Below are 1153433 nucleotides of genomic sequence, written 5' to 3'. Positions count from 1 at the left end.
TCAATTTCAAGAACATTGTTCCAATTTGACTTTAGGCACAATGAAGTTTTAAGATTTTGGTTGCTATTCTCCATCTTTTCTTACTTGAGCTTCCATTTAGGGAGCATGAAATGGCCCTGCATAGGGAGAAAAGACATGGATTTTCTTATCTTACTAAGCACTTGTGCTCTCTGCTAACTATCAAGGCAGCATGGGGTAAAAAGATATCTGTATGGAATCATTTAGATTGAAAAAGATGAATTTTACTCTGCCTCACATAATATTCTGATAACAAAAGAAAAATTATATTGGAAAAACTGAAGAGCTCTTAAAGCATGGGAACTGGGTAGAGAACAAAAAGTACAAAAGCTATCGGGGAACTATGCCACAAGTGTAATTATTAATGGTTTTCTGTTAAATTTGGTTTCTTTAGATTCTGCATATATTTATCATCAAGAGAGTATTTTCCCTACTGATTTGTGATGAGCTTCTGGAGGCTCATTACATTTGCTAAAGATGCCAAGCTGGGAGAAACTGCCAGGACAATGGCAGAATTCCAAGTCTCCTTAGAAAATTCAGAAATGGTCTGAAAACACATAAGAAATTAAGAAAGGACAAATGTGAAGTTCTGCTCTTAGGTAAGAAAACAAGCACCTGCATGAGCTGGAGAACTGCTGGTTGGATAGCTCTTCTTCACAGTATTTTCTAGTGACATGAATTACAAACTCAAGATGAACCAAAAAGGTGCTACTCTTTCAGTGCAAACACAACACTGAAATGCTTTGACAAGATTCTTGTCTTAGTTTGGGGAAGATATCTCTCCACTTTGCTGCCACCACTGGAGTTTATCTGGGGTAGTGGCAAGTCTGGAACAGTTCTGAGAAACCTTTTGAGGAAGTACATGGACTGACTGGAGAGAGTGCAAGAGAGATAAAAATATTATCATCTAGAAATTTTGAAGGCAGACTGAATGAATTTCATGTTTAGAAGAAGGCATTTAGCTTATATATGGAACTTCACCTGTCTCATCTAAGTTCTTTTGACAATAGCTAAAGCCATAAAGATTTCTTTTGTCGGTTCCAGAGACAGTTCCTGTTGTAGTGATTAATTTCTCTACAGTAGAAAATTTGCTATCAAAACAGCTTTTACTTATGCTTTTTCTGTAATTTACAGATTATTTCTGAGCAAAATATCTAACAAAAAACATAACAGGAAGGAGCAGACCTTGACAAATTCCACATGATGGAAAAATTGTGCTGGTGTTAACTTGCTCTTAGCCACGATTTTGAGCTTACTCTTAAAGCAAAAAAAATTTCACCAGAGCACATTGATTTCTCTTCAGAGGTACACAATGGACAGAATAGTCTCCCATGATCACTGTGTTTCAAGTAGTTTCTGAGATTTGAAGACTGAAAAATAAAACCCAATATGAAGTTGATCTGGAAGTCTTTCAGAATTGACAGAAAAAATATTAAGTGATAAAGCATGTCATAATGTACCAATATTTACCCCAGGAGTCCAGCTGCCACCTCAGTTTGCTTTTATGGTGAAAAAGATTTTGGTTTGCAAAATATCACATAGTTGTAACCAGATGACCTAAGTCAGATTCCCTGCTGTTGGGAAACAGCTGGGTACAAACAGAAACACCAAATGAGCAGTAGCAGTTGCTTCATTTTCATCCTATGAAACTGAAGCACCTCAGAGAATTTAAAAAGAGACACAGTAAAAATATTTCTAATTTTGAAAGATTTCCATACAATAGAGGATATGTTTTAATGAAACTTATAAAAGATCTATTGGTGTTTTGTTTGTTTTGAATGGATCTAGACTGCATGGGCTAGATAATGCCACGGTTATTAATGTTTAAACAAGGAACTTCTTCAAATGAGAGAGGTTCTGGAATTATTTTATTTTTTGGTCAGTTACAAAATTTTTCTTCCAAGAGTAATTTATGTAATTGACAAAAAGCCAAAGGGAATAACTGGGTTACATGATTTAGGAAAGTTTTATCTAGAACTCAGAAGACAATTTTATATCATGCTGGTATAATTGTAGTTATAGCTGAAGAAATCCTAAAATACTAACTCAGCCAAAAGAGTTATGGTAATGGCAATTCGTTTGTTCCAAATGGAAGAGGATAAAGGGAATTTTGAGATGTTTGTGCTGAACAGATTATCTTCAGATACACCAAACCATGTATTTTCCTCCAAAGTCTCCAGGTAATATAAAGAAGACCAAAACACTAAAGTTCTGGTCTCTGCAGGTCTCTTTGGAAATTTAGCCCAATGAGGATGTGTTAGAAGTCTATTTTATTTTTGCCTCATTTTGTTGAATAATCTTGAATGGCTTTAAATTCCCTCCCTCAGTCTGAAAAGCCCTTCTCATCTATTCCTCAGCTTTATAATTCTTATATCTCATGTTCCTACATTTCAACCATATCCTGGGTGCATCAACCAAAGCATGACTAGCAGGTCAAGAGAGGTGATTCTTCCCCTCTGCCCTTGTGAGATCCCACCTGGAGTACTGTGTCCAGTTCTGAAGTCCCCAACATCAGAAAGACATGGAGCTGTTGGAGGGAGTCCAGAGGAGGGCCATGGAGATGATCACAGGGCTGGAGAGTCTATAAAGGCAGGCTCTGGGGAGACCTTACAGCCCCTTCCAGTACTGGAAGCGAGCCTACAAGAAAGCTGGGGAGCAACTTTTTACAAGAGCATGGAGTGATAGGATGAGGGGTAATGGTTTTAAACTGGAAAAGGGTAGATTTAGGTTAGACAGTAGGAAGAAATTCTTCACCCTATGAGGGTGGTGAGACATTGGAACAGGTTGTCCAGGGAAGTTGTAGGTGCCTTATCCCTGGAAGTGTTCAAGGCCAGGTTGGATGGGGCTTTGAGCAATCTGGTCTAGTGGGAGGTGTCCCTGCCTTTGGGAGAGAGGTTGGAACCAGATTATCTTTAAGGTAATTTCCAACCCAAAGCATTCTATGATTCTGTGATTCTACGACAGGGTTTCAAACAATGCTACCATTGACTGGAGCGACTAAGAATTTCTGAGGTTTGGTGGCAACTTTTATTAATTTAGGTGCATGTCATTTGTGCTGAAGTGTGTCTTTCGGCAATTAATCCTTCAGAGCTTCTCACAGCTTTTTTGACATCTCTAGAAATGATAAGCCAATTTTTTATTTTGCTTTGGTTTAATGCCCTGAATCTAGACAGTGAAAGAGGTCAGATAAATGAAAGAATAAGTCTGCTTTCATCTACCTTTAGACACAGTTCAATGTTTGAAAATTTTTCTCCTAAAACAAAAGGAATTTAAACTGCTTTGTGGAGGTAAGGGAAGCTGAATGAACCTAATGGTGAAAGATATTATACTGTCCTTCTCATTAATTTAGTCATGTGATACCTAATATTTTAAGGTATTTCAATTTTAATGTGGCACATCACCCTTACAGTTGGCCTATAAGGAAAAAATCCTCATATGTTAGTCCCTACATAGATTTTCAAAGAAGAAAGTGAGTGAGTAACATCCATTGTATTTAAGGCAATTTGTGGGTCTTCAAAATTTCATTGAAAGGGTGCCAGTCACTACATAATCTATCTCTTGTAGAAGCAGCAAAGAAACAAAGTGACAATTCAGGGAGAAAAGGAATGTTAATTTGAACATTCATCAAGAAATGCATACACAATTAAATTGTGCTGCATAAAATTCAGAATGGATGCAGAATACCACTAATGTTCTTGCCAGGTGCAGTGGAAATCTGAGTGCTTAAAAAACAAGAGTGAGAGAAAGAGAAAAGAATATTGCTTCAGAGTTTCAAATGAAGGAAAGAGATTATTCTTAATAGATTATATAATTTTTAAAGAATCTTCATTTTAAACAACATGAAAAAGAAATGTAGAAAGACTGATAATATAAACAATCTCAATTAAAAGAAAGCTTTGCAGAAAAAAGAACTCATTTTAAGTCAGCTGAATTGTAAGCCTTCGCAAAATTTCAAAATTTTAGCATTTTGAAAGAATGGAAAACATAAGTGAGACACATAATGGAGTGACTGAGATGTGTCAAGGTAAGAAGAAGCTGGGCTCATTCTAGGAGTAAATGGCAAAAGACCTCTGTCTCATGCCCTGCTTTTGATGGTTCTTGTACACCAGGTAACATCTGTCTGCTCACAGCTGTAGTGCTCCAGGACAGCCTCTGCAGCAGACAGAACAGGACTCATTCTTTCTCTGACATTTTCAGAGGGTTAGACCTATTTTCAAATCTTCTTAAATACAATGCATTGCCTTACAAGTCATTATTTTTCCTATGAATGACACTGTCAACACCTTGCAGATGTTTTTTGGAGCTATGGACTGGCACATCTACCCAAAGCCTGTACTTCAGACTCCAAGAATAACCTTTCCTGCAGTATACTCTTGCAGAATATTTTTATAATATCTTCCCCAAGAATAAGAAGGGTTACAACCCAGGTTCATTTCTTCTAAATTTGCCAGTCTCACTTACTTTTTTGAGGATTAAGATCCTTAAGGAAGTTCAACAGTCTTGGCATTCCTCCTAGGTTGAACATCACTTGGAAAGATCATCTACTGGATGAGAAGACATGTTTGTATATTAACTGTAGTATTTACTGAGTATTCCCAGATATAAGTGAATCAGTGTGATAAAAAATGCAAAAGCTGAGGGTCTTTGAAAACAGTTAGTGAAAAGAATCTGCTTGTGAAGTAGAAAGACATTATTTGCAAGGAATTATGTTTAAAATGCATACAAAGGAGATCAGACAATAACCATAATGGTTCTTTGCAAAAATAACATTTGTGAATACGTTTCTTTTTCCTTGAGGGGAAAGCACATTGATTGATTCCAAACATTGCTGCAGATCATCGTTCTTGTCCTATATCTCTTGTTCTTTCTGGACATGTGTTTCTTAGATTGTCATCTTATTTGTGGCATTCTCCTAGATCATCATGGCTCTTCCTGACATCCGTTTAACTTGGTTTTCTGGGGGTTTTGATTTTTTCTTTTGATGTCAGTGCTCAGAAATGGGATGAGTAAACTCTACTATATTTAAACTTTGTAAGGAGGACATAAGACTGACATCTTAATATTTAATGAACCACCTAAGCTGTGTACACTTTTGTGCAAAACATCCAAATTACAAACTTCACACAAATAAATAAGCTACCTTCAAGATTTTACTCATAGTTTATTCCTCCATTAAATAAATTATTTGTCTCAAATCTTCCACTGTTCTATATTCTTTGCCTGAATTTTCATTTTAAAAATTGTGGTGTTAACTCAAAAAAGGGTTTGTTTTCAGAATGATTTTAAACAAGTTTTACTTTTTTTTTCTTTCTTTTTTTGTTTTTGTTTTGTTTTGCTTTGTTTTGGTTTGGTTTTGTTTTGTTGGGTTTTTTTGTTTGTTTGTTTTGGTGTCTGCAACCACTAGACATTGGTACTTTTAACTTTCTGTACATTTTTCCCCAATACTAGTTTGCAGAAGGTTCCCTCTTGTGTTCTACCAATGTTGCACCTAGATTTAGAACTGCCTCTCCTGGAATGATTTACCATAGAAAAGGACAGCTATAAATATCTCAGGAGTTCTCTCAGGAACTCAAGCAACAAAAGCCAGTAGATCTTCCAACTTTCTCATCCTCTGTTACCCTTTCATATCAGTCTTGTTGCCATAAATGTCCACAGAACATTGTTTATCTCTATTGACTTTGTAGAACTTTCTTTTTTTTTTCTATTATTTACCTGGTTTTGGGGCCAAAACATTATTAAATCTAACACATTCTGTAGTTTTCTTAGCAGCTTTTTGACCACTCTAAGTTGCACAGCAAGCTCCTGGCAAATGAATTGGGAGATACCCTGCTCATCTGTTTTCAAGATATTTTGGAGAGCCCTTGAATTGTTGCTTTTTAAAGGACGAGGATGCCAGTATTTCTCATTTTCTCCAAATATCTCAAAAAAGGGTAAAAAGGCTTTTGGGTGCCTGGCAGAGTTCCTCTAGACATTCATCGTCATACTTATCAGGCCATCCAACACTTTCCAACTCACAGACAGCTGTAGTAAATGGCACAGCTAATGCCTAAGCAAATCCCTTCCAATCATTTTAATGTGACAGAAGTAATTAACTCCATTAGCATGACTGAATCTGTCTACACTTAGAAATAATCAATCTAATTTCCATTCTAAGAGAATTAAACCCTTTAGATGAAAAAAATGCATTTCAGAAGCACATGCTTGTTGGCAATTTGAGGAAAAAAATAATCTGTTGGGTAAAAAAATGCATCTGGAAAGAGCTGAAATATGCTTTTAATACCATCAAAATAATATAAAGTGCAACAATTTTTTCTGAGGTGCTTTGAATCCTAAAGAAAATTATCAAAATACATAAAAATTCTCATATTAATGCCATTTAAACTATCAGATAAAGGTTTATTTTCCCTTCATGAGTCCACAGCTCTTTGGTTAAAATAATTCACAAAGTACTCAGCATCAAATGAGCAAAGGTTGAACTTAATCTAAAGGCACTGCCCAGTGTGTGTTCCTGCAAAGGAAACAAAATCCCTTAGAGCTCAGAGTCTGAGATGTGCAGCATTCCTTCCCATCCATAGCTAGCGTTGGGTACGGCCATATCCAGTGATGTAAACTGAGCAACCCCAGAAGATGGGAAAGCAGCATCCTCCTGGAGTTTCCCTGTAGATCACAAATGCATATAGCACTGTGTTTTGTGCTTTCAGACATACTAAAAAATTCCCTGGCACCTTCACATAGATCCTGGGAGGAAGATCTTTTTAGACGGTCTTACAGGCTATCTAGGTACTGCTGAATAAAACAGCAGAACTCTAACACAAGCACATATATCACATAAGATTTAGAGAAGAAGTTGCTCTGTAATCTCCTCACTAAATAGCTGATTATGTTACTTCACATCATATTGAAAAGTTTTTCAGATACACCATAAGTAATACATTGAATTACCAGCAGATTAAGACCTCACTTACTCTGAGGCAAGAAGATAAAATGAAGCTGCTAGAAAACACATAAAGTCAAAGAAACAGACTTGGTATGTTATTAACTCCAATCTTCATCTCTTCAGGATATGATATGTTTAATTACCTTGATGCCAGGAAGCATTAGTTTTCTCCTTCCCCCTCATATTTTAAATCTTCTACCTCAGTTACAATTCATTGTTGTCTTTAATCACAATTACCATTTTTAAAAACCTTGTCTGCACACCTTCCTTCTGTCTTCTGTCTTTAATAGGTTGGAATTTCATGAAATGGAGAGGAGAGAAAATATATAGTTAATATACACAAATAAAAATGTCTAATGGAAGATAAATTATTAAGGTTACTTATAATAATAGGATAATAGGATTTAGTAAGAGGTACTTTAGGTGAGGCAAAAGATATGAGAGTACACTACATTCATTTTTAAGTACACTACATTCAGTTTTAGCCATCATCTAAACTCACTAAATCACAACAGACAAGTCTTGTAAAAGAAATTAGCAAACAAAAAATACATCCAATTTCTCACATGAAAATAAATGGTTGAATTAACATCAGGCTAGTGCAGCAAGGACAAGAAGCATCCAGCTGGCTCTTGAATTATACAAAGACACATTACCATCTCATTATGACTGTGAAGTAATAACTGAAAAAAACTAATTTCAAGTGACAATACATAAATATTCAAATTTTGTTTGTATGTCCTCAAAATTGTGATGAGTAAGAAGCAGAAGAGATTGGACTGTATAAAGAAAAACATTAAAAAGAAGAAAATTTACATTTACCTCTTGAAATTGTCTTGAAGGAGAAATCAAATGTTCTGGAAAAAAAAATCTAATAAAAAAAAAAAAATTTTTCCTCTCCAAAGAGTGTTTTTTTAACCAAAGATCAATTAAAAGAGATTGGGGAGAAACTACTTGTGAACATCTGTTTCAGCAAAATAGGATTTTTCTAGTGTCTTTAAGGTTAATTTTATTCATGCAACATGTCATGAATGTTTGATTAACTCTCTGTTTACATTGGTATTTGTGTATCTAACCTTAATCTTCTCCTATGGTAAAGAGCATTCCAAACAGAGAGCAGAAATAAACCAATGTGAATTAAGTATGCCATAGCATAAATGGTAAATTTCTAAGTATGCATTTGCAGGGCAATAAATGCAAGAGGTACCTTGTGAACAAATCTCAGGCTAAGCTCAACAGGCACGAACCATACCTTGAATCACAGGTGATAAAGAAAGGTATCATTAAATCTAAATCACTAATTATTCATGACTGAAAAAACACGATTTTGTTTGTGAGACTGACTGGTATGAGTCATTTACTTGATCTGTCTTAGTGGTAAAACATAATGAAGATATCGGTGCTTAACTTAAGCCAGTATTTGTGAAACTGGTGATATTATATGGCCAAAGGATGTGGGGAGTTGATCCATATGACACTTTCGGACAATGTTACCATTAATTTCTAAATTTTGGCCCACACTTGGTGCAAACTGATGGAGTTTTTGGGACTGTATTTTGGAGAAGGCTCTATTTTGTTGTTCTCATAGAAATGGAAACTCCAGAAATAAAAATGAGATCTGTAAGAAGGGCACAGATCAAGCTATGCCCCTGAATGCAGCAATCTATAGTGATCTGGATTCCAGTGTGTTTGAAGGCAGCAGTTAAACCTGGTGGTTTGCTCTCAGGGGTGTACCTTGGCTCTGAATGCTCTGGTATTCCCTCAGGACATACTGCAGTAGGGCTCATCTCATGCAGCTGAAGGAAGAAAAGAAATCAGGGAGAGAAGGACTATAGTGTGTGAGGCCTGTAGATCCACAGACAAACCTGGAAAAATCTTCGTTCAGAGAATCACTGTCTCTACAGAGCCTGGTGGTGCACCAGAGCCAGGGCTGGCACAAGTGTACCATCATGTTTTCACACAGCAGAGTGTGTAGCAAGAGGCAGCAGCTATGAGGCAGTGCAGAGAGGTCTTCCACAGGTTGGGGACACTGCAGAGTGTGGAAACTCTGCCCTAACTAGCTACAAGATGCAAGAAGATGACTGTGTCCTTCGTGCTTCCAAAGGCACAACACCAAGAGTGCATTTTGGGAAACTCTAGCCCCTTCACGGGCTAAGTCGAAGTACATCCGCAATGTTACAGCATGCTGTGAGGTTGGAAAGCAGTGGTATTTCCCATCAGCTCGAGTTTTTACACGGCTGTTGCTGAATACATAGCACTTAGATCAATTTTTGTGGGTAACAAACATTTTGTTTTGACTTCCTCACTGTCAGCTGCAACTTCGGGCATTGTCTGTGGGATTAGCACAAACCCTATTTACAGGAAATTATGTAGATCAGAAATAAAGTTTCTGCATTTTTCAGCTTCTCTGGTACTCTGGGAATGGCTCAGCCTGACATTCTCTGACTTAGTTTTCAGACACCTGACAGAAAAAGAGCATTTTAAGAGTGCTGAAATGCTTATTAACCACGCTCTTCTAGGGAGCTGAAGAGGTGTACTGAAACATACGCCACAGTCTCACTCTCGTTCTGCTGAAATGCTGCAGGGTGCGTATGTCTGTCTGAAGTGGTGCATCATTCCCCTTGACTCATCAGGTGATACTGTCAGTCTTCAGTAAAAAAAAAAAAGTGAGTTAAAACACAGTCAGTGACAAGAACAAACAGGCCAACTTCACCGTTGCCACAGAACCTTTTAGGGCCTGTCATAGATAAAATGCACATGTAATAAAAAAGTTTGAGTTAGTCTTCTCAAATGAAAATTCTAACTAGATTCTGTTCTTTAGGTTAAGAATTCTTTTCTCCACCAAAGTGAGTGAGATTAAAATATCGATTGAAACATAATAACAGAAGAAATGTTCACTGTTCATTTATTCATTTATGTTCCCTTCTTAGGAAGGGAAGATACTTGTATTGATTTGTTCATTTTGGGGTAGCCGCAGACTTACAATATTCTAATGTAAATGGTCCTGACAACTGTTTTTAACCTTTTTACCCCACATTTCTAGCCAGAAGCAGTCAGCAATGTGTAAAATTGCCTAATGGATATTTACACACCTGAGTAAAGTTCTGCATTGGAAATGTTTCCAAGGTATGGGTTTTGCACAATGCAAGGCTCCTCTTTCAAAGCACATGGATAAAGGGTCTTACATTTAATAATAGGAAAAAAAAAGGAATGGAATTTGTAATTATATTTATTTTAATGCCATTTTCTCATCTGAATCTACTTTGTTTCAAAATGTGTTATTCCAAGTGCTGTTATTATACATGTACAAATTCAGTTTGTTTTTATTAAAGGAATTGACTTGTTGATTGAAAAACCTCTGAGGTATCCAGTGGAAGAGATGAGATGAAAAAAACCCAACTTTTTGTATTCTTTAGTATTATACTAAACAGGTTCATGATGAATAAAATCAATGTAAGATTTATAAGGAAAAAAAATATATTTAGTTATAATAACTCTTGTGAGAACAGAACACTCATCCTTTTTTTTTTTTTTTTTTTTTTTTTTTTAATCTCCAAAAAGACTCCTTGAAAATTTCACACATAACTTCTTTTGTTTTGTAACTTTTTTTGTGTTCATTTTTTCTCCCTGCTCAAGAAAAAGGGTGTGGACAGCCTGGAGAGGGTCCAGACAAGGGCCACAAGGATGATCAGAGGACTGGAGAACCTGCCATATGATGAGAGGCTGAGAAAACGAAAAAGATTGGACCAGATGATCCTTGAGGTCCTTCCAACCTGGCATTCTATGATTCTATGACTGCCTACCTCTTCATCCGTCTTCTGTATAGATTAAACTGACAACCTACAACAGTCAAGGGTCAGGGAGCCAGCTGAATTCACTTTGCCAGAGGAAGGACCCATAGAGGACAGGGATGTGAGAGTCGACCCGAGCGACACGCAATACTGCTCTCTAGTGGCAAAATTCCAATCCTACATCGTACGTGATCAGGGTGACCTGCTGAACCTGCCCACAAGAGTGACCACGCATTTGCCTCAACAAGGCAGCGCCGCCGTCATATGCCAAACAAGCACACAAGGCAACTATTCCCTTCTACTTCCCCATTGGGTCTCCTTTTCAATCTAGGTTGTTTGGCTTTGACCATGAAAGCACTTCCTAGCAGAAAAGAGCTGCAAGAGCTCAGTGCAATTTATGTGTCACTTTGGGTATATCTAACCTCCTCCATTTAATCATCTAAAATGTAGGTGTAATAATTTCTACAAACAAAATGTTGCACATAAGGTATGCTTCATTAATGTCTTAAAATCACTTTGAGGTCCACAGATGGTAAATGATATAAAGAAATTAAGTATACATTTCTGTCAGTAATTTTTGGGATAGTAGTTCCTCAAATCCCATGAAAGCTTTAGACTGATGCTTTAAATTAAAATGAAATGTGTAGGTAGATTTGATTTTCCCCAGTTTCCATCTCCTCCCACATGTTCTTTCCTTTGAAAAGTACATTATTTTGGCTTTTTTTAAACTCTAATGTGTGAAAGACATGAGATGTGCTACTCTAAAGCTTGGCAAATTTTTTTTGGGAGCAGTTATATTGCAGTACAGTTCTTTTATGTGTACTTCACGGCTCTTGGTTGGAAAAAAAGTGACAAAATAAAACAACATAAACTTTAATATTTGTGGGAGGTCATCATGGACAGACACGCAGGAATCGAATTATTTTACACGTCAGCCTTCCTTATATAGCCCCTTGCTGTGTACACGCGTCCGAAACCACTCTTGTCATTGGTCAATTCTCATAAAGCCTGCCACGACCTAAGCAGTGATGGGTTCCTCGCACGCGCATGCGCAGTCGTGACTCTCCGCCTCACTTCCTTCTTTGGCACATCCGGAAGTTGTTTACTTCGCTGCTCACTCCTTCAGTTGGGATCCATGGGAACGTCCTTGCCCGGGGACCCAGGTGTTATCAGTAAAGGCTGGACTGCTCACATGTCCATTGCTCAGTAAAAGGGCCCTCTACAAATATTCACCTATGATCTTGGCCAATTAGTTTTTTGCTTTTTTTGCATGTTTATATTTCAGAAGAAGATACACGCTTGAGAGACAGTATTTTCTGGCTAAAATAATTACATTTCTTCACAAAGTTTGTCTTGGACTTATGAGAAAACCTCTGATTAATTAAAAGATAGTTTTATTATTCTGAATGCAAGTAGCCATGGAAATTAGAATACAATGAGGTTCATACCTCATTTTGCATGTCCATACCTGAGTTTTCAAGTCTTCAGGAAAACTGCAAAATTTTCCTGACATATGCCTATGTCAAGAAAATCAGGAAGTTAGTAGCAGAACAGATAAAGTAATAAATTAATAAAATATTAATAAATAAATAATGCATAATAATTTAATAAACAGCTACATTTTCATAGCTGGCAACAGCTGGATACCTAAAGATTTCTACATAATCTGAGAAATACACAACTGAAGCAGCAAGGTTGGTTTCATTTCAAAACAAAACATCCAAAACAGCCAAAATAATTAAAAAAACAAACAACAACAAAAACAACAAAATACCCAGCGTAACTTCTAAATGTCATCACACAACAAAGAAAGATGTGTGATGTTAACCATGACAATCAGAAAGCCATTCCTCCCTTAAGGCACACTATGGGATCATCGATCCAATAAGTACCTTTTTGTCTTTGGTGAATGTGTGGGCCTTGTTTTCAAAAGGTATTTATGTTACTCAGGTGGCTGTTCCTGAGAACTTCATGACCTTCAGTGTTGCTTTTCCCACTTCACACCTGGAAAAGATGCCTTGTGCACTGGTGTGAGCAGAAGTGTCTCAGTGGTGTCTCAGTATCCAGTGCCAGAAGTACTCTTACATGACTGAGTTCTCCATTTAGGCATAGCCAGAAGGACTGCAGTGAAAAAAAAGTGTCTTCATTGGAAATGCTTTAGCTTTTTCATGCACTATAACGATTTAAAACAGTTCACAACTACTGCTCAAAATGGCAGTTTCTGAGGGGCCTTTGGTTTGGCCAAATGCAGGCAAATCTCCTTCAAGTACGCACAAGTCATGCAATTCCAGAGGCTTTTCTGCCTAATTTCAATCACTCAAAGAGGGTTTTTAAATAAAATAAAATAAATAAAACAAAACAAAATACAAGAGATCTTAGGATGGAGATGCATTTATACACTTCTTTCCCATCTTCCTTCCAGAAATGTCTGAAGGATATTAAGGATATTACAGCCATCAGCACTGGTTTAAGATAATGACCAATTCTAGCTGAGGCAGTCTTCTGGCACAGAATATTTCAGACCAAATGGTTCAATTTTTGAAAAGACCTATCCCACTGAAAACAGAATCTCGGTGACTTATGAGACTAGGCAGTGCTAGCAGCCCTGCCAATAATGTAATTAAAAGCATTCCAACTAAAAGAAGTTTGGAAAAGTGGCTTTACCTTGCTGAGGTAAACTACATAAACCTTCAATTCTGTTGAAATATTGCAATGATACCTTGTAATGTTTCTCAGACTGTGTTTTAGCTGTTTCCACCAACAAAATGCATCAGGAATGCATTTGGGTTGAAATAGCTCTAAAATACCTACCTTTTTTGAAGAAAATTCTGAAGCCAGGAAGGACAGATCAAGGACAAAAATTGCTTTACTGCTTTAATTTAAAGTAATTCCATTTCTCTTCAGGTTTTCTGCCTTCTATTGCACACTTGACATGACTCAGATAATTTCTTTCTTCCAACCAGATTATTTTTGTGTAAGAACAGTTCTAATTATACCACAAACTGTATAAAAAAGTATATTATTTCCTATTTTTACTATGAAAGGTAAGATTTGAAAGCTGAAGATTAAAAAGAGGAGAAAAACTTACTCCCAAAACATAAACAATTTGACAGCTTTTGGTTTTTTAGTACTTATTTCCATATACTCTGGTGCTATCAGAAGGCAAAACGCCTGGACTGTTGAAAATATGTCATAAGGAGTAATGATGAACACTACCAGGACTCTTGTGCTAACTCTGAGTCTGATCTAGAGCAGAAAATAATTTTTTAAAATTGGGAAAACAGCCTTTTGTTATCCTTCCTGCAGCCCCCTCTGTGTCATACTCATAGTGGTCTCTTTGTCATTTCGTACCACCACATCCCAGTGCTACTGCCTTGGCTTTTACAAAGCAGTAGCTGACTGGGGTTCCAGGATTCCTCATCTCTCTTTCTCCATTGGCAGCTCTGCATAATTGTGGCTGAAAACAGCTCCCACTGACCTCAACAGGATCAGCATTTCTTCTGGTTAAAACATCAAAACCTTCTTCAGAGCATAAAGAAGGTGAAGAACTAGTTGCAGGTGGTGGGGACCAGCCTGCCTGGTCCCAGCTTGGTGCAGTTATCAGGAATATTACATAATGTAAGGGTATCAACATAATTTAAGGGGGAATCAAGATGAATCTTGTTTGGGAATATTTTTATTGTTGTTATTTTTTGTGTCAGTGGTCATTTTGCTGTCTATGAAACATTTGTGTGTGCTTTTTGCCCCCAAAAGCTACCTTATTTATGCACATACACTGACATTCTCAATAGTGAATGCAAAATCAGGGCTGGAGCTCCAAGAGCTACCTTCTGCTTTTTATGTACAGCAAAATTCTTGACTGCCTGGAGTTAGATAAAAACAGTACAAGTATAAAACTTTCAGGCTGAGGTCAGGCAGGGCTTGTTGCATGCTTTCCTCTGCAAGGAAAAGCTATCTTACAAGATGTGTTGTGTGTTGTTCTATTTCCCTCTACTGTTTTAGCTGCCATCCTCATCAGAGGTCTATTTGTGGGCAATAAGAAAACTTTGAGCAGCCATAGCAGTTGAATAGATGAGAGAGAAAGGGCTCAGGAGACTTTAAAAAAGTTGTTTTGTTTTGTTTTGTTTTTTTGGCCAGGAAGGTCCTTCCTTCCTGGGTTTGGCTGGAGAAGTGTCCCTCAGCCCAAGCCTCCAATGTGCACCTTAAAGATGTCCAAAGGAGCTTCCCATGTAAGGGAGGACTTTCCAAAGCTCTCAGATGAGAGCAAACTGTCTTCTGGAGCCCCCTCTGAGCAGGAACAGTGCCAGGGGAGATCCCACTGGCAGGCAGGATGGCCTGGTATGTGGCTGGCCAAGCTGACACAAGCAGTGACTGAGTTGGGAATGGGCATGCAGGAAAAAAGGGAAGAGGGAATAAGCATTCTCACAGCTCCTGAAACATTTTGGAGGATTAGGTTCAAGTCATCCTGAGCTAGTCCAGCACCACTCTATCCATACAGTAACACATCTGCTGAAGAAATGGAAATGTTCAACTGCTATTGACATCTAATATCCTATGGGTTATATTTATTCAACTGGCTTATACTTGACTTCTCATTGCTGTTAAGTATTTTATACAGAACAAATTATAAAGGTCACTAAGCTCAGTTGGATTTTAATGATAATGAAGACAGCAACCTTGTATTACCAATTTATCATAATTCTGTGAGTGAGATCAGACATATTTTTTTCTGGTTCCTGATAACAGTATTTTGTAAACACCAATAAAGACACCAATTCCACTTACTTTCTTTTGATGTAGAGGAGAGGTTGAGATTTCCAGTGCCTTCAGGGTGATGTGCTCTTCAGTATGTTATGAGACTGAGACTTTGTGACTATGATATGTTACTCAGGGTTTAGCCTAGAGGATAGGACATTTCATTGATCTGCATACCAAATGCAGCATCCATTATTCACAATTCTTCCGAGAAATAAACCTTCTGGAATAATTTTTTCTGTGAGATAACCTGTGAATTCTAATAGGGGTTTGTGGTAGACACTACTCATCATTCCGGTAGTCACTTTTGACAGGACATTCTGAATTTGGAAAAATGAGATGAACAGGACAACTTAGTGAATGGCGGGAACTTAGCTAATAAACTTGGAAAACAGAGTGACCAAAGCATCTGAGGTGTGCAGCTTCAGAACAAAAGCTCACAGGAAAACTGTGAGACTTCATATCTGAAAGAAATAAATAAATCAGATGTAAGTGCTTAATCCAAATATTTGCAAGAAAATACATAATGAAGGTAATGCATTATTTAGTGACTTCTAAGATTACATTTCTAAAAGAACAAATCAAAATAATATTTTTTGTTTCTTTTTTAGGTGGGAGGTTTTGTATTTACAACATGTAATATAACTACAAGCAGGAAAAAATTGAAAAGCTTAAAGGACAATATCTTAAAAAAAAAAACCCAGACAAAATTGAAAAAGAAAAATCTGCTGCAAATTACACAGAATTTTATTAAAAATATATGTATTTGGCAAATGGGAGTGTTTTGGGTTTGGTTAGTTGGTCTATTTGGGTTGTTTTTGTTAAAATATTTATTTATTCATTTATTTCTTTGTTTTCTGGGGAAAGAAAGAAGGTTTTGTGCTTAAGGAGAACAGCTTAAGAGTCACTTTCACTTTTCCCAAATATCTGATAGTTTGAAAGTATTTTAGCTTTATAAAGGAACACCTGACGTGTGAATCAATTGCCCATGCATTGTATCTGGCACCTTTTGAGCTTTCTGGGATATCACAGCTGTCCCCCATCATGTAATACTCTCTGTCTTTAGGTCTGACATGACACATCTGAGTAACCTGGGCTTTGACCACTGCAAAAGAGCTGTAGGAAGAGCTACAGACAAGATAGGACCATTGAGATGGGACCATCCATAACACAAGCAGACAGATACACTTAGCCACTGTGCATAGAAAGGGACTAGACAAGAGGAAACAAGGAACATCAAGAGCTCTATTTATCTGAATATATTTTATGCAAAAGTAATAAGAAAAATCATAAGGAAAATCATGTCCAAATCTCACTCTGTAAGCTGTAATGCATTCTGTGATGCCTAGACTACTAGAGAACCAAACCTGTTGTTTAATTTAAAAGTATGATCTTGGAAAATGAAGCAGGAAGCTTCAATAAAAGTGATTTCAGGGGTACGGAGGCTACAGTTCTCTGGACCATGAACATAAAGGTCTCACTCCTTACTCAGAGACCCATACATATTCTTTACAGCAGCTCACTTATTTATGAAGATTGTGCATATTGCAATTAATCCAAAGAAGCTTTCCTAAATGCAGTTTTTCATAGATTTTGCTTAGGGAAAGCCAGTACCAAACATGGAGTATTTTGTCCATCTAGCCTTTATAACTGCAGAAGCAGTCAGAATCTGACAGGAATTCACAAAAGCAACTGTAACATACATCACACTTTGATAATTAATAAAAAGGACAAGCTTGCAAAGCTTTAAAATCAATGTACAGTCTTCTTACTGTCTACTGGTTTCAAAGCGTCACAGGCTTGTCCTTCATGTTGATTATTAAGATGTGCTGTATGTTACCTCAGCTGAGCCATCAGAATACTGTATCACTGTTTCAGCTGAGGGATGCAGGCTCTACACAGTGTATGGAGGAGACTCTTGAGAGAATTGCTGGCAGTATGAGCAATGACTTGAAGTCTTCATTGAGATTTAAGGTTCACCAAAACTGACATTTTAGAAGACAGATATTAAAAATAAGAAATAATGGCAAAAGGATTAATATAATAGCTTTCAGATAATGAAATAGATGCAAATATTTCTATAAAAAGAGCATACCTCCACATTAGAAGCTACACTGGAACATAATTAGCTTTCAGAATAGAACAGCTATTTTATAATTCTGAAATTTACCTGACATCAGTCGTCAGTGTTGCCAGCACAATAAAACTGCTCTGGTGACACTGTGGGCATCAGTGAGAAATCTAATGGGGGAAAAAAAAGTGAATAAGTTAAGAGGCTTATTAAGTCTACTTTTATTAGTAATCACATTTTGTTTTCTTTATGTTATTTAAACTTCCATGTTTTTTTGCATTCCTTTAACTGCTGACATTATTATCAACTTGCCTGAATACTGTAGTCAGTAGAGGAAATTTCTTCTGGTGGAAAAGACTTATTTGGTTCGATTTCTGCTTCTTTCAACCTAATTATTTGGAGAAAATTTTCTGTTTTCTTGTATGAGAACAGCTGCTTGTGCTTGTCTTCCACAGATTCCACTAGAATTTTTTATTTGGTGAAAATAAAACAACCAGTCTGTTGGTCATCTATAATTAGCATGCTGCCATTTCAGTTGCTGAAGGATTTTAATTTTGCTGTGCTCTAATCTCATCGAGAATTCCTTCTGTCTCTCCATGTGATCTATGAGCCAGGTAGGTCTGGCAGACAATCAGGTCTTCAGAGTCATCTAGACACTTTACTGGGATTAAAAGATACAGAATTAGGCTGCATCCTGGGCAAAACAGTAGTGCATGCATCAGTTTTATCTCATTTTCTACAGTTTTCAAATATTTGTGGGGCTCCTCTGTGAAGCTGTGATACCTCTTCATATGCAGTGTCTTCCAGTAGTTCTATAGAGACTGTCCTTTCCCATGACCTAACTTCTAGATGCAAGTGCTGCTCCAGTTTCAGCATTCAGTTGTGACTTTCTAGCTACCATCAGGATCTAAAATCCTCACCGTCAGTTCTGCATGCTCTCAATTTGCCTTTAGCAAGCCTGGAAGCTTCTCTCTTTCTCAAATCTACTTCCTTCAGTAAAAACAACTGCCTTACCTGCCATGTAAATTTTCATCTATGCAGATAAAAATTTGGATTAATAGTCTAAGTAAATAAACAAGCAAAAACTTACAGCATAAGTCTTTGATTTTGTGATCTCTGTTTTATCATCACTTTTTCCAATTATGTATACTTGTGGAAAACCTAATAATTATAGAGTATTGGTATTCTTTCCCTCCCCCTGTATTTTGTTGTTTTTTTGTTGTTTGTTTTTTTTTTTCCTCCTCCACTGAAAGAACCCAACCAGTTTTGTAGGTTTTCTGGTACAACCTGATGGAGCACAAATGGAATAAGAGGGAATGATGTTTGGAACTTTCAAAGTAGGACTTCCTCTTTGGGAATTCCAAACTGGACAAAGGGATCAGAAAGATTTCTTCAGCAAAGACACCAGTGTAGCTAAGTACAGCAACTGAGGTGAAGGAGCTGTAATCACCAGCTCCTATCTTGGAAAACTTGAACAGCTGTTGCCTGTTTCTGAGATAACAGCATTGGAAATCTGTGACTATGTGAAATATCCATTAACACTCGTTTAGCATCATATATTAGATTACTAAATCCAAAACACAGCACTAGCTACTAAGAAGAAAATTAGCTGTATTCCTACTGAAACCAGGACAGCTTCATTTATGTGATCAGTCTGTCCCTAAGCCAACTTTTTCCACAACTGCCTTGGCATCATACCAGTTATGTAAGTGCCCACCTTGTAAAATTGTAACCTGCAAAAAAATTCTATTTGATGAACCTTTTTTTTTTTTCTTCTTTTTTCTTTTAAATATGTAATTCCTTCCTGATCCTAAACTGTGTTATCAGAATGACTTTGAGTGCCTAACTACGGGTACCCCTCACTAAATAGCCAGCTGCAGTCAATTCCCACTGCTTCAAAATAAAAGATGCATGTGTAGAGGAAGAGGAAAATTTACAAGTCAAATTATGGCCCTGACTCTTACAGCTGATCAGCTGAAACCCTGAAGAATGAGATCTGATTATAATCATAGTCCTAATGCAAAGCTGGAAGTGTTAAGAGGGCATATTGAGGGCAATGAAATCTATCCTGCTCAGTTTGGGCTTAGTGGATGAAAAAGGAAGCAGAATGACTCAGTCCCCATGTGGTTTTAGATGCAGGCAGAAGAATGTCTTCCCAAGATGAGGTTAAAGGATAACTCTCTCAACAAAATGTGGCCTTGCTTTGCAGTTCTGATTTTAAAATATGCATCTTTCTGGAGATGGAAAAAGAGATAGGGATTCAATGTTCATTACATGAGTATTTCTGTTGGTTTTTATTTTCCCCTTTAATTAGGAATGAAGAAAGAGTGACTGAGAGAAGGAATGGTAGAGGTATATTCAGAAAATGTGTTATCTACTTGAGTTTGAAGTTTTAAATCCTTGACTTTTCAAAACAGTCTTGTCCATTCAATTCTGGCTTTTATGGTTGCTTTGACATTGCATGTTTGAGCTGCTGCTTGTCTGTGACTCTGCTCCTGACGTATTCTGTTTGTTAGTTCTATTTAGATGCATCTCTACAATTGGCACAGGAAAGAGGAAGATTTTCCTCTAATTATTAATTAGACAATTATTATTTATGTTAGTGCAGTAAACTAGAGACATCAGGTCTGGACTAGCACCAGGCATTGCTAGCATTATATGGAGGCATGGCATAAATTAGTCCTGCTCCAGAAAGTTTGCAGTCCAGTCATGAGGTAAGAAACAGGCAACAGCAGATGAATGAGACAGTTAAATTATGGCTTATGCAGTTCAGTGTGCAGAGATCACTGTTTATCTGTTGTCAAGGGTTTTTAAAGCATCCTGGCAGGAGGGATTTTTCACGTGTTTCAAGGCTACTTGGGATTGAAATTAATGAGTGTTCAGAACTGTGTCTAATGGAGACTAGATATAGATAAAATGCAGTGTTTTTCCTTTTTTTCTCATAAATGCATTTGTCTGAAAGTGTTTTTCTTTTATGCTCTCCTTTGAGTAATATTGGTGTCAATATTTATAATAATGGGATATTATGTATTTTTTTTAAATCCCAGACAAAGGTATGTATGTTCTTCCTGCTATTCCTCTCACTAAAGACATTCATCTTTGTCAGCCTTTGGTCGGTCTGTTGTTCAAAATGTGCAAGGTGGATTTTAATGTCAACTGACAAGTCATGTTTTCAAGTTATTTAGCCAAAAAAATGCACTGTGAGACAGGGAGACATATCAGCTGTCAATCAGATACCTGCAGTACTGTTTATATCAGAACCACTAGGAACTGAGAGTCTACCAATATACTTTGCATTCTATTAGTTGTCTTCAGGGGAGCAATAACTGAGTCACAAGCTGGTAAAATTACAAGTCATATTAGGCCAAAAGTGGTGTCAGAATAACATTATCTTCCAGAAATGTCTTAATGCAGCCTGGATATCCCAATGCAGAGTCAAATTAGCGATCAGTTCCTGTGAGCCTTCAAAATCCTTAATCAGCCATGACTTTTCTGCTTTATATTCATATTTCAGGGGAAGCTCTCCAAAAAGGAGGCTTAAATACACAAAATAAAAACACAGGATATGTTGCTAATCTGTTAGTAACCTTAAAAGATTATGGGAGATAGCAGTGACCAAATAGAAAAGGATCCTGGTCCAACCTTCTTTTTTTTTTTTTTTTTTCTTTTGGGGTACTGAGTCATGGATATCACAGAGTGGCTGAGTGGGAAGGCCCTTCCAGAGACCGTTTGGTCCAGCCTCCTGTGAGTCACATGGAACAAGTTGACCAGGACCATGTTCAGTCTGAATTTTAATATCTCTAGTGATGGAGACCGCAACACCCCCTGGGCAGCTTCTTCCAGTATTCAACCACCTTTACAATAAAGAAGTATTATCTTATGTTCAGACTGTATGTCCTTTAAAAAAAAAAAATTATACCCATTGCCTCCTGTCCTTCCACTGGGAACTGCAGAGAACATTCTGTCTCCCTTGTCTTCATTCTCTCTTATCAAATGTTTATAGACATTGAGGAGATCCCCCCTGAGCAGTCCCATTGTCTCAGCCTCTTCTCACAGGAGAGATTCTCCAGTCCCTTCATAATTTTCTTGGCCCTTTGGTGGACTCTCTTCAGTATGTCCATCCTTCTTTTGTTATATGTAGCCCAGAACCCAATACAAAACTCCAGGTGTGGCCTCACCAGTGCTGAGTAGAGTAATTCCAATTCAGACTAGTCTTTCTTTCATATGAAAATTACAACTACATTCAAAGTGCTGTAAGGACTGTGGTTATTTTTTTTTTTAAATTCTTAGTTCTTGTTACATCTTGAAAATAATAAAAAATTCTATAGTGAGGCTCAGGTAAGGTCTGTCTATGCAATAATTACAGTGTACTTTCAAAATAGTGAGACCAGTTTTTCACAGGGTGTTCTGAGGAAAATAAGTGTGTACATTGATTGTTTGGATGCCATCAATCCACCCAAAGCAGTCATGTTTCTTGTTCATTTTTGTAAGAAAATGAAGTGAATGGTCCATATAGGTTTTGCTACAGTAATTACTAGCAGGCACTACCAGTTAGTTTGACATTTCCTTCAGGTGATGAGGCCATTGATTTGAAGTTAAAAAGATGCCTGTGCAGAAGTTCTCTTGCAGCAGAACTTGTCCCCTTAGCCCACAGAAAGCTGGCATGCTGGCAGGAACAATCAATAGCTCAGTTTGTACAAATAACCACATACACAAAACTCCTTTTTACCATTGTGTTCAGGGATGCCAGGCAACTTATCTGTAGCCTTCTATGAAAGCTCTAGTAAATACCGTTATTAGCTGTGTTTGTTGTTAAGAACTGGTGAATCACTGACAGAGTGATGTTTCTCAGTTGTGTTCCCACTCGCAGTGCCAAGGCAACCTGATAAAGGAGCACGCATAAAAAGCTGTGTATTTGTTTTCTTTAAACCAATGGATTTTTATTCAGCTTTTCCTTTTGGCAAGTGTCACCCTGTTATTGCAGATATGGTTCTGACTGTAACTTTGGCCTGTCTATGCTGCTTGGCAGGGGTGATGCAGAGTGGATCCTTCTGCCCTGTTATCATCTGAAGATAATTTGTTCGTCCCTCTGCTGTGAGGAAGTGTAGGGTTTTGTTACTAGAACTCCTCCTACTTGAGGTGATGTGTGAAGGGTTCTTCCTGCTTCTTTTTTCACGGTCAGTCCCGTTTATATTTTTTTTAAAAAAAGAAAGATAGAAGAAAGAAAATATGAGCAAAAGAAGAGTTTGAAATTGTTGTGGTAAATAAGATATAGGAATGTAGGCTGATAAATGTGGGTAAAGCAGTACAATAAAAAGATATTTAGTCACTCAAAGCCTGAAGCCCTCAATATGCAAAGTTGAGCAAAGTGAATCCTGATTCATAATTCTGAAAATGCATAATTCAGTAAATATAACCATTTCTGTTATTGCTACATTGGAGTCATTATTTAGAGAACAACAAATATGAAAATTGCAGGTTTTCCAAGATAAAATCAACTAACCTTGAAAAAGCTTAGAACTGTTGTTGCAGACTTGCCTCCTAATATCTTAAAAGTTACAGAAATGCACTAGTCTTCTAGTTCCTATTAGGGCAGAGAATAAAATAATAAATAAAATAAAATAATAAAATAAATCTAAGTGTTTATTTTGCTATTTTACATGCAAAAAACTCATCCAAGACATCAATAGTCTAAGAGTGTGGTACTACACAGTTCTTGGTATTTTAATTTAAGAAGATTTTTTTAAATCTCCTTTAAAGAAAGGAGTTAGAACAGGAGATAAGGTTTCTTACACAGAACATGTTTCTGTAGTTCCAGATGAACCAGCTGACAGTCATGAAGTTTCCAAATTTGTCTGAACACTTCCCTGCAGGTATGAGTGTCCCTGCGTTTCTTTGTCATTAGTATATCTAATAAAAGCCATTTGCGGAGTCTATCAGGGAGACATATAATTAGATGATGGGGCCACCAATGCATGAACAGAGAGTCCTTGAATTGCAGTTTAAGTGAGAGCAGTGACGATGTATTCCTGTATCCACACAACATTTGGAAAATTTTTATATAGTAAATACTTCATGGGAACGTGTAGGCTCCTGTGAAAAGTTTCAATGCAAACGGGACCAAAAAAAGGCTTTGTATTTCCACTTTAATATTACATTTTTTTAACTTCGTCTTCTGCTTTTAAATACAGCCATCTGAGCACTGGCCAGCATTAAATTTCCTGTTCACCAACACAGTGATAAAAGTGGGAAAAAAATTTAATGCAAACCAGGTCGACAGCCTTCTCAAGTCAAGAATAGGATGCTGCATGAGCCTGGTGTTTCCACCTTCCCTTTTTCGTTACAAGCCAGTGGCTCTGTTTTGTAAACAGAACTTCAGACTGTCTCACATGCTGGAGAACAAAATCATACTACTACCAGCAGTTGCTGCACTCTAAAAAAGCTGTTTAACTGTGTGGAAGCTTTGAAGGGTATTAATCTACAATGTTTCTCAAGGTAAATGTAGGCATCATCCATGTTAAAGCAAAGGTTCAAGAAACAGCTTTTCAGTTTCAATGTACTGATGATTAGCCACTAGCAGGTTCTTTCCGTTGACTGGATGTACTGACTTTGGCTGGGATAGAGTGAAATTTCTTCACAGTAGCTGGTATGGTGCTATGTTTTCGATTTGTAACCAAAACAGTGTTAATATTATAGGGATTATTTAGTTATTGATAAACAGTGCTTGCAGAGTGCCAAGGTCACTCTGTTCCAGTAGCGAGTAGTCTGTGGATGCACAAGATGTTGGGAGAGGACACAGCCAGCACAGGTGATACCAACTGACCAAAGGGATATTCCATAACATATGACATTGCACATATAAAACTGGAGGAAGAAGGAAGAAGGGGGGATGTTCAGACTTACACCATTTGTCTTCCCAAACAACCTTATGGAAAATGCCTTCCTGGAAATGGCTGAACACCTTCCTGCTGATGTGAAGCAGAGAATGAATTCCTTGTTTTGTTTTGCTTGCATGCACAACTTGTTTCTGCTAAACTTCTCATGCTCTGGAAAAAAAAAAAAAAAAGGAGGAAAGGGGTCACACCTGTGACCCTCCTACGGGGACAAGTGAGCAGGATAGGTCACAAAAATTGACTAAAGTATTCCCTGCCATATATATCATACTCAGTGTAAATCTGAGGGATGATGAGGGTCAAGCTCTCTTCATTCATGTCCAGTGTCCTGGGAGGACTACTGCTTGGTTCTAAAAAAACATCTGATGCTCCAGAAACATGAAGAAGTAAAGAAGTCACAGCAATAACCCTCCTTTGGAGATTGAAGGGGAGAGTGGGAGATGTACATTCATATTATATGGTAGAAAGTGGAGAAAAGAACAGCAGCATAAGAGGCCCAGCAAATGGAGTGGATTGAAATAGGCCAGAAATAGAAGAGGATAAATATTTTCGATGTGCTGCTGAAAGGGAATTGGTGAAGTCTTTATCTATTGGAAAGCATATGTTGAAGTGTTTTCCCAGAGAGATTGTCCTGTCACTAGTTCATGAAAATACAGAATAATCCCACTCTTATGAGAAGGTGACTATGATATTTACCATTAGATAAGAGAATCCTTGCATGGCAGAATACTCTGTGATTAACAATGTTTCTTGTAAAGGTGTCAGCAGACAGGCTGTTATAGATCTGCACAAATCAAAGCTGCCCTAAGTGAGTAGCTGTATTCAAAGAACAAAGCTTGAGATCTGTCTGCTCTGCAATATGCAAAGATTGATTTCTTGACACCATTGAAACCCCTGATTGATTAGCTGGAGAGAGAAATTAAGTATCATTAAAAGGTCACAAGAACTTGAATGATCTGAGAACTAGGGAGAGCAGAAATCTGATAAATAGTCTAAGAGAAACATTTTTACAATTTAATATGTTAACAGATGACATTCTGCTTGCAAAGCGGGCACTGTTATAGATGGTCTTTCATTTTATTTTGGAAAAAACATTGTACAGGAAAGAGAAAAATCTATAATGAAACCTCAAGTACTTCTAAACTAATGTAAATAGTTGATATGAATGTAAAATCAGCCTTCATTTTGTTACAAAAAGTGATGTTTTTCAAATAATAATTAATTTCATAAAACCTCCATCCCCATGCAGTGCCTTACTAGTTCACAAATTGCAGAAGATATTTATATTGTCTAATGACAATTTAATGGGTTTTGTACTACAAAATTATTCTTTGTATACATTTAACATAATAACAACTTAATATTTTAATTATAGATATAAATCTATTTTGATACTTCATTCTCTACAATTTAGTTCAGGTTCATCTAATTAAAAGAAAATAAATAATTCAGATTCCCAACCTTTTTTCATTTATTGAAAAAGTCTTCTGTCAATGCAAAGGAGGAATGTCTTTCTTTTTTGGTCTTAAGATGCAGAAAAATTAGCTCTAAGGACTGACAGTTGCTGGAAATTTTAAACCCTTACATTTAGTGGAGTACTGTGTCCTGTTCTGGAGCCCCCAGCATAAGAAGGTCATGAAGCTCCTGGAGGGAGTCCAGAGGAGGGCCAAAAAGATGATCAGAGGGCTATGAACACAACCTAAGAGAACTGGCGTTATTCAGCCTGGAGAGGAGAAGGCTCCAGGAAGACCTCATAGCAGCCTTCCAGTACCTGAAGGGGCTACAGGAAAGCTGGGGAGGGGCTTTTTACAAGGCCTTATAGTGAGAGGACAAAGGGTAATGGTAGATTTAGGTAGGACATTAGGAAAAAGTTCTTTAATATGAGGGTGGTGAAACACTGGAAGAGGTTGTTGAGGGAAATTGTGGAAGCCCCATCTCTGGAGACATTCAAGGTCAGGCTTGATGGGGCTCTGAGCAATCTGTTCTAGTGTGAGATGTCCCTGCTTATTCTAGGGGGTTGGACTAGATGACCTTTAGAGATCCCTTTCAACCCAATACATTCTCTGATTCTTTCCATCACCCAATAAGTGGGTCACCTTCTCATAGAAGGAGGTGGTACTTATATGATGGGCAAAAGAGAGATATATTGGGTTACCTTTTATATTTTTTGCTAGTGTGATGACTGAAGAAGGATTTTATATGCATTTCTTAAAAACTTTCTGTGTTTACTTTCTCTGTTCTTATTTACTTTTCAAGATAAAAACAGTTACAGACTGTTATGTTTTCTGCTGACATAATGCAAATGAATCTCACTGGGGAGTCATTAAGCACTTTGAAATAGCCTGAAATATTAAAAATGTTGGGACAGTTTGTTTTAGGCCAAACAGTGAATTGTTTGGATTTTACTATTTAAAACTAATAAAAAACATCTAATAGACCTGGGCTAACACTTTCTGTAACTATACTATAAGCTGCACTCTACAGATAAGCTCTAGAAAAACATAGGTGAAGAGCCTTTATCAGCCCAAATACGATATTGTCACCCTCTGAATGTCAGCACAATTGCTACTACTGTATGATCAATTAAATTATGCAATGTCCATGTTTCTTAGCTTCGTTCATCCTTATCTTTCATTTACTTGGAATTCAGTTAGTCTCAGTTTAGTGGTAAAGCAATGAGTCCTTGGTAAGTTCAGCTAAATAAATCTTCCTTTCTTGAAATAAAACCTGGAAGTACCTCAAAGCACTTTACTGTTATGTTAGTCCCACAGAATAAATATGATCAGTTCATCTTCATGATCATAAGATTTTGACTGGACAGAAATCCTTAATACACTCTAGACTTACAGAGAACATCTAAGGTACTGTTTTTGTTTTTGTTTTTGTTTTGTTTTTTTTCCTGTTCTCAGTTCACATGGGTGCAAGTATTCGGACTTTGTAGCATAGTAAGGATGTGTACTTATTCAGTTGTCATGATGCTGTTTAGGGAATACTGCATGCCAGGTTAAAGACTTTTGATGGTTTGAGCACTTCCTATGACTAGATGAATGGTGTCTTACTTGAACATTGACTCTTCGTCTTTTTCTAATGACGCAGGAGATAGAGTCATTACATATTGTAGGCTATAGGAAATCAGAAATGCAGCAGAAGACACACCTTCCTTAGATGTTGGGTTCTCAGTTCCAGAATTAAGTCTCTGCCAAAGGATTTGGAGTAGGTTGAAGGACATTTTCTGCTTGGAGCACTGATGAACTGACGACAGTCAACATCCCTTCTTACAGAAAACACACCAAAAGAAAGTAGAAACAACTGGGATCTCACTTATGTTCACAGAGGGGTTTTTGCCCAGGTATGTAGAAGCAGTGAGTTAAACAGAAAACTGTACCGGCATTTTGTGCTTTCAATTGGATCTCACTTGAAGAAGTGGAACAATAAAGGCAAGTGATCAGAAAATAAAAGGGCTAAGTTGGATAAGGAAGACAACCCCTAGAGAATTTTATTTGCAATCATTGAGATCAAACAGTTGTGTCAGGTTTATTAATTCATTAAATGGACTTGCATCCAAACCAAGATCTATCATGATATTCTTGTATCCAGGCAAATTACTCAGAATACAAATTAGGCAAGGAAGATTACAAAGAAGATTGGAACTGAAAAAGTTTGCAAATACCCTGCCGTTCTAGACCTATGTCATATTGTTTTGCCTGGGAAAGACTACACTGTGGTGTCTGGAAATACACTTTCTCTCCTTTGTTATCTTCCAGACTACTTTCTGTGAACAGTCAATGCCAGAAGTATAATTAGCCTTACTTGGAAAGTGGAAGCTACAATGGCAACTGTCTATGTGGATTAAAAAAAGTTTTTTAAGGGGAAAAAAAAAAAAAAAAAAAGACTAGTATTAGTGTTTTAGAAAAATAGTGGATTTCTTATTATATATTGTATACAACCAGTACATTCAAACAACAGAAAATATAGGTTTAGGGCTTTGAATAATTATTTATATTACTAAGTGTATAAATATCACACACCATTCTCTTGCTGTAATTGAATTTAAGTTTTGTAGTATTTTAGAATTTCTAAGATGGGCTTAATTGGAGATCTGAGAAAAAAAAAAAAAAGCAATTTAGCTGTTATTACCTTTTCCTTTGTTTTTAAAATATAGTTCTGATTATATTTTCTTCTTTAAGGAATTATAAAAAAATATATATCTCTTCAGATTACATGACATAAGATATAGTATAACAAGATAGACCTCTTTTGCTTTAATATTGATACATTGAAAAATATTTCAAATTGAAAAATGGGAAAGCACATCATCTTTCAGTATCAGAACACCAAATTGCACAGATTCATGCCACCTGTTTCTAAGAGGCTTTGATTTCTCTCCCTTTTCTGCCTCAAATGTGTCACTAGTAATATAATTGTTTTCACATTAAATATGTTTGCAAGAAGAGAAGTAATGAACTAGCAAAAATTAGAATTATGAATTAGCTAAAATGTTCACAGAATGATTCAGAACTGATGTGCAGAACTGGACACAGGTTATATAATGGGCCAAAGTGGTTTAAGATACGGTTTTAAGTAATTCTAAGAGGTAAAAATATACAGCATATGCTCATTTGACATTCAGTACAAAAGACACAGTTTGGCAGTTCAATAATATATACTTTGGGACTCCTGTCAGGTCAAATATGTTGCAGTCACAACAGCTGGTGCTGATTCAAAGTTACTCAAGAGCCAGCAGATCAGTTCAAATAATCAAGCTTTTTGTAAAGCTAAGGAACATCTGTCCACAAAAATGAATCATATCATGTTTCCTATGTCTCTCTACTGTCATATAAAATTGTCATAAATTTTAATTCATGTTCTTCAGTATGTATAAATGTAGTCACCTATCCACAACTCTCTTATATCCCATTAGCTGTGCAAGAGAGTTATCTGAGACTGCTCAGGTGCCACTTTATGGTTGTGGAATATGGGGGTATGATAATTCAGAATAAATGGCAAAAAAAAAAAAAAAAGCCCCATTACAATCAAGAAGAGGAAAGATTGTATTGCTCAGCTGACCATTATTATAACTCACCAGTTGTCCTTGGACCTGTAGCGTGCAAAAATTGAATCGTTCTAATCTGTCCATGCCACATGTTTGAAATGATGGACAGAGAGAAAAGTGTGTTGCAAAGTAGGGACTCATTAATTATAAAAATGGTTAACAGATATCTTGAAACCTTGAAGGTCCAGGGACATGACATTCACATTTGGGTCCAATGATGGACAGATTAATGTGGCTGTAACATGTTCAGCTCTCCTAAACCACACTCTTCTCCCTCAGCTGCTAGAATTATCCTGGCAAATTTACTAAAGAAAAGACTAGTATGAATCTTTAAAAATGATAGAAATGTCCATGTCTGAAAGTTGAAACAGCAGGTCTTTGGAAAGCCAATTACACAATGTGCCATAGTTGCCCTTCATTATCAATCTGTGATTGATATACTAACTGTGCTGACAACAATTTATATGCACTGAACTAGCAATGAATGCCATGGTAACCACCATACTCCATCTTTGCTGTTTCCCTGACCACAGAGTCTAACAATTCTGCATATATTATTTTCCTTTTGTACCCCATTACATTTTTGTCCATTGCAGATAAACTAATTTCATCTGTGTTTTTTCTCAGGGAAGACTATGTCTTCTTGTCTTGCATATGAGATTTTATTATCAGCATAAATATTATTGTTGTTTTGTTTATGCTAAGTCCACTTCAGAGCCATTTTATCCATTTAAATTGTCTCCTTCAGGAAGAGCTTTGATTCCTTGAAAATCCTTAAAACAAAGAAAAAAACACCTCTTCAGTTTTTCATCTATGGGCTAGGTCATATCAACAATGTAATATGCTGGTAGTCCATTTTATTGAGAAAACTCAGGAGAAAAAAAAATGAGTCAGGGTTTTCTAAGCCTTAAGAAATTGTGCTTGTTGAGTTTTCTGTGCCATAACTAATATTGGTATAAAAAAGTGCCATGGTAACTAACTTGACGGAAGTTCTGTGCTAGATAACTAACTTGATGTAATAACTTGCCATCTGATTAGATTTTTAGATTATTATTCTAATGAACTTTAGGCTCTCTTGGAGAAGCAATTGTGTCTGAATATAAATTCAGTTAATTGCCATGAAAACACAGAAAATCACTTTCCTACTGTGCAGGTGGTGAAACAGTAGCACAGGTTACCTAGAGTCTGTAAGGTCTCAGTCCTTGGAGATACTGAAAATCTGACTGGACACAGATTTTGTGCAACCTCCTGTAGGTTTGCGCAGGGGAATTAGATTAGGTGGCCTCCGGGAGGATCTTCTCGTCTCAGCTATTCTATGATTCTATGAACTGCAGATACTCTGCAAATACTCTGATTCCTGTCACTAAACGACAAGAAAACATGTTTTCTCAGGTGCACCTCTCTAGCCAGTCTTGTTGAAGAAGTTGGAGGAATCATTACTTTCAAGCAGCTAGCTTTGTTCAAGAATAAACTACCTATCCAAAGGGAGAAAGGTTAGACTGAAAGGGATGTAAGAAGCCCCAATAAACAAGATTTAGATTAGTTCTCAACATTCTTTAGTGTTTCATACCGCAAAAATTCTTTGTGAAAAGATTTTCTGTCCTTTTCTCATTAGTTCTTCTGTTTTTTTCTTTTCCTAAGAAGCAATGCTTTGATCATTTAGACAGACTTAATGGGAGAAATCCACAGACCAGAGATAGAAAACAGGTTACTAAATAAATTGCTTAACAGGAATAAAACAGCCTTCATCTCATAAGTTCTTGCTTTGTCTACTTATCTCTCTCTTTCAGGCTTGCATTGTAAAGCTCACTGAATTTTGGCTCAGTCATAGTATGAAGGCAGAGATAAGAGGCAGTTATCATTGGGTTATTCAGAGTTAGAGGATGCTGCTATACAACATGATGTGCTACTTTCAGGAAGAGTGAACTTGTGCTATTCAAGCTCAGTATAAAATAACACAAAATGTTTTGGAGATTTGCTGAGAAGATGGAGGTTCATCTTTCCATGGATTACAGCTAATGCAGAACAAAGAAGTAAGTTAGGAAACCAAAAGTCAGGAAATGCAGAAGAAGATACGGAGAAAGCCTATAATTTCTCACCTACTAAGATCAGAGCACCATGCTAATGGGAAATCACTCTCATTTTAGAAATTTACCCTCATCTCCTGTTGCCACAGGCTTTGCTCCTCCTGATCAGCTTTTACCATCATCCCTATGGTACAGCGGAATAAAAATTGTCAAAATACTACTTGCATAGACAGAAAAAATTTGCACTGTCAGTATAGGACTGGCAGGTGCTGCTGCCCTGTTACATACTTGAAAAGAAAAAGCTTCTGTCCAATTTATGTATCTGTGCAGGAAACCAAGGAAAGCAATCTCAGTGACTTTTTGACTTGGGCTCATCTGATCTATTTCTCAATATATGCTCTATATAGACTTCTCAGACTCTCCAAGGCACAGTGGGGATCAGTGTGGAAACAGAGAAAGCATAAGTACCAAGATGGAGGGACAGCAGTGTGAGGCTGCTCTCAGCTATAGTAGTTTTAGGTTTTTTAGTTCATCATACAGGACTTGAGTGTATTTGCAGTTGCAGCTGACAGGACTGGGGACTGCAATAGGGAAGAGAGATGACCCTAAGCTGAACGCAATATGGGACAGCAGAGGAGAGAGTACGAATGTAGTTAATGTGCCACAAGTAGTAGGAGGATATGGAAAATAAGCACAATCCTGTATTCTTTCTGTAATAGACCGAGAGACATTCTTCTTCAGGATCGTGCTGGGACTATTAGACAATAAGAAAATGTTCATTCCATTGAAAATAAAACCAATCAAGAAACTTTTATTAGTACCTTTTGTTCATATCCAGTTAAGTTATACTTCAGAAAGTTCTTAAGGCAGGTACAAAAATTCAAAACTTCCCTTAAAACTTCCCTTTTAAACCTGAGTGTTTGAAGAACAAGTTACTTGTAATTAACTTGGTAGACTCTGAGTCAGCTGAGCAACTAACACTACAATATTAACTTTTCTGAGCCAACCTTCTTCTAAATTAGACAAAGGAACACAAGAGCAATGCAGACAATATAAAACATTACAAATTCATCAAAATAACTTTTCAAGTCTTTACTTCAGATTTTTCTGAGATTATTCTCTATAACACATGCACATTATTTCAATGTCCATTACAAGCTGTTGGCTGAAATGTTCCCTGCTGAGTTAACAGCATTCTTCTGGAGTTAAGGCATACTTTTTTGTCTCCATCCAATTTTATCTGTGCCTAACATAACACTGCCTCATTTCTGCTGCTGTAACTTTTTCAGAAACAAGGCACAAGGAATCAGCTAATTAATAACATAAACATTAATTCCATACAATTAGATTAATAGTTTTCTTTATAATTTAGTGACCAAATCCTTGCTTCTGTGAATAGCCTTGACAAACAGTTCCTTTTCTAAGCTCTCAGACACAGTACTAAATGCTACTTGACTGTTTCTTATTTCCACTTAAGTTAATGCAAGGCTTTTCTGAAACCTCCTTTTTTTGATGGTTAGAAGCATTCTTGCCGGTTTATTTCAGGACCTACTGTTTTTTTGTGTCAACATTGTCTCTCAGATCTTGTAATCCTCGATTCACTCTTAGCATCCTTTTTGCCAGGCTACACAGGCCACACTATTTCAGTCTTCTCTGTCCCCTGACGGACCTTCTCTGCACCAGTTTCCACTCAAATACTTTTCTCTCTACATGGCTAAGTAGCACTGCAAAGAGTAGCTATAATAGCATTGTCCCAACAACTTACATGACAGTAAATATTTTTAATTGCACTGCTGATGTGAAAAGCATAAAGGTGGCCAGGTCAGAAAGGGAAAATTACTGAACAGAAGAAAATGTCTGCTGGAAAATACTGACAGAGAAACTGCCTGCCAGCTTGGGAGCTGGGAGCCTGGGAACTAGGCCTGTGAAACTGAAACATCCTTGAAAATTGAAGCTGGCCTCTTTAAAATACATCTGGGAAGTACAATTTGCTTCTCTAATAAATTTGTAGTAACCTGTAATATACCTACTTGGTTTGTGCTCTTATACTGATTGTTGCTATATTATTGGCTTCTGCGGTCGATCCCTGCCATCTCATTGATTCATACTGTGTTATTGATTGCTCGTAGCAGTTTTTAATAGCTTGATATGTATCTATTTGCTTTCTTAATTATAGATGTATTTGCTAGTGGTGATTTGTGTGGTATTTATGATAATCTGCAGTGAAGTAGAGATATTTAGGGGACATAAGCCTCCATGTCTTTGTGTATTATGGAATCTGACTAACCCTTAGTTACAATATCTCCATATCCAGTAGTCTCGGGTAACCCTTTAGGTTGTGACAGCTATTGCTGTCCACATCATGTATCCATATACTCTATATGACTTTTTTTCTCTCTTTTGTTTTGCCTTTCTCTGCTCTTGGTAAAAAGAGATAGGAATGTTTTGATAGAAATTTTCAAGTCTAAATGGTGAAGCTACATCAGTGAAACTGATGTTAAAACTCCAAATTTGACTTTCACAGGCTTCACAGGCAAGCTGTGCACTTCAGAGACTGAATTCAGTAAGTCCCTCCATTCTATTCTCATTTGCTCTTGCAAACAGGTGTCTTACTTGTGATCATCCTGTTTCTATCCAGTAATTAAGTGTAATTATGTGGAAAAAGGAGTGATTGAAAAACCTATATCTGCAAACCTCGGTTTTGAATGGATTTGCATGACATTTAAAATACAGCTTCTCTGACTCCTCCAGCACAATATTGCAGTGCATTCTATTTTGTTCAGTGCAGCAGAACTCAGGGTAGCAGAGGAGCTGTGTTTTTCTACGCAGTGACATTCATCTTTGAAGCAGATTTTAATTGGGGGTTAAAAAATAATGCATTCATTAAATAGACAAACTACCTTGCAGGTGGTAGGGCTAAAATACTGTAACTATAAAGCAATAATTCTCCATGTGGATTTGTTGTTTCACCTTAGTTATTCCACTTCAGAAGTCACTTATTCAGAAATGTTGTCAGCAGAAATATTTGTCCCTATAGTTCTGCCACAGGGACAAAATTAATTCTATGGCACATTCCTCTGCATAGACAATTACCTATGGTTTATCTTTTAAGTAATAATACAAGCTTTCTATGTGAACTGAAGTAAGACTCTGTTTCACAGTCTTACACAAGAATGAGTAGAAACAGCCTATCTAAACTGTAGCATTTTTAAGAAAAACCTCTTATATTTGATGTCTATAAAGTTTTGCTGCTATAGTAGAAGTAACTCTGAAGAGAAAATTACAGTAATTGCATGTTACGATGAAAGAGGAAATCCATATGCAATTAAAAAACAAATAAAAGCATTTTGACTACTCCTGTGGTGTTACCTTTGAGATCTCAAAGTAGTAGCTATGGGCAAAAGTGTGTATGTCCAGAATCGGTTTCTTTATAGCTTCTTTGAACTTTCTGTCCTTTAAGGAATCTAAAAAGAAGAAAAAAACTCTCATTAAGACTTTTCTGTACTATACAATAACTTTGAAATAATCTTGAGACACCTCTTTCCATTATGCATCATTAAATCAATTTAAAGGAGGAAATAATACATTTTGTTTTGCTTTAGGGGAACCTTTTTTAATATTTCCAAGAAAGTTCTAGATTCTGGAGACAGAAAGTTTTAGTTAGTCATTAGACAGAGTGAGGGTCACCTAAAAATGGAACTGGTTTCTCAGAGAGGCTGTGGAGTCTCCTACCTTGGAGTTGCTTAAAACTCAAATTCACGTGGACCTGAGCAACCTGACCTAATTGGGAATCTATTTTAACTTTGAAATTTGCCTTGCCTTGAGGTGGAGATGGCACTTGGTAATTCCCAGAGATTTCTTCCAGTCTAAATTATTCTATTATTCTGTGATAAATTCTGGAGTCAGATTTTGAGACATAGTTCATAGAGGCATACAGCCTGAGACATAGAGAATTTGAAGCAGAGAAGAACACTGAGTGACCATGCAGCACTTACTGGTATTAAATGAGACAATGTGTGTTATATTAGAATATTTCTGAAGAAACTGTCTGCTGTCATTATAGATAAAAGAGTGCATCAGTATTAGAATGGTTTGTGGGTGGAACTGTGGTTAGCAATAAAGTGGTTTCCTCACTTGCTTTGGCACTGAAATTTTGTGATATAGATCTATATTGTTCCATGCTAAAATGGAGATTTACCTACATGCCCTTATGTAACGCTGAATATTACATTTGCTGTTGACACGATTTGTAAATATTTGATTATAGCTGTAGCTGGCTGATGGAAAGAAGTGTTTCATGAACAATATGTCATCACTTCATCTTTGTTCTTTGTGGTAAGAAATAGGTTCAACCTATTTATATTCTTTGTCAGTAAACACTGTCAGATGTTTGTCCCTGGGAGGCTCATTATCTCAAATGATAGATTTAGCCAGTAATAGACAGTGCACTCAAAAGGGTTTTGAGAAGTCAGGGTAAGATCAAATCTACTTTGTGTAATGTGCAATCTTGAAGAACAAAAAGGACAGTTTTCAGACTTGTGTGTGTGAGTAGTTGTACATCACCTTTGAACTACAGTGACAGAGAAGAAAAAGATTAAAACTATTGGTTTCCACGTGTTCTTATATATCAGCTTTTTCTGTGCTTTTTCATGATATCTGAAGCATACTGACATGTCAGAGGCAGAGGTTGCTAATGTAATGATAACTGGTCTAGCACAGAACAGCCACACTCCTAAGGTCAGAAACTGATGTAAATAACCTGACGGAGCAGGACAGGAGAGTTTTTTTTAAATGACTGAGTGAAGCACTTCAGTGGGGCTATCTTTGCCTGTGTTATTGAAATAGCCTATGGACAAAAAAAAAACCATTAACATAATTATTGTTATGTACTGCAAAAAGGCAGGGGATGAACAGTTTAAATCTGAGAAACTCTTATGTGCTCAGATCTGAGGGAAGGGTTATAACTTATTTTGTGTTTAGAAAAAGTGGTGTAATCAGTATTGGATCTCTTCTTGTTACACCTTCCACTGAGGATGGCTGTCCAATGGTAAAGTCAGCTGCTGTTTTACCCTCATCAAACAAATATATCTGAAAACATCTCCATTTATTTTTCTGCCTTAGCCACTTTGACTGAGTTCTCTGTATGAAAGGAAATACATTCAGGATGTAAGCAAAATATTTATGTATATTTTCCAGATATTTTTTTTGTGTTCCTTGAAGGACAGCTGCACCCAGAGAGTTGTGGTCAACAGCTCGGCATGCAAGTGGAGGCAAGCATACTCAGGGGTCAGTACTGGGAGCAGTGCTGCTCAACATCTTTGCTGAGGACATGAACAGTGGGATTAAGTGTATACTAATTAAGTTTGCTGACAATACTAAGCTGAGTGGTTAACATCCCAGAGGGAGTGGAGGCCATCCAGAGGGAGTTGGGGCAGTTCAGCCTGGAGAAGAGAAGGCTCTGGGGAGACCTTATAGCAAAATTTCAGTATATGAAGGAGCTACAGGAAAGCTGGGCTTTTCAACAAATAATGTAGTGATAGGGAAAGGGGTAGTGGTTTTAAACTGAGAGAGGTTTTAGGTTAGATATTCGGAAGAAATTCTTCACCATGAGTAAAGCACTGGAATAGGTTGCCCATGGAGACTGTGGATGCCCACTCCTTGGAGGTGTTTAAGGCCAGGTTGGATGAGGCTTTGTGCAGCCTGGTCTAGTGGGGGGTCTAGCAGGGAGGTTGGAACCTGATGATCTTTAAGGTCCCTTCCAATCTAAACCATTCTATGATTCTATGATCCTATATGAATATCTGTTTTAAAAATCCAAATCTGCTTGCTGAGTTACTTGAAAAAGATAAGGCATTTCTCAGCAGTTTTATGCATGCAGTTTAATTTTCCAATGTTGGAGAAATATTATAATAAAATTCTATTTGATGCTACTGCTACCGCTAAACTCAGTAGCATAGTAGTCTATGAGATATTCTGCAAGTTACCAAGGAATTAAAGAAAAGGAATGAAACAAACAACTATATTTTGCCAGCTGCAGGAATTGGTACCTAGATTGGACAGTGAGCTACCCTAAATTCTTAAAAAGATTTTTTGCAAAGAATTTACATAACATTATAGTTGCCTTACCTGAAATATATGTTTCATGAGTGTTAATATGAATGACATGGATGTATGTTCTTATGATTAGCATCATAAGAAGAGACTGAGAGGCAATATAACATATATCTGAGATGCTGACAAAACTTCATATTTGCTGTCATGTTCAGGATTACAGCATCTGCAACAGAAACAAGATGAACACTATAAAATTAATTTGAGTCCTACTCTATCTAATCTAGCCTAAGAAATCAGTGGAAAGTATTTTAACCCCTCTGACTGACACATTTGCATAAGTGAGATATAATCAACTGCTGTCGTAGTAGTCAGAGCCATCTCTTCTGATGCATTAGACTTTCTGGTTACTATGGAGATAGGCCAGGGATACAGGTCAGACTTCTACAGAAACATTTTTGTTTTCTCTTATTTCCCTAGCTGTGCAGATAAATGTCTGTAGACAGCAAACAACTTGCAAAAAAACCAGTATCCCCTTTTCTTGCCACTGTTGCCTGTTTTACTTTCCCTGTAACTCCACTTCACTTTGCATCCATCTTTTTCTTTTTCACTCAGCAGAAAAGTTGTGTCACTAAATAGTGCATAACTGTAATACTCAGTCTGTACCCAAATAATATATTTCTCTATGAGTGGACATCTTCGTTTTAATGAAGGGGAAGAAGACTCTCCATCAAAAAACTGAGTTGACAGTGAGGAGGAAGGTACTGTGTATATATATGCTAGAATAAGCAGTGTGAGGAAGGCTGAATTAGTGCAAATCCAAGAGTTGACAAGTAAAGTTTCTAAGGAAAAAATGGAATAAACGTGGAGCAAATAAAAGAATAAGAACTATTTGGGGATAAAAAGGAGATTAGGCAAGAAAACTGTGCTACTAAGTGGTCAGACTGACTTTGGCAACATTTTAGAATTAGCATAAAGTTGCAAAACAACCTGAAGGTTTTGGTCAATGGTATGAAAATTTGCCTACCAGTGTGCAGTCCTATTAGAAATTACAATATTCCAGTATCAAACTAACATCTGTAACTATAACTTAAGGCACTGCTTGTCGTAGGTTAAAAGTATTCAGTCTGAGTTTACTGGGACCTGGAATGAGTCAGGAACTTTTTAGGTGAATGTAGAGGAGAAAATTCTCTTCCGCTACAGTAAAGTATACAAGATGTGAAAGACGCTGATTGCAGAAAGGTATTAGGATGCTACTTTTAAGAGCACGATACAAGAGCAACACAGACTGATTTAAAAGGAGACAGTGCTCTTCTTCAAATTGCAGAATTTACATCTTAGTTCTTTGAAAATCCAGGTTCTTCTTAACAGGCATTTGAATGACTGGTATGACAAGGAAAGCAGTTAAGACACCACCAGCACTGCAGCAGGGCCAACCTCCAGCTCCCCATAGCCTGGCCCAGCCACACACCCCACCAATGCGGGCTTGTCTGTGGGTCCATGTCCTGGCCTGGCCCAGGGAGATGCCAGGGCTGGGGTGGCTCCAGTGCCTCTGTCTGCTTGCTCCTGGCTGGGGGAGTGGGACAGGCACTGGCTGCCAAGCCCTACAAGATCATTCCCATGGAGTGTTCTGGGGAGCTGCTGGTCTTAGCAGTGCCCTGACTGTTGGTTCTGGCAGATTGGGTAGTCATGAATTTTCCTCCTTTTCAAAGAAAGACAGCAGAGGTCAAAACTGCTGCACACCGTCTTTTTTTTAGGTTAAGAAAACATAAAAAAGAAAAAAAGCGTATTTTAAACAGATTTGTCCTAAGAACACCTTAAGAAATAGTGATTGAATAGAAAACTGGGTGCTAGTGAGAAAATTTCAGTATTCTGTGACGGTCTTGAAAATGTTGAGCATTTTGAAGCTATTATTTGACAGCTTAAGACTAAATCAGGGATGGTCTTATGCTTCTAATTTCTTCTCTTTCTGTAGAGGGAGGAGAAGGTTGCTCTGGTCTCCATTCAGTCTATACCATGTGGCTTCTTTAAGCCCCTTCCTTATCATTCAGCTGTCTGAGCAAGAGCAAGGCCATCATCATATTATCTCAATACAGGAAAGGAATACTGCAGATTTTTTTCACTGGTGAAGAATCATTTCCATCAGTCACCTCGTGGCTGCAGTTTAGAGTGCCTGGTGTTGCTCCATGTGCAAGATCTTCAAAGGCACCATGAGGATTAGGACCTATGTTCTGTGTTTGAAAATGCAGAATTATCTGTATTATTCTGATTGGAAATACCAGAAATATGAGGTTTGGTCTATATATTTCTAAACTAAACTGGTTGTTCTCAAATTCTAGGTTGGGATTCACACATTTACCTCATTTACATACACTTGAAATGCGCCAAATATCAGTACTTCAGGTTCTCTGACATGGTCAGTCTCATTAAAATATGTCAAACTAAAGTGATATTTCAATAACAAACCAGCAGCCTAAACAGAAGTCTAGAGCCACCTGAGCAGATGAAATATTTTAGTGTTTAAAATTACACTGGACATGTACATTTTCAAACTTTACTGTAGCTGATACAATGCATCAGGCATTATATTAATTGAGTTAATAAAGTTAAATATGGGTAAGTACTATAAAATGGAATGGGTTATAAATATTAGTTAATGCTTCCTTGAAACATCAAATTCAGTCCTCTTTCCATCAGAAGGAAATATATTTTGCTCAATACATGCTCATCCTAAACCACTTTTGACTTTCTTCTTAGCCATTGTTTTTCTAGTGCTAAGCAGGAAATAAAACTCATTCCATGGGAGAAGACAATTTCTAAATTTTCTTTTGTTTTGACAAAGAATAAAGAGATGAAATATGCAGTAAAATTAAAATTTCAAAATAAGTAATTTCAGAATAAATGGTTTAATTTTTCAAAATGCGTCCTTAACATCAAATAATTTATTTCAAACATTTCATTAAACAAGCAATATCTGTTTATGCACTAATTCTTTGGAGTAATTTCCTTTGCCAAAATAGTGCTGAGAGTATTTATTATGTTTACTCAAACAGGGTTGTTTTTTTTTCAGTAGAAATTATTCTTTATCATTAATGTTAAAGAATAAATCCTGCTTAAATTTAAATTGCAGTAGATTAAAAAGTGGCATTTGGAAATATGATTGAAGGAACGAGACTGCATTTTTTTTTTTTTTCAAGTTCAGGAGGCATAAAATATTACTTTTCGTTTCAGCTACGGTATTATTAACTTTTGCTACTGTAAAAAAAGACAGTTTATCTTGTCATTATTGTTCTAATTAAAATAGAAATTCACTCACCAGGTTACTTTTCACAAATATTATTTCATCATCTGAGAATGGTTTTAAACAAAGATTTAAAGAAAACCCTTAGGGACAAAAGTAATATTACCTTGACAATATATGAGACCATTACACTGTTTTCACAGCTGTCATTCAAATAAGATATATCATTGGGAATACAATAAGTTTAGCCTTTATATAATATAATACTTTACAGGTCAATGCTACTACCGTTCACAAAATTAACTAAACAAAGAATTATAATTAGCACTCCTGATCTTACAGATATATCCGTCATGGAAAATAATTTATTGGGAAAGAGAAACTAAGGAATAAGAAATGGCAAGGATTGGATTATTGTATTTGAAATAAAGATACTAAGATATGCTTTATAAGACAACAAATAGCACTCCAGAACAGGCATACCAGGAAGAGTAAACTTCCATGAGCTATTTGTTTTACTTAGATGTTTTATTTAAGCGGTTACAACTAGGTTTTATGAAATCAAGACCAAAGAAGTAAGAGAAGTATGTATGCCCTTCCTTTGGAGTGTATAGAATAGGCCATTCAAGAAAGCAGAACTATTTATGCTTCAATTTAAGGATACATGTAACTCTTAAGAAAATCAGACTACATGTACAAGAAGCTCTCCTTCCTAGTCAGCATTTTCCAGAGAGTTGTTAGGTGTAGTTGACATACATTAATGCAGGCGTAAGAACTCTCTCAAGGTAAGAAATGAGGATTACTTGTGGTCTCAATTCTAAATGCCACTTATAATTTATTCATATTTTTTGTTTCCATTTTTGTATATATATTCACTTGCCACCATAGTTCTCATGAGATCATGAATATAAACTATAAGTTATTTCTGTCTCTTTTTAATGTTAAACTTCTCTTGCTTAATAAATCTTCTCCTTGCACATTTGATATTAAAAAAAAATATTTTAATTATCACTTTCTCTGACAGCATTGAAACTACTGGTAAGCTTTGATCTTGTGTAAACCAGCATTTTACTAGGAATATTTGGCCCACTTCTGTCAAAGGCAGGATCAACATAGAGGAAGGAACATAAAATGCGTCTTAAAAAACTAGGGCAGTGTAGAAAGATCGATGAATGATGAAAATTATTTTTCTAAGGAATCATTCAAGGAAAGTGGAGCACATATTCTCTTACTCTGAGGCACAGGTAAAAGTAACCTCATTAATGATACCTTAATTTTAATGAATTTCAAAAAGAAGGATAAATTTTTAAGAGACCAAAACCAATCTGCAGACCCAGAATTCAGCTGAGTACTTAGAAAATGCCGATTTATTAAAATATATTAATTTACTATCAGTTCTTTAGTACATAATCCTATTTCTAAAACATGTATCAGGAGTTTACTGCATGTGTAGAACTTCAAAAGAAAGTTTTGTTTCCATAGAAGTCATAAATCAGGTGATAGGTTTGTTTCTCTTTTTTGGAGGAGTATAAAATATATTTCCATGTAAAAAATGACATTTGCAATTACAAAATATAGTTTTCTGGGAACATTCCATTTTCATGCAAAACAGGCAGATTTTATCATTCAAAATTCTCAAAAAAAAAAAACCCACGTTAATGCAGAAAAGGTAGATAGCTACTGGTGGAGTAATGAATACACATTAACGTCTTTGCAGTTTCACATTTTGCTTCCAGGTACAGTGATAAGCAAGCATGCAGGCAAGAGGAGTAAAAATGAAACTGAAATCAAAGACAAAAAATCTCAGGCTTTTGTTCTCTTAAGCTCTATATTCATTGGAAAGAAGGCGTAGTATAAATAGTAAATGCAGTTGCTGTTACTACATATAATTGAGTAATTGTTATTAATTCATTTGAACTCATTTTGCAAAAGGTAATGCAAGAAGGAAACATTTGTCTCATAAAAGCTGGACTATGGTACATGTGCTTTTGGAATACTGTATTTCTACACACAAACCTAGTTTGTCTAGTATTGGTTTTCCTCCTGGCTATTTTTAAAGAGCATTTACACCTTCTGGTTTTGTACATAACTTGAAAAAACAACTTTTTTGCACTTTCTTTTCTACAGTCTTACTCTTCAGCTATTAGTTTTCTGAGCCAAAATTTAGATATAGTTTTCTTTATTCCTTTCACTTGAGTAACTACTTGGATAATTTTTGAACTCCAGTGTACCAGTTGGGACCCAACGTAAATTAAGTGATAATGCTGGAGGCTACTGTGCCAGTAAAGCTACTTCAGTTTCATAGCAGTGCAGGCAAAACTCTGCAGCCCTAAAGCTACAGGGGCAGGATTAAGTCATGACTGCACGGCTCCAGCCTAGAGTGGCAATAGGCCATGGGAGGAAGAGGTTTGGTCTGCCACCACAAGCAAAGACTTGAGCTGCAAGGCAGGGCCAGCCCCTCCCTGAACAACCTCGGCTCTTTCTGCAAACGTATGGCCTCTGTCCCCACGGTGACAGCCAGGCAGGCTTGCTGAGGTCTGCTGTAAGTGAAGTGCACAGTGGCTGATAGCTAGTTTGCTATAATACAATAATGAGATTTTCTTGTAAGTTGTCCATCTTAGCAATTTCTGAGATTGATCCCACTGCTGAATGAGGTGGGTGCCCTGGTGACAGAGGATATGAAGAAGGCAGAGGTGCTGAATGCCTTCTTTGCCTCTGTCTTTACTCCTGCAGGCTTCTCCCATGAGCCCCAGATTCATATAACCCCAGAAGTAGTCAAGATAGGTGAGGACATAGTAGATGAGGATTGGGTTAGGGATCAGTTGCATAATCTGGACATCCATAAATCGATGGGTCCGGATGAAATGCATCCAAGGGTGCTGAGGGAGCTGGCGGAGGTCATTGCTAGTCCACTCTACATCATCTTCGGTAAGTCATGGGTAACAGGAGAGGTGCCTGAGGACTGGAGGATAGCAAATGTCACACCAGTCTACAAGAAGGGCAAGAAGGAGGACCCGGGTAACTATAGACCGGTCAGCCTCACCTCCATCCCTGGAAAGGTAATGGAACAACTTGTCCTTGGCACTATCTCTAGACATATCAAGGAGATGGGGGTCATCAAGAGCAGTCAACATGGTTTTACCAAGGGTAAGTCATGTTTGACTAACCTCATAGCCTTCTATGAGGAAATTACTAGGTGGATAGATGATGGTAGAGCGGTAGATGTGGTCTATCTTGATTTCAGTAAAGCATTTGACACCGTCTCCCACAGCATCCTTGTAGATAAGTTGATCAGGTATGGGTTTGATGATCAGGCAGTGAGGTGGATCAAGAACTGGTTGAAAGGAAGAAGTCAGAGAGTTGTAGTCAATGGGGCAGAATCTAGTTGGAGGCCTGTGACTAGCGGAGTCCCTCAGGGGTCGGTACTGGGACCGGTGTTGTTCAATATCTTCATCAACGACCTGGATGAGGGCACAGAATGTACCCTCAGCAAGTTTGCTGATGACACCAAGCTGGGAGGTTTGGCTGACACACCAGAAGGCTGTGCTGCCATTCAGAGAGACTTAGACAGGCTGGAGACTTGGGCGGGGAAAAACCTGATGAAGTTTAACAAGAGCAAGTGTAGAGTTTTGCATTTGGGGAAGAAAAACGCCATGCACCAGTACAGGTTGGGGGCTGACCTGCTGGAGAGCAGTGTAGGTGAAAGGGACCTGGGGGTCATGGTAGACAGGAGGATGACCATGAGTCAGCAGTGTGCCCTTGTGGCTAAGAAGGCCAATGGCATCCTGGGGTGTATTAGAAAGGGTGTGGTTAGTAGGTCAAGAGAGGTTCTCCTCCCCCTCTATTCTGCATTGGTGAGGCCACATCTGGAATATTGTGTCCAGTTCTGGGCCCCTCAGTTCAAGAAGGACAGGGAAGTGCTTGAAAGAGTCCAGCGCAGAGCCACAAGGATGATTAAGGGAGTGGAACATCTCCCTTATGAGGAAAGGCTGAGGGAGCTGGGTCTCTTTAGTTTGGAGAAAAGGAGACTGAGGGGGGACCTCATCAATGTTTACAAATATGTAAAGGGTGAGTGTCAAGACGATGGAGTTAAGCTTTTTTCAGTGAAGACCAGTGATAGGACAAGGAGTAATGGATACAAATTGGAGCACAGGAGGTTTAAGGTGAATATCAGAATTTTTTTTTTTACTGTAAGAGTGACAGAGCACTGGAACAGGCTGCCCAGAGAGGTTGTGGAGTCTCCTTCGCTGGAGACATTCAAAACCCGCCTGGACGCCTTCCTGTGTGATGTACTCTAGGTGACCCTGCTCTGGCAGGGGGGTTGGACTAGATGATCTTTCGAGGTCCCTTCCAACCCCTAGGATTCTATGATTCTATGATTCTATGATCCTGTCTCCTGATACTTAAAAGTAGTTTTAGCACTGTTCCTAAATGCTCAGAGCAATGAGAAACTACTCAGAGATGGGTACTGTGTTCAAACTCATTCTGACATTGAAATAAACTTTAAAGTAGAAATAGTATTTAAATATTTCTAGTTATTTTAAAATACAGCTCTTAAGCTAGTCCAGCCTTGAATGATAACCACACGTTTGGTACTATAGGACAGTATCTATAGAACAAAAGCTTTTTCTCCAAAAAAACACTTTCTGAAATAAATATTAAAACGGGTTTTCCTTTTGAAGTTAGCTTGTTCAGCCACAGCATTTTAGAATTAAAACTTAATAATACAGAAAGTTACTAATTTACCCACTGGACTAAGAAAAAATCAAATGATAGCACAAATTCACCTAAGCACTTTTTATATTTCATTTCAGTTCTTCAGCAGAAACAAGTAAGAAATGTTTGGGGGAATGTGGTTTTCCTTTTTAATTCTGCTTATAGCAAAGAACAAATGAAGAACTGAGTTCAATTACCTCAGGCCTGTGTTTACAGACAGTTTACAGTGCAGAATATTACACTATCATGAGTTTAAGGATATCAAAATGTAGTTTATAGAAGAGGAAAAGAATATTAGTCTGTTTCAGTTTATTAAAAAACTGAATAAAATCAAAGGCAGACAAATTCCTGAGAGATACAGTCTTGGCTTCCCGAAAGCTTATATTTTTTCCTATTAATTTTACTTCACCAAACAGAGGATATTACTTCGTCCTGTAAACCTTGTGCCATTGCAGTGTGTCAAGGACATTTCAGTTATCAAATGAAGGATCACTGTAGCATCGTTGAACTTATGAGCTCATATATTTTCCTCATATGGAATGTTAACACTAAGAGTAGTTTGGTTTCACACTGTTATCAAGGCAACTATTCATGAGAAACCTCAGGTAGTATCAGACGTTAGAATACAGCTTGTGCTTCTGTTTCCAATTCTCATTTTTGTCCTGGCCCTTTTGAGAACTGAAAGTAGTCACCTCCTTGGATAAGCTGAAGTAAATAAATCCAGTGAAAAGTTCAAATCCTCCCCAGTTCTTGATAGCTGTAATAAATAAAACTCTGTACTTGCCAAATAAGTAAAGTTCTAAATTTCCTAAAACTTCCTAAAAGACTTTATATTTAAGTTAGAGCAACAAAATTCCATGCTGCCATAACCCTGACTGACTAAAACTTCTGACTTGTGAACATAGCATCTGGTTTTGTTACGAAGTAGTCGGTACCCATAATGCTGTTGTTTCTTGAAGTAATGTGTTCATGAAATAATATAGAATATAGTGCATATGTTTTAAAGCATATAGTTGGAAGCTTCTCCCTGTTAACTGGTTGCTTTTAATATGGTTTTTCAATCAAATCACACTAGTAGATGTAGGCAAGAGTGGGTAAGAGTACCATACAGGTCTGGTGAATTCCCCCAATCTCTACCAATATGAAATTTACAAACCCATTCTGATGAAAACATTCTTACTGAGATCAATGGAAATACTGTTCTAGCTGTTTATTGGTGAAAACGGTTTATTTTTAATTCAGTCATGCAAGACAGATGAAGTACTAAGGGACTGAGATTGATCCCTTACAGCCTGATAATGTATTTAGAAATAAAAATGTAGCAGATCAGGGACTGCAGAGTATTTTAAAACTAACCCTGGATAGGAACTTAATTAATTTCCAATGAAAGAAAAAAATGTCTCACAGCTACAGCTGCTTAAAGCCGCTAATCTAACTCTTACAGATGAATTAGTAAAAGCTTAGAAAAATTTGTTTGATTTACAAATGTACTGCTATATTTACATGCTTGCTACCTTTGAGTTTGTTCTAAATAATTCAGTATCTATCTGCCAAATCTGTCCCCTGTTAGAGACAGATTTTGGAATATTCATACTGCTACAATTCACTTGCTATTGGAGGGAATGAGTAACCTGTCACAGCATTTACAAATACTTCTTTATTATCAGGCTCATAACAAATATGGAATTTTCCACCACAGTAGTTCTGAGCTAGTATGAAATTAATTGGGACTGTAACTGTTGCAAACACATGTAAGTAAAGCTGAAAAGATTGCGGTCTGTACATTTGGGTTTTTTTGCTAGATTTTCTTCTTTTTTTTTTTTAATATTTATTTAGTACCTCATGGTGACGGATAGCACAGTTGCCTCTCTCTTGAACTTGGCTTTTTTGATTTAACATAGCCAATAATAAATAACTATGTTAGAATGGATGCTCTAGTCAAGGCTGGAGGAGTCATGAGCTATCAAAGTCTTCTCTCCTGAATGGCATCTACTTGATCACTTAGTTTTCCACCTATCCCAGAAAACAAGCAATGCAGAGTAAAGGTACAACACATCAAACACCTGTGAGCTGTTGTGTGATTCTACTGACAACGGAAGTGTTGGGCTGGCAAATATATGAGGACCTGGCTGATGTTGCAGCCTTTCTATCAATATATGGCAAAACAAGGAAATATGACTTCTTGCCTTTTTAGATTCTTTGCTTTCAAGTATAAGGAGGATCAGAAAAATGAGAAACCAACATATTTCTCAGCATGTTTTGGAAAGCTGTTCAAGTCAGACAGAATAAAAAACAACTCCAAACACAATCAGCTGGAAGAAGGCATATGCAGTGTTAGTGGCAAACCTATTTACTCTGACTCTACAGAGAGAGGCAATGAATATAATTGTTTTCCTTTGTGTATTTCTAAATGATATACTAGTTGGCTGAAAGATGCTACCAGTATCTGGCATCCAGACCATGCAGGAGCACAAAGAAAACTGGATTTATTGTTATTAATCTCTAACTCTAAAAAAATAGGTTTTCATGCTACCGTTCATACATATCATGTATGAAAGTCCCAGGTAAGGTCTCTGCTCTCCTACTGCTGCCTGTGGTGTGTCCCTGACACAGATGCCAACTTCCGTGAAAGGGCCCAGACATACAGGAGAGACTGGTTTCTATTCTTTCTCATTTCTGTGGGATGTCACACAGCATGCTGCCAAGAATCCCTCTGGCCAAACAAAGGCACTATGGAGCAAAAATTGTGGACTTCATTCTATGACTGAAGAAGCTGCTGTATGATAACATGTCTCTATACAGTTCTACAGGATATACTTTTGTCTGAGAAAGAGGTAACAGTCAAGGACTTTCTTAAAGTCATTTTTACTGTGACTTTCTCAGCTCTGATCAGCTAGAGATTCTGGGCCAAAGAGACAAGGTCAGAGTGATGGGACCACTTCATCTCAACAGTGAGGGAGCCAGCAGTGTGGGAAAATATTTTGCATATTGACTAAAACGAACAGGACCATCTGTAATGGGTTAGTTACACAAATTTAACTCCTGTTGGCTGAACCTGCAGAAGCTTGTTTTTTTTACAAGAGCATGTCTGTTGCTTTATGAATCCTTTCAACTTCCATTTCCCCCAGTCAGTGACTAATCCGTTTGAAATTCCATCATCATGGTCAAAGACACAATAAAGGGGTCCAAAGACAACTTCCAAGCAAGCTTTAAAAACCTGTTTCAGACTCTTTTGGAAAATACAAATGGAAGGGATCAATAAACTCATACCATCTTTCACCCTCCAGTGGTTCCCAAAATGTTTAAAGACAAGTGACAGTGTACATATTTCCATGCAGTAACCATTCAGTTGCTGCATTCTGGGCATCAAAAACCTTAAGGTTAAGAATTCCTCCCATCCTCTAAAAACACACAAATAAGTTAAAAACAAAAAATAAGTTAAAGCTATGCTAGGAGTACTGAAGGTTGTCCTAGAAAAAGTGATTGAAATACACAATGAGGTAGAAAACACACATTGCAGAAGTGCTTTGCTTCATAGACAGCTATCCATGAAGATGGAGAATCTGTCTTTTGAACAGGGAATTTTTATTTCTATTAAAATTCATTTGACTTCAACTTCCAAAAATTGGTTTCTTGCTAGAATAAACTGCCTTTCAGGACCTCATAATTTCTCCCTGTGAAGAAATGAATAAACTGCAATTGTGTCTCATTAATCTTAGATCATTAATCATTAATCACAGAATTGGTCCTGTTTGAATGTAGTCCACATTATTCTTATTGCATCTGAAGCTTATTAATTGGCTTGTCTTTTATGATCCCAGAATCTTCATCAGAGTCACTGTTTTGCAGTTTCTCTTTTCTTCAATAGTTATGATTTATGCTCATCATTCTAAATGCATAACTTGGTATGTTGTGGAACTAAACCATTTACATTTAGGTTTTTGAGTGGGTGTGCCTTATGAAGAATGATCAGTGTAAGTGACTCATTACAATCACGTTTCCTGTTTTGGCAATTTCATGTCACTAATAATGATATTTCTGATGCAAGTTCATACAAATTATTCTTTTCATCCTCCTATGATAATTATTCTTTATAACTCAAGAACACAAGCCTTCCATTTTGATCTTTATGTTTTCTAGGTTCATCTTCCACTTTTCCTCATGTCTTTATTTCTACTCTTAACTCCTTTTTCAGTGGGGAACGGGGAATCACAGAAAAATCTAGTCCTGAAAGATCAGAGAAAGAACAATGTTTAATGAAAATAAAATTAAGTCAGTGTTCATCCTGGTAAATAGACTGGGTTTTAAGACTGAAGGATAGGTATTCTAGTTCTAGCTGAGCTTATCATAACAGTAGATATTACCAAAAGGAAGTTTAAAAGGAAAAGGAAATTCTGTTCAAGTTACTAAAGAAAAAAGATGAGGATAAGAGACTAGCAAATGCTATTAGGTAGTTCATGAATCTACTGAGATAATTTATCTCTCCCTTTTAATTAAAAAGCTCAATGATATACTTGTTCTAGTCATCAGTGTGGTCAGCCATATTGATACACAGCTGTTGAATGTTAATGGACAGGCATTTGGCATAGCTAGTTGTTAGCATATTAAGTTCAGACTACATTCACATTGCAACTGCAACACTGCTTCCAGGCATGTGTGTCCTTTCTGTGGGTTCGTCACACAAAATAAACTACCTGCAATGGAGCAAAAGGTAAAACAATACCAAAGCAATTGTGGGACCAATTTCTTTTCCAAATTCTTCCTTTTTCTTCCTTTTTCTTCCTTTTTTTCATTCTTTTCAAGAGTTCAGCTCTTTGTGAAGCACTTCCTTTTTCAGAAATGTCATTACATTCTGTTCAATGCTGATAGTTTTAAAATTAAAAACAGACCCTGATCCTGAACAAATACAAGAGGTTTATATCACCAACTGAATTAAATATATGGACCAAAAAAAGTACCTGCTGATTTAAATATAAAATACAATAAATTAATAATGAAAGAGGAAGAGGATTGAAAGCTACTACACTTCCCCTTTTTTTTGCATTCCACAGAAGCCCAAACACAGCAAGCAAATGGCAGCGTGGCTCTCTTCAGTTCCACTCTCTGACAGGGACAGACCCAGCTGTAGACTAGGGTGTGAAACTGTAGCATAAAACCACAACTTTACCTTAGATACCTTAGATAAATGTGGACTGGCTTTCAACACATGGATGAAATAAAATAGACCTCTTCTCTTATTTTTTAACCTTGTCCAGTCATAAAGTCGCTGAAGTACCTGACAAACACAGAGGAGCTCCTGCTTTGGGGAGTGACATTTACTCAGTGGACAACCTTAGCAGAGCTCAGTCATGTGCTTTCCAATAAGCTGTGAAAGCTAGGGTACTGTATGATGGTAGCAAATACCAAAGAGCACCCTGAAGTGCCTCTTGGAGTTAACCTTAGCAGTGCTTCTTCAGCATGCTGTAACAGTGGAGTGAAGAAACTTGAATGAAATCAATATTTATGCCCATGAAACCTACATTCAGTTTTTGCTCCTCTGATTTGTAATAACTCTACAGAGAAGAAGAATATAAAATATTAATAGATGCTATATTTTCACACTGTTGGACCTGTTGAGCTCTATTTTTTGCTATTTTATTCTCCTGATAACAATGATTTAGACACGTTAGCTATAGTCATGGCATAGCTTCAGATATGCTCTCCTCTGACCTGTCTGTGTTCCTGAGTACAAATAACTGAAGCAGCCCAGGGAATACTTCCTCTATTGTATTATGTCTGGTTACAGGAAGCGAACAATAATTAGGGGACAAAAAGACAGCAGTTTGCAGGGAGATGTCAGATCAGACAAATACCCATGTTTCTAAAAAGTAGTCTTTGCACCAAGTCCTATACTCCAGCAACCCATGCACTTACTAAAATAATATCCAATTCTAAAGCAGGTAAAATGGAAAATAAATAAATAAATAAATAAATAAATAACTCTATTAAAGGCTGAACTTTCAACATGACTCCTGATATATAGCAAAAATCCCTAGGGCTAGTTTGTCAATCCATTGATACAGAAAGATCTTGTTAATTTCTTAGAAGTAGCAAGATTACCTGGGTTCATCTACTTTCAGTCATTCAGTTGTCCAGAAGCTGTGTTCCTTGCCTTTTATGAATCCTTAGAGGTAGTCTTCTATTTTCTTTTTCTGCAGATGACAGATCTCTTGCAGAAAGCAGGCAATGATAACTTAATCTGCAAGTCACAGAGGTTTTGGAATGATAGACAGATCAAGCATTACAACTGACTCTACTAAAAAAATGAGTTGGTGGCTACTGAAGAGTTATTAAATCAGTGATTGAATCTGAGGGGTTAAAGCATGTTTTGTGGATGCTTCTAATCACACATGCACACAAAAAAGCAAAAGTGCTTACAGACAAGATGGGTTGCATCCTTAGAAAGCAATACCAACTTAGGGGTATAGTCTGATATGCTGCAAGGGAGGTCTGCCATTCTGAAAGAACTTACTAGGTTGTAGAATTAGTCTGAAAAGACCTTTATGAAGTTCAACAAAGATGAACTGCAGAACTGAGCACCTGGGACAGAACAACCCTCTATAGCAGAACAGGTTGGGAAATGGGAAACAGAAAACAGTTTTGAGGAAAAGGACCTTGTAATTGGCTCTCCTTGGGATCAAATGGCTAACGAACTTCCAAAATGTTCTTTTCTGCCTACATTTCTACCACATATTGTTATCTTCAGTTAAAAAGAAATAATTTATATTTTGAATGCTATTCCTGATGCTTCAATAAAGAGAACCATTTATTTTACCTGTCATCATGGATACATGACGAGCTGTATTTGGTTTTGTTGTTGTTGTTTGTTTGAGTTAAAATAAACCAGGATTAACGGTATTGAAAATTTTTAAAAATTCAAAAAAGCAAAAGAAAATGCCCCAAAGCACATGGTTAGAAGGAGGAACCTCTAAAATATTTTAGGAAGTTGGTATACAGTAGGGTGGAAGTTCCTAGAATGAACAACTACTGATTTGGTTTTGAATACTACAGCAAAAGAAAGGTTCCTATAAAAGGAACTGTCAAATGGATTCTTGGAAAATAGGACCAGAATATGACTGAATAATTTATATAGCACACAATCAGAGATGAATCAAAGAGACTAAGAATAATTTGTACAAAACTGTACCTCTGTCTATCCAATGATTTAGCCAATTTTGGAACTCTAAATGGGTGCCTCAAGTCACATACTGTTCACAGGAAAGTCTCACAATGTATGTTTTGAGTTCTGCTCAGGATATAGCTAACCAGAGCCCTGGCATGCCCATAGAGGCATGTGAATGTACAGGTAGTACTCAAGACACAAGCAATAATCTCTCTTAATTTCCTTCAGTCATGTGAAAACCAAACATGCCAATAGCTATGGTCACTCTTTTCTTATGGGCAATAAATTTAACAACTGGAAATTATTAGACAGGAAACTATTAGAGAGAGTCCAGCCAAGACAGCAAAAAAGATGAGTGGGGGATTGGATCATCCTGTATGAGGAAAGGTTGAGAGAGCTGGGGCTCTTTAGCCTGAAGAAAAGACTGGGGGGAGCCCTTATTAATGCCTTTAAGTATCTAAAGGGTGGGTGCAAGTAGGATGGAGCCAGAATCTTTTCAGTAATTCCCAGTGACAGGATGAGGGGCAATAGGCACAAGCTGGAACACAGGAAGTTCAATTTAAGTATGAGGAAAAACTCCTTTATGGTGAGGTTGACTGGGCACTGAACAGGTTGCCCAGGGAGGTTGTGGAGTCCCTTTCTCTGAAGATACTGAAGACCTGCCTGGATGCAGTCCTGAGAAATGTGCTCTATGTTATCCTGCTTTAGCAAAGGCGTTGGCCTAGATGATCTCTAGGGTTTGCTTTCAACTGTGATAATTCTGTGATTCTGTGATCTTCTATTTCCACCCTGCTTTCCCCTTTCTAAACCTTAGAATCACAAGAGAGGCAAGGAATAAGCCACTGATGAAGTTGCATCCAGCAGGAGAATGCATCTGGAAAATTCTCCATTTGAATTCTGACTGAGATTTACTTTAGAGATAAAATAGGGATGAAAATCTGATTATTAACAGAATTTTTATGCTGTTGGAATGGGTTTAAGACAATTCTGAACAGAAAGTCACAATGCTTGATACTTTCAAGGTATTGACCTCAGTCATTCAATGATATCTCTACACAGACATAATCAGAATTTTTCTGCATGCAGAGAGAAGACAAACTTAATGATAGGAAGAAACTCTGAAATATCAGGAAGATTAGCCAATCTGTGTTGAAGGATTCAGTGATGTGTAGTGCTATGACTGTAAACACATTAACACATTATGCTAGTCTTTTAAATTATTTCTCTTAAATACACTAGCAAAAATGGAGTGTTTTTTATTCTATTATTTTATTTTATTTTTTCCCCTAAGAGAGGTATAGACAATTAAAGGAATATTTTTCTCCAGCATTGCTCACAAAAATTTCCTCTCTATCATGCAGTAGATGAAAAAAAAAAGAAAAAAACAAAATAAACCATCCTTTTTTTTTCCTGGTATGTTCAAGTAACTTTTAATATTTTATTTATTTATTTGTTTGTTTTACATAAAGGACCCTGGTGTGCATTAGCAATTTCTAGGACTGTCATGCAGTCTGGAAAAAAGAGAACTTCCTTCCTACTACATGTCAGAGTTAAAGCAGGAATTTTCACAGAAGAAAAGCTATCCATTATTTTCTGCATATTTTTTTCCCTTAATATATGAGTATTGGTGCCTTGCTTCTGTAAAGTCATACTTCTGGAAATAAGAAAAAAAAAAAAGCTACTGATATATTGTGAACTGAGATAAATCACAACACTTCTACAGTATTCTGAAGCACAGGAAATGTATTCTGTTATCTGCTGATTTTTATGACTGCTACGCTGGTGGGCTCAAATAATTCAATCTTAACATAGGCAAGCTCTCACCCCAGTTCCTGTGAACCTTCCAAAATGTGACACACAGGCCATTTAGGAGGGGTCCTTTACAATCCTCTTCTTTCATAGACAATGTTCCATTGAAACTACCTGAACGACTTTTCAGCTCTGTCCAGCCACCACTCTGGACTCAGCCAGAATGATGGACTCTCCTGAAGGGAAGGCAGCAAGTCAGATCAGCAGGAACAATTGCAGCACCTGTGGCTATTGCTTTACACTCTTTTGTCCAAGCTCATGGTACAGCCAGCTGCGTCCAAGGTTGAGTGAGTGAGAACTCTGCCAACCTGCCGCCTTCTGCGGCTACCATCCCTCCTAGTGCCGTATTTTTCCTCATTTCTCCTGTCCTCAAGCCAAGTGTCTATCAACCCATGCTGTGCTGATTATCATTCCTAAACCACAAATCACCAGGAACCAATTTCACCATTAACTCTATGCATTATTAGGCTCATTTCAGACCATCTGCCTTCTCAGTATACTGGGAGCTGGTAGCAAAGTTGCCAGCGTAGTAAGTAAATTCAAACTGATATTAATTTTATTGTCTTCGAGCAAACACATTACTGAGAGGAACTAGCTGGAATCAACCTGGCATAACAGTGGCTTCCTGTCTTGTGGTACATTGTGTTCTCTCTCTGCAACCTACACATACTAAAAAAAAGTTTGAAAATTTCCTCAACTTTTATTTTCAAAACAGCATACGGTTTTATTTCTATTTATTTTCCTATTTGGCATGGTAAAAATAAGCTTTTCTCTTCCAGTTAGGGATAAATGCTCAGATGCAAACTTAGAAATACCATTCCAATGTCAGTTCTGTCCTCAAAGTCATGACATAAAGACCATAGATATTGCTTTGATGACATAAGACATTCTGCTTTTAATACAACTACCAGATGTTTATAGAATGTTTCATCTTCAAAATTCTTTTAATCAAATATTTTAATGGAATGCATGAGAAGCACAGAGAGGAAAAAATATCACTTTTCAAGGAAAAAATATTTGCAATTAGAAGACTTCAGCTTTGCTTCACTACCTTGTCTTTTATAGCTGACAATCTGGTAAATCTCAGTAGCATAATTACAGGCACTGTCAACAATTTTTTTGTTTTAGTTGTGTTTTCTGTTTTGCTTTGGTTTTTTTGTGCTTGCTTTTTGTTTTGTTTTGTTTTGTTTTTCCAAGAACTGTAACTAAATGATTAGTAACAAAATAAGAGCAATGTTTGAGCAGAGAGATGTTGTGGGGTTTCTTTTTAAGATCATGACATATCTTATTGTTAAAATACTTTTCTCTTGTAAACATTTTCGGCTATTTAGTTTTATTTTAAAGTTTTCTGACTAGTTTTTCCTTCAGCTTTCTTCCTTTTTTTGGTCAGAAAGGAAAGTCCATTTCCCTCTGTTCATGTTCTCAAGTCTAAAGGTTTTCTGCACTGTGGTTGTTACAGTCCGTCAGTCTGTCCCCCTGGATGAGCCTGGCTTAAAGGGACCTGCCCACCTCATACACCACCATTGTACTGGCTTCTGTGTAGGGATCTTAGTCACCAGCTGATGTTTCTAGTGACAAAGAATTTAAATTATTATGACAATTTTATAAAATGTATTTTATAAAGTGGGAATTTTGAGACATGCAAGGAGGTGAATTACACTAAATAAAATTTGTTTGTACACATAAAGAGTTACTGCCACAGAAGATGGGGAATGTAATACATGAAAAGGAGGAAGGATTAATTATTTTTGTTTGCCCATTTTTGATAATAAGCATTTGGTAGTTGTTAGCTTCTTCATGTTTATTCTGAACAGAAACACCGTACTAGACATTGACACTGATAAAATATAATGACACTAATCAAAAATTCAATTGCCAATTAGCTTTAGTAAATTTTAACATGAAATTTTGGTACAAAATCTGAGGTGCCATATTTTTTAAAGGTAGCTCTTCATATTTAGCAAATTTAATCAAAGAGAACTTTAACAAAGTCCAGAGAAATCTGTCATGAAGGGAAGGAATAGGTTTTAAGAAATCATATTATAGCACAGACTGTTAATTCTAATGGACACCTGGAAGAGCGCATGAGAAACAGAGAGGGAATTTTCTAAGATGTATTTCCACACAGTAAATCTTAGAATCTGTAAAAAAATCCAATTAGAAAGGAAATCTAATTAGCTTTTCTGAAAATAAAAGGGTCCGACATCTCCCTGTAATTTTGGGAATGATTAAATTCAGGGCTTAATTATGTTATTTCTTGTAGTTCTTGTTGCATCCCTCACTAATGTCTAGATTATGGCTAGCTATTAATTGAACAGTAATGAGATGAAAGACCTCCAGAAGTCCCTTCCACTAATTCAGGCAGTCATCTCAGTGTTGTTTTTCCTGGTGAAGTGCCTGTGTTTTGCAAAGACTGTCTGTCTCTTAGTGAGCTTTTGCAGCTTTGAAGAGCTAACTAACTGCAGCTCTAAGTTGTTCTGATTATTAATTTTCTCTCAGTCTGTTAAAAGTCAAGGAGCAATAAACTGTACCCCAGTAAAGGGCTGCAGTGGTAGCTGACTTGTTCAAATTCTGCATTCAGAACAAGAAACCTGGCCCATCACTGAAATCATGGCACTTTCATACAAACAGCTGTATTGGGGTTGTCTTTTTTTTTTTTTTTTTTTTTTTTTTTCCAAATCATGCCTCAGTTTCTCTGGTTTATGTGGATGTAACATAGTGAATAAATCAATATTTAAGATTTTCCGGAGTGAGTCCTCTGGAACATAAAAGTTATCATAGAATCACAGAATGGCTTTGGATGGGAGGGACCTTTGAGTTTACCTAGTTTCAACCAACTTGTTGTGGGCAGGAACAAGTTTCACCAGATCAGGCTGCTCAAAGTCCCATCCAACATGAACTTGAATTCTTTCAGAGCTGGGACATCCACCAGTTTTCTGGGAAATCTGTTTCAGTATCTCACCAACCTCATAATAAAAATTTCATTCTTAGAAGTTTTCTTACTGAAAGTCAGGTAGACAACTTCAAGTGACAAAATGCAAAAGACTAATCTAAAATGATCTGAGTGTCCTTTATGTACACCCTCACACACCTAAAACAGTCATCTTATGAATCCCCAAAGAACTGGACAAAACAAGAAACTTCAGACAACCTGAAACCTTCTGGGTTTTATTTTTAAAAATTGCATGTGATAATTTTTCCGTTCACCAGTCAACTATTTCCTTATTAAATACAGTTCCTTCTAATTGCTTAATGCCACATTGAGTCTACTTAGGACCAATTGTAACAGCTGTGTTTACAATCTCAACTTCAGCAGCACTTCTTAAACACTTAGGCTATGCCTAACCCAGCAAACTCAGAGTTTTGGAGGAACATTGCTGGACCCTTAAACACAACTTTCTGTATTCTAGAGAGCTTCTGGAACCTAACAGAAAGCCTTAAATATGGGATGCTTCCTGGTGCATGTCTCTGGAGATGCACAGGAGGGAGCATGCCTGAAAGACCTATCTTCACACTGCTGTCTGTGCATGGAGGGACATGTTACAAATCAGCAATAAAGCTGGTGCAGAAAGTTCTTTCTTTTGCCAACTCTCATTCTACAGGACAGTGCAAGAATACTGCAGGTTATAGTTATGTCTTCCCTGTCTTTTTCTCCCTGAGTTTCTTAGTTATCCTGCCCTCCATCGGTAGTGGAGAGGAGCAAGTAATGGTTTGTGCACTTTTCACTTCTTTATAAAATCATTGATCATATAGGAAAAGAGGCAAAAATTTTGGCAAACTCTTGAAAGCTAAAAACAAAACACAGTCTGACATGACTAAAATTTACCCAGGTTTTCATACAATTAAAAACAGGCCATCATCCCTTGATTTCCCAGTGGAGAAGTACACAAATCTACCTCATTGGAACACTGGAAAGAACATTGGAAAATGTTTTTTAATTAAAAATCTAATATTTTTTTGCTTAAACCTTTCCCATTCAGACACTCTGCCTTTCTTGGATATAGAGAACTGCACAAATTCTTTGCATCCTTCATATAATCAATTTGGTTATTAGGATGTAAAACCCATTGACACAAAAATTAATGTTCGAGCTTAAAGCCAGAGTCTGTGTGGCTCATTGTTCTATTATCAGTATCAGTTGCAATAAACTAAAGGTCTAAGGAATTCCTAGGTAATCAATACAGGATTTCCTATTGCTCTGAATTTTATTTTTTTTTCTTTTTAAATAAAAATTAGTGGAAAAGTAAATGGTCCTTGGAGGCTTTTTTTTGAAGTCCAGAAGCTGGAATAAATGACAGTAATACGTCATACCACTTGAAGACTTGTCTCACTGACTTCAGCGAAATGCAAGTAGTTTTCTGAATAGTGAGGCTTGAATTTCTTTAATTAGAAAGTAAGAGTGAAAAACAGAATGGCATCACAAAAACGAAATGACACAGTGAAAGCAAGGTGACCTTTCTTTTCATCTGAACTTTTGTTTTCATATTGTTCCTACATGGGATCACACTTTACACACAATAACATATTTTTTTATATATATAAACTATGCATTTAATAAATTTTATCTAGTATCACTTGATAACAGCTCTACTAAAAAATCTCCTCCCTAAGTAATTTGTTGGATTTGTATTTGAAAAGTTGCTTCAAGGAGCAGTATGAAAGCTGATATTTCTGTTCCAGTACACGTTGAGCAGCAGTGCTACCTACACTGAAAATTCTTGTAGCTAACTCTGACTCATATATCAAGGCAGTTAAATCTGCACTTAAAAGACTGAGAAAACAAGTGGCTGTTGAGAAAATTAGGTGGCATTTCTACTGCTTTTCAATAAAAGCTGCTCAAAAAAATTGTTGTTTCTTATCCAAACAAATGGTAGTTTGGGAATCTGCAGAATGTACCACATATCTTTAAAAGAATGAAAAAATGGCTAAATTTTTTACGTTCTGTATGTCCCATAAATTTGTGCAAAGAATTATATGCAAAATAAGTGGATGTAAATGTTGATTAAACTGAGAGAATGTAAGGTTAATGTGCATAATATGAATAACAGAAGCACAGATTCATTATATTTTGTAAGATTTACCTAGGTATTTGAATTAGAAGGATAAAATTTGTCAGAAGACAAACAAAAATACTCCCACTGTGAGTATTAAGGGTATTTCCAGTCCTCTGTACCAGTGAGATTGTTTTTTTTTTCTTTTTTAATGCAGTTTAAGTCTTGTATAAATTCTCATATTTAGATGGTTCTTTCAAGGGGGACCATATATTTCATAAAGTAGCAATGAACTGACAAAAATTACCAAGCTGTTTCATTCATCTCAGTTTTTCATCTAATTTTATTTTGCCATAAGCTTTACTTCTCTCTTTACCATGAAAGATATGTTTTCTAATCCAGTATGAAATACAGTGTTCCGCATCACACAATGGAGATTCTGCTGAAGGACTCCAAATGAAGATTACTTTTATACAGCAATAATATTTTTTTTAATCTTTAAAAAAACAAACTAACAAAAAAAAAAACCCCAACTTTTGTTTCCCCCCAAATATGTATTAATTTATTTCAAGGAATTTCGGAAAAATTAAGGCAAAAATCAACATTACTTAATTTGTGGATACTGATAGTGCTTAAACTCTCAAGTTTTTCTAAGTGAATATTGTTAAATTATTTTGAAGAATGTGGGAAAAAACATGAACTAAGATAAAGATTTTGAAAGTTTTTTTCTCTATTTGTCTGGAAATACACACACAAAAAAAAAGCAAACAAAATTCCCAAGACATGATAAACTTTTGCTCTAAGGCAAGTATTGTTATTTTCCATCTCTGCCTAACTCTTAATCTAAATTTCAGATAATAAGCAGTGTGTGTTGTAGAAAACTATAGAAATATTCAGAAAACATTCTACTCAATTATTAGCTTGTAAGGAAGCAAGTGATGCTAGGCATTATTGCATATCCTTGTACAAATCCTCAGATTCTCTCAGTAACAGCTAAACTCTTTGAAACAAATATGCAACTTGTTGTCATAACTTACTGAGACCAAATATCAAATAAGTTATTTAATAAGACAATACTTCTGGAAAGATTAGTACATTATGTAATTATAGGGTTGCTAAAATTTATGTACACAAAGAGAAGCTGCCATCGTTCTGGCTTTCTACTCTTTTGTGCACTGATACATTACATGATACAGCTGTCTGCATTTACTTGTCTGTATTCTTCTGGCTAAGAATTATTCCAGATACTCATGCTGTAAAAAAAAAGCTTATATGTGGCATCTCCCTGTGAGCACATTCTAAAGTGGGTGAGAAGAAAAAAAACTACTTAAACCCTAAGAAACAATCATGGAGAAAAATATCACATACTATTCAGCAATCACTATAGAAGATTGTATTGGAGACTTGGTTAGATTTAACATAACCTTGCTCCTCAGCACATGTATAGTCTCCCCTAATAAGGTGCAGACCCATAATTTTTCATCTTCAGGATCCACCTGTTGGTGGAAATGATACGAGGCTGATTCATCACAGCACTGAGTTGCCCAATCCATTTCAGTACTCCTGGCAGGAAAGATGAGGGAGGACCAGAGAACAGTGTACATGTTAACACACATACACCCTTTGTTTGTATATCAGCTACCATGGAAGCTAAGACATCAGTTCCTAAATAATAATGAAAATTAAACACAGGAGCAGCTTACCTAGGGATGTGAATCTTTACCGTTAGAGATCCAGTGTCCCTGTAATGCATATAAATGCCCTATTGAAAAGCCAACTCACTGGTTTCAACTCACCAGTTTCAGCTGCTGATCTTTAGTTAATTTATTCCATATTAAAAATAGCCTCTTTAAGCCTTAAAATATACCACTGATTTCTGAAAATGTCACAACTATGTATAATAATGTATAATAATTCACTAAAGTAATTTTTTTCAATGAAGGCATAGATTTATGTATTTTAGTGATTTATTATATTTGTGCTTATTTTAGTTTCAATCAATGCCAATGTCACTGATGATAAACTTTTATAATAAAATACTGGAGTCAATTCCTAGCTATTTCACCAGCCTTTCTTGTCCATATTGTGTAATTGGTAAATGTGGACCCTCAGAGTCTGCTGGCCATGGAGAGAATTCAGAATTACTCCATCTTCAGCTGTAAAAACATTGGACCATATTTTTCCGCATCCTTTTTGTGTAGAATCCTATTACAGTGACACTGATCCCAGATAAAACAGTGGAAAAAATTATGTGGGAGGCAAACAGCACATGATAATGACAATTAAGATAATTTTAGAGCAATAAGTTCCTGTAAAGCTTAATAATATAAAGAGGACTGGCAAACATAAACATCACAGACATTTGTTAGGCACCTGATTCAGCACTTAATCGTATTCTTATAGAAATGATACTGTGCAAAATGGATGTAATAAATATTAAATGCATTTATCAAACACAGAGAAAGAGACATCTGCTGCAGAATATCTAACAGGATTTAAACTAGATTTATGACCTAAATTCTCCAAAACAGCTGAAAAAATTAATGGAAATAGACATAAATAAGATAGTAGATTATGTGGCTTGATAAAACATCAAGGACAGGCTGAAGTATTAGTAATCATAAAAGTTCAATTTGAAACAGAAAAATGCAAGGGAAATTATCCTAGAATGGAAAATGTGTCTTGTATGTACAAGATAGGAAACTGCATTCTCGAATGGAAAAACTCAAGAAATCATTTAGGAGTCATGAGAGATGAATAACTGAATATAAGGTCTTATTGAGCTTCCATAATTGAGAGGAAGAATACAATCCTTGGATATACAGGAAAACTATCTTTATCATTGTATCTATCATTCATGACATCATTATTAGAATTCTGTGTTCTTTCCAGTGCTGACAGTTAAAGAAATGTGGTGATTAATGTCTGTGGATTCTTAAAGGAATTCTGAATATTGTCAAAATACTCAGATGATTGTCTGACAGGAGAAATTTTAAATTCAATCCATTAGACAAATCAAAGAAAAAGCTGAGTGTAACTGGCTAGAGTATGTAGCTCTAGCTGCATAGTTTATAAGCATCCATGTAAGAGATGTTTATGGAGGACAGCAGGTGCTTGAATCCAGCAAATGAGCACTAACAAACATAAAGGGTAAAGATTTGGAAAAAATAGTGATATATATGTGTTTGTGTGTACCTCTTTGTACTGGTTTGAGCCAGGATAGAACTGGTTTTCTATTTGTGATTTTACTTTTGTGTTAAGTCCCTTCTGAATAGCTGCTGTTGCTAATGTTTTTCAGTCAGTCTCTGCCTCTGGGACTGATATCGCTCCATGGTTATATACACAGTGAGACAATGGCATGTAGAATCAAGGCCACTGCTTAGCTCTGAAGAGAACATTTTATGCTCTGGCACCAGAAGGCAGTGAGGGGTCACACCTGAGACCCTCCTTTGGGGAGGACCAGACCACACAGGTGACCAAAATCGACCAAATTAAGTATCCCATCCACACATGTCATACTGGATATAAATTTGAGGCATCACAGGAGTCAACACTCTTTCTTTTCACCCATGGTTAGCATCCTGGGAGGACTCTGTCTGTGTATCTCCCTTTGATTTTGAGCGTTGAGTTGCTGCACTGCAGTATTCCTGCATCTCAGCTCCCATCTGCCACTGACTCCAGAAGCTGAGTCTGGGACCTTTCCAGGACCTGCCCTGCAGCCTTGGGAGTGACATGGGTGTTACTGGGATGTGGGGGGAGCATGTGATAGTGCTTTTGTGTATATTTGAATATATTTGTATATATTTAATTACTTCTCATCACTGCTGTCTCATTAAAGCTGTGTAGTTTAGTTTCCAACTCATAAGACTCTCTACATTATTCCCTCTTTTTTTCTAAGAAGGAAAGGAAAAACAAAATTAAAACAAACAAACAAACAAAAACAAAATAAAAAACTAAACCCCCACAACCCTACAGATTTTTGTAGAAGTGTTAAGGTCAAGTTTATGAGCAGTACGAAATTTTAGCTATGTGATCATTTCATTACATTTCAATGTAAAGTTTCTTCTTTCTGAGTCTAATTTCAGTTCTTCTGAGGTGGTAAAACCTAAATACAGTGAAATACGTTTTTACAACTACATTTTTTTTCAAACTACATTGTGGATATTAATTGCTGATTAAACCTTACTGAATCACAGATTTCAGTCAATTTATAATCTCAGAGCCAAACTCTTCTGTTCCTGAGATGGAGATGATAAGAAGTGTACTTTCAGGCTTCTACATAGATAAAAGTGACCACTTAGCCTTTCTTTTTAATCATGACATTAATTGTGCTACTGATATATATATATACATTTGTCAACAACACAACATAGGCATGTCTAAGGTAGTAAGAAGCAAATAAACCTGGGTAGCAGAAGCCATTCAGCTACAGTAGTAAATCCAGAGTAATCTTGGAGCTATGCGCTGTCCTTTCCAGAGTTTGAATTTTATTACTAAAGGGCTTTGTGTACCCAGATCAATTCTAGCATAGTTTGGTTATCTGCGTTTCATAATGCAGTGACCAGTGTAATCACACTAAAAGAAAATGCTGATTGAGAAAGGCAATGGTTGCTATTTTAAGTATAATCCTGCTTCATGCACACATTTTTGAGTGAATGTAATGGTTTTAGACAATTCATTATCAACAGCTTGTGCGGAACATGCTCTCTCATTAATCTGAAACATGGCTGCTGGTTTATTGAAAAGTCACCCAGAGTCTGAAGTCAACTGGAAGGGGTGCATTTTGAGGGTATGTAGACATAATTAAGAACCATTTTTTCACACAGCTGTTCTTGTCCCATTAAACAGCAACTGCGGCATCATGAAATTGTTAAAAATGCTCATTTATTAATGTCATAAAATTCCAAAATGTAGCAATATTAAAAATACTAAAAACATAGTCCTTTCATTGAGATGCTCAAAGCAATTGGCTCGTTTGAAATATTGCTCTATTTTAAGCTTGGCTTTGGTGCAAATGAATGCAAGATACCTAGAATGTAGAGTTTAGTACTTCTTTGTTTCAAGGCACCCAGCACTGCTGAAGCTTGAAGTTCCCCAGTGACAAGCAGAGTGAAAGAAAACACACATAGTTTTTAATATGGGATCTGGTCTGAAACTTCACAGAATGATTTATAGCACAGTAAATGTTTGTTCTGCTTAAAAAAATAAAATAATAATAATAAAAAAATCTCATATCTAATATATGACCAGATAGAAAGGCTGACAAGTTGAAGAATTTTATCTGCATCACAGGGGGTAAATGAAAATTTTATAAAGGTTTGTGGCAAATCCCATTATCTCTCTATTCAGGAAATGTCTTGATTAGGATTAGTAGAACTGATTTTTGTGTTAGCTGTTGTGGCTAAAGTTGGAACTAAGGCTACTAGAAGCCTCTTTATATGGTACCAGTAAAACAAAGCAGCACAACTGGTAGTTTGAGCGTTTAACAGAAGCAGAAACAGAAACAAAGTTCTGCTTTCTAGCAGCAAATGGATAACAATGTGTTAACTGTCTATCCAGAATGAGATTTGTATATAGATGTAGCTGACATAGATGATCCGGATTACTTACAATACACATGACATACTTGATACACATGACAGATAATGTATATATAGAAGGAGCGAAACGAACAAAATCTATAATTAATTTCACTTTCATAAAAATGTTCAAGATCAAGTACCAGAGAAAACAATGATGAATAATCTATTTGCTTTTGTTTATTTTTTCAATAAAAGCACATTGACTTTTCATTTTCAAATTACTTTTTTTTTTTTTTTACGTATTGCACATTGGTTTGTTCCTCTGAAAACCCTTGGAAATCTAAGGAACGTGATAGTGCAAAACTCCTATTTAGAGCTGTTTTCTAGAATGATACTGGTGTGCTGAGACAGCTGGATCTGTTATCAGCAAATATATATAAGGGGTCATAACTTTGAATAAAGAGATTTTTCAGGGGGATTTTCACAAGAATGATCAGTGACTCTACCAAATTAGGGGAACAAACAAAAAGAGAGGTCTAGAATCTCTGGGGTCTATGCTTTGAACAGGGAACACTTGGTCTTCGTTTATCCAAAGTGTTAAAATAGGTATGTTAAAGGCTGATATGGGCTACCTACCTCAGTTTTCAGATGTTAAATATCTGTCACAAGACAGGAAATTAAACTAATTTAATCTCACTCTGAATCTTTGATATTATCAAGATTAGCTCAGGGAGGTATTACTCTGCCTTTACTGATAGCTCAAGTACAGCAGGGACTGGCTGGAGTGCATAATTCTCTCATGAACTTGCCTTTAGCAGGGTCCAGCACTGACAAATTGCAAATTGATATTTGGTATCTCAGCTCTGCAAGCCTTAAACTGATTTCCCAATAGCAAGACAATTCTCCAGTGCTTATGTCCAGCCTATTTCAATCCATTTAATGCAACTCAGTCTTATCTGGCTAATTTGTGACTGCAGTTAATAACTTATTCCACAATAAGGTCAGTATAGTACCTTTTTGGGGGGGGGTGTCAGGATGTTTTTTTCTCACTGTTGTTTCAGATAAAGGACGTACCTTGTATTGCACACCTTGAACTTTTTCAGCTGCTTTTTCTTAACTGCATAATAGAGAATAATCTAATTCCAGTTTACTGAGCAAATAAGGTAATCACTGTGGCATAGATCACATGGTGATGGATACAGCAGCTGCTTTTTTAATGTGCAAGCCTTTTGCTTCCTTTTGAGGAAGTAAACTCCTACTTTCCAATTCCTCAAGCAGTGAACTGAAAATAATCTCTGGGCTACATGCTTAGCAAATTCCAGCATATCCTTTCATAAGATCAACAGTTTCTGTGCTTCCAGGTGAGTAGGTAGCAAGTAATGTTCTCTGGGAAGATATATAGTAATATACATATTTTTTTTTATTTTTTTTTTAGTGGAGAGAAGTAAAAAAATCCAAGGTTGCCTCCTGGCAGTGAGAGATACATGAGCCACATAAGTTCTAATGCACCACTCAGACTCCTGAAAGGGAGTTGCAAAAGGTATAAACTGATCCTGAACAGTGATCTCTGTAGAAGTTCACAGCAAGAACATCTCTTCTACAAATAATTTGTATATAAACCAGCAGCTGATTAGCTGATCCAGCTAGGATATATGAGTATGCTCCTGGATCAATGCATTGATCTTACACTTTGACTTATCAGCTCCACCTTCTTACAGAGGCCACTTGTACCTCCAAAGTGTGCATAGAGCTTATATCAATGCCAATGTCCTACTTTTTGAGACAGAATTCAGGCTGCCAACCTACCAAGGCAATTGCAGCTTATAATTCCCAAGCAACAAGGACAACCAATAATCTCTTGACTTAAATACAGAAACCCCCAATACTAATGTAGATCCAGTGCCATTTCTACATATGTGAAGACTACTTTCATATATCTGGGCTAGTTGCCTCTTGGTCTTGAAGCATGGACCAGACTGAGCATACTGCCCACCAGTCACGCTGTTGCTCAGATAATTCTGCAGTGTGCTCTCGTTTACTGACAGTTGCTATACAACACATACGCTTCCCAACCTAAGCATCAAGCATCAAAAGCTAAGAAAGGCCTTATCCGACATTGAGGGATGTTAAATAAGAATAATTAATGTTTCTATTCAATAGTCAGTTTAGCTGCCTATATTTTTTTAAATTTATTTATTAGTAAGTTAGGCTTCTCAGTTCATAGTCCATCCTTGATGAATTAGCTTCTGATTGAAAACTTATGCTTCCTTTACAAAAGAAAAGATTCCGTCTGTAGGAAGAAATAAGAGGATAATTTTTCACAACCAGCCTTTATAGTACACAGCTGTCTCTAGACTGACCAGCAGATGAAAGAAAACATGTTAAGTCTGCATTCAGACGAATGCACAGCAAGTGCTCACGAGAGCTTTTAGTTCACTCTTTGTGCAACTGCTCACCCAGATAATACAAGATAGGATGTGTTCCTAAACTGTGTGACACCACGACAGCTGCACATTTCCTTTTGTCTGCACAAGTAAAGGTGTACCTTGCTGAGTCCAGGATGACTGGGATGACAAAATTGAAACTATAACAGAGACAATTTCAGCTCTGTGTGAAAGGGAGTAGTTTGGTGGTCATCTGAAGAGTAAGAAAGAACTGCAAAGAATTGGAGATTTTTTTTAAAAAAAAGGTTCTGGCTGTGGGATGAAGCTGGTATACTTCAAAGGGGTTTGGGGTGGAAACAGTCTGAGCCCCCAACTCCTGATGCTAAACTCCTCTTTGGGTCTTTTCATCCTCTGCTGCTTTTCTTCTAGATGATCTTCCACAGCCCTGGGAAACTTGCAGAAGAATACAATGCTGAAAAAATTTCTTGATACCCAAAGACTGTCAGGGTGACAACTTCTCTACTCTTAAGCATTTCCCACTTTGACAGCTGTGGAGCATCATAACTGCTGGCAAACTATTGCTAGAACTGGGTAAATTGCTCAGTGCATCAGACTTCCTATTCCTTAGCATCCTTGTTTACAGTTCCATGAGTCTTCAGAGAACTGCTTCATTTTAGAAAAAGGGTTGAAAAGTATGTTTTCATTGTGTGGAAATATGGGAAGTTGTATTCAAAACTCTATAAAAATACTGAAAACACTCAGAAATCCACACAAAATATTTGGCAGTGAACTTGACATATTGCAGTCATGTAATAAATGCCAAATAAAAACAACAAGAAAGGTTCAACAACCACCAATTCTTCTGTTACCCTTAGCTGAGGGAAAAGTAGCTATACTTAAGCCTAATGTGTACAAACATATAGAGGTACATGCTAAATACAGTAGAAGAGTAGTAGGGACTTTCAAGCAATCTGTTGACCTTTGTGTTCTTCTGGTTTTTTTTCATTCTTTCCTCTCAGCATGTGAAAAGTGGTGCAATTTCCAGAAGAAGCTGAACCTAATTCTGAGAATTAGGTCTGAATACGGGCACTCAACTCAGCCACAACTCAGCAGCTTCTGAAAAGTTATACTGCTCATCTGTATCATAAAACAGAGAAAGAGATAACATTTCCTCAGCTTGTCACCATGTTTTACGCTGTACTCCCAAAATCTTTTACATTCCTTTGACTGAAGCGGACGTTATCCTGCAGGAACCCCTCATAATTTCACACACACCTAATGAACAAACTACATACTGAAAAGACTAAATAATGCATCCTGAACATCAAATACTGAAGAACTCTTTCTAAAAATGTTTAGAAATTTAATTTGTAAAATAATATGCTGAAGAAATTTATGAACAAATAATTTTCATCAGGACTGTAGTCGGCAGCTCTGCATTTTGAATGTGGCCTTACTTCATCATTACCTCTTGAGGTTAGTTTGTGGGGTAAGACATGACAGCATCAGTTATGATTAAAACAACCGGAATAATTTACAGATCAAATGTATTTTTTTGCTCCCAACCAGATTGCAAACTATCCAACCAGCAGCCTTCATCTAAAGAACAGCTGTTATAAGTAGAATTAATTAGTAAACAGCTTTGTGCTTCCTTCTAGCTAGCTTTTAGCTTTTCATTTTAAAGAATATCCATCTAAAACAGAATTTCTATGTGTAGCTTGTTACTCTTTGTTTTGTTTAAGTAGAATTTATATATTACTTAGAAGACAAATACTTTCCACATGCAGTGAACTGATAAAAACCAATTTCCCAAGAAACAGTAAGCTGTAATTATTTAACTAGCCATACTTACAGAGCTGCCCCTTGAAGGTCTCATACAAAATTAGATTCACAAATATCATACACATTAGGAAAATCAGTGTCTGTTTCCCACTTAGAAAAATAGCTAAACAACATTTTTAGAAAAAGAAACGCAAAGCCTCCAGTATAACAGATCTACCAAGGGTGTCTGCCAAAGGACCAGATGCTCTTACTGGGAAATGGATATAATCTACAACACTTGCCAGTATTTTCTGGTTGATTTTTGCTCCACCCAACAGTGAAGGGTGAGATTTCAAATATTTATGTGTGTTAGAGCAAAAGCTTTTAAAACAGCCATAAAAATATTTAAAATGCAGTGTTTTGTTAATAGAAAAATCTTAATAAAAATGTATTTTAAGATTCATGTAAGTAGAAAAATAAACAGCTCAGAATGTTTGCCAGCAACACTACACATTCCCAGTAAATTAGCTTTACTGTACAGTTAAAATGGTGCAGAATTATATTGGGGACATCTAGATTAACAACTAGGAAATCCTTTGTGATTTATATAGACAGCTGTCAAAAAGACAAAGATGCTTGTGTTTTCAAAGTAGTGACATTCTGATCAAACCCTTTAAGAAACACAAAAATATATGCTTATTTTACTTTTATATGCCTACAGACTCTGCATTCTCATTTAAAAGAAAAAAAAAAAGCATTACTTGAATGTATTCCTTAAAAGGCACAATGATTAAATGCAGGGCAAAGTTATGTTTGATTTTCCTGATTCAAAGCTTGCACTGAAGCAAATCATATGTGCAATTTTATATTAGGGAGAATTTATTCTACAGGAAAATGTGTCTGCATAAAGATTACAGAAACCAGTAAGATAAACAGTGAAAGAATAAATGTTTTCTTGTATGTTTCCTTTGATACAAATTTCCAGCATTGCAAATCAAATGCTCCCTAAATTAGGAACAAAAGTTATTCCAGCAAGCATGTAAATAGAAACTGCAGAGTATGACCAATGCAATAAATTCCCCCCACTGCTTTTTCAGAGAATACAATTTAACAGGTAACCCAGTTGCCATAACAACAAAATAGAATAACTCAAGCAATGCAGTGTGAAATATAATCAATTAAAACCAAATAATTTAAGTATCTGGAAGTTCTTCTGTGCCCTATATGCATCAGGCTTTGTCATATTTTGCCTTCAAAAGCAATAAAAAATCCTCAGTCATTTGCTTGTTAAACTCAGTGAAGATATTTCTTTTTAAGGAAAGACAATGTCATTTATAATCCAGAAAAAAACAAACAAACAAAAAACCCAAAACAAACAAAAAAACCCAACAACAAACAAAAAAGCCACAACAAACAGACAAAAAAAGCCTGAAATTATTTCATCCTTAGTACATTATTTAATATTGTCACGAAACAAGTAAGTGGCTCACACTCAGTAGAAAAAAAGCTGCCTCACATATGTTGCTACTCATCCTTGGGAAAGTAGATGATCATTCTTGTTTTAGGAAGGCTGAGAAACAGAAGTGGTTTTTTTAATTAGAAATAATCCAATTTCAGTGGAACGACATTTGTATCCGTTGCCTTTTCTTAAATGAACCATTTAGGTTACTGGAACTTTTCTGATAGCCTATGTATGCAAGTTTGCTGGATGCAACTCATCTAAGTTCTTTCTTAAAACACCACATGCCTCATGCATTGTATGGGAGGAGAGAGTGCAGCTGAAGTGTGGGTGTCTCCTCACCTTGCTGCATACAAGGAAGCACAGCCTTGGCTTCCTTGAGATCACTGCAGGGAACAAACTCACATGCTGTTACATTGTAGTCTAGCTTGTTTCTTTCTTGCAAATATCTATTAACGACTCACTTCTATTCCAGGAGCCTTCAGCATCTCAGTAAGAGTTTGTTTTCAAAGAGGTTTTCCTTCAACCTGAAGACAGCAGAGGCAACACTCAGTTCCTTGTCTGGCCCAGACCTATTTGTTTAGCTAGACAGCTGGAATCCTAGGAGAAGGCTTTCGAAGTCTGCACACTGCTTGCAGATGTGGACCTCACCAATATGGGGGGTCAGGTACCAATGCAAGTCTCTGGTAAGTGCCTGAGGGCTTAAGGTACATGGCAGCCTCTGTGATAATCTCCCTATGCCTGAGTGATGACAGATGCTTTTATTTATTTCTCTCTCAGAATCCCTTCATCCTTACATGAAGCACAAACTGCTTACCCAGCTCTTCTGTTACCTAGATCTGGTAGAAACAGCACTAAAGACCACAGCAGTGATGGTCTCCTGGAGGATGACTAGGGTAGTGGCCAGGAGAAGGAGCTTGCAACAAGATAGTTGATAATATCCCTAAATGACCAAACTTTTGCACCCTTCTGTAGACAGTTTAAAAAATCTCCTCAGGTATCTAGGAACAGCAGTTACCAAGATGGAACCTCTTTTGGATAATTTTTTTTCAGTCATTACAGACATTTTCACTGTTCATAAAATTATTACTGAATTAATACACTCTTCTAAGAAAACAAGCTCTTACTAGTAATAGTACAATTCAGTATTTATGAAGAGCTGGTCTTCTGAAAGCAAAGACATAGGGTAATCTATAAATACATCTGTCAGCACTCAACCATGGATGAATTATTACATTTTAGGAATGTGTATGTTCTTTGAAATGGAAAGACAACTAACCATTACACTTTTGAGGAATCTGTCTTTTTTTTCTCTCTTCCTAATAAAAATTGCAAACGCTCTACAGAACCTATCTGCAAATCCTTTGTTGTTGTTGTTGTTGTTGCTTTTGTGGACTATACACAAAACCAAATTAAACAGAACTATAATTAGAAGGTCTTACTATTTAATTCTGGACGACAGAAAAAATACTCCATGGCAGATTTGCAAGTAAAGAATGTTCCTTGCCTAAAGGCATGTTCCTGGGCAAAGGACTGGTGGATAATTGTTACTGATGAAAGCTTTGTTCTTTAGGAAAAGAACCCTCTGGTAATCTGTTTATACTAGAAATGCCTACAGCATTTAAATGTAAAATAAAGAAAATCAACGAAGTGACTAAGAAACTTGGCAGTAGTGATTTCTGCAGCTCCCAAAAGCTTCATTGTGCTACAGTTGAAGGATTATTGATGTGTTCTCCTATTTATATATAATTTTTTTTATATATATTTTTTTTACAAAACAGGTACCTAGTAGAAAATTTTCTAATATTATTCCAAACATTTATTTTGTCAGTTCACATTTCATGCACTGAAGAATTTTACTGTTTTTTTCTTAAAGAAAGAAAAGACTTCACAACTATCTAAAATTACAGCCTCAATACACACCTGATTTATTAAGGTGAACTTTTGGCATTAGTAATCAGGAAATTGTCTGTTAGCTCTGTCTCTACTAATTAAGCATGCCCTACAATGTTGCTCTTTGTCATTGAGGTCAAATATGTACTAAGTTTGTATGATTTAACCTATGAAACTGTTCAAAACAGCATGACTTTATGCGGTCTTCCTTCTTGATGGGCCTCGTGTATTTCTAATTTCCATAGAAAAATGCTACCTGAAATAAACCAGGTAACAACAGTATGGTTGATTCTATGAATTATACTGTACAAGAAACTGAGTTCCTGCACTGAGAGACATTTCCTGACATGGTTTCTGGCTTGGATGAAGCCCATCAATCCTTGACCCACAGCCCTGCTTTGCCATTTGTTCTTTTCCTTCTAAATTGGACAAAGTGAAAGTATTTTACTAGGGCAAATAATCATGTTTAAGCAGCTTTAAATTTACTGTCCTGTCACACTCATTTTGAGGAGGTTCTCTGGTACAGCCACCAAAGGGAAGGTCATGGCTTTTAGCATCCAGCCGTTTTTACCAATATTTCTTCATCTTTTTTGGATCACTGATAGAATAGCATGGAGATCTTCTAGTGCTGTATACTGCATGTTTTTTTGATTTATGACTAGTCATCCCCCTGACAAGAAATATTTCCCTGCTGAAAACTGCAATTCGTATAAGATAATCACTATTTTTTATGCATTTTTGGGGTTGATCTACCTGCTAGGGATGTTGTCAAATTTCAGAGCCTTCACTGCATTCATCCCCTTTGCCATGGATGGTTTCAGCCCCCAGTTTACAGCATGCATTACAGATTATGAACCCTAAGGAGATAACAGCAGAAATGTATATACTTCAAAGGTCCTGACTGACTGAAGGTGTTTAGCTTCATCACCTTGTCTAGATAGAGGCTAAATCAAGTTTTTTTCTGGAAGAGACCTTTAACGTCCACTGAAGCACAACTCTCCATTCACTCTATGTCGGGTTTGAATTACTGGGTCAACAAAACCCACACTTGAATTTTGTCATATTTGCAGCATTTGATTTTTTTCCCCTGGTGTTACAAAATTTATGCATGTTACTTCAAAAGAAAACTAACTCTTATATACAAAAGCATTACTGATTTTGTTTCAACCATGTCCCTAAGTGTCTAGACATCTCTTAAATACCCCCAGAGATGTAGACTCCACCACCTCCCTGGTCAGCCTGTTCCAGTGTCTGACAACATTATCAGTTAAGAATTTATTTTCCAAATATTCAAACTAAACTTCCCCTGGGGTAAATTTAGTCCATTTCCTCTTGTACTATTATTTGTAACTTTGGACACTTGACCAACCCCCACCTCACTACAACCTCCTTTCAGGTTGTGGTAGAGAACACTAAGGTTTCCCCTCAGCCTCCTCTCATCCAAACTAAACAACCCTAGTTAACTCAGCTGCTTCTCTTAAGATGTATGTTCTAGAGTTTTCACCAGCTTTGTTGCCCTTTTCTGACTCACTTCAGCACCTTGATGTCTTTCGTGTACTGAGGGGCCCAAAACTGAACAGAGAACTCCAGGTGCAGCCTCACCAGTGTCAGGCACAGGGGGACAACCACTTCCGTAGTCCTGCTGGCCACATTATTTCTGATAAAAGCCAGGATGCCATTGGCCTTCTTGTCCACCTGGGCACACCGCTGGCTCATACTAGGCTGGCTGTTGATCCACAACCCCAGGTCCTTTTTCCCCAGGCAACTTGTCAGCCACTCTTCCTCAGGCTTGTGGCATTGCATGGGGTTGTTGTGGCAGTGGATATCCTGATACCTCGACAAAGTCTGAAAATGTACAGTTCCCATCAACATCTGGAACACAAAATGACTGCCTCAGTCAAAAACTTCATGCCTCTATGCTTCAGTATTTATGTGTAAGTTACTTCTTTTTTGTTTTGTTTTGTTTTTCTGTGACTGAATAATCCCCATACAACAGTTAATCCAGAAGAAGGTATCCCTCAACTCTGACTCAGGAAACTGTCAAAGAATACATAGCAGAGATTATTTGGAACCAAAATTGTCAGCTTTCTTGAAATTACATCTATTTAGATCATGAGGCATTCCCAGTTTAAGACTGAAAATAAAAGTTTGCAGAACCTATTTTTAGCAATGGTAAGTGAAAATAGAAAAAATAGAATTTAATTGAAAAAATAAATATAAAACCTCTGATAAATCTAACATGGGTGTACCTATTGTTATACCTATTCTCTTTATTCAGGAACTTGACACTAGGTATTGCTGAAAGCTACCTATAGGAAGGGCTATTAACCCTTAGAGGCAACCTGCCAAGTAGGTGAGCAGGTGTCAGTCTTTGTAAAGCCCTGGGAATGTGAAAATTAATGCACCTACTTCTAAATTCATCAGTCTTTGCAAACTGAGCTATGCTTCTTATTACACTGTTACTATGTGCTGTCTTATGTGAATCATGGGAAAACAGTGCTCCTGCAGGTTAACTTGCACACTTTATCAATTCAGCCTTAAGCAAAGGGGTAGAACAAAGACTCAGTTAGTTTCTTGGTTTCACTTTTGTATCTTTGTCTTTCTTAGCTCTTCTTCAGGGAAGTCTGAGTAAGCTTAGCAAGGTTCCTAAATTTGAAAATGTAGCTGAAAGTATCAGTGTGAGCTGTGAACTTTGCTCCATTCTTGAAAGATTTACCTTTTGTAGTATCAGCTGTTTCAGACATAATAGGCACCCTGATTGAATCTGATAGCATTTCATCTAATGTCATTGTAGTTCATCATGGTCTGTGGAGCATCTTGGATTTGATGGTGGTTCTCTGGAAGGAAAATGAGATGAAGGAATACAGTGTAGAAATAATTTTACAGAATTAATTAGACATCACTGAGAAAATTTTAATGGGATAGCTTTTAGTATTGATAAATATTCATGTTCATTAAAACTTTCATCATAAAAAATAGGGTAAGAATAAATTTAAAATCCCAATTAATTTATTTCAAGTGTGTACTTGGTTTCAAACATATGCTGGACTACACATGAACTGATGAATTTTTTATCAAATAAATGTGACCATCTTAATTATTTTCATCATAATTTTTACTGGACAGTTCCCTTTGAGCATAAAGAGTGTTCATTAATTGTCTTGATTAGCAGAACCTAATTTCAAGTGCAAAACTGTTAGTTGTCAATACACAACTTCTAGAGCTTTAATAAGCTGCTTGGTATTTCAGTGGAACTAGGCTAACTAATAATGTCTAGGGACCAATAACTCATATGAGCAGAAATTTTAAAAATTCTAGATATTTCATGAGGTGTCAATACTGTAAATAAAGTAATTAATAACTAATTTATTAAACCACAGTAAGTGTCCAAGTATTCCTTTTTTTTTTTTTTTTTTTTTGATTACAGCAACACTGTAAAAATTAAAACCCTAAGGATTTTTAGAACATAGCATGATGATATTATAGATGGTCTAGACATTTTCATTTTCCAGCCCCAACTTACTGTAAAAAGATTGCTGTCATAAGGGCCAGGATTTAATGATACCAGCTGGTTATATTGCAAGGGTCGGGGTGAAAAGTCAGTCTCATGTTGCTTGTGACTGCAAAACTTCTTTGGCAAGAAAAATGTTTGCTGTTTTTCCAGCTGACAGAATCAGACATTGCTTGTCCTAGTCTGCTGATTTACAAGACAATAATTGAATGACTTAGCAACCTCATATTCCGTAACAGCACTGGCTGCTATTTAATTTCTTTCTGTGAAGAATGGAAGTTCAAGAGCTGTGATGAGCCAGGTTTCAGAATTAGAGAATATATTTCATTGTTATATTAAAAAAAAAAAAAAGTAAAAAAAAAGTAAAAAAAAAAAAAGTAGTTTTTGTTAGTCCTGACAGGAAGGAACACAATAGTTTTACTACTATATGCTGTGAATAACACACAAAGAAGATTTGAAATATAGCTCCTACTTAGAGATTTGAAAACTGCTCCACATGTGGAGAATCCTGGAGATTCATCTTCTGCCTTTGGTGCTTTGCCTGCCTCTTCCATGCATTTGTGGAATATATATAGGGCATTTTAAAAGTTGAGGTCTGATCTTTCAAAATCATACAAATACAGTTGCCTTTGTAGCTTTCAAGCCCAAGAATTCAAGAATTCTTCTATACTTAAAACATGACAGTACACAATTTTTAGATTCTTTTTTTTGGTAGAAATTTTAAAATCTCATTATTTTAATGGTAATACATTAAGCAGAGCTCATGTGGGTTGAGTTACTTTAGTCTAGCCTTGAGAATGATATTTTGTATTATAACTATTACTCCTAGAAATAGACACTTTGATGAAACCATAAATATTTGAGCATTTAAATCTGATTGTTAAGAGGTAATGTTTTTCTTAAGCAGAAAACTGGCTGACCATTAGTCATCAGCACCTGAGTAGTCTTTTCAGAAGATTCCGCTGTGTTAATGTTCAGGTACAGAGATTATTTATCTACACCCCCTTCTCTGCATTATTCAAAATGTGTACAGCACTTCAATTAAACTATTGTTTATACTAAAAATCTTCACATGAAAGTCTGCCAGATCATGTCATCAACTTACTTCCCAGCCCATCTTGACAAAATAGATGAGTGTTGCTTTACATCAGAGGAAGGCTTAAGCCGTTAACACTGAGCAAAGGAGGAGAAGATCACAAGTGTTGAAATCTAAAAAGGAGAGGCAGTCAGCCACATTTCATGCATTATGTGGGGAGGAAGAAGCCTCCTAAGTAGATTTTATGTATGAAAATTGAAAAGAGAGAGAAAGAAGAGTTAAAGTTGTTATTACTCTGTCAAAGGAGTATGTGTAGGAGGAAGAAAGGAGAAAATGCAAAGCAAAAGCTGTCCTGATAGGAGCTGAGATAAGAAAGGAAACATTAAGGAATAGCAGAATAGCAAATATTACACAATAGAGCCTGCTCACATTTCTAAACTTTAAAATTCCTACTTCCAGTAAAGGAAAGGAAGATGCCAGACTGGTGTATTTTGGAAGCTTGAACAGAAGTACCTATGGCTGTGGATACAGGAAGTGAGACTGTGCATGTTCGATCCACATTTTTGAGATAAAAGGGGATTCTAGGGAAAAATTACTGACACTATTTAGGAGGTAACATGCTGCCAAACATAATTTAGGACTGGATCTCCAGTTTTTCTGGTTCTGTATTAATATTTTTAATAAAAACCCTATAAATTAATTTTATATCTTGCTTGAGGAAAACTTTGTCTATTATTGGAGGGAAGGCCATTTGAAAGGAACCAATTTTGTGTCCACTCTACCTTGCAGGTGACAAATAATCCAAGAAAAACAAGATGAATAAGCATTGAAATAGACCTGACTTCAAAATCCTCTGGTGGATCTAGAAACCGGAAAGTGCCACCTCTAGAAACCACTGCAGTAGATGTTGTCACTGATCATTATTTTCAGTAATTTAAAGTATTCTTACATAATCCTATAATGGTTCTAAGCACCTGTGTGTAGGAATTTTCTCTGATGGTGCTCTGTGGGCTTAAGACAGTGACATTTCTGTGGTGGAAAACAGCTCTGGCATTTAATTTACCTGTTATGTATGTGGATACAAATACACCAATTCTCATGGCCTTCCATGAAAAAGCATCACAGGACTTTTTTTCTTTCTTCATAAAAGAAAGGCTAACAAAAACAAGTATTTGCCTTAAAATCTCATTGAAGTGCTTCAGTGCAGACCTGTTCTTTCAGAAACAAGCTAATAGCTCACACCAAGAGTGCCAGCACGGATGTGGGGCTGAGGGTGGTGGGGACCATTCTGCCAAAGCACACTGTGACAAAGCCTCACTGTAGTTTGTTGGGTGAAACATTTTTTTCTAAGGTAGTCACTTAACATGATCTTCCTACTTTTGCTAGAGAATGTGAGAAATGGGTATCCCCCTGCCCACTCTGTTGCCTGAGATGACAACCTGCACTTTGGGGCAGAGAGGGCACGGACTGGAAGGTGGCTTTCTAGAGACACAGAGCTCTATCCACAAGGAAGTACACAGTGTGCACTTTCCCAAGAGTTTTGATCTGCAGAGAGACATTTTGACACGGTCTGCTTTCCAGAGCATATTGCAAAGGGCTTTATTTCATTCCAGTGCAGAATGATAAAAGACACATTCAATCATGTCAGGATTCAACTTCTACTCAAGGTTTCCTCATCCCGCTTTGACCTGCTCTGTTCAGATTGAATTATTTTGAACACATACTTCCAGGAGAGCAGAAAAGTATAACAAATACTTCATAATATATGGTGTCTTGTTCAGAAACATTATGTTCTGCTGCTTCCTGTTTGAAATTGTTAATTTTACATGTTTTATATCTTTGTGGTATTACTTAAATTAAATTAAAATACAATATTAGAATTAGAAAAATCCCTTACCTCTGATTCCAGGTATTTTAATTCTTAATTTTCTTTGTATTTAAATTATTTATCCGATTTACCCAAATATTTTCACAACGCCTTGAAAAGGGCCCTTTCTCAGTCACTAACAACGCTGAGATCTTAAGCTGACTTAATTACAGAATTTGTCTGCCAGCCAACATATATTATTAATACTTATTTATGTATTTTCCTATGCTTGTTGTTTTCTTTTTCCTTTCCTAGTGTTTTAAAGATCTTTCAATTTTCTAGACCCGACAGCCAAATATCTGATTCTCTTAAATTCCTTTCTTGTCTCTTTTTGCCTCTTTTCTTGCCTTCCTTTCTTTTTTTTCATGTCCTTGCCAAGTAACCTGCACATTCAATGCTTTGTTTACAAGTCTTAAGGACTTTATTATCTACTTACCATAGTGAGCTAACACATTGCTTGTAAAGAGTATTAGCTTTCCATAGATAAAAGACACTGTATAAATACTATCACCATTTTTGTAAAATAGTCCTAGGAGGGATTTGTTTCAAAATAGTTTGGAGCCATCATATACTTAAATATCATCTGTAGATTAATACTATCATGTTTAAATAAATAATTAGGTGTTTATGACTATAAAGATTTTTTCTATGTAGAGTTACTATTCATTTGTTTAATTTCCTAAGCTTGCATCTGCTGAAAACACATAGCTTGCTTACCCTAAAATGCCTGTTGGAAGAAAGACTTAGCACACTGGCAAATCTGGTGGAGTCCTTTTAAAATTACATAATCTGGTGAGAAATTCAGATACATAAATCAGAATTGGTTTCAAAAAGCTTATAAAATGTGCTCCTGCTGGTTTATTACATTTCAGTTTATGAAATTTTGATTCCTTCTGGGACACATCCATGTCCCTCTTTCACTACCTGTGAGAAGCTTCACAGAGACCTTGAAGTAGACATAAGATTTCCTCTCACAAGAACATGCAGGAAAAAAACATTCAGGAACATTTATTTGGTTATTTTAATGGCTGCTTAGGGTTTGACTTCAGTGTATGTTACACTTGTTTATTTTCACTTACAGACTTCTTCTGCAACTCCAGTATGAATACTGCTCCTCAAAACTGACCCCTCTTCCTTCTGTAATTGCCATGCTATGGTGCTTTATTTTAAACATCAGAAACAAGAGTCCACAGTCTTGTGCAGAATTTGTTTTATTCTCAGCATTTCCTTTCTTACAAAACTGCTTTGTAGGATGTCCTTCTGTTGTTGGATACTGTGATGATTTTCAGATTTGGAAAATGACTGGCTAGGATTTATTCTTTATATTGGGAATATTCAATGTTCAATTATTTAATGAAGTTTAAGTGATTTCTTTAGTTAGCTACATCCCTGAAAGTAATAATTACTACAGGAAAGTGCATTTGAATAAACAAAGTTTTAAATTAACAAACTCTATTAAGTAATCAAAGTTAACACTCTCAAAATCAGGTTTTAGTAAGTTAGGAAAAAGAATAGAGGAAATTATTTAATGTAATATTTAGGAGCAGCTGTGAAAAGTAATCTCACTAATTTGCATATTCACTGCTAGCCACATGTATACAATATACAGAATCTATGAACCATGGTAAACTCGAGGTCCTGTAATCTCTTAGCTATACTCCTTTCATTAATATAGCAGAATTAAATCCCATTTACTTAACCTTAAAACTAACATATACTTATTATGAAGGTCTCCTCCATTTCATGCAATTGAAGTATATCTTTTGATCTCCTATCTGAACTACAGCTTCATAATATCTTGAACATGTTGCCTCCCTGGAAGTGTTCAAGGCCAGGCTGGGTGGGGCTTTGAGCAACCTGGTCTAGTGGAAGGTGTCCCTGCCCATGGGCAGGGGGGTTGGAACTAAATGATCTTTAACATCACTTCCAACCAAAACCGCTCTGTTCTTCTATGATTCTATGCTCTTATCAATGAAAAAAAAAATAAAAATGTTGCTGTTACCATCTCAAACTCTGGTTTAACTTATAGCCTTACACTCTACAGTATTTGCTTTCTAGGATTTCTTATCCGATTTCTTAGCTAATAGGGATAATTCACTTTTCCTAGCTATTCCACATAAAAGCCTGATTCTCCTCTCCTAAATAAAAAAATAATTTGTCATTGCCTTAATTTCTGTCAAGTCTTATATAGAGAAAAGCAACAAAACAATTCCTTCATAAATAATTATTTATAGCAGAGCTCAATTTGTAGTGGTAGACACCTGGTATATAAATCTGAGTGACAATTAAGATAAAAAAAAAAAAAACAACAAAGGTCCCTGAAGAGAGAATGCTAACACTTTACCTTTCCATATGCCAATATGTGTTCTTTTCATCACAAAATAGGTTTAAACGCATTTATTTTGTTTCATCATTCTTCTTATTGAATTACAAGTGAAGACACTCATTTATATTTTCAAAGGGATTTATATCATTAGAGTCACTCATTTCATTTGGGAAAGTGTCCTCATCTACTTCAGAAGTGACATTTGGGTGACATTTAAAGTTACTGAGTCAATAAATCAGATTATTATTTTTTTTTCTTTTCCTCTGAATGGAATTTTGTAAAACACTTGTCTGGACAAAAATGAAAAATGGGCAAAATATAAAAAATAAACTTTGTCAGCTCATTTGCAAAAATCCTGCTATCTTTGCTATCAGAAACTTAAGGTGAGTTCTGTTTTCAAAACAACTTTAGCTGATACAACTTAGGCCCAAATTCAAGAGCGTATTATTATCACACTACCACCAACAAATTTGAACACCACTTTAAAGCACTTTTAGTTTGATCTGCTCAGGTTACTGGACATAATATCCAATACACTTTTTAATCAGACTGAGATAGGAAATGTTTGCTTACTGGTAGGTAGGGGGCAGGTTGCACAAAACTTCCACAGATACTCTCCTAAAAAGTTTCTGTTTCAGGACTAAAAGCTGTAGCCCCCATGTCCTCAGGAGTGTTGTAGCCACAGGGTATCCTGCAGCATGGGGTTGTTCTACACTTTTTCCTTTAACTGAATTACTTTAATCTGTTCATGAAGTAAAATCTTCATTCCATTGGTCGTGGGCTGGGGAGGGGAGGACACTTCAGGCCTTGCTCCAGTTAAAAAGCTCAGGAAATACAACACCAGAAGCAGAGCTGTTTTAAGTTGTCTTTAGTGAGAAAGAACAAAGCAAAAATGTACAGAACACTTAACCAGGATGTCAATGCACACAAAACAAAAATCATACCAGTGTCATTGGAATGGCAGTCTCTGGAATGACTTATTATCAAACTCTTCTAATCAGAAACATTGTATCCAGCTACAGCTAAGGAGAGAAGGCTGTTGTCATTCTCCACAAAGACTTTCTCACTTTCCGTGCCCCACCCCCCCCCCCCCCCCCCCCATATCTAGCCCCCTTCTGCTTGAATTTTATTAGGTTGAAATGCTGATATTTTCTAGACAAACTGTTTCTCTTATATCATTGTGGAAGAAATTATCTCTCTTCTGCTATCTAGTTGCTGCCAAAAATTTAAGTCTGCTGAAGAAACACTATTGTTATTCAGAAGGATGAGGAACTGCATGCTTTCTTACCCTTTCCACTTCTACCAAATACCAGGGAACATCAAGCAGCAGATAAGAAAGCACGTTCCCAATGATGCTACTTGCATTTAACTGGATGCTGCGTTTGGCATGTCTTCAGATGCTGCTTTCAGGTGTTTTAGACTTTTATGTACATTTAAATTCAGGAGATTTATAAAGTTTACTACCTTAATAAATGAGTCACGGTATTTACAAATGGGTTGCCAAGCAAGATAGTCTCTCTTGGTGTTAACTCCAATTGGAAAATAGATACGCATGTAAAATGAGTTATATTATAAATACTACTAGTGACATTATGGAACAGGTGAAAGGACGGCAAAAGTCAGCATGTACACCATCTACTAAGAGTTCTCTGAGATAATTAAAACCAGATGCAATGAATAAAGTACCCTTTAAGTTAGTATCAAGCCACTTCCTTTCCTCTCAGTCATGACCATCTGAATATACACAATAACTGATTCCAGTCCCTACCATCAGTAGTTCAGACATAGTTCTTCCTACTTACTTGAGTAGCACAGCAGTAGATATTTGATAGTAATTATAGTGTAAAAAGTGGCCAAATGAAAATCAAGAGAGCTAAATGAAAGACCATGGAAAAAAAATAGGTTTAAAACTAATGTGGTTACCAGAACTTCATTATTGGTCACAATAATTGTCTGTATGTCAACTCAAAGACTTAAAAAAAGTAAATGCTGTACCTACTCTGCCATATATACACATACATATATGTATATATATATATATACACATACACACACTTTACACACACATATTTCTCTAGAGTAAGACACACAGCTTTATTTCAGCAGAAAAGAAAGTGGAAAGTTCACTAGGTAATGAGACTATTAAGTTGTTTTTTGTTTTTTGTTTTTTCTCCTTAAAATACTTTATGTGAGTTTTGTACAATTTGACATTTGTAAAAGAGAGAAAAGTTAAAAAAAAACCCAACAAACAAATCTACTTATAATTCTATTACACGTTCAAGTTACAAACTAGCAATTAGGGACAAAAAGCTGTAGACCACGAGTAGTGCTGACTCATTTATTCATTGACAGGTATGGTACTTGTTAAGCGGTATGTCAAGAAAACAAAAACATCTTAAAAAAATATAATCTCCTCCTTTTTGGTTTTGTTTCCCCCAAAGGTGAATGAAAATGAGTGACAGAGAATGGGAAGAAGGTGGGAGATCTGGATAGGTTGACAGTGCAGCTGAAATCCTTGTCAAATTCTCACTTAAGCAGGAAAGATAAGAACAAGATGAGAACTAAACCTGATTCTAACTCAAGAGGCAAACCAGCAGTCTTGTTGGAAAATGAATCTTTCAGATCTTATCAAGACAATACATCTTGCCACCAAGGATCATAATTTTTAGGAAAAGATTCCAGATTTTGTGTATTTACACACAAAGGTTTAAGGCCATTAATACCCCAGGCAGTGGAATTTAAGAATTATTTGGGATTTATGAACAGTTACAGCTTTCTCCATCTGTAACCTCATAGGTATGTCTAAGTCCATAGTAGAACTAATATCTTTCCTCAGAACTGGTTTCTGAAGGCTCTGTAGAGAAGATCAATTTATAATCTCAGTTAAATTAACATTTATTTTGTTTGAGTTTTTCGTAAAGAAATTGCAATAGAGAAAAAAAGACTGCATTGTATGGTTTAGTAATGAGAAATCAGTATGCTTCCACCTGAAATAAAAGCAAAGCAAAGCTTTAGAAATCAGGTGAACTAAATAATCTCTGCCTCAAAGTATTAGACTAATCTATACAGCAGGGTGTGGGAATATGGGACCAGAAGTAGCTGACTGTGACCTTAAAACGTTGCTTGTAGGTAGCGACTTAGATACTAATGGCAAATCTATTTTTCTACATTCTACAATCTATATTTCTACAAAGTCTGTTATTTACAGTCATCCCATTGTTATACATAAATAGCTACTCTCTGTTTCTTTATAACCACTTTTTTGTTATTAGAAATAAATTGTGTTCTCTTTCCTAGACTAACCATGCCTTTTGACTTTTCTTCTTAGTCACACATTTTAAAACTTAGATGTTTGGTTTTATCTACAAGCATGTCCTGCAGGCAGGTTATGGTATTTACCTCCATGCTGCCTACTGAGCAGTTAATGACATGGAGAATAATTGAAGAACTGAGAAAGCAGGAAACTCTAAGCCCAGGCAGGTCACTTAACTCTGGAATATCTTGATAAATTATAGTAAAAGAAGACCAGATGGAGGCTTTACTTAGCCTAGAAAGAGGAACACATATGTAACATGATCAACACACTGTATTGTAATCTGGTATTGGATGGGTTTGTTGACTTTGGTAGCTAGGGAAAAAAAAAATAATATGCAAAATGTAACAATACAAAGCATGAAGTCATGGCTATAAGGACTAATAACATTGTAAGTTCTGGTCTTGCTCACTAGAGTTGGAGGAGGAGAAAGATCTGGATGAACAGACACAAAAAAATAAATGTGATCCTGGGTCCTCACTAAATATCTACCCTCTACTGGACATGGGAAGAAACCTTGTGACTAAGGACAAGGAAAAGGCTGAGCTGCTGAGCACCCACTTTGCCTCAGTTTTTGTCAACAGTGCTGTTGGGAGACACCCACCCCACCAGTGAGGGACCAGCCAGAGATTAACAGATACATATGTCTATTGAGAATATCATCTTCAATCAAGATTCAGTATACAGGAGAATATCTTGTGACTGAAAGTCTTGGGAAGGTATGCTCAGGTCTAGGATTGTCTCCTTCTGCTTTCTCTACAGAATAACTAAATTGCAGCCTGTCTTTTATCTCTCAGGAGATCTATAGAAGTTAATTAGTAAGTAGATTCTAATACGCCCATTTACTTCCTGATTATAAAGGTAAATAGCATCCTTGTTTCCTTGGTTACTTTATTTCAAATAATAAAAAAGTATTAGATGCCTGATCCACAATTTTAGTCTTTTAACATAACATGTAGAGTGGGTTTATACAGTGATGATAAGGTAATTAAAAATACAGAAATAACTTTATTACAAACTCAGTTTCTCTGAATCAGATAAAAAAAAAACAAAAACGCAAGCACTAGATGTATTTGGGCCCTCCAGGATAAACATTCTGCAAAAATAATTGCTCTCTTTGCAGCTAAAACTGAGACAAGCAGTAATGTCCATGGTAATTATCAGTGGGTTAGTCATCTGCAAACACCTCTGGCAATCAGAGCTCAAGTTCCCAAGAAACAGTTTGAATCTCCCTTGGCTCGCTCCTTCTAGCTGGTGAAGCAGCTGTTGCAATTGCTTACACATTTTCAGACATCGACTGATAAGTGAGTAGGAGCTACTGCAGCCTCCAATACCAGAAAGATGCTGGGGACAACTTGAACTTCCCCAGGGACAAACCTGACAGCTATGTTTATTCACTCCCAGTCACTATCTGGGAGCAATTCAGCACAGGGTCCCTTCCTACCTCTACCTGGAAATATGGGGCTCTTTCCAGCCGTGGCCCTGCCTTCCACAAGACTTATGACTTGACCTGTACTGAGCTTATTTTGAGTTCAGTGGCCCTTTAAACTAAGTACAAAGTGACCCCTTAAGCAAAGTTCATGCTCTACAGTATTGTGTATTCTTGTCTAGAGTTAGAAGTGATTCTTCATGACAGATTAATAAAACATTTATACTAAGTTGATTACACTCATCTCAGTGCCAAACCCCTACCTCATAAAGCAGCCAAGATTATTCACATATAAAGTACATTCCAGCTTCAGCTGCAGAACACCAGAAGGCTTGTTGTACAAAACAAGGGATGAGAACACTCATAAATCACAGGAATATAAACCTTTGGGAAATCATTACTATTTAAACTATGTGTCTTTTTTTTATTTTTTTATTTTTTTATTTATTGCCATGACAATGATTAAAGCTTAAAGAGCTGACAGAACTGAGCAACTCTCTACTGACAGATTTTATGGTAGAATCAAAACTTTGAACAAGGACTGATTGTTTCAAAACACTTAATTGGAGCAAATAAAACTTTCCTTTTTAATTTTCTTGTTTTACATTCTCACATAAATATTTCACGTTTACATATGAATGCCACACTATGAAAGATCTATATGAAGATATGGAAAGCTATTGCACTGGAAATGTTGGTTCCTCCATCTGTTTTGAAATGCCTGACAGAATAAGACTTCCAGAAGCTCTTCAGTTACCACTCATTCCAGCTGCAAGGAACAACAGAGTACTTTTTAAACTTATGGAAACTGTTAACTGTTTATGGAAATGTTTGTTTGCAATTTTGAATAAATGCTTTTTACACCAATGACACGTATATCTGTATGAAACATATTCATTCAGTCAAAAAATTTTGTTGAGTCAGCCTTGCTCACTTAGGAAAGGACTATGTTCAGGAAAATTAGATTGGCTGGAGACCTTGACACTGACAGATCATAAAACTACTTCAGAGCCAGCTTACTCCTCTGTTAGACTTGAACACCTGAATCCACCTTTGCAAGGTCTATGTTTTCAAATCCATGGGGCACAACTGGAATTTTGTTTTTTAAATCTGAAATTACAAAATTCCAATAGCTACTTGTCATATATCCAGCACTAGATGTTATTAAATTAATCCTAAATCCCTGGATCTGGCTGCACACATCCCAATTTTACAGTGAAAGACTGGAATGACAAGAGCAAGAAAAAGCCCTTCTCTGGGGGCGTCCATCTCCACTGTGCTGGAAGAGTTTTTCTGCTGACATAATAACTTTCCCACAGTCCTTCTAGCCTAACCACTGCTATGTGTTGTGAGACTGAAAACAACGTATTTCTGAAACTGGAAACATCAACGCTCTTTCAAAGATGTCAGATGATTTTACAAAAAAAATTTCCAACTTTCATAACTTCTTTCATGTATAGCTTCCAAATGTATTTGGGATATTTGGGATATTCCAAAGATATTTATTTAGGGAACTGCAAATTAAATTACTAAAGAGAAAATTTGTTCTGCCCTGGCTCAAACCAGGACATTAACCTTTACTTCATACTGTAAATTAAAGAAATTTCTTCTATGGTGATCAAAACAAGATATGTGGTCTGAGTCTCATGATAAAGCACAGCCTTGCAAAAAGCACTTTAAAAGTTTTAACATTTTTAATATGGGGAAATTATGTGGGAAACAGGAGAGGTACCTACAGACTGGAAGACAGCAAATGTCACTTCAGTCTACAAGGGCAAGAAGGAGGACCCAGATAACTATAGACTGGTCAGCCTCACCTCCATCCCTGGAAAGGTGGTGGAACAACTTATTCTTGGCACTATCTCTAGGCATATCAAGGACGAGAGGTTCATTAAGAGCAGTCAACATGGTTTTACCAAGGGGAAGTCGTGTTTGTCCAACCTTATAGCCTTTTATGAGGAAGTAACTAGGTGGATAGATGATGGTAGAGCGGTAGATGTGGTTTATCTTGATTTCAGTAAAGCATTTGACACTGTCTCCCACAGCATCCTCGTAGATAAACTGAGGAAGTGTGGTCTTGATGATTGGATGGTGGATCATGAACCAGTTGAAGGGAAAAATTGTGGAGTCCCTCAGGGGTCAGTACTGGGACTGGTACTATTCAACATTTTCATCAAGGACCTGGATGAGGGAACAGAGTGTGCCCTCAGCAGGTTTGCTGATGACACTAAACTGGGAGGAGTGGCTGACACACCAGAAGGCAAGACCTGGACAGGCTGGAGAGTTGGGCAGGGAGTAACTTGATGAAATTCAACAAGGCCAAGTGTAGAGTCTGGGGACTCTACACTCTCAACCCCATGTACCAGTACAGGCTGGGGACCAACCTGCTGGAGAGCAGTGTAGGAGAAAGGGACCTGGGGGTCCTGGTGGACAGGAGGATGACCATGAGCCAGAAATATGCCCTTGTGGCCAAGAAGGCCAATGGCATCCTGGGGTGTATTAGAAAGGGTGTGGTTAGTAGGTCAAGAGAGGTTCTCCTCCCCCTCTATTCTGCCTTGGTGAGGCTGCATTTGGAGTATTGTGTCCAGTTCTGGGCCCCTCAGTTCAAGAAGGACAGGGAACTGCTTGAAAGAGTCCAACACAGAGCCACAAAAAATGATGGAGTGGAACATCTCCCTTATGAGGAAAGGCTGAGGGAGCTGGGTCTCTTTAGCTTGGAGAAGAGACTGAGGGGCGACCTCATCAATGTTTACAAATAAGTTAAGGGCGAGTGTCTGGAGGATGGAGCCAGGCTTTTCCCAGTGATGTCTAGTGATAGGACAAGGGGCAATGGGTGCAAACTGGAACATAGGAGGTTCCACGTAAACATCAGAAAAACTTCTTTACTGTGAGAGTGACAGAGCACTGGGACAGGCTGCCCAGGGAGGTTGTGGAGTCTCCTTCACTGGAGACATTCAACATCCTCCTGGATGAGTTCCTGTGTGATGTGCTCTAGATGAGCCTGCTCTGGCAGGGGGGTTGGACTAGATGATCTTTCGAGGTCCCTTCCAACCCCTAAGATTCTGTGATTCTGTGTGATTCTGTGAAAAGAAACAACCTAAAACAATTTAAAAAACCCACAAACAACCCCACAACCATTTTCTTCATTAGAGGAACACATCAAAAGGAAGTGCTTAGCTTTGTACTCTTCTGCAAGGTAAAAACTCTTTGTCAGTACTGTGTTCAGGCATGAGGTCAGTGTCGTTAAAAGAAAACTGACCCCTGATGCCTCCAATACCCTCAGGTGATGCCTCATATGCATGGGCACCAGCAGTGTGCAGCTGTCCTTACACCTTGTGGGTGTTCTTAGGCTCTGCTACCCTGGCCTGCCCTGACAAGGCACACACATAACACCTCTCTGCTTCCACTCTTCTGCTGTCTCTGTAAACATCTCACACAAGAGCAGAACTGTGCCTCAAGCAAACAATATGCCTGGTCTTTTCTGATTTTATATTTTGCCTAAAATAACCCCTTTTACTTTTCCTGTCAGAGCAATTTTCTAAGCCTTCTCCTTATTTCTCTTCCCTTAAGGTAGCTCAGATGAGGTATGGAAAAGCAATTCTTTATTTTTGGAAACTAATTTTTGACTGTTCATGAAAAAAAGTGCATGCAAAAGTAGAGCATTGAGTAAACTAGGGCAATCAGCTTGCTCCTGGGTTTTAAAGGGAGTTTATTCTCCAAGTACAGAAGGAAAATGAAACTTGTAGTACTGCCGTAGTGACAGAGGCAGAGTGCAATACAGAATATTTGCATTCAGTTCTGGGTTATACTACCAACATCCTCTGTGAACCTTGACAAATCATTTCCCCTTTCTTTCCTTTTTCCTTAATTATAACACCAACATACTCCTGGTTAGTTATGCTGCCAAGTTACTCCAGCTCATTATCAATGTTTCTTAGTCAGCCTGTCACAAATTAGAGGCATCATTTATCCCTTTCTGTGTACCTGCTTTGCCCCTCCTCAGCGCTGAGGCCCTGCAATAATCACAGAATCACAGAATCACAGAATTGTCAGAGTTGGAAGGGACCTCTAGAGATCATCTAGACCAACTCCCTCGCTAAAGCAGGATTGCTACATTACTTGGGCCTGCATCCAGGCAGGTCTTGAATATCTCCAGAGAAGGGGACTCCACAACCTCCCTGGGCAGCCTGTCTGAGTGCTTTGTCGCCCTCACTGTAAGGAAGTTTTCTGTTCATATTTAAATGGAACATAATCACTACCTATTAGTTTCTTGAGTTACTAATTTAGAGTTCATTTCTGAAAAAAAGTTTCAAAATGCATCCCTGATGACCACAGAAGCAGCTTTTATGGTTCTGAGAATATAGACCTCCATCTGAAATAATAAATCTAGATCTTAATCTAAGTTTAATTACATTAGATACTAAAATTTCATCCAGTTTGTTCTCATATATTTTTTCACTACACACGGAGAACACTGAGGCTGCATAGAACATTCTTACATTTTCTCCTGAGAACTATTTAGAATATTAATGTTTCATTAGACAAAAAAATATTAATCTCTTCTCTGTCATTCACATTAACACAACAATTTTGTAAAATGCATTCTAAAGATGAAAAACCAGGTTTTCAGCAGTATTGTCAACTCTCCAGCCTGGCATTAAGCATCTACAAATAACCATTAAAATAATCTCAGAAGGTTCTATTATATACAAAATCAATAAACGTATGTGTTTCACATTTACAGGAGAAGTGGGTCGTGTCTCAGTCTAGAGAGAATAACCTAAATCATCCATCTTTTCAAAGAAAATTAGCATCAAAACATTAGAGATACTGTTATTTCCAGGTATTTTTAAACAGAAGATAAAAACTTGTGCAATTGTAAGTGAACCAATGCTCTGAAACTAGTCAGTAGCTCAGGTCATAGCATTAAATAGCTGAGACGAATTTTGCGTCATATCTCCAAAGTTACCTTACAAAAAAATAAAAAAATAAAAAAAATCTTTTATTGTTTCTTTTAATTCATCTTTATGAATAAAATGCACTTGATTTCCTGTTTTTGGGAATGAGGTTTGGGTCACAGTAGAATTTTGCATAGCCTTTAGTCCATGTAGCTAATGATCTACCTCTATAAACATTCAACAGCGAAATGCCATTTGGCTAATTAATTTGTCATACTGGTTAGCCACATAAATCAAAATTCTTTATTTTTTCTTTGCCTCTCCTGAAAATCCTCCTTTCTTAGGAAAACAGCTCTCTTCCAAATCATATAGCTCAATATTAGAATCTCTCATTACAATGTAAATCCTCTTTTTACAGATATTAACACAATACAAAAACATGAAAATGAACTTGTGAATTCTCACATTTTCTGTAGTCAAAAGGTACTGTCAAGAAATAGTATGGGCTTAGTAATTTCTGTGCTTGTTACATTTTCTTAAGTTTCTGAAATTAGTATGTCCAGTAAATACTCTTTATTAGCATTTGAGCCCTCATCACACACCCCTGTGTAAGAATAATTTGAATGCTCTGTGAGTCCTGCTTAATTTGGTGTGTGTGTAACTGGTATCTGTGGAAGATTGTTGTACACACTGTGGTGAATTAAATAAAGTGCAATCAGATTCGGTTCAGATTCTAAGTAACATTTTGTAATATGTGCAAGAATTCATATTCCGACCAAGACGTAAAGAAACCTGAAATATATCAAGAATTTTATCTAGTAAACTCATCATACTTTGCTGATGCAAGTGACAGGACAATATCATTAAAGGGCCTCTCTTACACACTGTACTTTGACTGGTTTTATTAATATCATTCTTGCTTATATTACCGATTGCCATAGGAAAAAAAAAACAAACTTGGAGTGAATGAAGAAGATGCAATTTAATGTATTTTGAAATGTCAATAAAAGAAGATCCATGATTTTCCTTTGGTGCTGGTTGTTAGTGGAGATCCATCTCTTTGTTACTGCATGAGAACATGGCATTTGACTTGCTTCACTTAGCTGCCAGGGAATGAAGGACAGAGGAGCTGCTGCAGCATTGTGTGCTGCCTCCCTGGCTCTGTCCTGTGAAATCAGCTGTTTCAAAAATCAATTATTGGTTAAGGCTTTTCTGCTTTTTGACGTTACTCTATACAGCTCTATCAAAACGCATTCTGGAAATTCTGAGGGGCTTGTAGCTGCATGGTACAGCAGATTATTAACTTCCAATAGTTTCTTTTATGTTGCCACAGTGTCTCTTTTGTGTTGGAATAGTTACCTCCTCATAATGCAGGTATCTCTATAGTAATTGAAATCAACACCTCAACATGCAGATGGGAAGAGGGTAATTAGGTTTCACTGTGTAATAGGTGAGGTAAAGCTAGTGCTTGGGGTATAGCACATATATTTTCTGAGTTAAAACAACATGGCATTTCAAAAGCAGATGAATGCTAATCAAGCACCTGGCCGATACGCTCTAGAGAAGAGGCAAATCCTCACCAGCTGGGCATGACAGTGATGTTCTCATCTCTCCCAGTGTAACTGTGTTTGTTAGCATGATGAGGTTTCTTTTGTCCATGTCAACAGAACTAACAGAAGATCCATCTTTGTATCATGTTTCAAAGCTAGATTTTTCCCAGAAACAATCCACTAATAGCGGCAATGCAGGTTATTCCTTATTCAAGAAAAAGCTACTTAACAGCACGCAACAGCAATTAAAGAACTACAACAACAGCAAAAAAATACCCAGTCTTACACCTCTGGAAAGATTCTAAATGAGACTATTATTTGAATGGATACTTAGAACTGGATACACCTTCTTAACAATCATGGTAAAAGAAGCATACTTTTGTCCTTCGCCAGTAACACATTTGTTCTTCAGTGAGTCCCGCTCTACAATAGGACACATGTCCACTGACAGATTTGAGGCTTGACCATTTCTTGTAAAACATATGAATTTAATTCTCCTTTTTTTTCCGCTAGTACTAAATTTATCTCATCCTCAATCAGTGGTATTCTGGGAGCTGAATAAACACTTTATTACATTAATCCATTATACCAGTCTTCAGCACCCCTCTAAGATTTGTTTAATGAAGGACAGAAACAAAGAAACCTTTGTAGGTTGGTGATGTTGTTTGAGCTTGGTTACTTTAAAACTCTTAAATAGAATGAAAAAACCCTGACTCTCTAGTTTTTGAATTGGTAAGTGATGATAGAGTTGTTGAGGTGTTGGATGAGAATTACGACCTTTTTTCTGGCTAACTCCACATGGAGGTAAAGGCCAGCATTGCCTGAACAAATGCCCTGCATGAGCAGAGTTAAAAGAAGAATTTGAAGTTCTGTCAGGGAAAGGGCACTTGACTAAGAACAGGGAGTTACAGAGCTACATTATTTTGCTGAGAAAAAGAGATGCAAAGGAGATGCTAGTGAACAAAAGTGAACAAAACGATGTAAAAGATTAAAAAGGAGTGAAGGAAGCTGCTGACTCTCCATTTACCTCAATGGGTCAAACACTGTGCTCTGTGAAATCCTAAGAAGCACAAATAACCCTTTTCATAATATTAAACAACCTATGCTGAAGAACTGGGGGAAAAGCATACCGTACACTAGCTGTTCTTTATCTTGCTTAGTTAGGTAATTTAGTGGAAAAAATATTGCTATGTGTTTCACAGTGCTATACCATAAAACACAAGGATGGAGGCGAGGTAAGACAGCAGTCTACTCATATACATTGCAAGTGTCTCAGATTTACACAGATGTAAATAAAAGAATTGATGCTTGGTTCGCTGAGCTCAAGAGGTAAGATTTTAAAAAGTGTAATTTGCTAAGTGCAGTTACCTAAAGGCACTCAGTTCTATACGTTTGATAATTTGAGCAGCTGTCCGAGAAACTCCAGATAGCCCGTGAATACAGCACTTCGTATACATATGTATTTCACTCAGCTACCTGACTGATAAAAGGCACTCTTAGAGCTTTCTTGCATTTTTTACTCATGAAAGCAAAAATTCTACGCTAAATAGAATATGTGTTTGTAACAGAGTCCAGATCACTGTCCAAGTTAATCATGTTTCAAATATGTGCCTTCCAGATCTTCTCCATCCACTGCTTGCAGCAGCAGTTTTATGTGAGTTGCTGTCACAAAACAAACAAACAAACAAACAACCCCCCAAAAAAACCCAAAAAACAACACAAAAAAACCAAACCAAAACAAGACAAAAACACACAAAAAAATAGACAGAGAGAGAAAGGACTCTTTTCTCTTGATAAGCCATCTTCAGATCTTCAGGTACTTTAGCTTAATTGATGTGTACTGACTAGATTATTGCTCATGAGTGCCCTGTGTGTCTTAATTTAGTATCATTAAGCTTAAGATTTCTTTCTGAGTCTTACCATACCTACTGCTGAAATGGAAAACAGCAAAAAATAGTGATTCTGGAAGAAGGTACTCTGACAGCTTAATGAAGTGAGTGAATGACTAGGCAACACCTCTCACTGTCCCTCTGGCCCTAGGCAGTCTCAAAAAAAAAACCTTAATACATTTCAGCCACAGATTTGTGTGTCAATTATTTTCATGTTTCTGAATGACAATTTTCAACAAAGTACAGGGAAAAAAGATTCTAGGGGAACTTAACATTAATGGGTTGGAAGCCAATGCTCTTATAGTTCTTGTGTGAAAGATCTAAGTTCCTCATTGGAAGACTTCTCCTTGTTTGTGTTTATGTGTGTGTGTGTCCACAGGTGTGCACTTCCCTTTGGGGTTTAGAAGCCTTCACCATTGTTTTGAAGAAGTGGTTTTGCTGTTCTTCCAAAAATTGGTTAGTTATCTCTGCTTTGACTTTATCACCGTGTATAGTCCTTACTCAATTGCTTACAAGATGTCATTTCTCATAAATGGTCCTTCACAATAAGTAGAATAAACCTTCGATTACTCAAGTAATTAGCCAAACTATAATTATCTCAGCATTTTTTCCTTGCTATTTGAAATTCTAAAATTAATGTCAGCCGGTAATTCCTGCTTAATAAATTAAAACCATTAAGTATGGCTTATTGTGTAGTCTTTAAGGCTGTCACCTTAACTATTAATGAAATTTTCAGTTAAAATGTTAGAATCTAAATGATATGAATACTCAAAGACATACAAACACACATGCTTCAAAATGAAAGAGAACAGTGTACTGTGAAGATGATCCATTCCAGTGTTCAGTATTGACAACTTATTTTTAAACTGGAGCACATTAAATCACTCTTTTTAAACACACCTTCTATTACTCTGCTGCTTGTAAGAGGAATTCTGAAAGAAACAAATGAGACAACACCACAGCTTCATCTGTATTGTGTATTATACTAGTGTTATCAATGCCCACATTTTTAAAGCTCAGTTAATGAGTGTGTCCTGTCAGATATTTCTATGTCTTTCTTAAAAAATTACTTTTCAGCTAAGATTTTTTAGTATGTACTTTTCATGCCTCAATTGAATAAAATTTGTTTGCTGAAATAGAAAAATGTCCTTTTTTTTCTACTGCTGGGACAGATGCAATTCAGTGTGCTTACTGCTTTGTCTTGAGTTTAGAATGTTGTGGAAAAACCTTGTCCACGTTTGGCCGAGTGTGTTAACTATGGACATTATAAAATAGGAAACTTCGACACATAATGATATTTTTACTCAGGTTTTTTTCATCACTATTAATTTCATATGACCTGTTTTTTGCATCTAGGTAAAATTTCACATCATTATTTGACAAGTCTTAATTAAATAAATTACATTACATAGTCTATGCACTCTTTTGAACAAAGGACTTAAAAAACTGAAACATTAGCTTTTTGCTTGAAACTACAACTCTAGTTTGGTAAAGATGGTTACACCTACCTTACCAGACACCAGTTTAGAAGATGTAGAAATACAGTATGATTGAAATTTTCCTTCAAGTGAAGTGACTAGAAGTAATTTGCGGCAGTCAAATTACCAGTATTACCTTCCAGCATGAAATTAAGCACTTCAGAATAGCAGCTTCAGCCAGGAGAGAAGTGGGAATAGCAGGTATTTAATTTGCAGTGTCTCTTCTACAAGAAAGTCACAGTCTAAATCCAGAAATAGTTGCTGGGTGGAAGGATTTGCGGTCAACCCTACTTAAACAACACTAAGACAGAGTAAATGTCTCAGTCATACCAAATCAGAAGTCTGCTGAAAACCTTGAAGTACAAGACAGAGCTGCTGAGCCCCACTTTGGTCCTGACAGCATTACCGAACAGTGAGAAGCATTTCAGAAGTGCTGCACAGAAAGCTGTGTCTTGGATTTTGAATTTGTGTTAGTTCTTGGAGTTTGACTGTTCTGAACATGTTTGTTTCACAAAAAAAAATTACTTTGTATTTCTGAATCACCTGAGCTGGGAGCCATTTTCTGTAGTACCAAGAAGCATGTATAGTTTCATTAACAAAAGCTGTGTTTATCCTTATCTTGTGTTTACCCCAGACATTTCTTTGGTAATGGCTTGGTGGTGATTTAATATCTTATGGTTGTTCTCTTTGTGAATCCATTAGCTGATGCTGATCGTTCTGTATTCTTGAATTCCTTCCCAAATACATTTTTGGCAGCCAACTACACTTGCAGTTTCAGTCTCAGTTCTCTTTTGGCAAGTCTGTCCAGCTCAGTTTGTTTATACACTTGGCTTTACCATTGCTTTTCCTCCGATACAAGTTAGGATCCTGTTCCATCCTTTTATAAACTAAATATTTTTGTTTTCTTCACAAACCTGGCAGAGCATCAACTTGTCTTCCTGTTCATCTAGAGTGTGAAATTCCATTTACTCTTTTTCATATCTGTCCTTCAGTTTTGCTTCTTTCTGCTATGAATGGTCATCTTCATTCTGAGAGCAGTTGTTTGATGTCTATTTGAATGCTATCATCTAGAACAGAAATTGCTCTTGTTGGAATGTTTTAAATCTAAAAAATGAGACTTCTTTTTAAAGGTTAAAACAGATTAATAATTCCTGACTTTCACAAATTTTTTTTGGAGGCCAGACCCTGCTGCCCAAGAAGCAGCTTGCAGCACTGCTCTGGGTACCTCAAGATCATACACAAAGGGCACTTCCTTCCCTTGCTCTTGGGTTTCATAAAAACTGCTGTCCACTGCTGCTGTAACTGCAAATGATCCTCAGCCAGCCCAGCAGACCTGTCCAGAACTCCATTCTGACCAAAGCTTTAGCCCCACCACCATCTTTTCTCAAATTTACTTTCAACTAAGAACACCCTTTGCAAAATAACCCATTCACTCCTTACTTGGCGTATTGATAAGGAAACAGTGGTTACCTCCAACATGTCTTCAGCAGACTAAACATGCAAACGCAGTGTAATTTAGGCATCTGCATGGCTGTAGCTAGGAAGTGTAAGAACTAGCACAGGTGAGCTGCCTGATAGGTTGAGCATAGTGCTGTCCTTTAATGAATCAGTTTATAGTTGTGAGCTGAGTCTGCATGCACACGCTCTTCAGCATCTTTGTACAACTGGGACAGAGATTGGTGCTCTCAAAAGGTCCTGAGTCATGTCTCCCTTTTCCCAAGGAGGCTGAGCAGATGCTCTTCTTGGAGCACCCAAGGTGTTCAGAGAGTAAGCCTTGGCAGAGGGCCTGGCTTGACTGTTAGAAAGCCAGTGAAAATATCCCTGTCATGGGAATATTTTTGTTTAATTGCCTCCTCCGGAACTTCTACAACTTTTGAAACATCTGTTTCTGGGTACAGCTGGCAATAAGAAACTGTATTAGATGAGTGGTTACTCTGATCCAATGTGGCAAGATTTATGTTCATGCTGCTATTAAGCTTGTCGCATTCCAGTGAATGAGAAAATGTGTGAGACATGACACATGCATATTTACAGTGCTGAGCTGCTGCAGAGCTGACTAGGTTTTCATGGAATGAAGGACAAAATGCAAATCACTTTCAGCATTCTGGCAAAGCTGAAGTTAACATTAACTCTAAAGTTCAGTTCTAAAAAATCACATTTCTTTGATGCACTCCACAGTTACAGGACACAGATTGCCTTCAAGATAATCCCTCATTCCTTGCTGATGTGTTGCAAAAAATTGATTCAGGGAAGGCACTTCTGAGTTGTGCTGTGATAAAGGAATTTTGATGCAGAGCTCAGGAAAATAACCAGTTTGTAAATATGTATTTTCCAGTTTCAGGTGTACTTGCTGAAGCTGCAGTCCCCAACGGTTCTTCTCAGCTCCCTGTTAGAGATAGCTCTTCTCACCAACTGGCCACCTGTGTGGTGTTAAACTGAATGGTAGTAATCTGCTCACAATGCATTCCTAGCATGTCTAACTATTCACTGCTGACTTAGCTCATTTTGATGCATTTTAGGGAGTATTTCCTATGAGTAGACCTAGTAGTGGGTCTGAGAGGAGAGCACCCACCAGTCAAGGAGGGGAAGGTAGCTTCTTTAGCAAGCATAGCTATTACCAGTCCAGGACACAGGATTATAATTTCAGCACAACTGCTTCTTTAAATTTTTATGATGATGATGGTTTGCCTACAGCAGTCTCAAAGCACTTGACCCATTCACTCAATCTGCTCCAGTGTCTAAAAAATTATCCGTCAGTTGCTGAACTGCAGACACGCACCTGCCGGGATAGTGTGGCATCTTTCTAACTGCACAGAGCAGCACAGTGCAAGAGTTATGAAACAATATAAGTAGTACTTCATTTCTTCAAGTTACACTGAAAATTTAATTACCCACACAGAAATAGTTTAAATTAACCCTGTCTCAGATGATCCATACACTGCAAACAACTGAACGGAAAATCTATTTGTTAGAGTGTACATATAAAATTAAGAGTAGATTAAAAAAAAGCTGGGTAGATTTCACACAAACCAGTATCATATAGGGAAGCTGAATGAAAGGAGCAAGGTGTGGAGATAAAATCAGTAGTATTATCTACTCCAAGACAAGATCTTTGTTTTTAAGCTCACTATGAAGCTTATCAAAAGATATGTTTGTAGCCTCAGGCCACTGAAGCAGAAAGCTTGGTTGAGAAAGACATCACCTGTGCTAGTTTTCTACTGTGGAGGGTTTGTGCAATACTTATATTGCACAGCAGATATGCATATACTGCACAGCAGTGAACACCTCATAAGCTCAGAGTTCCCTTAGAAACAGGCAATTTACTTCCAGTGGTTCACAGTAAGCTCAGAAACAGTGGGTTTCTCATTTCTTTAAATCTTCTCTTGCCTTCTTAACTTTACAGCCTCCTGGCAACATTTTCAAAAGCACATAATGTCTCAGGGTATCCTATTTGACAGCTGCCAAAAGATTTGACAAAATACCTACTTCAGATCTTACTTACTGTGCAGGCAGAGCTGCACAGCTTTCAGCAAGCAAGCAATGCTGGATGCTACACGGCTTCCCTGGGTCAGTCCCTCAGCATCTGATCCATCCTGTATTGCTGAGGCTCTCTTACTAGAGGTAATGAGCTAGAAATTTAAAAGCTTGTATATGCCAGAAGAAATTACAGTTGTTTGGCAGCTTTGAGTTTAGAGTGAGTGTCAGGTTTGAATTTGGAAGGTAATGTGGGCTTGGAGATCCTTTAGAACAGATTTCTGACTTAGTAATTTTTCTCTTGTATCTTAATATGAATAACTTTTCTGCTTAGGGTTCCAGTCTCAGTGTTTTTTGTGATTTTGTGAAATATAATTGTGTGAAATTCTCATTCTTTCATTATTTTGCCCACCAAAATGGTTATACACCACATGAATCTGAAGAAAGCTGGCAAAGATGATCCCTAAAAACTCATGTCCTGGAAACTAGACTAGATGTTTTCCCCTGCTGCATGTGATATCACCTGGGGAAATAAGAAACACCTCTCTCTGAATTCTCCTTTATGTTGCCACTCTCAAGAATGCTTGTGTTTCTATTAATTAAAGACATTATGTTTATAGATGGAAGAATATCAAACTTGCAACTTTCTAAATCCCATGATCTGGGACAGAAATTTGGTAACAGAACCAGAATTTTTAGAGCAGCACTTCTCTGCATATTACCATTGCACATGTAAGAGGTACAGTTTGGAGGTGACACTGTTGTAACCCCGTAGCCAGTGCTAGTGTATGGAGCTCTGTGAGTCTGAGTGAAAAAAAGCTCAGACAGGGAGTGTTTCTGAAATCTCAGCACCCACATATGGAGTCATACCTGCTATTCCATATGGATGAAAGGGACAGAGGGACTGCTAACACCACACCTTGTATCCAGAGAGTATTAATTAAGCAAGAAGTATTCAGACAGTAGAAGGGAGACTGAGAGTAACATATCACGAAAAAAGAGGAAGTGGGATTGTTGAGGGGGGTGGGTTGGTTGGCCTTGTTACGTATTTGAAACCCATCCATATACATGTAAACTAGATGTACATCTGAGGTGTATCATCTACTGCAATAAAAAACCCTGTATGTTACTGCAATTCCCCCTGCAGCACTGGAAGGCAAAAAACTGGAGTAAAAACAAAATAATAAATCAGAATAACAGTGGGAGAGAATTAGAGAAAATGAAAAAAAATCATTCTGTACTTAGTTCCTACGAAGAAAAATAACCCCCTCAATCAGAATGTAAACTCTTGGTAGCAGTTCTACCCTTGTGTATCAAGTCAGTGAACATGATCCATTCATGTAAGGCAGTAATAATATTAACTTCTAACTCCTTGATATGGCAGTGAATTTGCAGTGTCAGCATCACAGAGTTTAGCTTCTGGAGGAAGAGCTCTCTTCATCAAGTCTTTGTGTCTCTTTGAGACAGTGGTGGATTCTGGTTTTAGTCATCTACTAGAGAAAAAGAAACAAAACCACCTGCTTCTACACCCCTCTAGTAGAGTTCCTGGCCCATATTCTGTTAAAAAAATATTAAATTTAGAGGTATCTTCCTGACATAAAGAGGGCTAAGCATACAGACTATGTTTCAGCAAGCTAACTCAGATATGCAAAAACTACCTGGATTCTCTGCCCAAAATTGGTGTTGGACCTGTCCTGCGAAAGAGGGCTCTATGGAAAGCTGCTTCTCCTGTCTCTCACTGCCACCTGGTAGCAACCAGATGTGGCCATAATAGTGGGTTAAAGATTTCACAGGCTGAGGCAGGAAGGCAGCTCTGCAGACTGCCTAATCCAGCTCCCCTGATCAGAGTTGGGTCACCTACAGCAGGGTGTTTATAGACATGTCCAGTTAGGTTTTAAACAACCCACATAACTTTGAATTCCTCTGCTGATACACATCTCTGGTGAAGAAACTTTCTCCGAGAATACAAACTGAATGAACCTCTGATAAAAATTCAGATATTAAAAATTTTGGACTTTTTTAGTCACTACATGACTGTCAGCTTAAATTTTGCATGAATACCTTTACTCTAAGGCCCCAAAACAACTGCCATAAAATTAATTATAAGAGTGGGATGCAGTTATTTTTTAGTAGAGCTAAGATTTTTCACATCGGTTCTAGTTCTGATCTCAGTCGCTCAGCTAAAACAGCATCCTGTGAGAGAAACTTTGCTTTGTAACAAATGGCAGCTACTCTGAATCTATAATGAGGCATCAGACTCTTAGCTAGAGTTGTCTATGTTATGTGCAAGAAGCGGGTTTCCATCTCATTAAAATTGGGAGTCTTTAGTGTGACATCCAGCAGTAGGCACAGACCAGAGGCTCCAGATAAGTAAAGTTTGATTAAGCTAGAAATGTCAAGCTATCAAAACTTGGAAAAACCTTGGCTAAGGAGGTTAGAGAGACTAACAGTCCAGTTTCTGTATAGGGTTTGCTATGCAGCTATGAATTTGGATTAAAACTCGGAATTGTGTATGTATTAGAGCTAATGGTGGAAAACGTGGCATATGGTGAGGCAGAGGAACCAGTTAATGAAGGCGTAACAGAGTGCGAAGTGAAGATCTGAGCTTTGTTTTAAGAATATGAATTTTTCTGATTTGACTTCAATAATTAGACTGACATTAGGGCACTCTGAAACTGAAACTTTGAGGTATGTGTAAGAGATAACATATTAGACGTAGTTCTAATGGGCAGAGTGATGCAATGTGATATACAAGAGAAAAGCTGAGAGAGAGGGGATTAGTCTTTTCGTACTTGAAACAATTACCTCATCAGTTCAACCTTGGATTTTTATAGTTCTTCTTTTAATAGCATGACATATGTTGAAAAATGTTGCATGTTATCCTACAAATGACAATGACAAAAAGGATAATGGGTTGGGACATCTTGTAGGATTGCGAAAATGGCTAAAGACTTGCTTTAAAGCATGAATTATATATAGTGTCAAATAAGATATGCTGTTCTCCACACAAAAAATGTCTTTAAAAGATATATTTTTGAGCAGCCGTTTGGGTTTGGTTTTTTTTGTTTTTTTAAACTTAACACCAAAACCAATCTGAACCTAATGTTTGTCATTCTGGTGCACATCTGCTTACCTAACAAAGGTGGTAAGAAGACAGAAATTATTTGGTGCATTATTTTAATTCCTAGTAATTCCTAGACAACCACAGTAAAATTTATGCCTGCAGTACTATGCAATTGTAACCAGACATTAGATTTTTAGCCTTTGTCACCGTTTGACTCAGGTTTGACAACAATGCCCTCGATCCCCCCGCCTAGGGAAGGAGAGAGAAAATGAGGACAGAGACTCTGGATTGAAAACTAAACTACACAGCTTTAATTAAACACTAACGATAAAAGAAAATATGTACAATTATATACAAAGGTGTTCAGGAATGTGCAAAATCCCTTTTGTCTCCTTCCACCCCAGCAACTCCCACAGCACTCTCCTTAACTGTGAACAGTCCCAAAAAGTCCTGGAGCTGCTGGAGAGAGGCAGGGTGATGAGGGTCAGGAGAGCTCGAGCCTGCGGGTCAACGGAAAAGCAAGAAGTAATGCAGGAAGTCTACAGGACTAGTGTATCTGTGTCTTTGCTCTCAAGAATTGACTAGTCATGGCAACAGCCTGCAATTCCTTGTCTCAAGGCTCTACTTGTAGTGCTGCTGGCTGGAAAGCAGCTCCTGTGGGAGGTGTCACACCTAGAGACAGTCTTCATCAAGGGACAATATGTCTATTTGTTTTCCACTTGGTTATTTTTCTGAATCAATTTTGTGTCCTGTATTTAGGTTGGGCTTTGATACACTCTCCTAACTCATTTTCATCTTGTAACATCTGACTTACAGAAGAACAACTTCAAGGAGAAAGTGATTAACAGAAGCCATTCTGCTCTTCTGAGAACAGCAAACTCCTCTGCCAGACAGAAAGACCTAGGTTGAATGTATCTGACAATCCAACACAAAACAGAGAGTTTTCTGCACTTAAAAAGTGCAGTTTTTATTTCTCTGACAACCTTTGTCAGAGAACCAGAGAATCAGAGAATCAGAGAACCAGAGAATCAGAGAATCAGAGAATCAGAGAATCAGAGAATCATAGAAGCATAGGGGTTGGAAGGGACCTCGAAAGATCATCTAGTCCAACCCCCCCTGCCAGAGCAGGGTCACCTAGAGTACATCACACAGGAAGGTGTCCAGACGGGTCTTGAATGTCTCCAGTGAAGAACACTCCACAACCTCTCTGGGCAGCCTGTTCCAGTGCTCTGTCACTCTCACAGTAAAAAAAAATTTCTGATATTCACCTTAAACCTCCTGTGCTCCAATTTGTATCCATTACTCCTTGTCCTATCACTGGTCATCACTGAAAAAAGCTTAACTCCATCTTCTTGACACTCACCCTTTACGTATTTGTAAACACTGATGAGGTCACCCCTCAGTCTCCTTTTCTCCAAACTAAAGAGACCCAGCTCTCTCAGCCTTTCCTCATAAGGGAGATAGATGTTGCACTCCCTTAATCATCTTTGTGGCTCTGCACTGGACTCTTTCAAGCAGTTCCCTGTCCTTCCTGAACTGAGGGGCCCAGAACTGGACACAATACTCCAGATGCGGCCTCACCAATGCAGAATAGAGGGGGAGGAGAACCTCTCTTGACCTACTAACCACACCATTTCTAATGCACCCCAGGATGCCATTGGCCTTCTTAGCCACAAGGGCACACTGCTGGCTCATGGTCATCCTCCTGTCTACTAGAACCCCCAGGTCCCTTTCACCTACACTGCTCTCCAGCAGGTCAGCCCCCAACCTGTACTGGTACATGGCATTTTTCTTCCCCAAATGCAAAACTCTACACTTGCTCTTGTTGAACTTCATCAGGTTTTTCCCCGCCCAAGCCTCCAGCCTGTCTAGGTCTCTCTGAATGGCAGCACAGCCTTCTGGTGTGTCAGCCACTCCTCCCAGCTTGGTGTCATCAGCAAACTTGCTGAGGGTACACAGAGAATGTGGGGTTATTATACAAATCCCCAAATCCTTCTGTCACATATCCATTGTTAGAGGAACTCTCTACTAGAAAATAAACTGAATTCAGAAAAAGGACAACCAAAGTATTTCTATATGCTTCTTACCTACACAGACCTAGAATCTGCATCTTCCCTTGAAAATTAAACTCTAAAAGGTTGTTCAGATTAATTAATAGAATGTGAAGGATTATGCTGTCCCACAGACATGTCCTATTAAATGCCAATGTAGAAATAAATAGAGAAATTATTTATACAATATTTATACAAATAGGAGGAAATATAAGGAAAGCTAGGAACAAAGAACTGGAAGAGACAGTAGTAAGTAACTACTTTGCTGTGAGCGAGACAAAGTACATTAAGACCCTCCCTCACAAACTGTGGCAAAGCTTGCCCATAAAGACTGCAAGTGTCCAGAATCACATACTTTTCTGGATGATTTGTAAAATTTGTTAATCTTCTTTGAAGTTAAAATATAATCTAAATCTGTTACTTTAAGTTAAATGTATTTCATTCTGCCTTCTGAGGACCTGCCCAAAAGTTGTCCACCAGCATGAATAATTACTATGGTATTTCCAACTCAGCTTCTCCTTTCTAGTTAAGCAGTTTTTGATTGTTTGTTTATTTGTTTGTTTGTTTGCTTTGCTTGTTTAGGTTTTTTTAAATAAGATTTATGACCCCTTTTATTGCTTTTCCATTGATTTTTCCCCTTTTTTTTAAAGTAAGGAGTGGACCACACCACCACAGTTCAGTGCTTGAGATCACATCATTACTGGCAGAGGGGAATAACTGCAGCTTATGCTTTAGGTATTCTCTTGGTGTTTTATGCATTCTAGAAGGACACTTTTTTCCGCATTATCATTTCATTACTGATGCATATTCAGGTCATATACTACTATTACAGCTCCATATGCATTATGTCTGCTTATTCCTTAATTATACATTTTGCATAACAACATTCAGTTTCCCTCAGGCATGGCATTTTCACCTTTTTATCCACTCAGTAATTCAGATTGCAAGGTAATTCTTCAGTTTCTTAAACTCAGCTTGAATTATTAACTTGCTGCCACCTCACAGTTCAGTGTCACCCAGGAATTCCATTAACTGTTTAAACTATCAATTACTCTTACACAGGACACCATTTGAAATGCCCCCAAAAAATCTTGAAGTACTGCTCAATTAATGACTTTTTCAATCCTCAGCAACTTTATGATGATTTCATGTAGATTGTTTTTCCCTAGGTCTCTGAAAACATGAAAATTTATGTATATAAATTCTGAAGTTCTCCCTCTTATGTACCAGGGTGGCTATCCCAACAAAAGAAAAAGTTAGTCCTGTTCATGTGATTTACCCTGATGACTCCACATTAACTCCTTCTTACCACTTCACAATCTCCATGGTTAATACCAGCAGTTAATACATTTTTTTTCCCATGACCCTTCTGATCTAATGTCCTCACTTAAGACAAGCTCTGTATTTCCCTTCTGCAGTGCCCTGGGGTCTCAGCCTGCCTTCTCAAATCACCAGATCCTGGGGAATAGTTTTGGCCAGAGCTAGGGTAAGCAAGGGCCTGTCATCATGAGCACACATCCTCTGAAAGCTCCTGGCTGTGGCCACTATGGTGGCACAGAAACCAAAAAGGGATATTGAACATTTTCACTGTGTTCCCTTTGGTGGCACAAAGAGTAACGAGATATTTAAGTCCCAAAGCAAATAAAGTCAAGTAGATTGACTTCAGTTGAAGCTGAGCAGGTAGCCATGGCAACAGGAAAACAGAAGCACAAATTATTGCATGAGCAAACACTACATAGCCAGGCTCTCTGGCATTCTTTTTCCTGACATTAGAGGTAGTGCAAGTTCTCCCCTGTGAAATCATAGTTTGAAATCTACACAGAGGCAAGCCAGCATCATTTTATTAGTACAGCATTGCAAATGCCACTCTGAAATCTGCTTTAGACATCTACACTCAGCTCCTCTTTTATCTTTTGTCCATCTATTTCCTAGTGTCTGTTTATGGTTTTGTTACTTTTCAGATGAAACTTTCCAGCTAAGGCTCGCTTCCCATGTGGCAACAAGTGCTTCTGCATTCAAAAGGAGCTGTGACTTCTAGCACTTTAGGGAAACAAACAAATAAACAAACAAAAAAGTTCCTGAAAATAGATTCCTTAGCTGAGGGCTTATATTTTTATTTGTAATTGTGTTCCCTATCACTAGAGGTAGAGGTCTCTCAGCCAAGGGGTTCTCTAGTAATTGTCCATGGAGAAAATTCTGACTGTGCCTTACAATCAACCAACCTAAAGAAACAGGAATAATTTCAGACTGTAAAAATGGTCCTTCAAACTTCCTTCAAAACCAGAAAAATAGAAAAGCAGTAACTAGAGTCAGTTTAAGGCAGGTAATCATCCCCACTGGATCATGCATCCCACCCAAATTTGCTCTGATTTTTATAAAAAATAGGCATCTGAAACCTGCTGAAAGATGTCTTAACAACAAATACACCACACACAAAAAATATGCAATTATTTCCTGATTTTGAAGGCCCTGTTTTGAATTAGCCATTTTGACAACACTTGTAGTCATAGTGAAGCCATTGGCAAGATCCATTAATTCTAGCACAATGCAGAGAAAGAGCAAAAAGTATTTATGATCCAGGTCAGTGCTTCTGGATATCCTTTATGTTGAAATATGCTCTATAATCACTGCTCTTGGGATACTAAATATTCAGTATGCTTGGACATAAATTAAAACCTCCTAAGTTTTCACAGTCCACTTGTGGGAAAGAATCACCAGCAACAAGTCTGGATATGGTCAGTAGTTATTTTTCCTATGCACATAAGTCATGGTAGGATAACGGCAAATATCCTGAATATCTGTCTGCATTAACACAAACTACTTCTTGCTCTCAATTTATCTAACCAGAGAAAGCCAAGTTCCATCAGCAGTAGGTCTCACACCCCAAGTGAGTACAATAAAGAGGGCTGCCTTCATAGGAAGTTTTATCTCACGATCTTTTGCAATATGACCCCAAATCTGAATGACCGGTCTTAAATGCTCCTGAGAAACAACACACCCTAAAGCAAGCCAAGAACACTAGTGGATTGCATATTTCTTCGGACAACTATTTTCTTTCAGAATGAAGTTATTACCATTAGCTGAAAAAAACACTGAGTATTTTTAAAATTGACATTTGTATAGGCATGCTTTAGATGGCTATATGATATGAATGCAGAAAAGGAATTCTTCATCCATTACTTACTGGAGAATTTATTTGCTATATAGGCTATGATCCCACTTATTGCATTACCTTCTTATTGCCAGTAATGAAAAATTTAAAAACCAGTCTGTTTTTCTATATGGTCTTTTCATTGGTTATTTCACCATCTGTGTGGCAGCTGCAGCACAGAGGAACTTTATGTGTGGGAGAGGCTTTTCACCAGAGAGGGTAGTGATAGAACCAGGGGTAATGGTTTAAACTGAAAGAGGGTAGATTTAGGTTAGATATTAGGAAGAAATTCTTCACCATGAGAGTAGTAAGGCACTGGAATAGGTTGCCCAGGGAAGTTGTGGATGACCCCTCCCTGGACTTGTTCAAGGCCAGGTTGGATGAGGCTTTGTGTGACCTGGTCTAGTGTGAGGTGTCCCTGCTCACAGCAGGGAGGTTGTATCCTGATGATCGTTAAGGTCCCTTCCAGCTTAAACCATTCTAAGATTCTATGATTCTATGACTAGCAATTCTTTGAAGAGCAGGTAACTATTACCTTATCATAGGAAAATCTTACAGCTTTATTGTTTCATGACTGGGAGATGTGAACACATTTTGTTATTTGCTGAGAAGTCCAGACTGAAAGAATGGATATCCTCAGTGACATAAGGACATAATACTTTGTCTGCTCTCTGTCTCTTTACTGTGAGCTTCACAAGTGCCAGCCTCTAAATACATCTAGCAGAAATTTTTCTTTCTTTCATCTGAGAAGATGCTATTCTTCTTCTGGCTAGAATACCACAATGGGAGATGTGACCACAGGAACTGCAGGAGATTTTCAGTAACCTGGAGCAGAAGTTGGAAGTGAGGGAAGATAGAGCAAAAATGGCCCCAAAAAAACAACTTTAGAAGTCCAAATTCCTTTCCTAGTGTCAATAGCTTATTATATTTTTTTTTTTTACTTTTGCTCCTATTACATTGAGGAAAGTAAGAAAAGTTCATGGAAGGCAGTGAAATGCTTCAATTATATCCATGCATACAGGATTATGCATGGAATTCAGACTGCAGGTAGAACCATCCTTTCCTAACCATTCTGATAAGCATGAGAAAGAATCCTTGCAATTGTTCTCTGAGCAATTCTAGGTTCCTTTTCTGAGGCTGTGTAACAAGCAATTGAAAGATTGAGAAAAATGGAAGAAAAATTTAACAAACTTATGTTATAACTATTTTCTGGCCAGTAACATCAGTAGTAATTAAATATCTTATTAGTTATTAATTCCACCCATTGCTTTGACTGATCAACAAAAAGGAGCCTCTTATGTACATTCTAAAACATGAATAATATTCTAAAAATTTGATTTTTTTAATCCCACTTCATACTCTGTGTCATTTAAAAAAAAATTTTATATCTTCTCATTTCCAAATTTGAACAAGAAAAAAAAAACAATTTGTGCCTATCAAAAAGGACAGTCTCACTGTCTGCCTGATTCTGTCAGCTATTTATAATAGGAATTGCTCATCGCTAACTCTTTTTTACTGGCTACAAGAGAAACATAAAGCCTGTATTCTAGTAGCCTGAGTGGGTATGGGTTCAACCAAAGGATCTCATGTCTCATCAAGAGCAATGAAATGCACAATAGAAATCTGACAGACTTCATTAGAAAGATTTCCCTTAATGATTTATTCACAACTATGACAAAGACTCTAAAGGGGAAAAGAATGCAAGACAAAGGAATTGTTGAAGAACTTAATTGGTAATTACAATTGAAATTGCCAGTTTGATTCTAATTTTCTTAAAGTTGTTAAACAGGTGGTGAAACCTGAATAAACAAGTGAATGACTAACTTCTATATAAAGGTGCTGAAGTTTATCTACATCAGTCAGGTTGTTCCTTTGAAGAAAAACTGTTTCACCTAGAGATGCTGAAGATGACCCAAGTCTTTGAATGAGGATCAGGTCAGTATTTTACGCAATCACACAGGAAAACTTTGAGCTATATATAAGATAAAAGGGGAAACTTGTGTTAAAACCTGAAAGTTAAGCTTGAGTTTTCTACTTCACCCTAATGCTTTCACTCATGAAAAACTAAGGCTATTCTACAGTTATACTCCATCTTTAACATTGCTTATCACAGCATAACTAACTGCAGATAGTTGTAAATTAATATATTACACTGTGGAAATTACTAAAAACTAATATGTTCCTTATTTAATGATCTCCAAACTGTTTAAAATATGGCTTTTTATTTAAATTGTAACTTCATAATTTCTTTTACTATTTGTCTGCTACCAGAAGTGCAGCTTGTGCCACCTCAATCAGCCATCAATTTCTTGATATTTCTTTTAAAACAAATATTTAAGGATATACAATAAAATGTAATTAAAAGAATATTAAGACACTAAAAGGTGCTTTAGAAACAAGCATTAAAACTAGTTTGCAGCAGAGTGGTTAACTGCCAGAATTAAGACATATCTGATAAACTTGCATCTCATTTGACAACCTCCCTTCCATTTTCTGCATTAGTCAAGGCAGAGGTTCTCTAGACAGCAATGTCTTTGTCCGTAAAGCACTAGTTAATTCTCTAAGCATTGGCTGCATGCATGCTTGGGAAATGGCATTCTAGCTTCTTCTGAATCTTAACATTTGACTTTGTTTGTGTTACTGCTAAAAATGGAGGAAATAGTGGATAAAAATGCATTAAAATTTAGCAGATAGAAATTCTAACACAAAACTACTTCATCTTTAACAGCATTTATAAAAAAAATTATCAGGTCTCAGTTAACAGAAGAACTATTAGCAAATAGGTGAATCCCATTTCTATGAAATGTTTCTAAAAGATACAGTAAACTTTTGCCTGTAGTTTTGCGTCTATTTACTAACAAGTAATACTGAGACTCAAAACAAGAGATCAGTTGCAATGAGGGATCCTCCATCCTGTCCCTCTCCCGTTTGTGAGCTTTGTGCTCTGTCTGGCAGACAGAGAAGGAAACTGGAAAGCAGAGACGAAAAATAGCAGGAGACACGTAAATTGCCCAGTTCAATACCCAAATTCACCTTCATAGTGCATCTCAGAATAAATCACTTCAGAGACTGCTCATCATCCTAGCAGTAAGCAAATTAAGCAAAGATTAGTAAAAAACAACCATATTCACCAAGCTGGCAGCAAACACAGCCCAGAGGGTGGCACAGTGAAATGGCTGTCAAAATTTAAAAAACAATTTGTTGCTTCTCTTCTGCCCCCAAAGTCTTTACTCTGATAAACACTGCTTTGCTACTAGTTTCTCAAAAACATCAGCTTAAAACAGGCACATTGTGCTGCTTCTTTGAAAGCATTAAAGACCTGGACTTGAGGCCAAACACTTTATTTAAGCCAGGATAAATACTTTTCTATGACAATTTTTTCACCTATTGCCAGAAAAAAACAAAACAAACAAACAAAAAACAACAAACAAACAAAAAAAAAAAACCAAACATTTACTTATGGCTCAGCTGTAGTTAAATAAAAAATTGCAAGCAGTATCTTACCATGGACATTAATGGACAATCTGTCCTTTAGATGTCATCACCCAGGCTGCCCATAGTGCCCAGAAATACAAAAAAATTGATGAAATAACAGCTATTGGTCAATGAAGGGCACAATCCATCGTCCTTGATCTTACTGAGGTAGCAACATAATCAGCACAAGCAAGAACCAATTCGGCATCCCTGAGGCAATGGGTGCTCTGATGGCTGTGCAATCTGTCCCAGAAGAGAAGTGGAATGAAAGCAAACCTTTGCCTACTTGCTGTATTCAGAGTCTGTATTATATTCACTTCTATGCATTTTATTTCTGCATCAAGTCATTTATGTAGGTCAGAAGTTGCCTCTCCTTTTCTCAAGTGACATTACTCATAGCTTTATTTTTTGACATGAAACTACTCCAATTAAAGATATTGATATCTTTATCACAGAGTAGTTACTCAACTGTAAGGAGGTTTGGAGGCAGCTTAAACCCTCTTTGAGCTCCATGCTTTGGCTGTCCACATGGCAAATTCCCTAAATCCTGCTAGATGGAAGCTCCACAATTTGGTCTCATGTTCCTGAGGAAAAACAGATCAACAGCTCAGACCTAAACTCTCACATTCTTACAGTCCATTTGTTTCTCTAAACTATTTAAATCCTGCCATACATTTAAGGCAGAAATATTTCAGTGTTATTGTATGCTGTGCATAAATAATATTGCCTCATGTCTCTTGTGCTTCCCATTAGCCATTAGGAAAATGTCACATTTTGTCTCTCAGAAAGGTTCAGTGATAGATGCTACTTGCAGTTAAAACTTAATATTTGATGTACCAAAGCACTGCAAATATATTTGGAAAGGGATTAGGCTTTGATTTGTCCTATGTACTGTTTTGTTGGATTATTGACTTAGGTTTTTCTTTTATTCTTCACCTCTTCTTCCAAGTTATTTTTACGTTCCTGGTCACAATAACTTAGCTTTGTTTAAAGCTTAGCAGTTTACTAAGACAAACAACTGAAAATCTATTACAGAAAAAATACTGACTTTTGGGGTCTGATCAGTTCCACCCAAAGCCACAGCCTGCTGGCTAGGCATGCCTGCTTTCCTAAATGCTGTGAATTCACCATAATTGTTCTATGTAGAAGTAAAACTTATGCACATACACAGGTCTTTGAGCAGATCTCAGTTCACCTGATTTTTACTTGTAATACAGCTGTCTGTGGCACTGTCTTGTTAATATTAATGCCTCTGTGTGCTGACAGCTGGTATAAATGAAATGTTAATGGAACAGTCATCAGATGATAACTTTTTGATTTAGAAATCTCACACAAGTTAAATGAGACAACAGCTGTTGTAAAATACATGGAACAGGATTAAATCTGTAGCTGAATATTGCCAAAGGTTCTGGCTGTCTCAATTTCCAAAGTTACAGTGGTAAGAGAAAAGCACACAAAAGTTCAACAGGGATAATCAGAGGTGTGGAATGGCTTCTCTGCAAGATGAGATTGAACATGTTCTTAATCTAAAACAATGAAATAGTTGAGGGCACATAAAATAATAGCATATAAAATTACAACTCACATGAAGAAGGAAAATAAGAAAGTATTATTGACCTCAAACAGCTGAGGGAATCAGATAGTAATACAAGGTGAGAGATTTCTAGAGATAAGAAATAAGTATTTTTAATAAAGTGCATAATCACAGAATGACAGAATTTTTGGAGTTGGAAGGGACCTTAAAGATCATCAGGTTCCAACTCCCCTGCATGGACAGGGACACCTCCCACTAGAACAGGCTGCTCAGAGCCCCATCCAACCTGCCCTTGAACAACTCCAGGGATGGAGCCCCCACAGCATCCCTGGACAGCCTGTTCAGTGTCTCACCACCTTTACACTAAATAACTTATTTTCCCAGATTGATTTGGATTTTAAAAGCATAAATAGGGTCAGAAATGGATTTGACAAACTCAGGGAAGACCAGGTCATGGAAGAAGCATTTAGTAACATCCAGTAAAGTTTATGACAGTAACAAACCTAAAATTTCTCTCAAGGCCTTCAGCAGCCTTATGTAACAGTTTAGTAAGATATCCAGGGTCCACAACAGAGATATTTTGGCAGTTGGAAGCATTTTTATTCAGGTGGCTCTAGTAGATAGAACAGGAGAAAATAGCTGTTCATAGTTGTTAACTAGAGATAAGTCGATTGCACAAAGTCAGCAGAGCTGTGAAAATCCTCCACAAACTGAAGGAGAAAAAACTTTTTGCATGATAGCACTGGGGACTCCATATAATGCACCAGTAATTTCATCTTGGTAACATGGTATGATAGACATGGAAATAAGCATTATTTTCCTTTTTCGTGAATAACATGGTTTAGCTGCCCAGATACTGTGTTTTACAGAGTGACAAAACTGACCAGATATAGGAAACTGAAGCAACCCTTTCCCTGACATTTGTAAAGACTGTCTCTCACATGCACTGGGGACAATGAGAACCAAAGAAATCATGTTCTCAGAAGCATGTGCATATGTCAGATCTTCCCATGGAGCAAATCAGCTGCCCTTCAAATATTTAGGGACCAAGTTTTAAAGGAGCCAATTTTCTTAGGCCCACAGCACTGACACCTGCAGTGGGACCCAGAATCAACAAAGCTTCTGCTGAGGCCCTCCAGCTAAAGCGATCTGCACTTCAGCTGAGGGAATGTGGTGCTAGATGACGCCCACTCAAAAGAACTGAAATTCCATGTAAAAGCTTATAGGACCTTTTTTTGATATGATCAACTAGCTGTAAAAGTTCTTTATTATATCTTGCTTTATGGGAAATGCAGGTTGTTATACTTTCTCATCTCATGTCCTGGTTTTTCCAAATTAACACTCTTAAAGAAAGTATCCTATTCATTATTCCACAAGAAGAGCTTTCCTTTTTCTCTTATTAAACGAAGACAAGGTTTGAAATTCTAAAACTATGCAGAAAACGGTAATTTCATTCCACAAATGGAATTTCAGAATTTGGCTTAATTTCAGATTGTAACAAAGCATTTAAAAAACTGAATTTCTCTGACTGTAACTGCAGGGTATTAAGCTTAGTGAATTTCAGAACCCTGTGTCAACATATTGTCACAGCTGTTTTTATCAGCTAACACTATAGGAATAAGACAACAAAGCTTTTAAAAACTTTACAAACCCATGAAGGCTGCTGTTAATTATATGGTATCAATTATCCATAACCTTGAGTTCTCTTCTAATTGAATCTAAATCCTTTCAAGACTTTTCACAGGATCGGTGTGTGAATAAATAATCTGACATTACTAGATTTTCCTGTTTACTCTCTCAATTAATATTTGATCAACACTGGCTTTTTTCCAGAGCTCTCATGATGCACAAATAGGTTTCAAAATCAATAGTTATGGTAGAAAGAACCTTTTCAATGTTTATAGTACCAGTAGTGCAAGTTATCTGAATTTTTACATTTCGACATATTTAATAATTGCTAATCTATGCAATCTGTAGTGACTGATGTGCTAGTATATAATTAATGTTGTCAAATATTAATATGTCATATTTACTGAGAAGTATGTAATTCTGCTGCTCTCCAGGAGAGGACAGAGTTTCCAATGGGGAAAATAAGTGTACATTTTTTAAATGTCTGTGTTTTCCATATCAACAGTAACAAGGTTAAGATTTCAGGTGATCCTGGTAAGAAGAAAAAATGTTTTCCTCTATATGTATATTTTTCCAGTGATACCTTTTAACAGTTGATAACTGTTGAAATGGTCATTTGAACCCAAAACAGTGAATCTCTCTATAGGCCACTTAACTAATTTTTCTTCCTAAGCCTTCTGAGACTTGCTCTTCTTTCCATAACTTATGAAAAATAAATTAATTTCAAAGTCAGATGACTAATAACTTCAGCAGGTCAAAAGGTCACCTGAGGAAATGTCCCATTTTTATTGCCTATACAAAGTAGCTGGCAGTACAAATTACTACTTCTCAGCTAACAAGCTGTTTTCCATTCCAAAATGAGAAATAATAAACCCCAGTCTTTGATCGGATGTTCTCTGAGTAAAATTCTTTCAGCTTCCCCCTCATGGAATAATAAAAAATAAATATCAATCACTACTGCTTTTCAAAGATACTTTTAATTTTAAAAGAGATTTTATTTTATTTTTTTTAAACTTTCTAACTTTCTTGCTGTCCTGTACAGATGAAAGCTGCTATATAAATGCAAATTTAATTCATTTATTCAATAATTTATCCAGATCCAGCTTTTGATAAATGTAATAAGGCTTATCTCAGGAACCAAAGAGAGGCTGAATGATTCTATTTCAGATGTAATGATTATAAAGAACTTAATGCAAAATTCTGCAGAAGTAAGCCCTTAAATAAAAAGGAAACATACCACTGCAGTTTCCTATTATGTTGTAACATTAGGCAATGTTTTTATATTGCGGTGCACTAAGCAAAATCAGATTTTCATAAAATTTATTTTATGAATACCCAAAAATAGGTTTCTTTTTATATCTGTAGTGGGATTTAGTCACATCACAAAAAAGATATTGCTATGTCTTTTAGTAAGCAGTCATATAGTGAAGCCTACTTTTTTCCATTCAAAAAGCTATTTCTTTGTTTCACTGAGGTATCTACTGGTCACTATTCTTTTTTGTTTTAGCATTTTGACATAAAGCATTACAGGAATGTTCCTTATATACCACTTGGAAATTTTCTTAAATGTCGCTATCCATCCAAATCCTCGTACTAAAGAATTCTTTTACACCTATTTTTACTTTGGTTTTCAAAGATTGACGTTACGTAGTCTGTAAATAAGACAAAGGCATTCTGGTATATGGATGATTAAAGCACAGAAAGACAGGCTGTTTGTGCACCATTGTCATGCTGCAGAAGTGTAACTGACATGCTGCTTTTTTGGAGTTACTGAAGTACTACCAAAAGACTAAGAAAATATCTCTTCCTCATTTAAGTAGGAGCTCAATACTGTTGCAGCACTTCTTTTCACAAGAATGGTCACCAGCTGAAACCTGCATTTCAATTTCCAAAAACAGGAAAAAAACCCCATCTCCAGATCGATTAGAACTCAGACACCCAAGAGAGCATCTTTTTCTGAAAGCACTTGTGGCTTAAAAAGTCATGAGGTTTCTATACTGATCACTGGATGAACAATGGCTTGGGGATTTTCAGGGTGTTGCAGTGTCTCCACCTCAGCTTTTAAGACTCCTCTTTTTATCTTTTCTGTAGTGCAAGTCTTCAATTCTTTTGTTAAAGCACCCTGTGAAGCTGTTGATTTTATCCAGAATATTGAAAGAGGTTTGAACATGTGATTCCCAGAGAAGCTGCAATAAGTACCATACAGGGTGATTAGAGATCTCCTTTAAATCAAAGTATTGTTTTAGATACACGAGAAAACACATGCAAACAGTGTGAATGCCATTGTGTCTTGCCAGCTGCCTTCTCATTGCCTAATGTACACTATGCAGGACTAGCTGCTTCAGATGCTGCAGGCCACAAATCACCACATAACTCAAAAACATAGAGGTTAAAATATTTTGAGGTACAGAACAGCTTTCAGACACTACAAAGGCTGACCTCCTTGAAAAGAAAAAGATTGCTGCTCCTGTCTTGCTCTGAAGAACGGAGAGTTCAGAAGCTCTGGCACCAGGCAAGCATAGGCACCTTAGTGGCAATGAGTCCTCCCTAACAGGCCACAGAAGCAGTTAGATCAAGTGGAGGGGAATCCTTTGCAAGTGAAATGCTTGGAGGAGTCTTACAAAGAACATCAAACAGGAATGGGAAAGGCCAGCACAGCTCCAACAGCATTACTCAAAAGAAGATTAGTTCTGAACAGGTAGTCTGGATGATGATGACTGTACCACATTCTGTGATACTACTCACCACTGACTCATGGACACTAAAGTGCTTGGCTATTGACTGGTAAGAGAGGAGGATCTTGGAGCAACAGTGGGAGCCTTCATTCACACAAGAATAAGCTTCTGGAAACTGGACCTGGATGCTGGATGGCCAGGCTCTGTACTTCAAAGATGTCTTCAGAGGTGGCCCTCCACACACAGATGTGTGTGCTCACTGCTGCTCTTTCCACATACATGGTACATCTGCATGAGGAAATTGTTGTATTGAGTCATGAGGAAAGAGGAAAGGAGACTCTTGTACTGATACATATGTGGAAGCTAGAAAGAAGAAGAAAATTAACTCTTCACAACACACAAGTAGGTGTAGGCTTAAACTACAGATTGAAAAACAACTCTTGTTGGAGTAATTTGGAAGTCCTAATTTCAGAACTTTTAAAGAAGAGATTGAGAAAACATCTTTGCCAGACACACGAGCATACCCCACTTCGCTTTCACACAGGCTGAATGAGGAGAATGAACCCTCAGTGTCACTTCTGTTCATACTTCTCGTGATTTCTGTGGAAGTGTTAAACTCCTCATTTGCCAAGTATCCAAGCATATATTTTAAAATACTAGTTTGATGTAATGTTTTTTCAAATATGCTAACATATTTCAATGTTTAAAAATAAAGGAAATATGACACAAACATACCCAGTATTTTTTTTTATAAGATTACTAAAAGTTAATCTCTTATTTCCCAGAGCAGACATAGGTGAATGAATTGAAACAAATGCATAGGGTAATATTTAAAGGACATCTCAGCTAAGTACTCAAACAGAAAACTAGAGTTAGAAGAAAATTCCACATCTTCAGAAGGTAACATTTAAGTACTTAAAATGTGTCAGAATGAGTGACATTCCACATTATATAGAATAAAAGCAATTTTTACTTTCAGAAGTCAGGAAACAAAAGTTTCTCTCTTTGCTGATTTATTTCAGTAACATTTAAAAAATAACCTAAAATGTCATTAGTTTGATTTATCTTGCCTATATGAGCACTGAAATAATAATAAAATAATAATAAAATGATATAACATCACAATTCCCAGAATTCTGCTGTGTTTAGGGGAAACATAAGTGTTTAAAGAAACGGAAAGTTTTCCTTTCCTGTCTCTAGTGTTTTCAACTGTCAGCAGACTCTGCCAGATACCAACTCCATTTGAATAATATTTTTAAATTTTTATTTGCATCCACAAGGGTAAGTATTCAAGAAAAATTCTGACCCTATTAAAAAAAAAAAAAGGCAATTTTTGTTACTGCTGCTCATTCATTGTCAATGCTTTATTTTTTATGAACATCACATCTTTACCTTGTTGAGTATGTTTATTTTATCATAGCTTAGCTTCTCATGCTTTAAAAGCTTGGACCAGATTAAGTTAGTCTGTTGGAATGACTAATTTTTGGTAAAGAGAACAGTTTTTCCTTATGTCTCTTCATAAATATTTAATTATAATTTAATAATTCACAAAAAGAATGCACAAACCAAGGGGGCCTAATTTGGGAACTGGTGATTTTCTGGCTCTTAGATCTATTGACTTTGAGTATTGAGGATTATTAGCCAATCGTCTGTAAGGAACATGATGTTCCTTATGTCTCTTTCACTGAAGTTATGCTTATCTTTACATATTGAAAAAGATGTTTCTAATGCTAAATACTATAGTAATTTCTCCACATAAAACATCTCTGCATTCACTAGCATCTCTAGGAATCTTGTCCAAGAGAGATTTCCAGAATTTACTCTAAAACACTCAGTAGTGTTAAATCTGTGGCAAAGAAAATAAAATAAAATAATAAAAAAAAACCCAATTAATTTCCAGATATTTCTATCAAATTCATCTAAAACTCTATATATTAACCTAAAGCATGCAGTAGACAAAGAACTTTTGCCTTCAGGTCTCAGAGTAGCAGATGTGATTTCTAAATAAGCAAACACTACATCCAAATATTTTTTTTGCCCATCCATATTGAGTAGATACAGGACTTCTATGAGTATATTGAAGTTAATGGAAGTCTTCAGGGATCTACCAGCTTGAGATCCTAACTAAGGGCAACAGCAGGGGAGAAGCACTTTAAAATGAAAAAAGGTTTTACTAATTCTTTATAATTCTGTCCTTTATTTATGCATCCACATCACTGTTTGACCTTAGCGCCATGATCTTCTCTGTCTTTTCTCCCAGTCCTACTTATCTTTTTGATGAGCAACACAATGTCCCATCTACATATTCATTATGGAAGAATAAAAATGTTTTGTTAGAATCCCTTTAAACCCATTCCATGAGCACACCAGTCACTTGTCTCTCCATGGTAATCTTTTAAAAAATAAACCATGGCATTCAAGGTGAAGTCAACCTTACACCTCAGCTCCCTCACTGTGAAATTATTTTCTCTACTTTAAAGAGAAGTTTTACAACTAATATGGATTTCCTTATCATCTGATTCTCCTAACTGATTCCCTCCCCACAAGTTTTGCACTGACAGTCAGTACCACCAGCAGAAGTGTGAGGTGTGCTGTATTCTACAGTGCATGCCTGTAAAAGCAGCCCTCTTTTTCGCTTGTGTCATTATACAAAGGCAAGTAAGAGAACTTCAGGTTAAGGAGAAGAACCTCTGCAACCTGTCTTCCATTAACAACTGCTAAAACACCAATTTGTCACTAGAATCTACTCAAATTTCTGGCCAAGGCCAAGTGGATAATTTAAAAGTTTCACTAAGTGTTTAGTGCACTCTGCTCTCACCTGTACTCATTAGTAGCTCACATAAAACTTGAGCTCACAGCGTGAGCGCCAGGTTTCCACACCATTGCTCTAGATAGTCCTGATTATCCCTATCACTGTGGTTTGGCCAGAGCAAGTGCTCATAAATGGCATAACCTTCATGATCAGGCTGTGCTCATGTGTACCAGGTAAGGCCAGGGTATCTGCTCATCCTGCAGCTTTCTGTTTGTTGTGCCAAGCAGTGTGACTGCTTGCAAGCCCTCACACCCATCCTGCCTCCCACATGAGACCCTTGTCTCAGAGCAATGGACTATCACAGTCTTTGTGATACAGTGTCTTCATGCAACCAGATGTGCTGCTATATAGGTGATTGTGAAAGGGAAGAACAGGGATTCTAGAGTTATTAAAAATGCAGGCTGCATTGCCTAACTGTATCAATGATCCAAATGGCTAGTTTTACCTCATCAGGTTTTCCAGGATTTTCTGTTCTTTTCAGTCTGTATATTTCTAGCTTTAAATCTCTTTCAAGGTATTTTCTCCTCATCTACCTATTTTAAAGTAAATATAAACGTGGAAAGTTTCTTCATTTCCAAGCCTCTCATGTCCATGAGCAGGAGTTTCTCGTTAATTACATTACCTTGGCACATGCAACACAGAGAGCAACATGGAGCTTGCTGTCCTCAGAAACTCCCTGAACACCAGTAGGGAAAGAGTTTAAATTGCCTTTTTTTGTTATCAGTAATACACAGCTAGTGCAAGTACAAGAATGAATGCCATTATGAAAGACTGAATTTCCTTCTTAGTTTAAGTCAGACTGATAGACTTTTCTTTTAACCATAACCTTTTCCTTCATTTAATTCTCTATTGATTTCAATTAACTTCTCACCAGGTTTGCATCGCCAGCTGAGGGATTTTTGCCCCAGCCAACCTGTTTTTTAGACTGTTTTTCAGACTGTTTTTCAAGGTTCCAAATCCAATGAAAATCCAAGAGAACAATAGCAAAAAAATCTGGCTGTCAGGAAAAGAGCTACCTATAATCTGTTACTGTGAAATTCCTTTAAAGTTTTCTTCTTCACAGATGGGCCACAGTGGACCTAAAAAGCTGGTTAATGTTTCTCATGAAAAGCTGTGGTTTATTAGAAATAAATGTATTAGTACAATACTAGTGAATTCTGGGAAAGGCCTGAGCTCATATTACATAGCTGCCTTGTTTCTAAATAAGCATCTTTATTGACATTAATGTACAAAATCTTTGCTTACATAATTTAAATATACTTTCAAAAAAGGAGGGCTATTTTATTTTTCAGAGCTTGTTTTATTGTAACATTACATAACATTAAGCCCTTTTACCATCTCAGAAATCTTGAAATAGTAATATTCAACTCAATACAATAATTATTAAAATATCACCTTAATACCTGCAACTACACCATCTGAATATTTAACTCCAATAAGTTACATTAAAGCTGAATAACATCTTTGCTTGGGAGAAGCCTTCTAGGCATAAGAACTGTGAAGAGGTCTATTAAATGTAATAAAAGATCAAAAAGAAGCCTGTTTGATTAGGCCAGAGGAATATTCAGGGCAGATTATTTATTTGATTAGCTAATTCCTGTATAGCTTGAAAGCAGGAGGAGCTCAAGTGTTTTATGCAAAATCACATGGAAAGATCAATCTGAAATACAATTAGAACTGCATAAAACTGGACATTTTTCTAACACACTGCCTCTTATAGTATGCAGTCTATAGAGTATCTGCATGTGCTATACAGGACTACTGTTAACATTTGCAAGTACTAAAAAGAGAGATCTTTGCCAATTAAAAAAAAAACACAAAAGAGTTGTGTTTTTATATACACCGCTCTACCTTTCCACTCTTTAAAACATTAGATTCCATAGTAGTTTTCAAATCTATAATTTCTCCAAATAACTGAAAAAAAACTGAAAAAAAACCTGAAAAAAAATGGAAAAAATAACTGAAAATCTTATTATGGCAATGAAGATCACTGCAATATTGTTCTTGAAAATGAGACTGCAAGGGGCATGAGTTTCCAAAGAAAAATAATTTAAAGGTAATGAAGACTCTTTAAAAAAAAAAAAAAAAAAAAAAAAAGTTTTTCTCATTCCCTCCAACTCATACTCTCCAAAGAGCAAAGTTTTTGCCATTACAACCACCTTATAATTGGTATGTATGTTCTGGTAGCATTGCCCAGGGTAATCATTAGAGTTCTGGTCCTTTTCATTAGGTTTGCACACAGTTTCTTACTGGCACAAGTGTAAAGCACCTCAACTAAGGGCTTTAAAAGGCTTCTAAGAATTGGGGGTAAAAAAAAATTTAAAAAAATTATAATAGTAATAATACATTGAATTAAAGAATTACTGCTATCCCAACAGCATTTTACAGTTTGCCTGTGTATTAATCCCAGTGTTCCCAAGCATCCAGGCAGAAAAAGTAAACAATTATATTCTGTGAAATTTTCTGAGTTATGTGAGAGCTGTGCAGTTTATGGCTAACAACCTACTAGTATTTCAGGAATTCCCTCCATTTCCATTATTCTAGCTGTGAGTCACTGACCGATTCATCAGTTTTACTCCTTGCATATGTTCAATGTATAACTGTAAAAGTAATTTCATAACTTTATGAAATATTAATGGAAGTGAGAATGAGCAGAGAATAGTCATTGATTTATAGTCAAAACCTGCTGCAGTTTGCAGAAGTGTAACTGCTCCTTTTGATTCCTGAACACCAGATGAATGCCAGATTACTTTAATTGCTTCAGTTATCTGAAAGTATAGAAAAAATTCTTAATATGAAGTACAGGAAAAGAGAAATAATAAATAATGTGAATCTATGGCTTTTACAAGTTACAAATTTGTAGTTCTTTTGAAGGTCTGAAATGCTACACATCTTAAAAGAACTACTAAGCACTCAATGGAAATTGATACCCAGCAGTTAGTGGTAAGGAAATCAGCTCTGGCAGAGCTTACATTGGCTTGAAGCTAGCAGAATAAGCAAACAGTAATCACCAACAAATAAGTTTACCAACAATGCCATAGAAAAAGCATATTGTCTTCTTAATCAACCACTGCAATTTTACAGGAATTCATTTGGTGATTTATTGCTTTGAAACATGTAAAATTTCTCCCTTTTAAAATACTGTGACCCTGTCTTTTTAACCTGGACTTTGAAGAATTACCAGTCTTTCTGTCATCCTTTTACTGAAGAAATAGTGTTGACAGCAAATTATAGCAATGAGTTTCTATCCCAGTATTAACAGAACCCTGTGAAACAGTTCTCAAAAGAATTATAGAATGCTTTGGGTGAGAAGGAATCTTTAAAGATTACCTAGTACAAATATCCCTGTCATGCGCATGGATATCCAACAAAAAGGGCAAGGGAGACTCTCCTGTTGGGTCACAAGGTTCAGAATGGATCACTTGGTCTTCTAAACTCTGTCTCAGTGAGGAATCCATGTCCTGCTGGATACAGACTTAGTCAACAGTTTATGTCTAATGGAATTAATAAAATGGGACTTTTAGGAGAGTGCAAAATCCTTTCTCACAACCTGATATTTTATACAAGTGAGGTAGCAGCAATTTAGGATTTATTATGAAGTAGATAAATTATTATTATGTAGATTGCAAGGTATAAAACGACACTTGATCGCCAGCTAATTAACTGAGTAATCTAACAAAAGATGTTACAATTAAACAACAACTTAATTAAAGATTTGAGAATGGCAAATTTTATACCAGACTTATGACAGAATTTCTTAAAGCAAATGACGTACACACAAACACACAAATATAGAAGTTAACCTATAATTTAAACTTTTCAAAATCCAATTACAGTGAATTACTCACTCTTTTCCTTCACTGGCGTCTGCCAGCAGATGATCTTTGAACTCCTTTTCTTCTTCGGCATCTATCAGCAGATGATCTGTGGACCTCACAAAATCTACCCTAAGAGGTGCCCCAGCTCAGGGGGAGATACTGGGTCAAGGCCTGTTGAGATTCTGGAGACCTCAAAGTGTCTCACTTAAGATCACTACTCATAGGATCAAGAGATGATTGACATAAGTATATTTTAAATTTTTTTTGGCCACAAATTTTGTTTGGTGATTCTGGTACCTCAGCAACCATACAATTCCCATACTTTCCAGATTACACAGTTCTGGTACCTAAGGCTATGGTCCAGGCATCAGGAGTTTTGGGTACAGTGTCCAGGCAACAGGAGTTTCAGGTAAGTCAGCAAGTGCCAACTCACAGCAGTTGTAACCAAAACAAAAACACAACCTTGGTTTATTCTGAGATCACAAAGTGGCCTGGGGACTGCACCTCCTCAGGTGCACTCAATCCCACAGCCTATGTCATTACTGAAGATATTGAATCAGTTCCAGAATGGACCCCTGAGGGATGCCACTTGTTACTGATCTTGATTTGGACATTGACTGCAACTCTTTGGATGCTGCCATCCATCCTAAATCATCAAAGAACCCATCCATCAAATTCTTATCTCTCCAAGTCCCGTGTGTGACCGTATCAAAGGACTTACAGAAATCAAGGTAGATGACATCAGTTGTTCTTCTCACGTCCACCAACACAGCCACACTACCATAAAAGGCCACCACACTAGCCAGGCATGATTTGCCCTGTCTGAGGCCATGTTGGCTGTCTTTGATCACATCTCTGTCACCCATATGCTTTGACCTAACTTCACGATCTTATAAAGCACAGACATGAGGCAGACTAATTCGGGGTTGCCAGTTCTGCAAAAGTCTCCCTCAAATAACTAAATTTCATTATAATGTTGTAACCCTATAAGCTTTCCAATCTTCCAAAATTTGCTGGACAGTCACAAATGTAACTTGTAAGAAACAGTGACAACATTTTGCTATCCAGATAATGAGAAGGAACCCATGTATTTTTCCTTTGTTAGATCTCCTTTACTTATCCTGGAAACTGACACTTCCTGGCACAGACCACACCCTCCTAGAGCCTTTCCCAAAAGGATGATCTATGTTTTAAAACATCAGACCTTTTTTTCTCTTTTTTTTTTTTCCTGCAATACCTTAAAACCTATATGTTTAAAAGTTTTAAGGGCTCTCTTATGTGTCTCCATGTAGGAGATTAAAGTTCTTCCAAGTTGGTTACTAAGACAAAAAGCAAAAAGTGTAGTTTCATCTCTGTTGTGAATTACTAGTTACACTAATAACCTAGTATCTTCAAAAGAAAATCATGTTGTCTTATGTGTTTATATATATGTGTAATGCACAGAAATTTTGACTGAATATTTTTTCCAACCACAATTTCCTTCATAAGGTAATTATTATATGAAGTTAATGTGTCAAAAGACTTTTGTCAAAATACAATTTATGAGGAGTGCCTCTACCTATAAATGCTAAAACATACAAAGGAACTAAATACATCAAAAGAGGCTTCATTCATTCCTTCCTTTATTCATTTTATTTGTGTTGAGGTTGATTATTAATAGTTCACCTCTTCATTTTTATCTCTAATATCTGTCTTTATTTTTGTTATTGTGATCTCTGCTTTGTTAAGGTCAGCATGTTTTGTCCACAGCAATCACTTAGATTCTCTGCAAGCATTTCTTCTCTTAGGACAGTCTGACCTTCAGTGACTAACAGCCAGCAGAGAAATTAATTAAAGCATACGCTGCAAGACCCTTCATTAAGATTCTGGTAATATGATCAGAAAGCACACTAGCAGAACTTAGTCATTCTGCAAACTCACACAATCACAGAATCACAGAATTACCTAGGCTGTAAAAGACCTTTAAGATCATCAAGTCCAGCCTATGACCTAACATCCCCACATTGGCTAGACCATGGCATTAATGCTACATCCAGGGACAGTGCCTCCACCACTTCCCTGGTGTGCATTCCAAAGTTTAATCGCCTTCTCTGTGAGGAAGTCCTTCCTAATATCCAACCTAAATCTTCCCTGGAGCAGCTTGAGGCCATACCCTCTTGTCTTGTTGCTACTTGCCTGGAAAAAGAGCCCAACCCCCACCTGACTATAACCTCCCTTCACGTAGTTAAAGAGTGTGATAAGGTTCCCCATGAGTCTCCTCTTCTCCAGGCTAAACAATCCCAGATCCCTCAGCCTATCCCTATAAGACTTTCCCTTTAGTCCTTTCACCAGCCTTGTTGCTCTCCTCTGGACCTGCTCCAGCACCTCAATATCCTTCTTGAAGTGAGGGGCCCAGAACTGCACACAGTACTGGAGGTGAGGCCTCACCAGTGCTGAGTACAGGGGGAGAATTACATCCATGCTCCTACTGGCCACACTATTCCTGATACAAGCCAGGATGCCATTGGCCTTCCGGGCCACCTGGGCACACTGCTGGCTCATTTTTAACCAACTGTCAACCAGTACTCCCAGGTCTCTCTCTGCTGGGCTGCTCTCCAGCCACTCTTCCCTCAGTCTGCAGTGCTGCCTGGGGTTATTGTGGCCAAAGTGCAGGACCCTGCACTTGGTCTTGTTGAATTTCATGCCATTGGCCTCAGCCCATTGACCCATCCTGTCCAGGTCCTCCTGCAGTGTCTTCCTACCCTCTGGCAAATCAACTCTCCCCCCCCAATTTGGTGTCATCTGTGAATTTACTGAGGGCAGACTCAATCCCCAAATCCAGGTCATCAATAAAGATGTTGAATAGGACTGGGCCCTGTACTGATCCCTGGGGGACACCACTGGTCACCAGATGCCAGATGAATGGAGCTCCATTCACCATCACTCTCTGGGCCCAGTCATCCAGCCAGTTTTCAACCCAGCAAAGGGTGCACCTGTCCAAGCCATGGGTTGCCACCTTCTCCAAGTCCTATAAGGAGATGAGATTGGTCGGGCAGGGCCTTCCTTTCCTAAACCCATGTTGGCTGGACCTGATCCCCTGGTTGTCTTCTACATGCCACTTGAAGGCACTCAGGATGATCTGTTCCATAATCTTGCCAGGCACTGAGGTCAGGCTGACAGGCCTATAGTTCCCCAGATACTCCTTCCGGCCCTTCCTATGGGTGGGACTACAGGGACTCAAACTGGTTGTGGCAGGTTCAGTGCTAGGAAATTTTCCAAAAGCACTACAACCAAGAAGTAGGATTACATATCTCCACTTCCTCAGCATCTCTCACCTGCTACTGAGGTACCTATGGGCTCACTGCAGGTGTCTAAGTGTCGTTGTGAGATAAAACCAGGCTATCAGATGGAATTTATATATCTTTATCTTATTTACTCCTTCTGGACTTTCAATTGCCAGGGTCATCTTTGGGTTGAACTCTGCCCACTTCTCACAACAGAGATCAGAGAGAAGAATGAAATTGTCCTTTGGTGGTACACAGTGGTAGTGTCTTCTCTGTTCTCTTCCATGGCAAACCAGGTTTCTTCTAAATAAATCAAGCCATTAGAAAAGTCAGCATAAACCAAGAAAAAGTGTGCCTGTTTTGTTTGAAACTGAGAGGGATGCCTGGTTTCAAACCACTTAAATCAAGGCTTAGAAGTTTCATAGACATGTGTTTAGTGGTCATCCTGACATGCCATGGCTCTTGTATTATGTTAAAATAAAAATGAAAAATGCATGATTACAGGAATATAGAAAATAGTTAATTGTTTGTGTAAGGAACTGCTGTGTGAGAGCTAAGGCAGCGGCTGTACTCATGCTGTAACCTTTTTTCATGTAAGCCCTTTATATTTCAGTCTTTAGATCTCATTTATGTCTGCAAACAAAACCTACACAAATTAGATTATTCTAAGGAACAGAAGGATCAAGTTAAGAAGTTCTGCTGTCTGCTGATCCCCCTGTGCCACCAGGCCTTGTAAGTTTAAATTCCAATAAAAGAATAAAGTACTGAAACACTGAAGAGCTCAGCATGGATATTTTCTGTCTCATTGTTAGTGTTAGTGTTAGGGAAATGAGAAAGAACTAGTTCCACAATATAAGCTCAGTCTCGCTGGCTGATTTGGTTCAATAATTAACTCAAATTTTGGGCAGGAATTTTTCCTCTGTAATAGTCACAACTACTTCAAGATGTTCTGGATCAGAAGAAGGGAAACTTTTCAAAGTTTTGGAATCCGTCTAGCAGTGGTCAGGGTCAGTGGATCAGTAAAAATAGCTTTTAAAAGAAGTAATACAACGTTCTTCCCCTTAGTTCCCTATTTGGAGCAGGAAGATCAATGGACACGCTCTTCTGAGATGTAGCAAGGCAAAAAAGAATGCCTTGATTCTGAAAAGATTTTACAACTTCCACCCATTTGCATTACATCCTCAAAAAGAACAGCTCTGCTATTCTGGCCTAGAATGGGTCGTTCTGGTCATCTACATTAAATCACAAAGCTCAGGAGTACAAATCATAACAATTTACTGGTAAGAAACTCTCAGCTATGGCAAAATAAGGTAATTTTTTGACAGAATTATGTTTCATCCCTCGAAGAAGAGAACTAAATAGCATAAGCAGTGTTCTAAAGCAATACTATCCAATTATATACAGGGAAAACAAAATAAACCAACAAAAGAAAACAAAAAATGACAAAAAACCCCCAACAAACCAAAACCAAAAAAACCAAACAAACTAAACCAAGACCATCAGCAAATCCCAAAGCAATTATTTTGTTTTGGAGTGGATCCACTGTATTTTAATGAGGGCCTTTACAATTACATAATGACCCTTCACAGTGAACAGCAAGTGTTGTTGGCTTAATTATATAAAATTTACTTCACCTCTCCAGAACTGCCCACACCTCTTGAGATAAAGGCCTGCAGCATGATAAAGCATGCAGGACAATTACAAATGGGTAAGCAGAGCTGGCAGTATTTTTCATACAAAGAATACATTTTACCAGAGCAGTTCTTAAGCCACATATGTCAAATGTGTTATTAATGAGCACACAACCCTGCACAGAACTGGCAGCTGCACAACACAGTCCAAGCCAGCTACAGCTTTAGATGGGGTGGAGTGTGATGACCAAAAAATTTACGAGACTGGTCTCCATCCTTCCACTAGCTGTAGTCTCTCTGCCACAGCACCAGCAGCTGATGCAGCTGTTTTCCAACTCCTTCAGTGGACATGTTGGCTCTGGCAGATGGAGCCACCAAGAGAAAGCAGACAAGCAACAGCAGCAGCCATAGTGCATGTGTACCTCACCTAATGCAGCCACCTCCTGCTGTATTTCCTGGCAAAGGCTGGGGGAGAGGAAGAGCTTGCTTCTCCCTCACCCACACCTGCATTTCCCACAGTGTGAAGTTTTCCTTCCCATCCTCTGTAAGAGTCCGTCTCAGGGCTAGAAGCAGGTGTGCTGCAGCTTGACTCCATGCCAGCTGATGGCTCATGACTGCAGCTATCATGGTGCCCAGCCAGAGACAGTGAGCCCTCCTGAATGGCTGCACGTGTTAGCTGTGGTGTGCTGCTGTGTGAGTCATCTCTGTGCATCCTCTCTCAGAATGGCCTTGGCCTTCCTCTGCTGTTCCCAAAGGAGGAAAATAACACTGAACCTCAGAAGGAGTGAGGTAAATCCCATGGCATTTAAATATCTAAGCAGTTTCAAGACAGCTGTCACAACCTGGCACTTGTTTTCCACAAGTCTAGCAACAGAGCAAATGGCTAGTTTGTACCCCATTTTCTCCATTTTCTTCTACCTCTCCACTCAGCTAGAAGGGAAGCATATTATCACTTTTCCTCCTGAGAAAAAATGCCAGTAGCTAACAAGTACATGTGTGTGAAAACATCTTTAGGTAATTTGCTGCCAGTCACCAACTGACTCCTTAGATCTTCCAGATGTAATTATCCAAAGTACATCTACCACTCAGTAGCATTTGCCTGCAACCTTTCATTTCCATTAATACCTAAAAGTCACAGAAACAAGTTCTGCTGATCAATTTGCCAATAGCCCAAACAAGTCTTTCATTTAGAGCCAAGAAGTCTAAAGCAATCAATTCTTTCAGTTCTCTTTCCTTTACTTACCTACTAACAGCTGGAAAACTGAGAATCATTGCAGCAATTTTTTGTTTTTAAATAGATGTTTCATTGGCTCATAGGCCCCATTACTTAGCCTTAGAAACTGCTTTGTAAAAATAATTTCAATCATTGGAACAGAACTACACAGTAAAATGGTTAAATCTCTGCATTCTAGAAGAACTTCCTGTAGCCATTTTAGCTACTAGAAGAATCTGGTGTTGTGGGAGGAAAGTGTTCTGCCAAGGCATAAATTTTCTCTTCTGTTTTATTTTGTAGTTCAGCACTCATTATTCAAGCTTATTTTTAATAAAGTGCCCAAACAAAACAAAGCATTAAGGTTCTTTCACAGAGTTACAATGCTCTTGCTAAGCCTGAAGTCTGTTTTTTTTGTTTGTTTGTTTGTTTTTTCAGTGGCAAACTTTAGATCTTTCTGGAAAAATCTGTATGTACTATGAACCTGGAAGTGTTTTTCAATCCCTACTTGTTCCAAGTGCATGATTCAGCCACATGCCAGCAAAACATAAACATCAGATCTGCTTTCAGGTGATTATTTTTTTACTTGTCAGAGTTACTTTACATGTTTATTAACAAACATTTTTAGGTGTTTTTTTGTGGGGAAACAATGCATCCTACAATGTAAAGTCTTGTTTCTACTTTGAGAAATTACAACACACTCCTAGAACAGCAGGGGTTCTGAGTATGTTCTTAAACTGCCTCAGCAGTGAACAAAAGGGCATAGCTCAAGCTCAGTCTTACAATTTCTCCATTCTCAAGCTCAATTTGTTTCTAGAGAAAATTCAAAATCTTGAAGAATAGAGTCTTTCATGCATTTGGGAAACTACATATTTTTCTGTCAAATGTATTATTTACAGAAGTGACAATATGTCCCCAGATTCCTTACCCTTACCTTGAACACATATTTCTATCTATCCTCTCCTTGCAGGTATTATTCATACAAAGATTCAGCAAGCCTGGATTACAAATAAGAGAAGTCATTCAAGGGTGGCAGGCATCATAATGTCTGTCTGTCTCTCTGTCTATGCCAGTAATGCCCTCATAGCTTGGCTTATGCAACAGAGAAAGAAAGCTAATGCACCTGTAGCTTTCCTAAACAATTTCTTTGTGCTTTGAAATTAGTGTCTCCATGGCAACATTGAGGTATCCAAGAGGGGAGAAGAAGCACAGTATTGTGCAGAAAACATGAAGTGGATTCAACTATGTTGCACTAAAAGCTCAGACCTCTTGTTAAGAGCAGGAACATGTGCTGAGCTTGCAGTGCCCCAGTCCGTCTCAGGAAAGATGATTCTGTAAGAGGCCACTGCCAGTGACTCTGATAGTCTGGTAGGGAACAGCAGGAGCAGCAGGGCAGCACATTCCACCAGGGCACAGACCACTCACAGCAGCCAGACAGGGAGAGCAGAGTGGGGTTTGTTCTGCTGAGACCCCAGACTACTGGGCAAGTCTGCTGCAATAAGCCAGGTCCCAGCTCAAGCTGGAAAGTCAGGCCAGCAGGTAAAGGTCAGGGAAGCACAGGAGTGGGCACAATAGCTCAGGCAGACACCAAGCACAGGAACCTCCCTTGAAAAGCAACTCCCAAGCAAAGGCAGGGCAGGCATCAGCTCAGCTTCTCAAGGCCTGACACAGCTTCGTTATTAAAGCTGGCCCTGAGCCCAGGCAGCCAAACCCTGCAGAGGGGAGAGAATGCCCTCCAGGCCCTGACAGTGGCCACTTATGAAGCCTGGGAAAGCCTATCTGCAGCTACTTTAATCTTATGAGGGTCAGGGGAGAGATTGCAATGTTTTGTACCTTTGAAAGGAATGTGTCGTACTGCCTGCCTGCTGGGGATGGGCAGTGCTGATGGCTGGCAAATAGCATTGTGCCATCTGCTTCAGGGAGACCACACTTGCTCCTCTGTTGTCATTTATAACAAGCCAAAAAATGCCATTCCATCTGGAAGTCTATGTTTTGCTCTACGTGCGGGAAAGACAACTTATAATATAAATAATGGCAGGTCCTTCTAAATGAAACATAATGTCTTTAATAAAATAATTCTAATAAAAAACTGTATTTCTCCCCACGATGTCTACTAGACTGTGAATTACCCTGCTAAGTGGAAAAGACTGATCTGAAGTCTGTAACTACCCTGGAAGGTAGTTTTGCTTCATGACATCTTCCAAGAGTCCACTGCAACCCCTCTGGAGCCCAGACGCAGGAGAGTTTCTCCTCAGAAACCAGTACACTGTAGGGAAGCTGTTTCCCCTAGCTGGAGCTGAGAACTACTAATGCATCCAGCTCTTGCTGTTCCCAGTTCACAATGAATATGCAAGGTATAAACAGCTTCTTACCAGAGAAAAAAACTGGACAAATTTTATATAGCAAAGGAACAGGATTTGGATAAAATTACCTTTAAAACAGTTAGGATTAATTTATTCTCTGTGTCAGTTGAGAATTAATATTATTGCAGTGGAATGGGCTTTTATTGCTGCAGAATAGCTCACCTACAAACCAGATTATCTGCTTTGTTTCTTATGATTACTGAATTTTCTCCTTTTTCTTAACAATTAGAGCTCCACAGGTCAGCATGATGAAAACAGAGTGAACACCACATAATCTTCTCATTTAGAGGCAGCACTGAATCAGCTGTTTGAGCTTTCTTTTCAGGGTAATTCTTCATTAGTAAGATTACTAGTCCTTTTAACTGAGTTATTTTTTTGTCTACCCCTGGAATTCAGAGTTTCTTCTGTGTGAGTAAACTATTAGTCCAGATGCCAGACACAGCAAAAGAGCAAGGAATTCTGATGGGGAGGGGGGGAAAGCACAATTGTTTTAAAAGTTAGTTATTTATTCTTGCTATTGTGTTATCTTATTTTTAGCTATTTTTAGTTATTTATTGCTATTTTAGCAATTCAGAACAGAACAGGCGTCTTTCAGTGGCACTGTTGTTGCATACAGAAGAAGGTGATGCTGCCTGCAGTTTATGAGAAAGGGACTTGAGTTTTTTCTACTCCTAATTTCTTGCTCTGTCTTGAGGTGTGAGATTGAATAACTCACTTTTCTTCCTATTAAAAAAAAAAAAAGAAAAATAAGAAAGAAAAAAAAGGGAGAGACAGCTGTCTACGTAGTTGTAAAATATTGGCAGTCAAACAGAAGTAGCATATTCTTTCACACATAATAGCACTACAGCTGTGCCACATCTGATTTTGTATTGGTTGGTGAAATTTCTTGCTCATGGGATCCTTTAGATAGTTGATGCAGGGCCTTCTTTTGTCCTTTCGCATCATGATCTGATCTTTTACACTCCCTTATTTCCTTAAATGACAAAGAAAATTAATTTTTTGTTAGGTTTTACCAAAGGCAAAATAAAAAGCTTATAATTTTGTTTGTCTCACAGGCTTTTTTTTGTTGCTGTTAATTATTGTCAATGTCATCTATTTCCCAGAGCTTCAAACAGTCCTTAGAAACTTATATAGCCTGGATTTGACCTAGTATTATGTTCTTCTCTTCTCTGTCCTCCTCAGGGACCTTTCACTATTCCCATGAAGCTTAGTGGAATTTTGAATTGGACTTCAGAACTGGAAGAACAAGGCCATTAAATATTTACCTTTCAGATACATAAAGCTAATTTAAACATAAGCATTTTTATATTCACAGTTAAATAAAAAACTTGGGGTTAATGCTGGTTTTAATTTAAAGACAACCTGGAAACCCTTCAGTACAAAACATTGTCTGCAGCCTGGAAAAGCAGATGGCTATGTGGCAGGAGGCACAGACATTGCCCCCGTGCTGGTGAAGAAAGGGCTGATGTGTCACTGGGCCAGAACAGCAAAGGCATTTGGGGAACAGGCATAGCCAGAGGGTCAGGAGGTCTTTTCCCCAGAGCTGCTGACTTTCAGCAGTGTAAAGAAAAGAGTGGGCTCATATAGGGCAAAAAAATCACCAGCTGAGGACAGGGTCCAGGAACTGGAAATGAAGCAGAAAAGGTCTGAACTAATCACATGAGACACAGGTATATCCTCTGAGAGAAGGGCTAGATGTTCAGAAAGCACTACGGTATTTTGGTGACCAGAGCACAACCCGAGCTTCCAATAAGAACAAGTCACAATTAGGCAGCACTAGAAGTTTCATGTGTGTATGTGGCATCTCTAACATATTTCTGCCAGTAGCAGCCCCTGATCCCTCTCAGCCTGCTCTCTCCACTCCAGCATGCCTCCTGTCCTTCGTATTCCCTGAAAGCCTCCCTGCCTCCTTTGTCGCTGTATTAGCTTTCAATTAGCCAAGAAGCACTTTCTACCCATGATAACACAGTTGTGGGCTGTCTACTATGTCTCCAGCCACAGCAGATCTAGAGATGGAGCAAAGGAAAGGGCTGCTACAGGATGGGTAGGGGGTGCAACCAGAGGGATCGTGCTGGAGGAGCTTGGGCAGGAATTCTCAATATGCAGGAGTTTCTAGGCTTGACCTCCATGATAACCCATGGGCAAAGAGAGAGAGCATTTCCTTCTTAATGCTTATTTCTCCCTTCCTTCAGCTTTCTCCCCACTCCTTGCAGATAGGGAAAGACAAAAAAAAAAATATCTGTATTTATGTGGCCAGAGCAGCAGAGTAACTAGATGTGAGCTAAATAGGTTGGATTGCCTTGGGAGCAAGAGCCAGAAGTACCTGCAGCTGGAAAACGGGAGCACAGAGGCACAGAGAACCAAAAGAATACAGCTAGAAAATTAACTTGCCAGAGTGGGAAAATGTCAGGTCAATAAAATGTTTTGTCTCTTCGTATGAGTAAGAGAAAAATAGACCCTCTCTGAAGTAGGACCATCAGGGCAAGCACAGGGTGGTAGGAGAAGAAAATAAACAAAGCCAACTCTGGTGCAAACATCTTTTTTTTCTGCAAGAAACGGAAAGAATATTGAAAATATGTAAATCACAAGGCCTGCCAGATAAAGTTCTCATATTCATATGTCTGCCTTGATGGTTTTTGAATACCACAGAACAATATTTGTTGCTATTATTTCTTCTCTGAATTGCTGTAATTGAGAATATCAGCACAATAATTTCCTACTGAATAAAACAAAAGGAGGCATTAGGATAAAATGTCCCTTGACAATGGCCATGTGCTATTAGCACTAGATTTGCTGCAAAAACAAAAACCATAAATTATCCAAGCTGAAAAATACTATGCAGCACTTGAAGTTGTTATGCAAAGTTAGTAAGGTACGGAAAAAAATAGAAGAAAAATTAAGCTCCTGAACACTGTATAACTACATTCCACACTCACTTTCAGTGACAGAAAGGAGCATTTCCACTAGCTGGCACATAGTCCATAGTCCAACGGCCCTGAAAACATGTTGAAAGGTTTCCACTCTCCATTTTATGAACATTTCCTACCACAAGAGTATAAATACCACTGTATTCTAGCTGCTTTTCTTTCTGTGATGTGGGTATCACTCCTTCATTAGGCAGGTTACAAGGGAGCTGTGCTGCCCTGAACAATAGCTTTGATGGTAAGTGTTCAGAAATGGCAATGAACGATAAAGACTGGCCTTATTATTCAGCACACCTGTGTCTTCCTTTTGGTCGTGGCTGATCAGGAAAGACAGTGACAGAAACAGAAATACATTTAACTTTGCGTGTATTGAGAAAGATGAGCTTTAATCAAGAAAATGGTAACTACTGCTGCTTGCTAGAGGTTAGAAAGGGTTAAAAATATGCCTACACAGCAAACAAAGGAAGGTGTTGTTACATCATTACTAATCATTTATGTCAGTCTGAAGATTGTATGGTGTGGACTTCCCATATGAGAAAGTGTCTCCGCTAGTACCTTTTCTGTTACATCTCTTTGTTAGATTATTTTTTATTATTATTCTGGAATATGTATTACAGCACATAAAGACAAGCAAAAGCACTACGACTTTCAAAATCTCTGGTGTGTCAGACATTCTCATGTAAAACGGCACTCATTCTCTGTCTCTTCCTTCTGAAACATTGTTAGTTCCTGTTTCTGACAGTCCATCAGATTTGAGCCGTAACAGCTGGCTTTTATTCTGCTATGTCATCTCTGTTGATCATAAAGATCTGAATAGTTATTGTCCTTTCTCAAAAGAAATCTTTCAGAATCAAAATTATAAATATTTTCATTCAGACTCACGGGGAAGCTATTAACTCTCAAAATTATCATTTTCTGTAAAGGACAGAGGACTGGCCCCTAGAAAAGAAAGCACTGAACCCCACCTGGGTTGTGTTTGAAAGCAAATGTCTTTTATTTCCCAGCTGTGTGTTCCTAGACACAAAACCCCATACTATTCTACTAGTTTATGTTGATTTCAGCCAAAATGGTATTCTGCAGCAGCGAAAGCTCTGCTACCAGAGGTCTCATCAGGATGGTACATTCTTTTAAATAGGTTCCCTATCAAGAAATGAAACTTTAACAGTAGAACACTAAAATGCATCAGAAAATTCCCTGACTTAATTCAGCAAACATGTTAGTGATCTTGGGAACTTATCAGTTCCTGACCTCTCCGTGTTGCTACACAACATAAAATCTCTTCAGCACTGCTGTGCATTGCTTTGAAGTTTTCAGAGTAAGAATTGGCCTAAAGTGCCTTTTCAGTTCTAACAGAAAAAAACTGACTTCCTTGCCAACAGAGCTGACACCACTAAGATTTCTTCTGTTCCTTTCTGCATTACCTCTGCCAGCTTCTCAGCCATCCTTGCACAAACGGACTTTGCATTTTTTACCCTTTCTATAATGAAGGATAAATCAGTGGTGTCTATTTCCACCTCTTCCTTCATATTTGCATCATCTCTCCACAGTCCACTTACAGGGCTCCACAAACATTGAAATTATCTTTGCTGTTAACTAGACTTTAAATCTCTCCTCTGGTTTGGTCAAGTGATTTAAGATTTCTTCCTTATTTTCTAAAGACGTTAGGAACCCATTCTCTCTCTGTCTGACTGCCAAAGCTATTTATCTCTGAAAACAGGTGAATGAGATTTGTGTAACTGATACCTCAGAGGAAATTAAGTCCTAGAGCATGACTAATCTATGTACCAGAAACCACGGCAATGGGCATTTGGAATTCCTGCCATATAGATCTGCTGCTCAAATGATCCCTGCCTCATTCCCTGGTCTATCCTGTTGGATGCAGGAAGGCAGAAATCCTGAAGAAAGAAAGAGAGGCAAGCCAAGGGGCACCAGTCACCTTGGTCACTCATCCTTATAGAAGCCATTTCAGTTTTAGCTATGCTTGTTAAAAACATGAACCTGATTCTGGCTTTTTCTCCTGCTTCACAGTGCAAACAAAACAAAATGCAGATTAAAAGCAGAGATTACTTTTATATATATCGACAAACTACTTGAACAAACTATTTGACAAACTACTTAAAAAAACAACTGTTTGAGAAATAAGTTTCTTACACTGAATTAATAAACTAATAGAGCAGTTATAATCCCAGAGTGCAATAGTACGTACAAACAGGGTATACTTGGACCAAGCACTAAACCTGATTATTTTTATTATTATTAGTCTTTCCCTTCCAGTATCAATTTCTCTAGTTAGAGACAGCAGTTGCTTTCTAGGTAAGTGAATGCTGTTGGTTTATGTCAAACTAATTCCAGCTTAAATCATATAGTTGCCACACAAATAACTGCTTCTTCATTACATCTTCTTACCTGATCTCAGCAACTGAAGTGAGAATATTTGCAAATCACTGCACATCAACAGGATAAGTATGACTGGTTTGAATTGTGCCAATGAATTTACAGAACTTGCTGAGACTTGTTCAGACACATAAGGTCAAATAATTCAAGAAGGCAAATAAACATGCACATCAGCATGGAGAAGAATGAAATACCTCATGCTGCTGCATCCAAATAACTGTATTACGATAAGGCCATTGAGATGTCATACAAACTGTAATGGTTCATATTTGTTGTATGCAGACTTTGACTCTCTGTGACCCAGTTCTTATTTGACAGTGTCTTATCTCTCTGGTCCTAGGCATAAAAATATTATTCAGCCGGAGTTAATCTTTACCTTATTCTGGTATTTTAGATTTGGCTGATATGTAGGGCAAAGCTGGCAGTAAACTCACCAAAAATCTGGGCAGATTCTGTCTTAAATGCTTGAAATAATATCATAAGGCCCTAGGCAAGTAATTTCTGAGAAGCCGTTGCACCAGATAAAGACTCTCAAACCCTCATAGGAGAGAAACAGATGCAAGATGAGGAAGATTTCCTGCAGCCCCTTGAAAAGCCACCTTTAATCCATGACAGTACTATTTTATACCTTTCATAGTGACAGAATTTAGAAATTCCTAAACCCATCAAAAATATTGTAAAGCAAAAAACAAAAAAACATCATACAGTTATATATTCACATGTCTTTAGAGTGCTAGCCTGGTATCAGGTTAGGGCCATTTTTAGATGTTTTTATTATTATTATTTTTAATTGATATTATTCTTATTATTGTTACTATTATTATTAAGCTTTCTCACTTTTGAGTACTGACTTCAAATTTTTTCCAGAAAAAAAAAGTAGTTTTTACTCTTCTCTATAGTTGTTAACCATAATATGTTTTTATAATATTTAAAGAGGAAAGAATGCAGTCTAACATTTTCAGGGTTACAGTGAGCCAAGATACTACAACTCTATTTATGAAGTATCTGTCTGGTGTTACTGAATAAATACTTAACACAGACACCAGAGCAAAAGGAGTTATAACCAGAAGTTAATAAAATCTTTACATTCCTTTTATTTTTTCCGTTGAAGGAGGGAAAAAATAGTAGCAGCAATATGAGGTCCTGTACAATAATTCTTTTTGGTCCTCATTTACTGAAAAAAAACGAGGAAAAAATTGGGGTTTTCTAAGCTAAATATCAGTAGAAGGAATAACTATTTTTCTTTTCAGAAGTATATGAAGTCTGTATTTTGTTACACCTTTTTTATTTTTCAGTCTGGAATGAAAAAGACTTCAGGTAGGAGAAAGAACAATAGAAAGACACATGTACACTGCATGTAGAGTGGCTATGTAATCTGAAAGGATCAAAGATTTCCCACCATGATATTGATGTAAAAAACCACAGACTTAATCAAAATAACAAAATTTACTTTTGAAACTCTCCTTCCTTCCTTCCCTTCAACCCACACATTGTCTTCACTGCCACTTTTGTACAATTCACGTCTATTCATCTCCCCCAGTCTGTCTTCTTGGTTCATTGGAGCATCCTTGTGAACAGCTGCAGCTGATGTCTCAAGCTATGATCTTGGACAGAGTGTTCTGTGTGCCCTCCTGTACCCTTTACGGATGCTTTAGGGTTTTAACACCAAACATTTCAAACTGTTGTCTGCAGACTACAGAAAAACGGCTTCAGACTCAGATATTTTCCCATTTACAAACAAAGAGCTTTACAGCTGATGGAATAAAGGAGGGAACTTGTTTTTCCCAACGTGCAGAGATGGTTTGCTGTTCTTTTATTTCACTAACACATCAGAAGATCTAGAAGAGTTAGAGACAGCTATTGTGATCATTTCCTTCCTTACTATATTTTACTGTTCCAATATTGTTCTTTGACAACTACTGCTACAAAATATAGGATCTTCATCCTAGAACTGTCTAGTCTGAGATATAATGTGTCAGTATACACCTAAGAGGGAAAAAAAGTTATCTAGTAATATTCAGTTCCGCATCATTTTCAAGGATAAGATGCTAGAAAAAAAGTGGAAATAAACTCAACTCAAATAAAAGAAACATTTTAACTCAAGGGAAAATCTTTTCTGCAGCAATCTAAGGTACTTTCAGTTTTCCAGTGTCTCAAGACAATGTATTTTTAAGAACATTGGTGTATTGCTGATCAAGATGTTTAAACTTTTTTTGAGCAGTAAAAAATGTATTGAACATAATTTTCAATTAAGGAAGAAGAAAATGCATTATAATACTGGATTCTTGGAAATATTATAAAGGTAATAATCTCTGCCTTTCATGAAATACTATGTGACCTTGAATATTATTTCCTGCCTCTGTCCCCTTTGAACATCTTAGAAGAGTCAGATTTTGAAAAGATGACCACAGCAGTGACTGTGGCCAACAGATGTGGGCACAACAGGATCTCTATAGCTACACACACACAGGGTTGTACACCCCTCAATTTTTCTGAGCACAGAAACTAGACATGTTCAAAACTGGATGCATACCAAGCCATAATGCCAAGTTTAGCAAATTTTTTTTTCTTATCCTTTAATGACAAGACAAAAACTCCACAAAAGTAAAAGGCTATTTTGTCTTTTGCCCACAATTACAAAATAAACAGTAAAAATCTACCTTGAAAAGTATTTAAGAAACTAGCTTTAGTGGTATGACATAATAACCAACACACTCAATGATTATGAAAATACAGCTCATGTGTAACAATACAGAAGGAAGCTGTCTTTTGTATAAGCAGTGACGTTAAGTATGCAAAGCTCTTATTGTTTTTTAATAAACATTTTGCATTGTCATAGGTTTCTGCATGGAATTGACTTCTTGTTTTTTCTTTTCTTGCTAATTTTGAATTCTGGAGGGTTCAGCTGGATTATCTTGATGTATAAGGAACTTCACCTAAACACTTCACAATCATCAATTACTTTATTTATGAGATCCTTGTGGCTGAAATCAATATCTGACTGCATATTTGACTAAATGTGCAGACGCAGGCTTCTAATTAACTGTAGTCTTTACCAGACATTTATACAGCCAAATCTTTCTCAGCAAACTCTCAAATGGCAATGCAGGCTTTGCTTTGGCACAGTGCACAGCATTGCCTGGCCTTTTCTAAGGCACAGCTAATCTGTGCAATGCAATCTGCTCTGTTAGGAACAAAGATTCTCCCAGTGACAGGAGTCCCTCCCGCTGCATGTGGAGCCCACAGCTGGCCAATCCTGCTGCTCTCAGACTGATGCTGGTGCAGAGCTTAATGTAGTGGAATCTGGTGAGCTATGCCATGCTTTAAATGTAGAAGGCAGTATTCACGCAGAAAGGGTGGATGGACAATGTGTTTGTGGCTGCCAGCTTGGTGGGGCACACAGGTGTCCTGCCACAGAGGCAAAGGTATGGGGCCATGGGCGGTTTCTCCTTAGCCTCAAACCGTGGCTCAGAACAAAGCTGTTAGAGCACATGTACAGGTGTTTTTGATCACGGAAAATTAGAGTTATCCAAAACAATGATCAATAGCATACCTACTGGCTCTGATGTCCTGGAAAGCAGAAAGCTGGTTAAATATATTCCAGTTACCTAATTTCTCCAAACACTTTCCCTGAATAAAACTTTGTTATTTTCCATCTTAGTTAGTTGCATATCATGATGACATGACTCATTTCACTGAGGAGTGTGTATTCTGTTCTCTTTCTTTGATGAAAAGACCTAAAAAGAATTGTTATCCGGTGTTAAATGCACAGATTATTTTTTTGAGGGATGTCAACAAACCTGAAAAATCTAGAAAGTTGCCAGCCTATTGAAAATAACAATGTTACTATTGTGAAATGCATTGTGATGTTAGAGGCATCTTCCTAGAGCTTCTTCAGTACATGTATGGCTGATGGCCAAGCTAGCCATCCTCCACATTCAAACCCATTAAAATTACTTGCCATGGTAAGTGCTCAGAAGAAGCCCAAACAGCTGACCTTGTGCTCATCACCTCCTGTATCGCTTACACTGTTTTATAACCATTCCACTAAATGACCATAAGGCTGCCTCTAGTAATATCTATGCTTGGAGTACTGGTAGACAACAAGTTATCCATGGGACAACAATGTGCCTTATGGCCAAGAAGACCGATGGCATCTTGGGGTGCTTTAAGAGGAGTGTGTCCAGCAGATCAAGGGAGGTTCTCCTCCCTCTCTATGTGGCCCTGGTGAGACCTCACTTGGAGTATTGTGTTCAGTTCTAGGCTCCCCAGTTCAAGAGGGTCAGGGATCTACTTGAGAGAGTCCAACAGAGGGCTACAAGAATGATTAAGGGACTGGAACACCTGTCTTATAAGGAAAGGCTAAGAGACCTGGGACTTTTCAGTCTGGAGAGGAGAAGCCTGAGGGGGGAACTAATTAATGTCTCTAAATACATGAGGACTGGACAACAAGAAGGCAGGGACAACCATTTTTCCCTTGTACTCTGTGATAGAATAAGGGGCAATGGATTAAAACTTGAGCACAGAAAGGTCCACTTCAACTTGAGGAAGAACTTTACTCTGAGGGTTACAGAGCACTGGAACACACTCCCAGAGGTGTTGTGGAGTCTCCTTCTCAGAAGACTTTCAAGATCTGTCTGGATGCCTTTCTGAGTGATCTGCCCTAGTTGGTTTTGGGGTTTTTTGGTCCTGCTTTGGCAGGGGGGTTAGGCTTGATGATCTTCGGAGGTCCCTTCTAACCCCTAATATTCTGAGTCTGTGATTCTGTGATATGCAAGGCTTTATTTTGAAATACAAGTAGCTCCAGAGCGAGATGGACTCTGATTTTAAAAGGCTGGAAAGTGTAAGCTACTGCAATTAAAATCAAGTGAATCCAGAGCTGTCTCAGAAGATGTGTTGTGCCTGGGTTGATCAGATCCCATGACGGAAGATATATGCATTTGTCATTCTGAAAAGGAGATTAAATGAACCCGGGGAACAGCAGCTCTGTTCTTTTCCTTCCTCTTTCCTTCCCTTAAACCAAATTGCTGAAGTAATAGTACATTTCTTAAAATGCTTGATTACTCCTTTTCTGTCACCTTCACCTAGGAAGAAAATGTCTTATCTACTTTGCCAGAGCCATTGCTAAGGAACATCTGAAGAAATACATGAAGTCAAAGTGTAAAAAAAAATGGCCTGCATTTCATTTTCTCTATTGCTGTGCTCACATTCAAATCAAGAGGCAGGTGTGGAAAGCAGGTCTTTAGTTTGACTTCACTTCCTGCATCTGGTGCAGCTTGTTTGGTGACTTGCCAAACTGCCCAATCTTAGGAAGGACAAAAAGCCTCTCACATACCTTTGGCTTCCCAAGAGCCTTTCACAACAAGGCTAACCAGTCCTTTGGGGCATTCTGGTTTAAACTCATTTGCCAGGCTACTGGCATGGAGTGAACCCCAGATATCATGTCCAGACTTGACCTTCTGGTTCCTCACAAAGCTGTTCACCTGCCAGTCCTTTTTGGGAGGAAGTAGAGTAAGGGAGCTCAGCCACTCCTGAGTGTCATGGTGCCCACTGGACCTTGGCCATTAAACCTTTGAAGTGGTTTTGGATCCTGTACAGGTAGACAAGAACATACATCCTCTGTTCTTTCCTGCTAATTCCTCATAATACAGGAATTTAAACAGGACTCATTTGGGTTGTGAAGTATCCAATTATTTTTCCAGTGAAGTGCAAAAATGTTTTAACACTGCCCTAGGTACCATACCTGTGAAAACTCACAGGAAAAAGACCTATGTGATTTCCTCTCCTCAGGAAGAATGATACAGCCCTTTGAAATGAACAGCTGTGTAAAATTAGGAAGGCCCTAAATGTCAGTGAAATGCACAACTTCCTTGTTGTTCCTGACCTTTTAGCTGTCTTCACACCATGAAACTTACAAAAAAGACTTCATTAAAAACTACCACAGCTTTGACCTGCAGAAAATTGAGTTACTCTATTTTGTTCAACAAATGGATCTCACAATCAGCAGCAAAAGCAAAAGTGACTCAATTATATAATTATATGTATATGGTACTTTCAGGAAAAACAAACAACCAAAACAAACTAAACCAAAACAAAAACAAACAAAAAAACCCCCAAACAACCTGCTCTGGGAGAAAAGCAAATCAATTGATCAATCAAGAAATCAGGATTTTCTTCAGAAAGCACTTCCTTTATGAGACCTTTTAACTTCCACTTGTAAAGACAATGGGACAAAAATTGCATCAATAGATAGATCTCTCCCCTGAGTTTTCATACAGCCCTCTGTGTTCATCAATTGCCAACAGCTAATTGAGAGGCGCATCACTCTAAAATCTCAAAAAGTTTATGAGTTCCATCAAACCTTTCCCCTGCTGCTAGATCTCTGACAACTCTCTGTGACCGAACACGTTGCCCTAGAGTAAAACTGGCTTAGAAAGGACCTAGCACTTACACTGTCACAATTGTAATTGCATGTTCCCAATCTATAAATTGCCAAGATAGTTCCTTTAACTTGAGTGTTGTTATCTGCAGATTTACCAAAATGCTACATTTGTAAAGTGAAGAAAATGAGCATGAAAAGCATCAAATAGTAATACTTTTCCAGGTCACAGGCTCTTTAACAGTGAGCTTCCACAGCTTCTTGTCTCAGCAAATGCCTTAGCTCGTGTCCATTGCTACAAATGGAATTAGGCTGTGCAGTGCAGAAAGCTAAACCAGGAAAGAAACTACTTCAGAAAATTTGAAAATAATGTTCACTGCAAAGCTTAAAATCAGCAACCGCTCAAGAAGCTGTTCTAGCTGAGTTTGTGGAAGGTACTGCAGATATGGGCAACATACCTTGCATAAGTTTACTCCCATTAATATATTTTAATGTATACTAGGGTTTAACTGAGGCTTTTATTTTATTTTTATTTTTATTTCATCTTGTATTATTCAATATTACTTTGATTTTGTCAATAGTTAGAACTTTTTTCTGATATCTTAAGTCCCAGCATGAAGTAATTCATGGCTAGTTTATGAATCTGTTTTTTCAGGATTCTCATTTGCAGGTTTTCCTGCTGTTGTGTTTCCATTCCTTTCCTTCTGACCTCCAATTGCCCTCCCTAAACTAGTCCCTGAAACAGTAATCACAACTGAATCTCAGCTTTTGTTTTCCTGGGAAATACAAGATAAACTCTTTAAAATTGCTCTTATTAACAGCTATTCTGTTCTCTCTTCATTGTTGTAGACCTTAGCTGCTTCTGTGGCAGTACTGGTTTATTTTTTAAAGTGTCTTAGCAGAACAGTATACATATTCACCCTTTCCATGCATAACTCATGAAATTCATTTAATTACATGTCAAATGTCTTTTGGAATGTATTGTACTTTGCGCTTTTCAGGGCCCTCTTGAAGGTCCTGATTTGACCTGCACTTGAGGAACACAGTGTCATTTTCATTCTAATTTGCAGCTCCTCCGCTGCAAACATTTTGCAACATTTTGTTTATCCCAAAGTGTAGACTTTGTAGACTATGCTACTTCGCTTATACAAGTCTACAGGTTATAGACTATACTACTGAATTGCATTTCTTTTCTTTTACTTCAGTAGTAACAGATATCCAATTCTTCCTGCAAGATTTTTTTATCACCGTGTACCAACGATATCTTCCACATTTGCATCAACATAGTGTTTCAGTGCCTTTCTAGCTTTGATAGGTTATACACAACATTTACAGTTAGTCAGTTCAGGTAAATTAGCTCATTTTTTTCTTCTCTTCCTGAATTAAGCTAATCTCACATTCCACCTCAAATAATATTTTATAGAAAAATGATTCAACTACAAGAAGGAAAATCATGGAAAAACATGATCCACCTTCATCAATTGTTGGATTCTCTCCTAAAATATAAGAGACTAGGATTTACATTCATGTTTACAGGTGAGCAAATTATTAGGTTCTGTGTCTGCCTTTTCCAGGTTATTGGAAGGGAGTCCTTTAATTTGTTTCAGGATAAGTAAATCTGTAAATTTATTTTACATGCAAATTTAAATTTAGAGGTGTAAATTTAGGTTTTGGAATAGTAATGCTCCTTTGCTGTCTCAGTTACTTCGTTTCTGAATTCTTCCAGAAAATTTTAGTCCAGTAGAAATGCATCAAAGTGTTCTGGTTGAGTTTGTGTAATGAAAGTAAAGACTTGTGCTCTGTGATAAATATGTGCATGCTCCTTTATCTGTTAAGGATATGGAAATCATCCACTGAGAATGCAAAGTAAAATCTAAGAAACTCAGACCTCCTAATTCTAAAAAAATTACTTGCAAGCTGAGTGGTTCACTTATTAGCAGGGCCAGAAAATTGCATTCTAACAATGTATCTATTTTCAGTCATCTAGACATTATCCTAAGGCATGCTGGTTCAACATTGCAGCTCATTTATTTTAATTCCAGCTCATCAAACAAGAGGTCCAAGAGATTATTTAAGCAAATGATCTCTTAACATTATTTTCTGATACGCTCTCCTTTAAACTCATTAGTTGGAGCAAATAGCAGTACCACATTCTGCTACAGGAACAGGAATCTCCTGTTAAAGGCCAGTACCATGAAGGAGGCAGATTACCTTTTAAATGGTTGCCACTGTTTCATTAGTGTGTCTAAAGTTGCATTAGACTAACAGAGCAAGCGTCTGACAGCAAGTTGATCAGACTAATGTGCTCTGCTCTGTGGAAAGTCTAAGACGGCACTAGCTGTAAAAAGGCATTTTAGCATCAATCAGTACATATGTGAAGAGTAATCCACACATCTACAGCTTTTTTTTTGCTGTTCTTTGGTTGGATTTTGGGGTTTTTTTTCATCATAACTGGGAGATAAAGCTGTACCAAAGACAGTAACTGAAAAGCTTATTCCAAAAAACACACAGCTTGGGGAAAATCTTGACACCAGGAAAGTTGGAACAAGGGGGAGAAAACAAAATAGAAATATTGTTTTTAATCAGATCTGGGGAAATGTTTTGGAATTTTTTCCCCAGTATTATAAATCATCAAATCAATGGCTTTCTGTCCCTCATAAATTAGCTGACCTATTGCTAGTTTGGAACTGGGAACATGGAACATCAACCCTTTGCAATCTGTCATTCCCTAACCAAAGTGGCACTTCACATGCCATCAATGAAGAGGTAATATTTAATCTAATCTTTAGTTTCTTGAAAATCTAGGGTCACATTTTGTCATAAACTCTTATGTTTTAATTGATTCTCTCTATTTGGCAGCTTTAGTTTTGCATCTCTAATTCTTGGCTATACCACACTCTAAAATATCTACTCACTTTGCAATACTTACTGCCAAGGTTGTGTGGAGTTCAACATTGAGGGAGAAATAATTATGTTCAGTATATATTTACATTAATGAAACTGAGTTGCTTTGTCACACATGTCTAGGGAAAGAAAGAAAATAAGGAAATTTTCTGAACTTTTATAAATAATTTGCTATCAGAAGATATACTGGGCTCTCTCTACAGAGATATTGCAAAACCAAGTGCTGAGTAGAAACTTAATTTCATGTTTCTCTGGTATGGCCCCAGGGTAGTGGGACTTGCTGTTCTACCCGTACGTATAAAATACAAGCAGATCAACATGATATTTGGGACTCAGGGTTTGAACTACATTTTGAGGTGCAGTATTTGGGTGATCTAAAACTCACATGAATAATGTCTGGCTGGGTCACTGAGTTAATAGTGTCAGAAACCAAGTATTTGCCACTTGGTGATTTAATGTATCCCTTCCCCAAATATGTAATGTTTCCCAATCCAAGCAAAAAAAAAAATTCAGATCTCTCAAATCTGGAATACTGCTAACTCAAAATAAGGATGTTCAGGTACTCTGTCTTTGCAGAATAAAAAGCAAAACCAAAACCAAACTAAACAAACAAACAAAACAAAACAAAACAAACAAAAACCACAACACCCAAACAAAAATAAAAAAATAAAAGAAAGAGACTGATATTTTAAATAATTTTATATAACTAGTTGCCCTTTCCTTCTAGATTAATTCTACATTCCAAATAAAAAGAAGGCATTGTGTGGAAACTCCTAAAAGTGCAATGGATTTGCTCTTCTCTTGCAACAAGGCTGGCAGCGCTAATAGAAAAATGACCAAGAAACAGTTCTCTGTACGTTGTTCTATGCCCAGCCCACAGAAAAAAATTGTGAGAGTCCTCAGCCAAGCCCAGTGCACCAGACACTGTTCAGTAGCAGGGTAGATATGCAGTACACTGTGACAACTCCCTGTTTCCATGGAAAATACACAGGGAAGACACTAGAATACTCATTGTAATGCTCTCACTCATGCACAGTCCCAAGGCTTAACAGCCTCACTTCTACAGAATGCAAGGTATTAAAAAATAACTTAAAATCAAATATGTTATCCTATTCAAAATTCAAAATTAGTAGTCAAGGAGAATGAGACAAAACCATACTTATCATAGCCTCTTTTCTTGAGTATAAATAATCTCTGAACTTAAATGGTAAATTTGGGAGATAAAAATGTGGATGTTCAATGTATTGCCATGCCACTGTAAATAAATACCAGGTTTTCCAAGATGTAGCTCCAAACATTTGTGAATGTTACAGTCCTTATGTTGCCTAGAAGTCTGCAGTGTCACTGATTTCTGATGGATATCATACGGATTTGAGATCAGTTCTAACTTAATAACCACTACACAATTTGATCAGTAAACACTGTATATGTTTCTGTAAATTATTATATAGAATGCATTTCTGCTGAATGCAGCTGTTGTGATCTACGCTTAGGCCACCATTTTAGACACCATTTTCTCTATGTTTGATGACTGAGAACGTGTTTAAAAGATACTGAATTTCTAATATCAAGAATAAATGTAGTTTATTGATCCTCATATGCATATTTAAACACATTGTTTTGAAATTAATCTAGTCCTTTATTACAGGCTTTTGTAATTTCTTGTAATATCTATCTTAATTTTTTTTTTCCAGACTTAACTTCACAGACACCCCTTGCAAAAAATACTATATTCCTCATTCGGTTTTTGTGTTAATTGCTAATATTAAATCTTTACGGTTTCTACTTTCCTTTCAATTGTTTGGGGTTTTTTACTAGAACAGTAGACATTTCATAATTTCCTGTATTTTTTACAGACTTGTCATATTAATGCAAGTCATAAAGATTCTGTGCAGTGTACTGATTAAAATGCCTTTTGCCACATATATGACTCCCCAAACCAAAAACCTTTCAATGCTGAGCACATGGGTATTTTTATCACAGGCTTCACATATATGATAGTTCCTCCTTATACACCATGGTATTTGAACTTCTTTGGGTGTTTTCTTACTCATTACATGGTCTGCCTTGATCAGCTGCTAAGGTTCTGCATGAAAATGCAAAAAAGTCATTATTCATAGTGAAACTGAAAGTCATAAACATACAGAAATCCACTGGGGTTTTACGATCTGAAATCTTATAACACGTTGAGGACTGCTCATACCATCGTATTGCCATTTGTGCTGAAAAATACCTGTGTGTCACACCAAAGTAGACTAGTTCTAGATATTTCTGCTTTAAAACATTTGGAATAATTTGTATGCGAGGGACAGGAAAAAAGCTGAGGTTTTGGGGCAAAGGAGAAACCTGTTTTCCTCATATATTCACAGTGTTCAAATTCAGTGTCTGTTTGGCTCACAGATATCTGAGCCCATGTTTGACAAGTCTGATTTATCTCCATTAATTAATAACTGTCTTGTTTCACCACTGAGTAATTCCCTTTTTAGTTCAATGAAGTCATCCATGGAATATCCAAAATGTGTTTTTGTTTTGTTTCATTTAATTAACTAAGTAATTAAATTAAAGAAACCAAAACATTGTTTTAGAAATAGATCCATCACAGAATAATATTTTTATCTTAATTCACATTTTTAAAGCTTCATGAAAGGTATCACCTTTCAATCTTCTGCCCAATTCTGCTATATTATCACTAGGTACTCACACTCTGAAAAGAGCTACGTTAGCATGGTTTCACATCCTTCTAGATTACTACTAAACAGGAGCAGTTGCAGGCTTGGTGCCTTGATAGCTCTTATTAGTTCATGCCTAATGATTTTTACTGCCTCAGGCCTCTACGCTTCCATGCTGGTAAGTAATGCTTTTCTCTCCTTTTCATATTTGGGTACTGTAGCTGATCACAAACCTCTTTGTAATGGAATCGGTTCTCTCTCCATCTCCATGGGTATGATTCCCATTTCAGAGACAAGTGAGATGATGTCAGGCTTCAGAGAGCAGAAGAAAGAGGATGCACACTCCTCCAGACAGAGTAGTATCAAAACAGAAACTATACAAACAAGATGCTACATCAGATGGGAGCGGGTAAACAGGGGGGAGCGTTTTGCCTTTGCCTTGCTTCTGGTCACAGGGTGAACTAGCCTGGTTCGAAAAGGAGTGGACTTTATCTTTGTAGAAGCAGTTGTTTTTGTAGCAGTACGAGTCATGGTATCAGGAGCAGTGGAGTTGGCAGCAGCAGTGGCAGCAGCATTGCCTGTGGGGGAGTGGCAGTGAGTAGAACAGCATCTTGCCCTACACATCCACAGTACATTATAAACATTCAGCAGAAGCATCCCCACTGCAACAATGCTATTCACATCAAGAGCTGGGAGATTCAGCTCAAAAGAGAATGGAGAGGTAAAGTTGAACCAGCTACTGCTGTTATCAACATGAACTGTTCCATTCACTTTAGGAGTTGTACCACTAGGACTTGTACTGTAACTGTACACATGCAGTGCCCCCATAAAGAACAGTATCATAATCCCTAGGATCACTAGGCCGGTAATCATACGGTTGATTATGGCTACAGTTCTGTCAATAAACCATAAAACAATCACAAGAGCAGCTACAAAGAGCACTATGCCCTTGGCTGTATACTACATGTGCAATTGCAGGTTTGGAAAAAGATCCAGTAGATTCATTGCAGCAAGTGTCTGTTCAGTTTTCAATCTGTCAGGAAATTCAGCAGAATTGTTATCCATTGCTATCTGAGGGATTCCTCCCGTCAGAGATGGAATTTTGAACACTCCCTATTACTCAAAATGTGTAATCTGGGCTTAAAATCGAGCCCCACGTTCAGCGCCAATGAATTGTCACTGTTTGACTCAGGTCCGACAACAACGCTCTCGATCCCCTCCCCCTCCCACCCAGGTAGGGAAGGAGAGAGAGAAAAAGAGAAAGACTTGGCTGGATTGAAAATTAAACTACACAGCTTTAATTAAACACTAATGATATAAGAAAATACATACAATCATATACACATATATTCAGGTATGTGCAAGAGCCTCTTACCTCCCCCCACCCCCAGCAACTCCCACCACACTCCCCTGAGCTGGAGCAGTTCCAAGAAATCCCGGAGCTGCTGCTGGAGAAAGCGGAGAGTGATGAGGGTCAGGAGAGCTCGAGCCTAAGGGTCGACGGTGGTGGATGGACGGAGTCCTCCCTGGACGCCGGCCGTGGACGGAAGAGAAGGGAAAAAGAAGCAGGAAGGAAGTTGTCTTCTGTGATCTTTGACCTTCCTCTGAGCTTACGTAGATATATGGAACGGAATATCTCTGGCCAGTTTTGCGGTCTGTCTAATTCAGCCTCCTACAGGGGGTTCATAGATCTCCCCGTAGTGTCTGAGCCAGCAGAGTGAAGATGTGACCTTGAAGCCCCAGCAGTCAGAAAAACATTCCAATGTCTTATCAGCCTAGCTAGAACAGAGTGTTGCTAGTTAAAAGAAAGCTCACTAAAGAAAAAAAAAAATTAGTAAAAAGGAAAATTGTCTTCATCCTGGCTCAAACCAGGACACTCTCCTTCATCTATACTGGGTTTGTGGGTTTGGCCTTTTGAGGTTGTGGTTGCTTTATTGTTGTTTTTTTGAATTAACAGGATCAGGCACATTGGTGGTCTGAATACAGTATATACACCTGAGGATGGATAGGATTGATATCCACCCCTTTTCCCCAGGGTAGCTGCTGGTTGATGTAGCATCCCTTTCCTCAGTCTTTCTGGGGTTCCTGCAGGGGCATATTCTTCAATTGCTTTGACTGGGCAAGGGTGGTTAAGCAGGACATTGTGTTTTATTGAGAGAATCATGCTCCTCACCCCCAGTCACACCTGTCAGCACATGTTGGGGAGGCAGCTCTCTCACCATCTCATTCGTCTAGGTCAGAAAGCTGTTCAGCATCACATTCCCAGTGAGAGAAAGGCCACCTGTGGCTTCTGAAATGCAGAGTATCAAACTTTGTTGCTCATACAGGTGCAGGAACAGACATCCTCCATCTGTCCACTCCCAAAAAACAGGCTCCTGATAAAGAGGGGCCTCAGGATGAAACAGTGATCAAGCACACAGTGTTACATTTTCTTTCATCCATGATTGTTTCTATGAAAAACTGTAAGAGAGTGACAGTGACATTGACAAGGATTATCAACATGATTATACTGAATAGTGAATTAATTAATCATTGACATTTGTCAAAAAAAAAGTCATTGAAATTCTATTAATCCTTTATTAGCATAATGAAGAGATCATATTTGCACTCCCTGGCAATCAATGAAACATCTGGGATGCACTCCAGTGTCAAGGAACTAAACTGAAAAACAGAAGGTATTTGATTTTGAACACAGGCCATTTTGCTTGTTTGATATGTGACACAGACTTTTTTTCAACAGTTCAGTATTTATTTGTGTCTTTCATATGATAACAGGTAAAAGTCAAAATATTGCAAGTGGCAAAGTGAAAGGGCTTAGCTACATTAAAGGAGTAAATGCGACTAGAGATATGTAGGGTAAAACTAGTAATTTTCTCCATGAGTTTTTACTGGTAGATCTCAGAGTATTTTATTACAGAGAGTGGCAAAAGTGACAATAGAAGTGAAATTATGTGCTCTTAGATATGTAGCAAAGCCAAGATCTGAAGTCTGAGCTCCTGTGCTCACTGCTCTGTTGTCGAAGTAAACTGTGACCCTTAAGCTGGCCCTGACTTAAATGCCATTTTCAAAATTAACAGGTTAATTTGACCCTCAGTCATTATTGAAGGAAAAAGTATTGATTTAATGACTTAATTAACTATGATATTATAATCACAGCATACAGTAACATAAGCATAGAAACTGGTGTCTCATGAACTTGCTGCTAGAATGCTGGCAAAGCTAAATACCTGCAGTCAGAAGCAAGGCAGAATCAGCAGGGTAATTGCTTGCTGTCTGGATGCAGTCACAGTTACCATTCACTGCTCTTTGAATCATAATTTCACATTTACTTAAGGTGTAACCATTCAGCAAATCCTGCAACTCAAGGTCAGGAGCTGCTTCACAAAGTGAATGGTAAATGATCCCATGGAGCCTGTTGAGCAGTATTCCCTGAACATCCAATTGAAACTGGTTTTGAAATATCAGCGTTTCGTGAGAACCTTATAATTTTTCACATCACAGTAGGATATGCTTTATGTGACATTTTTCTGGTTCCTCAGATGCCTGGAAAATCAGTGAAAAGCTGAACAGAAAATAACAGCTGGAGCTCCTCTACAAGGAGTCTTGAGCCAAGTGTGACCAGTGGTGTTAGTTACATGGCTGTTGGCTCTTTTTAAAATCTACAATGACTGTGATGGCAGTAGAGATTTATAGTCTGTATATATTTTTGTTTCAGCTGCTTTATTGAGACATAATCCAGATGGGAGACAAGCTGGTGAACCTTAGTTTACCAGTAATAGAGGTACCACTCCCAGCTTTCTTTTAGGACATATAGTAACCAGCTTCTAGTACTGGAAGGGTCCACAGGCTTCAAACTCAAACTTCCACATATATATATAAATGTGTTTAGGTACATACTCTGTGTTAGATATGTAATACACAGAAAGTAAAAATACTGCTATGTTATTAAGAGGATTTTTGTTTCTTTCTTTCTGACACATACACAGTTTTGTTTGGATTTTATTTTGGTTTATTTTTTTTCCTAAGACTATTGCAAAGCTTTCTGGAGATTTTTGGATATAGAAAAAAATATGTATGGCCTTCTGGATGACTTTGAGCACAATTCATTTTCTTATCTTGTTTTTCCCATTTAAAAATGAGGGAAATAACACCATGTTTATTTGCAAAGTGTGTGTGTATGTGTATCTGCTAGGGTAGAAAATGTTTGTATCACTGGGATATCCACATTACTGACTCACAGCTTTACCAGCTCTGGGTAATACATCCATTCCTGTCTCACACTGGCAGAAGTACATCACATTGTATTAGCACATCTGCACACATCCAGTTACATGCCTGCACAGCAATCTGTAGGAAGAGATTGCTACAATTGCATGGCTAAGCAGGCACCAGCCAGGAAAACCACATGACGGCCATACAAGCATTCAGGCAGAAACAGAGCCCCGGCAGCAGCCTTGAGCATTTCAAGCTTCATTTCAGCAGCTACTGGTAGCTAAGATCTTCAGGCAGCTTTGGTGGATAGCAGCGCGGACTCTCTCTGAGGAGGGAAGGAAGCAGCTGCAGCAGCCCTGGCTGAGCACAGCCCAGGGCAGGGCCATGGCCAGCATGACCAGCACCCTGGGCAGCAGGTTCGGCAGCCGGTGCAGCATGTCCCAGAGCAAGGCACCCTGTTCAGGGCAGACTGGCAAATTATGACTATCAGCAGAACATTTGCCATTACAGAGTGATTTGTTGGACACTCACCAGCTCTCATTTCCTTGTGTGGCCCCTCTGCTGATTCCCACTTGTGTTCATTCTGACTCTTGGCATGATACCTGAAGAAGGTTGTTCTCTCTCCTCATGACCTTGTGCCCTTCTTCTTCTATGAGCACAGGCAGGGCTTAACCCTTGACTGAGGTTCCCAAGTTGCTTTAGGATAGTTTTCACTTCTATGCTTTCAAGAAAAACATAGGTCATTGTGGCCTAGAGGTGAAGATAATTTTCTATTACATTTTACCACTGCACAGTTCTGTCATGAAGTATAGGTCTGCACTCCAGAAGTGGGTGTGAGGAAAGGATGAGTTTGAGGCAAAGTACAAATTATAGTGGTAGAGTAAATATTATTAAAGAGTTTCATATTTGGATAAACCTCTCCTTTGAACTGAAACTTTGCATTTCTTTTTCAAGACACAGACAATTGTTTTTGTAATGTATTCAAAAGAAAGTAAGTAAAGAAATTAACTTTGGAGGTCAGGTCAGTGCAACAAAGATAGAAAGAAATGGGGTTTTTTTGTACTTCAAACTTGTCAATGAAAATGGCTCATTTCTTATTCAACAAGTCTTAGAGCTTTTATTTTCTACAAAATAAAATGTCATTTCTAAAAAAAAAATATATACTCCAAAACTGAGTGAATGTAGCAGTGATTAAAGTGAAGGTGGAATGTTCAATCCTATACAGCCCAAAGTCAACTACCCTCTTACTAGAATCTGAGCAGAGCTTCCTGTGGGTACACTGTAAATACTCTGGGGTTACCATCACTGCAATTCTACATCCTTCTGTAACCCTATCTACCCACCCCACTGAAGGGCCCCCTGAGGGACTCAGGCACAAATTTGCACATCAGTCAAAGTGTTTTTCTGCAGGTATCCCTTCCACACTTGGCTACAGAAAACTAGTTCTCACACCCAAATTCCCAGGAATGCAGAAGGACAGGAAGGAGGGTTGCTCTAAATCTTTCTTCTTGCTACTCATTGCTTACATTGCCTTTGTGCTTCAACCACTATCTATTCTTCATTGTTAGGAAGCAAGGAAATTGTCTTCTCCTTTGTATCATCAATCTTGAAAACATTCCAGGTTACTCAGCTAGTAAAACCTAAGGAGAGATAGTCTCTGAAAATTGGATAGAGTTGCCCTGATAACTGGGGGCCTTTTCCTTTCAAAATCTACACTCTCAGCAAGATGTTCAAACACTCACCTTTAGAAGAGGATATCACAAACAATATTTCTGTTTCTTATTATTGCTGTGTTTGTTATTTCCCTTTTTCCCTAAGATGATTCTGCATTATTTTCACACACCTCATTAAACTGTTTCTAAAGCTTTATTTTGCTTTGTGAGCAACCACAAAGTTGCAAATTCTCAAAGTTACTTTTCAGAACCCTCTGCTCTTTAGCTCCCTTCAGCTTTTATTTTTGTTTATGGTTTGTGGGTTTATTCAGACCTTTCTAAACATTAAAAAAAAAAAAAAAAAAAAAAAAAAAAGAGATGCATGCCATGCTCTAAAGTTGAGACAGTCATAGCTAATTCTGTATCAACTTACAACTTAAACTTCCAGAGTTTCTCTCTGGAAAAATGAAGCATCCACCTTTTCTTGGAAAAAATTGCCAAAAATTAAGTTACTTAATACATTAAACTTTTTATTATGTACTCTGAAGGATCATTTCCAAAGTTACTGTGTACCTCCAAGTTGTTACTAAATGGAGCAGATTATTTTGGGTTTTTAAACTCTGTACTTTGATTTATCAGTCACATTTAGGCTTCATTCATGCAAGTGATATGTTAAGTCTATAATTGAAAAAATTACCTGCTATTCTAGAGACAAATAGGAATAACTTTATTCATCTCTAACTTCTTGCCTTAGCCACCTCTATTTTTCTCCCATGTATAGCACACTCATTCCTCAACAAAGATAAGCTACTTTGACTATTTTATATTGAGGGGAAAAAAACCAAGCTTTTAGTTAGGCCAAGAGTGCATGTAGCATTTTCCCTCATTTTCTTGTACCAGAGAGTTAAGCTCTTTGCAAGGTAGATGTGCCCTCCCCAGTAATGCTCTAAGTCAGAGAACCAAAATGGTGTTTATGACTAACATCTCCTTATGTGCCTGTAAAATAATCAGTAGAAATGAAACATCTCAAAAGGTTACATGTGCTAATGCAGGAAGTATTACTATGAGTGGAAATAAAGAAGTCGTTGACATGTCTTTGTTATGTACATACCATCTTTTGAGTTATTTTGGGAAGGCTTACACCAAAATCTCATTTCTGCCTACCATAAAACAAAAAAATCTCACTACTTTTGGAAGAAGAATATTATTTTCTAGTGGGTTTGATCAGCCAAAACAGAAAGGTAAGAAATACAACACAGCAACACTCTTAAGTAGTGGTGTGCCTTGTCAAGGCTGCACTGACACATTGCAACTGTCTGTAAAGTCTCCATCATCCTAACACAGATGCACCTACAACTTCTGAGATTTTTTCAGAGAGCTGTGTCCAAGGGCTGGGCTTAGTCAAACTGGTTTATCTGACTTACCAGTTTGTGGAGAGGCATGAAAGTTCTACATCTCCATGCTTCTGTCTGTTTGCCCTCTTTAATGAGATGAAGTTTCTTAGAGAAACTTTTCCTTTTCTCTGTGAAGGATCCAGTATATTTTGGGATGTTATATAGACTACAACACACCAGTCACTTAGAGGTATTGTCTTCTCTTTACTTGCTTACTAATCTTGTAGAGCAATCCTGTATCTGAAGATTAATGTCTGAAATACAAATTCTTCTCAGTACTTTTAACCTGGACAGGTCCTGATGTTGTTAGACTCCCCTGTTGCAAGTTCCTAGATTATCACCTCTTCAGGATCTATGCATTTACTTTACTTGTATGACTTGTAAGAAGGGGCATTCACACTGATTTCAGGCCAGGAAGAAATTTTCTTTTCACATTTTCTTTTAATCAGTTCCATATTTTCTTTTAATCTTCTGCCTCTTCCTTTCTGTTTTTCAGCTATGCCTTTAAACATAAGAACTGGTGTTCAGCTCATAAGCTCCCCAAAGGTCTTTCAGTTCAAATATCCACCTTACTTCCTGCCAGAATTCTGCTGCTGAGGCACAAGTAAAATACTGCCTTTAGCTGCACAGAAGAAAGACAGGAATATGAACTTAAAACCAGAGAGCTCAAAGACTATACAAACACCCCTGATCTTTATAAAAGGTAAAGGGAATTAAATACAAAAATAGACACCTAGTAAGACAATAAAGACATGCTATGGATTTAAACTTGACATATCCCTTAAAGGTAGAAGTCTTTGCAAATTACAACAAGGCTTTATTTCTCAGTCACCCAGTGAAGAAATGTCTGTCGAAAAGTCAGAATATATCAACTCTCCAGTCACAGGCAGGTGTCCCTTTCATTTTGGCAGAGTAGCTGTTGAGTTATATAGCATGAACAGATTCTGTTTTAGAGGTCCTTTTCTCCATGTGACCCTGTGTGGATCAATAATCCAGAATAAAAAAAAAGGTTATTTCATTACCTGGTAAATTTGTAGAACACAATGAATGCATAAAACATGGCTTTCTTTCTTCATAGCATTTTGATCCCTACATATCTATAATTTATAATAATATATATTTGTTCTTAAGAGTCTTTTGATCTTTTACGGCCTTTTGCAGAGGGAAAGTTGTGTGTACTGTTCGATTTCTGGGCAGTCTAAACATCAGACTAAAGAAAAACTGGCATTTGCTGAACATCAACAGAAGCTACATCCAGCATTTAAGTTTTCAAGTCCAAAATGTGTTCATGTCAATTTAGACTTATTTCATGGAGTCATTCTTTTTTTAATAGATCCATTAATACAACATTTCCCTATTCTAATTACAGAAATCTCATTTCTATTCCTATTCAGCTGAACAGTAATTCTCCCATCAGATTAAATCTTGCAGTACAAGAATACAGTTCTTCATCAGAATTAACTGAAATTTTATAAATTTATGTGGGTCAAGTATTGTAGACACAACAGATACAAGTTACTGGTCAGTTGTTGCTTTTTTTTGTTTCCTGACAATGTTGCATTTTTGTGTGCTATTGCTCACAGTTCTTTTTTAATTGATAAAGATTCTCTGTGACTGTTTTGTGGCATCTTTTCAGATCCTGGGTTACTTTAGACAAAAACAAACATAGTAATTCCTCTTAAAGATAGTTAAAAAAATAAAATCTCCAAAATGTGAATTTTAGTGCTTAACATTTAACTAAGTATCAAATAATTTGCTTAATGTCAGTGAACGTATGTTTTAAACGTGTTCACTGTGAAACATATATACCTTCAAGCATTCATATACCTTAGTATTTGGGCTTTGTGTACAACACTGTCAAATAAACTCTACCACTTGCATCATATAACTCTGCTGATGGTATAACTGATTTTCACAGAATTTCTAAATTTAAATGACATATATTAATTACATATATATATATATATACACACATATACCAATATTCTCAATATCTTTTTGTGATGGTTCATGATAAGAAACCCTTGTATATCTATGGACATTCTTAAAGTCTTTCTTGTAGTCAGAGAGACAAAGCTGTCACATGCCTATTTTTGTAGATGTTATTACTATGTTCTTTATGAACATGATGCTCTCTGACTTGAGGGCAGAGGAGGAGCAGTTAAGAAAGGCATGCATCATCCAGAAAATGTCTGTACCTACAGCTACCTGAAAGATGCAATGGATTGAGCAATTTGCTTCAGGAACTCAGTGTTCAATAGTGAAACAGTTGCAAGCCTTATTTTATAAAAAAGCAAAAGGTAATTCATTAAAAAAACCTCAAACACTAAAAAAAAATAAAAATAGTCCTTGAAAGATAAAGCACTTATCTAGGGAGTATAAATTTATCTTATATTAAATAAATACAAATAGAACAAGGTTTGAGAAAGAAAGATAATTCATGCTAGTATCAATGATACACAACTATTAATTGCCATCATTGTCAGAAGTAAGGATAAAGTCTTTTAGGGAACAGATTTGTCCTGAGTGAGGAGACATATCATATTCTGTCTTCTGGAGTACCAGGTACTCTCACCCTTCCGAAAAAGATAAAGGACTGTGTGAAAAATACTGATCCAATATGATCAATATTGGGAATATGGGAACTACAGTTTAATCTCTGATAATATAGTTACAGAATAAATTGACAGTTTAAGAAGGTCCTGTACTTCCCCTCCTTCTACAAGTCTTTGATCTTGTGTTCTTGCCCCTATCCAATACCCTATCAGTTTTGCAGAGAATTAGATAAAATTAATTTCTGAATCTAGTATAACTTTTCAAATTCATAGAATAATTTATGCTTGAAGAGACCTCTGGATTTCATCTGGTCCAATCCCTAGTCATATACATTACTCTGGTAATTTATTGCTACACACTATCTCGAATGATGTTGAACTAAGTACTACTGAGAGTTGCTGTCTCTTTGAACAGTTTTCTCTGTCAAGTTCTGTCTGTGGGTCACCTTTCTTAAAGAGATCATGCAGAAGCAACATGGGTCTGAAATAGATCTAACGTTAGGAGTATGTCTTGTGTCTGCAAACTCAGAACTCTGTGAACAAGTTTCCTTCAAAGATTTTGCCACTTGGGACTGAGTGTAGAGAGAGGATGAGACTGATTTCATCCTCACATCCCTTGAGCACTAGCTTGGTAGCAAGGCACAAGTTGAACTTTTTTCACAGAATTATACCTCCTCTTACTTCTGTGTTAATTAGTCTGTACTTGCCCACTACCTATATATGAGGTGCTCTCTGCAGGCTTGTCATTCTTAATGAGATTGCTTTGATAGGATCTCATTAGCAACTGCTGCCCTCCAAAGTGCAAGCACTTGGAAGTTCTGGCCATCAAAACCATTCAGTCTCTAGTGGCCTGTACTGCTCATGCATAAGAGTAAAGCAAGTGCAATATGGAATCAACTTAAACTCATGCAGATATATTCTTTTTCTTCCATCTTGCTATGCCTTTTCTTGATTTATGGGGAGTATAACAGCATAAGACTTTGACAGAAGACAAAGCTTGCTGGGGAAATTAGTATCTCAAGACCACACCCTCATGTTTCATTTCTATTTATATAATACTATATATTACATGAACAGAAATCCAAAGTGATTCTATATGCAAAGTGATTCAGATGCTAGACTGAAATATGCCTCCTCTTTTTGCTTCACTTTCTTTAGTGTATTTAATTAAAAAGCCTCTTTATAATATATAATAAAAGAGACATTCTATTTTTTTCTTTACCGATTGTCTGTTCCAGGCCTCATACAATTGCTTCAGTTTCATGGCAGCAGGTGGTTTTTTTTTTTTCTTATGATCAGATTATGCAACGAGTTGTCTGTATATCAGGTAAGGAGATTCAGGTCCAGCCAGGACCAGCTGCCTGCAGCTGGGCTTATCTTATCAATCTGCATGGAAAACCTGTACTCCCAAACACATCAACACATTGAGAGATGCATTCAGAAATGTAAATGAGAACTAAAAGCATGGTGCACTGAATAGCAGTTTAAACCTCAGCTTTTTGTTTGCTTGCGTTAGCTTTTGTAGCATGTCTTCCTAGAGGAACATCAGAAGCGAGGGTACCTTTCAGACTGATGGATGAAGAACTGCAGTGTTTTAGTGCCTTCTTGTGCTGATGCCTGGAAGTGCAGGTAAGTGGAACATCAGAATCTTAATTTCATTCTGCTCAGACACAATAAAGGAGAGAATTCCCACTACATTTTTCAGCTTTTTGCTAATAACGTCCAATAACAACCTAAAATTTCTCAGAGATAAAGTTATTTTTTCTTCAGTGACAGAAAAGCATTTTAACTCAGCAACCACTCTAATAGTTCAAAAGAATATCTTTTATATTAAAAATTTCTCTGCTGGGAAAATGTCTTGCCTGGGAAGGTATGCTGCTACAGGAATTGCTCTTAGTCCCTCAGGCCCCACAAGTGTCTCTCAGACTTGTACCCAGATAAAGTCAGTCATGTGGAAAAGTCTCCCTGTGTTGTGCACAGGATATTCAGGTCTTAATGGCAAGCCAACTAGTTTTCAGCTAGGGACATCAGATTGTGTCATGAAGGAGGAAGGCAGGGGTTGTGCCTACCACCACCGAGACCCACACTCTGCTTGCCCCCTCCACTCTGGTGGTGGTGCTGGTTTTATTGCAAAAGGCAGTGGGTAGGAAAGAACAGTGCCAGAACTCTGACAAGACTCATTAATAAAATTTAGGCAAACCTCATGCCTATGTAGTCACGTCACAGACGAAAGCTGGAAGTGAGTTAGAACGATTAAGCAAAGGGGAGCTGCACTGAATGTACAGTCTCATCACCTTGCTCCTAAAAGCAGACAGAGGACAGCACCATTTCCCCTCAGTAGGCTCAGGATGCAGCACTTCATCCCCTCCTTTGGGCATAGCTGTGACAACTTCCAGCCCAGTTCCCAGCTCCCAGAACAAGAGCTGGAAGGGGCACAAGGACAAAGTCTCTCTAGCTCCATCTTCTTTTTACTTGTCCAGATACTTGGAAAATGCAGAGAAGTTAGAGCTTTGCAGACTTGTGTTTTCATTGCTGTGTGAGAGTAATCACTCCTTTCCTCAAAACTCTGCCTTCTGGGCTGCAATATCCAATCAGGTTTCACTCCTGATTTCATAAGAAGGCTCAAATGTGTGGTCAAAAGGCTTAAGGAACAGAAGGCAAGTAAGATTACCAAATTCATTATTTTACTAAATCAATTTGAAATTTTCAGATGACAGATCAATAGTGTCACTGCTTGAGAATTGTTTCTAGTCTGCAGAAGCACTTTTCTGCCTCTCTTATTATGGGATTTTCCATTTTCTCCTGAAATATGTTGCATGGAGAAACAGTAATGTTAAGTTAACATACCTTTCTGAGGTATAGCACTACTATGTACTGCATGAAATATAATGGAAAATTTAATGACTTGGAATTACAGAAAAGAAAATATGTACTGCATCTGGAAACACAGATCAAATGCATGGTCTGTTACTCTGTGGAAATTACTCTTAAAGAAAATCCCAGAGGACATTCCAGTTTTTTAATTATTTTGAGTGCAGTAGCATTTTGAAAAGTAGCCTGGTAACACTGATACGTGGAAGATTGTGACTCAATTATTTCCACAGCTCAGGCACAAATTCTCAAGATGACCTCCATAACTGTCAACCTTGAACACTCAACCTGAGAGCTAAGGTACATGCTAGATTATTTCCACTTTACACATTGTCACCAGCAATAAAGATTATCCCATGTGAATTATGTCCACAGAGATACCTATGTCCCCTACGTAGCTTTACAGAAGTGCAGTTGATGGAGGCACTGGAAACATTTCTTCTGCTGAGCCATAAGACTGAATGAATCCTACAGCTCAGCCTCCCTGCATGCAACCTTCCAGGACTACAAGAAGAAAAGAGCAGGAAACATAGGATTGTTTTTTACTATTATTTTTATTATTTTGGTTAGCCAAGAAGACAATTACCTTTTCATTAAAATTGGTAAAGGGGATGAACTGCAGTTCTGTGTTGTGAAATGAAACTATTTTCACAGAGCCACCAAAAATTACTCTAAATTAATTATCTTGAAGTGCAGCACAGGAAAGAGTCACCAGTTCACAGAACACAGACAAAAAGACTTATTACGCATTTCCAGACCTAATCACTATTAAGTTCTCTACCAGTTTAGGATGCATTTCAGATTATGTTTTTAGGGAAACTGCTTTTAAAGGCTGCATATGTTTCATTGAGAGTATTCTGTCTCTAGTTGTCCATCAGGCCTAAAGCAATCTAATCAATTAAAGGCTCTTTGGAACAACAATAAAAAAACAATCCATTTGGGTCACTGTGTGAAATAAAAATGTCATTACTGGAGAGTGCCTTTGTCCAAACACAGAAATATGCTTCAGCCTGGAGCCAGCTTTCTGTAGGTCAAGACATAAGCTGATGTTGCTTTTGAGAGAGTTATTTTATTTTGCAGTAAAATGGACAGAGGAGATGTCAGTCCTCTTAACAGAGTGATTCTCTTCTTGCTTCAAGCAAAGCCCTAGCTACTGGCAATTAACTTCACTTTTAATATTCAGAGCATTTTATTTAGTTCTGTTTTGCACTACGATAACAAGTGGTTTCAAAACAGACCTCAATCAATCACATGATTAACTATCTTCAATGGAAGAAGTTCATCTATAGTTTTGATTCTCAGGACATATTTAGGCTACTTTCAGGTTAATGGCAAGAAGATAAATTAAACACTTACAGTTTTAGATGCATTACAGAATAATTCAGATTAGAAAAATAATGTCTTCTGTTGTTTAGTATTGAGCAAGATCGATCTGAGAAACATCTGCAGTAGCTTGTGTGTGTGTGTGTGTGTGTATAGGACTAGCTGTTAACCAGACCTTGGTATCCGTGCTCTGTTGAATCTTACCTTCCAACCCAGTAGAGGGCAATAGAAGTATATGATCAAAAGCCAATGTATTATCTGAAGCCAGAGATTTCCTACAGCATCTTTTGCATTGCTAATTACCTAGAAAGAACAGGTAATGTTCTCCCTTGCATGTGAGAAACAAGCCTACTACAGGGAGAAAGGGAATGCACTGCTCTTCCTGTGCATTTGAGTAAGATCAATAAGCAATGAGTGGAAATTAGAGCAACATAAATAATTCTTAAGCATAAAAAATTGTTATAATTGCAAGGACAGTTGAGCTTCAGAAAAGATTTCCTGACTGTGGGATCTGTGCCTCTGGAGGTCTCTAAGAACATGCTAGGCAGATGTCTGTCAGGAATGAGCAAGGGATCTCCCCTGGGGACAGCATGGAATAAGCAAGCAATTCCTTCCAGCCATATTTCCCATGACTGATTTCAGGACTAAGTGGTTTCTCAGACATACCATAAACAGCACCTCAATAAAATAAAAGTTTTCAAAATTAGGGTACAAAACGTTCAATTTAAAATAACCTCTACCCCTGGCTTTGGAAGATGAATTCTCTTACTTAATAACTGTATGAATACTATGTTACAGAGACATCCCTATCCGGGTGAAGAATAAAACCAGTATCAGAAATAGCTGTTGATCTGTGTGTTCATTTAGATCAATAGGGTTAGGTGTAAGTTTATGGTTACTTGTGGCAATCAGGCAATGATCTCTAATGAAAACAGAAAAGTAAAGAGCTAGAAAATGTATTAAAATTATTTTAATTAAAAGTCTTCTTCATAGCCTTTTTCTGTAAAGTTAAAATTACACCTGATTGCTTGATAAAAATTTTCAGAAGGAAATCAGAGGATTTCTTATTATCACTATTTATTTGAATAAAAGCATTGTGAATATAGCATCCAGAATAATGTGTGTGTTATTGCTGATCTCATAAATGTTTTTGAGTTTCCTAATATACATCTAGAATAAAACTCTACCTTCAGAACTGTAGTACATTAGTTATTACAATTCCCTCTGCAGACACAATGTTGTAAGTCAGAGTCTTTCCTCAACATGTCCCAAATCTCACATCTCTGTAGAAATGGGAATGTACATGTTTTAAGAAATAAAAAACTGGGGAATAAAGAGACATAATGTAATACAGTTATTCACAGTAACCTCGAGTAGAAGTTTAATCTGAAAAAAAGCTATACCATGCAGAATGGCTTGCTCTTAAAGACCTTCTGGAAGCTTCACAATCAAATATCCAAAGCCAAAGCTTAGCAGGGTGGAGTGTTAATTATAAGACTTATAAAACTGTATAAGGTATAGAATCATAGAATCATAGAACTATTCAGGTTGGAAAAGACCCTTGGGATCACTGAGTCCAACCATCATCCCTACTCTACAAAGTTCTCCCCTAAAATACTTTAATCTTAAAATGAGTCTACACTCATGCAACAGATTAAAAAGGAAGAGATGTAAAATATATTTTGCATTCACAGCTGGGTATAGTCTATTATTTTATTTTGTGTTCTTTTTTATTGTTGTTGATATTCAGAGGTCACAACTGCAGGCACAGTGACAAAAAAGGAGGACACCTGAGATCTGGAGTAAAAGAAGATGAACAAGTGGATAGGAGAAAGCAAAGGAAAAACAAAGAAAGATAAAACAGCAGGAGATGGAGAAAGCAGGAAAGTATTTGGTGTCCCTTTAATTCACACCATTCTAGAAGGTGTTCAGGCCCCTGAGGGAAACAGTAAAAGAGGTTCATTATCACAGGTATAGCTTATTAATCTACCCTTGGAAGAAAAATTGATTTTTCTCAAAGAGGAAGGAAAAAGTGATTTACAGTAACATATCTCCATGGAATACAATATACTCATGGAAATGAAGCTATTCTATTGGAAAAGTTTGCATGATAGAAAATAGTGCTCTGCAGAAAAGATTAGCTTTGCAGCTTAATCTGGTATAGATAACACTGCAATGGTTACCTGTGTCAGTCTTCATAATGTGAAGTATATAAATAACAATCAGCTACATTTTTTAACACAATTCTTCTGTGACATCACATAACACAATGATTCACAAAAAATATATGTGTTGTACCAATCTGGAGCATTCCTCCGCCAAAGTGAATAGAATACCAGGCTTAGAAGAATCTGGGACAGGAATAGTAGTGTCTTTGGATATTTTTCTTTGTTTATGGGGATGTGTGTTACAGAAAGTAGTGTTCTTCACATAAGAAAAGCTTAATTATTTGTGTGCTGAACCTTCTTCACTGTTCAGGTCATTCAGGGGAGGTCATCTCCCCTAATTTTAAACATATATAAATAGACATCCAGTCTGAGTTACTTCTAACTCTCATAGCAGGCAATGGAAAGAGATGGGCAGAGTTTCTCATTAAGTTCTAAAATTGGTGGTTAAAATGCAAGCAATGTCTTTCAGGAGATGCCCTAGTTTCTCCGTCTACTATAGAGAGAACTATAAGTATACTAGATCTGATATTAAACTTTTAGGCAATTAAATGGAGATTAACCATTAGCCATTAATCATTAACCATATCCAAAAGGTCACATCCTTCTCAGCCGCTGAATTATCTTTGCGGCATAATATAATGTCAGAATCTTTCATTGTAAAATATCTCTAATAATTTTCCTCAATACCTGATCGGAAAAATTATTCTGAAGAGTCATTGTATTTAAAATTGAAAGACTTTTTTTTATTTCCAGCTTACTTACATCTGAGGCTAGTTAATATACAAATGTTCCCACACTGGAAGTCACATTCCAAAAGTTATTTGGATGCACAAAGACTCAGCTAAGCAACCAGTTATGTTCTCCCTCCCTTGCTTCCCTAGTCACTTTGGCAGAGAGAGGGAAGGGGAGAGATTCACAAGAACCAAGTGACAACATCTAGCTCTTCCCTGTATTTGATACCATTTAATTTAACAAACTCCTTTTCCATAACACACTCTATGAATTAGACCAGCAGAAGAAAATGTCTGAGATGGGTTTCTATAGCTACCTATTTTTAACACTTTATTTTGGCTGCCATCACCACTTTTCAGGCTCATCAAATTGTTTATCATTATCTGATCATAGCTCGAGTAGGCCATGTTTTGAAGCAGTTAAAGCAGTGTGCACTGCAGGTCAAACCTTCAATTTCAAACCTGAACCAGCTGCTGAAACTATGTCTTTAAAGGTCAAAATCATTGTGAAAGGTAAATGCAATAGTGAACTTTTCAAATAATGTCTCTCTAAATCGGTACTGAGGAACGGCAAACAAACGGTTGACTTGTCTGTGGTGTTATGTCCTAATGGAGGTAGCAGCTGAGACATTCAATAGATGTGGTACCTTCAGCAGTTGACATCACTTCTGCCTGCTTCTGAGTGCATAAATGGAATCATGGTGACATTTTGTTGCATCGGTGAGCACAACTATCTAAAGATAATGGTAATCAAGCCTACTGTCCATTCTACAGAGCCAAGTCCCATTAGTCAAAACTAGTCCACTGAAGATATGGTAGATTAATGCTTCTGAAAAGTGGATCCCTGTTATTTAAGCACTTTAGATGACCCTTATTCTATCCAACTTTGAACACTATGTTCATTGTGGTTTATTAATTAGAAAAGGGATATGGAAGTAGAAAAGGGAGAGCGGGAAAATTTTGAACTTCACCTCCTTCACAATTTGAATGATGATCCAGGGACCAAAACTAGTAATTTCTTAAAAACAAACAAACAAACAAACAAAAAAACACCCACCACCTTATTGAGCAGAATAACCATTGTAACCATGATTCTCTTTCTCTCAGGTGAATCACAAATGCTGTTTTGACTTAAATACTTCACTTTCTCAAGGATATCATAGACAGGGATTTTCATTGCTTTTTAGTTAAGTAACCAGAGTCCATCGTGGACCATGAATCAAAATAAAATAATAATTAAAAAAAAAATTGAAAGATCAATTTAAATATTTCAGGAATTGGATTTTGCTGTATTAAAAACAACAAAGCATAATGAGAACAGCAGCTCCTAGGAGTGCATTGCACCATCAGGAAAGGAGTTAATGTATGTGCAGAATGAGATCTAAAGTGGCTTCAGCTGAACCTACTTACTGCTCCACTCAAAAGACTGACTCTTATTGCTTTTTGGAGATAATTTTCGCTCAGCTTTGTGAAACACTTAAGCAATTAGAGCTAAATTTTATAAGAAATCTGCTTGTCTTCCTTGAAAATATGCTGCTGTTGATATATATAAAAGCTTCTACTCAACTCCTGTTCTCTAGAAAATCCCAGTGGGTACATATCTGCATATTTTCTTATTTAGATCAATGTGCATCATAACTGAAGTTTCCTAAGGTGAGGGAAATTTGCTTTTAAAAGTGCAGCCCGAGTATCAAGGACTCCTCTTGAATAATTAATTATTGTTTTATTTCTTTTCTAGTTGGTATCATCCTCTTATAACTTAAGATTTAAAAATTCCTAAGCAACTATTGCTGATTTAGAAAAAATCAAACTAGTACATACTCATGATCCTTAAGAAGATCTCTTTGTGGATTACTTTGTGGATTATCTTAATGTAAGTGGAAGCTATAAAGAGGTAACTTTTAAGTCCTTACAATACTTTTTTACCTGACTGAAAAGAAGACATTTGCAAGTTCTGGTGATTACAAATACTAATTCAGGAGCCAAGTAAGCATCTTGTGCTTGTTGAGTTAAGATAAATGTAATGGTCTAGCAACTAAGAGGATCTTCTGCATGACCCAGTAAGAAACATTTCTAATATTTGAGAGTAACAGAAGGAGACCACATAAACAACTGTGAGCGATCTCAATGGGCCACTGAATGATAACCCTGGATCTGAAGAGCATCTTCATTGTGTTTATAGTTAACTGGCTTGTTGAGATCTTCAGAGTATTACAAATTATAAACATTCTATGAAATCATTTTAATTAGTGTGTTCTGTTACTTAAACACACTCAGAACTGATCAAGGCATATTTTCTAATGGGGTCACTCTTCTCAGTGCTGTTAAAAATGTGATGTACAGCTGATCTGCCTCAACTTTGGCTAAGAAACTGTAGCTTTAACTTTAATTATTTTGGTTTTAGATTATGACAAAATAAGCAGCCTTATGTTTCTGTGGCAATTTCTAGGGCCAGTGAATAAGCTGTGCTACACATTTTAGTGTTAAATTCTGCACAAGTTTTGTTAAATACTTAAGTCAATTTCTTAGCTTTTATTTTCCTTTTTTTTTTTTTTTGCTATTTAACATAGATTTCTACTAATTGCTGTGACTAAAGATCAACCAAGTCAATCTGAGTCACATGAGAAAATAAATATAACTTCCAATTCTCAAGGATAATGGTCTCAAATTTCAAAAATCAAAAATCTGGAAGAAAAATAATGCTGTGTCAATACTTTAAAATTGTAAATAGAAATTAGTCACCTAGTGACAGGTCTGTTAGTCTGATTTTGTTCCCAAAAATTAAATGTAACAGTTCAAACTGGACTCAGGTAATGAAAAATATCAATTTCATAATGTTAATAAAATAATGTTAAAAATAATATAATAATTAATAATACATACATAAAGCTTTTTATTATATGGCATATGTAATATATTTAATTTACTGAAATACATTCTATAAAGCTAAATTAGACTACAAAATAAACATTGCAAACATTAAATGCATTTATCTTGATGGACTTACTATTATATTTTGAGGTATGCCATTAGGTAATTATATCTGGGAAGGTGTGTTTTTAACTGCTGCAGGGACTGGATCTTGGTCTTAATGAAATCAACACTTATCTATGAATTGGTAGAAAATGTATAACCATTAATAATACATTTTGCGAGTGAGATAGACTGTCTCTGAAAGCTGTAAGCAAGCTTTAAAAATGCATTTAATAGGGCTAAATGAAAAAAAAAAAAAAAAAAAAAAAGGAAAACCAGGATCATAACTAGTACATCGAAATAGATTGCCCATTGACCAGCAAGGACCTCAACACCAACATTCATGAAACCTCACAGCCACATCCTCTCCTTTCCCCAGTGTGGGGGAGCCCAAGTGTCCCTCCTGGTCCTGATGGCATGAGGTGGGCTCCTTTGGGAGGCTCTGTCCAGCCAGGCAGGAGCTCACTGTCATGGCAGCCTGGAGGGTGAGCCAGGAGCAGAGGAACAGCTGCTGCAGCTGGCTGACTGGCCTCTGGCATTGCATGGACTAAAGATGCATTGCTCTCCCCTTGCTAGACTTTCTTCTTCTGCAGATTTGTTAATCTCCAAGAAAAGTCAAGGGTATTTTCTTAAGCTGTGTTTTATTCAAGTTGTTTCTGAAATTATTTTGCTCATACTTTTCCTACATAGCCCACAGAACATTAAAGATTGCACTTTTTGATTAATTTCCAGGAAAAGGAGATAGAACTTGAAAGGTTATAGCATCTCTGTATTTAGCAGTGATGTGGTTGAATTATAATCACTGTACACAATTTCTGTCATAGTGCAAGAAGAAAATATTGCTGCACTGGTGAAAACTTTTAGAAGATCCAGAAGGACGATTAAAGGACTGAGAAACAAGCATTTTCATCAAGATTTAAAAAGAGATGGAATTAGGACATGTAATGTTATCACAGAGTAAAATTACATGTAGACATTAGATAATAGTGTCTTATTAGTATATTTGACCATAAACATTTGTACCAGCAGAACAAGGTATGACAGGGTGAAAGAGAAGCTAGAGAAATTCACAAAACCCCCTATTATTTCCTGATTGCATTAATTTTAATATGTTTTTAATTTTTGCATTAATTTTTTTTCACCACAAATTCAATAATAGGTTTTTCAGCATATTAATAATTGCTTACATATGCATTGTCTAATTCTTCAGTAACAGTAGTTCATAATTAATCTATTTGTCAAACTGTAGAAAAATTGAGAACTCTCCAAGCTTGTGAATTTTATTTACTAAAACTTTAAGATACAGTTTAGGTCAACATTACAAAAGATGTCTGTTTGTGGTAATGGAGAACCGTACTTTATCTGTGAGAAATCAGTATTCTTAAGTATCAAATCTCCTATTGAACAGACATGGACTGCAATATTCCTGTTTTTCCTATCTAGGAATTACACCAACTTCTAAGTAACTTGCTGGTCTCCTCAGACTCACTTCTGAATAACAAAAGAGTAAAGACCACACTCTGAAGTCCTTATTTATTAGATACGGATTTTGAGTGTACTTGATAGCATTGCAAAAAAAGTGCCTGAACACCATAGACTAGTCTTTGTCATTTGCATCCTCATTAGATTTAGCATCAAAATGCATTAATGAAATGGTAAAAGAATAAAGAAATAGAACAAATAAAAAAGTGTTGTTACCATTGATTGTATATATGGCTATTGATATTACAAAGACATTCAGTGAGAGAAATAACATTGCCAAAAGACAAGCAGTTTCACTGTTGATATTAAATCTTGTGGATTTACTCTGTTAGCATCACCTTACAGAGGGCATTGGGGGTCTGTTTCACCAGAGGACTTTCTGATCAAGCAACTATCCAGAGTACAGGGAAAGTAAACCATTATCCCTGTGAAATTGCACTTAGCTCCACTGCATGGAGAAACTTAACAGGCTCTGATAACCTGAGCATGTTTCTGTTCTTGATTTCATGAATTTCCATAAAGGTCTTTGGAGTCAGAGTTTGTAGGGAGGACATTCGGTCCAGTAATGCTGTTTTGGCATGGTGGGATTAGGGACTAATGGTGGCCTGAAACTGGCAGCTTAATTACAGCAAAGCTTTTGAGGCTTCAGCAGTTTTCTGCATTCTGCACCAGCATGAAAGTAAAGCCTTAAGAACACTTATAAAAAAGGACTCTTAGTGATGACTCTGTTGATCAAAAAGCTCTCCTTTTTCATGTAAGTTTTCTTCTTGCCCTTGGGAACATACTGGAGACTATGTGCTCAACTGCAGAGAAGTTTTCCTATGAATATGTTGCCAAAACCAGCATCCCTAAAGACATTTTGATTACAGTGGAAGGGTATTTTATAGTTAAAAACCCCATAATTCTGAAAGTGTTTTTTAGATAGGTAAAACAGTATCAAATGCATCTCTCTTTTTGGAATACCAAGAGTATTCAAGCCTGGCAGTCATACAGTTTTCAAAATGCTCAGAGGACAAAACTTCACATAGGATGCCTCAGACTCTGAGTTTGGAGATGCACTTATTCGCCTGAAAAGACTCAATTATAGCCATTAGTTTTGTCATGTGTTTCTTCTTCCTTATCTCCTTCCCTAGTGGGAACAGCCTGCTTTGATTGGAAGTGACTTCACAAATACGCATGAGCTGGGTTCATGGTCCAGGGAGGCAGACTGTTCTCCCATAGCTCCTCTAGGAGAACACTTATGAACAATGAAGCCTTTCCAAGAAATCCTGTATATTTACCGGGTTTGGATTTTACTGCTGTATTTCAAGTTGAATTCCTGAGAGAATTAAAGGTGGTGAAGACGTCAGCAGACCCATTTTCAATAGTATGACATTTTATAAATACATTAACAGGCTTCAAGATCTCCCTTATTTTGGACATTGGTGATTTGTATATGCATTTAACAAATAAAGCACAGGGATTGCTTGTGTGAAGTATTTCTGTCTGGCACTCATTTCTCTTGATAATGTTACTACTGAGATGAGAAAATATGCCTGCATCTTAGAGATTAGAAAGGGCTGTTGGAAGTTGATCTCCAGCAGGGTCCTGCTTCTGGAAGCTGCACTCCAGTTAGGTGCCCAAAGTACTGGATGTATTAAGTTTCAAGATACAGTGCTGGGTCTAACATGTCTCCCTTGCCCAAAGGACACTAGGGTGAAAGGCTGAAGTTAGCAATGTGGAGGGGATTTACTCCTTGCACTTTTGTTATACTTGTGTTATTGCTGGGGTCTTGGCCTCAGCAAGTCAGCTTACAGTGAGTAAGTTATAAAAATTTATCAGAGATCCCCAAATTCTGTTACACTGTTTTATGTGTCGGGGATTGGTTGGTTTATTTGTTTTAGGACTTAAAACATTCAAAATTATGTTTTATAAATGCATTTTACAAATACATACTATTTACACTGTAGTTTTTGGTGGCTGGCTTTTTTTTTAGGGGGGGAGGCATTTTTGTTTTGTTTTGTTCTGTTTTAGCTGGTGAATGCCAATTAAGTTTAGTGGCAGCATAAAGGAAAAGATCATCACCCAACTAGAGTCTTTAGGATTTGGCCCTTTATACTATGCACAGATCATACTGGAAATTGTGTAAAAATTAGCTGAGGGAGTAGGAATAAAATTTAATACCCAATAAGAAACCTGACTCTATGACGGAACAGAGAAAGCTTACAATGCAGAGGATGTAAGTATGGCCTAAAATCTTTGCCAATGCAAAAATAGCAGCCAAATCCAGGTAAGCTGTACTTTATTTGCTCACATCATTAATTTTTTAAGTAATATGCGTGAGTAGTGGTAGTCAATCTTAGAGCACACACGTATTCAAAATTAACAGATATATTCTTACATAATTTAATATAACTGGCAATATACATATACTGATTTGCAGTAATAATTTGGTAAACTGGTAAACTTCAACTTAAAAGGAAGAAATCTGCAATTTTATTTAGGTAGCTTTTGCCAGAACAAGTCAACCTTCATTTTTCAGCAAGGGAAAAGTAAATTTGTTCTGAAATTTCTTATTTCACAGAAAAAAACAAATGCCTCCTGACTAAATATTTTTGTCTCAGATAAACTTTTGTTTCTTTTTCCCACCCTATGTAAAGTCATTACCACAATCTTTCTACTACATTGGTGAAATCTTAACAGGAAATTGATAATTTCCCATGCCATTCTGCACAGCTATAAATGAATGTGTGATCAAGCTTGTACTGAATTGTTCAGAAATGCATAATACAAATAATTAGTTTTAAATTAGTTCTTTCAATAGTCTGTTTCTGAAACTTGTTACAGGTAATCAGTTGCTATACTAATATAGCCCAGCAATAATTAACATTCAGCTTTCTGGCAGTAATCACTGGAGCCACAACTTGCTTCCTCGTGTTTAGAGCAGTCCTTAGAAAGAATGTGATAAATTGTTCAAGAGTGTTCAATGAATTAGTGTGCTTGGATGAGTGAGCTTTCCAAGCCATCTAATTTCAAAAGTGGGTGCCTCATGCTGTGGAATATTGTCTCTGCTTAATTTCCAAAAGGCTGTTCCATTATATGATGGAGATGGAGAAGAAAACTGTAATCAGAATGTATTAACCTGAAATGAAATTATGCTGGTCAGTCAAAGAAAATGGATGTTATAAAAAACAAAAACAAAAAACCACAACATAAAAAAAAAGCCACCAAAAGAAAAAAAAAAACAAACACAAAAAAACCCCAAACAAAACCAACCAACCAACCAAAGACCTCTGGGAGAAAAGGGTCTAGTTGTAGTTGCAAATTTACCTTTCCCGCTCTAAATGTCAAATTTGCCTTATGTTAAAAAATATGTAATAGGTAGGTTAAGTGTTATTATGTTACAAACATTTCAAAATAGTTTTTTTGGAATCAAGATATTTTGGTTTCTTTGTAATTCTTAATTTATACAGTAGTACAGTGTTACCTCTGTGCAATGGATAGAATGAGGGTTGCACCATCTTTTGTTTCCAACTTAAGAGGCTCAGAAGTCTCTGAATTTTATGCTCTGTGGAAAATGTGTTCTTGAAGTCACAAAAACTTGCAACCTGTTCACAAGATCTAAACACAGCTGAAAATTCCTTTTGTTTAATACATTCCATTACGTAAATATATAAAGCTTATATATATAAATATATAAAATTTTCAGTGTGTTGGTCAAACTTGCATACAGCATTTAAAAAAAAAATATTTGTTATTCCAAGTAATGTTGTTAAGTAGAACCTGCAAATGGTGACTTGTTTACTCTCAGGTATATTTTATCTAATATGACTAAATAAGTGTCTGATTTATATATTTGCTTACTTTTAAGCAGTGACTGAGTTGGAACAAAATTGATACAGTAAGATACTTCACTATTCTACTCTGTTTATAATCTAATAATAGCATAGTACTCACTAGAATAATCTCAATAAAAATGTTATTTTAGATTTTTTTCTAAAGTAGTTGAAAATCATCAATCTATGTTCTAACAGAGGGATATTTGATCTGTAGGATATTATTAGAAAAAAATTAACATTTTAATCTGGATGATGGAATTAATTTATTTATGCCTATGTTTTCTATTTTCCATCTTAAAAATAATAAGCTGTATGCAACTGTGAACAGCTTGGGTTTGTTTTTCTCATAAAAAAACAAAACTACAAAAATGCCTTGTGAAATAACTTGTGCTATGCAAGTTTATGTGTGTAAAATTGTTGATTTTCCTGATTTTTTTTCTAGTATCTCCTAATTTTTCTCACTAATTCATAAGACGTGCTGAGGGACATGGTTTACTGGTAGACTTGGCAGTGATAGGTTAATATTGAAATTGAGGATCTTCAAAGTCTTTTTGAACCAAAATTATTCTGTCTTATGGGAATCACACTGTAGGTAGGTCTAGAGTGTCTCTGTTCTACTTGCCAATTGCAAACACATGATTCTTACCTGGACATACCACACCCGATCATCCTGCCTTCATTGCAATTTATGTGGCAAGTCTTTCTCTGCATCTGACAAGAGAAATAAATTGTTTAAAGCATACATTTTCTTTCCTGAGACTTTTCTGTTCTCAGAGTCAGTCCTGCAGACTGAAACAGGTAGGCGATATGAGGCTTCCTCAGCTCTTAACATTGTTTTGATTAATTTTGGTCTCTCGTGTGCACTTGTGCAAAATAGAAACACATGGGTCTGCTTTCCTACTTTAATCATCCCAATTGAGGCATCTCTTTGATCAACATCACAAATCACAGTGTATTGCATATTCTGCAGCAAATTAGTGCAGGGTGTCCTGTGGATTGATATCCAAATGGCACATAAAAGATCCAGAGCACAGATCAAAGAGGAGCATGTTGGGTTTGGCTGGTCAGTAGTCTTGTGTTGTACTGCATTACTCCTTCATGTCTTTGGCTAACAAGTCTTCTGAAATAAGGGAGCTCAATGAGCTCCTATGGGAAAATTCTTTTTTTGTAACTTACCAGTTTTATCTGCTGGCTCTTCAGAAAGCTGTCATGCAAAACTTTTTTTGCCTCTGTTTTCTAATTTGATCACAAAATAGCTGAAGAGGTATGAAAGTATATATCCACATAAGGAATACCTGAAACCTTCACTGTGCTTTGGGTCACAGAACTCCATTTTTCAGCCCATTAAGTGCTTATATATGGCTTCCATTACCACAGTCCCTCTGGTGTGGCAGGGAAGTTCTGCCATCCCCTTCACAGCTGGGAAACTTGAGTATATAAAGCTTAAAACCAACACTGAGATACTTTTTGACCTTTTCTCTCTGTAAGATGTGCTGTGCCTTGCAAGGATCACACATCAGCTCCCAAGCTGCACTCTAAATGCTCAGGTATCAGCAACCCTGTTTCTACCACATGGCTGTCAATTAGCAAATTGTCCTTTTGTGGCTTTTCTGAAAATTAAATGCATGGCTCTCCTGTTCAGTCCAGTTCTTTCCAAAAGATCTGAAGCCTCCATTTATGTATGGAGCTTTTGTGGTTTGTTTTTGCTATTATTATTTATTATTATTATTTATTATTATTATTATTGTTGTTATTATTATTATTATTATGTGGGTGGCTTTAGCTTTTTTGTTTTGTTGTTTTCTTTATTAATCCTGTGCTTCCTTTCTTTTTGGCACATTTTAAACTGTACAGACACAGATGGTCCACTCATATATGTACAATGAGACATATGAAGTAGCCTACTTGCATAAAATTAAGCATATACATAACTGATTGCAGAATCATGGTTTCAGTGTGCACATCATAATTCCAGAGAGGGCTTGCCCATGGCTCCTGATGGGCAGGCATACAAGTTGGCACATAAGGACCCATCAGATGCTCCCTTTTCTTCTTTTTTTGGGAGTGGTCCACATCCTAAGGCACATACTTGTTCAGTAAAAGAGAAAAGCAGGCACTGCTTCCTGTGCTTGTGTTTCTCTAATTGAGACTGGAGAATACATACAGTGGGACAAGTAACTTATGCCAAGTCACAGTGGTTATTTGTACTGTGGACATCAGGTTGCAAGACAGGACTAGATGGTGACTCTCTGAATTAAATGCTCTCCTTTTCTTGGGGTACTCAGCAAAGAATGAATAGCTAATTAGTAATTTGCCTTGGTGTTGTACAGTCAATGTAACTCCCCTTGGATTTGTCGTTTCATTCAGTTGGAAGGAATTAAGCTAAAATAAAGTGCAAAATGCCTGATTTTTTTTTTTTTTTTTTTTCCTAATCCATTTCAAATCCTTGAGCTTTTGCACGGGGCCTGTTGGCACATCTAAATGGCTTTCTTGGGTTAGCTCTGAGAGTATGATTTCATGGGGACATCCTTTCAGTGGGGTTTATAGAAATGGCAGCAAGATATGTCCTTATTGGGCTTTGTATTTGCTGATGATTGAGGAGTATATGCCTGTGAAGATGAAATACCAGTATGTTCATCACCTTTTACTGAGCATATTTCCATGTTTCACCAAGCCTTTGTAAGTGCTCAGTACAGAAACAGCTCTGTTTATTGGAGGTGCTTGTTCCCCAAGCTCCTGGGACTGTGCCCAGTTGCAATCACAGCAGTGTTATTGCAGTTCCTTCCTGTCCCTTTGATGTAGCATTTGCTTTTTAAATTCCTGCTGCTTTCACTCATTTTTCTCAGTCTGCTTTTTGGCTTGATTTCTGAAGGTACTGGGGCTCTTTCAGGGACAAAACTTTAACAGGGAGCGCATGTTTCTCCTATCTCACTGTTTTGCTAATTCAGAGGGTTAAAGCCTGATCAAGTTACTAGCACCAGCAACCTCCAGAAGCACAGCAAGGGCTACATCAACTACAGCATCTCTCTATAATGCTTAGAAGAAGTCAGTTTCAATAATCAAGAAAATGAACCCTGTTTATTTCCCAACCTCTCCGTACCTCCTCATATTACTGCAGGAGTTGAAGGAGTTTAAGACCCTAGAGGAGGCACTTGGTGCCTTGCAGGACAAAGCTATCAAATGTCACATGCCTTGCAGCAAATAATGTAGGAACATAACTATTAGCAAAACTGAAGAGTCTCATGTATTCACTCGCATGGCCCAAGAAGACCAAGCTGCAAATGACAAATGCAAAATGACAAATCTGACATCAACACTGATGTCAGATTTAGATTTAGTTAGATTGTCCAAGGTGCTCTATGTAATAATAAAACTTTATTATATGACTTTTTATTATAAAGCTGGCAGAGCCCCTATAGCTCCACACAGGATTTTTCAGGGCATTACTATGCCAGAGAGCAATTGGCATATCTCTCTCGGTATAGAGAAGGATGATGAGGATATAAAACCTAAACTGAAACAAGGCAGCATTGAATATATTATTTTTTTTTTCTAAAGTTAATGTGGCTAAAATCTAGCAAAAGATGTACTCTAATTATGCCTGGAGGGATTTATTTTGCCCTACACAACTCTTTTAAACCTGAGCTTTTCTGCATAAACACACCATATGAGAGCCTAGGATTTCACAAACAAATATATATTTACTATAAATTAATAGTGGGATTGAAACTGTAAATGTGGCTTAATGGAGTGAGTACAACTATTGATCTTAATGATGGCAGTGTAACCTCTGCATTCTTGGGTAAGTAACTTAGCTTAATGTTTGTGAAATGGAAACAGCACTAATTTCCTTGCAACACATTCTATGATAAATTAAGTACACAGTCCTACTCCAATGAAGTCTAGTAGGATGAAGATCCAAGTCCATTTTAGGAAATGTTGGACAAATATTGCCCTCAGTTAGACCTTATGAATGTCTGTGGGAGTGAGAGGGTGGCATGAGAAACAGAATTAGTCTGTTGTCCTTTTCTATTAATGCTGTGCCAATCATCACAGCAGCTGAGCACTATCCCAAATTAAGACTAAACAAAGACGACTAATGTTTGTCATGTGAAATTTCCTCCCTATTTCTCCCTCCACAGAGAAAAGTTATGTGAATGCTATGTAGGCCGGATGTTGTGATATTCCCATAAACAAAAAAGGTAAATACATATTAATTAAAAATAAAACAAAACAAAACACAAAAAGCCCCCAAGACTACAAACAACCCGAACAAAAAAACCCATGCATGCTTATTTACTGCCTGTTGGGAAAGAAAAGGTTGAATAAATGAGCTTTATAATTGAAATGGAAAGGCTTCTAGTTTGTTGACATACCATTCTTTGAAACAGATTTTCAAATCCGAGACCCAGTTTTCATTTACTGCAAACTTTCTGTAATGAACACTGGGGTCAAGATGAAGGGAGGCTAACAATGAGGATTTATCAGTGGGAAGTATCAATATTATACATCAAAAAGCAAAAAAAAAAAAATAATGTTAAAGACATCTTATAATTTGAATTGTTTACTAAAATTTACAGTGATATTGTTTTGGGTTTTTTTTTGTTTTTTTAGTAAAGTACAAAAAATAATTAGTAACCTAAAGAACAAGGAATCTGGAGCATCAGTTCATTTCAGGAGCCATCAACAACAATGCAGATACAAATCCTGGCAGTTTTATTTCTAGCCATCCATCTGAATACTTAGACTTACACATTCTCAGGTCCAAATCTTCTGCTGATGTTAATTATACATCCCCTGATTTCAATGTCCCTGTGAATCCATTAGTTGACATGCTTCTCACATAGCTTGGTTGCAGACTTGCAGAAATTTTTTGGGTGCAAGGGCCAAAACTACACAATAAAGAGAAGACCATGCATAGACCAGAAGGACATACTCCTGGCCAATGCACATTACCACATCAGGCATACACAATCTCACTGCTGCACTAGCTAACAAATCTCTACCAAGAAGGGCAGAACATTTAAATAGGATCCAGGCTAACACCTAATTATATTGCCATGGCATTGTCTTTGCTAGTCAGAAAGCAGAGGAGCTACACAGTTCCTTAAACTAAATAAGACAGCCCGTTCACCAGTTATACACTCTGCACTCTGACTAGTTTCAGTAACCACACTAGCCATGAGACTCGTAAGCTGGGTGTCCTGACCTCAGTAAGCACAGCTCCTTCTCCATAAGATGAGCGTAGATGTTCACAGCTGTCTGTCCCAATGATCTGCACTAGTAGCACCTTTACACAGAAATGTTAAACTCCCTGCCAGCAGCAAAGCTGTGTTCTCAGCTTCATGTTCCTTTATTCTGGAGGGAGATGGGGGAAAATAAAACATCAAGATGTTCAAGGAACAGAATGTAATTAAGACATTGCTCAAGTTGATAAAATTTAAGCCCTTTTACACGTTTTGTCCTGATTTTTCCCTCTCCTTTTTTCCTCCTCATCAGCAATTTTCTCCCACTCTTACAATTACATTTGTTATGTGTTAGCCACGTTGTTATTTTCTTAAATTTGATGTTCTCAACCCTTCCCTTTTTATTTACTTTGAAACACAGACTCCATTTCCAATTCCAAAACAATAATTCTACAGCAAAGTCCAGGGGAGCTTTCAGTGCGTAAGGAATGAAATCTTGGATTCACCTAACAGTAAAATTAGCCCACACCACAATTTTTTTTTCCATACATATTTTATAAAGGAATTGTATTTGATAGCCTTTGATTTCACTGTCAGGATTTTCTGATATTCTCCTACATTTGGATTTACTTTTGTCTCACAGTAAATAGGTAAATGGGGCCAGGGCTTGAGAGCTTTGGTAATTAAAAACTTCCCTGCCATTTTCTGTATGCACAAGCAGATTATCTGCTGCTGCACAGACTCTTACAAGTGATATTCTAGCTGCCAGCATCTCCAGAAGTCAGATGCATTCCCTTGTATTGAGTTCCAAAATAGCATATGGTCTAACAGCCTCTAAAAGATGCTGTTGAGGAAGACTGTCACTGACAAGGTCAAGCCTGGTCATAGCTGGGGAGATGAGGCTTATCAATAGAAGAGGTCTGGAACGCAGCTCAGCTTCTAATGTGAGCAGATCTCAGGCACAAAAACAGACCGATAAAGCAGCTTGCTGAGTCCCAAGGAATTGAACTGCTTCCTCATCTACCCTGTTGTGAAGCAGATCTTAATTTGGCAAGTGACTTCCAGAATGAGCTTGTAAGCTTGCAAGCATGACTTTATCTGAGATCTGAATTTATAAAGGGCTACTAAAAGGATGGCCTGGCTTGAATAATTTTTTTCATCAAAATGTTTTCTTAGAAAGCCCATAGCACCAAAGGCATTGTGTATCTGTGCATGCATGTACAATGCCATTTACATTGTTTTCTCCTAAGGCCAGTGATTATGTGTGCCTCTTCAAGGCTGCTTCTGCATGTAACACTATGACAAATAGAGCAGAAATTATTTTTAAAATACACAGGCGATGCTTATAGTCCTCTTTTCTCACTACTGGCAATATCACAAATATATTCCTGAGAGAAAATATTTTATTGTTTGTTGTTTGGGGTTTTTTTGTTGTTTCTTTTTTTAATCTTGTACACCAAAGATCCCTTTCTTGGATTATGTCCTCATCCACTGAGGGATTTATAAGAAAAATAAATATTTGCATATTTCTACCTATGGGATCTAAAATGCCCTGTGAATACTATCTGGATCTTAACAAAGTGCTATTGCTCAATCAGTTCTATTAAATTTGGTTGAGGCTTTTGAATTTATAGCATTGTAATTGAGATCAACTGTGATCGTGATTTTTATAAAATGGTGAGTTGGAGTGACCAGCTTAAAATATTTATAGGAGGCTGGCCTTTCAGAAAGTCATGAGCAGACCACTCATTTTCCTTGCCTTCTCTCTGAAAAGGAGAGGTTTTGGGGTGTTTCAGATTGTTGATCCAAAATAATGACTCATTTCTGGAATGTGATCTCTGAAAAGTGATCCTTTTTAATGTTGGTAACTTTATCTACCTGCCTCTGACAACACACCAGCCATGAGAACTGCCTGGATCTTGTAAATAACAGTTGGTCAGTGTAAAAGAGGCCCTACAGTTTAAAGAGCTTTGATGTTATTTCATTTTATGCCCTTTGATTTGATTCATAAAGTGGTGCTTAGAAATTCTTTGTAGTGTTCCTTAGCATAACTATACTTCCAGATGCTTTCCCTCCACTGTAGCTCTGACTATATCTTGGGAACAGGCATTTTTGGTTAGAAGGTGTTATTTTTAAACATTCATTTTTCAGGCTAAGTTTGCTGTTCAGGTTCTGGTCTGTTGCCTTCTGAATTGTGACAGGCATTGAAATGCTCTTAAATACAATTACGTAATTCTTCTCAAAAAGACTCTGCTTCCTCTTATTTGTTGTGTCTAAAGTATTTTATCAGATACTATCAGCTACATGCCATTTATCGAATTACTAGGCTTCAAACAGCTTTAGCAGAAAAGTTATTGATCTCAAAAAGCTGGAATTCTACATATGCAAACAGGGCTGTTGTCCACAGCATGTTTACAGTGCTGTCTTAGTTTTGAGAAAAACTAGAGATGACAAGATGTTGGGTTTCATGGAGGGGAAGAAGAAGAATCTTGGCAGGCAGATTTTAACTTCATCCTGATAAACATTTCCTAGCATTTATCAATTATCTTTGTTATAGGAGATAAAATCACTCCTAATTTACCACATTATTATTCTGGATTGGGTTAAATTTTATAGAGTTATTCAGGATTAACAGTAATACACCCTAGATTAGAATCTAGACAACAGTTTCAAAAGGGAGAGAAGGTTTTGGCTAATTTCATTTTAAAAGAACTTATAGTGATTCTTCCTGAACAAAGAGTGTGAGTTCACATCTCCCTATACAATATTATTGTAGTCTTCTTTATGGATTAGAACCATCAGACAGATGATATTAAACACCTGACACAATAGCAAAGTCTTTCCTTTTTTTTTTCATAGTGCTGTAGGGATATGTGTTAGAAAATAAAGCTGAAGTCCTGCTTAAGAGAAATGACATGTTAATTCAAAACAAGAGCAACAGAAGAAGATAATAAATGCAGGGATCTTTTTGAGGGATGAAGGCTAAAAATGAAATAATGAGCTTATATGGCTGTCTAGGTATAACTTTGGAGTTGCTTTATCATGCTTAAATAAATATAGACTGGTGTGAAAGTCTTTAAATAAATAAAGACTAATCCAGGATTCTACTTAGGGAAGTGAATTTTGGCAGGTACACAATAACTATATATGAATAGTAACTACATGCAGCCTGTTTGCCTCCAGTCACATGCTCAGCTCATTAAACAATGGTGCTCAGTCATATGACAAATTTACTGGTCTTCTTATAACTTTGATCAATGACATACTCAAATGTGAATGCTTTCAGTTGTGCAAATAAGGCAAATGGCTTTCTTTTTTACCCTTTAAATGAACTATACATTCAGGACATGAAATAATCTTAAAAATAGGAAGAATGAAGACCCTGCTCAGCCTTGTTACAGTTGTCACTGTTTGGCAGAATTCCTGAATATATCTGCTGTTATACCTTTGCTTCAGGACTTTGGTTAGATTTCAAATGATACATGGCTGAAACAAAGGACCACTACTTTCTCTTGTTCATTACAGTGCAGTTACCAGGCTTTGAAAAGGAGTCATAAAGTCAGAGGTCAGTAAGATTCCAAGAGTAATAACAGAAACAAAAAGCTAAACAAGTCCAAATGGAGCCATAAAAAAAGCCATTTTGCACAAACCAGCATATTTTCAAAGTAGTGTTTTACATATTGCTGGACCTACACGCATTGTCCTATTTTTCACCTGCTGCAAATCCCTCAAAGCATCTGTGATGCTCTTGGATCTAGAGCTGTGATGCTGGGAGGGGAGAGCATGGAGCATGCCTCTGCTTCTCAGCTTGGGCTTGCCTCACAAAATTACTGGGGGAAAAAAGGAAATAGAACATATCCTACATACCCCAAAATTTACAATTGATCAAAGAAACTAAATTGGGAAAAAACAAGCTATATAAGAACACTTCACAGGAACTGGCATGCTTTAAAAAAGTGTAGATGGTCTCTAACAGGAAAGATTGAGAAGTGCAGTCCTCTAATCAGCTGCATATATCCCTCGCAGGTTCACATCATTCTGTTGCTCTGTGAGAAGGATGCAGAGGTGACATGAGTATGGAAATTCTGATCACTCACCATTTGGATCAAGCCATTTATTTGCAGACTAAAAGCTAAACTGATCATGCAGGATAATCCTACAAGGAAACTATCTCTAGATTTTCAGGAGAGTATTTCAGAAGTAAGGAAACTGCCACTAGGTTTCCATTTTGCTGCAGAAAACTTAAATGAAAGCAAAACAGTAATTTTATTGGAGATTTGACAGAAGTTTGTTTTGTATTGGCTTTACTGACATTTATTCTCAGTCAAAGCAAAAAATAAATAAATAAATAAAAATTTAAAAAGTGGGTGATGAAGGATGACAACCGGAAAAAAACTGACCCAACATTTTTTGGAGGGCAACTGCTATGAGCATCACAGTACTTGCACATGGTATATCCCTTCTGTAAGGAGGATTAAATTTGCTGGAAATATTATCTCTCAAGTAGATGGAAAACAAATTTCTGTTCTACTTGTGAGCCTCTCACAAGGCCAAATCTGTGCCGATGTACAAAGTCTGTTGTTGGCTCATTAACCTGGAAGCAGTATCTTAAGATAATGAAGTCAGTGATCTGTAAGGACTGATGGATTCTGCTTTCATGACTTTTATTAGAAGGTTGTTTTCAAATAGAAAGTATTACCTCTATATTAAGCAAACCTAAGGCTTTCTGACCAGGGCAGTAACCAGTTTGTGGTTCTTATACCATATACAAATGTTGATGAGAGAACATTTTTCAAATACTCAGACAATTAAATATTCAGATACAGCCAAAAGCAATTAGCTAAGAAAACTACCCGAGAAAGGCCTGAAATTTCCATGTGGAGAACAGAATAAATAATACCTTGCAATCTGTTTTGAGGCCATTTGATATGATTTTGCAAAAAGCTCAAATCACTTTTTTCAGACTTTATGGACAAGATCAGGTTACCAGGCAAAGAATGACATCCATATTTTAATTTATTATTAGTTTGAAGAGAGATACCACAAAAGGATGTGCTACAGAATACTTGAGGCATAATTCACATGGACAGTTTAGTGACATTTGGCTATGCTTTGGTTACATCTTCCAGTGATCACTTACCTAAGTCATGCTGTGTGGACTTTCTGTGACTGTATACCACTTCTACTTCAAAAAATTTCAGCTTATATATTACAAAGAAGAAATATCAAGTGCCAACCAGGGAATGGTGCTGTCTATGTGCAAATGCAAATATAAGTAGAAAGACCAGACATCCTCTAAAGAGAAGAGAGTTTGTGAATACTGAGTAATCTACTGTGTTGAATCATATCATTACATTATTCCCCCACCTGAAGGGCTCTAAGTGCAGAGGTAGAGAGCAGCGGCCTGGCACTGGAGAGGGAGTGCTCTGCTTCCATCTCTCGGTAAAAGAGAGGAAGGGCAGCCAGATGAGACTCATCTGGATTCTTCATTGATCCAAGTCAGATGAACAGATGCTTCAAGAAGGAGGACATCTGTGCCATGACAGACAGGGGAGCACAGATAGAGATTGATTCTCATAAACTTTTCTCCCTGGGTGTCCCCACCACTGCTCTGGGACTCACCATAACCACAGCTACATGTGAGGAGTACAGGTTGTGGAGCTGATCCAAGAGACAGAAGAGGTGTCTAGTTTCTGGTAATGCATCTTTTCACATTACTGCCAAATTTCTGATTATTAAAACATATAGGCTGAAAACTTTTGGAGAAAAATTTTTTTAAAGGGCATGTAGTGTTAGGACAAGGGGTAATGGCTTTAAGCTGGAAGAAGGGAGATTTAGGTTAGCTATTAGGAAAAAATTCTTCCTTGTGAGGGTGATGAGACACTGGAACAAATTACTCCCAGAAGCTGTGGATGCCCCATTCCTGGAAGTATTCAAGGCCAGGTTGGATGGGGCTTTGAGAAACCTGGTCAGTGGGAGGTGTCCCTGCCCATGCAGGGGGGTTGGAACTAGATCATATTTAAGGTCCCTTCCAACCAAAACCATTCCAATCTATGAAAATACATAAGATTTTGGGAAAATTCTTAATATAAGCACTGACAAAGAGGGAAGCAAGGGAAACAAAGACAAAGAGGGAAGCAGTGCCAGAGAACTGCCTTTGTCAGTGCATGTGGCATTGACTGCTGAAGCCAACAAAGCTGGCAGCAGAAAAAGGACCAATGCTGAATCCCTGTTGGTGGGCTCAGGGGCGCAGCTGCATGTGACACAGAGCACTTCCTGGCTGCCTGGAACTGAGGACACTACATGCATCTGGGGACTGTGGGAATACAAAAACCTCTGGCAGAGCCAGATGGGGAACTTGCCTCTCAGATGCTCAAACTGGTAGGCCCTGGGCTGAGTTACTAAACTCTTGCTGCACATAGTGGGGATGGATGAGAGAGTGACATACTATCCATAACACAGGAAGCTGCTTATCCTTCTTTAGCTGCATAATGACATCTTGGAGGCTGGGAGCTGCGGCTGAGGAAACAGGGTGCTGGTGAAAGGGAGTGTCTCAGTCACGAGTCAGACCCTCACCACCTTGCTGCCAGCTGCATAGTATAGACTTGACATGACTAGACTTGACATAAAGCCACATTAATTTCAAAGGCTATAAGTTAGGCAACATTTTAAGATATAACATTACCATTTATTTCCATGACAGAAATCTCTGTTACGGTATTTCATGGTGATTTTTTCCCTTGAAAAAAGTTCTTGTTGGTTCTTTCAAAAACTGCAGGCAGACACTCAAGTGTGTTTCTAATCCCAACTCTGGTTGCTGCTAACAACTCTGGCAGGATAATTACATATATTTAAAAATTAACAATAAAAAGAAATGGGCTAATTTAATTACTAGACACAAAAGTAATTTCTTCACATTATGCTGAACACATTGCCTGTATACAATACAGAACAGATACTACCCAAACTCTTCCATGAAATAAAATAGCCAGTTTTATTTCAGCACATCTACTTCTTTCTATATTTAGGTACAAATCTCCACCTGAAATATTTGTCTCTTTTAAGAGGTGGGCTTGTTTTCACCCATATTCTCTGGTTTCAAATGCTCGGAGCTTTTAAATCTAACTATAACTTTTTTATTTTATTATTTCCAACAATGTAAACTCTTACAATGGCTCTTGTGTTATAAGGTGGAAGGGCTTTTTCTTATTATTATTTGCCCTCTGACCTTTAGTTTCAGCTTAGTTGTGATTTTCATGGAGACACAAAGTAGACATGAAACCTGTTAAAATCTATTTACTCCAGCTGCTAGAGAAAGGGGACAAAATATATTTAGCTCTAGAAAAAGTGCTAGGAATCTTTGTCTAGCTTGCAATGGAAGAATATATTTGGTGAAACAGTAAAATGATAATACCAGTTTATTACTGAGCTAGCATCAAGAGAGCTCCAGGGTATCTTAAGCACATAGGAAGCTATCTCAAAGACCAGAAGTATAGTCCAGTCTGGTTTGCTCGGTTTAGTTCCAGTGGCATTTTTCTTCTTGTTTGAGAAAAGAATCTTTTTGGTTTTGGTGGTTGTTGGCACATAATGCCAGCCTTTGAAATACTGATTGCTCAGCCAAAGTTAACAGAAACAGCTGCAAAACAAGATGACATTATCTCTGGGTCTTGCTCCAAGTGAGCTACAAGGACACTGCCATCTGCAAAGATCAGGTCTTTAATAAGGGGGCTTCTGAAGCCTTTGTTTCTGCATATAAACAAGCCAAATTATAAATATCAGTTGGGGAAATCTGAAACTGGACTCTCAGACACAGACTCTGCATTTGTTCAGTTTGTTGTTACTGCAAAAATAAATCCCCGTAACACTGGGATGCTGTTGCTCTAACCACATTTTGCAAGCCAGATTTCCATCTAAACAGCCAGCTGAAGATGATCATTTCTTCAACATACTTGTTTTGTGCCAGAGGAAGAGTTAGGTAGGTTTTGTTTTGTTTTTTCTTTTTGGTGCTTTTTTTAAAATGTTCATGGAGGTGTTTTTTTTTTTGCATAGATGCGTAGAAAGGTCTATTTAAGTCTTTAAATTCTTCCTAATAGTGTAAAATAGCATTAGACAGTCTGGCGATTATAAACAGCTGTGGCTGTAAAAGAACCATGGTGTTGCACTGACATAGCTAAGGAAGATTCAAAGCAGTATTTTGCATAAAGCAGACCAGAATTATACAGTCATATCTGTAACTGCAGCACATTTTTCTAACTCATTACCTAGTTGATGCTACAAACATAAGTATTTTTAAGCTGTTGCAATACTGCTGCTTACAGAGAAAAATATTTATGATCACTGGCTCAGACACACTTTAAATAAGTCATTTTGTATTACAATGAAACAATGTTGAGTATCTGAAAGAAGACCATGACTTTCTGATCAATCTGAAGTCTTCGGCTATTGATTTAGCAACAGCCTCAGGCAGAGACTGCTATAAACTGAAGGTACTCTTCTTGAAGAGTTCACAACCATGGCAGATTTTAATGTCTTGTATTCTCCAGGTAAAATATGAAGTTGACTGAAATTATGCAGTCAACCTAGCAATTATGTAGATTTAATACTAGAAAATAAGGAGTCTAACTTCATGTCCATTGAAGTCAGCAGGAATCCAGAGGTTAAAGATCACAAAGTTGAAGCAAAATTATTTTATTAGATTTATGCAGATTCTTTGTACAGAAAACCTTCTCACATACATGGTGTTCTAGATTTTTGCAAGTCCTTCTATAATGCATTGCTCTATCCATGCCTCTTTTCTCAAAAGTCAGTGACAATTCATTGGAAAAACAATGACAACAAGTTTTAATTAAAAACAAAACAAAAACAAAGAAACAAGCAAAAAAAACCCCAAACAAAACAAACAGCAATGAATGCACGGTAATAGTCAAATTGTTTGGGCTATGAAATGCAAAGAAGCATGGAACAAGACACATGAACCAGGGAGACAGGACAGAAAGGCCTGGAAGTAAAAGGCATTGAATGCAATTGAAGGGCTCTAAAATAGGCAGAAGGATTAGGCAGTGGTTGAACAGCTATTGAAAGGAAGTGGATTTATAAACAGGAGTTCAAGCAACTCCATTCCAATAATGAATGTCTTCAGTGCAGGAAACTATGGTAAATAGGAATGGCTGGGTATGTTCAAAGCTGTGGGAAACATTAACAGAGTCATTCAAAGCTGAAGTCTTTTATTAATTTAAACATTTTAAGCACAGCATTTTCAAACATAAAATTTGATTTTTCCTGATACATGGATAAAATTATTTCTTCTCATTCCTACCAATTATTCACTCTCCCTTTTAGGTTGAAATTCTGCATATACTTTCTATGTACCTACTAAATCTTAGGAGAAGACATTGGCTTTGATTGGTTTCATAGCTTTTGTCAGCTGAAACTGACATCCTAGCAGCAAGCAGGTACTGAAGGCTACCATCTTCAGTATGAAGCCAATAAGCTCCAACTTATGAACCTAGAGATAAACAAGGTTTAAGACTATTTCCTAAACATAGAGGCTTTTCTGAATTGAGGATTTAGAATAGAACTAGTACTTTTAAAAGCTGTAGCAAGATACCCGAGCAAAAATTTAAGCATGTAATTAACAAATAAAAACAGGTAACACTTAATAGATATATTTTATTTTTTGTAATATTCTTTTGAGCACTATTTCTAAAGGAAGGTAATGTAAGCTAAATTTCCATAAAGACTCTGAAATTGCCATCCACTTGGATGTTTAACTTGGAGTTACACCTCCATCTTTATTTGCGTATGTAACTAGAAATGGTCTGATTTTCTGAGCGCAAGTCTGAGTGTAGGTAGCATTTTTACCAAGACACTAGGACTAGCCGGAAAACAAAACAATTTGCAGGCCCCCAAGCTCTTCTTTGAGTCTTAAACAAATGCTCAAACAGCAAACTAAATATCAGTTGTTCTTAGTTTAATTATTTTAAATTAGCTGAACATTTCAAGAGAAGTCTGTTGATATACAAGGAGCAGAGGGGGATGTTTGCCAGAGAAAAGGTGATGAGGTACGAGGAACTATAAGACAAGGAGGGAACAGACTACAAACTTTTATTCTTGGACAGAAAGTGATAGACAATCAGTGACACAAGTGTTAGCCATCAACCTTTGGTATAAAGCAGAGTAATCCTCAGAATTCCAATTCTCAAACTTCCCCTCCGTGAGGATTAAGATCAGGAGAAAACAGAAATGATGGATTCATGAGGACAGACTTTCAGGCATGTTAACACTGCCTTTGGTCCTTATTATTGAGAATTTGAAGCTACTACCCTAGAGGTCAAAAAGTAAGCCGTGCAGCCGTGACTGCTACTGACACGTTGTTAAATTAGTTATATTTTAAATACAGATTTCTGGGAGCTGGGATGTTTTTTATGTGCCTGTGCTCTTACAGTTCTCATGCAAATTAGCCCTTCTGCACTGCTTCAAATCCTTTTAATTTCAGCACTTCTAACCTGTGCAGTTTTGCCTTCAGTTTTTGTAGCACTCTACTTTGGGACGTAGATGGGATACACAGATGTCTAGACCAGCTTTTCAAAGAGAATTAATACAGGTTTTTGTCAAGGGACAGTACAACCTTAATCCAGGCTCGTGCCTTTTTGTACCATCTTGCCAAATTGTTTTGGTGCAATAGTAAATGCAGCAACATGTTCTCTCTTGAGATATTACCATTTCTGGATTTGTGGCATGATTTGACAGGACCCAGATGCCAAACAAGCATTTTTCCAGTGCTGTTGCCTTGAGGTCTATCAGGCTCCAAACTGTTAAGGTGCAGTAGGGAAGCTGCATAAATGTTCACCGAGTCAACATTTGGAAACTGGAGTTTGGAAGGGTGAGACAATCTAACTGGCAAGACCTGGCAGGATTCAGAGCCAGATTTTCAGAACATCCTGGTCTTGAGTTTTATGGTTGCAACCGACAGAACCACCCTGGTTCTTTATTTAGGCCTCAAGCTTCAAGTGCCCAACGTAACAAAGTTACTCAGACGCTAAAACCCTGCCTCTCTCTCAGCTGCACGAAGAGAATGAGGAATTGGACAACGGTTTAGACACCTCTTTTTATTTTTTTACATATCGATGCGGAGACAAGAATAAGAACAAGCAGGAGCCCAGCACTGGTAGCGTTTCACTTCCTACCACTGCAGCGTTCTGCTCCTGCTCTCACACCCCCCGGCCACAGGCTTGGATGCCGCCGCTCAGCCGCTCGGCGCGGCCCCCGCCCCGCTCCTCGGGGTCCCGCCACCGCGCAGGGAGCCATGGCTGCCCGGGAGGCTTCCCCGGGACCTGCGGCGGAACGCGGCCGCGCATCCCCGTGATGGGCGAGCGCTGGTGACGGGCCAGGGCAGGCCGTGAATCACCCGCCGGGGCCAGGCTGGGAAACTCCCGCTGCCGCCGGGCTCCTCCGCCGGTGGCAGAGCGCATGTGCGGGGGCTCCCTGCCTCCGCGCCGCTCCTCGCACCCTACCGCCCGCCCTCCCTCCCTCCCTTCCCCATCTCCCTCCCTGCCTGCTGCCTGCCTGCCGCCGTCTCCCTCTCCCAGCCGGCTGGGTGCTGAAGTTGGGCGGATGGCAGCAAACCCGCTCTGCTAGGGACGAGCCGCACCAGCCCTTCCCGGGATCGCTCAGCGCCAACTGCACGCAGCCGGGCGGGGGTGGGTAAGGCGCTCTGCTTTTATTTAAGCCTAAACCATGTTAAACGGCATCAAAATGTCTGCTTCATACTGGTGCACGGAGGTGGGGGGACAAGGGGGGAGAAACACCAACCAGACGTGGGGGAGGAAGAAGAGGGAGGGAGGCTAGCGGGAGGATGGATGGAGGGCGGTGGAGTGCGATAGCAAATGTATTTACCGGGGGACCGGCTGTGTGTCAGCGTGTATCTGTGTGTGCGCGTCTGTGTGTGCGTGTGTAACAACGGGCGGCTGTGGCGCCGAGGCTGCAAGGTGGAGGGGTGTGTGTGTGTCTCCCTGCCCGCGATGCACAAAGGAGTGGGAAGAGGTGCCGCCGGCCTCTGCCTGCGCCCTCCCCATCTCCGGTTGGTGTCTGGGGTGCGGCGGCTCGGACGGGCGATGCTGCCCAGCCCGAGGAGGGGGAGGGACCGGGCCGCCCCCGGGGAAGCCGTGGGCATGGGCTGGCGGTGTGACAGCCGCCAGCTCGTAGATGAGGCAGTGCTCGTCCTGCCTTTCCTCTTGACCTTCCCCTCCCTGTAACGACGCGGGTCTGTTTGGCGGGGAGACGGGAAGGTATTGTGACTATTATTAGTAGTAGTATTAATTATTATTACTATAATATTGTGGTGGATATTATTTTTAATCCGAGGAGCCGGTGGAAGGTGAGGTTGAACAAACGAGCCGTTGCTCTAAGATCAAGAGTTGCTTTCCTTCCTTCCCTCCTCCCGGCTCCCCTTATCGGCTTCCCCCACCGGGGCGAGCCGGGAAGCCCCCGAGGCGCCGGCGAGGTGGCGGGGGCTGCTCCCACCCCGGACCCTGCGCGGCCCCCGGTCGGCACCCAACCTCCCCCGCCTGCCGTACCCTGCGGCACCGCCATCCCTCTGCCCCGGCCTCCTTCCCGCCCCTTCCCTGGAAATGTCGGCGGGATGCGGGCTGGGGCGGCGGGAGGAGCAGGTGTCTGGGCGCGCCCGGCGAGGCAGGGGCTGCTCCCCGGTGCCCGGTGCCGAGCAGCTCGGGGGAGCGCGGCGCCGGCACGGCCCGAGCGGTGCGGGGCTTCCCCGCGCCCACGGAAACACCAGCGCTGCCGCTTCCCGATGCTGCGGGGAAACACTGTAACGCTGCCCAGCGCCCGAAACCCGCCCTGAGCTGCTGCTCCTGCGGTTCTTCACCTCTCCTCGGGATGAAACCGCCCGCAATTAAAAAAGGGGAGGTTGCCTAGCTTGCTGAGCTGTCAACACTCTGTTGCACAATTCATAGCCACCTCTCTTTTATTGATTTAAAAGGAAACCTTACTGGCAGGGGTAAAATTTAGGGTTTGTGGTATTTGGTTTCTTCATTTCTGCATCTGGATTTTCACCAACGTATGATATAGGTTTGCAGTCAGATGCTTTTGCAAAAACGATAAAATATCAAATACCCTGCTAGGTAAATATAAGTAAGTTACATATCATCTGGCAATAGTGTTATGGGTAACAGGTGATAAATAACTTTCTACAAATGTAGTATTCACGCATTGTAAACATGGGGAGTTCTATAAAGGAAATTAATTCTTTTTCACGTCAGAGGATGCTAGTGTCATCATCCTTACATAAATCACTAGGGAATTTTCCTGTGGCATAAGCCATTTAGGCAAACAAATTATTTATCCTTCATAAAAAAAAAAAAACACAACAAAAAAACCCCACACATTGTTATATACTGTTATCAAATATATATATATAATTTAGTTCATACCCAGTATGAGCAAAGTCCTAATAAAAATACACGTGCTCCACCCCAATAAGTATATGGCCTAAGACACGAATGCTATGAAACACTCAAGTACTTACCTCCCGAAAATATATGAGCACTAGACATTTAAATACCTTTTTCCATCAGGGCCTTACATCCTTTTAGGTAGCCAAAATAAGAACATAATTTGATTGAAAGCATATGATAAAAAAAATTGTGATAGTGAGTTGGACAGCTAGTCCAATATTGTGGCTCTGACTGTGGCCATTAGCAGATGCTGAAGGGAGAAAAATGTAAGAAACAGGATTGGTATACGGGAGTCTTTTCCTTCTATATCCTTTCAAGTTCCAGCAAACTGCACTATAGGGATTTCTTAAACTGGGGTTTGCTCCCAGACCATCGTATTTAATAAGCCTTTGGATGTCTCTGCTGCCTTTTTTTAATCCATTTATACTTTGGTCTCAACCACATTCTGTGGCAATGAGCACCACAATTTAATTATAATTTGTGTGAAAAAGTACTTCCTTTTGTTTGCTGTGAGCCTGCTGCATGGTAATTTCATTCAGTGCTCTGTAGCTTTCGTGTGTGACAAGGAGCGGACACTGTGAACAAGGTGCTAGGCGCGTCCTCTCACCAAAGCAGGTACAGTGCTGGCAGGTGAAGTCCCTTCATGTTATCTTTCACTGAGTTGAGACATCTGACTAGAGGAGTAAAGCCGTATTAAGCCCTTGGTCTTTATGTTGAAATCTACAGAGAAGAATAGTAATTCTTTTTCCTGTTATGCAACATGGACACTCGTGGACAAGAAATTGCTCTGAACCCATGAACTCATTTCAGGAAGGCTATGGACGAGCTGTCTGTTGAAAATTAACTCCCTGCACTATTGATTTGAATTGACATCGGACTGACAGCTTGGTGAAAAATTCCCTATTCTAATCCAGTTTTCTGTCTACTCTGAAAAGATGAAATGTTTTATTCTCAAACTGCAATTCTTCATTTTTAAGGAATATACTGTATACAAAATGCGTGCTACATGGCAAGGGACATGTACCTATGAACTCTGTACATTTGAGTGAGCATCATTTCTAATTGTTCTAACGTTCATTATAAGGAAGTACACATATTGAAAATGTGTGGTGTCAAAGGTAACATTTAAATGTCCTATTAAATCTAATTGATTTGCAAGGAGCTGTGACACCAGCTCTTCTCCCCAAGAGTACTACCAAGTTTGAATCATGCTTGAGGAGCACTAGCATTACTCAGACCAGCATCACAAAAAGCTTCCCTGATCTCACCCATATCCCCGCTTTGATTTCCTCACCAAAATAATAGAGGAATAAGAGACCAGAGAACTACAATAATACAACTTGGACCCAAAGACCCAGAAGTTCTTACAGTTTGGAATCAGCAGCAGGCACAACATGAAGCAACACAGTGCACAGCAGAATGTGGAAAAGTGAAGAAAGAGCAGAAAACAGTAGAAACCCAAGTGAGTTGAAAAATCCTTCACAAAAATAGGAATAATGGCAACCTCTGATGCTGTAATCCCCATCTCCCAAAAACCTAAAAGAAGATACTTAGTGGTATCATTATGAAGACAGGATAGGAGGAATGTCAGCCAGTCTCAAACTAAATATGAGAATGATTTTCCACTTATAAATGTTATCTTTGTACATATGTGTATATATATGAGTCAAACTATATGTATATGTATATAAACCTTTCGTCACAGAAAATGCATTAGTCTAAATAACTTTTACAATCGTATCTTTTAAATACTATTTTCTTACTTGCATGCTTCACATGCATGTCTTTAACTATGAAACATATGGAAGTTCTTAGGAATATGCTAGAAGTGTACTAAGTGAAACAGTATTTGGTCTTACAGAGATGTTCATCACAGTTCCATTAGCTCCCTCCTGATCACGTCTCCGTGATGTCACGTAGGGAATTATTTTGCACTTGTACAAAGGTCTCAAATTCATCTTTTTAAATTAAAAATGTATCCTCTCCATGCTTGCTTGGTAACTACAGAAGTAGTTTTCTAAGAACAAATAATTCATGTGCTAATTAGCTTGAGTTAAAATTAGTTAAAAACTAAATCCTTCAAGAAATTTATCATTTATCTTGACTTGTTCTTTGTCCTAAGTAGTCTTAATAATGAAATAATGCAATTAAACTTTCCCTACTATTAATTAATTAAGCTTGTGCATAGGGTATAAAAACAAATTAATATATTCAGTTATAATTAAGTTTGTCTGATCATGGTTATCGCTAATGGCTATAACTATACAGGCTGTAAATAGGTTGTGTGAGTAGCTTTGCTGCAGACTCCTGGGGGGCCACTGCACCCTCCCAAGGAGCTCAGCCCTTCAGCTTGGCACATCTGCAGGTCTACAGTGGATCTGAAATAAGGAGTCACATGCACATCTCACTCTGATCCTTTGGCGAGTTAACCAGTTCAGAGACCTCTTTTCTGCATTTGTGCCCTGACCTGAAGTTGGGTGTCTGCACTCAGGTTTCCCTCAGCACTGCTACGGTCTCTAGCATGCACAAAGGAAGCAGCTATGCTGCATGACTGTGGCAGAAACCTAGGGGAGCACTTAAAGCACACAAACAGATGGATGAACTGGGGGTCTGTACTGCTCCCCCTGCCCAGCCACCAGGTAACCTGTGTGTCGGCTAAACAAGGGTCCTCCAAACCAACATGGAGCTTAATTGCCTGGTGTGCTTTATCTGATTTGTACTGCTCCAGTGATACAAAATAGATGTAAACTCAATTTAAATGATGGGCGTGCTTTGAATAATTTCTGCTTTTCTGGTATAATAACAAATCTGGCCTTAAATTAAAAAAAATCAAACAACAAAACAAACAAAAAAACAAAGAATAAAATAATTCAATCAATATAAGACTGATTCTATCATATCTCCATGTTTTGAGTGATAGCTGTAAATTCCTTGTTTATAAAATATGAATGAAATGCTTCTTACCTTTCATACCATTGACATTTTCATACATTATTTACTTTGTAAGCAAATGGCAGTAAGTTCTTAGAAATCAGCAAATTTCTAGACAGAATGTAGGTGAGGAATTAAAGGTAGGGAGGTGGAATAGAAATAAAAGTTTAATACAATCCTAAATCCAAGCATTGCATATTACTTAAAGACACTGCATCTGCCCGGCATAATCTTTCTTCATGCAAAAATACTATGTATCTAGCCTAGATTCTTCAGTGAGAAAGGGAGTAAATTGGTGAGTGATGCATTAACACAGCTATGCAGCTTCTGCTACCAAAGCAGCTGCATTTAAAGAAGCTTGGCTGCTCTCTCCAGTGATGCTAGCTCTGTGCTTGCTAAAATAGAGTGAGATCACAAGCTGGACCATGCTATCTAGCCCTAACTTTATACATACAGACTAGCAGAGAGTATACCAGAGAAATGCTCCCTTTAAAGGGTGACTGCCACTCTGTCATGCCTTCCTGCTGTAAAGTCAATTGATTATGCCACCTTGCTCTGTAATTTTAGTTAAAAGCAAGTCCAAGCAAGACTTGGTCTTACTGGGTTTTAGGAAGGCTGAATATGGTTTGGGCTGTTTTGCTGTGTTACATTTTGTTGTGTTGTGTTGTGTTCTGCTGTGCTGTGGTATTCTGTAACAATGTCTTCATTTATCAGCAACTCTTGTCGGTTACTTCGTCCTGTGAGATAAGGCAGTTAAACCACAGGAATCATGGATGAAGGCTGTCCTGATATCCTTAGCACAGTGCTTTTATGCCTACTATAGTTCAGACAGCTTTCAAATGAGAGAGCTCAAAACACTGGGCACCCCAGGAGGCAACGCATCCGAGGCACATCACAGCTGCTGCAAGGAACTGCAGAAGTCCTGATGTTTCTCACAGTACCACTGGCTGGCTATTGTGGCATATGCACACAGATCTCCAAAAAGCCCAATTTAGAGGGAAATCTAGTGAATTTTGAATGCCATTGTTACCGTTTATTATTTATGTAATGAGAGCAACCTTCTGAAATAGGGAATTTCTTCCCCAGTCTACCTTATTACAACAGCACTGCAAGCGGCCTGCGTGCTCTCATGCTCACATTGCATCAGACCTTTGGGTGGTGTAGATGATGCTTTCTAAGTGATTTGCATCATAGGAAAATCAAGAACAGTGAGTAATAACTTCCAGTACTAGAGCTTCATAAGTAGCCCTGTTTTAATGACTGTAAGGGGGAAGTGTGGTCCTAATTACTCGGTGTCCGAAAGGTACTTCTATTTCCAAGTCTTATTATCTTCAGAAATTACAAAGTCCTAAATTATTAATCAGCTACTTCATAGCTTTCAAGATGGGTTTGGGAAGAGAGGAGTGAGATATGTAAGTTATTTTTTATCAATAAAATAGAATGGCTTAGAAATACATCCAGAAATTATTTTGATGTTTAACTCTAGTTTGTTGGAATGCAGTTGTCATATAATGATCTGATAATCCAACTGATACAACTTGATATATCTGATAATCTGGTAATCGGAGTCTAATTTGCTTAATTTTTTTCTCTATTATATTTTTTATGTGTGTCCATATATTTTTGTAAACACTTACGGACCCTCACATTGTAAAAAAACCCAGCTGATTATAATCATAGCATCTCAGCTGTTTGGTAAGCATTGTGCCGACCAGAATAGACAAGGATGTTTTCAAAATCTGTGTTTGAGTATTTGATGTGTAAAACTCACTGTCCTACCACAAAAAATCAAGTACTCATGTGGCAAGGAACTTGAAAAGGTTAGAGGAAATACCTCCACCCAGTGAACGCAGCAACTTTATAAAATACGAAGTTATGAAAGCGGCAGCTTTAAGCTGGTAGCTCATGTAGAACTGGGCACTGGTCAGTGATTCAGTATACAGTGATTCACTGCACAGAAATCTGATGGTTTATTGGATTTGTCCTGAGCTCTCTCTGCAGAAGACCCATCCCATATCAAGTATCTGTCTCAAAGCCTATGTCTGCACTGCAAATTGCAACGTAGGGTAGAGACAAAGGTTGGACACTTGGAAAAATCTAGTTAAAGCAGCATTGAGCCCTGTGCAAGAAAATTACCTTATTTTACCTCCACTATCTGTGTGTCATCTTGCATCCTCCAGTATGGACTACTCAGACACTGAGAAAGCCACTCCTGAAATTTTTGTGGTTTTAAGCTCAATTACTCTTGAGAGCATTGGCCGTGAAATATGTTCCATACTTCTTCAACTGTTGTCTTAGCTCTTCTTAAACCTTCTTCAATGGATCAACAGCCCTCTTCATCTTAGGACAGCACAAATGTTGTTTCAATAGGAGTCAGTGAAAAATACAAAAGTAATATGGTTTTCAAGTGGCTGTCTAAGGTTTTGGCTTTCTGTAGCCAAGGGAGCACAGCTCTTCTGGGTGCAGGGTTGCACTGAACGTTTTGTTTACTTGCCATGACTCTCAGTTCTTCTTAGAGTCTATGCACTAAATTGTTAGAATGGTTCCAAGACCTGGCTGAAAAGTTACCACAGTCCAGGGACCATTCCCAATAAAATGCTTGTGTGAGGCTGTCCTGTTATCCAGAACAGGTCAGTCTAATTATATGAATATGACTAAATTGGCCATTTGGCCTCAGAGCCAGAGAACAAGCCCTGAAATTGCATAGCTTTCCAGTACAGACATATCACATCTCTTCAGGATACCCTTCAGCCTCTGACTTTGGTCTGCATCCTTTCTTCTTAGGTCTATGATATTAGATTCAACCAAAGTAAATCCATGTTTGCTGTAATTTACTTTCCAGTGGATCCAAATCACCTAAAGTCAGTGATTTGTCCTTCTTGTCTTACATTGCTCCTCTGATATTTGCCAACTACAAACAACAGTATTAGTGATTTTTAGGGTTCCTTCTGTTATGTTCACAATGGAGGGGAGGGTTGTCAAGTTGTATAAAAGAACATATTCCTGCAGGAACCAGTTAGAAACACACCCGCTTAATAAATAGTCCACATTTTTAATTTCAGAGCAAGATTTATCAGTTTTTGATGTGTTAAATGTTTATCATATGGATTTTTATAATGTTTATTCTACAATCACGTTATGTGTACTAACAGATGTCAACATATTTATAATAATATATCTATCAACTTTAGCCATCAGATTGGTAATCTTATATAAAATATCAATACAACCCTCTGATACTGATCTCGAATGTATATAGTTTTAAAAATTGTGCCTAGCATAATTCATATTGAATTGCTGTAATTATATTGAGTTTGTTCAAGTCATTCATGTGTTTATTACTGTTAGTATTCTATCAAATCTGTGGGATGAGGTGGGTGTGATTTACATTCAATATTAATTTATTTCATACATAACAGGAGAGCACTGTTCAAGCATTTTCAGCAAGAAAGTGTAAAATTTAGGAAATGGAGTTGCTTATATCCGTATGTATATTATATAATAGGAAAATTATATACCTTGTGTGACTTTACTTCTAATGAGCATTTTTCTTGATCAGACATCTAAGGCTGTGACAAATACTGTGACCTGGTTTCAAACAATGTGTAAAAGCAGGTGGCATTCAGGAACTTCTAAGAAAAGTGAGAATCCAGAAAGGTCAAGACAGTAAAAGGGATGGGGATTATCCTGCATATTATTATTATCTTGATAATCTAGAAAATTTAGTAAGCAACGAGAACAAGTACGGAACACATTATGAAAGGCCATTACTGTCTTTCCACATTTTTGGGATTTAATCCTTAAGTGGTTTAAGATAATTGTCCCATTGACCCATCTTTTCTACAAGCTCAACTTTCAACCAGTCACATCACCTCTGCATGCTGGGACGACAACACTGCTATTTCACGGAAAATACAGATACTTATCGATGAAGTGATTACAGGATCACACAGTAATATAGACGTAAATGCAGAAATTCAGTATAAGGGGCAAAATTCAAAATTCTTGTTTGATTTCAAGGGTCAAGATTTAATGTTAAGAATTTTGTCTCCGACTCCACTTAACACCTTCACTTTTACAAAAGTAATGCGCTTATATATAAAACATCACAGAGAGCTTAAGAACCAGAAAATATGCAGATCCAGAAAATCTCCAGGACAAACATTGGAATTTGTGGTTAAATCAGAAGTCAATCTTTCTGATCAAATATTCTTAGACATTCTGAAGATGACCAGAGCAAAACCCATCCAATATAATTATACCATTCCCTTGAATGTGTAACCTGAATATCAATGTTTAGTTATGGCCTGCTAGGAAAAAAAATCCTCAGTAAGCAAAAGACTTCAAACACATGAAGACTTTGGATGGTGGAGCAGTGTAGCCCAACATCGAAAAAATCGGAAAGAGAAAATGGAAGCATGTAGCAGGTAGTAGAACACCTTCTGTATATATCTCCTCATGTTCAGCTCATCAGTTTCTTAAAACAATTGGAGATTTTTGTGATCCATTAAAACATTACCTGCAGATCTGTCATCCTCATAAAATGGGGTAACTCAAATGCAGTAAACTCAGTCAAATAACACTGATCCTAGCTTTACCAAATTAAGTATAAAAAAATTGTATGCACATTTATTTTGGCTTGATTGTTAGTTTCTATGATAAAAGATCCTGTAAGATCACAGTTATCATATGCACAACAAAATATTTTTACAGGTAATATCAGAGTGGACTAACTAGTCAACTCATGCCTAATTCTGGTAATGAATGCAGTATACCTTTTCTAACCTGTGGTTACTCTGACTTTTAACAACACTGCATTCGTAGGCTTGATCAGGGCTCAGTCTTGAGGACATGCTTTAGTCAGTCTATATTAGCATATACTATATACGTGCATGTATATATTTTAATTTAGCATAAGATAGTTTGAATTAATGGTCACAATGAGAGAACATATGGGTTGTCGCTTATGTTACCACCAGTTGACTCATCAGTGTGCTGATGGCCCAAGTAAATGCAATGTAGTTTATGTCTTAATGAAAAGAAGTATGTTACTGTATATCCATTCAAGGATGGAGAGAAAGGTCTCTTTGAATTCAAGTAAATATGGTCTAAAATAACTTAAATGTAATAAGACTTAATTTGGCTGAAGCTGTAATTTATTGCAGACCCAGCTGTAGATGGGACTCAGTTGTTTTAAGGTTCATAGGGGTTTTAAGACTCCAAATAATTGAATTGCTTTTAATGTTGAAGGCATTTTTACATTAACTTGGATGGACTTCTATGGCAGAAACTATTCTTACATGCAATGCTAGCCATCAGCCATATTTCAAACCTGTGATTGCAAGTCTTTATTTAGGGTCTGTCAAGTAGAAACTGTTCTGCTGGACAGTGAGATCATATGCAACAAGGGGACTGAATGCCAGAGACACTGTGACTTTGCAACCTACAATGTGAGGTACTAGCTGGAATCACCTAAAGAAAGTATTTTATGTTTTAAAACCAATGTTGGTGCTTGTTCATACAGCAGGGTTTTTTTCTATGTTAAACGCTGAGTTTTGTAGGTGAGAGACTGTTTTAAATTGTGCTACAGCCCTATCCTCTAGGGTACAGAGTGTATCCAGCAGAGTGCCAAGCAAATCAACTTCTATCGAGCCAGGCTGGCAGCATGTCCTCAGCAGAATTCTGCATTAGACTTTTCATTAGCGTGGCCAATTCCAGCAGGTGGCTTAGTAGTAGTTTTGGGAACACTGGAAAATAAGAACATAGGCTGGAGGGAACACCCTGGCTAATTGCATCTGTATCTCTGGCTCTTTCCAGCAACCAGTTCATACCTTTCCTTCCTTTGCTGGATCAAGTTAATATTAAAAGCAGTAAGTGCTTTTTTCACATCTATTCTTGCTCAAAGTCTGTTCCAGAGCTCCCTTTGAAAACCTTTTTCACATTTCCAGACATATTTATTCAAAGACAACTTATTCCCCATTTGTTCTTGTGCAGTCATCCATATTAAACTGGTCTCGCTCCCTTCCATTTGTCCACCTGACACACTCATCTCCCTCGCCTTTAAATATTTGTCCCAGTAAGGCTCTTTAGATCAGACATGTGTCAGAAGGTGGAAGGAAGCCTCAGAATGCAAAATCTGTCTATGTTGAGAAGAATGGGGGCTCAAATACCGTGGCAGCAGCACTCCTTCCAATCACAGAATCCCTTCTCTAGCCCTTTCCTTTTGTAACTTCATCTGTGAAGCTCCCTGGAGTAGGAGTGCAGTAAGCTGTGTGACTGCTCCATCAGCATCCTCTCACTCCCATTCATGTTAAGGGGATCCCTTACTAAGGAGTATTCAAGGTGCAGCTAACACCTAAAGAAATCTTAGAAGTGTGCTGCTTGAGTTTCAGTGCTCTGAGCAGTGTGATCCTTGCTGTGAATAGTGGCAGCAAAACACATGAGATCATATATGTAAGAAGACTCACCTACATAACTTTGAGGGAGCCTAGAAATGTTGTGTAATTTCTCCTCCCAGACAAAATGGCTTTTTCAGGAAACTCTCTGTAAGTTACTTATAAGTGTTTCTCAATCTTAGCATCTTGGAGGACTAGATAAATAAACAAAGTATTAATGCAGACACTTAAATATTAGTCTAGAAGACCAGGGTTCCAGCAGTGATAACTGCATGGTGCAAATGCTTTGGTTCACCTACATGTGATTGCCCAGGACAAACAAAAGTGTCATTGTTTTGATTTGTTGCTGCATGAGTCACCTTCAAAAGAAAAGTCAAATCACAAGAGAAAATTAAACATTTGTCAAGGAAGTGAAGAAGCTGGACCACTAGAATGGATTGGCTGATGATTATTCTGAGTTCAGTTCTGTTAAGAACTAGGTATAGTTGGGTCACTTGCAGACTTGAATGGAAAGAGATCATGCTGCTTTATGAGGATTTCACACTCACATCTAAAAAGTTATTTCTACACCCAAGAAGAGGTTTGAGATGACAATGAGCCTGCCATACCCTTTATTCTGCTTGCTGTCATCCTTCCTGTAATTATGCTTGGAGAAAAATACTTAGCCCTATCTCAGGACACAGACATCACTGGGAAACATTTGTCTGCCCAAACTTATGGTGGCTGAAAAATAACCAAACATCTGACATGATCAGCAGGCAGCTAGGCCCCCCCCAAAATATGCAATTATAACATGTACTGAGGTTTTTTTTATATTCAAAAAAAGTTATTGTTCAAACAAACAGGAAGCCATCCAGAGACTTTCTAAATTTGACTTCCAGACTGTTTCAGATTTTTAATGCCTTGCCAATGCTTCTGAGTGGTGTATAATGGAAATAGAAAGGTCACTTCTATTAGTACATCAAAAAGATTTCCACCCACATCTCCTTCTTAAAATGTTGCATGGGTGACATAACAGCAGGCAACATGTGTCATGAGTATTATCTACGTGTATCAGAAAACAGTCCCTGGATAAAAAAAAAACAAAACAAGAAAAACAAAACACAAAAACCAACAACAAAACAGCTACCCTGAGGTTATAGCTGTGCAATCACCATTTGTTAAAGGCTAGTCTGGATCTCAAACACCTGCAACAAACATGGGGTCAGCACTGAGTTGGTCTGGGTGCTCAAGTGGTAAGCACCTGTCTTATGCACGTCCAGTGGATGGCTACTCATTAGGCACTTCACATCCCACCCAGTGGGTGGGTGAGTCCCTGATCTTCCCTGGCCCTGCTGCTATTGTGAAACAGGTAAAAGAAATCTTTTCATCACAAGACAGCAAAGTGGATTGACCATGGGAATGTGCTTACACTTGTGGGTTTTTCCCCTGGTAAGCAAATGTCTCAAAGGCAGCCAGAAGGTTTCCACATCACATGTTTATTCTTGCTAGGACTCTAAACTAATCTACAACTCAAAACATAAAAATTGCAGGTGTAATTTTTGACATAATATTTTTGGCAGCCCTTCATCAGAAGTTATTGGTCATAGCACAATTACAGCAATAAGGCTGCAAGTTAGGGTGAAGACAGAGAAAGAATGTTCTAGGAGTTTTGAGACATTTAAATTGTCTTTGAGAAGTATCTATAATTTTTCCCAGAGTATTTATGAGAATGGGAAGATTAGAAGTAGAAGCAGGGGGGTCAGTGGCTGGGGTTGGTTTCTGACAGTAAGAGCAGACATATACTTTCTTAATGCACTTGATGCTACTGCATGCTGAAGGACAGAATAAAAAATATTCTCCACAAAAGCATAATTGTACTTGCACACATCTATCCTAGTGAGGAATCATGTTAATGAATAATTGCAAGGCAAAACTCCTTCCTACATTTCCATACAATTAAATGATGAACGTGAACACAGGCGTCCCCTTAGCAGAAAAATCTGCAAAATCATACTTGGTGACCAAACACACAGGCATTTCAATTTAATTCTGACTAGTTCTTTCCACAAAACTACAAAAAAATTGCCTGCAGGAGGAAGTGCTTGAGTCAGCTCCACAGAGAACAGAAGTTCATCCTATTCACTAAGTGGGATGAATCTTATATTGAGATGCTAAATATTGTTTCATTGCTTTCCATACAGCCCTTCCATAAGTTCTAAAGAACTCTTTATGCCACATTTATATTCATTGTGAGCCTTTTGCCCCTGGCTCTCCAGCTGTTTCCCTGCTTACATCCTGAGGCAAGAACTGCTGAACTCAGGGAGCAGCAAAACTGAATTATTGGCAGGGATGATCTACAGAAAGTTTTAGAGAGTGTGTACACCTCAGAATTGGCTAGCCAGATCTTCCAGGAAAAGGAACAAATCTCAAGAGCAGAAATAATAACCGGTATGAGAGAACACTGACATGTTAGAAGGACCTTCAAAGTGTGAAAGAGCAAGAAACATGTATAATACTGAGCCTGTAATGGTAGATAGTAATGAATGACACTGGAGTGAGAACATTAGTCTGGAAACTACTTAGTGAAGAAAAAAAGGAAATGAGGGAAGGTGGAATAAATGGCTATGGTGATAAAATTTTGGAAGTATGGAATAGGGGAGTAGGATGCTGAGCACTAAAGGTCAGGGGGAAGAGGGAGGCTTTTTGCTATGGAAATGGGAAAGAGAGAGATTTTAGAGCTCAGAAGAATGAACAGTTGTGTTCTCCAATAGATGAGATGATAAATGAAGGAGAAAGAAGTTGATGGTGACTGAAGTTTAAAAGTGATTTGAAATATTATGGTACAGAATAGGGAGCACAATTTGGAGATGAGATAAAGACATTTTCTCTCTAGCCAATGAATTTAAATTGCCAGTGCAACATGAAGAGGAAAGACATTCAACAGTGGATTAGGCTGAAAGGTGCAAGATCTCACCGACTGTAAACTGCCAGTGTAGACTTAAGGCAGTGGGGGGACATGCAGGAAACAGAAATACAATGTTAAAGAGCTAAAAAAAGAATCAGGAGATGCCAAAGAATTTTACAGGAAGGACTGAGGGGAATGGAAGAAATGTATTATAGTAACTTTTAAAAATAAAGGCTGAATTCTAATAGCTTTTGATTATTAGAATATGTTTGTAGCATCTGAGGAATTCAGTGTTTATAAGGAGATGTTTGGTCAGCATTAATATCAAGATATAACTTAAATCCTGCTTTTAAAAAGTTTTAAAATTAAAAAGAAGTCCTTTATGTGTAATAAATAATGACACATGGACAACACCAGAACAACAACAAAACAAAAAACAAACAAACAACCCAAAACTAGGTTCAGTTTTCCTTAGCTATCTGCAGCTAGAACTTCCTCCTGAGGCACTCAGAACTGTGCCATTCAACTAAATTTCCTCGATCTGAAGATAACAGAAAATTAGAACTAACTGTTAGATATCACTTCTATTCCCTCTTCTTTCTGATCCTACCCCGCACTCAAAATAAGTATGACATCTCTGGCTAGGTAACACCAAATTACCTTCTTGAATAGAAAGATTAACTTTTCCCATGCAGTGCTTACTTTGGGTTTGAAGATCTGTACATGAAGAAAAAGAAGGCAGAAAACTATTTATAGCAATAAAAGCTCACACCGTTCCTAGATTTGTATTATCTGCTGGAGACCTTTCTTATCCATAGCATGCTTTCTTTTACAGGACTAAGGTATTAAGGAAAAAGGCATTATTGAGCTAGTTGCAAGTGTCCCAAAGACTTTATGGCTGTTAGAGATAATTCGGAATTTCATTGTAGCCTGATAAATATCCTTAAGATACATGACCTGATTTTGTTTCACTGTTTTGTTTTGGTTTTTTTTAAGACATATTTCACCATCCAAAATTTTGCTAGTACTGCTTTTCATCAGTTCTGTTTATGGAACATACATAAATATCGCTGTAGCATAATTACTGGCAACACTGGTATCCTGAGTACTAACTTGCTGGTAAAGAGAGAGTGGCCAGTTCAGTAATGTATGAAACTACAGTCTGGGATGAAATCTTAGATCTTCATATTTTTAGGGATAGAGGCATTGTTAATTGTCATTCTTTTTGAGGAAAACATAGATTTTACAAAGAAAATAAAATAATGTAATTTAAATATTTACTTTAATTTAAACATTTCCTACAGCTCCATTTTATGTGGATCCTTCCAGAATGAGGTTATTTGTGCATAGGTTGAACTGGCCTAGCATAGATACAGGCAAGGAAGAATTTATCTTCTTCAGCTGTCATGACAGTAGCTGCTATATGCACCTTGGCCCCAATCTGCTACAGAGATGAGGCATCCAAACTAGGATTTAGCTGGGTTTCAGTCCTCTGTATCTAAGAACCCACAATATCCCATTGCCCTCACACCCTTTGGGGCTTAAATATCCCTAGTCAAGTGCTTGGAACTGCTTCCAGCTAAGCCAAAACCACCTTTCATCAGGACATGTTTTCTGCCTGAGATCCTGGAGGAGCTTGATCCAGGAGACATGCTGAGAGTGTGCTTCTCATTTCATAGAAGAGCTGATCTTGTCACAGAACACTAGATATGAACAAACTACCATTCCAAACACAGCCAGAGAGGAAGACTGGTCAGAAAAAAGTTTTGTGGTTGTTTCATTCCTCCTGCCCTCACCAAAACTGTTGCCATTTTCTGCATTTTTATTTCATGAAACAAAGCAAGAGGGACAGCTCTGGCCAGCATATGAGACACCTGGGTTCATTCCATGTGATTCTGAGGGAGTTCAGACCTTCCCCATCACAAGAAGCCTGACCTAATCACCAGTTTTGTGATCTGAAGGTAATCCAAGGGGGAAACGGTCTCCGCTATTTCTGTTGACACTCAAAAAACCTACCCAAAAACCCATCAAACAATTAAAGAGCCATTATCCAGAGAGGCAAAAAAGTACCCACCATTACAGTGTTCGCCTGTGAGCAGGAATACCTTGATTTCTGCCCTGTTCTAAGTACTAAAGAGTCTGGGAGCCGCATTATTTAATCTTTTCAGTATTGAATAAAAGCAAGAAAGCACATCCACCATTTCCTTTTTCAAACCATATTCTAGTCCTTAATGTGCTTTTAAAAGGAATGACTCAGAGTCCTAAGCCTAGGAGAGGGCCATGGCTGCAAATCTCAGTCATTCTGCAGTTCAGCCTGGGTTTCTCAACCCCAGGAAGAGACAGGATAAAGCACTCTTGATCAACAGTTCTGCACTCCTGCGTGTGCAGCAGCTTAAGCTAGTCTTTACCAGAAATGCTGCTCCTCTCTCCCTGCCCCATGTCAGTGACCAATTCATATAACTACTCCATCTAACAATAATTTGTTTCTACAGAGTTAGTTTTCTGCCACAGCACCTACTTGATTTCGGTTACCATGTGGTAGAAACAAATCACCAGAAAGCAGGAGTCAAAGAACTAATAGCTTGAACTTGAGTTGACCAAAGCTCCCAAGGAGCCTCATACTTGGCATGCTGCCTTTGGGAATTCATTCTGAGGTATCTCATCCTGCCAGAGTATTGCAGATGCCCAGGGAATTTACACAAGGCAGTTCCCTTCTAGGAGGAAAAAAAAACCAACAAAACCCCAAACAAACAAACAAACAAAACCCAAAACAAAACAAAAACAACCAAAAAATCACAACAAAACAAAAACAAGCAAACAAACAAAAACACCTTTAAAGGCAAATAGCTTATTGCTGTTTCTTAGCCAGAGTTGTCTGGACTGGTTCTTGCAAGCCATCTGAGTGGGGCCAGCTCTGAGGAACTTAAAGCTTTCCATCGTGTGCTAGAGGCAGAAGGAACATCAGGCTGGCCTTCTCATTTCCTTGCCTTGCTAGCAGTGCCCATGTGAACTGTGCAATTTTTTCCTCTGGTGTTGTAGTTTTATTGGGCTCCAGTTTTAACTTCCAATGTTATGCTTGTGTTTAATATTTGTTTTATCTTGCAAAAATATTATAATATGCAATAGGATTATCATAAAATGACTGAATCAAAAGCTAAAGAAGTTAAATTTACAAACTGTTTTTCAAACAAATGGAAAAAATTAATTAAGGAGCACATTAAACCCAACAAAATCTGGGTACCTACCTTGGGCGAAAAGTAAACCTACAGTAAATGTTTTATGCAACAAATAGTCTGACAAGTTCTCTTCAAAGACCTGCAATTACTATTAAGTGGATGTTAAGCTGGCTGGACATCCTAAAAGCTATTTATCCTTGAGAAGTTCTGCAGATATGAGTATATCCTAAATCTGTAACTAGCAAATTCACTTCTTTACGCCGTAGTTTCTTTCTCTTTTATCTTCTATTTGCACTATAATAAAGTCTCCTGAAACTTCACCAGGGTGAAGATATTCACCAAACCTGGATGGAGAGTGCCCTGAAGGCAGACCTTTTCTAAGCATTTCTTCTGACACATCACTTGGTTCAGGTGCAGATGAGCTCTTCTGGGACTTGTGTTATACAATTTTGAAATTGTTGTTTTCTAAAAAGAGACTGGTTTTGATCTTTCAAATGCCATGGAGTCATCTAACAAGACTGTAAGGAAATAACTTCCTGCTAAAGGAGTCAGAATGTGGATGGATTTAGGTAACTCCAGTTAATGTTTCTGAATTATCTGTCAGTCCCTGCTCTGGAGACCTGTGGAAGAAACAAGAGGCTGTATGTTCCCCTAGTCTGTGAAATTATTAGTATGACAGGAGTCATATATGGGAGTTGAAAACTGTTGTTTAAAAGTGTACGTAGTACTGAAAGAAAAAATGTACAACACTTAATTCCAGACAGGGCTCCTTTAATACAGACAGGTTCCCTGCATAGTAGCTTAGAGAAATGCAAATAGCATATTTTTACAAGTTAAAGTTTTTCTCTGGTTGTCTACATTTCTTATGTCTCTCTCATTGTCATCTTGTCTAAGTGCCTCAGAATCTAAAAAATGTGTGTCTCAAGTCCAAAGTAATCTTTTTGACTGTCTAGGAAAAAAGAAAATACTCCTTTCTGCTCATCCAGTAGTCAACCACTTGTTCTTCTCCTGGATTTAGAAAGCAAGGTTTAAATTCATGATGAGCAGAAAAGAGAGTTCACCTGCATCTCTTGCATCCCCTAGCTTTGTATCTGCTAACAGTAACATCCCCTTTGATGCGACTTCTGCACAAATAAGAAGTCTGGAGTCACTTAATTCAAAACTGAAAAGATTTTAAAATTACAGATAAGCTTCAGGAACTGGGAAAAAAATTTACATGAATAACTTAAATACATTCTTTTACAATTTGTAGTCTCCAATTTCTGTTCAAAGAAGTAACTAACTAAAAGGCATTAAGTGACAATTTAGTGAGGCTTCTTAAATTTTAGGATAGCCCTCAGCTACTGGGTCATCTTTCCTCTCTGTTGACTATCTCTGATCAATTTGGTGTGGTTACTGATTTCCCTGAAGTGGAACTTCCTTTATAACCTATTTTTTAAAGTTGTGGTGAATGGCTGTTGTAGAAAGTTTAAAGTTTATGTTCTTTAGTGGAATCTGAACACTTACTCTTAAAATGCTTCTGGTTCATCTACTGACACACTGCCAGATGTCAATCATAGCAGGATTGCCTGCTGCCTTCTATGTAGAGTTGGACACTGAGAAAGTGTCCTCATCTTCACCACCACATGTGGTGGTGATGGTGGTTCTAATTAGTTAAACATTAATATAAACATTAACTCTGCACTGCTGTTTTTTTCCTGAACGGAATGTCTTGCTTATACATTGTCAGATTTTAGGACGAGAGACAGCAGTGAAGATTAACACTGACAGACAAATCAAAGAATCAGTGTGATCTGTTAGGGGAATGCAATGAGTTACTGTAAGGGAACACTGTTAGAACCAAAGTGCAGTAAAAGAGGTTTTTATGCTGCATTAAACTTTAATTATCAGAATTGCACCTGGAATATGTCTTCCATTTAAAAGCATTCAAGTATCTTTCTCTGAGACTAACAGACTAACCAACTTTTTTAAGCCTCTCATGAAAGTGACACAATTTCACAGAAACAGGAATAAATTAATAAAAGGGGAAACAGTATTTCTATCCATTGTTACAACAACTTAGATGGAAAAGGACACACCATTAAAAGAAAAAGGGCAATAAGAGAATATCACTAGACCACTCAGTTTGCCTTGTGCTTTGCCATAAAAGCTAGGGATCATCAGACTGAGTGTTCTGGATATTCTCCATTCAGCAGGAATGAAAAAAAACTGTTCCTACATTTTGCTATGTGTCAAAGCAGAAAGATGCTTTTGATGGGCTTTCAGGCTTGATTTTGGAAATATCATAGTGTCACTTATGGTAAATCTGGAACAAATAATAGCATCTGTCTGGAATATAGCCATCTCAGCCTCATTACACCATAGCAATGCCATTAGTAGCAAACTGGTTGTCCTGTGCTGTCTATCTATTAAGTTATCTTCCAAAGTGATAGCATTCTTAGCAGGAACATTTGCCAATTCTAAAGAATTATTAACTGTTTATATATTACTTCAATTTCTCCATCTATTGCAGTTTCTGATCTCCTTTGGGTTATGTTTTGAGTATCACTTCAAAAAAAGTACTTTATTGTCCCCATTTGATACAAATAGCCTCTATATCTGAAGGAGACTAACGTCTGCTTTGCGTGTAGGTTAGTATGATACTAGTTGGGAGATTATGGATTAGTTACACCAGGTTTAGAGTTCAGCTTTTCAAGAACCTATGGTATGTGAGGTTTTTTGCTGGATTTGGGGTTGCGTTTTTTGGTGTTTTTTTCTTTAAACATTGTCCTGCTACCTTTCCCAAAGCAAGCATACCAAAGTAATGGATGTAAAGTGCAAGTGTGCTCACAGGGTGATTAGTCAGCAGTCACAGAAGGACCTGTTTGAGTGAGCAACAGTGTACACCATTTAGCATGGGATGGAAAATATTGAATCTTTTGCATTTCATTTTGGTGACACAGTCTGACTGGGTGCTAAGGACCAAAGTATTATTGTTGTCTTGACCCCAGCTTTGACTCCATAAACTCATTGAACTAATGGGAACTCAGAGCTAAGCTACTAGAAAGGCATAGCTACAGCAGGAAACCAGAACGAGATTACTTGTGAAATCTGAGGTCAGTTTGTTAAAGCTACATGGTTTCTGAACCTCACTGACTCAAATCGCAGTTTCCTGACATGATAAGAGTCAAGTGGCTACTAACTCCCACTAGAACCCTACAGTAGGTATCTCTGAAACTAAAGCATAAGCACTCACTGAATAACAATGAAGCAGTGTAAGGGAGGATGACGCCCAAAGAAAGGGAGCCAAAAAAGCTGAGACAGCTGACAGGACTGCTTTTGTAAAGGAAAACAAGGTGAGCACCTGCAAATTCCTGCATCATGGCATATGTCACCCTCTTGAGCAAGGAGTAAACTGTCCTCTGCACTTGCCAAGGAGTAATCCTGACTCATTTAGGAAACACAGTGCATCCAAACTATCATTTGGCTTTTGATGGAAATAGTCACTTTGCTGTGTCTTGTTCTACAGCAATTTGATGTCTCAGTTCTCAGTATCAATTTTCCTGACTACCAAGCAAATAAGGCAAAAACCTGATTCTGTACCATTCCCTCATTCTTCATAGGAGTGAAAAATGCAAGGGCTTTCCATTCTGTGTTAAGAACCTGGTCCCTCATTACTCCCGTTATAAAAGGGAAGGAAAAAATAAAGGAACAAAAAGTAGCCGTTTAACTGTATTTCATATTGAGTATATACAATTCTAACTGGGGACATTTGGGTTATTCAAGGAAACCTTCTGCTCTCAATTCTCGCTCAGAGGTTTCCTGTAGAACTCTGCAAAGAATACCACCAAACTCTTATGGTTTTTATGTTTGTATGAGCTCTCTTTTGTGTTTGTGTGACCAGTTCTAGGAAACCAAAACTCATCTTCCTTTCACGGTTATTTGGGAACCTAATTTGTATCTCAGATGCTTGGAGGCTACTTTCTCACCAAACAAACAGTGGCTTTACAATAGTTAGGATTGAGTTGCACTGGAAATACATCTAGGCAGCTTTATTGGATTACTGGTGAAAATTATTACTCTTTGATGTACACAAAAGCTGCTCTTTTAGTGATGCCTCTGCTCCAATAGGTCATGTAAAGCTTACTGCTCACTATTAACTTTCTCATTTTAAATTACCACTTTATATAGCTTTCCAGTAAAACAGTAAAGGGATGGTAAATAGTGACTAATAATTCCTAGATGTATTTATGATTCAACACCTCTAGATAGCAGTGATACAAAGAACAGATACCTGTCTTGTGGAAGAAGTACCAGGGAAATTTCTTCATATTTGAAGCAGAAATTTTCATGCAGCAGTCACTCAGTTTTCCATTTGTGACCCAGTTGTCCAGACATAAAACCTTCCAGATTGTTCATGTGCTGATGTGCAATCAGGTCTAAATTACCTTATTAAAATATTCAGTAAACTTGATTATGGTCACTCAATCACTGTAGGTGAGGGCAGGAATATTTATATGACAGTTTACAGTTCTCACATACTAGATTTCTTTTTGCACAGTTTTACCTTAAATCTCAGATACTATTTTATTATAATAACATAGCAGCAGATATTATAATATGATATTATAATTCTCTGCATTCTACTTGACTGAGTGAACCTCTATTTTTTCTTCCCCATTATTCCCAGAGGAATAATCTACTTGTCCACTGGTGTATTCAAAAGGGGACTAGCTGTAGTGAACAAGGTTGGATTCAGTTGGTGGCCAGTCACCAGTGATGTCCCTCAGGGCTGTTTTGGTTCCAGTCTTGTTTACTATCTTTATTAATGACCTAGATGAGGGCATTGAGTGCACCCTCAGTAAGTTTGCATACGACATGACATGAGGTGGGAGTGTTGATCTGCTCAAGGATAGGAAGGCTCTGCAGAGGGACCTGGACAGGCTGGATCAATGGGTGAAGGCCAATCGCATGATGTTGAGTAAGGCCAAGTGCCAGGTCCTGCACTTAGGTCACAACAGCCTCAGGCAATGCTACAGGCTTGGGGAAGAGTGGCTGGAAAGGTGCTCGGAGGAAAAGGAGCTGGGGGTGCTGGTTGACAGCCAGCTCAACATGAGCCAGCAGTGTGCCCAGGTGGCCAAGAAGACCAATAGCATCCTGGTCTGCATCAGGAATATAGTGGTCAACAGGAGTAAAGAAGTGATTGTGCCCCTGTACTCGGCATTGGTGAGGCTGCACCATGAGTACGGTGTGCAGTTTTGGGCCCCTCACTATAAGGACATTGATTTGTTAGAGCATGTCCAAAGAAGAGCAACCAAGCTGATGAAGGATCTAGAGCAGAAGTCCTGTGAGGAGAGGCTGAGGGAACTGGGATTTTTTCGTTTGCAGAAGAGGAGGCTGAGGGGGGACCTCATTGCTCTCTACAACTACCTGAAACAAGGTTGTAGGGAGGTGGGTGTTGGCCTCTTTTCCCAAGTGGGTAACAACAGAACTAGAAGAAATGGCCTGAAATTGCAGCAGAGGAGCTTTAGACTAGATATTATGAAGAATTTCTTTACTGAAAGAGCAGTTAGGCACTGGAACAGGCTGCTCAGGAAGATGGTGCAGCCACCATCCCTGAAGGTATTCAAGAAACCTGGTAGATGTGGCACTTCAGGGCATGCTTTAATGGGCGTGGTGAGTTTTTTTGTGGGTTGTGTATTATTGCTGGTTTTGTGTGGTTGTGGTTTGTTGTTTGTTGTTTTTTTTCTTTCCCCTGGGTGGACAGCTGAACTTGGTGATCTTAGAGGTCTTTTCCAACCATAACAATTGTATGATTCTGTAATTAGGAAATGTAGCCTGGGTGGCTGTAATAGAAGACATTAAATTGTCAAAATTTCTGAATAGTCTTTCTTTCTTCTCATTGTCAGATACTTAGAATAATCAGGTTGCTTCTAACTACTCAGTTTTTGCTTTAGAGAAAAGAGTGCAACTGAGTACTTTTGTATGTATTATTTGCCATTCAAGTATGATTGTTTTATTATGTGGAAAATGTTGGCAACCTAAAAAGCTTTTTTAAATATTTATTTTAAGTTAAATGCATAACTTGCCATGAAGTAAACTGTTTTTTGCTGTAAAATGACCAGGTATACTCTACTGAATCAGTAGCATCAGTTAATTAGAATCAAATTTAAGGTATTTGTTTACATCATAAAAGGCAAGCAAACATGGTTTGGTCACAATGAAAACTCCCAATGTCTTCTCTAAATACTGGTTTGATTTTATCCCAACCAACTAATTACAAATTCTATAACCCGAGCTCTCATTTATCCTCTGAATTGTTTCCCCATTTTTAGTCACACCATGGCAGTTTTCCCTATTCATGTGGAAGCACTCAGGGTTTTTTCAGCACAACTGCTTGAAAACAAGAGATGTTCCTCTCCAGAGAAGAATATAACTTTTAAATCTAGAAAACAGTGGAGCTTATGCAAGTAAAAAATTTGATCTTATCAATTCTACTAAAAGTATTCTACTTTTAACTTGCTGGGGTATCTAGGAGTGAGTTGACAACAGAGTCCTGAACAGTTCCAGTCTAGATGCAGAGACAGAAAGTATTGTCCTGTCCCATGAGTATCTGTAACATTTTCAAAAATATTTATGTCTTGAATACTAAAAAAAAGTTTCTCAAACATAATAACCCTTCCTAAATAGAAAATGTGGAAATTTGGTTAAATTAATTAAAATATTGTTTTTTTGGAATTCCTTTCTTTCAATTTCCAAAATAAATCAATTAATTTAAAACCAAAGGTTTCTTTAAATGAAAAGTGGCCTCCATTAATACAAAACAAAATAAAGCAAACCAAAACTGCTTCAGTGAGATACTTTGGCAACTTCCAAACTTTCTTTATAAGAATTTTTTTAAAAGGACATCTGTCAAAAATTATTGCTTCAGCAGTCAGTTTCACTTTTGACAAACATAGACTTTTCTAATTAATGTTTAATTGAAAAATTCCTGACCAGACCTGTTCTAGGTTGACACGGAAACTGGCTAGCAGTTGGACACTGTGCAAAAGAAATACGACGCACAGCCCAAGGAAGAAAAGCAAGCTGGGGAATGAGGGCATAAAATTGAGGTGATGTTATACAAGGCAACTTCTTCCCCAGAAAAATCTCATAGTGAGATGAAAGTGTTACTGATTCTGTTTGCCTCAACAGCAAGGGGAACCAGCATGGAACATTGCTTCATGCTGAGGAGAGCATCTGCACTGATTAATGTGTCCTCTGCAGGTACCTCTACCCAGTACCAGTGGTTAAAAAGTTGAAATTTCACAGAAAATGGGAGTCATCAATATCTCATTTTGATGAAAAAAAGATTAAAATCTAGATTTCTCTTTACTCCATGGAATAGCCTTTGTGACAGTCATGCCCACTATACAACTTACGTTCTGCTAATTGCAGGGTGGCAGAAAACTATGCACGTGCACACAGTCGCAGAGCTTCAAGTTCCTGTTGTAATGCCTTAACATAATAATTACCTTTCCAATTACAAATTAGCACTGCTTATAAAGCATCTCCACATTTTCAGGCTAAATTGTCAAGAAGAAAATAATGGGGGTGTTTTTTGCTGCTGCTGCACCACCCACCACCTTTGTTACTGCTGCTACTGCCACAGCTGCCTCGCTAGCAGAGGAGGTGTTAAGGTGCCCTGAGCAGCAATACCTGCAGCAGGAGCTGTACCCGTGGAGGTGGGAAAAGTGCAATGATAAGAGCACTATCAAAAGACGTGAGTACATGTGGGATGAGTGGGAATTTCTGCACTCCTAGGGAGAGGAAATGAGATGCTGGAGAGATTTCAACATCTTTTTATTCCTCAAAATCAACTCTTCTTAAATCTTTCATTTTTTTTCCTGCTGCAGCACAACAGGACAATAGTGATTACAGTCTCCCTCTGCAATTCCAGCTTTCTAGCTGGAATTCTTTTCACAGCCATTTTGGGAGCAGATATAATTAACGTTTTCCTGATACACTTGAGAATGCATTGGGATACTCTTCTCCAAGTCTCGTCCTCAGCAGACACCTTTCTTCCCCAGAGAGGATTTATTCACTGCCACAAATCATTCACTTTGAACATCCTAATCAATATGTTTCAAGAGAGTCTGAATAAATGATGTTTGGAAGCTGCGGTGAATAATTCTTCCTTTAGAAAAAAACAAACTCCTTGAGAGGGAATGCACCATGCATAGTTCTGGAGCAAAACTGAGAAAATGGACAGAGACCCCCTAGATACATAATTCACTAAAGCAGCCAGACTTCAATGTGAATTCTAAGGAACAATAAAACAAAAAGATAGAAGATACTCAGGTTTTTAGTGTAGTGGCAATTCTTCTTTCAGCCATAAGAATAAAAAACAGTATCCTTTGCATAGGCCTCACTGACATTAAAGCTCTAGACGTATCAAGAGGAAAACAGATCACTGTCTCTACCTCAACAGTTAAATGAGAACACTTTATGTTACTACCCTCTTTTCCTGAGGACAGATAGAGGACATGAATGTCACTTATACAGGAATCCTTTGTAAGGCACATAAATTGATTAAAATTCTTTTTTACTTTGTCTTGTGTGTACATGTGCCAATAGGAATAGGAAGGGGAGGGGAAGGAAGAGCATGGAGAATGTAGTGGCTGTAAGTTACTTGACCCAGCTCTAGCTTGATTTACTTCAGCCTACCAAAAGGTTGACTGAAATGGGGACTGTAGTTTTGAACTGCTGAATGAGAAGTAGGTAGGCAAAGAGAAGGAGTCTTCAGAAGTGTCAGCATGGCTGGCATTCCTGATCTGTGCAAGAAAACCCAGGCTCACTGACACCTCTGCAAAGGAAGAACCCGTGCAATAGAGGCAGCCGAGTAGTTGCATTTGCCACTAAATAGGGAGATCAGAATTTGGCCTTTTGTCACTAACACAGCAGTTCATGAACACAATATTTTCAATATAGGCAATTAAAATAATAGTGATGTGAGTAGGAAAGGACCCACTCCAGCAAAATTGTTCTTCTGGATTAATTTGAAATTGAAAAGACCACTGAGCTGATAGAATTGCGAATAGAATTTGTCAGCTCCTCTTCTGGCTCTAAAACAGAAATTAACTTGAGCAAAAATGAGAATATCAATCCAATGGAAATCTGAGTTATTTAAATATTTGTGTTCATCTCAAACAATTGAAATAACTGGAAAACTTCAGAACTTTGATTTAGAAATACCGAAGCATCATTTGAACAACTCCAGTCAAAGTATCTCAGGCATTAATTGCATATTAGCACCTTTCCAATGCATCAAGATTTTCTACACCTACCGTTTGCCATTATGCACTTCCAGTAATGGTTCTTCAGTGATACATTATGGGATTTGGGCAGTAAGGGGAAAACAGTGCATCATAGAAGATAAATCGAGGGAATGCTCCCAGCATTTGGGAAACTGATGAATCATGGTGTCAGTGGCAGAAACAGTCTAATGTTGAACTGAACGAAATCTGAAAGGGGCAGTGGATTCATCAAACCAGAAGCTTAGAAACCAGCAAAATTTTTCCATTGCTACCACACCTCTGGAAACCTGCAATGTTGCAAAAATGCCATTTACCAACAGTCACAGGGAAATTCTGATTAGTCCTTGGCAGAACCAGATTAAGTGCTGTTCAGAAATTTGCAGCATGATGCAACTGTTTATTTCCAGACAATCTCTTTCATGGCTTAATCTATATAACTTCAAAATAACTCTGAAAAGGTTTGTTTGCTATCTGCTATCATCAGCAGCATTTGAGTCTTTTTGTAGGAAAAAAGTGCATAGTTGTAAATATTATTAAGTAATTTGTGAGTGTTTCAGGATAGAGCAGGTTATTTGGAAGTTTTGTTTATGGATAAAGAGATCACAAGTAGAATATCTAGTGACTTCACAAGAACCTGAACAAGAGCAACCAGCTACATCACCTGCATAATTTTTTTTTAAACCACTTCTTGGTTCAGCTGAATTAGCTTCTGTGTCATAGCACACAGTATCAGTGGAGTACTAGACTTCTAGATTCTCATCACTTTCATTAACTACATTCAGATTATGTGTAATGATTAATCAACTTGAAAAAATTGCCTGGCAACATGTCTTTAACCACTTCCTGCTTGTGTCATTAAAAGCACTGCCTTTCCATGGGAGGAAAGGGCGGCAGATGTATTTATATACAAATAGAAACAAAAAATCTCCCTCATATTGTCATGTTCCTCCTGCAGTGAGAATTGCCTGTACTGGGGGAGCTTATTCCTGTAGTTCCCTCTGCAGGACAACGTTCTTAGGAGGGCTGGGCTGGGGATGGAGCCATGTGTTCATCTTGGAGGAGGGAGGTCACGCAACAGCCTCATGGGGGACACCCACTGCAGCCAGGCACAGGTTCGAAGCAACCAAAGTAGTAATGGAAACTGTTATCCCAGCTTTAGGGGAAGAAAGGAGCTGATCATCCTCCACAGAGAGCTGGAACTCTGGAACTGGAGAAGGCTAATGGTGAAGTTTCAGGCATTCTTTCCTTTTGGCAGGGGTCAGTCCTATCCAAAATAGAAGACAGGCAGAAGCATGCATGATTCTGAAAATAGATGGTACTGAAGAATCTGTTTGTTTTCATTATTTTTCTAACTTGAGTAGAGATGGTTAACCACCAGGCTATGTTAAAAACATGAGCAATGCACAAAAATGAGCCCCAGAAACAAAGTGGTTTTTAACAAGATATTATATGCAAGTAAGAATGAACATACTGACTGGTCTAGCTGTCAAAGGTAATTTTGGGAAGGTGAATTCAGATACAAAACCAGACTAGGACTGCAATTTGAGGCAAAGCCCTTGGCCTAGTGAAAGATCTGGAATTAACTCTTAGCAATATGTTTATTGATGGAAAAAGGAAGTTCCCCTGCCTGAAGTTTTGAATGATAAACAGGACTTTGATACTGTGGAAAATGAGGACAAACATAAAACACATTTAAAATAGGATGTGAAGTAGAAGGGCATTCAGAACTCAAAGTCCACCAGAGGCAGCACCCTGCAAACAACACAAGTACAGCTGCCCAGTGTGGAAAAACTGAAGGAAGTATTAGAATATGCCCTTAGGAAGACCTTGCAAAATTCAGGGAAGTTGATGGACAGAAGAATGCTTCCTAACAGTCCAAAACAGCCCTGGAATAAACAATTATTGTATTATTAGCTGCAAATACAGAATACCCAGTTATCCAGTGTTGAACGCTGATGCACAAGTCAGTATACTGCTGAAAGTATATTAGAAAGGAAAAGCAACAGATAGTAACAGGTAACAAGAAACAGGGTTTTCAAGGTGACTCCTCCCCATGAGACAAGAGCTCAACAAACGGAAAGGGTAGTGTCTACAGTGCTGCTGGGGAAAAGCATTCCTGATACAGCTAATATCTGCTGTATCTTTTCTTCTTTATAAGTTGTCCTTCCTTCAGAAGAGGCTTCAAGTGGCTTCCAGTGGAATAGTAGTATGGAAACCTCTGCCCCTGCAGGTGCTGTGGGTTACTGCCACATCAGCCTTATTTGTTCCACATCTGTGAGCTCCGCTGTGCAGCACAGGGCAGTTCTTCTCCATCAGTTGGCTCCAAGTACAAGCGAGTCATTCTACAGGGATTATTATTATTATTATTATTATTATTATTATTATTATTATTATTATTATTATTAAAATATAATTATTAATAATAATAATTATTATTGTCTATAATGTGGAATGAAGCCCCTTCAAGGGACGTTTATTAGAAGTAGCAAGGACTGGCAGACTGGCATTAGGCATGCTGACTTGTGACAAGTGTGCTGGGGACAAGAAATGCTGAATTTTGCTTTTTCAGTTGTGTGTTTACTGAATGTGCCAGAACTTTGCAAGAGGCATGAGTCAAACATAAAACCTAACATGAAAGCATCATTTAGTTTGAGAGCTCTTGAAACAAAGCAGTGGTCTCTTTTTTTTTGAGAAATACTGCCTTTCATGTCCTCCCATGAAGCCCCGGTTCTTATTTGTAATTGCATTTAGTTGCACACCATTCAGGTATCAACAAGGAAATGCATATAGCAGATCTCTGAGGCTGTACAGTTGTGTTAAATATTCATCTTTTGATTAAAAGGATAAGGATTTATTCTGCTGTAGCAAGCGTAAATTTTGCTTCCTGAAAGCTAGAATGTCAGAGGAATCTGATCCACATCATGCAACCTTAGAAACCACCTGTATGAAGCAACCTAATGTCTAATACTTAGAACACATATAGGTTTGCAGTTTTCTGCATTTTTTAAAGATTCTATCCCCAAAATCTTTTCTACCCAAGAAGGTTTTAAGAGTAAAAATACTTTGGAGATGTTCACTTTCCTCAGGGTCAGCTGCATCTTCACTTTGCTTCAAATTAAAGAAGTTTAAAGAGTTTGATCAGTGGATGGAGCATATTAGAACCACTGGATGTTTTTGAAAGTCCTATCTTACCAAAGAGCGAAGACATGTCTTGGTCCATGACATGTACTGCCTTCTACTAGCCTTATGCCATAATTTCCGATTTACTCACTCAAAAAGGCTTCATTATTCCTTATTGTGAAAAGTTTTGGAAGAAAAGATGCTATAAATAATTAGTGTAGGGATTTTAAAGCAACTGAATCAATATTTAATTCTAAGAGCATAGAAGTATTATAGAATTACATACTCTACTCTTTGCCTCAGTAGAATTCACTAAGGCAAATAAAAACTGGACATACAATTTTTGACCTGAATTGGGAGCTAGACAAGGCCCTTAACCTAGAATATTTTGAATTTTTGTTTTATGGGATGAAAAATATCCAAAGACACCTTCTTTATAATTGTTGCTTTTTAAAAAAAGAGACTGAAGTAGTTTCTAATATTAAACCTCCTCCTTAGCCTGTTGTGAAGCTTGATAGCTTCAACCTTATTTTCTGGGTTTTTTGCATAACTTTTTTACCATACCCAAAGCATGTGATGAAACTGCACAATTGGTGGGACTGGATCTAGTGTAAATACTCCAAATATACAAAATAAATCCATGGTGAGGTTTGGCTCTGCTTTACTCAATACAGCTGGGCTAGACAGCAAGCACTATTCTTCTCCTTCCACACCCTTTCGCAAGAACACCCTTCACCCTTTGCCTCAATGAGTAAAGATAGCTCCTGGATCACAGCTGTGGCTGGATGAATGGGAATTTATGGGAATTTATTTTTCAGTGGTGGGCTGTTCTGGACCATACTGCTCAAAGTTCTTCACATGGATCCTGTTTCTGCCTTCTTGTTTCAGTTACCTAAGCTGATGGTGCTTCTGAGCCCATGCTGTACATGCCTGTCTGTCCCTCTCCACTCGCTTTATGTATGTCATCTAATTTCAATCAAATGATAGGTCAAACTTTCAAAGGCAATCTCAAAGACATAAAATTAACCCAAATGCATGGAAAAAAAAGAAACAGCAGAGAAGTGGAAGAGAGAGATCCTACTTAAGCTCTTGTGGCGAGAAGATTTGGTCTGCAAGATTAACCTTTACTAGCTAACACAGATTTTCTATAAACCCCACTATTGGAAGAGCTGCTGTGACAGCTCACTGAGAAGGTCTTCAGAGAGAACTGGTGTGTGAGATCTTAGTACAATTTTGCTTTATACCCAACCTTGTTCCCAAGCTTCCCTGATTCCCCATCCTCTTACAGATCTCACAGCCAGGCCCTACTTTGAAAGAGAGTTCGGGACAGAAGTCAGTGCCCAAGTCACTATACAGTAGAATGGCTGGGACAGGGAAAATTGTGGGGAAGACGGAGCTGTGGGTAGCTGGCCAAGCTAGTTGTGCTGTGCCCATACTTCTTTTTAATCTGGTTAATCCTTTAACACACAGTCGATAGGCTGCCCAGGGCTCTTTCACAGATCTTTTAATTTGTTAAAATTTTACATTGTTATATAATTTGTTTAAAATTCAGCAAGAAAATTACCTAAGTATATTTCACTGGCTAGAGGAAATATAACTTTTTATGCAAAGATCTCTATTTTATTTTTTTTAAACACTATGGAGTACTTGATAAAAGGATGCTTATTAAGATACCTCATGGAGCCTATAGTCTGTGTGGCAGTAAACAAGAACATCTGACAGGTTACACTGACACTGAGCAGAGCTTTTACAGGAAGAGAGGTGACAGACCAGGCAGTCACATCAAGTTTCACTCAGTCATCTGTAAAGACATTGTTCCGAGAGGTCTTGTCTGCTGATATTCAGGGACCTGTTTATCTAAGTTAAATTGGTTCACCCTATCCCATTGCATACTCAAGTGAAAGAGCTACTTTAATTCCTTGCTGTGAGTAACAGAGCTGGTGATTCTAAATCTGTGCTAGTGCTCAGCATAAGAGTAGAGAGCTTGTAAATGTACAGATCTGACTAGACGTGGCACATCCATACCAAAATTTGTTTTATTTCCAGAGGTTTCAAAGGTTTCAAGTTTTGAGGCCCTTACATCTTAGTGGTAGGTTTAATACTGGTACAATAAATAGACTTGGATTATGATGAATAATGAAATTTATATTACAGGAGAGTAGTTTCAAGTTCCATTCTTTAAACTTGATCAAAATTAGGTGTTAAAAATAGACTTTTTATGTAAGACTTTTTAGTAATTCACTTATAAGTGGTTTTCGAAATATTTTTCTGCCTTTGGATGTATTTTTCCCTTTTCTGGGCAGAAAATGATTGGCAACTTTTTCTTTTTCTTAAGCTTTGGAAAATAAAAAAAATACAGCAACCTTCCCTAAGCAAATACTGCTTCAAGTATACCATCAAACAAAAAAGGGAGGAACAGATTAACTTCTGGAATATTACTTGCTCCTGGTGCACGTCCTCCAAATTAAAATATCCTTTCCCATGAGAAAAACAAACAAACAAACAAAACAAAAACAAAAAACCTGCTGTATTGATCCCTTCTCCATTCTGAAATAATATGTAAGTTTTCCACAGCTGTCAGATTCTACAGGAAGACATAATCCATTCTTTGCTGTTGATGAGTATGAAGAAATACATGCACAGCTTGCTATGAAAAATTGTTTACTGGCATAGTTGGAAATCTGTGTTTTTAAAACTGACAGATTAAAAATTGCCATGGGAGGAGAAAGGAAATTAGAAGAAATCATATTTCTCTGAACCTCTGTGCATCCTTTCCAACATATAACATGGTAACTGGCTTTAGGGACTCCTCACACTAGTTTCAAAACATCTCAAGCCCTCTGCCCCAGTGTGGTATTTTGGGAATCCCTATGAATTTAGAGATACCACTTTGACTATGTTTAAGACATACTGTGAGACAGACTGAGCTAAAAGTGTCCACAACTTGATGTTATAAAGTACCAACAGCCCCATACATTTGTGGTAGTTGGAAAAGGGAACTGTGAATAGCTCTGGAGAAAGCCATTCTTCCAAGCAAGTTAACAAGCAAGACACTACTGAGGATTCAGGCAGCTGAGGTAGATGCTCAAGTGATGAGGTACACTAGGGAGGCTGCAGTTCTCTACATAGGAATCCTTACAGCAAGGGAAGGGATAACACAAGAACAATAGAAAGGAAAGAAAACCAACTTTCTCTCACTGAAAAGACAGTGAGGAAGTTCTAGAAAGCTTTTGTAATGGCAAGAGGATTTAACCTGGAAGTCTGATTTTTCTTTTTCTCCACAAATCTCTTTATTTCCCATGCTGCCCAGTGGCTTTGAAAGATGAGTCACAGTAAGTCTTGCTGTAGCAGCACCAGATAGACGGACATCTGCCTGCTGTATTGCTCTGCAGGTTATCAGTTTCACAGCAGAGCTGACAGACATCTCGGCCAGGGAAAGCCAGTGACCTCGGTATTGGGAAGCTAAGGAGGCCGAGGAGAGGGAGCTAAGACACTGGTGCAAATCAGGAGGAGGCATGTGGTTCTGTGGAAGTCTGTCGCTGCTGTTGGCTGAGGGCATCCTCTACTAATGCTTGGGGTTGCTGTAGGTGAATGCAAATCAAAGCTTGAAGAACACAGTGTCACTGTTTTAAAAAACTCTCTGATGTTTTTTTCTGCTGTCAGGGAATCTTAGAAGAAAGTAACTTTAGGGCCTGAACCAGTGGCTTCCACTGGCCAGAGGTGTGTCAGGTGTGAGGCATGCCTCAGCTTTGCCATGAGATCTATGTAGAATGTTTATGTTTTACCAAAGTAAATGTTGCTGAAATGATTACTTTGTTAACATATATAGAAAAAAAAATAGTTCAATATACCCAGAATTGAAACTTTTTGCCTTTTCTTCTTTATTTCAAAAAATCCTCCCATTAAAATTTTGAAGCCTCTCAAGCCACATAGCTTATCACTTCACTGACACCTGCTCTAGTTTCTTGCTCCAAAACAATTCTAACCCAAAAAAATTAGTCAGGTAAATCCATGTCTCCTTCCTATTTTCCTGCTCTTGCCTGATGCCTCTTTTCTTTAATTCCTGTTGTTCCTGGTAACTTCCTGAATAGCAGAAAGGGATAAAAGAGCCCTTGGTATCTTGTCCCAATGACTGTTCTGTGCTTGTGGCTGTGATCAGTAGCTCTCACTTCTCTCCACACTGTGGAAGCCCCAGGCAGGTCTCAAACAGGCACGTGGAGCCTGGGGGACATACAGCATCAATTACAGGGGTGTGATGAAGCCTTGAGGAGGCATGTGGCCACAGCACTCATTACAGCATCTCTACAAACCATCCTGCTACTAAAGATAAGGACCATGCTCATTTTATAAGTGGAGGGCCCTCTCGTGACACAACGTGAAGAGGATGAAGCTTGATAGCAGCAGATGGAAAAGTGTGAGTTGCTGCACTGGATGTGCAACTAAAAGGTAGACAAAGCAGACTAATGCAGAACAAGCAAGTATGGTGAAAGAGTCAGACCAGTGGAAATGTGGGATTTCAGGCAACAAACCTTCTCCAAGCATGAGAACAATAGATGCTTCTGTAAAAAGAGATGAGGAAATGAAGGTAAAGCTTTGTCATGATATGAGGAGGAGAAAAGGGAGATTGAAAGAGACTAAGACATCGATGTCAAGAATAGTGCCTGAGACACAAAAAAGGTATACTGAGTAACGGGGGGGGGGGGGAAAGGTTTATTTTGTCTTACTTTTTTTTTTCCCTCCTAGCATCTTGGAGCACAGAGGGAACAGACTCACATTTCATAAGTTGCTCAAGATTCCGTAATTTAAAAACACAAAACTTGGGGAACATTTGATTAAAATGTGTAGAAAAGATTTGGGTGGGTATAATAAATTTCATCCTAAATCAACAGTGTAAAATGCTCATGGCAGTAGAAACATTCAAGGTATAATAAATATTTCTGCCTAAAGAAAAAATTAATGATCTTTATAGCACTGATAAAACCATAGCAATTGAATAAAAAGACATACTAAGAAAATTGCAGACAAACATGGAAGAAGTCAAGAACAAGCCTGTTTGCTTTTAGTGGTATGAATGACTGATAGACCATGTCCCAAAACAGAACTGGCGATCTGGAATATACTTTGGCACGTTATTATTACAAGTTTGTTCTTTTCAAAGCAATCAATGCTTTATGCTCATACCATATGTAACAATTTTACTGCAACCATGACATAGCATCAGTCCTGTTAACAATGAATTATCTTTACCAATAGTCAGGAAACAATGGACAGATCTTGTCAGCAGTAAAGATAACCAAGAGACTGACATAAGATAAAGAATTAATGGAAAGGGATTCCTCTTATGTCATGCTGAATCATCCCTTGTACCTTATCAGGTGCTACTGATAACCCTGAACAATCTGGTAGGTGGAGACCTGCCTATGGGAGTCAAACACAGAAAAATGCTTGACATGACTGACATTGTTATAGAAATGCTGAGGAATAAAAGCTCCACAAATCTGAACCTGTTATGCAGGTGAGCAGATGGTCACTCACAGCATAGGCAAGAAACCAAAACCTCAAGACTGCCACAGGCTGCAGGTCACTTAAAGCAGCTACAGACTTGGGGTGAATGTGGAGGAGAAAGTGTTGAACACTGACATACAAATCCTGGTGATACTCTTGAAAACCCTCAGTTAACAGCTGAGGAAGAAGTCAAGAGTGATAAGATAAATGTGTTATCTTGAGATAGCAGCAAGGTAAATGAGCAGAGAAATAGCAAAGTGGAAGCATGTGTCAACAGCATAGTGCACAAGGGAGCACTGAGGCTTTAAACTAACTGCTATTGGTCAAAAAACCTGCATGGTGGGACAGAGTGAGACCCTTGCACAGAGTAGGGACTGGTCTCCCTTCCTCCAACCAGCAAGCAGTAGTGCTAACCGGAGAAGCAGAAGTCTCAGGAGCTTGCTACAAGTTTAACAGAAGTAGCATAGCTTGTGGGAGGGAAGTGGAGATGCGTTACCTATGGGTATGCGCCCAGTTTGACCCATGTCTGTTAAAGGTAAAAATTCCCTTAGCTTTATGGTCATTAATTCATGGATACTATAGTGTGAGCAGAGCATTTTAACTGGACAATTCCTGCCCCTGCCTTTTTAGTGGAAGCAGCTTCTTTTTGATCAAGCTTATCCTCATGTAGTGTTTGGATTAACCTTCTCCCACTGTTCCAAGCCATCCAGAAAGACCCTAAATATGTTTCTAACTCATGCCACCTTCCACTCATTTCCCTCACAGTTTTACCATGTTAACCAAATACCTTCTCCCTCCTACGCTAATCTCTTGATTTTTTGTTTATTTTACTTATTTTTTTCCTTTTAAGAGTGGCTTGAGGAAAGGAGGGCTGGAACATACAGAGAACCTGTCAGAGAATACCTCAGAAGTTAGTCATTGAAGCTAAAATTAGCATGATTACTTGGAAGTAGACAATATAAATCTTCATTTCACAGTGTAGAATGTAGTTCCTGTCACTTCAGAGGCTAGAACCATGACCAGAGTGGTATCAGAAAAGCTGTTCTCACACTAAAAGAATTTTTCTAATGCCTTCCTTTGTTTTTCAGCTGGTAGTAACACGTGCACCATAAATGAAAAGTTGTGTGCATTTATTTGGCTGAATGCTGCCATTTCTGCAGGTAAAAATTTGTCAGAATGGTCTTATGTGCAGAAAAAGTTGTTCAGCAACATTACATCTTATTTGGTACTTGAAATGCACTTGCAAACCTTTTTACCCTACATTATCTATAAATTCTTGTGTTGGTTCTGTGATTTTTTTCCTAAATTTCTGCTGACATTTGTACAGATCTGTGCAGTTCACATAGCCTCAAAATTATGTCTGACTTTTTGCACAGATAAATGGCTTTGAGCACCATGAAACTTACTTAGAAATTACAGTGCCAGTGCATGCAGTAAAGTTCTCTCCGTGTTCTCAAGAGTCTTCTTGGTGTCTTCTTTATGGGGAATGTCATGGGCTGTAACCAACATTTCTTTAATTTTCCAGCAATGTGTCAAGATCTTTATTTTCCCACTGTGCCAAAAGCACCTTGTGAGTTTTTTAAAATGTAGTGGCTTCATGTGTCTCAGGCAATTACAGCCATGCCACCCACAGTGAATATGGGGATAGATATAGTGTAAAATTGAATTCTCAGATGTTTCTCAAACACATATAAATGAAAACAATACACTTTAAACAGATAAAATGTTTCCTGATGAGTATTACATTTTGCTTTTTGTAAAATGTTCCTGAAGACTGTGGAGTACTCTTAATCATAATTTTAGTACAGCTCCTTAAAAACCACATGCAGGCATCTCAAACTTTTCAATAATACATTACTGTCAAGCTTAATATTTTGTTACTGAGCAGTCATGTCTGATTCAGAAATACAAATGTGTATCTACTTGATGAGGCAGAGATTTAAGCAGAGCTTCCTCAGGATACTAAGTTCACAACAAAATAATAAAAATAAATCTCAGATATCCTTTATGAGCACAGAAGCTGTCTGGCAAAGTCATAAAAAGAATATTACTGCACACAACACAGGGATTTTATAATGTTCAGCTGAATTTGAGAATTTCAATTTAAATTAATTTTCAAGTAGCAGTGTTCTATCCTAGTAAAGTGCTTAAAGTATGAACACTTTCTACCAAGTGTCCACACAGTTTATTTTTCTTCCTATCCATCAATGGACAAAATGTCCAATTTATGACCTTCTCGGAGTAGCTCTGAAAGACTTTAGAAAGAGTCAAGCATCTCCAGAGCAGAAGACCTGACAAGAAAAAGATGTCTGTGTGGTAGTAATGTACATATCTTGAAACTCTTTGCTGAGTTTCAGTAATTAAGAGATGAGCAAGTTATTTTGCTGTAGACACTTGAGTCTTCAGTTCTTCAAAAGAAAAATTCAGTGGGTGCAAGAAACTGTTCTCTGAGACAAAAAGTATTAAAACCCCACAATTTCAAAAAGTTAATACCAAAAGGTGGTCTGCCATTTTTACAAGAAGAATGACAGAATGGAGGTTGTGGGTGTCTCGAGCATTTCAAGCTGCTTAAGAGGAATAAGTAAAGAAGCATGGCCAGCAGGGCCAGGGAGGTGATTCTCCCCCTCCCTCTGTTCCCCTCTCATGAGACCCCACCTGGAGTACTCTGTACAGCTCTGGGGCCCTCAACATAGGAAGGACATGGAGCTGTTGGAGCAGGTCCAGAGAAGGGACACAAAGATGATCAGAGGGCTGAAGCACCTCTCCTATGAAGACAGGCTGAGAGTGTTGGGGCTGTTCAGCCTGGAGAAGAGAAGGCTCCAGGGAGACCTTATAGCAACCTTTCAGTACCTGAAGAGGCCCTATAGGAAGGATGGGGAGGGACTTTTTACAAGGATGTATAGTGAGAGAACATGGGACAATGGTTTTAAGTTGGAAAAGGGTAGATTTAGGTTAGACGTTAGTAAGAAATTCTTCAGTATGAGGATGGTGAGACACTGGAACATGTTGCCCAGGGAAGTTCTGGATGCCCCATTCCTGAAGTGTTGAAGGCCAGGTTGGATAGGGCTTTGAGTGACATGGTCTAGTCGAAGGTGTCCCTGCCCATGCAAGGGGTTTGGAAGTAGATGATCTTTAAAGTCCTTTCTAACCCAAACCATTCTAATTCTGTGAAATTCCCTCCATGGTTCTGCCACCTTATTAATCAGTACAAGACCATCAAAGTTTAAAGCAATGGTTCATACAGCTTGAGGTAGGCAGTAAGGCTTTTAAAATTAAAAACTATAATATATGCATGCACTTTATTGGCTGAATTCAGCACACAGAATACAAAATCTGTGCACTGGCCTGGATGGCACATCAACATGAGGGTGTGTATGCAGTGTGAATGTCTAGTTACAAACACATGGGTCAACTTCTGTCTTGATTCAAACCTTCTTACTCTATGCAAGATTTTAGAACTTTGACAAGGTGCAAAATATAGAATTTTTTTAGAACTCAGTAAAGCAAACTTGTTAAAATTTAGATTTAGAATTCAAATTCTGACATTGCTACTGTTAACCAGAATAGTTTTTAGAAATTGCCTTTTGCATTGATCTTTCCTTCCAAAACACAAATTCTTAATAATGCAAACATTTCAAACTTTCCATACTGCTGGAATTAATTGGAATTTTCCATGTAGACTATACTTAAATCAATTAAAGTGTAATTAAATTTCCACTGTTGCCAATAGTTTATAGCTGTTCTGTTACAGACTATAGATACATTGAAATAAGTAAATGGAGCCCAAGGTAACTCAATTCTTCTTCTATTACTTTATTCTTCTCTATTACTTATTCTTCTCTATTACTTTATATGAAGTTATTTGTGAAATACTGAATGGCTTTCAAGACTCAGTGGCAAGAGAGAACACACCGGTGTCAAGGTTTCTTTTGGGCAGAGTGACTACTATCAATGTTCTTGCTCTGTGAAGACTGTATGAGTGGTCAGCAGCACTTAAAAGTGCCCATGGCTCTGCTGTCTTGATTTCTCTACTCACTCACTCATTGCAAGTAGTGTAGGGAAATCTTTATAGCTCAGAGATATCTGATAAAATCTCTTTGTCTGTCTTCATTTAGCTTGTGATACCCTTAAGACACTCCTCTGTGAGATTATTTAACTGGCAAGTGTTGCACAGTTCTGGTATACTAGTGAGTCTGTCCTGAGAGAAATTATAGCTTTAAAACAGATAGCATATCACAGATCATTAAAAGTAGCATATTGTGGCATTCTCTGAGGGTTTTTGATTAGCGTTTGGAGTTAAAAAGATATCTTATACTTTAAAGATTCAGCAAGGCACCTAACTCCTCTGAAAAAAATATTTTTTTCAGGGATATTTTTGTCACTTTTCTATTGACCATTTCAGGAAATGAAAATCCAAGCAATTAACCAAAATCCTGTAAAGATCACTTCAGGTATTCCCAAACAATTAATTAAAAAATTCAAGGAAGTGTATATATGTACACACATGTACATACATGTACACTTCAAGGAAATGTAACTCTGTTTTTATGAATGTTGAGATCTTCCAAATATGTGGAAAAACTAAGATGGAAGTTGGAAGCCTTGAATCCTTCATACAAAAAGCCTTAATGTATGTTTATTTCTTACAATGAAGCCTAAATGGGCTCTTAAGTGATTGTGTTTACCTTAATGCTGAGGGCTTGAAAGCTTTCAACACCATTAAGCTTAAAACCAATTCTTATTAGGAATCGATGTAACAAGTGAATTCCAGTTATGACAGTGAAAAAATAAATTATGGTCAAAAGTTCAACAGTTGCATCTGTGTATAAAGTTTGATTTTATGTAAGCTACACAGTTGAGGTTTTGGTCCTTTATTGGCAAAGTTAAAGGAAGCAAAGCAATGCAGAAGGGCTGATGTGCTAGATCACCCAAAAAAAGAGTATTTTAAGGGCTAGGTTTCTTGCCTGCAGAGTAAATCACCCTCAATATCTTTAAGTCATTGATTGCTCCTTTCTGATGCAAGGTGATCTTTCTTGCCTATTGCAGAAGTTTGAAAAAAAGACGGATTGCTCTATCTGATTCTGCTCCAATTCTGTCCTGACAGCTAAGCTGTTCTGTGTCCTACCTGCATGAAAAGACAAAATTCCCTTTTCCTGCTGTATGTAATGATGGTTTGTGTTTCTCAGCACCCTTGTATGATATCTCTCATTCAAAACAAGCATTACAAAATGGCTCCAGAAGATACAATTAAAAACAAACAAACAAACAAAAACAATCCCTAATGGAGTTTCAGGATGTTTCTATGACTTATTAGCACATGAGCTTCTCCAAGGAATGCCCTCTCAATCAAAAAGGCTTACAGGAGGTCATGTGCAAGAAAAAGCTCAAAAATGAGCAGAGGGGGATTGAAGGGATGAAAAAGTTCAGATAATTTGTGGGGCTGTAATACGCTTTTGAAGCCAGGGGAAAAAATAAAAACAAAACAAAACAAAACCTTGCTCTTGCTCCATCAAAGGATAGGCATCAGCAATCAACAGAGCTGCTGAAATTATGCAGCCTGTGTTTTGTGCCATGTCCAACACCTTGGGAAATTCTGGGGAGAACACTCTAAAACCTTAGCACAAGTCCTGCCGGAGATCAGGGATGTGCAAGAAATTACCTAATTTTCATTTTCTAGAGGCACTCCGTGTAACCTGAAATTACTATATTTGCTATTCAATAGGGCTGCCCAGGCATAAATGTAATAAACTAAATGATTCTTCCATCAGTTACTCCTTTTTGAGCTCTTTTCCAAAGATCCTGCTCTGTGCACAAGGGGATTTCTGTAATAATTACCCTTGAGTACCCAGTGGAGTAAGCAGTGATTACACTGTCTAAACATAGAAATAGATCCTTGTGCCATTAGTTTCAAAACTGACAGGAAGCCTTACTCCAAATTTCTTAGAGTTTTTTAGTTTTCATATTCCTCCATCACTGCGAGATTGTAGATACATGCAGGGTTGCACAGACTTTCTTGCTCTGCTGCTGCTGAGAACTACCTGTCTTGGAACTTGTATAATAAACTTGCTGTATCCTTGGGTTCCTTTCCTCAGCTGCAGAGTAGGGACAGCAGATGTTCTGCAAAATGAAATCCTTCGTGATTACAGAATTGCTCAGAGGGCTGTAATACCTTCCCACCCCCAAGAAAATGAGTCAGTCAAGCAAACTAGAATACTCTTCCTAATTCTTATCAGGACAAAGGGAAAAATCATAAGACTGTTAGGAAACAATGTCACCAAATGAAGGCAAAGAACAAGATGCAAAACTGGCAGAAGAAACTGATACCTGTGGTCTGAAAGATTATATAGAGTAACAAGGAGAAAAATATTTAATTGGGCAAAGGCCCACCTTCACCAGTATTTTTGCCAAGCTAGAGGGTCTCATGAACAATGAAAATGTCGAAAAAGTCAAAAGGCAAACTGAGACCTGGGAGACAGTATGTGTAATTTGTACCACTGTCCTAGAAGGTCTGCTCAATATCAGTTCACAATATGCTGTGCCTCCCCAGTTATTTACTAGCTTTCACACTTAATTACAGAAAAATAATGTATTTCATCAGACTGACTTGCTGAATTAAAAGTTCTAAATTTCTTTTTCATGCCTTATACCAATGCACCAAATATAAACTCTCTGTCTACGATTCAGTCTCTAAATATAGCCATGAATTAAGATATTCCTGCTTCTGCATCCTAAATAATCTAATGGAATCTATTAAGGTTTTGCGTAGATTACATCTGCTATTTGCAAATACAACATGAAGCACAAAATGCAACCAAAATAAGCACAAAACAAAAGTTTCCACCCATCCAAGTTCATCCTCAGTAGGCATACTACTGTTTTGCATCACAGGGTGGACTTTTCTTATTTCTTTTAGATTTCAGTTTAGAAGTTCCCCAAGAGAATATGGCATAAGCAGAAGAAAAGAGTTGATAACTTTGACTTGAGGCAGTGGTTAAACCAGATGAGTAAACATCGCTCACGTATCCATGAAGAACATTGTCCTATTGCTTGGATTTTCAGCCTTGCGCTATTATTGATCAGCGTGCCAGTTATGCCAACCTAAATAACAGTGTACATTGTCAGATGCTGTAAGATTCAGAGTGAACACCAACATCAGCTCTGGAAAGGACAGAATCTGAAATGGATGAAAGACAAGGCTGTCTCACTGTGCCAGTAACATCTTTGTTCATTAATTTAGACACTGAGGATCATCCACCTACATAGTATCTGTGTTATCATTTCAAAATATACCCCCTTGCAGCACTTTCCTAGCATTATAATTAATGTTTTTCCTCCGGTATTGAAATGTATTATATTAGGGATAGAATGCAAACTATTCCTGGAGATAAACACAACGGAGTTGGGGGTGGTTGGGCCCTTCCTTCCTTCCTTCCTTCCTTCCTTCCTTCCTTCCTTCCTTCCTTCCTTCCTTCCTTCCTTCCTTCCTTCCTTCCTTCCTTCCTTCCTTCCTTCCTACCTGCAATTCAGGACTGCCCTCTCCTGCTCCAAATAATGCATAGGTAGGAAGGGAATGGGTCATTTCCCTTCTCATACTCCTGAGCAGTCAGAGCATAGCAAAGCAAGCAGTCCCACTCTAGAGACTGGCCAGCCAGTGGGCTCTGAGCATCCCTGTAGGAAGCCATGCCTCCTGAAATGCTCTACAATGAAGACCCATGTTTCCTCCCGACTCCTGTTACTACCATGTACTGCCAGACTTGCAAGTCTCCAAAACAGTTGGCCGTGGCAGTCCATACTGAAAGGTGAATGCTGGAGGATTTTCAGTAGTAGAGGTTGCTGGGCAGGGTTGAGGACATGAACCATTCCAGTGCAATCACACTTCTGACTCAGCCTCCCAGACTAGCCATGTGTTGTGTGTTGCAAATTACAGCTGCAGATTTTACCTTTCTGCAGCTGCCCCGCTCTCATCCATGTCCCCATTGCTTCCTGCCAGCACAAGCGTGGTTGAAAGGAAGCAGTCCTCATGCTCGAGTTGTGTGCCTCGTGCTCTGTTTCCTCCCTTGGTCTCGCGCAAGTGCTCACATCTTCCCAAGGTGAATGAGACTGGGACTTGAACCAAATTAAAACTAATTTCAATTTTTTTTCCTAGCCCCTCTGGATTAGTTTTAAATTGTGCCTGCTCCTCTAACCAATTCACCAAGTACCTACACAAATGCTGCTGTTAGAGCAGAGAAGGAGACAGCTCAGGTGAGGACATGAGTGACTGTGAGCTGTGCAGGAGAAAAGTGGAGGAGACATTCATAGAATCATAGAATCATAGAATCCTAGGGGTTGGAAGGGACCTCGAAAGATCATCTAGTCCAACCCCCCTGCCAGAGCAGGGTCACCTAAAGTACATCACACAGGAAGGCATCCAGGCTGGGTTTGAATGTCTCCAGTGAAGAAGACTCCACAACCTCTCTGGGCAGCCTGTTCCAGTGCTCTGTCACTCTCACAGTAAAAAAAAATTTTCCGATATTCACCTTAAACCTCCTATGCTCCAATTTGTATCCATTACTCCTTGTCCTATCACTTGTCATCACTGAAAAAAGCTTAGCTCCATCTTCTTGACACTCACCCTTTACGTATTTGTAAACATTGATGAGGTCACCCCTCAGTCTCCTTTTCTCCAAACTGAAGAGACCCAGCTCTCTCAGCCTTTGCTCATAAGGGAGATGTTCCACTCCCTTAATCATATTTGTGGATCTGCACTGGACTCTTTCCAGCAGTTCCCTGTCCTTCTTGAACTGAGGGGCCCAGAACTGGACACAATACTCCAGATGCGGCCTCACCAATGCAGAATAGAGGGGGAGGAGAACCTCTCTTGACCTACTAACCACACCCTTTCTAATGCACCCCAGGATGCCATTGGCCTTCTTAGCCACAAGGGCACACTGCTGGCTCATGGTCATCCTCCTGTCCACCAGGACCCCCAGGTCCCTCTCTCCTACACTGCTCTCCAGCAGGTCAGCCCCCAGCCTGTACTGGTACATGGCATTTTTCTTCCCCAAATGCAAAACTCTACACTTGCCCTTGTTGAACTTCATCAGGTTTTTCCCCACCCAAGTCTCCAGCCTGTCTAGGTCTCTCATTCATTTTGGTGGCTGCAGCAGCTTGAGCTATATTAAAGTTATTGTGAAATTACCAGCTGTCATCATCACGTCTGAGTGGATGACCTTCATCCTGCCCCCTTGTATTTACAGTGCAACAGATTCTAGGCATGGTACATTTTACGTATATAACTGAAATCGTGTAAGAAATTAATGACTTTAGGTACACAGGTGGAATGGATGTGATTTCATTCCAAGATTTCAGCCCTACAAATACCTTAATATGGGTAATTTCACTGGTTTCTGAAACTAATGAATTTTGTGGTTTTATACAAATGTTTCTAGAATTTCTATCATACTTAAAAGAAACAAACTTTCCCTGTGAAAATATCTGGCTGTTATTTCTTTAACCAGTTTTGCACTTGCTGCACCAAGTACTATTCATTATTCTATGAAATAATTCAACTGCATCATGCGCAGTCAGCAGAAGCTCAGCACAGTAATTTGGAGAAAGTGACTCCATACTGTCACTCACTGTCTGAGCTGCATACTCTGCTGCAACATTTTTGCTTTTCTTCCTATCTATTTTAAAAATATGGACAGTTTTAAAATTATGTCAAAGTATCCCTTGTTAAAAACATGTTTACATTAGAAAATAAAATTGGTGTGGGTTTTCTTTCAGTATTTCATTTTAACCTTCAGGAGTTCCACAACTACAAACTGTAAGAAGTAATATCGGTAGCATAAGCAGGAGCCCTCACCACAGGTAGTTAAATGGTTCTTCATTGGTTGATTCAACCAAACGCTTCAGAAATTACTTGATTCTACTCAGTGACAGTGTAGATGAAAAAGTTAGCCATGCAAAAAGCTGAAATAACCACCAACCTTGAGTTTTGCAGAATGAGTTCAAGTTCTGAAGTATAGTATCCTTGCCACGTGTTGTGTGTAAACTGTCTATAAGGATACTGTAACAGAAGAGGGACTTCGGGAGTTTTAGCAGCCATGTAAATGCAAACTCTCACAGCATGAATGCATGTAGACAGAGTAAGCACATCCCTCCGTTATCTGTGCATGATGCACCCAGGTGGCAAATCAAGAAGAGCCTGCCCTTCCCCAGCACTCCTGGCTGCAGCAGGATGATGCCCTGGGGGTGTGGAGCACAGCACATGTTGCTCACACCAGGTCATCTTCTGCCAAAGTCTGTTTTAAACTGGGCTCCTCCCCACAGTAATCGGATTGTGCTTTTTCAAAGACATAAATACTAAATTAATTCTAGCTTGTAACAGTCATTACTCTGGGAAATGTAGTTGTACAAAGAAGATGTGAACTGTTAGAAGGATCCTAACATCTGAACCATTCTAAATAACATAACTTAGCAATAAATGTTTTTGCTTCTTTTGAAAACTAAGTAATGCATGGAATATTACTTCCAGCTGCATATTGTAAGTCACCAGAAAGAAAAATATCTTGATCTAATAAAAGCTAGGAAGGACTGGCAGTGAGTAGGAGAAAATCTTCTGTGACCAGAAAATAGTCCCAAAGTTGGAAAAGTATTTTCCCAATACATATTTATTATTAATGTTATTTACAGAGAGAAACTCTAAAGTAGCGAAACTCCCAGTCATGATACTTACAATATTGGCTCTTAAAAGCTATTAGTGCTCATGGCATAATATCACTTATACCAGTTTTATTGGTCCAGCATTGACCAGAGAAACCAAAAAGTCAAAAAGAAACATCACTTTTCAGCTCATGTTTAAAGTGAATAACCATCCCACTGTATTTTGAGTACAATGGAAAGAGCTGTGATAGTCATATGGTAAGGAACAACTCAGTCTCTACCAAGTGCTACACAAACTGTGCTGCTTGCTGTTCAAAAGGGTAATAAACAGTCTTTTTAGTGTGGCCAGAGCAGTAAGAATAGACATGATTCAATGTGGTCTCCTAGAAACTGCTTTTAACACAATAGAACTATTACTTGACCAGCACAGTGGATAGCCATGGGCTTTTGTTGCCACGAGCTGTAAGAATTAGAATCAGAGATTGCTGTAGAAATGTGAATGTACTTTATGATGGTCTGTAGTAATTCTGTACATCTCTTATGTCTGTGTTCTTATAGCCACTTGGGCACTGAAGTAGCTGAAATGAGAAAGAGGCAGCAGTCACAAAATGAAGGAACATCAGCTGTGTCTCAAGCACCTGGAAACCAAAGGCCCAACAACACATGTTGCTTTTGTTGGTGCTGTTGCTGCAGCTGTTCATGGTACGTCCTGTAGTATGTTTGGTTCTGTATCCACCACAGGTAAACAATGAGAATGGAAAATGCCAAGCACTGGGAACATGCAAACTTCTGGGAAAGGATTGCTGCCAAGAGGCACAAGTTAACATTTCACGTAACAGTTTGATTAAACAGTTCCCTGATTTGGTTGGACATCTTGTGAAGGGAAAGAGGAGAGAATAGTGAATTCAAGCTATATTTGCTTTACATAAACCATAACTAAATGAGGAAATTTCGGTTGTAAAACTAGTGTACATGAATGAGAGACTTGATACTGAACATTTTATAATTTGCATTCAAAATATGTTGTGGGGTTTTTTTCTACTTGTACTTTTGATATTGCAGTTCTCTGCATTCAGGAGGGTAAAAGGGAGATGGTCATAAATGTGAAAATATGTGACCTGTTTTACTACTTAGTTATTGAATAATACGTACTCTGTAAACGTGAAAATACAAGTGTTAAATTCCACTTCATCTTTTAAATGATGTAGTGTAACATTAGTGGGGAAAAGGCTCAAAAATATAGCTGCTTTTCTCTTCCTAAACAAAGAGTTCATTTGGAAAATCAAAGAATTAAAGCCATTTTCAGAAACAGCTTTGAATTCTTAGAGTTTTGAGATGCATCAGGTCTTTATTTCTTATTTTCATGAGTGCAGCTAGTGTTGAAATATATGCAGAACTATTTGGAGCCTGTGCATCCTGTTACATAAACAGTTCAGTCTTTTTGGAGCGACCATTCCTCTGTGTATCTGTGTTATTTTCACTTGAATCAGCCATCTGGCCGAAATCTAAAATCTGAGGTTATTTGCCCCCAATATATTTAAGAATACATACCAGCCTGTATGCACCAACATCAAATGGGACAGTTTTTTCCAATATGCCACATCCTGGAGGCAGTACCAGGGTGGACCTTCTTTGGCTGCTACTTACAGTTTAATCTGGAGGCAGAGGATATTTGGAGCAAGGATGAGAAAGAGCTCATGCTTATATGAAGTTACTTTGCAATATGTTCAATCCATACAGCAAAGAGGTGAAAGTGTATTAAATGGGAAGAAAAGGGAGGATGTTTTGGCACTGTTATCTCTGCTTTGTGACAGGGGCTCAATGTAAGATTAGCTATCCTGTTACAGACCAGAGATTCATTCAGCTCAGTATCCTATTTCAGGAAGTAACCTGTAGTGGGTGGCAAAAGGAAAGATAAAGCAAGTGGACAAGCACTTACTCAAGCTACCCACACCAAAACTCACAATTTCTTGCCATCTGTAACTTAGGAACTTCCTAGTCCAGAGGTTATTTCCATATGTTTTATAGCCCTTGATGGAATTTTCTTTCATTAATTTGTCAAACCAATTTCTGAAGTGACTTCCTGAAGGCATTTAAAATTTGGCATCCAGAGTTTCCCATAGCAATAAATTCTACAGTGGACCTGTGCACTCTGTGAACTATTATGCCCCTTAATTTGTTTTAATCTAGTAGAGGTTAATTTAATTTGATGCCCCCTTAGTCTTTTGATTGTGAAACACAGTGAATAATTGTTCCCAGGATGATCAAGATTTTACAGAGCTCTCTTATCTCTCCCTTCAGCTGTTTTTTCTTCCATAGTCTTCTCTGTTTTAATCTCTGTGATACAGAACCTGCCCCAGACCATGGTTTATCCTCTCTCTCTTCTATGTATCCACCTACCTTGTGTCTATGTACCTTTCCTATTCTACTATTTCCTGTCTAAGATGTGTGTCTAAATCTGTTGCAGTAGTGAACACATGGGTGTACCACATTTTGTGTTTGCTTTTGATTTTTTATTATTAATACCTAGAACTCTGCTTGCTTTTTAACAATTTCTGAGGTGATGTTTTCATTGACTTATCCACCCTAACTGCAACATCTCTTTACTGATTGGAAATAAAGCCCATCATTGTGCCTGTAAATCTAAAGTTGGGTTTTGCCTTGCAAACTTGAACATGAATGGCCGTAAAAGTATCAGTCTAATTTCTAAAATTTAAAGACAACTGTTTTTATTTTTTAAGCATGCTATAGCTCAAGAAGTCTCATTTGACAACTATACACTCTTTTGAAGCTTTCACAGCCTATATGACCCTTGGAGTGTCTCTACTGCTTAGAATGCAGTATCATTATATATTTGAACAGCTTTTGCACATTAAATCTAAATTAGAGCAATTGTTTCTTTAAAATGTAGGATGTGTCTTCAGCTGCTTTAGTAATTGGGGTTTTTTGCTACTATTATACTGTCTTTCAGGTTTTTTGGAGGGATAATAGGTTTTGGGTTTTTTATACAATGTAGATTAGACTGAGAAAGAAGAGATACTATCAATTTAAGAGAACTTTAAGGATTAAGTCAAAGAATGAGTCAAAGGAGATAATGACATCACTTGCATTTTTGAAGATCAAAAATGTAGAACTGATAATGAAGCAAGCCTTTTACAGATCATTCTTCTGTGATTCCATAGTGGAAACCCCATTAGAGGAGACATGGGAAAAAACTTTGGAAAAGTCAATACTGAATGTTTCAGAATCTCAGTTAAAAGGAAGTAATTACTATTCTTGCCTCAGTTTTGTACCCTAAAACCTACTATATATATATTTTTAAATAGAATAAAAATTACTAGTCACTAGGGGATCCTAGGTAGGTAATTCTGTAGGGTAGTTCTCTGTAATAGGAAAGTCTAATTGAAAATTTTAACAGGTTATCTGGACCTAATGTAATTACATGCCTTCCATGGTTCCATAGGTCTTTGTATTCAAGTAATGTTAATTTCTCAAGAGATTCCTGTCTGGAAATGTTGCTGAATTCATTAATGGTGATGACAATGCTTTAACTGTCAATATCAAGATTAGAAGACTTTTCTTCCATTTTTACCACCAGCCTGTGTGACTGAGGGCAGCTCTTACATCACTAACCTTGTAGTGCCTCAACTTCCTCACCATTCATAGAAAGGAGGGAAGGGTATGTGCAGCTTTTAGTAAGAAGCTTTCACTTTCATCTGTTGGAAGAGTCAGTTCAGCAGTTCCTATACCCAAACAAATAATTAGAATTCTAAAGATATCTTTTGTGAAACATGTGATGTTTGTCTTGTTCTGTTCCACCCTGTGTTAAAATCAGAATAAGCTTTAAGTTTTCTGTTTGCATAACAGCACAGGCAGTTATTCATACCTTTGTTTGGGGAAATAGTACCTTGCCTCATAGGGACTTGTTAACAGCAAAAAGTTAAATCAAAAGATTATTCACTACATCTTATTACAAACATTTTTTTATCTAATAACTCCTTTTTAAAGGTTAAAAAAAAATTGTAGTACTTCCCCATTGTTGTGGGATAGTCTGGGGGGCAGCTCAGCCCTGTGCAGCCACCCACTCCTACCCAGTGGGATGGGGAAAATAATCAGATGGGTGAAAGTGACAAGATTCATGGGTTGAGATCAGGACAGTTTAACAGATAAAGCAAAGCAGTGTGCACAAGTAAAGCAAAATAAGGAATTAATTCACTGCTTCCCATCAGCAGGCAGGTGTTCTCCCATCTCCAGGAGCGCAGGGCTTCACCATGCATAATTGTTACTTGGGAAGACAGGTTGCATAATGCCGAACTTCCACCTTCCCATCCTCCCTCTTCCCCAGCTTTTACTGCTGAGCACAATGCCACATGGTGTGGACTATCCCTTGGTGAGTTGGGGTCAGCTGTCCCAGCTGTTTCACCTCCAAACCTCTTGTGCATCCCTAGCCTACTTGCTGGTGAGGCAGCACGAGAAACAGAGAAAACCTTGATACTGTGCCAGCACTGTTCAGCAACAGCTAAAACATTGGTGTGTTATCAACACTGCTTTGGTCAGAAATCCAAAACACAGCACCATATGGGCTGCTGTGAAGAAAATTAACTCCATCCCAGCCAGACCTTGTACATTTATGGGCACTGAGAATTTTCAGGACAGTAAATTGCTCAGTTCACAAGTACAAAGCAGGGCTGATTACCAAAGTATGTTCAGATTGGAAAAGATGAAGAAAAACAGGCTCCTTAAGTTTGCAATTTTATTATAATAAATATGGTCAGGATGTTGCCTAACTAGCTTAAGCCTTGAACAGGTGCCCAAGCATCAATAGTGAAAGAAGCAGCCTCCTTCTCCTCAGTGGAGAAAATAAAGTGCTTCTGTGGTTCCCAACAGAAAAAGCTTGTCCACTTACCACAGTGGCAGATATTATATCCCTCTGGAGTACTTCTATAAGACCTTCCTCTCTCCTCTGACCAGGTCTTAGGTACTTACTCCAGGAAGACTACCTTCCTAAACTATCTAATAGATAAATACCAGTTAGGTACCTAAGGTGCTGAACTGCATTTCATCCTGTGCCCAGTGCTTCCACAAAACATTATTCCCAAAGAGGACAGAAGAAAAGGCTTCCTTAATAGGTGTAATTTCAATAACTTGGGTAGCCTGAGAGTTGAAAAAATCTGCAGTAAGACTCTTAACATGACAGTCTGTAATTTTCTCAATTACTCTTTCTCCAGAGAGCTGCACATTTAGTATTTAGTGCTATGTCTTTACAGTTTGAGCTTACCTTGGTGAGGTAAGGGTAGAAATCTGCTATTTCACCTCCCCAACCCTATTAGAAATCTCCAGCTTCCTGAGCAGACATGAAGCCACTCATTTTCTTGCAAACACTTGTAAATAACAGTCTTCAAAAAAACTCTCAGGATGCTAGCACAGGGAGGTTGGCTATTGCGCCAGTTTTATTTTGCTTCCTCTTTTGTCTCCCAACCAGAGCAGGCGTCATGTCTTCTTACACTCTCCTTTTATAAAGTGCTTAGTGAATTTTAAAGCTGAGGAACATACTGATGCTTGATAATCCCTCTACCACACACTGAAGGCTCGGAAGGCATCTAAACAAGTGCCCTGCAAGAGGCCTTAGCAGTACAGGAGTCAGGGGGACATGAAAAGGCTTCCAGGGGTCAAGTGAAGTTGATCACACAAGCAGTTGACTTGGGCCTACAAGAATATGAAATAACAGATACAGTTCTAAGGACAAATTTAAGTTATATTAATATTTTTTCTCTATGGAATTCAACATTTTCCTCCTCTTTACAAGCAGATAGTGTGCACAGCAGTCTAAACAAAACAAAAAAATTTTTTGCACTTCCCACCTCTCTAGCACTTTGAGATGAATAGTTTTTTTCTGCCATTATCAGTGTTAGTTTGCCATTGAAAAATTTTATCTAAGCTTTGCATGACTGTTCATAATATATGGGGGTGATAGTCATGGCTGTTCTATTTTATTAAACTATGGTAGGAAGTTTGCAGGAGAGGGAAGCAAAGAAAGGAGAGAAACAAAAAAGCAATGCAATAAATTATAGCCACACGTTCTGAAAAATGTGGGGGAAAAAAGTCCATATTCTGCTTCCCATGCCTGTCTGCAGAACTTTTATACTAGGAGTAGACTAGAGATGGGCTGGTACAAAAAGAGTCACCCAGGTTCCAGGATTGTGTTAAAGTTTTAAGCAAGAAAAGAAAATCTTTATTTTTGAAAAAAAGTACTAATTTTGAAAACTATTTTTTGCTTTCACTTTATTTATTTTTTTAAAACCTAATATTTAAATTATTCTTTTCCTCACTGAACACATAGGACAACATATCTGAAAGAGATGCACTCAGCTGTCTGCATTTTACCTTTTCAAAACATCACACATGAGAAAAGCAAATATGGAAAAGTGCATGAGGAATTATTGTACTCTAGTGCAGAGTATAGAAGTCTGGGCTACTGTACTCTATTTTACTGAAATAGAAGGTGATATATTTTTAAAAAATATTTAATGGGAAAAGGTATTCTGTTCTGAGCCTCTTTAAAACATCCCAGGACTTCATTATTTTTTTTATCATTTGCTGTTGCAGAGTTCAAATATGAAAACATTCCCCCTCTTTCCTGGAGAATAATTTATTCTGAGGGATCGTAGGTTTAGCTGCCATAGAACTCATGTTCTATGCATCTATAGGACAGTATCATCTCTATCACCACAGTGTAATGGGCAACACTGGTGCTTTCATAGGAAAGGAGCATCAGTTCTTCTGACAGGTAAAATTTAAAGCTTGATAAAACCCATTATGTGACCTGTCACACAAGCTACCAAAGGTGGTACTCTAGAAAATCAGTCTTAAATCACCTTGTCTTTCAGTCCACATATCCTCAGTGCTGAAGCCATGAGAGAACATTCCTGTTGTCACTGGAATGCGCCATGGGGTAAGGATTTAAATACTTAGTCCTCAGAAATGGGCCTCTCAAGGTTCCTTTAGCTACTTAAAATAAAAATAAAAAAATACATTTTCAGCATTTGGAAAAACAAGCAGAAGACACTCTAAATATAAATAGCTTGTCAAATATTTTTTTCATACTTTCGTAAGTTATGTTAACAGTACTTATTAAAGAATACCCAAGTAAAGCATTTCTTCTCCCCTTAAAGCCAAAGAAAGGGATGATCTCTAAAGTTAAAAAAAAAAATCAGAAGGAAGAAGCATGTCTTTCTGATGAGTATGATGTTTAATAGGCTCACTCGGCTTTATATAACGGACAGGGCTTGTGATTTTGCTGGAGCTTTATGGCTGTTTAGGTCCTCAAGGCAGGCTGGGGACAGGTGGCTCAGTCCATACTTGTTTACACAACTCTCCCAGGGCATCACAGCTTGATTTGCCGACTTCTGGGCTTGTGCCCTGCTGTGACACTGGGCCAGATTGTTGGTGTTAGCCTAATAATTCCTGGAAGTCTGCTCTCTCCTTAAGCCAGAACGCAAATATACCTCAGATGTGATTCAATACAGGTCCTTATCCCAGAGCTCCCGAGGTGGTGAGTAAAGGCAACTTTGACCATTTCTTGCACCTTCCTGCCAAGCAGATGTGAAATGCTAAGAGAGGAGCATGCTGATTCTACATAAGTGATGGCACAAGGTGCAAAGGTATGGTAGATGAGGTCTCTCTCAAACTGCAGCAAACCACTTCTCCATAATTCTTCCTGCATCTGCTTCTAAAGAGTAAGATGTGAATGCAGAAAATAAAAATGTTTGCAGCAAACCAAAAGGGCTATAAGAAGAAAATTTACAAAAAGCAAAATTTAATACAGGAAGCTTAAAGTTAACCTGTTAAATCCTCTGAGAGCCTGCCATGGTCACTGGGGAGCCCTGTTCTAAATTAATCAAATACATTTCATCTCCCCTCACAAAAAGCAGCCCCAAAATCCCTGTTTCCAAGCTCATCCACCACCTTTTGTCTTCCTCCTTTCTTCTTCTCAGCTCCCTGCCACCTACTTCCAAACTCCTGTGGAAGCACAAGGTGCTCCTGTGGAGCAGAGGCAGGAACTGCGAGCCACCAGCTCCCATGGCAGCACCTGGTTTCCACAGGTCATTTGCCATGCAAAAGCAGCTTTCGTGCAGGCCATTGCTTTGTGGGACATGCAAAGTAAATCAAAACCATGCAGTTCTCTAGGGAAAAGCGGTGAGCTACAAACTGCATTGATTTTGGCAAGTGTCTGCAAATGGGTAGTCATTAAGACACTGCTGGCTTAACATGAAATCACAGTGGAAGCACAAAGATATACAAGACACTGCACAGACATTCAGCATATATGAATAATTTGAAATTGATTTTCAACCAAAAATTCTGGTTTGAAAAACCCTTTAATACTGTAAACTGAGTCTGACTCCATGTAAACTGATAAATATTTATATTTTCAAAGGTGAGGTAAACTTGTTCTTCCCCAGTTATAAAACAGAAGTCTAATGTAAAGAGTGGAGCACTAGCTTCTTATGCAGCTGGTCTGTTAATTTTGATCACAAGCCAATGGTAGAATACTCATTAACATCTAAACTAGTCCTGGGCTCTCTGGGCCAAGATTTCCTAGTATCAGGGTTTTATCTTTAATATTTTAAACTTTGAAAGTTCATTACATTTTAAGAAAGAGATGGAGGCTCATGTATTTACTGACATTTTTATCTGTGATAGCACAAGCAAGTTATACAATGGGTGGGTCATAAACATGATCTATTAGAAAAATTGTATTAACTGCTTCTGAAGCTTCACAAACCAAATGCATCTATTCCTGTGTGCATAATACTACTAAGAAACGCTCATCAGTCTAACTACAGAAAACAGTCCTATTTCATGCAAATAATTCTGTAAAGAAAATTAGATACCTAGATAGATAGATAGATAGATAGATAGATAGATAGATAGATAGATAGATAGATAGATAGATAGATAAATAATCAGATTGGCAATCCTTCTAAATTGAAGAATAAATACATGCTCAGGGGGAATTTGGGATTACACAAGGCTCATTCTAATTCAGCCATGCATAAGATGCTGACAGTAGCTCCTCAGAAGGAGATAACAGACTAAATCAGGTTAACTTTAGAAAATTATCTTGATTCTGGCCTGGCTCAGCACACAAGTGTGTCTTAGGGACAGCTGCTCTTGGGGAGACTAGCAGGAGAGAAAGCAATGACAGAATCATCTCCACCAGGGTAAAGCAGCTTGATGTTTCCTCCGAGGCTGTTTAAGAGATGGATTGCTTTAGAGCATCAGCATCTTGGCTCTCACTCTTCACTCATGCCTGTTTCCCACCTGCCTGTGCCAAAATGCTATTCCCCTTCTTGTCTGCAGAACAGTGGCTGAAGGGAGATTCGTAATGTCATGACAGATTTTCTGTCACCAGCGCAAAGCTTGACTGTGCTGCAGGAAAAAAAAAAAAAAACAAAAACAAAAACAAAAAACCCCACAACAAACCACCAAACAAGAGGGCCAAGAATGCCTCAGTACATTTTACATTGCGATTTTCAGCTGTAAGGAGTTTGGAGCCTTTGGAATCTCCCTCAGTAGGGTTTGGGCTGTTTTTTTGTTTCCTTATTGCAAATTTGACAATTATGAATTTACTCAAAGATGCATTAACTGCAGGAATGCGGAAAACCACAAAAACAGATAAGCATGTGAAAGGTCAAAATGGGTCCTTGCAAATCCTCTGAACTGTATTCATCATGGAGTATAAGAAAAACTTAAATATTTCACATGTAAAACCAACAAAAACATCCAAATTAAACACTTCAGCTGTGTCTATACTGGTAAACTAAGCAGGGCCAGGATCTAATATAGTCTCAAGCAATCTGCCATAGAGTTAAATTGTTAGCAAGTGCTAACTCCCTGGCAAAGTTCTGGGCAGTGTCAAAGAGCACAGGCTCAGACAATAATATTTCGCAGGTGCAGACATTGAATATAGGCTTTATGGACCAGGGCTACATGGTGCTAGTCAGCTTCAGAGCCAGAGAACCCTCCCAAGCCCATTTTATCTGCAACAATAAGTGCAATCTGTAGTTCCAAGCCAAAAGGGAAAAATCTGCTAGCAGCAAAATTTCCATCTTACAAAGTTTGGTTTTTAGCCATGTATCATTCCAAATAGGTTTAAATTGTCAGTTAAAACAGGAACAAATGTCTAGGGCTTTTAAGAGATAAAAATGAGAGAATGTATCATGGAATCAAGTCTGCACCCCTAGAAGATAACACTTACAAGATGGAGATCCTCTCACTAGAAAAGTGGGCCAGCCATTCATTATGTGAGGCAGAAAGGCAACGGAGATGCAAATCTTGTCTAGTCAGCCTTAATAATTCCACAGCACATGTATTTGTCTGGATGGCAACTCTGGCTCTTCTGAAGTAGCTGGCTGAGGTCCTGATGCTAGCAGATATCAAACAGCTATTACAGAGCACTGGGTATCTTTAGTTCCTGTTGACACGCATGTTGGAAGTTCTTCTCAGCTCAGGACTTTGTCTAACAGAAAACCTGGAAACAAGCAGTTAATATCCATCAAAACAGATGTCTGTAATATAAACAGACTGGCATGATGGTTCTCAATCCTCTTTGTTAGTTGGACAAATATTAAGTGGAAGATGCCCCATCTTATTTGATTATATTGTGTATAAGTGTAAACTAGTCTGGTCCAGTGTCATTTTACAACATATGGTGTTCATAAACGTCATGGTAGAAATTATACTTTACAAATACATAAAGCTCTCTTTAACTGAAGAATTTTACAATACCTTACAAGAAGAAAAATGTGAATTTAGTATGAATGTTCTGAAACATATCTTCCCAGTTAGAAACTGCAACTAAATCTATGGAATCAAAGCAGTGACCTGAATCAGGCTCAATTTACTGTCGCTGCTATTTTCATCTCTGCAAATCAAGAATAATAAAAAAAGCCACTATGGAAACTGAGTCCAGGCCCATTTATCAGAATTAACTGAGACCATTAGGCTTGCTTGCTAGTGGCTTGGAGGGCTTTTAGTCATCCAGTTGCCCTTTCAAAGAATACAATTTTTATTTCTTTGAACACTAGAAAACTGCCACTTTTAATTGTATCAAATATATGAAGGAATTGCTTGCAAAATAGCCATAGCCAGGAGTAAGGACACTGCGGATTGTCTCATAATTACATGTATCCATTGTACAAGATGTATGTGAGTGGTAATATTATTCTGAAGGAAGGAATGAAATCGACAGCCTGACTAGTTATCTGTTGGGTGACCTGACAAGAGAAATAAATACTTGAGTTGAAACTTGCTTAAAGCAGAAACTGGCTCTACGGTAATGAAACAAAGCTAGAGTAACTGCATTAGGAATCACTGACAAGCAAACTTTGGCAAACCATTAATTTCTTACTTATACAGAAATTACATTCCACATCTGAGAACAAAAATCTTAGAAATTTATCCTAGAAAGGACAAAAAAATTCCAAGAGTTGTAATAGCTTCTGGCGTGAGTATCATGATGTAAAAGTAAGGTAGTATCTTTAAAGTAGAATCCAGCAGAGAACATATTTTCTTACAGATTTTCAGAAGAACTAAGTATATCTGAGAAAAAGGAGAGCTTAGAAAAGTCATATGTCTTTAAATCACTATTTCTTTCCTCTTTTGCACAGTTACAGCTTTTGCTCAGTGCTAGTGTAAGTTTGAGGAAGTTACCATCCTTTATTTCAGAAGCTCAGGTACAGTGCACGCTGGCAGTTTCCATCTGCCTTTGGATGCCTGCTAAGCTGCAATATCTGTAGCTAGGTAGTTTAAATAAGTCACACAAGAGCAGAGCAGGAAAGCAAGATCAGCAAGACTGCCCATTAAAAGGACCATTCTCCTTTCTCATACCTTTTAGCCTGCATTGACCTTGCGAACATTTCCCTCCTTCACCCTGAAGTCACCCTGAAGTATAAATATAATTGCATTTTTTAAGAAGACCCAAGAATATTCTTCAGTCTCAGTCTTTCTTCAAATACGATTGTAGTAAACGTGTTGATTGTGGCACTGGTGGCCACACCTAGAGTACTCGGTCCAGGTCTGGGCTGTTCATTGCAAGGGGCCTGGACACACTGGAGAGTCCATCAAAAGGCTACTAAAATGATTAGGAGACTGGAGCACCTCTCTTACAAGGAAAGGCTGAGAAACCTGTGACTGTTTGACCTGAAGAAGAGCTGGCTCAGGGGCATCTTATAAATGTGGATAAATACCTGAAGGAAGTGTGCAAAGAGGACAGAGCCAGACCCTTCTCAGCAGTGCCCAGTGACAGGACTGGAGGCAATGGGCACAAACCAGAACACAGAAGATTCCCTATGAACATCAGGAAACACTTTCTAACTGTAACAGTGACCAGGTACTAGCACAGATTACCTAGACAGGCTGTGGAGTCTCCAGCCTTTCAGATATTTAAAACTCATCCAATCATGATTCTTGGCAGCCTGTTCTAGGTCGCTCTGCTTGAACAGGTGGGGGTGGACAAGGTGATCTCCAGAGCTCCGTCCCTTCCAACCTCAGCCGTTCTGTGTTTCAGTGATTCTGTGTTCAACTTAGCAAAGACTAAATTTAGATCTTAAATGTTGCAAAACATTTCTGGATATATTTATGGTTATCTTAGAAGAATGTTCCTTTTGTCAGGGGGTTTGCAGCAGGTTAGTTTTTGCACCACCAATCCACTTCTGAACATTTTTTAAAAGAAGAAAGAATCAGTATAAAAATGACATCAAAGATCACATTGCAAATAACACTGATTCTAAAGCTTTGCTTCCAAATTCTTCATGGGGGCCAAAAGGAAAATGCAGAGCTTGGAAAAATCTGAAAGCTTGTCTGCCAAATGTACACTGAATTCAACTTCTGTGGAAAATACAGCAGGAGAATATAACTCATGGCTTTGAAAAGAGACTGTAAGTTGTACAGACCTTACAAGCAGAAAAGGTTACCGGATTTTAGATCTATTCCATTTTAAATTGGAACACTGCAGAGCTGCTAAAACCTTTTTAGGTACTTGCTTTACTGAGCACATCCCTCTATGACTTACTTCAGCTTAGCATTCATTTTTCAGTGAGGATGATCTACCTTCACAGTGCCATGTGGGATGCAATTTAATAACCTTATATAATGATCTTACATAAACTCCAAAATCTTGGCCAAGAGTTCCCATTAACAAAGAGGTGATTATACTCTTAAGCACTAGATCACTTGGGTTCAATTCTGCTTTTACTCATGCTGAGAAGTAGCACAACATAAGTAAGACTATCAGACCTTAATAGCCTGAGTTGCTCCAGATACCTTAAACCTTAATTACCACCCATCTCCTTTTTTTGTTGTTTATAGTTGAATCTATAATGACTTTGACCAATTACACTGAATCCAGCACAGTATTAAGAAAGCACTGCAATTGAAAAGCAGTAAGAAATTCAGCCTGCTCTCCCCCACCTTCAAAGTCTGGCAGAAACATACAATCTCAGATGGACTGAGAAGTTTCTTATCTTTCATGGGGAAGTTCACAACTCTGAACAATGATGAGCTGTCCTTCTCATAAGCCCTTGAACAAAAGAATTCACAGACCTTGGTCCAGATTTTCACAAGGAAGAAAGGTAGGTCACTGTTCATCCATAGTGTTTTTAAGTGTATTTCCTTCTAAACTCTTAAATACCTAACAGGGCTAAAAGCTGTTCCTTTACACAGAAACATCTGAACAGCACTGCAAGAGCAGCATTTTGGAACAAAGACAGGAGAACTGTCAGCAATTCCTGTAGTCAGCCTGGTTTGCCGCTACAGCATAGGTGTCAGAAATAGGGCAGTGAACAGGCCAAGATACCTGTGTGTAGGCACAGGGAGTTTTGACTCTATTTGACTCTATTCCTATGTCCACACACTCCTCAGCGATAACATCAATGCCACTCTTACAGAAATCTCAAGATTAGTTTAGAGAAGTGAGGATACTTCTAAATAACCCAGAAAACAAATGCAGGTTTTGCTGTGCTTTAGGATTTTGGTGCTGTAAGGCATTGCTCTCCAAACTTCTCTCCAGATTTCTTAGTATAAATGTGATTCTGAGTGAAAGGTGGAGCTGTGAACTGTTTGCAGGATTCTGAGAGATGAGGTTCTAATAAACTCCAAATATCATGAAGTTTAGAGTTATAGTTGCTGGATTTCCTGATGAACTGTTTTCTTATTACAAAATCTCTTTTCTTGTAATCAGAAAGCTTGCTGGGAGAAAATATACAGTGACAGAATGCAATTTTTCCAAAGAGCTTTTTGAAGCTAAGCACAGTATTTCATTTAAATCTATTATTTGAATGCATTAACTAGAATTACTTTGAAAGAGGTGGTTAGATTAACAGTTAACAGCAGTGAATTAAACCAAGACAAGTGATTATTTAATTTTTAAATATAATGATTATTATTTTTAAAACCATCAAAATAAATTATGAAATTTAATTGATCTTAAACTTTCCCACAAATACTATTTTGTGGAAAACCCAATTCAAAAGTAAATTAGCTTTGACTGTGAAATCTATGCTGAACACAAACTCAGTTCCAGTCAGCTGCATTCTCTATAAAACCCCAGCGGAAGGGCCTGTGAAACAGCTTCTGCACTCATCCTGGGTAGCATAAATTGCACCAGAAAATTTCCACCTTGAGCTCCCCCTTGGCCTACGGAATTCATGGTATGCAGAAAGGTGCATATGGGAGCCAGAAGTCTGCCTGCATTTACTATTACTAGACCCTGGGCAGACACTAAGCTTTTCAGCTGCAAGCACATTCATGGCACACACAAGTGCCCAGCCGTCTGTTACAGACTGTTTCTCAGCTGTATGCTCTTCAAACAAAGAGATGGAAAAAAAGGAAAAAATCTGAAGTATACCATACTACAACATAGCAAACTGAATCAAGGGGGAAAATACCCACCAAGAAAAACTGCAAAGGAAGAAATTCAGTGTTTTCTAGGCATTGGAAGAGGTGAAGCATCTTTGTTTCATTTTTATTTTACTTTTTGTTATCTATGAGGGAAAAATAGAAGGTCAGTTATCACTAGGTCTTTTATGGTTACAGATCAAAATGACCACAGTGTAAGCTGAACAAATTGCCAGGAGGTTTGTGACTCCACAGTCCTTCCCCATCTAAAGCTTTGAAATATTGGAGGGTTTTTAGCTGTAATACAAAATTTCCTGGATGCTAACCTTGAAAATACTTGCTTTATGTAAAGCAAAACCAAATATTTGGTTTTGTTTTGCTTTTGTTGTTTTGTCTTACATAAGGTCAGGCTTGCAGAATCAAACCTGAAATTTATAAATTCTCATTGCAGACATTTATTTTTTTTTCACTCTAGAACAGTTGAGTCCATGCTGGAGTCTATGCTTGTTTTTTGCGTTTAAAAACAATTTGGATTATACATGTGTCTTGCACCATCTTTTCACCTAAGGCAAATGTAATTCTGGCACTCAGGAAACTTAGCACCACAGGTACCTGGACTTTTTGAAAGGATTTTATAGTTGCAGTGGACACTGCCAAGTAGGCTGATTATAGCCTTATGGTAACTGTTGGCTTTCCCCCAACCCACTGGTTTCCTGTGTCAGTCTGCTCAACACAATCTCCATCATTTAGTTTTAAGCACAAGACAATTCATTTTTTCCTATTTTACTTGGAGAATGATGTAGCTATTTTTCACTAACATTGTAACTTGTTTTCAGTATAAAATTTTACATTTTACATTTCTAACTAACTAACTGAGTTAAGACTAGATTCTGATCAATTAAAGCAAATTACTGCAAAAGCTCTTGACCACCATTCCACTCCAATGTTTTTTGCAGACAACCAGTGCAGACATATGAAAATGCCAAGTTTGCAATTTTTACTGTTTCACATCTGTTGGTGGATGAACTGCACATCCCTTATGCTGGCCTTGCAGACCTCCAGAGTTCTATGCAAGCCTCTGCTCCAGAATTCATTTAGTGCCACTAATTAGGCTGAAGTTTGGCTCTGCACTTCTGTGCTTTGCATATACTGGTATTATTAGAACAGTCTAAATAGAATGAATCATAGAATGGTTGAGGTTGGAAGGGACCTTAAAGATCATCAGGTTCAAACCTTTCTGCTATGATGACACCTCACATTCTCACACTAGACCAGGCTGAATAAAGCTTCATCCAACCTGGTCTTGAAAGCCTCCAGGAAAGGGCATCCACAACCTCCCTGGGAACCTATTCCAGTGCCTTACTACCCTCATGGTGAAGGATTTCTTCCTAGTATCCAACCTAAATCTACCCTCTTTCAGTTTAAAACCACTACCCCTTGTCCTATCACTACACTTGCTGCTGAAAGTGTTTTAGTCTGTCTTGCTGTTCTTGCAAGGACATAAATTCTCAGAGGTCAGAGATAAGACTTTGATGACTGATGCATCCCTTTCCTCTCTAATACAGCCAGAGGCCTGCAGGTTATAATGCAAATTTATCTGAGCCTATGAAAATATCTAGTACAAGGCATCCCCTTCTTCATAAAAATAATTACTCTAACTCTAGTTTTTTTCAGATTAATTACTCTGGACATTATTCACTTATTGTGACAAAAAGTGAATTGTTTTCCTTATTTCAATAGAAGCAGGGTTTTTTTACGCTTTACTCAGCTTAAAAACAAAAAATGAAACAAACTATCCTCCAATAATATTGTTCATATAACGTCATTCTCATGGATGCCTATTTTTGTGCCATTAAAAGAGAAACAGGAAGTAGCATTACTGACTAGACCCTAAGTGATTTTGAGATGAACGTAGCTGTTATCGTGAATCATTATTATATTGCAGTTATTTTTCATTATTATTGTTTTGTACAGTATAATAAAATCATCATGCATCTCTGTTCGTAAACAAACACAGCCCTGACTAGTTTTCACTGCTGTCAGGTTTAAATATTCCAGCTGTCAGAAAACAATTGTATCTTTGGTTTCATAACAAAAATAAGAGTGCCAGTATAGTTGTCTGTTGCATTATCATGTAGCATATGGGGACCATATCCATCTCTGACTTCTACCAGAGTCTGCCTCAGCATGTGAGGGTGAACTTGTGAACAGAGCTATGTGAACAATTAATTTTCTAGTGACTGTCTGTTGACCACAGTATTGAAGACAGCATGGTCAGATTCAACCACAACCAAAAATGAGAAAGATACTGGCACGTACTTTTTATGAATCCAAAGTAAAATCAGAAAAAAAAAAAAAATAGGGTTCTGTTTATATAGAGTGTTTTAAGCCATTTACAATAGAAGTAAAGGAATCAAAGAGCTTGGAGGGAGACAGCAGCACAACAGCTTTGTATTTGAGAATGAAGGCATTTACCCACGTGGTGAAAGATCTAGGGTTGGTACTAATCTGTGTCTCAGAGTTTTCAAAACCACCTTCCCCTCACTTCAGGAAAATGTACTAATCATATGTTCTTGTTTTCAATCTCTACCTTCAAAAATGTATAAAATATTCTACTTAAAATAAAATGCTTAAAAGTTTGCATTGCACAGTGATTTGCCACTTTGGTAGAATAGCTTCAGCAGAATAGCTTGAAAGACATCTACCCCACCTCAGTCCTGTGGGAAAGATGTTTCAAATCCTGAGTGAGTGCACTAACCTGCTACTTGAAAGGAGGGCTTTCCTTCCTCCAAACAACCCTGACAAAATTTTTCCTATCTTAGTCTATTTGGTAAATTCAACTCGTGTTTGTCAACATTTTAGGGGAATGGCCATTTTATATCATCTACTAGTGGAATTTTACAGAGGGGGAGTTGTATTTTTTTAAGAAAGCCTCCACTTAGTCTAGATTCATTAAATCACCATTATTTAAGTTAATGGCAGTCCTGCCTGTAGCTTACTTGCACTGGAAGCTGGACTCAAGCATCAAAAAAATTGTCTTGGCTTTTGGATCTCTGACCTAAAAATATTTTGTCTTGTAATCTGATGATAAAAATCATCATTAAACTATGATGATAAAAATCCCTATCAACATGATAGGATGAACAGTGGTGCCAGTGAGATAAACTCTCTCAGTGGTAGATCAGTGAAAGAAGCATGTCAGAACATCGGTTATGCAAAGTATCTTAACTGAGTATAGATTTTCATCTAAAAACCAGACTCTGCCTTCACATGATGAATGCGCAACTGGTTTCCTGTGGCCTTTGAGCTTGAATAAGGAAGGTTTTTGTGTTACAGTGGTGGCTAGAAGGCTCATGACCCTACTGTGTGACACACACAGGTTCAGCCTAAAATGTAACCATTGCCCTGTAGGGCCTAGCATCTACAACCTTCAGGCAAGAAGTAGGAGTTGAGCACGGACCTGCCGAACGGCAACCCAATAGCCTACCAACTAGTTCACAGTGTCCCAGTTTGATTTCTACTCCTGATCTTCATGGCAGCACAAAACATGCCACTAAGGCAAGAGGCCTTAGTCTTCATAGTCTTCATCACATAGTCTTCAATGCCAAACATAATTGCAAAATACTGTGATGAGATGTGCATATGAGGCACGTAACTGAGAAAAAAACAGAGTGAATGATAACTGGTGGTAGCCATGCATGGGCAGAATATTAATCTTATCACCTATCACCATAGCATAGCGTCCTGGTTTGTTGAAGCTGAGTCAAACAGTGACACATAGTTTTCTGGCCATTAGTGTTAACAGCAGTTTCACTGATTCATCAGATTTAGGCTACTGGTACATGAAAATCTGAGCCTTGGGACACAATTAAAAGACTATTTATTTACTGAATATACAAAGAATGAAAGATCAGGTCCAAACTCAAAGTGATTCTCAGTTTCTGAATGGTAGTACAAGGCAAGTGCAGCAGTAGGGATGCTAAGCACATTTTTTTAAATGGCTGAAACCACCGGCTGGAAACACTTGGAGGAAGAGTCAGTGAGATTTTTGCTCTTAAATTAGTCCAGCTGTCTTGATGATTTTATCCAATTTGGTTGCCTTTCCTACCTCACCATGCACCAGTGGCCTGCAATACTGATTTAACTAAGTAATTACTCAACAGAACAATGATTTAATTGCTGAACATCAATATTAAGAGCCAAATAATAATAGCTAAATAAATAAAGATTGGTTTCCCAGCTAGGAACCTGGACCAGTTTAACCTTATATGTGGTAATTTCTGTAATTTCTATACTTCTTCAAGGAGTCACTGGTCATTAACGTTTTTACTTATAAAGTATGTGAAGTTGCAGTATAGAAATGCACTCGCTCCAAACAGAAATTACTCATAATAACACTGTTGCTGTTGTTAAAGAAACTATCCTTTTTGCAGAAGTCAGGAAACCAAGACATATTTGAAAGACACGTCGCCCAGGACACTTGTGTTTACTGAAGTACTTTTTACCATACTCTCCATAGCAAAAAAAAATCAGCATAAAACTGGACAGAACAAACCTTCCATAGTAACAGAAAACAAACCAGTGCTTGTGCTTTCCACTTAAAACTCTGCCTTTAAACACCTCAAGCTCTACCTTTTTAAAGCATTAGTAGTTTTGTTGTGCTTTTATCACGGGCAATTTACATCTCTACATTTTAATGATACCTGATGGATGCACTCCAACTAATAAATAATAATGGCACTATATATGTTAATTTACATTAGACGTCTGTGCAACACCTTTTGATTTAACTACTTTTTGATAAGGCGTATCAGCAATCCTCTTCTTAAAGTGTTAAGATAATTTTGTTAATCTTGATCCTGTTACTTTTACTCTGTTTAGTTTTACACTATACAGCATAATTCAGTTAGCTTCCATGATAGAATAACATATCAAGGAAACCAACTCCAGGCATGCAGGGTGTCTTTGCTGCTGAAAACTGCCTGAATTCCACAGAGAAATGTGAGCAGATAGTGTATTTTCAGCTGAACACAGCAACATAGCAAATAGCAATGCAGTGTTGTAATTTTGAGGTACAAGGTAGCAATCTGTTATTGTGATCAGAGTTATTTAAAGGCTGCTTTCAAATTAGCTTTGCAGTCACAAATGTGTAAATATTTAATTTTTTTTCTGAGCAAACATGAACCAGTTCCTTGACTGAAAACAGAACATGTCTGAATTGAATGTACTTCTGTATAAAAATGATGGTTTCTTTCACAGGAAAAACATACCAAAAGTAATGTATCCGATGGAACTCCAGCCTTGACAGATGTAGATAAATAACAGTTGAAATGTAATGCTAGCGTTTGTCACTAGAAACAGAATGCAGAAGTTAGGACAAGATGTATTATAAATTTAGCACAGTTTTTCATACAATAGCCAAAATTGTTCCAAAGAAGTATAACATTTCTTTCTTTAGAGACTTCTTTGTTTTTCAACTCTGACTAATTTCAGCCCTTGAACTCCAGCTATGAATGTTGAGATGAAGGAATTAGGGCCAAGTCATTGGAACTCTGGTATAGATGACTGCACACCACATTCTAGGCCCACCATTTGAACTTTTTACTGGGATGTAGTCTTGTAGAAAATCAAAATGCATAGGGCCTACCCAATACTCCTTTGACTAAAAAGTGCAATGAAGTCAACATGGCTTTCTTGTCCATTTTCCTATTTCTCTTTATTACTCAACACTCACTACTTATATTCTACCTTCATCAGTCCGTATTGGTTTTCCTAAGTTTAGCCGACATTTCTCATTAGCAAAACAAACAGTATTTGATCAAAGACATCAAAATAAATTAGCAGTGTATATTAACTGCTCTCAGATGAGTCACTTTCTACTTCCAGTAAGACTCTTCATCCCAACCCTAGATGTCTACTGTCCAGGTAAATTATCTCTGTACAGCGTAGCTGCTGTTCATGTGATGGACGAAAGAAAACAGGCAGCTTTATTCTCTTTTGGATGGACTCAGGTGAACACCCTGTAACATTCTCAACCTACCCAAGCTGTTTTCTCTTTCCATGGCGTTACTCCTCCATGGAAGCAAAGGACACTCCATTCTCTGCACCCAGCAGAGAAAACAAATGCTGCACTACCTATGGGCTGCAGAGGAGGCAGGCAGGGAGGGAGATAGAGAAGCTTCGTGCCTCCCCTGCTTCTCCGTCACCCCATCTTTGCGTTCTGGCCAGATACAAGGTGACCCTAAGCAGTTACATGTGTGGACTTAAAGATTACAAGACAGAAAGTGGATGGTCCTTTTTTTTTTCTCCTCCTGTATACGGAACTCCCATTGGCTTTCCTGGATGCTCCCTCTATAGACTGACGAGCAACAGGTCACAGGAGATGGAAAGGCTTTTTACCTGCCAACCCCAGAGTTCAGGATGTGTTGTTTCTCCTGCAGCAGTTGATGACACCCTAACACCTTAGCAGCACTGGAGCTGCATTCCTACGCTGTAACAGGGGAAGCAGGACCAAGGGCCTGAACTAAGGTCTTGGCAGGTAAGTGAAGGAGCAACCAGTATCAAACAACTTCATTTGAAAGTGTACGTCTTTGTAATGTTTAAGTCTTAATATGTGCTCTGCTTTACCTGGGCAATTAAACTTCCAGTTTTCAGAAGAGTATTTGAGACCACCTACTAACTCTGCCAAATGCTCAGAAAAAATGTTGAAGAAACTCATAAATGCAGATGGGCTAGAAAGAAAGGTTATTCGTGCTAGAAATGTCTCAAAGCTGGGATTTCTTCTTAGAGCTGAGCAGAAGTTATTCAGATTAGTGAGGGGCAGAGAAGATTTATGCTACCAAAGTATTTGTGTATACCTCCATTTAGGATGACTGAGAGCATCACTGTATAGTGTATGCTCAATATTCAATATTCAGAGCTCTCTGGGGATTGGGGGGGGGGGGGGGGGAGTTTCTTGGTAGATTGTTTTCTCTCAACTGGACACATAGGGAACACCTGATTAAAGGAAATCTTCATCTCCTTAACACATTGCACTTCTTTACCTTAATTACTGGAACCAGGTTTCCTATATGAATACTTAACGTCATTCAAAATATGCTTTATTTCAGCAGTTACCAGGAATTGTGTTCTTGCTGGCAATACCAGGTTCCAGAACATTCATAGAGAGCACACACAGAGGAAGTCGCTACTACTAAAGTAAATCTGATTACAAAGATATTTACAGAAAAATACGCTATGCTAATTACCAGCGCAAAAAAAACCCAACAATAACACTACAAAAACTAAAAACATCCTTACATAAAGGAAGTCTTTAATTTCCTTGCTTGTGGTAATACAAGAGGCCAGTATGTTTTACTCTGGAATGAAAAATAAACTTAGGTCTGAGGAGGAAATCATAAGGATCTCTCGCACACTAAGTTCTGTACCTGAGCCATCTACTGCCACTGTATCCTGGAGAGAAAAAAGGGAACATTGATAAAGAATAAACAACTGTCCAGAACTGGTGGGGAGCCAAAGCTGTGTCAAAGTCCAATTCAGATATTTTTAAAGCCCCTACTCTTACTAATATTTTCAATTTACTAAGTGAAATCAATCCAAAAGTGACCTCTAAGTTTGTGTCCATCTTTCAGTGGATAAACTGTGACCTTGTAAAACATGGCACACCCTAAGAGCAACTGTTAATTAATATTCATCAAAATTAAGGGGAAAAGTCATTATCAAAAATTTCACTCCAAAATTCTAGAGGCAAGAGTGAAAAATGACATAGGTTTATATCTTTTAGAAGTTTGCCTTACTATAGTCATTGTTTTAAATTGACTTTCTCTAGACAAAATAAAGTGTTGTACTACATTGCAGCCTCACTGTTAGGAATGAAGATAGAGGAGACAATGCAGGAAGGCCAACACATACGACCAAAATGGAGAGTATTCAAGTAATAGAAGAATGGTAAGTTGGTCACACTGTTGTCAAGTAAATGTTTTTAATTTGCCTATAACTAATACCAAGTGCCTTGGTTTTTTATGCTTCAGGAATGACCATTTAATTACTTTTTCCTCAGAAAAAGAAAGCAAAATCTGTCCTGACAATGAAATGTCAGAAGAGTCATTCATAAGTCAGGCTTACTTACAGTTCCTTATTTGAGGGGAATAACTGTGGGGAGGAGTAGGAGGTACATGGATAGTTCCTTAGACCTGTGGTAAGAGGCTTCTGCTACCTGTGAGATCATGTTCTTCTCTTTATCCAGACAAGAAAAACAAACAGGCACAAGTTTACTTCATACTGAGATTTTTAACATGGCTGCCTTTCATATAACAGTTTGGACTATGGTTTCACTGGCATTAACCAAGGAAACGCATACCTTGAAAAATGGGCTAACATGCACTTTAAGTCTGTTTTGTTTCTGTCTAAAGCTTGGGCCCATGTTTCCTGTGTTGGGAACAATGCTGAACTATCAGTGGCCTTGAAAGCTCTAATCGCTTAAAAAAAGTAAATTAAAACTTAACTCTAGAGGAAATGATTGATGGTAAAAGCAACCTAAACAACTCATTGTCTTCATTGCTACTCCTGGTCATTTATGAGAGGATGTTAGAAATTTCCACAAAACACTGCCGTGAAGACAGTTTCCAGTAGACAACGAGGGACCACAGATTGCTTGCCAGCTCCGTCCATCTCAGCAGGTTCTTTTCAGTCTCCTCAGAGAGGATTTTTCACCTTCAAATCTGTAGTTTATACTTTTTGGTTCAGATTGCAATTATTTTGCTAGATAGTTTAAATGTTAAACACTTTTTAATTAGAACTTTTGAACTGCTGAAAAGCTACCACAAATAGCTTCCCATCATCCTGTCTGCCTTGCATGCAGAGTAGGAGTTGGTAAATGGACTCGAAGAGAAATCATATAGAGAAATGTCACTTAAAGTTTTTGTGTTGGATCCTATCAGGAAGGGGAGGGTGAGCACTCAGATTTAAGTTTGAAACCATGTTTAATTGTTGTTAACTTGGAGTATTACCTTCTCAAGCTCTTCACTGGTACATTCATGGACTAATGATGTGAGTTAGTCTTCTGATCCCTTAGTGCATCTACTGTTACAAGGCAAGGAAAGTTTCCTTCAGAAAATGGGAATAAGGACTTTTTCTCACTTCTCTCTTCAGTTTTGCCAGCAACATCCATCACATCTTGTGCCAATAGATCATCATGCAGGTCAATAGCACGAAACAGAGGGAAGCTTAGCAACCCTTAGGTACAAGCACCAAGAAATATGCTAATTTAAAAGCTCTCTGAATTACTATTTTGTTTGGCCTCATTAGTATGCTCCTGGCTGCCAGGAGCCTTTTGTTTTTCTTGTCCTTCCTGTACCAAATCTTGTGGCAGCCAGTGACTGGCCAAAGGCCATCAGAAGCAGGCAGGGACATCAGGTATCATCTAAACCCCTCATGAAAGAGACCCTATTGCCAGCTTCCTAAAATCACATCTCCTTTAACTGTAGAGACAGGAATTCAGAGCTGTTGTGGGATTTTGTCTTTGTGTCTGATGGCTATCAACACTAGTAGAAAAGTTGTAGAAAGCCAAATGTATGTCTCATAACATTAAACACATTTAGTGAGCTATTGAGATAATGAATGCACAACTGAAGAGTGAGCAAACTTCCCCTGTCACTGCTGAAGCCTTGTTGCTTCCAGTTTTCACTCTGGAATAAAGTGCAGTTGAAAGGAGAATTTTTGGATGAATGTATGAAAACAATGTTACAAAAATAGAAGCATATTTGTGATGATACTTTGCTTTTGCAGCCAAAACCCTACTGCAGATGAAATTTTGTCTTGGGCTCAGAATTTTGACAAGATGATGAAAACACCAGCTGGGAGGAACCTTTTCAGAGAGTTTCTTCGAACAGAGTACAGTGAGGAGAACCTGCTTTTCTGGCTTGCGTGTGAAGATCTAAAGAAGGAGCAGAACAAGAAAGTTATTGAAGAAAAAGCAAGACTTATATATGAAGATTACATTTCTATATTATCACCAAAAGAGGTAAAGCTGTACATGTTACATTTGTATTTTCTGTTATTCCAGAGCAGAAATGTTATGCCGTGGATTGCCAGATGGGGGTCTGAAAGTCTGCTTGATACGTCAGATGAAAGTCTTACTGTGGACATTCAATGAGGAAAGAAAGGCATAGAAAAGACAGAGACAGGTGCTGGGCTATTTAGCAGCACTGGCCACAACACCTCAAAGCTCTCTGTAAGAGTCAAGAATCTCCAGTAACAGAAGGCTGTGAAATAGATATGCTTCTTTAGGAATGGTGCATGCTTGTCACAGAGAGGAAGTAAGTAATGCAAAAGGATTTCTGGATGAAAGGCACCAAAGTCAAGGAATTTAAATCAGAATCCCTATAGATTTATCTGCTCCGGCAGCTGGCTGGGAGACAATCCAAATTTGCACTGGTTATTCCTATGTGAGAATCCAGGAATGGAGACCATGTATTTTCTCTAATGAAAGGTATTATGATATCTAGGAAACTATATGACAAATGTAGACAAATTCTGAAATGATCTTCATCTGCAATAAAGAAAAAGCATCTCCTACCAAGCCATATTTTTTAATAGAGAGATATATAAATATACAAGCACTACAGAAGAGTCTTCTTTAGGCCACGTTGTGCACCGTTAGCTTCTTTGCATTGTCTCTGTGTATTCCATCTGCCTTTCTACTCAGTGGTGTTATGCTGACTTATGCTCACTGTGGACCTTGCTTCCTACATTTTACTTATGCACTGCAGAAGAAGGCATAGCCTCAAGCTGCTCCAGGGAAGGTTTAGGTTGGATATTCAGAAGTACTTCCTTGTGGAGAGGGTGATTAGACATTGGAATGGACTTCCCAGGGAAGTGGTGGAGGCACCGTCCCAGGATGTGTTCAAGGAAAGGCTGGATGTGGTACTTAGTGCCACGGTCTAGCCAATGTGGTGGTGTTGGTCATAGGCTGGACTTGATGATCTTGAAGGTCTTTTCCAGCCTTGGTAATTCTGTGATTCTGTGATTTGGCAATACTTTGCAACTTTGTGCTATGAATGAAGCCAACAGCTAAAGAGTTTTTCTTATAATATATGTGCTTAATGCTCAGTTGTCTTCTTAAGCTAAGATCAACCAGCAATTAAAATTCAAGCATTAACTAATTATTGCTTGACTTAGGGTTTAAATAAGGTTTGCCTTATAACACAAACAAGAACTGTTTGCAATGCTTTAGTTAGTACAGGAGCTGAAAGGTTCTTGTTCAGCCAAGCATCCCATTCCAGATGTTTTCTCTTGGCATAAGAACTGAAATATTTAACATCACTTGTTCAGTAGTGAAGTTACTGAGGCAAAAGATCCTAGTGTTCGAATCAGATACCTTGTATTCATCTGTTTAGAAAGGAAAAACCTGTAGTAATTCCAACTAGTTTTGCCATCTGACTTAGTGAATGACTGAAAAACTACAATGTAAATTAATAGTTCCCTAATTATTTTTTTTTCATTCTATATGTACAACTAACTTCTGCTATATTAAATGGCACAAAACTCCACTATTCTGCCAAATTAGCTAGCTGCACAAACTGTTTTTGCTAAGATATGTGCGTGTACTTGTGTGTCAGGGGAGAATTGCTTAACTCTTAGTGTGTCATTTTTGTGCTACAGAAATGCAATGATCTAGGATTCAAATCTATTTAAATAAACTCTGGAGCCCCATGGCTGCAACACTGTTTCTCTAAATTACCATAACACTACACCTCTGCATGGTGTTGTGTCTAAAAGCTGTCAGTAAAATCCAATCTGTAAGGGCAGCAAAGACCCTGCAGCCCCCCAGGGTGCTGCATGCAGCCATCATAATGAGCACTTGGGTGGAGTGTGTGTATCAAGCAGGCCTAATGAATGTTCTGCAGAGATACTGTACTTGAGTAATAGATATGGTTTGCCAGCATGAACAGGCAACAGTTTATTCAGTCAGGCTGCATCGGAGTTGTGCCTTGTGACTAATAACCAGCTAACAGCAAAAACTGGGAGGAAAAGTTTGCTTGCTGTGACAGTAACATAGTCCAATATGCCAACAAACCAACAACGTCAGATTTTATGGCTGGTTTTGAAGATATAATGAAAATGTGTATTTGCTCCTCAGTACTATAGCATAGCATACCATACTATACCACTGTATTTCAAAGACTTTGCTTTACTGCATATAAAAATACACAAGCTCACACATCCACATGTTCTGAGTTTTCATGTCAGTTAGCATCCCTCACATATTAAAGTATCTCGGTACATGGAGCTTTCCAGGATTTAACTCAATCCTTCAGACAATATGAGTATCTATTTATATGGTTGCAGAGTTGTAGGGTCAGAGTGCAATCTGGTGTAAATCACAGTAGCTTAACTGAGCTATGCTTGGTATTTCTTTATTCAGTTTTTTAGCATTTTTCTTCTTAGCTGAATAAACCCTTGCTGGTCCCACTGGGCTTCCCTGCTACCGCCATTTTATTTAATCCAGAAGGCATTAATTTTACTGTTTTTAGAGCACTTTGTGGATAGGCTGTACATGCACTCGAATTTCTAAATTATATTCTAAAATCATCTGTGCATTCATCCCAGGCATAATCTGTCCTTTTCTGCCTAGGCACAGGAGTTCATTACAAATGGAAAGTAAATGAAAAGCTAAAACTGAAACTTGCTAACAACATGGATATATGATATACAGAAGATATATAAATTAGCAGATGCTAAAGAGTCTTGAAACAAAGAACAAATCTGAAATAGATAATATTAACAGTGAGATTAACATGATAAAAATGCCAACAAACCCGGGTAATTTGTGAGTAACAAGTGTAGTGCCTGAAAAAAAATGGGAAAAAAAATATTGAGGACAGCTAGATAAGGATAATTAATAGAGAGCATTTAAAGATTAAACCACAAATGGTCAGGAAAACAACATTTCAGTTGTCTGAATGACAGTCATTCAACATTCATTTCAGAGAAATAATTTTAAATATGTAAAAAAAATATATATAATTAAGAAGCTAAATAACATATTTTGGGAAATCCGGGTTGCTGCAGAGCTTTATTTAGCTACATTATATTTATTCTGTTCCACAGATACATTTAGTCTTACAGGTCTTAAGATGGATGCAAAGATCAAGTGAAAACTGAAACAGTTAATGATCTCAGTCTGTAACTCTGTGGTGGCTCTGAAAGAAGCACAGATGGTTACTTCAATAAACTGATAAACTCAGCATGTTCATGAAGCCCTGAGAATTAAAGATACATATAACAGCCTTTCTGATATTACTGTTTAATATTAGTCTGTTCTCATCTTCTTCAGGTTAGTCTTGATTCCCGAGTGAGAGAAGTAATCAACAGAAACTTGTTGGATCCTAGCCCTCACATGTATGAAGATGCCCAACTCCAGATATACACCTTAATGCACAGAGACTCTTTTCCAAGGTTTTTGAACTCTCAAATTTATAAGTCTCTTGTTGAAAGTATTACAGGCTCTACTTCAGAAACTTAATTTTCAAACAAAATAACTTGATTTTTTTTTTGGTGGGTGGGATGGAAGAGAAGTAGTTTAATAACATCTGGAGCTGGGTTCCTGGAGAACTACAGTTTAGCACTACTCAGGCTACTGTGAAGAAAATAAATTCCTATTATGATCTCTGTCTACATTTTTACCAAGGTCCTCCTTGCTCGAGATGGCGTAGGAGAACAATGGATTTGCCAAAATGCATTTGTTTCACACTCCTTTCACCCTACTGCAGTCAAGATTGCAATGATGTATTTGTAGTTTTATGAACAATCTCCTTGTGTATCCTCACACTGCATGTGCAAGGTAAAACTGCTTCACTTATCACTTAGTTGTTGCAATATTTAATCCAATAACATAAATTATATCTGTATTTAAGAACTTTTTTTGTGCAATACAGTCTTACGGTACATAGAACCAATTGCAACAAACCAGAAAGAGGCTTGCATTTTTAACATCAGTAACTGAAAAAAGCCAATTTTTAAGGTGTAGCATTACTCAACATGCTCTACTGAGTACAAAACACTGACTTTTTGAAGCCAATATTTCTGTACAGGAAAAAAAAAAAAAAAAAAAGAGCTATTTATCACTGTTTATTTAAAATAAATCAAGCGGAGGATTCCTCTGGTTGTTCACTGCCAAAACTGTGGCATTTTCATTACAGAGTTTGCAATGTCAAAAAAAAAGAAAAGAAGAAAAAAGAGGAGAAAAAAAAGCACAAACCACTTAAAGGGATCCATATCTGGGTGACACAATCTATGCGCTGATATTGTTTAATTGTTAAAAGAACAAAGATTTTCAATGTACATTTCAGATGTCAGATACTGTAATGGATTTATTAAAGACTGGCTATCCAGTTCTAACACTGTTGTATAATGTTATGTACTTCAGCAAAAAAAAACCACAAAACCAACAAAAAAAACAAACAAACGCCTGATAATTTAGTTTTTTTAATAAAGAAATTTAATAAAAGATTGCCTACATGTAGCATTTTAGAGCATTTTAGAACATTTTAATGAATTACATCTGTCCTGTAAGATTTTTTTTCTTGAAAGCTAAATCCAGTAAAAATGTTTTTAAAGTAATGTTTTACGAGCTGATGGATTAAAGAAGATTTATCTTAGCTTCTAGCCTCAAAGATTTTGAGTAACTCCTTGAAAACAAGGGTTTGGAGAATAATACTAAACCAAACTTCAAGGGCTCCTGAACTTAAGAGTCTTTACCCAAGGAAAAAGCCTATGGATAAGCAACAGGCATCTTTCCTGGGTAAAAAATCCTGTACTGAGCCCTCAATCAGAGCTAAGGCAGCACAGTACTCCCACCACTTGCCTGCCATGGTGTTTTTAATAGGTGTTTGCTTGGCCTTTTTATCAAAAAATGTCCAATTTTAGGATGCATTTTTATGTTTAAAGAGACAGTGACTCGCAACTTAAAAAACCCCATCTTCATACCTACCATATACAAGCAAAATGAGCATTAGCATCCCTCTCAAACTGCTAAAGATATACCAAGAAATGGCTTTGAATACTTGTTAAATATATATATATGTATGTATGTGTATACATATATATTTAATATTGACAACTCTGGTCTTATACTAAGACTTTAGAGGCAAGGTTCTTCTCACTTACACCAAGCATATCATAAGCCCGTTGCTTTCGATGGGATGGGAAGGTCCAGAAGTTGTGTCCTTGGGTGGAATCTAGCCCCAGCACAGGTGGCTCCAACCACCCAGTTACCACTTGCAGGCAGCCTTTGGTGCCAGCTCTGGCTGGAGCCACTGCCACCGCTGAGGCGGCTCTGCTGCTCTACAATAACTGGTAGGATGCAGGTCTTAGTTTATCTTCTGGGGCTTATTTTTTTCCTTTGTTTTACTACCTCTCATTTTTTTAATTTATTGAACATGCTTCAAATAGCAGGTCTGGGGAATTTTTTAATCATTCTTTTTACTTGAAACCTGTGTGCTTTTTTTGGAGATATATATACAAACAACTTAATGAACTGTTTCTTAAACTCATTTGGTTTTGTAATTTATATAGAATTCAGGAGATGATTAAAAGGGCTATTCTCTATTCCCTATGCAAATATTTTAAGTGTTGTAGTGTTTGACAAAATGGGATCTAAAAGAAAAAAAATTGCAAAGTGGAAAACAAATCTGTTTACAGTGGCGTTGCTGACTATCCTACCATATTCAGCACTTTTAAATATTGTTATTTATGAAAATGTAGTTTAAAATGCAAGACAAAATATTTATAAATGTTTCTTTTAATAAATACTTGTTTTGTCTGAAAGTGATATTGTGTTATGACAACTTTATTCATGTTGGTTAGATACTTACCATTATGAATAAAATATTCAATTATTATACTGATAGAATAACAGCTATGATGTTTACAAATCCTGAGGGGGGAAAATTCAGTGAGAAAGGACTGCCTCCTTCTACTGTGAAATACTGTTAGAAAAAATGAATTTTTCTGACTTTTTTCTTAATTGGAATTTAACTATGGCCCTACATATGTCTAGTATCATTTGATTACAGTTATATATACTGTGGTACTAAACATATACAGGTTCATATATGTATATACTTACATAGTGTAATTTCAAGCTTGTTGGTGTTTGAGGCACAATACATGTAGTCCACACATCTAAACAATGTGTAAGAGACAAAACTGCATGCATAAGTCTTTTAAAAATGTAGACTTGAATATCCTTAATGTTACTATTTGATGGTCACCTGCCAGTCATAAGCTATCTTTATAAGATATTTCCCACAGGTGGAAGATCTTGTCAACATAGACAAGTCATCCTTTCAATGATAGTTTTAAAGCTAAATGTGCGGGCCCTAAACTATTATATTGATTTCTAGCATAAGATTTACAAGTCTGTATTTGGAAACTGTTACATTATTTTGAAAAATATTACACCAGTCTTCAGTGTAACACTGCAATGAAATCACGTTAAAAATTTCTTGTCTTAAATCCTCTATTTGGAGAGATTTAAAAATTTAACATAACATGAAGTTTCTCTCTTGGAGCAAATGCTCACACTAAAACATTTAATATACATTTCATCTATCAGTTTGGGTTTTTATTGAAAAAATGGATAGGGTCCAAATGGACTGCTCATGCCTTAACATGATCTCATTGCCCATCATACAGTTCTTTGAACACAAACTGTAAACCAGTCAAGCTATTAAAATGATTTATTGTGCATGCAGTGTACAATACACTTTGAAAAACTGCCTAAATACACTTATTCTATAGCCTGGAATAAAATAAGTATGTATTTAACTTGTATTTCAGTTTTTCATGAGAATGTATATAGCCAGTGCACTACAGAAAGCGAGTTATGTTTTTGTCACTTTTGCCCAGTGTTCAATCTTTTCTGTCAAATAGAACCTAATGCCAAACACCCACAAATAAGCAGAGCAGTGTACACTCCTGACCATTAGGTTTCAAAATAACTGAATATATATTGTATTACGCATGAGTTTAGCAGTCAACTTTCACATAGCTGAGCTGAAAGTAGTCAGGGATACTGAGAATAAAACTAAACCCACAGACGGTATCAAGAGTATTTAAAATTAGACTGAATGCACATGTGGGGTGAAGGAGACTTAAGATACGATGGAGAAAAGTTAGGTCAGTGACACAGGTGGTTGGGATGCACATTTAACCAGCAGAATCCAGGCAGCATGGTACTGTGGCAGTGTGACCGTAGTGCTTCCAGTTCCACAGCCCATCCACAACTTCCTTGAGCACCTGTGGAGTCCACCTAATCCATTTGCAGGACAAAAGAGAGTGGACACAAACCAGACTTTAGCTAGTAATAGCTCTGTTTTAAATTAAAAGCATGCTAAGGTGTCTGGTAGGCTAAACCAAGCAACTAGAGAAGACCTTCATTCTGCCTTAAACATCCAGGGTTTCAGCTATTAACTGATGCCAAACTTGCTCCCGTAGGCAGCAAATTTGATCACAAGGAGCATGTGCCTGTGGAACCAGTATCCAAAAAAGGTGGGAGGCTCTTTATTGAGAGCAGCTTGCTGCACTGACCCACGCTAGAAGCCCACTCTGGAACCAGCAGCTTCTGTATGCAGTGAGTGCTTGCCAAAGCCACTTAGCATAAGGATTCCACAACAATCCGAAAGCAATCACAACTGATACAAGAAAGCATCTTAACTTCAGTGACTCTCTACACCACAAGAAGTAAATCTCACACCTCTACAGTGTCTGTGAGCCTGCTTCAGGCAGCGTAACCAGCAAACTACAGCCTGAGTCCTTATCAAATTCAACAAAGCAAAAAATTAAGGTTACATGTAGACAGGCGGTTGCAATGTCCGCTCCAAGGTGATTTGAATAATAGAGTTTTCTTCAGCCCATAATGCTGTCATTTTTGGAGAAACCCAAGAGTAGCACTGTAGCACGTGCTGGGCCATTGCTGCAGTGACAAAGATCCAAACCTGTTCATCAATACCCTGACTATGTTTGCAGTGGCAAAATAATAGCCCCATTCACATAGGTCCTCAATACTTCTGCCAGCAGAAGTGATTTTTGTGGGATGAAAGAAAACAGGAATAATGGTGCCAACATCAGCTGGGAAAAAAACTGACCTAAAGATTGTCTGCATATTGCTTTAGCATGATACCAAAAGCCAGATTTTGTCCCTTCCCTTATCCATAAACCCACTCTGTGTTAATCCATCCTTCCAATTTAAAACAAGGGTACAAAAGGTGACCATCAGTCATTTACTCACAATACCTTTATTTTCTTCCCAAAACCTTTACATTAAATCACCTCCTTACACTGAATTTCCAGTGTTTGGTGTACTTCTCTCACATACAGGTTTAATTAAGACCTTCATAATTTCTTCCATTTTTACTGAACATCAACATATCTGGGTTATTAAATGAATAAATTTGGTCATTTTTCCTTTACCTTTCTGAAAGAAGGCTTCGGGGATCTTCATGGGCAGCAGCAGGGTGTGCAAGGGAAGCTTTCAGCGGGTAAGATTTCTTAAGCGACAGCCTAGGCTGTTCATCAGCACCAGACTAGCCACATGGACTCTACATTCTCCAGAAAGCTCTTAAGAGTTTGATTTTACTTATAAATTATTGATACTGTGTATTTTGCCAATAAACTTTATTTAAATGGGTGCATTTACAATCATAGGAAAACGTTTTTATCCAACCATTCATTTTAATGTTTAATATTGCAAATAACAAATTCTTATGTTGTGTGCATTGCCTTTGGACTTCCACAGTGAAACCAAACTTGCAAGTTTTAATTTCTGACTATCAAAACTACTTAGGTGCCAGCACTACTCTTGCTTTTGATGTTATACTCATGAAAATAATAATTCACTAATGTACAATATGGAACTTACTGTTATTCCACCGGTGTAATTTAGTTGTAAAGTATGATTACCTAGTTCTGTATAAAACATGAGAAAGAAGAAGAGCAAAGAGCTAACTTTGACTCATCCAATGATTGTAATATAAAATACTAATAAAGTTTTATGGATAGTTGCACATTTTTATAATAAATTATTATTCAAACTCTTTTGAGTTCAGCCAAGAATCTCATTAATGATGTTATCTAAAACGAGATTACTATGCCACCCTGCCTGCATACCAGAAGGGATTTGTCAAGATCATCCCACAATAACCATCACATCTGCTAAATGATTTGTCTCCACTGCCTTACAGTTTATAACTTTGACGTAAGACACCGTAGTCAGACCCGAACTGTGCGCACAGGTAGCCTTTCTGTCTCACCACTCATCTCTGACGTAAATGCCCTTTCTTCTTCTTCTGACAATGCATTTATTTTCTTCCAAATGCTTCGTTTTGCACTCGCTTTTGCAGTGGGGGTGTCCTTCCACAAGGCCCTGTGCCCACCTGCTGCTCCTCAGGGTACTGCAATTCTGAACATTTCTTCTGAAGACCTGCCGGAGTAAGTAACCCGAGTGTCCAACAACCAACCCCCCGACCGAGACTTCCCACGTCCGCTCCCGCACCAGCAGCCTGGGCCACCCGTGCCAGGGGACACCGCCCCGCCCCAGGGGCCGCCTCGGCACCAGCCCCCGCGCCCTCCTCCCACCCAGGAGCCCTGCTTTGAACCTGTGGCCTGGAGAATTCCGAAAGGTTTGGGGCTCTTTTTTTCTGTCAGAACGAATACAAAACCCCACACCACCACAAACCCAAGCGTCCGGCCCGTGTGGGGATCAGCCCCCACCACCCGCAGCCGCCCCGGCCAGGCCCCGCCCCCGCGCCCGCCCTGCCGGCGCCAGCCAATCACAGCGCGCCCCCCTCCGGCCACAGCCCTGCGAACTGAAGGGAGCCGAAACGCTTCGTCTGTTTCCGCCAACGGAGCCCCGATAATTTCCGACCGCGCCCGAAACTGGCGGCGAGGCTCTTCGGCAGCTTCCGGAAACCCGGAAGTGAGGAAGCGAGCGCGTTCGGGTGTCTCCGGCAGGGGCAGGACTGGCGGAGAAAGGGCGCCCGAGCTGCCGCCCGAGACGGGCATGCGGCTGCTTTCGCGAGCTCTCCGCGCGGCGCAAGGCTGCCGGGCCCCCGCGATGCCCCCTCGGAGCCTCCGAGCAGCAGCGGTCGCGGGCAGCGCGGCGGGGCCCTGCCCGCAGCAGCCGCTCCGCGGGCTGAGCGCTCGGCCCAGCTTGGAGGAGCTGTTCACCGCCCCCTCCTTACGTCGCCTGCTGGAGGCGCGGACGCAGAGCGGGGCCGGGGCGGGGCCAGAGCTGGCGGCGCGGATCCGTCGGCTACGCGAGAAGGAGCAGGAGCTGCGCGATACGCGGGAGCTGGCGCGGCAAGGTGCGGAGCGGGCGCGGCCCCAGCGGCGCGGCGGGGCGGGGCGGTGATTTGCATACGGCGACGTGATTGGGGAAGCGCCCCCAGGGGGCGGGCGCAGGCGGCCACGTGGCGTCGCGCACCTGTGAGGCTGCTGGCGGGGCGCGCCCCGGTGCGCGCCGGGGGCGGGGGGGCTGGGAAAGGCGGGAAGGGGGAATAGCGAGTAGCCCGCTGGTGAGGGGCGGCCGGGACATGCCTCCTGCACCCCCGCGCCCGAGGGAAACGCACCTCCCGGGCAGAGGTGGGGGTATAGTGGGTGTCTGCAAGGGTGGGTGGGGAAGGCTCGTACGCCGGCCTGGGAGCTGAGGGGTGGGAGCCGCTGGTACTTGGAGGAAGAGCACTGTGATAGCACCTGCTTCATATAGACTAAAGATACTCAATCAGGGCTAGGAAACGTGTTTTGGTTTGGTTTTTTTTTTGGGGGTGGATTTTTTTCCTGCTGTCAGGACAGCCCGGCCTGGCTGCACGCATCCATTTTAACAGCCACAGACCTGAGCATCTGTCTGTGCTGCCTCCACACCACGATTTCGCTCTGTGTTGTGTTTGTTGGTGCACACTCCTTGTGTTTCCAAATAGTGAATATTTTTCACATTGACTCAAACTTCATTTTGACAGCTGTTAGAAACCAAAATGCAGAAAAGGAGTGCTTTAAGGTCAGTAAACATTCACTAGATTGTGAAATGTACCCTAGATCTTGTAATACTTACTACTTTGCTAAATCCTGATTGATCAAAAATGTTAATAGTAGTCAGTTATTCTGCCTAATGGAGATGGCAGACACCATCTAAAAGCAGTTTTTTCCCCTTATTCATTCTCTTCTACCTCAGTCTGAAAAGGGGGAAGTGGCTCCTTTGAATAAACTAGTCATTGACCCAAGCTACCTACATGAAATGGAACATTTTTATTTTTTATTTTGGAACCTGTTGAAGAAGACAGTGTCGTCAAAACCAGGCTTAGAACTTAAGCAAAGCATGAAGTGATCAGAAGGCCTTAGTAACTCTGAGCACTTCTCTAGTTCATCCTCTAAAATATTTGTATATATTATTTTAAACTTATTTTTAGGGCCTGTATTATATTTGCATTTTAAAGTATGAAAGTGCTATTAATTGTTATATTATTTCTTAATTGCATTATCAATAGCTGGTTTGACTCTAATGGCTTCAGAATTCCTTAATTCTTACCCTTCCTTCAGCTGGCCTTAACGACTAGCCCTTGATCGATCAGTAGTTACTTTAAAGTAATGTAGATAGTTGGAGATGATCAAGTTTGCATATTTAAAGAATAACAGTCAGGTAGTCAACCATGCATGCTCTTAGCCAGCTGGAGGTAAAGCATGCTTGTTGTTTAAACGAATTCATGCATTTTTATCTTTGTAATTTCCTTCTTACAGTAGCGACTGGGGGAGTGTGTGTAATTCACTGATATTAAAGCCAGAGCCTAAAGTCAAAAAGTTTAAATTCAAACTATGCTAATGACTAAATGCAGTAGCAATACTGAAAAGATGTAGCTTTATTGTAAGAGTGTACATTCTGTCTCAGCTGAACACATTTAAAATCTTGCTGTACACAGAAGAAAAAAAAAAAAAAGTCAAGCATCTTCTCTTGCTGCTGACTGTGCTGTTCTGTGTCCCTGTGCCTGCCCCAGTTTTGCCTTTTTCATTGTGAGTACTAGTTTCTCCCTTTCAGGGGTAATATTTTTTCTTCTGGGCAAGTGAGCTGATTCAGTGCAAGTCAGAGGCTGCTTAAGATGTTGATTTTAAAAAAAATAAAATTGGAGGGGTGTGTGTGAAGTTTGATATTGACCAAAAAAACCACACAAAAAACCCAACAAAAAACATTTTGACGTACCAAAACTATAGTAGAGAAAAACAAATCCTAATTGTAAAGCATTAGTATTGATCAAGTGACACTTCAACATTGCATCTTCCTGTTGTTATGCAAGAATTCTTCTTTACTTTTTTTTTTTTTTTAGTGATATGTTAGAAGTTTTTCAGCTGTTCTGGAATAAATTGACAGAGGTAAAATACTTGACATTACTACTACTATTCTCAAATTTTTTGCATACAATGGTAGGGGCAATAGTCCTTGTAATGAAGTGTCACTTTCTGTGACACTTCAAGTCCCTGATGCTCCTGTCACATTGAAATACAGAAAGTAATTTCTTAGAATCACAGAATGACTGAGGTGGGAAGGGACCTCTGGCTATTATCCATCTCAACTCCCTTCTCAAGCAGGGTCACCCACAGCAGGTCACTCAGGGTTGTGTCCAGCTGGTGTTTGAGTATCTACAGAGATGGAGGCTCCACAACCTATCTGAGCAGCCTGTGCCACTGTTCAAGCACCAGCACAGCAATTGTTGGCATTGGGGTTGGGGGACTGGGTTTTTTTGTTTGTTTGTTTGGTTTTAATTAATGTTTAAGTGGAATTTTTTATATTTCAGATTTTCTCATGTTTCATACCTGAATATCAGAAAATACTCTTTGTATGCACTTTATATCTTTGTTACAGATCATATTATGAATCTCATTTTCTGACAGGTGTTGTGTGCTGGCGGACTTCTGTGTGGTGGGGTGGGGGTATTGTTGGGGTTTGTTGGTTTGTTTGTCTGGTTGGTTTTTTTTCAGAGTAAGTTTTTCACGTGGTTATTTTTCAGAAGGTTTTCTGAGTGTGGCAATTATTCCAATTAATTTCAATTATTCCAGATGAGAGTGGAGATCTGCAGAAGCTTGCAGAAAGGGAGATCACCTCCTGTGAAGAAGAGATAGCTGAGCTGAAACACCAGGTTAGATCCTCTATTTCCTTACCGTTCTTAAATTAACAAAGCCAAGTTGTCTTCTCACCAAAATAAGATGAATATGATAAACTTTTCTTCTCTCCCTTCCTGCCAGTTATATTCCTCAACTAGTGTCTGTTGTCTAAGGGAAATGAAAAATGCAGATGGTATAGAGAGCCTGTGATTTCCTACTTGTATCTGAAATTGTCTGAATCAATACATCTTTATAAGTAGGTGCTATAGTTGTCTAGGGATGCCTTTGTGGATGTCCAGCTTTCTATCTATTGGAAACATAAAACTTGTATAGTGTTACACACACTAGTAGTTTTGAGAAAAATAGTTTAATACTATGTAACCTATGTAAGCATAGGTTCTACATAGTATCTGTGTTCTGTAACATAAAAATATCTTTGCATAACAGATTGTTACATATTCTTAATGTTACTGGTTTTGTAAAAGCTGGTGGTGTCACTGTTCTCTATTCCTTCAACAACAATACAACAGTCACTTTATAAATATAAAGTACTTGTGATTTTGCCAGAAGAAGGATGGGAAATCTGTGACAAGAAACATCACCTAATGCTAGCATAGGAAGATGATTGACAAGCATTTCCAGATCATCCAGAGTTTTGATCCAGCTTGGAAAACTGTGATACTGGTTTTGGTTCTGGTATACCTTTCTTCTACAGACTGATGAAAGGCTGGCTCTCCCTTTTAAAATAATAAATTATTAATACAGCTGTGTTGTTGGACTATCCTCCTGAACATCCATACCTTCTTAGCTCTACAGTTAAGACCAGGTTAAAAGGGTATTTGATGGAAAGGGATTTGCTCAGTTGTTGTGCAAGAACTGGCACATATCCTGTGTTGTCCAAATGCCTTGGTGCTCCTGGTAGGTGAAAACTTCTATGAAGCTTTGTAGGTCTTGAGAGAGACCTGTGTCACTCCTATGAGTGTGAACAGACACAGGGAGCCTTCCTGCAATGCAGCATCCCCACCCCCACCTCTTCCTGACTGCTACTGCGTCCCTGCCAGAGGCCTGAGAAGCCTTTTTCCCCTGGGCAGCCAAGGAGTTAGTGCAGGAGAGCGCAGCCGAGACTGGTGACAGACTTGTCTGGCATTTTATTCTATCTCCGTTGTGGGTAGCAGTGTCAGAGAGTGTTTTTGTATTCGCAGATAGTGTTGCTCTTGATTCCTTCAGAAGAAACAGACGAGAGTGATCTTGTCATGGAAGTAACTGCTGGAGTTGGAGGGCAGGAAGCCATGCTGTTCACCTCGGAAATATTTGAAATGTATCAACGATATGCTGCCTATAAAAAGTGGAAATTTGAAATATTAGAATACTTTCCCAGTGAAATAGGTCAGTAATGAAAATACTTAATCTTTGTAACTTCTTAATGTAAGTTGAAACACTCATTCAGATGACACTTGAATTTCCTGACTACAGGAAGCTAATTTGCACTAACTTAATTTTAGAAGCAGAAGATTGTTCAGCTGTCTGAGTACAGTTTTCTTCAGCTTCTGTATTTGAGAATGAAATTCCATTTCAGAAGTACTGTTAAAATATTAAATTGCTGAAAATTAAAACTTTTCAGTACTTACAAAAAGTAGAAATGAAACTAAGTGCTTGGGGGAAGAAAATTCAGAAAATGATGCAGATATGTTGTGTTAACATTTTTTTTTTTATAAATACAGATAATATATATTTTTTGTTTGGATATGCTGTTATAACTTGTTACTTTTTCTAGTATTGATAGATCAGTTTGGTGGCAGGTTGAAAATCTGTTTATTATTATGGACTCCTTTGCAGAGAAAACTTAAAACTATTTTTGAAATGTAAAACATCTTGAAATTATCTGTAATAATGTCATTTGGAGATTTATATAACGAAATTGGATGTTTGGATATAGCTTATCTGTAACAGCTAATGGATGAGCAAAGCAAGGGGATTGTTGAGACTTTGAGAGGAGAAATGAGAGATCTAATTATTTATTCAAGTCTTCAACTAAAATTTCACAAGTAATGAGTTTAACACATTGATGCCAGTAAAAGGAGATGTTTCTTCTTTATCCCCTCTTCCTGATTGCCTCTGCCTGTCCAAACAGTCCTACCTTTAAAAAAAAAAAAATCTGTTTTGCTGTCCTTTCACTTAAACTGGCAAATACTTTTTTTTTTTTTACAGCTAAGATTGGGTTTTGCCTAGTTAATATGTTCAGTCTGTTCTCATGAGCTATAGAGCTAGCGTAAGATGAGCAGCAATGTGGGGCTGAATGCAAGGAGGTGGAAAAACTAGATCTTCTGGTGATGATGAGCTGTGAAGTTGGTTCCCTGCTTCTCTTGGAACATTGTGTCTTTGCAAATACGGGGTTTGGTAGGTTTACACAACAAACTGAGGCAGTGGCACACGTTAGCGGATTTTGCCTTAACCCAGATAGAGTGTACAGTTGTTTCACAAAGAACAGGCTGCTGTCAACTTCTTTGCATTGGCAGTTGTGATTATGTGTCTTCACAGAGTGTCCTCACCAAGGTAATCCAACTGAAAAACGGTACAAAACCAGCCTTCCCCCCTTAGTTTTCAGGTGATCCAGCAAAGAAGAGGAGAAAATGCTCACAGAGGCTGTGGAGGCTGAAGTGTGTGGCTACTAGTGGTGGCAGTGAGAAAAACAGAACCTCCTTCCAGGACTGACAGGTTCAGTCAGTTTAAACCACCTGGGAAACTGCAGTCCAAAACGTGGAGACATGCCCAAGCAGTGGCAGGGATTTTGGATTTTGACTGACAGATTGCTAGCCATAGTTCTCAGCAGGATAGATTTGCTAAGTTTGTCTGTGTCAGCAGATCTGCAGGTGTATTGTCAGCAAAGCTAGCACACTTTGCTTACCTACAGATTTTGCTGTGAAGGTAGTTTATGTGTTATAGAGGGTATGGATCAGTAGATGGGCACTTGTGCAGTTTCCTGCTCCTAGCTCAGATTGGTTCTGAAACTTCACCTGTGTTCGTGCTTTGATCAGTTTGTGGGTTTGGGGTTTTTTTTTTGTTTGTTTTTTTGTTTGGAGTTGGTTTTAATTTTTTAGCAGATATTTGAAGGGCAAATGGAAAAACTAGGATGTTAAGATATTAAATCTATCAGGAAAAACTAATCTTTTTCAGTCAACAATATAATTGCAGATATTTTTATCAAGCTTTGAAAAATATGAATCATCTTAGAATCATAGAATGGTTTGGCTTGGAAGGGACCTTAAAGATCAATCACACTGCCATGGGCAGGGACACTTCCCACTAGACCAGGTTGCTCAAAGCTCCATCCAGCTTGGCCTTAAATACTTCCAGGGATGTGGCATCCACGACTTCCTGGGACAACCTGTTTCCCTGTCTCACCACCCTCACAGGAAAGAGTTTATTCCTAATATCTAACCTACCTCTGCCCTCTTTCAGCTTGAAGCCATTACCCCTCATCCTATCTCTACATGTCTTTGTAAAAAGTCCCTCTCCAGGTTTTGTGTAGGTCCCCTTCAGGTACTGGGAGGCTGCTATCTTCTAATGCTCCTTCTGTTTAGATATGCCGTATTTTGCACTCAATGACATTTTCAGATATCTTGAGCATTTTTAGCTTCAGCTGTTTAGAAATTAACAAAAATAAGTATCTGCAACTCTTCTAATTGAGCTTCTCGTATCATTGAGCTACTTTACCCTTCTAATGAGGATCTTTTGGTGTCTTAGACCCTGCTAGCATAAGTACCTTTTTGATTCACTGTTACATATTGAGAGATTAAAAGACAGTTCAAAAGTTGGACTATAAGGAGGAATGGACATCACAAACCAGGAACTTGAAAATCTAGGTACAGGTTTGATTTTTTTCCTGAATTCATACCTCAAAAAAGGGATGCCCGTATCTTCATCTGTCACATCATTTATTATGGACTTCACTTACACATCTGAGTTCTTAAAATCTCTACTAGGACTTTGTTTGAAAAGCATTTTTTTGGTAGCATGCTCAAACAATAACTTTTTTTCCAGTTCTTAGCAGGAGACTTATTTCAGGTTGATGAACATGAACTCAGGTTTTCACAGTATCACAGTCTCCTAGAGGGGCTGCTGTTGATTCACTGAATTTACATGTTTTAATTTTGTGAGGCTTGAATTCAGTATTGTCTATTATCTTAATTTGTTCTTAATAATAAACTTTTTTTATGGTCAAGAGGCATTTGTCAAATAACTTGTTTGCACAGTTCAAGTGAAGGTAGGGATGAGAAGAAGCTTAGTGTTACAGTGCAGCTGGTTGCTGAAAGAGGAAAGTCATGTTTATTATCCCCATTTATGATTAGGCAAACACATTGCCAGGAGCTGAGCCAGTTCAGCCTCCAAAGCTTACAGAAATCCATTAACTTTTTTGTTTGTTTTTAACTAAATTGAATAAAAGTGGTGTAGATTAGATGAGTGTAAACAATATGGGGAAAGGATCTGGATCTTTTTTATTTCATATACCAAGGAGAGAGGAGAGCTGCCCTTTCAATTGTGGTAAGACTTAGGTGGGTGAATCCCAACAGTAACATATGATGTCACCTTCAGAGCACAGTTTGACCCTCAGCTTAAACAAGGGTTGTCTTATCTTCCAGCCAGCTGCCAGCCCTATGTTCTGGCAAGAGAAGGGAGTTGTACATGACTACCCATTTGGTGAGAGCTCAGACTTCGGAAAAGGAGTCCACACCCTCAGGGGCATTCCCTTTAACACCTTAAGTGGGAAATTGAAGTAGTACATTAACCTAGTGTGTATCTAGCCATATTTTCTCTTTGAAGCTGCTACTTTTTTGATAGATACATATTTATTTTAAAATCCTCTTGTCCAATAAGAGGAATATTTAGGAAGGTAGGATGTAAATTTAGAGAAAAATAAAGGCAGTTCTAGCCTTTGTGAGCTTCTTGCAGTGTATTTTCTGACCTGACTTGCATGACCACACACTATCAAAAGTGAGGAGCTGGAGATAGTGGGAGGTAGTGGCACTAGGGATGGCAGTGCCACTGAAAGGCATGGTTGAACCCTCGGGTTCAAAGTCTCTGCGCAGTGCTGAGTGAGAGTGGAGTTAAGAATGCTTGCTGGTGGTGGTAGGCTGTTGTGTCCCATTTTTATGGATTGAATGAGCAAAAGCAAGGTCTGACATAAAAATGTCAAACTCCCTCATTTCAGAGAGTTCCAGAATTTGGCTGAAATTTGCGTGTGAGTAAATGTGAAGAAGGTGGATACTAAACAAAGCTGTAATTAAAAATTGGTTTCAGTTGGTTCTTAACTGACTTTATTGACCTATCCCAAGTAATGTCACTGTGTAAAAATAGTACATTCAAGATTTAGCATGCACATTAAACCACAAAACCATGTGTCTTTATTTATCCATTGCCTCTTGCCCTGTAGTGGCAGACAGAGACACAGATGTGGGACTTGTCTCAACCTGGGTATAAGATGTTACATAAATATGATTGCAGACTCGCACTTGTGTTCTGTGTATGTCAGTTTTGAGGATGGAGAAGGACATCTTAATGGAAAGGGGCACGTATATGGTTAGTAAGAGCTAAAGATATTTGACAGGCCTATGACATGTCTGCTAGGTGAAAGGGTTTGTTGAAATTTCATTGGATTTGGCTGCATTTCAAATTAAACCTGTGTTGGTAGTAGTTGTTTTGGAGCAGTATGACCTAAATACCTGTCTTTAGAACCAGTTTCGTGGTCATCTTGTGTAAACCACTATGATGGCACAGGCACACTGTTGTAACTACAAACTTAAGCTCTCCTGAATGCGTCACAGATGTGGCTGCAGCTCAAACAGACAGACTGTGCTCATGGTGTGTATATATTAATGCCAGGAAAAGTGAGGGAGAGAAGACAGAACATTAGCTGTTGCAGTGAACTGCTTATCACATAATTAATACTTGTCAGTAGGGCCATAGCCTTGTGGACATTCACATTATTTTTACTGCTGATGTATCCTAGCATCTTCCTTATGTGCAGAGGTTGCTGCTTATGACTTTTTTGTACTTGCTTTTATAAGTAAAGGAGTAAGCAAGTTTTATTACTCAACTGCTTTAATTATTTTAGTTATATAAGATTATTTTAGAGTAAAGAAATCTTGTGTTCATTTGACTATTGTTTGCATAGCAGTAGGATGATTTCACAGTACCCGTTAAAATGAAACTTACTGATCTAATTTGAAGATTTTGACAGATATTCTTACTTGTTAAACTACATGCTTTATGGTCAGATTTATTCTAACCATGACAGATTTATCTTACATAATTGGTATTCGATAATGGCTATACATTAAAGCAGTGAAGATTTAGGTATGTTGAATAGAACATTTGAATCAAAGTACGGATTTGTACTAGTAGGTGCAAAATTTTATAAGTCAGAAGGACAAAGCCAGATGAAAGAGGAAGGAGGCAGTTCAAGCTATTTTCCACGAATGCGACTGCAAAAGGAAATATGTTTTAGTAAAGTTATGAAGGAATGTTAAATTTCTGCAGAATAAAAACATTTGCAAACTTTCTCTGTGGAGGTCAAAAATGTGGCTTGTGTTCTGGCTGATTATTTTCTTCTGCTATACAGGGCATTTTCAGATTCAACATTGTCTTCATTTTTATTTTTTTAAAAGCTGCTATCTTGTTGCTATGGTTGATTTGCTTAGTCTAGAGATGGCCTAAAAAAGTATTTCTGAGAAGTATGTGCTTTGTCTGTTCCTCAGCTATAGTTTCATGTTGCAAGACTTCAAAAGCAATGCCCTTTCAAGGTTGCTTAACTCCTTTTTAAATCATACCCTTGACAAACCATCTCCTGTGCTGAGAATGGGATCTGGGAACTGAGCTGGATTAAAAACCAAAACAGGTGAAAAATTACACTAATTTATAGTGCCATCAGTTCCCTGATCCTTCAGACTGCTGAAAGGTTTGCACACTAGCAAGCAAGAACGACCAAGAATGCCATAAAGAAATACTGCAATAAACTATTTATGTCATGAAACCATGATTGTGATTGTATTCCAAGCTCCAAGCTGTGCAGAGCTAGTTTTTAGCACATTGCTATCAAGTGTTTTGTCAGATTGTAGGAGGGGCAGGAATTGGAGTTCTGCTCACTCCAAGGGAGCAAAAGATGAAAATTAACCGAAAGACCAAAGACAAGAAACAGGTAGGATGCATAGAGGAGAACAGATAGGGAATATGAATAATGCTTATCCTTTAGTTAGAGTTGTAGTTTTTCCCATTGAATTATTATTATGTACTGAACAAACAATTAAAAAATTTATGTAGTTTCCAAAGATGGCTTTCAGAATTTGATATTTATGCATACTACCAGTGTTAAGAGTTTTACCATGGTTTATAATTGTATGTGTACATCTGTGCACATGGTTCATAGATAATCTTTTTATATATTTAAAAAAAACCAATTTGGACTCCATAAAAAAGAATTTGACAGTTCTCTTCTTGAGACAGTGAGTATGTATGTCTGGCTTTGTTTTTGAGAGTTCTCTTGCATTTTCAGTATAATTCTCCCCAAGTACTTAAATGGTAAATTTGTAATTTTAAGAAACAAATTATACTGATGTTTGAATACACTGTTGGAAATATAGCAGCATAGTGCCAACAGTTTTTCTTACAGATTTACAACTGTTTTTCTTCTGTATTTAAGGTGGCCTAAGACATGCAGTTGCCAGTATAGCAGGTCTCGAGGCTTACAAGTACATGAAATTTGAAGGAGGAGTGCATCGTGTTCAGAGGGTGCCAAAGACAGAAAAACAAGGACGCATTCACACCAGCACAATGACTGTTGCCATATTACCCCAACCGACTGAGGTAATCCTTATCTTCTAGTATAACAGACTTTGCCATCAGCAATGCTTTTACTTGCCATATTGTTGATACCCAAGTGTTTACTGCCTTTCCTGTTATTTTATCTTAATTATTTTTTATTTTAGTTTTAAGTCTTGTTTGTTTGTTATTTTTTATTTTTGTCTAAGGGACTGAAATAAAGAATTTCTGGATTTCCTTCTAATCCTAATCTCAAGAAAGTCACTGGCAGTTTACTATAGCTGGAAAATTCACTGTAACCATGCCTTGTATGTTTTGTGGAAAACTTTAAGTTTTTTTACAAAGTAACAACAGACTGAACTAGTTTCAGGGAGCTCATAGAGATTTCTGTTAGCACTCCCACTTTCCCATTTTTGTAGTTTCCTCACTTTCCCCTTCCAAAATGTATGGGTCATAATTTGCCACAATATTTGCTTGTTTAAAAATAACTGGCTAAGAATTAAAGCTTTCTTTTCATCTTTGATTTGTCAAAGATGTTACTGCTTCCTATTCTCTACCGAAATTTTCTTGCGACTTCCTCCCAGAGACCATTGCCCTGCTTCAGAACCAGTAAAGGGAACATGTTCCATTTTATCTGAGAACATCTGGTCAAGTTCAAATATTGGTTAACTCTGCTGTAAGAGGGAGCAGAGCTTTCAGAAAAGGGGGAAGATTAATACTAGGTTGTGCCTTAAACTACTATTTGTCTGATTTCCCAGCTTCCACCATGTCACATTTCAGTCTGGCTACAAAGATTTGTTAATATTTTTATAAGTGGATGTGAGCTACTTCTCATAAACTTTAAAAAGTTTATTCTTGCCGGAATGTGCCTTGTAAAGTACACCAGTTATACATATGTGACATCTGTCTAGAAAGAAACAAGGTAAATGTGTTCTTATTTTTTTTTTCCTTATTTTTTTTTTTCCTCTGCCATAACAGACGAGGCTGCAAATTAATCCAAAAGATCTTCGGATAGAAACAAAGCGAGCCAGTGGAGCTGGAGGCCAGCATGTCAATACCACAGACAGTGCTGTACGAATTGTTCATGTTCCAACAGGTGCTTCATTTTTTTCCTTAGTACAAGATCTATGTTACACAACTGCTGCCATAATTTCATTTGAAACAATGGTTTTATTTTTAAACCTGAGCAACAGCAGAGCAGAGTTTGCATTAAATTTTCACGTGTGTTTATAGTGAAAGGCAGTGTCTTGTCTCCACCCTGATTTGTGAAGACTGCTGGCTTCACTAGGTAAACCAAAACATCCACACCAGTTTTTAGAAAGAAATTATATTTAAGGTTTCAACTAATGAAAAATAAACTGAAAAACAGAGTAGGTTAAAATCTGATTATTTACCTTTTCTTGACTAGTCTCCAAAAAAGAGATCACCAACTTCCATTTGTCTGCTGGCTCCTTCCCCAAAGATTACAGACATAATTAGGAGGCCCATTCTCAGGGCTCAGGTTGGGAAGCTCTGGTGGGATAAGATACACCCTCAAATGCTCCCTGATTTTAGCTATCATATCTTTTTTTATTGCCATTCCTGAGCTTTTTACTTCCTTTGAGCAATCCCAAGCCGCCACCTTGACTTCCATTGCTTTTTAACTATCCCTCTTCACTGCCACAAATACTAGTCAGGCCTTACAGCCTCGTAGTAATCCCAAGTGCTCTATCTTCACGTATACATATTTTTGCCATTAAATTCTTCATATTTATTGAAGACATTAATCCATTCTACAGTTGTTGCATCATCTCATTAAAGCCGAAGGTGAACAGTGGAGAGGGTAGAATTCTGTTCAAGGTATGGTGACAAAAATGTACTCCAGATTCAAAAAAATGTTTGGCTGTTGGCATGTTTGGAAAAATGCCCAACAAACTAAAATAAACAAATAATCTTAGTTTTTGCTGAAGGCCGTTATTGGTGCTTGTAATCAACATTTATTTTTTGTAGTTATGCACTAGAGATGGTTTATAGGGTTTCTTATTCCTCTTGACTTTTTCCTGTTTCACGTTTCCCAGCTTTGTTCTTTTGATCTCTTTTCCTTTACAATTTATTGTCCTGTTACTTTTTCTATTTCTCTCAACCTAACTCTGTTTATAAAGCTTCTCTGGGACCCAAAACGTTGTTTGTAAACAACTCTTTCATGGAGTAATACTCTGTAATCTTATAAAAGGATACTGTAATCTTACTAGAGTTACTTAAAATCAGATGAAATAACAACTTAGCTTGTGCTGCCTTCTTCCTGTATTTTGTCTCCCTACTCCATTCTTTGATTGTTCACTTACCATCTTAACTTGAAATCTATGTTTTGGGGGGAGAAAACACACTTTTTTTTTTTTTTTTTTTAGCAAAATAGTGCCCACTTTTGTATACTCTGATCACATTCTGTATGCACTCACTCTCATGCATTCTACTGCTCCTTAACTCCTGGATTTCCTGGAACTGTGGCCAGAAGTTATGGATATTTTTTAAAGGAGTCTTCTGTAAGCCAGATCACATCATTTATCTTTCATTTCGTTGTCTACCTGTTGTCCAACATATGAAATTAAATTTATTGTCTCATGGTTTAAAGCACCTGTTCAATTCAGCCAGCACTTTTCTCCCAAAATGTATCTTTAGACTTTAATAAGCCTAGACTTTTACATTCCCAGTCAAAGTTCTGTATTGAAGAAAGAATCAGCTTATTGTCACATAGTAAAAATTAAAAAGGTTTTGCAATTTCTAGATAGTATTTCTTACTGTTAAGTCTTAAATGTCATTATATTTTTGTCAGGGATCGTGTCTGAATGTCAGCAAGAAAGATCTCAAATTAGAAACAAAGAGAAGGCTATGCAAATGCTATATGCTAAAATATACAATGCCAAACTGGAAGAAGAAACCAAAAAGAGAAACAGTGTTCGAAAGATTCAAGTAAGTTTCTCTTAGTAAAGATAAAATTTTGTGCAAGTGTATGTTCTTGAGGTAACTTCTGTGTTGAACTGCAAAATAGTAAATAGAAATGTAGAGGAACATGAGCCCAGCAAGGCAAAAAATTTCCATTCTACTCCAGCAATAAATTGTATATTAGCCAGATTTAAATTTCAGTACTATGTTGATTCTAGTGATCTAGTAAAACAAACTGGATTACAGCATGAAGAAACAATAGTATTAGAAAAATGTACAGTAAAATAGTTCTTTTACGTGTTTGAGAACAATTGCTGCAACTACTGAACTGTTCTAAGTACTAGATAACAATAACAGATTTTGGATAAACATGGAAGAAAAAGCTTTTGCCTTAAATGCTTAATATTGCATGTTTTTTATAAAAAGACAGTGATGATAAACTCATTCTTCTTGTTTGGTAGATTGGGACTAAAGGAAGATCAGAGAAGATCAGAACATACAACTTCCCACAGGACCGGATTACTGACCACAGGATAAGCAGATCAGTGCATCATATTGAGTGTTTCATGCTTGGAGAAGAAATGCTAGATGAAATGATACAAACTTTGAGAGAATATGCTGATTATGAATCTTTAATGGAAATTATTTCAGAAAATGAAAAAAAAAATCTATCCTGAACATTGTTTTTTGTCAGCCCATTACAAACAGATGCAGATATGTGTCAGCAAAGGAGTTTTCTAGAGCACTACCCAGAAATGTAAACTGCTTTTCAGATTGTGAAAAGCACAATTTGTTTACTCACTTTGTTACCTTTATATGAGACATTATTGCTACAGCAGTCCACTTAAAAAGCAGTTTTGAGTGGGCCAGAAGTAACTGCAGCTTTTAAACTTTCTCCACTTAGAAGATACTGATACACCTGTCTCAAAAGGTACGCATTAAAAAATGAGCTATTTCTTGTTCCAGTTTTTATTTATATAGTAGCTTAAACTTCAGTACAGTGTAAAATAATTTAATGGAGAGAAAAATAAAAAGTCTTTTGAGTGACTGGAAGAAAGCGATAAATAAATTATCTCACTACTAATCTGCATTTTTTTAAATCATTTAGATGTAGCATGGGAGAAGGAGTCAAAGCGTATCTCCATGTTTTCTAGCCCTTATTAATAAACACAAAAATACCTGTTTAGGAATATCCCTTGTTCAAAAAAAAAAAGCTGTGGAAGCTAAGTGACAAGTTATATGAGTTGTTTTTGAAAATAATGCTTCTGTTCTTGAGTAAAAACTGAAAAGAATCATTACAATATGGTTTGCCTGTTATTTCAGTCTCCATCAGCCTTTAGTTCAGCTTCTCCTGTATGTTTTTAATTGACTCCCCAGTTCATTGATTTCTAAAGGTTACATAGTATGAATGGCATCTTATTGGTTTTGTCCATTTATTTAACAGCAAAACTTTTGCCTTTCTAATCTACTGATCTATGTGTACACGTTCAGCTCTGTGGATAAAGCAAGATTTAACCTTTTAGACTGCATTTTACAATCCCAAATACATACAGCAATACAAAACCTGCAGCTTCCAGGCCACGTTATCCCATCATGCCTTGTACCTATGCATGTGTGTCTACATACACAGAATGTATTTGAAATGTAAATACCACTAAATAAGAAAATGGAACCTAAGGAAAGATTGTTACCATTAATATAGGGGTGTTTGCTTTGAGACTTCTAATGAAAATTAGTGTAATAAATTAGAATAGGAACAAAATAAGTTTGCTACAGCTAGTTTACGGGAATGAATTGTTTAAACATCCTTCCTGTGTAAAAATCAACTCATTATTATCAGTTTATCTTCTGGTATTACATTTAAGACTGCAGTTTGAACCAATGTATGGCAAAAAACCACACTGAATCATTTAGTGCCTTTATTAGCTTTGTTTTCTAGGAATTAACTGCATAGTTACTGTGATAGAGTTCCAGATCTTTTCATTAAAGATGCATACATTATTTTAAGATGCATTCAGGGCCTCCTACATAAGGTGAGGCATGGATTTCCTGTTGTGAGACCTAGGTGTGGGTTTACTAGCGGATTTACGATTTCCAACTGGCACATAAGTAGAAATAAACATTGATGCATTTTGTGCATAAAATAATTAGGTATTGATTGGAGCAGAAACTAGGGCTGAGGGGTTTTTTCCTACCAGATTGGTGCTGTAAATGGAAAGCAGTGCTTCCTGACTTCACTTTAAGCCAAACTATCTTACACCAATTGATGGAAAGAGAGATTAATTCTCTCTAACTTCAGCACCATATTTCTCCAGACCAATAAGGGCTGTTAGCCAGGTCTAACTATTGGACTTCTGCATGAAACATAAGAATGCAAAGGTCTTTATCACCCTAGACCTTCCCTGAGCCAGCTGGTGTCCTGGCTGTCCAGATCCTGTCCAACTCTTGTCTGTCTCCTGAGTGCAGATTAGGTGCTTCACTGCCTTGCAAGTGGCCATCCTCCCACCAGTGAGAAGAGCCACATAAAAGGTGGTCCTAGCAGGAGGCTGACAGAGGTACCCCAAAACTGGCACCAATGTTGTACTGGGTGGATTTCACTACCCTGCGTGGTACCTCCTGGGCCTGTCGTGGCAAGCTTTGTCCCATAAAGATTTGAAGACCCTTTCTTTCTCCATTTCAATGCAAGGTCTGTTGTCTCCCTGCAACCGCAGCCTTCCCGAGCTGCAGGAAGGTTGTTTCCGGTAGCGATGGGAATCCTGCAGGGGTGTCCACCCTGCTCAGCTCCCGCCAGCACCCCGCCTCACTCTGCCAGCTACTAGCGAATGTATTTTAAAATAAATGCAGCGCTTCCATGGGGAGGAGCCCAGATGTGAGATGCACCGCCACGCTTCCCCAGCCTTCCCCGGTAGCGGAGCTTTGCGCACTGAGAGTGTGCAAGGACGGTACGGAGAACAAACGCAGCCGTAGGTGGGCACTATAGTGAGCGCTGGTACTGTCTGGTGTGGTGTGTGTGTGTGCGGGGGGGGGTCCTCCCCACCCCCCGAGGCCGCGAGCCCCGGCGGGGGCAGGGGCGGGCAGGGTGGCCCCCGGCCGGGGAGGTCCCGCCCCGCGCGGAGCGCGCGCGCGCGCCGCCTCCCCGCCACTGGGCTCGCTCCGTGCCGGCTGAGGAGGGAAAATGTGAGCCGGGCAGGCCCCGCCCCCGGCGCCCCGGATTGGCCCCCGCCTTTCTGCCCGCCTCCCGATTGGCCGGCGCGGTTTTGGATACCAAATTCAAAGTTTAAAATACCCGGCAAAGACGGCCGCGCACGCACTGCCTGCGGTCCGCGGCGGCGCAGCCTGGTAGGTGAGCGCGGGCTCCGGCGCAGGGCTGGCGCGGGGCAGCTGGGCTCAGCGGTGGGGTTCCGTAGCCGGGACCGTTCCGGGTGGCGGGGCGCCGCGGCGAGGGCTCGGTGGCTGGGATGGCGGGGGCTGCCGGCGTACGTGGTGGCGGGACTGAGGGCGCGGGCGGTGCTGGTGGCGCCGCGAGAGGGGCGGCTGGCGGGCGAACCGGAGGCAGGGATGCCCAACGACTGCCCGGCTGTACCGCCCTCCCCAGATTCACTCTGCAGTTATCTCGCCGGCGGGACGGGACGGGACTGGGTGGGATGGGTTGGAACGGTGGCGCTTGGGGTGGTCGTGGAGAGCCCCGGTCCCGCCGCCGAGCCGCGTGTGAGGTGCCCCCCGCTGCCTGCCCCGCACTGGCGGGGCCGGGCCCGAGCCGGGGTTGGGAGCGCGGATCCCGCCGGCGGGCAGAGGGGGGTGGGGGGAGTCGCCGCGCCGCGCTGTCTCCCGCCTGCGGAGCCACGCCGCCGGAGGGGGTATCTCCCGGCCCACCCCTGCCTGCCCCGCCACCACCATTTTAGGGAGAATCCTCCACGGCGGGGGAACGCGGAGACCCCTGGAGGTGCAGGGTGCTGTTCCCGGGGGCAGCGGGGCACAGCAAGGCCAGGATCAGGTCTACCTGCCGCCCACCCGGGCCATCTTGAGCTCTGGGCGGGAGCAGCCTGTCAGCGCCGCGGGGTCCGCGGTGGAGCCCGCTCCGTCCGGGGCTCGGGGCCCGCCGTGGAGCCCCCAAACGCAGGGCGGAGGGGAACTTGTCCTAGTTCTGCCGGGTTTTAGCCCAAAAGCTCCTCTCCTCAGCTCGCTCTGCAAGCCATGGGGGGAAGGGGAGAAGGAGGCTTAGCGAGGGTTTGCATCCCCCCCCGATTCACTCTCACTGTACAAAGCCATAACAGTATTTGCGCCTTTCTTCCACTAAACGTGAGTAAGAAGAAGGGATTTTTCTCGGAAACGTTAAGGAAAAATATTTTTCTAATACTTTTTCCAAAATTAGTGGAAGTGCTTACATTTCTTAGAGTATCTGCTTAAATGGAGGAGCTAGTTTTTGGTTTTTTATACGGATTGTAAAGCATTTTGAAAATTATTTTCCCCTTGGATTTAAGACTTGGAGATGGCTTCCTTCTGCCCTTCAGCCTGCGCCCATCCCCCCCCCGATCGTTAATATCGATAGCACCACACTTCGGGGCGGGAGGGGAAAGAAACGGGGCAAGAAAAGCTCGGTTTCCCTATAATACCTATCGACCTCCCCCCTCTTTAAATGATGGTTGGAAGTAAGTCATATTTCACTTTGATCATTGTTTGAGGGTCGCTGATTTCCATTGTGATTTGCGCATGCATGCGAGCTCTCCCGCTTTTCCTGTGCCAGCCAGCCTCCTCCCCTTTTAAAAATGCCAGATACCTGGCGGCATCAGCAGCATTGCCTCCGGCCTTAGATGCAAAGTTTAGGCTGTTCTGGCCTGGCTTTACTCCTGCACGGGCCTGCTGTCACTCATGGTCCCTCTGCCATTGGTGTCCCTAGCAGGAACCGCAACTGTCCTGGGTATATCATTGCATTTGGAGTCACTGGTGTGTCCAAAAGTAATCTATACTCGTGGAATGGTGACAAAGTAAATCTGCCAGTCAGTTTTCTCGTCTCAGTTATATGCAGCATAAAGGTCTATTTTTCAGAATATCTCCCATAGGATCAAATCCTTAATTCCACTAGTTACTTGTCTTTTAGACACTAGAGGGTTACTTAGATAAAAGCTAAAAATTCCTTATGTAGAAGGAAGGAGTAAGAAAAAGAATGTGATGTCGTTTATGTTGTGTTGTAATACTGTCCATGTTTTTTGCAGGATATAAGCAAAACAATGAAATCAAACATAAACCACTCTTTCAAGATGAAAGGTAATTTTGATTGTACATGTCTCTGTGCTGGGTATGCACCATTGAAGTCTACTGTGGAGAAAACAAGACTGGAAGAATCCTGCCCTTTGAATTATGAAGAAGGCCTTTCTAAAAGCTGTGCTGAAGAGCATCAGAAAGTGCTCCTTAGTGACTCGTACCATGTGGCCACCAGAAATCTAGATCTTGAAGATGAAGGACAACCTGTACATAACAAAGAAAACAAGCAAGTAACTGAGAGACTTGATGAAGATAGTTATGAAAAGGAGGCACTGGAAAACAGTAAATCTAATGAGGACAGTGGTTATTCCTCTATGTTAAGTAATCAATACACTGATACAATAGAACATGAGGATAGTACGCCTTTGGCTGGGAATCTCTGTGGCACACCAAAGCATTGTCTCATGAAGAACCAAAACCAAGCACAGTTTTCAAAGAAGTCTTTGTTGCCAGTAATCCATTATGAAGAAATGATTTGTTCAACTTTGAAAAAAAGTGGTAGAAGAAATCTCAAGTCTTGGGCTGCGATAGACAGAATTGTTTTCAGGGGAGAGGTCGAACTTTGTAACCTAATTGGAAAGAAAATGGGACTAGACAGAATTGACATTATTGGAGAGCTTTTCCAAAAGAACCTGAAGCATATATTAGCAAACATCTTAAGGCATCTTGGTGAGATGGATTTAATAAAGTAAGTATATTGATCTCATTGTAAACAACCTAATCAGGTGGCTTAGTGTTTTTGATATGGGGCTTGTAGCATTGACAAAGGCAATGGATAGTATTATGTATTCATATATTAAAACATTAACTGTCTATGTAAGCTATGGTATATATGGACAATATATATTTTCCTTAGAAGGCAAAATAAGACTACAACTGTAGACACATCCCATCTTCTAAGTTAAAGATTACATAGTTTTGCCTAGTGTTAAATAAAGAGTTATTCCCTTGCCTAGGAGATCACTGATATAATTGTTTTGTCATTGCAGTTTTGCCAAAGTCAGCCCTACATGGCTGAAGATTGTACAAGAAGATAAATGGATTTTCCAAACGTATAGTAAAGCTGTGAAAAACCTTTTGGTAAGTTTCCATACTTGTTGGCTATTACAAGCCTAAACTATCACTTATTTCTATTTCAGGTCTTCCCCAGCTTGTAAGAGACTGCAGAAGTGTTTTTTAGATTTAAATATTGTCACTGGAGTGTCCTAGTTTGTCCTGTTAGGATGTCCCATCTCAAGTATTGCCAGTCGCTTCACTAGCTAGTACATAGGCTGTCCTTGGAGCCTAAGGAAGGTAGACTAAGAAGGTTACCCAAGGAGAGATACAAATGTTCTTAGGAGCTTCCAAATATCCTGTGTCACAGAGGAAGGCAGGAAGAAGGTCAGTTCCAACACTTGCCTGCTGGGCAAACCCCCAAGGCTCTCAGCAGAGGCTTGCTTACTTTGGCACCCTCAGTGATCCAGAGGGGAGAGAGCCCAAGAGAAAACACTGCGACTCCAGTTCTATTCCCTGCTTATGCTTTCTGGCAACAGTCTGAATGTGATGTGCTGGCTACAGAAAACTAAACAGCTTTTGTATTATGAGGTACTCCTAATGCTTATTTGTCCCATGAAATAAAGTTCCAACCACATTGTCATAGCACTTTACCCAGGCAGGACTCTTAAAACACTTGGGGTGTTTTTTTGTTTTTTCCTTAAGAGACAATGGAACAAGGCTTAGGATCTGCTACAGAATAAGGTACTCAACTAGTTTGAATTTTGTGTAGTATTATATGGTGCTAGCCTGTTGGGATGAAACAGTTGAACACCACTGAACATTAATCCCAAAAAGTCTGACTTTCTGTTATCGTATGCTTTTTAGAAAATTGGTAGGAGATGTTTATTTCTCAAAAAGAGCAGTTAAAGCATCCCTGTTCACCATGGAGAATTAGAAATATTGCTTAGAACTTTAAAATGTTACAGTGACTAGGTTACATTCTGTGCCTAATAAGTAATAATGTGTTCATATAGAAGTAAGCTGCATTATATAATAGACAACTGGTTTTTCTTGTTCTGAGCTAGGGTTCAGTTCTGTGCATTTTTAGCAGTAGTGACTGACAAAGATAAGGTAAATATAACATGCTCCTTGGTATCATGTTTTATTACTGGAAATAATAAAAGCAGGTGATCCTGCTCTATCAGGGAGGTTGGACTTAAATGATCTTCAGAGGTCCCTTCCAACTCTGACCACTCTGTGAAACATTTGGCCAGGAAGACAGATGAAAAATGAGTTGTTGATTCCTATTAAACAAAAAGTCACTATTGGAAAAGTCTCTTCTCAAATTTTCTTCTTGTTTTTCTCTTCATTAGAATGGCACTAAGGAATCAGAAGATGCTGCAACAAGGGATTATTGTCTCTACCGGGTGGCTTTAGCTTCCCTTCAGAAAGCAATCCCACCAAAAAACTTAAGTAAAAAAGGCACCAGATCCAAATCATCTAAGAATCACAGCAGGCTCATGGAGTTTTCTGAGGTAACTGGTGATTTCCATTTATCTTTAATTTCTCACATGCACACACATCTGGCACGCCATCAGCTTGTAAGGAATATTTCTGAAAGTAGTACCTCCAATTTGAAGTACTTGCAACTCTTATTAGTATGGCTGTCAGATTTTGCTTTGAGGCTATTTAAAAATAGCATAGAAACGTAAATGGAGAATATTGATAAAGTGAGATGTTTTACTTCCCCCTGACCCTGGGGTATCTTTTACCCTTGGCTTAATGTTGTTCTTTTTTCTTATATTTTGGCTTCGATCAGACATGAAAATATTTAGATATTTACTATTAGTTTCTATGGGCTTATAATTGATCACACTATCCACACAAGCAATCCCACAAAAACTATCAATTTTTCTTCAATGCTTATGGGCTTTTTTTTTTTTTAAGATCAAAGACTAAGTAGTTCTTTTTTAGAAATTAAACAAATTAATAACTCTCCTGTCTATTCTATGCTTTTTCAGCTAGTTGTCTTGACATTGAAATAGGTTTTTAACAACATAGTTGTAATGTTTCACATGTTTGGAGTTGTCAGCAACTACTACAGCCTAAGTTTCCCTTCACCTTGTTATTTTTCATAAGCTTGTTTTTCTGTACTTAAGTGCAGGTCTACATTGCAAGGGTCTTATAAGACTTGTAAAAAAGTTTATTGAAAGTAATTGCTAATAAGCATTAAATATTTCTAACTTGAAAAAGTTGTTGCACTCAAACTCTAAAGTCTTATTCTGCAAATTGGTGCAATGAGAAGATATAATCACACTGGAAAGTGTGATCAAGCTGCTCCAATATATTTGGAATCTGCAAGTTCAACTGTACACTGAAGTTGCAGTCTTTTAATTTTTTTTCCTGATAAACATATACATGTCTATACACGCATATTTATAGATTATAAAAACATTTAGATTTTAACAATTTAGTTATATAAGGTGTTATAGAGGTCTACAATTTTCTAATGGTAAATGATCTGGTTATGTGTCAAAAATTAATTGAAGAGAAGTAGGAATTATTTTCATTAGGTGTCTCAAGCAGAGTGCCCCACAGCTGAGATTTCTGAACACATTGCTCACTTTTCAAAGATGTTAATTATTTAAATGGCATTCCTAATTTTTTGAAGTTCACTTAAGCACTGTCCTTAGATGAGGTTTGGAAGATTCTGTTTTTTCTAACTGCTTTGCATTTAGTCTGTTTGACCTTAAAATTTAAAACTCAAATATTTTTAAATTGGTTATCTCTATTCTAGTCTAAAGTACCTGCAGTTATAGACAAATTATTCCTCTTCAATCTCCATCAGAATTTGATACAATCAGAATTAAGCTAAATTTGTAAATTATCTCTCTAGAGTAGACGAAGTTATAATATCTTTTGTAACACTTAAGAGAACATCAGGGATGTGTATTTACCTCCCACTCATTATTTTCTTTATATGTTTTTTCCAACAGGCTGCCAAGACCTTAAAAAACACTGAAAGCCTTAAAGTCTGCCATCGCTGTGGCTTCCCTGCAAAATATGACTCCTTTCTAGAAAGAGCAATATGCAATCGTGAAAGTTGTGGCTTTGACTTTTGTACTAAGTGCATGTGCAACTATCACAACTCCAGTAACTGTATGAGTGGCAAACCAGTGAAAAGCAACTTGAAGCTAGGGCCGCTTCCTGGGACTAAGAAAAGCAAACAGAATCTACAGCGACTGTAATCCATCCATCCCAATACAGATTGTCAGATATTCCATAACATTTTTTTTCAGTATATGAAGTTACCCAAGCAGAAAACCAAACAAAAAAATGCTTTCTATGTTTAAAAAGTTAACTTTATTGTTCCTCTCTACTACTTATTCAGGTTCATATTCTGAGGAATCATCACAAATATATTTTATAAAGTCTTACTAATTTGGTAAGCCTTACTAATTTAAAAGAAAGTTCTGGATATGAATTTTAACAACATTTTAAATACTGTCCTGACAATCTGCCTGTTGTCTTCCAGTCATCAAAGCACCCCTGAATAATTTTGAACAAAATAAAAGTTCTGGCAAGTAGCCTTCCATGTGTAACCCTAGCAATTTGTGAATGCCAGAAGGGGGAAGCATAAACTGTCTTTTAATTTAAATGTTTACTCTTGTTCAAAAGTCTTTTTAAAAGCATTTGTAATGAGAATGTCAAGTGAGGTGGTGAAGTCCCTTTTAACATAAAATTATGAGGGTATTTAGATTTTATTGTTTTGATGGGGTTTTTTTCCAAGGCTTTGCCTTAATTTTAAAATGTGAAAGCTCATGATACCATTTTCTTTTATAGTTTACCTCATGGAAATCTAAAATTGTTGCTCTTCCTTCATTTCTTCATTCAGACACTGCACGCTTTCCTTGAACTGAGGTGATACCCTTTTCAGCTTAAAAAAAGAAGTACTGTATCTTGGCTATACTGCTAAAAAGATGTCATTTTTTTAGAATTTGTATATATTTATAAATATTTCTTTAAATATTATTCATGTTTGTCTTGTAAATGTGAAAATAAATTGCAATTCTCAAAAACTTGGCTGGCAAACATGGACTTCCTATTTATCTTAAAACAATTCCTTCTTGTGCTCAGTTTTCATGTTTTCTAGTTTATGGTTTAAAATGTTGATTCAACAAAGTGCAAATCTCCTGGTTTTGTGTAAAATATGCTGAGTCCACTCATGAATCAATGCATTTAATGGTAAATTTTTGGTTGGCTGAATTTATGCTGCTCTTGCACAACTAACTCACTGTCTACTAGTAAAGTCTCATCCCACTACAAAGAAGGGTGAATTTTTAAGAAAAGGACTGATTATTTTGCAGAAATGTCTGGGTTGTGTTTTTCCCATTAGTAGTTAACAGAAGGCAGCATTGCCTGTCCTACTCCTCAAACTGGGACAGCATTTGTATACTACATGGTGACTTTTCCATTTGTGGTAGCAACACTTGAACAGGAGCTTTCAGCATGCTGCTTTTATGTGCTAAACCTAATCTCCTGTCCTACACCTGAGATTTAAAGTAAGCAGCTGAGTCAGAGCAAGAACTTTCATTCAATACATCTTTTGTCTGTCTAAGTCCATTTACCGATATGCTCAGGATCTGAGAATGAAAGATAGAACTCCTCCATCCTATTATACCTTTTTCTGATAATTAGACAATACCAACTTTAACAGCCCGTCCTATGGGCCAGAATTGATGTCTCTGCTATTGTTTGCAGCTCAGAAAAGGCAGTGGTTAGGTGCTTGCTATCCGTGCAACCACAGTGAGTCTTAGACTGTAGGCTTAACACAGGTAAGTATTATAGGCAGAAGTTTGTTATAAATTTTTTGTCTGTCCACTGAATTTTCTGTGTCCTGAAGAGCACAGATATCTTAATGTGATCTGGACAGGATTGCCTGTTTGTACATTGATTTTGAGAAATGTGGCACAGGCGTCTGCACTCAGAATGGTGTTGCAAAATATGGTATAGCTTGAATTAAAATTTGTGTCTATTTTGGAGCTGAATGTGGTTGATGCAAACTTGATAGGTTACCTTTTCTGCTTCTGGGCTTACTAAGGGGAACTATCCACTCTCTAGTAGGCCTAACAATTGGTACACAGAGTAAAAAACAGATGTATTGTGTGTTTTTTCATTTGTTTCCTTTAGAAATTTAACTGCTGCTGAGTTTTGAGGAAAATTACATGTTACATTTAGATAAGGGGGAAGAATTGGACTACATGAGTTCGGTGCTCACAACTGCAGATGAACAATGTGAAGAAAGACATTTTAAAATATCTTCTGAGTGATAAGAGACTAATACCTTGTACCTCAAACCTTGTAGGAAAAGTTAGATCAGTTGACTATTAACAAAACTGGCCAAGTTGCAATGGATCTGCTGCAGACCATTATCACTGTTTATTTCCAAACTTTTTTGTCTTGTCCTCAGACCCTTGCCTACTGGCTTTAGTCTTAATAATTAGAATAGACATTCAAAATTACAGCAGGTGGGTGACAGCCCTCTAAGGACTGGTTACCAGTGCTTGCAATTTTCTTAAGGAAAACTTCTAAAGAGAAATGTAGGGATGAGTAGCGGCCACTCAGCTATTTCTTGCTTTATGGTAATCTTGCCCAACAGCTGAAACTGCTCAACAACATGATTGTTGATCTCCTCACAAGTAGCTTCAGTAAACAGTGTGTGACAGAAAAATACCAAAGTGTACAATCAGTCCCCTCCGAGGCATGCTGAACAAGACAGCGGTTCCTTACAGAGTGAGGGTGCTGGATGTTAGCTCTAGCAGATACCCCAGTCAGTGCTGAGGAGGGTGAGTTATGTGCCAAAGGCAGGAGACAACATAGTTAGATGCAGATTGTTGTTAATGTCTGTGCTCAGCCTATCTTGAACCTGCCTTTGATATGTAATCAATGTGAATTGTACCTAGTGCAAGAGCACAGCATTTGAGGTATTGGGATCAGTAGTCCCCAAGTATTACAGCTCTGTTGTCAAAATAATTTTCAGACTTGACAATTGACAGCCTTGGTGACATTGCAGGAACATGATAAGCTTCCTTACCCACATTACAAGCACCTTTCAGATCTAGAAAAGGTGATAATTATCTGCAGGGTGACAGAGTCTCCTGGCTGGCTGATGTAGCATAGATTTCTCCCAATTTGCTTATCTCTAGGCATGGTGAGGAAGGGCAGGATGGTTCTCTGCTCTGTAAAGTGCTTTGGCTTGCAGCTGTTCCCCCTGGCCTGAACGACTGTGGAACCAGAATACTCCTTAACTTCATCCTAGTCTTAGCTGGGAAGCAGGCTGAGGCTTAGAACTTTCTGAAATCAATACTGAAACTCCACATTTTGCAGGTCTTATCTCTTGCACTTACTATGCTGTCTTGAAAACAATCAAGGAGCTACTCGAAATGCTTACATCTTTCTGCAAAGTATTAAAGGCAATCTCAGTTGTCTTACCACAGCAACCAGAGAAACTGGGAAGGTGTCAGGTAATAACAGCCACGGGATCAAGGCCAGCCAGCGTGGGTTTATGAAAAAGAGGTCTTGCTTGACTAACCTGATCTCTTTCTATGACCATGTGTCCTGCCCTTTGGATGAGAGGAAGGCTGTGGATGTTGTCTACCTAGACTTTGGTAAGGCCTTTGTCACTGACTCCCACAGCTTTCTCCTGCAGAAGCTGGCAAATCACGGCATAGACAAGTGTACTCTTCACTGGGTAAAAATCTGGCTGGATGGCCTGGCCTAGAGACTTGTGGTAAACAAGGTCAAATCTAGTTGGAGGCCAGTCACCTGTGGTGTCCCTCAGGGCTCAATTTTGGGGCCAGTCTTATTCAGTATCTTTAGCAATGATCTGGATGAGGGGGTTGTGTGCACCCTCAGTAAGTTTGCAAGTGACACCAAATTGGGTGGGAGTGTTGATCTGCTTGAGGATAGGAATGTTCTACAGAGGGACCTGGACAGTCTGGATCAGTGGGCCAAGGCCAATTGTATGAGGTTCGATGACATCAAGTGCAGGGTCCTGCATTTTGGTCACAACAACCCCAGGCAATGCTACAGGCTTGGGGAAGAGCTGCTGGAAAGCTGCCCCTCAGAAAAGGACACAAGTGCTGGTTGACAGCTGGATGAACATGAATCAGCAGTGTGCCCAGGTGGCCAAGAAGGCAAACAGCATCTTGGCCTGTATAAGGAATAGACTTGCCAGCAGCAGTAGCGAAGAAGTGTCCCTGTACTTGGCACTGGTGAGGCTGCAACTTGAGAACCATGTGCAGTTCTGGGCCCCTCACTGTAAGAAGGACACTGAGGTGCTGGAGCAGGTCCAGAAGAGAGCAACCAAACTGCTGAAGGGTCTGGAGAACAAGTCATACGAGGAGTGGCTGAGGGAACTGGGTATGTTTAGTTTGGAGGAGGCTGAGGGGAGACCTCATTGCTGTCTACAACTACCTGAAAGGAGGTTGTAGTGAGGTGGGTGTTAGCCTCTTCTCCGAGACAAGACCAGAAGAAATGGTCTGAAGTTGTGGCAAGGGAGAATTAAATCAGACATTAGGAAGAATTTCTATACTGAACAAGTGGTCAGACACTGGAACAGGCTACCCAGGGAGGTGGCTGAGTCACCGTGCTTGGAGGTATTCAAGAAATGTGTAGATGTACCACTTCAGAGCATACTCCAGTGACTGAGGTTGTAGGGATTTTTGTGAGTGTTTTTGGGTGGAGCGTGTGTGGTTGTTCGTGTGTGGGGGTTGTTTTGTTTTGTTTTGTTTTGTTTTCTTTGTGTGTTTGTTTTTTAATAGTTGGACTTGGTGATCTCAGAGGTCCTTTCCAACCATGACTATTCTGTGATACTGAAGATTATTTTTGTGATATAATCACTTGTAAAAACAGGGGCAAGTTTATATGTCCTTACCAGTGCAATTTATCCACTAGCAGCAGCCTTTGTGCTTTGAGGACTGTAGGACATGGAAGAACCAAAGCAGAAAAAAATACCCTCTCCAACTCTGCAACTGCTGGTGCCTTAGCACTGCACACAGTCTAGCTCTTCACCTCCAAGGCTCATTTCTAATGAGCCACAGAACTGCAGCATGTGTCAGATTTGCCATCACTAGCTGAAGGCTTTCTGGTGCAAAGAAGTGACATTTTATTATGTTTAATGTTTTGTTGGACAAAAAAGTTTAAAACTCAAATTTGTGGCAGTGATCACTCTCAAAAAAGCTCAGAATCTTTAGTGGTAAAAATACAAAGTCTGCCCTGACTCACAGAGTTTTAAAAAAGGAATCTAGATTAAGATTGTGATAAGAATTCCCTCACCACCTCTCACAATATCAACTCCTAAAACCAAGGGCTGACAACCCTTTTGAGGAAATTATGCTGTGGTATAGTGATTTTTAACATTAAATGTGTTCTGGAAACGGAAAACCACAAGATGGTGCTCTTGAAACACTGCATGAAGCCGACTAATTGAGTTCCTGCTTACTTCGTTCAGGGAAAGAGTATTTCCTCCACCTCCGCTGACTGTAGCTGTCCACCTAGTTACTACCATCAGAGGTAATTGCATTTAATCTGCGATTAAAAAAAAAAACCAAACAACCCAAACATTGAATTAAATTGTCGGTTTTAATATTTATTTTGAACATACCTGTGTAGGATGTTTGCATATTCGTGAAACTTAAAAAAATATGGGTACTTTCCGTAAAACCTTTATCCTGCTGCTAAATGCACATGCCTTCTTCAAAGTGCTGATTGAGTGCCACAAAAGCATAACATTTACTTTGCCTTCCTTGTGCCCCTTTAATACCACATGGAGAGCAAAGCCACCACTCAAAAGCGGTGGGTGCTAGCCATTCCATCAAGCCCTCAGCACGGATTTGGAGCAAGCAGCAGATGAAGCTTTTTTGGACATCATATTTCTGATCAGCTGAGGTTTCGTGAACACCTCAGCTGCACAACTGCTGTATTGTGACCTGGACAAGTCCTAATGGTGCCAACTTGCAAACATCTAAAAGGCATACCATGGATATGTAAGGCTACTTCTCATACAGTGTCTCTGCTGTGGTTAGGAAGAGCTGGTGCCTTGAGTGGAAATGCCACTATTGTAATGCAAGGATGAACCAGGCAATTCCTGCGATAGATGCTTGATTTTGGAATACACCTGCCATGACAGAAAAGACTCCCCCTCTAATACATTTAAACTTTGGAGTAGAGGATGAGGAGTTATAGAGATGGACAGCTGCTGGAATGTGAGTCTTTACCTGAAGATGAACAAATTGTCATGTCAGGTCAACTCAATACTACCTTGTCGGAGACACCTACTCTGAAGGAGTCCAAGTTTTGAACACAGAGAGGGAAAAGTATAGCACTGATATTCCTGGCACAAAATTAATGTGGACAGGTCTGCCTGAGCCTGCAGACACATGCAGAATTTATTGCAGGGTTCAAGTTAAGGAATAGTCATTCTTGCAGTGGCCACTGAGATGGTTCAGCATCTCAAGGTTTACTATTGCTGTGCTCTTTGCATTCAGAACTGCTGTCACAGTACCTCAGTACAGCACTCCAACAACTTAAGGGTTTGGGAGATACTTTGAGACATTAAGAAGCAAAAAAATGCAATTCCCTCTGCTTGCTGACTGCTCTATAGGTTTTGGTTTTTGGATTACCCCTCCACAGCCATCAGCCAGCTGCAGTCAGGGCCAGCCCATGGCCCCAGGGATGGCTCTTAGAATGCCCCCTGGCTGAGCAGGGGCATCTACTGGCATAAAGGGAGGGAACCCTGCCCCTCCTGTTCCCTATTTTTTCACCTCCTAATTACTGAGCTAGCTTTTGGGAGGCACTGGAAGCACTGCTATCCTTGGCTGATGGACCTGTGCCTGGCAAGGGTGAGAGGAAGGCTTGAACAGAGGCTGCACTGAGGCACAGCAAAGAACAGAGGAAGGCTTGGGGCAGTCAATTTGGGTCACTGTAAGGCCCGGGGTGGGGAAAGCAGTCTTTGTGTAGGACTATTGCCTTTCATTAGCTAACAGAGCATCTTGCATGTGTGTGCATTTGCTGAGAAACAAAGGCCTCCAGACATCTGATGGTACCTTGTAGCCAAACCAGGATAGTAATGGTGAGTGCTGGTGTTGCATTAAGTGGCCTAGTTACTCCGGCTTCTTCAGCTTATGTTGGACCTGCACTGGGAGCATCATGAAGGTCAGTGTTGGCTCTGACCAAAAGTACTTGCTGTGGTTGTATAAAGTTCATGCGCTCCTCAGCTGCCGAGCAGAAGGGCTGGCTTCAGAAGCCACTCTTGTGTGTTTCAGGAAGAGGTGTAGCTCTTCAAGTGGTAATGCACGGTGGCTACAGTTTAACACGTGAGAGATTCAGGGTGGGTACAGCTATGGTGGCGTTTCACCGGTTACCACCTTCTGAAACTCCCGCAGCCCGCCCTTATCGCCCACCAGGGAGCGCAGTGTCGCTCAGGAACGGGGAGGGCTCCTGCACGAAACAGCCCAACCACGATGACACAGGACCTCTGAGACTTACCTCCTATGTTTAGTGTCATTTTATGTGGGTCTACCAGGGCTCAGTTAATTGCATTGTACACCAGATTTTCGTTAGTCATATGTGGATCTAATTTTCAAGATTGTCCCTGGATACCGAATTAGTAGAGAAGACATCAGTTGCAATTTGCTTACAAACATACTTTAAACACCAGCTGCTTGTAAAAACACACATAATGTTTTCAAATTAAAAAGCTCTGTGTTGCCTTAAAAATACTCGCAACAGGCAGAGCAATAATATATTTACTCTCTGCAAGGTATTTGTTTATTTATACACCCCTAAATAAAAAATCTGAGTGGCGGTATGAAATCCAGCAAGTTGCTCCATGTCCTTGTCATACTTCATGGCACATCATGGCCATGTAATAAGTCATAATGTTAAACAGCAGTAGGAAAAGCCCACTAAAACACGGTAAAAAAAACATATGAGGTGTCATATATTAAAAGTAAGGAAATCAGTAAGAATACTGCAGGACTTCCAGGCTCCTTGTATACATTTTAGAAATAGTTTTGGAAAAGCAAGCAGTGAATATTTGTTCTGGCCTCCTCACCTCTGTTAAATACCAGTTACATTCCCAGTATTTGTACATTATATGCACATAGAAAATACAGAAAAGATGTTTTAGCATCCTACACCATTACTACAGTCCTGCCACTCTGCTGTGAGTGCCATGAGGTAGATAAGGACTACACTTTTTAATATTTCTATTCATACTCTCAGTGTGTAAATACTCGCAATACTTACTCCCTTGTCAGTAGTCATAATATTTTGCAGTGTTCTCACTCCTGTAAATAAATTATACCTTGAAGGGTGACTTTCTTAACAAGATGAAGACAACTGTTTTTGTTTTGTGTATCACAGCAGAAGAAAGGTTCTCTTCCCTCAGAGTTTCAAGCAAGAGTCAGGTTTTCTTTTCTTTTTGTACAGAACAGCTTTATCCTCATTCTAGCAAGGTTTTCACAAAGTTTCTGGAAGAGACAGTAATTCAGTATGTTGCTTGATATTTATACATCAGACTTGAAAATGCTTTTAGTTTTTGTGTCCATACATGCTGACACTGAAGCAAACTAAATGCCTGTATTTTTTTTCTACATCAATTTTTTTAAAATCTGGTGACCAAAATCAAAAGTACTGGTTGTGCATGTTATAAGTTATAGCCTAAGTGATTCTTCCTCTGGGAATACTCAAATAAAAAGAAACTGTACAAAGTATGAAGTAATGATTATATTATTGAAAAACAATGACTTGTAGGGTAACTGATGGTAACTCTTGCACTAAGAACAACCTTAATTCCAGGAGATGTAGCTCTCTGATCTGCAGGCTCTTTTTTTTTTGCCACTGCATAACATGAGAAAAATAGTATTAAGGGACTCAATGATCTTGAAGGTGATAGCTAGATCTTCATGAAACATTTTCCTCCTGAGCACAACAAATACATGACCAGCACATTTTTCAGAAACAGTTTTTAGAATGATCTTGGGTTATTGGAACCTAAATCAGGCATAGAATAGGACATAACAATAACTACATTGCGTGTCGTTTTCTTATCTGTCAGCGGCAAAGAACATCACAAGTAAGATTAATATTTTTATTCCATTTCAAATATAAATCAATGGAGACACAAAATTATTGGTCCCTGGTCACACAGTGGTTCCGTTACAACTATAGCCTGAACTTTCTGACTCCAAGTTCTGGGACTGTGTTTTGTCCTACTCATACCGCTTTTCATAGTAATTAAAATGGTAAATTAATAAACATTTTGTATTTTATGATGCTTGATGCTCAAAGAACCAAGGAAACTTTTAGGAATGTCTACTTAAGAAAGATTATTGGGTTTAATTTTGTTACTTACAGGGATGAAAAAAAAAAGAAAAGACAAATTATATACAAAAAAGGTTGTCTGAGATGATAAAACCAGGCTCTGCTCATGGGTCAAACACTTAAGACCAAGTGAAGACCATCTTTGTTTTTCTTTCTGAGACAGAATCCACCCTTTGAAGAAACTTCTTACTGCAGGTTAGTGATGTATACGTGTTCACACTTCCTAAGGCTGCGTCACATATATGTTGCTTATGTAGCTGATGAAAGCAGAAATTTCTGCTCCTATATAAAACCAGGATAAACTTTTAGCACAGCTAAGTAGGCAGAAATAATTGTCACTCAGAGTAAAAATAAATAAATAAATAAATACACAAACAAACAAAAATTGTGATTGTACGCTGGAAAGAAGAAGCAATCATCTATATTAGCACGTATTTATCTTAGTTTGATTTGAAATGGTTAGAAATGTTTTTTCTGAGAAATCAATTTATCATTAAATAAAATTGTAAGGTTAAAAAATATATATAAACATTTGCATTGCTGTATTTACAGAAATTCTTTATTATAAACCAGCTAAATGTGTATTGACAGAATAAGTTTAAAGAATTCTTATATGCCAGGACTTTATGTATATATAATAATTGTATTTATCCACAGATAATGTAACAGTTTCAATACCAAATATATTAGACATAAGATACTAGATTTTATTACCTGTAAACTATTGTGATAGGAGCTAGTCAAAAGTATGGAGATTATACAAAATGTTCTGGTTTTGCGAGTTTATTTTTTAATTTGCATAAACAGCAGTTTTTTCCTCTATTTTCTATTTTTTAAGGTCTAGTTTCTTAAAACATAATTTCATCTATAACTTTATTAAATATATATATATATTTTTAAATTGCTTGTTGCTAACTTTTAAACATGTGAAAAACATGAGTGATAACTACAAATATATTTTTTTATTTGATTAGTTTCATTTTTTGAGAGTGATTTTAGTCTTTTTGTGTTTTTTGCCATAGTTCAGACCCTGTAAGAGAAAGGGTGAAGAGAAACATTTTGTCAGCACTGCATCCAATCCATCTTCCATTTTTATTAGAATTTAACAGAAACTTTTGTGGGAAGTATGCAGAAAAAACATCTGTTGTATAAACTTGTGACCAGAAAATGGTGAAAGAATGAAAAATACAATATATGTATATTCCATGTCTTTGTTTCTAGTAAAAAACCACACAAACTAGAAATAATGTGATTTGGCTTTCAGGCTGTAACCTGAGCTCCTAGTGTTAGGGGGGACATACACAGTTATTATTTATTATGTAGTTTGCTATTAGCTGGGGAAATGTTTAATCCAGTAAAATAAAATGTAGCTGCTTAAAATAGTCATCTTTTAAAATGGTGTGTAAGTGAAAGCAGAGTGTTCCCTTTTAGGCCTCCACAAATATCAGAGTTTGCAGGCAGCAAGCATATACTTGGTACTAAAAGCTTGAAGGATTAGAAATTAAAAGAAGTCAGCATCTGTTTTGGTTACCACTTTTAAAACTCATTCAAAGCCAGCAAGTGAACCTGTCATTTTAAAAACTGGCAGGCAACATGATCCAAAAGCCATCTCCTTAAGCTTGCCCTTAAGGGCATGAAAGAAGCTCAATACAAGACTGTGATATCCAGCCTGTGGGCAAGAAATTGATCCATAAATCTTTGTAAATTAAGCCAGCCTTTGTGTTACTGAAAAATGAATTTCATCTGCTGGTGAATTCAGAACACTCAATGGCATTATATATCCTATATATGAATTTGGTTTAGAGTTGCTGTTTTATTGCCATAGCAGCTGCTGCAAAATTGCTATGAAGAAGTACACTTCTATGATTATATTTTCAGTGTTCTTCTAGCCTGGATGTATGTTGCAGGTAACAAATGTTAACCCTGAAGAATATGAAAAAGCATCATCATTATTTCTGTGTTAAGCCTCAGCATCAATTCATTTTGAATTTAGAGTAGTAGTAACATGTAGCTTTTATATTTATGCTAAAAATGAAACAACATGAAAGGAACATGGAATCTATAATATGGTAGATCTAAGAGATAGTAGAATTTAGTTCAAGGAATGCAGAACACACTTATAATGAGACTTCCTTCTCTCCTTTACGTGTTCTGTGTAATTTTAAGTTTGTTTTAAAACATTATGTAATTTTAAGAAAGTCTTCTGCTTAATAATTTGATTTTCATTACCTTATTCATGCCATACTGATGACAGATTTAAATACTTTCAAGAATATTTCACTGTCTTTCAAGCTAACACTCTCTGAGTCAGCGACTCAACCTCTCACAAGATTCTCTTACTTGGTGACCACTGGGGAACATCTACAAAGGAAAAAGACTACTTTTACAACAGCATAGAAAAGTTTTAGTGAACTTTTCAGCACCCTAGAGCATGCAGAAAAGATGAAATGACACAAGGGTTGCAGTCAAGAAGTTTGGTGTCTGCTACTGTGCGTCTGTGGGTGTAATTTCCAAATCACATACGCTTTTGGTGTTAAACATGGTATGACTCAAAAGAGGCCTGAGTCAAGGTCTGATACCTCCTCAACAAGTAAGTGACTGTCCAAGAGACTCTTTTGGCTTATAAAACTAGTCCTCAGGTAGCTCTTTTGCCTTTGCAGTGAGTATGTGAGCTCATGTCCTATAGAGCCTTCTTCTTCTTCTTCCACACATAGAATTTCTCTGCCCATGCTCTGAATTAGAAGGAATCACAGCAGGTCCTATCAAAAACCAGCAACGTAACTGAGTTAGCACATCCTGACTACATGCTCTGGAGCTCAGGTTTGTCACTTGGTTTTACTCCTTGTACCAGTGAGGCTGCAGTGACATCCATGAACACATGTATCATGTGCATCCTCTTTCACAGAATCACTGAATCACGGAATGTTAGGGGTCGGAAAGGACCTCTGAAGATCATGTTGTCCAACCCCATCACTCAGTCACCGAATATGCAAGTCTCTTGCTTTCCTCTTACAGCACTCTGCCACACAAAGTTCACCAAACATCTCTTTTTGTTAATCTCATCAAAGACTGAGAGTGATAAAAGACTTGGATTGGATCACTTTCAGAGTAAACAAGAGCTGAGCTTGAAAAGAAAATCTGAAGTTCATTTGTGGTCCCCAGCAGAGGGAAGCAGACTGCCAGGGCATGGTGCTACTTTATGCCACCATCACAGGCGGTGTGGCAGAAACAGACCTGCAGCAGTGCTTCCCCACTCCAACTGCTTTCTCCCAGACAGCACAGGAGGTTGATACCACTCAGCTTCACAGCAGTGGGACCAGGTATCCACCCCATCTTCTGAAGCCTCTGGAGACTACTCTTTTGAAAGACTTACTATTTTAGAATCCTCAGTGCACATGCTTTTTTAAAAAAGCCCAGTTAACACTTTACCATCAGAGCAGGGAAAACAGACCTGCTGTCTGAAGGGGGTTTAAGCAAACAGATGAAAGCACATACATATATAGCTTTTGATATTTGGCCAGTGCAGAGTTGAACTTGATGATTTCAGCTGATGCCTCTGCAGACCATTCTTGTGGAAACTCTCACCGATATAACCTTGTGGAAACTGTTACACTAACTCAGAGATACAGGAGCTTTTTCTCTCCTGCTGCTAGGTTTGCTGTAAAAAGTATTAGAGACCATGTGATCAGTGCCATCTCACATCCTTGGTACTAAGCTTGGCCACAGTTTCAAACTTGCTATCATATAAATGCAACCATCCAGGTTTGAGCTATCTTTCTATCTTTGTGCTTTTCTTTGCACTGTCATAAGTGGATATAATATCAGATCTGATCTCAGTAACTGACAGGTTCCATGATGCCACCAACAATACCAGTGCCCACACATGCGTTTAAAGCAAGGGTCCTTTGCTAAAGAGTAGGAAGGAGAAGAAAAGGTCTTGAAATAAAGTAATTACCAAAGACTTTTACCCTTCATTAGATATTTCTCATGCATAAAGATTTCAACTCCTATTTTGCACTAAATTCCATCACAGTGCTCCTATGTTGTTGATTATCATTAATTTCCAAAAGTCCTTTGAGAATGATACAAGAATTTAACATGAGAAAATACAGTTGAATATATCTATTTATTCAGGTGTTAATGAGTGCTTTTTAGAAACACATATTTCTTGAATTACTACCTTGCTTTACAGCAAATAGTTTTTAGTTTTAGATATTACTGCAGTGAAATCAGTTTTGACAGTCTTTCAGTTTCTTGTGCTCCCTTTATTAATTAGAATGTAAAGCCATCTCCCAGTATATAGTCTTGCAGGCATGATGAGCTGGATTCAAAGTTAATGAATCTTCCTCTTAATTTTAACCCCTGAATATAACCACGACCTTCTCCTCCTACAGTATTGAATTACAACGAGATTGGGGGTGTTTTAATCTACTAATGAAGCTGTCCATTATGGCATTGTTACATTATTACTTGCGGATACAGACTACATGTGTGTACTCATCCATCTACTTAAAAAAGAGATACTTTCCAAGCTTTATGTAACAGAGCCTTGCTCTTAGCTTTTAACTGTCCCAGCTTAGTCTTTCTAACTGGAGTATGTGCTTAATTTGTCATGAAATAATAGTCAGCATAACAGCATTATAAATTATGTGACAAGGTGTTCATAACATGGACTGTATTTTTCAGCATCAAAGGTATGACTATGTTACAGAGGCCTAAGAAAGTATTGTGTGTCTGCTGACTATGGTAACAGCCCCAAGAATCAGTCTTGGTCCTGGTTTTCGTGTAAAAGAGGCATCCCAGGTTAGAACCCATCCAGTGGTGTTCAGAGTAAATTTTTCTGCTCTGCAGCATGAGTGGGCTAAGAACATACACACAGTTATGAGCCATGTTTAAGTTGGTACAATACAAGTGCCCAGAAAGGTTCACAGTAATTGAGACTGACTAGTACAGAGCAGCCCGTATCTATGTTGATAAGGCCCCTGAGCCTCCAGGAGGGGTTGGCTATATGCACATACCTTCTTGGTGACAAACTCCATCCTGTGATACCTTTTGAACAGTAACCAGGAATTGTTTAGGAAAAAGTTAGTTGTTACAGACTAATGGTGTGACTCTTAACGCTAGAAGGTAAACTGTTCCAGTGTCCCTTCTCAAATGTTTGTATAGGAGCAGCCACAGCTGACCACCTAAACAAGCTGTAAGGCCATCAGTTGAGCTTCCAGAGTAGAGAATTATCTTTATTGAAACTATGACATTTTAAAAGGAGTTAGAGTTAGGCCCACTGTCTTAATTACATTTATTGAATGATACGCATGCTCAGATAACTGAGCTGAGTGGAAGGGACTCTGTTCTGCTTTGTCCCAGGCATGTGGAAAAAAAGGGTTTTGTCCTATCTTGGAAGGAAGACACTCTGCATGTGAAAACAGCAAATAGATTCTACATCAGCTGAAGCTTCCCAGGGATTTACCTTTCACATGAAGCCTATAATTTATGTCTGGTGGGACAGATTTTTCAGCTGTTGTAAATCAAAACATCTGCATGATTCACAGCATATGAGGATCCAGTCCAAATTGCCTACAGATAATTTCTATTATATGAGAAGGATTTTGAGACCTGTTTTTCCTGTGATTTATAACTGTACAATTTTGGAATAAGTCCAGTGAACATTAAAGTATTTCATCATTGAGTGAGAGGTGAATTAGCTCCAGCATGTGCATTGCAAAGATGTAAATGCCAGGTTATGTTGTATTTCTTGCTATCTTTGTCAAGTTTAAAGCCCAGCAAACATATATACTTAGGTCCATTATGGTCAAATTAAATTGACCCCATTGGTCATACAATAGATTTGTGGCTAAATCACAATGCATTATATTGATTCTGCCTTTTTAATGGTCTCCCGGACAAAAATCACTGTTGATTTATTTAACTGAAGATGCTAAAATATTGAGAATTTTATTGAAAACAGCAGGCCTTTTTCAAGCAGAAAGGAAAAACAGGCAAATTCATGTAATATTCTTGAAAATATGCTGAGATGTTATAATTTCAAATAATCCAGCAAAGAGCTGTCATCAGTTCTGTGGAAGATTTTTATGAGATGGTTCCTTAATAACTGTATTTAGAGCTGGTGCTCCTCTGCAAATATTTTTCGTAACTATTGTACTGCTAACTGCTAGCATGTCTACCTATAGAAGGAAAAAATTTTCTAGAGAAGCACAGTTCTGCTGGTGACATATAAAATGGATTTAGACTCCAGGATACCCCTGACTGGCTCTTCAGCCTCTCCTCAAAAGAGTGGTTATTCAAGGAACGCACACAGTCCTAGCAATCCACCCAAGAGTGTCACAGCACAGCAAGGCAAAAAAACAAACCTCTGTCACTGTGGGAGGGCAGGTAGGAAGGGGAACAGGTGTCCTGCACCTCCATGTGCTCCACCACGTAGACTTGCTTCTGGAGGAAGCCACCCCAGAAAGACATCCCTCAGTTGGGATATAGAATCATAGAATTATTTAGGTTGAAAAATAACTTTAGGATCAAGTCCAACCATTAACCTAACTTTACCAAGTCCACTGCTAAACCATGTGCCTAAGCACCGTACCTACACAACTTTTAAAAACATCCAGGGACGGTGACTCCACTACTTCCCTGGGCAGCAGGTACTGATGAATTTCAGGCTAGTGTCTCAAATTTAATTATCTTTAATGTGCATAATTGAGAGACTGTGGGAAGACACTTTGAATGTTGTTTGAATGCTTTTCAAGATGTTTGTGATGTGCTGGCATGAGAAATTGGACCAAATAAAAAGAAGAGAGAAAGGCTAAAACAGAAGTAATAACCACTTATTATTAGCCATTTGTGGAAGATGTTGGTCATCATGTGTGCTAGGGTTGATAATGATGTGTGTGGTGGTGACTCAGAGCTAACTCTTCTCAGAAGGCTGCAGCTCACTCTGTGCTCCCAGCAGCCCTGTTCCCCACTGCTGGAGAAGCAGCTGATTTGCCCATTCTGCCCAAAACAGAAGTCTAGAAGCTGGGGAAGAAAACCAGGCTGTCAGGACTGCCTTCTTATTTCATTCCTCTTTTTCCCTCATGACAGTAACTGCCTCCTATGACTGGAAGGACAAAGGCAGTGTGGATGTTTCTAAAGGAGGTATCAGGGTCTCACCTAGAGCACTTGCTTCCCTTACCTGCAACCTAGCAGCTGATAGTTTGGCCAAGTCATTCACAATTCCACCACAGGCAAACGACAAAGGTCTCAGTAGCCACAGGGGTTCATGGCCAGCAGTAAGACTTGGTGTTTTAGGAACATATTTATCTAATAAAAGCAGACCCTATTGTATGCTGTCATTCACCATAAAGGTGGGCTGCTTTAAAATATGACAGGCAGCTCCCTCAAAACTTCTGGAAGTGGAGAGGAAGGTGGGGGAGTACAGGATGTGCTTCTTTCTTCAACAAATAGAGAGAGGGAGTAAGGAGGTGCATAGCATTGTATCACATCTACATTTTGTTACAGTGAGAAATAGTCTGAGGACAGTCTTTCATCCTGGTGCAGATCTTCTGCCAGCAGGTGCTTGCAGCTGCTGAGAGCCTGCGAAACCACCTTGCATGACTTGCTGCCACTAGGGCCCTCATGTGAAGCACTTCTTGCTAGGTACATCTGTAACACCTTTTTTTATTTTTTATTTCGTTTTCAGAAAGCAAAGCCAGTGAACAGCAGCTGGACTTTAATAGGCCCAGGGTATGCAGAGCTGCAGCATGGCTTTGGCATGAAACACTTCCAAATGAAAGTGGCTCTAGAGCAGTGCTCTTCCCTGCTCTTCTTCCCAAATATTTTTATTTGGTCACTTTTATCATCCTTAGCGTTTCTTTTCTGGAGAAGTAGTTATGAACCAAGGTTGTACCTAACATTGCTAACTCACTGTTGTAGGTACCCACCATCTTATTTCTGTCCCCATCCTCCCCCCAACTCCTCGCTTTGCTGTTGCTGGCAGGTGTTGGCCATTTCTGTTTGTGAAGCATTCAGCACATTCTGGAGCTCTGGAGGAAAATCATTAACATCCTCTCATGAGCTGTTTTTGATGGTGAAACAGATGTATTGGGGAAAGGAGTGATGGTTTAGTTTCAATCACTCAGTCATGTCCAACTGAGGATGGGGTGTGTTCATACTTTTTTTTGACTCTTGAAGAGTGAACTGCTGTTCGGGGATGATGCCAACTGAACTCTATCTACATGTGAAATTTTTATGTATAAAGACTGTGTTGTGTGAGAACAGCTCTCACTGCAGACTTGGATGCAGACTATTAAACCTCTGTAACTGTCTGGGGGAAGTTTACAGTGTTTGATTACCTTGCTGAACCCAGGGGACACAATTAGGGACCAAAAGTCATTCTGGATGATGGACATGGTTGATGGACATGGGTAGCCTAAAAAGGGCTGCAGTCTCAGGAGGGGACTGTTACATTACCAAAATTGCAACATACTTTTTTTTCTCAGGAGCTGTGCAATGGAAGGAATAAAATAATTGTTGCCACTTAAATCATGCACTTCCTAGACCTTTCTTGTTACATTCTTTGATGGGTATATCCTGAGTTTGTATTAATTTTAGGAGTTTTAAAGTACTGTATAATCTTTGCTAACTCTCCCAAATTTATAATCTATTTTCATTTCACAAATAAGGAATCAGAAAAAGGAACTTATAAGTAGCCAACAACTCACTTTGAACTATTTTCAGAGCCAGGATTATAATGCAGGAATCCTTGACTCCTACCCTTACCTTTGCTGATTTTACAGTTCCATTCCCTTTATTTTTGTCTCTCCTTTCTAGAGACTAAAACACTATTTCAAAAAGGCGCTGAGGTTTTATGTACAAAGCTTGAATAAAGACACAATGTACAAAATAAATTGTGTGAAAAATAGTTCTTATCCATGTCCACAAGCTCTAGAAAATATTTCAGTCATTTTAATGACTTAAAGTCTTAAAAATTACTCAGCTATTATATTTTAGATTCTTAGTGAGAAAGTAGAAATTTCTTGATTTGCAAGAAATTAGATAATTTCCTATTTTGAAACCTCCGGTTTTCAAGTTGCTTTACTGACTCTGCTTCAGATTTCCTGGGGAAAATTTAAACCATTCCACAAACTGACATTTCAGGCAGATCGGTTTGTAGTGGAGGAAGATGACGTTTTGGGAAAGCTTGTTTATATCAGTATCACAAGGGAACTAGAATGATGTATTTGTGAATAATAAATTCTCATCCAGGTATTGAAAATCAACCATCTTCTGTTCAAAGTGAGAAAATATAATTTTGTTTGTTTGTTTCCTCAGCACAATTCTGCTGACTACAGAAGAATTATTTTAGTTTACAGTTACCTAAAAGTGGATGTCCCTTTCAAATTCTTGATTCTTTCTTTTCTGATACTTGATTCTCACACTATTTTTAAGTGTATGCTGAGAATGAGTGCTTTGAAAAATTCTGTCAAACCTCTGCTGTTTGTCTGAAAGCTTGTTGAATACAGTTCTGCAATGTCAAACATCTTTGATTTGATTTGGACTGGACCAGATGTTAACAAATTGGAATTTAATGTTGTTGAGACAGATGACAATGTAGGAAGCATAAAGGGATTCATTACAAATTAGAATTAAAGAAAACAAACAAAAAACCCAACCACATTCAAATGCAGTTGAGCAATTTTTATTCACTACAATTTAGATAATTTAGAAAAAAATCAGAAATTCAGTTTCTCACAGTCCTTATGAAGATAATAATGGGAATTGAAGACTTATATTGTAAGGCAGCAGTATGTGTTGTTTTCTTCTTCTTTTTCTTCTTTTTTTTTTATTTTTTTTTCTTTTTTTTCATCTGAACTGGTATTTCTCAAATAACAGTTCAGGGTATATACGGTAGCATTCTTCCTTGACCCTTGAAAATAACATATTCTAATTTGCCTGGCAGAAGATTAGACAGAAACTCAAGAAAAGCTTGGTGTTAAGGAGCAAAACCAAAGAGTTTCAGATTTATCTACAGTAGTGTAGGTACATAAACCTGGTAAGAATCTTTACTTTCTTCATGTTGACACCAGAAAATATGCAATGGCATTTTACATGCACAAGTGATGCAACACCAGTTCTAAAGTCCAAAATGCACAGAAATTAACTGATAAAGCTTCCTGCATGAGCATTCGTTGGATGATGATTAACTATTGCTTAACTATCGAGCAGAAAATGCAGGTGAACAATGAAGTGACACTCCCAGCGATGAAAGAGTTGCTCTGCAGCATGGCATCTGCCTCCCTGCAGCAGAAAACTCATTTCCTCCAGGATCTCAGTGGTGACAGAGAGGTTTCTTTCTCCAGTCTTGGCTTATAAATTGTACATGGAACTGGAACCTCAGAGATGCCTTTCCTTGCCCTCCATCTGCACCCTCAGATTTTCTTTAGGAGAGCAGGTGGTCTGGCTGTAACAACCAGGGAAATGTTTGTAATGGGCTGCTGTATTGACTGGTAAAGCTTGGGATATTCAAAAGAGTCAGAAAGGGACTGGGAGCAATTTTCCTCAGTCCAAAGCAGAGTCACATCCACTTCCTGGTGTAGGCAATGTGGTGGGAACTGGCAGATATGGATGAAGGAAGAAAAAAAGCTCCATAAGGCATAGGTGCATCATTTCCCTTTAGGTAGCACCCTGCTGGCAGATCTCTGAAATAAATGGGTCTGGTTCCACCAAACTCCGATTTCCATCTGACAGACCTGATGCAGAAGAGGATAGACTCAGCTGTGGTGAACAAAAATAACGAGGTTTTGTCCTGATTTTAGGCATGCAGGTGTGACAGCTTTGTCTAAATAAAGTCTGAATGAAACCTGATTAGAAACTGTGTGTTTGACTTGTGGCTTACCTAAAATATTTCCGTTCTTCCACATATGGCAGAGAATAACATTTATAACGTTTGTTTCTTTGTTTGTTTGTTGGGGTTTCTTTAATCAGGAAGATAAAGGAATTTGTCTGTTGTGGCTATTTCTGTATAAGGACCAAAGTAGGAGTCCCATGGAAAGATCCATCACTTTTTCTCTCTGATACACTATGTCCTTCAGTGAAAAGTTATTATTCTTTTTCTGAAGAATGTTATTGGAACCATATACAGTCTACATATATATGGCTTATATAAAAATATACATTGATCTTTGCAGAATAAGGACTCCATATAGAAACTGGTTTTAAAAAGATGTTACAGTGACAGGTGAAAAGGAGTAATTGTTGAAAACATTTTTGTATCCTTTTGTATGCTATGAAATGCACACAAAATTTGTCTTTCTTTGTCCCTGTTTCATATGCAACTGTATAAATAATTCCAGAGTTGTTTTTTTGTTAGGTTTGGTTTGGTTTTCTTCTGTAAGGCTGTACACAACCCAGATTGTATTAGCTTTGCACACTCAGTGTGGTTTTTTTGCTGATATTTTGCTGAACTTTTCTGGAGTCTAAAGTCATAGGGATCACCCACTATTCCCCATTGTTACTGATCAAGTTTGTAAGATACACTGCTTCTTGAGTTGGAAGAGATCTCTGTAGGGATACTTCCTGGTATGTCTACAAGAAAATTATGGTACTGAAAAAGCTCTGAACTCTTTACCTTTTTTCTTTCAGATGAGTGAAAAAAGACATTGATCTCTTGAGCTTCACTCACTTTCTAGTTTTAACTAAAGGTTGTAAAGCAATTGATAAACTCTCTAAGAATTTTGTGAAGAACACAAAAATACCTCTAGGAGTGGTGTCCACCAAATTTTTTTCAGGAAGGATAAGTAATATTTAATAATAAGGTCAAATCTCCTTCTTTTCCATATATTGTCCATGTAGCAAGTGTAGGTTTTTCTCTACAAACATTTTGGCTAGCTCTTCTATTATCTAGAAATACAAATCTGGCTTGAGAATTATCTTGGAAGTTAATTAGTCTAGTAAAAGCACGTACTAAATGTCTCTGCTCTTGCAGAATCCAATAAAGATTGACTTCCTATCAGACGTAAGTGATAAAATCAGCATTTCTGAGATTAAACCTATTGAAGTGCATGGATTTATTCAGTGAGTCTCATCTTGAGCCTAGAAGCTGCAATTCTTACACTGATTTTACAAGAAAGTACAGTTCTTCTGAGAATCCACAGCTAATTTACTTCCTCCTCATTTTTTTATATTATATTAAATATAATAGAAATGTCTATCATGACATAACTAATTTCATAGGCATTTTTAAAATTATTTAAAGCATATTCTGTCAGTACTGAAGTACAACAGTACCCAATTTTCCTTGCTAAGCAAAATAAAAGCTTGAATTCTCCCCTTTCCTTTCTCCTCACCCACTTCTTATCACATCTCCAGTGTTTTAGATTAAATAAAAGGTTTTATTGACAGTAGTAGTAGCTCAAATTTCTACAGAAACAAACAGGACAAGAAATACCAGAAAGAGAACACAAATAAAGAAACAAAAAGTTATAAATAAGGCTTTAAATGTACTCTAGAATAGACAATGTGTTAAAAATATAATTTGAAAGGAGGAGCACATGACAGATCTGCTGTTATAATTTAAGGTTATTCCTACTCTTGACTGAAGCAAAGGGCAGACTATTCCCTCTTTTTTTGCCAGAGTCTTTCAAGTCTGTTTCTCTTTATGCATCCCAAGATGATTGTACTGCTTTGTCAACATCAAAACATTGTTAATTCATGTTATCTGCAATCCTTTCTACTCTTTGGCTTTTTTTCTGGTGATGTGTTGGGTCACAGGCTGGAAGGAAACATTGAGTAGTGGGTGTCTAGTCCAACCTCCTGCTCAAGGAAAGGTCAGCTTTGTGCTCAAACTGCTGCTCGGGCTTATTTTTGTCTATTACATCTAGTCTTCCTAGCGTGCTCTGCTGTGAAGAGCCTGGCTTCATCTTCTTGCTGACCTTCCCAGAGATGCTGGGGAGCTGCTAATAGGTACTCCAAAAGTCATCTCTTTTCCAGGCTCAACCAGCCCTACTTTCTCAGTTTCTCCTCACAGGATGAGCACTCAAGTCCCTGACTATCTTGGTCACCCTCCACTAAACCCACTCTGGTTTATTGATGTCTTTCCTCTGTTTGTGAGACCAAATTGGAACACAATACCATAGAAGCAGTCTAAGGCAGGCTGAGTAAAGGGACATGATCACTTTGCTCCATCTCTGGCTATTCCTCCTTCTCACAGCCCACGATGTTGTTGGCCCTCTTTGCTGCCAGGGCACTCTGCTGGCTCATGCTCACTCTCTACAGCTAACACCCCCTGCAGTGCTGCTGCCTCCAGTCAAGCCCATCCAGCAGCACTGCAGGGAGCTCTTCTTTCGTAGGTGTAGGACCTTGCATTTGCCCTGTTGTAGCAATAAGTCTTCAGTCTGTGCTAATTTACAAGGTGTTTATACAACACACCTTTTTTTTTTTTTTTTTTTTTTTTTTTCTTCTTCTTCTGTTTAAGGAGCAAAAGCCTATGTGGTGTTTAGAGAAACAGAAATAAAGCTTTAGGGAGCTGGGTGTGTATCCTTCAATTAATAGAGCTAATTTCTCTCTTTCTGTTATCTTACTCAGAACAAAATCTATGGGGCAGTAAAAATATTGAAAGGAGAAAATGTTTCAGTTCTCAACTGAGATAATTTTTTCTCTGTGATCGATTTCAAAACATTTTTCTTCCCTGGTAACAGACTACATCAGAATACCCATACCCCAGATCTGGGCATTGCCTACAATCACAGCTAACAAATAGGATATTGAAAAAAAAACACCAAAAAAACCCCACAAAACCCCCAAACAAACCCACACAAGCATCTTTCATTCTATTGTAGAACTCATCATTGATTCCCAAATGTAATGCAAGCCTAGAATGCTCTAATGAGATGTAAATTCAATTATCTGATGGATCCATGGCTTCTTTAATAACACCTTGAAGTTATTCACAAAGATAGTTTGTTGTGATGTGTGAACCTCCCCTAGAAAATTCCTCTTTGCCCCTTCATGCCTACAGTTTTGCTGAGGTTTGGAACCTGAAGTTTACCAAATTGTCTGGATTATTAATTGCTTTGTACCATACTCATTACCATGTTTTCTGAATGTTTCTCTGATTATTAAGGCTTTTTTGTATGTTTCACCAGTGTATGGTAGAAATAAGAGTTATTTATTATCCAAGCTTTAATCTTCAAAGAGAATGCTAAAACAGGCTACCTGCATATTACCCATATCTCAAACAAGAAGGAGAACTATGTAATGGTACTTCAGCTCTCACACTTTTATGCAGTGTAATTATAATTATATTACTGGAACCTGCACAAGTGCATTGTAACCCACCCAAGATAACAAAAGCTTTAATCTTCAGTTATTACTTCCTGTGCTTGTTGCCCTCGTGTTCCTTCTTTAGAGTACATTGGACCACTCCAGCATGAAACTAATCTCTTGAAGAGGATAAATCACTTTTTACTTTCTTAGTTAAAACAGGTTCTTGCTTTGCTATTCATAAACACTTTATTTTTAAAAGGTGTATTTTTGTAGGATGACTGAAAGGCTTGAACATTTTCCAATAGCTGTTCTTTATACAGACTTGTTGCCTTCAACCTGGCTTCATTGGACCTGCTTTGAGTAAGAAATTACAAAAGATGATGAACCAATAAGATGGTGGTCCTGGTGGACGGGAGGATGACCATGAGCCAGCAATGTGCCCTTGTGGCCAAGAAGGCCAATGGCATCCTGGGGTATATTAGAAATGGTGTGGTTAGTAGCTCAAGGGAGGTTCTCCTCCCCCTCTATTCTGCCTTGGTGAGGCTGCATCTGGAATATTGTGTCCAGTTCTGGGCCCCTCAGTTCGAGAAGGACAGAGAACTGCATGAAAGAGTCTAGCACAGAGCCACAAAAGTGATGAAGGGAGTGGAACATCTCCCTTATGAGGAAAGGCTGAGGGAGCTGGGTCTCTTTAGCTGGAGAAGACTGAGGGGTGACCTCGTCAATGTTTACAAATACGTTAAGGACAAGTGTCAGGAGGACAGAGCCAGGCTCTTCTCAGTGATGTGTAGTGATAGGACAAGGGGCAATGGGTACAAACTGGAACATAGGAGGTTCGACATAAACATCAGAAAAAATTTACTTCCTGTGAGAGTGACAGAGCACTGGAACAGGCTGCCCAGGGAGGTTGTGGAGTCTCCTTCACTGGAGACATTCAAAACCAGCCTGGACACGTTCCTGTGTGATGTGCTCTGGGTGACCCTGCTCTGGCAGGGGGGTTGGACTAGATGACCTTTTGAAGTCCCTTCCAACCCCTAAGATTCTGTGATTCTGTGAACTGTGGCTAACCCACAAGTCCTTGTTTCTTTTAAACTCAATTTTCTTCTTAATTTGTTGGAGATTCCATTGTATTTTCAGCTTCCAGAGATCTAACAAATCTCTGGAATAGAAGAGGAATAGTTTTGATTATGTAATCTCAGGATCAGCTACTTGTTAGATTGCAAATTCCCAAAGTCTTCAGGAGAGTTTCAGAAAATGCTGGAAACCATTTGAAAAAGGAGATAAGAAAAATGAAATCTAGGAGCTGAAATTTCTTTTTTTCTTTTTCTTTTTTTTTTTTTTTTTACTTAATATTTCCAAACTACCACTTAAGATGTAGAAGTTGTTTCTTATGACTGATAAACATAAAAATATGTATGGATACAGACCTTTAGATTTGTTCTCTTATAGAAAACTTAACTAATTATTTGTTTCACCTTATTTTGTCAGCCAGGATCAGGTAATTATGAAAAAATCCTGCTGATATAGTTTTTTTTGTCCTGTTGTTAATCAGTAGTATTGTAATACACAATTCCAGAAGAAGCCAATGTTAGCTCAGTGACAATTTTCTCTGCTCTTACTCTGAGAGTTACAAAAATCAAAAAGCTATTATCTTGAAGACATGTTGTTAAATTTAAAAAATGTTTTACTAAAAAAAAAAAAAATAATAATTTAATCCAGACTTTGTGGCTAGCTTCTGGGAATAAATAGATTTTAAAATTTTGATTTAAAATGCAAAAGAAAGATACAAGATATATATTAATGTTAGTGGGTTAAGTCTGTGTTAACCTTAGTAGGTAGTGACCTGTAAGTTCAAGCATTATTATACAAAAAGTAAATACATTTTTAATAGATTTGTCTTAGAGTATGCCCCTCTAATTTTTCCTTATCTCACCCCTGACTAGCAGGCAGAATAGAATTCGGAATACTGAAAGGTATAGCAGCTCATAAAATGTATGTTTTCCTACAGATATTGAAGCTGATTTTTTTTCTTCACATTTTATGTTTTCCTCAACATATCCAAATTAAGCTTTAATAATTTAACACTTTAAAAAAACTTTTTCAAACTAGTATTTCCTGATGATTTATTTTACAAATAAAAGTCTATCAGAAAGGAAATTAGAGCCACTAAAAAGCTGAGCTGGTCATTGTTTGAAGTATAACTTATTGCATGGTTTCAGAGGGGACTGCAATAGCATAAATTCAAAATATATGTACAGTAATAGGTATTAGGCAGCATTTTGTAGCTCCAGCCTCACATTAAACACCAGGAGCTCAATTCATATGCATGGATGTAAGTCCTAGTACCACCTGTGAGGCTCCAGGATATCTCACCCAGGGCCCTGAGGAGACCCAAGTCCTTCTCATGTGCTGGTTGGAGGGATGAGAGGTTGTGCCAGGTCATGCCAAAAGGTACTAGCTGCCTCTCTGGGGGCAACTGCATGGCTGTACTGGCTCTCAGCTTATCCCCTGCAGGGGATTCCCTCTGAGATGCTACCAGCCTTCCAGGTGTGCATGGCACTGGCAGATCCATGGGAGAGGTGTGTTGTTTCACAGCAGCAAATAGGCAGCAAATGGGATATTGTGAAGTAGCTGAAAAGGCACTAAATTACTGTGTCTGAACAGCTGGATCCTGCCCCAAGTGCATATACAGACAGATAGAACCTACTCATTAATAAAATCTGTTCTTTAATGTAATGTATGTAACCCACTGATTATACTTGTGTTAACTTAGGATTCCCATAAACTAGTTTTTTTTCTGACAATTCCAAGGTTTTTTTTAATTGCTTTTTGCATTATGGAATTAAAAAATAGCAAGGGCAGAGATTCACATAGTATATTTTCATGTTCCCAAAGAAGACTCACCTGCATTTAAACTGTTTCTGATGGATATTTTTCTTGTAACCCTTTAAATAATGACAATTCTGCAGCTCCCATGAACTAGCTAATATATCAGAAAGCTAAATCTCTCTTGCTACAGTTTAAACCAATATGTATGCTATTCTGAACAAATTTTTAAACCCAAATAATTTCTTTCTTTCTTCTTTGAACCTCATCGAATACTCAAAAATCATTACTCATAAATAGCATCTTCCAGTTGTTTATTTCTCTTCAGCTGGTCACATTTTCAATACAGCAAAAACATTCACTGCACAAAAGTGTTTCTCTCCCAGTCCCCTAAATCACTAAAGAGAGGACTTCACAGTGGTGATGGTGAGTATTGAATCATCTACATTTGATACTTGTGGTCTTCGCCTGCCTTTAATTTTGAGGGATTTTCACTGAGATTCATTTGTTTGACCCCTTCAAGCTTTTCATAGCAATAATTTCAAGTGTGCTGGGCCTGGCTCCGTCTGAGAGGCCATGTTTTTCCTCAGGTAGTAATGATGCAGTCAGTTTTCAGGTTTTTTTCCTTGCCTATGATTTCAGTTGGTCTGGGTTATATTTTGTTTAAAATTGTTAGCTCTGAAGGTGCTCTAAGTTGCAGTGCAGTGAGGGAGCAGCAGACTGAAGCACAAGATCTTAGTAAATGCTAAGTAGGTCATTAGCAATTTGCTAGGTTTAACCTGGATCTCTTCAGGTAAGTAAAAGAAGATTTGATTTGCCTATGCTGTTGTTGGCTTGCCTGCACAGTTGCTGGACAAGAAATGAGATAGGAATTTAATAAAAATACTCTTCCAGTTAAATAAACCCCCCCCAAAATTAAAAAATATGCCAGTTAACTACGAGTGCACAATCCACAGAAATCTGAGGCAGCAAGGGAGCTCAAAAGTAAAAGACTGCCATGTATTTGATTAGGTCCCAGATAGAACAATTCTACTTGTGCTCAGTTGGAGGCACAAGAACTTTGGCGTGGATGAGTCTCAACAATTTACTGTAGCTTCATCCAGAGACTGCGTCACACACTCACTAATAAGAGGAGCTTCCCTTAGCGAGGGGGGTATACACTGATTTAGACCAGCCAACTGGCTGTCTCTCAGAGCCCAGAAAATTATTTTGAAGAATTCTGCACACACCTTTCACAGTTACTTTTTTTCAATACCTCTTGCTATTTCAGTCACTGGAGCTTAATGCAGAGAGTACAAGAAAACAGTGACAGAACATGACTTTAGGAAATTATGGGGATCTGGGCTGCAGGGGTGTGCTTGTCACTACTTTTAAAGTGATCAGATTTTGTCACTACTTCTAGATGGGCCAGGTTTCAGATTATGGTGTCATTTTAACAGTTAAAGAACAGATAATTGTGATGGGGTGAAGTATTGAATTAATTTGGTGAGCCTGGAATATATAAATCACAAGGAAAATAGACACTTAAAAATAGTTTGTCAAATTATGGATGAAGATCAGATGAAAGAAAAATAAAAAATAGAAGCAGAACAGCCTTTGGGACGTCAGTGGGATCCATCAAAGTCTAATCATTATACAGCTCTGGCATTTTCCTTCAGTGTAGGGGGTGCCCCAAGCACTTCTGGTTGGTGGCTTGCTAAGTAAATGTCAGTTCATTGCTGGTTTCCTGTTTTTGTGAAAAACTCCTGTAGGGTCTCTCATCAGCTAACCATTTTTATTACATCCTCACTACCTCTAGTCAAGCATAAATGCTAGTTCTATACACAGCTGCCTTCTTACCTTGTTTCTTTTCACTCAGGAACATACATTTTTTTAGCCATTAAAGGTCTAAGACCAGCTATTTTTGAACAATGAACTATTGGTATCTTTGATGCTTCCTCCGAATCACATCCCTGGGTACATGTCACTGAATTTGACATGCACACAGTTATGACAGTTACTTTAAACTTATTAGTTCCACTTTAAATGTGATCCATGGATAATGCAGCCCAGTGAGTGCAAAGGAAATGGGTTCAGTTCTGCTTCTTTGTCATGAGCACCAATAAATAAAAAAAGCTTGTAACTGTTGTTGTGTTACATATAATGGGGCGTGAGGGGGACACACACTTGTCACTTTTCTTTTGAATTTTCAAGGTATACGTCTGACCCCCACTGTGTACTATATATATTAAGCTTATCTCTTAACCATGATTCACACACAAAAAAAGAAATATTTTTTGAGTATTAGCTAATTTAGAAAAACATTGTCACCTAATAATAAACTAGTGAAAGTAGTGCAGTTCATTATTCTGCTCTAAAACCTGTAAGTGTTCATAGTAACTTACAATGTGCCATACAATGAACATAATTCCTGCATAGCCAGAACACAGCAGACTAAATACATGGGCAAGCACAGTATAATTAATGGCCCTTGTATAGCTGTTTTGTTGATGCTTAATTACCAACATATTTATTACATTAATAGATTAAAATAATTACATTAGAGGTCGGCAAAACCGGGGTGAGTGGGCTCATTTTCTGACCCTCCTTTATAATTTTTCGGGATCAGGATAGGAATTTTTCATGGGGAAGAGCAGCTTTCTCTGGAATGTGTGTAGAGTGGAAGGAGTTTTGGTAATGTTGTCAGATCTGGTTGGAAATGCTAGGGGATAACCTTCTGCACACATTTTTTTCTCTCTTTTTCAAGACCCTTGCTAAGGCAAGGTACAGCCATGGCCATGCATTGTCTCACCTCACTGTTGTTGGCATAGCTCCCATAGGGTGCTGTGAAAGATTGTAAAGCTCTGGGGCTGTGCCTGTCTGTGAGTAACACGAGCAGCAGAGAAATACCACCACAGAATTCTGTATCTAAATATACACACCAAATTATTCCACATTTTTCACTACTACTACACTGAAGTCTCATGAGTTCCACACTAACACTACTTTTATGGCTTCTCCATCATTGCAGAGAGGGGTGGAAGTGATCTTATTTTGCCTCAACTAATTTTAAAAGTGAGGTCTGTGCCTTCTAGTTTGGGAAGTGCTGGAGCAGATCAGAGATACAGTGTTCAAATTCAGGGGAATGCTATGAAAAGAGTGGTTGTGCTGGGGTGGGACTCAGCAGGGAGGGACAGGTTTCAGGCCTCCCAGTGCAGCCCTCCATTTACTTTTCTAGCATGGGATGAAGAGCTCCTTAGACACACGCCAACTGTCAAGTGATGTTGGTTTTGCTGGAGAACAGAAATTTGTAAGGTGAAGGGATAGGAAACTCAAGCAGCAGCCTCTGCTAGCTCCCTGTTCAAAAATATGTAGTAGCTGCTTTTAGTATCGTCATAGGCAATATCTGGCACTTGGGCTGGTTTTCCTAGAAAAACTTAAACAAGTATGACAATGTGACAGTGTTCTATCAGAGATGAGGTTAGACAAAAAATGTGTCTATATTCCATTTGCTTGCAAAATATGCAGTTTTTCCAACTGTTGCAATTGGTCAAATGGTCAAGGAATACATCTTAAACTGTAAACAGGTTAAAGGCAAGCCCTCTAATTAAAAAAAATCTTACAAAAGTTCTGATTTAATTTGTTCTTGCCATAGTACCACTTTTCTTCAGGCTTTTGGGAAACTTAATTACTGAGTAAGAACAAATGTAATGAATATGCTTGACAGTGGATTAAAACTGAATTTTGGCTACTTCTGGATAATTATGAGATCTGATACATATGTGTATTATTATACATTCTTATCTCAGTATGCCTATCCAAAATACCACAGTGTCCTAGAACAATCAAAACATAATTCTGTGATAACACCTGCCAGGGAGCTTAAAACCCAGTTGTAGACCAGGCTTCACAGGTTTCTTGCAAGGAATTTACTAATGTGGTAGGTAACAAACCAGTTGGCAGTCTCAGGAGGCAGTTTCAGGAGAATGTATTCTACAGGGTTTGTGGGTGTTTTCAGAAAAAAACTTACTTCCTGTAAGAATGACAGAGCACTGGAACAGGCTGCCCAGAGAGGTTGTGGAGTCTCCTTCCCTGGAGACATTCAAAACCCACCTGGACAAGTTCCTGTGTGATGTGCTCTAGGTGACCCTGCTCTGACAGGGGGGTTGGACTAGATGATCTTTTGAGGTCCCTTCCAACCCCTAAGATTCTGTGATTCTGTGACTAGAGTAACAGAATTTTGCTAATTTGAAGCTAAACGTGATGAGAATGTTTTCTAGAGCCATAGCTGTGGGACTGAGTTGCTATATTTTCATACAAACCAATAGCAGGCTGAGGAAAATACATGAACTGGGGGAGACAGTGGGTTTAGCCTGTGTATGAAAGGAAAACACTTTTATTCATCCAGTAAGTAAACATGGCAAATCAATTCCTTCTGCAATGTTTTCAAGGATGGCAGACAGTATAATGAGGGACATCATTACTACTGTATTTTTTGTTGTGGAGTTAACCCTAGCTTTATACATTTATACATTCTTCTTTTAGCTCCTCAGATTCATACACTCCATTGTGTACATGAGGTTCTTAAAACTATTTTTTTTTTTCTCCTGGTGACAGATAGGTGCTTGTCCAAATTTCCCTGAAATGAGAATAGTGACTCTTGATCTAAGAATGATTAGGGCTTGGACTAGGAGATCAGAAGGCTTCTAAGATCACTTCATTTCTAATTTCTTCTTTGCTTTGAGGAACTCACTTCCCTCCTATACTCTATTTTTTTCTTCAAGTGTTTATTTATTCTTAACCATTTCTTTATTCTGCCACTTATTAAGGCAGTGGTTATAATAAATAAACTGTGACTTGTTGTGCTTTTTTCCGTTGCATAATTACAACTATTCTTATTTGTGTGACCATATGCATAGTGCAACAACAACAAAAAAAATCCTCCTATATTGTTCTAGTGAATTCTGGGGCAAATAAAAATTGAACTAACATTGTTTCTGATCCCACTCAAAATACTTAAAAGGGGAGAATTACTTACGAAAATGCTTCCAACTCTGAGGAAAAAAAAAAGATTTTTCCAGTCCATAGGAATATTTTTAAAATTCATTTAGGCAATAGATCCACGTTGTGCCAAATTCAGTTTGAGATGATTACGAGTGCCCATCAACTGTTCAGAAAGTGTGCGTTTTGCCTCAGTCTTCACTGGCAACCCCCCTCCTCACAGCTCTCATGTTGATGGCCCAAAAGATGCAGACCAGACAAAGTGCCCCCCACTGTAAGTGAAGACAAGGTTCATGACCATCTGAGGAACCTGAAGATACACAGGTCCATGGGACCTGATGAGATACATCGCAGAGTCCTGAAGGAATTGGCAGATATAGTTGCCAAACCACTGTCCATGATATTTGAAAAGTCATGGCAGTCAGGTGAAGTCCCTGGTGATTGGAAGAAAGGACATGTTACTCCCATATTAAAAAAGGGTAGAAAGGAGGACTCTGGGAATTACCGACCTATCAGCCTCACCTCTGTGCCTGGGAAGATCATGGAACAGGTCCTCCTAGAAGACATGCTAAGGCATGTGGAAGACAAGTAGGTGATCCAGGACAGCCAGAATGGCTTCACCAGGGGCAAATCCTGCCTGACTAACCTAGTGGCTTTCTACAATTAAGTGACTACATCAGTCAACCAGGGAAAAGCAGTGAATGTCATCTATCTGGACTTCTGCAAGGCCTTTGACACGGTCCCCCACAACATCCTTCTCACTAAACTGGAGAGATATGGCTTTGATGGGTGGACTGTTCAGTGCATAAGGAACTGGCTAGATGGTCGCATCCAGAAGGGAGTGGCCAGATGGAAAACAAGTGGTGTCCCTCAGGGGTCAGTGCTGGGCCCAGTGTTGTTTAATATCTCCATTAACGATATTGATGGTGGCATTGAGAGCCCCCTCAGCAAGTTTGCTGATGACATAAAGCTGGGCCGTGAGGTCGATGTGCCAGAGGCATGGGATGCCATCCAGAGGGACCTGGACAAGCTAGAGAAGTGGGCCCAGGTGAACCTCATGAGGTTCAACAAGGCCAAGTGCAGGGTCCTGCACCTGGGCCAAGATAACCCAAGATATAAATACAGGCTGGGGGAGGTCACCCTTGAGAGCAGCCCTGTGGAAAAGGATCTGGGGGTACTAGTGGATCAAAAGCTGGACATGAGCCACCAATGTGCAGTTGCAGTCCAGAAGGCCAACTCCATCCTGGCCTGTATCAAAAGAAGTGTGGCCAGCAGATCAAGAGAGGTGATTCTGCCCCTCTACTCTGCCCTAGTGAGACCTCACCTGGAATACTGCATCCAGCTTTGGTGCCCCCAGCCCAGGAAAGATGTGGACCTGTTGGAACATGTCCAGAGAAGGGCCACAAAAATGGTCAGAGGGCTGGAGCACCTCTTTTATGAGGACAGGCTGAGGGAGTTGGGGCTGTTCAGCCTGGAGAAGGCTCCAGGAGGACCTCATAGTGGCCTTCCAGTACCTGAAGGGGGCCCACAGGAAAGCTGGGAAGGGTCTTTTTACAGGGGCTTGCAGTGAGAGGACAAGGGGTAATGGTTTTAAGCCGAATGAAGAGAGATTTAGGTTAGAGATTAGGCTGAAATTCTTCAGTGTAAGGGTGGTGAGACACTGGAACAGGCTGCCCAGGGATGTTGTGGGGGCTCCATCTCTGGAGGTGTTCAAGGGCAGGTTAGATGGGGCTCTGAACAGTCTGTTCTAGTGGAAGGTGTCTCTGCCCATGGAGGGGAGTTGGTACTTGATGATCTTCAAGGTCCCTTCCAACTCCAAACATTCTGTGATTCTGTGATTCTGTTTTATACTCCTGAGAAGCCTTGGCTGAATATCACCTCATCTTGTTTATTGCGTTACTTTGTTTGAAATCTCCTCTATTTCCATCCTAATTGAACAACTCTGTATGAAATGTCTATGAGGCAGACAGCATTTCTGCTCTCCTCCATTAGGAACATCTTTGCAAAAATCCATGTAGCATTTCTTCTGTTAACCCTCTTAGCTCTCCTTTTGCATTTTGATTAGCTCACTGCTTCTCATGCTGCAGACAAAGTCTTATTAATTTTATTTCTTCAGTTAGGTGCTTCTAGGAAGTGTTTCTATATGCCTTATGATGTGGTTTTTTAAAGTTAATTGACTAGATTTGATCCTTGTAACTGCTGCCTTATGACAGATTAAATATTAAAACTGGGATAAGATTCAGAACACAAGCCACAGAATTCCCCATGGAATTGAGTTTGGACCTGATGTCTCCTACACTTTCACTGTATTTCTCATCAGTGTAACAGTAATTTTGGTGCACAATTACCCTGATCTTTGTAGGGAGTGCATATTTTAGTGTTATCTCTGTTTAGTGTTAAACATGAAAAGTTACAGAATTTAAGTTTCATGTTCTGCACTAGTCTCTAAAATTAAGATTTGTAGAGCCAGACTAGCAGATTATTGACTACTTAAGGCTTTAAAGTACAATGGAATTGAGAGCTTGTGAGGGATGAAATATCAGTGCATTTACCTTGTTGAGTTTTTTGGTTTATTGTTTTTGTTTTGGATTTGCGGTTTCTGCGGATTGGTTTTTTTTGCTTGTTTGTTTTGGGTTTTGTTTGGTCTTTTTTGGGGGGATTGTTTGTTTGTTGGGTGTTTGGTTTTTTTCCATGTGGAAAATTTTGTAGCAGACTGCCTTTGTGAGCTGAGCTCACAGTCCTCACTTTCCAGTATTTTATTATATGAATTTAGTCCATGCATAGCTGTGATGCAGTCAATTCTAGTAAACCAGAAACTTTGGACAGTAACACAAGACTGTAACTATGTGTACATATATATTCCTATACTAAGCAACTAGAAACATTGTTACTAAAGACATTGCAGATATTATATGTTCCAGGCAAGTGTCTAACTTTTGGAGTTATGTCAAAAATGGTAGGTTAAGAATCAGAAATTAATCAACAGTTAGTACCTATGAATGTTCCTCTTTCAAGTTTTATATCCAAAAGCTCAAAGAAGTATTTCACCAAATATTATACTTATGAACCATATTAACTTTACTGCTGACTGTCGGAACACAACATAAAGCTGTCGTCTCATCTGTCTTTCTGAGTAGTGCCTCACAGAGTAATCTTGTATCTTCAAATGGATCAACTTCAGTAACCACTGGAGCCTGATCTTGTTTTGCTGACAGCGTCTACTCTGTGCAGGCCACAGCTGTGCTGACATTGCAGTATTTGCAGGTTCATTTTCTGCTTTCTAAAGGGAAGTGGTGGCAACAGCAGTTTATGTTATTTGAAGCCACAGGTGAGGTATATGATGCCAAAATCTGTTTTTCTGTGTCTGCTGGAGAAAATGTCACAGACTGGATCCAATCTGCAAGCCACCAGATGGACCACACTTTAAACGAATCAGTGGGAAATTGTAAGCTTAAAATCAGGCTATATTAACTACTTTATTACAAATTACAATAATTTAGTTAGAGCAATGCTTGTGTGGCTCTGTCATTGTAGTTGTTTCCTTTTTCCTTATTTCAGTGCACCACAGGAAATAAAACACTTGCTTTAGTTGTTGTTTATTCTGTCCCTAAAGGAGGAAACACATTAGGAAACCTCTCAGCAGCCATTTCCGCTCTGTTTTCCAGATCTTTTATTAGTAATACCAGGCTTTCCCATAAGGATCACAGAGAAATTGATGCAGATATTTAATATGATTTGATGAAATTCCATATGAAAAAGAATCAGTTGTTAATACTACCTGAATGTTGCAATAAGGAATTAGGGAGTGTGTGAGACATTCAGACTTAGATCTGATGTAAGGTCCTATTTAGAACAGCATCTGCATAAGCCCAGACTGTAAATCTATATCAAATGTCCATTGCTCAGTATCTCAGGACTCTAAAATGGCTTCTGTTGCAAAAGGGAATAAAACAGAGTTGTATCCTTGTGAGAATTTGTTGAATTGATGTTTATTTCCACGCACAGATCCCAAGTGGCTCTGTGATGACTATAACACTTAATTTGAATTAAGATACTGGTCAGCTATATGAGTGTCAATCTTGAACAGAGTCTGAATATTCAGCAAGCAGTGATATCCAATCTTATGCTAGAAATAATTTCTCTGTTTATATCCACAGTCTATCTGAAGTAACTAAATACTAAATGCTTATTATATTTTCACAGAACTCAGTATCTGAGACAAATCTGTAAATGTAATTTAGTTGTATTAATTCCACTGTATTTTTAATCTTTTTACTACAAATAGATCTATATTAAAAAAACACAAACAAACAAACAAAAAAACACACACAAAAAGCCCCTAAATATGTTAGTGAACTTGATTATTCAGTTAATACTTGTACTAATGACCAATTTTGAAAGATAATATTGAATTTTCAAAGACCAGATATTTGCATTCCTTTTTTGTTTTTTTTGGTTGGTTGGTTGGGTTTTTTTGTTAGTTTTTTTATTTATTTTATTTCAACAGGGATATTTGTTTATTAAATCAGATGTTACTGATCAGGACAAAGTGATTAATTCAGTATTTGATTTTTTATTATTTCCGTATTCTGATTATTTGTTTCAAATGTTTTGTTTAGGAAAACAATTTTTTTGTTTCAGCTGTGAGTGGGGCATCTTTCATCTGACTTTAAAAGTTCAGCATCTTATTTGAGCTGTTAATTTAGTTAAAGTTTAAGCTATTCATCTAAAAATAACCCTTTAAAAAAGTCAGATTCTTTACAGGTCAAATTAATCCCATAATCAAAGTCAAGTAGGATAAATCCTCTTTTTAAAAATATATATTTAAGAAGACACTTATGCCTAGAATTACTTGCCTCAGTACTTCACTTTGATGTGGCGAAAAGCAGAAGGAAGAATCACAGAATCATAGAATGGTTTGGGTTGAAAGGGATCTTTAAAGGTCATCTAGTCCAACCCCACTGCAGTGAGCTGGGACATCTTCAACAAGATCAGATTGCTATTTGAAGATGCCTACTCTTAACATTCTGCCCATCAGCTGAGATGTTCAGAGGATAACCCCAGCTATTTTCTAGTTTATTTTTTCCTCCTCTCTCATTTTCATGACACTATGTACAGCAGCAAGGTACAACTCCCCTTGCTTTCTAGGCCCCCATCTTCTTAATTTCTGCTATTTCTTTTTTCCATGAGGCTAAAGGATAAAACTGCATTTTTTTAGTATTAGCATTTGGGAGCTACTTCTGTCAAGACATAGAAATAAATTCTACCCTGCTGCACCTAGTTGTAGCTTTTCTTGTGTTTATTTGTCCATAACCAAGGCAACACTGGTCACACTGAAACTGGCCAGTACATTTCTGCTTATGTTTTCTTTGAAACTTCCATGTATACGGTCTTTTCACACTGTCTACAGGAACTGCTGAACTGATGAGAGCATTTATCTTCAAGAGAGGACAGCCAGCTTTCTGGCAAGGTTGCTAATAGAAGGAATTGATTTCATAGTCAGGGCTAAATGGCACCTTTCTGGCAAGAGACACGTTGAGTCACATCTGCTGCGCATGTAACTCTATGCTGTTCCCTTTGAAACTTTCCTGCATGGGGTCTGTCTGCCCCTCAGAGCCCAGGCAGAAAAACAGCCTCTTTGAGCAGTTCACTTCAGCCAGGTTTTCCAGCTTCCAAATATCTGCAGTGCCTATCCTGACACTTACTTTTGATGGTGTCTGCATTGCCTTGCCTTCAGATCAGTATCTTCACCATATCCCGTAGGCTGAGTGGGATGTCATAACCACTATAAGCCCCAAAATGTAACAAGAAGAGCACATTTACTTCCCATGCAGCTTCGTGACTCACTGCAAGTACCAAGTGATTTCCCCAAACTTTTTGGAACAACTTTCCGTAATCAAGACACTGGTTGTGTATGTGAGACGATACCTGCTTTCAAAATGTAAAGGGCATAGTTGCATAAAAAAGAAATTAAATTAGTTAACCAGCAAGGTTGAAACAGTAATTAGTGAAGGAGAATCCTATGAGCTGACCTGAATAGACAAATTATCCCTCGTGTGTACCTCCCACATGAAAAGGAAAAAAATCACAGACTTTTGTCACTTAATATGATTTCTCCTCTAGAGAGTAGTTAATTAATCATCCTTTTGCCCTTTATCAGTTAGATGGAGCTGTGAGTGAAATCACATGCTCATAAGCAAATTATGTGGGTCAGTACATAGCTTTACTTTTCAGATACAAAATGAAGTAATACTCTAAGAAACTGCAGAGTAGTTAGCACCTGTCTTCTTCCCCACCACTCGGTAACTGGTCTTTGTCTTATCTCTGTTTTCTTCATGTAATGAAGCTTCTCTGATCTTCCAAGAGAGATCTGTCAAAATATTCCAGATTTCTTCTTTGACATTAATGTAAAATTATTTTTTCCAGGAGTCCAAATAATGACACCAAGGAAAAAAAATAATAATTAAAAAATGTAGATTGTAATGACAAGAAGCAAGACTAGCCCTCTAGAACTTTTAGTGATGAATAATGAAAAGTTACTTCATTTACTATAAGGTACATTCCAAGTGGTGCAGGAAATTAGTTAGAGGTTTAAAAATGTCAGTGCAGAATTTTCTGTTATTACTATATTATTTCCTCTCCTATTCAAATGTAATATTACTTAAATGATTGCTTGGTTTTTTCATTATATTCAGGAAATATGATTCAACAATTTGCAATCCTTCTTGTAATTGAAAGTTACTGTATACTTCTAGAAATTATAATTATCTATGTCTATAAGTAACAGTTCATATCAAAATATAAACACAAATGTAAATGAAAAGTACTTTCAACAGATTACAAAGAATTAAATGAGAAACCAAAGTATAAGGCAATTCTTTTAGAATAATGTTCTATGTTTGCTTTGACAGAAAATTGAGATTAATAAAAAAATATTTTTCTGCAAAAGAAACAAAGAGCTCATCCTGATTTTAATCTCTACAGAATCCCAAGAATACTGTTCAGTTTTGCTTGTTCAGACCAGTCAGTTGTTGATAAAATCATATCTTTGCAATTGTATTCAGACATCAAGAGATGGAAAGAAATTTAAATTTGGCTAGCCATTCTCACTATTTAAAATACATTATTTCTCAGTTTACTTTGATTGGTTCAAAGTGGGTCCAGTGAGAGCAGGTTGTTCAGGGCTCTGCTCAGCTGGGTCCATTCTGAACTTCTCCAGGGACAGAGAATCCACAGTCTTCCTGGGCAACCTTTTACCAGTGCATGACTATCTCCGTTCCCTCATGGTGTTTGATGCCTTTTGAAAAAATTTTGACAATGTTTTATGAATGGCTCTTTCAGATTATTTTAGAACCATTTATCACTGCAGGATCATTGTGGACAGCATCTGGTGCCACAGAGAATTTTTCAGAGATTAGAGTAGAAATTTATTTCATTCTGGTTGTTAAGATACCACCATTCCATGAATGGTAAGAAAAGAACTGTATCATAAATTGCCTAAATGACAAAAATTATTAATTTATAAAAAGAATGGACTGAGTTAAATCTATTTTAGTTGAAAAACAGTTATCATGGACCTTATTCTCTTACTACAGTGACTTTGTAGTGAATTTTCACTAAGTTTTCACAGCTTTTCCAGTATGAATTAAAATCAATCTCATATATAAAAATAAATTTATTTCAAACGAGCAATGACCAAGACCTTTTTAGGTATTATGAAATGGAAAACCTTCCTTTGCATTACCCATAGGTGGTTTTGTGTAGTGAATATGAGATCTCTGGTAAAGGGCCAAGAGCTCAGACAGCAAAACAGAAGAACTGGATAGAAACTATTGAATTAAATTATTTTTTTTAATATTTTGGAGCTAACAAAAAGTATCATCTAATATAAGTGACAGAGCTCCCCTAGTAATCTTTAGACAAGACTGACATTAATGCTTTTTATTTTCATGTTGTATACCTCTACAACAGGGAAAGATGTGGAAAGAGAAAAAAGTTTTTCTCCTCAGTGCCCATTTTCATAGGAAAGAGGCCCAGAAATCTTCTCAGATGGATAGTCCTGCTTCATCTAGGGCAAGTCCCTGAGAGAAACAGGGGAAAATATAAATTTTGTCTTCAAGAGGGGTAGAGTAGAGATTGGAAATTATGAACCAGTTAACTTCTGTTTTAGTTATAATTAAAATATGAAAATGTATATTTTTAAACACCCTAAAACAGCAAAAGGATTAGTAAAAAATTATACAATTTTGTCAAGAAAGTATCATAGCCTCTGAATTTCCTTCTCTGTTGATAAGAAATATAGATTATGCAGAATAGTATATATCATATGTCTTGAACTCACTAGCTTTTTTTAACTGTTTCATGTAACATTTTCACAAACAAAATAGGGAAGTGAGTTCTTCACAAGATTACTATTAGGCAGATACACAAATGGTCAGGAAACTATGTTTAGTAGTTATTAATGGTTCTTTGTTGGCTAGCATTACATATTGAGTAATGTTCTGCTGAGATCAGTCTTGTGCCCTGTTCTCATCAGTGTTCTCATTAGAGACTTGAATCATTGAGTAGTCAATGATTAAATAGTGTAGTGTGCTTATTAAATTTCCAATGACATCAAGCTGTGAGGGTCTGTAAACATGTATCGGGACAGACTTAAAAAGATCTTGACAAATTAGGGAAATCATTTAAATAAATTGGATGCAATTCAGTAAAGAGAAATGCAGAACACTAAGCTTAAAAGATCAAACATTTCAAGATAATACATGAAGTAGTAATTTTGCAGAAAATAATCTGAGGCAAACTGAGTGGACATTTTCCTTAACATTAGATATCCAAAATGTAAGCATCTGTGTTTGATGTATTCACTTTATTATCCCTTTATAGTCATTGGGAAGAAATACCTTCTCAGGGAACCCGACTTGTTTTAAAAATCTGATTAAGATGCCTTAGTAATGCATACATTTCTCCAATGATTATCAAAGAAACTGAAGACAGTTCAGGTGTAGATGTCCATATTGTAGATAGACAAAAATATATCAAGTGTCAGAGCTGGACAGATTTCTCTTAAACAAATGATAATAATCCTCTGTATTTGAAATGTGCTATCATTACAAAGGATTAATGCCAGATACAGAATATGAAGTCATAGATGTAAATTTTCCAGGGACAAGGAGGCAGCTTCACCAGTTGCTCCCACCCATTGGCTAGCTCCTCTTTGCCTACTCCCCACCACCGTTTGCAGAATTAACAGAAGGTTCGTATCACCAAAATATTATAATCCAGGAAAAAGTATTTGAGCAGCAGATGTTCAAAACATTATAGGTCAATAGAAAAAGTCAAACATCACATTGCTGCCATGCCTCTGAAGTCTGGCCCAGTTTACCAAAGCATTTCAGAGTTTTCTTATTGAGAGCTTATGGCTGAATGCCTATAAATCAGTCTGGTTTTTCAGACTCTTAGAAGTCATACAAGTGCCATTCTGGCTACTCTACTGGCTTTGACAAAATTCCTTGAAAAGCCTGTCCAAACACTGTCATAAACAGCAATAGGTCAGACTGCTTGAACTTGTGCCCCCCAAGTTTTATTGCTTCTGATCTGTGGAATTATTCCAGTTGCCCTCCCCAAAACCAAATGGTGTCTTCACTTACTGTGGGTTATTATGATGAACAAAAAGTAGTGTTATATGCCTGCTAATGACAGGCTTTTCATCCATAAATAGTAACCAGGTGTTTGACAATCTGGTGAAATATATGAATAATCTTCGTGTCTAGTCTTGCAGATTTGGGATAAATTACATCATCTTAGAGAGGACCATGGATGTGTAAAACTGACAACCCCAAAAGTATAAAACACAGGAATAAGAGATAAAGCATAGAAAGTTGATTGAAAATGTTTCAGCCCTTTTTTGCTGTAGAGTTTTGTAGGAAGAATGTGACAGCCACTGCTGGATTCCAACAGACAATTTTTTAACACAATATCAAAGGGACTTTCTGCAGCTTCGAGAAGTCTCTATAGAGTCCAAGGACTCACTGCATTGTATAGTACCCAAAAGCCTAAAGGACAATTTGTTGCTCACAAAGTTTAAGTCACATCAAAAATAAAATTGGTAATGTGTTATAGCTACGATTGAAATGCTCACATCTTCCATGTTTTTCTCCCATGTATCAGTGGAGGCAGACAGATAGAACCTGTCAGCAGGAGATTGTATATTTTATTTAGTCCCAGCAATAAATTTTTCTAAAGAAGAAAATACAGACTTAACAGAAATGAACAGTAAAAACAGTGAAAAGCACAGGATTTCTTTCTTTAGTCTGATAGTATTTAGCTTTTGGGGATTTGAGCTTACACTAAGCAGTCATATGGACCGTAAGTCTGATACCTGCTGTCACTGTCTGAGTCAATCAAGTGGCACTGTTATTTCCATCAAATTTATTAGAGCTGTGTGTCCCTGGACACTGCCTTAGAGAGCTGAACTGCCAACAGCCTAAACCAGGAGTTCAGTGACATTTGGATGAGAATGATTCAGTGCCTGTTTCCTGTTGAGGAAGGGGATAAGAACAGATATGTTTACGCATGCTAGGAGCTCTGTACTGAAGGTCTGTAAAAAATTAGTCTTTATTTCATAAATGTTCTGTGACACTTCTATTATGAAGTAGAAAGCACAAGGATGTCCATAAACTAATAGACATGGATGTGGGCAAGTGTGCCTCCCAGGGGTGTAATGAGATCAGAGACAAGCACAACTCTGGTGCTTGCTGTGCCCCTTCAGCCCATGACCAAGTGCTATTATTGCTCTTTTGCTCAGGTGTGTTCTTGATGAACTTGCTTTCCTCCCTAGAGTGAATTTTCACCTAACATTCACTTATCCATAGTTTCTTGGAAATAAGCTGCTAAAACTGGAGATCATGCTAAAGTCATAGAAGCGTTTTACTAACTTTAGTCAGGAGAGCTGCCACAGCGGTTTGTTTGTTGTTTGTTTTATTTAGACTGCTAGTGGAATATTTCTGGAAACAGTTATAGAATCATAGAATGGTTTAGATTGGAAGGACCTTAAAGACCATCTAGTTCCAACCCCCTCCCATGGGTAGTGACACCTCCCACTAGATCAGGTTGCTCAAAGCCCCATCCAACCTGGCCTTGAACACTTCCAGGGATAAAATCCCTGGAGCTTTCTCTTCTCCAGGCTGAAAAAAATCCAACTCTCTCAGCCTGTCTTCTTAGAAGAGGTGCTCCAGCCCACAGATCATCTCCATGGCTCTCCTCTGGAAACTGCTCGAGCAGTTTCTTGTCCTTCCTGTGTTGAGAACTCCAGAACTGGGCACAGCACTGCAGGTGTGATCTCAAAAGAGCTGAGGAGAGCAGCAGAGTCCCCTCCCTTGACCTGCTGGCCACACTTCTTTTGATGCAGCCCAGGACACAGTTGGCTTTCTGGGCTGCAAGAACACATTTGGGGCTCATATTGAACTTCTCATCAACCAACACACCCAAGTCCTTCTCTCCTCAGGGCTGTTCTCAATCCATGCTCCCACCCTGCGCTTATGCTTGAGATTGCCCTGACGCAGGTGCAGGAAGTCTTTTCAGCTCAAAGAAAATATATCATTTTGATAACATCAAGCTGTTTTGTTCCACGTTTTACTTTTTATACACATAAGTCCAAATAAAATCAGAATTGTTTTCCAGAAGGAAAATTGAAAGCATTTTACATAGTAAGTTAATTGCCAGAAACTGGGGATTGGCATGAGCACTTGGGCAGCCACCTTAATAATCAAATTTGAGGTCACAAAAACAAAGCAAACACCTCACTACTGTAAGAAGAGAGAGTGAAATACATGACCCTGCACTGTAGGTCTGTGCACTATAGGTAAAATATCCTTTGATTCCTCAGCGAAGATCCTCTCCTGCATCACAGCCATTTATTCTAGAATAACATTCTCTACCGCTTTGCACAGATGCAGCATAAATATGCCCTCAGAAGAGAACCATTACAGCTCAGGCCCTTGATCTTGGTTTCTCATTATGCAGTCCACCCTCTAATTCACTTGAGGACATCCTCAATGCTAATTTACACAATACTTCATTTTGTTAGCTGAATACACCGTGTATCTTCTATCATTAAACAGAGGCAGATATATGAAACAAGCTTTCCCGTGGAAAGAATGTTATTTAAATAAGAATACTAACTTGGGCAAAACAACGGCTAAGTTAAAATTAGATCGGTTCCTCTATGGGAGTAAGCATCCTGCTGATTTGGGTGTACAAAGGCCTCACTTTTGTTTGAATTTGGGTAAGTCATAATGTGAGACAATTTCAAGGTTTCCAACGATGGTTTATGCCCCAGACTTTGGAAGATCCTCTGCAACATTAAAACTACAGTTTTCCAGTGGTCCTAAAATATTGTTTTTTAATAAAGGAACACGTTTATTCCAAAATTAGGACTATTAATGGATCATGTTTAACTAAATGAGCAAAACTGCCCTGCTGCTCATATGCATTAAATGGGTTCTTCAGTGATGTAGCCCACCATAAAATATTACAAAACCTTCATAGTCTACTTCCAAAGCCGAAAGATATAAGAAATTTATCTTTTTAGTAATCATTACTCAATTCAGAAATAGATTGGTTTTTTAATCACCAGAGCTTTCAGGATGACCCCAAAATACAGCCCCTGTTAGTTTGAATGACCATGCTGCGTTTACAGTCTTCATGTTGCCAGCATGGTAGTTTATGGGGTTTTGGTATTTTTGGTCTAACTGTGCAAACACATATTTTTCTTACATGGAAAAATGAATTATTGAGCTATATTTGCATCTTTTGTAAGGGACATAACAAAAGTGAATGTTCTATTTTAGCTTGCTGCTTCCTAGGATAGTTTAGTTTGTAGAAAATGTTCTATGATGCTTTCTAAAATGGAACCCCTTCCCTGAGACTTGTGACTGTTGGAAAGGGATTGGCAATAATTACACAATGAGTTTGCATAAAATCGGCTGCCACTGTAAGTAATAGTTCAACATATTAAGTTCTTATTTGGACTTTTACATAACAACACATGGTGTACACTGGTTCATACTGAAAAACTTTTATCATCTTTGTGAATTGGTATTAAGGAGCTGTGACAATGGCCTGACTAACCCACTCCCCTTCTCTAGGCTGTTCACTCCTTGCTGAGGTACTTTTTAGGAAGTAGGTCTGCCTGAGTTCAGCTGTAATGTGGACACATGTACCAAATATAAAGATGTAGTAACTTAGATGTGGGGTAGCTATTTCACTGAAAATTCCAACTTCTTCACTTCAAAGAGCCACATTTCCATATCGTGCTCTCTTTGCTTACAGTACATTACTAAACTAAGAGGTCTGAGATCTATCAACACTTTGCACCAGATTAAATGTTGTTACTGGAAATGATAATGATGTTTTCTGTCAACTTGTTGATTTTTCTTTTTTCTTTGTTCTATTTTTTTATCTCCCTTGTTCACTTACCCGATCTTGTATACTTCTCTCTTTTTGCTATAAATTACTGTGTTGGGTACTCAATAAGATGCTGGACAGCCCTCTGAGTGAATGGTGGGTGTTCCTGACTCAAATGGAGAAGAGTAATAGGAGATCTGCTTCACAACACTGCTGTACCCCAAGACAGAGACAAAACAACATGCAACATCTGATAACCACAAACTGATCTGTCTTCATATGAGTGATTTTGCAGGTATCTGTCATATTAGTCTGCGGGTCAAATAGGAAAGGTTTTTGTCTGTTTGTTTTAATATGCACAAAAAGTAGTGGCTCTGTAGACAGCAAGCATGTTCATTTGCAAGATTTTAAACAGTGCAGCCAGGAGCTTGTCATCTTTCTTTAATACTACAAGGATATGACATTAATCAATTTTTAGCAAATCTCTGCTTCATGTCTGAGCGTGGAAGTTTTACTCTTCCTGGTAGCTGTTCTAATTGCCTTGCTGAATGCAGCAAATCTACAGCCCTGGGATCAGTAACCCTTCAACTCTCTTTCCACAGCTTTGAATTACACAGTGGTTGTACATACAAAATTCAGATGGCCAGATAATGTTCTCATTTACTCATCATTTTTAGCCTGGCTTCCTAAGGAAATTAGGCTTGTAATAACAGATTGTTTCACTGGCAATCAGTCACCATCTTTCCCCAGTAACTTTAAAATACATTTTTGGTAATTTTCAGCTATATTTGACAATGTCTCGGTATCTCAGAGCCATTAAATTCCTTTGAGTTTTGTGCAAGACTTTGGCTGTAATTCTACTTTATCCCTCCTGTCTGACTGCCTAGCTGCAGAGAAAAAGAGGATCTAAAGCCAAACAGAAACTCACATGAGGCAGTCAGGGAATCTCCTCAACCACAGCAAGATTTGCTGATGCTCTTCTGGCAGACCAAGTACAGAGAGAATGTGGGAAGGAGCAGGTGGTTTGGGAGGGCCATGGCTGAAATGGGAAACATCTAGGGGAGGGCTGGAGTTGACAGCTGTTACTACACAGAGAAAATTAAGTGTGCTTGTGAAAAGCCAAGGGCAGAGCTTGAGCAGGTATAGAAAATCTAAGAACACTGCAGAGGCTTATGGCAATATCCTTACTGCAGTGGAAGACATGGGACACATTGGGATATTGGAGTGGAGGAAGAAAAAAAAGAAATAGGGGAGGAACTTATGTCCCCAGGTCCATAGCTTTATTGGTCCTGGAGCTTACAAAACAAATAAACAAACAAACAAACAAAAATCCATTTTTGTTCACTGCAATGTAAAAGTTTTGAAACAGGTCCAAGAAGGTACTTTGCAAAATCCAGCAAAAGTTATTTGCATTTTCAGGTCTGGAAATTTGTGTCACTTTCCGTAGATCAGGATGTCTCCGTAGTTGGAAAAACACACACATTTTCTTTTGCATTTACATCAGCCTCAAAGTGAAAGTTGGATTGTTTTTTTGTCTTCTCTCAGAAAAAAAAAATAATACATTTAATTCCTGCTGCTATCTGAGCATATAACTCTTAAATTAAAGTGTACTCATGTTACTTTCCTTTTTTTCAGTTCATTGGCACATCTTCCATTTGCACTGACATTAAATGACTCATTGAGTTCTGTTCAGGGAACAAGGCATCCACATTTACTGGTTTTAAAAATCCCGTGGTCTTCTGGAACCTGGAGTGTCACAATAAATCAAACAAACAAACTATTTTCTTCTTACTGCTCGTTATATTACTTTAAATTTCTGCAGTTCCTTTGGAGCAGAATGGGTCTTCTTAATTTTGCACTAGTGTCAGAAACTTGATTGAGGCCCATGAAGAGTCAATCAAATAGCAAAAATGCTAATGCAAGAGTCATCAGAGATGACTGTATTTAATCAATGAAACGCCTTGTGCAGGTAGTTACTAAACTTTGCTTTTGATTTACTGTTATAACAAAATATCAACAACTATTAGTTCGTGTTTTTCCAGCACCCTCCCACCCCCAACACAGAGTAGGGAGCTCCTTCTCCCTAGAATGAAATAATACCCGTTCAATGGAGTTTTTGCCCCTGTTTTATCTAATTAACTTGTTAATCTTTGAAAAGAAAATATACTAAATGAGTATGTATTGTGTTTATTTATGGTTGGATTTATTTATGGTTGGCTTTCTGGGCTGCAAGCACACATTCCTAGCTCATGTTGAGCCTCTTACCAAACAACATCCCCAAGTCCTTCTCTTTAGGGCTGTTCTCAATCATTCTCCACCCAGCCTGTGTTTGTGCTTGAGACTGCTCCGATCCCAGGTGCAGGAGCTTGCATTTGGCCTTATTGAACTTCATGAGGCTGGTAAGAGCTGACCTCTCAAGCCTGTCAATATGCTGCACAAAAAATATCAAGGCCCCCTTCCCCAGGTTTTTAATGAAATCAGTTTTCAGCTATTGCCAATAACTTGCTGAAGGTATTATCTTGAAAATTCTTTTTCACCGACAAGCTAAGACCTTCTTTGACTTCTCTTGTTTTCTGAAATTAAAAAAACACTTTTATGACTAGATTTTTATACATAGTTCATGTTCTCTCTAAATATTCTTTCTAATACCTTTATTCCTTCTTCTTCCCTATTTGATTAATGCAGGGATATCATATGATTTCTAGTTTTTTCATGACTGAAAGTAATATCAAGGAAAGAAAGCTGGATCTGGAGTACTTCACCTGCGTATGTTCCCATGAGAAACTGCCAGAGAACAGACTTCTGCAGGAAAATTTTGGTCTGTGCTTCTCTAAATCAAGTAATAACAGTGATAATCATGATACAGTCATGATAAAAAGGATGCATTCATGACAAAGTCTGCACATTTCTAATGCCAATTATTACATGTGAATACTGCAATTTTATTAATTTGGTCCAAATCATTTGACATTCTATCCTTATTCTGCAAACTTTTTAAAGTTTTTATGCTTGTGCCTTGCATAATTTTCAGCTGACTGATTTCCTTTGCCTTCCCTTGCTTTACCACTCTGCCTTTCTCCTGATGGTTCATTTTGTCTATCTGCTAGTAGCACCTTGTGATTTGTGCACAGCATTTAGTTTTCTGTTGTGTTTGGACTTAGGGTCCAGAGCACGGACCAACTGTCTGACCAGCCATGGTAGCTAGGTATTAGAAACCCCCAAATAGCTGGCTTTAACCAGAAAAGACTTCCTCAGTTGATTATATTTTGAAGTCCTTGCAGTCACATGAAACACAGGGAATCTCAAAATGCTCAAAACTTTAGAAATGGAATGAAGAAAGTAATTTTGGGAATTTAATTGCATAGATGATGAAAGACAAATTTTGTATTTTAAAGGAAATAAATGCTTAAAGTATTTTTTTATTGTGCTACAAGTTTATCTTCTCAGATTCAGAAAAAAATAGCTTTTTATTTAAAATAAATTGATAAATTAAAGCCAAACATGTTGACCTGAGGCCACAGAAGCCTTCCAGTCAGATGCCTTCTCAGCCCACTTACAGTTTCAAGTATTTTGGCCTGGAGGGCCAATGTGAGTCTAATTATGAAATTCTGTTTGGCAATTCTTCCTTTTTTAGTTAGACTTGGAAATAAATTGTATTTATTGCCTTTGTTTGTTTCTCATTCACTTCATAAGTGCCTCAGTCACTATTCTAAGGTTCTTTCCAATTGTTTTTCAAGCACTAGTTACACAATTAATGTTGATTTTTTTGGTGATCAGTTAGGTATTTCACTGTGTACTGCAATCCAGATCTGAATTTAATAGTACTTTCATGAGGCTGAAAAATAGTTAACATGAAGTAAGATTAAATGAATATTATTTGCTCTCTAATAGCCAGTAAAATGTGAATCTGAACACAAGGTTCTTCCAGCTTTCTATCATAATTTGTGTTCATATAAAAACCCTTGTTTAAATATCAGATTCTAGGCACAGTTCTAAAGACTACTGAGCTACAAACTTATGAGAAAGTAAATTATTAGCTTAGGGAGCTCGGGGGTTTGGTCTTGAAGACTGAGAGCACGTGGGTTGAGTATGATTCCAGCTTTCTCTGATTACGCAGGAATGATTTGCTGGTACTGCAGATACTTTTTCTTTCTCTTGAGTAACTGCATATTCTTTAAGGAGTTTCTAAATTCACCTCCAGCTAATGAAAATGCATTCATCATGTTACATCTTATTAAAACCTACACTGGGTTGCCTGCTGTATCTAGTTCACTGAGTTATTCACAAAACAAGAGAAAATAGTTACATCTATAGGTTATTTTTTTAATGAAAAAGCAAAACAATAACAAAAGTACTTTAAGATGTCCAAAACAAAGAATTTTATTTCAGAAGTATTTGCACAAAACCATTGGACACCTGACACAGAAGGAAATACACCATCTTAAATAGCTCCAAATCAGGACCCATCAAGCAGATTACATTGTGAACAACAGCCTTTTCAAATCAGTTTTTTAAAAAGGCTGTTTGATTGTATAAGGTAACACATTTGCTCTAAAGTATTATTTGTATGCTTATGATATTTTCATGAACATATTTTATGATGTTTCTATTGCTTCTCTATAAAGTTAATATAGTTAACTAATTAGTAGTCCTTGCCAGTGTTATAGTGACTCATAATAACAATGTGAGTCAGAGCCTCTCAAGCTATTTCTATAAAAGGCATCCACCCAGCCCCAAGACCCACATCCCCAAATGCATAAATAAGTAAAACTAGAATTGGATTAACCTTGGACTATCTCCCACAGATCGTTATATTTCTCTCTTATCTCCACGTAGCTGGGAGAAATCTATATCAAAATATTACCTATAGAAAACTGTCACTATCAAACAACGAGCCAGTTTCCAAACAGTACTTAAACTTGGTTGAGAACTGTCTAGCTTAGTGAAGTTCTTTGAATCCATAGTTTTTAACAGAGGGCTATTCTAGATATTTTGGAAGAATAATCAGCCCCCATACATTAGGTTTCATAATGTTATTTATTAGTGAGATATGGGTTTGAGCCCTGAAGCATGTTTTAATATCTCATCCAGAATATATTTTTAGCAATAACCCCAGAATTTTTGCTCTCTGTGTAAATGCACATGTTCTTTTTAGCTCTCACTGTTGTTTTTTTTTTCCTTCAGTGTTTCCTTTGGCAATGAACAATGCAGTCCAACTACTGGTATCATGAGAAATTATTAACTTCATCATTCAAAATATTCACTTTTGAATATGTTACCTCTTAATTTCATGATGTAATTCTCTGGTTTTATGTTATGATTTAGGATGGACAGTAATTCCCGAAAAGACCTTCTTTATAGCATACAGTATTTTATACTCTTACACAAATATTTTAATCTAATTAATGTAGTCCTGGAGTATTGGCTGCTACCTAAATTAAATTTGTTTGAGCCTTTCTCTCTCCTTTTCAGTTTTCTGAACCAATTTGGAGACAAAAGTTGCAAAACTGGTAGATTATTCTGTACAGATAGTTGTTGCTGCAACGTATTCAGGTTCTGAAAAGCCAGAGAAAAATCAGAGACTCTTAATAAAAACCCAAAATCAGTGGATCTCTCGTCAAATACTGGGCTTAATTTAGATAATTGTAAAAATAAATAAAGGATTTTCTTTCACTGAGCTTTACAGAAAGTGGAATAGGCCCTCTGTCAAAATTGCCCATAGCTAGTTGGCAGCACCACAGGCAACCTCTGTCACTGATCACTTGTCCTTGATTTTATAAAGGACTCATGCTTTTTCACAACCAAAGATAGAGTCCTACGTGCCCTTGCCAAATAGGACACTTAGAGTTTAGATCATTCCATGAACTAAAGAGCCTATTCTTCATTGTTCTGGCTGGCTGATGAGCTGTTTATCCATTTTTTTTATGACGTCATTTAAAAATACACCTGTAGTACAAACCATGTCTCTAAGGAGCATTTTAAGAAGCTCGTGTGTAACAAGTACCATATGTACAAACCACTGCAGTGAGTTAAGAAGATTCCTATTGAAGAATCAGTTGGGTCTTCTGAACTGAGAAAATATTTGTGGGTTTTGTTCGGAAACTTAATAAATTGCCTTCATTATTTTTCTGCAGATAACACAGATGTCTTTTGATATTGTGCTATTCATCTTTTATTAATTATCTACTTAGACATATGAACAGACCATTTGAAAACTATAAGTATTAGCAAGCTGAACTCTTCTGCACTGGATATACTCACAGTCTTCCTCTCAACAAAAATATCCTTCATTATAAGAAAATATTCAGGTATTGAGAAGACATCCGCTGCATTCATAAACAGCCTAGAGTTGAACTTCATAACTAACTTATTTTTCTAATGGAAATCTATGTGAGAGTTTTTTGCATATATTGATGTTTCAGATTTATTTGTCTTTCATGGAGAAATTAATTGACTGCTCTAACTAGCAGCAAAATTTATATCTCATATATTTATCACCTTGTATATCTAGCAAAATAGATCTTACCCTGGTGTTTTCACCTTACGTGGGTTCTTAGACACTGGGTTACATATGTTACATCAGTAAGTTGTCTCTATATCATCCAGATTTGGTGCAACATTTTGGGAGATCTGCAATGCAATTTAACAGGCCTGATAAGCATTTGAATCCATGGTGCCTTCACTCCACTGGAGCCGCTGAAGCCGGCTAATAAAACTTCTGAAATGTCCATGCATTTACTGTAAGGGAAAAAAGATCCACCTAGTCCAATATCCTTTCTCTAAGACTGCTTAATAAGAAATTCAGAAGACCAAGGTAACCATACAGTGATTATTCTTCAGGCTGCCTCCTCTCTCCAGTGACTTGCAGCTCGGCTGATGCCTTTGCATGTCATCTTCTTGATAGTTCTTTATTCCATGAATTTGGCTAGCTGTGTATTTAACCCATGTAAGCTTTTAGCCTTCAAAGCATCCCATGGGAAAGAGCTGACACTTTGCTTGCGTATGGTGTAACAAATTTTCTTTCTGACTGTTTTGAATTGCCATGTCCCAAGGCTGTCTTGCAAATCCATAACTGGCAGTGTAGCATTTGTGCAGCACCTGAGGGCAACTGCATGTGATGCTGTGATTTACAGTGGCAGGTGATACCAAATAAGATTGTAAGGTGGCAGAGTTGCTCAGATTTTGCAGATATCAAGGGGGAAGAAAAGAGAGCCCCACTGCCACTTTGTCTGGCAGTCTCCACCAATGGCTGAAGTTACTGAGGAAAAGCTCCTAGTCTTTGAAGAAGATAAGATGAGCTAGAGGCGAGGGAGGTGTGTAGGGCACAGGAGGAGAGGACTGGCAAGGAGAGAGGGAGAAAGCATTTCAGATACTTCATATCTCACTGAACCTATCCCAGTCTATCTAACAGTTGGTAATGTTCAAATACCTGTTGATAGATAGCTACTTCTTGTTATGAGGATAACATGTACAACTGATGTTCCTTATCACTAGAAGGATAGGTCTGCAAAAGTGAAAGACTAAAGCAATTAAGCATGTTGATTAAGGGTCCAGAAGAAACAAGATAGTGGGAGGTGGGGAAGGAACAAAGTTCAGGCTACTGAGCACAGACAGAAATTTTAAAAAGATATAGAAACAAACAATGATAGAATAAGATGTATCAATTTATGATAGCATTTGAGATATTTCTTCCCACATGTCCATCCAGAAGAGATCAGAAATCTGAGGATCTTTGCTGTCCCTTAATGGAAAAATCCATCCTTTTCAGTGTTGTTTTTTAGCAGTTATTTGTGTAAGCATTAGTAACCCATGTAACCTTAGTTATGTATCAGCATCTAATATGAATTTGTTAACTGATTGACTAATAAGGACTTGGGAACATTGAGACGTAACTCTGATGTGTTTTGCAAATGAACAGCATTTGGTTCATTAGCTTAATTCTTTACAACTAAATGTGCACCAAGGTGTTTGGGAGATGCTGCTTCTTGCTTGCAAACACTTCACTTTTCACATCTGTCGGTCCTTGATGAACAACTACATCTTTGATGAACTACCCCATCAAACAATGCAGTTCCTGAACTTCATGGCTACAGCTTTCCTCTTGATGCTACATCTGTTTCAAACCAGACAAGTAGAAAACACTCCCCATGGACAAGAGCTGAAGGTAACGCCTTGACTTTCCCTCAAATTCTCCTGTTTGGTCATCAAAAGGGGCACCAGGCCTTTCCTCCTGTCATGTATTCTGCTGCCATCATGTGGCTATTTCTTGTCACTCACACCAAGATTTACACAACATAAAAATTGTATCTTTTGCACCTTGTGTAAATTGCAGGTGCCACACTCTGTCCTCAAATACCTATAAAACTTTGCTCTAAGAAATATGCTCCTTAGTTTTAAATATTTGTCATATTTATTGATAAACCAGGCATAATACTTCAGAAGTTTTCTGTTAGATGGCAAATGTTATTGGGCCAAAATGCACATAATTTTGCACAGTGAATAGTAACAGTGAGCACACGTCATTTTACAATTCAGTATGTAACTTTGCTCACACAATGGTTTCCAGTGAGCTGCCACAAAGGGAACTGCTAAAAATGTTTGTTCCATAGATCAGCACCTTGAGTTGCCTCAGGAAAATTCTATTTTTTTTCTGTATATTCAGTTTGACTTTGATATCCAACAATTGAAGAAGCCCCCTAGATTATTTTTTTCTTATGTCCTGAGTTACACATTTGGAAACAGGAGCATTTTTCCTTTGGTTTTAGTTTTCAAGGTCTCATATGAAAGTGAAGAAGGTGTGCTTGAGGTAGAACAAAACTTGTAATACCACCAGTCTTCCTGTTTGATTAAACTACATTATCATTTTTTGTTCAGCTTGGAATCCCCTTTCTGGTGAATAGTCTCAGCTGATCAGGCTAAACAGGAAGTGTAAGATCTTCAGCAAGTGAAGAGGACAAACACTTCAGCAGTTGATGAAGTCTGCCTGATCGTATACACATTATACATGTGCAGCACAGCCAGTATTGTATTATTTAGAATTCAGAGACACCATCTTATTGGGTCTGCTTTGTCTATAAAGTCTCTTAAACACATTGCTGTGTGTGTCTCTGTTGTTCTCTGACCACTGTACCCTCAGCCATGTAGTCTGAAAAATGGCGTGAAGGGTGAGTATGTGGCTGACTTTTTGGGGACAAAGGACTTCAATGTATGAGTTCTGTTTAAAGGTTTGGAGGGTGTGGAGGGAATTGTCTACCTTACTGTAGTTATCAGATTTTTGGTTTAAACACCAAAAGCTTAACAAAGCAATAAAATGTATTTAAAAACTCTTCTGGACATATGTTTCTGGTATTACCTAAAATGTCATTTTTAAAGAGATAAATGATAGTGAGTTAAGCAAATACTAAGATACATAGGGCTGTTAAGAACAACAATGCACATTAACAGAATAAATAGAACTTCAAACTTCTGCTTAGCACACTTGGGCATGTTGTAGTGCCTAAGTTTTAATTTATAAATATGTATAAATGCCAAAATATCTGCAGTTCTTTCTGCCTCCAAGCATTGCTATCTTGCTGAAGTTGGGCACTGCAGCACCTACCTCATGCCTAGCACCGTTTGGGATTTACAAATTGCCTGACACTCCCCAAGAGCATTGAATTCAGTACAGATCTACAGGGGGAAAGATGCTTTTCATAATATGGTAAGAAGAACTTTCTAATCCTTACATATTTGCATTTCCTCTATTAAGATACGCTTGCCTGTTGCTTCACTTGAGTTCTCTGCAGTGATAGGCGCAGTGAGTGCTATAGGTTAAAACTAAGATTACTTTGTTGTTGCAGAGCAACACTTTTCCTCCCTTTTGCTTATAACTGTATAAAATTGCTTAGGGGCAGAAATTTTCCTCATTTTATGTTGGTTTAAACAGGAACTGAGTTTAAAAGTTTGATCTCACATACCTTTGTGCACATGTCCATGAGCTACACGGATGAAGAGGATTTGTCCATTTATTGTCAGGTAGAAGCTGTAATTGAACAACATCTGACCTAAATTTTGATAAATTGATATCTTCTTCTTGTCAGCTTTGAATCTAAAATTGAACATGAAGGACAAACATTAAGCAGACAGAATGAATATTAAAACTGTTTGTATGCATGTACAGCAGGATTTTTCTCATTGCACTTGAGAATGTTGATGTTCACTGGCAAGGGAAAGTATTGGTTTTTCTGCTCAGTTTTATGTGACTGCAAGTATTGGCTGCTCTGGGAAACACGTCAACTTCTAAAAGCCTCAGAGCAGTGAGTAAACAGGAGGAAGAAAGGGGAATAAATATGCTCCCAAAACCTGAATTATAGGCCTCCAACAACATTTAGACAAGCTTAGTAATACCTGAACAAAGTAGAGGTTATCCCATCTTTTTTAATGTCATGATGTTGAGTTACCAGTGGCACAAGGGCCCAGCTTTAAACAGAGGGGATTGCTCCCTGTGGCCTGCATAAGCTTTTAGAGTCTGCTGAACCATTGTGTTCAGTTCCTGTGTATTTCTCCCCAGCAAAGACAGACTCTTGCTCTTTGGCAAGAACAAGTACGTGGTAAACAAGCAGGATGCAGCAAGGAGAGTTTTGCTATGACACTAAAAACTGTGAACAGCATTATGAAGGGGGTGAGGAATGAAGCTGTTACTTTTTCAAACATCTGTTTGGGAACAGATATCTTAAATTATTACTAGGTTTCATCCTGTTTTGTTTTGTTTGCAAATGCATAATTTGCAGTGATGAATCTCTTGATAGTTGGATTCCACCAGCCAAAGAAAATGAAATCTCAGCATCCTGGAGATCACTATAATGTGATTACTCTGGAGGGATGAGTACCTATCATCTAGCTTGACATGGGACTTTACTGAAAAGAAAGCAAAAAAAAATTAATAATTTTCAATCGTGTAAATTATTAAGCTTTCTACTAGGAAGCAAATTGGAGGAGGAATAAGAAGATGGGAATTTTCCAGACAGCAGCTTTTTATAATCACTGTGTCTTGATAAATCACACACAGATGCTGCAATTACCTCAACTGTGGTATATTAATTTTCTAGCAAGATACGGACACAGGCAACATGACATTCCAATATGTCTCTGTCTTAGTTGTAACTCCTTCAAAATATTTCTTTATAGGTTAACTCATAAAGACAAACATTTTCGCTAATATTCTTTCTATTGATAAGCAACTGGGGAAGGCTAATATTTGTGAAGATGAAAAGTTTCTCATTCTTATGATTGCAGTTAAACAGAAAAAACGTGAAAAGAATTTTAAAACAAAACTGAGAAGGGGAAGTTGAAGTATAAAGTATTACTGTATTTCAGGAAAAAAAAAATTCCCTGTACATTAGTAAAGATACTTAAAAACTGGGAAAAAAAAAAAAAAAGGCTAAGTTTAACATCATTTTGTGAAGAGCTGTGCACAACCTGGGGAAGGCAGGATGAGTTCTCAGATAGAAGAACTCATCCTTTCCTCAGCAACTGAGACACTCATTTACAGAGTAAGAAACAGAAGGGAATTCCTCCAATGAAGAATGTTTTTGCAGAGGAGTACATGAGTTTTATCCAAATTACTTACCAAAGAGAGAAGTTCAGATATCAATTGAACTACACTACAACACTGAATTGCAGTAGTCCTTGCTGTCTTTATTCTTTGACAGGGAAAATATAGCAGAGGAAGCCAGGCTGCCTGCCTTTAGCACATCAAAAAGGGCTGGAAAACTAAGGTACATCGATCAAAGTTTCTAGCAGATAATGTCTATAGTTGCCCTATTTCCCTCTATAACCAGTGCAGATCCAGTCTATGGCTGGTGGAGCATTGAGGGTGATCCAGCTGTTCAGCACCTGTCCAGCTCAGTGAGATCCACACAGCTCCATATACTCCTTTGAATTGCATGACCAGGGGGAGGATTCAGTTACCTAACTGCAGTTTACCATTTTATACAGTCGTGCAATGACACCTACACACTTTTGACAAATGAAGAGCTGAGTCTTCACGCTACCCATTAATTCTGTAGCCTACTGAGAACTGAATTTAAATTGCTGAGTCCTCAGCATAACACTCTTCTTCCCTCTTATATTCAGGTTGGCTTTCAAGTGCTCTTTTTCCTCAAAAAATGATAGGTTTTTTTTTTTTCATGTGTACCAGAAAGAATTATGATCAAGTACACATGGATCTTGGAACTATAAATGTGAACTTAAAAGAGCTCCATAAGATTACTAGACTTATTCCTGTCTGCATAGGCCAGAAAGCCAGGCTTGGATGGCTGAGGCAGTATATCATCCCTACAAACACTTGTGAAAAACAGTTCTTTGTGGAGTGCACTGGAAGCCCACATGAAAAACCTGTCCTTATTGAACTCTTTGCAGAGTTCTCAAAGTTCACGTTGCTGTTGATGAGCCACCACTTAGGCATTAGCATATTACATAAATCTTGCTCAAAAATCTTGCTCAATTATAAGGGTATATTCCCACTCCTTAACCAGCACAACAAAAATAGAACAGGAAAAAAGAACTGCATGACTGTTTTATTTACGTAAGGAAATGTCATTAAAATTCTTTTGATTTTCCTGAAGGCAATTTTTTACATTAGTAGGAATACAGATCTGGCCTAATTTCCTAACTACAAATTAATGAGGATTGGAGATATTTAAATTACAGTCAGTGAACTCAGTTATTTAGAAAAGGGAATATCTTTAGTAAAAAATGTGTGAGAAAAAATACTGCAGTAAAGTTGGAAAAGAGAACTTTTTTTGTGGATTGGTTGTACACCATTTTTCTTTATATAGGGTTAAGATACTTACTTGAAGCGGCAAGTTAAAAGAGATGTTGCAATAGAAACATAAATGGCTGTTTGTCAAAGCTGGGCAGAATTGGATTTTTCTTAAGAGTAAGAAGTCATTTTACTTTTTTTTCCTCTTTTGCCTTTATTTCTGTATGTGGTTTTCAGTCGAGGTTACATATCGACCCTGATCTGAACTGTCATAGACATTAAGTTGGATACTTTACTTCTCCAGTAGCATTCTGGATCTAATTGTGGCAGAGCTGCAGAGAGGGAAGTGAACTGGCTCCTGGAGGCAGTGTGCTGTGCTGGGTAGGAGGTGGTGGGCAGTTGAAGAACTGTGTAACAGTTGTAGCAAATGCAGTCGCACGCAGACACAGGCCCCCTATCTATTAACATCAATATCTACAATTTCTCTGTGCTCTGTGGAAAGGCACTGGGGACAAGTGATGCAAAAACACACTGTTGTATTTTGTGCTGCCTCTCTGCTCTTCTTTTACAACACATTTTTCAACCTGCTGGAATCTGTGGCATTTTTCCCTTCCCTTCCCTTCCCTTCCCTTCCCTTCCCTTCCCTTCCCTTCCCTTCCCTTCCCTTCCCTTCCCTTCCCTTTTGAAATCAATTTTTTCCTATTCTTCTTTACTACTTTCTTTGAAATATTTTGGAAAACATGTTTGTTGAAATACTGATAATCTAAAGAGGACAAATATTTGAAGTTAGAACCTGCCACTTTTCAAGAAAATGCACCTTTTTATGATACAAATTAACAATTTGATAAAGAAAGCTTAAAACCTTGACCAAAAAAACCCAATCTGGTTGTAATATTGATTTTTATTATCCCTTTCAGTTGCTAATTTTATTAACTTTATTTCTAAATAGTATCTACTGTGTTAATATGTATGTTTCCTTCATATTTTTTTGTTTCACAGCAGTAGCTTGCTGACATCCCGTTTCACACAGTTCAATATTCTACCATTACATCCATCTCACAAAATAATGACGACTTTCTTGGAAATAGACTATAAAGAGATGAATGATCAAGCAAAACTTGAGGACTGGGTTGGAAAGCAGTGGGTTGATGACAGAAAAAGAAAGTGAGTAAGCTAACTTTTATTGTGCATAGCAGAAATAAACTTTATCAAAATTTTTCAAACACTGTTACCTGCATTTATCTTGGATTTCTCCACTACACCAGTTGAGAAACTGATGTGGTGACTGTAGTAGCTTGAAACTGAATAAACTGTTCCTGGGTAAAGTTTCACCTGCACCTCTATTTCTCTGCCCACTAAAGAGGCACATAAGAGAGACTACAAAGGTGGCTTTGTGAAGGTACAGCATAGGAAAGACTCAAGGTTTAGACTGTGGAAAAGTTAGGAAAGAAGTTATGGAGAGAACTGATATTCCTCATGATCTGTGTGTAGAAGTCTCTTCATACTCTGTAAGCTCTTGAATAAGCCTAGAGATTTCTTATTTTTGAGGAAAAACATTAAATAATGATTTTTCTGAACATCCTTTATGTCACATGCATAAAGCCCAAATATTTGGGCTTTATACAGAGATGTGGCAAAGTGGCTGCACCGTCCCTGTAATTGTGTGTCCTTTACCTGGCAGTCTAGGTAGAAACTTTCTCTACTCCCACTACTGTATGATTAAGGGAAGGAATAACCACAGAGCAAACTTGGCTACAAAAGCTATTTACGCAGAGACACTCTGGTTATGTTTAGGAAATCACCAAAATGAAGCTCCAAGACTGCAAGCTGATTATTTCCCTGAGGATCAGAAGCCAGTCCCTGATGTGGGAGTTTCTGCCCAAGGATCTTGCAGAAAGCTGCCCCTGTTTCCTACAGGACCCTCTGCTGTCAGGCAGTTCCTCAAACAGCCGCTGAAAACGGGGGATGGTGGCAAAGCTGAATTAATTCAACCACAAACCTAAACCCCCTGTGGGTTACATGAGAGGAGTCTCTGGCAAGACAGAAAAAGCCTTTCCATACAGACTTCCAGACCATGTATTCTAAGGGTTTAATGGAAATCCTGCCATGCACAGCAAGTCATGCATGGACACTTACTGGTTACACACTGGGAATTAGTGACTTCTGTCAAAGTTGCCACAAAGCACTGTGCTAATTATAAACTCTGTGGTGATATGGTGCTGCTTCAGTGGATAGGGCTGGAGTAGCTGTTCCCCTGAGGTCTAAAACTCTCTTATTCCAAAATATTGTTGTGATGTTTGTCTCTATTTAGGTTTGTTTTCCAGCTGTTCCCTAAAAAATTTAGTACAACATCGAAGTATTGGCAGACGGGAGGGATTTTTGCAAGGAAGCCTGCAATCTTTAGGAGTTTCTCAATCTTTAGGAGTTAGTTCTCACTAATTAACTACATGATTTTAGCTGCTGATGATAGTGGAAGAAAGATTATGTGTACATAATAAGATTAGCAGAAAGACTGTCTGACAAGGGTTTCTTGACCAACACATGCCCAACCTACCAATTTCAGCCTACCAGCATCCAAAGAAAATGAAACACTTGCAAAGACCATCCCTTTCCAAACTTGGTCTTTAATCAAGAATGTTTCTTATAACCTTTTCCATGTGTCAAGCTGATGTGATATACTTACCTGGCATCCTTTATAAGAAAATGAATTTGAAAACCACAACAGTAATAATACTGCATAATACAAATGTTAATATAAGATTGAAAAAATAACTAAATGGTTTTAAATGGTATGATAGAGCTTGTTATCTTTGTCTCTTTTTGCTCCAGAAACTTAGATTTTTACTAAGACTAAGTACTGTTGAGCTAGTAAAATGACAAGGAGAAGATGTAAGGGGAAATTTTTGTAAAACTGCTCTGTCCTATTCATGAAAAATTCACTATGAAGATCTTAAATTTTCTCTAGAGGTATGTCAAACCAGCAAGCATGCTTTTACAGCTGAAATACATTTTTATATCCTCCAGGAAAAAAAAAATAAAAATTCCTCAAAACCCACAAATAATTACCAAATGAAAACTGAATGCTGAGCAAGTCACTTAGATTTTGGGGACAACCTGTTAATTGTTTATTTATATAATGGCAACAGAATATTAAGCACTGATGTAGTCACAGCTTCTAGTAACTGGATAAGTTATAAATATTTATTTAATTTTATAGATATGTTATCTCTGATTCCCAAAAGCATTCAAGGTTGTATCTACATTTATCTTCACCTGGGGAAATTCCCTACACAAATACTTAAGATCCACTTCTTCAGGTAAACACATATGTAGGTCCTGAAATGATGACCCAGAGATTTTTACCCAAGGGCTTTGTACAATCATTATTGAGAAGGGGCATAAATAAAAATTAAGCAGCTGAAGGGATTTAGCTAAAAGTGAGTAACAAATGTGAGAGCCCTTTTCATAAATAAATAAATAAATAAATAAATTGCAGCCCAGTGCAGCCAAGCCCTCCTCTCCTACTGTCCTTTGCCCAGGCCATGTCCCTGACTGCTCTCCCAGCGATTCATCTTTCATCTTTGAAATGGAGGATTTAAAATCTTCTAATTTATCTCTTGCTTCCTCTGTAGGGGAGAAGGGCTATCCTTGTTGAGAAACAAACAGTGCAACTGTGCCCAGGTCGAGGGTGGGCAGTCAGTCCCACCCACAGACCCCCCAAGGCTTGGGCCAGATAAGCTGATTTCTGCTGCTCTGGGATTCACAGATCTGAGTATAGAACAGGATGAAAGCAAATGAGTCCCAGCTTCCCTCTTTTCTGGTACATTTAGTTCCTCTGAGCTGGAGAAACTGTTAAGGTACATTTTTGATTTGGCTGAAAAAAGCATGTGGTACAGCCAGGAAAAGAAAATAATGAAATTTTTCACTTTTGTAGTATTTGACAAGAAGAAGGATCTGGAGACTAGAAAATCTAATTCATTCTTTCATTTGTAAAGTCATCTATCAAACAGCACTCACTCACTCACACACACACACACGCACACACACACACACACACACACACACACACACACACGTTGTTCCAGTGGGTGTGTTTTGACCTGCATGCCTACAGTCTCACAAACTTGAGCTCTTCGAAGTTCAAAGACAGAGTGTAAAGGCATCTAAACCATTCAGTTGCTAATTCATAATGAGTCAGTTCATTCTGGTGACAAAGCATCATTGATTGTTTGAAAAAAAAAATTACTTTCAAGTGTCCTAGGAAATAATAATATATTTAACTGCAAGTACTAGTAAGTGGAGACAGTAACATTTTTAAAGGGTTACAGAGGAATCAAGATTTTGTGAAGAAAGACTAAGCTTGGTCCTGCAAAATGCTTCATTGTGCAGCATCTAGGATCCCAGTGCAGCAAAAGCTACCTCAGAGAGTTACACAGAATAAAATTTGTAAGGATGTGAGCTGGGAGACTCATGACCCCTGCTCATGCAGGCAGCTAAGCACAGAGCTCAGAGGACCTGCTAGTGTCCCCATTCTAAGTGAGAAACCTGAGCAAAGTGTGTTCAGGAAATGCTGATCTAGAGCTTCATGAGAAGCAAAAATTTCAACTTCCATGAACCTATGGATCTTGGTAGACTTGGGCCTTACCCTTCCAACTTTTCTGACTCATAACAGACTTTTTTCATCTAACTGCAGATAGTAAAAAATGCAGACAGTGCCTATCAGTGACTGTTACCAACTGGATGGCAACACTTTCAGCACACCTATTTGAAGATATTGGTCTTAATTCAAACAACTTGATTCCTCCCGTATAAAGTTGGACGCATAGTAAAACATACTTTAGAAAAGCTAGGAAACTGATGTTTTATTTTTAGATATAAATCCAACTGCTGTTAAAGGGATTTACTATGAGGTCAACCTGTACTTAGTATTCATAGCTGTTGAGTCACTTACTGAGGTACACAGTAGAGTTAGAGCTGGGGCGATTATTCTTCACCAGCAGCTGGTCTCCCTTACCAGCTGATGTTTCATATTAAATTGTAGTCCCTGTGTTTCACCAAAATGAGTTGCAGTTTATATCCTACATTTACCTCATGTTCTTTAGTCAGTTAATTGTGAAACTGCACAAAAGGAGAGTGAGGCAAGCAGCTGTGATATCTGTGCTCTTCAATAGAGACAACATATTTGCAAGCAATTAATTTTCAGCGTATTTTCTGAGTTCATATCCTCTATGACCATCAGAGATGACAAATTAATTATTATGATGGGTAGTATAACGTAATAAGAAACCAAGTACCTTCAAATCTAGAGGTCAGGTTGGGGTATTTTCTGTTTTCCCAAAGAAAAAGCCCAAAGATTTAAAAGTTATTTGTTTCTTTTTAAGAAGCCCTTCCCAAATAGCCTGCCTTTACTTTTTGCTTGTTCTCATTTCTAAGAGATGGAGAGGCCAAATGTACACTCTGAGACAGAAGATGCTACTTGACAAATCACCAAAGCATCACAAGAGCAAACATTAGTCTGTCTATCCCAAAAACTAGTACTTCTTTCCACAACTAGTTCTGAATTTCATAAACTCTTTCTGAAAACTTTTATGGCAGGTTTTCCCTTTCTTACTACCTTCCTTTGTATCTTACTAATTGGAGCTTACCATTCTGGGAAAGAGAGGTGGTACAAGGAAGGGAGGCTCTGTGGGTACACAGTATATGGGAAGCCTCCCATACCATGCAGTTCACAGATTATGTTTCTCATCACCCAGGTCCTATGGAGAGACCTATGTCTAGGCTGTCAGTTTGGAATTGCTCTGGAGAAGATTATGTTAACAACTCATGATGCAGAAAGACCCAAACTATATAATGAAGATGCATTTCTCTTATCTTTGTAAGCAAAGAGCAAAACTTCAACTCTGCTCCAGAATGAAGTTTTAATCCATTAATAGAAAATTCAATTTCTATCTGTCTATCACCCTATCTTTTCTGAAACCAAGTAAGTTTAAAAGTTTGGTCTTTGATTTAAACTTCGTATTGTTTCATCATGTTAGATCAGTCATGAGAGAAGTTGCAGATGCAGCTTATAAGAAAGGCACAACAGGAATTTACTAACGTTGGATTTATATCTGTTAGGATTAATGTCAAGGTTCTTTCTGCCTTGGATGCTGTTTCTCAGCTAGGTTGTTAGCACATTTTAATCTGATCTTTTTATTGATGACTCTATTATTCATTTACCCAGAAGAATTGTTGCAGTAATCAGAACAATGAACCCCTTCTTACTAGAGAATAAAAATCACTAATTTTTTTTTTCATATTTATCTATTTTATTTTATTTCCCAGTTCCTTCTCAGCAGGATTTTTGAGAAAAATGTGAGATTTAATCACTGAAAAAAATATCAACAAAACTAAAAAGAAAACAAGGTACACAATTCCATGGATGAGCTTTTAAAGAAAGAGCTACTTTCATTTATATGTAACATAAGTAGCAGAGTGCAGAGTATGTAGGTCCTTTCTCCCTAAACTTTGCCCTCAGGGGAAGAATCTGAATTACAAAAAAATGGAGGAGGTGTGATTTCATTTCCTTTGCACATCTGAAGAACAGTGTGGGTCAAGAGTCTTTATTTTATTTGCTTAGTGAGTGATAAAGAAAAGGTGCTTTCTGAAGAGCAGGAACACTTCAGAAAAAGAGATCCGTTCAAACTGAATGAATTCTCTTTTCAAAATGAATCTTCAGACAGTGTTTTCCTCCTACTTGGATAAAAATCTGAGTAAGCCAAACCAAAGGTTGGAAACTCAAGAAACCATTAGGCATTTACTAGTTATTTGCTTTATTATATATTCTGCAGAATGAGGAATATATTTGCTTTATTTCCTATAAATATGCAGACTTCAGTCTTTCTCACTATTATCTTATCTGAATGCCCAGAACTAAATCAGAGGAAGATGTTAAAACAAAAAAACAACAGGAAACAAAACTGCTGCAAACACCAGGTCCTTCAAAGAGCACAGGTGAGCTGCTATTCATTCTCGAGTGGCACTGGCGAACAGTGGGGACCAGAAGCAGAATAACCTGCATTTGAACAAGCTTGTGGCCTGCAGATCGTCATCCTTGAATTTAGGATTAAAGAAAATCTGAAAAACCTTACAGATGCTGAGGTAGGCAGAGGGAAGAGCAAGTGGGTTTTAAACATGCTGACAGATACTGGGAGCAAGTGAAAGGCTGTGGCAAGGAAGCAGGTAGCAGGATGGACAAAGCTTAGAGAAACTGGCCAGGAAAGATTTGGGGTACAGGCTGAGTAGGAAGCTCGTTGCCGTTTTAATCCTTTTGCTTTATGCACTTCAAACCTAGACTGACATAATATTTTTAGTTTACAGAAACTGGTTTTGAGCCTCTATAATCAAGTATTATTGTATTTATTGGATGTTTCTGTCATTGCCACATTTTTTTGTTGTGTTATAGTCCTGAAAGGAGAGGTAGGAAACAAAGCTGGCTGCACACAACTCTTCTGCAGTGGTTAGGCAGTGTCACCTGCAACAAGGAGACTAAAGTTGCACTTCTCACTTAATGCATGCTCTTGAAATGAATAAAAGATGTAAAAATGTACATCAACTATGACACTTGCTCATATGATCCTTTAGAGAAGGAGTGGCTGAATTCCAGTCCTGGAATTTCTCAGGTAGCAATACCCTCCTTCAGGCACAATTATGGATGCTCAGCACTTGGTCAGGCCTTTATGAGTGAAAATGCTACAGTTCACTTGGGAAGGTCCAGGTCAACCTTGGTTGCTAAAGGGTGCTTTTTTAAAATTTACCAGCCTGTTGGTAGTAATGTGTTCCTATCATCCATATGTTCTGGGTTCAGTCTGATCATATCAAAGGCAAAATCTCAGTGTTGTTAATGGGACTGTTCAAATGAATTTTGAACCCCTTGAAGGCCTTTAATTGTTAAATGCTGCTTCTCCTTCTTAATCTTTCACTTGCAAGTCAAAAAGGTGTGCTATCTGCATCCAAAATCAGAAAACCTGAGCTAATTCACAAACTGCAGTTAGTTTTATAACATCACAGTAAATATACCCTCTGCTGCTTTCACCTAGGAAAGCGTTGAGTAGAACACATGCCATTCCTTTAACTGTTTATGCACAGGATCCTCTGGAGGAATTTGATGCATTTGTTCCACTTAACTAAGTCATGATTCAATTTCTTGCATTCTGAACAGCAGCCACAGCTCTATATTTCTTTTCTTTATCTCGTTACTAGCTGATAATTTCATTGTATTTCAAGATTCATCTCATGAACACTGCATGTGTTTTGCATTCAGCTAGATTCTTATTTTTAGATCTTGCCTGATTCATGGTGAGCTTTAAAATAAAAATCCACCAGCTACCCAGTACCTTTTGCTCTCAGACCATCTAAAATCAATTTGTGACCCTCTCCTCTCAAACTTTTTCTTTGAAACTAATAATATTTTCTGCATGAAAAGTTGCTGACTTGAGAACAATTCTATATGTTAAAACCATGCAGCTGCTTTTCTTTTTAATTGGTTTTATTATATCTGTACATTTTCTTATCACTGTCTTTGAAGATAGGATTCTATCATGAAAAGCTTGGTAAAAAAGAACAGCTAAAGAGCCCACTCATTCCCTCTGTGGTTGCACACACTGGAAAAGAGATCTCAGCTGAGTAGTCATGTGGAAAAGCTCTCCATCTTCACTTTCTCAGGCTAGGGTAAAAGTTCTGGATTTTGCTCTCTAAGGTTCCGAGAGGAACAGAGCCTAGAATTATTCTGATGATGTAGGATTCAAGGGAGCCTCTCCCTGTTTCAACTCATGCAGACTTCTTGGTCTGTCTACAGCAAACCTCTAAAAGATGGGGCTGGTGAGGGCCCTTTGGTAATTCCTAAACTGTAGCATAAACACTGAGTATCGCCTCTGTAACATGCTAACAACAGCCTGGATACTGGTTTGGGAGTATCCCAAGACCCATGACTGCAGCAGCCAGAGCAGCTAAGAATCTGCTCCGTGATGAAATTTGCTTCCACAAAGACTAACTGCATCTGAACTTGTCTCAATTTGATGCTCAATCAAATCTCCAAAGCTCAAAATCTTTTACTGCTACAATGGAGGAAAACCAAAATAAAAGTTTAGGAGATGCCACGGCGCTTGTTTTTTTTTTTCTCCAGTCTGTAAAGTATTCAGAAAATGCTTGGGACTGGCAAAGAAAGTGAACTACAGATGGAACCACAACATTTTCCTACATTCATTTTCATGCATGAACCTCACATTGCAGATAAGTGCCACAAGAAAGCAACAATGCTATGAAATATTTGAAATATCAAACCCCCAAATAATTTAAAGATAATTACTTTTTTCAGTCTTTGCATCATAATATGTCATTAGAATTTCTGAATTTATTAAATTATTTTAATACTTAATATTATTTGAATATCTGGCAGTGATAAATCTTCTTTTAGGTTAATACATCGATGCAAGCACCGGGGCAAGTATAGCTTGGTTTTCAGGGTTCTTAATCTCTTCAATAAGAGGTTATCTCTGTCTGAGGTCGCACGCACATGGAGGCCCATGCAGCTGTAACGCTCCGTTTTGACACCCGTCACAAGCCGATGCCAGGGGGGAAGAAAAAGAACCATTTCCCACAACACCCCACAAAACACACCAGTGAGCTCCTGAGGCTTTTATTGGGTCTAGCACTTGAGAGACTGCACAGGCACATTTGAAAATTTTACACAAGGTTTTCAGATCTGAAGTACAGGCTTTAGAGTTTGTTCAGCCCTTTCTTACCATGCAGACAGACTGACAGTGTTTTGATTCTTTGGCACACAGGTATGTCCTGAAGAGCAGCATTCTGCAGAGTAATATAAGCAAGCCATATGGACAATCAGACATCTGATTCTTAAATTCTTTCTCTGAGTCTATTTTATTTAGCAACATGTATATAACCAATACCTACTGGAGAATCTGACAGGTGACCTCAAAGAATCATTGTCCATGGCTTAACACACTCCACAATGAGTATTGTTTGCAGACATACTGGTTGAACAACTGCCACCTGTATGAATTCAAAGGTTGCCAAATGTTTCTTTTATTGTAGAAAATTTCACTTTCGATGTAAAAAAGAGGAGACAGTGAGCTAAATAATGCAAATTCATAGAACCATAGAATGCCAGGCTGGAAGGAACCTCAAGGGTCATCTGTTCCAACCTTTCTAGGTAGGAACACTGTTTAAATGAGATGGCCCAGCACCCTGACAAACTGAATCTTACAAGTGTCCAGTGCCAGGGAATCCGTCACTTCTCTGGGGAGATTGTTCAAATGTCTGACTGTTCTTAAAGTGAAACATTTTCTTCTGATGTCCAATCAGAATTTCTTCACAAGTAACTTTTATACATTATCCCTCATCTTTTCCATGTGACTTATGAACATATTAAACAGTGTTGGGCTCAATATCAACCTGTGGGGGACCTCACTTGTGACAGGTTGCCAGTTTCAAAAACAACTGTTTAACAACATCTTTATAATGCAGCCTGTCAGCCAGTGTCCCACCCTTGCCACAGTCCACTGATCTAGGCTGTAGTGCATTGATTTCTCTAAGAGAAGGCTATGGAGGACCATACAGAAAACCTTGGAGAAGTCCAGGCAGACAGTGTCCACCACTAGTCCCACACCAACCAGGCAGGTTGCTTTGTCATAGAAGGTGATCAGTTTGTCAGGCATGATTTGCCTCACGTAAATCTGTCCTGGCTTTTCCCAAATGCTTCATTTGATTTGTAACAGTCCCTAGAAAGATTAATTCCATAACTTCCCCAGGGATTGAAGTAAAGCTGATGGGCCTATAATTCATAGAATCATAGAATCATCCTGCTTGGAAGGGACCTCAAAGATCATCAAGTCCAGCCATAACCTAAATTGCCCTACCATAACCTAATTTACCCATTCAGTGCTTAAAACATGCCGCTAAGTACTGTATCTATATTTCTTTTAAATACTTCCAGGGATGGTGACTCCACCACCTCCCTGGGCAGCCTGTTCCACTGTCCAACCACTCTTTCGGTAAAATGCTTTCTAATATCCAGTCTGAACCTCCCCGGGGGCAGCTTCAGGCTATCTCCTCTGGTCCTGTCATTATTTACGTGAGAGAAGAGGCCAACTCCCGCCTCCCTACAACCTCCTTTCAGGTAGTTGTAGAGAGCAATGACGTCACCCCTCAGCCTCCTCTTCTTCAAACTATACAATTCCAGTTCCCTCAGCCTCTTCTCATAGAGCTTATTCTCCAGACCTTTCACCAGCTTGGTAGCTCTTCTCTGGACATGCTCCAGCAACTCAACATCCTTCTTGTAGTGAGATTACCTGGGTCCTCCTTTGAACCCTTCTTGTAGATGAGGGTGACAGTCTTCTTGCTTACTTAATGGGATCATTTGTTGCATGTACTTTACCTTAAAAAGCTTTGCTTTTTCACCTGTATATTGGGCTACACATAGATTTCAGTGTTTTGCATCAGTCTCTGATCTAGATTAGGCCTTCTAGGCAGTGTCAGAGCCTAAATGCTAAATAAAAAATTTACAAAAATCATTATCTCCCCCAAATATTATTTAAGATACAATAATATAGTATAGTCAGATGGACTATGGGGTTTTTTATGGCTTTCTGCTTTCCTGTTTCCCATGGGTACAGAAGATACAAAGTTTACATATCTGAAATGTGGCACTGACAAGTGAATTCTGACCACGAACAGGTGACATCAACTTTTAATAAGAATCTTAGCCAAGCCTACATTGCCTCTTCAAGTATATTGTCCTAGGGCATTAATTACAGTCTTCTATACAAGACTTATTTTATGGTACTATTTTTATACAATGTATATTTTTATCTTGACTTTGAAAGATCAAATCCTGTTTGTCATGTAAATTCTGCCTTTTGAATCCTTCAGTGACTTAAAGGAACATTGCAGCTCTCGGGAAATTGAAGCAGCAGTAATTTTTCTGTGATTGCCACATACAGACAGTTTTCTCCCAACTTCTTCTGGCTAAAAAATGGGGGGGGGAGCAGGGGAAGAACATGTCATGGCAGACTTACGATAAGCCCATTGACAAATGAAACAGCTTAAATACGCTGTATTACTTACATAGGTTGTTTTTTTTGATTGTGGGTTGTTTTTTTTGGGGGGGAGGGGGAGATTCATATTGATGATTGTCCTGGTGCGAGAGGCCAGGCAGCAGCTGCCAGGGCCCCCGGAGCTGAGACCCCAGCCCCTCAGGGGCGGCTGTGGCAGTGGGGGGGAGGGCAGGGCAGGTGACCCCCAGGGGCCAATCGCAGCGGTCCTGCCCATGGGGCTCAGCTTAAATGGCTCCTCAGAGAGACCTGCCCTGGCTGCTCCTGCTGGGGGACTGGGTTTGCTGGTTTGGTATCTCTCCCTGTAGTGATACTGATGTTCCTGCACCCTGTTTTCTCGATGGGGAAGAACATTGTTCATCAAGACAGGTTGCCTTCTCCTGCCTCCCTGAGGAGGACCTGCTTGGCTGCTCCGAGGCTTTTGTGAACTGTTGCTGGGACCCCGGAGTCAGGCACTCCCATCTGCTGCTGACATGCTGCTGGGACATTTCTGTTTGGGAAGTAATTACCAGCTGAGTAGTGTGGGTTCCATGTTTACTTGTTTTAATATATCCCTAATTCACCATCCTTGTTATTATTGCTACTTCATTAAACCTCTTCTAGTTTGTTTTTTTTTGTTTGGGTGTTTGTTGTTTGTTTTTGGGTTTTTTTTTCCCCCCAACCTTAAAATCTGTCTCCCTTATTCCCCTTTTAATTTTACCCTGGGAGGGTAGTGGGGAAATAACACATCATCTGTAACCTAGTTATCAGCTACGACTATGGCAGTGATATAAAGGCTGAATGTGCAGTTTGGATGCAGTATTTAATTGAGGTCCTTCTCCTTCTGCTTGTTGTCCTTGGTCTTGCACCCAGGTAAACTCAAACACAAATCGCTCCTTGCCCAGGATGCTTTTGGCTATTAGGAATGTTGTTTCAGTACTGCTGAGATCACCCACATCTGTAAGCAGCAGTTGATACAAAAAACGTTGTATTTAAAACATTCCTTAAGAAATCGAGCAAACTGAAGATCCAAAGTCATGTTACAAAAACATTTTTCAAGACAGATGGATTTTCATCAGTTATGCCAGTTTTCACCAACTGCAAATCTAGGCGAGTATTTTTTTTATACAGATGACGGGTATAATAGATCTTTTGCACATGTTCCAGTAACTTAATCTGTTTTTCTTCTACTCTGTGTACAGTATCTGCATGGAATGAAAAGATGCTACAATTGTAGCAGCCCTGGTCTTTGTAAGTTCAGCAGCTGTTTTGAGATCTATACATGCTGCTTATTTTTAAACATGCAAAACAACTGGGAGGAGAGCAAAGGAAAATGTAGAATTTGAATTGATTACCAGAGTATGTTATAAATAATATGTAAAACAATGGTGTGTAAATGTACCATGGTACCACATAGTTATAATACAGTGCAGCAAAAACATTTTATTTAATTACAGACCATTGAAAATGGGTTTCCAAAGCTTGGCAGAATTTCAGACAAAGCTAAATAATGTGTTAATGTTTCATAGAAGGGGCAACTGCATTCTCACTTCCTATTCCAAAGGCAAACTTTGGGCAAGTAAAAGACATTAGAGTAACAAAACTCTTCCACTTATGAACAAAGGAATGAGTCTGGGAAAAATCGCATCATTTCCTCTATATTACCAGGATTTTGGATCTATCTATCAGAATAAGGAAGACTGCCCAGACAAAAGAGTGGGATTGTATATGTTTGTACTCCAGACTGATGATCATGTCTTTGTATTGATCATCCAGGTGCAGCAGTACTGTTGAAAGTGATGTGCTGAAGTGATAAAAACTTTCAAGATGTCAGCAGTTCAGTTACTACATTTAAATGATGTAGGCTAAACTACGCACACATCCAGAATTCTAAGGCCAGGCATCACAGAAAAATATGCTGCATAAAAGGAGCTTTCTCTGATAACATCTATGTAAAGTAAAAAAAAAAAAAAAAAAGGTACTTTAAATAAGTGTGTATAAAGAAAAGTACAATATTTTTTCTCTTGTCAAACATGAGTCAACAAGCACATGCCTCTTAGTCCATATAAGCCTGTAATTTCTCTTCCAGTTTAGGAAAAGTGATTTTAAATATGGATTAAACTTCTTGGACAGTTAGTTAACCTGTGAATTAACTGTTTTATTTCCTATTTATGTTTTTTTCAATGTAACAGTCACAGCGGATTAGGTTTTTCAGATAAAATCCACATGTTGGTAAATTAGGCTGCTACATTTTCTGCTTCTTCAGAGTTAATTAGTGGTTGATTCACATAGCACAATTAAAACTAATATTAAAGTTGACAAACTGGTTCTTCAGCTACTATGAATCAGTAGATTTGAAATGTGAGCTGCATTTTATAGGTCTGTGGGAACAGGCATTATGTCAAGGCCTTTTGTTATTATTAGTATCACTCAGTAATTTATTTTTATGACTAACCATATTTTTCTTTTTTTTTTTTTTCTTCCACTTTATGCTAGGACACGAAGAGGACTCATGAACACTTGGTGAATACTCCTACAGAAAAGACTGTCTGCCTATGAAAGCAAGGGATCCTTTCCATCATCTGGTTCAAGTGTGGCCATAAATTCAGCTACCAGATCACTCCTCTACCACACTTGAACCTGGTTAGAATTTGAAAGAACATTTGAGACAGGCTAACATGATATTGTTATAGTGTTTTAAAAGAAAATTTTCTTGCTGTGGTCCATTTTATCTTAGGCAGTTATAAACTATTACAGACTGGAGTTGACTGTCCTCAGCTCCTGAGGCATGTCAGCTGCCAAGCTGCAGTGCAGCCTTCACCTCTGTTTTCTGGATGACTCCAACAGAATCGTTCGAGTCATATAACGTTAAAATAATGTTCAGTGACTGTCATTTTCAAGCAATTTCCTGAATAATTTCAAATCTATTAATATACAGGAAACTGCTGCTTAGCAAAGGTTGGATTCAATGAATCCAGGAGCACTAGCTAATTATTAACTTCCCTTATTATCTGAAATGAAACCTGCTATGACACAGACTCATTTTCAGTACCAGATAGTGAGGAAGGTGGAAGCAATGCATGTAACTGACATCCTCATCTGAAAATTTGCAGTGATCTTATATTCCCCCTGAAGTCTGATGTTTACATGGAAAAGGAAAACTAAGCTAAGCGTATAATGTTCGTGAACCAGACTTACAAGACTTTGCACCAAAAACTCATTAAATATGGAGGGCAATAAAAGACAAATTGTAGCCCAAGCCTGTGCAAAAAAGGAAAAGTAATATCCATTAGAGTTTAAATGGGAGTTTCTTCTTTATGCTTGCAGCTCAATATGTTAATTGATCCTGTTGATTACATTCACAAAAAGCCCAAATACCATCTTCTTTCTTTGGCAGGCTTCTTGACCTGAATGAAAACAAAAGAGCTGACTAATAGTAGGCACAACCTAGATTTTGTGACTACTTCTTTCAATGCTCCCCTCAGTTTTGGTTTCTTGATATCACTGAGTAACGATAGAAAATAATGAAAATAAGCCAACATATAGTCTGACTCTGTAAGGTGCTAATCTCCCTTAAAAATTATGCCCAAAGCATTTTGAACTTAGCTATTACATTTTAGATAGGTAACAATTCCAGCTGTGAAGTGTATAACTATTATTTTTTCATGGCATCTTAGAGTATATGCACTAAAAGATATCTGTGCCTAGCTGCTTTAAACTGGTGAAAAGATCATTGTCTCACTGCAGTGACTGAATATATATTGTGAGCCAATAAGATCCAGTGATCATTAAAGAATGTATTTTCAGGAGCCAGAATAAGGAATGATGCTGATGGATTGAAAGATGTGACATAATGTTGTACCTTGATGAATGTTGAAGATTGTCTCTTCAAGAAAAATTGAAGACCACAAATGTTCCTATGTCAAAAAAAAAGAGATAAGCCCAAGGGGAAAAAGGAGAGGGAACTATAAGATAAAAATTGAGCTGTTGAAACATGGTGAGTGAAATGTGGTGATTATTGTAGTCATCACACTGTTGTCAATTAGATTAGCAAGTAGGTCTGGAAGTGGCATTCGATGAAGAAATAATGGAAAACTTATTTTAACTGCAACCAATTGGCTTAGAGCAAATTAGATAATGAGTGGCTTGAGTTTTCTTAATCTCTGAACTTCTGGATGAACACCTAAAATAAACTGGATCATTCTCTTCTTACAAGAGGTATCTCTGAAAAGCAGAAAAAAACCCCAAAATCTCACTGAATTTTTCCCAAATAAATGTGGGGAAACACAAAACATCCATCTTTCTCCTTCTTTGAAATAGCAATTCCCAGCACTCACAGCAGAACTCATAGAAAGGCATCAGGCTTCTAACTAGTCAGGATACCAGGTTTGGCATTTGGTGTAGGTAAAGGAAAAACAATAGTGCAGGAGGACTTAAGGACAACAGCCTTGAGAAAGTGTTGTCTGAGTCCCCAGTTCAATAAACACAAGCTCAGGACCATGTACCAAGAATGCATTCTAAGTACAGTTTGGTTTGCAGTAGGAGCCAGGAATCACTGCTATACATAATCTGACAGTTCTTTAGTATATGTAGCTAAATTAGGACTGGAAGAAGCAGGAAAATGTGCCAGAGACACAGAAAAAGTATTAAAACATAACTTCAACTCCTCATCTCTATTTGGAGTTGACTCAATCTAAATAAAGTTTTGACTTTATGCCATGACTTCAAACAAGATAGTACTCTCAGGGATATTCTTAATCTAGCCATAACATGAAAAATAGGAAGATCCATTAGCTCAGTTCTTTATTTAAAATTAAATGATGTAAGCTACTCTGAAATTTAAATACATGTATCTATACAGGCTTTGTGTGTGCAAAACTAAGTTATTTTTTTCAAGTAATGTAAGTTTAACTGGTACATATTTTAATTCAGGAAAACCTTACTCTGTAATTGAAAATAAGGCATAGGACAGTGGAATTTCTGTAGGAAAGGGAAGCAGTAATAATAGCCATGTATCAAAGCTCTGGTAGCAGGTTTCAAACTGGAGCATCTCTATATGTTCACTAAAAATATGGCTCTAATAATCGCAAGATCATTCTATCCAGTATTTATTACAATGATGATGTACGGATGACCTGGTGCAATTTTATCAAACTCAGACTCTTTAATCCATTTTTGTTGTCTCTTTAGATGCTGGCTTTACTTCAGATACATTACACTGCTGACAAAAAAGTGGATTAGTAGCTTCACAGCAGGGTTTTCTGTTCTTACTGTAGCTAAAAACACTTGGAGCCGTGCTGGAGACAATGAACCTGAAATGCTTGCCTGTAGCTTCAAGAGGAATTCAGGGCGGTGATGCAGTTTTACTTCTCATTCACCTCATCTTTGGTGATTCCACATATTGTTTCAAAATCTAAGTCTTAACAACTTCATACTGAAAATGGAGATTAGCAGAAGAACATGAGTAGAATATAAGCCCATTTCACCTGTGAATTCTCACCAGTTTTTTTGAGGAATCATAACTGAAAATTGGTTTGAGTTCATTAAATGCATTTTATCACAGTTCATTTTAGTTCCTTATTTCTTTTGGAAGAAATGTCAAATTCTAGAAGACCTTTCACTACTCAAAGTAGCCTGCTGTAGAATAATGATATTTCTTAAGCCTACCTTAGCTAGAAATTAGGCACCGCAGAAGCAAATCAGTTATAATCTATGTCTACCAAATGCATGGCTTAAGAAGGTGTGTTCTTTCAGAATAGATTTAGCTGCATCCCTTAGGCCAAAGGTTTACCATGCACAAAATGCAAGTGAGGTTGTTTGGGCTTTTGTTTTTCCATTAGGGATGGAGATGGAGCTGAAATAAAACTTTCCTGTTGTTTCTCTTTGGTGAGTAGATGGTGTGACTTTTCGTATGTAGATTTCACAAAAGGAATTTTGGTTTTGTGCACCAAGGCTGGTATTTGACCTGAAACATTGCCCATTAAGTCAGGATGGCTGAGATTTGCTTCAGAATTACACTACTTCTGCAAAGCAAAATGGTAACACAGGTGCAGCCAGTGAGCACTGCTCTCATGACAGAAGGAAGTAGTAGGCTCAGTATTTGATTTAATTACATAACAGCGTGAGTATTCTATTTTTTAATGAGGTCTATAATAAGTTTTTCTGCATCTTATTTCACTTTTTTGTGTGTGTTACCATTTTTGTTTATTTATGTAGAAAACAATGAGAAAGTATACCTTATATCATACACACTCCATCTTAAAAGTATCCCAAATCCTCAGTAGGCAAGAATTAGGTGCATTGAGATCACTACTGGTTTACTGACAAGATTATCAATTTATCTGAGTTGATGGAGACTGTGGAGTGACTTTATATTGTATATACTTCTGAATTACACTTAGTACATTTAGCACCAAGCAGAACAGTCCTATTCAAAGTAAAAACTAATATCATTTTATACAGGACAGCAATGTTGTGATAATTTGTAAGAAAAATACAGGAATTAGCATTAGATATGAAGAATATCCACACTTACCTCTTGATTATCTATACAAATAACAAAGGTGATAGTAATCATGTTTGCATTGGAAAGGCTGATAAAGGACATAATCGTCTTTCTCATCTTTAAATGTTACAGAGTGAGAAACACTCAATAACTTCTGACAAGTGAAAAGGTCCTTCATAGGAGAAAAGTAGCTTCACTTCAGGAATAAGTTGACAGGAAAACATTACATAGAATGTCTGATGTGAAAATTACTTTTTTTTTTTCCTGAACTAATGAGAGTTAGTACTGAACATATTAATTTCTTAAAATAATATTAACATATTAATAAGAAGGCAATAAGTCACATACACTAACATATGATCCAATTCCAATTTAAAGGATTAGAAAGACTCCCGCTTACTTTAAAAGGATTCTATCTTTGAAGTTCAAATAGTTTTGTATTAGAATGAAATTTTCAAACCATTCTTAAAATTAAAAAAACATAATAACAACCTAACATTTGAGTAAATAGAAGAAAACCTGCAGCAAAGACTGGTAATCTGAGTGCAGTTTTTAAATCTAATTTTACTGCAGCAGATAACACAACTGATGGTACACAGCTCATGGTATAATTGTGGCAAATTACTGATATGATTGAAACAGAGCAGTAACTACATAATTCTGCTGCTTGCCTGACTAAACGCTGTTTCTAAAATACAATCCACTTCTAACATAACACAGGACTGGCTACACTCAGGCTGCAGGAACTCTGGAGGTGCCAAAAGAGAACAGTTTATATATCCAGCCAATAATGATAGCATGCAATATATACTGTTGGGGGAGGACAGGCTCCCTTGACTGCTTGGCGGTGCTTCTGCTCTGCGCTGAATTAATACCTTTCAAACGAGGAAAAAGGTGTATTGTTTTTTTTTTTAAAATTTATTTCCTGCAATAATCATCAACCTAAAACAGCATCAGAAACTTGCTTGAAATATTCAGAGCATTAATGTCAGGGTCTCTTTAAATATTTCTCTTAATATAGAGTTCATTTAAGTGAAGTGCAGTTCTACAAAGTTATTACCCAGCAGGTAGATAATGAAAAATCAATGTCTATGCAAAAACTGATTGCAAAGTCAGTGGTGAAATGACTGAATTCTTAAATTATTAAATATAATAACAATAATAAATAATATCAATGATGTGTACAATAACTAGCCAATCCCTGAAGTAGGGTGTAAATATGAGTACAATCAACCAGAAAAATATTCATTGATTAAACTTTTGTAGACAGTGGGACGACTTCACCAACATGTAATAATATTTCCCAAGCCTAAAAGGCTGCAATTGCGGTTCCTCATTCTACAGGGAGTGCAGGAGAAAAACAGTTTCTCAGTCCATCAGAGAAACAAGAAAAATATGCGATTGCCCTGGATTTATACAGAGCTAAAATTTGCAAAATGCAGAAAACTGACCTCTTACTGATGGTTATGACAGGAACTTGCCTAATAGCACCCCTTTGGAGGAACTCCAAGTATGTTCAGTGTGCAATCAAATACACTGGATAACCATTTTTGTTAACAGCCTCTACTCAATGAAGATTCAGCTACTTTCAGGTATTCTGGATGTTTGGTTTGTAGTGTTAAAATAATAGGTGAACTCCACATCACTTCAGACTGTTCCAAGGATGAAAAAGTTACCTGATTAAATTTTTAACTATAGCAGTTCCTCCATCAGCTAAGTAGTACATGGAAAGAGGTGGAGAGGGAGCAGGGGGGAGGGATGTAACAAGATTTTAAGGTATTGACAACTTGGTTTGTCATTTAATAATTAAGGATTTAAATCTAGTAGGCATCAGTACAATGCTTCTTCAGAAGTGTTACAAATAAATCTGTATACAATGGTTTGCTCAGTACTTTTGTTTGTGCCAAACCCCATTTTTGTACTCAGCACTGTAAACTGATTATTCCCCAGATCAAGCTAATTGACCAATTAGCTGAAAGTAAAGGTGAATTAGACATTTTAAGTATTGCATAATTAGATTTACTGTCAGTTAATCAACTACTGCAGACACAGCACATCCACAAAGGAACATCAGGAAGAGGAATAAACCAGACCTACCTCAGAATATATATTGTTAAACATTATTTTGCTAAAAAGGATGGTTTTAATTTCTCTTTCTTTTGGTTATTTTAGATTTTAGATTGTTTTCTAGATTTTAGACAGGGTGGTTGTAGTGCTAGCTTGCAATGCTGATTTAGCAGGTCAGCAATATCTATGCATTTCCATAGATACTCAGTGCTTGGTCAATTGTATAAAGATACTTATTGGCCCAAAGGATTGAGTGGATTTTGTTTAATTTTAGCCCCATAAAATCACTTTAAAATGTCACCTATATGCCGTTCAAGAAATCTTCAAGTCTTTCTGACTCAGTTTTTTACTGATGAGGGGATATAACTATGCTTTTCTCATTACAGGATATTTTCTGTGGATAAATGCAGTAAAGATTGTGAAGATATGCAGTTATGTATGTCTTACAATTATCATAATTATTGATTTAATGTAAATCCACTTCCCACAAAAACTCAGGAAAGGAACCCTACCATTCAGTATCCAGATATTGTGGTATTATTACACTGCAGTAAAACTGTTTATTGCTCATTTTAGTGGCATTCACCAGCTCAAGAGGTAATAAATTTCCTCGTCATTTCAGAAATTGTCATTAACTGTCATACTGCTATTTTAAAATATATTGTATGTTTGTGTTAATTACTATGTTTGCATGGCTGAGTCCGATACCTATACTCTGATGATTTAAAGCACTTGAATTAGGTATTGGTGGTATTAGGTATGTTATGGGAGTTAGAAGAAAATTCTAAAAGTACTGTTATGTCAGCATAAAGGCCTCTTTCCCCAAAGGCATACTCCTGCCTATATTTAGTATTATCTGGAGATACCTGCAAATGTCATATACAGACCTTCTGTTTTCACTTGACCACTCAAAGCTGCATAGAAGATAAATATTTAGCTAAACGCTTTTCCACTTTTATAAATCCAAACCATTTCCTGCCCAAAGCTCACCTCATAGTCTCTGTAAATATTTCTCTGTCTGGCTGCTTTACTTGACTGCAGTTTAATAACTTTTTACTCACCTCTTTCAAAACATAAAGGTCATTAGTGTGCTCGCTCTTCTTTTATCTTCTCCTGACATAAAAATTATTCTGAGGACACATTTAAAACAGAACCCAAAAGAATAACATGACTTAGGATTCTAATATTTCGCTAAGGCTATGAAAACCTTTTTGTCCCATCTATCCCAAAATTTTAGATATAGAGCAGAATCTACACAGCAGCTGGTGAACTCTGCCATCATTCTCTAAAACCAAGAGGAGTTTTAGGTCCACAGGAATGTTCAAGCTGGAAGAGATCTCGGTAGGTCTTTACTCCATCTTCTGCTCAAAGTAGGGTCAGCTGTGTGGTCAAACCAAGTTATTCATGGCTTTATCCAATGGAAGCTAGAAAACCTCCAAGGACAGAGCCTGCAAAACATTTTTGGGCAAGATGGTCCAGTGCCTGACTGTCCTTACAGGAAAAATAATGTTTCTCATATGCAGTTTGAACATCTTATGTCAGCTTCCACTCATCAGCTCATCTTTCCATCATGACCTGCTTTGAAGAACCCATCTCCATCTTCTGACTGGCTGTTCTGGTTTGTTTGGTGGGTTTTTTGGTAGCGGGGGAAGGGCCCCAGGGGTGGCTCCCATAAGAAGCTGAGGAGCTCCCACTGCTCCAAAACCAGCCAAGGAGCCATTAGAGGGACAATAGATGTGCCTCTGCGATTAACATGCGAATGAACTGAAATGAGACCTGAGCAGAGTGAGCACTTAAAGAAAAAAAGGAGAGCTGTGCTGTAAGAGGCAGAGCTGGTGGTTGGTGAGGAAGAAGGGGAAGAAGGTGCCCTAGCAGAAGTTTCCCTGCAACCGATGGCAAGATGGCAGGTTGTCCTCCTGCACTCATGGAAGAACATGGTGAAACATTCCTTGAAGGTGCCAGGAGGGGTGAACTTGGCCACTGGACTTGGATTTTGTGGCCAGAGGATTTTGTGGCCAGAGGATTTGCTGCCAGTGGACTCTGATTGCGCAGCTTTGGAAGACCCCAGTGCCAGGGGAGTTTGTTCCTGAAGCAGCCCGTGACTCTGTGGGAAGCCCAGGCTGGAACAGCTCTGGACCTCGTGGGAAGGACTCATGAATGAGAGGTTCGTGGAGGACTCTCTCCCATGGGAAAGCAGGGAAGGGCTGTAAGGAATCCTTCTTCCTGAGGAGGATGGCGCGGCAAGAACCACAAGCCTGTGAACTGACTCATCCCCTGTCCCCCTGTGCCGCTGGGGGGGAGGAGGGAGAGAAACCAGGAACAAAGTGATTTGAACCCAGTGAAGAAGGGAGGGGTGGGGTAACATATGCAATCCCTGCTCTTTTTGTTGTCTATGTCCTGTGTGTGTTTGATTAGTATGCAATTAAATTATTATTTTTTTCCCCAAGTTGAGTCTGTTTTGCCTGTGACCTTAATCAGTGAAGAACCCTCCTTGTCCTTTGTCTTGACTCATGAGCTTTATCCTCCTCATCCCAGAAAGTATGTGTTTGGGGAGCTGAGTGAGTTGACTTGTATGGGTCAAATTCTTGAAATTAAAACATGAGTCAACCCACAGCCATTGCTGGTAGTCCTCCTGCACTAAGCACAGAAGCCTGGGACACATAGTCAGTGAAGTCAGAAGCAAAGATCGCACTGAGTACCTCAGCCTCAATTGTGTCTGCTGTCACTAAATCAGCCATCCTGCAGGCCCACGTTTTCCATCCACGTTTCCATCAGCCTTTTACCACTAACACACCAATAGAAGTTCTTCTTGTTGCCTTTGATGTCCCCTGAGACTCTCACCTCCAGCAGATCTTTACTGTTCTGACACTTTTTTCCTGTGCCAATATTCCTAAATATACCCTCTGAAGCCTGTTCTGCTTTTACCTTCTTTTTGCACTGAAATCTGTATCATGAGTTCCATGGTGAGCCAAAACAGTCTCCTGGTACATCTGCTTGTCTACTTGATGGAAAATTCCTACACTTGAAGGATGTTATCCTTAAGACCTGCCAAATTTTCTGAGACTCTTTGCCCTTCAGAGCTGCGTCCCATGTGCTCCCACCTACCAGTTTTCTGTATAAACTGAAATCTGCTCTCCCCAACTCCAGGGTCTGTACTCTGCTACTCTCCTTGCTCACTTTCTTCGTGATATTGAACTTTGCTATCTCATAGCCACTACAGACAGGGGTTTAACAGATTAACTACACCTCCAGTAGATTCTTCCTTATTAGTGACTAGCAGAGTTAAATATGTGTCACCTGTTTGGCCCATTCAGTACCTATATCATGAATTTATTCCCAGTCGCTGTCTGGGAATATTGCTGGATGCTGTCACCCTGTGATAGTTGGTGTTGAAGAACACCTAGCAGCCCACACAGATTTCAATAGGGAATTAAAGCTGCTCAGCAGCTTAGAGGCTCAACCCAGAAAAAAGAACAAAGCATGGCATCCGTAGACGAAAAGTTACTTACAAGAGAATCTTTCCTTTTTTTCCCCTTATTTTTCTTCTTGGTACACTCACCAATTAGCTCTCTCTCCCCTGGGCTACTACAAGGCCTGAAAATCTTGTGAGCCTGTATCCTACCAGCAAATGAAGAAATACATAGGGGGCTTTTAGCTTGCTCCAGAAAGCCCAATCAATTCCAAAGTTAGTGACTCATGAGCCTTTGTTGAATTTAGTGCAAGAACAAACAGTCATTTCAAGGAAATAAACAGCATGATTGAAAGTACAAATGTTAAATCATCTCCTGGAGGGGGTCTGCATACAAATGGAAGAGAAGAGAAAAGAAAAGAATGCTCTCAGCACAGTTATTCTTTTTTGACTCTTTAAAATAATAACATTAACAGTTAAGAGAATGGCAATGTCAGGGCCTGGAGTCCACTGTGCCTCCTTGAGTTGTGTAGGTTCTAAGAATCTACACAATTCTACATCTAATCCTCAGCCAGAGCTATCCAGTGCGGTCTTCTATTTCACTAAAACTAACACTAGTAAAAGGTACACATAAAGATATTACCCTTTCAGACCAGGTACCTCAACAGAGAGGGACCTAAACAGAACAGTCCTTAACTACTCACCTTCACATTACAACATAAAGAGGACGTGGTTTGTAATGACTAACAAATATTACTAGAAAATAAAGCAGCTGCAATAAATTCAACTCCTCGAATAAATATATAAAATCCCATTGAAAATTCCCTTCCTTAGAACAATAAAAAAAATCTTCCCTTATGTCTTCCAGAATTCAATAAAATATTCATTGATATTGAAAAGGTGGAAAGGAAATCTCATCACTTGTGTTTGCTCTTTTTCTAACTCTTATCTTTCATACTCTTTTCTCAAAGATAAAGGTGATTTGTACTGATTCTTTTATTTAATTTGAGCTTTAAAAAATCAATTAATTTGCCATTCAGAAGAAACATATTAGCTGAATTCCTACTGTTTTCATTTTGTGGAGGACAGTTTGATATCTTCATATGTGCTAGCTGTAGATGAAAGACCCCAGGATAGCTGCAGAAAAAAACAGTAAAGAGTAGTTGAATGAGTAATTAAGCCTATGGCTAAGGTAATTAGGCCTTATGACTGAGGCAAGATGTGGCCCTAGACAAGGTTTTGGCAACATGATGTAATAAAACTATATGGATGTCTTCAAAAGTAAAACTAAACTGATTTTAACCACAGTGGACTTGGAAGAAAAAAATAACTATCTGAAAAGTCAGTGTCCTCCCATCTGAAAAGCAGCAAAGTGGCCCTTCATTTCTAATCTGACACCTAATTTGTTTAGTCATTCCTCCTAACTATATTTTTGGCCATGGATTTATTCACATCCCCCTTGAAATACAGCGCCCGTAACTGGACACTTTACTTTGGCTGAGCAGGCAACTTACGCTAGTGCTGTGATATTTGTACCTCTTCATGATCTCTATTACAACTAAGATCTCAGTCTCCCAGTTGTATCTGTTTGGGTAGACCCCTTCTTGATGTAGCCCAACTGACCTAATTCATCAAAGCCACTTGTAACCAAGAAGAGTACTAGTGTATGGATCAGCTTTTTATGGGAGTTTTGTGAGACAGGACACATCCTTTCTCCTGGAAAGCATTACTTTCCCTAACTGGAATTACTTTGAATTTATGTATTTGTTTTATAATAACATTCTGCTTTCTTGAACTGCTACTTTAATTCCAAGTTAGATTTTAGTATAGAATGGTATTGAAATGGTAGATGGAAATACGTGTGTCAAAGGGCTTGAATGGACTAGTGTAGTGCTTCACCTTTGAAAATTATGTCTGGATTTAATCCCCAAGCTAAGAAAAATAATGAAATTTTACAGCTAGCCAACATGTTAACAAAATAAATACATTCTATTATGATCCAAGGAATTATTGCATTTCTTCCAGTTTTACTCGCTGTCCTTCATTAAATAGCCATACAAAAATCTGAACTTACTCCCAGAAAAGCTTGTGGAATTTTCACATTACTTTCCATGATAAATTTGAAAAAAAAATATGAGAAATTCTGGAAGATAATTATCTGGTTAGGATTTCTAGAATAAATATTTTTAGAGAGAGTTTTGAAAAGGCAGTTTTCTGAACCTAGTGAAGGTCATCTCCTTCTTAGCAAGGATGACATCCCATTCAAAAGTGATGTACGTGAGAGGTGGGAAAAGAAATTGAAGCATTTCAAATGAAGCATTAGGAAGAAATAAGATTTTAAGCTTAGTTAACATGATAGTAATATATTATTGTTACTGTTAAGTTTTCATACGATCATGTAAGTACTTTTCAAAGTATTTATTAATATTAGATTTCCATAGAATGGAAAAGAAATAATATACAATTTAGAGTTCTGTTCTGTACTCTGACAACACAACCCTATCGCTTTGTGCTGCTGTTGTGTATGAATTCTGTTTTCATTTGGTTGTTGAGATTTGCCAGTCTGCTCTGAATAAGGCTGTTTGCCTGATTACCTGGTATATCTGAAATGCATGTTGGAAAATCATATTTCAGGAGACCTGTTCTATGATAATACCTGAATTACTATCTGATGCTTTTCCCATTTTATAGGATCTTTGTAACTTTCCAAGTTTGTCTGAAGGGGAAGTTTTTTCTAATGTTGTTTTACATTAAATGAATTAATATTAAGTAACAATTGCTACAATTTATTCCTCTAATATCAAGCATTCAAGAGGGTAAAAGTTTATCCATAAAAACACTCAAAAGCTCTGGCAGAATTTAGCCTCCAACAGAACAGGTACAGGTATAACCATCTATAGCCCCATGGTATAGCCTGTTACATGCTGAGCTGGTAATCACTATATTTATAACAGTCTATAAATGTTCATATTGCACAACCTTTTTTGTCATCTCTCTTACACTTTACCTGATGCATGCTGGTGATTTTTCCCCTCATACTAATGGAACAGCACAGTGGTATCAAGTTTTATCTATTTAGAAATTTATCAAATTTATTTCATTTGCTAGAGACATCAGGAAATATTTACTACCTTATATTAAGTAAGAAAAACTGTCTTAATATTACAAGCAAAGCTTATGTTTGTTGGTGTTTCTGTGTATCTTCAAAGCTACCTCTTTTATCTGTGAACTCTTTGTAGATATTTACAACATTCCCATTAATGTGTCATCGGAGCATTAGTTGCATGAGAATATATCTCTTGTAATCCACTGAAATACTTACAGGAATGTTGTCTTAGGCCCTAGATGGCTGGCAAACATTTCTGTTTATTACTAGTTTAATTTATTGTATTAATAAACTGATCTTTCATATTTTTCTTCAGTAGGAAGAAATTGTAAATTAGATCATTTTATTTGAACAAAGATACTTCGGTTAAGCATTTTCACAAGTCAACAGCCCATCCTTTGTCAGTGTGAATCCTTCACACTGAATTCTACTTCCAGTTCCTCAGTCTTCTCTGCATAAATAAGTAGTGAACACTGGGGCAACATTCAAGTGTTCATCAAAAGCAAAAATTCTACCAAATCAGGTACCTACCTGCCCAACTAAAGGATTAGTAACAACCCTCTAAAAACAAGGATAGTAACTACTAAATGTGTAACTCATCTGAAGATGTTAGAAATTCATTGTGTAAAATCAACAGCCTCTAAAACTAGCCTGTAATATCTCATGGTTCAAGTGCACACAACTGGATGTGACAATTTGTGGGAGAGATGTATTATAAGAATGGAAAATGCAAGAAGTGCAAAAAGCATAAATAAAAAAATTAGTTTAATTTCTATCTTCCCGTAAAGATACCCTTGAGAAGGAGTATTTCTGGTAGATACCAAGGGTTGAAGAAACTCTACAAGCCTCAGATATTTAACACATTGAAGTAGGAAAAAAAAATGTGAATTTCATAGCTCCAAATGCACGTCTCATTTTTATTTGAAAATGCCATAATTTCTCAGATAGAACCTTTTTAACAGGAAAGGGTCCTTTCCTCTCTCCTAAAATGTAGTTAGCTGCCCATGGTTTGACTTCAGATCTCTTGCAATTGCTGACATACGTGCAACTTTCCCTAACTTATTGATCTGGAAAACATTGTTGGATTGCTCTGCCCCAAATTTTTTACCTCATTCACAAAAGCCATTAAAAAAACCTGTTTAATTTTACACTAGAGAAGTGGAACTTTTTGCCCATTAAAGCATTCATATCCTTATGTGACAGTGCTAGGATTATCAGGGAAACAATGACCCAAGGTATCATTTCTACACTTGACTGAGATCTGCCCTTCTCATGGTGGTTGTAGGAGTCTATTGCTGAGCAGCACAGTATAAAGTTCACATGGCATGTTTTGTTCTAAAGGCCAGGGCTCTTGTATGGCTCAGAGCAGTCTTTTCACATCTCTATGATGTAACCATTATTCAGGGCACAATTGAATTAAGAAATTTCCTAAATCTGCTTCTGCATCAAGCTGTTAGCACTCTGTCAAGAGCCCACAGGACAACAGTTCTCCACAGGTCATTCAGCTGAGGAGTATTTCTGGTGGTGGAACATGGGTATTGAAGAGTGAGGAAGAGCATAACTAGGCAGCAAAAAATCGACCCAAAAGAAGAGAACAGTTGCCAGTTAATATTTCAGCCACCTTTCAGCTGCTGTGCTCTTACTCAAAACACTTGAAGTACATACCTACTCTTCTTCAGCTGTTGGTAATTGCAAGATATCAGACGTAAAAGCATGGACAGCTAACTAAATGTTTAGAAAACGATGAAGATTACTTCCTCTTCAAAAGGTTCTGACTGAGAAATTATGGCATTTTCAAATCTAAAGATGAGCTGCAATGACTTAATGGAAATTTAACTAAACACAAGCACACAGGCTGAAGGCTCTCATTAACACAGCTGAGAACATACAGTGAAATAAAATGTAGAAGTTAGCATTTTATAATACCATTTTCTCCTGTGAGAAATCCCTGTGATATAACCTAAATTGCAGTAGTCTGTACATCCTGGAGGGGAAGGGTTGACAGAAGAAATTATCTTTTTCTTTTACTTCATATTTGAAACACACCAATCTGTCCTTAGCCCCAAACTTCTGTTACGTATCACTACAATATTGCCTTCTTAAGTGACTTATCATGAGTCTGATGAGTAACATAGAAGGTAAAGAAAAATGAAATAATGTATTATAAGAATTAGTAGTAGTAGCAACCTTTCTTAGGATTTGAAACCTCAGATATCAAACTAGTCTTTACTAAGCTGAGCTTTGTAAGCAATTATGACTATGAACAACAGAAGACTTGCAGCTTTTGAGTCATATTAAATGAAAAGTGTGGAAAGCACAGTACTAATAACTAGAAAAATGTGTTGTTGCAAATAATCAAAACTGCAGGAAGGACATGCCCCTGAGCATAATTGGTGGCTACGTTAAAATATGTGTACTGTGCCACTGGGATATGTGACTGCAGCAGAAGGCATATCAGAGCCACTTTCAGTCTAGTTAGTACATGTATGAAGTACAAGAGCACCATGGCATGCAGGCTTCAGTGGAACCCAGCAAAAAATACACAGATGCAAGATCCCCAAACACTTGTATAACCCATCCTAAAAATGGTGCCACAGCATTTCCACCACTGTTATATGTGCAGTTAGTGCTCTTCTCATGCTACAGAATTTCAGCCTGATCTCTAAACTAAATCTCTCTTCTTTCAGGTTACAAGCATTACCCCTTGTCCTCTCACTGCAAGCCCCTGTAAAGAGACCCTCCCCAGCTTTCCTGTAGGCCCCCTTCAGGTACTGGAAGGCCACTATGAGGTCCTCCTGGAGCCTTCTCTTCTTCAGGCTGAACAACCCCAACTCCCTCAGCCTGTCCTCATAAGAGAGCTGCTCCAGCGCTCAGATCATTTTCGTGGCCCTTCTCTGGATGTGTTCCAACAGGTCCACATCTTTGTTGTGCTGGGGGCACCAGAGCTGGATGCAGTGTTCTAGGTGAAGTCTCACTAGGGCAGAATAGAGGGGCAGAATCACCTCTCTTAATCTGCTGGCTTCTTTTGATGCAGCCCAGGATGGAGTTGGCCTTCTGGGCTGAAACTGCACATTGGTGGCTCATGTCCAGCTTTTGATCCACTAGTACCCCCAGGTCCTTTGCCACAGGGCTGCTCTCAAGGGTGACCTCCCCCAGCCTGTATTAATATCTTGGGTTATCTTGGCCCAGGTGCAGGACCCTGCACTTGGCCTTGTTGAACCTCATGAGGTTCACCTGGGCCCACTTCTCTAGCTTGTCCAGGTCCCTCTGGATGGCATATATATATATATATATATATATATATATATATGTGCACTTCTTAAATTTGTATACAGATACAAGTAATTGCAAAGGCACATGAGGAAACAAGGCTAAAAATAGAGTACCCCTCCTTTGGAAAAAGACTGTCTGGCAGGATTTGAAGACCGTTTGTAGAGTTTCCCTTTCTGGCTAAGATTTTTTAGTGGTTCCCATTAGGGCAGTGGTGGTGAATAGGGCAGCACTGACCTCTTTTCTTCCTTCCTGGAACAAGACAGCGCTTGGAATCCCTTTGTTCTGACTTCAGGACACCACATCAAGACTATTGTTAATTCCTTCTCTTTGTCTCAGAGACAGCAGCAGTGCCTGAATTCCTTGCAGTTCTTCATGAGCCTCTGGCACTCTAACATTTATTCAGTTTGGTTGACCTCTACTGCCTTTATGTTCATCTTTAAAGTTCAATCCTGTGCAACTGTCAATACATCTGTTTTGCAGGTTTGAATTAAGAAGCTTTAGGGTAACTAAAATGACACTTGTAACTATTCAGTCAACTGTGATTGTGGTTTTAAAGATCTTGGTGTTTTTGTTTGACTTTTTACTAAAATTGCATCTGTTTTGTTCTACATCTTTGGGAAATATGTTATATTTTCTAACCACTTTACCCTATGATTCATAAAGCAAACTATAAATAAAAGTAGTTCTGGGGAAAAAAATTTACCTCAAAAATTTTTTCTGGACCAAAATTTTGTTTATCCTTCAATTGTTTACAATTCCACAACAGGCCTTCCCCAGAATTTTTGAAGCAGTATCATCATAAAGTAGAAAGTAAAGCTTAAGTAGTGTAAAATAACTTTAATAAGATACTGCTACAAAATTAAGGCCCTCAATGAAGACCATATAACATGCACAAGTAATTGAGTGCTGAGATTGAGGTCGAGTCCTTGGAGAGATCCCAAGGAAATAAGTGAATACCATAGGTCAGTTTAATTCTCTGCTGAAAAGAGACATTACTGTTATCCAATTTGTCCCATTATATGTCACATTTCCATCTGAATATAGATGCAGGAGTTCTAGCACCAACTCTCTTCCTGCTTTGGCCTTTATAGGTCACTACACTAGCATGGTAAGTCTATGTCCTGGTTTGAGCTTGAACCTTGACAGTCTAATACAAAGATTTTAGGGTGTCTTTTCCAGCTTAAGACCACAAAAAAACCCCTGTGCTGTGCTTTAGCTTTATCATTCTCATTCCAGGAGTGAGCTGAGGGGGGTGCAAAGTCAACCAGCAACCTCAGGTGGAATGGAGTAAACTCAGGTGTTCTAGCCCAAAGAAAGACCCATTCTGTTCTCTAGTCTATGGCACAGGATACATGTAGGCTACACAACATGAAAAGAGAAAAGACAGAAAAAGGCATATTTGTTGCAAAAAACGCCATGAAAGCCCATGCTCTCCATCTCCTTTGGTGTCTTTTATACTGTCAGGGGAAGCAAAGAACCAGGTGTAGCTTAGCTGGCATTCTCATGAAGTTGTTTTTATGCCAGACTGGGAATGTAGCTCAGTTGTTGGTAGCTGAGCTTCTGCAGCAGGAGATGGCTAGGCAGTGTCTCATAGGAAACTTTGTGATAATTGAACCTGGAGGTAGTGTAGTCACAAGACTCATTCCTAAGCACAGAGAGTCACAGTCTTCCCTCTGAAATGAAAAAAATCTGCTATTCTTAATAATTCGTGCCAGCTGCCTGCCTGCAAGGCCTGAGAACTGAGCAGGCATCTCAGGAGGTTAATCTCACCAGCACTGCTACAGCCAGCTCCTTCTTTCAGCAACGCACACTTCAGGGGTGTTTCCCATTGGATGAGGCTGTGCAGAGCACCAGTGCCTAGTCTATCTGCCAGCTACATTCATCTTGTTTAAGCCACAGTACCTCTACTGGTATTCTCATGCAAATATCTGGTTAGGTATACAGCTTTTCCACCTAATATTGCTGCTCATATTACCTGTTGCCTTCTGCTCTTCTTCAAACTATATCCTTTTAAAGCGTAGACAATTTCCTTTGGTCTTTCTCTTCCTGGTATTTAATCTGATTATGTTCTTTTACACTTCATGCTCAGCACCACACACACACACACACACACCCCCGGCATTGTGGTAGTTTCATTCTCCTATTTTCCTGTTTCTATGTCTGTATCATCATTATTATCTTTGCTCTCTTCTCTTTCCTGCTTCTTTCAAGTTCTCTAATTTCTCCTACAAAGGAATCAACAGATATGAACTTCAGAATTTGAAGAAGACCTTATATCAGCCTTCCAGTACCTGAAGAGGGCCTACAGGAAAACTGGGAATGGATTTTTTATAAGGGCATGTAGTGTTAGGACAAGGGCTGGGGTAATAGTTTTAAACTGGATGAGGGTAGATTAAGGTTAAACATTAGGAAGAAATTTTTACTGTGTGGGTGGTGAAACACTGGAACAGGTTGCACAGAGAAGCTGTGGATTCCCGCTCCCTGGAATTCTTCAAGGCCATGTTGGATGGGGCTTTGTGCAACCTGGTCTAGTGGATTGTGTCCCAGCCCATGCAGTGTGGCTGTTACCAGATGCTATTAAGGTCTTTTCCAACCCAAAGCATTCTGTGATTCTACCATTCTGTGATTAAAAATTTCTTATGTCCTCCTTCCTGATGAGACTACATCGTGGTGTTGGATTAATCTATTTTTCAGTGACATTTCCAGACTGACAATTTAAATCAAACTAATTCATCGACTACAAATATAAGTCTCTGACAAGTATTATTTTTTGTGAAGTTCTGACAAAAAGCCAATATTCATATCCAACTTCTTTATGTAAAGCCAAACTCTGAATTTACAATTAATCCCTCCCACACATACATCCCACCTCATTAAACACCTTTCCTCTGCTTAAGGTCATCATAATAATTTTGTCTCTTAGCTTCACAGTGCTGGGTCTAGAATTATTACTTTGTAGGTTGGTTTTTTTTTCTACTCCTGAGGAGTTGTTCAGTTTGTGGGCAGCATCTTTTTTTCTCAGGCTAATTGAAGAACAATATCATGTGGCATTATGTAGATCTCTCATTCAGAATCCTGAAACAAATCAGAAGTGTAAAGTTTATTAAGTTCATTGAAATGTTTTCAACTTTTGAAGCTCCTTTACCAAAAGTAGTAGCTAGAATAATAATTTTCCAATAATACACTTTTCTGTCTCTTGAAAGAAAACAAAACACTAACAACAATCAGGTAGATGCCAAAATTTAATGCATGTCCTTCAGTTTTCTGATACCAATGATTTAAGGAGAACATTGCATTTCTGTATTTTTAGTAGGATCTCTAAAGGACTTAGCAAACAGATGGTGGTCAAAAAAGCTGCATAATACAACCTAAGCTCATGTGAATGACAAATCTGGGTGTCTGTCTTCTTTTGGAAACCCTCAGATTTCCCAACTGACAGGAGTGAGATTAGCTGTCATCTTTAAATCATCAAAGCCTGAGATCAAACAAGGCTCCTAATCTTAACAATTCTTTTCCTCCATATCTTGCTGTAGTAGCCAAGGTCAGAACCTGCAGCTATAGTGCTTGTTCCTAACTGCTGAGACAGTAGAGAAGGAAGTTGCAAATGGATGTGGAGTGCAGATGAGGCATTGGAGGCAGATTCCTTAGGACAAGGGAACACACATCTTCAAATATTCTGTGTATGTTGCATATGGAAAACAGAGTTGAAACTTCTAAGTACTGTGTGGCAATCAGTTCAGCCTTTTTCCTTTCTTAATATTTGGCACTACACTTAATACTCAGCACTACACTGAGTTATACTTAATTTTTAGTCAAGGACTTTGTCTCATCTTACTCTCTTTTACTATTTTGTGTTTTACTGTAAAAGACACAGCACAGTAAGGCGCAGTTACAGTAAAATTATTATCTTTATTACCAGTGACTGCTTAGACACCATGAAGATTGTTTTCTGATAGCCCAGGTCCAGACAAACCTCATCTAGAGAGCTCTACCCCTCAGTCTGAGCAAAGGCTGCTTGTGCCTGAGCCAGCCCCCAGGAGCAGACACAGCAGCAGAGGAAGGAAGAGAACTAGGACATAATATTCATTGGCAAACTGGTATTTCCAGCTTAGAAGTCTCATCTAGAAAACTCTTTGCCCACAATGATCGTGAAGGGCTGGGCATGTCTGAGTGGTGGTTTTGAACAAATGGTTAAAAGATAATGGTTGGGCCAATAAGCCACTCCTTGAGCAAAGCCTAACCACTCTCAGGCTTGTGCCTGTTATTTACTTTTCTCATTCTTTCCACCAAAGCATCAAATTAGTAAAATAACAAAAGCACATTCCCTTCTGCAGGGGACAGGCCTGGCACAGATTTATTGTATTTATTTTGTAGAATGAATAGTGCACTGAATGTTCTTTAGATTCCTGTCATTGGAAATCATAATAGTGCTTTTGTATAGTGGTCTCTAAAAGCTTTTGCATAAGCACTCCCAATATATGCAATCAAAAATATTTTCTTCCTGCATCCAAACAAATTGTCTTGAACACCTCCTAGGGTTTAGGCATCCCCCTCACTTTGGAGTGTTAATGGATGTGTTATAGTGGTCCGTGCACCTTCTCAGTAACAGCAGCAGTACCCAAGTGTAACCTGAACACAGACCAGACACTTGAGTTTAACGTCTCATTCACATGAATTTTTCAATCTTTCAAGTCTAATTCATCTTCTGTTTTGAGTCTTCTGGAATATCTGCAGCTGGTTTGAGTTAAAAACATTGTTATTATGGTATTAGGAAGTGATGAAGACTTGACAGTAACTGTCTGCTCACTTCCTTTTGAATAAAATCACAGAAATTAAATAAGATATTGTTTCTAATTTATTGAATTGTTTGGGAAGGACTGGTGATTAAAAAGTACTGGAAGAAGGCTGATGTATTACCAGTATTGACTTCAGTACATAAATCGACATTATAATCTGAAACACTCTTGCATTTAGACCTGAATGAATAAAATATCATGTATCTTTCCGAGTAGCACAAACATTACCCCTCATTCAAACATACTTTTTGAATTCTGAAAATTTTTTTGGATTTTCCACATAAAATATTTATGCAAAATCTGTAAATGTGGATTTTTGTTTGTTTAGGTTCTGGGTTTGTTTTGTTTTAATACAGTCCAAACATTTGAACCCTCAAAATTTTATGACTAGCGGAATATGGAAAGAGAACAACTACTTCCAGAACTGTAATTCTCCAAATCAGGACTTGGATGTTTAGCCACAACACCATGGGAAAGGATGACCAAGGCTTGACTGAATTGCTTCTATAAAGAATAGACGTCAGTCTTCTGTCTCTGATGCACAGGCCGCTTCAGCGTAAATATTCCAAAAAATGCCAATCTTGGAACTCTGTCTTTTCAGAAAAATGACCTTAACACTTTTGCAAAAGAATTAAAATAGTAATTATTAAGTTTAAAATAGTAATTATTAAGTCTAGTCTTTTAAACTGATTTTTCTATTTCCCATTCCTCATAAATACAAGCACGGTGTTCAGCTTCATATTTTTCTCACTGTGCTGCAGCTTCATTTACCTGTTTCTTGCCACATGGCCTGGGAAGAGTCGTGGCTGTCCTTTTGCATTACTAAGGAGCTGCTGAACCTCAGCATGTGGAAAACATGGATAACAGAAAATTAATTGACCTTGAGTTTCTACCAATCAAAGAAAACCACTTAACAATTTTCTTCAGCAAAATGATTCCCAGCAAATTATAGGGTGCCATACAAGAGGGAGCAGAAACACTAACAGGTTACTAACAATATTGAGAATAGAATACACATTTGTGAGCTATGCGGAAAGCACACCTGCATCTCTAAAAGGCTAGGGCATAAGACAGTATATATGCATGCTAACCTAAAGACATCAGTAGGTTCTGGGTTTCCCACACTTTCTGTCTCTAAGTCAGTGTAGTTGCCTGTGCTGAGTGCATTGGGTAGTATACTAACTTATGTTGTCTGGGAAACCACACACTTCTTTCAACTCTGTCCTAAGTTGTTCTCCCTGGTTTTGCCCTATAAAGAAAAAAATAATGTTCTCCATTGGATGGGCCAACTGAGCAAAGCTAGAGTAGGCTGAAGAAGACAGCAGATGTTATTTAACTCATTCACCCAAGAGAGCTAAAAAGATATAAACAAATTACATTTTAAATCATTATAACAGAATGTCAGTGAATCATCTTCTGTCATAATTATTCAGCAAATAACTCAGATCTATTTTATCAAACTATAAGATACTAGCAAACCAACTTTAATAGCAGCAAATGCCTGAGACTGTGTAAAGTGTGAACTGTTTTGGAAAACACCACAATGATGATTTCAGATCAGTGCTTACCGTTATTTCATTCCTTTGTCTATGTATAACTCATCTCAGTGAGTGTCAGAACCGAGGTTTTCCCTAATATTTTGCTGGGAAAACAAATAAATCATCAAATAAATAAATGTCAATATCATGACTGACCCAATTTGATTCTTGACTCTCTGTGCTCTTCAATATTAAGTAGATTATGCTTGCTTAGTTCTTAGAAGCTGGAAATCTCTACATCTTTCTACATCTTGCTAGGTTAAAAAAACATCTGGGATGCAATTTATCTGCATCTGGTTCTATGTGAACTTATATCAGCCCTAATTGCCTTTCTGCTTTGATGTACTCATAAAGTCTTTCAACACTTCCATTCCCTTCCCTCCCACTTGGGAAAATATCCCAATCCTCAGAATCTGACCTTTGGCTTATTTCATGAAGACGAAAGCAGAGAATTTATTCAGGCTCCGAGCAATACTAACGTCATTAACTAACTTCCCACTTTCTATATATCCCTCAGTGGCTTTGCAGAATACTTGATTGGCTTTTGCTTGTGTATTTAAATGACTTAACTGAAGTATCTATTTCCTTTGGTTATTTTATTGCATTTGTAGCTTTACCTTTTGCTGATATTTTTAAAATTATGATTTTTTAAAAAGCTCTTTTTTTTAATCTGGCGATCTTCTTTCCAGACCAGTGTTGAAATTTCCAGTCCTCCTGCCACTCCTTCTTCCAGTCCAGTTCTCTTTCCTCTTTAGCGACTGTGGCAATATTGTTTCTCTCTGATGTTAGTGTGAGCTTTGGCTACTGATATTAACAGCACCAGGACAATGTCCTATATGGCCTTGAGAAGGTGCCTCACCTGATTGTGTTACTTCTGAGAAGCTAAATTTCATTCTAACATCTCTTATGGCCTTTGGCTTCCTAGCAGTATCTTTGCTAGGTTTCCCAGAGATATTGTGACCTCAAGCACTGCAGTGTCTTCTGAGATTTTCTGTGTCCATGTAAGCAGCAATTTTTGGAAAAAAGAACACTGAGTGTTGAACTTGCACCCTCTAAGTCACTTGGCACATGTTTATGCACAATAATGGCAGTTTCTCGATGGTCTCTCTGCAATGGGAACTGGCTTCAGTTTCATACCCCATGCCATGAACTGTTTCCTTGTTGCAGTTAATTTCAGTATTTTTCTATTTTTGTTTCTATAACTGTTCTAGTAGCTCACCTACTATCGTTGACTTTCATATTTTACTATTTTTAATAAAAAAGTCACCCTGGTTTTCTGTGTCAGTCACATTTTTAATATCTCTGATCATTCTTTTTGCTCTGGATTTGGTTTTGTGGAGACTACAACTCTGATATATCTTTCTTAAAGTACAGAAAAAATAATCCACACGAAGGATTGATATAGACGGATAAATTGAAAAGACTATTTCATGCACTTTTCATATTGTATATTTTTATACATGTAATTTACTCCCCCTTATACATCTCAACATCATGGTTTTGGGTGGGTGTTTTTTTTTATTCAATTGTTATAATATCCAGAGAATTTTCCTGTATGATTGCTGCTTAATCTGTTGACCCTCATGAAATTACTGGAGCTGACTATTCCTATTTAATGTAGTAGTTTCCTCCAATCTGTCAAAACCATTTTGCATTCCTTTTTTTTTCCTTCCAAAGGTCTTGCAGCCCCTTTGCCTCTAATCCTATTTGCAATTAATAAGATTTTCGAGTCTGTCCTTTCAGTCATTAAGGAAAATACCCTCGTGTGCCCAATGTAGCTCTCCAATTAATAGTGGCTCACTGTCAGTACTCAGACACAGTTTTCCCCATGTACATGGAACTTTTCTGCTCCCAATGTTTTTGTCCAAACCTGTGTTTTCATAGTCTGGGAGGCAATGTCAAAGACTTTCCAAAGTTAGTAACTAGCGCTTTTTATGTACCTCCTCCAGCTTGTCTGTCATCCAGAGGTTTATGTGCCTCAGAGCAAATGAACACCTCTGTAAACAACATTTCTTTTTTTCCTGTTATCTGCAAAATAAAGGATTATAAGCAAATATTCCAGTGTCAAATTACACAGCTGTCTGTTATGTCATTTAAAGCATAATTCTTTTGATCTAAAATATTTAGCTATAATAATTTTGATCTAAAATATTTAGCTTTCTTTTGTGCTCCATCACTTTTTTCTCTCTTCTTGCTTTACTCCTGCTATGAATAATTTTGTCGCCTCCCCAGTTTTAGTACATTTTTATGTCCATATTGCTTATATCCAGCCTGCTGTTGTTACTACTGTGAATAAAAGGATTTTAAAAGCTGACATTCAGAATTCAATATCTTCTCAGTAGTTCCCAAATCCTGCTGTCCTGTACGTGCTTTAGACCATATTTACATGTCCAACATGGAAATTCTTGAAAATGTTGAAAGTAGTCTAACCTGTGATGTAAGAAATATGTGAGCAAATATGCTCTGGAGACAAGGCATAATCATCCAACACACTGGTTTTCAGATTGTTCTCTGCTATGTTGAGTTGATCTGGCAGGGTTTTGGTAGCGGGGGGGCACAGGCCGAAACCACAACATCTGCTCTCATCTTTAGAGTATCTAGTAAACACAGAAAAATATTACATTTCCCACTGTATTTTTTTTCTGCATTAACTTTTCTTAATGACTCTGTAATGATTGTATGAAATTACTGTCCTGCAGGTGGTTTAAAGGCAATTTCTTTATATCATTTTAATGGTTCAAGAACAGATGTGCTTTCTAATCATCTTGCCAGTTAGGTGTTGCTGTGATATCTGTGCACAATAGTGCTTTTGACCATGATCTGTTCTCCATTTCCAATAAACTCTGAAAAGTTTTTTAACTACATATGAGTATGATCAGGCCCTCTGTTGTTTAAATGGCTTGAGAGAAGCACAAATACATTGTCCCTCACAAAAAAAAAAAAAAAAAAAATCAGAAGAAGAATTAATAAGTTTCCATCCCATCATTGTTATCATTATCTTACCTTAATTTGTCAAGATAATAGTTTCTAGCTTTTAAATGAGGGATGGTATTATTATTACAAGGCAAAGATAATTTGTGGTTGCACCTTTCATGGTTTTAAATATAATTTTGCCAGACAACAAGGTGAAAAAGTCTGTATGGGAAGTTGCTTTTCCACAAAACTGTTATGTCAAAAGGAAGTTCAAGTGAAAATGGCAAGGGGAATGAAAAAAGCCAAGGAAAATCTGAATATCTCTGTTGCAAATAGCTTCAGCCTTCTTAATACTTTTAAGGATGGTTCTAGTTAGAACTAACTGAATTGAGTCTGCTCTTGTGTCTTCAGAAATGTTATTAAAAGTTCCTAATTGAGAAAAAAAAAAACTTTTGAAATATTGTCTTTTCAATTAAAAATATTTAAAATATTTTAAATTTTAAAAATAAGCCTTCTGAAAAGCATTATAAAAATATGATCTATGTGACTATGAAACGTGTGTTAATAATGAGTCTTAATAGAGTGAAATGCTATGTATGTCCTTGCATATAGTTACCTAGAAAAACATTCTCATTTAAAACACAACAATTAAACAAACCCAAGTAAAGATTTTATTTTAAATAGCATTCTGAATTGGTGTAAGTCTGGTTTTAGTTTTTAGAAAACATTTCTGGTACTTTTAATTGCTTCTGACAGCAGGCATTTGAACCTAGTTTATTAAAAGGGTAGTTTTCAACAGAAAACATAAACAAGAATGTAAAGTTTTTCAAGGAAATTGAAATATCCAAAACTGAGTGTGAAAGAATTTAATTATCAGCTGTGAATATCATGTATACTTCATATGTGGACAGTACCTTGCATTTCAAGTCATGCTGCAGCCATCAGCTTCAAGGAATTGGCATTTTGCAGATTAATTTATATCTTTTGTTCTGGCTACAGGAGTGGAGCAGGGTCAGGGGTACCTCTTTCATGTCCTGACACCACCTACTGTGCTGCAGGACCTGTAACTTGACTTGTAACTGTACTTTAGGCTGTAAGAGGGCTGGATTTTCCAGTGTATATTTTTGATCTTTTAATATGTTTGAAATGAAAAGTTTGGTTCCCAGTCATTACAAAAATGAATGGACAACTGAAGATATTGGATTTAATTTCTGGCTTTTTGGGATGTTAGATATATCACTTATATTCTCTACTGCTTAGTTCCTCATCCTCTGTCAGATGATTTTAACGATTCTAGCTCTGCTTCCCACGGGTGTTGTGGATGAGCTTTAATTAATATCTTTAAAGCATTCTGAGCTCCTTACCTATGCACTGTAATATCAATAGGAAATATTAGTAGATTTGAGAAACATTGAATATCCAAAAGGTGAATAATAACAACATTAATAGTGTATGGAATTTTATGTCTTCTGTTAGCAGGTTACATGTCAGATAATACGCTTTTATACCTGTACTGTCTAGAAGAAGAGTTTTTGACTGAAGATTTTTTCCTACTCTATTTTTATGTATCATATTGAAGCCAGTACTGATTAAAAACATCAGTTCCTTTCAGAGATCTCAATAGTCGTCAGAGATTTTCTTTTTAATAAGTAACATATTATTCATCATTGAGGTGGTGACCAAAAAAGTCCAACTCCCACACAGGCAAATCTTATGAAAAGTGAATTTCATGTTTCTCACAAAACTTCACGTCAATTAAGGGCTTCCTACTACTTTCTCAGGCAAGGATGTTCAGTATAGTTTTCACTGCTTCCAGATTTAAAATTTAACTAATTCTGCAGTTTCCCTCAGATCACAGTTTGAGACTGACTCATGTCCAGATTGCCCAAAGGTCACTGTCATCCAATGGTCACCCAATGGAGTGCTGAAGAAGTTTTGATTGCCACTGTCTTAGCCTTCAGACTCCAGAGTACCTGTCACTCGTGCTTTGAATCCTCACTCCTAATTGTCTTTCAGCAGAAAGGCTAGAGTTACGGATGGACACAGAAAGAAAGCTAACAACTCTGTGCTTTAAATGAAGCCTTCCTGTGGGAGGCACTCTGGTGGATTTACTTTTGCTTCTTATATTGTATACATAATTGTACATAATACACAATTACTATACATTACATATGTATATAATTACTCTTGCTGTTCATAACTTTTAAACTTAAAATGTTTTACCCTCACTATATCTCGTAGTTTTTCTCTGTTACAACAGAAAATGTAAGACACCGTTTATTTTAGCTTGTTTTCAGATAAAGCATAATCTTCCATCAAACTTCTAGTGTCTATTGATAATATCCCTGTTTAGTTTTAATTAATATTATGAGGCATTCAGCATATGGCACTCAAAGTAAATGTTAAACCCCTGGCAGAGAAAAATGCAACTGGCACTGCGTGTGCTGTAAGAAAACGGCACGTGACAGTCGATGGTGTTCAGAAACAGGAATGCTGTGCTGGGAAAATGTAGCATGATGATTAAATATCCTGACATTGCAAGCCACTTGAGAGCCACCCAGTTTATAACACTGACCTCAGACAGATGAAAAGAAAATACCTCTAACATGCTTGTAGGGACTTTTGAAGTCTATGATTTGAAGGTTTTTTCCAGCCAGAATGATTCTGTGATTCTGAGACAGCAACACCACCTCTGACTCCCCAGCTCCAGGTGAACCTTTGCACCTGCCACCCTTCTCCACCCTCCCCCAGTGAGAGACCTGGTTGCCCTGCAGCTCGCCCACCATGGCTTCTTCCCCATGATAAACCAGAGAACAGGACGCAAGCTGTCTTTATTCAGAAGCTGAAGATGGGTCACAAGCTACACTTTGGCCTCTCCTGGAAGTGATGTAAAATTTTCGAAAATAATGTCATTATTTACTGAGAATTAGCAGTATCATTATCTTCATTGTTATTAGCTTTTGTAGCTATATGTTAGAAAGTCGACTCAATGATTACTATTACTAGTATGATCTATTGTTATTATAGGTTCTGCAGTTAACAGCAAAGATGACCTATGATGAAAATATACAAGAAGGACCTAGGAAATATTAGTTTGTTTTATGACTAACACAGACTGCCTTCATGTCTTGATTTTGTTGCTGTACCATACTTCCCACTTTTCAAAAACATATGTAAATATCAATAAAAAATAATAAAAGGACACCATTTCAGGAGCACTCAACAGCTTTAAAGGTTGTTGAGATCCTTACTGCTGTGGATGCAGCAGTAATGCTATAAACACTGAGCCCTGGCGGGATATATAAAAGGGGCCCTATCCTTGTGACTGCCCCTGCCTCAGCAGTGAGCATATCTTCTTGCAACCTGTGTTCAGTCTAAGAACCAGTTTACATCAAGCTCACCAATCTTTTGCAGTAAGTGTCACCAGTCACCACAAACAATAGTGTTTGATTGAGATTTCTTCTCTTTTGAAGGAATCAAATTGCAGTTTTGTCTTCCATGAAATAAGGCTCACTGGTTTGTGATTAAGATACATTATACATCATAATTCATTTCCTTGTTTATATGCCTATATATATGATGTGCTCAGCCAACATTCTGATAAACAGATTTCTCTCAAGAAAAATCTCTCACGCTTTGAGTTGGCAGTTTCTTACACTGTTTTCTGGCAACTGGAATTAGCAACACTTCTTGCATAACATTGAAAACGATTCACTTCCATACCTCTAATGACTAGCAGGTAACACATGCTTAGAGGGAAATCTTACTTCTGTGCACATAGTTCTTCTAGCTTTTCTGTGCAAGCACAGCTCAAGAAAAATAAGATATTGGAGGATGTACAGTTACAAAATGGAGGTTAAATCATGTGAAATAAGATTGCAACAGGCTACTTTTGTATTTTGTAACAACTGTGACACAGAGCAAAATATTTTTCCATGTCTTACAATTTATATAAGATAGCACAGTAACACTTCTTCAGAGTTCTGCTGTGGTATAGACACCATCCATTTTCAAAGCATTCCTCATGTTATAAATAACCAAAAGAAGGATCTTATGAAACCTTTTTCTAGAAATCAATAGGTGGGGGCAGGGTTGAACTAGATGGTCTTTAAAGGTCCCTTCTAATTCAAACTGTTCTATAAGTCTACAGTTCTATAATTCTATGAATAGAAGGTTGTTTTTATACTAAGGTAATCAATATATTTATATTAAAACACAAAACCCAAAACATATACTCAAAGAAAGATATAAAATATTAATTCCAGGAGGGATTTATACATCTAACTTTATGTCTGTTCATATGAAATGTAGAAAGAAGTATATTTCAATTTATTAAAATGTGAGGGGTTTTTTATTCCCAATGAGGCTGGCATGGATTCCCCATATCAAATATAATATCAGATTTCAGCTATCGATAGTGCTGCTCCTGTTTATTCTTTCAGTTTTTAATATACCTTCTACTTACAATATAAACATCATCAACATGTTGAATGTATAAAAGCAATTAGTTAGGAATAATGCAATCATGTTTTTTACAGTATTTTAAATTTACTTATTCAAAACTATAGGACAGAAGCTGAGGAGGTAGAAAGCATCATGGTTCCTTCCCTAACTGTCTATACGTTAAAAAGCTGAATCTCAATATATGTCTACAACTCCATTTTATATTTGTGATACCAGAAAGATATACATCATGATCATTATTTCAAGTATATGTATTAGTGTTGTGACCTTTAACATTGGATTCTTTTCACTCTAATTTGTTGCCTTGCCCTGGAGAAAAACAATATATACTGTAAGACTGCTAGGAAAAGCAGCTGAAATTTTCCATCAATCCCTTGACATCTGTAATTTTTAAAGTACAACTAATAAAAACTTCTTCAAGCTTTATAAGAGATGAATTAGATAAAAAATCCTGAAGCTGTGGAAGCTATGCTAAGAGTCTTCCCCATTACTCCAGGTCATGAAGTGCATATAGTATAAATTCAGAATTCACCTGTGGTTTGTTTAGGTCACTGGTACACAACAACAGTTTCACCCAGGTATAATTCTTGTGAAAGGTACGGTGTTAAACTAGCATAAAACTGGAGTACCAAAGTGATGATTGCAATAAATTATTGAGACAAGGGGGGGGGGGGGGGGGGAAAGAGGGAAAAAAAAAAATTAAAGACGGAATGAGTTCTAGGAAGCCTCCTATGGCAAGGCAAGAGTTGCAAAGAAAACTAATCAGATACAGCCAGTAAGAGTTGGTTTTGATAGACTGTAAACAGTAAAAGTCATGATTTCTCTCTAAGTCATCTGACACCTTCATTACTGCAACTGCTTATTTAATCCCTCTCGCATCAAGAAGCAAATGCAGCTTTATTAGGTAGCTCATGCAAGTTTGTTTTTTTCTCTGTATTCTTCACCAGTACTTGCCAATTAACAATGTGCATCAACAACCTGTATTTGTAGCAGCTGCTGAGCTAAAAATGTATTCAGAAAGCAGAGTAGCATTCAGAACTATCATACTCCTTCTAGGAACATGACCAAGTGAAGTTACTATCATAAAATATATTTTTAAATACAGATATATGATACCTGAAAGGGAAATATTTATCTATAAATTTCCCATAGCTCTCCTGCCTAATGATAATTTAACTCTATATTTCATTCTGTAAGTTCCTGGTTCCACTTTACAGAAGTACGAATAATTAAATATCCCGGGTTTGGCCCACACACATCTTACAAAATATCTAGTTTCAGATCTTGACTTCTTATCCCACATTAGTTAACTCATCTGCAGAATCTTGATGGCAGAGCTGTTGTAACCAGAACAGATTGAAGAAGTAAGAGAAGCCAGGTTTATAAGGAGAAGCAATACCTTTTAAGAGATGAACTGTTACACTTCAAATGGAAAAGCATTCAAACTCAAGCTTCTCTTAAAGAATGAACCAGAAATAGATAAGAAACTTTTAAGACCATGTAAGTGCATTTTGTGAGAATACAAAAATTCCTGAATTCTTTCCACAGAGACTTGACAATTTTCAAAGACATCATTTCCACAGAGTTCTTATAACATCTGTAGTTGTGGCTTTATTTAGCCAATTTTCTATAGTACATATTTATTTCCTTTCCAGTGCTGAGCCCAAAGCCAAGTCGTAGGTTTGGAGGGATTTTTTTTCTGTTGCTTGGTTGACTGAATCTTTTATTGTCTTTCCTCTTCCAGTATGCTGGTGCAGGTAAAAACACATTTGTATTACATACAAAATATCAGCAAAATGTAAATAAATTAGCATAGTTAGCAAGAATGATTGCATCTGACTGTCAAAGGAACATATCAATACATTTTGTATCACCATATACAAACAAAGATTTTCACTGAGAAGATTGTGAAGTTCTTTTGAATCATATGTTATGTGATGTAAGAGAAAATGAATTAATCTTCTTTGCTTTGTAAATTCCCCTTCTCTCAAGGGTGAGTGAAGCAAAAGAAGATATATTCCCTATAGAGCTGAAACATGATCCTTAATCTGTCTTCACATCATGTAAAAGTCATTGGCTCTCGCTTTGAGACTATTGGGGAGTTCTCAGGTGAAGTGAAAGGCTTAAACAAAAGCTCCAGAAACTGAAAGTCAACCTTCCACTCTTTTTCTGAACACAATCTTAAATCCAAGAAACATTGTAAAATGCAAAAGCTGAATCTATCCCATGCTGCTCCATTTATGATTTTCCACAACTCAGATAAACTTTAATGAAAGTTCAACTCTTGTAATGCACACTAGTGCAATGTTCCTAAGAGAATGTCATGGCGATATTTATCCTTGGCCAACCTCCTAAGAAAATCTCTGCCAGGCAGGAGAGGAGGCATCTGTATGTGTGGCTAAGTGGCACTTTTATGCTAGCAGATACTGGAGGACTCTGAAAAGATTGAGGTTCAGTAGGAATTAAATATGAGAGGAACACCTGAGGAAAGGACATTTGGATTATTTTTTTTTTCTTTAGTTCAGGGGCTTAACTTGACATTTAAAGTACTAAAACCATCTGTAAAATCATGCCTTGTCCAGGACTGCCATTATAACAAGTTGAACTCTTCCAGATTGGATGAAATAATAAGTTAATTGTGATCTTAATAGATTTCCCAGGTGTTTGTTGCAATCAGACCTACCTTTTTAACACTGCTCATTGCTCATTAATTACATTCCCTCTTCTAATTTCTCTCTTTTTTTCCTATTCCTTGAGGAGTATGGAAACCAGTACAACTAATCACCTCTAAATTATGCATGTGAATCATCCCAGAAGCACGTGGCTGCAATCTTTCTTTAGGTCAAGAGGACATTTTAAATACAGAATGATTTCTCATCATCTTATGGTAGGGACTTATTGTGAACTTCAGTACAGCCAAAAACTCTGTGTAACAACTAGCTCTTAGGCAGGATTTTTCATACTAAACTAATTAAGATGTCTTAAATCCTAAACTACTGTAAATCAGAAATAATTTGAGATGACTGCCTCACCTGACAATTCTTTTCTTTCCTACATAATGTATTGAAACTGTCTGAGAGTTCTATCAAATGGACTTCAATTAACCTGATACACTGATTGCTATGATTAAATAGTATTTGGATATTGTTTTTCTTGTACCATGTTTAAAGGTGTTACTTGGCTCAATGTGTTATTTATGTATGTTGTGGTATGTAAATGGGATACAGTTAGAAGCAGAACACGTGTCTAAAACTAGTATCTGTTTTCTTTAATATATTAATTCAATATAATTGTTTATCAAGTGATTAATGGATAGCACTCTACAGAACTCTCTAAATATCAAAATTTTGATCCTGATCCACAGTATTTTTCATTGTTTTGAATGGGATTCAGCTCAGTCTTTTCCTCATATGGGGCTTTCTTTGGCTTACCCGTAAAATCAGTGGTCTGTTCCATATCTGCATTTATCAATTTCTTAAGTGTCAGGGTTTCTTTGGGTTCACAAGAATAATATAGTCTGTGATAAAGATATTTTTTAAGTTTTTGTAGATCTATAGAGCCAGTATTATGTTCTTTATTTATCAATAGTTAACTGTGAGCTTGTAAGGACTTACAAAGTTTACAGAGAATCCAGACCCTGATTGCTGCACTCCTCCCTGTGGAACCCAAAGGCAAAAAAATGAGAAAAAAAATGTGCATTTCTTTGTAAGGAATTTTTAAAAGAGCGATGAAAGATGAGCTTCAATTACATTGTGACCCACTTCAGTGATACAGTGAACCTGAAGGCAGCAAGAAACAAAGTTTAGATTAACCATGGTTATGCTGCAGGTCTTTCATCTGATTGTCGTTTTCACTGGAAAACCCCATACTTGCCAAGAATTAGAAAAGCAGCTATGTATGTAAATGTGTGTAGGAATATATACAGTGGTATTTTAATGTACATTGAGTGAGTTAATAAACATGCAGCAAAGCACAGTTTTCCAATGGTGTTTGACTTACCATGCAACTCTGAAAACAGTAATATGTGTTTCATTTTTCTACTTTAAAATTTAGACTTCTTTGATTTTGAGTGATATTTATATATATATAAGATTTCACTTTCTCTGGAAGTGCTTTTTGACCCAAAACATTGACTATTCTCTGTATCTCTGCATTTGCTAATAGTTTTAGAAAAGAAAAATCAATACAGCTGCAATATTGACAGCCATCTAGGTTTCTCTGTATGTGTAAATCTACACAACATAACAGTGAAAATGAACCTCAGTTAGAGATTGCTGAATAACAGACATCCATAATGAAAATAGCTTTCCAGTACCTGAAGGGGGCCCACAGGAAAGCTGGGGAGGGTCTTTTTACAGGGGCTTGCAGTGAGAGGACAAGGGGTAATGGTTTTAAGCTGAAAGAAGAGAGATTTAGGTTAGAGATCAGGCTGGAATTCTTCAGCATAAGGGTGGTGAGACACTGGAACAGGCTGTCCAGAGATGTTGTGGGGGCTCCATCCCTGGAGATGTTCAAGGGCAGGTTGGAAGGGGCTCTGAGCAGCCTGTTCTAGTAGTAGGTGTCCCTGCCCATGAAGGGGAGGTGGAACTCAATGATCTTTAAGGTCCCTTCCAACTCCAAAAATTCTATGATTCTGTGAAAAGCTGAACTATTTGCTGATACATGACTCTCTTATACGTTGAATTGAAATACAGCATTCAAATCCTTTGGATATCCAAGGCCTAGTCCTTGCTATAATGCCAAAACTATATCAAATTATCAAATTCATAAATGTACTAAATTTAGGAAGCATGGTTTAAAATTCAGTTTGGAACATGCTTCCATTTTATCCCTATGGTAGCTAGAAACTTCATCTCATTTCTCACTGAAATTTATTCTTTGCTAATTTACACAGAGTTGTCTCCCACAAGCATCATGCTTTTTTTGTTTAAATAGCTTTCCTTCTCTTATGTGTTTATTCCTGATGGAAAAAAAAGGAAAGGAAGGAAATGATGAAAGGAAATACAGAAATACTGAAGGAAAATTATCAATTTTAAGCTGTCCTTTTATTTTGGAGGTATATTTAAAAGAAAAATTAATAAAAACAAAAATCTGATTCACCAAACTACTCTTTTTTCTGTACATGTATACCTTGTGTACCTAATATAAGAATATATATAATATATATATTTTAAAAACATATATATATATAATGAAGAAATATAAAAGTGATGGTTTTGGTTACTTCATGCAGTTATAGGCACAGCTACTTATGTCTATAGGATTAAGGAAATCTTTTAAATATCTCCATACCTAAAACAAATTTAGCCAGGAATATGAGGCGTCAGCAAACACATAAAATCATAATCTTCATAATAATTATATGTGTGTCCCCATGTTATTTTTGACAGAAGTAAAAGCCATCCATCCAAGATGTGGCTACATCGATTCTATGACTGGAGAAGGGGTCACATTTGTTCAGCATCAGAGAAGTACCACACACCCTTGACAGGCTGTGAATGCCCTGGTTACTCCTGTAAGCTACAATAAATCAGAGAAGTCATAGACATGCTGGGTCCTTCATCAAAGTAGAAAGATAATGGTGTGTTTGGAAAAATACTTTGCTTGCAACACATTCTCCAAATAGTTTATAGACTAGAGATGAGTGGTTCAGTAAACAAATTACCTCCTAACTGAATCAAGTAATTTGAGGGACTTTTCAAAGCTCAGTCATTTGGAATTCTTCTTTGCTGTCAGTCAATACTAACAAGAGGAAAATAAGATTAACAATATTAATTTGCCTGGGTTAGAATGCAACCAGCTTTAAGAAATTTAAATACATTTTTGTATGAGTGTTTGAACGGTTCAGCTTAAAACTTCCTACCACTACCAAGTACAGAAAGAGCATAAGCTGTTTCTCCATTTACTTTTATTTGGGTTTATTTTGTGCAAAACATTAGCAATATGTTCCAGTTTAAGCTTTCATCTAAGCTGCAGAATGCAAAATGACCACTAGAAAAGCTGTCCTTGGTAACTTAATATTTATATAATTTGCTTAAAATAACTGTCTGAATCCAATACTTTGATCAACACATTTCTGAAAAACTGTAACAGAAGAAACAGCTCGGCGGGCGGGGGGGGGGGGGGAGATAATTAATTTTTCCTATTAGTTATGTCATATCCAGGTAATTACTCCACAAGGTTTGCAGTGTGTATCTAGTGCACATAAGCATTAAAAACCAGAAGATTTTTTGCAGCATCTCAGCTGAAAATCTCAGGAAATGAGATCTGGCCAAGCCTCTGCTTCTGAAGATGATAATGCAGAAACTGGAAAAAAATATCTGAATGTTTAACAGTCCTTAAATTAACTATTAAATATGATTTAAAAATTACTAAGGACTTGGATTTCTTTTATTTTTTCAGCAGCAGATTCTCCCATAATGAAAAATATTCTCTTTCTTGTACTGTCACAATTGTACTGTGATTTTATGCAGATAAATTACAATGAGATGATATTTCAAATCCTTTGTTTATGTCCAGTAATACAAAGAAGCCTAAAATAATAGTGAGTACTCAGGGAAACCCACAGTATAAAGAAGTCCTCAGCCAGTGCAGTGCTAGCTAAAAAGAAAACTCTTGAAGCTGTATTTATGTTGTGGGCTGAATTTGGAAAACTGTGGTTCCTGAGCCTGTCAGAGATCCTTTATCAATGTGTGGTTTCTGCAAAGTGTAATCAAACAGCCTAGATTACAGCAGCCTAAAATCCTCTTTAAATTTTACTAGAGCCCAGTACAGAAGTTCTTGAAACCATAATCTTTTCCAGTGTGGTCTACTGTTGCAGCTACAGACTAAAGCTGGGGCAGGAAAGGTTCTCCTCCATTGATCTCTTCACTTTTTACTGGAAAATAACTTAATAATCTGTATGCATTGTAATTATGCAGCATGTTGTTTTTACACTGAATTATCATTCAGCAAATATAAAATTAGTATAAAACACAGTATGTCTTTAAGCAGATTTTCTGATAGATTTCTCTCAGGGAATTGTGAAGTGGTAATGTAATTAGAAATAAAAAATAGAGCATTTGTATGGATTAGTCCTTATTACAGAGATAAATTGTCTATTGGCCATGCACTTATTTATTAATCAGATCCTGCAAACACATTTACAAAGAATAGCCAAGAAAAAGGCCCATTGAAATGTCATTCTGACTTAACTAGGTGAATTTCTGTTTGTTCCATTACCAAAAAGCAACCTAATTATCTCATATATTATTCCAGAACCCTTCAGAATATTGTAAACGTCCAAAAGCTATTCAACGGAGCTAAGGCCAGGGAAATGAAATTTTGAATTAGCCATTCTTTGGGAAAATACATTTAAATGGACCCTGAAAGTTACAGAACGTGCAATGCCCAATTAAATTTGATCTTTACAGAATCAAATCCATTCTCTATGAAAGAAGGGTACATTAAACACTTGTATTCTCACCTGTACTGAGCAGGGAATGAATCATGAATCAAAGAGCGATGACCCAAGTAGTCCACTTAGCTGGATTTCTTTATTTCTGCACAGCAGTAGACGAATGATACAGAAGGTAATCCCTGTTGTAATCCTTTAGCTATGGATGAAAGGAGACCCTCAGCCCCTCATCATCACTGGCATTACACTTTAGCATAATATTTTAATATACATTATATAAATACACAAATGAGTGCTTACATGGCTCTTTTCCCTCACCCTTTTGAAGAATTAAAGCTGATGTCAGGCCATTGTGTAACCTGTACCATTCATTACTCACAAAGCAAGTCAAAGGGCATATAGCTCTCTTTATCTTAAACTCTTTAATAACATGCTAGGATTTTGCTGTGAATTGATCTCCATTTCCCCTTCCTTAAGCTGGCAGAAACCAGCAAAGGGCCAGGGGAGCTGCTGCTGTCATTCAAATGCTCAGTGTCATGGATGATGGAAAGGCAGCATGAGGGGTGTATTTGCCATCTCCCTCGGCTATAAGATGAAGGAAGCTGGATTTAAAAATACAGACTATGGGTAATGTAAAAGGATGCATCAACGTGAAACAACTTAATAACCTGGGCATCTGCCTGTTTCAGAATTCAGGTGGGTTTTTTTGCATTTTAGACTGGATTGAGTGGCTCCCCATTCACCCACTCCAAAAAGGGTATTGTATTTCAAGTGCTTGGTGATTCTACTTTTGGAAACTCAAAAATGTTTGAGAGGCAACAAACACCAAATATCCAGACTGAAAAATGAGTTCTTCCAAGGCACTCAAAACAGAGGCCGTCTAAATCACTAGTCACTTTTCCAGAATGATTGCAAGAGAGAAGAGACATTCAGAGTAATTTAGTAATTTCAAAGGTGAAGTTGCATCTGGTAAACTGTAACTTAAGAGTGTTAAACTCACTCTGAAACATGACCCCACTGGGCACTGGGGTCCAGCAGTCTTGGAAATGGAGAGCCATTTTCAAGAGGAAACAAGACAGAATTTTTTTCTTTAGACTAAACAAGCAAAGGCTGGGAGAGAAATCCAGTCTATAAATATATCTAGGAATACAGTGCCCTGAGAAGGGTAATGGTACTCTTACAATAAGTACATTTGAATAGTAGCAAATGGTTGGTAAGGTGGCTGCCACTTAAAAGAGGCAATGAGTACAGCCACTAGATCCAGAAGCTGCTATGTAGCAACAGAATCAGGAAACAATGCAGTGGGGCTCCTGATGAAGTTAAGTTACAGAATGGACTTGCATGATATGAAGTCCTCTAACAGCAATAGATGATTTCTTTATTCTCAAAACAAGGTCTTAAATCTTCTGAGAAAAAAAGCCATATATAAACTAGGTTTAACATCAGGTACTTTTCTGAAGACACATTATTTACCTGCTCTATCTCAATATTTACAAGGTTCTTTTTTCGTGCATGCTTCACTTTTCAAGACTGGGTCTCTGGCATCAGCTTTGTAATGCCGAGCACAATGCACTGCTCTGGAAAGAATCACCAGACAGGACTGAAACCACTGGCACCAAATCTAGAATTTTCCAGAACTCTTCTTATCCTTTAACTAAGATGTACTCTTTCTGTCATGGTTTGACTCAAGATTGACAATTAAACCAATGATAACAATGCTCCTGATCCCCTCTTACCCCCAGGTAACAAAAGGAGAGAGAGAATAAGGAGAGAGACTTTCAGGATTGAAAACTAAACTAGACAGCTTTAATTAAATACTAATTATAAAATAAAATATGTACAGTTATATACAAATATGTTCAGAAATGTGCAACACCCCTATCACCTCGCCCCACTGCACTCTTCTTAGCTGTGAACACTCAGAAAAGTGCCAGAGCTGCTGGAGAGAGTGGCAGAGCAAACAGGAGCTGAGGGCAGAGTTATGAGGGTCAGGAATCCGTGAGCCTGAGGATCAACAGTGATGGATAGATGGAGTCCTCCCTGGATGCCAGCCATGGATGGAAAAGAAGGGAAGAAGAGGGTTTGACTGCCATTACCACTGAATTTCTACCAAGTCTTATCTGTATATTTTATCTGTATATATATATATATATATATTTTGGTCAGCCAGTTTTGCCATCTGTCTAGTCCGCTCCTCCCTATGGGACGGTTGCAGATACAAGTCTTCTGCTTCTTTGGTATCCAAAGCAGTAGATTCAACAAATAGAGCAAAGTGTCCTTGGTCTCTTGGCACTATCTATAAACATTGAGACATTACCAGTCCACTAGCTGGAAAACTTGTGTGCTGCTTAAAAGAGAGTTCATGGAGGGAAATAAAAGCAAAACAAACAGTAAAAAGAAAAATGCCTTTATCCAGCCTCAGACCAGGACAATTATATATCCTTAGCTTTGTCATGAAGAGTCTTCCTAGAATACAGCAGTTTGCTCTCTATACTCCCTAATAAGAGGCAAAATTGCTTGCTTAAAACAGTGTGCAGATGTTCTGGCTGTGATTGTGGGAAAGAGAGATTGGCTGAAAGACAAAGATGAAGAGCTGTGTTAGAATAGCAACAAATAGTGGTAAAGCATCTGTTGAACATATTTGTGACCGCTTCCAGTAAAAAGCAGCTCAATATTATATAAAATAAGCAAAAAACTAGGAGCTACACAGTCTCCATATAAATTATTTCTTCTCCATCAAAAAGCTGGTGTGCAAGATCTTGGCACCTCGTACCATTTGGCAACACTCTCAGGTAATTTTAAAAGCAAAACCAGAGATTGTTCTGATTTTGTCCTAGTCAGTCAACTGCATAGCTATTTCACATGGCACTGGCTAAAATTGCTGTTCTGTGTACATTTCCTATGTAGAGAGGTCTTCATTGACCCATCTCATTTCATAATAGGAGACAGTGGCTGTTTTTAGCTTTTCTTCTGCTTTCCCCCCATGACAAAAAGAGGGTATTGGTTTGATAAGAGCAAATTCTGACTTGACAACTATTAAGTAATATGAACATATTAAAAGCATTTATATCACTTGTTTAGAAGTAACTTGGGCTCTTAGATGCCGTGGTCTCACTGAAGTGTGAAATAGGGCTTGTAAATGTCCAAGGAAGTTAGAGAAAAGATTCAGAAAATTGATCTTAGAATCATAGAATCATAGAACTATTCAGGTTGGAAGAGACCTTTGGGATCACCGAGTCCAACCATCATCCCTACTCCACAAAGTTCTCCCCTAAACCATATCCACCAACACCACATCCAAACGACCCTTAAACACATCCAGGGATGGCGACTCAACCACCTCCCTGGGCAGCCTGTTCCAGTGTCTGACCACTCTTTTTGTGATTTTTTTTTTTCCTAATGCTCAGTCTAAACCTCCCCTGTGGCAGCTTGAAGCCATTCCCTCTTGTTCTGTCGCTAACTACCTGTGAAAAGAGACCAGCACCAACCTCTCTACAATGACCTTTCAGGTAGTTGTAGAGACTGATGAGGTCTCCCCTTAGTCTCCTCTTCCTCAAACTAAACATTCCGAGCTCCTTCAAGCATTCTTCATAAGATTTATTCTCTAGGCCCTAAATATGCACCAAACTCACATATACTTTAAAAAAACGTATTATCATATGCAAAACTCTATCTAGCTTTAAATAATTCACTCAGAGGGGAAGGGCAAGTTTTGTTCTCCTTTTTTTTACCCTCATTATTGAAACATTCCCCAATCTTTTAAAACAAACATGTTCTAGTGAAGGTATTCTCACCACACAAATACTGAGACTTCTAAAAAGTTAGGGTTTTTTTCATGGCATCATTAATTATTAATTAAGTTATTGAAAGGGAAAACTACTTTTCCCCCTCCTTACTAAGTGAGCTGCATGTGTCTGTGTATAAAACAGAAGTAAAGCCTCTCTTGTTTTTTTACTTCAGAACCAGAAAATGCATAAAATTGTTATATGGACTTTTAAAAAGTTTGATAAAAAAGAATGGTGTCTAATTTCCTACCTCCATATCTAAACCAGCTTGTCAACCTGGCAAGCAATTTGTCTCTGACTGTTCCAAAGCAGAATGGAGAAAAGCTGAAAATATTGTAGCTGCCTAAGCCAGCACAAGCCCCAAGAGGCCGCATATTCTGTTTGATGTATCTGAGGAAAGGTCAGCCTTCTGCACCAGTCACAAACCAAATGGGAAATCTCCAGTGAGAAGTCAGGGGCTGTTTATAAGCAGGACAGGTTGCTCCTGCAAATCTGGTTGTGCCAGTTCTCTCCAGTAGTCATCTCCATAACCAAGGCTGGCAATTATTAGACTGCTGCATCACCCATTAAAGGTCTGCTGTCAATGTTCCTCTCCAAAACATAGGTATACATTCATATACTACCTTTTCAAACTCAAGGTGAGATATTAACAAAGACCGGGAAAGCATGTGGTAAGTGGAGGAGGGGGAGAGTGGAAGGCACAGGTCACATAACAAGAGACAGAGAACAGTCTTTTCCATGTACCTATCTTTAATGCCTTGCAAGCAAATAAATTGTTCATGTATACATATATTCGGAAAAATTTCTTTACCAAGAGGGTTGTCAGGCACTGGAACAGGCTGTCCAGGGAAGTGGTTGAGTTACCATCCTCGGAGGTATTTAAGACATGTAGATGTGGCTCTTAGAGACTCAGTTTAGTGGTGGACTTTGCAGTGCTTGGTTAATGGTTGCACTGGATGATCTTAAAGGTCTTTTCCAACCTAATGATTCTATGAACTCTTCCCAAAATGTCTTTATCTGGAGAGGATTTAATTTTCCTATATGTTGTAGAATGGCTTGAGCAGCAGGGCCATGGGCCCCTGCTATCTCCTCGAGAGGCCTTGAGAGTGTAGCACAAATAGCAGCTGTACAAGCAATCTCTTTTTTTAGCCTAACACAAGTATAAACAATCTCTGTTAGCTTAAACTAACTCAAGGACAAGGTAGAGAAGTAGAATGATAGAAAACAAGGAAGAACCCTGGAACTCAGATGTGTGTTACTATCCAGTAAAATCACTGCAAGTAGTTGCCGTCCAGTGAAATCACTACAAGTAGTTACTATCCAATGAATTCACTATGCGTGGTTACTATCCAATGAATTCACTACATGTAGGTTTGGAAAAGGGTATAAAAGTAACACTGTGTATTCAATAAATCGAAGCTTGCTTTATCAATCACATTGATTCTGGACTGCTTGCTTCCCTCGCCGCCGGCGCCTATACATTAAGCTATACCTATGCTTTGGATCCGAGTTGCCTATTTTCATATTTTTAAACAGAAATTTTAAACAGAAATTTTAAACAGGTGGAACAAATACTCATAGCCCCTCAAACCCATTTAAAATACCAGAGGAGATGTTTGGGTTGTATTAATTTTTAATGTGCTTTTACTGGCTGTAATTTTAAAATGTTTTGTTATTTTTTTTGAATTGTCATGGTTTTATACATAATCCTGAGGGTTGCTTTTGAGTGGGTGATGATTGTACAGATGCACACATGGAGGTAAATCCTCTCTGTGGATTCAGGACCCGAAAATATCCCCTTCCAGTGCTGGTAAAGTTGCACTTCAAGGGGATTCTCTCCCTTTCTTTAAGAGCTCCATGGGATAGATCCAAAAAGCAATCCCCATTAGTACAACAAAAACTAATGAGTTCTATCCTCTATGACTGCAGTTATTCCTATCCAGTGTTAGAAGCAAAATTCTGGAGAAACATGGTGAGATGTTTCTTTAACATATACCCCAACAACTCTTCATAGTTTTATTCCTTCCTCCTGAGTGATTGCACTCTCTTCACCAGTGATGCTCTTCTAAATCTCCTGGCTATTTTTCCTTCTCCTAGCAATTCTCTAGACACTCTCCTTGAATCCACCCCTTTCCTTCTCCTAATTAACACGACACTTTCATTCCACCGTTACGACATTTTGCAGATGGGTTCTTAGATTGGTAGCATGGGTCAATACTCATTGACAGACTGAAAACCTGTTTCATGCCACGAAATGTTACAATCTTCTCTTCAATATTACTATTTAACCTTACCACGGCCACTTGCCCGTGGAAATCAGGTGAATGTTGTTACATCTTACACAATTAACTAGATTCTGTGGATGAATTGGACCTTATATGTCCTATAGAATGTCAAAAGCAGCTATGATAAGTTAAAAGCCATCCTTTGACAAAAATATCAAGTCATGTTTATTATCCTGGAGGTTAGCATCTCTCCTTTCAGTGCTAGGCAGTGCTAAAATGTACATAAAATTTAGCATGCCTTTTAGACTGTCTCTATTTGCTAACCCTCTGAGGAAGCGATCAAAGAATTATTTTATTTATTACAGTGACAGTGTTAATGTTGTAATTTATTTTATATGCCCATGCATGCATCTATCCATCCATCTATACATATGTATGTGTATATATATATATATATATGTATGTATGTATGTTTGTATGCATAAGGTTTCCTAATAAACTTTGATCAAATGCCGTATTACTAAGCTGGAAATAAATTGAAGAAAGCAAATTTAGGAAAAAAATAAATAAATAGAATTGTGGAGTCAAAAGTTTGATTACTCCAATTTTTGTTACTTTACATTTCGTGAATGAATATTATGCATATTTAAACAATAAGTTCTGAGTATGAAGATCATATGCAGCTTTGCCTCTAGTTAATTTTTTTCACTTTAAAGATTCTTTATCACTGAAATCCTGACAAAATTCAAACTACACTGAAGAAAATTTCTAATTAGGTACTACAGCATTAGTTTGTTTGTATCTTTCAAGTATTCCCAAAGCTACTTTTGCACTCAAATTTTGCTAAAATTATACGACTTAAGAGTGCACCACCATTAGAAGACCATTTTTTTAAGAGACTTCAGAATTATATCTAACTTTTTTGAACCATTAATTGGCTTAGGTTAAAATACATTTTATCAAGACTAGATAGAAATAGCAGTAATAACATTCTGATATGTGCAAGCTGGTTTTGATATGCAGTTGCCAATATTTTAAAAAATATCAAATCAGAAGTCTACATATTTATGAGAACTAGTCTCCATGAATCTCAAATCTTATCATGTTTAAAACTTCCTTCTAAATGAGAACAGTAAACTTGTAAGTGAAACTTGTAAATCAGTTTTAAAACTGCCTATGTGTGCATATGTATGATACATAAATATATTTGAAATTCCAAAATGAACTTGTAAGTAGGTCTGGTAAGTTTTTCTACTCCAAATTTCATCTCCTTCTAGAAGACGGGAGTCATAGGAGTGTTATGGCTTGGATCATGCACGAATATGCATTTCACATGTTGTGCTTGCCGTACCACACACTTTGCTTACTTCAATGGGGCTTACAACAATCAATTCTTACAACAGCAAGTAATTCTTTAGAAAATGATACAATTGGTTAAATTTACAACTTTAATAAACTAAAACCAGATTCCGATTCACAGCAATAGTGAATCAGTGCAAATTTCCAGTTCCAGACTAAGCTCCAATGATACAAAGCTGCAGAAATAGGAACTGGAGGCTTACTTGCTAGTCTTTTTAATATAACACAGTATACCTCAGTTAAAAAATAGTACCTTTCTCTATTTACTATAGTAGAGCCAACACTTACTGGCACCTCTACTGTTCCAGGTACCTGTAGTACTGATTCAAACCAATAATAGTTTGCCATGATAATAAAATGATTTATTGTCTGCATATTCTGTAAATTACATTCATTCTGAAAAAATAGTAAAGTATCTTCAGATCTATTTTATATATAAGGAATAGTTTCATCATCAAAGCTACAGACAATCAAATGTAAAATACCAGGTGACTTTAGGCATCAAACAAATGAAGGGATAACATTCCTCTTTGTGTGCTTTGCCAGTTTCAAAGCATCCAAACCACAATTGAAAACAGAGGATACATTTCTGGTCTTAATATGATTTATATATTGTGAAATATTAAGATGTGAACAAGAGGGAAAGATGCTTTCAGAGGTCAAACAATATTTAATGCTTTTCCTCTTTGTCTAGTTGCTGGGTAGGCTGCTGGAAAAGCATTGCCTTTTGCTTGGCAATAACCTTCAGAGATGTTTATACTGCAGTTTCACATGCTCTGCACATTATTTTCCTCATATTTTTACACTTGTTTATGAAGCTATCTCAAAATGTTACCATATTATCATACAGGCTTATCTGAAATTGTACCACACCTCAAATAAGCCAATTGATTAGTAATGATGGGTTCTATTCAGCTGAATACTCATTTTCAAATGAATTTATTGAAGTAAAGGATTTACAGCATATGGACTCACAGACTTGTCATGAGTTAAACCGGCATCCATATGTACAGCTTTCAGTAGAGAACTCTAGAGTAATATTTACAATGTAAATATCAACTTTTATTACATAAGAAACAAATATATCACAACTTTCACTTCACAACATATTTGTTCTGGTTTGATGACTAAAGTCATCTCTTTGAAATACTATGTGGAACTCAAAAATAACTTGTTCTTCTCATAGACTCTACCAGGTGTCCTTCAGAGGTCCTGAAAAGCAAAAGAGAAATACATTTTTAAAGCTATTTCCATAAGCAGCTGCACCACGAGGTGCATAAAAGACAGCAGATAAGAAATAACATTTGACATAAAAGAATTGCTGCACTTGGGGCTGACAAGCATGAGATGGAGCTATTTGCAGGAGCTTGGTGGGCATTGCAGCCAGCAGACAAGGTTGTCAGATGAGGAAGAAACATTCTTATCACTTGGAAATGGTTTTGTTCCTTGATGTATAAGCCATTTATGTTTAATTTTAAAGGAATTGGCACACTTGTGGAAAGGAGAAGAATATTTTCTTTCAGCCTTTGAAGGAAACAGCAGTTTGGAGAAATATCTCTTATCTCCCTCACCCCCCCACCCTCCCAAATTGTTATTTCAAGAGTAGCCTTTTTCTTTCCTTGTACTTCAGACCCAGTTGAATGTGAAAACCCATCCTCTCATCAGTTTCATAATCACATTTGAGAATACCAAGCCCGATTCACATCAATGTTACCCTTTAAATTTGATGTCCCTGCAAATGCTGTGATGTAGAAGGGTTTACCTTTCAGTAACCCAAAGAAACAAATTTGTGAATTATTTTAGAAAAATAATAATTGCTAAATGGAAAACAGTAACTGCAATATTTGCATGTCAGATGATCCCTCTGCAGCACACCTTAGGTGTGAGTCAAGGGCTTGCTTAATGCTTAGGGCTCATGCTGCTGATCTTCCCAGTTCTAGGAGTAACTCCCTTCCAATGAAATAGCTGTTAAACAAAATCTGCTGCTTTTTTTTTTTTTTTTAAATTGAAAGAAAAATCTTTGAGGTTGTCCTTTGGAGAAATAATAAAGTTCATAATTAAAAATCAGTCAATTCTGGGTTTATGCTGCAGTGCACATAAGTTGAAACACTCAAGTGAGGTAGGTGCATTATTAAGAGTGCCATTTAATTAGGAATTTTCAACAACAGCAATCACGGTATAACTTAATTATTGCTATTTAAATTATTATTATATTCAGACACAATCCCTATAGAAACACACATAATTTCATGGAACAGGGCTCTTTCCCCTATGATTCTACTATCCTGATAGGCCACACTTCATGAATGCTTAATCTCATTTTAGGGGTCAAGTCAACTAACACATAGCAAGAGGAAAGAAAATCTGTGTATACCAGTGGGAGGTGGCTCAGCAGCTCATCTACAGAATCATAGTTTTCTGAAAAGGAAGGTTCAAGAAGTTCTGCTTCATCTCGAAGTTTAGCAGGGTTTAGCTCTTCCTGGCTGTTGTGAATCAGAAACAAGATTTATTTGCCTCAGAAGAAAAAGCAATTAAGCAAGCAAAACCTTCCTCTAACTGTAGCTATTGCACTTTTTGTCACATCAGAGTGTTAAAAAACACATGGAACAGCATGTTTAACAGGTGAAGAGACATAATATTTTAAAAGCAGCTGTCCAAATGAGTGAATATACAAACAGAATGTAAGGTCTACAAAAAACAAAACCTGACACTTCTCACCTATACTGTTTAGGTCTTTCTTGAACTTCTAAATTTTCATTTTGTGTGCTTACTTAAAGGTAAATTTTCAGCAGTGCATTTTCTTTATGAAATTGTAGTTCATGTTCCATAGCTCTGTGGATTTTCTTTAAGAGGCTTTTTTAATAAATAAAACTGTTTTAAGAATCTGTGAGAAGCTTTTAAAATTGCCAGATGCTGTCTCCTCTATATTCTTTTACTCTAATCTGATTGTAGTGTCTGTTCCAGTCTGGAAGAAAATACTATCTGTATTTGAAAATCATGTTATAAACTATGCTATAAACTAATTAATGTTCATTGCCTTTTGTTTGTCCTCTCTTTTCTGTCTTAATACTATACAGGTATGGAAAAATACGTATTTGTTTTCTTGTGGTACCTTCTTTTTCCAGTTAAAACTGAGTTTAAGTATTTCTTCACAGCCATTTGCTTTCGAAAGCGGCTGTAGTTGTCAGTGAAGACAGCATCAGAGTGGCGTTTTACAGGACTGTCCTGGGAGCTGGAAATATAATTAAAACAGAAATAATTAATATACGATATCACTTTAAAAGAAGATACCATTAAATGAGTGACACAAAGTTTACAACATGGATTAGCTAAATAAAATCAAATCTTCATTTCAGCTTTTGTTTGCAGCTATGAGTTTCCTTCTGTTGAAAAGAAGCCCTCGCTTCTCTTGCTTACTATGTGTATTAATAACATAGATCAAATTCTAAGGATTGGTATTCAGTCTTTTTGAGCACACCTTCCACTGATTTTTTTTCTCCTGCTCAACTCGCCATGGCCCATGCAGTTAGGATCCATACTCAATTACTTCTAGCTTGCCAAATCCAGGAATTCTGCAGGATCAAATGGCTGACTGTGGATTTCATGCCTCCCTTCTGTCTGTTCTCATAGCCCAGGTTACTCTTTTTAATAAACTGTCTTTATTGTGATTTCTGTCATCTGCATGAATATATTATAGTACAATGCCTAGGCGCAGAGCAGTTGAAGTCACACTAAGCTCTTAAGTGACTGGCTCACCGTTCATACTGAACTCAGTGAGGACAGAGACTGCCTCTGAGGAAAGTAAGAGTGTAGCATCATATACATAGCTACAAATGCTTGTTTTAAGGAGGCATCAGGAGACAAAACACACCTTGTGAAATCCAAACTAGGAGGCTTATTTTTCATGCACAATCATGGGGAGTCTCAGTGTGTTCTGCTTTCAGTGACCTATGTTAGTTTATAGTGTACGAGAACTGGCACTCTGTGTTCTGGAACAAAGGCAGCACTGGCACTGACATAAACGCAGGACCTAATTTTCACTCAGCTTTTGAGCCTTCATAGGAACTGTCATATGAGGTCAGATCAAAGTATTCTACTATTCTGTTACTAAGAGTGCCCAGGAGCTGCTGCTTAAGGATATGAAAACAAAGACAGTATACAGTGATCTGTCCCAGCATCTTGTGACCATGAGTTTATTAACGTCTTTGTCTGGAAGTTGCACCCAGAACTCTTGTCTATCCATTTTCCTCATTCTTTTTTGAGTTTCTATATAATGCCAAACTCTGTCTGTTGCTCTGTGCCTCACAGCTGTATAAGGAGTAAATAGTAACGTTAATTTAGTAACAAATACCACTAAGGTGTTATACAGGATTTTCACCTCCCCCATTGCTTTATCAGCTTCTCTTTCATTATCTCTAAATCACAAAAATCATAACTTAGGTATAGAAGGTTAAGAAATTGCCAGCTAGGAAAAAACTCTACCTAATGTAAGTGTCACCTCACCTAACTCGTTTTCTAATAAGCGAATGCAGATATCTCTTCACAGCAAGTTTAGCCAAAAGATGGCTGTAGACACTGGTGAAAATTCCATCAGCTTGCCTTGCATTTCTGAAATGGACAATAAATAAACTCTACAATACAACCTGGGTTCATATGATTTTGATAACGTTCATTTTTTAAACATACTGCTTTCCTTAAGTTATGTATTGTACATATTCAATTAAAATTATTTTATAAAGCAACTTCCAGATTTTCACAATATGCTTTTTAGTCCTTCCTGAGAAGTGAATAAGTTCATGACACCAGAACGGCAATGCAATCAACATTTCTGTACACGTTCCTACTGCTACCAGTACTAACCAGAGGCAATGCAGGTTTTTCCTGTAATTGATGCTTCCTTCCCTATTTCTCAGTTTGAAAATGTGACTGATCTTTTGGCATAATTCAAGTAGTGCATCATCAGCTCTATTTACAAAAATAAACTCACCTATCGATAATTCTGGACAGATCAAAATAGAATTTCTCATTTTCAGGTAGTGTGTTCTGCAAAATGTCTGATTCAGACTTTAATGACCCGTGGGCATGGTCAGGTTCACTGGCTCCATCAAATGGCATTCTGTTTCCCAATCTGTTGGAGAAGGAAACCGTAAGTATAGCTAGCTGAGGACACACAACATTTAGCTTACATTCTGGTTTCTGTGAAACCATGAAGATTTTCCTAAGAACTATATTTTATATAAATGATGGATGGAATGACCAGCCTCCACCCAGAAAAAGTGCAAACAGGTCCTGTGAAGTACTTACCTTCCAACTAAGACTTAAAATGTTCATTGAAATGTAGTATGAAACAGTTCTTAGGCCTTCTCTAAAGAAAATAAGTACACCCGTAAGAATTTCAAACTAAATATGAAGTGCAGTCCTGTATCTCTACATTACTTCATTCTCTCAAGTTTAAATTAACCTGCTGGTTGCAAGTTAGAAAAGGTTCACATTTAATCTCCTAAAATGTATCACAGCAATTGCTCTGTATAAACCGACTTACAATTACTTCAAATTTTCATAAACTGCTGGTTTTTTATGATGTATCGTATTTTATCAAGGCCAATCTGGCCACTTAGCACCAGTTTGGCATCAGACATTTCTTTTAGCTGCTCCTACATTCTGTGGCAGACAACAGGCTCCCATCACTATAGTAAATCATGCAATGATGTGCAAAAATCACATACTAAAACTAGGATAGGCTGTTGCTTTTGTAATTTTACAGTAATTACACCTATTAGTACTACTTATATATCTGAGGAATGTAATACCTTAGTCTTGTAAAAAAAGTCAAATTGTGTAAAATAAACCAACTCAAGTCACACCTTTTGAAAATCAGCCACTATCTTGTTTTGCTACACCATTTCCTTTGGTTTTCTTGCACTTCATGTTCCCCTAACCTAGATGTGAAACGTGCCTTTCTGCCATCTGATTTAATGTATTAATTGTATCAACAATGCAAAGCATGCAGCAGTGCAGAAACTTCACATCGCTCCATGCAGGCAACTTCCCTTCATTCATGTTTTAGGAATTTTTAATATGTTTGATTCATTATTTAGGATTTTTTAATGTTTTCGATTTTGCCTGTCCATGTCTCTGCTTTTAAAAAAATGTATCTACCCAGTCAAGCTTCAGAGATAAAGAAGCTTTCCCATAGGAAAAGCTGAGAAAGCGGAGACTGCGTTGATGGACATGAGACATGCCAGAGTACACTTCTACACACACCATCTACATAAGCAGTGGTGATGTCCGGGGCAGCGTTGCTGCTCGTGCCCGGGAGGGTGCGAGCATCTCCGAGGGGGCCTTTTAAAGGGCACGTTCGGCGGGCACCGGCTGGGCTGAGCCCCGCATGCTTGACCGCAACCTCAGCACGGAGCTGAGCCCCCAGCAGTTCCCGAGCGAGCCCCCGGGAGGGGACTGATGCTTCTCAGAGCCCCCCACCCCCACCCTCCCGCGGCATGCGGGGGCGCGGAGCGGGACGCGAAGGGCGGCCTTACCGCGGTAGGGCGGGGAAGGCAGCCCCGCGCGGGGGCAGCGCCCGCGCCCGCCAGCAGAGGGCGCTGAGGAGGGCGAGGGCGAGCAGGAGCGGGGAGGCGCCGCGGTGCTCCATGGCAGCCACCTGCGGGGAGCAGAGAGAGAGCGCGGCCGTCACCGCCCGCACGCACCGACACCGAGAGATGCCTCCCCCGTCCCGGTCCCGAGAGACGCCGCCGGCAGCTCCTCCGCCACGGCGACCTCGCAGCTGGCGGGCGGGGAGAGCTGGCAACCCCCGACGGCGAGCCCCAATCTGCCGCCTGGCGGGCGGCAGCGCCCGGAGTTTAGAGACATTAAAATGTACAAATATTTCTTGGAAGAGGGAAGGTTTAGGTTAGACATTAGGAAGAAATTCTTCATTGTGAGAGTGGTGAGACGTTGGAACAGGTTGCCCAGAGGATGTCCCCTGGAAGTGTTCAAGGCCAGGTTGGATGGGGCTTTGAATAACCTCGTCTGGTGGGAGGTGTCCCTGCCCATGGCAGGGGGTTGGAACTAGATTATCTGTAAGGTCCCTTCCACCCCAAACCATTCCATGATTCTAATATTATTTACAAGCGGTAAAAAAGAAAGGTCGCTCCCCGGTTGCCCGTGTCGGTCAGACCCGCTCTCCTCGACTCGCCTTCCCTGCAGGTGCGGGCGGGGAGAAAGGGAAGGGAGGGACGGGGACAACCCCTTCCCGCTAGGAAGTTGCCGCTGCGGCGGAAGGAAAGTTACTCACGGAGCCTCGAGTCCGTCGGTGGGGCTGGCTGGGCGGGCGCGGCGCGGAGCTCTGCGGAGGGCCTGCGCCTTGCCCCGCTGCGCGGCTGCCGGAGAGGCGGCGCCGGAGGATGAGGAGGAGGAAGAAGAGGAGAGCTCCGTCCCGCCGCACGCTCTGAGCTGCCCGCCGCGCCGCCGCGTTTTATAGCGTTTACACGTTTCTGCTTCCGAAGAAGCAATCACGTTACTGGGGAGACGTCACCCTTCCCGAGGGGACGGTCGCTTTGTTCAGGACAGTCAGAGACTTATATTTAATTCATGAGCAGCCGCACACCATACCCTCCTTCCTCCCCTTCTGCCCCCCCGCGCCATTATTTGATTTATATTAATGAGTTAGTTTTGCGGGGAGCAGGGCCCGGTCGGCACCGTGATCCCGCCTCACTGAGCAGAAGAGCAGGTGGCTGGCGGGGGCTGCGGCGGGCACACCGCACCAAAATCCCCATCCCTCACACAGGGCAGCCGGGAGAGGAGGTGACTGCACCCCTCGGGGCCCTTCATTCCCTCCCCGAATGCCTCCCCGCGGAGTACCCTCCCTGGCCCCGGTGACACTCCTGTTCCTGGCTCTTCGCCGGTGATTCCAGGCTGAGCCGATCCCTCTCTGTCCCGGCACATGCCCGTCCCGCTCGGGGTCCCCGCCCGGGGCGCGCCGTCGGATGGGCCGCTGCTCGCACAAGCCTCAGCGCCCGCACACGCAGGGGCTGCTCTGCAGTGTCTTTAAAATAAACCAAACCCAACACCAAAAAAAAACCACAAAGCCTGTCTGCAGGCTTTAGTTTGATTTTAGCAGGCTGCGGGGTGTTAACTAGTTTTTGCTTTTTAGTTTAAACTAAGTGTGTTCGTGAGAAACGGACCAGCCTCCACATCCAAGCACCGCTTGGTGCATCCAAGCACCGCTTGGTGCATCCCAGCACCGCAAGTGCTTGTAACCGTTGTTCCGCTGATTCCAGCGCCGGCACCCGCTGAGCTGGCGCCCGCGGAGCGCGGCTGGAGCACATGTTACACCCCCGTGCGCTGAAAGGGGATCAGCTCTGCCTGCTGAAGTGCCTCAAGCCCAAATCTCGGGGATGGAGTGACTGCCACAGCAAGAGAAGACCAGATAGTCTCAAGCCTTCAATTTTCTCCTTCGAATTTTCCCTACCTCGGAGAGATCTGTGGGCAGCAGGAGAAAAGTGGGCGTGGGACCCGGTGGGCGGGGGGCGCCGGCAGGGCAGCTCTGCAAGCACCTCTTCAGTGTCTTTCAATTTCCTCCCGGAAATAAGTGCCAAAGAATCGAGGCAAGAATTTCTGCTGAAAAGGTCATTTCTTTTTATTTTATTTTTTCCCCTCGGGCTTTTTCGTGCCTCTAATCCTCCTACTAAGTAACGGTCGTACCAAATCCACAAAGACGATTTCACCATTTCTTCTTACTTCTAAGTTTCTCTGTTTCGTGTTTCACTAAAGGTTAGGGAGGCTCAATGCCGAAGATTCTGTGATTCTTAATCGCATTTTCTAATTCAGTTACATTAAAAATAAGTGAATTAGATTAAAAATGCCTGGAAATTTGTTTCTCGGATGACAGCTGTGACTAAAACCAGAGTTCCTGCAGTGGTCTAATTTCAGGAAATTTTCCCCTTGTTACTAGATAACTAGGGGTCGAAGAAGCAATTCTGCTCTGGAATGGCGAGATGAGCGTTAATAGCGCCGTATTCCCCTTATCCCTCAAAAATACACTATCTAGGGCTTATAGGCGTTCTGCTGGGTGCACAGCCTGAGAAAGTCCAATGGACTTCAACCAAGCGCTGGAAAGAAAAGAGAGGAGAAATCAATCTCCTGGGTGGTGCAAAGAAACATCGCTGGGAAGACGGCGGATGCCCAGCCTGCTGGCCTGGAGCCAAGAGCTGGGGGAAGAAATGCGGCCCCCGGGCCGGAGGGCGAGGGCACCCCGCGGCCGGAGCCGCGAAGGGCTCGGGGGGTGCCGGAGGGCAGAGGCTGCCCGCCCCTGCTCCACAGCCCCTCTCCACAGCCCCTCTCTACATTCCAGCTCCTCACACCTGCTCCGCTTCACAGCCCCGCTCCCCATCCTCGCTCCCCATTCCCTCTCCACAATCCCGCTCGTCATCTCCGCTCCCGCCGAGGGCGCCGCTGCCGGAAAAGCCCAAAAGAGCCGGCAGCGGGAACGGGAGAAGAACCAAGTTTTCTTGGACCGCTTGGACCATCTCAGCCCAGAGAGGGGGATCTCGCGGGAGTCCTGCGGGCTGCGGTCCCTGGGAGGGAGGAGGGAAGCCGCTAAATCTAAGAGATATGTGAAAAACAAGTCTGTTGTCATTGCTACGTATGTGCTGTATGGGTGGCTGCACACTGTGAGGAAATGTATATAATAGACTGCAAACAAACAAAACCAAACAACTGAGGCTCACTGGTAAATCAGTACTTTTTTCCACACCATCCTGTACTGTACCCACTTACTTACGATACCTGGTAAATCTGGTTTGCTGTAACCAGGCAGTACGCAGGTTAGGACTGGTCGGAGGAGTGGCATACTGTACGGCTGGCTAAAATGGCCTCAGAACAGCTCTAAAAATCCCTCTATAGCCCTTTAATGATCTGAGCGACGTTTAGTGCATCTAGTCTTACAATACCATCTATTTTCCCTATCTATAGATAAGAAACGTAGTGATAGGAAGATCAAGAACGTTCCCCTTATCTACCCAGGAGCTTTTAACTGACCTCAGATGTCCTAAGCACTTTTCAATTGCACTAAGAATTGCCTGCATTTCCCTTCAATACCTTGCTGCACACACCATCTCCTCCTCTTGACTCAAGATAAACTGAAGAAGAGATGCTACCCTTTCTCCTTACTCCTTTCTCTTATTTCTCAATAGGATTTTCATTGAGAGAGGTTGTTCTAGGATGACTGGGAAGGATTTGGGTTGGCAATCAAAATTCTATCTTTTCTAACCTCCTTTTGTTCAAATAAAAGATTTATAAACTGGCAGAGAGAGAACAGCCCCTTTTCTGTAGGAGCTCTGTGTACTCCAAGGTCTAGGCAGATGGACCCTTTCTGGATGACAACTCCTACTGTCTTCTACAGACAAACTCTCTCCTTTCAAAAAAGTGTCACTTGGAAAAAAAAAAATAGTGCTTAGGAGCTTCTATACAGTAATAATTAGACAAAGGCAACCCTTGGGAAGTCAAGTATTTTGCACTGGCTATAGCAGGAATCCTCATACCCAGCAGCTCCACATTCACTGAACCTTTTATCTTTGGTCTATATATTATCAAGTATCTTTTGTTAATCCTGGTTTATTTTCTTCGATATTCCACTTCACCAAAAAAAAAAAAAAGTTATTATCATAAAATGGCAATATCTGTGGAACTGTGGAAAACAAATTTGACAAGACTGAGCAAAGAGCAGAAGCTTATTTGAAAGTTTACCTCACCATTTGTTTACAAACCTGTGTGATGTATATAAAAATCAAGTATTACCTGAAACAGCTACATCATCTGGGGGAAAGAGATTTGGGAAGTTTTAGGTTTGTTAGTTATGTTTGATTACAATTTTTAGCATGTAAAGCTGTGCTGGAATTGAAAAGCTAAAAAAACCTCTTAAAGTCAAATCCTTCAAGGAGAGAAATTTGCTTAGCTCCACAGAGGACCTGCTTAGGGAAGGAAGGAAGGAAGGAAGGAAGGAAGGAAGGAAGGAAGGAAGGAAGGAAGGAAGGAAGGAAGGAAGGAAGGAAGGAAGGAAGGAAGGAAGGAAGGAAGGAAGGAAGGAAGGAAGGAAGGAAGGAAGGAAGGAAGGAAGGAAGGAAGGAAGGAAGGAAGGAAGGAAGGAAGGAAGGAAGGAAGGAAGGAAGGAAGGAAGGAAGGAGTTGGTTTAGGACTTGTGCATTCTATCAGAAAAGGAAACTTCTACTGAGTCATGAGCTCTGCCTCTTGAATTATTTGGTCGGCAGAATCTCCCTTGTGCATTACAGCTCATGCTCCTGTAGATGAGTTCAGAAACTCTACCTTTGATCCCATAGCCGTATCACATTGATCTTTGAGTGTTTAGAGCTTATAGAGCAGATTGATGGAGTACTACCAGTCAGCAGCTAGCAGAACAGCTTTTCCAGCTTCCGGAAAAGAGGTAACAGAAGAAATGCCAAGAAGCTGTGTATGAAGAGTAAAAAAGTAATAATAAAAAAGACATAAACTAACCTATTTTCGTCTAATCCTTTAATAGCATTATTAGTATAATTAGCATAATCTCCAATTTCTGCTCTCAGCAACCACTCTCCCATAAACACTCATAGTCCTCAAAAACACCTGCTTGGAGAAAATAAATGGGGTTACTTGTTGAGACTTGTTCCAGCTTCACTTTCATGGCAGCTATCTCTGAATGCTTCTCAAGAGAAAAAAAAAAAAAGAATCAAACAAACAACAACAAAAAAAAACCCAAAACCAAACCATCAGTCCATTATTTTAGGTAAGCTTTATTTGAAAAGCACAGTTCTTTTTCCATCATGCCTTTAGCCTGAGTCAGTTCTGTAGACTCAGAAATGTGATGGTAAATGGGATAAAACATGGACAAATATTTTGCAGTTGAAAACTCAGGATTTGCCTCCTGCAGCAGAAACATTCAGTAGGAGAGTGCTTGTCTCCCCAGATCCCACATAGGTCATACGGTTGGAACAGGGGAGCCTTCAGTTCCTTCCTCACCCTTTTTTAGCATTTCTTTTGGGTCACAACTGTGGATCCTCAGAGCATAGTAATTAATTGGAGTAAACTCCTGCAACAAGCAAATTATATTAACAAACATGTACTGTGTACACCTCCTGTACAAGTCTCTCCTGTTCCAAGTGGTCCTATTACCTCATGTCTTTGTGGGAGTAAATAATTTTCAAAATCAGTTTTAAAAATCACTGAAACATTTGGATTATGTCCATGACTCCCAACCATTCTTTTACTTCTTTCTTTAGTATGTCATTAACACAGACATGCTTGCTTAAAACTTCCCAATGGATAGCACAACACGGAAAAGGCACACAGGAGAGCTGTTGGCTCCAGTGGTACCCCCAAGTGTCTTTTCTCCTTGTCTGTCGTGCCATCTAGGAAAACTCTTACTGCTTCTAGTTTAGTTTTATGTTTTCATACCCCCTGCTCCCTCTCCCCAAAGTGTAATCTCAGCTTCCCTCAAAGACTCCAAAGCAGTTTGGGATAGACATTTTTTTCTCCAGGTGTTTATGCTGTTTGGTATCTGCTGGAACTACTGCTTCATGTCCATCTGGTTTACCGTATGCAGCTGTCCTAGAAGTGTCAGTCCAAATTCCTTGTCATTCTTCAGTGTCGACATGATGTTTTTGCCATCCCTGTCTCAATATCAGACACGTGTTCTGCACTCATCCTTCAGTAATATCTGTGACTACACAAGCTTTACCAGCAGCTTTAATATATCTGTTTTGCTTTCAAAAGCAATTGTTTCACCTAACTTGTTTAAGTAGTGTCATTCACCTTAAAACCTAGAAAATCATAGGATAATACAAAGCTTGTCAGAAGGCAGAGCATTTTCCAGTCTGATCATGTTGGGTACTCTTTGTTTTTATCAAACTATCTGAAATACATCCTGTTTGTACCATCACTGTTACAATCTTCAACCTCCAGCAAAGGACCAGATTATATTTTCATCACCAGAAATATGTTCATTCCCCTGAAGCTGTCCCAGCCCATTCTTCCTCTCTGCAAATCAAAATAGCCTCTGTATATGTCAAGAATGCATGTCTTTAAATGCCACAGCATTCAGATTTAGCTTCCCACTCCTTGCAGCCAACTCTTTGCTTCACAGTTTCAAGGTTATCTACTTAGATCAACTTGTCTATACAAAAATATTTAGCTGGTTGTGGCAACTTAAGGAGCCAGAGACATCCCAGCTGTAGTATCAGACCTGATCAGCCTGATACTGGACTCCGGAGGAGTTACCTTGTGCCAGCTATGGGACTGATCACCCCTTAGCCTAAACAGGCTACTCTGTAACATTATGTCTTCTTCTATGCTTACCTTTAATTTGTTGTCTGCAACATATTGCATGTCTGCAAAATATTTTTTTTTTAATTTTCTGTGGTGAACCTTTGAAGAATCACTTTATTTTCCATGATATTCAGATACGTAAGTTTCTCTAAGCTAATATCTAAATATCTAAAAAAACATTAAGAATGATCTTTCAAAGCTGTGTCCCTGCATTTCCCCTACGTTTTCAGGACTGTTAACTGTACTATATGTTACCTGCATGTCCTTTTGCCTCTACCTGTACAAAAGGAATATAAAATGGAAATAACCTCCAGAATTCCTTTATAATACCTGTTAAAAGTAACAACCATACAACAATGCCACAGTGGAGCTCAAAAGTAGGAAGGAAAGCCTGAGAGCAAACATGTCTGGGGCATCTTATCTTACTCTAATTCACTATTGACATTCACCTCATGGAGTTTGGCTTCAAGTTCATCAGAAGCTTGGGGAACCAAATAAACTAATGATGCTAATGTTTAGGAGTCCATACCCAGATGCACCCAAGCTTTTAAAAGCCCCTTTGCCTTCCTATCTACTTCCCATACTGACTGTAAAAAAACCCTAGGAAGTATCAGAGAACTTAGTCCACTTGCATGTTTATAACTGCATGATTGGAATATTTCATGGGTTATATGCCATAACATCTGTGTTGAAAGGAACTGGGATACTTCTCCAATTTTGAATAGATTCTTTTCCCTGTGTTTAGTACAAGATCCTGGTTCTAGACTGTGCATGTGGCCACATTCCTTTTGTGTTCCCCAGTGAACATTGCTACTATTACAGTGTCTGTCTGAAAGCTTTTGAGAGCAGACTTATCACCTCAGGATATAGAGAAACCCATGTCAGTTGGACTGGAAGGCACATCTTAAGATGCTAATTATGCCTGGGTAACTTTATCCCTTGAACTGACCGAATCATCACAAGTTCTTTATTTACCAAGCTGAAAAAAGCAACCATATAAAAACTACTGCAGAAACAAGCTAAAAATGCTTCAGTCTCAAGCAATTACCACTATTGTCTTCATCAAAAAAGAGCTGAGAGAGTGTTTCTAAAAGTATCCATGTATATAAAGGGCATAGTATAACGTGCTGTCTCTTAGCACTACTCTAAGCCTAATGTACACTATTATGGCTTTGAAAATTTATATTCACATCTAGTTTCCATGAAGAAGCCATATAAAGAAAGTGTTGACCTGTTAACAATGCCTAATAAATGATATAATTTGGACTTAACTGTTTTTTATATTAGTTATGAAAGAACTTTTGTAGCGTTCATTGACAAGAGTTATGGTTCCGACGTGGCTTATCATTTAATTCAGCTTCACAGTTTACTGGAACACACAATGAACTCCTACATCTTGTTTAGTTGGCTTCTTGGCCTTTCGGCCAATGGCTGCTTATTTTTCTCTCCTACATAAAGGTTTGTATGCAATTCTCATTGCAGATTTTGTGCACACAATAAAAGATACCCAAATAAAACTGTCCTAACAGTGAAAAGATTACAGGGTCACTCAGCAATGCATGTCATGTACAAAATGAAGAAACTGAAAATAAACCATAAGCAAGACTCACTAAAACAATTCCAGACTCTTTTCTGCCTTGTCCTCCAGACAGCTCCAAACCTGAACCCAGAGCAAGATCTCTCAGAATCTATCTGAATATAACGTTTTGTCTATTCCTCATGCTGTCTAGAGGCAATAGAGATTAGAGACAATCTTTTTATAAGTCTGTGAGAGATTTTCCTACTGGGAACAGTATGCCTTCAGACAGTTTTGATTGCAAACAGCATTGCTGCAATGTTAGCCTCAACAACCAGAGGAGAAACTGGCTCTTGGATGCTAGAGCTGTCTTTGCTGAGCTTTGCTTTCCAAACCCACCTCTAGAACAACCCCCCAAAATGGTGCCCAGAAGTTACCATTAGCGGAGTGAGACTCTAGAAAAACTTCTCTTTAGTCTTTCTTGCTATCATTCTATTTCATAGTCACATCATTCAGAGACATGAAATTAGCTGATATTCTACAAAAAAAACCCTCTGTCAAGCAACAGAAGTGCAATTCAGGAGTTCTTAATTCTGCTCTCACATCAAATGACAGAATGACTATCACTGACTCACTCTGTTGTCAGTCCTTCATGTGTCTGCATAAGGACATCAGGATCACTCTTCCATCCTCTGGGCAGGTTTGACGAGCAGAGTAGTCATCCATTTCCACAGAGAAGAAACTTTCAACAAAGAGAAATCACTTGGCAGATAGAAATTACACTCTTAAATTAGGCACTAGAATAATGTGGTTTATGGAATTACATTCTGATTCAGCAGAGTTTATTAGATATATGAGCAATCTCACCGCAGTCAATGATACAGCAATACAGATTAAATCATCAGCGGTCAGTCAGAGCATTTGTAGGGTTAAGGGTTAAGTGCAAACTACATGTTTTGCTGGATTTTACTTGTGTAACAAGGCCCTCCCTTGTATGTCCAGCACACTCCAGTTGCAACTCTACACTTAAAGAACAGCAATATAGAACAGTGTATTTCTTACTTTTGATTCACTGTTCTGTTGTAATGATATATGAACATGTAGCCTTGAGTGTTTTTGATCCATAATGACACAGATTTTGAATTTAATGTCAAGCTCAGCTAGACTGTCTGAAACATTTTTGATGTTTTTAAATCTTTGTCATGCCCAACACTCGAAGTAGCTTTTGAATGACCTAGCCATTCAATGCCTTGAAAGAAGCAGAAACCCCTATTTATACCTCTGTGAACCTAGTAAATGCATTTAAATGTACGTGATGGAATCTAGCCCTAAGTATTCATAAGGTGTCTGTGAGAAGGCATGCAGATGCATGTGCTTTGTTATGGATTAGGGGTGACTGAATCAGGAGAAACATTTTCAGACATCTTTCAGGAGCACTATCAGGACATTAAACATCGTCACACTTTCACTTACTTTACAATGTTGTGGTAAATCTGCCATTCTCTAGCTTATTTGGAGTAGTTAAAGCCTGTTTTAAACTACACTGAGCTTTCTCAGTCCCTGTTACTGAGGGACATGCTCTGCCCTAGAGTATGTTCTCTCAGCTGGTAGAAGAGATGAAAATCTGCAGAAGCTTAAATTTGGTATCTCAGAGAGAGTTTGATTCTTTTTTTTAAGCTAATACATTTCAAACATGGTTAAGTGATGTGGGAATGTATTTAATGTTCAATTTCCTTCTTAGAAGTAATTCAGTGCCTAGAAGCATTTAGACTTTTTGAGAGATTTTATTTACTGTATATACAAGCACTCCAAAATATGTTTTTTGAGCAGGCAGGAATTTTTACAGAATGTCTTCTGCAAAAACCCATAAAATTGGGTTTTATGCTACCCAAAATGTTAGAAATATTTGCATAATGAAGTAATGCATTGTAGAGTTATAAGAACTCTGCAAGGCAATTCAAAGTTTTACTAAATGACATCTGTCATCGAGTACTAACAAAAAGGTGTCTCTATCTTTCCATGACATCTGCCCAAGGGATTACAGAAGAAAAAGAAAAGAAAAAATCGGTACTTTGATGCTGGCAAACTAGTGCTAAAGAGCTTATCACAAGCAACCCAATCAATTCCTCAGAGTGATTCCCTGGATAACAAAGTCATCATTTTTGTTACTTGGCAGAACAACAAAAGAATGGGATAAAGTGAAGATCTTTATATTTTTATCATCATATTTATCCACAGAGAGATGGAACTTGCTATGGAACTACACAGAAAAGCACTAAATAAGGAAAAAAGTTCTACAATGCCTCTAGAAAATATTTAAAGGGAATTCTTCTGTCCTTCAAAAATATCTTTAAAAGATCACCAGGATTTACAGCACTAGAATAGAGTATGGGCAGAGAATGAGTCTTCTCCTCACCTCTTCAGTGTGCTTCAACTCAAGCCCTAGACTGGTCAGTCTAAAGGCTGAAGATCCATCCTGACACAGTGCACAGCTTGTCATTGGCAACTTCTCCATACATGTCCAGGGGAATGCACATTACTGCCAGCTGCCATTTGTGCTCTTGACAAGTTGGAACAAGGGAACAGCATCAGCTTTCCAGTGTAGTCATTGCTGTGCTGTCATACAATAAAGTGGATTGATATTGATGTAGGTCTGCCCTGAACTAGACATGAATAATTTTGCATTCCAGTGCCTTTCCATACTGTCCCTAGTTATAGGCACATCAGACAGTTATGTCCTAAATCAGCAAATCCAATTTCCTGCTATCTCAGTCTCATCACTTTGCATAATCCCTTTCATGATTAAGCTACTCTTGTTTAAAAGAACTCCTAGCTCTAAAATAGTGCAACTGCTCTTTCCCAGCCATCAGCACACAATCACTTGATTCTGCTGCTAAATAGATGAAAACATGTCTCCTATGCAGAATGTCACTGGGAAAGCAGACAGGAAACATGGTTACTGAAATAGCTCCATGATCCAGTCCACGCCCGTCTGACGCTGCCACCCTCATGCAGCAGCATCATCAGAAGGCTGACTGGAGCCAAAAGCTTCTATAGAAGTTAAATCCAGAAACAAGACATGCAAACCAGACTTCTGACTGGAGGCAAAGTCATGAAATAATGCACAGCCCACCTGCCTAGCACAAGGAAGCCAGGGTTCCCCAGTGGAGTAATGGTTCAGCTACAGTGTGAGGCAGAAAATCTTCCTCTCTGTTGATACTTCAAGAAGAGCTGCTGGAGCAGTAGCTCATCTGTTTTGCTGCGGTAGTTTTCTCACAACTCTCTTGCCCAGCTGAATGAAAACACTTAGTCTATCATAGTCACTATTAATATTCCACTAAAAAAGAGATTAGGGTCTTGTCATCCTTTTCAGCATTCAGAAAGGTAAATAAGTAATTCCACACAAAATTGTACAGAAACTCTGAACACTAAAGCCCTTTGAAAATTCACTTTTATTAAGAGACCCAAATGAAGCTATAGGTTTTAAAGCACTTCGTATGGCTGATTTCTAAAATTCTGTTGTCTCCTTTGTGAAGTCACATCAGCACTGTTTTCCTTACTCTGCTCTGAACGTGGCAGAGGTAAATTTCCAATTAGTGGGTTTTTTGTTTGGTTGGTTTTGGTTTTGTTTTTCTGGAAACTGTACTGCATCATAGATATCACCTAATTTTATCAGGTGCCTATAGGTCAGGGATCTGGCATGTGTCATTTCACCCCTCTGAGAATATTTCCAGTAAATGTAGTTTTGAGTTTATACATAAGAATGGACGTCAAGATGACTCAAAAACTTCAGGGTAAATTGCAAATGAGCTTTAAAAATTTGATTTGGCAAAGACAGTGCATGTTTGGTGTGTTAGAGTATGATAATAAGTTAGCTGTCTGAAGAGGTGATCAGCAGTTTTTCAGTAGGGAAAGGTCAAGGAATACAGCACAAGCTACTTCTGTAAATATGCATCATAATTACTATTCTCAGCCAGAGAGCTGTCAACTTTTGTCTTCTCTATGCAATCAGAACTGGAGCAATTGGTTTTGTGCACATGGACAATCTTAGAATAGTGTTCTTCTTTATGAAGAGGAGTAGCAGCTCTGTTACCCTCAGCACGAGGTATCAGGATACCTGATAGTTGACCAAAGCTCTACCTATCGCTCCCTGTGTGATTCTTCACTCACCATTTCTTACTGTGACAATGTATTATTGCAACATAATTGTGAAGCTTAATTTCTTGAGAACGCTTTGAAATATTGAAATCTGAAATAATACGTGTTTTGTAATACATATCTTCTTTCCAGTCTTCTAAACAGAAATAAAAGGGTAAGAAAGATAATTACAATCAGTATAATCTTTTGCATATCAAAGACGCAATGATTCCTGAATCCTGCAGTTCAGTTTGAGGCTGATCCTATGCAATGTTCTTTGGTCCTAATGCAATAAAATGTGCATGAGAACATTTAATCATTAATCTTATAGTGATTGTCCATCCACTTAAAGCAAGCATTTGGTCAAACACATTGTGGATTGAAGTCCAGGTACTTGGAAACCCGTGGATTTAAAAATCTGTAAGCACTGTTATTTGTGAGAGGCATTCTCACATGTAAGCCTTGAAAGGTGTTCTCATATGGCAAATCCTGATGCTGACTTCTTAGAATGTCTCCAGACTGTGCGGTGTCTCTCTACAGAAGCAGAGGAAGGACCAAGTCCTTATTTACACTTCCAACTAATCAGTCTGTATAATTAAAGATGATACAGTTCCCATTAAAATATCTTTTATAGACACCAAAGTATTTATCTTTAAGGAAAAACATGAGCTCGTGATTATAACATCAAACTTTATTTCACATTCTGATCTTCCAGAGTACTTGCAAAACATTCATTCAGACTTTGATTAAACAAGCAGTTAGGTTCTGACAGTCATACTGGTTACGCACCAAACAATCTCTGTTTTAATATCCCTAATCCAGGGGACATAAAAAATGTTTTGATGTCTGGTGCAGATTTCAGGAGGAAAAATTACAGTACATTTAATCTTCCCTTTCTACATTGTTTACTAAATATAGTGTAATACAAGCAATAGTATGCTATGGAAAGTTCTACTGTAATGTAATGTTCATTTACAATTGTAAAAATGTAGTGCGATTTCACCCTCAAGGAACAAGCAGTTTTGGCCAGCTGGGTACACACTGTAGGCCAAGTTGTCTCTTCAGTCTGCCACACTCAGCAAGCAAAGGGAGCAGGCTTGAATTCTGCTGTTTATAGGCACATTAGAACAGGTGGCATCACCTGTTCTAGATCTAAGACACTGTGAATGCACTTGTGTATGCAATGAAGTTCACCAGACTCAATAAGGCTCTAAATTAAAAAAATGAAATATTATTAGTAAATGAAATAACACAACTTTCTTTCTCCAGAGGATTATTGTTTTAAGTCCATAGCCTGTGCCCAGCCAAATGTAGTTTTGCAGCCTTATCAACAAGTCCTCAGTGCATTGGAACCCATGGTATCTGCAGCGAAATGCTCTGTAAACTTTGTAAAAGGTTGTTCTAGCAATGACATCCATCCCTCTAGAAGGGAAAATGTTGCACACTAAAAAAACAACAATGAAAGCTAGTCAGTGGATACATGCAAAATCATTTGCCTTTGGTATAAGGAATACTTGTGCTTTACAGTAAGTAACAGTTGTATGCTCAATGTTTTTTGCAATATTTTCAAATGGAGTGATAATGGGTTGGAAGATTGCAGTTCAGAGACCAATACCACTGCTTCCTGAGGGATACTGAGCTTGACAAAGGGATGAATGCTGCCAGTATCCAAAAGCCTGGAAAGTATGATGTTAAACATTTTGCTCTTTCTTCAAAACTGCTGATTTTTTTTGTCCCTCCCAGAAGACAGATGAGGCCTTATTCTCTCTACAAAAGCACTGGACCAGTCTCCGCAGGATCAGGAGTCTGGCAGTTGCCCAGCTTTTTTAGGAACAGTAGGCTTACTTATAAGTGAGGAATAGGACTTCTCCTCTACCTGGGGAAATTCTTTGCCCTTATTTGAACAAGAAATATTTAGCAGGAGGCCTATACAAGAAAGCTTACATTTAGACCCATTTGCCTGTGCTGTTTCCAAATCCTGAACTCCTCTCACATCATGTCACTGCACTTAGTGTCTACTAAGCCAGGGGTTAGCTGGACATGATACATGTATAACAGTCAAGAATATATGTTAACCTCAACTAAATATTTCATCTTTATCTTCATATAACAACTATTTATACAATCCAAATATTCAGTCATAGATGTCTTTAGTGAAAGAAAAGATTTCAGTGAATAATTTGCCAGGAAGAATTAAACATGGGTACAATTTGAGAAATACAATTTGAAATAAGGAAATGAGTAATCCCATTGCAAAACAGGAAACATAATTAAAAAGATAGTTGTCACTCATGCTCCTTATCTTGATAACCAGAACTAGAAAAATGAAACATGAGGACTTCTGCTCCCATACTGCCTTTACTGGGTATTAAAATGTGACTGCTTGTTCTGCTGGCTGCCGACAGAAAATTATCCATAATTGTTAACATGCACTTCATATGTTGTTCAAAACTTCTCTCTGCATGAAGCTTCACATACTTCAACAATTTTCACACACTGAGGGGAATTTTATACAAGCAGCCATAACACAGAATCTTTTAAGATCCTCTACTATCAGCAGAGCAGGATGCCTATAGCCACAGTCAGGACTGTGACTTTAAATCCTCTACAAGGTTTGCATTTAAGGTTCCCTAGACAGGGCTGTTCTGTGATTTTAGGAAGTAGGTGAGTAATGGGAGATGTTCTCTGAAAATGTATCATCCTTGGGAAAATACATAAAACAAGAACATTTTTTTTTTTTTTAATAAAAGAAATGAAACAGAATAGTGAAATTTGCAGCAATATGTATAACAGTAATTCCTAGCATGATCTGTTTCTTCAAGAAATTAACTGATGTTTATGTGGCAGCATTTTCTTTCTTCTGAAGTAAAGATACAGTGGTTACAATTAAAGATACAACACTATAAATATACAAGCATATGGCAGAGCAGTAAACTAGAGCCAACAGTGCGAAGACAAGTGGCCCCTTGGACAGTGGGATGTTGTGCTTTAAGAAACCACTGCTACCTGCATCTAGGCAATGTATGTCCCCTCTGCAACGCCAGCTGGAGACTTCTCAGAGATCTTCATCACACACAGAAAACTGTTGAGATGATTGAGGTTCCTCCTAAAATGCATGTGTGTTTGCAGCAAGGATCTAACTCAGGAATCAGGGAAAGCTTTTATGATGGTTTCATAAGCAGGAGGGGGGGTTTGTGTAGAGTGGCAGATGCGGAGGCTGTTGTTAGACCAGTGGAATTCAGGTTGCCTTAAGCTGTTGGTTGTGCTTCCCACAAGGGTTGTTGTGGTGCTTGTGGGAGTGAGGGTGATCAGCTGACTGTTCGTTTCCACGGGGAGGGGAGGACACTGAAGAAAAGGGTGGAAGGTGGATGCACGGAAGCTTGACTTCCTGGGGAATGAGTTGGCTTGCTCCAAGGAAGCTTGCCGCTGGAAGGTGAGGCTGGCCAGGCTGAGATTGCTCCGACGTTCACAGCTGCTGTTGCGGTAGAATCCAGTCCTGCCAGTAGTGTGGCCATGGGAGGGGGGTCTGGATCGACGGCTGAAGGCTGAGGAACTCCCCTGGGAAATGTGGGCACTAGCTCTGCGACGGGACAAGCAAGTGAACAATGCCCAGATGATCCCTCCAATCACCAGTCCAACCACCATGGACACTGTGAAGGCTATAGTTATCTGCTCTGAAATACAGCAAAAACACACAGCAAAGTCATTAACTCTGAAGGAGTTTCCTGCCAGAAATTGAATTGAAGATGACAACCTCCTTAAAAGATGAACAAGCCGTAAGATCATTATATGTAATACATGAACCTTACAACACAAACACAGCAGTCCATATTTCTCTCACTAGATGCTTGGGTTTTTTTCTTTAATTTGTAGAATTCAGCTACATTCAGAAAGTAGCCTGCATTTAACACCAGTTTCTGTACCCATGCAAGGGAAAAGTCTTTAGTCTCTCCCAGAATCCATTACCCACCAGCCCAATGGTGTGTTATAAAACTACCACATGTTTGCTTCTCTGGGCAATGTAAGGGGTGGATTTGTGCAGACTTGTAATTCTGTTTATAGGCGTTTATATTCTAAGTTTGCATGTGTTTGCAAACTCACCTATTACAACAGTGACATAGCTTCTGCCATGTTCTTAATGGAGTAAGCCTTGTATTTATTACACATGAGAACATGTCCCAGCCCTTTACTGCTGAGTAAAAGATACTTTAAATCCTCATAGTAAATAATGTAAATTACTATATCCTAAAAGATTATGGCCAGAGATAACCATTCGTAATATTAAGTCTCTTGAATGTTTCCCATCCCCAGTGCCTAATGGCAGATGCATTAATCTGCCACTAAGAAAAGTAAATTTCTAGCTTGTTCTAGCATTTTATAAATGTTTTCAAGAATTAAGAGATCTGAAAACAAAAAAAAGAGCATGGCTAGGACTGTTTTCTCCCCCACATGGAATCACAGTGTGGAAGAGAAAGACTTTTTTCCTTGTATGTTCCTAATAATAGAACAGTCACTTCAGAAAACTTCACTTACTTTTGCAACAGAGCACCAGTTTTATTGCTGTGTAGAAAGTTCAGGGGTATATTTGTAACCCTGGATAAGGCCTGAAATTAATGCAAAAACTTTCTAGGTCTTAAAATTCAAGAAGGGATTGGATCTGAAACAAGAAGGAACATTATGCTCACTAACAGTGGAGCAAAGAGACAATAAGTGGAAAAAAAGCCATGGGACAGCTTGCAACATGTTTATTCTGTCCATGCTGTGCTTATCATGTTATCATGAAGTATTTCTTTTAAAAAGCAAATTACATTCATTGGATAGTCACCAGTGAGTAACTTCCATAGTGTATGGAAGTGCAGGCCAGCTAACACTGCGACTGGATGATCATCGTAAGAGAAGGCAGTAATTCCAGCACATGGATGCAGACAATAGAGCTCAAAAAGGGCAAGATGAGACTTGAAATTTTCCTGCAATAGTTCTGAGAGAGAAACAGCTGTTAGAGAGTTTCCCCTGGATTTATAGTGCTGCACAGTTGTTTCCAGAACTCAAAATAGCAACACCTAGTTTGAGCCATGGCAATAGAGGTAAAAAGGGCTAATGGCCTGAGGGGTGGCTATGGAGAGCAGACGGCACCAGCAAGGGACAGCAGAGGTGGTCAACAGGACCGGCTTGCAGGCAGAGGCGCCCCAGTGTGCACTAACAGATACTTTTGCTTAACTGAGGCCTGGGTGCCTAGTAAGGCTTAGGGCAGGTCACTGCAGGGGGCAGGGAAAACAAACTTTTGCTTTCCTCCCAGCCAGGAGATGTGAATGCTTATTGGTGTAACTGCACTTTGAGAATTAGTTATTACTACTCTTCCTCTGCTTTCCAATAGGCCTTTTACCCTTTTTTCCATTTCAAATGGAAAAAATAAAGCAAAGGCTGGAGAGGATAAAGCATGGCATACTGTTGCAAGGCACTTCTCCCTTTTGGGAATGCTTTGTTGTCCTTTTGTTCAGGGGCAGACCAAACTTGACCCTAAAATACAATTTTTCTCTAAGTCCTCATTTTGACAACTAAAGCCAAAGGGTGATTGCCTGATCTGCCTTTTGCAAGAACTCACAGGCAGCATCCTGCACTGCACCTCCTGGCTGTGGATCAGGGCTCTGTCACCATAATCAGCCACCTGGCAAATTCATCATGATTCTTCCCTTTATAAAGCATCTTCAGAGAAAAAGCAGGCCTTATCATGCCCCTTTTGGTCAGGAATAGCCTATTATACAGGCTGCCCAGGGAAGTGGAGGAGTCATCATCCCTGGAGGTGTTAGAAAGAAAAAAATGGGTAGGACTGGCACTTTGGGACATAGTTTTGTTGGCATAGTGGTGTTAGGTTGACAGTTGGACTAGATGATCTTAGAGGTCTTTTCCAACCTTAATGATTCTGTGATTCTATATGATTTGAATGGATTTAGTACATTTTGTTAATGAAAGTTCCTACTCACGTTGCTGAAGATGAGAAGGGAGAGACAGGACATAGTGACCTCCAGTTGAGTAAATCCATGAGGTTGTCCTAAAGACAGCACCTCCCAAGCACTAGAGCTGCAGTCTGAGCACTCCTGCTGCTGGCCCTGCCTGGCTATGGGAAAGCAGAGCAAGAACTAATCCTTTCTTAAGCTGATTTCTTTTGCACCTCAGCTGAAGTGCTAGTTAGGTTATTATATTTTGAGACTGTCAAGGGATCCCCCAGCCCCTCACAGAGCTCTGTGCTGCCACCCAATATCTCTCCTCCAGCAAGGAGGCGGCGAAGAAGGTCTCTGCAGGGCTGGTGTGTAAGCAGAACCACAGCAAACCACACAGGTGTACTTGGCTCTGTGTTTGCCATGCACTGTGGTGAGGATTTGTCCCTGCATCCCTCTAGCCACAATTTTCACCACCAGCGCAATCAAATCAGCATTTCACACTGTTAAAATCAGAGGAGGGAATTGACAAAAGTATTGAGTGCAGTTCTTCAGTCCTTCCCACGTGCTGTTCCGCTGTGCTGGAGGTACAGCACAAACAATTATCCCTTTGGATAATGTCTTCATTTTTTTAAACTGGCTCCTTTTATTTTCTACCTGTACATATGAATGTAAAAAATAGAGGGTTAAATTATTCCCTGGGAAAACTCAGCTGGGCTTACACTGACTATTGCAGTTGCCATACAGTACCTTAAAGACTTTTATTTCCATTTGGACCTACATTTAAGCCTTGTGATTCTTTTTATAGAGATATCACTAGATGCATTTGTTACAGACACTTTATTCTTTCTATTCCCAGACTCTCCCTGACTTCAGTGGGAACGTTGGGTCACACTAATAGGCTAAATTTGCTTTTTGTTCACTCCCTGCACAGGATGAATTTCACTGAAATGTAATTCGGTTCTAAAAACGTATGTTGAACAATTGTAAATCCATGCTCATTGATTTCCTCTTTAGAATGTACAGTGATCACAGCCATGAGGTACATTGGAGAAAATACTACCAAACAGAGAAAAAGATCAAAAGCAGAGTGGGACTAGCTGCACCTGGATTTTGAGAGGAACTGCTGGCTTTCACAGAGTTGTTTTTCTCTTCCTTAATCTGGGCAGTGCGAGGGCAGAACCAGCCTTGAAGAGAGTCAGAGCAATACTGAAGACATGATGTGTCTCCCAAGGAGCCATTATAGTTTCTTATGGTTTTCTGAGAGCTATGCATATTATTCTGTCCTCTGCTTCTAAGAAAAAAGCAACTAAAAAATTGGGAATAAGGTATGGATGCTGCCAATAAAAATGCATCCCCGGGTTCTGGTCCCTACATATGTTTTGATCTGTCTCTGATCAATCTTAGGCTGCTGACACTGCCTGCTTTATTTGAGTATGCTATAACCAAAAGTATTAGGCACCCCATCTCAGTCAATTTTCTCCTCTCTCACCTCTAACACCAGCTGAGGTGAAAGATAAAGGACTTTCATCCTTCCTATAGCCATAACTACACATTCCTCAAAGTGTAAATTTCAGGTGGGCACAAGATCTTCCTTGTCTTATGCTCACAAATGTGTACATTTGTGAACTTTTCAGCTGACCGAATGTATGAAGGCATAGAAATGCCTTTCAAAAGCATGTAATTCACAGCTTCAATTGAGAGCATCTCAGAGCAAGAACAAGGGCAGGACAGGGGAAGAAGGCACCAAATACTGAATGCAAAGGCAAGAAAAATGGAAAGGCATCGTTTAGTCAGGCTGTGCACACATGGCTTGATTTTTAACTGCTTTTTAGCCAATAATAGGTAATAGAGCTAATAAGGAGCCAATTACCTTTGCAAGCATATGTTCTGCTCATGATATTGCAGGAGGCAGAGAACACTCACAAGGTGAGATCATACCTACACATTTGATTTTATTTCTAGTGGGTGACTTTCAAATATTACTAAGATTTTTTTTTATGTTTTCGAGCATTTATTTTTTGTTATTTCTTCATTAAAAGAGAAACAATTAAGTAGTTTCAACTTAAAGTTATTAGAAGTGGTAGGGTAGCTTGTCAGCCAAAAATGGCATTGTTCAACATTCAGACTAAGCTTGCTGTGGAGGTGTTTTACTCCTATTACATTAGGGCAAGATTCTGTTATTTTACTTCAGAAACTGAAAGTAATATTCCCATTTCTCTTGTCTTCCACTTGCCCAAAATCGCACATCTGACATGGAAAATTTATTCCATGTGGGACACAGTAAGCTTGTATGCAGAACATAAGCTGATTGATTTCAGCTGTATTAGCAATGAGAAGTATCAGAAGATACCACCATCTTGTACAGGAAGGAAAAGAGGTATTTTTATAATTTCAATCCAAATTTTATAATTCCAAATTTATTTCCATTTTAGTTCTTGCTTCTCAAATTTTTGTCAGTTCTCTTTCCTTTATGTCATGTCACATGCCAGTGACTTGAAACTTGTCTATGCTTTCTTCCCCCTGCATGCATACACCCTTGCACATATACACATTGCCTTGTCCCAAAGCTGAAAAGCCTTGATAGCTGGTAGCTAGTTTGGTCTCAGATGTGGGGAAATACAGCTCAGCCTCTCACCCAATATATTTTCTTTTTTCCCATATGAAAGCTCAGTATAAAAACCCATACAAACCAGTATGGGAATTCATAGCTGAACATTGCACAGCTTAGTGTAGAGCACCAGCTGGTGTATTAAAGCATGAATTGCACTTCCAAATGACAAATCTATTAACACAACTCATAGGAACGGTTCAGATGCTGAGGAGTCTGAGTCTCAGATTTCAGGTGAGGTTCAGGTGAGTCATCAGTGGATGTTTCTAACACAACCTGATTTGTGAAAAACCAGACAGGAGCAGCCAGGGTCCATCCAACTTTCAACAAACTCATAGCACCTTCCTACAGCTGTAGCAAATATGCATCTCTAAGCTGGACGGACTGCAGCTACTCCTCCTCCACTTCCCAGGCAGCAAGTTTGGAAAGGAAGAATACCCTGAGCCCAGAGAGCCACCACTTTTTCCCACTACAGAAGGTCTGAAGAGGTTTGAATTATTTAAAATTGATGCCAGTTCTATCAACTCCAAGAAAACTTAGTTTAAAGCTGGGACTGGTGTCAGCAGCCAGCTCCTGTACTGCTGTTGTTACTCTGACTTCACACAAGCAATTTCTCTGTGTGTGATAAGTGTTGACATTACTGTCTTCCCGATCTTTGTCACTAATTGTATTAGCAAAACAGCCTCTCATTAGTCACATGTAGGCAGTCCATGATTCAGTTGGGTGGGTGAATCAGTTGCTGTGTAATATCAACTAGCTGTGGCCTTAGTCATGGCAAAAGTCCAAGAGAAGTCGCACAAGACGGTTGTGGAAAGAGTGAGTGTGACAGGCTGCAGCACAAGGTGGCTCAGGTAGTTGTGACATCCAGAAAACAAACAGCCAAGGATGGTGGCATGTGGAAAATGCCAGAATCTGTGGGAAAAAAAAGGTGAAAGTAGACTGCAGGACATTTCCTAATAAACAAAACAAGTAAGATAAGCTGTCAGAAATGTCAGTGTTCTGCATTCAGACACGTTTGCTAAAGGGATGGGTTTTTTTGGCCTGTGTTTGTGAGAGATTCTTTTCTGCAGCAACAGAGGGTAATTTGCCTACTTCACCTAATAACTGAACAGCTGATTTTATGTCCAAATAAAATTCAAATTTTTAATTTGGGTTTAAAGAAGAGCGAAGGAAAATTTAAGAAGTATTTCTAGCTGTGAAGACAGGTAAGAACTAGAATAGACAATTCAGGTAAATGGGGCATCTACCCCCAGAAAAGATTTTAAAACACCCAACATTTGTCAACAGTTCTTGTAATATAGTTAATCCTGTCTTGAAAAAAAAAGGTAGCATGTATGACAGCTCAATGCCCGCATTGATGTTATTTTGTACAGTTTCTAAGACTTTCTTCAATCAGGTAAGCAAATAGGCTCCAGAAGCACCTGAAAAATCATTAAGTAAATGACAAGGAAAAAAAAAATGCAGTCTATGCCCTCGAATTTATTCTTCATTTGGATTGCAGAGGGGTGAGCTGTTTATTAAGAGGGTTAACTTCACAAGTGACTCACCTATGCAGGAACAAGATTGCCCTCTGCTGGAAATTTATGCTGAAAAATCTAAACAAATACATAAACCACCTTCATTTAGATAAAGGAGAGTGTCAGAAAAAAAGCTAACAAGAAATATTCCAGTGAAAGACTACAAAACTCAGAAAAAACTCTGAATTGCAGTAACACTAGGACTGGCATTTTGCAGAGGCTTTGAAAGTAAAGTAGACTGAGGCACAGCAAAATTGTTCAGAAGCTGACTGAAGCAAAGCTTGTACAGGTTTGTGGCTTTGTGAAAACATCTGTGCTGATGAAGAAGCTCTAGGCTAAGTCTGTTTCTGAATTCATGTTTCTCACCGTCCCCAGTGATGTCCAGAATGATCTCCATGCATCAGAGGACATTTGCTTTGTTTAATAATACCATAATCTTTGTGATGAAAAGCCAGAAGAGTTGAATGTGCTGTCTAAATATCCTACAAACCAACTCAGAGTTAATGACATACCCTTGATATTACTGGCAGTTGATTTTTACTGGAATGATAAATAAAGAGTAATTGTAATAATCAGAACGAAGCATCTAAGATAGAGATGTCAGCATGTTTAATTTAATGCTCTTGGCATAACTACATAAACCAAGGCAAAGATTCCTTTATGCAGACAGAGATAGGAACTTTGTTACCACGTGGTTTCATTATGATTCCTGATGCATTACAAAGACAGTAATATAATTTTGATCTTTTCAGCATGTGCAGCAAACAATCTTCTGGCAAGGCATCCTTGCCATCCTCACAAAAACAGAGCATAGGCCTAAGCTGTATGGCCTCTGCATGAACTAAATCAAACAGTAAATCACAATTTGCCACAGTGTGAAGAAGTAGCATTATAGTTATTACTTAATTGATAAGATTATTTTACTGAGTCTGAGAATAAAATAGTTTCCCATATGAAGACCATGAGTAGAAAGGGAAATAATAAAATTAAGGAAGATTTCCTAAAATTAATAAAATTAAGCAGGAAATACCAAAGTTAATATGCTACACATAGGAAAGCAGAGGACATCCAGGATTAGAAAAAAGCACAAGGTTTTTGGGGAAGACTGTAAGATAAGGAATACTTTAAAGTCACACTCAATGTCAAAACAGCAATTCAGTTCTCTGTGGTCTGAGAGAGCCTGCCTGACGCAGACACAGCTTCAGGTGGAAGTTTTCATTATTGTGAGAACCCACCAAAGGCCAAGAAGTGTTTAAAATGAAAGTCCAAGTTTTATAGAATATGAAGCAGAATATTTTAAAAGAGAGAAAACTTTGTGTGACAAGATACTCTCTGACTACCTTGAGATACTAAATATATTAAGAATGAAAATCACATTTCAGCTTGCCTAGTACATCCTACAAAGAGCTGTTCTCAATGCAGTGCTTTTCAGAGGAGCTGCACCCTCTGCACAAATTTCCTCTGGCTCTCAAGGGTCTCTTTCCATCACCTGAGAGGCAGGACCTTGTTTCTCTTTCTTGCTCTTAGCTGTGCAATCTCTTGCCCTCTCCCTTCACAACCTGCTTAGCTGCTTCCCAGAAGAGAAGCAAACTCCCATTCCCAATTCCATCCCTCTTATTCTCAATTTTAAATGTGTCTAACGTATTAACACAGAAAAAATGAGTGAAACAGATATGTACAATATATTGTTTTGGCAGGAGCTGAAGGAAATCCATTTGGGCCCAAAACAAGAAGTTTCTCAGAAACAGCCTCTTCTCACTCAGAAATGTACTTCTTTTAAAATATTGACACAGAGTACTTTGCTGGCAGGTCTAACCTGTGGATTGCTTGTCCAAAAATAGCCATTAATGAAAACAGTATTTATAGTCTAATTATTTTTCATGACTGTCAAAACTAGGGCCTTCTTCTGGTGGTAATTAGAAAGTTATACAAAGTTGAAGAATGGAAGGAAAAGGAGGTGTTTGTGAACTTTGCTGAATACTGATCTAAGTACCCAAAAAACAAGTATTCAAGGAGGAGGAAGAGGGATCTCTATTAAACTCAGATTTTCCTACTTTTTCACTGCAGTAAGAGCTGAGCTATATCCAGTAGTGCAAAAAATCTCCTGCTACATTTATTTTCTTTTTAGGGAATAAGTTTAACAGTGAATATTTTGAGAATCATAGGATCATAAAATGGTTTGGGTTGCAAAGGACCTTAAAGATCATCTGTTTCCAACCCCCTGCTTAGGCAGGGACACCTCCCACTTTACCAGTTTGTTCAAATCCCCATCCCACCTGTCCTTGAACACTACCAGGGTGGGGGCATCCACAACTTCCCTGGGCAGCCCATGCCAGTGTCTCACCAACCGCACTCTAAACAAATTTCATCCTAATATCTAATCTAAATCTACTCTCTTCCATCTTCAAATTGTTCCCCCTTGTCCTATCACTCCATGCTTTAGTAAATAGTCCCTCTCCAGCTTTCCTGTAGGCTTCCTTCAGGTACTGGAAGGCTTCTATGAGGTTTCCCCTGGAGCCTTCTCTAGGCTGAACAACCCCAACTCTCTCAGCCTGTCTTCATAGGAGAGGTGCTGCAGCCCTCTGATCATCTTCATGGTCCTCCTCTGGACTCACTTCAACAGCTTCGTGTCCTTCTTGTGTTGGGGGCTCCAGAACTGGATGCAGTTCTCTAGGTGGAGTGTCATGAGAGCAAAGTAAAGAGACAGAATCACCTCCCTTGACCTGCTGGCCACACTTCTTTTGATGCAGCCCAAGATAGGGTTGCCTTTCTGGGCTGCAAGCACACATTGCCAACAAAGAAGTATGTTCTTATGTGGTAGAATTTTACTCTTCAATCAGTTATCTGCCACTGAGAAATCTGGACTTTGTCCAGTGCTTCCTGTGTGATCATTGATTGTTTTCAGAGGTTTCTCTTGTATCAAATATGTCTATGAATATCTATTTCAGTGTGGATTGGGAGACCTGATTAAGTAGTACCCATAAGAATCTGTGAAACCACAAGCTGAAAAAGGCTGGTATAATTTCTAAGTGAGATGATTACTGATGATCAAGGGCAGATGATCCAGGCTGGAGACTTAGTGTGAAGCGGGCCATTGGTGTTTGTCCCACATGAGCCAGTGGTATCTGGGAGGCTGTGTTTGCACCAGGTTGGTCCAGGTCCTACATGCCTAGATACTCCTGCACTTGTCAACCAACAGAGCCATCAATGGTCTCCTTCCTCATTTATACTCTGACCGCATAACTTACACACCTTCCACAGAATCCATGTGTCTGCTTGTTTAGCTCATCCTTCCATTACCTTGGAAGGTACCTGATAAATGGAACCAATATACTATTTTTTTTTAAAAAGCAAAGGGTTTAAGATTAACAGATGTCAGTTAAATGATCAAATATGTCGCAAGTGTGTGTTAAGATGCTAGACTGTGAATTTAAATTTCTGAAACAGGGAATTAATTTTATTCTGCAAAGAAGGTACCAGGGAAGTAAGGTAGAAGCTTGTGCCATGAAACAGAAGCTGCCCTTGCTCTTTGCTTCAGCAAGCATGTGTCAGAGCCCATAGAATTTTTTTGCATTGCATTGAACTGATTACTGTTTTATTCTCCAATCATTTTGCTGAATATTTCCTAGACGTTATGTTATAACAATGGTATATGTATTTGTATTGTTGTACCAGCCCTTCTGTTGAAGAACAACCCCATGGACCAGTACAGGTTGGGGGCTGACCTGCTGGAGAGCAGTGTAGGTGAAAGGGACCTGGGGGTTCTAGTAGACAGGAGGATGACCATGAGCCAGCAATGTGCCCTTGTGGCCAAGAAGGCCAATGGCATCCTGGGGTGCATTAGAAAGGGTGTGGTTAGTAGGTCAAGGGAGGTTCTCCTCCCCCTCTATTCTGCCTTGGTGAGGCCACATCTGGAGTATTGTGTCCAGTTCTGGGCACCTCAGCTCAAGAAGGACAGGGAACTGCTTGATAGAGTCCAGGACAGAGCCACAAATATGATGGAGTGGAACATCTCCCTTATGAGGAAAGGTTGAGGGAGCTGGGTCTCTTTAGCTTGGAGAAAAGGAGGCTGAGGGGCGACCTCATCAATGTTTACAAATATGTTAAGGGGGAGTGTCTGGAGGACAGAGCCAGGCTTTTTTCAGTGATGTCTGTGATAGGACAAGGGACAATGGGTGCAAACTGGAACATAGGAGGTTCCACGTAAATATCAGAAAAAACTTATTTACTGTGAGAGTGACAGAGCCCTGGAACAGGCTGCCCAGAGAGGTTGTGGAGTCTCCTTCGCTGGAGACATTCAAAACCCGCCTGGACTTTGAAAAGCAACAAAAAATGGTTTTGTTGTTACTGGTATTGGTAGTATTTTCTGATATTCCTTTTATTTTTCCCCAGACAAAAGGATAGGCTTATGAAATGAAGATAATCTTAGACAAAATGGTCAGTCTTGAGTCTTTATTTTACTTTGTGCTTTTCTTTTGTGATTGTGGACACCTCATTCCATCTCCCTGCTTCACACTAACCTGTATAAGGGAGATGGCACCACTCACAACTACTCATTTTGTTCACAAAGTTTTTTGACTCTTCATTACATGAATTACAACAGTAAAATGGGAAGTTGTGTATAAATAAAAAAAACCATTTTCATTCAATAGTTTCTACAAGAAGAGCTGAGTAAGAGACATTGCACCCATAATATATTGAAACCAAATAATCTGAATTTGAATCCTGCCAGGCTCTAGCAGTTGAGCATGCAACTACTTGGGATTTTTCTTTGGGAGAAAGCACAGCACAAAGCTGCTTTTGTTATGTGACTGCTGATGCCAACAGATTCACATGCCAACACATTCCTTGGTGTTGTTCTTGGAAGAAGAAATATACTTTATTTCCTAAAGATGAGATTTCTGGATTTGGTGGATAAATAAAATATGATGCTTCAGGCAGCTCATGTGACAACAAGCAGCACCTCATATTCATTCAGTACAGTAGATGTAATTGCCAGAATGTGAATGCATTGTGTGTTAGATTAATATTTAAATAGTGTTCTGAAGAATCTTTGCCTCTTCCTTCAACTACCTTAGATCTGTCTCCTTCCTGCCAAAGGTGGTTAAACATTTGATAAATCAATGGCTGTATAGAGTGGCAGGAAAAGCAGGAAAGACTGTAATTAGAAGGCAACAAAACACAGCCTAAGGATGACAGACTCACTTTAAAGGAATAATTTATACACAAGGCAGAAAACGTGCTCTGAATAGACAGCACACAAGAATAAGACTGGTCTCTTCTCTTAATGACATATTTTGTTGCTTTCATCCAACTATAGCTATACTCTTTTCTTTGGGCTTGCCAGAATAAGGGCAAGGAAAAAAATAGGTCACTCATTAGCATCTACTTTTATCTCTCTGACAGTTCTGCACTTAAGATCTTGTAATGGATTTACGTATTAGCTTCCTAAATGTAAGGTCTGATTATTGATATCATTCCCTTTGGTTCTGTACTGGAAGTAATAAGTTTCATGTGCTTGTCAAATTTTTTACATAACTGTTAGCAAAATAGGCATAATATTAAATTTGGAATAGCTTGATCATTCTGACCCTTGAGAAGAGAATATATGATGTATCGGATACATTTTTATGTAGGCTTTATACAAAACAATAGTAGTCTAGTAGTTGATACAAAATGGTACCTCCAAAATTAGCTGGAAAATAAACCAGCATAAGGCCAAGACATGGTTCTGTCTCTTTTCTGGAGAAATTAGCATCGCCAGAGAATGTTTAGTTGTGAAATACGACCTTGCCTCCAATCACCAGTGGAGCACAGAGGAAGTGCTGACTTCCTCCAGTAGTATGGCACCAGCATAAGTAGAAGTTGCAGCACAGCGTTTCTTGCCTTGCTCTTCAGGGTCTCTGTAGCAATACTGGAAGACAGTGATGCCCACAGACTCACCTGCTCCAGCAAGCAGTGCTCCCACGTGCATAAGAAATACGACTGAGAAGAAGCATACAAATAAGCCCTCTATAACACAGCTGAGAGGGAAGAGAGACTTGGTATATTCTGAAGCTGAGAGGGGGAAGATGAGCTGTGCTTTAATTACATCACAAGTCACAGGCTTATTTCTCATTTGATATAAGCATATTTCTGGAGAACTTCAGAGTAGGAGCCAGGCACCCTGAATGTTCCAGAGGAATGAGATTCACTGCTGTCCTGTTGCCCCTGAACAGCTGGTGCTCAAACACAGTTGCTAGCATTGCTAATGCATCACCATCACATGCTATCTTTTATCTTCCTTCAGTTAAATCCATATCTTTGTTTCCACTTATCTCAGTATTAACACTCCATATATGAAAGTTGTGTCCTCTTTGTGTCACTAGCCCAGGCTGCTTTGTGCTGCCTTGTGACACATCCAAAATAAACTCATACTGTGGTCAGGGGAGCTGGAAAGAGGAAGATCTTCTGGTGACCTTGGTGTGGTAGATAGGACAAAATATGCCTCGCTTGCAGAGACCTTAACAGGTTTAGGCAGAGGAAGGATGTGGGTCTCCCTTGCCCCATCAGTCCTCTAGCTACCACAGTCATTATAAAAGTTTTGTGGAATACTTAAATTAGCTTCTGACCAAATGAGAAATTATTTAGTTATGTGACACTTTCCATGTCTTTGCCACAGGATTTTCATGTGGATCAGTATCTCATCTGAAGGAGGTAAAAAGATTGTCATTAGTCAGGGGAAATTTCTGTTGATTCAGAAGCCACACTACAAAAGTTACACTGATGCTGTTGGGCCAGGAACTACGCACAACTCTACAGTCCCTTCCAAGCAGTGGGAAGAAAAAAACCCAAAACTGTTTTGATCCCTGTATGGGTGAAGCTGAGTTTTCCAGTTGTTCTTATTTATTTTTGTTGGTGTACCGTTCTCAAGGTCTGCCTGAGGTCCCACTGAGTGGCATGTGATACAGATAAAACCAAAACTGGTTCCTGTCCTAAAAACTCTGCTGAATAGTATAGGATTCCACAGTCCTGATTTCTGCACATTCATCATGCAGATAAATTGCAGTTATTCTTCATCAATATGAAAACTGTTACTCATCCAAGTTAAATATTTGTTTACGCAATCTGGAGATACGGCTTCACTATTAATTTTGTGGCATCTTGTAACATTTCACTGACTAGCAGGAGGGAGAACTTGTAGGTACACTAGATTTAAGACTGATAACAGGAGGGGAAACATTTAAAGGATGTGAAATTACCGTAAGAATCTCATTGTCTTTCATAGTGTTGTATCATATTTTATATCTGTGTTGTACATCTGGTCCTCAGATAAATGTACTTGAAAAAAATCAGTGCATTTTACAGGAAGCCTTTGCCAAACCCGAATTGGCTTTCTGTCTGATTCTGTGGCACATTTTACTCATTGTCTTTCTCTTCACTGTCCTACAACACATCACAGGGAAGCTTTATCTATTTTTCAAAAACAGACCTGAAGTGTGGAGGAAAGATCTGTCTTATCTTCTAGAAGCCCAACAAAATATCTGCCTCTCAATGTGCTTATTTCCATAAACATCTTTAAGGAGATGCAGCCCACTCTAAGTTGACCATAGGAAAATAATTCTAGTTTCTCAGGGAATTTGTGAAGAATTAGTGTATTTTACTCCATGTTAGGATCCCTACCTCAGGGGTCTGAACATATCTTCAAGTTGATAATTATTTTTTTGCGGTGTTGGCAGGTTTATTGTAGGTGGAAGCGGGAGGAGGCTGCATGTCACCATTGCCTTTACTCAGCACAGCTAGACACACTAATCCAGGTGTGCTTGCAGGTGCTTTAATTGGTAGAATCGGGGAAACCTGCAGCTCCAAGGACATGGTCTGTCCATACCAGACTGTCACAAAGGTGTGTAAGCATACTCTACCTCTTTCTGCACTATACTTTACATTGTGCAGTCACACGATTCACACAACCATACATTTCTAGTGCAGACAATGTTTTGCACATATTTTAGAGGGATAGAGCTCTAATTACTCCATGGGATAATTATATTCTGAGCTAAGAAATTGGAAAATTCTCCAGGGCTTTATTTTCTACCAGTTTTCCTAGCCATTTCATGTAGTAGGTTCTGAGAGCTTTCTGATTAAGCCAGGAAATGCATCCCTCCTTCCTTTTTATTATTTTACATATTAGACTACTTTAATATTGGATTTTCCAAACTCACATGCCACTGGCATAGACTAAAATCAATCAGTGGGGGCATTTGGATTATATGTTCTTCAAAACAAGTGCTTTTTCTACCATCAGTAGATATACTTGGCTGGAAATGGAAAAGAAAGACAAGCTGCTCTTTCTTTTTAGAGATCTTTAGGGTATGACTATTTAAAGATAGCTTTGGAGATGTACAACTTTTGCTTTTTTTTTTAAGGCTCCAGCTTTAATAAGTAAAGGATAAAATATTAGTCAGAAGATGGAATGTTAGGTAAGCAATAAAGAAGAAGCAGGGTTCTAGAAAATCTGTAATAACAAACCTGAAAGTATGAGCCATTTATTTCATTGGAAAAGATAGATGGGGAGCTGGAAGGAGGGTTTGTTTACATACAATTGACTTTCATTTTAACTCCATCATAACTGGGACAGAAGTCTGCTCAGTTATTTGAGTCCTTTACTACCACACACCACAAGGTAAAGCCCTGAGTGGTAAGTCCTGAGTGTATCCTTGAGGAGCCAGAAGCCAGGCTCTGAAATTCAAGTGTTAAGGAAACAGACTCATAAAGGTAATGCATGATAAGGTACCTGAGGAAGTCTGAACAGCAAAGTTGTTGCTGTAGACATAGTCAGTGTAGCCAGATAGGAAGTCAGTGTGAAGACTGCATTTATATATATATATGTATATATATACAGGGTAGGTATCACTACAGATTCCTCAATATATTCTCTGATACATTCTTTCTTTTTTGTTTGACTTCACCAAATCAATACGGGTCATTCCTTCCTCTGATTTTGCTGGGATCATCCTGCTCCTTTCCTCCTTGCTCACCATGTATTGATGAATTTGGCTTGCTTTTCATTTTCATTCTTATTGGGTAATTTTATCTGTTGTTTATATATTGTTTTAACTAAATGCAAAAAGACAATGAGGTTAAAGAAATAGAAATTGTACAAACTTAAGTTATCACTGGAATACAAATTTAATTTATTGTTCCTTACAGTACTAAGAATGGAGAACTGCTTATGTAGTCATCAAAAAAACAGTGTGGTGTTTTAGGTCATGGTAATGCACATATCTGCACACTAAAGGCTCTATTGTAATTTCTAGTCCCTGTTTTCTGGAGAGGACATTGTCCTACTACTTTGGATAAGTGCATAAATTAATTATTCCCTAAAACAGTAGAGCAGGTCCGTATCATGCTGTTGAAAGAAAACATTCTTGTTTCTCGGTCTCCGTTCTCCCATTAGGGCTGCTTCCAACAACAGGTGCCTATAAAATCTAAAGTTGTCTGACTCCAGCAGAGCACTTTCAAAAGAAAGCACTCACTTCTTCACATCCAATTTCCAAACTTCTGCAGGCATCAGTGATCTAACTCAATGACTCTGCAGAAAGAAATCATATCTCCCTTGAAGACATTTATTCCTTTTGCTATTCCTTAAGACGTGATACACTGCCAAGTACTGCGCTTTTAAAATCTCTAGGGTTTTACAAAACAGAGAGAAGAGACAAAAAAGGGACCAACTGCTAGAAAAAATCCAGTTGATGCAGTTAACAGCCTGTCTTCAATCACATTGCTCTGCTTTGGCTGAGCACCACTAATTAAAATACCAAGAAGAATATGCACACTAGGGTGAAATTGTGAAGAGAGAGAAAAGGAAATGGAAGGAGAGGGGAGGAGAAAAATAGCAATTCAGGAAACACATCCTTGAGGTTTATACTTCACCTGAATCTATGGCTCTTCCTCCTACTTTGTTCTACTATAATCCTGAGGCTTGTGTCTATTAAGAAAAAAGCCTCCAGTGGTGTATAGCATCTTTAATGCCTCTACATAAAGCCTTTACTCCCTTCTACCTGTCAGCAAAGGAATTACATCTTCAGATTACTGAAGTTCACTGTGTTATTGACAATACCCAGTGTACCAGGATTAAGTTCCTCTGGAGATCTCTGGTTTATAGTGTTTTTTTGTTTTTTTTTTTCCAGCCATCAAATTAGGATGAGAATGTTATGACACGAGTTACCACTGCCACATCTGTTGTCAAGTAAGTGCTCCATGGCTGGCTCCAGATCATAGCCTTTGTATGTCCACCTCTTCAGCAGGATATTTGAGGCAGCTCCTGCACTATTTATTTGACTCTGCTGAAGCTAGACAAGGGGGGTGCAAAGTGTGTGGATGGAAGCAAAGGGAATGAGGAGAAACCACCCAGTGGGTATGCTGGAAATGCAGTGGCACATTCACCAGCCTGGAAGCCAACAGGCTTAACCTGGTCACCACACAGCTAACTAAATGCTGCTTTTCTCACTTGCATAAAACTGGGCTGGATTTGCTGCTGTTGCTTCTACTCCGTCACAACTACCACCTGCAAAGGATCCCAGAAAACAGGTCCCATGTCTGTCTACATTGGACTTTCCTGTGTTTGACAGCTGTGTCACTGTGTCAGTGCTGCCCTTCACAAATAGTATTTCAGTTCCAGAGACTGACACAAAATCCTTGACCACTATTACAGGCTGAGAGAGTTGGGGCCGTTCAGCCTGGAGAAGAGAAGGCTTTGGGGAGACCTCATTGTGGTCTTCCAGTACCTAAAGGGAACCTAGGGGAAGGAAAAATGGGGGAAAACTTCACCAGATAGGGTAGTTATAGGACAAGGGGAAATGGTTTTAAACTGAAAGAGGGTAGATTTAGGTTAGACATTAGGAAGAAATTATTCATCATGAGGGTAGTAAAGCACTGGAATAGGTAGCCCAGGGAGGTTGTGGAAGCCCCCTCCCTGGAGGTGTTTAAGGCCAGGATGGAACGTGTCCAGGTGGGTTTTGAATGTCTCCAGGAAAGGAGACTCCACAATCTCTCTGGGCAACCTGTTCCAGTGCTCTGTCACTCTCACAGTAAAGAAGTTTTTTCTGATATTTACGTGGAACCTCCTATGTTCCCTTTTGCACCCATTGCCCCTTGTCCTATCACTACACATCACTGAAAAATAGCCTGGCTAATTTCAAGGTAATATTGGCTATATTTTCAAGGTATTGTATTCAAAAGCTATATTTTTAAAATAGATTTTTGGGTAAAACTAGACTGAAGGATAATCTAGGGATCTAAGTTTATGTTGATTAATATCTGCTTACACTTTCTCTGCTGCTGTCATATTGATCAAATGTAGCATTTAAATTAAATTTGCTGATCAGAAAGTATATTAGTATCTGCACTGGAGAAATAGGATTATCTTGAAGCCATTTATTGTATTTAATTGTGTACAACTGAAAATGCTTTTAGGAATTACAAGAAATGCACTCCAGGTTAAAATGGAAATATCTTTGCTTCCACTGTTAACTTACAAATCAAAATGAACTCAATAAAGGCTATATTAAAACAGCAAAAAATGAGATTAGTAGCTCATAGATGGGTACCAAACACTGAATTTCTCAACCTCCCTTTGAATCTACCAATAAAAAAAAATAAATCCTTGTTCTCTGTCTGCAGTTCCATGTGATATCAACAGTTCTGAAGTTCATCAGAGGCTGACTTTAAGGGCTTCTCTTCCTACCTTTCCCAAAGTACCATACTATGGATTCCCCACTGCAAAGTAAGGTGATTGGAGGTTACATGGCTTCATAGAAGCTGGCACCTGCAAGAGATGAGCACCTGCATCCTTGCAGCAGTTCAGACAACTGATCTGAAACAGGCACATATGTCTACAAGGACTGTACAACATCTGTACTAGGGAACAGGTCTAGCCAAGTGAGAATTGGAATCCAAATTTTGAGCTTGTGACACATAACCCAGAGCATATTTGCTGATAGGTCAAGAAGCTCTATCAAGAAACTCATGAACTTAACCAAAAAGAGGAAGTTAATATTCCTTTTTTTTTTTCTTTCTTTCTTTCCCCAGAATAATTGCTTTTAGGCCAGCAAAACTACTGTTTTGCTTCTTCTGTTTTACTCGGCTGTATAATTTAGCATTTCAAAAATACTGCAAAATGAAGACTGAATTCCAAGACCTGCAAGGTCTGCAGCTAAGCATGTTACCAGCTCTCTAGGCCATCGCTGACTCTATACTGAGCCTGCAAAAAAGTGTGCGAAGTTTTTATTACTATTATTTTTTACAGGCTTTGCATGAATAAAGAGATGATTTAGACTCCTTATGCAATTCACACAGGATGACTTATATCACGTTGTATGGATACCTTGTTTTTGCCTACACAGCTTTGATCATGCACACTTCCATTAGCCTGGGGCAGTTGTAAAAAGATTTATATGTGCTCACACAAAAATAAGCAGAGGACAGTTTTGCTTGTTCATTGTTTTAAAATTCTTAGAGTCACTTTTAAGATGTCATTGTGTGAAGTTATGATTGGAAACTGGACAGCTTTAAAAAACAGGATGCCTATATATTTTCCAGAGCACAGAACCAGCTGTTAGACAATAGATTGTTTATAAAATTGTAAGAGGTTAAATTTCATGACGAATAGTTGCTCTAAAAAATTTTACAGCATTTATTTTTTCCCCCAGAGTTAGTCCCTCTCAGCAAACCTTTACATGCCTTCTAATTTTTACACTTTGTCCTCAACTATGGAAGCTGCTGAGAAGTCACACACAAATCAAAAAGGTTCTGCATTTTGGTCGTGTATTCATACTCACAGCACTACATGGTGGGTGGCTTAAAAAAGCAGTGAAACACACTGTAACCATATACTGAAAAATCGATTTCAAATACTGCATTATCATTTAATGAAGAACTCCATTTTAATTATAACAATTTTGTGCAGTTTTATTTCTACCCTAGGCCATGTAAGCCAAAAGACATCAGAAAATACACTTATATCATTTTAAGTGAAGCTCTCACAGTCATCTTGTGTTACTGATTGTCTTCTGACAGACTATATAGTGTACCTCCCAAGTCTACCACATACCATGTACCTAAAGAAGAGGAAATGTTATTAACTTTTCTGAAGTCTATCAGAAAAATAGGAAAAAACCTAAGAGCAACTTCCCTTCTCAGGACCATGCAAGCTCTTTGCAACAACCCAACCTGTGAGGTTCAGCTGCTGTCAGAGCAAGTGGGAGGTGATCAGACTGGCCACAAGATCAGTCCCTGGCAAGCTGGGCGGGCAGTGTCAGAGGAACAAGAGAGCTCATGCCTGTCATGCTCTCTGCTGTCACATGCAGCTCCCAATACTGAAGGACCACGCCTTGGTGCATCTGAAGGAGCACCTTAAATTGAATGGCAAAGTAACAGCAGCACAAGCAGGGTCAGCTGCATGCGATATGCTGTGGAATTTAAATATCTACTACTTAAGTACATTTTTTGTCTCTTCATGAAGATGGAAAACACCTTGTCCACAGTCTGAGCATTATGGTTAATGAATCCTTAGAGTTTCATATAACTTTGCTGTTTCTTGTGTATGTTTCCATGAGAGTGAAACAATAATTTACCTCAGAATAAAAGCAAATCTGCAATTATTCCTGCAGTACATTTTACACAAGGATTCTTAAAGTACATGTTGATGAAAGCACTTCAATTTTTGTTCTGCAAGAGCCATTTTAGAATTATGTGTAGTTCCAATCTACAAAAATTGTAGTTATTCTTCAGAGTCCAGCAGACAGCCACCAGACAACAAGAGACTCTGAAACAGTAATAACAGTATTTTTTCCTCAGTTAATCTATAATCAAAGACAGACTGCATCATTATACTACTTCTTAGCCCAAGGCACAAAAATGAAGTGAATTGCTCATGGTCTCCCCATAGGAAAATATGTGTGTCACTGCAGGAAATGTGGATGGCATTCAACAGCCTCTTATTTCTTATGCTAAGGAAATGAAGAAACTTCTTTAAATCTTCTTGTATAATTATTTGTCACTCTTTTCCCAGGGCACTGTTATGCAACAACAGTCCCATTTTGCTAATGCATAGTATTTTTGAGTTTTAGATAGTACACAGATTCTTGGAGGGGTCATTGCTCAATAGCAATAATAAAATAGACAAAACCAGATCATATTATCCACTCTAGTACTAAATGCTAGTAAATGTTAATGCTAAACACAACAAAAGCAATGGAGCTTTTTGGAGGGAAGGTTCTCCACAGCTGCTGCACAGAACTCTTCAGGATAAAGTCACTGAATCTAATCACATTGAATGAATTTCAGTGTAACACGTACTTCTCCTCACATTACTTATGTTTCAGGTAATGAACCATTCCTGGTTTTGGGTGAAGAAAAAACTGTCTTAAAAGATAATAAAAATGTACATTGCAAAAAAGTAAGGAAAATCTGATTGTCAGACACCACAACAAATTACAAATAATTTTTCATTCTGGAGGAGTAAGAGTTTATTCCAAAGGTTGCAACACCTTTAGTTTTCACTATCTCTTTTTCATCAGAAGATGAAGCAGATCATGTTGGCTGCATAGGTACATTCATTAAACAGTTGAGAATGTCTGCCTGATCTGAAACATAATGAAGTCAATAGACCCCTTTTCAAGTGAGTTCAGTAATGAACTTTGTCAAACGATCAATTCTGCCCTGGCAGTTCCTGCTGTCTTGATTAGTTTAAAACATGATAAAACTTTGCCAAAGAAACATTTGGAAAACAATCTTTTACACTGCAAGACATAGAAAATCTATTAATTACTTTTTGTTTCACACATGAGGCTTGAAAGAATGTAGATGGATTTTTTAAGGCAAACACCAGCAAATCTCAGCATCTACTTTAACAATATTCTAGCAAAAGAAAAAAAGTCCTTACCCCAAAACTTTGGTGGCCATGTGATTGGAGAGTAAGTGCTGTTTCTATCCATAACATCCAAATAACAAATGTAGAATGGTATGTCCACAGAGGAGCAACGGGTTTCTGAACGTTTGAGATTTAGCAATAGAAGCAATGTTTTTTGTGCTGCCAGGGAACTGTGTTGTTTGCCTGAAAGGAAATGGACGTATCATGTTTCCTGCTTGTGGACTTGAATTAGCAAGTGCTCGCCTTATCTTGGAACACCACATGGTTCCCGAGACGGGGGAATAGTTTCCTTCTCGTCATTTCCTCAGCCAGTGCAAATTGACTCAGAACAATAACAAATCTCCTCCTTCTCTGCAACTTTTTGAACCCCAAAATGTCCAGAGATAGAGAGATGAAAATCCTTCCTCTTTCCTCTAATGATGTTCTGTGTTGAAGACCTTCCTTAAACATTCAAAAGCACTTGTATTCAGTGGGAATTTTCAATAAGGAAGAAATGTGTCAAGAGGCTTTTAATGAGCATCATTTCATAAGTAACTTAATTTAGGACATGAGCATTGGTAAGTATTCACCATTGTTCCTTGGCTAGTTTGAGGAACTAGCTGGGCCTGACAGTGTAACTGTAGGTATTAATATTTTAATGAGTGTACTTCAGATTTCCTTTGCCAATTCTTTTCCTTTCCACACCCCGTTCTAAAATACGAGTTCCCTGGAACACAAACAGGCTTTTAGCTAATTGTTTGAACATTTTTAATACAATGCAGTGCTATTTCCCTGTTGGAATCTGTAGGTACTGTTGCTAAATATAACAAATAGCAATAATAACACCCTTTAAAAAGAAAATAGCCAAGATATTAAATGACACAGAATTAATGGAGAAAGTATGGGAGTCAATAAAATATGTGATTTTTAATTTATGCAATACATTGTATAGAACGTGATTTTAACTATTTTTGTCCTAAGTGTGTTGCAGATAATGGATGTCCATGAACATTCTGCTGTGAATTCCAAATCTCTGTTCTCTGAAGCATTGTGTGAGGCTGTGTTTTGCCCATTATTCAAAAAACCGGAATCAGTTACATCTATTTTTCACAATTAATAGCTGGAATCCAGGAAATTTAGGAATATACAAATCTTAAAATATGGATCTGGTATAAATTTAATCTTCATTTAACCTTTTTTTTCCTTCTGCTTGGGACTTTTGGCACTAAACAGCTTTTAAAAAATGCTGAGTAAAGATACTCTTCAGGTCAATGGAAGACTGATGGCTTTCAAAGCTGGTACTTAAAATGACATATCCAACTGCTTAGCTAAGCACCTGAATGAAAAAGAACTTATTTTCAGACATCGGTGAACAAGATGCAACTTGATAAGAAATACTGACTTTAATCTAGTTGAAAAGCAGCTAAGTTCAGACATGCATACTTGTACAGATAAGTAAATCTTCCATATAATCAAGTGTAAGAAATACGAACTTTAATGCTTTGTGAGGAAGTCAACAGCAATGAGAAGCAGCATGACAGTTTCTCTCTGGGCAGAATATTTGAGACAAGAATTCTCTTGTTTTCCTCAAAACCAAACAGCTGTTATGGGCAACTGTCTGCAGTGGAAGATCAAAGAAGCTGAAGTACCAGAAGTGTTACCTGGGCAAGTTGTGGCAAGTAAAGTTTTAAATTAATCAAGTGACTTGCTAAGGAGGACACTCTCTCAGATCAGTTTCATATTCTCTTTCTACTATTTATTCTTGCATGAAAAATACAGAATTGCAAGTTTGCGGAACAGAATTTGTCTAATACAGGTACAGTGCATCAAATCCTGAGATGTCAGGATCAAAATGGAACCTTTTCCACCAAAAAATCTAAATTGGGTTGATACATCATAAAACTTAATTAATCACTGCAAACATTAAAATAATTTCATTTCTGTTCATTTTATTTTTGAGTATTGCAAGTATTCTTGGTAACCCTATTGGTTCTTTCATTCTTCTCTGTTGAGAAGTATCTTTGCCTGAAAATAAAATCATTAAAATTTGAGGTACCCTGATTGATAAAAACCCTCATCATCATTCATTATTCTGGCAACTATGCCACACTGCCAGTTCTGACTGCTAGGGGACAGAAGTATACAGACGGTGAGCTGTCAAATGAATGGCCAGTGTGAGTTCAATGCTAAAGAAAGGAACGGTCTTTTACCTCTTGAAAAGAGGAGGTGAATTCTGTCAAAATTTTTTAATACATTGATTAAATGAGGGAAGGTGCTTTGAATTTGCAACAGCAGAAGCCCTAATCCATGAAGAAAGAGAAGAATTTTCAGAGGAAAGAAATGTGATGGGTTCACATATTAGAAAAAAATCTAAGGAAAACAAACCATAGGTACCCAAGGTAGTGCCGGAAGGAGAAGCTTTCAGCTTCCTTGGCCATGTATAGTCACAGGGGGAGAACTCGGCAGCACTGCCAGCCTTCTCTGGGGGCAGCAGTTGCTTTCTCTGAGGCATTTATGCTTTCCCCATTGATATATTATGATTCTCTTTTTCTTTGACCACTAGCAACCCCTGATTGACTAGCTGCTTTCTGTTTAACAAAACACTTTCAGTGGAAAGATACCTAACTAGGTGCACAGAGATAATTTTAGTTGAAACCATTATTTCAGCTGGCCAGGGCTCAGGGTGATGATGTTTGAGTATAATCAGTAAGCCCTACCAATAGGTCTCAACTACTTCCAATCACTGCCAGACAGAAAGGTCATACTACTGTCAGTTGAAGCACAAAAGGAACACTGTGTCAGAATTTTAATGTGACTTGCTGAAAACTCCTTTTAGGTTTTTCAGTTGCTCATTGTTACTGCCCTTTCTTGAGAAAATACAGATATATATGCTGAATACTCCTGCATGAATCCACAAAATCTTTTTATTTCAAATGTAAGCAGAGTTCACTGAAAAAAAAAGAATGAGAAACAGTAGAATGAGCATCCAGGGAAACTTTTTTTTTTTTTTTTTATGCTTTCCATCTGGAGATTATGATTTAGGCTGGGATTTCCTTTAATTGTTTCATATTTCAGCAGCCTCATATTTGTCCTTGGTTAGTTTTACAGCTCTCCGGATACATGAAGAAAAACTCAGGAATTTTTGTTCTTTCACCAGTGATGAAAAATGTTCCTGTCTCCTATCAAACCATCCATTTTAAAGGCTGATCTTAATGTGAAAAAAGACAGAGGAACTACAGCTTGAATTTACTACCTTTAATGTCCCGCTTCAATCCTCTACTAGATCAAACAGCAGATTTCTTCAGTTTACCTGCTACAGGTTAAATAGCCTACTTTGCTGTTCTGGCTCTATCAGAAGACACCTTTCAATATGATATGTCTGCTATGAATAAAAAGAAATATTGCTGCAGTAGCATCATAATCTCAGAAAAAAACCTTAGTTTACAGGAGTGTATTAGATGTCACTAATTTTTTCTCCAGATTTTTCAGAAAAAGAAAATAATGGGTAGGAAAAGCATGAGATTTTCAGACATTCAACATTTTTGGGAGATGTGAACACCTAAGGACATAACATGAAATGAAGGTTCCTCATCACTAATTATGTAGCATTACATGATTGGGAAGATAATGTCACTGTGCAGAATGTGAGTACACTTTGTATTTATTGGAAACTTCAACAAATTTTTAGATTCAATATTCTACTCAAAACTCTGAAACTATACTTTTTCCCTAACATGGAAGTCTTCTATAATCTAATGAAAGGTGACTGAGAGACATAAAAAGAGACAGAGGAGAACTTTCCCTTTCTGCCAGCCAGACATTTTCAGATTACTGATCTTTTTCCTGATCTTTGTGATACTGAAGACAGTGTTTATGTGTGTGTGGGAAAGTTCTGGGGAGGGAATTAAGAAAAGGAACACAGCAAAACAGATTTTATGCCAGTGCATTTCAGCACTGGTTAAACTTAAGGCCAGAGAGAGAAAAAAAAGATAAAATTAACCAGGTGTATGTATCTCAAGTAATGTTAAAAGGGGCAGTAACTCCTGCTGGAAGCACTAGCAGTGAGTAGTGTGGGCAAAGTGCATTTGCACTGTATTTGCACAGCCAAGTAATAGAGTATGGTGTTAAGACTTGGTATGATGGGGCTTGAGTGGGTCCAGCTGCATACCAGGGTGATGGGGGTCACTCTTGTAGACACAAGGAGGTGAAAGAGGAAGGGGGCAAAGATCAGCTCTTAGAGGCTAACAGAAAGTCAGGACCTTCCTCTCTGACTTTTTCATATTTAACAGCTTGCATGATATTTTGGGTGGCCCCAGTGTTGTTAACTGTTTGGACTCCAAGCTGAAGACCCCAAAATCAAACTTTTATTTTATCAGGAGGCTAAATTGTGAGAAATCATCCCAGAACAGAAGAAAATAAGGTATTGTCATTATTTAAGATTTCTTTCCTCTTGGTTCTGTGTCCTACAAATGCATCCTGTGAAAACCTCTTCCTGTTCAGCAAATGAAAATTAAATCCACCACTGTGCTTTCCAAAGCAAGAACAAAATTTATCCAATGGCCAAATCTGAGAGTTTTGCAAAAACTTTCAATCTAGGAAAGAGATTTGCCATTATTTCCTCAGAGTACAGCATTTCCTTGTCTTCAGCTATGATGCTAGAGGTAAAAGGACAGGGCAATAGACCTCAGAGTCTTTCTATCCAGTTCTGCTTCCCTGAACCTTCTGAGACCTGCAGTGCTGAAGCATGACATTTAGTAGACTCATTAATTTAAACTGAGATTACTGAGTAAGGGGACAGATAGAAACAACCTGCAAACCTGATTTAGTATGACAACAAAATCATAATTTAACACTTTTGTAGTAACTGATGGAGCTCCACAGGTAAGCTGTAAATTTTGCATCCAGCTATCAGTATTGGATGAAAAAAAATTAAATCTTGCTGTTTTATTCTGTCTTACATGCTGTTAAAAAGATGGAATGAAATGGAATTAATTTTTTCTGCTCCATAGAGTGGTCTAAAATTTTTAGTTTCATTGACAAACAATGTTCACAGGTAAATCTATATTTTCTCATACTTGTCTCTCACAGACATCAGTTAGCTGGTGTGTACAGTGGGTGTCTCATCTACCTTTGCAGTGCATGACCCGAGTAGGAGCAGCATTATATTTGTCCTGAGTTGTCAGAATGTAATGGACTTGACTAATCATGTGGAATTGCCTTGGAACAGGAAAAAATATTCCTGCATGCTACTGCTTGCATGTGGACTTGTACATTGGTGGACCTGTGTGGATGTTCAGTACCTCTGCAGTGTTGCTGTCCCCAGGTGGGCAAAGACTCAACTGTGATCCTTTTGCTCAGCCTAAACTAGGACTTTCCATTGACGTGGTCTTCATTTTATGACACAGCTAGGCATACCAAGAAACACAGCATACTAGATTCAAGGTACATTTCTGGGACCCATTTTTTAATCCACTTTAACAGGAACAGTTCCCTTCTGTCATTTCATTATGTGTGTTTAATAGGAGCAACACATTTTACTAATGAAAATATGCCTACACATACTCAGATATGAACAAATAAGCATTTAGAGGATATTTATATCTTGTGTGTATCTGAAATATCACCCAAAAAAATGAGAATACAAGGATGGTAAGAACAAAATCTTTGCTGTCCATATGTTTTTAGGAAGGCTGTTTTCAAAGTAAATTCTTCTATAGATTCCAATGCTAAAAAATAAAAATAAAAATCAGAGACACTTTATAACAGGATTTTTCCCAGTCTATTGTGCCTGGATTCCTTAATACATTTTTCCAGAACTATATCTGGTCTATCAGGCCAGTCACAACAAAAGAGTCTTTGTGGAATCATAAACCATCACAGGTACTGGTTTTGTTTGATTTAGTTAAGTTCACTGTAGGTACACTGCTTAATTTTCATGACTGCATTTCTTTGAAGAATTGAAAATTCTGCTTTCATTTTTCTAGGCAAATGATTCATGACAGCAAAAATTGGCTTTCTGAGTCACACCATAGGTAAATGAGTAATGTGAACCAACAAGTATTTGACCATGGTGGCCCCCTTCATCAGTTTACTAGTACTGTTAAAAAAAATAAAGAAAAAACAAAACCTTTCCTAAAGTTTAGAGCAAGAGGAAATCCTATGGGGAAGGTTAAGAATGGAGGCATGATGAACAATTGAAGGAAATTGCCTTTCAGTAGTCATGAGGGTTTGATCTTCTCTTCCTCTGATTGACAGGATCACACCATAGTCACGGAGTATCCATTTATTCATATAAAACCACTGAGTTTGGAATGCAACTCATGAGGAAATTAGCTGTCTCTGTTACAGTACTTTGGAGTTGTCCAAGGAAAATTAAAATATGCATGATGTCAGAATGTCCCAAGGTATATAAGGCTAAGATTAATCACCTGGAAACATACAAAGAATGCCACAATACCTCAACAGTGTAAGCAAAGGTTCTGAGGACTATAAAGTCTGTGGGCAATGTCCTGTATGCTGACTTAGCTTGCTTGGCTTTGTTATTATTCTTATTATTCTTATTATAGTTTCCCCAAGGCATCCCACATGGCAATCACAATTCTGTTGTACTTAACTACTGTACAAACAAATTTCAGTGAGACCAGGGGAATTGCATTTCTTCTTTGTTGTGCAAATGATCTAGTTCCTGTACTCTGCAGGAAAGTATCATATTAAAAAGCAGAATCCAAGCTTCCAGTCATCCATATTTTTTCTTTTGTTGATTTTATTTGCCCTTCCCCTGAGAGCAGTATTCAAGGTTTAAAGGCATTTCTCAAGGTGCATATTTGGCAGGTCTGTCATTCTCACCTTCCATGTCAGGCTGCAGTTCATTAGAGCAGGCCCAATAAGAACTTCTGTGAAGACAAGATGCTGGGAGCAGCTGTTGGTCTCTCTCACCTCTGCTTAAGCAGAGAAGTAAACAAAAGCAAAATAAGGTACTTGATCAGTTTTTAGAGGGGAAAAAATACAATATCCTGTCAAGGAAGATGTATTTCCCTCAGCATACCCATGAGTACAAAGAATTTGTCCCCAAACTAACTATAGAAATGTTATCCTCATAAAAGATCACCTTAGTGGTTTATTCCACATATCCCTTCCTTCTGAATGCAGCAAATTTAGACATCCCAGCACTCTTCAGAGCCACAAAACATCCAAGCCTTTGCCCTCACGTATGGAGCCATTCTAGCCACCCACTACTCCCTGCCACCCGAGCACACACGCAAACATCTGTACATGTAACCTTCACCCTGCAAAGCACCCAGACCCTCAGCAAGCTCATCAGAGAGCTCCACAGATAACGGAAATGCAGTTACAGTCCTTTGAAAACTGGTGAATAATTAATTTAACCTTTTGCTACTGCAGGTCATTAATTTTTACTGCTCTCAGATGGCTTGCTATCATGGAGAGTAAGCTTAATAAATCTTGAGCTGTAAGGGCTGGGAGTTGTGGAGGCAGGCATTCAAGCACAGAGAGAGAGTAGAATCTCCAGGTGTAGAAAATAATTTACTGGTAAATACAAGGATCTTGGTACCGGTTTCATGTACACTTTCATGCATGCTTTCAGTTTGATCCTTATGAAACTTTCAGTAGAGTAACACCTGATTCATTCTGGAAAAGACTCAGGGAATGAGCACTTCTAAGATGGAAGACTTCTGGAACAGACTTAGCATACAGAAATATACATGAGTAAATTGATATACATTGACTTACAATGACAATCTGAACAATTAAAATGATAAGGAATTAAAATGATGAGAGATTATGAAAATGTAAGGAAATAGCTTACAAAAGTGAAGTGTAGAGCTTACAAAAATAAAGCAGTCAACGTGTCTCCTTGACATGGGCTAGTAAAACTTAAGAAAGTACAGATTTGCTAAGACTAAAATGTGGAATTGAAGGGCATACATCAGAAATGACTGCTGACTCTTTCAATTATGATCACCTGCTCTGAAGCAAATTGCTCTGGACTGATCAGGGAACAGTCATAAGGCATAAATAAGACTGTCATGACAGAGCATGAACTGAGATTAAAAAACTGGGCAACACTGTGGAGATTTCACTAACTAGATAATCATCAGAAATTGTAAGAGGAAGCAGTGATAGGGGAATTGATGTCAGCAAGAATGCTTCTACTTTCCACTTTTGAAGACAAATTCAATACATACAAAGATAGTTGCATGTCTTTGAAACAATAAGTGTTGCCTATTCTCAGGAATGTATTATGAAATGTTCTTGTTTGGTGATGACAACCTACATCTGATCTTCAGACAATACCAGATAAAACATTCTTTGGCTGATTACTACCTGCTGCTGCCTTCTTTTGAAAAGCAGTCAATAAACTAAGGAGGTAGATTTCACATGCCTACTCTTCATCAATGGAAAGATGTTTGCTTGGATTTTCTTGGAATGGATTGAGCTGACTGGAGTTGGACTGGGAATTTTGAGATGAGAGAATAGGGATGAGAATCATCTAATGTGGTTTCCATCAGAAGACAACAAAAAAGAGATCATTCCCAAGTATTCAGAGAGGATCAACTCTGGGTCCTCCCTAGTCTATGCTGAAAATTATCAGAGGGCTCATCTCTAAAGCTACAAGTTAAGACATAGATTGGAGGACAGAAGAACGTGGTAGGCTCTGCCTGACATTCAGGACTCAGAGTTCAGGTTCAGCTGGATCAACACAGGTATTTATGGAACTACAGAGGGTTCAAGATTATTGGACCACTGGACATATTGTCTGGTTTGTGGTTAAAAGTATAGCATGGCTTCAGAGCCTTGTACTTAACCTGTGTTCTGACAGAAACTGGCAAAAAACACACCCCAACAAGCAAAAAAAAAAAACCACCAACATTGGAGCTCTGCAAGGGGAGCTCCTGGACCAAAATAAAACAGCCCCCCCAAAAAATTCCTTAGTGTCATTTAGTTGTTCTTAATTTTATCTGAATCCCTGGGTTTTATAATATTGAAATATTGAAGAATGGAAAATCACAGAGTAGCCTGCAGTCATCAAAGCCTGGATAGAAGCAAAAATAACCCGAAAGAATTCAGTGATAAAGGTAGATATGGTCAGCTCTACATAAATCTTGTGCTCCTACCTGTGTAAGCCACTACTGACCATATTGCTAGGTCTTTTCTTTGTCCAGATAACACGAGTCTGTAGCAAGTCTGCACTGCACTGTGTTGGTGGTTCAGGTAAATCTGTTGCAAGTTGCCCTTTTATTTCTAGGGTGCTGCATTTCAGAGTCAGAGGTGCTAGTCAAAGCAGTGTCTCATATACATATGCCCCTTAACACAGCCTGGAGACAAAATCAGGCCATTCTGCTCTGGTAGTACTTAATACCTGCTTTGAACTCCTTTTGTAAAAACTGTGTGAAAAAAATAATAAAAATGTTGTCTCTGGGCAACTCACATTGCATGAAATGTCCAGAGATAAGCACTGAGGAACATATTTACTGAATAATTATTGTGATGAGTTTTAGCTACATTCTGTATTGTTGTATTGTAGCACAGTACTTTCCTGAAATGTGTTGTGGTGCAGAAGAGTGGTATCTGGAAACTGTCTAATTTACAACACTGTGTAACAGGAGAGATATTTAAAGTCAAGAGATGGGTAAAATTATTTGGGAAGCAAAGAATGATATTATGTAGGCACACTAATTTATTCTTCCAAAATTGCCTTTCTACAGCCAAATGAGAAATCTTATAATTTAATTCTTAGTTTTGATCTATCAATTAAAAAAATGTTTGTTCTTAGTCAAATTCCTATCTATTTCCGTAATATGAGATTTATGTGCCATTTTTCGCTGACTCTGTATTGTTATACCATCCCTTCTTCAAACTCTTTTAAATAAGCTATTTTTTAATAAAAGTTGCAGTGTTGTTTTAAACAGCATCATTTGAAAAAAAGTCTCTCTACACTTCAGCTTTCATAGAAAGCATCAGGCTTCTTATTCATTATGTGTTTCTTGACAACACTTAGAGTTTCATGCTCCTGAATGAAAATTATCATGATGAAAAGCACTGATGTTTCATAGGAGGATCCTGACACTACTCAGAAGGACTTCTGATGCCACGTGTCAACATCAAAATGCATAAAATAATATCTAATAAGATTAAGTGCTCAGAGATTATAGATTTCTGCCACCAACGTTCTCATGAATTTCAGGATGCTACTCTTACCTAATGAATTTAAGATATATACAAAATGAGGTCAGAAAATACTTTGGATAAATTCTTTCACTCACACATAGTGTACAGCGTCCTTTTATCTCAGCACTAAAGATTTTTTTTTTTCTTTAGTCCACATGGTGGCACTATCTGATCGTGTTTGCTTTGTAGTGCTGGTTCAAGGCAAAAAAAAAAAAACAAAAACCAAACCAACCACAAAATTTTATGGTGTTCTATCTGAATTTTTAAAGACTTTTTTTTTTTTAAAAAAAAGAAGTGTTATTGAAAAAAAAAATTAGATTAAATGTTTAAAGTCTCATCCTCACAACACACGGGAGCCTGGAGGCACAGGGGCAGGTGGATGAACAAAAGTAATCCAGCCAAAACTGAGCCACAGCCTGCCACAGCCCCTCCCAGGGGCAGTCCCAGTAGAGGATTAGCCCCCATGGGCTGGGGGTGGGTCTATGGGGGAGGGTTTCCCCAGACCACCTTACAGGTGGAGGGGGGTTACTCTCTTCAAGGGTATAGAACGCATTTTGGCATGCAGAGGAAAAGCATCTTGGTATTGCACAAGACATTATAGGATGTTTAGAGGCAGAAGCAGAAGTGGGATAAGGGAGGGATTGTGGTAGATTAAGAATGAAAAAGGGTAGGAAAATAGAGGGCTCAAGGGATAAAATGTATCCTGTAAACAGGCTGCTGGTCAGTTCACAGTCGCTGCACCTGATCAGTGCAGTCTGCCCTGGCTTCTCATTAAATTCCTTTTCCAGGTATTTTCCTGGGTGAGAGCTTCCCTTTTTTATGAGCATGGGTGTGTGCAGATGTCTGTGTGGCAGCAACTGGAGTGGACCAGGGGCCATAGGGGCCCATACATCTCTGCTGCCAGCCCCTGGAGAGACTGGAGAATGTACATAGTGTGTATGGGTATGAATGTCAGTGTGTGCAATCCCCAACGACCATCAGACTCCATCACTGGCAAGTAGGATATGAAGCCCAGGAGACAAATACCAGAGTGTTCACAAGTCTGGGCTGGATGCTGGAAAGAACAGGGGGTCAGAAAGCAGGCTACTGCAGGGACCAGGGGGTCTGGGCCAGCTACTGAGGAGACCATGACATCTGGTGATGTCACAGGTCTGGACCAGATGCAGGAGAGACCTTCCTGCAGGAGCATGTGTCTATGTGAGGTCAAGGAGAGGAGCCTGGAGCAAAGGAGGCATGCTGTGTGTGTCCCCATGTCTGTGTTGGAGGGGCGGTGTGCTGGGGTGTGTAAGCGCACCTGTACCAGCAGGTGGGGTAGGGCTCTGGCCTGAGGAGCTGACGTGCCCAGGTGCAGGCAGCTGGGGAGACTGTTTAGCGTCAGCTACTGGAGGAATCCATATTTTATGGGTGCATATGTATTTGTATATATTTTCCACTAACACACTTTCACCCTGATCAGTCGGGAGGGAAACAGGATCCAGCCAGTCCTGTCACTAGTGTCTGCAAGAATTCTGTGTTATCTGTCCCTGTTGAACTGTGTACACACCCATATGTAGATGTAAATGTAGATGTAGATGATTTAGTTGTAGATGTATGTGTATGGTGAGCATATATATGCCTATGGAGTGTGCACACTCAGCCTTGTTTCTGACTGGATGTGGGGATGTGGAGCTGTGGCAGCATTGCTGCTATCTCACTACTGGATTTGGCAGCTCCTAGCAGAATATATATATAATCTATAAATTGATAGTACTTCTGCTTGCTTATGACCTTTGGATAATAACCTTTTAGTCTTATTTGAAACAATATTGGGGTGTCCACTTTCATTCCTCTTTAAAAGTCTGAGTTTATGGAAATGTTTTCAAATTTAGTGTAAATTATGAAGAGTAAATGAGTAAAAACTGGCACAACAATAAATATCAAATAGATATAGTGAGTTTCTTGACAATAATGAGGTGACTAACATTAGAAATAAATGCCATTTGTTTTAGGTCGACTCTTCCCATATGCTAGACTGAGCTCATTCTGTACATTTACAGATATTTATAACCTAATTAGGTATTTCTAAGATGTTTTAAGTTTGGTAACTTCACTTACAAGAACATGTTATATGCCATGGTATTACATACTAGTTTAGCAGATTTTTTTTTTCCTGATTTTTTTCTATTCCTGCTACATTTTTGTGTAACCTCATCCCATTGCTTTAATTCCCTTCTGCACAATGCAGGGACAATTAAGTGGTCTGTTAATTGACTGTCAGTTTGAGACCCAGGTTCTGCTACATTTAAATACAAAACATAAGCATGTACAAATATGTTTACATACAGTTACAAAACCTTTATGTAGAAAAATCCATACAGTCATACAGTTTATACATTTATACTTGACACAGTACATGAAAAGGAGATGTAGAACTGCACACATCTCTCTGGGCGTATGTGGCAACGTTTTAAATTTGCACATCATTACTGTGTGGCAGTTTAGGACAGGAAGGAAGTGGCAACTACAGCCTGCTGCAAGACCTGCAGAAAGAAAGGTATGCTCTGTTGCTCAAACCAGTCTCAATATTCACAGAGTGACACCAAAAGAAGAGATCAATCTTGGAAGAGAATGAAGCACCTAAAGAGATACCATATTCTGCACCCTGAAAAAGTATCAAAAAAATAAAAATGCTTTCCAGGAAGGTGCTTGTCTAGTCTGTACTTTAAAATCTCCCATGATGCAAATTTCACTTCCTCCTCACAGTATGTAGTGCAAAGCTTTATTTCCTCCTAAATTTTTTGGTTCTAATATGGCAGTGTCACCTCCTGCAAGATGGGCAAATTGTTTCTTGTTCTATCCACCACAAACACTGAGGAGGGATTATTCCGTTCCTTTCGTAGTGCTCCTTTATGGGTTTGAATACTGTTATACATCCCATCAGCTTCTAATCTCTAGATTAAACATCTATTTGTCTTTTCTTTTGGATTGTGCCTTCTAGACCTTTCACCATTATCTTAGCTGTCCTCTGGATTTTTTGTACCTGTTTTAGATCTTCCTTGAAGTCTGGCAAAAAGAATTGGACCAAACACAGAGTGACACAACAGTGAGGCAAACCAAAACCTCCTTTAAAGGCAGTATCCCACTTCTGAAGAAGAATGCCCTGAATTCTTCAGAAACAAAGATATCACTCGTGTATCAGCTAGAAGTAGCCCCCCTCAGTGGTGCTGTCACCCATTACAGAGAACCAGCACTGGTGATACTGGCAGCATTTCCTTGCAGTTTGTTCTGCTTTACAACAACACTCAGAAGAGGGGTTTGTTAGAAGAGGGACAGTAGCCTTTGGTGCCTGGCTAGACTTGTCTACCAGGGCAGTTATCTGGCTGCCACTTGTCCTTAGCTGAAGCCTGCTTACCTGAATGCTCTCAGAAGTGTGCGCTCCGTGATAAAGAATTTGCTTTGGACACAGTAAGAGGTCTCTAATTAGCTACATTACTATACTTCCCCCCCCTACAGTTAAAGTAATATTTATTTCTTGCCTTAACTGACACCAACATCTAGTAAAGAATCCTCACTTATTATGGCCATTTAATATTAAGCATCTTTAAAATCATAGTAGAATCAAGTATCTACTTAAAGATGTCATTAATTGAAAATTAATAGAATATCTGAACATGGTTCTAGCTTTTCCTTTCCAAAAATTTCCAGTCATGATGAAAGAGCATGCATGGCAAGTAAGGTGCCCCCCTTCCTAACCCCCCCCCCAGAACTGCTATATAGTAGCAAATATAATCCCCTTTCCTTCCAGAAGGCCTGCCTACAAGCATCCTAGTGGCAACAGTTTCAGTTCACGATTTTTTAACAATTAAAAGGAAAATAGGACAAGTGATAGGTATAAACTGTACTGTATTGTCCCTAGGGTAGTGAAGACAATTTTTTTTTCTAGCACAAAAAAAAATAATCCAGGTAAGGGCAGTGAAGCTTAGTTTGGAATATATTTTTCATACAAGGCAGACTCCAGCTTTGTGCACAGCTGGAGTTGATTATTTTGTGTAAGAACAAATAGCATAAATTGGAATTACATTATATTATCATACAATACACAAAGAGGAAGAGATTCAGATTGGTCACATATTCTTTTCTGCATATTATACTCCAAATCAGTAAGATTCCTGTGGGTTTCATACTATAACTGATAGGCAGAATATATCTCAGTCATTTTAGCTGATCATTTAAAACATATAGTGCAGCATATAGTGCTGCAAATTAGAGAATGAAGGAAGTTTAGACTAGTGAGTACTTTGATTAATTGCTTCCAATGGTAGTAGTAGTATTACACAAAATCTAATCTTTTGTAGTGAAGATGTTCTCTCTCATGTTAATACTCATACTCAACCTCAGAAGAGAAAATTAAATTTCTTTCACTAAAAAGATGTATATGGAAAGGGGGATCTCAGAAGCATGTCAGTATCCACTTCCCTTGCCATCTTAGATGCTGCAACTGACATGGGGTAAGACAGGAAGAAGCAGGACAACCAACAGAGGTAAGGAAGTGTTGGATGTGAAAGGCTTTGTGGTTCCCGTCCTGCACAAAACAACCAACCAACAAAATAAGCAAGCAAACAAACAAACCCCCCTTCCCCAAGGCCCCCAACAAAACCCAACCAAAAAATGAACAAAAAAACCCCAACAACACTGAAATAAAACAAAAAACCCTATAAGTGTCAAGAGGAGGAAAAAATCAGGTCCAATATGCCTTGCTACATTAATTGTGATAGAGAATTTTTGTGGATGGCTGGAGGTGACCTAGATAACTTAGACCCCAGTGTTACAAGAATCCTTGCTGTAGCTGCCAGTATGTCTGTTTCTTCCACACAGCATTCTGGCTCAGTAACTGCATATTGTGTCAGGATAGGTGCCACAGGTGTAACTGCTCATATTGCAAGGGTGGCACCAATGTTAACATGACTAGCACTAAAGGAAGGGATGATGCTGAGTAATCTCTGTTGCCTAACCCAGATTTCATCCATCCACTCAGTGAACACCCTGCATGCTAATGTTGTAGAAGCACTGCCAGCAAAGACTAAAACTAAGAGGTACTTTGGCACTGTTTCCCCTAACTTCTTCATTTCAGCTCTAGATGACTGCTTTTCTTTCTCAGGGATCCAGAAAGGACCTGTCTCTTAAGCAGAAAAATGATCCTTCTCCTTCCCACATGAAGCTAGTTTTAGCTGTAACAATAAAAACGAAGGAGGGAAAAAGCATAACCAAGTCTTAGGGTTTGTGCAATGTCTTTTGAAGAGGCAGAATCATATTTTTTACTGGTGACATAAACCCTGTTGCATGGTTAGTGTGGTTTGAGCTCAGGAGTGGCAGTCCGACCGTCTTGCCAGCTCCTCCAAATATTTCTGTACTGCTGCTGTTATGTAAGTGCTGGTGTCCCACTTTGCTTGTGCAGCGCACGATGATGCTCTGGAGCCGACGCCAAAGGTAATGCCCTGCAGAACACTACGCAACGCAACAATGATACTAGCAATAGGACTAGCACTAGTAATGAGCAGCGGCAGCTCGACACAGGCATTGTCGGAAGTATTTCGGCTACTCGCCAGAGCGCACCTCGCGGGTGTTTGGGCTCGGGGCTGAGGCCGGTGCCCCTTCCCCCGCTGCCCAGCACCGCGGCCACGGCAGCCGCCCCCGCACAAGCTGCCCCGGCCTTGCCGCAGCCGCGCTGGAGCGGAGCCGGGCGGGGCGCTGCCCCCCCGCGATGCGCGCACGGGCGGCGGGCTCCGGGCCACGGCGGGGGGCGGGCTGCAGCCCGGGGGGGCGGCGGGGAGAAGTGGGAGGGCGGCCGCGGCCCGGGGAGCGCCGCAGGGGACCGGCACGGCCCGCACACGCAGCCCCGCACACGCAGCCCCACTCACCGCCCTCTCCCCACCCCCGCACCTGCTTCCTCGCCGCGGGCCGGCGGGGCGGGGCGGGGCGGGCGCTGCGCTGTGCTTGGTAACCACGGAGCCGCGCCGAGGCGCGGATCAGCGCGGAGCAGCGGGCGGAGGTAGGAAGCGGCGGCGCGGGGCCGGGGCCGGGGCTGGGGCCGCGGCCTCCCGGGGCTGCGGGTGTGCGGAGGGCACCGCGGCCTCGGTGGGTTCGGGCGAGCCCGGGGGTCGCCAGCTGTACCCTAGCAAGAAGGAGGGACCCCCCTGGGGCAGCCTCCCCCGGCTGCCTCCAGCCGCCTCCTCCGCTCCCCCGCCTCAGACTACCTTGAGGTTAATCCGAAAGTCGCTGCTGTGATTGCGGAGTTGGGCCGTTTTCCTCGGTGGATTTGAACGTTTTGCCCTTTCTGAGTACGGGGGTAAGAAATCCCGGAGGAGGGCCGTGGTTTGCCTCCTGAAGTGCACGTGTGTGTGATGCAGAGATACCCGGTTTCATGCTCAGTCACACACTGCAGGCTAAAATGTAGTTAATCGAGGAAGATGTGACGAGTTTTAAGCCGGGTTGCACGCAGTGATGATGCAGAAAGTACAAGTACACTGCAACAAGGATACATAGAGTCCGTACGTTCCCTGGTATGTGTGGTAGCTCCCCAGAAGTAAGACCTGCTGAAATAGCAGCAGAAAAGGTTGCTACTAGGGTTTTGACAACCATATTTTCATCCATATTCATGCTGGAGGAAAGTGCTTGTAAAGACTATTGGTAATCTGCCATAACAGACCAGATTTTGCAAATTGATGAGGAAGTAGTTAAGTAAATCTTCTACATGACGCGAGGGAAACTCCAGAGCTCATCACTGTGAGGGATTTATACCTATATGGCTGGTAGGGAAGTAATATGTGGTGTTTCTGGCTGCTCGCCAGCACTTACAAGTGCCGAGCCTGTTGCAAGACTCCGAACAGGCACACACTTTTCCTGTCGTAGTACTGGTGGTGGACTGTCTGTATTCTGTGATCTCTGGTAATTATTTTCATGATTCTTGTGTGCACTTTAACACTTAATACTAGTTCCCAAGCTATCACTGTTGATGATCTACATTAAATATGTCTCTGCCACTGGACAGAGTGTCAGGGCACGATGTTATTCTAATTGGTAACCAGAATATGTTTTTGTTGTACTAAGCTTCATGTGCTGAATTACATGACAAAAACAGTTCAAGAGGCATTGTTAAAACCTTTAGAGTTACTATTTTTTTCTGGCAGGAGTCCATAAACTTTGTCAGATGGGATGTTTGACACAATCCTGAAACTCCTTTAAGTTTGGACTAGAAATAGGAGCTCTCCAGAATGAGCACGGTGCTGCATCTTGGAGTGACTCAATTCTTATCTTTGCAAACTCTGCTAGACACGAAAGTAGAAGCAATAATCTCTCCACTTCCCTCCTGTTCTTGTAATTCCTGTTCCTAATGGCTTGGTTTGTTTAACACTACCTTTAGAGATTATATAAGTCAATTACAATTCCATGTTGTTGAGTATAAAATACAAATTAATAGATATTAATCACTGATGAACCCAAATACATTTGTGTAATTTAATTTTTTTTATTATTATTTTTACTTTAAATAAGTAATTGTGACAAGTGCCAGGAATGATTTGGACTGCTACATTTAATATATACACAAGAATCTCATCATGACCATACACCTTTGTGCAGCATTACTTTATTAAAATATGAAAATTCTCAAATGATTTTTTTTGTACTTAGGGACTTTAGGAGCATCTTCCTGGGAACTTCAGTAGAGCTACGCTGAATTATATGGCCTACCAGTGTGCACACTGCTCAAAGAAAGTAACACTTTGATACTGGGTCAGGGAGAGCAGAGGTGCACAGGGAAGGATGAGCAGCACCCTGTTAATGTTTAAATGCATTTGGAAAGAAGGCAAGAGTGCCTGGCCCAAGGAGGATCTTGCTGGGTGAAGCACTGAGCAAGGTGTGGGTCCCTGGAGAACTTCCAAGGTCAGCGCAGTGAGAGTGATGGCTGCAGGTCTACAGGGCTTTGGTGGATCAGGCTTCAAGAGATATACTCACCCTTTGGACAGGCACCACGTTACTCCATCTCAGTTATGCTTTGTGGTGCTTTTTTTTTTTTTTTTTCTTTTCAAGTAGTGGTTTTAGTTATTGGGAAAGTACATACATCAAACACAAACAGTTATTTTCATACTTCCTTGTTACCATGGCTAGTGACAAAACTTTAGAGCTCTCATGTCTTATTGGAGGTCACAAAAGTAACTGCAGCAGTGTACCTTGAAACAATTGAACTTTTGCCTTTGTTTCACTCAAGGCACAGATTTAATGGGGAACACAGGTGTTTCTGCTTTGTCATTCATATGTCAGCTGACATATGCTTACAAATTATTCTTCAGCTAAGCTTTTTCTTGGGAGATGTGCAGAAATACTAAAGATCTGATGTTTACTTGCTTATCTTAAACTCTGACCCACCCTTTCCTGAGATGCTTCGGTGTTTTCTATTTCAGTAGTCTGTGGCAGTTGGGTTTTGTTTGTTTGGTTTGTTTGGGGTTTTTGTTTGTTTGGGGTTTTGTTTGTTTGTGTTTGTGTTTTTTGTTTGTGTTTGTTTATTTGGTTTTGTTTGTTTGGGTTTGTTTGGTTGTTTGGTTTTTTTGTCTGTTTGGGGTTTTTTGTTTGTTTTTTCTTCTACAGATGTACCTCTGAAAGAGCCTTCTGCTATAGGTCGTATTATGCCACAGAAATACTAGATGCAAGATCAGTTTTAAAACAAAACAAAAAAATCTGAATGGCTCTCCTACTGTTACCAGCTTTCAAATTGTATCTGAACTTCACTCTGTCCTGTTTGCTCGTATATCATGACCTCTGATCTTAATCTTGGCCTGGCATTTTCTGGGCAGATAGTAAGCTCTGAGGCAAGGTTTATATCCTGTGTTTGTAGAAGCTAAGGAGCTACTGATCCCAGTCTTCTGCTATTACCAACATCTATATGAACTATAATATATTCCCACTGAATTTAAATAGCAGGATTACTAAACTGTAGTATACACTGTATTTAACACTTCATATCCCAAAGACAGTGAATGACCATTCTTTGAATATATCTAACAATGTACGTTCTGCAATTTTTTCTATACAAATGGCAAGTGTCTGCCTTCTGTTTTCTCCTAGAATACTTTGCATTTTCAGTTCAAATGGAATTACAGCTTTCAAGACAACAGAGTTTCACACCACTCAATTTTTACCCATTGCCCCCCAAAACATAATAGAAAGTAAAAATAAAATATTCACTTGCTGAAATTTAAATGCATACATAGGTATGTGCATGACTAGGTTCTTACAAGTAATTTTTAAATAGTAGAGTACAGTTTCAGGTAAAGCATAGAAAAATTCTGCCATATATGCCACAGATTTAAATGTCAGATATGCGAGTTACTTCGAATCTTCCAAATTACTAACTGCTGTGGCAGTCCCTCAGTGTTACAAAGAACTTTTGTTCAGTTCCAAGCACTGTTGAAGTATAACAAGAGGAACAAAAATAATCTGGAGCTCCAGAAAGGATCCAAATATCTCTCTTCCTTCCCACACTCCCCAAGAAAAAAAATATTTCAATACTTCTAGGTAACTGCTGCACATCAAGCCAGTTTGGGGTTGGATGGTCAATAAGAACATGTTCCAGTGTTCCTGTTTCAATGTGTTCTGTCTCTTCTTCCACCTTTTCTCTTCAAAACCAATCGAAACAGTAGAGAAAGGAAGCACAGAGTGACAGTGTGGGAATTTAACTATCAAAAACACCTTTCAGAGCCAAAATTACATTTTCCATGATCTTATGTGGTGCACAGTCACGTTCCATTGGAGTTGGGAAAGTTCCAGGATGCACTAACTTGTGCTATGTTGGTTAAGCGAACAACCACAGGTTTGTAATTCAATCATCTGTAACAATTAGCACAAAGACTCTTCTGTTGGCCTGGATTTTGAAGGCCAGTGAGGAGGTACCACATTTTCTTTGAAGATAGTATAATAATAATTTTGGATCATTCTGCCCCACTTCTTCATCCTAGCACCTAATTGTATTGCATCCAGAAGGCATTACCTGCAGCTTGACAGATTTATTTAAATAAGTTTACAAATTAATTATCAATTAATCAACTACAAGTTTTAAGTATTATGGGATGAATTTTATCAAGTTTTTGCACTTTTTACTTTGATTTTACTTCAGATTGTGCTGCTTCCATTTCTGTTGTGATTTTGTCTATCAGAATTGTCTTTAATGAAAAAATAATTATAATACTAACTGAGGCAAATTAAGCTCCGCTTGATCTTATTTTCTACTTGCTTTTTACTTATCTGGCTAAGAACCATTTGCATGCTTTCTTTATTTCCTTAGTCTAATTCAGCTAGTCTTTCAGCAAGTTTCTCTTTGTCCCTGTAGACAGCACCCACTATAGCAGAGTCCTTCATTTCTCATCCTTTATTTTCACCTACTACTGTCTGAGTGATTGGTTTTTCTAATTATGTCAGAAGCAGTTTTATTCTGCCCTGAATAGGTGTACAGTTACTGGACCTTGGAATTAAAGAAGTCTTCAGGCTGCTTCACAGGGAGACACTGTGCTCCTTAGACCATTTGACTTTAAAAAAAAAAACAAAACTTTTAAAAAACTTTATTTTTTTTTAAAGCACTGTCTCTTTAAATCATCTGCTGACCTGCATCACCACTTTCTCCCAATCCCTGTCTTTGCTGTACAGTTTGGATGGGGTGGTGTGGCTTGAGCCCTTCCTGGTGAAGACTGAGGCAAAAAATTAACTGAGCCTTTTCCATATCCTGTGTTATCAGGTCTGTTTCGTTCCAGAGAGGGCCACATTTTCCCCAGTCTTCCTTCTATCACTGAAATACTTGTAGAAACTTTTCTTATTGCCCTTGATGTCCCTGGCCAGATTGAATTCTATCTGAGCTTTAGCTTTCCTAACCTGATCCCTGGTCTCAGACAACTTCTTCGTACTCCTCCCAGACTACCCATACCCTTGCTTCCACCCTCTGTACACTTTCTTTTTACACTTAAGTGTGTCCAGAAGCTCCTTGCTCATACATTCAGCTCTCCTGGCATTCTTGTCTGCTTTCCTTTTTATTGAGACCTATTACTCCTGAGCTTGGTGGAGGAGATCACCAGGTTAGATGGTGAATATTGACCAGCTTTCTTGGGCTCCTCTGCCCTCCAGGTCTTTATCCCATAGTAGCCTATCAAGCAGATCCCTGTAAAGGCCAGGGTAGTGAGCTTGCTTTGCACCCTCCTTGTTGCCCTAAGGATCCGAAATTCCACCATTTTATGGTCACTGCAGCCAAGGCTGCTGTTAAGCTTCATGTTGTCCACAAACTGTCCTTGTTGGTGACTACAAGGTTCAGCATAGCACCTTTTCTTGTTGTTTCCTTTCAACTTGGAGAAATTATTGTCAATGTATTACAGGAACCCCCTGGATTGCTGGTGCCTTGCTGTGTTGTCCCTCCAGCAGATACTGGGGTGATTGAAGTCCTCCATGAGGACCAGGGCTTGTTAAACACAGAGCTGCTCCTACATGTCTATAGAGGGCCTTATCCCCTTGGTCTTCCTGGTCAGGTGGCCTGTTGCAAACCCTGTCAACATGGTCTTGCCAGTGGTACTGTAGTTTTACCAATAAAAAACCCATATTTTTTCTTTTTTAATTGCAGACAAGCCAAACACTCCCAAGCACACTGAGCACAATGGAAAATGGAGAATTATGCGGGGGAGCCAGAAAAGTTAACCCAGAATACTACTAGTGTTTTTCTTACCTCTTCCGTAGAAAAGTCATCCTACTTTTCTGGCATTTGAAGACAGAAACAAAACAGTACAGAGATCTGTAAATGGCATATTTTGCTAGGCCTAATGTTTTTTTGTATGAGAGGTATTCACATTTCCTCTTTTCATCTTAAAGCAGAGTACTAGAGTGCTAGTACTAATATATAAAAATGGTGTCAGTGTAACTTTATCCATTAAATGCAGGAAAGTGGCAAATGTAATAATTTATCTCCTTTATACGCAAACCCATTTTGTTTCACTCTTGTGTATTCATTCCCTGTATAGTTAGAAAAGAAAAAAAAAGTTAGTTCATAATAATGAATAATCACTTTGCCTATCTTTAGGAATAGCTCATATAGTCCTTCAGGTTTATTTCAGGCTGAGATTTATGAGATTTAAACCATACTGTTTTCTTAAAATCTGTGCATTTTTAAATCATATTTTTCTGAAGATATATCTTTGTGTCCAGCACTGAAATGAAAAAGTCATTCTGTTCTGTACAAATGATTGTGGGTAACAGCTATGAGAATGTTTAATTAAGATTTCAATGTTTACAAATCTGAAAAATGTAATCTTTCAGTAGGAAAAAAAGAACTTTTGTTGCAGGTCTTAAATATTTTTAGAAGTGAGGAAAAATATCCCCTTTGCATTACATTGAATAGCTGACTGTGCACGTAGGTTTCTTATTCTATGGAGCTTTAGATACTGGCTGAAGACAGGTGAGAAGGGTGTGTGAAGCTTCATTTCATCTATTCCACTAAAGTCTTCACTGTGCTTTGAGCTGTGGTTTTCTGCCTGTGGAGGTGACTGTGAAATTGCATGTGATCCTTCCCACCTGTAGTAACTTCATGTCTTTTTAAAATGAGTTAATTCCCACTGTTTGCAAAGGAGCTTTTGAATTAGGAGCCATATTTGGAACTGCAGTCTCTTCTTACACAGCATATAATTTAATATCAGCTGGATAAATTATTAATTACAATTCTGCCATGTATCACTGCATAGTGACTCAGCCTGCTGTATGACTAGATAAAGCATATATCTTTATAACAGTTTACAAATGGAATTGGATCAGCATCTTCCACAGCTCCTCTAAATCTGCTCATGTACTGCTGATTTACACCAGCTCCTTCACGGTGTGAGTGGGCTTGTATTCTGATAGTTACTGTTGTTAGCCAAGAAACAGTCAGACAAGACATTTTTAATACCTCTTATTGCTGCCCAACAATTAGTCTAGCAGCTTGCTATTAAAAGGTACTGCATCTCTCTTACAGTACTGCTTAAAATGTTATCAGTCTAAAGACTTGTCTGTCTGATGCTGGAGGACTCCATTCTCTTAACAGACCTTGGAGCCAGGAAAGGAGGAAAAGTGCACAAACCCAGTAAACCCACTCATGGTTGTTACATCTTATCAACTACATACCATCTTGAATTTGGGATGCACCCAGTGTGAAAAAAGATGTTCTTGGTGTCTATATGCTCAGTTCATTCTTAACAGAGAAGCAGGTCTGTACATACACAAGATGTACTTGTTCCTCAGAAGATAAGATGTTATTGTTAACAGTATCTGATGAATGTGATTTGATTTTTGTTTTAGACCAGAGTTATAGTCACATAGACCTTAAAATAGTTACAAGTGTTAAGGTCTTGTAGCAGTTCTAGTTCACAGCTTTTAATGTTAAATTACCCAAAATACATAATCATCACCATACACTGGAAAAGTGAATATAAATACAATTTTATTTAATAATAAAGTATATGACTCTTGATATTTCAGATCAGAGCACATGGTCCAGTTAACTTAGGGATTCTCCTGACCGGTGAATTACAATTATGTGATACTTTCTAGCATGGTGAAATAAGCTGAGTCGTACAGCCTTTGGGTTTTACAATTAGTTTCATTTTTCTTCCTTTCCACCTAATATTATTTATACTAAAAATATTACAGTATTACTTTTAATATGTATAAATTTATTGTTTTTTAAAAACAACATCCATGAGCATCCTCCGGAAAGCATTGATGTCTGGTGCATTGCCAATTGTTTTTAATGATTTGTTTTTGCAGCTTCATTCCGCTGATGATTGCCAAGCAAGCTTTCAGCAGTAGTTGAGTGTCTCTGACTGGGGTGTACAGTATACACAAAACGTATCACTCTTTACATGTTAAAATAGCTCTTAAGGCTCAGTCTTGCAGAGCTGGTAGAAGTTATCTTTAAGCACTGGTACTTTCTTTCTCAGGGGCTGAGGTTGTTCGCCAGTGCTGTCCCTTGGCTGGTGTTGGACCAGGGGTGTCAGACTGTCCCCGACATGCTGAGGGTTGCAAGCTAAAAGGAAGAAGCCATCCAAGATCCTCATCTCACTGAGGTCAGCAGCTTGGAGGGAGGCTTCTGTCAGAAGAAGTGGACTTGCTGCAAAGGCATCATGGCCTCATCCCGGCTAGTGACGAGACCTAGAGATATTGCCAATGTTATGCAACAGCTTCAAGGTAAGGGACTGACTCAGGCTGGTGCTCTCTGCCATGGATTCATAAATGGAGGCTCCTGTTCTTTACTGTAGTACACATTTAGGACAATATTTCTAAAGTTTAATAACTGTTCTAAACTTATCTACTGGAAAATATTTGTAGTGTATCTGAAAGGTTCTGATTATATGAGTCGTTTGTTACAGCATTAATAGTGGTGTTTAAAAGCAGCTCATGATATCAACCATGAAGCAGGAAAAAAACCAAAACATAGAAACAAAAAGCAAGAAAGCAACCAGGCTGCTCCTCCAGCTTCCGGGAAACACTCCAAGCTCACTGTAGTGATAAACTAGTACTTATTAGTTTAGCAATACTTGCTGTCCACAAGCAAGCACTGTAATATTGTTAAGCATGGAAGAATTCTTAGGTCAATGAGATAATTATTAGTACTAAAGTTGGTAACATTTTAGAGAACATATTCACAGGATGTCTTTGCAGTATTCATTGACTATTCATTATTTTTTAAAGTTCTTGCAATAAAGCATTAATAGAGTTATTATCTTTTTAAAGAAGTTTTACACCTAAATGCTGCAGCTAAAAGCTTGCATTGAGAATATATGTTTTATTTCAAATGATGCTGTTGACTAGCAGTTAGTTGTCAATGTGGCTCTAGGTTTCACTCCTGTTAACATTTAAGCTTAATCATAACTCCCTGACCTCTTCCTTTTTTTACATACCAGCTTTCACTGACTTCAACAAAAGATTATATGTGCAGAACCCTTGCTACCACTTCTGCATCTTCTAAATCTGGAAACTTTATCACCCCATAGCTTTTCCTTCCATTTATTGTTTGTCAGTTTAGGGTATCTGAACTCAGCTTCCCAGCCACTAGATACAAGTAGCATGTGTCATTTCCATGTAGCCTGACATGGTTTGACTCAGGATTGGCAATTAAACCAGTGACAATAATGCTCCCAATCCCCTCACCCTCCTACCTGGGTAGGGAGGGAGAGAGAGAATAAAGAGAGAGAAACTTTCCAGATTGGAAACTAAACTAGACAGATTTAATTAAATGCTGCTAATAAGAAAATAGGTACAATTATATAGAAGTATGTTCAGGAATGTGCTAAACCCTATCAACTCCCCCCACCCCAGCAACTCCCATGGCATCTCCTGAGCTGTGAGCAGTCCCAAAATGTCCCGGAGAGAGAGGCAGAGCAAACAGGAGCTGAGGGGAGAGTTAATGAGGGTCAGGAATGCAAGATCCTAGGGATCAACAGTGATGGATAGATGGAGTCCTCCCCGGACACCAGCCATGGACAGAAGAGAAAGAAAAAGAAGCAGGAAGGGGCTTGACTTCGTGACCCTGACTTTATACCAAGTTTACATAGATACATGGAATGGAATACTTTGGTCAATTTTGCTGTCCATCTAGTCCACTCCTCCATAGGGGAGGGATGCAGATACACCTGAGGCGACAGAGGAAAGTGTCCTTCAAGTCTCGGCAGTAACATAAACATTCCAGCGTTATCAGTCCACTAACTGGAAAACTTGCTGCTAGTTAAAAGAGAGCTCACTGAAAAAAAAAAAAATCAGTAAAAAGAAAACTGGCTTCGTCCTGGCTCAAGCCAGAACACAGCCCCAGTAGATTAATTTGAGAGTAAATAAAGATGCACAGTGTGTCCCATTTAGGCCTGCTGAAGCACTTTTTCAACTATAAATGCTCCTGCCTGATGTTGTGTAGACTCTTGTACGGTTACTGTTTTTTTCTTGCTATTTTTATCTGTGGTTGCTTATTCTTAGGCTGCAGTCTTGGAAGTGCCCACAAACGTAGAGCAAGGAAACATTCCCAGCCCAGAGAATTTGTGGTTTAAATATTAGGATAAGACACTCCAGGTAGCCACAAACAAAGGAGAGAGTGCAAGGGTACTGTGAGGCAGCATTGCTTGCAGAACAGGCAGGGGTCTTAGTACCTAATGTATGTATCTCAGTGTAATACACCTTTAAAAGAAGTTAGGATCTTAATAAGGATCCCAGAGAAATAAATGGGATATTTGAAGCAAGAAATGAAATTATTAGGAAATGGGGTTCTCTACTGGAGAATATGAAGAAATGCATGTGAGAAATGGCAGAGGTGCTTGGAGGTTATGAAGGCACGTTGCAAAGGAAAAGAACAGGGAAGGTTATCCAGGCTGGTACTCTGAAGCAATGAGTAAGGAGGGTGCTATAGGGGCTATTTACAGAGCATGTAGACTATTAATTATCAAATAGTTATGTACTAACTTTCTAAACATCTATAAAGCTATTGCTGAAAAAATGTCTATTCTGTTTATTTGCACTTTGATTTTCTAACATAATTGCTTTTAATTTTTATGTATTGTGCTCTGTTGAAATCTGATATATAGTTCTGTTGATTTTATATTTATAGTTGTGTTTTTTTTCTTTTTGGAAATTAAGCAAAAATAAATAAGTAAACTCTCAAGTGAAGACATTTTAGAAGAAAATGTATCAACTAAATGTAAATTTGGCATTGTGTGTTAATTTGAAGTCATACCTGTAACTGAATTCTTTGCTTCTCAGCTCAAATCAGTTCAGCTTGGTATCGTTGGGATCTGAGTTTTGCTGCAGAAGCACTATTTTGATAAATACTTCACCTGTGCCAAGGCTGGAGAGCTTGGAGCCTGTCTTTTTTTAGTATGTAGTTCTGCATTATGGATGAGCAGGCAATCTGCACTGCGACTACCTTAGCCTTTGTGAGTTAAGGTTACTCTGCCTTTCAGAATTTACAGTCAACTTAAATAGGAGCAGATATGGAACACAGCGATATTTTTTTGGCATGTTTGCAAGGCAGCCCAGAATCAGTGTAGTTGGAGCTGGGTGTGTAACTCAAACTGAGAATGGAATTGACAGTATTCATGGTGTAAGAGAAACAGAGATGGTTTGGAGTGTCCCCAGTCAGTGCTGAGCAGCAGTTGTTCTTTACAACTGCTTTTACACCTGGCTGTAAGCTGAGGCAGGAGAGGAGTTCTAGTGTGACACTGTCAGAGAGTGCTGCAAAATGTCATTGGAGGGAATTTGTCAGGATTGAGGGAGAGGGGTAGAGCAAGCTGTGCTCCCTTCTCCACGTTGTTGTCTCACATTTGCCTCACAGGTTTCCAATAAGTGTTTGTGATGAAAGAATGTAGGAAAGACCAGAAAAGTACTCTGTTCTGTGGGATTCTTAACACCAGTTTTGAAATCTCTGCTGTACATCCTGCAAGTGACTGCAGTTATATCAGCTCTCATAAAAACTGTCAGAGAACAACAAAGTTGATTCTGGTGGTGTTCTGGGGTTTTTTTAAACAACAACAACAAAAAATTCCAGCCACTCCCCTTTGTTGGTGATTATGACACTTGAAATACACTGTATATGTTACAATTTTTGAATAAGACTGCATATCACTGCTTTAGAAACCCATTTGGGACAGAGAGTCATAAAGATGTGTAGTGTGCTGAGCTGTGACTTTGTATGCATGTGTGTATGCAACCTGCCTGAGCCTGTGATGCCCTGGCAAATGCTTGCTGCAGTAGTGCTCTCTACCTAGAAGAATGGAGGATCTCCTTTAGTCTGGGCCAGACAGGGCATAGGAGAGTACTGGGCATTGAGAGTAAGATTTATCGCTTCCAACTTCATTATCCCTGTTATCCTAATAAAAATTGAGACATAGGGCTATTCAGTCTAGCTGAGCCTTCTATCAAGGGTGAGAGACAGGCCTCTCCAGAAGGAATATGGTACCTTGTCACTTGAACTTTTATTAATAAGGGCAAGTTTTTGAAAGAAAAATACTTCCTAATATATTCTGGGAATTTTATAACCTGTATGATAGGCAAAGGTTGCAGAAAAAAATGACCTTACTACTTTAAATGGGGGTGGGCAGCATCTCTGAGGAAAGGTTAGTCATAACTGGGAAGGAAGGCATAAATTCACAGAAGCCATCTCACTCTTTGCTAGAAACGTACCCTTAGCTGCATGTGGCATCTTCCCACTAGCTCCTGCTTTCTGAGCATCCTTCCCTCAGAGCTTGCTCAAATGGTACTGCCCAACTCAGTGCTCAGGGGCTGCCAAGTTCGTCCCACCTGGGCCAGGCGAGTTGGGTTTTAAGGGACCTAAATGATGGGGTGACTGCTAGAGCAGCTAATGCAACCTAAGGCATTTAAGAGTGGTGTGTGTGTGTATGTATATTTTTTTTGTTTGTTTGTTTCAAAGTGCCTGTTTCTCCTTATTGGCTGCCAAGAGTGCTGCAGAGAGCATAGAGGTATCACATGATATTTTTCATTGCTGAATTTAAGCACAAGCATCCTTGTGGTACTACAGAATGAACTGATGACATACTTGAACATCATTGTCTTTGCATAATTTATTACTTGCTAGCATAGGTCAAGGTTTTCCACAGTACCTTGTGCTTCCTCATTTACTTGTTCATACTCTAGAAGTACTCTCAAAACCTGAGCAGAACTGGTGTACACAATTTTAGTGACATTCCTGTGATTGTGTTTGAGATTACTCAGGGAATTAAAAGCACTGAAAAAAAGCCAGTATTTCATTCTTCTGGACCTTGTCACTCCTGTATGCTGACTTGCTCTTACTGGTTTGTAAGGTGATGGTGAATAGACACTGTACCATACTAGTACAGCAGGCTTTTCTCATTCCCACTTTTCCCTCTATTTTCTGCAATTTCTCACTTAGTAGTTTGTCCTGAGTGGTGTTGCATTTATTATTTCATTTAGTCAAGCAAAACATTTTTGTCCATATTTATAGTGGATCACAAAACTTCAATCTATACTACAATCCTGACATACATACCACCCCAATTAAGTTGCTCTGGTATCACTGATATTTTCAGACTGTTATCTATTTTAACCCCATTCAGTAAAACCAGTGCTAGGGTGTACAAAATACAGCAACAAGAAAATCACTTTGTGGTCCTAAAAAAAACCCTCTACAAATTGTATGAAAGCTCTTTTTTTTTCTTTTTTTTTTTTTCCCCCCAAGCTTCTGTTAGGTCCTGGATTGCACCACTGTTCTTGTAAGACTTTTAAATTCATTTTGGCTTGTGGGAATCTTGGGCTTTTGTAAATTGCCTGTAGAGTTTCTTCAGAGTGCAGGATGAGCTATGATGGAAAAAAGCAATTCATGAAAACCCACTAAGATGACAAGGACCCATAGCTGTTCTGGTAACCTCCACATACTCCTGAAGAGCTACACACAGGTCAAAGTACCATCAAGTGTAGTCCTTGTATTACATGAAGTTACCTACCATGAGTATCATCTGTAATTTTAGTGTCTTTCTTATATTAGTACTATTTTTTTTTTTCAAGCTTTCAGATCTTCTTTTCCTTCCTTTTACATGCTAGCATTTCTTTGGCATGCTGTGTTAGCAGTAGCCATTAATCAAACAGTAGATTATATTTTTTTTTTATTTAGCTGATGGACACTGTTAATATGTACCTTCATTGGTCTTTTTCTTTGGTTGTTTTTCTAAGTCAACAGTGTCAAGAGCCACAGTTCAGCATGAAACTGAGCTGATTTAACAGATACCTGCTACTGAACAATACCGTGCTTCGCTGTGTGCATGTTCCCAACTTTCCACCAGAACTCTTTCTTCTCTTGGTTTGTAGAGGTCAGGTGAGCCCCTGTCAAAAAAGCAAATGGTGGAGTGTCCCCTTTCAGTGTCATTTAGCATTTTATCATCTGCAAAATAAAACTGCAGCCTCACTTTTGTAAATGTCAGTGAGACTGAAAACATATGGTTGGTCAGGAGAGGCATGCTGCACACCTTTGCACAGTTGGATTTTACCTCCACATACTGCCCTGATGAAGGTTTTCTTCTGTCCAGTTTGCTGGTATATACTGGTTTCGTGTAGTACTCCTGCTGCTGCATTTTCTTTGCAACCTTTCACTCTGATATGTCCCAACTTGATTCCTGCAGTTTTCTTGCATTTAGAAGATTCTTGAGTTAGAAGAGATTCCAGTGCAAATTATTAGTCTCTCAGGTGAGCAACTTTTGTAACTTAAGGCAGTTCATTCTATATTGGCAGTGAGTTAAGGGAAAATAAACTCTTTTAACTCTATTGACTCTGTAAACTACATGACCTGAAGGCCAAGTAAGTCTAAACAATTACTTTGGAATCTGAATAGCACTTGTAGCCCCTATGTTACTTAACAAGAGGGATTCAAGCAGGATTTCTATATTTATTTTTTATGTGAGAAAGTTGAAGTTAATATTACTTTAGAACAAAAGATTAAAATTTAAGATATGCGAAGGTTAAGACAGCTGGAAAAACTGTTAGAATCACAGCTGAAAAGGAAATAATTAAAGAGTAAAAAAGAAGGAGGAAAGAGATCAAGTGTTTTCATTTCCTTCCACAAAAACAAGTGAAAAGGTTAGGCTGCAGCCAGGGGTATTCAGGTTAAATATTAGTTAACATTGGATAATGAAAGTTGCTAAGGCTAGCTGTGAAATCACCATTGCTAGTCATATTTCATTCTATTTATGCATGAGGAAACAAGTCCTGAGAGAATCCACTTCAGGTCACTTCTGACCCAGGTATCTGATAGTAAGTATCCCTACAAAAAGAACCATATGATGAGGGGTTTTTGTTTTTTTCTGCAGTTAGCTTTCATTTTGGGTTCTCCTCACTGAGAACACAGTCCTGGGCCAGTTTGTGCAATGCAGAATTTGTTTTAGTGCAGCATGGTTTTATTTTCTGATGTTTAGAGTTTTTCCTTTGTTAACAAATTCCAAGTGATCTAAAATACATTTTTGACTTGTTAAGTTAATTATAATCTCATTGCTTATACTTTATCTTTTCTCTCAAAAATAGTAATTTAACTAAATCAATATATTCCTACTTAATTTTTCCTGGATTGCACTGTTGGTGAACACAACACAGTTCTTACAGGTTGTTCTTTACAAACTAATTCCATTTGGTTGATGGTCAACCAGGATATAAAGGACCAAAGATCACAAAGATTATATAAATGACAAACATATTTCCATTTAACTTGCTACTTAGGAAAAATCAACTTATATTTTTCAGTTTTCATGTGGGATAAAGTATATATTTAGGGCAGAAAATGTTTGACATAGTAGTGTCTCACACTAAGACTGCTTTGGTTTGGTTTTAGAGGAGCACAGTTTAAAAACTGAAATTCTTTGCACGTGCTACTATTAAAACACTGAGGACAGAGTTCATTAGGCAAAATGCAGGAGGCAAAACACAAAAGGAAATTCCTCTTTGGATCACTTTGTAGGCGGTGGTTAAAAATGATGCTTCTGAAATATAGTGTATATTCAAAATATATCAGGCAAATTATGTTTCATATGAAGCTGTCTTCAGCAGCTCCACACTGCTCAGTCTAGTTTGACAAGTTCATATGTAGGCATTCACACTGCAGCTGTTTCATGTTAGTTGTCATAAATCCCTATCTGAGGATCAAAAATTGTTCTCAACGAAGACTTTATCTTAAAATGGCATCTGCCAAATTTGTTAAGTGCTGTGAAAGGGGTGATATTTCAAGAAGTGTAAATAGGAACAATTAGGTGGCAATTCTGAGAGTTTAGGGAAGATAAAGATTTTGAGAAGGAAAATATTACAGCCATGAGTATTTTTGAGAGCACCCCCTCTATTCTGACAGGCTGCTAGACAGACTATTATTTAGTAGTAGCATTGGGCTGGGGGTATCAGGAAGCAGAATATCTTCAAAGTATGATAGTGTCAGGTTTTTCTGTGCAGTTTATCATATATGTCACTTGTATGTTTTGAGACTTTTAATTAATGCCCTGTTCATCTTAGAGTATATCACATGCTTGGAAAAATAAGCTTTATCTTCTCACAGCTGTGCTGTAATGTCTTCCTTGAACGCAGCAAATTATCATCATCATAAATAACCCTCCCTTTTGAAATGCCACATCTGTTTTTTAATACTAGGGGGATAGAAAATTGCAGAAGGACTTGTTTCTTGTTCTTAGTTAATAATTAATATGCATTAAAATAGTTTTGTAGATAAACTATTGCTGGCCATGCTTGTATACGGATGTAGAGGCTTCTGTTGTGTAAAGGCAAAATATTTCAGTGAGAAAGTTCTATTGTGTTTCTGTCATCCTGTTTTGCCCTTTTGTGAAAATCAGAATCTTCACCACCTTTAATTATCAGGATGATAATATACTTCAGAGAATATACTTGAAGGTAGATAAAACACCCTGATAAAAAAATAACACCTAAAAATTATTAGCAATTTATTGCATAGACTATTTCTAGAACATAGTTTTTATTTTGTACTTCAGATCTCACTTGCTTAAAAATATCCTAGTTTCTGTCACAAAGCTTCTCCTTGTGAGTCATATCACAGAATTCTAATTTTAGGCTCACGCTGAGGTTTTTTAGATGGTAGTTGTATGTATCCAAGTGAATAGTCTATTATTGTGTGCAAGAAAACAGGCTGCTTGTTCTGTCTTTCATCTAATGAGGAAAAGCCTTATGAGGGAAGTGTCAACAACCTGTTAAGAATCCAATAGTCTATTTTAAAAAAGCAGAAATTAAAAAAAAGAAACCAACACACGCACAGAAAAAACTCCAACCTGGCTCTTCAAAACTTCTTTCTCCACAAACTAAGAAGATATATTTGAAGTATGTTGCATTTTACAGGAAGTTACAATGGATTACTTAATTACACAGCTAATGTGTACAATTAAATTCTGGTTGCTTGGTTTTTGGGGTGTATATTTTAGTTTTCTCATTTGGTAGTAGAATTAAATTTGGGACTGGTCTATACAAAATGTTCTTTTTCAGAATGTATGTGAAGGAACTAAGGCTAACTGTAAAAGCTAGCCTCCAGCCTGTACAGTGAAACAGATCCTGGTTTATTTTGCGTTCTTAGTGATTATTTTAATTCCATATCAAAACTGTTAGGGACCTAGTAGAAAAGCATCCCAGTGCTTCAGGATTAGTAACCTCAGGTAAGCATGAAGGAAGGAGAAATGTTGAGTTACTACATGGTGAGGGCTGTTCCTCTTGGGCTCCAGCCCAGCCCCAGCCCCACCTGCCTGGAGGCCAAGACTCCACACCTCAACCTGCTCTTCCCTCTCTCTGGTGTATCTGTCTCTCATGATCCCACTGCTCAGGAGTCATTGCTGTTAATATTTAGCATTGTGAAAAATGGTTTGGAGTTTCATTACATGGAATGTAAACATAAATGTATTAACTGACATAATTTGTGAAACTCCTTTTACTATAATTTCACCAGATTTTATGTAATTACATTTCCGTATTTATTATGTAGCCTTTAGTACTTTCTAGAGGATTATGCCCTCACTGATGCAGATTGGTTTAACTGTCTATGGAGAACATATGTATTCTATAACATTGTTAGGTATGTGGCACAAAACTTCAAAACCCATGAATCCTCAAGCTAAAGGCTGTCATTGTATTCACCCAGGTGTGAGATGTATCTGGAACATATAATGACATCTTGTATCCACGTAGCTGCTGCTGAGGAAGAGAGTTACAATTTAGTTTATCCAAATCACTGCATTTCTTTTTAGCTATGCCAGTTTAATTCCCAGGGAAAACTCATTGTCCCCTTACAGAGATGCTGAAAGCCTGTACAAATCGGTTGCACTGTTCCTGTGCTGTCTGTATGTTATTAATACAGCACAGCTGGTGTAACCTGTAACTGCTTAGGCTGTCACCCCTCCTCCAGCATGCTTGGAGGCTACCACTGGCGTACCTGGAGAGGTACAGCTTCTTCACCCTGCAGTGCCAAGGACCACATGTCAGTGTGGACTTTCTGTACATCTTTACTCAAGGCACTATTGCAAGGAAGCTGCTCACTTCCAGACTTTGTGAATGTAGCAGCTGTTCTGTAAAGGCTTTATTTTAAGCTCATTAAAACAAGGGGAAAATCTTCTTTTCATAAGGCGAAGGGAATGAAGTATAACAGCAGTAGTAGGCAAAGAGTATTACTGTTAGCTTTCCGGTCTTGGAGGGAAAAAAACCCTTACATACAAGATCACAGTGTTCAAGAAGATATGATGCCAAGCCAGTGTAGCCAAGCAAAGCAAAATATTTACTTACTTATAGTCACTAATAAAGGAAAAAAGAAAAACAGCCCCCTTAAGGACAGAGACCGAAGTCTTCAGACTGGACTGTTGATAAGAAATTATGGTTATTTGTGGTAATTTCAGTTTTTGGACTGCACTCCCAAGTAAATTAAAAGTAAATCATTATTACAGTTGAGGTTCTGTAAAGGCCCATTTCTTCATTCTGCTTGTTTTGGCCAGGGTTTCTATTTTATCATCTCATTTACCAAGAGGTATCTAGGATTTTCCAGGTTCAAGTGGTGCAGCCATTCCCAGTACTAAGTCAGAACTGAGACTGCAGACTGATGCTTACTTAGTAGACAGTTGCAGATAAAGGCAATTTTTTTTCCTCTTACTTCTTGACTGCTCATAAAAAACAAACAAACAAAAAAACAAACCCAAAACCAACCAACCAAACAATCAGAAAAACAAACAAACAAAAACAAGCAAAAAACCCAACCAACCAAAATAAAACTAAACCAAGACAAAAAAAAACACCCTCTGCCTCTACTCCACTGGGTAGTTCAGAAACACTGTGGTTCTTCAGGAGAGAATCAAGGATGAGCATCACCAGTTACAACAGTTATGAGCTACTAAGCCAGGCACTGTACCAGTCCAATCATCTTCTGCTATTAGTGTGACTGGTGATGTACTCAAGTGCCTGGATGCTGCTGTTTTGTTCACACATGGATGAAGCTAATGTGCATTGTTACAAGAATGACAAGAAATGCCCTTTAATGGAAGTCAAAAAGCTTGTTCTCCCATCCAAATGAGGAGAGAAATGTTTGGGAACGGAGCCTTTGCTGAGATTTGCAGCCCAGCTGGCATTTTTCCCCCAGTGGCATGCAATGTTAGAGGAACTTGGGCCATGGTGGGGTGAGGTGGTTATGGAAGCCAAAAGTCAAGCTTGTGGCAGGAAAGATGAAGTGAGACCATCCAGTGATCAATCACAAATCAATTAAAAAATAAGCCTGATCAAGCTGTCGTGTTAGCAGAGGTCTTCTGGACATAAAGCTTTTTCAGCAGATATGAGTTGCAGTTGATAAAACATGGATAATCATACCCTGATTTGAGACTGATTAGACAGGACATAAGGATAATTAACCTGGATTTCTGGCTTCTTTGTTTTACTGAAGTTGTATAGCTCAGGAAGAACAAGATTTGAGAAGGCGTTTGGGACCCTAGAGATAGATATTTCCATAAAAAGGCATGATGTGCATTTTGTTAAACCTCTTTAGCTGCCTTTCTTAAATATCAAAGAGCTAAGGATTTAATACTCTGATCCATAAACATAGAATAAAGTGGATTAAAAATTTTCAATGCTATTAGCATTCAGAAATCAGAAAATTATTATTTGTAAATGTATTTAGTACCCTCTACATAGTTAACATTTCTAAACCTAAAGACTTATTAATCAGCAGTTGTGAGCTAGAATCAGCAGGCTATCCTGGAGCTACTAATATTGTTCTTTAGTGCCATGTCCATTATATAAAAGCGAAGCCATGTGACAACCTTGCTTTATCCATCCATCCTACCAAAAAACAATAGCCATAATGAGAGATTAGATTGCTGATTTTTTCATTCAAATTAAACCTTTCTTGAATACAAAGCTCTGAATCTTACTGTGAAGTTTCTGCTTCCTAAAGAGACAAAAGTTAATTTTGCTCTTTCATGGCTGTCTGACTGTCTTGGTAGCAGAAAATCTGCTGCTTCTCCATTACAGTCTTTCATGGAAGGGAGAAGTCTTTAGTTGTATAATCTGCTTTCTTGGTCTTGCTTTCCAGAATCACCTTTTGTTTGTGCACTTTGGTTAGCCTGTACAGAGCCTCGTTGCATAATTCTTCTTTCATAATTCTGAGTCTGCCTTTTCATTTGTGTGGTTACTAAGAAAGCTGGAGGTGTGACCAACTGCCAGAAGTGATTTGAATAAATAAAAGGAATCATGAACAGTTAATTGCTATGTTTACGTCTCGTTTCTAAGAGACTAATAGTTCATGCTCTCTGTCTTGGGTGTTTGTATTTGAGATCTTGGACACATTCAGATCTTGTGTTCCCTGGGGAAACATGCATCTGCACAAAAAGATTACACTTCATGTTTATCATAGGATAAATATGTAATAGGAAATCACCTACATTTATGAATGAGATTAGATAATGGCATGTGGTTTTGCTAATTCGCAAGTAGTAAATTGCACAGGTATACAAATACATAATGAAGCAGCATATTTTCACCTGTGAGGATGGTAAGGGTAGTTAATTATCACTTTCCAGATGGAAAATGAAACAAAGGTCTCATTCTCACTCACTACTCTGAAAGTATAGGATACAACATGGCAGTAAGGAATAATATATAAGTATCTAAAACTCTACTGAGCTGGTTAAATACCAGCTAGGACCTACAAATCAGGTGCACAACTATCTACCCACAGACATCAGGTGCACGTGTGCCTGCCAGTAGCTACTAATAGCTATTTCTGTTTGTTATTAATAGCTTGTTGTTCCTTTTGAAGGCCCAAAACAGTGGGACAATGCCATTGGGAATAGGAAGTAGCTTGAAATATGTCTTACAATGACAATTTACATGTTCAGCAGCACGTTTGAAGAGTCAAACTGTAAGTTTCAACTATATATTTTCTTCAAGCTTTCTACATTATTATATGATAGCAGCCATACATTTTGGAAATTATATTGGCTTCAGTGCTTTTAAAAAAATAATTTATTCTTGGCATAGTTAAAATGTCAAACCTTATAGTTGCAAATATGGAGCTATTTAAAGCAACAGGAATGACAATACAATGATTGTTCTCCAACTGAAATGCAAACTGCTAGGAGATTTGTATTTTAAATTACACCAAATCTGGAATCTATGCAATTTTTCTTGCAGATCTCAGTGATATATGAAATTAAGTGCTAGTGGTTAGGGAGCTCAGGTTATTTTCATGAATTATGGTGATGTCACACCTAATTAAAACAAACAAACAAACAACAAAAAAAGAGATAAACAGACTTACATGAAGATACACAAAAGATTGGAGTCAATTGATCAAAATTCTGGACACTTAGCTCCTTCTTCTTGCCAAAGGAAAAAATGTACAACACAGAAGCCTGAGCTGAGTGGAAGATTAAATGGCCTTAAAGAGAAAAAGCCCATTTCACACACACAAAAAAAATGTCTAAAAGTCTTTTAATTCTTTCTTTGCATCTACCAGCAAGATAAACTCTTAATTACAAGTTATAAATAATGTTTTCATAAGGAAACAACAAACTAACACATAGGGATACACATAGAAGTGAAAGAAAAAGTAAAATGAAAGGAAAAAGAACCCATACAGCCTTCTGATAGGTAGAAATGCTGAAAAAACAAATTAGTCAGGAAAGGAGGTTGGGTACTGAGAACAGCGAAAAGATTGCCTTGAAAAATGAAAATTGAGAGAGAAGCTGCTTTATATCTCTAGATGTAAAAAATTCCATGGCAAGAGTTTAACAGTGTTAGAGGTTGCAAACTATCTCAGTCTCAATCAGCATTTAAGTATGTTTGCCCTGGTTTGTTTTTTTTGTAGTAGTTTACCGTGGAGGTACTGTACAATCTGCTAGCAAAAGTCCTATCTGCATTCCTCTGAGAACCTACCTTAGTGAGAAATCAAAACTAGATCTCCCACTGTGCTCTTGGTATTCTGTTTCAAAATGCTTACATTCAGAAAGTAGTCTTTTTTTTCTGAATTAGTACTTTGAGTTCTGAGTACAATCAAAATGTCTATCCTATCATTACTTGCTCCCTCCCAATCAGGATTTGACTGTTTTCTAGTTACTGGGTGATGGGTGGATGCTGGGTCATGATTCCTTGATCCTGCAGCATTCTCTTGCACTTCTCTGGCAACAAGTTCTGAATTATACAGCAAGAGCTGTTCATTAGTCTTTATAAAGAAGTACCTCATTTTTTTCCTCTCTTCCTGATAAAGTGGCATTGTTTTCCAGATAATTACTTCAGTATTCAAATAATTTGAAACCCTGAGTCTATGCAATTAGACTAGTTTCAGACTAGTCAATTTTTACATTCTGGTTTTCTCTGGCCACTTTTAGTATTACCTGGATTCCTTTACACTTTCAAAAAACTTCCAATTTCATTACATCTTTTACAAAAAAAAAAAAAAAAAAAGTTACTTGGATGAGAGCAAGTTCTTTTAGCATTATCTAAATTTCAACTTTTTTTTTACCTTTTTGCAGCAGAACCAGAAGCACAATTAAAAGCTTTTTCAATAGCTGGTATTTGCATGTAATTAAGACTGTGTAGTGGTTATTGGTTCAGAGTTATTTTCGGCAGTGTAATCTAGATGTATAGACATTGTAATCTAGATTTATATTCTGGCATAGAAACATTTCACCTGAGATACTGAGATCTGAAGATACAACTCAATAGCTTGTCACTGAAAGCCATATGCTGCATTTACATGACCTCTTTCATTCTGCCTCCAACCAGTGCTGCAGGATGCTGGTCATCTGTTCTCCAGAAATCTTTTTACCTCAGTGACTGGACAGAACTGGTGGCTGGTTGCCAGCAATGCTGGACATAAGCAGCTTTGCCAGATTTACCCTTTTAAAGCTGTGCTTTATTTGGAAGGAAAATTGTCTCCTTTCCTACAAACAAAAGAAAAGCAAAACCAAAAATAAAAAATCCTTTGGAAGAGACTGAGATAATGCTGGCGCTAAAGAGAAAATGTCACTATTGGGAAATGAATCCCAGGATTTTTAAGTTCACTGAGTCTCTGTAACTACACTGAGGACTGACTGTGCTTTGCTGTTCACCAATAAAGATGAAATCAGATTAAGTTGTTGGCTCATGATATAATGTATAATCTAATAATCTAATTTTTCTAGTTTCCTTTTTCCACCTATTTTAGCAGCAAATTTATGAGAATGTAAACATCTAAACTTTTTCCTGTAGCTGAGGCTGAAATGCACATTGAAAATATAGTTGATACACTAGTATAAGCCTCTTACTGCTGTATAGAAAGCATGCAGGGTTTGCAGGTGATGTGTTGTCCTTGAGGAAGAATCTGGGTAGTTCAGAGAAGCCTGAGACAGAAGTTTTGGAAAAGCTAGCACAAGATGCACCAGATAAGACTGCAACCTAAACTTGAAGAATTCATAGTTGTGAAGTGAGGAGAGTCTGAGATCATCTTGTCCTGATCACCTGCGTAATTTCAGAATTCAGTCTGGAGTGGTGGTGTGTCTTTGTGAGCATGTAAGAGTGAGAAATGGAGTGGAAAAGGGCACGGGGAATCTCTTCTCCATTTGGCAGGTAATAACAGGTTGGTTATGATTATTCTATGATTCTATGATTACCATGAAGTGAACATGTGTATTCATAGATGTGAAGAGCTGGGTGCCTATGAAGGGACAGACCTCAAATTCTCAACTGAGCAGTGCACCATGAATTTCACTTATTTTTCTTATGCTCAAAATTAGCTGCAGGTTGGGCACATCGTGCCTCAGGTTGCCCAGACAAAAAAGTACAAAAGTACAAAAAGTACACAGGACTGTGCTGGGAAAATGAAAAATGGAACTCATAGGGGACACAGAAAGAAGGAAGTTGTCCAAATGAACAAGTTCCTCTTACCTCTTTTGATAAGCAGTTCACGTTTTGCAAGTTGAGATTGCCTAACATAGCAAATTTACATAAATAGCAGAAGTTGCTCTGTTCAAAGGCAGTACCTCTTAACATGGACTTAGTGGAGCCCAGATATAATGAAATTGTACTGAAGGGGAAACTATTTGAAAATACAACTTCGTGTTGTGGAGTTCAGTGTTGTAAGGGCTGCATGCACTTCTGTTTTTTGGCAGGAATTTGTATGGATGGGAATTAGGAAGAGATCCTTTCACGTGTACCCTCTGCTAATCAGGTTTTGCCACAGTTTACCTATTGAAGCTTGAATATGTTATTCTGTATGATACAAACATCTTAGTTTTTATACTGATTTTTGTTAATATGAATACTGTACTCCTGCAAACTTTTAGCAAGTCTTGGGTTCCTGGTGGTTCAGATACTCAGTCTGGAATTAAACTCTTCAGCAGTGTAAAGTTGGAGATTTGATCTAACAAATACAAACGTAAATCTGTGTATGTGTACATACAAATCAAATCAATATAGATCAAGTCCAGTAGTTCAAATTATTATCTAAATAAAAAATGTTTAATACAACCCAAACATAAGAGTACTTAAGGGACTACATAGTTCATTATCAAATTGGCAAAGCCTGAGCACAGTAAATGTAGAAGTGCTGTGATATTATGCTTAAATTAAGTACTAAAACCAATTGAAACATCCTTTTATCCCTTTTTATGAAGTGAGCTCTGCTGACAAGAAACATCAACACATTCATAGCAAATTAATAGCCTTTTATAGCAATTGTAGGATCCTCACTTCTATGTTATTTAAGTTTCTCCAAGTTTTTAAGGCATTTATCTTTACAACATCCCTGCTTGGAAGGCAAGCCATCTTTTTGTACATTTGTGGAGTAAAGACAGTAAAGACCTCCTTAGAAATAGATCAAATACAAGAGATGCAAGCAGAAGCTAAGCACCTTTAGCTGCAGATTTCCATGCTTTACTATAATCATTATGTAAATAATTATGATTTATAAATAAACATGATTTCTGTATTGTTCCTGCAACTCTTTCGTATAGAAATGTGAAGTGACATTTAATTTACAGAATAAAATAAAAATTCTGGGAAGTGACACCCCTTAAAGAGCCTCACAGATCGTAAACACTAAACTGTGGAAAAGGCACTGACCCCTCTGCTGCTTTTATGAGAGTTGTAACTGAGGTCATAGCTGTCCTTTCCAGTCCATGAGGTACTCCACCCATACGTTGTTTTCATGAAGAACTTGAAATCATGACAAAAACATCAGAAGGAAATAATGCTTGTGTTGAATTTATGTTTTGAATTTTTGTTTGTTTCCTTGAAAGGAGGTTCTTCTTCAGATGTTGGTTATTTTTAGTGCTTATGAAACCGAAAGACAATGAACACTGGACAGAGCCATGAAAGCTGTGAGCAAATATAGTATTGGTGAAAACTTGCAGACATAGAATAACTCAGTCCCCTTTGCCCTAAGCATCACCAGTTCTTGATATTGTCTTCTTTTAAAACAAAGGTATTCTACTCTTGAGGGATTGTTGTGTGTGTGGGTGGTCTTTCTTTAAGAGATCTTAAATTACTGTCTTCTGTGATCCAAGACAAAAGTAATTGTGCCTCTCTCCCATTATGTTTAAAGAAAGCACCTTCTGTCATGTTGCAAACCCCTTTTTTCTATATGCATTAGCAAAATTAAGCTTCAGTCTAATTTTATAGGACTACTGAATTTTTATATTATTTAAAAAATATTTTATGGTGTACTCTACAGCTTTAAGTTTTTTTGTTTGGTTTTGTTTGGTTGGTTGGTTGTTTTTTTGTTTTGTTTTTATAGTAGCCTATTATTTAGGTTTCATAGCTGCTTTAAACTTACCAGTATGAAACTTTTATCTGAAACCTGAAAAGAGAAAAAATATAATTGGAGCATTACAAAAATATTCTAATGCACTGGGCCTAGTGACTGTGATAAAATTTCTTCGGGCAATATTTACTTTCAAATGGTAGTCAGAGTCAGTCTCAACAAGATGGCAAAATCTTCATATACAGACTTGTTCTTGTGATTTTTTTAGTAAGTCGTGATTGGGAAACATCTTCATCAAGTTCTTTCTGCTGTCAGCTATGTAGTCAGGAGCTGCAGATGAAAATACAAGTTTTCACTCAGAATCTAATCTGAATTTGCAAACTATATGTAAACACATCAGGTGATGTTTGGGATATAGGAGAAGACCCTGTCTTTCAAGGCTTTTATGGAACTGATGAATGGCATAGATTCTTTGTATCTGGGAGGTTTAAAGAAAGGTCATTTAAAAGGTGAAAGTCTCAACTGCTTGAAAATGACAATTTAAAAGATTGATGGAGAGATTTGGAGGATTTTGTTGGTTTTTATTGTTTTTTTAATATTTAAAATGGCAGAAAAATACCAAAGAAGGTGTCAGTTAGGGAAATCTCAACACTGAGGAGGTTGATGAATAAAATTAATTTAGTAGCTGCATGCCACATTCATTAGAGAGCACAATGGATGCTACGACAACTAGAATGATGTAGAACTTCCTTCAAAGAACTTTGCTTTTTTTTTACCTTGAAAGCTTTGGAAATGCTCAAAGTGCAGAGTGTCATCTTCCTCCACAATTCTGAATGATACCTTTTTCACCTCTGTACCTCTTTTGTGCTTCAGGATAGTTTATTTAATTGCTGTAGTTTCATTGCCATAGTGCCTCAGGCTGCTTGAAGCAGTCCTTTGTCATTAAGCAGGCATTTATGAGGGTGACCGCCCGACCTGCATGGCCCTGCCAAAACGTTCTACCACGATGCTCTACTGATCTGTCCTGAAATAGACTGGCTTAGACTTCAAGATGCTTCCATTACCTTTATCTGCTGAGTGCATGTGTCTATCATCCAGCTGGTGAGAAGACCAGTGCACACTGTTTATCCAGAAGAGTGAAAATATAAGTATCACTGCTGTTTTTTGGTGGGGTTTTTTGATTGCTTGTTTTTCCTTTAAGATGTTCATTATTAGAAAATAAAACCTGAGATCTGACAACACTTTCACTGACACTCTTTGCAAACATGCCCACATGTATAGATCTCTTTCTGGTAGGGGCCTCTCCTAAGGAAAACTTTTCACAGAATCACAGAATTGCTAGAGTTGGAAGGGACCTCTAGAGATCATCTAGTCCAACTCTCCCACTAAAGCAGGATCCCCTAGAGCACATTACTCAGGACTGCATCCAGGTGGGTTTTGAGGATCTCCAGAGAAAGAAACTCCACAACCTCCCTGGGCAGCCTGTTCCAGGGCTCTGTCACCCTCACTGTAAAGAAGTTTTTCCTCATACTTGAATGGAATTTCCTATGTTCCAACTTGTACCTGTTGCCCCTTGTTCTGACACTGGAAACTACTGAGAAGAGCCTGTCTCCATTTTCCTTGCACCTACCTTTAGATACTTTTGAGGTTGTCCTACAAATCTTTCACAACTACTTGTCTTGGCCCATGTGAGAATTTAGAAGCTGCTCTTTTAGGGCACCTCTGAGGTCTCTACAAGGTTTCTGGAGAATGGGATTGGCAGATGCTGCAAAGAGCTGGAAGTGATGCATCCTACAGGAGAGTCCTACTATCCAGACCAAGTCACAGCTGATTACTTAATAGTTTTTTTTAAGCTCAGAATCTTATTAAGTTTGATCCAACATAATATCCAAAGAGGGTTTATTTTAAGTAGTAGCACCATAATAAAGGTTAGACTCTTACTCTGATGAAAAGTATTCTTTATTGTGAATTAGTGAATGTTAGTGTTCCTGATATTTCCATTTAAATTATTTATATGTATCAATAAAACATATAATACAGAACACCTGGAGAAGGTAATGTCAATAATTTATGATCCAAAATGGGTGAGTTGTTACTTGTACAGCACTGGTTCTTGGTAACACTTTTCTCATTATTCACCACTGAGAATAATTTTTTGTTTCCTCACATTTTCTTTACAAAATTCTCAACACAGTGTGTGGTTTATTAAAGGGAATTTCAAAACTGGATTATTTCCTCTAGGAAGCAAGCTGTTATTAATGAATCCAAATCTTTAATTAAAATTGTCAAATAAAGTTTTAGTTTTTAAATTATTATTTACAAATTTTAAATTCTTGGAAGTAGATTTTGAAGGGAAAGATTCTTTCATTCAAAGTAATATTTAAATTTGTATTTTTCCCATATACTTCTTCAGGACTGCAGCAGGCATGTTTTTCTACCTCAGCATTCAGAAAACAACACAAATATATATATATATATATATATATATATACACACACACACATATGAATATAATAGAAATAAGTATTTGCATTAGTCAAGAGGAGAAGTCAAAGAATTATTTGTTTCAGGTCAAAAGAGCACCTTTCAGCTGAAAATCGTAGTTCATCTATGTCTACATTAACTTATAGATTAAAGACATTTTTAATATGTAGGTTCAGTTACACAAGCCCCACCAAGCAAGCCATATACAAATATAATTGTATCACAATAATGATAATCGTAATTGAAACTCTTGTCTCAGGGAGGCCTTCCAACAAAATTGGTGGGGAAATTGCTATGTTATGAAAAAGCAGTGACAGAGTAGAGAGCGAAGAAATAAAATTAAGATGTGTGCCCTTGATTCCCATCGGAAGGATTCAAAAGTGGGGCCCCTGAATTGTGGTCAGGAATTAAGGACATGTGGAAATACCCTCCCACTATGGAGATGCTGGCTACTTTCTGCAATTCAGAAGCCACACTGGGAATGTTGTACATACAGAAAGGGAGTATGTACAACAGGGCATGGCTCTAAAGAAAATGCATGTCAAGCTGGAGAAACTTCAGGTGGGGTAAGTGGGTGCAGGGACCAGGTCTAGGCTGGCAGGAGCAAGCAACAAGGAAAAGGAGCATTTCAGCCAAGCGGCAAATTGAACATCTAGGAACAGCTAGGGATGACTCAGCTGACGTTTGGGGAAACCCTCTTTTCAGGCTCACAGCCCAGGCATTGGCTTATCAGGCTTATCCCAGCTTTCAGTTCTCATTTGTTGGTAGAACCTGTCTGCTGAGGCAGATCCTGACAAAGGCTGAAAAAGAAGCATTAAGCATTTATCCATTTCCCTATTTATTCTTTGTGCCAAAAGCTGCACTTTCAAATGGAGATTTAAGGTGTCTTCCCCCCTCCCCAGTACTGTAATTCTACCTAGGAAGTATTGTTAACACTGAAACGGTCACTAAAATAGTTATATCTTCCCCAAATTAACATGTGCATGCACACACATGTATTTATGTTGTGCATTCCTGTATACATGCATGAACATGTGCTTGTAAGCTGAAGGATACTATGCAGAAGCACTGGCAGAGACAGTGTCACATTATATTATTCTTCTCTAAAATATTATTTGCTGTGGGGGATAAAGAGGAATGGTAATGAAAACAGTTTATTTTGTAGTAACACAAAGTTTTCTTCATCCTAATTTTTAAATGGGAGATAATCTCAAGGTTACTTAGCCTAGCTGAAATACTTTTGATTTGTATTCTACTGAGTGTTTATTTGTTAAAGTCTACATTTTTAAATTGGCTCCTAAGAGCTATATCCATATTTCTGTACCTAAATACAAGTGGCCTCATTTTCAGAAATTAAGAGTGCCTTCAGCCCTTTTGACATCACTCAGATTCCTGTGCTTCTCTAATAATAAAATATTAAGGTACCTGCAAAATGTCCCATCATGCACTCCACAGTAGCATTAAAATACTGATGTTTTAATATCCTCTGCCTCTCAGATTATCCTCATGCAGTATTATATTGATTCATCAGGAAAGCAGACCAGCTTTGACCTTGATAGGATGTGACAGCACATTAGGATTCTGCTTGCTTTCACACTGGAAACTACAAAACCCCACCATTTTGCATTCCCTGTTTCTGTGATTGCCACAGCAATAATCTATCTGTTTGTTCTTTTGCTTTGTTTTGTTTTGTGGTTGTTTTAAGAGTATACACCCAAAAATTGTGGATGTCCTCCAACTTGGATGAGACTCAGCACAAGACAGATAATTTTCACATTCAGTTGTTTATATTTCCCAGTTTAGCTGTTCAGAATTAATTTTTAACACATTTTTAAGTTGTTAAGCTCAACTGTTTTCTGGTCTAGGGACACAATAGTTATCCAGACGTTTTGATTTTGTTTTAAATTCCATAAAACCAAACATAGTAAATTTTCTCTTGACCAAGTCTGTTCCATTTAGGAAGAACTCTGAAAGTTTTTAAGGGTTAGCAAAATCTCTGTCTAAAATTTACTTTGAAGGTAGTATTTGTGATGATGTAGTAAAAAATAATTGCTGTGGGTTTTTTCAAAACTATGTTATATATTTATTACCTAAGTTTTGGTGTTGTTTCATAGAACTGGATAATAGAATCATTTCATTTGGAGAAGGCCTTTAAGATCATAAAATCCAACTGTTAACCTAGCACATTGCCAAGTCCACCACTAAACCATGTCCCTAAGTACCATACCTACATGTCTTTTAAATATTTCCAGGGATGGTGACTCAACCAATTTCCTGGGCAGCCTGCTCTTTAAATGTAAAACACAAATTTTCAAAAAAAATAAACCCTAATTCATGCATCACCTGGTAAACAAGTGTAAATCCATTTCTGTGTTTGCTTTCTACCCTCCTCATTTTCTGCCTGTTTTTCCAATATTTGATTGCATTATATTTTTCCTGATGCAAAGATTTCTAAAAGGATGGGAATAACCTCAAGCAGGCTAAATCATCACTGCTCCACTTCACTTGAGCACAGCACTGAGGAACTGACCTGTATCCTTACATAAATGCAGCTAATGATGTCAGAGGGACTATTCATGTGTCAAAGTTTGAAGCAGACCCTTTGGGCAGCCACTGTGTCTCTTGTCTGTGTCCATACAGCACCTACCACATGTTTGTATTGCTAGGGCATAATGCTAATATGCATCCTAGAAATACAAATATGCTTGATTAGAATTAGAAATGTGAGTTTTCTATACACACTGCACTGAGCTACTCATACCATATTAAGGCCACAAAAAAGTATAATACAATAAATTGTTGTCCGGGAAGTGGTTGGAGCTTTTGCATACAAAATACTCTTACAGCTTGAATCAGTCAGTAATGATGCCTGGCTAGGCCTGCACCTTGGGAAAGTCTCAGCAGAGCAGTCAGAAGTTACAGAATTAAACACTTTGTCCCTGAACTCCTCAGCCATACTGCTCTCCCTGTCCCTACCCCCCTATCCATATAGTGCCACATGGAAAGAGGAAAGAATAATGGGATATCTGACTGACTTCTGATTTTGCATTCCATACAGAGCACTTCCTTGCAGATCTGCTGGTATAGAAAACCTAACAATGACTCTGAAAGGGCTTATACTTCCTGAAGCATGAGTCCCATGGCCTCATCATCTTTGTTAAACATGTCCAAGTAAAAATTGGCATGCACACTTCATGTGTGTAAATCCATAGATGTTCCTGTATTTTATTTTTAATATATGAAATATTCAAAACACATTTGCATTTACACTTAATTCTCTAGGTTTAAAAAAACCTAAATCTATAGTACATTTTTTTGGTAGATGCCTCTTTTTCTGAGATGCAGATACAGTTCAAAAATCCTGATTTTTTTTTTATTTCTCTGTGGCTTGATTGCTTACCTTTCCTAAATCAAAAGGAGATAACTAGTTTAAAACCAGAATTAGATTGTCATGAAAGCAGATTGTGGGCCTCAAACATTTCTCATTGCCTGAAGAATGGAATCTGTAAGGACACAGCAGGAATACAAAGGCAAAGGATAGCACTTGAGAGGAGTCAGGTCTTGAGGAACATTATATTGTGCAGAAGGCTTGTTCTTGCTCTCTTGTGTACCTCATCTGGGAAGACATATGGGTCACAATGAGAAAAGTCTTGGAAGCAGTTGCATGAAGAATATTTTTTTAAATTAATAATTCCTGTTATGCCTTAAGAACTTCCCAAATAATTTAGTTATATTAAAAAAAAATTGAGAATAAGGAGTAGCGTAGCACAACAGTTGTTTTGATTGGTTTCAGTTAAAGTAATGTAAATACTATTTGGAAAAATCAGTGCTCTGCTCTTAGCTCATAATACCATTTTGAAGATCTTCTAATCTTCCATATTGTAATTTATGCACCCTAATTTGTCCAGTTTAAATTTTCAGGAGCAGGAGGAAGATGAATGTGTGAAGTATCGAACAAGGTGTTATATATAGGCACTGTGAAGAAAAACAGTGACTTTAGTGGACTGAGATGTAGTCTTTTGGTTTTCCCTTCCAGTTACAGATGTTTTCCAAAATTTAGCTTAATTTTGTGAGTTCAACGTGAAATGTATGGGAAATTCCCAGCAAGAAGACGTTGGCAGTGTGTATTTCAGGCAGAGGCTGAGAGTACTGTAAACTTTCATTTAACCAGTGAAGAATACTGAACTGTGCAGGTGTTAGAAAGTACGTTGTGTTAGAATTCAGTGGGTTTCATTGTGGGCTAAATGGTTTTATTGTAATGTGGGGTTTTTTTTTCAGTTTCAAAGCACTGAAAGACAAATTATAGTGAGACAGAATTACAATTGGAACAAGGACTAGATGCACTTTGGGGGATATTCAGTTTAGGGTCTTTGTATTTATGCAGGGTTTTTTTGGCTCTGGAATGTCTGACGTTCCCTACCATCAACATATACTTAAAAGACTATTTTCAGCTTTTGATTACAGAGTGGCCAGCTCTCATAACACTTGATGCTTCTTGGATTCAGCTATTAGTAAAATACTAAAATAAAACACTAAGTCATCTTCTGGTATTCATGGCTGAAGAGGAAGGCTTGAAAATTAGATGCCTCAGGTGTATGGGTCCAAAAGATAAATATCTCAATATCATTTAAAAACAACAACAACCAAACACCATTTTTGGGAGCTGGTCCTTATATCATATCCTGATATCTCAGTTAATCCTGAGAATTTAACTGAATCTGGTGTAGACCCTGCAGGCAGAATTTAAGAAACTTCTCTCATTCAGTTTGTAACTCAAATGTGAGCCTTTCTGTGGAAAATGTCATTTGAGCTGATTCTTGGAGCAGTTCCATCACGCTTTTGACTTGGGACTGCTCAGGTTTATATTCGTGTAACCTCATCATGAGTAAATTGGGCTGATCTGATAACCATGGTCTTTGGGAATAAGTTATGTTTTCTGCAGTGGGTCACTCAGGTGATGCATTTACTTAAACCTCTTGGATAATGACATCAATTATTTTTTAAATAATTGTGTTAATACTTTAATAGCATTTACCTACAAAAGTACCGGAGCGGTAGTTTTATTTTACACTGTGGAGGTGACAGAGTTGTGCTCCATCTGCTAGGAACCTGAAGAGCCTACTTCGTTCTCTTAACTATAATGAAATGCAGTCTGCAGAATATCTGCAGATGTTTGCCTTCAGAATCACTTTAGTACTGTTCTCAGTAGTGTAAAAAGTTTACCAGTAAGTTTGATCTAGTCTAGAGGAGCAATAGGAAGCTGAATTTTTCAGTTCACAATCAAGTTCTCTCCAGAGTAGGACATAAGCTTGTACCCACTGAAGTTAATAAAAGCTTCTTGGAATTGGATCAAGGACTTCAAATCTTCAGTGTCTTTCAGGAAGTATGACTTCTTTGCCAAAACAATTGGAGAATACTGTGGTATGCAGCTATCAGTTTTTGAGGCACAGATCAAGATACTAGATTGTAGCACGTAATCATTTCCGTCTCTGTTTTTCCAGTTTCCTGGTATGAAATAGTATCAGTAGTCAAGCATCTATGCCAAGGATATAAAAGCAGAGTGAGCTGAAAACACATTGAACAGTTTGTTGTAATGCTGTGAACGTTACGTCTCACTAAGCAGCTGAGTGAAGTATTCGGTCTCTGTATGCCATGGCAGACATGTTTGGGCTTGTTTGTTGACCAGACAGCATTTACTTTTCCTGCTGTGTTTCTTCCTGATAAGAAACATTGCTTTTCCCAGACTAGAGGAATAATTCAGAATTAAGAGGTGCAATCTTTGAATGCAAACATTGCCATCATGAGAAAATTGTAACCAAATTGATAGAGGAAGAGTTTGTATAAGCATGGTGTGAAGTAGTAGGAAGGAATTCAGGTCTTGCAATTATTTCACAGCCAAACCTCCCTTGAGACTGAGTGTTTGGTCCCTCTCTGGGCCAATTCCCACTTTTCCTGATGCCTGGCCCCTTTGCCAGTTCTGCTGCCAATTCCAACCACTTGTGTCATCCTCTGTTGGCTGCTCTCTCCATGCTGTGCTCCCTGTCCCCCTGATCAGGGTGCTGCTACAAATTCACTGCTTTTACGAGGATTTACTAGAGGTTACTCAAAATTAATTACTTGAGTGGTGTGGTTCATCTGGAGTATGTATGGCTTCCCTTCAAGAGTGAAAGGTCTGTTTCACCAGCTAGAAATCATACAGTAATTAAAAAGCAAGTAGCAAAGGTCAGTCCTACAAGTGCAGAGGTGGAAGAAATTGACCCAGTAATACCTTTCTTTGTTAACAGAATTTGTTTCTGGGATACAGTTTCATGCTGGTCAGTAATACCTAAATATTATCATAATGGCTTGTTTTGGCAAAAATAATAGAATAAATAAAAACTTTACACTGAAATTAGGAAAACTTGTTACATTAACTGCCTATACTACCCCATAATATGAATTATCATAAGTAAATATTTTACTTTTCTGATATCATGTATGTATTTAGATATTTATTTATTAGTTAAAAGTGGCCTGAAGCTTTTTGTTTCCCTCCAGTGGATATGCACAAAACACAGTGACCAGCTGACATCTTAGGGCACCACAGACCTTGTTTTTTTCCTGAAATGAACCAGTTGTTATCTTCAATAGAGGTGATGGGTAGGCCAGGCACACATTCTTACCACAAATTGCAGAGGACCTGAACAAATTTTGGTTTTGTTTGAGTAAATGTTAATAGAGAAATGCCAGTTATTTTTCCCATTCTTGTCACAAGGAGAGTAAGAGGCAAATATAATTTCTGTTTTGCAACATCATGTTTAGTATGAGTTTCATCAGTTGCTGCAGCCCGGTAGGAAATATCTGTTGGTGTTGTAAATCAGGTTCACTTGTTGTGTTCATGAGCCAACACCACAGTTGCACCTCAGTTACAGCATATGGCCATGCAGCTTTATTTCTAAACAGGAAGCAAAATTGTACTACCCTTCCTGCCACCGTTGCATCCTTCTGCACCAGCAGTGCACACGGAGCTTCTTTAACACCTCTTGAGAAAGAGGTACATTTAACAGGAGTGCACTTGGCATATGTAAAGTAAAGGCAGCACTTTGCTGGACAGGAACAAGGTCACCACTGTGCTGCCTACTTTGTGCCAGAGCCCTGAAAGCCCAAGCTGGAGTTGCTGCTTCCCCTGTGGAGTCAGGCTAGTGGCTACTGCTGGGAGAACAGAAGGGACGTGGCTCTTTGGAAGCCACAGTTGCTGCTCCAGCTTCTTACAGGGTTCATACTTCAAACTGGGGAGGCAGCTTTACTCCAGTATATTTAACTCTTAGATACTTTGTCTAATAACCTAGATCTTAGTGTGTTTTTAAAAGTTAGTTTAAAACTAAAAATAAGTGGATGTTTGGGAGTGGTAATTTTTTGTGAACTGCAGTTATATGATTCTGCAGTTATATGAACTGCAGTTCATAATGATGATCACGGTATTCTGTTCTACAGCAGTCCTTGTGTTTTGCCTTTCAGTGCTCTGTTGTCTTTAGACAAAACTGAGAAGTGCTCTCATGAGTCCTGAAGGGCCTCAGGGATTTTGTTTACTGATTATGAAATTCAGATACTTGGTGTCTGTGTGGGTGCTCATAATTTTGTTTTGCTATTTTGGGAATACAATAGAAGCATCATAGGTAGTATCAAAATGAAAAAGACTTATTAAAAAAGGTAAGGCTTAAGTCTGTGTAGTCTCTTTTTCTTCTCATTTAGTCTGATTTTACAACTGAACGTAGACTCGGCTGCATACACTCAGCTCACTGTGGTTTTCATTGTGCTCTAATTTAATCTTGTGCAACCCTAATGATGTCAGTGGAATAGCTCAGTTTTGAAATCGCCATCAGGCCAAGAACTTTTAAGCTTTCTAGAAGGTGGCCTAAGGTATGTCACGAAACAATGACACAGTAAAGGAAGAGATATATGCTGAATGTAAGGAATGAAACAATAGTTGAACAAAACAAGCACAATATATAGTTTAGATTTGCAACTTTTTTTTTTTTTTCATGCTATGGTAACTAAAAACAAAACAAAAGGAAGAAACATATCCTAGATACAGTAAATAAAAAACATCAACAACAAAACAAGATACTGCTTGCTCAATAACTGGTTTAACAAAGTTTTACTCAGGTGTTTTTACCCATTTTTCTGCAATATGTACAAACTTTAGGAAAGATGTTGTGTAGCTAACCATTGGCTAATATTTAATTCCCTCCATTTAAAAAGTAAATATTTAAGTGATTCATTTTGTTATGAAATACATCTAGAAGTTAATATCAGTGGATCTATCTACATTTTTATTTTGACTTTACTGAACCTTTCTGGCTATTTTAAGGGAACCTACTTTCATACTGCAGCAGAATATAATGGATTTAGAGTCCGGAGGGTCTGTTAGGGGTTTGCATTTTGTAAAGAAAAGTGCAGTGAATTCCAAGTTGCATCAGGGCAGACCAAAGGCTGGAATAAATACAGCCAGAGTGCTGTGATGTTCAGTGTAACTGTTGAACAAAATAGGAAACATTTAAATAAATTGTTATGTTTGTGACGTCGTAGGCTTTATTGTTTACCTCACTTAGTTGCAGGTAGTTCCATACAGTGCCTTATAAAATGCAGATGAATATGCGTATTTAGCTTGCAGGGCTTCTCCTGAAGTTTGTTATCTGGTGTAAGGTGTGAATCAGCTGAAGAAAAGGGGTTTTATTTGTTCTTGAAAATGTATTCTTCTTGTAGTTTTCTGCTTCAATATGAATTGGACCAAGACAATGTTTTTTTTATTTTATTTTTTTTCTGTCAATTTGTGGCAAATCAAACTGCATGCACTTTACTGATGCTCCCTGAGACTGATGTTCTTATTATTTCCTTAACTATGAGGAATGAAATGTCAATGGTCTGAAATGTACCTGTCAGGTTTATCTGTTCCAGGGCTGGAGGTTGAGTACTTGTGTTCCTGGAAGTTGGGAGTATTCCTTAGGATTATTTTGGTAATTTACGTTAGGTGAAAATTAGATGGATCTGAGAAATTTCAGACTTCTGAGATTCAATAAAATAGCACTTTCCACAAAAACTTTCTAAGTGTGTGTAATTGTGACTGTTTTCTATATGGACAAGTGAGCAATCTCATAGTTGCTTTCTGTTGTGCACATGTATGAAAATATAGGACGAACTAGTCTCCTTACAGCAGCATATCTATATGTGTTTTTCCAGTTACTGTGCAGCTGTCTGAATAAATTTTACTTGTTGTTGCTCCTATTAGTTTTTTGCAAAGTGTGATTTTCATTATCTCCTTGTCCGGAAGGTATGTGCAATAGCATGATAGGAATATACAGGCTGGGAGGAAGTCTGTAATTCAAATTCCAACTTACAGCTCTGTCAGCTGTGAGCTTGGACAAGGTTGCTCAGGGCTTTATATCCATGGACCAAGACTGCACAGTCTCTCTGGGTGACCTGATCCTCTGCCTGATGTCCTCTGAGCAAGAAAAGCATTTACTTTCCTGACACAGCAGATTCTGCCCATTTTCTCTCCTCCTCCTGCCATCCTGCTGAAGAACCCAGCTCCATCCTCTTACTGGCCTCCCTATAGGTGCTCAGGGGCTGCCGCTGCGTCCCCCTGAAGCCATGTCTGCCTCAGGCTGAACCAGAACCCATCCCAGAGCTTCTCCTTACAGGGCAAGTGATGCAAGATTATGTATGGATTATTATGCATAAGCTCCCCTGTTCGGGGTAAGATGTTCAGGTTGCACATTGTTATCTGTGTGCTAGTGTCTTTGTTTTAGAATTTTCAATACAAACTTGGGATTAAGCTCTGGCACTACTACTATAACTAGTAAGACATCCTGTTGCTTCAGGGCAGTTGCGTTTTCCTTCACTGTGTTTCAGATGCCCCCATAATCTGCAATCATTCACTTAAGTAAAACCTGTGATGAAACCTTGAGGAATTTTTCTGATTAAGAAAAAATAACAGCTGGGTTTGACAAGGAGTACATTAAATGTGAATGGTGCTTAGGCTCAGCATGGCTCGTGGGGAAATCCGATGTCACCGTCTTTGCGCATTTTGTGGTAGGTTTCTTTTAGTTGTGACAGTTGTTGATTTCAGGTTTTTCTGTTTGTTTGTTTGTTTATTGAACAACTTGCTCTGAATAAGCTTTTAATACAATTTTAGTGGGTTTTTTTGTATCTAGTACATATAGATAAATAAATAGATAGATAGTTAGGTAGATAGATAGATAGACAGGCAGACAGATATAAGAGACAGTAGCCTAATAGGCCTGTTAAAAATTATTGTCAGTGTGCAAAACTAGCATCTCACTTCTGGCCAAAGGGCAGTCCCCTTGTGTCGTATTTATCAAATGCTTGAAGTTAAGCCCTACTTGCCAATGGCTATTAGGGATGAGGAGGATTACTTGTTTGCAGGCCACCACTGCCTTTCCCCTCACAGCAGCATCACCCAGCAGCCCTACTCTTTGCTGATCCAACTCTCCAGCTGAAGTCATTAAGCTTGATTTCTGCTCAGCTGGTGAGGGTAAAAGTGGTTGGGAGGCTGCTTTCCCTCTCCCTGGGCATGGGTACTACTGCTGCTGCCCTGCAAGACCAGGGGCTTCATTCTAATACAATGGCTGAGTGTTGCTTCCTGTCCTTTTAAGTGATGTAGTTGCAACAAATCTTGTTACCTGCATGGAAGTGTTTGTGGTTTGCTACTACAGAAAGGACTGTTTAAGGCAAGCACAGTAGTGACAATTCCATTTTGATCTACTTTTTATTTCAAACTGCTTACTGTGGTGTTTTACAGGAGCATGCCAAATCACCTTTAAAAATACTAATCAAGGCCTAGACAGATACGTTTTATTATGAATAATGTCCAGTTTTATGCCAGCCATCCCATTCAGATCAGTGCAGTTCCAGTGAATAAATTGGCATGATATACAAGTGAATGAAACTCCTAAGTGAGGATACGTAGTTGTTGATTATCAGCTCACATCCTGGGATTTTGGGGTGGAATGATATTCAGAGAGAAGAGTCCGAGTTGGATGTATGATTCCTAAGGTTTGTTTTCAGCTGACTAATTGTTTTAATGAACCTTATTAACCACTTTACTTTTACTTTTTTTGCTTCAAAAGGATTGGGCTTTAGGGATTTTTTATGTGTTTTTTAACAAGCTTAATTACCCCTTGTTATTTTTTGTAGCAGTTTCATATCATAAGGAAGCAATGTTACAGAAATAGTACAAAAATTACAAAGTCATATGCTTAATCATTAGGTCTGATGGGGAGAGCAAAACAATTTGAAAAACCCCAATTTATTAACTGACCATTTTACATTTCTGCACTAAAAATGGTAGGGAGCATTTGGACAAAATCTGTGTGGTTGTATAATTAAAGAATGATCTTACCACTTGTGTAAAAGGGGAGAAAATACAGTTTGTACAGATGCAACTACAACTTCTGTTAATTTTCTTGGCAATGATAACAGTGTCATACATTCCAGGACAGGTGTTCCATAGCATGAGTAGATTCTACCTGTTTCTTTCACTTTTCCAGCTGCCAGTCTGAGGTTTTTCACACCTTCTGGGTACCTGCTCTCTAGAGAGTTCACAACTTTCTTCTTTCTTCCTCAGATTCCTCCCTTTAACTTGGCTTTTGTCCCTTCTGTGCCTGAAACAGGGAGCTAAATCTTGCTGCAGTCAAGGGGATGGGAAGGAAAGTGGGGATACTGAGCACGCAGAATTGATTTTTTGGGGATTGGTTGGAGCTGAAGCAATTTTGGGCAGTGAAGATTGACTTTTGCCCTATATTCCCCAAGTTCAGCCACTCTTTGGGGGAACAATATATGTGCAGTCTGCTTAGCACGTCATCAAGTTTATGAAGGTGGGTTGTTGGAGAGTCTGAAGTGCTAACATTCAAGAATATGTGAGAATCTGAAAATATTTGTAATTTGATCAAATGTGCTAGGATAGCCAGAGCTCTGCTTCTTGCCAAATATAGAACTCTGAAGTTCATTCATGCATTGATAAAAAAGTGAAGAAGCAGCCAATCTAAAATTAAGACTCTGCATCACAAATAGCTTGTAAATGGATAGACAAAAAATAATTTAATTTCCATTGGCTTGTTAAAGCATTGCTTGTGGTAAATAATAAGCTTGTTTATGTTTCTTCACTGTTTGTAGCTCTTTATCAGATAGATTCTTTCGTAGCTCCTTTTATCTTTCCATGATTGAGCAATTATACAGTCTTCCAGTCCTTGACAGCCCTTAGTTACTGTCCTGGTTTCACTGGGACAGAAGCATGGGTCAGCTATGGAGGGCAGGCCATTAGTAGCTCTAAATCATCTGGGAACTCAGGGCAGGTGTCCCAAGCTGACTGACGGTTGTATCCCACACCACTCACATCATGCTCATTTAAAAAGGGGGAGGTGTGGTAAGGGTGGGGAGTATTGTGTTCTGGGGCTTCTCCTTCTTGGCTTCTGCTCCTTCTGCTACTCCTGAGGTGTAGGCTGAGTATAAGCTTGTATATTTTATGTTGGTGTTTGTATTAGTTTTGTTATTTGTTAAATTTGTTTATGTTTAAACCAATGGGGCAACTCTCTTCCACTCCTTGGCTGGGGAGGGGATCGTTGGCTGAAAGAGCAGCTGTTTTGGCTGTATATGGGAAAAATGAAGAAGCCATAAAAGAATTATCTGAAGGAATCAAGTTTTCACTGCAAAACTTCTAATTGAATTGCACTTTGTAGCTCACTAGTTTGTATTGTGCCTAGTTCTGGGGTCTCCAGTTCAAGAGGGACAGGAGCTTAGTTGAGAGAGTCCAACAGAGGGCTATGAGGATGATTAAAGGATTGGAACACCTGTCTTACAAGGAAAGGCTGAGAGACCTGCAGCTGTTTATTCTAGATATGAGAAGAGTGAGAGGACATCTTATTAATACATATAAATATCTGAAGGGTGATATCAAGAAGGGAGGGCCAATCCCTTTTCAGTTGTGCCCTGTGGTAGGACAACGGGCAGCGGATACAAACTGGAGCAAGCAAAGTTTCACCTCAACATGAGGAAGAACTTCTTTACTGTGAGTGTTACAGAGCACTGGAATAGGCTGCCCAGAGAGGTTGTGGAGTTTTCTTCTCCGAAGACTTTCAAGACCTTTTTGGATATGTTCCTGAGTGACCTGCCCTAGATTCTCTGGTGGTCCTACTCTGGCAGGGGGGTTGGGCTCGATGATCTCCAGAGGTCCCTTCCAACCCCCTAACATTCTGTGATTCTTTGAATGGACTTTATCAGACAAGGTAGAAAAAGCAGTGCATTTTTTTCAATATACTCATGTTTCATGTAACACTGAGAGCAAAGAAACTGCAAGAATGAGGATCACAAAGTGTCACTACAGGGAAAATTCAGTTTGTGTTCAGGATATTGCCTAATCTGACTTCCTTGAAAATCCCTTGCTTTTGGATAATTAGGATCTTGCATCACTGCCTGCTGTTTACTGAACAGCTGTCTTTCCATGTGGTCTGCTATTTTTCATCATACAACATAGCAGGATATATTATTCGGTGCCAAAAAGTTAGTACAACTTTAACCTTGTTGGCATGTCTATGTCTGTTTCTTACTGAATTGGAGCTGTTCTGTTGTCTTGTTCTAGTTGTTTTATTAGAATTAGGAGTATTACTAATTTGGTGCTATAAACAAATATAAATGCTTACTATAATAATTGGTGAATACTTTGAATTTATGAACAGCATACTAAAAATCCCGCTAAAATAAACAATTTTGTTTTGAAAATCTATAACCATGTATCAGTATAGGCTGGAGACTGACCTGCTGGAGAGCAGTGTAGGTGCAAGAGACCTGAGGGTCCTGGTAGACAGGAAGATGACCATGAGCCAGCAATGTGTATTAGAAAGCGTGTGGTTAATAGGTCAGGGGAGGTTCTCTTTCCCCTCTATTCTGTCTTGGTGAGGCCACATCTGGAATATTGTGTCCAGTTCTGAGCCTCTCAGTTCAAGAAGGACAGGGAACTGCTTGAAAGAGTCCAGCACAGAGCCACAAAATTGATGAAGGGAGTGGAACATCTCCCTTATGAGGAAAGGCTGAGGGAGCTGGATCTCTTTAGCTTGAAGAAGACTGAGGGGTGACCTCATCAATGTTTACAAATATGTTAAGGGGGAGTGTCTGGAGGACAGAGCCAGGCTTTTTTCAGTGATGTCCAGTGATAGGACAAGGGGCAATGGGTGCAAACTGGAACATAGGAGGTTCGACATAAACATCAGAAAAAACTTATTTCCTGTGAGAGTGACAGAGCCCTGGAACAGGCTGCCCAGAGAGGTTGTGGAGTCTCCTTCCCTGGAGACATTCAAAACCCACCTGGACACGTTCCTGTGTGATGTGCTCCAGGTGATCCTGCTCTGGCAGGGAGGTTGGACTAGATGGTCTTTCGAGGTCCCTTCCAACTCCTAAGATTCTGTGATTCCGTGGTGTGTTTTTGTTTTATTACAATTCACACTTAGAAGAACAATTAATTTGTAAGGTCCTGATTTGAACCTGAGTTGGAAAATATTTGAACACTTAAAAATTTAAAAAATATGATAAATTCTTATGACTGTTTTAAGTAACATAGCACATTTCTTACTAGTAATACTGAGCAGTTTTTCAGAAAATCATAGAACCAAAGAACAGGCCAGGCTAGAAGAGTCCTTGAAAGATCATCTAGCATGCTGTCCAATGGCATCTTGACAACCTCCATTGATGGGGACTCCACCACATCACTGAGGAAGTTGTTCCAGCAAATTATTGTTCTCTCTGTAAAAAATGTATTTATTATATCAAGATGAAACCTCTCCTGGTGTAACTTTTACCCATTGCCCCTTGGTTTCTGAATGTGGCTTCTTATGAAGACAGTCTCTGTCCTTTTTTTAGCTTAGTCCTTTCATTTACTTCTAATACTGAACCTATTGAGTTGAAAAAAACTGAATATGTGAGTGAAGAATTCATAATTTAATGCTAATTATATTTAAAATTATGCCTCTAAGCATTCCAAAATTGTAATTGCATTCCTTCCCTAAGTGGACTTCCATAGAGCTTCATGTCTACAATATGTGTAACTGTAATAAAAAGATCTCGAGAGTAAAACTGCCTAGACTTTTCACAGAATAAATAGAGGGTTCTACATTTTTGTAAGCCTTTACTAAACAGTCATAATTTCACTGATCTTAGACATAAAAAAAAACTGAGATTGACTGCAGAATGTCCTTTTTGGAAGACAAGAATTGTTATGTATATTTTGGTTTTCTGCAAAGATTTATGTATAAGTTAGAGATGCTGCATCCCTACATCTTGATTTAATCTCTTGGAAACCATGTGTCTAGTATATCTCCATTAGTTTTGATTTATTGATTGATTTTGATTATTTTTTTTTATTATGAGCTCTTTCATGTCCAAGTCAAAGTTTCTCCACTGCTTTTAGTCTATTGAACTCACTGTAGGCACAGAAAAACAGTAACCTTACCACTGGAAGTAGACATTTACTCCATGCAGGGCATTTGGTGCAGTGCATTTAAGTTACTGCCCCTTATTACATTGAAACATTAAGCATTCAAATTCAGACATTTTTGCACAAAGTCTGTCCAGATTGTAGTGCTTAATATTGTGAACAGTCCCATTAAAGTCATATAATGTTAACAAATCTAATGAAAGTCAATGACAACTGTTACAGTGCTTTGCCTACCTGACATGGCTGGCTCTAGGAAAACAAAACTTTCCATTGTTCTAGGAGCTTATGTAAGTGCCAACAAGTGAGTAGAAGATGGACTTGGAGCCTGTGCTCAATCTTCAGTCTGATCTTATAGCTGTTTTCATATAACTGCACATTAAGTACCCTTAATTGTAGAACAACTAGCAAAAGCCCTAGCTAACAAAAACACTTTTAGACATACTGATTCTTATCTGGATAGTCTTTAACATTTTTAAATACTTCTTTAAAATATTTGATATGAGTTCTGCTTTTTTTTTAGGATTTCTGTCACACAAAGGTTATTATGTGTAAGCTTTTCATGTCAATGGAAAGAACTGCTGCAAAATATGTAACAAGAAGCCAGCTATGGGTTTGCAACAAACTGAAAAAACTACAAATATTTAAGTGTGGGGTTTTTTGTTTTTTTTTTAATTATGGTCATTGCAGATACTATTGTAGTGATACAGCATTTATATGCAAGAGAATTATTTTATTTTTTTATCTTTAAGTCTTTATGAAAAAAATATTCTTAAAATGGTGTGCCTATACTGAAGTTTGAGTGCAATGTAGTACACTTATTAATGAACTTCTCTGAATTTTCTAGATTTCTAGTTGATTTGTCACCATCCAGATGATCTGTTTAAGAATACAATTAGGGAAAACAAGTTATTAAAAGAACAAATGCCAAGTTGATTCTGATCTGTGAACACTAAGTTCACTGTCGCCCATGTCAGACTGGTGAACAGACACCTTGTAGAGTAGTGAATCCTGACTCTTTCAGAAGGCACTGAAGCTATTGCACATAATAATCTCCAATGTTGAGTATCCTGATTTTAGTTAATATCTTCTTCAGAATCCTGGTTTTAAAAATTAATTAAATGAGCTTAATGGTTTTCTAATAGGTGTTCTCTTAATTTCTAGTTGTATTTAGTCAAGATACAATGAAAGTGAGTAATACATTTACAGCCACATGTAAATTAAGACAATAGTAGTGCAGCAGCACAGGCAGAAATGCAGCAAATGTAAAATGAAAAGATATTAATTGATTAGTTCTGAATACATTCTGCTTCTACATGTGGAGAAGGACAAAATGCAGCCCACCCATGCTAATTATGGAGCACAACAATTTAATTAGGTTCTTTTTAGTCACTCAAAACACAGAATAGGAGCAAGTGTGCGGCAAGGACTGGATATAGCAAAGATGCACAAAGTAATAAAAATGACACTTTGGGGATATCTTCCAATACCTTCAGAGATCATGTTGTTCTAATTTGTTTCTCCATATGCTGAGGGCAGCCCTTCTGGTCAATGTGAAGAGCAGTTATAGGCAGTGCAGTTATGTCCAGACTATGTCCTGGCTTCTGAGGATCAAGATGACATCAGTGCACTGTACTCAGTTTGTGCTTTGTTCCTTCCTGTAAAACCCAGAGCACAGGAAAGTGGGGGGTACTGTGTGTCTGGATGGACCAGTAATGCTTGACATCTGAGCCTGAGAATATGGGCACAACAGGGCATGACCTTAGATTTAAGGACTGGAAGTCTCCCAAGTCTCACAGTGTAAACATTATGTGACAGGCTGAGTGCTGCTGTGAGATGGAGCCAACAGCTCAAGTAAAAGCACAGACTCTCAGGTGCTGGTTAAACTTCTGGATTTCCAGGTTTCAGAAATTTAAATTGCTTCCACTGTCCAAAGCAAGTGACTCCAGAGAGACTGACTGGCAAATGTGTTTGTATAAGACTAAATTGACTAAGAACAAAAGAAAAGGCATTGATTTGTTTGGTTTGCATTTGATTATGCCCAGATATATTTTTTTTAAATGGCAGCTTTAAATGAGTCATTCTCTATATCTTTTAACTAGTGGCTGAAAAACACCTTCTCTGCCTTAGAAATGAAGGGCCTAAATAAGAGCTGTGTAAAATCAAAATACATCTTTTTAAATACATTTCAGACAGACCGTGACAGCAACAAGTTCTTAGCAGAAAGTTCTTAGCAGCATGCCAATGGCTGTCCAGCAGCATGCTTCAGAGCAGGCCTGGCTTCTGCAGCTGTGAGCCTGCTTCTCCACACTTCAGTTACCTGTAACTAATCTATGAGTATGCAGAGTTTTTTTCTCTACTTCCACTTTTCCAAGTAACATAATCACCTTTGGCACTCAAACCCCTGCACTGAGGTTACCTCTAGATTAAGCAATGTTATGTGCTGGTGCAAACTCGAGAGCCAATCCCCATTAGTTTCCCTAGTTACGGGTTGGCCAAGGATAACTGGTTGCCTTCTAGCCCTTGTGCATGGATTTCCTTTTTGTAGAAACTGATGGGGAGCAGAGTGGTGTTTAGCAGTGGAGCAGGCTACAGGTGTGTGTGAGTTGCCACCAAAGTTTTTTGTTTCTTTGTAGTTTTTCAAAAAGCAAAACTGTCATGGCATTGTCCCATAAAAACAAACAAAAAAAAATCCAAAACACAAAAGAAACCTCCCAAAAACCCCTGGAAATTTAAAGGCAAAGAAATAAGCCTGCATCACCTGCATGCAGTACACCTGAATGGGGTAATCCATCTGTTATGGATGTGTTGATTAAACTATGTGGCTTAAAATATTGCCCCTTTTCGTAAGTAGAGTATCCATATTATTGCTTTGACTCTGCAAGCTTTCCTACAGATGCTGTAGGTTAAGAGTGAAGATGCTAATTTCTATATAAAATATCTTATTGAAAGCTTTGAAGAATTTATGCCATACTGCTGACCAAACAAATTTCCCAGTGGGGTGCTGTTCTCCATTTTCTGTGTTGCATTGTGTTCTCAAGTGACATCTTGAAGCATTGCAGCTGGTTTGCAACGTTTTCCTGCACTTCCCGATTGCTTTAGCAGTATTGCTTAAGTAGTAGTAGCAGTATTGCAAACGGTGCCAAAGACCTGGAAAACAAAACAAGAAAAAAAAGCTCCTTTCTGTGTTTAGTACATAACTATCAAAACAAAACAAAAACAGGATGCTGAAAATGGGGAGTTCTGAGCAACTTGAATTGAATTTCACTAAAGTAGTGAACAATAAATCTCCACAATATTTGGTCATTGAGAATCAATCAGTATGCTTTTATGAGATGTGTGAACTCTGCTGTGTCTGTCTGTGCAAGAGACTCCTCACTTGTGTTACCATGCAGCAGAACTCTGTATTTGCAACCTTACACTGCAGCTGCTGTCCCATCATTTGATCCCCAAGCACCTGAGGCAGGAGTTGCTGGATGTGGGATCTGCTGCTGCACACCACACACCTGTGGCAGATGGAGCTTTGCAGCTGAGGGGCTGCTGCCAGAGCCAGTAGGCAGAAACTGTGCTGCTTAGGAAGCCTATCACTAGAAAAGCTCTGCTAGAAAGCATGCCACTACTCTGTCTTTTGATGTACATATATATGATATGCATGATACTAGTAACTGTAATATTCATGCATGATGAATATTTCATCAGCATATTCCTAACTGTCTGAAGATAACATGATTGCTTTTCTTCATCTTTCAAAATAATTTGTTCTAAATCTTTTTTAAGTAAATAAATAAAATTACATTTGCCTTTTTTGTTTCTTCCAATCAACCTAAAAATGCAATATGTTACTGGTGCTTTGATAGAGAAGAGGTTTGTAAAAATATTAAGATATTTCCAGCCAATTAGAGGAAGACGTGATTAAACAGAACCAAACTTTCTTGCACTGTTTCTTTCAGATGCAGAACGATCTTGTCAGAGTCATTATGTTTTACAAAACCAGAAATTTTAATTTGACCTCTAAACCAGTATGTTTACTGTAATGGCATACTAAAAGTGGGCCTTTTATTCTCATTTCAATATTGTGTACTACTCTGTTGGCCTCTGTGAGTGATGAACATATGAATCTCTACAGTTCCATAACTGCCTTCATTTTACCAGAGCAAAATGAAGTCTGTTCAAATATATGTTTCATCCTTCTTGTACAGCAGTTCGAACATATTATTCTAAGCTAAGTGGCCTACATGTCTGTTCAGATTCTGTGCTTGCTATTTCTTCCACTTAACTGTTTCAATTGCAAAGCTGAAGGACATCCATGTCTAAATAGATTATGCATTGATGAATTGGTTGCTTTTAAAAGCTGCTTTCCTTTATATGTATTACAACCTAGAAAAGGGTTATGCCATTCAGCCATTTTTATGCTTACTGAGCAGTATATTGTTACAAAAGCAGTAGTGAGAAGACTGCATCACTTTTGCAGCCATGCATCTTGCTGTGTTAGGATATAGTCAGTGTAGTTGGGTTTTCCCAGTCCCTGGATGAATTATTCAGGCTCTTGACATCAGAGGTTTCCACTAGCGGATTGGCTGGTGCTTGGATAATAAAATCTTTCCTCAGGAAAACAGTGGAGAAGGATGACAGCAGTGAGACCAGCAGAGCTGCTACTCCTAATACAGCTGGCTTTGTCTGGCTGCTGCATCTCTGCAAGAATATATAAAAATGTTTGTAAGGTTTGGCTTTGTGTGAATTCCCTGATGAGAGCAAGCAAAGTGATTTGTGTTAGAGGCCTGCATTTTCAGTGAAGGAAAAAAAATCAGATTTTTCTTGAAAAATTACTTCTGGCTGTATTCTAAAGAAATGCTGCACACTACGTGAGACAGGAGTAGCAGCAGCAGCAGCAGTGCTGATGGCTCACTACAAAGGTGCTGGTGGCAGAAATGTTACATCGGTAAATCTGCTCCCGGGATTCTTTCAGTACCAGCAGGGTAAGTGTTGTATGTAAGGAGCTGACAGCCCTTGTGAGTGGGGAGAGCATAAGAAATTGTACGACATGCGTGTTGTGATTGTAGGTAATCAGTATCTCTGTTAAGAATTTGTATCAGTTCAATGAATTTCCAGGGAAATCTATAAAAAAATATATTTCTCATGGAATTTGTAAAATCGATCCTCTACTTGTATCGTGTTCAGCCATAGTTTTTACAGTGGTGAAATCTATTTCATGTAAACCTGTACAAAATAAGTGCTATAAAAAGGGAAACTTTATTATCAATAATGTGCTCTTTATGAGCCCTATTCCTAACTATAACTAATAACTTAATATATTGCTTATGTATATTCCCTTGAAAGAGATTATTTTGAAAGGCAATTTCTGCTGTTTGTTGGTATGAGTAGACCTCAAGCTGGGAGCTGGTTGCCTGATTTCCAGTTACTGTCAGAAGGCTGTTGCTTAAGTTGTCAGGATGCACTGGAACTGCAAATTAGGGAATCATTTTCACTCATTTCTTTGATGAGAAGTTTGACTTCTAAAGGCTCAATTCTTTTCTTTTGGCATGCCGTTGTTAGACTGGAGTTACTGGGGAATTTTAAGTTGTAGAGATGTGAATGAAGCCTAGAGCTGGAGTGATTCTGCGGACTCTTGTTCTCTGTCCCTGCATCTCTCACACAACCCCATCCAAGTGTGCAAGTACTTCCATTGGAATTAATTGGACTACGTGAATATGTAATGGCTGGTCAGAGCAGAGCTGATGTTTACTGTGTAACAAGGAAAACACCTTATTCATAGTTAGAAACTATAAATTGAGAAATATGTTTTTCCAAAATGCTGAAACAATCATGTATAAATAACAACATCCCTTGCCAAAAGTAGTCAATATTGGCTGAAGCACAACACAGTTCTTTGAGTGATATTTTTCATAACTTGCTTGTCAGCGCAACAAGAAGATTCTGAGAATGTAGTGGTTTTTTAACTTATCTAAGACAACGTATGTAATTAAATCAAACAAAAATAAGACACAGAATGCAAAATTATTTTCTTAGATATTAAGTGTGCTAAACTAGCAATATCTAGAGAGATATGTATCTATCTTTCCTCTGGTAAGTCTTGTATGTGAGATACTGTTTATATGTAAAGAAAATTTTAAATCCCATAGTTGAAATGTACAAACCCTTTTTGGGAGCTCATATGTGATCAGGGAACTATTTTTGTCCCACTTCAAATAACTCTTTGGCTGGTGATTTTTGTACCACAATTTTTATCTTTAGGTACCCTCATTGTGGGGCAGCATTATGAGAGTGTAAATCAGGGAACTTAGTAGTAGTAGTAGATCAAACTTATTAGTTATCTATTCCAGAGCTTTAAAGGGGATTAAATAATATTCCTTTTTAATTTTACAGTTGTGAAAGAGATCAAATCACTATTAAGTGCTGCACAAGTCAGTAGCAAAGACAATATCTAAAATTAGATTTTCCATTTGTAGGTTTTGGGACATGCCTGTGTTCTTATAAAAAAAAAAACACAAACATTTAACAACATTGGATTTTCTGGTGGGGAATGAAGGTGATCATTAAGAGCTGATGGTGGTGTTAATATGATTTCTTTTCCCCAACATAAATACTTGAATGCCACCTATGTGAAATTACTCCATGTGTCAAATTTGATTCCCCACAACGAAGGAACAGGACTTCATGGATTGGTTATGACACTGTGATTCTCTTCCCTCCCGAGCCATGACCCTGTCTGCTGAAGTTGGAGGAGCTCATTCAGGAGCTATTTTTGTCTATGCAGCTGGCAACAGTCCCTCAGGGACTATCTGAGAATCAGTGAAATTTGCTATAAATCAGACAAGTTCTTCAAGACAGGAGTAAGGGAAGTACTAAGTAGCAGTATAGAAACTGCCTGAACAAGCTAATGCCTATTCCCTGGCTGGATCTCCCAGAGGACAAATAGGCTTGATAATGCAATTTCAAATTATTAATTCAATTATATAAATGTTTCCAAATGTACATGCTAAGAGTATTTTTCTAAGTCTCTAGTTGATTCTCTAAATAAAAGCAACTTGACTGTCAGAGACATGGATTCTAGTTAAAAGTACACAGAAGTTCTAATGCTCAGACCTTGGGTAATTATGATATGGACCTAGATGTCAAATTTATCTTGGCATTCAGATTTGAAATGGTGTCTTGCTGTTTATTCGCTTGTTATCACTTGAGCTTTGCTATGAAACTCTACAAATAGTCAAGTGTTAGAGTGTTACCATAAGAATGTGAAGCATTTATTTTGGGTAGTTACAGGGCAAAATTAACTGTCTCAAGAAAACAGGTATGTCTAATCAAACTGCTTTCCTTTTTTTTTTTTCTTTTTTTTTTTTTTCTCAGATGAGCAAGAGTCAGTGCAAAAAAGGACTTTCACAAAATGGATCAATACTCACCTGGCTAAGGTAATATATGGCTTCAAAATTTATTTATTTGATTTTTTTAATTGAACCTTTTTATCTCTGCTTGTGCAGCCCTGGTGTACAGAGTATGTCAGATTTGGCTGATAAGAGTGGCATAAACTTAAAAAGGAATCCCCACTGTCTGTATACCATAGGGAATGAATCAATTTCAGCACAATATCAGTCAGCTGCAGTGTTGAGAGTGTCATCTATACAAGCAACTGCCTTTGGCCAAAGCTGAAAAGTAGTATCACAGCTGCTGTTTAATCCAGAGGAAATATCTGAAACTGCTTTCTATAATACAGAAATATTAGGCTTATTGCATAGAGTGTGTTTGAGTAAAACTTGAGTCAGTTGTTGTGTAGTTTGATAAAGACATCCTGAACTGGTCACAGATTCAAACGGTGCTTCATGAATCCAGTGCTGAACTAATTATCTGATACATATTGGGATTTATCATGAGACTATTGTTGCTTCTTCTTACCACAACTTAAACCTCATTTTTTGTTTTTAGCACAAAGACAATGATTTATATACGATTTTAAATGTATTTAACTACGACTGGTATCAATTTTATCTGACAACATAAACAGAGAGATTTAATTTGACATTTCCCAGAGTTTTCACACAGCACAGCTCTAACTATAGTAATCAGTGAGTCCAATAAATTAAAATATTTAAATATCAGTGTTCTTTAAAATTCATATTTTTAAATCATGAAGATTAAGGAACTTGAAAAATTTAGCAAGGAAAAGCTGCAAGAGCACTGTTTTAGCTTTTCTGTAAAGGCCTGGCTAATAATGCCCTCAAAAATGAACAGAGCAAAGCAGGAAGCTCAAATAATTGCTCTATCATGGGATTTGGTCTAATGAGACTGTATGGTAGAGCAACAGCATTTATTTACATTGCTGAGAAATGTAATTGAGTAATTTACTGTGAAGTTAACTGCAGTAGCATTGTAAAATTCAACTGCAGGAACAAGGTTATCTTCAGGACTTCTTGACAGTGGATCCTTACTGGGAATGCAGTCTGTTCTCCCATTCTCTTAGAAATAATTTGGAAAAGTCACCCATGCTGCAGAGAACTTAATCCCTCTATGTATGTTCCATTTACTTCAATCGGGATGGAAGGACACTCAGTATTCGTTAAAACACTGGAAAAGCAGGCTGTGAACATGTGTCATGTCTTAATTCAGGTTCTTCTATTTCCTAATTGTATTGTGTCAATAAGAATTGATCAGTATTATCCAGTAATAACTGACGAGAAGATCTATGTGCATATTGTTCAGTATGTGTATGTGAGCATGTAATGATAATTTGCTAGTAATAGCTGGTGAGTTTTTGAAAGGAGACAAAGTAGTGGAAGCAGCTCTGTTAAGAGATTTTGGTCTGGATTGCTAGTTGCAAATGCTTCCTTTACTGTCCTAATTTCACTGGGCTCAGGTAAACCTTTTAACTTGTGCGATCTAGGTGTATATTTCTTCAATGGGTCCAATATTGTAAAAGCTAATAAAATACTCACTTTCAAAAGAAGCAGTTAAGAAGCCAGAGCCCTCACTTTTATCTACCTGAGCTACCCTGTAGTAATTGTTCTGTATTAATTCACCCTTTAATTGAGAAGTTGTTTCTGTGATACTTTTATGGATGGCTCATCTATAACGTCAGCACATTTGCCTCACTGCCTAAATCAGATGTATAGATTAGCTGGCTTTGCTTCCCATGTATGCTGTTACACTGCCATGGGAGAAGCACTGTTTATAGATTATAGGGGTTAGACTCAACAGAAAAGGAGTGACCCATGGTATTAAAATTTTTAAGATTTTAAAGCTTAAGCATTTTAAGTCTTTGTTAGTCATATTTGTGGAAAGTATGGAAATTTGAGTTCATCACAGCTGTAGGAAACAGTGATGGATCTGTGAAGTGCACAGGACTCCCCTTGTGCTCATGTTCCAAATTGTAACCCAGAAATTCAATATTCAGGTTATTTGATTATTGTAAAAGCTTGTTGCATTTTTTTATTATTTCAAAATAAATTGGAAAGCTGTAACATCTCCATTGTCTGGAGGCCTTTGAAATGTCATAAGGAAAAATCCTGGAAGGAGACCCACTTTTATACAGTATTTCTGTATTCTTCTCCCTTCTTTGAACCCAATAAACTGTACAGCACCTGCCAAAATGGTACCCAGCAAGGAACACCACAAAGCACTGGGCTCACACTGATAGCAGAGAAAAAACATGTGCTTCTGCATTTGGGCTTCTGTCTGTTAAAGCCCCTAAAGTTACACTGGGAATGAGTAATATGGAAGGAGATATAGGGCTGCACTGGGTGCAGGTATTGAGGTTCTGGCAGCAGGGCTGAAGGGGAAGCCTCTGTGAGGAGAGAGAAGGGCTGCCCCATGCCAGACTTGGCCAGTTCCAGTTGGCTCCAGTGAGCCCACTGCAAGACATGGCTGAGCCCCTCAGCCAAGATGATTGTGCCTCCAGGAAAGTATATTTAAGAAAGGGCAAAATGCCACACAGGCTGTGAGAAATGAGGCAAAAAGTGTGAGAAACAGGCCTGCAGACACCAAGGTGAGAGCAGAAGGAGGGGAGGAGGAGGTGCCTCAGGCACCTGAGCAGAGAGCCCAGAGGGACTACGTTGGAGCAGGTTCCTGACAAGAACTGCAGCCTGTGGAGAGCAGCCCAGTTTGGAGCAGGCTTCTCTTGAAGCATTGTGTTCCATGGGAGGGACCTCACGCTGGAGCAGGGCAAAAGTGTAAGGAGGAAGGAGCAGCGGAGACAAGCTGTTAAAAATAGACCACAACTTGCATTCCCCATCCCTTTGAGCCTTTGGGAGATAGAGGAGCTGGGAGTGAAAGGCTGAAGTTGATCCTAGGGGAAAACGGAGTAGCTGAGGAGAAGATGTTTTCAGTTTTGTAATTGTTTCTCACAACCCAAATCTATTTTAATTAGTAATAAATTAATTTTGCCCAAGTAGAGTCTGTTTTGTCTTTAATGGCAACTGCTAAGTAATTCCCATCTTTAACTTGACTCTTAAAATTCTTCATCTTGTTTTCTTTCCCTCTCCAGTTGAGGAGGGGGAGTGAGGGGACATCTCAACCCACCTCAAAGACAGGTTACCCCACATAGTTATAGGTGAACTTACAGGTCAGAGGCCTTTTTCTACACTTTTTCTACACTTTCTTACATTGTGAAGGGTAGTGATAAGAAAGAAATGGAAATGCAGAACTGATTTGACTGTGTTATGTAGAACCAAAACCAATAATTTGAGAACGTAAAGCAGGATGTGGTAGTTTTTCAGGGTTTGCTGTGAGTGAGTGATTCTTCACTGCTAATTTTTAAAATCTTAGTGTATGCTTTTCTTTTAAGTCACGTTCTAACTGAATCTGAAACTAAATCAGTAACTAAGTTAAGTCCATCAAGCAGATTAAAAAAACTTTTTTTGGCTTTTTAACTGGAAAGTTAAGAACAAGTTTGAGAATTTGGATACAAGTAAATACAAATTAACAAGACAGGTAAAGGAAATGAAAGTACTGATGGAATTTCTCCACTGAAAGGGTTATCAAGCACTGGAACAGGCTGCCCAGGGAAGTGGTTGAATCACCATCCCTGGAGGTATTTAAAAGACATGTAGATGTGGTGCTTGGGGACATGGTTTAGGCGTGGACTTGGCAGTGGTTGGACTGGATGATCTTAAAGGTCTTTTCCATTGTGTGATTGTGTGAATTTAACTTTATGAAAGGGAATAGGAGGGCAGTATGAATTTCTTATTCTCTCTCGCTCTTACAACAGAATTATCTTTTTCAAATCGTGTCCTAATTCAAAGGTATGTTCTTTCACAAGCCCAAGACAGGTAAAGGACTTGACATCAGCTAATTATAGGACACCTCAAAGTAAGATTGAGATAAAGCAACCCTAGTGCAAACTGTGCCCTCATCCACAAGGCAGTGTTTCATAGGGGATGAACACAGAGGAAAGAGCTGCAAATATGATGACTAGCAGGTAGTATAACACAACTTCATTTAGAGGCAGCTGTTAGCACTAGGCTACATCGATCCTTCTGCTGTCTGTCTCCCAAACTCCAGCTGAATCTGTTCTGTGATTCTGACTTTGGACTCTAGGGTGACTTGGCAACTGGAAACTTTCTGTGCCATCCACTTGCAGAAATTGGCTCACAATCTATCAAATCAAAGTGATCTATCTTCTGCTCAGCTAGTTTAATTTTTGCGCATATGTGAAGTTCTACTAATGATAAATGAGATATGCATGTGTAACACAACAAGAAATTTTCTAATTTCATGTTATGTATTGATATTTCTTTAACGTTGTAGAACGAGAACTCCTTCCTCTCAGTCTCAACCTTCAAAGGCATAGAAATAATTTGAGTATGCTTCTGAGTATCTTTTGAGGCATCTCTTCATAGTCTAAGTTTAAAATACAGAAAAATGTTACACCAAATTTGCTCTGGTTTGTGCATGTGGATAGCTTTTCACACATTTTTTCAGTACTTTTTGAAACATCATTTGAAAATTAATGTAACAAATATAGTTTCCATTGGCATTCACTATGACATAGATACTGCTGCTTAAATAGTACCATTTAAGTACAGGGTATGAAGAAAATATTCCTGTAGCAAAGATGCAAATGAGCAATGAAATGGAAGAAAAAGTGTTGGAAGACTGAAGCTTAGCAAATATACATTGGCTCTATATCTGAGATTTGGATTTTACAATACTTATTTTACTGTGCTTTTCTTGACTATTACAGGGTTTTGAGGGGTTATTTCATATACTTTTTAAATTATATTTTTTCTTGGTTTAAAAATTACTTCACTGAATTCTTTGCACTCATGGTTGGTCCATCTTGGAGCCAGCTGGCATTGCCTCTGTTGGACAAAGGAGAAGATTCTAGCAGCTTCTCACATAGATCACCCTTGTAGCCTCCGTATTACCAAAACCTTGCCACACAAACCAAATACACCTTTATAAGAACCTGTCTCTCTTCATTATTGTAATGTGAATTTCAAGAGACAAACCTAAATACTTGGGCATTTAGATAGGTAGTGAGGTTTTTTAGGCCTTCACCTCCCATTGGTTTAGGATGGCAGCTGCTATTATCCCCTTGTCTTGCATGTAATTCTTCAGTATTATATCATGCAGCAATACTGATAAAACCAAAGCTGCTCTGAACTTCAAAGGGGAAATGATAGCATAGAAGGTGAGGAAAATTAGTTGCTTTTCTGTCAACTCCCTGTGATGCAAGACTGGGACAATTTATTTTTCAGTGACCTGTTTGCTGCATTGATTTCTTTGGTGTTATATTAAGGAAGAGCATGATCCTTTATCCATTGCATTGCTAGGAAATAAAAAGGAACTATAATTAAGTATACCCTCCTAATGAATGGTCATGATGCTTTATTGTACATATACACAAGAAAACAGACTTTTCTTATTGTGGCTATTAGAGCACATCAAATCTCAGAAATCTGCTCTTAGCAGAGGAGTTCTTTTTCCACTTTATGACAAAACTACGCCTCATTGAAATATTAGTTCATCCAAGCTGAACATTGAAGACAGGATGTTCTGATTTTGGGAGCTAGAAACCTTTAGCATGTTTAGGTTTTCAGAAGTGTTTCATTTGTTATGTTCATCTTGGCAAGTCTTTTTCTCCAGAAGTAACATCAGGTTGTTTTATAAGCAACCTTTTTTTTCAGAAGTATCCCAAAAGGAAATTATTAAACCTCAAAAGTGCTTTCAAGAATTTCATAATCTGATTGTCATTTTATTGAATTAGAGGGTATGAATATTAGTATTATTATAATTAGCAGGCAAATGAATGCTGACAAGCTCATGGAAGCTAGAGGGTGTTTATTTCATTTATTTCAGCTGGACTAAATTTAAACTTTTTGTTTCTAAGAGACATTTTGTGATTATTAAAGTATTGACCAGTTGAGAGTCATAGTTCCACAAACTGGGATCTATTTAAGAAGATAGAGTTTAATGAGTTTTTGTTCCAAATTCCTCATCATCTGCTTACATATTTTTCAGTATTATCATTGTGTTTGTGAATGAAAAGACATACGCTAAGCAGTTTGTTTTAAGTAGGAGCTGACACAGTGCTCAGATGCCTGGAAGCCTGCAAGGCCTGGTATAGAGGAGAGAAAATACAGCATCATAATGTAACAACTCTCAGCTGTGAGAAAGCGGCAGCATTGCTCAACCAGCTAGCTACTGGAGGGGTCTTTCCTTCTCACAGCTCCTTGCATTGTTCAGCCTGAAAGAGTGATTTTCTGTTGCATATATAACACTAGGGAAAATATGTGACAAAATACGCTGATAAATTGAAATGTGACTGTATAGAACATGCCAAAGTTGTGTGTCTGTTACAGACTCACAGGCAGTTTCTTGGCTTGTGTTAGAGAGCAGGATGTTTCTCCATTATATCGTTAGTGGCAGAAAGCATCTTGTGTCACAGTCCTGCAACCAGAAATATTAGTTCAACAATATGCTGACAAAGCAATGGATAAAAGATACACTGATATTAAACATTATGAAATGCAAAGAAAGGGACTAGCAGCCACTCTTTGTGCTTCTGTTTGAAAAGAAGGGAGGTAGGATGTAGTGTTAGTGAGTCTTCAGAATATATGAAATCTTCTCTCTTTTCAGCGCAACCCTCCCATGCTGGTGAATGATCTGTTTGAAGATATCAAAGATGGGGTAATGCTAATTGCTCTTTTGGAGGTTCTTTCAGGGCAGAAACTGGTAAGAACTGCCTTCCTTTGAATAGAAAAGTTGTATAATTTCTCTAGGTTACAATTTTCTAATACATTTCTCTATCTGAATAGTGTAAAAAAACCTGACAAGTACACAGCAGAGTAACTTTATTCACAGGATGGGCTATCTGGTTACAAAACAACAGAAATAGATTATTACAGACTGATGTTTTTGATTTTATGCATTTTCTATTAATTTTGTCGTAGTAGTTCATAAAAGTTGCTCTTTTATGATAGTCTTTGTAGTTCATCTGGGTGCTACTACTATGACATTAAAAAAAAGGTCTAAACTGCAAGGTATTTCTATACATCTTGAAGAAATAATGACAGTATTTTCATGTTAAATTTATGGCTTTCTCTCTGAAAAACAAACAAGCAAACAACAAAAAAAGACCCCAACAAAATCAGTGAGCCCCTCAGATCTCATGGGGTCTTAGATTCGTTTAACCTGACAGCTGCTCTGCTACTGTAAAAAATCTTGAATGGGGCCAAATGGCTTTTTCACACCCCCTGTGTGTACAAGGCAGATAATCTGTCTCTTGGGAGCCAGGCTGGTTTTGTGCATGTTATGTGGGAAAAAAACAAATTATTTTAGGCCAAGGGATCTCTCTTTTTTTTCCAAACCAGCTCACAGATCGGGTCGCAGCATCTGAAGGAGTAGGGCAGCAGTCTGTCGTGGCTGTTGCTCTAGGGTTCAGGTGTAACCTGTTCCCTCACATGCAAGAAATTTGAAGGTGTCCCACTTTTGGCTCTTTTTATATTTCGTCTCTGTTTTTTTTTCAGGGCTTTTCCAAAATTAGGTAGTGATTATACCGTAGAATGGGAAAAAAAGCTACGCTTTCAAGTGTTTTGTGCTCTGTTGAAATATACTGGTTTCTGTTTCTGTTCGTCCAAGACAGAAAGTCTCCCTCTTGTGGCAAAACCGAAGTAGTAAAATAGGAAAAAAAATTTCGTGATGACACCTGTTACAGTGAAATTCAGTGGATTGTGTTCTGTCTGTAGTAATTAGTGAAAGAGAAGAGATATTCCAAAACCAGAATAATTTATGGGTAATGTAAAGGTTATGTTTACCCGATTACAATACACTGTAGTAACTGCAAGAGGAATTTCAGAATTTGTAGCAGACCTTTGTTAAATCCATTTGTAACTTTATGAACATGATTTTAAATGAAAGTAGTTGTGTATTTGCATTACAATATAGAATTAAGTGGGAAATTAAATTCCACTGTAGGGTATTAGAAGTCTAGGATATGTTCTTATTTTAATTCAAATAATTCTTTCTTTTTTTAACCTACATGGCTGAAGTTCAGCAAAATTCATTGTTCAATGAGGGTTTTTGATAGCTGAGGTTTTTTTATAGCTGAGTTTTTTTTATTCTCCAATAAGGTATTAAGATGGATAAAAATCCTCCAGGTAAAATGTTTTTACTGTTGTCTGGTTTCTAAAAATAGCAACCACCTTGACTTCTCCTTTGAAGGTAAAAATATTTGACTGAGAAAATGCTACCATCTCAAATACTTATATATATGTGTTTGTGGGTATAAAAATAGTAGTAGTTTATTTTACCTACATGAAACAGTTCTCTCATTAGATGATAGCTTGCATCCTGAGGTTATAAAGAAATATTTAACTTTTAATAATAGAAATATCACATTTATGTCCCTGATATCTGTCAGTCCTCCCTATTGGTATATGGAAAAACAGAACTTGACTGTTCCAAGGAACATTTTTACATGTAAATCAGACAATGGGATGCATACAGGCATTTATAATAATCTGGAACTTCATGTTGTTTTGCAGCAAATGGGCATAAAATTAATTGTAGCTTACACTGCTCTTTCTTTTTAAGCCTTGTGAGCAGGGACGTCAGCTGAAGAGAATTCACTGGGTTGCCAACATTGGCACAGCTCTTAAGTTTCTAGAAGGAAGACGGGTAGGTTTGGTAGCACCTAGTCCTGTTTTTTACTTTCCCTTCCTCCCTTCCTTTGTATTATTTGTATCCACACACCACTTCTTATTCTCCAAAATTTGAGCTATGTATGCAGTCTTCAGGTTATACACAGTGCCTAAAAGCTACTGTAAAGTAAAAATTACAAGATCCAATGCTAATATGTTGCAATGTAAAACATTTTTTTAAATTTAGAATCACCTTCCCTGCTTTCCTGTTGTTGTTCTCAGCAAAGAACAATTAGCTTCAGTTCAGTAGAGACATTCATTTATAATTAAAATAATAGATTTATGGACTTCACTAGGTTATGCATTCAAATCTCTACTCCATGGAAGTACAGACATGAAAAGTTAGAAGAGTGTGACTCCTTATGAGCTTTGCAAAACTTCAGAGTAATTCCTGGAATCATACTGGTAAAATCAGTGCTGTGGCCATTTTAGAAATGAAACAAAGTATTTTATAAGTTTAACAAAACAGAGAAGACCTAAAAGCTTGATGTGATTGAGGTAAGGATATAAAATAAAAGCAATCTATTACTTTTTCCCTCTCCATTGTAATGGCATGTATCTATTTTCTGAATTAGATTGCAGATATTCTGTTTGTCTGATTTCTACATTTTACTTCAATTTTTCTCAATGCAGATATAACAGCTGATGAATTTTAAGTCTCCACATGCTGTACACCAGCAGCTGTTGGATTTGGGCATTTCCCCCTCTTTTTAACCCTACATCATCTTGACCTAATTATATTTTTTTTACATAGGAAACAATCTTAGCAGATCCCTGTAGAAAGAAATATATGAAAATATTTTTTTTTAATTGAAAAACTTATAACCAAAGCAAAATTCAGTTCTAGGTCACAACTTTCCTGCTTTCGTGAACTCTAGTAGTACAGCTTTTCAGTACAAACTGTATCATATGCAGACTGAGAGTGGAGGCTTAGATACAAAATGAGTTGCTTTCTGGTGAGAATATATGTATATTCAGATTTGTCTTGCAAGGAAGCCTTAATCCGTGGTTGTTATAGTCTTTACAATGAAAGGATCTCTACTGGAGTACTGTGGCATTCTTTTCCCCCTTATCTTTCTTTTATGCTTTTTCTTCCTCATTTTCCTTTTCTTGTTAATTCTTAAACTCACTTTTCTCTTTCCATTCCAAAACTATTAGAACCATAGCAAGAAACCCTTGCATTATTTAAAATCTGATAGTTTGCTTTCTTTGTTAATTGTGTTGTATGATGTGCCAAAAATTGTGCTTTCATTGCTTTATAAAATTAAATAAATGCGTATACCTAATAATTAATAATTTAAAGCTTTTTTTGTGTGTCATCTTTTTTCCTTTGCCTTCCATGCTAGTCCATATACAGAGGATCTCCGGTTTGTACAATGGTTCTATGTATCTTTAATTGTTATTTCTGCTGGAAATTAAACATTTCTTTCTACAAAAAATTAGCATGCAATATTCTGAAAAAAATCTGTTTTATTTATTGCTGTACTTGTTTAAAAATTTAAATTGCACCTTTCAATGATTGTTTGAATAAAGAAACTTGTTACTTGATTGCAAAAACATGCATTAAAATATAAAACCTATTTTAAATGTGTTTCCTAATTGTTATAATTCCTTGTGTGTGGTAATAACATATTTTCTTTCCTACATAGATTAAGCTTGTCAACATAAACTCAACTGATATTGCTGATGGGAGGCCTTCTATTGTGCTTGGCTTGGTGTGGACGATAATTTTATATTTTCAGGTATTACATTTTTTATAATTCATTATAGTTTGTTCAAATAATGGCCTGGATCACAATTTCATGTGAACCGGTGTAGTTCCAGTCTTTCATCATACTGTTTTGTAATTAGCTGAGGATCTGATCCTGACTAAAGTTGATGTTAGGGGTGCTTCACATAAGGTAAAATTAGGTATTTGTCCTTGAAATAGATTGGTCTGGCCCTAGAATGGAGTTCCTTCATCACTGGAACATATTCTTCCACTTTTGCTGAGGAGTATCACAAAGCAAAAAAAGAAAAGAATAGAATTGTGGATTCTTGTGACATGTGCCTTTAGCAATGTCAGTGGTTATTGTGCTGTATGTTCAGTTCCAGTGCACTGGATGACAGACAGTAATTATTCTCAAACAATACATGTAAATACCCTTATTTCACTGAGAGATGCAGATATTTGCAAGGACAAAATTCAGCTGTGAATGGTGTAGGTTGAGAGGAGTTTGAATTTGTTGAGGAGAAATCATTTGCATTCTGCTGAAGTTAGGTGGGAGGGAAAAATAGTTTTCCAGATCCTGTCCATATGACAAAATGTGTCACTGCTAAATCATTTTGAAAAAACAACTTTTTTTTTTTTTCCTCTTCTTTATGGAGTTCTTTGACTCTCTTGTGATGTGGATTTCATGTCTCAGGGGTGCTGTTCTCCTAAGCACCAACCAGAGTGATGCCTCAATCATTCAGATCATCTTAGAGGAAAAGTTAGCCAGAATGATATTAACATTTTTATTTTAATTTATATCTCATTGAGGTGAACAGGGGAAATTATGCTTCTCAGAGTTACTGAAACTCTAGTTCTTTGCATCAGTTTTACTTGGGTCATTGTTTGAACTTTTCTTTAGTTGTCACAGGCAGATGTATCTTTTTAGCGTTAATGAAAGCAGAAATGCATGAGACCTGTGATTCTCACTCTGTAATGCCACAAAACAGTTTTCTAAGTAGGCAGCGTAGACAGTCTTGCAGCATTCTCTGGATATAATTCTTTAATGTTAAAGAACCAAATTTTTAGTCAACTTAATGTTCTTAAAGGAGCCAAGTTACTTTTTTCGTTTGAGGGAAATCATGATGTAAATAACTGTTGTGCACCCTCAGCAAGCACTACTAATGCACTATACCTGCAGAACATTTGCAGTTCCTTCACAAGGTACCTCTAAGCAAATCCTCAATTGAATTTGTGCCAACATAGTAAAATGGTAAATAAAGAACTATCCAGAGGAGATCAGTGAGGTTGCTTCCATTCTTGAATTGCGTGAGCTTCCTCTGAAGTTAATGGATTGTTTTACAATATGAGTTCATTATAAATGTAAGCCATTGTCTCGTTTCAATCTAAATTTGCCATAATAGATAACATGACACACCTGCATATTGTTCTAGTTGTAGGGTGTCAAGAAAGTCAGTGATTGATAGATGTCTGGTACTTCTGAAATTAAGATCATCATCTGGGCACATACATTAGTGGGTTTGAAGCTTCTTTACTGTACAGTCAAATGGAACACAGCATGTAAATCATAGCTTCTGCCCAACTTTATTTTTTCAGTTGTATTAGGAAATTACTTAAGAAACTGGTGAGAATTAAGAAGATTATCTACAAACAGGTGTTAACTTTTTTTCTTTCCCCCCCGCCCCCACAGATTGAAGAGCTTACCAGCAACCTCCCACAGCTGCAGCCGTTGTCTAGCAGTGCTTCTTCTGTGGAAAGTGTTGTCAGTTCAGAAACTGCAAGTCCCCCAAGCAAACGGAAGGTGGTAACCAAGGTCCAAGGAAGTGCCAAGAAGGCTTTGTTAAAATGGATACAGTACACAGCAGCCAGGTAAGGAACCTGCAAATGAACTGAATTTATATGTTAAGTGGGAACATTTTCTTAAGATTCTAAACTTTCTTGGTCAGAGATTGTCCTTTTGCTCTGCATTCATATAGCACCTCTCTATGATCATATTCTTTTTGACAAATGAGGCTGCTAAATGTTATCACCATAGAACAAGTAAGTAATAAATAATTGTTTCCATTAATTTTACAAGCAATCATATTTTATAGTTTCTGAATAATGAATGGGGTTGTATTTGACAGAATGAGGAACTGAAAGGGGAATTACATGTGACATGAATGACAGTGTATTAGTCCTGCTGCCAAAACACTCCCTGTGACAATGCAAGTCTCACGTTGACTTAGAATTCCTTAGTGACAGAGCTTGCTGGAGCACTAAATTCTGACACTTGGTTTTGAAATGCAGGTGATGAAATATTATTAATATCCTTCTGCAGCTTTGTGATACAAGAGACAAATTATTACAAAAGTTGCCATGAATTTCCTTTCTTTTTTTTTTTTTTTAATCCAAGTTATTTTGGAGTTATTTCTTGCTATTTCTTTTTAACTTAAGAATCATTTTCCTAATTTGGTATAACTATCCCATGTTTGCTCTGCTTCCAAAAAGGCATTGAAAAAAAATATAAATTGCATCAAATATAATAGTAGTTTGATGGCTTCCACAAGAATAAAATAAAAATCAAAGATGTAAAAGAATAAAGTGCTGCTGTTTGAAGAGATCAATCATGTGCAAAAAGTGAAGGGGAAATGGCCAGTTATGGAATACTGCCTGAGAGAAAATAAATATAGTCATAAAGATACACTTTCTTCAGTTATTCAGTGAGTAGGTAGAATAGAGTAATCTGTACTGTAGTACAGTCTAATTTGTCATTCTTCCTATTACACTGTTGTCAGTAAGAAACAGGCAACTGAAAGTGGAAATCTGCAATTTCCATGTATGTAAACAAAAAAACATATAAGCAGAGAAAGAGGTTCATTATTGGGAAGAGGAGCTTAAATGTGTTGAAAGAAGCCTAGAGGAAGGATGGTACACTTTGCCTAGTCCTGCTTTACATGGTAATTTGCAAGGGCTCCTCATTAAAGTCAGTGAAAGTGTTTCACTGATCACAGTGAGCTTTGAAGGAAGCCTTCGTTCAGAGTTACAGTCTCTGTGAACCTCCAAATGGCAAGACTGTCTGTGTGTCTAACTGTGTCCTGAAAGGAAATTTGCATGTTCAAACATAAATAAAACACATAATAAAAAGCAGTCTTGCAGTCTGTGGACCACTGTACCTTTCAGAATTACTTTTAAAAGAAGCAATTAGAAGTGTGATTCAGTTCTGATTGCTTTCTCATGGTATATTTCTATTTATTGATCACTTGTACTTAATTTTTAGTGGACATGTAAGAGTTCTGAGTGTATGAGATTATAATATCACTCATACGTCTGGTAAGAATATAAATAAATTTGTGTGTTGCATTTTCACCTGAGCAGCAGTGATGTCACTGTTAATGCTTTCAATTTAAAAGCTAACAGATTAATGAAGTCTGTTTTTCTTTTTTTTTGTCTGATACTGACATTCCTAACTGAACCACAGTAGTTATAATGGAGGAAGATATTAAGTGCTTTGTAGTGAGGGAGAGAATAGTGACTAGAGTTGCATACATCCACAGACTGTATGTGTCGTACAAGAACCTTGAGAGCCTTGGTGCACTTCATATATTCAAAATACCATTGCCTTATAGCCACTAGCAAGCCCACTGGAGACAAGTACAGTAGCTATATGACAAAAAACTCTTGAAGAAATTAATTCCTGCGGTGGATGGATGGAGCTGTAGTTGACCTGGTTAGCACTGCAGGAACAATAAGTTGAAGTCTGATGATGGGTAGCCACTGGGTGGAGCATCCTGTCCCCTTTCTGATTTCATCAAGCTCTGATGTTGTTGCAAGTCACTTTTTTTTCTTTCATATTCTTTAGGCAAGTTGGAATTGAAATCAAGGATTTTGGACAAAGTTGGAGGAGTGGTGTTGCATTTCATTCTGTTATTCATGCTATCCGCCCAGATTTAGTGGACATGGAGAAAGTGAAGGGAAGGTCCAATAGAGAAAACCTGGAAGAAGCATTCACACTTGCAGAAGCAGAGCTAGGAATTCCAAGGCTCCTTGATCCAGAAGGTACCTAATGTTTAGTTGAAAAAACACTTGAACTATTTCCATGGGTTAATTAATAGTGCTTAGGCATTTAAGCAGAATTTTGTGCCATTTAGCCAAAAAATTAATTTGCCATGTTCTGTACTTGTCTAGATGTGGATGTTGACAAGCCAGATGAAAAATCTGTCATGACCTATGTAGCCCAGTTTTTGAAGTACTATCCTGATCCTCATCATACAGTGGCTGATGTGCAGGAGAATGATGTAAGTTTCTCTTGCATAACTATACAAATCAGTTTATCATGGGGGGAAGGGGGGGGCTTTATAAAGAAACTTTATAGTTTTCTCATATTTTGTTATGTTTCCTTCTGATGAGCAGTTCAAGCAAAAAGCAAGCACAATAATAAAACCAGGAAAGTTTACCTGAGAATAAAGGAACCAGTGTTTCAGGTTGTTTGCTAGTAGATGGTAAAAAACAGAACAGTGATCCTGCAGAGATTTTTCTGCTCTCAGCAGCAGAAGTCAAAAAGAAAATACAAACAGTGATTGTAGATAGTAGCAAACCACTGGATCCTGAAGTTGCCTAAGAGGTTTTGAAGCATAGTGCCAGTAAGATTGCAATCATTTGCAACCTGAAACAATATGACACTTCTGTTTCCACCACACTGGGTTTCGGTATAAGAACAATAGTCCAAGAAATTGTTTAGCTATAGTCTTCGGGCTTTTAGGCTCCAGAGGCAGGTATAATTTTGACGCAGGTTTCTTTATATTACACAATGATGTTTGACTGTTCACTCCAATTAATAATTTTCACTTGTTTGTTTGGTTTGGTTTTTTGTTTCCTTGTCTTTTTGTTTTGTGTATGCTCTAGTGCATTGGCTTTGCACTGGAATGGCTATATTCAGTGATGCCAAGGGATCATGACTCACTTCCTAATCGTGATCATTGCTTTCTTCATGGCAAGCACGGGAAACACTGCTGAGACAATCTGCTCAGCCCCAGCAAGAGAGAAAGATGAAGCACTTTTAACCTGTGTTTCTTCATGTTGCCTACAGACCTATCAAAGAGCTTTGAAAGGAGCTATCTCCTTCTTTATGGCTATATGTGGCTAAGGCAGCTGTGGCTTTGCTGATTCCAGTGCCTGAGCACTGGAATTTTACATTTTCCTTGCTTCAACATTGATCTGAGGAGGTGTGTGCTGATTTCATAGCATTCCATTGAGCAGTGAGGCTGCTGAAACGGAGGGAATAAGCACTGAAGTCTCATGCTGTGGCCTGTGGCAGGCTAAGGCCATCCTGTTGTCTCCATACCACAGCACACAATGCAGTTTTCTGCTGCCAACAGCTTGGGCCAGGTCTGCTGCCCTGTGCTGGAGCTGGATTTTGAGGAACAGCGTCACTGCCTTCTCCTGAGCTTTATGCAGAGATGATGCAGGAGAATTCAGGACTCAGCCACTCCTCACTCTGCTTGTGTCTGGCTATAGCCACAGAAATGATAGCACATGAGCTGTGAAAGACAAACAGTTGGAGTTGCCTCCAGAATTCCCAGTTAATTACTGGAAAGTGAAAATACAAACTCATCAGTTTGACTTGCTTAGCTTAAGACCACTTCCTCTTCCTAGGTATCACCAAGGTATTCCAGTAGCCACCCAGGTGTATTTTGGTAAAACTGCTGGTCCCCTGCTTTGGTCTTTTATTACTATAAACTTTTGTATTTCTGTCATATACCACAGAGAGAAGCTTATTTTTGCACTTGACTGCTTTACTTATGACTTCAGGGAGAATCTGTCAACAGATAATCAAATTTCTCATACTCAGAACTTGCATTTAAAATAGTTGATCAGTTCTCAAGAACATCATAATGATAGGTTTGGCAGACTTATCATATACAAATTCCAACAAGTGATAGTGCCTTGGTTTACTCAGTTCTGGAGAGGAGGGGAAAGAAGCCTGGAGTTAGTGCAGTTGATCCTGATGACTGCAAGATACCTAGATGAAGCAAGATTTCCAAATAAGCCTTAGCAAAATAAGAGTCTCATTCATACTAAAGAATAGTTCTGGGGAGATTCTATTGCTGAAAATCCAACAATGCAGTTTAAAAACATACAGACACAAATACTGCATTCCATATTTATACAGTATTTGAAGGGAAAGTTGAGGAAAAAAGTCTCCATCACATGTTTAGCAATCAAATACCTTAAAGTTTCTTTCATCAAATGCTTTCACGTCTTTCAGCCCAAATTCTTAATTGTGCATGAATTGGTGAAGTATCATTTAAATCATCAGGTTAAGCAAGGCTGTCACAACAACAGATCCAAATTGATAGTGTTGCCAGCAGCTCAAGGGAGGTTATCAGCTGGTGAGGACATGTGGAGCACTGCGTCCAACTCTGGGCTCCTCAGAGCAAGAGACCTGGACCACAAGGATGATGAAGGGACTGGACCATCGCTCCTCTGAGGAGAAGCTGAAAGAGCTAGTGCTGTTCAGCTTGGAGAAGAGAAGGTTCAGGGCCGTCTTACCATTGTGTATAAATACCTTAAGGGAAGATGCAAAGAGGACAGAGTCAGGCTCTTCTCATTGGTGCCCAGTGACAGCACAAGAAACAATGGGCACACACTGAAACACAGGGGGTTCCCTCTGAATGTCAGGAAATACTTTTTCTCTGTGACAATGACTGAGTACTGGTGCAGGTTTCCCAGAGAGGTTTCTCCATCCTTGAAGGTATTAAAAAGTTGACTGGACATGGTCCTGGGCAACAGGCTTTGGATGTCCCCTATCCCAGGATATTTGGACCAGATGATCTCCAGATGTCCCTTTCAGCCTCAGCTATGTTGTTATTCCACAATTCTGTGATAATATTTAGGAGCATAGTTGATATATTTGTTTGTTTTGGGGTTTTTTGAGACAGTGACAGTAGAGACAGTCCTGTAAGGCAAGAGGAATGCTTTTTTCTAAACGGTAACATACAAGGATGGAGATTTAAATTCCTTTAAAAGTAGAAAAAATTGACTCAGTTTGTAAGAGCAAGAACTATTTTCTTTAGTACTTAAGGAAACATTAATGAACTTACCATTTTGCAAATTCAAGGTAAATCTTTTTTGTTAGAAGTAACTGCTTGGAATCATACTACAGAAACTTTCTTGATCACACAACCCAATTAAGTACCTTTTTTTAGCCTCTTTCTGGACCTATGGTTATTCTAATAACCTTGCTAAATTAGTTGACTGGAAAACAGGTAAAGGAGAGAATAAATCTCAGTGCACAGAGCTGACTGTGAATCAGATGTGAGATATTTGCGTGCCTATAAAATCCATTTAGACAGAAAATTAGTTTGTTCTTTTTCAAGAAGTGTTGCCCACAGGCTGTGTTCTAGGTGTACAAACATATGTGAGATCTGACCATACATGTAAGATTGATTCTTCTTTTAAAACCCTTTGGGGTTTTTTTGTGGAATCCATGTAAGTGAATTGAAAGCCCTAGTGATCACCACAGCTAACAGTGCAAGGTGTAACAGTATCTATTGTCTCTTTCTTTCCCTTTATTGAGTTGGAGTATCCATGTCCATCTTAAAGCTTTCCTTAGGAATTCTGCATTATTTGGTTAGTTTAGTTATTTAGGACAAAAGTCATCCATCTTTAAGAACCTAAAAGCTAGGTACTTACACTCTACCAGTAATCAGTGAGAGAGCAACACTTTTCCAGGTGGCATCTTTCTAAAGATGGTGGCCTAAATAAACTTTCTTCTCAGAGTTTGTGTTGCATAGCATTTCAAGAGAGTTAAAACTGACCCAGATGAATCCTTCCCTTACATAATGATAGGTAAAAAGGTTGTTGTCACCTGATTATAAAGAAATCCAGATATGCTTTATATTTTTGTGACTGGTATAATTCCTTTCTTCTTAGCCTTTCTGTATTCCCCCTGAAGTCTAGTATCAAGAAATATGTATCACAGATTGGTGTAATCAGATAACTGGAAGAGATAACCTTACATTCTTTTGAGTCTGGAAGTATTCTTAATTTCCTTTTCTTTTTTTTTTTTTTTCCCCAAATAAATCTCCTTTAGGGTGTATTCCACCTGACCTGTGTTAAGAGCCTATTGTAGAATTAGATGAATTGTGCAGTAGATGCTAGATGCTACCTTTTTTTTTTTTTTCTGTCAAAAAAAACTGAAAGAGTGAGTATCTATCTCAGTTACAGATGCTTACATTTAGTTTGAAGAATCCTATTTCATAGTGGAGTGTGTCTGTGTGATTTTTGATGGGGGCAGGGCGGGATTTCTTACCCTGTCCCCTTGCCCTCCAGCCAGCTCACCTGCCACTGTATTTCACAGAATCACCAAGGCTGGAAAAGACCTTTGAGATCATCAAATCCAGCCTATGACCTAACACCACCATATCAGCTAGATCATTTACCCTCGACACTTAACCCATGACCATTTATTCTAGACGCTTACACCCAGACCCTTCAACTTTGACCCTTAATGCTAGAGTCCTAACCCTGGACATAATCATCCCAGAAGATCATCTAGTCCAACTATAACCTAAATCCCCCTACCATAACCTAATCTACACAATCAGTGCTTAAATCATGCTGCTAAGCACTGTATCTGTATTTTTCTTAGATACTTCCAGGGTCGGTGACTCCACCACCTCCCTGGGCAGTCTGTTCCACTGTCTAATCACTCTTTCAGTAAATAAATTATTTCTAGTATCCAATCTAAACCTCCCCTGGTACAACTTTAGGCCATTTCCTCTGGTCCTGTCATTACTCACCTGATGGAAGAGGCCAACTCCCACGTCCCTACAACTTCCTTGCAGGTAGTTGTAGAGAGCAATAAGGTCTCCCCTCAACCTCCTCTTATCCAAATTAAACAATCCCAGTACCCTCAGCCTCTCCTCATATGGCTTATTCTCCAGACCTTTCATCAGCTTGGTAGCACTTCTCTGAAGTCTCTCCAGCAGCTCTACATCCTTCCTGAAGTGAGGGGCCCAGAACTGAACACACTACTTGAGGTGTGGCCTCACCAGTGCCAGGTGCAGGGGCATGATTACCTCTCTACTCCTGCTGGCCACACTATTCCTAATGCAGGCCAAGATGCTGTTGGCCTTCCTGGCCACCTGCACATACTGCTGGCTCTGGCCCATGTTAAGTCAGCTGTCAACCAGCACTCCCAGGTCCTTCTCCACCATGGAGCTTTCCAACCACTCATCCCCAAGCCTGTAGCTTTGCATGGGGTTGTTGTGACCAAAGTGCAGGACCCGGCACTTGGTCTTGTTAAACCTCATACAACTGGCCTTGGCCCATTGGTCCAGTCTGTCCAGGTCTCTCTGCAGAGCCTTCCTGCCCTCAAGCAAGTCAACACTTCCTCCCAGCTTAATGTCGTCTGCAAACTTACTTAGGAAGCACTCAATCTCCTCATCTAGGTAATTAATAAAGATATTGAACAGGACTGGACCCAAAACTGAGCCCTGGGGGACACCACTGGTAACCAGCCACCAGCTGGATCCAACCCCATTCACAACAACTCTCTGGGCTTGGCCAGCCAGCCAGTTTTTAACCCAGCAGAGTGTACCTATCTATGCCATGTGCCATCAGTTTCTCCAGGAGAATGCTGTGGGAAACTGACAAAGGCCTTCCCAAAGTCCAGATAGACAACATCTACAGCTCTTCCCTCATCCACCAGCCAGGTCACCTGATCATAGAAGGAGATCATCTTGGTCAAGCAGGACCTGCCTTTCCTGAACCCATGCTGGCTGGGCCTGATCCCATGGCTGTCCTGCACTTGCCATGTGAGCACACTCAAGTTGAGCCTCTCCATTATCTTCCCTGGTACTAAGGTCAGACTGACTGGCTTGTAGTTCCCAGGATCTTCTTTCAGACCCTTCTTGTAGATGGGCATCACATTGGCAAGCCTCCAGTCATCTGGGACCTCCCCTGTCATCCAGGACTGTTGGTATATGATAGAGAGAGGGGCTTCGCGATCTCTTCTGTCAGCTCTCTCAGTATTCTTGGGTGAATCCCATCTGGCCCCATAGACTTTTGAGCGTCTAGGTGCTACAACAGCTCTCTGTCTGCATCCTCATGGATTATGGGGGGGTTGTTCTGCTCCCCAGTCTTATGTTCCTTCTCAGGAGTTTGAACACCCTGACAGCAGCTGGTCTGACGAGTAAAGATGGAGGCGAAGAAAGTATTAAGTATTTCAGCCTTTTCTTCATCCTTGGTTGCCATGTTCCCCCTCTCATCCAATATGGGATGGATATTCTCCTTAGTTCTCTTTTTGCTGTTGATGTATTTGTATTTTTTTTATTGTCCTTGATGGTAGTGGCCAGGTTGACCTCAAAATGTGTTGTCCACACAAATTCCTTTTCAACTTCCCTCCTGATTAAATGCTCAGTTTATAACAAATTTACATTAGAAGAAGTGGAGTAATGTTTGAACCTTATCCCTTATTTGTGGTCAGAGGGAACAGCTATTAGCATGTGTATTTTCACAATTAAAAGGGATCTAGTATTTCATGCATGGACCAGCAATGTACATTTGTGAACTTGTGTAGTCAACATATCCCAAAGAATCAGTTACTCTAAGGTAAGTAACTATTTTTCCAGATAAAATAAACCATGTTGTGACTAGTAATCTTATATGAAAACTACTTCACTAGATAAGATACAGATACATGAACCTGATAATATTTTAAGCACATCTTCTGTTCTTCAAGTATGGCTCTTTTATTACTCTCTCTGCACTTTCTATCTGCTTTGTTTTGTTTACTGCTTTGTTGTTTTTTTGTTGTGGTTCAGTTTGGTTTTTGTTTTCCTCTTTCTCCTTCTTCTTTTCCCATTTGTTTCTTATTGCTAGGAATGTCAAGCAATCCCCACTTTTGTCGTTTCTTTTATGAAATTTAAGGTAAGGGTACCATGCTCCAGAAAAATGCTTAAATTGGACCTTTTGTGCTTATCTGTTTTTATCTGCACTTATTTGACTTTAAGATTTTGAGTGGTTTCATGTACATTGGTTTGCAAGACTTACATTGATCTTTCCAAAAAATCAAATAGAATAACTTAGTGTGTTTAAGTCTGTTTTCTTACCTGAGCTGGTAATTTTGAATTTTGCAAATAATTTCACAGAAATTGTACAGAAAAGCAAGTCAGCTTTCCTATAATAAATCACAGACTATGCTTTTGCTTTTGGTTTTCTTAAGTATACATATAAACCTGAAAAAATATGTTCTAGATTGGTGCTTCTGCTCATCTAATCTCATTTTAGATGGCTGCTTTTGTATGTCTTTAGGTTTATAGAGTAGATGCTAGATTGTATTTGTGATTGTGTAAGTGATGCATGTGGACTATGGGTTGAAAGGAGAGACCATTAATATGTAATTGCATGATATGTGCTGCTCATTTTTTCAGATAAATTAAGATGTTTTTTAAAATATTTTTTTTAAATAATTTTGGATATTTACTTATAATTTTTCTAGTATTAACTGAGAGAAGTTCAGAAATCTCACATGGAGTATTTGAAAAGAACATTCAGAGGTGAAACCAGAAGACTACAGAAGTTACTATATTATGAAACAAACAGGTGTCATTGCAGTCAGTCAATAGTGTTTATAGTTTGGTCTGATCTATTTAATTACCTAATTCCACACTAATGTGTGTGTGGTTTTTAATATATAAGCTATAGGCTATTTTCAAGTAAGTATAGTCAACAGTTCATCTCATATTGCATATATATAACTAGTGATATATGTTGAAGATTAATACTAACAGCAGAATTATTCCCAACTTCCTGGTCAATTTAAGTAAGTTTGGGCAACTTTAGTGGGGCTTTTTTGTACAACCTTAACCTACACAGCCCTGATGCATTGCTGCTTAATTTAGTGACTATTTGAAGTGAAAAGCTCTGAAAATATCTTTACCTTGGTATAAATTAAACTACAGAGGAAGTACATTACTTCAAGGGAATCCTTCCGATGTAGTCTTTTCTTGTGCTCTGATGAGGAAGTAATTAAAAAGATAATTCTGTCACATCCAACATCTGTATGCCAGCAGAGTTCCCCGATGTAAGAGGAATTTCCTGAGCAGCAGCTGCAAAAATAACTACCTGAGCTCCTCCAGTGATTTGCTGTCTGCTTTTGCAGACAGACATTAATAGCTCATCCCTGAAGATGATGCTTGGCTCAGCCTTTGCCATGCATCTGTGATACTGATGTCAGTGAACATGTTTCAGTAACACCTATACATCCAGTAACACCTAGATAAGCCGGTTTTCAAAAGAGAGAGCATAATTGATTTAATTGATGTATAAACATTTTTAAAAGGACTTGATTTTCTCAGCATATAGGCAATACAATAGTTCAACATTCCTGAAAACCAGGTTACTTAATTTTTTTTACATTTAAAAGTTCATATTTGAAAATTCTATCCTGCCTGTGTCTGAGAATTTAAACAGTTCACCTGGTGTATAATTGCATACTGAGAACCCAACAAAGTACCAGCACATTTCTCATGTGACACAGATGTGTATTTTTAGTTCTTCAAACACCAAAGTATTCTGTATTATGTAATTTTCAAATTAACTCTGGCAAATCAGATAATAATGGTTTGCTTTGAGTCTAGGCTAAAAAACTTTCTTTGTAAATTTAAGTTGTGGCCCCTCATCATATCAGAATTCGTAAACACTTTTATCTACTTACCTTCTTTGATCTTCTTTGGCATTTGAGTGTTCCAGTTCTGTTCATTTCTGTAAATCAGTGAATATTCATAGAATGGTGATAAAGTAATACTTCTAAATGCTGTTTGGAAATTGCATGCACGTAATGTCATCATGGCTTAGATAAATTTAAAGAAATGTGATCAGAGATGAATGATCCTCATACTGAGGAAAGCACAAATAGTTATAATTATCCTAGATAACTTTTTTGGTTATGCTATAATTTGTATACTACTTCAAATGTGCAGGCTTTAGAAAATAGTTTACATATCTGTAAGAATATGCTTTTGATTTTTTTCTTATCTTTTTTACTGAGAGTAAGAACCACTAGTAGGTAACCAAATTCTTGCTTAAGAATGATAGCTCACTAAACCTGGAGGCTGTCAGTGATGGGTGCCCTGGTGTGTAACAAAGTGAAACTTTTATGTCAGTTACCCAAACAGAGACTTTAAAATGCCTTTGCATAAACCAAGGACCACATAGCTGCGTTTGCAAGTGATAAGTGATGTGCTGAACTGGAAACCTGTGCAAATGCATGAATAAATAAATAGAATGCTTACCAGCATTCAGTTAGGTGGTTATTGAGACACCTACATCTTCTGCAATTAAAGAAATTAAAAAAAAAACAACACACACACACAAAAAAAACCAGTCTAACTAAATTGTGTAGATAAATAAATAACAGAATACTCAATGCCACTTGTTAATTTTATCTTTTCACTTAATGTCAGAGAAAGGGTCTGTGATTTAAGAGAGGTGTGGCTGTTCCTGCATCATTTATCTTCAGATACTGAAGACGTGTTCTTGATCCCAGTGGTATTCTATTTTAAAAAGATTTTATTTGACCCAGTTTTAGCTATTATTAATTGTGTAAGCTATGGTAACATGAATCTTGCAAAATACTTATTTTGCTCACATTGCTGTATGAATAGTTGCAGCCACAGAGATGCTCTTGTAAAGTCTTACCTTAACATCTCAGCAACAAGAATGTGAACCATAGAGGAATAAAAGCCAGTTTTACAAAACTGAATTTATAGTGTGAACTAAAAGTAATATACACAATATCCTGGCACACTTATTCCCTTCCTGACTTCAATAATATCTTATTTAAAGTTTCAGCTAGTAGGATTGTTATGGGACTTTCAATCCATTAAGATGCATAGTTTAGTTTTGCCTTTATAGAACTGACAGCTAAATACTAATAGAGATCCCAGGAGCCTCTTTAAAGTTGTAACTTCTAATGAATGAGTGCATTTAATACTAAAAATCTTTTTTTCTGGCTGAATGAGTTCATTTTCTCTATGTTCTTCTACTAATAGGAGAGTAGTCCTCACTTTGCTGTTTACCTTAAAGATTCCTGATGTTATTTTTACACACACAAAGCCAACTGTCAGACCAGAAGAGTAGGATTTTTTTTCTCCTCTGTATTGAAATGGCTTGAGAAGTTGGAAGCAATACTTCTGGCTTCTTGGGATATTATCTGCAGTCAAGGAAATGCCAGCATTACAAATTAAAGAATCTCAGAATTGTTTGGGATGGAAAAGACCTTCAAGTTCATTGAGTTCAACCATAACCTAACTCTACCAAGTCCAATGTTTAAACCATGTTCCTAAGCACCACATCTGCACACCTTTTAAACACATCCAGAGATGGTGATTCAACCATCTTGCTGGGCAGCCTATTCCAGTATTTTATTACCCTGTCAGTGAAGAATTTTCTTCTAATATCTAATCTAAACTTCCCTTGGTGCAACTTGAGTCCTTTTTTACTTCTTTATCAACCATCTTGACGAGGAGATAGAATGCACCCTCAGAAAGTTTGCAGACGAGACCAGTTTGGGAGGGAGTGTTGATCTGCCTGAGGGTAGGGAGGCACTACAGAGAGACTTGGACAGATTAAATTGATGGGCCGAAGTCAATTGTATGAGGTTCAACAAGGCCAAGTGCCAGGTCCCGCACTTGGGCACAACAACCCCATGAAATGCTACAGGCTTGGGGAAGAGTGGCTGGAAAGCTGTCCAGCGGAAAGGGACCTGGGGTTCTGATTGATAGGTGACTGAATATGAGCCAGCAGTGTGCCCAGGTGGCCAAGAAGGCCAATAGCATCCTGGCCTGTATTAGAAATAGTGTGGCCAGCAGGACCAGGGAGGTGATCAGCCCTCTGCACTTGGCATTGGTGAGGCCACACCTGGAGTATTGCATCCAGTTTTGGGCATCTCAATAGAGGAAGGACATTAAGGTGCTGGAGTGTGTCCATAGAAGGGCAACAAAGCTGGTGAAGGGCCTTGAGAACAAGTCTTATGAGTAGCAGCTACAAGAGCTGGGGCTATTTAGTATGACAAAAAGGAGGCTGAGGGAAGACCTCATTGCCCTCTACAACTACCTGAGAGGAAGGACTTTGTAAAGAGGTAGGGGCTGGTCTCTTCTCACCAGTAACCGGTGATAGAACAAGAAGGAATGGTCTCAAGCTGCACCAGGGGAGGTTTAGACTAGACATTAGGAGGAACTTTTTCACTGAAAGCATTGTCAGACATTGAAACATGCTGCCCAGCAAGGTGGTTGAGTCACCATCCCTGGATATGTTTAAAAGTTGACTAGATGTGGCACTTGAGAATATGGCTTAGTGCTGGATTGGTAGAGTAAGGCTGATGGTTGGACTCAATGATCTTGGAGGTCTTTTCCAACCTAGGTGATTCTATTATTTGCTCTTGTCTTGGAGCTGGGAAATTTCATATGTATCATATACTGTTTCTCAGGTACCAGCTTTTGGTGAGAGTCATAAGACAGGAGCATGAGCTCTAGTGAGCTTTGTTCCAACACAGCTGCTCTAATATCATGTTAACCTCACTCCAACTAACCAGCTAAGAATTTACCTAGTGAGTTAACATACATAGCAGCTGTGTTATTTGCAGAATCTGTTGTGCAAATTCTGTCCAGCCAACTGCTGCTGTTTTGAGTGGAAGATCAGTACGAGAGTTAGGAGGTTTTCTTTCCCATCTGAGGATCCTGTCCTTTCCTACACTGAAATGAAGCAACAGCTCTATGCTTTTAAAAATGCTAAGGGAAGTTGTATTTTACACATTTGAGGCAGTTTTCAAGGAAAGAACCATGACTGGCACCTTTCCCAGGTTAGGATATTTTCTTAAAAGAAAGTACTTTATTTCTTACAGTCAGTGTATTTTCTTTTTTATCAAATGGTCTAGTTTTTCTTCTCTCATGTAGTGCTTGAAAATTATCACTCATTTTAGGTGATTAACTCATATGATGTGATGTTGCATTTGTTTGTCACAGTAGATCTGTTTCTGACAAATTTTACAGTAATATGGATTCTTTGGTTTGAAAGGGCAGCTTCTGCTTAACAGCCAGCACATATAGTTCATTGGTTGGAAATCTGGGATGGACACTTGTATTCTACTTGATTAGCTGCTTACACAGTGCACAAAAAAAAACGCTTTCTGTTGCCTGCTAACCTTCTCATATAGAATGCTCACAGACCTGAGATTTCCTGTTAGATTTTTTTTCTAGTCACTGCTGTTTTTTTTTCTAGTCACTGCCACGTCACTGAATTCTGCAGAGAACTCTGCAGTCTTGAAAAGCAAAAGTGCCATGAAAGACTGAAGTGTTAAAGCAAAACTGTAGAACAAATATGCTGTTCTTCAATGCCATAAAATGGCATGGAAGAAAAAGAAACTGAATACAAATGGATTTTCTTTATTTATTTCTATTTACCTTGTTAAAACATCCTCTATCATAATATGTTGCCAACTTCTGAACTTGAAGCTTTATGTCAAATACCTTTTTTTAAAATTTGTCCAGCAATAGCAAATCAGATAATAAAATGGTATAAAAAGATTATAAAATCCTCTCCTGTCTTAGTTCAATTAACTTTTACTGAAAATTGACTGCACGTGTGGAAGATTACAATTAGCTGTTGAGGTATATTTAAAGGACTTTGTGTAAATTTAACATCAGATGAGAACTGCAAGTGATACCTCTGACACTGAAATGTCCCAAACAGTCATTATTTCACCACTGTAAGACTCATGTCTAGATGCTGAGTTCTCCTTTTATACTCAGTAAGTGCTTTTCAGTTAGACTGTGTGAAGATAAGTGATGAGAGAATTTGCCCCAGATGTCCCATTGGCTTTCAGTACAACTGCTGATCTTGACATGCTAGAGAGATGTTAATTTCTGGACTATATCTGACACCTCTACTAATAGGCTGCAATGTTTTTCTGTGTGTGGTTGTACTAAATCACAGAAGGAAGACAGACTGATGTTGAGAGAGCTAAAAGTGTGGACAGAACAATTTGAAAGAGACTTAGCCCGAGCACAGGTGGCAGAAACAAGCTTACAAGAGAAATACCAGGTAAGCAGTAGGGATACTTTTGTATGATGAGACATTATAATAATAATTATTTGTGACATGTACTGCAGTATTTTATGCAATGTGAGTATTTGCAAATCGATATTCTGTAGTTTAGAGAAATAAGAACACAAACAGTCTTAACCTTTTATTGGTAGAGGAATTATAATGTCAGCTCCAGCTTTGCTACATACAACAGTGCACAGATGGTTTGCTTAACAGAGAGCTTTTTCTAGCAGTGTGAAGGACTGTCCTAGTTAGAAGTGAGCATGTGTCTGTACAGTCCATCCAGATTCTGTATGATAGAGCTCAAATGGGAAGTATGACTGAAGGCTGAAGGAGGTGACAGGTGGAGAGGACAGGGCTTAGAGCTTCATTTTTAACCCCTTTGTCAAAAGTTAATATCCAATTTGGCATATAAATTTTGGCCTAAATATTCTCTTGGTGATCAGCTGTTCTCTAAAAATAGCCACTATCTGTCCCCAGTAATCTTTAATCCATTTGCTGGTTTATTTGATCAATTACAATTTCATTTCATATAGGATTTAGACATCTGATAACTGAAGGGAAATACAGAACTCTTACCCATATGTTCCTGGAGGATTCTCCAGTCTACCAAAATGTTTCATTAAGTGCATTTCAGTGTAAATATACAAGTACTGCTTGCTCCTCTTTGGGAAGGATTAGGATTTCTATCGGTACAAAATTGTTGTAGATTGTAGTACTCCATAGGTGCTGAAGAATTCCATTCTCTGACTTGGTACTACATTGATTTGATTTTCTCTTTGTGCAGTCATTTAAGCATTTCAGAGTACAATATGAGGTAAAAAGGAAACAGATTGAACTTGTAACCCAGTCATTAAGGAAAGATGGTAAATTATCACTTGATCAAGCTATGGTGAAGCAAGCATGGGACAGAGTTTCTTCCAGGGTAAGTTGAAAATTGTTATGCTGTATGTTTTTTATTAAATGAATGATGAAAATGTAAAATAATTTAGAAGCTTCTTTGGTATTGATTTTACTAGGCATTAAGAACCTAAAAATGGACCAAATTTCTAGCATTGTTAAATTATTTTGCATTTGTTTTGACAACATTTACTGCACTTTCATCTTTAATATTGCTCATAGATAGAATATGAACTTTAAGAAAAGCTCTGTGCTTTGAGGTTTCCCTTTATTTGAAAGTGTGCTAACAGTGCTTAGCCAAGTTCAAAACTTGTTGATAAAAAGCCTGCACAATGCCCCTTCCAAATACAGTGGTTTAATGTAAATTGCTAGTTATCTGAAAAATTCTAATACCACTTTTTAATATAACTTTTAAAAGTTTCTGTGTAATACTGAATACTTTATCAATTAATGAGGCTTTAATGCTGTTTTTTAACCTGATTGAAGTAGTAATAAGTTATTAGTAGCATTAGTGATAGTAATTTTGGAATAATTGAATGAAAAATCCCAAGTAAATTATATTGCTTGTTGCAAATAAGAAGTTATTGAATCATTACTGCTTAGTGTATATTAATGGAATTTTTTATGTTATATATTTAACAGAACATATTTTTTTAAAATATTCTGGAGTTTTGAAATAAATTTTATTAGTTTACACTCCCATAACTGGCATTGCCAATAAGACACAGCATTTTACTGCTATATTCTCAACCCCCCACTCCTTTGAGAGTCATTTGAATGTTACACTTAGAAAGAATGTTCAAAATAGAGATTAGAAGATTTTGTGCAAGAGCATGACATAAATTACACTGGGTGAAGGAAGGTCTCACATCCCTTGCTATGCCTATTAACTAAGAAAATTCCAGACTTTAGCTTATCAGTTCCAGTTTATATCTGGTCAGTTCAGTAACTGGATTTATTGTTCTGGAAGGGAAATAATGAGTCAGTAAATCTTATGGATACTTTGTTGTTGTGAGATTGCTATTATTTCAGACCAAATGTGGACCAATATACCTAGGTTTATGTCTCAAATGTACACTGTTATGGGGGTGTTTGGTCTTACAGTATAAAGTCTGACTTTTCTCAAGGTGCTTTTTTGGTATAATGAAACAAGGAAGGAAGTTCAATCCTCTTTCTTTTGTCTCCTAGCTACTTGATTGGCACATACACCTTGATAAATCTCTTCCTGCACCTTTGGGTACCATAGGTGCTTGGCTCTATAGAGCAGAGGCTGCTCTGAGGGAAGAAGTAACTGTTCAGCAAGCTCATGAGGAAACAGCAAATGTCATACACAGGAAGCTTGAACAACATAAGGTAGATCTACATGCATTCTTTCTGTGAATTTATACCATAGTTTCCAAAGCTGCAAATAATCCATACTATATAAGGTTATTATTTCCAGTTTCTGTGCATGATGTCATCATTTAGTGATGACTTGGACTGTGATATCTGTGTATTTTACAAGCAATATCCAAAACTGCTTCTGAATGCTTCTATCTGAAAGATACCGGTTATCGATATTTTAATTATTCCACTATTCTAGGATTTCTGTTGGGTAAAATTCCATAGAGAGCACATAAGTTGTTGGGTACATTGAACAATCAATATGAACTTAGTAGGTGAAGCAGGAGAGAGAAAGCAAACAGACTGAGTGTGCTGATAGGCAGTGCAGAGGATATGCACTTAGGGAAAAATAGAATTAAGTTAATTTTCATAGTGTTGTGATGGCAAGTAGCATGAGAAGTCTCCTCTGTTGTGCTAAACTGGAAACTTCCCCAGATTACTTTAAATACTTTTGCCAGCATTCTTTGCTGAGTCCAAGATTTCATTTAAAATCAAATCTGTGAGGTTTGCTTGTGCGTTTATGTAATATATATGAGAAAAATATAGGCAGAAATTATTGATGAGATGAGAAAACAAACTGAATTAGTAAATAAGACAGAGAAAGGACAAAGATGGTGTAGACAAAGGATGCACTTGTGGCAGTACATTTGTATTTTATATTGCTTTTTTTCTCTATCTCTACTTCTGATACTTATGAGACTACTTGACTGTAGTTACATTATGTTGTGTGTTTGGGCTGTGGATGGGGTATTTTATGAAAAAGTAATGCTGCATAATTAAAAGCTGGCAAGTTTCATGGCCATATTGGAACAGCTTTGGCAGACAATGGCAGTTTATCTAGAAGATCAGTTGGGTCTTCTGGTTACTCTTTAACAGAACAGTGGCAACTCTTCTAACTTAATTGGTGGCTAATAAAATTTAACCAAAACAATATTAAAGTCTATGAGAATAGTATTGTTTTCTTTCAAAGTCTAGTGTCTTCTAATGCTAAATTACCTTTCTTGTTAAAATCAACTGTTTCAGGACTCATAAGATTTGACATTTGTTTTAAGTAAACAAGTCAGATGCTTTTTTTTGTTCATGTAATGCGAACACTATAGAACTCCTTTTGATACATTCATCAGAAATACAAAAGAGTGTGTCTTAAATTGTTTTTAATTTGCATCAGCAATGTCATGGTGAGGAATTTCTACACCAACAAATAAACTTTGATTTAGGTTAGTTTGTGCCACAGGAGTTTTCTCAATGGAATGGGATGGGGAAAGCTTCAGGAGAGGCATGTGCAATTAGATCTGTTCCTGGAGTTTATTTTGTCACTCAGATTTGTATTGATAAATCCTAGTGTGCTATTGTACAGTACCAGGGTTTTTTCAGTCCTTGTTTCCTATGAAGTTGATGGGCTTTGTTTGTTATGGATTTGCTCAGATGACATTATCATTTTCTCTGTATCTTCATCTCATCTGACAATGGGTTAATTTAATGAACTTTATAGCTCATGGCCGTTTTTAAATGAATACAAAACATACCAGCTTATTTGGACAAACCTTCATGGAATCAATCAGGCAAACACGTTTATTTTAATTATTATCACCACTAAGATCTAGAATTAAGATCAATGTCTGTGCTTGTTGAGGATCATTTTGCAGAGCAGTATTTAAGTTAATGCAAACACTATGTAAAAGTTTTCATGGGCTTCCAGTTGATGTTGGATGAAATTACTGGGTTTGATTTTGACTTAGCAAGGCATGTAAAAGGCATCCCTTTTTATCTGGCAAGGTCTCAAGTGCAGCTAGCTGATATATTTGTTCCATGTCTGTCCTCTATGTGAGAATATGTTAGTCACAGGATACACTCACTGGATTTTTTGCCATAATAAAATCAGAGCAACACTCGCGTTGGAGAGAGCCTAGTTCGGTTCTCTTCACAACAAGCTGTGGGGTGAAGTGAAAAACAATGAATATATAATTGGATCAATGGGCATGGTGGGACCCTTGTTGAGCTGAGCCAGTGAATTTCCATTAATTTCAGCTGTGCAAACACTGGCTGTTGAGTGCGGCTAAACCGTTCTTCACCAAACAGGAATAAATAGACATCTGTGATCAATATGCACACCTGCATTTTGTTCCCTCAGGTGAGAAAAGTGTCATTTTCCTTTGCTAACAGGCTTCTGAGCACTTTGTGCCAGGAGGTGTCTGTATGCAGTAAAATACCCACTGTTCTGTGTCCTCTCAGCCGCTGGGGACTTGCCGTGTTATTGTTACAGCATCTCTTCAAAGAGCACTGCCAGTCACTCATTTTAATGTGTAATCTCCAGGAAGCCGTTGGAAGCGGTGTTGCTTAGTTACAGTTGAAATGTGCTCTGCTGCAAGGTTTTAGCTGCTACGGTTTCTATCACAGGAATACAGGTCTGGTACCACATTCTGCGTCTATTTGTGTAACGTAGAGAGAGCAATCCTGGTATCTTTTGATGCTGAGTGAAAAGTTCACTACATATTGAATATGTACTTACATAAGGAGCTATGGATCTTCTGCCTTTGCGTAGCGGAGTAGATTAGTTGCTGAAAATTTGAATCTATACCTAATTAAGGTTAGTATCTGTTATAAATATGTAAAGAGTAAATTTAGCAAGATTGTGCTGTTGTGATGTTGGGATATTTGCAGACTGCATTTCAGGGATTATTTAATATAGTTAAGAGTTCTTGTTTTGTTAAACCTTTGCATAGTGTATCCTGTTTTAAAATCTTCCACTAATTGTTAGACACCGCTTTAGCAGAGCGTCTTCTATGGGAGTTCCCTATGTAAATATTCAAGTAGATGTAAATGCTTTTGTGGTATGCATAATCTTGCATGCAAATGTGAGAGCATGATCAAATAGTTAACTATATTGAGTCATGAGTGCAGACTTAAAATTGTGCTTATTAGTTAGATACCCTACTGTGAGCCTTCTCTCTCCCTCTCCCCCCACCCTGCCCCCACCTCACTCTCTCAGTCTCTCTCCCTTTCCTCTCTTTTTTGAAACCAAACCAGGATCTGCTGAAAAACATAGATGGTCACAAAAAGGCGTTCCATGAGATCCACCGGGCCAGGTCTGTTAACGGAGTGCCTGTTCCGCATGACCAATTAGAAGACATGGCAGAGAGGTAAGGCTTTCAATCTGAAATAAAAACTCTCTATGAATGAAAGAGACCCTCTTTGCTTTTTAATCTTTTCATGTAGAAATCATTGTCTAATTATGTTTCTCAGTGGAAACTGTGAAAAATTTGGAAGGAAAAACCTTGTAGAATATACATAAAAATGCACTGAAAAGTGTATTTTTCAATTCATTAAAGATTGCTGAGAATCAAAATAAGCTATGGATTTTAGAAGGGAATACTATTTTGTATTGATGCTGTTCTTACTTTTGCCTTGAAGAAATGTTATATAACAACAACTGGGATGCATGTGAAAAAAAAAGAAAATAAAATGACTTTGCAAAACTTAGTAACAGATATAAACTGACTATTCCTATGAATTAACAAAAATGTAATTAATTTGCTATGCAAGAGTAGTCATCCCAATGATAATAATTAAATCTTTGTAGATTCTGGATTAGGTGAAAGTTTAGAAAAATACCTTCACTCTAACTAAACCTTTCAGTCTCTCCTACAAAAATGAATATTGCTGTATTTTACTAAAGTGTGATTCGTTTTATAGGTTTAATTTTGTTGTCTCTTCATCTGAGCTCCATCTGTTGAAGATGGAGTTTCTGGAACTGAAGTACCGCCTACTGTCACTCCTAGTCCTTGCAGAATCAAAGTTAAAATCGTGGATTATCAAATATGGAAGGCGGGAGTCAGTGGAACTGCTTCTTCAAAATTATATTGTAAGATGGTGTTGTCTTCTTATTTTTAAATTATTTTTAAAATAGTCATATTTAAGATTGCTGGGAATGACTAAAATAACAGAAACAAAAATTAGGCTTGCCAGTCATCAACTTTATGATTCCATTCTTATGGAATATCTTCTCAGAGCTGAATCTGTATTCCCCATAGAGTCTTTAGTCAGAAGGCTAAAAATGAAAAGTATTCTCTTTGCACCATCTCTTCAAAAACAGTTGGACATGTAGCAGCTGGGACATTGCTTCTATCAATTTACCAAGGATATCCAGAGGTTCCAAATCCTAGGTTTTTACTTACTTTAGATATCAGTTCCATGGAGTCATAGAATCATAAAATGGTAATTGTTGGAAGGGATCTTGATCTTTTACAAGTGCATATATGCACTTTTTAGTGACTACAAATAGATTAAGGGTAGAGATAGAGAAGGATTTTGGCATGCAGTCCCCCACAGTATTTTCTTTGAAGACCTCTAAAATAAGGAAAAAAAAAAAAAAAAAAAAAAAAGGTTATGCTGCCTGTGTATGTACTTAATCAGTATGCTATACTGACAGGGGAATAATTTTGTTATTTTAAAAAATGTTTTTACTGCTCCTGCTCAGCATTAGTTTATTACTGTATTTGTGTTCTGGAAAGAGATTGCTCCAGCTCTTCATCATCCACAGAACATGCTAAGAAACAGAGGCTATTGGATTATTTTTACTCATTTGACTTATTATTCCTCATTGATATGTTCCCTTTCATCCTATGCTTCTGTGTTTTGTTAAATCCACACTTGCAGTGTCAAGTGACAAGTAAAATGGTATCACTGCTACACTTTTACATTAGAGCATGATGGATTCTTTCAAAAGCAAGGCTGGGATAAATAATTTTTCCCCTTCTATCTAACCCATGTGAGGAAAATTGGACAGGAACATTCCATTTGGAAGGAATACAGCTATAGAACCATTCAGAGCCAGGACATGGTGTAGAGGAAGTTACTGATGCCCCAAGAGACTGATAGTTTTTATTGCTTTGGAAGCAAACTTCAAACTTAATCAAGTTGTTCTACAAAGTGACAATTAAAGCCTGTTCACATTTCTCCCTTTCTATGTTTAAACTTTAGCAGTTAGGGACACATAAAAAATCAGGAGTTAAGCCTTGCTTTAGACAAACTTTGCAAAATTCAGATGGTTATTTAAAATAGCATAGTTTACTAGAGTGACATCCAATAGCTAGGAGTTATAGCCCATTTGGATACTCTATGAGACTGTCAAAAAAGCTACTAAAAGGTGACAAGGGAAATAGTGAGCAAGTGGATAGCTGGACTTTTAGAATTATGCTACATTACCGATTATACATACCAATTATGCTACATTAGTTTATTATTTTTTGCTTTAATATTAACATCAAGTGGTGAATTTGTATGTGTTTTTTTTTTTTTGCAATTGCCTCAATTATTTTTGTGCTTCAGACCACTAATGCTGTCATGGTCATTAGAGGAAGGTGCTTCCTTCCATCGTTTATGAAACTACATCACTTCAAAATGAGTAGATTGGGACAAGATTATAAACAAAGATTCTTGATGGAGGTTCCATTCCTGATGGCCTTGACTTCTAGCTCCTTCCAGCTCTCCAGAAATGAAAAAAAGACTTTATTTGCTTTGGCTTACCTGGGAAGAATTTTCTAGGACCAAGAGTCAAGTGTTATTCTTCCAGTAAATTAGGAATCTTAATGTAGGAAGTCTGTAATAAGTAACTTATAGTCAGTGACTACATCAGTAGGAGATAAAAATGTTGCTTTTCTGCCAAAGTAGACTGAGCAATGTAAGCATTCTACATGCGTAGTTAGGGTCTGGATAAGAACATATGCCGGGAAAATATTTATGTACTGTGCTTAAAAATGGAAGTGGTGGTTGTTACTTTGTCCCATCTTCTTTTCACTTGTCTGTCATATAAAACCATTGTATGATTCTACAACAGAGGCAAAGGGAGCGTAATTTGTATGACATCAACCTAAAGAATATGCTGTTCCAGCATCTCAGCTGTAATGGAGATACTGGGTACAATTATCCCTGGATTTTAGCCCACAGAACTATGTTCTGGCATTGCTTATTAGCACTTTTTTTAGCACTGAGTGCTGTGTGTATTTAGGAAAAGCTACATATTTTCTTTTAGGGATCTTATCAGATGGGAGACAATATTAATGAGCTAAAGGTCTACAATTTTTAAAATTATTTCCAAATGACTCCTGAGATCAGTATTATAAAAGTAGTGTGATACAGTCTTTTACTTTCTCATATGAAGTCTTGCAGCTTTTGGTTCAGGGTAAAATGCCTATATGTATGGGTCTGGCAAAAGTGAAAATTAGGAGTGTGTCACATAATTTATGGAAAAGCATGTACTTCTTTATACATGCCAGATATTTTTTTAACAGTAGAGAAAAGAAAAAATGTCATTATACTTGATGTCTAGTTTCCTTGGTTGTAAACATATTTCTAATTATGTTCTAGATAACTCTGGTGATTCAATATGGCAACAGTAAAAGGTTTAAAAATAGAAAATATATATATCTACTGGCTGGCAGATTATTTTATAAAACTGTTTTTCATGTTTATATAATGTGGGTTGACGAATACACAAAATCTGATTCTCCTTTTCAAAGTACATTGAACTTTGACCTCCTTTGAAACTCGGTTTTATCAAAATCACACTAGTACACATAGAATTTTTTCTGACATTTCAAGTGTGTAGACACATGTGATAAATACTCACTTTAGTTTTTGTAGATCTATATCTGAGGAGGCATGGGAGGTACTATAAGTTATAAAACCTTTCCAAAACTCTAGATAAAGTGCACTAGGTAAGGGAATATAAAAGCCCTGTAAAAAATATTATGGTTTTCTCCCTTTTTTAACAGTAGTACTGCAAGATGTAATATGCTTTCATAATATGGAGACATAATTATATATTACACTTGAAGTAACATTTCTGAAATGCATTCAAAAAAAGATTGTGTCATTTGCCATAAAGGATAAACAGGCAGAAATTATAAAAAGCCATATCTTAGTTCCAGATAAATTATTCATCTCACTGTAACACATTCCACAAATATAAAATCACTGACAAAAGAAAAGCAGCAGCCCTTTGTGCAGTGTTTTCTTAGTCTTGTTTTTACCAATTAATAAGGAGGCAAAGGGAAGCTGAAGGCCAAGTTAAGGCCTGATACAGAAGCAGTTTTTAAAGTTTAACTGGATTTTATTTTTGTGGTGATCTAGATGGATTAAATTTTCTCTTATTACAAAGATTCCACTTACATTTTAATGTAAAACATTTCCATTAGATAACTTTTAACTTAATTGCTCAGTTTCTGCATATTCAAAGAATCCTATGCTGGTGAGTTTCAGCAAGTCAGCAACTTGCAGACTAAGAACATTAAATAATCCTTCCATATACAAAGTAAATAAGCTGTAATTAGAGGGAGATTCTGCTGTACTATTAATTTGAAAAGATGAAGTATTTATATTATTTTATAATATTGAAAAAATTACTGGAGCAACAATGCAGTTAAAAGTTATAATCACTGTACTGGTTTAATTTAATGTAAATTGTCCTTATTCTTAAAATCTATCTTTAATCTGTTGTAATTTTGTTTGTTTGTTTGTTTTCAGGCTGTTATTGAAAATAGTAAGTTCTTTGAGCAGTATGAAGTTACTTACCAGGTCCTGAAAAGAGCAGCTGAAATGTATGCCAAAGCAAATGGCTCAGGTAAATGCCAATGTTTCTTTTGTCATGGGGACACCATTTTTATCTCTTTAGACATAAGTATCCTCTAAAAAGATCTCCTAATATTTGTTTCTCCCAATCAGCAGAGCTGTATGGCAGCTGCAGCTCACCTGAGTGTGATCAGCCTGTAGTAGTAATTTCACAGGTTCCCCAGCAAGAAGCCAGCTGGTACAGAGCAGCCTGCCCTCCTGCTGTTGAGATTCCTTAATCTCCAGAAGAGGGTGGTCATGTTCAGACTTTCTAATAAGACAAGTTGATCGTCCAGGCTAACTTCTGGATTGTTTCAATGTTATTGATTTGGGCCAAAAGTGTGCCAGAGACCAAATTAGGAGTAGGGAGATCATGTACTGATGCCTGAAAGTACTCCCTGGCTTGTCTTCATTTACTAGAAAAGGGCAAATAGTTTGTCCCAGTATTGTTGTAGTACCAAAAGTATCCCTGGTTTACAGGAGATCCTTTATTAGCTGTGAAACCTATAAAGGGACCCAAATTATAGTTGAAATATGGATATATATGAGAAAAATGTGTAGCTGATTCAGCAGCTGCCTCCTGTAATTCCTGAACACTGCTGAGTTCAGTGAGAATACATGAGGGCAATATTTGACCTAGATTGTTACAGTCATGAGATCACTTCAATCTCTGATGAGGAGATAACACAGTAAAGTCAGCAGAGGATTGATGCAGCCTCTAAAGTGGGTAGCAGACGTGGAGAGAAAATGGATATCCTTTTTTGTTGTGAAATTTATGGTAAAGACGGTGGCTTTTTTTTTTTTTCTCAAGAGTAAGGTGTGTTCTTACACAGAATGAAATGAATAGATTTATTCAATGGTATTTAAAAAATCCAATAACAAATTATCTTCTAAAGGGCAGCTACTTATATTAACAGTGCAAATTAGAGGACACCTTAGCTAAAAATGTTTTTTGGATTATCTGTGTTCTGCTTGTTTTATGAATTCTGAGGATTTGCTTGGCTCCTTTTCCTTAACTCTGTTTTTTTCATTCTGGAATACAAACACAATTGTTCTTTTATAGCCATGAGCAAAATACTAAAAATTAAATGGCAAAAATAAGTAGCAATTTAGTTTTTAAACTCTTTAGAAGGAAGATCAGCATTTCATTCAGTACTTTTCAATGTAGATATGTGTTTGTACATTATATATCTCATTTTTTAATCTTTTATTATAGGTTAGAAATTAACATGACACTGAATATGCAGTGTAACTTTTAATATAGCAGCAATTTTATGTACTTCCCTTGGTCTTTAATTCACATTTAATTTCTCTGTCTTAATTTTGCACTAATATTGCACTGTCAACTGACCATATGTATATAAAAGTCTACTGAAAGTTGCAGTAAAATATAATTCCCTGAAGAGAATGGATAAGCATAACAGCTAATTAAGCTTTACAGAAATAAAGATGAATCAAAATAATCAGGGTCTTTTTTGTATCTCAGTGGAAGAAATTGAGAATGTGACAAAATTCATGAATGAAACAACAGCACAGTGGAGGAACCTCTCAGTAGAAGTGAGAAGTGTGAGAAGCATGTTGGAAGAAGTCATTGCTAATTGGGACAGATATAGCAGCACTGTGTCAGGTCTACAAGTTTGGCTGGAAGATGCTGAAAAGATGCTGAATCAACCTGAACAGTCTAAAAAGGTATGTGCCAATAGTAGATGTATCTGGCTGTTTTGTAAATAAAATGGAACATGGAATATGTTTTTGCATTCGCTTAGGTTATTTTACAAAACATCCTATAAGAGGGGGAGATTTTTTTTCAGTTTCTGGCATACTGACTGCCTTCACCACAGATGTTTCAATGTTTGCTCCTATAGCATGTACAGACATGCACATATACACACAATGAAGGAAGGTCACCTGTGATAACTTTGTTAGAGGCATCTTTGACATGAATATAGGGCAGCAGTATTGCTCAGAGGTAGGAACAGTACATGATTCTCTTAAAGGCAAATACAGTTCTCAATATCAATATGCTGCCCATTATTAATATGTGTTCTTAGGTTTATTGGGTAAGTAATTAATCCATTTCCCTGGAATTTTAGAAATCTTGTAGACAGTTCCTCTGGGGTCCTTTAGTCATAAAGATAGTTTTGCTATTTATTTTTTTTCTGTTATCGTATTAGAATACTGAAGCACTAAAATTTATGTTTGTGAAACTTCAATAATGACCCAAATTTACTGGTATAATACTGCATTTAACAGGTGCTGCATTTTCACTGACTCCTAAAGTAGCTGCTAGAAACCTCTTAAAACCAAAGTAAGGTTTTCATAGGTTGTCAGATGCCAAACTGAAATTAGGTCTGAAATAAGCATTTTGCGTTACATGACAGAACAGAATAATTTTTGGTAAAAGTTTAGTTTAAATTGATGTAAAAGAATATAATACAGTTTTAAAATAAAAATAAACCTGTACAAAGGATTGAGTAGATAATATAGATACCAACAGTTGTTATTACTGAGGAAAGAGGATGACCTCAGCTGATCAGGTTCTTCTTAGTTCCTTGTGTACGTTTTATGCAAGTAACTTGGCAGTGTTTAAAATGAAAGAATCTTATTTCCATACATGTGAATAAAATAAAAATATTTACTTCTCTGGTCAGTTTTATAACTTTACCTTTGAAGGTTTTCAAAGCAGAGATCAGATCATATCCATACAGTATATACTTGCTTTTGATTCCTAATGTAAATCTAACAAGTATTTCTTACCTTTTTGACATATTAAAAGTTTAAAAAACCCTTGTTGAAAAACTTAGACATGGAAGCATTATTCTTCCCAAAATGCTAAATTCTTCTAAAATTACATTGGCTCAAACCTGTTGAAGAGGAAAATTGAGAGGAAATTTAATCCTGCCAAGAAGATAGTGATAGGACAAGGGGTAATGGCTTTAAACTGAGAGAGAGGAGATTTTGGTTAGGTACTAGGGAGAAATTCTTCACTATGAGGCTGGTGAGGAACTGGAATGGGTTGCCCTGTGAGGCTGTTGATGCCCCATCCCTGGAGGTTTTTAAGGCCAGGTTGAATGAAGTTTTGTGCAACTTGATCTAGTGGTAGCATTCCCTGCTCATGGCAGGGGGGTTGGAACTTGATGATCTTTAAGATCCCTTCCAACCTTAATGATTCTGTGATTCTATGAAATTACTCCTAATATTATTGTTGAATCTAGCACTTCACAACAGTAATGTTCACTTAGTTCCAAGGATAGATCTGATTTAGAAGTTTTTATATTTGGTTATTAAAACTAACAGCAATACTTACAGTGTTTTGTACAAATAATTAAGAGCCATCATCACAAGCATCTGAAATCCCAGGTGAAAGATGATAACTGTTGCTTGGAATATGGCATAAACCTTCTTTTAAACATTTCCAAGTATTTGTTCTGTAAAACAACAAACCTATCAGGGTTATGATACAAAGATTTCATTGATGCTCATTTGCCAATCTTACCTGCATTACTAAAACCTGTTGTATTCTATCATTGGCAAAGACCATACTAGCTCCTTACTTTGCCTTCTTCTTCTTTCCATTATCTCTACATGATTTCAAGACAGCAAGTGCCACTGCTGTTTTTGTAAAATAAAGTGGCACTTTGGCTTTGTTTGTTTTGTTTACTGATACATCTGTAGTCATAGTTCCTGGAAATACGTGACTTAGGAGCAATTGTCCATCCTCCAGAAGAGCAAAAAGGAATGGAGGGAGTTGTCTTCTCTACCAATTTATGTGTGTGTACCTGTCTACAAGATTCACAGAAGCATTTGGCACTATAGCTGGGCTATTTAAGCAGTCTTAATGGAAAAAGGGGAAACACCAGTGACAACCATCCTTTTCCCCTCCCCATTCACCTACTCTGCGATATGAGGAAGCCACGATAAAGAATCAGTCTTCTCAGGGGATGCCATGCTATGGAAAGCAGCATAGTATTAACACTAGGTGAAGAATCTCTCTACTGTCTGTGTATGGCCCAGTTTACTATCAGCCTACACTATTTCAAGACAAGACAAAAATTAGATGAGCCCTAACAGAGTCTTCAGTTATGGACCTTTCTCTTAAGGAGCAGTTCCACAAGTTTAACTGAAATTATTCATTGGAGTAAAATGAGCTCTAGTAAACTGGTCATAATTTTTAATTCCTTAGGTTGTATTCACGTCCATTCAAATTTTATTTTGCCATGTCTGATATGAACAACTTCAGAGACTAATTATTTGAGTTTTATGATTTAAGATACAGACTAATTGAAAAAGTTTTGGAAAGATGTTTTCATTCTCTTCTTCAGGATTTCTTCCGGCACTTACCTCACTGGATCCAACAGCACACAGCCATGAATGATGCTGGTAATTTTTTGATTGAAACGTGTGATGAGACCATTTCCAGAGACCTTAAACAGCAGCTTCTGTTACTAAATGGAAGATGGAGAGAATTGTTTATGCAAGTGAAACAGGTATGTGGTTTTGCTGTTGTTACTTTTAAAGAGTTAATTTGTCATTTCTACTCAATCAAGACAGATTTTCCCCACAAGCAGGACAATAGAACAATTTGCTAAAGTACCTAACTGTTAATGATTATTGAAATTAGAAATGAATACCTGAATGGAGTTTATTTTATTGGGGAGTTTTCTTTGTTTATCTTCTTGGCTATATGGTGTTTTGCTTATATTTTTTGACATTTTGAACTAGTATAAGCTGTAGTTTTTCTTTTTGGTCTTTATGGTCAATATTATTCATGCAAATTCTCTACTGTTCTTCAAAGAAGAAGAAAATTATTGATTTAACTAGCCATTGTTATTGTAAAAGCTCTGCAAAACTGAACAGTGAAAATGTTCTCAGGAAATATTTTACTACTCTTAGTATTTTACTACTATCTAATGAAAGTTGCATTCAATTATTGTACTGCAACTAGAAGCAAGTACAATGCAGGTTAATTAACTGTTTTCCCCAGATTGGTCAGACATTATTTCTGTTGTGCACAATGATGCACTGATAGTAAAAGAAAAAAACTACCATTTATCTCACAGAAGAGATTCAACTGACTGGAAGAATTTTTTTTCTGTCATACAATCATAGAATGGTTAAGGTTGCAAGGAACCTTAAAGATCATCAGGTTCCAATCTCCCTGCTATGAGCAGGGACACCTCTACTCTTTAAAGAAAACTAAGAGAAGATGTGAGCTAAATTACACAGAAGTATTTCACACCTCATAAACACATTAGCAAATCCCTTTGCTATAGCCAGTGTGCATCTAATGGTATTTTCCCCTTCCAGTGATTTTACATAGCAGTTGCCCATTTGAAGATGCTGAATATAAAATATGTTAAATTCTTTACTGCCACGATTATTTCCGTTGCAGTAAAATAAGTTGAAAAGAAATCCAAAACCAAAACCCAAACCATTTTATGATTGCCCCTTTTTTATTGTAACTTTTCCAAACTGTTGACTAGAATGTTCTCAATCTTTATTTGCTGATTATATTTAGGGTGATTCACTGTGGAAACAGTAATGCCAAGGATGTAAATGTCTCTTCCTCTACGTTTGCAGCTACTTTCATGTTCTGGCTATACAGTTTTTCTCCCTGGCTTTTCACCATTTCTGTCATACAGCTCTTTCCACTTTTAATCAGCTGTGATTCCCCTTCCTCCAGCCACCATTTTTTTCTTGAAATTGCCATTATCCTTCAGCTTTTCTAGGCTTTTCATGTTCTATTCTCTGCTGAATTTTCAAAATTGGTGTTGTCTAAATGATCCAAACCTTAAAAAAGTTTAACCCTCTTGTATGACTTTTTTTTTTTTTTTTTTTTTAGTATCAGCACTATTGAAGCTGATGCAGACAATTAGTGTCTAACTACTTGAGAAGACTGTTTACATTATATTTTATTTTGTTGAATATAGTTTTTCCAGCAAACAATTGCACTGAATTCTCTGAAGTAGTTACTTAATTGCCAGATATCTCATTTGGGGTCGTTATTGTTTTGTTCTTTGAATTTTTAAAATTTTTTTTGTTACTTTACATTTTCTTAGTATGCTCGAGCAGATGAACTGGACAAAATGAAGCAGGAATACTTGGATGGTGTTGCCCATTTGACAGCTTTTATTGATGGAAGCAACGGGAAATTTTCAGTTCCTGTAGAAGTGTCCTTCCTTGATGTCAAAGCGTTTGTACAAGATTTGGAAGTAAGTGTCTTCCTTCCGTTCCTTTCTTTCTCCAAGAGGAACTTGTAACTAATTAAACACTGTCCCACTAAGTATTTATTTCTATGCAGTTTCAAATCACATTGAGATGAGTTGACTAATACCCTCTGACTCAGTTTTCATTAATTTGAAATATAATCTGATGTTTACTAAAATTAGCAATGAAAACAGTTTATGATTGGGAAGTGTATCTTTTGTCTCTTGAGAACAGACTTGTAACTGCCATGAAAGCATAAATGCTGTTGTTGAAGTAGGTTTTGAAACTTTTTTTTTTTTCAGAATATTAAGCAGAAATTGCCTGTGATGGAAACTCAGTACAAAGTGGTTACAAGAACTGCACAACTTGTTACAAAAGAAGTTTCCCAAGAAGAAGTGAATGACATTCTTGGAACTTTGACAAGGATCAAAGAGCAGCTGAACAAGGTTGCAGAATATTTTTTCTGCTACATAGGTTGTTGACTGTTGAACTAATAAATAGTAAGCTCCCCTACATACTCAGATATATGCGTTTGAGCATATATATAGTTGTAGTAACAATAGATTAATTCAAACTGTAGAAAATATTACTTCTTTTAGACTTTAAGACTATCATCCCTGAATGTTATATTATTTTCTTAAGAAGTAATACAGGATCAGGATTGATCCATCTTAAAACAGGCAAGTAGAAATCCCCATGCAAAGGAAGCAAATGAATGTACACTTTTTTTTAATAATTATTTTTCTTTAAAACGGCCAAAAGGTTAAGGAATATTCCTGTGCCCTGCTGTATGAATGCCAGAATCTGCTGTCTCCACTGGAAGAACTGGAGAAACAAATCACACATTTTTATGAATCTCTTGAAAAAGTCAACGAAATAATTTCTGTCCTGGATCCTGAAACACAACCTACAAGTGTTATTAAACAAAAAGCCCAAGTAAGTTTCAAAAACATTCACAACAATCTTCTGCCTCTGAGTATTTACAATTAGCTTTCTAGAAATTTGGATTGCAACTCGGTAAGCTGAGCAAATATTTCTTCATATTCAGACAACACACATAGCCTATCCTAAAGTCAGCTAGGCATAAACATAAAAAGATATAAACTTGTGTTCCCTCCTAGTGCTCACGATTTCAAATCAAGAAGCAAATATAAGACTTGTTTTGGGTTTTTTGGTGGGTTTTTTGTTTGTTTGTTGTTTTGGGGTTTTTTTTTTTTGTTTGTTATTGTTTTTGTTAATAATCTAGTGGAAACTGGACTGAGGTATCAGTTGTGTCCAACCTGCAGGCTAAGGAGCAGCTCCTAAGAGTGCTCCTTTGCTCTGCTTCTAAGGGTTAATCTGCCCCAGAATGTCACAATAAAAAGACATGTTTCTTCTGCAGTTAATTGCCAACAAAGGAACAAAAATCTCTTCAGTTATATGGATGGTGCTGGTTTCTGCTAATCAGAGAGTAGACATATGTGCTGAGGAATACAGTGTTCCTTTAATTAGCAGGACAGTTTCCTCACCACAAGATTATTTTAAACCTTTTTTTCAGCTTCTACTTCTTCATGCATGTTTTCTTCTCTCTCTTCTTTTTTTTTTTTTTTTTTTTTTTTTCCTCATTACTTAATGTCATTTAATGAAATCTGAATTCCAGTAGCTGACATGATGGGTTGATTTGTTGAAAGGCAAGAAATGTTAACTTCTCAGCCTACTACTGAGAATTGCCATTCTTGTGTCTGTTGTTTTCATTGCTGCCTGCTTACAATTATACCATAAGTATAGACATCCCTTAAAAATGAAGTCACAGAATAATGTATTGACCTACATTCTCTCATACTAACCAAAAGTCTGGGGTACATATCTCTGTCTTTTTTTGTTATAGATAGCTAAAGCTCTATTTGGGTACAGGACTCTGCATATGAGGAGGAAGTTCTGTGGTCTGTGTTACTCTGTATAACATTCTGTGTAGTCTGTGTATCGTGGTGCTTTGAGCTTGTCCCTTTTGTTCTTATTGCCAAAAAATATCTTCCTGTTATTTTGCCAAACTTTTTTCTCCTTTGTTCCTGGCAAGGGTGGATATATGTTTTTTTCTTTCAGGATTTGGTAGCTTATCAAGAAAACTGCAAGAAAGATTTGTCCCTGATTGAGAGAAATAGTCAGAGTATCCTGCAGCGTGTGACTTCGAGTGAAATGTTACAGCATTTCCATCAGTCGACGTTTCAGAAGAAAGTTACGCAAGTTCAGATTACTTTTCAGGTAATTATGTCATACCTTGGTGCATATTTTGGAAAGCTTGTTCATATGCAGCTGATCCATCCTACCATATCTCTATTTTGTCACTCTGTAGCTACTGTCATAGAGAGCTCTCCTCTCTGGTGTCAAGGTATTAGTTAAAGTTTTGTCTGTGTTAGGTAATACGTGGTCAGGGGACTGACTGGCAAGCTCTTTGTGACAATTCAGAGGTGAGCCTGCCTCAGAGGAACCCAGAATTTAAGGAGAACTTTCACATTTATCAGACTCCTTTGAAATGAGGAGCCTGAAATCCACATATTAGGACTGCACTGGTTTTTGTTTCTCCTGGCTAATTTTTTGCTCCTATATTGCCACACATCCCCTGTCAGACAAAACATGGAAGATAAAAACTTCTGCAAATGCTACTATTGCTGGGCTTTGTATTTCCTCAGAAAATGCAGTGGATTTTGAATATAAAAAGTTGCAAATAGGTATTTGCATTTGTTAATATAAAGATGTGTGCTTAGCCCAATTAGCTGTAGAGCTCTACATTGCTATTAGCCATACTAATATTTTGGGGGCTATTCAGCCCCAGTCTAGCCCCAGTGCTGCATGAAATTCACCATTGTCTTGGATAGAGATCTCCAGATGTTGCTTTCTATTAGATTTTTTTTCAGGCAAGTATTGTTCAGTATAAAGCTATCTAAGCTGCAGAAAATCACTTATCAGTACAGAGCTGTCTCTAGGAAGTGGATTTCAAAGTTTGTATTGTATTTACAATTTAGAAATTATTATTTAAATTTAGCTTATAATAACAGAAGCAGATACAGTTGTAGCTTATTAAATTTAACATGTTGAGAATTAATTATTCTGCTTCTGTAAAGATGGATATTTATTTACCTGATTTTGCTTAGAAAATAAGCATACAAAACATGGCATAGCCATACAGAATGTGGCATACCCACAGTTAAAATATTTGTGGATCTGGAAATGGACATTTTCTCATGTAAAGAATACATGCCTGTATGATTCTGTTATTATACACAAAATTGTATCAGGAACCTTGGAAAAGGCTTAGAAAGATGTTTAAGTTGAGAACTGCAGATTTTATTAGCTCACTGGGTATGTGATCAGTGAGGATGGTAAACTTTATGGTTAGTGTTGGTATTACCTTGCTGCAGAGAGCTACCCATTTTTATTTGAATGAAGAACAATGGCATGAACCTTACTGTAAGTATTAGAAATTGGGAAAATGGGAGCATGAAAGGGGGAAGCACTTGTGGACAGCATGTATTTAAAAGAGTTACACAAATCATACACATTTTTTGCAAGATGATGGTAAAAGCGAGCAAATAAAAATCACTGAGAAAGTCCCAGCTCATTTTCTCTGCTTATAATTCAGAATATGGTCAGGAAAGCTGATGACTGGAGAAAAAACATAGAAGCAAATAGCCGATTGATGAAGAAATTTGAGGAGTCTAGAGCAGAACTGGAGAAAGTAATACAGATTGCCAACTGTTGCTTAAAAGAGAAAGGAAATCCTGAAGAACTTCTCAGGAAGCATAGCGTGAGTAAATTCTTTGACCTTTCTCATGGAAATCTTAGAGTGCATGACATACCATTGAAAATACTACTTAATTTTAAAACTGATGTGGATTTCTTTCATATATAGAAGTTGTACAGGTCTGGTCAAACTAATGTTGAGATTGAAAAACAAAAAGGAAACAAGATCATCCCTCTTTTTGATAAATGTAAGCAACCAGAAGGTGAAGGGAGAAAAATGCCTGTAAATTAGGGTTGACTTTGCCAAGTAGAAATATTGGGAATGAGAAAACTACATTTTGCCAGTCTCAAGGAACCACTGCTTTTTTGTTTTGTTTGTTTTTGGGGTTTTTTTGTTTGTTTTGTTTTTTGTTGTTTTTTTTTTCCAGAATAAGATCTGTATTATAACCACTAATTATGCATGTAGCTTTAAAATATTTTCATCTTAAAATACCACCTTAGTGAACCAGCTGAGAATAAATTAATTTGCTGGACTTTAAATAGCTATAGTTCTTTCTTTAGTTCACACTTCAGCTGTTCAGTGCAGCAGAAGTAACCTTGAAACTTACAAAGTGTTTTAGGGAGCTATTACCATACCACTAACCAGCTTCATCTTCTCACCTTCTTACTTTCCACCTCAACTTCAGGAATTCTTTAACCAGTTGGATCAGAGAGTCCTAAATTCCTTTCTGAAAGCATGTGATGAGCTTACTGACATACTCCCAGAGCAAGAGCAACACAACTTGCAGGAAGCTGTGAGAAAACTCCATAGGCAGTGGAAGGTTAGTGGCAGTGAATGATGTCTCTGGAAAATTTAGGTCTTAACTTTGGAATGTTTCTGCATAACCTATATTTTGAAAAATAATTAGAAAAAGGTTGTATTATTTGGCTTGCTATAAAACTGGGGGGATATGTATTTTACAATATTAGATACAATTACACCTACATATACTCTCTTGAAAAAGCTCTGTTAAGTAAACTGATCAGAAGTAAAAAAATGTGAGAAATTAATTACGAAACTTTAATTTCTCCCCTACGTGCAGCAATAATGATACCTGTGTTAAGAACAATTTTTGAGAATAGGTGCTTTCTTACTTCATGCTGTTGTTGGATGATTTCAGCTACTTTTTCAACCTTAATGAAACAAATTTGTAAGTGGTAAGGCTATCAGTTTAAACTGCGTATTCTGCCAAAAGTTCTAACAACTGAAAAAATTGCTCATAAGCTATGGAATTTTTTGCCTGCTGCAGTATGTTGGAGGCTAAAGCTGGAGTGATGGATGTGTGATTTTTTGCTAGCACCCAAACAGGAACTGCTGGGAGCAGTTCTGAATATAGCTTTCCTATGATTGTTTGCTTTATTTTGTGCAGGAAATACTTGGTATATCTTGCCAAGAATTAGGATGTCTCTGTAATGGGCCTTCTGCATACATATTCTGGTCCACAAAAACTTATGACTTTATGATACATCTAAGAGATATTGGTGAGAGAGTTGCTTTATTTACTTAAATTAAAATTGAGAAATCTGTTCATGCATATATATGCTTTACTTTCTATATTAGCAGTTTTTTTAAAATTCTTTTGCACTAAAGTAATGAGAGGTGTTTTATCTCTTTGCTTGGTCATTGCTTCTGTGGGTGTGTAGGATCTCCAAACAGAAGCCCCATATCACTTAATCCACTTGAAGATTGAAGCACAGAAAAGCAAGTTCCTGGTCACAGTGGAGGAGTGCAAAGCGGAACTAGCTCGACAGAACAAGGTGTTGTCAAGAGAAGGCAATGAAAGGATGATTGAGGAACACATGGTATGAATTATATGCCACACTGTGGGCATTTACAGAAGTACATTACAATCTCAATAATAAACAGAAGGCCTGACCAACTCTTAAGCCACGAAATGCTCTGTCCACAACTAAACCAGATCAATCCCTGGGGTCTTTAACAAAACTTTTTATTTGAGCATAGTACAGTTTACAACAAATATATAGATGTGCATTTTTATTTCTACCAATTTTTATTTTTTAGCAATTTTTCTGCTTTGTCTCCCATCAGTTGTTCTTTGGTGACAAAGGACCATACCATCTGTGTGAGAAAAGGCTACAACGGATGGAGGAACTTTGCCAAAAACTGCCAGTTACTGATCCAGTGAGAGCTACATTGGAAAGCAGCCAACGAATCCTGAAGGAGCTCAAATTCCAGATAGACAGCACATATGTAAAGCTCACAGAGCATTCGGACGCCTGGAAGGGCTATAAGAACAGGTGTCAGTTCATTTGCTAGCTGGGTCTTCTAGAGCCTTATGTGTGGTCACTCCTCTATATTGTGTTCATAGAATCATTAAATGGTTTGGGTTGGAAGGAACTTTAAGGATCACCAAGATCCAACTCCCTGCCAGTATGGACACTTCCCACTAGACTGGGTTGCTCAAAGCCCCATCCAGCCTGGCCTTGAACACTTCCAGGGATGGGGCTTCCATAGCTTCTCTGGGCAACCTGTTCCAGTGTCTCACCACCCTCACACTAAAAAATTTCCTCCCAATGTCTGATCTAAATCTCCCCTCTTCAAGTTTTAATCCATTTACCCCTTATCCTCTCACTATAAGCCCTTGTAAAAGTCCCTCCCCAGCTTTTCTGTTCGTCCCCTTCAGATACTGGAACGCTACAATGAGGTTTCCCCAGAGCCTTCTCTTCTCCAGGCTGAACAACCCCAACTCTCTCAGCCTACCTTCATAGGAGAAGTGCTCTAGCCCTCATAATCTTTGTGGCCCTCCTCTGGACTCACTCCAGGAGCTCAATGTCCTTCTTGTGTTGGGGGCTCCAGAACTGGACACAGTAGTGTTGCTGGCTTCAAGTAGAAAGCTATATTTGTGTAGCAATTCAGCAAATTATAGTGGGGTTTTGAGTGCATTTTGTAATTTTTTGTTTAAATTTAAGAGTTTACCATCTGGTGGTGGCAAATTTTGCCCAACTTTTTTCCTTGCTTTGCATTTTGTCATGTTTTGTTTCAGATTTTCTGAATTGGAAAATTGGATTTTGTCAACAGAAAGAGAGCTAAAGAAGATAAAGGAAAGTCTCAATGATACTGCCAAATACAAGCAATGTAAAGCATCTGTAGGGGTGAGCCCTTGGCTTATATTCTAATAAAGCTACTGCCATTGCTACTGGGACTCTGGATAAAATTGTATTCTGAAGCAATGCAACTGTTTTTCTGTGGATACCATAGCAACTCTGCTGGTTCCTGGTGTTCTTAAAAACATTTCCAGGAGAACATTCCACATGGAACAAAGTGTGACAATTTCCTACTTTTAATAATGTAGAGAATGGCAGGTCCCTTTACCTGTATTTTCAGAGCATTCAAAATACAGAGGCAGATGGAATAAATACTTGCCCATCATCCTGCTGCATGCATAATTAAAAGTGTTGTGTAAACAAAACCCAAAATTTCAGGACTTGGGGTTTTTTGAATGATCAAGTTATTGTCTTACATTTAAGGGAATCTTCTATTAAAAAAAATAAATAATTCTCTGCTATGATAGTATGACAGGGGACCTATTTACTTTCGTGTTGGTAGCTGGTAATAGAATGGTAGAATAGTTGAAGGTTGAGTCCTTTGGTTAAATTAGTTTTAGGCAAATATATTGTCACTTGGGACCTAGCTTGACCATTTGTTATTTATTTATTTATTTATTGTTTCACGTACTAGGACCGAAAAATAAGAATGTAGCATACTGTAGGAGTTCTGAAAGCCATGAGCAGGTTGTGAGGTTAACTGTGCATAGAGACAAAGTAAGGATGACCTTGATAAAGCAGATAAATCTTTAGCTTAATGGGTGCTCCTGCTTCAGAAAGTCTGACTTATTCATGCAGTTTCGCTGCTGGCAGCTTCTCACCAGCACTGGCACAAAGCTATGAATGAATTAGTGGTTGAAAACAGGGGTGAGGGGGAAGAGCTATTTAAATAAACAAAAAATACACAAACCCTTATATCACATGACATTGTATGTTTGGGAAAGTCAGTATTTAAAAGCTAACTGGTAACTAAGAAATTTGGTCAATGTGTGGAAAATCTATACATGGTATCTACTATTTATCTGTTACACTGTTAGTTTGTAAAGAAAAACTACTCCACTGCTACTTATTAAAGGATGATCTAGTAAGTAGTAGTGGAGTAGAATCTGTGGAGGCAATGCAGATATCTAGCCAACCGTAAATGAGATACACTACACAAATAGAAAAATACTACATTTCCAATGTTTTAAGATAAGAATAAAGGTAGTATGTTCACACTACTAGTTTCTGAACTGATGCCATGAATGTCACTCATTAATATATATTGTTTATTTGAAGAAAATACATTTTGATTCTTCCATAGGAAATTAGGAAGCGTATTAACAAGCAAGGAGAAAATCACGGCTGGCTGAAATCTCGACTTGCTGTCTTGACTGCAGCATGTCCTGATTTGGAGGCCAAAAAGACACAGGATGAGCTTTGTAAACTTTCCAGTGACTTCAAGGGACTCCTAGATTTGCTGGCTGAGGTATAGTATGAGGAACACAAGAATTCTGCATTTACAGTGTCACATGAAATTACATAAATCGTGGCTTCGTAAGCATAAATTTCCTCCTGTGTTTTTTTTTTAATTGAACTTCAAGCATTCAGCAATGAAAAACTCATTTGTACTCCCTGGGTAGCAAAGCCTTGAGACTAGCAGGCAACAAAATACTGAAATTAGTGTAACAGATTTTTCCCCTTTGCAGAATTGGAAAGCATCATAGTAAATGCTTCTGGAATCAAAATGTCATTATTTTTACAGGCAAAATTGTAGGTTCATGAAGGAAAAAAAAAAATTAAAAGAAGAACTAGAATCTAAACTTGTTTTTACTCTAAAGGCATAATCTAAATGACACTTTATACTGTAATTAAGAGACTGCTGATTCTTTACATTCTGAATACTCTTTACAGCTAAATTTAATTCTTGTTAGTGAGATGGATGAGACTGTTTAGACAAGGACTGATACTGGGTATTTCCAGAGTTTGGCAATGTTTTCCAGAAAGTAAAGACTAAACATTTATATAATAGGAAAAAGAATGGCTTGATTCTGAATGAATTTCCAAAATGGAAATGGAGAGAAGGAAAGGAAAGGAAAGGAAAGGAAAGGAAAGGAAAGGAAAGGAAAGGAAAGGAAAGGAAAGGAAAGGAAAGGAAAGGAAAGGAAAGGAAAGGAAAGGAAAGGAAAGGAAAGGAAAGGAAAGGAAAGGAAAGGAAAGGAAAGGAAAGGAAAGGAAAGGAAAGGAAAGGAAAGGAAAGGAAAGGAAAGGAAAGGAAAGGAAAGGAAAGGAAAGGAAAGGAAAGGAAAGGAAAGGAAAGGAAAGGAAAGGAAAGGAAAGGAAAGGAAAGGAAAGGAAAGGAAAGGAAAGGAAAGGAAAGGAAAGGAAAGGAAAGGAAAGGAAAGGAAAGGAAAGGAAAGGAAAGGAAAGGAAAGGAAAGGAAAGGAAAGGAAGGGAAGGGAAGGGAAGGGAAGGGAAGGGAAGGGAAGGGAAGGGAAGGGAAGGGAAGGGAAGGGAAGGGAAGGGAAGGGAAGGGAAGGGAAGGGAAGGGAAGGGAAGGGAAGGGAAGGGAAGGGAAGGGAAGGGAAGGGAAGGGAAGGGAAGGGAAGGGAAGGGAAGGGAAGGGAAGGGAAGGGAAGGGAAGGGAAGGGAAGGGAAGGGAAGGGAAGGGAAGGGAAGGGAAGGGAAGGGAAGGGAAGGGAAGGGAAGGGAAGGGAAGGGAAGGGAAGGGAAGGGAAGGGAAGGGAAGGGAAGGGAAAGGGAAAGGGAAAGGGAAAGGGAAAGGGAAAGGGAAAGGGAAAGGGAAAGGGAAGGGAAAGGGAAGGGAAAGGGAAGGGAAAGGGAAGGGAAAGGGAAGGGAAAGGGAAGGGAAAGGGAAGGGAAAGGGAAGGGAAAGGGAAGGGAAAGGAAAGGGAAAGGAAAGGGAAAGGAAAGGGAAAGGAAAGGAGTTTCTTAGTTCCAGAATGCTTTGATTAAAACCTTAAAACACAGGAAGAGTCTGAGGAACAGAGCCTGTACTAATAAACAGCTACAAGTAGTTAGCTGAATCATGTCAGCTTTCAAAAATGTTATAAAATAGTTTAACCAGAGCATTGCTGTAGAAGGTCCAAAAGTCAGCAAGATATTTGTGAGCTGAGTAGTACAGGTGTCTCAGGATCTGGGTCACCTTGCAAGGCTGAGGGCAGCATGTGTCTTCGTAGTTATCACAGTTATAAGTGGATGTCACAGAAAGCTATTTACCATATGGCAGTGGAATAGAGAATATTTCTAAAAAAGGACAAAGCTCTCCTCAGTCACATTTTAAGTCTACAGCCAGCCTTTCAATGTGAAGTTAAAGGGGTCTGTTAAGAATGCTGGAGACAAAAACTGTTTGAATTTAGACAATTTACTATGTTTTTTGAAAAAAAAAATCCAAATATAAATGTGCCCTTAAAAAAAATAGATGTGTCTTTCAATATGAAATACTAAAAGTTATTTGCAATTGTAGATTGAAAAGACATTAGGCACTGTTGGAGACTGTATGCAGTACAAAGAAGAAGTTAAAAGTGCTATTGAAGACTTAATCAACAACTCCAAAGAAGCCCAAGCAGAGGCTGAAAAGATCCTGGATACAGAAAGTTTATTACAAGCTCAGCAACTACTACTTCATCATCAGGTAGGGCAATTACTCATGTCCATATTCTATTTATTTTTTTTTTTTTTTTATTAAGGTAGAATGTATGTAATTACTAATTTTTTTTTATGCCCATTAGCATAACTCCTTATTGAAAGAGTTAAAAAGAAAATGGTCTCATATGGCCTAGTATTGACTTCTTATAATGAAAAAAGTATCAATTATTTTTTAAATGTTAGTGCCCAAATATTACCTTATTTTTCAACTTATATTAAATTGCCTTTTATTTCACATGGGGTTTTTTTGGCACAGAAGACCTGAAAAATAGGCCTCATCTACTTGAAATTTTGGCTAAGTGCACTCCGCAAATATGTAGTCTCTCTCTTTTTACCTTTTTTAAGTTTTTGTGTCAGATTTTAGCATGTTAAGTTTGCCCTGATCCTGGTTTTGGAAATTTTTTTTATTTCAGCAGCTTTGATGTGACCCCAACTCTAAATGCTGGCACGAAGATGTACCTCCAGACTCAAATCCTCCTGTAGGTAGCTAGTACAGTGACAGATTGGCCTCCAGTCTGTAGAACAGGAGGTTTTTTATGTACTGGTAATAGCTCAAAACATCTACAGTCTACAGTAATAATAAATCATATTAGTTGCATACAGCACAAGTCATGGGTTTTAAGGCCAAATATGGGAAATAAACTTTGAGGTCTGCTCAAAGGTAACAAGAATAATTAACTGACAATGTTTGCATAAAGTTTTATATTAACATCTCTTTCTGTGTGGTCAGACATCTTGTTGTCTGACCAGACACTACTGTGTCTTACCTCTGTCTTACCTAAAGTCTTTGGTGTATGTAAATGCTATTGTATGTTTTAAGGTTCATATTTGTTCTTTCAGTACTCTAGATTCCTGTCTGTCACAGGAGGAGTAGCAGGAATAGTTAGCTTCTTGAGTTCTCAGACTCTTCTTTTTCTGTTGATATGGACTCTTATTATGTTAAAATCTGACTTTGACAAAGACCTTAAGATTCCCAGAGTAGAACTGAGCAGGGAGATGTGAACTTACCTAGCACACTGGCAATGGATCAGGCATGCATGTTAGGAAAGGTGAGGGGAGGTAGTCTTAGGAGTTTCTGATGATAGAAAGCGAAATGCATCAAAGAGTTACTCAACTTGGCCATCCCCTTACTGCTCTCTAATGAAAGCTGGTATGTTGCTTTGCTCAGTCTGAGGCTCTAACCTGTCTCTCAAAGAGTGCAGAGCAGACCTAGATGCTTCCAGGCAGTCACGAAGAATGCATGCACCTGTGGTTACTGCTGCAATTCCTCAGCTGTTGGAGCTTCTGCTCTCTGAAATATTTTTTTGAATAAATGGCTTTACTGTCACTCTTTCGCTTCCCTTTGTACACCACAAAAGCTGCATATGCATCTTGAAAGCCAAGGCATATACTTGATGAGTGTATGAGAATCTCAGTACTTACAGTTTATTCCATTGTCTGTTATCGTCATTGCATACCTCTGCAAAGCAAAAAGTGGTTTCATTGTGCCAGTTTCCCAGAAGGAGCTAAATATCTAATAATTTCTACTGAATGAATCTTTTTAGCAAAGGGCAAGGAGACTCCGTGCAAGGAGACAAGATGTGCAACAGCAGATTTCCCAGGCTAAACAGTTGCAGATTGAAGGTGGACTGCCCAGCACAATGCAGGAGGATTTACAAAAGTTGGAAGGAACTTTGGAGAACATGCAGCAGACTATGGAGAAACGTGAAGAGCAACTGCAGGTGGGTCCTTTTCCAGTAGAAATAAAACCCTGTGCTTTCTTCTTTGTTGTTGTTGTTTTTTTTTTCAACTTACTAAAAAAACCCAGTTGTTTTTAATGTAAACAGTTTGATCTCACTTTCTCACCTGTGAATCTTGGTGCTTTGGGTTTTCATGGTCAGTACCTCTGAAAACTTCTTGAAACTGCTGAATACATCTTAATAAGGAAATAGCTGCTTTTTTTTTTTTTTTTTTTTTCCTGTGGGGTGCAGGGGGGAGAAGAGCTTAAAAGTCCCAAATATTTAGTAATAATAGATATTTTAAATAATTTATCTGTTAACTAATTTTTAGATGGGCTGTTTCCCCTGGTTACTAAAGATGATATTGCCCTTTATTTGAGAGTCTTTAGGCTGGGTATTAGCTTAATAACACCTAATGTTGTGCTAATATAATCCTCACAACTACTGTGTAAAATACATGCTGTCATCCTAAAATTAAAGAAGGAAGAAAAAAGTCACAGAAATCAAATGGATGCACCAGGTTGTATAACTAATCACTGACTGAACTGGGCTTAGAATTTGTAGCTTCTTGTCCTTACATCAGAGTTGACCTTTTCATTTCTTTAAGCAGAATATTAATCCAACTGTCCATAATTTCAAACAGGTGTTTAAAGTAATCAAAACTATTTCCCATGATAAAACACAAGGTGGAAAAACATGATTGGTAGAGCTCAAATGTCATCTTAATATAAGAATTTACTATTGAAACTTTTTTTCTGATGAATCCCATGTATAAAGCATAATCCCATGTATAAATTCAGGCCTTGCTTCAGACTAAAAAAAACACCTGTTTATACTCTCATAATTTTTGTGACTGGTAATTAAATGTATTATGTTAATTAAAGTTTTATATTATCAGAAAACAACAAATTTATTCCTATGTATTTTTGATTACCTGTCACCATAAGCATAGGCATGTACTTCGGACTTCTTATAGGACATTCAAATATAAGATTTAAGTATTGCTCGCACCTTGGAGAACAGTGCATTTTTACACAGCACAGTATGAAACTGAAAATTAATGGAAAAACTTTTCCTCTGTTGGGTTCAAAACAGTATCATCTGTAGAATTATGAGGAATTTTTTTTTATGTCAAGTCTTTCTCTTTTTTCCTTCTTCAGTAATTTTTAATGAAACTGTTTTTTTCTCCCATTTGATCTTTTTGTCTTTATGTTCCTGTTTTGGGTTTGTTTGTTTGTTTTTTTGTAGGTCACAGTAAATAAATGGGAGCAGTTTGAAAGGGACAAAGAAACAGTAGTGAAATACCTCAATCAAGCAAGTTCTGCACTTGAACGTATCTTAAACTTTAGCAGTTTAGAGAGCCTCTGCTCAGAACTGGATCAGACAAAGGTATTCACTGTATGAAATGCAGGAACTGAGATACCTTTTTGCCTTGCTTGTTAACATGCAGTGAGTGTATTGACTTCAATCTTTGCTTGTTTTCCTCTTAATGTTGATGCAAAGTGTGTATACAGATCAGAAACTGTGTAAACTTAGGGGTAAATGGTTATTTTATGAGAATATTGTGAAGAATTACTCAAAATCTGCATCTGAAGCTCGCAGATGGAAGGCAACATGATTTTGAGGACTTCCCAATTTCTGCTCAGTAATCATCTGTACTAGTAAAGCTACACAGTGTCAGGCACTGGCACGTCAACACCAGTAGTGTGCTCATTGGCAAGGTTATGTGGACTGTGCCAACTAGCACTCTTTTAGCCCCAAGGAGAGAAGGGAGAGAGTTCTACATTATGGACATAAGCCATAACATGCTTGTCTTCGGTAACAAGGAGTTATCCCTGTCCATTTTATTTATTAATCCAGAAGTTACAGTAGTGATTTTTTTTCCAAAGTGCCATGCTTTTCATGCGGTTTTTACCCTTTGACAAATCTGACAATAAATTGTACATAAATTATGCTCAGCATCCATTGTTCTGGTGTATGGGTTTGCTGTTTGTGACAGAAAATAGTTATTAAATAAAGTGAGATTACAAACTACAGGATATTGCAAAATCCTCTCTGTAAAGGATAGGATCTAAAAATTTCATTAAAATGCACATGATCTATGACAATTCACAAATAAATTTCATTAAGAGCTATAGAATACATTTTTATTGGTTGAGTTAAAAACTTCTGGATATACAATCTTCCTTACTATATGTTATTCAAGCCAGTTTGCTCAGATTAACATTTTTTAAATGCAACATGAAAACTTTCTTAAGAGATTGTTTTTATGCATTTACACATTCAAAATATACATACAGGACACAGATACTTTTTCTAACCACATTGACGAAAAATACTTTTTCTGTAATTATACAAAACCTTGTCATTGTAATAATGCATCTTGCATTCTTACAGGAACTTTCTAAACAGACTGAAGCAATGGCAGTGCAGGCTGAGAATCTGGTGAAGAATTCTTCTGAGATACAGCTTGGTTCAAAGAACAAACAGTCTCTTCAACAGCAGGCAAAATCAATCCAAGAACAAGTGAAAAAAGTGGAAGTTACTCTTGAAGAAGAGTATGTTCTTAGCAAGTCCTAATATTTATTCTCCACTATAAGATTGTATCAGATGTCTAGAATACCTTGTCAGCATTTTGTGTTGTCTATTAACTCCATCATTTACAGCTTGATGTGGAAAATTAACCAGGTCATAGTAGCAAATATGTCAAAAGAGTGTGTGCAAATAAACACATAGTTTATAAAACCACTTAGTTACATTTAACCTGTAACTTCAAGCCCCGGTCTTGTGAAGAAGAAATAATTTAGATAATTCTTGAGGTACTAGACTATTTTAGAAAGAAAAATGTCAGAGCAGGTATCAGAACAGCACTTTTACTATATTTCCCTGTGTTTTTCAATATTCCACTTTCTCCACAGGAATGTCAAGAAGTGCCTTCATGTTAGCTGAATGCCCAGATTTTAATTCATGGCAATATCAAAAGCAACTTGTGCTGCTGCAGATCACAAAAGCATAATTTGCCAAGTTTAGTTTAAAAATTGAAAAGTTCAAACTCCAATAAAATGTTGTTAAATCCTGTAAATATTTTAGCTCTTTGTGTTTGTAAAAAATTCATTTTTTTTCTCAAGTGAGCAACTCTGTTATGGAATTCAAGTTACTCAACTTTAACTTCAGCTATTCTCATTTTATCTGTACGCACCTACATTAGTAAGTGTGTATTGCATTAGTAGTTTTGCATGTATTAGATCCAATACACAGATGTGGCACAGATATCTGCCAATTCTATGTTGTTTATATAGAATAATTTACCATATAAATTTAAGCAGGTACCACCATTCCCATCTGAATACAAGGGAAGGGCAATGCCCATGTTATTGGGTTTTTCCCCTATTGACCATTGTCATGCTAATCTGGCTTGAATGTAGTACCATTTTCTTCCTCATGTAAAAGAACTGTTGTAAAACAGAATAAATAGCCTCTGCAGCAGATGTAACTTTCTAATTATAGGTGTTCAAATTTTTTCACATGACACTTTCTCCAATATGAAGTGTTACAGTGCTTTGCAGCCAAATTCTACCACCTTACTGAATAGTTCACTTTATACATAGATTTGTCCAATATTAGTGAGAAAACTAAAGCAATTTTTCAGTTCAAGAAATGCATCTTTCCAGCTATGAATATGCACTTTTTAATTAATGTCATCTATTTTTAAATTAAAGGCATCATTGATAACCCTTTTCAATGTAGATATGAAATGGGTTTTAGATGAATGTATGGATTGTACAGAATGTCTGTGGTACTGTGACAGATAATAAAAAAAATAAATCCCTTGTGCACAACATGCAAACATATACAACTCTCTGTAGTGATCTACAGAAGATATAATCAATGTATAAGAGTTATGTTGTAACTCGCATCATCAATAAAAATCTTGGCCGAGTAATTTAAAATAAAGAATTTCCAAATACATATGGTTCATACTATATGCCAATGAACAGGAAAGGGAAAGAAAGTTTGAACAGCTCTCCATAGTCAGCTACAGAGCAAAGTTAGCACATCTGTTTTCAAAGGAGATCATGTGTAGCTGTGCCATGTGTTTGGAGCCGTATTTTTTACAACCTACAACCTTAGCTTTCTTACAGCTATAAAGGTGGCAGATACAAAGGCGAAGGATTTTCAGCTGTTGTGCCACTGATTCAGTCCCTTGGTTCTGATTTCCAGCTGTATTTTCTTGGGCTGGACTTGAGTGAAATATTTTTGCACTTTATCTTCCTGCAAATAACTTGAATTTGAATACAGTCTTATCAGTAAATGCCTGATGACATTACTAATACTTTTTCATTAAAAAAAAAAAAATAAAAAGGCCAATTTTTACATTTTTAGATTACATCTTTTCTTAAAGACTCTAAAGACTCCTTTAGCTTTAACGAGGGGGGGAAGTAAAAAAAATGTAACATGGAACTGTTTTTAAGGCTATATTTAAAAAGAAAATGTATTTTGGAATTTTGTAATATTCAGACTTTTCTGCTGAAATCTTAATATTTTTAGTGAAATAGAAAATGCATGTTTTGCAAGCTGTGTAGGGCCTACATTAGCAATGTTTTCTTTACAATTACTTGAAAGGAGCAGAAGCTTGTATATTGGAAATTATTGCTTTTAGGCCTTATAAGGGCCTTAGACTTCTTACTTGGGACAAAAAAGGAGGGTGCCTTGTTTGTTTGTTATCCAGTATATCCAAGAATCAGCCATAATCTGTCTCAGTTTAACATTCCTATAATATATGTTTCAAAGAGTATAAATCTATTAACTTTGAGGTAGTCAAGTCATATTGTCAATTCTTTGGCTTGATATGAAATAATTGCCTCAGAAAACAGAAACTTCCTATGAAATGATCAGATTGCTGTTATAAAAACCCAAGTTTAATAAAGCAGTCAAGCACTCACGAATATATGTGCATCTATAATACACTGTTTTGAACAATTTTGTTCTAGCAACTAAAGTACTAATGTCTGCACTCATTTATCTTGATTTTTAGATTTCTGGTGTAATCTGAATTCTGTATTATTTCATGGAAATAGTATTTATGTTTCTTTTCCATGTTTTCCTGCTATGATGAGATTCTTGATATACAGCTGATAAATGAAGCTGTACTCTGTTTCACTTGTCCATGTCCCCACTAGGGCTAATATAATTGTTTGACTTAGAGTTCAGTCTAAGAGAGAACCAAGTTTGACTTTAGGTGCACAACTTGATCCTCTGAAACTGGGAGTTTTTAATGTTACTCTCCTGTAGCTTGAATAAGTTACATTTTTATTCTAGAAAGAACATGAGCAGATTCATTATATTAAACTGTTTATTCTCTCTAATTAATTTGGTTAATTTTAGTATTAAAAGCATGGAAATGGTGAAAAACAAGTGGGATCATTTTGGCAATAATTTTGAAGCTCTGTCCATCTGGATAGCTGAACAAGAAAAAGAACTGGAAACTTTGGAAACATCATCATCTCCTTTGGACATACAGATCAGCCAAATCAAGGTGATAAGTTCTTGTTATGTTTAGCATTAAAAGTCCATTTTTCTGTCATTATGCTAGAAGCCAATGGGAGAACAGGCTTTTTACATATTTCAGAACTACCATGATGTAATAGTGGCACACTTTGTCGACAAATATACCAAGCAGTAAGGTTTTGCATAAACTAAAGGAAAATTATTACAGGCTGCCTTCTCTGTTAGTGTTTAGCTTGCATATGTGAAATTTTTGTGTGTGTGTTTAAAAATATTATTTAATTTATACTCCTTAATTTTTGAATAATCTCAACTGGTGTATAAAATAGCTACATAAATAAAAGGTGTATAAAGCTTTTTTATTTTAAAACATTCATCAGCTAGTGGATATAGAACTTGATTTAAATCTTGCAAGCTATAGTTATAACTTGATTTATGTATCTTTTATGCTGAAATAATAAAGAAACTATTGCTCTTGGTAGCTTGCAAACCCACATACTATTTATTGTTATTATATTTACACTGCCTTAAATTCTGTTTACATTCCTGTAGATACATAGTGTTGTACCTTCTTACTGCTGAGGTGCATATTGTCTCCAAGCATTGCGTTTCAAGGGCTGACTTCATATCCTCCAAGGAAAGAACATGTACCATCTCTGAAACTGACTGTTTCTAAGGGGGCAGAGTTTTTCAGTGTGCAGTGCACTCTGCCATTTTCTTTATTCTGTGACCTATTTACTCTTCAGAGAGCACACAGGTGTGCAGCTGCTTGCAGTCATGGACCAGATTGACATTTAAGTTCCAAAGGATCCCTTAAGGCACTTGTTTTGTGTAGCAAAACCAGTTTATCAACAGATTTTCCTGTTCTTAGTTTGACCACAATTTTACATACAGCAGATAAATAAAATCTCTTTATTTCATTATTGAAGAATAAAACAATGCTTGAATTCTTGGTTTGCCACAGCAATTCAAAACCAGTTTCCTTGTGAAATAATATCTTTGCATTTATTTGACTGGCATACACTGTCATGTAGCCATGCTTTTCATTAGTTACTAGAAATTATTTGAATGTTTAAGACAGAAAGGAAGCACATCAAGCCAATTTCCCAGAAAGGCTGTTTCTTACTATATAAGCAGATAAACAGTAATTTTTGCACTGCATTGCAAGTTTTTGAAAAAGCCAACATAAGTCTTCTTTATTTAAACACCAGGACGGAGAAAAAATTACTGGCAGATAATTTTTATAAATGCCTGAGTGAACAGAGAGCAGAGAAAATCCTCCAGATAAAGCTTAGAGTCCATAATTGTAACTCAGATGGACAAACCAGCTTTATGAACTGGGATATGTGAAATGAGTCATCTAACCCTCCATACGTGGTCATACCTGGAGGTCTTCTTCAGCAGCATTGCTTTGTGCCTGTTTATGAAGGATTTTTTGTGTTGTGTTGTGAGTTTCCTGATCAGTTACTGTGTCACAACCCCAATCAGCATACTTAGTTCATAATTTCTAGTACAACATATTAGTAAGGACCATTGCAATATGAGGCAAAGACACAAAAAAATAAAAAGAAAATGGTGTGTTCCCTGATACCTTTGGCTGACCACATAAAAAACCTAGGATCAGCTAAATGCAATTATCACACATATTGGTAATATTCCACTTTTGATGACTTTGCTTGCAAACCCTGATGATGACTTCAGCAGAGCCAGACTTTCACCTACGCATTTCTCCAGAAATCCTGGTGAGCAAAATGACAGTTATCACAAGTAGTTACTATTGGTGGCAGACTTAGTGAGAGTTTGAAGGCCTCAATTATCCACCTTCTTTTATGTAACTGAGTGAATTTAACGGAATAGCGTGGGAGTAAAAAAGCACTGCCTCATTTTTATCTGCTGCATTGTTAGATAATTTCAGCCACTGGGCCAAAAAAACAGTATGTCTCCTCAGCACCGTTTTTTCATGCAAAAAAACCATATTCTATCATCTGAATTAATTCAGAATATATTGCATAAAGAGACACTATAAGTGCTTACATCACCACATTTGTTTGTCTGTACTGTTACCCTGCTAATTCTAGACTCTGAATGATGCAGTAAGCCAATCCTGACCTTTATAAGGGCAAGTAAGATGCCATATTTTTGTCACACTTATGACAGAAGGTGGGCACTTTCTATGCTTTTGAGAGTGCATTTTCTGTAAAGTTTTTGGTTGATATACAGACATATACAGACATATCAACATTTTTGTATCTGAGAATGCTAATGCCTATTTCAAGGTTAAAGTGTGCTCTTGGGTCTATCAGTCCCCACACAGTGGGTGGCTTTCACTGCTTTTGAGAAGAGCACCATGGGCATGCTACATAAGAAGAAATTAAAAGTCTGTTCTGAAAAAAAATCTTATTTCCAAGGTCACCAATGCTTAGCCACTGAATATGAAACACCATAAGTTTCTGTTTTGGATGTTGTAGCTTTCCTGTTTGTTTCTAATTTGCAATAAAAATAAGTGCAAAAAATAGAAGGCAGTTTCTGTCATGATTAAGTGTAAAGCTGGTGCTAGTTTTTCTTTAAGCATTTACTAATTGACACAGAAGACAGCTGAAAAGTACCAAGGGCATTATCAGTCATTTCATGGTTTCCTATGTATACTGTAGTGTGGTTCTTCATTTAATCCTCTGCTTTAGAACACACTCACCCTACCTTATAACCTATTTTAATTTGTTCTTCATTATACTATACAATTTTGCATTAATGAGAAGCCATCTCTATTCATTTTCAAATCATAGTATATTTTATTTTGTAGGTGTCTGAAAAAATATTAAACACAAGTAATCAACTGTTTAGGGTTCAGCTCTTTAATAATTTTATTTTCAGTTACACACTTTCTTTTTAATATTGTATTTATTTTGAATCTTTAAGATAATTATGTATTATTTTGCTGTGAAATAAAAGATGCTAAAATATGAACCATCTTATCTGCTTATAAAAATATGCACCTCAGGAAATTCTAAATCCTCTTCATAGACACTGCTTTTACAGCAAACTGTTTTTAAACCTTTTCCTGTGCTTATTTCCATAAGAAAAATGAGGCATACTAAAGATTTTTAGAAGTAGTTATTTCAAGTGGTTAATGAACTCTCCTCTTATTTACTCTTTTTAATAAGGAATATTAGTAGTTTGGGTAAAAGTAGGAAATAGAAAATAATATTCTGATTATTAAAACCTTACTGTACTTCTTTATTTACTATGACTTTACATTTTAGGTTATTAATAAAGAAATAGATGGTAAAATGACTGGAATATCGAAACTAGAAGAGGAGGCTGAATCTTTTTCTCAGTTTGTTACCTCTGGAGAATGTGCACATATTAAAGCCAAACTGACTCAGGTCAAAAGGTACTGGGAAGAGCTAAGAGATCATGCACAGAGACTGGAAGGAACCATCACAGGGAATGCCTCAGCACAGAAAAAATATGAAGAAAGTTTTAAGCAGGTAGACAATGCAAAATCTAATGGAATGTTTGCAGAAATGTATAGAATTACTCTTTATTTTTTTCAAAATTGAATATAAAATTCATAATATGATAGGATGGACTAGAATATATGAGCAGATTTTTAGGGTAATTGCAAGACAAATTTGTGCTTTCAATAGCTTAAAAGGCAGGTTTAGGAAGACATACTCAAAGAAAATTACGTTGTCTTAGAAACCTAAGTGATTCTCCTTAATATTGCACTTATAAACCACATCCATATTTCTTATAAACACTGTCACTTCATCTTGTAATTGTTAGTAGGTCATAAGGAAAATAATGTAATTATTGTCCCAGTCACAAAGAGCTGAGCACAGTTAGCATCTTTTAACTTCAAAAGGCACTCAGCATGACAAAAGCTTGGGATATAGTATTCTCCAATGCTAAGTATCTGAAAGATGTTATTTAAAGCATAATTTATTTGTTTTCTGCTGGTTTTAGACTCTCTGATTTGCCTTTTCTTCACAGGTGCAGCACACAGTGACTGAATTTGAAACTAAGCTAGCTGAGCCTGTCACATCATGCTCTTCAGCGGCATCAACATACGCAGCCCTTCAGGATTGCACGGTGAGCATCTGGCAATTCCTGCCGCCGATTCCAGGGAAATGGTGCCACAGTGGCCTCCTCACAGCAATGCAAATAACCTCAGTACCAGAGGCTGCCTGATGCCACACCACCCAGGGTGGTAGCAGGAGGAAGCAAAGGCTGCCTGCTAGGGTGGGGAGGCCCAGGGAAGGCTTCAGCAGATTTCCTCAGCTTATTTTTTTCTCACAATTTCAGAAAGTCTTGGAAATATTTTTCCTACTCTAGTTTAAGAAAAGCCTAAAAGTATGACATGTCTGTTACACATTTGTCTTCAAAGATTTTCAAGAAACCTGGGTCTTGGTATAGAGAACTGTGATTTTTTATTTTTTAAATCTCCTTGGAACTAGTTTTTCTTGGACAATACAGACACTGGACAGACATTCCTGTCTGACATTTCAATGCAGATGTTTTAGCCAAGAGAATTGTATTGGTGATGCCAGAGATCCATGGATGTCTGGACATTTGGTTCAGTCCTTTAAAAAAGGAAAACAAACATTGGGTTGGTATTCAAACTACAAAAAATGCCAAATGTCAGAGAATTTGGTGTAGCATTTTTGTCTGTGTCTATAAGCCTCTGATGTGTTCTTCCCACAATAATAATCATCTTCTGTGCTAAGAAAATATTGTAAAAAATTTTAGTCCTATTGTTCTTGCAGTAAAATACATATAGTTTCTTTTGAACTTAGTGGTAGTTACTTTCAGAGGCTGTATGCAAGGAAGACCTGGCCTGTCTGCTTCAAAAAGGCTTCATACTTGTTGAGGAAAAATCTTTTGCATATAGAGAATTTAGTCAGACAGCACATGTAATTATCATTGTTACTGGCTTTTAAACATTATGAATATGCTGAGTATGCTACTGTAAACTTTTTTTCTGCTTGCAGGATCATAATTCAATGCCTTAGTGTGAAATTATTTTGTATTATTTAGTTTAAACAGCAGCAGCTTGTTGCTGTGTAACTCACATTCCCTCCTATATATTATTTCTTTCGTGGCTGTAATTAAAACCATTACTACTGTTGTTATTATTGCACACCTGTGAGTTAGAATTTCAGTTCTTAAATCTGCTTCATTTTGTGCTTTTCTAAGTTGTTGTACTACATTTAAATCATTTTAATGTGAAAAGGTTTCCCAGCTCTCTAGAAAAGGCAACATTGGAACATCTGGTCAACATCAGGTGCCATTTCTATGAAAAAGACAGCTAATGCTGACAGAAATTCACAGTAACTGTTCCCTAGCTTCCCCATGTTATGACAAAGGCTGTGAGTCTGGCAGTCCTCACATATTTCAGGGAGCTTTTCTATTTCATGTATTTGTATAAAATAGAGCAACTCTTAGAGACATTTTAAGGAATTTGGAGCTATGTCCTGCATGATGATGCTGTGTTGCATGCCCATTCAGAAGATCTGACCCGATTGTTGCTGAGTGTTTTTTTCTTTAATGCTGTTCTTTGGAAAGTCTTTCCCCACTACAAGCTAGTTGATCGATACGCTTGGGATGTGTGCATCTAGGATAGGAGGTCTGAGTAAATAAGCTATGCAGTGACTTCATGATCTCGTGAATGTATTGCTTCAGAATTTGAGTAGAGGTACAGAATTTTTCCCATCACTGTTACCCTCTCTCTGCTGTTTATGTATGTGTCTTCTGTTTCTTTTACCCGTTCATTAGGACCTTTGCCATACTGTGGAAAAATGGAGCAGCACTCTGGCCTCTCTCTCAGCCTGTGCTCGAAAGGTGGCCAACAAAGAAAAAGCTGCTCGAGAGGTTACAGCATTACAGCAGAAATATGAAAAGGTGGTAGAAAATGCTAAAGAGAAACAAACTGTATTAGAGACTCTTCTGGCTAAGTGGCAGAAGTGAGTAAACTTTCACTTCTTTTATAATGGACACAAAGACCTTCATGTGGTCTATGTGTGAGACTAAGGGGATGACTTGCGTTGGTAACTCTACATTTTGGTTTTCTTAGGCAGGAGAAGGAGCTGTCTGCCTTCGTGACTTGGTTGGAGGGGTGTGAAGCTACAGCTAGGCCTTCAGAGCAGTATGTTTCTGTTGACAGAGTTAAACTGGAAGGTGAACTGCAGTCACTGCAGGTACGTTTCAATTGAAAGGTTTTCCCTCTACACTTCCAATTTTTTTTCCTGTCTTTTAAAGGATGGAATTACTCAGGTCTAGTCTGACAAGTCACTTGATTCTGGGCTTCAGAAATGTCATAGGGAAGTATTATATTATCACTGTTGTTACTTATCAAGGACAAGAAAATTACAGGGAGAATGTTGTTTGCAAGTTTGTCTTCTCAAGAAAAGTAATGCCCTGACATATCCTATTGTCTCTAAAGGAAGGATGTTAGTCTGTTTGCTGCAGGATCCTTTCTCTAGATAAATTATTTTGTTAGACAACACTACTTTCCTTTTTTTGCATGTCGGGAAAGTTGCTCAGATGACAAAACACTCAAAGGTTTTGAATTCAAAATGAAAGTCTGATTTCTGAACTTTTTAAAAAAAGGATTTTCATTGTATCCTAAAGTATGCCTTCTCGTGGAATTTTTGCCAATTGTTTGTAGATTAATACGAAGCAGTTGGCCAAATAAAGCATTTTTACACCCTCTGTGAAACCAAAGTGTCTATAATTGTTTAAAATATTACTGAAGAGAAGAAAAATATTATTTTGGGTTTGGGTCTTCTGTCTGGGCCAATTTGTGGCATTACTTCACAATTCTATTGCTGCACACAAAATATGTTGCAAAACTTAAGTTTTATTTTATCCACTTTCATCATATAGTAGAGCTGTGTGGAAAGGTCACACTTTGTGCTAACGGACAGGAAAAAAAAACAACTTTGATGAATTCTTACTGAATTATATTTGAAGATTTAGCTGTAGGAAATCGAGGTGTAGAATACCTGCTTGTCCTAATAGACCTCAGTTCCTTCAAGGATTTGACTGTGCTCATTCACTTATCTCAAAGTGATGTACTGGAAATCCCTACCTGAATTTGTGGGTTTTTTTTGTTATTTTTCATAATATGATGCCATATTTAATTAAACTCTGTACATTGCATTGTTTTCTCAGGATTTGCGAGCAGATATTAAGTCCCATGCTTCGGTCCATGCGAGCCTATTACAGTTAAATGAGTCACTGTTCCCAACAGCTTCCAAACAGTGTGTGAACACAATAAAAGAAAAATTTGAAGATCTGGATAAGAGGTGGAAAGCTTTACCACCAACTCTTGATAAAAGGTTTGGGCTTCAGAATGTTTTTTACATATTAAATGAGAGTAACCAATATCCAGATAAGGAATCCCAATCCTGAAACATGATTTTGTACAGTATTACCTGCTGGCTTATGTTAGGCTTAGGAACACTGCCTCCTTTTTTGAAACTGTATGTTATCATATATTTAGAATTCAATTGTTTTGATGATGAACCTACATATTTTAGTATTTGTAAAGGAGCTTAAATAATAGACTCTGGTCAATGACATCATCTTCTTAGCAGGTGCTCAGTATGACTGTTTTACAATATAATGATCTCCTACATAGCGTTTCATATTGAAAATTATGCAAACAATTTCTAAGGGAAATGGGAAGGAAAATAACAAGGCCTTTTTCAAGGTCAAGGTTTAGAAGCTTAAAGCTTCTCACTCACTGACTAAATTCATGACACTGTTACCTCACAGACAGTGTTCCAGATGACAGGGCAAATGGAATTGCTATGTCTGAAAATTGAAGTTTAGCTTCCAGCAATATAATTCTCTTTACTGGGATTACCTCCATGAAGAAAAGTTTAAGAATGTGCCCTGACTATTTAGGACACTCCTAACAGCTGATACGAATAAAACAATGAAAACAGAAAAGAGCCTAACTATTGCTTTCAAGTGATATGTTATTCCTCAGTTAAGAAATCAACATGGCAGTCATCACATTTGAAATGCAAATTAATATTTCCTTATTTCCTTCCACCTGTCATTGATTTTAATGCTGTCCAGTCATCTGTGGTTTTGATTACACCAATTCATTAATTTATATCAAGTGCTTTTATATTTACATCTGACACCCTATAGGATCAACTTCCTTCAGTCTCTTGTTGCTGAGCATAGGCAGTTTGATGAGCTCCTGCTCGGGTTTTCAGACTGGATTAAGAAGTTTCTTGCTGAACTACAAGCCACTTCAGAGATAAACACAGCTGATCAACAACTAGCTGCATCTCACAATAAGGTAAACTTCTGAATGTAAATATTGAAGACAGACAAATTGTACAGTGCATTCAGCTAATTATTAATCTAAACTGAGCATGAGGTCATTTATTTATTTGAAAACTGATGTGCTGTTGCAGTCACATACAGATTTCTGTTATTTGACCAGTTTAAAGCAAAACTGTAACACAGAACTGTTCTTACTGGAAACCCCTCAGTAGCACTTCTTTTGATTGTAAGTTTAGTACTAAAATGTTTTCTGAACTTTTTATTGGAAGAAGAAACCCAGCCTTATGTTCTTTCTTTCCATAGAACCACTTATTGGAAGTTGAAAATAAGAAACAGCAGTTACAAAGTCTGAAGGAACGTGTAGATAAATTGTGTTCTTTCAGCTGCCCAGAAGATCAGCAGACATTGCAGGGAAAGACTGAAGATTGCTTTCAGATCTTCCAGGAGGCAAATCAAATAACTTGCCAAAGACAAGAGGCTCTGGATCAGCTGCGGGTATTCCTGGAGCTCCATAGTGCTACATCAGGAGTGCTCCACCAGCTGAGGCAGACAGTGGAGAAAACAGGAAATATGGATAAAGCTAGATCTGAATTACTGGAGAAGAAACTCAATAATATTGTTCAAGATCTTAACAAGCTGGAATCTGTTGCCATCAGTTTGGATGGTTCCCTTACTAAGGCCCAGTATCATCTAAGACACGGCATTTCTGAGCAGAGGACCTCCTGTAGGGCTGTGGTGGATAACCTGTGCTTGGAACTGGAGGCAGTTCAAAACCTGCTGGGAACTAAACAGAGCGAGGCAGAAGCTCTTGGAGCCTTGCGAAGATCTTTCATGGAACATAAAGACCAGCTGCTGAAGAGTATTGAAGCTATTGAAGAAAAGGCTGACAAGGAGGGCCTGAAGGAGACAACACTGCAAGCCCTCCAGCAAAGGTAAAAACAATATTAATGCTTGAGTTTGGCACTTCTTTGTTTGCTTGCAGTCTCTAGGCTTTTCAGGATACACTGGGGGCATGTATGAGTTTTCTGCCTGGGTACCTTATTTCTTGCCAGGCATAGTAGTAGTCCACATATCTGCTTAATTAAATTTCCTAAGTAAGTGAGCTGTTTGGATGAAGGGAGAACATGAGCAGAACACTTTGCAAGTCTTGCTAATCTTTTATATTGAAAAAACAGTCAAGAAAGTCTTTGTCTCAGAAATGTATTATGTCCAAATCAATCCAAGTTCCAAGCAGCTATTAGAAGTCCCATATGACATACCTATCTCTTCTCCTAGATTGAAGATTGTAAATGTATTGAAGGAACTGAAAACAACTTACTATAATAAAGTATTAATCTAAATATTTATTTCCAAGCCACTGTTCAGGTGAAATTTACTGTTGAAGTAAATTTGAAACCCACCTTTTAACTTGCAGATTGAGGATCTTTAACCAGTTAGATGAAGAATTGAATTCTCACCAGCATGAACTCCAGTGGCTCATGGACAAAGCAAAACAAATAGCCCAAAAAGATATTACAGTTGCTCCTGATATTGACAAAGAGATAAACTGCTTAGAATCTCTATGGAAGGACACCAAGAAGGCTATTCATGACAAGTAAGTAGATCTTAGGCTTAAGGTCAGAAAAGAGAATTTTATTTTAGTGGGGGAAAGAGAACCAGGTATTTACATTTAATATCTTCTGGTCTGTTAATCCAAATAAAAAGCAGGGTTTGTATGTTAAATCCTGAGTAGAAAATAAAACATTATAAGCCAAGATATTTGTACCAGTTGCAATTATACTATTAATAAAACCACACACAGGTCCTCAGGACAGTACTTGTAGAAATACTGGGCTTTTAGTTACATGTTGTTATTGATTCTCCCGGAAGATAAATCTCCATTGAGAGTCCACTATCACTCCAACTAGCACATATACACCTTCTAGCATACATTTTTCTTCTCAACTGGATGTTTCTGACAACCCTATAATTATGGGTCCTAAATCATTCTTAGACTTTAATTTTTCTGCCTGCCCAAGGATAACAATCATTACTGTATAATCAGAGACATAAGACAGTTTTGTACAGCGATGAAAGTCGATAAAGAAAGGAACTGAAGAAAATTTCATCTTGCCCTCTCTTTGTCTTAGCTGCCTCTTTTTAATTTTAAAGAAAAGTTATTCAAATGTTCTTTTTAAAATTTCCATGACAAAATTAAGTGCTAGATTCATTCAGTACTTCATCATCCTTAATGTACAGAAATTTTGTCTAAGTTCAAAACCAAAACCATTCTAAGTCTGGGTAATGCTTCCATGGGCACATGCAATTAGATGAGCCCCATGCAACTGCTGGGTTGGTGTACTAGAATAACTATTTAAAAAAATTACATTTGTTCTCTTTTTTTTTTTTTTTTTTTTTTTACTCTTTGGTTTACATACTGTATTGTTATTCTATTTTCTTTGTTGACACCATACAGATACTTGTAAACATGCTGCCTCTTAACCAAATCTGTTTATTATTTTCCTATTTAAAATATTCATAGCTACATAAGTTGCATTTCTGGTGGGTTTTTTTACAGCTGAATTCAGTTTTCTTCAGTTCTCTAATGCATTTTTAAGAGATGTATGAATCTGAGCTATGTAAAAGAAAATGATAGCTTTCTTTCACAATGTCTATCACTCTTTTTTTCTTAGCACTGCTGCTAATTTTTATTTCATGTTGCATGTTGCTGCAAGCCATTTTTCTTACCTCTAGGAGTCTTTAATAGTAGTTAACCAAACAATTTACAAACACACGTGAGAGGAGTTACACAGTCCCACTATGGTAGTACAGAAAACATAAAATATCTGTCCCTGCCTTATGGATGCATTATTGAAGGCAAATGAGTTCTCCACATTTCACACACTCGGGTAGTCATTGCCATCTTTAATACCTAAAACTGAAAGGTACTCAGGTACCTCGTAATTCCTTTCTAGCATAAAAATAATGTTATTTTAAAAAAAAAAAACAAAAACTAATTTAATTTCAATTATTTTGAACTGTGTTCTGTCTTGTATAGATGCAATTTTAGACTCCTCTGAACCCTATTATTTTAGAGAGAGCTATTTGGAACATTCAGAGAAGGGCAAGCTCCTGAAGCAATTGCCTGTCTTTCTTTGCAAAGTCATGTTTCCCAAATTCCTTCCACTGAGAACTCTGTTCAACACTAAGCATATCCAAAGTATTAGTCTTCCTTCTCTCTCTTCAGTATAAATACCAGGAGTGGACTGAGTAGTTGTTTGGGTTTTTTTATTCTGTCCATTGCTGGAGCAGAAATAGGCTTTTCTGGAGAGGGGGTGGAAAAAAAAATGGGGCCTGTTCTTAGCCCAAGATTATTCTGTTCTCAGTAGAATGGCAGGTAAGTTGAATAGAATGTTCTAGACCCACAAACATGCATCTGACAACTGGAGGACAGAATAGTCAGGCCTGTCTTGCATTGCTTTAGTCTTCTGCTTTTTTTTACCCCCCAAAATTAGTCCATGTTAAAGGAACAAGTTGAAAAAAAAAATTGAGCTGGAAGTGCCAGCATCATGATAATGTGATTTCCAGTCAGTAAGGTGCTAAACTTAGGAAATTAGAAGTTTGAATTCCAGTTTCAGTCTTCCTGTTGCTTGTCAGTTCCTTTGATATTTGATATATACAAGGTGGTGATTCATACACTGCCTCATCAGTGAGATGTTTTGTGATATATGGACCAACAGTGATTTGTAAAACCTTAATATAAATATTTTTTTGGCTGCCCAAAACATGTTTAGCATTGCATCCTGATTTTCTCATGGTGAATCACTACATAACATTGCCTTTCCTTCAGAAGCATGAAAGCAAATGGTGCTAATGTAGCCTTTTCATATTGCAGAAAGGAGCAGTCCTGCATTCTTATTGATCTGATGAAGGAATATCAGACCTTGAAGTCAACAGTAATGAAAGTTATAGACAATGCTGACAGTGCTTCTGTAATCAAATCCATTTGGAAGGATCATGAAGATGTCAGGCGAACTTTATCAAAGGTAATTTCATTTCAGGGATTTAAATGATCTTTGCTTTAGATGGCATTTTCAACTTGAAAGCTGCCCTTGAGCTGTGTTTAAAGTTGCTTGAATTCACTGCTAAATCTTGTCACACTCACATTCAGAGTTTAAGTTGTACTGATTCTGACGAGGAAAGAATATAGTCCTTTCAGCATTTGGGTGAGATCCATGGATGTGATTGTTGCTATCTATAACTTTAATACCTAGAAATGCAAAATGTTTATTTATATGGAAAGCTTAAGTTATCTTCTGTTTATTTAAAATACTTCAATAATATATTCCTATCACAGTATGCGAGGATATTTCCAGTCAGCAGACTTTTATATTTTTCCATACTGGGTAATTTTTTGAATGGTTAAAAGTTAACAAAAGAAAATTAATTACACAAATTTCTGATGAGTGCAATTCTTACGTCCGTCTTTTTCACTAAAACAACATATTTAATGTAGTACAATGTTAATATTGGCCATTGAGCAGAGATAAGGAATTTGCATCCCTGCATTCCATTCATTTCACTGGATCGTATTTCTAACATTCCAAATTCTGCTATCCATCAGCCTGTCAAGAAAAACAGTTAAATTCTTTCTGTTCATTCAGAGGGTAATTTAATTTGCAAGCCTATTGAGTTCTTCACAAAAAATTCTTCAGTCAGATCTCTGTAAACCTAATTCTAGACTATGCATATTTATGGCCTCTTTTTAATAAACATTCTAACTAGAACTGAAATCCAGAACAAAGTTCACCAGTCTAACATAGAAATGCATGTAATTCCATATGATTCTTCTCCTTTTTGTGAGCCTTGGGCTGTGGAGAATCCTCTGCTACTACAATGGCCAGTGGAAGCACAACAAATATTTTGCACAACTTCTACCATAATAAAGTAGGTGTGGCCACATGTCCGTGTGGCATCCAGATTAGTAGCTTACCTTGACTGCTGGTCCGGAATGCTTGGTAAAGAAAAAAATATGAGATGCTTACTATGATCCTTTCTCAGAATGTTGTCACCTCTTCAGTGACAGTCTTGTAAAGACTTCCCTGCCCCTAGAATTGCAAACTTAGTAACCGTGAACATTTTATCTCATTTCCTTCTGAACACATCTGTACTTTTATTTTCCAGAGTATCTAAGAGTGATGGGGTTTACAATTCTAAATTTTGTTCGCCACACCCTCTGTTTAACCTGCTGTAATTCCAGAACTGATTTTAGATTATTAGGTAGTCAATGATGGGTTCTTATTATTCAATTTTAGACAGGTAGAGTCTGAAGATAAAAAGAATAATAATTTAAAAATTGCAGTTGCTCTGTATTTTGTGGCATAGTTAAATATTAAATGGCATGCTGAATGACAACTGTCCAATGTTTAACATATACCACAGGGCTAGGGATGGGTGCCTGGAGAATTGGATTTTTCTTTCTTTCTTTAAGGCTTCATTAAACAAGCAAATCTTTATGTCCACAGCATGAAGCTGCCAAGAATGATCTGAGCGATAAACAAAAAGACCTGGATACTTTCACCAATAAAGGAAAGCATTTGTTAGCAGAACTGAAAAGAGTGCAGAACTGCGACCCCACTGCAGTAAAAACCGATATGAACTGTACAGTGGACAAATGGCTAGATGTAAGAGTCTGGTGTTTGTACATGAAATATAGTTTTTAAGTGGGGCTAAGGTTATAGTATTAGTATTTTCTTAGATCTTAGAGTGCAATTGTTTTGTAAAGTTTACTTTGAAATGTATCTCAAAGGGTTAATCAGAGGGATTTGGCATCCGTTGTACGTACAAGTTGTGGCATCCATTTGATGTATTTAAAATGATGTCCTATATCAGTGTATGAATGTTACTAGTATAAATTTGCTCGGTGCACAATTCAGAGTATAAATTTGAATTGAATTCTCATCTAATGTATGCAGTGTTACTGATACATTCTCATCTAATGTATGCAGTAAATTAATTAGGGACTAAATAAATTAGGTTACACCATAAAAGATGTGACTAAGTTGAGAAAGGCATTATAACAGAGAAAAATATCATAAAACTTAATATTTTACATTTTCATATTTATACTACTTCATTAGCAAATTCCTACATGACATAAGAAAGATAAATGGAGCTGGTTTTAAAGACAAAAGTTTATTTAAACATAAAACTCTTTCTTACTAAAAAATATACAATTTTTTTAGAAAAAGTCACATAATTGTTTTTTATTTTATGATCTGAATAACTAAGCTGAAATTAGAATTCCGAATTTGGACCTAACAATAGGAAATTTTTTTCACCTAGGCTTACTAATTATTTCTGGTACAATTGTCTTACAACTGGCTGCAAAATAAAGAAATCTAAAATTAATTTGTGAATGGTATTGATACATTGTCCTCTCCTAAAAGGTGTCTGAAAGAATTGAAGAAAACATCGACCAGCTGAGGGTAAGCTTATCTCTGTGGGATGACATCCTGAAAACTGGAGATGAAATGGATGGATGGTGCAATAAGTGCATTTCTCAACTGAATGAAGGCATCAGCAACTTGAGTAACAGTCAGAGAATGGAGGTCCTCCTCAAAGGCTTCCAGGTGCTTATGCATAAAACTGCAGTAATAACGGTATACACCACCGTGTCCGCTGTTCGAGCAGTGGAACCACTAACCCAATTGCTACCTGACAGCATTCAAGTCCCTTTTTTAAGCTATTTGCTTCTGACAGAAACAAGAACAGCATGGCTCTTGCTAGATCTAAGCTTTGTGATTATTTTGGCTCTAGCAGTACATAGAATCATAGAATCATTAAGGTTGGAAGGGACCTCAAAGATCATAAAGTTCCAACCCCCCTGCCATGAGCAGGGAATGCTACCACTAGACCAGGTTGCACAAAACCTTGTCCAACCTGGCCTTAAAAGCCTCCAGGGATGGGGCATCAAAAACCTCCCTGGGCAACCCATTCCAGTTCTTACAAGCATAACATTATATCCTCCCCAGAACAAAATCCCCTGTGAAGATTCTTCTGGGGCAACCTGAACTTCTGCCATTTAGGGCAGATGTTAAATGCAGCAATTTAATCCTGAAATCCACTGTCCAATCTTTTAATTGGAGTGATCTGATTGTTTTTTTAGAAAATAAAGTTTGGGCAATAGGATTCACACCAATTACTTGCCTAATATTTTAGAACTACAGTTATAAAAAAAAATTATTTTTCTCTTTCATTTTACTATTATCTTGGGTCTATATGAACACTGAATACAAGATCCAGACATGTCAGTGCATATAAAGCAGCATTTTTAAATTCCTTTTTGAAGTTAACATTTATTTCTATGTCTAATTTTTTTTCCAAGAGCTCACTTCCTTGTAATAAAAACCGGAGAGCACATGTATTATACTCTGCATGCCGTTACGTGGATCCTAACAACCGCAGTAGATTTTTCCAGTCAAATAAACAATGACATACCCATCTTTATTCAGCCAGTTTTAAGAAACTAAAGCTATTAATACATGCTAAATGCTAAAAATGTGTTTGGCTATTTTGATTGAAGAGAAAAAAAAACCAAACCAAAACCTCAGAATTGAGTCTAATAAAGGAAAGAAGTAGGAAATTTTTAGAGTATAGAAATAATAGAACAATAGTGTTTTCCCTCTGATTGCTAAGCTTTATTTATTTTTTTCTTCTTCTTTTTTTTTTTTTCTTTTTTTCAACTGATGGAGCATACTTTTGAAGGTCTAAATCTTTGTTGTAGTTTGTTATGAAACTTAGACCATATCTCTTTTACAGTCTGAAGTCAAGGATAAAGAACTGAAGTTGGAGCAGCTTAGTTCCAAAATTTCAGATCTTAAAGAACTGATCCATTGTCAAGAGCCTCCTGCAGACCTCCAGGTAAAATAAAGATATTTGTAATCACAGACTGTGCTCAGATGACTAAGAAGAAACTCCTCCTAAAATCTGTCTCTCCTGTACTGCCACCTTCTTCCAAGGTGACAGATACTGCAGTATTAATATATATCATAACTATACTTCGTTCATATTTGTTTAGTTAACTTTGATTTTTCTGTAATAATTATGCCATCAAGTAAAGAACATATGAGTTGTAGAAGTATTTTTCACTAAATCCAAATAGATTAAATAGTTTATAAGGTAGCTGATTGGATGTGAAACAGATTATACTCTCTGTCCAGCATTAAACCACATTATGTATGAGTGCATACAGAGTTTGCCTCTTTGAAAGAATTATAATGCAGTAAAATATGTTTATTTGCTTTACCAAAACAAAAGTATTCTTCTTTTAGTTCATAGAATCAGATTTGAGGCAAAAGTTGGCACATGTCAAAGAAATGTCAGAGACAGCAAAAGAGACACTGAAAGATTACAGTACTCAGAAGATGCGGTTGCAGAAGTTTATTGATGAGATGACAGCCCAGTTAACAACAGTGGAAGAGACACTGTTAAACTGTGCACGTAACTTGGATCCTGAAGCTCTAAATAAAGTGAAGGTTGGTGCTGAAGAAAATGAATATGCTTTTTCTTATGCAGTTTTTTGCTAAGCATTATACTTAATTTTCATTTGATACAAATTATTTCTCCTACACAGCTGCTAGAATATAACTGAACTCTTCAGTTATTATTCCAGCATGTTTGCAGGACCATTGATTCCCTTGAATATAAGTTATGAACCTATAACTCATCACAGTAAAATATCCTGGACTGAAATCAACACAAAGTTCTACCTCAGAAGTCCTCCTCAGTCCTCATCTATAGCAATTCTTTTGTCTACATCCTAAAGCTCTCTTGATTGCATACAAATATGCACATCATAGCATGACACCACATGCAGATTTTCTTCAGCATGAGCACATGTTAATCTTGATTTACTAGCCAATTCAAATTTAATTTTTAAACAAATGGTCCTCTCTAGTCAGATGAAAATTCCCTTTCATTCAGATGTCCCACCAAATACCTGTGTCATATTGCATCTCACACATACCTTCAGACTTTGCTGAAAATAAAGATTGCTATTCAATATACCTTGAAATGTATTAACTTTTAATAGAGTAGCAAACAATAAGAAACAGCCTTTTTCACACATCTGTGATGGCTCTTTAGTTTCAAGGATTCTTGGAAAATTCAGGAAACCTAGTCCAGTACTTCTTCCCTTCATTGAGTGTAGGACTTGCAATAGACCATAGGAGGAAAGAGCATAAGGAAGGAGCAGTAAGGCTTGAGGAAAAGTGAAGGCTCTTTTGTTTCTTTACAAATGTCATATTTGTGTTGTATCTTCATTTTCAGGAAATACAAAAAGACCTTCAGCTTCAGCAGAGCAGCATTGACTCGACCCGTGAGAACCTCAACAGCCTGTGTCGTAGATACCATTCTGTAGAACTGGAAACTCTTGGTGGCACTGTCACTTCATTAATAAAGAAGTATGAAGCTGTGAATCAGCTCTGCTCCAGAACACAGGCCAGCATGCAAGAGTCCTTGGAAAAACATTTCTTCTGTGAGTCTTAAGGCTTCTTAATATGAGCCGTTAGACCACAGCAGTGAATCATTCTGGAGTTTGCCAGAGTTTCCAGTGATTTCACTTGCAATTACAACTCTTTTTTCCTATGAAGCCATCCAAAAAGCCCTGTTACTAAATGTTCATTTGGTAACTGCTCCGAAACAAAGCATTTTACAAAAACAGAATTCAACTTTAAACACATAATATGCATGAAGTCAAGCTCAGCTCCATCTTTCTTTACTGTTAGATAGATCTCTATTGAATACATACACTTGGTTTATTTGCCATAAAGAGATGTATATAACCACCTAGAGATGCTTATAATGTAAAAATACCTATCTGAAGTATTTCCTGGGCTTCCTGGATAGTCAGTGGAGAGAAGTAGGCAATTTAAAATCTTATATAGTAAGTTATTAATATAGATACGATCTAGCATTAAATTGGGACATATCACAGACTGAAAATACCTGTATTTTCCCATTGACTATAAAGAGGAACCTAGTGTGACTGTTCAAATTTGAGTGTTTACAGAGGAAATATCTAACTTTTTGTGAAATTAATCCCACTCCCCAAGGTCATGGAAAGCAATGAAGACTCATCCTGTTAGCATTTACACACTGTTCCTAAGGGATAAAAGAATTGTGGAAGACAGCTGTGTAGTATTGTGGATAATGCTGCTTCTTAAAAAAAAATATAAATCTTCTCTATACTTTTTTGTTAAATAAGATACTATGCAAGAATTCTGGGAATGGTTTTCTGGCATGAAGGCTGCAGTGAAAGATTCATCTGACAGGTCTGGAGACAGCAAAGCCATAGAGGCAAAGCTACATGACTTGCAGGTATAGTGAACAAATTACAAAAATAGTAATTAGAAATGTAACTATATGTATCTAAAATAATTAGTAGATTCTATAATATGTGTTGCCTTTTTCCAAAGAAATAATGTAAAAAGAATTCAAGACAGCAATATGTACTGTAGGTGGAATACAGTGGAAACCATGTTCACTGTTCTGAGAGATCAGAATTTAATTTCTGGAAGGTTTATGGGTAACTAAATATTCAGTCTTTCAGATTAGCACTAACGTGTTAAAGCTTATCTGTGTAGATTTTTGATGGGACAGAAAACAAATAGCAGATACCTACTGCAAACAGCCTGAATTCCTGAAAAATATAAGGTCTTCGGGACATGACTAAACTGTCCAGAGAAAGAAGGGACAACCTTGGGACCAAACAGGAAAATTGATCTATTTGAATTGTTTCATCACTTAATAAAATTTTATTTTAAATGTCTGCTTAGATTTTTTTTTCATAGCTAGATGTGGCTCTTACCTTATGTTGGGGAAATAGAAATATTACTTATCTTTCATTATTAAATCTTGCATGTTTAAAATGTATTCTTTCATTACACAGAATGTGCTGGATTCTGTTAGTGAGGGACAGAAAAAGCTAAATGCTGCCTGCAAGGAAGGAGAAAGTTTATATGCTTGCTTACCCCAACCAGCTGTGAGCCACATTCAGGAACAAATAGCCAAGTCTAACCAGAACTTCCAGGAATTCCTCAGTCAGTGTCTGAATGATAAGAAAGCCCTGGAAACTTGTGCCTCACACCTGGAAAGGTGAGTAATACTGGTGGTCACAGATGGTCTGGATGGAATTGTCCAGCTGCAGAAATACAGGGCACAACTTGAAATTAGTTCCAGTTATTCTACTCCTCTTTGCTTTTAGTCTTTGGAAATTATTTAAAAGAAAATATAATTCTCTGCTAAAAACAAACCAACAGGTCTTGTGCCAAAGGTGTTGATTTGGTTAAAGCACGGAAGATCAGGATCATATTTGTGGAAGATCTGTGTAGCTCATGCAATCCCAGATCAGCAGTTGGGGTCTCAGTAATTTAAATGCAGTTTCCTGGGAGGAGGAGTGATGACTTTTCAAGCTCTGCCCTGGAATTTGAAGATAGTAAGCCTTTTACACAGCATGCATCTCTCTTGTCCTGGTCCATATGGACATTTTTTCTAAGGAGCTAATAAAAAAAACACTCTTAAAACTAGGGCTGGAATTTCAGGCGTTCAAATACTTGTAGGTATAACTAGATTCGACACTGTTGCTAATTGAAAATATAGGTAGTGTAGCAGTAATGTGTAAAACAGCAAGATGAAGTAGTGTGCCTTCATGTTCGGAAAAGGTTTTCAAATTTAGGGGCAGAACTTGGCTTGCAGAGTTCTGAACCCTCCAGATTCCAGTTACATTCTACTGGAGAAACTGACAGCACAACACTTCAGGCACTGTGTCAATGCTGAATAAAAGCTCATTTTTACCCATCTTTTAATCTCAGACTAAATCTTTATAAGGATTTGGGAAAAGCTTTCTTTTTGTCTGCCTTTATTAAATCTAGTAACAATACAAAAAATGTGCTGCCACTTTAAATTTTTGAGGCTTCTTTTTTCACTGTAGTTCCCATGATTTTGCGGGACATTTTTAGAGAGTTGCTGAATATTTTTAGATTAGTAGTCACTGTGGAATTATGTTTTGTGTACAACTCTTATACTTGAAGCATGAAATTGATAGCTAGCTTTATTTTCTTGGTCTTGTGGATGTTGAAATAACTGAGCTAACTTCTTACTAATTTCACCTGAGGAATATTTTGAGGGAGTATTTATCTGTTTTGTAGCTTTGAGGATCAACACAAGAAACTTGGCCTGTGGATACATGACATGGAAGAAAGAATAAGCACAGAAGCTTTAGGAGAGAGCAAACAGCTTATTCCTGAGAAGAAAAAGGAGGTGCAGAAACTTGAAAAGTTCCTGGAAGAGTTACTAAATTCAAGGTAATATGAAATACATTTCCTAAAATACTCTCATTTTTTTCCTCTGCTAAAGCAATGTTGAAAATAAATTGCTGGGGTTAAGTGTGTTTGCAAATGATAGAGAAAGGTGTTGCAATATACTCTGTGAAAAGAGGCTGAATCCAGATACTTCTAGTATTAACAAAACTGGAATTTGAAAACAACTCCAAAACTTGATACATTTCTCACTAAGAAAAGCTTATACTACTTTTTTTTTAGATGGAAACTGAAAAATATAATCTTTAAAGAAAAAATTTTAAAAGTATTGCTCGTAAAAATAAATCTTTTAAAATATTGCTTGCAAAAGCAATAGTAAAAATTACACCTGTCATCAATACTTTAGAAATTTCTTTGTCCTGCAACATTCAGATCCAACAAGGTTAGCAGAATCCACTTTCTGAGATAGTTGACTGTATAAAAGAGATGAAATAACATTCACATTGGCTGTGAAATCTTTCTAGAATTTAGACCTAGCCAATAGTTGATGAAGTAATTGCCTTTTTTAGTACACTGTGGTTTTTCACATTCTTTTTTATTAGGTTGCTGAAGATAGAACAGAGATAGTGGTGACTTGTTCAGGCCTCACAGAATGCTAAAAAGAAACACCCAGTCTCTACCTATCCCCTTGAGACTCATGCAAGACATTTTGGTCTGATGTAAATTCCCTGTAATCACAGGGTATCTGGAAGGGTGATTCAGCAGACTGAGTTTAACTGAGGCTGTATAAACTCAGAATTTTCATCCCTTTTACTGACCTTTGTACTGAACCCCAGAGTGAACATCTAATCCTGGACAAATGGTCTGACATTTTCATCATGCCTTCCTACATGTCAAAGACTATAATCTTCTGAGAAGTTCTGACAGGTACAAAAAGGTAGCAGTTAATACAGAACTGGAAAGTCTGATACCTGAAAAGAAAATGAACCACAGGATCATAGAATGGTTTGGGTTGGAAGGGATCTTAGTTCCAACCACCCTGCCATGGACAGGGACACCTTGCACTAGACCACGTTGCTCAAAGCCCCATTCAACCTGGCCTTGAACACTTTCAGGGAAGAATTAAGTTAGCCTTTAATTCAAATATGCAACACAAAGATTTCAGTATAATAATTTTGAGCACCAAACTGCAAGAAATGGCACTGTACATAATATATTAATGAATACACACTGTTTGTATTTCCTCACAGTCTCTCCCAGCTAATTTAACTACGAACTCTGTCACTGGTGGAGTAGGTGATTATGTCAGCAACCTTCGTAATTTCTGATAGTTGCTATAACAGTATCATATGCTTTCTGAAACTGATTTTCAGTCTCACTATTTTGTTTCAGGGAATCTTTTGATAAGCTGTCCCAAATGGCACAGACTTTAAATGAAGAAGGCCATGGTGCAGGGAGGGAAGTGCGCCTGGCCTCTCAACACCTTACCAATTATCAAAACATGGTCAAAACTGTCAAGGAGAAGCTGCGAACATGTCAGCTTGCACTTCAAGAGCATCTCACTTTGGAAGAGGCATTACAGAGTATGTGGTCATGGGTGAAAGAGGTTCAAGATAAACTGGCGTCATCAGAGAGCACTGTTGGTAGCAAAGCCACGCTGGAGAGACGACTGACCCAAGTTCAGGTAAAGAGATTCCTCAGCTAGAGGCACCAGCGTTATACTGGGTGTGGGCCACATCTGTGTAAAAATAGTATTTTTTCTTCCTATATGGTTATGAAGGAGAGGATTAAAATTCAAAGTGTTCTTGACAAATTGGGAGGTGTAGTATGAAAAACAGGATGAAGTTTAATGGAGACAGGTGTCAGGTATTACATTTTATAAGAAATAATGAACTACAAAAATGTGTAATAAGGTACAAATTAGCTTTCTAATGGAGGGGAAGCCTTGGAACAATTGACACTGAGAGGCTGTGACGTAGCTGTCACAGGAGGTCTTCAGGAACATGTTAGATAAATATCTATTTGGAAGGTCATCAGTGTAAGAGATTCTGCAACAGTCTTTCTTGAGATTTCTTCTAGCTAGGTGATGCTGTTTCTCTGTACAGTGCTTTACCTACCTATTATCTGCTGCAATGTGAGCAATAGTTTATGATGACCAATACAGTGAAATATCTGTATGGCTGTGGGAAAAACTGCTGGATCACTTGCAGATAGCAAGGGACAGGCGCTTACAAGAAAAGTTGTATTTGAAGTCATACTGGCCACAGCTGTCAAAGATAAATGATCTCAGAGATGATGGTGTCTGCTGTTGAAAGAATAACAGCTTTTACCTCTCAGAAGTTTGCATTTGATATTTCTACTTATTTTGCCTCGCAGGAGATTCTCTTACTCAAAGGTGATGGTGAAGTTAAGCTGAACATGGCCATTGGCAAAGGAGAACAAGCACTTAGAAGCAGTAATGAGGAAGGACAAAAGGTGATACAAACTGAGCTACAGACACTGAAGGATGTATGGAATGACATCATCAGCACCTCAGCAAACTGGCAAAGGTAAAACTCTCAGCCCCTGCCATAATTGCTTACAAAGAGTGGGAATCTACAGCAAATAAGTCATTACTGGTAGGTGACAGGAAAGTTGTGTTATCAGATAGAATAAAAATTGACTGAGAAAAAGACATCCTTCTATGAAAAACATGTTGACCCCATCAGATGAATGCAGTTTCATGTGAGATGGTTCTTGAAGGTAAAAACAAAACAAAATGAACAACAAAAAATAAAACAAAACCCAACCAACCAAGCAACAAACAAACACAAATTCATGCAAAGAAATAAACTAGAAAGAGCTTTCTGAGTTATTGAACCTGTAACTTGGGCAGGACCAAGAACATCTGACACATTTACCTACCTTTTCCTTACAAAACTCTAGGACAGTTTCTCAATTCTGCCTTTCATTATGTTTTTATTTTTTTTTAAAAAAGATAACGAAACAAACAACAACAACAACAACAAACAACCCCAAAACCAAAATGAAAATAACTACTTCATATCCACTCCAAATAATCTTTCTTTCCGTTTAAGTTGGTTTCTTCTAGTTTCAACCTCAATAGAAAGTGAACATTTTTCTTGGTGCCTGTGTGACACCTTATTATGTATTTGAAGGCCACCATCATTTCTATTCCAGACAGAATGATGTTTCTCAGTACTGATACGTTCTGGACCACCTCCATCCTTGTTTCTTTTTCAGTAGATCCCATACTATCTCTAGTTTGTCTACATTTTTCTTAGAAGATAATAACTTAAAGTGGGCTGGCCTCTTGCTGTATTTGAGACCTTACTACCTGAATAGGGTATCAGTATTTTCAATTTACTTCATACAACACCCTTAATCCACTCAGAATGAGATTTTCTTCTCTTAGCAATATTATATTGTTGAATTTTGTTTACTTCTTTATCCTCTACTATCTCCAAATCCTTTTCCACAGCACTAAGCCTAGGCAGTTGTCCCAAATTTTGTATTTGTATATCTGATTTCTCCTTCTTAATAAAGCATTCATTTCCATCATCAAATTCCATCTATTTAAAATTTCTTTTAAGAACATCTGACATTTAAATCCTTGCATCCAACTAGCTGCAGCTGTTCCCTGCTTGCTTTCATTTTTCCAAACACTTTCTGTTTCATCATCCCAGTCATTACCAGATAGAAATGGGCCCTTGGTGAACTTCTGCATTATCCTACTTCCTCAGTTTTCTAATGAAAACAAAGTTTTCCCTGCATCAGAAAACTCACAGATCTGTATCTGAAAAGTCATGGATCTATATTGTAGATGATCTGAGTGCTAGGCTATCTGAGTCCTAAATATTGACTCTCAATAGTAGGATCTGTGATATAGGTAATTTGGAGTTTTTAAATTGGAAATGGTGCCATTTCTTTACTTATTCCAAAATTGTAATACAATTATATGTAGAAAGTTATAATGGGCTGCCTTTAAGATTTCATTAATTTCACCCAGTTTTTGTCATAAAATATTATTTAGATTAGGCTAGACCATTGCATTTTTAATTAATCCTTGCCACAGTCATGTCTATTTATGTCTATGTCAGTGGAATGAGAATTACATTCCAAAACATAAATCCCAGGGAAATCCGGTGATGTTCTAGGAGGAGAAATATATAACAGAGGAGCATTTCTTATAAATTGTAAATGGTACTATATATAATTGATTTTTTTTTCAAGGCTTGCCAGAATGTCTCTTGTTTGTCAAGAACTATATGTGAAGAGAGAAAGCTAGGGAGAAACTTTTAATAAGGGTCTTGTAGCAATAGGAGAAAGGGTAATAGACTAAAACTGGAAGAGGGGAGATTTAGGTTAGATATTAGGAAGAAATTATTTAGTGTGAGGGTGGTGAGACACTGGAACAGGTTGCCCAGGGAAACTGTGGATGCCCCATCCCTGGAAGTATTCAAAGCCAGGTTGGATGGGGCCTTGAGAAACCTGGTCTAGTGGGAGGTGTCCTTGCCCATGAAGGGGGTTGGAACTAGAGGATCTTTCAGGTTTCTTCCAGCCCAAACCATTCTGTGATTCTATTATTTTATTCCTCTGATCATAAAGAACTCCAGTAATGTTCTATATTTCACTTTGCTGGACTGAAATGTGCTTTTCATTAGTCTGACACTGACAGATTGCTCACGTAACCTGTAACAGGGAAGCAGTTGCATCAGGTTATGTACAGTTGCCAAAATAACAAAGAAATTCTCAAATAGCTTGGATGTAAGTTGACACAGAAAACTGAAGCAAGATGGAGGAAAAATATTATTCAAAACTTATTATACCAGGGTAAAGACATTGTAACACTGAAGATATAAAGAGACTCTTTTTTTCTGACTTTTCAAAATTTCTCATCCGTACTGTTTATGTTTCTTTTAATGTAAGCTGCCTAGAGTCTGTCATTAGCCAGTGGAATGAATATCTGGAAAGGAAAAATCAGCTGGAGCAGTGGTTAGAGAAACTGGATCACAAAGTGGAACAGCCATTAGAACCACAGATTGGTCTGAAGGAGAAGTTTGCTCAGCTGGACCACTTCCAGGCTATTGTTTCTGAGATAGAGGATCACTCTGGTGATTTACAGCAACTAATTGAAAAAGCTGTGGAACTTTATGAGAAAACAGAGGATGATTCTTTCAGAGAAGCAGCTCAAGAAGAACTAAAAACACAGTTTAATGACATCACAACTGTAGCCAAGGTAAGATAAAGGCAAAGGTCTCCATTTCAAGTAAGTAAAATGTTTAAACAACTGTATATAAAGCTAACATTTTTATTTTCATAAATTTTTGGTGACTGAAGGATTGACTTTGTTTGAATAATCTTGCCTTTTATTATGGTTGAGTCTAACCAAAAAATTGGACATAGTTTACTAAATTTCACTTGAATGCAAAAAATAGGTATTGAGAATTGAAGTCAGTATGGTTATGATTTTTGAGAAGTGAAGAGCATATAATTTATTCCTAGTTTACTATAAACAACAATATTTCTGAGTTATTTTGATTTAATGCTTTTACAGTCATTCCCAGCACTTTTTTTCCCCTAAAATGGGAAGAATGAAATGCCTCACTGACCTGAAAACATATTGTCAGAAAGAGAAATCCTATTGCCAGAAAGATATATGCCCATATTTTGTGGTGTTACTAAGCACTCCCCATTTATAGAGGTATCCTGTTTGGTTTCTAAGGAAAGATATGTTAACTCACTGAAACCCTCTGCCAACCAGATCATGACAGTGACACTAGCTCTGAGTTACAGTCTCCACCTTCTCAGCTAATGGGCAAGTTTGCATCAGAAGGGGGCCACATAATAACAGGCTAATGTGAGACTGAACTAAACACTGTATCTAAATTCAGTAATCTGATGGCAGTAGGTAATTAATCAATAGTCTTTTAAGAGTAGCAAAGTAGAAAAATGGAAGATTGAACAAATTATCTGTTAGGAAATGTGTGATCTAAGGTATATGAACTTCATTCATTTACAGAAATTTGTGGTTTTCTTACTATACTTGATAAAGGAAAGTCATTATGTGGAATCATGCAGTTTGGGGTTGGGTTTGTTTTTTTTATTTGTGGGATAAGATATACTATTACTGTCATTGCTTTATTGCTTTAAATATAGAACAAAGATGTTATACTATCTGGTCTGTAATTACTGTCTATTAACACACTCGTGTTTTTATGATGAACTTCTGCTCTCTCTCTTTTTTTTTTTTTTTAATGGATACATAGATCTGTATTAGAGTATCCACACAGGAGTAAAAAGCTGTCTGGTTAGCTCAGTTCACTTTTGGTTACTTTTGACAAACATTCCTGAGTGTTATCTCACAAGAATCTAAAAGCAAATCTACTTAGTCAAACCAAAGGCACGTCTAGTGGATTTCATCTGTTCATAGTACAGCAAGCTGGTCCTGCTTTAAGCTTACATTAAAAGTCTAAGATGGAGCCATGAAGCTGTCTGACATCTGTGTCAGGGAAAGAGTCTTAAAGGGCTACAAGGCCTGATGGTTAAATTGGAACTCAGCACCATAAGAACCTTTTGTACTTTTGAACAGCAAAAGTCCTCCTTTGTCATCCTTGTATGGAACATCTCTGTGACTCTGTTTAGCATTCATAGAGACCTGGTGCTTCTAAATAAAAGCTGTTTCTAGCAGCATGCTGTTCCCTGGGAGGACTAATGGGTGATCTGTAAGACCGTCTCCAGGGGCTATTGGGAAGAGTGTGCCACAGCTGCACAGCTGCAGCTTTGACATCTATTAAACAATACATTTTGTGTTAAAGTACATTTTTGTATACATTTTCAGAAGGTTTCTTCATCTTTTGCAGAACACGGCTGTCCAAACCAACCTAAACCAAACTTTGTGCAGTCAGCACTGTGTTTTGCTGCTATAAGCTGTGCTCTCTTCAGTGTTTCAATGGACGCTATAGAGTCAGACCAGCGCTTTATACCAGTGCATGCCTAAAGCTGGGACAGTATTTTAAAACTTTTTTTTTTTTTTTTTTAAATGTGAATGACAGGACAAAATGAGGAAAGTGGAAGATATTGTAAAGGACCATTTGCTATACCTTGATGCTGTGCATGAATTCACAGACTGGCTCCATTCTGCAAAGGAAGAGCTGCACCGCTGGTCAGATGTATCTGGAGATACACCAACCATTCAGAAAAAGCTGGCCAAAATCAATGTAAGATAAATTAACTTTCATTATTTCATTTGTGATTCAGACCCTATGCTTTAAAATAGGCCAGAGCCAAAAAGCTGTGGGATCTTGCCCCTTGTGTATTCGAAATGGTAATTACACTTCAATGAGCTTGCTTTTGCCTCCCCTCCCGTCTTAAACTGCTGGAGTAAAAGTACAGTCAGACCTGAGTTAGCCACAGCACACACGGGAACGATTTGCAAGAGCGGAAGCCCAGTGGCATCACTAAAGAATGTGACTTGGCTGATTAATGAATACTGCTCTTGTCCTCATCCCCGAATATGCTTTCTCCACGAGCAGAGTTGTCTGACTCCCAAGTCAGAAACAACCTTTTCTGATTTGCATGAAATGGAGATGCATAAATCAGTGCAAGGACTGCTCTCACCAAACATGGTAGAAATGTCTTGCCTCCCTGTGTATACTCTCCTCCTTGCCCTGGCATTCATTCCTGGGCGTTTGAGTGCCTCAGCCAGTGACACCTTCCTGAGTGCAACATTAAAGCAGAGTGTGTGTTTTGCTCCTGCCTGATGTTTACACCCAGATACTCGTGTTAGCAACATTTTACTTTGTTCCTAACAGTGAGAGAGTGGCCCAGTGACCAGACTATAGATGAAGATTCAGGATACATGAGAACGAATTACAGATTTGTTATACACTCCTGGTTAGTTTTAAGTGTCCCTTGTGCTCAAATTCCTCATGTATAAAATAGGAAAGGGAGGAGATAGTAGTTTCTATCTCATAAGACTAACAAGAGAATAAATAACATTACTCTGCCATGCAGAGTTTGGAACGATATTTATATTCCCCAGCTTCTTAAAAGGAAAACTCCCAAAATGCCCTTCTAGCATGATTGAAATAGGACAATGGAGAAAGAATTCACTGCTGGGGGAAGGAAAAAAAAAAAAAAAAAAAAGACATGTGCAACCAATTACGGGACATCGCTCATCACGGGTGGGCTGTAAAATGCTTTTCCCGAGCAGCGCGCTTGTGTTCCCAAAACTGCCAGTGTTTCTTACAGAAAAGAGCGCAACAGAGTTTCTACTTCCCGCATCTTAACCTAACCGGTATTTTCCAGAACTCGGAAGCAGCCCCTTGTCCCTCTCAGCCGAGGGAGGTTTCAGAGCAGTTGGCTCCGCGCCCAGCCCGCACAGCGCCGGGGCTGCCGCAGCGCGGAGCCGCAGCCCGCCCGCCCCGGGACCGCCGCTCCCCGCCCCTCCCCGCCCCGGCGGCGGGCCCGCGGGTTACCATGGCAATGTCGCCTCGCAGGAGCTGGTGGAGTCTCGCCAGGCCGGCGCGGGCCGCCTGGGCCGGGTGGAGACGCTGGGTCCCGCCGCGGAGCGCAGCACGGCGGGCGGCGGGCGGCAGCTGCTGGCGGCTGAGGTGCAGGCCCTGCGGTCGGAGTGGGAGCAGTGGGAGGAGAGCGCCCTGCGGAGCCAGAGCAGCCTGCGGGATGCGCTGAGCCAGATGGCCCTGTCGGAGCGGGAGTTCGCGGCGCGGGCGGCGCAGCTGGAGGAGGCCGCGCAGCGGTTCGGCGGGCTGCTGGCCGGCTGGGCGCCCGGCCTGGCCCCCCTCGACAGCCGGCACACCGACGCCGAGGTGGTGGAAAGCTGGCGCAAGGAGAAAGTAAGGCCACATCTCTTTTCCTCGCAGCTTTCTGATTGCAAATGTACAGTTACCGTGGGCAGAAAACTTCTGCCAGGCGGGACACTCACAGAGAAAATAATAAAATGCGTTCGTGACACGTGTTTCCATGAACCCCCAACTTTCCGGACTTCTTTTGTAACTGCAATCGTAGCAAGCACTGTTAACAGAAGACGTTTTTCTCCATGGTCTCTGCTGCACAAGGCTCAGCAAGTGCTGCCTGGGTCCTAGATGTTCGAAACAGGGCTTGCCCCAGAGAAGTTGAAAGAGCCCCGCACACCCGCTCTCCTCTTCCAAGCTGCTCAGTGTTGCAAGCCAGAGCAGCACTTGATCAGGGAAACGTGAAGCACTTCCTAAAAGCCAAGTAGCAGCTGGAGCCATTTCTTACTTACAATTTGTCAGGAGTGTATTTAGCTTTTACTTGCCAGTTCTTGAAACAACCTTCACATTATGCACGTTGAGGTCTTGTCCAATATTTAAAGGTGTTACACTGGAAACTGGTCTACTTGCTAATTGCTTTGCTGTGGAATGCAGTGGAAGTTAGAGAAGTAGAGAGTTTCTGTTCCTTTTTGTCTTCTAACAAAAAAATTCCACGTGCATGTATCACATACCCAACATAAATAAACATACGTGCTTTTTCACAACAATCAAGATATATGTTTGCATCTATCTTGACTATTGTGGATTACAGATGTTGATAAAAGACATGGAGTATTTGCCTTTCAGATCAGTGTTGCAATAAAGCAGTTTTAAGTAAAGGAGCAGAGGTGTGTGAAGCCTGCTTTCTGACCCCTCAACTGAAGAAATATTAAAAATTCAAAGAACACCTTCTCTTTGACCTGAGATTATAAATCTCCTCCTCAAATGTCTGTGCAAAGTTATTTCTCTGGTTTCCTCTTTCACAGAATTTCCTGACACAGATTTATGGAACCTGCTTGCTTCAATGCCAATACATATCTTTAGGAGAAACAAAACTGAATCACTTGGAGCAAATAAGGGTACAAATAGGCAAAGTCTTCTATTTTTATGTTTTTAAAAGGAAAGAAAAACATGTAATTGTCAAAAACATACAGCAACAATTACCAGACTTTTATTTTATAAATTAAGAAGTAGTTAATTCAAAGGATATTTATTTTATTAGTAGTTTATATAAAGTACGGTAGGTTTGTGTAATGACACTTATTTAGATTAGACCATTGTAAACTTTGGCTAATAAGGAAAATGCAGAGGAATCTCCAGACTTACTATGCAAAGCCCAGCTATGTAATTTTATTTTATTTATAGTTAGAGGAAATGTGACAGTAATCCTTTAGTTTTTAGACCCCCGGATAGGTCCTATTGTGAATGCAAAATAGCACTGCAGCTTTCCATTGTCTCACAGTGATTCTGTTGCCATGTAAGCCAAGGCCATGAATTAAAAATGCATTTCCTAATTCTCAGAATTAGCAAACTCATTCTGTTATTCTGTTATACTCAAGCTTTTTACCTTTAGGTATGAGCATCATAAAAGCAACAGAACTAACACTTGGAATTCAGCAAATCATTTTGGCAATTTTTAGATTCAAAACTGAGTGGCTACAACAGTGCTAGTAGTGTTTCTGTTTGGAAATATGCCATAAGTAGTCAAATGTACCCTATTTTTTAAGTTTATGTTCCTGTTTGTTAATAGACTATGCCTAAGTTTGGATGTTATCAGAATAATCCTTTAGTAGTTCTTGAGACAGTTTATTTGAAACTGAAAAATTTCATTGAAAACAGGCAATTCTAACCCTGTGCTACTCTTAGGACATGTTTTCTTTAACCCAAAAATAACTGTTAGTATTTCAGTATGGTAATTCCTGCCCTACACAATTTGGGGCATCCTGTGTTGAAGTAGCAGTCTTGCTGTTGTTATTCCTGTTTTCAAAAAAAGGTCTGTGTGTAGTTTAACATAAAGTAAGATAACAAAAAAAAATAGTTCATTTACATAGTTTTTCCTAAGTGTCATTGGTATTGCATAATTACTTAGTTCAAATGCTACTTTAGATGGCATCAAAACAAACTGTGTGAGTATTTAAAATGTCTTTTAATTATAGTTGGACAGATTTCTGGTGTATGAGGGACTCAAAGCAGTGAGAGTCCACAGTATGAGCATGAATAGTGTAAATCACATGAGTCCTGAAATCTGCTGTAGCAAAATATTTTTTCATACTCTCAAGAAAATTTGTACACATAATACATCTGAAATGTCTCTAGACTTAATTTTACAGGGCTTCCCTGTGATCTGTAAATGCAGACAGATTTCAGTAATGCTAATGAAGTCAAGCTGTGATTGTGATCTAAACCACTGTTATTCATAGCCCAACACATATAATTCCATTTTTCTCAAAATTGGTTGTGTTTTTTTTTTCTTCCTGATGGTTCAGGTACTACAAAGAAGCAATACATATACTCTTTTTTTTTTTTTTTTTAAATTGCTCAGACATGCACTATATGGATCTTAAAAAATTTCATGTCACAGCTCTGTAGACTTTTTCAGGAAAAGGGACTTGAAGGAAGCACAAAGTTGTTTGTGGACAGCAGGTACATGAGCTGAATCCTGGCTTTTGTCCATTTGCTGTTATTACGAAGTCTGTTGATTGGCTTGCTAGACCATTGCTAATATTTCTTTTTTACTTTTTATTTACACAGAGGGATATCTGTTTTTTGCAGAGTGAGTTAATTCTTTCCAGTGAAAAATCTACTCAGTGAGGATTTGTATCTCTGTAGTGTAGAAGGTGATATTTTGAAAACCTCCTGCAAGTATTTTTGTGTACATCATCTGTACCTTTCCTGAACATTCAATTTTCTGCTGAGAGATTATCACAAAGTATTTCTTACGTGTGTATTTTCAATCTTCCTTTTTGTCCGTATGTTCTAAAACATGATTTGGGAACTTTCTTGTCTCACTTCCACATCTGTGTTCAAATCTGTATTCACTTTAATATGATCAGTTTCTGAAGTTTATATTGTGCATTTCTTCCATATTGCCACTTATCTTTAGCCAAACTGATCTATATGTGCCAAACACTCAGGTCTGCCTGTGCTGCAGAACCTCTGCCTGGTGAATGTAACTAGTTAGAAGATTGTCTTTTCTCCCTGGTAGTTTACCAGGAATGCCTGAGGAATTTAGTTTGTAAGGCAAGTAGCCAAGTTTGCACTGCTCATTATGCTGGAGTCGGTGGCTGGATTCTGCAGTGGAGATGCTGTGGATGTCAACAGGAACTCTTTTTGTTGGAGTGGTTATCACACCTCTCCCAGTGATATTTGCTGAGCTAACAAAACTGTATTTTTTGTTGGCTTAGTTGTCTCCAAAGCAGGAGTCTTTTCAGTGCAACAATGACAGGCAGTAACCCACTTACTGTCATAGGATTGTGAGCAGCCGTATTTTTTACATAATGAAGCCTTCTGTGAAAGAGTTGAAGCTGTTAAAAGCTTTGTACGTAAATTACTGTTTTTGGATACAGCTCAAAACAGTTTTTATTGAACATGCTAAGCTGAAGCCAACAGGATAGTTATATTTAGATAAACATTTAGATAAGCAGTATTTGCTGTTTCCTAATTGTATGTACTTGTATATGTGTACAGCTAACTGACAGTACCATAGCTCATTTATTGAAATGAAATTTATATCTTAAAATGTTCTTTGGGAATATTTTGAGCTAAGAAAGTTGAGGCTTCCAGAAATTTGGTCTATAGAAGCTCATAATTTCAAATAAGGTTCTGTAGGCTTGATTGCTAAAATACTTTCAAAAGCTAATATGCATAGGTCGTAGATGAAGTTGATTTTAAATTCTAATACATTTTTATTTAAAGGATTTTTGTTTTGTTTTGTTTATTCACCAATATTGTTAATTTGTTTTGTTTTAACAGGAAACTCTGGATGCTCTGGTAAAGTCTGAACATATGACAGATGAGATCAAAACTCAGTTAAATGATCTTTGTAGATTTTCCAGAGATTTGAGTACTCATTCTTCAAAAGTTTCAGGGTTGATCAAGGAGTATAACAGGTACAAATTCATCTTGTTTATAATTAATCAGTCCCGTGTGTGTGTGTGTGTGTGTGTGTGTGTGAATGTGGGCATGAGCTGTCCTTTAGGGAACCACTAATTAGAATTTTAACATTAAAAACAGAGGTATATGATTATTTTTATTTTGGTGTCAACAGAGGTTGCAAAAAGAAGCATTTTTGAGTTGTTTTGGTTTTTTTTCCTCAGCTGACACTAATGTATATCCACGTCTGGCCTATAACTGGAGGAATCCTTTTAAGAAACTGTGGAATAGAACAATGGCTTATTTGCCTGATGGAGAAACAAGCTATACCAGCTATTTAAGACCTTTTCATCAGTTCACTCTTTGACTAGCTGATTGCCTGAAACAGGGGAGCTAGGATTTAGCTTGCTTTTTTGCTTTCTCCCAGCTGACTCTAGCTGATTTACCTGAGGGTATGATATCTGTGTTTCAGACACAAGATTCTGTTGTCTCTTGCAAGGGGTTATAGGTTTTGGCTTCTGTAGTTTTAGAAGAAAGTTGTGATTACCCAGATGGATCCCTTCTCACGTTATGAAATTAGCTGAGCCAGGGAAGTTAGAATTGTAATCAAGTTAGTTCCACATCCTGTTTTTAGAGAGAGAAAGGGACTTGCAGAAACTGTTCATAGTTAGGTGCACTCAGTTACTCTCTGGAAACACTTAAACCTGCCATATCTGTGACAGTTATGTCCCAGTTTACATGCTTCGCTTTTAAGGAACCAAAAGTTTCTAATGGATTTCCCGGTGCCTCAGTTAAGTGCTTAAAGTTGGCAGGAGGAATTCAGGTTAACCTAAACTTAACGATTGTATTTCAGAGAAGTAGGTGATACCATTGTCACCTAACAGTCCTGCTTTTCCTCTCTCCCCTCCCCTGCTTTCTTTTGTTTCCCTGATGTGATAAACCCAGCCTCTGCCTGCAAGCTTCAAAAGGATGTCAAAGCAAAGAGCAGATCTTGCAGCAAAGATTTCGGACCGCTTTCAGGGACTTCCAGCAGTGGCTGGTCAATGCAAAAGTCACCATAGCCAAATGCTTTGATGTACCTGAAAATGTCAGTGAAGCTTCAGCAAGTCTGCAGAAAATACAGGTAAGTCTACAGCAGTAAAATAATAGTCTAAAGGAGAATCAGTCAGTTTCGCATAAAGCTCAGATTGAATTGTTTGGTTAATTACTATTTTTTGTTATTGTTGCTATTACCAAAACTAAAGGTGACTAATTTCAAGAAAATAAACATTTATTATTATTTTTTTCCCTTAACCTGGTTTGTTTTGTGTACTTGTTGGGCTGCAGTTTCTATGTAGTCATTGTCACTTGTTTTCCTTGTTTGTTTCTTTTCTTAAAAAAATATTTTTAAAGTAGGAGAGTCCTGTAAAATCAGAATGATGTCAGAATCAGGACTTAGTACCTGAAATTATTTCAAAGTTATGTGAATATTTTTCCTTAAGAACAGAGTTTAAATGTATGCACTGCAAACAGGCGTTTTTAGAGTATGCTTTTCACATAAAGCTAAAACAAATCCCAGCAACTCTGTGGAAAGGAATGCCAATCAAAAGTTTTAATAAAGCAAGGGAAATAAATACTTTTATGAATACAATAAGACTATGATTTTAACTGAAAACAGCATAATGGGGATTACATAATGAGACTATTAAAGCTCCAGATAGATGGTATAACAGAAGAAATTCCTGTTAGGTTCTCAGAAATACCAAAACCCAAATCACTTCCTCCTCCTTTTGGTAAATGCACTTTCCCTCGCTTAAATGGTTTACTTAAAAGTGTAAACAACATTGTATTAATGTATCAAATCTTTGACTACCCCAAAATGAGAATATGTTTAGAGGAAATAACAGGAGAAATCCTAGAAGTTTTTGACATTAACTATAAGAGCTGTAGTTAGGTGGGGTTTTTTTTCAACATGCAGTTACTGCTTTACGACTACTAGAGATGTCTTGGTAACCTGTATAAACTTAAAATTTTATTTTTGTTTATGTTCTGTCTGCTGGCACATTTGGCATCACAACACAATTATATATTTGATTTTAATATAGTCAGAACTTGAACCAAGTGTTTCAAAGCTAACAGACCCTTTGGATTCTCTACTAATACCTCTAGTGTAACACAAAATCAGAACCTGACTTAGTAATTTTTGTATCAAGGCTGTTATTTCTGAATGTGGATGTAACCATAAGATAGATTGTGGATATAAAACTACTTGTATATTATACCATCATGATAGTAACAGTTTAAAAAATTGGTATTTAAGACTGCTAAATTTATTTTTAAGTCCTAAATGCTCACACTATCTTCTAATAATTGCAAGTTGTAAGAGTATTGGAATTGAAAAGTCTGGCTGTTTCCTTTCACTTCTGTGTAATTCTTGCACATGCTTTTTTCCATATGCTTCTTGCACACCAGCATTGTTCAAGATTTCCATGAAGAAAAATACTTTCAAACAGGGAAGGTAAACTAAGGATGCAGAGGGATAAATCACACAGCTTAGACATTGCTCAGTGTCTAAGCATCAACCCACACCCCTATGGAAGTGGGCTTCCCTGGTGGAAGTCCGGTGTGGCTGTCACTCCTGAGCAAGGTTTCTGTCCTGTGTGTGCCTCAGAGTGGGCCCCAGCTCCTGCTGCTACCTGTGCCAGGATGCTAGTTCCCTGAAATGAAACTGTTACCACTTTCTGTACCATGGAGATTTAAAGAAGTTTTGTATCCAGTTAAATGATCAGCAATTGTATCATGAATTGCAGAACATACAGGTCATCCAAGAATCTTAATATATAGGTGGTTTTGACACATGCCAATTTTGGATTAAGTAGCTGTTGTCCCTAAGTCCAGTAAGTATGGATAAAGTTAAAATGGAATGTACAGAAAGATGAGTTAGCATGTTAACAATAAACAATAAACTTAGTTAATTTTTTTAGGAGCCAGAGTTTACTGACTAGGTTCTTTTCTTACTATTTTTAGGAATTTTTATCGGAGAGTGAGAATGGGCAACAAAAACTAAACCTGGTAGCGTCCAAAGGAGAACTGCTGTGCTCTATCTTACCAAAGGAAAAGGCTAAAGTTATCCTGGACAAATCTGCTACTGCTAAAGAAGATTGGAAAAATTTTATTACCACCCTCCACCAGAAGGAATCTGCACTGGAGGTAGTGAACCAATCACAGTGGGGAAAGATTAGATCTAATTTTCCTCTTCACTTTTTGTTTCAAACAGCACAGTTTTGTTTTCTTTTTATATAGCTGTAAGTTTTTATGGTGGTGACAGAAGTAGTAAATAGTTGTTTTCAAGAAGTCTCAGTCTTCCACTTACATTTTAATTTTGTTTACTTATATCCTTACATCCTGTTTCCACTTCAAGTGGGGTATTTAATGGAGAAGAGTGTTGTTCAGAGAAACTGAAGATAGCAAAGTCAGCAGTTGCTCAAATTAGTTCATGAGTCTCATTGAATGTACTGAATTACTAAAGCAAATTTTCTGTTTTAAGGAATAATTTAGCACAGATTTCTGACACTGTTGCTGATTGAATAGGCCCAGTACTGTGGGAAAATGTAGTCTCTCTTATTGCAAACTGGTGACATGTAATTATTTATTTTAAGAACTTTTTAAATAAACCCCCGGTGCCTTTCTCTATTCAGAATTCAAAATTTAACTAACACAGAAGGCTAATGTCTTAAAAACTTAGTCTCTTTTAAGGTCATAGGTTTTAAGGTCAAAAGGTCTTACCTGGAATTCTTTGTGTAGCATAGGAAAATTAAACTTCCTGGGAATTCCTCTTTCAAACCAATGCTGCCTAGCCAGCTGAGAAAATATTTACTTATATTTAATACATCGTATAGAAAGTTTTTTTTTAAAAATATGTCTCAAGCAGCAAGGATTCACCTTTCTTTGTCTGAGGGTTGCCATGAAAACATGATGTTCTTAGAGGTTAATAATTTTTAGCCAAGCACTTTTCAGTCTCATAGGCTTAGTTTTCCATTCAGATTTTTAATTTAAGTGATAAGGCTATAGACATAAAGAAAACTAAATCAGTCTGAGGGAAAAAAATAACTAGGGAACAAGAGGAACTATACTGTCCAGGCTTCTATGCTGTATTAATTATTTCAGATGCTCTTTTTTTTTTAATCATACAGAATAAGCATACAAGAAAAATATGCAGACACTGCAGGAATGCCTACAGATGCCTTTATGCACACGTTTTTGTAACTAAAATTTTATAATAAAAAATAGTATAAACAGAAATGATCCCCAGGACTGGTTTGAACTTAGACATCATCTAGGAATAGTGGCAGCTCATTTAAGGAGGGGTCAGTGTGAATGGCTGCAGTCAGATAACTCATATCCCAAATTAGCCTTTCTTCCAACTGCCTTAGCTGTGTGAGTTTGACTTGCACTGAGTTAAAGCTCATAACAACTGTAAAGCTTTCAGTTCAGAGGAAATTTGCCTTGACCTCCCCACAACTGTATAGATACATCCTACATTGTTGCTGCTGTTTTGACTCCTTAAAGAGGTGCTCTCTCAGACTTTTATTTCAGTGTCTGTTGGATGGGATGGAGAAAAGCTGGTGGTAATTTATTTTGAAGAGTTGTGTAGTGCTTGGCTGCAATTTTATATCCTTTTTCTGTGCTTGATCTGTGTGTTGTGCATTACAGTATGCCCTGTGGAGTAGGACTGTTGATAAAACTGTGCATATCTTCCCAGAACTTAAAGATCCAGATGAAGGATTTTGAAACAACTGCTGAGCCTCTGCAGGAGTGGCTGACTACAACTGAGAAGATGTTACAAGGAAGTAGTGGTCGGCTCCATGATCTTCCTTCCAAGAGGAGAGAGCAGCAAAAGTTACAGGTCACTTCTTAAAAGCCTTTTTATCAGAGCTAGACTTAACCATCCCATTCTTTTGGCCTCACTGATGCCTTACACAACCTTGATCATTTTAGCATCCTGACCTCTAAATAAGATCAGAACTGGTTTTGAAGATTGCTGTTGATGATCCTGTGCCATCAGGTTTTGCATCTCCACATTTCTCACAACATGCTTCTTCTTTGCTGTAACTGTATGGTGTGCCTGTCTCGGCAAGCTTGCCATATGTCACTTCTGTTTTCATGGAGCCCTGATGCTTCTCTATATCCTGCTTTCTTGCACCCACTCAATATTAATGTGCTTGTGCTTTACAGTCTGTCCTTGAGGAAATAAGCTGCCACGAGCATCAGCTCAACAGGCTAAAAGAGAAAGCTCAGCAGCTGTGGGAAGAGCAAGCTGTCAGCAAAAGCTTTATGCGCAGAGTGTCTCAGTTGTCTTCTCAATACCTTACTCTAAGCAATCTGACAAAGGTAATGCACTCAGTGTATGTGCTTTTAAGCAATTCATTTGATGTATGTGGGGAAAAAGACTGAAATGTGAAACACTGCAGTTGTTGTCTTGCTGGTCTGCTCTGTGGTATATCTGATCTATGTTGTCTTTCATAATGGCTTTAAAGAGTAGGAATTAAGGACCTGGATAATTCCATGGAATGTCAACAAAATAGAAGTGTGATTAATAATTTTTTAAAAATGTTTTTTGATTAGACAGTAAACCCTTCTTGATTTTATGATAATCATTTTTAATTTTGATTATTTCAAGCATTGAAGACATTTTTGTAATAAATGGCACCTGAAAAAAGCATTTTTCAAAACTTAAGGTAGTTTGTTTGGGTTTTTTTTAAGAAAATATAGAATACTGAAAAGTTATTGCTTCATTGTGTGCTATAATGATCATTATTTACTTGCATAATCAGCATTTTAATCTATAACTAATAGATTGATCCTAAAATTAGGCTGCTTTTGAAGGTTCAGAGGGAGACATATACCAAACTCTAAAGCATCAGGCTAAGAACTGAAAGTTTAACCTAACTCTGTTTTGCTAAGTGGTGCTTGGCACACTTCACCTTTTATTAGTTCTACTATCTCTGTTCTGTAAGCAGATAAGAAGGTGCTTATATTAGGATTATTATTTTTCACAAAGTTTCAGTCATGATTAGGCTTATAGTTACTACAGTAATGAGAATAATTAAGGTTATAAGAAGTGTGTTGTGGGATAACAGTTCAGTTCAGAAATTTTTATATTTGAGCAATTGTTATTTTGTTAATTTCTACTTTTTCTGTGGAAATAAAAATTATAAATCATATCAAGACCTCATATGACTTACTGAAAATTATTGTATATATAGCTATAATAAATGTTTATGACTCCAAAATGTGAAAGAGAAAGATGCATGGGTTGCTAATATTGGCTTATGTGGACAGAACTTGTAGGATATGTCAGTATGAAAAGAAAGAATCTGAGGTAGAGGATACAGATGATTAAGCCTGTGAGAGAAATCCTGAAATTCATTGGATAACCGTGGATGCTTGAGAAAGATCCCCCTCTATAACTTCCTAAACTGTTTTTCACTGGCTTGGCTTTAGTTCTCTGTCATTGTGTGAAATACACTCTACTTTGCATTCCTGTTCAGCTCAGGCCTTTAAGCAACGTAACTTGAGCTTTTAAAAAAATTATTATTTATATGAGTGTCAGTAATTTTTCAGAAGAATGGTTATATCAGTGGGAGTCATTGAGAAAAACATGTCTTTCTTTTCCAAGTATCAACAAAGTAGTGTTGCTGCAGTGGTATACCTTCACTGGTTTAAATCTTCTGGACTGACAGATTTCACAAGTTATCTTCAGCTGCAACACTGATACGGAGGTTAAGTGTGATTTACCAGATGTTTAAGAAAAAGTGAAACGTGAAAACTCTCAATTAGTTTGAATGAGAGGGAACAATTAAATGAAGCTTTACATTAAACAATAAAAAGCATTTAAGAAATTTTAATTTGTATATTAAGTTTGGACAAATTGTGTGTATGCTAAATTCATTCCATGCTCAAGTAAATGTACCAGTAATTATCAATATATGAAGAGAATGTCTGAGTATAGTTTATGAAAGTAATTTTAAAATCCATAAGTAGGTATATGGGGAATAAGCAATCCTTTGCATAGCTGCAGGTGCTCAATGCTGTATGAATTGCAGGAGAAAGTTTCCAGAATGGATAGGGTCGTAGCGGAGCACCAGCACTTCTCGCACAGTATCAAGGACCTCCAGGACTGGATGGCTGATGCAGTTCACATGCTGAATTCCTACTGTCATCCCACTGCAGACAAGAGTGTTCTGGACAGCCGAATGTTCAAGCTAGAGGTAAATAAACTCCAAAACCTGCTCTTTTCAGCTCTGTAAGAAGAATGCACATATAGAACACCTTGTCTTAGTTGTTGCATATCAGTGTAATGACTGTTGTCATTCAGACACTGATTTTCAGTTTACTCAAAAAAACCTATTTTTATAGAGCAAGGGCTTGTTACTAGAAGTTTTCTCTAAGAATGATATAGGGACCTTTATGGCATGCAAAACTGCATGTATGCAAATTCTTTAGAAAAACCTCAGATGTTGTATGGCTGCTGAACGTTAAATGGAAGAAGTAAGATATTAGCTTTCCTAGATCTTACAGGTGATATGAATGATTCAGAACAGCTTTTCCTATTGTTAGCTTTGAAAATAGTGACTGCAGTTAAGAAAAGAGCATCTATTGCTATCACTGCACAAAAGATGTTGAAGAGCAGTACTCAAAAAACACTTTTCATGTTCTTGATGTCTTAGGTTTTGAGCTGTAGACAAGTCCTCAAATTATAAGGATACATTAAAAAGCAAGAGACTGCATCAAAATATTCAGATTATGTTTTGCCTTTTGTTTGTTGAATCTTTCAGGTTCCTGCTTTTAGGCTTTTCATGACTTTGCATAGTCTTGCAAGCAGTTAGTTTGCAACTGTGCAGCTTCAGGAGCTGCAGTCTCTAAGCTGACTTTGCTGATAGTCTGCTGAGTTTGTGTTGGTACCTTTTTGTTGCAAATGGATCCTAGAGTTGTAGAACTGTGTTTCATTCCTCTATAAGAGTTTTGTAATCACAACTTGTTTTCTCTGTGAATGCCTTCTCCTGTTTCCATCTAAATTACATTTCCTTTAGAATGTTAGCTTTCCACCCAACAGTACCTTCTCTGATACTCTGTCAGTACCTGCACAGATTCCATGAAAAAGTCCCTGTCAACTAAGGTATATTTTTTTGTGTGGTATAAACCTACCCTTTGAAAGTCACTTTGTCCTTGTGAAGACAAGCTGTGAACCCCACTGTCCCTCTTCCATTTCACTGTTTGTGTAAGCCACTAAATTTGATGAGTTCATTTTTTCAGTAAATCCAGTCAGTGTATTCATGTGCAGTTAATGTTAAAAGTAGAATAATATCTACTCACTTTTTAGGGACTGCTAGCAGTGAAACAAGAAAAAGAAATCCAAATGAAAATGGTTCTGACAAGAGGAGAATCTGTACTGCAGAATACTTCTCTGGAGGGAGTACCAGTGATTGAACAGCAGTTGCAAACCCTAAAGGACAGCTGGGCGTCTCTTCAGTCTGCTTGTATCCAGTGCAAGAGGTAAAAAGGGTAGGAGGTACAGAGTGATGTTTAGTAATAAAGCACTGTCAATTTTTTTTGAAACCTTATTCCCACAGTTTTATTCTTACAAGAGTCAAATTCATATGACATGACTGCATTTGCTTAGTATTGCAGGTCTAGAGACCTTCAGTGACATTAATTTGAAGTAGAAAAAGGCAAGCAAACTGTGAGGAATCTAAGCATTGTTAACACTTTTTGTCAATATAAACTTAAAAGTGGATTCCATGTCCATAATCCAGTTGTAAATTTTACTTTGAGTTGCACTTGATGCCTTGCATTTTTCTCAGAAATGAGAAGATCTTATCACAGACATTACTGGTTGTTCTGTCAAGATCATGTCTGGTTGTCCATTTGCTAGCATTTCACAGAAGGTATTGATTACAGTGTCAAAAGTAATTCTCAAAGTGATGGAATACAGAAATACAAGGGGGGAAATGCAGCCATCTTTGGTGGAGCGTCACTGGTTGCAAATATTTAAACTTAAAACAACAAAGGTAATAAATCATTAGAATGTAGCAACTTTTGAATGTATGGAAAGGGCCAGAAAATTTCTTATTCTGGATCTTACACTTGAGTTGCATTTTCTTTACTAAAGCTAGGGTGTGTCAGCTAGCTACATAATTCTTACCTGCCCAGAGAGGTGTAGTGAACAGGGTTGGATCCAGTTGGTGGCAGGTAACCAGTGATGTCCCCCAGGGCTCAGTTTTGGGGCCAGTCTTGTACAATATCTTCGTTGATGATCTAGATGAGGGCATTGAGTGCTTCCTTGGTAAATTTGCAGATGGCACCAAATTGGGAGGGAGTGTTGATCTGCCTGAGGGTAGGAAGGCTCTGCAGAGGGACCTGGACAGGCTGGATCAACGGGCCAAAACCAATTGGATGAGGTTCAATAAGGCCATGTGCCAGATTTTGCACTTGGGTCACAACAACCCCAGGCAAAGCTACAGGCTTGGGGAAGAGTGACTGGAAAGCTGCCCACAGGAAAAGGACCTGGGCATGCTGGTTGACAGCCAGCTGAATATGAGCCAGCAGCATGCCCAAGTGGCCAAGAAGGCAAATAACATCCTGGCCTGCGTCAGGAATAGTGTGACCAGTAGAGTAGGGAAGTGATCATGCCCCTGTACTTAGCACTGGTGAGGCTGCACCTCGAGTACTGTGTTCAGTTCTGGGCCTTTCACTACAGGAAGGACATTGAGGTGGTGGAGCATATCCAAAGAAGAGCCACCAAGCTGGTGAAGGGTCTAGAGAAACAAGTTTTGTGAAGAGAGGCTGAGGGAACTGGGATTGTTTGGAGAAGAGGAAGCTGAGGGTCGACCTCTTTGGTCTCTACAGCTAACTGGATGGAGGTTGTAGTGAGCCAGGCATTGTTATTTACTGGGGAGAAGAGACCAATTGGACTAGAGAAAAAGGCCTGAAGTTGTGTCAGGAGAGGTTTAGTTGGTATTTTGGGGTGTGGTTGTGGTTTTCTAGTTGTTTTTTTAGGGGTTGTGGGGTTTTGGGTTTGTTTTTTTTTCCCCCTGTGTAGGCAGTTGGACTCAGTAACCTTAGCGGTCTTTGCCAACCATGACAATTCTATGATTCTGTAACTTATAAACCTCCTTAATATTCCAAGTCTGAAAAACGTAATATCTCTTTGTTAGCCAAACATGGCTCCTGGTTAAAGTCTATAGGTTTTCAACAGTTCTGTCTCAGACTGCTTAGCTTGTGATGTAGTCTATAATAACTGTACATGACTATATCTCACTGCTAAAATAGCATAAGAACCTCCACTATCACAACAATATGTATTTTTAAATTACAGTCAACTGGAAGGAGCTCTCTCCAAGTGGACAAGTTACCAGGATGATGTTCGTCAGCTTTCCAGCTGGATGGATAAAGTAGAAGAGAGTATGAATGCTTCTGAAAGGCAGTATGCTGAACTGAGGGAAAAAACAGCTGCCCTCAGCAAAGCCAAGGTGTGTTTGCTTTACAACAAACCAGCAACAAGCCCGTTTCACTTTATTAGCAATGAAAAAGGCTGGATAACTGCAAGATTAATCTGTGGTTTTGTTTCAGTGCTGTCCACTCATAAATGTGGTGTTCTGTTTCTGCTTTGCAGCTCCTCAATGAGGAGGTTTTGAGTCACAGCAGCCTCCTGGAGATGGTTGAAGTGAAAGGAAGTGGGATGGCTGAGCATTATGTCACTCAGCTTGAACTCCAGGACCTTCAGGAGCGGTATAAGTTCCTAAAAGACAGAGCAAGGGTACAGTTTTCTTCTTGTTTTGCTGATAGGAAGGAAAATGAGAATGTCTTTTCATTCTTTTAACTTCTTCTACGAAGACAGGCTGAGAGAGTTGGGGTTGTTCAGCCTAGAGAAGAGAAGGCTCTGGGTAGACCTTATAAGTGGCCTTCCAGTACATGAAGAGGCTACAAGAAAGCTGGGGAGGGGCTTTTCACCAGGATGTGTAGTGATAGGATGAGGGTAATGGCTTTAAACTGAGGGAGGGTACATTTAGGTTAGACTGCAGGAAGAAATTCTATAGTGTGAGGGTGGTGAGACAATGTAACAGGTTGCCTAGAGAATTTGTGGAGGCCTCATCTCTGGTAGTGTTCAAAGCCAGACTGAATGAGGCTTTGAGCAACGTGGTCCTTTCCCGTGCAGGGACGTTGGAACTAGATGATATTTAAAGTCCCTTCCAACCCAAAGCACTCTGTGTTTGTATGATTCTACAGAAGTCCAGTTTTTATGTTTTCTTGTTTTGATTATACACTAAGATATATAGATATATATGTAAATATTTTAACAAGCAGGAGGCAGTAACAAAAGCTGAAGGACTACTTAAATTACATCAAGAGTACCAAAAAAATCTGAAGACCTTTGAAGTATGGCTGGAGAAGGAACAGGAAAAACTTGACTGTCTGTCACATCTTGATGGTGATGCCCAGAAACAGGAGGCAACACTCCGAGACTTACAGGTACATAATGTGTGACACCCTAAGTGGAAAAAAAAAAAGAAAAAAAAAGGTGTATGTGTGTATATACATATATATGTACAACTTCTAAAAAACTGTAATAATGTTAATTAACAGACAAAAATTGCATCCCTTTTTTTTTTCTCGATGAGAACCTGAAATCTTGTTATAAGTACTGTACTCCTCAAAAGTGATTCCAATAAGGTCAATGGAAACATTGTCACTCATTTGCAGAAAGCAGTCTCAGGCCTTGAATGTAATCGTGTTTCACAAAATCTCAAAGGTATTCTTTTTATTGGGTTTTCAAATTTTTTGCTTACAGTGTAGACACATCTATTTTCATGCAGTTCCAGTCAGGTAGGCTAGTTCTCATGGTGAGGTGGAAAGACTATTATTTAATCATATAAGTGACCATAAGGAGTGAACCTATAGTACTTCAGTAATTTTGCAGTTATGCTCTTAAAATGGCTTAAAATACTTTCATGCCTACCTGCTATTGAATTAGCAAAAGATCTTTACTTGAGTTATGGAATATTGGTTACTTTATTCAGTATACTGAGAAGGTCTTGGTATGATCAGGGACTCTGCATATATGTCTTGTTATTACAGTTCTCTTTACAAAATCTGAATCCATTTTGAAAATCTGAATATATGTATCTCAAAGATAAAAAAAGCCAACACACAACTGTATTTTGTTAAGGTAACTTCCTGTTTATGTTTTCTAATCATATTGAATCCCTTCATATTTTCCAGTCAATTTCTATTAAACGTGAAAATGTCACACATGTCCAGAAGAGGGTATCAAGAAACATTTTTTACTGCTATCTCAAACATATGTAAAAAGAAATAGGTTTGCTTATTTTAAAAGTTGGAAGACTCACCATGTTGCTTGTTTTTAAACAGATTCCATTTGAGACTTCATCTTACAATCTGCTTGACACGTCTAGGAAGCTTTTAGTTTGAGGCTGTGCTGAATGGATTGCATCCATCCCATGCCAGCTCAGGCAGCTAGGGTTTCAGATCTGATGATAACCTTTGCAGGAGAGAAGTATTTATTGCATGCTTTGTCAATAATTTTCTCCAATTCACTTGCTGATAATAGTGATATTCGGTTTGCTTTGTAAGAGCATGCTGTCAGGGGTGTTCTTAGAAATGGTGTACTTTGTATTCAACCATAGATAACTAGAAGAAATATCTTCTAGATAACATGAGCTAACTGCTTTTGTGTAAAGTAGGACCACTACTTTGCCATCTGTGAATAAAAGCTGTTAATATATGTATCCATAACTCTGCCTTTACAGGAGCTGCAGGTCCACTGTGCAGAAGGACAAGCATTATTGAATGCAGCTGTCCATGCCAGAGAGGAGGTGATTCCTTGGGGCATTCCCCAGATAGAAGACCGAGCTCTGGAATCCTTACGGCAGGATTGGCAAGTTTATCAGCACAGGCTTTCTGAAGCAAGAAGCCAATTAAATGCCACTGTGAGCAGACTGAGGTTAATGGAGATGAAATTTCAGAAGGTTAATGACTGGCTAACGGATCTGGAGGACAGAGTTGCTATTAGGACTGGGAGGCAGTCTCGTAGAGCAACAAAGGAGACGCAGCTTCAACAAATGAAGGTAAAGAATATACTGAAGGCGTTCCTTAAGTAAAATACCATGTGAGGCTTCCATGTCAGTTCTTTGTTGTGCTTTGAAAATGATAGGAAGCATTGCAATTTATGCTGAGGTGGATGGTGCCTAGAATGATGGAACCAAGAGACATTCATGCCTTCTGGATCTAGGTTCCTTCCATTTTACAGTAGAAGTATTGCTATAATAGTGTCAAAATCTCTTAGGGAGATCTGGAATTCATATGCTCTGTGATACATGAAGGTATAACTGAGGGCAATGGTTGGTCCTGCAGTGGGAAAATGTTATTATTGTAACAAGAGTAAAATGGGATCAACTCTGTTGTGAAGTCTCTGCAGTGTTGATGTAATAATTCTCCTTTAGTCGCTACAAGGAGAAGACATGGTTCTGAATAAACACAGGAAGCAGATTTAAAGAGATTCAAGGTTACACTTTAGTCACTTTTAGAACTTTGGGCAAATTCTATAGGAAGTCCAGATTGTATTACTATTATTATTTGGGGGCAAGAAGTATTGAATCTGTTGTAATGAAATGCAGTCCATATGGTAGGATAAAACTTCCAGAACGTTCATTATGTGAACCTTCATCACATTCCGTTTTATTGTCTTGTTGTAAATCCATGTTTACAACCATCTATTTGTTTTCCTTTTCAATGATTTCCTCAATTAGGTACAAATAAATGTATGTTGTGTTTAAGATGTGTGAATCAATCATATAAATTGAGTAATGTCTTTGTCACAGAAGTGGCATGAAGAAATTGCAATCTACAAAGATGATGTGGAGGAAGTTGCGGTATTGGCTCAGCAAATACTAGAGGAAAGTCTCACTGCAAGTAGAATGGGAAGCCAGGCTACTCAACTTACATCTCGCTACCAAACTCTTCTTCTTCATGTCCTGGTTAGTAATGAAAATTAATTCATTATAACATCATAAATTGTCAGTTACGAAGCAAGTATTTGCAGACTTTCTTAATTAGACTTTATCAGAGCTTATCCATTACTGTAGACTCACCAATATAATATTCACATACATATTCATATATATATATATATACATGGAGACATGTAGATTTCATTGCACTAAATGTATAATATGATATGTATATATGTATATGATATGTATAATGTGATCATGTTAATGCCCTTTCAAAAATATTCAGTATTAATTTGATATTGTTGCTGTCTTTTTTGGCAGTTTCAGGAGAGAAATCCAGAATTCATTGTGTTTGAGTGCTGAAAGACCTCTAGATAAATGTTTTCAGGTTGTTACTGAAACACATAGGTACAGAGAAAATGTGAATTGATGAAGTGCAGTCTTCAGGTCACTTTAAGTATTAAGTGTCAAATATCATAATCATAAGTCACAATTCAAATTTCAAAATAGAAGTATCACAGAATCACAGAATATCTTTTCAATGTTTAGTATGAACTCAGTTTTAACATTAGTGAACTCAGCTTTATCATTAGTGATTGCTGTATGTAAACCTTGATGAGACCTGGACATGTTTAAAAGTCATGTAGATATGGTGGACTTGGTAGAGTTAGGTTAATGGTTGGATTTGATGATCTTAAAGGTCTTTTCCAACCTAAAGCATTCTAGGACCCCAGTGAGAATTATCTATAAGATATGAAAGAACTCAAAACCTATATGTTTAATCTTAGTATATCAGGTTTTATTAATAAATAGCAATTTATTGCCATCTTTAGCCAATAGCAATGGTAAACATCTGGATGGTTCTTATTTCCTCCCCCTAACCTCCCTATTTGCTTGAAGGAACAAGTAAAGTTTCTGGAAGAAGAAATACGCTGTATGGAGGAGTCAGAATTGGCTTTTAGTGCTTACACAAGTTGGTATGGAGCCACTAACAAGAACTTCAGAAATGTGATCATCAAGTTTGACGTGGTTGATAAAACAGCAATGGAGAAAAAAGTGCAAAAAATAGAGGTACAGCTTTCTTGAATGCAATTTTTATTACTCTTCACCAAAAAGAGGCAATATTTTGAGCAGCTATTAAGATGCATGTTAAAATTCTGACTTCACCTTGCCCAGAGAAGTCAAGGATAAAGACCACCCAGTATAAAACTTTCTGTTCTTGTGTCATACACATATTAGATCTCAATTTGGTTGTTCAGGTTATGAATAGTCCTAAATAATATAATCCTATCCTTCCATAAGGCATGTTTGTATGGTTTTTGATTTAGATTAAAACTTAAAATAAATTCCTGTTGCAAGGTGTCCTGTTGTGTATATGTTATATCAGTGTGCACTATGGAAAGAAGTCCTTCCTATTTCTCCTCATTGAATTAACTCAGTAGTGAAGCTCATGTTTCATCTCAGATTTGTAGATGAGACTTTAATCTGTCTTCCAGTTTAAACATATAACACAAGGGAAAAACTCATCTATTCCAGAATATGGAGTAGAAATCCTGTCCTGACAGCCCACAGCTTCTGTGTTTATCTTCACAAGCCCAATGCAGAACAGAAGTATTTGCTTTGTCTGCCTCCTTCTACTTTACTGCACCTTAACTCCAGGCAGTTTTGTAATGAAAAGTTCATGCAGTTTCCCTAGGAGTTCCCAGACATGTTCTAAGCAAAACTAAAAAAAAAAAATCCCCAGACCACCAATAAGTTATCCTCTAACTGATAACAGAATGACAATTAATTAAAACAAAGTAAAACAAAACACACACACCAAAAAAAGCCAGATCTTGCATACATTTCCTGTTAACCAATCCTTCCTTCACAGCTGTTATTGAGTGATATGGACATAGGCCACAGTTTACTGAAATCTGCCCGTGAGAAGGGCGAGCGAGCTATTAAGTACATGGAAGAAAATGAAGTTGAACAGTTAAGAAAGGAAATTGGAGATCATGTGGAACAGCTTGAGGAGCTGGCGGGCTCCATCAGGAAAGAGCACATGACTTCAGCAAAGTGTCTTCAGCTGGCAAAGGAGTTCTCAGACAAGTACAAGGCGCAGACTCAGTGGGTCACGGAGTACCAAGCTGTGTTACATGCTCCAGCCGAGCCAAAGAGTGAACTCTACGAGAAGAAGGCCCAGTTGTCCAAATACAAGGTAAAACCAGTATATATCCTTGTACTATCAAATAAATTTTGACCTAGTGACGTGCAATAAACTTCCTGATCCAGATGAGTGCTCAAGTTTCCTCAATAGGCGTATGAGATGTCACTCATCTAGATGTCCAAATCAGAGTGAAAAGATGCACTATACCTGCATCTATGAACCACAGTGAGCACCTGGATTTGAAGTGTCAATGTCCTAATAAGGCTTCCACATCTGGAAATTTTCTGTTATGAAGCAAGATTCTTTTATGAGTACACATATGAGTAATTCCATTAATATCAACAGAGTTAACTGCTTTTTAAGCAAGGATAGAAATCAGTTGATCTTTCTTCACTGCAGCAATTGCCTCTGTTTACATTGGCTTAATCAGCTTTCTGGTTAAAGCTGAATGTCCTAGCTCAACTGTCATCTAGGACAGTCAGCTACTATGGCCTCCTCTGTTTTCAGTTAGGAGTTAAATGAAGTGTTGGTTTGTTTTTTTCCGGTCATAAAAATGAGTAGATGAAATTGACTACAAACCCCATTGCTTTTCTTAATGATGTTTTTGTAAAATACTTCAAGATTACAGATATTTCATCAGATGTGTACTGTATCTGGCTGGGATCGAGTTACCTCTCCTCGTACTAGCTCATATAGTGCTGTGCTTTACATCTGTGGCTAGAACAGTGTTACTGACAAATCAATGTTTTGTCTGTTGCTGAGCAGTACCTGCACAGCATCAAGGCTTTCTCTCTGACACTGCTCATTATCCCTTGCTGGCTGCAGTACCAGTCATATGTCATAGCTGTGTACTTGCTTTCTAGCTGGTATCTCAGGATCTGAGCCAGTGGCACAGTGACATGACGGATCAGATGGCATACTCTTGAGAGTAGAATCTTACACACTCGTTTGCATGCTATTTCATTAGGAGGATGGCTTTGGTGATACCTGCCCACTTCTTTGCAGAATTTGTTCCTCTGAGCAAGTTTTATCCCTAGCACTTGCCCCTTCACACACATTAATTCCCTTCACCAGCTCCAGTTTATCAGCCATGCTACTAGCCACTCACAGGAGCAATTGCTCCTAGATGCCTGCAAAGTTGTCTCAAGGCATGGCTGAGAAACATAGTCCTGTACTAGTAGCAAAGCTTTTCTCATCTGGAAAGGATGATATACATACCATGAAAGAAGGCTATGCTTCAGATAAAAGGGAGGTTAGTGAAATAGATCTTGAGTGTTAATATATATGTCTTAATTGTTGTTTACATTGTAGTCCATACAACAGACTGTTCTGTCCCATGAGCCTTCAATAAAATCAGTAATTGAAAAGGGAGAAGCTCTTTTTGATCTGGTGAATGATGTGACTCTTAAGAACAACATTCAAGACCTTCAGAGCAGTTACCAGGAGCTCTGCAGCACAGCAAAGGTAAAAAGTCAAGAAGAAAACTCTAGGTTCATTCAATTTGCTATTTTTTCCACCTTTTAAGAAGTGACTATCTGTGTCATGCTGCCATGTCATACCCTGTATGTAATTGCACAGGGGGAGATTCTTGAGTATGGGAAGAACGTCTACCTATATAAATTCAAAAAAAGTAGCTGAAATGAGTTTTGAGTGTGACAAGTGAAGTCTTCATAGTGCTATGGGGAAATATATCAGTGTCTAATTTGTACTATTGTTACTATTTTTAATTGCTTTAAATAGATTTCTAAATGCATTCATTCATGAAGGGACATATGCCCTTAAATTATACTGTTTTTTCTTTTGTTTCTGCTAGATCTCGCTCAAACCTTGTTTAATCTAGTTTAGTTGTTGAAGTCACTGGAGAAAATTAACTGTGAGGTGGATGTAATTTAATTCTTCAATGGCATTACTAATTAACATTGATTCATTAGTCCACATGTGGGTAGTACTTTGGAAGATTAATTACTTCTAAATACATCCTAAAGTATGATTATTTCTAAGGGTTTTAATAGATTATACTCTTAACAAGGATAAGCTCTGCAAACCATGTTAGTACTTATGTTTGACCTAAGCACCTTTATTTGTTAATCCATCCACCAATAGCAAATTATTTTATTTTTTCACACTTGATTTTTAATTTAAAGACATTCCTTTGACCTGTAACACAAAATTAGTATCTGTTGTATTAGTTGTACAGTTGATGGCTTAAATGTAGATAAACTTATGAAAAATCTTTCTTAAAAAGGAAAAATACATTTGAACTCAAGGTGTATGTTTGTAAATTGCCTACCACAATCACAGGCAAGATGTATGTGCAAAGGCTGTAAGCAGCAGGGAACCAACCATAACATTTGGTTGGTCATGTGGAGTCTCTCCAAGAGCATGTAATAACTGTTTCTAAGTGAACTTAATGTCAAATTGACAGTGTTCGTTTTCTTAAAGTAAGGAGATCCTCAGTGTTTTCCTTGAAGTTTGGCATTTCATTTGGAGTGAAGATACTGCTCAGTACCACAGAGTTTATTCACACAAGGAATCCCTTTGGTGTCTTCCTTAACAGTCTAATAATGTGAGAAACCCTCAAAGAAATATAAATTCAGAATAGAACTCTCTTATATGATTTCAAGCCCTTGGTGGATTTTGGTTTGTGGTGGGTTTTTTAAAGTATTGTAACTACTTGAATATGTACATTTTTATTGTGGATCTGCAGACATACGTTGAAACCTTAGAGGTGAGAGTAAAAGAACATGAGGATTACAACAGTGATTTGCAAGAAGGGGAAAAATGGTTATTACAGATGTCCAGCCGGCTGGTCAGCCCTGACCTCATGGAGAGTAACAATCTTGAAATAATCACCCAACAACTAGCTAATCACAAGGTGGGTTTGCTGTTGGGTAAACTTCCTTTGTCTGGTAAAACAGAACTTTTCTTCTTTGCTTCTCTTATCTCCACTCCAGAGCTCTAGTTGTCATCCACCTGTTTTATTCCTCTTACTGCTGACTGTATAGATGAGTATCAGTGTAATGAATGCAGTTAACTTACGTACTTTGTTGTTAGCACTGTTTCTTGGTTGAGAATGCATTTGCAGAAGAGCTTTATTGTACAGTAGTCTGAATTACATGTCAGGTTTTTGCTGAGATGTCTCAGGAAATAGACCACAAAGAGGAGATTAAGGTCATTTTAGTCCTAAGCGTTTTTTGCCCTGGCATTTTTAAAGACTAAAAGATATTTTAATTTTTCAGACTTTTTCCCCCCCCCCCCTCTATTAGGGTGTAATATTTCCTCCATTGCTTTTACTCAACATATTGATAATAATTCACTGCATTGATAGCCGATGCTTTTTTAGAAGATAAAAGAAAGCAAAATCCAACCCTCCCCACCACTCCCTGAAACTGAGATTCCAAGGGCAAATATTGAAATTATTTAACTCCCTGTGATTAGTGTGTTATTCTTTTAGTAACTTTCTTTGCCTTCACCGAAGTCCATGGAAAGAACTGTGTATGGTGGAAGAGTTTATGCAGTAAGACATGATTCAGCATCAGATTTAGTCCTCAGTACTTGACACAAGAGCAGTTGATGGAGCCCTATACAGCATGCAACAAAGATGTCCTTTGGTTTCCACATTATGATGGTGCAACTGTTGTTTCTGTGGGATATCTATGTAGAGACTTTTGACAATTATTTTACAATGAGTATAGGAATACACATAGGCTGAAAGCTTTTTTCCACACCTGAAGGCAAAGAGTTTTTAAGGAAGAAAGAAAAAAAAAAAAAAAAAAAAAAAAGCTTTTTTAAAAAGCTGTAATGCAGAGTATATTTTAAGTTTAAAATATTTCTTCAACAGTATTTTATCTGTTTCTTAGGCTATCATGGAAGAAATTGCAGGATTTGAAGATCGTTTGAACAACCTTAAGAGTAAAGGCGATTACCTGATCGATCAATGCACAGAACATCTTCAAGCTAAATTTAAGCAAAACATACAAAGCCATCTTCAGGGGACAAAGGACAGCTATTCTGCCATATGTAGTACAGCGCAAAGAGTAAGTCTTGTTTCAAAAATGTTTTTTATTCCATTTAAGAATATCGTCATTATTTCTGTAAGTACTTGTTTCTTTAAACTGTGTACAACTCTTTCTATTGTTTCCATATGAATTGATCCTACAGGTTACCAATGTAGCACTTCATAATTACTGTGCTACAGTTGAATTCCTTGTGATCCAAATGTTGCTTTGCAGACAGCAAATCTGGCTGCCTGTCAGTTCCTACTCCATCACTCCACATCCTCACTACCTTCACAAGACACTAGCTTCTAAGCAGCTGCAGCTAAGAAATTAGAACTATTCCTCCTTCAAAAACTAGGGAGAAAGTTGCATTCATACTGTCAGTAGCTTGTATGCATATATAATGGATCTTAATACTGTGTTAGGAAATACTGTCTCAGCAGAACCAGAATATACAGTTAAGAAGTACTGGCTGGGTCATCCTGTTAATCCAATTAAGAGATCAAGCCAGTATAGTCTAAAAAGAACCACAACCAAACCAAAACAAAAAATTAAAATTCTAAAAAGTAGACTTCATAATCAGTAAGATTTGTAGAGGTGGGCAAAAACTTGTGCTAGATCAATGGCAAAATATTGAACAAGAATACAGAAATAAGATAAAATGCTCTTCATTTGCATCTTTATTTTTTCTTTCCAGAAGCTATGCCTTAGATATTGTCCATGAATTAGCAAGCTGCAGTAAGAGCTTGAGAAGCTTTCATCCCTTGTTACTTCTATGTACGAGGGTTAAAACAACCGCAGTCATAATAATTCTGTTTTACCTGCATTTTTCAAGGTGGGAGAAGAGAGCAAATAGTGATGTCTGAAAATGTGATGACTTTAGAAAATGTTTATTTTAGGTGTACCAGAGTTTGGAACATGAACTCCAGAAGCATGTTAATCATCAGGATACCCTGCAACAGTGCCAGACTTGGCTGTCTACAGTGCATTCAGAACTAAAGCCAAGTACCTGGCCACCTTTCAGCCTGACAGATGCAGTTAAACAGGTAAAAGTTCAGGACTTGAAAATGCTCAGTTATCCATAATAAATTGAGGTCAGGTAAGAGCTTTATATTAATAGAAATTAGATACACACTCTGACCTCTCAGAGAGCTGTGTAGACTCATTGTTTGTTCTCAGCTCCTAAAGGAGTGCTTTAAGTGAAAAATAACCACTAGTAAAAAAATCACACAAGGCTTTTGATAGCTCTGCTTAATGCTTAGAAATATTTTACCTGAAAAAGGTCTTCCTGGTTAGATAAACCATCTCATATATTCCCCAGAGGTGTTTAGTAGAGTGGGTTTTAGTTTCTGCTTGTCCAATTGCCCATCTGCCTACTAATGTTCCTATATGAGACCTGGCTTCATATTACCATGGATACAGTCTCCTTATAAGACAATTAAAACAATTTTTAAACCTAAGAACATAGAACTATCTCCAGTCCACGTTAGTCATTAAGAATCGTTTCTTTGCTTCTTGATTGTTCGTAGTAACTTAATGTATTTTACATGTGATTTGTACCTTGTTCTCAAATTCAACTAGTATGGTACTAAAAATGCTGAAATTCAGGGCTTTCTTCACCATGTGGCTAGACAGAGATCTTGAAATACTACAGTTGGCAGCTCTGCAAGGGCGGCAGGAGCAGGGGGTGACAGTGTGGCCAGGAGGACAGCACTTTCCCAACGATGTGCAGACCTGCAGCACACAGGTGAGAAGAGCAGAGTCCTCCTGGTCTTAGCCATCATCCAGTGATCACCAGGCAAGTATGTAGGGATGTGGCCAGTCCCACATCAGGGCAGCAAGACAAGACCAGGAGGATCAGTGAGGCACAGATGCACCTGTAGTGTGTAGGTCCATAGGTGACTGAGGGCCTGAGCTTACATGCAGTTCTCAAGCAAGGGGAAAGGCTTCTGAACACTTTTCTATTGGCCAGGTCCCAGCTGGGTCAAGTCAAGGCTGGCCCTGAGCAGAAGTAGCCAAACCCCAATGACAGGGGAATAGAGGTTGCAGGGCCCTTTGGTGCACCGCGGGCCCTGACCATCCCTGAGCATTGGGGACCTGTTCCAGTGCTTAACTGTGCTCAGTGTGAAGAATAGTTTGCCTTGTATCTATGAAGAATTTACTTGTTCCAACATGTCACTCTTCCCTTTAGTCTGTTTTCTGCTCATCTCAGCAGAGTCTGCCTCTGTCTTCTCAGTACTGCCCCCATCTGACCCCTACCATTTTAACGAGTAGCAGACCACAAGTTAGCCTCTCTTCTTCAGGCTTTGCAAATCAGTTCCTTCAGACCTGCCCAAATACCATGAACTACAGCCCCATATTTCTCCAGCCTTTTGCTGGACTTGCACCAGTTTTCCAATATCTCTTCTATGGAGGAAGACTGAACTGAGCCAAAACCAGCAGGGACAGCCTGACAAGTGTCAGTACAGGAGAATAATGACTTCCCAGAGTTTGCTCCCTGCATTCTTGCTAATACAGTAATGACAAGGGCACACTGCTGTCATGTTCAACTTTTTGCCCACAAGGACCCATCACTGCACCTCTGCATTAGGTGGTCACTCACCTCTCCTTTGTGGGACTCAGAGGTATATTATTGCCCTGCTTGCCAGCACTAATATCAACATTTTTTTTTGGAATGTGGAAACTCTTCATAGGGAGAGGTGATCTCCTACAGGCAATGTTGAGGGCAGCAACCCTCACCAGTGGCAATTGTAGATATTGGGGACCTTGGGAAGGCTTCAGAAGGTGTAGGAAAACATGTTGTGCTGCTGGGCTAGATTCCTTATGATCTGTCAGACACTGAAGAATTTTATAGGTATGGGTAACATGACACTTTTATCGTTGGATAAAGCCCTGCTTCCCATTCACCTTGGGAAAGTAAGCCACCTTGTTGAAACTGTATCTACCCAATGCCTAATTTATAAAGAAATGAGAAAAGTAATGCATATGTGAGTAAGAGCTTTGATAACTGGATGGTAATCAGAATTGCTGTTTTCCATAACTATGACAGAGCAACCTTACCTAATAAAATAGTATATGTCTACATTTCTTCTTTTTGAAATAATAAGCTGAAGTAAAAATACTAAAATGCGTGGTTCTAGTAAAATAAGATATTATTTCCACAGTCTCAGAGTTTATTTGAGGATTGTCTTCCCTCAGGTGAAACATTTCCGGGCTCTGCAGGAGCAGGCAAATACATACTTGGATCTTCTGTGCTCCATGTGTGATCTGTCAGATGCCACAGTGAAGAGCACAGCAACAGATATTCAACAAATAAAACAAACGGTACAAGATAACCACAACAACCTGCTTTTAATCCTATTTAGAGCTTTAACTGCCTTGATCTGTTCTCTTTTAAAAAGGTCATACTGGGTAATGGTTTAAAGAAATGTCTTTTTATTTTCATCTTAAGTATTTCTTTTAGGAATAGTTTTCTCCTTCTAGGTTTTTTTTTATTTTATTTTTTTTTAATCCACATGTTGCTCTCCTAGTAGTGATGCAAAGACACACAACAAAGATTGCTAAAGGTACTTAGGCACTGTTACAAGATGTTGGCCTGAAGCCACACAAATAGCCTTCTGTGGAAGAAAATCTGATCCAAATTATTTGCTTTCATAAAACACATTTTAATCTATTTTTCTCTGTATTTTGTTAAAATATTTTACTTTTATTATGTTTTAGACAGTATACTAATGTTCTTATTAGGACATACTAAAATATGAGTTATGATCATAATAAAAACTATTATCGTTCAATCCATAAATCAGAGTGCATCTACTTCAGCATATGAATTTATAGATGAGTATCTCAAGTTTTGAAGTAGCTTAATGCTTATTTTCAGAATAAAAATTTAAAACATGAGAGTTATTAGAAAAGAAACATTGGGAGCATTCCTGTTGTAAACATGAAAATTTTAGTTTTGCATACACGCACAACCAAAATTTTGAAACTAATCCTACCAAGAGTAAAAATCTAATATATACAGTAACAGTATTCCATACCAGAGAAGCAAATTGTACAAATCCAAGCAATCCGTAAAAAAAATAGCAGTCCAAAGGTTGAATAGTTTAAAAGTATTCCAAGCATCAGAATAAGATTCTCTTTTTATATGTAAAGCAGTGAAACATTTTTAAGAAATCACAGACAGTAGGTACAGTGCTGAGATACATTAAGCTGGTTGAGTGTCTAAACCTTAAAGGAGCCCTACTGCTGTATTTGGAGCAAAAGAAGCTGTGTGACTGTCGGTCTAAGGTGATTGATGGGCTCAGATCCGGTAAGCACTCTTCTTATTGGCATTTCACAGGCAGCATATATGCAAAATAACTGTGCTAAGCACACAAAATTAAAGTTTTCATTTAAGCCTTAATCTGATCGTTGTGAAGGCATGTAGGGCACAGTCCAGCAGTATTCTTGGCATGGAATAGGCTAAATCATACATTCAAGCTTTAACAGAAGACTGTTACACCACCCATAAATATACTTGCTTTTCCCAAGGGTGAGTGATAATTATTCTTTTTTTTTTCCACAGCTTTCCTTCAATAGGTCTGAGTTTTATGACTTTTGAAGGTTAAGAATCTTTTTGTAGATAATACTATCCCCTTCAGAATCTGGTGCAGAAATTTGCTGTTAGTACAGTATTGTGCTCAGAGGAAAAAATGGTATTCATCCTTTATCTCCAAAAATAGCTGCATTAAAGCATTCCTACTCCTTTTCGTTTCTTCTAGATTGAGCAACAGATAATGCACTCACAGTATTTGGCTCAAGGTTGGGAAGAGATCAAACAAATGAAGGCTGAGCTCTGGATATATTTCCAGGATGCAGATCAACAATTACAGAATTTGAAAAGGAGACGGGCAGAGCTGGAGCTAAACATTGCCCAGAATATGGTACTCCAGGTTAAGGTAAGGAGATTTAAGATTAAGAGCAGAAGATAAGGACGATGTTAATCCCATGTCTGATATTATTATAATCCATGTTATGTGTATATATCACATAGAATTGCTAGTGTGTTCTAAGAAAGAGCAGAGAAGACAGAAAAAAGGTTTCCGTATTGATGCTACAGGGTGACACAGAAAGTAGAACACTGTACCTTAATATTTTTAAGGTTTTATTTTATAACAGTAGACAATTCTCAGCCTACTGTTCTGATTTGCCTTCACTTTTAATAGGCTAATAACTCATAACAGTAGACCTGAAGATAAGCTCTGCAATTTGTACTTGTGAAGTTCTTTGATTCCAATACTTCTGAATTATCTAGAACCATTTCAGATTTAGTCAGGGAAACTATTCAGTGTTGCTGGACTTTGAAAATCACTGAAGAATAGGTTAAAAAGAAAGAAAATTTAGTTTACCTAAAACAGTGAGACAAATGCCTTCAGATCTTCACTTATTCGTTTACAGATGAGAAGGGTTTTATGGCTATTCTGCATACACCACAAATGTCTGTAAAGTAAAAAGAAGAAACTGAAAAACAGATTAGTTCTTTGCTAAATGATTAAATGCTTGGGGTTTGCATTTTTGGTCTAGACTTTTCTTGTATTCTTGTTCTGTTTTGCTAGGAGTCAGGTAAGAAGTAAACAGCACTTTCTCTTCATGACTGTGCTACAGAAGTGTTTGAACAAAGTCATAGTCCTAGAAGAAGCACAATGTGGGCTGACAGCTGTTAATCAGAGTCCAGGAAAAAGAAGGAATCTGTATTTCTTCACTATTTAAGCCAGGCACCTGATGTACTGTCAGATGTGACACAATGTGTGTTTTTTCCTTGCCATGGTACTTGATGATGCCCAGCTACCTTTGAAGCAGTCACAAAGAGAAATGAGGCAGAACTGGGCAGTAGTATCTCTTCTCTAGAATCCCTGTCAAACACAGCATCCCAGCAAAGTGCTGGAGCTGGGCATGTTTGTTTATTTACAGTTATTGGAACTAGAATTTGGGATAATATATTTATCCTAGACAATGTATAAGTGCTGAAAAGTATTTGATTAGTTTTAGTTGTCAGAATATGGTATATTCTTATTTTGGATTCTCTGTGATTTCTTGTTTGGTAAGAAATGTGTGTACAGATGGACTCCTGTATTTGCTGGAATTTATTAACTCAAATAGCATCATACCTAGATAACAATTGGCTTTTCTCAGTAATGACAGTAATAATGGTTGCTATTATAGAAGTAGGAACAAAACAAAGTATGGATGTGGGGGCTCACTGACTCATGGACTCTGCTTCTTATTTTTAGTCTCCAATGAAAATGGAAGAAAAATGAGCTAGAAACAGTACTGATAAAATTAATTGTCATAAGACCTTGTGAAAGCTGTGCTAGTCTGGAAGCTAGGGCAATAAGGTGTGACTTGATGGTGATTTCCGTTCATTACTGGCACTTGGAAACTGCTCTGATTTGTCTGTAACCAACTTGTCCCCATCTGAGAAGATGAGGAGAGAAGGCACTTTTTCCAATTTACGTCTGCAAAGGATTTGCCTGGGCAGATAATTAGTCCTTACACAATTTATTTATTTCAGAGTTTTTATTTAAATTCCATTTTATAATTCTGAAGAGGTGACACCATATTGTTTTTGACTATTGTCTTTTTCAGGAATTCAGTCAGAAGTTGCAGTCTAAGCAGTCAGCTCTTACCTCTGTGACTGAGAAGATGAACAAACTAACCCAAGGGCAGGAATCACCTGAACACAAGGAAACAGGAGAGCTGAGCAACCAGTGGCTGGATCTCTGCCTTCAGGCACATGGTTTGCTCCTACAGAGGGAAGAGGATCTGCAGAGGACAAGGGATTATCATGACCGCATGCATGTAGTTGAAGTTTTCTTGGAAGAACTCACAAAAGAGTGGGACAACCTGGCTAGGTAAAAAACATGGAAGCACGCACAAAGCTGATTTAGTGCACGTTAGCTGGAAGAGCAGTTTACAGAGTGTCTCTTGAGTTAGATCCTCTAAAAATCAGTTTTACCATGTTTAATTAATAGCAGGCCTCTCTAATTAATTATAGGACTATTAGTTGTATTGAAATAGTGTTTGAGAAGCCAAATTTTCAGTGTTTGTCTTTAAGGCAAGTACCGATTGATCCCACCTTAGAGTATAGCATTTCAAGCATTTTTACTATTTTGTTTGAACTCTTCATTACTGTTTACTATGTTTCATGAGCTTTTTTCATTGTGATATTGTGTTTTGTCTATTAGACTATTATATTAAAATTTAGTTGCTTCTGCTAAACTATTGCAGCTACTTCGTATAGCATACACACCAGCTTTGTGTAATATTGTGAGAGTCTATTACTGTTGTTCCACTGTCATGGAACAAGATTCACTTGCACCTCAATACTTGTACATAGGTGCAATATAACCCGTATATTCTGCAGTATTCATGTTAGTTTGTATGGTCAGCCTGATGATCACTTTGCAGATGAAAGGGAGAGGAATAAAAAACTTATAAATTAATATTCAGGACTGGTACTTTCAAAAAAATGTAAAAACTGGAGGTATTTATGTCATACTGATTTCAGTATACAGTAGGCTTAGAATTCAACATGACTTCTTTTAAAACCCTATCCTCAAATAGGATCTAATAATTAATTTCTGTTGTGTTCATTTTGATAACAGATCTGATGCTGAAAGTACAAATGTGCACCTTGAAGCTTTGCAAAAATTAGCACTTGCACTGCAGGAAAGGGGATTTGCTCTGGAAGATTTGAAAGACCAGAAACAGAAGATGACAGAACATCTGAATCTTGATGACAAAGAATTAGTAAAGGAACAATTTGGTCATTTTGAGCAACGCTGGACTCAGCTGGAAGATCTTGTCAAAAGGAAAATTCAAGTTTCTGTTTCAACCTTAGAAGAGCTCAGTTTGGTGCATTCCAAACTTCAGGAATTAATGGAATGGGCAGAGGAGCAGCAACCTAGTGTCTCAGAGGCTCTTAAACAGAGCCCACCTCCAGATTTGGCTCAGAGTCTTCTAATGGATCATCTTACCATTTGCAGTGAGCTTGAAGCCAAACAGCTTGTTTTGAAGATGCTTGTGAAGGATGCTGACAGGGTGATGACCAACCTAGGGCTCAATGAAAGGCAGGAGCTGCAGAAAGCACTTTCTGATGCACAGCACCATGTAGGTTGTCTCAATGATCTGATTGGCCAAAGAAGAAAGCACCTGAATAAAGCATTGTCAGAAAAGACTCAGTTTCTTATGGCAGTCTTTCAGGCTACAAACCAAATTCATCAGCATGAGAAGAAGGTAACATTTCCAGAACACATTTCTCTGTTCCCAGAAGATGTGAACAAACAGATCAGGACTTGCAAGAATGCCCAGGCTAACCTGAAGGCCTATCAAAATGACATCACAGGGTTGTGGGCTCAAGGAAGGGATTTAATGAAAGAAGCAACAGAACAAGAAAAGAATGAAGTGTTAGATAAATTGCAAGAACTACAGAATGTGTATGACACTGTTTTACAAAAGTGTAACCAGAGATTGTTAGAACTGGAGAAAAATATAGTTTCCAGGAAATATTTCAAAGAAGACTTAGATAAAGTTTGTCATTGGCTAAAACAAGCTGATATTGTCACATTCCCAGAAGTCAGTGTAATGAATAGTAACTCCGAACTGTACACACAGTTGGCAAAATATCAACAGATTCTTGAGCAATCCCCAGAATATGAAAATCTGTTACTCACACTGCAAAGAGATGGCCAAGAAATCCTACCATCACTTAATGAAGTAGATCATTCTTATCTGGATGAAAAACTTAACATTCTCCCTCAGCAATTCAGTATTGTCACTGCTCTGGCAAAAGAAAAATTATATAAGGTTCAGGAAGCAATTTATGCCAGAAAAGAGTATGCCTCTTTGATTGAGTTGACAAGTAAAGCTCTGACTGAACTAGAAGATCAGTTTGTTAACATGGACAAAGCTCCAGCTGCTGTTTTAGCCAAAGAAGCTGTGTCACTCCAGCAGGCCTACAGAGATCTCTTAGGTGAGGTGGTGAGCCTTGGTGCAGCAGTGGATGAACTAAACCTGAAGAAGGAGGCCTTTCGAAGCACTGGCCAGCCATGGCAACCAGATGAGATGTTAAAACTTGTCACGCTATATCACAAGTTGAAGAGGCAAATAGAACAGAAAATCAACCTGTTGGAAGACACAATAGAAGCATGCCAGGAGCATGAGAAAATGAGTATGCAGTTTGAGGCACAACTAGAGGCAGTGAAGAAAGAGCAGATTAAGGTAAATGAAGAAACACTCCCAGTAGAAGAAAAATTGAAAACATACCATTCTCTGGTGGGCAGCTTGCAAGAGATGGAGAGTCTTCTGAAACGAATAATTGAGCATCTAGAAGCCCTTTCTCCTCAGCTTGACTCGTCTGCATGTGAGAGAACAAATCAGCAAGTGCAGTCTTGGCAAGAGCAACTAAAGTCTTTGCATGCTGCCATTGGTGACACTGTGATGGAGTGTGAGAACAGACTTGTGCAAAGCATAGACTTCCAGACAGAAATCTGCCGCTCACTTGACTGGTTGAGATGGGTGAAAACAGAACTTAATGGGACATTAAGTTTGGACCTCAAACTGCAAAGCATCCAAGAAGAAATCCGAAAAGTTCAGATACATCAGGAAGAAGTGCAGTCAAGCCTGAGAATAATGAATGCACTGAGCAATAAAGAAAAAGAGAAATATATGAAAGCAAAGGAGCTGATACCTTCTGACCTGGAAAACACACTTGCCGAGCTGACAGAACTAGATGGTGAAGTTCAAGAATCTATACACATGAGACAGGTTAGTGCATGCTAAGTGTCATTAGTTTCTTGCTCAAAAAGCTGAAAAATATGGCTCTGTGGCACAATGTTTGTAATCATAATGAAAACAATTTATGTTAATAAACCTGTTGTTACGGGGTTTTATGACTTACATTGTGATCTGTTGCCATGGATGACTTGGGGAGAGAGGGGGAAAAGGGAGAAAAGGATTCCTTTAATATGCATGTAGACTCTCCAGAGAGAGGGAAAAGAAAGCAAGAGCAGGCAAAATGCAGGCTCTCAACAGAGATATTTTTTTTTTCCTGCAGTGAATTTTATGGGCCTCAATAAGGTTTTCCTTTTTATTTCAGGCTACCTTGAACAAGTTATATAGCCTCTGCCAAAGATACTACCAAGTGATGCAGATAGCAAATGACTGGCTTGAAGATGCTCAGGAATTTCTACATTTAGCAAGAAATGGTCTTGATGTTGAGAACTCTGAGGATAACCTGAAGAACCACATGGAATTTTTCAGCACAGAAAGTCAGTTCAATAATCATTTGATGGAGTTACAGGGCCTTGTGTCTGAGATAGAGCCCTTTATCCAAACCACAGCAAGACAGCAGCTGATGCAGAATGTAGCTGCATTGGAGGAAAAGGGCAAAGGGACAAAGCAAGAAGCCAAAACCCAGCAAGAGCAGTTGCAAAGGTATAATAACATGTTGGGCTTTTTTCTTTTATTTTAAGATGACCTCAGTGATAAAAGAAAAACGTTATCATGTTAATTGGAGTTTCGTAAAATGTTTGTGTGACTGATGAGAAAAGTTGATGCTGACATTCAGAGTTGTTGCATTCTGTTTTCTCCTCTGCCACTGACTGCCTTGATGGGAGATTCTGAGAAGAATATGATAAAATTATATAAAGCTTGGAACACCACCAAGAAGACAAGCAGGGAATGACTGGCACTTATTTCGCCTGGTGCGAGACCTATGTAGAAACAAATGAAATTGAAGCAGACATTTTGAACTAAAAGAAAATACCATTTTAATGATAATACCTATGTTACTTATTATGCCTGAATGTTACGGATTCCAAAAGTTTGGGTGGGTTTGAAACACAACCCAAACAAAGATTTTTGTTTTACCGTCACTGTGGAAATGTCTATCAAGGGCAATTTAATGCCACGCTGTGTCTGTAAGGCACAGCTGAAAATCAGGAGTGCATGCTTCTAAGTATTCTCTTTCCTAACAATCTTTTTTTTAATTGGAAAATATGTGTAATAGCAAAATGAAGCAGTTACATTGAAAACTAGGTGCAATAATATTTCTAATTTTCAAATGCTTTCGTATCACATTAAATTGTTCTTTCTGGAACTGTATTTTTAAGGTGTGCTTCAGAATGGCAGGTGTATCAGACAGCAAGACAGAAGGTTATTGAAGTGATGAATGAAGCTGAGAAAAAATTATCTGAATTCTCAGTAGCTAAAGCTGCTTCTTCTCATGAAGCAGAAGAGAAATTGCTAACACATAAGGTAAGGTACTGAGAATTATGTTAAATCCTTTTCCTTCAGTGCAAACAAATGTACATTATCTAAGTCCCTACCTGTGGCAACATTAAGTTTTTAGATCTTTTCCTGTAGTGCTTAACTGTGTCATAGCCCACCAAGAGGTGTTTTGTGTTGTGCAGAATACACATTTTGTTTGTGGGGTGACCAGGACAGTTTTAATTGCTTTTCAGCTTAATGTCTGTCTATATGCCTGTGACTGTAGAGAACTGGAAGGAAACAGAAGATTCCTAAATGTCTTGGGTGCATAACACCCAAAACTTTGTACCCTACAAGAAAATGGGATCAATAGAAATGTCCATCTACTTTGGATCACATTGAAGAGTTTTACTAAGACTTTCTACTCTTAACATTTAGGGTGCTAATCAGTTGCCCAATACAGGCAGTTAGTGACACTTGAGACATCCTGCCTGGTCTCCAGCTGTGTCTCTGTGAAGGCAGAAATCTCCCCTAAGAGTAATGTCATGTCTGCCAGATTCATTAAAATATTCTGATACTCTTGGCCATCTAAAATGGCATTAGAGAAGAATATAACATAAATGTGTATTTAAACACCTGAGTTCATAGAACCATAGAATGGTTTGGGTTGGAAGAGATCTTAAAGATCATGAAGTTCCAACCTCCCTGTCATGGGTAGAGACACCTCCTACTAAAGCAGGTTGCTGAAAGCCCCATCCAACGGTGGCCTTGAACAGTTCACTGGATCCACAACTTCCCTGAGCTACCTGGTCTAGTTTCTTACCACCCTCACACTAAAGAATTTCTTCCTTATGTCTAATATAAGTCTACCCTTTTCCGTCTTAAAGCCAGTACCCTTTGTCTTATTGCTACATGTCTTTCTAACCAGTCCCTGCCAAGCTTTCCTGTAGGCCCCCTTCAGGTACTGGAAGATCACCCCAGAGCCTTCTCTTCTCCAGGCTGAACAACCCCAACTTTCTCAGCCTGTTTTCATATGAGAGGTGCTCCAGTCTTCTGATCATCTTTGTGGCCCTCATCTGGATTTGTTTTAACAGGTCCATGTCCTTCTTGTGTTGGGGGCTCCAGAACTGGACACAGTTTTCCAGGTGGGGTCTCATGAGAGTGGAGGGGGAGAATTCCCTTTATTGACCTGCTGGCTAGAAGGGACCTGAATACTCAATTCCATGCCTTCTGAGAGGCTAGTAAGGAAGTGAAAATGTGATTGCACCCAATTTCTGCTCATTACAGAGAGCTGTATTTTGGACCACGTCCTTCAAGTAGCTGAGCCACTTATGCATATGAAAAATAAAGTGAGACCTAACCAGCTCATTCAGCATAGAGTATCTCCTCTTTGTCTACATTTGGTGGCTCATCTGATGGAAAGGGTGTTGAATAGTTATAAGTTGAGCTGTAAAAGAAGAAAACAGTGCTTATTTTTGCTTTTTCAGACTGTTGTGTCTGTAGTGAATTCTTTCCATGAGGAGATCACAGCCCTTGAAGAAAAGGCTTCACAGCTGGAAAAGGTTAGCAATGATGCCAGTAAGGCAACTATAAGTAGGTCCATGACAACAGTTTGGCAGCGTTGGACACGGCTCCGGAATGTAGCCCAAGAGCAAGAAAAAATTTTGGGAGATGCAGTGCAGGAATGGAAGGGCTTTAATGATAAGGTAACGTCTGCTCTTCGTAAATCCTCCTTTATTAACTGTACATAGGTTTTTACTCATTATACTGCCTTATTAGTCACCTTATGGTAGATAAAGCTGGTAGCTTTATAGCTTTTTACTGGGGTGAAGTATCGGAAGAGTATGAAGTTGCTATTTTCTAAATTTATGCAGTGATATTATTGCCTGTCACTGCTCATGGATCATGTGTGTCTCTTTTTTTTTTTTTCTTTGTATTCTACCTGTCCCTTTTTATGTGTTGTCCATAATTTTATGCTCAGATTGCAGGTTCTCTGAGAATAGGGATCATCTTTTAGTTAAATGTATTACTTGTGCCAAATATGGGTCTGCCCTGGGGTAGATAGAGCTCTCAGTCCTATGGCAATAAAGATAATAAATGCTAAAAAATATGATGAGCCACTCACCACTTGACAAGAAAATCTCTTAGCAAGTCCTACTCCAGTGTCAAGAGCTAGGGCTAGCTAGCTAGATCTAGCACTAGAGCATGGATTTATATATGTCATAGACACTGCTGCACCAGCCCTATACCACAACTGTTTCACAGCATCTAAATATACAGCACTGAGTTTAGCATCTTTTGGTGTTGGTTGTATTAGCTACTTTTTAATCACATTATTGACAAGACGGCATCTCCTCCCATAGATTCAGAAAGCCACCATAGTAATAGATCAGTTACAAGGTCGCTTACCAGAAAGCTCAGTGGAAAAGTCAACTAGAACAGAGCTCCTGGAACTCCTGGATTACCACAGCAGTTTCCTTCTGGAGTTGGAGCATCAGCTGTCATCTTTGGGCCTGCTCAAACAGCATGCTGTCAGTGTGCTTCAAGATGTGGAAAGAAAACCTCCATCTAAGGAGGAACTACCAGTCATGCAAGAAATCAAAGCAATGCAAGATCGATGCCACAAGTAAGGCAATATTTTAAAAGATTCTCTAGAAAAATTGTACCTTATAATTCATATAGTTCATGTATAATTGTTATCATCATTAACAATTACCACATTTAAAATAAATATTAGTTATTGTATTTAGAAGAAGCATCATATGAATTTTAAATTATCTTCAGTTGATTTTGAAATAAGTTTCTGCCATTATGTTTTATTTCTATCAGCAGGAGTATGCATTTTTGGAATATGTACTTTTTGCCTTGCATAATAACAATAATTTATGTAAAGGTTGTATAAGCTACATTACATTTATAAATTATTTTAAACCCTTCCATTGCATCTCACTCTTAACAGTGACCATTTATCTTTTTGTATCCTAAGTTTAGATTAGTTTATCACTTTGTTTCCCGTTGGAAGCATTTAGTACCAAAAGTAGGTATACTATGAAATTTACAAGGATATTTATTGCATATGCAAACAAAACATATCTTAACATTTCACCCTGTGGTTATATGAATGTTAATCTAAACATACAATGTCTTCCTGTCATGTATAAACCAGGAAATTTTATGGCTTAAGTTGCAGGGCTTATGTTCACTTCATAACTGCACTAAGATGCCATTAACTGGATCTCCACAGTGAGAAGAGGGAGAGCGACAGAGAAAGAAAACACTATAAACTTGGCACCTAGCCTGTCCAAAGTTAATTGTGTTCATACATAACTGATTACAGTAGAATAGCAATCCCTGTAGAAAATGTAGAAACTGCACTGACAATTAGTGCAGTCTGTTGTGATGAGCTCAGATGTAGGTGTCTGTATTGTAAACATTTGCATTCCTTCAAAAGAGTTGTGCAGTTGAAGTCAAAATATATAAAAAGCTAATTAGAAGGAATGGGCTGAAGAATGTGTACTGCTTTAGTAGTCTGTTGCAACACTGCTCCAGTTTTTGTTACTATGGATGTGGGTCTATCAGTCATTACCTTTATTATTTGGTATTTTTTGGCAAAGCAGTGTTTTGAGACCTTGCATAGTTCTTTGCAAATAGTTTTAATTTCTTTGTTTCTGAAGTATGCAACAGAAAGTGAAAAAGGGTGTGAAGATGGTGAAACAGGAGCTGAAGGAGCGTGATGATGTTGAAGCAGAAATGAATACTGTCAAGTCCTGGATCCAGGAAACAAAAGAGTATTTATTAAGCCCTGATGTGGAAGTGGATACTCAACTTCATGAGTTGCAGGTATATAATTTTTTTCAATTTCCAATATTAATCTTCATTATAATCTGCTAATGAGTGTTAATCAGTTAAAACAAAATAAAAACCAAAACAAACAAACACACACACACACACAAACACACACACACACAAAATATTACACTCAAATTCAAATCTGACAATATTCTTTAGTTTTGGAGTAAGCCACTAGACAAATTCATAAAGCATGAGGTAGCTGATGGGCTGCAATACCTTGTTTTAAAGATACTTAAGATTTGCATTTAAGCACTTTTGCAAATCAGCATATTGTTTAGTAGTATTTCTCCTCTCCTCTAAGATATGGGGGAACTATAGAATGTGAACGGACAGAATGCGATATTTCTTGGCAGTCTTTTGGGGCAAGGAGGCAAGCAACAAAATAAAATAAACTCATTTCACTGGAGGTTCTGAAAGCTTGACATTTTCTACATACATGTGGTCACAGAGGAACAGAGAACTGGACAGTCATAAATGAGAATTCAGGAAATACCAAGCTACAATTCTTTTTAATAAACCAATAAAAATTTTGAAAGTGGATAGCTTTGTTGCAAGCTGCATGAAATGTTTGCATTTTCTAAGTTTACACAGAAATGTTTTTCCCATTGTTCTCAGCAATACTGTTTTTCTGTCATTAGTCTCTCCTTGGTGAAGTAACCACTCATCGCCAGGCTGTTGAAAAAATGGCTGAACAACAACAGAATAAGTACTTGGGGCTTTATACCATTTTGCCTTCTGAACTTTCTCTTCATTTAGCAGAAGTTGGGCTGGACCTTGTAACTGTACAAGATCAGGTAAAGCATAGTAGATAAATACATTACAAATCTATAGTCCTTTAAACTTTATAACTTAGTGGAATACAGTAGCCAAATGTTGTCAAACTATGACAGTGTGGAGTAGTTTAATTACCTTCATTTAAATTAAATGAAGTTAATTTAAACTTAATTTCCTTTCAGGAGGAGAGATTTCTGATTACTGAATTTATTTCCTATTCTTGACAGATTCAAACCAAAGAAAGAGAAACTCAGCAGATCAAAAGATTGAATCAAGAGTTCAGTCAGAAAATTCAGGAGATAGCAAGTGAACTAAATGCCATTCTTTCAAAACTGAAAAAGAAAACAAATGATATAGCACAAGCTAAACTTGAACAAAAGGTAAGACTAAGGCTTTCCTTATTTGGTTAAACGATAAATTCTTCTGAGTTGGGACATTCACTTCGTACCAAAGTTGTATTTGTGAAGGTTTGCATGACACATTTTTTGGTAGTTCAACAGAAGAATAGACAGAAATTAGTTTTGACTGATGAGATTTTAAAATTATATTATTTGCAAACTAGCCCATACAGGGACTCAAGTTAGTAACAAGACTTGGAGGAAGAAGCTGAGAATGAGAGCAAGTCAGATGGACCAAGTTATGCTGTGACATAGTACCCTTATTTAAAGATAATGAGTATGACTGCAACCTGGGAAAACCTAAGAGGCTGGCCAACTGCTCCTTGTCCCAGCCTGTATTGGAAAGTACAGCACAGTACACCTTTATTTGCGATAACCAGAATTTTACTTAGCCAGTAGTCCATTTCCTATCATGTGGTGCAATAATGAGGCAAAGAACTACTGGTGCGGTTAAGGGGAATGGAAAGGACTCTTAGTTCCTTGTCTAGGTATTCTTAATCTTAGGTATGTGCCACACTCCAAAAAGCTCATCTGTACTGAAGTATAGTGGCTAAGTTAGGATTATTATATGAGGGCAGAGGATTTTTGGGGGGGTTGGAGAAGATGTTGAGGGTGAGGATTTTTTTAGTTTTGTTTGGTTTTTAACTAGTCAAAAATAAGCTTGACCAAATTACTGTCTGGAAGTAAACAAAGGAGAAATTAGGAGAAGATGTGGCATGTCTGGTATGGCAAAAATTCCATGTTTATTTTGATGAGTTGCTCTCAATATGCTCCAAAGTATCATTTGCTTTGCAGGATGTATCACTGAAATATATCCCTTTAAAACTGGTGTGTCTCCTTCGTCCCCGTAATTAAGCAGAAAGCCAGTGAAATGGGCCTTCCTATGCTACATAGATGAAAACTCTTCCACTGGAGATTCAGTAAAGTTCCTCAACTGTGTTTATGTCAGCACTCAGCTGATACTCCTGAGACTGGGTTGGCTTTGATTACAGCAGTAAATATTTTTATATTAACATTGAAACTGAATATGAAAAATAAAACAAAAATCTGTCTTAAATCCATGTAATTCAAGTCGGGTGGATCCTTCCCTCATTTTTAAACAGTATATAAATTCTGCACTGTGTCTATAGTAGATATATTTATTTATGTTTACCTGAGATATGTGTCTTTTTATCTAGATGAGCAGTTCAACATCTTTCTCTACCTGTAGACATTTATGTCACTAAGTCACACTACTGTTCATGGAATAATATTTATTGTAATAGTTGATCATAACTTATACTTGAAGGTGTGTCTGCGAGGACAGCCCTAACCTGAAGAGCTTGGAGTATCTTCTTGAAGCACCTGTAGTTAGAGTAGTGTTCTGAATCAATTTTTGTCTGATTGCAGTTTATATTTCTAAAAATATTGTAAAGGAGCTAGAGTGTTTGAGACTTATTTTATTGATATTACAAAAACAATGAATTGTTAACACCTTAGGTATAAAAACAAAATCAAATAAAAAAACCCCAACAATACCCCCTCCCCAAGAAACTGTAGTCAGTAAGTGTTTTATCGATCTATGGGAAACACAGAAAACCTTTTAGGTTTCCTTTTTAAACTTTACAGAAACTTTGTAACTATGGTAAGAAAAACTGATTTTAAAATCTGCTTCTATTGAAAGTCTAGCACAATCCAAGACTGCTCCTGTGTCAGGATCAAGCTGTGCAACTGCAAGTTTCAAATTAAAATGAAAGCTTATATAATGCATTCATGAGTCATTACATATTTCTGAGTTTGTAAGGGATTATTTTAAGACAGCAAGAAAACAAAACCTCTTTCCAGTAATGAAAAATCCTTGTCATGGCAATGTGTACTGACTATTGATTTCAAAAACAAACACAGAAAGGTGGGCAAGAACAGTTAATGTCACTCTGAAATTGCTCAGTCTTTTGCTATGGAAGTGAAAAAGTTTATCCATTTCAACCATGAAGTCAGAGAAGAAAGAGTAATGGCACACATTTAAGAGATGACCAGACTTCCTGCTCTTCTGCCTTTCTGCTTAGACAAGCATTGTTGGTTTCCAGCCAGAATAAAAATGGAACAAAAAACTGAGACTTTGGACAGGGCATAGAAGTTGCAAGTTGGCCTAGAAAGAAACAACCGGACAGCTAACACTTTCTGGATCACTGATTTTTTTCTTTTTCTGTCTAGATCCTCAGTGAAGAGTTAGACAGCTGCAACATAAAGCTGTTGGAATTAGATGCATCAGTCCAGGACTTTGCAGAGCAGAATGTACCACTGGCTAAGCAACTGGCTAACAGGATTGGGAAACTCACTGCCTTGCACCAACAGACGGTACAGCAGGCTGAGTACAGAGCAGCTAAGCTCAGTCAGGTACGATCTCCAATCCTTTCTGCTGTTTCTTTTCAGAAGCAGAAGGAACACACAAACTTCATGTTTATCTTCACATAGTTATACAAGAAGGGGCATTCCTTGGCACATCTGCCTATTATTAGTCAGGGCTTGCATCACAGAAAGGCAAGAGACTGGTCAGATCAGGAGTGTAGAAAAACGCTGAGATGCTGTTTTAACATCCTTTTCCATTAATCATTTGCTAGTTGTTTCCTCTGGTGCCCTGAAAAGATTATGGACTTCCCACAGAAGCATGACAGGCAATACTATCTCATTGTACTTTTTGGGGCCTCTGTCTTACCATTGTTACCTATATTTGCAGAAGAAAAGAAAAGAAAAAAAAAGAAAAGAAAAGAAAAGAAAAGAAAAGAAAAGAAAAGAAAAGAAAAGAAAAGAAAAGAAAAGAAAAGAAAAGAAAAGAAAAGAAAAGAAAAGAAAAGGAAAGGAAAGAAAAGATAATGCTTTGCTCTAGTCATAATTTATGAAGGGTGAATATAATTTGTAGATTCAATAGAAAAGTCTAGATACAACAGTCCTGATAATGCATAATGTTTACACAACACTTCAGCATTCATAAAGATGCTTCCCTTGAGGTTTGAAGTCCCTGAAACTATTCCTTATGTATTTTTTTTGCTAATTGTTGTTATCCCAAAAAAAGTCTATTAAAAGCAAAGAAATTGATTTTCTGTGGTTCTGCCATCAGTGCCCTGATAAATTGAGTTCTCTCTTCTGTGTGCATAAAGAAGCTTCTATAAAGCTTGAAAAAGATAACTATTTTGTTAGATTCTTTTCAGTTTCCTCTGGAAAACTTTTTAGAAAATTACTATCAAAGTAAGAGTTCAGTCAAAGGTACTTGGGGAAGGAGTTTATCTATTAGGATATTTTTGTTCAGCACCAAGACATGAAGTGCTATAGGTAAGGCAAACTGCATGCAGATACAGTTCTGTCACCTAGGATTTGATCCATCCTTCATACAGGAAAACTGCATGAAGATCAGTGAAATTATTCCAGCTAAATGGAAGAAAAAGGGAACTAAACAGTACTTTACTAAATAGAAACTGGATGAATCAGAAAGCAGTGCTTTTGTCCTGTATTTTGAAATAAGTGCAATGTTTCTCTTTTTGGAAATAGAACAGGCTGAGTAGACAAAGCAGGTTTTAAATAAAGATGATTTTGGTGATGACATCATGGAAAGAGTAAAAAATAAGAAATGACATAGACAGGTTTGCAGTATGCCACAAACTGAGCAAGAAGGCATTTTGGAACTTACGTGTGAGGCTGAATATGTGCAGGAAGTGTACCCTCTAGAGATATATTTGAGTATCAATGCACTCTTCCAGTGTGAGCTAGATTCTTGTAGTATCTTTTTTCCACTGAAATAGATACGTTTATTAATGGAAGCAGACCTATTTTAACTCTATAAATACAGAAGTAATTAAACTGAGGGAGTGTGGGCTTGATGAATGGACAGTGAGGTGGATTGAGAGCTGGCTGTGTAACAGAACTCAGAGGGTTTGATTAATGGAGCAGGGTCAAGTTGGAGCCCTGTAACCAGTGGTGTCCCCCAGGGGTCGACACTCGGTCCGGTCTTGTTCAACGTATTCATCAATGACCTGGAGGAGGGGACAGAGCATATCCTCAGAAAGTTCGTTGATGATGCAAAACTGGGAAGAGTGGCCAACACTCCAGAGGACTGTGCTGCCATCCAGTGTGACCTGGTTAGGCTGGAGAGCTGGGCAGAGAAGAACCTAATGCGGCTCAACAAGGGCAAGTGTAGAGTCCTACACCTGGGGTCGAAGAACCCCATGCACCAATATAGGTTAGGACCTGCTGGAAAGCAGTTCCAAGGAGAAGGATCTGGGAATCCTGGTAGATAGTAAAATATTCATGAGCCAGCAATGTGCACTTGCTGCCAAGAGGGCCAATGGAATCCTGGGGTGCATAAGGAAGTGTGTGGCCAGTAGGTCAAGAGAGGTCATTCTCCCCTTCTGCTCGGCCCTGGTGAGGCCACATCTGGAATACTGTGTCCAGTTCTGGGTTCCCCAGTTCAAGAGAGACAGGGAACTACTAGAGAGAGTCCAGTGGAGGGCAACAAAGATGATGGCGGGGTTGGAGCATCTGCCTTATGAGGAAAGGCTGAGTGAGCTCGGACTCTTTAGCCTGGAGAAGAGAAGGCTGAGGGAAGACCTTATTAATGCCTGTAAGTATCTAGAGGGTGGGTGCAGGGAGGATGGAGCCAGACTCTTTTCAGTAGTTCCCAGTGACAAGGAACATTGCGGGGCAATGGGTACAAGTTGGAACATAGGAAGTTCCATTTAAATATGAGGAAAAACTTCTTTACCGTGAGGGTGACAAAGCACTGGAATAGGCTGCCCAGTGAGGTTGTGGAGTCTCTTTCTCTGGAGATATTCAAGACCTGCCTGGACGCGTTCCTGTGTGATGTGCTCTAGGCGATCCTGCTTTAGCAGGGGAGTTGGACCAGATGATCTCTAGAGGTCCCTTCCACTCTGATAATTCTGTGATTCCATGAAATTATATTCAACACTAAAGAAAAGTTGTTAAAAAAATCCTCGAGTTAAAAACCGTAAATGAAATAAATGTAATGTTACCATTCTCTAAGAACTCTACAGAATTACATCTTAGGCTTAAGTGGATTTTTGTTTTATATCCAGGCTGCTTCACACTTGGAAGAATACAATGAGATGTTGGAGTTCATATTGAAATGGATCGAGAAAGCGAATATCCTAGTGCATGGTAGTATAACATGGAATTCTTCCTCTCAGCTTCGTGATCAGTGTAAAGCCTACCAGGTAGTTATATGAGCTGTGAAATTTAAACAACAGTGTATAAAGTTCTTTTTCTGAGCAGTGAAGTTTTATTTCCTAAACTTTTTTTGCAGCCTTCCTTTAGGAAAAGTGTCTTTACAAGCTAGGTTTCTTTGACTGTTACCCCAAAGCTTAGAGTTGTTTAATTTTATTTTTTTTTACAACTATTTTGAAGACTAAAATTAACATATATTTTGAATAAAACTATCTGATTCAACGTTGATATGCATGTTTCCTCAAGTACATTGGCTTCACAGCAGCTTTTGACTGAAGAGCATGTCTCTATATACCATGATTCTGTCTCACATAGTACCTCATTGCAGCTGATATTCTTCTAAAACTCTAGTTAATCAAACACAATTTTCAGGTTTGGTTGCACTTTGGTTTTGGTGTTGTTTTTTTGCTGTTGTTTTTTTCTTCTTCACACAAAATTGTAAAAACCTTTATTCTCATCTGAATAGTTTCATATCAAGTGTTTTCAGACTGATACCAAATGGGTGAGTTTCTTCCAGTTGCTTCCTGAACATCTCACATCAGAGTGTTTTGCTGTCCCTGTGACAGTGCAGTTTGTTCTGTGTGTGGAATAGGTGAGTTTGGGATCCGTGGAGGAGCAGTTTGATAAGGTTCAAGCTTGTCTAGTGTTACGTGACCATGTGAAAAAAATAAAATCATAAGATGATCATGTCTCACCAATGTCAAAATAAGACTACATTAAGATTTTTATATATACATTAGTTAATTGTCGACTACATTCACTTACTTTGAGGCAATGTAGTATGTCATGCTTTCTTCTTCAGAATAGGAACCTCCAGGAAACTTGTCCTGGGGAGGCAGCATGTCTGGTTTGTTTTTACTAAGGCTTTTTCCCTGCTTCAAAAGTTGAGGATACACACAGAACACTTTGGTAGCCATTTTTTAGGTAGCATTAATAACTACTGCTCTGCTATAAGACTGCAAGTGCTTTCTGCTGCTTTCTATTAGGTACACCGGGGTTCCAGAACACATCTGATCCCTAGATTGTGTATATTACATTTTCACAGGCAAGTGTGTATAGCAAAACACTAAAATGAGTGAGTTGTTAAGTAGAGCTACTGAAACTTTACAGTTTACTATTTTATTTCCCAGTCTTCATAAGCTGAAGCACTTAAGCATAAATGATTAAGCACATTGCCCGAGCCTTACAGGAAATTAGTAGAACTTAGTAATATGCTTACAGATGTGTAGAAATTGAGGAGTTTGCAGAACAGAAATATAAAGATGTGTTTAATCTGAAGCTCAACTGTGGTGTTCAATTTGTTCTTATCTCCATCTAGACTATGTTGGATGAGTCTGGAGAGATTCATGGTGATCTTGAGGCCATGAGTGATAGGGTTGAGTATCTGGCGAGCGTGTACTGTACTGAAGGAATGTCACAGCAAGTGCTGGAACTGGGGCGGAGAACAGAGGAATTGCAACAAATTATCAAAGTGCGGCTACCAAATCTCCAAGATGCTGCCAAGGTACTTGGATGCAGTTTTTCTAATACTAGCTGACAACTAGGGTAGTTTTTGCATTATTTTTCTGAGACTATTAGCATTGCAGATTGTCTGTGGTCTGTAAGCAGGTATGACTGTGTTGTCCGAAGTTAGATGTTTTGTGCCATTTGAGATGCTGCCTTCATGTGCTGTTCCAGATGGGGACAAGGTTCCTGCAGGTCCTGTCATATCTGCCCATTCTGGATGGATGTACTGGTGATCATGATGTGTCTCAAATGACACTAAGCAGCTGTGTTTAGATACTTGAAAAGTGTCTGTGTTGGCACTCATGCTGTGCCATTTCCTTTATTTTTCTCTTGAAAGATATCTAAAGCCAGCTCTCTGTTAATTCAGATCCGTACTGAACCAGATCAGTTTCCATGATGTAAGGCCTACCCCTACAAGGGAGTGCAATGAAAAGGATGAATGGGCTTTTTAATTTCCCTGACATTTCTGTGCAGCTCTTCCATAAGGATATACTGTTAATATATGTGTATAATGCCTGTGCAAAGCCTAAGGGCATGGTAAACTGGTGCAAGACACAGGGAAAAGCATAGAATTCTCTTCTGCGTGCTCTTACCTTTTTTTAAAAAAAAAAAAAAAAAATTGATACAATAAATCAGGAAAAAATTAATGTTGGAATGACAATTAGTGTATTTATAGGAGTTGAGACTTCTTTCCATTACAAAAGCACATATCAGTAAACTGCAGTTTATGAGCTGAAGGCTTCCATTTTATTTTATTTTTTTTCATGGAACAAAGCAGAGGTTTGCATACAAGTAACCATAGCTTCAGTTTTCAGAGAAATATTGGAACAATTGAATAAACTATTTGTAAGTAGAAGGGACAGAGGATAGTGATGGTTGTGATGCATGTATAAATTTGTAGAAAAGAGGTATGAAAAAGCATTATCGTAACATATGATCTATTCAGAGAGAATAAAAAGAATTTGTTCTTCACATGTGTTATTAATGGATAGTAAGTAGAGGATTGAAATTGCCACAAAAGATAACTGCATGTCAGATCATCAGAAAAAACGTTCTACAAAAAGAGAATACTGGAACAATAGAATATGTCATCTGTAGAGATCTGAGGGACTTGACTGCTGGTGGTCCTTATGAACAGTCTGTAAAGATAAGACAGTTATGTATTATTACAGGAAGATGACTAGAGGACATCTTGAGTTACTTTCTAGGCCTTGAACTTTATTTTAGCTTTATAAAGTACATGCTGTATTTAAGATTGAGGAAGTATTTAAAATAATAACTGTGACTTTGAGATCTCTTTTTCTAGACTGTCATATGATTGGTATTTTTATCCAATATTCTTTGTTAAAACTGTGAATTAGTTTTAGCACTGTACATAAGGGTTGTAGCTACAAAATGCAGACAGATATAGTAGTTTTTTTAATTTTTTTTTATTATTTTTTTTTTAACCCCTGAATCAAATGTGTTGTGTTACAGGACATGAAGAAATTTGAAATTGAGCTGAGAGGACTGCAAGCTGCTCTGGAGCAAGCCCAAGCCACGCTGACCTCTCCAGAGCTCGGGCATTTGAGCTTGAAAGAGCAGCTTTCTCACAGACAGGTAAAAGGCCAGTAACTCAAAATTAGGACTTGCATAGTGTGAGCTTACAAAAGATTAATGAATATTGGTAAGACCGACTGTGGTGTTTCATAGGTGGGTTGTTGTTTCAGAGTCTAGCCCAAAATTACTGCCAAGGGAATAAAGCTCAGTTCTTACCCAGTACTTTTCATCAACAAGTTCTTAAAGTACTTCAAAAAGATGTCTGGATTTCTATCACCATTTTACTGATAGAGATGCAATTAGATAGTGTCTTGATAGCTCACTCAATTATCAACTGGAAAGCTAAGAGAAAATTCACTTTTCCTTAAGCTCAGTACATTTTTCTGTGTTTAGTTGAACTACCTCCTTAAGATATTGCTGCTTTTTTGTATTGCACTTGGCCTACTATCGAGATTTGTCAGCTTGTTATTTTTGGTATCAGTCTCATGACAAAATACAAAAACCCATATTATAACTTCCTTAGCTGCTTAAGAAATGTTTCCTTCTGAAAGCTAATAGAGACATTTAACTGTCCTAATCTGCCCGTGAAAATCCAATATTATCAGGTCCACTTTAGGATTAAAATCTGCACAAAACCATATGGATTAAAGGTAAATTTGCGAAGGTTTCCCTTTTGTTTAAAATACACAGTCTTTTTCTAGGGATTTCAGAATGTAGCACTGATGAGTGTAAGTGAAACACAACTCCTACTGTAAGAGTAAAGAAATACAGAGTTTACACTGTTGTTCATGTGTATTCTCTGTTCTGGCTCTAGCAGGTCTCACAATATGACTTTTTTTTTTGTACAGAAGGGGGCTGTAGCTCTTGCCAGCCTCTTCACCATATCAGAGGGTCATGGGGAGTGTCAAGCTGGCAAGCAGCCCTAGGGAAGCTCTAGGTGCTGATTGCACAATAAAGGAACCTTTTGAAGCAGTATGGGGCCTTCCAGAGGAGAGGGCTCACCAGCAATGTCCAATAGATCATTGTACCGAATCTCTAGCTACATTATGCACCATATGGCATGAAGGAGGAGAAATAAAGAGCAAACCACAATCCTCTCATCAGTATGCACATCAGACCCCCTTGGCTATCTTTCTACATATGGTGTAAGAGAAGGGAGATGACCAGTCCCTTTATCCCTTTATCCTTATTTGCCACGTACATTGTTTAGCTGATTTATACCTCTTGAACTTAAAAACTTTTTCTAATGTGCTATGGTGTTTTTCATCAACTTTGCCTTTTTCTTTTTTATTTTTTTAAATTTTTCGGGGGGTTTTTAATCTATGAATACATTACTCTCCTCAGTGAAGTAAAGAATGCTGATCAATCCTCTTCTCATGCATATGAACAAACATCTTGAATGGACATTGTGAACAAAATAGAAACTATTAACAAAGGTGTCCCCTGCATGATTATTCAAAGGAAAAGATTGCTGCATAGCTGTGTTTCTCCCTGTTTCATTGCCTTTCAAATTTTAAATAACATTTTCAGCCATGGTGTGTATTTTCAAAGGAAGGCCATGAAAACAATTGGATTCATTTGCTGGTTTGAAAATGTGCATCTCTGTCTCAACAGGGAGTTCCCCCTGGATTTTAACTTTAAAATAGGAGTATACATAAATTATTCCCGTGCTGCTTTGATTTGTGGATTTTGTAAAGATGTTTTTTCAAACATGTTAACAGAAATATTTTTGTATTTGCACACTTACAAATAGGTACTAATATACTTTTCCATTAATTAATTCTATTCCTATTATATGGGCTTTTTGTTTAATTAATATTTAAATGAATGCTCATTTCAGAATGGCAACTCCAAATAGGGTGTGTCTTAGAAACCAGATAATCAAATTTGTTTTGTTTAGTGCTTGAATTCATCAAGCATGAAATGCCCTGGGAGTTCTGCAAAACTGGCTTATTGTGGCATTGACTTTGTTTCTAGCATCTCTTATCTGAAATGGAGTCACTGAAGCCAAAGGTTCACACAGTACAAGTCTGTCAGAGTGCCCTGAGGATTCCTGAAGAGGTGGTCACTGGCCTGCCCATGTGCCACAGTGCCCTCCAGCTCCAGGAGGAGGCCAGCCGCCTGCAGCACACTGCCATTCAGCAGTGCAACATCATGCAGGCAAGTGTAACTCCATCCCATGCATTCTTCTGAGTAACCTGGACAGTGCCATACCAATTGTAAGGAAAACAGAGAACTTCATATCTCTCTGCATTTCTCTTTTCCATGTAGTACCATTAGAAAGCTCCCCTGTCTCTAAGTTTAGTCATTTCTGACTCCTGTTATTTTGGGGATTTTAACATTCATATTTGAGTTAACTTGATTCAGTATTTCTTGTAATGCTGTTAGGATCAACTAGACAAGTAGTTAATACACAATTGTATGCAGGTAACCATTGAAGTCATTGCAGTTCACAGTATTTCTTAATGGACTTTTTCCTGACTATATTCCTGCTTTGCTTATCCAGCAAAGTGTGACTGCCAGATAGACGTAAGTTTGCTCCAACTCAGAACTGAGATCAGTTATACTTCGATTAAGTAAATACTTGTTTTCATGTAGACACTCAATATTTTTTTTTCCCTCCCTAGGAAGCAGTGGTTCAGTATGAGCAATATGAGCAAGAAATGAAACATTTACAGCAAATGATAGAGAGTGCTCATCAGGAGATCCAAGACAAGCCAGTATCAACCAGCAACATCCAGGAACTCCAGGTCCAGATTTCACATCATGAGGTAGGAGAGCCAAACTGCATCAACACGGTCTTGATGGCAGCTCATTGATCAAAAAAAACCTTTCATAAGCAACAGTCACAAATTAGCTGAGTAGCTTTTCAGACTTCCTCAAGGCTAGTTGAGCAGACAGACTTTACACTAGATAAGAAACACATGCTATTGGTACAGTGTGAAGTATTAATTTAGTTTATTTAGTTACATGTGTCCTAATCTCCAGGCAACATTATGACAAATGAAAGCATTGCACAATTAAGGGAGAGTTAACATAGATAATTGACCAAGGAGTGTCTCGGAAGTTAGTGATGAGCAGTTAGTCAGGTGATCACTGCTTGTTAAGTGCCCTTTACGTATACATACATACACATATATATATATCTCCATCCTTCCTCATTTCCATCTCAGTAGCATTCTTTAAAAGAACACAAAGGAACTTGGATCACATGAAAACAGTAGTAGATTTGGAGCAAAACTGCACAACGTTCACTCCAAAAGTTGCTTTTAAAGTCGTTGGGAAGAGTTTTGTCTTGTGGAGTTACACGTCCTGCCCTCAAACTCATTGATCTTCAGCCCTTGAATAAGTTAGGCTAGTCTCTGTGCAGACTTCTCACTGTGCTGGAGCCCTTTCTCCTTTCCCTTTTTGTTGTGTATTTCATGGGGTAGAAAATGCACCACTGAATTCTGTGTATCACTTTTGACACCAGATGGCACCATTTCTTCACATTTGAATTAAAAGTTGCTATTATGTGATAGAACTCACTGTTGCATGTGTTGCTCATTTTCTATCCAGTTGTAACAAAAGTTATTTAGTATAAATGCAGAGCAGTTTGCTTATACAAACAGTTTTGGGTTTTGAGTACTGAATTAAAAGTGCTGTTGTTCTCTATTTAAGTGTTCCGGAACAGCAAATGCAGGAGGGCAGCTTCAGTGATAGAGGGCAATATTGCTGGAGAAACAAATGCTGATGAAGGGAGGAAGGAATGAAAAATAGGGCAGATTGATGTTTCATCTGCATTTGAACAAGTTCAGTAGCTAGGAGTCCTTCTAAACGTCTGCAGGAAGACAGCAGCTTTACTCTATCGTGTATGTTGGAATCAACCATAGTGGACAGGTTTTATACTTGTAAGCTTTCAATGTTTCGGGGTAAGGAGTTTTAAAAGCCCGAGATATGCATGTTTTTGGCTCATAGTTTGTCTGCTAAATCCTTCTAGAAAAGCTACTACTCCAAAAGGCAAGTCTGTCAAGATGCTTGCTATGTGTGCTATTATTTAAAAAAACAGTTACTAAATTCCCTGTTGAAACATCTGTGAAAAAGAGCTTAAAGTGACATTTGTAGTAGCTATTTTAGAATTAAAATATGATGAAGAAAGTAGCAGGAAAGTATGCCTTGATTTGTAGGTAGCTTGTATTGCTGTGCATATATGCCACTAATTACACTCTGAAACTATCTTTACCGAGCAGTGTTTCTTTAGACTTTCAGATAGGAAAGTGGGCAAGTATCTCCATACCTGTGAATTATCATAATGGATTATGCAATACTTATAGGACATTGCTTTTATAAGTAATTTATTTTTTATCAAAGTCACGTTTTTACCTCCTTTTCCTTTCCTTTGTTTTCACTTGAGAGAGATATGTTAGATACTCAGTGCTTTGGACATAAATGCCACAAATGTTATTGCATCTTAGTAATATTGATGGAGTTAAGTGAGTATATTGAATGGCAATAATTTCCCACTGATCCCCAGGGATGTCATTCATTGAGCATCAGTGAGTGGCTGGTACATACCAAACAGAGCTGGTAACTATTCCAGCTGCTAGACATGAAGTTGTGGCTTGATTTGATTTTGGTTTGGTTTTCAGTTGCTCTAGGTGATGTTTTATACTGAAGCCTCCAAGGTAAGACTTGGAGTTTCAGGAGAGCTCCTTTTGTAGATTATGTGATAGACAGTGATACCATTGAAACCCAGGCAGAAAAGTGTCATCCTCAGCCTTTGTGCTCCTTCCATTTCTAGCTCTGTGTTTCTCATTATGACTGTTCTGCAGTGACTTCGAGGATATGGTTTCCTGAAAATGTTATACAACCAAAAAAACTGTTTTAATTTTACCGTAGTAAATTTTACATAGCAGTAATCTTATTTTTTTAAAGATATTGTAATTATTTATTAGTATACCTACTGGATCTTGCAACTTATATTTCTTTTTTTTTCCTTCAAAACTTGTGTTTGTTGAAGAAATAAAAGCAAAAATAAAAAATAGAGCAGAATTATATATTTGGATGAATAATCACTGACTTAGCAGGCAAACTTATACAAATGTGGTTTTCGCTCTACAGATCAAATGTCTATCATGTTACTGAGCCTCCAGGGAGACAGGAATAATAGCTTTGGCAGAAATGTGAAAATCTTCCACCGCTTTTTATTTTAAGTGTATTAATTGAAATCTTTGAAAGTGGACACTGAATTGGGCAGCAGTTCAGGGTTAGAGAAGAAGGCAAGTTGCTTTCTAAGGCTATTTATTTCCATCTTTCTGTTCTGAATAAATTTTAAATTATGATGGTATTTGGCCATGCAGATAGACCATTTAATAGCCATAAACCCCAATATTTTAAAATATACTCTGCTATAGACCAGATTTCTCAGCTCATTTTAAAGAAAGGTTAGTACTGTGTCCAGCTCAGCTTTTAATTCTGAAGAATTGCACAAAACCAAAGCAATATCAAAAGCTTATCCAATCACTGGCAAAAAGAGGTCTAGTCCACATTTAATCTTATTATGTGACTGATTGTTCATATCACATTTGATCTTGTTAGACTGTGAGCTGTTGTTTGAACAATTCATTCTTTCTGGCGAGAGCTGAATGGGGCATTTTTTACAGTCGCAGTTACCATATGACCTCATTTCCATGGCATGCGCTGTGCAGAGACGCTTCAGCTTCCTCAGATAAATGGAAATAGAACAGTGGAAAACAAAACAGGACAGGAAGAGGGAGAGACCTTCCCCTTTGCTGCAGTCCAAAGCTTATAGTTCGTGTCAGGTTCAGGTTGGATGCAAGCGTGAGGTGTTCTTCCCTCCCTTCTGCACTGATCAGACACACAGAGCCTTTCGCAGTACTTTTCCGGTTTCTCTTCAGAGCTCTGCGCTCTGCGGTTTAGCTGTGCAGCCAGCCGCAGCCTGACTTCTTCCCTCCACTATCAACATCCTGCTTGTCAGCTAGTGCGGTGGCTTATGCAGGGTTTCCGAGAGGCAGCGCTATGATTTTATTGGCTGGGCTTGGAGGGAGAGCTTGGCTTTGCCACGAGAAACTGAAATGCTGCCGGTCCTGTGGCCTTTCCTGGCTGCCTCCGCATTAGGGAAAAAAAAATGTTTCCTCAGGAGCTGGCTCAGAAGATCAAAGGATACCAGGAGCAAATTGCTTCTTTGAATTCAAAGTGCAAGATGCTGACAATGAAAGCAAAACATGCCACCATGCTGCTAACAGTGACAGAAGTGGAGGGGCTTTCAGAGGGAATGGAGGAGCTGGATTCAGACCTGCTCCCATCACATCCCGCTCATCCCTCAGTGGTTATGGTAAGGAATGCATTGGTCTCGGTACTGTTTATCTGAGCTGCTTGCTTTTGCATCATTGCAACACTCCTGTGTAGCAAATTGCTGCAGCTCTCATCTACATTCTGCTTTTGCAATGTCTGGAGTGTGGCAAACCAAACAAGCTGCAGCTTCCCCTTAGGGTATTTTGCTTACATGGGTTTTCAGGAGTTGTTGATAAATGCTGAAGTTATTTAACAGACAAATACCAGTGAAAGTTGTCTGTAATAAGATGCAAATATCATGCTTGTTTGTAGCTGTTAACATGCAATAGCAAGTGCTAAGAAACTTCTGAATTGCAGGAATAAGATAAACTGGTATAAATACTATTTCATAGTATGTTGCAAGTATAGGTTTTACAAGCCATATTTTTAAAGCTCATCTCAAAATGTTGCTGTGACAACAGTATCCTGCCATATTCTCAGATGAGTGTGTTGGGAATGAAAGCTGGCTAAGTACTGCCATAGGCCTCATATTTGAAATACTCTGCTTCTGTTTGTTTCTAATTGGGTCTCAGTACATACTGCTGATGCTGTTGGGATTTTTGTCTGAGTAAAAATAGAGTGCATATTTCAGGATTTATCACTGTATAACAGCATCAGGAAGCAAGAAAAATACACATAATCCAGCAGAAACATATTTTCTATTTTAAGTCTATTCCTTGTTGCTCTGACCAGGCCTGGGTACTGAGGACAATACTGTATTACTCTGTAGCTCTCTATAGTATTTCCACATGCAGCAGTGATTGTTTTAGAAGGCATGTAGGCACTGATTCTTATCGTTGAGTTCCTTGCTATGCATTTTTTTAAAAAATTCATTAGGGTAAGGAAGAGCATGTTCATACAGAAATGTGAGAAATAAATTAGACTATTAACTGAATCAAATTTTTAAGCTGGTAAAAGTAATAGTGTTAAGTACCACTAAATAATGTCATGGTAATCCTAGCCATGTGTTGTCTTTACTTATTTTGATCTCAGTCTCAGTCAAACCTAAACTGAGGTAACTGATTTTCTTCCTGGGGTTGCTTTTCCTGTGGCAGATGACTGCTGGTCGCTGTCACACGCTGCTCTCCCCTGTCACTGAGGAGTCTGGGGAGGAGGGAACCAACAGTGAGATTTCTTCTCCACCTGCCTGTCGCTCTCCCTCACCTGTGGCTAATACAGATGCTTCTGTTAACCAGGTACCTCCGCCTTGGCATTCATTCAGCTTTTATCTCAGATGCATACATGGTTCCATTCCACATGTAGATTATTTAATCCTCTGAAATAGTATTTACCGCTATCTCCAAGGATCTGAGGCTTACCCTCTGAGCTAACTGAACCTTCAGGTTCTAGTCCAAAATGGATACAAATACTGAGTTTTGAATTTTAAACTGTATACATTTGGTGTTTCAGGTATTCAGTATTTTTACAACTAAATTTTAAGTGACAATTACTGAATTATTCCATGGCACTGCTACTTTTATTTATAACCCAATGTTTATTTTCACCATAGTTCTCAATGGAATCTTGCATCCTGAGAAAAAAATGTGATTTTGTACTGCCCATAATAAAACATTGCATTATGTCCATTGACATCTATCCTATGGTATCATTGGCATTGTAACACTGAAGTCTAATATCTTCTACTTCAGACCATTTAAAGTATTTAATTTCATGCATTTTTTCATGTATTGTTCATTCCATACTTTCAGTGGCAATGTATTTTAAGTGATAATAAGGCAGTTCAGTGAAATTACTGGTTAGAATTTAAATCAAAACTAAGGACTCTGCTGATTAAAATGTAAGCAATAATAAATAATAATAATAAAAAGAAATAATAATAAATGTAAGCATCACACACATGAAGACACACATAAAATGTAAAGCTTTAGAAATGAGCCTTAGAAGCCATCACCACCTCACTGCATTCATCATGTTGTGCGTTTTGTGGTTGTTTGTTTGTTTGTTCATTTGTGGCTGCCTCCAAAACTGAGCACTGAAGGCTTCAAGTGTAGAATGGTGTGGTGATGTGTTGGGTTGCTGAGCAGAAACAGACAAGCTCAAGCAAGTTTCCCATTAATTGCCTCCACTGATTCCAAAGATGAGCATGGTCCTGTAGAAGTTGCTACATAAAAAAGAATCATTTTTATGAACTGACTTAAGAAAGAACACTAAAGTAAGAAAGTAAGAAAGTTGATAAAAATCTTCAAAATTATAAAGTTGTAGTGTTACTTTCATAATAAAAAAATACATAATGAATAAGAAGATTTTTTCTGTCAGAGAATCAGAAATTTCCCAGTAAAGTTTACTTGCAGTAGAAAGGCAGATATATATACCAGCATAAAAATTCTAAGATTGTTCATCAGAGAAAGAGGAGGAAAAGCATCTTGCTTTCTAATAAACTAATACCATTTAATTCATTATGTTTATCTGAAAATGAAAAAAAAAACCCCAACAAAACAGATTAAGAGCTCAAATTGCTCAAATAATAAGGAAAAAACAATGAAGATGCTGTCCACCATGAGCTACACAAAAATGCCAGTTTTAGAACTGGTGATTTACAGGGCAAAATGGGACAAAAAGATTATGTCTTTCATTTAGCAGATCTTTAAAAGAAATAAAATTGCTGGATTTACAATAATCCAAAATACTGACAGATTAAGGTTTCTTCAGTGTGGTTAATGTTGAAATTAACTGCATGTACTAAACAATAAGCGGAAGGACATTTCCAAAATGCAGTGGTTTACTTACAAAATGCTTAGGCTTACACTCACATTAGGTTAAAAACTAAAGAAGTTACAAAGCATCCAGTGCTGATCATGATGAACATGCAGGGAGACTTCAGGAAAGAAGGTTGGTTAAAAAAAACTAAACAACAATCTAGAGAATAGTGAGTTAGAAGTTGAAATGTAAGTTAAAAATAGTAAAAGACTCAGGAAAATTAATTTGGAAATGCTTTGTTTAAAAAAATTAGCCAGTTTTAGGAGAAATAATTTCTCACAGGAAGTTCGCCAGCAAACTTCCAGAAAAACATTAATCTACTCTGGAAAAAATTAAAAGCTCATATGAAGTGGGGTGTTTTGGGGAGGGAAGGTTGTGTGTTTAGACTGTTTCAAAAACAATTCCTAATAATCTGCATAAAGTCTTTCATCAGGGTTTCCTAGCATCTGTGAATGGTGAGATGTGACTAGTCTGAACTGACATGTCTATGCACTATTTTTACATTGCTAGCAAGTAATGAAAATATAAAACAAATGCAAAGTGCATTATGAGTGGAAATACTGGTTCTATGTATTGAAATAGTTTAAACCAAGACCATAAACAGAATAAAGCAACAGATCTAGCTCTGTTACAAGTTAACAGTTGCCCAGGTTGTTTTTGTTTTTGCTGAAGTCCCTCTAAAGACAACTGAGAGTGGCAAATGCAAAACAACTTTGAAAATGTTAGACTTTGAAAGGCTGAGGGATTTCACAGTGTGTATTTCAGCAATAGTAACAGTCCTTTGATGCAGTTTGTTTTAATGTATAGCAAAATTGAGCACTTCATCTGTGCTGCAGTAATGAATGAGAATCCTCTGGGGCTAAAATGTATCACAATTATCGTAAGACTTTGATTAAAATTCTATTCTATTAAAACTTATTTTCCGTATGCATAATGCAGAGTAATTGAATTGCAAAAGCTGAAGTGTTGACACAAAGTCTTGGAGGTCACAGCTGATCCTGTGATTCAAGTCTTATGCATTGGGTCACTGTTAAATTTCTAGCTCTTTGTTCACAGCCTACTTAATAATTCTTTCTCCTTCCTTATGAAAACTCATCAAGGGGGCAACAGCCCTTGTTAAATATCTTTTTAAATCTAAACACACCCTTTACACCTACGTCTTAACAATAAAGCTTGAGTGTTTTTCATTGGCTAATTTTTATGAAAGGGGGTGTGAAACTTTAGGACGTTTATAGGGGAAAGAAGACCTGTTATGTGTAAGAACATCTGGATTCACACTATCAGCATTACTATAAAGAAACTGCTGTGTTGTTTAGTCCAAAAAGTATTTGGAAAGATTGGGAAAGGGATTTTTTCCCCCCCTGCTTTTAAAAGTAAGGCCTTAATGCTGAAACTATTATTAAGAAGTCACAGAGGCACAGCTTTTCTTTTGGCCTTGAGAGAGGACTAGCCGAAAGCTCCAGAGTAGCTGTGAACAAGGCCAAATGAGATAGTGCCTGCACTAGTGCAATTTTTCACTGTGACTTGGAAATACCACATGCGGTCAGAATAAAAAATTATGAAATTGTAGTACTGAATGCTGTGCTAAGCTGTTACCTATTCCCTATTGGCTCCTGGGCATCACAAACATTTCCGTAATTAAATTTTTCAAGTTCTTCAAATATTGCCTTTGAAGAAGTACTTCGTTGGACACTTTGGACAGTTAGATGTGCAGTCATTCTTGAGTCTTCTTTTTTTCTGGAGAGGATTTTTTCAGGCATCCTCGGTAAAGATGTGTGAGGAGGCTGTCTATGAAATAAACTCTTGGCTGCTGTCTACCTTTCAAAAATACTGGTGGTGGTATGTGAGTAGCACCTTAATTGTTAAAATGTCCATACATCATAGAATCATAGAATGGTTTGAGTTGGAAGGGATCTTAAGGATCATCTAGTTCTAAGCCCCTTGCTATGGGCAGGGAGACCTCCCACTAGGTCAGGTAGCTCAAAGCCTCATCCAAGGCTTTGAGTACTTCCAGGGAAGGAGCATCCACAATTCTCTGGGCAGCCTGTTCCAGTGTCTCATCACCCTCACAGTAATGAATTTCTTCCTAATGTCTAACCTAAATCTACCCTCTTCCAGTTGAAAGCCATTACCCCTTGTCCTATCACTACAAGCCCTTATAAAAAGAAACAGACATCCTGATAATCCTCTTCATTCTTGGGGAAGGATTGAAGAACCATGTCTGCGCAGCTGCTGGGTGATGGGGTGTTTTCTGGGACATGGGCATTCTGTGCTTCCTAGGTTTGGTTGGAAAGGCAGCCCAAGAAGTGACTGTGGCTGGGGAATGACCTGGTTTCTATGCTCTTCCAAAGCCTGTTTGGTTTTGTTCACGTATGGTATTAGATAACATATATAAATGACATTGGGAAATAAAATTCTAATCCAAATTAGGATCCTAGTTATACCCTGAGCTCTTGTACCTCAGAAGTAGTTTTATCTAGTACCTACCTTTCATATACCTATACAGAATCAGAGAATGGTTGAGGTGAGAGTGTTGATCTGCACGAGGATAGGGAGGCTCTGCAGAGAGGTTTGGACAGATTAGATGGTTGGGCTAATATTAATGGTCTGGGCTTCAACAAGGCCAAGTGTCGGGTCCTGCACTTGGGCCACAACAACCCCAGGCAACACTCCAGGCTTGGGAAAATGTGGCTGGAAAGTGTCTGGCAGAAAAGGACCTGGGTGTTCTAATTGACAAGCAGCTGAATATGAGCCAGCCGCGTGCCCAGGTGGGCAAGAAAGCTAATGGTATCCTGGCTTGTATTAGAAACAGTGTGACCAGCAGAAGCAGAGAGGTGATTGTCCCTCTGTACTCAGGACTGGTGAGGCCACACCTGGAGTACTGCATCCAGTTTTGGGCACCTCAATTCAAAAGAGATAACGAGGTGCTGCAGCGAGTACAGAGGAGGGCAATGAAGCTGGTGAAGGACCTAGAGAATAAATCTTATGAAGAATGCTTGAAGGAGCTGGGAGTGTTTAGTTTGAGAAAGAGGAGGTTGAGAGGAGACCTCATCAGTCTCTACAGCTACCTGAAAGGTCATTTGAGAGAGGTTGGTGCTGGTCTCTTTTCACAGGTAATTAGCGACAGAACAAGAGGGAATGGCTTCAAGCTGCAACAGGGCAGGTTTAGACTGGACATTAAGAAAAACTTTTTCACAGAAAGAGTGGTTAGACACTGGAATAGGCTGCCCAGGGAGGTGGTTGAGTCACCATCCCTGGGTGTGTTCGAGGGTTGTTTGGATGTGGTGTTGGTGGATATGGTTTAGGGGAGAACTTTGTAGAGTAGGGATGATGGTTGGACTTGGTGATCCCAAGGGTCTTTTCCAACTTGAATAGTTCTATGATTCTATGAGGTATGAAGGGACATCTAGAGATCATCCAGTCCCAAGCTCTTTCTCAGGATTATTGTCTGGGGCTATATCCAAGTAGCTTTTAGAGTATGTCCAAAGATGGAGACTCCACGACCTCTCCTGGGGAACCTGTGCCAATGCTCAGTCACCCTCATAGTAAAAAAGCTTTTCTTGAAATCCCCGTACACAAAGTATAGAAATTTTAGTAAGAAGCAGTTCCACCCTGAATTGTCAATGGCAATTTGAACATTTGCCCGTTTTGTACTTTTGGTCCCTTTTCCCTCTATCTTCTATAAGTTAGTTTGAGAGTACCTGTTTGTTTGAAGGCTTACTATGAGCTAGTGCTTCATAATCTTTCTTACATCATTGACTAGTCCTTCAGGATGTTCCTTTATGGTTCTTCTGTGGCCTTCTCTGTGCTCTGTTCATTAGGGTGATATTCTTCACCACGGTACTGTATTCCACTTTCTGTTGTTATGGGTTTCCACATGTGTAGTTGTGATGATGCTAGAACAACACTCCCACTTGTAGCATTCCCTTCCTAGTCTCTCCATGTCTGTCCATGGTTGTCTTCTGTGCCTCCTAGCTAATAGGAACATGAAAAAAAAAAAAAAAAAAAGCATTCATAATCTTAATGATAGTGAAGCTCCAAACCATACTTAGTGTCCTGCTATTAAATATTTATTTACTGTGTTGCTCAGAGGTTTCCTGGTAGTTTTTTCTTTGGGGGTTTTATTTTAATGAACACATGCAATGGGGCAGTATGTGGTGGGATGCTCTTATGCAGTATCATGCGTTTTGAAAGTGCAATGATGTACTTCGTGCTTGTAGGACATTGCTTATTACCAAGCCTTATCTGCTGAACAGTTGGCCTTATCTGCTGAACAGTTGCAGACAGAAGCTGCTAAAATTCAACCCAGCACTTCAGCCACCCAGGAGTTTTATGAACCCAGCTTAGAATCAGCTGCTAGTGCCAAACTGGATGATTTGCAGCGTTCTTGGGAAACGCTGAAAAATGTGGTAAGTCTTCATCTGAAGGGTTCAAAATAATCAGCTAGCTTGTAAGCAATAAAATTCAAAGAACTGGCTCAGTTAATATTATTCTCTGTAATTCTCATTTTTCCGGTAACAAGAATTGTTAGTTGTGATATTATATTACACTGGCTTTGTTTTTTGTTTGAAAGCCTGTGTAGGATGGACCTCCATTAAGAAAAAATAGAAAGTCATTAAGCCTGATAGTTGCCTTCTGAAATATTGACTATTGTCAAACTATATTCCATAGCCTAACAAGGAAACCTACTTAGAAAAGGCTCGAGAATCCAGTTTCTGAAAATACCGAGTCAGCTTAACTCTTTTCTACTGAGTAGCACAGCATGATCTTTCAGTGATGTATGAAAATGGTCAAAGTTTTCATCACATGCTATAAATTTTAATTCTTTGTAGAGGCACAGTAGCTATTACGGGGTATTAAGAACTGTGTGTCTAGTAAATTGCACACATCCACGTTTGAGTGCAAAAGATCTAAAATAAAGCATAAGAATGTGCCTAGGTTTTTCCTGCTTAATGAAGTCCTGTTTATCAGTCACAGAACCTAGATTTGACTGATGATGTTTAAACATTAAAGATAAATTTAATATGGATGTTTTGCTTTATAATTTATACTTTTGAAAACTTCTTGCAAGATTTTTTATTTTAGTCTTGGAAGCATAGGGATGATGAAGCAGAAGAAAAAGCAAATCCTGTATCAGAGGTCAGAATTTATACCTCCGTTCTTCTTCAGATCAGTGAAAAGCAGCGCACCCTCTATGAAGCTCTTGAGCGCCAACAGAAATACCAGGACACACTCCAGTCTATATCTACAAAAATGGAGAGTATTGAGATCAAACTAAATGAAAGCCTGGAACCAGCCAAAAGCCCAGAGAGCCAGATGGCTGAACATCAGGTAAAAACTTGTATGTGAGAAATAGAGGGAGGCCATGAATTACCTGTGCATCTTTAGTTCCTGTTTTTGAGATAGTGACATTCTTCATAGCTGGCTGCCTCAGAAACATGCATTAGTTGTATGAACCTTTTCTGTTAAGTGTATGTCTTGCATTTTTGGACTGCTTGCTGTTCTAAAGCTGGTGTATTGGGGATTCTTTTAGTAGGAACCTTTTAAAAAATATATGGTAACAGTTTCAGCAAAATCTTTTGTCAAAGATTGTGTTCAGTGACACCTACACATAATGTTCTTCAGTATCAGTGCTACTAGCATATATCCGAAAATTTATAATGTTTTCAGATTTACTAAGATGATAACCAACAGTGATAAATTGTAAATTGATATTAATACAATCTCTACCTTGTTAAACAAAACAAATCAAAACACACAAAAAATTCTCTCCCAAGGGAAGTCTTGAGAAATAGTGTTCTGAATGATAAGAGAATACTTAATCAACTGAACAATCTGACATAAGTCCAAGTTGTCATAATCTAAACCTTCTATCTGATAGCTTGAAACTATCAGGTTTCTTCATTTCAGTAGGAGCTCCATGGCCTGAAAGGTATAACATTTGGCTTTTGTAGCACTGTGCATCCAATGTGTATGTACCATCAGATATTAAAGTATCTGCTCCAGGGTATTGATAATGCAGCATCCCTTTGTAGGTATCTTGGAAACTGATTTATAGGATAACAATGATGGCAAAAAATGATTTTACTTCATGGAATTAATCTCTGGATGTTTACATATACTGCTGGATATTCTTTGTCTTGCTGGTAAGCTTCAGTCTTGAAGCTAACTCATACCCCTGTTTCTCTCTCATAAACACACACTTGCTTACTTGTTAATTATCTTCACTGTATCTACCAGAATACCTTCCAGAAAATTTGCTGGAAGAGTAAGTCTGTACATATAATATTTCCAAAAGAATTCCTTCTAGTGATATGTTTGAAATTTGAGATAATACTTAAATCCATATCTCAGTTATCAGATGCACGATCCTAGCTTAAGCATCGAAAGGCAGGACTTAGTCCTTCTGAATTCTGACCCTACCAAACCAGCAGTGATACATTGAAGTGCTCTGTGTTCCTCATATTCCACTGGGACAGTACTTCTGAATTTTATATTAAGCCTGTGCCTCTTGTGATACTTCCTTCTCACTGATAAATGAAGCAAATACTTTCTCTGCTCTCATTTCTAAATAGGCTTTGATGGACGAGATTTTAATGTTACAAGAAGAAATTACTGAGCTTCAAACATTATTAGCCCAGGAGCTGGTTTCAGAACCACTGGATGCAGAAGCTGCTGATCAGCTGGCATTGCAGTCCACTCTCACGGTCTTGGCAGAACGAATGGCCACAATTCGAATGAAAGCATCAGGAAAAAGACAACTTTTAGAGGTACAAGAAAAATCTTCTAGGAGCAGATCCTTTGGATCATATTCCAGATCTTTCACTAATAAATTAGTGTTAGCCCCTCACCTTAATGCTAGGTGATAATTAACCAGAAGCACTTTTAAAATTTTATTTTGTTTTTTTAATATCTGCATTGACATTTTCTCAATAGGTTCCCTTGGTATTCCTTGTCCTCCACAGGAGAAGTAGTGAAGTGCGAGTATTAAAAGTCATGTTATCTTCAGTGAACTTTTGAGGAGTCACTTGTCCAAACTAGGAGAAAAGAAAAAAGGGAAAGCTTAAAATGAGAAATATCACCTCTTCCAAACTGTAACATTGCTGTCTATGCTCATTTTCCTACTGGTTTGCATGCCAACTTTTATCATTAAAGATGATCCTCTTTATTTCTTAGTCTACCTATTTTACCAAAAGTCTTTTAATATTAAAGTGATTTTTAAAAAGTCCTTTACAGATGGGAATGTTGCTGTGTATATTGTACAGGTGAAAAACGCAGACATGCTAAAGTTGGCTACAGTTTGGCTACTTTGAGTGCTGCAGGGCAGCTTTACTGCTGTACTTCTAAGAACTGCAGCGGTGAAGTCATAACACAGCAGATGCTGCCTTCATAATTTCCAGCATCAGTTCATTCTGAGAGATAGAGTGAGAATTGGCTCTGTGGATCTACCTGGGTTACAGGGTCCCAGGGTGCATCAGCTGCATTAGTTCTGTGCAGTCGCCTGAGACAGTGAACAGGTCCTTAAAAAACATCTTTTTTATTCTTAAAAAATTGCAACTTCTCAGAAGAAGAATGGCTTTTACATAAACTGAGGAGCTGGAAGCAGAGTAGAGATCTTGTTGACAGCTTGCACCCCATACAGGTCCCTGGTAATACTTAGGAGGAGTTGCTAACTAATAATTTCAAGATGCTTAGGATTCTGACAGTTATTTGTTACAGTAGTACAAGTATCCTCAATAATCCTGGCTAAGAAATATGTGTGGTATGCACACAGAATATGCAGTAATTTAACCTGTGCCCTTTATAGCTCTGATTTCCAGTGCAGGGCTGTAAATGTAGAAATACAGATAGAACAGGTAATGGAAACATTTTACTGTTAAGGGTGTGGTTTGGTAATACTGTTCTTTCTGTGGACCTAATGTAAATAGCTAGAGCTTGAGAACTGTTCATCTTTCGATTGTTTTAGACACTTAAAGCTAGCATTATTCTTAAATTATTCTAACATGCAATTAATAATTTTCCCATTAAAATTAAACATTCAGAAAAGCTGTGCAAACACTTATCTGTGTGAGGCACATACAGGCCTCAGTTTCCTTACAGAAGTGTGGTAGACTGCCCCTGGTCAGTGGTCAAACACCAACCCTCACTCCTCTCTCCCACATGTTGGGGAGAAAATAGAAGGCAGGCAGAAAGACTCATGGATTAAGATAATGACAGTTTAATAGGGTAAGGAAAAGCTGTGTGTGCAAGAAAAGGAAAATAAGGAACTTATTAATTAATTCCCCATCAGCAGGTAGATATTTAGCTACTTTCCTGGAAAGCAGGGTCTCAGCACATGTAACATTGGCTTGGGAAGATTAATACCATAATCACAAATGTCACCAACACCCCCACCCCTTTTCCCCATTCCCTGAGCTTTTATTGCTGAGCATATGGCATGGAATATCCCTTTGGTCAGTTCAAGTCAGCTGTCCTGGCTATGGCCTCTCCCCCAGCCCTTTGCACACCCCCAGCCTACTGGCCTTTGTGAGAGGAAGTTTGAAAGAAAGTCTTAATGCTGTGCAAACACTGTTCAGCAATAGCTAAAACATTGCTGTGTTAACAGCACAGTTTTAGCCACAGCTGCAAAGCATAGCACTTTACAGGCTGCAATGAAGTTAACTCCATCCTAGCCAGGTCTAGTACAATCTTCTCCCCATGTTCCATACCATTTGCAGCATGCTTAAGTTCCAGATTATCTCACACATCTAAGTATTCTCTGACCATCCCATTCTGTCTGTTTCTTGTTCCTGAAATACTCTCTACTCTCTCCAGAGCTCTTGATCTCTCTTGTACTGGGGAGTCCTAAACTGGACACAGTAGTCCACGTGTGGACTCACCAGTGTTAAGAGGAGAGATCACCTCCCTAACTCTGCTGACAACAATCCTCCTAATACAGCCCAGGGTACCATTTGCTGCCTTTGGCACAAGAGCCCATTGCTGACTCATGTTCATGTTGGAGTCCACCAAGACCCTCATGACCTTTTCTGCCAACCTGCTTTCTAGCTGCTCGGCCTCCAGCATATACTGGTGCCTGAGATGGTTCCTCTCCAGGTGCAGGACTTTGAACTTCCCTTTGTTCAACTTAATAAGGTTTCTGTCAGCCCATTTCTTCAGTTTCTAAGGGTCCTTCTGGATGGCAGCACAACACTCTGGCATATCAGTCACTCTTCTTGTTTTGTGTCATCAGTAAAATTGCTGAGGCTCATTACTGCTCTTTCACTAGACTTTGTGTCACTGATCATGGCCCTCTGGGCCCAGCTGTCCAGCCAGTTTTCAAACTAATATGGGACTACTAAAGGGTGAGTGAGTCTTGCTGATCACTCCTTGTCTGTCCAGTGGATGGACCATCTCATGGATGGAGCCAGGGAGTCTGTGTTGCTGCAATGCTGTTGCTGCAGCAGCCTTTGGAGATTCATGTCCTTCCACACCCCGCAGCACAGGTGTCATCCCAGAGGCCAGACAAAGTAGACAGTTCTTCAGTCCTTTCTTTACCTACAGTGGCTACACCAAAGGTCCACCAGTACCCTGTCAAGTTCTTGCAGTACTTCTCTCATGCCTCTCTTGAGAGACAATAAGGCTCTTTAAAAGCCTGCTGCTGCCAAAAAGGCAAAGCTGCTCTCTTTTTCCCACAGCCCACTCCCAACTCCATCCCCATGTATCTTTGTCCGTTAGCAAACAGTGCTGTGTTGGGTTGAGCAAACTGAATCAATGTGGGGGAAGCCAAAAGGAGAGCAGCAAGAGGAGGCAGAAATACCTCACCTTTAGATGGCTGTAATAACAACAATCTACTGAAGAAATTAATGACCAAACTGAAACAGAATTTGAGTCACAAGAAAAACAAGCTCATTGAATGCAATAATATTTTGTAAAGGTTTCCAACTTAGGAGAGAAAGGCTTGTTATGGCTTAAAAGTACTATATAGAAATAGTGAGAGACAGGGAATTTTTTTTCTAAAATTGTTGCATATTTCTTTCAAAAAGGAAAATATAATTTGTACCTCTAGGAAAAACTGAATGAGCAGCTGGAAGAACAACGTCAAGAGCAGGCTCTTCAAAGGTACCGTTGTGAAGCTGATGAGCTTGACCACTGGCTACTCAGTACCCGAGCAACACTGGACACCACTCTGGATACTGCTGAGGAACCTATGGACATGGAAGCACAGCTTGTAGACTGTCAGGTAAAATTATCAGTCCTGTAATGTTTAGATGAACAGGATGGACGTAGCTTTATCTGAATAAAAGGCAAATATGGAGCATTAATATCAATACCGTTAGTCAGGTCCTGTAGTTGGGTCACAACAACCCCATGCAATTCTACAGGCTTGGGGAAGAGTGGTTGGAAAGCTGTCCAGAGGTAAAGGACCTGAGGACGTTGATCAACAGCTGGCTTAATATGAGCCAACAGTGTGTCGAGGTGGACAAGAAGGCCAACAGTATCTTGGCTTGTATCAGGAATAGTGTGGCCAGCAGGACTAGAGAGATGATTGTCCCTCAGTACTCTGCACTGGTGAGGCTGCACCTTGAATTCTGTGTTCAATTCTGGGCCCCTCTCTACAAGAAAGACATCGAGGTGCTGGAGTAAGTCCAGAGAAGGACTTTTCTAAGCAGAAAAATTATGTGATTCTAGGATTATTAAGTGGAATGAGCCAGCATTTTAGTGGGGAAGACATTTCTGAGCTCCTTAACTCCTCATGTATGCTCAATTAGCTTCATCAATGATTTGCAGAATAAAATATAGCCTGTTCTTGATTTTGTTACTAAAGAAAGAAAACAGTGCTTTAGAAAAGATAGCAGTAGGAAAACAAGATATTCTGACTGCAAGAACATTTGAAGCTCTACAACTTTTGGAGGGCATTTTCTTTTTGCTTCAAAAGTCTTGTATTTGCTTTACTTGCTATTTTTGCCCCACTCAAGCTAGAATTGTTAAACAGCTCGCTTCATAGGTATGAAAACACCTGCAGTGTTCTTTCCTACTCCTACTTTTCCAGGTGAAGAACACACTCTCCCTACAAGTGTTGACTGGGATGGTGTTGTGTTTCGTTCAGGAGTAATCCCTACCCACATTTAAAAGTAGAGTATAATCATCAGTAGTTACTATTTTTCTTAATTTGATATTAATAAACCCAGAATACCAAAACAACTGTGGGAAAACCATTTGTTATAATTAGAGTAATTGCTTTTATTAACAAGCATTGGTCAGCCATAGCATTCAGGTTCTTAAATTAGTGGGAGTTTTTAATTTTTAAATTAGTTTAAAACTGTGTACATTATAATTAACATTAAAAGATAGACAAGAGACAGATGGGCAAAAGATTCCTTTTCATATTAAAAAAAAATTAGGCTCTCAACTCTTTGGATAGACGTAAATTAAGTTTCATCTAAGTTCAATGTATTGAACATCTATTTAAATTTCCACCAACACTGTCATTAATAGAATTTTCAGTCTACTCTGTATCAAACGTTGTTTTATCACCCATTCTTGGGAGCTGCTTGTTGTGTATAGACAAACCCTGTGATCTTAATAAACCAGTAATTTATGTTTAATATATAATCTATAGAAATCTCAAAATTAAAATGAACAGTTAGCTTTGTGGAAAAGTTAATATCGCTGTTCTTTTTGCCAGTTCTTAAAATCTTACTACAGTAAGTTTTATATAAAGACATATATTTCATCCACTTTTTAGATAATTTGTCCATCTTACTCTGCACACATCCCATCAGGAGCAATATCTGTAAGTTTATCCTTGACAGGTGCTATGGAGACAAAAACATTTTATGTCAGGCTAGGTTTTTGAGCAAGAATTGTGCAAACTTTGAGTTTGGAAGATCAAAATATGCACTGTGTCTGTATTACATGAATGGTTAAATGGAATGTCAGGAAAGTAGCTTTTGAGAGTAAACATGCCAGAGATTTGTCACTTTAAGTCACTCTTTAGACTAAAGACGATTATACAGAAATCCTTAAGTCCATTATGCACCAATCAGAAAGAGCAAATAGTGAGAAGCTTATCCGTGCAACACATAGGAGGAGGTAGGAAGCATTGCACTACACCTTCATGAAAAAAGAGGAAAGAAGTAACCTAGCTGTATGCTCTGTTTCTTGTCATTATGGATGTCAGTCTAGCATCTTAGTCACCCTTCCTTTAATGTGCAAATAAAGAGCGTCTCCTCTACAACAAATGCTTAGTTTCGAATAACTTTTTAATTTCCTATTTTAAAAAAGGTTGCAAACAGAGTTGGCAAATAGAAACATTTTCTGTTATATACTTAAGGACTCTGAAAAGGACTGGAAGACAAAGCAATGATAGTCTGACTTGCCCTTAGTGTGGCAAGAGGTGAGGTGTAGGCCACAGGTCATCTTGCCAGAAATCACGACGAATGCTGGAAAATGTATGAATTTGGTTCCTTGTTTTTACTGCTGCAGAACATGCTGGTTGAAATAGAGCAGAAAGTGGTAGCCTTGTCAGAGTTGTCTGTGCACAACGAGAACTTACTTATGGAGGGGAAGGCTCACACCAAGGACGAGGCAGAGCAGCTGGCTGTGAAGCTCAGGACACTGAAGGGAAGCCTTCTGGAACTGCAGAGAGTGCTCCATGACAAACAGATCAATATTCGGGTAAGTGGCTCTTTCCAGCTGGCTTTCATGGTGGGCAGGAGGTTGAGAGATTTCATAGCAGTTTTATGCATCTGGGGAAAGGACTGAAAATATTTTACTGATTTAGTTAGATCTGTTAGTCTTTAGTCAGTAAATGGAATTTCACTCCAAAATAAAGAACCGCCAAAGAGATTTAGCTTATAATTTTCAAGTTAGCAGCATCACTTCATGGTGAAACTATCCTAACCTCACTGTCTTCACTGAAAGGACAATAATGAAGTAGATACAGCATAAGTGTGGTCTGGATATACTCTATTCCAGCTCCCAGTTCCTTTAGATTCCATGTGCTCTGGGGCAGGATCTCTCCCCAAGCAAAAGAGCATGTATTTCTCCATGCAGTGTGTGCAATGCAGCAAACAGGTAGCATCAAGACAACGAAACATTTTTCAATATGGCTATTATTATAGATTATCATCTATACAACAAGCAAAATATTAGATAACAAATATACAGTTAACCTCAGTCTTGTTCTAGGTTTCTATTCCTACCAGCAGTGGTTCACTTATTGTTACTCATTTATTTTATTTAACAATTGGGTTTTGGTCATTCTTTAGGTTAAGCTAGCATGTGGAGAACCAAATATATACAAGATACCCAACCATGTAATTGACCCAACTGGTTTTGAATTTGCTTGCTCTACTGTGATTCCCTCACCTGCCTTTTCTTTTACTTCTTTTCTGGGCTCTGCTGTTCAAATTAAACATGATAAGCTTCAAAGATTTCTAGCTTGTAATGCAGATTAAAGTCTACTGAGAGTTTAGCTTGGAAAGTCACTTGACATGCTAAGAACTATTTTTAGGCCAAAGCAACTGGGTAACTATAAAACTTAACATAGTTTCACAAAAAAAAAAAACACAAAACAACAACCAACCAAAACTATCTAATAATAATATTATACTATTTTCTGGTATATTGTGAAGTGAAAAGGCATTACAAGCTTTGTTTCTTCATTTTAAGGTATGCATGCTGCATTTTAAAATGTCCTGCATTTTAAAATACAGTCGTGTGATTTAGCTTACTTAGACTTTTGTAACAGATTTTTGGATGCTTCTCTAATCTCAAAAATAACAACAAAATAATTTCTGGATGTAGAATTTAAGATGCTACATGCATGCAAGATTTAAGATGCTTTATAAATTGCAAACATCTTCAAATTTTCACTGAGCAGTTTTTTTCAAGCGAGAAATTCTATAATGTCTTTTCCAAACAGTCAAGCATAAAATGCTTCTTTCGGACTGAGACTCAGAAAATCAAATGCCCGAAACAGCACAAACTCTTATCATCTGCCATTATTAACCTTGAGAAATATTACATGCTAACAGCTGTTAGCTGTGGCTCATGCATGTAAGAAGCTCGGATGTATAGAAGTCTCTAGATGTCCTGATAACCTTGTAATTGCCCAGAGGCACAGACAAGCCTGCACCCAGAAGAGGATCCTTCCAAGTTACACTGCAAGACCAAGAGGATTGAAACTAATCAGAGGCACACTGAATCAGGAGAGTTCCAGCCTATATGGATTCCAAATGTAGCATTTTTCAAGCACTTTGAAAGATATATAAAACGTTGCCTTATTAATGTTATCTACTAACTTCTGTGACTTATGAGTAATAAATTGAATCCTTTTGAACAAATAAGTATAATGGATTCTGCAGTTAAAAAAAAAAAAAAAGACAAAAAACAACAGATAGTATTTCTTTAGTTTTTATTATAAAGTGTGTATGTGGGAAGGATGAGTTCAGTTCCACAAAGCAATTATAACTGAGATAGGTTTGTACAATTCTGAACTCCTTTGAGAGATTGATTTTATCACCATCTACTTCAGGAATTTTCCAATTATTTTTGTTCTGGAGTGGATAGTCCCATAGGAATGACAGCTTGAAGCATTACTTCCCTGGGGATTTAAAGAAAATGTATTGGATTTCCTTCAGATAGAATTTAAATGAAAATACAGGTGTGTTTTTCAAACTTATATTCTTTGATATTCAATGATAAAATCTGGTTCACAAATAATTTCTATCTAAAAGGTGTGCACAACAGCATATTTGCAAAACCTCATTGCATCCACAAACGCCACAATCCCTTTTACACTCTTTGCTATTGCAGGATATGTGGGACTATCAATTATTTCTCTTAGTATAACTTCAAAATTGTTGCTTCTTGACCTTCTCAGAAGAGACTCAAAATCTAAGTGAAATCAGCCTGCCTAAGTGCAACTAAAAACTAGATACTATTCTCTGAAGGAATTTAGAAGTTGAACAGCCATTTTTCCTACAGCATATAAAAATAAGCAGATTTTTAAAAATATAATTTACAGAAAGATTGTCTGTTTTGTTTTGTTTCATTTTTAATTGGAAAATTAGGATTCTAAACCCCCTTTATCCCTAACATGATATTTTCCTTGCCTAATCTGATATCATATAATGACATTTTTCACACTCTGACCACTTCAGCTTTTCTAGAAACCTGTTTCTGCAATGCAAAGTATCACGGTTTAGTTGCAAACTGATCCTTAGTGAAAAAAGCTATTTCATAGAGCAGGGGCTAGTGGTTTTTTCTGGCTCTAGGTGTCTGCTTGCTTGTTTTGCTCCTCTTGCAATTTATATCCTCTGACACTAATCAGTCCTTTCAACTCCAATACTCATTATACCCCAAAATTGAAATCTTACAATTAACCCCTACTATTTAGGAAAACTCTGCTGTTTCTTTGCCTGATTCCAGGGACACTGGTGGCAGGAGCTGATCCCAGCTGTTGGTATATGAAGCCTTTGAGACAAAGGCTCTCTGGAAGGTGGAACGTTTTTGAGAGCCTGCTGTAAAGCCTGAACTATCTGGCTCTCTTACTCTACTCACAATAAGAGCTGAACCATGGGAAAAATATGAATTCTACAAAGTTGAGGTATATCAACAAAATGGAAGAGGAATGAAGCCCCAACTTTAGCTCTTGAGGCTTAGGGGTGGGAGGGGGAAGCACAAACTCTCATCTTGTGCATGCAAATAACAATAAATAACTCCAGAGAGGTGTGTAGATCTAAGTTAGCCAGACCTACAGCTACTCTGTCTTTAACATTAGTCCTGATGTGTTAAAATCCCTGCATTTGAATAGGTTTGCACTAAAGTAATTTAAATGTGTAGCCAATATGGATTTCAAAATTCAAGAAGCTGATAAAGCAGTTTTTAGAACTATCAAGGCATTTTCTCTTTTTTCCTTTGCTTACACAGAAGACTGTTTAATCACTCATTTTGGATAAACATACTTAGAGAAGTATAAAGTGAAGGGACTGTTGCTTTTGCTGTTCTTTTATAACATTTTGTGTTTTGGTGTCTTACTGACTCTACTGATCATATAATATTATCTGCTGTTAACTGACTGTGTTTCTGCCAGCCATGAGTAGAGTTATGTACTTATTGATAAATTAATTTTGACCTGAATGACAACTAGCATTGTCTTGTTTTTATCTAGACAAAATATCAGCTTTAATTAGACTAAAGACAGCTGGCAGAAACAATCCATTGATTCCCTAAATTGTCAGATAGAGCTGCACCCTGCAATTACAGATCAGTGCCGTTTTTTTAGGAGCAGCAGAACATTCTTCAGAAACAAATCATTGCATGGTTTCTGATCTCTGGTGTCTGATTCTGCTAAGTGCAATCGTGCTTTTTTATTTTTGCATTTTAATGGATGTTTTCTTGCTAGTAACCCATCACCAGCAGAAGTCAGAAATTGAAAGTTGTTGCTTACTTCAGCCAGCAGCTTGGGAGGTGAAAGGTGACACTACATGTGGTTTTGAGTTCATGAGCTGGACCTGCCAGACTGCTCATGTTGAGATTCTCATCCATCAGCCCTAAGTCTTTCTCCTCCAGACTATTTTCAATCCATTATCTATCCAGCCTGTATTTGTGCTTGGAATTGCCCCGACCCAGGTGCAGGACCTTGCTCTTTGCCTTGTTGAACTTCATGCAATTTGCACTAGCACACTTCTCAAGCCTGTCAAGGTTCCTCTGGACGGCATCCCTTTCCTCTAGCATGTTGACCTCACCACACAGTTTGGTATCATATACGAACTTGCAAAATCTTTATTTCTTTCTCTTAAAGCAGGGATCATTGCAAGAAAAGGAAGAGAGTGATCTGGACTTTGTTTCCTCACAAAGCCCCAGTGTTCAAGAATGGCTGGCACAAGCAAGAACCACTCGTTCCCAGCAGCAGCAGAGTACCCTGCAGCAACAGAAAGTTGGTGTTTTGCATTTATTTTACCTCCATCTTTAGTTTGTGCTTAACTCTGTAGCTCAGTCATTCTTGTTAGTGTTTCCACTGAAATCTTAATTTTTACACTGTTTCTTAATCAGTCCTCTTTTAATGATACATTTCAGCTGACTGTTTTATAACTGTAACAGCCCAGCAGACTCTAGACTTCCTGGAGCACTGCGGTCAGCTCACTTAATCGCTGTATGCCTCTGTCATCCATTAGTAAATTAAGTAGAATTAATGCTTAAAGTTGCTGTAAGGAGAGGACATTATTTGTTTAAAATAGTAAGCAACATTGTCTTTACAGAAGCAAAGAAGCAAAGATGCACTCATTACAAGTTATATTGTGCTGCAGGGTACACAGACATCCGCACTAAGATAGGTTCCAGAAAACTGCATTACATCAGTCAATTAGTTCAACAATCCAATTTATGTACCCAGTATTTCTATGTCCCTGGGTGGAGATTTAGCACTGCTTTTGTGCTCAAGCAAGCCATATCAGAAGTAGCTCAGCTATCTTCATGTGACAGTTATGCTATGTAGACATATCCTTCCAAGGGAAAAAAATATTGTTTGAGGTTTGTTTTGCTTTTTGTAACTTGCTGTGCTAGGAGCTGGAACAAGAGCTAGAAGAGCAGAAGAATCTGCTTCGATCAGTAGCATGTCGTGGAGAAGAAATCCTAACACAGCAAGGTGCTTCAGAAGGCCTATGTATAAGGTGTGCTTCCATGTTTTTTCCTGCAAATTTCTAAGACTCTGCACTTTTTCATCCTTATGCTTACATCCCTTTTCTGCATATAATCCTATAATTTTTGTTTTATCGTTTTTATGCACTACCTAAGTTACCAGAGTCCTGCCATATAATTCAGGAGTTTGATAATATAGTTACACAAACTGGTCTGTGCTAATAGATCACCTGTAGTGTTTGGAAATTCCTTTTATTCTTATTATCAAGCATCACACTAAAATTACATAGTAGGATTCATTAGATAAGCAGTGGATCAGTTACTATAGCTTTATGGTGCAGCATTGGTGTGTGAATCTCTAGAACACTGTCGTCTGCCATTGTAACTAGATCTTCCCAGATTAAATACTCATTGCTTAATTGTACTTATCCTGCAGTTAGTGAATATTTTTATTTTTGAAGTTTGTGTGTTTTGAATTCCATCTGTGGTCTATATTTTCTTACACACTTGCCCATTTTGAGGAAGTAGATGACTGTAAAAGCCTCAGCTCTGGCTTGGAAAGACTACTGCCCTAGCAAAGGGCAGTCCAATGCATGGACTGAGGGAGGCAGGAATGGCCAGGTCTTGGAAAAAGGAAACCAGGGTGAGCTATTAGAATCAAGAAGCAGTCGATCCTTGTGTCTCCTCCAGCCAAAGTCTAGAACATAAAGGTAGTTCACGAGGCAGCAGAACCAAGACTTATGCATAGGAGGATGTAAGCTGCGCTCAGCAATTTTTTCTTCAGTGTTTGTGTTAGTTCAGTGTCATTTTTTATAATGGCAAAAATTACTTATCTTCATTTTGAGGCTTCCTTCTGTCCTAACATGTTATACTATTGAAACAAACAAAAAAATCAAACAAAAAATGCTGAACTTTGTTCACTATTTACCAAAGCTCAACTCATATGCTTGTCCTGCATTAAAATAGCAGGTTATGTCTGGCATTTTGAGAGGGGAGGTGAGGAAGGAGTCAGATAATAGCGTTTTTTTCATGCTTTGAAGTAAAGCTTGTTTAAATGTTACATTGCAATGTAGTATATATTCAGTGGGGTTTTGGGGTTCTTACTTAGTGTGGGTACGTACTTGCAAGTCTAAACAGTTTCTTAGAAAGTATATTTTTTCCCATCAGTCAGGAGCTTCTTTCAGTTTAAAACCAGCCTTTGTCTGTCTTACTCTGAAAAAACAACCACAAAAAAAAAAAATCAACAAGTAAAAGCTGTAAAAAGTAGCAATTGAACTAAAATAGACTTTTCTAATTGAAAGAGGAAATAAATACCTTATGCTGTTATAACTTCTGTATTTGTTAAACCTTTATGTGTCTTGCCTTTCAGTGAAAAGCCTGATACACTCTCTAAGGAATTAAGCTTGGAAGGAGGGAAGCCATTATCTGAGGAACAGATGAAGACAAAATGGGAAAGCCTGAACCACGAATTCAATACCAAGCAGAGACTGCTCCAGAAAGCTTTGGAACAAGAACAGCTGGTAGCTATTTTTAATTTCTCTTCACGTTTTCTCTGTGAGAGAAGCTGTCACAACACAAGGTACACTAGGTGCATATCAGATGCATTAAGGTGATGTAGTCAATGCAAAGAATATGGAACATTTTATTTTTGTGATGTGTTTAAAAACTATTAAATACTGGCACTAGAACTACTCTTGTTCAAAGTGATTTGAGTTGCACTACTATTCTGGTGAATAAATTATAAAGGAAGAAAGGACTCAGGTGAAAAATGTTATCTACTTATCTAACCCCGAATAATTCTGTAACAAATCTTCTCTCTGAAATTGACCAGTACTCTGGTGACAACTTAGAGGAAAACCTGTTTTCAGCTTGACTGTATTAGTTACATTCAGTTCTCAGTCTTAGTGAATATGTGATGAAGAAGCAAGTGATTTCAGACACATGCTTTTTACTGAAAGAAGCATGGATTAGTCATCTGAATTGGGAACAGTCTATAAGATCATGTACCTCCTTCATTTTATTTTTAATAGACACAAGCCCACTGTTCTTTATAGAATACTACATTAAAATCAGCTTTCAAAGTTCTCAGTATTTGTGTTAATTTCACAGTATTTTTTTTATTTTTATTTTAAAAACAAACAAACAAACAACAAGTAATTGCTAATTCTGGCTACAAATATTTATTTTTCACTTCTAGTGTACCTCCTGTTGAGCAATCTTTTGTTCAAAATGTGACAGAACAGTCGTGAGGGCCATGAGCATTATTTAGTGATATCCTCAGTCAGCAGTAGAGTCTGCCTAGATGAATTTTTTACGCTGTATGTGTGGTAGAAGCACTCTAATTAGTAGTTGTCTCTCAACAGCTTTATAGCAGACCAAACAGACTGCTATCTGGAATACCTTTGTATAAGGAAGAAGGAAAGGTTGAAGATAAGTCGTCAGTGTCGCCAGTACTGGTTGAATTGAATCAGACCTTTGAAGATGTGTCATCTGAGGTAACAGTTCAATTATCTGTACATCTGTCTTCCACCAGAACCACATTTACAATGAAAATTCTTGGAAATCCCTCTCTTTCCCAAATACTAAATGCTCGAAAGAGTATCTTGTACTTCTGCTCTTGACTTCTTTGGTTCCTTTTGCCCAGGCTGTACAGGTAGAGGAGAGCCGACGTCTTGAACAGAAGCTTTATGATGGTGTTGCAGCCACCTCCTCGTGGCTGGATGGTGTAGAAGAACAGGTCTTTGTTGCTACAGCTCTGTTGCCAGAGGAGGAAACAGAAACACAACTCTGCAAGCAAGAGGTAAGGAATTGGCAATAAGGGTGCATTTTAGGTAGTATTTAAAAAGAAATTAGGGGTATCCTAGATAAGTGAAGCCGCTGTCATAATTTGAATGTAATTGCAGTATTCTGATACTGTTTAGAAGTCACTTTATTCACCATGTAGAGGACTGTGGTGGGTTAACCCTGGCTTGATATCAAGTGTCCACCAAAGCTGGTCTAACACTCCCCTCATTAGCTAGGCAGGAGAGAGAAAATGAAACTAAAGGCTTGTGAGTCGACGTAAGGACAGGAGATCACTCAGCAATTACCATCGTGGGCAGAGCAGAGTCCACTTGAAGAAAGCATTTTTAATTTTTTTACCAATCAAAATCAGAGTGAGATAATGAGAAATAAAAAATAAATCTTAAAATGCCTTCTCCCCACCCCTCCCTTCTTCCCAGGCTCAACTCACTACTGATTTTCTCTGCCTCCTCCTCCTCTGCAGTTCAGGGGATGGGGAATGGGGTTGTGGTCAGTTCAGCACATGTTGTCTTTGCTACTACTTCGTCCTCAGAGGGAGCCACCATTGTAGCCTCCCCCCCCTCCAAACCTAATACAAGAATGGTGCAGAAAGCAGTACCTGATCTGAATTATGCCTAAGTCAGAAGAGAATTAAACATAAAATAAACATGAAGTTGAAATAAAGTGAAAAAGAGGGAGGAATCTTCTGGGATATGGAAACAGTACAAATTCATCAACATGAAATAGGGAGGGAAAAAGCTACATGAATTTCTGCTTCATGAAGCCCTTATTGAGTCAGGTTCATTTTCTTTCAGTACTCGTCTTCTTCAGAGCAGTCTGGTGTGTTTTTTTATTATCAGAAATACTGTAATTATTTAACTTTGTCTAGTGTATACACACTAACAATGTAAAAAGTCAATATGTTTGCCTGTTTTTATAGAATTTGTAACTGTCACTTTGTTTTGTTTTCTACAAAATCAGTCACTTGTCAAAGAAATCAAAGAGATAACAGAAGAAATGGATAGGAACAAAAAATTATTTGCTCAGATATTTCCTGACAACGGTGATAACAGGGATATTATAGAAGACACTTTGGATTGTCTCCTGAGAAGACTGACCCTGCTGGAGTCAGTAGTAAACCAGAGATGCCATCAGATGAGAGGAAGGCTCCAGCAATTAGTGACTTTCAAGGTATGATGCCCATCTGGATGAATTATCCCCATGTCAGATGGAGATACAAAGTATGTAATTCTCAAAGCAAGGAGAATTTTTTGTATCAAGTCAAGAGAAAAAGTTTTCACAGGTTTTTACTGAAAATCAAGCTATCTTTTAGGCTGTGCAAAACTTGGCACCCAAATAATGATCCAGAATTTAAACTCTGCTGGAAGCCTTCTGCAATTCATGGAATTATTCAGATGTGGTCATTCATCGCACAGTTTCTCACCTTCTTGGCATTGCAATGAATAGAAATTGTTGACTACTATTCTCAAAGGAGTAAAAGCAACCTTAGAGTTCCATTTGACATTCTTTGTCATGTCTAAAATTAATAAAGTACACTGTTTCAATTAGGTGAGATAAAATACAAAACAACACTGATTCCCACCTTTCTGATTACATTTAAGCCATCCCATTATTCTATAAAAGCTTGTATCTCACTCAGAGTGGCATACAAGCTCTTACAGATTAATGGGATGTCTTTGAACGAAGCAGAAATAATGAAAAGTGGTGGAGAAAAGTTTGCTTCTAGAAATCTTTTCAGAGTTCAGAAATCCTTTCAGACCTAACTTGGTCTCTACTTTCTATCTTGTTATCATACAAAACCTCCGGTAATGAAGACAACAAAAATTCCAGCAAAAAAATGGAAAATAGATTGCTGGTATCTTTAGATTAGGATTATCATTTCAGAGATTGTTACAACGGGATTTCTTTCTAAACTTCATAACCTTTCCTCTGCAATACATATATATATATAAAAATCATGTAAACCATTTTTAATAAAAGGCTTTTCTTTGCTGAAGAAAGGAGAGGAGATGATTATAATTCTCTGTCTTATGGTTATACCAGTGATATTTAATATTTAAAGAATTACTACAGGAAAGAAAATCAGAAACACACTCCTATGTAGTGCTAAAAGTCTTTGAGAAAAGTGCTGATTATTTTTTGTTTTGCCAATACGAGGGGTTTTGTTGGGCTGATTGCATGAAAAAAAGTTGGAGTGCAGCTTGGCAGAATTGTTAAGTAATATGTAGGTGAATAGTGTGATAGGGTACTCTAAAAGTTGCGATGTGTAGCTAGCCCTGTAATGTGTTGAAGACTTGTTTACTATATTTGTTATATTTGCTAAAGTTTGTAATGAAGAAAGCTTGCCTTATAAAGTAAAACCTGCCTTGGTTACGAGCCTAAGTGATAGAATAAACTACACAAGAATAATGTATTTTTGCTAAATGAAGCTAACTGACCACTGATAAGTAATTATCTAATTGGAAGGCAAAAGTAGAAATGTGTTCACAGGTTTTGTTTTGAACAGGGATTGGCTTAGATTTTTGCTTATGTCCAGTTATGGATTTTCAGCAATGTTACATGCTTTGCACTGAGTGGCTGTGGTGCTTCCAATGTTGAATAGTTTGTATGCTTTAGTGCTGACATTGTAATGCTTTACAATTTTTGGAACCTTAAATTTTTTTCAGCTGGTTAGTGCTGTGATTGAGTATGATTTGTTGTTGTTGTTGTCTCCTCTAGAATGATCTGAAGCTCCTGTTTACATCAGTGGCTGATAACAAATATTTAGTTCTACAGAAACTAGCAGAGGCAGCTGAGAGACCAGAAACAGAACAAATGCAGGTATTTCCAAATATGTATTACTTGGTCAGGAAGGAGGGAAGAGGTAGTTTCTGCTCAAAGTATAACTGAATTCTTGACAGCAGTTGCTTTTCATGGGAGAATATATGTGTTCACATAAGGTATGTGAAAAAGACAACTTTCAAGGGTGTAGCACATGTTTATAAATAAAAAAAAACCGAACAACAAAACCCAGAACATCTTTTTTGGTCTCCCCAGGTGACCTAGTTACGTACATACTGAGCAAAACCCAAATGAACCAAAAAATATTCAAAGTTTGAGTAAATAGTTTGACTATTACACTTTATTTTAAAAACAAAGGCAGCTTCTTCTCCCCTTGTTTATAATAACACCTTGACCGTTATTACTTTTAATTTCAGGCAGTAATTGTTTTTTCTGTATCAGGAATGTCCTGAATAATAATTAATTTAAAATATAACAAAATACATTTTGTTTCCTTGTTTCTGTTTTGCCAGCTTTGCTAACAGTAGGCCTTCTTTCTACAGACATTTCTTGCTATCCAAGAGCTAATATTGTCTGGTTCCAGCAGATAGCTGAGAGGAAGGACTGAACAGAAATAGCTAAACAGAAATACTGGCCTTTATATATCTGACAATAAAATGAATCAGACTTTCAAGGAATTTTAATTAATGTATCAGTAAGAGAGCTGGCAGTCTGTATCTTTCTTTCCTGTCTTCTGTGACGTGAAAGATTGGTAAAAATTTAGCTCCTCTATGATTGATTTAACTACCAAATAGGAAAATGACACGGTACCTAAAACAACTGAATTGATTTTTTTCTAAACATGTACCTTGGCTGATAAAATGTGCACATTTTAGAGCATTGATGTCTGTTCAGTAAGTGAATGGAAAAGTAAAAGTAAGACCCTTAATCATCCAGGAAAGTTAGCTGCATGATGTTTAATTTTAGTGACAGCATTAGGTGTACTTCACATTAATAAGATTCAGGAGTCCTACTCACATATATACTTCTAGCATTTGGATATGCAGTTTCCAGGAAGGGGCCCTAATGAAGGACTTTAACTACAGGCATCTACCTTGTGCTTTTAACTTGGTTATAGGTTGCATGCATTTATTCAGCAGAGACTCCTAGGCTGAAAGACCTTCTTGTAACTTGCATTGAAAAATGTCAAATTATCACCTGCATACACTTGCAAATACCAGCCTGTATGTTTTCATTTGTCGTTTTCCAAGTATTAAAGGGGAGGCACAAGTCCTTTTCCTTGACAGTAATTTTGGCCCTGTTCTAGTCCTGTAAGGGGACTGTGACCAGCCCTTTGCATCTTGCATGTCTTTCACTGTGATGGTTGTTTGCTTGGTGCTCAGGTACGACAGGAATGCTTTAAAAGAAAGTGTTAGAACAATTAATAACCCTTTTGTACCTCTGCCATATAACTAAAAGTATGTAACTTCACAGCAAGGTTTTGTATGAAATAATATATGATACTAAACCAGTTTGTTATTAAAAAATAATAATGTTGTATTGTGTTTAAAAAAGCAAGCTGGCATCTCACAACTTTTGAGTTAATACTGTTTCATTATAGTATACTTTAAAAATTCAGCATACTGTTTAATACTTAAGGCAGAAAAGAGAAAAAAATATTATTGTGCAGCAGCTGCAGTAATATTATTAAAACTTCAAACTAAATGATGTAATTTTGAAATGCAGGTCATACTGCAGGCAGAAGAAGGTTTGAAGGAACTAGATACTGGAATCAATGAACTGAAGAAGCGTGTAGACAAGCTACAAATTGACAAACCTTCTGCACAACAGCTGTCTAAGATCCAGGTACAGTTCTTAGACCTGTCTGGTGATATCAAAGATATCAGTATGCTCCTTTTTATTGTTCATAAAGCAGGTCAGGAAAGCGTATTTAAAAGCCTTTCCTTGTGCATTTCTCCCTGATTCACTTAGCTTTTCTACTTTTGCATTTTTAACTTTTCTAATATCTTTATTACCAGTAGTATTAGTCATAAAAACCTGAAAAAACATTTGCTTTCAGCTCTTGTGGAGTCCCTGTTCAGACAGATAAAGTGATGCATATAAACACAAATGTCTGCTGAAGGTTGAGCCACATTCTCATCAGTGTTCTCTCTCACATACATAATTTAAAAAAAAAATGTAAAGGAGAGGGATGAAGGGTGCTAGTTAGCTAAGTGTGACCTAAAACTGGAAATGTTCTGCTTTTACTAGAGCACCTCTAATGTTCCTGCATACTTTCAGTTAAACTTGGTTTTGAACACTTCTAAGTAATAGGGCTCTTACCTTAAGGCTCTCTGAAGTAGATACATGGGGACAATAGATCCAGAACTTTCATAAGGCTGTTAAAACTCTTCTGTGAGGAGTTTGATGCCTAGGAAGGGAAATGCTTAAAAATAGATCAAGGTTTACAACTTAATTTCAGCCTTTATAATGACATAATAATAAACTGGAAGTGAAGAAAACAGCTGAAACTGGACCATAAACTTACTAAGCCAAAAAACAGTGATTTCAATAAAAATTAATTACAAAGAGTTTGTGTAAATGTGTCTTTTACCCAGTTCTTTATCCTTTTGGTCTTAGACCCTCCCACTTTTTTGCTGTCAGTTTGCATGTAGATACCGCCCTCCCCTAGATTTCGTTTTTTAGAAAAGCCTTCTCTTTTTTTTTTTTTTTTTTTCTTTTTTTGACAGTGTGCTTCTCACAATTGTCTCTTTAAGTCTAGGAGAGAGAGCAGCAGTCTGAAGGTGGATACTTTGCTGCAGTACTGGATGGTCATAGAGATACTTCGGTTTATTAGTTTCTGGATATCTTGTCTTGATCAAATGTATGGGGTTACCCTCACATTCTGAAGTATGCTCTGAGAATACAATTCTCAAAACCAAAACAAGAAAGTAATCCTGTTCAGGTGAAGAAAAGCAGCTGTAGGTTGTTCTTACTTTTCTGGTTGAGGTATACAAGATGACCAATACCACATGGGAACTGAGGACATTCTTCCTTTTGGCTTGTTTTGTAATTTGGCAGAATGGACACCCTGCATACTGCACTTTTTCTACACTTTACTGTTCTCTATGGAGTATATTGGTATCTTAGGCCTGGTTTGGTTTTTACTACAGGTTGTATGTATCTTACTTGCCATCAGTAAGCTGCTGGGGCAGGAAAGGGAGACAAATCTGGCTTTGGGATTCTGCTAACTTTTCTTGAATGTATGTACTTGGAAGAGTTGCGGGTCTTGCTTTTTTTTCTCTATTTAAGTTGTGAATTGGTAATTTATCAGTTAAGTCAGTATATCTTCACAGTCTTTTTGAGCTGGGAATAGATGTAATTGTGCTAGTATTAACAGAAGAGTACAGGGACAGTAAGGTTGCTTATAGTAAGACATATAAGGTGTGAAATACCATTGCTTCTCTTTGCCCTCAAGGATATGTATGATGAGCTGGTGAAGATCATTGGATCCAGACAGAGTGACCTGAATCAGAATCTAGCTCTTAAGAGGCAGTATGAACGGGCTTTGCAGGACATGGCTGACCTGTTAGAAACAGGCCAAGAAAAGATGGCTGGTGACCAGAAAATGATTGTTGCTTCCAGGGAAGAGGTTCGATCACTACTTGACAAACATAAGGTAAGAACCTGTGACATATTTCAGGACTAATCATGACTGTTGTATATAGCAAATTACTAACCTTCTGTTCCTAAAGGTTCAGGAGCTTTTCAGAATGATGAGCTACTATTAAAGATATACTAAAACTTACTGTATTTTAAGTTGGAATCAATGAACTGTTCTAAGTGAATAACTTTCAAATGCTTTACTGAAGGTGAACCCAGGTAGAACGTATTTTCTTCCTCATTTTAGTAACAAGTTCCTGTGCTTGTCCTGTGATACTACATAGCAATTTCATCCATCCCTCCATTTTTTTTCCAACAGAAATTTACATTTGTTAATCGCACCCACAAAATATAGCAAGGATTTTCCACATTTTTTGATTAGGCAGAATTTTCTGGTGGTGTATATATGACATTTAAGTTATTTTTGTTTAAGGAATGAAAGCTGGGATAGAATTTGCATGCAAAGGATGACCTCTTTCTTTCTTTAAAAAGGCCATTGTCCCTTTTATATGGTGTCTTCAATTTTGTGAAGTGTTGGTGGAGTAAAAAGTTTTCCTAATTCTATGTCTACAGGTACTTGATTGTACTGTTATTGTCTTAAAATGTTGTTTCGGTGGTAATCACTTGAGTAACAATTGCACTTTCTTTTTTCTATTCTCTCTTTACTCTCTTCCTCACACTTGAATTTCTCAGGAATATTTTCAGGGATTGGAGTCTCACGTGGTCCTGACTGAAACACTCTTTAGAAAGATGAACAGCTTTGCCCTCTTGAAGGAAACTCAGTCACATTCAGAGCTAATGACACAAGCTTCAGCTGTATTAAAGCTGGCTCATAAACGAGGTGTGGAGCTGGAATACATTCTAGAGGTGAGAATTTTTGTGTTATTTTCTGTACTGCCATTGTGATCAACCACCAGGATATTCTGTAATATACATTTCCTGTACTTAGACAAAATTGATGGACATTTGTCCCTTTTGTCATACATGCAAGGCACTGGTAGACTACGTGTGATATTTGCTGTTTAACTGTCATGACCTTCAGGTGAGACAAGTTATGTTCCTCTAAATATAAAAGAGCTGATTAGCTTTAGCTGTCAAGGAGAAAATGACAGCTTTTTCCATGTGTTCTAAGTAAAAGCTGACCTTTAGACAGAGATGGTGTCTTACTATAGGTTCACTGGGCATTTGTACTGTTATTTCTGTACATTCACAACTGTGCAGCGATAGGCTTTCAGACTGAGACAGCAAGTAATAAATACTCTGGAGACCCAGATAAATATTCAGTGTATACATGGATAATTTGTGCTTGCAGACCTGGATGCACCTTGATGAAGATTACCAGGAACTTACCAGACAGCTGGAATCTGTTGAAGGTAGCATCCCCACTATTGGTTTGGTGGAAGAAACTGAGGACAGGCTTACAGAGCGGATTACACTTTTTCAGGTTGGTGCTTTATAGACATTCTTTCTGGAAAAGTTGGATGAAGGGGACCTCTGAAGGTCATCTAGTCCAGCCTCCCACTTGGAGCAGTACAGTTTCCATGGGCTGGATTAGCCACGGCATTGGAAACCTCAAAAGATGGAGAACCCACAGGCAATCTGGGGACCATTTGCAGTGCTGCACCATCTGCTAATGAAAAAGTTTTCTATAAACCCCAATCTAAATCAAATTTTTAGCTTGTCACCATTGACATTTTTATATTGTGGGGCACTACTGAGAAGCATTTACCTCTATAATATTTTTAATTTTACTCTAAATAGTTACAGGCTTCTGTTAGAGTAGCTCTTAGCCTCCCATTTGTCAATCTAAAACAAGCACTCCTCCCTCAACCTCTTTTTAAAAGACATGTGCTCTAAGTCCCTAAATATATTAATAGTTCTAAACCAGACCCTGACTACTCCTTTATTCTTGAACTTGGTGGGAGGTGGGGGCAGGGCAGAATCACATGCACACTTACATGCGGCCTCTTCAGCACCATGTTGTTGGGGATAATAAAATAACCTAGGTTGATTTTTCACAGTCCTAATTGCCTTATTCATGATGTCTTGGTTATGAAAGATGGCAGGTTAAATACATTAGCCTTTCTCTTCTGAGCCTGTACTCAGAAACAGATTATTCTGCCCAAGACACAGAATTTGCACTTCTTGTTGAGTCTCCTATGGTTTCTGCTACATCCAACCTCAAGTTTATTAAAGTGTCTCTGGACTACACCTGCCAGTTCTTGTGTCAGCCACTCTCCCTATATTAATGTCATCCACAAATTTGCTGAGGGAGCTGTCTCTATCATCATCTATGCCATTAATGAAGATGTTTGAGCTTAAGTATCAACTATCCCTGGAGTACTTACCTGTTACAGTCTGCTGCCCAGACATACCTAGATCATTTGATCACTAGTGTTTGAGACTGGTAATACAGCTAGTTTTCACAGACTCACAGAATGTTAGGGGTTGGACGGGACCTCTGAAGGTCATCGAGTTCAACCCATGTAACAGTCCATTTATTAAGCCCACATTCTCTCTGCTTCCAGAGGAATATCCTCTGTGAGATGGTGTCAAAGGCCATACTGAAGTCAGTCTCATCCACAGAGTCAATAATTTTATCATAAAAGGCTGGTAAAGTAATGAATCCAAGCTGAATATTCCCAATTACCTTTTGGTCTTTTTTGTCCTTGAAAATTAATTCCAAGGGGATGTGTACCAGAGAGCAATGTGAAGCTTAACAACCTGCTGTTCCCCAAGTTGGCTTCTTTCTTCTCAACTGCAACAACAACTAATAGTTTGAAGATGGGTTTTTTACCACATCCTTTTCTTTGCATCTGTTCTCAAAAAGAGAAGTCTGGTCTAGTGTTTTGTCTTTTTCTAATTATACACCAGACACTTCAGTTGGGTTTTTTGTTTTCTTGTTTTGTTTTACAGAAAAATGTCTGCCAGTTTTTCTTGCAAATTTACTTCTTGTCTACTCTGAATTTGTTCTGCATATTGTTTTTTTTACTAGACAGCTTTCTGCTTTTGCAATGGTATGAGGAGAACTTAAGCAATCTATTGTGTGTGGGTTTTATTTTGGTTTTGTTTCATGCTAGACATTGTTTTGTTGGTCCTAAATTAGTTTTCCTCTCTTTTTTTCTCTTGTCAGTTATATAAATTAGGTAATGCAAATAAAGATTCTCAGAGTCCGCTATGGGGTCACTTTTACTTTTTTTTTTTCTCTACCACATTTAGGTTTAAAATCCATCATAATTTATGGCTATCTTGGTATTTCTTATGCTACTCTCTAGGAGTTAAACATTTTTTTGTGTATGTATTATAAGTATATCCACAGCCACACCTATATAGATATAAAAAAACAGTTAAATTATTCAAGCTTTAGTTATGTGAAAGAAAATAAGAAGAGCAATAGACAGTTTATGTATTCACCATGAGACTGGTTGTTTTGTACACTTGTTTCAGCATATTGAAAAGTGGGAATGCATGTACATTTTGTGCTCAAGCTTAGTCAATTTACAGATGTTTTAAAAATTACTGTTTGTGTAATGATAGTGGAATTTGGCAGGTTTATTTGCCCACGTACAAAAATTCTTTACCCCTCCGCAAGTCACCACTTACAATGAAATCTGTCTCTCTCCCATTTGGATTCAGGGTAAGAGTATTTATTATCAGCCTTTCCTTTTTCAGTAGCTTTTTCACTTTCTTTTGCCATAGTAATTGGCTTCTGTGTTCAAAGATTTGGATGGGGGCGGGGGCAGTGATAGTCTTTTTTGCAGCCATGGGTAGGAGGAGGGCAGATCAATAAAATATGAGTTAGACGACTAGAGAGCTCAAGATAGGCATTGAAAGGGCTGAAGTGTGCCCACTGTTAATAACTTGATACTGGATGCCTTCAGCTTGCATGGCGGTAGACTTTTCAGCAGATGTTAGATTAAGTTCTGACATTTTAATCAATTTCTGTCAGCAGCAGTGTTGCCCTGTGAAGATTCTTTTGAAATTGTTCTTTTGAAGTGTAAAATATGTACACCAAGGAGTAGTTCATCATAAGGAGGTATCAACAGACATTGAAGTAAGGGGGTTTATGACCGCACATTCAGATTTTGCGCAGGTTTCCTGCATGATCATTCTCCAGAAGTTCTAGAACTGGAGCAAAGGGAAAAAATGTTACGTGCTGTGGTAACATTGGTTGTGCTACAAAATGCAATAAAAGAAAACTAAGTGTTGAGAAAGTATGGTCGCAGAAACCTGCAGAGCTAACCAACCATCTCCTCTATCATTACAGTATCTGAGATCTAACCTGACTGAACACCAACCTAAGTTATACCGAGTGCTAGATGATGGGAAACGGCTCCTTTTTTCTGTTAGCTGCTCAGATCTCGAAAGTCAGCTGAACCAACTAGGAGAACAGTGGTTAAGTAACACCAGCAAGGTTACCAAGGAGCTTCACAGGCTGGAGACAATCCTGAAGCTCTGGACAAGGTAATGCTGATGTACAGACAGTATAAACTTCTTCACCTGTGCTGTTGAGGTCAAAGTAATCCTGAACCCAGAACCATAAGAGTCGATATATAAAAGAAAATACTTTGAGATGTCTGCAATAGTTTGTCTGCTCTAAAATATCCTATTTCTGTTCCAAACAAGTGCAACAGAACACGAACCAGATAATAGCTGGTGGGAGGAATGCAGAAGAGACCTTATTTAGATGACTAAATTAGAAGCCCCATGTCTGTACAGGTTGATGAGAAAGGGTGTGTGCTTTGCTAGGTAGCATGAGCAGCCTCAGCATGTTCTGCTAGGGGCATTGCCACTGCCAGGTTCTTGTGGGTCTGTGTTGTTGCATATATGGAGGGGAGTTTTAGCTGCCATTGGTAATGTTCATATGCTGCTTTTGAAATGAGTTCTCTTAAGTGTTATACAGGCTTTTTCCGTTATTCATAATATCCTTGTTGGCTCACTAGCCTTTCAAGGGAGATGCATACAGGGACTGTATGTACAAAGGTTATGTGGAGACACTCATTCTGACACCTCATTAGTTGGTTGGCATGCAAATGATATGGAAATAACTTCTGGGTAAAAAAAATATTAACAGTTTTCTGCTCTAAGATACCTTGTGGTAAAGCTTTTAGAAGATTTAACCTCCTAAAGCAAATCAAAAAAGTGTTTATGTGTGCAGGGTGGGGTACTTGCCCAAATGAAGTGATAATATGGTTACTGGTCCTTCATTAAATTAGTTTTTCCTAAGAGGCAAAAAGAAGGCACTGTTAGGAATTGTGGATATAATGGCTAAAATAAGAACTTCCTGATACCATGCCCATCTTTAAAATTAAATCATGATTTTCTGAAATTTAATAAAGGAAATAAATTATTTATTTTTTTAAAATTTTAAATCTGCCATATAGAATCATCCTCTAATGTGGAATAGAGACTGCTCAGTTGGAGGCAAGAAGTGCTGATGACTGTTTTAGTTCTATTTAAACATCTTTACAGGTATCAGAGTGAATCAAGTGAACTGACACATTGGTTACAATCTGCAACTGAACGACTTGAGTTTTGGAGCCAGCAGTCTTTGACAGTTCCTCAGGAACTGGAGACAGTCCGAGACCACCTGAACTCATTTTTGGTAAGTCATTCATGGAACTTTTACTCTCTACCTTTATTCAGGACACCTTTTACTCTCTAATTACAAATAAATGATCAAGCAATTATATGTTTATACTTTTTGTCATAGTCTTTTAAGGGAGGGGAGAATATTCTTAGTTTTCTGAGGTACAGCTTTAAATGCAGTTAAAAAGTAGCTGATTATTTCCACAAATATGATTCTGATTGTAGGAGTTTTCAAAAGAAGTGGATGCTAAATCATCACAGAAATCTTCTGTCCTGAGTACTGGGAATCAGCTCCTCAGACTGAAGAGGGTGGATACAGCAGCACTGCGTGCAGGATTGTCCCACATTGACAGCCAGTGGACAGAGCTGCTCACACGAATCCCAGCAGTACAAGAGAAATTACACCAGGTAAGGAAGGCCAGTGATGGCCTTTGATATTCCAGAAGATTTGGCCCATATAGTTGACACTGCCTTTGAGAAATGGCTACTCCCTTCCTCATTTTGTCCACGTGAGGCAAGAGAGGAACAACGTTACTCCTGTTTTTATGTGAGAAAGCTTACACTCATGTTCAAATCTTGTCTACACGTACTGTCTAACAACAGTTAATGTCAGACTTTCACAGTTATCTTTTTAAAATTTTAACCAAAAAACACATGAGGTTTTTTTTCAACATGTTCTGGAACTTTTGGAAAAGGGGTGTTCACATCCTTGTCAGATCTGAATGGTGTTTTTATTCAAATTGGATAGAGTGGATTCAAGTCTATGCAAGACAAAATAAATTTTAAAACATTGTGCAAGGTCGCTTCTGGTGTGTGTAGGAGCAGGTGGGTTTTGGTTGTGTAGCTTGGATTTTTAAGACTATAACACTGAAGTTAAAGAATTATAGTGGTTTAAAGTTGCCTTAATATTTGGTTGCTAGGTGGTTATCAGTCTTAGTAGTTAGTAATATCTTTGTGATTTAGGGGAAGAGAGGAAGGGTAACAAATGTCACCCGAGTCCATTATATTAAAGTAAATAATGTAATTCAGTAGTTTCTGAACTGTTTTGTATTGCTAAATATGTATGTCTACCTACAAATGTCATAAAACTTCAGTAATATGTTAGAGATGTAGAATAACATGATTATAAGAGCAGGTAAAGTAAATGTTCTGTAGTAATGCAAAGCAAGGAATTCTTACCTATTTTTTTTTCAAAACATGAGTTTTAAATGTTATCTCTACAGCTCCAAATGGACAAAATTCCTTCTCGCCATGCTATCTCTGAAGTTATGAGCTGGATTTCCCTGATGGAAAATGTCATTCAGCAGGATGAAGAGAATATAAAAAATGCTGTAGGACAGAAAGTAATTCAGGATTATGTCCAGAAGTACAAGGTACTGCATGGAAATGTTACTGAGTTGCCTTTTAAATTATCCCCATGAAATAAGTATATATATGTACAGTGTAAGTGATTTAAAGTAAAGCAAACAAACAAACAAAACCCCAACAAAACACACACACACACAAAAGAAACAAGCAAACAAACGAACAAAAACCCCTTACATTGTGGAGTCATTAGAATAGTACAGAAGTTAGAATTGGGTGATATGGATAGTATTTGGTGCGGTGGAAAAGAAGCAAAAATTACTTCTGCTCTACTGTTTAATTATGGCAGCAATCTAATTTTTACCATGCTTACCTTAATTTCCAGGTAAATACAAAGCAATATGCACGTGACTAAAATTTATTACATCTGTCTTTCACCCAAAATGGCAAAGCACTTTGCAAATATATGTTGTTTTATGAATTATCTGCATAGTATCACCTCCTCCAAGTGTAGCCTGTTCTTGAATAGAAGGTGACCAGTGGTTTACATATCAAGACAATTTTGATCAGTATCTGAAGCAAAAATTAGAGATTCTATATCTTGAGATAACTAATGAGGAGTACAGATACAACACATTTTCACTTCTTAAAGTAGTTCAGTAACACTCTTGTAAACAGATCTGCACACAGTGACTTTATTGTCAGTGTCAGAATTGCTTCACTAGTCTCTTGAAAAATCACTCTATTTCTTCTTTCTTTTTTTTTTTTTCTGTAAGAATATTTTGCATCTTATCTGGTTTTGTATTAAAAACTTTAAGTCTAAATAAGGTGGGGGAAAAATTAATATGTATCAATTTTTTCTTAAATCTGATCCTTAAGACCACTATCAATAATTTTACTGATTTTTTTTTTATTATTATTGTTATTCTTTGGGGAGCAAGGGTAGGGAAGAAGGCAATGTATGATTATTTTATGAATATTTATGGAAAAATAGCAGTACTTCTAATTGCTGTTCAACTGCTAAAATACCTTTTAGCTAAATTTGCTGTAATTTGTTAACATTTTTCCTCTCTTTTGCAGGAAGGTAAGACATTATGGTACTTATGTTTTGGATTTCTTACTCCCTTCTTTTCTACCAGGGTTTCAAGATAGATTTAAATTGCAAACAATTGATGGTAGACTTTGTGAACCAATCAGTTCTACAAATTAGCAGCCAGGATGTTGAAAGTAAACGCAGCGACAAAACTGATTTTGCAGAACAACTTGGAGCAATGAACAGACGTTGGCAAATCCTGCAAGGCCTGATAACAGAAAAGGTAAAGAAAAACCTAGCTGCTCTGTAGCGAACTTTCAAAATACATTGAACTATAAGATAATAACGATTGGAAGCCTCTTCAGGTCATCTAGTCCAACCCCCTGCTCGGTTAGGTCAGATTGCGTAGGGATTTAGCCGAGTTTTGAAAATCTCCAAGGACAGATGGCACTACCTCTCTGGGCAGCCCGGTGCCATGCAACTTGTTATTGTTATCTCTCCTTTCTTCTCCTGCTAATGAGCAGTCTGCCTCCATATTCCCTATAGCTCCTCTAAGTGGACAGCACAATGAGGTGCTTCCTTTGCCTTCTCCCCAGGCTGAATGAATCTAGCCTCTCCTATTTTGTCCCTCCCTAGTTAGTTCCAGCCAAGGTTATGCTTCCCTAACATCAGCCCTGTATGCACAGGCTATGCTTCTAGGCCCATTCTTTGCAATCCACTTTCTGTGGATTTGTCTTTTTTGTGACTTGAGGAAGTTATCCTTGAAGATCAGTGAGTTTCCTGGACTCCTTTATCCTTCAGAATAACTTCCCATGAGATCACGCTTCAGTGAACAAACTGAAGTCTGTTATTGCAAGAATCTTTAGTCAGCTACTTGCTTTCCTTACTTCATTCACAACTGTCTCGTTGTCACTGTCACCAAGGCTGCTATTGCCCATCACATCCTCAAGCAGTTCTAATTTGAGATAATTCATTCCCACAAGTGGAGTTTGTCTTAAACAGTGTGAATACTTTTATGGCAGTGCTGCTGTTTTCAAAGTCTGCTTTGGGTTTTTTGTTGTTGCGTTTTCAGGCTTTTTTTTAAGAACAGAAGTGCTGTATCATTTGCCATTGAGTAACACCTAGAACAGTCGAAAATATCTAAATAACTTTAAAGCAGTCAGTTGACAAAGGAGATACTATAAATCTTCATCTACTTTACACAGTTTAAGCAAGGAATATAAAATACATGTTTGTTTGGGAAGTCCTGAGGTCTTTGATCTCTGAAAAGACTTCCACTTATAAATATGTTTTGCAAAAATGTTAGCTTCTTTCAATGTGTCATAATGTTTTAATATGTTATCTCTATAAAATTATTTATTAATAAAGCAGGGTTTTTTTTTACTATGAGCTCTTTTACAAATAGCAGATAGATTTCAATTTGAATGCATACATTCTGAGAAGTTACTGGACTTCACTGAGTTATTTAATTAACCCAAAAATAAAGGTATTTGTATGAAAAAGTATATATTCATATTTCTTTGCAGATCCAGCTGTTGGAAAGTCTGCAGGAATCCTGGGCAGAATATGAAAATAATGTCCAGTGCCTAAAAACTTGGTTTGAAACCCAAGAGAAGAAATTGAAACAGCAACAGAAAATTGGAGACCAGGCTTCAGTACAGAATGCTTTGAAAGACTGTCAGGTATGTCCCTTTATAAATAACAATATTCTATTTCCAAGTTAGAAACCACATATGATACAGCCATATGAAATCTTTATGTCAGTGACAGAACTCCTCTTTAGTGAGAGAGACATTTCAGTCCTAAAGTGAAAGCAATAAGAAACGAGGAAGGAACCATAATGTCCCAAATATCTTTAAAAGCAACCAACTTCATTGTTCTTTTTGCATTGTATATTAAAGCATGGACATTTCCAAGCCTACCAGGTATACTAGAAAGATCATCAAAGGAATATATTCCCCTTCTTATTTAGCCAGTCTTATGGACCCTGATGTCATAAACACCATGCTTGAGTGTTTAGAAACTGGGTTTTTGCCTTCCTCATCACTACCTCTCCTTTGCGCGCCCCCTTTTTGTTCTTTTTCCGTCTGATGTATTCCACCTGACTGTTAAAAAAACAATACTAGAATCCAAGGAGGTTATATGCTTCTATTACAAATGTGTTAGGAATCAAAGTTTTTCAAATATTCAGCTATCCAGAGAAGGAAATAGTGCTGGATTCCTTTTGCTTTCAGAAGCCTGAAGCATGATTACAATGGGCAAAGATGGGATGGAGCAATGCTCACATATACATGATGTCCATAAGTTCAGAAACACCTCAGTGTGTCATGCAAAATTCATACAAGGACTACTCAGCAGTGAATAGGGCATCAGTTGACTTTGAATGTCTTACTCAGAATAGTACATATTTAAGTAGTTAGAAGCTTGTTTCTGGAGCGGTCAGACTACAGTTCAAACTTACAGGTCTATCAGCGAAACAGATTTTTCTAAATGTGTAAACAAGGCATGATATCAGACATCAGGCAATTTTTGCTCAAAAGTATCTTGTTCTGTTAGACACTAATGAACAGATCAAAAGTGTAATTAAACTCTGTCAGGACAACAACATGCCCAAAATGTTGTTACTCTCATCCCCTGAAAAAAAAAAGAGGAAACATGTTTATCTTGATTTGATTGTCTTTCCTGCATGCATTTAATTAATTGGATGACTATGATCCAGCTTTTAAATCTTCACAAACAGAAAAACTGTAAATCTATTCAAATGAAATGCATAGGAGAATTTAGTCTGTATTCACCAGTGTATTAAACCCATCTTAATTCCTGTAATGGTAGATAGTTATTTAGGTCAGATAAGTTTGAAGTCAGTTTTTTTCTGAAGTTTTTAACCAGTTTTCAAACTGGTTGCAGTGCTTACTTTCAATGCTGTTATTTTTATGGTGTCAGCACAATAAGCCCATATGACTGAAGCAAGGGTAATTTAGCATAGCCTGACATAATTGGCAGCCTGTGCTTGGCTGGAGTTCAAAGCTGAATCTGATTTATCACCATTATGGTTCCTTTTGGTCAGGGAAGTTAGCAAGTACACTTGGGGAGTCAGTTATGAATGGCAAGGCTTTGATCAGAATTGTTAAAAGAGTAACTGTAACAGACACTCCCAGATATCCAGTTCAATTAATACAAAAGCTGCAGTTTATTTATTAACCAATGTTAGTTGCTGCATAATGTGATATTAATAAGTGGAGGCAACTATCTTTTCCCATCGCAGATCAGAAACAGTAATGTCTTTAATTCAGTTATGAGGTGAAAATAAGTAATAAGAAAACCTTTTTCACAGAGAAAAAGAAATATTTGCTATTCTTGGCATTTGAAACTTTTGTCTGTTCTGGATTCTGAATTTTGGGGTGACCTTGTACAAACTGAAATATCTTTTGTAGAATTATAATCCACTTTATGTACAACTTAGAGGTGTTGCTTTGGTGTCACCTGGTTGAAAAAAAAAAAAAAAAAAGTATTACTCCAAGGTTGTAGTCTGGAACAAGGTAGTTGATAGAAGTTTGAAAAAGTGTGTGTGTATATATATATATATATATATATATGACAGACCACTGTAGGACTTTCTTGGGTCTCCCTGCACTGTGCCATGAAATTATATAGATTGCTTTCCTGGCTAGGAATGAGCTTATGAAAGCATGCTATATGACTCAGAGGTGATCACCAAGTCTTCTTGTCTCTCCTTCATTTTGTTCTTCATTCCCATGCTATCGAGGCATGAGGAAGATCACAGGCTTTGTGAGTAGCAAATGTTACATACCAGAGCTTCTGCACTTTGATTATTCATAAAACGGTAAAACTGGCAAACTTTGAATCAGCATTTCCATGTCCAGTCTAGGGTCATCTTAAATCTTAAATTTGCCTGAAGCAGCAAAACAAGTCATGGCCTAAGTGCTTATGTACTCAGCTCTGTTTTCTTCATTTGTTTTCATGCCCACTGTTCATTTTCTTCCCATTTTCTTGGGTTAATGTGTGGAACACTGAGCAGAGCAAAATGCTATTGAGGTCATTAATGCTTCCCTAAGACATGCAGCCTTGAGGAGGCAATAAGAAGAATTCCTGAAGTCTGTTGCTTGTTGTCATTGGCTGGACTCCAATGAACTTGTAGGGGAAGGCTCACTGTCCTCGGACAAGGGACTTTGCTGCAACCTGGCAAAGGAATAAAGATTCCTCTTCATGTGGAGTGCATGGAAAATTGACATCTTTCCCTAGGAAGTTATTTTGTCTTTTTCCCTTGGTGGCAATTTTTTTTTTTTTTCTTCCAGAGGCTTAGGCCAGCTTTTTACTAGTGTTCCAGAACAAACTAAGATACACAGCAATTTTCCCATGTATTTAAACTCCTGTCCTATTTTTAATGAGCTTTGCATTCTTACATGAAAACAGAAGATTACACAGAAGTTTAATGTAGAGGACATGCTTCTACTTAAATTACAGACAAACAACTATGCTCTAAAGGGAACACAAAATATTAAATAAAATTGCTGATGAATTGCTCTTGAGAATAGAAAGCCAAAGTATGGAAGTGTGACTTTCCTATTTTTTAAATAAGGAGCTTATGGACATCTTTTCTATCTCAGGGATTATCTATCCAATTAAATAAAAATACTCAGGTATCTTCATTTTCTTTTCAGGAATTAGAAGAATCAATAAGAACAAAGGAAAAAGAAGTAGAAAATGTAGAACAGAGTGGTCTGTCTTTGATACAGAACAAGAAGGAAGAAGTCTCTTCAGCTGTTATGAATACACTGCAAGAAATAAATCATTCCTGGGCCAGTTTGGATCACACGGTAAAAGAATCACAGGGCATGGAGGAGAAGGAGAATTAGCAGATTACAGCTAGTGGATTTCTTCTATATTGTAGGGGAAGAGATTCTGAATTGTGTCCCTGCTTCCATTCATCCCCACCTTTCTGTGTGTACACTCCACATAAAATGGGTATAATATTTCCTATAATCAAGAATGCTTTTAATTCTGGTAATTTCAACTTTTTAGATGCTTGATGATATTTAGTGGAAAAGTACCAAAAGACCTGGAAGGAACTACCTTTTCAAGCACACAGGTCTCACAGAATAAGGAAAAGATCAGCATTAATTGTCATAAACCCAAGCTTGATAACATCAATCTGCCTTCTCAGGAATAATGCAGTGGGCTAGTGCTAGCCTCTCTGCTGACTTTCATAGACTGACTTGCCAATGCAATGCATTGTTTCATAGTCCTAAGCAATTTCTCTTGATCCTGCTTTGGGCCAAAGTAGAATGGACTTGATACCTTCTCAGTCTCTGCCATCCAGCATCAGTAGCTGAGATCAAAAGGAAGGAAATAATTTAAACAAAAGCCAAATATCTTCAGTGCTTTTAATTTACTCTTCTTTTTCTTCCTTCTAGGTTAGCCGACTGCAGATATTGTTGCAATCTGTCCTTGATCAGTGGAGCATTTACAAAGTGGCTTATGACGAACTGAATAGTTACCTGACTGAAGCCAGATATTCTTTGTCCCGTTTTTATCTTCTCACTGGTTCTTTGGAAGCTGTGAAAGTCCAAGTTGACAACCTTCAGGTGAAAAGAATACCATGCTTCTTGACATACTAAGGGTGGATTTAAGGATTAAAATTGTCCTCATTGCATGGATGCAGATAACTATAGATTTTGGTTCATAAGAAATGGAAATACAAGCACTCTGGCCTGTTCAAATCACACAATGTTAAGAGAACACATTATCAAATAACCATTGCATTTTTCATTTTGCAGAAAAATGAAATTGTGATTGTTGTTTTCTTTTTAGTTTTATTATGCTGTTATTTAAATTTTGAGCTGTACTGTCACATAGTTAAAAATTTTAAAATCATGCTGGTGACTAGTGGAACTAAAATTTCTCACTCTGCCTTGTGAGGCTTCTGAGCTACGGGTACATGTTGAGATCACATTTTAAACCTTTCCCCTCACCTCAACACTGTGGTTGCAGTAAATTGAAGATCAAAGAAAATGATGTTCCAAAAGCTGAGATACTCACATGTTTTCCGCTGTAAGGAAAGCATAAAATACAATGAGACTCCTGTTATAAAATTATAAATTAATTGAAATACATTAATTTAAGGAATTAAATGTAAAAATACTAATATTGTTATTCTATCATATAGAATAACCTTTTTGTTTTTCAAAGACATTTTTTGTCTTTGGAATGAAAAATAATTATGCAAACATTTCCAGATGCTTCGAGTAAGAAGAACTTGTGTTGTTAGTATTTGCCAGCAAATTTAATTTTACATTGTTATTTAAGTATTTTGTGTCATTTGAAGTCCAGACAGATATAAAGGCAAATACGCTAAGCATGAACAGCATTTTTCAAACCAAGATTGAAAAAGCATCCATTAATCACTTTACAGCTTCTCTTCTGTTTTCATTCTTTTTGTATGTCAGAGGGGAGGAGCCAGTAAGACAACAGGCACAGAAACTTTTTTTACTTATTAAGATTTTGATTATGAAGTTCAATCAGTTTGAGATTTGCTGGGGTTTCCAAACTGTAATAATATGCATAAAAATATTTCAGGTTTTAAAAAAGGAGCATTTTCCCTGCCAGCAGTGCTTCAAACTGACAAGTGAAAGATCAAGAACCTTATTTTCAGAATAAAGATTTTTGGTGCTGTTTCTTTTTTTTTGTTTCATTCTAAACAGGAAAATGTTATTTATTTTCTTCCATCAGTTAGATTATAATTTCTGCAGTATTTTCATGCACTTCTTTCTCGCACTTTTGTGCAAGAATACTTGTTTAGAATATTTTTTTGCAGGATTTTTACATTCTGAAAAAAATATTAGGTTAAAATTTACTTTTTGTTTCACCTTGATATTTAATCAAATTAATCTAACAGTCTTTATATTAAACAACCTTCAATTTAGATGAAACACACATGAAATCATGTTTTGCACTCACAACCAGTATGATGTAATTGATACATACTTTTTTCAAACATTTCTACATCATGCAATTATAATACCTCATGTTTTTTGTTTGTGGGGTTTTTTTTCCTTACTCTCCCATGTTTTAGAGCCTACAAGATCAACTGGAGAAGCAAGAAAACAGCTTACAGAAATTTGGTTCTGTGACCAATCAGTTGTTGAAAGAATGTCACCCACCAGTGACTGAAACACTTACCAACACATTGAAAGAAATGAATATGAGGTAGAAAATGTCTGTGTGTTGAGCTTTACTTATAGTGGTGAATTTGCATTTATCCCATAGACCCAGTTTTTCACCATTTCTATTTTCATTATATTTTATTATTTTATGGTTTGGGGTGTTTGGGGACCTTGTGGGGGGCAGGAGGGGTTATACATTTTGCCAAAGGCTGGATCAGAACTGCCTCATTTGCTACTACTAATAAATGGAACATTGCTTTCTCCAGCAAGGCACTTGGACATTACTGTCTGTAGTTCTGCTGGATGCATGGCTGCCAACCAAGACTCATAAATATGATGTTGGAAAATAGTACTGCACTTAAAATGCAAAAAAGCCCATCTGGAAATATTGTTTGCTGTGTATGCACCAGGTTCCTCAGATTTTTGGTTGATGCTTCTAGGTTGAAGGAAGGGCACGATAGGCAAGAAGGTCCAAGCCTTCACTGGTAGCTTGGCAAACAGCTTCCCCTGTTTTCAATCCAGGCCTGAATCAGTGTACGGGATTACTCGGAGAAGCTACAGAAAGGCAGGATCCAAAAGCAAAAACATGTTTAGTGGAAAGTTGGGGTTTTTTTGAAAACACAATCATACCAAATTTGCTTTAATCTGCGGTCCATCCCACTGTAGACTCTGGAAGTGTACTCACCCCATTTCAAAAAAGATATTGTAGGGTTTTATATTGGCAATTAAGAGTGGTGGAGTTTTCACTTCACCAGTTTTATCATATACTAATCATTAAAAAATATTGTGATCTCCTTTAGTAAGAAAATAATGAGGAAGCTTGATAAATAACAGCACTTTTGAGAAAGTATATGTTTCTGATTGCAAACAGAGCCAATAATTCAAAGAGGGATTAGATATTTAATTGGATAATAAAGATATAAAGTTTTATTACATCTGGGAGTATTTTAGAAGGGAGTTACACAGAGCTTTATAACATCAACTGTTCTGTCAGAGTTTGGGAGGAAATTGCAGCAGAAGAAATGGTTTCCTGTTTACACCTGTTTTAGGCCTCTTGGGCCCTTGCAAGACTCTGATACTGGCGGTTCATTGTCAGTCACAGATGCTCTGTGCAGTGAACAAGAGTGTGCTAGGTGGAAATAGCAGGAGGTTGACTTCAAAAAGTGCATTCCAGCTCTGACCTCAGGTATTAATATGCACAGCTCAGACCTGCTGTGACAAGATCCTGATAATTACCAAATTACTTGAAAGCCAAAAGACCATGGGAAACAGCAGAGAGGGAGAGGGGTAGGGATAGTTCTTGTGGACTCCCAGACTTAGATCATTCATCCAATCTCTTTACCAGGTGGAACAACCTTCTGCAGGAGATTGCAGAGCGGCTGCGTGCCAGTAAGGGCCTCCTTCAGCTGTGGCAGAGGTACAATGACTGTTACCAGCAGTGCTCTGCCACAGTCTGTCAGCGGGAACACCAGACCAATGAGCTCCTAAAGACTGCTACCAGCAAAGACATTGCTGATGATGAAGTTACTAATTGGATTCAGGACTGCAATGTATGTTCAGTTAAGTTTTACAGTTTTTCACAACTTGGTGGGCTAAAAACCACAAGAGGCTCTACACTTGGTGTATTGGAAACCTGTATACAAATACATTTCTTTTTAATGAAGCATCTCAGGCACAGAAGAGACAGCTTTATATCTGCTACCCAAATCTCATAATTTTCTCATGCTTTTCATGTGATTCCTCATTACTTTTGTGATGTTGTTTCTGAGGCTTACATCTGAAGTCATCTCTCTGGAGAAGGTGGATAAATGGTATCATTTGATTCAGCCTTAAGTCCCATCTTACTTAAAGGGATTCTTGCTTACCAAGTTTATTGAGTTCCTTATAATGGAAAGAAACACAAGATCCTTTGACTGTATTCCCACCAGACAAGGCTGTTCACTTTACCTGAATAAAAATACACGGTGTGTGTTCTGGGGATGTCTTTTTCCTTCTTTATGGAAGGACACCATTCACTCTGAAATTCTGAGATTCTTGCTTTTTTAAAGGCTGTATCTCAAGGCAGCAGAATGGTTCATCTCCTATCTGTGGTTACATTTGGATTCTTTTGAGTTGACATTAATGTTAAGTGTCATTGATAAAAATTTAAAATGTTCATTATCTTAGTGTTAGCAAAACAATTGCAAGGAGAAAAGCTAATATACTAATGAGCTTTTTGAACATAGGCTGCCATAGTCATCTGGGCTGTCCATTCAAATTGTTCAGTTTCAAAAGTTCCTTCATTTCCTCATATCCCATTATTTAGCCATTATGTTAGGCCATTTACAAATTTTTTTTTTTTTATTCCTTCTGGTAATTCATAGCAGGAAAAAAAAGGTCTAGTCAGACCTGAATCAACCCACAGTAACGGCTTCAACTGCTTAGGACCAGCACGTTAGCAAATTCAAAAGGTTTATTTCAACAAGTATTGCCTCATTAGTAACTCAGGCTTGCTCAAATGTAGCTGAGCATTTCATTTGTGTACTGGTACTTTGACATATTTTTTTTTTTATTCTGCACATCATTTCCTTTTCATACAGGGTGTGAGTGGACATTTTGGCTTTGAAATACAGTAGTAAATAGAAGTTTTTCATATAGTGGTGGAGTTCAGCCATTTTGCTCCTTCTTTAATCCTCCAGGTTGAGGATGACAGCAGCAGAGTGTCAGATTAACTGCCTTTATTCAATGTTTCACCACAGGATGTACTCACTGGTTTGAAGGCAGCACAAGAGTCACTGCTTGTTCTTCAAGAACTGGGAGAGGAGTTAAAAAGCCGGGTGGAGCCTTCAGCAGCAGCTGCTATACAGTCTGACAATCTTTCTCTGAACCAGAATCTGTCAACCCTAGAACATGCTCTCTGCAAGCAACAAGCTGTACTTCAGGTATACAGAGAGTGTTCTCAGTCCTTGAATCTGATCATCCTATGGTGCCTGAAAACCCATAAATTAGCTGAAACTGCCTGGGAAAAAGAGAGCAGCGTTACCTTTTTATCAGCAATTTCCCTGGAAGACAAAACTGAGAATCGAAAATGTGCTCAAGTCCAGCACAGAAACCTTGTAAGAAAGTCCAAATTCTGGGAAGAGGATAGCAAAACTCATGGATGATAAAGTGTGTTATGTGGAATGCCAAGGGCACCTTGCTTGGGACAGCAATAGTGCTAACAGCTGGATCCACAGCTACTGTAGCTCTGAGGACAACCTCTTTTCCCAGCTGATTCTTCAGCTGTAAAACAAATGAGAGATTCTGAATAAGTGGGTAGAACTGATTTTTACAGTTCCTATTAGTATCAGTGACCAGACTGATACCTATCATTTGTGTCAAAGCCTATTCAGTAGATGTTGCTAATTGCTTATGTCACCATGGACTAAGGAGCAAAACATGGGTGGCAGAATATGTTCCACAGGAAAGTATATGGGTGAGAAAGCAACAAAGGTAGCAGCCAAGTTTTTAATTTTAAATTGCAATAATAACAACTGGCAGTTCTCTCTGCTGACAGTATATTAAATGAAAGTGTTATTTTCATAAAAGGAAACTAGAGAAGGTTATCTATTTCAAGACAAGGAGATATTTATATTCCTTTGTCTTATTGTTGTGTTGCCTTATTGCTATGATCAAAAATCATCTCTTCTAACCTAAAAAAACCTCACAATAATTCCACAGTCTGTGAGCAGAGCAGCAGTTACAATCGCTCCTAACCTATATAGCTGTTTGGAGACCTAAAATGAGAATAACGGGGAGTGTAATGTCAGTATGGATGGTAGGTTCCTGAAATTCCTAAACTGTGGGTCCTTTTCTGTTCAAGGCTGGAGTGCTGGACTATCAAACCTTTGCCAAGAACCTGCAAGTCCTTGAGGCCTGGATAACAGAAGCAGAAGAAATACTGAAAGGGCAGGATCCCAATCACTCAACTGATCTCTCAGCAATACAGAGTAGAATGGAGGAACTCAAGGTGACAAATTCAGAAGGCATTGATTTTTATTTTTTTTCTGTAAGGCTGAATGTTTGTAGCCCAGGGTATGCACAATTATCATACATGCATTCTATATAGATATTGAAGGACTGTCATTCATGAAAAGTGTAAGACTGAGAAGTTAGAAATTTGATGGCAGTCAGGGAGTGATTATCTATGTTACTCTGCCCCTGGGTAAAGAAGAAAAGGCCAGGCAAAACCTTTAGCATGAAATAATATCAAATCAAAATGGGAATGGAAATTTTTCCTTGTTTTTGGAGATTCCCTTCATCTTATTTTCTGTTGACTTTTTTGTATTTCTGCAATTCCTGTCGCAATGGTGTTTAGCTTAGGGATGAAGTCATCTATTCATTTTGGGTATCTTGATATCCTGAAAAAACATTCATACTGTGTACTGTGTGATCTTCATTTGAATTCTTTCATGTTTTGTTTTTGTAGGGCTTCTTTTTTTCATTTGTCTTCCAGAGGGTCTGATAGGAAGTTGACAAACTTTGGTATCTAGGCTGTTTTTGTTATTTTAATCTATTATTTTTCAGTTGAGATTAACTTTACACACAATTCTACTTTGGTCATGCTGAAAAACAGGACATTTTCCTAATGTAGGGAATTAAGTATTTCTGTGATGCAAAACAAAATAAAAATTAAAATGTTGAATTATTTCAGTGAGAATTTTCCAGCCTAGCATTCAAGCTAAGAAAAAAGGACAATACTAGCTTTTTTCACAATATGAAGAGATGGCTTAAAACACTAGCGCACTTTTGCAGCTCTGGGTGGTAAATGCCCAGTTCAGCAAAACACTTCAGTGCAATTTGAGTTTACTTCTTTGTGGACATTTAAACATTAATCTAAGTCTTCTCCTGTGGAGGTCTAGAAGCTGAACACTGGAAATGCCAATTTTCTCTGGTACAGGGATTGCGTGCTACTTGGTGGCAACCAAGGCCATTTTCCCATCTGTATGAGTAATTACTGAACTTCCTAGTTAGCACTTTTATTGTTTGTTGCAGAGTCAGATGTTGAAATTCAGCAGCATGGCACCAGATTTGGACCGTCTTAATGAGCTGGGCTACAGGCTTCCCCTGAATGACAAAGAAGTCAAAAGGATGCAGAACCTGAACAGACAGTGGTCTCTGATCTCATCTCAGACTATGGAGAGATTCAGGTGGGGATAGTTAAAGATTGTTGTACAGTTTTCTTAGATTACAACAGCTAGAAAGTATACCTTTTGCAGAATATAGAAGACATCTCAGATATTTAATTAACCAAATCTCCTTTTCTTTAGTGTATTTCTAAGTAAATATTAGATTAGAAATGAGGAAGACTGCTACTTTTTAGTGTTGAGTAAATAAATTGAATGAGGCAGCTGAGTGGGAAAAGTCTTCCCATCTGATTTGGATTTCTGCTGGAAAAGTTATTTCAAGGCTCTTAACACTGTGTGTGAGAGGCAGAGACCTTACCTGAATCCATTTTTCTTTATTTCAGTAAGCTGCAGTCTTTCATGCTGCAGCAGCAGACCTTCTTGGAGAAATGTGAGACTTGGATGGATTTATTAGTCCAGACTGAGCAGAAGCTGGCGGCAGAGATTTCAGGAAACTACGAGAGCCTTTTAGAGCAACAAAGGGCACATGAGGCAAGTCATCATGTGTATTTATACATAACTACAACACCTACTATTTATTGATTGCACATTCTTTTGTGGGCTAATACAGTAGTAAGCCTTTAATTTAGTTACATTTGCCTGCACTGTCTGAGGATATCTTGACTTAGAAGCATGCAAATATGTCAATAATACCCAGTTTGGGGAAGGACTTGAGTATCTGTCTGCATTTGTCTGCATACCTATGTATCAGTATACCTATGAGTCCTTGTCCTCTACAATCAGTCTACTTCAGATTGATTTGTACCAAGGAAATGAGAGTTTTCATTGGTCTTCCCATAAAACTTAACTTTCCCCATGCAGTTTAGCTCTTCGTCTTCAGTCCTATCTGGAGAAAATCTCTGTTATTTCAGTTTATTCAGATTTTGTTTATTTGCTTTTAAATTGTCAACATATACAGCATCTGGAGAGCATGTTAAAGGAAGGCTTTTCAGTCAAATATTGAGTTATATGGGGCCTCCATTTAGTAACATTTCCTTTGAGAACAAACTGGTTTGATCTTTGGTGTGTACTGGAATTATTTGTCTGTTAGTAACAAATTAAAATCTAGCCCAGCTTTTGCTGCAAGAAAAACCTGATGCAGAGTTTATACTAGAGGTTGCATTTATGATTCTTCAGTAAAGGCAAGTGATGTGCATTTTTTTCTCCACCCATATTGTTACTGCCAAGAATCCTGGTAAAGATCAAACAAGACAAGTCCATTTTCAGACCAAAGCTCCCATGTGGCCACAGTAGTTTCAGTTCCCACAACTTTTTCATCTGACCTACCCACAGACTCAGGCCAGATCATAGGGCAAGTCATGTCCTTCCCCTCCCTTGCCTTGCATCTCACAGAATAGTGTTTGGATGAATGTCTGATAGCTGAAAGTAATTCATAACTCTTTTTGCTTACTTTAACATACATTTACTTTAGCATTTAAATGGCTTTGCTTTCACGAATGTCATCTGTTTTGTTTCCTCTCAGTGCTGCCAACATTAAATGGACCATGTCCTTGTAAATTGAGGCATCTCAGGGTTTTGAGATTTGAATGTCCAGAAGGCATTATTGTCTAAGTGGATAATTTCCTACTGTTGTTTAGTCCAGTCATAGCTATAATTTTTTGAAAGAGGTTAATGGCAATCTTCTTGCATTCAATTGTCTTTAGTCTGCAGCTTAATTCTCTCCCGAAACCTTGATCTGAGCAGTTAGCTCAGTTGAGTGTTACTCAGACATTCTGTTGAAGCTTTTTTATTACAACTTAAAATCATCTCAGAATTTAGATGTTGTAAACACCCCCCCCCCCCTTTTTTTTTTTTTTACCTAAAGCTTTTTGACACTTTATGCAATCCAAATGTATTCAATACTGTATGTTCATTGCAGTGCCCCTTGGTACTAATGAAGAATTTCCTCCCACTCCCTGCAGCTTAAAGGGTCAAATCTAACTTCTTGAGATGAATTTTCAGATTGTTTTTCTTAGTATTTTTTAAGATAATGAGAACATAATCTGTTTCCACATGCATTTGCAGAATGGATATTGAAATGCCTCCAGCTCTGCCATCAGCTTTCCGGTGCTTACCCATAACTTTGCTGGCATTTAGCCAGAGGACCCCAGCTACCTCAGTGGCCTCACTTAGAAATAGCTTATCACTGAAAGATCTTGTTTTAACATCCTTGTCTCCTGTACAACAGCTATTCCAGGCAGAGATGTTCAGCCGCCAGCAGATTTTGCATTCAATTATCTCTGATGGTCAGCACCTCCTAGATCAAGGACGGGTGGATGACAGGTAGACATTCCTGTGTTATTGCTGCTGCTGGTTGTGGGAAGTAATACTTAGACTAGTGGGGGACTTCCAAACAGAGAAGACAGCAGATGTCAGTGTTCAGACGGTGCTCTTCCAAGGTGGAAGTTACTATAGCTAAGGTTAAGGTATTAATTAGCCAGTTCTTAATATGACAGTGTTCTTTAGGATGCTGAGGGGTATGTGAATGTGTGAATGCATTTGGGAATATGACAGCCTTGAAGTTCCTTCTCTGACAAAGATTTGTCTTGGGTTACCAAGCATGTTACATATATGCGTATTGTGATATACTTTCAAAATATCCCTTTTACCAAAGGAGTCTGACAGACTTAGTGACTTACTCTTAATTTATGCTAGCTGGGGACTTCGCTCTACCAAGACGATTCCATTCTGCTTTATAAGAACACCTGCATCCTAAATGTGATGGAAAAGGAATTAATAGCTCTCTGGGATTTTCTTTTAAATGCTTATGATTGAAGTAAAATTAGTGAAAGACTTTCCACTTGTGCATATGCATTGTCTCCTAAAATGAGACAAACTGTTTATTTGAATATGAGAATTTTCTTCATTCTGTGTATGTCTTATGCCTGCTTTGAGCTCAGTAGTAAATCTGGGGGTGAACTGTGAAATCTGAGATTTACTATGAACTTGGCTAAGCTGAACTGGCAAAGCCTGTGTATTTTCTGACATCCCCCAGAAATAAACGCAGAAGAGTTTTGTGCCTTAAAGGCTTGGGTTTTTTAAGGTCTCAATAATTGGGGCCCAGTGATTGTCCCAGTACATGAAATATAAAGTTCTTATTCTCAGTCAGCTATCATGGGATTTTGGTGTTTTTTTCCTAGTGTTTCCTAACTGACAGCCAGAAAACATACTCCTTTTCCCTTCAGTTTATTTCATTAAGCCAACAGATCAAAGTCTGAAGGTTACTATGTATTTTTTTTTATTTATTTATTTATTTATTTATCTATTTACAACAGGGATGAATTTAATCTGAAGCTGACTCTTCTAAGTAATCAATGGCAAGGAGTAATTCGCCGGGCACAGCAGAGGAGGGGGATCATTGACAGCCAGATTTACCAGTGGCAGCGCTATAGGGAGATGGCAGAGAAGCTACGCAAGTGGCTGCTGGAAATATCCTGTCAGCCTGTGAGTGGGCTCGGCAATGTTCCTATCCCACTGCAGCAAGCCAGAGCACTACTGGATGAAGTACAGGTACGTCCAGTGTGTTTGAAGAAAGAGGCAAAAATCCTCACCTTTTTACAGCCTTCATCATTTAAACATTCTTTAAAATGTATTAGAATCAGACTGGTTTGCAGAAAGCAGTACTGGATGCTAGTTCTTCGTTGGAACTCAGCCTCAGAAGCAGCAGTGTGATGGAAATGAAGGTGGACTTAAAGAGCAGGCAACAGAGAATTTACTGGGCCCTCTCTCCAGAGCTTTGTTTGCTTCTGTATTTGCTTTGTAGCTAACATCGCACTGAAACCATCTTGAAAAACAGAGTCATGTCCTGTTTGAGAAGTGTATCCTAGCTAGCACAAAAGGATACCTTTGGTGTCCAACTTCATGTGAGGTTAACAGTATCTATTTAGCAGGTTGGTGTCCTCAAGCTGTTTGGCTGGAAGATACGTATAATAATAAAGCTTATAAGCATAATAGGCTATAGGGGAACTATTGCTCTTTAAGAGCAATTGAGAAACTGATGCTAATGGGGAGAAAGAAGCCTTTCATGTCTTTATCTCCTTGGAGAAATCTTCTCAAGGTCTGCTGCAGTACATGATTGTGAGAAGGTTAAGGTAAAGCATTTGAGCAGTAGCTTTCCTTATGCCAAGGTATGCAATCAATTAAAGTATGGGGTTGAGAAAGAATTATAGTGAATTGCTAATTGTGAGTAAAAATACAAAGGTGACAGAAGACTCAATATTTTCAGCTTAAAGAGAAAGTTCTTCTAAGGCAGCAGGGGAGTTATATCCTCACTGTGGAAGCTGGGAAGCAACTGCTACTCTCTGCTGACAGTGGAGCTGAGGCAACCCTGCAGACAGAGCTTACTGAAATTCAGGAGCACTGGAAGATAGCCAGCACCCAACTGGAGCAACAAAAGAAACAGCTTGCTTTACTACTGAAAGTAAGTGTGTGGTTTCTTCTGTACTTCTTCAATAAGTTCATGGTTTCTCACTGTTGAACCCTGTTGAAAAAAAGCGTTCTCAAAGGATAAGCACAAATACAGGAATTGCATGCACACTACATCAGCTCTTTATTTCATTTCACCTCCTCTGAAATTAGGAGCAGTAATACAGTAGGCTTGTATGTTAGTTGATATATTTTAGTTGATATTTTCAGAACACTGACAATTAAGGATATTCCAGTCCTATGTTCAACATACAGCAAAAATGTATTTTATTTTGCACAGTGCTGGTTAATGTTTATACTTACTGTATTGATTCCCTCTATATGCCAATGTCAAGATCTACCTAATAGTATATTAGTCCGTGTTTCGTTCCAGTGTCTTATGTATTTGCTAGTTTAGATAAAATTCCATGATGTTGCAAAAGGGAGAGCCTTGAACTTTATTTTGATGTAAGCAATGTCCAGAATGCCTGCTAACTTCACTCTTAAGTACTGAAGGTAATGACCTGGAATCTAAATTTGGAGTGTTTGTTTTTTTCTCTTTTACTTCTTCAAGGTGATGAAAAATGGACTTGTGCATATTAATAGAATAGGCCAAGTGCTTTTAGAATAATTTCAGAGACCTAATAGAATTGCAGACACTAGTTTTGTTTGTAAATCACAAGAAGTAAAGTGGTGCAAGAAAATGAAATATTATATTTTAAAAGTTCAGATAAGTGAATTTTTCTTCCTCTTTCAAGTCCTCTTCGCTGTACCTTGGCTTCTAGTAGGGGAACTATGTGAGGAAATTTTAATCATGAAAGCTGTTATCTGGGGAGACTAATGGTTCTGTGGTATTCTCCCACAATGAAAATACTGAAGTTAATGCTTGAAGGTGCTGTAATAGGGAAATAATAATGCAGACTGCCTAAATTGTCTCATAGATATTGAGCTTTCATTAAATTATGCTATATTGGTCTTAAATATATGACTTTTTAGTGATCTTCTGACCAAATGGGAAGCACAAGAGTATTTTAGAAGAGTATGTATTGCATTAAGAGCATTGCAGACTATGTCATGTAAGGTCACATTACTTACTAAGGACAGAAGAAAGAAGACACTAATGACAGGGGTTTTTCACAAGACCTGTTGTTTGTAATTCTCTGTCCTGAAGGTGATAGTGAAGTACTGACATAGATTGGAAAAAAATAGAAGATAAATACAATTACAGTGGTAGAAGAATATATTGAAAGAGAATACTAAGAGAAACAAGTTCTGTAATTTCTGGTATCACAACTGGCATTCTTTATGGGTTGACAGAGATCTTTCTGTCTATGTACCTTTCTAATAGGCTATTAATAAGCAGGTGAGGCAGGTAAAACCATACTGTAACATAATAATTGGTATGGTTTGATTGCATTGGGCACATTGAAAATTTTGGAAAGTATAAAAAGGCTAAAGCTTGTGTAGCTGCTAGAATCATAAATTAGAGGAGATAGTGCAGGTACTTTAATCTGACTTGAATTTGAGGTACTTTTTTTTTTTTTTTCTCCCTGAATGGAGTTTTTGTCAGAAAACAGTGGTGTGTTTAATACAGACATTCAAGAAAGGAAGTGGAAAATAATTTTTGCAGGGACAGGCTTTGTTGAAAGGATGGTCTTGGATCTAGACAACATTGTAATAACAGGAGGCTTTGGTTTGTGTACTTCTGCTACAGACACCTAGACACAAAAAAAAACTTGACACAGTTCTACACGACTCAGGCTTTGAGACTTTGAATATTGTTTAGAGAGGGATTTCAGGGCATATTTTTATTAATTAAGTTCATGGCATGTTATTATTATGAATAAGTTTTCACTCTTTAGTGATTAGTTAGGCAAATAAACACAAGTATAATCCAAATCTGAATTGAAGTCTAATAAACATTTTGCCTACAGGACTGGGAAAAGTGTGAAAAGGGCATAGGAGACTCCCTGGAGAAGCTCAGATCATTCAAAAAAAAGCTTTCTCAGCCTTTGCCAGAACACCATGATGAGTTGCATACTGAGCAGATTCGATGCAAGGTACAGCACTTGTTCTCTGTTGATATCTCATCTTTGGGTAACAGACCACTGGAACAGGCTGCCCAGAGAGGTTGTGGAATCTCCTTTTCTGAGGATATTCAAAACCTGCCTGGATGTGTTCCTGTGTAATCTACTGGAGGTGATCCTGCTCTAGCAGAGGGATTGGACTAGAAGATGTTTAGAGGTCCCTTCCAACCCTTATCACTGTGTGATTCTGTGACCTTTGCTTGCCTTTGCACAGTGACTTATTCCATTGTTAATAGGCCTCAAATTACTGACTATGCAAGCCAGTCAGCATCCCTGTCATAAGAAGCTATCCATGTAACATTTGCACAGGATAATATCTGAGTGATCTCACTTTAAAGAAAATCCTGCTGGGTAAATACAGATCTGATCAAAGCAAGATCAGAACAGGGTCTGAAAAGTACTGTAGAAGTGCTAAATACTGGTGTGCTTTTACTATAGAAATTCCAACTTCAAACTTAAACTATTGGTATCTAAACTTTTTTTTGGCATTTTTTTATTTGAGGTGAGATTACTGTGGGGTATCTTAGACAGCACTTTTATGCTATATTCTTTGCAGTTTAGAAATAGATGATAACTTGAAAATATTTCGAATACAGAGAAGTCCAAACCAATGCTTGGAATTCACAAATACCTTTGAATGTTAGAGAGATTTGAGTAGAGTATTAGTTTGTGACTACTTGGTAGAGGGCTGATGTGTCATTCTCTACTTGGGAGTTACCTCCCTCATAACTGAAAAAATTGGTACATATGTGGCTGAAACAATCTGCTTGAAATGGTGGGTCTCAAGCTACGACTAATTCAGTGGGATAATGATGCTTATATTTGTTCTTCATTAACACATGCAATTTTTTGTTACCCAACTGATCTTTTTCCCTTATGCACTCCTTTTAAGGAGTTAGAGAATGCAGTTGAAGGATGGACAGATGACCTTGCACACCTCTCTCTGCTGAAGGAGACCCTGTCTATATCTATCAGCGCAGATGATATCTCAATCCTCAGTGAGCGCATAGAGCTTCTGCACAGACAGTGGGAGGAGCTGTGCCACCAGGCAAGTATAGTACTGAGCACTGATGTAGTTATGGAGGTTACAAAAGTGTTGGGAGGAAAATGGAATGCAAGTGGTAGCTTTTAGAGGAGATGCATTTAGGCACACCCAGATTAAAACCTGAAGTCTTTCTCAATCAGGGAAACCATCCATTGAGGTGTTTCCTTTAGTTACTACTAGTGTTTCTAATCTCTTGAACTTTATCTTGGCTGTGAAATCATATTTAAGCAGCATTGAAAAAACAACAAAAATGTCACAGTGTGCTGTGGGACTGTGGCATGACTGGATGGGAAAAAAAAGTAAAGTAATACAGGTTACTGTGCTTTGGTGAAGCTGTGATCAGAAAGGATATCCCTTCAACATTACTGTTTTGTACCTTTCAGTTCTGCTGATAGCTTCTGTTTCTTCAGACATTGGTATCTGCATTTCTCTTAGTCTGAGGGTGACTTGCTTGGCTGTGAAATGAGCTGAAGATTATTGTTTGAAGTTTCAGGTGCATCATGCTACTAGTGTTTCTTGCCTTCGTTTTGCACTTAGAAATCCAGGTAGTGGAGTCTCCCGCACCCAGCTTTTTGGATTATCCTCATGTTATTTCTGTGGTTTAGTTGAGATTGTAGCCCAGAAATACCAGAGATAATTTTGAAATAGTTACATCATGTAAGGTACCTGTGAAGGTTTCAAAAACACCCCCAAAGTAGGAAAGGTGATTCACAGTTAACCGTTATGAGTTAGTTGCATTTGAATGCGCCAATTTAGGTACACCTAAACTATAGTGTAGTCACTGAATGCACGTTTATGGTAAAGGAGTGAGCCAAGTAAAGGAGTTTTATTAGTTTTGTGCATACTGAATGTTACAGGATGTAACTTAGTGCTTTGTTCAACTGTAGCTTATGTCTGGAAAGCTGCCACCAGGTTTAGAACCGCAAAAAGGAAATGCAAGATCATGTGTATGCCCCTTTTAAACCTAACACTAGTTAAAGAGGACATGACTTTTCTTTATGAAAGAGCAGATGCAGTCTTCATCTTCTCAGCTGAAATGCTGATATCAAGTTAGAAACAATGCAGATTACAATGGGGAGGAAGCAAGTAGTTGTACAAATGTCTGAAACTGGAGAGATGACTTTGTTGCTCACCCTCTGCTGCTATTTTTATTTCAACATCCATCTTTGCCTGTTACTATTCACAATCTGAGATGGTACCACTACTATAGCAATTTCTTAAACATAGCAATGTTTTTCTTAACTACAGCATTTGCCTCTTTGATGTTTTATGCCTGCTTTTCCCTGTCAGGACACACTTCAGTCCTTTGGAATCTCTCAGGGTGTTGTGCCTATCCAGGAGAAATAGTAATCTGTGAAATGAGTGTATTGGGACTCAAGCAGAAAATTACTTCTGCAAAATACAGCATGTCTTTGATTTATCTTTGTACTAACAAATCATGCACAAATTACATAGTCTTTTGGCATTTGGCCTGTGCTATGTATATATCTATTTATTGGTTTTGGGTCAAGCATTTACATCTTCTGTTTTTTGGGGGTTTTTTTTATCTCTTGGACTAAAACAAAGCTATCCATCTACTTTACAACATTTTATAAGTAAGCAAAAATAGTAAGAAAATTTAATTTTTGTCTTCTAATGAAACCTTTGGGTTAGAGACATTATAAAACAAGATATTGACAGGCTACTGTGCGTAATGCTTGGGTGCATTTCTCTATGCATAAGATGTAACTAACAGGAAACCCAAGATTAACACTTACCTCTAAACTCAGAGAGTCACAGAAAGTTTTTGCCGTACAACTCCAGTTTGTTTTAATAGTAAGTGGATGGAACACTGTTGTAAGAGGAGAGGAGTTCACATTGAGCCACAAAGTGTTTTGAGCATCTCTTAATTCCATTTGCTATTTTGTGTTTATTTACTCTCTGCAAATGTTTTAAGGTCTCATTACGTCGACAACAAGTTAGTGAGAGACTGAATGAGTGGGCTGTCTTCAGTGAGAAGAACAAGGAGCTCTGTGAGTGGCTGACACAAATGGAAAGTAAGGTTTCTCAAAATGGAGACATCCTCATAGAAGAAATGATTGAGAAACTTAAAAAGGTATAGTGCAGTGCATGTATGCTTACATATTGTTCTTAACTGCTTACTTATTTTGTGTTGCAAAGAGGATACTGAATTAACTGAGAAAGAAGTTTGACCTTACACTGATGTTTATAAGTTACGGTAAGACTGTCTGTGTTCTCTTGCTATGCAGCATTTTCCTGTCCTGAGGTAGGACCTCCCAGGATACCAAAAAATTTAGTGAGGGCAAAGTCAAAGGCATCTGAATGCTTTGCTAAAAGTTCAGTCAGAATTGCCTGTAATTAACTGTAGGAGATGTATTTATAGAAGGCATTGCATTTTGGGTTCTTTGTTTGTTGTGGGTTTTTTTTTCATTTTTTGGATAAAGTTGTTTGTGGTTATTCACCTAATAGTTAAGATGTTGTCTCTCCACTGTATCAATCACCAAAACAATGGCTTGTATTTTTGTATGGTTCCTTTAGTAGTGCAGAGCAGGGTGTATTCAGAATAAGTACCCTGACTTCTGATCTCTCTTTTCTGCCCAGGATTATCAAGAGGAAATTGCTGTTGCCCAGCAGAACAAAATCCAGCTCCAGCAAATGGGAGAGCGACTTGCTAAAGCCAGCCATGAGAGTAAGGCATCAGAAATTGAGTACAAACTTGGCAAGATCAATGACAGGTGGCAGCATCTTCTAGATCTTATTGCAGCCAGGTAAAATAGTTGTTGTGTTTCTAAGTGCTGTGTGAGACAAATTAATATGCTGGATGTCATTAATTTAAAATCTTTTTATTGTCTGCCTTTTAATCATTAACTGTGAAATGAGTTTATTCTTAACCATCAACACATTTCTGTGAAATTCACCTTCCTGTTTTGCTTTACAGTATCTGATATAATCTCTTCCAGAAGAGTCAATTCGAAACACTATCTGCTAGAACAATGTAGGTTTAGTTTCAATCAGATTATTTTTTCACTGATGAAAAACTGCAGGTACACCTGTGCACATTTGGCTTAGAGATTCTTTTTACTCAAGGTCAAAAAATATAACAATTTTCATAAATTGCAGAAATGCAGGATTCAAAATGTGAAGAAAATGGTTTATTTATTTGAATACTTTCTGTAGAGTTGTGCTACAGGCTCCCTTCCTTTACCAACAATAATTTTGTCACAAATTTGCACTTCATCAAGTGTACATATACTTTACATTTTACACTTATGTGATGACACATGAATTAGTAATGCTGTAGTCGTCGTAGAAGCAAAATGTTTTGTTTACTTTTGACATCTTTTTATGTCCATTTTTTTTTTTTCATATGATTTTACTGCATTCATGCTCTGAAATCCGTTTGCATGGGAGCAGTACATTTTATGTAAGCAGAAGTATTCTGGTGGCTCCAGCTCCTTTTATAGTGGTTCATTTTAAAGTAATGAACATGGTATATTTCTTACAGAACAATTAAGTCAGGAAGCGATGCATTACGGTCTAGGAGCCTACTGGTTCAGAGGATGTGATATATCACCAGTTGTTGAACATAAAGTGTATTTGCTGTATTTTTGTGTTTGTCTTTTATAACACCTATGGAGACAAATGTTCAAATACTTTCAGCAACTTTCTAGTGAAAGCAATTGCATTTAGAAACTGTGAAACTCATCTTTAAAAGATCTGTCTTGTCTATTCAGTATTAGAGGTTACTGACTGCTATAGGGACAGGTGAGGTTCAGGATTCTGTGTCGTTCTTGGAGTAGGGAGATATAAACTGCAGTATTATACACTTAAATTTTCTCATTCTGTTACCTTGAAGCAGGGTGTCAAGTTCTAGTTCTGAAGTAATTTATGTTAAATATTTATTTACATCTATTTTCAGTTCATTTCAACTTCACCTTCTGAACTAGCTTGCTTGGTACTATGATATGCAATTAAATATATCATCCTTTCCATCCCAGTGCTTAGTGAAGTGGAAAAAAAGCTGCAAAGTTTGAACTTGAATTGTTGCAGCTGGGAAGTAAATGGTGGAGAGATTTGATGCTAGGTTGTGAAAATTTTGCTAGTTCAGCTGTATCTTAGGCTGATAGCAGTTAAGCCCAAGTTGTTGATTAATGTATGTAGAAAGTACTTGAAACTGATGTCTAATCACACTGGACAAAAGGGGTTTTTTTCATCCCCAAAGATGATTTTTAGAAGGCTCCAGAGGCTCTTTAGAATATGTTGTTATAGTTTGGAGTGTGTTTCTGTTATGATATTTTGGAGTTTGGCATGGATCATACGTTATGTTGGCTGCACTCAGCTAGTAAATGTAGATTAGTTGTTCTGGTGTTGAGAATAGAATACATCTTTTCATGTTCTGGTTCCTTGACAGCACTAATAAATTACTAGAGCCTGCATGCTTTTCTGCAAAGCTACAGTCATCCCTTGCCTGGAGGATTTCTCTTAGTTGCTTAGTCTCTACATCTGCAAACAAATCAAGTGTTCTTTGAAAATGCTTCAGTAATATAGTCTGGTAATATGCATCTAGTCTGAGTCTTCACCTGCTGATTTTCTGCTGTGTGGTGGAATTTCTCCATTCACCTATAAAAGTCTGCCTCTCTGTCTCTCTGTCTCTCTCTCTGTGTCTCTGCCTCTCTGTCTCTCTCTCTTTCTCACATTCTGTATTCTTACCCATTTATATTTTTTTTTATTGCCTCTCCATTCCAAGGAGGTCTGTAACTGCAGAATAAACAGCCACAGAAAGATAGCTGTGTCTCTGCATCAGAGACTTCTGTTTCTGTCTTTCCAGAACATTTTCATCCTTTCAGATTAATTTTTCTGATATGTCAGCCTGGTACAAAAAATGTTGCAGATGTTTACAGCTAGAAATCAGTGCCATTGCTGCAACTGCTCAGGCTTTGCAAAGAAGGTTTTCTTGTCTGTGTTTTCATCCCTGCCCCTAGCACTCACAGTCCACATTCCTGGAGATCAAGTATGGCACATGTTGATGAATGCAAGTTTTATTTAGAAACATGACCACTTGTCACCATTCAGTCTCATGTTATCAAGCAACGGCTGCTAACATTTGTTTGGCTTGCAGCATTTTCTGTAAAGTACTCACCAGCAAAGAGAAGCGTGCCCCCCCTCCTCCCCCCACCCAAAGCACAGTGTTTGCAAGCTTTTGGAGTGGAAGTTCTTCTTTTTAATGCTGGAAAACTTCATGGTGGTGGCAGAGGACTCGCATGCTGTGAGGATGGCGGAGGACAGCAGTGTGGATTCAGATCTCCCAGACTGTAATTGTGATATCACAAGGCAGGCAGCAATTTTTGTTTCATTTTGATTGATACAGCTCTTTCTGAAGTCTTGGCTTGATTGGAAACTAATTGAAATACCGATATGTAGAAATCACTGCCTTAGCTAGAAATTACTGTTTTGTGCTCAATTTAAAAATAGGTGACAGTGCTAACAGCATACTTCGTTTTACAGCTAGTACTTTTGGCTTCCAGAATATTTTTTTGGTTACTGATCCAGACTTAGAACTAGTAAAATCTCTTAGCAGTCTGAAAGAAGCTGTAGACTGGTTTTACTGCTGCTTTTAAATACAAGAGCATGTACGCACATGAGAGAGAGCAGACTTTGTATTTGTCTGCTCCAGTGTTCATGTCATCAAAGGGGCATGGCTACAAGCAAAGGCAGAGAAGGAAAGAGGCTGCAAATAATGTATTTCAGACTTATTGAAGCCTTACGTATTAATGACTATTTTCTACCTGCATGTAATATTTGAACTCAACCTATATAATACTGGATTATTGATTTGGCTTGTCTTTTTCCCTCTTTATGTTACCTTTTCTAGAAGTGTTGCTGTTGTTGTTCAGAGTTCTAGAAATTCAATCTTTGAAAGGGGAAACTAGTTTGAAGAGCAAGTTTAACCGGTGATACTAGTGTCCTGGTATGCAGTAGTGCTGTACTTTGGACAAGAAATCTTTTTTAATAATGAAAATATTATTTTTAAACTGATTTTTAAAAACTTATTTTAATAGTGTAATATTTTTCATTTACTTATATAGTGTTTCTTGAAAATTTCTCTCAAGTTCTGAGTAGATTTTTAAAAACCCAAACTTTACTGCTTTGTGCTGGCTTTGTACAGACTTAGTTAATGTGCTCTTACTGACTTATTAATGTTGCTTTTTAAGTTTAATATTAGTAACCAGCTGTCTAAATGACTAATGCAGTAGCTATGAATTCTGTATGATGCATTGTTATGTATATACAGGGTTGTTCCTCTTTAGGTTTAAGTGGAATCTAAGGCTATCTAATTTAGGACTAGTTGAATTAAAGGTGTTTGTGCTAAATTTTAGCTCCTGGTTCTCCTCCCGCTGCCTTAATATAAAATAGACATTTTAAAGTTATTTTTTTATTGGGGAAATGGAGGTACAGTAAAAGGAACATAGAAGCATAAGCATCATAAACCCATTCAAATTTTCAGATTAATTTTTGTCAGTAAACTGTAAAAAAAAAAAACAATTTAACTCTGTAGTATTTTCCTTTTTCTGAGAGTTTTAAACATTTGTAATATGCAGCAAGACTCTGTGTGTTATACAAAAAATGATCTTTAAAACATCTGCATCATGGGTCCAACCCATTGATTTCAATGCTGAATCTTCATTATCAAGGAGAGGAGTTATCTCAAGTCTCTCAGTAACATGCATAGTGCAGAAACAAAAGCATGAGATTATCATTTGAATAATTAACTGTTTAAACATAATCTTGTAAATGAAATCTCAAAAGATCAAAATTATAGTTGGCTAGAGATCCCACATACTTGAATGGTTTTTAATTTGACCTTTGTGTCTCTAATCAGAGCTTTTAGTTTTGTTAGCTTTCAGGTCCCCCCATTAGTGTGGAAAGATAGGATTTTGAGCTGTTATGTTTTTAAGAGAGATGATATTTGTTACACACACATTATGTAATTATTCACACATAGGCACAATATTCAGCGAGATGAGAGCTTAGGCATCTCGCCTGCTGAAATTCAGAAGGAAAACTTTTAGGCAGGATGGATTGCACCTTTTATTTGTTCGCAGATAGGTTTTCAAAACAGCTAAAGGCACAACACTGTATGGCAGTTCAGTCAAAAAAAAAAAAAGAAGCCCAGCCTACTCCAAAAAGCATTTGTTTATTTGCTTCTATTTGTACCGTGGGCAAGGAACCTGTCATGTTATACTCAGTAAAAAAAAGAACAGTGTTAATAGTAAACGTAGCAGCAGATGGGAAGAGAGATTTCCTTTTTTTTTTTTTTTTCCCTTCTTTTTAAACTTTTGAAATTTAGCTGCAAGCACTAGCAACAGTTCAGCAAGAGGGAGGATTTAGCAGTACGTTTTTGGTTTAGTTGGAGTGTTCTTTTAATATGTCTCACTTTTTTTCTTTTTCTTGAGTGACTTAGGTCATGTGACTGAAATAGCTCCACTTGGGCCAGAGTTGTTTGTTGTGCTGGCATGGTTGTGTTCCTATGCAGTTTGCCTGAGGCAAAGGGGGCACTTTCTAAATGACAGACCCTTTGGCAGTTGTTGCAGGCAAAATGTAAATAAAACCCATTACAGAAGTTAGGGTACTCTGCAGTTGCAAACAAGAAGAGCCTGGTCTGTAGCTTGGGCTTGCAAATGGTAGAGTGACATTGTTTCTGCACAGGGCTGACATGACTCATTGTTCCCTTTGTCACTCCAGCATGCCTGCAAAGGATCAGCAGCATCCACTCTTGAGAATCTAAGCAGAGAATGGGCACTATTTCACTCCTCTTAATTAATGTCAGAGACTGAAAAGCTGTATGTGAGTTCCAGAATAGTGATAAACAACCTTCTTGCCCATCTCTATGAGCAAGTTTCAATTGGTCCAAACCCACAAAACACTGTGTGTACAGCCATAGGTGAGGAGGAGGTAGTGCCCCCAGACATTGGTTGTTCTGGTGTCTCTCCAAGGCTAAACACATAGATGTTTTTCAGGATAACCTGATCATGGGCACTGGGGCAGCCTTTCAGCAGGACTTTGTTGACTTCAGTCATTTCGTAGCCAGATTTTCAGATTACCAAGATATTTTTTTCCAATTACCAAGATTCTTTTTCAGATCACAGCCCTGCAGCTGCTGGTCATGAGATTATCGCAAAGAAAATGCATTCAAACTGTGTGTAAGTATTTTTGGTGCTAAAGAGCCACAGTTTGACCATTTGCAATCTAAAGAAAGAGCTGGAAAGAGACAAAATTTTGAAATATTTAAATTTTTTAAGTTGTCATCAAGATCTCTGCATTTCTCTTTGGTAAGAAAAGGACAGCCATATTAGACTTTTAATGGTCAGCTGCAATTAATACTTTAAATGTGGAAATACTTGATAAATTTGCTGGTTAGTATTCTGGAAAAAATGTCAATTACTCTGTTTGAATCATGGGATAGTCAGGTGACATTTTGTTCATTTGACAGTTCTGGCTATCTTGTATTTTTCAGCACAATTCAGTCGGTCTGTTTCCAGCTCCACTAATCTCTAAAAGCTTTCTGATTCTGAAACACTTAAGTGGAAGAGCAATAGAAACATAAAAGGGAATAGAAGCATAAAAGGGGCCTCCTCCTGGAGAAACCGACTCATTACTGTGGGGTGGGTGGGGAACTGTCAGGCCATACCCAGAGGGTGACAGTAAATAGTTCTTTCTCAAACTGGCAACCAGTCTACAAGTGGGATTCTCCAGGGATCCATATGAAGATGTTAAACAGCTCAATGCTGTTTAACATCTTCATAAGTGACCTGGATGTTGGGATCAAGAGCACCATGATGACATTTGCTGACATCAGCAAGATGATTGGAGAGATAGACATGCAAGAAGGGAGAACCACCCTCCAGGATGTCCTAGACAAACTGGAAGAGTGGGCTAGCAGGAACCTTAAGAAGCTCAACAGAGAGAAGTGTAAAGTCTTGCAGCTGGGAACACATAGCCCAGGAGCACAGTTCAGACTGCAGACAGGCTGGAGAGGGTCCAGAGAAGGGCCACAAGAATGGTCAGAGAACTGGAGGACCTGCCATATGAGGACAAGCTGAGAAAACTGGGTTTATTCAGCCTTGAGAAAAGAAGGCTTTGAGGAGACCTTATTACCTCATTCCAGTACTGAAAGGGTAGCTACCAAGAAGATGGAGACTCCCTATTTACAAGGAATCACATGGAAAAGACAAGTGGTAACAGGCACAAGTTGCCCCTGGTGAGATTCCAGTTGGATGCAAGAGGTAAATTTCTTACTATGAGGACAGTCAAACCTTGGAATAGTCTCCCAAGGGAAGTGGTAGATTGAAGATGTCCCTTATCATTGCACAGGGGGTTGAACTAGATGATCTTTAAAGGCACTTTCCAACTAAAACCACTCCATGATATGTAGTTTAATGTTTAGAAATCACCAGGTGAAAAAGATCTTTCACTCAGTGCACTCCACCACCAGTACTGGTTAAAGGGATAAATTATTTGTAGTCTGAGAAGAACTTTTGTCATCTGTTGTCAAACACACAACTAAATTACTTAGATTGTTTTGGGGCTTTAGGGTATGTGTGTCTCTTAAAAAAAAAAGTTTTCCATTCTTAGCAAACATTTAACTCAACTGATAAAGGTACAGAAGCTTTTAAAATGTTGCTTGGCATTAGTAATCTCTTAGTTTTTGTTAAGTAGAACCTATAAATGTAGGACTATTCACACATTTAATATACTTCTGTTACGTAATAAAGGAAGACGTTAGAATAGAAGTTACTATCTCACTTGAGTTTCTATGAAAGCTTCGTGAATCACAGGCTGTGGAAATTCTCCTTCAGGGTGTACTTACACTGCTGTTTCTTTTTCTTTACAGGATAAAGAAGTTGAAGGAGACACTTGTTGCAGTACAGCAGCTGGATAAAAACATGAGTAGCCTAAGATCTTGGCTTGCTCACATTGAGTCAGAGCTGTCTAAACCTATCGTCTATGAAACTTGTGATTCTGAGGAGATACAAAGGAAGCTAAATGAACAGCAGGTAAAATACAATACACTTATTAGGTGCAGCATAACTTGGGGAGAAACAAAATAGAGTGTCATTGGGCTGCCCATACCCGGCTCAGTGCTGAGAGGGCATGAGGCAAAGAAGTGTTTAAATATCAAGGCAAGTGGTACTTACTGTGTCACTTATAGAGCCTTCTGCTGGCTTTGACATCGAATCCACCAGGAGCTGGTTGACCTTTCCTAGAAAGGTAAGGCACCGAGAGATGTAACCTGAATGAGTTATTGTAGTTATTTTTCCTTTGAGGTTTGTGGTTTCTGTTTGTTTGAATTGTCTGCTCCCAGAGGCAAAACTGACACCTATTAGACCTTGCAAATTTTGCACATGCTTGAAAATGGCTATTTTTTATCTGCCTTTCTAACTCAATTTTCTTTTGCAGCTTGTTTGAGAATCACGCAAAGATGCATGAGCAATACCTGGGAAGTTAAAATCATAGAATCATAGAATGGTTAGTGTTGGAAGGGACTTTAGGGTAGGGATACCAGTCACTAGACCAGGTTGCTCAAAGCCCCGTCCACTGTGGCATTGAACACTTCCAGGGAGGGGGCATCTGCAGCTTCTCTGGGCAACCTGTTCCAGTCTCTCATCACCCTCAGGGTAAATAATTTATTCCTAATATCTCATCTAAATCTACCCTCATTCAGCTTAAGACCATTCCCCCTCATCCTATCACTGCATAGCTTTTTAAAAAGTCCCTCCCCAGCTTTCCTGTAGGCCCCTTTCAGTTACTGGAAGGCTGCTATAATGTCTCCCCAGAGCCTTCTCTTCTCCAGGATGAACAACCCCAAATCTCTCAGCCTGTCTTCATAGGAGAGGTGTTCCAGCCCTCAAATCATCCTTGTGGCCCTTCTCTGGACCTGCTCCAACACCTCCATGTCCTTCTTATGTTAGGAGCTCCAGAACTCAACACATTACTCAAGGTGGGGTCTCATGATGACAGAAGCAGAGTAAGGGGGAAGATCCCTTCCCTTGACCTGCTGGCCATGCTTCTTTTGATGCAGCCCAGGACACAGTTGGCTTTCTGGGCTGCAAGTGCACATTGCCAACTCATGTTGAGCTTCTCAGCAACCAGCACCTCCAGGTTCTTTTCCTCAGCGCTGTTCTCATTCTCCTCCCAGCCTGTATTTGTGCATGGAATTGCCCTAACCCAGGTGCAGGAGCCTTCGCTTGACCTTTTGTAAACTTCATGCAGTTTTCATGGGCCCACCTCTCAAGACTGTTAAGGTCCCTCTGGATGGTCTCCCCTCCCTCCAGCATGTTGACCACCCCACACAGCTTAGTGTTGTCAGCAAACTTGCTGAGTATGCATTCAATCCCACCATCCACGTCACAAACAAAGATACTAAAGAGCACCAATCAAAGTACCTACCCTTGGAGAATGCCACTCATCACTGGTCTCCATTTGAACATTGAGCCATTGACCACAACTCTTTTGAGTGTGACCATCCAGCCAGTTCCTTATCCAGTAAGTGATTCGTCTGTCAAGTCCATGTCTCTCCAATTTAGAGACAAGGATGTTGTGTGGAACAGTGTAAAATGTTTTGCACAAGTCTAGGTAGATGTCATGAGTTGCTTTTCCCCTATCCACCAATGCTGTAGCCTGTCATAGAAGGCCACCAAATTTGTCAGACACAATCTGCCTTTAGTGAAGCTGTGTTGACTGTAACCAATCACCTCCTTATTTTCCATGTGCCTTATCATAGTAGATTCAAGGATGATCTTCTCCATGACCTCACTGGGCACAGAGGTGAGACTGACTGGCTTGTAGTTCCCTAGGTCTTCTTTTTTTTTTCCCTTTTTTAAAATGAGGGTTATGTTTCTCCTTTCCCAGTCAGTAGGAATGTCACTTGACTGCCACGACTTCTTAAATATGATTAAAGCAGCTTAGCTACTTCATCCACCAGTTCCCTCAGGACTTGTGGATCCATCTCATCAGGTCCCATGGATTTGGCAGCCTTGGGTTCCTTAGGTCTTAGGTCCTTAGGGGTAGAACCTGATCTACCCCTACCATGAGGGGTTCTTTTTTCTCTCAGTTCCTTTCTTTGCCTTCTGTGACTTGGGCTGTGTGGCTTGAGCCCCTGCCAGTGAAGACTGAGGCAAAAAAGCCATTGAGTATCTCAGCCTTTTCCATATCCCAGTTAACCAGGTTTCCTGTTTCATTCCAGAGAGGGCCTACATTTTCCCTAGATTCCCTATTATCACCAGCGTACCTACAGAAGCTTTTCCTGTTGTCCTTGATTTCCCTGGCCAGATTTAATTGTGTCTGGGCTCTAGCTTTCCTAACCTGATCCCTAGCTACTTGGACAATTTCTCTGTCTTCCTCCCAGGCCACCTGTCCTTGCTTCCAACTTCTGTAGGCTTCCCTTTTGTATCTGTGTCCAGAAGCTCTTTGCTCATCCATGCAGGCCTCCTGGTGTTTTTGCCTGACCTCTTTTTGTTAGGATGCATCCCTCCTGAGCTTGGAGGAAATAATCCTTGCATATTAACCAGCTTTCTTGGGCTCCTTTTCTATCCATGGCATTATCCCATGATACTCCCCCAGTCAGGTCCCAGAAGACACCAGTGTCTGCTCTCCTGAAGTCCAGGGTAGTGAGCTTACTGTGTGACCTCTTTGCTGCCCCAGAAGCGCAATACTGGGGAGGACTGTTGTTCTGGTGTGTTCCTGTTGGAAAAATGCCTTTCTGGTACCTCACTGGAGACAAGTTAGATGCTCTCCAGAGTTCTTTCCCTGGAGAAAGAAATGCATGGGAAGAGGAGTGTCAGAATGTTTGGAGGAAAATTAATTTACAAAGTGTACAAAGTGCCATTTTGCTTTTTTAAGTGGAGTGTGGGACTGTGACCCACATACCCTCTCAGATTTTTTGCTGGCTCACCAACTGATTTGCTACATGGCTGCACATAATTGCTTCTTAATATTCTATGTGTAATTAACATAGGAATAATAATTTATAACACCTAGGCATCGCTAATGAGTGGTATTTCTGAGACAATGAAGTGCTGAGCAGGACTAAATATTGTTATCAACAAAGCAGGTACTCGAGATTTTTTTACTAGCAGTCTATGCAGGCATCCCAGATTTTGTTGCAACCACTTCTTGTGGGACTTAGTGTGAGCACAGAGGCTGGTGTATCTCTGCTTTTAGCTGTATCCTGGTGGTCACTGCCGTGCAGTTACAGTGTGCAGTGATATTCGGTAGATGTGTGAGTGGTTTCATTTGAACTCCAAAGGGGAGAAATAGAGGTGACTCTTATCCTGCGAGAATGCCATGTTTGGAAACTTGATGATTATTTGATTTGGTAACACTGAAAGACATGGTTGTAAAAATAACTTTAAAAACCCACCCACCTTCAGTGTATGGCAACCAGTATTTTTATTAGTCAGAGGCCATATCACTATTCACTGCATCTCAGAAGGCCAGTATGTTGGCCATCTTCTCGAGTACTTCATCCCTCTTTCTTCTTCTGTTAGTGATCTTATGTTCTTTTCCGTGTTTGATTTTCCACTGAGGTAATGTCATCTTTGCTGCTACCAGTTGTTAATATACAAAACTACATTAAAAATATGCTGTGAAAGAGAAGGGCCAAATTCCATTTCTGTAGCTCCATTATCTACTTCTCAGCATCTGCTTCAGGCAAGAATCAGCTTTGCATACTGCTGGTCTCTGTAGTGAAATTAAAGATATAATTGAAGCGTGGTGTTCTGGGAAAGGTAGGGTAACTCCACTGCAGTATTTTCTTGGTGTCACAAACTGCATTTCAATGATTACTTCTTTGTTTACTTTCACAATCTGCTACCACTTGAAATGTGGAAAAAATGTGTTTGGTTTTGGGTTGATAAAGGAAATAAAAGCTTTATGTGGGTAATAGCAGTGTGCAAAAATGGTATTTCTTTGTGAACTAATCTAAAGGTAAATGTTCTCTAATAAACAGAATTTTTAAATCTGGCAAAGAGATATAAGACTGGAGAAAACACAGTGTAGACATTGCTTGTAGAAAATTTCTGTATGTGAATAAAGAAGTTTAATTCTTAAGAATTCTCAGAACCACCAACTGGCAGTTTTATGTCTGCTCTACTCCAAAACAGCAGCAAGGAGATTGTGTTACCTGAACCTGCTTAGCCTCAAGTCTCATAGCTGTCTGCAAGATGTTTCATAGAGTATTGCATCTGTTTATAGTATCCATCCCTATATAACATTTCAGGACAGTTAGAAGGAAGAATAAGCACTTGGATGTCATGATGAAAGAGTATTTTCCAGGCAAGTGAAAGTGAAAGGGCCAGCACTGAGGAAGAAAATATTGTAATTTTCTGCCTCATGGTGTCATGTAGATGTTCACAAAATAGCTTTCTGTTTCATAGATAAGAAGAAGAAAAAGATTACTTCATTGAGTCCAACCCCAGTTATCACAACCAACCAAGTCAAATGGTTGATACAAGTTGACCTTGCTCCATTTCAGATTTGCTGAGGTTTTCAGATTCTATGTTTAGATCTCATTTCCTGCTGGAAGGCATTTTCAGTACATCGTATTTTTAGTTGTAAGAGAAGTTCCTCTAGTTAGACCTTGAAAGTTTGTAGATGCAATATATTGGCACTGCATTTCCCTTTGCCTTTTACAGTTTACAAAAGTATAAAGAACAGTTTATCTCTATTTATCCACAAGCTCCCAAGTTCTTGTTCTCCTAAATGAACTTGCACATATCTAATTGTCCTAATAGTTCTTTTGTTCATCAGAATCAGAAGTGAACATAGTATTCTATAAGCAACATACCACGTTTTGTTGTAGTCACATTAGTACTTCTTTGTCACTGTTGAAATTATGTTGTCTTAGCTTTGTTACTGTCCTTCCTGATTTTTCAGTCTAATATTGTAATGATTCATTGCAAATGGAGGCAGAAGTCAAGCAGGGCTTTTTTTTCCTCGTACTGATCTGGCAGCAATAGACAATTACTTTTGTGGCTTGTCTTAACTTGAACCTGTAGTTCAAAACTGAAGCCGAAACATTGCTTCAAGATGAAACATTATCACTGTAGAACAAGCCATTGCAACCAAGAAACCAACAGAAGAAATTATACTGATCACATATAATAAGTGCTAAGACAGTTTAAGTGCATTTTCTTTAGCTGTCTTGAATTTTCCTTTTCCATTTCCAATGAAAATGCCATAGAATTGCAAAGTGGAGAGAAGAAAAATCTCCTACTAGAGATGTACTCTTCAATATGTGCTGCTGCTGATCTCCATGTCAAGCATGACACTTGGCAGCTAGCTCACCTGGGAAAGAGTAGGTTCACAAAGGATACCTCCACCAAACCCTCACAGTAAATAAGAACATACTTTCTTGTCACACTTCTGTTACTAACTTCTGCTTTACGTTGCCTGTGATAATGGGAAAGGGCTGGGAATAATTCTGCTAATTATTGGTGATGTTCATTAAATGGATGTGAAAGACGCTCAGCTGAGCATGCAAAGCTCTGGCAGTTTGTCCCAGGTGATGGTTTGGTGTTTGTAGTCCCCAGGAGAACTGTGCATGCTGCCAGGTTCTCCTGGCCTCATTGATAACATTGCAACACCACTTGTGCAGATGTAGTCTCTTAGTAGGTATTCACTGAATGTTCTTGTCTTGTTTGCAAGCTTTTTTTTTTTTTTTCCCTTTTTTTTTTTTTGTAATAAGTAGAAGATAATTGCATTCGTATTCATGCAAGTTTTGCAGTTTCTCTTAAGAATTAATTTCTTCAACTGCAGGAACTTCAGAGGGACATAGAGAAACATAGCACTGGAGTGGCATCTGTTCTCAATCTGTGTGAAGTACTTCTTCATGACTGTGATGCTTGTGCCACAGAAGCAGAGTGTGACTCTATCCAGCAGGCTACACGCAATCTGGACAGAAGGTGGAGGAACATTTGTGCAATGTCAATGGAAAGGCGACTTAAGTAAGTCTAAAATGTCTACAAATTAATATTTCCTTTAGCTTTGCTGAGCAGCTTTAACGCCCACACATCTCTAGGTGTGGTCTGGTTTACCACATGTGCTTAGACCATCTGTATTTTGTATGGCCATGGTAACCAGAAGATTGATTATTTTCTATTCCCATCTAGGATATCATGAGTGATTTTGATAACCAGAATTACCTAGGCTAGCTTCGGCCAATGTTATATGCTCTGTGCCAACCAGTAATAATACACGTTTAATTGCTTGAACTCCTGTATTTATTAAGATCTTTCTGTATCTTTTTAAGTTATGAATCTTATCTCTGATGTTTACACAGTCTTATCAAGAACTTTACCTAAAGTTTGTGACTTTTCAAAATGCTGAATTGAACTTTATATGATCTTTGATTTTGTGGCACATTCTTAATGTATTCAGTAAAGGTTTTCTTTAGTTTATACAAAAAAATGGTTGCTTTAAAGTTGTGCTGCACTATATCCACAGATGGCTATCTTTAAGTAATTTTATACTGTAACAGTGGTAATTTTTGTGTAGTATATATATAAATACAGTTTACAAGTTCTATATTTGACACAGTCTGTTTTGAAAATGTACACACTTTTCATAACTTTGTGTCGAGCAAATTAGTTCAAACCTATTTTAAGTTAATGTGGAAGAATGCAGTGAACTTTATTTTACTTTCCTGCAATATACACATTACACTATTAGTAGATTTGTACCAGTAAGTTGATTGAGCTATCAGTATTTAGGATCTTTATTGTACTAGAAACAGTTATTCATATTAACAAGCAACTTTCCAGATTTCAAACTTCAGGTCAAACAACGTACCATCAATAGAGCATACATTTTTAATGCAACAAGTCCTTTTCAGACTTCCATGCCTAAGATTTGGTAAAGATGTATTCTGTATGTAAAAACAAAGTTCTGCTGTAATATAATCTGTCCAAAAAAAAGATCTTGTTATTTTGGATCAAATTATATTCAAGTTCTTGGAATTTTACAGTATCAATATTAAGCCAATTTGATTTCAGGATCAAGAGTCAGCCACAATTTTTACATATTCAATTGAAGCAAAATTATTGGAATAACTTTTATCTGTTTGTTTGGGGTTTTATTAATAAGTGTGTTTACAGTGTATTTTGAGAGCATTTACCACTTCTGGGTGAATGGAAAAAAAAAATGTTTGTGTCCCTTTACAATGCAGAATAATGACTGAGAACTTTAAAATATGCTGCAGTATATTTAGTATTCTATAAGAAAAAGTTCTGCAGTTGAAGGAAGTATGGAATTTCTAATTTCTAAAATACTGGCTTAGGTACCTACACTGGGACTGTATTTCAGAAGTTATTTGGCATGTGCTCAGATTTTTAGAGCTCCTATTGCAAACTTTTGACTTTCTTATTATACCAAGTCCAAAATTAGATGCATTAAAAAAATATAGCCTCCATCCAATTTAGGTCAGTCTGGAATAAGCCAGCATTCCCTATGGTCTGTTTATGAGCCTGACTGTCTTGACTTGGATTAAGAACCAAATTTTGCCTGGTGATGTGCTAGTTTGCTGCTGTAGTTGGTTAAAGTTCTGAAGGTCAGCTGGTCTTCAGTCCAAGCATTCCCTAATTTTCCATTATTTCTTGCAGAATTGAAGAGACGTGGCGGCTATGGCAAAAGTTTTTGGATGACTACTCTAAATTCGAAGATTGGCTGAGAAGATCTGAGGGGACAGCTGCTTTCCCAAGCTCCTCTGGTGTGCTTTACACAGTTGCTAAGGAAGAACTGAAGAAATTTGAGGTGATTTATAATAGCTGAAATTTAATATCTGCAGATCACTTTACAGCAGCCAGCTGGTGTTCTTCCTTCCCATACAAAAGTCACTGAACAGAGACACTGTATTAATATAGTGGAGTTGATGATTTTGTAGCTGCCTTCCCTTGCAGGTTTCTAGGATGAAGAAACAGTGGAAGGTGACAACCAAAAATGCTGATAAATCAATCCACTCTCACTTGCTGTTTCTTCACTAAAGTTTGATTTCTCACCTTTTTTATTTCTGCAGCTGTTTAATATGTCCAGTCAGTAGGTGCTCCAGAGTATTCCTAAATCTCCCTTCACCAAGTACCTCTCTAAATGCATGCTCCATGTTTTAGCTCTTGCTTTTAGTTTATCTCTCCTCCTCTTTCTATAACTATCTGAAACTAGCCCTCTTTTTTTCCCTAATTTTATTATTTTATTTCCCCCTCCATGTATGCTACTGTGTGCAGACCATGTAAGAACCTTGCAGTTCCTGAGCACAGAAGTCAGTGATGGCTCTCACTGACTTCACTGTACAAAATCAAACTTCTCCAGTAATTTATGGAGAAATGAAAAGAGATTTACAGAAAGGAATGCAACAGATGAATTCTTGTGTAGCTGAGCTGAAAAAATGGAAGACAAATACACAGCTGTTCTTTTGCTGCATAAGTCTTGGTAACAGGTGAAACAGCAACTGCACACTTAGATTTCATAAACCTAGTAAATACAGTAAAATTTGTGCCTCTGATAGGAGAATTGCTTCCTTGTGCAATTTTAAATGAATTCAGTTACACTAAGCATTTCAGTTCTGTTGTAAAGCCACTTGCTCTTTTCATTTGTCCCCTACCCAATTTTATGGCCATTTAATGAAGGGAATAGTTATATTGAGAGTACCCTGCAGACTTTGATATTTTTTCTTTTTTCAAACTAACATCTTTTCTTTTGTCTCTGATGTTACAGCAGAATTGTGCTTATTTCATTTTTAGCTTTGATCAGTAAAATATGAAGAGTCTATATTGTTTATTTAGAAATCTCATATGTTATCTAATTTTAATTAAAATTTCTGTACTGAAGTCTATTACCTGTGACACTTTTCCAGTTCTTAGTGAGGTTGGTGTCTAGTTTTGAGAGAGACTGACTGGTTATTTTCAGAGAGTAAGTTTCTAGAACTACAGTGGGAGCCAAAACCTACGTGTATTCAAAAGAGAGCTGATGTAGTCCATGTTTTTAAGTCTTCCTTTGATTGATTGCTTTTCTGTTTCTATGACAACATAAAAAAAGCTTTTTAAAAAATTATTCATTTATATATTTAAAGGGATTAATTCAGTCAGCTCCTTAGAAGGTGTTTTCCCCAACTTGCTTTGTCGTTGCTTGTCAGAATGGGAAACTCATGGGGTAAGTCACCTACTGTTTCTGCTCCCCAGTTGGGTGACTAAAGCTTTTGTAACAGTGGAGGAAGCACTGAAAATGCACAGTACAGACATTTGCCTAGGTGTCAGGTGGTATGGATGATCATGAAATTTTCTTTCCATTAAAATAATTTTGAGACAGAACTCACTTGTATAACAGTATACTGAAGAAACCAGTACCATTTTTCACTATTTAAAAAAAAAAACAAAACCACCTCAGAATAAACAATTGCTCAAATGTCTTCAATGTTTGCACTTCAGCAGCTTCAGTATGTGTAAGAAAACCCAATGAAGCCACAGGAATCTTGGATTTCTGTTCATTTAAAAAAAAAGTTCCATATTCATTGTTTGTGTTTCTGTTCTCAAATACAAAGGCATATGATTGAGTAGAAAGGGAAGTCTATATTTTGTTCTGATTTTGCCATTGTATCAGATATTCATGTTGCGATTTCTCATTCAGTGAACTATTGTCAGCTTTGTATACTGATTTTCTTTTTTCTGCTCCTTTTAATCAGAAGGCAGCCTCTCAGTAGGATAGCCCTCAGGAGACATCTGCATCCATAGCAAAGTCTATCAGCTAACATAGGTCAGGGTGTAGAAATGGGGTCAAAATAAAGGGAGAAACTTTTATGCATATATACTGATTTCAATAAATAAAAATCTGATGGTGTCTTCTTTTTGTATTGCTTTAGGCCTTCCAGAGACAAGTGCATGAAAGTCTAACTCAGCTGGAACTGATCAATAAACAATATCGCCGCCTGGCCCGAGAGAACCGCACTGACTCTAACTGCAGCCTCAAGCAGATGGTTCACGAGGGGAACCAGAGATGGGACAACTTACAAAAGCGAGTTATCTCCATCCTGCGCAGGCTAAAAGTATTTTTCCATTTTTAAGCTCTTCAGTTTCACTACTGTACTTTGGAATCAGAGGTAGTCCAGAAGCTTCTAGTTTAATGCATTTGCATAGTATTTTAGGGGGGATTTCTAGCTTTGGAAGAGGGAGAACTTATCAGTTCACTTTGTCAGAGGTAACCAACGCGTGACGTCTGTAGGAAAGTGTTCAGTGACCTCAAATGCCACCTCCCTTATAGAAGATAACTTTCAGAACTTTTAGCTAGTTTCACCTGCAGATGATGTTACTGAAAAGGGAACTTTAGAAAGAATGTAGGAAATGGAAGAAGAAAGTGTACCAAGTTTAGGTTAGGTTTGAAGGGCATGAAAGGTGTTTCTTCAGAGAACCACTGTTGCTAGGGTTTTTTGGGTTGTTTGGTCATTTCATGCCACTCCATTTCCCACCCCCAGCATTTTATTGGCCAGCGTGAGGAGTTTGAGACAGCACGTGATAGCATCCTGGTATGGCTAACAGAGATGGACCTGCAGCTGACCAACATTGAACATTTCTCAGAGTGTGATGTCCAAGCAAAGATAAAGCAACTTAAGGTAAAGAATCATTGTTTGGTAACAGGAGAGATGAGAGAAGGGATAAAAACATTCATGGTGGGGAAAAAAATTTAAGAAACATTACACAAAAATGTAGGTAGATACAGTCCCTTACTTGCAGGTGAAGACTGTGGCCCGTGTTATGGGCTTGATCAGGTTTCAATATGTACTTTTCTGCCAGAGTAGAAGATCTTTGCACTGTGAAAAATTAAACAAACAAACCAACCAAAACAACCAAGGATGGTAATCTTCATTCTCTAATCAAAAGAGGAAATGTTGATAAAAATTGTTCATGTCAAGTCTCCAGTATTGCTGACAACTAAGAATTACTGCATTTGTCAATGATTCCCACATCAGAAAAATAATTATCTGGAGAGAAAAATATCAAATGTCATATTATCCAAAATTCCAGTGTGTTTGCTTTACCATCTGTATTCATTCTAGACATGTGATCATGGTCATGACTTGTTTAGAGAAGAGCTTTCTTTCCAAATACAACAAGTGAGGAATGAGATGGTAAACCTTGAAGTATCATTGTTTATTGCTGAATGGACTGTGGACTGCTAAATTTAATTTCTCATTCTTGCTCATGCCAGAATATTTGGAACAATCCCAGTTAGTTACCCACAGTATTCTTGCTGAAAAAGTCTTTTAAGACTTGCGTCCTGAATAACTTAAGTTATTGTAATGTTGATTTCATTGATAGAGTATGGGCTTTTCTTATATGCAGGCTTTCCAGCAAGAAATTTCACTGAACAACAACAAAATTGAGCAGATAATTGTGCAGGGCGAGCAACTCATTGAGAAAAGTGAGCCCATGGATGCAGCTGTCATTGAAGAAGAGCTAGATGAGCTACGTCGTTACTGCCAAGAGGTCTTTGGACGTGTGGAACGCTATCACAAGAAACTCATCCGCCTTCCTGTGTGTATACTTAAATGCACGCATATTTGTTTGGTTTGTTGGCATTTTACAAGTGTGAGAATGAGGAGAGAGAAAGAAGTTGAAATGAAGTAACATGAAACTTCTGTAACTTTCCAAAAATCCTGTGGTTTAATTCTTTTGCACGCCTGACCATCTGCCTCCCTTCATTATATGCTAGTTATGTCCTGTTCAGAGAACAAACCTGTTAGATCTGAATTTTTTTTAAAATTATCATGAAATTTCATGCAAATTGGAGATTTATAAAACTTTATTAATGAGGGTAGCAGTGCGGTACAGGTAGTAAGAACATCTCCTCACTCTGTCAGAGAGTTTCATTGGCAGCTTACTGAGTTTTGTGTTGTTTAAAAACCAATGATAAAATTATTCTCCCCATCTGAAGAAACAAAAATTTGTCTCCAGCACTGAACACACAACCGACTAAGTGAGAGCAAAATTATTTTTGGTAGCTCAAGTCCTGTGGTAGGAAAGGAACAAAATACAGGGTCTTCAAAATATCAAAGAGGGTAATGAGAGTAGTGGTCACAAAAATGGTCACTTATGTTTCCTTTGACTTGACTCTGGAGTTTTATTTAAATTGAAGTCCTCATTGCATCAATAAAATGCCTGGAGACATTTGTTTGATGCGAGACTTTGTGGTGCCTTAAGTAATTAAAATGAGCTGGCAGTAGGAACTTTTTGGTTGATTTGGTTTTTCAGTGCACCTTAAAATAATGAAGAGGAAGCGCACAAGAATGTAAAATGGAAACTGCATCGGTGTGACTGCTGCGTAGTGCTACTGACCCAGGCTTTCCTTTCAGTACCTCTGCACGTGTCATTGATCTGTTCTGTTTGCATTATACTTCTAGCTGACAGATGACGAACACGACCTCTCTGACAGAGAGGTGGAAGTGGATGAATCAGCAGATCTCTCTGACATACACTGGCACGACAAGTCTGCGGACAGCGTTCTCTCCCCGCAGCCCTCTTCCAACCTTTCGCTGCCTCTTTCCCAGCCGGTGAGAAGCGAGCGATCAGGACGAGATACCCCTGCGAGCGTGGACTCCATTCCCCTGGAGTGGGATCATGACTACGACCTTAGCAGAGACCTGGAGACAGCTGTTTCACGGGCACTGCACTCTGAGGAAGAAGACGGAGGACAAGAGAAGGACTTCTACGTGAGAGGAGCAACTGGTATAGCAGGTATAGTGGCAAATTGTGTGTCCTGTTCTCTCCTAGTAAAAAGAAGCAAATGTTATGTGTCATTGTTTGGCCAGGATGCTAATGGAAAAGTATTTTAAATAGCCCCTGAAGATTATAAATAGCTTTCCTGAAGTGATTCCTAAGGCCTCCTGGCCTTAGACACAGCAGTGGAGATTCCTGGATGACTACAGCCTTGGAAAATCGCAAAGGCATGTGTGATATGACAGGAAATTGGCTGTCTTTCTATGCTTGTGGCCTGCCAGATGGGATATGTCATCTGTAACAGCAGTGCCTCATAAGTTATTCTGACTAGAAGAAACTATACTGGATATGGCAAGAAGTGCGGAAGAAACTGGTGAAGAAATGTGGTGGGAGACACCTGCAAACAAAATCTTCAAGTGCTTAAGTAAATCTTAACTCAGTCCTTACCCAGGAAAGATTCCGGCAACTGAGTATTTAGCCTAAGGTGGGATCTTGGGTCTTGCTCTCCAGTGAAGCTGGAAATCCTTTCTAAGTGTGTATGCTTTGTGTAACAAATCTTAACAAGTGAAAGTGCCCAAATGTGGCCAGCTGTGGGGGAAGAGCACTGGTATATTTTACTCTGATCTTGTGGCTGTCTTTTGCTTTCCAGGTCGTTGCTCTGAGAAGAGTCAGGTTTGCCTGGACATTAAAAGAATTTGTAGCAAGCTCCCCATCTTTCAGTCTTAATATTTTTTACTTTTCCAGAAAGGATGTTTGCTATTGGAACTATCTATATGTTCCATCCCCTGAAAAGAGCTCCTGCTGTAAGGAGACAGACATTGCATAGCTGTCAATTTAGACCACACTTTTATTTTTTCAGATATAGAGATCCCTGAAACTCTTGAGGCCTATGTAACACTCACAGAAAACGCACTCAAAAATATCTCTGGTAGGCATCAAGAAAGACTAAGCTTAGCAAAATGCAAATAGCACAACGCACAAGCATAACTTCTTTTTTTCTTAGCATCTACTACATTTCTCACAACTTACAAGATAAATATTCCTTATGTGGCAGCATCAGCATGTTAGTGTAGAAGTATCCTGCTTTACTACCTGGCTTAAATGGATTATTAGGTGCATGGATATAACAGTGATGTTTTAAGTATTGGCCCTCCCACCTCTACTAACTAGACTAAACTAATCAGTAGGTTACTCTAATTGGTCTTTATTCTCAGGGTTCCCTCAACAGGACTTAAGACTTTGTTATGTCTCTGAAGTAATCGTTTATGTTTGCACTCAATTTTTAGCACAGCCACAGCTTGTATTATTACTTGATGTAAACTAGGTTAGTTGTTTTGTGTGATAACAATGCCAAGGGTGAGGTACTGTAGTCCAATGTCTTTATCTTAGTCTTTTATATTAGAAGATTATTTTAAAAAAAAAATAATTTTTTTTTTTACTTTGCAGTTTTATACAAGATTAAAACTACTATTCCATTTGTTAGGTGATGCTCTTGGAGGGATTAGATATTTACAAATACCTTCTCTCACTAATTCAGTTTTCCTCTTTTGAAATAATGGCTTCACCGCAAATTTGAAATAGCAAACATTTAAAATCTTAGTATTTGTGGCACAGGCCTCAGGTCCACTTTTAATTTTTTCCCCAAATCAGGTAAATAATGTAATGATTAAGAGCATAAATAAGAGCAGGACATACAGAAAAATGTGTCATTTTTCTCACCTCTGCAAGTTCTAAAAGTAGTGAGGGAAAAGCAATATTGACCAGTTCCTTCTGTCCACCTGGGGTGAGTCAGTGTTTTGTAACAGTATCATTTAGTGTTTGTATACCAGTTCCAATTTTGAAAATTGTATACAAATAGAATCCTTTCATGTAGATCAAAATTCCACTATTTTTTTAGTGGAGAGAAATAACACAGAAAGAAATGAGGAGAACTCAAATTTTCACACAAATTTGGGTCAGGAGTTTGGGATACAAGGTTTTATTTTAGAGTGTTTGTGAAAGGGAGCAAGGCATTTGCTGGAATCAGTGAGGTTAGAGCACACTTTGCCAAAGACTTTCCCTTTCAAACAGGTGAGGAGTTCTCTGAGAGAAAAAGTCACTTCAGAATAGTTTGCAAACCTACTTTAAACTCTGAGCTCTTGGATAGTAGGCTTACGGCCAGCATGTATAGCCATCTGTCCTCTGAGTTTGCTAACACCCTCTAATGTAACTAGTTACCAGTCGCTTTGACATTGTACCACTGTCACCTTTCTCCTTTGCTGTCTAATATAGATAGTGTCCTTGATATTTATTCTACTTGCTGAAAAGAAAAAAAAGAATACGCTTTGGGTGACAGTCACTTTTTTGTTTGTTTGTTTGTTTTGGTACAGGAGAACCTGGTTCCCTGGAAGCACATATCCGACAGCTGGACAAGGCCTTAGACACCAGTCGTTTCCAAATACAGCAAGCAGAAAACATCATCCGCAGCAAAACACCTACAGGACCAGAGCTGGATTCCAGCTACAAAGGATATGTGCGTGTATTTTGGAGCACAAGTCCAATAAGCACTCAAAGTTTAGATTTACTATTGAAAGAAATACCAACTGTTTCAACAAAGCAATTAGATATTAGTGATTCTCAGACTCACTCATGTGGTTGCCACCCTTAATCGCATGCTGTCGTTGTTTATGTTATTAGTGTGTTTACAATAGCATAAGATTACATGAACATGACCATAGGATTTTATTTTCCTATTACATTTTTGCAGATGTCCAAACATACTTTCTCACATGTGGGTTTTTTTGTCCATCTAACAATGATATCCTTTTTTAAAATCACTCTTTTAAAAGCAGGTTTTATAGTTCTGTGCACATGCTGATGAATTATCAAGAGGCATCATGTAAGCAAGGTTGTATATATGGAATCCATTATTAAAAAGTTTTCTCAGAGAGGTTTTCTGGAAGAAAAATCTTTCTCTAAATCATTCAAATAATTTTATTACTGACAGTTGAAATATGAGCTGCTTGGGTACATAGTAATATTTCCATACGTTTATTTTCTTCATCATGTCTTCTAGTGTCTTTGCCTTAGTGTCTTAACATTTAGAACAGATAGTACCTAAAGTCATCCAGCACAATTAAGCACAATGGGATGGAGTTATTTCTATTCAGTCTGAACTTAGGCTTTAAGTCTTTATTGCTTCTGCATGCAATTCTTTGATCATATCAGGAAAGATTGTTAAACAAATACATTTTTATCTTCTTTGGAAAATTTTGGAAGTTGAGTTGTAACTTGCATTTTCTGTGCAATTAGTCCTGTACAGTGTATATTGAGATGGGATTTCTTGTTTGTTAACACAGATGAAACTACTAGGTGAGTGCAGTGGAAGCATAGATTCAGTAAAAAGGCTTGGATATAAACTGAAGGAGGAAGAAGAAAAGTTAGCTGGACTTATTAACCTAAACAGTACTGAAACACAAACAGCTGGTAAGTAACACTTAGTTTTGTAATTGAAAACTTATGAAAAGTAGCAAACGTGCAAAGTTTTTCTGAATAAACAGTATTATTTACTATCAAATGCATTTCCATGACTGTTACCATATTCTGTTTAAGATCTCTTAATGTGAGTAGGAAGGAGTAGTGAGGAACTCCTTGTATAAGCCCTCTAAAGACATTTAACGTACAAGTGCATTTTAAGAAACCCTTCATATCACCAGACATAACCTTCAGATTTTCAGAAAGTCCCTCTGGATGCAATGCATTTTTATTGAATGTCTTCTGATGAAAAAAGGTTGCTTGTATTGCTATACAAAGCACATAAGTCAGCATCAATTGATTTCAATATTAGCATTCCCTTCTAGTACAGAAATCTATGTGCACCTGGTAGCAGTATTCACCAAATTGATTTTATGCATCAGCTGTAGAATAGGAAGTCTTGCATTGTAAGGATATGGATTTGTTCCAGAGATTGTCATCTCCATTCTTAGCTTGGCAAGATACACTACCCCTGCAGGGTTGGGGGTTTTTTTGGGTTGTTTTTTTTTGTTTGGTTGGTTGTTTTTTGTGGGTTTGTTTTTTTGTTGTTTTGTTTCTATTTGAGTTGAAAGAATGATACTTGTCCTTCTCCGTAGCATTTCAAGATATATCTTCAACAGGAAGATAAAGCCCCTAATTTATTTATTTTTAGGACAGGTATTATCCAATGCATCAGCAGTAGCTAAGACAAAAGTAGTGAGGTGTGAGTATTAAACTATAACAGATACAAATACCAAGGAAAATAATAAATATATGGCTAGTTAGATATATTCAGATTCCTTGTCCAGTTTGCATTTATGGTAGTTTATGACATTTTTATACCAGCATAACCTGTTTTAGAGACATGCATGTGTCAGCTTAATTCTGTTCATAGAAGTCTGACATTAGAAAGAGATAAATTGCCTGCTGCCTGGCATCACCCAGATTCTTCATTCTTTCTCTGCAACATCGTGTTCTTCAGTCTAACTTAGTTTTCAGTGTGTTGTTCCATAGGTTAGGGATTTGGGGGTTTTATGAAGTTGTTTGCAGTTTTTTGTTCTGCTCAGTATTCAGCTGATACAATTGTGTGTGGCTAGTGTTTTTTTTGCTTTTGTTGAATTTGTTGTTTATCATTCCAGGTGTAATTGACCGATGGGAATTAATTCAGGCTCAAGCACTAAGTAAGGAGCTGAGGATGAAGCAGAACCTTCAGCAGTGGCAGCAATTTAACTCTGACCTTAATAGTGTTTGTACTTGGTTGGGAGAAACTGAAGAGGAACTGGAGAAGATCTGCCACCTTGATCTCAGCACTGACATAGAAACTATTGAGTTCAGAATTAAAAAACTGAAAGTAAGTCTTATTTCTCTTTTCCATGAGTTACTTTGTAAAGAGACCTGAGTGCAACAGGTATGTTGAAGAGGTTCAAGTATCTGCAACTGGTGCACTCCATTCTGCATGTAGCAGGCTACTGCAGACAGCTGTACCACTGGCATTTACTGGATAATCCAAATTATTTTTTTGAAATAATAATTCTGTGTCAACTCTGTTAATTCCAAAATGTACAGCTAATTCCTGATTTGAACCAAGCTGATGAAAAACAACAACAACAACAAAAGCCACCAAGTTAAATTAAACCTCCCCTAGTCAAACTGGTAACAAAATAACTGCTTTAAAATAAGTGCCTCACTGGGACATATTAGCGTCAGGGGGGGAAGGAGAGAGTGCCCAAAGGGGTTGTAGCGTACCTGCTGCTGTCACCAGTGCAACATAGGAAAAATTCAGTGTCACTTGGCAACGTTCCTGTTTCTTCTCCTGTCATCTCAGAGGTGTCAGGATCTGAATGCTGCCTTTGTGATCTCTCCTGCATATTTTACACCTGTTAAGATCTGTAAATGTGATGGTCCACAGCTCCACATTCAGTTACTAGCATCTTACAAGCTTGGGCACAAAAATGTGGGAGCCGATGCCAAAACGCACTGTGCCCCATGCTAGGAACGAGATGGACAGATAGTAAAGACTGTTTCCGCAGTGATCTATCTAAAGCATATTAATATTAGCTGGTCTTCACTGGAATCCAAATATAGCTGCCCTAAGTACTACAAAGGTCACTGTGACATGGGGCTTTTAAGTAAATGCTGCAAAGTACTTGGAAAAGGGGGCATTTCATAAGAATCCTGTTCTTATCTCACCCACTCTTGGAAAGCCCATTAGTGCCCTCCAAACCAAAAGAGGTGGGGTTTCTTTTGTGGCTTCCAATGTAAACAAATCAAAGTGTTTATACATGTCCTGCTTCTATAAATTGGAGTAAGTTGTTTATAATCTTTGTATGTTTTCTTTTCCCTTAGTAAAAAAATTATTTAAAAATATGTTTGACAGCAGTTTCCACTTGAAAAAAATGTTGATTTTTATGTTCATCAGCAAAACTGAGAAGTGAGGGCAAAAGTTTTATTGTGAGCTAGAGAAGAATTGGCCCACATCTCTTAAAATTTTGTTGGGCCTGCTCTGTCTTTAAAATATCTGAAACATGAGCCATATCATTAAAATTCAGCTATGACTTCAGGCTTTTAAGACTACAAGTTTAATTGGCTTATTCTAGTTTATCGTCTCAGTAAAATTTTAGATGTTAAAGAGTGAACGTTTGCAGAGTGATAGAGTGAGCACAGAAGTCTCATATCTAGAGTAGAGACTGTTAAAATAAGGTACCATTCTGCAGTTGCTGATGGCAAATCATTGCATTCTTGTGGTGCCTTCTCTACTTGGTCCTTCCAAAAGTCACGTTTTACTGATCTCCATCCTTTTTTCCTGTCCCACTTTGTCTTATCAAGGAGCTGCAGAAGGCAATCGACAACCGCAAAGCAATCGTCTTATCCATCAATCTGTGCAGCTCAGAGTTCACTCAGTCTGACAATGAAGAGAGCAAGAAGCTTCAAGAGCGCCTGTCTCAGATGAATGTGCACTGGGACCACGTGTGCAGTATGATGGAAGCGTGGCGCTGCTCGTTGCAGGATGCATTGATGCAGTGCCAGGTCTGTCTTGCACTTATTTTAAAGTGTCAGCATCTCTCATGCCAAAAATACATTGCTATCTGGTGTGCTCACTATCCAGGCAGAAACTTGCCAATGCAAGCCAAAATACATCTTTGGCATATGTTTTTTGAAAGATCCACCTGCACTAACTGAAGCACGTATTTCCAGCCCAAGATTTTCTAAGTTGGTCATCTCTGAAACAGTATTCTGATCTAATATTCTACACTTCCTTGTAGATCATGTTATTTAGTCAGTAGGACTAAAAACTAAAACCTGAATTTGACTGGAATGTTCTGCTATGCAGTTAAAATAATCACTCATCACTTGCAGGACTTCCATGAAATGAGCCATGGTTTACTGCTTTGGTTAGAGAATATTGACAGAAGAAAAAATGAGATTGTGCCCATCAATCCAAACCTGGACTCAGAAATGCTGCAAGATCATCACAGACTTCTAATGGTAGGAGTATAATATCCTTCTCTCCCAGAACACATAATCAGAAAAATAGCCATGCACATTTATCTTTCTCATGAGGGTTAACATTATACATTTCATGCTAATACACAGCCATGGGACCAGTGTCAATTACTAACTTTGCTTTTGTAGGGAACACTACTCACTTGTGTAGTAGCATAACTCATGATTTAAAAGCTCCCAATTAAAATCTCAGGCAACTGGTAGGCTGCTGTCTATCTTCCTGTCAGATTAGAAATTTTTTTTGCTTCTGTTTTATTTCCATGTCATTGATTTCAAATGTCCAGTTTTGTTAGTTCTAGGGTTTTTTTTCCTTTTGTTTTGCTTTTGGGTTTTTTTTATTTCTATTTTTAACATCCATTAAAAAAATCTGGTGCTTGCCTTGGCAACAGCAAATCAGACGTGAGCTGCTGGAGTCTCAGTTGAAGGTGGCGTCCCTACAAGATATGTCCTGCCAACTGCTAGTCAATGCTGAAGGCAGGGACTGTCTTGAAGCCAAAGAAAAGGTGCATGTCATTGGAAACAGACTGAAGCTCCTCTTGAAAGAGGTCACACATCATATTAAAGACTTAGAGAAAATTCTAGACATTTCAAGTAGTCAACTGGTAAGTTATGTCTTTTTATTCCTTGCTGTTTGTTGGGCACACAATTCCAACTCTTCTGTATTCCTTTCTCTGATCAGTGCTGTTGGCTGCACTGTTTCTGTTGTTTCAAATGCTTATCAAGATGGTACACATGTACTCTTGTATGTCATCAAATAGTCTTACACTTCGTAATGTAAAAATCTGTTTTGTGATATAGTGGGTTTTTTTAATCCAGTAATTTTTTGCTATTTGGTGTAGAAATAAATATTGAACATCTTGGTTTGTTTATCCTACCATTACTGATTGAGTGAACTGGCAAAGTATATGAGAAAATTATTCTAGCTGCAGTACTGAAAATTATAGTGTGTCAGTTGTTACTGGAAAAGAAGATGATGTTCACTCTGCTGGGGAAAGAAAAAAGTCATACAGTAATTTCTGAATATGCTAACAAATCTTTCTTAGTGCCTTCTGAGCTTGGAGCTGCACTCCACATCTTTTCAAGTTATCGTGTATCTCAGGGTATTTGAATGGGAGTTATGCATACTTCATTGCCCATAGTGGCAGGTATAAAGTAAATGTTTCAAGGTTCTCATTTAGTCACCTTTTTAAAGTCTTTGATAAGCAGAGTACATAAGGCATGAGAACTCAGCTCTTCCCTCCTTCTAGTGAATTTCTGCCTGTTCAAGTAAGGTCCTGGTGGTACCAACCTCTTATTGTATTTAAAAGCCAGTAAAGAACAACTGGGGTTTTTTTGCCTTGTATCGAGTTTGGCAGAAAAATGTGTCGCCAAAAGCAATTAAATTTCAGTTACCTGTTTGCTTTTCTTTTCCTTCAGGTATAACAGAGAAAACACATAATGCCTTAGTCTTGTAAAATTTGGCAACAAAATTTACCTGCTTTATTTGCTTTGGAAATAACCTTGCTGGGATTTCACTCAGGGTCTTTTTTTAGTTTGCTTACCTGAACTAGTTGCTGTGTTTCTGAGCTCCATTCCTTCTGAACTTTAGGAATTGTCCTCATGGTCCTCTGCTGATGAATTAGACACATCGGGCTCAGTGAGTCCTGTATCTGGAAGAAGCAGTCCAAGCAGGCAGAGAACGGTAATTTCATGTAATCTGTTTTCTGCAACCTCCTGGGTGGGAACTCTCCATGTCTACAGTAGCTCTAGCTAGCTGGAAGGCCCCCTTCTCTCTCTTGACAGGACAGGAAATGGCATAAACCAAAAACCAAAACACAGCTGCTTTCCCCAACCCTGCTGCATATCCCATCCTGCATGAAATCAGAAGTGGTAAATACTATCTAAAACCAGGGCTGTCAGTGTGGTTGGTTTACTGTGGTATGGCATGTCGTGTCTCTTGTATTTTGCTCTAGTGATGGCAGCACCCCAAAGTCTGGTCTTGTCTGGTATAATGAGTCCTCCATTTCTGTTTGGCCTTCTCTTCAGAGCTGCTTCATCGAGAATCTCAATAAGGTTTTTTGTCATTTCTGATGAAGGTTGCAGATGGTCTTATTGAGACTTTGGATGAATGACTAAGTAGAGCTGAAGGGCATAAAACATTATTCAAAAGAACTAGTTGCACAGGACCTAATCAGTGGATATGATGGCAACTCTAGAGTTGCCTATTTACATCGCTGGCACAAAATTCAAGAAATATAGCAATACATGCCTGGTACTTAACACTTCCATACTCTGAGCCCAAAATGGAACTGCAATTATTTTGACTTTCTGCAATTCTGTTCATTGTTTACTTTGCTTTTTTCCTCAGTTATAAAAAAAAAAAATACACATTAATTTTGTTTGTTTGTTTTCCACTCGCATTTTCTTTAAAGCCTGAGTTCTGTCTTGATAAATTTTATGGCTCTTGAAATTGATTGATTTATTTATTTTGCATTCACTAGTTTCCTTTTAGATGCTTGTATGAGAATGTAAAGGAATACTGGCTTTTCAAAAGGAAAAATAAATATAAACTTTAATTTTATTTCAGAGGTCAATGCTTTTATCTTATATATTTAAACTTAAATAACTAATGCAAGCTCTGATATCACAGATGTAACTGGAGGATGCCTGACCATAAAAGGAAATAGAGAAGTATTTTGCCATAAAATCTTTGTCTAAAGAGTGTATAAAATTATAATAGGTTTCCTCTTAACATTTTAATAAGCATTTGTCTATCTCTAATTTGATAGTGTTTATGTACATGACTGCTGTTTTTTTTATTATTATTTTTGCCCATGATGTGTATGTAAGTTGTATGATTCCTTGGAGTCTGGTTTTCAAACTTCTGGGTTTTGCACCCACAATTTTGGAGACTGAAGTGATGTTGTTTATCATTTTAGTGCCAAGTACACTGATGCTAAATGAATAAATACTAATACCAAAAGTACAATCAGAATTATAATCATCTAATGGCATTAAATATTCCAGCAAATAGTTGTGAGTGCAAGAATGCACCTACAGTTATTTGGCCTTCAAAATTGTGGGAGGGGACGCAGTTGTCAAAGAGGCCAGTCTCATTAAAAGAGACCTTTGGAACTTTTTTCCATTAGAATATTAATTTGCTGCATTTGCATTTTGAAATACCTATATTTGCCCATATTCAACTCAATAATTTTCTCTAATGATTTTCAAAATTAAATATAACTGAATTTCTAGTGATTTTTATTACTTTTTTTTAATCCAGACCTACTGTTCATAAATGTAATAACTGAACTGTTATTTTCGAGTTCACTGTGTAAGTTCCACTCACTTCCATACTCAGCCAGGCACAAAGAAAAGCCAGTTTCCTTGGTTCATGAGTATCAGTCACTTCATTTGATTTTTTTTTTTTTTTTTATGTTTCCTTTGCTGCACTTTTAATTTAGTTTCATCAGTAGCTTGTCTTTATTTGCCTGGACTGAACATTCTTCTTTCTTTACCCCCTGTTCATTGCAAACAGCCACGGGGCAAATGTAGTCTCTCACAGCCTGGACCCTCTGTCAGCAGTCCACATAGCAGGTACCTTATTCTCCTGGTTTCCGCACTCTGTTCTAGAACCACAAGAGGATGATTTAAATTGGCCGTGATTCCTCTCGGTCCACACTGACTCTGTCAGGTGGCCAGGACATAAACAAGTGAAAAACTTCCCTTTTGAAAGTAGTTTGGCAAAAGGGCCTCTCAAATACTTCAAATTCTGTGTTAAATAGAAATACTGGCCAATCCTTGAACATCTATAACTTTTGCTTCCCAGGAATGACATGCAATTGACATTTATTTTTCATGTGCTTGATTGGGGTGAGTGTGTATTTGCACTTATGATATTTAATGATTATTTTATTTTGGCATAATTTCATAGAAATACCAGTAGGTTCATGGCAAACACTTTTTATCATCCTCTTTACCTCTAGATATTAAATTAAGGCAGGTAGTAGGCCAATACCATATTCTAGAATCCACAAAACCCACAGATCTGGATGAGACATACTAACATCCTTTTCTTCTTTTTTTTTTTTTTTTTTTTTTTCTTTTTTTTTTTTCTTCCCTGAAGTGCTTTGTTCAGTTTGTGGGTTTTCAGTACTTAACGCTCAAAATTAGAAGTCAGAATTTGAGACTTGAGTCACTTTCTCTCCCCTCCGAAGACGACTGCAATATGACATGCTAACATTGCCATGACTCTTGCCAAGTGCTTGCATCCACATATTGCTCGGAGGCAGCACTGCCCCATCTCTGGCCAGTAGAGAGCAGGCTTGCAGCTACAGCTTTTTGCTTTCCACTTTGTCTCCAGCAACCTGTCATCTCTGCAGCTAACAGTGCTTCTGCATTCTTTGTTGTTGTCAGTGTGATGTGTGTACCTTCACTATTTACTGATAAGTTCACCAGCTTCTAGAGTTATGAAGTCTGAGGGTAAAAAAAAATATTAAAAAAGTAAATGAGCAGGTCAATATGTAGAAAGAGGACATCTTTTGCTATTCCAGCATCTTATGCATTGCAACACCAAAAATAATCAGAAAGTATGATGAAAACATATTTGTTCTTATAGTTAAGTCCTTAATCTCGATTATTCTCTATAGATCAAAAATTAACTAATTCATTTTTAAAATAACTCCTGTTGAAGTGAAAGATTTGATGTTAGAAAGAAGGCAACACTTCATTTAATACAGTAATTAAGCAATAACCAAGCAGACAATAAATACCTTAAGAATATTGGGGTTTTTTATTAGCACAATCAAGGCTTTATCCAGAAAAATTAGTCTCAAATATAAATGAAGAAAGAATAAAACTAGTTGCCATGTAGATATTTACATAAACACTTCTTAAAAAAACAGGAAGTTTGCTTTATATGTGTCATTATTGACTCTGAGTAAAATGGCAGAGTTGCAAAACCACATAACATGGCAAATAGAATGGATAGAGTATCATTCACTGCTTCCTCTGGTACCAAGAAGCTGCCTTATTTCTAATGATCATTTTTTTTCTTTGAACCAAAAGGAAACCACACAGAAAGCGGGAAATCTGTACAATCCATTTTTCTGTCTGATGGAGAAAGATAATTAATTTTTCCAAATCCAGTCTTCTATGAATCTTGGAGTTTTATTTCTTCTAGGGAGTGGGAGAAGGGATGAGTGGGGCTTTACTCTGCAGCCATGAACAGCTAGGAGGAATGGAGGATGTCTTTGGCCGATCAGCATGCTTGCACTAGCAACGTTGTACTCAAGAAACATATTGTGTGTGCTCTTCTGCTCTCCTGTATAGTCAGACCACCTCTGCCAGCCTTTCAAGAAGGTTTCTGGTTGTAGGCGTGAGCTGCTGGCTCAAAGAGTAGCTTGCAGTGCTTTGCAGCTTTGAGATCAAACTCTATTCTAGCAGTGGCATTGGTGCGGCACCTCTCAGATCAAGTCTTTCCAGCACTGTTTATTAACACATCTTGTAGCAGTGCAACACAATGTTCAATTTGTCATTCAGACAAGCATGGAATACAAATGAGTCACTGTTCAATAGGAAACTTAATCAAATGCGCAAGCCAGACAGGTTGTGGTTGATGCATAATGTGGTTTTAACTGATAAAGAAGTACAGGCTGTCACTGTGTTCTGTAATATTTTGACATGCCTCTGATCAGAGTACTTTGTGTTTGATCTTGCACTGGATCAGCAAATCCTGTTAGGGATTAGTATACAGGAGAACTAAAGTAAATTTTAAAAGGTTTATCACATTGGAGGTTGTGAAGTTTATTTAAAAATTAGAGGGGTGTTGTTTTGTGTATAACAAGTATTACATTGTTTTACGTCCCCCGTTATCACAGCAAAAAGACAAGTGTGGATGGTATGATGCTAAGCAGGATACAAGATTGAACTAATTGTTATGTTGTGGATTTAACTAAAGGTTCCTTCAAGAGATGTTAGTAATGGTGTGCAAGATGTGAAAGCAAGTCCAAGAAGGAACTCCTCTTTCTTCATCCGTTTAATAGAGCTGCCATAAATGCACACCCAGATCTCTGCTTGTGGATGTTTTTTTAAGTGATTAAAATGTTAAAAAGATTAAAATAGTGGTTGAAGTCACAATGCAGGAAACTAGGTCACTTGTAGATAGTCTCTTAGGACACTAAGAGGAATCATGGCCAGTTCTTGTGGGCAGGACATCATACCTTCTTCATAACTCTTCAAAAACTAGAATCAGTAGGAACAAAAAGTTGAAGATAGTTATCAAATTTTATGTCTCTGATTATCTGACGTACAATAATTTCCACCTTGCATATATCCATGGCTAGATGTAGTAATTTGGTTTTCTGCCAATATTATCTCTTCCTGTAACAACTGTTCACCCTCCTTCTGTCTGTTCTGCACTATTTTATAGAGGGTAATTTTAATATCTCTCAGGTTTAATATTGTGTCGTGGTTTGGGCCCAACACAACAACAAAGGAACAGCCACATGGCCACTCACTCAGCTCCCCTCCACACACACACACACACACACACACACACTCTGGTATGAGGAGGACAAAGCTCATGGGTTGAGACAAAGGACAAGGAGGCTTCTTCACTGATTAAGGTTCCAGGCAAAACAGACTCAACTTGGGGAAAAAATAATTTAATTGCACACAAATCAAACACACACAGGACACATACAACACAAAGAGCAGGGTTTGCATATGTTACCCCACCCCTCCCTTCTTCCTGGGCCCAGATCACTTTGTTCCCAGTTTCTCTCCCTTCTTTCCCCCAGCAGCACAGGGGGACAGGGGATGGGGTTTAGAGTCAGTTCACAGGCTGGTGGTTCTTGCTGCTCCTTCCTTCTCAGGAGGAAGGATTCCTTACAGTCCTTCCCTGTTTCCCTGCCATGGGAGAGAGTCCTCCACAAACCTCTCCTTCATGAGTCTTTCCCAGGAGGTCCGGAGCTGCTCCAGCGTGGGCTTCTCACAGAGTCACAGGCTGCTTTGGGAACAGCCAACTCCCCTGGTGCCGGGGTCTTCCATAATCAGAGTCCGCTGGCAGCAAATGAGAGTCCACTGGCCACAAAATCCAAGTCCATTGGCCAAGTTCATCCCTCCTGGCACTTTCAGGGAATGTTCCACCATATTCCTCCCATGAGTGCAGGGGGACAGCTGCCGCCTCACCATGGGTTGCAGGGAAACTTCTGCTCAGGCACCTTCTTCTTCCTCACCAACCACCAGCACCGCTCTCCTTCCCCAACACAGCTCTTCTCCCCTAGGTGCTTTTCTGCTCAGGTCTCATTTCATTTTTTTTTCACATGTTAATCACTGAGGTGCATCTGTTGTCCCTCTAATGGCTCCTTGGCTGGGTTTGGAGCAAGGGAAGCTTCTCAGCTTGTTACCGAAGCCACTCCTGGGGCCCTTTGCCCGCTACCAAAAAGCCCACCAAACCAAACCAGAACATATTGGTTATCTCAGCTCTTCTAGTTCATGTGAGAAAGGTTCCGTTTTTCTGACACCTTTAAACTTGTATAAGTTTGACGTCAACTTTCAGAAGTATGTTAACCAAAATAATGCAAACTGCACCAGGTGAGATCTGACCAGTGTTTATAGAACATCATTAAAACAACCCATTTTCTTGTCTGGAAATCTTGAACTGAAATATACTTTAAAATTTCTTTTATCCCTTTTCAGAGCTTTCACAAGCCACATTATTAGTTTGTGGCTTTCCTGTGTCAAAGGGCTCTAGATTTTCTCCGTTATCTTCACAGTGTGAACTTCCAAATTTCTAGCAGAAGACACACTATAATCTTGAGATACTTTTAGACCTATTGTATTCACCCACATTTTTTCTGAAGCTGATCCTATTTTGTATTTAAAGTCTGTCAACTTCTGTCATCATACAGATGAAATTTGCTGTTCTTACATTTTGTGCCATAGTCTTTTCATAAAGGTATTAAAACAAGACTCATCCTTAATTAAGTCCAGTAAGAACATCCTAGTAGCCCAGCAGTACCTTTTTCAATGTAAGTCTGTTGTCTGCATTCCATCAGTCACTTCCCCATTAAGCTCACTTTATTTACTCCTATCAGCTCTGCTTGAATGATGAGTTGTTCTTAAGTTGAGATTTCTTGACATGGAAAAGCTTATTTTTGGCCAGGTTTACAGCTGTGCTTCCACTTTCATCTAGTTAGTAGGAATTGTGCATGGAGCAAGTAGCAGATGGCCTTACTTCTTGCACTTCTGAAGCAGGGACCAGTGTGACAAATGGTGGAGCAATTAGGAGACAGCTAAAGATGCAAGCTCTAGAAAAAGAAATTACAACTTTTTTCACAGTACTTCAGATCTCCCTTTTCCTGCTGGAGTAAACAGGAGTTCTGGCCGTTATGAATAGTGAGCGTTTTTTTATTGTCAATGTATAGTTTTATCTGTCTTTCCTTGCCAAATCGATTAAACACTCTAGGCTGAGCCATTCCATTTTTTTAGCCAGTTACATAGATTTCAGAGGCATACCTGCAATAAACACAGGCATTGGAACACTCAAACTTTTTAGAAGTTCCCCTCCGAAGATGTTTTCATGTTTCATTATTTGCTTGTTTAATTATTTCTATGCAGTATCTATTCTTCAACACCCTACTTCACTGCGGAAAAAGTGTTTTGAAAATCTTTGCCGTGATTCGTTTAATTTCGGAAAGAAATTTGTTCCTTGTTGAAATCAGCCATGCAGGCTACTCATTCCACTCTTTTTGGGGGGATAAAACACAAAACAAAAAGTGCTGGATTGTGATAGTAAAGGAAAAAGTCAGAAAAACTAGATGCTAACTTTGCTTGCTCCCTTTCTATTCTGCTTTTTGAAAATTTCCCTCCTGACATCCAGTGTTGCCCCGGGGTAACTGAGTCAATGAGGAAAATTCAGACTTTGCTCATTATCAAACACAAGCTGCAGCAATGTGGCCTTTCTTGATTGGGACTTAAACATTTGCACAATGAGAGCCTTCTAAATAGGTAGACTGTGCAATCAAATGCTTGGACAGTAATTAAGTACTCCTTGTTCCCTTTGTTCCTACCTCAGTCCATTAACTTTCTATCTTGGCATTCTCAGACATTTGAAGTCCTGATCTAATTCAACTTTAATATGGTATGCTCTGATGCTGTTAAATGTGCCATATCCTTTCAATATGTTCTTTATAATACATGATCTTACATTATGCAATAAGAAGCTTTCCATCTGGGCTACAGTAACGCGGATTCAATCTACATGCGGTCTGATGTTTTGATCACCACTCCTTCCTGAGATACTTAAATCAAGTTAATCATTTAGCATACCTGAGGGCTTGTGTGTCTGTTGGTCATCTAAACTTTAGCAAATCTGTCTGGCTTTCTTGAAGTCTTCATAGTGGGTTGATACACATGTATCAACAAGACAAAAATAATCTCAAGCATAGCAAGAATTCTTTTCTGAACATGTGGGAAGGGGACCCTTTCCAAGCCTGATGTAGTTTTGGAGATTTTATTTTGTTTTTTGCATGCTTTCTTACACAGATTCAGGTTTATCTGGGCAACAGGCTCAAAAGGACAAAGGGAAGGCAAGAAATCACTAAGGAACTCTCTCTCCCTGTTTGCTTTACTGGGGAGCATTTGACTGCAGCCAAGAAGCCTGATCTCCCATACCTTCAAGTTGAGACTAAATCCATCCTTATAAGCATTTCTGTCTCTTAAACCCTAGCAAACTGTAGATTTTTTGGGGCTTCATAGCTATGCAGATGTTTTATAGCAATGTCTAAGACAAAATTTGTGACCTAATGTCTTAATGGAGGAGTTTTTAAAGCAAATTATTTGAAGTCTCTAAGTCCTTCCATTTGTGGCTAGTGCTAAAATACAATACTTTCCCATGCCATTTAAGAGCACACTGAGACCATCAAATTTTAACTTGTATAATTTCTTCAGTCATCCACCTCTCTCAAAACCTGTCATCCATATATTTGAGCTCTGGCAGTTTTGAGTCAAAAAGGAAAATGTTAAATCTATGTCTTTATCGTTCATGAAAAAACATACTGTATTTTATTATTAATTTGAAGTGTCCTTTTGGAAATATTTGTGTTAGGTCTCACCTTTCCCTGACATGTAATAGTTATATGCTATTTCAAGTCAGATCCAAAGAAAAAAGGGAGAAAATCATTCTGAAGGTGATGGTGTCAAGTCAATTGAGCAAATAGATTTCAACTGCTGATTCAGTGCAAGATTCAAAATATCATGTACTTAGTAGAAAATTAGTCCCTGTTGACTGCATATTGGGTTGATTAATTGAAGTTTGATGTAACTGAATCTTAATGCATTATACCCTTGTATACAAAAACACATGTAGAAACTTCTGAAAACCAAATACAACTGCCATTTTAAACAAGGAGGCTTCCTTTTTAGCCACTGTGCTTTAAATTCATGACAGCTATGGCCTACCTTTTGTTTTCCACTTCTCTAGAGCACAGTGCTTTAAGTGGAGAATCTTCCCCTTACTTGATGAAGGGGCTGTGGGGTCACAAAGCCCATTAAATTGTGATCATTTGGTGTTTTCCTACTCGGTCTAGAAATACAGGGTCTCTTAATAAGTGTTGGAGAAATAGTATGTTCTGTGAAAAATACCTCTGCAGTTACCAGTCTAAAAATGTACAAATTGTAAATCAGCCATTAGGGAAGGCTGAGTGCCCAAGGGCAACCTCTGCTTCAGTAATGTTTTGGTGTATTCACCTGTCCATCCTCTTTTCTCAGGTCCACAAGAGGTGGCTCAGGTTTCTCCCCTTCTGAGGCCAGGCCGGCATGGCGGCGCCCATCCTTCTTCCTCAGAGTCCTGAGAGCCGCTCTGCCGCTTCAGCTGCTCTTGCTGCTCCTGATCGGCCTGGCTTGCCTGGTGCCAATGACCAAGGAGGACTACAGCTGTACTATGGCCAACAACTTTGCCCGCTCTTTCCACCCCATGCTAAAATACATGAATGGTCCACCTCCATTATGAAGGAGACCTGTGAGACAGCAGGGACCTTGCTGGAGCGCTAGCAGGGAGGCAGGGTGGTTTTTTTAAATCCTGGGTGACAGGATTCAGTGTGGCAGCTTTATCTACCTGCTGTAGCCACTGCTGCATCCATATCCATCTCTGCTGGCCACTCAGCTAGTAAAGCATCAGTATATCAGTATCAAACTGCACAACGCATTACCTGAGTAGCATCATTTCAATACTCACTTCCTGGGTACTAAGGAGAATGTAACGTGTGAAGAAAATGTCCTTCTGTCCAGCATTCTGGATCTTTTAGCCAATTTATATCCAGGTCGTTGCCCTGTACTATGCATAGCTGAGGACTTGATACTGTAGATCCTTTCCTGTGTGCTGCTCTAAATGAGCCATTACCTAGACTTTGTCAAATACCCTCTCAGTATCTGCAGTAAAACAAAATAACCAATGCTAAAGACATTTTAGAGCATTTGTAACATACAATTTTAAAGGATCTTGTATGGCAGTGTAATATTCCCTGTCGTTTCTGTTTCAGGCATGGTGTTCTAACTTCTGCTTTGGATGCACAAGGTGTAAATCTGAGAAGCACTTTTTTAAGGTTTAAAAAATGGGTGTAATAAATAAGATGGCAAAAGGTTTTATGAGGAAAAATGTTGAATGTCGAATTAAAAAACAAAGAACATATTTATGTATGTACAGTTTGCTAAGCAAAGTTTTGTTTGTATTGATTTCTTTGCATTTATTATAGATACCATAAAATATTTTGTCTACGTGCTTTTTAATGACTGTGGAAACCTCTAATTTTAGAATGAGATACATATGGTATAAAAAATTAGAAGACGTACATATGTTGCACTTCTAAACAAAATTTTAAAATGCTGTAATAATTTAATGGTATTAGGTATAAGTTTGAATGAATAGATCTGGAGAACTTGACAAATGGTAAAATACATGGGAAAGTACCACGTTAGAAGTTGCACTTATATTTAGGGCTGTCCATATTTTTAATTAATGACTGGTCATTTCAGGTTTGTTGGTTTTTTTTCTCAAGCTGCTTCTTGAAGTTCGTTCTTACCCTCTGTTGTTTCTGAGTGTGTGTGTGTGTCTGTGTGTTTGTATGTGCTCATGTGCAACCTTTGGCAATTGAGGTTGTACCAGTCCACACTGAAGCAGATTTTTTCCTGTGGGTGTACTAGAAACTTCTTAATATATTCTCCATAGCAGCTTAATACCAAGACAGATTTTTATGCTTTACTAAAAGTCTAGTGGAATATGCCCAAAATATAAGCGTAAATAGCAGAAAACAAAAACAAAAACACCAGAACAAATTGAAAACTCATAGATTTTCAAAAAATACTGCAGAAAACTTGCAGTTTGAGCAGTAGTAGTCCCATTGCCCAAATTAGCAGTCAGGATTCTTTTTGATTGTGAAGAAATACAGAGCATGTCTCTAAGTTACTGCTAAGTTGAGGTTTTTAAGCTATGACACACAATGTAAATTTTTCTGTGAGCTAAATGTTTTTACTTAGAATATATTGTCCTATGTAACAGAAATAAAAAAGCCACAAGAAAATACAAGCACATTATTTGCTGTCACGTAGGATTACTTTTCTGACATGTCATCATTTGAGCTGGTATGAGGGAAGGGTGGTCAAAGGAGAGTGCCACAAGCTGAACTCCAGTGTTTGTAGGAGCTAAAAATGAAGCTTCCTTTCCAGAAAAGTGTAACATTAACCTTTTTCTTTAAAAGGATTTTCATTGTTGACAAAGTATCTTCAATGTCTGAGATCCAAACTTGGACAGGCACAAGTATGCATGCTTTTCAAGGCTTAGTGTCCATAATGGCTGTTTCTGAGTAGAAAAAGATATGGAACACACTTTTGGGGTACCAGGATGAGCTGTTACTTGCAACAGGCCTGACAGATTCCATAACACTGCCTTCTCTCTTCTGATACTGTGCTTTTTGGTGACATAACTTACTTGATGGTAATCAGTGTACCTATGTGATAATTTGGTAGTTTGCTCAGACCTGTTAGTGCAGATCTCTGCATGCTTTAGACAGCTTTTCATCAGCCAGTCCCTGGTTTTGGTTTTTAATTTTCTGATGAAAGATAGTTTTGTTTTCTTTTAAAAGAAAACATTGTAGAAAGACTAATTTAGTGAGTGTCACTGTGAGAAACAAGGATCTCATCCTGACTTTGTCTCCTTTTTTCCAGCCAACTATTGGTGACCTCATGGAAGTAGATATTATTTAAAGGGTAGTAGATAGCCTGTGAGGATCAACCTGTGGAATAGCAGTCTGTTGAAGGAGCCAGGCAAAAAGTCACAGGTGAGACCTGTGTTTGTTTCTTGTCGTATTTAAAAACTCAGGGAGAGGTAGGGAGGTTTGAAAGGAGTTGGTTAGGAGGGAGAGGGGAGTGCAAGGAAGAGAGTTCAGTTTGAATGATGTCAGCTCCACTTAATAAAGTGCTTTATCAAAAGCATACAGGGTAGCACTTGGCATGCTTTGAGTTGCAATCTGACATGTACATTTGGCCAGCTGTTTTGCCACTCTGAAGCCCCTGCTTCCCTTGGTTGTTTGAATGCCTTTCCCAATTCCCTGAGACCTAGGGCAGAACAGCCTGTCTTCTGCAGAGTGCAAGCAGAATTTGTACACCTCATTCAATGTCCCAGGGGAATTCTAGGGAATAGTCACAAAAATGATGTGGTGAAGTGGAATGACTCCATCTTGTTCCTTATGGTCATGCCCTTTTATTTTCTCTCACCTCTTGAAATGTTCAGTCTAGGGAGCGTGAGAAAGTGATGAACTGCGAGAGGAGTGGAGGTTAAGCTGATCAAACAGGCAGGGGAAAACTGGTAGAAAATCACAGGAACTTTTAATAATTAATTCTTTAAGTAGAGTTAGGGCTAAGAGGAAAAACAAGTTGTGATAATTCAAGGAAGCAAAGAATTTGGAGGGTCACATAATCAAGTGTCAGTAGCCCTTTGGAATTGACTGCATTTTTGGCTGATGAATAGCTGCAGGGCATACATGCCCTGTCTCCCCTCTGCTTTGCAGATGAACTGGAGGGCAGAGCGTTACCTGCTGTGCCTTGCTTCCCTTGAGATATTTCACACAAAGCTTCTGTTCATAGCCTCAAGCTCTGAGCTCTAGCTGTAGAGGTAGCTATAGTTTCAGTGTATTGCTTGTTAGTTTTAAAGAGATGTTAGGGAATTTCCTTTTGACTCCAAGTAATGTGTCCACAAAGAGCAGTCCTCCCAGTAAACAACAAACTCTCTGAAATACTTGTAAGGCAGTCACAGACAGTAATAGCACAAACATTAGGAAAATATCATAGACAGGAAAAATGCCTGTTTGTAAATCCTAAATATCCCATGCGTTCAAGGATAGGAATAGCAGTCTGTAAGCTGAGTCTCAAGGGAATCACAGGCAGTTTGTGCAGTTTGTGAGGATCGCTTGAGTGCCACTTTGGACTTCTTATTTTCAGTATTCAAGAAGGGCAAGAAGGAGGGGTCTGGAGACTACAGGCCAGTTAGTGTAACTTCAGTGCTTGGTAAAATTATGGAAAAGATTCTTCTGGGAGGTACTGAAAAACACCTGGAGGACAACACAGTCATCAGTCACAGCCAGCATGGCTTCACAAGGGGAAAGTCCTGCTTGTCAAACTTAATTTCCTTTTATGACAAGGTAACCCACCTAGTTGATTGAGGGAAGCTAGTGGATGTCATATTTCTGGACTTAAGCAAGGATTTTGATGCTCCCTCTCACAGTATCCCCCTGGACAAAATGTCCAGCATACAGCTGGACAACCGTGCTATACAATGGGTGACCAACTGGCTCACAGGTCAAGCACAAAGAGTGACAGTGAATGGGATAACACCAGGCTGGTGACTGGTCACTAGTGGGGCCCCACAGGGCTCCATCCTAGGCCCAGTCCTCTTCAACATCTTCATCAATGACTTGGATGCAGAACTTGGAAAAACAAGGAGAGGGATTAGTAAAACTGCCACCTTAGACTTCCAGAGGGCAAACTTCTACCTGCTCAGAAGCCTGATTGACAAAGTCCCTTGGGAGGCTGCCTTGAAGGATAAAGGAGTCCAGGAAGGCTGGACATACTTCAAGAAAGACGTTTTAAAGGCACAGGAGCAGACTGTCCCCATGGGCCAAAAAAACAGTAAGCAGGGTAAGAGACCAGCCTCTGGCTAAATAGGGACCTTTGGCTGGACCTTAGGTACAAAAGGAGAGTATGACCTTTGGAAGATAGGACAGGTCAGTCATGAAGTCTGTAAAGATGAAGTAAACCTATGATGGGTGAAAATTAGAAGAGCCAAAGCACAGCTAGAGCTCAAAATAGCTACAGCTGCTAGGGATAATAAAAAATGTTTCTGTAAGTTCATTAACAGCAAAAGGAGGATTAGGGAAAATCTCCGTCCTTTATTGGATGCAAAGGGAGTCTTAGTAACAAAGAATGAGGAAAAGGCTGAGGTACTCAACACCTACTTTGCCTCAGTCTTTAGCAGTGGAACTAGCTATTCCATGGATATACAGCCACATGAGCTAGGAGACAGGGAGGGGATGCAGAATGAGGTCATCACAATTGAAGAGGAAGTGATCAGAGACCTTCCACACCACTTAGACACACACAAGTCTATGGGACCAGATGGGCTACATCCAAGGGTTTTGAAAGAGTTGGCAGACATGATCACCAAGCCACTTTCCATTATCTACCTGAAGTCCTGGCTAACTGGGGAGGTCCCAATGGACTGGAGGGTAGCAAATGTAACACCCATCTATAAGAAAGGCAGAAAGGAGGATGCGGGAGTCTACAGACCTGTCAGTCTGACCTCGATACCAGGGAAGATCATGGAGCAGATCATCTTGAGTGTTATTAGAAGACAGATAGAGGATAACCAGGGAATCAGGCCCGGTCAGCATGGGTTTATGCAGGTCCTGCCTGACAAACCTGATCTCCTTTTATAACCTGATGACCCAACTATTGGATGAGGGAAAGGCTGTGGATATTGTCTATCTGGACCTCCAAAAAGCATTTGACATGGTTCCCCATAGAACTCTCATTAAAAAAACAGGCTGCTCGTGGCCTGGATGAGCATACGATCTGTTGGATCAAGCACTGGCTGGACAGTTGAGCCCAAAGAGTGGTGGTCAATGGAGACAAATCCAGGTGGTGGCCAGTCACAAGTGGTGTTCCTCAGGGCTCAGTGTTGGGACCATTTCTGTTTAACATCTTTATTGATGATCTTGATAAGGACATAGAATGTATTATCAGTAAGTTTGCAGATGGCACCAAGTTAGGTGGGAGTGTTGATCTGCATGAGGATAGGGATAGATTAGATGGTTGGGCTAACGTTAATGGTCTGGGCTTCAACAAAGCCAAGTGCTGGGTCCTGCACTTGGACCACAACAACCCCAGGCAGTGCTCCAGGCTTGGGGAAGTGTGGCTGGAAAGTGTCTGGCAGAAAAGGACCTAGGGGTTCTAATTGACAAGCGCCTGAATATGAGCCAGCCGCGTGCCCAGGTGGGCAAGAAAGCCAATGGCATCCTGGCTTGTATTAGAAATAGTGTGACTAGCAGAAGTAGAGATGTGATTGTCCCCCTGCACTCAGGACTGGTGAGGCCACACCTGGAGTACTGCATCCAGTTTTGGGCAGCTCAATTCAAAAGAGATAATGAGGTGGTGGAGTGAAGACAGAGGAGGGCAACGAAGCTGGTGAAGGGCCTTGAGAAAAAAATCTTAGGAAGAACGCTTGAAGAAACTGGGAATGTTTAGTTTGAGAAAGAGGAGGCTGAGGGGAGACCTCATCAGTCTCTACGACTACCTGAAAGGTCATTTTAGAGAGGTTGGTGCTGGTCTCTTTTCACAGGTAATTAGCAACAGAACAAGAGGGAATGGCTTCAAGCTGCAACAGGGCAGGTTTAGACTGGACATCAGGAAAAAAATTTCACAGAAAGAGTGGTCAGACACTGGAATAGGCTGCCCAGGGAGGTGGTTGAGTCACCATCCCTGGGTGTGTTCGAGGGTCATTTGGATGTGGTGTTGGTGGATATGGTTTAGGGGAGAACTGTAGAGTAGGGATGATGGTTGGACTCGGTGATCCCAAGGGTCTTTTCCAACTTGAATAGTTCAATTCTATGATTCTATGAAAGGCAGACTGGAACTCAAAACTTTTCTGTTTTCATATGAATGCCTAAAGTTTTAAGCTTTGTGTGTAGAGGAGCTAAGTATCTTACAGTCCCAAGCATTTGTTGCAAAATCTGGCTAAAAAAAAATAATCCTGAAAGCACAGCCTTTCCTCACATGTACATTTTTCATGTGTTTAAAATGGTAGCATGCTGGAATGGAGCACAAATGTGTAGGAATGGAAAGCAACAGGAGATAAATTTTATATAACCTGTGCACCTGCAGAAATGAAGACATTAGCAGAGTGACACCCAAATACTGCAACACAAAGATCCTACAGGGACATGAGAGCTAGTTAGCCTTGTTCCTGCTGAGATAAGTGCCAAATGTTATTATTTTGATGGACAATTTTCCTGAAGACTGCATGAACATTTTTACACTTCAGCCTCTGTGTCTGCAGGATGTCATGATGAATGGTGGTAATTGGAGCCTGACTGGGCATAAGAAAAACCATGTAGGCAGGGCCTTTCAGTGGGCATTCTTTCTATGTGAGCACTCTGATGAGTGTTATTTTGCATGTTTGGATTTTCCTCTCCTCTTCACTGCCTAGGTGGTAGAGACAAAGAGTGTAATGCAGAGAAAGGAGATGTACCAGCCTAAGAAATAGCTGCTTTGTGAGGCTTTTAATGTGTAGTATCTGGATGGAGGGAAAAAAAAAAAAATTAAATCCATCATTTAATTTTGAAGAATAAGCATGGCCACAAGGCTTTTAAAGAGGGGGGGTGCCTCACTGACTGAGAACACCAAGTTGTAGCCCACCAAGAAGCTGTTGTCATTTTGTAACTAGGGGATTGCCTAAATTAGTTGAAAAGTAAAAGCAGTCAGGTATGTTCTTCAATGATGCCTTAACTATCTCCTACCTTTTTCATTAGTTAATTAGTTATAGAATGAAATAGGCTGCTTGTGACATGCATCACATTAGGAAAGCAAGAAAGCAGGAGTGTGGGAGGAGCTCAATGCATATGGCATTATGTATGTATTTGGGCTCCCTCAGAGGAGAAGGCAGCTTCTCTGCAAAGCGTTGCGTATGTAGTGAGGGAAGCAAAAGTGAAGGGCCCAGTAGAGGTGAGCCAGGAGTTTCAGCTGCAAGAGCTCTGCAGCGAAATAGAAAGATATGCCTTTGCTGTACCATTTCTCAAATTACTTCAGCCAAAAGATGTAAGAAATCAGGAATGAAGCTGGAGTCCCAGGTGACACAAGGCCTGTGGACATGTACCGAGTCCCTGGCTACAGAGGCCCTTTTCCTGGTGGTTCGTCCTCTAGTTGTTTGAGCAAGGTGCTCATCCAACTTCTCTAATCACAGAAAACACATGATGGGAGAGAATGAAAAAGATGGAGACAGATTCTTTTTGGTTGTGCCTACTGACTGGGCAAGAGGCAATGGGCACAAATTAAACCACATGAAATTGCATGTGAGCTCAGGAGAACATTTTTTTAATATGAGGGTTGTCAAACACTGGAACAGGTTGCCCAGACAGGTATTAGAGTCTCCTTTTGTGGCTATTTAAAACTTGATTGAACACAGCCCTGAGCAATGTTCTATAGGTGACCCAGCTCTGAGCCAGGAATTGGACTAGATGATCTCCAGAGGTGCCTTCCCAGCTCGGATGTACTATGGTACTGTATGGTCACATTGCACTCGGAAAGAGATGGGCAAAAGACTGCCTAATCTCAGGTATTGTGCAATGCTTCTCCCATTCAAATTGTTACAGTTTTTGCAGATGAAAGTATGCTGTCCAGCTGCTTTTTTTTTTTTTTTTTTTTTTTTTTTTTTGATTAAGCATCTTGTAGCAGCTGCCATCCTAAACCAGGTCTTGGTGAACTGTAAGAACATTTGACTTCAGTGCTCATTTGGATAAAAAATTTCATAAAGCCATTGAATATTGTCAGCTTTTTGAGTCAGCAGTGAAAAATTATTTCAATATTTTGAGCACATGTACACATGCAATTAGTTCGTATTATTCTGCCCCACCCTTTGTGGCTAAAGTAGCAACTCTCAGTCAAGCTCTCTGTCATGAAAGCATGTTGCAAAACAGTCCTACCATTTGGAACCACTGTTAGTTCCACTTGGCACTTTCAAGTCCCAGCAGTTCCCACAACTTTCTGGAGTCTGAATAGGATATTTGCTCTCATGTTTGACAAACTATAGGGGACATTTCACATGGACAAGGTTTATTGCCTGTCTTGTCTTAATCATTGCATTGGTAGTTAGAATTAAGGTAATCATCTTACCATTTTTTCCCTATAAGTTATGTACAGAAACATCACATAAGAACAAAGAGCTTTTATGTATATATTCATGTAGAAAAAGAGAAGATCCTATGAGCAAATAGTCCCACACAGCACAGAAAATAGATTAAAAAAAAACAAAACAAAACAAAATAACAAAACAAAAAAAAACACACAACAAAAAACCACAACACTACAGGGGATGTATTCTCTCTCTATTACTGATAGATATGTAAGTACTGAAATACCTAGATATGTATGTGAGTGTTGTAGATTACTGGTTTGATTCTTGGCAAAGACCAAATATAATTTTGAGAGTGTTTTACAGGATAGGGCTAAGTTCAAAGTCGTTTTATGTCAATAAAAGTATCTTTCATTTCTTTTCATCCCCTTCCTAATAGCTTAGTCAGGACATACTTTTTTTCCCCTGAAGACTAGTTTTCACTTGGGAAAGAAGTGCTATTTTACTTGATGTTAGCTAACTCAAGGTAAGTGGCAGTCAACTACAGAAGGTAAAATTTACACAATTTGTCTCTTCCAGCATAATGCTTCACAAGCCAAAATAATTAACATAAACCATAAAAAATACTAAGCACATTAAAGCATAAAAAGTACTAAGTACTTCAGTGACTTCCCATGTGTCATTAGGAATACTAGACCTGACACATTGTTGACTCTTAATATGGCCACTCTGATACTTTTTGGGAAAGATGAAGAAACTTTATTAAGAAGCTGTTTTCAGTTAGATGTACAGAAACAGATTTTGTCTGTCTCTGTAAAAATAGTATACCATTTTGCTGGCTACTAGAAAACCATATGCAAAAGATAACAAATGAAACAAATTGCTCTGGTTAATTCTTTATTTTTTACATCAAATACATTGATAAAAATCTTGCACCAATCAGGTAGCCTATCAGATTTTTCATTTAGACTTTTTAAGAACTTTTTTAGGTGCAAAACAAAGAGGAAAAAAACCAACAACAACAACAAACCGCACCAAAACAAGGACATCAATAATTTTATATGCATCACTGAAAGAACAGAATACTTCAACAAATACATTACGGCAGCTGAGCCTATATCAAAGGAAGGACTTTCCATGGACAGACTACATAGTGCACACAAAAGCATTACTTTTATAATATATACAATAAGGTGATACATAAAGTGGCTTGTTAATGCAAGTCTTGTGATTAGAAGTCTATCCCTTCATTTTCCAGCGGGCACTTCCTGAAGAAAAAGACTTCTAAGTATAGGCACACAGGCATACAGAGCATACGAATTTGCAAGATGGCAGCATATACATTTTTTAAATTTGTTTGTTTGTTTCTCTAGGCACATTTGAATGCAAAAGATATTTTTAGATTTCTTTTTTTTAACACAGTGCAAAACTGAGTACCCTTATGTGCAACAATCACTTTGAAAACAATTTTAAGGATATAAGGCTATCTGCACTTGAAAGATAAAAGAGAATTGTGAATAGAAAGGGCAGGACATTAATATTAGGGAAATATTAATTTAAAATTCTCAGATCAATTTGAGATCATGCTATAGTTGCAGGTGACACCAAAGACTGGTTGGTATTACGATACCATCATTTACAAGACTCTTCTTTTACGTGTGTTGAATTTCTATCTGTAAAGCTACATTACAGTTGTAGGTGGCTTTGAAAATAGCCATCTCTTTATTCAAAGTGAGAAATGCACTTCACATAAGTTCAGCTGAGAATGCCTTATGTATAAGTCCTATTAGCTTTAGTTTGGGTTGCGTTCTAATTTTAAAGCAGGATAAAATATGCAGAAGAGAGGCTTGCTGAGTTCCTGCCAGAGCCTGTGGTACAAGTACAATCTTAGTGAGGCAGAAATTTTACTTTGCTGGTAATCTGAATAATTTCAACCATTTGGCACAACTCTTAAGTAATCAGTTGGCATCAACTGAAATGGATGGAGGCTCCAATACAAACCCAGGCTTGGATGAAGAGGGTGATTTGGGTTTTACTTTGCTTTCCCTTTTTTTTTTATTTTTATAATTTCACCCCAGTACAAATCCTACTGCCCCAATGGGGAGTTTTACCTGAGACAAAGTCTGCAACATCAAGACATGGCTTGAACCACTACAAAGCAGAGTAGCTCTCACAGATTGCTGGAAACTTAAGACGCCACTAAGTGCTACACATCACCCTAGATCCTCTCCTGCCTCCCAAGCGTTTTGTAATAATTCAGTAACAATCATATTCTCAAGTAAAGCAAGTTCATCTGGTCTATTTCTGTTTGGCTTGTGCTGGTATTATAATGCCTATGTTTCTACGGGTTTTTTGTTGGTTTTTTAATTATTATTTATGGTTTTTTTTTAAAAAAAAATATCTGTATAAACATTATAAAATAATTCTTTCATTAGCTGTCCAGAGACATCACTATGAATGTTTTGGTAAAAGCATAATTAGCTGCCTTGAATAGTTTTCTTTCAATTTATTTATTTTACATGCTATATATTTTTATTTAATATCCAGCACCAGGTATTCAGGTAGTACTGGTTTGTCAGCTGCAAATATAAAGTATATATGTATATATATATATATATATATTTATATATACACACACACATATAATAGCATTCTGTGAAATAAAAATTACCAAATGTCAGGCACAATTGTTTGCATACACAAGAGCATAATTCAGAACTACATATGAAAACACTTGCCATTTTTGTACCATATATTTTGTTTAATCAATTTAATAGCTACATTCAGCTGTCTGATATGTGGACAATCATCTTTATAGGTAACTATGGGAAGATTCCTAATTTGTTAAGGTGCTGCTTCAATTAAAATCTGATTAACAAGTTAATGATACATCTTGAAATTGCCCCAAGGTAAATGAACGCATTACTAGGAATCTCTATTTTACTTTCTTGGGTACCCTTTACTGTTGTCACCACAAACATGGGAAGGACTGGTCGAACCTAAGTTACTTCCTTGCAAGGGCTGAGCCTAGGAAACGATTCATAATTAAGATTGTGAGCTGACTTACTATTCCTTATGTTCCAAGACATGTCACAATACCCTTCTGTCTGCTGCGTACCTCTTCAAATCATGCTTACCCAGCTTCACTGGGAAAATTCTTTGAATGTTGCAATGAACTGTTCTGGGATGTAGGAAGGGAGGCCTTCACTTAAACCAATTTGTCTTGCAGTTTATGATCTTGATCTGTCTTGGGAAACACCAAGCTACACATGCAATATTTAAAGAGCAGTTCTAAAGCACACTGGGCTACAAGTGAATGATGATGGTGTAAGCACATAAGTGTAACTACAGGGATTCCTGTTCTCCATTCAGATCTTAGCCTGTGCTCATTTCAGGGCATTAGTGATTTTTTCTAATACATTTGAAAACCAGCTACTAAACAAAACAAAATGTGCATTTTCTTTCAAGGCATTTAGGAGCCCTCCAAAAGCTCTTAGGTATCAAATTTGTATACACACACACACTCTTACTAAATACACAAAAATACAAAGCCTTGAACACATTCAGAAAAAATGACACTATAATATGCATCAATAAAAGGCCTATTAACTTACAGGGACTGCTTCACGTGTTTAGCCTTGCACAGTTTTCAAGGAATCTTCTCAAACATAGGTAGCGTGTAGCTTTAGTCTTTTAAACTGCGCATATCCTCAGATATGTGCACGAAACTGTTATAGACATCATTATGTACATTCACTAAAGAATCAAATCCTTGACTTGGAGTACTAACTTGTCCTATGCCTTGCTGCCTTCACAATCGCTGTGTGATTCGATCTCACTGCACACACTCTGCTTGTGTAACAGGGAGCGCAATTAGACACAGGCACCCCTGTATGGCATTAGTTGCACTATTTCCTATTTTTAGTTAATATAGGATATTCCAATCAACATAATCAAACTGAAAGGTTTCAGCTATAGCAGAAAAAGAAGCATCCCTGAACCCTTCTCTAGAATTGTGGCCAGCTGCTGTGGGGCAGCCTACACACATGCTATGAAATGTCTTTACTGGCAGGGTGGTCGCTTCCAACCAGCTATTGGAATAGCCACTGGTCCACGCTGACTCCCAGACTGCACCTGTAAACCAGAAGTGCAGATAGCACAGGCAAATTTTATCATTAGACTAATAAAATATCCCTGGTATATGTAACAATCACATTCCAGTACCCAGCAGTGTTCCCTGACATATTTAATTTTCTAGCATAGAGGCAGTCAAAAAGCAGCACCAACTCCTACTTTGAGTAGCACATAGTCTGAGTTTCTTCAGTCTCTCTCCTTCATGTCTTGCTGAAACTCTTGATGTCAGTGGACCTTTTCTGTACTTACAGTTGGTCTGAAGAATCTGACTAATCCTTATGAAAAACAGTTAGTTACACAAATGCACAGAAGAAGCCAATTTTATCTTCCTTGACACGCAGCCGCAGCGTCTTCACCATTTCTGAGGCTCATTGCCCAGTTCTGTTGTCACAGATGAGCTGGCTCTTAACAGTGATTTCTGAGCATGCTCCAAGGAGAGCCAAAGAAAGCCCAGGGAATGCAAAGCCAGCTGCTCTGGCTGTGATGCCAGCCCTCCCATTCATGGCTAGGCCACACTCTACTGAAAGGAATGGGACCATCCCACCCTCTTGTGCCAGTCTTGCACTGGCATCCTAACCCCTTGGTATGTAGCACAATGAAGCAAAGGACAGGGGGAGGTTTTTATAAAATAGAGCTCCACCATGCCATGTGTGAAGACTTTTTCTTTTTTTAAGATGATGATTTTGTAATCATCTAGTCTGATTTAAGAGTAATTATCTGTTATCACTGTTCACCATGTTGCCCTTGATTTACATATTGCCAAACAACGCAACAGTTTAGCTTTGTAGGATCAGACAAGATAGGATGCATGCAATGCAATTTAGCTAGAGGATATGGTACAGAAACCTAGGAGTTTGGTCACTATGATCTTGAGAGGGAGTTGTCTGTTAATGTAAGCCAGCAAGGTAAAACAGTATTCTTCTTAGACAGGGGTTCGTTCCTTTCTACTGTAGGAAGAAGAGAGGTGGGAATCTACCTAAACTACCAAGGCAGTCACAGTCGCCAACAGTGCATTTTCACTATGGCACACTAAGATGCCAATTAGCTTTCCATTTACTTGCTCCCCCAAAAGTCATCCATAATCTCTACCAAACTGTTTCAAACTTTCAAGCAAGTAAAGAATTAAGCGAGTGCAGAATTTGGAGTGGATATCAACAAAGGATACCACTCATAAAGATCACAATACACATAGGTGGTATGGCCTATTAATTTCACGAAAATGAATGTTCAATTTAAATTAGGACTTACCCAACTTACAAGCAAAATGAAATAAAAACACTGCAAGTTTTAAAACAAGTTAGCCTGACAATCCTTGCTGGCTGTCCATAGCAATTAAATGTCTTCCATTTAGGGTAAGCAATTAACTGAGGCAAGCACTTGCCAAACACTCAAATGGAAAATACAGGTGACTGTTGTCATTGGAGTGTTTACACAGGCACTATAGACAAAGTGAAGCAGGAGCTAGGCAGTATGCTGCTGGATTTCTCATACCATTATATATGCTGACTTTTGATTATATTGTATTCTGCATATTCTCCTCCTCTTTGCTGTTTATATAAAAAGACTGCAAGGAATGAGATGTAGCTGATGCAGTTGTCAGCTGGCTCTGGTTCTCCTCTTCCATCGATGCAGCACTCCTGGCTGCTGGGGCATGCAGTCGATGAGCATCCAACATCTCCAGCAAGAGATCATAGAGTGGAACTACATTTTTACACTTCATATTGTACAGGTGCTCCATTCCTTTGTTGCTGTGGGTTGTAACAAAACAGTGGTTACTTTCCAATATGGTATGGGGAAACAAAAGCTATCAGCTGATAACATTTGTTACATTCCTAAAAATTCCACCTTGTACAAAACAATTACCAGTACAGCTGCTGTATGCCACTGACATGGGTAGCAGAAGAAAGCACCTTCAAAGAACATTTCAGACTGCCCTTGAGCAATTTGCCTTCTAAAGGTGACTCTTTTGCTGTCCTTTGCCTAGATGGTAGCCTAGGGCACATGGACTCCTAATTTAGTCACTGTGACACCACTCTATATGCAGTTTTCACTCCCACCTGTGAAGGAAAAAGTGTGGGCATGTTTGTGAAACCTCCATCGCATGGGACCAGTGCAGGAGAGAAGACTGCGTACTTGATCTCACCTCATGTGTCTGATGTGAGAGAGGAGGAGGAGGAGCTGAGCTAGTCGTCTGTGTTGCTGCTGCAGAGAAAGACCCGACTTGGCCATTAAATGTATCAGAGTGTCTGTGATTTTGTCCAGAACCCGGTGAATATAGTCTCTCTCTTCCAGAGATTTCAAGGTGCTGGAAAGAAAAGTGTACACACCTGGAGTAGGAAGGAGAAAGAAAACAAACCACAGACAAAAATGACTTTGATGTAATCGACTTGCCCAAAGTACACCTCCTGGCTGACCTCTTCAGCTGTGTTAAAGCATGGGAGCTGATTGTGCATGAACCCTCCTGCTTGCGAGGTCACTGGTGTGAATGATCCTGGAACTTGGATTTGGTCACTGTGGGCAAAGCAGGAGGAACATGATGCCTCTTTCCCGCCCAGATCTGGGCCAGATGGCAGGTGACACCTGCAGCCTGCATCTAGACAAACCCACAGGCTTTGCTCTTCTCTTGGTCACTTGGCTCCGAAACCTTTAGGAGATACTGTAGCCCTTTGAGAGCTCTGCGATACTTACTGACCACCCCAGGCCTTCGTTGGTTTTTGCCATTTTCTCTGCTGTTTAATGCTAGATTTTTTATGATTTACTAGTCTATCTAGAACTTAAGAATATGTTACCACAAAACATGGAAACAAAATCAGGGTTTCTTTTTGCACACTCACCTCTACAAGGCCCCCCAGCCAAGCAAGAGACTGGAAAGGTGTGCTCCTTCACCTGCAAACCTGCCTCTCCTTTAAAAAACATGTCTAAAGCAACCTGTATTGATTTTGCCATCTTATATTGCTTATTGCTGAAAATGAGCATCCTGAAGATTTGGACCAGAAGGAAGTTTTTCCAGATGTCAAAATACCTTTCAACTCCTCCTCCAACAACTCTTCTACATCTCCTATAAAACACTGTAACCCAGGCATGAGAGCTTTTGCCAGTAGCAGTTCTTGGGTGCAAGAAGTACATGATCATTCTAAATGGAAAATTCTAAACTATTTGGCATTTTTTATCTTTAGTGTGTTCCAGACAACAACACAAAGCCAAGGTGAATCAGGTCACAACAGCATTGTGCTGCTAAAAGGCAGCTGTTGCATTCAGCACCAAGTTTTTAATCTTCTGGATGCAGCCAATAACTCTAAACAGGCTGTATAACTATAATCCAGTCCTGAGGTAGCAAAAGCTTAAGATGTATGTACAGTAATACAGTCCAACTGGCTGGATCATGGTGTGTTCATTGCCCAGTGTCTACAATGTTTTTGACAAATCCTTTGCTGTAGCCCTTCTGCACCAGCCCACAGAGCCAAGAAAAAAACCTGCATTTTTTTCTTGGAAAAAGAATGGTTTCTGGAATTACTTCATTTTGCTTTTCTTTAAAGCATCATATGTAATACAATATGCAATGCAGTTAGTGATATTAAGAAAAAAAAAGGAACACACACACACCGCCTACAGAGACATATATACTCTACTTTGTTTTAATTGTTTGAAGCCTGGGGGCTGTACCATCAGACTTGAAGCTAAGAATCTGAACAGTCAGGGAAATTTAGATTTTTTTACCATCTTCTTGGCATACCTCACCTTCTCACATCATCTTGGTAGTTCAGGGACCTGACACCTAGAACTGCTGAAACCTGCAGGTAGATTTTATGACTGTGGGTCTTCTGTACTAAAAAGAAATATAAATTTGCATTTGTGAATGTCAGTGTGTCTCTCTGGGAGAGAGAGCTCAAGTGAGAGGGAGTTCTTTAAAAAAAACACAAAAGGATAATTCAAACACAGCACAACTTCTGAAAACCATTAGTCAGAGTTTTTAATTTTGGTAATGAATATTGCTTTGAATTTGATATAGATCAGTAGTACAATGGCCTCTTTTCTCACAAAGCTTTTTATGAGTATTATTATTTTTACTGAAATGAGTTCACTTAAGATAAACAGCTCCTTAGGTTTTTCTCAGCTGAATGACTCTTAATCCTCACATATACCTATTGACCAGGCTTTATAGCTTAGCAGATACCTGTAGGGGCAAGATTCTTAAACACTTCTGACAAAACCACAATCCATTAGAAGAAAACATTAGTCTCATAAACCCACAGTACCTCCAGAGCAGCTTACTTCAGCCAGAGGTTGTTGTGCCCTTGTAGCCATCCCCCTTAGTTCCATAACTTTGAAACCAACAAGGGAAAAAAAAAATAAATAAACCTGTTAAGATGTTTCTCACCTAGATCGAGTCCAGAAGCTATTAAAAAGTATAAATCAAAAAAAGCACTCCTCCAAAACTATACAGAGGCTTCAGGCAATTGGCAATCAATAACTACCAAGAAAAATGACCTTTAGGTTTCCTTTCTGCCCTCTGGTGATTGCTCCTGCCCCAGGCCATTGACCAGAAATTTCCCCAAAATAAATTCCAGCTATCCATCATACACATACATGCACAGGCAGAGTTTTGGAGTGAGAGTTCAGAATATTGTCTTAGCAAAGTGACATTTAACAGTCTCAAAGGTCTTTTCAAGTTCTGATGCTGAAAGCAAGCATAAACTGAATAGCTACCAGGTTATTTTCTAGCCCTTTCTGTACGTCAGTGCTATAAAACACAACAGGAGAACAGAGGAAGCCCCACCTTGCAAACAAGTCATAACTATTGGTCTGTGCCCAGAGCACAAAACTATGCACAGGACAGGGTCCTTTGGGGACTGCAGGGCTACATAGCATCACTCCTCTTTTTGTATATGTTGAAAAGTAAAACATCTGGCATCATCTTGCCCTTTCATGTTTCTAATACTTATTTCCCAGTGTTAAGAAACAGCCCTTTATTATTGAGCTGAACGTGTTTTTTATAGACTCATAGAATGCCAGGTTGGATGGGTCCTCTAGGATCATCTGGTCCAACCTTTTAAAAATACATTTTTGCTTTCTAGTTGAAAGATTTATTGTTGCAGCTTTAGAGGGGCACCTTCTGGATTATTTAGCTAGAGACAATGCTGTCATTGTTACAGACATGCTGACCCCTTGATATTTCAGGAAAAATCTGGAAGTAGCATAAACGTATATTTTGCTTTATAAGCAAAATATTCTATCTTTTCCATACACACTGAGTGAAACTAAAAAAATGTTCTTGCATTTTGCCAAAGACCACATGGAATACAAGTGTAAAGATATTAAACAGCCTTGAAAGATGTTGGGGGGGGGGGAAGAGAGAAAATAAATGTCCAACAAACCAATAAACAGCACTACCTCATATAAAGAGACTAACTGATGTCCAAGGATTTAAAAAATATTTATGCACATTCAGTGAATTATATCCACACAAAGCTTTAGAATGCAATTGCAGACTGCATTTAAAGATTAAATGTAGCATAATTAGTCCAATTTGTTTAATTAGTCCACTTGCTTAAATCATTTTGAGAACAGCTGGTTTAATCATATGCATACATAATACAGATTTGTGTATTTATCTGCTCTTTCTTTATTAGAAGATTTGTGTATATTTACACGTGCAATCATAGAAAAAAAAAACAGGTTAGGAGAGGCTTGGAGGTAATCTACTTCATCCTCCTGCTCAAAGAGCCGTAACATCAGGGATAGGTCAAGCTGCCCAGAGCTTTGTCCAGGTGAGTTTTGAGTGTCTCAGGACGGAGATCGTACAATCTTTCTGGCCAACCTGTTCCAGTGCTTAACCTCTTACTGAGAAGATTGTTCTGTTCATCGAGTCAGGACCTCATTTGCTCTGGTTTGTCTCCACTGTAGCTTGTCCCTTCCTCTTGCACCTCTGGCCCTCACCTCTCCATAACCTGTTCATCAACTGTCTGAAGACTGCAGTTAGAGCCGTCCCTTTTCCAGGATGAAAAAACCCTGCTCCCTCAGCCTCTCCTCACACATCATGTTCGCTGTGTGCTTGAGAGCATATAGTATTTCCTGTGTGTCCAACACTTTACCTAAGTGTTACCTAAGTGTTTACCTAAGGAACCGGGCTATACTCTGTGAAGAAAGGCATCTCCAGAAGATGTTTTAGAGTATCTATGCTAAACCCACAACTATTAAACATACCCCAAATTATGCTACTTATCTCTGTCATGCAGTTTAGCCTCCTAACTTGGGCATCTAAAGGGTCTGAGAGTCAGAAATTCATGTACACATTCCCACCACCTAACAGTTAACTTCTCAGACAGTTATAAAATCAGCTGGTTATAGGAATGCCAAAACTGAAGTGAAAAATTAATTACCTTTATTTGTAAAGGCAATTACAAGCAATACAGACACAGATTCTGTGGCCATACATACATACACAATCAGTTTACAGTGTACTCAGACTGCAGTAAGTGCAGTTTGCAAGCCAGAGTAGAACATGATTCTCTGCGTAACAACAGTATAAATTGCTTTCTTTATGAATCTGTAGCAGCTCAACCCTAACTGTGCCCTGGGATCAATAGCTAGCAAGACCCTGGTAAAAATTCCAGCACCTGTAAACTTTGATTTAATGAAAAAAAAAGCCACACCCAAAATCAGATCACTCATCAGATCAACTCTGATCTGTCAAATATTAACCTTGAAAGAATGAAGATCTAACAACTCCTAGCCTAACTCAGTGGTCCCATCTTACTTATGTGCAGAATGAAATTTGCCTCCATTTATCACTGACTTCATTTGATGTATTATTTTTTTTTTACATTTTTTCCATAGGGGAATGTCCATTAACCAAGTGAGATGTGATTATGAAGGATAGCAGGTGATGTCTGGTAGAGTTTTGTCTAAATAACAAATTTAGTTTTCTGGATCAAGATGTAAAAGCTGATGTGCTCTATTCAAACTTCTAATTCTATTTTTTTTCTAATTCTAATTCAATATTTCTATAAATCAATTACATATTCCAGATATATTTAAGAGGATAATTACACTCAAAAATATTAGCTAAAAATCTGGAGGAGCATCACTCTTCAGGAAGAACATTTACCTCTAGGAAATATTCTAATGATCAGCACAATAAAAGGAAAATGTCAATGAGTAAATACAATTGTCATACCCTGGCATCCAAGATAAAAATGATAGCCCTTCATTCCTAATATGCCAGGTGCTTGCCTCAGATGTCCCTTTTTGATAATTGGTGACAATCACAACAAAACCCAAATCACATTATATCTCCTAGAACATAAATGAAATGTTTTATATTTGATTGTATAAATATATAATTTTATTTTAACTGTTTTGTTGGGTTTTTGTGAACAAGCCATTTCCAGGTTTCCATAAAGACAGACGTGCCTGATCACTAAAGCAAAGTTTGCTGTGTTTAGAGTTAGTCTTTGGTGGGAATTACCTGAATTTGTATTTAGAATCATAGAATCTTAGGGATTGGAAGGGACCTCTGGAAATCGAGTCCAACCCCCCTGTTAGAGCAGGACCACCAAGGGCAGGTCACACAGAAACACATCTCTCCAGAGAAGGAGACTCCACAATCTCTCTGGGCAGCCTGTTCCAGTGCTCTGTCATCCTCACAGTAAAGAAGTTTCTCATGTGAAGGTGGAACTTCCTGCATTCTAGTATGTATCCATTGCCCCTTGTCCTATCACAGGGCATGACTGAAAAGAGATTGGCCCCTCCTTCTTGACACCTACCCTTCAGATATTTACATTCATTAATAAGAATGTAAATCTCAGTCTTCTCCAAACTAAACAGCCCCAGGTCTCTCAGCCTCTCCTCGTAAGCCAGGTGTCTCAGTCCCTTTATCATCCTCATAGACCTCTGTTGGACTCTCTCAAAGTAAATCCCTGTCCCTCTTGAACTGGGGAGCCCAGAAATGGACACAATACTCCAGATGTGGTCTCACTAGGGCAGAGAAGAGGGCAAAGAGAACCAGTTTCATATCCTCAGCAACCTTTCTGAGGATACACTCTATCCCCTCATCCAGGTAATTGATGAAGATGTTGAATAGGACTGAACCCAGAACTGACCCCTGGGGAACTCCACTAGTTACAGCTCTCCAGCTGGACTCTGGACCACTGATCACCACCCTCTGAGCTCTGTTGTTTAGCCAGTTCTCAATCCATCTTCTACACCACCCTTCCTAAATTTGCTCACAAGGATGCTATGGGAGATGGTATCAAAAGCCTTGCTAAGGTCAAGGTACACTACATCCACTGGTCTCCCTCCATCTACCCATTCAGTCATACCATCATAGGAGGCTATATTAGTGAAACATGATTTCCCCTTGGTAAATCCATGCTGGCTATTCCTGATAACCTTCATCTCTTCCATATGCTTAGAGATTACCTCCAGACCACCAGACAAAAAGGACATATAGCCCCCCTACATGTTTTGTCTAGAGGTTGATATCCTCTAAAAGTTCAAGCCCAACAGGAAAAGAGGAGAACAAGGAAGTAAATCCACAGGGCTGGGAAACTCTGGCAACTGTTAGGTAACAAGTTAGCAGAAAACTGAGTCCATTGTTTTTTTTACTTTACTGCTTACTTTATTATTTTACACCTTTATCATTTCCATGAAAACACTATGAGCCTCATTTATGTTTTAAAAATAAATTTTCTAGAGTTTTTTGTCATTTCAAACAGAAAAGCATCCTCTGGTGCACAACAGACATTTTCTGTCACATACTTCAAAACAAATTTGCTTCTTTCTATCGTCTAATGTAGAATTCAAGTCAGCTAACATTGCATCTTTACACCTACACTTGTAATCTAGCCACCCAATTTTGAAGTATACTTCAGAATGAGTTTTACAGCCCAAAAATACTTATTTCATCAACTATAAAGGAAGTGGAAGGTGATTACATCAGTTTTATATGCCTGTATTTTAATATAAACTTAGCCACATTTTGCCATTATTGCCCTTTATTTTGCCATCATCAAAGAAGGAAAGTGTAGATTCACAAGTGTTGCCTCTGGGTGCCCTAAGCGTGGCTCCAGCTATTTCAGTGTCTTGTAATCAGAGCATTAACAAGACTTGCCAGCTCCTAGTTCAAAACACTGCTCTGATTGCCCTTCACATCAGCTGTACACAGGCTGCCAACTACTTACTGCATCGATTTGCTGGGTCCCATTGACACCACTGAGCAGGTTTGCCCATTTCCATCCCTGCCCAGTGGCTCTGCCTCCATTTGTGTTGACAGCCCCCTTTTGATTGCTGCTGTCTCAAAATGGAAACATCATTAGCAACTATGAGCAGCATTCACCCACAGGCAGAAGCAACCCCAGTTACCCAAGTGACAGCAAAGCACACCACTTACCAGAATTGAGCAGGATGATGGACTTAAGGCACACAAATTCCTCCCCTTGAAGGTTCATCATGCGAAACCGAGCAGCAGTAGCCAGCAGCATGTCAAAGATTTCCACCATGCCCTCTACACATTTGCCTTGATTCCTGTGAGAATACCATTAAAGGGGAGATACAGCTTTTCCCTGGTGATGGCATGAGCTTTTCATCCCCCTGGATCATTCCCCTCCAATTTGGTTTCATCAGTTCCTTACTTAGCACATGACTTCCTACTCAATGTTAATTTCATATATGTACAACTACAAAAACCTATTTCCCAGTATCCCACATAAAATTAATAAATAATTAACCACTATATTCCCCCCAAAAATGCCAGTTTCATAAATCCATCACCAAGAGGCCTTGCTGTGGTGGAACATATGAAAGTGACTCAACCAAACCTTTACATCGAGGACAAAGATTTGTTTAAATCTACTTTTTTTGTGTGTCTTCTGCTTATGTTACTTCATTTCCTGTTTTTGTTTTTCCATTAACTGAAATAGCCCAAATTCTGTGCATTTCTCCATCCCTAATGTTTTGTACTTGTTTCCACCTGGCCTTGGAATCCTTTATGTTCCAACTTATTCATGTTCTCAAGAAGAATTCAGAAGACCAAAATCTTGTCTTTATGACTGAGTGATTAAAACTACCACTACACTCCACAAACCAGATCTCTAACATTACAGCATTAAACAAAGCTGAAGTTTGGGAAATCTCAAAGTGCTCATTAGAAATGGCAATTAACCACCTCCCTCTGCTCACAATACCAGGTATTCTCACTCATTCATTTTCATCTTGCGCACTCAACCTGCAGTTCAAGAATTAATGCAGATTGTACTTATTTTTTATGACAATTTAGACAGCAGACTTTCTGGTCATGGCATTTTAGATAATTTACATTGCTACCTTTTAAGAAAAACCACCTACTTTTTCTTTAATTAGGGCTTCCTGAGTGAAATTTTAATGTCAGACTTAGTGAGTGATCAGATCTGCTTTTAATCTGCTGGTTAAAATTATACTATTTTTTAGAGGTGACTTTTATAGGAAAAAAAATAAGATAATTACTATAGGAAAATGGAAAAGCAATTTCAAATTATCAGATGGCTTTTCCACTATATTTTGTAACACAAACACAGCTTGAGCATCTCCTAACCACATTGCATCAAAACCAACAATGACTACCAGCACAGATACACCTGCCTCAGTCCTCATGCAGCCATGCTGTAGAGACCCTGTAGGTAATGTCTAGACCCACACCAGACCCTCAGACAGAGCAGTCACCTTCCTTTTTGACTACAGCCTGAGAAAAGGCTTTGAACTTCTCAAGCATGTCTAAACCTTAAACTGAGTCAAAGAAGGAGCAAGGTTATCTGAAAGCACACGTGCACCAATCTCGTTTCAACTTAAAATCCCTATTTGGCTAAATTCAGGTCTTGAATTTGAATCTACATCTCTTATTCCCAAGCAGTGCCTACGAGCCAGTGACTATGGCATGTGACAGAAGTGATTTTCAGAGACATTTAAGTAAAGCAGGAAAATAGAAAGCACACACACTGACAGATAGTCCCTTAAAACAGCCAGTAGGCTTTAGGTTAAAATACAGTAATAGTTGAAAATGCGGGGTCCTGAGTAAGTTTTCCAGTCACTGCTACAACAGTACATGTTCTCCGACTTTTCTGTGAGAAATAGATGACCCAACCTTGGTACTAGAACTAGCAGAAAGGCACTTTAAATAAGGAGCAGTAGTTGTTGCTTCTCATCTTGGGTCCCTGTGGGCTCACTGAGCACTCCTGAGAGATGCCTAGCTCTCCCTGCGCATTTCACTAGCACTTAGCTCAGAACTGTGCTTTCCATTGCATGGCAGGCACCAGGACACAAGCTGCAACATCTGGAAATGTAACTGGTATGGTCTTTTCCGGCTCTTGCAAGTTCCACTGAAGAAATTGTGGTTCAAGCTATAGCAATTTTTCAGGTACGACCCACAAAATGGAAAATTTCACATATCAGGTTCCCACACACTATGGGAACAAGTGCAGTGTAAAAGATTGTGGACAAAAGTCTAAGTGTTAAGATGAGCAGGCGGGCAGGCTCAGTGCTGTGCTCCATGTAAAGCCTTTTGCCCCCTCATTGACAATGGCCTGACTGATGAGCTGAACTGAAGGACTGATCTCAGCCTGGTACATATGAATGTGGCCTTTTATGACCAATCAGTTACACTTTTCAGTGCTGGATGCAGAGAGCACTTCAGCAATGACCATCTTGCTTCCCTGATGAATCCTGCTTAGGCAGAACTAAGCTGAAAAACTGAACTGGTTGGCTTCAGGTATATTCCTCCTCTGTTTGGACATAAATAAAATAAACAAAGTAGGCAAAGTAGAATGTAATAGCCCCACTGTCAAATAAAAACAAATAAGAAATAAAAAATAAAATTAAAAAAAATTAAAATCCAGCATTCAAAATAAGGCATGAGAATAAAAAAATTCCTACTGCCTCAAAATCTGTTTTCTAGGCTAAAATGTAAATCCTATGGCACTAAAACAAACATTAATTTTTACAGTGGGACAAGTTCCACTGCTTTTGATACAATATTTTTGCCTATAACTACAGAAAGATTAACTTTGCATATATAGAGATAAGCTCAGTTTCTGAGGACTAAAAGCCTTTAATAATTTTGCATTAACTTAAATAACACCCCAGTAAAGGTTACTTTAAGAGTTTAGAAATTCAGGATTAAACAGAAAGGAAAAATTTCAGTGGATCCTTCAATAAAACCCCCATATTTAAAATCCCTAAATATTCATGTCTGGCTAAGACATTTATTTCTTTCCTAAAACCCATCAAACTGCTGTTAGCCTGTATTCAAGACTGTTCAAAACATTACAGAGTCTGAACAAAGTGCAAAATTTCTATAGTCAAGACCACAATTAAACAAGAAGTTATTTGTAAAATAAGACCTTCTAGAATGCCTCCTGGTGATTCGTAAGATGGAAAAGACTTTGTTACTAAGTAAGCAAGAATTATTCCAAGGTACTTTTCACAAAAATATTGCAGTGGACTGTAGTTTACAAAATCAATATTCCAATCAATATCCTCTTGCTGACAAGTATAATCTCTATTCAGAAATCTCTAGTTCTGTAACACTGAGTCAATGTGCCTAAATGTCCATGTGTGCCAATTTCCCACCAACCAAACTCCTAAGGTAGATGATAAATAAAAATTATATAAATTTAAGACATTCTAAATATTTTTAATCTCATTTGCTTTGCTATCTGCTGTGTATGAAATACCAGACCATTCCATAAGAAAAAAAAAGAGTATTTCTTTAGGTACAGTTCAGTACTTCAGATGAGGTTAGATACCTAGTTTTAGTTATTCCCGTGTTCAAGCAACAATTCTGGAATTTCTGCTTAATTTGCAAAGTTAGGCAGCAGATTTCAGCCCCACTAAAATCAGTTGGAACTGCAGGAGCTTAGTATCTTTGAAATGCAGGCTTCACATCCATTAACTTATTGAATCATGGCATAGGCAAGGAAGAATGTGTATCTGTCCAGAGTCAAGGACACAAATTCAGAGAGCATGTACATTTTTCGGAGATCACCTGTAAGTAATAATTTTGCTTTCTTTTATTTATTCTTCTTTTTTGGGGGTGAGAGGGTAGCTCACTAAAATCTTTTTCAGTTTATTTACAACACTGTTGCAGTAATTAGTTCTTGTTGTTTAAAGAAATACAATATTTTTAGCTACTTACTCAAAAATATGTGCCATTAGTGTCAAAGAATGAATCACAGTCTGAGAATCACTCACAGCTGGGCAATTGGAGAAGTACTGGACTGGAATTAGCACAATTCAGCCTGGGATCAAGATTTTTCCCTTCAAGAGTTGAAACAGACATTTGCCAAATAAGAAATAAAACTGACATATCAGTATGAAACAGAATTGTGGGGGAGGAAAAGAGGCAGAAGCAGAAAAGACACCTAAAAGCAAGGCTCTCTTTTCCTCTGTTGAGCTGGGTGGTTATGTTTACACTTTTTCACATAACTTGCCCTTCAAGTTACTCCTGTTGGTATCATCATTTCCCCAAAAGATGTTTAAACAAGTGGTCGTCCATGCTTCACAGCAGTTTTCACCCAGGACAGCTCTCTCTCACTACAGCAACAAAGCTACAATTATGATTGAGCCTGAGGCTCAAATAGACAAACACTACCCGTTTCAGTACTGACATCACCAGCCCACCATCCTCTGAGGTTTGCTGATCTTTTCTGATCTCTCTTTTGGTTGCTCCTTGAGCTGGCTCTGAACCAAAAGTGGAGGTTAATTCACGCACCGATGAAAGATGTTAAAATAAATCCAAATAAGAGAGGAGATTCAGGAAGACTGGGAATATCCCAGAAAGACAGAGCAGAACAATGATATAGATAAAAGACAGCAGAACAATGATATCCTGTGCCATTTCTGGAGCACTAAAGAATTGTCAAAAGATTATACCTTTTTTTAATGTTCTATCCATTAGGATATTATTGCAGGCTTTATGCATAGCTGGTGCCCACCTTCAAGATAAGAGACAATTTTTTAACACATTAATGAGTACTATATACATTAGTTCTTACTAATAAGCATTTATAAACACTTTCTACTCCTATGTAACATCATGCACTTGAGCAGCTTTAGGAAATGGAGTGTCAGGAAAGCTCCATCTCCAAGGTTTTATGACCAAATCAAGAACATCCATTGGAATGCCTTAAATACTGCCAGATCAGCGTTGAAAGGCTACTCAACTAATTGAGAATTCCCCCTTTTCTGTAATGCTACGCTCTGCCAATAATTAAAATTTAAGTGTTATCAGCAATTAAATTTTACTTCACGCCATCCTGCATTTAACCAGTAACTCTTGAGATTGTGGAAAAGGTTGGGGGGAAAGAAATCAGAAAATAAATAAATAAATAGCCTCCAAAGCTCTAGAACAATACAGAAATCTCCAAAGATCAAGAGGCAAAGAGTAAAACAGAGACTACAAGTAAACTAAACCACTGTATGAAATATGAAGCCTGTCAATGAAGAGAAATGCCTGGCTTAGTTATTGTTCTGTGAAGTTAAATAGCATTTTGCTTTAAAAAATGGCTGTTTTGATCACAACAATTAGGCCTGTAGTTTCACACAAAGTTGTAGGTGGGATGAAGGTGAGAGTTTCAGAAAGAGAGAAGTCAAAGATAACAGGCTTGTTACGTAGTGGCTCTGTTGTGTTGCTTTCTGTGTGTTTTGTTGTTGTTTGGGTTTTTTTTAAATCAATTTGTTCAGGAGCCTTTATTACTAAAGGTGGTAGCAAAGTAATTCAGAGGAAGTAACAATTGTTACTCATCCCATTACTCCATGAACACTGGCTTTCAAATGGCACACCCTGAAGAACTTTATAGGCTACAGTTGATGGGTGGTGGTACATCCTGCTGTTCCTGGAATGTACTATTAATAGACCTTTGTTTCTTTTTTGATATAAGCTTATCAGAACAGAGGTTTGGATCAATTTCTGGCTAAAATGCACTCAGCAGTTGTAAAATCCAATGTTTAAAAGTCATAATTGGCAAATATTTGCAATAAATATGGATTTGCACACTTATAAATAAAAGAACAAACAAAAATACAGTTTAAACTGTTTTTTACCTACAGTTATTCACTGAATACCAGAATTACTGAAGCTGAAAATGCTCTCTGGAGATTATCTAGTTCAATGTTCCTGCTCATAGCAGTGTACTCACTCCAGTGTGTGCATGTCTGTCTTCTACTGGGAAGCTCAGAAGTGGGCACTCCAGATTCAACTCACCAGGGCTGAGCAGTGAGGAAGGAACAACTACATCTAGCTGCTGGTAATGCTTTTCCTAACGCTACCCAAGAGGCTTTCTTTGACCCGAGGAGCATTGCTGGATTTCCAAGAAAATGTATGGAGCTTGCCCCATCACACTGCAGGCACTTCCATATTTGTGTGCATACACACACTTAGGGGATCTTCTTCTACTGTATTTTGTTGATTACAACAACCCTCCTGTTCAAATCACACTGAACCCTTTTCTTGCCAGCCCAATGTACCATCTTACTCACTTGATTCTGGGTTGTCAGCTCTCTTCCCTGTCATTCCTGGTTTTAAAGTCCCGCTCCCAGTCTGTGGAAATTATGCTTTTGCCCCACTTGACAAGGAGGACTGCATCTCTTCCTAGCCATCCTCGATCCTCAGAAGAGGCTCCACAGTCATAAAAGCTGAATCTCTGTTATTGATGCCAGCTATGCAACCAGTTTTTGACCTTTAGGATTTGTTCACTCTTCATCAAACCTTTTCTTCTCAGCCACCCGAGTGGATTGACCACATGGGCTTCCATGACCTTGCCCATTGCCCTCAGAGCCATATAGTCATGACTAAGTGTCTTTCCTGAGTATATCAACAGAGGATCATCTATCCAGGCAGATGAAGTACAAGCACACTGTACATTGAATCAGTGGTGAATCAGGTCTGAAACATATAGACAATTAACTACTAGGTACCTTTTTAATTATTTTCTTCTTCGTAAAAGATTATGTGAAAAGGTTACACAAGGGTGTCAGATACAAAAAATCTTTTAAAAGCTGCTGTAATAATTCTAATAATTTATTATTTTTTTCACATTTGATGACATTTAGATAAGAAAATGATTACGAAGACTCTCCAATTGGGAATAATTAAGTTACAATAATTGGCTGAAAAATGTTATACTGGTTGGCAGAAAGGCTTCTTTCAGTTTAATTTACACTCAGTCTGAATCACCTTAAAGCCAAAAAATATTTCAAAATTCTCTTCATAACAGAAATGCAAAGAAAGTTTAATTTTGGAAAGATCAGCATCACAATTCAAAATGACCTAGAACTGGGGCCTGAGCTTCCAAGGTCAGACTGACTAGATGAACAAGAAATCTTAGTATTTGTGTAGGGGCTATATTGAATCCAGAAATTATTTCATTTTCTCTGAAAACTTCTGTTTTGTGCCTACAAACTCAGCCAGCCAACCTCTTTTTCTAACAGCTGAAAATTCAGAAGATCATAATGAGAGGGGTTGTTATTTTCCTTTTTTTTTTTAGGCATTCATCACTTTGAGCACTACCCAGTGACTGCCCAAACTCTGGAAGGGTGCTCCTGATTTACATTTAGGTTGTTTGAATTACAAAATTGGGTAGTCTTTGTATTTTGCTCCAAGGCAGAGTGAAGACTGATAGGCAATTAACAGAAATCATTAATTTATCAGAGTTTTAAGAAATATAAGTCTATCTCTTGTAATATTTGTTTCATTCTCTGGGGTTTTGCAATATAATAATAGATCTCAAAATCCAACAATAAAGTGAAAGATGAAAGAGAAATTTAAATACTTCAAGAGGTTCCTTAACTCTCTACAAGTTGATCCAGTCAGCTCTATCAGGTAAGTAGCCTGATGACAGGATGATTGCTTGAGCTGGTTTTCCAGCACAAGATCTTATTGCTATTGAAGATGGGATGAAAATGAAATGTACAATTGCTTATCAAATTTATTCTGAAGTGCAAATTTGGATGTAGTTGTACCTATGAGCTTTTTCACTTTGAAATAAATAGGAGCAGCAGCTCCCTAATGAAGCATTTTGAACCAAGCATCTGTGACCACTTTGCTTCTATTTTTCTAGTAAGTCCGAAATTATATAGTGCAGAAAAAAAAAAACACAAAAAAAAAAAACAAACCCACAAATGTGAGGGGATATTTGGAACATTTTACAAGGTGAGGGATTAGAAAAATACACTCTGATTTCATATTGATGCTCTTCTATTGTATCTAATATTCTATCAAAACATTAGGAAGTGCTATCTGCTCAGTAAACTTGAAAGATTCTTTTCAGATGTGGGCGGAAATTTTCAGACCAAAGTCATGAAATAGTAAATTATTCAGCTGCTCTGTCATGCAGTGAGTGCTATAAGTCTTTATGCTATTCCTGTTAGCTGCAGCTTAGAAACCCATGGCCTCCTGCCATTGCTCAACAGGAAAGTCAGTAAAGGGAAAATTCTTCAATTTCTTCCAAGAGAGTGTAAAAGCTCCATCAAGCACTGGAAGAATAAGTGAACAGGAATTTCCAAATAAATAAATGAAAACAAACACCTGAACAACAGACTAGATTTCTCCATACAAAGAAGAAAACAACATTGCAGAAACATGGAAATACTGACTGCATTTAACTGAAACTTTGTAAGTCCCGAGACTGATTTTTGCTGCTAGACATTTCTTACAATCAGAATAAGAAATAACATTAGAACATGAGAACAGCCACACTGGCTCATAACAAAGGTATATTTACCTCTGAGCTAAGCATACAGGCATGTGGATTTGCTGATTTGAAGTGATTACCTCTAGCGCTAGACTGGAAGAGGCAATAACTTGTGGATATACATCTTCTCAATGCACTCATGACTTTATGCAATCCCTGTCATCTCTCTTTTGTTTCCCTTCTTCTATCAAGAATCACAGGCAAAGAATTCAGTCTATTTAGTTATTCTTTGTACTGAAACTAATCTCTATTTGATTGCCTATGCAACCCCTATGGGTACCTTTCCTCTTTTTTCAACATTCCTGTTGGATAAGGAAAATCAGAAAGACACAGTTTTCCAAGCACATATGCAGCACAGATTTAAACAATAGAATAACAATGTCCTGTACTATTTATTTTTCCTATTGTAACATTTCCTGGTGGGAAATCTGCATTTTATTCCCTTTTCAACCACTGGTGAGTAAACAAACAACTGCTGGTTCCATGGAACTGTCTACTGTTAACGACAAGATGGAAAGATCAACTCAGAAGGCAGTTAGAAGATTAGAATTATTATTCTCCCATATGCACCAGCTCATATTTGTCTACAAAAAAAATTGTGTGATACTTTTTGGAAATCAAACAAGATCTCCCTCATCCACTTGCTTGTTAAATTCCTCAGAGCACTCCAATGCATTCATGACACACGGCTTCCCCTCACAAAATGCATGGTGACTCTTCACCACTATGCCATGTTTATTTACACCTCAAATGATTCTCATTGTTAGATGACAACCCATCACTTTCCTTGCAATTGTTGCCAGGCTTATTGGACAGAAGTTCCACCTTTTTAAAACGCAGCTCTGCGGTTCCCATTTTGCTGATACTGAGGATGTTTCAGGTGAGAAGTCATCAAACTCAGCCAGTAATTCAGTTCTTTCTACCACAAGTTTCTTTACAATTACATTTCAAAACTTTGAGTAACCTCTGATCAGCACGATATTTGAATGCAACAAATCCTTTAAAAGTACAATAAGAGATTACTTTCTTATTCCTGAAAAAAACATTACATTTTCTTCAATATTGTAAATGGTCCTTTGTCAGGCCTGACAAATTTCAGCCCTGGTCTAATGACATTTTTAAGGTCTAGTTCCTTGGGAACCTTCCAGACAGGAAACATCTGGTTTGTCCCAATAGAAATCTAAGTCTTTAATTTCAAATTTGCTTTATAAAAGATACCAGTTTTCAAAAACAGAACATACATAAAAGATTTGCATTTATCCTGGACTTTCTTTAATTGTATTAGGTACTGTACTTTAACTGCAAGCACTGTGAGCGTGCCATTATATTTTCTGATTTGGTCTGTTTTCCTAATCTATAATTATGGTCATTTGAGCTTTTTTTAATAGCATTGGTTGTACACTGTAAAAATGTACCCGTTGCATGTAACTGGCAGACTGCTAGAAGTCCTGATTTTGAACTAAGTCTCGTGTTTCAGTGGTGGGTTAACAGAATAAGAAAGAGTGCATTATCCCAGAGAATACCCTACCTAACTACAAGGCAGAGGGATATAAAAAGGGATAATGTAATTATATTAATCCATAAGAAGGCAGTAGTCTATACTTAATGGCAGCATAATCATTGCATGATTATTTTTTTAATAGGCAAAGCAAAATTTAAAGAAGGAACTTAATAACAAAGGCCTGCTTTACAGATGTTCTCAAGGAGTCTTTCAAATGTTAATCGTTACATAGGAAAATTATAAAGCTATTGATTTAAAAAATAAAACAAGTTGATTCTCACAGATTGAGAAAAGACAGTCTCTAAAAGATCTTCAAAGACAAGATAAGCTCATGTTTAAAAAGACCCAAGTAGGACTGAGCTAGAAGAAGAAAAATAAGATTTGTTTAAAAAAAGAGCAGTTGGAATGTCATTTTTATGGCAATTTGGACAAGAGGAGACTGAATTTATCTAACCAAAAGGTAAAAAACAGTTGCATAATAAAACTTGAAATGACCGGAGCTTTACATTCAAATGTATACAAACGACTATCTATCTCCAAGCTTCCAGACAGAAATAATCTGTTAGAGGCAGGAGAAGCCTAAATGTGAAAAATTAAAGGAATGTGCAAATCAGAGAGGATGCCTGCCACAGAATGATCAGAGAGAGCAAAATGTGGTCACTCTCCATGTTAACAATACTGAATTTGTGCTAAATCCAGGTTAGAGAGAGATCTAGGTTTTGCCATCTCTAGTCGGTCACCTTGGAATACAGACAGTAGCTAAATGCTGTTACTGCACAGATCAGATAACAGGGAAAGTGTGATCAGGATTCAGGAAAGAATGCTGTGGATGAAAACATTGGGAAAGTGTCCTGTAAAAGAACATGCTGAAGGGTACAGAGAGAAGAACAGATGAAAGGAAATTGTACTACAGCACACATCTTTTCCATTATTTTAGGCATTCAAACAGATTACTTCATTATTTTACTACTTAGATCAACAACAGTAGTGCATCAAACAATTTTTGCACTCTTGGTGTTTGCCCAAATACTTGATGCAGTAGAAGAACTCCACTGAGTGTTAAGCAGGGTTTGAATCAGTCTTTGTCCTACCCTCTCAGATCTGACAAACAGTGTACTTTTGCCCCATAACATTCTCAAAACTTGTCTAAATCAAATTAGCAAAACAAGCTGTTGCTAGCACTAATTAACTAGTAAATCAACACTTAGTTAACAAATTAGCATGTCAGTGCTCCTCAGTCAAGTAATTTTTAGTTTGGTTTCAGCAAATATCCCTAACTAGTAGTATGAGACAAGTATATGATACCTTAGAAAGTTTTTTACTATTCGAAAATGAGATGATGTAATAGATCTACATTTTTAGAAACAGTCTTGTTTGAAAGTCAGAAAACAAAGAGCTGCTCTGATTGTGAAGTTAATTGATTTTTGAGCCCTAAAGAAATATGTGGTTCCAGTTGAGTGCAATTGTTTTCTTTATTCCAGAAGAGCTGCTTTAAGCTGTGTGAATCAACTGCTCAGACTCCATTTTATTCAGAGCAGGGGGATTTCTATTTGAGGTACAACAAAGTTTCAAGTGTTTTCCTAGCTCTTTTTCTTAGCTAAAAGGGAGGGGGAAAGGTACTCTGGCTCTGCTCTTCAGTTTTCAGTGTTTTCTCACAACCTGTATTACAGAATATGGAACAGATCTGTTGGTTGTAGAAGCTCTATTGCAATTTATAGTAATTTTCAGTAATATGCTGCACTGACTATTCTACAGTAGTAAATTTTACTTCTTATGTGCACTAAGAAATTATTTTTTCTTACAGAACGATAATAAGTATTGAGCTCCATAGCTCACAGATAATGTGCTTACACAAGTGAAATAGGGTTTTTCCTAAGGTAATAAATACTTCTCTGTTCCTATGAAATTATATTTTATACTATTAGGCATTAACATTTATATTTTGCTAAAATACAAAAAGTAGTACGGGGGAGGGGGGCAGAGCATCAAAGGACTAACACTGCAGAAATGCAAATATGAAAATTCAGTATCCCACAGAGTGAGGTGCTCAAATGACATTTTTCTGCTAATAAGACTTTTGATTCATTCACCCAGCTAATGGTTGCAGTAGCTGAAGGCATTGCCCTTGACTTCATGTTGTCATCCCTCTGCTGCAGCTCACTACCCCTGCAGCTGCAAGATGGCATGAGAAGCTTGCCCAGCTCTTAGCTGGCTCACCATGTATTCTGGCCCCTCAGCTCAGCTCTTTCTCCACCTTCAATTTAAACCAAGAAGCCAACTCTGCACTGAAGTGAGCAGTGTGTACACACAAGCTCTCTCTTGCCAAATCTGCTATGTGGGCAATAGTCTTCAACAAAAGAGGCCTAGCAAGATAACTCTTTAACCAACTCTTTCTAGAATTGCCACAGTCATTTACAAAAACCTCTGACCACTGGTTACTCTTTTTTAACATGCTTTCCTAAGGCTGAAATTTTTCATGACTGGGATAAAGAGAACTTGAGTTTGCATTAAGATAAGAATGCATTTTAAAAAACTGCCAATATTCATACTTTTATTGGTGAAGACTGCCTGTTGAAATGCATTTTTTTCCATCACTCAGAAAAACCTATATTAGCATATTAGCAGTTTTCAGGAGAAATAAAACCAAAACCTTAACGTATTCTATGCAAATAAGAGACTTTACCAGGATTTTCTTCCAAAAATGTGTCTTGGCTTCTTGGACAAACTAATTCTAATGAAGACTAACTAGAGGATTTTATGCAAGTAGATATAATTATCTGAATTAAAGGTATTGTTGTTCAATATTTAATTTTAATTTAATTTAGTTTTGCAACAAATTATAAGTGAAAATTTCTGCTGCCTCTGAAAGAAAGCACTTTCAGCAGCAGGCAACTTTCACATGTATTGCTTGTCTCATAAATGACTAGCAAAATATTCCAGAGCATTTCTAGTTTTTTTAGAGTTTCTTTTCCAGTCCCACCTACTATAACCCTGTTTAATTTAAGATGTAGTGTCATATTGTAGTATCAGTGAGATGACTGCAAGGTAAAAATCAATCTGATTGTAGTAGAAATACATTAACTTAAATAATTCACAGCAACTTGCAGACTGACCTGTCCAGTAGTAGGTTAGGTGCAAATAAAAGCTTTCCTGGGTGTTCCATAGAACGCCAGACTAAGCCAATCATCAGTATCTCTAACCAGGCACATTCCAGTAGATGGACCTGATCATGGAGTGTTAGATCCACAAATCCTGAAAGAATAAATAAGAGAGAGTAAAAACACCCAGGTTTGAAAGTGGAACAACATTATACATATTAATCAGGTTTGAAAGTGCATTGGAGCTGGCCAGCCAAAAAGAAAAAGCAATAAATCAGACATTTGTCCTCTTTGTATTTCAGGCTGTTTTGACTTTTATTAGGTCCACTGTGGCTCCATCCCACAGAACAGTCCACACTTTCTACCCACCCTGGTTGTGCCCTGGCTGCACCCTGTCCCAAGAGCAGTGCAAGAGCCTGGTGAGAAGTGCCATTCTCATGCCTGTTGCTAGTGGCCTAGGAAGCTACACGCACACTGCAGAGAGGGGCAGCCATCTGTTCCAGTGCAGTGCTGCCAGGGTCATGGAGTGAAAAGGGAAAAAATGCCTCTTATAAAACAAAATGATAGCTCTAATCAGCTAATCCCAGACCACTTTACCTGCTAGAATGCCATTTTACAGACTCGTGAACAATTCACCATACTGCAAATGCCATACCTGTGTGGAAGAGGGTCCAATGCAGCATTACAAATAAACTAGCAAGCAAATGCTGATCACTGTACAATCAGAACTCACTGATGAACCACCTGCTTGGATTTCTATTGGACTATAGCACCTGGAGGAAGGAGGTGACCTCTCTTACTCTGTATTCAAATAATGCTATAACAGTAAATGCAAAATTGCTTATAGCAATATTAAAATACAAAAATGAAAGCATAAGGACAGTGGTCTTGTGTTCATTTCATGGAACAGATTATATGATTCACTAGTTGAGATTTTCACTTTTCATGAGCATTACTTTCAATCCAAAGATGTAAGTGGAAAAGAAATGGCATCATACAATTTGTTAGATCCTAGCCTAAGTTATGCTTGGAAATTAGCATAAACTTCCTAAAATAAAATGTGTAGGAGTTCAATTAAAACAGACCTTATTTCTCTTTACTCAGTATTATTTATGAAATAAATTATTGAACTTTGCCATAATTGTGTTTCCATATTAATTGTCAGAATTCAGGCTACAGACCCTATCAGCCCAGTAAAAGGAAGTGATTTTGCTTACGTGTTGTGTCCTCACTAGAGGTATATACTGCATCAGCTTCTAGTGATGTACCTGATATACTCTCAAGTAATATCTTGACAAGAAAGATGCATTTGTAAAGTTAAATGTTGTGGTATTAAATAGAAACACAGTTCCCAATCACTTAGAAAATATTGTCATTCTGAAAAAGAGGTGGTGATATAATTATTTTTAATAAAAACATTTGAGAGAATTAATCAGCTGATTCATAAAGAATCATTCAAAATAAGGAAACAGCTTTGACACATTTGAAATTAAACTCATCTATCAATCATTAGGAGTTAATTTAGACAGTTACTTTACCTGCTATTTTTATGAAAGAGGCAACAATTAAACAAAAAAAAAGTATTTTCTTCTACTTTTTCTTTATTGCCAAATGCAAAAATGACTTTCAGATTTCACAGACTGATGGAATGACATTTCCCTGAGTCACCACATAGCCTGAAGCAATAGAGCTGAAACTTAAAAGAGCAGTGTTCTTCACTACAAAGCACTGATTACAGCACTTAAGAATAAAACAGGCAGAAAGATACTGCTGTCTATATATGGAGAATAAGCAATTAACCACCATGTACTCTATTAAGTATTGCCTTAATATAACAACACATATTTATATAGTGTTTTTATCCATGGTTGAAAAGTCCCACAGCAACACGGGGAAAAAAGTCTCTATGTGGTGTCTGAGGTTTGCAATCACTGCATTACAAGCCAGTTATTGAAACATAAAATCACAGAACAGTTTGGGTTGGAAGGGACCTTTAAAGGTCATCTAGTCCACTCCCCCTGCAGGGATATCTTCTACTAGATCAGGTTGCTCAGAGCCCTGTCCAACCTGCCCTTGAATGTTTCCAGGAATGAGGCATCTACTGGCTCTCTTGGCAACCTGTGCCGGTGTTTCACCACCCTAATAATAAAAAATGTCTTCCTTATTTCTAGACTTTCTAGATCTGTCCTTTAGTTTAAAGCCATTACCCCTCATCCTATCACTACATGCCCTTGTATATCTTATTCCCATGCTTCTTGTAGGCGCCCTTCAGGTACTGGAAGGACACTATAAAGCCTCCCTGGAGTCTTCTCCAGGCTGAACAGCTCCAACTCTCAGCTTTTCCTCACAGGAGAGGTGCTCCAGCCCTCTGATCATTTCTGTGGACGTGCTCCAACACGTCTATGTCTTTACTTTCGCCATCATTTCATGAGACTTCACACTGTGCTACTGCAGATTGCTTTGACTGTTGAAAAACAAAACAAATTAAAACAAAACTAAACAGAGTTTGTTAAACTGTCTCAATGCACTTTCCTGTAACACACTCCTCATTCTGCAATATTCTGGATGCCAAAATGCTTTGTTCTCCACACTTATTGCACTTGTTCTCAAGCCCCTTTTAAGCTCTCTCTTTTTATTAGCTCTATTTTTCCCCATCCCCTCATATGAAATTTCAGATTGCACTGAAGCTGTGACCTGCAGAAAAGCTAAAGAGAGAAAGTAAAAAAAAAAGCTAACAAATTACCTCACTAGTATTGTTGCCGAGGGTTATTTTATTAGCCCAGCATGAGAACAGAAATATTCTGCCCAACAATGCTAGCATCTTTTAGAATACCTGAACAATGAATACATGAACATGAAACTACATATTAAAAAATCCTAAAACTTTGTATTAAAATCTGGCCAAAAAAAAGTATTGTTGTATGGAATATTAGCTCTGATTTCAGTGAAGCTTAGGAAGTTTCAAAAAACAGTCATGAAAAAGAAAACTGACTGTGAGTCCATAGTTTAAAGCATTAAATGATCTGTCAGCCTGACATGCACTTCGCATTCTATAACAAAACAGCTAACACAAACCTTAATTAATGCCACTTTATGCCTCAAATATAATAATACACATCATCTGTAATTCATAGAAAACCTTATAAAAATGATGGCCTTTTAGGTAACATTATAAGTTTAGTTCATAACAATAATAGTTTTGATGAAGCAGACATTTTATTCATAAAAACATGCACCAGATTAACTGAGTTAATATTTTTTTTAATTACACATCTCAGTATGCAATGGCAAAGTGGCAATGAACTGAAGTGTTTCCAGAAGAATGCCCTGTGATTCACTTCTTTACCCTAGAAAATTTTGTCAACGATGACATGGAAAAAATAGAAATCATGATTCAGATGTCACAATGATGTGTGGCAAATAATGCAGAAAACAGGTTGATAATGTAAGGAATCTAGGTCAGTCACTGGCTTAATCATAAAAAATGTAAAGACATAGGTTTAAAACCAAGAACATTAGACATATATACAAGACGGAAACAGTGGCAGCTGTGACGATGACTTGGAAATGAAGGAGAAAAATCAACCCAGTTTGAGCTTCCACTGAGAAGCTGCATCTGATAAAGTTGATGAACTTTATAAAAAGCCAGAGAAACTCTGAATTAATAAAGAAGTTAAATTACCTCTGTGTCACCTGAATCTGGTAAGCATTCTTCAAGCAGGATTAGAAGTTGGACAGAGTGATACAGACACGTCAAAATGAATAAAGCATTGAAAAACATGCCCTCTAGTGAGCAATGAGAGGAATTCAGCTACTCTTCGTGAAGTTAAATAGGCTAAAGGGGTAACGGGCTGCAATGGGTAGGTAGGTATCTAAAGAAAAAGAGAATGGCACTGCAAAAGGTAATGGCAGACCATACAGAAGCCCAAGCTTGGAAGCTATACTTGGTCCAAGCCAGACTACAAATGAGGCGCCATTGTTAACAACAAAAGTAGTTCTTATCTAAGCAACATACTAAGGTTCCATGAATTTGCTATAATTAGAAATGTTAATCGGGATTTAATTATTATTTTTAAGACATCTTTTTGCTCAAGCAAGCTAATTCAGAACAATGTTACAGAAGGTTAAATTAAATGATGAATAAATCATGAGTCCCTTAATCACTCAGACCATACTGCACTTTAAAGTCACTGGAATTCTGTGTAGATGTGCACTGCATTCTCAAATACCAATTTTCTTTTAATGCTGGCAAGTTTTGACAGAAAAAGTATTTTTTAATTCTAATTATTTTTTGTTGTTGTTATTGTGCTTTAAGGAAAAAGAAAAACCTTCACTGTTGATAAATTAATTACTTGCAACTTACACGTATGACCTGTATCTGACTCCATCCACCAGACTGACCAGCTGCCTGACCTCATCAGAACTGCCAAAATCCCTGTGTGGTCAAAATCCACAACAGCCCAGCTGCCATTAAGTCATTCATATATCATACTTGGCAGGAGACACTTACAAAATAAAAGCCATGGTTGGACCATTCCTTTCTCAGACACAGATACATTAACAGTATTCTTGAGTCTTAGCCAACATAGAACACAATAATTGTTCCACGAACTCTTGTATAAATATGGAAGTCTGAACTTGTGAAAACCCAGAGAGGTCTTCTGAGTATTCAGCTAAGAGTAGGTGGTGATTAAATTTATTTTATGTGTAGAACACAAACAGTAATGTTCAAGCTAAACTGATTATCCTTTCTAAAATAGAACATCAATATATGCCATGTCAGTGACAATTCTAGACAGTATAGAAGGCCCCACTTAGGCAAGCATGACTCTCTAGAGGTGACATTAGACAGGAATCCACAATTACGTGATCCTACCATCCTAAAAAAGGAAGGCAGCAACCACCTACAAGAGGTATGAGAAAATCTCTTTGTAAACTGAGAATCTGGGCAACTGCCCAAAGGGGATGCTTGCCATGAAAGAACAAAGACTGCTAAAAGTAGTATTACGTAAAAAACTTATCCCTGACAGCAACAGAGAAGCGGTTTATGCACAAGGCTGTTTGGTTGAAGTAAGGAACAACATAGATGTCAGGTTGGTGTAATTTATTACTGCTGTAACATATGTTGTGAACCGTGCGATCCTTTTGAAATAACCACCATGAACATATATGTATATGACAAATTTTACCAATCAAATACTTTCAAACTAATGACTTTTGACCTAGTAAGTAGCTTTCTATTTTATCAGGAACAATTTATCTGGCAATTAACATTCTCTGAGACTAAATATCGAATGTCACTTCAGATTTAATCCTACAATGGTAAGTTCTCCAGTGGGTACTTACTATCATTTGGGGATAATTTAATTATGATAATTTAGCAGGTTCTACTAATATCCTATAAGATGTTCCGACTACTCCTGTTCCTACAATAAATAATAAAGCAATCTCTTTTCATCTGATCCAACTGTAAAGGGGTAAAAGGGGTAAGCCAGACTTTTTTCAGTGATGTGTAGTGATAGGACAAGGGACAATGGGGGCAAACTGGAACATAGGAGGTTCCACGTAAACATCAGAAAAAACTACTTTCCTGTGAGAGTGACAGTGCACTGGAACAGGCTGCCCAGGGAGGCTGTGGAGTCTCCTTTGCTGGAGACATTCAAAACCCGCCTGGACACATTCCTGTGTGATGTGCTCTAGTTGAGCCTGCTCTGGCAGGGGGGTTGGACTAGATGATCTTTCGAGGTCCCTTCCAACCCCTAAGATTCTGTGATTCTGTGTAATGCTATCTATTAGTTTATACTATGTATCTTAATTATCACAGGCACCTGAAATACAAATCTCAGCCAATTTTTGCAAGATAATAAACCACATTGTGCCACAAAAAATGAGTCTGTCTCCAGGTGCTTTGAAGGAAAGTAAAGGAAATGCAGTACAAAAGTTTTAAAAACAATCACAAAGGTCCATCTAGCAAAGTATCCTATTTACAACAGCAATCGATCGCAGATGCTTATGGCAAAGCATACAGCACAGCAAACATAGGCATCTACAGAAAGCTTTGTCAGGCTTCAGTGGTATGTGGCTCATGGACTTCCACAGCCAAAGATGGTCTTTTTGTGCTTACTTTTTTTCCAGTCAACTCATGAATATGCTGAACAACATAGGCCGAACTATTGAATTCCAAAGGTTACCTCTTCCCTAAGTGTTCTGCCTGTTTGTCTGGAAAGTCTTTAACTCAACAGCAACAGGCATTTTTATACTGTCTCCTACAGAGAAAAAAACAAACAAACAAACAAACAAACAAAAAAACTATACTATTATTTTTTTTTCTATCCTAAAGCAGTGTTTTGAAAAGTGGCAAGAACCACAGAAAATAAAAAGCTGTTATTTACAACTCATTACAGTATCTCAGCCATGCAATGGTCATGTAATAGGCCACATTTGGAACAAAGAACTGATTGGGTTGGCAAAGACAGCAAGGGAAGTAGTGGTGAGTGCTGCAACCTAATAGCTAGTAACCATTCGATAAGGCATCCAAATTAAAAGAGGTTTATCTAGACAAAAATATCTAAGTAGATGAAACAGACAAACAAAAATAACACCTACAGCAAGTCTGTTCTCAAGAAACAGCTAAGAAGAGGAAAAACAGCATCTATTTCTCCTAACCTAAAGCACACTGGAGGACCAACAGCTCAGTCACCACTGTGATCAAGACGTTAAATCTGTGCTTGCTGCCATGCCACGAGCTCAGTGCCCAACCTCTTCACCTCAAGCAGAGAGGTGAGACCACATCTACACATTTATCTAGCACACAAAAGGACATTTTGTTCTGAACTTGCACAGATCACTCAACCTCTTCAACCCCTAAGGCTGAGCCCTGAAACCTCTTAGTTAAGAGGCAGCTAAAACTAGTAAGAGGTGGCTAAAAATTGCACCTTGACTATTGCCTTGTCTGTGCACAACAGCAGCAGGGAAAAAGAGTACAAGGACAAGTGAATCAGAGAATCACAAACACTGCTTTCTGAGAGTCTCAGCATTCACACAGCTATTTCTGTAATGCTACTTATTGCTACTTCTTTCTATGGAACTTCACACAAAAATTAAAATAAACTTTTATTAAGTTCTGCCTCCTGAGGGCACTTCAGCTATCATGTGGACATATTGGCTTAACTGTCTACACAACTCCAGTGTTTGAAATCAAGACTTATTTTGAAAACTGAAGATCAGAAATCTCTAAAACTCAATATTTTAAATCCAAGTATGTGGGTAAAGAAAAGAGTCTCGTTATTTCAGTTTTTCTTAAAGGGACATTATTTCTGTTTCTGTAATTGGGGCCAGAAAAAAAAGTAACTACAATTTGCTGAGTTCCAGGGATGAAAGTCTGAAAGGCAAACACAGAGCAAATGGCACAGTTGTAAGAGCCACTTCATCTACTCTTTCAGAGTTCTCTATTTTTGCTGTCTGTATAATAACAATATAGTACAATACAAATCCAAACTTATACACTGTCTCTTCTAAGGCTAAACAGTCTGTCAGAAATTAAATGAGATCAGAGAGAACAACATCTGCTCTTAATTACTGTTAATTCCTTTTAAAAATTAAAAAAACATTTGAAGTTTTCAGCTCTAATGGTTCTAAACCTCTTCCTGAAAAATAACAATTTACAGGCATAGACATAATATGAGTTAGGGATGTTTGGGGTTTGGGGCAAAGCACAAACAGTCAGAAGGATCATGAGTCCCTGCTTTCACAGTCTATACTTGTATTGAAAGTCAGGATCAAACATGCTTTTTGCCCTCATTGGCAAGAGGTTTCCTTAGCTCACCTCAGGAGACCCGCCTTGCAGTTTGATGGGTGTAATGCCCCAGCCACACCCCCCACCTGATGCTGTCCCCAGAGCAGGATGTTGCAAGGATGTTCCATTTATGATTTTTATTTCAGATCCCACTTCTGGGAGTGGTCTGTTCTGCTTCTACTTACAGGCTGCACTATGACCATTCCAAAATGCACTTCTCAATTAGTGAGAACCATTTCTACTGTTTTCAAGAAATGTGAAAAAAAGTCATCAAAACTTCACTCGATGCTTTCTGCTTGCACAAAAATTGCACAATCTTTCAGGCCTGTGCAGTCCATATCTTATCAGGATGAGGAGATGGAAAAGATTCTGAGGCCATTCCTGGTCCAAATAGCCAATGCCTCATTCAGGACAGGAATCTGTCCTTCTCTCTTCAGGTACACAAGAGTCTAAACTTCAAACAAATGTACCCTGCATACATCAAACCTAATATACTGTCCTATTTACAGTTTACAGACAAAGAAAGCTTGTAAAGAAGTTAGCCAAGTAGAAGCTGATCTACTCAAAGTGTATACTTTGCACCAAGCACAATCTGGATTTAGGGCCGTGGAAACACTTCAGGGGTAGTGACAAACAATTGCAAGCGGTCAAACATACATTCTCTTCTCCTGACAAAACACTGCTACAGTTTTATTAAATACTGCTGTCTTGCCTGAAAGCAAGGTCAGAAGTCCACAGCACTGCACCAGCTTGGCTGGCACTGCTCCTGGGGAGGTGGAGCACATACTTGCCCAGCGTGACTGCAAGAATATCCATCCCAGGAGCCAGCCCATCTTCAGAGTGCTCCTGTGATTTCTGGGGACAGTGAGTTCCCACTGAACCCAAGCATATTATTCTGCAGGACTTAATTGCCTGGGAAAATCTGCCTTGTGCTGGTGGATGCTCAGGCAGTGTGTCCAAAGCTCAAGGTTTCTTCCTTTCTGTGCTCTCCCTGGCACAGACAGCACCTGGAGAGAAGACAGGCTGGGTTGCATTGTCACTCAAGCCCATGGCTGGCACACAGGACAGACATACCCTCTGAAGCTAGGTGCTTTCATGTCCTGGCTTTTCTTGCATCTGTCACTGTGTCTGCCTTGACTAAAACATAGATTTTATTTTCCAACTGTTTCATTTTATTAACCAAATATTATTCCAGAAAGTGCATTAGCAGTACCAGTTAATACAAATGTGTTAAGGTCTTCCATCAGGGAACATAATAAAAGTAATTGGCACTCACATAGCACTTTACATTTTCAAAGGGCAGTAAAGCCATTAAGTATTATTAAAGGTATTTTATAGATAGAACACAGAGAGGTTAAGTGCCTCATCCAGGAGGAGGCAGGATTAGGATGGAGGTGTGGCAGGCTCTCAGAGCACTCTCTTGTCCTTTCAGCCACAAAAATCTCCAGGGTGGAGGAGCCTCCCTGAACCCAAGTGTAAGCTTTGCTTCTTGCAAATCAGTAAAGAGGTTAAAAAAACAACAACAAAAAGCAACCAGCAGTAATTTATATTTTCTCAAAGAGAAAAAGGAAAGAAAGCCTTACCGAGGCTTAGTTGGGAGATTGTCTAGGGTGTGAGAAGTATATTAAACAAGCATTAATTCTTAATTAGTTTTAAAACACTCACTAACATAGGCAAGGTAATTGCCTATATAAAAAAAAATCCTATGCTGAAGCTTTTTTTCCCCTCTAAACAAGCAGTTTTGAAAGTTATTAAAATAACAACAGAACTTATGGAAAATAATAATTATAACCACAACTACCACATAAGATTATTGCTAGTGAAGGCCACCTGCCAATTTGCTGGTGACAGTTTATCATACTGTTTTTCTAAACAAGAAAGGAAACATATTTATTTTTTCTGTATAAAAAGCAAGCATGTCAAAAGATCAACAAAAAGTTATGTGAATTATTACATGACAGATTCCTGCAACATTTTATAGCAGTTATTTCAAGCATGTTAATTATCATTCATCCCTGGACTGTAATCCAGATGTCTGAGACTCAGACTACACTTTGACAACAGTAAGATGCTATTTTATGGGGGCTTTTTACCACTGAGAGCTGTGCTACTTCTTAGGGAGTTCAGGCTTGCAAAGGAAATGTGCAGGACATTGTCTGTATACTGAAAATGAGACAGTGGCAACCGTTCCCAGGGATTTTAAGTGTAGGAACAGCCCATCAGCTACACATGAAAGCTTTCCTTTTGAAGGGTATTCTCAGAGTCTTTCACTGTCCAGGTGGAGTAGGATATATATATTATTTATTAGCTGCTGACTACAATACACAGTATGAAGTAATACATCTTTTCTTTATTGGCTCTGCAACAGTTAATTACATTATACTAAATTTATACCAGTATTCAGGCCAGCTACAAATATGTTTCAGGTTTTTGGCTTTTTTTAATTTGTCATTTTTGTAAGAGGTCACTGCTATGCAAAATGTTTTCCATCAAAAGCAAATCCAGCTAAAATAATTTGTGGGGCTGGTCATGCATTCTTGCCTGACTTTTATGAACTCTGAAGACACGCTCATAAATACAAGCTGTCCTCTCTACTTCATTCTTCACTCTCCTCACCCTCCCCGCCCCACCAGGGCTACTAATCTCCTGGTCTGTTCTGCTGGTTTAAGTGTTGAGACAACTGGTGAAATAACCCAGCAAGGAGAAGGAGCATGAAAGGTTAGTGATGGGCATCTAGGGAGCACCAGCCACCTCAGATGGTTTGCACTTTGTGTAAACCTACCCCAAGACTTGAGGTCATGTCCAGCATGACTTGGATTTTTGTATGTTCAGAGACATCCAAGAGAGCATGAGGTTTTCAGCATATGTCTGACCTCCTTACTAAACCAGGCTGTGCGCCAGTAACAACCTAAACCAAATCTAAATAAGTGATGGGTTCGCGGCTGTTGAGAGAAATCATTTCAGGCAGATCTTTTTAAGCAATCACTCATCAAGCTTTTAAGCAAACATACAGGGAAAAGAGGAATCAGACTGAAATAGACTCTTTCACAGCTTTTTTAATGACCCCAGGATGTCCAAGTGAGCTTTCAAATGGTTGCTTCAATACACAGCTATCAGGGGAGAATTTTAAAACCCAATGTCAACCTATGAAACTTCCTAGTTGTTTCCCTTTTAAACAGAGTGCACCTTCATGCTTTTATGACACCCTTTGACTAATTTCATATACACTTGAGCTGGCAAAGGCACTTTGACTGGGGCAGTACTTCACAGCAGCAAGCTGGTGTTTCACGTGGGGCTCTGCAGCCCTGCTCAGAGCTGGCTTGGGCGGCATCACACACCTGGCATTCGCTGCAGCCCCAGGAGATGGACCTTTCTGGAGGAAGAGGGCTCTGAAAATCCTCAGGGTGGACAAAGGCAATGCAGATATGTCCCAGAGTCTAGTGGCCGTATGCGTGGCAGGATAGAGGTAGCAAGTGAACAAAACTCAGTTGAAGTGAGCCTGGAAGACTACTGTACTGCAGGCAGCTCCCATATACTTCTCTGCACCTCATTTTTTCCCTCAAATTTTAGGGTATAAAAATATATTCATGGTTCTATGTTTTACCCTTTTTGTTCCATTAATTCTAAGAGACACATGAACGACCTGAAGGTCGTCGTTACACAATTAAAACCATTTTGGAAAAAGAGATAGACACCTTTGCACAGTAACACAAAAAATTACCAGTTTCAGCCACTCTTCTAAACTAACATTATTTATTTACTGAAGGAATAAAAAGCTGAAATTAATTATTATTAACCCTATTATTTCTGAATGTCTAAAATCCTGGTTTTATACTTATTATTATTGCCAAGAATTTTCACATTAATTGAATTAAAGTTTTAAACCTTAAGAATTAAAGTTTCACACTTTCAATTTATATCTCCACCCATGCCTGAAAGATTGAAATGTCACCTTTGCATTTAGGATGGTTTTTGACTGGAATGACTTTCACATGATGAAATTGTGAAGGGTATCCTCTCCCCATCTTCATTCATAAAGTCCAGTGAACAAAGCACTAAGCTTTCTTTTCAACAGTCTATCCCATCCTAGGATCTACTGTACTCACCACTGAACCACTTAACATTCATTGCAGCAGCATCTGGAACTAGCAGAAAAAAGGATTATTTTGCAACCCAAGGAAAAGAGGGAAAAACTGTCAAGTCTTTAGTGCGCTTGAAGATTAAAACTGCTTCAAGACTACAAATAGAAATTGCTCAGAACATAATGTGCTGTACCCAAGAAATGAAGTATAACCTCAGAGTTCATGGTCTGGTCATTCTTTATAGTCATCAGGAAATAAAACTAGCTTGACTGAGGCACCTGCATCCATTTTATTTCTTCAGATTGTTCACTTTTGGAGAATTCTTATTTTTGTCTATTGCACTTGAATGTGGGCAATAGAAACTATGTATGTATAGGTGTTTTTTCCTGTTCATTACATTGGCTGGTAACTACACCAAAACAGAAACACAAGCATATAAAAATAAGGCTCAAATGTTTATTTTTCTTCCTATTCTTTCTATTCCCCTACATGACTGGTTTTGAACAGAACCCAATCTCTGAAAAATTATCCCAGGCATTGTAATGACACATCAAAGAGAAGAAAGACAGCAAAATTAATTGCAGCAATTTCCTTTAACCACTACAACATCACGAGCATTTTATCAGCTGTGTAGGAGTGTCACCATATGACAGAGCAGAGGAATACATTACAGGGAAAGCAAGACACTGGAATGCAGCTGGCCATTTATATTAATTTTCTTGTTCAGGGAAACCTAGTAAGTTAGGAAGCATGATTATCATTCGCTTAAATGCCTTCTCTTGAACACTCAATGGATAACAAATCCAAGGCACATTTCAGCATCTACAAAGCTTCAGGCAACCTCAGAAAACTACTGCATGTCGCATGGACCAGGCTCAGATGTGCATACAGAACAAGGGTGTTGCACTTAGGTAACCACCACCAAGCTCCTATACTTCCTGCCAGGACATATGCTGAAGCTGGAGCTGGGGTAGAGGCACTCAGAGTATTGTACATGGACAAGTGACAGGTTGATGAGTCTAAAAAACTCTGGAGAATATGTCAGATTTCACAAAATTCAAATAAACAAATAAAACCATCCTGTCTTTTATCACAGAACACACAGTGTCCTTCTCAGCTACCACATCTTACTTTTCACTTCACTGGGCACCTGTTCCTATTCGGCATTGTAAAAGGTGCCTTACCTTCCAAGAAATACAGGACTCTCTTTTTCCAAAATTGTATTCATTTTAAACAGGTGAATAAGACATTTGTAATCTTAATTAAGTCTATTCTTTCATATTGAATAAAACATTAATTTCATCTGGAAATTTGTATTAGGTAAAAATTATTCTTTACTGTTTGCATCTGCCATGAAACAAAGAAATTAATTATTCACACAACCTTGATGGAGACATCTGGAAAAGCTTTAAAACAGTGTATGAGCTCATCCAAAGTAACTGGACCTACAAACCCTATTTGTTGTCCTTTGTCAGGACTGGAAAATTGCATGGAATTCCATTACATTAAAAAAAACCCCTAGTAATATCTCATAATAACTACAAAAGTAGAAATCAAAGATTAGAAGAAAAATATGTAACTTAAAATTCAGCAAGTTTTGCCTGGAATTAAAATTTCGTATTTTTTTTCAAAATGGTAAAAAAAAAAATGGTAGTTTTCATCTTTCTCACTTAGAGAGAAAATATGATGTATTTTTTGTTTACTTTTCTTTCACCTGCATACAAAATGTGAGTTTGACAGACTCCTTATGGATGAGAATAAAACCTGTAACTTGGATCAGGTAATAGAGCCACTTCACAAAGCTCAAACATAGAACAGGAGATATTTTTAAGAATAACATCACCGTACTAACCATCAAGGCACAATTTGGTTCATATATAGAAGACACTTCAGGCTGGAGGCTCCTGTCCTCAGAGGCAAAAGGATTGTACTTGATGCAGGAGCCCTGATGCAGCAAACATCATCTGATTGCTACCCAAATGATGTTGCCCACATTTGACGGCATCCAAGAGGTTTTTGGGTTCTTGTTAAATACTTCTACAGCTCATCTATGTTTATAAGCATCTGCAGACACACTCAAATATAGTCCTATCCCTATAAACATCAGGTCTTATCGATCTCTTTCAGAGAGTTGGAAGCCAAGAGAGACAATGTCAGGCTGGCAGCTTGTTAGAATTATTTCAGAGCAGTTTCTGACAAGATGATACCTCTGTCTCCCACCTACTTAAAATCAGCACTTAAAATTTACTCCACAAGATTACTTGTAAATAAAATATCTCCTAGGAAAGCTGGTAACAATTATTCACTGTCAGTTGAAGAAGAGCAGATCTGAATTAATCAGATTGCAGTGATGGAGCTTTACCAAAATCTCTCAAAAGCCCCAAAGAAGGTACAAAAAGCTTCATCTGGAGTTTAAAGTACTCTGACTGAACTGTCTGTTGAAATAAGACAGTAAGGAAAATATATTTATGTTGCCTGGCGGCGTCTCATTCAAATGTCAGGATGTTTCTCAAACACTTGATCAGAAGCGGCCCCTTCAATAAAAACACGCCTATAGTAGAAAAAAGTAATAAAAACAGGAAAGAGAGAGAGCTGAGAAAATTTCAAATAAATTACTTATTTTAATACACTACATTTCAGACTTAGGTGTAATTAATTTTTCATTAGACATACTTAGTGATATCTAAGACTGCTTCTTGGCGTATCTTTGCATAGTACCTGGATAAAGTAGCATGTAAAACTTCTGCAAGATACAAGACACATTTTTTGGGAAGAGAGTCACACTGGCAAGAAGTAAAACAGGAGCATAACAAACATTATTTTAAAAATAGCAGACTTAATTCATATTTATACCTGTAGGCTCAGAATCTTCAAATTATGGGTATTTAATGCACTTCACAGCTCTCCCATGCAGCAGATCAATTCCTGAGGCAGCAATTTATGGATGTGGCACATTAGAAGAGTTATAAAAAATTAACACAGGGAGGCATTGGCACAACCAGGAGTAAAATACGTGTTTCCCAGTGGTAAAGTAACATTCTTCCCAAAAGGCCCAGTGAAAAAGAACTTTACCTTACATGTATACTCAGGGGAAAAAAAAGTGCATTTGGTATTCAGATCGGAGTCAATGATATAGCTGGGTTTATAAGAATATCAAGTGGGGAAAAAAAAAAAATGAAGTCACAAGTAACATTGATAGATAAGCTAGGTTTTCATGGGAAGCTCTTCTCTGTCAGGTGAGAACCAGCCTATGCATACTGCTTTTAAAATGTGTGAGACATTAACCTGTGAATACCAGTGGTTAATTCTACCATCACTGAATAAAATACACTACAGCTTTCCTTTTCCAGAGACCTTGCAAAATCCCACTCTGGAATAAAAATCAACTGCTGATTCCAAAAAGTCTTCCACATACTTCTATTGCTTCAGGTAAGTATTTGCTACCTGTACTGTGCAAAATTTGGCCCAAAGAACTTCCAGAAGATTTTGCTTCCTTCCTGGAAGACAAAGACATACAAATAACTTCCGAAAAATTTGCAGTAGAATAGGCAACCAACCACAAGGTAGCACAGCAAAAAGAAAGCCCCAGGGTTCCTCTGTCTTCCAAATGGCACAGATGAACAAACAGCCAGTCTTTGCCTCCTGGGAAATCAAGTCTCTTGTTCCCCAGGGATGAGAGCAAATGGTCTATGAACAAGGATGCATCTTGAGTGAGGGGGAAATTACCATGCCTCCTCTTCCCTTTGACTCTCCAACCTCTCAGAGCTCTGGCATAGCATAACAGAACATATTACAGATCAAGCAAAAATATGCAAGGTAGAAGCTATACAACATCTACATCCTCAAATAGGATAAAGGCTGTAAATGGTGCCAGTAACTAGAAGATTTTAACAGGAGAGACTGGAAAATATCTCTGTTGAAGTAGAAATAAAGAAAAATTAAATTACAAAAAGTCTTGAGTTAGAGCTGTGTAACTGTTTATTCCCAGTATACTGTCACTCTCACATTTCAACTTGCTCAGCTATTTTGTGGTGACTAGACTGGGAATTCACACAAGTTAAAGGCAACCCAAACCACACACACACAAAAAAGGTTTGTTTTTGACCCAAATCAATTCCTCCACTTGCACAGCTGTACCAGTGCAGGGGGAAGAAGAGGGGCAGGAACCCCTCTAGCCAGCATCGCAACTGGGAGAAATACTTGTGAAACTACAGTCTTACAAAGTACATCCTACATTTGTCTGTGAAACATACAAAATACTGCCTTTGTAGAAATAAAAATATATTTCTGAAATAGGTCTGACATGCAATACTGCTATATTATTTTATATTAGTATAGCAGCATTACAATTTTAGCTTGATTATGGCCAACTGTTTCTAATACAATGAACATACCCAGTCAGAGACTGGTCAGTGTTGTAGTAAACACCTGGCTTACTTGCCAGCAGCCCATACAGCCACTTCTCTATTTGCAGCCCTATATTCTGAGGGACAGCAGCTGTTGCAGAGAGGCTTCATTATTAGGCTATTGACAAGAGTTAATATCCTCTGGAAAATGTCTAAGTAACCTAGAAGGCCACATTCCCTACCTTTGTGAATCAAGGAAAATGAAATTTCTTGAATTTTAATTTTCTAAGTCACCTCAGACAATCCAGCCTGTAACTTAACAGGGAACACAACACAACATATTTTGTCTAGAGTCCAAGTGACATTTTGAACAGTACTTTTCCCCTTGCTATATATTTACCTTGATTCTGGGTCTCATAATTTCCTACCAGATTAACTGATAAACCCCAAACCGAAAATCTCAAGCTGCAGAGACAAAAATCACTGAAATTTCTGCCAACATGCATTTTCTTTTTCCTTCATCCTCCTCACAAGGAATACCAGATACCTGCAAGAATTGTGGGTACTCCTGGGGTATACTGTGGGTATACCCCTGGGGTGCCCCTCTGGGGTGGGGAAAGAGAGCAGGACACTGAGCCAAAGTCAAGGTCTTGATTTTTCCCTCCTGTTTCCAGTCTCCTCTTCTCAAAAGGATTAAGAAGCTTTAGGTCTAGACCCAGACTCTAACTGCAGTGACAAATCATTCTCTGTCTTCCTGATGAGGCCTCTGGTGGACAGCTTCATTTCTTAGAAGGAACAGAACTTTCTACAAGGAAAGGAGAAGGCAACATTTTCTTACAGCCACTCTTAGCTGAGAACAAACTCCTGGAGGAACAAGGCAATTGCACATTCGCATCCCCCATTCCACTGAGGGATATGCTTTAACTTGCTTTCACTAGTTTAAATTCACAGCAGTCCATAACTAACACACAGACAAAACAATGCTCTCTTTACATACACAGTTCATTTCCTGCATAGACAATAAAAGAAAATAAATGAGCTGTGTAACAGATGTGTCATATAATACACCATTGCAACGATACAGACAGGGTAAGAGCCTACCCACAAAATGTCTGCAATAATTCTCTTCCAATTATTTCTCTGTATCTTGAAAACTCCTACATATCTAACATGAGATTTTAGTGAATGACTCACTTGAACAGAAAACTAACACAGATCATATTAAAACAACTTCTAAACTGGAATTACAGCTTATTGTGCTCAGAGATGCAGTACTGGAAAGAAACTAAAAGGCTTAAGCAGAAGTTATTAAACATCAAGTAAAAAGGGCCAATTTATGTGAATGATGTGAACAGGAACAATGGGTAAGTGCGCATGCACATGCATATCGCATCAGTGGTTTCCAACAATCGCATATTCTTTTTCTAAATTATTTTAAGAAATAAATAAATCAGGAGGGATCATTACTTACTGTTTACTTAGAGTGGAAATTAATGAGCATTTCTTGGAAAACTCAAGGCTTCAGCATAGCTGAAGCCTCTAAGACTGATATGTTCATCCAAGAGTGTAAATTACTTATCAACTAAAGAAAAATAGCAGGAAATGTTTTTTATAAAAGGATCACTTAATTTAGAAATAAAATATTACAGTTTAAGTATTTAATTTTATTAGATTTTGGCTAAAAATACAAGAATTATTACTTTAGATGCTCATTTTTGCCTCTTTGTTTGCCAAAACAAACAGAATTTCATCTTCAGACACTTACCAAATGAGCTTTCATGTTATTGAATGCTCAGTGAAATTAAATGTGTTAGTAGTTCTTCTTAAATTAATATTAGCACCTTCTTACCTGTTGGGTGTTATTTGTCATTCGCTGTTATATGAAAAGCAGGTAAACAAGATTACTTAGAGTCAGTTTCGGTTCCTGATGATATTTGTCCTTTGAGACAACTTGTTGGGAAACCCCAGAATTCAAAGCTTTGGAATTCAACTGTTTCTTCATCTGGAAACTACTGAATACAGTCGGCCTTGTAATAGCACTTTGGGTCTTGATTTTAAAACCACTGTGTATGTAAGAACTTTACATATATGGAGTAGCTCCATAATCCTAATAAATCTCTTTGGATATGTGCAAACTTGTAGAAACAGAGATTTACTGGCTAAATTTATCTATAGATTTAGATTTAAATTTCACCACATGCTCCATTTGGGAATATTTAGATGGAGATATATATTTGAGGTTCACCACTCTAAAGAAGGTTGTTTCAAAAAAAATTACCTAGAGTAGAACATGATTACTGTGCTGAGCTAATAAATGGCTGGCTTTGGATGCTTGTATTGATTTTTTTCCCAACTATTCACTTCCACAAACAAAGGGAACTAAGACATCTCAGGGAAAACAAATGGTACAGCATTTAAGAAGAAATACTGAGGTTCCAACTATTACTGATTTATTGGACAAATATTATGAAGAATGCTATCTTTCCTTTTTTTTCTAAAGATATGTAACACATTTTATCTGAAAAAAAAAGTTTATTTTCACAGCATGTTACACATACTTGCCTCCATCTTAACAGAACTCATTTATCTAAAAGAGAGGCCACAGCCATTTTTTGGTCCTGTGCACAGAGAACAGCTACAGTTACGCAACATAAGTAAAAGACAGTTGCTTGCATTCTATATTTCTTTCTAATCTTGTCTTTATTACAGCTTTCCTGAATTCAAGGATGTTAGAATGTTGGATAACATGCTTGATTGGGTGGTTGGACTGGATGATCTCCAGAGGTCCCCTCCAACCCCTAACATTCTGTGATTCTGTGATTCAATAGCTTTTGGCAGTCACATCTCTCTGCAAAGTAACCACCTCTGCAAATGTAAGCAAAATATAGCACCTTCTGTTAATTAGTCTAACACTGTTTTTTGTAATATTAGAAATAATTACTGACATTTATCATGCTTTTTAATGAAATTTCACTTCACATATGAAGTTGTGCTTTTAGTTGAGGCCACAGAATATTGCTAAAAGGGATACAACCAGATTCACTCACATAACAGCATCAACACCCCACTTATTCTTCAGAATCTCTTTCTTCCAGTCAAAGAAATAAAATCTGGAAAGCTACAGAATTAGCTCTGGGAGTTTGTAATAAAACCTAATAAAAATAAACCAAGAAATTATTAAATGTTCCAAGATAGGTATTAGAAAACCCTCAAGGATATACTTCTGAGCTCATTCAAAGGTTCCCTAAAGAAATACTCAGTCATTCTCTGCCTACTTCTCCTTTCCTAACTCTGTTTAGCATGATTGAAAATTTATGTAAATGAAGTGCCCCAGTTTGAATATATTCTTGTAATAACCAGCACCAAGAAACTCCTGGGACAAGAACGGGGCACGAAGCTCAAAGACTATGGTTTGGAAGAGGAAATGGGAAAGGGATAGTGAGTAGACAACATCCTAAGACTCTTCCTGTGGTAGCAGAAGGCAACAATCAGAACCTTCTGCTTCAAAGAGCCCCTGAACAAATTACAGTCCTTCAGCAGGAGTCCTAAGAATGACTAAGAGACCCAGGACTGAGCTACTGAACTCTTGACTCATCTGATTCCCAGTATCTTCTTCCTCTGGTCCTCTTGCATGTGCTCTGTACTTCTTCTGCCAGATGGAGTCTCAGTGAGGCTGGCCAGCTTGCTAACCCCGGTCGTAATGCATTTCTCTCCCCGTCTATATCCATTCTATGGTTTGAAAACCATTGCATTAGGATACTTCTTAGGTTTCCAGTACCACAGTTGGTATTCAGACCCTGATCTTTTTTTCTCCTGCTATAATTTTCTTCCAGTCTTCAGCTAGTGAAACCACTGACAACATTTTTGTTCCTACAGACACTTGCAGCCAAAGTTTATGTTCCTTTCCAAGCACTTCTATGAAATTGTTCCTTCTTGGTTCTGGCTTTTCCCTGTCTGACATAAGCTCCCAGTCTATATAACTCTATCAAACATCTCCCTCTCCCTTAGAATCAGCATTTTGCCCTTGGTCACTCACCAGCAAATCATTGTGACACATGGTCTGGTCTTTTTCTCTCATTTAAATTTCTCCACATGAGGAAATATTACTCAATTTTTACAAAAGCACTAAAAGACAGCTCGATAGATAATAAATAAAAAAGCTACTTGCACATCTGTATCTGTCTCATACAGCACCCAAAAGCTGAAGAAGGACAAAAAAGGGGATTAGTTTGGTTTTACACAATACAGACCTGAAATAACAAAGATGTTTCCTAGACTAAGAAGACACAGGGATGGAAAGCTTTTATTTCATATTCAACAATATTGACTCTGCTGCTCTGCATAATCATGCTATGGCATGATACCTCTCAGTCTGATGGTCAAGTTCAAGGGGTAAGTGATTACCTTATTCCACTAAAAGGACTTATTCTTATCTCTTAAAATCATGGTAATTAATGAAACTTCACAGAAATCAAATTACTAAAAAGCAGCCATCAAGTAAGATCCAGATGCTTGTTATAACTTCTCTTTTGCTTATAGATCGATTTTACCCTTATTAAGTTAGAGGAGCAGTTAGAGTATCACTTCAACAGGTTAAAGAGATAAGCAAAGGGGTATGTTTTTTACAACATTTTACAAATCTCCACAGCAAGCCCATTAGTCATAGGAGAAGAAACTGTAAAGCACATATTTTGGAAGGTTTATTAGGAATTATCACAGGAATTGCAAGCCATTCCTTTCTTTAAGCTAAGTGTAAATTATTGCCAGAAGGATTGCTATACCTAAAAGCTCTGTAAACTGTTGTGCACCTAATGACATCTAGGGTTATTAACACACACCACTCTCGTATAAGATGTCTTTCCTTCCACAGTAAACTTTTCTTTTTTCTTTTTCTTTTTTTTTTTTCCAAGTGCTGGTGTCACTGAAGTGCAGTGTAAAATTGTGGCTATTGTTGGCCTCTTTACACATCGTTCCCAATTTAACAAACAGAGCAGTTTAGAAGGTTAAACAGGAAAACAATATCTCAAGAAAATAGCAACTTTCGTGGCTTTGAAATAAAAAAAAACAGTGCCAAAATGTTTATCTCCTCGGTTCATGAAGCCATAAAATAAGTACAGCACCATGAATAATTTCAAAACTTCAAAGCTTCTATGCCCAGCATACCATTTTAGACCTATTAAATTGTACAGCTACTTTACTTGTAGTAAATAGTTATACAAGATTGCAGCAGTAGTGCCAAAGACTTCACCCTTGCAACTAAATTTCCTTAAAGCCACACTCACTGCATAAGCTTGTAGTGCCTCTTACCATCTCAGGAGCTTCAGCGCACAAAAAATAGTGACCACTACACTGAAAAGACCAGCTTCCTTTAGAGAATATAGTAATAAATTATATATACAGTAAGTGAATAATTAAATAGAGGAAATTAACTCCTTTGACATGGCAGCATTTCTGCAGAAAAGCAAAGTAATGGTTTTGCTCATCGTATCAAAGACCATGATGAAAATTCACTAAAATAAAAATTTGCATTCTATGAGATTGAAGGTTGTACTATGTGTTACTTAAACTGAGAAGAAAATAGGAAGCCGTATCTTTCAGGAATGTTTCAGAAAATAACAGAACACTTATTCACCTATCTTGATACCTTACCTACATGTGACTTTTAGTGATTTGTCCCAGTTAAATGGTAAAAGGCTCAATTTACATAAATATGTAAAGTCTAGCCACTCACAATCTGTTTGCACCCACCCACCTTATGTGCAGTAGCTTGCTGTTCCTTGCTGTTCCAGCTGGCTGGGGTAATCAGCAGGCGCTACTGATGTCTTAGAGAGACCATGTGGGAGGACTTAAGCCCCGTTAGGCCATGTAAAGAGAAAGTCCTGTGGGGCATCCTGAATTTTTGTTTGTATGTCACAGAACACTGTACAAGATTTTTTTTTGTGTGTAAACTGTCAAAGCCACTTGTATCAGTGGTCAGGTTTTCAAAGGAAAATTAAAAGATGCTTTCATGCACTTGGCATGTTATGAATTGGATGACTGGGCCCAGAAAGTGCTGGTGAATGGAGCTGCGTCCAGTTGCATCTGGTGACCAGCGGTGTCCCCCAGGGATCAGTACAGGGCCCAGTCCTACTCAAAATCTTTATTGACAACCTGGATGAGGGGATTGAGTCCACCCTTAATAAATTTGCTGATGACACCAAGCTGGGGGGGAGTGTTGATCTGCCAGAGGATAGAAAGACACTGCAGAGGGACCTGGACAGGCTGGGTCAATGGGCTGAGGCCAGTGACATGAAATTCAACAAGACCAAGTGCAGGGTCCTGCACTTTGGCCACAATAACCCCAGGCAGCACTGCAGACTGAGGGAAGAGTGGCTGGAGAGCAGCCCAGCAGAGAGAGACCTGGGAGTACTGGTTGACAATTGGTTAAACGTGAGCCAGCAGTGTGCCCAGGAGGCCCAGAGGGCCAATGGCATCCGGGCTTGTATCAGGAATAGTGTGGCCAGGAGGAGTAGGGATGTAATTCTCCCCCTGTACTCAGCACTGGTGAGTCTCACCTCCAGTACTGTGTGCAGTTCTAGGCCCCCCACTTCAAGAAGGATATTGAGGTGCTGGAGCAGGTCCAGAGGAGAGCAACAAGGCTGGCGAAAGGACTAAAGGAAGGGGCTGAGGGAGCTAGGGTTGTTTAGCTTAAAGCAGAGGAGACTCAAGAGGGACTTTATCACTCTCTACAACTACCTGAAGGGAGGTTGTAGTCAGGTCTCTTCTGTAGTCAAGTCTCTTCTCCCAGGCAATTAATGACAGGATGAGAGGGTATGGCCTGAAGCTTCTCTAGGGGAGGTTTAGGTTGGATATCAGGAAGTGCTTCCTCACGTAAAGGGCAATCAGACACTGGAATGGACTGCCAAGGGATGTGGAGGAGTTGCCATCCCTGGAGGTGTTTAAGGAAAGACTGGATGTGGTACTTAGTGCCATGGTCTAGCTGATGTGGTGGTGTTAGGTCATAGGCTGGACCTCATTTACAATCATGTTATATTTAAATACTGAATATATTTTTTTAAGGTTATGCATAAGAAGCTGCTCCAAGTTCTCTTTTCCCTAGGAATTTGTTAACAACACCATGACCACAGAGTCAATTTAAGCAAGTTTGAGCTAATGCCCAACACATTGCAATAAAGACTTACATGAGTTCTCACCTTCCCAGTCAGGCATGTCTGCAGAGATACCTCATTTTGGAGGTTGTCCTCAGCATGCCTTTATAACAGAGCTCTGCCTACACTATACTACATATTGCATCATAAACTAATGCTTATTGCTCCTTTTTGTAGAATAGATTCACTTCTATCCACATCTAATTAGCTGCTTCTTCTTCCATGCCCACGTATTTACATCATCAGAAAGACTGGCTGACCAAAACAACTTCTTTAGCAGTTGCTTTCACACACTCCCTCTTCTTTAAAGCCTACGCAACAAAATAAACTCCAAACATGTCCCTGAAAGTCCTTACATTTATTTGTGAGCTGTATCTTCATCATGTTTCTGCTCTGACTATATCAATTTCTTCTCTCCTCAACAAATATGCTTTCAACACAGCCACTCCTGTTGACCTTGTTCCTTGTTTTCTGTCAGCTAAGTGCCCGCATTTCACTAGACTAATTTGTACAATGCTTCCAAGGCTTGAGAGGTGCGCATAGGAGAGGCTGTTTCCTGTAAATGCTTTACTCTACTGGTAAAAAGCACACTCATTTTTCCTAAAAAGATTATTTTACCTTTTATTTTAAAGCTTGAAACCTCAGTAAATTAGCTGATAATAGAATACTGCAGTGCTGTTGCACAAAATACTTCACCTAACAGAAATTTTTTTTCAGTTCCTCTGTTTGTGCATAAAATATACAAAAATCCTCTCTAATTAAGCAGTATTGCATAATTCTTAGTAATAAAGTAGTATTCAAAGGCAACATATGCTGGAGATGAAAATGTGACTTAATTGCCACATACATTTATCCTAATGTACATTTATTGCCAGTACATTCCAGCAGAAGGAAACTTAGGCAAACAGCTCAAGCAAAGACCCTAGTTTTCTCCTAAGCATTATAATCAGCCACTAAGAAAACTCAACCTTTTCTAGGGGCGAAATGAGAGATCAAAGCAGACAAGTAAACAAAAAACAAACAAACAAAAAAAAGACTTCACCATCAAGCTCAAAAACTCGTGTTCTCAGAGGACTCAATTTTAGAGGTAGCTAAACAATTGGCCCTGAATTCTTTTAAATCAACTTTCTAAAGTACTTCCTGCTTTTAGTCACGCATACCATCATCGAAGACACAACACCAAGAACTAGCTAGGTGTCCAGCACTTTCAGAATCCCCAAACCATTCATCTTCTCTCTCTCCTGCTTTAGGGCTTTCCTTTCGCATGATTGTCTGTACATTACCTAATAGATCAAACTATGACTGACAAGGGATTTTTTGTTTTTTTAACCAAAAGTTCACCAGTTTTATAACAAACCTCACCTGTTAGAGTACTTAGTAATGGGTATACATAGAGTAATTTGGCTTATTTTCTCCTTAGGAGCCGTTTTAGCAAATTACAGGCAAATTTATTTAAATGTAAAATATTTTGGATATATACAAATAGTTGATAAACTTGTACATTTGATTTTCCAATTTCAGACACTTGTTGAGGAAATAAAAGATCCTTTTTGTAAATGAGGCAGTTTTTTGATCTTCACCAGATATAATCATTTTGTGACAAGCATTTTTAGAGAGATTGCTGAATAAAAAACAGACACAAGTTTCCTAACAGCATCGCTTTGTATCTGAACACATTTTCATTATATTAACTATCAAAATCAAATGTCATAGAAGAAAATTGTTTCCAGTTGAACATAATTACTTTAGAATGTGGTAGATTCATTTTGAATGTAAATTAACAGATTTTAATAGACTTAGGTTAATTATATCTCTAAAATCAGTAGAAAAGTCACTTTGATTTAGTTCGGATAGTGAATAGCTTTAAACTATGGCCATACGTTCATTTTTAACAAGCACTTTGTAAATTCATGATCCAAAGCATACTTACATTTACAGGGGAACCCACCCTTGACTTGAACAGACTGTGGATTAGGCTTTAACTGCTGTGACTTTGTCAAGAATAAAATTCTCACGTGATTTCTTATAAGATACGATGAGAAATGAAACACACACAGGTTCTCATTGATCATAGCTGGAACCCACAAAGTGACATGTGAAAAGTGGTAAAAAGGGAACCCATGAGGACTGGAAAAGTCTCAGATTTTATGGGTTATTGATTTACCAGGAAGAATCTTGCCAAGCTTAAATGAAGGAAAACAGAAAAACGGCATAACCAGGGTGTAATGTTGTTGAGCTAATGCACTGTGTGAGTGAGAGCTGTGGTACTGTTCTTTAACATCCCTTCATAAAGCAGCTACATAATTTTAAATGTAACAGACCACACAATCCCAATGAATGATAAAGTATGAATTACCATGTGTGCTGTTATAGCTTGGTCATAGCTCAACAACCAAATGCTAAAGAGAAAAACATCTAGTTCCAGTGGAAAAAATAATCCTATAAAATTGTTATTCTGGCTCTGTTTTTCAGACCCCAAACTCATGGAAGATCTATAATTCATGGTTGAAAAGATGAACTGGCAATTAAACAAATAATACTTATGCTTATAGGTTCAATATCAATGCTGAATATATGGCTTACATAACAGAAAAGAGAGTAACCCTTTTTTTCAAAAGGATCTAAATAATTAACATAATTTGATTATATCAAATTATTTAGATTTTACTTTCAGTAATCATCAAAAAAGCTGTTGAACATTATGTAGTGTGGGGAAATACATTGAATAAATCTTTCTTCAAAGGTCACTTACATTGCACTATAGTTTTTATCAAACCATAGAACATTAAATTTGTGATTTTTATGTATTTATAATTAAGTTAACAATTTGCATGAAATTAGAACATGTAGTGTGAAAAGTGGTATGTCTTTTTTTCTATGGATTTGTCATGTAGAGGCTTTTATAGTCCACTGGGTTTTGTTTTTTCCTTACCTGGAACTCTCTTTGCCCAGTTGATCATGTGTACTAATTCTCTGTCTGCAAGGTTGGTCAACAGGGTCATCATAGAGGCTTCATTGAATGGTCTATTTGGGTCATATTCAGAATACACTAAGGGTGGCTCAGCTTCCAGAAGGGCACTGACCATCTGTTCTGCTGTCAGGGACAGGGCTGGACTGTTCTTCTTGTTATGTTTAACCACCAGTGGACTTGTCCAGAGGGTGGGAGCTCGCAGCTCTGTAGAAGAAGGCTCCCCATTCCTGGAATCCTGCTCTTCTCTTTGACGTTTTTGTTTCATTGTTCGCCCCCCTCTGCGGTCCTTTCGGATTCCTAGAGACACACAAGAACATAATGCACTCCTTTCCTTGAACATATGTGTAACATACACATTCCTATAGCAAATCAGCAGCTCCTTTTGATAGACTACCCAGGTAGCATTAACTCTTGGCTTATTTTCCAAAGACTTTTTTCTATAGATGGAATCAGTAGCTGGAGAGAAAAACTATTTTTTAAAGTATAGTGTCAAGAATTGTGCACTCCTTCCTAAACTCCTGCTCAGTTGGGCTTACACAGGACTCTAGACTAGTGACACTGTATAGCTGCCTTAGCCCCACAAAAGAAAGTCATTAATGGGGAGTAAATAAATTTTTCTTTACAACACAAACTTCAAAGTATGTCCCAATCTTTAGCAGACAACTCTTCTACAAATGATCAATGGTAACTTAATGAGCTGGGTGGGCCCGATGGATCAGAGAAGTAGCTCTCAAAAACTATCCAAGCAAATTTTGCTCAAGTTCATCAATTATTTTAATTAAACATCATCCTATTACTGAGCCTGCTATCTTCATAGTTACATTAAAATAATCAAAAAAGTTCCCATTATAAGATGAGCTTATACAGATAATAAGACTATCAAATAAGTAGATAAACAGAAGAAAAGGAAATTGCAACCTCAGAATCAAATGTGGGAGACCTACTGTAAAAAGGCTGTAATATCTGCAACAGAAACCATCTTTGTCATTACTGCACATTTCTGCAATATGCTTAGCACTGTATGACCCTGAACCTTGGGATATTATCAAGTCAGTCATAGCAAGGAGAAAAACAACATAAGACCTTACAGTGGAACAAAATCTCCCTTTGTGGAAAGGCTACAAGAAAAATATAATGATAAAGGCCACGTGCACTCCAACCATAGAGGGAAGATTAAGTCTGGCTCTGAGTGGAGAAGGTACAAGCATTTTAAGGCTGAGTTAAAAGCTCAAATCAATCATCAAATGGGGTCGAGGGACAAGCAAGTAATAAGGAAAGCACACAAGGAACTGAGCTATGAAGAGAAGGCAGATTCCAACGGGGCTTATTCTGGATTTCTCATGCAATATGGAAAGGAGTACTAGTACCAGTTTGAAAATCCAAAGAAGTACCTATAGAGAAAGAGGAAGTAATCAATTTAAGAAACAGAGAAGAGAGAACAATTTATAAAGCAAACAATCAAAAAAACAACCCAAACCAAATCAAAACACAACTTTGAGAAATGCTGACACTCACAAGTGATCAGTACTGGTCTTTCTGATGTGTAGGGGAGTGGGAAACACATTTGCTCAGCTTTTTTCTCACCACAAAAATTTAAAACTTCAGATTCCCAGTCTTTGTTAGCAACATCTTCATCTCACATTCAATATTCCTTCATGTAAGTGTTGGATCATACCAGCAGGTGTCTGTTCCCAGTCTCAAAGGAACAGAGAGGACCTTTAAGTCTGTTTGCCTCTTTCTTTGAATACGGTGATATTTCCATTGAATTAGTACTTGAAAATTAAGTACTATGCGTCTAATTAATTGAAAATATGGTAGGCCTCCTAATTCTATTCTATTCATCTTTCCAGATGAACTGAGTTCAATAAATCTTTCATCACTCCTACTACTTAACCTCTCTACATTTTCCCATTAGTCTAGTTTTAAGCCAAAAAGTCTCAAATGCATTGATGCTCTCATTTTTCCTTCAGCAACACCAATTCATTCACCAATTTTTCCTATGACTACACTGTTTCTCTTTAGGAGAGGAGGGGGAGATTCTCACTATTAAGAAAAAATTGTAAGGCTTGATTTGGCAAAATGCCATTTTAAAGTTATTTGCATTGGTAGCTTACTTCATTGCAATACTCAATAGTATTTATGCTCCACCTGTAACAGATATTTTTGCTGTAGGTTTTATATCAATGTACTGTTTTTCAGTTAAAATTGCCCTGTGAATCATTCATAGTCAGGTGAACAAAGCCACATGGTGCATACACATCTACGTCTATCAATTTCCTTTTGAAGAGTTAAAAGTATCCTTGGGGCCTGTACTTTTCAACATTCTCATAAATAAATGGACTCAGAACTGACATGATTCAGGAACAAGATCTTGGGGTTAGAATAATACTATAAAAACTTCAGATAAGTTAGTTTAGAAAGTAAATAGAAGGCTAGAAATTACTAGGAGAAGAAGGGAGGACAGACCATCTTCATAAATCACAGATTTTATTAACTCATGAGGCACACACTACAATGAACCCTCTGTGTAGTTCTGTTCTTCTCATTTTAAAGAGAGAGATAAAAGAAATGAAAAAGGGATGAGAGAAAGAGAAGTTAGATGATCTGAAGCGTGAAGCAAGTTTGGTGCAAGAAACAAGCTGATTAAGTGTTCTTGGCCTGTAAGCCAGATACAAGACTACAAAATTGGGATTAGCAAGAAGATGAATAACGTATACACACAGATGTTTCTCTTCTAATACAAGATGGTATCAAATGAAACTACCCCACTCAACATTCAGGACAGACAAGAAGTTCTTTTTCACATCATGAAGAAACAAAGATGAAAGTGTGAATACATTAGAAGCTGGTATGTGTTAGAAAGCTGTAGGCCAAATTTGATGGAGGAAAGGATCCATTAGGGGTTAATAAACACAAATAGAGAGCCTCTGGCCTAAGTCTCCATGGCATAGATTACTGAAAGATCAGAAAGGATTTTTTTTGTTTTGATTTTTACTTATTCGAGGCCTGTCTTGTTAAGTAAAACAATTACGTGATGAGAATTTCACAAAACAGAGGGAATGTGGCAAATGTAAGCGCATTTAGCTGCCTACAAATCACGTAGATTCTAAATAAGATAACAGTTTTATTTTAAATTCATCTGCAAGGTTCCCACTGGCTCTCATTCACCTTGAAAAAAAAAGTGGTGCAGTCACTGAGAGAAGTTGAACATAGCCAGTTTGGAGGAGACGCCCCTCTCCCACAATATATTATTGCATTTTTATTTCAGGATTTAAAAAAAATCACCATCCAACCAAACATAGCAAGCCTACAGTAGATTTTGTAGAGACCAGATCTGAAAAAAACAAATCAGTAAGACTATGCATTCCTAAAGCATCACATCAGCAGTTCTTATGATCACAAACAGAAAGGTCTTTGTGTAAGCATCATATTCATTAGAGATTTATAGAAATTAGTTCTAAGTCTTCACCTAACCCTAGATGGACAAGCAGCATAGTGATTTTATTATTCATTTTCTTGGACCAAATAGGAGTGAGTATCTCTCCAAAAAACACAAGTGCCTCCAAATCTCCTTCAGCTTGATCAAATTTTGTCTCTTTTAAAAAGAAATAATAGTGATGCCCAGTCACTAATTCCAAAAAAAAAAGACAGCTGTATCAAGCTACAATTTCACTGCCAAAAGTGCAATGATCCTGTACAGTTTTCTTAGATATATGAATGCCTTAATTTTGATTCCACAGTTCAGCCAATAAAAGAACCTAAAATGCCAAATGTTATGAGAAACAATACTCTACCAAAAATGGAAGTACTATGTAACTTGCAAAAGCTCTAAAATAATTTCCGCTTGACTTTTAAAGCTACAAGAATCAAGATTTTCAAAGGCAGTTTAATACAGCTTCATATGCAAATTCAGTCGATCTTCTAGATACAGAGGCAGGCTTCACCACTGCTGAGTAATTGTATACTCCAGTCAGTAGAACCTTATTAGCAATACAATTGCATATGGACCACGGAAACAATGTTAACAAAATTACAAGTTTCACTAGTGTTTTACAACATGTGATTAAAACAAAACAAAAAATAAATTCCAGATTATTAAAAAGAAATCCTAAATTAGGAATGTATTGGATGAATACTGAATCTCAGCCATTCAATAGTTAGTTTCTTCCTACATACTGCTAAGAAAAAAACTCCACCTTTATATCTTCAGTATTATATAAAATATTCTAGAATATTTAGAGGAAGAAGGGGAAGAAAACAAATAGAATAAAATTTGCTTCGCTCTGTGTGAACCATAGAATTATGCATTTTAGATTTAAAGATACATGCAAAATAACAAATTCTAGTCTACTTAAACATATTTCCTATGAACTGTTTTACATATTATTCTTCAATTTATTGTTAGAAATACTGTCAATTTGTCAAGTAATGAATGCTTATTGTTTGCAACAAATGGGAACACATTTGATAAAACCCAATAAACTTTTCTTTGCACTAAGACTGAAAATAACTGGTTCTTTGATAAAACTGAAACAGTCAAGATGTTTTTATGTCCTTCCTACTGCAAGTAAACAGAACAGCTATTGTTTATTGTCTTGCTTGCAACACCCATCTGCAATCTGGAATATTTATTGTGCTATTTTCATTAACATGATACAAAAAATGGAAAATACCACCATATTTTCTTTCCCCCATATGCACAACATTCACTCTGCTTGTTCACAGGAAGGGTGGCTATTAATATGGACACTGTATCCGCCTGTCCTTGTGAAGCTTATTCACTTGCAGCCAATTTATTAACCCATCACTTCATGCTTCATATCAGTTTTGCTGGAGTTCCAAATGTATTTCCAATAGCTGCAAGCAAAAACTTGTTATTTGCTACAAAGGATACATTTCTTTGAAGGTCAAAAAACTCTCAGGTGAATGGTATAGTAAACTTTATCTTGTTTACCTGCAAACACAGAAAAATAAAACCCATTCCCTAATTTATTTTTTTTTAAATGAAAACTGCCTCAAAAGTCTAAAGAGGTCTAGACCTCTAACTGCATTTTAGTACACAGATTTTCAGCAATCCATTTTTTGACCACCTACATCTGTCGTCATCAGTCCTTGAGAAGGCTCCAGGCCCTTTTCATGTGGAGCCCAGCCTCACAATCACAAACTCTCCTTGATTTGTGATCTGGATCACCTCAGAAAAGGTGAGACGTCAGCCCTGAGCAATGTCCACAACCTAAAAATATTTGGACTTTCTTTAAGTTTTGTTTGAAATATATCTCTGTGCTTCACCTTGCAAAAAATGTGCAACATCAGTTACCAGTGTCACGATACATATTTAACAGTGGCAACAGAATCAGTTTTGCAAGTTTCTGGAGGGCAAAACATAGTAGTAAGATCATACATAAAGTGGTTCAGTGTCAGCCACACCAATAATTTCTGTGTTTCCTATCACTTGAGAATTTCACTTTGCAGCTTTAATCAACCATTAATATACTTTATTAATATACATCAGCAATTACATACATTGTGAAGTCAGGCAGGAACAATATCTCTTGCTGTACAATAAGTGATAAGGATGTTGCAGCTGCAGTATTTTCCTCAGAATATCCAGTTCTGTAAAACTAGCTTAGTCCAATGCTGGTTGTTCTATTTTTTTTAAGAACCTTCCAGCAACACAAAACTAAGGTAATTTAAAATTACCACCTTTTTCAAGAAATATAAAAGTTAATTATAATTGTATAGCTGGACCATAAAAATATATTCACTTCTGAAGCAATTTCTTTTTTAACTCTCTGTATGCAAAACATTCATATGCATCACAATGTCTCCAAGACAAATGCAGGAAGCATAGGCTGAGCAACCAGAAGAGGCACTGCATTTGAATTCAGAATTTCAGGTCCATACAGTGGGATGAGCATGGATGTCTCTAGTCTCTAGTATTTTATCCTAGGAATAGCTGGTCACACTACTCCTGATGCAGGCCAGGATGCTGATGGCCTTCTTGGCCACCTGGGCACACTGCTGGCTCATGTTCAGCCAGCTGTCAATCAACACCCCCAAGTCCCTCTCTGCTGGGCAGCTCTCCAGCCACTCCTCCCCAAGCCTGTAGCACTGCTGGGGTTTTTGTGGCCAAAGTGCAGGACCCAACATTTGGCCTTACTGAAACTCATACAATTAGCCTTGGCCCATTGATCAAGCCTGTCCAGATCCCTCTGCAGAGGATTTGTTATTTCTCTCATGGATTCATGGATTTGTTATTTCCCTTAACTTCCATCCTAAACAAATCCATGAACTGTGAAATCCTGTGCCCTCTTTTTGACACAGCAGCATCAGAGAAGCAGCATGCTGTTAGACTAAATATTAATTAGACCGAATATTTCAAATAATATAAAAGCATTATTTCTTTCACAGTATCTAACTTTTTTGCTCCTTAACTGCTTATAAACCCCATAAACAACACAGAAAATGTTTCACTACTGCTGTCTTTCCATTACTACCAAAGCCTTGCCATCCTACAGTTTGTGCACACAGTTCATTCAGGTGGTGATAACAACACCAGTCACTGCCCCAGTCAGGGGCATAATGCAATTACTACTCAAAAGTTATTGGAACATAACTTTGAGCTGTACCACTAATGGTACATGAGCATCACTCTGCAAATCCTTCCAATAGCCAGTGCTCTACAGATTGACCTCTACTCTGTATTTGACAGATATTCAGGTGGCATTTCAAGCATTTAAACTAGTGGAAACAAAGTAGATTTGGAAACCTGACCTGAAGTCATGTTACATGCCAGAACTAGAGAACCAGAGTTCAGCTTCTAGGCAGCAAGCACATAAGCATCTCATTCATATCAGCCTTGTTTCATGTCTTACTTGAAGAAATTTGCAAAATAAGTAACTTTTATCCCAGGGAAGAAGCTCCTACTTAAAAACCATTCACTCAAAAATATGTTTTTAGCTTTGAAGCTTCTCTTCCCTCTGTTGGCTCCTGGGTAATGCAGGCTATTCCTTTTACTGCTTCCTTTTCATTCCAGCAACACAGCTGCTGTGACTCCTGTAAGGAACAGATTCAGAAGAGAGCTTATGGAAATTTATGGGAAAGCCAGACTTACGCACTGGAAAAGACTGCAACACCTAAATTAAGCAGGATTACAAATTAAGACATACGGCTTGTAACTGAATTGGAGGAAAAGAAGTCATAGTGAGTGTGAGGAAGGCATGGAAACAGTGCTGAAACCCCCTGCTGCAATCAACAGTTTGTGGCCACACTCAAAGGGCAAAAACAGTCACAGCAGGAAGAAAGGAATGTCTGTTGTTTTGTTTTTTTTCTAAGAGGACAATAAAAAGATGGAGCTATGAGTAGTTTTGGCAAGTCATTAGTAAATGGTTTACCAGCTCACTTCCCAGTCTGCAGCAACCTTTGAACCTGTGGCTCTTTGTCCACAATTCTGTTCCTCATCAGCAGACCCCAGATGATAAGAGACTCTTCTATACACAAGCATAGCATTGCAGCATTACCAGCCTATAACTTTGTCCATTTGCCAAAGGAGTATTTCAAAAGTGCTTGTAAACATCTTCTCTTCAAGACTAATCTACCTCATCAGAATTAAGCTGAAAATTCCCATAGTGAAGGTACATCTGGTGTTTTGTAAAACTAATTCCACTTGAGAATAAAAGACTAAACGTATGTGGTAAGTAAAAGAGATTATAAATAAAAAGACATCCTTCAGAAAGCCAGAAAGTCTGTAGCACAACTGGTGATCAAAGGAGCATACAGAGAAGAACGGGCCATGGCAGAGAAGCCACACAAATCCTTAACACCAGTGTTCACAAAGGAAGAAAATAATTTTTTCTATGCCAGAAACCTTTTCTATGAGGAGCAGGTGAATCTTTCTGAAACTTAAGTGAGAGTTGAAGAGGCCAGAAATCCAAAAGGCTGTCTCAAAGGTCCAAATACAGGAAGGGTTTACTAAACTTCTGAAGAAGAGCTCTGGGACTCAGTCCAGACTCACTTTGGTGTCATTGCTGCAGTTGGCAAAAGAAAAGGATTGCAAAAGGAAAACATTGTGAACAAGCAACAGGTCCCTTACGTCCCTTACCTGTGTGTCATCTAAGTGCAACTGGCTTCAGAGACTAAATGTGGATGCAAGAAAGGTAGCTATCTCCTAACTACCCCTTAACGGTCATTTTGTGTTGTGGATAGACCTCACTAGGCATATGTGCATTGAATTCAGGAGTTTTTTAATGCTTCATTGGAAATGAAATAAAGTCCTACAGCTTCCTCTAAAACACAAGGTCACTGTAGCTGCTGTACACAAGTAGAGGTCAGGAATATAATTACATTCTTGATAGATTTTTAACAGATGAAGATCGCTGAAGCTATGACTGCAATGTAGGTCCCAATATTATAATGCATTTTGGTATGATAGTCATTCCAAGGTGATTTTGAGAACTTTTCTGCTTGGTTCTCTCTATATAAATACATTATTTGGTCTCAGAAAAGCCACATCACTTTCAAAATTCAAATTTCATGTGCTTAATGAATTACTTCTTTTGAATATGATTCAGACGATCAGCCCCTTTATTTTGTATCCATTTCTCTTTTAGAAAATCAAACAGAAATGTAAGTCGTGCTGAAAACCCAGGTGGGTTTACAATTACTTTAAATGAGAAACATTGTCTGAAATCTTCTAAAAAAATTAATCTGAATTGAATGTTTAGTCTTGAACAGGCCTGCCTCAAGTGACACTGCTTAATAGCCTGGTTTCTGACAAGGATGTCTAGACACTCAACAGTATAAATAAATAACAGATTTTAATTTGGTCTGTGCACCTGGATGTTGCAATTTTTTTCTGCTCCTGAGAGGCTGATGAATGCTCTATCCTGATTCTGTGAGTGTTTTTAAAAAAAATGTCTCGCATCCTTTTCCAAACTGGGTTTTTTTTCTCCTCTACAATCATGGCTACCTTCTATTCAAATAAAGAGAAAGGGAGAGAGATGCCACATCGAGAAGATGCAGGGTCCAGGACTTGCATTTAGATATTCTGGTTCAGCTTCTGGCTCTGCCATTGGTTTGCTCAGTGATCATGACACATGATATATCACAGTGCCTCAGTATTCCCAACTGCTAAAATAGAGGTCATAAAACCAGCCTTCCATGTAGAGTTTTTAAAGACCTAGTGATGAAAAAGGCTGTTAACAAGCAGACAAATGTAAGTTTGGTTCTCTAATGACTATTCAGAACTCACAGTTTCAGAAACAATGATCTACTAATTACAGACAAAGGTGCAAGATGTGATTCATCCTAATGTGTATTTTAGCATTCATAGCAAGTGCTTAAAGAGAATCAGAAAACATGTAGAAGGGAAGCAAGAGAAGTTCAATTAATCCAATCAATCCATCACTCAACTGAATCCCTTTCAGTGCTGACACTCCTGCACAAATCATACTAAGTTTTGGCTTAGTGAAGCTATAGATGTTTCGGGGATCACCATATAGCTGTTACAGGAACCATTAAGTCAATCATGATCTGGAAAAACCAAGTATTTTTAGGAGTATGAGACCATTAATATAATTCTCAAGACAACAAGAAATTGTAACTGCTACTTTTTAGAAATCAGATAAATTAATTAGCATATTGAAGCTATTTGGCCTGATACATAAGGATTGACAGTGCTAGAATTGAAATGTAAATGGCTAATCAAGAGAAGAACCAGAAGCTCAAGTACTCCAGGAATTTCTCAAGCTTATCAAGGAGAAGATACCAGCTGTTCTGACCTGCACAGGCTTGCACAAAACTAGTGAATGCACAGTGACACCCTGAGGTACCTGTAGTATGAACAAGTGGCAGACAGAGGTGGAGACACAGTAAGGATTCTAGACTTCATTTAAAATTTATCAGCAATTTCAATGGGTTCTGTCTCATTGGTGTATCTGTACCCAAGACCCAAGTAGCATCACAACAAAAAAAATCCTGATTAGGAATTTTTAAGTATGTAAAGACTAAAAAGCAAACGTAAACAAATATAAAAAAATATATAGATAAAATTATCTTTACAATCTCATCATCAAAAATTCCACAGTATTAAAAAAATAAATTTCTGTAACTAGCTATAGAGTATAAATAAGCCTAAGACAGGTTGTCCTATTTCCACCTGACTGTAAAAGGCCTTAACCAAACTCATCTAAATTCAGTGTTGACTCTGCTTTGAGCAAGTGGCCCAACAAGGGAACTTCTGGAGTTCCTTCCAGCCCAGATCATTCTGTGAAGTGGCATAGGAAGATAAAGTATTTTTTGCAAAAGTCTTCACAGCAATGGTCTCTCTTTCTTATTTTGGGGGCAGAACAGTGGAATACTATATTTTGGGACAATGCAATGGTAACAATCCACTTTGCATGTGTATAAAGTGGAAAAAGAAACTTCTCACTAAGATGTCTGGGTTCAATTCCATCCTCTTTTCCAGGAAGGTGTTATAAACTCACAAAACTTTGCTTCAAATGCTGCTTGAGTACATGCTTTCAGCCCATCAACTACATCTTGAAAATGTACATTTCCTCCTACTTTTATCAGGCTGCAGCTACATAGTTATTTGGCTGTGTACAGAACAGTATGTTTAATAAATAAGTTTCTCCTCAGACAAACCAAAATAGTTTCACGTTATTCTATTTTCCTTCATTTCCTTTCTATTTCAAATCTAATATTTATTAAAAGATAATTACATGGAAAACTAGAAAGTCCAGGGGTTACATCAGACATCAATTTACCTCTGTTTTTGAGAATGATTTTACTAACTCTCTAGCCTTTTAGCATGAACAAATACAACATTCAGCAGACAAAAATCAACAAGGCTCTTCTCTGAGAGCAAATTTTTTTTCTATATCCTGTAAAAATTTGTCTTATGCTTCAGCAACATTGTCACACTGAACCAGGCTGAATTCCCATGTGGTTACAGATGGGTAACTATTTCAAGAGAATGTAAAAGAAAAACTGAAAGCCCCAGTCTCTAGACTCCAATCTCTAGAAGTCAATGAACACTTTTTCAGGCACCTGGCACGTGGTCACAGCACACTGTTAGGGCAACTACAGACTTTTATTTCCCAGGCTTTACCACAGTAATCTCTGAAGAGTTCTCAGATACTTTGTGAGGGCAGCACTGAAAGATGTAGGCTTCAAATGAGCTGCAGTGCTGTAAATTGAGAACAGAGCCAATAACATATGCCTTGGGCCTGTAGGAGGATTGCAGGCCACCAGAAAAGCATCTGACCTGCAAAATGTTATCCCTACCAGCACAACTGCATCAAAGGGGACCCATCTTAAATGTGAATGCATGGAGCATATGGAATAAACAGGCGTAACTGCAGATGTGTTCATGCCTGAAGGGCTACGATGTTACTGGTACCACTGCGACGCCGTGGGATGACTCCTATGACTGGACTGTAGAGATGGTTGGGTATAAGCTCTTTAGGAAGGACATGCAGAGCAGAAGAGGAGGGGGTGTTGCCCTCTATATCAATGACCAGCTGGAGTCCATGGAGCTCCACCCAGGGATGGCAGAGGAGTCAGCTGAAATCTTATGGGTCAGGGTTAGAGGAAAGACAGGGGCAGGAGATGTCATAGTGAGGGTCTGCTACAGACCACCAGACCAGGATGGCCGAGCAGATGAGGTCCTCTACAGGCAGATAGGAGCAACTTTGCACTCAAAGGCCCTGGTCCTCATGGGGTATTTCAACCATCCTGATATCTGCTGGAGGGAAAACACAACACAACACCAGCAATCCAGGAAGTTCCTGGAGTGCATTGATGAAAATTTCCTCCTCCAAATGGCAGAGGAACCAACAAGAAAAGGTGCTATGCTGCATCCTCTTCTCACCAACAGAGAACATGGTTGATGATGTAAAACTTAATGGGAGACTAGGCTGTAGTGACCACAACAAGGAAAGAAGTAAGCTCACCACCCTCGACTTCAAGGGAGCAGATTTTGGTCTCTTCAAGGATTTGTTTGGTAGGGTACCATGGGACAAAGCCCTGTAAGGAATGGGGGCCCAGGAAAGCTGGTCCATATTCATGGATCACTTCCTCCATGCCCGGAAGCTATGTATCCCAACAAAGAAGGCAGCCAGGAGAGCCGTGAGGCCCATATGGATAAGCAAGGAGCTTCTTGACACAGTTAAATATGAAAAAAGGTATACAGAGAGTGGAAGCAAGGACAGGTATCCTGGGGGGAGTACAGACAAATTGTCAGAGAAGCAAGGGATGAGGTAAGGAAGGTCAAAGCACAGTTAGAGTTGGACCTGGCCAGGAATGTTAAGAACAAGAAAGTTTTCTACAGATATGTCATCAATAAGAGGAAGATGAGGAAAACTCTGGCCCCACTTCAGAAGGGAACTGGAGACCTGGCCATGCAGGACATAGAGAAGGCTGAGCCACTCAACGACTACTTTGCCTCATTCTTCACTGGAAAAGGCTCTGGTCACACCAGCCCATTTAGAGAAGGTGAAGGCATGGATTGTGAAAAGGAAGATCTTCCCCCTGTAGGAGAAGGGCAGGTTTGTGACCAGCTGAAGGATCTGAAGGTAGTGGTAATGGATCCAAACAGGAAGAAGGGAGACTTAGGTTAGATATTAGGAAGAAATTCTTTTGTGTGAGGGTGGTGAGACACTAGAACAGGTTGCCCAGGGAAGTTGTGGAAGTCCCATCTCTGGAAGCTTTCAAGGCCAGGTTGGATGGGGCTCTGAGCAACCTGATCTAGTGGGAGGTGTCCCTGCACATGCAGGGGGGTTGGAACTAGATGATCTTTAAGGCTCCTTCCAACTCAAACCATTTTACGATTCTATGAATTTCATGATCACAAGAAACAACACTCAGTCTCCTCTCTACAACATTAAATTTTAGGCTGTTCAAAGACAATAAATATCCCCAGTTGTATACATGATCACCATCTGGATCTAGCACATGAGCTCTCAGATCCTTGATTGTCATATTTCTTATGACTTGAGGTTGGGGAGCCACCAGCATTTGACAACTGACAAAATTATATAGGTGTCTGGGTGGTTAAAAATGGACCACAGGCAAATAACTGATTTTGTTTAAGGTTTTAGCAATAAACATTATGACTTTTTTTTTTTTTTCCATAGCCATCAATTCCACTTGTACTCTGTTGCTCTGATCCAACAAAGCACTTGATGCTAAATCTGCCTTGTCACACATGAGAGAGGGAGAATATAGCATGCTAATAACCAGAAATCCCCATTCATTTACTACACTATAAAAATACTTAATTAAAATATAACAATAAAAAGAAGGTGTTTTTAATTTCAGAGAATTAGGTCCTTTGGAGCCAAGTTATCAGAAAGCCATTAAAATAATGAAGAAGTGGAAAACTAGATTCGTATTGGAGCAGAGATCACCTGGACCATACATGTGGCTGGAGTTTCAACATTGCAATTGCTGTAAAAACTCCATTTGGAAGCTGTACCCCTCCACTGCTTGAAACAGAAAGTTGGAATATACTTCTCCAAACAAAAACAGAAAAAATCTTCAGTAGATCACAAATTTTTTAAAATATTTTTATTTTATTTTTTTTAAGGCTACTCTTCCCTCTAACTCAGGCCAGAAGAAAGAGGGACATGCCAAGGAGTGTATTCCATGTGACTGCTTTATCTCCAGGTACAAACAGTGGGTGCACAGCGGGTGTCCTTATTTCTAAACAAGAACATATAATTTTAAGGTCTTTTTGGGCTTATTCAGAAAGACAGAGTGAAGCATTTGGACAAAATATAACAGCTATAAATTCTGACTCAGATGCCAACTACATCAGCAGAGATTCTGACAGTCTAATTGTCTCTTGAAGCAGGAAAGTAGCAGATGCAGAATGAAACACAAGCAAACATAAGAGGAGAGAAATAACTTTTCAGTATTGAAAGAAGTTTTTAAAAGATGAAGGAACAGCAGGATGAAAAATACAAAAAGATTTCCACAGACACTCAAATGTTCCTACAGCACAGCTCAAGAGCCACTTGAAGCCTGCATTTTTTCTGAATGAAGCCCCAAAAACATATTTCAGTGTGTCCACCCAATTAAAACTATGTATGAACTTTTTTATGCTGCATTAAATGACCTTCTATGAGAAAAACCTCACCAACCATAGCTCATAACCTATGTTTAAAATCAAATGAGATAGTTTATCTAGCTCATATTTACTGAAACTCAGTAACTAATATGAAATATTGCTCTATATTTAAATGACAGATAAAAGTTACAAGTTAGCAGCTTTGACAATTTATTAAGAAAGATCAGCTTATCCAGTGCAGGAGGAAAACTGAAATTTAAAGAAAAGAAAGATTACTGCTGCTTTCCACTGTCTAAAAGGTGTATCATCATAAGCAAATTGTGGAAATAGCTATTGAAGCAAGATATGACACAACGGAGTATTTTTCAAATGTATGATAGAATTAATGCCTTTTAAAAAGGCACATCCTGCAGTATGAACAAAAGAAGATTATTTAAATTAGAAGCTTCAATCAACAGAACTCTGAATTATTAGAGAAAAGTGTGGACCTTGAGAAACCACAGCACTATGTGATTCAAGTGTGTTGAAGAAAAGTGTTACCAACACAAAAGCTTAAGAGATATCCTCAGGGAAAACAAGTAACAACCAAAAACATTTTAAAATATTTCAAAGTTAACATTTTAAAAGATAACCAGATGGCATACCAAAACTCTTCACTTAACCATTATCTTCATCAGAGAAATGTGACAACTGTCAAGTACTCCCTGAAGAAAAGGATTTCTTTCTCCCATGGACAATATGGGATTGGTTATGACTCCAGCAAAACCCAGATTTCCTTCATCCTACACTGGCTTTACCTTTCTTGAATACTTCATCTGCAGGCATGTCAGACTTAAAACCTGCAAGTGAGCCTCAAGAATTTTTTCCCAGACTTCATAAAATAAATATTCTTAAACTCTTGCCTATGAACCCATGATGGACTTCAGAGCATTACAAGCAGGCAGAAATTATGCACCTGATTTCCTCTTTTTGAAATTGTGAGCTAAGCTTAAGAACAAACAAAAACAATAAAACAACAACATAAAAACACCCCAAAAACCCAAACAAACAAAATAACCCCAAACCAAGCAAACAGGAAAAAAAACCAAACCAAACAAACAAAAACAAAACCCAAAACCCACCACAACCAAAAAGCCACACTGACTATTTTTGAGCTGCCAGTTGCTGTCCTGACTACAGAAATCTTACAGCATTGTAAAAGGAAAGGATGCAATCCACAGAATTTTACTCAAGTGAGGGCCATTGTACAAAATAACAATTCCTGAACATCTATATTAGAATGAAAATTTGGACAAAATTGCAGTCTTTTTTGGACTTCTGTAATCTACAGAATGCTATTTGAGCATTCTGTGCAATTTTTATGTGATTTAAACAATTATGTATGGAACAGTGAAAAACCTATTACAAAATGTATCTTAAGAAGAGATATGAAAAACATCAAACTGGTACAGTGGATCATTAATTAAATAAATAAATGGATGAAAATGTGAATGAAAGATTTAACATCATCAACATAAAACATAATGATATCTCTTAGCTATCATCTGTCATATGAACAAGGGTCAAAGATAAAGCTGCATGGCAAATGTATAGGATTTTCTGACTTTAGTTTGCCTTATCTGAAACTTTAACTTCTCCAGACCATAGCTGTGATATTAATTATATACATTTTATTTTAAAGCATTCCACCATGATGTTAAGACAGAAACATAAAAACTCTGGATCCATAAACTAAATCTTAATTTAAAAAATCAGCTACTATTCTAAGTGTTAGAACTAAAAAGAGATTTGACACCTCCCTCCTGCTTGCATTCCAAAACTGAGATTACCAAAAGCATTCTCAGCCATTGCCTAATCCTTGAGTTGAGAAAAATACAGATTCAACCTCAAAGTGCAGCAAATAGTTTTCCTTTACTCCTTCCCCATTACTCTTTCTGCAAAGAATTCCAGACTTGGCCTACCTTGACCACATGGACAGAACCCTCTAAAGATAGGCTAGATATTAGGAAGAAATTCTTTACTGTGAGGGTGGTGAGACACTGGAACAGGTTGTCCAGAGAGGTTGTGGATGCCCCATCCCGGGAAGTGTTCAAGACTAGGCTGGATGGGGCTTTGAGCAACCTGGTTGAATGGGAGGTTTCCCTGCCCACGCACAGGGGTTGGAACTAGACGATTTTCAGGGTCTTTTCCAACCCAAACTACTCTATGATTCTCTGAATCTATGACTTATAAACAATCCTTTGTTCTAGGAAGGATAAACATGATGAGCACTCCTCTCTCTTGCCCAAGTAACCACTAGGTATGACAGAGAAAGGGAGAACCAATCTGTAATTTAACTATTAGCTCCTTTCACACATAAGACACGGGTTCTAATCCTTTCTCTTCTTAGCACTTACTAGTTTGCTAAATTTTCCTACAGAAATAGGTTTAAATAAAGCTAAAACAAGGTTTTCTTCTGCTTTACAGCAAATATGAGACTTTATGATTTCCTGTTCTTAAATATTCTTAATTCTTAGGAGCTTGTCTTTTTCAAAATATAAAAAATAGCTAACTTCTGTCTGCCTTTGACAAACATTAGGTAGCGTAACATAGAGGAGAAAGACAGGTATCATGATTATGATAAACAATGTCATTAAAACCTCTTCCACCTAAGAACACACCGTAGCAATTTTTCAGTATTGTAATGTATTCACAGTTTTACCTTCAAAAGTTACACACTGTGTATATAAACAAAGTAATTTAGTGACTTCAGCCTAAACATCCAATGTCTGATCCTTCTTCCCTGACATCATTATTACAAAAAAAATGTTCCAAAAAGGTGGCATTTATCTCTGCTTTTATAAAATGAGTGACCCTTTAATACCATTGGGTAAAAATAATTGACATATAAAATATGTGTATGGTACTGGAACAGAGGAATTGACTTTCCTTTCCAGAATTCACAATAGAAGTATTACATATTCAGAAATTTATTTAAATGAATACAGACTTATCTGAGAATACCAGTGCTTTTCACACTGAACTGCAAAATTCTACAAGATTTTGGGTTAAGTTTCATTCATCATGATCTGGAGCCTGCCACGAGGGACCAAAAAAAAAATGAATTAAAAATACTAACAGAAGAAACCCAACTTGACCAAGGTAAATGTTCCTATTAATTTTTATGCAAATTTGGAGAAGAATAACGGTATTTGGGGGGGTTTAATATTTTTTTTTTAATGTCTCTGATTTAATACACTTCAGCTCAATAAAATTAGTTGCTTCCACCTTTAGGAACCATATCAGCTGTCCAATGAAGTTAAAAGACAGGAAGGCAGACACCAAGGATGAGGATTTGTTGATTGCTGTGTACATACCACCTTTCATCATCCCCACTTCATAGCACTTTCTTAATCGGCAAGCCTGGCAACTCTTTCTTCTGTTCTTGTCGATTGTGCACTGGTTAGTAGCAGGACACATGTAGTCATTGTGCCCTGTAAAACCAGAAGAAAAGTAAGGACACAGTCATACACAGACATAACAAAACCACCTAAAGTACTCTCTCATTTTTCACTGAGTATTTAGTGCAGCTTCCAACACCTCAGGAAGAAGGTAAAGTTGCCATCACAATCCATCATAACAATTTTGATAGTGAAACTAACATCTAGTCACAATACGTTTATTCACAAGTTCTTTAAAAGTACTATTAAAAATACAAATTACAACTTCTGTAGAATAATTAAAACTATGAACAATTAAAGCAGTCACAAAAGAGGATAGATTAATATGAACAAATCCCTTGAATTCCTTACACTTAGCCTGAGAAAAACAATGCCATCTGGTCCATGTGCCTGTGTTGATGTTAAGCCAACAGACTGCACAAGATCATTAGAGGTTTATAGCATTAAAAAGGTCTATGCACCAAACATTTTTTTCTATCTTCCATAATCTGAAGCAGTTAAGAAACAAACAACATAAAATAGAAGCAACAGCTATTAATTAATTGTATCTCGGAGTCTCTAATTCCAATTGCATGTCTATTGATATATGCAAAAACCTTCTGTCATTATAAACTCTTAAACTGTTGTATGATTCAACTGAGTTTGGTACTGGTAACTTCCTTTAAAGCTCCATTTGCTCATTATTATCCCCTACATCTCAATTCTCATTACAAATGTTTTCAGCATGCTATAATTTGTTATTGCCAACAAGCCTCTATTCCAAATTTCTCTTAAAAATGTGTGCTTAAGCCTGCTATAAAATTATTTTCCAACAATAGACAAAGTTTATCAAGGACAAAATACACTATCCAAAATAATCCTATTGGTGCTTTCTATTAATCTAAACACAAGCAAGGTACAGCACACAATGAAACAATTTTACTGCAGAACTGTGTGTTCTTTCTTCCAGGTCAAGGGATCAGCAGGAGGTAGAGTAGGGTAAAGGTTTGACAGAAGCCTTGGTCTCATCAAACCATCTATCCTTGACTAGAAATTAGAAAATAGAGTAAAAATCACTATCAGATTACAGCAGGAACATCTGCTCTCTAATGCTACATAATTCGGATCCAATCAAAATAAGGAGCCAAACTTTAAACGTGTCAAAATGGTGACAGCTGATTACACACTTTGTCAGATAGACAGAATTATTATTTTTTAGTTCTACTTGACAGAACAGTGTAATACTGAAAAAATCTGAATCCACAGGCTTTGCTCTGGGGCTGAGGTAAAAAGGTAGAAGAGAAACATTCCCTCAACCTCAGCATGAAAGACCATTTTAATTTTCAGTTCCTCTGATAGGATACAGATTATTCTATACCTGATTCAAAACATTTCACATGTAAGGAGAAAAAAAGTCAGACAGAAAACAGCCTCAACCATAATACCATATGTACAGGGAAAACCAGAAAGCTGTGCTTTTAAGAAAACGCACTGAACAGCAGCAAAAGATTGTAACACCTGACCTCAATCACCAGCCTTGTTTTATAAGCCAAGCTCTGCAATATCATGAGAAAAGACAGAAAAGTTAAGTTACTCTTCTTAAAAACAAAGATAGACTTGGACAGAGTATCTGATCTTCCTAGGGAAGTTAAAAAATAAATTCCTAAGGGGAACAGGCACAGGCTATGAATTCAGCAAATAATTCAGAACACCATTTAGGTCTCTGTAAAATAAGCAGATAAATGTTCCCACGTAGGTCAAAGCTGAACACACACTTGTCAGCTTTTCTGGACTGGCTGATTCTCATATGGTTCAGCTCTCAAAAAAAAAAAAAAAAAAAAAGTTACAGTATGCAAAACTTAAAAGTCAAGTGGAATCAGCAGGGCAGCCACCCTTTCCACAGTGCTTAAATGAGTGATAATCTTTTCTTTTGCTCTGAACCTAAATTTCCATATGCAAACTTCAAGCAATGGGGAACAGGCATTTGGTTTGTAGAATACTACAAAAAAACCAATCATTTCTCTGATAGAGCTACAGTCTCTACTGAAATTAACTTGATTTGTATAATCATATTTTTACATTGAAAATTTTATCTTAAATATAAGCTTTAAAGGCTACCGCAATTAGTTCTTTTCATGCACATGACCTGCACCTTAGACAAGCCACTCCTCTTTCAAAGTGCTTACCAGACCTCACAGAAAAAAACCTGTACAATTTCGAATGCAAAAACAGAGAAAGATCTGTGTGAGAGGCATACCTCTTCAGATTATGAGTGCCCTAGTAATGTAATTGTTTAGACTACATACTTGCTGTAAATCTTGGAAGAAGAAAATGCATTTAATATCTCTCATAATTTTTGGCTCAGTTTAACCAACAAGCCTTCAGGAGACTGGCAAAGATGTAAGCAACCAGAAAAAAAATACAGAATTAGACTATACAGTAGAAATTATTATCAAATTAATTAGGGAAGAAGAAAGAAACAAAGGGAAGAAGGAAGACAGGAACCTTTCCTGCTTCTCCACAATATCATCTGATTTCAAGTATTCAGTCACAGGAGTTTCCTTTGCAAGGCACAGACACAGACTAGGGCAGTCTAGCTTAGGATGCCCAAGAAGTGGAAAAGATAGAAAAATACTGACAGGAAGAAATGTTTTCAGTGATCACTGAGGATCATAAAGGAAAGCACAAGACACTTGGCCTCTGTGGTCTTACTGGGTTTGTTTAAAGTAAGTTATTAATTTACACAAAATTTAAGGCTGTGTGTTTAATAGGGTAGAGTCCTTAGTTTTAATCCCCTTGCACTGTCTTGAGCTATGAAGGGTTTAAGGAAGCTATTTGAGGAGCTTGAGGAGGAGTGGACTGTTCTTCTTATGATATCTCACATATTATACATTTTAAAACAGTAAAAATAACATTAAGTATTTTTATAGCACTTCACTATATGCTAAGGTCTTTCCAGAACATGGTACAAAGATCTCTCTTTTCTGAAAGCACTAATTTAGATTATAATCTATATAACAACCAACAATGGAGATGGGGAAGATGAGGAAGCAAAGGGTCAACAAGAAGATAATAGCAGAAATTAGGAAGATTTTGAGTTTATTTTACCCCAGCCTGTCATAATCAGAGCTTTCTCTTACTGCACGTGCAGTCTGACTTTCTCTCATCACCATGAGTCACATGTCTAGTATTTATGTGCAGATACTCATCGCTGTCAGTCTAAGGGTTCTCAAGAGAGCTGTGGTGTATGCACAGCAGAGCATGCTTGAATCAGAGTGGGCAGATTACTTGTTTGTGAAGGCTTCAGTCAGCAAAACACTTCATATTTCTTTAAAGTTAAGTGTTACTACATGCAGCACAACACTTAAGCATCTGTGTGCTTCCAGAAGTAGTCCCAACACAGTATATATGGTTGAAGTTAAGTACATGCTTGAGGGTTTACTGAATTGCACCTTTGAAGAGCTGCATTAATTTTATACTTCACCAGGAAGGGTGAAAATTGGGGTCATAGTAATATATCCATGACAATGAAGATAACAATGTCCTGAGTTCAGCTGGGGTAGAGTTAATTTTCAGAAGAAGCCGGGAGGGGACACAGCCAGAATAGCAGACTCAAACTAGCCAAGGGGATATTTTACATGGCATGTGTCTTGCTTGTTTAGTGGTCAGGACAAACCTCAAACCAGAAGGCAGAACTGCTCTCTATTACGCTCCCCTGCTCCATCCTTGCAAAGGAATATAAAAGTGGAATAAGAAAGAGAGACTTCAAAGGTTAGAAATTAAAACTGGAACAAGTTTACTGTAACACAGGAAAAAGGAGTAACACGTAGGGTAAGGAACAGATATATAAACATACATACAAGCATATACAAAACAATCTCAACTGATCACATGAACAGCTAGATGAGAGTCCCTTGCAGCAAGGCCACCTCAGGAGAGGTGGCTCTTCACAGCACCTGACAGAGTTGGATTCTGCAGAGCACATGGTAACTTGAAGAACCTCCAAATTGCACCACCAAGCAAAAAGAAAAGCACAGGGAAAAGGGGCTGAGCTTCCAGTTCTCCTGGCTTTATTATAGAGTGTGACAGGAAGTGGGAGGGAATACCGACTCCTCCCTGTTCAAACCCTCCAGTGTCCTTCAGGGTCCTAAAGACCCTCTCTCTAGTTCCTCTTAGAGGTGTCAACAATTTGTCACATCCACTCACACCATAACAATATGACATTGTTCTCATTACATAAACTGGGTGAATTGGCTGGGGGAAAGTGGAGTCACAGTTTGGGAGGAGGCCAGACACTGCGTTCCAGGCAGTGAGGAATGGCACTGTGCGTCGCTTTCTTCATACGGTCTTTTATTATTATTGTTATTACTTCTTCTCTCCTTGTATTGTCCTGTGAAACTGTCCATATCTCAGCCTGTGAGTTTTTACCTTTTTCTTACAATTCTCTTCCCTATCCCACTGAGGGGTGAGAAGTGAGCAAGTGACCACGCAGTGCTTAGTTGCTAGCTGGGCTTAAACTACAGCATACAGAAATTTTTTTTTTCTTACATGTGTAAACAGTTGCAATATTATGTTCCAGCAACCATTAAGATTAGCCTTAGGGAAAAGCTGTAGAAAAAATGAACTAAAGATACTGACATGTCAGCATGACAGTTTAAGAATTCTTAATGGCAATTCTACAAAGCCAATAACGAAACATTTTTGTCAGGTGAATTTTGTATTACACTGAAACTGATGTAGTTGAATTGTCTCATCATATATTTCAAATAATGCCAGTAATAACTCTTATCCTTTTAGAAATTCATGCTTTTCCTTTAACTATTCTTTTATTTTCAATCCCCATGTCACACAAATTTCTTAAACTATGATTTTTCTATCTGTATAAGGCATCTACCAGGTTAGTCATTACCTGTGAGAGCAGCAGGTTATTCTATGATCCTATTCTGAAAGTGAAATTAGCAGAATTTCATAAGATGTAGGTAAAGGGAATGCTAGTGTGTGGATTTTATACATTCCATAGGGCACAAGAGGTCTCAATCCCTTGGTGTAGGAAATCAGGCAAGGAAGGTAAGAGACCAGCATGGATGAGACAAGACCTGCTGGTCAAACTAAAAGGCAAGATGGACCTACACAGGCAGTGAAAGAGGGGACAGGTATCCTGGGTAGAGTATAGGGACACTGCCTGGTTATGCAGGGATGAGGTCAGGAAGGCCAAGGCACAGCCAGAACTGAACTTGGCAAGAGATGTTAAGAAAAACAGGAAGGGCTTCTACAGGTACATAAACCAGAAAAGGAAGGTTAAAGAAAGCGTAACCACCCGATGAGCCACAATGGTGAAATGGTAACAACAGACAAGAAGGCTGAGGTTCTCAACAACTTTTTTGCTTCAGTTTTCACTGGCAACCCCTCTCCTCACAGCTCTCATGTTGATGGCCCACAATATACAGACCAGAGAGATAATGCCCCCTCCCCCCCCACTGTAAGTGAAGTTAAGGTTTGTGACCATCTGAGGAACCTGAAGATACACAAGTCCATGGGACCTGATGAGATACATCACAGAGTCCTGAAGGAATTGGCAGATATAGTTGCCAAACCACTGTCCATGATATTTGAAAAGTCATGGCAGTCAGGTGAAGTCCCTGGTGATTGGAAGAAAGGACATGTTACTCCCATATTTAAAGAGTAGAAAGGAGGACTCTGGGAATTACCAGCCTATCAGCCTCACCTCTGTGCCTGGGAAGATCATGGAACAGATCCTGCTAGAAGACATGCTAAGGCATGTGGAGGACAAGGAGGTGATCCAGGACAGCCAGCGCGGCTTTACCAGGGGAAAATCCTGCCTGACCAACCTAGTGGCTTTCTACAATGAAGTGACTACATCAGTCAACCAGGGAAAAGCAGTGAATGTCATCTATCTGGACTTCTGCAAGGCCTTTGACATGGTCCTCCACAACATCCTTCTCACTAAACTGGAGAGATATGGCTTTGATGGGTGGACTGTTCAGTGGATAAGGAAACTGGCCAAATGGTCGCATCCAGAAGGTAGTGGCCAGATGGAAAACAGTGACAAGTGGTGTCCCTCAGGGGTCAGTGCTGGGCCCAGTGGTGTTTAATATCTCCATTAACGATATTGATGGTGGCATTGAGAGCCTCCTCAGCAAGTTTGCTGATGACACGAAGCTGGGCAGTGAGGTCGATGTGCCAGAGGCATGGGATGCCATCCAGAGGGACCTGGACAAGCTAGAGAAATGGGCCCAGGTGAACTTCATGAGGTTCAACAAGGCCAAGTGCAGGGTCCTGCACCTGGGCTAAGATAACCCAAGATGTGAATACAGGCTGGGGGAGGTCGCCCGTGAGAGCAGCCCTGTGGAAAAGGACCTGGGGGTACTAGTGGATCAAAAGCTGGACATGAGCCACCAATGTGCAGTTGCAGCCCAGAAGGCAAACTCCATCCTGGCCTGTATCAAAAGAAGTGTAGCCAGCAGATCAAGAGAGGTGATTCTGCCCTGGTGAGACCTCACCTGGAATACTGCATCCAGCTTTGGTGCCCCCAGCCCAGGAAAGATGTGGACCTGGTGGAACATGTCCAAAGAAGGGCCACGAAAATGGTCCGAGGGCTGGAGCACCTCTCTTAGGAGGACAGGCTGAGGGAGTTGGGGTTGTTCAGCCTGGAGAAGGCTCCAGGAGGACCTCATAGTGGCCTTCCAGTACCTGAAGGGGGCCTACAGAAAATCTGGGGAGGGTCTTTTTACAGGGGCTTGCAGTGAGAGGACAAGGGGTAATGGTTTTAAGCTGAAAGAAGAAAGATTTAGGTTAGAGATCAGGTGTAAATTCTTCAGTGTAAGGGTGGTGAGACACTGGAACAGGCTGCCCAGAGATGTTGTGGGGGCTCCATCCCTGGAGGTGTTCAAGGGCAGGTTGGATGGGGCTCTGAGCAGCCTGTTCTAGTGGAAGGTGTCCCTGCCCATGCAGGGGAGTTGGAACTCAATGATCTTCAAGGTCCCTTCCAACTCAAAAAATTCTGTGATTCTATGCACACCTTAAGGTGCCAAGCAAGAGATGATGAGTGGGAAGACTGCAGATGAAAAGTAAAAACTCCAAAAGAATAGCCTCAAAAGCAAGTGGAAAGTTTTAACAAACAGTAAAGAAAGAAAGAAAAAAAAAAAAAAAACGGAAAACAAAAAAAGGCACCTGGACATTGCATATGCTAACATGGTATGAACAAATGTTGAATGTAAAATTAAAAGTTAATACCAATTTTAAGTTCAAGTGCCCAAATAAAACTTCACTGACTAATTTTAAAATCCCACTCTTTCCTAACAGTTTTCACAGAAGAACAGAAGGTTATGACTAATTCCTTTATAAGCACGGACACTCAAATTCACAGCTTAATTACTCTCAGACAAGGTCTTTGGATTTGGAACTTGGGTTCTCTTAGCAACTACCCAGCACTACTGAGAAGATTAACCATTTTCTGTTTTTAAACTAGCAAGACACTACTACCTGTGACAGTAAGGAAAAGAGCTAGAAGACTTCTAGACTAGAAGGCTAGAAGTAAAACATACATCCTTTCCATCCAGAGAAGAAGTCATCCATCTATACATACCTTGGAAAGAAAGGTCACAGTACCACTGAAGAATGAGAAAGGAAAAAAGGTTAAAATCTCTATAGTCTGTACTATGTCCTTCAGCTGTGTCAGGTAGTTCCTAAACTGAGTGTTCACCTTCTAGTGGAATCCTCTCAACTTCATCAATGTATAGCACTGTTCACATGAGCAGTTAATCCAAGCAAAATTATTATACTGACCTTTCCTATAACCTTTTCATGTACTATTTCAGCTAACAAGAAAAATTAAGAAAGAAGAATGAGAATGGGCATTGCACGAAGATACCAGACCTGCTGACATCTCACCAGTTGAATAATGCAGTAACACATACGTTGAGAAAGGGTGAAATACAAAAAGCAAAACACTACTTATCTTTACAAATGTAAAAACAGAAAATTCTATTTTCTACTCCAGCAGATATAATTTGCCTTAGTCCTAAAATTCATCTACTATTTCAGGATTATGATATCATGTGCAAAGTCTACTTCTACCCCAATTCCATTCCCATCTTTTTAATTCTAGACAAAGTAACAAAATAGGAAGTATTTTTTTATTTGTCACAAGGAAAAACAAGATGCCAAACCAGATCACAGTCTCTACAAAATCTGGCAAGGAATGTGACATCTAGTTTCATTTTCCCTATCTGATAAATCACAATTGTTTTAAATGTTTGGCACATGATTAAACCAACAGCTGTGTTAAAGGAAAAACTCCCACAATGTATTACTCACAGCCATCTCAACATGATCCCTCCAGAGACAAAAAAATATTATCAAAGAGAGTCATAGGCAAGCCATGGCCATCTTATTCCCATAAACTTTGAATGAAATGTCTTGTATTTTTAGCTTTGCAGTTTATCTGAGCTATAATGGGAAGAGTGGAATTCCACCATGGAAAACTCCCACAACTAATGCAAAGAGGCCAAAAAGTTAAAAAAAATTGCAAATTACTCTTGTGCACTTAAAATCCAATAAATTGTTAGCAACAAGAATATTTACATAAATATGGTTTTATTTAAGGTGTAACATCAGGTTTTGGACTGTGATGGGGTCTGTTAAATAAGTTTGGCTAGTCTTATTTTATACTAAGGTCTTTGGTACCTGAGTGGTTCCTGTTATCATAAAGGTTGCAAGGACTTGTAACATATTTATCCCCACAGTATCCCTATAAAGGAACAGCTGATATTTGTATTGTACTGGAGAGGGGGGTGGCACAGGATTCTTGCCATACAGAACATGCAGTGGACATGGACATTTCTAAGCACAGTGATTTTCCTGCACTGAAACTGCAGTACAGTCAATTCCTGGTTTGTTAAATTATTATAGTAATCTTTAACATCAGTATTTTGACAAAAAGCCCCTTTTCTGCCTATGTACTGCTTTCTCATGTGAAGTAAAACCTAGTTATGGTCTTTTATTTACTGACATGTACCTGAGCTCCTTGCTTTGCCCCCTTGTACCCTAACATCAGGATGCTCTACAGAAGATTAATCTATTTTTCAATCAGAAGAGTCAACTAAGATAACTTAGTCTGTTGTCCTGCATATGTCTAGCCACATTTTAGAGTGAGGAATAAATTATTTGTGGCAAAGGAAATCCAACTATTTCAAAAATTTGTGACTAAGTTAAATAAAATCTTTGAGAGAAATATTTAATCTTATTCAAATAATTCAGAAAATAAGATATTTACTAAATTATACCAGCAGTTAATTGCCTGCTAGATCTTCTATGGTAACTCTGAATTAGTATACATGCTTCAGTAAAATTTGTTCATAGTCTCCTTTTGGAAATAAATTACATCAAAGGTCACTTAATTCATTTCCAGTATGTTTATTATTTGATTCATCTTATACAGTTATCTCTAGTTTGATTTCCAGTTTTCAAAAGTGATTGCATAGGACACATTAACCTACAGAAACGATGGAAGTTCATGGGAGTGAAACTTATGGAACCAGTTTAAAGCAATAAACCCACCTGGGTTAAATAAGGTTACAAAAGTACAATCTCTAAACCCAAATGGAACAGCGAAGAACTTTCCTGTTGGACAAAAAAAACATGTTGTCTTGTAATTTGTAAATGTTTTTTGTTGTTTTTTTTTCTGTGTGAATATTTTCAACTGCTGACATGCTCAGCCCTAAGCTAGGAATAATGCGAGTTTCCAAATTAGATAATAATTAATACTTGCAACACAAAATACTGTTTAAGGCTTTTTTTCTTGCTTGGTATGGCACAACAATCATATTCCAGAGGAAGCAAAACATTAAAGCTAATAACGCTGGGTACATTAAGTACGTACGGCTTCTGAGGTCTAGGAATTTTTTCCAGGAGGTGGGAAAAGCTTTGGACACAGCAGAAGAACCAGTGACCATTTATAAAATCAGATTACAATCAACGAGTATTCTCTGCTTTCTGGTAAAGTGTATTGTCTGACTTCAGAAAGGCCCTCATCATTTCCTAGGGTGACATTTCATATGTCAGCTGGGAAAATATAGTTTAGATTATTTCAGAAAACTGATCTCAGGGAAAAGCTGTAAGAGTTCACTGCTGCAATGGAAACTGATATTGAGTAAGGTTCCATAGTGTCCGTCCTGAATCAAGTTCTACACAGTATTTTCTTTCCTTACTGACTGGAGTATTTACTTTCTAAATGTTATTTTTTTGTAGATGGCATTTATATGTGTTGGAACAGAGGAAAGACCAGAGAAGTTCCAATGACAGCTGAGCCCTGGTGGACTTTCCAAACACACATTTTCTGATCTTTGAACTTCCAGCAGTTCTCAAACCTCTCAAACTGAAACTGTTTTCTCTACCCTGAGACCCCTGGTCTGTAGCCCCCTGTTTATTGGCTGTGATTACCTCTGCTACTCTCATTTATGTTTATGTTTTGTAGTTTTGCTCTTTCTGCTGACAACTCTTAGAATCAGTGTACAAGCTATCTTATTAGGGAGTTCCTGTCTTCTTGGCTGCAGGATCTGTGCAGCATTTGCAGCTGTTATCAAACAGATTACCAAAAGACAAAGAAAACAGAAGATAATAATGGAAAGTTAAAGGGAAGGTTCTCAGAAACCTCCCAAATTGAGAACATTGCTATTGCTGCACTGCAACCTTACCTAAACACTCACTTATTAGGTATGTTTTACCTGTGAAATTCCAACTCAGACTATAGATATATTTTTTTTTTACCATCATTCCTAGCATTAAAGTTTGAACTGCATACTTTTAACAAAGTCCACCTCTATCACTGTGAAGTTAAAACAATTGATAACACTCAGAGTCTACTGCCAAAACTCTCCTAGTTGATGGTCAGAAGGCATAACTCTTAAATAAAAATCATGTTCAAGCCATGCAACTAAAATACTTCCCAGCTTCAAGAATTCTTGCACCTCTGTCATCAAGACATTAATGACAGGCCTCTGGAATCCCTCAGCACGGCTATTCAACCATTCTCAGACGCCAGACTCTTATTGCTGGACTGGTACTGCCTCCCATTATGCAGCAATTCTTAACTGAATATTTGTGAAATAACCCATGTTTTGTCTGAATGTACAGATGTGATAAAAGGCAGAGAAGGTGCATCTGAAAAGCATCAGAAGGGTACATGAAGGAGGCAGGGAACTAGGACTGGGTATTTATAAAATACTTCAGTCATCCTGAGATCAAAAGTGTTCTCAGCCCCATATTTGTAGGCATTTTTTGGATGCTTGTCAGAGATGGCAAGAGTAATTCCTTCCTGTCCTGTACCCTTTGGTGGCTATCCAAAGAATAAGAGATTTAGAAGGAGGGGGAAAAGAATGTATGAGTCAGAAGGGCATTTTTAATTTGTAAATGGCATTTGTAAGGCTGATACTAAGATTCTTCATCCAATTCTGACATACAAATTTCAAGGAGGCTATTGGGGGGGTGGGGTTTCAGAAAAGGTGCAAAGATAAAGGACTCAGGAGATAGAAAGATATCCAGCAGGAGATAGAAACATTTTAGTTCTTAAGATATCAAGGTGATTTGATTGTAACAACTTAAGTTATAACAACCTCCCACAGGAGAGAGATAATAGATCTTAAGTCTGGTTCCCGGGTAAGAAGTAAAAGCCAAAGTAATTGAAAATAGAAAGGTAACTCTTCTTAGCAGATTAGAGGATTAGAATAAGCAATCATTGCAAGAAAACCCTTGAGACAAAAGATCAAGTCTGGGCATCTTTTAAAGATCTACCTCCATCAAGTTACCAGGGTTTGTATATGGATAGCATATAAAGATTACATTGAGGGAAGACCAGGCCTAATGAGCTAATGGCCCCTGTTGGTCTTAAAATCCATAAATATTTAAGTAAAGGAGTACAGTGTGCTGTGATGTGACTGCTTGTTATGCTTCTGGATTCAAGCTGGTTGACCAAGTACACTCTTGAAGGCTACATGTGCTAGGTGAAGAACAGAGCACCCTTCTATCACCAAACAACACACTGTTCTTGGTGCCATATGATTTTTCCCTCCAATGAAACATGATACATTAATATCAGTCTGCACAGAATTTTCTCAAAACAAAGTCCCAAATCGCTTTTGGGACATAAACTGACAAAACAGATCAACATGGGCAGTTTCAGGAGGCAGCTGATTTTCCACCACCCATCTGTTGTTTAAACAAATTGAGCAGTTGCACATATTGAGAGACAGTTACCAATTCAGGTTGCTTTTTAAGCTTTAACTATTTGACAGCAAAGAAAAACAACTCAGCTTTTAAAATTCACAAAGTATTTCCAGAACCATTCCAACTCCACCGGATAAAAATGAAACTACCTATTGCCACCTCAGGTAAGGTCTAATGCAGATGTGAGTTTTCACAACATTTAAATATATATTTATGTGAGCAAGAGTAGATATCTCAAATATCACTGAAAATAACAGATACACAGGGAGGAAACTGAATTACTCCATACAGCTTGTTCATTGTTCATGTCTGTACTCACTTTTCTGGTAGTTCTATTAAGAACCATACAGAATGTTTGACTACAGTCTATTAGGAACATCAAACTTCACTGTGGCAATTCTCCTATTAAATCTCTGATGGCAAGTATAAAAGTGACCAATCATCTCCACACTTACATAGGAACTGAGAAATACAGGAGAACAAAGTACAAAAGTTACATGGGTATCTTGCATTTAAAGAAAGACATATTCTAAACAGCAACAAAATCTTTGCTAAAAGCATTCTGTGATACTTTTTTTTATACAAACAAGTCCTTTGTACCTCAATACAGTTTTAATAGCATGATTTCCAGGATTTATTTTCCCTTTTTAGGAATGCATATTGTATATGCAATGCAGATATAATAATAGTCTATGCATAAACTTACACATTAGTGGTATTCATTCCTAAATATCCAATCACAACTTATTTACAATTATTTAAAATTATTACCATCTACAAGCTAAATGGCATGTTTTCTCATGTGTTCTCAATCTAAAAATTACTGTGATTTTCATAGATTGGACACAAGTTTAATGAGAATATGTAATTGCTGAGGTAGACATCTCTTCCAGATCCAGTAGAAAATTTAAAAAATCCCCTAGTTCATCAAGACTGGGTACCTATGACTGCAGAAGTCCTTGAGAGGACTTTTCATACCTTCTGTGATCAAGTGATCAAGTGCTCACAATTGTCTCAGAAGTGCTCATATTCTTGAACTATTTTCTTTATAATAGTGGATGTCATTTTTTTACGATAGCTGTTAACCACAAAAGAGATGAATCAACAAAAGTACAGCAGAGTTTAATAAATGGGATCAGAAGTCTAGAAAGCTTGTTCTACTGAAAGAAGTGGAATTGTTTAGTCTAAAAAAGAGAAGACTGAGGAAAGATATGATAACAGTCTTCAACTATGTAAAAGGTTGTTGTAATAAGCCTTCTTCATGCCCACAGCAGATCAGGCAAGAAGCAATGGGCTTAAATTAGAGTAAACATGACTTAAGGATTAAGAAAGGCCTTTTATGGGACACTGGAAAATTAAGTTGTTTTTTTTAAAGCTTGCCTATTTAAAAATTAAGTAGATTAATGTAGCAAGAACTGAATTTACTAATCAGCATGTACCGTAGCACAAATAGATAACAGATCCATTGTGAAGGACCACAAATTTGTCCAGATGGAGACTAAGGAAGAAAACAAATGCTGACATAAACCCATGGAACTTAATTAAACAGATTAATTTCTTCTTCCATAATGGCCAAAAGTTGAAGATCTGTGCTGTACAATTACTTGATAGCAAACTCTTACTTTTAATTAGGAATGTTTCAGTTTTCACTCTGTTGCTGACTTTGTTCAGTTAGAGTACAAGGACGGAATTTCAAAATTCTAAGAATAATTTTTGTATGTTCAGGGGAACTCAAAATTAAAAATAACAAAACAAAACAAAAAAAGCTTAATAAGGGAGCTCTTCTCCCTAAGTCACAAGATCAGGTAAATCATTCTGATGTTAAAAGAAAAGTATTTTTCCCTTTCTCCCTAAGTGTTGCTTCTTATTGAGCTCTGCCTCTAATGACTCTTTTCTAAAAACTGTTTTGATTAGTTTGGAAAAGCAGAAAAACAGTAACTATTCACTAATCACTGATATTCAAATAATTTCATCAGTGTCTAACCTGCAGCCAATCTTTCATTTCTTTCTTTAAGGCAGAGAAAATGCTGAGATGAAAGCTGGAAGTCTTATTTAACTCATCTCAGTGGTAGTCATGCAACAAAACAGGCAATAATCACACTTCCGGATATGATGTAAAAACTGTTCCTCGCTATGTTTACTTCAAAAAGGGAGCAACAGGAATTTTCGTGCTCTTATATTACCTGGATATTTTAAAAAACTATAGAAACCTAACTAAAGTATAGTGGTTTTCTAGTTTTCTCTTTGGAAAGGAAGAAATCTATTTTATCTTCTTCTACAAAACAAGACTTAGATACTGAACAGTACGCATACTTTCAGTAGAATCATACTTACTTCTTACTTGGTTTAGGAGATGTTGAACAAAGCAAAAAATACCCATTCCACAGAGTGACAGGCATTTAATTCAAGAGTTACATCAGTCACAGTAACTAATACTGTTGCTGCTAGATGTCCTTCGCTCCACTGGACACCTTGCACAGTACACTTTTAGCCATGATAAGACTATGAACTAACCCATACTGAGTACAGTCCAAAGCACTGCTTTACTGACAGATGCCCTTTCATCAAGGAAACTTTCCTTTCCGTATTGGTTCTCAAAAGACATCTCATGTCTTCAAGGAGCTGAGATTTGGATTGAATCACCTTTCTAATGAAGCACTAAATTAAGATTAATAAATCAATCTACATGGATTAATCTTATTCTAACAGGGAATTATTTAAAAAAAAAGTTTTGGATAAGAACTTAATCATAGAAAAGGATACACACGAGGTGGTCACCTTGATCTGATATGGATTTTTAAATTATATTTTGACTACCTCCATGCTCAGACACATCTAAATCTAAGGGAAAATAGATAAGTTTTATTTCTCTCATTAGTCTTGGACTAAATATCAACATATTATATAGCTGCTAGAAGCATTCACCAAATAGAGAGCTAAAAATATGTGGGAGAGCACAGCAGCTGCTAATGAAAACCCATCAAATGTCACTGTCCTGGGCTCAAGTTGCAATCTCAGGTAGATTCAGAGATTCGTTTGGAGTAAAGCTGATTCACTTGAACAGGTTATTATTACCTTGAATACTCCTTTTGAAAAAAGCTTTGCAGCCCTCACAGGACCAGACTCCATAGTGGTAGCCTGAAGCATAGTCGTTGCAGACAGCACAGTACCGGGTCTCCTTGGTGGACTCCATGGACAGGCTCCCTTTCTCGTTGGTACTGGACATCCTCTCCCGGATGCTGTGGCGCCTGCTATCAGAGCTTGGCCTGTTCATAGCAAAAAAAAAAAAAAAAAAATCATTTTTTCAGTGAGGTTAAGTCTCATCCACTCCTGCAGATTGCAAGAAGAGCAAATCTAGTTTTGAAATGACAGATGAACAAAAAATAATCTTTTATCCCACTCTGTTCTGTTCTAGTTGGAAAGGTGTGGAACCAGTAAGATCCAGGGGAATTTAAAACAAATCAATCTGATGTTATTAGGCATTGTACCTTGAAAAATTAAAAATCAATTTGATAAATTAATAAATTTTTCTCAAGATATTTCAAAGCAATAAAAAAAAAAGCAGTTGTTTTTTTTTCTGTGTGTGTATGCCTGCTGCCTGCTCCTGTCCAAAATGTTCAGCATGACTCTAGTAACAGTAGGTTGCTTGAGAATCCGAGACAAAAATCACTTCATGTTTGCACCTGAATGTGCAGGTCACTTAAATTATTATCTGGGCTATTTTTTAGTATTACTGCCCAAGAAGGGATGCAAGCTTTCCTACCATTGTCAGCAATACAATACTGCATAAAACAGTCCCTATTCTCATGACAATACCACTTTAATCAAATTTAAGAAGTGATTTTAGCACAACAAGAAAAGTCAGAAGGTACTAAAAATTGTTGCCAATGATTTTTGGTTCTAGTAGAATTTTTTTTCATGTTACTAGACATGTACTAGACATTACTCAACGTACTAGCCAAGCACATGACCCCCACGTGCAGCATGCTGCTGAATGAAAACCAAACAAAACTACAGTGTAAATGGCAATGAATTCACATCTCTTAAGAGGTTATTATGGGCAGCTGCTGCAGACATGGTAGACAATATTCACAAAAGATGAGAGGATGTGAAATAACCACGGGGTCCAGCCATGAACTCTGCGATTGCACCTGGAAGGCAAACAGCTTTTGCAAAACATGCTTTCCAGTAAGAATCTGCACTACAATTTGTCCAGGAGACAAATACAATTGGGTGTAACAACATCACACAAGATAAAGCATGGAGAATCCTACTGTTTACAGCAATTATCCACTTACCATGCATGTTTTAATTGCTGATTAATAAACAGGTGACTTGTCTCCCCCCAAGTCCTAAGATTTTCTTAAACATATCCTGGTTTTGAACCTAGGAAGCTGAGGGCTCTCTCCTTCAGATTTCTTCCTACATACCTTATTTTGCCTTATTCCCTCTTCAGTGCAGCAAAACTTCCTGTGTTTTGATGAACTGAGGCATCTGGCATCAACAGCAGCTTTGTGCTCCAAACCAGTACTCCTCAGCAACTTTCTGATTACTTGTATGCTCAACTAGCCTCTCTCATCTCACCAGGTTCCCTGACATCTCCTGCTCCTGTTCATCTCAACACCCAAAAGCTCTCTACTAGGCAAAGCCACCTGGATGCTCTCACACATCCCGCCAGCCATCCCCTCAAGATTTTTCCATGTAAAAAAATACCAAAACCCAAATGGGATCTATTTTTATTGAACGGCTTTGAATAATTATCAGTTTTTAGAGAAGCACAAGACTGCCATACTAGATAACATAAGCTGCTCCTGTCATCGTTCTGAAAAAAATGCATTACTTTAAACCCAAAGTTCTTTACAAAGCCTCATATAACAGCTAATTTTGAACACTTATTTAAAGATTTTTTGTTTCCTTCAGGCTTGTGCAACCCAGAAGAAACTTTAATTGGTGAAGTGGTGACATGGCAGAACTCTGGCTTTTTAGTGAGAGGGGCAAACTGGAACACATCACACTTCTCACAACTTGAATTTAACAAAGTGGGCAAGGGGAACATATCATTGCATATTTCAGATGTTAATATATAAAAGTATGAAAATAATATCATTAATAAATCATTATGGGTTCAACATATACATTGTTTATGTAGCCCGACCCACCAGATCTAGGTAGGCTTTTTTATCCTTCTCCAAGTCCTGAGTTTTCCTTTGAATTTGCTTTATCTCAGTGCCTCATTTAGTTCACGATTATTTATTTTTATTTTGCTGAGCACTGATCAAAGCTATTGCTTTTTAGCTTCCCCACCCCATTCTCTCCTGCCTGCAGCTAGATCACCTAATCCATCTACACAGTATAACTTTAAATTAACCACAAAGTGGCTTTTTTTTTTTTTTTTTAAATACACTTTTAGGTATATATAACTACAAGCATTTTCTAAATATTTAGAGTAAATCAGCAAGCAAGCAAATAACTGTCAATGTAATTTTAATAGCAATAGTTTGTTAGGTGTACATGATCATCTGATATTCATAATTTTGGAAATATATTTTTCAAACCTGCTACAAATACGTTAAATAAGATAAGGTTCACAAAATTATTTTCATTATCAATAAAAAATGAAAATAAATTACAGCTTTAAAAATGTTTGCCTTTTTAAAAAGGCACATTAAAAACAGTAGAAGGAAGAAAATATCAGGTTCCTAAATAATTACGCATTTTTGCAGGTGTGTAGTAATTTTCCATGACCACACATAGGCACAAACTTATTAAAGCAATCCTTGTTTCCTAGCTGGATACAAAAGAAAACACTTCAATTAACAGGTAAAACTAGGAAGCAATGGGACAGCTCACCCCCTGTATGCACACACAGGATCTGTGGCACAGAGACAGACAGGAGAGCAAGGCCACATCATGGGCTCATGCCTGGCCCTAATGCCCCTGTGTTTCAGATTTGACTGAGACTTACAGTGCCTTCCTGCACACAAACTTGTTACATTGAAAGAGCACTATAATTCTGTTAATGTAGACCTTTGTAAAGCAAAATTAATCCAAATACAGCCTTGCTGGCTTCCCATCCCTCTCCCAAAATCAGTGGCAGTCGAGCACTACTCCGGGTAAGGTTTTGCAAACTTGGCCTTGCAGAGTCATCACATTGAGGCTTTTGTGAACCACAATGGGAAGCACACTAAAATGCAACTAGCCCCATTCTCCCCAGAAATAACATCCTTTCACCCGTTTCCATTTATACAATGGAAATGAAACCTGATAATAAATAAACTTGGGTTTATCACAACTCTAGTACTTATTAGAAAAGATGAGGAGGAAATTTTTGTTTTTTTTAAAAGAGTATCCCAATAAGACAGAGCTGTTAAATCAAATTAACATCTCCGATTTCATCCAGAAATCAGCTGCCAGTTACTGTATATCACAGACCACTGATGATGTGTCCTAAGAAAAAATAAGTCTGCTCCTCATCCAGTTTTCAGTTAGGTTTCAAGGGTTAGCCTTCTGGAGAACACAGTGCAACAACCTAACCCAACTTGAATAACTTTGGCAAGATTGTAATTCCAAAAATACAATAGCAGGACCTTTTCAACAATTTCCTTTGTAAAAAAAAAAACAAAACCACAACCAACAAACCACAAAAAAGACAAAAAAACCCCAAAAGTTCTTGTCAACTATGTTTACCAAAGTGAAACACAAATCAAAAAGAAAAAAAACCCCATATAAGGCCCTCCCTCCAAGGCCCCCACCAAAACAGAACAGATTAGAAAGCAAAAAACCTCAAGATTTACTGCTCACTTCGAAATGTAGTAACACAGCAGACATAAAATAGAAAGTGTTTTGGAACCTACAAAGCAAGACAAACTTGACTTCCCCACTCTCATGTTTTTCCACCTAAGTCTCACTGATTCTGCTCTTCAGTAAATGTGTCAGCAAACAAGACAATTCTGCTTTAAACATTCTCTCATCATCTGCAATTCTGAATCAGCCAAGAGATTATTAACACTATGTTGACTGTAAGGTAAAAAGAATGTGTACATGAAGGAACTACATTTTTGTAATGTAAACTCAATTTTTTACATCATGGTAATCTGACCAGCAGGCAAGATGAATTTAAAATAACCCACAGTACAAAATCCACCCTAGTGAGGTAAGACCCAGTTTATTCATAATCTCAGCTTTATCTAAATAGATTTATAGATTGGAGGGCTTAAGAGAAAAATTATTTAGCCAGTTAAAGGAGACACCTTGAGAAATTCTAGTTTTCTGAATTTACTTTCATACAATAAATTTTCATCTGCAGCTGTGAGGAACCACCCTCCACAAAAGATATGTCTCTTACTCAAATTGACTGTAACAGAGAGATGTAAAAAGAAAAAAAAATAATAAAAAAAGAAAAGGAGAAGCAGCAACAACATTGTGGGGTGGGGTCTGCCAGCTCCACCTTGCTATTGTTTGCAGCCAGGACCCAGCTTTTGTTGCAACTTTTCTGCAAGTAGGGGCTGGGAGCTGTGCGGACTGAAAGACCTACTGACCACCCTACAAAGACAGTTGTTGTGGGTCATGATTGGTCATTGTCACTCATTGTTCATTGCTACTGGAAGAAAGGAGAGAGAAGAAAGGAAGACGGAAGAAAGGAGAGAGAAGAAAGGAAGACAGAAGAAAGGGATAGAGAGACCAAATAAAAGAGAGCCTTCTGTGGCTTGGGCTATGTTCCCGCTTTTTCTAGTGGAGCCTGTTCAATGAAGAGCTGCATGAAAGGATCCAAAGAAATGGAGAAGAGAGGTAGAACACACTAAAAGAGCTGATAAAACTAAAAAAGCTGGAATCACTGCTCGCTCCCTAAACCCTCCATCATCAAGCATTCCCAAGGCCACTGTGCTGCAGCCGCTGTGCTGCAACTCTGCTCCCAAGGCTCCAGCCGCAGCTCCAGCTTCACAGCCACGCTCCCAAGGCCGAGCCGCAGCTCCAGCCGCAGCTCCAGCTTCGCAGCCACGCTCCCAAGGCCGAGCCGCAGCTCCAGCTTCGCAGCCACGCTCCCAAGGCCGAGCCGCAGCTCCAGCCGCAGCTCCAGCTTCGCAGCCACGCACCCACGGCAGCGCCACCACCGCCCCACAGCCGCCATTGACGCTGCAGGTCCAGCCGTTGCCTCTTCGACGCCAACGCCGCTGCTGCAGTTCCAGCTTTAAGCCACAGTAGCCGCCACTGCCATAGCTGCCATCAAACCTATCAGCACTTCTGACCCGGAAACCATAAGAGAGATGCCCTGACCAAGAAATCTTTCTCTGTCCTTCTCTGCGTTCTTTTCCGTGGGCAAAAATAATCAGCCACATTTATACACACACACTTTGTCTACTCTGTATGGGAAAAATGCCAGGCTCTCTACCCTCAACTGTAATAGTGTTTCTTTCTTTCTGTTTACTGACCACGTATCATGCTCAGATACCCAGGTCACAAGTACAAACATTATACACCCCAAGTTTTATTTCCAGTAACCACATTCACACAACACAATCCCTTTGTGCATCCAGTATTCCCTGTTTCTCACTGTTTCGTCCAGTTGCTCTAGTAAACGTTAAAACCTCACCTATGCGTGTGTGTGTGTTTCCGCGTGCATATCCAGAAAGGAGCCTGTCAATCAGTTGCACACACAGGGGAAGCAAGCCAGTCCCAAGCCAGGGATGGACCCAATGAAATAATTTTAAAATACTACCCTGAATATTAATTTGGTGTCAGAAAATCATAAAAACAAACAAGGTAATCATGCCCTGAGATAAGGTGGCTTCAACTGCAAACCAAGCTCGAACCGTGACGGCAGCTCCTAAATCGTTCTTAACAGAATGGATGGAAGTTCCCAGTGTAAAAAGGCTCAAAACTAGAGGGCCATTTCAAGTGCAGTCACGGTCTAACAAGAATGCTTTTCTATACATTGGACTTATAACACCATTCTACTATTCAATATGAAATTAACTTGCTGTGAATGTGAATTATCCTATGGGACAAAATATTTCGAAAGATTATTTGAACATAATGAAGTGCTTGAAAATATTTCTAAAAGACATCTCAAGGAGAAGTACTGCAGTAGGAATTAATAAGTATACAAAGACAAAATTGCCAGCATTAAACAACTCAAAACTCTACTCTCAGGAAGTAGCTTCAATGACTCTGAAAAGAAATCATATGCCATCCAAATGGAAATGTGGGCTTAAAACAAATATCCCAAAATGCCTAGGGTTGTAATTAAGCTAAATACAACTTGACAATGCAGAGAGAAAGTCTTACACGGAGTTGTATATTAAATAGACAGAATCACAAGAGTATTTTAGGATAGATAGGGGTGGACCCATGCCAGTGTTGGCACAAGAAGTTCTGCAGCAATGAGGGTGGGTTCCAGCAGTGGGGCTGGAAGCTGGCATCGCTCCTTGACTGATACCGTGCTGGTGATGAACATCAACTGGGGCTCACCTAATTGCGAGTGATTCCTGGTCCATAACTCCAAGCACTTTTCACTCACACAGATAAACTCTCTTCCTCCTCAAACCAGGAGCATTCCACAATGTACAAGAAAATGTATTTTATAGTCAGAAGACACTGGAATATTTTCTTTAGAACTAGAATAAAATATATTTTTATTTGGTAACTAAAGTAAAATAACTTAGGAAAAATAGCTCAGTACTGACCAAGAAAGGGTATTGTTGAGGACAGTCTCTGTCAATCTTAAAACAAAAGCTTATCTTCTTAGGTCATCAAAACTTGTTAATCAACATGAAATTAAACATTTCATTTGGCGTTATTTTTATCATCCTCTTTCATCCTTGACTCTGGTTAATTTTAAAATGACTGATTGAAATGCTACATGTGGGTATGCAAAAATTAAACTGTGCCATAGGTGAAGAAATATCTCCTTTAAAGCTATTTGCTAAAGTCAGTATAAATTTCATTCCCTTAATTTTTTTTTTCCAGATTTGTCCCTAGTATTTGCAGACTGGATTAAAGTCTAGAGAGGTGTGTCTATGCAGAGGCACTGTGTGGTCCCTGGCGTCTCCAGTCACATTTCCTGGAGGCTCTGGTGACAGGAAGGAAAGCCAAGGCTTCTTGTTCACATGACTAATATCTGAATTTGGATGTTTTCTGTATTTCCCTCTTCTTTGCTTCCACTCTTGGGATCAGTTTTCCATGGTTTATAAATGTAAACTACTCATTTTGCAGCTGATCCCCTTGACAACACAGAAGTTTATCCAAGTTTCTGAAAAATGTGGAAGCTTTCCTTGGGTATGGCATGGGGGAAGGAGGTGGGTTTAAAAGAGGAAAGTGACCCGTCTATTTATAAGTGCGAATTTAAATTTATACAAAAAATCTTTGGAAAAATACTAAGAAAATGGCTCTGTTCTGTTTCTCTGTGCTGCTGGAATCCAAACTACAACTAATTTACAGGATGATTTTCATTAGTCTGAAGTGCAGAATGGTGATAGAGCTGTAATTCATGGAGTAGCCCAGCATTCAAACAGTTCTGAAGCACTGGTAATTTTCTGGCTTCTTTCTTGTGCACAGAAGGTTAATAATTTTTTTCTGTACATCAGGTGAATGTAGAAACACCCACATACATGCTTTATATGAAAATACATTAGAAGAAGATTAAGATTTTAAATACAGTGTATGGCTGAACAGCACCTTGCAAATGCAACTGAAACCTTCATTTATCCCTCCTGTACGTTAACTTTAATTATGATACTTTTCACAGGGCAACAACTCATCAGTGCATAAAAGGAATTTATTAAATGAGCAGCTATTCTGTCTTTGGGTTGTTGTGGGGGTTTTTTTGTCTGTTCAGTGTCTGGTGCCTTACTATCAGCACTCTACTCATATTCAGTTATAACATCAGAATTAATTTGCTTCTGGTATTTCCATGCCACTGTAGCATTTTAACTGTTGGCAGGTGCTAATAAATGTATTTTTCCAGTACCTTTGAGAGTTGAAAGGATAAAAAATGAGACAGAGAGCTTAAGGTCAAAAGTATACACTGTGTTATATGCATCCTGAGTTTCTTAAGTACTCACCATTAAACAGCATTTTGAATGTTCAGAGTGCTACTTCCCTTGTCTGCAATTGCAAGGGTAAATGTTTAACACTTAACATAAATCAAACTGTGGAACTTACTTATATTCAGCACAATAAAAATTACAATACAACACAAGAGAACTTGTGAGGTGATTGATTTAAATTATTTCTGAACTTAACAGAAGCATTTGCTGCAAAATTAAACAGAGAATTTAGACAGGCCAGCAATTAGCTGTCTTCACATACTGTGTCTTGACATTTTTGCCTCATTCATTTTTTTAAATCTTTGCAAGAAATTAGAATTTACAAACAGCAATATTATTTAACTATATCAATATGACACATTCCAGACTTGATTCTTTTCATATATTGAAACAGCAGTCCACTTATTATTACCTCATAATTATGAAAATAATACTAATTATCATAATCACAAAGGCACAAAGGGAACAAATAAGATTTGCACAGGTCACCTTAATTTGTGTTTATTAAAAACCACAAGTTTGCATTTAACATTTTTTCTGTGTGCAGCTTCTCACCTTCTAAAGAGGACAACTAGAAAAAAAAAAATGTTATCATTTCATCTCATATTTATAGTTATACACAACATGGCCGGGACATGTAGGTATACCTCTCGCTTGCCTTAAGGCAGCAGGCAATGGCAGGAGACCACTCTCATTCCCAAGAAGCAGAGGACACCAGTGATATCTGCTAGCAGATATAAGTAGGGACACTACTAGTCCTTTACTCTTCTTTGGTTATGAGAAGAAATAAAAGCTAGCAACTATGCAGAGGTTGCTGCCAGTAGTGTTGGTGGGTATGTCTGCCCTGTCCTCCCACAGCTGTTCTTTGCCAAGTGTTGCTTGACACACCCAGCTCCTCTTGTGCCATTCTTACACTCATCTCCACCTTTGGGCTTTTTGTTTCAGTTCCAGTCTCCCTGTCCAGAAAGGACAAACTCCTCTCTTCTAGTGCCTGGCCTGACTTTGCCTGGCTACTTCTTCCAAGCCCAGACTCCCTGCAAGCTTCTCATGCAAAGCTCTCTTTGTCTCTCCATCACTACTTATTTTCCTCCTGTCCTGGGCAGGAATGTTCCACTCTTCTGCCTCACTGTGTACCCCTGTAATCCAGTCTGCCATGAATACTTAGCTCCTGTTAAGCTTAATATACAACCCAACTTTTCTTTGACCTGCCCCAGAAGTACATACTGAGATTTTTAACTAAAGGAGGATTGAGGGATCTTAGTATTGTCATTTGCTGGCCACATATCACTCATTAATCATAAAAGGACAAAATTATATCTTTTTTACCAAATTCTGAACTTAAAATTTCTGAAATTCTGTGGTAAGCATCTCATTTTGAGTGCTATGAACTGTCAACAAGAAAAACTACAATGTCTCAAGGAAGTCCAAACACAATTAAAATAGTTTAAGGGTTAAAAATAGCTCACCAAACACACAGAACTTTCTTCACAATACCTTTAAAACTATGACATTTCATTTACATCTTGGGCCTTGCCTTATACGATTTGTACGTCAGTCATTTTTCCTCTGCAATCGATAATATGGAATAAATGTCACAATATTACTTGGCAGAATTTCACTTTGAAATAAGATAAATTATTTTCCTCCTATTAATGTTGTGAAGGCTATTGAAATCAGCAGAGAAATGTTCAAACAACAGAATTCCTCTTTTTTAAATTTTCAAGGAAAAAATATTTTCTGTGGGAAATTCATGTTGCAGAAACCCTGATTTGAAAAAGTTTTGACAGGATGATGTTCAAACACCAAAACATTTCTTTTTATGCAATACACATTTATAATGAAATAACTATGTATATAATAAGCTAAAAAATTCTATAGACATATCCAGATGAACAGATCTGCAGGACTGCGTTGGTGTAGAAGTTGCTTCTAACTCCACCAGTAGCCAAAGTGCCTGCGGTCTCAATGGGAAAGTGACATAAACAGAGCTACAGAAATTACATACTCCACAATCATTATATACTAGCATTCAATAAAGTAGGGACAGAGTATCCCTTGAAAGACTGTTTCCCATGGGAACTTGTTTTAACATGCCCTTACAACATTTAAGCCTCCCTGCGAACTGTTCGCTGCTTTATTACCTAATGCCCAGCCTAAGTCGTCTCTGCTGGAAATTAAGCTCATTTGTCCTCAGCTATTTTCACTTAGCCCAGAGAACAAGTCAGACATTGCCTTTTTAGTGCACATTTTCCCTTTGTAAGGTTCCTGGTACGCCACCTCTCAGCTTCCAAGCCTTCCTTTCACAGTCTCCTCTCTAATTCTCCCATCCCCTTGCTGCTCTCATAAGGACATTGCTTGCCCCTTAGTGGGCATAAAACTCTGAAAGAGGCCTCACCAGTCTCTCCTAAAACAGTGTATTGACTTCCTAATCTGCTTTTCTGTCCACAGAATAAAATATGCCTTTTCTGCAAAAGATTACTCTGTTGACTTCTGTTTACCTCATGATCTTCTTTTCCTCTTGGATTATTTTTTACTCTGCAGTCCTTTTCCCTCAGTAGCAATTCCTCAATTATTGTACTTCAGCTTTTTCCTTCATCTCTTCTTCCCAAGTCTCCCCAAGACTGGGAATTCCCTTAGGGAATTTGAGACGTATCTAATGTTTCAGATTCTGTTGTGGTAAGCAGCACGAGAAAAACGTTCTCTTACATACTTACGTTTCAAGTGGCCCACTTACAGATTTCTGCTCCTTTTAACAACTGGCAGATACTATTTGCTTATTCAAATATTAATGGTACTGGTTTATCTTTGAAGTAAGATCTCTGCAAATTATTGTTTTGATGTATGTTTTTGATCCCTGATCACTGGGTGATCCTCCTACTCTTTAAGGAACAACACCAGTAAAATAAATATTTTGATCCAATTCCCCAGGATCAAAATAATCACCAACAAACTTGCTAAGAGTTTCTCTGTCCATTTTTACTGCCTGCCAGACACACTTCTGCCTGGGCACTGTCTCTGACACAATCTCCCTCATTCAGTTTAGAATTCCACAGACTCTGGTCTATGAAGAGTCATATAATCTGAGAAAAAACCTTAATCCACAGTCTAAAATTGTGCCAAACTTGATGAAAAAGCTGCTGAGAGACAAAGTGCCTCTGGACACCACATAGATATCATTTTCTGGCAGCAATATTGAGCTGGTGTGTGGCTGCAGGGCTCTGGGGACAGAAGCAACAGGGGCCCGAGTGCGGCAATCAGCAGTGCCCACAAGTGTGTCAAAGTGGAGGGCACAGCCGGCAAACCCTCTGGAGGAGTGGACAGAGGACATCTCACTTTAGTGTAAACAATCTGAAGAATAAAATAGATTTGAAAAAATGGAAGCATGGAAAAAAAACAAAACAAAACAAAACCAAACAAACACACACAAAAATAAAAGGCCAGCTTCAGCTGACAATCTCTGGCATGTATCCTCTTCAGCTTTCACACTTTTAGAAATATCTAGTCACCCTTGACTCCATTGAAATTATGCTAAGCTTCAAAAACTAAGCTGAAAAATCATACCACTGGATTTCTTATATGAGTCTTAGATTCAAAATATGGTGGGGTTTTTTGTTAAAAAGCTGCAGTTTAGCCTTTCATATAAGAATATAATACATCCAGAAGTCACCTTTTCTCCAGGTTTCACTGTTCCTAGCAAACCTTTTTCAGAATTCCTCAGTCACTAGGCTTTTTTTGTTTGGTTGTTTTTTTTAACATCCAGATAAACTAGCACCATTTTACCATCTGAACGTAAAAGGTTAAATGCACTCGATAGATTGGAAAAGCATGTTCCAGGAAGTGCAGTCAGATTCTTACATTTACCTCCAGACTACTTCAAAAGTAAATGCGAGCCAAAACACAGGAATCAGTCATAAATCTTCTTTCAGCATGCCTTTATAGGACTTCTGTGGGCTCATGTGTTCTTTTTATTCTCAGGCAAGCCCTCTTTCCAAATATTTCAGATGCAAACATTAAGAATACAGTTTAACCTATTACCCAAATCTTCATTAAATTCCTAGGAAAATCTTTTAATGACCAACATTAAACAAGACCTTTTTAAAGAAAGATATAAATGTTCTCATTTATACCAAGGAATGCAGATTGTGTAACACAGTATCTCAATTTAGATAACATTGTTTCAAAAACTCTAATCTAAATAATCTATGATTTCAAATGGCTATTTTTCTTTAAAATAGCATTTTTAAACTGAAAATGTAATTTTAAGGGGTACAATGTGTTTGAAAACGAACTTATGAAACGAAACACTGGTACAGCCACATACGGTCCCAACAAAGAAATCAGAGAGCTTTAGGCCACAGGAAAATAAACCCTGGTGAAGTAAAAACTTAAAGCACTGCTTTTAAGTTCATCAAAGTGTGTGCAGACCTTTTGAACCAACTGATACAAAGCACAGAAAAGACACAAAAACTTTCCCCACAGACTTTACCACCCAGGCCATCTACAAGCCACTTTATGCCAGCTGCTAGCAAGAATACAGGAAAAAGGCTAGACAGAAGACACAACATGATATGGGCAGCAGAGAAGGAAATTAGGCACTTGGGAAAATCGGGCACCCACATGTGAAACTGACTCTGTACTTTCCCCAGAAAATGTGGTTTATCTGCAGCTCCTTGTTCTTGCCCCAAAAGAGTAAACCCTAGGAACTCTCTGCAATCCTTGGCTAACAGTGCACAATGTAGGGTGCAGTGAAAGAAAAAAGGAGTTAATTCCTACACATAAGGAGCCATTTGTGTTAAGCCAGTTTAATCAGACCAAACTACTAGTACATGGGACCCACACAATCCCAGTTATATGAGCAAATTAACTTTCCTGCAGACCTTGCCTAGCCTGCAGACAAAAGCCAGTCCAAGACTGGTACGCTACATGTTGTGCTGCAACAGAGCAGGGACACCAGTCCTTGTTGATGCCCATGTTCAAGGAATATGCATCCCAGAAATTCAATATGACTTGAAAGTCACACACTTGAAAGCCTAGAAATTGAAACAGATGGGACAAAAGCATATGGCTGAGTGATACTAATCAAAGGACTGGTGACAAAAGCACAACAGAAGGCAAGCAAATGACCAGTCATTGCATACAAGAAGGGCTGCATTTCACCTGCAGAGTTGGGCTGCTACAAGTGTTCACAGCACTCCAGTGCTGTCAGCCTCATAGAATACCTGTGCTACATACTCATCTTCCTCTGTTAATAAAAATCAATAATAAATTATTATCAAGTTCCAGTCTTGAGAGATCTGAACCCTAGTGAGGAAGATGCAGACCTCAAGCTAGCATGCTTTAGTTTGTCTTTTCAGTCAAAATGGAGGCAAGATGGATGCACAGAAAATCTGTGTAGTTTGTGCAGAATCATTGCTCCAGCTGAGGTACTTGGCTCACATTTGTCCTCTGGAAAGTGCTGAGTTCAACTTTGCATGCTAGTTCATTCTTTCAATATTAAGGAATAGTAAACCATGTGATAAACATGTTAGAGTTTGAAACAGAGCAGTGAAGTCTGGCAATGCCATGCAGCCCAGTTGCTAGGTGTGCTGGCTTTATAAGGCCAGACCCTGTTGACAGAATTTCTCTATTAAACTTGTCAGAGAGGATCTCCAGAAACAGAAAATTACATATGCTAAAAATATAATTCAAAGTGTAAGAAATAGAAAATAAAAAAAATAAGAAGAAAGATAACCTGAACAGATCATTATATAAAGGATACAACACTGCCAAACTGATTTTCACAGTGATTTTAAATTTCTGCAGCTCTCCTTCATTTCAAGGAGAGCTGAAAGCGTTCATCACCTTTCTAAGTAACCCCTAGACATCACTTCTGAAAATTTAGTATTAAAGGCTAAAAAGGCTGTCATTTTTCTTTATGTCCAAGAAGCAGTAACTGCAAACTGCGGCCAGACTGGGCACTCATGCTCTCCTCTCATTTCTGGCCATAGACACTTAGGCCCAGAGTAGCAAATTAATTCTGTTCAACACAATCACAAGACTTGAGGCAAAGGAAGAGGCCAGAAAATGTAGGGTGAAGAAGGAGGGATCTCAACTGTGGGCTTACTAATGTAGGCACAGCAATCGTGACCATAAATGTGACAGAGGAAAAACTCTCAGTGGCGGTTTTTTTGTTGATTAGACTAATGGTTACATTACAACAGTATAAAGTATTAAAACAGCAGATTGAAAATCTGGACTATGTTCTCTTCCTTGCTTGTCTGTATCTTCTCTTTCCTGCTTGCAGACTGCAGATCCTTCTGTCTTTCTGCATGTGTGGGTGTCCCAATCATCAGAATTAATCAAATAGTAAATAGTAAGCTTTACAGATTTACATTACCTCAGTTATCACACAATAGGTAAATTTATTTATTCAGAGATAAGTTTTCATATGCTCACTATGCAAGCAGCAGTAAGCAAAGAGAACGTGGCTCATGAAAGGTAGGAAATACATTCATATAACCAACTGCATATTATGTGTGCTTGCAAAACTGCTTATTGACATATTTGGGGGTAACATATGCTGCAATGTGCAAAAAATAGGTCTGTGAGAAATTCATGCACTTGCTATCTCCTTTGGTGACCATTCAATTTCAAGACATTAAGAAGCTGCATTTTGTTTTGGCAAATCCATGTCTTATTATTTGTGTCATTGCTCATTTCACTCAACAACAGCGAATAAGCTCAAATGCTTCAGAGGTGTCACAATACAGCACCTCATTAATCTTCTCACTTTTTATTGTTGCTAGACAGTAATTGCTCCCTGTCCTATGAATTACAAAGGAAGGAAAAAGTCTATTAGACAAATTACATATAATGCCAGTGTACTAGACACAAGGAATGCCTGTTGAATCTTACCTTTTTTGCTTTTCCAGTTATGAGAACATCTTATAAATTAAAGGAAAAAACCCAACATCCAGGATTCAACTTCTGTTTGTTGCATAATATTCTTATTCTTATCTTTTATAATTTAAATTTCCTCACATCAAAATGGTCCTGAAACTTTCCAACACTATTTCAGACATTGCTGTTTCAGAAAATTATGTGAATGAGCAGCAGGTTAGGACATAACACCAGGCTCTTATCAAGGCTTACTGTGGTATACATATGTCCAAAATTAATGCCTGATTTTCAAACAGGCCATGTATTCAAAAGGATACCAAAAGTATTCTATAAGACAAATAGGAAAATATTTGAATTATTGCCCAAAGGCCTCTGTCCTTTGATTTAATTCTGTTCTGGTTTTAATTTTGTTCTAACCTTAATAAAAATATTTTGAAATATCAGTAATGGTTTTAAAGTTATACCATCTTTCTCCATATAGCTCCATCTAACATCCCTGGTACTTAGTTTTTAATTGAAGCAGGTAGCATTAGATATCCTAGATTAAAACCATAGTCACTTGATTTCATATATGCATTTATATAGATTTACAGATCATAAAGCTAAATAATTCTAATCAACACCAGCCTGTTGCCAAATCCAGAACCCAAAACCAATTTTAATCAGATTATCTTGAAAAGTATAATACATAAAATGGAAAGCCAAATCAATAGAGAAGAATTTCTAGCTGAAGATAGATGTCTTAATTGGGCCTTCATTCACACTATTGTGCCATCACTGCTCCCCAAATCCCAGTGGAAACTGCCACATGAGACCTATTTTTGATTCCTACAGGAATAAAACAGCGATGCAAGTGTATGCACACTGGCAGGCTCTGAAAAGTCAAGTACAGGTAACTGCATCATGGTGCATAAGAGAAGGCTTGCTGCTGCACATGCTAGTGAGTCAGGAGATGAGAAAAAGACGTAGGAAAAGATATAAAGAGCAACCCATCCCTAAAATGATGCAGTTCTGCAGACCCACAAAAATCCACCAAACACAACAGGCATTAACTCTTAGTTGAGTTTATAAGATATGCATAGGTACCTGCAAATAGGTTTTGGTTTAGATTTCGTTCATATTCAAAGCACCTTCTAACAAATGGTTTGGGTTCTCTTTTCTGAACTAGACAAATGGAATTCAGCTAAACCCCTTGATATATCTGTACAGATGCAGAAAGAAAAAGGGCATGTTCTCAGGCAATAAATTGAACTGGCCCAGGCTTTGTCTTAAGAGCTTAAGGAATTATTATTAATATTTTGGAGAAGGAAAAAAAAAAAAAAAGGTAATTTCAAGTTTAGCAGCAAGATTCCTAATGCAATCTTTTACGTCACCCTGCAAAAATACTCTTTAGTAACAACAAGGTTGTGATAAGATAGTCTTGCTAGATTAGCTCTTCACTTAATTGCTCCCCATGACAATTTTTGTGTAGAGCCTAACACAGACAACAAACCTGGAAAGTACACTCCACTCATTTCCCAATTACAGCAATACCTTTTGTAAACATTTCTCTAATGATTCCCACGTAGTGATTCACATTATGCAGTAGAACAACCTCTGTTCCTTAGCTATGTTGATATGATTGAGGTATACAGTAAAACTAGTGTTTTCAGATTTATTAAGCATTAGAATACCTTATGTCCTTTCCATTAGATTCATATTTCTTTTTTTTTTTTTTTTCTACTTAGCATATTTTAGTTGGACTAATTTATATCTAGCATTATAATTGTTAAGGCATCTCAGTTCTCACAAAACTGGTCTTAAATATCTCTCACATTCAGAGAAATAAAGTTGCAATGAAAACTCTGATTTTGAATCTAGAATTCAGAATTGGAAATAAGACTCACATCTCATTCTTATTTATTTTAATTTGCCCCTTGATGTCACCAGAAAAGGACCAAGTTGATGACAAACACAGACATTTCTCTGGGACAAGGAGACTTTTCCCAAGTAATCTGTTATCAAGTCTATCCTACAAAGACCATTTCCAGGCTATATTCGGGTCATGAACTAGAGCTATTGGAGATTTGTTCTCACTTATTTATTACCTCCCCTGTAATAAACAAGACATCTCATTTAGCTCTGCTCTCCTAAATTTTAATTCTGGAACAACCCGGAGAGACAGTGCAGAAGTGGGGCCGATCTCTGAGGCAATGCAGCTTTCAGGTTGCTTGCCATTTCCAGACAGATCCACATTTGTTGACAATAAAGTGAGTTAGAGAGAGGAAATGAGGCTTATATGAATCAGAAAATGGGTCATACATGGAAACAGCTTGAAGTTATTAATACATAATGCTGCCATTTAATAAATAATAAAGCAGCTGTTGCTGACTATACAGGGACGGTTTTGAACTTCTTGAAAAGGCAGCCTGATGAAGGATTTTGCTGATTTTATTTCAGCAAAGCACTGAAAAGCTTACTCTTCAGAGAGAGAGATGTGCTTCAGTGCAAAAATAAATACACAAATATCAAATGCTGTCTGTACCCCTCTGTTTTTTTTGTTGTTTGTTTGGGGTTTTTTTGTTTGTGTTTTGGTTTGGTTTTTTTTGTGGGTTTTTTAAAAATAATTTAAGATATGCACACACACTTATTTATGACATGTTTCAGCTTTGGGAAGGTTGATGTTAAAAACTTACTGATGTAACTTTATTATATTTTCTCTATACACAAGAGAAATACCAAGATTTTAAAGAAATTAAAAAATCAATACCCAAAACAGGATCTCATTGAGTCCTTCCAAGTGGCAGTTGGTGTTTCAGGAGTGATGGAAGCTCACATCTACAGCACTAACCTCTTCCACTTGGGCTATTGAACAAACCAACAGCCGAGCTAACCCATTACCTTCTGGGTAGATCTGTTGTAGCAGGAATAAAATGCAAGAGTTATGCTTCATATTCCTTGTTTCTCCCTGTCAGCCTTTTTATTTCCCCATGTGCTGCAACATGCACCTGATCTGTTTCAGTCCTGTTTATAGCCCCTGTCCCCAATCAAGTCTCAGTCACTGCATATTTTTAAATACCACTCATTTTCTCCAGCTCATTCTCCTTCCAGAGTTTCTCCTTCAACTTTACATTTCTGGTCCACTCCAGACTCTTCCAGGTACTTATACAATATATACTTTCTCCTATTATAGTACTCTTTTCTTCATCATGTTCTGTCTGCCAGTTCACAACAGCCCACTACATAACCTCACCAGAGATTCCCAGTTTCTACCTTACTGGACTCCCAGATTTATTCACTGGCCCCATTCTATTCTGCAACAAGACCACATTTATTTAGTCCTCATCCCATCTTCCCATCCTGCAAGCTTACTTAATTTCATCATTTTACTAAATTTTTGCCCAACTTTAGTACTAACAGGGATGAAGCAGACAGCCACAAAAAGCAGAAGAGAGGCCATTTTTCTTCTTCCCAGTGCAGTGAGATATGGGCTACACAGACAAACTACAAGGTGAGTGAAAAATGACTGGACTGCTAGTCTCAACAGGTTTTTATCAACAGTTCAAATTTGGTCAGGTACTAATAGTATTCCTGTACAATGAATACTGAGGTGAATATTTCATTAACAGGGACGAAGGGGAATTTTGTTTTTTGTACCCCTAGCAAGTTAATGACCCCAAACTGGGGGGAGAGATTTGTGCAAGTCCTGAAGAGCAAAGCTGACATTCAGAGGGATCTCAACAGGCTGGAGAAATGGCCCAAAAGGAATCTCAAGTTCTACATTGGAAAATCCAGAGCCACACACCTGGAATGAAATAATGCCCTGCAGAAATACAGGAGCTGGACAGCAGCTGTGCTGAGATTGACATGCAGATCCTGGTGGATGAGGTGAACAGGAGTCAGCAATGTGCCTTGGCAGTGAGCAAAGCAAATATATCCTGGGCTGTACTAAGATAAACATAGGAGGCTGAGAGCAGAGCTTCTTCCCCTCTCCTTGATACTTGCAAGACGGCTTCCAGTTTGAGGCTTTCACCCTGAAACTGTCTTTGACAAACTATAGCAAGTCTAGTGGACAGCCACCAAGATGAGGAGGGGGCTGGAACAAATTACATATTATGAAATGCTGAGAGAACTGGATTTGTTTAGTCTCCTGAAGAGAAGGCTAAGGAGGATTTTATTGCTGTCTTCAACTATATAGTGGGAGAATACAAAGAAGACAGAGCCAGACTCTTCTTGGAGGCACACATTCAAAGGATGAGACACATCCAAGATAACTTTGGATAAAGAGTATTGTAATTACACATTAGAAAAAAGTTTTTCACAGGAGTACTGTAACATATTGTCTTGTGTGGATGTGGCATCTCCATTCCTGGGTATCTACAAAACTGGATAAGGGCCTGAGCAACCTGATCTAACATGGAAGCTAATGCTGCTTTAAGAAGGATGTTGGCCAGATAATCCCCAGAGGCCACTTCAAACTTAAATTACTCTGATATTCCCATCTCTCAGTAACTTGCCTCGGCCGATAGTAATAACTGTAGAGAAAGCCCTGCTCCAAAGCCATGCAGCTGTGCATGTGTGAGGTAGCTCACACATCTTGTCAGAGAAGGATGTTTTGCAATCAAGTCAATGTATAATCACTGAGAGAGGGTGGAACATGCATGATAAATGAAATTTCATGCAATTTAGCTATCAAATGCAAACAAATTCCCACTCTGAATAGTGAGATGCTTCAAGAGTTTGTAGCTTAAATTTGAGTAAGCTTTTTGGGGGAAACCAAACAAAGAAAATCCCTGGACTAGCAAATATCAGAGCTATAGCTGTAATACAAAGGTGTCTAAGCAGTTCAATGACAAAGTTTGGGGTTTTTTGCATGAGTATAGCAAATTTCCTTCATGATACTTAGAAAGTTGAGCCCTTTTTGCCAAAATGTTAAGAAAAAATTACCTGAGAAAACAATCTAACACTGAAAATATGAGCAAAAATAAGTAAGCAAAAAAGAAAGGAAGGTAGGCAGACTTCATAATAAGCAGTGTTTCTAGACGTGCCTGTAAATAAAGCGGAGCTCTGCTCCACTGTATTTAAGCATTTTTCTGTAGGATCAGATTTCTTCCCACTTTGTTTGTTGTTTTTTTTTCATTGCTTGGATCAAGAAGAAATATTAATAGTAATTTAATTTATCAATGTGCAGCTTGCTTTAGCAATGTTTGACTCCTTAAACTGCAATATTCCAGGCAGATATTCTTAACACATGCCCCTTAAAGTTGTACTGGTTCTGATATTGTTGTCATTAAAACTTTCAGCTGTGTTGATTCATATGAGTTTATGTCTCACTACCCTTTGTCCATGAATCTAATTAGCATGCTCTCAGATACCTAATATTCTGCTGAACCACCATTTCAAGAATTTGCATGCTTTATCTCTTATTAATACCCCTGTAGATGAAAATTAGGATTATATTTCTCTCAGCATGGCAAGACAAAGCTATAAATCATTTTCAACCCATAAATTCTAAATAATCCAAACCATACAGAACTATTGCAAGGTAATAAAAGTGCTACAGTGGCTCATATTTTGGCAACATACACATTTTTCCTTGCTTGTGTTTATCAATTTGGCAGAAGGAGGAATATCATTTTACTGCAGAATGAAAGCAAATGAACTTCTTGTTCGGTGTATTAGCTCCCCAAAGCTATTGGCTCATACTCTCAGCCATAGTATTCTTTGCCACTGCTACCGTTTCCTGGATACAAGGATTTTGAGATAGATCATTTGAAACAGAGATCTTACTGTCAAGTTCAAGTTGTAACTAATAATCAAAGCAGAGAACAGTTATTAGAATTTGTTTTCTTTAGGCACCAGCTGATAGAAGTTACTGAATAATAACTAGATACTGCTTGATCAAGATACCTTAGCAAAACAAATGTTCTAAGAATGTTTGCTAGATTTATATAGTGAAAACACATATGACAAAGTATTATGTGACATTTTATTTTTTGCCAAAGATCAGATTTTACAGTACTTTCTTCAATAGTAAAATTAAATGATGATTTTTAGAGTTAGCACCTCCTAAGCTTCCATCTGATTACAGATCAACTTGAAGAGAGAAAAAAAATTATTTTCCATAAACTGGAATATTTTTCATGGATTTATAAATTAGTAGATCTTGTCCTGAACATCTGAATTACACTTAAAGAGAAAAAAAATAAGATAAAAGAAGGAAATAGAAAGAAACCAGTAGGTATTATATATTCCAATTTTTACATAACACAGCTGAGGTTATCTGGAAATCCAGCATATTATGAGTTTTTCAGTCTCTTGATTTGAAATCTGGGGCCTCAGTCCTAGACTGTATCTTCTGCAGCTGCTATTTTCCATGCAGCATCTTCCTAACTATTTTTATTTAGCATGAACTGAAAGTTTTCCTGTGTTGCAGTAAATTTCCCTTCCCCTTTCTTCCTAGCTTTTATGCCCCCTTTGTAGCATCCTATGAAGCCTTCCATAGTCATGTCTTATTAACAGAAATCAGTACTGAAGTAGGCTGCAGTGATCAAAGCCATGTCTCTGCACGATAGCAAGTAAAAAATGAGAGGGAGGGAAGACTGGAAGTAGGAATCAAGTTGGACATTTATACCGCAGCTTGATGAGGCACTGAAAAAATTTTAAAAGGAGAAGTACAGCTTTAAGATGGAAAAAGACACCACTTACTCGCGTAGCTTATGAATGGGAAGTGGACTGTGACATTCAACAACTACTCTGCAGAGATGCTGCTGCCTGGGTCTGGGGCTATAGTTTTTGACAGTTGGCATTGACAGACACCAGCACAGGGAGAAAGAATGTGACATATTTATAGAATCACAGAATCATAGAACGGTTAAGGTTGGAAGGGACCTTAAAGATCATCAGGGTCCAACCTCCTCGCTATGAGCAGGGACACCTCACACTAGACCAGGTTGCACAAAACCTCATCCAACCTGGCCTTAAACACCTCCAGGGAAAGGGCTTCCACAACCTCCCTAGGCAACCTATCCCAGCACCTTACTACCCTCATGGTGAAGAATTTCTTCCAGAATTCTAACCTAAATCTACCCTCTTTCACTTTAAAACCATTACCCCACTCTGGTGAAAAGCCCCTCTCCAGCTTTCCTGTAGCCCCTTCAGGTACTGGAAGGACACTATGAGGTCTCCCCACAGCCTTCTCTTCTCCAGGCTAAACAGCCCCAACTCTCTCAGCCTGTCTTTGTAGCAGAGCCCTTTCATCGTCTTCGTGACCCTTCTATGGACCCTCTCCAACAGCTCCATGTCCTTCTTGTGCTGAGGGCTCCAGAGCTGCACACAGTACTCCAGGGGGTGTCCCACCAGAGCAGAGTAGACGGGCAGAATCACCTCCCTGGCCCTGCTGGCACACTTTTGATGCACCCCAGGATGCAGCTGGCCCTCTGGGCTGTGAGCACACAGTGATTCTCATTCAACCCATCCTGTCTGATTTGAGATGGACTGAGCTCTTGAACAGCCATTGTAGACTGAAATCCCAGCTACTGAACGTAAGTGGTTACATACATGGCAGCCACCAGCTGCTTGTTTAAAAAGTCTTCTTAGTTCAACTTCCAACCTTTACTGTTAATTTTTAACTTTTACTAATGGCTTGCACACAATGAGGAAAAGGGTGGCATCTTTTCTTATTTATATAGATGCTGGCTGTTGTGGCATTACTAAAGACTGTCACTGCAATGGCTGGAAGAACCACTGGAATTGTTCTGTACATCTATCAAATAGGATTAATGTTTACGATACTCATATTTAAGCTCTGGGTTTTCTGAGGATCATATTTCTTTTTTCTAGTAAAAAATTATAATAATATGCCCTGATCACCCCCAAATCCAATTTTTTTTTGTCAATTGCTTGTCAAGGAAGAAGATTATCCTGCAGATCTGTGATCTTTTTGTCTCTAACAGCTATCATTGTAAGATTGTGGTAGGTTAAATCTGGCAAACAGAATTTCACATGCTCACCAGAAAGATAAATATCTTCAGTCAGATGATGTAAGAACCCTCCCAGCAACTGGAATCTGAGCTTGGCAGAAAAGCAGAAATGCCTTGCCTTGCCCAGCATAACATTGATCAGGCTTCCTAATGAGCTGTGGTAAATGATGACCTTTTGCAGTTCACTGGAAAGGCCACCCAAATACATAGGGATAGCGTACAACCTCAGATGTGACTTTTCTCTGCACAGCCAATTCTATAAACAGTCTGGTAATAAATGCAACTAAAGCAACACTTTAAATGAAAATGTTGAAGGACAGCATCCCTGCTCTAATCGCAGTTCTGATGCCTGAACAGATAACAGAAAACTCCCTCCAGTCAGACCAAGGAGCTCATTATTAATTTCAGCATTTCACTGTCAACAGTATCAAGTTACTAAAATAATCAAAATCTCAATTGGTTAGAAGAAGTGGACACATTTCACTTGCAGGACTCTTCTCCTCTGTGTTTGCTTGGAGCTATGCCTTAGCTCTGGCCAGCCTTTCTTGTTGGTTGAATAAAAAACACTGGCATTTGGTGTTCACTTTGTAGTTGCTGAAGGAACTGGTGCCAGCAACTAATGCTTTCCCTATCAGAGCAGATATGGCCAGCAGTGTTTGTTTTTCAATAGCCTCAGAGCAAGAGTGACCAAGGCCAATGACACAGAGTCAATTCCCCATCTTCCCCGTACGGGACATAGTGCCGTGTCTATCTGAAAGAGGCCTTGACTCTTTAGAAACAGGAGACCTACAGGTGGGGTTAATTTTATATAACTTTGGACATCACTAGGCATACATCTTCATCTAGTAGATATACGCACCAGAATGAGTCACTTTAACCACATCTTATAGTATAGAAAGATGAACTTTTAGAGCCTCATGGACCTGGTGTATTTTAATCAGGTACCTTAGTGAAACAATGTGTGTGCACACAGTGCCTCCTCTCTGCCTCCACAGACTAAGGGAGCCCATGTGAAGGCTTGATGCTGTTGTCCATGTCACACGCCATTTGAGGTGTTCTAGGTGGTTACTCTCACTGACACCCACCTCCTACTCCAAAAAGATACAGCAACACTGCAAGTCCTGTGTAGCTAGACCCATCTGACCTTGTGGCCTCTCAAATGGCATCAGATGCCTGAAGAGTGGAAAAATTAATAGAAACATGGGTGTCCACTTTAATCAGATGAACCCCATCCACATGGACTGCATGAAAAAAAAAATAAAAATGTTTTTAGCCACAAGTTTTAAATCCACATGGAAAGGACTTGGTATATGCAGCACTTCCTGGGTCTGCATTTTATGCAAGAAATACATCTGCTAAAGAAGTGAAGAAAATTTTCTTCAATAAGAAAAAAATATTTGAAAAAGAAACTCAGAGAGCAAGTAAGATCCATCTCCCTGCCTTGGCAGAAAGGTGGATAATGAGGAAGCATAACAGCTCTTTTACCTCTTTCCACTGCTGCCTGACCATAGTCCCAAGCAAAAGGAGGCATAGAACACGTGCTCCTCAACAATATGGATTGGTGACTTTACAGTGCAAGCACACTTGCAGCAGGATCCACACCAGCATAATCCCTAAGAAGAGCTGAAGAAACAGCAAAGCTGGTTTGCACAGATCCCTCAGAAGTGTAACGTGTATCTCAGAACATTTAACAGGTTTATCTTTACAGCATTTTCATGAGATAGGATAACTCCATGTTTTCCTGTCTCTTTCATTAGACTCATCTATTGCTGCAAACTTGTCAGAGATGCCAGCACAAGCTCTGAAAAGAGGAGCACTCCTTCAGAAAACTGTCTGAACGCTTGAACTGTTCAAGAGAGGACCTGAAAACAAATTGATGCTTTAGAGAAAAATAAAATAAAATAAAGGACACAAAACCAAAACACTAAATTATATAGTATTCCTTTATGTTATGGAATATGTCATGCTACCTAAATAAATAAAATATTTTTTAAAATATTTGCATTTTGCATTCATTCTAACATTCCTTTAATTTTAAAATTGGGGAAAACCCTCTTTGTTCAGAAGTCAGCATGAGCAGCATGAAAGATTCATGATGAATCAGACAAGGTAAAAAAAAATACATATTAGGTTAAGTAACTGTTTTTCAGACTGATGGATTTATGAATTCCAGAAGAGGGACTGATCTACATTTGCTATCTTTCTCAATTTTTGCAAGCATTAAAAATTAGAGCTGTGAACATACTGATTGGAACAACAGTTTTAAAATATTTCAGTGTCAATTTCAATATGATAATTGGGACTAAAGCTAAATAAATAGGCTATTATATTCACCTAAACCCAGAGCCTGAGGTACTAAAAGGTACTCACAAACTAGCCAATGAAAGTGAGGGAGCAATGAAAGATATCTCCTCTAATATTTCTGTTTGTACACTGATTTGCCCAGCCTCTATCACTCACTAAAGACTGCCAGACAACGGCACCATCAGATAGCTGGTAGATGCTGTCCCTTTTTATATGGGTTTTGGCCTAATTTGAAAGCAAAACTAAGAGCAGGCTAAAGGCAGCTGAAATAGAGGCACAGTTTTACTTCAGATCTGAGAAGTGTAAACTCCGTGGGACGACACAGAAACATCACACACTGGCAGAACAAAAATTATTAATCTTTGCTGTTGCTCATAGAAATTTACTGACGTTTACCAGCTACTTGGTTTTCCCCTGAATGAACAAAAACCTGCTGAAAAGCACAAGGAAATAGCCAGAAACAGCCAGAAATCCAATTTAGTCGTGAAGAACAATATAAATCTTTTTATTAGCCTACCTTAAGAGCCATGAATACAGGATTTCCTGTAATAAGAAACTACTAGTCAGCATTTAACTAAGAAAACCTACTATAAAAGTGATTGAGAAACTAAAATATATGTAACATTTAAAGAGAATTAAAAACATAACTAGTGCTATGCCTTATCCCTCTTACTGGAAGATACTGACACTGGAAGATAAGGGGAAGGTATTTTAATTTGGCTCCCTATAAAAACTGTCACAAGGTCAGACAGAAAAAGGACCATGTCAGAGACAGCACAAGTTGAATAATTAAGCTCGTCTCTTTTCTCAAATTCTGATGTCCTATGATTTAGAAACTCCAGAAAGGAGGAGATTGGTTTATTTTTTTTTTTGCATACTTTACAAAATCCTTCTTTTCTCTATTATGTTTTTCAGCTAGATACAGAAATCTATCATTATCCTGCAAGAAGAAACAAAGTCTTTTGGAAAAGGAAGCACAATTTAAAAGAAATAAAATATAATTTCAAAATTAACAGATATGTAGCTACATATATGTCTGCAATCAGCCCAATTTTCAATACACATTAACAAAATCAAATTACAGTAGAAGCTTTACTTATCACATATGGTAAGTTTTGAATTTTGTGACTGAAGATTTTCAGCATTTTAGTATTAACAGAATATAATTTCAGTTCCAAACTGCAATGATTTCTTGTCCTATCTATTTCTATCACAGAATACGTGATCTGTATTTCAAATCCATAGGATCTGAGATTTCTGCCTGAGTATTTCAATGCAAGTATTTCAGTCTTACAAGCAAAACAACAGAATTCTGTTATACAGAAGGTAAATAAGAATTGCAGAGGAATTTTTCTGAGTCTTAGTTTACATTTCTTATTATAGAAGCAGGCAGCCATACCATAAACTGATCATGACACATTTTAAATGCTGTTAGGGGTTTTAGTTTGAGAATTTTTGCCTTTACTGCTCCAACCGGTAGTTTGTTCCAGAAACTACCATTTTGGTAGTTAGACATCTTCCAATATCCAGCATCAATTTGTTCATTACCAGATTACACTGCCTCATGCCCACCGTTCTGCCATAATCCAGTTGAAACCAATGAGATTAGCCAAACAGATAAAGCAAATTGGAAATTCATGCATTACAGTATTTTTAAAAAACTTGTTTTTAAACTCCATGATTAGATATTTCATTATTTCCCAGGCACTGAACACCAGTTCAAATTGGTGAATGGATTTGTGCCAAAACATAAGAATAAAGACCTAATATGTAACGCTGTGAGGATGATAACTTTGCAAATACAATCTTGCAAAAACGAAGAAAACAAAAAACAAAACAAAAAAACCCCAATGTTTTTCTAACAGTACCATGCCTGTTAACAAAAGATAGCAATACCAAGCACTCTGACACACATTTCTTATATCCACATAAGATGTGTTTTACAGAATTACGCCGTTAAATGATTTGTCTAATAGTGTATGCAGATAAACCACCTGCATATCCAAAATCATAAATTCACCTAATTACTGCTGCATTAAGCACATCAAGTGCATATGACTAAAACACATCTTGAAGAGAGACATGCATCCTTGATCAGAAATGTCAGGAAATGGAGAATCTAGCACTGATCTTACATGTTTGCTCCAGTAGTTAAACTAAAAAAAATGTTAATTTTAAGTGCCTCACTTCAATTTACTATCTAAAAATAACAGTACATTATTTCCATAGTTTAACTTCAATTTCCAGGTGATTCTTGGTTTTAATTCCTCCAGAAGTAAAATGCCCTGACTATAGTATATTTTCTGCCTGTTTTTCAACTTCAGAAACTCACTGCTCCACTGCTCACATATCTAAGATCACTTACACACTTTTCACTGGACTTTCATGTAAAAAGAAAAAAATACCTAGAAAACCAACACCAACTTTAATATAGTGCAAAGTACAGTTTCTCTCTCAAGTCACTTATTCAAGATCTTTATGCTCTGACGTGTATTCATTCTTCTTAGAGGTATCATATTTGGTTGCATTACAATGCATTTTGTTTTAATCAATTCAGCTAACAGATCACTGTGTTGGACAGTATGACATAACTGTTATCTGCTATTTCACCAGTCTTTATTCATTCTGCTCCCCAAAACTGATTAATCATTTATGAAAAGTGCAATCATCATCTGGGTTTTTGGACCAGATTCTTAGGCTGAGTTAGACTGTCTTTAAGAACATATGTTGCTGTTCACAGCAACATGTTATATTGTGCAAATAAGGCTGGTAGTCTGGCCCTCAACAGGATAAGAATAACTTGCTTTTACTTTTCCAGAGTCATTCAATTTCTAGCAAACTCACTTGTATCTCTCAAATGATGAGATACAGTCAGAGTTTAGGAAGAAAAAAATAGAACTGTTTGCTTTGATTCAGTAAGTCTCAGTATAATAAGCTGATGCTAAACTATGCTATTAACACTGCACAAACATTTAACAGTGTGGGTATTGGTGTGTTTGACTATATTTTCTTGGAAGCCACAGCTCTCTGACTTTCTACCACTAACTTCAGAAATTACATAAATGTTTTCACAACAGACAATAAATATTTAAATCAAGAATAATTATTCTACCTGCTTCAAAGATATTTTATCCTTCTATTCCAGTTAAAAAAACAAAAACAAAAACAACAAACAAACAAAAAAAAACACCAAAAAAACCCCAACAAAGAATAAAACCACAAGCACCTTCTATTGAGGAATACAAAAAACCTTAAAATCTCATATTTTCAAATGCAACATGCCAGATTTATGACTTAATATGTATAAGCTTAATATGTACATAGATCTTGAGGATAGCTCAGGAAAGTGGTTACTGGTTGAAATACTGTCACTGAGTCAGTTTGATTAGGAAGGATATTGCACTCTGAAGTACTTCCTATATAAGCCACTTCTCACACTGCAAAGGAAGCCAGAGAAAAATACTCTTACTACAAGCTAAGAGCTAAACAAACAACCACACACACCCAGAAATGTGTGATGGTGCAAGTATCAGTATACTTCCGACAGTATTTGTAATATATTACAACAGGGAGGTCTTTTGCCATTCTTTAATCAATATGATTTTATGTTTTTCCAGGAAACATACTCTTTATCTAATTTGTTTCTCATTTATGTAGAGTTTTCAAAATTTACAGCTTACAGTCACAGTGAGCTGCGAATTACAGTTTTGTTTTATTCTATGTTATTTTTAATGGGCTAGATATCGCGGGTGATTCAATTAAATCACATGGTCTCTTGCACGAAAATAAAAAATTATGGCATAAAGTTTTACACATTCTAATTTGCTCAGTTCATCTGCTTAAAGAAAAAACGATCTGTAGCATTTACCTGTAGAAGGCTGGAGGAGCAGCTTCCCTCATCCCAAAGCTGCCCTGTTCGTTCTCAAGGTAATAGGGTACCTGTTGGCTGTGATGATGGATGAAGGGTGAGAGCTGGGGTGCCGTTTGCAAGAACACCACTGGACTTGGTGGGACATTGTTCAGTGAATGAAATCCTGCCAGACTGCTGGACCCAAAAGATTCAGAAGTAGGGGCATAACTGAGAGTAGTAGAGCTGTACACTGGAGCTGTAGTGCCAAAATCGTAAGTCGCCCCTTCTGGGTAGTTAAAAACTCCTGTCTTGTTGCTCTCCACATACATGTCGCTGAGCGATCTTTCCAGGGGAATCTTCAGCTGAGGTCTGCTCAGTGTCTCCAGTTCAGTGCCTTGAATCTGGTGAAGCAGGGTAACTCCAGAGGTTTTGGTGTGAAGGGTCATGGTCAGTGCTAATGGCAGTGAGCAAGGAACATATCTGCTTTTACTGTCAACAGCGAAATCGGCAGCTGGCAGTCCACCTAAAAAAATACCAGAACCTGTTCTGAGCCTCAGCAGAAATCATAGTAAAGCAGCACTAGACAGGTATTCCTCTAATCTCAGCAAGGAGGAGGATACAAACAAATGCAGAGTGAGCACTGAAAACGCGCATTCTCCCTCTCTCCCTCCCTCTCTCTCCCTAACTTTTAGGAGCTCCTCATCTGTACTAATATGCATTACAAGGTGCTGGCCGTGAGCCAGGAACTCTTGCCTTGTGCTGATGCTGGTTTAAACACCACTTCAGAAACAATTAGTTTTGGAGTTATACCAAATAATTGTCCCACTAAATGTTACTTCATTCCTACTAGTCCTTTAATTTTTTACTACTTCGGGGTAGCCAGCACTCCACAGCAACTAACGGGAGAGAACACTGAAATCCTACCAGGAAGAGTAGTCCAGTGGTCACACAGATTACTGCCTTTTATTTCCTCAACAGGCTCCAATCTATCTGTGCTTATCTCTCCTCCTGTTTGATTCATTTTCATGTTTGCTAGAAATATGTAATGTGTACATTGTTACGACCCTGGGTAGGACTATGCTGTAACTGAGATAGAGCAAAGTAGAATGTGTGTGAGCAAGAGCGTGCGCCTCTGTGCATGTCTGTGTGTGTGTAACAAGCCCCAGTCAATAAAACTAGCCAACAAAATTAAAGTGGGTATGGTATCTATGTAGAAGAAAAAGTTTCTAATACACTTTCATCAATAATAGCAAGTTGAAGTTACTAGAGTGCAAAAGTAATATTAAAAAGTGAGGAAAATCTTTAGATTAGCTTAGAAATGTCTGTCTGCTTCTTTTTAGACTGCAAAATGATGAAACAAAGCATCATTCAGACTTTACCATAGGAAGACCCTAAATGATATTAAAATATATCTGATTGCATGGCACATTAATTGAATACAGGAAATTCTTTTTCTTAGTCCTGTGAACAGAAGCTCAGCAAACCTGAGTTCTTAAATGAGACTAGAAAATCAATTAATATAAAATAATCAACTTAGTTCAGCTTTAAAATAAACTGAAATGCCTCTCAAAGTTACATTTAGAAGAAAAAAAAAAAAAAAGAGGGGGAAGAGAGAGAACATAATGAAAAGGTGTGGCATGCATGCTTCATCTTGCAAACTCATTTGATATAATTTTAACTTTACACAGAACAGTTCTCCTGAAGCAGCTAAATTAAAACCTCCAGAAACTGTTTCAAGCTCTCTATCTTTATTGCTGTGGTCTGTGGTTCAGTCAGTGAAATAGGTTAATGCCAGCCCTGAAAGCATTAATATATGGGCTCCAGTTAGTGTGCTTTGAGTACTAGCAAAGTCTCTGCTATACTTAAACAACTCCACAGTTATTCAGCTTCACCTTAAAAAAAACCAAGAAACTGAAAACCTGAATATGCAAGACACTAATAGCTTAAAGGAAAGTTTACTGAAATTGTTTTCATTTAGTAATAATAGTGTGGTTTTAGTACTTCTACTAAAATAGCCAGTTATTTATATTTGCAAGATTATTCTGAAGCAATATGCATTTGTACTTCCACAGGCACACAGCTAAGACAGCAACACACACATAAATAGGTACTTAGCAGATTTCCTCACCAACCCGGCCACCCTCCCTGCACTGTTCAAATTTCAGATTGTAGACTTTGATCAGAGATAAGCTTGTTTAAATAACACTGGACTGAACATGTCCCCGGTTAAAAAAAATAATAATCAGACAATCATACCCAGCAGTTCAGAAAGTCTTCGAAGAGTTATTCTGAAAATCTGCCAGACAGTGTGAGAGAAAAAATAGAGAGTGTGTGCATGTTTGCATAGAGGGGGCAAATGTGCATCTGCAGAGACTCAGAAAACTGCAAGCAAGCGTAGCTCTCAGCAGCCAGTCTTCTGGGCTATACAGACTGAAATGAATGGCAGTTACAGGTTTAAGGTCAGTCAGTCAGAGATTTCTTTTTGTGCTTCAGTAATACACAGAAAAAGCATTATCTTGTATTAAACTGCACAATCTGAGATCTAATGTGAATCTGCTTGCCATAAGAAGTACCCACTTGTACTGTGTGATACAAACTAGACTTATTCTTTTTTTTTTAATTTAAAGTATTATGCAACATATCCTATTTTAGAATTACTGTATACTGACATGCAATCCAGTGTTCCAGCATAATAGCTGTGCAGAAGATGGAAGATACAAGTGTCAACATAGCTGACTTCTGAGTGTGTCCTGTGCAACCTCAGTGCTCCTTACATACAGTTTTTAAAAAACTCATTAATAATTTTGTGAGCATTGTCTGTTTTCAGGAAGACAAGTATTTAAAATTTCCACTATATGCACGCAGCATTAAAACGCACTATAGGATTAAGTAAAATCACCATCACTTCTTCTCCATACCATTTAAACTAGGGACGCTATGAGTAGCTTTCGACAAGTCAAGCTGTAAAGTTACTGTCCTGGTCCCTAAAGAGCTTAGCAATAGATAGCTACAGTATCCCTTCAGCACACAAACTCACCCTGCTTTAGAGATGGCATTAGATGCATGCACTTATGGGCTTGCCTCCCAGAAAAATAAGACCTAAGTGTATAAAATCTGTTCTTTTTCTTAAAGGCCAGGACTTACTCCACTATCCAGTTTAATCATTCTGATCTATTAGATGCCAGGTTTTACCTGTTATGAGCACAATATGGATATATGTACAGGATATAGCAGTAATATTTAGTCCTTTTTACCAATGGACACAAAATCTATGCAAAAAACTTGATTTCACTAAATCCTGTTCCATGTATGCCTTTAAAAATACGTAGATCTCACACACAAGGGCCTACCTCATTCACTGAGTATTTTTTTTTTAAATCACATGTCGTAACAACAGAGAGTAAATAAAAACATGAATTGGCTGGAGCATCTTCATTTTGTTTTAAAAAAACTACTTAGTCAAAGGGAAATCTGCCTTTTCAGATTTGGTATTTTGTCCACTGTGCATTCAACTGCAACCAAGCTGCCCCATGTTTTCCTCTTACCTGAATGAAGGCCTAATATGTTTTTGGAGTTACTGAGCACACAGTACAGGAGAAAGTCAGCTATCCCAGTCTTCCTCAGACACCCATGAAAAATAGAGGGAAACTGGTTCTACAAAATCTGAATATTTGCTGAATTTATATCACGTGTGTATTAGTTTTTTGCTATATTTCTGAAGTTTGGGAACACACAGATAAAATTAATGCTGGTTTTGATCCATCCAGATTTATGCATATACTGTGTGTATGCGTATTTTTAAAATAGGAAGAAACAGGAAGGAAAGCAACAATAGCAATTAATAAATACTGAAGAAACAGGAGGGGACAGTCCACTGTGACTGAGGAGCACTACAGATGTTGGCAAGGAACGTCAAAGCAGAAACTGCTTCTTCACTTCTTCGTACACAGTGATTTTCACTGAGACTAAGTCAAGACATGAGTTTCTGAAACAATGGGGATTCAGACATGTAAATGAGAATTTATGAAATGAGTGAAAGTGACTGATTAATTCCTGTGTTCCCTTTTTAAAATAACAGCCTTTCTATTTACAATTTCTAGATATGCCAGAGTTCCAGTGCCCAACTCAAATTTTCCAGTGAGGATTTTACTCTAAATTACACTCCTATCACATGTATTAACATTAAAAAATGAATCACATACCTGTGCCTCTATGGTTAAATTAGTATCATTTACAGCTGAAGAATATTTAGATATGTTTCTAAAGGCAAAGCCTGCTCATTTCAGTTCACTGATGAACATGAACACTTCAAAAATGGAACATAGCTTAAATACATAAATAAATTTAAAAAAAAAATTAAGTAGCCTCCTTCCACTAGTTGCAAATAATGTTACACCAGCCAAATGGACTCAGAAACAGAAAAAGGACAGTTGGAAAAAATATAGAAAATATTACTCAAACTTATCTAAATAATCAAAAGTTTGGGAATTTCCAGTGTCATCAGTAATTTTCTGCTAATTAAAAGTCCTGAAAGCCAGTCAGTGAATGGTAACAAAGCAAGTTCAGTTCACACAGAGAAAAAAAAAGGAGAAAAGGAATAAGAAACAGCCTGAACAGATTCTTGATTCTGGACAAGAAAAAATAGCAGCTTGAGGAAAAGGAGGTTAAAAACACTACACAAAGACTACTCAAATTGTAGGAATCTTTAAATATAGCAAAACTCCTCATGCTAAAATGGGCTTTTTTCACTGCTAGTTTTAGTAAGTATTCCAACAAAAATGGTAAACTCAGAACTGAGAACATATACTATAAATTTTCCATAAACCTGTTGACAGTGAGAGACCATAAACTTCATCGCTTTGGTTCCACAGCTATAAAGATAGAAGCTTTTTTTAGCTGCTGCAATTAAAGAAGAATCTATTGCACATAACAGGAGGAACATTATGTTTTTCCAAGATTCCACTGTAACATTACAGAGAAATTATGTTGTGTTTAGTCCAGTGAGGAAACTCCTCAAGATAGACAGCTGGAGAACAGCACCATCTACCCCACTGATGTATAAATCTTCTCTCAAAATAATAAAAAAATAAAATTAAATTAAAGCTCCTGATACCACTAGGCAAAGCAAGATGTATGCTAAAAAACTCCTTAGGCTCCTAGTAGAGATAAGTGCTTCAGCTTAAGTGTTTTGGGGAGTTTTTTAACATTTAAATTTTTGTAAGTTGATTTAAAGATGCATTGCTTTCCCTCCAACCACTCTCAAACAACTTACCAAAACCAGCCACAGTACCAAAAGGCTGTACCAAGAATTTTTCTTTCTAATTTTACAGTTTAGGTTGATTTATTGTTAAAAGGGGAACTTCTGCTTTCACATGTCAAATCTAAGTAGTGAATTTGAGAATGTTTGCTCAAAATAGTTCTTATTCCAAACAGGGAACTGTGAAATACAATTATTCCCCATATACCTTTATTGATTTACAACATTTAAATTACCTTCAGTTTTGCCTATACTTTGTGTGAAAGGATCTATTATATACTTTGAAATTATCTGTATAATCAAGACCAAAAAAGAGGCTGGGATGTCATAGCTTTTTGGTAAAATATTCTGATGCTTCAAATTTTAAGACTTGTTTACAGCTATTTATGACACTATCAGATTTTAGCCATTCAGGTGGAAATTTTACATGTCACCAGTGATAATAGTTTAGAAGTACCTAAGCCAACTGGAAAGAAACTGTTTGCTTTTCCCTCCTTAAATATTTCTAGAAGCCCTTTTTTGAAATGAGAAACTCTTTCTGCTGTAGCAAATGAGGGGTTTGGAGCAGGAACTTTGAATCTGGCAGGGAGCTGAAACTGTATGTCACAAAACTGTCTTTTGCTATTCCTCTGAAACTCTATCCACATTTGGCCAATTTTTCAAGCCTTGAAAAACTGCAAGTTTTTTAAAATTAAGATTTCTAAAACCTCTCTCCTGGCTGAACCTGCTCTCTCCTCTCTCATATCCTAGTCCTGACTAGACTGGGTACAAAACTTCCCAAAAGAGTGAATGGCACAATACCATCCAGACTAGTACAGGTACAGAGAGTCTTCCCCTTTCATTACTCTTTTGGGGCAGAGCAGGAGTCTGGGTTTAAATGCAGATCACTGTGTCAGTTATAATACTGAATTTCAGTTCCCAGAAGTACAGACTGAATTTCCTGACACCAAAATGGGGGACCATCTGCCTTTTCAATTCAGCATTAGGAAACAACATGTAGAAACATACCCTTTCCTAAAGGAGCAGAAGACAGCCTGTAATATGACTGGCTTGTGCATTTCTTCAGGTTTTTGTACCTAAGACAGATGAGAGAGGATGAGACAAATTGGGCTCAACTCATGAAGAATAAATTACTTACTACATAGATAAAATGGGCCAAAATACCTGAGTACTCTGGAAAAACTCAAAATATATTAGCAAATACTGAGGTTTCAAGGAGTTGGCAGGTGTTTTCGTGGAGGCAGAAAAATGGAAGAAAAAAGACATTTCTGCTTTCCTACACTAAATGTTAACCTCTTGTGAAGGATTCTCCTGGATCTAGCTCAATCTGAAAACAAGAATGAGCTTTGAAATGTAAAATTGGAGCTTAGAATCCCATGTTCATATTGATACGTTGTGTTTATATCAAAGACATTGAATTGAGGGACTGACCACCATGAGTCAGCATTCTGAAAACAGACAAGAAAACTTGGGAAGTCTTCAGAAAACAGCTTTGTATCTACCAAGGTTGGCTTAAGGGTGAGGTATCTTCAAAATGATCAAATATTACTATGTCTGGGCTCCCACAAATAGTCAGAAATGAGCTACATGCTTAGTCCCATTTATGTGGTGATATTAACAAAATAGGCAAGTTTTGTTTATGAGGTTTGAAAGCCAAGCACAAAATTTCAGCACTACCCAGCCAGGTAAGACAACTGTTGTATGACTTACTTCTAGTTACCAGAGGATAGTACTTTGAATGGCTGAACGTCCTTAATGTATCTTGGATATGTGGCAATGGTGTGGCTAGAGGAAGAGTTTTGTATCTGAATGAACTCTTAGGAGCTTTTGCCCCCACTCCTTTCCCCAGAGTCTTCCATTTTTTCAGCAGGTTTGTTTACTGGACATCAGCTCCATTTGCTAATCAGTCATATTCTATAGAAAATTGGCCTCACTCACAGTATTACTTCTCAAGACTCCTCTTCCTGCCAACTGTTTGTGAACTGAGCTGCTCAAAACTTCAGGTTTAAACATGTGCATTTGAGTGCCCTTGTGCAAGTGCACCCATGGGCATGCAAAATATACATTATTATGTTCTCCTCAGGTACTCTCAGCTCTCTCCTCTCAAATACTGCATTATAAGACAAGTTGTTGGTTTTTTATTTTCTCTTGCTATAGTTTAAAGTTACACTGCAACTGATATCTAAAATAAGTCCAGTTCTATTTCTTTTCAAAATACACATTTGCTAACAGATCAAGATCTAAAGGGAAATATAAGTGCTTGGCCATTTATAGCGTCCACTTAAAGAAGATGCCTCAAATTCGGCCTACCAATAAGAGACTTTCTGTTATCCTTGCTCCTTTTTGGGTCTTCCAGTGAAAGAAGCAAGTCCAGAGGCCCCAAGCTGGTCAGGACACAGAAGGACAGCCTCAAGTAACAGGGCCTGCTCAAATTTTAGGAAAAAAGGCTGTGTGAGACCTTATCTACAAGCATCTGATCAGAGAAGACAGAAAATACAGAGCCAGACTCTTCTTGGAGGTATGCTGTGACAAGCCAAGAACCAACTGGACATGAATTGGATGCTAGGAAATTCTGATTAGACATGAAGAATAAATTTATACCATGAGAATGGTTAAACACTAGAACACGCTGCCCAGAGATACTAGGAACTCACTGGACTTTGAGGATAAAACTCAGCTTTGAGTTCAAGACTTGATTGGACAAGTTCCTGGAAAACCTGATCTAAAAATACTTATTTGAGCAGGGGTTTGGACTAGATGACATACTGACATCCCTTCCAACTTATTGTGAGTTTATGCATGTAATACACAGGTCTGCCACAAAACAGACAGGTGATTACTTTGATGATGGTCTATTTCCCCATTCTCCACAGATGCCTATTTTCAAGATCCCATTTAATAGTTCTAACCCTTCTGCTGCTCTTTCATCAAGACATCTACCCTTTTTAATTGGTCTTCTATTTTCCCTAAATTAGATAGAAATTAAGGAAATTCCATGCACAGATTCACCCTTCGCCTTGATTCCTCTGCACACTGGCCTGATGAAGGTACTGAAGTCTCAGTTTCCTATCATAATCTGAGTTAGGAAGAAAAAAAAAAAAAAAATCTGTTCGCCTCACTGTAATTTCTGTAAACTGCTCCAGTCCTTCTCTAAAATATCTTTGCTTGCCATTGCCCCAGTAATGGACCTACCTGTTTTCAGAAGCCAGTGGCACACATATGTTTGAACACCCTGCAAGACTGAGGCAGTAAATAGTCAGCCATCTTTGTGGCATCCACAAAAGAAAAAAAAAAACAGCTGCCTCTTTTGATGACAATTACTGTCTTCATCAAAAGACTCATTCTGAAGTGTCATTCCATGGGTCTAGCTCCCCCTGTCAAGGTTTTTACATAGATATATATGGTGCAGGGACATGTACAGTAAAGTGACAAGAGTGTCCAAGTGTTTAAAGGGTCAAGCCTAACCTCAAACCAGAAGACAGTGTAGAATCAATCTTATGGCATTACCTAGTTTCTTAATTCTATTTCTCTCCATTATTAGTGTTCAAATATACTACATTTGGTTTTAACATCTCACACATTCACATTTCCTTCCTATGAGCTGATCCTCCAATTGAAATGTCCCTGTGGTGAAGGTAACGCTATCCCCTCAAGAAGTTATACTTATTGTGGCTGTGAGGCCAAGATTATTCTTCACCCAAATGGCTTGGAAAAGTCTTGGTGCTTCATCATGCCATTCTTGTGTACCAGGACTATTTGGCTTTAGCTATTGGTAGCTGAAGTCCTTTTTTTTCCCGGGTATCTTCAGATAATTGGTTTTGCTTTAGTTATTCCAGTAAACATTGCAAATCAATTTTCACTGCTCTTGCAAGCATGGCTCCATGTCCTTGTGAATAACCTGGAGTCAGCACATCAGGCCCTCTGGTATAACTTAGCTTCTCTCTACCTGACTAGAGAGTATCACAGAGCTACCGGCCAGTGCCACACAAGGAAAATGTGCCGATTTTCCCCTGGGCCCATTCTCACAAACCTCAAGTCAAAAGGAAAATTCACAGGGGGTATTAGTTGTTGAACTAATCAATGTTGCTATACATTTTTCAGTATTCTCTCCCTGATGTCAAGAACTGGCCGGTTTTTGCCATCACCAGTCCAGCAACAACTACAGCCACATCTGAGTTGGTCATTGGTGCCCCTGGTCATTCATCGGGCACACACTCTAGAAATGCACAGTCAGACAGCACATGTTCATCAAAAATTATCATGTCCAGCAGGGAAGGTACTAGCTGTAGTCATCTTGTGTGGACCTCAAGTGAAAGAGCAAATTCAATAGTCTAGATAGCAAAAGTGTGGTAGATACTGTAGGGAAAGATATCTTGAGATAATAATTCATCAGGCCTTTGTAACTGGGAGCTGTCTCTTCTGTCCTGATGTACTTTTAAAAATTCTCAAACAAAATATGTCTTAATTCTAACAAAAATTCAGCCCTTCTAGAAAAGAAGTCTCGATAGGAGGTTCTCTCAGAAGATACAATCCCATTTAAGTAGCAGAAATGTACCATCTATATTAAAATATGCAACCTGGAGCTAATTAGCAGCTTCTTCCGTAACAGTTATTGTGAAGACATGCAGGATCAGAAAGATCTTGACTTGAATCCTTGAAATACATTTTCTGATATTTTACATTTTTTTATTTGCAAAACAGGATAGGGATTGTATTAAATATATAGTCCTAAATAAGGCTGTGCTATATCTTGTAAGATAATATGAATCAGTCACTGTCTTCAGTGGAACTGATCATGATGAGCTAATTTAAAAATGCATTTAAGTGCTTTGCTGGATGAGGGCCTAAGTCTCTGATCCTCACGCACACATCTTCTCCAACCATCAGAGAAGTCCAAAATTAACAGTCACAGAGTTTGTCTTTCATTCTTTGAGAATAACTTGCAAGCTTTCCAAAATTCAGTTACATATACGCCTTATTCCAGGAGAGAAGTCCAATTTTAAAACTACTTAACAACCCTACAAACATGGCCAATGGAATCTGAACGAAAAAGCAAAGCAAAACCCTCAATTCCATAGTGATTGTTATTTGTACTTAGGAGCACCTAAGTTCACCATCAGAAATTAGGTTCTTGTTGTAAAGTACAATATATACTTAGAACAAAGAATGTTTACTTAATAGCCAAGATGTAAATATCCAGGCTTACACTAGGGACTGAAAACAGCTCTGCTGGAGAAAGAGTTTCTCCACTTCTTCACAAAATGCAAATGCCAGAACACTCATGAACAAAAAATCATACAACTTCAGTATTGTCTAATCATCATCAAACATAAAAGAGAGTCACAATCATCTGCAGTACACTCTGTCTCAAGGAGATGAGAAACAAACCCCCCCCCAAAAGAAAGGAGAAGGAGGGTAGGAAAAAAACTAGGCTTCTGGTTGGTGAAAGCTTTCAAAGTCACTTCTATGCTTCTGTAGAAAGACAAAAATGCATTGTCATCTGTCGAGCGGAACAAATAGGACCTTAGTGATTCAGTAACAGTTGTGCTCTCCTGGCAGATATTAACTTGTTTAAGGCAGGGAAGATCAAAGGAAGTAACTGAGTGCCAACAACAACAACAAAAAAAAAAGGTCAAAGTTATTTATTATTTCAGCATTCCCTATCTTTATTTGTTCATCTACCATTTTCATTGTTTTGTGCAACAAGATGGAGGTTTTCCTGAAAGAGAGCAGTCAATCATTTAATGCAATGTTTCTTTTGCAATACAGGCTCTCCTATATGTTCAGAAACTCATTGGAGCAATAGGATTCCTATTCCTGATGGTGTGTAAAATACACAGTTCAACATACTCATTTAACAGAATGGTCTACAAGACACAGAAGTTATTAGCTATTATTAATGAATTAGAAAAACAGAAAGCATTATCAGCGATTATTGACATGAAACTTAATGCAAAAATATTTATATTTATTTGACTTAAAACTATAGAAAAAAACACAGAGTTCGTATTAAATAGTTGCCATTTTTCCAAGGAAGTGACGTTACAACTGCAAAACTTTAAAAAGCTGGAGAAATATCAAGAAATTAAGTTCTTATTGCGTAACTAAGGGATATAGTTATTCTTAATAATTCCTAATTGAGATCTTGCCAGAATCAAAACCTCAGCAATGCATCACTTGTACAACATAACAGAGATAAAAGGCACATACTATACAAAGACAACTGATACATAAACTCCCAAGCCACCTTTATACATTTGAGCTCTGGAATGTGAAGCAAGGCTGGTGCTAGCATGGTGCCATGCTCCGGATGATTAACCCCTGTCTCACCAACAGTGTGACATTAATGCTGTTAAATTGCTTTGTATACCAAATTACTATATACCATATAATATATGAACGAATTAAGGCAGTAATATTGCACAATTCTTTCTACCACACTTCTTTGAATAGGACAGGTATGCTTCAAAAGGCCTGTTGACAGGAGAGGATTCTCCACTGTACTGTTTCTCCTCCCCTGAGTACAAATAGTCCAGGCATCATTAGAGCCATATGGACTGCTGACACATTACCCTCCAGAATCAATGTGGTGTCACTTTGAATGGCACCAAGAAGGCTGGAACCCCTACAAGGAGGTCAGCATGCAGAGGCCAGTGTCAGCCACCCTCATCAGTGGTTGCTGAGCAATGAAGATCTGAGAACAAAAATGTTGAAAGTGTCTCCCTCCAGTAAGCTCCAGGTAAGTGAAACTCCAGACCTGCAGACTCTCTGCAATTGTACTATTAACTGTTGCAATATTCCCTGGGAGGAGTTTGGCATGTGCCAAACAGCACTACCCCAAACTATTCCTGAGCTTGTTTGAGACATTAAAGAATTACAGGACCATACCTATTATTTAGCTTGTATTCATCCACCACTTCATGAAAACTATTAGCACAGATGCAGTTTATTCCAGGACAATCAGTCCAGCTGCCTGGGAGTAAACTTAGGTTTATTTATTTGATTTATGTTTATAGCTAAAGCCTCTGGCTTTTAAGTTGGACCCAAAAGATTGGTTTGCAACCTGCTTCTAAGGTGCCAAAGTTCAAAAGCTATGCACACTGTTAAAGCCTGGGCATGCCTCACTCCCAGCAGCTTCAGCATGACTTCAGCATGCACAATGAGCTGCTGGGCACTTCTGACCTGAAATGGTCAAGGGAGCATTTGCAAGGCACAGAGGGAATACAACCCTGTTTCCGAGTTCAAATAAGTCAACTTCCTGAAAGCCACTCTGGAAAGTCAATCTTTCATGCTTGTCAGGGTTTTAAAAAGAATGGTTTTGCAATACAACTCAGGTGATTCAGCAGTGAACTGTTGACCAGAACAGTGGTATCCCTCCTCCTGCCTTTGCATTCCTGCCTCTTTCCATGCTTCCAGTTTGGAGACTGACATTAGCAAAAAGGTTTGTTGTTTTCTGAAAGGTAAATATCATATTGGTATGGTCCTTGAGCCAGCTCAGGAGAAGCTGCAGGAGATCTTAGCTAGAGTGAAGAGAGGGGCCACCTTGCTCAGTGGCAGCTAGCCCTTAGATTAACCTAGAAGTACACTCAGAGAGAACAAGCCAAAGCAGAAAGGATGCAAACTGCCAAAGGGATATTTTTCAGATCACACATCATTGATCATGATGAAACTGAATCAAATACACCTGGCACGTCTTTTCTTATGTAGTCTGCAACCTAACACAGAGCATACATCAACAAATGATTTGGAAGTTAATGTAAAAGTTACCCTTTCATGCAAAACTTTATCCTATAATATTGGCAGTCCTAGTTTGGATGAAAATCAGTTGCCCTTGTGCCCTTGTGGCTAAGAAGGCCAATGGCATCCTGGGGTGCATTAGAAAGGGTGTGGTTAGTAGGTCAAGAGAGGTTCTCCTCCCCCTCTATTCTGCATTGGTGAGGCCACATCTGGAGTATTGTGTCCAGTTCTGGGCCCCTCAGTTCAAGAAGGACAGGGAACTGCTTGAAAGAGTCCAGCGCAGAGCCACAAAGATGATTAAGGGAGTGGAACATCTCCCTTATGAGGAAAGGCTGAGGGAGCTGGGTCTCTTTAGTTTGGAGAAAAGGAGACTGAGGGGTGACCTCATCAATGTTTACAAATATGTAAAGACTGAGTGTCAAGAAGACGGAGTTAAGCTTTTTTCAGTGATGACAAGAGATAGGACAAGGAGTAATGGATACAAATTGGAGCATAGGAGGTTTAAGTTGAATATCAGAAAAAAATTTTTTACTGTGAGAGTGACAGAGCCCTGGAGCAGGCTGCCCAGAGAGGTTGTGGAGTCTCCTTCGCTGGAGACATTCAAAACCCACCTGGACAGGTTCCTGTGTGATGTGCTCTAGGTGACCCTCCTCTGGCAGGGGGGTTGGACTAGATGATCTTTCGAGGTCCCTTCTAGTCCCTAGGATTCTATGATTCTATGATTCTATTCTTTTACAAATGTTTTAGTGAACCAGTTTTGAGAGACTGGTCCATTGAATATCTATCTGTGGTTCTCAAATATATTTACAATATAAGGATTTTGGGGGAAGTACCTGGAATACACTTGAACAGATGTTTTCTTAAGCTTATACCAGTAATCAGTTTTATCAGAAATGAGAGATGCATTAAATTAATTCACATTATGTAATTTGACTGTTCTCAACAATATTACAGCAGTTTCAAGTCAAGCATAGACAATATCTGTGCTCAGAGACTGCAATGACTGTCAGGTTTTATGGTAGACAGTATATAAAAATGGTTGCTTATCAGTCCTCAATATATGTGGAACACCGATGACCTGTAAAGATACACTATCTAAAATTAAGAAGCAACTACCAAATTTGCACAACAAACATGACTGTGTGCTCACTTAAACGAATAAATAATCCCTGTAAAATTGATAGAATTATTGATTAATAATTTTTCATCAATGTTATGCTAAAATAATATGGTCCTTACTACTAAAAGAAAAAGAAAAAAAAATAAAACAAAACATAGCACTGCTACACACTATTACTTTACCCTATTTCTGCTTTGAAATGTTGATTCTGAGGAAACACAGGAGCAAATGATGATACAGAGCCTTAATGACAGAATTAGCAGCTGATTTTGTGACCAGAATCTCTCCCTGTCAAAAAACATCAAAGTGAGGTTGAATCCTTAAAAAAATGTATAGGCACAGACACTGTAATAAATAAAACAGGGCCTAATGCTTAGTTAGCACTCTACAAAACCTCTGAAATTAGCCCAAGCCTTCAAACATACTATTTTTTTCAGCCTTTCTAAAAAACCCCAAGCATGCTGATCTTGCAACATGGTTTGCAAGTTAATACATCTGACATGCACAGGACAGATAAGAGGTCAGGAGATACCAGCAGTTTACTTCATATTTTAGATAAGTTACTAATAGCTTCATGTCACACTCTACTTTTCTCCTAAGCCAAAGTAGCTCCATCAACACATTCCTCCTGATTTAAATTAGCAAAATCAACTTGAAGGGTGAAGCATTTTCTCAAGTAAAGCTTCATAGGATCACCTTGCTTAAAAACTAACTCAGAAAGAAGCAAACAGAAGAGAACAGTGTCAACAATCCCTGTATGAAATGTTAGATACAGCAATAGCATCTCAAAGTGATGGAAGCACATGTATCACCACAGATACCAGCCTCCAGAAGAGGTTAGTGCTTTCAAGGCAGAAATGGAAGGAACATTAATTTTGATGAAAATTGAGGTCTGATCATCTCCAGGAAGCTGAAGGCTTGAAAACACTACCAAAATTATAATCTCTTCAAATGAACAGAAAGATACTTATCTGCAGCTTGGGGAGCTTGTAGCGCCTGTCACTGCATCATCTCATTTGCTTTCCAGAAACTTTGAATTCCACATGAATTCCTTTTGTAATTCTAGCTAAATACTCACGTCTTGCTCCATTCACAGCCTATCACTTGGTAATTACATATTATATCAACAGAAAAAAATAATTAATGACCCATATTTTATGGGAAACCACAAGTCAATATTTTTACATGTAAATAGAGTCACAGAACAACACAAAACAACTATTATACGCGTAACACATCGAGAACACTTTGAATCAGCTTATAACACAAAAAATAGACTTCTGAATCTATGCAATTTTTGGCTTTCTTACATCAGTGTCTTCTACATAAATCTGAAGAAAAAAGTGAGCAGATCCAGCCTGCATGGATGGCTTAATCCACATTGCTTACAAGAATAGCTGAGCCACTCGGCATTACGTCTGTTTTACTGACTTCCAAATACTCCTGCAAAAAAATTCAAAATAGTATCCTTCCCTGGGTATAATATGGGGTGAAGTCAGCAGCCCTTGCTTTTGGGACTAGAGAAGTTCCTTCAAACCCATGAAAAAATACCATACAACCCATATATTTAACAATCTGCTATAGGTAACACTTAACAGCAGTCCTTTTAAGCACAATTCTGTAGTATAAATACAGCCATTTCATGTAATTTGGGCCTCACCCAAGGCACTACATGAGAGTAGCATATATAACCAAGTGCTTAGAGGATATATATGATCTCTGGAGCAGCTATGTGTGGGTAACTGACAGTTACATCTCATAGAATAATAGAATGGTTTGGGTTGGAAGGGACCCTAACTATGATCTAGTTCCAATCCTCTGCCATGGGCAGGGACACTTCCTGCCAGACCAGGTTGCACCAAGCCCTATCCAAACTGGCCTTGAACACTTCCAGGGGTGGAACTTACCACAACTTACTTCCCTGGGCAACATGTTCCAGTGTCTCACCACCCTCACACTAAATAATTTCTTCTTAATGTCTAGCCCAAACCCACCAAAGAGGCTCAGATCTACTAAAGTCACATGATTTGAATTCAGTATATAAAGGAATGTGATTATCAGATATACAAAGCTGAAAACTGATACCTAAATTTGAAACCTTGACTCAGTAATGTTAAATAAATGGATCTGCAGAACTAACTGCAAGAGCACAACTGGCTAGAAACAGAACAGACCAAAGTGACTGGAAGTGGACTGGAGGAGATGTAAAATATCTAAGAAAAGCCACATTGGTTCAGACCCAGGATCCCTATACCCCTGTAATCCCATCTTTGGTAATAGCTGCTACAACTGGATGCTCAGTGAACAGAAAGAACAGGGCAAGTATGTGTGATATTTCTCCTATATATTCTCCTAGCTTCTATTTTCTGCTCACAGTATTTGCTGAGCCTAATCCAGTTATCTGTTAAACAATCCTCAATGGAACTATCTTCCAAGTTGTTTTCATTTTCCCTTCAACCTGTACAAACTGTTCGCCTCCATAACAAACTTTGTCAAGGAATCTCACAAATCCCTCCTGTGTGGGAAATTATCTCCTTTTGCTTGTTCTGAACCTGGTTTCTTCAAGCTTCACTGCATGCTCTAGGGTTCATTCTCTTTTTGGAAAACTACTTAACAGAATCACAGAATCGTCATGGTTGGAAAGGACCTCTGAGATCACAGAGTCCAACCATCAACACAAAAACAAACAAACAAATAATGGGGGTTTTTTGTTGTTGTTGGGTGGGGAGGGTTATGTCAGTAGCCTAGCTGAGCTCCAGCTGGGCTTTTGCCTTCCTAATTTTCTCTCTGTATGACCTCATGAGATCTCTGAACTCCTCTTGAGTTGCCTGTCCCTTCTTCCAAAGGCAGCAAACCCTCCTTTTCTTCATATGTCCCAGCAAAAGCTCCCCGTTCAACCAGGCTGGACATCTTCTCCATCCTTTAATCTTATGACACCTGGGGACAGCCCAATTCTGGGCCTTTAAGATTTCCTTCTTGAAGAGCATCCACCTTTCCTGGACCCCTTCAGGACTGTCTCCCAAGGGACTCTCTCAACCAGTGTCATGAACAGGCCTCCTCATCCTGGTTGGGTTGTCTATATCAGACTCCCAGCACAGTATCTATCTCATTCACCTTATTCACCTTCCTCTGCATCCTTATGCATAAACACTCAACTTTATCATCACTATAATCAAGCTCTACACAATCAAAACACTCCCTAACATACAGAGCCACACCACAGCCTCTCCTTCCTTGCCTGTCCCTTCAGAAGAGCTTATATCCATTCATTGCAGCATTCCAGTTGTGAGTCATCCCACTGTTTCCATGATGGCAAATACATCATAGCTGTCCTGCTGCACAATGGCTTCCAGCTCATCCTGTTTGTTGCCCGTGCTACGTGCATTAGTGTAGATGCACTTGAGGGGCTACTAATTTCACCCCCATCCTTGGCCCTTCTCCACTAGGCTCATCTATGGTGGGCCTGGCTTTATCACCCTTCAAGTCTTGTTTAAAACACTGTCCATCAGCCCTAATACCCCTTTCCCCCTGTAAAACATGGTTTTCCCATCCACTGCAAGCAGGCCCGGTGTCCTGTAAATCAAACCATGGTCAAAAAACCCAAAGTCCTGCCAGTAGCACCAGATTTTCAGCTAGGCATTGACCCGGTGGGTCTTCTTGTTTACCCATTCATCATTCCCTGGAACTGGATGGATAGAGGATAACACAACTTGTGCTCCCAATCCCTTGACCAGTCATCCCAAGGCCCTGAAATCTTTCTTCATTACCCTCAGATTTCTCTACCTCATTACTGCCTACCTGAAAGATCAAAAGAGGGAAGTAACCTGAGGGTTGTACCAGACCACGAAGTTTCCCTGTTATATCCCTAGCCCAGGCTCCAGGGAGGAAGCAGATGTCCCTGTAGGAAGGGTCTGGCTGGCATATAGGACCCTGTTAGCCTCAGAAGGGATTCTCCTCCTCTTGCTCTTAACAGAAGCAGTCTTCACGTGTGGAGCTGGCTGCTTCAGCAGCTCCCTGGAGGGGACTTTATCAACATCTTCATTTCCCTGGTCATCTATCTCCAGAGCCCTGTATCTGCTCCGTAAGGGCACCTGGGGAGTTGGGGAAGGTCTGGAGGTGACTTGCCTGCTGCCCCAAGCAAGGACGTGGTTCCATTCCTCTCTGTCATACCTTAGATTCCCTCCTTCTGCCTGGTGACAAGAGGGCAGGGGATCATCTACCTCTCATGGAGGCTATACCGGCTGCCTTTTCCCTAAGGATGGCAGGATGTGGCTCCACCAGTCTATTTCCCTTTCACATTCCCACATAGTCATCAAATCTTGCCAATTCCTACTTAAGTTCTGCCAGCAGGCTGAGCAGATCATTTACCTACTCACTGTGCACACAGATGTTGTCTTTGCTGTCCTCTGGCAAGAGTGACAGGCTCAGACATTCCACACAGCCCAACCCCTGGACAGCTGCGTGTTTCCGAGATAGGTTAGTCTGGGTCACCACATATCTTTTGACCATGGCTTTGGATCGAGTGGAGACCGTCGCTGGATTTTCTTCCTGGGAGGGTGAGGACTTCCAGCCGAGCTAGCCTGCCCTCTCACCTTGCCCACACAAACTGCCACACCACACCCTTCCGACGTGCCATGCCCCATTTGCCGCCTCTGTTCACCACGCTCGTGTACACAAGGGGGTTTGGCCTCACCCACGCTGAGTCAGAGCACTCTTAGTATGTCTAGCACATATAGCAAAGCTCTAAAAGAAAGCTTAACAAAAGTTAGTTGGTTATTTCATTTTTAAGTGATGAACGTACGTGTAGAAGCAAGACTGGAGCACTGTGGTTAGATATTTCACTGGGGAAAAGGAAAATCTGCATTTTGGTCCTGCTCCCAGAACTATTTGTGTTTTATTCAAAGTCTACTTTATATAACACTCACAAAATAAGTCTTAGCTATGTAATATGCAACCTCAAAACGACAGGAAGACTAATGATTTCTCTTGGAGTCTATTTGAGCTCAAACAGCTTCATGCAAAGTACACATGCTATTGAGAACACACAGCACCAAACAGAAAAGCAGGTTCAGAAATCTACCAGGGACAGTTTTATAGCCATCCATGGCAAGCATTAATGCAAAGTTTCTGCCTGTGAAAGAGACAATCTGATCATTAGATCACTAGATCAGAAATGTTAGACATAAAATAAGATTTATACTTCTGACAACCCTCTCTGGACTTCTCCTTTCTTGAACACGTATCTAAGTGTGAGGTCAAGGAAAGAAAGTTTCCACATTCTCATTATGGTCCTAGATGACAGTGAGACAGACACATGCAACTCTTTTTGAAACATAGGAAGGCAATTATAAAGTGTTCTCATACTTTCTGGACAGAGGGGTTAAAGTATTACATTTACATGAATCAGGGCATACCAATTAAAAAAAGAAGTATTTTTCACCCGAATATTTGTCCTCACTAATGACTAATGGTTACTTTTAGGTCTAAACTACCGGAATAACTTTAATATTTTGGTGAGTGATCAAAAACAAATGAATTCCCAAGTGAATTCGCCACATCATTAGTAGTTTATCTTATTTTTATATTTGTACATGTAATTGCAGACCTTGGTTGGTATATTATAAGATCAGTGCTCTAAAGCTAAAATACCATGAAAACCAGCAGCTAGCTTGCTGTTAGTTTGTTTGCTTACTGTCACTAAAGTATGGTGCAGTAATTCTTAAAAAACATTGATCCATGACCCTTTTGTGCCTGACATACCCAAAATTTTTCATTTCCCTATGTCTTAATCGCATAGACTTCCTGTAAGTACATAATCTAACAGTACAATTTATATGCCAGTACTAAACAGTGTCCTCAGAATTGTTTATAAACATTAAATGTCAGGAATATTCTTTTCTTATACAACACAGGGAAGTTGCAGGGTTTGTCCAACACATACCAATTTAGTGATAGAGCAGGCTGAAACGTGAAAAGGGGATAATGGTTTCTAGTTTCTTGATCTAACGATACCCAGTTCCTCACTGAATATCACCCATCAATGAACTGTTTGACTCAAAGGCCACTTCTACATACAGTTTAACTTTGCAGGATCTGAACTTCTGATAAAACTAAGAAATCTGGAGCTGAAATAAGGCTGCTTTTGAAAAAACAACAACAAAACCAAACACAAACAAACAAAAAAACCACCCCAAAAAAACCCCCACCAAACTATTCCATTGATATTCCTGCCAGTAAACTGAAATCTTAACTTTGCTCCTCAAAGGCAGTAAATATCAATGGAAATGCTTCTGGTTAAACAGAGATGTAAGCATAGCAGATGCCACTGTACCATAATCCAGTCATCTGTTTTAGCATTTCACTGAAGGATCTGCACCTGAACCATACAAAACTGCACTGAGAAGTGGCAGGATTAATCAAAGCAGTCTAAGAGATACTCTAAGTGGTTTAATAAATAAATATACAATATTTCCCCCTAAGACATATTTTCCAATTGTGCAATTTTATTCTTGAGGCTACTTAGCAACAGCAGTCATTTTCCATACAGGAATCCTCCAGGTACATTGAAAGAGCCCCAGGCAAACTACCATATACAATATTCATTATTCTGCACAAGTGGAAAAAAAAGTAAAAAAAATACTGAGTACAAAATAACATTTCATTGTTTGGTGATTGTCACAAAATATCTTTTGCCTATATTCCAGACACGATTTTAAATTATTAATCATAATTGGCTTTTCTCAGTATACAAAAAAGAAATTCTAAAAGTCTGCAAATCACTGACATCAGTCCATTGCCACAACATTCAGCCACACTGCAGCCACTGTGCAGTTCAATAGCTCCAGAACCATTTCAGATAACATTTTTTACAATCCTACTTGAAATAAGTGATTCAACATCACAAATGCTGGACACTTGCCTTCCCTAATGTGCCTAAGGATACCAATTGCAATAGTACTTTGGGAACAAAACCAGAATGTTTAAAAAACTTAATTTAGTCAGAACTACACTACTTCATCATTAAGATAGACCTATGGCAAGATCAAATCCATTCCCAGTTCATTATAATTTAGTAGCACTGTGGTTACTGAAAGGTGCTAATTCTAATCTGGCTGTACTGATTAAGCTTTATCTGTTCTCTCTTCCTCTCTCACCCTGTTGGGAGTCTGGCTGGAATATTCATATCCACAAGAGTAAATCATGCCCTGTATAGATGGGTGTCTAATTAATACAAGAAGGGGTGCAGTAAAAAAGAAAGACGTATTGCTACTGTGTAATGACTATGAACACCATTCAGCAAAATCTATACTAGTATACTTAGAGTACTCCTCTCAGTCCTTCATGCTGCTTCCCTGTTTCAACATCCGAAGGATTACATTAGCTCTTTTGCCACAATGTTGCACAGGCAGATCATGATTGCTTGGTTCCCTCAATACTCTTTCCAGAACCATCATTTCCTTAGACACAGAATAAGATTATAATAACTGTGCAAACACAAGACTGGCTTGGCTCGCTCAGATTCATGCTCAAGGTCCTGCTTCCCTGACTGGCTGCAGTGCTGAATCTCTAAGTTCATTCCAGGGATTACTGCTGGAGTGATGCAACCAGCTCAGGGTAAGGACTGCAAATTCTGCTGAGTTTCCCATGAAACACAAGCACAGCTGACAGTCTCATTTGTTGTAGGGTTCCCTTTAGATAATAAAATATATACATACTCACTTTAGTTTTCTCCTTCCACCGCAGCTCTATTTCCCCAAACCCAGAAGGACTTCCTTCTTCTTCACCTGCTACCAGGCACAAAACTGCACGTTGTATCACGCACACTGCAAACTGGTATAACTCCCTCATTATCCAGGACATACAATATATTAAGAATTGTGTCTCTGTGCCACATGGGTGATGTGAGTGCCAGGACGATGTAGTATGGATGCAATTAGCCACTCTAGAGTGGGCTGACTGTGAGTTAGCTCATTGGTGTGGCCCACAAAGACAGTAGGAGAACAACCTAAGGGCTTATTTACTTTGGAGCAGATGGATTATTGTACAGTCCCATACAAATAAACAAATTTACATGGAGGAGTACTGCTCCTACTCCAAAATATCCACATGAATGAAACATTTCTTGTATGCCAATTAAAGGTTACCAAAGAAGGGATAAAAACAGCATTTGCAATCCAGTTGAACAAACTTATCTACAAATATCTTTGCCTCTGTGTGATCATGAGTCACTGTAGATAGGCAAATTGATCATCATACTTTTTTCCTGGCTTAACCCACTAAATGTCCTAAGGGTTTGCAGGTTTTTACTTGGAAGACACTAAAGTATTATTCTCATGATGATACCTCAATGACTAGGAGACAATTAACTGAAACACATTAAAACTTGCCCTGAATTAATACTTCCAGCAGACAAAATAGTGTATTACTGCTACAACAGCATTTATGACAGAACATTAAAACTAGTGATAAAAAAATAATGTTTACAATGGAAAGCATATCAAGAAAAAGCACATTTCTTTAAGCTTATCCATTCTGATCCTTCTGAAGAGAGCAGTAGTTTGGCTTCAAACTTAACTTAAAACTTTTTAAGACCTTATAAATGAAAACTAGGAAACAGTAGAGCTAGCTGTCTTGGTTATAAAAGTAGTCCATCTCAACTAGAAAAATTACATTCTCTAAAGTGCAAGAGAAAAGAATTTGTATGACAGCAGATAAAAGCTGGCACTCATTGAAAATATATTATGGTCTTTGCCATTTGAAGTACAAACTGGGTGGGGGGAAGAGGGGAACAAAACAAACCAGACCAATCAGGCACATTAAATTATCCACTCAGAATAACTGCAAAATTTAAAGGATATGGATTTGATGAATGGACCACTCGTTGGCTGGTCTGAATCAGAGAGCAGTGATCATGAACTCCAACAAGGCCAAGTGTAAGGTCCTGTACCTGGGTTGAAGCAATCCCAAGCACAAATACAGGCTGGGCAGTGAACAGATTGAGAACAGCCTTGAGGAGAAGAACCTGGGGGTCCTGATCGATGAAAAGCTCAATATGAGCCAGAAATGTGCACTTGCAGCCTAGAAAGCCAACAGTGTTCTGGGCTGCATCAAAAGAACCATGGCCAGCAGGTCAAGGAATGTGATTCTGCCCTTCCACCTCACACTCGTGAGACCCCACCTGGAGTATTGTTTCCAGTTCTGCAACCCCCAACACAGGAAGGACATAGAGCTCTTGGAGCGAGTCCAGAGGAGGGCCACGAAGATGATGAGAGGGCTGGAGCAACAGGTTGATGCCCCCTCCCTGGAAGTGCTCAAGGCCAGGCTGGATGGTCCTTTGAGCAACCTGGTCTAGTGGGAGGTGTCCCTGCCCATGCAGCCCTCTGCATGTTGATGTTGGAGCTCTCTGGATCATCTAGTTGGAACTAGATGATCTTTAAGATCCCTTCCATCCCAGACCATTCTATGATTCTATAATAGTAGTCGTTAGCAGAAATGTCAGCCTGAAGGACTAGAGGGAAATAAGGTAGCCATCCATGACTTTTAAGAGAAAGATAATTGGTACAAGTGTACTAGTTTAACTGGCCTGTGAAAAATAGGTTCTCTCAAGTGGAAATTCCTATGGTAGACCCAGGAACATCCCTCCACTGAGATGGTTCTCATGGTTCACAAGTGTGGTACATTACAAGAGAAGAAAAAACAAAACGTGCTCCACCTGCAGATGTCTGCATTTTGTACCCTTTCCACAACAATACTGTTACTTGCAAAGCTCTAACCTTCAGATTGCTTTGGGAATGGCATTATGAAGCTTACACAGAGAGGTCTAGTCTGGCAGCACAACTTGTTTCTCTTGCAGTTATGATTTAGGCAGCAGAGAGTACTGACATCTCTTCCTTCATTTCAAAATTAGGCAGTTCTGCCATCTTCTGTATTCTTTAAACCCTAGTCACAAAAAACTGGCATCCAGCTTTTTATTACCTTATTTGTCTTCCAGGCCATCCCTTATTCACAATGCTAGTAATACATTGGAAAATAAAGATACTGCCACTAACCCAGGAAGCTTCTGAGCTGCAAACTGCTGGATTCTGGAGGAGTATTCTTGGTGAAGTATGATCATAAATTGAATATATTCTTATATCCTTAAATAGGCATCTGCTTTAACCGCTGCTGGAGGCAGGACATGTGCTACATAAACATTTAATCTGACCCCATGTAGCTACTCTTTTGTTCTTGGGGTTCATTCAAATCCAACTGTTTGCTTAGCCTAATATATTGCTGTTTCAGAGATGAAATCAAATGTCTTTGATCTTACGGATATAGGAGAGCAAGGTATAAGCAGATTGCATCGTACATATGTGAGAAAAGTAGCTTAGAAGTCTTCTGCATCCATCAATGAAAACACATTGGAGAACAGCTTTTTTAAAAAGCCAAGTACGTGGGCAAGAACTAGCAATTCTATATAATGTATTTTACCTAGTTTATCAAAACCAGAGAAATCTCAAACTAGAGGGAAACATGCCATAAAGTCTCTGTGTCATCCACAGAATTCAGTCTTGCAGCTATACCCTTGTAGCCACTGTTCTACTTGTAGCACAGGGAAAGTCTTCCCTCTAGCTTCTTATTTTGTAGAAACCAGACACGTTTGCACAAGGCCCTTCAGCCATTTTCTAGAGAGAATCTCCTCTAAAGCAGACATAAAGACATTTTTCTGGAGTCCTTTGAAAGCTGCAAACTACCTCCAAGTGATTATTACCAGGAGTGAAAAAGTTTTGCAAAACTTGCATGCACTCATAAAGGGCAGAAACCATGCCACAAAGGCAAGAGAATCACTCAGTACAGACTCTATTTCTGAGGGCCCAGCTAAACCCAGTCTTGATTACAGTAACTCATTTCCACAGCTACAGGTGACAGGCAGCCCAAAGTGACCTACGGTCATACTGACTTTCTCACATTCAAGAGGCCAAAAGACATAACTGCCTCATGTTTGCAAACAGTGCTGAACACTGTGATTAAAATTAAACAAGGGTAAGTGCTAAGTTAAGAGGAGTGAAATCAGGGGCATAACTATACACAGCAATATGAGCCCACAAGCACAGAAAAGCAAAATGGCAACCCATCATAAGAGTTTCCTTTAGACAGCTAACAGGACATACAAAGATCCAAAGTGGGGTTTGCTCAGCTGTGAACAGTTTGTGGGACAGGAGCACACTACTCAAAAGGCTAATCTAGCCCACAAAAGCTCCTGCAAAACCCACACCTACTTGTCCTTTTGGATTAGCTAGATAAGTTTTTATGTTATATTCACTACCATGATGTCTGGGCATCTTTTAAAATATCTGTGCTGAACCAAGATGTATTTTATTTCTTTCTTAGTCTCCATTCTAAATTTCTCTTCCAACACTGATAGCTCTGTCTTCTACATTACGTTTTTTCCCAAGCAGTATGTTCCTCCCCCACAATAAATAAGGGGGAAGGGAGCAAAGGATAGGAGTTTGTAGATAAATTATACTATCTGTTTTTCAATGAGAAGGTAACTGCATCACTTGAATGAAAGCAAAGAAGACGGACTGGTCTGACAAAAATTACAAACCCAGTTATCCTTCCCAGGGAATAACTCCTCAGAGTGCCCAGCAACACACAGCAAACTTTCCATTATCCCACAGGTTCTCACAAGATGAGCTCACATGGATTCCTTCTCATTACTCAGGGACTCTTACAGATTACTATAAAAGCAAGAATGCACATGTGTTATTTGCATTGCTTTACAACCATGAGTATGCTACATTGGTGGAAATGGAGCTAAAAATACATCCATCTTTCAGTATATCAGTGCATATTATCTAGTTGTTTAACTGACTGGAATTCAGAAAGAAGCTTGGAAAAAAATATTTTCAAATGTGACATCTAATAGTAATGAAAAAAGAACACAGTCACTGTGCATCAGGAGTTCTTAAAGCAATGGATGAATGGACTGTAGGCAATACTAGTAGCAGGTGAAATTTCCCCTTGCAATTTGATTTTTAACTTCTGAGCTTCTTAGATTCATTGCAGGTCATAATATATATCATATTGTTTGAACAATGTAGATGATGCATGATCCTAAGAAAGAGGAAAAGCTGAAGTAAGACACAGGAAAAAAAATGAGCTTCTATGAAACACACTGAGGATCAGAATTCCAGTGGTGGCATTCCCTGAATTCTCACAGTATTCTGCTCAGAAACAGAAAGACAGGTGGAGTACTAAGATTTGTACCTACTTCAGAATATGTCAGAATGAACAGAGATTCAGATTAATTAGGAATTAGGGCTGCTTCCTCCAAAAAAGTAGCCTTCAGCTGAAGATTGAAGACCAATGTGGGGAAACAGACCACACCATACAAGATAACATCTGTGTTACAGATGAAGATAAGAAGATAAGAAAATTCAGCACAATTGGTAGTAGAGAATGGAAGCAGTCAAACAGGCAACAGCAAACAAGCTGTGGCTTTTAAGAAGAGTGCCAAGAGAACAAAAAAACTGGTACATGTGCTTCCATGTGAATATTGGAAGGCATAAGAAATATGATGAAGTAACAGTAGCATCTAGAACTAAATGAAGGTGTGAACATCCTGACTATACTGGAAATTTAGTGAATCACTCAAAATGCAAGTACACAAAATACATCAGAAAAGGTACAGCAATCAATTACATGAGAAGCAGATAGAGTACCTCTGTATGTTAAGGAGAGCCTAATCAAAACAAACAGATTAGCTTAGCACCTCAGAAAGTAGCATAGCCTCTATAGGGATTGAAATATCAGGCCTAAGCAGGAGGACATGGGTTGAGTCTACCAACAGGAATGATTACAGTTTCTGATATGCTTAGTGACATGAGGCAACACATGCAGAAAATGCAGTAATACTGTCTGGTTTTAGCTATCTTTCTGTAGGTAAATAAAATGTATCAGGATATAATATAATGACCAAATAAAAAACAACATTAGTTATTGTTTCATGAATCAAGTAGTCTACAATAAGAGATGTAGTGCACGACCTGGCTCAAAAATCTTGCAGAGTGGAAGAGTCCTTCTATAACAACAACCATAACATGCCTAGATTCAACATCTCTGAAGAGTTATGAAATTCTAAATACTCCCCCACAATTGTCCTCATTCTCAAAAGGAGAAAAAAAATAGAGAGTCATATTAAAAAACCCACAGGGGAAGTCGAGAGAATTAAATCCTTAGAAGTGGCTACTTGAGGATACCGTCACAGGAACACAGAGCCACTTCAGAAAGGCTTGAGAAAGAGCAATGGGATATCAGCAGGAAAGGGGATGTAGATAGAAGCATGGAGGCAACCTTTCAAAAGCTGAAGTTTTGTCTGAAGGAAGAAAACAGAAAGGTCGATGAGCTCTAGGAGGTTAAGCGTAAGCATACAATAAAGCAGGACAAAGAAGTGTTTGAGGAACAACTAGAGAAGCAAAATTAATGCTACATTTTTTCTTGAAGTACATCAAGAGCAGAAGCCTGCTAAGGTCTCTGTAGAGCCAACTGAAAGGGCTCAAAAACAACAAGCAGGGTGAAAGGAGCAAGCTTTTGCAGTACTATGCAGAAATAACTGGAGAGTTTTTTATGGAAGTCTGAAATTGCTTTGTGAGGGACTTGAAAAAATATCAAAAATTCAGGTGAATATAGAATAGGCTATAGACAGATTTGACTAGGTGAACACAAGTTGCCAGAAGCGGATGGTGTTCACCCTGGATATCTAAAGGAACTTCAGAATGAAATAACAAAATCATAACATGAGTGGTACATTCATAAGTCTGCCTTTCTATGCAATGATTGGAATGTGGTAAATACAGCAGCTTTTAAAAAACATTGCAGAACATGTCTGTGAATCTGCAGGCTGTGCTAGCAAATTCACAGAACATATGGGAATAAAACTAAAAGAGACACCTGCATAAATATGATGTGGTCAGGAAATGTTCAGAGTACATAAAAAGTGAAGGCACATGAGGCACATAAATTTCTATGTATGATGCCACAATGATACGCACTGACCACAACCATGAGTCTTTATACTTTAAGTCTTATGGAGATGAGGCAGAGGGCCCTGAGTTCATAGGAACCAACAGAGAAGCACTGGAGAAATAGCTCAAAGGAATTCCAGCCACTCCAGCCAGTAAGTCAGCTTCATCAGGGGCCAATTTAAATGCCTCTATAAAAATGCAGGCAGCATGAGGAATAAACAAGATGAGTTAGACGTGCATGTGCCTGTAGGGCTATGATCTTATTGGCAGGCATGAAGTGTTAGAATGAAAGGTTACAGGCTCTATAGGAAGGACAGGCAGCGGAGAAGAGGAAGTGGTGTTGTCCTCTACATCAGTGACTAGCTGAAGTGCCTGGAGCCCTGTCTGGGGATGGATAAGGAGCCAACTGAGAGCTTATGGGTCAGGGTTAAAGAGAGGGCAGGGACATGGGACATCATAGTGAGGATCTGCTACAGGCCACCTGATCAGGAAGACCAAGGGAATGAGGCCCTTTATTGACAGATAAGAATAGCATCATATTCACAAGCCCTGATCCTCATGGAGGGACATCAACCACCCTGTTATCTGTTGGAGGGACAATACAGCAAGGCAGCAGCAATCCAGAAGGTACCTGGAATGATACACATGTAGTAGTTCTATCCTGTTGCGTATTGTAATTCTTACAACATCATGCATTTATGTGTCTGGATCTAGCCAGACATTTTTATTTAAGATACATATAGGACTGCATTATAGGAAGTCTAGTGACTCTGCCAGTAATTAAGGTTGTGCAACAGTTCTTTCCATATTTTCAGCTTCTTACAACAGTTTGGACTGAAATTTACTGCAGTGGTTAGCTGTGCTATACATTAGCTAATTTCTTCTGTGGGTAATCCATGATGTTCCCAGGAACAAGGCTAAGAAAAGTGCATCATTTTGCCTGTATTAGAAAATTAATTGTCCCTTTATTAACCTCCAAAAAGCATGTTCTATACTTTGAAGCAGAGGTCTAAAACATAGAGTCTGACCTTTATGCCAGGAGGGACTTCAGATTCTCTCTGAAATTTGAGTCTGGCTAAATTAGATAGCTCTTATCAGTTAAAAACTTTCAATCTAAGAGGAAAACTATTCTTGAATCTCATTCCACATGTTTTAAGAACATGACCGACTTTCATATCAACTTTCAGGTCAGTTATTCTAGTACTGCCTTATAGCTTAAATAGCACTATCCATTACCTGAAGATTACAGTCCTTGAATCAGAGTTCTGTCAGATCCCTGATACCTCTTCCAGACCTCTTCTTTTCCAATTAGAGTTTATATACCTTTTGCTCATCCACTAGTTCAAATCAGTTTTCTAGGACACATGACCCAAACAAGGCTAACTAGGATTATATAAAATATAATACAGAACCTTATACAATTGCACAGATATTTCCCTGCCTCACAGGACATAAGAATCACTGAGGTGGGAAGGAATTGCTAGAAATTGATTTCTTAGTCCAACCCCCTTGCTCAAGCAGGGTCAGCCAGAACAAGTTGCTTGGGACCATGCCCAGCCAGATTTTTAATACCTGCATATATGGAGACTCCACCATCTCTCTGAGCAGCCTGTTCCAGTGCTTGACAACCCTCAGGGTGAATTATTTTTTTTTCTATCTTTATGTAGAACTTCTTGTACTTCAGTTTGTGCCTGTTGCCTCTTGTCCTGTCACTGGGCACCACTGAGAAGAGCCTGGCTCCATCTTTGCTCCCTACAATCAGGTATTTATACCTATGGATAAGATCCTCCTGAGGCTTCTCTCCATCGTGCTGAGAAGTTCCAGATCTCTCTGCCCCTTAGATGCTCCCATCCTGTAATAACCTTTGTGGCCCTTTGTTGGACTACCTCCAGTATGCCCATATCTTCTTTGTGCTCTGAAATATCCACTGAAACACCTGAACATCTTGCCTTGATTACAGCTGCATTAATAGTAGCAGTTCATAACCATCCAATTAACAACTAATATATTGATGTATGCCTACATAAATCTAAACATACCTAAGTATACCCAAGTTTAAGTACACTTCATTTGCTTTCAGGACGGAAAATCTCAGTTTATAGGAACAATTGACAATATTTCTCACTAAGTACACCATCTTTCAATTTACACCATTACAATTCAGTTTTACAGTTCAGTAAACTGTACAGTTCAGTTACTACAGACCTTGTGCTTTGCAGATTTTAACCTTCTCCAGCTTAGTTAATACTTCTTCCTGTGATTGCCCCCCAAATGATTCAATTAATGTTGATCAAACCAACTGAGATTTCTTTGTCTGGAAAGTCTGTTATCAAATAAATAATCAGATTACTGTGGCACAATCAACTTTCAGTAGTCCAGTATTTCATTTTGATTCACTTTCTTTTTACCACCTACTTTTTAATCCCTCTCACCTTTGAAATGCGGTCTAAAGCTTAGCATATAAATGAAGCCAGAGTGTAGTTAACCACCCACCATTTTCCTTTTCAAATAACAAATACTGTCTTTGCCAGTATATAATTATAGTATTTATAACTTGACAGATGATAAAAAACATCGGGTTTGGGATCTCAAGAATAATTTCTCTCTAATAATTTCATCATCCTAATTTAAATACACTCAACTCTAAGTTTTAGTTTCACCTTTGTTTGACTGTTTCCATGTCCATTCACTTATTCTTTTCAGCTGTCCTGCCTGTGTCATAAGTTAGTATTAAAACCACATGAAAATAAAGTTTTTTTAATCATATCTAAACTACTTCCAGCAACATCTTCACCATCGGAATCTTAACCTAAGAAACCACGTATGATTTATAGAGGAAGTGAGAACTTACAAACTGCCACTTACGTCCCAACTTAGACATGAATATTTAAAGTGCTTTATAATGCTAAATCCTGAGAAAAACTATGTCTCAAAAGTCTCTGAATTCTACTAACCTAATTTTTATCCCATCCATTATCTAAAAAATTGAAATAATAATGCAATGGTGTCTTACAATAAATCACCAAAAGACTTATAAGGAAATTAATAAAATTAATATGTCTCCATCATGTTTTCATAGCAGCATTTAAAATCAGGACTTCAACATACATTCCATAATAATGATGAAAGATGTAATAGCTCTTCATCAGTTACACATCTTGTATTTTGTGCCTGAAGAGATTTTATAAGAAATTTCATGCAATCATGTAATTACAATTCTATCAAACACTATGCATACACAATACAGCTGAATTAAGAATGAAATAGCAGTTCTTACAAATTTTGCAATCTCCATATTTTTCCTTTGATGTTCACAATCTGGTGAACACATCACTGAAAAAGTAATTAAAAGCATCTTTCTCATTAACAGTAAGGCATCAAGTAAAAGCATCTAGACTTTGCTTTTGATGAATACAGTTTCACAGCTGAGAGAATACTTCAATGTCAATGGAGGAAACACGTTGTTTCCCAGGCAACATGCTGGAACATGTGCCAGCAGGTATTTTCTGACCAACCGAGGAATGTTGTGATACCTGCAATAAATATCAAATCGGATGACAAAAAAAAAAAAAAAAAACCAACAACAAACAAAAAACAAGGTTTATCATTTCCCCAGCCTGAGCCCCATTTAATACATCCCCCAACTCAGGTAAGATGTATATATGTACAAATTGTGCTAGAAATTCAAGCACCTGCCTGAAGTCAAATCAGGCCATGCACACATACACGCCCCTTCTACCACTGAAATAAACACTCAGGATTCAGAACAGCAATAAAAACAAAAGATATAACAGGTTTCATGAGCCCCCTATTGTAACTAATAAACCTACATAGATTATAATGCATATACCTATAGCACCCCCTGGCCTCCAGAATTATGGGAGTTGATGCAAGAATTGAGACTGCAACTTTTACAGAGAATTCTTTGAGAACAAAATGAGAAAGCAGTGAATTTTCATTTTGTCTCTATAGAGGAACTCTGCTAAGTCATTTCTCTGGATATTGCAATCCATAATATGCATTTATACTAAATAGACAGGGAGGACTTTCTTTATCCAGTCCAGAGACAGAGATCGTATTATATGCACAGCTGGCTATTTTTGCACTTCTTAATTCCAGGTAAGGTTGCAGTAATAACTATGAAAAATACAAATTAAGAATCTGTAGATCTCCCTGATACACAATTTTAAGTTACAGGATAACAGAAGGAACAGTGGACTGAAAACCTAAATGCTTTGACAAGTAAATTCTAATTCTGATTCAATCACAGTGAGACTACAGAAAGCATTGCTATTTTTCCATTAGTAACAGATGTTGCTAAGGGTACCCAGACAAGAGAAAAGAGAAAGGGGAAAAAAAATTTAAAAAGAAGCAAAAAAAGGCAAGAAAGAAAGCAAGAAATTCAAAAGGTGTATATAGGGTGCTTTCATCTGAGGACGGATTTGATGCAGAAGCTGTTTTCCAAACAACTAGAAATCTTTTAAAAAACAGACATCCTCTTAAAGACAAATGTAAACTGAAGACAATGTTAAAACATTCAAGGATGTGTCCATGAATGCAACAGATGTGCCCAGTAATACTCAGACAACAAGATTTCACATTATTAGAGCAGTACCAGCATGAAGATTTCAAGAAATCTGATTATATAATTAAAGACATATCACAGACATCTATCCCTACCCCCTGCCTAAGTAAGAAATGGCAACAGGGAAGGTCCCCATGAGACACACAAGAGATTATCAGCAGAGCTAGAACTAGAGTGAGGGGGCAATGAATGAGGACTGCTAAAGAACAAGACCTAGGCACTACCAGTGCATGTGAAACAGGTCCAGGAAAATTCACTTCCAAGTCTTGTCAGACAATTGATATTACTGTACAGTGCTCACTTTCATAAATTATCATCTAGTACAACAACTTGTCTTATCTGAATAGATTTCCTAAAAGACAGTCTCTTCCTATAAAATTATTTAGAGAATTACATCTTTTCCAATGAATAATTATCCCCTTCTTAAACATTTGTACCTTTTTCACAAGCTTCTGACCTTAATATATTTTCACCTGCTATCTCAAGATTTCCATTATGAAACTTTTATTCTTACACAGAAATTAATAAACCACCACCATTTAAAAGGCTGATTGCCTTTGGTTGAAACTAAGCTAGACGTTCTCTTGGAGCTCTCCTGCAACTTGAAGGTTGGTTTAGTCCACAGCACTAGACCTACAGCTTTTCCAAAGCAAAATCCACTGTAACCCAACAACACTCACCCTCCAATCACCTTTACAAGAAACAAGACAAAATGGAATTAAAAAGAATTCAGGTAAAATATGAAACCCTCTTATCTGCCCATACAATAAAGCTCTCATGTGTGTGTACCATTTGCCTAACTCCTATGGCTTTGCAGGACAACGTATACTGAACAGTGCCAGGAAAACCCACAGAACAAACACACAGAAATCTCCACTGAATCTATCTTTGACAAACATGATAATTTGAGTATGCCAATACTTTTCAGAACAAAGGAAAATACACTTTCATGTCTGAAAGATGTTGGGGAGGGAAAGAATGGGAGGAAGAGCCAAGCATTAAATACTCCAAAATTAACTTCTTGATATGTGGCATTAACTCTGTGCTAATGACATACTCATTTTAGAGAGGGATATTTAAATATACGTGTGCACATAGATATGTGTGTATATAGATACACTTGTGTAGATGTATACATATATTCATTATAAAATGAAACCTAAGTCTTTCACAATACTTGTTCAGACTCTGAAGGAAACAGCTGTTCTTCAAAGAAAAAAAAAATAGTTTCTTCACAGGTAATTACAAAAATTGCAGCTTTGTGATTCACTTCTTTCACATAGATTTTGTGGCAGTTTGACTTACTTTGAAGTGAGCTGCAGAAATTGAAGGCTATTAAATTTAGCTGAATTTTCCTTGTGACTTCTTTGTACCATCTGAAAACACTTTTACAACCAAAATCCTCTTTTAATCACAAAATTAATCAAAATTTCTTAATCCATTCAAGACTGAGAAAAACCTGAAGAAAAAAATAAAGTCAGACTTTTTCAATAACTGAGCTATTTGAACATTTCATTGTTACAGCTATAGTTCTCCTCCCTGCTCAACACAACATGTGCATACTTTCCTGTTACACCAGCTGCAGAGGTGATGGAGCTGGTAGCTGCAGGCTCTAAGGAGACATTCAAACAGTCTCTGCCTTTAGCAGACCCTGTCACTGAGAGGAGCAAGGACCATCCATGAAGGAATCGGAGAGCAGGAAGCATGCAGAAGCTACCACACAGGACAGACAGTGAAGTTTTGGTCAGCAGTGGCACCCGCTGAGAAGGGGTAGAGAGAATGGAGGGACAGTGCAGAGGCTAAAGACTGGAGGAAAGAAGAAAGAGTGCAAAAATATAACAGCTAGTAGTAATGAGAAGGAGATGAGAAACAGAAAGACGGTGACTTCCAGCCAGAAGAAAGTTCATCAGTGAAGGGACTGAAAGTCAAGTGTCCTAAGCCAGGCACTGAGTCGTAACTGCAAACTTATGTTGAAGAGAAATTGTCTGGAAATACACAACCAACAATGCTTCAGCCTGTGGGTTCCAACTTGCAACAGCAGAGCTGAATAGGGCTTTAGCCCAAGCCATGTCACAGCGCGTACCCCCGGGATCCATCCTTACACCAGGATCAGAGGCAGCTCAGCTGAGCTGCCAGCAAATACTTCTTTCACTGCCCCGTTTCCAAGACAAAGCAAGCTACCAAGGCAACATTACTTCAAGTTCCCTTTACAAGCATTTGCTATGTTACTTTCTACAGAAAGGGTGGGTTTGCCAGCAGGCTGCAAAGAAATCCTTCATGGGGATGGAGGAGGCCCATGAGTCTTACTGAGGCTGTGCATCACGTTACTTTATACACTGACCCACAGGTCAAAATCAACACAAAATGTGAGAGAGACGGGAGATTTCTTTATCTCACAGGCTGAAACATCTGGATCAAGTAAGACAACCATGTTGTTGGTTCAAATACATACCATCAACAGAAAAGAAAAATCAACTGTCCTGTTCTAATTGTGAACAAAAAGTGAACAAAATTGCTGAAACCAAACAACCATATTCTTTTGCAACTATTTTATTTTAACTAACAACTCCCAGAATAGGGTAACATTCGTTCAAGCTAGCAGGCAACTTACAGTAGTGACTTATTTTGCCATTTCAATTTAACAATGATTCTAGAACAATTCTGTTAAAAGGAAGGGAGGGAAGAAGAAGGGATGGGGGAGTGAAAAGGAAGGGAAGAAGAAGAGAAGAAGAAAGAAGGAAAATAAGCTGTCATCAAGCAGGAAATAATGATAATGTTCTCATTTACCAAACAGGGGTAAGGTTCATGACTTAAAGTTCATGACTCTCAGTGATTTTGCAAGAATCTGTGAATTCTGACAATACAGAAAAGTGAATGCATTTTTGTATTAGCTCTTCTTTTCACTCATAGCATTTCTTCATGTCCCCATTGGTTGCTTTTTTAGGATAGCAGCACCAACAGTTCCCTTAAGGGAAAGGGAACAGGTAACAAAAACATTATCAATCTCTGTATCCACAGAGGTTTTTTTAACTCCAGTAGAAATAGGAAGAAATAAGATAAAATTAAATAAATAGGGTGCTAATTACTGGATTCCTAGTATTTCTAGATGTACATAAAACTTCAAAAGTACAGCTGTTTTCTCAAGGTAGGCTGCTTTAATACCAATATGACACTGTGAATTAGTAGAGTGTTAGGAGTAGTAACTTGGATAATGTAAGTAATTCTTCAGAGCCATCAACTGTGGTGAAAGATGGAAAAGGCTGACAAAGGAGGGCCAGGGAGCAAAGAAGCCAAGAAAGGAAATTGCATGAGAGATGTGGGATGTGTAGACAAGGTAAGGAAATAGCATAAAAAGGAGAATGGGTGATAAGAAAGTGAAAAGCAGGATAAAAGTGGTCATAAAAAAGAAAGCAACAGAGACTAGGGCCTGGATCCAGAAAAGCTCTTATGTTCGTAACTTCAAGTATGTTATTAAATACATGAAGCACACTACAAATAAAATTAATGATATATTTTGCAAGACAGGGGAATTAACAAGTCAAGGAAAGAAAAGTAACAAATACAAAGAGCAATAATATCTATGGAAAAAGAAGAAAAAGGCTCAGCAGATGAGTAAACACAGAATGTGAGCCAGCCTTGTCATAGGGCTTTCTTATGAGTTGTCAATATTAAAGCAACATTCACTTGCCTAAAAATCATGTACAGCAATTTCTTAAAAGAAAAAAATAAGATATATATATATATATATATATATGTATGCTGGATCCAGTATGAGGAAATTGAGTAGAATTTGATAATGGAAGAAGAGATAATCATTAACCAAAAAAATTACAATTACACAAGATGCAACTGATGACAATTTGACTGCAATAATGTGTAAATAGCATCAAGTCCAAATCAGTTATGCATATATAAACAGACATCCTTTCTAATTTTAAAGGGCCAGTTTCATAAATATAAAAGCAACAAGGATTGAAATCAGTTAAGAGTAATAATTTGCCTAGAAAATATTAATAGCATTTTAAAATTATTTAAGCATCCTTCAGTAGCTGTTGGGAAAAGCAATAATTCAACAAAATACCATGGTTCAAAAAAAAAAAAATAAAAGAGGAAAAATCAAATTTGCTTTGGAACGCAAACAAGTGAAAAATTATAAATTTAGTAATAGTCTGGGGCAATAAACTTTAGATTCTTAAATTATAATTACAAGCTTAAATATGTGGAGAGAATATATTCATAAAGTGTAAACAGATATAAGACAGCATTTCAGGATTTCTAGAAAATTAATAACAAAGAGACAGAAAAAGGAGGCAGCAGTTCAGGCAAGGAAGGCAGTTTTCTAAAATATTTAAGGAGCAAGAAGGAATCCTAATACTGGCATCAGACGATTTTCAGAATGAAACATTGGTATTCTCAAGACCAGTAATGCAAAATACCATGACAGCATTCAGCAAATGTGTTCTGGTTTGGGGTAAGAAGCCAGATGATGCTACATCACTGTCCATCCTTGTAACAATTCACAATAATTTTAAGCTTCAGTTAACGACATCACATTTTCAGGTAGGGTGCCTAAAAAAATTGTTAGAAAACTTAGAAGAACTTGTCAATGACTTCTCCGCATATAAACTATGGTATTCAATAAATCCTGCAACACTGCAAATTCATAGGACTCAGGAGGAAGCAGATAGCATTATACTAGTATTCTAAAAAGATGAACAGAATTACTCGGTTAACTTGGGCACCATACCTGATTCAGCTCGTAAAGGAAATCAGAGTTTTAATTAAGAATTAGAGACTAGCATAATAAAATCAACAAAAAAGAACCAATAAGGTTATGTTACTGCACAGTGATTTATCTCAAAGTAACTAAAAACTATTATTCAAGATATTTAGCTGATGAAAGTAATAGCATTGTGAAATATAAAAATTTGATAGAGTAGTCTGACAATTTGATTAAGGTCAAAGTTTGAAATTAAACAAGTTGTCATATTAAAATGAAAAAAACCTGATTATTATACTTTAGAAGATGCAACTGAAAATGGAGAAACAACAACCTCCAAACCTGTTTTACTGCAATTCACAGTCTGGGTATGGCAGTTATAATATTTTGTGTTTTCCTCTGTGTCATGAATGCAAGAATAATAGCACTACTAACCAGCTGTGCAGAAAATTACAGCATTTAGAAGAATTCTAAATAAAAATTACTACTTTTAACAAAGAAAAACATTACAGATTGTTTTATAACCTTCAGGGAAACAATATAATTTCCATTATACCTGAACATAAAGACATATATCTGAGGGCAGGAGAGGAGGGAGCACTGCAGGCCATTTGTTAGACATGGTGCTCTGTCCTGAGAAGTGACTTGACAAAGATTTGGAGTATTAGCTGGCAGTTATACAGGGGTTGCCAATACTGCTTTATGCCCACAGGGTCAGAATAATCCTCATGTAATGTAACACAGCAGGGAAAGAAGGAATAGCAAGAAGAGTCACATCTACCACTATTGGTCACTGTCACACCAGCTATTGCGGTAACACATATAAAGGCCAGAAATAAACAACACATTTTAACAGTGCAGATAGTTACCCATTCAAAAACTACTCTGTGTTTGCCCAGACTGGTTTAAAGTAGTCTTACAGTGAATCAAAGAGTTTCTTTCCTAATCTATAATTTTGAAAAGAAAGCAATTTGGAGAGCTCTTAGAGGTCGTGCTACACAGCAAGTCAGCCAGGATGGTAAGAGCAGATCTTTTCAGCCCTGAAAACAGGACCGTAAAAGCCCCAGGCTCATACTGTGGGAATCATCCATAAGGAAAATAGTGCCAAAGAGAGAGGTGTTCCTCAAGGTTCCCCTTGCAAATCCTCACAGCATCCAGTCACCAAACGCAATCAGAGCTAAGAGGAGAACAACATGATGGACTGCAAGACACAGTGATGTGAAAAACCTAAGCAGCACTGACACACAGAGCTGCCTATATCTGCTGAGGCTCTTCCAGCTCCTTCAGAATACTGCAAGTGCAAGAAGATGATGATTTCTTTCTATTTTGATTCCATATTCTTCAAATATGCAGAATCTCCTTCCCAACATATCAAATTCAAAACATTATTACCACATAAATCAGAAAGATGTTGTCAGATTGAAGGTTTTTCAGAAAAGAAAAATACAGAATCACAGGATGGTTTGGTTTGGAAGTGACCTTTAGATCTGCATGTCTGAGTAAAGAATCTATCAGCATTTAATAAAATCACTGGAGTATATTAAGCTGGTATGTTTTAAAACATAACATTTTTTAAAATATAGAACAGGAGATGCATGATAAAGCACAATTTATGAAGACGTATTTAGAACGAATAGCAAGAAATAAAATGTAGCAGTGAAAAAAAATACCCTTAGTAGCAGAAGATGCTCAGCTGCATAACATGATTTTGCAGGGTGGAGGGGAAGATAAGGGGGAAAAATTCACTGATGGTACTCTTTAAAAGCTAGAAAATTAAAACGGACCTGCACTAAGAGAAACATGAAAGGGAACACCCAGTATGCTTTTACTCTTCTTGATTTCTCCAACTACACTGTAGCTGGTGACAGTCTATATATTCTAAAAACCTCAGAGATGAGAAAAACTGTGTTAGGTAGACAGAAAATCGAGTAAATATCAAGGTTGTGCACGACTGCAAACAAAACATTTAGACACTACTAATGAATGCTTCAGGGATCACTAAACAACGTAACCCACACAACAAGCAAATATTAATTTGACAGGGCTCCATGTGTAAGAATTTTGCTACCAAGGCACCACTTTGTAACAGCAGTAATAAAGCCCTTAAATTAAGCATTTCTGTAGGAGCAAGCCAACAAATCCTTCAAACAACTGCTTAACTTAAACTTAAAAAAATTAAAAAATAAACTTAAAAATAGGAATTCCCCAGAAATACAGATGTTGCTATAAAGAAGCTAGAAAGTGGACAAATAGAAGAGCAAAATGTCTGTAGCTAGTCCACCTTATATACTGAGTGATGCAAAACAAATGTATGGAAAACCAATAGAGCTAACCACCAATTTAAGAGGTAATTTGAAGCAGCTCTTCAAAAAAACTGAAGTGAGTGTCTTAATGAAAACAATAAAAGAGAAAACAAAACTCTAGCAAACTAAATGTAAAAAGTAAGGAAGGCAAGCCAAAATGGTTTGAGAAATAACTTGCGAGGTTGGTTGGGGTTTTTTTTGTGGGAGTTGCTGGTTTTTTACACAGATCAAGATCAGGAAGCTTGCCAGACTGTCTAGAGGTCTGAAACAGAAAGATGTAAAAGGAGCATCAAGAGAAAATAAAGCTGTAACAGACAAACTAAATCAGGTTTTTGCATCCATGCTCATAGCAAGGACCTTAAGAGAAATTCAAATAACACAGTCTTTCTCAAGGGAGGTCACTGGAGAATCTGTCTGAAAGTTAGAGTGCCAATAAAAGAAGCTATAGAAAAATCCACAAAGCAGACAATAAATTCACCAAGACCAGCTGGTGAATTTTAAAGGTATTCAAGGGTGGCATTCTCAGGATCAAAGGACAAGGAAAAGACAAAATGGGATGTCAAATCTTAAAATGATTTGGGAAAGGAGGAAGGAGGAAGAGAGAGAAATCTAAGGTAGTTCAGAACAGGTGTCCAGACACCTCTACGAGATAAATTAACAAAAATTGCTACAAGGGACACAATTAGAGTATTCATAAACACAATACCTGGAGAGGTGTCATCATGAGAGTGTCTCTAAAAGGATTTTTGTTATGGAGTTAATAGAAAAGTGAAAAGAAATTAATTGGATTTCTGTAAGTAATTCTATAAGTAATTCAACAAGCTCTGTCTCCAAGAGCTTTCAGAGAAACTGAGATGCCTAAATAATTTGCTAAATGTGGGACACAGAAGCAAATACTAATGGTTAGTCTTTTTTTCAATGGAAGGGGTGATGTGGGCATCTTTCTATTAGTGCATCTCTTTTTTATTATTTTAATCAGAGACAAGGAAAAGAGGGTGAATACTGATATAACTAAGTTTACAGATGATACTATTTTAGGATAGTAAGGGTGAGTGCCAACTGCAACAAGTTGGAAAAGGACTTCACAACATAAAGCAAGTGATGAAATGGCAGCTGGAATTCAAAAAAGATCTGAAGGTTGAAAAGTGTATTAAACAAACGATGGCTAAAAGTGCAGCTTATTTAGACTACAAAAACAAACAAAGATGAGAGGAAATCAGACCACTCTATAAATACTACATTAGGCATAAATATCAAGATCTAAAGGATATTTAAGCCAAAGAAAGAGAGCAGGCACTGCAAACACATTTAGTCTGAAAATTACAAGCTTCTCAGCTGTCACAGGGGTGAACCTTTAGATCAGCCTGTCCACAAGAGAAAAAACAGCCTAACATGGCTTTAAGATAAATGTGGATAAGTACTGTGAACAAATTACACAATCTGGTTGCTATGACAGCTCAGTACTCGGTTAGCTGGCCAACTTAGGCTGGATTTAATAAATGAAACTAAAGCAAAAACCAGCATGAAGCAGATGAACTATGACTTGTGTCTATGCAGAAGCAAGTCCTAGCACATTACCTATGCAGAAATAAGTTTCTGCTTAATGACATAGTATGTTTCTGCATCTCTTTAGATCAGGTGCTTTATGTGCAAGGAGCTGTGGAAGTAATTAGTGGTCATGGGCACAAGAATTCTGTCACTAGAGACATAATTAGATTTTAAGTATTTTTGACAGCAAAACAATGTTCTGCTTTTCTCCAAAATGTCTGCTTTTCCCTTTGATTATGTTTCTCTGCAGCACAGGCAGCTTTAAGTATAGAAATAGAGAGGCTGGTTATGAAGTTCCTCTCTTTTGCAAGCAGGTGTTTGACCTGCAGGAGCAAACACAGTGCTGAGACTAACCTAGTGAGAGGTTAGAGGTTAGTTAACTAGCACAGAGAAGGCAAGAAGTTAAGAAAAATAAGCTGTGTCTTTTTTATCAATTTTGTTCACAGTAAGAGAAAGCATCGAATCAGAGAAAGGTTTGGGTTGGAAGGGACCTTAAAGATCATCTAGTTCAAATCCCCCTACTACAAAGGTAGAGAGACCTCCCACTAGACTAGGCTGCTTCAAGCCCCCTCCAACCTGGCCTTCAACATTTCCAGGGATGGGACATCCACAGTTTTCCTAGGTAACCTGCTCCAGTGTCTCACCACCCTCACAGTTAAGAATTTCTTCCTAATATCTAACCTAAATCAACCCTCTTCCAGTGTAAAGCCATTACACCTACTGCCACATGCCCTTGTAAAAAGCCCCTCCAAGAGATTTTGAAGTGATTTCCTTCAATCTTGTGTTGGCTTGGTTTGCAGAGCAGCTGGGGTGTGCATAAAACAGATTCTTTTTGGTGTAACATAAAATGAAATCTCTGCTCCAAAGGTGTATCAATCACACCCCAGCCCCTCATGGGAATATCAGGGTCAGAACACAAGACTGGTTCTTTGGAAAGTCTCAAGTCATGTGTCTGGCATTATATGCCACCCAGGGTATCAGGCCCTTGCTGTGCCACCACAGCACTGGCAGACATCCATGAGGAGCATCAACCAACGGCTGAAAAACTGCAGAAAAGGCAGTGCCAGGACAGCAGGGTAAAACAGGCACAGTCCTCCCACAACTCTGACACCAAAGTGGGAGGATCTAAACCATCCCACCATTTACTAGAACTAGAACACACTGGTTATTTTTACAATGGCAGCAGGTTGGGTTGAAGGGTTGTACAACACCAGGCAGCTGAAATGCACTCACTTCACAACATATACATTTCTCAAGCACAAAAATTTTTGCCTTGAACATTATGTGTCCAATGTTTTGTCTAGTTTGCAATCATTTAAGTTACCAAATAATAAATTTGCTGAATGATTTTTATTACTTGCCTCAGGTTAATCCTGAGGGCAGAAAGATTAGTTACTTGTGCATTTTCTTCCTTTTTAACAAACATTTAAATATCATAACTGACTCACCATCTAACTCAAAGTTTCTTGTGGCTATCTTGATTCAAGTTTCTTAAGTTTTGTCTGTTTTATTTTTAAAGGCATTTCTACAAGTACATCCTTCATGTTGCTAGGTTTCAAGAGAGAAGAAATAAAGGAAGAAAATCAATATTTTATTTTTTTAAAGACAGCTCTTTGACAAAAGTCCAAAAGAAAGTATGAAAGTAATCTTCTGCTACAAAAGTGCCAACCTGCCTTTTTTCCTAATTTTTTCCTGGTTGATTCTTTGTGATGAACACTATGTACAAAACTGTGCCAGTGAGCAAATGCTTTGTTAAGGGGAAAAATACCCAAGAAACAAGATGTTAAGGAAATAATTACGAACTTGTATGATTCATACCTCATTAAGTTACAAACCATCATTAACTGGTGCCCTAGGTGTGCTTCTGCTTTAAAGGATGTGCACATGTATGGATGTGCAATTTCTTGTGTGTCTAGTGCACCAACATATACAGAAACATAATGGAAATGCAGTCATGTTTGATGCAAAGCAGCTGCACAACAGGACACAGCAACATGTACAACAGATTAGGACAAAAAGTAAATCCATGAGAAACCTGCCCAGAGTAAACTACAGGAAGGGTTCAGGTCGACAAAACAGAACCATCAGACTGTCTAGTTCAGAAATGTTACCACTTCTAACTCTTGTGAAATGTGTCATCAACTCCCTAATGACCACATTAAATCACTACTTGAGGGTTGCTTTCATATCCAAAAGTGTTCAGGTAAAGTATCAATGCCTATACAGAAAGTGCCCTTCAGACAGAGCCAGAGAAAGCCAATACAAATAGAAACTGAACCATTTCTTAGTGTGGTGAGGACAAACTTGGCACCAGTTGTGGATATATTTGCATACTGGGCAGTAGCACAGTCCGATATTAATGGTATTTTGCAATGAATAAGCAGATTGTTGATTTATAACAATATGGCAAGATGAGCCCACAATTATCATTCAAGCCATTACCTCAAAATTAGTGATGAAAATGAGATATGGCTATGCAACACATTTCAGCGTATCACTGCAAAACAAAATCTTTATGATCATATTTGGAAAGACACAATCAGTTTATCTCCACTTGAAGAAAACACAAGGCAAAAACTATAAGCAGTTATACTAAATCAACTCATAAACTTTAAGAAAACAAACAAGATCTAAACAAGATTTTAATTCTTTTTTGGTTTGGACTTCAAACCAAGTGCTTTGAAAAAAATGTCAAAATTCAAATCTGACCAATTTTGGCTTCATTGTGTTTATATTTAGCTGCCATAGGTGACACAAAGACTGAAGAGACAGCTACAATAGTCCACAAGCTATCTTGGCACATCTAACGTGTAACTGCTGTGCTATTGAAAGCCATAAAAATGGTGAATAAGAGCTATTTAGAACAGAACAGACAAAAAACTAGTAGCTTTATATAGAAATGTGATTGAAATCTTAAGAAACAAAATATTTGAAATATGTCTGCAAAATTCCAGACATTTCTTTGTAGATTATTCCCCTCGAACAATTCCATTTTCTAAGATAATCAAACGCAAGATAAATTATATTTTATTAACTTCAGGACTCTGCACTAAAACAATTAGAAAATATTTTTTTTAAAGTTTCGCAGTTTGCAGGTGACACCAAATTCAGACAGAGTGTTGACCTGCCTGAGGGTAGGGAGGCTCTACATAGAGATTTGGACAGACCAGATCAATGAGCCAAGATCAAATGTATGAGGTTCAACAAGGCCAAGTGCCAGGTCCTGCACTTGGGCCACAACAATCCCATGCAACACTGAAGGCTGGGGGAAGAGTGGCTGGAAAGCTGTCCAGCAGAAAGGACCTGGGGGTTCTGATGAATGGGCAGCTGAATACGAGCCAGCAGTGTGCCCAGGTGGCCAAGAATGCCAGTGGCATCCTGGCTTGTATTAGAAATAGTAGGACCAGGTAGGTGATCGTTCCTCTGTACTTGGCATTGGTGAGGCCACACCTCGAATACTGTGTCCAGTTTTGGGCACCTCAGTAGAGGAAGGACATTGAGGTGCTGGAGTGTGTCCAAAGAAGGGCAACAAAGCTGGTGAAGGGCCTTGAGAGCAAGTCTTAAGAGAAGTAGCTGAGGGAACTGGGGCAATTTAGTCTAAAGAGAAGGAGGCTGAGGGGAGATCTCATAGCCCTCTATAACTACCTGAAAGGACATTGTAAAGAGGTAGGTGCTGGTCTCTTCTCACAAACAACTGGTGACAGAACAAGAGGGAATGGCCTCAAGCTGTACAAGGGGAGGTTTAGACTAGACATTAGGAAGAACTTTTCACTGAAAGGGTTGTCAGACATGGGAACATGCTGCCCAGGGAGGTGGTTGAGTCACCATGCCTGGATGTGTTTAAAAGTCATCTAGTTGTGGTGCTTGGGGACACGGCTTAGTGCCGGACTTGGTAGAGTAGGGTTAATGGTTGGACTCAATGATCTTGAAGGTCTTTTCCATCCTAAGTGATTCCATGATTCTGAAATTAACCAAGTTTTTTAATTTAGACTCTAGAACATACTTTAATAATGAACTGACAAATTTCTGACCTTTTATGTTAATCTGCCTTTTTCATTAATTAATGGTAACAACAGAAACAATTAAGAATGAAAAAAAAACAAAGACACAACCCAGATTATAGGTCTTGGAAGTTATAAAATTATTACTTTTAGTATCTAATATGAAAAAGGGCTTTTTTCAGATCAAAGACATCTGCTAATTCAAAAAGCTTTAATACGCAAATGTTTGCCATCAAAAAAAGCAGAAGAAATAATTGTGTTGGAGCTAGCAAATAATTTAATATCAGGTATTTATTTTATAATCTCTTCCTCCAGTGTTGTCTTCTTTCTCAGACTAGCTACATCAGCTGAAGGCTGCCAGATTGAGCTGCTACAGCTAGCTACTGGTTCCTTGAAATGTGGGATTCTATTCTTAAAATTAATAGAGTCTATTTTACCCCTGCAAAGTCAAATGTTTTACAAGAAAGTATTGCACAATACTTTCAGTGGACCTCCAAAAAGGAGAGGAAGGGCGAAAAAAAAGAATATGGTGAGAAAATATGTGGTCGTATTTTTAAACTGTGTCTTCTTCAGGAAAGAAAAAAAACCCAACTGTGTTTAAATTCCAATTACACTATTTAGCCAGAAATGGAAATGTCCTGAGTCACTAGTGTAATCCTTCCTACCAAGCCTTCACGTCCTGCAGCCAACTCTGTCTCTTATAAACTGGGGCACATCCTGGCTTACTTCTCCCCTGGAAGGCTGAGCCTGCCACCTGCCTACACTTCCAGCTCCAGTCTGTTTCTTCAGAGTCAGACCTATTTGTTTTTGTATCCACAATATCTTTCAGGACAAGTACTCATGTCTCATCAAGATAAACAATATTGCAGTAAAGTCATGACCTATGACTACGACCAGCACTATGGCAGAGAGATTTAAAATCGTCTTTCCTAAATACAAGTCGAGTTATAACCTTTTGCCTTTTTAAAATAAAATTTATATTCATAGGTTAGTGTGAAAAGTGTTAAGTGAACTCTATGCTTACATTTTTTGGTGAGCACATTTTATTATTTTATATTTGAAAAAAAATTTTTTTTCCTTTGTTTTCACTTTTCACTGGTTTTGTACTTTAATCTACTACCAGATGATCTCGTGTTTCCCTGATTCATGGGGAAATTCTCCAGGTCTCTAGAGTACAACTCCAGGTACATTATATGAGAAGGGGGCTTAATGTTTTTTCTGTAGCCTCCTAACACTCCCATGCAGCTTTCTGCCTCCTCCCTTCCACACACTCTGGCATGGCCTTTGCAAGCTCCTGTAACCCCTTCCTCAGCTTCTGGAGATTCCACAGTGAGGTTTGAGTGGAGTAGCAGAACACGTGCAGGAACCCAGATGACACTAGCTCTTCACTGCCTACTTGCTCTTTTCCCACAGGCACTCTCATTCATTTTAATGTTCTCCTTCCATCAGTGTCTCCCCTTACTACTGTGCTACATCATGCTGCCTGAGGAAGCAGCACAAAAAGAGACATGATGCAAGAAACTGCTGCCAGAAGTAACTTTGGGTAGCTGTGAGGGAGAGGTGAAAGAGAAACCCTGCTCACTGTCTGCAGCTGCTATCTCATCAGAGAGGTTTTCTGTGGTGTGCGTCAGGCAGTGCCAGGAGGACATGCTTGGCCATCACTCCAAATGAATGATTAATGACTGAGCTGAGACAGCAAAATGACACAGCTTAAAAATATCAGAGTGACGGTCTAAGATTAAAATCCACACGTGACTTATGATCCACCCCCCAAAGTAACAGCACTGTCCACCTCTCCACATTGCCAAGGGAAACTCAGAGCCTCACCATATCACCATGGGTGGGAACACCTCAGGGTCCTTCCTCCTCACATAGCACAACCTCCCTGCTCAAATGGGATCATCCGCTGCAGTTGCTCAGGGCTGTATCCAGTCAGCTTTTGAATATCTCCAAGGACAGCCTCCACAATCTCTCTGGGCAACCTGTGCCACTGACTGCCCTCACAGTATAATAAGCTTCTTTCCTTTTTTTCCCCCCTCTTTTTTTTCTATTTTTTTTTCATATATTCCTTTTCAGAAGCAAAGACGACAGGTGAGCACAAATAAGTAAATAAACCAGTAGGCAAAAGAAAAAAGTGATAACCCAGATCCTCTAATTCGAACTCTTTGCATTTTACCAGTTGCAATTTCTCTGTTTATGAAAGAGACTGACATTTCTTAAACTGGGGACACATACTCTCAGGCCTTAGTGTTAAGTTGTGGGAAGCATCAGAGACTCCAGCTCAGAGGCAAGGTCTCAAAATTCCCGTTATGTTCATGTTGGCGCTGTGCAAACTCATGTAGCAAAGCCAAACAGGCAACACTGGATTAGAACTTTCTTCATTATCTGATGAACATGCATATCGGTTTTTAAAGCAGTAGAAGGACTCCGCTCTTTTGCCTATGTTATGCTTTATGAACAAAACCAAGCAGGCAAACTTTTAAATAAATATGTGTGTAAAATTGTCTCCTACGTTTTATCTAGTTTGCACAAAAAGGATGGCATTTCGTAATTGTTTTCCATTTCCAAGTCAGGTATTTACACATAAGTGTTGCACACGTAAGTGCTGTTGTGCTTCTGACACAGCAGCAATTCCATCAACACAGAATTTGTGACATAATTTTCCTTTGGTGCCTGTGATCAGGAGAGAAACAGCACTGAAAAACTAACATACATCACCACTGCTCCTTGTACATGAATATGCTCTCTGCTCCCAGTGAAGTTTTAGGGGGAAAAGAACAAAAACAAACAAACAAACAAAAACCACACACACACACACAAAAAAACCACACCACAACAAAAAAAACACACCATAACAAACAAGAAAGATTTCAAACAGTTTTTCATCTAAGGCCTGGTTATTGGCATATAGATCAGCAACCCAGACGTAAAAAAAAGTGCATAACAGACTCTGCACCTTCAAGAGATGCAAAACAGGGTCCAGACCACAGGCCACAAAGGGAAATCAGGAGATTCCAACTTCTTTTATTATGTCTTTTTCACAAGTACTTGTTCTCAAATTTTATTTAAGATCAAGGCATACCACCTAAGGATCCAAATTTAAAGTAAGCCTTTGAAACTTAGAAGTAAACTCCAAAGAAAGCACATGCAATTTGGGGAAAAATAAAATAAATAAAGCAAGCCAAACCAAATAAAAAAAAATATCTGAAAAACAATTCAATAGAAAAGAAGGAAATACACTTACATTGCATTACTTACTGAGTTTAAAGACTGTCTTAAAAAAAAACCCAGAAAGACACTCACTTTGTACCAGGAAGAGCCTCTACAAAAAAGTGACAAGTGCCACTGAATGCACAACCTCAGTATCGTATCGTGTAAGTGTGGCTCCGCATCGGCTGAGATGAAAATACAGTATTTCGCTTCATTCATACCAGAAAAATGATACACTGTCTCGTGTACATGACTGCCCTTTAATTGAATTAAGTCCTTTCACCATTACGTTTCAGCCAATTGGCCAAGGCACCAGAACGTGATTTTAGATCATTTTGTTTACTATCGTCCCCTACCTAAACAATCAGTTTTGACCAAAGGGGGAGTGGGGGACCACATCATTCTCTCTCAACTGAAGTGCACATTTTTTGACACCATCTACAGCACGAGTTAAACGAAGTACTACTACTCCTGAAATATTTCTTATTAAACTTAAGATATACTTAAAGAAAAACTTGGAATGCATTTGGTTTGTCATCTGTTGCTTTTTTAGGCTTCTCAAGCACACTGCAGGACACAGGAAAAAAGGAACCTAGTACGAAAAAGTAACGTTAGAAAGAGTAAAAAAATAAATAAAAATAAAAACCCAAACTTCTAAGCATTTCTGTAGGTGCTATTAGGTGTGCCCAGCAAAGGTTGGGGATAAAAGCAGCATTTAAAATTGAGTGTGAGGGTCAGAAACTGCAAAAAGCCAAGAGTTTTGTCTGACTTACATCGATCCCAGCAGGCTGTTCCCATTCCCTCTGCAGGGCTCTCACTGGCCCCAGGGATCACGTGACACGGTGAACCAAAATAGAAAAGTCTCTGCAGCAAGGAAGCTGAATCAGAAGTACATTTGCAGAAAAAGACCTATGGAAGGCACAACAACGTGCCCTGAGCTGCAAAAGGTGATGAATTAAGATGGGAACCTGGGCTGCACAGAAAAATAGACAATACTTTGAACCTTGCAGCCCGACATCGGCCTCATTTTTAACGCACGGGAAACGTTTTCTGCTATAAATCTCAGTCCGTGTCTGTACGTAACTAAAGCTGGTAACTGCTGCAATAAATCTCAACAAATTACCAGACCTCAAAAGAGAACAGAATCTATTAAATATAAAAAAAATTACTACAGTTTCAAAATAAACTTCCGCTACTGGAATCACTTTAATCTTCAGTCTAAGGTTTTTAGTAGTTTGTGTCTAGAGAGGAAGTAATTTTCTTAAAAGCAAATGCTTTTAAAGTAATTGGGACAGCTGTAAAGACATTTGAAAAACAGTTATCAATTATTTTACAAGGAAAAATAGGGTTGCAGATGTATATAGTAGAACATGTAGTGTAAATCTGCAATTATAAAATAAGATTCAAAGAATCCAGGGCAAAAGCTGAACAAATAAATTAGCGACCAAATGAAAGTTCTATACAATGATAAAATACAGTCTTATTTCAAGGTTACTGTTTCATTATAGCAGTCAGAAGAGGAGTTTTCTAGTTTTGTAAAGCTTGTAGAAAACAAGTTCCAGCAGAATATTGCTGTTTGGATTACAGGAAATACACATCACCTTCTGTAACAGTTATTTTTTTCACCATTTACTAGTTTATTTTACATTAGATTTATACTGTTTTATGTTCTGTAACATGTCAACCATTTCCTTGTTTCTAGTGCATGTCAGAACAGTTATTACAGAAGAAGGCTTTACTAAAAATGCAATCAGCAGTAAGAAGGAGACATTGATTAAGGGGAAAAAAAAATATATATGCTGCATAGGTTAATAGGACAATAGCAGGAAATAATTTCCTGTTCTAAATCCTTAGTTGCAATCATCATCCTCACCTTGCAGTTATAAGGCAAAATACTGGAATGCCCACCCTTTCAGTGCAAATGGCTCAGAAGGGCTTTTGAATAAACATGAGTAGAGAATGCAATGAAAAATCCTGTGTAGCAGACTCCTATTGTGCAAGAAGAGGAATAATTTGAAGTGGACTCAAGACAAAATTATTCTCCTTTCATTAAAAATGAATAAATAAATAAATCCACAAAGGTAGTTTTCATAATAAAAAAATCAGCATTTCTCACAAAAAATGTATATATGTGTAAAAATATATACATAATTAAAGGATATATTCAATCAAAATAGAAAATTTGATATTGCAAAAACAAGATCTATTTTATTCTACAGGATTTCCCAACACTTAAACTGAATTTTCTCTGAAGTGAGGTACTGGTCCATGAAAATCTGGTAGCATAAAAAGGCTCTTCATCTCTTCCCTGTTCTAATTAACAGTTGTGAAAGGAAACATGAGCATTGACTCAAAGTAGTGGAGCAGAAGAACACACCAGACCTGTTGCCATTGACTATTTAAATATAAAGTAAATTTTCCCAAAACTACTAAATCTGAGGTATTTTGAGCTTTTTTTCTGGAAAAAAAAAAAATGCATTTTGAGATCTACAGTGCATTACTCAGTACATAATTCCAAGTATTCTACAAGATACATCATTTTTATCACTGTGTTCTTAGGAAAAGCTTTGCATCACTTAAATTGTGTCATTTAGCAGATAATGTGGCAGAACTGAAGCCAATAGAAACTTCCTATTGATCTCAATAAGGTATATTGAGGCACAGAAATAAGTACACAAAACAGCAGATTCCGTCATAGCTCTTAAAAAAAGTTGCTAAAGAAAATTGGCCTAAGCTGCACACCATTCATTGATTTGAGATGCTTGAATGAAAAAACATCTCTTGAATCAATTTTAAATGCAACAATGGCACGCTTTGATGCCATTTCAGAGAATGCCTAGGTAGGTGCTAATACCTTTCTCAGAGCGTTCTCACTGCGCATCCCAGACATACTGTAAATCCACTCAGCAACCCTTCTGTGGCCAAGCACATAGCTTATTTTATGTGTTTTGCATGATCTTTTCCACACTTCATTCTTCAGTTTGAAATTATGAAAGCTGCAAAACACATAGGGTGGGGACAATGCTGCTGTATCCCACCGTAGATAGCTCAATGGGATGGACATGTAATTATATGAAAAACAAACATACAGACAGAGACTCAAACAGCTAGAGGAATGCCGAAGTAGAGAAACAAATTCCCCCTTGAGCAAAAATGCATGGCAAGGTGGAAGTGTATGCCATCTACCAGGCAGGGTAAAGAGTCTTAGGTGAGAGTGCCAATAAATCCTGGAGTGAGCAATACTTGGAACAGAGTAGAACATCTATTTACACAGCTGGAACTAGGGCATCAGATGTGTGTGACTCTGCATGCCTGCTTTCCCCATTTTTCTTAACACTGATGCATATACGTGGCAGTGAGTTGTTCAAATAGGCATTGATCAAATGAGCATTCATCAAATTTGACAGACACTGTGTTTCAATACTCATTTACTCAAATACTGGCCAATATACATCTATTATTTATAAAATTTCCACTGATTTTATAATAGGAATAAGCATTAATACGTTGACCTGCCCTAAATGTACAATGTACATTATTTTTAAAAAAGAAAAAAAAAATCAATTAATAGGTAGTTAAAGAATAGCATTAAACAGGGCATGCAGATCAGTTTTACCAAATTAAATTCCTAGAAACACGTATCCCTGTTTATCTACTTGGTAGGTAGCTTAATTTTTCAGCCAGAAGAAACCAAGTGATTAATTTCAACATGTGGGCTCACTTATTTCCCAGAGATATTACTAGATTGAATGAATTTTCTGAGAGATCCTCTTCATAAATTAATAGAATACTTAACGAGCAAAATAGCATGTCCAGCAGGTTATTCCACATCAGTTTTTAAACACAATATTTGAACTCCTTTCTATTCACAATACTAATACAGCCTCAAAAACTTTTTCTTCACCACCCCTAAAAATTTAAATCTTACTGCTTTCAGCAAGTTCTTATATGCCCTAAAGTGAAAGATTTCCGTAACAGTGGTGGGAAATTTCAGTACAAACACACAGAACACACATATTTGTCCTTCCTTATGAATAAGATTGTTTATTTAAAAAAACCAAAAACCTACTGTACATTTTGGTCTTAACTGACATGCAAACAGGAGTAAATCCTATCATTATATTACTCTCTTCTTATTCTCTCTTGTGTATAACTGTAATCCACAGCCATTTGAGCAAACTGTGGTAATCCTGGTACTAAAACTGGCCTTTAAGAGCCTAAAGATAATCCTCTGTGACAGATGGCCCCCTAATTTATTTAAATTAAATTCACCACACAAAGCTCTGCCAATTTACTAGTATCTGGTGATACACTCAATCTAAACACTAACAAGTTTATGTTACAAAATGTTCTCCTGGAAGATACCATCCTCATTTAAGTTATTTAAACTCACCTACTGACCTTCTATGATCAAAGATACCAAGTAGTGATGTAAAACCAAAAGATCGTATCCTCTCCCTCCTGCAAAAAATTATCCAGTCTGTTCTCATGAAATAATAAAACCTAACCCTCCTACAGTAAGGATGACTGCTTCTGCTAAAGAGTGTTTTTTCCTTGTTCAAAACTCATCCTAAATTCTCATCCCTACCAGATGAAACAATCCCTAATAGAAACACAAACATTAATTAATTTTGTTATGTAGGTAAAAAGAAAATGGACAGAAGAGACATTTCTTAAGCTGTTTATATATGCAATAGTATTACACATATCAAAGACAATAGCTGCACCACTTCCTTTCAGTTAGCATTCTCAAGAGACAAGCAAGTTTTATGCAGTCCTTATTTCTGCTAATAGAAATGGCAAAAAGCTGGGAAGTTCCAGGTTACACTGTATTATCCACTAACTGTGGTTACTGTCAGCTATCAGTATATCACAGCTACAATCTATTTCACCAAATTGTTGCAAAGACTAGAGAACTACAATGCATATTATTTTTGAAGACAGTTATCAGTTTAATTTTATTTTTTTCAATTTAAACAAATAAAGTAAAAATATGCATACATCATAAGTATTTCAAATGTAACTGAGACTTTAACTTTGGATTGTTATGATACAATACAATTCTACAAGATATTTTGCTATAGTAACTGATGCAAATTCAGTCTCTTGAATAAGAAAGGCCCTCACCCACTTCTTTCCTGTCACCTAATATTACTAATCAATTTAGACACTGAACAACTGGAATTTAGCCTTTAATACAGCACTAAAAACATATGTTCATGAAAATATTATCAAAAGAGTATGCACCAACCAACTACATATCTAAGACCCTTGTCAGGTTCAAGAGCATTTAAACTGTTTCAGAAAACTTCAGTTTACGACAAATTTATTCAAATAAAACATCCTTGTGATCAAATTAGGTTCTTGCTTAATCACCAGCAATTAAATATACTATTTGGGCCTCACATTTCCCATATGCCATTAAATACCAACCTTGTTGTCATCATTATCACCATCTGTTCAAGAAAGGTCAGGATTTATATTAACAAATTAATTCCTAGAAACATAATGTTAGAAATGGTTTTAATCAAAAGGTTAAATAAATTAATTTCCTTGTTACAGTTGTTGAACATTAAAAGACACAAAATCCATTCAAATCAGTGAATAGATTTCCTTCTCCTTCAATGGGCTTTATAATGGTTTCAAGAATAAGCAGAAGGTCTTTATACATGATTTGCCATCCCCTGACACTAAGACTGTGAGCACCTAATAGCAATTGAGAAATATGTATTGGTGCAGAGGTATCTGAAGTAGGTGAATCAGCATGATATGCATTGTATGGGCTTCTCTTCTGAAGTGTCCAGCTACAGAGTATTTATTTCCTTAGTGCCAAGACTTGGCACTTGGGTCACAACAAGCTCGTGCAATGCTACAGGCTTGGGGAAGAGCAGCTGGAAAGCTGCCCAGAGGAAAAGGACCTGGGGGTGTTGATCGACAGCCAGATGAATATGAGCCAGCAGTGTGATTACCTGTGCCCTAAGTAGTCATTGCTGATGGAAAAAAAGCAATCCTTGTTCTCCATTCATACCTCTTTGTCTGAAATAAAGGCAAATCAAATAAACAAAAAAAATATATTAAGCTTATCAAATACTAATAGGTTCATTCACACTACATAAACGTAATAGTCACCTTGTTCCGGGCTTGTTACTTGTCTCTGTCCATGCAGGTATCCCACCAGGCTGCTGACTGATATACTGATCCAAAGATCAAGCAAATTTACTCAATCAGCAGCAACCCTGACACACTTCTCTTTGCCCAGGAATCTAGCAGAGGTAGTTAATCCTTTGATGGCTTATCACTTGAACCATAACATTGCTCTTTCATTTAAATTTTTTTCTCAAATTCAGTTACCTGCTTTTTTGCATCCAGCCCTATAATGAAATTGCCTGAAGACTTCTTAGAAACACAGACAAGTGAGCTCTACAAGAGGGATGAGAAGCATGTGAGCAGAGGTGCAGGGAGAGGGAAGGGAAAGGAAAGGATAAAGCAAAGAGAGTGAAGCTGAGGTAGAGCCATAAATAACCAGAATTGCTGCTCATTGGCTGCCAAAATAGCCAGGTGAGCCTGGTCAGCACAAGCTGCAAGACCTTCCACCAGCAATAGCCTCTGCTCACTGAGATATTCCTTCCCCTGTGGGCGGGTGGGTGGCTGTGGCACCTGCAGCAGCTGCCCTGCCTTTGTAAGGCTCTGACACTGGCAAAACAACCACTGTGACTCACTAGTGCCCTTGCAGCTGTGAAATCTGTGGTTAAATTCTACCTAAAATGTAATGAAGACTAAAAATTAAACACACAGGAAAACTGAGAAAAAATAAAAAAGACAAAAGGGAACAGTTAAATCCTCCCTAATGCAAATGTTTTTAAGTGTGACCTTACAGGTTAATGTCAGGTATAGAGTTCAGGCAGGCTGCTGTTATAGGGACATAAATCAGAGCTCCTGACTTATTTACTTAGACAAACTGTTAATCTACAGATCAGCAAGCAGCCCAGCCTTGTGATCTAACTAAGAGAATTCAGAAATACTGCCTTTGAAATCTTAATTAATGTGGTAGTAATGGACTTTTTCTCCAATGCTAGCATAGTTTATGTGCCAGACAGGCCAAAGAGCTAAACAAGGAGCAAGATGCGTGCATCTCAGCAAGCATGGTTACATGATGTAAGTTTGCCTTTATGCCCTGTTTCCTTCCCTTTAAGCCTATTTCTTACCTTAAAACAAACTCCTTCTTCTTCCATGTTCCCTGTCTTTGGGTCATTTTCCCCTAGAAGTGTCATTCTACATGACTGCCAATCCTAAATATCCAAAAGTCACAATCCTATTTCAAAAAAGGTATGGCCTGGGTTTGGGCATGTTGATTTTTTTAAATTTATCTTCACTTTTTTTTACCTTTCAGGCAAAATTTTCTGAATTTTCCCTGCATTTGTGAAACAGAAGCTTATCTTATACAAAAGAACAACATAATGTAATGACATGATTCTGCCTTTTTTTTAATTAACAAAGTCCTCATATTGTGTAACCTGCAATAAACACCTGAGGTAAGTCACCACAGCACATTCTCTGTGTCTGCCACTTGCCAGAGGTCCTATCCTACTTCCGTTCCCTCCACCCCAAAGCATCCCATCTCAAGATCATTCCCAAATTGCATTTCTCAGGCCTCTCTTTCACTTGCTTTCTTCTTCCTCACCTTTCCAGTACTGTCTCTTTGTTTCCTTCCGACCCATAGCCTTGCTTAATTTTTCTCCAGAATCAGCAGCCTGGAGGATTGACCAGTCCTCACTCATTGGTCTCCTGACCTGAGCTGCCTCCTTCCCTCTCCAAGAACGGGCAAAGAACACCCAGTAAATCCTTGTCCTCTGCCTTCAGGGCCCATATGTCTGCTTCCAGATCCTACCAGCTCTCTGCCATTCCTCACCCCATCCTCAATGAGGGAAGAGGCCATTTGTTCCTGGTTCATCCTGCACCTTCAGCGAGGCAGACAACATAGATCCCTTGCACCCATGAAGCCCACCAGAAGCTCTGTCTTTTCATTCCTGGACCACACAGACAGCAAGTCAGTCCTTGCTTGTTGACACATTTGGGTTAACATCCCAGAGGAGAGGACATTTCACACCAGATGTCACAGCACTGTAGCAGAGAGCTTTTCTGGATTTCACTGGGATCACAGAACTCCTCCTGAGTGGGAGGGATACCTTCAGTGGGGAGAAAGCACAAATCACCATCTCCTTGAAAATCTATTAAGTGTGTAGTACTGTCTAGTGTAAGAGCCTGGATAGAAGTAGAGATTAATTTAAATTTCCTTAATTATTTTTATTACTTTTTATTTTATTTAAAGGATTTAATTTTAATTAGTGATTCAGAGTTAGACTGCACATCAGCAGGGATGTCCAAACTAAAGTCGACACCCAGGCCTCAGCAACATGAAGGATGAGTTTTCTCCACCATGATTAAAAAAGAAATAGGGATGATGCAGGGACCAGGAAGAGGAAAAGGAAGAAGGATTACAAGAATTAAAAGAATTCTGTTTACTTAGAGCTAATGGTCAAACATCTGTGGAAAATGTGCCAGGATTTTAGCTTACTCAGAAAGAATAAAGAGCTGAAATAGAAAAAAAAAAAATCAGTGCTTGTTCTGCACTCCTCCTCTTCCTTCCACTCCTCCCAGGAACACTAGAAAATAGTGACAAAGAGGAAATAATTAATTGTGTGGAGAGGAAAGTGCAGAGATTTGCTAAAAAACATTGAAGACTTCAGGGGAAAACTTGGATTGTTGCCAGATTTAAGGACATTTTTTTTGTTTGCTTTCCAAATGTAACTGGAGATTATAGAACTGAGAATTACGAAGAAAAGAACAGCTTAGGAGAAAAAGCAGAATTATATGTTTGCATAAGTGGCAACAAGAAAGAATTTTCAAATCCATTAGTCATTGAGGATAATGTTAAACAACAACTATTAGAGATAAACACTTGATAGATTATACCCCAGGGCACTGTTTGAGCCAGCCAAAGCAATCTTTGGCTTGCTAACGTAGCAGCAGAGCAATTCCAAAAGACAGTTGGCACTTCTTGGCACTTCTCAGAAAAGTGACCTGTGGACATCTCAGTGACCTGATCCCACCTATTCATCAGAGATGAGGAACCATATAATCATAGAATCATTTTGGTTGGAAAAGAGCTGTAAGATCATCATACCCAGCCATTAATCCAGCACTTCCAAGTCCACCACTAACCATGTCCCTCAGCACCACATCTACACGTCTTTTAAATACTTCTGGAGATGGTGACTCCACCACTTCCCTGGAAGCCTGCTCCAGTGCCTGACAACCCTTTCAGTGAAGAAATGCTTCCTAACATCCAATCTGAACAATCCCCTAGCACAACTGGAGACCATTTCCTCTGGTCTTGTTGCTTGTTACTAGGGAGAAGAGACCAAGCCCCACCTGGCTACAGCCTCCTTTCAGGTAGTTTTAGAGGGCAATGAGGTCTCCCCTCAGCCTCCTTTTATTCAGATGGAACAGCCCTGGTTCCCTTAGCTGCTCCTCATAAGACTTGTGCTCTAGACCCTTCATCAACTCCCCTACCCTTCTTTGGACATGCTCCAGCACCTTTTTTGTAGTGAGAGGCCCAAAACTGAACACAGTACTTGAGGTGTGGCCTCACCATTGCTTGGTACAGGGGGACAATCTCTCCCCTACTCACACTATTTCTGATACAAGCCAGGATGCTGTTGGCCTTCTTGGCCACCTGGGCACACGGCTGGCTCATGTTAAGCTGGCTGTTGATCAGGTCTTTTTCTGCTGGGCAGCTTTCCAGCTGCTCTTCCTGTAGCATTGCCTGCGGTTGTCGTGATCCAAGTGCAGGACCCAGTACTTGGCCTTTTTAAATCTCATACAATTGGCCTTGGCCCATCAATCCAACCTTTCCAGGTCCCTCTGCAGAGCCTTCCTACCTGCAGGCAGATAGATCAACACTGCCTTCCAACTTGGTGTCATCCACAAACTTACTGAGGATGCACTCAATCCCTTCATCCAGATCATTGATAAAGATATTAAACAGAACAGGCCCTAGTACTGAGTACTGGGGAACACCACTTGTGACCTGCCATCAGCTGGCTTTAATTCCATTCACCACAAACTCTTTGGGCCTGACCAGCCAGCCAGTGTTTTACCCAGTGAAGTGTACTCATCCAAGCCATGAGCAGACAGTTTTCCCAGGAGAATGCTGTGGGAACTGGTGTCAAAGGCTTTACTAAAGGCTAGATGGACTACATCCACAGCCTTTTCCCCCATTCACTGAGTGAGTCACCTGTCATACAAGGAGATCAGGTTAGTCAAGCAGGACCTGCCTTTCATAAACCCATGCTGACTGGGCCTAATTTCTCAGTTTTCCTGCATGAGCCTCATGAAGGCACTCAAGATGATCTTTTCCATGACCTTCCCTGGTACCAAGGTCAGACTAACAGGCCTGTAGTTTCCCAGATCCTCCTTTTGGCCCTTCTTGTAGATGGGGGTCACACTTGCAAACATCCAGTCAACTGGGACCTCCCTGGTTATCTAAGACTGCTGATAGATAACGAAAAGTGGTATGCTGAGCACTTCTGCCAGCTCCCTCAGCACCCTTGGGGGATCCCATCCAACCCCGTAGACTTACGTGTGTCTAAGTAGTGTAGCAGGTCACTAAACAATTCTTGGATTATGGGGGCTCCATTCTGCTCCCCATCCCTGTCTTCCAGCTCAGGGGGCTGGGTACACAGAGAACAAGTGGCCTTACTACTAAAGAATGAGGCATAGAAGGCATTAAGTAAAATCTTGGAGGACAACATTTGCAGAGGATTTAAGGATTGGTCAACATACACAGATCTGGATCTCTTCACAGATTTTAGTACTTCAGGCTTTTTGAAAGCCAATGCAAAGTATTCAGGAATGTAGGTCAACTGTGGTTGAAGAGAGAGCTTTATCCCATAAAATAATGACTCTAAAAAGTTCAACCCACTCGGTATAACTTCTGTCACGAGCCATACTTAAGCACCTGGTAATAAAGAATGCACTATTGTAGCCAAGCTTGCTCTTCATTTCAGCCCATCTGAACAGCACTAATATTCTGCATATGCTTCTGGCCTTTTGGCTACAACCTCAGGCATATCAACCCTCTGCCCAGCACCCAGCAGAGCAGCTGAGACTGCAGTAATTGGCTGCATTGATCCCAAAACTCACACTGGATCTTAGCCTCCTCAGGACCACAGGACTACTTTTTTTTCCCAGGACTATAGACTCTTTGGTTCTCTGGTTGTACAATTAGAAAGGCAGGCCTGGTATCGAGTAGGAGGTAAGTGGAAATTTTGTAACATCTGTATGAATGCAGACAATGAAACCCACACCAGATTCTGAGAACTATCTTGTAGAGAGCTGCCAATCTTTTTAAAAAGTTATTAATATCTAGGGGGATACTGGAAGAAACAATAAAAAGGATAAAGTACTCCTTTCCAAAAATGAAGAAAAAACACAAGACAGTGTTTCTGGTAATCTTCCTGTAAATTTATCTTTATTGTTAAACAAGAAATGAAGAAATACTAAAAAAATATGTACTGGCTAGCAACAGGTTCCTGTGAATCAAGCAGTATTAAATTATGAAACAAAAAGCTTGCCAGAAATTCATGATGCATTCCAAAAAAACAATTATAAAATTAGTAAAAGGAATTAATTACTATGTGACAATAAGAAAGGCATCTGATATGTTATAAAAATCATAACTTAAAAATTCATTCCAGCTGATCTGGATAGCAACATTGCCAAATTTGTTGAACGTAGCTATAGTTACATTGTTATGACCATTTAAGATTTGCAAAGAACAGGGTAAGTTTTAAGACATCTGACTTAACATTCACAAAATGGAGAAGACAGTATTCTTGTTTAATTATTGCATTAATGCCCTTCCAACTTGATAAAAAGAAACATTTTTCTTTAAACTCTGTGTGAATGGATATAACTCAATCACACACTGCAGTTTTCTCCCTGCATAGAGGAGTTACTCCTTGGACCCACAAGCCATGCACTACCTCTTGACATACTAACCTCTTGCTGGCAAAAATATCTTGAATTCTCCAGCCACCTTCCATTCACCTTTGGTTTAGAGATGGTTCAGCCCAGCTTGTCCATGGTTACCACCTGCTCACCACAAACTCTGTCAATGTTCCCAGTAGAAAATAACAGGGGAGGAAAAGAAAAAAGGAAAAAAAAAAACAACGGGACAGCATGTACCAGACTGCACTGACTGCACCCTGCACAGGGTACCCTGGCACAAGGAGGGATGGGAGGAGGGAGAAACTGGCCACTGAGGCATAACGAGGACACCTTGTTGAGAGTACATTTTTTCTATCAGCTGAATAATGTCCACTGAAAGTCCCTGCTGCTGTGATACCTATAAGAAACTAGGTAATCCAAGAACTGCTAAATCAAGAGGAAGATAGTAAAGAGATGCTTTCAGTGCATGCTCTGAGCTGCCATGTGTTCAGCTCAAGCATTGCTCCTCTGATGAACAGTGAGATCACAGGGGGAAGGACTCAGTCTTTTGAAACAGGTAGCAACAAGCTGAAGAAATGCTGCATTATATTGCAGACATCTGTGATGGGACAGTATTCTCTTACAAGCTTTAGGACAACAAGGTATTACATGAATTTGGGGAAATCCTTTTTGCCACAAAGATGTGGGCAAGGAAAAATCCCCAGTGGAAGAAATAAAAGAAAAAAAGAAAAAAAAAAAAAAAAGGTGTAGGTCCTTCATGACCTACAAGGAAAAACATAAAAATCGCAAAATCTGTTTTGGTGAAGTGTTATTTAAGACCACTTCACTGGTCTTCAGAAATGTAAAAGGTATCAAGGAAGAATAAAATACATTTAGGATCATGAAAATAAACATATATATATAAAGGGTGGGGTGAAATTAAAAAGAAAAGGTAGAAGTAATGCTTATGAATTGATGAAATATTGCTGGCCCTGAAGAAGTCTTCTAGAGCTGTCATCAGCTAATGTCCTGGGATTTCCAGCTCTTGAGTGGGTCAGTCATTTAAAAAAAACCAAACACCTATGGAAATTATGCCTGAAGGTACAGAAAACCCTCTGAAATAGCTTTTCATCTCTTTTTATTTTGTCCAAAACAGTAGTACATTACTCATTAGGCAAACAGTAACCTCGGAACATCTTTTTATTATTAATTTAAATAGTTTGGATTCTGTTGCAGGTAGGATTAAAATGTAACTTTCACTGAAGCTCTGTAGAAAAGCTTTGGTGTTTCTAGGACCTCAAGTTCTAAATTTGAAATCTTCCACAGCCTCTATGTAACCAGGAACAATCTTCCTATCATCTGGTGGCTGAGGAATAGCCGTCCTGAGCTCTGCCTTCTGTCCTGAATGTAAAAATACAATCTTTTCCCCAAATTCTGTCTAAATATTCTACTTTGTACAGTGTGATATGCCCAGCTGGTTAGATTCAGACAGAAAAAATGACTACTCCTTTGAACTATTTACTGCACTGTCTGAGTTTTTACTGACATAAAAATAACTTTCTCTGGATTTTTTTAAAGAAACTTTGTATGCAACTCCTCCATATCCATGAATGAGCTTAACAAGCACAGACAAATGCTTTTAAGTGCTATCTGTTTTCCAAGGTCTGAAACACAAATGTCTCTATTTGGTAATGCTGCATGCCATTGACCTCACTGCAAATGTAATATCTTCCATTGGTGACCATCCAGACATGATTTGCTAGGTAAAGGGGAGTTTTGTGAGGATTTTTAGAAGCTAGTTTCAGTTCCAAGCAACCTTTTGGAGAGTTTATCTTAATATTGTTTCATGTTTCAACAAGTGGTTTATATACAAAGACACAACCACTTGTCAGATTATAAAGGATATTAACTAGCCAAGAGGGAAACACCCCTTTTTCTTTTCAGTTTTGAATCTTTCCATTTTCTGATTCAAACAGAATCTTCCCTTCCTCTTCCCCTTCCTATTGCATCTGTATTTTGCAGAGAAAATTTGGGAAAACAGATTAGGACCCACATTTATGATGTGTTACATCTAAATCTGAAATGCTGCCCTTGAATAGAGCTTGTACAGAATAAACTGATATGTTTGGTGTTTTATCCTCTTCAGTTTCTCTCTACTTTTTAGTGTATATTTCTTGTTCCCTCTTAAACCACAATACTAATTCTGTTTCTGAAGAAGGGAACATTTCTTTTTTTTTTCCTGCTCCACTAAATCATAATGATATGTAATGTAGGTGATTTCATTTTATGCCACTCATAGTTTGCCCAAACGCTTTCACCCTAGAATATCTCCTGAAAGAAGGTGAAAAGAGAGCCTGATGAAATAATATACAGAGGTACCACTGGAAGGGAGATAGCATTTCTCCTCTCAAGGAAAAAAAAGGAAAAAAAAAAAATCACCATCACACCACTGGTGAAAGGCAGTGCTGTTGGGAAACTGCCTTGGTTTCTGGTAGGAGGACAGCACTGAAATTGTTCCATTGGTTCAGACAGAGGGTCCATTTCTTTTAGTGTCTCATCTCTGGTACTGAACAGAAGCAGATGCTCAGGGAACAAGCATGTACAATGCTTCTGAGTATATTGCTGTCCTTCAGCTAGTCTCATCTCAGGGTATTTCCTGAAATGGAATTTACATTTCCATTTACAGACCTTTGTTTATACACTTAGTACCCTGTACATAATCTTTTCCACATACTTATCCACTTCCCTTTGAATATATATAAACTATCATCTGTGTGAATTATCCGTAACATGATCTTACATGAAATTCCAAACTCTAGCAGCTGCTGCATTAAAAAAATAATCTTCCGCTATGTTTGACCTGGCTTCTGTTTGCTTTGATGTACTGAAAGAAATTGTCACCAGTGGATGCCACTCACAAATTTGCAGATTTCTATCAAATAACCCCTAATTCATGAGTTTTAACCCACTTAACTGTTCCCCATTTTATCTCAGAGCATGAACAAAACTGCAGTATTTGTGATTAAGAGACAATGCTAACAAAGCTCCTCCCTGCAGGTGCCTAACTGTTTTTAAATAAAAATACTGTTAACAAAAGATGGGAGTTTTAATAGACTATTTGTTCTACATTCCCTTTTATTTAGATGATAGTGAAGAGACAGATACTAATTTCTATGTTCTATATTCATGTTGCATTAAGGAAAACTAAACTATGAAGTACTAAGTTGTAGAATAGAATCAAACGCACAAACACAAGACACAGAATATTTGGCAAGGCAGTCACAGCATCCCATGTATCCATAGAAGCTATTAATCTTCTTTATTTGTCACTGATGTACCCTCAGATTTAGAATTAATTTCATCTAGTTTAAAGAACAATATAAACAAATCAGAATCCAGAGGACTGGAACTGTTTTAGAGGATTTAAACAAAACAAGTGATGAAAAGAGAAAAAAGACTGTATAAATTGTTCGGGGGTTTTTCTCGGAAGAAGTGGAGGCTGGTAACAGATATGACGGTGATCTTACAAAAAGTAATAGAGCACTATAAAAGGACAGTAAGCAATAGCTTACAGTTTCCACCATGAGAAAGAAAATTTGCAAAATAACTTAGACTGGATATTACAAAGAGCTGTCTAACAGTCGGAGGAGGAAAATGTCAAAAGAGACTATCTAAAGAGATCTGGAATCTCCTCCCCTGAGGGCTTTTAATATCTTCCAGGGTGGCATGCTTGATCCTTTCCCAGTCTATGGAGATAAGTAAGTGATCTTCTAAAACTTCTGTTAGCTCTGCACTTCTATGATTTCTTATTGATGTAACGTGGCTTTAATGGGACACAGCTGCCTAAGAGCATTTTATGCGTTCTGGTAGCTAGCCAAAGAACCAATATATGGACCTGCAAATAGCAGGAATAGGACACAAGGGCTATTGTTTGTAGTCATATGGTTTTGTTTGTATGTTACTTGGTTTGAAAAATTAGACCTTGCCTGTTCATTTTTTGCTGATGTTGTCTGTTTAAGGCGTACAAAAGCGGAGAAATTACATCATTGAAGCTCTTATTCTGAATTCAAAATTTTAAAATTGCCAAGTGCATCAAGACGTTCTCAGCACAATGCAAACAGAGTTGCTTTTAGGAATAATCACAACTTTGTTCCATTTAAAATATTTGGGGGGGGGGATTGTTGTTTTTCTCTTCTTACCATTAGAATTACCATGACCTAATGGGAATTCAAGCTTCAGCATATTCTCCAAAATTATAACCATTCCGCTTCTTCATAAATTATAAAATCACACACCTTCCATTTGCATGTGGCAGAATTGGCTCTGATTTCACAAGCAGAATTATATCAGCACTGGCTGCTCTATCTAACGAAAACAAGGCTCATCATTAAGGCCTTCTCATGACAGCTCTGCAGTGCTAAGTGTGAACAAGACCTTCTCACTAGACACAGAAGACTACGGAAAGATATCGCACTCGCAAACTTTAATTTGACAATGTTACTTAATTCTTGATTTGCATGTCTCATTTTACCTCCCTATATAATTAGTGAAAAGAGCTGGGTCCTAAACTACAGACGAAATCATTTCCATTGATCAGACAAGCAGAGCCCATTCCTAACAAGTACCCAAGTTAGGTGCTTTAGTTTAAAAGCACTGACCTTCTTTGGGTGCAAGCTGCCAGCATCAGGTAAAGAATATTATAATATATAAGGATTTGTTCTACCAGGGTGCTCATTTTCTGCTCATTAAGTAGGCAAAATCTTCTAACAGAAACAGATACAAACCACTTACTAAGATACAATAAGACTAAAGATCTAGGTAAATATTTGCAAAAAAATTATATACATGAAGCATCTCATTCTTCCAAGGAGATTCAAGAAGTAAAATAAAACTATATGCACATGTGCCAGTATGATGGGGGGGGGGGGAAGCACCATATTTTAATTTGCTTTAATTACATACTGATCTTGTGGTTAGAAGGTACTCATAGGACATCATGATAGTAATTCAAATTCACTTGGTAGCTACATACATCTCTTACAGACGTTTAGGTAGTGTCTGCTGGGACAGTGTAGTGACTGGAAGTTTTACTCCTGGGTCCTGGTCCACTGTCATTTATTCTGCATTCAGACTGTAACATTGCTGGACTGTCTTGTGGAAAAAAACAACTAATTTCCTCCAATGCAAGAATTTAAAGAACATTATCAGGGCTGCAAAGTCAGGCATTCAAAGTAAAGGAATATCAAAGCTAAAACCACTTGTCTTTATTGTTTCCATTTGTACACTTGCATTGTCACTTTGCTGCATTCACCTTCACATCAATTTCATTCTTTTGGTTACAGACAAATAGCTTTGGTTTTAATATTGTTTCTTGTATAATTTGTTATAAAATGTTACATGATACTTAGTTCAGAACAAGAGGCTTTTTGTCACCTTCTCCCCTCCATCTCTTAAATATAGGTGGCCTGTTAGGTGGCCTATTTGGTGATTCTCTATTGAAAGTACCAGCCAGCATGATATATTTATTGAAATCCTTTGCTTCTACCCTTACAATAACATTAAAAGAACTGAGACATGAATTTTCACAGACTAGTCAATCCCCCTATTTTGTGCATGTGTTAGACAAAGATAAATATTTTCATGGTGTAAATAAGTCCAAAATTAAGGCTAAATGGGAAATTTTATCTCTGGAATCTATTCATTCTGAGTTTCTGACACTGCAGAATTATTAATGCATTTAAAATAGATGTGTTGGCATTTTGCTTTGAAAAACAAACTGATATCTTTCCTTTCTCAAAACTTACTAATGTGCAGCCTTCTGACATCCTCCATTCATGTGAAGAGCTAAGAACTATGGATCCACCACAGAAACATCTTTTGTCCCTTTTCTTACAGCCTTTCTTAGGCTGGTGCTTCCTCATGCATAACTCTTCCCATTCCACCTTTCTTACTGGTTTTAGTCTGAACTGCTTAGCCTTCTGGTCTGAGTTTGTCTTCTCACAGACAATAGATTGGAACATTTTTTTCACCTTTCCAGTCCCTTCCTGCAGGAAGCACCTGCTTAGGCTGTACAGCCCCACCAGTCCCATTTCATCTCTAAAATAGCCTCTGGCTACATATGCCTCAACTTCTTTCCTCATTCCTTACCTTAACCTGTATGTCCAGCCCATCCCAACTACAGAATCCTGTTCTTTTTACCCAGCAGAGTAACCCAAATACCCAGTTTCCACTGTCCCATAACCCTCCAGTCCCCATATTTCATGTTCTTCTACAATCAGACCCCTTTTCCCAGTCCTTTGCCTTGGTCCATGGCCCAAGGTCAGGCTCTCCTCTGTTATTCTTTTCCATTTTATAATTTTAGAATAAACAGGGAATACCAGTTTATCATTTTTGTATTATAATTTTATAAAACATAGACAAGGAAGAGAAAGAGCCCCTGATCTTCAGAGTGATGTCTAGAGCCAGTGTAACCAGCAACCCTCCAAGAACTTCAGTTACAGGAGAAGTCTGTTCAGCCCTACACTCTCCCAGCCTGAGCACACAGAGATAAAATTTAGGGAATAAGGCTGAAAACATCCAGCAAGCATGAGCATTTTTGAATTATGCGTTCTTTAAGCAGCCTACAGCTTAGCCAGATTTGGGCTGATTTCACAGAGATAAAAGCTGTCCTTTAGCCAATGGCCACTTCCAAGTGTCAAGTCTCCTCTCAGAAAGCACAGATGCACTCAGGCAAGAAAGTTTCCTTTAATGAGGGCCAAGCAGGACTTGAAAATACCTTTGGCAGCCCACACAGTATACATGAAAAAATCCATTAGGGCCCACATTTTCTACATTAATACAAAGCCTATGCTGCCTCTCCTCCCACTAATGAGATCATGAAATGATGACCTGCAGATCAAAGATCCCACAGCTTCATTTCGAGTTCAACAAAGAAGAGATTATCATCGCTGTTCAAAACAATTTCTCTAGTCTCATTTTAAAAAAAAAATAATAAAAAAATATATTAAAAAAAAAGTCGAGGGACTGATTTTTATTCATTTCTATGTGAAGCATTTCAACTAGAATTTTCCCAAAAGACCTGCATCAGTCATGCACCCCAGGAAAACGAAAAGTCAGATTTCAACTCAGACAGTTATAGTTTGGCTACATCATAAGCATCTGAAAACAAAGTCCGTAATGGGAAGTGTCAGGCCACTTTAACAATAGGTGGGGCTGATAGAACTACTTTATCATAGGGAAACACACTACATATGCAGGGAGATCAGCCGTAAAATAACCTCCTTCCCGTTATTGCCCTGCAGATCCAGTAGCTCCCACACTTCAAGCCACTTGAATTTTGGCAGCTCAGTGACTAACAGCCAGAAGCACAATTTCAAGCTGATGATAAAACAGGAACCTCTCAAAACAACTCGTAACGGCTTTTCCAGCTTGTGATTTTCAGTGGGCAAAATTAAGACTAATTGAACACTTGCTGCTACATTAAATGTTCTAAGTCATTGGTAATTTCTGGAAGTTTTTCCAAACCTAAACCTGTAGCTGATAGATATTTTCTTATATACTCAATAAACACACTTTTTATCAAGACAATAGTTATAATGTATTACTGAGGGTAAGGTTATCCCATAGGTACTTCCCCAACCCAGTGCACAATGTAAAAGACTATTATGATGACAATGGGTATTTCTGCATTTCTGCAACATGGAACTTCATAGGGAGCTGTACACAATGTATTTTGCTTGGAGTACAGTGGATAAGCTGTCACTGCTGCTTTGGGAAAAGGGCACCCTACATCTTACTGATTATTGCTCCAGAAGCCAATTTTCCCAAAAGCAGGCTGAGGCAGAGTCCTGCTCTCATAGTCTAGAACACAAATGCACAATGGGTGCAGCACAGAAAAACCTACACCGACTTACTGTAAATACAAAAACAAATATGCAATTAAGTCACAAGAGATATGAATCAAAACAGAAACAAATAAAAAAAAATTAATTACCTACTTTGACAGATTCATACCTGCAGTCTTCTCATTTTAAAGCAAAAACCCAGGAGTGAGAATATTCAAATTTCTTGCCCATTTGGGTGGCTTCTTTGCACATGTTCCTGAATTTTCAGCTATGATGAGATCCGCTCATTGGCAGTCACCAAGAGGCTGATATGACCATGAAATGAGGAAACACAGTGAATGAAAAATAAGGTACTAGCACCACCATTTGCTGAGGGCTGGAAAAACTAGCAGAGAATTCAAGAGGCCATGTAGACCTATTTCTATAATGCTAGCTGCTTTTAACTCATTTACCATTGCTGCTATTGGAGATGCTTGATCAAAACATGCTTTCAGCATTAATTACTTGCCAGGAAAAACTTAATGAAATCCAGATGATGATTTTTATTCCCAGCACTATAAATCTTCATGTGTAGGAACAATTTCGTACAAGGAGATTTTTTAGTTATTAGAGTTAAACAAAAAGATTACTGAGAGCTAACCATATGCTAGAAGGGAACATACAGTGTCTGGCAAAGGTGGACTGAAACAGTTTAAGACACTGAAAAACAAATATTTTATTGTCATCCCTTGCCATCCCAACACTAAGAAATGTGGGGTCTCTGCAAAGTGACCCTGGAAGAGATGAGCTCTTCTCCGCCACTGAAGCCCTTCCCCACTGTCACATGGGGTTTCCATTTCTGCCTCCTGTTTCCTGAAGCAATTTAAGTTCACTTCTAAGAAAGAGGAGTTCTGTTCTGCAGCAGATGAGTAGCACAAATCTTATTTAAGCAATTTAAAGGAGCACAGTCTGATTTTAAAAGATACATCTTAAGAAGCAGATTTTGACACCTGTATTGCGAAGTGCAAATGAGATCAGAATTGATGTGGACTTTTCAAATCTAATTTGCTTCTGCCTTTCCTGCTGTCTGCTGTTTTCATTTTGCTCTTGAGCAACAGATGTAGCTATTATAGATGACAACCATCAAATCAAGTAATACAAATGGATGCATTAAACCATTCACTGTTTAAGGAAAAACCGCTGTGGTAGAAGGAGAAGTGCTTTAATGTGGAACAAAAATAGCTCTACAATTACTTTTTTTTTTTTTTTTTTTTACAAAATTAGTGGAAATTTTTCTGTTGCACCAAGATGTTGATAAACTTTTCTGTTATCAAGACATTAGTGTTGGCTCAAGTGATTTAGTAAATATCTGTTTCTCTGGTTCCTTTTTCCCTTACTTAAAAAAAAAAAAAAAAAAAAAATGTTTAGATTTAGATCTGTAAAAATAATAAAGAGAAGTAGAGAAGTAGCTATTCCATCTCATAATATCATAATATTATTATACGGTGTCTGCTCAATGCAAGGTAACTCCAGCAGGGGATAAGGAAGAAAAACTAAAGCATATCTTCCTCAGCTTTTTAACTCTTTCCTGAAAGCTGTTTATGCTAGGCTCACCACCCCAAGATTATGGTAGTTTAATTCCTTTCTGTTCCAAGCCTTTCCATGAATAACATATTTTCATTCTCCCAAAGCTTGAAAATCAGATACCTGAAGCTACTGGGTGGGCTAAGGCCCACGTCCCAGTATGGATTCTGGTTCTTCAGCATCAGAAAATCCCTAAACAATTTCTAATTATCAACTTACTTGCATTAAGAAAGCACCTTCTACATTTATTTTTATAATAGGCAGAACTGAGACAGAAAAGAAGGGCATATTCAGTGATACAGAACAAAGATGAAAAAAAGGTTCTTTAATGAAAACTATTAATTATGGCCTCCTATTTTGCTGGTGTCCCCCAGCATATCCCTGTGGAAACTAACAGAAAGCACTTTGATGACTACAGGTTGAGGCCTTTGCATTAGATACACAAGAGGACACAGAAAAATATGTATATTGTTTATATATAGACACAGTGAAAAAAAGCAAGAAAGCACAGGCCAATTTATTTTTAACTGATTTTTTTTTAATCTAATAGTTTCAATTATTTCATATATTTTATCCAACTTGTGCAGTTTGATAGCATCAAAATTTATTTAAAGTTATTGTCTCCTTTTCCACAGAAATTTTCCTCACCTCAGATTTCTCTTTACTGTGTAATCACTTCTAAAGCTGCCTTAAAAAACATCCATTTCTTGAATAATTATTTTCAGACTCCTTTTCATCCTTATTTGTTTTGACTTACAGAAGGCATTTTCAAAACTTCGTATTGTCCTATTTCTTCTGGTCCTGTTGTCTGAGCAATTACTCTTCTCTTGGATATTTTTTACCCAGAAGCAGTCTTCACACGATTCAGACCAACTCAAATCATAAAGAAAAAGAATTGCTGCCAGTTTTGATGGTTGATTTCATATCCTCACTGTGCGTGACCTTAATTTTCTTCAAAATTTAGGAATATATTCAAACCACATTTCTCAAACATTTTCAAAAATTCCACTTCCTCAAGTCACAGATGACAGCCAAACACTTGTCAAATTCTTTGACCTATCCCAAACTGATTGGCTTTTTGCATAATTAATTAAGTGTTTTCAGACCTGACTCATTTCAAACGTGACTACACTATGCAGCTGATAATCAGTCTCCTTGCTCTATAGTTTTACATGTAGGTGTATATATATATATATATATATATATATTTTCTGCAAGTAGGCAGGACACAGACAAACATGGTGTAGCAGTATACTTTACATGTTTCTTCTTTCTAACTTTTTTTAGATTGTTTCTGTAGGTCTGCTCTTCAACTGTACTCTGACTGAAGATTAACATATCTAACTATATGGAATTAAAGGTCAGCTAAGGAAAATTCATTTTTAAACTGGCCAGAGTATATGCATAAAAGACACAGGGGGAAACATGAAACAAAAACACAGGAGTGAAGTCCAAGGTTTGTAAATTCCCATGCTCTATAAGCAGGCAGTAACATTTTCTGACATCAAGTCAAAATTGTTTGCTTCTTGCGCCTTCCTACATTCAGGAAAACGCGCAACAGCGATCATCGCTCTCACGCACACACACACACTCGCACTCAGAAGCAAATCAGAAGGCAGGCTAAAAAAAATGTGTCATTAGGAGCTTCTGCACTCCTGCTGTTTGGTGGGGTTTTTTTCACTTCAGGATGTTTTGGGAAGGCCACATGTCCCCGTATCTCTGGGATTGGCAAGGGAGATAATTATTGCAATTAGAAAGGTGTGTCAGTCCGAGGAACAGCTTCTAGATGGATCAGAGTAACCATAGAATCCTAGGGGTTGGAAGGGACCTCGAAAGATCATCTAGTCCAACCCCCCTGCCAGAGCAGGGCCACCTAGAGTACATCACACAGGAAGGCGTCCAGGCGGGTTTTGAATGTCTCCAGCGAAGGAGACTCCACAACCTCTCTGGGCAGCCTGTTCCAGGGCTCTGTCACTCTTACAGTAAAAAAATTTTTCCTGATATTCCTCTTAAACCTCCTATGCTCCAACTTGTATCCATTACTCCTTGTCCTATCACTGGTCTTCACTGAAAAAAGCTTAACTCCATCGTCTTGACACTCACCCTTTACATATTTGTAAACACTGATGAGGTCCCCCCTCAGTCTCCTTTTCTCCAAACTAAAGAGACCCAGCTCCCTCAGCCTTTCCTCATAAGGGAGATGTTCCACTCCCTTAATCATCCTTGTGGCTCTGCGCTGGACTCTTTCAAGCACTTCCCTGTCCTTCTTGAACTGAGGGGCCCAGAACTGGACACAATATTCCAGATGTGGCCTCACCAATGCAGAATAGAGGGGGAGGAGAACCTCTCTTGACCTACTAACCACACCCTTTCTAATGCACCCCAGGATGCCGTTGGCCTTCTTAGCCACAAGGGCACACTGCTGACTCATGGTCATCCTCCTGTCTACCATGACCCCCAGGTCCCTTTCGCCTACACTGCTCTCCAGCAGGTCAGCCCCCAACCTGTACTGGTGCATGGCGTTTTTCTTCCCCAAATGCAAAACTCTACACTTGCTCTTGTTAAACTTCATCAGGTTTTTCCCTGCCCAAGTCTCCAGCCTGTCTAAGTCTCTCTGAATGGCAGCACAGCCTTCTGGTGTGTCAGCCACTCCTCCCAGCTTGGTGTCATCAGCAAACTTGCTGAGGGTACATTCTGTGCCCTCATCCAGGTCGTTGATGAAGATATTGAACAACACCGGTCCCAGTACCGACCCCTGAGGGACTCCACTAGTCACAGGCCTCCAACTAGATTGTGCCCCATTGACTACAACTCTCTGACTTCTTCCTTTCAACCAGTTCTTGATCCACCTCACTGCCTGATCATCAAACCCATACTTGATCAACTTATCTACAAGGATGCTGTGGGAGACGGTGTCAAATGCTTTACTGAAATCAAGATAGACCACATCTACCGCTCTACCACCATCTATCCACCTAGTAATTTCCTCATAGAAGGCTATGAGGTTAGTCAAACATGACTTACCCTTGGTAAAACCATGTTGACTGCTCTTGATGACCCCCATCTCCTTGATATGTCTAGAGATAGTGCCAAGGACAAGTTGTTCTATTACCTTTCCAGGGATGGAGGTGAGGCTGACGGGTCTATAGTTACCCGGGTCCTCCTTCTTGCCCTTCTTGTAGACTGGAGTGACGTTTGCTATCCTCCAGTCCTCAGGCACCTCTCCAGTTACCCATGACTTACCGAAGATGATGGAGAGTGGACTAGCAATGACCTCCGCCAGCTCCCTCAGCACCCTTGGATGCATTTCATCCGGACCCATCGATTTATGGATGTCCAGATTATGCAACTGATCCCTAACCCAATCCTCATCTACTATGTCCTCACCTATCTTGACTACTTCTGGGGTTATATGAATCTGGGGCTCATGGGAGAAGCCTGCAGGAGTAAAGACAGAGGCAAAGAAGGCATTCAGCACCTCTGCCTTCTTCATATCCTTCATAACCGAGCCTTTCCTTCACAGCCACATTGGGAAAATCCTGTGGGACAGGAATCAGGGTACCAACATTCAGCTTCTCTCCGCATATCCCTTTGGTGGCACTAAGGACAAAGATGGGAAAGAAAGATGGCACAAAACCCCAAAGGTTTGTTGGATAGTGGAAAACCGGAGCAGAGCAAGCTGCCAGAGAAACATCCTCTGTTCCCTACAGGGACACAGGAAGAGGCTGATGTAATGGACTGAAACTGAAAGCTTCAGGCCCAAAAATATTGCCAGCTTAACTCTTGTCAAACCATGCTAGAGAAGTGGACATCTGCTTTAGAGAAAACTGTGTCTTCACAAGCACTATTCTCTCAGTGCCACACATTCATATACAACACGCTGCTAATACCTGCCTAGATACTCATGTATCCATTCATAGCACAGCATCGCTATATAAACTGGGGAAAAAAGATCATGCATTTTTGGCACCCTACAAGTATCAATTTCTTTTCTGCATTAATGCTGACATTAGTAAAGATTCTGCTCACAAACAAGCATGTAAACTAAAACCCCTCCTGCTTGTCGCCAGCTTCATAAGTCAGCAGAAGCAGAAAGTAAAATAAGCTTAAAATCAGGATTTAACAAATGTCAATAAACTTGTATTTTCAAGCTGCTGAAACTGGCACCTTTTGACCAATGGAAGAATTGGCAGGGCATTCTCAATAATCACATTTATTTAATGGAATCGTGTAAGCAGGTATATTCAGCACTATTACTGAGGATTTTTGTGCAATGTTTTCACATCGCGGTTACATAGTTTATTCTGTGAAACCACACATGAAATTCCCACCTCTATTAAAAGATCGTTATATCCTATCTTAAAGACAGAGTAAAGACAGTCCTTTAAGATCTTCATAAAATCATGACAGTGGTTTTCACTCATTTGAAAGGGAGAACATGGATGTAAAAAACCATCAGCCTTACAAAAGCAGTGATTGCAGATGTTAGACACCAGAACTGCAGAAAGCAAGAGGACAAAAGACATGAGGAAAGACACTAGCAGCTTAGTAGGGAAAGTAGCTTCACTCTTACAAATAAAGATTGTACATTTCTGGCACTTTATAAAAGAAAAATTGATGTTAAAAGAATAAATAGTTTACTTATTAAAACAGAACATATAATTTGCATTATAATTTTAGTGGGGGCTATGGGCTCCTGAAGCTTCTACAAAGACAAGAGCTACATACATCTTGAAATACTATTTATTCCCTGCTACGAGGAATGCTGCAACAGACACAAAACACTCCCTCGGGTTGGACATGGCATGGAGAGCTTTAGATCAGCAAGGGGATGCAACTCTTCAAGCCAACTCTGGAGTTAAACGTGTCTAGCTGATGGTAGCACAGGCAGTTGCATTTCAAGGGTAATATGTTTTTCAATCTTTTCTTAAAAGGGATACAAGCAAGACCGTGATAAATAATTCAACTCCTAACCAAGAACATGAGGGAATATCTTTGTACTTTTAAGTTATGCTTGTGCAAACATCCTTGCACAGGAGAGATACTCTACAACTGTGCCCTGACTGTGGTGCCTGCAATGGCCCTGTCCCTTGGTAAGAATGGGCTCTGCAGAAGCAGCTCACACAATTGCTTTCTAGGCCTACTCTCTATGGAGAGTTAAACCAGTTTAAGATACTTATGAATACTTGATAAATGAAAAGTTAAACCTTTATTCTACAATACGAAATGTCTACCCCTCCATAAAATATGTTAGGAATAGTCACCATATTCCTCTTTTTCACCCCTGGCAGTTTTATTCAGTCAATTTTACTGTTGGGAAGAGTTGTTTGACTAAAGTAAACAATGTTTAAGAGGGATTAAATCATGCCATTTCATTTAAATCAAGTTTGTGGCTGTCAGGATATCCAAAGATCCCCCAGTGAACAAGAAGTATCATTATGAAAGTTGCTATTAATATTTCCACTGTAAAGTTTCATTAAAGACTTTGTAATTGATGTGCAATAGATGCATCTATGAAAATAGTGGATTCTCCTTTCAAAAAAGCAAATGAACTTATGACTGCCCAGGTCACTTAGTTAGTGTACTGACAGACTGTGTTTTCAGTAGTTGACCTTTATCAGATTGGCTGACTGACAGCAATTTGGTCGGTCACTCTGTTAAAGGTAAATGTGTATTTCTCGGCCCCAGAATAAAAGTGCTAATTGATTAACAGTACATCAGGCCCTATTTGGTTCAATATCCTTTAGTTGTTGCTGTTGCTAGAAGCAAGTTCCTTTCTCTCGGTGTTTATGTAAGCTACTAGCATTGAAATTAAAGTCCATTAAAATAAATAATTGCATTCAGAAAAACCTATACCAAACCTATACAGAGAATCCAGTGCTATGGGCATTTCCAACAGGGACAAAAAAATGCAGGCTAGTCAAGGAAAATTTCTAGTCTGCTCATAACTGGGCTACTCTTATTAATGTCCAGATTTTCTCAGCAAAAGGAACAATACTCCACAACTGAACCCTTTCTGATGTCTACATTGATACATAATATATTTTGATTGTTTCCATCAGGCTAAACTCACCTGGCCTTAACCAGGCAAGTTCTGATACCCTCGGGATTGAATGCCTCCAGCTCTTCGGAGCACTCTCTTTCCAGAGGTCCAGGCACTAAGTGGCCAGTCACAGCTGGCTAACGATGCTGGGCTCTCTTCTTTGCATCTGATAAAAGATCAAAACCAAATGGCTGTGAAAAAAGCAGATAGTTGACATATCATGTAAAATATGTTGATCTTGTAGTTCTGTGACAGCAACCAATGGATTGCATTAGTTGAGAAATCTTTTGAACCACCAATGAAGCATTCTTGGGAGTACAACATGAGGCTGTTTGGCAGCTGTCTCCAAGTCCTGCTACGTGATAGCATCTTGTGTCCCAACTCTTTTGGCTGTTCTTTATTTACACAGTGAATATTTTCACTTTAGTTGCTCTGTATTTGTTTTGTGTCATTGACAGCTGATGCCTACTTCCTAAATAAAAGCATCGTGCTGACTTTGTACCTGTTAGCTGGTTTATTTGAGCTGAAAATTCCCACAGGTGTGTCATTGTCTCCGAAAACATATCAGGCAAAAGAGTTCTCAGGCTTTTTCCTACACAGCCAGCTCCTAAATTGCAGTGCGTGCTGCAATTCATGTTCCTACATTATTTCTTATATTCATAGCACATTTTCCTGTTTCACAATAGCTCTTCACACTAGTCCAGATAGTAAAACATGGCATCTAAGGTAAGTACTGTTTCAATTTCCTGCTAGTATTAAGTAATAGACAAGTACATACAAGTACACATACAATGTAATACATTAAAGAAGCTGCATTTGAAAATTTAAGAGTGACCACTGCCTGGCATGGGAGCAAGGCTCACCTGTGCTGCCCAAGCAAGAAGGCTCACATGTGCTGCTCAGCCCACCACTGCCCTCCTTACATCTCAAAGCATCTTTCCAACTCTGAAGATCAGGTCTCCTTAACTTTCATCTCTCCAAATGCATTCAGCTTTTATTCCCTCACTCTCCTCCTCTGCTTGGCCTATTATCATCTGCTCACTAACTGCTCTTTGAATTAACCCCTTCTAATTGCTCTCTGAATTAACCCCTTCTTTGCTGGGCATGACTTGTAAACTCCACTATGAAATGTAAACTTGCTTACACTTCCTTAAAGGGCATTCCTGCATGTAGTGAGTAAGCTTTCAAAAATTTCTGAACACAAATTTCTGATTTAAGAATGCTTTCAATTTTTTTACCAACATTCATCTGACTCCTCATATAAGCTTTTACTTGTTTCAGATATATTGCAGCCTCTTTACACTTACCAATGCTTACTGAGTCACTTTTTACACAACATGGAACTCACAAATACGTATTTGCTTCTTTTAGAAATTTTATTTCTCTATAATTTGGTTTCCAATTTCTTGCCTGTGACCAAGTATCTCTTGTCACTAAACTGTAAATCCTGTTTCCGTTTTTCTTCTCTTAGAAGCATTAACACCGCTTTCTTTAGAATTAGTATTTTGTCCTGTCTCCTGTTTACATTTCCAGTTCCTCTGGGCCTAGTGATGTTGATAATCACCCTCTATGTAGGATTATTTACAAATATTTGTGACAATGCTATTCAGATATTTTACAAAGGAGAGTGAAAGAATATTAAAATTGCTGATTCCTCTTCCTGCATAATTCCAATCCCCTTTCTACATGGTCTACCAAGCAGACTAGAATTTAAGTGATGGCATTCAGGCTGCACCTGGGATGAAGTGCTTTTCATACGTTTCATTGAGAAATGCACCTTGTTTCAGTGAAGCAAACGTGTCATTCCTTTAGCAATTGTTAAATTGGAGGTTCTACTGTATTGCAGGAAGATCTGTGCTCTGTAATAACTTCATGTCAGGAAATGCAGCTGAAAAGGATCCCAGGAAAAGCAGTGGAGGATCAGGTCCAGATGCCACAGAGATGTCCAGCTCAGCACCAGCACACAATCCAAGGATGCAGTGATCCATCTGCCTTGCTCTTTGCTGCATTTTTCATCAAGTTACTAGAGAAAGGAACATTCTCCTATTATTAAAAAATACATTTTTCTCTGGAAAAAAAACAATAGCTTGCAAATGTATTTTGAGGGTCTAACTGTCACAGAGATAAAGGTCAAAGCAGATAAAAAAACCAAATTCTTACACATTCTAAAATGTAAAATAATTCTGATATTCATGGAGTTTTGCAGAATCCAGTTTATACAAGTGCTAAGCCAGAAAACAAGTCGTCACTGAAGAGCTGGCAAACTTGCAGGATTTGGGGTGGCAAAAGGGAAATATCTTGTTACTAGAACATTGGAACTTGTAAAACGGGGCAATAAAATATTATTCATGAAATTTTCCTTCTCAAAAGAGTAGTGCAAACAGTAATTGCATATCGTGTGAACCACACCACTGATGCCATTATGAACGTGCTGTAATCACCAGTAATTTTATTTTTCTGTAAGAAGCATTACTAGTTTGTTTTGTTGAGTAGACTCTTTGTGTTGATATAATTATCTTTCATTGAATACACATAGAAAAGACTTGTTAAATGCTGTTTCATTCAGAAACTATAAAACAAATTTCCCTGTCATATGGAGGAGACACAGAATTCTCAGTTGCTGACCAAAGCTGCACTTCCTTCACTATTCTGGGTTTAATAATGTACTGAATGGAGATCCTTCAGTGAAATGTTTCATCCAGACAAAGCAAGGCAAACTCACTGAGACACTGGCTGCAAGTCAATAGTAACACCTTTATCCTCTTGCTTCTCCCCACATTCTCCCACCTCTGGAACAGTAAAGGCTGGGAATTATACCAGAGGGAAAAGTGGCTTTTCTTAATTTAGGATAACTCTTTTTTTTTTGTTTTCTTTTTTTTGTTTGTTTTTTTTTTTTTTAATAAATCCCACCTTCTAAACATTTTGCATTTTACCAAATAGATGAATTGGTCTGGCTGCATCCCTGGGAGACTCATCTCCTGCAAGGCCCAAGCAGTGGAGGGCTGGCAGGGACCAGAAGCCTTTCTGGAGAGAGTCAAACCACAGTGCCCTGCTACCATGAACTGAAATCGTAGCTTAGTAATCTGTTGAGTGTTAACAGGTCAAAGGCTTCTGAAGGTGGCAGTGAGAAGTGGGTGGGATTTTACATTGATTTCTCACTTTCTCAAAATGAAACATATAGTAAGCAAGAAGCTGAAATGTGCTAGGTAAGCGGAAGAGAATTATTTCTGTTTGAAGAATTCCTACATTTCAAAAACTTATATTTTTCACTCTTGTATTTACACCATTTTCAAATCAAATTTTTCTTCATATTCATCCCCGTTCCCATTTTGACAGTACTGCTGAAGTCTGACAGAGGCAGGAAACAGATTGTATTAGTTTTGCCTATATCTGCTTTTCAAATTCAATTTGTGTCCCTGAATTTCAGAGGATATTCACCCTTGTAACTGAATTGATCTTCAGTAGCCATTCTGCATCCTCTTCACTTCCAAAAAACAGATATTAAAGCCCTTCTAATAGGCAGAATGCATGTACCTAAACACAGTGGAAGAACTTCTGGAGGGTTGGAAGAAGCTGCAGAAGGACCTGGACAGGCTGGGTCGACGGGCTGAGGCCAGTGACATGAAATTCAACAAGACCAAGTGCAGGGTCCTGCACTTTGGCCACAATAACCCCAGGCAGTGCTACAGACTGAGGGAAGAGTGGCTGGAGAGCAGCTCACCAGAGAGGGACCTGGGAGTACTGGTTGACAATTGGTTAAACGTGAGCCAGCAGTGTGCCCAGGTGGCCCGGAGGGCCAATGGCATCCGGGCTTGAATCAGGAATAGTGTGGCCAGCAGGAGCAGGGATGTAATTCTCCCCCTGTACTCAGCACTGGTGAGGCCTCACCTCCAGTACTGTGTGCAGTTCTGGGCCCCTCACTTCAAGAAGGATATTGAGGTGCTGGAGCAGGTCCAGAGGAGAGCAACAAGGCTGGTGAAAGGACTAGAGGGAAAGTCTTATAGAGATAGGCTGAGGGAGCTGGGTCTCAGCCTGGAGAAGAGGAGACTCAAGGGGGACCTTAGCACTCTCTTCAACTACCTGAAGGGAGGTTACAGTCAGGTGGGGGCTGGGCTCTTTTTCCAGGCAACTAGTTACAAGACAAGAAGGCATGGCCTCAAGCCAGTCCAGGGGAGGTTTAAGTTGGATATTAGGAAGTACTTCGTCACAGAGAAGGTGATCAGACATTGGAATGGACTTCCCAGGGAAGTGGTGGAGGCACCGTCCCTGGATGTGGCACGTAGTGCCATGGTCTAGCCGATGTGGTGGTGTTAGGTCACAGGCTGGACTTGGTGATCTTAAAGGTATTTTCCAGCCTTGGTGATTCTGTGTGTGATTCTGTGTGTGAACTTCAGGAAGACTGCTGTGAAATGCTGGGAGTAGTGCTGTTCTTGCAAACAGGTTTGACTCGAAGCAGCTCCTGTGATTCTGTGGAATGTGGAAGCAACCAGAACTTGCCAAACATCAGTCCAGCAGCATTTACCCCTGCTGGAAGGCACTTTAAGCAATTGTAGTTTTGCACACAAAGCAAGAGTCTTTGTAAAACAACACAATGTTTCATATAATTTTTTCCATCCTACGACACCTTGCTTCCTCCCACTCTTCCTCCTTCATTGGACATGTGAGTGCTTATTTTTTCATGCTGTTCCTGGGTTTTCCCCTTACCACACACAACATTTCAGTCTCCCTACCTGGGCTTCCCCCCGAGATCTTCACCCTGGTCTCTCTGAATAGGCAACTCCAAACTACTCCCATTCCCACTGTTACCTGCTGGTCACTTCCCAAGATTCAGTTCTCCTGAACACTCGTTCACACATCCCAAAACAGCTACTCACACTTCTCCCTCTTAGTTTTCCCTACAGCCCTTTTCTGAAGCCCTTTTCCCACCCTTTTCTGAAGCTCTCCCATGAAACTACCTTTCTCTTTCCTTCCCTGTCAAACCTGCCATTACTAGCTCCTTCCTGAGTGTCTCTTTTCCCTCATTCTGAGCTGGTCCACTCCTTCCACTCCTACTTGTTTCTAGTGAAAAGAGCACTGGGAGCAGAGAGACATGTCAACCTTTGCTCCGGTCCAGAGCAGCCAGGAACACTCATTATAAAGGAGGTATTTTTTTAGTCTGGCCTGAATTGCTTAGAATTGCCAGATTGTTATTTATGGATATAGGAAAATTATGAGTTTTCCATTAGTCATGTTCTTAGGAAGGACTGAACCATTTTGGCTTGAATTTCCAAATTAATAAATTCTGTCAACTGGCATGGAAGACTTCACTCCTGTAAATAAAAGCAAAGCATCACGTTGCATTGCAGGCAATACTACTAGTGCTACAGACACACATACAAACTGAACTCTCAAACCGGTCAAGAATTTCTTAGGAAAACCACAGTGGGAACATTTTTGGATAAATAGAACCTATTCTTTGACTTTCAGGCTAGGAAGCCTCTATAAAGAGCTATATTAGAAGTATGTGAAAGCACACTGTTTAAGAATAAAAAAGCAATTGTAAAAAATTGTCATCCTGATGGGGGATTTTGGATCTCTGTCACTTGCTGGCACAAGCATTGTCATTTATACAGCTTCATAACACTGGAAGGAAGCTTACCTACCTTGATTCAAAAAACAGCTGGGCAGCAGTCCTCAGGTACCTTGTCAGTCCTTCCTCCTGCTCCAGCTTCCCTTTTTCCCTCTACATCATGAGCAGTTTTCCAAGGGCAATTAGCTCCTCTTGTTTCTATCCTGAAGCTTATCCACAACCTAGGATAACTTTTTAAAGTCTTGCAATTAAGATTTATCACCAGATAATTATTCTGTGCAACTCTGAACCCATGACATTATTTTCTGTTTAGGTCATTAGTCTAAATCCATCTCTGTTTACTGGATGCTTTTTCAAATATTTAGTCTTTTTCAATTCCTGGGCTCTCCATGGCCTGCTATCTTGAACTGTTGAGATAAATAGTTGCTAAAAGTAAAAAAGAGAAGTCATCTTCAAGCATATTTTTAGCCACTTGAATCAATCCATTTTTGCTCTCTGACTTTTTGAAATGCATTTCAAATATTCTCTGTTCCCACCTCAATCCACAAAGCGTCAGGCAGCTAAATGTCATCAATACACGCTGAGATTTGGATCTCTAAATGTTACATGAGCCACACTACTTCTTCTTTCCTGCTGGACACTCCCCAATACTGTTACCTATTCTCTGGTCAACTGTTCTCAATCCATACTCTCAAAGGCAGCCAGACCTAGCTAGTGGCATGACACGTTGAGTTGACACCATACAAGTGTTTTTCTAAAGGTCTGTAATCCAAATTAAATCAAAATTATTACACATTGATATATTTGTGACAATCTCATCACTAGTCTAGCACTCTTCTGCGCGGCCTGACTTGGACTGATCTCCCAGAAAAGCTCTAAGGAGCTTTTATGCCATAACCTGCAGAATTACTTCATCTACACTGATAAAGTGTACTTCATAGTACTTCTGCTAGAAAAATGATTGCAGTCTGCTTCACAAACAGGGGCATCTGCTCCTTCACCTGCCTGGTTTGTTTGCTGCTGTATCCCTTCTTCTACCAGCTACCACCTCCGCTACCACAAACTAGATATCTGTTCCCTTGTGGTCATACACTTGACTTATGCTTGATAGTTCATAGGATCCCTTTGGAACCAAAATCCTTCGCTCTTTCTTCTTCCCACACAAGAACATACTTACCATCTTTCCAGCAGCTCGAGAAAACCACCTAAAAGGGGTATGAAGCATCTTCAAAGTGTCTGCCAAAGTCTAGAAGACTCTGCAGTCTTACACAAGAAAGTGAACTGTATCTTGGTGTCTTGCTGAACTCCATGCAATGCTGCAACAGTCCAGTCACAGCCTGGCTAGAAGTGAGGTATGCAGCACTGGAGGAGGCAGCCAGGGCTGAGGGACAGAAAGTGGCAGCAGGGCAGGAGTGTGGACAGAATTCTCCAGCAGCCTGACACAACCCAGCTGACACCAGGGCTCCCTGCAGGGGACAGGCTTGAAACCTCACTGGATGAAGAACAGGCCTGGCCACTGAGATTTTGATGCAGGTAAGTGATCAATGAAAGATCAAGGTGAGAAAGATATTGTTAGTGATGGCAAATTTAACAAAGCATGTGGATGCTAAGAAAAGACAACAAATTACTTCCAAGAAAGATTTGCCTGCCAGTACTCTATTTGTGCTTGTCTTTTGGGATGATTGTTGGGTTAATTGTGAGACTGTGACCACCCCAAAGTGCAAGAAGGTAGCCAGAGTTGCTGCCCACATCAATTTGTACTGCTACTTTATCATTTATACTGCATACTTTAACACTGTTAATGCACTACGAAGGATACACAGAAGAAATGCTTTGAAATATTTGTCTTAGTAATTCTTACTTCCTCAACTGTGCCAGCTTGGGCACAAGAGGAGTCTGGCCATCAGGCAAGGCACAGGTTGCAGACTGCTCCTTGTTGTAACCAGAGGTGGCTCTTCCATCAACCCAGATTTGTAAGGCTCTTCTTATGCCCTGCCACAGCCTGCAAAGCCACTGGTGTCCTGCTCTTCCTGACATTATGAAAACACAACCAGAAGGGGAAAGGGCTGAGCCAGCTCTGCTGGCACATTGCTGCCCTCACAGCAAGGCTGGGGAAGGTCTTCCAGCATCCCACAGCTACCACTGCAGATTTGTTTTGCAACCAGAACTCCCAGCACACAGCCTGAGGAGCTGTACAGCACCCAGGCTGGTCAGGGTCATGGCTGAGCAGGGTATGGGGAGACAGGTGGCACACACCAGCGCAAGCACAGTCAGACCAGCTGCCCAGACCCGGATCTGCTGTCTGCAAGGCTGCTCACACAGCACAGGCAGAGGCTGGTTGCACTGCCCAGCAAGAACCACTGTCCCCAGCAGGCAGCTTCCTAATTTTGAAAAGGGAAACTAAGCTTATTCTTTTGGAATTAATTCAGGCCTCTTAATCAGTGTCCTAAATACTGTTTGTCACTACCAAGATGTGGTAACAAGAATATTTTGTAGATGAAAGTTCTTTCTTCAGGTTAAATTACATTCAGAGGCCTATTTAAAAAAAATATTAATAATAAATTGAATGTTTCATTTGTGACCAAGCACACATCTTCACCATACAACACACTAATATTTAAAAAAAAAAAAAAAGACACTCAAGTAATAATTTTGTAAACATAGAATAATAGAATAGTTTGGGTTGGAAGGAAACTTTTAAGGTCATCCAGTCCAGTGACACCACAGTGAGCAGGGACATCTTCAAATGGATCAGGTTGCTCAGAGCCCTTTTCAACCTTGTATGTTTCCAGGGATGGGACATCTACCACCTCTCTGAGCAACCTGTTCCAGTGTTTCACCATCCTCACTGTAAAAAATTTCTTCCTTATATCTAGTTTGAATCTACTCTATTTCAGTTTAAAACCATTGCCCATTGTACTATCACTACAGGCCCTGCTAAAAAGTCTGTCCCCATCTTTCTTACAGGCCCTCTAGAAGTATTGATAGGCTACAATAAGGTCTCCCTGGAGATTTCTCTTCAGGCTGAACAATTCCAACTCTCTCAGTCTTTCCTCATAGGAGAGGTGTTACAAATGCATTTCCAGGGGCCTAACCCTATTCAGCTCCCAGCTTGGTTAGTTTTCCTGCTCTCCAGTCCCATTCCCAGCATTACCAAAAGCCATCTGTCTGTTTTTTCTCTACCTGGAACCACTTGGAAGATAACATATGCTCACACTGTAATCTTCTTTGTCGTGTTACTTATCAAAAGTGTAAATAATCACAGGGAAAAAAATAAGAAAACATATCTCAACTGTTTTGTTTATTGTCTTCCGAAAAGAAGTATTCTTCTTCATCTCAAGGCTCATTAGCTGACTTTTAAAGTGTCAGAAATTTATCTGTTTTGTTCAGGCAAATTTACTTGTTTCGCAGATCTGTCATTTCTGATTCAGTTATTCCTGAATAATTATGAGTACTGTGTAATAAATGCATCCTCCTTTTCTTCCAGAAAAAAAATATTGCCATAGAGGATTTTACTTGCTTTGACAGCAGAATACAGCAATCTCAAATGTTCAATTTGAAAAGCATTATGTTTGAACACTCTTTCCAATTTCTATTCTTATAAATTACCATTTTTTCTATTTTCCACAAAGTTAACTAATTTTGTTTTCTGTGCTTCAGTAACATTCTAGACCTTTTCTTCAAAATTAATAGAGAATTTAATTTTGTTCCATTTATTTTTTTTTCTTTTCTTTTCTTTTTTGATGACCAAGAGAACTGGTCAGCATCTGCAGTCTTAAAAAACCCCTCCTGTTTCATATGAAATAGTTTGGGAGAACACAAGATCCAGGAGTCTTTTTCTCCAGAAATGTGCCTGATTACCCGTCTTCTTTTTTTAATTTAAAATCAATCCTTATTTCTCCTCACCTGCACCATCAAAATGTGCAAAATATTCCAGTAACCAAACAGCATTAGGAAAATGTGGATGATGCACGTCATCCACAGAAGAAAAATGTAGAAAAACCAATCAAACTGCTTTATACTGTAACAGTAAACTCTAGAGCAGCATAAGTTGATGAGTAATTTAATGTGACCTGTCTTTATGCCTCCTCATTCTAATTCAGCAAACCATTTAAGTGGTTTTGCACTCAATTTATTTGAGGAATCCTGATTCTACTGCTTTAATTCCTGTGTTTTGAAGAATATATTATTGACAATATGTTCTATAGACTAAAATTCAGTTGTATGTATTGTAATATACTTGTAATGTTGCAACACATTTTTATATTTTCATCATGATTTTATTAGTGCAGTATTCATGGCATGTGAATGTTTTCATTTCAGTATCTGCAATTGCAACATTTTAATCTGTTGAGTTTTCCCTTTTTAACACAGCCAATCTGAAATAACAAAATTGTCTTCATTGGAGTTAGTTCACTTATTATTTGGAGAAAAAAACCCATAGCTTCATAACTGCACCAATCTGTAATTTCACACATATCACTTTTTCTTTTTTATATGTATTCTCTTGATAAATAAAAAAATCTTCTACCATCATAAAAGAGTAATAAGAACAAATAGCAAATCCCAAACCTTTTATTAATACACACCCAATAAAAACAATGATCTACTGCAAGAAATGTGTCTGCTGACACAGCCTTAATAAACATTTTCAAGAGGTCTCTATCCAATCTGTCCAGTCTTGAATGCATCTTGGTTTAAAAAAAGAAGAAAAAATTTGAAATACATGTTGAAAACATTAATAAACCTATTTTTTGTCTGAAGGGTTTTATTTGGTGGTTGGTTGTTGTTGCATTTTTTTCCAAAAGGAAAACTAAGTTCAAGCCCATATGAAACAAACATGACAAAAAAGATTGCAAGTCATTTTAAACTTTGTTCAGGGGTCAAGTAAATCTCACAGGTCCAAAATGAACTTTGTTCATGTCAAACTACTTCTTTACTTATTTTTTTGTTATTTGCTTTGGCTAAATGAACAAAGATGTCAGTCCTCTTCCAAAAGTAAAGAAACTACAGGGAATATTTAGTTATTTTTTTGTTATTTGCTTTGGCTAAATGAACAAAGATGTCAGTCCTCTTCCAAAAGTAAAGAAACTACAGGGAATATTTAGAGTTGGCTAAGTGGTCATATTCCTGAAGGAACATCAGCATTAATATTTTTTTAATTATTATTTTTTTTAAGGCATTAGAAAACACTTACTCAGCCTTGTGTTGGCTTAACGCACAAGGGAGTACTAATCAAGCTTTTCTACCAACTTGATGTGAAAATCTGTGTCCCTCTGAAGTACTTAGAACATTGCTGGTAGCTTCTGTGAGGCTGGAACTTCGCTGCCGGTGCCATGGCTTGTCATGGGGCAGCAGGATACAGGCCTCCTGAACATGGCAAGATATTTTAAGTGCCTGCAAACATCAGGAAAACATCTCACTTAACCATAAAATATAGCCAAAACTGCATACTTACTTCAGGATTGGCATTCCCAGAGGCTATTACTTAAAGTTATGAATGTACTATCTGGGCTGAGTGGACCTAATTTTGTAATGCAGTTTAGTTAATTTGCAAAATATGGTTAATAAATATTATACAAAGCATAATTTATGTGGATTAAGAAAGTAGGTTTATTGTTTACTTATAGCTCACGCAGAAGAGGAAAGAAGTGTGGAGGTAACCAGGAAAACAACGGCTGAAATTACTTGTATTGTCTCATGAAGATTTATAAAATCATGACAGCCTTTTCACCCTCTAAATTCCCAATCAACATATCATGCCTAAAAATACTTACATTTCAATCTTTTATTTTACCTTGAAATTGTGGTGCTTTCCTAAAATTTAGTCTATATAATTTAATATTAGGTTTTTCTTTTATTCCTCTCATTAAACTTTACCTGAAAAACGTTCTACTATGAAACAAGAAAGAAAATGTATTTTAATCCGAGTAGCCACAGGAGCATATGAGTATATGATTTACCGTATCTCCTCAAATTACTGATTTTGCAAAAGCTTTGGTATTTTGGGGGTTTTTTAGTAACAAGTCACTGAGAAATGATTCTTCAGAGGTGACTGAAACAAAAGCAATATGTAATACTTTGAGTCCCTAGTCAGATACCAAACTTATCACACTTACTTTAAAAAGTCTCATTTTTCTTAACATAGTGTGCTCAGTTGTAGTGAGGGGGTTATCACTTGCTGAGATACTGCAGAAAGTCCACAAAGATCAGACATAAATAGGTAAATCTTCTTTACTGTTCTGCACACCCATATAATATTAAAAACACAGAATCATGTTGGAGTGTGCTGTTAAAACAGATTTATTGTTCAAATTTATTTTTTAAAAAAAATCATGAAGTTCAACAAAACTCAGAAAGGGTGAGAGATGAGCAGCTTTTATGTTTACAAGGTAACCTCATCATTGCTTTTCAGAAAAAAAAGATTTCAGTAATGCAACTATTGTCTGTAGTAGATAAGCATTTTAAAATAACTTTCTATTAACTCAGAAGAACTGCCACTTATTTGGCCTATGGATTAATTGCCCAAAGAATACAGCAGCTAGAAAAAAAAAAAAACATTTCAAGGCATCATGACCAAGGGCAACACGCAATTTTACGAACTATATCTACACGGGGCATATAGCTGGGGACCCTGTTAAAGAGCCTGTGCTGAAAAAGCATCAATTTTTGGTTTGGCACGAGAGCAGACTAAGGAAAACAACAGAAGAAAAAAATCTCTTGTTCCAAAATTGTGACAGTCCTCTAACTTCCAGCTAACTTTCTTGAAGCTAAAGTCCTTTTGCATAAAAACGCAGAGAGAGATCCCAGTTTGCAAGAGGAACAGCGGCAGGACAACTCCCTCTTTATTTCATCTCCATGACCTAAAGGTAAAGCACATGGAATGTCAGCAAAGAGGTCACTCATTAGCAAGTTCTTCCCAAAACTGTGAACTAACCTGGGGTGGCCCATGCCTTCAGTGCCTCTGCATTGAAGATGGAGGGCTATACATTGTTTGCATATTGTTTATCATTTTCATAACTGAACTATTATGCTGCCCTAGGATTTTCTGTTTGCTGCCTCTAGGCTGTTGGCTTTACACTCTCCATTCAGGTCAGTCTCCCTACTAAAACACAAAAAATCAGCCCAAGTCAGTATTTGTAGAGTAGGGAACTGAAACAAGTATTTCTTTTCTATGCATGTCTAGCAGGTAGGAAAGCACAAAATAAAATTTTACTTTGTTCAGTCTCTTACAAAATGTGTTTCAGTGAAGCTGTATGTTTCTTTGTGAGTGTTCCTCTGGTGCTCTTGCCATGTCTTTGAGGCAGAGACAGGGAAAATAGTGGTGCTGATGAGAGTGAATCAACCCTTTGAGACGTGTAATGATTTCATAGTCGGGAAGAGCCAGGCTGGCAATGTTGAGGCCCAACATTCGCGAGACCACCTCTCGAAAATCTGCCAACTGCAAGAGCAAGCACAAAGGAATTACTGATAAATTAAATACCAAGCAATGACTTTGACTTGGAATCAGGATGCAGCCAAAATTCAAGATGTAACCTGGGAAATATCATTTTTCTTCTGTGCAGAACTGCTGAAAATGTATCATAGGAAGGGTATTGGGCAAAGTAATTACAGAAACCAACTTGCAAACATCCACAAGCAACTGTCATTACTAGTCACTCCACAGGAAACTAGATTAAAAACTTAAGATCAGATGAATGTGAATGCTGATTTACTCTTCTCAATTCACAGTACAGATCACTCTAAGTCAAACTTCAATGCCTCTTCAATGGACCATGCATTATACAGCCTAAATGACCAAAGCAATAATAATCCTTATCATCAACACACAACTGAAAGTGGCAAATGTTCCTCTTTGAGAAAATATGCTTGTCTTCCTATCTATTTGAATGTCAAGATCCACATTCCCAAGTACAACAGAGATTCAAAATGTCACAAAAACATCAAAACCAGCAAGGAGCCAGACTTGCACTCTGGTGTGGCAGCACCATCCCCACACCACTCATGCTGGCAGCTGATGGTAAGGATGAGATAAACACACTCCTGAAATGGAGATAAGAGCACTCCTGAAATATGTGTCCATCCCCAAGAATACTATGCAGAACTCTAAAGCAGTTATAACATCTGTGAGGCAAGCTGCAAAACCCCTGAAAACAAGGTCTCAGTTCCAAAACTTTGCCGGAGACAGTTTGTTTCATCCCAGTACAAAACCTAAGCCATCAGTTCAGAAAAGCAAATATGGAAACCAAGACAGTAAAGGGCAGAAGGATCTGAGAATTCTGTCCCAGCTATCTGTCTTACCAAGGCAATGCAATGCCCCAGTTAAAGCATTGGAAAAGTAACACCAAGAGTCCCCAAGTTCCCATATATTGTCTTCAGCAGCAAGTTGGGAGGTCACTGATGTGGGGCTCTGGCACTGTGCAGGTAAGTACAATATAGCAGAAGCTAAAGATTTTTTTAAACTTCTGGATCACAGACAAAACAGCAGCCAGCCCAGCTGGAATCTGTTTCCATACAGACTTTATGTTAAAAGACCAAGGCAGTCCTCTGAAAGATCCAGTCTTTGCATGGACTAAACCTCCACAAGACATCTATACAGCAAACCCAACTGATCCCCTGGAACCACATTAGGGTCTGTGCTTTGCATCAAATTTCTTGCTCTCATAACTTTGCTATTGTAAGCTGTTCAACTTAATCACAGCAATCGTGGGTAAATCAAATTGCACTACAATCATGTACCAAATGAAATACAATTAAATTTGATGCCAGAGGGAACAGATACAAATTAAAACACAATCATCTTGCACTTAATTTCTTATGGGAAAAGCAGGTAATACCTATACTGCACGGACAATAAATATGTTAAGAATTCAATCATTTTCATCAGCAAATAACCTAACCTGGAAAGCACACAGAGTTCTTAAAGAAATCCTTTAAGGCATTCACTTAGTGAATTTTAAACTGAGGATCTTTTTCCACTTTAATGGAATAACATTTAGACAAAAAACAACTGTTTTGGTTATATTGTAGCATATAAAATACACTGTAGACCAAGCTGTATTTCAGTGAAAATGCAGAAAGGTTGACTACAAAGATAAAATCTTCACTGACAAAGGGAACTGTAATTCTTGGATGCAAAAATGCCCCACCAGAGAACATCAATCTGAATTTTTAAAATTGCAAACAAAAGCAACAGACAACACACACTGGACAATCTACAGAACACCATCACACATCTCACATGGAGCACTATGTGTGTTTATACTCTTAAGTGGATACAGAGCTGTAAGCACATCACAAACAACCTTTTTAAATCTCACACTAAAACATATAAGACCTAGGAAAAAACTATATGAGAAATGTATTTCAGCTTTAAAAAACATGTGACAGAGGTATTAAGAACACAACAGTTCTGCTGAAATAGTACAAGCTAATAGTACTGTGTAACTCACTAAGGCTTTCTTTAATTGCAGTTAATGTTTCTATGATAGTCACAATCAGAAGTAAAGGAGATAAATAATAAAAGACAAACATCACTGAAGACTCAAAACCAAAGGTTTGCTACAGCAGTAAGTACTCATGACAAATTTTCTTTGTACATCCCATCCAGTGAGCAAAATTATCTGAAGTAAAAGAGAGGAAAGGAATGCAATTTAAAGCATTAACCCATGATATTAGGAGGAAAAGGGTCTTATTCCAATACAAAGAAAAGAAAAAAAAAAGGAAACTAAGATGGGAAAAAATCCTTACAACAAAACCATCAAAAACTCAACCAAAATATTGACAATTACATTCTTACTCCAAGTAGTGGTGCAAATAAGGACTTGAGTTAAATTGATATAAAAATAAAATATATTCCAATTTTAATCTGCAGTTGACTGCAATAGTCACAGGAGTGAACATCCTTTTCTCATTAGTCATTTTGCATATTCTTTACCTAGCTTTATTAAAATGAACACCAGCTATGCTGATATTTATTTATATTCAGAAATATGCAATAATGATCTCTGAAGTCAGGAAGGTTTTCTGTTCACCCCTCAGACAGAGGAAATCCAGTAGGGATATCTGTAAACTTACTCTTGTAAAACTTCAATGTATACAACTAATTTGCTGCTATGTATCTATTCTAGTTTTTGACTGTTCCCATATAGCAGTATAATTTAATAATGCTTTGAACACCATTTTTTTTAAGGGTTTCATATGTCTACTCAAGAATCCCAAGAACATCCACACTTCACTGTTATTTGCTACAGTCACCAGAGACTATTGTTAATCATCGGAAAGCAGACTGGCAGTGATATTACACCCTTCTTACAGGGCTTCACTTCTAACAATTCAGATACTTTGATTCTGTGCATTCTCCTAAAAAAAAAATAAATTTATAAAAAGGAAAAAAAAAAAGGAAAAAACCACAAAAATGCCAAAGCTTTTTTTTTCTTCTTAAACTTAGTAGGAAATACTAATCTAAAGAGCAAAGAACAACCAGAAACACTGTGTTAAATCCCAATTACGAGTTCATCTAAAATTTTCAATCCAGTCTTAACTTCTGACTTCACGTGGTTATGTTCTGCCTTTTAGATGATCACATGGTTATGTTCTGCCTTTTTGATGATCACAAGACATGTGACATAGCCATGCAACATTAAGATGCTATTTAATGTTACACAAAGTGATATCCATGGCAAGCAGAGTATATGTATGAAAAATCCATGCCAATACATGTAAAGGCTGTCAATCTGGCCACATCAGCAACTCCACCGGGTAACGGTAATTTCAGTTTCTGGTAGTTTTCTTAACATGCATACACACACAGTTGACATGGCTGTGCTTATATGCAGAATAAATATATACACACATGCTCAGAGAAGTATTTAACATCTGCATTCACTAGCTCTTACAGAGAGTGAGAGAAGTCTGGTCTTGCTTAGTTTCCCCAAGAAGAAAGATGAGTGAGTTCAAAGCAGGTGAAAAACTACACAGGGCTGGGGATAAGGAAGGAATCCTCCTTGGGTAATGGTTTGGGAGAAAACTCTCACATATTAATTAGACAGAGAGTTTAGAATTAATTCTCTGATTTAGCAGAGTATGCTATCAATATTACTGGCAATTCTCATATTCTCAAAATGCCATTACTACTAATCAGCACTGCACAACTTCCAGGCATGAGTTTTGCAAACAACTTTGCTTCCAGTGTAGCAGCACAGTTCTACCTGCAGGTGTTTGAAACATTCCTGTGATGCAGATGATTCTGGATGCTAGTGAATTATAAGCTGATATTTTTCTTTCGCTCACCCAGAAAGCTCAAGAACTAGTGCTTTGCTGTGCTTGAGCATTCTGATCTTTGTAGCCCACTTACTTCACTTCTTCCATGTTCTTCAAATTTGGCCAAAGAACATTGCAGCAATATTCAAGTGGCTTGAAAAACCTTAGGTTCAGAAAAAATTCAACACTTGTGTGTTTTTATCAAGCCATACCTTTCTCTGTGCAGGATGCTTTGTTTCCTCATGAGACATATGAAGAAATTAAATTTTCTTGACAAATTTCTAACCTTCATCATAAAACAAAGCAGTGCTAAACCCTTCCAGGAAGAAAGATTCTCAAGTTGTTTGGGTTTCTTTTTCTCATGTGAGCAAAACATTTTTCTAGATTCATTTTTTTAAATAGCATTCTTACATTTCATTCAGAGTCATTGCTAAGTCAAATACATAATAAAAAAGTTTTATCTAGAAAAATTAACAAAGTTCTAAGTGATTAAAATAAGGAATTTATAATTACACACTGTTTACTTTAAAGAAGTATCCCATTGGCTTCCAAAGATAATGCTACAAAACATAATATGCAGGGCATTTACATATATACCTCACAATTTTTTTTATTTAAAATGTAACACATTCACTGATGTGTTTCCCACAAACTCCTTATGCCATCTCCAAGGTGAGTTACTACAAAGATTTTTCTTATCTAAACTTTAACAAAGTTATATGTCATAAATCAATCCAAAATAGTTACATTCAACAGTAAGTCTGCTTTGTTTTGGGGTTGTTGAAGGGTTTTTTTTCAATTTTCTGATCTTTTCCAACATTCTTGAATTTATGGCTTATATATGGCAACATGTAATTTTTATACCTAAGATACGCAGGGAAAAAAAACATAACTTAAAAAGATACTAGGATTTTAAAGCTTCTCCAAAAGGTGATGTGCTATTTTGCAATGAACAAAGAAAACAATGCCTATACTTATTATTCATTCCCATAAACATATGATTTGAAGTATAGCTTTGCCTCTCAGAATCACAACTGGCACACCAGCTCACAAATGTGAGCTAACATTTCCTTATTTAACAATGTTCACAGATGTTTTCAGCACAGCCAAAAATTCTTAAATTATAAGTTATATATATATATATTTATATAATGTAATTCTTAAATTGTAAGTGATAGCTAGCACTTACAAAATATCTATACACCTACCTGTCTCTCTCTTTTTTCTAATTCTGCAAGGGTTGTTTTAAGCACCTTCATCTCACTGGTAACTGATTCTAACATTTTTTTGTTTTTCTCTTTTTCTTCAGTAGCCTTACGCTCCTTTAAAAGAAGTTCTGATTTGACAGAGGTGAGTTGTTTCTCAGCCTTTTCTTTCATTCCTTCCAATCTGCCTTGAGACTTACTGAGTTCTTCTATTGTTCTGCTCTGCTCCAAAGTTTTAATCTGCAATAATGAAGTAATGTTACATTTGTCACACTTTTTCATCTAACACAAATAATGAATATAACAAAGAATCATGAAGAGTAATCATGAGTAAGTAACGTGATGTGGTTTCTTCTGGCTTCCTAGTGAAATCACATGTACATATGAACTGAAGTTATTAAAGCAAACTGGCCACTTCCGACTCAAATAACAAAAACAATTTTGTTTCAAAGACAGTTAATTCTCTACAGGTTTTGTGAAGAAAGGTAACTAGACAGACAAAAATCCACAGTGAGAGTTGACTCAGCTAGACCCTGGAAAAACAGTACGAAAGAGTTAGCAAGTGTTTTGCTGGTAAAAATCCTTCTGCTGGAAAATGCACCTGCTTATCTATTTCACTCCATCAGCCACAAGACACAAAACTCATGTAAAATCAATCTTCCTTTCTTCCAGGGGTGGCAAGCTACCAATGACCTCAAGCTACTTGTTTTCACCTGAGTTAAAGCAGGTAATATATTACTGATGCAGTATAAAATAAAACACAGGAATAAGGAAAATTTAGCATCATGCTTGTTCTATGTGAAAAAAAAAAACCAACCTTTTTTTCCTCCTCATACTTAGCAGGCAGAATAGACAGGTCTTGTTTAAGCAATTTATGAGAAAATACAATATTACAGCCATACGGACAGGAAAGGAAGGAATGCATGTGTTGCATTTTTCTTACAGTAGCCTGAAAATTTAGTGTTTTACAGATACTACTTTATATACCACGACAAATTGCAAAATACCCAAAACATTGTAATATTATATTTGCTTCCCTCCCCTAGATGGATTTGGGCAGTTCTTCATGAACACATTTATTGTAAATGAACTCCAGCTGTATTCAATTTGAATAGAAAAATGGACAGAGGCACAAATGTAAACTTTTAACTCACCTTAAGTTCATTGGTTTCAGACAGCTTGGCTTTGAGATCAGTGTTGGTTTCCCTTGCCAGATCAAGCTGTTTCTGTAACCTCTCCATCATCTTATGTAACTTTCTGACAGTGAGATTGGCCTCGTCCCTCTCCGACATTAAGGCAGTCCTTACTTGCTTCTCTTCTTCCAGCTGGGTTATTTTCTGCCGGAGAAGGTTCATGTGCAGCTCTTTGCTTTCAAGTTTTTCTTTCTGCGTCTTCAACTAGTTTTTTAAACATAAGAAAATATTTTAAAAAAAGCCAAACAAAACAAACAAAAAAAACAACAGTGAAAAAAATAGGACTACACAGATTGTTTTGTAAATTTAATCCCTGTGTTGCATATTTAACCTGAACTCCTATTCCTCTCTTGAAAACTTTGTAAAGTAGTATAAACATCTATACACTAACCCGGTACCTTGTATTACCAATTCATTGTGCTTCTCCATTCCTGAATTTGTGCATCAACTTTTAGAATTAATTTACATACAAACTTCACCCTATTTGAACATAAATACTTGGGCATAATTCGTAACATCTGAGATTGTCTAAAGTCAAATGCAAGAGCTAAGAGAGAGTCATTAAACAGTAGTTTCATTGGTGGTAGTTTAAGGTATTTCAATCTTTAAACTGTTAATTAAGGCTAGTGTGCAAGGAGGAGAACCAACATATAGAAATAAGCAAACATCCATTGCTCCAGTACAAGATCCAGCAGCACAGTTTTGTAATTTTGATGCACAGGGAGCACCTGTTCTCAGATTACCTCATCTGAGCTGCCAGGCTTTGCTCTGGAACATCTGAGAAGTATTAATATACATATACATACTATACTCCCTGCTAGAGATGCAGTTGCTTCCAGAAAAAATTCAATGTTGTTTTAAACTTTAACCAGACCTATTTTTAAGCTCTAAACCATTCTGATAAGCCTAAAAGATTTCATTTTGTCTTAACAGGATGACGTAGTGTGCCTGACCAACTTTAAACAGGTTTGTTCCTAAAGGAGCACAGTTTTTGCTGGAAATGTTGAAATTCTTGGTGAAGCACAACAAAAATCCTACCAGATTCTAGATAAGTTTGTGTAAGATACCCTCCTTCCAAGCAGATCCTTTAAAATATTTACAGTAGTTGTTTACAGAAGTATATTATGTATATTAAAAAGTAGACATGTACAGATACATAAACATTCATCACTTTATGTATTTATTTAAGAAACTGTGAAAAGGACCATCACATATTTAAGGGACAGGTGGTTTTGTTTGGTTTAAAATGCAGTCTGCACAGCTTGCAAACATTTTTCTTTTTACGTAACAAACATCTTTGACATTCCTCATACACATATGAAGCTCCGATCTGCTGCCTCTAGTAAGCCGCTACAGATAAACAGCCATAACAATGTTTCTCTTTGAAACAAACAATAACAGCATGTCTTTTTTGCCTACCTTCCTTCTTAGGCTATATGCCATCGTCTTGTTTTCAATCACTGCATCACCTTCCAGTTTCACTAACTGCTCTACTCGGGCTAGAATCGCATCCACATTCATATCAAATCCAACCTCTGCTGCTAGGCTATCCAGCTTCATCTTCTCATTAAGTTGCTCCAGAAATTTCAGATACTAAGATAAGATGTGGGAAAGTGAGGAAAAGAGTAATAAAACTTCATTAGAAGTCCTGAAGTACAATTTAAAAGCAATTCCCCCTACACTAGCAACCAACTATACAGAGCCGAGTCCACTATCCCCAACAAATATACTGAAAGGCTGTTTGTAGTACTCACTGCTGACATAACTGCAAATTCTCCATTTGTCCTTTTTTAGTCAACATTAAGGTTGTTCATAAATCCCTGGACCTACTGTATTTATGTTCTTAGCAAGACCAGATTGTTGTTTGCTCCACTGAAGGAAAAAAAACATTAGGTATGTGTGTCCATTTCTGACTCCAGTTCCCCTCTGTGGCTCTGCTGCTTTCCACCAACATGCATTGGCAGGCAGAAGTTAGAAAGGACAGCTACATCCCAACTGATTGCATCTTCATCTGATTTACTTATGTGAAAACATATAGATATCAAGTATTACTTATTCTGGATTTTCCTTCTTCTGTCCTGCTAGCTCTTTAAAAATTGCATTAGTTCCCTGATCTCAAATAGCTTCTCTTGCAAAACCCAAAGCTCTCCTTCTCACTAAGAACTATGTTTGCCTTTTTTTTCTCTTATTTCTGCTGCAGGTCATAATATTTGCAAAGAAGCAACAAAGAAAAAAAAAATAAACCAAAGAAACCAGTTCTGTAACTGTTGCTTGAGCCCAAAACAATACAACATAAGAATATATTTAAGTTTCATGATGCTTCTGTTTCAAAAAGTTTGAAACAGCAGCAGAAGAAAGCACTGTATTTGTTCATTAACAGAAAAAATAGTTGTAAAAATCTCTTTATTGCAGTAAAACCAAAAGATAAATTAAGAAACTAGGTCCACATGCTCTTCACAGAGAAAGCAGAGGGGAAGGAACAGCTCCATTTTCTGGTTTGCTCCCAGTGTAGTGCATGCTTCATTCATTGAAGTTATTGTACCATAGTCTAATGCAAAAGAGAGAGCACCAAATTGTTGATTCTTTGTAAATACAACTGTCTAATTGTCAATGTTGGCCTGGAAACATGCTATAACTTTGTCTGTCTTAGCTGTATTGGATGACTGGTTTAGCTTTCCAGTTACTATGTCATTTTTCAAACCCTTAGTACATGGATGTGTTATAGACTAACAGTGTTATCATTTATACAATTAATAAAAAAACCCTGGTAGCCTCAAGAGTCTAAGGAATTAAAAGAATCAAGTACTGCAAGATCACAAGAGATTGCAGACCAGCTGATACATTAGAGAAAGACAGCAAGATCAGAGAAAATTTTGAGATCAGAAAGTCCTTGAAAGACTTCTGATGTTTTTACAGAATCTTCTTTTAATCAGCTTATTTCACACTAAATGAACTTTGAACTCACAAGCCTAACTATTTTTCAAACTAAAATTGCTGGCCAAAGACAAGATATTACTACACCCCACATGATATGACTGACTTTGCTCATTTGCATTAATTGCAGAACTGTGAGTAATACTCCAGCTGATCAATGCAATACAATCAGCTCTATCTCTGTCTTTAGTGACTTTTATGCAAAATAAAATAATGCGTGCAACTACTTTTGTTTTCTCAAGCTTCAAACCATCTTGAATCAGATCTGCAGACAGTAATTCCTCTTCCAAGTGTTTCAGTTGATCCTGGAAAGTCTCAGAACATTTTTCAGCTTTCCTGCTCCTCTGCAGAGCTTCTTGGTACAATCTGGTCTGATTTTCCAAAGCTTCGGTCAATTGAGCTACTTGGGTTTCAAGTTGAGATATCATCTAGGGAGCAAGCAAACCAACAAAACATATGAGGTTAGGCAAGGGGGGTGATGTTAGAAAGACATGACAGATACATCCTCAAATTACTAAAAAGAGAGTAAAATATCTATCTTTAATATGCATACCTTTAAAAATATAAATTCTGCTGTAACCATCAGGAGAAAACTGCAGAAGTGGTGATGTGAGACACACAAAAGCAAACAACAGAAACTCTATTTAAGATGAGTCAACTAACTAAAAGGAGATAATATCTATAAAAAATTACTATGAACTAATTTAGATACAAATTTACCAAAGGTGCTAGCAAATCAGCAATACCTGGCAATTCTTTAAAATAAGCCAATAAAATCACTAGTCTATCAAGGACCTGAGTGGAAAAAACAGGTAAGAATGATTCAGAAAATACACGCAGCACGTAGGTGAGAATGTAGAAATTGATAACTAAGTCTCAGAGGACTGCTTCCCAACTGTTAACTGTAAAAGAGTGTTTTAACTAAAATACTTGGGGGAAAATAAAATAAATTATGTAATCTAGCCAAAGCCCAAGGCTAAAAGGATGAAATCTTCTAACAAGAAACCAGACTACAAATCCTGAACACACTTCTAGCTCTACACTGCTAACTTTGCAACGCCTACATATAATGTAATGGATTTTAAGTTGTAAACTACTTATAAATTAAATGTCTGAAAACATCTGATTACATCATTGCCAAATACTGAAATACGGTTCCAAAAAGCGCCTTGCTTTGCTCTCTTTCTTTCCTCTCTTCTTACTGTCATATAATTATCTGGTTATGTAATTAATTATGTTCCATTTTAACTCAGTGCTCAGACATTAATCTCCAAGCAGTTAATTTTAATCCCACAGAAAGGTTTCCAACTTAGACTGCAATTAAATACAAACAATAGTTTGCACCCAACCTGCCTAAAAAAACAGGGAGAAGTTACTGCTGTTCATACAGTGGTACACAACACTAAACAATAATAAAACTGCAAGAACCCACACACAGATTTTATGCTTTTCTGCATCACAACACTCAGCAGGAAAAAAAAAGCTTTCAGTAACTTGTGCCCACAGAGACCCACCGCTGCCAGAGAACTCGGAGCCCCTGTAAGCTCTGGGCACAGCCCAGCTGTGTGGGGCTTTTACAGGCCTCAAAGGTCAATAAGCATGATAAGGTGAGGGAGAAGGTAAGACCACAAAACCACCAAGCTGTCAATTTATCTTCCAGAGCCTGGAAGCATCCTGGAGTAACCTTCATTTTTGGCTTAGGGACAATCAACAATGTAGGGATTTCCTAAAATAGAGTTGCACCCTTATTACCCACCCATGCCTGTATCCAGCAAATTACAAAGGCTGCATTTTTGGTCCTGCACTTCTGACCTTCACAATTTCCTGTACCAACAACCTGTGCAGCTTGACCAGTCTGCAAAAAACTACTTCCAACTTTTTATGTTAATGTGGCTACCAGATAATTCAAACAAAGACATTTCTTGTGTTAACACGATCTGCAAATAACTCATTTCCAGAGGCAGGACCTACCTCAGGGACAGCAGGGTTCCTCTCTGCTACAACTAAATAATCCTCAGTAAAATCTTCCTGAACTTTTTTTTTTCTCTTGTGCTAAGAAGAAAGCATGTTCAAGCACCAGGCCCAGCCCCACAGCACAGAACAGAAAGCAGGCTACAGCTGTGCAGTCAGTGGGGCATTTCCCTCAACAGCCAAGATGTCACAGAGACAGGCACGTGGTGGGCTCAGCACAAGTGCAAAAAAAGCCCCATGTAGGATGAAGTGACAAATCACATCACAATGGCTTTTTTTTTCCTTTTTTTCCAGCATAACAGCTACATATATTAATCTTCTTATTACCTTGACAATTAATAACTTGTCTTGTTCTGGTTTGGTATTGTTCTGGTACTTTTTGAAGAAATCACCACAACTGTGTGCTCCTGAGAATGCAGCAACCAGTGGCATAATTATGGTTTTCACTTGCTTCTCAACTTTTTACCTAAAAATTTCTCACATTCTAGTTAGTTGGGGTTTTCTTGGTCAGCCCTAAGTCAGTATGCATATTACTCTGCTTTTATCAGTGTTTAATTTAATTTCCCAAATTATTTTTTACTCAATTATTTTGAGGATAAAGTGGATAAATCCCCACCACTAAATATGCATTTATGACATTGCCATAAAAGTCATTAAGAAACAACAGGAGATTTTAATGGGAGCAGGAGTAAAGCCTCATCAGTTCTGGCATTTAACAATCTATATGCAATGACAAAACCTGGAAAGACAATCTACAATCAGATCAGCTGTTCCTACCTCAAGTCTAATATACAGACTATGACTAATTCAGATGCCTTTCAGATACCAAAACCACCATAATCAGGAGACATAATTTTCAAGAGCATTTCATATTTCACAGAAAATTTGACTATAGCAGATGCCGTGAGTAGTTTTCCCACAGACATTTTAAAATTTAAATTTTTCACTGCTCTAACTGACAGGTGCACGTGCAGCAGTAAAGACATTTTCCCAGTTCAGCTAGTGTACACAATAATTAAATACATGAGCTAAAAGAAAGCTTCTAGTACTAAATCAGAACAGGTATGCACATGAAATACTCATCAGATTGCAATTTGAAAGACTTTTTAAATGGAAACAATACTCCATGACATGTGGTGAAACTATCTATTAAAAAGCTGCTACCACACTTCCAATTTAGCAGATCACTTTCAGATGTTAATAATTTTCGCAAGGCTTGTTTTCATTAAGATTTGGCATACTGACTCTCAAACTAAGGTATAGGGGAGCTATTTTTTATTTTTTAAAAAACACTTGATCTAAATGCACTAAGATACTTTCAAGAGATCTTTCCGATTTTAGACCGAATACAAAAACATTTGCTAATGTAAAAAACTATCAAATGAGCAGGAGATGCTAGAATCTTAAAATCTGGCAAGAACACAGAGGTTACTTTCAGTGAAAACAGCTTTTCATTAAGTATGTGACTTTTAATTAAATAATAGTCCTTGCTGACAAAATTAGTACATGCCCATAGAAGTAAGTGAGAAACTTCAGTGCAGTGTCAGGATACTGATATAGGTAAGACTGTATTCTGGCTCACCTTCCTCCTGAGCTGTCCCTTCTCTATCTGTACATGCAAACACCAGCAGCCAAATCCCTTGGAGCCAGAGCATTAGAATATTCAGCTGCTTTCCTATTGCCTTTCTCCTAGATGGTGAACAGTTACAGTTTTAACAATGTTTTGAGTGTAAAAACTACATTTTTCATTTTGAGTGCAGGTTTGGAGATTTGAAGGGGAAGGAGTTTTCTGGGGCAATTCATCAATTACATCTACTTGGAGAAACCAGTCACTTCTTGAAGTCATTACTGTAGCAGCCAGTCCCTATTTGCTCATGTGTTTCACTAAATCATAGTGACCACGCAGCCACTTTTCACGTCCACTAAGTAGCACTGAAACCACATTTCATGTCTCAACGTGTCTTAACCGTCCATGTATTTTCTCATTAACAGCATATATTATGAATTTCATTTCTGACTTATTCCTACTTGATAAAATATAGATACTTTTAATCTATTATCTCAGATCAATAAGATGAATGAAATTTAAAAAAAAAAACTAAAGACAATAAATACACACATTGGACCATTGCACTAGTTGATGACTTACTACTTCTTTACTTTCCTCTTTGCAATTCAGTTCTTGGATCCTCTCCAAAATAGCCTTCTCGGAAGGTTTAACTATTGCAGATCCACTGCTAAGAAGGGTAGCAATTTGCTCTTTAAAAGCCACTAAAGAGCTCTGAGCAGTCCTGGCCTCTTCTCTGCTGCTCTTCAAGCTTCCATCCAGCTCACTGGAAGATTTCTTGAGACTCTGCAGTTCCTGCTTTGAGGCATCCAGAGCCTTCTGGTTAGAAGTCAGTTTATCTTGGAGGTTTCTGATCTCCACCTCCAAACTCTGTCTCCCTATTATAGCACTGTCAAGATCCTGAAATACAAGAAAGATTACACCAGGCTTTTAAAAATTGTTATAACACACACACACAAAGCAGGGAATAACTCAAATGCAGGTACTACAGACAGAGAAATTAGGACCCATGTTTTTCATATGAGCTCAACATCAGTGTTTCATAGGAGAACTATAAGCTAGACTCTTGCAGTGGCCTGTAAGAAATAATACATGAATAAAAATGTCAGGTGAAAAAAACCCAATGTTTTAAATTGTAAAACTATTGCTATCTTAATTTTTCATTCTAATAATACAAGTTCAAAAACAAATGGTGAACAAGATGTAACAGAAATAAAGCCAAAGTACTGCACCTCAGAGGGAATGGAATGGAATATTTCAGTTGGAAGAGACAATGATCATCTAGTCCAACTGCTTGACCAATTCAGGGCTGATCAAAATAATACAGTGCTGAATATAGTGTTAAGAGCAGAATTAGAGGTGATCCCTGAGATCAGCTTACTTGAATGTAATGAAAAATCCTGACATTATTTATATAAAGAAACAGGGAGGGATTTTTTACAAGTCAGTCCCTTAATTTTCAGAAGTAAAAACACTGTTGTCTTCTATACTGTAAGATAAGGTTACCTGGTGAATAGTCCATAGGGTTTACTGATCAGGGACATCCTCAGATCTTTGGCATTTTGTCACGGTTCTCATTCAGCCCCTGATACCCATGAGCCTTTCATTCTAAGCCCAGAGCTTTTAAAAGTTATCTTCCCTTTACTTTCTGATGAATCAAAACTCAGTTTGGAAAGAAGAAAAAATAGCCAGTACATATATATCTATATCAGTTGTATATAAAAGATTGACCCAACAGAGCAGAGAGAACTGTGTATCCTGACCCATGACATAAAAGTAAATGATGATACAAAAATGAAAGCAAAATAACCCATCTAAACACAATGAAAAAATAATCTCTCTCATTCAGTCAGCTTGTGAACCTGTTCCCCCACAATACCAATATTAAGAGTGCTTACACATTCAGACACAATAATAAAATTTGCAATGAAACCAACTAAAAGTATAAGAAATATTAAGTCTTTGTTCTTTAGGGTATTATTTGATTGATCAGAACAAATAAGAATGAATATTACTTCACACAAGACAAAATTATGCCAGAGGATGGCATATTTATAGAGAGTGACCGAATTTCTCTGGAAGTTTCAATTGTTTAGTAGAGGCTCAGTAAGCAGATTGATATGAACTAAGATTGTGTACATTGGCATTAGAAGAATTGTTCCCAGAGCAGCTGTGGATATGGTGACCCCTCGGGGGTCTCTCAGGGTCTACATGTGCTTGTTGTGTGGGATAGTAAGTAATTTGTATTGTATTATTGGAATACACGCCAATCAAGCAGGATATTTGGGACAATTTATGTAGATCAGCAGTGAGGATGGACAAAAAAGAAGTTTGGGAGGCACCCTTGGAAATAAAATATAAATATACAATACTAAAAATACTAAAATTTTTAAATAGCTTCAAAAAGGCAAACATGCAAACACATAAATGAAAACAAACCAAAACAAACCCTATCATTTAGGAAATTATTTGTTACTACCCCTTTCTAAAGTAATTATAGAACTCTCTTGGACACAAATGTTGGCATGATTCCTTGCCACTTTTCTATTTTATTCTAAACAAATCCTATTAATAGAGAATTCCCACCTGTGTTCAGAATTACATTATGGTAATTAGAGCAAAGAATAAAGAGTGGTTTATCCCAATTACAGTTTTCAGCAGTGTGTATTTTTCCTTTCAGAAAGGCAGTGCAAAAGTAGTTTGCCAGTACCAGGGAGCTTATCTAATTACAATCTTGTTTCAAATTTTCAACATCTGCAAACACAGTTGAATCAAAAGATCAAAGTATAAAATAAGGAACTGCAAACAAAAAACAAACCAACAAACAAAACCAAACAACAAAACCCAAGCAATTTACAATGATTAGCTGTGAAACTCAAAACATTACAACTCTGAACAATCCTCCCTGAAATCTCTCTTGAATGGGGAGCATTTACACTAGCTAGCTTCAGCAAGGTCAGCCTCAACATTGCACAGTATCCAGAAGTTTACAGACTGCAGCAGGTAAAGTTGGGATCTGAACTAGAAGCAAATCCCTAGAAGCCCAAGTGATCAGTGCAGGCTGATCAAATAATTTCCACCTCCTAAAGACAGAAAGGATGGAACCACAAGATGTTTTCTCTTTGACTCCTCAGCATTCATGGCTGATCTCCCATGGCTCTGAATTACATGAAGGTTTCACCATGCAGTTTGTAGGATCAAAAATCTGCCCAGTGCTGACATACAACAAATTAATACAACAGGAATAATTACAGAAATTGATGTTCAAAGAAAAGAGAATTAGACAATAGGTGGATTTACGGAGGGTAAACCATGTAACTGATGTTAGACACAACAGGTGCAACAGATCTACCATGGCTGTGTTCACCCATGGACATAGAAAGCAGCACCAAAAGTTCTTAAGCTGAGACCAGAGCAAAAGGGGTCATACAGCACAGTGCCATACTTAAGGTTACTGACTCAGGCCAGGACGCAGTCTACCCACACTCACCCTCTGGCACTCTACCTGCACTAGACTGGAGAAGATATAAGTACCCAGACCATTGCACAAGACACTGGCAAGGTCCCCCTCGTGAGAAATCATGTGTTCAATATTAGGTCAGCTGCATTCACAAAGAATGCATTCAAGCTGTAACAGGTGGGAAAAATTACTTCTGTCTGTTAAGCAGAGAAAGAGAGGGATACTTTTATAAGTAAAGGCTAGAAGAGCTGCATTTAACAGTGCAAAAAACAGTGAAGGAGATATGATAACATTAAAGAGGCAGACAAATGAAAGAGAGGAAACAAGGATAAAATCTTCTAAGTAGTACATACATATTAATTCATATCCTCACTCTGTTGATCTCAATATCTAAAATGCATTTTCAAAGCTGTGATAACTCTTCCTTAATATATTGTTTTCTTTCGTATTTCTCAAGATTTCGACTAGCATGTCCTATACACACACAAAGTCTGTTGGTCTGATGTTTCATTCAATAATATTTTTTTAGAAAGTGGATACTAGTCAAATTAGTCACTATTTCTGAGGCAATTTTAAGATTCCGTACCATAGTTAATAATTAATCTATTTCAACTTTTAATTTCCTGAGAACATCAGAGTGAACACTAGTTACTCCGAAGTGATTCAGGTGTTTTCCAGAGTTTTGAGTTACACCCTCTAGTTCTCCCTTCCTAGAGGGAAAAAAAAAAATCAAACAAACCATAACAAAGAAAAAACCCAAAATCAAACCCAAACAAACAAAAAAAACCCCACCCAAACCCACCAGCACAACTGAAGCAGATTCAGAGAAAACAGGTCCAAATCCCAAAAGCACTGTAGCATTTTCTTATGGTTGTAAATAAGCACAAATTGAGTTGCTCATTTACCTAACCATACACTACAAAAATGTAAATCTTTACTTTAATCCAATAGATTAAAACAGCCCATGAAAGTGGTTTTTATCTAACTATTTTGCATGTATGACATTACAGAAGTATGCCACACCCTATTAAAACACTATTGTGGCTTTGCAGATGAAGTTATGATAGTACTGATTTTTAGCTCCAGCACCAGCTTTTGTCTTAACTTCTAAATAAACAAAAAAATAGCAAAGAAGGTATAAAAACTCTCCTCCTGAACCCCATTAATTATCTCAGCTGTGGCTAAAGTCATGGGCAGCTGCAACAAAGCTGTTAAAGGAACTAATTTTCTCCAGATTCAGTTTAAACTGTTGAATCAGCAAGCTTCTATAGCTCTTCCTTAATAAGTTATCAACCAAAATTGCAATGTTATTTATGTTCTATTCTTGAAATACATTGTATCGATTGTGCACACTGCATGCAATTTTTAAAAATGTCAAACCAAATTATAATCTTCACAGAAACACTATAAGATAAATTACTCTTCTGAAATCTATTGTCCCACTTGATATCAACTTTGCACATAACACATTCTAGTGGAAAACCCAAGCCCACTTAAACTGGTGACAGAAGTTTCACTGACTTCTGTGGAGTTGAGAACCCACTGCTTGTTTATAGAACAAAAGAAAAGAAATTCAAAGGCACTTTTACTAAAAGTGACATTGTTATGCATACTGTAAAGACACTGGCTTTTTTCTAAGATTTAAAAATAATTAGAACTTTAAAATACAGTAAATTCAATCTAGAATTTCTGGAAACATGAAACTGAAGACTTGCTACAGGAAAAACAAAACAATTTAGCAGATAGACAAACCACTATTTTTTCACTTCCAATGAGATAAATACAACAAAGTAAGAAGGTGGATACAGCCTTGAAAGCTCAGGAGAGAGCTCAGGCTCTTCCTGGAGAGTCTGTCCTTTAACAGCAACAGGCACATAGGATGCCTCACCTGGATTTTGGCAATATAGCTTTCCCATGTACAGAGCTGGAGAAATTACTCTTTTTTAATTTTTTTTGGTCCAAATTTACTAACAATGACAGGGCCATTTGCTAAAGGACTTTCCCAAGATTTTATGCAAAACATTCATACTGTATCACACAGTATCAGCATCAGCTCTCAACACAGAGATGGAACCTTTGAATCAGAAGTCCCAGACTGATGAAAGCTCAGAGGATATATGGCCAAAAGTATTTCTGCATGCTTGCCCTAACACAAGCTGCTGGTCACTCTCACAGCTTAGACAATGGTTATTCAGTTTGACATAGCAGATTCCTGCATAATTGCTGTCCTTCACCAGCATCTAATCATTCTACAACCCCTGCCACAACCACAAGTCCATCTCTTCTGTTTTATTTCTTGAAGCAGCCATGTGTTAATCAATGACCTTTACAGAGGAAACTTTGGGGTTTTCGGCTTTAATCTCTTTTGAAGAGCAGAGTGTTTAAATTAAATAATTTGATAAGGTTTTTAGAGCAGAGAAGGATACTTAAACTTGCACCATCATTATTAATATTAGCACCTCAATCAGCATGAGGGTTTCAACATACTAAGTCAATTACATATACAAAAAATCCTCACAGTAACAGTAATAATAAGGTATGACAGAGAATACAGGTATCTTCCAGATTAATTCTTACACCAGCCACATATCCAGTTACCACTGTTATACCACAAGGCAACCAGCTTGTTCTTATCTTCTGTCTTCTCTAATGATTCAACCTGGAAACATTTGTGAAGATGTGAAACAGAACAAAGCAGTCTACTAGTTCTTGTAGTTCATCCATAGCAATGATGTACAAAACAAATTCATCTGGAAGAAGTAAACATGTATCTTCTCCTATACCTTAAATAAATACCATATAGGAATTTATTAAATACTAAAAAGAAACTTGGTTAGAGCAAACAAGACCTACATTCTCAAAGAATGTCATAGTTCTGTAATTATGATTACCATAATCAATAATCACTGGGCATACAGAAAGAAAGAAGAGGTTTTCTGATTCTTAGTCTAGAAATTTGTCAGCATTTAGAAGTTCTTTTCCATCAAATGCAAATTTGATATCCAGCACTGCCACAATAAAGGTATGCACAATATTTACAGAATTTCAAAAGCCTGCTCTTGCAATATTTGATCAGAAATGTAAAAAGTTCACCATTCTAAAAGAAAAGCAATACATTACAACAAAAAAAGCTTGATGTCTTGCTATTGCTACTTATATTAGGTTTGCGATCATATTAGTTTCCATTGTTTGCTCTTTGATATTGTGATGCAGTCATGCTAAGAGGGGAACAGATAAACTTATTGTTCACTTGCTAATGCTGCTCACATGAAAACCAGCTAATTGCAACAAATACTCAAGTATCAAATAAAGGACATTCTGAATTTCTCTTATGTATTAACCTTATAATCTGCTAAAATATTGCTTGAACATAACCAACCTGGCTTGCATTTTCTTCAGAAAGTATTTCAGAATCTACAATCTGTTTAATTGATCATTAGATGGCTGCCTCCTCTTGGGACATAAAGAAAGGCACCTGGTCAAGAGAGGGAGTTCAGAGTAATCCCAAGGAGCAGGACTGAAGAACTAACTAGCAAGAAAAAGAGGCAATGGTTCAGAGAGGCAGCAGGGAACAGTGGTGTGGCTGAGGCTCCCTGGAGAAGGCTGTGTGATAGCCTCTATAAATTTAGGAAGAATTCTGAGAGAAAACTGGGGGAAACGGGCCACCATCTCAATCTGTAATACAGAAGATAGCCAATCTGTTTGACCCTGGGAGCTTCAGGCAAACGCAGGCAAGTGTCACTTGTACTCAGGCTGTGCTGGGTAAAATCTGCCACGGGCAATTCCATTAATTAAAGCTCATAAAACAGACCAGGAACATGTCAGTGCATGTGTGTGTCTTCAGGCACAGAAACAGTATGGATTTCTGCTTTTCATTTTCACAGGGAAATACATCACAACATGTACAACTCTGTTCATCTGCTTATTTAAACTGTGTAGCAAGGTATATGGCAAAGTCAAACCAACTTTATACCAGTGACTCCCTTCCTATAACCTAGTAAGTCTACCCATCAGGAGAACAGGGGATGTCATACATCCCCCTTTTTATATATGTGTTTAAAGCATTTTTTAAACTTAATATTGCAAAACTGAATTTGAGAACAAAACCTTCTCAACAGATTTACTCAGTATTTGTAAATTTAAGTAGCTAAACTGAAACAGTACTGGAGGACTGTGCAGCCTCTAGATAAGCCCAGTTGACACACACTTAATTTGAAATGCAATGTTAATAATTTACCAAGACATTTCTGTAAAATGGGCTAAATAAATTATGTATTTGGCATATGCACAATAATAATTGGAAAATATTTTTCATATAACTAGTTCAACTTTGGAAATGTTTTGGCAGTCAGAGCAAACTTGCAAAATAAGTCACAAACGAGGCCCCCATCTTGGTTTAAAATATCTCCTGATTGTGGAGCAACCTACACTCTGCCCTTACTGACACTGCTGTGTTTGAAGTGAGGTATGAGAACAAAATGTTCTTAAAAAGGACCTGTTGAAGTTTTTGATACAAGTTCACTCTCAGTCTCAGCTGAGTCTTCGAAAATTTTACACAGCTTGGTAAGAAGTATTTTCAGCAGTAAGTAAAATTTATGACCCTTGTGGTAATCAACATTTATCTTCCCTACAACAAATTCTTTCTCTTCCAGAGAACACTGTCAGCTATTTCTCATCCCCTAAGTATTTTGTCTACAACAAAATAAGAACACTTTATCTTTTAAAGTATATGGTGGTGGTCTCTTCAGAAAAAAAGTAGTGCAAGGGGTAGGGATGGAGGCGAAGTGTTATATTACATTTGAAACTTAATTGCACGAGGTTGCCTTTATGTTAAATACTTCTACAAACTCAGTCACACACAGCTCAGCTACATATTTGGCAGCCTAAGATTCTTCACTTTTTTTCTTTAGTTCTGGCCATCAGCTTTAACCACACTACTCTAATTCCTGTGGGAAATTTTCATTATGATTTTATGCTCCCTCTATGCTCCCATTATGCTCCCTTTCCACAGTTACTGCTCAAAGTACAAAGTAATAAGGAAAACTGCTACAGGAGGTCACTTCTTTCATCCATCCTTAGCAATGTACAAAAGCTCCTAATGGTGTGTTCTCCTGGAGCAATTAAATCCTTAAATCACATCCTTTTCCTTTCCAAATGACACCTAGGTTAATTTGGCAAGCACTTGACTTGCAACTTAACTCACATTCCTCATTTCAGCATCATTCCTGCTGCACAGACTTCCTCTATGGGTTGCCTACAGCAAAACAATACTTTTCTGCAAGAACCATCCTATTGCCTACAGCTTTTGGGGTGAGAGTCAACAGAATATTTATAGTTATGAAATACAAGTGTATAATACAGTGAAATAAGATAATCTAGGGTGTCTGGAAGCCAAGACACTCTACTTCCAGTTCCGTAAGAAAAAGAAAAATTAAAAAATAATGTCCTATCAATTAATTACAATTTATCATTAGAATTTTTAAAGAAACTAAGTAGAAGAATCCTCAGAAAAATTGCAATATCACATAAATATTATATTCATTGTTCCATTCTTGTGCCTCAGATATACTCATTAACTCTATTTGTTTACACTGCCTGAAAAAAATCTGTTGTTTATTTGTTTGTACAAGCACAGCAAAGACTACAACAATAAAAAGGAAAATATAAATTTGTAAGCATCATTGGAAGACATCTAAATCAGACACAATATTGTTGCTTCATTTCCAAATATTTTCAAGCTTTTAAAAAGCTTAAAATAACCTTAGAAAAACGTCCTTTTTAGGAAAGACTCCAACCACCGGAAGAAGTCTTACAAAGCATTTTTTTCTCATACAACTTCTATGAAAATTAATTTGAAATTTTGAGAAAGCAGTTGAAAACTAGACAAATGTGTACACCATGCAATTATGTACCTTACTAAGTTTTTCCATTTCTTGATAGTATCCTGTTGCCTTTTTCTGCTCCTTGGTCGCTTCTGAAACAAGCCTCATGATAGTTTCTCTACTAGCTTTGGACTCCATCTCATGAACAGTGATGGTTTCTTGAAGAGCAGCAACCTGATCTTTTAGAGTGAGATTTTCTTTACATATTTCGGAGACCTAGAGAAATAATTCAACCACTAGTAACTTTTTAAAAACACTTAATGTCATATTTTTATTCCAGTACACTGGCTCCTAATCATCCCAAGAAGGACCTGGTGTTTCTGGGGACCACTAAGTCACATTTACAATTGCAATCCACTGTTTCTTCCTGAAACAAATAGAAAAACAATTAAGGTGAGAACCATACTCCCACCAGAAACCCACATCTTAGTGGAATGTGTTTCAGATTTACTCCCACACAATCTCCATGATCTATTCAACAGGTGGTGAGCTACTGCATATTGGCACTTCAGATGAAGCAGGTCAGAAATGAAAACAGATCATGTAACTAACTTCATGCAAAAAGCAGACCATTTTAGTTTGGCTTGTTAAGATTTATGTGTCTCATTTGGAAGAAAAAACTGAAAGCTTCAATTCATGCTTGAATCTTCTTAGGCACAGGGAGATTTGAGTTAGTAACAGCTATTTCATAAACATATTCAAGTGCAGGGACAAATACCTGGTGGGCTGCTGTTCTGAGCAGCCAACACCTTGGAAAAAGTTGTTGTTTCCAGGAGGATTCTAGAGTTGTTTGGGTATGTTACGCTATTTCCAAGAAGTGGAACAGATGAGTGTGGGCACTTCAAAGAGCCCACAAAGAGCTTCAAAGGTAAAAAAAAAATGTACCCTGACTCCTATTGGCAAGATATTTATTAAGATTAAACCAGATCAATTCTGACTTAACACTATAACGTAGAAAAGAAGCTAAACAGACATGCCATGTCCCCAAACAGAAAATTAGTTGCTAAGTTTTCCTAATGCACAGTTTTCAGCACAAATTACATTTCCCAACTAGATTTATTACTACATTGTTAAAACATCAATGTCTACTTTTTTAAAACTCCAGTTATTTCCTTAACTTAGAGCATGCAAGAGTAATGCAAACATCTTTGCCTCTAATGACAACTAGCCAAGTTTTGTTAGAATATCTATTACAATTTCAACGTGCTTGCAATGTTATGAGGACAAGGACTGTAAAAACCACTGTGATACATACCTAGATAATCTTAACTTATTAAGTACTCTTTATAGTCAGAACTCTTGTAATAATATCAATATAATGATACAAAATATCCCAAAATACCTAGCATGCTCCCAAGTGAAGAAAAATAGGGATAGCAAAGACTAGATAGAACATGAGAACAATACATAAAATTAAGACAAATTGCCCTTCAGCAGCATCAATAAAGGTTAAAAGTGCCTACAATTTTCCTCTTCTAAACAGAGGCTCAGCATTTGGAACTTCAGAAATATTCTTAAAAGAAATAATAAAGTTTTATTATTAGCTTTCAGAAACACCACACAGTCATTTGCAACATTTTGTTAGAAGGCATAGTTAAGGCTTTTTTAGGTTATACCATTTCAGAGGCTTCTACTTGATGGTACATTGGCTCAGGAGAAGTGTTAAGATCTAGCATGCAGTTTACATGTCACCTAGTGACTCTCAGTGCTAATGTTTTCAGGAAAGCTTTCAATCAAGCATCTAATCGGGGTTGTACTTAGGAACTAGAGGTTGATAAAATATTCACACAGATAAGGCCAGACTGAGTTGACTGAGGTCTACTAGTGCTCAGCACTTTTGGAAATCAAACCAATATGAAAAAAAAAAAAATCTGTCTTAAATGAGAGCACTGTCTGCAAATATTATTTAACACAGACTTCTGTCTTTATCACTTGCTGTATTTCTTTGACAACCAAATAGTCTTCTATTAAATCTCTATACAGAAACCCTTGCCTACACATCATCACCTTTGACATTAAATGTTCCTGTGGTTGCTCTTTTTCTCTGACATCTGTGTCCAAGAATCCAGAAAGCTGTGTAAGGAGCTCTTCATACCTTCTGCTCATTTTAGAAGCTTGAGTCATGCTTTCTTCACGCTCATTCAAATATTTACTAATCAGACAGGAAAAAAAAAAACAACAAAAAACAAACAAACAAACAAAAAAACACCAAACATGTCAGGATGAATGTTTTCTGAAAAAGAATTCTAGGCAAAAGACATCCCAAGATTATTGCTAACTTCTGCATGCCACAAAATAAATAAGCTACATAGATTTCTGTATTTCTGTTATTTAATACATGTAACTGTTATTGTTTCCTTATGTGCAACTATTGCTTTTGGTTAGCACTTTAAAGAATCCTCCATGATCCCAACTTCATTCTCAGCACAAGATTTCAATAAAGCACAATAATGAGGTGATACCAAGAAAGAGGGCTCTCAAGATACTAGAAATTGGGTATACAAGCGAAAACCTAGAAAGCATAATGGTGAAGAGAGTGATCAAATTATAGTAAAAAATACGCTAAGAGCACATCCCTTCTCTCTCTAATAAAGTTGATGGTGCTGATCAACAAACTCCAGGGAAAGAGAAGCCACTCTAGTCTAATGGAAGTGCAGGACATCCAGGGTACCTGTGAAGGGAAGTTCACCAGCAGAAGCAAACAGACATGGGAGACACTACTTTGCTGTAGTCTTCTGCAGTGTAACCCTACACATGAACACAAGACAAGGAGGCAGAGAGGAAAAAAAAGCACTTCAGGCTAAAGAGATCCATTAAAAAATAAATAAATAAATAAATAAATAATGAAGGGACTACACCAAAAGTATGAAGAAAAGGCAGCTTTTTTCATCAGTTTCATCACTCTAAAAGGTGTCTGTCATGCATACACATATCCCTCATGAAATATGTTATCAGCCTTAACAGCAGGTATTGGTTTGTAAATGCTCTTTAAGAACAAATAAGCAAATACAAAAGCAGTCAGTTTGACTTGCTGGTGTAAATGTGGTTCTATCCCTCCCATTACCAGGGACAAAGACAAGTCACATAAACAAGTATTGCCACAGTCCACATAGGTAGCAAATGTATAGACCTGAATCTTGCTCACAATGCTGCCATACTGAGCATCACTAAGAATAAACAGATCAACAAAAATAGCCAACCAAATAAAGCTCAAAATAGTTATTAGCAAAATCCAAATATCAACTTTGATACCTCTCAGGTAACATCCATGAGAAAGGTACTCAGTTGTGAAAACACAGTGCAAGGGAAAACTATCGAGCTTCTAGTTTAGAAACAAGGTACTTCCTAAAGCAAGTTCTTCACAAAGATTTGAATACTAGAATGAAGCAAGATGTGAGATGTCACCAAACAGCTGTCTAGAGCAAATATTTTATTGAAAATCATTTGCTTATCAGAGCATAGCACTATCCTCAGTTTTCAAGGTGGGCATGCTAGCCATTTCTGGACTCATTCTTTTCCATTTCTGATTTCTTCTTCTCTAGAATGTGAACACAGTACATTAAATAGCTCTAAATCTCTTAGCAAAAGAGATGGCCCACAAAAAAAAATTAAGATGTTGCCTTAGGAGGGAGATCAGCAGTTGTCAATGCTGTTAAGAAGAAGAGAGAGGAAAAATAACAGAGGAATGAAAATCTTTAATTACTGCTCCAAACAGCACAATAATAGTTTCATGTACTACTATACAGCACACACTGTGAGCAGAAAGAGCTTTGTCTGGTGCAGCAGGCTCTGGCTCTCAGAAAACAAGCGCCTCACAGCTTTCTCACCTCCGGGCACCTTCCTCTCCTCTGCAGCCCCAGCAAAACTAAGCTGTGAGATGGCCACTAAACTGCTGTCCCGAGAAGGGGTATGTCAGAATTGAAAAGGTATGAGACTCCAGACATCCTATACATGCACACCAGTATGTTAGAATATTGTATGAGATTGACCACCCACCCTGCAAGCTGCTTTGTGGCTCTGAAAATACAAGGCACATCACACACAGAACCAGACCTGCTTTTAAAAGAAACAATCTGAAGCACAAAGCACATACTTGACAACTGTACGAATAACCTAATTACCTCCAGTAGGGCCATAAAGGTGTGAGTACCTAGAAAATAGGCAATCAGGTACAAAAAACTAGAACACAGCTCTTTTACAGCTTTGCTAGCTCTTCAGAACTAATGAGCAAAGAGAAGGGGAGGAAAAAGCATTAAAAAAAAAAAAAAAAGTTTTTCACAGTTCAGGCTCTAAAAACACCTTAGCAATAGACCTGATGAGTGGAAAAGCACCGTTTTCAATAGGAGAGGTGTACATTTTAGAAACCAGTCACAGAATTCAATAAACAGTTTTTACTATAATCCTAGGTAGAGAATGTAAATGTGCATTTCATGCCTACTGGCTTACTCTTCCCTTTTATTAGTGGATTTCAGTGAAAATCTTTCTTGAATACCTAATTAGGACTAGTCATAAGCTACTAAGGTGGCCAGACTGAGCGACTAAAGTTTATTAAGTCAATACAATGACTAGTATTAAGAGGCACACGTAACCATCAGCTGAGGATGAGAAAAGAGCTTTGAAAGCATACACTGTAGATTGATGACCAAACCAACGTATTTGTTCCTTCCAAAAGAGCAGACTCACTCTCCGTTTGTCCCTTCCCTTTTGCCAGCACTCCAGTGGTACACACCAGGTGCACACCAAAACAAGACCTGGGGTTGGTAAAGCTGGAAACTAAGCTGGAAATCAAGTAAAATTTTGCTCCCTTCTCTCTTGGAGCAGTTCCCTGGTCCTGATCACTATGCAGTAACACAAATGGCAGTGCTGACACAATGATCATGGGCAAAACAGAGCAGCTAGGATGGCACTGGAAGTGACAGTACAGATTTATGCCACATAAAATTGATCATATCACCGCAACAACTAGTATGAAACACAGTATTTTGGCAGTTTTCTCCCAGTGACAAGACAAACAGAATAGGTTTTTCTTCCTTTTTTTCTTCTTTTTTTCCCCCCAGGAAGGGGCATTTTAGATAATCTTAACAACCATTATCTCAGACACCGTGATATTTTCCAGGTTGCTAGGATGCATAATACACTTTTTGGTTTCACTGTCTCCTCACTTATTGGGATAATATCTATCATCTTTGGCAACCAAAATCAGCACTCTCCAGACAGGGCTTTTGGTAAATCAGCTGGTAACGTACAAGTGCAGTGCAATGGATTTCTCTAGGTTTTAAAATAACTTAATTATCCACTTCTAACCCATAAAGCCTGGAAGAGCTGTGCAAAATACTGATCTGAGAAACAGTGACATCTGGTGAACACTCACCTTGCTCTTAACGAGACAATATTGAGAGAGACAGGGGTATAAGCCTTGTAATGGTGCAGAAAAATCCATTATAAAAGTCTATAAGGTGTCTATTAATATAACTGACACTGATAATGTAATTTTAAAGTTCAGAATAATTTTCACACCAATCAGTTTTATTTGTGATCAACATTGTTGTCAGTCTCCATCCCTCAGACCTGAAATATTAGCAGTTACACATAATTGACAGATCAGTGCTCTGATAAACTATGCTAACTTATTAAAAGGCATTGCAAAAGAATTCAGATCTGCAGTAAAGTCTGTTCACCAACATATTTTTCCGCATTGACAACTCCACTATTCTGTCATCCCAAGTAAAAATTGTTTCTCATGTCATGTGAATCTTACTTAAGTTTAGCATTTCGCTCATGAAGGTCCTCCTTCAGCTCCGAGTTTTCCTTAAATGCTGCTTGAGCTCTTAGCTCAGCCTGGTTTTTAGAAGTGGCAAGCACACGTGCCTCTTCCTCCATCTCTTGAATTCGGGTTTGCAAAGACAGGAGGCGAGACATCTGTCTAGCATTGTTTTCCTTGTAGCTTTCAGCTTCAGTCTTCAGCTCTTGAAAAGAGGCTTCTTTAGAGACCATTCTGGACCTGAGTTCAAGAAGCTATAGATGAAAAGAAGACTCATAAGAAGAAGAAGATTCATTTTGCCCAGATTGAAATATGTGGCTGCACTATGAGTTTAGCAATGTGACAAGAATCAAATGTATCTGGATTTACACAAGAACAGCAAGACAGCTTTTTTTTAAAGAAGGGTAGGAGGAGGGACATCACCACCAAAAGTCAAGAATCTGTTCCAGAGATGGTGCTAGAGCTTTCCAACAGTTCAAAGAGTTGTTGTTTTTCTTTACTTTCCCCTCTCTTTATTAAAAATACCACTTTCCATTGAACTATTTCTGCTACAACCTTCTCTGAAAGACTGAGCTTGAGGCAGACACACCAAGCATATAAAATTTCAGTATGTTATTGTTATTTTGTTAAAAGCAAAAAGTAATTTAAAGTGACTTTTTTGTCCTAAGACTTAAGAAGTATTACGGCATGTTTCAGCTTTCCTGACATTTCCAATAATAAGCAGCAAGATATAATCCAAAGCATGTATCTCCTACCACATAAAATTGACAGGCAAATAATTAAGCCACAATTAACTGTCTCTTCATGATGTGTGCTACGGCTTTTAACTTGTAGCAAACATTTTAAGGGAATAAATATGTAAGACATTAATCTGCAATTCAGGACATGAGGAAATTCATGGCTCTGCCAGAGGCTTCCAGTGTGACCAAAACCAAGACACTCAGAGAAATTCCAGGATGCCAGAGAGCCAAATGAATGGCAACTGCCTTGGAAAAGAGAGGTCCTGCTTCTCCTGCTCCCAGTCACGCACGCCTGTCCTCTTCCTTGCACCAGCTCTGGTATTTGTCCAAATCCTCCACAAACAACTTAACTGACACAGCTGACAGAAAATAATTCACTTTCTCCAGAGGAGGAGGAGTAGGAAGGGGAGCTGGCCAGGACACAGAGAAAAGGCTAACGCTGAGGAGTCATGTAGGAGGATCACTCTTGCAGCAGCAGCACAATCTCTGATGAGCTTATGCTTCACCTGCAAGCACTGGTTTATCATACACTTTGGGGGTGACATAAAGCAGCACTGATTTTGAGAAAAGGAGCTCTGCCTTTTCTCAGGCTCACAGGCCTCATTTCAGCTCTCTGCCCTCTTCTTTGTGCTAGCAGAAGCACTTCCATGGCTTCAAGGTGAAATAAGATTGGTAAACTGATCCAACTAAAAACCAACTCAGAAGAGGCTTTGCTTTTCAATTGCATCATTCCCTAACAACACAGTGCACCATAAAACTGCATATACATCTGTGCCAACACAAGGGATGGGGCAGCGTGGGGAAGGAAATGAGCAGCTGAAGGAACAATAGGATTGCTTTGCTTGGCAGCTGGACCAAGCTATGGTAGCTTAAAGCATTCACAACCTTAAAATGTCTCTGTGGTTCAACTCCCCATCTGCAAAATGTGATATTTTTTCCTCTGTCCATTGTCTCTGTGGTCAGTTCCAATAACAGAAAAAGCAACAATAATCCCATATCATGAGTTTTACAAAGCACTCAGAACAGGGCTCTGACCTCAGCTGGGTCATGAAGGTCTTTATTAAGAAGAGCATGAACAGCTGCTTTCTTGACTATTTTTTGCTTTTGCAAGCACAGTGCTGAATGAACCTACAAATCAGTCATGCTGGCAATAAATCCATTAACCATTTCCAGTTATAAATTCTTTCTATAAGAACATGAGATTCTGTATGGCTTTTTAGAATCAAAATTTGAAGTACTGATCCCGAACACCCATTAAATGTAGGGGACCTCTGCAATAATTTCAGAATCAATTGGTCAAATTCAGGCTTTGATGATGGACACTCACCTCTGTAGTCCTGACTGGATACTGCTTTATCAACTGATTCTCTCTTAAGAACCACCATTCCCACAGCAGGGACAGCAGAAAAGGATGTGTGTGTGTTCTTCAGCCTCTCTAGTTACAACCAACCTCACTAGCTCAATCACAGCTTCACTGGTGATGAAAGCAAATTTGGGTAGCTGTAACTTGAATTAAGTGGAGGAATAGGTGAGGATGGGCAGTTACATCTTAACTCACCAGCAACTGGAGGACATCTATCAGAACTTTTATACAACCACAATTTAGAAATATTAACTTTCAGGTTTAATTACAAAAGATCGCATTTAGATTATGATTATTGAAATAATTTTTTTCAAATATAAGCTCATAATCAGTTCTTGAACACAGAAGCAAGCAGAATAAATACTGCATGGAAATTCTGTATTACAAGAAACAACAACCCTGTATCAAAAGCAAGAAGTTTTGGACTTTCTGCAAACTTTCTACTCTGTGCAGAAAATGACTGTAGACAATCCTTAGCCTTGGAGACAGATTTAGAAGTATTTTTAAGTGTACCTCTGACTTGGCACAATCATACTTCACTGAAAGTGCTGCGAGTTCACTTTGAGCAGTTTCAGCTGCAGCTCGATAGTGATTCATCTGCTCTCTAGTGACAGGAATATCCAAAAGAACGTGATCATGAGATTCCTGGGAAGACAGCATGAAAACAAAACCATTAGACACCAGTTTTTGAACATTTCTGCTTCAGTTCTTTTTTGCTTGATTAAGCTGCTCAAGGGTATCTATTCCAAATATGTTAAATTGCCAGAGTAACTGACCCTTACTGGAAAATAGGATAAACAGTGACTTCTCTACCAGTCACCACTTTCATCTGCAAACTCAGACTTCAACATCAGTGCTAAAGTGTATCTTCATGAAAGATATTCTCCCTTAAGAATCCCATAGCCTCCCACTATTTTCAGCTCAGGCTGTTTCCTGCAGTTCCAATGTATTTAGCAACATTCAAAAAGTCCTTCTTCTACAAACTTATCCAATCACTCCTTCAATCCACATAAACTTTAACCCAAAGAGAGTCTTCAGGTGTCTCTTATACAAATAATAATTTTGGATTTTATATTTCAGTTACATTGTACACCTCACCAATTTTATTTTGGAAGAAATGGTGAAAAAAACAATGGCAATCCATCTTCCCTGTGCCACTCACAATCTTGAAATTTCCATCACATCTCACCTCCACAGTCAGACATTCCTACCTGCTCCTTAAAGACACTTTTCAGCTTGCCCATTTATGCTTTTACTTCTAACCTGCCAAGGCTGAAGGTCCTTTCAAACTCCTTCACTTGGACATAACTTCAGCTTTCTGACTGACACCTTCTCATTCTCAGCAACCATCATACTGACTTCCTTCACCCTTTTTCAAGCACATCTCATAGACAGCAAGCACTAGCCTTGTGCTTCTATTACAATCTCCTTCACACCACTTGCACAGCTCTTTTGGCTGTGCCTTTTAGACTCTTTTTAGTAAGCTCTCTCATTTTTGTGTGGTTCTGCTCTTCTACACTAGAGCAGAAATGTGGTGGGTTTCTTTGCCTTTGTTGCTTAAATCTTTCAAAATGAAAATTCAGACCTGAGGTTCTGATAGGAGTTTCATTAGAACATTTTTTTTTCAATCAATAGTGACTAAAAAATGACAAAATTTAACATCTTCAGAACAAAGCTTTGTTTAGATGTTGTTGAGAGCACACATGACGGAGGACAGAACAGAAGAGTTTTATTCCATCAGCTCCCACAAGGAGCCAACAAAACTGCAATCCCAGTGTATTTAGGCATACATTACAAAATGCAAATTTCCCCCAGCTCATGACTGCTGTTGAAACAAGGTATTCCAACGGAGACAGAGACAAAATATCTTCACTTCATGCACTTCTACATCAGTACTGGTTTCCAGGCCAAGAAAAATTATTAGTTCATCTCCCATCCATTCCAAATAGAAAAAAAAGATTAACAGCTTTCTAAATAGGTGAACATCTAGTAAAATAAGCTTCTACCAAGAAAAGCACACAGAAATCCCCAGAGAATAAGGCAAAACTACTAGTTTGGACCACAGCAGAATATAAATTACCTTGGATTGGTTTCTATAATATTGTCAACTCTTTTCTCTAATCTTTCTTCAATGCACTATTATACATTGGATTAGATCCATCAAACTTAATCACATTAATCTCGCTCAAAGAAACTCAGCTGTGCTCTTCCATAAAGGAGTTGCCGCTTTCATCAAGCCAGACTGATACATGTGGTACAGCCCAGGGCCATGTACAATGCAGCACACAATTTCTTAGATAAAACGGCTGCTAATTTTCTCAACACTTTATCACCACTCTGAGGGAGTAAGAGAAGGCATGTCCATCTCTTTGCTACTTTTTCTTCCTTTCTCCTTTACTCCACTTGTTTCACATTGTACAACCACATGAAAACCTTTGATGTAGAGGGTTTTGGTTTGTTCTGTAATACCCTGGAGATCCAACACCACGGCTGAAGCTTGCAAGCAGTAACATTGTGTATGCTATTTCGATACGTTATTACATTTTTATTACTGTATTGATGCATTTTCTTTTTCTTCCTTAAATAAACACAACTACTTCTCAATTCTACAGAAAGAATACATCTCTAAACTAATGAAATAATATTTCAGTGCATAGCTGAAGAAAGAAGACCATGTCCTGTACAGCAGTAAAAGCTACATAAGAAAACTCTTTCCAGCTGGAACTTCTGAAACCCACATTCATCACAGAAATCTAGATTTTAAAACCATGAGCACTTTAAAGATGCAGATACACGTCTAGAAGGATTTAGAAGAAATTTAAATGAAGCCAGGTGCAAAAGTCAATGGGAATTACCATTTCACTAATTTACAGCCTAAGGGAGATTTACACAAGCAGATCTCTGCATCCTCACTGCCTTAGTAAATACAAAGCTAATCATACATGGTTACACCACGCTAGGAAGGTTGGTATAATTATCAAACTTTTGGCAGGGAATATGCATGCTTTAATATTTAAGTAAATAGTTTTCTATGTTTAGCTAGAAGCTATTTGCAAGCCTGATCATTAATCATACCTATAACAATGCAATTAATTGGGCATGACTCTACTACAGGGGTAAAATTTATGATGCAGGTGTGGCACAGTCTATCTCTGGAAAAATTCAGATTTTTAATGTCTCATGAATTCTGTGTCATTTGTATTGATTACTGTTAAGGGAACAGAATGAATAAAAGGTTAAAAGAATAAGAGGCAGCAGACAGGAGAAGCCATCAAATATAATCACTCATTCAGCTCTGCATAGCCTGGGCTTGGGGTGTTTCTCTCATTCACACTAAAACTTCTCTGATCCCTTTCCCCTTACCTGCAAGAACATGAAGTTTTCATTTCCTTTCAAATGCTAAACAGAAGCTAAACCTATATTTGCAATACTTAAAAAGTTTTGTGTCCTTGGACCTTTGTCTTTATTAGTCACAGATGTTCTATAGGAGACCAAGAACATAAGGTCATTGTTGTTATTGTGGGGGTTTTTTTACCAAATCATCATTTTCACCTCCATGGAATCCAGGCTGGAGCTGACAAACTCCACACATAATCTCCTAACTGTTTCATCTGCATCTTTTGTTCTCCTCAGATTTTGAAGTAACTATCAAGCATTTTTACCTATGTATTTGAACAGAACTTAGCACACTGGCTGGACTCAGTGAGCTATTCAAGAATTTCAATAAATGTCATAACAGTTCATATTCTGACCAAAAATGAATAGATAAATAAATAAATAAAATACCTTCTAGATATGTAACATTTCTTCCTAACACAAATGAATATTCATGGATGTATGTGCAGAAAAAAAAATAACTAATTTCTGAAAATACAATGCAGCAGCACCGTTGGTTATTATTTGCTGCAATGAGAAGGAAAATGACACCCAGCATGAAGTACTGGGAAGAACACACAGTTGAAAAATTTCTATACAGAATTCATCTCCCTAAGAAATCTCAACAAAATGTTAGTCCTCGATCTTGCTACTGGATCCCTGAGAGGCTAAGGTGCCCTTCAAGACAATGGGGATGAAGAAGGGACTACAGAAACTTTTTGGAAACTCCAGGAAACTTGAGAAAGGTCCCTTCCAACAAAAAACAGTCTGTGATTCCATGATTTTGTATGGTCTGAACTATTGGAAAAGGGAGCTTAAACATTATGCTTTGATTGTAACTAACTACCACTAGAGAATATTTCTTGCCATCCAGAAGCTGACTAGCTTAATTTTCTGATTAAACAATCAAAACATGTTCTAAAAAGGCCATTTCTAAAACTGTTGTGTATAAGTTGATTTTAAAAGAAAATAAAATTCTACTTCAGCATGTAGGGAATATTCGAATTTTAGCTTCTTTTGCAAAACAAGTGATCCTAGAATTAAGAAAGAAAAGCTTTAGAATATTATTTTTCATAAGATCTGCAGGATAAAAAGCAAATCTTTATATAAATAACTACAAGCTACATGCAAATCAGGCACAGGACAGTTTTTAGCAATTCATTTCTGAGTCAAACAGAGGGAAGGCAGGTAGCACTTGGCTGCTGCAGATTTTGCTTGGTAGCAGGAGTGAGGCACCCAGCCAGCTGGCACACACATCACTTCAGAATAACCACAGCAGCTACACACACCAATAACTGTGAGAAAGGTGAGCCACTGTTACACAGCAAGTCAGATTTTGTTCATTCATGTGAAAACAGACGAAGACGAATTGGAGTAATTTAGGGGAAAAAAACAGCAACAACAACAAAAACAACCCTGTTCACAAATTAACCATCTTGTGTGTATATGCTGGGTAAGGCTGACTTCTTTCTGGGTAATACTTTGTGCAGCTTGCTTACCAGAGATCTCAAAATGTTTGTATCGATAATGATATTGATAATAGCAATTTGAAAACTTGCAAATAATATTTCAAAACCATTTCAGTTTAGTCAGTTTCTCTTTCACATTATAAAACGCCAGAAATACCCAATTACTTTTGACCACTTCCCACTCAGAGTCCTGCTCTTTCCCCGCTCTGATTTCTGCACGTAACTAGGCATAACTCATTGCTTGCAGTTTGTGAATGCAATTATGAAAAGTTCTTTTTGTTGTTGTTCTATGCCTGTGGAGTTTTTACGCAGTCGTGCACTGTTCCAGAAACATGTAAAACTGAGTGTTCCAAACAGCTCAAATAAATTACCCAAGAGATGTTCTGAATTCCTTTCAGAAGGGTACTGCTTAGCTCTGCTCTCCTCCCTTTGCAGTAATCATTGAAAGGTATTACTGAAAGATAAAAATCACTCTCTGGTGGTGTTCATCTACTGAAGATGCCAATTTCAAGCTTGATTAATGGGGCCAAATGGAATTTTCACAACAAAAATGTTGGTGTTACCCTCCACTACCACAAGCAGTAGTTAAAGCTTTTTGCATCTTTCATTTTTCTCTTTGTTAGGTTGAGGTGATTTGGCATCTAAATACAATAAATGCACTTGATATGATGAAAGACATAATTGATCTCAAGGCAATTACAGAGACGTATCACCTACTGTAAATATTAAGTTTCTTGCTTTGCTTCATCCTTTGCCTGTATGGCTAAACTGAAGAATTTGGATCTCCCCTGGCTCTTTGTCTTACAGCTTTTCCAAAACAAGTAACAAGAAGGAGCCGCTGTGTTTAGTCTCAAAATAATAAAAATGGCAATTGCTAAGACAAAGTTTGGGAGAAAAATGTAACAAAATGAGGTACTTATGCAGGCATTTTTGCAAGCCACTTGTTGTTCTTCTGTTTTTACTTCACCAGTGCTGAAAAGAGTTAAATGACTTCTGTAAGAGAATAGCTTAAATGAGAGGTTTAAAAAAAAATACCATCACACAATGCTAACAATCTAGCAATTTTCCTACAGTGCCTACTATACTTTACTACAGTCAATGAAAGGGAAGTATTTTAGATATATTTAAGTGAGTGGGTATAGTGACAATTAAGACTTAGTGCTGTAGTTTGACTTAAAACTTGTAACCTACATTTTATAAATAAACAGCTTTTAATCTGCTTCTGAGTCACAAAAGCAATAGTCATGCACTATTTGACATCTGTAACTAAGCAGTGCTAACAAAACTTTTTAATTGGGTCAAAACAATAATTAATGATACAATGGCAGTTGATTTTCCCATGACAAACTATCAAAATTCTGTATTTTTTGTCTAAGAACAATTTCAAAATTGATGAAACACTTTTAAGGAGAGACTGAGTGGTTAACGCTTTGGAATATGAAACTGTTGCAAGTTTTCTCCTGTATGTTTAGTACAAAAGAGTTTGATCCTTCTAAGCAATATCCTTGAGCGTCTCCTTTAAATTCACATCAAAGCCAGCAAACCAGTTTCAAAGGAAGGAGAAAGGCAAAGAAGAAATTCTTAGATAACTAGAAATTCCTACTCCATGAAAGATACTCCCTCTGCAACACTTAATAAGAAAAAACTTGTGGCCTTGAATTTGTACAGATAAGCTGTAACGACCAGCTGAAGTTCACTGAGCTGTAGCTGAGACGCACGCCTACGGCCGGGAACAGCTCTGCAGCTGCAGAAGCGGGTTTGTTGGGGTTTGTTGTTTTTTTTTAAGGCGAAATTAAATTTAAAAATTAAAAGATAACTTGAAAGCAGGGTTTACAGCCAGTCTCAGTCACCCTCCACAGAAACAGCCAACAGAAAGCTACAGGAGACCGAGGGTGGCAGGGGGGGTATTTTTCCAAAACCGGGGGTTATCATCTAGTAAGGGAAATAGAGAGAGAGAGAGAGAGAGAGAGAGACAGACAGACAGACAGACAGACAGACAGACAGACAGACAGACAGACAGATGCACCACACTCTATCCTGAGCTCCCGCCCAGCTCGGCCCTGTGCCGGAGGGCGAGCACGCCAGGCAGGCCGGGCCGGGGCTCTCCCGGAGCCCGTGGGCGCCTTGCTGCTGCTCGACCCGGCAGAGCCGGCCCGGCCCGGCCGCTCACACCGCTCCTCCTCCGCACCCGGGCTGCCTCCCCCTTCGCTCTCCCCCGGGGCCGCGGTACCTCCGCCGCGCCGCTGCCCCGGCCCGCCCGCCGAGGGGCGGCGGGGCCCGCGCGGGGCCCGGCGCGGCCGGCCTGGGCCAGGCTCATGGCGGCCGCCGCGGTGCCGCCGTCCCCATGGCAACGCCAGGCGGGCGGAGCGAGCTGCGGGGCCGGGGCGGGCCCGGGCGGGCAGGCTGCGGGGCTGCTGGCCTGGGGAGCCCTGCGGGGTGTCCTGGTTAGGGAAGGGCAGGACTTAATGCCTGAAAGTGAGGTCTGTACAAAGGGATGCTCACAGAAGAAGTTACACAACAAGGCTTCATACACCTGAGAAAATTCATACACCTGAGAAAATTCCCGCAACGTTTTCTTTAAAAACGCCAAAACAGAGGCCAGCAGAGCAAACGAAATTTGAAGAGCAGTGTACTCTCAACTCGCAGGGCCGGGTTTTCTTGTTCCCTCCCAGAGCCTGTGAAACCCGGCAGCCCAGGGCAGGCAGCCTGCCTCAATTACAGCTAAAATACCTCCAGCTGTAAGGGGACCTCCTCCTCCTCATCTTCCTTCCAAATAAAGTAGATAAACATGCGAAGAGAGGAACTGCTCCTATCAGTAAAAGAAACCATAAACCTTTAGGTGTGTCAGTGCTGCACATGGTTTATCTGGAGACTCTTAACAGGGCCTGTCTCAGTGCCCCTGCAGACCATACAATTTTGCACCATTTCTGTACTTGTTCCCAAGTCAAAAGTATCTCACCTTTCCTAAGAACACTGACTTATTCATGTCAAAACATGAAAAACAAAATGGAAAAGCTGGGGATAGTACTGATTTTATTCTTTTTTCCCCCTCCTTTGGGTGCTTAGTGCCATTCCACTTCTGCTGCCAAGGTCAGAGCAGACCCCTGCCCAAGCAGAGAAGTACTGGTGTGGATCATCATGGTACTTGAAATGCCACATCACTTACACTACAGAGCTAGACAATGCCATATCTTGGCTGCAGTCTGGCACTAAACTCATAAAGGAGAAAAATCACTTAACAATGAGGAAGCAGTGCTAGGAACAGATGTGGGGAAATGGAGACCAGCAAGGGGCTGGGGCTGTGCAGCGCAGGCACAGGAGTATCGAGGGAGAGACACAGTCACCATCAGTGTGTGAAGTGACAACAGCTCCATGGTGCCACATTTCCCCTTCATCCTCATGGGCAGAGCGTGAGCTAACAGCAAGAGGATGGCATAGAGGGTATAAAAATGTCTTAAGAAAACTGTTGCTCTTAAGTACTGTGTACATAAATGGTCTGACTGTTGCTGTGAAAGAAGAGTGAAACAAGTAGAGCATTTTTTTTTAAATCAAAATTACCCAGCACTGACAGAGTGAATGGAGGGTGCAGAGAAGGGGAGCTGCAAGCAGCATATGCTGCAGGCATCTCTGAACAGAGGCAGCACAAGCCCAGTCAGAGAAGAGCAGCGAGCTTGGCCAGAGAGAACTGTGCATGCAGGCTGTCTCCACATGGAAATGCCCAGGCAAAATGCCCTTGTTCCCTGCCCTTGTTCCCAGTTTAATTTCATTCAGTTTCCATGCCAAAGTTTATTCCAAAGTGATACAAATATCAATTAACAGAGCCTGAATGGTTTTACAAGGATAATATTCCTGACTTTTTTGTTGTTGCTGTCTTCTGTGTCTGTGACTGCTCTGTTATGCGAGGTGCCTCAAATACTATGATCACTGCTAGGGAGCCCAACCAAAAGTGTTTAAAATTTCAAATGTGAGACTTAGGGCACTGGATCAAAGCTGCTACTGCTGCATGGTGCAAAATGCTACTCCAGTGTAAATTCATTCTGCTGCACTACCAGAGCAGCATGCAGATGCAGGATTGAATGATTGTGAAACTTTGTCCTAATTGTTTTAAGCATGAGCTTGAGCGTGCTCCCCCATCGCTAGTCCTGCAGTGCCACGGCTGGTTCAAGAGCTATACTTCAGCCACTTCAGCCCTTGGTAATGGGGAGAGATGCTCATACAGCTGTATCTTTCTATAGATCTATAAAGTTATTTGGCTTTAAAAAATGCTGAATCTGATGAACTGTAGCAAGAGTAACAACAAAAGGGGCAAGAACAAAAGGATTAAAAAAAAGCGAAAGTTTTGTATAAAACTCCGAAAAAAGAGTGAGCAACTTCAGGGGATGCAATCCTGACTCTTCAAGACATTTGACCAAGTATCTTATTACAGGAAGCTAATACTTAAAAATGCTTTAGGCTTGCTTGCTAAACGCTACAGCTAGAGTTCTCAAAAGGAGTCCATGTTTCTTTTTAACAGCAGGAAATAATGATTTAGAAAGGGTTATTTCATTAGTTTTAGTAAAAAAAAATTTTCAGAGTAATTTTCATTAATAAGATTCATCACATTGTGTTACAGAAAATACACAGAAAGGATGATCTCAGAATGATACAGCATTTTTTGAATCTATATACCTAACAAAGTCACTTTAATTTTAAAACCAGAAAATAATAATCAAAATATTACTACAATCTTGCCCTTCCATTCAAGAGCTCACTGTTGAAGATGCTAAACCTGATCTGAGATATGAAACCCCAATTCCACTACACTAAAAAAAAAAATCAGACCTCAGAATGGAGCTATGTCTGCAGGTTCTTAAATATCTTATCCTAATTCATTTTCTCTAAATAAATTAGAGTGGATGTATTGAAATAATTTCAAAGCTAAAACTCACATTACAATATGGATAGTTTTCCCCTCACACTATGGAGACATCCTTTGTATATTGTGGGGTATGGATGGATGGAGAGCAGTTGTTTTGAGAATCCTGATGGTTCCATGTTTCTGGACACCTGAACCAGATTATTTCCTAGCAAGTGACACAAATTACCTCAGATTGCACTCCAAATTGCTTAGTACTCCATAGGCTAAAATGGTATTTCTGTATCAATATATGTGTTTTGCTAACAAATCAGCCTGCAGACTTCTGAGAACTAAAAAAACCAAAACAACAAAACCCAAACCAACCAACCAACCAAAAAAACACTGGGCTGCATAAAACAAGAGCCCCACTTAAAAAAAGGGAAATAAGCAACTTACTGGGGTCTGCAGGAGCACTGCAAGAATGACATATGCAGGTGCGTGGACATTGTAATAGAACTGGATCTAAGAAATACGTCTCTAAAACACTGGTTCTTTAAAAAAGAATTCACTAAGTTCTCAGAGCCAAGCTCATTCTTAAAAATGGAATTATCAGCTCAATGAAAGGTGAGCTCTACTTTTTATTTTAAGTTTAGTTGCTTTTAAATACTTTAATAAATAAGAAAATCAAAAAGCACTACAAAAAAGGCATCTTTTGGCACTGTATTTTAACCCAACTTCAAAGTCTGCAATCATAGTATTTAAGCATGCAGATATATATTGCTTTAACATATTTTTTTTCCAAGTCCTTAAAAAATACCAAGCAAATGTGACAAGGGTTACATCAGAATGATGCTTAATTTCCTATAAATATTGTGAAACACAGACAGCCAAGCACAGAATGAACACTGAGATGCCCCACCTGTATGGAAAGTCCACAGTACACTTCTGCATATTCTTACAATCTGTACTGAAGGGTTTTTTTGTTGGTTTGGATTTTTTTGGTCATTTGGGGGTTTTTTAAATGCTCCATTAGGAAGTGATGGGAACTACCAGGCTTTCAGGTACCCACGGGACAAAATCTAAGGGGGAAGAGAAAGCCTTGCTTCCTTAGTTCCACTGTTCACAAATTGTATAACTTAATTACAACATAGTAACTGATTAAAAGACTGAATTAAAACATTTAATAATAGTTTTGAAAACAACATTTTTTTACTAACACTATTAAAAAAAAAAAAAGAAGCTTTGCTATTAACCCCAAGCCATCAAGGTGAAGTAGTGTTTTTCATGCATCTGAATTCCAAATTTCTTGAATGCATATACACATTTTAGACATTCATTACCTAAAAGCAGCTAGAGCTGAGGTGGAACAGAATAAAAGAGAAAGATTAAATGTATTTCTCCAAAAGAGATTGAGAGGAAATTTAGTCCACAGGATGTCATTATCTACAAATGTAGCTAGAATAACTAAAACAGCCACATTTTTACAAATACTTGGCATAAAAGTCATGGGCATGTCTTGCCAAGGTTCTCATTTGTTTGCTTTCCAAAAAGTATCAACTCCAGAAGCACACTATGTCCCAACATTAAGATGTGCTCCTCCACCGCCCCCTTACATCACTAATATCACAACCTGTAGTAGAGAAGTTTTCCTGAGCAGTGCCTTATCCTCAGCCTACCTACTTCAGAAAGTAACGAAGAAATCAAGACAGGACTTATTCTCATTTCTTTTTTGTGAGATGATGCAGAAGTCTGGCTTATGACCAGTGACAATTTGACATAGAGATCCTTAACATATGCTTGATAATGCAACTTCCATTAACTAAGGAAGATACTGCCTCTCTGGAGGTAATTTCATAACATATTTACAGACTTTAATGTAGAAAAGGTATGAATACAATTAAATTATTGGGGAAAAAATAGGCTCATATTGGCAAGTGGAGAGACAATGTCACTAATATGATTGTGTGCATGTAAATTGTGCCTGATAGCAGTTACTGTTGTAAAACCTGATAGCAGGCAAGTAACTAGCCTGATTAAGTCTAGCCTGTTTCTCTGTCTAAGCAAAATGGGAGTCTTTCCCCCCAAAAAAAACCAAAACAACCCATAGTTTAACACTGTTCTCATCCAGTGTAAGCTTGCACAGTTCAGCTAAACTGATGGGGACATCTTGTGAGGTCAGTAAATCTTCTGAAGGAAATAAACCAGCTGATTTTACAACCCTGGACTCCCCACTGCAACAATGCAGGGTGGTGGAAATGCAATATGATTACAGAGGAACTAATCAGACTTGGGAAAGAAGTGAGACTTTAACACAGAATCTGTTTAAACATGATTCCCCCTCACATTTCAGGTTTGAACAAGTCATTTCCCAGAAACACCAGAGAAAAGAAATAATTTCTGGAGAGGTTTTCCTGAAGATCTCCCATGTGGCAATAAAACAGTTTAGCCTGCCCATGAGCAGATATTAAATATCTTTGGATGATAAAACAGTAACCAAACATTTTTATGAGAGCATTACTAGATGCCTTCTTATCTTGTAACAGCAGAATAACCATGGACTGAAACCATAAAGTTAACTCTGAAACACAGGCAAACAGCAGGCAAACAGCAATAATGAAATTGCAAAGCTTCATGGTGTAACAAACACTGTACTTGCAGTTCACAAATAATCTTTCAGCTGGACAGGGTGCTGGGCCACCTTGTCCAGACCACGCTTTTGCCAAGGTTGGACCAGGTGACCATTGAGGTCCCTTCTAACCTGGTATTTTGTGTTACTATGATAATTTACTCTGAAGTTTTGGAAATTACAGTTGAACTTTTTTACTTGTAAATTCAAGCATTATAACCAAAATGCAAGCTGTTTTCTAGTAAGGGAGAAAAAGAGGAATAGTAAGATAGTGTCCATGTAAGCAAATATTGGTTCAAAATATTTCATGCACAGAGTACCGTGTTTCTAGCTACCTATGTATGGAGACACAGGACAAAGAAGAAAACACTTTGCACAGCTGCTTTCCAGCTCAGAACATCAGCAGTAAGTGCACAATTTTAAAAGAAAGCAAAGCCAAAAAATGCCATTAAGTGATACTTGCAGTTATTGAAACACAAGTATAGTAAATAAAAAAAACCACAACAGGACAATTCATAAAGAATTATTTGCTTTGAAAATTTGAAGAGTTCTGTCTTTGAAAGCTGCTGCTGACATTTTAGGTTATCTTTTACTTCATTAAAGACTTGAAAGAATTGAGTGGAATCCCAAGAAAGAAAAAATGAAATCCTACAAGCATGAAAATTTCTTCACAGGGAGTTTGAAAGACTATAATTATTTAGCTTACTTAGTGATCTGTTGCTCAGTGATTAAAAAAAAAAAAAGCAGCATACAACTACCAAGTATATTTATTCATCATATATGATCGTAGTAAGATATTTCTTTCCCAATGGAAAGAAAGTCAAAGGAGCCAAACCTCAAAAAGAAGGGTAAATAAAACCCCTTCTCACAGTATATCTGCAGAACTCAAAACTGTAAAGCTTAAACAGAATGTGGATTAGTTAATCCATATACATTTAAGTGGCTTTTTTATTTCCAGGCCTAATAGAAACAGAAATAGATCTGTATCAGCTAGAATAAAAATTCATAGAAGTTTTGAAAACCTGTTTTAGGAAAACAACAAAAAAACCCCCAAAACCACCACAACTGAACAAGGAAACAAACAGTCCATGGTATAAGAAGTTTTTTCCCCATGTGCTTTCTGTCACTGCCATATTGGAAAGAAATAAACTGACCATTTTAGCCAGCACATTTTCACAATTTTAAAATCCTTTAGGTAAGTCTTAGGTGATTTTTAAATTAAATTTTTGCATTCAACAAAAATAATCCAAAATCTTTTTTTCTGTAATTTTAGGTAAACAGAAGGCTTGCAAGCAAACAAACTGTTTAATGAAAAAACCTAACGGTTCCATTAAAAATTCCATTTTGGAATTATTTTTTTAAATATTTTTTTTTTAGATTAAAAACATTTTATGTGGTAATTTTCATGCAATACACTGAACACTTTTCCTGTGCTGTCTGATAGAGTCCAAGAGATAAATATGCTTCACATGGAACAAGTAGTTAAGTTGTTCAACCATTAATTCAAATACACTATGAACATTAAAGCAACTATTTCAACAATAGTTAGGTTTTATGAGACATCAGTAAGGTGTTTAAAACAAATCTATTTGGAAATAGTTTAGTTACATCAAGTGTAACACAAATATTTCTATTTTTACTGAGAACATATGGAGCACCTATCAGCTTGGAACTGATCCTGATAATGACACCATCAGCTGCACACAATAAGTAATTACCAGAATAATGTTAAGAGATTCTCAATGCTTTCTAAGGTTGCGAAATTTGAACACAAATATTGGTATAGAAATAAGGCAGAAACTTTTTCCCTAATACTGCCCTGTCTTGATAAAGAACATTTTATAATACCCACATCTTGCATCTGCATCTTTCAAATCCTCGTTGGATAAACAGGCTTCACAGATCTTTGTATAAAATCTGTTTCAGAGGAAAAAACCTCTAGGAACTAAGACCTGAATTATCTTAAGTTGGCTTTCCCAGACACTAAAATAGTATAAGTGTACATATAGTTACATAGTATACTATATATAACAATAGAAATTATGTTTAACTTTTGCACAAAGTTATATTATTTGTTTCAATCTTCTTGCAAGTTTCTAGTCATACAACAAACAATTTTCCACAGCAATTTATTTTAAGAAGGCTCATATACATACAGATTTATTGTATATATCTTATTTGATGAATAATCAAGTATACAGACAGGTGTGTGCACTGGCTTTCACTGCCTGTGACATTACTTATACTGTTTCATCACAAATGGAAGTCATCACTATCTCTCAAAAACTGATTTACAAATACAGTTGCTCAAAAGGCAGAACAACAAAACAGCAGTCAAAAGATGTTGGTCTGTGGTGGTCCTCAAAATTACTGAAAATGCCCTTGTTTTTGCCATCAATATTCAAATGAATGGCACATGAAATTAAAATCTCGATAACTTGGGTATAGAATTCCTAGCTCCTGAGTTACACTGTACAAGCATTTTGGGGAACCAGTTGTAATACAGACATACGGATTTTTTTCTTGAATACTCAAGGAAAAAAAAAGCTAATATTACAGCATATGTTATTATAACAACATATGCTTTATGTTGTGTAACTGCAAATTCCATCTAACTGCAGTAGGCATATGCTGCCATTTCATGAAGCTGCATTACACACGGAATTAAGACCTAGTATCTACAAAAGCATTTCCTGTTTTCAACTAAACGGTAGCTAACCCAACAGCAGATACAGTGCCTCAGAGTATTTGTCCACACATCTCTGTGGCACGGGAGAAGGTAAGACTAGCTCTAAAGCACCAGTTCTTTATTTTTTCATAGAATCAAAATTTTATAAAAATATAGCCAAACAACAAAGAGAAGAGTATGCTGCACATTCAGTTCTGTCTAGAGACAGCACTTTGCAATTGCAGCTATAGAAGTCAAGCAATTAAGCTTTTGGAAGTTACAGCTGTGCATTTCTCACAACTGTATTCAGTCACACTGTGTATTACTACATAAACCTCTTTGTGAGGGGCAAAAGATAAAAAGTGGTCACAAAAAACTGAAGAACAGAACTAATTTTTTTAATTTTTTTAACATGACATCATGTCTTAAATTAGCATTTGAATGGTTAATATAAGAACTACATGTTTTATGGTAATCAGGAGACCACCCTACTTCCTCACAAACATTAATGCAACAATCTCCCATGAGATGATGCAGTAACACTTCGCGAATACTGCTGCATCTCCTAAGCAATTAAGCATTTTGTAGAATTCTATTTATAACTCCAGGTCATATTCAACCTTTAGAAATGCTAACCCAGATATTTACAAAGGAGATGAGAACACTAAACCCAAGCCTCAAAACTAGAACCCTACATACAGTATCACATTGCCTCTTGAAATTCCTAGCTTTTTAGTTTTTGAATACTTGACCTTGCAATATGCATTCAGATGTAAGAACAACAACACAAAGTCATTAGCAATCGGAGCAGTTATATCCACAGTATAAATTTTTATTGTATGAACACAATCAGCAGCAGCAGATTTCTCTCCACTGCAGAAGACATACTTTGCCAGTGATTTCGTTGACCAGAAGGGGAATTCAGCTTCCTTTTAAAAGCCTGAACTAGGTGCAAAATACTGCCTGGATCTTCCCTCTCCCACTTCTTTAAGCCTGCCAAAGCTTATTCTTGTCTTAGATTAACTGTAAGCAGAGAAATCTTTCTATACCTACTTTCTACCACACAGTCATCCTGATTCCCCTGCCACAGTACCTCTTCCAGAACATACTCAAATAAGGCCACTTTTGTGCCCTCCATTTCACTGTATGAGAGGTATGTAAAATTGGAAAGTCTACTCCTGTTCTCTTTAACATAGCCACGTTGGGTACCAGGGGGTAAGTACACCTCATTTGAGCAGATCTAGACAAGAACATAAACCAGTCAGACTCTATGGATAATTTTGCCACCATTTTCTAACAAACTGCTGGTTATCACTGGCATGACACTAGCCTCCTGTCAAAACCCCTATCTCAAACCGTTAAAGTACTTTTAAGTCTTGACAGCATCTATTTTTAATTTTTCCTTTATAAATTGATTTCCACTTTGATTTCACTTGACCCTGAAAAACCACTGAAATACCCCTGAATTTTCACAAGAATTGAGTAATTTGAGAGTAGGGTAGAAGTAATGGGCATCCAACAACTCCAACTAGCAGCAACCTGTATGGCACGTGCTTCTCCAGCACAAACTTCTCAGTGCAACTGGGGTTTTATTTCCCCCATAAGTATGATATCCTTTAAAAAAAAAAATCAAAACAAACAAACAAAAACACAAAACAAAACACCAAATACAACTGACAAATAGAATTACCACAATGGAAGGAGGCAGTAGTGCTTGAACCACAAACACAGCTGACAGGCCACTTTTAATTCAAATCTGTATTAGACCTAGAATCCAGCTAATATAAGTGGTTGGGTGGGTTGGTTGGTTTGGGGGGGTTTTGGTGTGCTTTTTTTGGTAGACATTCTTAGATAGACAGTATCTTCTATATGCTTAAAATGAGATTGTCCTTTCTCCCACTAAGCTTCCTACCATACGGGACAACTACGCAAACTGGCTAGTAACATCCACTTGTATTTTAAAATTAAAATTTAATTTTCAAATTCTAAATTAATACTTACAAGGTGTCACTCAAGAACTCTTCTGTTAAAGTGCAGGGAACTATATTCAAAACAGCAGAAGTTATTTGCCCATTGATACAAGAAGGAAGTAAAAAACAATTTATGTAACAAAGACTTGGCAGAAGTAAACTCCATTTTCAACAGTCTTAAAACATGATCCTGCAATGGGCTGCAAAGAATCCACCTGGAATTAATATGTGCATTCCCTAAAATACTAACTTTCATGCAATGCTTAGCATGTGGAGCACAGATTATCCTGAAATAAGTAAATACACACTAAAGCGGGAATGAGGAAATAGTTTCTGAAGCAGATTTTGCAGTTGTTGGCCATAAATTCTCATACTCACTGATGAAGAAAATATTATTGGACAACTTCATGTTCATCTTAAACATCTGCTGACATTGGACATTAGGAAAACAAAATATATTGAAATTAAAAATTATTTATGTACACAGTTTGTAAACTTTTGCACAACACTGAAGTCTTTTGTGGAACAAAACCATCAAATCACTTGGGAGAAAGAAGTGCCAACAAAAGAGAACCTTTGCTGAAGCCAAGGATGGAACAGAGAAAGTAATTAAAAGTCAGACAATCTTTGTCAGAAGATTAGGAACCATTTAACTAGAGAGTAGCATCAAACTGAACTACCCCGTATTTTCCACTTGTCATCCATTCAGGGTCAGCAGCCTGAATTTGTTCACCTTGTCCAGGTTTTAGGCCAACCTGAGTGTCAGATTTCAGTGTTCTCAAACTACAGAGAGGCGCAGGATGAAATTTGTTCAAGGCTTGATGGAATGGAACACTATATTCCCACTTTTTATCTCCTGTTAATTTTCTATAGTTTAGATCACCCTTGAAAAGAAGCAAGTCTGACTTCTGTAGATCAGCATACAAGTCAGGAGCAACTTCGGCCATACTGGAAAAATCATGTGGCAAAGTCCAAAACATGTGATCATGGTAAACCCAAAATCCCTTTTTCAAATTGCCCTCCCAGTTTATCCCACATCTAGACATCCACATGTGATTACCTGACTGCAGTTGTTTAATAGTCCAGTTAAAATCATGTTTTGTGGTATCTGACACATACCATGGAATACTTTTTCCATGAAAATGGACTTCATCAGCTAGCTTTGATGATATCAGGAAGTCAGCCAACACAAGATCACATACAAGTTCAAATCCAGCATTATCCAGGATTATGTCAACTCTAATCTTACTTTTTTCTGTATTTCTGTTTTTGGCATTTACAAGTAGTGACCAAAGTTTTTCCATATCATTCACTAAGATGTAAGGTATCATGTTTTCCAGGGATTGTAAAGGACTAGCTTTCTGACAGCTGTCTTCACCAGCTGAAAAAGAAAGATCACACTTGTTGCCCCACAATGACACCTAGAAGGGGGGAAAAACAAACACATTTTTTAAGTCTCACTGTAGTTACATTCCAAACTTCACATATACTAAATATTTAGTTTGTTTTTATTTTAGGGACATAAAGGCTCTAACTCCACATTTTCCTCCTAACTTTAATAAAATTCAAGCTTCTTGTACAGAAATCTTAATATAGACAAGATTTTGTGGCAGAAGCCCAACAATACACTGTACTTATGCAGGCATCAGAGTAGCAGCAGTGTAGTACAGCTGTCAGGATTTTATGATTTTTTTACGAACAAGTCAGTTATATTTTAATTTCCACACAAAGTTTAGATTCTTTATAACCTCAAGTTTTTGTTTGTTACATAGGAAAGATATTTTAAATTCTTATGTTAAACTCTACCAGTTTACCTGCAATAGTTTAAAAAGTTCTTCCTTAAGTTGCTTTTCATCTAGATCCTTGATGTTTTTAAGTAGTTCCTGAAAGTAAGTGCATATGGTAATAATAGCTTCTTGGGATTCAAAGAAATTTTGAGCCTTTCCTTCCTTAAACACATCAAAGTTGTCAATAGGTGGGCTAAAAATAGAAGGAGTACAAATATATTAATACACATGCCACATTTTCCATGGCAGCACATGAAATAGACTTAAAAGTGCAAGCTCAAAGCTCAGCTTTTCCAAGCCATACTACAAGCCCTAGATAGATTTTCCACTTTGTCATACTAGATTTTCACACACCTCAGTAACAGTCTGATATAGCTCACTGAAACAGACACTACACAAGACAACTTTATATTTCTAGCAATATATTGTGAAAGTGAACAAGTGTTCAGGCACAACAATTCTGGGAACCGCACATACGGTGACAATTTTGAGCTCTGGTCACAAAGAATTAAAATTGTAGCTTACAAGTGAACTACCATAGTGAGCTGCTGGCCAAACTGTAAGCATGTTTGTGTGTGCTGAAGTGTACTTCCCACACCAAAGCCTCTTACAATGATACAGTTACTCTTAGGAGATTTTAACTAGGACTTTAGAAAACTGACAAAGATGGGAAAACAATTCAGTTCTTGTAAGATATAAGAAATACAAGCTAATCTATCATGAGATATATTTGCAGATACACTTTTTGACAAATTATTGCTCTTCCCTTCAAGCACATGCCTAAGAGCAGCTAAAGAATGGAAATCAAAAAACTTAAAGCTTACTAATGAAAAGAATCTGCCCAGTTCTTTTAAGTGCAATCCAGCAGATCCATTTAATATTTGAAGTTTTTGCTACAAGAGTTCAAATTACGCAATATACCAGCAGAAACAGAGTCCCATCACTGTGCTTGTGTCTCTGTAATACTAAGGGCAAATACAGTCAGCACACATGAAGCTTCCCATTTATTTTTTTTTGGCAGCAGCAGGAACTTAAACTGCCCATTCCTACCCCATTACATTGTACTGGCACCTCTCCACAGTACCAGCACAACAAGTTTTTCCTGCCAAGTTATTTTTAACCAGACTTTGATGCGACATATGGTCTGCAAACACTGCTGTAACTCAGAAGATGGTGTAGAATGAACAACAGGCTCTGCATAAGCTGGGTCTACTGCTGTAAGAAACAGTTCTCAAATGGTAGCTTCAGATTTCAGGCAGCAAAACAAGTCAGCATGCCGAACAGATGAGTGGCTGTCATGTTGTGTTTCAGGCTAACGTGTCTGAAGAGATAATTCTAGACTAACAAACCTCTTAGCAGTGCTAAATAACTTTAAGATCTTAATGCATGCTAGTCTGCATGAAAGTCAAACTATACAGTCAAGCTCAAGAGTTTTCATGTAGACCAAACTGAAACATAAGAAAACCTAGTAAGTTTCAAATTCTGCTGCATGGAAGAAGAAAGTATTAATTTTAAACTGAGATGCAAGACAAGGGAAAAAGAATATGGTAAAATCTTAATATTTTCTTTTTTTGCAGAGTAATGTACCAAGCTAGTAAATACTTACTTCTGTGCTAATGCTGCATGAATTCTTCGATACATGTAACACTCTACATATAACCAAGGGGACTGAAACCAACTTGGTTCTCCATTTCCATTGTTTAAGTTTCGTTGGTAGTCTAGGTAACGGTTCCACAGCACAGCATCAGGCAGCTCATCTTCTAAAGGGGTCACTGGTTTGTCTGTTTGCAGCTCATTCCGCAGCTTGGAGAGGAAAGATATCGCTCTCTTCTCTGCCTCGACACCCTTCTGAAATAAGCAAAGAACAAAAGTTCCTATTCTGAATGTTTATTTCTGTAGAGGCACATATTAATTTGGCATGAAATACTTAAGTTGCACGTTTTAATTGCCAAATATGAGTCCCTGACAGATCAGAGATGATTCAATGAAACACATTTTGGTGAATGAAGCTCATTTTCCACCTAACATCCTAAAATTAATTGCTCATGGGGCTTCTTTTTGGATTGGACTTTTTGCTGATCAGAGGGCACCAGAGCATTGAAACACTGACATCTGCAGACGATGCTACAGCCCATTCAACACTGCCTCCACAAAAAAAACTGAGAAACCAAAGCAGCTGCAGAACAGGTAGAGAGAATAAAGTTAGACAGGAAGGTGAGTTACCAAATTAATGAAAATTAGCTACAATAAAGAGATGATAAAAACAACAGACAAAAAGATTAAGACAGACAAGTAAGGACTGCAATAAGAAAGGAGTAAAAACAAGACAAAAAAGGGGTCTCACGGGTTGGTGGAAGAATCTCAAGCAAAAACAGACCTTGCTCTTACCTCACCATGTTCTTCAAAAAATTCATTTTTATGTCGATGCAGAGTATCAATAACTCTTGTGAGGATCTGGGGCAGTCTATCTTTAATTGTAAAATATGCAAAGGATCTAAAAAGAAGAGAATAAAAAATGTATTATTTAGAAGAGATGATGAAATATCATATATATTTTTTTTTAATAAATGCAAGGTCCTAAAAGTAAGTTTGTGTCCCTTTAAAGCAGTGGACACCAATAAAATAAAAACAAAGATCTCAAATTAGCCTCATTCTTAGGTCTACTGTAGAATAAAAAGATAAGCGGCAATCTCTTCAGAGAAGAAAACACTAAGTGACCAGCCCTGCCAAAAGAGTGAAAATTGCAGTTAATCATAAGTTAAGGTGCACTCTAATTGCTCAGTTACTTAGATGTAGATGCAAGTAAACAAAGTTTAAAGCACAGAGGTTTGTTGAAAGCTGGAGTGTAATCTGGTTCAAACAAAATCCACAATACTTGCTCTCCGCTATACAGCTGACGTACAACGTCCCCCAACGGTGGTTACACATCAGTAGGACAAAACGAACCAGCCCTTACAGCGAACTTGATGTTTTTTATTTCGACGGTCCCTATCCCGTGACTCACAGCCCCAGTCTGGCGTACTCGGAACCGAACGGCTACTCGCTACTGAGCGACGAACCCAGAGAACCCCAGGGGAGACAGACACTGAGCTGACGCCCTCCCCTGACCCACGCGGGTCAGTAACGGGCAGGCACCGCTGCAGCGGCAAGCGGGGCGAGGCGAGGACGCGCCGGCCCGAGGAGGCGCCGGCCCCGGTGGCAGCGGGCAGCGCGCAGCAGAGCGGGCAGCACCGAGCCCGCGGCAGCACCGGGCCCGCGGCAGCACCGGGCCCGCGGCAGCACCGGGCCCGCGGCAGCACCGGGCCCACAGCGCCGCCTCCCGGCGACGCGGCCGCCGGCCGAGCGGGCTCATCCCAGGCACGACGCTGGCCCTGCCCCGCCGCACGCGTGGGCCGAGAACCGGCCTCTAGCCCCGCCCGCCACCAGGCCGAAGACGCGGAAGGAGAGGCCCAGCGCTCGAAAGCAGCCGCGCCCCGGCCGGGGAGCACCAGCCGGTCCCTCAGCGCCCTCCTGCCCCCCGCCCCGATGCCGGTAACGGGCGCGCCAGGCCCTGACGGACCCCTTAAACCTGCCCGAGAGGGAGACCGGTAGCGCCGTTACCGCCGCCATCTTGCTCCGCCCCGCGAGCCGGCGGGCCGTCCCCCGGAAGTGGGGCGAGGCCGCCGGACGTTCTTGGCGAGGCGGCCACGCCCGCGGCGCGGCGGCGGCGGGCGGGCGGGGCCTGGCGGCCCGCGCCCTGGCGGAGCTCGGCGGGCGGTGGGCGGAGCCGCAGCGCGCTCGGCGGAGAGCGGCTCGCCCCCTCCCCCAGGTCAGTGCTGGCGCGCGGCGGGAACCGCCTCGCCCCTCCCGCGGCGGCGGCGGCGGGCGGGGCGGGGAAGGCGGGGGAGGGCGGTGGCGTGGCTGCCCTTGGCGGCTCCTCGCCGCCGGCCCGAGCTGCGTGGGCGCTTGCGCTGGGGGAGGGGGGCTGCCTAGCCCCTGCTGGGACCCCCAGAGCTGCGCGGGGGCGGCGGCGCGGACGCCTGCGGGCTGGGCCTGCCACGGCGCCCGCGGGAGTAGGTGGGCGAGCTGGGGCGGCCTCGCCGGCCTTCCCGTCGGCTCTGATCGTGCCGCCAGTGAGAGGGCCCCACGTTCTCCGGGGCGCGGCCGCAGGCCCAGTGAGTGGAGGCAGTTCCAGGGGTGAGAAGGAGCCCGGCCTGTAGGAAAAGGGGGGGGAGGAATTTCCTGCCCCGTCTTCCCTCCGTCCCCCGGCTGCCCCTGCCGGAGCCGGAAGGCTGCCGCGCCGCTCCCGGCCCCCCGTGCCGCGGCGGGGCTGCCGAGCGCCCCCCGGCGGCGGCGCAGCTGGGGCGGACGCCGAGCGGTGCGGGCCGCCCGTGGCGCCTCCCGCGCCCGCCAGGGGCGCTCGGCAGCCGCGCGGGGCTGCGGCGGGAGCGGGGCGGGCCGCGCGCTTCCTGCGGAGGCGGGGCCTCTGCGGGGCCTCCGCGGGGCGGGGGCCGCTCCCCTCCCCCCGCATACCGGAGGGGCCGCTCCCGGGCTGGGGGCGGGGCTGCCGCAGCCCTGGTTTCCTCAGGGAGGGGCGGAGTGTTCCCGCAGAAAGGCTCAAGGGAGCGGAGTCCGCCCGGTGGGGCCCTGCGGGTTCCTGGGCCGCTGCGAATGAGGCCCGGGCGGCTCGCAGCGGTGAGATGCCCGGGCCTCATCGGCAGCACTTGTGGGGGCCGGGTCGGGCCGTTGTGTGCGCCCATCGGCAGAGCGAGCCGGGTTTATTCCTACATCTTGGTGACTCTGCCGTAGTGCGCCTGGCCTCCCGTTGGACGGGCACCGGGCGTGGATAAAGCGTGTCTTGTCATACTTGAAGTGTCAGAGGCGTTGAACACTAAAGCGCAGTTTTGTTTCTGCTGTTGGGAGGTGGCACCTGCTGCCTGGCTTTGGTAGGGCTCCATTCCCCGTGTCTCGTGGATTGCTCTGTTCTGCACTCCCTGTCTGGGCGCCTCTACTTCTACCGATCTGGTGTGGAGACTCCTGGGTGGAGTTTAGTCTGTGTGAGCACTGCTTACTTGCAACATGCTGTAAGCCTGTACAGTTGAAAACTCAACCGTGGTGATTTGACACAAGGTTTTGTTGGCTAGGAAGATACGGATTTACCTGGCATTTGTGAGTCTCTTTCTGCTAGTTACCCTCTACTGCTGGAGACTTCTCCTCTTGTCCTGGCTCTCAACCACCTTGCGTTGCAGCTGCTAAGTTTTGGTCTTGATTATCAGAGGTAACAGATCTTTTACAAGGCAAATTTGCTTTGTCCTAGGCAGAGTTTTCTGGATCCATTTTTAAATATAGGACAAGTTTAAAGTGAAACTAATAATTACTTTATTCTAATAAGTATGCAAATGACAGGTCTGCAAATTGGACAAAAAACTGCAAGTGAAGAGCATTTGAAATTATGCCCAATATCACATATTTTGTGGTAGCCTACGGTTGTCTTACATCCTGTTTTTTTTGTAGAATTGTATGCCTCTTTTGTCAGAATTTGTGTAGTCCTATTGAGTTGACTCAGCGTGAGGTTTAGTCTTGTGGGTTTTTCTAGGTTGTGTGTGTATTGTGCTAGCATCTAGATATCTGTGTCAGGGTGGAGGCCTTGCTCCATTTGCACACAATGATTCGTTCTCAAAAGAAAATACTTTTTTGAACTATTATGTTAAACATACGGCCAGTATGGAAGATCTTTGTTTACATAGTTTTTGAAAAATACTCTGAAATTAGCAGGTTTTTTCCAACTATCTAGCTTACAATTTTGTTTGTTCTTAATAACATACTGAGGATGAATTTTTTCTCATGAGGGAGATGTTCTTGGTCAATAAAAGCAGATGGGGGCAGGGACTTGACGCTTCAGTTTTTCAGCAAGTGAAACGCCTGCTGAGGTATTCAATCTACTGTCTGTGAATACTTCTAGAGTTTATTTTATTAGCTCATACGATTTAGTGTACAAATAATAAGCTTGCTCTTAGTCTAGAGTAACAGGAGAAGGACGCTGTCACGTTTCCATTGGCACAGGTCACTCTAGAAGGCCTTGTTGGTCTCAATGTGGCACTGATGTGTACTGGCAGGATTAAGAAGGTAACCTGATTGGCTTGGCTCTTGCTCTATCCCTGGCAGATGAACACAGCTGGTTCTGTGCTTGGCTTCTTTGCAGTACAGCAGTTTGAGCTGATGCTGATCATCAGTGTGTGTGTTCCATAGGTGACGTTCCCATACAAGCACAGAGTAATGTAATTGTTGGTTTTATTATATATAAAATAATGATTCACAGAATCTGATGTCCTCTTCGTGGTGTGTGCTTGCTCATGAGTAATTTTGTCAGTGGGCTTTTACTGTGAGTGCAGCCTGCTATGCAGAATGAGCAACCGAGGAAAAGAACGCCTACTTACATATTGATGTAGCAAACAATTCTGCTTTTTCACCATGTGTTGCAAGCACACAACGTGTTTTGATCTTAATTATAGTATTTCCATAGCATTGAAAAAAAGCTGTTTAATCCCACCAATATTTGTGCTTTTAGGAGCACTAGCACATGCAAAAGGAATCACCTTTTAGATAAGGATAAACTAATATTATTTCTTTCCAAAGGGTTGATGGATGATGTTTGTTTGTTTTAAATACAGTTCTGAGGGAAGCAATGAGACTGAAACTTCTGCGCTTTCAGACTAGATCTTTCCAAGCTTTAACAACAATACGCCGATGCCAAAACTTTAATAAAACTGGATGTCCTCTATTAAAGCTGGATAATGAAGTTGACGGAACAGCTCACAGAACAGCAAAGTCTTGGAATTTGTATGCCCTGAAAACTGGTTCCCCTTCTTTGACAAGTCGATGCGTGCAAGTCAAGAATTGGCAATGGCTCCGAGGAAATGTATCGGCTTTGGGAAACAATGTTTGTTATCAGAGTGGGGAGATTTTTTTTTTATCCTGGAAACGTGTTGGTACGGTGATGATGGAAAACTACAAGTTTAATACAGAGCGTATTAAAAAGCTTGGGAACATATCATCAAGATTTTACTCAGTTGTATCAGCTGGTAAAATTATTCCCAAACACAATAACCAGCTGGTTAAGAGGCCACCAAAGGCATCAAGGACCAAGCAGCCATCCAGAACTAACCAGCCACTACTGTCAGACATGGAGGTAAAGTATAGAATTTACAGTCTGTGTAACCTTAAGGGACTTTCATCAATTTAATTTAGTTTTGGATTTGGTTTTAGGTTAACATTGTAATTAAAAAAACATGTTTAGTTGGTGAGCAGGATTTCATTATTTACTTAGTGTGGCCACAAAGATGTTGGAACTCTGTAAACAGAAACAAGCTTGATAGAAACAAGTGTGTCTGGTATTTGGAGATTAAAATGGAGATTTACAATGTGTAAAAAGTGGAGGGAAGATAAGTGGCTAGTAAAGTAGAAAGATGATACCCATTAAAAATAACTTTAAACAATGCTCTCAAATCACATTTAATATTGAAAAACAAAGTGTAGCTTTTAGAATAATTTAAATTTTCCCTTGTTAACCTTGCTTGTCCCATTCTACACACTTGTAAGGCTTCACTCAAACAGAAAACAGGATGAAAGTAAATAGTATAAAGTTTATAATCAGATCAAGTTTGAGATGGGAAATGAAGGTGCAGATGTAGCCTGTGTTACTTGAGGAAGATTATTCCATGTGCAGAAATAGCACCTTGATCTCCAGACTCCTAGGTCTACAGAGTAACTGCAGCAACAAACTGCTTTGGATAAAATGAGACAGGATTAAGTGCAACAGTGCATACATGTGGCTGTTTCTCCACAGTAAGAACAGTAAGATAGTTTTTTCAAACCTCAATAGTAGCCACGGCAGACCTGAATCATACTTGAATGTGAGATATCCAAGGAAAATCCTGATGTCAGAAGTGTTGCTGTTCTCCTCAAGATACAAAAACTGAGTGTCAGGGTATTGTTAGTAAAATAGTTTTGTAGATGAGACTGAAACAAGTACTGTGCTTTCAGAATTAGTTTCCACATTACAAAATATGCCTATTACACAGGCTACTGAATACAAGCACAGAAACTGAACTTTAAATGCTTGCCTTCTTGTCATCTAAGATTCTGTTTAATATTTTTATGATGAGGAGGGGTATGCTTTAAAGATTCTGTTACAGACAATTTAGTTCCCTACTTGACTATTCCTGTTGCTTTGAAAAAAGAAAGTGAAGAGTATTAATCCTGAAACACCGTGTATTGCTTCAAGCTTCTTATTCATGCTATGACATTACGTTCATAGGATGCTTCTTGTTGTTGGTTGAATTGAACTGACAGGTTTTTTTATATTCTTGAGACTTCTAAGTGGCAGCATAGAATGCAGACAGTTTCTTTGTTTGACATTTTTGTGTGTATGTATGCAAGTAATATGCATGGCTATTTTTACTTTCTTCCATTGTGAAGAAATTGAGACAATCTTGCCTGATATACTGAAATAATAATATACTTTCTGAGGAAGTTTCCACATGAAAACTGCTGTGCCAGAAGTCACAAAAACTCAGACCTAACAAAAGCATTTTTTAATAAACCCCTATGTGGTTTGGGCAGATACATAGCTCCATTACAGGGGTAACAGGCATGCTGTTACCTTGACTGCAGGCTGACTGTTTTGGAATAAGCTTCTTTTTTTTTTCTTTTTTTTTTTTTTTTTACCTGTTTGTGTATTTCCTTAATAGATATATAGAACAAATAAAGATATGGCTGGTCTCTGCAAGATGACCAACAGAAGTAAAGCAAGTGGAGAATCCTTGAGGTTTTTCTGTAGCACTGCTGGTTTTCCCTAAATCCTGGTGTAATAAAAAAGCTGATCATGCCTTCCTGCACCCCTGTGGAGGTCACCAAGAGCCCTCAGGCAATGCAGTCCCTATTGTCAGGGCAGCTACCTATGGACAGGTGGCTGCATCTCCTCTTCTTCCTGGTCTGCCTCTTGGGACACCAGCTCTAAACCCTCTCCTGAGGTTCTCGAATCCTCGTGATCTCTGTTGTTTCCTGTCTGGGAGGTACTGGTGGTTGACACCTTTCTTTTGTAGAACAGTCCATTAATGGGATCCTTCCCACCCCTCCCCAGCACTGGTCTTCACCTGTTGTTTACAGGCAGACTGCTGAGCACCAGCAGTGATAAAGGGTCATAAGACCAGTTTTTCAGGATAGATGGAGGAGTTACTTGAAAGCAGTTAACTGGTTTAGTCAGTCCATAAGTGGGTAGTACCACTACTCAGTTCACTTCATCTCATACAGTCTGACGGCATGAAAAGCCTCTGAGACAATTTGTAATGCTATAGCCATGTAGTCTAGAAAAAGCTTTAAAATCAAGTATAGGTGTAGTATTTACTATCCTTAAGACTAAGACTGATTCCTGTGGTGATATGAGGATTATGGTTTCATGAGCCTCTGTGGTTTTTGGGTGCATGATGATACAGAAAATGAGTTGTTGAGGTATTTAGGTTGGCTACTCAGATAGCTGTTGTGGTGTTGTGAGTAGAATCTCAGTGAAGCTCCAGCTGTATGTAGTCAGAAAGCAGGACAGTAGTAAGTACCTGGTGTTTAATTCTAGCAGCATTACACATTGTGTATTCTGTTATTTTGAAGTTTGCAGGTGGAAGTGACATAGCAAAAAAGTGTGGGATTAAGGTTGACCAGCCAGTCAACATGTCTATTTTAGGATTAGCTGAATCACTCATTGCACAGGCTTTTTGGCTATATCCACCAACTGTCATGGGAGCTTAGACATCTGGAGAGCCTGTGGACACACGTATTTTAGGTGTCTTAATCTCAGATTACACCCAATCCAAATGTTTCTCATCAGGCAGGATTTTATTGAAAATTTAAGTGAAACAGTGCATTGTAAAAAAAACAAACAGCTAGTGTTTGGGGTTTTTTTATATCCAAAAATGCTGTTTCAGGCACCTAGTCTTAGCAGCACGCTTCTGGTTCTGACTAAATTTTAAGTCTTTATGTTGAAAATTAATTTGCAGAAGTAAGACAAAGGCTGTCCTGTAGTGCCTCTGCTTTGAAATGAACAAGAACATGTCATAAACTGTAGGAAGCATAAAGCAGGGTAGAGATTTTCAGTTTGTATGCTATCTAAAAGATAAATGTTTTCTCCCCTAGCTCTTGATAGAATTTTGTAGCAGAGTATGTGTACTTCTAATAACCTGAGCTTTCTGGAAGAATCTGGAATATATAATTTACATTGGCAGTTTAGAGATTGAGAATGGATTTATACAGATGAAATTGCTGTACTGCAGCTTCTCAAAGGTACTGCAGCAGGGGAACCAAAACCACAATTATTTTCCACCATTAGTTCAGCCTTGTACCACAGTCCTGGAAATATGCCTACAAAATTGCCTGCTGAATATTGTAATTACTTTTAAAGTTTATTATGTTAGTGATCAGTGAATTAAGATTATATGTAAGCAAAGCTTTGGAAACAATAACAGAATGTTAACATTAGAAAAGAAAAGAGAGTTTAAATGTGTGGCCATGATTCTGATGACTGGTGGTGGGCCCCCCAAGGAGCAGAATACCTTTTTAAGACTTGCTGTTTGATAGTATATGAGTACTGCAAGACTATAATTTGGATTTCCAGTTGAAGTCTCTTGTGGGTATAAATGCTTGCAGATGAGTACACTTCTTTTGTTAATTTGTTGTTAGATACTTCTCCATTTGTATTAGTTACAAAAAGCTGGGAAGTGACTGATCCACAATGAGACAAACAGCTTTCTGGATATCTTCCACTACATTGTACTGAAAAAGCATTATCATGGGACTTACGTAGTATTGGAACAAAGAAATCCACTTAAAATGAGTATTAAAATTTATAAATCAGTTTATTGTTACTTGTTTGGTTAATCAAGAAAATCTTCACACAGATTACACTGATTTCTTTGCCATGCATGAGTCAGTATTCTTGCAAGTCAGTATCATTTTCCCAGTAATTTGTTTCAATAGGGCATTTCAATTATTTATGATTGTTGAATATTGAGACAAACTCTGGCCGTTTTTTATGGATTGGCTGTGGTGTCAGTTGAGACCAAGTTCTTAGCACAAGATTCAGCTCCGGGGGGACACTGTGGCACCATGACTGGCCCGGCCCATAAGGTCTGTGAACTGTCTGTGCTGCAGGGGCTCATACTGTGGGGGTTACCTGGGCAGTGAACTTTGTGCTTGAAAGAGCATGATGTTTGCTGTTGGAGCAGGCTTGGATAGTTGAACGTAAATATCTTTGAAATATAGATTTTAAAGCTGATATTTAGGGTGTCTTGTTTTTTATTTTGGTGGTCAGCTGAGCGTGTAGGATGTATGTATTTATAGGATGAGGGAGCAGTAGCAAGTATAGCTCTACTGTTGCAGCATTTGATTGGCATTCAGAGAAGAAGGGTTCACTTTAGGGTTCTGTTGCGAGGTTTCTTGGTGGGACATACTCATATCACCTGGCTTGAGCACAGCCTGTGATTTTGCTTTCCCGCTTAACAGGGAGTAAGTAATCTTATGAGTGTTTGCACACACCGGGTGGACAGCATGGCAGTGATTCTGTAGAAAGGAGTGAATAGATTAAAAATGTCACTCTCATGATAAATTTGAGGCAAACAGTTGTCTTATGAACATGGTGGTTCAGACTTTTCCTAACTCAAGTCTTTATTCCTTTGGCACAGAATCTGATGCAGTGCACAGCCTTTGCAACAGCAGATGAATATCATCTTGGTAATCTGTGTCATGACCTGACTTCACATGGATATGTTGAAATAACAAGTTTGCCTAGAGGTAGATATTCGAAACATACTAAAAACTGTTATACTTTGGGAAATGATATATGGGTGAGGTAAATAATTTTTCTAACTCTTGTATTCTTATTCTGATAATGCCCTGGAATATATCATACTGCCTATAAAATATTGCTTTGCTAAAAAGTTCCATTTACTTAAAAAAAAAAATAACTAAGCCTTTCAGAATAGCAGTATAACTAGCACTTGCTGTTACAGTATGATATTTTTTCAAAAAAATTATACTAAAATTATTGAAAAATTAGATGCATGCAGGAAAAAAAATCTGGTGAGAACAATTTCTATAGAAATTTGCTAACTGAAAAAATTCTGAAAGTTTTATTTTAATTAGTCTTTCGGTAATGTGATACCATAGTGCTTCAGTTACCAATTTTGCAATTTGAAGTGTTGCCTCTTTCCATATCGACACTTCTATTAATGTAAATCACTGAGGGTTGGAAAGGAAGGCATGCAAGAGAGGATCTTGCTGACTAAGTGAAATGAAAAGGCTAAACACATAAATGCTTAGTTCTAGTAAAAAGAATGGAGTTTATTATTTTTTTTTATTGGGCCAAATATATCCTAGAAATTGTTGAGTGCTTCACTTAGCTAGGCTTCAGTAAAATAATTGATTCTGCTTTCCATACTAAGTATCTCTAAAAACTTGGGAAAGCAGGCCTTGGAAATAGCTGAAATGTATACTGTAAGAGAAAAACAAGCTTTTTATAGCTGAAGGAACCTTATGCTGTGATTTTCATATGTTAGCAGTAGAATGCTTTTTTTTTTTTTTTTTCCATGAGTACATAATATGAAGCTAAGAGAATTACAGTGTTTATGGGCATTTCAGTAGAGGTTATAGAATATCTGGTTGCCTGTCAAACAATAATTGAAGTGCAGTACTCCAGTGGGTCTCTTTCTTGAATAGAAGTTGTACTAATGATTGCCTTGCTCAGAAAGATGAACATGGAAAGACAAGATGCTGTATAGGCTTCATGTTCCTTTGCTGTTTCATTATATTAAAGGGACAAGAAACCTGCTCCACCATAGAGATGTGCACAAATGTGTGGGGCCAGACGAGATGCACCTAAGAGTACAGAAAGAACTGTCAGGGGTGCTCACCAAGCCACATCCCATAATTTATCAGCAGTCCTGGCTGATTGGAGAGGTACCAGCAGATTGAAAATCAGGCAAAGTAACCCACACATGTAAGAAGGGCCAGACAGGTGTTCTGGGAAATTACAAGCCTGTTAGTTTTACTTCAGTACAGGGAAGCTGATGGAGCAGATCACTGAGAACTATTATGAAGGACAACCAGGTGGTCAGGCCCAGGCAGCATGGGTTTATGAAGGGCTGGTCCTGTTTCACTAACCTGATCTCCTTCTATGACAGGGTGACTCACTTAGTGGATGTTGTCTGCCTTGAGTTTAGCAAGGCCTTTGACACGGTTTCCCAGAGCATTCTCCTAGAGAAGCTGGCTGCTTGTGGCTTGGATGCACATACGTTTGCTGGATAAAAAAATGGTTGGACGGCCAGGTCAAAAGAGCTATGTTGAATGGAGTTAAATCCAATTGGTGGCCAGTCACGAGTGGTGTTCCCCAGGGCTCAGTGCTGGAGCTGCTCCTGTTTAACATCTTTGTTGATCACTTGGATGAGGGGACAGAGTGCACCCTGAGCAGGTTTACAGATGACATTAAGTTGGGTGGGAGTGTCGATCTGCTTTAGGGTAGGGAGGCTCTGCAGAGGGATCTGGACAGGCTTGATCAATGGGCCAAGGCTAATTGTATGAGTTTCAATAAGGCCAAATGTTGGGTCCTGCACTTTGGCCACAAAAACCCCAGCAGTGCTACAGGCTTGGGGAGGAGTGGCTGGAGAGCTGCCCAGCACAGAGGGACCCTGGGGGTGTTGACTGACAGCTGGCTGAGCATGAGCCAGCAGTGTGCCCAGGTGGCCAAGAATGCTAATGGCATCCTGGCCTGCATCAGGAGTAGTGTGACCAGCAGGACCAGGGATGTTATGCTGACCCTCTACTTGTCCTTGGTGAGGCTGCACCTCGAGTACTGTGTGCAGTTTTGAGCACCACAGTATAGGAAGATCATTGAGGTGCTGGAGAGGGTGCAGAGAAGGGGCAGCTAGGCTGATTAGGGGTCTGGAGAACAGGTCTTTTGAGGAGAGGCTGAGGGAGCTGGGCCTGTCCCCATCCAAGCTGTCCTTGAACACTTACAGGGAGGGGACATCCACAGCTTCTCTGGGCAACCTGTTACAGTGTCTCACAACCCTCATACTAAAGAATTTATTCCTAATGTCTAACCTAAATCTCCCATCTTCCCATTTAAAGCCATTACCCTTTGTCCTCTTGCTACATACCCATGTAAGAAGTCCCTGCCCAGCTTTCCTGTAGGCCTGTTCAGGTACTGGAAGGCTGCTATAAAGTCTCCCTGGAGCCTTCTCTTCTCCAGGCGGAACAACTCCAACTCTCTCAGCCTGTCTTCATACAAGACATGCTCCAGCCCTCTGATCATCTTCGTGGCCCTCCTCTGGACTTCAACAGCTCCATGCCCTTCCTGTGTTAGGGGCTCCACAGCTGGACACAGTGCTCCAAGTGGAGTCTGACAAGAGTGGAGCAGAGGGGAAGAATCACTTCTCTTGACCTGCTGTTCATGTTTCTTTTGATACAGCCCAGGACACAGTTGGCTTTCTGGGCTTTATGCACATATTGGTGGCTCATGTTGAGCTTCTCATCAACCAACACCCCCCAGTCCTTCTCCTCGGGGCTGTTCTCAGTCCATTCTTCACCAATCTGTGCTTGGGATTGCCCTGATCCATGTCCTAGACCTTGCGCTTGGCCTTGTTGAACTTCATGCAATGTGCACAGGCCCATCTGTTAAGCCTGTCAAGGTCCCTTTGGATGGCATCTCTTCATTCCAGTGTGTCAACCACTCAGCTTGGTGTTGTCAGCAAACTTTCTGAGAATGCACTCATTCCCACACATTTCTTCATGGTGTGTTTTTGACTCTTCGCAATAGATACTCTGTTTATCAAAAGTATGGAGGAATTAATGATGAAAGGATGTATCATGCCAGCAGATCTGATGTTTTGTGGTGGTTGTCTTGTGCATGTAGTAGTCGTTGGTTAACAACTACACATTGAATCTTGGAAAATTGAAAAAGAATAGCACATAGAAATCTAAATTAGCAATTACTGTGTAGATTTGTTGCTTTGTAGTGTTGTTCCTAAGCATTATTGTTGTTTTCAAACTCCTCAAAACCGTTTTAGGGTCAGATCCTGTATACCTGCTTACAACAAGCCAAATTCTTCAATTGTATATGTTTTGGCTGGAGTGGCTAAATAAAGATAAGGATGATATTTGAAAAGGCAAATGAGAAGATCCAGACAAGTGTTTCTTGCAAGGTGAACTCAAAACTTCACACCCAAATTTTGCTGTAGTGATTGATCAAATCATGTGTTTCTGAACTGGAATAGCAAGTGAAAGAAAAGCCTTTACAGCATTGGTACAAACCAGCTGTGTGGCTGCAGATGAGGTATTAGCAGAAGTGTCTCAGATACTTAAGACATTTCTCTCTGCTGCCTTAGTTTACCTGGCCTCTCTGGCTTGAGCAGTAAAGCAGAAAGTGGAATTCATGCACAGGCTGAATTTGATGCCTTGTTGCTTGATTTGTGATCTTTTTGCAAAGAACTTGAACTTTTTAAGGCTTTGGTGTTAGGCCATGCACATTTCTCTTTTTAGAGGTAGGGGGTTTTGATAGAGGTAAGGGGTTTTGCTGGTCTAGCTTCCATTAGTTCTGCAACAAAATGAGTCATGCTGGGAAATAACCTTTTTCTTTTCTTTCTTTAGCAAGTCAAAACTTTCTAAAACTTTATGTACATCAGTGAGTAGTGTAGTGGATCAGACCTGTAGGGAAAAAAACAAAATCCTGTTTTGAGAACCCAACATCCACATACTATAAGTTTGGAGTATTCTACTTACAGTAGCTCTTGTGTGGTCCTTAGTAAAAAATGCCCACTAGCAGCTGGAGTTTCATAGGTCCCTTTTTGAAGCTCCTGTTACAGCTTAATGAAAACAAAACAAAAACAAAAGCAAACAAAACAAAACAAAACAAACCCAAATAGCAAGCAAAACCCAACAGCCCAGTCTGTGTTGTTAGGCTCTGTTCTGCAATGCACTGAAGTGTGGTAAATGAAGATGTCTGGAAGATTTATTTCCAAAGCATGCTTCTGATCGAAGGGGAATGCAGATGTACCCTCTTCTGTCTTGGGGATTTGATCTTTCAAGTTTCTGACTATCAAAGCAAAGTCAGCAAAATCTAAGTGCACATTAGTCCCTTGATGTATAGAAAAGAGAAATAATCTTCTGGGCAAGCAGATTTGAATGGTAATTTCTCTGCAACTGTGAGCAAACTTCCATAGTTTTTTCATGTTGCCTGTCCACTTCTGTATTCTGTTCCTGGTTATTTACTATGACCAGCATCAGTTTTCCCTTAAGTCTTTTGTGCTTCAAAGCTGTTAGTTTTCATTAACTAAATATTCCAGTAAAGTTTAGCATAGCAGCTGAGTCTGACTGGAGTGTGACACTTCAGAGAAGGAATATAGTTGGCTATTGTAGTTGTTTCCTGGGAAGCATTTTCATCAGAAAAATACAATATGGAACTGACTGATTTGTCAGTATGTAACTGTTACATGCTTATAGCTATTACGTTTGGAAGTTTGAATAATTCTTCATTTTTTTCATTCTTTTCAAACTAGATGCTGCGAATGTTCTGGTCATGGGTACTGAGAAAGCTGCAAAAGAAGATGATCCTGGCATGATTTTTTTCTTCCGGTAAGTTATATATCTTGCCTAAAACATAATTTTATTAATAGCAATGGTGTGAAAGAAGTAGTGCAGTGTGCTAGAATAACTGTCCAATTTATTTTTTTTTAATCAGAATTATTTAAATAGTTAGAAATAAATTACCTTTTTTTATTAAAATATAGTTAAAAAGCAACTATTACACAGTTTCTGTGAGGGTAGTATGAGGTTTCTTGATTCACAGTTACAAAAATTGCCACTGTACAATTTGAATAGTGGACTGAAGTACGTTTAAAACAGTGTAATTACATCTCAGTTTTTCCTTGAATTCACAGGGAGGGGGCTGTTGTGTTCTGGAATGTGGAAGAGAAAAGTGTAAGTAAAGCAAAACCATTTGTTAAAATGTCATGAACGGATGTTTTGTCAGTCCCACAAAGTTCAGCATGCCTGGGCTTTGTTTGAGAGCTCAGATCTCTCCATGAAAGAAAAGGACGATTATTCTCTTAATGGGTGCAGGTGCTTGCCTGCTGCTTCTCTTGAGTGTGGGTTGCTGATATATCACCTTTGAAACTTGACTTTATGAACAAAGTGAGCAAATATACGTGTAATGTGCAAAGCGAATAACATTTTCTACTTAAGGCAAAAGAAATCTGGAACGTTAATCTAGAGAGACTGACAAAAAGAAAATACTTGCAACTCTACATCCTAAAGAAGTAGATCAGAAAAATCAAACCTCAAATGGTCATTAGAAAGGCACTAATGTAACAGAAAATGGGTTAGAGAAAAGGGATTATTTTAGAGCCATTTAAGTCAAAATGATTTGAAACTTACTTTGGATAACTTTGAAAGGGACAAAATTTGTAAGCAACTTATTAATATTTTATTTGTGTTCCTACCAGTTAGTGATTTTCCTAAAGGAAGATTTGTATTGATTGGTATAATTGTTATAATGGGTTGATACTGAAATGATATACCCCTTATGATAATTTGGTTCTCTTTGCTGACTGAGAGGGCTATACCACAGGTATATCTATTTTTATGAGTGTAGTTATAATTACTTTTAAAAAATTAAATATCTTGGGTTTTATTACTGTGGTTAATAAAACTGGATTCTAGATATAAAGAGGAAAAGTATTGATCTTATCTATAGGCAGAGTATGTGAAATTAAATGGTATATTAGATAGGTGATACTGAGGTGCACAGCTCACTGGAGGATTCTCATTAAGGTAAACGAAAATACAGAGCAGTTGTTTCCAGAAGTGAACAATTTCTGGATTCTGGATTCAAGTTGGCTTTTTCTGTTTCAGAAACGTTCCTTATCTCCTGTCTGTTTTGGGGGGTTTCAGTATATCAGTTCGCTTACAAAAAGACACTAGACCTTGCCTGTAGCACTGTTAAGGTGCTATGACTGTAACTATGCTACTGATTAACACATATAACTGAAGACTAGCAGACTGACTCCTCTTGGTGTTTGAGTTGGGCACCTCTACCCACTGGAGTACTCTGAAAAATCTCGTTTTGTTGTACATGCTAAAGTACCTTTGAAAATGTCATACAACATTTTTCCTGTGAGTACTAGAACCTTTAGTTGGTCCCTTGCTGTCTTTAGTTACAGAAGAAGAAGAAAACTGTCTCTTTCTACTTATTGAAGTGATAGTCAGTTTTAACTTCCAAGCAACTTGCTTAAATAGAGGAGAAGTTTTTATGTACGTTTTAATGAACTGAAACAAAAAATCCCAAAACAAACAAAAAAACCCAACAAAAGCTTCTCTGTAGGACAGAAACTGAAAGTAATTCAGTAAAACAGAGGACAGAGGATCACTGTGAATTGACAAAATTGCTTTTTAGAAGTACCCCAGAATTACTTTTAGGAGAAGAAAAGCTATTTTAAACTAATGGACACTTAACAGAAGAAGTAGTAACTACAAACGGAACATTAATAGAAATAGAAAATGTAAAATACCCTTTTTAAATACCTGAGTATGGAGCTTGTGCAACAGCTTCCCCACCAAAAATATCAAGGGCAAAAAGCAAAACTAGCTTCGAAGTGGAGTTTCATCTGTTTATTTTTCTTTTAAAGGAAGTTGTGTAACACGATTGCCTGTGATTGCAAGAGTCTGCATTTAGTGAATCCAGCATGTGTCTTATTAAATGGACTGTGTCACAGGAGGTCCCTTCTTTAAAATTAGACAAGGCCTAAAAGAAACTCACATCAGTCAGTGGTAGCCTTTGTATTACTCTGAATAAATAAATCTTAAAAAAGCTGCCACTGAAATACAGTTTCTCATTATCTAGAGCAATGGAAGAACTTTGGAAGTACGCAATTACAAGCCATATGAACTCCACAGGATCAGTTACGGTCTGTAAAGCTTTGTTAAATCTTGCTCTGTACTGGCCCTGGAAAGCCCAAGCTGGTTGTAGTTCTGGAAGGGACAGTTAGTCTATTAACAGCATAATTACTACTGTATTAGAAATGACTTCACAAAGCCACCTAGAGCACCTGGCTCCAAATGAACATCCTATTGAAGTGTTTCATGCCACATAATGGATTGGCTATTAACTCTAGCATTGGTTTAGTGGGGTTTGCATTGCTGGACAGTCCCTGGACACAGCATAGTTGGTTGGCCTAACAACAAATGTTTCCTTGCTTAAAAAAACAAAATAATTTTTCATACCCTTTCTTACAACAATACTTGGACTATATGGCAGGTACTAGTGAATCTAATATTAAATTAAGGATTATGGAACAAGCAGTTGCAGCTGTAGGGTTGGGGTTCTTTTAGTGAAAAATGTTATGTCTTACATAGTATAACCAAAATTTTTGAAAGCAATGAAGGCAAGCACTGCTAAGAAAATCCCTCTTGCAGATGATCCAACAGATTATTTTTTTAGAGTACTTAACCTGAAAAATGTGCTTCATGAACAGTTTACTCACATACAGTTTTGCACTACAAGATTAACTATTATGTTACTTTGAAGAGATTGGTTTAAGTATGACTTAGTAAAGGATTCACCTGTGAAAAGAGTTTAGGCATCAAAAGTGTATTGTGGGTTGGTTTTATTTATTATTGTTGTTGTTACTATTATGATTAGCTATTGTGTAGCTAAAAGCCTTTTAAAAGGTGAGTGCTTTTTTTAGTTCAGAATCTGTTCCAATTGCAGAACGACTTTAATGTGGGGAGCTTTGTAGCACATAGAAAGGAACAAGGATAAATCAGAGGAGAAAGTTTTGTAAGAGAAAAGGACTCTTTCTTTCTGCATTAGGTTTTAGTGTGCTTGAGAATAAAATGACAATGAGATTACTTCTGCAAGTAAAACTGCACATCTAACGGTTTACAGGGTTGAATGTGGGCATCTTGAAAGCATTTTTACAGATTTCTATAGTGGTAAAGGATTTAATTTTTTATATATGTATAGCCCAGCCTCTGGTAGCTGAAATAAAGCTATTGACTTTAGCATCAAACTAGTAATTTTGGCAGAAACAGCCACCTGATGCACTTATCTTAAAAATCTTTTCCCACATGCAGTCATCTGCCAAGATCTTGGACAGCTCATTGTTATAGTATTGAATATGTCCACATTGTCTTTACTGCTGCTGTGGCTAATCTTCACCCTGCTTTATCTATGCAGACATTAAATGACAATTTATCTTCACAGATTTCTTGCAGTTGTTATAGTCAGAAATTCATCCACTGTGTTAATAATCACTTAATTACTTAGCACATCTCTTAGTGTCTGTTTAATAACTTCATCGTGAAAGTTACATTCATCAACCTATAATGTGCTAGATCTTTGTAGAGTGGTAGTATATTGCGTGGTAACTCTTCCTTTTTGTGCAATTGTCTTTTTCTTAGATGAAGAATATCATGCATGTGCTAGAACAGCATGAAATTCAGCCATATGAAGTTGCACTAGTCCATTGGGAGAATGAAGAGATTAACTATAGAATAGGAGAGTAAGTATCTTCAAGCACTCTTGATTTAAAAGCGAATAGACACCTAAAACAAATTCAAGCAAAAGCAGGTAGTAAAAATATGCTTTTTCTTACTCTTTGTGAAACAAGTAAGATAAGGAAAGAGAAGATGGTAAATCTAAATTGACAAATCTTGCTGAAATTATAAGTAATAGCTTTTGTGACTTGGTTATGCACTAGATTTTAAAATTCTGAAGCTCCATGCCCACAAAACTGGACATGTCTTCAGCAGTCCCAAACAGACACTGTGTATCTCATGGAAATAAATATGCATTATTGATGCAGTCTGATTTTTAAGAGGATTTTCTGCATAAGCTTTCCGTAGTGCTCTCTAGGTTCATATACAAAAATGTAATTTTGCACATACTTCACTTCTTAGGAAAGTTATAGCTTGAATACTGAGGAACAATAAACCTGGCAAGTTATGTTGCCTTGTTAAATGGCACCTTTGAATCATAAGAAGCAAATTATCTCTACATAAATATTTCTCAATGTAAATTATTATTAAAATTATATGTAATTTTCCAGCATCACCAAAACACAACTCCTAGAGTTCCACAGTAACACTGGCAGCTGAGCTAATGAGGTTGAGCTTATTTAAGGCAAACTGATAAGAGGACAGGTTTTTGTTTTTTCCTGGCCATTTGAAGACTGCATGTACTATCCAGTTGTGTAGTTTGTGATTCCTGACATATTCCATTGTGTTCATGAAAATTCCTTAGTGAGATTGCCCTGATAAACTTGAATGACTTTCATGCCCCCTTTTCTTTGCTGCTGGCCCCTGAGCAACAGAGGTTTCAGGGGAAGTAACATCATAGCAGGGAGGGAGTGATTTTGGTAAAAGTAACAGAAAAAAAACAGAAATGGAAAGACAATATACAAGATAGAGAGCAGGAGAGAGGCCAGCATCCTGCTTACTCTGAGCTATTTGTGTGTATATAGTAATGCTGTAGTTACCATCATAACTTGCTGCAGTTTGATTTTAACATATTTGATCTTTAATATTCTTAGATTGAGGAACTATTCAGTTACTTGGTTATTATCAGGTTGAATGTGAGTAAAAGGCAAGGATGGGGACGAGATCCATATAGATATGGCATGTGTTATATAAACAACCAATCAACCTTCCTTACATTGTTGATTGTTCTTTAAATGTTCCTTTGCTGGTGGTTCAGTCAATGAAGATGCTTCAATCCTGTTTTAACAGAGGTCAGTCAAAGCTTCATAAAGGAGAAATCTTGTTAAATTCTGAACTGGATAGTGATGAAGTTGTTCTACAGAAATTTGCATTTTCAAATGCCCTTTGTCTTTCTGGTAAGTTATTGTTGTTTGTAGTAACAGCCTGTGCTGTACATTGTGTGAAATATCATTATAAGTGGGTCTTGCACAGTGGCAGGTTGGAGGAGACTTGGTGTCTGTCTTAGGCAAACTGTGCCAAGACTGATTGTGTTTCAGTGGAAGGATTTGTTTTCAAAGATTTTACCTTGTTTTCTGTAAATTGAAATGATCTCATTCAAAGATGCACAAAACACATTAAGAAACATACTTTGCAAAAGATACAACTTAAACTGAGCATCCTGTTCCCCACCCTTGAGAACTATCGTAGGATAGCAATGGGTGTAGAGCCCAGTATTAGGAACTTGTCATCAATCTTTGGTAATTTCTCCTGACATTATTTCCTCTAACAGAAAAAGCTGTATTCCAGTGAAAGAAGTCCTGTAGAACAGTGATTCCAGCTGGAGAGGTGCAGACCAGAGTCAGAGATAATGGTTTTTATGCTTATTAGCCATAGCACTGCATGCTATAGGCAGTACTTCTGTCAGGAGGCAGTGGGAGGCACTGGGAAGAAGTCAGGCTCAGCAGTGGTGCTGCTGCTTGAGGAAGTATCTGCTGCTTCAGGTGTCAGATGAGGTAGGAAGTGGGAATATAAGCGAGCAGCAGTAAGGCCATCCTCAGGAAGACCTTTAAAGGAAATCTGGTCTGTCTACCGCTACTGCTATAATGGCCAATTACAGGACTCCTGTAGAATTTGGGGAAGCACATCCTTAAGCAGAAGGGACATCAAGAAACAGAACACATTTTTGAAGTGATGCACCATTTGATCAAGGAGTACACCATAGCTAAATGGTTCTAGACTGTTGAAGAATAAGCTATTGAGAAAAGAGGGCCTTTAATTCTATATAGTTTTTCTATTCTTCCACTGCATGGAAAAGTGGTGACATATATAATGGAGAAAGGGATGTATTCTGAGGAGATAATTGGTACCAATTTGTGTTAGTATGAGATATGAACATCATAATGGAAAACAGCTTAAAAAACAAAAGTGCAAGTTTAGTTCAAGTCATATTTGTGACAGCAGAAACCAACTTCTGTCAAATAATGGGTGATAGCTAAAATGCCTCAGCTTTTTTACAGAGGATAAATCAAGTGTCATTTAAGTCACTGACTTGGATTAGGCCTCTGTATTCAAAAGATAAGTGTGAAAAATGCTTGGCATTGGATTTACTGGCAGTGTCCTGACTACATGAAGCTATCACTTACTACCACTGAAGAGTTAATTTTGGTTATTAAATCTTACCCTGATTCATTTTTCTGAGTGAATGAGGTTAATTTTTGATCTGTTATTACTTGATTCTTGTCTGGAAATCTGCAGACTAAAGAACAGAGGCCCAAATCATACCATCTTCCTGTAGAAATAGGAAACCATGCTCAAACCGAGGCATAGTAGAGTTTGTTGCCATTGCCTGTGCTGAACAACTTCCATAGAAGAGATATTGTATGTTCAGTGAACACAAATCACCTAAAAACAAAATGGGAGATTGCTTAAGTTTTAATTTAGCTTGAACAAGTACAGGTGGTGTACCTATACAAACTAATTCTCCATGGCTTGACCATGCTGCATCAAGTACTGGACAAATAGAGCATTAGGGTTCTGCAGGACACAAGAAATGCGGTGGAGAGCCTTGAGGGGGGCACCACATTAAACCAGCCTGACTCCAGCTTGGCTTATTATCTCCAGGCTCCTTGGAATGTAGTTTGCAACAGCTTTGTACACATGGCAGAGCACTTTTGAGCACACACAACTTTTGAGCTGAAGCAAAAGCTCTCCAGGATCTGAACTGCTGATTAGGAGAACAGAGTTGTGCTCAAGGTGGTTCTGCAGGCATAACTGTGTCAGTGCCCAGCCCAGATTTATCCATAGATGTATGAATGTTGATTGTATAATCTTAACAGTAATTTGCTGCAAATATTGCTTGTATTTATTAATATGTCTTGAAGCAGCATGTTGGCAGATTTAAAGTTACAATTACTTGGAAACATATAAGCCTCTTACAGTGTTCTGCTCTTTTGCCTCTGTATTGCAGTTAAACTGGCTATTTGGGAATCATTACTGGATAACTTTGTGGAATCTATCCAGTCAATTCCTGAGGTGAGGTCTTGTTTCTTTTATTCTGTGCTTTGCTAAAGATCAGTCTAGATGCTGCTGAGGATATGAAAAAAGCAATTGAATGCTTAATGCATTTGATGGTAAAGCTAAAGCAATCAACACAGAGAAGCTCAGAGCTCCTGGAAAGTGGTGGGATAAGAACTTACCAGTCTTTAAAGGGTTGGAAGTGGGGTTCTGCATTGGAATACTGTTTCCCATGTTGTGCCACTGTCACCTGCCGCTGTTGAATGTGTAACAAGACAAACAGCATTTAAAAACCCGGCCAAACACAGTGTGTGGCAGCTTGGGCTGAAAGCAGTGTGCTTTAAGTTGAATATAGTAAGAGCTTGAGTGAATTACTTAAATCAGTTTCTCATGAGGCTTTAAGTACGAAGTCCCTATGATGTTGCATATAGAAGTGAGATTTATATGGTTTAAAAGGGAATTTTTTATTTTTTTTTATAAAGGAAATAAATAGTAATACATTGTTTTAAGGAAAAAGTCTGTACAAAGGCTAAGTAACAGCAAGGTTAAAGAACATTGTTGTGACTTAAAAATAACAATAGTAGGAAGAAAAAGCAAATTATCTCTTGTTCAGGAAATCATAGAAAATGCTCCAATATTTTGTACTGGTACTGACTGCATACTCTGATTTATTGAAAAACCTAGAAGAACAGTTGCATGATACCCTTGCAAAGCTAGATAAGTATGGCACCCAGCAAACAAAAGTCAAATGTTAGTGTGATATGCGTTCAGACTTTAACTTGGTTACATACTTCAAGGTGTAGAACTCCAGACTTCTTAACTAGTATGTGCTACATGATGAAGCAGTGAAAAACTTGTTACTTTGCAGATACTAAAGTCAGGAAGGAAGGTGAAACTCTCTCATGCAGATGTAATGCAGAAAATTGGAGAACTCTTTGCATTAAGGTAACTTTTTTTGGTTACACCCAAGACATTGTATTACACATTGTATTAACTTAAAAGTTTATGTATGCATGATACAAAGACCAGAATACACACTAAAGACAGCAGAGGGGGCTGGGGGAATTCTGTGTGTGCTGTTATGTTAGTTAGGGGACTCCCTGGCTCCCCATCTGACCACTGGCATCTCAACTATAGACAGGCATTAAATAATATACTGTAAATAGCCAGATTTTGCAACCTTTTTCTTCCTGGGGTCCAGGCATGCATGTCTCGTAACCAGTAAATAATAAAAGTATGTAAAGGATACTAGGAGTAAGCACAGGGGGAGGTAGAACTGGTAACTATGGCCTGGAGTTAGTAAAACTTTCCCATGAATTCTGTTCTTCCCTTGACTTGCTCAGAAACCACTGCTACATTGTAAGAATTTAATGGTGTTTGTTTCTGAAGTGAAATTTGGCCATTCACACAGAGCATTACAAACTATTACCAAAAAAACCCTGAAGATCAGTGAAGAATGAGGTAAATTTAGAAAGTGTTTCATATTTAAAACACTGGATTTTATATCCCTACATGAAGGACTGTTCAGTAATGAACAGTGATGTTCTAAGTATCTTAAGTTGAGGGTGGGAGATAGTTAGGAGTTCTGAGGTAGAAACAAGCTCTTAAGCAGTTCCCCAGTGACTTTTAAATTCACATACTTCTTCAGTGAGCTGCTCACACAGCCAGGGACTTCTCTGCAGATATCAAAAATTAAGGTGACAAGTTGAGGAGGCAATGCTCAAAGCAGTTACAATACAGTATTCTCTGAAAAGTTTCAAGAGATTTAACCCATTTTAAACAAATCACTACAATTGTATTTTTATTATGAAAGGAGATTCTTTCCATATTTTACCTGAAATTACAGGAACGTTTTCCTGTTCCCTTTAACTGCTATGTAAATACTTGCTCCTATATTCACTAAAAGGAAGTTTGAACTACTGTAGTACCCATTCTTTTTAGACACCGTATAAATTTGAGTTCAGACCTGCTAATAACACCTGACTTCTACTGGGATAGAGAAAAACTGGAAGAGCTTTATGACAAGACTTGCCAGTTTCTCAACATTAATCGCAGAGTTAAGGTAGGTGTCTTACCATTAGGAGAATTTCCCACCCTGAGATCCACTGTCTTTGGCTCAGCAGGGTTACAGACTGCTCCATGAACATCTACTTTAATTGTAGAAACTGAATAAATAATAGGGTCCTATACACCATCCCTTTCCCATGTGTTCATAACCCTCACATCTTTTACCCAGTTTAGGTTAACAACCCAGCCTCACATGAATGGATTGTACATTTCCTGAGCCACTAAATTAGGCCTTAAGTAGTTATAAGAGGAGAGTTAATTCTTGTTCTGAAATGTGTGCAAGAAAACAAGTTAAAATTAGACGTGAAGCGGTCTTCTTACTGGCATGATCATTCAGGTTAGTTCACTGAAGGGCAACAAAATTATTGCTGAACAAGAATAAGAAGCATGAAAACTACTTCTGGTGGTACAGCAACCTCAAATATTTTTGAGGCATTCCAATAAGCTGCATCTTCTTTTGCTTATGTCCATTTCCTTGAGTACATCATCACACAGAAGCAGTTAACACCTGCAGCTGCCTACCTAAATTTCTGTTTTTGTGAATTAAAACAATAGACTCACTGATACTGAAACTTCTGTTGTTTGTGCATGTTGCCTTACAGGACTTTCTATTCTTTTGCAGAAAAGTGTTAACACCTTTCTGAGCCCTTCTGTGGATTGTGTTCCTTCATGTAGTGATCTCATTTTACTTAGGAAATCCAGATTTGCCATATATTTTGAATCTCTTACAGGTAATGAATGAAAAGCTTCAGCACTGCATGGATCTGACAGACCTAATGCGAAATCACCTGAATGAAAAACATACTCTACGCCTTGAGTGGATGATAGTAATACTCATCACCATAGAGGTTTGTGGTCTTTTTCCACTATCACACTGAAAATGTAATAAAAAATGCAATTTATATACTTCATGATCTAAGAATCAGTATTTTATGAATGTACTGTACGAGTGGATTAGTTTTTAGTTCTTTGCAAGTGACTTTTGAACTGCAGCTATAGTTATTTTTCAGATTATCTTGTCTACAGTGTAAGTTGTTTTATGGATTATTAAATCAACTAAAAATTCCTATCAATGTGTTTGCTATTCCACAGGTCCTGTTTGAACTTGCAAGGGTAGTCTTCTAATGACCGAATAAACTCGGGAAGATAAAAACTGATGAAACCATAAAGATGATGTGGCTTAGAAAATTCCTGTTTATTGTACACTTCTGGAAAATAGTGGAATTGTGTCTCTTGATAAGTATGTACAACTTCTACTCAAATAAAAAAAAAATAATAAATTTGTCTGTGAAGAGTGTTCCTAACTGCGGTACTAACGATGTTAAAGAATTCTTAATCTGTGGACAAATAGCCTTTTTTTTTCCCATCTGAGCATAAACAATGTAACAACAACAGTGTCATTCCCATTCATCTCAGATTTAACGTGTCAGTATTTCAGTTACATTGCTAAAATATATATTGGCAGGCCAACTGCAAATGGTTTTAACAAAGTCATCTGAGTATTCCTAGATGCTCTTTAAAAGCATTAAGTGTCTAGGCTTGATAATCTTAAGTGTTTGTTTAGGGACTGTACCAAGTCCACCTCAAAAACAGAGAAGCATAGTTACTTTTGAAACCTTCCATCAGTTCCTTTTCACACCTAAAATCATAACCATAAAATCACACTCTGCCTGGCAAGCCCCCCAAGCCCATTGACTCTGAGTGGCTGTTCACAGTTTCTCAGCTTCAGTTAAGCTTTAACTGTACATTAAAACTTGGTATCCCTCTTTTTCACAATGTACCCAGTGGCAGCTGTATCAGAGTATGAGGGGGTTTTATTCTAACCACTAACTGTACTCACTACATTACACATAAAGAACCAAGACTGAGCTGGAAAGTTGTCAGGAACCTAATTTGAGCTTTCACAGCATAATACACTTCCAGAGCAGAGCCCTCCTGTGACCAGACAGCACTTGGGGAAACTCTCCCTGCCTGCAGTCTTTGATTATGCTTGAACCTGGTGATTTCCTGTGCAAGTGTATGCATGGCCTGGCCAGGAGGAGGTTTTGCAGTAGAGGCAAGGTAAGACTCCAGCTCCACAAGCAACACAAAACTGCCTCAGCTGTGAGAACACACCCATCTTCTGTCTTCCTCTTCCACCACACACCTTCATAGTGTAACCAAAAAAACCATCTTCACTACACAGTGCACAGTTTCAGTCTCCACCAAAATGGGCCTATTCTAACCAGTATGGGTCACCCATGGTGGGGCAGGGTGGGTGGGGGTTGGATACAATAGCAATAAATACAGAATATGCAAGGGAAACCAGAGAAGAATTGTGGTATATCCAGAACTCTAAAATGGTAACTTCTTTAACAAAATCAAGTCTGAATGGCAAAATTGTGTTCAAATGGAATTTAAAGGGATTCCAACTGTGCAGACTGCTTCCATCCATGCTTTTTTTTCCATCAGATGATGGAAAGGACAACTTACAGATCATTTTCTTTGGCAGATCTGCCAGGAAGTTGTCGTAAGGCTAGCCATTTGTAAAACTGCAAAGGATGTTGAGTCAGGACTCCTGACCTCCAGTCCCATTTTTGTGGGGACTCAGGCCACAGTCAGTCCCCATTCTCAGTTGTGTTGCTCAGCACATCAGCCCTGCCAGCTGGATGAGCAATTGCACGCATGCAACACCTCCCTCTCTGCAAGAGTAACTTCTGTTCAGTCCAGCCAGCACATATCAGCTTTTGTAATAATGACAACATTCTCACCAGTTTCAAGCACCTGCCTGAAACAAAAACACAAGAACACTACAACATGTAAGAAAGAGTTTCTCCTTCCCCATCCTACCTTAGTCCTAGGAATAGAACAAACTTGAGCTCAAAGTTTAGTAAGCGGTGGAAAAAGCCAGATACTTTGTGCTCAGCTACATTTTGTCACCTATATTTACTGATAGTTAAGTAACAAAGTTGCCTTGTAAAGGTTATGTACCAGACATTAACACAAGACACAGATGATGCCTTTGGTAGTGATAATGGTTGTGGTGAACCTTATAGGCCCTTACATGTAGATCAATTTTGAAACTGCAGAAGGCAGTGGTGCACTGAGGTTGTTGGCTTACTTTTTTGTCATTCACCCTAGTCCATCAAAATACTGTCCAAAGAAAGCCTACAGGCTGGAAGCTACTGATCTGTGATGTACCACCTTCCTTTACCAGATGGCATCTAACATCTGCCAAGAGTCTCATTATCCTTGCCTACAGACTGGTTTATGACACTAGCATGACAACCACCAAAAAGAAACAGAGTCTGAGGTAGCCAGATGCAGTAAGTGATATACATAGGGTTTAAAAACCAAAACCACTGCCCAAAACGCTTGTTCTCTTGGGGGAGGGGGGTGTGTGTGTGCAGGGAAGAAAGCTTAACCATCTGTCTTAACTATCTAGGAGGTGGAAATAGTGTTTAAAATATCTCCAGTTGAGAAAAGGGTTTTTAAGAGATTGCAATTCTTTACAATCAGCAGGAAAACAAAGATCTGTTAGCCTTGAAAAATTATATTTCCATAGCTCTACACTATGAGGTTGCCTGTTTCTCCCAGTCCCCCAAGTGCCAGCCACTGACACACTTTTTGACATTACATGTACACTTTGTACTACACATAAAACCTGGGTGGCCCAATCGCAGAAAACTAAGCAATTCCAACAGCTTGGGATCCTTCACATTTTTTTGACAAAGTAAGATTTGAACAGACTTGGTCACGCGGTGGAAACAGAACAAAAAATCCCCTCTTTTCACACATGTAGCATGACAACCACCCCTATTTCTGATTCTTTAAACAAGCTATTAGACAAACTTAAAAAGAGGAACAAGCATTTTTTTCCTTCACTCTGTTTTGAGCTACTGAAGGTATCACAACAACGGCTAGTCTCACCATTTCTCTGTTAGTGCTCAGTCCTTCACCTGTTTATGTCCATCTTCAAGCTCCAGCCATTCAAGAAATAAATTTTCCAAACTGGTAAAATATGACTACTAAACGATAGTAGCCACCAATTTCTATTGCCCTCAGAATACTTTTGAACACTTTCCTAACTAAGCTTGAGTCAATGCTGACTTAACTATTCATTCAAAACTGTTTATTATCTCATGGGCTGCCATTTAAATATTACATAGCAATGTAAACATAGTATCAGTTCTATTTCAGTTCAGCTTCCTTCTCTACAGAACACCTCAGCTGCGTGGGCTTTAAAAGTGCACTCGGTACAGTTGCAGTTTGACTCCTCTTTTCCAAGGAAAACAAAATATAGAAGTACCTGTACTACTGTAACTTTATGGTGATGCTCCACCAAAAATGTCACTCCAGCCAAGAATGCACAGTCACATTTGACTTTTTCCAGTTAAAAGCAGGCAGGGCCCGTGAAACAAGCTAATCTTGGACTAAGGCAACACCAGAAAGTAGAGAGCTAATCTACACTGCAGAAGCAGTGTCAGTTTGGTTACACCAGCAACTCCTTATGGAGATGACTAACAAGAAAAACTCTACATACAGTTAAACCATTTCCTTAGGTGATAAATACTGTACTAACAAAAGGAATTTTTATTATTTATTATTCTTATCATCTCTTCCCCTGGTCTAAATTGCAGCTACTCACTAGCTGTTGATAAAGCTTTGGTCACTATGTGTAGAAAGAACTCTTAATTAACACATTGATCCTACAGAACAGCAAAGATTTATTTCTTCATTTTTTTCACCTTTACACAGCATACACAAAAAATGGCTTACACACCATAGTTCCCCTTCCCTTCTAGGGCAGCAAGACCTACTTGCACTAAACCATGAAAGCTCAGGTCTGCCTGGGGGTTGACCACTCACCTATATCACAAATGCACCCCAAGAGCCTCCTCATGCCACGGAAGCCAAGGCAAGAAAAGAGCCATTCCATAAGCTGTGGCTGTACCCGTATGTCAGGGGTTTTCCTGGGAAGCACTTTCACAGGCTTTGTGCTTCCAATGCTGTGTGAAAGATGGGTGAGATTGGGACTGATTGTGTGAAAAAATCTACCAGGGAGGGAGGATGTCCCTGGATGAAAAGGTTGGAGACTATCAGAGGTATAATATTTACTCATCTAGCAAGCCACTACTGCAGCTGTCATGCTTCCTACTGAGCCTTCTCACCAACATAAATCAGAAGTGGAAGTGTTAGAAATGGCAGCTTTGCTAATAAAACAGATTTACAGCACTGATATAAATTCATGCTTTACTATAGTAGTACCAGCATGGAAGAGGTGCTCCACACCATCAGGGAAGGGCTCCTGCCCATTACCTAGGACATGCATCTCTCAGCTCCCCACAGCTTCAGCAGAGCCAGCCGTAGTCCTGCAGGAGTGGGAGTGCTGCAGAAAGCAGTGAGCAAAGAGCTCTTCAGAACAGGTGCTCGACTCTCCGATTTTTCGAAAATGCTAAGAAGTTTGAAAACTCACTGAAAATCTTAACTGTTTGAGCCTGATTAATGACACTAGAGCTGCTAAGGTTTTGATTATAACAATACAAAAATTTGCTGTTCCACTGCAGCTTAGCACCCAGGTCTGGATCAAGTTCCTCCCACTGCTCGAGTTTTTACTCAGACTAGGACACACCTTCATCATCCTATTAACACTTAACTCATCAGCAGAATGCTCATTTACAATGCAAAATACAATCTTACCAGACAAAAATCTGCCTTTAATCTGGGTACACACAGACTGAAGCAAAACCAAAAGCCTAGTTACTGCTTCTATCAGCAACAACAACACAATTCAGAATGCTCTCCGGTGTGTAGCACTATCTGAATCAGTCTGAACAGTCCTTTCGAAAAGTCTTAAAACTAGGAAAGAAATCCTAAACTCAAGAAACTCAGGGAAAAAAGTCAGCATGTAAAAACTAAGAGCACAAGAATATGACTTAATGAGACAAGGATAATTTTTATTACAATTTCAGCTGCATGGACTGTAACTGTTAAAAAAAAAATCAAAAACATGAGAAGGAAATAAAATTTTAGATTCACAGCTGAAGTCATGTGTCCAAAATGCAACAGATTAACTGCTTACTGCTCCCTGTGACACAGATGGCACATCTCAGGTGTAAGTCAGCACAAGAAGGTGTGAAGTTTGGCAGCATCAAACTCAACACAGTAATCTTTCTACAGATTCCAATAAGCCTTGAATCAGATGGGATACTTTTAATTTAAGAACTGGAGTGTTGCTGAATTGAAGTATTGCAGTCCAAAAAAAGGTGCTTTAAAGCTGAATTATGAACTATTATTGGGAAAAAAAAAGTTATTTTTTTCCAGTTTCAGAGATACACAGAGGAAAATTCCACATGAATGCTGACAGAAGAGTACCCAAGTGCCACCCAGAAGAGAAAAAACAAGCCACAAAACCTGCCAGATACCTACCAGAAACAAACTAGTTTACCTAGACAATTTAGTAAGTTTAATAAAAAATTGTATCACTTTCACCATCTTCATGAGAATGAGACAAGTCAGCCACTACTAAGTGACTTAAATTCAAATGTCCATCTATTCTCTTTACTTTGTATGCAGCTTGCAGAGCTGAAATGCAAATGAAATATGAAGGGGGGGAAAAATTGCTAAGCAGACTGTTTAAAATACACTTTATAAACTTGTGCCATACACTCACATAGCAGAACTCAGCTGTTAACATATCCCTGTAGTTCAGCATATCACATGTACTCCAGGTGGGTCCTAAAGATGCAGTTCTGTTCAGTTACTTTGCTCAAAGTACTGCAACAGCAGAAAACAGACTACCAGCTTTCAGCTCCCCTAAAATTAAAAATTAGTTGTTGGGCTTTGGGGTTGGTATTTTTTAAGACTTAACTAGGTAGTTTTCAAGTGCAGTTTAACTGGGATAAATAAATTATTACTCACGAGCTATGCAATGCAAACAGACGCAAGCTATGTCTATCAAGACTTTAACTCGTGAGAGACAGCAGGTTCAGACTCACATAAAACTGATCTAGTCCTTGATCGATTTAAATCCTGTAAAAATAACAATAGCTTGGGATGACTGCGATCATCTGTTGATCCACACACCAGACAGGATCCAGGCAGGAGTCCTCTCCCTCTCAGCCCATTTGCTTTCAAGACACTAAATTAAAAGAATTTGGGCCCTCTTTCTTATAAAGCATCTTATTTAAGGACTGTGGAAACATTGTCTCAGCTGCAGCTGGTCCTCTACAAGGTTGCTTAGATAAGTATCTTTAAAAAAGATAATAATAACCCGGAGCTAACTCAAATCTTTGACACTGTGGCATATGCTGCTCCTAAGGAACCATACAGAGTGTACTTAACAGCAGGAGCAGGCCGCCGGGGCAGGGGATGCAAAGGAGCCCTCTGCAACTATTGCTGGCCAAACATCTTCCTACAAGGTTTTCAACAACAACAAAGTTTCTCTCTGAAAACAGTTTTGTCGGTGTCACTTTCCAGTTCGAGGATGTCCCCTTAAAAAGCGGTGCAGATCTGGACCGTGCCCAGATCAATTATTTGACTTGCAGAAATAAAGCCCAACACAGAGCTCCCCCTTCCACTCCTCCAGGGACTTCCCGGCCCAGTGCTGAAGACAGCTTCCCTGCTTCATACCACTCTGAGTGAACAACTTACAAGACCAACGTTTTTTTCTTGCAGCAGTGTCCACTGGTGCATTCATCTCTGCAGTTCCATAAGCACCCATGAATTCTACACCACGCCTTAAATTTAGATAGAGTCCTGCCCGCAGCCGCCCTCCCTCCGCACTCCACCGCAGCCAAACCTGTCGTTGTGCAAAGTTACAGATCAGACTCTCACGGGAGGCAGCTGTGCACTCCCCGCTTAAACAGCCAAGTTAAAAATACCCAGTTCAAACACCTTGTCCAACAAACAGATCAAAAGCAAACCCCAGCTTCCCACGTTTGTACTCGGAATTACTCTTTTGACAAGTGAACTTCTAACCTCCTGCCTGACGGTTCAGCTCGGCGACCCCGGGGCAGTCCCCACAGGCGGGCCCGGCCCCGCCACCCACCGCCGGGTGCGGGCCCTGCTGCTGTCCCCGGCCGGAGCACCGAACCCAGACCTGGGTATAAATGACACCTGGAGGGAGGCCAAGACCGGGACACTCGCTCGCAAAGTTCGTGCCCGAGAGCCCCAGGACATCACGTCCCACGCCCCTGCTCCGCTCCCGCAGCCGCCGGTTTGTCCCCGTCTCCTCCACCCCCAGGTCCCCGGTGGCCCGGCAGGAACCGGAGACGCACCTGCGCCCGCCACTTCTCCCCGGGCCGGCGGGGGAGGAAAACCCCGCCGCCCCGAGCCTCGCTCGGCCGCCAAGCTGCGCCCGGTAGAGCCCCCCGGTGGCGAAGCCGGGCGCCCCCGGCGGCGGGCAGCCTCTGCCTCCGCGGCGGGGCCGGCAGGACGCCCGGGAACGCGGCGGCGACCGGAGCCGAGCGCAGCGCCGCACCGTCCCCGCCCGCTGCCGCGGCCCCGAGCCGGGCCTTCCGGGAACCCGGCAGCAGCCCGACCCGTTATTCCGCAGCCCGGGCGGCAAAGGGGCACCGGCAGCGGCGGGGCCACCCCCGCCAGGCGGCGAGCGACGCGGGTTGTCGGGGGGCTGCACCGCACCCCACCCCCGGGAGTTTTAAAGGAGCAGCGCGCCCGCTGCGGGGCCCGCGCGCCGCCCCGCCGGGAAGGCAGCGTTCAGCCGGCGCTGCCCGGGAAGAGGGCGGCGGCGGGGCCAGTCCCGCCGGTGCGGCCCGCGCGACGGGCGGGGGAGGGAGGGGCGGGCGGGGGCTGGGTGGCTCCTGCTGCTGCTGCTGCCGCCACAGCGCTCGCCGCCTCCCCTCCCCCCCGGCGGGGGCTCCTCGCTGCAGCCTCTGTGCTCCGCTCTCGGTCATGTGACCCTAACGTAACCGGACAGGAAAAGCCGCCGCCGCCGCCGCCGCCGCGCTGACTCCGTTGTTGCTGCTGCTGCTGCTGGGCGCGGAGACGGCGGCGGCCCGCGCGGCACCAGGCGCCCCGGCGGCCTGCGCCCCCCAGGTGAGCACCGGGCACGCCGCGCACCGGGGGGGGATCCCGGCGCCGCCCGCACGTGCGCCCGGCCCCGCCGCACCGATCGCGGCCCGAACTGAGGCGGCGGCGGGCGGGCGTGGGGGCGCGGCGGGGCCTGCTCGGCCCTACCTCCTCATTGTGTGCGAGGGGCGCTCGGCCGCGGGACCCGGCCGCGTCGAGAGGGGCGCGGAGGAGAAGGGCCGCTGGGGCCTGGCGCCGCTGGGGCTGCCTGGCCTACTGACAAACCCCCGCCGGGCCGGGCCGGGCGGCTCCATCCGGGACACAGCGCGGGGGGGGGGGGATGGGCCCGCGCCGAGGGGAGGGGAGGGCCGGGCCGGGGGGTGGGCCGCGCCAGGGGAGGAAGGGGGTGGGGGGGCCGGGGAGGGGGTGGGGGAGCCGGTGTCGCCCGGCGCCGGGCTCGTCGCGGCCGGTTGGGGCCCGTGCGCCCTCCCGCCCGCCCGCCCGCAGCGGCGCGGCCCCCCCGCCCGGCGGCATCCGGCGCAGGGGAGGGCGGGGAGGAGGACGCGGCGCGGGAGGGGCGGCCCCGCCTGTCTCTCCTGGCAGGCTGGGCGGCCCTGGCGGCGGCGGCGGCGGCGGTTCCCGTCTCGCGCGCCCTGGCGGCTCCGCTCGCGCTGCGTCTCGCGCCGTCTCCGTCCGTCCGTGCGCGCGTGGCGGGGGCGGGGGGGCGGGGGGAGGGAGGGAGGAGGGGCGGGGCGCAGCCAGTGAGAGCGGCGCGCGGCCACCCGGCCTTCCGCCCCGGCGGCCAATGGGAGGGCGCGCCACCCGTGCCACCGCGGCCGCGCGGGACTGCGGGGGGCGGGGCGGGGCGGCAGGCCGCGCCCCCGCGCCGCGCGCTACGGCGCCGGCAGGCGGCGGGAGTGCCCGAGCGGCGCGCGCCCCCGCGCTCCTCCCCGAGGCCGGCGCGCGCGGCCCCCTTGTGGCGGGCGGGGCCGCCCGGGCCCCAGCGCGGGGCTCCCGCAGGCGCCGGGCAGCGCGCGGCCTGACCCCCGCCCGGGGCCGCCCTTCCTGCCGAGGTGCGGGGTTGCCGCGCGGGGCTGCCGGAGGGCCTGGGGGGCGGCGGGAGGTGGGTGTGCGGGGAGAGCGGGGAGCTCGGGCAGCGGCTGCGTCCTGTCAGCACGGCTCCCTCCTCCCTCCTTGCCGCTCCCAGCGACTTTCCCTCCCCTCGGCATGTTTCTCTGGCGTGGTGCGGTGCCGGCTCCTTCCTAGTCTGCTCTTTGACTCGTGCCCACCGCTTTTCCTTTCTCGGCCTCCAAAATCAACCTACGTTTTCCGGAAGGGCTCAGGCTCCCCTGGTCCTTCATCCGATGTTGAGACAATTGGGTGATGTCGAAAGTTGTGATCCAGCTGAGCCGGGCCAGCCCGTCAGCCTGCGATGGAAGGACTGTCCCTGCAGGGTTTCAGGGCACGAGAAGTCACTTCACACAGCCTTGCTGGTGTTAATCACAGCGTTTTATTTAGCTAAGAGTAAAGCTCCTGAGCGAATGCAAACCTGTAACGTAGTGCTCCACGTAAAAGAGACAAAGCACTTCCCATCCTCTTCTTCGCTGCCCTGTCATTTCTTCGGAAGTGTGATTCTTCTAATGCTTTCAGTTCAAAGCATTAACATTTTTTTAAATACACACCAAAGTTTCGTGTTGTGCATGTGTGCGCACACCATATAATTTCATGAAAAGATGAATTCAGCTCTCTGATAACAGCTTCAGCTGCCACCGTGACTGCTCTGTGGATAAGGGTGAAACTATACATACATGTTGGGTTACAGTAACTAGAAATAATGCCTTTTTGGCTTGGAGTTCCCTTGAATCAATGGTTCACTCTGCCTGATAAGCTTCGCTGCCCAAGTACAACCCAGACTCAACACTGATTAATTAAAAAATATTGCACATACAGAATAATATAAATAAAAGCTTAGGAAAAAAGATAATCTAATGTGCTTTCGGTAACATCACAAAGTCTGCCTGCATGGAGCATCTTGCAGGATTAAATAACAACAAATACAGTGTTTATTATTGCTGACAGTAAGTATTCCCTCTTTTGGAGAGAATTTTAGCAGATCTATACAAACGTAATTATCCAAACGGTCATTTTGGAAGGAGAGGATGGCCCTGCAGAGAGCAGGAATCTGATTTTTTTCTCTCATTCACTGTAAGAAAAAAATCAACTGTATCTTAAATTGTATGTATTTCTTTGCCCTTACACCCCTGACACAAACAAATTCTGATCTCATGAATGCAAAGGAATGCACTTGGTCAGCCTGGTTACTGGTTTAAATACAAGGGTATTCTTCACTTTCCAGCAAGCAGAAATACTTGCTACTCCAATGACTAAATGTATTGGCATATGTGTAATACACTGTCCTTCTCTTTCTAGAAAAGCCACACTCTTACTGTATAGAAGAAACAAGCTGTTCATACCTTACCTAAAATTTCTGTGTCTTCCTATTAAATTTTGAAGGAAAAAAACCCAAGATTTTTTATAGGCCTACCACTTTTGATCTACTTCTGGTTTCACTTTCTCTTTCTTTTCTGTTCATAGAGCATCTACACTGTTCTGGAGATATTTTGTTGACTTCTCTTGCTGTTTTACATACAGACCTACATTTCTTCATACCTTCACTTTTTCTGCCCAAAGCTCTATTTGTGTTAGATTATATCCACTTGTTGATCTTACTAGCCGTATACTTACCCATCCAACCATATGCAACTGCCCTAATGTATTCCCCTGTCTATTTTTTTCCCCAAAGTTATCAATTGTTGCTTCCAAGGCTGCCCCCAGATTCCTGAGAATAAATTTGTAACTCTTAGGTAGTCCTTTGAGGGCTGCTTCCAGCAGCTGCTTGGAGGAAGTGCAGGAGGGGGAGGGGCTGCAGAAGCCCTGATTTAGGGGTGCTCCGGTTGGTGCCATGTTTCACCATAAGTTATCCTACCTTATACCCATGGCCAGCAATGAATAGAACTGCACCTCTTGCCCCTCAGGTTCCTTGGTTTGCTAAGTGAGCGTGAGGCACTCTGTCACACAGGCTCCTTACAAAATGCTGTTGTAGCTGATCTAAATAAATAAATTGTTGCTGAGCAAAAAGTTTGGCTCCTCCTGTTCTGATGGTCCAGAGGGCTTGTCAATACCTAGGATAAATTAATTGTTTCAGTCTGGGAAGAATCAGGTTTGTATCTGGTATTTCTCAGGAGAGGGCATAACCATCATAAATGCTTAATTATTTGATGTTGGGTTTGTATTCAGCTAGATAGCACACACTTTTAACCTAAATTTTCAGTATCTCTATATATCTTTTACATAGACGTAATCTAACTTTGCTTTCATTGAGTTCTGCTCTTGTCTCTCCCACCCACTTCAGTGAGAGTGACTGATACCAGAAGGAAGATCTATTTTTCATGTTTGGACAGACAAGTGATAGCCAAAATACTTTGCTCTTCCCATTACATGTAGATATTTTTACTATTTATTAATATTTCTTCCTTTCTTTTAGCTATTTACGTTTCTGTATTCGAATCCCACCCCTTTCCCTTTTCAGAATTCTAGTCCTGGCTCTGCTTTGCTCTTTAAGCCTCAGCAAATCACTTGTACCTTTGTAAACCACATTGCTTATCATGAAACAGATCCTTGCCTAGGTGTAAATACCATTTATGCAGTAGCTTGGATTGAGAGGTGTTACTAAAACGTGATCTGTGGATATTAGAGGAAAATGCCTGTTAAGAGATGTCTACTGTTGCATCTGTGCAACTACTGTTGAGTTTTACATGGAAGTCATTTGCTTTTCAGAGATTAAAAAAATGGATTTGGCCAACCATGGACTTATTCTGCTGCAGCAACTAAATGCTCAGAGGGAGTTCGGTTTCCTCTGTGACTGCACAGTTGCTATTGGTGATGTCTACTTCAAGGCACACAAATCGGTCCTTGCTTCTTTCTCCAACTACTTCAAGATGTTGTTTGTTCATCAAACCAGGTAACTATAAAAAGGTTTGCTGTTTAAGTGTTGTTCAGTTAGCTTAGGTAGGGAGGTCTGGCAACATTCTGAAACCAGAAAATGTTCTTTTTGCTTCTTGCTATGTCATAAGGAATATGGAATCCAGTCTTATCTGCAAACTAGAATCTCAATTTGAAGCATGTTAAAGTTGAACTGTGATTCATCAAAACTGTTAGAATTTAGCTCAAGCTGTTTATCCTTAAAAACCTGATAGAATCATAGAAGTGAATATTTAAAGGATCCTGTCACTCTTGCTATTTCCTTCCCCCACTCACTATCCTCTCCACTGTCTTGGTGCTATTCTTGACATTTCCATAATATTGTAGACAACCCAGTAAGTATTTGCTAGGAGAAATGGACTTATAAAAGAGGTTAATATGTTTCATTTTTTTTTACAGTTTACACTGAAGTCAGGTAAATAATAAAATACTACATAGTGGAGTAAAAGAGTTTGTGTTCTTTTTTTTTTTTTTTTTTTTTTTTTTTTTTTTTTTTGGTGTTCAGCCTTACATGGGGGGCATTGAAAAGATAACAAAGCTCTAAGACTGTTTTAGAGATTTTTTTTTAGTCTTTTTCCCAATTATTTGTACTATCTCAAAAAGTTTATGTTAAGTGAGTGATACTCTTAACTCTTTGCCTAGGAGTTCTTAGCCAAAAGTAAACACCAAGGACAGAAATGCATTTGCACTTCTGAGACAGGACAGCAGGCAGATGTATCAGTCTTGATGCTCCATCAAGAGCACACAGTCATCTCTGAAAGACAGCGTTGCAAAGTTTACTTTTGAGTAATATATCTGAATTCAAAGTCATTCAGCGTGACCTCAAGAAGGGTGCACTTTAAGAAATGGAAGAACTGGCTGTCATTTCCTCCTCAGCTTGGTAGCCTACTGTGGGTGGAGCATTCAGATTGCAGTGCACAATCATGTCAATTTCTGGCTTTCTTATTTACTGTTTGTTTAATGAAAGAGCTACAGATAACTCTTTAAAACTATTAGAATCCCAAATCCTCTCGTGTTTGCTAACTGGCCTAACCAAGATGTTCCCGATTTTCTTTCTTCTTCTGTGAACCTTGTCTCTCTTTCTGCACAGAGATCCAGCTTCAACCAGAGGAGTGCTGGGTGCTTGAGTCCAGAGTATCCTAAAGGCTGATTGATGCATAGGGAATGCTCTCAGCTAGAGGATGGTGTTGATTTCAGTCCTGTTAGGCTAAAGAGGGCATCACAGCCAAAGTGTCTCCCATTGTTGAGCGCTTTAACCAAAGGACTATTAGGCTGACTGGGTGTACCATGGGTGCCACTGTTTCTTCCTCCCTATTCAAGGAAAGAAGCTACTGTTCTGCTTTGTAAGGAGCCAGGCCTCCACACGTTAGGTGTGCCCAGACTAGGCCTGTTGCATCAGGTCCTCAGGGGATTCACACCCAGTCCTGCACAGTTTCTGGATGGTAATGCATTTGAGAACAAGGTGATGCCACACATTTGCTGAACTGTAGCAGCAAACAGTGGTAAGCCATAGAAGCCAAACAGGCAAGTGCCAGGTGAATTGTAGGTGTTTTCAGAGCTAAGTACTGAGAAAAGTTTTATCAAATCTGAATTAGATTCCAGTGCTAGCAGGTTTTAATTTAGCTACAGTAGCTACAATTAGGTACTAAATTAGCTAACTTAGTATTTGAATCCAACCAAAATATCTTTGCCATTTACAAAATGTATTAATATGTGACAATGAATCTGTAACATGACAGCAATGTAGAAGGGTATAGATTGCAATGGGATGGCTTTGTCTTTCAAGACAGTTACTTTCCTGAGGAAAAAAAAGGTCGTCTTTCAAGTAGCCAATAAGATTAGTTCTTTTACATTAAAGCATTTCTCTATTGCACATTCTGTCTTTTGAATTTAAGTCGATGCCTGTGATTTTTACCAGTGCTTGAATAACCTAAATCTGGTAAAAAAAAATTTTCCTTACCTTTAATTGATCATTTTGCTTCACCTTTCAGTGAATGTGTCCGTTTGAAAGCAACTGACATACAGCCAGATATCTTCAGTTATCTCTTGCATTTGATGTACACTGGGAAGATGGCACCACAACTCATTGACCCAGTTCGACTAGAACAGGGAATAAAGTTTCTGCATGCATATCCACTAATTCAAGAGGCCAGCCTTGCAAGTCAGGGAACTTTTTCTCACCCGGATCAAGTTTTTCCATTAGCATCTTCATTATATGGCATTCAGATCGCAGATCACCAGATAAGACATCCCACTAAGGTTACATCAGGAACTGACAAACTCGGGCGAGAACCAAGACCACAGACATCACGGATGAACCAAGAGCAGGTTTCTGAAGGTTCACAGCTCTCGCAGTTAGCTACCACTCTGCCACAAGTGACCAGGACAAACATGTCCACTTCTGACCCATTGCCATCTTCTTTATCTCCAGAATTGGTGTCTGCTGCTGGTAATAACTCACCTGCAGGAGAAGAGGCCAACATGGAAGCATCTTCTTCAGATGAACAGCCTGCCTCACTCACAATAGCACATGTCAAGCCAAGCATTATGAAAAGGAATGGAAGCTTCCCAAAATACTATGCCTGCCACCTCTGCGGCCGCCGGTTCAATTTGCGAAGTAGTTTGCGTGAGCACTTGCAGATTCACACAGGGGTTCCCTTCACGTCTAGCCAGCAAGGAGAAAGCAATATATCTTTGTCTCTCTGTAACAACACAGCTGATAAAGATGCTGTGGAAGTGCCTGAAGCAGGGATGATTAGTGACAGCGAGCTGCAGCAGATCTCAGACTCCCCGATAATTGATGGCCAGCAGCAGTCAGAGACACCACCCCCCTCTGATATTGCAGACATAGACAACTTGGAGCAGGCAGATCAAGAGAGGGAAGTAAAAAGACGGAAATACGAGTGTTCCATCTGTGGTCGCAAATTTATTCAGAAAAGCCACTGGAGGGAGCACATGTACATACACACTGGTAAGCCCTTCAAGTGCAGCACTTGTGACAAAAGCTTTTGTAGGGCTAACCAGGCTGCCAGACACGTGTGCCTAAACCAGAGCATGGACACGTACACCATGGTGGACAAACAGACTCTGGAACTCTGTACTTTTGAGGAAGGCAGTCAAATGGACAACATGCTAGTACAGACCAACAAGCCCTACAAATGTAACTTGTGTGACAAAACGTTTTCAACTCCCAATGAAGTAGTCAAACATTCGTGCCAAAATCAAAACTCTGTCTTTACGCTAGAAGAAGATCGCTCCATTCTGCTAGGTGGTGGGGACACAGAAGCCACAGAGACTGATAATGCAGTGTTAGCCTCCATCAAAAAGGAGCAGGAAGCAGTGTTGTTAGACTGAATGTGAAACCTATATAATTTTTTTTAAGTTTCTTTACTCATTTTTTATTAAATCAACTTTTTCCTCCCCAAAACTCTTACCTCACTTATCCCTGCCATCTTTTCCACCAGCCTCCTTCCCACCCTTTGTCTTCGGCAACCAGAACTGTACTGGCACGTTAGGAAATTGGACTTTGCCTCTCCCACCACAACAAACGGAAAGCTCTTGCATCAAACCAAAATGTAATTGATTTTAATACAAAGGAAAGTGTGAAAAAATAATCCAGCTAACTATGTTGATAGTATTAGTTAATCCAAATTTAATAGATTTTTAATAAAATTTAGATTTCTTAAAAGTGTATTTAGATACAATGATGAGTGTAATGAGAAACAGAGTATCAGTTTGGTAAGCAAAGAAAATATATATATGTGTATATATATATTAGTTTCCCTGGTAAAAGGCATTTCAAGAAGATCTGACAAACACCGTGCTCTTTAGAAGTCCACATGCAAGTTGATTAAGGTTATAACTGAAAACTCTCCGAACTTTTCTCAATGAATGCAAAAATCTCTATTCATTGAGTTAAAAAGAGCTGAGGGTTTTGGTTTCTTTTACCTGTATGTTTTCTGTCAAGTATGCCTTTGGGTATCTGTTTCAGATAGCATCAATGAGTCAAGTGAAGTAGTTACTTAGTCAAATTTTGACTTAAGTAGCTGTAATAATAATGTGATGGCAATCTTTATATATATATATATAAATCCTTTATATGTATGAAGATTTTTTATATATATATATAGAAAGTGTTTGTGTGTATATTTGGTACAGGTAAATAAATGCACACATCCTTTTTAAGTAACTGGCTGTCTCCTCTCAGATTCAGCCCAGAAAGTCTTTTAGTTGTTCGACAAAACTAGTCATTGCACAGGTTATTTTTAATCAAATTTAAAACATCCTAAGCTGTGTGCATTCTTATTTGCCTGTTGAAGAGAAGCTAATAGGTAAGTGTTGTCACCCAAGCTACAAAAGAAACTAGAGAAGTGCTGTACTGGTGAGCACTGTGGCATCATCAGTGCAGCACGTGCATGTGGTGTTAGCTGTAGGTTTGAGTCATTCTGGGTAAAAGGAGAGAGAACAGCTTTATTGCCTCTCTCAGGCAAGAAATGTCCATGGTTTCATTTGGTCTAATGGTGTGAGTTAAGAGGAAGAAAAAGTGGTCAGAGATGTTCTCGCAACAGGGGATCATGATTGTTTTAAAGTGAATCTGTAGTGCTGACAGGCAAATTCTGCTCTGTGAGTTTCCTGTTATTTTCAAAGCCAAGACAAAGTCTGCAAAAACTGAAAGAATGAATTCTGTAGTTTTCGTTTTAGCTGATGGTGTAGCACTGCATCTTTGTGTTAAAAATCAAGTTGCTGGTTCCTAATCTTTTATATAGATGCCCAGATTTTTTTGCTGGTAGCCTAAAAACCTAAACTGACAGCAGCAGTGAAAGCCATGGAGCAATGACCGGGGCCAAGAGAAGGCGTAAGCGGACAGAACAAGTGCCCCATCATAAACGGAGATGGTGTGTGTTTTGGGGGGAGGGGCGGGAGAGGGCAAGTCACAAACCACAGCTCTTCTCTGTGTATACGTTTAAACTGAATATCATCTTTTTTGTGTATAGTTAAGTTCTCAGATTTGTAAGTTTTTATACATCATTTCATTGAATAAAAACCGAATTAAATGGGATACGATTTACTGAGTTGAAGGTGAAAGGTTGTTGGCTTTCAGTCTTCCTGGAAGAGTTCTTACTGAATCAATTTAAAAGTCAAGCAATGTATTTTGTGCATCAGACTAAAACCTCTGTCATGCATATGAACAAATAGCTTACTAAAGCTTAAAGGAGTGGATTTGGCACAAAGAGTCTCTACGTATTAGTTTTTTCAGTTTATTATGACAATTATTGTCAAGATTATTGTGAGTGATGTTGAGTTTATTATCTCTCTTGTATTAGAGTAATAGATCTAAAATCAATTTATTTTACTTCAAAATATAGAAGTGTTTTCAGGTAAAATAGTAACATCTTACAGATTTTTTTTAGTGTTGCCCATTTTAAAACTTTTTTAGGATCTTCATTTACCAATGTAATTTCTTCAAATGTGTTTTTATATTTAATCTCACTTGGTCTGAAATGCTCTCAGAGCAGGAAAAAAAAAAAGAATAAATCTTTCCTAATTCAGGGTAAGGTCAGCTTTTGAGGTAGCTGTGGTTTAGGGGATAATCAGAAGTTAATTTCCAAAATTACTACAGCTGCTAAAGGCGCTACCACCTCAGCTTTTAGTTACTGCTTAGCCAGGTGCTCTTCTTTTTCAGCACTCCAGCTCTGCTCCAGTGCAGAATACAGCAGTTCAGCTCAACTCCCCAGGTGGCCGGTTGTATCACAAGGGTGCACATGGCCATACCATTTTTTTGAGACATACGGCAGAGTCTTTACCATATTCCTGCTCTCGTTTCTCCTTTTCCACTTTGGAAGAACATGTTTGGAAAGCATGTTTGCTCAGTTACATGTTGAATGGGCTCAAGTGAACTGACTCCACTGAAAAACAGCTAGTCTTAAAAAATGCTGGGTTTCTGTCAAATCTGTTCCCCGTTTTAATTCTGCAGAGGGCTTCAGAGAACTCTCAGGTTGTGCCAGGGCAGAAAAGAGCAGGGAGGAGGCTTACTGAAGCCAGTGTTGCTGCTGGCATCATTCAGCATGAAGAGAATGGGAAGCGGTGACTCCCACTTGGGCAGGTCCCTCATCTGGTGAGCAGTGGCCTTGTAAAGTCGGTGTACAGCCCAGAAGGAAGGGGTGGTGTAGGGCAGGGAACAAGCAGCCAGAGAAGTTGGTTATGACAGCACGGCTACTGCAAGAAACATGACATTTCAGGCTCAGCAGAGATACTCTCACCTGTTGATATTTATTCCTAAGAAAGAACACTTGTCAGGTAAATTTTTAAAAAAATCACAATAAAGATACTATTTTTATATGTGCTCAGCTACCATAATGGTTTATTTTAAATATCCTTTATTGTCTGTCTGATGCTCCATAGTTATGTGTAAGGCGTTGCATTTCACTGCTTGAGCAGGCTTTGTTCCTCTACAAGAATTAGAAACAGTATATTCTGGTTATTAACAACTGCATCAAGAATTTGGGTCATTACAGCACAACTACAGTTTTGTTCAAGTATCTGTGTTAAATACCGTCTGAATTATTATTACAGTTAGCGATAACTTCAGGTTTTATCTTTAAACTTTTGACTCAGATTTGTGACTGAGTTGCTCATTACTCATTCAGTCTGCTCACCTGCTAAAGTGGTTTTCCTACCAAATGAAAAAAGACAGCTTTGCAGGAACTGCTGAATAATCAATGAAAATCTGCCTATTATTCAAGGCTGTAGGTTGGACCTTCAGCCCCAGTATATTTCTGAAGGAGTAACTTCAAAGTTAACTTCCCAGATATGTCACCTGACAAGACACCTGTTCTTGGACTGCAAAAGTACCAAACATCTACCAATCCATCTGCAATAGAAGTAACAGGTGATTATCACTCTGAAAGTGAAGATTGCAGACCTCTGCAATCACTATTCTTTTTGAACTTTGTATCCAGTATCTTCTAGGTCACTAGTCTAATCATCATTCTACTTGTGCTGAGAGGAAATTTATTAGAAGATACTAGTGTTATAAACATTGGATTCCTTAAACTGCACTCCTGTTTACACTGCAAGGCCTTAAGTTTAGAAAATCTGCTTTCTGGCTCTTCAGTTCCAAGTTCCATAAAATAATAGCTTCAGTCACAAAAGGTAGTCAGGTACAAGAAGAAAAAAATACATTTATTTCTGTTTGCTTTAAATAACTTAATGGACATTACAAAAACTTTTAACATTAATTAAAGGGAACTCGGTTAGATAAGAGCAGGTTCTAGGTTGCTCAGTGGCATCACAATCCCTTGCAATGGTTTTCCCCAATCTGCTTAAAAGCACAATTACTTTTTTTAAATACTCTGCCTTTTTGGAGAGTAATATAGTCCTTTAGTTATCTTAGGCCCAAGCAATTGAAGGCTTTTTCTATCAAGCTTGCCATTAAAAAGGACATACTTTAATGAAATTTAGCCAAAAGACACAAAACACACTGCCACCGCAGCACAGCCTTGCTGGCATGCTGTCTGTGCGCCCATGCTCTTGAACAGGTCACAAGTGCCAAGATGCAGAGCTCAGCATGGTCTTTGCGCAGCTGTCAGTAACTGTTGCTACTCCTCATAGTGCCACTATTTTAGCCCTTGTGCCAAAGGAGCTGCGCGCAGGAGGACTTCCTCATGTTCAGTCCATGTGTGTTGCCTTGGCCAAAATGGAAGCTTTCCTGGAACGTTAGGAAATCTACTTAGAAAAGAGAAGCAGAGCCACAAAATGCAAGTTAAGACAAATATACAGTTACTGCACTGCTCTGCAGAGCATGGAGCACTCAAAACTTCAAAGTGCTTGCAGAGGCAGGTACACAAGGAAGCACCTTTCTGCATCGTCACTGACAAGAATATGTGTCACTTTAAACATTTTTTTTATATATATACACATAAGAATACCGTCACATCTGCCATTCAGTTCTGATCAAGACCATTTCCCCTCAAAAAGAATTAACTCTAAATTGGGTCAATTTTTTGGTGGCATAGGTAGGTGGTCCCTGCAAGTGCAACTCAGGATGAAGATAAGCATATGCTCTGGGGTAGCCCTGAACACTGACTCAGGTCACAGCCTCTATGTTGGTGTTAAAGTGCCAGCACAAGCTTCCCATCCCAGCAGGAGCAGGTCTTCCCTGACTGCCCTACAAAAGGGTAAAGCCTGGAAAATGAGAAGGGCTACACACACACTGGTCAGGTCCTTGCACCCCAAGAGCAGTACTCGAAGGACATGAAGGGAAATGGTCACTCAGCGCATGTGATTTGCATGTGTTGATGAGGAAGGGAAGGTGATGTCCCATTACTGAACCACCACCACCCCAGGTGCTGGCACGTCAGCCGCCACACACAGACAGGTACACAGAACACTGAGTCATGATTGTTCAGTCTTTATATATATATATATATAATGGCATTCTTACATATAATTATAACAAAATATATCTAATTTTGAGACATACATAAGACATCTTTGGCAATATTGATAAAGAGACCCAGAACAAGTCCTGATTTGCGTCCAACAGGAAAAGGATCCTGGGAGACACTTCACCCGTGTTTGCTGATTGTATTCAAGTTCAAAATGTTGCTGCCCTACTTACTATTTTCCAATACAGATGCAGTAAAATCTGCAGTTAAAACCAACAACCAACCAAGCACAGGTATGACTTGAAGGGTCCAAGTGTTCCTTGAGCACCACGCTCCTGTCATGTATTAGGTTTCTGTAAATAACACGTCCCCCCTCTCTACAGCGTCAAGCACCGATCGCTGTGGTGAGAGCAACAACCTATTGGCGAAATTCCAGCTCTGAGAGGCCAGACCGTGCAAGTTCACCCGAAGCAAGGGGAAGTTAAGGCGGCGGGGCCTCCTCTGCTCCGGGCCGGCCGCAGGGGAGCGCGGGCCCTGCCGGAGGCGGCTCCTCACGGCTCAGCCCCGCTCCGTGCTTCGGGCGGGCGGGCGGCTGCGGGGGCCGCGGGGAGCGCCCTGCGGCGGCCGGGCGGGTCCCTGGCGGGTCCCTGGCGGAGCTGGAAGCGCCGGCAGCGCCTGGGGGGGCGGGGAGCCGCGCATGCGGGGCGGGAGCGCGGCCGCGGCGGCGGCGCCGCGGGGGAGGGGGGCTGGGAGCGCCGTCCCGCCTCGGCCCGCAGCCTCCCTCTGCCTCAGGGGGGTTCCCCCTTCTGCCGGTGTCACCGTCAGCTGGGTGAGTGCAGGGCCGTGCCCTCCCGGTGCTGGGTGTCTGAGGAGCTTCGTGGGCTTGCCCCGCTCCTGGCACTGTAGCAGAAGTTGTGTCCTCCCGCTTGATTTAGCACCGCGATTCTACTGAAGACTGGAGTGATTGGGGCAATACATCACCTTTCCCACCGGCCCGAGTTATTTTGAGACTGAAGCGTAGCAAAAGGTGTGTCTCGGGGCCACGATGCCACTGTTCTTCCCTGAGTTTCATCTGCTGCAAGAGAAACAAAAGCAAAGATCAGCCGAAAGAATGCTGAAACTCGGAATCAGCTTGCATCTGCGCGTGGGGCTGTGCCGTGCAGAGGGAGAGCTGAGGCGCGGTGAAAGCAGCTCAGACAGGCAGAGAGACAACCGAGCAGAGGCTCGGGAAGCAGCCACCTAACGGGGACCACGCCTCTAAGGATACCGGGTTGGGGTTTTTGGTTTGGGTTGTTTTGGTTTTTTTCCGTTCTATTAACTGTTTCCTCTTAAGAGAGTGGGAACATGCAAAGCACAGCAGTAACGCGGAAGTATTTTACATTTATAGAGTCAAATGTGTACCAACTGGTGGAGAGCGCGGGCACAGGATGATGCCTGTTCCCCTGGAATGACACCAAAGGTGTATTTCAGGCCTTGCAGCACTAAACAGAATGTGGTTCTCTCCCCTTCTTTCTCTGTCTTCCCCAGTTTCAGCTTCAGTTACCCCCTTCACCTAAGAGCATGTGCAGGAGAAGCCTGTTTCTGTGTCTATCTCCTCATAGGAAAGGTAAGGAGGAGCTGGGGAAGTCCTTACTGCCCCCTATGAGGGGAGTGGGTTGAGGTCTCTGGCAGGATCTTGCGGCAGTTGTGCAGATCTTTGCATGGAGCACACGTAGCTATAATGAGCATTAAAGGCATTGCTATTAATGACCATGGCAAAAAAGGTGAAGTCTTCAGAAGAGCAACTGTTAGCATCCCTGAAATAATCCTGATGGATAAAGCTCCAGGCTCTGCCACAGGAGCCGTGGCAGTTGTTCTCCAAGACTGGCATATTTCCAAATGGCACATGAATGGGCACATCTCGCAGAAAGAAGACAATTTAGAAATCTTTATTAATGACAACTTACTCTCTCAAAACCATCTGATTTTCCAATCAGTTCTCAGAGATGGAGATAACTAAGGTGTCAGTTAAGCGAGTGCAATAAATAGTCTAGGGAGAGACCATACCTATAATCTTTTCTGATCAGATTTCACTGAAGCACATGAAGCTTTGGGAGTGAGGCACTCTATGCTTACCACAGAAAGAAACACTCGTACTGTTTTGGATTTTCAAAAAGCTTTACTAGAGGGGAAGTGTATTTGCCCTGATGATGACTCCACTGACCAGTTTCACACTCTTCCTGGAAATACATAATCACTGGTTTCCTATTCAAAATTAAGTTTTCTTTCCATAATTGTTTAACAGCAGTCTTATTGTTACATATTACTGCATTCTCACAAAATTCTGCTCTGATGTGAAGCCCAAAGTGATGGAGTATTGCGTGGATCCAGGCAGCCCCTGTTGCTCTAGTCCCTCCCCACCAATATCACTTCTCTCCTACCTGGATGTGTGAGGGACACATAGGGTGGGTGAATCCCAATGGCTGACACACACTTACAGGTTTCTTTTACAGCTCTGGGGGCCTCTTTATGTTGCAGGTACCATTCCCAGATTGCATTTTCCTTTACTAAGTTATGGAGTGGTTAGGCTATTATACTAAACCCCGGAACATATGCGCCCTGAGATCCTGAAGTCTCAGCACAGCATGTAACTCCTTTCTTGTTCTGGGGTAGGGGTAACTGTTGTATTCCTGTAGTGCCTCATCGGGGGCTGTTTTTTTCTCACCTATCTATTTGATTCCCCAAAATATAAATTCGTGACTGAGCCCTTTTTTCTGTTCTTCTGGTATTTCTATTGCAGTTGACTGTAGGTGTGTTGTAGCAAGTGTCCGTCGCTTGTCTACCGGTTCTGCAAAGGGGCCGCCACCTCTTAAAACATCACCGATGTGCTGCCCCACAGTGACCTCTTGTGGAAGCTGAACATTTCCAGCTCTTTAGCCAGTGTGGTATGAGTTACACGTGTGGTGAGACTATGGCTTAAGCCTCACTATAGGCAAGTGAATGGATACTGGACTCCCTGCCAAATGAAAGCAAACCTCATCCTATCTGCCTCCTGTGCTGGGCTCATAAAAAACGTGTCTTTCACATCGGTAGTCGCCATCCATCATGAAAAGAACTGACTGTAACAGCTACAGCGGGAACAGCCACAGTGGACAGGCACAGTCAGGCCTCCACAATCTGCTGTTAGTCACCGCTTGCCACTAGGCTTCTTTCGAGGCCATATAGGAGACTTGTAGAGGGAGGAGACTTGCCAATGATTCCCTGTTCTTTGACCTGTTTTGTCAATTCAGTAAGAGAATGAATAGCATCAGGAGGGAACTTGCAATGTGGAGTGCTAGCTTGCTGTGGGCTAAGGCAGCATCTGTTTGTAACAGGCTAACAAGGGTTCATTGATATGAGGCAAACTGTGCAATAAATAGTGTGGTTGTCCTTGTTCCCCATGGGTACACTCATGACTGACCCTTCAGTAAATTCTTACCTAAAAGGCACCTTCCATTAGGACCTAAGTATAAGGTCAGGTGGACTGCTGGTCCGTTACACAGAATTAATTTAGTCAATCAGTGAATAGTGACTTGCCCATGGACACTTAGGATTGAAATTACTTGTTTGCTAAGTGGAGGCTGTCCTTGGTAAGTGCCCTTATCTACTATCTACATTTGGGCTCCTCTGTCGATGGGGAATATACTAAAGCAGTGGTAATTAACTACCACATCACCTCTGTACTTGAATCCTCAGCAGGGCAAGCAGCAGCCACTCCAACTGCCACAAGACCAAGCCCTGACTTTGATTTACTGCATCTTCATGGTCTAGGGACAGTGTTGATAGATGCAAGTATCCCAGACCTTACGTTCCTAAAATCCTCTGCTTTAGTCATTACTTTCTTAAGTTGAATGTTGTCATTGCCATCCCTGGGTACAGATTCTAGAGGACTATCATGAAGGGTTGATGAGGCAAACTCAGGAAATTTCTCTAAAACAGGCACAGTCAGAGCATGTAAGAGACTCAGAGATTGTTCTTTATCTAAGCATGTTTTCTATAACCACTTACATGCAGTAGTGAATGCTGGTGCTCCTCTATTTCCCCATTTTGCTTTCTCCTTTTTGCATAGAGACAGATTAGCTCTTTTCCATTAAATCTACTTTAGCTGAGATTCTCCTCTGGGTTTTAGAATTTGTGGTAGATACTGCTGTATCTGCTAACCTATGCTGGAGGACCTCTTGAAAGATATTAACACTTACCCCTGGCTAAGACTAAGGCTTCCAGTGATTCCTATGCTTCCTCTGCTCCTTTTTCTATGAGGCAGAGATGTCCCTGCTCATGTATGACTGCCCAGAGATTTTACCCTGTGGGAAGAGCTTGTCTGGTATCTAGGACTGTAGCACCTGCTTCTTCCAATTCAGCTAAACCAGGAGTTCTTGCAAGGCAGTCTTCACACTGCCATGGAAGGCAGGCAGGCAACAAAACAGGCATCTAGTAATTATTACAGGGGAAGGCAGATTTTGTTGCTACTCATTGTTTAGTTTTTCATTTTTCATTGTGACACACACATATATACTGTTTAGATTTACACATAACCAACTGCCTCATTTTCCATGGTGGAGCAGCTGTGCTTGCCAACAAAACGTGTCAGAGAGATCCAGCTTCTGATGCCAATAAAATGTCACAGTTTATATGAATCTCTCAAATTCATAGGGAAATATACACTGTGAATCAAGCTTTACTTCATTAATTCATGAAGTGAAAGTCAAATGAGCTCGATCTCTTTTCGACAAACTAGTCTAAATTCTCAGTTCTTCAATTAATTCCTTCAACAATTCACACATTCATTACCTCACAAAGTCACTAGCCCACACGCTTGTGAGCAAAAGAGTTTCCTAGCCAAGGTTGAGAGGGCTCGTCCTTCCTCATCCATCACACTGCAGCTGTCCCCTCAGTCACCCCAGGAAGCAGGGGAGCCTCAGCAGCCTGACTGCTTTCAGGCTTATCAGAAACTACCAGTTACGTTTGCAAGGCTGTGGAGACAGCAGACCTCATCTCCTTCTGGCCTCAGTGTCCAGCCACTCTTTCTGGAGCAAAATGGTGCTGCTCCCTGCAGGCCTCAGGCCTTCGCAGGAGCTGTGCCTTAGGGCAGCACCTGGGCAGGAGCTGAGGGAGCAGCCCCTGCGGGTCTGGACCTTGTTTCTGCTGCTGCACTATTGCTTCCTGACTGGATCCAGAAGTGGCGCTGAACGCAGCCAGCAATCCTGAGCAGAATCTGCGTTTTCTCTCCAGAGCCCACTGAAGCAGCCTAACTTGGTATTTCACACGTGCATTTTGTGCACATACATCACCAATCCAACCTAGCGCTCTGTCGCGGTCTTTCCTCTGTAACGGCCGTCCAAGCTGGACGAACACTCACCTACCAGGGAAGACAGTAGCTAGAAGAAGCTGCTGCCCCTGCACAACAATCTCCCCAGCTTTTGGGGTGCTTATGAATCAGGAAGTTTGGCTCTACACGCACTGGGGGTGCAATCCCCGTCAACTTGTGAGAAACCAGCAGAGCCTCCGTTTGGCTGCAGGCAGGCGCTGAGGTGCAGAAGGCAGCGCTAGATGGTGCAGTCACACCAGCGCAACCACCCAGGCGTCCCGGCTGGCTGTCCGGCAGCTCTGCACGGGTGCAAGCACTGCACACCCAAAGAGCATTTCCCTAACAACATTCCTATACCGGGGGGCTGCACTGGGAAGCTGAAGGGGGCAGAAGGGACTCCCGCAGCCCTGCCTTGCAGCAGGCTTGCCCCAGCGAGCGGAGTCCTTTGCACAGGGAGCTGCAGAGCACTCCAAAGTACAAAGTGCTGAGGCAAAGTACAAAGTGGCTGGTACACAAGAAGGGGCCTTTTCACATCTTCACTGATGAGAAAAAAACTTCTTTTACTGTCACACCTGCCATACAGGGCTGACTGGGATCAGGCTGGTGCCTTGGTGTCACCAACCATTCAGGAGGTGAGAAATTACACTTCCACTGCCACACTGCCACTGACCTGCCCTTGTCGTCAGCATCTTGGCGAAGACATTCTGAGCTATGGGAAGACCTGAGGGAGGGCCTTGGATGAGTATTGTTCTGTCCACTGTAAGCACTTTGAGGTAAAGATAGATAGATAGATAGATAGATAGATAGATAGATAGATAGATAGATAGATAGATAGGAATATATAAGAGAATAGATGTTCTGAAGTGTGAGAGAGCCAGCCAGTTTCCTAAACTCCAGGATATATCACTGTTCTTGAAATTTTTGCCTCTGTGGAGAAAGGGAATTCTTTTTCTGGGTCTGTGCACCCAGTTCTTGTAGGAAGAGCTGCTGGAGGCAAAAGAAGTTGTTGGAGAGAACAAAAGATGCAAAGAACAGCATCATCAGTGACCAGCTCCTGGGATGCCCAGTCATCACATATCCCCTGGCCCTGAGAAAGGAGAACAGGATAGGAAGGGGGAATGGGCTTTGAGGGGTGTTTTGTGTCCCCCACACTCTGTTGGCAGTGCTGCCAGGGGAGAGCCATGAGCTGACAAGCAGATGACAGAGGAACTTCAGCAGGGCAGAACCACCAGCACTTCCCTGCACACTGTTTTCCAGCTGTCTCAGGGAGTGCAAGCACAAGGGGAAGTTGCAGCTTGAGCTTCAGAACACAATGGAGCTCCACAATGGGAGCATGGCTGCTGCAGGTCCAGAGAGGAGACAGAACCTGAGCATGTCCCAATGATGCCAGTGTACATGTCTGCATGTACAGGCACACAACACAGAGTACACAAATGTCCAGCTGCTCCCCCAGCCTCGCATGCTGCCTTCTGAAGGGGGGTGAGAAATTAGAATTTTCATAGAACTGTATGGTCTAGGTTGGAAGGGACCTTAAAGATCATCTAGTTCCAACCCCCCTGCGTGGGCAGGGACACCTCCCACTAGACCAGGTTGCTCAAAGCCCTGTCCAAACTGGTCTTGAACACTTCCAGGGATGGAGTATCCACCCTGGGCAACCTGTTGCAAGCATCAGCACTACTACTTCTCTGCTTAAAAACCAGAGTATCTTCTCCCACTATGGACACTGTTCCAATAGTTTGGTTGTATTTTGACTTCACAGCAGAATAAAAAAGCAAGTGTAGATTTTTTTGCTGGAACATTTTAACAGGCTAACCTTGGCACTGCTCAGTTGACAGTCTATTTTAAGCTGTTCTGAGCTGAAGATCCATTATTATTTCAGTCTAGCTCATTTAAAATTCAAACTTGACCCTCTAAACTATGTCTGGGTCCTGTATCTAGAGTAGAAGCCAATTAGCAGGTTTTGGTGTCTCCCTTCCGATTACTTAATAGGTGATGAGGGGAAAAACTAAGCTACACTGAACTTTACACTTCACAGATCATAATTAGTTGTCCAGGTACTTTAATATTTCTTGTTTTTAGCAAATTAAAAAAATCTTAACCCCCTCTCCACCTGCAGAAAGGAGAACCACTAGCATCACGGCATCTTTGGTTCATTGCTAAATGTTACTTTAAAGATATGGATTTATATTTAAAGTGAAGATATTCTTACTTCAAACGCTCGCATGGATGTGTGAACATGTGCTTTAAAATGGACTTCACAGAGATGCCACTGTGTCCATAAAGCCCATATCTGCTGCAGTTAAGTATTTATTGATGGACTTCATTTGTTATAAAGCTGTTTTTCTCTTCATTATGTACAGAAGGAACTCACTTCATTTTGAGTTTCTGTTGCTTGCTTTGTTGGGGTTTTGTTTTGTGTTTGGTTTGGGGGAGGTAAGCGTGGGGTTTTTTTAATGCTGGGGGCTTGTACATAGCAATAAGTGGTTCAGAACATTTCTGCCTAGAGGAGCAGCCCATGGTCACAGCAGGCTCAAGTCATGGAAAGTGTTTTGGGTTAAAATGCAGTTGGCTTGAGAGAGAGTATGAAAGTTAAATTCCTAAAATGTAAGCTCCATAGCCAGCACGGTGTTATTTCCTGGCTACAGGACAAAAGGTAGAGAATAAAGAAACAAGATCCTGCCTTTCCCCTTCCATTTCCCACTTGTCTGTGCAGAGAGGGACCCACAGTCCCTAAAAGCTCTCAGTCTCTGCTTTCCATCCTGCTTCCCTCAGCTGGTCTGGAGAAGCTGTTCTACTTTATTGGGTGGCCAGAAACAGCTCACAAATCAATGTTCCATAAAAACATCCACTTTTTTAAAAGTAATTTTGGTATCTTGCTCATTTTGCAACAGATTGTGGAGCCTGATTTTCTTCTAATTCCAAGTTTGTCACAATAAGCAGTTTTGTTTCCAGTAACATCTAGTATCTCACTTGACACACATTTGTCTCTGCTCCTGGAGTTCTCCAACTGAGCTCCTCTGCTCCCCTGCATGTTGTCAGTAGTGCTCACTGCCACTTCCCTGTTTGTTGCAGTTTGCCACTCCATGGGGACAATTAATCAATGCCTTACATATTTTACAACTCAAATTCAAGAGGCATTAATTTTCAGTGATGTGCCAGGTCTTGCTACGGTATGATATAGAGGTATCAGAGCACCTCATCACTGTGCTCCTATACATTAGCCACAACCAAAACCAGAAGCTTTTGAAGTTTTAAGCAAAATCATCTCTACTGCTTACATTGTAGAGTTTGATGCTTACCAGTGACTCAAGCTCTGGTAGGAAAGCAAAACCAAAATGTGATGTCTCTTTTATTGGAAAAATAAAGAACTAATAAATAACAGGAATATCCAGAGCCCTGCAACACATCAAGAAATTACTCCAGAAATAAATATTTCTTCTTTCCATGAGCAACTACTGGTTATGAGTGAAAGAAAACAAAATAGCAATTTTAACATAGTCAATATACTGCCATAGTGAATATAAGCCTACTTATACCAATTAATATAAATAATGGCTTAAAGGGTTTGTCTGTTCATTGTTGGTTTTCGTTTTTCAATTAAATACACATTTGTATAAAGAACTGTAGGCAACACACCCAGGCTTTGCCACACCATTCATATCAATGCAGGTTCCCCCCCTTGCAACTGAGAGGTATTAACTGGCTCTACTGTGGAGAGGAAAGAGATGTATGAGTTTGAATCCAATTGCAGGATCAAGACAGATTATACAAAAATCCATCAAAAGTATTTCCTCACCAGAGAGACTTATGCCAAAGAGATTAATGCTCTTGTCAAGATTGTTCAGCAAATATTCTAGTTTAGAACTGTTCATGTCAGCTGCAGAATAACGAGCGGTTTATATTTGTTTTTGAGAATTTGAATTGCTCCCATGAAATGACAGGGACATATCTGTAGGCTAGATTATGAGGAGAGGGTCAAGCTGCACAGGACTTTACACAGAGACCATCCCCAGGAAGCAGCACCCATGGCATATTGGACTTCTGCTTTCCTCATTTCATCAGAAAACCAGTCCCAGCACCAGGGACTCAGGCATGTGGGTTTTTCAAGCTCTGGAAACAGATGTCATTTTCAAGGAGGAACAGGAGACACTTAAACCTGTTCCTCCAATTTTAAAAAGTTACTATTTTTTCAAGAGGGTGTTGGAGCAGAACAGCCCACAGACCTTTACCACAACCTTATATTTCATTCTCAGTTTTCTAAAGACTAAATTTAGTGTCCAACTAGAAATTACATCAGCCCTAAATTTGATATTAGCATTGTGGTGGCTAAGCTTCCATCTTGCTAGCAGCATCTTCAAATGTTCACAGAGTCACCTTCTTTTACCATCTCATCCATCTCCCTGGTATCAGGACTCCAACCCTGTGCTACCAGTCCCACTGGCCTTCTACTACACATTGTTCCTCATTCTAAACCACATCCTTCCTCACAGGCCCATCAGCCTCCTCAGGCCTTCTCCCCTCCCATATGCCAGTGTGACTGACAATCATCCAGCATTTGGCAACCAGATATGGCCATCTCCGGAATCCTCCGTGCTTTTGGCCACCTGCCTGCCCATCCTGAGGCACTTGCTGTATCCAAGCTGTGCAGGTTCCTACCTGAGCACAGCTGCCTCCCCTATGCTCTGGATTTGATTGGGAAAGCCAGATTAATTTCCTTAGCTTCAGCTAATAGGCAGGATACTTGAGCCATTGCCAGTAAAACAGCATTAAAACAGCACACAAACCTCCTTGGGATGCAAGAGACTTGGTCTTCAACCCTTATTTTGACGCCTGCTTAGGAACTTCACATCAACAAGTAACAGGATAGTGTAAATGCATAAACCTTGCATAAGGACTGGCAGAGGTTGTGTACCTTGAACACAAGGTCTGGTGGGAGATGCTGGTTTCACCTAGACCTCCAGATGCCAGAATTGGGTAGCGAGATCAGGCACCTGCAGTATGAGCCCCCAGCTGCAACATGAAACCAAGGACAGGCTTCCTGTAGTGTTGCTTTGTCTCTGCTTTTGCTATAACCATTGCAGTCAAATAGTTATGGGTATTAGATTTAGCATCTTAGCTGAGATAGGAAGGAAAATGTGTAGCCTTACAAAATGAGTTCAGGTAGGAATCTGTACAAGTGTTTTTAGATACAAAGCTGCTAAACATCTCTAGCCATAGAACATAGTGGGAAAAATTTAAAATCTGGAGTTAAAGGTCTGTGATCTTAAACCATAACCACCTCTGATGTTCTGTGCCATGAGGAGTATACCCCAGCTAAGCCTAAGTGAGAAACCTAGAAGATACCTGTTACAGGCCCAAGGTCCTTAACCTACAACTTCATGTCAATTTTTTCATGGATGTTCATTTTGCTGCTTTGTTGGGTTTTTTAGTACTTAGACCAGCAAGTCGTATGATATCCTGATTTTTCACTCTGGCTCACTGAATACTGTTACTTATCTTGAATTTAGTGGAGGACTTCTTTCTTCACCGTGTTCTGAAGTATCTTACTCTTACTACTTCTTCTCAAGTATGCATATTCTTCAGAAACTTACAACCAAATCACAGTTTAAGTTTTAGTTTAATTCAAAACAAAAGCTGAACTTCAATCAACAACAAATGACTTGTCAGGAGAAAATCTAACTCTGAAGATGAAGCAACCATTAGAAAATAATTTACACGAAGCAAGATGAAAAAAAACACCACATCCACATGTAAGAACAAATTTGTAGTGTATTTTATTTAATCAATGAAAATCTACCTTAAAAACACAAAATCAAATTTGGTAACCCAGTACATTGGATTAGAGAAAGCTTCAAGCTTTTAAGCACAAGCCAGAAGTCACAGTCTCAAATGAGAGTTTCAGAGGCCAAAGCAATATGCTGGGACAAAGTAGTATCTTTATGTGGAGGCATGCTCCTTGCACCATTAGCGTGGTTTTGAGTGCACTAGTTTTTAGCTGTCAGTTATAAGAAGCAGCTTTTGTATTTGTTCTATAGTTAAGTTTGTTGCATTCCTTACCTAGGCCCTGGATTAATGTAGAAAACAGGCAAGTTTAAGCACTTGCCTGTCCAGTTATTACCAACATACAATTTACATTGTTGTAAAGCTAGCTTTATTTAAATGAGGTTCAGATAGGAATTAACTTTACATTATTATTAACAGCTTCAGAGCTACAAACATAAGAATTGGGATTACACAGGTCATGCTATTGTTATTTAATTTTACCTGCTGCAGTTATTGCAATATGGCTTAACGTACATAGGTATACAATTTGTACAAGTTCAGCCAAGTTTGCACTTGTGAGGTGTTATTAAGAGCATGACTAACTTTCAAGCCAACTTAAACCTGTGGAAACCAACCAAGGCTATTGGAATTACCCAAAGCTAAGGGGGAAAGCTGCCACTAACGATGGACAGAGACAGACAGGATTGTTTGAAACCACATTGTTTGGCTTTAAATATTTATGTAATTTGCTCTGAGGTAAGGAAAAATCTTTTGATGCTTCCACGCAGGGCAGCACCAGATGGTGCAATCACACCAGTGCAATCAGTCACATTGCTTGCTGTACGTGCAGCCCCAAGGAGAGGTAAGCACCTGCCATAATAAGAGCATTTGTACACTAAAAGTTGATTTTAAAATAAATTACTATACAGGTAGGATAGTGAGCTATTGTTCAACTTGATGGGCATCGGTTTCACAAAGTGCGATCTGTAACCTTCACTTTAGACATCAGAGCTGAAAGTACGGACTTGTACCCCATGTTTGATTTTAATGTAAACAGAAGAGAGGACCAACTCCTGTTGGGTCAGACAGTCCTGGGGCCTCTTTCCATCATTAAACCACCCTGCTCATTCCGGTATAAGCTTCTGGCAGTCTGAAGTGAACCCGAAGTGAAGGTTTTTAAGATCTCAGCACCCCAAAGGTCTCATGAACAATCCAAGGCAGAATTCATCACCAAGTTCTTACCCTTCTTCCTACTCCTCCCTCAGTGAGGACAGGGCATTGATGGGAGCTGGAAGGATTTCAGGAAATGCTGTAGTGGGAAAGAGGTTCAGGCAGGGCCTGAGAAAGGAGAAAGCTGACATGCAGGTAGGATGTTAGATGGTGTAGGTTGTGAGTAAAGACTTGTGGTTGGATGGGGCAGTGACCAGAAATGAGCAGACTGGAATGACAGGGCTGTGACTTGAGGGTTGTGGTACTACATGAGCAAGAGAGGAGGGAACTGTTAAGTCTGGTGGGTTCTCAAAAAACAGGGAGGACTGCAAGTAGAAGTGGTTGGTGGATCTGACATAGGTCAGGCTCTCCTTTTGTCTTTAGAAATATCATAGTTCTACATGAAAATCAGAACTGGGTTTAGGATATACATATAAATATTCAAAGCAAGACAGCCAAGTTTTTGAGAGATTTTACAAGGGGAAAAACCTGGAACAATAAATAGGAAACTACATGTTATCCATTTCCGCTCCAAGGGCATCCATTTCCTCTCCAGGCCACTCCACAAAATTCATTTGAGGGTATGCCTAAATAGTACAGAAGTATCATAGCTCTACATTAAAATCAGAACTGGGGTTAAGACATACACATAAATATTAACACATTACAATCCAGTCCTGAGACCTGAAGTCTGGAACAACTGAAGAATGGTATTTTCACTCACCATTCAAACTACACCGTAATTTGACTAAATCAGGCCTGCACAAATACAACTTAAAGATGGATAGATACCTGAATGGGACTGAAAGGCAGCAACCATAGGCATCTTGCTCAAGAATCTGTGTGTGATCCAGTTCCTGCCGTTTGATAAAGACATGTCTGCTACTCAGCCAGAAGTCTCAAGTGTTCCCACCAGTCAGCTCTCCTCTTCCCCCTCACACACAAGTTGAGCAGCATCTGTGGCCACTCACAGGTCAAATCAAGGCAGCTACGGAAGGTGTGGGGGGTAAGGGAGACTGCAGAAAGAAGGCTGGTGGATTCAGGTATGAGTGAAGGGGCTCAAGGAGATGGGACAGACAGGACACACGTTAAGTGAGGGGAGAGAAGTAACTGTGGCACGAATTTTAGTGTCTGTCCATTCACTCAGTTGTGCATCTCCAGTCTAAATGGTGTATTCTGGGCAGAGGCAAATAACTTTTGACTGGAATGCACAAGTGGATATAGCCAACATTAAAGGCATTGTTTCTTAGTAGAAATTACAAAAAAGGTGAGGTCTTCAAAGAGCAGATGTTAACATCCAAGAATAAAGGGTAGTGAATAAAGCTCCTGGTTCTGTCGCAGGATTGTCAGCTGTTCTCTAGGACTGGCATCTCTCCAAATGCCATACGGATGCTTAGCACATCTGAAAGACAGACGATGATAAAAAAAGCTTCATTAATGACAACTCACTCTCTCAATTTTATTTTCCCAAGCAGTTCTCAAATCAGAGATAAAGGTCTTAGTTAAGCAAATACAGTAAATATCCTAGGGAGAGACTGTACCTATCATTTCTGATTCACTGAAGTTCAAAGAGCTTGGCTACGTGAGGCACTCCAGGTTTATAATCAAAGGCAATACTCATATCTTTTAGGATTTTAACTTTTGAGGATTAAATACTATACATTAAATTCGTGCCATATGAATATGTATCTGGAAAAACTGGAACCACATTTTGTACCTCCAAGAAATATCACCCTGAACTACAGGCCAGGTTAAAGGCCATTAAAGTGAGAGGAGCTGTATAGAAAATAAACAAGCTGCTGAGTAGCCACAGAGAAATTGTAAATTGTTAAGAAAAAAGAAGATAGGAAAAAAAATCTGTGGTCTGTTGGAACCAACTGAGGAGCAGCTGCCTTTCAACAGAATTAAAAAAACCCAATAGAATATTACAAACGTAAGTTTCAGAGACCCCCAGAACTATTTAGGGAAAAGAAAGAAACTGCTGGCTAAAAACACTACTTACATTCAAGGCCTCAGAAGCCACTGCATTCTGACTTTGTGGACTATCACAAGATGCTCCTTCTTGGCAACCATCATCCTCCCATGTCTGTGTTTTCCCATCTTCCACTAGCAGGTGATGCTGCTCTTCCTCACTTTCTCTGCATGTTTGCTGATCTCTATGTTGGCCTGGGATTTCCATAATCCGCCCAACCTCTTTTTCCCTTAATTTTGGTGGGTGTGTGTCTAGGGGGTCTTTGGTTGAATCTTTTGAAGCACTTAGTTCTAGTGCTGTTTTCTGAAGTCTCACACCTTCCTTTGAAATGTCTTCAGGGCTAGTCACAATTGTTAAAGAATTCTGACTCTGTCCATCTTGCAGCATCTCAGAAGTTAACAGCACATCTTTCATTTTTTCTACTATTGTATGAATTTCTGCAGACTCTGTTAAAGTAGCAGTTTTCACTATTCCTGATTGCTGGAGCTCTTGTTCTTTATTCTGCATCTCTTTCTGTTTTATTGGAAGTTGATGATCTATCTGTGTACTTCCCAGAAATTCAGGTGTGTTTGCATCTGATGGGCCTTCCCCTATGGACTTCATGCGCTGCTCTGACTCAAAGGCAGTTGACTCTTCCGTCTCTGCAAGTTTGTCAACAGCTGTCTGGATGGCATTCAATACAATTTTCGTACTCTGGGACTCTATAGTCACATCCTTCTCAAATTCTATGTGGGTGACAGACAGACTGTCACTTAGAGCAATACCATTTTGTTCGGTTTGCCCTGTACTTTGAGGGCTCTCTGGTTCTTCTGATATTCCATTCATGGAAGCAAGAGTCACTTGAGGCTCAGGTGCTCCTGCACTTTGAAGCTCTGTAGTCCCACAGTCTGAATACTCAACAGTAGTAACTGGGACCTCTTCAGAAGTCATTTGCTCTGGTGTGGTTGCCAAGGGCTGTGCGGTGTCAGCTGTTTTGTCTGCAGGTGTTATGGTTTCTGCCATGACATGCTCTTCAACTGCTGCAGCTGCTACAGGCACAGGCACTTTCAGGCCTTCCAAGCTTTCAGCTTGTAGGAAGGCTGAGTCAGAGCCCTCCTCTTGCATAGTTAAAACCTCTTGTTGGACAGCAGATGAATGTTCATCACCTCTCCCAGCTTCATGATTTCCAGATTCAAATATGTCTTCCACTTTTTTCAACAGTTGCTCATTTTTGTTTTCTTCTTTTTGAAAGTATTGACAGTTGGAAGTTTCTACCAGTTCTTGTTCTTTTTCTGCAGTCTCTTCTTCAACTAGGCTGCTTAGTGTTTCACACGCCTTAGGACTTATGTCAGTGAGGACAGTGCTTCCATTTTCAGTGATATCTGGGCTTGTTGATGCTAAATTAGATATGCTGTCTGCTTCAACCTGTGTGGGAGCCTCACTGATCATGGTATTGCTGTCTAAGTGTGTTTCGGTTTCGAGCAGAGCATCTTCCATTTTGCCACCTTGGTTTTCATCACTCTGGGAGGGGGTTTTAGTAGTTTTTTCTCCGCTTTGTGGCTGTAGCACAAGCGCAGAATCTTTTGCTATGATCTGCCTGTCAGCCTCATCCCTCACACTCTGCTCAGCATCTGCAGCTGCTTCTGAGCCAATTGTTTCTGAAGGAAGGGCAGGGGTTTCTACCTCATTCTGCAGAGGAACCTCAGAAACAGCAACTTCTGTGCTTTTAACTCTACGAAGCACAGTGTCTTCTTCCTCTTCCTCTCTTCGGGCTGGTGCCCTGCTTGGAACTCCTTTAGCACAAGCTTGCTCTTGTGAGTCAAAGTGAGGAATTTCATCTTGTCTTTCAGACTTCGCAAGAATCACAGTTTCAGCTCCTCCTGTACACTCTGGTCCCACAGTGAGGGTTTTGTCTTCTCTTACAAGCTGCACAGAATCTTCAGCTGTAAGCCCCAAAGTAGAGGTTTCTCCCTCTGTCTTGTCCTGCACCTGTGGAGAATTGCAACAGACCTGTGAAAAACGGTATGAGCAGGAAGTGACCAGAAATGCTCTGGGTGAAATAGCACCAGAAGAAACAACCAGGAGGAGAAGGGGTATAAGAAGAGCATGAGGTGATGACACTGAGATTAGTGAGTCGCCAAGATTCCAGCTCATGTTCAGTTCCTCAGGCCACACAGCTCATTAAACAAATGGCAGCCTAAAGCAAAGGACAACAAACAACACTTGAAACAAAAACTAAACCAGGAAGATGGTGGGGAAGGAGGGAAAAAAGTGGGAACATATCAGTCACAACAGCTCCTGCACATTTAAAGCTGCAGTCAGCTGTGTAATTTATTTTCCTCCCATTGAAGAAGCACCTACCCATTTGTACCTACAAATTAAGGTATAATCTGCTACCTATGGTACCATATGGACCACATATGTATTGCATGTTTTCATGTAATATCTTCAGTCACATTCACTGTGCAGGAGCACTAACAGCAATTGTTTTGGCACCTTCTGATGTACATACACCATCTCCCACCCCATTTCTACAGGAACTCGATCCACCTCATCGCATACAAGCCTCAATGGCTGCTGCTTCTGGACATCTGTGTGTCCGTCTCACTGGAAACAAACTTCAGTTGCCTCAGGCTGCACAAAGGAGGCCATTGACTGTAATACTGCCACAACATGCTTTTAAATTAGATATAATATCTAACACTTGCTGATACTATTCTTTAACAGATGAACCTTTGTGTTGTATGTAATACTTACTGCAGCCTGCGCTTCTGGAATACATTCATCTCTTGCCTCATCTACTGTCAAATCTGTTGTGGGCAGCTTCTCTTCTGAAGGCTCCTGCTTTGCAAACAGCTCTTCCTTGGGAGTGACTGCTTTGATTATGTTAAAGTCCCTGTCTTGTGATGAAGGTTCCTCTGCTGTCTTCTGAGCCTCAGGTATTTCTTCATGGTCTTCTACAACTGGTTCTTCACATACCTGCCACTGGCTTTCATCTCTTACGATACCCACGTTTTCACATCCTTCTGTGCTTTCCTCTATTGCAGAAGGTACTTCACTCCTCTCTGAACTTTCTTGTAGGACACTCTCTTCAACTCCATCTTGGCCCTGAATGCTTCCTGCAACTCCCAGGGACTGGAGGTCATCCTCCTTGTGTTCTTTTTTCAAGGACTGTTCAGGCAAAACAGCTTCCTGGACTAAAATTTCTCCTCCTTTAGCATCATCTTTCACTTCTGACCCAATTCCTTGCACTGTTGTAATTGCAGTTGCTGTTGTGGTTCTTTCACTAACCAGCTGGGCTGTATCTACTAACTTTACTCTTTCAGCAACTTCGTGAAGAACCTGTTGTGTCTGTTTGTCCAATTCTTTCAAGTTTTGTTCAGTGGCCTCTACTTCTTGGACAGGTGTAACTTCCTCTGTAGTATCTGGAGTTTCTATCAACTGTGAAACAGCAGAAACCATCTCAGTTGTCTCCTCAGCAAGGGACACTTCTACTGTTTCTTCAGCACCAGAAGCTTCTGCAGTCTCTTCCAGAGCTGTCACTGCTTCTGAGGTTGGCTCTAACTCACTTGCTGTGGTGTCATCACTTAAATCCTTTCTTGTGTCTGGCACTGTCTTAGCAGCCGTCACTGCTTCTTCCACAACAACATCCGATCCAAACGTTTTCTCACTTTCTTTCTCTTCCTCTTCTGCTGCTTGCTCAATGCACTCTGTCAGAGCAGCAGATATCCAAGATGGTGACCTTTCTTCAATACTGGTAACCGCCCTTTCCCCTTCCACAACAGTAACAGTAACTGCATGCACCAGCCCTTCATGTGCCTGCTCAATTCTTAGAGTCTCCTCTAATTTTTCTGCTCTCTCTTGCTCTGAGGTTTGCTCTCTCATCACTTCAGCATTTTTTGCTTCTTGGGCTTCTATTTTATCCTGCTCTGCTGCTTCGTATTCAGATAAAGGAACAACAGCTGGAATATCTGAATCTTCTTCAGTTGTTTCTGCCATGTCTTCCCGTGCTTGTTTAAGATTAGTTGGTTCTAGCTTCCCATCTGACTTTTTCTTCCTCCGCCCAGTCATCAGTTTTCTAAATGGAACCCAAGACTCATCTTTTCCAGGCTCACCATCAGATGTTGAATGCTCCAGGCTAGATCCCACAACAGAGTCTTCAGTTCTCTCTTCCATTCTGGTTTTGGATTTCCTTCTTGGAGTGACTAACCTTTTAAATGATTCCCACGTTGAAATTCCTTCACCCTCAGATGGGCTTCCAGCTTGTTCTGGAGAAGAATTCCCTTGTCCTTGATCACTCTCCTGAGAACTAGTAAGAAGTGCATCTGTTGTTGCTTCTTTGCTGTGTCCAGATTCTTCTACTTTTTGGCTTTCCTGACCAAGCTTATGTTCAGTTTCTTCATCAGATGAGGATGATTTCCTCGCTCGTTTCTTTGAAGAACCTACACATATAAAAGCTTCCCAGGACACAGAGGTGTCAACCTTTCTTTTGGGCTCTTCTGTGGCTTTCTCTGGTTTCTGGTCAATCCCATTTTCTTTTAATTCTCCCTGATTTTCATCAACAGTGTTTTCAGTTGCAGTCACCGAAGCACTCTTTGTCTTATCAACTTCTTCTTCCTTATCGCTTTCAGAAGGTCTTCTGACACGTTTCTTGGGAGTTACCATCTTTTTAAACGATGCCCAGGGTGTAACACTTTCTCTTTTTCGCTCCACATCTGAAACTGCAGAATCTTCATTTTCAGTGACCTGTACTCCATCTACAGATTTTTCTAAAGAAGGAATTTCATTTGTCTCCTCAGGAGAAGAAGCAGAACTCTCCCCCTTTTGTTCCTCTGGGCTATCTGGGGAATCTGATAAGTGCTGAGTTGGTTCTCCCTGTTCTCCTAACTTAGACTCTTCTCTTTTGCCTTTATGCTTTTTTCCAGACAGTTTTTTTAATCCAGTACCCGTAAAGAGTTTCTTTAAAGGGCTACCTTGTATTTTAGTTTTTTCTTGAGAAGACAGTAGTTCAGCTTCATTTGTGATACCTTCTGGAGGCCTCTTTCCAGATGCTTCTTCAGGAGTTATTTCTGTGGTTATTTCATCTGGTTTGACAGGCTCAGTTGTAACTATGCCAGTTTTTCCCTGTAGACCTTCATCAATGGGCTTGATTGACTGTTGATCATCCTCTGTGTCAACTGAACGTTCAGAAGTAGAAAAGGGCTTCAATCCAGAAGCACCTGAAGTCAATTTTGTCTCATGTTCTTCACTTTCTTTCTTCTCTGTGGTTTTATCTTGAGCTTCTCCTTGTGTGTCTAACTTTCCAGTGATGCCTTCTGATGTAGGTGAAATTTTCAATTCTGCTTCCTCTGTTTTTTCATCAAATATTTCTTTCGCCAGTGGAGCAGGTTTACTTTCTTCCCTTCCTTCAGACTTTTTAAGCTGTTCACCAGAAATTTTAATTGCCAAAGATCCTGCTTCAAGTTTCTCTTCAGAGGATATTTCAGTTCTCTCCTGTATTTCATGCTTGACTCCAGATGACTCTGTTTCTTTTACCTCAGGCAGTTCTGAGGATGTTTCCAATTCTCCATTCACACTATCAGTGATAACAGGTACCACAGGCACTGCTTTTAGCAGTTTCTCTGTCACCTCACTTTCTTTCTCTTCAGTTTTTTCTTCCTTTTTACCAAGATCTTCTGAGACTTCCAACAGTTTCCTTTCTTCATTATCATCTTCAGTTTTTTTCTCCTTCACACTTTCTTTAACAGCTGCTGCCTCTACATCCTCTTTTTGTCCCTGATCATCATGCTTGATTAGCTCTTCCTTCTCACATCCTTCAACTTCTATGGCTGCCACAATCTTTTTTGATGTTTGTTTTTCACCTTCAGTTTGCTCCTTCTCATGCACTTCAATAGTTACTGCTGTCACATTCTTCTCTTCACCTTGCTTCTCACACTCAGATTTCTCCTCCTTTTCACTGTTTTCAGTTTTTAATGTGGCTCCCTCCTTTTCTTGCTCCTCTTCTTTTGTAGGAGACTGTAGTTCATCTTCCTTAGGCTTTCTAAAGCTCTTCTTTTTTCTAAACCCAGTCCATCCCTGAGTAAAAAATTTTCTTAAGGGTGATGCAGTATCAGTGGCTAAGGCAGTTGACTGAGAACAAATCTCATTTGCTTCTGGTGTTTTAGGAGATTCATCTTCCGTTTTTTCATTTTTCAGTGTGTCTTTGGTGTTATCTTCTGCAGAGCGTGCATCCTCAGGCACTGCTGTTTCTTCTGAGCTGACTTCTTTTTGATCATCAGCTCCTTCAAGGACTTCTGTTTCTTTTTTTACAGTAAGAAGTTGAACTGGTTCCGATTTTCCTGTCTTTTCCTTCTTTACTGTGAATCTGAATCCAACAAATTTAAAAACCTTTTTAAAACCCAGATCATAAGATTGTGGCTCAGATGCATGGTCAAGGTCCTCCGTGTCTTCTTCCAACTGATTAACTGTATGAGCATCCTCTTTCTCCGCATCTACACCATCCCTGGCATTTGAGTCAGATGGACTCGTCTCCATAGTTCCAGTGTTGTCCTTCAAAGTTACACTGGAATGTTCCGTCTGTCCAACTGTTAAAAAAAAAAAAGTTCTCTTCTTAATTTAATGTTATATTATACTCATATAAAAAGTATATACTTTTTTCATTTTAATCAAGCTTTCCTAGACAGATATGTTCTACATTATCTGTGTGTCTCATCTATGTGCTACTATTAGGTGTTCGTGGTGTTTTTTTTTCCCCCAAGGACTAGTTTTTGTTCTAAGATTACTATGATTCCTTTCCTTCTTCATGTAATTGTATGGTCTTTCCAAAGGTTACTTGCAAATGCTCCTTTCAAATTTATATTCTCTTATTCTCTTTATTTTGCAGTTGTGTTGGTGCGATGCCTTTTTTTTGGGGGGGATGGGAGGGAATGGAGTGTGGCTTTCTGGTTTTGGTATTTCGGGTGTGGGGGGGTTTTGTTGTTTTGGCATTTTGTTTGTTTCTTTTTTACTTTAAGGCAAACTTAGTTCTATCCTATCATTACTGAAAGAACAGAGAGAACAATATATGTAATTATTCTTGAAGCAAAGCTCATTATCCTTTCCACACAGAGACCTCTGAGAGAAAAGAAAAAAATAATTTTAGAAGTGTGGTGACCTAAAATGATGACAAGAAAAGTTCATTTTACAGCTCTCTCTCCAGAGAATAGTAGGATCTGAAAACACCCATGGGAAACTTCCTATTTTTTTGAAAACCTGTAACCCCCAATGCAGTTACATTACAACACATTTATTTTAAATATCGTGGATCTTTGAATTCTCCCATACATCACATCACCACTATGGCCAGACAAAAACCTCATCTACAGCAATTCCTCATCACTTAAAGCAGGCAGGTGAAACCCTACTCTCCACGGCTCACAAGGCCGTGTTTGCATTATCTCCTTCTTGAGTGCTGTTTGAGTTTTACCTTTAGGACACTGGCACTCATCCTCTCAGTCTTGCTGGGACCATTTAAGCATTATTGCTCCCTCTGGCCATGGGCTGCCAGAGTTCATGGACTGGCATATGCATTAAACCCCCTGGAATGCAGCAGTGAAGAAGCCAGTACACATCCAGTTCAGAGCACAAAACTGCAAGTTTCCTCTGCCTCAACTAAGAAACTTTGGAGGGAAGAGGCAGGAAGGAACACGGTCACTAAGCCTTTAACTTCTCTCATTTAAACACAAAAAGAGCAGGTAAAACTGCTGTTGCCTATAATGAGAATTTTAATAATAGTAATAACTGTGTGATGAACATGCCTCATGATTAACAGGACAACAAACGAAGATAAAATCTATGGCATGGTCAAGACACCAAAAGATTCTTGGGCTTGAATACTGCCAGGATTTCAGTTCATGATTTCTCTTGACCCTTGATTTTGTTCAACAGGTGAAAGTGCAAGGCCATGAATGAGTGTGCTTTTTTGTCTGACCAGACTTGTTGGAATGCAAAGACAACAAAAACAAACAAACAAATAAATGTTAAACAGCAACATCTTGGGAGAAGGCATGGCCTCTTCAGTTGTACATGTGCTACTTTGATGCCCAAAGGCATGCAGGACACAGCTTTCACAAGGACATGCATTACTGAATCCCCCAAAGTTATTTAGTTTTTATTTGATCCATCTTTTAAGTTGGGTCTAACTCTGCAGTTGGCCTGCTTTGCACAGGGGCTGGACCACCTGATTTCCAGAGATTCCTTTCAGCCAAGGTATTCCCCCTCTTCTGCTTGCCTATGTCCCCTTTGAGAAGGATGGCATCGTCATAAGCACATAAACAATGCACTCTAGGTAAGGCAAATAAAGAATAAGCAAAACTAAATCTACAAATATACTGGCTTCTTATAACTATAGAGGGCAAATTATATTTATATTCACTATCAGCAGCCTACTGGTTGTTGTTTCTCAGTTGACATGAGTAAAGCTTTTTATTTTTCCCTTTATCTAATAGTTTAAAATTATTTCCTTTAATTGCTAACTCCTAATTTACCTAAAAGTCTGACCTCTGATAACACCCTAACTCTCTGGACATTTTAAAACAGAGTGTTTGAACCAAGTAATTTGTGAGGGAGTAGGGTAAGTGGAAATTGGCGTTTTTCTGAAGAACCCAGGGTTATTACTCCCCTAGTAATACACCTCTTGCAAACACCAGAACATGGAGCAAAAAATAACTCACTACAGGAACACTTTAGTCAGTGAAGGGAAATAAGGTTGTAGGCACAGCAAGAAGAAGCAAGAACACTTTCGAACTCTCTTTTAAGATGGCTACTAAAGAAAAACTGATGTGCTTATTTTATTAACATTTTTGGGCTCTTCTGAGTTAAAGATGTAGTTGGCAGCTGAGACTACACAAAGATAAAGCCAAGGAAGTACTTTTTTATCTTTGTTCATGAAATCATCAGCTATGAAACGAAACACTGATCATTTAATGTTAAATAAATATTTGTTCATGAGACAGACTCGGACAAAGGCAGAGCAAAAAATGAGGGTGAGAGCTAGTGGGAAATGCTGGGAAAGACCAGAAGCAGGAAGGCAGCAGGAGCAGAGGAGACTTCCAAGACACTTGTGACTCACTGTGGGCAGCTGGTGGACAGCTAGAGACACAGCTTTAGAAGGGTTCCCCTATCCTCTTGTAAATAGACATCTTGCATGCTTTGAAAGTCATGAGATTTATAAATAAAAATAAAATTATATTTGCAGCTGAGGATGCATTTCTTTTTTTATTCCTGAACAGAAATTTAGTGTTTAATAGGGGAATGATGCAGGATATGAATGAGTTAGGTATTTCCAAAGCAAGTGGTAAGATGCAAGACTAGCACACAGAGGCATCTCTTCATAGTCATGATGAGCATTCAAAGGATTATAGCATATTTGAGTCATAAAGTGATGTGTTCATAACACTCTAAGACACAGACTCAGTATCTGCAAAATGCTTTTTAAGTGGCAAGAGCTGAGTTACTATGAAAAAATCTGCAGGTATGGGTATGTTTTAAGATAGCAAATGCAATCCCAAAAACAGAGAACAGAGTTTAGAGGCACAGTGATAAGCTTTCACAACTGTTAAATCAGGCTGACTGTAGTTAGGTGTTCCTTATGAGTCCAGCAAACATGCCACCTTGCAATACTTCATTGAATAAACTGCAAAAGGAAAAACTAACAAAAAAGTTGACTCACTGAATACATACTTTTAATACTAGTCTGAAAAGCTGCAACTATGCTACACACATCACACTTCCATCACTCTCTCATAGCACACAGTGGGTATATTTGTGGACTTATGTCCAGGCATGACCCTTTCAATTCCACAACAAAAAGGATTTAACCTGTCCAGAAGGCATTTCATCCCCAATGTAACACAGAACTTACAGGTCAGCTGTTAAGTTACCTGCTGCTGTTGCTCCCAGACTCTACTTTGTCCACTGCTTCCCCATTTAAATCACTTCAAGAGTTTTAAACTGAATTTCTGATGCACTTCCTCAGCATTTGAGGAGATGCCATTGAGGGAATTCACCTGCCTGTTCCCAGCTGCCAGGAGGCTGCCACTGCTGTGCGACAAGCCTGCAGTGCAATTTATATCCAAGTTGTACTTTCTCAAGATATACCCCGAAGAGCATTTTTATCTCCAGTTGGACACAACAGAAACAGAAGACACAAGAAGTCAACTATAATGCTGAACTTCATATTTAGCAATTAGATTTGTTAACGATGTTTTTATTAATTACATTCTTGGTGCCCAAACATTGTTAGTGCACTCCTGAATACAAAGCAAATAATGAGTATTCCACTCGGAAAGCTCTGGAAGTTATTTACACAAGCTATTGTAGTTCAGAGTACTGTAGCATATTACTACCACAGGTATCTTGGCCAGACAACTAGCACTTTCTGAATGAATTAATTTAAAAGCATCTTTAAAAAACACAGGAGAGCTTCATCAGAATACCTACAAGAAAAAAAATATTAAAAAATCCAGTAAAACACTGCTGTGAACACAATTTCTTTATGTCTGTCCTGCGCAGGGCTGCACTTCACCAGCTATGTGCTCATCAAGGAAAACAATACAATAAAAATTTATCCAGAGGCAGTGATAAAAATCAAAGGTGATATCATAAAAATCAATCCACTTCACTATTTAAATCCACTCTGGCTAAGAACTAATGCTGAAATTCTATTTTAACTGTTTACATACCAGTTAAGCTTTCGAACATTTTTAATTGAATCAAGGTGCTGCTTGTGTTTTTGTAACTGCAAGTGTTTTGTTTTATTCTGAAAGAAGCACAAGACTGGCAGTCTTAGGGAATCAAAAATGCTTGATTTCACCAGTTCATAGGTAGCTTACTCTACGGTAAAAAAAAAATATTTCTGTCTTATCAGAAGTATACTGATCTGTCCTGGTTTGGATGTTGGAAAACTAGCATTTTCAGAATGACTGAATTCCTGTCTCATCCCATTAAAAGATGAAATTAATACATAACACTTCTCTGTCAGTAGGCTGATTGACACTGTTGGCACTGCAACTTAACTGCTCCCACCGTTTCATCTGTCTCTAGAAGTGAAAATGTATTTCTCCCCTGATAGTTGCTGGAGGGCTACAAAAAGCACTCTGACTGCAAGAGTTAAATCCACAGCACTTCATGTGCTCGAAGTCAACCATGTCAACATCTGGAGCTGGTTGACTTTTCCCCCTAAGGATTTGCAGCACGACGTTGGATTTTTTCCATGAATTCCCTACATTCTCAATCTCTCAGATGGATGTCACACACACCCTGCACCCGCCTTACAAACTCCACCGGCCACCAAATGGCTCCAGAGGACTTAGTGCTGTTTTCATTTATTCAATGCTTAAGTATTTAAGACCAAATCGTGCTTTCAGTCACATACAAAATATTGTCAAATAGGTCTGCACAAGCATAAATGAACACTGAAGCCGTAAGGCTGAAGGGGTACTTTACAATCATTTGCCTCAGTTGTATTTAGATTTGCTTTGAATACTACTTGTAAAACAACACCTACTGCTCCAATACTCACATGACACTGAAACAGGAGAAGGCAAAAAAAAAAATAATGTGAACCAAGTGTCCACTATATACCAAGCTTTTATTTGTTAAATGCAGTTTTCCCTTAACTGCACAATATTTCTAATTATTACTAGAAACATTTAATGACAAAAATCAAGAAAGAGTAAAAACTGGTAAAGATGGAGAAGCAGCAATTTGAAAACCAACAGTTTTAAACTACAATAGATATGAAAAACCTGCCCTGAACAGATTTATTTAAAGTAGCTGTTTGGAATTATCAGTGAAATTGAATTATTTAGCAATTTAAAAACCAGCAAGCTCTGCTTATAGGTTTTCACTGCTGAGTGTAAGAATCGGATATTACACCACAAACCCTAATTCTTTTAAACACAATTTCAAGAGGTTGCTTCTAATAAATCAAACACACCACCCACTTTGCAGTGACAGAGATATACGTTCATGTGTTACCCTTTTAACAATTTTTTTTTAACTACAAGGTTTAAAGTCTCTGACACCACTGCTTGACAATGTATTTCACAAATTCTTCCTTTCCCTACTATTCATGATACTTGTTTCCACTTCAAGTACAAATAATTCTTTCATGTGAAACATACTACTTCCTCCCCCATTCTGTTCACTCCATTATTTCTGAATACTGACTTACTATGTTAATTGCGGAGAGAGAGTTCTTTCAGAGTAATTAAATAATGAGGGAGGACCTACAAAGCTTTTTGCATACTAAATTTCACAGTGCATACACACAACTCTCCAGTTTTCTAACCATGTTATTCTTTCAAAGCTTTAGAAACAAACACCATTGGGTTCCTAGGCTTCAGTTCCTGGTACTTGACTAGTAACTGAAGAGTTAAGTTTTAAAATCTCACATACTTTAGAGTCCATTTTTAAACACGGAAAAAAGGAGGAGGATGCAAAATAGCTGTAATTTTTCATGGCTTACAACTCCTTAAGAAAGCAAAAGCAACAACCTCAGAAAAGGACACCATACATAGCCCCATACAAAAGTAACTTAAAAGAAAGCATAATCATTTCCACTGTGATGTTACTACATTCCTCACAGACCTTTATTTTTAGAAGATTTTGCTTTAGCTGTACTTGCCTGCTCCAACCTACAGACCAATTTCTCAAATTCCAGCAAGGGAAGTTATATCTGTCATTCATTCAAGATGTTAAGGTATTTATTCTTTTTTTTTTTTTTTTTTTTTAATTTGAATGTTTCAAGAAACAGCACTAAAAATGATGTTAAAAACCAAATCGGTAACGTTCTTCGAAAAGTTTTGTTTGTTTTTAATCTGGAAGGGTCATTAGCTATGGCTTGGATATACAGTAACTGCAGTTAAAGATTCTTCTTTAAATAAGCTCACAATAATAAAGTGCTCTCAAACCAGTCCAGCTGTTCTGCTTGGGAACCAAACCAGCATGCTGTAAATATTCATGAATTTTCATGGTTACCCATGCTGTTCATGTCTCACGTTCTGCTTTTTAAAATAAAATGTATTCACTGAGCCTGAGATAAATGAAACACTAGCATAGGGCTATTTAAGGGGGGTGTGGAATCTGCTCCTCTAGGTAAAGGGATGGGATAAGCACTGTAGGTCAGCAAACGCTGGGACATTTTAGAGAACCCCTAATGACAAGATACAATGAAAAACAGACTGAAAATTATCTTTAGCAAAACAACGGCATAAAGGGTAACATAAGCTTCACGGATAAACTCACCACAAAGGAGAAGTAGTAGCTGCATCTGCAGGAATTAGACACACAATAGCTAGACACTCCCACATACCAATAAGAAAAGGTACTCGGTCCTTTGAAAGAAATAGTAACTTGTACTGAGCTAGATTCAGTTCTTGAAAAAAGTACAATAAAGCAGTGAAAAACATGTTTCAGTGAAAATTTAAGTTTCCACAAGAATTATTAAATAAGGAAAACCCCAAACGATAAAACTGTGCAACCCTATAAAGACACTGCTTTTGAAAAACAGTTTAACCTTTAATTACTAACAATAAAAGGAAATAAAAAAAATAGAGAACGCTTGAGGAAAAGGACTCAGCATGTGATAAGCTCATTAAACATCAAGTTTAATGAAACCCCTATTGTAAAGGGCAGTAGGATATCTCCTCCCCTGCTAACTGATTCAAATCACGTACAGTCCTCCCCAGGGTCAGCTCCAACAGAGCTGGACTTCTTCAAGGCTTTGCTGTCGGTATGTATTGTAACCCTGAAGCATTTTGCATTAATAACCCCCACTATTTGTTGAATTCATTCACTAGCTCCAGTAAATAAAATATAAGCCATTAATACAATGAAATTAAAAAGATTTCCTGGATTGCTAAAGACATCATCTCTGAGAGAAATTCTGATGCAAATGAGTTACCTTTAGGAAAAACAGTTTTGCTTTTCTTTTTTAAAATGTCATAGTGCTGCTTTGTTTCCCAGAGAAAGACCCTGTTTGTGCAAAGCTGGCAGTGCAAGATCACGTGTTTTCCTTCTAATTCTTTGCTTGTCCAAATATTGCTATCTTTCCAAGCCCAATTAGTTAATAGCATCAGCTCTCACACTTAAGTGGCTCACGCACTTTAATAACTAAGATGCACAAAGTTCAATGTACACAGCGTCAAGTTTTAGCCATCAGCAGCTGGGATCCCCCTGCCACACATACACATGTACACACACACACCCACCCCCCGCCACGCTGTTAATCTCCTCTAGATTTTGCTATACTAAAATTAAAACAGCTATAGAGCAACAGCTTCATTTCACTCATGCAAATATTTCTACAACTTACAAACAATGCCCACTTCTGCATTTTCTTCAATTGCACCATGTTTGGCTCTTAAGATACTTTACTGCATTATTTCTTGACTAACACAAAATAGCATCGCCAATATGGTCACTACCTTTTCCTTCTGTTCCTCAGTTTCAGGTACTATGTCATATTCTGGTACTGCAGAAGAAAACCTAGTTAGCATCTTCAAATTTACAAAAGCCTCGTATTACAAGTACAGCATCAAGCTTCCGATTGAGGTGACAAGAAATTTTAAAATGTCAGCAACCTCCACTCAGAAGCGGCTCTCCTGGCGACGCAAATATGTAACCCAGACTCCTCATGCACCGCCAGGAAACCCAGAGTAAGTAAAGCAACACTGCGGAGAGGTGAAGGAGCACTCCAGCATGAGCACAGCAACCCACAGCGCTGCTGCAGCACCCAGTCCCCAGCCGTGACACACAGACACAGCGCTATCGGCAGAGAGAAAACAGCAACAAATAAATAAACGCTTACACGTTAGCAATGCCGCGCTGCCTTACCCGTCATCGTTACGGTCCCCAGCACTTCTGACACGACACACTGATCGTGAGAAACTCTCTCCCCACACTCCGAGGTTCCTCCTCCCTGCGCGGCGGGGCCGGGACCGGCCCGAGGGGAGAGGCGGGGCAGCCCGGCCCCGCCCCCCGGCCCCGCCGAAGGGGCTCAGCTCTTCCCCTCCGATCACGGCGATTCCAAACATTACTGCCTCAAAATGACACCCGTCTTGAAACTGTCACTTCCAAGTATCTTTTTTTTTTTTTTTTTAGCTCCTCTGGAAAGCGGAGGTGCAGGCTCTGCAGTTAGAAACAGCCACTTTCTAAACAGCAGAGCACCTCAGCTCCCGTTTTTGTAATGCCTTTTTGGTGCTGTTTGCACAAAGTATCCAGATCAAACCTCAACAGATGCTAGTTAAACGACCTAAACGGTTTAACCACCATAAACAAAAAGCTTATGAAACACTTTGATTTCTCCATACTGAAACATTTGCTCCTTTGCCTATTAACAGTCACTTAGGGGTTGGGGTTTTGTACTGTTTGGGTTTTTTTAATTGGAATTCTCTACAACCTAATTACATTATAAATTGTCCCAAATTCTGCTGCCAATGGTTTCAGAAAGGTATTATTCTGGATACTGTAGTATAGTAACATGAAACTCCAGCAGCTCTCACTGCTAGTAAAAAGAGATGCAATAGGATAAAATAAAATGTAAAGGATCAGTATCTGATACAGGTGACCTCCTATTATAGTAAGAATATTTCTATGGATTATGTTAGTTATCTCCAAAGTTCTGGTGACACACAGATACTCAGGCCAGCCATACAGCCTTTACCAGTGACTCTCACTGCCAGCACCAACACGCTTCCCAGTTAATGTAACAGGGTGGTGGCAACTTCAGTGAGTGTGGATCATCCCTCAAATGGTCTTCCAAATGCAAGATTCAAATAACGATGGCAACAACAAACAAATCAACCAAGACAGTAAAACCTTCAATCAAACATTCCCTCACCATAAGCAATTACCTATGTTACCTCAGTGCTCAATGTCATGATACTTTTATTTCTGATTTTATAAATTTTGCCAACAAGATGAAATAAAGAACGAGTGGGTAACATGAAAGAGACATATTGTTTTAGCTCTACACTATGTGGAGAGATTTCTCTGCACTGAGTATTTAAAAGAGGCTCCTTCCTCACCTTTCTTCATCTGCCTAAAAAAACATGGACCAAACTCTACGAGGTCCAGAGGGCTGAACACAAACAGTTAGGAATATCTGAACGTGATCATTACTTGAAGAGCCATCTTCACGATACTTGACAGATAGGTTTTATTTGTGTCTATGAATGGTGTCATTTCCAGCTATTGCTACCAGAAAACACGCTGCATTGCCTCCATAAAATAGTTTTTTTCCTTTGAGAGCAAACTGGTAGAACTGTTTTGCCGTTCACATAACATTATGCTACCATTTAGGCTTTGTTCGACTGACAACAGTAAAATAAATCCCGATTAAAACAGCAACATTTCACAACCATATGAAGGATATTATCAAAGAAAGCAAAGTCTTTTCAAGCAATCTACTGACATACAAATTCCTACTGCTATGCATGGCCATAACACATCATGCATTTGGTCACATTTAATTATGTGCATTCAAAAGGAGTTTCTCACCTCTTCTTTATTACACACCCTAGAAACAATTTCTGTACAACTAAAGCTACAACCCAGAACTGTTCAAAAATAAATGTAATATTTTACTATTAACTTGAAATTAATGTCTTTTTAAAATCCTTCTCTGCAACTTGATTCAGAAGCTGAACACCAACATGAAATCTTCTAACACTATGTCAAATCATCAGGTATTAGACAGAGTCATGAAGAAAGAAAATAAGTATCCTCTCTCCAGCCCTATCTACTCCAGAGTAAAATTTTAAAGAGAAGCAGTATTTATCATGAGTGAAAGATAAAACATGCTGCATCCCATTTTCACAGTGCCAACAGCCTCTAACAATATGATAACAAAGAAAGCACAAAAGCCTAGCATAAAATATGGCAACCTTTTGGGATAATGGTGTTACCGCAATTAATCTGAGGCATGGCAAATAATTTTTTACTAGAATGGTTTGGGTCAGAAGGGATGTTAAAAATCACCTAGTTCCGAACACCTCTGAATGGGCAGGACACCTCCCACTAGACAAGGCTGCTCAAAGCCCCAACCTGGCCTTGAACACTTACAGGAACGGGGAAGCGAAAACTTCCCTGGGTAACCTGTTCCAGGGTCTAACCACCCTCACAGGGAAGAATTTGTTCCTTATCTAAACCTACCCTCTTCCAATTGAAAGCCATTACCCCTGTCCTATAGCTACATGCCCTTGTAGAAAGTCCATCTCCAGTCCCACCCTGTAGCCCCTTCAGGTACTGGAAGGCTGCTATAAGGTCTCCCAGAGGCCTTCTCTTCTCCAAGCTGAAGAACACCAACTCTCTCAGCCTGTCTTCACAGGAAAGGTGCTCCAGCCCTATGATCATCTTCATGGCCCTCCTCTGGACCCACTCCAACAGCTCCATGTCCTTCATTTGAAACCCGAAGGCCACTGAGGGCTACACAGTTGTCGTAAGCTGCTCTACAGGCTGACACTGAAAACATGCTCCATCCCACCCTTTCATCATCCCTGCCCTGCTCTCTCACACCACCAATAGTTCTCTGCTGTGAACAAAAAACATCCCTTCTTTTTGCCATCCCCACCTAAAGGGTCGAGGTGCAGTGGGATGGCCCAAGTGTGTCTCCTACCATGTGGCTGCCAGCAGGATCTGCAGGAAGGGACAGCAACACGGGAAGGGGCAGGAAGGCCCGGAGAGGCAGGTGACCGTTTGCACCAGAGAGAGCAGCACATTTCTGACTGTGCAACAAGGGAAGACAGATTCCCAGGACAGGGCAGACAGGGGCGCCCACAGTGAGAAAGGCTTGGGGATTAAATGCAAATCTGATTAAAAGTAGTAGGACAGGGAACTTTAAACAAGACAGAGCCAGTGGATCTGCGACCTGTCCCGTGAGATCAAAATAGTTTATTAACATGAATATCACTAATGAATGAACATAAAAGGATTTCTGCCCTAAAGAGGATGAGACAGGCCTATGCATCAGAAACTTCTAACATCAGAAGTGGAAACTGAGCTGTTCTTTTAGGGGAATTAATGGTGGAGGGGTTGGCAACAGACAAGCAGAAGCACCGCAGAGTGCACTGAGGGAAGAAAACTGCTCATAGGGGAAATGGACATCATCAATCCACAAACCATTTGTTATCTTAAACTCTGATATACAGAGAATGTGTCCTATGTGTAGATAAAACACCACCCTAGAAGAAGCACTTGAGCAACCAAGAGGTCATTTGAGTAGCTAACTGTTCACTAGGTGATGGTCAGTTGGGCCCCATTTCAGCATCTCACTCCATTTAGAATCCAGGCCTCCACGATCTGTCCACTGAACACAGGTTTTTTTACTTACCAGTTGTTTCAGCAGGCTCTGCTTGCTCTTCAGGCGGTTCTTGGAGGGTTGGAGCCGCCCCCAGCTGCTGCCCATCCAGCTTCTGAGGTGCTGTAACACCTCCTGCTTGCTGTAGCTCCTGTGGTGAGGCATCACGCTCTGAACTGCCTTCACTGACATCAGGTACTGGGAGACTTGCATGTAAAACCTGCGTGGTCAAGTATTGGTTGAAGGATGGTAAGGAAGGAGAAAGAAAAGAAAAGAAAAAAAAGGAATATCAGAATGAGCCAGGTTTCCCCCCTCCAACCTCATTTTGCATATATACATGCAAGCATTTTGGGAATTAGATGCTTCTTTGTAGTATTCTGTCCTTGCAAAGTCATTAATAAATCGAAGAACTTCTGTGAGAAAAAAAAAACACAAACAAACAAACACAAAAAACCAAGACATAATCTGAGACTACTTACTTTTCTGCCACATTAAATAAATGGAAGAGGCAAGTCTTACAGACAATGGCCTATAACCTTGTGTAGAAATTGGTTTCAAGCATGAAGAAGTCCAGGATTACATAAATCTACCTAAAAAATATTTTTCAGTCTTCAAAATGTCTGGCACAATTTCTCTGATATATGCACAAATCCTGCCTGCATTACAGCCTTTGGTATCGCTCCTCTACTGATGTGGTTATCTTATCATCATAAACAATACAACTACAAAGAAACTGAACTACTGAGGACAGAAAGCAGAGGGGAAAAAGCTTTGCAATTCTTTGGGACTCTGTACTATAAGATTGGAAATACCTTTTCTAGATTTGCTAATATGTGTAAAAAACACCTCTTTTCACCTTCCGTATTTGATACATTTTAATTATATTCAGAGTTTGTATTGGCTTGCCATATAACAAGGAAGATACTTCCAGAAGCGAATCTTTATTTTAAAAGTATTAAATGTGTTGTGGTCATAAAAAAATACTCCTTTGCCCTTTAATTATTTGTTTAATTAACTAGTTTCCCAACTGGTTGTATTACCTTCCAACAGAAGCCATTTCAACTAATTAACAATGTCTTAAATCTCTATTCCTGAAGCATAGGTTTAAAGCTCCTCTAGTAGAACAGCAAACCTTAATTACATATCACTGTCTTATTATTCAGCTGTAGTCCCAAAATACTGCAAATAAAGCCCTGTTAATTAAGTGAAGGAACCACAGATATATCCCATTTTTCAGTATAATGTAACATCCAAACGCTTGAAGCACCAAACTGGGATCAGAAAGATTCCACATTCCTGACAATTCTCTTCCACAACCCACTAAAACAAGCACTGAATGGGGATGGCCATTTGTTTATTTTTATTAGCAATTATCCCACTGCAACAGAATTTCTACCCAATGTACAAAGTGCCAGGCAAATGGCTTTCCTCTTATCAGCCAACCCCCTTTTCACGCACCCTACCCCCGCTTCCACCAGCAACAAAATGCGTGTTCGGGTTCCCAATTTTCAGTTCAGAAGCCCTTAATTAAGCCAAATTGTTTCCACCTGGTGTTGCTGCACTCCTCAAAGCTGCCTTTCACAGCCACATAATCCACCTCACGAAAAACGACCCCATTCTGCTCCACTGCCAATACCACAGATGGAATAATTTGGCTTCAGAGTTATCACATGCTGAGACCAGATATTAAATAGAAGAAGTATGGAATGGCTGAACGCTCAGATTACATTCCCACTTCTCACATCATCCTTCTCATAAATCTAAAACACAGGAACTCAGGAGGAATCAAAATGCCACACCACTGAACAAAGGCATGTAAACTCTGGGAAGCTCTTCTGCAGTTGCACACAACATTAACTGAATGGTAGTAACTGATTAAAGGATAGCCACACACAGACATAGAAAATTACAATCTAGTTCTTAAAGGGCTTTCAGATCCTTCAATACAAATTTATTAAAGAACAGTTATTTTTTTAATAATTAATTTTACTCATTCATTCTTGTCAGACAACTGCTATTCCTGCAAACAAAGCAACATCCTTAACTTTACTGCTCTAAGGGCACTTGGCTATTGAAAGATAAATCCATGGATGGGTAGATGACACCCCCAATAGCACCAAGTCTTTGAAGTCTCAAGAAAGGCAACAGCACTGTATATCTTAGCAATCCCCACTTTATTAAAAAAATTCCTTGCCTTTCTTTCCAAACCTCCTCCAGACAGCAAACCATTTTAAAGCTAGAGTCTTACGTATAGAAAAATATGTACTGGCCCACAGAGTCTACCATTTGCCTAAGTGTCTAACATGAACCTGTGGGTTCTGCAAAGAACCAGGGTACAAAGGGATGGGGCACCCCAATGCAGTACAACTTGTCTCCTTTTTCAGTTGAGCCCGGAGTGATATGAAAAAGTATTAATTATGGTAATACTTACTATTCCCCCTGCTCTGAATTTATTCTACAGTCATGATGCATTCAAGAAAACAGTGACTAGACATCATTCCAAAGATTTGGGACCATTTCAGAAATCACTGGATCTAGCAGATAAAACCCTTGGATCTTTGCTTTGATACCTTCCAGTATGAAGGACAGAATTAAATGTACAAACATGACTAAATGTAGGACTACAAGCAGTTTTTACTCTCAACTAGTATAATTATAATTCTTGCTCACTCTAAACATAAATTCACCTGAGTAAAAAATGTAAATACATTATAAACCTCCATATTTTCAAATTTAACCAGGCCTGCAGGATAACCCTGCCCTGCCAGGGCATAGGGACCTTTTCACTCCAGACTCTTGGGTAAAGATTTGATGCGATTCTTGGCCATAAGAGGGCAAATTTAGATTTTCAAATCAAGTTCTACTTTAAATCACTTAATACAAACACAGAATCTTAAAATGGTTTGGGTCAGAAGAGACCTTAAAAATCATCTAGTTCCAAACCCTCTACTATGGGCTCCCACTAGACCCAGTTGCTCAAAGCTCCATCCAAACCAGCCTTGAACACCTTTAGGGAGAGAGCGCCCACAACTTCTCTGAGCAACCTGTTCCAATGTCTCACTACCTCACACTAAAGAATTTCTTCCTAATACCCAACACAAATCTAACCTCTTTTCAGTTTGAAACTGTTCCCCCCTCATCACTACAAGCCCTTATAATCAAAACTAATAAACTAATAGTATTTTTTTTTGCAAATTAAAACACATGCAAATGAGAGGAAACTATGTATCTTTGGGGTGGCTGTAATGTCAAGGGAGACACAACCACTTCATTAATTTAATAAAAAATTAAAAAGTTTTCTGTTGAGAAAAGTTGCTCAGGCTCTTTATGAGGGTCAGTGTAGTCTATCCCACTGCATTAGTGCTCAAAACAACCTGATTTCAATTTTAACTCACACCAACTGCTTCATTTTTCTGAAGGGATCTAAACCGCAGGTTAGTCCATCTATGTCTAATCTAGTGAAGTGTGTTCTTAATTCCATTGATAATTGCTGTAAATCTTAGGCAAATAAAAAGTAAAAATTTAGAGAGATAGGTGAAAACCTTCAAGACAAAATTAACAGCATAAAGAATCTCATCACTCAGCTCTTTGTATTTATCTACAGGTAACAAGACATTACAGTTGGCCAGTTCATCAACATTTATTAGGTTTCTGTGACACACACTCATTACTCTTCTTTGATTATTAATTAATGTATTAATGTGGTATCTCAGAAATGTAGAAGAAACTGAAGAAAACTGATTACCCAGTTCACTGATCCTTTAGCTGCTTCATTCACAAAACAAAGGGCCATCAGTGAAACAACACTGCCTTCTGTCACGCCACTAAGTATCATGAACATATTTTTTAAAGATCTCTCTGGTAGCCACTGCAAAAGTGGAATCAAAGGGCAGACACAGAGGTAACGAGACTAAAACGCATAGGACTTGTTGGGAACTTCAACCAACAGCAGCTTCTGCTTCATTTTGCATACAGCATCAGGTCCAGCTGTTGGACCCCACTAAATGCCTACAAAATAAAAAACTTACAAAGAAATCTAACACAAAAAATTACATGAGACATGGACGAACAGCAGGTTCTTGGTCTCCCACTCTATGTTACTGCACGCTTAATTCATGCACTATTCTGGAGTGGCAAGCAGCACCCAGCTTATTCCTCCACCAGCAATCACCACCATTCCCAACATTCCTTGCACTAGACCCAAATCATTCCAGAGATTCCTCACACCAGGCCCAAATGCACCAGAGTTAATTTTGCCTCATTCTTTTAATCCTACTACACTGATTCTACTTTAGATTACTAAAATAGCCAGATCCAGCTGTCTGAACAACTGAGCAAACTAACATAATGATCTGTAATATTTTTCCTTAAGTTTGGTTTTGAAACTGGGAAAGCTTGCAGCACTGTTGGTCTGCTCAGGGGGTCTGCTCTTAACACATGCTGCTTCATTTAAAAGATCTTCAAACACCAACATTTGGAAAAAACCCTGAATTTAGATCATTCCAACTCTTTGTTCACAGCAGTTTGTCTTGTTTTGCATTAGCCAAGACATTAGAGGTTTCTAGGACATTGCAAATTCCAGGTGGAGAAAACATAAGGCACTTACTCTACAAGGCATGTAACAGCATATTTAATTTGAGGGTAACATCTCCTGCAGACAAAGCCAGGAATCTTCTTACCTTTCTTTACTCCCCCATAGTCTATTCTGCCCTCTCAGCCTGACTCCATTTTGACACCTCCTTACAATATACTACCCTTGAAATTCACATGGCTAAAACAAAACCAACAGTTTTGCTACCAAATCATCTCTGTGATCTCTTTTTGCAACCTCTGAAGGAAGCATTACTCCCACCCTGCCATTCTGATCCACACCTTAAGCCCGATCCAAGCTGAGCCCCTTACCAGGTCTCACACCTTTCAGCACTTCCTGCACAGCAGTCCTAGGACACCTGCTCACCTTACACGTTGACATAGGTACAACTCAACCTACCACTAAGGATCAGTTAGAACAAGGACTGAGCACAAAAAACAAGTCACTCCGTTTCAGTAACTACAACCGTGGCTTGCATTTCCAACCACAAAGACCTTCAAAGACCTGACGCTCCTCTTTGCATTTCTTTAGCCTCTCTAACATCAAATACAAGCTAATTGCCTTGGCTGTCAAAGTGGCCTGACACTCCCTCTACAACCTCCTTCTTATCTCCTACATGATTAGGGGGTTATTTCACACTTTTGGTGGATCCATTACACCAATTTCCATTGTGCATTTTTTCAATTAAGCATTTTTATGCTTTCTCCCCAGCCACCCTACAGGCATGGGCAGGCCTCCAAACCTTACCACCAAGTTACATCACTCTTCCTCCCCAGTCAGTACTTAAAGGGAATCAGACCCCGTTGAACCAGGAGTACCCTGCAGCCTCACCATTCTGACCAGGTGCCTCAAACTCGAATGGTTAACTAGGGCTCTTAGAGATGGAATTAGGGACCTTCCTGTAGCACTTGATTAATCTTAATTGTACCATCACTAATGTAGTTCTTTCAGGCTGACTCGGCTTCCTCATCAGAACACAGTTGTTTAAACAGCAGATGTAAGTCTGTCCCAGCTGTTATTTGTCAGGCACTCAGACAATAAGACACTCTGACATCTCAGCTGGTAACCTCTTTAGAAGAGACAGTTCCAAATATTTACTGTCTAGCAGACACTTGCTCTCATTACAACGCAGGTAGCGTCATCAAGTTACTACTCAGAAATGGGAACTATCCCGAAAACACCATTTGAATGATTCGCTGCTCTTGAGTGGGGGCCCTTGCGTATGAGCAAGCCAGAAATTCACCACATGACATTTTAAAACCATCAATTGCTGCAGAAGATTATCTCTGCCAAGCTTAGATTATGCTGGAAGAATAGCTTATTAGCATGCCAAGATCATTCCGGCTTCTCTCTTTAAATGTTATTCCCTACACCATTTCAGGTAGCTGCTCCCACTGCAGCAAGAAATCTGTATTAAAACCATTTAATTCAGCTTCTAAATAAAATGAAAGCGGGGGGCTGACCGCAGCTGCTTCACCCGAGACGTTGGTAGGATGACGCAGCTTTCCTTGAGTTACCCACACGGCTCACAGTTGCTTTCTGCCCCATGGGATCTCAGAGGACAGCACTGCAGGGAGCAGGGCGCTGGCGTCTTTTCCCAGTCTCCCTCTGATGCTCAGCATCCAAAAGGGAAGTCAGGCAAGAGCTGCGTCACTGCTATGGAAAGAGAGGGAGCTCACAAGATGGAGACATCCAAACCAATCTAGACATGTGCTGACACCAAAAGAGGTGTCACCCAGCTCTCTGCCCTATCCTGGTCACAAGGTCCTACCTGCTCACCTGCACCTGCCGTTTTTGCTGTCCAAGTTGCAGAAGTCAACACATTTTGCTAAATCAGCAGAGAATGTCCTTGCCAAAGAAACTAAACAGCTTTCTATGGGTTTAGCTCCTGGAACAAGCTTGCCAAGTGCTACAAGCAGCAGAGGGGAAGCTGCAGGTGCCCTGGGGAGGAAGCAGGAGCACAGGACCCATGCCCTCAGACATCTCAAAGCTTTTGTTAGTCTGGGACAGCAGAAGTTTGCCTGCTCTCTTTCTGAGAGACTAACAATCTTGTTCCTACTTCTAGCGCTATTATTTTTGAAATCTGTGAAAACCTTCTTAGGCTAAGCTTCAGTCTTCCATGCTACACAGGGCAGTTTGATGGGGAGGATTCACAAGCAGACAAGGTCTATCAGCTCAACGGCACCAACAGGGAGCTTTTTCATTTCCCCTCCTGCCCTGCTGCAGATGCTTTCTTTATCTTGGTTCTTGGTCTCAGCTGGGTGTCATAGGAGTCAAATGAATTCACTAACACATCAGGGAACTGGCCCAAAAAAAAAAAAAAAAAGTTTGCTGTATCCTGAAGGGTTAGGGAAGTTTAATTGGCTTATAGAAAGGCAAGGTGAGGACCAGATGTGGTGTGAGGTAGGACTGCCTCATTTGGAGAAGACAGGGAAGAGGGACTGGGGAAAAAAAAGAAGAGGGGAGGAAAGAGAGTACTGCTGCTCAGATCAGCTTTCTGTGGGACCACACCTTGTCCCTTCATCTCAACAGGACTTCAGGTGTTAATTAACAAATCCAGTTAATTCAGTTCAGGCATGCAAATGGATTAGTACCTTCAAGATCTGCCATGCTCCCCTGCAGAGGGGGCTTCCTGCATCGTTGTGGCTATGCAAGATAAGGAGCAGCCCCTCCATTGCCTCTGTTTAATCTTCATCTGTTACAGAAAAAAACCCCACCATTTTCAAGTCCCAGTGACATGCTAGGCTGGAAACTCTGGAGCTGCTTTACATGTAATTCAGCAGCAACTTGTGGAAATGATGGGGTGAACAGCTGAGGTCCCAACCCCTTGAGCCCACATTTAACCTTGTCAGTTGGCACCTAGAGGCTCCTAGATAGCTCTTGGACTCTAGACCAAATGCTTTATAGGGTGTCTCACATCTCCTGGGCTGCAGAATTGAGAAACACAGACCCCATACACTCCCCTTTCCTGTAACTAGGACACCTCAAAAACTGGTATCTGGCCAGAGAGTCACATGTGAGTAACATAAAAGCTTAAAGACTATAAAATTTGGCCCTTTCTAGAAGGAAAGACAAAGAAGTTTTCATCTTGTACAAAATATGATACAATTATGTCATGAAAGAAACTTGATAAATATTCTGACGAATTTCAACTGACAAAAAAAGCACAACTTCCGTGAGATTTCATAACCTGTATTAGATTTGTTGCCAAGACAATTTATCTGTGCTCGACTTGCCAAGGCTCACTAAAGTTGGATTCCACGGAAGTCAGTTTTCAGTTTTTCTTCTAAAAGAAGGGGTTGTGATAAGGCTTTTAATTTGGAAAGCACAAGAAAAAAAGGCTATCCTTCAAAATGTCCTCATTGTATCTTTTACAAACAAATTAGTTCCTTGACAGATTTCTCCAGGGGCATTGCAAGATCTGGTAACTTTCAAATTCAAGGGGCTGAAAAGAATAATGATGAAAAATCGCATCACAAATCTGCTCAAAAGTACTTTTCTGCAGTAAGAACACACTAAATGAGATACAAAAGAAGTATGACTCAACTTGATTGAAACTTATTTTTAAATAAAAAGAAGTTAAAAGAAATTAATGTAACAGAAGGCAAAAAAAGTTGTTTTAGAAGAAGTGCAATAATGCAACTTCTTACGGCAGTGAAATGCTAGAAGAGCTTCCCCACCTTTAAATAGTTCTACTTAAATAACAAGATAAAACTTATTTGAAAACATTTTCCTGAAGAGTGGAAGACACAGAGTATTAATAACAATAATAATTTGTATTTAAGAACAGCATCTATGGTAGTGTCTTTTTTGGGGGTCTTAGGTCCCATAACTACATAAATATGGCCATGAATGTTATGTCCCTTCTTTAAAGTCACATCTGCATTGTTAAACAATCACAATAGGCAAATGCTTGCCCTCTGCAAATTCACTGGTGCCTAGATTTCAGCATCTGAATTATAAAATTGCCTGTCACAACTGCTAAGAGTTTTGTTAACCAACACCAATCCCTAACGCTTATTTGGTTAAAAATAAAATAAATCTCACTTAATCTAAAGTTCATTCTCAATGTGGTTTCCAAATCTGTCAAAACACGCACAAGGAGGTCTAGTGGCAGCCAGGAACTATGGGAAATTCAACTTGAAAGTTAAATCTGAACCACAAGGTCAAAGAAACAAAGTCATAACCAGTTCTCAAGCTCCAACACACCCACACACCAGCTACAGAAACTTCTGAATAACCCTGCTCTGAGGACCTAAACTCTGAAGAGCCTGAAGAAGGGGATCTCGGTATAACATAGCATTATTTCTCTCCTAACAAACTCATGCCTAATCCCAAAGCAACGCCATGTGAACACACATATGCACATAACCTCCCTTTCAGTCCCAGAATCCCCTAAACGCGCCTATCCCAGAGGGATAAATGGGTTCATTCATAATCTATTTTTAAACACCAGACATGTTTTAAACGAATTTCTTTCAATTCTTCAACGTTTTTATTAAAATAACACATACCTAGAGCTCCTCTACTCCCTAAGAGCTGAGAATTAGCGATGCAGTGTGACACCGGGGAGCATGAAAGCCACAGCCCACCCCCGCGGCTGGGGGGTCTGCGGCTCAGGTGAATTTGAGGCTGGAAGGCTGCGGGACGGGGCAGGGGGACACGCCGAGGCTAGCGCCCAGCTGAAGGAACTGCAAAAGCGACGGGCTGACCGCGCCCCGAGGCGCCTCTCACCTGCATACCCGAGAGGGGAAAGGATGGAAAGGGAGGAGAGAGGATGGGGAAGGAGGAGGAGGTGGGCTGCAGAGAGCCGCAGGAGACCTGGGCACGGCTGCGAGCCGACTGCAACACCGCAATCAGCAGCTTCCTTGGCGCAGACCCCGCCGCGGTGGGTGCGGCCCTTCCCCCCCGACGGCCGCACACAAAAGCGGCGGCGCCCCCGCGGCCGCCCTCGCCCCCCGCCCCGCCGCCAGTTTTATGACTGCGGCGCTGGCCCTGGCGCAGTCCCGGCCCCGCGGCGGCTGCTGCCGCGCCCCGGCTCCGCGCCCGTCCCGGGGGGCTGCCCGGCGACCGCGGCAGGTGCCCGCCGCCGCGGCGGGAAAGTTTCCCCGGGCCGGAGTGCGGCGGGAGCCGCCGCCCGCGTCCCCCCGTTGCCCCGACTCCCCGCCGCCCCTGCCTTACCTTGGCGGGCTCCGCCGCCGGCTGGGGCTCCGCCGCTTCCTCTGCCGAGAGCGGCTCCGGGGGCGTGCGAGGGGGTTCGGCGGCGGCCCCGGCCCCGTCCTGCGGGGCGGGCGGTTCAGCGGAGCTGCCGGCGCCCATGGCGCTGCCCCGCGGCCGTGCGGAGCCGCTCGCGGTGGGCGGAGGGTGGCGGCGCAGTCGGGAATGCAGGAGCCTGGCTCTCCGCAAACTCCTTTAGGGAGCGGGAGGAAGGGAGAATTGAAAGGGAAAAAAAAAAAAAAAAAAAAAAGCGAGCGAGAGCCAGCAAGGAAAATCACCTCCTCCCCTGGTCCCCCCGCCCGTCTGCCTCTTGCTCCATCACATGAGCAGAGCCCCAGACACGCCTTGCAGCATCAAATCGGGCTGATAAGGAGCGGCCAAGGGGGGCAGCGCCCTGCCCGCCACCGCCCCGCCGGCCGGGGGCCGCTCCCCTCCCGAGCAGTGCCGCTGCCGCCGGGCTGGGGGCGCCGCCCGGGCCCCGCGGAGCTGACTCAGCATTTCTGCCCCGCGCCGGGGCCGGGCGGGGACGAGTGGCCGCCCGTCAGCTGCTCTGGGGGTCTCCGGCGCGGGGACTGCGCTTCTCTCGGCCGCGCTGCCCTGCGCGCCCCGCGGGGCTTCTGCCGGCTCCTGACCCACGGGCTGCGCTCCGGGGCCCCAGAGGTTCAGCGCCATAGGCTTGCAGACCTCAGCCATGCTGGGCCTGTCTGCAAGAAGGATGTCCAGATTTCAGCTGATGCAGTAAAGTAGGGTCCTCTGTCTTGGGCACCTTTAAGAAAAAAATCAAAACACCTGTTTTTTTTGTCACACGGGACAGGTTCCTTCTTATTAATTCATGCCAGATTACATGGCATAAGCAAGCAAAACAACGCAGCTTCCTATCCGAGAACACACAAAGCTTCTTTTCCCATGCCACAAAAGCAGGACCAACATGTATATAGGCATGCTTTGATCCAGTGCCTTCCAAAAGTATCAGCAGGGAAACAGCACATACATTAAAATCAACCAACCAATGTGCCAAATGGGTAGCAAACAGATCCATTCACTGTTCTGCACCAAAACTATAAAATATTTTCTTTCTAATCATGTAAATCTATCCATCCTCTGTGGAGTTCATGGTTAATGTCTGGTATGATCTGAAGACTTCATGCTATAGAACCATACACAATTTCCTTTAGAACATTTAAGCCAGTCCTCACACACCAAAACACAGATTCATTCAGAAAAAAAGCATGCTTTTAAAGATACATTCCACAAATTGCCCGATCTCCACACACTGGTCACTTTTGTTTCCCTAAAAAAAATCAAGACATATCAAGTCAGTGACTAAAAAAGCCTCTGCAGCAACTCCCTTTAGCTAGTCCCAGAACCAACCAGAGTCTGGGCATTCAGCAGAACAAAACTGCTGTGGTGGATCATGCAGATTGAACCAACATCTTCCCCCTTTCTGCTTAGTTCTGCTCATTTTCAGATCAGCCTTTTTTCTTAGATATGTTTATGTGTCACAGCAGGAGCACACTGTCCTAAAGCCAGTTACCTGCCCGAGAGTTTTTGTAGTGTTTGGTTGTCTGTTCTTAATCTCCAGGAAGTTACTATTGGGGCATTTGTTTTACAGGAGAGCAGCAAAAATAAGAAAGGAGTGAAAAATCAGTTGTGTGGCAAACCTGGCTAAGGGAGGTGGAAACAAAACCCAGGGGAAGTGTTGGTTAACCCTCGGTTTTGTGAGGCCAGAGGTGCCAGGGACCTGCACACCGAAGGGCAGAATGCTCCAGTCCTCACTGCAGGAACAATATCTAATATCCTCTGATCTCCAGGCAGCCTTTGAGGCCAGAGACACAGAGGTGCTTGCGGCTCTCTGTGCTCCAGAGAGAAGAGACACGGATCTAAACTTTCTGTAGTGTTTACCTGAGTCTCTGTAGAACTTCCCTGTATCTGCCTAATTCTCCTGGATCGCTCATCAGCCATCACCCACATCAGGGGAGTGAGGAGCCCTTTCCCAGCCTTTCCTGATTGTCATCCTTTGAGGCCAACATCTCTGGTGGAGGAAGAGCCAACACGACCTCCATTCCCCACAAATCTGTCTTTCTCCCTGCCTTCAGCTGCTCCTTTCCAGGCACTGCTGAGTGCAGTCTGGCTGCTGCAGGGCTGTCTTGGGTTCCCCTTCAGCCATAGACCCTGAGCACAGACACAGAGGTCTCCTGGGTTTTGCTGAGGGGAGGGACCAACCCTGGGGCTCAGTGGCATGTGGAGCAGCTAGAACAGTGTGTGCAGTGGGAGGAGAGATCAGGGATTTGCCAGGGAGTTTCTCGAGAAAGGAAATGTGACACAATTCAAGGTTTGTGCCATATCATTTCTCTTTTCACTGCTCATTGACCACAAAATGCTTTCTTTGCAAGCAGCTAGAACATAGCCTGCTTCCTCCCACCTAAACTTGCTCTTTAGTTCTTTGCTCTCGCCTGGCCTCACCCGCTCCATGCCCAGTAGCCTCAGAGCACGGCTGCAAATGCTGCTCCTGAGTGAGAACCTCCTCTACGCCCATCCACTGGTCATTTTCTCAACGCAGATTTCTTTCTGTCTGCTGGAACTCTTTGGCTACATCTATACAGTGAAACAAAATGTGCTGGGAACTGCTTTTTGGTTTTAAGGTCTAACATGTGTACACACATGGCTTGTGTGTACATGCCCAACTCCTTCCCCCCTGTGGACCATTGTGTCTTGGCACACTTGGGGTGCAGGCAGCCATGGGCCAGTGTCCCAGCCCGGTTTAATCCCTAGTATGAGCACAGCTGCAATCTCCTTTCCTTTTGCATTTATTTATATATTCTTTTCTGGAGTAAATATAGCAAAGGGACTTCTAAGAGAGATATCCAGCATCTCCACTCTCACCCGAAGGCCGGTCTGATCTCTTTTAGCCTTTCACAATGCCCTGTACCTTGCTTGTACAGAAGGAATCGCGATGAATGACAGATCTGACTCTGGCATATGTCGGCCTGTATTTCTCTAACTTCTGCCTGTGTGCTACAGCAGTTACTGTCCAGACCTTTGCCCTGAACACTGCAACTGCCTCTTACTATATCCAAGTGTTTTTCAGACATGAAGTCTGTTTCTCTTGACAGCCTTTCCAGTGAAGTGGAGTCACATATGCTTTAGATGATCATCTTCCTAAGTCACCAAGTGTTGGGGCTGAAGCAAGAGTATTCAAGCTATTGACAGAAGCATGCATGCACACTTTTTTGGCTGAAACCAAGGAAGCTAAAAAGATAATACTTAAAGAGCTTCTGGCATGTTACCTAGACCTATTTCCAGTGAAACATCTTTGAGGAAACTCCTACTCAGACGTTCGAGCCCAGACCTTCCAAATGGCAAGACACACTTCTAACATTACAGCTAGCATATAACTGCTTTAAAATTCCCTGAAGTCTGGGTAACTTTCGTAGTGAGATTTAAAATACAGAGTCTGTGGACAGGCCTTAATTTACATACTTTAAAAAATTACTACTTTGCAAAGAGCATTAATAGTTGATATAGCTGGTGCTGATGCATTTGTAAAGAAGAAATTAACCATGTGTCTCAGCCTGTGTTGGTGAACAATTTTCCTGCTGTCTTCTGCCCCAGTCATGATTTTCCCCATCCACTCCTAGCAGCCTTAAATCTTAGTCCCTGCAAGCGACCACAAGCTTTGCTGCTGCCACCCTCTCCAGCTGTGCCTGAGGAGCAGCGAGGCATCCAAGGCATTGATGGCAAGGTGGGGGATGAGAGGGCTGGTCCCCAGCATCTGCGGTGAGGAACTGGGCCACCTGCCCAGCCTGCTCCCCATATCCCCCCAAATACATCTGATACAGGCCAGCTATTCACAGGTTTGTGCAAGAGAATGGCTGGGAGCGCTGGCAGCTGCCTGGAGCCCTGTTTACACGAACGCTCCTGCTGCTTTATCAGCGGTGGAGCCACACTGGGATATTTTTGGCACAAAAGCAAAGTGGAAGCATATCATATAAGTGTTCTCAAAATGGTAAGCTCTCAAGAACATACCTTAGATCTGGATAGAGAATATAGGGCTCTGACTTTACCTGAGCCGTATTTACCAGCTATTTTCAGCTTTTATCCCCACTCTTTTGTCCAGTTGTGATAGGAAAACCCAGGATGCTGTTAGAAATAAATGCATACGCCTAAGGAGCCAGTATTTATCAGCCTAACAAAGTACTGATGAGTGTAAACAGAAGAAAATGACAAAAATAGCCATGTAAAAATAGTTTGCTTGCAAGGAGCATTGTTAAGGCCCTAGGAAGAAACAAAGAGAAAGGAATAAATTTTGCAAATTTAGCTGGGAGAAAACCCTCTCTTTACTTCCCAAGAGCTAACATATCCCACAAAAAAATCACACTGATATAATTAAAAGAACTTCTAATATATTCACATCACAGAAGTGATACGGATCAAAAAAGACCTATTCATGGATAAAGCCACACATCTGTGCAATTTAAAAAATAATGTTAGTAGCAGAAATTTACTTTCAGTCTTGAATTTGATAATTATTTCAGTAAAGGCCATACATTTTTTTAGCAAGTGCATCATCCAGTGCATAGCTGTGCATTGCTGCAGGACTCAGAGACCACTGTTGGACATCCCAAAGCTGTTTCAGGAGAGGCAAACCCAGCCTTTGGTATAGTTTCTCTCCTTGCCAGTTCCTCACTTACCCTGCTCTTCCCAGGAGGTGCTGGACAAATACATGAAGCTTCAGTAGTCCAACTGTCACCACCTGCCCACAGGCAGTTCTTCACAGGGGCATGGCACAAGGAAAGGGATAGCAAAGGTCCATCCTGTTGGGAGTTTGGCTGAAGAGATGTGCAGCATGGCCTGCCCACTGCCCAGATATGTCAGCCCTCTAAAAGCTCTGTTTGCTGTACAGCCTCTGATCTGGCCCTATCAAAATACTGATGTTTCCAGGAGGCAATGTTTTGGTGTTCAAGCTTAAAAGAGACAGTGGCTGCAATTTTTTCCTTCAGTGGGAAAAAAAAAAAAGGCTTTATGAAGAAGAAGAAAAAAAAGTATGCTATATGACTTTTCAGAGGAGGGGGAAACTCTAAGGACTCTGTTTCATAGTGCCCCTGTAATGCTGAGTGGTCTGCTTGGTCTGCTTCCCTGCTAAGAAGGGGAAGGCTGCACCCAGGCTGTAGTTTAGTTTCATGTGATTAATTTAGTAGTCATGCTGTATAATAAGAAAATAAATACTGTGGTGTGCAGGTGTAAGGACAGTAGATTTCCAGTGTGAAGACCAGCTTGCTAGAAAGCTTGGTGACAGTGGCAACAATGGAAGAATGTGACCTCTGCTGCAGTTTTATCTGCTGCCCAGATAGATGGGTCTCACCCATAAAGCCTTTCAGGCAGTGCTCTGAGGAAATTCCTCATCAAGGAAGGAATGCCCAGAGGGAGAGATAAAGAGGCACACAAGGTCCCTGTAATTCCATTGCCCCATTGTCCCAGGCAGGTGAGTGAGGCTTTTTTGTCTTCAGGAGGAAATCCCTGTGGTTGGGGACTGAGAGCACTGACTCTGTATAAATGCCTTTGCACTACTGAGGTTACCAAGACTAGCAGGGTTCAGAGGCAGCAGGTGCTAAAACACCACTGAAAACTAAATTTGATTCTTGAAGGGACTCAGGGAATAATTTAGGTTGGAGAAGTCATCTAGTCCAAACTCTTGCTCATAACAGGGCAAGCTTCAGCCTTATATGATGTTGCTTGTTCTTGTTCCTTATTACCTATTTCCAGGGCCAGACCTCTATTTGCACATCAGCAGGTGAAAAAATCACCTTCCCTCTGTTGCTGGCAGCTATAGGCTTCCAGCCTCTGCTGCTGAGGAACCCCATCCTCCATGAGCTCTATCTGTCACCCTGAGATGCCTACCTTTTGCCAATCACCCCAGCAGTCTCTGTCAAGCCTGTGTATCCCCATCTCCCCTCCTGAAGGCTTGACGCATGGAGCAGGCTGTACCTCCCCAAGGGAAGGCCTCTGCCACAGCCTCGACAGGCACCTGGTCCTGCCCACTACCTGGACAGCCGCATCCCCTATCAGGAGCCCTGTCCTGTAAATGGGAAGCTGGATGTGAACCTGTTCTGTGCACCCCTGCTGCTCCCCCAACTACCTTCTCCCTCCGGCATTTTCTCATGTTTTGTGGCTCCTGGCCAAGCCAAGAGACAGTTACAGTGTGGATGCTGTATAGGCCACATGATCCTTCCTCCCATGGTGCACTCCATGAGCAGGGTCAAACAACCCAGGAAACCTCTATAGCTGCAGGTGGGAAACAGCACAATGTTTTCTGGATCACAACAAGAGTAAAGAGCAGGAGAAAAAATTTAAAAGGAAACACAGATGCCATCAGGATCATGTCTTAATATAATCACATTCTTCCTCTGGCCTGAACAAGAGCTGTCCTGCTCTGCTAGTGCCCACCAGAATGATGCTGCAAGGATAATTTCCTGAGATAGTTACCTTGACCTCTCTCTTTGCAGCATCCCTCTGGCTCTCCATCAAGCATGATTTACTTGTCTTTGCCTTCCTCATCTATCCCCACTGTATTTACAATCTACCTTTCAGTATTGATGATGATCGTGGCTACCCATCTCCTGCATTTGCTTTTTCGGATTTTCAAGCAGGAGTCTCTGTGCTTTGCCTTATGCTGCTCCTGATGCCCGGAGGTACTGTCCTTCAAAACCTTCATTAAATCATTCTTCTGACGTGTCATCTACAGAAAATGGGACAGCAGTTCTCTAGTGGTGTGGCTGACCTATGATTACTGATTACTCAGCAACATTATTTCCTTATTTCCCTGTATCCCTGCATCGGCCTGTGTGTATCTATTGCAGACACATCAGGCTTCACCTCTGAGAGTGCCCCCTCTGCCCTGACCCCCTGCCTGCACACAGCAGCCGTGCTGCTCTCGCCCGAGGTTCTGTTCAGCCCCAGGCTGGCAGGGCAAGTCCAGGCACAGAGTACTCTCCCATGTCCCGGTCATCACCTGGGGGTGCAGAGCCATCAGGTGGTCCCCAGGTGGGCGATGCTTTCTCCTTTTCCTGGACTGGTGCATGTGGTTGCTGAACTGGGGGAAGCTGCGAGATCTGCTGGTTCTGCTGCTTTGAGATGCTGTAATGAAATGGTAAAATCTCCAATGCAAGGGAAGCACTTTTGTTCTGTCTTATGTAATGCTGAATATAGGGGAGGTCAGTCTATGACTTAATGTGCTTGTTTCTGCAGTAATACAAACAGTAAATAGGCCCTAGCCATGCAAGATTTACAGTTTTTTTCATGAGCAATCAATAGAAATTTTAGGCTGGCAGCTTGACTGACAAAGTGGCACCCAAACTTTTAACCAGAAGCTTTTAGTCTTCTGTCAGCATGATCAAAAATAAGTACTTCCAAAAAAATAACCGGAAGAAAGATAGCTGGAAAGATAATATATTTCAGACTTCTAAATAATTACTGAACTGAGACTGGAGCAGAAAGCATTTTTAGCCCCTTTGTTGCCAAGGCACATACAAAAGATTACTGATATGGGAAGGAAGCAAGAAGCAGAGCGAGCGTAGACAATTTCTGTAGTCCAGGTTTTGTCTTAGTCAGTGTAGAAGAGGGCACTAACACACCTGACAAGTGGAAACCTTCAGTGGTGGTGAGAACTATTGACAGCCTTCATGTGGGTCTATGTGTTTGTCTCGGAAAACAATAAATAGTGAGCCTCTGGGGTGGAGATGAAAGTCTTTCTGTAAAGCATCATATACAGATGTTAAAATTAGATCAACTTTTGCAGTTTTAACACACAAAAAGGTAAAATGTGTTTTTCAGCTATCCGTCCTTAAGCATTTATAACAGTAGTAGCACATAGTTGGTCTGGTCAGTGAATGCCCCCTGCGCCTCCATTGTAACAGCGGGGAAAATGACACAGCTGGTGTCATGTCTATGGCCGGCCAGGCTGCCGCTGCACTTGACATGATCTTTGATAAGATTTGAAGTGAAAGAAGGAGAGAAAGACAGAAAGAAAGAAGGCAAGGAAGCCTCCCCCGCTTCAAATTCTTCAGGCTGACCTGTCAGCTTCTATGTTACTACATTTGGACTTGAATTTCTCACCAAGGTCAAAGCAGATTAGAAGCCGCTTTCGTATCTGACAGAAATACTATTCCCCACTGAATAGGGGGATGTAGCTCTAGTGTCTTTAAGTGGAAAGAGAAGTTCGGTCTTCTCCAGCCAGCAGTGTGGAGTGCACAGGGGCCTCCCAGTATTAGCTCTGATCAACACCAGCAGGTCATCTTCTCTCCATGATCCATGCTTCCCCGTCCCCAGCCCTGTCTCTGTTTGGATGTAGGCAGCAGACTTGAAAAGCAAGACTGAAAATATCAGACAAACATAGAAAGATTTGAAAGATCATATGATCACCTCATGATCAGCATCATTAATTTCTTCTTATGCTGCTTGTGGGAAACATACTATATTTTTTTCTAAATTACCCTTAAAACACAACAGCAGAATTATGTGCAGCCAGCCGAGGGCTTGATTTCAGTAGTGACCTCAGGACTCACATTTCCTTTTGCCCAAAGCTCAATTCACATTTGTAGGGAACTCACTCAGTGGGAGACATGTTTTTCTTAAATGTTCAACAGCTGCATGGAAGCTAGGCAGCAGGAAAAGCAGAATGGCATAATAACACTGTATTCCCCCCTTGTCTTTTAAAACTCCGATTCCCTTAAATAAAAGGTAAGAAAGGGAAGTGAAAATCCTGATGTGATGAGACTGAGGCCCATAGGAGGAGTGGGATGCCAGAGGTCGTAAAGGAGCCTGAACAAAGCACAAACACATAGTCCAGCCATGTTTACAAAAATGTCTAGCTCCACCAGAATTAGTAACTGGATGCCAGAATGCAAAACAGCTAGAGGTTTTTTTCCAGTACAGATCAAAGCAAGACAGTGCTGAGGAAACTGAATGTGAAAGCAAAGGGAAGACAATTTTTTTAGAAGTCTTTATTTTAGAGCAGACTGGCAAAGTAAGAGGATTTGCTGGGGAAGATGTACAGTACTAGAAAATAAAAGACACTAGTAGTCAGCAGGTGACCACAAAGCACTGAAGGTCCATGTTAACCAGAGTTCTCCATTTGGCCATTGGACTTCCCATATGCTGTTTTGCATGTCACAGACTGAGCTTCCACCCCCATTTTTTCCCTGCCATAGTGATAGTCTACAGCAATGAGAGCAGCTACTCAGGACAAATCAGAAGAAATGTGTCCCTGGTGTACTTGCCCTGTGATGGATGCCTCACTCAGCTGGAAATCAACTTTTGTGCATCTTACAAACAGGGAAGAAAGGGGAAGTTGAGAAGGGAAAGCTAAATAGAAAGCAAGGAGGAAAGAGGGACAAAGAAGGGGGGAATGGCAGAAATCAGCAGAGAAGTAGGGAGGATGGTAAAGGACTCCAAAGGCAGTGGAAGCAAAGGGATAAAGGAATGAAGGAAAAGTAAGCAGGATTTTTAAAAAATATAGTAATTGGTCTGAAAAATGAATGCAAAATAATCACAAGAGGTTTAACCTATGCTGACACTGATGTCTTATCAACAGGCCCTTTCAGGCTGAGAGTTGCCTCACCTCTGTGCCCACAGCCTTTCATCAGGTCAGTGGGCTGGCTCCTTGCTCAGTGCTTGCCCATGTGTGGTGGTGAGGAGGGGATGGAGATAACACTGACAGAAATTAGTCCCTCTTTATCTGTCCTGACTCCAGCTCCAATTCTTGTTACAGGTGATAGGTCTTCCAAAATTTCAGTTAATGATTTCTTGATGTCCTTTCAGGGACCAGCAAGATGAATCGGAGTGTGCAGTGTTTATCCTAGAAGGAGTCAAGGTCTCTTGAAACATACAGAATCAGACTGAAAAGCATGCAGGTGGTCTGTCAGGCCATGGAGAGGAACACTGGCCTCGTTTCTGTGGACCCCGGGTGAGTGGGTGCTGGCAAAAGCCCAGACTGGCAGACTGGGCATTGGAGGGGGCCTTTAGCATTCAAATGGTTCATAAATAAACTTCCATCTGACTGCAGAGTAAAAAAGTAACTTGGGGACCAGAGCTGTCTCAGAGCAGTACCTCTTCTGCAGAGAAGTGCTATATGTGCCAGGCGTGGCAGCAGCCCTCTGAGAAAAGCAAGACTTCAAACCAGCATGGATGCTGCTCCATAGCTTATTTCTTGTCAAATTAGAAGTTGTAAATCACTGCTGCATTTGTCTGTACAGACCTGAGTGATGGTGGCATAAAAAAGCCATGGCCACTATGTGATAACAAAACTCAAATGGGGTTTGCTGAAGTATCCCCTGAAATTTACCAGGCCCTTGCTGCCTGGCTACCAAGGCTCTCCCTGCTCTGGGGGACCGAGAAGGTCCCCCCACCACCTGCATAGACCAGCACGGGTCTGGGTTGTCCTTCTAGCTGGAGGCCAGGAACTTAATGACTCCTTTATCAGCAGCCTCTTCTCAGCACTAAAGTTATCCAGCTTATATTGAAATCAGTTATTTAGTTTTTGAGAAGAGCTGCTTTTTAATAGCATGTGACTCTTTTCAAGACCGAAGACACACCAGGAAGGTAAAGATGATAACTTATGCTTTGCATGGCTTTTTTATTTTTGTACATCTTTAAGATGACAAGCTGTGACCCCGCACAGGGCTGTCTGGTCTGAGGCCTGCAAATGATGTCTGTGAGCCTCTGTGCAGCTGTGTGCTGCCCATGGAGCTATAGACAGGGATCAACCGGTGTGGCGAAAATGATAGGCTAAGGCCAACCTCTCTGTCAGCTTCTGCCTCCAAGGTCAGAACTGATGAGAGCAGATGAGAGACAGATCTACTGTCCTGCAGGATCAGACAAAGTTCCGTTTAACTCCACAATGTGACATTGATACTGTTCAATATCTGATTATTACAGGGGAAAAGATCTCATGTTTATGAAATTGCTTTCTATTTCATAGATTATGATTTTGCCAAGTTCTGTTATGTAGTGGCTGACAGATTTCTTGAGGAATAAAGTGTTACTGGTTTTTTTTTAATCTCTCTTACTGTGTATTTTAAATCTGATTTCCAGAAACAACAAATATAATTGGAAAGTACCCAACATTCTGTTTTTGTGGTGTTAGGAAATAAACCTAGCAGTGGAAAAAGCGGTAATGTGTTCTAGGGTTTTAACCACCCTCCATCTAATGCTATGAATTTGCCATTTTAATCATTATTTCACTGAGCACTAAATATGATTGAACTACTTTGCATGTTACTTTAATTTTAAAACCATCAGCCATTTACCTTGAGGCAGGCAATAATGTGACTACCTGCCATACCCCAAAAGTAACGTGAGACAGAGGCGTAAGTTGATTTTTTTTCTGTCTAGACACCCACACTGCAGTATCAAATAGATAATCAGATTGCTCCTCTGTCCCAATGGGTTTATCACATGATTATCTGATCCCTTTCAAACAAATGTGTGTGTGCATCAGTGTAAAAGGCAATGCAGTGCTGCCCAGAATAATGCTTCTGCAGGTTCCCCTAAATGCACAGGCGGAAGATGTCTTCCCCTCTGAGGGTCTGAAATGCTGGAGGATTACCATTATATAACTTCTGTGAGCTTCCCATCCATCAGTTTAAAGAACACTTTTTCCAGGAGGGGATGATGATGCAGCGCAGAATTTCCCTGTCAATAGGGTGGTGCTGGAGAAAGGATTCCCCTCTCTTGTGCTCTGGTTCTCCAGAACAGGACTAAATAAAGCATTGGTGGCACTTTACATTTTCCTTGTGAGGCCTGGCATTGCACTCAGCTGTGCCTTTTTGTTTGGTTTTTAGCTTTGGGAATTTTTATGGGGGGAAGCAGCTCCTCTAGCTTTTACAAGAACTGGTATTTTTATGATATAAGAGAAGTTTAGTTAGCTGATAACTTCCTAGATACAGGATAATACTTCATGAAAGAGTAAATGCAAACCACTGACTGAGAGATGCATATGATGGTTAACTATATGTACAGTCTTAATTAATGAGGATGTGATCTATGGCCCCAGTTGAACTATGGCCCTGCTTAAACCATGGGCTTATGAGAGTGGAAAAAATAATATAAAATCATCAATTTCACCTCTCTGACCCAAGGGAAGATCCACTGTAACTGAGCTATTCTTGACTGTTGCTCATCCATCCTGTTCTCAAAGACCTCCAGTGATAGAAACATTTCAGCTTCCTAAAATAATCCCTCCCTGTCCCGTGGTGGAGGCTGGTGCCCATGCAGCACCCCCTCTGCTTCTGCAGAAGGCCAGGGCTCTGCCCAGGAGCCTGTGAGAGCTCTCTGGCTGTGCTTTGAAGCTACACATCTCTGTAGCACCACCCTCATGTATAATATCCACTCTCCCCCTTTCCCAATCTCTTTTCCCTGTCCCCTCAACACAGTTTGCCACTATCCCTTAGCTGGTGGGGCTGTGATGTGAAGTGGATCCTTGAGGCCATCTGCATTAGGAAAAAATATACAGTTCTCCTGGCCAGGGGCAAATACTGAGGGAGTGGTGGACTGGAGCACGGGAGGGTAGTGGTGTCCAGGACAGGGAAGGTCAGGGTGGTTTCACTGGGTTTGCTACCAGGCTAAATGGTTGTGGAAGGGGCCTCTAACTCACACTTTTCACCAGTTAACTAACAGCAAGTGGTCTGAATTGGGATATTGCAGAGATATCATCACACTTAATCCCAGCCTTCCAAAAAGCATCCTACACTTATACTTCATGAATTCCCTTCTCAAGCAGGTGTCCAAAGGCCAGTCTGCGCCTTGGCTTCAGTAAAACCATTTCAGATGCTTTTTACAAAAGAGGTTTGTCCATGTAACGAAGCAACCCATTGTTAAATATACCTTAAATTAACTTTGATCATAGCAACTCAAAATCATTAAGATAATTTTGAGCACCTCATTGCGCTGTTTTCCCGCTGTTCTATTGAGCTTTTCATAACCTTAAAAAGAGCGGAACAGACTTTAACAGTTTTAGGAAGGAGGGGAGGACTACCCCCTTGAGCCTTGCTTGCTGGTGACTTCTTGTTCAGCAGCAGCACTTCACAGCAGAGATCTGATCCACATCATCGGTATTTACAGTGGAAGAGTTGACAGATTCATAAATATGGACACTAACGAGCTCAGAATATTTCTTTGTGAATTACACATGATTTTCTTATCCAAACCAAGGGAACATCGTGTTGCTAACGCAGTTCACAAGGTCATGTCAAATTGTGAAGTAAAACTTACTATCTCTGCTGTTTTTTCTTTCAATGCCATCATGTTCCAGGTCCAAACATTGTTCTACAATGACTCTCTTGCCAGTTTTCCAGGTATCCTCTGTCGAGACATTTGTCTATCTTGGGCCAGAAACAAATGGTTTTAGGAGGAGAATAAGAAGAATAAAGCTTTTTTTTTTTTTTTTTTTTAATGCCACTTTTTCTGTTTGAAAGTGAGTATTCCAAGAACCTAACTATTAGCCATGCTCTTCTGACTAACAACTGCAATGTAGAGAAGTTGCTCAAATGGGAGAAACTAATGGATGGGTTAACATAAAAGCTTAATATCCCTTCACTCTTCAGCCACTGGTTTACACGAGATTAAAGGCAGGGTGGATTCAGCAAATGTTTATTCAGTTTGTGCCAGTTTTCCAGCATGTCTAGACTCAATAGGAGAATCCACAGCTCTGCACTTCAGCACATGAAGCAGATGAATAATTTAGTTACTGATTCTTGAAACCTGATGCAAGATGCAAGTGAAATGGAGCAAGACTAAATGGCTAAATACCCTGTTTTTCATGGGGCATCCTTAGTTACAGCGTAGTCGCAGTGTAACATCCCATGGTATCTATCCAGGGAGGAAATAGTTTGGAGCATTCCATTAGATAAAAATATGCAGCCAAGAAGAATTCCAACTAATGATAATGCTCTGCTACAAAACATGTAATGTGAGTAAAAGGCATTGTTCAGTAGAGTCTGCAAAAACAATCTTAGTCTGCTTAAAATGTTGAGCTTTCAATATTTATTGTCCCTGGTAAGTATAAACATCATCAGTATTACTTTTTTTTAAGTATTTCCAATGATGTGGGATGAGATCTCTGGAGACAGCAGAGACAGGAGATAATGTGTGGTTACTACAGATGCAGTTAGTCATCAATGCAAAGATTTGCTTAGTGTCTGGAAAAGCTCTGATTTTACAATGCCACTCATTTTTCTGAGAAAAAAACCTTTCATAAGCTCGGATCCAATTTTTATAGAAGCCAGAGTGAAAAATTAGACTCTGAATGCACAGAATAATTGTTGCTCTGCATAATTCTTCTTGATTGACCAATAGTTTCTGGGGGCTTTCTTAGTAATCTTACAGTCTTGTGTAATCAAACACAGTAAGAAAGCACCACTTAAATTTAGTGTTAGTATGAGCTTTTGAAAAAACAAATGGTGGAATGGTTTCTTTGCTTTTTTTTTTTCTCTTTTAAAAAAAGTTATTTAATTCTGTTTGTTTAGCTTTTAACAACCTTTGCTGTGCTTGCGAATGCTTATGCTGAAATACTGTGTTGGGGCATGGGAGAGAGAATTGGCAGTGACTGAAAAAAGTTCAGTTACAACTAAAAATTAACTTGAAGTCTGTTTACATAATCTAGGCAAAATACAAAAAGTAAACACAGAGTATTATTGAATAACAATAAAACTGTCAGATTCATTCACTTTTAATAGTCCAATAATATAAAGTGTTTTGAAAATGAGCTTTTTAGTCTGGCACCTTCTCTGCTCAGGAATGTACTGCTGCAGTCCAGAAATGCAGAAAAGCATTATGTATGTCAATAGCTTACCCAAAGCAGGGAAGATATTTGAAGATATCTGAAATATGAATTACAGGAGATAAATCTGGCATTCCAGGCAAAGCATAAGCATATTGTGAAGCTGGAAATGTAAAGCTTTACATCTTGGTCTGAGGGAGTTACCTTTTAAACAAACTTCAATATAATCATCTGCAGTTCACAAAAAAAAAAAAAAAAAAAAAAAAAAAAAAATTCTTTCTCTTCAGAAGAGATAAACAGAGTCTGTCTGTAACAGTATTAGAGATCTGGGAGAAAACCAAACCAAACCAAACCAAAAAAATCCCCATAAAACCAAAAACCAGCAAACAACTTTTTTTTAAATTCTGGCATCTTGTAGGGATTAGAAATCTGGTACACTTAGAGAAAGGATAAATTGTCTTGTGTGTATTAGGGTGTGTACAATTCAGAATGCCAGCACTTAATGACACTTTCTAACAGCAGGATTTCACCACTTTTAAAATATATTTTGGAAGCAAAAATTTCAGAATGACCTTTCCATACTAAATTCTAGAATAATTTTTTTCTCTGAGAGGGTCCCATGGGCTCCCCAACTTCTTCAGGATGTTTGGACCTTCTTGAAAAGTTTGCCTGGTTCTAAAGCCAAGGGTGGGAAAGTGTCCATCAGGTGGCAAAGCTGTTTAGAAACTATCCCATGAAGGGGCAACTACAGGGGGAGAAGGGGACCCGAGTCTTTCTACAGCCAGTTCCAGGAAGCACTTTGAGATGTATGAGGAGAATTATGATCTGTTTTTGTAGATGTCTTTTCAGCCCTGTATTTCCAGATAAAAAATATCTGTCTACTGGTCAGTTTAATTTTATTGGCTTGTCCAGACAAAGACACTTATGTCTTGTACCATTATTCCACATATATCGTTATATTCCTGTGTGCTGTGTAGTAGTTACTATGTTATAGTCATGATAGTCTTAAGAATTTAAGCAAACTGTGGGTTTTAGGGAGAAAGCACATTTTCATTAGATTAACAAAAGTTACTGGAGAAAAAATAAGCAAGTTTTTCATCATACAAGCTCCTCTCCAGAGCTACATGATATTTTAAATTAAAATACTATCTGCAATGAAATGTTTATTTTCAGCTATAATGTAACTTAATAATATAATTTATAATAATATAATAATAATTATTATATTATAATAATATATATTATTATATATTATTATAATATAATAATATAATTTATAACATAGCCTATCACAGAGCCCTTGTGATCTAACAAAAATAGTTATTTATTTTTCTTACATGTATATGATTACAACATTCTCATGTCTACCTGGGATCTTGCATTGATTTAACTCAGTTTGACCTGAAACCACTTAATTAAGCTGGTGCAAAATCATTGTAATCACTCATTTGAACCAGATGATCTTTAAGGACCCTTCCAACTCAACCCATTCTATGCTTTCTTATCTGATTTCTCATGGGCTTCATAACAATATAATTACTTTGGTCAGTTAGGCTTGGAATTTGAGTTCACTTCTGCTAAAATACCTGTTTTGATAGAAGCTTTCTTGCAGACATGAGCATACCCATCGCCATATGCTTGTGATGGTGGCTGTACTAATCAAACACTCCTCTGTTCCTGGCAGAGGCACTGAACTGCTCTGACAGTGGCCAGATCCAGATTTACTGAATCCAGAAGGGAAGGCTAAGGAAGGTGTGGGATGTGCAGTGTTCTGTCACTGCCCCCAGCCCTCTTACTTTGTGTTGTGTGCCTATAAACTGGTAAAGGAGAGGTCTCCTTCCTAGCACTCATGGTCAGCTGTGTCTGACCCTGCAAAAGCTGCATTTGCCCTCCAGGTAGCAAGGGCAATGGCTGCAGTAGCCAGGGGTGTGAGAAGCTGTGAACCCTCCTCAGTGTTGCTGTGTCAGCTGAAGCATCTCAAGCAGACAAGCTATACTGCCAGATTGTCGTATTTACTGGGGTAGTTTCTTCATCTTGGGACCAGAGTGGTTATTTTACCTACAATATACTGTAGGATTTAAAACCAACCAACCAACCAACAAACAACAAGCCATAACAAAATCAAAGCAGCTTTGGTAGCAAAGCTGCATTTGCACTGAGTGACGTGTCTGCCAAGGATTTAAAATATTCCTGTGCTGGCAAAGCTCTCCTATTGGAAACATGTCAGTATATGGAGAAGTCTAATGCATGTGCTCACACAAGTTAAGATTGATCAACTTAAATTGATTTAGTGTATGATTTTAGCTGTGTCACAGCTGAGACACAGAACCCATAATCACTCCCCTCTTAAGAGCATTATTGGCAGCATGAACTGTCAGCAAGGAGGAGTCTGATCTCTCAAGGTTGGATGCAGTTCATTCCCTAAGTGAGACATATAAATGTGTGTTAGCCTATGCTGTTATACATTGCTGCTCCTATTATTTGCATGCTGCTTTTGAAACCATCACAGTATTACCCACAGTTATGCCCAGGACAAAAGAAGCTCAAGGTGTCCCTCCTAGCAGATGCAACTGCTTTCCTAGGAGCAGCCTAGTACATTAAAGAAATGGAATCTCACTGTTTATCAAGCAAATAAGCAAGGTTAATTCTCTACCACAGGCAAAACATGAAATTCCCATGTGACATCCCTTTCCCTCATTGCAACTTAGTGGTGGAGAAGAACCATTTGGTACAGTGTCTGAGAGGAGGGGGAAAGACAGGCTCATCCCTCTTCTCCCATGGGAGCTTTCCTGGGGGCCTGCCCTGCTCTTGGCAGCATCCCAGAGACCCGCAGGACACCTGGGCACTGCAGCCCAGAGCATCTGCCTTTGATCTCTCATCTCGACCTCAGAACAACCCTGGCCCCATGCCAGCCAATACTCCCCGCTGGAAATAGGAAAAAGAAGGAGAAGCTTTATAAAATATTTCTTCAGCTGAATTTTTGTTCATCCAGACAAGCAGTTGTGTTCTGCCTCTTTGCCTCCTTGGTCTCCTCTTGTCAGCAGAACGGGTTCCTGGATCACAGGATAGTGAGAAGATGTGGTGATCCCCCTGATTTGGGGGTGAAAGTCCAACCTAATGACATGAATCTATTTTTACAATTGAAATAGCAGTAATATTTGATTTAAAAATAAATCTGCAGATCAGTTACAAAGAAAGATTTTCAAAATTGCTAAATTCAAAAGGTGATGCTTTCATAATAGAGTCACTATTATCACAGTTGTGTAAGAGTATGGCCCTGGGGAATGCCATCTTTTTTATTATTCATGTAGCCTGGCCTATTTTCTCCCATGTTCTGGAAAGAGCCCTTTTATATACGTGTGTGTGAAAGAGAGGAAATAGATGCTACGTTTTTCAAATAAAGTAGCTGGAAAATACTATTCTCCAAAACATGATTAATTCCATATGTGTTTTGCTAATGCCACCATAGATGGCAATATCCCCAAGCAGACTTATGGTTACACAACCACCTCCATATACCACTGAGGCACACACTTCTGGCAGCTCTGTGATGTCCATGCAGGGATGCCCTAGCTGCCCTGGAGCTGCTGCAAACAGGAGGATGGCAGATTCCTCCACTCGTGGGGCAGGAGGGTCACATCTGTGGATCTTATGGCCTTTGGGGACTTCCAGCAATGAAGCCCTGAAGCCAGACAGACACAGGCTGGAGCACCCTCGGGGACTGGCTGCGCTTGTCTGGGTGGACACAGGGTCCTCTGGGAGGTGGTTCATGCTACTCAGGTAAGTGTGAGGGAGGAATTCTCTTTTGTGGGGGAGAGGTGAGCAAACACATGGGGGCCCATGGCACGGTGACAATGCTATCACAGCAGGGCTCGGCCACTCAGCAGTGCCAGGCATGAGTGACAAAGCCTGTAAGCAGATAAGTTATTGTATCCTGAGGGAGCAATGCTAATAAACCTATTTAGCATCTTGTTCATGTCTTTGAAAGGTTTCACAAATATTAGCTATGCTGAAACACTTTTTCCTATTATGCTATAGGAGTCAAGGTGATGTCCTAATCCCAATATCTCAATTTTTCTAATTTTACATTTATCAAGGGGACTACATTAGTACAGATAAATCAGTGGCAAACACTGCTCTCCTCCCCTGACTCACACCATGGCTGCAGCTAGGGCTCTGCTGGGTGCCAGCAGCCCGGATCACTCATCTCTCCTGACATTTCCAATTGCTCTCTCTTGACGAAACCATCTGCATGCACACAAAATGGTTCTCCACACAACCTGCTCAGCTTTAACATGATACTGCTTTTAAATGCATGTATGAAGATGTCTAATATTTCTACATAAAAGTGTTACCCTTTTATAGTGTTTTAAAGTGTCACATATTTTTATATTAAGAAAACCCACAAAGCTATAGTTTTGAAGGAAAATTTTAATTCAAGCCATAGTCACTGTTGTCAGAGGTGACATTTGATCCACAGTGGGCAAGCAACTGTGGGCTGGTGGCATGTCAGGGGCTGCAGTAGCTGCAGGGTGCACCCACCCATCCCTAGGCAGACCATCTAGCAGGGGGACAACCTATGCTAGCAATGCTGGCAGTTGCATTTCTAAGGTGTGTGTGTGTGAGTGTGTGTGAAACAGACCAGTAACTCAATCTGATGTGAGGAGTCACCTTTCTGTTTCTGAATCATGCCTAAACCCTTTGGAGAAAGTAATTAAACCAGTTGCAAAGATAGGGGGCATTTAGCATGATGGTGAAACACAAAGCTGGAAAGATAAGAGGTTAACAATAATGCTTGCTCATCATTCAGGCCATCTGGATTTGGTTTATGGTACACATTCCTCAGCATCTGTACTGGAGACCAGAGAATTTCCTTGTTTTCCTCTGCTTTCATTCCCTCAGCCCATATCACAGCCACCCACCGCTGCAGACACAGCATGCCGTGTGAAAACAGTCTTTAAACTCTGTGTCAAGGGGAGCTAAGAGTGCTCAGCCACTTCCTAGAGCTGGTGGATGAGGAGTCACCTAAGGACTGAACATCATTCTGCCTTCTTCCCTGCTGCTACAGTGCCCTTTCAGCCTTAATTCACACACACACACACGCGCGCGCGCGCGAGACAGGGAATAAAAAGATAAAATAGTGGAGAGACACCACTCAACCTGAGTACTTCCTGCCTCCCTCCAGGCTGGTGGGAGGCTTGCCATGACTTGCTATTTCCAGACACCCCTCTGCCTGCTTCTGTGAAACTGTGTTGGGGTAGCAGAGCCCTAATGCCACGGCTTCATCAGGCAGTTCATCTAATTTTAGGACACGTGATGCTGGGCCAAAACCACAGCAGCCTCGTGATGCAGAGCAGTGAAGCAGTGCTCATTGGTGCTCCTAGCCCAGCTTTCTCCAAATGCTTTCTCCAAGGGATGGTGAGTGGGCTTTGTGCCAGATTGCACTTTGCCTCCAGAAGCTGACAGAGCCAAACCCAGTGTAAACATAGTCTGCTCTGACTAATTTGACAGAAATATGATTTGAATAAAGTCTGTACTTCCAGGTGACCCATTGATACAGGAAGGTAATGATTGAATGACATGGATCCATGTTCTGACTGGCTTAATGAAACTAGGGCATGGATGTCTCTGGTTAGGGACCACTTCAAAATCCTGGGACAGGGGAAAGGCAATAATTTCTTCCTTCATTCCTGTACTGGCAAAGGAGGACTGTGTCCACAAGCTCTCTGGCAACATTTACCCTGCGTCTGCAATATGCAGATTAAAGAGATGGTAGACATTTTACTGGGCACTTCACCCCTTGAGAATACTTTGAAGCAGTGACTGACAGCCTGGGGTATTACTGGGCTGCAGCACACTTATAGCCAGATCCATGGCTCGTGTTGTTTACAGTTTGAGGTTTGAAATTACCCTATGAAAGAAAATAAAAAGCCAAGCTGAGAAAATATTAAAAAGATTCCTATCTTGTAGTTGGCTGTGTTTCTGTGGACCACTACCCAAAACAAAACCTTTGCTACAATGATATTTTAAAAATGTTTGGTGGGTGTTTTTTTTTTAACTTTTTGTTTTTAAAAGCAAGCACAAATTAATGCTAAAGAAGATACAAAAAGGATATGAAAGAACATACCTGTGTTGCTGGCCAGAGATGAACTGAGGAAGGCATCACAAAAGTAACTTTACCACTCATGTTGCCCTAAGGCTACTGCTGCTGTGGCCTAAAGAGAGCTACAACATCCCTGCTCATCTTTGTGCCTCTTGCTGCAGTCCTACCCACATAATGGGGTCAAACTCCAGGAGTCTGAGTCAAGGAAGGGCCTCTAGGCAGCAGGTGTGGGGGTGATTTGTCCTGGTGGAATAGCACAAGGTGATCAGAATATGGCTCAGGACCAGCAGGTTAAGTGATAATCACATCAACACTTGTTTAAAAATAGCAAAGTCTGAGGTCACTCTGCAGAAAATGGTGTTATAAATGCTACAAAGAATAATAAAGATCTGCAACACTGGTTGTAAAAAGAGCAGTGGGAGGCAGCAGAAAGGTGGAGATTTATGAGGACTTCTTATAAGGTCCTATGGAAAGAGCAGGGAGAAGAAACAGAAATATATGTAGAGACTCTAGGGAACATGTATTAATCTTACATCTGAAGAGGCATGTGTATATATATGCAAGTGATTTCTCCAGTGTATTGGTAAAAGCATATGCAAACAGGTATATACATATGCAAGCACCCATTTACTTTCACTGGTATGAATTATGCATGTACAATTTCCTATAAATGCAGTGTCCTGTGGCTTTTATTGCTGCAAACCAAGATTCCTGCATTTCAAAAATATGGTGCTTTATGTCTACTTACATCTGTGCCTGTGTTTTATTACGCTATTGTGTCTATTTCACAGAGGCTACGTTGCAGAGATCTGTACTGCCAACAGCAGTCAGTGGGGATGCTGTCAATCTGTGTGGACAGCATAGCTAACTTAGAGCAATAAAGTAACCATCTTTTTCATGTCCTGAGATGATGTAGAACAAGCTCATCACATGAACTAGCAAGCAAGCAGTCACTGCTGGCTTGGAAAGGAAGAAAAGAGCCGAGATGGTTGCAGCTCTGCTGATGGTCACCTATCTTCGCTGTGTTGAAGCAGGAGATTTGGTGATAGAGATAAGTAAGATGTGGTGATTGATTCTCAGCTGCTGATAGACTCGCTACACAGCCATAAGCAAAGCATTCACCCTTTCATTCTTGTGTGCTCTCAGAGCACAAAGGGAATATGGGATTTTTGGTCTTAGATGCACTGTTAAACAAATCACTGTTTGTGAGGTGCTCTGTGAGTCTAAGATTTAAACTGCTTCAGAAATGCCAGCCTTGTTAAAGGGATTGCCTAAGGTCAGTGTCCCTCCAGGTGGGAGGATTTGAAGCTTTGTTGTGAAGGCTTCAGTGGAAATTAAATACAGTCCTAGCATTTGAGGTTCACCCCCTCTGCTTGAAGGGTGAGTGTGGTCCTGTGGCCATGTAGAGCATTAAAGCACACTGGGCTTGGCACCTTAAGCCCAAATATAGCAGGAGACAAAGCTGCTGCCCACTGGCATATCCTCTTCTGTCATTTCTTCTGGTGTTGGGGCAAAGTGAAACAGAAATGCTCAGTTTGGCAGTAGACACCAGTTGGCCTGGAGAGGAATGGAGGGGGGAAACTCTACCCATTTTTGTTTTGAGACATGGTGTGAGGGTGCTGCCCCATGCTTTGTTCTCCTTTCCTGACCATGCATCTTCGCATAAAATCCTGGTGAAAAAAAAGGTCCACCCTTCCTTTGTTTCTAGAGAGATAAGAGGCAGTCCTGCCAGCTCACCCAATAGGAAATATTAGACATTTTGGATCCAGTGAAACGAAGTGATAACTTTTCTACTGGACATGGTATAGCTGAGGTTGTGCACTCAGAAGCAGAGGTTTGTTTTTCCAGCTGATACAGCTGAGGAAGAGGCCAAATTACTGGGCTGAGAATCCTTTTATTTCCAGATGTTGCAGCCGATCGGCTAAAAAGATACCTGCCCTCCAAAGCTGGCTTTTCTTATGACTTTAGACTTCATGTTAAAAACAAGTAGCATCCCAAGGATTCGTTCGCAGTATTTAATTTAAGTGAGAAGAGAAATAAAAGGAGGGCCACAAAGAATTATCGAGTGCACAAATCTCATCTGGTGCCATGGCAGCTGTGTGAAAATGAGGCTCGTGACTCAGTCGGCAGCAGGTAAAAGGTAAAGGATGACACTGGATAAAAATGGATGCATTCCAGACCTTCTTAGGGCAGGAGTTCGCTATAAAGGGTGAATTAATCTGAGCCTCAGTGAGCTCACCATACCACAGGAAGCTAACCTTGGAGGAAAAGAAAAGACGCAAATAAATACTTTTTCTGTCTTCTTGCTGACTGAGTAGCACTGGCTGATGGAAGACAAGTGCATCAGACAGACTGCAGTGGGAGATGAAGTGAGAGAAAAGGGGAGAAGCTGTGTGGTGAGGAGCAGGGGGAAGGAGGAGGCAGCACCACCCTTTCCAGCAGGAACGAGCTGTCAGCTCAACTCAGACACCCTGTCCCTGAAGTGTCCTTTGACAAAGTGCCTCCCCTGAAAACATGCCTATTCACCCCTTCCCTTACTCCCATTTATTTGGCTTGTGCAGGAGGGACAAGTCAGGCTTTGCTTCCCCTGAGGAGGTGGTGGGCAGCCCTGGCCCCTGCCTGCTCTTCCCTTGCCTCCACCCACAGTCTGGGGTGGGCATACATGTTCCTGTAGTGGGGTACAACATGATTTGGGTTAAATTTAACATGACAAAAACGTTGCTTCTGTTTGGAGGGCTGTGGGCAAGTAAAGCTGGATTGGGAGATAACTCTGTCTCACATCTCTTCTGTGTGCCACTGCTCTCAGCTCCAGCACGGTTTTTATTTTAAGCAGTTTGATTTTTTAACCCAAATTGTTCCTTATGGAGTGTAATAATTTTTCATATGGGCATGTACTTTGTTTTAGCTTTAAGTGCTGGGTTTATTTGAATGACCATTATAGGTCATCAAGCTGGACAGTGTTATTTTATATGTTAGTTGGGGGTTTTTAAGATTACGCATACACTGTGTAAACTATAATGGGACCCTTGTGAACCTCATGGACAATAACACAGAGGCATTTTTTCCCAGTTTAAATGATACTGTAGCATCTTGGCAGATTTGGAGGTCAGGCAGTGTGGCAAAATGATGAAAACTCCCATGAAACGACATTTGTCCTTTTGCAGTAGGGCTGCTTGGCATGTCTGGCTGAGGAAGTGAGTTATTTCAGCCCTGCAAAACTCAGGTCCGCAATGTTCATTCAAGTATCAAATTAGTATCAGTGCAAAAGGGGAACAAGCATTTGTGATACTAATTCCCTTCTGTCTAGAGAGTCAGCTGAGACACCTTCCTTTCTTTTTATTTGCCTTTGCCTTCCCCTGAAGCAATCTGCTCTCTGTTACCTAAGCAAGGCAGAATGAATTGGTAAGAAATCCTAAATCTTTACCTCAATTTGCAAAAAGGCTCGAAACAATAATAACATTTAACTGTCCTCATTTATTTGTGAGTCTTTGCACTTTGGACATTAGGCCCAGATTTAAGGGAATTCAGAGTGAGAGGTCACTCGTATGATATTTTTGACATAAAGAAAAACCAGAAAGTGCTTCAAGTTTTCTGCTTTCAGAAGAGGTTTGCATGGTTAGCTAACTTTTCCTGTACTCAGCCAACTTTCTAGGCCTTTAGAAGCTTGCCAGCACTAGAATATGGGCTATCACTCTGAAGAAATTTAGCTAAACTGTGAGCTATTTCCAAAATAAAAATAACAACATCCCCCCCAGGATATAACAACTTAAACATTGGCTCCATTACCAGCCTGCCAACCTGGAGGCTACGGACCACCACTGGTCCTATATCAGCTCCAAAGGATGCTGTGGCCACCGGTCCTGTATAGCTGCCTCCTTCCTTACATTCTTCTGAGCAAGTTAGTGGTAGTGAAGAAATGGGTGGGAGGAAAAAGAGAAGAATAATGCTGGGTGCTGGTTCTCTTAGTATATTTACTGTGAACAAGAATAATCACCCCCTTATCTTTTTTTCCTACGCACTAATTGGAAAACCAAGCAGTATTTAAAATCTTTTGTGAGATTTTCGGAGCATCTTGTTCAGAAAGATTTCAAGATTTTTGTTTTGTAGTTTTGGGAATCTTGTAAGGAAATATTGTGTATGTATTAGGCAGAAATGAAGATGTATCACTCCAGATGAGCTAAAGGTTTGACTAACTTTGTACTCCCATTGGTTTGCCTTTTTCATATTCCCCATTGTTGTTTTTTACATATGCATGTTAAAATAGTGTCCTTTAAATTTGCTTATTTATGACACTATAGTACCTTTCCCTTATCTGTGTTTTAGGAAGCTCCAGATGGATCTAAATCTTGGATTTCATGCTGCAGACACAGCTCATACAGTGTTAGTGCAGCTCATTGAGTAAATAATTACGTAGCCATCATTTCAGATTATAGAATCATAGAATCATCAAGGCTGGAAAATACCTTCAAGATCATCAAGTCCAACTGTCAGCCCTACAACCTCTAACCAGTAAACCATCTTATGAAACACCACATTTACCTGTTTGTTGAACATTTCCAGGAATGGTGCCTCTACCACCTCCCTGGGCAGCCTGTTCCAATGCCTCACCACTCTTTCTGTGTATAAACTGTTCCTAATATCCAGCCTGAACCTCCCCTGGTACAACTTGACACCATTTCTTCTTGTCCTGTCACTGGTCTCTAGGGAGAAGAGGCAAACACCTGCCTCACTACAACCTCCTTTCAGGTAGTTGTAGAGGGCAATGAGGTCTCCCCTCAGCTTCCTCTCCAGGCTGAGCAGCCCCAGCTCCCTCAGCCTGGCCTCATAAGACCTGTTCTCCAGACCCCTAATCAGCTTGTTTGTCCTTTGCACCCTCTCCAGTACCTCAATGTCCTTCCTATACTGTGATGCCCAAAACTGCACACAGGGCTTGGGGTGCAGCCTCACCAAGGCCGACTAGAGGGCCAGGATCACCTCCCTGGTCCTGCTGGTCTCACGATTTCTGATGCAGGCCAGGATGCTGTTGGCCTTCTTGGCCATAATTGCTTGTAATTCAATATGATAAAGGGAAGGAAGCATGATATTCAGCAAATTAGGCTTCATATGGCATTGCGTATGAAATGTATAGTTAGTGAAGGACTTTTAGGGACTATAAACAGAGGAAACTTCTATGTTCAAAGAGTGGATTTTTTTACTGATGGAAAGAAGAAGTGTTGCAGCCACCAGCTATTGACATAACAAAGGGAAAACAAAAAGACCTTCTGGGGCTGAAGAGTGGAAGAGGTCAATTATGTTCATTAAACATCCCAAAGGATGGAGTTTTAAAAAATTTTCTGTGCTTATGATCAGTGAACTGCATACTTCAGCAGTCACTGGGATATCCATATTTTTTCCTGAGCCATGTCCCTCCAAAGAGCCAGCCTTGCCCCCATGTCATGGCACTGACAGCCATCGATAAGAGCCCTCGTCTTGCCCTTTCTGAGGATAAGGATTGGGTTTTGCTACAGTCTGGAGCTTTCAGTCCTTACTGGTTTTGATGAAAAAATTCAAATCAAATTGCTTAAGCCGTAACAGAAAACTTGGCTTCATTGTGAAGTTTGGTTTCTTCTCCCTGTTCTGAAATTAGCCTTTTAAGATCTATTTATTTCCATTTTTCATCTTGAAAAACAAATTTCTGAAAGTTTTTGTGTTCTGTGCCACGTGCTTGTGCTTGAGACACACATTTTCTCTAAATCAAAAGTCTTCAAACATTCAACATTGCCTGCGTAAGCACAAATATTTCTTACATGTCTCTGATAATAAAGACCTTGTACCTACCAGCAGTGACTGAGGCATCAGTTGGGAAGGGATCATTCCTATCTTTCAGCAACACTATCTTTTTCTCTTATCCTAAACCATTGGTTCAATAGGATAAAATCGACATAAGTCTTTTATCAAATCTGTACATTTTATCAAAGCACTGATCAAGAACTCAGAAGGAGTTTGGGTCAAAATCTAAGCAGAGGGATGAAAGACAATGAGTTGTCACCATGTCTATCACTGCTAACAATCTCTACACTCAAATAAAAGACCTCATTCCTGGTAACCTTGTCTTTGATTTTATCTTTAAGGACCTTCTCTGTAGTCCCACCTTCCTTTCTTCCCCTGGTCCCAGCAGGGATGGGTGGGTGTCAGGGGAAGGGCTCAGAACTGATCAATAGGCTTTAAAATCAGGCTCTAAGTGATGCCCAGGCTGTAGAAAAATATTTCAGATAACATCTAGGGTGTATTCAGTCACCTTTTCTTACAGAGACTAGGCAAATAGGAGAAAGATCCACATAATTTACCCTTTAATATTTTTATTTCACTCTGAAAATGCCAGTCAAAACTCCAATTTACCTTTGCCTTTAGGTGTTTCTTGATGTTGAAATACAACTGTGTTTTTATCTGAGAGAATATGCTTTTGAAATCTACTATTTTTTATTTAGTGTTTAAAAAAGTCTTAATTTCAAATGTTCAAGATTTATACATGCATTTTTTAATTCACCTGAATATTTTAAATTGTTTAACATAGTTAAAATTATTTTGAACCAACAAAAAGTGCTGCTTAATTGATAATTTTTTGAACTGAAAAAGTCAGATGTGGAAACATCTGTAATGCTGACTGTCTCTACACCCACTGACGATAGGGAACATCCCACTGAACACATACACACGAGCTCTTTTCCCACTGTCCTCTAGCTGCACAGTATCAGGTACCAAATAAAACCCCCACCGCTGCTGAAGAATTTTGCAAATTTTGTATCATTATTTTAATTTTTCTCTCAGCTCTAGTCCAACCAAACCACACCAAATGATAAGAAGATGATGAACAAATATGTCTTACTCCCAGCAATTTCAACAGGCAATATAAGGCTGACTCTCCAGCCAGAGTTGCTTTGTACACACTCATACACAGGGACACAAACCTACCTGTGCTGCACATCTTACAGTTTTTTAGTCTGAAGGTGGGTATCCAGACTGAGCCTGACACACACCCAAGGTCATGGGTAGTGAGAGGGAGCAGCTCTTGGACCCAAGAAAAAGAAACAATCACACGAACCAGTATGACAGTAAAAATGCTGGGCCTTTTCACTGAATAGAAATATATGTTTTGTCTCCTCCAGAAAATGCCCTGGACCTGCTTCTGTGTTCCTCTGTCTCCTCAGTCTCTCAGCCCTGTGAACAGTGTTTGGCAAGCTGGCTTTCACACTCGCTAAATGGTTCTGCAATAAAGATGAGAATCATAAGATGAAAATATTTTCCCTCCTCTGTGTCCTCATTTTAACAGCCAGTAAACTAATGGGACAAGGGGTAAAGGCTTTAAAATGGAAGAGGGGAGATTTAGGTTAGATATTATGAATGAATTCTTCTCTGTGAGGGTGGTGAGACACTGGAATAGGTTGCCCAGAGAAGTTATGGATGCCCCCTCCCTGGAAGTGTTCAAGGCCAGGTTGGACAGGGCTTTGAGCAACCTGATCTAGTGGGAGGTGTCCTTGCCCATGCAGGGGGTTGGTACTAGAGCATCTTTGACCTCCCTTCCAACACAAACCATTCCATGATTCTATGATTTTCCTCCTTCCCAGCTGTGGCTGCCTCACGCCACTGAGATGCTGCAGATTTCTCTTCCTGGCCACGAAGCAGAAGTGAGCGACCAGCACTGAGAGGCTGGGATTGCCACTCAGCTCCCTTGGGTAAAGCAGGTTTCAGTGGCTGTGGGCTCCTGAGTAGGGGGAATAAGCTATAGGGGAGGTCCTCTTGCCAGGGCACACAGGGGGAATGAGCCTCAGGGGAAAGCACAGGGGAGCTGTGGGTCTGTGAAAGTGAGGGGGTCATAGTCTCTGTGGCTGGGCTTTCCAGGCTCCTGCTGGGTGTGAGAATAGTACAGTTATTTGAAAAATTATTACAAGATTCATTTTTTTATTGTGCCACAAAACTGTAGATTCTTAGTGTACCTCTAAAGCCTCATGATAGCAGTCCTCAATTTTTCCTTCCAGTATGGACAATGAATGGCAGAATCTAGGACAATTTCTATATGTTGTTTAAATTTTGATGCAGGACTTTACTTGGTAGTGCACCACATTTCTCAAAAATAAAGTTGATAGGATTTAAGTATCAGAGCAGCACTGAGGTCCTGAGTTTAAGTCTTTCCTCTAAACCAAATTTTTGCAGTCTCTCAGTCTGCACAGGTTGAAAAATGATCCGTGAAGTCAGTTGGCCCTGTTTTGAGCATTATCTATCAGTGAGATTCAATACAGGCCAGCTGGATTATCTCCTGCTCATTGGTTGTGACCCATTTTCAGGGCTGAGTAAAGGCCCCTACTCATGGGATTGTAGCAATTTAGGATTTTATTAGCATTATCTTGTCTTGCAATAAATTTACAAGCTTAAGTCAGTAAGATTCCTGTTACAATATAACAACTGAATTACAAGCAGAAATACGTGATAATTAAAATATTCCATGTAATGAAAGAGTAAGTGGAACTGGGAAGAGTCTGTTATAAATTTCTGTCTCACCATGGAAAGGTTCTTGTCTCTTGCTGCTGGTTCTGTTTCATTCCTTCCTCTCCCACTGGCTCGCTGCTTTTATGAAATCTATAGTCATCTGCTTGTTTGCCAATTCAATAAATAACTACTTAGGGACAGTTTCAATATTAGGGGACGGACAAACAAAACTATCATGGTCACATAAAATCAATTTTCTTGAGAAAGAGCAAAAATAAAGCTAATGAGCTGTCTTCCCTTTACTACTTAGTAAGGCTTAGAATGATTTTTTATATGTAAATGCATGCAAAGGGCCATGGAGCAATATAAATTTCACTTACCGTTGTTTTGGAGGGGATCTGTGCTATCGTTTGCCATTGATTTGAGTAAGATGGCCACTTGAAGTTCACATTTATATATGTGAAAGGCGTGTGTCTGGGTGTACAGATGCACACAAACATTTACACCCACCTGGCAGCGATTGTCAGGCACCAAAAACAATCACATGCTGCAGCCATGTCAAAGGTAGAAGTTTTTTTGTAAACCCAGGGAAATCCTGCTTTGAATAAGCAATGACTTGACCTTTGCCAGCTATTAGTCTAGTCGGTAGTAATTATCCAAAGGAGATTAAATTATGAGACTCTCAAGGCAAGGTATTTTGCATATTGAATAACACCAGGGATCAAACACAGACACTTTCTGAACGCGAGGGAAGTTGGCAGCAGGATAAGGACTTCAGAGGAAAAACACACGACTGCGAGTGAATTGCAGTTTCCTTCCCTCTTCCCTGCCCCCCTCCTCCAGCTTGGGAGCCCAGAGCAATGCTTATCACAGGTTGCTGAACGGGCGTCGCTGGCTTATTGAACAGGCTGCAAGTGACACAAAAATAGCAGTGCTGTGTTTGCAAACCAGGCAGGTGGTGTGTAGGTCCTACTATGGGAACACCTTCATAAACACGTGCATGCCAGGGCATAGTAACTTGAGAGAGCAGAGCTGGCTTGAAGGCAGGATTCAGCCATGCTGGCTATTCCCATCAGCCTCCCCGCATCCCCTGCCACAGGACAGCCAATGGAGTGCTTCTGGCAACCACTGTCCCATCTGCTCCAGGTGAGACCATCTGCATTGATTGAAGCACCTGGAGGTGGTGGTTTTAACCCTCTGCTTTCACAAGAAGAGGCTATGGAGGGGCTGCTGCCTTCACCACAGCATGGGTCACAGCCAGATGAACCAACAACCTAATCCTGACCAACATATGGGAGATCAAAACCTCTGTTCTGCCACAGCCCTGGGGCGAGTGGCTCTTCTCACCATGTGGCCCTGCAGCTGGCAGCCCACAAACCACATCTGGTCCCCTAGAGCTACCACCAACACTTGTCCTCCTGGTTGAGCCCATGCTGGCAGTTACAGGATCACCCAGGCAGGGCTCAGGGTGCTTTCATGTCTGCAGGCTGCTCCAGTACCAGTGTAAGGTCCTTCCATGGCTTCAGGCTGGTAATGGCAGCTCCCCTGGGGGAGAGGGAAGCAGCAGTGGGCTGAGGAGATGCTGTGCACTGGGAAGAAGGAAAACTCTGGGGCAGACACATGGAGAAGGTAGTATTTCAGACAAGAGGCTTGTTGCAAGTATGACTTGAATCCTGGACTGGCTGGAAATTTGTGGGGGAGGAGAGCAAGCAAGGTAACAAGGTGAGTCCAAGGCCTAGAGCAAAAAAAGGGGAAGAGAAAGCTCTCTGCAATGTGAAAGTTTGGGATATTTTAGAAAAAAGGTAATGCAAAAAGAGCTGGCATTAAGAAGTACTTTTTCAGAGAAGAGTAATGCTAGGGTAGTGCAAAAAGTTGTCATCACCACTGTCCTCAAATCCATGGGGAGCAGATGATCTCGGGGCACACAGTGATTTGCCCAGCCCCTTGTGGGGGGTGGGCTGTGCTTCCAGCCTTGTCCTTGGCTACCCCTTGGCGGGGGAGGGGTTGCAGCCTCCAAGCTGAACCATTATTTGAACTGTCACATGGGAATGAACTGTGTGACCAGGCATCTTACAAAGAGGGTGCGTGACTGCTGCTGCAGAGGTGATGTGTCAGAGCTGTCCTACTGGCTCTGTTTGCTGATCAGGACAGAAGCATCAGCATTTGGATAAATAAGTTGCACATTTACTGAGATTCTTACAAAGAGCAAATAAATCTTTTGTCAGCCCTGTGCTGACCCTGAGGAGCTGTGGGCAGGGTTGAGGACCTGTGTGGGGGTATGACATACCTGCTCATGCCAGACCTAAGCTGCTCTAGATAAATTTAAAACACCTGAGGGCTGTGGGAGGGTGGTGGTGTGGAATGGGAGCTGATTAATTAATGTGTTTACACTTGTTTCTTTTCCCCTCTGGTGGTTTGAAATAAGAGACTAGATCAGTACTCTTCAAGTTTGTAGGATGTTTCTTGAACTGCAGCAACCCGTTCAGACAACTGAGCAGGTTAGTGGTCTTACTATTCTCCCTTTGAGAGGTGGTAGGGAAATAGCTGTAATGCTTCTGTGGTCCAGGGAAGTGGCTCATATGCTTGTGTTGATTTTGGCCATGAAATATTTGCAGCAAGCCTTTGGTTTTTCAGCATGCCTTCGTGTGGATAAGCAAGCCCGCCTGTTTACAGCTGCTAAGTAGTTTTACAATGCTTTGCCACATTTGTCCCTGAAGCTGTACGTGAAAGTAAAATTTACCTGAATGACTTTTGCTTGCTAATAAGTAGAACTTTGAACATGTGGTGGGACTTGAGGACTTGCAGAAGTCCTTTCTATCCTAAGTGTTTTTGTGTAAACAGTGGGTTTAGTGACAGCATCTGAATGAATTGTATATGTGGATATCTGAGGTCATTCTATGATAATTTTGTTAGAAAAAATACAGACTTATAATGTGTTTACTCTATACAGGAATCCTCCTCTATATTGAAAGCAACTGTTAAAGAATGGTTTTTAATTTATCTGGAGCTACTTGAATCTTAGCATACTAGAGAATAGATCTGCAAACATTGCACAGGCATCCAAAGGCGGAGGTGGAGGGTAATTAGCTAATAACTGCAGTTTTTGTGTTACAAGTTCTGTTTACTTTAATATATACCATGTTTGGCACAAATAGATTTTGGAGAAATGCCTTCTTCAGATAAATTTTGAAATATTTTTGTCTTTTGTGGGAATGTGTAAGAGTGTTCCACTTATGAGCAATTGCATAACATTTAATTATGTCACTATAATATAAAGGAGGATAGCTGAAATACTTGTTGAATTTGTGTCCAGCTGAAGAAGGAAAGTGAAATAAGTGATTTTAGCTTGCTAATGTCTTTTCATTGGTGTTTCCTTAATACATTAAGTACATTGCAGGAATATGTAAAGCGATTGTACGAATCTTGACTTTACTCACAATGTGCGTATTGGGATGCAAAGCCAGGTGGTCCTCACTGACTGTTAGTGGTCAAACTAGCAATGCTCAGGGATTCATCCTGCCCACCCTCCCCACCTGCCAGTTGCATGACTGCATATTTCTGGCACAACTTCACAATTTCTACACTGCAGATTTGCCCAAGTGTAAATCTGATAATTGCTTGTATGGGGCTTAACAAAACAAAACTGTTGAGCTAGTTCCTGTATGTACCTGTATGTTATACATTTTGGTAATCATCTATGTGCCTGCTGAGCACTGGCATTTAAACAAAGCATGTATAGTTTCAAATATTTGCTTGATTTTATTTAATTTTTTTGTGTTCAGCATTTAAGTTTAAAAATCTTGGGAGAGTTTGGTGGGATGTTTTTGTTTGTCGTTGTGGGGTTTTTTGTGTTGGTGTTTGTTTGTTTTCCAAATCTGCCATGTATGTCTCTCCACATACTAAGCATCGTAAGTCTTTATCTAGGGTGAGCTGTGGTGAGCAGAATTTGCCCTATTTGTAGGATAGGACGCTGCAGGGAGGGCACCCTGGCCATCCCTGGGGTGTGAGTGCACGGTTGTACAACAATGGAATTTGACAAATGTCTGTGATGAGGGAGCAACAGTCAAACCGGTTCCAGTGCTGACCACGTCTGAATGGTCCCCAGACATTGGTTTCAAGAGCCAGGCAAGGCTTTCTTTAATCTTGCTGCAGGGAATGGCTGTAAACATTTCTGTAGCTGTTCAGGCTCAAGTCATGCTGGTTAAGGCAATGTGAAATTCAAGGTCAAAAGGTGAAATGCTGCTAAATTTAAGATTCAAGTTTATGCATATGAGTAAATGGTTACTTGGACGGTTTCCATTTCAGACGCACTCAGTAAGGTATGGCTCTTCCAGCATCTGTCTTCCCCTGCAGCTGGGTACGTTTCACAGGAATTATGGACTAAAAGAATCCTTCCTAAACATGTTTTGCCAAGTATGCAAAGCGCACTGCTCTTGTGCATCCAGCCTTGTATCTATAAATGTTTGGATGTGGCTCTGTAGGTTCACTTCATCATCCCTTACACAGGATTAAACAGTGTATTCTTCTGTCAGTTTGTTCCTACCGCTTGTCTTCAAACAGTGGAAAAACTTGAGCATTAGAGGTGCTTGGGGTAAGAATCCGTTCACAGGTACACAAATGTATTTGATGGGATTTTCTCAGTGGGATACAGTGACGATTTGAGTGTGATGGGTGTGGGTTGTTGGTGTGGGGTTGGTTTTTTGTGTGTGTGTGTGTAGGAGCTCAAAAGGGACAAAACTAGATTGCTAGCAGAGAAGGAGTGCTTTAGGGAACCTTTCTTCCACATGTGCTGTACTCTTTCTTCCAGTATGGCACTGGGATGATGATGCTGTTCCTTTCTGAAGGGCTTGCAAAATGGACCATCTGTCTTCTAAACAGCTCATGACATTCCTGGTTGTCTATACAGCTCCCAGACATGTTTAAATCATATGGTCACACTGGGTCTAACTCTTCCATTTCTTCTACCAAACTGGTGTGTGGTTTGCTTGTTGCTGAGTAAATGCTATCATGGGATAGAGAAGTCCAAATTTAGCAGAAGGTGAAGTTATCTGTTGCAGTGACCTACCACAGAGGATGCATGTGTGAGGAGGAGCTCTATAAATCAGGAGTCTGAAACTGGTGCCTCTTTCCCAGCTCCATGGTAATTGTTGTCACTCTGTTGATTCCTCATGGTTGCTATAGGTGATGCCAGGTGCCAGCTCAATGCAAGGTCTTCCTCCTGTCTCTGGGGATCTGGTAGTCAACACCGTGAGGAATAACCGATGGGAAGCATCCTGTTGGGTGTGAACCAAAGCACTGGCTCTGGGTCTTCTGCAGTTATGTTAACTTTCCCACAGAAGGTGTTTTAGATCACTCATTTTGAATGGATGACATCTTTCACTTGCTGCTTATCTCTTTTTCTACTATTTTTTAGCACCATTTGAACCATTGTACTGATTTAATGTCTCTCATAAAACCAAATTAATATTAAAAGTAAGCTATCTGCTTCTGTGAGAGCATCTTTTCCCTTTTCAGCATAAAAATGTACTTATTTTTACATAGCTTTCTTCAAAACTGTTGGTAGTATGTTATATACTGCACAATTGAAAGGGTTTTTTTCATGTGAGACTTAGTGAAATAACTTCTCAGACTCACCTTGATTGACATACGGTGCTTTCATACAATTCTGTCCCGAAAGAGCAAATTTTACTTGTGTGCATCGTTCCTTCATTTACCATCTTCATTATTTTTCTTCTTTTATTTATTCTTTTCCATTTTCCAATCACTAATAAGAATTAAATACCTTGCATATTTGGCTGTTACTACCAAACTGGGATCTAAAGTCTATCTGACTTACAGTAATTCCAGAAGCAGAATTAGATCCAGGTTTCATTCTGGATGAACAAGCTTTTGATAGGTACTAATATCTGATATGGAATTGCACTTCCTAAATATAGGGGGGAAAAAAATAATGAACAGCTCTATGGAGCTGATGCAAAGGAATTGGTTTGTTAAACTGCCACCTTAGTCTAATGTCAAAAAGAGCAGACCTGAGTTATGTTGTGTTGGTTTTGTTGCTCTCCCAAAACCTTTCCTTGGGGGGTGGGGGGGTTAACTTACATCAAACACCTGAAAAAAAACAGGTTGGCAAATACAGCTTTTTTCTGATTGTGATGGAGACTCCAAGGTGATACATCCTCTGAGCTGGAGCTGGGTGTGAATATGTGTAACACTCAAGCTGTGGAACCAGCAAACACAGGGACATTGGCCTTCTTGCAGAGAAGACTTTGGCTGACCAAAAGCTGGTCTGCTGCCACAAGACAGATGTAAGGCTTTCTCCTCCCCTCTCAGATCTCCCCTCAAGATTTTTGGCAAAAATGCCTAGAATTCATGTCGTGGCACAGTTACATGTCGTGTATATATTACGTGTTTGGTACCGATACAGGCATAATTAATTGTGCATGTGATGGGAACATGCAGGAACTGTGTTACATGGGCAGCTACTAGTGTCCTGAAAAGCTGAAAGTCCCTAGCATTAGGGATCTAATTAAACCTAAAAAACCTAATTATAAAAATAAACCTAATTAATGTCTATAAATACATGAGGGCTGGGCATCAAGAAGGCAGGGACAACCTCTTTTCGCTTGTGCCCTGTGATAGGATGAGGGGCAACAGACTCAAACTTGAGCATAGGAGGTTCCACCTTAACATGAGGAAGAACTTTACTGTGAGGGTTACAGAGCACTGGAACAGGCTGCCCAGTTGTGGAGACTCCTTCTCTGGAGACTTTCAAGACCTGTCTGAATGCCTTTCTGACTGATCTGCCCTAGTTGTGTGATTTTTTTTTTTGGTCCTGCTCCAGCAGGGGGGTTGGACTTTATGATCTTTAGAGGTCCCTTCCAACCCCTAATATTCTGTGATTCTGTGATCTA

General features: G+C 38.6%; 11 protein-coding genes across 29 annotated transcripts; 6 read left to right on the top strand and 5 right to left on the bottom strand.

The window, feature by feature from the left end:
* The first annotated feature begins 191160 nt into the window (after positions 1-191160).
* On the top strand, positions 191161-267829 carry RGS17 (regulator of G protein signaling 17). 5 transcript variants are annotated; one of them, XM_051615296.1, is made up of 5 exons: positions 191161-191314; positions 237582-237725; positions 259779-259868; positions 261708-261942; positions 265258-267829. In XM_051615296.1, exons 2-5 carry the CDS (start codon positions 237607-237609, stop codon positions 265444-265446), a joined length of 633 nt encoding a protein of 210 aa, XP_051471256.1. In that variant the 5' UTR covers positions 191161-191314; positions 237582-237606; the 3' UTR covers positions 265447-267829. The 5 variants fall into 5 exon arrangements, with proteins under 5 accessions (XP_051471256.1, XP_051471257.1, XP_051471255.1 ...); XM_051615297.1 differs by having other exon boundaries at positions 191161-191318; positions 259791-259868; XM_051615295.1 differs by having other exon boundaries at positions 191161-191318.
* A 3959-nt stretch (positions 267830-271788) lies between these two features.
* MTRF1L (mitochondrial translation release factor 1 like) lies at positions 271789-287198 on the top strand. The gene is made up of 7 exons (XM_051615302.1): positions 271789-272287; positions 275025-275104; positions 276272-276455; positions 282766-282929; positions 283863-283980; positions 285697-285833; positions 286268-287198. The coding sequence occupies exons 1-7, from the start codon at positions 271984-271986 to the stop codon at positions 286481-286483; spliced, it is 1203 nt and encodes a 400-aa protein (XP_051471262.1). The 5' UTR covers positions 271789-271983; the 3' UTR covers positions 286484-287198.
* Positions 287199-291034: 3836 nt separating this feature from the next.
* FBXO5 (F-box protein 5) lies at positions 291035-295366 on the top strand. The gene is made up of 4 exons (XM_051614742.1): positions 291035-291756; positions 292058-292148; positions 293417-293578; positions 295040-295366. The coding sequence occupies exons 1-4, from the start codon at positions 291035-291037 to the stop codon at positions 295289-295291; spliced, it is 1227 nt and encodes a 408-aa protein (XP_051470702.1). The 3' UTR covers positions 295292-295366.
* A 117117-nt stretch (positions 295367-412483) lies between these two features.
* On the bottom strand, positions 412484-418218 carry VIP (vasoactive intestinal peptide). 2 transcript variants are annotated; one of them, XM_051614129.1, is made up of 6 exons: positions 418097-418209; positions 416548-416688; positions 416064-416168; positions 414673-414792; positions 413935-414043; positions 412484-412772 (listed from the first exon to the last, which is right to left on the bottom strand). In XM_051614129.1, exons 1-6 carry the CDS (start codon positions 418207-418209, stop codon positions 412764-412766), a joined length of 597 nt encoding a protein of 198 aa, XP_051470089.1. In that variant the 3' UTR covers positions 412484-412763. The 2 variants fall into 2 exon arrangements, with proteins under 2 accessions (XP_051470089.1, XP_051470088.1); XM_051614128.1 differs by lacking the exon at positions 416064-416168 and having other exon boundaries at positions 418097-418218.
* Positions 418219-431203: 12985 nt separating this feature from the next.
* MYCT1 (MYC target 1) lies at positions 431204-455708 on the bottom strand. Its single transcript, XM_051615570.1, is given in 3 exon segments — positions 431204-434201; positions 455515-455656; positions 455658-455708. Coding segments are annotated over 3 exon segments (726 nt in total). The 3' UTR covers positions 431204-433668.
* A 15967-nt stretch (positions 455709-471675) lies between these two features.
* On the top strand, positions 471676-767509 carry SYNE1 (spectrin repeat containing nuclear envelope protein 1). 3 transcript variants are annotated; one of them, XM_051615569.1, is made up of 146 exons: positions 471676-471697; positions 479646-479892; positions 522753-522814; positions 529476-529571; positions 531432-531515; positions 532885-532905; positions 533188-533280; positions 534940-535118; positions 537091-537287; positions 537417-537526; positions 550230-550337; positions 551128-551265; positions 552429-552593; positions 555651-555763; positions 556317-556485; positions 560148-560244; positions 561718-561920; positions 564554-564718; positions 566291-566443; positions 566741-566884; positions 567201-567374; positions 568521-568679; positions 570058-570222; positions 570845-570979; positions 571842-572000; positions 572248-572456; positions 573203-573311; positions 574567-574731; positions 576730-576897; positions 578456-578632; positions 579878-580018; positions 581027-581187; positions 584015-584165; positions 587395-587622; positions 588128-588226; positions 589910-590097; positions 590208-590331; positions 591308-591474; positions 592298-592451; positions 592742-593370; positions 593853-594032; positions 596313-596463; positions 597943-598101; positions 598867-599049; positions 600239-600340; positions 600751-600954; positions 601748-601955; positions 602685-602797; positions 603369-603574; positions 604627-604782; positions 606130-606421; positions 607114-607286; positions 609667-609976; positions 611793-611957; positions 613239-613595; positions 617505-617641; positions 618570-618747; positions 620631-620813; positions 622366-622509; positions 622839-622994; positions 624710-624874; positions 625987-626159; positions 627982-628135; positions 628279-628422; positions 628971-629135; positions 630434-630751; positions 631505-631660; positions 632537-632707; positions 633510-633836; positions 635097-635249; positions 636493-636660; positions 637646-637822; positions 638683-638829; positions 640982-641107; positions 642547-642723; positions 644411-644676; positions 645430-647590; positions 647922-648259; positions 648937-649081; positions 650521-650739; positions 651397-651659; positions 652708-652873; positions 653524-653679; positions 653887-654039; positions 656251-656433; positions 659124-659261; positions 660590-660775; positions 662254-662376; positions 664294-664476; positions 664944-665087; positions 668456-668650; positions 669705-669845; positions 675588-675776; positions 676537-676698; positions 677943-678137; positions 681413-681586; positions 683833-684024; positions 688160-688291; positions 688918-689024; positions 690362-690512; positions 691356-691487; positions 691637-691792; positions 692755-692964; positions 694513-694614; positions 696301-696420; positions 698033-698233; positions 698911-699084; positions 699530-699661; positions 702485-702681; positions 703690-703822; positions 704032-704214; positions 705030-705179; positions 706251-706427; positions 707671-707826; positions 710827-710982; positions 711580-711750; positions 713238-713371; positions 714674-714878; positions 716067-716249; positions 717170-717316; positions 718342-718496; positions 718817-718964; positions 720661-720755; positions 721748-721982; positions 722698-722892; positions 724811-724936; positions 725856-726011; positions 727945-728103; positions 728610-728776; positions 735901-736063; positions 741825-742012; positions 743666-743816; positions 745915-746097; positions 746524-746661; positions 747392-747583; positions 748450-748783; positions 749625-749693; positions 751135-751277; positions 752104-752230; positions 753397-753608; positions 755084-755284; positions 755615-755743; positions 756151-756363; positions 757350-757442; positions 759279-759337; positions 766514-767509. In XM_051615569.1, the coding sequence occupies exons 2-146, from the start codon at positions 479829-479831 to the stop codon at positions 766752-766754; spliced, it is 26454 nt and encodes an 8817-aa protein (XP_051471529.1). In that variant the 5' UTR covers positions 471676-471697; positions 479646-479828; the 3' UTR covers positions 766755-767509. The 3 variants fall into 3 exon arrangements, with proteins under 3 accessions (XP_051471529.1, XP_051471526.1, XP_051471528.1); XM_051615566.1 differs by lacking the exons at positions 471676-471697; positions 479646-479892; positions 522753-522814; ... (14 more) ...; positions 564554-564718; positions 566291-566443 and having other exon boundaries at positions 566572-566884; positions 688157-688291; XM_051615568.1 differs by lacking the exons at positions 471676-471697; positions 479646-479892; positions 522753-522814; ... (124 more) ...; positions 727945-728103; positions 728610-728776 and adding an exon at positions 731191-731339.
* Positions 767510-776023: 8514 nt separating this feature from the next.
* On the bottom strand, positions 776024-938983 carry ESR1 (estrogen receptor 1). The gene is given in 11 exon segments (XM_051613565.1): positions 776024-780807; positions 780810-781021; positions 781417-781600; positions 788665-788798; positions 801608-801746; positions 827896-828231; positions 845362-845478; positions 860743-860933; positions 889725-890229; positions 938287-938305; positions 938967-938983. Coding segments are annotated over 9 exon segments (1782 nt in total). The 5' UTR covers positions 890153-890229; positions 938287-938305; positions 938967-938983; the 3' UTR covers positions 776024-780766.
* Positions 938984-977482: 38499 nt separating this feature from the next.
* On the bottom strand, positions 977483-1030934 carry LOC127383229 (coiled-coil domain-containing protein 170-like). 2 transcript variants are annotated; one of them, XM_051615802.1, is made up of 15 exons: positions 1030833-1030934; positions 1029662-1029767; positions 1028880-1029121; positions 1027301-1027466; positions 1026167-1026907; positions 1009055-1009186; positions 1006436-1006692; positions 1002685-1002829; positions 1000708-1000893; positions 991918-992235; positions 988025-988225; positions 986283-986456; positions 984825-985067; positions 983674-983910; positions 977483-978644 (listed from the first exon to the last, which is right to left on the bottom strand). In XM_051615802.1, exons 1-15 carry the CDS (start codon positions 1030880-1030882, stop codon positions 978447-978449), a joined length of 3396 nt encoding a protein of 1131 aa, XP_051471762.1. In that variant the 5' UTR covers positions 1030883-1030934; the 3' UTR covers positions 977483-978446. The 2 variants fall into 2 exon arrangements, with proteins under 2 accessions (XP_051471762.1, XP_051471761.1); XM_051615801.1 differs by lacking the exons at positions 1026167-1026907; positions 1027301-1027466; positions 1028880-1029121; positions 1029662-1029767; positions 1030833-1030934 and having other exon boundaries at positions 977483-978066; positions 978437-978644; positions 1009055-1009414.
* A 95-nt stretch (positions 1030935-1031029) lies between these two features.
* Positions 1031030-1054629, top strand: RMND1 (required for meiotic nuclear division 1 homolog). 8 transcript variants are annotated; one of them, XM_051615805.1, is made up of 11 exons: positions 1031030-1031081; positions 1038982-1039090; positions 1043851-1043926; positions 1044232-1044271; positions 1047752-1047852; positions 1049078-1049184; positions 1051236-1051300; positions 1052151-1052227; positions 1053224-1053344; positions 1054081-1054197; positions 1054442-1054629. In XM_051615805.1, the coding sequence occupies exons 2-11, from the start codon at positions 1038988-1038990 to the stop codon at positions 1054472-1054474; spliced, it is 840 nt and encodes a 279-aa protein (XP_051471765.1). In that variant the 5' UTR covers positions 1031030-1031081; positions 1038982-1038987; the 3' UTR covers positions 1054475-1054629. The 8 variants fall into 8 exon arrangements, 6 of the variants coding, with proteins under 6 accessions (XP_051471765.1, XP_051471766.1, XP_051471764.1 ...); XM_051615804.1 differs by lacking the exons at positions 1031030-1031081; positions 1053224-1053344; positions 1054442-1054629 and adding exons at positions 1033363-1033378; positions 1033924-1034441 and having other exon boundaries at positions 1054081-1054171; XM_051615803.1 differs by lacking the exons at positions 1031030-1031081; positions 1054442-1054629 and adding an exon at positions 1033924-1034441 and having other exon boundaries at positions 1054081-1054422.
* Positions 1054630-1062052: 7423 nt separating this feature from the next.
* ZBTB2 (zinc finger and BTB domain containing 2) lies at positions 1062053-1072746 on the top strand. Of its 2 annotated transcripts, XM_051615009.1 has the most exons (3): positions 1062053-1062385; positions 1066196-1066379; positions 1068391-1072746. In XM_051615009.1, the coding sequence occupies exons 2-3, from the start codon at positions 1066207-1066209 to the stop codon at positions 1069751-1069753; spliced, it is 1536 nt and encodes a 511-aa protein (XP_051470969.1). In that variant the 5' UTR covers positions 1062053-1062385; positions 1066196-1066206; the 3' UTR covers positions 1069754-1072746. The 2 variants fall into 2 exon arrangements, with proteins under 2 accessions (XP_051470969.1, XP_051470968.1); XM_051615008.1 differs by lacking the exon at positions 1062053-1062385 and having other exon boundaries at positions 1063525-1066379.
* Positions 1072747-1085863: 13117 nt separating this feature from the next.
* On the bottom strand, positions 1085864-1117347 carry AKAP12 (A-kinase anchoring protein 12). Of its 3 annotated transcripts, none has more exons than XM_051614542.1 (5): positions 1117148-1117347; positions 1107409-1107595; positions 1091793-1095619; positions 1089087-1091024; positions 1085864-1088486 (listed from the first exon to the last, which is right to left on the bottom strand). In XM_051614542.1, exons 1-5 carry the CDS (start codon positions 1117283-1117285, stop codon positions 1088478-1088480), a joined length of 6099 nt encoding a protein of 2032 aa, XP_051470502.1. In that variant the 5' UTR covers positions 1117286-1117347; the 3' UTR covers positions 1085864-1088477. The 3 variants fall into 3 exon arrangements, with proteins under 3 accessions (XP_051470502.1, XP_051470503.1, XP_051470504.1); XM_051614543.1 differs by lacking the exons at positions 1107409-1107595; positions 1117148-1117347 and adding exons at positions 1103504-1103550; positions 1103913-1103984; XM_051614544.1 differs by lacking the exons at positions 1107409-1107595; positions 1117148-1117347 and adding an exon at positions 1103887-1103967.
* Between the last annotated feature and the right edge of the window lie 36086 nt (positions 1117348-1153433).

Source organism: Apus apus, chromosome 3 (genome assembly GCF_020740795.1).
Source record: "Apus apus isolate bApuApu2 chromosome 3, bApuApu2.pri.cur, whole genome shotgun sequence".
NCBI classification, from domain to species: domain Eukaryota; kingdom Metazoa; phylum Chordata; class Aves; order Apodiformes; family Apodidae; genus Apus; species Apus apus.
This window is presented reverse-complemented; position numbering and strand designations above follow the sequence as displayed.

Excerpts from the sequence above, each read along its gene's own strand:
- RGS17 (XM_051615296.1), top strand. The coding sequence starts at position 237,607 with ATGAGAAAGAGGCAGCAGTCACAAAATGAAGGAACATCAGCTGTGTCT. Across the intron at positions 237,726-259,778 it reads TGTTGCTGCAGCTGTTCATG|CCTCACTGTTAGGAATGAAG; the intron begins GTACGTCCTGTA and ends ACTACATTGCAG. Across the intron at positions 261,943-265,257 it reads CTATATTATCACCAAAAGAG|GTTAGTCTTGATTCCCGAGT; the intron begins GTAAAGCTGTAC and ends CATCTTCTTCAG.
- SYNE1 (XM_051615569.1), top strand. The coding sequence starts at position 479,829 with ATGGCCTCATCCCGGCTAGTGACGAGACCTAGAGATATTGCCAATGTT. Across the intron at positions 706,428-707,670 it reads AAGGCCTGATAACAGAAAAG|ATCCAGCTGTTGGAAAGTCT; the intron begins GTAAAGAAAAAC and ends ATTTCTTTGCAG. Across the intron at positions 728,777-735,900 it reads CTAGATCTTATTGCAGCCAG|GATAAAGAAGTTGAAGGAGA; the intron begins GTAAAATAGTTG and ends TTTTCTTTACAG.
- RMND1 (XM_051615803.1), top strand. The coding sequence starts at position 1,033,938 with ATGAGACTGAAACTTCTGCGCTTTCAGACTAGATCTTTCCAAGCTTTA. Across the intron at positions 1,049,185-1,051,235 it reads AAATGCCCTTTGTCTTTCTG|TTAAACTGGCTATTTGGGAA; the intron begins GTAAGTTATTGT and ends TCTGTATTGCAG. Across the intron at positions 1,053,345-1,054,080 it reads ACATTAATCGCAGAGTTAAG|GTAATGAATGAAAAGCTTCA; the intron begins GTAGGTGTCTTA and ends AATCTCTTACAG.
- ZBTB2 (XM_051615008.1), top strand. The coding sequence starts at position 1,066,174 with ATGGAAGTCATTTGCTTTTCAGAGATTAAAAAAATGGATTTGGCCAAC. Across the intron at positions 1,066,380-1,068,390 it reads TTGTTTGTTCATCAAACCAG|TGAATGTGTCCGTTTGAAAG; the intron begins GTAACTATAAAA and ends TTCACCTTTCAG.
- LOC127383229 (XM_051615802.1), bottom strand. The coding sequence starts at position 1,030,882 with ATGGCGGCGGTAACGGCGCTACCGGTCTCCCTCTCGGGCAGGTTTAAG. Across the intron at positions 985,068-986,282 it reads CATATAGCCTAAGAAGGAAG|TTGAAGACGCAGAAAGAAAA; the intron begins GTAGGCAAAAAA and ends TTAAAAAACTAG. Across the intron at positions 983,911-984,824 it reads CTGAAACCAATGAACTTAAG|ATTAAAACTTTGGAGCAGAG; the intron begins GTGAGTTAAAAG and ends TCATTATTGCAG.
- VIP (XM_051614129.1), bottom strand. The coding sequence starts at position 418,209 with ATGGAGCACCGCGGCGCCTCCCCGCTCCTGCTCGCCCTCGCCCTCCTC. Across the intron at positions 416,169-416,547 it reads CTGTCCAGAATTATCGATAG|AAATGCAAGGCAAGCTGATG; the intron begins GTGAGTTTATTT and ends TGTCCATTTCAG. Across the intron at positions 414,044-414,672 it reads GTTTTAACTGGAAAAAGAAG|CCAGGAAGAGCTAAACCCTG; the intron begins GTACCACAAGAA and ends GATTCACAACAG.
- AKAP12 (XM_051614542.1), bottom strand. The coding sequence starts at position 1,117,285 with ATGGGCGCCGGCAGCTCCGCTGAACCGCCCGCCCCGCAGGACGGGGCC. Across the intron at positions 1,095,620-1,107,408 it reads AGAGCCTGCTGAAACAACTG|TTGGACAGACGGAACATTCC; the intron begins GTAAGTAAAAAA and ends TTTTTTTAACAG. Across the intron at positions 1,091,025-1,091,792 it reads TTCCAGAAGCGCAGGCTGCA|GTGCAGGACAAGACAGAGGG; the intron begins GTAAGTATTACA and ends AATTCTCCACAG.
- MTRF1L (XM_051615302.1), top strand. The coding sequence starts at position 271,984 with ATGCGGCTGCTTTCGCGAGCTCTCCGCGCGGCGCAAGGCTGCCGGGCC. Across the intron at positions 282,930-283,862 it reads TATTACCCCAACCGACTGAG|ACGAGGCTGCAAATTAATCC; the intron begins GTAATCCTTATC and ends CTGCCATAACAG. Across the intron at positions 283,981-285,696 it reads AATTGTTCATGTTCCAACAG|GGATCGTGTCTGAATGTCAG; the intron begins GTGCTTCATTTT and ends TATTTTTGTCAG.
- FBXO5 (XM_051614742.1), top strand. The coding sequence starts at position 291,035 with ATGAAATCAAACATAAACCACTCTTTCAAGATGAAAGGTAATTTTGAT. Across the intron at positions 292,149-293,416 it reads AAGCTGTGAAAAACCTTTTG|AATGGCACTAAGGAATCAGA; the intron begins GTAAGTTTCCAT and ends TCTCTTCATTAG. Across the intron at positions 293,579-295,039 it reads GGCTCATGGAGTTTTCTGAG|GCTGCCAAGACCTTAAAAAA; the intron begins GTAACTGGTGAT and ends TTTTTCCAACAG.